Source organism: Typopeltis vanoorti, chromosome 3 (genome assembly GCF_054136105.1).
Source record: "Typopeltis vanoorti isolate ZY-2024b chromosome 3, IOZ_Tvanoo_1.0, whole genome shotgun sequence".
Taxonomy (NCBI): domain Eukaryota; kingdom Metazoa; phylum Arthropoda; class Arachnida; order Uropygi; family Thelyphonidae; genus Typopeltis; species Typopeltis vanoorti.
The window spans coordinates 71,689,535-72,700,103 of record NC_143551.1 but is presented as its reverse complement, the minus strand read 5'-3'; the positions used below and the strand labels follow the sequence as shown (position 1 = coordinate 72,700,103).

The window sequence follows — 1,010,569 nt, the reverse complement described above, 5'->3', positions numbered from 1 at the left end:
CCATCTGCTACACCTGAGAGTGACGATAATTCGTCGCCTCGCTTGTAGATAAAGTACGGCATCTCAGTTCCGTGCGATATTGGAAGTGTCAACACTGCTAGAGTATATATACAGTATATATTGTGCTTTGTGAGCACAAGGATGGATTTTAATAAATTAAAAATTAGTGATAAAAGCGACCCACTTAATTTTATTGGGTGTAATTTTTAATCAGTATTACTTAGATATTTAAATATTAGTTAAATGCGTAATGCAGATTATTGAATATAAAATTAGTAGTAGTACCAACTTAAGGAGTACATTACAAATAACTAACTTAATTTATAAGTAGAAATTATCGCCTCTCAAACTTAAAATCATATTAATATTCGATTACCCACTGGTAAGTTGTATTTAATAAATCAAGCTATGTGTTCTTAATAACAGACATCTCGTTAATCGCGATGATTAATGATTTCGACTGATAAATAACGACTGTTAAGATAATTTCATTTTGAATAATAATCAATTAAAACACATAATTAAAAACCCTCATTAATATTTGATATCAGAGGTCGTAACTCTCCTTCTTTCTAATGCGCATGCGTTAAATACGTCATAGTGAAAAGAGAGGTGTTCGAGAAACCACTTGACCAAATCTAGCGTCATAATAAACATAAATTAAAAATAAAAATAAAACATACAGCGACTTAAGTTTGTGATCTACATATTAGCTCATGAAACTGAAGCAATCAAGTTTTTATTCATTGTTTGTTAGCTTTTTTTATGAACCTGAAATCTAGCCGACCTTGGAAGCCACCATTCATGCTATTTGCAACAGCTGTTTTCAATGCGTATTGCATTTAATCTTCGTTGCCTCTGAGCAGCGAGTGATTTTATAATTGCCGTCTTGGTTAATGGTTTTAAATTTCAACGTTCACACACTTTTTGAATTAAGTTACGGCACAAGTAGACAGAACACTCAACATTTGAAGTGAGTGAAGATTTTGAAGATAAATGTTAGTATACTTTGTTCCCGCCGCTACTAATTACTGCCAGTCAAAGTTTTCGGTTACTTCTTAAGTATGGGAGTTATTTATGAGAGAATATTAAATAGATATAAATAAATCCATACGACTGTTTATAATCATTCTTCCTGTTTTTATCTTTATTGAGAACTACCTTAAATTTCACATTAAACACAAACAATAAGCATAAACATCTATTTTCAAATGATTTTTTGATAAAACTATTTGTTGGCAATTATTTTTCATAAAATAATGGCCAGATTAAATTTAAAAAAAATTATTATTACAACTTATACTTCCATTACAGATGGCAGCATTAGCTGAATTATTATTATTATTATTATTATTATTATTATTATTATTATTATTATTATTATTATTTAAGTATAAAGAGCTAATAAGCTTCATTTCGGCAATGAAAACATTACTTAAATTAAAACTAATTAATATCCCCTTAATTTAAGTAATTATTATTATTATTATTATTATTATTATTATTATTATTATTATTATTATTATTATTATTTAAGTATAAAGAGCTAATAAGCTTCATTTCGGCAATGAAAACATTACTTAAATTAAAACTAATTAATATCCCCTTAATTTAAGTAATTATTATTATTATTATTATTATTATTATTATTATTATTATTATTATTATCAAACCTCCGTGGAGTCAAAAGACTCATTCGCAAGGGGTCCCACTGTCACACACACAATTCATTTATTTATTTATTTAAATTCATTTAAAAAAAGTTACTTGGCCTCCAGTAAGGATTAATGGTTCAATACCCAGCTTACAAAAAATGTTGATTTGAGTTCTGGGTTAAGGATATCGAATAACCGACTAAGTCAGGGTATAGAATCTCTAAAATGCGATCTTCTCATGAGCATATGGCTAGCATCAGTGAGTTAGGCTAATCAGATTAGCATTAAACAGTGTCAAATCCAGACTTGACTTACCTTACCAAGGATGATTTACAAATTTTCAGCGTGGGAAAATGTTTTTTAAACTTCTTAGCGAGAGAAAGGTGAACGTTATTAGTATTAATTATTATTATTATATATAGCAATACAGTGGAGACGGTGGGTTGTGTGGAGTTTGATGATGTCGCATAATAATAATAAACATTTTTCAAAATTTTTCATTAAATATTATTTAATAATAATTTAATATATATTATTAATATAGTAATTAAAAATTACTATTAAATATTAATATTATTAATAATGAACACAGGTTTTCAAAAATTGTTATTATCCGTCGCCAGATTAGATTGCGCCCTGAGGCAAACAATTAAATATCTCCCCTGAGAACAAAAATATAAGAAAATCTCCAATTGCTATTTTGTTTTTATTACAAGAGAAACATTACTGCAAACCAGTTACATAATAATATTAATTAAATGTTTGGCTTAACGAGTTACTATCGGTCCGACGTTCACGTGGGGGCGATAGTAACTCGCAATTTGAGTAGGAGTTTAAATTAATTAGCGTTTAAATTAATTCTTTTTTTTCTTAATAATGATTCCATGTTAATGATGCATAACCAAAAATTGCTACTTACTCCCTGAAGACCTTTCACGTACCCCCGGGGGGGGGGGTACGCGTAACACACTTTGAGAAACACCGATCTAATAAGTGGATTCTAAAATGTTTAGTTTAGTATGTATGACTATATTTTTTTATTATTAAAATATAATAAGCACGTAAACTAAACTAAAAGCCGTATATTTGTAAAATATCTTGCTGCCGTAATAAGGCGCCTACCGCAATATGGCTGAACGAACGCCCTTATTATGCGTGGCCGTGAGGCAAGCTGCCTCTATGCTACACCCTGTCGACGGAACAGGTTATTATTATTATTATTATTTTTTTTTTTTTTTTTTTTTTTTTTGAGGGCACTAATTAAGCTTAGGACTGGAACGTCCTTTTCACCGCAAGTAGTAGGGGGGGTCACTTCTGACAAGATCAAGATCAAGATAAGATAAGGAATCGTGACGTGATTGGTTGCTGACGTCATTGTGTGCATGGCTTCATGGGTGTGGAATGTTTGGAATTTCCGTGTGGGCAAGTGTGTCACTGGCTTCTGTTGTTGTGTTTTGGTTCGGGTATGGGATTATGGGTGATGGTAGAGATAAGGATTCGTGTTGTGATTGGTGGTGCAGTTCTGACAAGATGAAGATCAAGATAAGATAAGGAATGGTGAGGTGGGTGTGTGTTGTTTTCAGATGTAGATAAGGGACGTCATTTGTTATTTGTAAATAAATGTCGTCATTTGTAAATAAGTGACGTTGTTGTTTTGAATGGAAAGGATGATATTAGTGGATAAGAAATCGTGTCGTGATTGGTGCTCACTTCTGACAAGATCAAGATCAAGATAAGATAAGGAATCGTGTCGTGGGTGTGTGTTGTTTTCAGATGTAGATAAGTGACGTCATTTGTTAGTTGTAAATAAGTGACGTTATTGTTTTGAATGGAAAGGGAAATATATTAGTGTATAAGTAATCGTGTTGTCATTGGTGGACACTTCTGACAAGATCAAGATCAAGATAAGATAAGGATCGTGACGTTATGTCTTTGTGTGGTATTTTGGTTTGGCTATGGAATTGTGGGCTATGTTTTGAGATAAGATATCTTTGAATTTTCCCAGGGTGGCACACATCCGTCATTGTCGTTGGGGGGGTGGGGGGGGGGGGGGGTGGGGGGGGGGGGGGGTGGGGGGGGGGGGGGGTGGGGGGGGGGGGGGGTGGGGGGGGGGGGGGGTGGGGGGGGGGGGGGGTGGGGGGGGGGGGGGGTGGGGGGGGGGGGGGGTGGGGGGGGGGGGGGGTGGGGGGGGGGGGGGGTGGGGGGGGGGGGGGGTGGGGGGGGGGGGGGGTGGGGGGGGGGGGGGGTGGGGGGGGGGGGGGGTGGGGGGGGGGGGGGGTGGGGGGGGGGGGGGGTGGGGGGGGGGGGGGGTGGGGGGGGGGGGGGGTGGGGGGGGGGGGGGGTGGGGGGGGGGGGGGGTGGGGGGGGGGGGGGGTGGGGGGGGGGGGGGGTGGGGGGGGGGGGGGGTGGGGGGGGGGGGGGGTGGGGGGGGGGGGGGGTGGGGGGGGGGGGGGGTGGGGGGGGGGGGGGGTGGGGGGGGGGGGGGGTGGGGGGGGGGGGGGGTGGGGGGGGGGGGGGGTGGGGGGGGGGGATGAAGTGAAGTAAGTATCTACTACTAATTACGAAGCAACCACCTACCAGATTTCAGGATTTCAACAACTTGGATTCTGCTCACGAATAAAAAGAGATGGCGGATTGCCAATTATAAACAAAATCAGCTGCCTCCGTGGCTAGCTTTTTGGCACTCTCGGAAAATTCGTAGCCACCTACTTTTTTGAGTGTGGCAATCTCGATAATTGGTAAAATATCCTGTCACTGGCGCCCATCTGACACTGGCGCCCATCTGACACTGGCACCCATCTGACACTGGCGCCCTTGGCAACTACTCTATTGCCATAGCGCTCCTGCGCCTCTGCCTCCGTAGCTTAGTCAGTAACGACGATGCCTTTGTTGGAAACACACAGGTTCGAATCTCTTCTTGGACGTGAAAGTATATTTGAGGGTTTTAAAAGGAGGTGTCAAGGTTTCTTCTCCCCCCCCCCCAGAATCTTGGGATCTTCATTCCACAAAATAGGCAGAGGGGACCAGAAAAAAAAACACACAGTTTACTAACATAGCAGACAGTATAGATAGGATTAACCGTCCTCATCATAAGCAGTAATCTTCTAAGAAGCCGAATTATTTGGTAGTGACAGCCTATTTGAACACGAAGAACAATGGATGGATGGAAAAGAAATCTAAATCTCATGCCCAGGTAATGTGATATGAGCATAAACATTGTGAATATGAATCATAACAACACTATACAAACCGTAGATCTTATCCATATTTAACCTAATCCCAGTAATTACGTCATACACTCGGGAAGAACTAGTCGAAAATACTATCAAAGCTTCTTGAATAGACTATAAAAAGATACGGGCACCACCACCAAATTGCTATATAGCAGCAATCATAAAAGTCAGACCAGTAAATCATTATCCTTTCAATGATTCCCAAAAAAGCAGCACTAAAAAATAAGACGAAAAAGTAGTTACTTAAGAAATAAGAAACCTGACTGAAAACAAATGACATTATCCTCAAGACCGAATAAAGAAAACAAGGAATCTCCAGAACTGTAAACAAGCCTACTACACTCCTCAACAATGTTTTTATTTAAATAAATTAATAAAAAGCCTCGTGAAGTGGTGGACGATTACCTTGAAACTTAGGATATCCGACTTCTGCCGTTTTTCACGATCACTAAACTTCAATCCGATCGAACTTGTATGGGATGCACTTGGACATCGCACACTGCGCTCCGACAACCAACTCTTCGGTCACTTAGTGAGTTATTCTGCTTTGATGAAACAATGCGATTTGTTGCCACAAAATCTTGTAGACACTTTTATATCGAGCACGGTCCATCGCTGTCAGACCTGTTAGGTCATTAGAGGAGGATCATGTGCCGTACTGATATTATGTGATCACATTTTCCAGTATATTGTGTTGATTTCTGTAATGTGATGTTTTTTGATACTTCACATACATCCCCTCATTTCATTGTTATTCTGCTGTACATCGCCATAACAAATTTTGTCCTGCTTCATCGCAAACTGTACGAGTTACATTACATTTTACAAGTGTTTTCTTAATTTTGTCAAGCAATCATCTGATTAATGGGATGCTGGACTGCAGGACCGCGCCAACCCGAGGGTGCAAGGGGTGCACCGCATCCGGGCGGCAACATTGATAGGGCAGCATTTTATGTAGCTAATATCTAATTTGGATTATACAATGCAGTATTAGGGGCGGCCGATAAAAGTTTGCACCAGAGCGGCAAATACCCTTGGCGTGCCCCTGCTGGACTGTATCCCTAAATCTTTAAACCCATAAAAACACAGCTTCCCGAAAGAGGCCGAACCTTTCCAACAGCTAGCAAATGACTTCATCCGTGCGCTGTAGACATCTTCTAGAACTGTAGAAATATCCCTTAATTCATAAAGCATGATCCCAATTCAGATCACATGTTCTCTGTAATCCATGGAACTAATCTAAAGTAAGGTCCTGGAATCTGGCATGAGACCCAAAGATATTAAACAGCACGCAGCTAATCTAAATCGATCATACTAAAATTAATCAATAAAATCTTTGAAACTGGACGCATACTCAAAAATTTAAAGACTAATCACGGCCATATACAATGGTTAGTAGATCTCGGACACGCGCGTGGGTTTTTTTCTCCCTGAAATTCGGTTTTTTTTTCTTTTGTAAACACAAGAAAAATCGACGTAGAACTCACACTACTTAATACGAATAACATACTGTTAGAGTTAGGAACCAGGAGATGGCAGTTTTTTCTTTGTCTATCTTCATCTGATGCTGCTCATGATTACTTTATAATTAGCTGGACTTCCTTAAATTTCATCTTAAGGAAAGAACTATACTCCCTCGAAATATGTTGATAAATTATTATACAGGGTGGACATAATTAAAGAAGAGGTCTTCAGAGCCCAATAGCGAAAAATATATTTGACGAAATTCAACCAAACTTGGTGTAAATACACTCTGGAACATGGGATTTTTATTTACAGAAGATAAAAAAAAATAGTAAAAATTCTGCCATCAGGGGAATTTGACGCTATAAGTGCGTGGTTTTGGATTAATTAAACAGTAATGACTAGAAGAGAGACACAACAAATCCATTTTTTTTGTTCGTATAACTTACAAATGTGGTCCAATATGTCCTCCTTTCAGATGTTCTAAGTACGGCATTCTCTGAATGACATTTCTACAACGGAACGAAACAAATTTGAATTGATTTGCCTCACATGCTGCGTTATTCTATCTTTCAAGGTTGCTAAATAAATACGAAACCAGCTTGCCATTTGAAACGCGTTACACCACACATTTCAGATGACCTACAAACCAAAAGTCACAGGGGGGGGGGATTGGGATCAGGAGAACGAGGTGGTCATAGTATTGGAAATGCACGACTAATCACTCATTGTTCTGTGAAGTATTTTCTTAGCATTCGCTGTTCCGGAAATCCAATGTGAGGTGGTGGTCCATCCTGTATGAATATGGTAGAGTCAAGACATCTTCCCTGCTGCAGTTGAAGTTGCACAGCATCTCCGACTCGACCAGCCTGGCTGGCCGAGTGGTTAGCGTATCCGCTCTCCAGCCAAAAGGCTGTGGGCTCGAATCCCATCTTGGGCATGGATGTTTGTGATTGCCTGTGAAAATACCAGTGGTGGTGGTGGTGGTGGTGGTAGATGGCGTTGGTGTATTGAGTTGGTGGAGACAGAGTTGTAGAGTAGGTGCCTTCCCTCGATGAGTCCATGGACTCCCTGGAGGTGTCAAATAATAATAATAATAATAATCTCTCGATACCTAACACAGAGACGATGCAAGTCATTAGTCCTGTCAGACGAAGTTCTTCAAAAAAGTACGGATCAATAATAAACGATGCAGTGAAACCACACCACACTGTGACTTTCGGTGAGTCTAAAGAGGTCTGAAGGAACACATGAGTATTATTCGCAGCCCAGATGCAGCAATTGTGCGAGTTAACACTACCGTTCAGATAAAAATGGGCCACATCACTCCATAAGATCTTTCACGGCCATGCATCATCCACCTCTATTCAAGCTAAGAACGTCAGGGCAAAGTGCAGCTGAGTTTCCGCGTCAGCATGGGAGATCTTGTGTGTGTGTGTGTGTGTGTGTGTGTGTGTGTGTGTGTGTGTGGAGGGGGGGGAGGAAACCTTCGTATTTGACTCAGAATTTTCCACATAGTTGAGAATGGCATATTCAGTTGCTTTGATATTGCCCAAGCGCTGCTGGACTCTTGTGCGTTATTCATTTGGTGTTTCGCAACTGCTGTTGCAAATCTTCGTCAACTTGTTGAGGAATAATCTGCGCCCTTGTCCTAGCCTCACTGCTAAAGATGCGCTATGTTCAAATCGTAGAATCATCTTTGTAAGATTTGTTATTGTCATTGGACCTTTTTTCCTAATCCTTCAAACACTGGAATACTGGAAGCACGGCATTAGCGTTACCGCGTTGTTGATAGTAAAGCTTGACTTCAACGCGCGTTCCGGTAAGGTGAGATCCACAGCACTTCGGTCTTATCAGAACGACGCGAATCCGTTTCAGTCTTCCTTATATCCACCAACTCGTCAGTGGTAAAAAGTGAGATTATGCAAATATCAAGCGCTTATAACGCCAAATATCCCATGGTGGCAGAATTTTGTATTTTTAAAAAACTTTCTGTAAATAAAACCCCCATGTTCCAGAGTGTACTTACACAAAGTTTGGTTGAATTTCGTGCACGGCTCTGAACACTTCCTATTTAATTATGGCTACCCTGTATATAAGGAAAGAAACTTTTTTTTTTTTAAATTTAGTTTATAGAAATATAAGATTCCACTGATATCTCACAGTCAGTAAGGATAATGTCCTTTGGTCAGAAAGACCTGAGATCGAATCTCGGATCAGAAGACTTTCATAAGACTCTTCAAATGAAGTTAGCTGACCTCATGTCGGGGTAGAAGAGAGATTTTCGTTTCACACACGCAGTTAATAGGCATAATAATACACAGTCTTAATTACTTCGGCCTGAACTTCAAATAACCCCTGATGTACACTACAGATCATTCGCTTAAAAAACTTTCCTCTTCTTCCTTTTCTTCTTCCTTTTTCATATTAGGCCTATTGGCCTGTTACGGAGCTGTCCTAAGCCCTTCCAAACCGTACTTGTCCCGAGAATGAGGTGGTTAGCCCTATGCCTCCCGGTGTGTCCTATGTCTGTAGATGTGTGTGTGTTCAGGGGGCCGGTAGGCCTTCTGGGGGAAGAAAAAAAACAGTTTCCGGGTGGGAAAAAAACTTACTTCCCTGCTACTAATGGCTCAGTTAAGTAAGTTTGAGCTCGGTTAGTAGTTGGAAGGGGATCCAATCGTTTGATGCTGTTGGCACACTCTCCCTCGATGAGTCTTTGGACTCCCTGGAGGTGTCAAATAATAATAATATGAGACCGACTAACTCACCTTTCGTCGAAAGAGGCCACATAAAGGTTGCTCACGTCACTGACGTGAATCGAACCAAGGTCTTTCCGACCAAAGGGTTTCGTCTATACCGACTGAGCTACGGCGACTCTTTTAAAATATTCTTGTAGAAGAAAGAAAACGCAAAATACATTTATGAATTCTGTCCGGACAATATAAGCAGATGAAGTTGCATTTGATGAAAGATTTTATCTTAATATGGAATATTAAGATAAAATCTTATTAAGAACTTATTAAGATCTTATTAAGAACTGAGATGCTTCGAAACATTAAGAACTGAAATGCATCGAAAACGAAACAACATAAATACTAAGGATGACGCAATCAGAGCCATCTTAAGGCATTTGGAAACAACGAGCATTTTTTGTAGTGATTTTAAATCAGTACAAAAAATTTTAAATGTTATGACAGTGACTACCAGATGATTTTTTAGACAATCGCAATTTACATTTTTACATTATTTAAAGGATGATTGCGTTTGTCTAAAAAATCATCTGGTAGTTACTGTCATAACATTTTAAAATCACTACAAAAAATGCTCATTGTCTCCAAATGCCTTAAGATGACTGATTGCGTTTTCCTTAGTATTTATGTTGTTTCGTTTTCGAAGCATTTCAGTTCTTCTGCGTTTTTCATTCTTGTAAATCGAATACAATTTTAAGGCACAATGCTATGCTAGACAACGTGACGCCAACAACAAAAAAAGCACGCACGCGCTGAATATTGACGTTAGCGTCGAATTTTCCACTATAGCATTGTGCATTAAAATTGTATTTGATTTACAATAATGAAAAATAATTTTCATTCTTGTTATTCTTATTTCATTCTTAAAATTTATTAAAAAATTCAAATACTTTAAATTTTCAATATGTCAACATTTTAACTATAATCCTCATAACGACCCTCTCTGCAATCAGGAATTAAAGAAATGTGTATCTTTCAAGATCAAACTTATGACAATAGTATTTTAATCACATACAGTGAAAAATGCTTTTGTCACTTGACATATTTTTAAGCATTCCATCAAAAATGTACTAACGGATGAAATTCATGTTATTATATTCATCCCTGAAGTATTAGGAAATGGTCTGCAGTATTTTTAAGGGAACGTACATGATTTCAAAATTCTCACGAAAGCTGAACTAACAATCAAATATAAATTAAATATAACGTATGTTTAGGATTAATTTTTTTTCGGATCATATTGCATATTGAAAATCCTCGACACATTATTTGTAGGCAACATATAAAAGTGCTTAAGAGAGTCATAAACAGATCACGACGATAGACGATGCTCACAACACAAGCACAGTTATATTTATGCGCAGTACGGTTATCCCTTTTAACAAAGACTATATAGCATTGTAAAAGAGTATGAAAATTTTCTTCAAGTTATAATTAGTCTCGAAGAGATGGAATGAGATAAAAATAGTTCCAATGTAGCAAATTACCCACCGATCAGCATATCAGGAGGTATTGTCAAGGTACTGGAGAAGTTATTCGAGAATAAAATACAGGAATAAATAGACAGAAATAGGATACTGTTTGGAAAGCTACATGGTTTTGTTAAAGGTAGATCGTGCTTCAGTAATTTGCTCACGTTTTTTAATACAGTGATAGCTGAGCAGCGATACTGTTGGACTTTGCAAATATTTTGACAGGATACTGCATGGAATTCTAATTAATAAATTACAGCACATGGGGATGGATATAAAGTTGGTGAAGTGGATAAGAGGGCTGTTGATGGAGCGATATTAGATAGTAGTTTATTCAGGAGTAGAGTCGAGTAGACGGAATGTGACGTGACACAGAGCTCTGTTCTTGGGCCGCTACTGTTTAATTTGTACACTAACGATATAGGAAAGGATCTGAGAGGAAGTATTCAGTTGTTTGCCAATGATGCAAAATTGGGATGAGCAATAGTCAGTAAAGACGACGTTAAAATTTTTCAGGATGATCTAGATAGAATAAAAGTCTTGGCAAAGGACAATGGATATCAGCTTAATATCAGCAAAATGCAAGATTATGCATTTTGTGATGAAAAGATTTCCATTGAAAAGATTGAACTGCACTCCAGGAAATTGAATAAACTAGGGATTTGGAGGATTTTAATGGATAGAGAGTTGATGTTTAGAGGGCATATTGCAAGAGTGGGTAAAACAGCTCATCGAATTACTCGGTTATTGAGTAACCGAGTAGAGCATTGGTGAGATTCCATTGCGACTACTTTGCACAGATCTGGTCTCCTGGGTTTCTTGGGGTGTGAAGAGGTGGAGTGGATTTAGAGACGAGTAACCAAGATGGTGACAGGTAAATGAAATATGCGTTATGAGGATAGATTGAAGATTTGTGGGTTATGGAAATTGGTTAAGGCGGAAAAGGGGTGATATGATTGAGACACAAATTACTGAAAGATTTTTACAAGATTAAAAATAACGTAGGGGGAATTTTTCAGAATAGATCTGGTGGTGGGAGAACTAGGGACATCCTTGGAAATTGAGCAAGAATGTAATTAGCTGGGGGTTTTTTCTTGGGGAGTGATAAATGAGTGGAATAGGTTGCCAGAATCTGTTGTGGGTGCCATGCCTGTGAATGAGTTCAAAGTAAAGTATGACAGTTAATGCGCAAAGGTTGGATAGTTCTTGACATGATATTTAGGGTCTCCCTTGATGAGTCTAAAGACTCCATGGAGTAGCTAATAATAATAATAATAATAATATTTTTTTTTTAGACCGGTTTTATCATTAGGCGAACCTAGGCAATCGCCTAGAGGCGCTAAGCTTCGGGCACCAGATTTTGCTACATAGTTCGAGGAAAAATATATAGAGACAATGTATAGGGGCGCCTAGATTTTCTTTGCCTAGGAGTATCAGATACTCTCGGACAGGCCCTGTATATATATATATACACAGGGCCTGTCCGAGAGTCTGTATATATGGCCTGTCCGAGAGTCTGTATATATATATATATATATATATATATATATATATATATATATATATATATATATATATATATATATATATATATATATATATACAGACTCTCGGACAGGCCCTATATATATATTTTTTTTTTTTTTTGAAATTTCTTTTCAATATAAATTTCTTGGAAAAGAAATTTTTCCAAGCTTAAACTGATTAAAAATGATTTGCGAACAGCAATGACCCAAGAAAGATTGGTTGGTCTAGCAACTATATCGATAGAGGCGGACATAGCTTATAAACAGTTTTATTGTGCGATATCCCCGTAGAGCAAACATTTAATATTATTATGTAATTGTTTTGCATTAATGTTTCTGTTGTACAATAATAAAAAAATAACAATTGGAGATTTTCTTATATTTTTGTCTTATAATCCATCAGGGGGGATATATAATTATTTGCCTCAGGGCGCGATCTAATCTGGCGACAGTCTTGCCTATTGCCATATGCCAGTCCTGGAACAACTGGAAACAGGATATGCTGGAACAGTAGACTTTTAAAACTCCTAGCTGCTTGTTTTCAACTGACGGTAACGGAAGGAATTTGGCGAGGTTGTCAGCGGTTATTCCCCGGCAGCAATATAATTTGAAGCATTGTGCGTTCCAATATGCTACTTTGAAGATTGACTGATTGTGGCCTTAATATAATATCAGCGAATAGCAAATTTCCCAGATAATTCATTTGATTGAATGTTTTTCTGGTTATTGGATTATTCTTTAGACAATATTATGCCTTGAACAATCTAAATGCAGTCACTATGACATTCTACCGCACATCTGACGTCAGCTATTATACCATATTTGAAGTCATTCATTTCCGCTGTTGGCCATTATCGAAGTGAGTTGCATACAGCTTGCCTCAGTCTGTGTCCATCTGCTTTTTCTACTTGGGAACGAACAACTGACAGTGAGTTTGAAGAGACGGTAGCTTCTATAAATGTGATAATGTGCCCATTAATTTCACCATTCAATGTATATGCTCACGCTACTTTGATAATTCGTTTGCACTTTGGGGGCGTGCTAATAAAGAGTAAGCAAGCACTAATTTTTTTTTTATTTAGTTATTTTTAGCTTTCTGCCAATTAATATAATGCATACAAGACACCACATGTTGTCTTGTATATTGAAAATCCTGGTCACATCCCAGTGAAAAAGGTACCGTACATTTGTTATACAATAATGGGAGGACACTGGAAAGCAAGCATATGTTATGAAAATAGACTATAATTGAATTATAATGAGACCAGGTAGCATATAAAAGTACTTAAGAGAAACTGTAAACAGATCACGACTACAGTGGATGGATTGCTCATGGTACACCCGCAGTTATATTTATGTATCATGTGTCATAAGGAGAGAGGGAGGGACAAAAAAGTTTTATTTCCCTAGAGGTTAACTGGGTCATAAGAATTAATTTCGCATTACACTAATTACTATACAAGTCGATAATTTTTGAGCTGCAACAAGTAACACTCATGTCTACGAATTTATGTTTATTGATTCATCCTCCCCACATTTTGTTATCACCATTTACAATCTTCTGTCTTTTGAGTGGAATCGGTTTCTGTAATAAATTATATATTTTCCTGCTCTGAAAATTGTCATTTACAGAATGGTTTTATCCGTACATGAAATATACATTAAAAAACCAAATGAACGAAAAGGTAGTTGTGTACATGGTAGCAACGTTAATTTCGTGTAAGTTCCAATATATAATTTTACTCACAATATTTTCACAAAATGGTGTGTTTATGATTACTTGAAAACATGTAGATTTTCTTTAAAAAATTTATCTTTTAAAATGTCTTAAGTGAATTTATATTTTTATAATATCAATAAATGCAGACAACAAAGTAGTACTGTTAATTTAAAATTATATGAAAACTCAATAACTGATTCGTACTTTATACATCGTAAGGATATTTATTTATTTATTTTGAATTTTTATAATGATAATTTATTATGATTTTTTTAAAATCTTTACATGCAATTTCTAAAAGGGAAAAATTCAATTCGACTTCTTTAGATACCAACATGACAACATTCTACATGAATCCTTCACTCTCCTATTATATTGTCACACTTTTCCGATTGCTCTGATAGTATGATATTAATTATTTAAGGGTGACTCTTTTCTGGTGATGTTTGGCTCTTCGAAAATAGCGTTTACGAAGCAAAATAATTTCATTCACGTCTATATTATTTGAATATTTATTTTTGCGCGATGAAGATCTCTCAGATTTAGGAGTGCAAAACATATTCAGGTCGTTCTAGTGAGTATCGTGTTTCATATGAGTTTATACAAACAAACAAAAACTTACATTTTTAAACTGCCTCTATATGAGTATCAAGCTCAGCATGCATAAATCACTTACTTTTTTTTTTTTTTTTTGTTGTTCTTTGTTTTGTTTTCCTTTGCGTTAGCGCTAAGTTATGGGTGTCAGCTGTGTGTGGCCGGTTTGCCTATTCTGTGGGGTGAAAAGTACGAGCTTCAGGAAGAAAAATCCCCGTCGTTTCGATTGAAACTGGCAATGTTATGACGTAGAGTAACTTGCCCGTGAATATAATTCTTGTATATTCGCGCGCAACCTACCACATTGGTGATTTTTTACAAATGGAATGGTAGGTAGGAAATGTTAAAAAAAAAAAAAAGGAAATTGTGATTCAGATGCATGGAACTGTTTTCAAGTATTTTATGCATATTAACGAAGGAGACATCAAAATTTTCGACTCATAAGACGCGTGAATGTCAAAAAGATGAGAATTGATATTTCGAAAGAAGGCGGAAGTCACATGAGAAAGGGGGGAAAATCCAATTAATGAAACAAGCGATGTTAACAAAAATCGAATGTTTCTCCAGTCGTTGTTGGTGATATCTCTCCCCCAACATCTCTCCAGCTCCGCACTATGCATTTACGAATGCCATTTCGACAAACGATAAAAGAAAAGCAGAATCAAAAATAATTTTAGATAGCATTTGACTGAAATAAGTCATAAGAGCCAACACGCTTCACTTCGGCGAAGTAAAATATTCAAAATTAAGTGGATATTGAATACCACATTATTTAAAGAAATAAGTAAATAAAAAAAAATTAAAAATTAAAAAATAAGTAAATAAAAAATAAATAAGCAGTAAAGAAATAAGCTCTGACTACTGAATCTTTAGTATTACATCTAGGTCTACCTACTCACTGACGAGACCTCAAAAAAGGTCGAAACCGGTCTGGGTAGTGACCTTCTCTCATAATGTAGAACAATAATACATCTCCTAGGAGCTGTGCTTTACATTATGAGAAAATACTAAAGACAGTGATTGGATCTTACTCCACCTTTACTACGAGTTTCCGGCATTGTACTACCAGGTGTTGGCTTACGCTTGGTCTCGCCGAACTTTATATAGTTTTCTATATTCAGCCTGAAACGCTTAGATTAGATTTCCTATCTTTGAGTTTCTTATTAGGCTAAGAAATAATGTGGTATTCAATATCCACTTAATTTTGAATATTTAGATAGCATTCCTTCTGTTCACATCACAAACATCCTCGGACATGGATGTTTGTGATATCTTTTACACATTCATACATACAAATAAATCTGCTAATGCCAAAGGATGCACGTCAAATATAATCATTTACCCGTGGATGATGATGATATTCAGTATTATTAGGGGAAGGAAGGCTCTTACCCTAATTGGGGAGGGTTGGGTCTACTTCTTCCATGGTGATCCAGTCCATCTTGGCAGAATGTATATTTATATGTATGAATGTGTAAAAGACATCACAAACATCCATGTCCAAGAATGGTTTCGAACACACCTTCGGCATGGCGGGTTCGAATCCGCTCTCTAGTCATTTGGTTACGCTACCATTCGGCCAACCAGGCCGGCTAGCAATGGATAAAAGACTTATTTGTATTCAAATTGATAAAAAATAGCACTCTTCTATTGTTATTGTCAAAATTAATATTTGTTGTCTATAAACTTTCTGATAGCTCGTTGTACACTGCATATTAATTTTCCATTATATACGCACTTCATTACATTAATTATTAATAATAAGAGTCTCTATAGCTCAGTTGGTTTTCAGGATGCCCTATGAATCGCTTTTAGGACGCGAAGAACCTTTATTAGGGCTTTTCAGCTAAACTGAGTTAGCTGGTCTTATTCAGGGTGGAAAGGTTTTTCCTTCCTGAGCTACAGGTTTTTGCATTTTGGCCCCCAAAATGGCCAAAAGAACACATTGCAATTTAGAGACACAGCAATGGATACGGGATTAATCATACTGTCATAAGCAAGGTTTATAAGAAGCCAAGTTATTTTGTCATGACAGACCATTGAGCCTAACGCTAAAAGGGAGATAAAATTAATAATGAGAACATAATCAAGCTTAAATTCTAATAGTTATTACTAGCCATCAAATATAAAGTGGGTGGAAGTTGCGAAGAAATTTGTTGCTACAGGATTTGAAGATACATAGGTTATATTTTTTTGAGAAATAAAAGTCAGTTTTACTGAGCATGAAGTCAAACATCTATAATAAAATTATAGATGTGCAATCCAGTAAACATCGGCCATTAAAACATCAGTTGAAAATGCGTGCAACAGAAACTGAACATTCATGATTCAGAATGAAGAAAATTGGTGAGAAATGGGTCTCTTATTGAAGATTTCTATATATAATTAGCAATAATCTAAAGGAAAGCGAAGGAAAAACAGCGTCTTGGATTCTGAGGAAGTTGGATTGGGTTTGAGTTGGGTTTACTTGTTTGCAATTAATGCTAAAGCCGTATCATGAGGGAAGTATATCTTTCAACTGCTGTATTCAAGAGCAAATGCTGGTCTTGAAATTCACGCTTGCTCTTGTTATCATTCAGGGAGTGAGAGGTGTGATTGAAGTCTGATTAGCGGAATAATGAATTACTGACCATTTAAAACTATATATTTAGAAATGTATGTACATTTAATCATGCAAATACAACATTTATTTTATAAATGATATTCTATCTTTTTCAATTTAGCTACTTGAATTCAAATTCTACCCTACGGTTCTTCTTTATGAACTGCTCAATAACATCGTCATAAAAAGTTGGTTGTAACTTAATTTTCCCAAGCAACACGCACACTTATAAAGGCTGACTGAAGCTCACTGGCTAGAGCTACTTTGACTGCGTATGGCCTTGTGTTTAAGACAGCGTGAAGGGAGCGGAAATGGCTATGCGCGCGCATGAAATCACAGTGCTGCTGCGAGGACCTGGAAGCTCCTACAACCGAGCAAGCCAAGGTAGCTTTGACTAGACGAGCAAGCATCGGCCTTCGATACACAACGCAAAGCTCAATTATTGCTGCGCATGCTTAAGACGTCTTCTGTCTACAAAAATAAAAGCCTAAATTGAATGCTTATAAATGCATGCGTTTATTAACAAATACATATTACTTCTTTCTCAATTAATGAGCTTGCGCAGCAAGCATTCGCCTCTGGCTGTATTAATCTATCTTTTGGTTTGTTTTGCGAAAAAAAAAAAAAATTCTTTTTGAAACAAACTAATTCAGCTTCAATTAAAAATAGGGAATACAGAATAGTTACTATTAATGAGGAGTGTGATATTTTCTAGAAATCGAAGTATTAGTGAAGGTGAGGCAAGATCATTAGCATTGGTTGCCAGAGCCACACCATCAGAAAACTGTACGTCTCCCCCCCCCCCCCCCCACGAGATTGTTCAACTTATTACACATCAGTACTGTGGATTTAGCAGAATGTGCAGGTGTGTGTGTGTGTGTGTGTGTGTGTGTGTGTGTGTGTGTGTGTGAGAGAGAGAGAGAGAGAGAGAGAGAGAGAGAGAGAGAGAGAGAGAGAGAGAGGAAACTCGTTAGCAATCTATATGGAGATCTGCAGGGAACTTCAGGGAAATACTCGAGACTAGGATTATTCCAAAACTCAATCTTTAAAAAAATGAATGAAGAAAAAAATCTGTACTATAAGTTTGGAGTTAAATTGTGAAGAAGTGTCGAATAGCTTACGCCGTAAGCATTTCATAGGTTGACAAGAAAGTTGCAGAATTACCGGTGCCACTTCAGATAAATAGTGACCATGGGATATTTCTAGAAAATACATGCAGCAGAAACTGAACTTCGATTTGAAACATAAGAGTGGAATAAATTGATGAGAGATGGATCATTAATCAAACTAATTACTCTCTTCTGTAACCGAATCAAGTATTTTTTAGATCTTAGGAACACTGTTCCAAATATAAGACCCAGGGGCGCGCCAGTAGTGTCTGACACCTGTGTGCGAAACCTTAGTTGGCGCCCCTATACCCCTCCCCCAATAAAAAATCACTTTATAAAAACGTATCAGTGAGTAAAAATGAAATACGAAATATATTAATTATATTTCGTATTTCATTTCGTACAGCTTATTGAACAAAAAGCAGAAATTACAAAAAAAAAAATGTATAATAAATATACAAGAAGGGTACAAAAACAACAAAAAACAACAAAAAATAGTAACTTACAAGTATATAAAATAGGAACATATTAAACATTATTGGGTAAGGAAATAGGTAAATAAATATTTAAACAGAAAGAAAAATCACTTAGTGAATTGAACTTTTCTAGTCTTCATTAACGAAAATTCTCGAATATCATGTATATCATGTTGATCCAAAATATCTGACTCTATTGATATAATGACAAGATTTGAAAGTGTGTCTTGTACCATTGTGGAGCACAAGTAGTATTTAATAATTTTAAGTTTAGAAAAGGACCGTTCCGCAGATGCTACAGATACCGGTAATGACAAAAGAATCCGAAGAGCAATTGTAAAGTTTGGATAAACTGTGATTAAGTCGGTTGAATAAATATACATGAATTATCTGATATATATCATTTTTAATAGAAATAAATGGTTGACAGTGTAAAATTTCTTCGCATAAATCATCTACGTCAATGTCTGAATGATTCTCGTGTGTTAATGTTTGTCGTAACTTTTTACAACAAGATAATAAATATTCTTTATTTTGTGAAGTACTTAACAAATACAAAAACTGAAATGAATTCATATGTTCTTTTAATAAAGTAAATCTTTCCTGCAAAGATTGTAATGCTTGATCTATTATGCAGAGAAAAAAAATTACTTTAAATGAAATTTCAGGATCTACTATATTTTCATGTTCGTAATCAAGTCAAATTATTACAGCACGAACTAAAAAGATATGAATGGACTGTTATGGGACTTTGTGAAATTCGATGGCCCAAAACAGGAGAGCTAACAACAGATAAAGGACATTTGTTTCTTTTCTCTGGATGTGACTGCAGCGTTAAAGAAGGTGTCGGGTTTTTGATACACGAATCATCACGCAATTCTGCCATGGAATTCAATCCTATCAATAGCAGAAAATTGCTCTAGTCCGCCTAAGAAGAAAACCACTCAATATCACCATCATACAGGTCTATGCCCCAACCACAGGCCACGAGGACTCCGAAGTCGAGGAGTTTTATGGTCAACTTAATGCAACAAGCGCCGGAGCGCACATAAAAGACCTTTTGATTGTACAGGGCGATTGGAATGCCAAAATTGGAACAGACATCGGCAAGGATTATCTCCCATTTGTCGGACCGTATGGCTATGGGGAGACAAACGAAAGAGGTTTTGAATTGATCAATTTTGTCTCACAAAATGAACTCACCATTACTACCACTCGATTTCCCCATAAACCTTCCAGAAGATGGACATGGACTTCCCCTGATGGTAAAACACACAACCAAATTCACTTTATCCTTGTAAGCACAAGATTTAAAAACTCCATCGACCTCACAAGAACAAGATCATTTCCTGGAGCTGACATTGGCAGCGACCACAACATAGTCATCACAACTGTGAATATGAAAATAAGAGAAATAGTATCTACAAAATCAACTTGTAAAAGATATAATTTAATTAAATTAAAAGATCCCCAAATAAATATACTATATAAATACAAATTAAACAAATTTTTGACACAAGCTTCAAGAAATATAATAATATAGAATCAAAAAAAAAATCAACTAACGCCTTTTATTCCCTAATAGAGAGTGAGCGAGGCCTTTATACCCTATCTAGCTTTTGGAGACTGAGTGGGCAGTTCAATCTCCGCCGGTAGCCAATCAGAGATAGCTGGCCCGTGTCTATCACTAATTATAGCAGCCGCCGATGAAGAGGCTGGCAAACAAGTGCTGCCATCTCTTGGTACCTAACCCTAACAAGATATGTCACTGTCTGAAATAATGTGGGTACTACGGTCGATTTTCTTGAGCTTACGGGACGAAAAACCCGAGTTTCCGGGAGGAAAAACCCACTTGCCTGTGCCAGAGATCGACTAACTCCGGAACCGGTCGAAGATAGGCTTAGAAAAAGTTCCTCCAATCAGCGACTAGACTAGAACCTAGGTCTAACTTCAAGCGGCCAAGCGCCACTTCCACTGAGCTACACAGGCCTACTAATAAAGAATCTAAAACCAAATACTTCTCATAAAAGATAACTGAGACAGCTGAAGAAATCCTTGGATACAAAAGGAAAATAAATAAACCATGGATAACCAAAAATATTTTGGACCTATGCGATGAAAGAAGATATTTGAAATCTCATTAATAGTGGGGACAATAGATAACAGTATAAAAATATTACTAAGATTATTAAAAAAGAAATCAAACATGCTAGAAACTTATAGATATTAGATGAATGCAAAAATATAGAAGAGGACTTAAATAAAAATAATTCTAAAAGTGCTTTTTCAAATTATCAATAAGTTAACCAAACCTTTTACCGCAATTAATTGGAGCATAGAAGAAGATGGAACTCCTATCACGGATAACCAGAAAATAGTTGATAGATGGAAATTTTATGCAACCAAGCTTTTTCAAAAGGACCCTCAACTGACTTACGATATTTTGGACGGAATTTTGCCAGGAGGTTCGGAGGAAGGAGATTACCCGATATTAAAAGAAGAAGTCATTGTAGCAGTTAGCTCCTCAAAAATAGGAAAATCACCGGGAATTGATGGTATTACAATGGAAATGATACGCGAAGGAGGTGACATCATCATAGACACCTTGCTAAATTTATTCTAGGACGTATGGAACACAGAGACTTGGCCTTCTGATTGGCGGACTTCTGTCCTTGTACCTATTCCTAAAAAGGGAAACAGCAATAAATGTAGCAACTACAGAACAATAAGCCTTATTAGTCATCCAAGCAAAATCCTGTTAAAAATACTATTGTCAAGAATCGAAAAGAAAATAGAAAGCAGACTATCAGACGAACAAGCGGATTTCCGGAAGTCCAGAAGTACAATCGACCATATTTTTACAATACACATACTAAGCGAAAAATACATAGAATATAACAAAATAATCTGTCATAACTTTTTAGACCTTCAAAAAGCTTTTGACTCAACATGGCACGAGGCATTATGGAAGATTTTAGAACATTATGGTATTGACAACAAAATCATTAGGATTATTAAATCTCTTTATTCCTCATCTGATATGAGAATTGAAATTAAAAATTACAGCAGTGAACCGTTCCGGGCAGAACAGGGGGGGGGGTAAGACAGAGATGCATCTTGTCCCCTCTTTTTTTTAATTGTTTTCTGGAATATGTCATAGATGAAGCTCTTCATGAATATGACACTGGAATAGTACTTGGCGGACTAAGAATAAATCGCTTACGTTTTGCAGACGATATCGATCTTCTGGCAGAAAGTGAAGAAGAATTACAAGAGATAACCAGTCGCGTTTTCGGAACAATAAAAAAATATGGATTATACATAAACCTACAAAAAAGAAAAACAATGATAACCTCAAAATCAGACATTGAATTCTTAAAGATACAAATTGGCAATAAACAAATTGAGAATGTAAACAAGTTCACTTATCTAGGAAGCACGTTGAGTCAAGATGGTCGTTCAAAAACCGACATTAAATACCGAATTGCTAAGACAACCGTGGCCCTACAGAAGTTAAAAACCATTGTGGGGAGATAACAGAATGGCAATCACAACCAGACTAAAGGCACCTTGGTGAATTCTATCCTCTTGTATGGTTGTGAGGCCTGGATTTTATTGAGGGAAGATGAAAGAAGACTCCTGTCTTTTGAAATGAAAACTTACAGAAGACTTTTGAGAATTCCCTATACTGCTCACGAAACCAATGAAAATGTCTGAAAACTGATTGATTCAATAGACGGGAGAAAAAGGGAAAATATTCTGACAGTCATCAGAAGAAGCCAGATGAAATGGTTCGGACATGTGGAGAGGGCTAATGGCATTCTAAAGCAAGCACTAGAAGGAATCATTCCGGGACCAAGGGTTAGGGGCCGACCTCGATTAAAATGGACTGATAACATCAAAAAATGGACAAATTCCTCCCTTTCTCATTGGAGAAAGGAAGCAAAGATTATCACCTACCAGCCATGAATGACCCAATGGTCCATCTAGGACTACGGGAGAGAAGAAGAAGAAGAATCAAATTGTGTTATCTTTTACGTCGCCTTAGTGGTCTATTACTACAAAATACAGATTCTGCATCAAATTTTGCTGCAATTAATTTTGAGCTCTCTACAATTTCTTTGAAAGTTTCATCAGACCTATAACCATTTAAAAATTGATTTAAATCATTCAATGCATCTAAAGCAAGTTGAAGATTCATAGATGAAGACTGCAGTATTTTGCTGACAAAATTCACTTTATTTAAAATATCATACCAAATCTTTGCCATCTTTACTATCCTGGCGCCTGTGTGCGTCGCACACATTGCACATATGGCCGGCGCGCCCCCCTGATAAGACCAGCATTCAATGGTCGGTCCGACCATTGATTTCTATCGACTTGTGATTTCTACAGTGTTAACAATGCAGAGGTAAAGAAGGTCTTGAACGAAAGAGAAATCTATGCTGACGTAATGCGTATGTACCAACAACAACAACAACAATAATAATAATAATAATAATAATAATAATAATAATAATAATAATAATAAATAAAATAAAAAAAATAAAAAAAAGAAAGTTAGAGTTATTCCAAAAATAGAAATATCTAGTATAAAGAACTTAAGTGTTGTGAAAATGAACAGTGGATTTTTTTTTTTTTTTTTTAATATTCGGCATGATATAAGACGGGATTGAATTTTAATTAAAATTAACAAAAGTTGTCAGAATTCTGGCAAAGAGTGATTTGATGATCAGAATTTAGGTTTGCAGAAGATGATATTCTGGAAATGACAAGTGTAGTGCCACTTGTCAAATGAGAAAGAAGTTTCCCACTTTTGGCCCCTCCGAAATTAGTTTTGGTGCATAATTTGCTTGGAGCTGTTTCAAGATTCAGTATAAACGGAAAAGAATGATGGAGATTTCGATTGAAACCAATTGAGATATTCATGATTCTTCTCTTATATAGTTTGCAGGCTTATTGGAGAACCAAGACTTAGATAAAAGAGGAGAAATTTAAAGTGAAATGGTAAATGAATATTTCCATATATTTTTGTTTTGTTGTCCGAGAGGTCGATTTAAATATTTTGATCGTAATGCTGAAAGCAAAAAAATCCAACACTTAGTCGTGAGTGGCTCTATGAGTTTCGCACCATAAAAATAAATGAACATTAGATTCTGGTCTAAATTGTGTCGAAGCCAAGCAATAACAATAACAACATGACGAAGAGATTTTGAGTGCTCAGGATCATTTAGTATTCGGGGTAGGCATGTGAACAATCTGTGTCACATCACGGATATTAGTGAAGGTTATTTAGAGTTGTGAATATTAAAATATCTAAGAAGGACGACTGCACACTTTTGGGAAAGTTACAAAGCAAGAAATCAACATTTAAAGAAATAAAAAAAAAAAAAAAAAAAAAAAAAAAACGAAAGTTCAGAGTGGTTGGTAGTATTAGGAGACGATGAAGACAAAATGAACTTTATAGAAAGAGGCAGAACATTTTTAGGCACAAAAAATGAGGAGTTTCTAAGTGTAGTGCCACTCTCTGTTTTGGTATATTAGAACAAACACTACAAATAACAAATTTGATGCCAAAAGTGTAGAAGAGTGTAATTGGGAAATCGAGATGAGCATTATTTAAGGAAATAGAAATTTCAATATTTGTTAGGAAAACCTCAAGTGCAAATTATATGAAGAGCCAAAGGCTTCAATTCGGCGACATGAACTTATTTAAGTTAAGAAAATATGGGATGCAAAACCTCAAGTGTTTTTGCAAATTGGAGATTCAAATTGGATATAGAAACGAACATCATCGAAGTTAAAACTAAGACCACATATACGTATTAGAGAAGTGAGTCTGGAAGGTCTGGGATGGTTTTCCCTTTTTCTGCATGTAATCTGTTTTCTTTTGCTATGTTATTCAAATTGAAGACTCAGTAATACCTCCCCTCCACATACAATTACTTGGACTTCTTCCAGGCATAACTGGCAGAATACTGATAACAAGATTATTTGTTAGCTGCTGCCTGAAGGGTTTCCATTATGTTCTGTCTAGTATAATATCCAGGTCAGAGGAATTATCGTTTAAAAGCTGTACCCTCGAAAAGAAGAAATGTTTTCGAGAGAAGAATATTCTAGAAAATGCCAACTAAAAACAATAAATGGGGTTAGTTTAAGGAATCGAAACATCGCTAGGAAAGAGAAACTACGAAACTAATACTGCCTTTGTTCATTTTTTTACTTAACGATTTATACAACTAAGAGGTGAGATAAGTAATCCAGACATATTTTTTATATCTTTAGTGGTTGCACAATGAAAACTATTCTTTTTCTAGTAAATTTCACTCACAAAAGTTTGAAATATATCACATCTGGTCAAGAGATATCTGGTCATCTAGTCAGATCCATACAATCAAATACAGGTACCCTCGTATAACGCGGATGCTAGGTTCCATAGAAATGCTGCGTTATATAAATCGCGTTATGCAAGACTTACATCACATAGAAAAGTGGGGTTATGTTCCCGAAATCGTTTTTTTTTTTTAATTATATAAACAGCACTCATATATCCAACAAAAAAAAAAAATATATATATATATATATTTTTTTTTTTTATTTAATTCAGGTAATTCATGTAAGTTAAGAAAACTATGAAACAAATACATAGTAAAAAATTATAAAAATTACAAATTGTACGTAAACTTCTTTCTACATAATGCATAAATGCTTTAGGCAAAATAAAATAAAGTGCATATTTTAATCGTCATCACTCTCTTCGAAAAGAATATTTCGTAGATGTTCTTTATTTATGAGTGGTCGGACGTCGTTATCACTTGAAATCTCTTGGACATCATTTGTATAATTCTTATTGCATACTTCGGCTGGTTTAGTTATCAAGAAGTCAGTAATAAGACCTTGCTTACCACTATGCTGCAATTTGTTTATTAAGTTCATAATATGGAGCTAAATAAATATCCAATTGTCTCGTGAATTTTCCGGAGCACACCATTCAGGGATCATTATTCGTAAAATAACTTTCTTGCCAAGTCCAATCCTTCTGCTAATTTCTTTAAACCTTATTCTTTAACGAATTCATCACAATCAGAATCTTTGGCAGAACTTTTCCCGCCATTTGGTTCGACGTCATCTATTAACTGTACCAGTTCCTCCTCATTTAAATCTATTTCCTAATCAATTAATTCACTAATTTCGTTTTCAACCATATCAAAAAGCCCTCCAAGTGGCCATTACTATAAAAATAAATTTTTTACAATAAAAAAAAAGCATTACATATTGTATGTAACTCATCAGAAAACAAAGTGCTCAGCTTGAGATTAACACACTTATAATTTTTAATGCGCTTCTGGCAGAAAACGAAAACTTTCAACAATAAACACTTTCTATAAATAATTAACGCATGCGTGCTAAAGGGTATTTCCCCTAATATAAATTCGCTACTTATAACTACAGTATGTGCGCGGTACGGGCAGACGCAAATTTAACGAGGATAAAATTTGATTTTTAAGTCGCGCGGGGAAAAATATATGAAAAGATAAAAGGTTACTACAGTTTGTAGACTGTGTTATATCGGAACCCGTTGTATAAGTACCGCGTTGTACAAGTTTACCTATATATAGCAAAACTTTATAGAATTTGACAAAAAAAAGTGTAGTTTTTGCTATTTGTGAAAATTCTTTACATGATCCAAAAACGTGTATATATTTTAAATTCTCTTAGCAAACCAAAGACGGAATTGAGAGACAGCCTCCGTACCACAATTGGAAGAACAATAGGATATTGTGCCCTTCGATTCTCGTCGTTGCGAGAGGAATCTTTATGTGACACTACTTCCCCCCCCCCTCCCTTTTTTTCACTTGAAGTTGCGTTAGCCGATCTCATACGCAGGTAGCAGGGTTTTTATTTCCGGAAAAACTGGGTTTTTCATACCGCATACAGGCAAGTCGATCATGAGAACACATGCAATTTATAGACAAAAATAATGTTGGTAGTGGTGATAGTAGAAGATAGATGGCATTGTGTGTTAATAGTAGTGTCATTGTAGTATTAGTAGAAGAAGTAATTAGAGAATTAAGTAGAGTAGATAGACAATGCATTGTGTGTGTAATGAAGTCGAATGTCCTCTGCGATGAGTCCTTCTTGGAGGTGTCATGTAATAATAATTAGGACAGGCGGAAGCAGGCATGCAGGCGCCGCTACGAAGTGGGGGGGGGGACGCCGCCGGGGTAAGGTTCATTAGTACATTTTCAAGAAACAAAATTTTTATCATTAAAACAAAAAATTTAATATTGATCATTCTTAGAATGATCAATATTAAAATAAATAAGGCCGGATACACTGAATAAAAATTTTAAAAATTGTATATTGCCGCCTCTTTGATCAGCCGGCAATGTGGAAGCTTGTCCTTAGGAGAAGTAAGAAAGGTGGAGATTTTTCTGACCGGTCGAAAGGCAACAAAAATATTCAGTGGTTTTAACACTTTTGCTATACGTTCACTAATTCCTATCCCTTATGTACACGGCATTAGTGAACGTATAGCAAAAGTTTTAAAACCACTGAATATTTTTGTTGCCTTTCGACCGATCAGAAAAATCTCCATCTTTCTTACTTTTCCTAAGGACAAGCTTCCACATCTTAATTATCCAGGGGTCTACCAGATTCCTTGCTCTTGTAAATTATCTTATTTCGGACAAACAGGAAGATCTGCCTCTATTCGACTAGAAGAACACCATTCTTATATTCAGTATCTTAAACCTGAACAGTCTCGACTTGCAGAACATGCCATCTTAACCAGACATAGAGTTCATTAGAAAAAAGACAAGAGTCCTTCACAAAAGTCGGTTCCTCATAGAACGGCTTTATAAAGAAACGTGTGAACTTTACTCCACTCTGCTAACTTAAACAGATCTGATGGTTTACGTCTATCCCCTTTATGGGAGACAGTACTTTACTACTTTACAAATCAGCTAATCTTTGCTAACTTTTTTTTTTTTTTTTAGGAAATTTTATTGACCTTTTTAGTTATCTTACACTAGCTACTTAGGTGGCGCTTTTTGGAATTGTCAGTTATTGTTTAATTTCAGCTTAACATGAATTGAAGATGCCTGTGACACACAGGCGAAAATTATACTATTAAAATTTTTTTTACGTGAGATTTTCCGCCATTAATTTTGTATTTATATGTCTATTCACGGTATTCCCTTACTGAGAGTTATATGACTATAAAAACAGTATACATTTTTCTAGAACCCTAAACGGAAAATAGCTATAATTGGTATTAATCTGCCGAAATTTACTTGTATCGTGTGTGTGTGTGTAAACTATAGAAAGCAGACAAAGTATAGTGATTTTTAACTTGGTCAATTTCACATCCTAAAAGTAAGACTGGATTTCGAGGGTCCAAATTTTTTTTTCTTTCATTAACAGGAAGTATAATTAGCACATAAAGCAAGCTATATTCCACACAAGATATAGTGTTCCTATCTTTCAGTGTTGAGGAACGAAGGATAATAACAGCTTTATTATACTCTGCCCTTCGTTACTGTACATTCCACTGTCTCTTGCTTTTCTTCTTTGTTACCAATTTCAGAGATACTCCATTCACCTCTTATAGCACATTCTTTCTGTCCCACTTTCGCTGCATCCGTGCGTCTTGCGCCATTCACACTATCAATGACTTCCTTCACGAGATCACTCGCTTGCTTTTTCGCAACTTCCTTACTGCTTACACGCTGACTTTTCACATAACATTATCTTTCTCAGCCATTGGGAGCACTCGTTCTCCTCGTTGCATTCCTGCTACTTTCATTCTCAGTCACTCATAAATTACAGCACATCAACTAAACTTCCAAGTCTCTGTCTCTTGCACACGCACCTCCCTTCTGCTTTAAAATCCCACAACTCATACACATAATCTAAAGAATACATATGGCAGACCTCACAAAATGACAAAATCAACGCGAAAGTTGGACTGAAAAGAAGCATCCGTCCTCTTGTTTTCCACGACATACACGTCGCTCTACTTTTGAATAGTTTAAAACAAAAACCGAGACAAATACACAACTTCCACAAAGCTATAGCACATAACAACAGATAATCAAAGAAATTAGCAACCTCCTTGATTGATCACAATTTCATGTTACTCGCACTCTTATGGCATTTCAATTTAAAAGAAATAAATGACTCACATAAGAGGTCATTTATTGCTATTTATTTATATTTATACAGAATGTTTATCCAAGTATCATGAGCATAAAAAATCATATAAAAGTTTTTATTCCTCAAATGGAGTAAGTAAAACTTCATTGGTTTAAACTAACTAACATTTCGATTAGTTAGTTGGTTGATTAGTAGGTTGATTATGGTTGAAGCAGCTAAGGCTATGAGGCCAGTTCTCGTATGAGACCGGCTAACCCACCTTCAGCTGAAAATTCACGATAAAGGTTCCTCGCTTCCTAGACAGGATTTAACTTTTTGAAACCAGGTCGGTAACCAGTCTCCATCCCTTGGCCTTCACTTATAGTAAATTTAATGTATCAATGATCCAAGACTCTCAGGAGAGAGAGATTATATCAGATAACTACCAACGTATGATGGACATAACACTCGTATTATTGTCTAAGCTCTAACCTCCTAGTCTAAATTCTAAGGTTGATTTTTGAGATACTGGGAAAAAACCCGAGTTTTCGGGATGCTAAAATCGACTAACTAATGAACCAGCTAAAGGAACACATATAACAGTCAACATGAATCGAATTTATAATTATCTTTCTTTGTGAAGCCTACCGCTGTGGAAGCGAGCGCCATTACCACAGAGTAACACAGCTACTTTCAAGAGTATTATCAGTGTAAAATGAAAATCCGCAGCTCAGTCGGTATAGACCGACTGAGCTACTGAAGCCCTTTGGTGGGAAAGACCTAGGTTCGATTTCCATCCATGACGTGAGGAATCTTTATTGGTTCTCTTTCGACTAGGCGAGTTATCTAGTCTCACCCGGAAACTTGGGTTTTTCGTCTCTCAGAACAGGCAAACCGGTCATTGAACACGCACGGGTTTACACACATAAAATACGAGGGTGGTCTGAAAAGTTCTCGGCCTAACAATGAAAAAACGAATTTATAATTTCAAAATTATTTTTATTTTTCAACATAATCTCCCTTACATTTATTCCAGCGATGCCCCAGCGCCATTACCCGTCCCTGTAGTGGTTCTCAGTATGATCTGCATAATACTCCTCTGAAATCACCTCTTGATTCGAAGAAAAACGCTGACCAGCAAGGAAGAGGTTTAGTTTTGGGGAGAGATAGAAGTCAGAGGGTGCCAATTCTGGGGAATAGGGTGGATGTTCCAACAATTCATAGTGCATATTCCTTAATTTTCGCATTGCCAAAACACCTTTGTGGGCAGGTGCATTGTCCTGATGAAAGATGATTTTTTTCTTCTGCAAACTGGGTATTTTCTCTCAAATTTTTTCGTCTAGTCTGGGTAAAAGATCGAAATAATATTCCCCGGCTATTGTTTTAACCTTTTCAAGATAATTAATAAACAAAATGCCTTTAGCATCCCAAAACACCGATGCCATGACCCAGGGTCGTCGCCCCTGATGGATTATAAGACAAAAATATAAGAAAATCTCCAATTGCTATTTTGTTTTTATTACAAGATAAACATTAATGCAAAACAATTACATAATATTAATTAAATGTTTGTTTCCACGGGGATATCGCAATAAAACTGTTTATAAGCTCTTCTAAATTTAAATAATAAGCTATGTCCGCCTCCATCGAACCAAGACTCTCAGGAGAGAGAGATTATATCAGATAACTATCAATCAATGTATGATGGACATAACACTCGTATTATTTTCTAAATTCTAACCTCCTAGTCTAAATTCTAAGGTTGATTTTTGAGATACTGGGAAAAAACCGAGTTTTAGGGATGCTAAAATCGACTAACTAATGAACCAGCTAAAGGAACACACATAACAGTCAACATGAATCGAATTTATAATGATCTTTCTTTGTGAAGCCTACCGCTGTGGAAGCAAGCGCCATTACCGCAAAGTAACACAGCTACTTTCAAGAGTATTATCAGTGTAAAATGAAAATCCGTAGCTCAGTCGGTATAGACCGACTGAGCTACTGAAGCCCTTTGGTGGGAAAGACCTAGGTTCGATTTCCATCCATGATGACGTGAGGAACCTTTATTGGTTCTCTTTCGACTAGGCGAGTTATCCAGTCTCACCCGGAAACTCGGGTTTTTCGTCTCTCAGAACAGGCAAACCGGTCATTGAACACGCACAGGTTTACACACATAAAATACGAGCGTGGTCTGAAAAGTTCTCGGCCTAACAATGAAAAAACGAATTTATAATTTCAAACTTATTTTGTCTAGCAACTATATCTATCGATATAGTTGCTAGACCATCTAGACCAGTGGTCGATATCGACCCCAGGGGGTCGATATAACATTGTTAGGGGTCGATAGAAAAATATAAGACAACATTGTACGGGTAATATTTAATTCGGTTAACTTGGATTACCTCCATCCTGAATGACAACGCAATTAAGAGTGAATCGTGGGAATAGTGACATGAATAGGACCTGTAAGATGGAACAAGGTCATAAAAATAGTTACGGAAGCCAATCAAGTAGGCCAAAATGACGTATTTACCAATAAACGTATGAGTGGTTCCCGCCCGGCCAGCGCGGTGGGAGCGAGATTGCAACACGTGCGCAGTTGCTTATTTACTTATACTTACACGTATTCGATCCCAGTATCATTTTTGCGCATCGACATACAAGTGAGCGTTAATGTTCTAAAATTCATCAACATATACATATTATAATTCAATCGTTATTCATTCACGAACTAAACTTCTCTATGTTGAAGAGTTGAGCAGGGCTGGTAGTTTTGTACATTCTATAGAAATACGTGAGTAGGTATATTATTTAGACTTATTACTTTTGCTTATGACTTCAATTTTAGTTATTTTGTTACAACCCCAGTAATCACATGGCAGCTTTAGATTCTGAAAAGAAATGCAGAAAATATTCGTTAGAATATTTGAAACTTGGATTTATTGCTTCATTAAGAAACGAAACGAGGCCTACGCGTCTTCTTTGTGAAAAAACTTTTAGTAGCGATGCAATGAAACCAGCAAAAATGAAAGATCATCTTCAAAGACCCATCCCGATAAGAAAGATAAAGATCTTGACTTTTTTAAAGAACTGAAAGAGAAATACACACATCGACCAACTATAAAATCATTTATGAAAGCATCTGCCAAAGCTGACAATAAATAAGGATTAACAGCCGCCTACAATATTTCTTTTAATATAACAAAAAAAAAGGAAAACCATATACAATTGCAGAGGACATTGTTATACCCGCAATCAAAGAAGTAATTGAAACCATAAAGAAAAAAGATTCTGGCCCTGTTTTAAAATGCTTAATTGAGTGCGATATCGTGAAAAGACGTACTGGTCAAATGGCTGAAGATGTAGAAAAAACTGTAGTAACTCAAAAACAGTAAGTTTTCTATCCAACATGAGGAATCTACATTTGAGAGTTTTCTATTCTTATGACTTATGTAAGATATTATAGTAAAACCAAACATCAAATTATTCACCAGTTTTTATTTGCAAAATATCTTGAAAGTGATGGAATGGGGTTGACAATTTTTCAGCGTTTGGAGGAATATTTAAATAAGTATGATATTCCATTTACTAATATAACAGCAGTAGCCACAGAGAGCGCACCTACAATGGTGGGCCGTTATCGAGGTTTCGCTGCCTTTCTGAAAGAAAAAGTTCAAAGTGTACGTACTATTCACTGTGTTGCACCGAAACCATTTGGTGGCAAAAACTCTCAGTGACGAACTGCATGCTACTCTAAGAGTGTGTATTAGATCTATTAATCAAATTAGAGCTAATCCTCTTAAATCGCGATTGTTTGCCAAACTTGTGAAAAAAATGAAGTATCAAACCAATTACTATTGCATACTGAAGTAAGATGGTTGTCTAGTGGTGCAAGTCTACAAAGATTTGTTGAGTTGTTCGACTTAACCCTAGAGTTTCTTACAGATGTTAATTTGTTTTTGAGTGATGAACTGAAGAGAAATAAGAATCATATTTTCTACTTGGCGGACTTATTTTCACAATTTAATGACGTACACACCCATCTACAAGGTAAAGCTGTCACGATTATTCAAGCTCGGACGATTCTTTTAGGCTTCCAAGCTAAAATAGCCTTATTTAAATCATCATTGTTACGAAAAGATTTTCAATACTTTGTGAATCTACGGCAATTGGAAGTAAAAGATGAAGACTTAGAAATATACACAAAACATCTTCAAAATTTGAGCGATGATTTTAAATTGCGCTTTGCAAATTTTGAAAACATGCACATTACAGATTGAGTTATCACGCCATTTTCTGCAGATGTTGAAAATATCGAATGCAACTTACAAGTTGAATTTATTGAATTGTCAGTTGATCTTGAAGCTAAGACGCTTTTTAAAAATAGGACTTTAAGTTACTTTTGGACGAATATAAATGTTGTAGAAAAATATCCAAAACTTTCTGAAGTGGTACCCCCTTTTTGCTTGCATTTCCAAGCTCGTACGTGGTTGAAGCTGGTTTCAGCCATGTTAATTCCATTTTAACAAAACAAAGAAATAAGCTAGATATAGAATTCCGTGACGATTTAAGGCTGAAACTTACTAATTTTGAACCCAACATTGCTAATCTTGTCAAGAATCACGAAGCACACCCTTCGCATTGAAAACGTTAGTAAATTGTATAATAAGTTAATAAAAGTCTTATTTTCATATATTATTATTATTAAGAGAGACCGCCAGGGAGTCAGAGACTCATCGAGGGAGGCCAAATACTACACACACACACACACACACACCAGCTATCATACTTATCCTTGGACTCATTCACAGTGCTTGCACTCACAACATCCAATGGCAATCCATTCCCATCACGATATATAAGGAAGATTGTATTATTGTTAATTTGTTATCTAACTTAAATTTTAGATTTTATATATTATTTATCCCTACTATCAAATATGTAATGTTAAGAAGGACGTCAAAAACGTATCCCTTTGACGTTAAGCCAATATAATAATATTTATTATATTATACATACAATAAACACTGTAACTATAAAATAAACAATCTAAAACTCACATAAGCGTGTTTTTTTGCTTGTCCTATTATAATTACGTAATAGAAAATGGAGGGGTCGATAAAAAGTCAAGAAACTCTTGAAGGGGTCGACAGTCAAAGAAGTTTGGCTACCCCTGATCTAGACTATCGATATAGTTGCTAGACATTGCTGTTCGCAAATAATTTTTAATCAGCTTAAGCTTGGAAAAACTTCTTTCTACATATGCTATAGTATGCCGACACTTTAGAGAGCTTCGCTTGGAGACTTGCCAAGAATAGTCGATTCATACTGACGGGGAAAAAGAAATGAAGGATGTACGCATTGGCCGCCAACACGCAAAATCACGTGCTTTATAGGTAAAAATTTCCAACTGTTATACAAGCAACATAGTTAACACTTTAAAAACTACAATTATCATAAAAGAGAAGCTAATTTTACGACGTGTAATAATAAAGACCTCATCCCACAATACGGAGTGATTACCCTATTATCGGAATGCATTCTTCTGTTGACATGCGAAGAAGTGTCTCGAATCTGTGGGCGTACGATAGCAACGGTGCCTACCGCAATATGGCAGAATGTGCACCCTTATGAAGCCGCACCTTAAGGCAGGCTGCTTCTATGCTACAGCCATGACCTTTCCTGCGGATGGAACCGACTTTGTCTTCTTTTTCGCTGAACAACCGGCTTGGGTCTACTGTTTTGACAGCTGTTTAGATTCTGGTGTAAATGGTGAATCCAAGTCTCATCCATAGTAATAAATCGCGCACAAAATCAGTTTTATTGTTGTTAAAACGCTCCCAGAACTGTTCAGAGATTTTCATGCAAGTGCGTTTTTGATCTGCTGCGAGCAAGCGCGGCACCCATCTTGCGCGAAGCTTTGTCATTTGCAATTCTTCATGCAAAATAAAGGGTGTCTCAAAATTCACGCAAGAAGTAATTTTGATAGAAAATACATGTTTTTAATTAAAAATTGTAATTTTTATTGATTCATAAAGTAAACAGTATAGGGTTATGCATGGAATAGCATATAGGGTAAATGGCCTCCACGGCTTTGCTGGCACATATGCACGCTTTTGTCGAAATTTTCCATGACCGTTTTGCATAAATGTGGCTGGATTTCGTTGATACAGCACTCAATTTCCTCCTTCAAGGCGTGGGTGGTCGTGGGCTTGTTGGCATAAACCTTAGACTTCAAAAAACCCCAAAGAAAAAAGTCCAACGGCGTTAAGTCACATGATCTGGGCGGCCAATTCTGATCACCAAAACGGGAAATTACACGACCAGGAAATGACTCATGCAGTAATTGAATTGTTTCTCGGGCTGTATGGCATGTGGCACCATCTTGTTGAAACCACATGTCGTCCAATTTAGACACAAAAAACTGGATTATCATGTCGCGATAGCGAGCACCATTAACTGTTATTGCCTGACCAGCCTCATTTTCGAAGAAGAATGGACCGATGATGCCTCCAGCCCAAAATCCGCACCAAAAAGTGACACGTTGTTGATACATTTGTTTCTCAACAATCACTCATGGATTTTCTGAACCCCAAATGCGACAATTTTGTCGATTAACGAAGCCATCAAGATGAAAATGAGCCTCATCGCTGAAGATGATTTTGTTCGAAAAATAAGCATCCACTTGTTGTTGTTCCATAATCCATTCACCGAACTCTCTTCGTTGTGTGGTCAGTAGGCTTCAGTTCTTGAGTGAGAACTTTGTAAGCATAAAGATGCAAATCTTTCGTGAGAATACGCTGTAGAGAGCTTCTCGAAATGCCCAATTCAAGACCACGGTGCCGAATTGATGTTCCTGGACTCTCAGCAACACCCTCACGAACTGCTTCGATGTTTTCTGTTGAACGACGGCCATGTATATAAGATCACTAATTGATCCAGTTTCCTTGAATTTTTTAATTAATCTTTTCACAGTTGATGAAGTTAAATCACTATTCCGACCATATTTTGTACGAAAATTGCGAACTGTAGCTGCCAAACCTTCATTATTTTTAAAATACTGCTCAACAATGAAAATGCGTTGTTCTTTCGTGTAGCGCTCCATTTTTAATAACCCCGAACTGTCAGCTGTCACGCGGTCTTTTTTTTCTCGTTGGCAACACTTTACCGCACAAATGGCGCTAAATTTAAATCTCGCGTGAATTTTGGGACACCCTGTATATCCCACACGTTCTTTTGAAATGCCTATAGTCTCAGCAATTTCACGCACTTTGACTCGCCGGTATCCAATACCATATCATGGGTGCACTTGATCAATGATTTCTGGTGGTGTTACACTTTTTTTGGACGTCCTTTACATAGATCAAGACTGGTTTCTTAATTGTCGAAAACGATGGAGAAGAGTGCCAATGAACTTTTATGAACTTCTTTTGGCGTTAAACGTTCTTTTACAAAGAATTTTATAACCGCACGATACTCAGTTTTATCCATTTCAGGGGATACAGACAACACGTTTGCTTCAGACAGCTGTATAAAACAAACTACTTGATAGAATGGCTTATTTCACATGGATGCTTATGTACCAACTTTTAAGGGATGGTGGAGGAATGGAGGGAACTCCACATGAATAAATGATTAAAATCAGTATAAAATTGAAATCTTGAACAAGATATTAACATATAAAGGCTATAGATACTTGGATAGTCATTTTCCAAAGAATCCTCTGTTTGAGGGAGTTGATAAGTTTGGCAATTCCAGATTGCTTTGGCTCATGTAATTTTATATAATTTATGTAAATGAATCAGCAGCAGTTGATACATGAATAATCTAGACTAGCAAGTGTTGTAAAGCATGCAAATAGAGATGGGCTGGTCATATTAGTTGACAGACGGAGGATGGACAAAATTAAGCACTGGTTGGATATCAAGAGAAGGAAAGGCGACCAAAGAACAAGGGATGATATACAAAGGTTTGATATGAGATGGTGGACATTGGCCAAAGACAGACGGAACTGGAAAATTAAAGGAGAGGACTATATCCAGCAGTGGGTGGGAAGAGGCTAAAGAAGAAGCAAGGTCTAAATTGCGCTAGTTTTAATTGCTAAAAATTAGCTGGGGCGAGCTGAGCTGTCTTAAGAAGAAAAATTTTCAGATTAAGGGGATAAACAATTTTTTCCCCTCTGGATTGTAATATTTTTCCAAAGAATCCTACGTTTGAAGGAGATGATATATTTGGCAAATCCAGATTGCTTTGGCTCATGGAATATTATATAGTTTAGGTATTTATTCTCACAACACTGTAGATCAAATCAAGTGAATTTTATACCAAACTCCAGATTTAAAATAATATTAAAATGGAAAATAATATTTAAGGGCTGGTGCAATATATGGCTCAATTAAGGGTGACAATTTTACTGGAATTTCTTTTAAATAAACATAAACAGTTGCATTCGACTAAAAATTACTGACCAATATTCTGGTTATTACAGAAAATGCTGATTTCAGTACAGGGTTAAAGATATCGAACAGCTGATGCGGTCAGCTAGTATAGATTCTCAGGGCTCATATTATTTAGAGTAGCTGATGAATTTCTGTCAAAAAAAAAAAAAATCAGCTAACGCCTTTTTATTCCGTATACGGGGAGTAGGCGAGGCCATTTAGTCCTATCTAACTTTTGGAGACTGAGTGGGCAATTCAATCTCCACTGATACCAATCAGAGATAGATGGCCCAAGGCTATTACTAATTAAGCGGTATACAGTGAAGAGAGACGGCTCAAATATGCCGCCATCTCGTGGTCCCTAACCCTAACACAATATATTTAATGTCTGAAATAATGTGGGTTCTACGGTCGATTTTCTTGAGTTTACGGGACGAAAAACCCGAGTTTCCGGGAGGGAAAACCCGCTTGCCCATGCCAGAGATCGACTAACTCGGGAACTGGTCGAAAAAAGGCTTAGAAAAATTTCTTCTAGTCGCCGACTAGACTCGAAACCAAGTCTTCCTTCGTGCGGCCAAGCGCCGTGGCGTGCAAACGCCACATCCACTGAGCTACACAGGCTCGAATTTCTGTCAAAACTAATAAAATATAATAAAATCTTCTATCATAAATTTTAGGCCTAGCTGTTCTTCTGCCATCATTTTCTTGATATTCCGATTCTTCTTTTCCATTTATTTTATATTGTGTGTCCATTCGATTTAGATGTTCTATCCATTTTTCTTTATACAGCATTTACTTATATCATAATTAGCTGACATTACATTCCAAATTGTAAACTTTCTTAATTTTTTATGGTCCTACTTGTTATATCTGTTTTACTCTTCATTTTCTAATAAAAATAGATCTCGTGATGCCCTTTATTCCCCAAGCACATAGGCAGGACTCCTATTTGGAAATTGATGCGCAATGTGTCTTCACAGTCCTTAGCCATAAAGGATAACTGAACGAACAGCTATCAATATAATTCTCTCCGATGTGAAAAGACTCTCACCAACAGCAAGGCATAACACAGAACTCCCTATCACGTTACACGATTTGGCAACTGCCTGCACCTCCTTACCTAAAGATAAATCTCCTGGCATAGACGAGCTCGCGACTGAGTGCTACCAATCCTTCTGGGAACGTCTTGGACCTATCCTTTACAGAGTATTTGTCGACACGAATACCAATGGCTTCCCACTCAATATGACAACATCTGTTATTAAACTCATTCCAAAGAAAGGTGACGTGACGAAATTAGGAAACTGGAGACCCACCTCCATCATAAACACCGACTGTAAAATTATATCACAAGCCATTGCCAACAAACTTAAACCCGCTCTGAGAGAAATAATAAATAGGCATTGGAGCTATTCCATCCCTGGAAGATCTATCCACGAAAACTTACACCTCATAAGGGATCTCATAAACATAGCCAACAACAACAGTGAAACAATGGGTCTTGTAACACTAGACCAAGAAAAAGCTTTCGACTGCATTGAACACCTATACCTCTTCAGCTGCTTGAAAGCCTTTGGCATCATTCATTCTATTAAGATGTTGAATGCCAAGGCACACTTTTGCATGAAAAGTGTGCCTTGAACCCTTTTTTGTGTAGACTCAGCATACTGCTTAGGGCATCCTGTCCTAAACTTCCCTACCAAACCATAACCCTGACAGCATATGCTGATGATGTTACAATCATAGCCCACAAAGAAGAGGACTTCCATAACATACAAACATCATACTGACAATATCAGGCAATCTCAGGAGCCAAACTAAACACACATAAAACCACAGGATTGTGGTGTGGCAAATGGACAAACCGAACGGATTCCCCAATGTCTGGTACCTGGTCCGCAGAGGGAAACAAATACCTGGGGATTTACCTAGGAAACGCGCCCTCTTAGTACTAGGAAAGTGGGCAGCAATACGAACCTCTGCCTCCACAAGAGGGAGAACAATAATTGTTAACCAAATAGCCACCAGTCCTGTGGCATACACTAAAGATTCTCACACCACCAGTGAAATTCATCAAACAAATAAAGTCAACCATTTATCGATTCATATGGAACAAAACAAACTGGCTTTCCTACTCCAAGCTATGTACTTCTCTCAAAGATGGAGGAGAAAACTTGACCTCCATTGACAATAGTTTAACAATGTTCCACGCTCAATTTCTCCTTAATACCCTACAACAGGAAATATCACATAAATGCACCACTGAATACATTTTCACTTCTGCCACTAGAGGTCTCTCTCCCTCTCCACAACCTTAAGAATGACAACAGCTCACGGGACAGTAAATCTAACAAACTTCTACGAAGATGGAAGAAGCTAAACCTCCAGAACACAGTGAAGACAGCATCCCTACCTGAAATCCTCATGGAACCCATCTTCCACAACACGATGGTAAGAAACCCGATCACTCAGAAAGAGATTTTCTTTCCTCCATGGAGCTGGCGAGGTGTGGGGATCTTGGGTGACATTCTTTCTCCAAGCCTCACCTAGCACTTTCCAAAATCGCTTGAAAACCTGGAATATGGGAATCAGTCTGAGCAGATACACACTGTAAAGGCCGCTTTTCAAGCCGCTATGCCTGATAGCATAACAGAAGTGGGGCTTAGCCCTCCCAACTCAGAAGATCCGGCGCCTATCTTTCTGATAAAAACCAATAACTCATGGGAGAAACTTATACCCAGCAACACCAACAAAATCTACAGCACTCTAACACAACAGTCAAACCAAAGCATTTTTCCAGCACTTGTATGTGCTGGAAAATCCTGCATCATCTGATCATCTATTTAAATGGGACCTACCATATCGCACGAGAGCCAACAAACCTGACGTAGATATTCAGTGGAGAATGTGGCACAATATATTACCCGCTCCTACTATATTACGAAAATTTAACTCAAATGTCTCAGATAACTGGCTGTTCTGCTACCAATTAGGAACAGTCTAGCATATTTACTTGGAATGCCCAGTCAAAACTAAATTAATCAGCTTGTCTCGGGAAATGGCAGCTCTCACCTGTGGTAGTCTTCATACAGAAGAGGAGTATTTCAATCTCATCCATGTGGAGTCAAATAATCATTCATTCTGCAATTACCTCTTCATCACTGCGAAAGCGGTAATATACAACTTCTACTTCAGACATACAAGAGCAGACAGCACAGCAACTTCACAGAGAGAGGAAACTGACCAACTCATTGCAACCTTCAAACAAAAGGTGAGAAGTCAGATCCTACATGAACATCACCACCACAGGCAAAACCACACCTTAGATCTTTTCCACCAAGACTGGAATCCCTGAACAACATCTTGTTTCACAGTATGCAATGGGCCTTCCAACAGGATTCAGCCCCTGCACACAAGGTAGGACCACACAACCAGATATCACCATCTGATTGGCCATCCGGATCAAATCGTGAGCTTGAGAGAGAGAGAGAGAGAAAAACCTACAAGAAATGATACCCCAGCATTGGCAGCATTTCTGTTGGATGTTGTGTATGATGCCATCAATATATGGCCTCACTGATTTTGGGCATGTGTGAAGGTAATAGGGGTAATTTCAAACATTGGGTGCTGCTATATGCATCATACATGTGGTTTGTATGTGCTAAATGATTTACTGATAGATTAAAGGTTTATGTGCTGTTCAAGTTGCAACAGTATTATTATTTTATTATTATTATTATGTAACACCTTCAAGGAGTCCAAAAACTCATCGAAGGAGGGAACCTACTCTACACCTCTCCATCTCCACCAACTACAGAACTGTCACTATCATCATAACCTACACTATCTACTGCCACCACCATCCCCCCCACTAGTATTTTTTGTCTGTAAACTGTGTGTGTTCTGAAGGCCGATTTGTCTGTATACAGGATGAAAAACACTGTTACATCATGTGAAATCAGCTAACTCACCTTGAATTGAAAAAATCCACATAAAGATTGCTCTCGGGATGACGAGAATTGAACTTAGGAATTTTCCAATTGAAGGGCACAACATATCGTTGTTCTTTCAATTGTGCTACGGAGGTGCTTTTTTTTTTTTTTTTGGCTAGATTATGTATATTGGGAGAGGTGGAGGAAATAAGAGATCTGGGAGGGAGTGATGGGTGGATAGTGACTGAAAATTTAGAGGACATATTACTAAAATTGTGAGAATTGCACAACAAATTCTGGCAATGATGTAGAGGATGCTGATGATGTGGAGAACTGGTAGATATGAGGAGATTATGGTTCCATTGTATTAGACCATATATGAACTATGGTGTAAAGATTTGGTCACCTGGTTTTCAAAAGAATGAAGAGATATTGGAAAGGGTGCAGAGGTGACTGACTAAGTTAGTTGTGGTCTCTGGAATGTTAAGTAAGAAGAAATTAAAAAAAAAAAAATGCAATTTGCATATTCTAGTGGGTAAAAGGATGAGGAGAGAGAAGGATATGATAGAAACATACAAGTTGGTAAGGGATTTTTATAAGATTAATGTTGATGAGGTCTTTCACAGACTGGGAGATGTGGAAAAGAACAAGAGGTAATCCCTAGTGCTGTATAAGGAGGGTGTGGACAAGGGAGTGAGAAGTGGCTTTTTGCATGGAGAGTGGTGAATGATTCAAATACATTGCCTGAGAGTATGGTGATTGCATAGAATGTGAATGTATTTAAGGCAGAGTAGGATGAGCTATGTTGTGTATATGGCTGAGGGAAGACTCTTACAATGAGTCTCTGACTCTAAACAGGTCTGAACATAACAACAGTTAATGCTTGTTTTGCAGCCTTAAATTTTAAATGTGATATTATAATAAATTAAAGAAACAAGAGATTCAAAAACATCTTAATGAAAGGAGGACTCTAGCAGACCGTGTTACACGTATTTCCCGATATAAAACAGATCAAACATGTTCGAACCATGCCTCTTGCCTCTACAAATTTTTAAACTGCCACTGGAAGTTGTGAGAGTAACAAATAAAAAAGGTTAATTAAGAGAATAATTTTAAGTGTAAATATATTATTACAGAATAACTCAGATGAAGTATTTCAGAAACTTATAACAAGCTTATATATCTGAATTAAAAAAAAACACCTTATGTTTGATTGCAGATTTGGATATGGTACCTCCAATACATTAAATTCATCTAAATTAACTTCATTTATTAAAAAAAGTTTTAATTTACTGACCAGTGTAGTACAAAGATGAATTAATATAATGCTATTGTTGTTATTATTAAGAGAAAGAGAGAGAGAGAGAGAGAGAGAGAAGGGATGCCACATATCACCCACACCAGCTATCATACTTTTCTTGAATTCATTCATGCTACCTGCTGTCAACACCTCCAAAGGCAATCTATTCCAATCATGCACTGCTGAGAGAAAATTCTAGCTCTCAATCCCTTCTTGACTGCATTCATTCATTCAACTTCCATGGATGCCTTCTCATCCTCTATCTATCCACCCCCTCCCCCCATAAAATTAAAAAATTCCATCTAATGGTATCCTTGATAACCCTTTCAAGAGTCCGTAACTCTCAATCATATTACTTCTCCTTATCTTGTTTGGTAGCAGCTGCTGTCCACAGATTCTCAATCTGTCTTCATAAACTGTACTCCAAATTCTAATGTAATCTAACACTCTCCCCCACTGTATCAGCATCACCATGAAACCAGATGACTAGACCTGTGCACAACATTTAAGTGAATTGTATGAAGGCCTTGTAAATAGGCAAAATGACTTCCTTATTCTTACATGTCAAGAATAAGGAAGTTTGTTTCAGTATTGCAATTATCTTCTGAGTTGTATTTGCAATCTTTGCTATATGGCTCTTGAACTTCAACTTCCCATCTACTAAAACTCCGTGATCCCTAGTTTGATCAGTTTCTACTAGATAATCACACTAATATAATATGACATTGGATATCTTCTTCTTCTTTAGCACTACAGCCCTAAGTAGGGCCTTGGCCTCCCATTCTTGGGTTTCATAACTCACTATGAGGTGGGGTCGTTATCCCCTGCCATGTTCAACCATATAACTGTCTGTGAAACGTTGTGTTCTTAAGACTGGTTTGCCTGCTTACGGGAGGGAAAACCCCAGATAAACTGGGGAGAAAAACCCTGCAGTCCACGCCCAAGACCAGCTAACTTGGCTATGTCTGAGAAAGATCCTTAGCTCCTCACGTCAGTGATGAGAACTGAATGCAGTACACTCCTTTCCCAGGCATATGGTTGCAGAGCGCATAACCACTCATCTAATCGCATAGACAACATTGAATATCTTACCACATCTAAGTATATAACTTTACATTTATTTACTAACAATGAACTGTCAGCCATTATTACATGCCCATAATTCCAGCTTATTCAAATTATTCTGCATGTCAGTTGCATTCCTGAATATACTGCCTGTATATTCCTGAATATACTGCCTATCATCAGTAAATAGCTGTATGTCACCTGTCAAATCCTTCCCAGTGTCATTAATGTAAAGATTGAATAATAATTGACGAAGGATTGAGCCCTGTGGTGCACCTGAAATCTGAATGACAGAGTTTACATGGGTTGACTTTAAAATGAACAGCATGGGTTTAGTGGAAAGTCATGTTTGAGCAACTTGTTCACATTTTATGATAGCATTACTGTTGAGTTAAACAAGGGTTGGGGGGGAGGTATACACCATGACACTTTTCAATTCTGCTAAAGTTTTTGACATAGGATACAACATATAAGACTATTGCATAAATTAGAGAATATGGGACTAGATTATAAATTATTAGCATGGATAAGAGGATATCTGTCAGCCAGCCATCCTCTTAAGCAATTAAGCGTTATGGGTGATTTCACGTACAGCAATATTGAGTGGAATGAAGAGATGGCATCAGGTGTTACACCATTTGTAACAGAGGCACATGAGGGCTGAGAGTCTTAGATCTGGTTATATTATCAGAGGATGTGATTGTGAATGGAGCGTCTCATCTTCCCTCAGTTGGAGAGCATGATCATGAAGTGATCACCTGGGTGGCTAGTCACATGAGAACTTCTATAAAGAGGAGATATATGTGGAACTAAAAGGCTGGTGATTATGGAAAGTTTAGGATATAACTGGGGTCTATAGCAGAGAAAGAGGAATTGAGTGGGAAGGTTACAGATGCTGCATGGGCATTGATCAAGAGTTATTTAACAGCAGCAATGTATGAGTGTATTCCAAAGGCAAAAAGGCTAAACAAAGTGCAGGAGTGAAATGGATGAATGAAGAGATTAAGCATGAAATCTGGAAGAAGAAGAAGGCACTGCGGAAGCAACAAAAGATGAATATTGGTAATGATCTGTTGCATGAAGAGTATGAATTGCAGGCTAGGAAGGGAACTTGATTGGTAAAGGCAGCAAATGTTCAGTATGAGAAGAAGTATGAAGAAGAAGCCAATCAAGCTAAGGAAATTCTCAGGCAGTTCTTTCGATATGTGGCAAGTAGAAGGAAAAACAACTATGGGAGGATGATGCTAGTTGATGACACTGGCAGATTGGCAAGCAATGTGGAGGATATAATTGAATTATTCAATGATCAATTTATCAGTGTATGTCATTCTCATAAAGGCAACATCAAGAGAAACTGGAGTGTAGAGGGTGAGGGACTGATGGTGAATGAACAAGAAGTATATGAGGAATAAGTAAACTACATGTTAATAAGGCAATAGGATTTGACAGTATATCACTACGTGTCTCAAGGGAATGCCCTATGGAATTAATGGCATCTTTGACACAACTATTTAACATGAGTCTTGCAATAGGATGAGTCCCAAAGGAATGGAAGATGGGAAAAATTGTTCCACTTCACAAAAGGGGATGGGATAAGACTAAGGATAAAATTATAGTGCATATCTGGGAATACTGTTAATGTATTAGAGAAGTTGCTGAGGACTAGGATTCAGAAGTGGGTTGATAATAGCAGTATTTTTTATGATGGTTAGCATGAGTTTATTAGGGAAAGGAAGGTCATGCTTCAGCAATCTGCTTACTTATTACAATAAGGTGACAAATTCATTTGATAAAGGAGATGCATATACAGTGATGTATTTGGATTTTTCAAAGACTCTGACAGACTGTCACATGACAAGTTATTAGCTAAACTGAAACAGATGGGATTAGATAACAAACTAGTAAGTTGGATAGCTGATTGGCTGTCAGAGAGGTATCAGCAAGTTGTATATGGAGAAGTGGTATCCCAAAAGAGGAAAGTCACCAGTGGAGTGCCACAGGGATCTATTTTGGGACCATTATTGTTTAACATTGGGACCAACTTAACTGGAGATGTGCAGCTGTTCGGCGATGATTCAAAGTTGGGAAAAGTTATGAGAAGTAGAGCAGACATTCTAGCCTTGCAGGAGGATCTGAACAGACTATGTGAGTGGACAAATGATTGGAGCTATCAGTTTAGTACTGTAAAGTGCAAGGTCTTGAAATTTGGTAGGCAAGGATGAGATGCAGTCTACAATTAATGGAGAAACTTTGGAGAAGATGAGACACCTGTGATGGTGGACAGAGACTTGAAGTTTAGGGATTACATTGCTAAAACTGTAAGAACATCCCAATGGATTATGGCAATAATGAAGCAGACACTGACATGCAGAAGCAAAGAAGTTACGGTTCCCCTGTATAAGGCTTTGATCAGGCCACATATGAACTATGTATACAGATTTGGTCACCTGGTTTTCAGGATGTACTGGAGAAGGTTTACTAACTTAGTGTCTGGTCTATGGGATATGTCACATCTATGATGGAGATTATCTGATTTTTTTTTTTTTTGTTTAAATATTATAGATGGTACTGACTGATAGCTAAAATCTGAATATTATGTGATTTCTACATAATAACATTGAAAGTTCTTTTGGAAGAGCAGTTGACTTCATCACAAGTTATCCTAAGTATTCAATATAATAAACCACATTTCCCAGGAAGCATATTATTATTATTATGTGACACCTCCGAGGAGTCCAAAGCCTCATCGAGGGAGGGCACCTATGTTACAACTCTCTGTCTCCACTACTCAATCCACCAACATCATCTACGCTACTGCCCACCACCACAACCACCACTAGTATTTTCACAGACAATCACAAACATCCATGCCCACGGTGGATTCGAACCTGCAGCCTTTTGACTGGAGAGTGGATATGCTAACCACTCAGCCATTATAGAAAGAACAACTTTAGCATTTACTGAGTTTGATTGTTAATGCTAATGTAATTATAAGACATAGTTAACTTTATTTAAACATTTACTGAGGTGTTATCAATAAGAAGCTGGATATTTGGAGATAGGTTGGGTTAGCTTTATTTGCTTCTGATGCTAGGTTAAAATAAAAGCAAGACGATTTTCTTGTCAAGTATTATTATTATCAGACCTCCATGGAGTCAAAAGATTCATCATGAGGGGCAATCATTATCAAACACAATATTTGTCACATGGCACTGTAAACCAATTTACTATTTTCACACTTACCACATTCTCTGACAATACATTCTATTCACCTACCATATTCTATGCAAAAAGAAAAAACATTCTTTTCATTGCCATGTTTACTCCCTCTTTATACTTCTCATTTTCTCCCTCCACTGTTCAAATGATTTCTGTAGCATTAATTTATATTAATGCAGAACAAACTCATCTCAGACATATCAGCCCCTCTATGACTAACAGTCTTTGCAGATTGTATTCCATCAATCTAATCTCATTCTCACCATTACACATATCTGATATACCTTAGTTAATCTTCTATGGACATTTCCAAAATCTTTGCCTTAGAAATTGTGTGATCAAATCTGTATAGAGTAGTCAAGATGTGGAGAGAGAAGAAAGATCTTGTGGGCTATATCTCTACATGTCAATGTCCTTCTTATCATTGCCACATGTTGAGTTGTTTTCACAATTCTCATGTGTATTCTAAATTTCATTTCCTTATCACTCTGGGTACCTTATTTCTCCTTCAAATTCTTATACTTTTTTAACATTGAATTGACATCCCTAGTCATCTGCACATGGAGACAGTTGATTAAAATCCTCCTAGAGAGCCAACCATCATTTTGACTCATCATAACTTTCCCTCTCCAACTTTGCATCACCTGTAAGTAGTTGCATATAAACCTCTCTCTCAAAATATAATTACTCAATCGAACAAAAAAACGTTATATAACTACCTCACATCCAGAGAATAATGAAAATATGGTGATTCACCATTTAGTTATTTTATATACTGGAAAATGAGGTGCTACAGTTTTATTGTGGTAATATGACTTGTGTTTAGTAAATTGTTCTGATTTTTAATGATTACTGAAGTAGGTTCTTAAAATAATAATGCTTGTAGAAAAAATTTTTCATTTTGTCAGAAAAATTTCATATAAAAAAGAGATGTACTATTTAAATATTATAAATATGTTTTAAAAAGTTCAGAATGTTTATTAAATAATTCTGTTCCAGCCAAAATATTACAACAATCTGAATCTAGCAAAATATTTGCTTCTCTATATATAACTCACACTGGAAGAAATATTTTTTTTTCTGAAATACTTTGGTTGTAATCACAAAATCGAGTCACTGATGTACATACATTAATAAGTATTTCATGATTTAAAATAATTAAAAGCACATGAGAAATATTATGAAAAAATCTTTCCACATAATTTATCAATTTAACTTCTCAATAATATCAACACTTAAAATATGTAATTTAATAAATAAGTTTCATAACCAAAATTAATAAATAAATTATAACTACTATTAAATACCATTATTTAGTTTATCTTAAGGCATTACTTACAATTCTTTAAACAAAAACTGACAAAATAACTATAACAACTCTCAGACACAAAAATTAAATATCATTGACAGAGACTGCACTAGTGTTTCAACAAATTGCTAACAGCATTTCACACAATAAAATAGCATTCAATTCTTTAATATGACAGGTACTAGTTATATATTCTAAACATTACATCAGTAAGTGCTTATCAAATTCATTATTGCATAATTTGTGTAGTTATTTCACTATTTCCCCCTAGTTATAAAGTTATATTTCACTAAGATAAATGCACTCTAAAATCTTGCTTCTATATTTTTATAGAATTTAAATGCTAATATAATTTAAATTTTATTTATTATTTCATATTTTCTTCAATAAAGTATTTTTGATTAAAAGATCAAAGAATACCACAGAATTAGAGGTAAAAGATACTAATATAATAACTTAACAGTCTAAGAAAAGGGAATGAAAATATTGTTCATGCTTTATTCTAAAACAACTCACAAATGATAATAATGATAATTAAGGAGTTAATATGATTTATGATACTTAGCTTTGTCTATTTTCATCTGGCTGGTGATTTCAGTTATCGTGAAGATATCTCACTACTCCGATATCCAATTGATAACTGTATTTATTCCTTAAAGAAAGAGAAATTATCTCATAGTCATAAGGACCACTGCATTATTAGGGAAATATTTCTAATAAAAGCTGCTTACCAAAATGCATCATCTTGCATTCTGATATACCGAACTGCAATCATTCATTTAATGTCTTATAAAACCATATCTGCATTTTGTAATATCATAGATATGTTCAATGTGGCTAAACAGGAATCAATTGAATAATAAAATCTGTAGGACAGTTGATTTTATAACGGTGGCAGAGAATTTTTTTTTATTATTATTACAACTTCCATGTAGCTCTCACCTGAGAAAAAAGATATAATACAACTCAGTAAATACCTATCAAGGCTTATCCTAAAAAAAATGCAACTGTTTTGCACCTGAATATTGCTCTGAGAGTCCATGCCATACCACATAGGAAACCAGAAATCTATTTTGAACTTTTTTCTCTCTTCCTTGCTGACTCTGTATAGCTTTACACAAATATCCTTTTGTCTGCTGTGACTTCAATAAATACCCTTTTGATCTAGTGTGATATTGTGCTAAAAAATACAAAGTGCATTTTTTTTTTCATTAAGGCACATGCATAAACTGCAAGGATTATTCCCTTCCTCCTGAATCCTGCATGAATTCTGCAATCCATGTCATGTGATGCATTTCAAAGAATTACTATTAATGATACATGCATCTCTATGAAGTCTGAAGACAGTGCAGGAGGCCTACACTAACTATTATTCACACAATACTCGCCTCTCCTTAAACTCATTCACTGACAAAGTACTCATGGCCACATCTAGTAAAGCATCATCTCACTAATTCACCACTCTCCAGGCAAATAATCTAATCCTCACACATTCTTGCTTAACACATACTTGCACAATTTAAAACAGTGATCATTTGTTCTTTCCAATCTTGTTATGTATGAAAAATTTCTTCCACATGAAATCCTATAACTCATTTAGTAACTTACATATTTCTATATCTCCTCTTTTCCCTCTCATTCAAATTTTTTAATCCACAAAACATGGCATTGTAATTTTAATATGCGCTTCAAACCCACAATAACCCTGATGTGTACACACATCAAGGCTGGTTGCATAGTTAAACAGCTTAGTCAGAGCCACTGCCAGTTCTCTGGCATTTTCTTGTAACATATAGGTCAATATCCCATCCTGGCTATTGACCCATCCCAGTGTGAATATCAGCTGTATTCACACTGGAATTTCCTAATACTCTAAGCAATTTCAGTTAATCTACATCTATTTCCACATTAGTCACTGTCACATCAGATGCTGCATTATCTCCATCTGGATGATACACATTTGGAAAGTGATCCCTCTGTTTCTACTTTGTTATCTTCCCTACCACCTGCATTCATTAAAATCACTTCATTGTTCTTTCTTTTATTCACCACATAATAAAAGTCTGCACAGATAATTTCATCTCAAAATCTCATTTTGCCTTTCTTATCATGCTAGTTATTCTTCTTGTCTGTGCTTCATGCTGCTCGTAAGCAGATAAATCCCAATTCTCTTTGTGTTCTCTGTAATTTTTTTTTTTTTTTTTGCAGCTTCTGCTTAATGATACTTATCCATTTAACTCCCACTCAATTTATCCTCCTGACTTCTAATAATATTTCCTTCACAATTTCTTATGCCACAGCGCTGCTCCAAGCTTCCTCCTAAGTTTATCATAATCACAGACATTGTGGTTCCACATGCTTACCTCCCAGGTTAGATCTGATATCATATTGAAGATTTGTCTCTATACTCTTGCTATCATTTCCTTAACATCCCAAATCTGGGAACATATTATCCAAATGTGAGAGAACTAAACACTATTCTTTTTATTTTGTAAAGTCTATAATATCACTTTCTAAACACCAGTCCATTATCTACTAATATGTATAGACTTACTCTGCATCTTGAAACTACTTTCTTTATCTTTAATATGAGAGCTAATAGACATCTATATATCAGAACAGTGAAATTATTGAAATGTAATGAGCCTCACTGTTTATTAAAACAAGGAGGATGACATTACATGTCTGTCTTATTGTTATAATTCTGTCTGTTATCCACTTCAAATTATTGTACATCTCTCAGCATCCTTGTGTCACCAATATGAAATTTGATCAAAATGAATAAAAATTGATTCTTGCCTACCTAACTCTATAATCCCATATTCAAGCTTCCAAATACAGCATTAATGATTGTCTAGTTATTGTGGAGTTGTCAAATTACTGTTTATTATAACAAGGAGGATGACATTATATCTGTCTGTTATAATTCTCTCTATATACATATAGCAATCTTTGCAGCAACTTCAAATTATTGTATATCTCTCTACATCCTTTGTGTCACCAGTATAGAAATTGATCAAACATGAATAAAAACTGATTCTTTCAAATCTAATTCTACAATCCTTTATTGAAAGCTCCCAAATCCAGAAGTAATGATTGTCTAGTTATTGTGGAATTCACAGAATTTCTCCCATCATCCACATCTACTTTATGTATTTGTTTACACGTGGCATTGAGGTACTGTAGGATATTGGAGCTGACATAGAAAAACTAAAAAATAAAGAAATAAATGTACCTCCCATACTGACTCACTGATCCTCTTCCCTAAATGCAGCTTTATACATTTTATACATCTGTTCTCTTTCCAATATTCTTTAATGGCAATTTATGTGATTTATTCAATTGAAATCTCTCTCTCTCTCTTTATCTCCCTAAAAGTCAAACAAATGAACACATCTCTTTATAAAAGTGGTAATGTTTATATATTTATTTATATGGTGAGTCATCTCAGCATTTGAGAATAGGGAAACCACTTGCCATCTCTATGGCAACTGGTTTCCAATCATCCAGAGAAGGGAATTAAGTTCAACTCCTATTTGTATGGTATGAAAAAAAAATTTTGCTTTCAAATTTTTCTCATATACTATACAAACAGAATGTTAATCTTTCTAATCTAAAGAAATCTAATAAAAAAATATAATAATATTAATGTTGCAAATATACATTCCCCAAGAATCTGCTGATGTATCTATTTTTTATAATACAACAGCAGCAATGAGAACTATTTCCTATATTTGTTGAAAATTTATTTATCACTAGGTTAGACTATAATAGATTTAGTTTAATCCTTTATCCCAGTGAGAGCAAACAAAGTTTGCGCCTGAAAATATCTTCAGGACTAAATATAGTGTTGTACTATATCCACATAGGAAATGTGTTTTGCATTATGGGAGATACTGGGTTAGAAGTGCCTGGTAGCTTGCTCCACCTTTACCACGAGTTGCCTTGGTGTTGCACTACTTACTGGATAAGATAGTACAACACTATATTTAGTCCTGAAGATATTTTCAGGCGCAAACTTTGTTTGCTCTCACTGGGATAAAGGATTAAACTAAATCTATTATTATTATTTCCTATATTTGTTTGAATTTTATGCTAATTGTCTTAGTTGCATTCCCCCTCTCCCCAGTTCCAGTTTGGACATGGAGAGCACTTCTCACAGTCACTATTCACTTAAAGTGAACCCCCCCCCAAAAAAAAAAAAAAAAAAAAAAAAAATTCATCTGTTAATTTCATGGCTATTCTTTGAACTTTTAATTCTGGTTGGAAAAAAAAAAAAGTATTTAATTATATTTTAAAATTAAATTAAACTATATTTTGCCATCATTATAAAGCATTATCTCTCATAGTTAAAGAAGTTTTTCTTGCTCCCAAGAAGAAAACTTCTTTACTGCACTAAATTTCAGATAATCAGATAATTTTATTTTTTATTGTTTGACAATTTTGAAATTAGACTTCAAAAAAACTGAATATAGATTAAAAAAAAAAAAGAAATTCAGAATCAGCTGGAACATTTATTTTAACTATTATTAAATTAAACTAAATAACAAAAAATAGGGTAGGAAATTAACAATAAATAAAAAAACTTGGAAGGCTTCTTCATTATTGCATAGCTAATAGGAGCATTTTAGAAAGTGATTAATAGAAAGAGAAATGCTCTTTTATCAATATATCAAGTATCACACAGGTTAAAGATTATTACAAAGTTATAGTATAGTAAGATATGTCTGATTGGCACCAACAGATGCTTCAATGTTTGAAGAATTTTTTGGAAAGAAATAATAAATTAAGGAAGACCTCGTTACAAGAATATTTAGAGAAGAAAAATTACATATTGAGTGAGATAAAATGCAACAATTCTGAGTAACAATCTTAAAATTAGTATTAGTTCATAATGAATATTATTAGTAGTAAAAAATGTGTTTCATAATAAAGGGAATTTCATAATAATGAATTTCTGTAGTTTCTATTTTGTTGAGAGAAATATCTTTAAAAAATGTAAATATTGTTTAAATCAGTCTACTTTTTTATCAGGAATATTGGCATAAAGAACATCTTACACAATTATTTTCTAAATAACTTTTAAAATAATTTTAAATTAATTATATGTGATGCTTACATCATCAAAAAATAAAAATCCAAGTTATTTTCATCAAGCATTTCACTATTTTGCTAAAGAAAAAGGAATTGATATATTTGATAATTTTCACATGCAATCCATGCCCACCAATAAATTACTTATTTATAGACTAGTAGAAAATTTTTCAATTGGTTACAAAGTAAGTTATACTAAACAAAATACTTTCGTGTTTTATTGATGAGCAAACAAAGTTTTCATATGAATCATAATAGCACAACCCTCAAGAGTATGAACCAGAAAATTATATGTCATATATTTTTATGACATTATTATATTATGTTATTAAATTAATTCCTATTGTTGTTTGTGCTAGAACTTCTGTTGTTGACAATTCACAGGCAGATTTACATAAAAAATTGTCTTACAGCACAATGTTCTGAAGCAAATTTTATAGTCAAATTAAGAATATTGCACATTTTATCAGCTATTCTTTTAAGAAATGTCTTTTGGAATATAAAAAAAAAGTTGATAGCCCCTAGAGTTCACACTAAACAAACTAATACCTTGTTTTGCTAAAACTTCTGATTTTGGTAAAGTGGGGGGGGGGGGGGAATATTGACATAAAAAAATTATCCTTATAGCCTTATCTTATACAAGCTTTCTCTTCCCATATCCCAACCTTCATATTATTCATAATCAACATCCCTCTCCTTAGCTCCCCAAATTCTGAACCCCATATCTATTACTCCTCTTCTATCTCACTATCTACACTATTAAATTCCTTGTCAGTTCTTCCCACTTCCTCATAAATCATTCATTCATTCTAGTTAACAAGCTCAGTTTTTTCATTTCATAGCCTCTATCATACTTCCTATCCTCTCTTCTTGAAACACATTACTGAAACTTGTTCTGCTCTTTCACATTATCCTTCACAATGGAACCACCCACAACACTATACTTGCTATGCTCTCTCTCTCTCTCTCTCTGATCTTACCTTGAAACTTTCTGTTATCATCATTCACATTGCACCCTGCCTTATGTTCTCCACATTCAACAGTCAGTATCTTCTGTAACTTCTCTGTCTCACCCTGCATCTGATTTAATGCACTTCTGAACCTCATTAATTCTCTCTGAGATCTTTAATGCTCATTTTCCAATCTCTCATAAGGTGTTTATTATACCATTCATTTGTCTATTTTTTTTTTAAGTTTCACTACCTGCCTTTCCCACAGCCTTCTCGAGATGGACATGTATTCTTATTGACTTCTAACTCTTTTATGTCACTCACTGTTATCATACTATATCCATTCTTGCTAATTCTCAACCACCCTTTTGTTTTATATTTGCATCAAGGTCATTCACCTGTTTTTTTCATTCATTTTACCACTTCTTGCACATGATAAGTAAGAGAATAATGAACCTTAAGAATGAGAGAGAGAGAGCAACAAAAATAATTATTACTATTATTATGATGTGACACTTCCAGGGAGTCCAAAGATTCATCGAGGGAGGGCACCTACTCTACAACTTTCTGTCTCCACCACTCAACCTCATCCACCTGTCATCTACCAACCACATCCACACCAATGCCATCTACTGTCCACCACCACCACCACTAGTATTTACACAGACAATCACAAACATCCATACCCACGGCAGGATTCGAACCCACAGCCTTTTGGCTGGAGAGCAGATACACTAACCATTTGGCCAACCCGGCAATCAACTACATATTTCTACCTTAAAGAAGAAATGTAGACCTTTTATATCTAAATAAATTTATCTATATATAATAAAAAAATATGGTTAACTAAAACAAGAAACATGGATATTTCATAATCTAACACTATATCTAATATTATCAAGGGGAAATAAGCATTACTTGCAATAAGGGTAACTGCTCTGTTTGTGGTAGACAACAGTTGAAACAAGGCTCTAGGTATACAAATGTTAGTTTATCATGTTAACAAAGGCATGTGGATAATGTGCAAATGATATACACTGTAGGTAACTTAATGTTAGAAAAATATCATAATCCAATTCTTACTCTATTTTAATCTTCCTTCTTTAGATTATTTAGGATTTTCTTGCATTCAGCAGCTTTTGTTATCAAGTAATATAATGAACTTGGATGAATAGATAATCAGAACATCAGGACATATCAGTTTCTCCTCAGGTTTGATTTGTTGGGTCACCAGAATTTGATATAGCTTTTGTTTATTTTCATTTTCACTGTGACAGTTTACCCAATTTGGCTGAAGTAAGGAATGCAGCAGCATTGAATTCTATACATATCTTGAAAAGACAGAGGATCTCATAGATCTTTCACAAATTTTAGTTTGAACATAATTTGCATAGAGAAAGAGGTAGAGATCATTTGCAAGGTAAGACTCAGTTCTTTCTTCAAAGCATTCCATATAAAGAACAGAAACTTACAGATAACAATGAAAATTCTGCATTTAAATTTTCATTTTATGGTACAATTATCTGTTTCATATAAAGTATCTAGTCTCACAAGATTTGGAAAATATATGAGTAATAACAGGTAAGAAAGCGAATAGATGGAACTGTCTTCACAATCTGTATGAAGACTTCTCTAGTCATTTATAATGAGAAAAGTCACTTTCTATTAATTAATTAATTACAATGACAAGAATAATTGCAAAATCTTACATTATCATACTAAATAAGTTGAAGAAGTATAGTCAATCAAATGTCAATTAATACAGTATATACATTTTGTGCCACTTTATTAAGTCTTTGGACATTCTTGATGTCATTTTTTTTTTCAGTGTTTTCTATAGAAAATAAGAGATTACTGATAAAAAAAACACATATAAAGAATAAGCTGTGTATATATTCAGTGAATTACATACCGATTTGCAGAGAATTAGCTAGAAAACAGTGCATACCAATGAGAAAAAATGCCATTAAATAACTTGGCAAAACAATTTATTCTTGCAAACTGATATAATCAAAAACTTCACAGTGTTTTTTATCAAAAGAAAAAAAAACATGCAAAGAACATAGATTTTGTATTACCATTTTTATATTATTTGCATTTTAGTTATAAATTATAAATCTTTATAAAATTATAACATATATAACTAAAGATTTTGTTTTATCTACAGAAAGGTTTGTGGTTAAAAAACGAAATTTGCAGTATGTATATTCTGTCTCTAATTTAACTGTAAGGTTAAAAAGTGTTGAACCTGATTTATCCAGAAGCAAAAAAAAAAAAAAAAAAAAATTAGAATAGTTGAAATAAATTTAGGAATTATAGAAACTAGCTGCAAATGATATGAAAGAAATGCAGAACATTCTCTTGAAAGAATTCTAAAGAAAAATTAAAAGAAGTAAAAGGATGTTCATTATCATTTTGCAGCACTCATATATATATATATATATATACACACACATTTGTATATAAGGGTTAGTTACCAAGTAATTTTATAATTGGTTATTTTACTCCTAATCCCAAGTAAGCAAACAGTTAAGTTTGTGCCTGAACGTAGCCCAAGTCTAAAGATGGTGCAACACCAGGGCAACGCATTGTAAAGGTGGGTAAAGCTCTGATCACTATTCTTAGTATTTTCCATAATGTAAAGCACATCTCACTAAGAGATGTATACTGCAATACATTATGGGTGGGGTCACTACCCAGACCGGTTTCAACCTTTTTTTGGTCTCCTCAGTGAGTAGCTAGACCCTAAATACCAAGGTTTTAGTAATACAAAGCCTTATCAACTTTATCTATACTCGCTGAGGAGACCTCAAAAAAGGTTGAAACCACCTTTACAATGAGTTGCCCTGGTATTGCACCACCTTTAGACTTGAGCTATTCAGGCACAAACTTAACTGTTTGCTTACTTGGGATTAGGAGTAAAATAACCAAGTTTATAAATTTAGTTTAATCCTTTATCCAAGTGTGAGCAAACAAAGTTTGCGCCTGAAAGTATCTTCAGGACTGGGTTAAGGTGGTACACACCAGGGCAACTCGTTGCAAAGGTGGAGCAAGCTACCAACACTCCTATCCTAGTATCTCCTATAATGCAAAACACATCTCCTTGCGTTTATGTCTATTGTTATGCATTAAGGGAAGGGCCACTACCCAGACCGGTTTCGACCTTTATTGAGGTCTCTTCAGTGGGAGCCAGGCCCAAGTCAAGATATCAGGCAGAAGCATTAGCAGGTCATCTCCACCTATAAGAATTGCCAATTGGTGTGCCACCCTTTTTTAATAAATTACTCTGGATTTAGAGAAAGATGTTGAAAGTTTATTTTCCACTTGGTTAGAATATAATAAATTTAGTTTAATCCTTTATCCAAGTGTGAGCAAACAAAGTTTGCGCCTGAAAGTATCTTCAGGACTGGGTTAAGGTGGTACACACCAGGGCAACTCGTTGCAAAGGTGGAGCAAGCTACCAACACTCCTATCCTAGTATCTCCTATAATGCAAAACACATCTCCTTGCGGATATGTCTATTGTTATGCATTAAGGGAAGGGCCACTACCCAGACCGGTTTCGACCTTTATTGAGGTCTCTTCAGTGGGAGCCAGGCCCAAGTCGAGATATCAGGCAGAAGCATTAGCAGGTCATCTCCACCTATAGGAATTGCCAATTGGTGTGCCACCCTTTTTTAATAAATTACTCTGGATTTAAAGAAAGATGTTGAAAGTTTATTTTCCACTTGGTTAGAGTATAATAAATTTAGTTTAATCCTTTATCCAAGTGTGAGCAAACAAAGTTTGCGCCTGAAAGTATCTTCAGGACTGGGTTAAGGTGGTACACACCAGGGCAACTCGTTGCAAAGGTGGAGCAAGCTACCAACACTCCTATCCTAGTATCTCCTATAATGCAAAACACATCTCCTTGCGGATATGTCTATTGTTATGCATTAAGGGAAGGGCCACTACCCAGACCGGTTTCGACCTTTATTGAGGTCTCTTCAGTGGGAGCCAGGCCCAAGTCGAGATATCAGGCAGAAGCATTAGCAGGTCATCTCCACCTATAGGAATTGCCAATTGGTGTGCCACCCTTTTTTAATAAATTACTCTGGATTTGAAGAGACCTCAATAAAGGTCGAAACCGGTCTGGGTAGTGGCCCTTCCCTTAATGCATAACAATAGACATATCCGCAAGGAGATGTGTTTTGCATTATAGGAGATACTAGGATAGGAGTGTTGGTAGCTTGCTCCACCTTTGCAACGAGTTGCCCTGGTGTGTACCACCTTAACCCAGTCCTGAAGATACTTTCAGGCGCAAACTTTGTTTGCTCACACTTGGATAAAGGATTAAACTAAATTTATTATACTCTAACCAAGTGGAAAATAAACTTTCAACAAGTTTATAAAATTACTTGGTAACCCTAATATACATTACCCAAGGTAAAAAAACCTTATTTACATTTGTATGTGTATGTGTATGTATGTGTGTATATATATATATATATACACACACACACACACACACACAAATGCACACTTTGCTTTTTGATAACTAGTTATCATTTTTAATTAATATTTTGAATATATTCTAATAATATATTTAAATGTGACTAAAACTGTCATTGTAAAGTTTTAGTTTCTTTACTATTTTGTTATCTGAGATACATCGGTAAATATTCCATAATTTTAATATTTTATTTTTGAAAGGAAAACAACTATGTGCAGTCTAATTTATAAATATAAAGAAACAACCCTACATTTGGCTATATCACTTTGAATTATCACTTTATATAAATATGTGTTAGCACATTTCACAAATTATAAAAAGTCAACTATTCAAAAAAGTTAGTAAATAACATTTCTTTTCAGGAATTATTTCTTTTTTTTTTTCCTTCAAGTTATATCCATCCAAAAATATTTAGTTACAATCTTTCCTGGAAAAGCTGATATAATTGTCTCTTGTTTCCATACTAATTCTTTTTATCTGTTAAAAATATAAACAATAAGAAAATTAAAAATTATATTGTTTTATTAAATTAACAGAGCATTTTGTAAATCTAAAATTAGTCTTTTATTTATATAAATTTGTTATATTTGGTACTTATATTGATTCTACTACGGAACATCATTTTCCCCCCTGACTCATCATCATATAATCACTCTTTACTCATATGATAGTGGCAAACACTTTGTTTCATGTAAAAATATTCAATTGTTTTAAAACTTTTGCTATGTGTTCACTAATGCCTTGCACATAAGGGATAGGAATACAAGTTACTTCTTCTGTATTTGAAGAGGCGGAGATACCAAAACTGTTCGAAACTCTTTTAATGAAAGAATTCTTATAACCATTAGGTAAAAAAGTGGAAATAATATGTTGCAATTCTTTTTGTAATAGTTCATCTGAAGAACATAAGGAGTGGGCCCAATGAATCAATGTTTTAATAGTTCCAGCCTTTTGACTGGGATGGTGATGAGATTCAACATGGACATAATGGTCTGTATGAGTATTCTTCTGAAAAACTGAGAAATGTAGGCTACCATCCGGTTGATGAAGAATTCAAAGATCTGAAAAGGCTTACTGCTTATTTACTTTTCTTCTAAGGTGAATTGGATCCTGGGATGAAGTGCATTTAAAATTTAGAGAGAAACTGTCATAATTCATAGGAAGAGTCATTCCAGATAGCAAAAATATCATTTTCATATCTGAACCAGTGAGTAGGTATAGGTGAAATATTGAAAATGTGTTGTTCAAAATGCTCCATGAAGAAGTTAGCAATAGCAAGAGAAATAGTATTGCTCATTGCTGTTTCTTTGATTTGTTGATATAACTTGTTTTTAAAGGAAAAATAACCAGAATGTATTACAAAATCAAATATTTAAACAATGTCTGAAGGAAATTCTTGTTGTAGTAATTCAATGCCATTAGATAAAGGAACATTAGTAAATAAGGAAACAATATCTAAACCAATCATAATTTCCAAAGCATCCAAATGAAGATTATTCTTATTATTATTATTACCCCAAGACCTCATGGAGTCAAAGACTCATCTGAGAGGTCCTTTTATCACACACACACAGCTCATCATACCGTGTCTTAAACTCATTCAAACTCCTTGCAGACATCACACTCTCAGACAAGGCATTCCAATCATGCACGAAAAAACATGCCTTTCACTCCTCTACTCACACACTCTTTATACAATTTCCAGGGATGACCTCTGGTTCTCCTCCTATCTCCCATTACTTTATGTAGAATTTCTCCAGCATCAATCCTATAACAACCCTTTACCAACTAGTAGGTCTCTATCATATCTCCCCCTCTTCCTCCTGTCCACCAGACCCTGCAAACTAAATCTTTTCAATCTTTCCTCATACTCGACATTCCAGAGGTCAGAAACTACCTTAGTCAGTCGCCTTTGGACCCTTTCCAACATCACATCATCCTTCTGAAAACCAGGTGACCAAATCTGGGCACAATAGTCCATGTGTGGCCTAATCAAAGCCTTATACAATGGAACAAGAATCTCCCTACTTCTACACGTCAGTGTCCTTCACATCATTCCCAGAAGCCTTTGTATTGTCTTCACAATTTTGGCTATGTGTCCCCTAAATTTCAGATCCTTATCCACTATCACCCCCCCCCCCCCAGATCTCTTATTTCCTCCACCTCCAACAGCATATCCTCACCAAGCATAAATTCTGCATCTCATCTTTGTTTTCCAAATTTTAGATACAAAATTAATAATGGAAAACTCACGTACAAAGATTATTTAATAGTATAATTTTTGCCTGTGTGTCACAGGCATCTTCAGTACATTTTAAGCTCAAATTAAACAATAACCGACAATTCCAAAAAAGCACCACCTAAGTAGCTGGTGTAAGATAACTAAAAAAAGGTCAATAAATTTCCTAACAAAAAAAAAATTATATATATACAATAAAAAGTTAGGAAAGATTAGCTGATTTATAAAATACTATCTCCCATAAAGGGGATAGACGTAAACCATTGGATCTCTTTAAGTTAGGAGAATGAAGTAAAGTTTCACGTTTCTTTATAAAGCCATTCCATGAGGAACCGATTTTTGTGAAGGACTCTTGTCTTTTTCCAATGAACTCTATGTCTAGTGAAGATGGCACGTTCTGCAAGTCCAGACTTTTCAAGTTTAAAGTATTCAATATAAGATTGGTGTTCTTCTAGCCGATATTTAATGTTTTTTTTTTTTTTTTTTTAGGAATCATGCATCCAGTGTTGCCTATATATCACAAGTTATAGGTGTAATGAGTACAGTACACTCCAAGGGGAGGAAGGGAAGGAAAGGAAAAAGCATGCATTTTCCATTGTACACTTTCCACTGTTATTCCTGTTTTCAAATATTTTCATTATGTATGTAACAGTAAGTAATATACATATTTTCATTATGTATGTTACTTACTGTTATAACCTGTTTTTTAATTTATTCACTTATTTCTCCTGATGATGTGAAATACAAGAATTTTCATGAAACTAGTTGAGTAGTCAAATTATTCTATCCCATCTGTTTCTTTCATGTGGAAGAATGCTGGCAAAACATTTCTAGTATGTCCTCACTCCACAGAAACCTACACAACGATAACTAAAGTTATCACTCTTAACATGATAGCATTCTCATAATTTTACTATAATGAATGCATAAGGCAGAAACAGAATGTCTATGAGTAAATGAGCTCAATAAGCCTGAGAGGAGTCATCTATTAAGTGGACATTCCTCATTTTCATAGCATTTACCATGTTTAACTCCCTATTATGTTTTAACTCCTGGTATTTACATGTGCAGCTAGGTTGCGATTAATGCAAGTGTGAATAATGTGATATTTGATTTAGTGCAAATTGTACAATGATACCAGTTCGCATTTAATGCGAACCAAAATTCAAAATGTCTGCACTTGTTTATCGTCGCATCTGCATATGCTGCTGCCTGCTGTAATGATGTTAGTTTTCGTTATTTGTTTTTATTGTTGTAAGAAATTAACAAAATGGAGAAAAGGACGATTCCTTTTCTCCATTTTTTTAGAGCAAAAATTTGATGTCACTGATCGATATGAATGGGGTCATTGCAACTCTAAAACAGGAAGAGATGTCAAAATGCCTAAATCTATGATATGGAATATTTTAAAACATGCAGGGGGGGGGGGGAATAAAAGAAAAAGGTAAAGTTGTATCAGTTTTTTTTGTGATTTGCAAACATCTACAAGAAATATGAATGTTACAATGCTAGAATAGATCAACTTTGAACTGTGTGGATTGAGGATTGCGATCTAAAATGCATTCATCTTAGCAGAGCAACCATTCAGACAAAAGCTTTAAATTTGTATAGAAAGTGAAAGAAAAACAATAATGAAGTAGAAGAAATGTGTAATGCAAGTGTTGGTTAGTTTGACTGATTAAAAATAGAGTTCAGCAAAAAATAATGGATGCTGACCTTAACGTTAATCGAAGCACACAAATTAGTCAAGATGTGGATAAAGCACTCAATGTCTACCAGCATATGTATGAAGATTTAAAGAAAGAGAAAACAGATCAATCTACAATACTAAAATATTTCAAAAGACAATAAAGATATTTTCATCAGTGTATAAGCTTACCTACAGGAATGGTATTTAGAATTATTTGGTTTTTATTTTGCTCTCTATAACTATTCGGTGAGTTAGTTAGTTTGACTGATTAAAAATAGAGTTCAGCAAAAAAATAATGGATGCTGACCTTAACGTTAATCGAAGCATACAAATTAGTCAAGATGTGGATAAAGCACTCAGTGTCTACCAGCATATGTATGAAGATTTAAAGAAAGAGAAAACAGATCAATCTACAATACTAAAATATTTCAAAAGACAATAAAGATATTTTCATCAGTGTATAAGCTTACCTACAGGAATGGTATTTAGAATTATTTGGTTTTTATTTTGCTCTCTATAACTATTCGGTGAGTTAGTTAGTTTGACTGATTAAAAATAGAGTTCAGCAAAAAATAATGGATGCTGACCTTAACGTTAATCGAAGCATACAAATTAGTCAAGATGTGGATAAAGCACTCAGTGTCTACCAGCATATGTATGAAGATTTAAAGAAAGAGAAAACAGATCAATCTACAATACTAAAATATTTCAAAAGACAATAAAGATATTTTCATCAGTGTATAAGCTTACCTACAGGAATGGTATTTAGAATTATTTGGTTTTTATTTTGCTCTCTATAACTATTCTGTGAGTTTGTTAACAATAAATTTAAATCAGAAGTATATTATTTTTATCCTTGCTGTAATATTTTGTTAATAAATATATAAAAACTTATGTTTAAAATTTTTCATGGCCGATATCCAATGAGCTGGCATCAATTACCATATTTTACATATAATTATAAGTATGAATAATCCAAATGATGAATATTAATATTACAAGCAATTCCAAGGAGTCCATAGACTCATCGAGGGGGGCCCTAACATCATCTCAAGAAAAACTATTCGACATTCACACAGTATCTATCATACTTCGCCTTTAACTCATTTACAGTCATTGCATCCACAATAGACTCTGGCAGCTTATTCCACTCATTCACCACTCTCCAAGTAAAAAAAAACTAGCTCTAACACCCCTGCTAACCACGCTCTTGCAAAGCTTCCATGTATGGCCCTAGTCTTCCCACCACCAATTATATTCTCAAAAATATCTTCTGAATTAATCTTATAAAACCCTCCAGTAATTTGAATGTCTCAATCATATCACGCCTTTTCTGCCTATCAAGCAATTTCTGCAACCCACAAATCTTCAACCTGTTCTCATAAGGTTCATTCCATAGAACTGCTATCATCTTGGTTACTCGCCTCTGGATCCTCTCCACCTGCACTCCATCCATAAGAAACCCTGGCACCCATATCTGGACACAGTAGTCCAGATGGGGCCTTATCAAGGATTGATACAGAGGAATAATAACCTGTTTGTCTCTGCATGTTAAAGTATTTTTCAGCAATCAAGTGATTTGATGAACTGATTTAGCCACCTAGCGATGTGCCTCCTAAATTTCAACTCCCTATCCACCAACACTCCAAAATCCCTGGCCTTGTCAATCTCCTGGAGTACAGTTCTACCAATGTGATATACTGCTGCTAATCTTTTCACCCAAAATGCATAACCTTACATTTTGCCACATTAAATTGACATCCATTCTCTTTAGCCAGGTCCTCCAAATCATCATGCAAAATTTTGATATCCTTTGCACTCACTATTGCTCTACCCAACTTTACATCAGCAGCAAACAAATCAACAGTTCCTATCAGATCCTTTCCTATGTCGTTAATGAACAAATTGAACAGTGGTCCAAGAACAGAACCCTGCAGCACACCACTAGTCACATGCTGTCTTTTGGACTCTACTCCTGAATAAACCACTCTCTGATATCTCTCCATCAACCACCCTCCTATCCATCTCGCCAACCCTATATCCATCCCCATATGCTGCAGTTTACTGATTAGAATTCCATGTGGTATCCTGTCAAAGGCCTTAGCAAGGTCCAGTAGAATCACTGTAAACCCATTACCCTTATCCAGTTCAGCCGTCACTGTGTTATAAAATGTGAACAAGTTACTGAGGCATGATCTACCCTTAACAAAACCATGTTCCCCCATACTTTATCCCTTTTTCATCTATCTAATACTGTATTTTCCTCTTTACTATTTTCTCCAAGACCTTGACAACGATTCCTGATATGCTGATTGGTCGGTAATTTACAACAGCAGTCTTGGAACCTCCTTTATGCAGTGGAACTATTTTCCTCTCTTTCCACCCCCTTGGGACTAACCCAGACCAGAGATTCAAATTAAACAAAATGGTCAAGGGCACAGACAATTCTTTAGCCACTTCATGTACGACACGAGCTGGTATACCATCCAATCCCACAGATGTATTGACATTGATGATTTTTAATAGACTATTCACCTTCACTTCATTCACTACAATTCCCGTATAAGCTGTTGGTTCTTTCATTCCTACAATGTCACCACATGGATGATAAACTCTTGCAAAGTGCACGCTCAGTAATTCCATGGTATCAACTGATTCGGTTACTTCCCTACCATCGGCATTCTTTAAAATCATTCTGCCATATACATTTTTTCTTTTACGTACAACATATCGAAAAAACTGTTTGGGATTCTCCTTAGCCTGCATGGCTAATATTCTTTCATAATCCGCTTTTGTTTTCTTACCACACTAGTTACCCTTCTGGCCTGCGCTTTATACCATTCATGTGCCTGCCGGTCACCTTTCTCCTTAAATTCCCTCCACAGTTGTTTCTTCTTTTGCAGCTCAAGTTTAATGGTGTTATTCATGCATTTAACCCCTACTTGATTTATTATTCAAGTAGGAAATAATGTAACCACTTCATGGAGTTCATTATCTGCACTAACTGAGACCTAGCTGTATACAAACACACACACATACATAGATAATAGTAATCCCATCTACAAGAAGTTGTTCAGCTTAAAAATTCAAATTGCCAAGAAATTATGTTCTTGCTTAACCACCGTACCAGCCTGGACACATACATACATCCATAATTATGCAAAGTGTCCATTGAAGGCAATATAGTCTTTGAATATTATTGAAGACATGATATGGATATGAAACACGTTTTTAATATACAGGTATCCCTTGATTAACGTGGTTATTTAATCCCTCGATGTTACCGCGTATATCAAAATCGCGTTAATCAAATCTAATAATCAGTGGTAAAAATTACAATTCGTCCATGATCGATTACTGTATTAATAATTCGTAGGAGGAATGACGTCATCATGCTCACACCACGAGGCTTGCATGTTTTTGCGTGGTAAATGTAACCCTGAGGAGCTCGCGGCGGTAAAAATTGCAGTATAGGTCGCAGTCTATCTGAGAGATACATTCGTTACTAGTATGTGCTAAAATGCAATAAAACATAAAGAAAAAATACTGCAAATATAATACGTGATGGTACAATTTAAGTGGATATTGAATCCAACATTATTTCATAGCCAAATATAGAAACTACAACACGTGGGCAACCCACAGTAAAGGTGGAGTAAGCTCCAGATCACTTTCCTTAGTATTTTCCATAATGTAAAGCACATCTCCTAGAGGACATGTATGATAAATATTGAATCCAACATTATTTCATAGCCGAATATAGAAACTACAAGAGTTTTGTGCTGAATATATAGAAACTAACAGTTTCAGCAGATGCAAGCATAATCAACCTTATGGGCAACTGGATTAAGCTCCAGATCACTTTCCTTAGTATTTTCTATAATGTAAAGCACATCTCCTAGAGGACATGTATGATGAATAGCCCTTTGGCTCTCTAATACAATAAAATTAGTTTAATCCTTTATCCAAGTGTGAGCAAACAAAGTTTGCGCCTGAAAGTATCTTCAGGACTGGGGTAAGGTGGTACAACACCAGGGCAACTTGTTGCAAAGGTGGAGCAAGATACCAACACTCCTATCTCAGTATCTCCTATAATGCAAAACACATCTCCTTGCAGATATGTCTAATGTTATGCATTATGGGAAGGGCCACTACCCAGACTAGTTTCGACCTTTATTGAGGTCTCTTCAGTGGGAGCCAGGCCCAAGTGGAGATACCTGGCAGAAGCATTAGCAGGTCATCTCTACCTATAGGAGTTGCCAAATGGTGTGCCACCCTTTTTAATAAATTACTCTGGATTTAGAGAAAGATGTTGAAAGTTTATTTTTCACTTGGTTAGCATATAATAAAATTAGTTTAATCCTTTATCCAAGTGTGAGCAAACAAAGTTTGCCCTTGAAAGTATCTTCAGGACTGGGGTAAGGTGGTACAACACCAGGACAACTCATTGCAAAGGTGGAGCAAGCTACCAACACTCATATCTCAGTATCTCCTATCTCCTATAATGCAAAACACATCTCCTTGCGGATATGTCTAATGTTATGCATTAAGGGAAGGGCCACTACCCAGACTAGTTTCGACCTTTATTGAGGTCTCTTCAGTGGGAGCCAGGCCCAAGTGGAGATACCAGGCAGAAGCATTAGCAGGTCATCTCTACCTATAGGAGTTGCCAAATGGTGTGCCACCCTTTTTTAAAAAATTACTCTGGATTTAGAGAAAGATGTTGAAAGTTTATTTTTCACTTGGTTAGCGTATAATAAAATTAGTTTAATCCTTTATCCAAGTGTGAGTAAACAAAGTTTGCGCCTGAAAGTATCTTCAGGACTGGGGTCCACCTTACCCCAGTCCTGAAGATACTTTCAGGCGCAAACTTTGTTTGCTCACACTTGGATAAAGGATTAAACTAATTTTATTATACGCTAACCAAGTGAAAAATAAACTTTCAACACCTTTGGCTCTCTATTTCAGTAATACATGATGGTTTATTTTTTTTTTTTTCAGTTACAATCTAGAAATTATTTAACAAAGAATAAAAAAAACAACTAAACCATACTATACTGACATCAGAGGTCGCGGTATCTCTGATACAATTTATTGTCAAAGCTATACACTGAATTGTGTAAGAATATTTATATTAAACATTTTGCATATATCTGTCAGATCAGCTGCAAGCTCCACAGGGTTAAAGGCACACTAATCAAAACTCTTGCCACATATATCAAGGAATTGCTGCAATTAATTTTGCCGTGTTAATCAATGTGAGGCTGATGACCTCACATCAATTTCCTTAGTATTCTATAATGCAAAGCATATACACTCTTTCTGACATACATAATGATAATACTGCAGATGTCACATTATGTTTTTTCTGCAGATGAAAATATCTGCAGAAAAGGCATAATGTGATTGAGAAAAAAGACAAAATTGGGTTTTGGAGGCATTGAAGATAACTAAGTTGTCATTACTCCATTGAAGAATGGAAGAACTGATTGTCGATATCTGGAAGATTGAAGATATGAGAAAACATGGCATTATTAATATTTAAGAAATTTTAAACAGAGATGACATGCGACAGTGTGTTCACATCAACAAAACAAAAAACTAAAAAAAAAAAAAAATTTTAAAATCAGCAAATTAGGCATTTGTTGCAATTATAGAAATGACAGAGATCAAAGAAAGTACAATATATGGATGAACCAATGCATTTAGGACTACTGAAGAAGCACAAAAATTAACCAAATTTGAAATGTAACAGAATGGTCTGGAAGAAAACTGTTAATAAAAATGGTGATAACAATGAGAATTTATGTATGTAATTGAGTAATATGAGTAATATGTAAAGTAATATGAGTAATAAAAAAAATTATTACTGGATTTCTTTTAATTTTAAATCATTACCTGTGTTTTCAGCAGTGAACTGTTTATGAGCAGTCACCTTACTAATTATTTTTGAGCTGCTGTATGAATCTATTGTCTTTTGCAGAGTAGCTAATGAACTTTCTATCTAAACATAAATAAATAAATAAAATGAGAGCTCTGGTGTGTAGGATTATTAGGTATAATCCTAATTAAAATATCGCTGGAGGAAAAGTATACAATATAAGCCATTATTATTATTATTATATTACTTGATATTCGTAAGTTAGAAAGAAAACTTATTAGTATTATTATTATATTAAATTAACAGAGTTCATAATCAAAACATAGCAAGAAACATGAAATAGAATAATGAAATCTTTGACTGGCAAATGAATCAAATTCAGGCCTTATCCAAAGGCCTAGGAATCAACTAGATATTGTTGTAAAATTGTAAGTTTTCCCACTTGGTTATACTATAAATTAACGATACCAAGCATTATATTCTTGGTTTAATTCTTTATCCAAGTATAAGCAAACAAGTTTGTGCCTGAACTATTTTCAGGACTGGAGCCTCTTTATACGGTATTAGCTTCTATTCTTTATACGAGTTGCCCCAGTCCTGATATGGCAACTGATCCTTTATCCAAGTGTAAGCAAACAAGTTTGCTTACACTTGGATAAAGGATTAACCTCCCTACCGGCTAATGTGGATGAAATGGTGAGACCAAACTGCACTTCTTATCCATGTTATTCAATAGGTGTTACAGAATCATATTCAGATTTAGCTGGATGTCTATAGACGTCCTGGCCAGTTGGGGTGTTAAACCAAGAATATAATTTCTTGGTATCTTTAATTTATAGTATAACCATGTGAATAAACTTACAACTATCTCTAATCCAGAGTATTTTAATAATAAGGTGTGACATCTTTTGGCTACTCATATATGAAAATATGACTTCTGCATTACTTCAAACTTGGTATCACCTCTGGGTCTGGCTCCCACTGATGAGACCTCAATAAAGGTCGAAACCAGTTTGGGTTTCTTGAATAAAGGATTAAACCAAGAATATAATTTCTTGGTATCTTTAATTGTTGTAAAATGTGAGATGTCTCTAAAAGTGCAGGTTTCTGGAATTGAGATGGTGTCATATCTGAGATGCTCAACCTTTCCAGATTTTTCAAAAATGCTCTTGGTATTTCTCCTAGACTGCACATATTGTTGTTTGACTAGAGTGATGTCTGGTATATTATGTTCACGATGTCTATCTGTCTGGATTTTAAAGTCCCATAATATATTCACAGTTTCATTTTCAATAACTTTTTCGACTGTGTGCTCCAAGGGATTTTTACAAGTTGGAAAACCATATCTCCTGCACAAGCTCAACTGTACAGCTTTTGCTATGTGATCATGCCTTTGTTTATAGCCTGTATAGGCAATCTTGCTGCAAGAACTAATTAGATGGTCCACTATCTCCTCTTTATCTCTGCACAGTTGGCATTTGCTATCATTACAGATCTTTCAATCTTTGCTCTTCATCATCATCATCATACGTATCAAGGATTTAGACCTAGTATGGCCTGTTCCAGCCTTAGAAGTCATCGTTTAAGAGGACGTCCTGGTTTTCTTTTTCCTAATGGCTTGTACTTTAAGGCTTGTTTTGGTAATCTTTCTGTTTTCATTCTTTGAATGTGTTCCATCCATCTTCCAAAAAATATTTATATTTTTTAATTTTTTCAATTACTGGTTCTTGGTTTAGATCTTTCATAATATCTTCGTTTCTTTTGTGATCAAATAGGGTATACTTTGCAGTTTTTCTCATAAACTTCATTTCTGCTGTTGTTAATCTTTGTTTGTCTTTTTGTTTTATTGTCCAGATTTCGCTTCCATACATTAAGACCGGTAGGGCTAATGTATTGTATACTTTTAGCCTGGTTTGTTTTTGAACTAGGTTTGGTTTAAATATAAAGTTAATTACTCCTGTTATTTTTAAATATTTTGCAATTTTTATGTTTATATCTTTTTCATTTTCATAAGTGATCATACATCCTAGGTAGTTAAATGAATTCACCTGTTCTAAGATCTTGTTATCTAATACTATTTTAGTTCTTGCTGGATCTTATCCTTTAAAGGCCATAGTTTTTGATTTTTCCATTGATATTATCATACCATAATCTTTGGATATCTCATTTAGATTTAAAATAGCTTTCTGTAAGTTATCTTCAAAATTTGTAATTATTATTTGGTCGTCTGCAAAGAGGAGAGTGTTTAAGTTAACTGTAGGTGAAAGTTTAATTCCTTGATGTAAATTTTTACTCCATTTTATTATTATTTCATTTAAGTAGATATTAAAAAGAGTTGCTGAGAGGGGACATCCCTGTCGGACCCCTTGGTTTATCTCTCTTGTATATGATAGCTCATGATTTAATCTTATTTGTATTTGAGTATTTTCATATATACTTGTGACAGCTTTTAGGATATTATTTGATATTTGTCTTTCTTTTAATATGTTAAATAATATGTTTCTTTTAACTTTGTCAAATGCTTTTTCAAAGTCGATAAATGCAATATCTGTATCTAAATTATATTCTCTTCTTTTCTCTATTATTAATTTTAGGCAGAAGGCTGGGTCTATACATGATCGTCCTTTTCTAAATCCATTTTGTACTAATAGAATAAAGTTTTCGGAATATTTCATTAGTTTGTTATATAAGATTCTGCTGTATATTTTGTAACATGAATTTAGTATACTGATACCTCTATAGTTTTTAGGGTCATCTCTATTACCTTTCTTAAAGATAGGAATCACAATTGCTTTTTTCCATTCTATTGGGGGGAATACCAGTTGAGTAAATTTTATTTAAAAATAATAAGAGTCTTCCTTTGAATCTTGTTCCTGCGAATTTATATAGTTCTGAATCTAGCTTATCTTCTCCAGGTGATTTTCCATTTCTTGTTTCTTTCAGGCTGATTTCTAATTCTTCTTCAGTTATTTCCTTTTCATTTTCGTTAATTGTTTGCCAGTTGTCTTTTTTAAAATATTTGTCTGTCCACAGTTCTGTGTAGTAATTTAGAAATTCTTCTAATTTCAATTCAGTATTTAATTTTATGTTTTCTTTGGTATCTGCATTTAGGTGTTTCAAAATCTTATATACATTGGGTCTTATTTTATATAAATCATGTTCTAAATTAGAAACAAATTTATTCCATGATTCTCTATGTCTTTTTCTGACTTCTCTTTTTGCTATGGCTCTTATTCTTTTATATTCTATTTCATCTTCTAATCTTTTACTGCTTAACCATTTGTGATAGGCTTCTTTTTTCTTTTTGAATATTTCTTTGATTGTACCATCCCAGATCTTCAGTTTTTTTCTTTTATTGAATTTTTTGGTCTTTCCTGAGCTTTCATTTGCTGCTGCATTTAGTATCATTTTTCTATTAAGCCATTCTATTTCTATTTCTTCATTTTGTTTTATTTTATCTAGATACTGGTTAATTCTTTGTTCATATAGCCATTGTACATTTGTGTCATTCAATAGTCTAGTTTTATAAACAAATGTTTCAATTTTTCTTTCTGTTCTTGTTACTTGTAGCCATTTGGATGGTAATCTTAATTTTATTTTAACAAGGAAGTGGTCACTGCTTATTTCATATCCTCTGTGAACTCTAACATCTAGTGAAAATTTTGATGTCTTTTCATTTAATATGAAGTAATCTAATATTGATTTCCATCCTCTTGCTGCCCAAGTATATTTATGTATGTCTTTATGTTTATAGAAGGAATTCATTATTTTTAGGTTATTATAAACTACAAAGTCAATCAATTTTTTACCATTTCTGTTTAGAGTGTGTTCTCCATGTATTCCTATATTATTATTAATTTTCATGTTTCCAATTCTTGCATTTAAGTCTCCTGCTAAAATTATGTAATCATTTTTATTTATTTTATTATATATATTTTGTAGCTGATTATAAAAATCAATATTATCCTGTTCTCTTCCTTCTTCTGGGGCATATAAACCAATTATTATTAAATAGCCTCTATCTATTTTTATTCTAGCTTCTATTATTCTTTCATTCCATAATTTATAATGTTTTAACTGTTTTGAAAGGGAGTTATGAATCCAAAACATGACTCCTGCTTGTGCTCTTTGGTCTCTGTCGACTCCACTGTATATCACATTAAAATTTTCAGTTCTCATAGTTCCTTTTAATTTCTTTTTTGTTTCAGTGATTACTGCTATTTTAAAATTTCTTTCATTTAATAACTGGTCTAATTCTATTTCTTTATATGCTATTCCTCTTACATTCCAGTTTGCTATGTGTATTATATTTTGTAGTTTCCATTTTCGTTTTCCCTTTTCCATTCCAGGGTCGTTTCCCATAGATTCAATCCGATTATCTTTTTCTGTCAGCTTACAAGTATGGTTATGTTCTCCATGTCAGGGGACTAGCCTGACGATGGAATAGTTCAGTGGTAGGGCTGCTACCTTAAGGCTTCTGAACTCACCTTCTTCTGAATTTAAACCCATAGGAGGAATAGGGTATATTGAAGGTCTTTGCTCTTATTGCATTCATTTGTATTGCTTGTTCTTGAGCAACAATTATCAAACTTTCTGTCTCTTTCTTCATGATGCCCTGCTAAAGCCACTGCCAAGTTAAATGACTGCCAACTTTCCTTGTAATGTTTTAATTTTTCCAATCTTCTGATCTGTTTGCTATTTCTTTCTCCTTGTATTGCTTTTTTGTTTTTGACTCAACTACATTCACTACTTTTTTCCTTTATAAGCTTCAATTAACATTTTTTTGTGCTTTCTTTGATGTAATCAGTCAACACTCGTTCTTGTTCTACTGTTTTCTTCACTTGCAAAAAGGCCACATCCCTCCAGTTTTCCTGGCTATATATAACTGATTCACATAATTGTGTGGGTGCAAGGCATGATTCACTGTCATTGATTTTTATGTTTTACAATCAACTGCATCTAAATTGGCTTGTGTCCAGTCAATTATCCCTGCTATGTATCTGATTGCAGCATGATCCCGTTTGTTGTTTGCTATTATAGTGTTACCTCCATTCAGCTTGGACTTTAGAACTTTTCTAACTCTTTTCGGATATTCATACACTGTTTTCTTTTTGATTTCTGAACTTAAAATGGTGTCTGCCATAAAAGTTCCTAGATTTTTATAGGATTTGTGCTGTGGCAAGTTTTTAATTTTCCTTCCATCTGCAAATGTGAAGAAAACATTATCATTACCTTTACAATACCTGTCAGATTTTGTCTTGAAATCATTCACAGACAAAGCACACACAACTGACTCTGATAATCTATTTCACTCATTCACCATTCTCCAAGCAAAAAATATAGTCCTCACTCCCTTGCTAATCACTCTCTTACTCAGTTTCCATGGATGATCTCTAGTTTTCGTCACATTATTCATGTACTGAAATATTTCCTCTGCATCAATCCAATAATCCCCAACCCAAGCACTTATATGTCTCTTTATAGTGACAGCAAATAAGATCAGTATATAAGAGGGGATATTATTATCCCCTCTTATTTTTAATGACTATTGCTCTACCTAATTTTGCATCATTGTAAACAAAAGGTCTTTTCAATATTATTAATGTACAGAGTGAATAACAATGGGAACTGATTCCTAGAGTACCCAACTGGTTACTTTAAATCTGGTAGATTTCCTCATGTACCGCTTTCTGATACCTACCCATCAGCTACTCACTTATGAAAATAATAGTTTATATTCCGATGACATATTCTCCATTTTGTACAAAAGTTTTTCATATAGAATCCTATCAAATGCCTTAGCAAAGTCTAACAGAACTGTAGTGCATCCATTCCCTTTATTCAGCTCTTCTATTACATTATTACAAAATATCAGCAAATTAGCCTCTCTTTAGTAAACCCATGCAGTTCTTTGCAAAGTATAGCTTGTCTATCAATCCATTTCTGTATGTGGGTTCTTACTAACTTCTCTAAAATCTTCACCACTACTCCAGAGATTCTGATAGGTCAGCAGTTGGACACACGTTTTTGCACCACCCTGTAGTATTGAATTGACATACATTCTTACCATTTCTAGGGGGATCTTTCCTGAGCTGAGACTCAAGTTATGCAAACATGTCAAGTGCCAAGAAATTTTGGTCAAACTTTCCTTTAGCACACATACTGATATCCCATCTGGCTTTATTACTGAATTGATATCTAGGTTATGCAACAGATTTGAACCTCATTCCTATTCATCTTTATCTCTTCATTTTGTGTAGCAGAAGCATTGTGCACTGTGTTGTATTAATCTGGTTGAAAGATCTTAGCAAAGTGGGCATTCATTATTTGAACAATCTTATTTACTTCTGACTCAAGGACTCCATCTGTATTCACTAATGCTATTCTTCCACATTCAATTTTTTCCTTTTACTTGAGCATAGTGATGAAATTCTTTTCAGTTGCCTTTAGCCTCCATATTCAATTTCTTTTCATACTCTGATTTGGCTTTTCTGGGCTGTGCATTGTTTTGTATTTTATAACTCCTTTCATCCTTCTTAAGATGATATTCCTTCCACACATCATTTTCTTGTAGATATCTTGGTTAATAAGATTGCACATTCATTTCACTTCCACCCTATTTCTTCTTCTTTGAATTCTAAGGAAACATTCAGATGCTGCTTCATTTAAATGCCTCTTCAAATCTTTCCATGCATTGCTGATATCTTTCCCATTCAGTAACTGATAGCCTTTGGACTAAAGATAGTATTATCCCAAGTTTGTTGTAATTTCCAGCTTTGTAGTTCAGCATGTAACCTGTCCTAATTTGAATATCTATATAGTTAGCTACTTCCTAGGACAGCATAGCATGATTACTGTCGCCAACTGATGGCAAAATATTCACATTCTTAACTGAATCCCCTTCTGACACTATGATCTATTCTAATAGTCTATGATTAAGTTCTTCCTTTTACATGTTTCTTGTCATTCTTATTATGAGATTTCTTTTCTACCCAATAAATGTTTGGATAATTTGAGTGACCCAAAATGATTACTCACTTAGTACCATCAGGGGAATTTGGCAATGCATTTCATTATCCCCAGCAACTGAACCACTAAGGTCTGTAATGATCCCCCCCCCCCCACCATATATTTCATCTTGTTAGCCTTGACTTCATACTAGATAGCTTCATGCTACATGGGACATTATTGCTTTCATGAGTTTCTATCCTAACTGGACAAAAATCATGTAATATCATTAGTTGTGCCTTCAAGTTCCTCCTCCTCTTCTATCCATCTTAAAAATACTAAACTCTTGCCATGCAATTCCAGTTACTACTTTTCAATCTGACAGCCAGGCTTCACTAATGCCAATAATCTTAGACCTAACATATTCACCAAGGCAATCTGTTCCAGCTGAATTGGCCACTATCATTCCTCCAAAATCATAAGAACAAGAACTGCTGCTAATTAACACCGATTTACAGTCCAGATTGAAACTTTCAGAAGCAAATGCTCTGCCTCCCATTTCATTCCATCTGTTTCTGTTCTGTGGAATAGCCTTGTTCACTCTGCTTTCTCCAAAGAATACAATCCTCAGTTGTTCAAAGCAAAAAAAAGAGATTCTTCCTTTCTTCTTAGCCACATATCGCACTGATACGCTATAGGTCTTGCAACCTTCCGTGTGCAGGTCAGATATATATATATATATATAAATAAAATATAAAAAAATTCAAATATCACCAAGATTGCAAAGTTTGAAGTAGTAAATGATAGTGCACGAAATATGAATGAGAGTTTGAAGGTTGGTTGGTTGATTTATGGTTTATTGGCACAAGAACAGCAAAGGTCATACTGCATGTACAAGTGCAGTGTAACCTTTGACCTTGTATACTGCTTGTACAGCAGTATACAAGGTCAAAGGCTACAGCAATACATAAATAGTCAAAAACAAGTAAACAATATGCATATACAAAAACCAAGCCAAGCTATGTAGTATCTACATATAAATAAAATTACAGCAAAGGTTACTTTGACATACAAGGTCAAAGACTACAGCAGTACATAAATAGCCAAAGATAAACTAGTAAATATGTATGTACAAAAATTAAGTTAAACAATGCAGTATCTACATATAAATAAAATTACAGCAAAGGTTACAGCAGAGCATAAAGAGTCAAAGAGAAATTAGTAATAATATGTATGTATGTAAAGTGTTGGCACTGCACCAGAATATGACAAATAGTAAGACGCATATTGCATTTTTCACATACAAGTGGACTATCAGCCCTCAGTAAATAAGAATGTGTAAGATGACTATGACCTATGTGGAGCCTAGCAAGAACAACTTCCTCTCTTCTCTTTCTATATTGACTAGAATGCCAATGCTTAATTTCATGTACTTTTTTTTCAATGCTTCCTGCCATGATGACTGCCATTTGGCAATTAGACTTGATCTTATAAATTGTCTGTAGTCTGTATATGGTACTGTTAAACAGTACATTGAAAAAAAATGTCTACCATTAAGGTAGACAAATAGTGTGTTCAATATCTACCTTTCATTATCTGGATTTTATCCCATACAATTTCTGCACTGATCATTTAATTAACTGATGAAGTAAATTGGATTGTTTTTGTCTCTGATGGCTCACATAATGTGCCCAAATAGCTTTTTAGCACAAGCATGCTAAAAAGCTATTAAGTTTGATGTGGTGGAATATCTAAGAAATATATCTCATACTCTGTTTTTTTTTTTTTTTTTTTTTTTTTTTTTTTTTTTTTTTTTTCAGCCTGGCATTCTGGGTTCCACCAAGGCTTGAATAGAGTAAAAATTGGGCTGATGTTCTTGGAATGGAGGCTGTTGCTGCCTGGACAATGCAGTCTGTCACATACCTTACTGCTTCATTGATAGGTGTTTGACTGATTGACTGTATCAGCATTTAATTTTGCAAGATGGGAAAAAGTTTTCCAGTCAGCTTGGTCCGTTTTCTATATGGGCATCCATCTAGGAGAATATGGTTCCTGTGAAGACATTGTACATAGAACAGGAAAATGATCGCTTCAATATATGTTCTCTTCGACATCACATCCCATGTTAGCAGTGGAAGGATGGAAGGGAGCAGATTGTAAGATTGATTGTAGATTATGATCAGGTAGGCATATGAAAAATAGTAATGAGTCTATTATTCAAAATGGAGAGGTCATTATTGTAAAGGATTTGTTCAATGATATGACCTCATCTATTTGTGTTGGCACTGCTGCACAGAGTATTGTGACCATTAAAGTCACCCATAAGAAATATGGGTTCAGGCAGTTGCAAGATAAAGTTATAAATATCGATTTCATTTAACTTCAGCACTCACTTGGTTGGGACTCTGTTAGGCCCTCTGAAATGTTTGAGGATGAAGAATTCATGCTTAATGGGTTTTTGGTTCAGTTTCAGAGCTCACCAGCAAGCAATGATTGTGCTTGGGAGTGAAACACCAGGGCTACCCCCAGATGTTATACCAGTACCACAGCAAGCCTGGATTACAGTAAGTCTCTCACCCCAGACCATGGAGTGAGAGACTTACTGTAACACCATTGATCCTTGAAGGAAAGTCCACTAGCTGATTGATCTTGACTGGACCATCCAGTACTGCCCATCTTGCTGAGGCAGAGGCCAAAGTGGTGCAAGACTACCAGGATCCTCTCCCCCTTTCTGGATGTCCACAGATCACACTACATAACAAACACAGCAGCAGGACATTGGATCCCAGCAATGGATTAGAAGAAAGGATAGTAAAAAAAGACTCAGGAGAAGCAGAGCAAAGAATACAAAAAAAAAAAAAAATCAAAGAAAATGAGGAAGAATGAAAAGGACAAGTACCATCATTGGGATGTCCCTTCTACTACGAACATGTGTCCCACAGGGAGGAAACAGCAGAAGGAGAAAGAAATAATGGGAAAAGCATAAAAGTGCAAGAAACCTGGGAGAAAAGAGAAAGTATTGTATGGGGACTCGATGATAAGAGGTATACTTAATGAGAAAGTGATAAAAGCATGTTTTCCAGGTGTGAAGATAAACGATGCTAGTGAAGCTGTAAATTTTAGAAGAAAGAAGTGAATAAATTGCTTTGGCAGGGACAAATAATTTGAAAGGTGAGAAATATACAATGAGAAATAAATAAAGATACCAAGAAATTATCTCTTGAGGGACCCTGTAACCCCTAGAGAGTGCGTCCCCTGGGTGGCGGATAGGGGAGCCCACCATGTGCATGTGTGTGTGTGTGAGTGCATGCGTGTGTATATGGAGGGATGGTCCGAATATAATGAATAAGGACTCATGGAACAACAGGGCCATAAGGGGCAATCATCTTGATTGTAAGGGAAGCGGCAGTCCCATGGACCCCTAGCTGGATCTATCCTCTCCTTCTACTACTTTGAGGAAGATCCACTTACTTTAATCTTTCCTATAAGGTCTTATCAGCCAACTCTTCTTATTTTATGACCCCTATGCTATTAGAGTACTCGAGGGCCATGGGGTCTTTTCATTTCTGGCCTTCAAACTATGCCCCCTCTATAAATCTTACTATAATTCCTCTATAATCTACTCTTTTCCCCTTCAATATACCCTATTCCTTCTATGGGTTTAAATTCGGAAGAAGGCTAGTTCAGAAGCCTTAAGTTAGCAGCCCTACCACTGAACTATTCCATCGTCAGGCTAGTCCCCTGACATGGAGAACATAATTCTACTAGTAAGCTGACAGAAAAAGATAATCAGATTGAACCTATAGGGAAAGACTCTGGAATGGAAAGGGTAAAACAAAAATGGAAACGACAAGATATAATACACATAGCAAACTGGAATGTAAGAGAAATAGCATATAAAGAAATAGAATTAGACCAATTATTAAATGAAAGAAATTTTAAAATAGCAGTAATCACTGAAACAAAAAAAGAAATTAAAAGGAACCATGAGAACTGAAAATTTTAATGTGATATACAGTGGAGTTGACAGAGACCAAAAAGCACAAGCAGGAATCATGATTGGATTCATAACTCTCTTTCAAAACAGTTAAAACATTATAAATTATGGAATGAAAGAATAATAGAAGCTAGAATAAAAATAGAGGCTATTTAACAATAATTGGTTTATATGCCCCCAGAAGAGGGAAGAGAACAAGATAATATTGATTTTTATAATCAGCTACAAAACATATATAATAAAATAATTAAAAATGATTACATAATTTTAGCAGGAGACTTAAATGCAAGAATTGGAAACCCAAAAATTAATAATAATATAGGAATACATGGAGAACATACTTTAAACAGGAATGGTCAAAAATTGATTGACTTTGTAGTTTATAATAACCTAAAAATAATGAATTCCTTCTATAAACATAAAGACATACATAAATATACTTGGGCAGCAAGAGGATGGAAATCAATATTAGATTACTTTATACTAAATGAAAAGACATCAAAATTTTCACTAGATGTTAAAGTTCACAGAGGATATGAAATAAGCAGTGACCACTTCCTTGTTAAAATAAAATTAAGATTACCACCTAAATCCCTCATATTTGTAAATTTAGGGACACAAAAACACACGTGTTGAACAGATTATTTTATTAATTACTAATAAAATAAAACTTGATGTTTCAACCCCTATATCAAGGTCATCATCGGAAGAATACAACTGTATAAGAAACCAAGCTATATGCTCATGCCCTGTATACCGGTAAACTAAATCTACGCAGTTAATAAATCCTTTTTCCTAGCCTGACCTCTAGTGATAAAAAAAAATAAATAAATAAAACAAAATAAAATTAATTAATTTAAAAAAAAAAAAAAAATATATATATATATATAAATAAATAACTACAATAAACTGCTAAAGTCCTCATGTATTAATATTCTTCTGGATAGTTCTGATTGCTATAAAATTATTTCTTTCAGTTGCTGTTGAATGTTACAAACACTTCACCAGGTTGTCTTCTTGTAGTGGGATTTTTTCTAAGGCTAGTTTAGGTTGTTATACAGGTTGTAGGTGGGTCCTCCACATTCTTGAAATGGCTAGGCCATCATTTCTGTTGAGATTTGGGTTGTGTTTGAGCATTTCACATAAACTTTAAATTTTCTCTCAAACCAGGTTTTGGTGCGGTGTAGGGACTTGGTATTTTTCCAGTCAATTCTGTGGTATGTTTGAAGTGTGTGGTCAGAAAGGCCAGTTTTACCAACATGGAGGTATTTAATGTGTCGTTTGTGTTCATCTTGTCTGATTGGGATAGTTCGCCCTGTTTCCCCTATGTATGGTATGTTACATGTGCATTGTATTTTGTATACCCCTGGGTGTGCTAGGTGTGGAATAGGATCTTTAGAAGAACTGAGTGAGTGTCTTAACTTATTTGGGGGTTTAAAGGTGGTTTTAATGTTGTATTTGCGAAGAGTTCTGTCTATTTTTTCAGAAATGCCTCTAACATAAGGAATGGCAATAGCATTCTTGAAATCTTTTTTGTTCTTACTGGTATCTTTATGGAGGATCTTGTGAATAGTTTTTTTACTGTATCCATTTTTGATAAATGTTTGGTTGATGATCTTGTATTCCTGGTTTAAAGTCTGTTCATTAGAACAAATAGTTAGGGCTCTGTATTTAAGGGTGCTTATGGCACCTAGTTTTTGTGTTGGGGTGGTAAGAATTTTTGTGTATGTAGGTTTGCGGTAAACTGAGAAGGAGAGACAGCCAGAGGGAAGACGTGTGACAAGTGTGTCTAGGAAAGGCAGAGAGTTGTTTTTTTCCATTTCAATGGCGAATTAGATATGTTTGTGTTGTTTGTTTAGGTGGCTAAGGAATGTATTTAGAGCTTCGCAGTCGTGGGGCCAAATGGCGAAAATATCATTGACGTATCTGAGCCAAATTTTGGGCTTTAGACATGCTGTCTCCAGAGCATGTTGCTCAAAGTCTTCCATATAAAAGTTAGCTATTGGGGGAGAAAGTGGTGAGCCCATGGCTGTACCTTCTTTCTGAAGGTAAAAATTGTTTTGCCACATGAAATATCCGGAGCGTGGGCAAAGAGGACCATGATGTCATGTGGAAATATGTTCTGTAGGAGCAAGATTGTGTCATTGATCGGGACATTAGAAAAAATAGACAGAACACTTCACAAATACAACATTAAAACCACCTTTAAACCCCCAAATAAGTTAAGACACCTACTCAGTTCTTCTAAAGATCCTCTTCCAACAAGTCCCTACATACACCGCACCAAAACCTGGTTTGAGAGAAAATTTAAAGAGTCATGTGAAATGCTCAAACACAACCCAAATCTCAACAAAAATGATGGCCTAACCATTTCAAGAATGTGGAGGACCCATCTACAACCTTTATAACAACCTAAGCTAGCATTAGAAAAAATCCTACTACAAGAAGACAACCTGGTGAAGTGTTTGTAACATTCAACAGCAACTGAAAGAAATTATAACAATCAGAACTATCCAGAAGAATATTAATACATGAGGACTTTAGCAGTTTATTGTAGTTGTATTTATTTATATATATATATATATATATATTTTTTTTTTTTTTAAATTAATGAATTTAATTTAATTTATTTTTTTATCACTAGAGGTCAGGCTAGGATAAAGGATTTATTAACTATGTAGATTTACTTTACTGGTATACAGGGCATGAGCATGTAGCTTGGTTCCTTATACAGTTGTATTCTTCCGATGATGACCTCGCTATAGGGATCGAAACTTCAAGTTTTATTTTATTAGTAATTAATAAAATAATCTGTTCAACACGTGTGTTTTTGTGTCCCTAAATTTACAAATATGAGTGTTGATCACCGGCTGAACTGGATAAGGGTAATGGGTTTACGGTGATTCTACTGGACCTTGCCAAGGCCTTTGACAGGATTCCACATGGAATTCTAATCAGTAAATTGCAGCATATGGGAATGGACATAGGGTTGGTGAGATGGATAGGAGGGAGGTTGACGGAGAGATATCAGAGAGTGGTTTACTCGGGAGTAGAGTCCACAAGACGGCCTGTGACTAGTGGTGTGCCACAAGGATCTGTTCTTGGACCACTGCTGTTTAATTTGTTCATAAATGATATAGGAAATGATCTGAGAGGAACAGTTCATTTGTTTGCGGATGATGCGAAGTTGGGTAGGGCAATAGTGAATGCAGATGACGTCAAAATTTTGCAGGATGATTTGGATAGATTGGAGGTCTGGGCTAAGGAGAATGGATGTCAGTTTAATGTGGCAAAATGTAAGGTTATGCATTTTGGGGTGAAAAGATTGGCGGCAGTTTACTGCATTGGTGGAACCGTGCTCCAGGAAATTGATGAGGCACGAGATTTAGGAGTGTTGGTAGATAAGGAATTGAAATTTAGGGGACACATTGCAAAAGTGACCAAAACAGCTCATCAAATCACTTGGTTGCTGAAGAATACGATGACAAGCAGAGACAAGCAGGTTATTGTTCCTCTGTATCGAGCCTTGATAAGACCCCATCTAGACTACTGTGCTCAGATTTGGTCACCTAGGTTTCTTCTTGATGGGGAGGAGGTGGAGAGGATCCAGAGGCGAGTGACCAAGATGATAGCAGGTCTGTGGAATGAACCGTATGAGAACAGGTTGAGGATTTGTGGGTTGCAAAAATTGGTTGATAGGCGGAGGAGAGGAGATATGATTGAGACATTCAAATTACTGAAGGGTTTCTATAAAATTAATTCAGAAGATATTTTTGAGAACAGGGCTGGTTGTGGGAGGACTAGGGGACATCCATGGAAACTGGGCAAAAGTGTGGTTAGTAAAGGTGTTAGAGCTGGGTTCTTTACTTTTAGAGTAGTGAATGAGTGGAATGCGCTCCCTGAGTCTGTGGTGGATGCTGTGACAGTGAATGAGTTTAAGGCGAGGTATGATAGATACTGTATGAATGTCAAATAGTTGTGATGAATATGATTTGGGGCCTCCCTCGATGAGTCCAATGACTCCCTGGAGTTGCCCGTAATAATAGTAATAGTAATAGTAATAGTGTAGTTAAAAGAAAGAATTACCACCTAAATGGCTACAAGTAACAAGAACAGAAAAAAAAATTGAAAATTTGTTTATAAAACTAGACTATTCAATGACACAAATGTACAATGGCTATATGAACAAAGAATTAACCAATATCTAGAAAAAATAAAACAAAATGAAGAAATAGAAATAGAATGACTTAATATAAAAAAGATACTAAATGCAGCAGCAAATGAAAGCTTAGGAAAGACCAAAAAATTCAATAAAAGGAAAAAACTGAAGATCTGGGATGATACAATCAAAGAAATAATCAAAAAGAAAAAAGAAGCTTATCACAAATGGTTAAGCAGTAAAAGATTAGAAGATGAAATAGAATATAAAAGAATAAGAGCCATAGCTAAAAGAGAAGTCAGAAAAAGACATAGAGAATCATGAAACAAATTTGTTTCTAATTTAGAATATGATTTAAACTGAAACTGAAGATCTGGGATGATACAATCAAAGAAATAAAAAGAAAAAAGAAGCCTATCACAAATGATTAAGCAGTAAAAGATTAGAAGATGAAATAGAATATAAAAGAATAAGAGCCATAGCTAAAAGAGAAGTCAGAAAAAGACATAGAGAATCATGAAACAAATTTGTTTCTAATTTAGAATATGATTTATATAAAATAAGACCCAATGTATATAAAATTTTGAAACACTTAAATGCAGATACCAAAGAAAACATAAAATTAAACACTGAATTGAAATTAGAAGAATTTCTAAATGACTACACAGAATTGTGGACAGACAAATATTTTAAAAAAGACAATTGGCAAACAATTAACAAAATTGAAAAGGAAATAACTAAAGAAGAATTAGAAATCAGCCTGAAAGAAACAAGAAATGGAAAATCACCTTGAGAAGATAAACTAGGTTCAGAACTATATAAATATGCAGGAACTAGATTCAAAGAAAGGCTCTTATTATTTTTAAATAAAATTTATTCAACTGGTATCCCCCCAATAGAATGGAAAAAAGCAATTGTGATTCCTATCTTTAAAAAAGGTAATGGAGATGACCCTAAAAACTAAGTATCAGTATACTAAATTCCTGTTACAAAATATATAGCAGAATCTTAAATAGCAAACTAATGAAATATTTCAAAAACTTTATTTTAGAAGTATTTAGAAATGGATTTAGAAAAGGACGATCATGTATAGACCCAGCCTTTTGCCTAAAATTAATAATAGAGAAAAGAAGAGAATACAATTTAGAAACACACATTGCATTTATTGACTGCATTTGACAAAGTTAAAAGAAACATATTATTTAACATATTAAAAGAAAGACAAATACCAAATAATATCCTAAAAGCTATCAAAAGTATATATGAAAATAATCAAATACAAATAAGATTAAATCATGAGCTATCATATACGAGAGAGATAAACCACGGGGTCCAACAGGGATGTCCCCTCTCAGCAACTCTTTTTAGTATCTACTTAAATGAAATAGTAATAAAATGGAATAAAAATTTACATCAAGGAATTAAACTTTCTTCTACAATAAACTTAAATACTCTCCTCTTTGCCGACGACCAAATAATAATTACAAATTCTGAAGATAAACTACAGAAAGCTATTTTACATCTAAATGAGATATCCAAAGATTATGGTATAATAATATCAACAGAAAAATTAAAAACTATGGCCTTTAAAGGATAAGATCCAGCAAGAACTAAAATAGTAATAGATAACAAGATCTTAGAACAGGTGAATTCATTTAATTACCTAGGATGTATGATCACATATGAAAATGAAAAAGATATAAATGTAAAAATTGCAAAATATTTAAAAATAACAGATGTAATTAACTCTATATTTAAACCAAACCTAGTTCAAAAACAAACCAGACTAAAAGTATACAATACATTAGCCCTACCAGTCTTAATGTATGGAAGTGAAATCTTGACAATAAAACAAAAAGACAAACAAAGATTAACAACAGCAGAAATGAAGTTTATGAGAAAAACTGCAAAGTATACCCTATTTGATCACAAAAGAAACGAAGAAATTATGAAAGAATTAAACCAAGAACTAGTAATAGAAAAAATTAAAAAATATAAACATAAATGTATGGAACACGTTCAAAGAATGAAAACAGAAAGATTACCAAAACAAGCCTTAAAGTACAAGCCATTAGGAAAAAGAAAGCCAGGACGTCCTCTTAAATGATTCAACGATGACTTCTAAGGCCGGAACAGGCCATGCTAGGCCTAAATCCTTGATATGCATGATGATGACCAAGAAATTATATACTTGGTTTAATTCTTTATCCAAGTGTAAGCTAATAAAGTTAGTGCCTGAAGTATTTTCAGGATTGGGGCAACTCGTATAAGGAAGCTAAGATTTCACATCACTTGCCTTAGTATCCCATAATGCAAAGCACATCTCCTTGCAGACATGTATAATGCTATGCAATGAGAAAGGATATGAAAGAAGCAAAAATGAAGAGTAAGAGAGTAAAGATTGTGAGTCTGCTGCCTCAGTATGATAGGACAGAATTAAGAAGTGTCATGATTGTCAATGAGAAGATTGTATAAGAGGACTGGTGTGCAGTTTATAGATGTGTGGTGTAAATCTGATATATGAAAGGACTAGTATATGCATGATGGACTGAACTAGAAATTAAGGCAGATTGTAGATGGCAGTGGTTCATTTGAGGCTGTGTGGTGTGGAACAAAATATATTGTTGATTGCTGCTATAGTCCTGGTGGTCCAGAAGAAAACGTGGACGACATGCATTGGCAGATTAGCACAATGAGTGCAGTCGAGTAATTATCACGGGAGACTAACTATGAGGATATAGACTGGAAAAAGGAGAGGGCACATAGGCAAACTGGAAATTATATAGTTACTAAGGGATAATTCCCTGAAACAGCACATGATGGAGGGGACCAGGGGTTTGAGAGTGTTGGATCTGGTAACAGCATCAGAAGATTTATATATAACTACAATAGCAACTCTACCTCAGATATGGGAAAGTGAGCATGTAGTCTTGTCCTGGAAGGTTGCTCAACATGTGGAATTTTCAGTCAAGAAAGAATTATGTGGAACTAAAAAGCTAGCAATTATGATAAACTTAAGAGGCTACCTACTTGGAGCAGCATCATGGCATAAGAAGCTACATGAAATGAATGTCATTAGTGCATGGGAAGCAGTCAGGGATATGCAGACTGCATACCCATGGTCAGGAGGATAAACCAAGTAGGGATTAAGTGAATGAATAGAAATATAAAGCAGGAGCTGCAAAAAAAAAAAAAAAAAAAGAAAAAAAAAAGAAAGCAACATGGAAGGAATATAAACAAAAAGGTGATCAGTGTACTCATGAGCAATATAAAGCACAAGTAAGAAGGTAACAAGTATGGTAAGGAAAGCTAAATCAGATTTTGAGAGAAAATTAGCTAAGCAGGCTAAAATGAATTCAGATGAGTTTTTTTGCTATGTAGCAAGTAACAGAAAGAATGATTATGGAAAGATAACTTTCCTCAGTGTTGATTGTAGGAAAGTGACAGAAGCAGAAGAAAAAGTTCAGTTACTAAGTGATCACTTTCCAATGGTATATCATCCAGGTGGTGACTTTGCAGTTACTGAGGTGACAGACACTGATGTGAGAATTGAAGTAGATGAACTGGAGGTAATGCGTATATTGAAAAATATCAACGTGAATACAGCAGTTGGCCTGGATGGTATGTCAGTTCTTGTGCTATGAGAATGTACAAGTGAACTGGCAGTGCCTCTGTCGAAGTTGTTTAATCTAAGTCTTGGCTCCAGCAAGGTTCCAAAGGAGCAGAAAGAGGGTAAGATATTCCATTACAAAAGGCAGCTCCAAGACTAAAGTACCATATTACAGACCAATCAGTATCTCTGAAGTGGTCATTGTATTGGAAAAGTTAGTTAAAGATAAAATCCAACAATGGGTGGATAGCGATGTGATTCTCTGTCCTGCCTCAGTAATTTATTCACATTTTATAATAAGTTGATAGCAGAATTGGATAAAGGAAATGGCTACACTATGATACTGCAGGACTTAGCAAAGATGTTTGAGAGAATATTGCAAGGAAAAGTATTACATAAGTTGGAGAAAATGGGAATGGACATGAAGTTGGTGGCATGGATAGGGGCAGCTGATAGACAGACAGACATCAGAGGATGGTGTATGATGGAGTGGAATCAAGGCAAGGGAGGGTGACTAGTGGAGTGAACCAGGGCTCTGTACTAGGATCATTACTCTTTAATTTGTACAACTAATGAAACAGTGGAAGATTTGAGGGGAGATATTCAGTTGTTTGTTGATCATGCAAAACTAAGAAGGGTAATAGTTAATAAAAGTGATATAGAATATCTTACAGGATGATTTAAATAAATTGGCAGTGTGGTTAAAGGACAATGGTTGTCAATTTAATGTTGAAAATGTAAAATAATGCACTTTGCAATGAAAGGGTTACATACTTTGTATCATAATGATGGTACTAGATTACAGGAAATTTATGAGACTAAGGATCTGGAGGGTGATGGTGGATAGAAATTTGGAATTCAGAAGACATATTGCAGGAGTTACAAAATAGCTCAGAGGATTACTTGGATGCTGTAGAGCACATTCACAAGTGAAAATTAGGGAGGTTATTATCCCTCTTTATAAGGCTATGATTTGGTCGCATGTTGACTGTGGTGCACAGATTTCGTCACCTGCATTTTAGGAGCCAGGAGGTAGCAGAGAAGATTCAGAGATGAGTGACCAAGCTCATGACATGTCTGTAGAATGTTTCCTATGAGGACAGATTGAAGCTGTGTGAGTTGTAAAATTTGACTAACAGCAAGAGGAAAGGGGACACGAAAGAAACTTATAAGTTACTAAAGGAATTCTATAAGATTGACACAAAAGAAATTTTTCAATACATGGGGAATAGGGGGAGAAACAAGGGGTCACATTTGGACATTGGCTAAGAGTGTGTTTAGTATGTCCAGACTAAGTTCTTTACTTGAAGAGTAGTGAATGAGTGGAATGAATTGGTAGAGGTGGTTGTGATAATTTAAGGAGATGTATGATAGGTATTGTTTTAATAGACAGTGTGGGTCTCCCATGATGAGTCTTTTGACTTTATGGAGTACCTGTATATATAATAATAATAATAAATAGTCAACAGAATTAGCAAAGACAGTATAGTAAAAGAGAGTCAACTGAATAAATTTCTCTTATGGAATAAGAGGAAAATTAGTCAACATATTAGCTGTATACAAAACAGTGCAAACCAATTTTAGATTATGGATCTGAGAGCTGGGTTTGAAACAAAAAACTTGGTCCAAGACTGGAGTTTACAGATATGAACATTTGGAGAAAAATCAGGGAAATGAACAGACAACATTAATGGTAAAACTATATTAAAAATGAGGATATTAGAACTTAATAGTGTTAGCAATAGGTGTAAGTCAAGCTCATCTAAGGTATGGTCACTTAAACAGAATGGAAAAGGAAAGGTTAGCAAAACTAATGTTTGTAGTCAGTATCGCAGAAAAAAAGGCCAACAGGAAGAACAAGATCTAGTTGGGTTGATGAGGTAAGAAGTGTTTCAGAAGACCAAAATATAAGGTCTTATGAAACTGGAGTCATGACAGATAACTGATTCATTTGATGATTTAAACATTTTTGTGTTGTACTGCCATAATGTCATGTTTATCTACATAATATCCTGTTCATCGACTAATTTAATTAGTCATCATTCTTTAATATTTGTTTCTTTATCATAGTATAATAGTCATAACTTAATAATATGCTTGTGAGGAGGACACAGAATTCAATAAATTTCTATTCAATTTTAATAGAATTTTAGCTTAATTTAATTTTAGGTACAGGATACCAACATACAGAGAAGGAAAAAGACTCATCTGTAATGAAGGAGATATAAATCTTTTGATCTTTAATTTTGATGTTTGGCTTTCAATCTATGCTATAATATACAAGCACACCTTTATGACATTCGTATAGTGAAGGTATGTAAGTTTTTTTCACTTAAACCTTGTTATCTTCCAGGTCTACCTACTAACTGATGAGACCTCAAAAAAAGTTGAAACCGGTCTGGGTAGTGACCTCTCCTCATAATGTAATTACAGTATTACATCCCCTAGGGGCTGTGTTTTTACATTATGAGAAAATATCAAGGATAGTGAGGGAGCTTGCTCCACCTTTGATTCGAGTTGCCTTGGTGTTGCACTACCAAGTGGTTACTTACACTTGGATTTGCCGATAGTTTTTCAGTATGAAACTCATAGATCTTAGTCCGAGTTCTTAGAGTTTCGCTTACTGGCAGTTAAACATCAAAAGATTTATATCTCCTTCATTATTATTAAGGTTCCAGAAAAATAGCTGTTTGGCTTTCAATCTATGTTATAAGACTCATCTGTAATTTGATTCAAAATGCAGAATGAATTTTGTTGAATTGTATACTATCTTTAGGGAAGCTATTCTTACAGTTAGCGGTATTAAAGACTACTGATATAATTACAAATCAAATTACTAATGAAAAGATGGATTACTCACCTGACACTTCATATCAATTTCTTAATATCAATCTATTAATAATCATATAATACTTACTGTTTTGAATAACTGCAACATATCATCTAAAACATGTCTCCACTTTTCAATTTCTGTACGATGTAGAATTTCTTGTTGTTTCACCAAACGAGTAAAATCCGACTGTGACATAGATGGTAATCTGAAATATAAATTAACATTTCATGGTTTATATCTCTGAAAGAACTGATAAGAATTGATTCTTTTCAGTTCCTGCCTTCTTCATTTTGTGTTGTATACACTCCAAGGCTACATCTTTTGATAGTTGGATGCATTTAACATTTCAAGACTAGTTTCTAACCAACAACTTTCTTCCAGATTGATCAATTATTTCTTATTATTATTAGGCCTCCAGAGAGTCAAGGACTAATTGAGGGAGACCAAATGTTACCTACACCAACTGTTATACCTGTTCTTAAACTCATTCACTGGATGCACTCGCTACTTCAACAAGCAAATTGTTCTACTCAACCATGGCTCTAAGAGAGAAAAATCTAGCTCCTACCCCTTTCTTAACTGCACACAAACTTAACTTCCACAGATGCCCCTTTGTCCTTTCCTCACCTCCCATATAATGAAAAATTTTATCAACCAATATCCTATAGTACTCTCTCAAAAGTTTATAGACCTCTATTATATCACCTCACTTTCTCCTATCTACCAGTGTTTGCAGTCAACATGCTCTCAAATCTATCCTTGTAATCTACATTCCATAATCCTGATATCATCTTTGTAATTCTTCTTTGTAACCTTTCCACAGCTTCTTTATCTCTATCTTTATTATTTTCTTTATCTATCTTTATCCCAGGAAACCAAATCTGTGCACAGTAGTCCAGGTGTAGATGTATCAATGCTTTGTAAAAGCACAAAATGTCCTGAATAACCTTACATGTCAATGTTCGTTTCAATATAGCAATTATCCTCTGAGTTGTATTTGCAATTTTAGTTGTGCGACCTTTGAACTTCAACTTTCTATCTGAGATTTCTAGCTTTGTCAGTGACTCAAAGCATAGTCTCACCAATATAATGTTCCTTTGGATGTAACATCATACCAAAGTGCATAACTTTACACTTACTAATATTGAATTGATAGTCACTATTGTTTGCCCACTATTATAGATTTTTTAGCATCACTTATTGCCCTGCATAACTTTAGATCATCAGCAAACAACTGATCATTTCCTGTAAGATCTTTTCAATATTATTGATGGTTGAAGTGAACACTAATGGTCCAAAGACTGATCCATGAAGTACCTTACTGACAGATTTACATCACAAATTTAATGAAACTGCACATCCATTTTACTGCCATTCTATTTGTTCTTCAAATATCAATATGTATATGAAATATGTACTATATCACTAGCATCACATATTGCCTTGCATACCAGTGGATCATCAGCAGATCTTTTCAATTTTATTGATGAATGGATTGAATGGTCCAGTGGTCCAAGGACTGATCCATGAAGCATCCCACTAGTCACTTTAAATCTGGCAAATTTACAACCCACATTTAATGAGACTGCACATCCATTTTACTGCCATTCTATTTGTTTTTCAAACTCCAGGGACACATTCAGATCCCATATCATTCAAGCATCTTTTCCAAGCTTCCCATACACTGCTGACTGCTGCATTCATGTGTTTCTATCCTAACTGGTCTGAATTCATATGATATAATTTGTAGTACTCCCCCCCCCACTCTGCTAACTCTTCTGTTATTCCTTAAAATACTATATATTATATAGTATAATAAATATATATATTATATTATACTATGCTATATATGTAAATATATATATATACAGGGTGTACGGGATAAATTTGACAGTTTCGTAAGGAAAAAGAAAATCTTCTTTGTATCTATTAAATTTAATGAATTGACAAAAAAACATTACAGGCAGAGTTAATTACAATACTATCAACAAGATTTACTCAAAATAACCACCATTAGCATTGATCACAGCTTCAATTCTGCTTCGGAACCTCGAACAAGCTGATGCTACAGTCTCCCTGGGAAGGGCCGCAAAAACTGTTTTAATTTTATCCATTAACTGGGCTTTTGTATTACTGGAAGTGCGATTGGTGTCTTTTTCAACTGCGCCCCATACAAAATAATCCATGGGGTTAAGGTCTGGGGAGTTTGGAGGCCAAACATTTGGACTGGTGAAGTCGTAGAAATTTTCAGACAACCATTTTTGACTTTTCCCAGAGGTGTGGCAAGGGGCCGAATCCTGCTGCCATACATACGGCCTACCATTGGCTACCCTTGTTATCCAGGGCTTGACTACAGTTAGCAACTCCACGAACAAAGCCCGAATTCCAATGCCAGGGTTCTTCAACACCTGTTCCTGCAGATTTGCGAGGAATTCTGCTGTACGAACGCAATCAGATCGTCTGCTAGGGATCTTTCTTCTTGCTACATCCTCGTAGTCACCATTGCAAGTCTCTAGTTCATGCCTGATTGTTTTTACTGTATTCAGGGAGCATTGGGCAGCAGTCGTAATATCCTTATTTTGATGGCGGGCACGAATCATCATGATACAAGTTATTCTCTTCCATGATTCAGGTGGGTTCCAGCTATCCATCCTTTCTGACATCTTGTATATGAATGAAGAAGGGTCCAAACTTTTAAATGAAGAGAAGTGTGTGTTAATACATGTAACTTACGGAAAAATATAATTAATTATAAATATGTCAAATTTATCCCGAACACCCTGTATATATATATATATATATATATATATACACAGAGAGAGAGAGAGCCTCCTCAGTAGTGACAAAAGACCCGTGTCCAATTCCTCTCTGTCCATGACACGAGGAATCTTTATCAGGTCTCTTTCGGCTAAAATTGATTTAGCTGGTCTCATACAGAGGGAGTGTTTTCATCTGGAAATTTGGATTTTTCATCCTCCAGAACAGGCAAACCAGCTCCATGAACACATGCATCTACAGACATAAGACACACCAGGAGGCATAGGGCCAACCACCTTATCCCTGAGACGGTTGCAGTTGTGAAGTCCACAGCTAAGAACCTTAATGGTTCGTGAAAGCTTAAGAAGAAGAAGATATATATATGTGTGTGTGTGTGCCAACACACTGATTTAATTCCTTCTTAGCTCTTGTCCTATTATGGTTAATTTTAAGCAGTATCACATGTTACTACTAAAGAAAATTACATTTGTTATAAAAAAAAAAAAAGAAACATACAACAACAATTAAGGAGGGCTGAAGAATTGTAATTTATCTAATAATATGAGCATTATTTGCTTTATGTATGATGTTTACCAGAAAAACTATTTCTGTCATTGATTATTAGATTCTATTCATTTATGCTACTAAACTAGATAATAGAATCTGCTTAAGAGCCAAAGCTACATAACTGGAAGGAGACCCCTACATAGCTTTTTAAGGAATCAGACCTGACTGGGAATTCGGACCTAATGTCCAATCTTCAGCTTCACCTGGTATACCCTGTTAGCAGGTACTAACTGGATACTGAGTGAATGACGAGGGATAGCAATTTTGGATATTTAGTTGATCAAACTCTATTCCATATTAGCTTAAACCTTTTAAAAGACAATGATAATATGTATGACAAAATGTCATAGTAGCTGGAGTGTTGTCAAGTTAAACAAGGTTCCCACTGTTTATATCAGGGAACCAGGGGTAAACAGTGAAAAGTCAACTGCTTGAACAAACTAAAAGTGAACATTAGACAATCTTACAATAGACATTTATACTTCTTACTGATATAAGAAGTATAAATGGAAAAAGACTAAAACTGGCAGAAAAATGAGAGAAAAACCACATCAACAAAATGGATATGAACCAAAACAATTTCTAAATAACAACTAAAAGATGCTACATCAAGACTATATTGAGTGGGGAGAGAAAGGAGTAGTTACAATATTCAACATGAAAGATAAGTAGAGTGACGTGGGCAAACATCAAAATGAAGAATTGGATGATGAGACTTATATGTGTGTATGGTCCCACAGAAGGTTTTACTATGGAAGAAGATCCCTGAATGACACTTTCTTTCATAATGTAATCCTTATAGAAGATAAAAATTCCTCAAAAATGAGGAATTTTTGAGTCAGAGAAGATGGCTAACAGAAAGAAGAAAAAAAAAATAACATGAAAACTGAAGATTTTTTTATGTGACCTCCACCCATGAAAGATTTTTAGTAAACCTTGTAGTACATCTTGAACTACGGATGGAATAAGGATTTTTTTTTTTTACTTTTCTTTTATTAATTTTATATATATATTTTTAATATTTTTTATTTTATTTTTACATAGTCCAAAAACCCTGCTCTAGAAACCAAACGTGGATCTTTTTTAAGCAGGACAGTGGTCTGACACAGGACAATGAAATTAACATCCCATCTAAAGACATTCATAAACATTCATGCCCATTGCAACATTCAAATCTATAGCATATTGGTTAGAGAATGGATAAACAACACTCAGCCAACTAGACAGATCAAAAACAAAACAAATGAAACAAGAAATAACAGAAAACTAGCAAAAAATTTTGATGAGAAAAGCAGTGAGGAGTACACCTAAATAGTTGATGTAGAAAAAGCAGATGATATTTAACCAGAAAAGTGGAAAGACAGCCGGAGCAGATGACATTTAACCAGAAAAGCTCAAATTCAAAAGTTGTATAGTAACTGCACTGCATAATTCAAAAATGTATGATTTCAGATGATTGGAGTAATAATGTTCTCATAGTACCCATATATAAAAAAAGGAAATAAATCTGAATTTTAAAATTATAAAGGAAATTTCCTACCAAGTGTTCTGGGTAAGATTTATGCAAACATACTTGAGAAGCAGCTGAGAAAAAAATGGCAAAGAGAATGAGTTCAGATCAAAGAATTGCGAAGATCAGATTTTCACTTTAAGAAAAATATTGAGAAACCACGGGAATACAATAAGAATCAAACTGTTCAAAATACTACAATTATATAGTGTCAAGGATATTATATCAAGCATTACAATTTCTATATATACAGATCATATAAACAGTTTATACATACATATATATATATATATATATACAGTTTATGTATATATATACATATTTATAAATTTATATATAAGATGTAACTTAGTAGTTAGAATTGAAAGAGGCACAGTCAGATGGTTTGATGTAAAATTAGGTGTAAGATAAGGTTGCACACTATCTCCACTCTTGCTGGCCAAGTGGTTAGCATATCCGCTCTCCAGCCAAAAGGCTGTGGGTTCGAATCCTGCCGTGGGCATGGATGTTTGTGATTGCCTGTGAAAATACCAGTGGTGGGGGTCGGTGGTAGATGGCGTTGGTGTATTGAGTTGGTGGAGACAGAGTTGTAGAGCAGGTGCCTCCCTCAATGAGTCCATGGACTCCCTGGAGGTGTCAAATAATAATAATAATAATAATAATCACTCGATAACTAACACAGAGACGATGCAAGTCATTAGTCCTGTCAGACAAAGTTCTTCGAAAAAGTACGGATGAATAATAAACGATGCAGTGAAACCACACTACACTGTGACTTTCGGTGAGTATAAAGAGGTCTGAAGGAACACGAGTGTCATTCACAGCCCAGATGCAGCAATTGTGCGAGTTAACACTACCGTTCAGATAAAAATGGGCCACATCACTCCATAAGATCTTTCATGGCCATGCATCATCCACCTCCATTCAAACTAAAAATGTCAAGACAAACTGCAGTTGAGTTTATGCATCACAATGAAGCAAAGCTTCAGTATGGGAGATCTTGTAGGGGGGAAAACCTTTGTATGTGACACATTTTTCCACACAGTTGAGTATGGCATATTAAACAGACACAGATCTTTAAATCTGTCTTTAAAGCCGAGGCTGTTTTTAATAGCGTGGCCAGTGAAATTCTAAAGATGACAAGAAAGATGTGAAATAATTATTATTAATTATTTCTTAATTAATGATATAATTAATAAATAAGATGCTAAAATAATGCCCCGGCTGGGGCGTCGCCCGGTTAAACAAGGCCCCCGTTGTTTTTGCCAGGGAACCAGGGCGAACAGCGAAAAGTCAGCTACTGGAACAAATCTGAAAACAAACCCCAACTCAACATCACCAGAGTTAAAGATCGGTACTATCAACGTAAGAAGCTTGAATGGCAAAGAAATATAGCTAGCTGAGGAATTAGATAAGTACCAGATCAACATAATAGGGGTGACTGGAACAAAAAAGACCAAAACTGGTGAGATCTTTCTGAGCAATAAATACAAAATGTTATATTCAGGCAATGACAATCAAGGAAAAGAAGGAGTAGCCATAATATTCAACACAAAATACAAGGCTAATCTTCTTGAATGGCAGTCAGTCTCAAGTAGAGTAATGTGGGCAAATATGAGAATGGGGAACTGGACAATGAGACTTATTTGTGCCTATGGTCCCACAGAAGGTTCTACTAAGGTAGAAGTGGAGGAATTTTTTGATGCTTTAGAAAAAGCAACTGACACAATGAAAAAGGAAAAGTTGGTCCTTGTTGGGGATCTAAATAGCAGAGTAGGAAATGATTGTCAGACATGCAAAAATATTTTGGGAAAATTTGGAGAAAAGAGCAAAGCTAATAATAATGGCAAATATCTGTTGGATTTCTGCTCAGGACATGGACTGGTTATTACTAACACCATGTTCCAACATAAAAATGTGCACAAATTCACATGGAGAGAAGAGGCTAGGAATAAGAAAAGTCTCATTGACTATGTTATTGTTGATAGTTATGTTTTCTCCCTGGTGCAGGACACCAGAGTGTACAGAGGATTTGAAATTGGAAGTGATCACTATTTAGTCTTGAGCAGGATAAAAATGAATTTCATATTGAAAAGAATAACATGTAAGAAAGTTTTAAAGCGAATAAAAGTTGAGCAGCTCTCAGATGTGAACTGTAGAACTAAAATACAGAAAGATTATTGAAAAGAAAATGAGAGTTTGAGAACAGGAATCAAACCTTGGAGAATCAGTGGCAAACTCTGAAGAAAACATTGATTGATTCTGCCAGAGAGGCATGTGGTGAGGTTGTGTGCAAGGATAAAAAAATCAGAACTCCCTGGTGGACACAGGAAGTTAAAGAGGCAGTGAAGGAAAAGAAGAAAGCATATCAAAAGTTCCTGGCAAATAAGTCAGCTTTTACTCTTACAGAATACAGAGACAAATGTAAGAAAGCTAAAGAGTGTGTAAAACTAGCTAAACAAAAGTCATGGGAGGACTTTGGCAAGAATATAAAAAATAAATATCAAGAAGGTGGCAAAATATTCTGGAGGTTGTTGAAGAAACTTAGGAATGGAGGAAAGAGTGCTGTAAAAGGAGTTAGAGATGATAAAGGTGACATGAAAACAGGAGAAAAAGATATCCTTGAAGTATGGAGTAATTACTTTGAAAAACTGCTAAATGAAACAAGCAGTGATGACAGCACAGTGATAAAAAACACTGACCAGGCATGCAGTCAGGAATACATATCCATACTTGAAGTAGAAAAAGACATCAAAAGTTTGAAATATGGAAAGGCAGCAGGAGTAGATGATATTCGACCAGAAATGCTGAAGTATGGTGGTATAAAAGTCTTACAGTGGCTGCACTGCATAGTTCAGAAAGCCTGAACAGAGGGAAGAATTCCTGATGATTGGAGTAGAGCTCTAATAGTACCCGTATATAAAAAGGGAAATAAAACTGAATGTGAGAATTACAGAGGTATTTCCCTACTGAGTGTTCCTGGCAAGATCTATGCAAGTATACTTGAGAAACGGTTGAGAAGAATTGTGGAAGAAAAGCTTGGTGAAGAACAAGCTGGATTCAGGCCAAACAGAGGCTGTCAGGATCGGATCAGATCTTCACTTTACGACAAATAGTCGAGAAAGCATGGGAATATAACAAAGATCTGTATTTAAGCTTTGTCGATTTGGAAAAGGCATATGATAAGGTGCCAAGAGAGAAGCTATTCAATACACTGCAGTTATATAGTGTCAATGGGGCATTATATCAAGCAATACTTAGTCTTTATTTGAGTTGTAAGTTAGCAGTTAGAATTGAAGGAAGTACAGGAAGATGGTTTAATGTTAAATCTGGTGTGAGACAAGGATGTACATTATCCCCTCTGTTATTCATTATCTATACGGATCATATTATGAAGGAAAGTGGTATTAAACCTGATATCAAAATTGGAGATGTTAATGTCAGCTCTTTGCTTTATGCGGACGATGTTATACTTCTAAATAAATCTGCTACAAGTCTGCAAGATTCTCTGACTAAATTGAATAGCTGTTGTAATAGATATTGTATGAAGGTCAGCAATAAAAAGACAAAGACAATGAAAATAGGCAGAATCATTGAAAATGTCAACTGTGTTGTGAATGGAGAACCTGTGGAACAAGTAAAACATTTCAGCTACTTAGGCACGATTTTTACTGAAGATGGTAAATTAAATATAGAAATAGACAACAGAATCAGCAAAGCTGGTATGGTGGGAAATCAATTGAATAAATTCATATGGAATAAGAGAGAAATTAGTCGGAACACTAAATTAGCTGAACACTGTCTTTATACAAGACAGTGTTCAAACCAGTTTTAACTTATGGATCTGAGAGCTGGGTCAGAAATAAAACACTTGACCAAAGACTAGAAACCGCAGATATGAGAGTCCTGAGAAAGATTATAGGCGTGAACAGATGGCATCAATGGCAATATCATATTAAAAACGAGGATATTAGGAAAGAACTTGACATTGTCAGCATCCAGGAATGTGTTAGCAGAGCTAATCTTAGGTGGTATTGTCACTTAAATAGAATGGGAGAGGAAAGATTAGCAAAACAAGTGTTCTCTGCCGGGTTGGCAGGAAAACGACCCAGAGGAAGACCAAGATATAGGTGGATTGATACGGTACAAAGTGCCTTAGACGATAGAAATATAAGATCTGATAATGTTGGAGTCTTGACAAGTAACAGACTGATTTGGAGGAAAATTGTAGATAGGAAGTTAGTAATGATATAATTTTTTCATGTAGTACTGTCATATCCTGTACACCCCTTGAGGGTAGATGGCAGTAATTTGATGATGATGATGATGATGATGAAGATGCTAAATAATTATTATTAATTATTTCACATCTTTCTTGTCATCTTCAGAATTTCACTGGCCATGCTATTAAAAACAGCCTTGGCTTTAAAGACAGATTTAAAGATCTGTGTCTGTTTAATAATGAATTTATGATTTTGTTTGATTTAGTCTCCCTATCCACCAAAATCCTACAAGAAGAGATCCTTTAATTATTGAAATCTAATTTTCTGGAAGCACTGTTAGCTTATTTAAATTCACCATCAACTCAGACTATTTTACATGGCAAAACAATATGTTCAAACAAATCGAAGGAACATCAATGGGCGGTCCTACTTGTTTTATCAGTTTTAGCTGATTATTTTATGGAGCATCTAAAAAATAAAATCTTTTACACCATTTTTTTTCAACTTGTATATATTGCTGTGTTTTGCTGATGATACCTTTGAGGTGTGGTCCACTCAGAGTCACTTGAAAGCCATTCAGAATCACTTAAGTCCCTGGAAAAAATAAACTCTTCGTACTCCTATACTGAACTTAAATCTAACAACAACCTACCCTTTTTGGATACCTTAAGAATTCAAAATCCTAGCGGTCATGATAAATTTTAGGTTTAACAAAAACCAACCCCTGCAACTGGCATATACATTCGCTCATCCTCACACCATCATTTATAGCAGCAGATTAAAGTCTTGTACACAGAGCTCATACAACTGCTTGTCTGATCCACTAAATCTCCTCCTCTTTCATTCCACCTGCTTCTATTCTCATAACAGTCTTATTCATGAGAATAAGACTGTTATGAGTTCCCAAAGGACTACAACCTCTAGCTATTCAAAAAAAAATACTAACAGGTTCCTTCTCTCTTAACCCCTGTTTACAGCATCAATGTGGTACAGATTCTGCAACATTCTATGTACAGAAATTATATTAAAAACATTTTCTTTTTGAAATCATGATCATCAGAAAGGTTGGAAACCATTAGCACCATTTAGTACTGTGGGCAAGCTAATGGTTAGATAATTCAAAAATCCTGCAACAAACATAGTTTTCAAGCTACTTCAGGCCCCCAGTAAGCAGCATGTAAGATGGGAAGTGGAGAGACAATTCACTCAGTCAACTAGACTAGCAAATTTTATTGCACTTGTAATTACAATATGCTAGTAAAATACTATTACCTTTCAAATGGAAGCTCCACTACATCTTCTGGATTTGTGCTTAATTTAATACTGAGATCTTCTAATGTCCACATTTTTAGGAACAATACACAGTTCATTGAAAGCAGTAATATTAAGCTGGAGAAAAAATGAGATGAATTACTAACTACTAATTATAACACAGTATCCTGTGGACTATAATATATGTAAAATACTGTAATTTTTAAAATTTGCAATAACAAAACATACACTTTAAATTAAATTTTTAAAATTAATTATATGATGAGAGGAACTGTAGTGAATTGTTTACTTATAAAATCTCTCAATTCAGAATTCATAACTGCAGCAGGAAAAAATATAAGCTAATATGGATGCTTTTGGGCAAATTCAGAAAAAATTATATTCTACTTTTAAATATCGTCTGATGAAAATATCGTCCACATAGGCTATGCTATGTGGACGATATTTTCATCATATTCAATGGAACAACAGATTAACTTATCAATTTCAAAGATTATCTCGACAATTTGCACAACACCATAAAATTCACTTTAGAACAAGAAGAAAATAAAAAGCTTCCTTTTCTGGATATTCTATTAGAAGTTAATGAAGAAAGTAATCTCTCCTTCTCAGTATATAGGAAGCCGACAAACACTGGAAGATTTCTAAATGCAACCTCACACCACCATCCTTCACAAAAAATAAGCTTAATTAAAACTCTTAGAGACAGTGCATACAATATCTCCAGCACACAAGAAAGATGTATTGAAGAACTAAAATACTTAAAAAAAATCCTCCAACAGAATGGATATGAAACAAAAACCATCAAGAGAATCCTTAAAATGCCTCCAACTAACAACACAATAAAACAGGATTAGAAAAACGCGCAATCTCGCTTCCTTATATCAAAAATGTTACAGATAAGCTAGCCAAATTAATGAACAAACACAACATAAAAGTAGCCTTCCTTCCTATGGAAAAAATCTCAAGATTCCTACATCCACCAAAACCAACTCATCGTCCTCTTAAAAAACCAGGAGTCTACAAAATCCATTGCTCTTGCAGGATTTGCTATGTAGGACAGACAGGAAGATCTGGAGAAATACTCATGGCTGAACACTAAAAAGACGTACAATACAAAAGTGAACAAAAAACGGGTCTTGCTTTCCATACCACTTCCACTGGACACGATGTACTCTAGCAAAAAATGACGATGTCATACATAGAAAACAACAGTTATATAAGAAAATTTAAAGAAGCTGCTAATATGCTAAAAACCCCAACCCAATGCAATACAAATCAAGGTTTAATTCTCCTTCAAGTGTGGTCAGCTCTAATAAAAAATCTACCTCAATCCGAGCTCAGACTGTATGAATGAGAACAAGAACACGTGATCGTCCAGTATTGTTCAACGTCAATAACGTTTTATATCTGCATTCTGTTATTTGAGTTTATGAATAGCCAGATGGTTATGATTTGTGTCTATTAATTCTCTTGTTTAAACTTTAAGTTATACTATTTACCCCCCTGAAGATGTAAATTCTACGATTTACGAAACTTGTCAGGAACTATTATTTCAGTATTTTGTATAACTGAATAATAAAAAATGTGGTGTAATCACCGAAATATATCTTTTGAACCAATTAGCCACAGAAGTCTATGCCTGCATATTCTACTTTGTCTTTATCATCTTCAGCTATCTTCCATTTAATATTTGCAGATATCCAATAATAACAACTTTATCAAGAAAACCAAATATCATAAATGGCTTAAAAATGACATGAGCTATCAAAGTACCATGGCATGAATTTCATAAAATTATTTTCTAATAGCAAGAACTTTCATTGCTTTAATAATATATCAAACTTCAAATCTTAATACATAAGACTAGCACTTGATTCTCAATTTCTATAGCTAGTGATGCCAAATTCCATCTCATTTTCCTACATCACAAGAAGTTGGTACTATCAATACAAAACATTATCATACTAAAATGACCATCAATGGAAAGACAATACAAAGCACTGTCATATGATTTTAGATTATCTATTGCTCAAAACATTTCTAAGGCTCTACAGAGTTTGCTCCCTTTTATTACTAACAGTGACCAAACCATCTTACATAAGATCATTCTGCAGTAGTCTCTGAAAGAACTCAGGCATGTAAGATTTGTACTGTAGGACACTTGAGACAAGATTTAATTGGAAATGACAATGGATTCATTCTTTTTAGACTGATCATACAAAAATCCTGGATTTAACTGAAAGCATGTTACACATCAGCATACTTTTATCTGATCTAAAACAGAACCTTATATTTGAATGTCATTTGTTATAATTTATCTACATCTGCAAAACAATCTGCCAAAACATAGGAGTCAAGGAGGAGAAGGCCACACATCATCCACACCAACTGTTATACCTTCTCTTAAACTCGTTCACACTAGATGCACTTACTACTTCAACCAAGCAAACTATACCACACTCGTTACTCTGTGAGAGAAAAATCTAGTTTTCACCCAATTCTTAACCACATACAAATTTAATTTGCATAGATATCCCCTGTCCTCTCCTCATCTTCATATAACAAAAATTTCATCACTTTCTCCCCTTTCTCCTGCCTCCCAGAGTCTTCAATGCACAAACTCTCACTCTATATTCCATAGTCCCAATATCATCTCTGCGAGTCTTCTTTATTCCTTTAGAATCCAGGACACCAACCAAGGCCTTGTAAAGAGGCAACATGACTTCCATTATATGCTTACATATCAATGTTTTGACATTGTGTGAGAAGATTCAGAAGTGGGTTGATAATATTAGTATTCTTTATGATGGTCAGCATGGATCTGTTAGGGGGGAAGTCATGTTTTAGCAATCTGCTTACATATTAAAACAAGGTGACAAACCTCACTCGATAAAGGAGATGCATATATGGTGGTGTACTTGGATTTTTCAAAGGTCTTTGATAGACTGTCACATTACAAGCTAGTAGCTAAAGTGAAACAGAGGGATTCGATAACAGACTAGTAAGTTAAATAGCTGGTTGGCTGTCAGACAGGTATAAACATGTTATATATGGAAGAGTGGTATCCCAAAAGAGGGAGGTCACTAGCAGAGTCACAGGGATCTGTTTTGGGACTATTATATCATTAGGACCAGCTTAACCAGAGATGCACAGCTGTTTGCCAATGATGCAAAGTTGCAAAGAATTATGAGAAGTAGAACAAAAGTTCTGGCCTTGCAGGAGGATCTAAATAAACTATGTGAGTGGGCAAATGATTGGAACTTTCAATTTAATGTTGTAAAGTGCAAGGTCTAGAAATTTGGAAGGTGAGGTTGAGGAGACTTGAAGTTTAGGGGAACACATTGCTACAACTGTAAGAACATCCTAATGGATTATGGCAATAATAAGAAAGACGGTGACATGCAGAAGCACAGAAGTTATGGTTCCCCTGTGTAGGGTTTGATCAGGCCACATATGGACCATTGTCCACAAATTTGGTCCCTTGGTTTTCAGGGGAATGAGGATGTATTGGAGAGGGTCCAGAGAAGGTTTACTTAGTTAGTGTCAGATCTATGGAATGTCAGATAAGAGGAGAAGATTGAGGGAATGCAACTTACAGAGTTTTGGAAATACAAGAAGAGGGGGAGATGATTGAGACGTAATTTGGTCAGGATTGTTATCAGATTAACGTGGAGAAGATATTTCAAGAATGGAGGGGGGGGGGGCAAGAATATAACTGGAGGCTATCCATGGAAGCAAGGAGGGTGTGAGCAGAGCAGTGAGAAGAAGGTTCTTTGCATGGAGAGTGATTGATGAGTGGAATGGATTCAAGGCAGAGCTCGATCTTTTAGCATAAGAGAGTAGTACAGACATCCCGTGATGAGTCCTTTGACTCCATGTAGGTCAGATCATAATAATTTTTAATAATAATAATAATAATATACCAGTCTCTGATATCTGTCTATTAATCTCCCAATTCCAATCTCATATTCTCCAATTAATACAACAGCCTTTGATTTCATGTTGTATCCTGCTAAATGCCTTAGCAAAGTTCCACAGTATCACAGTGTATCCATTCCCTTTATCTAACACAGCTGTAACATTATTATAAAATAAGAGCAAATTTCTCAGACATGATCTCCCTTCAGAAAACCCATGCTTTGCTTTCCTTGCAAAGAACAGCTGGTTTGTCAACCCATTTCTGTATGCAAGCCAAGTTCTCTGAAGTCTTCACAATCACTCCAGAAATACTGATAGGTAGATAATTAGATTCACCAAGCTTTTTCGCCCTTGTGCAGTGGATTATTATACATTCTTTCCATTCATGAAGAAATACTTTTTCATTCCAATACACTTTGGAAGTAAAGTTTGTTCAATAAATATTACTTTTTTTTTATCCTTCTGATTATATATGAAATGCATTTTAAAATAGTATTCTATTTTTTTTTTTAACTTTCACTCTCTCTCTCTCTCTCTCTCTTTCTGATGTGAGAACACACCTTTTGAACTGACCATAAGAATTATAGAAACCAGTGGCCAAATGAACCTCTACAGAAGTAAATAAGAAATAATAAATATTATTACTGTTTCAAGCATCTCCATGGAGCCCAAAGACTCATCAGAAGGGCCACATTAATCACATAATACCTATTATGTATTGTATGAATAATAAGTAGTGTTTAGAGGACCAGAATATAATAACGGAATCCTCTCATCTCTTCGAACTTCACTTTTACTTAACTTACAGCTGGACCCCATATTCTCTCTGCTGCTGTTATCTACTGAAAAATTTTGGCATCTATTCTAGAACCTCCCCACCTTATTAAATATGTTTCTATCATATTATCTCTTTTCTACCTATTAACCAAATTTTGTAATCCACAGATGTTCGAAGTATGCTTATAGCAAGTGTATCATTGATCTGTCACCATATCAATCACTACCACTGCTTTCTCATCCCTAAGATATCCAGGACAACCAATCCTGAGCATAATAGTCCATAAGTGGTCACATCAAAGCTTTATATGATAAAGCTTTGATGTGATCCCAGCCCCAATTCTCAAGTCATCAATTTCTTGCAGTCCAATCCCATCAATGTAATATTAGCCAGTAATCTTTTCAGCCCAAAGCACATAACATTATACTTTAAAAATTTGAACTGGCAACATTATCCTCTGCTCACATCAGTCTGTTCCAATCATTCTGCAGGATCTTTTCATTGCCTAGATTTACTATTGCCCTCCCTCAATTTAGCATCATCATCAGTAAACATAAATAAAAAAAGAAAATTCATATAAAAAAAAAATGGATATTTCTCTTCAGATCATCCCCAATATCACTGATACACCAGTTACACAGCAACAGCAGTCCAAGTACATAACCTGTGTCATGCCGTGGTCACTTACTGATTCTGTTTTACTCTTTGATATCTGTCAGCCATACTCTTTCTAGTTCTTCGTCTGTAAATGAATTCAAGAAGAGATATGACAGATGTTGTTTTGCTAGCTTGGGTCTCCCATGATGAGTCTACTGACTCCATGGAGATACCTGTAATAATAATAATTATTCACGTCACCATTTTCATATCCATCCCCATTTGTTCCATACATACATAATAGTTTCTGTGTGACATCCCATCAAATAAAATGGCCGGCCTAAAAGGGGACTGAAAACAAAATAGCAAAGAGAAACTGCAGTGTCTACAGCCAAATCTCAGAAGTCCATATAGAATGGAACTAAAGTACAGGCCACCACAGTGTGGATATGCTGAGGTCCAAGCTGTCTGCAGAAATCAAATCCTATGCTTAAACCTTCACTTGGTAGACACATTAGTATCCCTGGATATGTCTCTCAGCCAACAGGCATTAAATCATCAGATTAATGGGAGCGAACTAACATAAGAAGGGATTAAGGTATGATATTCACATCACTCAGAAAAAAACTCAACTCTCTAAGGTACTACTAGTACAAAAAGATTTGGGTGATTGATGAGTTTTATCAAAAAAACGTTTTATCACTTTGCTTAGCGGAGATTTGAAGTGGCCAGAAAACTCCTGAGCAAAGATTCAGTTTTCTTTTCCCTTATTTCATCATCATCAAATTCCTGCCATGTACCCTCAAGGGGTGTACAGGATATGATAGTACTACATGAAAAAAATTACATCATTACTAACTTCCTATCTACAATTTTCCTCCAAATCAGTCTGTTACTTGTCAAGACGCCAACATTATCAGATCTCATATTTCTATTGTCTAAGGCACTTTGTACCATATCAATCCACCTATGTCTTGGTCTTCCTCTGGGTCGTTTTGCTGCCAACCTGGCAGAGAACACTTGTTTTGCTAATCTTTCCTCACCCATTCTGTTTAAGTGACCATACCACCTGAGATTAGCTCTGCTAACGCATTCCTGGATGCTGACAATGTCAAGTTCTTTCCTAATATCCTCGTTTTTAATATGATATTGCCATTGATGCCATCTGTTCACGCCTATAATCTTTCTCAGGACTCTCATATCTGCGGTCTCTAGTCTTTGGTCAAGTGTTTTATTTCTGACCCAGCTCTCAGATCCATAAGTTAAAACTGGTTTGAACACTGTCTTGTATACAGCTAATTTAGTGTTCCGACTAATTTCTCTCTTATTCCATATGAATTTATTCAATTGACTTCCCACCATACCAGCTTTGCTGATTCTTTTGTCTATTTCTATATTTAATTTACCATCTTCACTAAAAATCGTGCCTAAGTAGCTGAAATGTTTTACTTGTTCCACAGGTTCTCCATTCACAACACAGTTGACATTTTCAATGATTCTGCCTATTTTCATTGTCTTTGTCTTTTTATTGCTGACCTTCATACCATATCTATTAAAACAGCTATTCAATTTAGTCAGAGAATCTTGCAGACTTGTAGCGGATTTATTTAGAAGTATAACATCATCCGCATAAAGCAAAGAGCTGACATTAACATCTCCAATTTTGATATCATGTTTAATACCACTTTCCTTCATAATGTGATCCATATAGATAATGAATAACAGAGGGGATAATGTACATCCCTGTCTCACACCAGATTTAACATTAAACCATCTTCCTGTACTTCCTTCAATTCTAACTGCTGACTTACAACTCAAATAAAGACTAAGTATTGCTTGATATAATGCCCCATTGACACCATATAACTGCAGCGTATTGAATAGCTTCTCTCTTGGCACCTTGTCATATGCCTTTTCCAAATCGACAAAACTTAAATACAGATCTTTGTTATATTCCCATGCTTTCTCGACTATCTGTCGTAAAGTGAAGATCTGATCCGATCCTGACAGCCTCTGTTTGGCCTGAATCCAGCTTGTTCTTCACCAAGCTTTTCTTCCACAATTCTTCTCAACCGTTTCTCAAGTATACTTGCATAAATCTTGCCAGGAACACTCAGTAGGGAAATACCTCTGTAATTCTCACATTCAGTTTTATTTCCCTTTTTATATATGGGTACTATTAGAGCTCTACTCCACTGAACTATGCAGTGCAGCCACTGTAAGACTCTTATACCACCACACTTCAGCATTTCTGGTCGAATATCATCTACTCCTGCTGCCTTTCCACATTTCAAGCCCTTATTTCATCTAGTATGCAATTATTACTATTATTATTATGCAGGCCTCCATGGAGTCAAAAGAATCATTGGGGGGGGGGGGTCCTTCCTAAGAAACACGAAGTCTATCAAGACTCATCGAGGGGAGGTCCCCCCCTGAGAAACAAAGTCTATCATACCACTCCTTAAACTCATTGACCGTTCTCACTCTCACCACTCCATTAGGCAATGCATTTCATGGTTCAACCACCCTCGATGCAAAGAAACCACTCCTTACCCTCTTGCAAACAGTTTCCCTTTGTAACTTCCAGGTATGGCCTCTTGTCATCACTCCTACCCACTGTTCAACCAAGCGAAAGGACTCACCATCCTCTGTAACCACCTCTTAATAGTTTAAAAGTATCAATTATATCACCTCTCCTTCTATCCACCAAACTCTGCAGTCCACATTCCCTCAGTCGATCCTCATAACTAACATGGTACAGTCCTGAAACCATCTTTGTTATCTGCCTTTGTACCCTTTCCACAGTTAATTTATCCCTTTCAAATCCTGGGGACCAAATCTGAGAAAAACAGTCTAGGTGTGGTCTGATCAGAGACTTATACAACGGAATGATAACCCTTTTATTTCTGTAGGTCAGTGTCCTTCTCATTATTGCAGCAATCCTCTGTGTTACCTTCACCACCTTTGCAATATGTCCCCTAAATTTCAGGTTTCTATCAATCATCAACTCCAGATCTCTTGTCTCCCCTACTTCCTCCAGAATAACTCCTCCCATAGAGTATGCAGCGTCCTATCGATGTTTCCCAAACCTCGAGACCTTATATTTTGCTGCATTAAACCGATAACCCCATTCATTTGCCCATCTATCTAGCTTATTCAAATCCTCTTGCAGGGCTACCACATCTGCACTATTACTAATAATAATCCTTCCCAGCTTCGCATCATCTGCAAACAACTGAATATCCCCTTGCAATCTACTGACAATGTCATTGATATAAAGGTTAAACAATATAGGTCCCAGTACTGAGCCCTGTGGGACCCCATTTGTAACCCTCTGCCTCCTTGAAACTGTCCCACCATACACAACTCCCTGTTACCTATCGGACAGCCAATCCTGAATCCAGCTGACCAATCTGACATTCAGACCCATGTGCTGCAACTTAAATATCAGCTTATCATGTGGCACCCTGTCAAATGCTTATGAATAACATGTTCAGACATTATACTTCATGGAAAGAACAAATGTTTCTTCTTTTCAAGGATACAACTTTAAAACAGTTAGTCCACAAGCTAGCCATCAGACAGTATATTGGACAGAACAATATGGAGATAGTAAAGAATTACCATTTTAAGGAATTTCCAAATCAGCTAAGTAAACCAACACTACTATTCTGCCAGATGTGCCTGAAGAGAATCCAAGTAATTCAAGGTATATGTGGGCTAATGAGACATGATCAGGAGAGAAGTTAGGTAAACTTTTTCATGTGTATGGATTAATAAAAAATCTATTACTATATATTTCATACCCTCCTAATTTCAACTTAGCTTAAACAACATCATGGCAGCGACATGAAAAGTTAAACAAAAAGAAACATATATGTGAAAAAAAAAAGACTTCTTCCTAACATGGAATTTAGGCCATGTGGCCTGTTCCGGTCTCATGCCATCTCTTTCTTGGTCTTCCGATTCTTCTTTTTCCACTTATTTTGTATCTGTATAATATTTTTGGAAGTCTGCTGTTGTCCATTCGATTTAAATGTTCTAGCCATTTTTGTTTATACTGTCTTATGTAGTGATTAATTGGTTTTATTTTCAGGGATTGTAAGATTTCTTCATTTGTTTTGTGGTCCCACTTGGTATATCCAGCTGTTTTTCTGAGAAACTTCATTTCTGCTGTTTGAATTTGTTTCTCATCTTTCCTTTTCATGGTCCATGTTTCGCTTCTGTATAGTAGAGATGGTTTTGACAAGACATTATATAGTCTGATTCTGGTGTGTTTATGTACCAGGGATGGCTTAAATATATTATTTATTATTCCATTTACTTTGACAAAGTTTGATATTTTAGTGTCTATGTCTTTTTCTTCTTCGTATGATAGATCACATCCCAAGTATCTGAAAGTGTTTACTTGTTCTAGTATTTTATTATCTATCACTATTTTACTTCTTATTGGGTTATCTCCTTTGAATGCCATTATTTTGGTTTTTTCTTTGGATATTGTCATATTATATTGCTTTGAGATATCATTTAATGATTTTAATGATCTTTGTAAGTCATCTTCTGATGTAGCTAATACTATTTGACCATCTGCAAATAGTAGTGTGTCTATCTTCATTTGCAGGGTCATTTGTATACCAAATGGGTTATGCTGTTTCCAGATTGTTATTATTTCATTTATATATATATTGAAAAGCAGAGGTGAGAGGGTACATCCTTGTCGTACCCCTCTTGATATATCTTTCCATTCTGAGGTGTGTTCTAATTTAACTGCTATTTTATTTCCTGTATATATTTCTTGAATAGATTGTAAAAGTTGGTTTGGTATGTTTAAATCGGTTAATAATTTAAACAATTTTTGTCTACTAATTTTATCAAAGGCTTTTTCATAATCATTAAACACCACGTGTTTCTTTTTGAAATTCTCTTCTCTTTTCTATTAATAATTTTAAAGTAAAAATTGGATCTATGCAGGATCGGCCTTTTCGGAAACCATTTTGTTCTTCTAGTAATTTGTTTTCTACAATGCTGCTTAGTTTCTCTTTTAATATTCCTGCATATATTTTATATCCTGTATTCAGCAGGCTAATTCCCCTATTATTATTATTGCAATTGTCTTTATTTCCTTTTTTATAGATTGGGATAATCAGTGCTTTTTTCCAAGAGTTAGGGGTTTTTTCTGGACATCCAAACCATATTAAGAAATTTCAGAAGTCTTTCATTAAATTTTTCACCTGCATTTTTGTATAGTTCTATATTTATATTGTCTTCTCCTGGCGTTTTCCTATTTTTCATCTTCTTTATTATATTTTTCAGTTCTAACATTGTGATATTTTCTATTAGGTCATTCTTTGTCTTATAAAATTTGATTTCATTGTTCTCATCTGTCCAGAGATTTTGGAAACAGGTCACCCATTTTTCTAAATCTATTGTTTGTATTTTTATCTTTTCTTTTATTTCTTTATTCATGTATTTTATTACTTTATAGGTTTTGGGTTGTGGCTTAAATAAATCCTTTTCTAGTTCTGTTACGAAATTGTTCCATCTTTCAAACTCTTATAAAGAAGCCTTCCACATTTACTTCATTTATATACAGTATGGTACAAAAAAAAAGTACTGAACTTCAACATGCCCTTCAGTACACATGCTATGAGATATGCCATTCGACTGCAGGCACATTAATAGACGAGCACATGTGGAGTCTATGCCATAACATTTAGCTGTAGCAATTGTGTTGGCATCAGAAGAAAAGATGTTTATTGTTGAGCATTATTTTTGTTCATATAGAATTGGTAGAGCAAATGGTCCAAGCTTATGTTGACGGAATAAGTATTCCACCATGACCTGCCTTCAAACCTTAATGAACTAAGGCAGCATTTCTCAACCTTTCTAAGCCAAAGGACCAGTAAAATGCCTAAAACAATTCTATGGACCACTAAGAGTTATGTAATTTTTTTTTAAATGTATGTTGGGATTACCAACATTTTGGAAAAATCCTTTTATAACATAAATCTAAAAGCATGTTTTGAATACATATGGAAACATAATTAAGTTGGAAGTAAACGATTAAAAGTGTATCATCACCGAACAAAGTTTTAATTTTTATTAAACAAATAAAAGGTATCAGTTTCCGATTTGTCGTGAGAAAATGAATGGGTATGTCAGCGCCGTTCCACTGTATCCCCATTCATCTGCCCACAGCAACTTTTATATTTTATATGTTATCCCCATCATCTACCCATACTCATTAAGTTCATCCCACAACAACTTTTTTAGCGCTGTTGGTACCGTGGGCAAATGAATGGGGAATGTCAGCGACATCATGCTGATACTTTCATTCATCTGCCCACAATGACGTTTATCTTTAATTCCCATTCATCTACCCACAGAAACTTTTATATTTTATATGTTGTCCAAGTATCAGTTAGCACTTCCAAAGGTATACTGAGCCTTGGTTGAAGGAGGCAAACCTTCAGTAATAAAAATCAATAAACAACAAGCAATTGGTTGAAATGTGGATAACACATGTTTACTTCAAATCTGACAAAACAGCAAGGGAAGGTGGAAGCAATAAAACTATATTGTTGTTCACTTCACCCCTCTTATTATTCGTCATTCTGCCACTACAAATTATTGTAGTGCCAGAATGACGAGTAATAAAAGAGGGGTGAAGTGAACAACAATATAGTTTTATTGCTTCTGCCTTTCAACATTCTGCTGCTATTTGTTGTTGTTTTTTAAGTCTCCATTTGATTTCAATAATTTTTACTTACTTATTCAATTTTAATTTGTTTGGATAACTAAAAAATATATATTCATTTAATTAATTTAAGTCTGCCTGCAGACTACCTATCCCATTGTCGCAGACCACAGGTTGAGAAACACTGAACTAAGGGATAAAATTACACAATATGTCTAGCAGATGTCCTAACCCTTGTTCTCCAAATGACAGAGAACCTTTGCATGTGCTACAAAACTATCTTGAAAGACAGGGTGTCTGTTTTGAGCATGTAATCTACCGTCATTAATGTTTTATTTGATCAAGATTCCAGCAGTAGTTGTGGATGTACATATCATCATATTTAATATATTTCTTTGTTAATAAACCTGTTTACTCCATAACATATATCATTGTAGTTATTCAGTACTGTTTTTTTTTTCCATGCAGTACATATATTAAGTCTTTGTTCTAACCTCAACAATGTTAATTTCCATCTCAAATCTGCAAAACCACAGCTAATTTTCCTAAGAGAAACTCAAATTTTGGCTTATTCAAGTGCTACTCATAATTTTCTCAATATACCATTTAACACTTTTTTTATCTCAAAGGTGGCATATTTGTTCATATGTTTTGTGCTGATATTATGTTAGATACTATGTTAGAGAGGGTTTCAAATTAGAATCCTCTCTTTTTAATCTCCTGGCTAAAAATCTCTCTGCTCCATTGTAACAAATTTATTTACTGGCTCTATCACTCTTCTAATGCCACCACCTATTCTGAACTTTGGTTTTCTTTCCTTAAATGCTAATTTTCAGTCCAACTTTCTTGACAGTAGTGTTATCTTTCGTGAAGATTTTAATATTTTCACTCCAGCTGACTCACCACTGTCAAACTCAATCCAGCAAAATAGCAATACCAATGATCTTAAACAAACTGTTGATATGCCTATCAGAACATTGAATACTCTAACCACTCTTCAAACACTCTTGACCTCTTTCAAGTACACTGTGGATGCCATTTATCTTTTAGGCAATCAAGACTACAATCCAGCGTGGTGATAATTTCGACTTCCATGGCAAAACGTAAACATAACTTCATCTACATGTTGTCTGGAATGCCAAATATAATATCTTCAAGATTTCTATGCCTAATTTCCTTGGTTCAGTTCCCTTACTTATTTCCTTGATTATTGTTTTCCTTCTTCTGATATAACATTTGTAATGAATAAACCACTTAAATATTTATTACTGGTAATAATAATTTTCATTCTCCATTCCACTTTAATTCTTGTACCTTCTCTAAGAAATGTAAAAAGACAGTACAAGAAAGAAAAAAAAAAGCATATTTTTATTATTATTATAATACAGGTATTTCCATAGAGTCCAGAGAATCATCATGGAAGGCTCACACTAACTTTTATACATACAAAACCTATCACTTCTCCTTAAACTCATTCAATGTCAGGACATACACAATTAATTTTGGCAACTCATTCACCACTCTGCATTCAAAAAATCTAGTTTTCACACAATTACTAACCACTCTTACACAACTTCCAAAAACAACACCTAGTTCTCTCACTATTTGTCATGTACTGAAAAATTCCCTATGTGTCAATGTAATAAAACCCCTTTAATATCTTATAAGTTTCTATCATGTCCCCTCTTTCTGCTTATCTACTAAACTCTGCAATCCATACATCATCAACTTATCCTCATAGGGAGCATTCACACACCTGTCAGCAGCTTTGTCACTCATCTCTGAAACCTCTCTCTCTACCATGTTCTGATTCCCCAAGAAATGCAGGTGACAAAATCTATGCACAGTAATCAAAATGCAACCAAATCATAGCCTTATAAAGAGGGATAACACCCACCCTATCTTTACTTATTAGCATGTTTTTCAATATCCAAATAATCCTTTGAGCTATTTTACCAACTTCTGCAATATGCCCTCTGAAATTCAATTCTCTGTCCATCATTATCACCAAGTTCCTAGCCTTATCAAGTTCCTGCAATCCAGTAGCACCAATGTAACACACAGTATGTAACCTTTTCAATTCAAAGTGCATAACCTTACATTTTGCAACATTCAACTGATAATCATTATCCTTTGCCCACAATACCAACATATTTAAGTCAACCTGTAGGATACCTACATCATCTTTATCAACTATTGCTCTCCCCAGTTTTGCATCATCAGCAAACAACTAAATATCCCTCCTCCTTACATCTTTCCCTATATCATTGATATACCAATTAAAGAGTAGTGGCCATAGTACAAAACTCTGAGGTACTACACTGAGGTACTAGTCACCCTCATTCTTATAGATTTCACTCTACCAAACACTACTCTCTGTTGTCTGTTGTCAGCCACACCCCTATCCATGCTACTAGCTTCATATCCATTCCCATTTGTTCCAATATTTGTAATATTTTTCCATGTGGTATTCTGTTAAATGCCTTTTCAAAGTTCAGAAGTGTCATGGTGTGGTCATTTCCTTTACTCAATTCCATTATCACCTTATTATAAAATGTGAATAAATTACTGAGGCAGGCTTTTACAAAGCCATGCTATTCCCTGTAGAGTATCGTATCCCTATCCACCCACTGCTCAATTTCACCTTTAACCATCTTTTCCAATACTTTAACAACTACTTCTGAGATATTAGTAGATCTGTAGTTTGATACTTCTGTCTTGGAATATTCTATCTACTCCCATGTAACCTGCAAGAGCTGATACTTACATTAAACAACTTCATCAGAAGCAATCCCAATTCTCTTTCACTTTCACATAGTACATACATTGATATATCATACAGTCGAACTGCTGTATTCACAGTTGTATTTTTCAATATGATGATTGCCTCCTGTGCATCTACCTCCATTTGGACATGTTTCTCTGTCACATCAGCAACTGTAAAATCTCCACCTGGATGATGCACCTTTGCAAATGATTATGCAGCAATTCAACTTTTGCCTCTGTCACCTTTTTACCATCAGCACTGATTAAAGTCATCCTACCATTGTCATTTTTTCTCTTACTTGCTACATAATGAAAAAAATCTTTTGGATATACTTTGGACCACTTAGCTAATTTTCTCTTATAATCTGTTTGGCATTTCTTATCATACTGTCACTCTTCTTGGTTGTGCTTTATATTGTTAACATGTTTCTTGATCACATTTCTCCATGTATTTAATCAACTTTTTTTTTTTTTTTACAGCTCCTACAACTCATCCATTTAACTCTTACCAGATTGTTAGATCAGTGTGTTAGAAGAGTGTTAGATCTGATTATAATGTCAGAGGGGGTGGGGGGTCAGTTAAAGATGCAGCTATTCTGCCTCCGGCCAGGGACAGTGATTATACAGTACTCACTTGGGAAATCGCTAAGTTTATGAATGTTCCATTCAGAAAAGGTTACGTGCTGAACTAAAAAGCAGAAAATTATGACCATCTGAAGAGTATGCTGGATTCTGCACCATGGTATCAGGTGTTGGATGGGAAGGATATTGATAATGCATAGGAAGTGTTTAAAAAATACTTAAATGATGTGATATCAGAATGTATCCTCAGAGTTGGAAGAATACATAGAGATTAGGGATGAAATGGATGTGGACTCTAATTACGCAAGAGATTCGTGGGGAAAAATGATGTGGAAGGAATACTGTATGCATAAGGATGATGTCAGTTATGATAATTATAAGCAGCAGGTCAGAAGAGTCATGACTGTTGTATGGAAAGCTAAGTACAAATATTCAATTATAAGTACAATTTTCACAGACAATATACAAGTATTCTAAGTGCAAGTTAGACAACCCAAAAGAATTCTATTGTTATGCTGCAAGTAAAAGAAAGAATGAGTTTGAAAGAATAACTCTACTGAAGGCAGATGGTATGCAGATGACTGATGAAGAGGTGATTGTTCAACTAATGAGTAGCGATTTTGCTAAATGGCCTGGTTGGCTGAGTGGTTAGCATATCCGCTCTCCAGCCAAAAGGCTGCGGGTTTGAATCTGGCTTGGATGTTTGTAATTGTCTGTGAAAATACTAGTGGTAGTGGTGGGCAGTAGATGGCATTGGTGTAGTTTGTGGGTGGTGGAGAGAGAGTTATAGAGTAGATGCCCTTCTTTGATGAGTCTTTGGACTCTCTGGAGGTGTCAAGTAATAATAATAATTATTATTAATTGATTATTAGGGAGGGCACCCATTTTACAACTCTGTCTCCACCACTCAACCCACCAGCTACAACAAACCGCAACTACACCAATGCCATCTACCGCCCACCACCACTACTAGTATTTTCACAGACAATCACAAACATCCATGCTCACGGGGGGGGATTCGAACCTGCAGCTTTTTGGCTGGAGAGTGGATACTCTAACCACTCTGCCAAACAGGCCAGCATATTCTGCAATAATGGAAAGAAAGTATGGTAATCCCATTGTACAAGGACGGTGCAAAGACCAATGTATCCAACAATCATCAAATTAATTTCTCAGGAGTGGTGGTGAAGATTTTGGAAAAGTTGGTTATGGCTTGCATTCAGAAATGGGTCGACAGAGATTCTATACTTCACAACAACCATCATAGGTTTACTAAGGGAAGGTAATGCTTTAGCGACTTGCTCGCATTCTATAATAATGTTACCTATTGATTTAAACGAGGGGGACTACATACACCATGATACTTTTGGATTTTGCTAAGGCTTTTGACAGAATACAGCATGAAAGATTGTTGCATAAACTGAAGAATATAGGATTGGATTATAAACTACTGGTATGTATAAGAGAATGACTGATTGACAGATATAAAAGAGGCATATATTGGGGGTGTGAATTTGCAAGATTCTAGGTAACCAGTGGTGTGCCTCAAGGATCAGTCCTTCATCCATTGTTATTCATTATGTACATTAATGACATTGGGAAGGATGTGACATGCGACATACAGCGATTTGCTGATGATACAAAGATAGATAGGGTAATAAGGAATCCTGCTGATATCCATTACTTGCAAAATGATTTCAATGGCTGGAACTGTGGGCATGTGAAAATGGCTGTCAGTTCAATGTTAATAAATGTAAGGTTTTGACTTTGGTGTGATTAGATATCCAATGTTGTATTATATTGGTGAGACTATGCTAGAAGAAACTGATAGTAGACAGGAAGTTAAAGTTCAAGGGTCATGTAAAATCTAACATAATCACTTTCTCTAAGTGCAGATATTAATTGCAGTGCTGAAATGATGCTTGTCATGTAAAGATAAGGAAATCATTCTGCCTCTTTACAAGGCCTTGATAAGTCCTCACTTGGACTATTGCATGCAGGTTTGGTCTCCTGGTTTCTGTGGAAATTCTGATGCAGTGGAGAGTGTGTAAAGCAGAATGATAAAAATGATATCTGGATTGTGGAATACCAATCATGAAAACAGATTGAGAATTTGTGAGCTGAAGAATGCTGGCAAACAAGAGAAAGAGGGGGGAGGGGTAATATGATTGAGAATTACAAACTTTGGAAAGGGTTATACAGAATGTCAGCAAATGGAATTTTTCATTTTATGCAGGATGGGGAAAGGATGTGAGGGCATCCTTGGAAGTTGAGAAGGAATGCTGTCAAGAAGGGGGTATTCATTCAAGAAGTATAAATTCAGGTATTCAGGAACCTTCACAGCTCAGTCAGTTATGATGACCTTTGTTCGAAAAGACCTAGTTTTTAATCCTATCATCATGCCTCGAACAAAAAGAACCTTATAAGAGCATTTTAACTGAAGGTGAATTAGCAGGTCCCATACAGAGTGATGGATCTGCCCCCCCCCCCCCCCCCCCCAATACTGGTAACTTGGGCTTTCATCCCACAAAATGGGTAAACCGCCTAAAACATATGGAATTAACAGACAATCTACTGGCTGCATAGCCTCAGCTGCTTGTGTCATAATTCCAAAAAAACTAAATCCTGAGTATGCAGTTTGATACTGTTTCTCTTAAACAACCCATAGTCATTTCTCTTGGACATCATTTCTTTTGCAGAGCTAACTTATTTCACTTGTAGTTTCCTATGATGTGGCTCTACTTCAAGCTTCCTCTTCAGTTTTCATAATCATCTTCACTAAGTTCCATACTTGCCCCTTTATAACTGAAAATTTCAGAGATTTAGCAACATTCCAGAATCAAGACCACATAAAGATGTTAGTGATGCTGTAAGGATGCAGATAATGATGGTGAAAAATGTTTATTATTATTAACATCCAAGCTCCATGGAATCAAAGGACTCATCGTGAGAGGTCTATACTCCCTTGTGAGAAAAGATCATCAAAACATGCCTTGAACCATTCGCATTTTTCAAACTCACCACACTTTCAGACAATGCGTTCCACCACCAATCACTCTCCATGTAAAGAACTTGCTTTTCACTTCCCTGCTCACATCCTCCTTATACAGCTTCCATGGATATCCTCTAGTTATACTCTTGCCTCCCTTCACTGTATGAAATATCTTCTACACATTAATCTGGTAACAACCCCTGACCAAATTATATGCCTCAATCATCTTCCCTCTTCTTATATCTGACATTCCATAGATCTGACACTAACTTGGTAAACTGTTTCCAATACATCCTCATCCCCCTGAAAATCAAATGACCAAATCTGTGTGCAGTAGTCCATATGTGGCCTGATCAAATATTTATACAAGGGAACAGTAACCTCTTTGCTTCTGCATGTCAATGTCCTCATAACCAGTCATACTCATGCTGTCTCCCATCTGTAACTTCTCTTCACCTGCTCCTATCTATTCACTTCCTGCCTCACATAGCCACTCAGACCCACTCCCCATATATTCCTGACCATTCTATTCCTATGCTGACCATTTACATACGTCCATTCATTACCATTTTCAGAATCCACTCACATTATATTCTCATAAAACTCTTTGACCTCCCTGGCCCACCCCATTTCCTTGCCCAACTTGTATTCCTATTCTCACATTCACAACCACTTCAGTCTAACTTTGTCCAATTTCCTGCTCATTACATCGCTTTTGACTTCCACTGATACCTTGTTTGCCTTCCAGCAGCAACCCTCAAATGACTCACTCCAAAACCATTCAGATGAAGTCTCAATCGCTCTTATACAGTTTTGTTCATCCCTCAAACTTGTATCACACATTCCTTTCTGCATTCCTTTCTCTTCACACATTTCTGCTAACATTCCATTCAAAGTCTTTGCTCTCTGCTGCAGTTCATCATTGTCATATCTGGGCAACACACAAACTACCCTTCGTACCACACTGATGTCTTTCACTCTCCTCAATAATCTTCTGATATCTAATCTCATTCCCCCCCCCTCCCCCTCTGCACAACCAAATCATTCTCACAACCACAACCCCCTCACCCTACATACAGTGCTATTTCTGAGTCATTCGTTACTTCTTTCTTTCTTTCTTTCCACTATCTTTCATTTTATTATTTTGCACTCTTGCATTTGTAACCACCATACATTTAATTTTATTCTTACATGCCTCATTTCATTCCTCATTCTTAATCATTTCATCTTCAGCTCTTCATTTCAGAAATCATTCCCTCTATTTTGCTCCATCAGTCAAGCATACTTCCGCTTCCATAATTATGTCCAGTTTTCCTTTTTTAACCATTTCCGTATTCACAAACCCACACTCATATTCTTATGCTCACTCTTCTGCTGTCATTCTTAGTCTTAAATGCATCATTGTTTTTCACCTTTTGTCTGGTATTCTTCATTTCCAGTTTCTGACTTTCATTAAAAATATATCTACAACAGACCTAGGATATGACATATGCAATGCCACAGAACATGACGACAACAAGTAACAGTGTTCCAACATGCATAGAGTAATGAATTTAACATTTTTATTTGGGTTTGTTATTTGTATGTACCAGTTGTGAAGTTATGATAACATTTACTATATGTAATTAATTGTTTATAGTAGTTTGTTGTGTAAAATGTTTTTTTGTACTAGTACCCCTGATGACTTATGAAAACAATTATAACACTACTTACTTGTAGGGTTATAATTCCCTATTTTTATTAAACTCTTTATTTATATTATAACGTGGTCTCAATACTAAAAACTTCCCACATGTATAATAATGATGGTGGTTATTGTATGAGTATCATTCAGGGCCTCAATGGAGTTACAAGACTCATTGTGGGAAGCTCATCCTAGACAACACAAAGTCTCTCATACCACTCCTTAAACTCATTCACCATCCTATCAGGCAATTCATTCCACAGTTCAACCATCCTTCTCCTCCCTCCATGTAAAGATGGTTAAAAGTTCTAATATATTTCATTGCATTTTACTTTGGAAGTGTCTCATTTTGAGAATAAGGTATGTATGTTTTGTAAGATTATGGAATTAAGTTCCTTTTTTCATTGCTGTTGGATTTCTGAAATATGTACAATTTCTGTTTGCTCTGTTTTGTCTACATGTTTGTCTTCTAATTGCATGGATAAACAGTCTGGTTACCTCTTCAGGTTTTTGAAGGTTCTTGGTGTTTTTTTATTCTTCTAACTTTTAGAAAGGGGAACTGCAATCTCGTGCTCAATGGCCTAAAAAAATTAACATTGTAGAACTAATATTAATATACTTCTCAACTATCCTTCCATTTCTGGGTGCCTACATAGCTCAATCAGTGCCCTTTGCAAGGATCCAAATCTCATCTATAATATAAAGAACCTTTATAAGGATATAATAAGTAAAGGTGAGTTTACTGGTTTCATACAAAGGTGGAAGAATTTGTTTTTCTCCCAGAAACTCAGGTTTTTCATCTTTGAAAAACAGGCAAAAATGGCCATAAGCAATTAAATTGCATAATACACTGCTTCACAGCCTTAGTTGCATCTTCCATAATTCAAAACAACACAAATGAATCCTTACACATCACCCAAGAAAACTAATGTCGTTTGTGTGTGTGTGTGTGTGTGTGTGCGCGCGCGTGCATGCATATGAATGCCTGATCAATAGTGATGGTTTGTTCTGGCTTCATGAGATTTTCAGTTTTCATATTGAAAACTAAAAATTGTTATTAAAAATTGTTCCTTGAAATGCATTAAGAAGGTTGTTACATAGAATGTTGTTTAATGAATGGATAGCAGATTATTCTGTTGTAGATTCTTGTGTGGGATTTCAGTAATTTAAAACTGCTGATAGTGCCATGTATTAAAGGAGGATATACCTTGGAGTGAAAAATCAATTAGGTAAGAACATAATACTTTTACATACTCAGAATTGGTTGCAAGAAGTGATTTTTCACATGCAGATAATTCTTGATGACCATTTCCTTGTGGAAAAGTTTGAATCTTAGGAATTGTTCGTAGCATGAAATTGTAGGATTATGGAAACTGAGGATGAATATGAGTTCCAAGAAGAAACACAATCTAGTGTAGAACCTAGAACCTGCTGAATTTTGTAAATAGATTTGTGACTGCATATATTCTTCCTATGACAAGGGAAGGATATTATTTATATATTTACTTTCTAAAGGAGTGATACCACTGAGCACAGAGTTAAAGAGTGAGTCTTGAATGTGTGCCAACTGTGAAAATGTTCACCCAACTGTGAAAACATTCTGTAGGTAAGGTCAAAAGTTTGTTTATAGGTGGGATAAGGATTTTTTCTGCTATTTTTATTACTTCTATATATTTTTGTATGTTTTATTTATTATTTACATTTTATATTATAAAGTATGTAAGTTACATAATAGATTCATGACTGCATATATTCTTCCTATGACAAAGGAAGGATATTATCTACATACCTACTTTCTAAAGGAGTGATACCGCTGAGAGTGAGTCTTGAATGTGTGCCAACTGTGAAAACACTCACTGGGTAAGTCAAAAGTTTGTTTATAGGTGGGATAAAGATTTTTTCTGCTATTTTCATTACTTCTATATATTTTTGTATGTTTTATTTATTATTTACATTTTATATGTAATCCAGAAACTCTGCTCTACTCTACATCTAAACATTGGACTTTCACATTGGTCTCACAATGGGCAATGAAATTTATATTTTACCTAAAAGACAATCACAAACATCCATGTCCAGGGTGGGATTATCTGAAACCACAGCCAACTTACTGGTTAGAGAGTGAATACACTAACCACTCAGCCAACCAGGCCAGAAGTAAGGAGTTGTTACTGGATTAATATGGAAAAGATTTTTCATAGAAATGGGGAAGCAGTATAGAACAAGAGGCTATTTCTAGAAGCTGTATAAAGAGAGTATGAACAGAGGAGAATTACATTCTCTTTGTGGTGGTGGGGGGATACTTTGACTGAGTGTGTGGTAACCATGAATTTAAGGCATGATTTAGTGAGCTAAGGTGTAACAATGAGGTCTCCCACAATGAGTCTCTTGATTCCACAGAGGTCTGATGATAGTAATACTACCATCACATACACAAATTACTGTCCTGATGACAATAGAGGACTGCTCACCAGACTTTTAGATAAGTATTTCATCAAATGAATGCAGTTTTTTCATTCATCTCATAACACTTCAAACATAAAATCAATGAAGGATTTGGTGGAATTTCAAGCATGGTAGTCTACTTGAATATAGTTCCAGAAGGTGTACAATCAACATGAACTTTTTTAACATTAAGGACAAATGCAGGTATGTGCTACATGCCACTGCTCAATTGAACATGGGTGCTTACTTCACCAACAAGACAATGCCAGACTGCATGCTGCACTTGACATTATTAAAAAAAAAAAAAAATCAAGTAGTTGAATATAGGAGCTCATTCTTTTAGAGAAACTTGTTCCATAGTTACATTACTTATTTACACAAAAACACAAGGTATAAGTAATACTATTTATTTGTTTAGAAGGCCAGATTTTTGGTCTGAAACTAACAGACCATCTTCAGTGACAGTAACATCTGATTACAAAGTCGAACATAAACAATGGATTGTTTGAAACAGAAAGAGCCACGTAATGTTATAACAGGAAACATAAGTTAATCATAACTGCAAAAAAAATTTAATAGTGTGTTATTCTAATAAGACTTTCCCATATTTTTGATAAAGATAGGTAATTGTTCTGATTCAAGTTCAGGCAGTGAAGCAACGCCTCAGCACTTTCTTTAAACAAATGCTCAAATTTGTACCAACAACAGTATAGTAGGTGCATTTCAGACCAAAGTATATTGTAGTCTTTGTCTATTCCATGTTAAGCCAAGCCAGATTTATCATATTTCCTATGGTAAATAAACAACTGATGTTTTTGTATTCTCTTTTCTATTGAGCATCCTGTTTGTCCAAAGTAGGATAGATGGTAGTCACAAGGAACTTAGTATACACCAGGGAGCATTTATCTTTTGAAGAGGGGGGGGGGGAAACAAGTTGATAATTTATTGATAGGTATAAAAGTAGCCACTATATTGTATTTCTTCAGAATTCTGGAAATCGGTTCTGAAATGCCTGTAATGTATTGGATTGGAACTTGATGTACTGTTTCCTTGTTATTTATGTTAAGTTTATAGGAGTCAAACAGATGTTGTGTAGTCCGTTTTGAGAAGCCATTTAGTCTCAAATATTATTTGATATTTAAGAGGACTTTCTGTAAGATATCCATAAGAAAGACACTCCATCCAATTGTAGACTGTATAGATTATCCTTATTGCACTGCCAAATTTTTAGCAAATCTACTGAAATCTCATATTGGCAAGTCCCACTCGTTTATAAAAAAATGCTTCAGATTTCCTAGATAAAGTGAAAAATGTTTCCATACAATCCACTGATCTTATGGTGAGCTTCGATATAGAATCTCTATTTAGCAACGTACCTCTAAGGAGCCATTGTAGATACTTTCTGAATCATTTCCACAAGAAATAGTAAAACTATTCGACTAAAAAAAGAAAAAAAAAAGACGTGATAACACTATTTGTTCAACTCCTCATCAATTACAAGAAAAACTTTTAAATATCAAATGATATATGAAATTAAATGACTACACATCTGTTTGACTCCTATCAACATAACCTAAATAACACTGAAAGAGTATGCCAAGTTCTCATACATTTCAGGAATTTCAGAACCAATTTACAGAATTCTGAAGAAATACAATTTAGTGGCTACTTTTATACCTATCAACTTGTTTTCCTCTTCAAAAAATAATACTTACTGATGTCCCATCCTGTATACTAAGTTCCTTGTGACTGCCAATTGATGCCAACTCAATGGAAAAAAGAATACAAGGACATCAATTATATATTTATGGGAAATATGATAAATCCAGCTTGGCTCAACACAGAATAGACACAGACCACAATTTTCTTTGGTCTGAAATGTGCCTACTCATTGTTAGTACAAATTTTGGGCATTTGTTGAAAGTAAGTGCCGAGGTCTTGCTTTACTGCCTGAACTTGAATCAGAACAACTGTCTATCTTTATCAAAAATATGAAAAAGTCTTATTAGAATAACATATCTTTATTTATTTATTTTTTTTTTTTTTTTTACAGTTATGATTAACATATGTTTCCTCGGTTATAACATTATACTGTTGTAAGTAGGTATTGGAGAAATTAGTCAAGAGCAAAATACAGGAATGGACAGATAGAAATGGGATACTGTATGGGGGTGGGACATGGTTTTGTGAAGGGTAGATCATGCCTCAGTAACTTTGTTCACATTTTATAATACAGTTACGGCTGAATTGGATAAGGGTAATGGGTTTACAGTGATACTGCTGGACTTTGCTAATGCCTTTGACAGGATACTACTTGGGATTCTAATCAGTAAACTGCAGCACATGGGGATGGATATAGGGTTGGCAAGATGGATAGGAGGGTGGTTGATGAGAGATATCAGAATGTAGTTTATTCAGGAGAAGAGTCCAAATAAGGCTTGTGACTAGCAGTGTGCTGCAGGGTTCTGTTCTTGGACCAATGTATTTAATTTGTTCATTAACGATATTGGAAAAGATCTGAGAGGAACTGTTCATTTGTTTGCTGATGATTCAAAATTTTGCAGGATGATTTGGATAGATTGGAAGACTGGGCTAAGGAGAATGGATGTCAGTTTAATATGACAAAGTGTAAGGTTATGGGGTGAAAATTTTGGGGTGAAAAGATTAGCAGCAGTATACCACATTGGTGGAACTGTTGGTGGAAAGGGAGTTGAAGTTTAGGGGGAACATAGCAAAAAGTGGCTAAATCAGCTCATCAAATCACTTGGTTACTAAAGAATACTTTGACAAGCAGGTTATTGTTCCTCTTTATCGAACATTGATAAGACCCCCATCTTGATTACTGTGTCCAGATCTGGGTGCCAGGGTTTCTTCTTGATGGGGAGAAGATGGAGAGGATCCAGAGGTGAGTGACCAAGATAGCTGGTCTATGGGATGAACCTTATGAGAACAGGTGGAAGATCTGTGGGTTACAGAAATTGGTTGATAGGCAGAAAATGGGTGATATGATCGAGACATTCAAATTACTGAGGGATTTTTACAAGATTAATTCAGAAGAAAGTTTTCAGAACAGGTCTGGTGGTGGGAGAACTATGGGCCATCCATGGAAATTGAGCAAAAGCGTAGTTAGTAAGGGTGTTAGAACTAGGTTTTTTACTTGGAGAGTGGTGAATGAGTGGAATAAGCTGCCAGAGTCTGCCATGGGTGCCGTGACTGTGAATGAGTTCAAAGCAAAGTATGATACATACTGTGCAAATGCTGAAGAGTTCTTGATATGATGTTTAGGGCCTCCCTCAATGAGTCTAAGGACTCTTTGGAGTTGCCCGTAATAATAATAATAATAATAATAACATACAGCTGTTTCTGTTTCAAATAATCCATTGTTTACATTCTACCTTGTAATTAACTGTCACTACCACTGAAGATGGTCTCTAAAGTATCAGACTGAAATATCTGGCATTCTAAATAAATAAATAGTATTATCTATATCTTGTGTTTTCGTGTAAATGAGTAATATAGAATATAGGAGCTCCTCCTCAGTATACAGCTTAGTTCTGGTAATATCTAATTATTACTGTTATGATCTATGGTTCGTCTCTTCTGCACACTGTTCTCTATGTTAATGAAACTCAGGCTGAGTGTTGAAGGATTTTTTCCTCAAAGATCATGAAGAATCAAATTTCTTATGGAGAGATGGACCAAGGCTACTATGACCATAATGTTTTCCAGTATAATCTGTTGAATAACACTTTTTAACTGTAATTTTATCACATATTCAAATAAAAATATATTAGTGTTTTCAAAAAGTTTTCAGTTTTAAAAACATTTCAAATCTTCTGGGTCACAATGTGAGACGATTCCTCCTGAATGGCTCTCTTATTACTATGGCATCTTTAAAATTAATAAATCAGCAGCATTGTCTTCAGTGGTGCAAAGAGTGTGTACACTGGGCTTGGAAAGCTAGCGAAGAATCACACTATACCTCCGCTGAGCAGATGGATGTGAATGTGGCAAAGGTGCGAATGTGGCAAATTAAGTTGAAACATAATTAAGTTGAAAGTAAACGATTAAAAGTGTATCATCACTGAACAAAGTTTTAATTTTTATTATATAAAAGTTATTCGGAAAATATGTTTCAAAATTCTGTTTCAGAGTTTTGAGGTGGTCACAAACCCTTTCCAGAAACTCAGAATCAACAAAAAATCATCACTGAACCATAATGTGGCCATTATCTTCTTGCCATGCAGTGTACTTATGCTTGTCATACTGCCTGAGACAGTTGGTCTCAAAGGAAGACTAGAAATTTATTTTCCTTGTATGATTTTAATTACTTCCATATTAAAATCACCTATAATGATCAATGAATTTCTCTAGTTTGCTAAACTGATTAGACCAAATATTTCTCTTAAAATAATCCTCTATCAGCAGGCCTGGTTGGCTGAGTGAATAGCACAGCGTTTCTCAACCTTTCTAAGCCCAAGGACCAGTAAAATGCCTAAAACAATTCTACAGACCACTAAGTTATTTAATTTTTTTAAATGTATGTGGGATTCCAACATATACATATTACATTTTTACATACAATATTTGCATATTACATTTACATATACATTTATAAATACATATGAAAACATAATTAAGTTGAAAGTAAACGATTAAAAGTGTATCATCACTGAACAAAGTTTTAATTTTTATTATATAAAAGTTATTCGGAAAATATGTTTCAAAATTCTGTTTCAGAGTTTTGAGGTGGTCACAAACCCTTTCCAGAAACTCAGAATCAACAAAAAGATCATTTTCCACTAAAAAGGATTCCAATGTTGGAAAATGTGCAAATTATCTGTCTTTTACATAACTAATGCACAACACCAGTTTTTTTTTTTCGAATGCCTTTATTTTGTCGTAGGCATTAAGAACAGTTAAAGAATTTCCCTGAAGGGAGAGATTAGTTCATTTAATTTCGAAAAAAATGTCTGAAAGATAGGATAGTGTTGATAACCATGTTTCGCCAACAAGGAGTGATGCAAAATTAGAATTATGTTTATTTACAAACAATAACACTTCGTGCCTTTATTGAAATACCTTGTTAGTACTTTGCCCCTGGAAATCCAGCGAATTTCAGAATGAAGCAAAAGTTGTATACTCGTATATTCACTGTCCATTTTTCACAGAATACTGAAAATAACTTGTTATTTAGTGATAGCCTTAATAAAATTATCTAGCTTTACAGCGTTGTATAGCACAGTTTTAAATTCTGGTGGCATTCCTTTGGAGTCCAACCTTTCCCTATGTATGAAACAATATATCCAGAGCAACTTCCTTGACCACAGAAACAACTCCAACTATGCCTGCCTGCCTGCCTGTAAGGGTGCGAGCTCTATCCGAACAAAAGCCCATGCATTTTTCCCACCGGATCCCTTTGTGTATTATGTAATTATTGAGAGTGTGAAATATTTCTTCTCCAGTTGTTAGGGATGACAAAGTTCTACAAAACAGAATATCGTCATGAATGTTGAGAGGTGCAAACTTTGTTTGCTCACACTTGGATAAAGGATTAAACTAAACTTATTATCGTCATGAATGTTGTTATCATGCACATATCTTATGTAGCATATTAACTGCGCATCATCTGTAACATCAGTAGTCTCGTCTATTTGTAACGCATAATAAGGGCTCTTCTTAACTCTTTTGATTAACTGGGAATCTACATCGCCTACCATATCATTAATTCTGTGACCTACAGTGTCATTAAAAGAGGAGTCAAATCAACATCTTTTAGTAACTTGTTGCCAAACATAGTTTTTACCACATCTTTTATTGCTGGAAGTAATAATAAATTTTCTCTGATAGAATGAGGTTTCCCTGTTTTCACTATGTGCAAACTTATCGAACCGATGACTAAAACTACATCTTTTAGATGATTTAATGTCACTAAGCATCACTGAAATTGAAATATATTTTCAATTTTCTTGTTTTTCGCACCACAATGTTTAGTTTCTAAATGTCGGAGTTTCTCAGGTTTCATGTACTCGTTTGACAACACTTCACTTCATAACACAAAACACTTTGAGATTTCTGTTCACTTTCATCTCCATACCAAGTAAACCTGAATTCCAAATATGAATGTTATATTTCCTACCGTATTTTTTCTTTGAACTGCCTGTTTTTTCTACTTTAATAGTATCAGATTTACTCGCCATTACAACACGTGTATCACAATTAGGGTTAGCATCACCTGTTTCGTTTGCTCTTCTTTTCAAAGTCCTAGTTCTAAGCCACCTTTCCATTATTAAAAATCATTTCCAAAAAATATATAAATATATAAATACTGGGGTTAACTCATGACACACTTTGTCCAATTATCATTTAGCACTTCTGAAGGTATACTGAGTCTTGGTTGAAGGAGGAAAATCTTCAGTAAAAAAAATCAATAAACAACAAGCAATTAGTTGATATGCATACAACACATGTTCACTTCAAATCTGACAAAACAGCAAGTTTTATGCGGAAGCAATAAAACTATACTGTTGCTCACTTCACCCCTCTTATTATTCTTCATTCTGCTTGCTACAAATTATTGTAGTGCCAAAATGATGAGTGATAAAAGAGGGGTGAAGTGAACAACAATATATTTTACTGCTTCTGCCTTCGAACATTCTGCCGCTATTTGTTGTTGTTTTTTAAGTCTCCATTTGATTTCAATAATTTTTACTTACCTATTCAATTTTAATTTGTTTGGATAATTAAAAGTATATTTATTTAATTAATTTAAGTCTGCCTGCAGACCACCTGTTCCATCATCGCAGACCACAGGTTGAGAAACACTGGGTTAGCGTATCCACTCTCCTGCCGAAAGGCTGTGGGTTCAAATCCCACCATGGGCACGGATGTCTGTGATTGTCTGCGAAATTAATAGTGGTGATGGTGGACAGTAGATGGCATTGGTGTAGATGAGGTTGAGTGGTGGAGACGGAGAGTTGTAGAGTAGGTACCCTCCCACGATTAGTCTTAGGACTCCCAGGAGGTGTCAAATAATAATAATAATAATAATAATAATATTTTTAAATGTTTAGGGCCTCCCTCAATGAGTCTAAGGACTCCTTGGAGTTGCCTATAATAATAATATTTCCAGGTAAAATAACAATATTCCTATATCATTCAAAAATATTATACTCCTCCATCTCTATTTCAATCAATATATCATCATTCCACCATGTCCCATTTATATCAGTGATTTGTGAGTGAATCAAATCAAACAAACAAATGCTTTCTTTCCAATGACAAATGATCCTAAATTTCCTCCTAACACAATCCATTCTGTTTTCTCTGGATTAAGGTAATTCATACTATACAGGTATTTCCATGGTGTCTAAATTCTACCTCAAGACTCATCATCACTTATCATTATTTACATGATATCTCTGATACCTATTATACCTCTCCTTAAACTCATTAACTGACAAGCACTTCTAACTGCCTTTGACAACCCATTCCACTCACTTGACCACTATCCAAGCAAATATCTAGTCCTCACACCATTGCTAACCATGCTTACACAACTACCAGGGATGATTCCCTTGTTATCCCACTGCCATATACAGGAAAATTTCTTTTGTATGAATCTTATAAAACCCTTTTAGTAATGTATATGCTTTGATCATATTTCCTATTTTCTGCTTATCATACCAAAATTTGTATGCCTTTGTCTATATCCACTGATCTGCCACTTCTCATCCCCAAACCCCAGGTGACCATAACAGGAAAACTTCAGGATCATCTAACCACATTACTCATTCTGGAAGATTAGTAAGAGTGTGGTTAAAAGCATGTCAGTTTTTTTGAGTTTGTGGAATAAACTGTCAATATGTTCACAGATGTAGCCATATCAAAGCCTTATTGAGATAATATCTTTCCTATCGCCATGGTTCCCAGATATCGGAGAGAGAGTAGTCAAAAAAGTTTCAGCAAGATAACTAGCCCATGGAATTTTGCAGAGTATGGACTAAGGGAATGTGGTCTTCAAAGTTAACAGATGAGGAGAGAAGGCATAATAGACAAATACAAGTTGGTAAGAGGCTCTTAAATCATAAATTCAGAGACAGTTTTGCATAGCATGGCATAACAGAACTTCAGGATCATCTAACCAAATTACACATCCTGAAAGATGAGTAAGAGTGTGGTTAGAAAGCATGTCAAGATTCTTCTAAGTTTGTCTGTCAATATGTTCACAGAAAGGTATGATAGGTATATAGGCATTGTATGACTTGGAATCAGTTTTCCTTCAATGAATCCTTGGTTCATTCTACATTTATGTTTATTCTACATTCATGTACTTCAAATAATACTTAAAGAACTTACATAACGAGGCTGGCTTTCATAAAAATATCTGTTCCATTTCTTGAGTCAACAGGAACTATTTTTAAAGAATTAAGATAATAATTATAGAAGTAATCATATAATAAATAATCTCTAATTAAATAATTAAAACAAAAGTGAGAAACTGCAAGTACCTTATTTAGTAGCATTTTATTAAGCATGATATAATTTTATTAATATTAAGAGCCTTCGATCAAGAGACTTAAGTCTAGCTAGATTGGTAACTGCATAAAGTCATAGGTCATAATTGAGAGGGACAAGTAACTTCATAGTCAACTTTCCACTAAGTCTGTCAGTCCAGGCAGACAAAACTGTATGGGTGTCATGTTCATGAATCTATCTCCTCCCACTGCATGGCAATTCACGGTCAACTCACTCTTTCCTTTCATCTAACAATAAACCAAAAATGAAAAAGGAAACAGATAAACAATGATAGCAACACTGCGAACAAAATAAATCTTCCTTGACAACCAATTCATTCAAACAAATCAAACCAAACACAATATTCCAAACATATCCAGATCCCTACCAAAAAATTTCCACATTAACTTAACAAACATAAATTCCAACAAAAACAATGCTCTTCACCACCTACAGACATCCAAACCAGACCTCCTTTTCCTAACAGAAACCCAAATTGCAGCTCATCAACAACAGTATAATTTGGGCATTGAAGGAGACCTTCAATGTCCAAATTATACTCTTCATGATTCATTTGCCACAAGGGTGACACTTGTGCTTTTGTGCATGCTGATATTCTCTGTCAGAGAATGCTAAATATAGAATCTCCTGCTTTCGACCTCCACTGGCTGAAGGTTTCCTTTCTCCATTTAGTAACATTCATCTGCTGCATTTAGTGGTCTCCAAACTGTGAAAAACCACTCAGACCTCTTCACCTTCCTCTCCATGAAACTTGATCATCTCCAATCCAGCTATCCAAACAGCAAAGCCATCTTCCTAGAACCTCAGCTTCATACTCAGCTCATGTGGAAGCATGCAATAAATGTAAATCAATTATCAGCAAATCCAACTTGATGAAAACCAATAGCAAAAAAACTCATCTCTTGTCAAATAGAAACCGTGCTGTTTGATACTTTGGCAAAGCCATTGGATGCAAGTTCTGCTCACCTGCACTTCCACCTCTCTCCAATCTCATCCAGATAGCACCCGTTACAGCACTCAAACAAAAAACTGACCTCCTAGCATCATTATTTTACTCTAATCTCCTTTCATACCAGCAACCAAGCACTATATGCCTTCTATGGTCTTTCATCAAAAAAAAAAAAGACATGAGGAATATCAGACAACCAGAACACTACAAAGTCATCTAGTTCTGATAGCATCTCTAACATTATGCTCGAGAGCTAACACTTGTCCTCTATAATCTGTTCGATTTTCTATACTCGGCTGGCATCCCAACTCATAGAAGCAAGCATATGCCCAGCCCATCAAAAAAAAAAAAAAGAAGGGAGACAAAAGCTTACTTGGCCAACTGCCATCACCTCAATCTTCTCCAAAATAATGGAAAAGGTTATCAATAGTAAACTGTTTCATTATCTAGAATCCTACCATTTGATCAATGACCACTAGTATGGATTCTGCCAATCAAGATCCATGGCCAATATCTTAGTCTACATCACCCACTAATCTACATCACTCATGTGTCATGGAAAGGTTTAGATAAATGTGTGCTGTTACCCTTGACATTTTCACCTAACATCATTAATTTTTGCACCCAGGAAGCATGCTTTTGTCACTCTCTGAAAATCACACCTCTTATAATGGAATTGCCATACAAGATTCTCTCCTTAATTTTTTCTTCTCTCTTAGGTCATGCATTCCTTTCTCTTTCCTCACACCTGTTTCTTTCTGTTATCAGCTGAACCACGTGGCAGATATTTCTGTATTTTCTGCAGCTCACACTTCATCCTGTGTATCACTCCACATAACTCAGCCTCTGTAGCTCAGTTGGTATAGATGAAGCCCTTTGGTCGGAAAGACCTGGGTTCGATTCCCATGTATGACGTGAGGAACCTTTATCTGGTCTCTTTCGACTAAAGGTAAGTGAGTTGGTATCATACAGAGGAAGAGGGTTTTTTCGCCCTCAGAACAAGCAAACCGGCCCATGAACACACATGAATCTACAGTCAAAAATACATATTTAGAAGTCCCTCATTGGAGGGCACAATCTCAACCAGTCCAGGAACAGATGAGGAAAATTGGGGGGAACCCCCCCCACACACACACACAACAACTCCACATAACCATGCTATCTCACTCATTATGGCCAATAAGCAAACATCATTCCTCTAATTGCTGTTGGACCTGTTAAAATAAGAGCAGAAAGGGATGCCCAATATCTCTTTTTCAGTACAACTGCAAGTTCATCAAACCTTCTTTTCCTCTTTCTCATTTATTCTATCTACCTCTGTCCTCTGAAACAGCCTTCCCCTTAATGTGTTTCCAAACAACTTCAATCTCCAGCTCTTTAAGAAAAATACAAACAGATTTCTTCTTTCTCAATCCTTATCTGCACCTCATACATGGCACTGATGCTATAGGTTCTTGTACCTCTCATGTGTGGAATAAATATATATATACATCCAACTTGATGAAAACCAATAGCAAAAAAACTTGTATCCCTTGCTTAATGTGGAACTTGATTAACACAGTGAAATTAACTGCAACAATCCCTTTATATTCTCAGCAAGACTTATGATTAACTTTCCACATTCATAAATAATTTCTAGAGTCTCTCCATTTTAATTATAAACTTGTAATAACCATCTTAGGCATTGCTGGACAAGACTAAAAAACTAAGGGGAGAATTCCACATGGCCTTTTGAAGAATGTGGAGAACTAACTGAGGCTTCTGATTTAACATCCAATTCTCACCTTCTCTAATTATCTACCTGGATACTGAAAGAATAAGAATGGAGTAGCATTTTAGGATTTGGCACACTAAACTATATTCTTATTAGATTAAATCAAAACAAAATTATGATACAATATAATGAAATTTCATGCATGCTGGGGTATTTCTTGGTTAGACAAAGCCCTCCCAACTGTTTTCGACAGCAAGTCGCGATGAACAATGACAAGCTACTGAAGCAAACTCTAACTCAGCATCAGTGTGAGCAGAATTCAAAATATGCACCATCAACAGAAGAGGTATTCAACAGAAAAAAAGAAGTAGAACTGGCAGAAGAATTAGAGAGGTATCAGGTTAACATTCAGGTTGCTAAAACAAAGAAGACAAAAGTTGGCAAGATTCTTCTAAATAACAATTTAAATAGTTATTTCAATAATGATCAGAGAAAAAAAGGAATATATAAGTACCTAACACTAAACGTGATATTGCCTGCCTATCACTATATTTTTGATATGTGCCCATATAATTATATTACTATAATTATATGGGCACATATCAAATTGGGGAATGCTAAGTTATGAGACATATTTGTGCTTATGGTCCCACAGAAGTTCTATACTAAGGAAGAAGTGGAGGAATTGTTTTAATCATTAGAGAAGGCAGCTGACTTAAAGAAAAAGAAAAGTTGCTCCTGTAAATCTAAACAACAGAGTAAGAAATGTCTTGGAAATATTGGGAGAAGGTGCAAAGTTAATAATGATCAGCTCCTACAAGATTTCTGTTCAGGACATGGAGTAGTCGTTACTAATATCATGTTCCAACATCCCACTAGAAAGCCACTTAGTGCCAGGCCACCAAGATCTGCTGTTGAAAATATAAGTTTCATTTCTGTAGTAATTAGTGATATTTATTATTTCAGTATAAATTTGTTTCTTTTTCATAGCTTAGCATAACTGCATGATTGTGGAGATTTTGTGTGTTTGATACAGGCATTTCTTTTACTAATTTTGTAGTTATCCACAACAAGCTTTACTAAGCTTGTGTTAGATAACAACAAAATGGGGGTATGAACGAGATCTGCATGTCACGCAACACAAAAATCAGCTATAATTAACAGTGTGGAATTTGCAACAATGATTCACTGTCGTGAATACAGCAGGTTATGTTGTAGATTATAGACAACGTGTTTGTGGAGATACTGAACAAGACATGAGAGAATATATGAGTATGTTGAAAATGTGATATTTCTGTTGGACTACAAGTCATCAGTAAATGCAAAACTGATCGATGGAACAAAAGTGAGTGTCACTGCAAAAGAAATGGCTATAATTCATGAAACAAAAGCAAACATTATGTTGACAGAGCTGTCTGAGGAGAAGAGTTTGTAAATGTGTGGAATGAATTTGAAGGAGGCGTGGATTTGTAGAAAAGTGATGGATTGCATTTAAATTTGATGTGGATCAGTTGGAGAGATTGTTGCTAGAAGGAAGTGTAATGAGTGATGCAAGCAAGGATCAGAGAAAGTAAGAAGTGAAGTGGATAATCAGGAGAGAGGAACTAGTGTGATTGAAGTGGTTGTAAATGGGAATAGTAGTAGTGTGAGAAATAATCCACTCTCCGTATATGGAGAGTAGATGTTGGAAGTAGTAGTGAATGTATATATCAGGATGGTCAGCATAAGAACCAGATGGCCTGATTCTGAGGAGAGATACATCATAAGTGGTGATAAAGAATTAGGTATAGGCAAGTGTGAGGAAATCACAACCAACAAGTGGCATCAGTGGGACTAGTAATAGATCCAAAAGTGAATGCTGTGTTTACTTTACAAATGCCAGGAGCATAATAAGTAAGAGAGATGAAATGGCTTCACTAATTGAGTTTATATACCCAAAAATTGTTGTAATAAGTGAAACATGGTTGGATAAGGATGGTATTCTTATGAAAATACAAATAGAAGGATATGATGTTTTTGTGAGGACAGAAAGGAGAAGAAGGGGGAAGAAGTGCTGCTGATGATTACCGGGGAATTATATCTGCACAAAGTGGAGATGCAACAGGAAATAGTGACAATGGCTTTGTGTCAGTAAGGTGTGAGGTATAGATTGATAGAAAGAGATATTTACTCAGATGTTGCCATAGGTAGACTAGGGAATGTGGATGGTGGTGACGAACAAATGTATAAGCAACTTGGGTAAGTAAAAGAGAAGGTTATTAATATCAGTGATTTTAATTATGGTAACATAGACTAAAATGAAGAGATAACATTTGGATGTAAGAAAAATGAATTTTTTGAGTTGCTGTGAGACAATTATCTCAGATAGTACGTAAGGGAGGGCACTTCCCTTATATAAGGAAAAGGAAGGTAACATCTGCATGACTTTGCATTGTTCTCCCCCAATTTTGCATCATCTGCAAACTGCTGCATATCATCAGATAAACCCATCCCAATATCATTAATATACAAATTGAACAGCAATGGTCCCAAAACTGAATCCTGCAACACAAGACTAGTGACCTTCCTCTTTCAGAATACTGCAACCCTATATACAACTTTCTCATACCATCTAACAGCCAGTCATCAATCCAATTCAGAAGTCTATTATCAAATCCCATCTGTTTCAATTCATTTAACAGCTCGTTGTGTGGCAGTCTATCAGAAGCTTTTGCAAAATCTAAGTAAATCACTTTAGATGTATCTCCCTTGTCAAAGACAAACATCATAACAATCTTGACAAACCCTGCTGAAAACCAAAGAGATCTCTGCTATTATCAACCCCGTTCTATATCCTGCTTTTCACCAATCTCTCCAGTAGTTTCACCACAACTCCAGATATGCAGATTAGCCAATAATTTATATCCACAGTCTTATCATCACCTTCATGTATTGGAACAATTTTACCTTCTTTTCACTCCCTTGGAACCTGAACTGTTGTAAGACTCTTATTAAACAGGAATGAAAATGTTACTGCCAATTTCCTAGAACATCATCTTAAGACGTTTGGTGATATGTCATCAAATCCTATTGCTTTATTGACATCAAGGTTATTCATTTCCTCAAATGCCTCCTGCTCACTCGCAATGAAGCTATTCTCTCCTATGTTCTCTACACTTAAGTTTCTCATTATTTCACCCTGATGAGGATGAAACACCCTTATAAACTGATCATTGAATACCTCAACAATGTCTTCTGCAACAGTTACCATTCTATCATTTTCACCCATTAACATCTTCTTACCATAATCATTCTTCCTACTACTTGTCACATATCTTTGCTTGATTTGCCAATTTCTGCTCATAACCCACTTTTATTATCCTTACTAACTGAGTCACTCTTCTGGCTTGTTCTTTATACTCTTTATGTAACTGATTATTACTATTATTCATCTTTTACTAATCCAAAGTGCCTTTTTTTTCCAGATTTCTTAGGTCCCTCATTCATCCATTTTACATATTTATTCAGCCTTTTGACCTTCAGAATATATTCACACATTGATACTGTTATGTATTTCTTTGTAAGTTCCTAAGCAGCATTTATTTCCTTACTGCTCAACTCCTCATTCCATGCTATAGCTCCAAGCTGTCTTCTAAGCTTGTCATAATCACCAGTCTTGTACTTCCACATATATCCTTTCCTCACAGAAGTCTGCATATGGCTAGCCACAACTCAGGTGATCATTTCACGCTCATTCTCACCAAATGGAGGAAAGTGCAAAACCCCACTCACAATACATTACCACCTTTATGCTCTGATGAAATAATCAGATCCAAAACTCTCGATCCTTGAATGCCCTCCTTTATGTGCTGCCTGAGATAGTTGTCTCTCAAGAAATTTATTTTCCTTATTGCCCATAATAATTACCCTCCCTTTGTTCACTAATTCAAGTTGATAAAGCATTTCTTCATCAACACCCTTCCACCTTCTTTGGCCTATAGCAGCATCCAACTAAATATGTCTTCCTGTCAACCACCACCTAAGACCACACTGCCCCATAACCATTGCCCTCTTTCATATCAACCTTATGTCAACATAATTCCCCTGCTATCATCAGCAGAACTCCCCTTTCCTTCCTGTCCTTTCTATCCTCATGAAAAACGACGTACACTTCCATTTCTATTCCTGTTAGGAAATCATCGTTATTCAACCATGTTTCACTTATTCCAATGATTTCTGGGTGAATAAACTCAAATCAGTGAAACCATTTCATCTTCCCTATTTCTGATACTGCTGGCATTTGTAAATAAACACAGCAGTTCACTTTTAGGTCTACAACCAGTACTACCTAGGCGACTTGTTCGTTGTAATTTCTACAAAATACTGATGCAAGCAGCAGGGTTTTTACTCCCAGAAACCTGTTTTTTTTTTGTTCCATAACCAGGCAAACTGACTGGTTATGATGTTGTTTATTTTTTAACGGTATATATTAGAACACAGAAAAATAAGTAAATAATTAATTTATTAACTTATTGCTGATATTTCGCTGGTGTTATAACCAGCATCTTCAGAGCACAAAAACACAGTCTGTCACAATAGGTGAGACTATTACAACATGGTGTAATCAACGGACTAGTTAAACAAAATTGTAGCAGCAACACAAAGAGTAGAGTCCTGATTTTGGCGCCCTCTATCTGAAAAAAAAAAATGCAGCTATCACATAAGACTAGAGTCCTAAACAGAGAAAAAAAACCGGTACTAGTTTTTTCTTAAGATGACTGTCTCCCAGATTTTAGGCAAATTTATACAGCCATATTTGTTGAGATTTGGAGTGTGTTTCAGGGCTTCTGTTGCCTCTAAGAACAATCTCTCTGATTGTAAGAGCTTCTGTGCAGTACTTTTGTGTTCCTCCAGTTGATCCTGTGTGCAGGGGTATCCAGAGCATGGCAAGTCTGCTAGGCCTGACTTGCCATAGTGATAATGCCGGATGTATCTTTTGTGTTCGCTGATGCAGATGTTAACAGTTCTTCCTGTTTGACCATAGTAGGCTTGATTGAGTGAGCAGGGTACTTCGTAGACTCCTGGATGTGATAAAGGGGGAATGCTGTCCTTGGGTGAGCAAATAAGGGTTGCTAATTTGCCACACAGTCTGAATGTGGTGCATAGTTCATGTTTATTAAGAATTCTTGAAATGTTTTCAGATGTGCCTTTAATGTATGGTATGATGACTGTTTTGTTGTTCTCTGTGGTGGATAGTTGGAGGAGTTTCTTAGGAGCATTTAGTATTTTGTTTATCTTATGAGGATTATAGCCATTAGCCAAGAAGGTGTTGTGTAAGTGAGCCAGTTCAGCAGCAAGAGCATTGGAACAGATTGCTCTCGCTCTGTGGGTTAGCGTTTTTGAAATGCCATATTGTTGAGAAGGGTGATGGTGTGAATGTTTGTGTAAATATCTCCCTGTATGTGTGGGTTTTCTAAAAACTGAAAATGATAAGGAACCATCTGGAAGATGTGTGATAAGTGTATCCAGGAAGGGCAGACAGTCATTAGCTTCCAGTTCCATTGTAAAGTGGATTTTTGGATGTTGGCTATTTAAATGCACTAAGAATGTTTCCAATGTCTCTGGGCCATGTGGCCAAATAGCAAGCACATCATCAACATAGCATAACCAAAGTGTTGGTTTGAAAGTGGCTGTATTGATTGCTAGTTTTTCCAGGTCCATGGCCATTCAGCACCATCTTATGATGGTGCTGAATGGCCATGTGAAGATCCCAGCTCTTGTATCAAACATACACTAAATAAATAAATACAGTTTTAACAATTAAATTAAGCATTGCAATCCTGTTTATCACAATTAACATGAAGAGTGAAAAAGTGAAAATGATCGGTATTTTACCTCAATATGATAAAAATGAATTAAGAAGATTATGATGGCAAATGATTCGATGTATAGGCTGTGTAGAAGGAATGGATGTGAGGTTTGAGGGAAGAATGGATTTGTATAAGAGGGATGACCTACACTTGAATGTGTTTGGTATCAGCAGTCTAGAAAAACTAATAATTGGTATGAGACCAGTTGTTAGTTTTAGTTTTAGACCAGTTAAGGTTTATTTTTAACGGTATAGATGAGAACACAGGCTGATAAGAAAATAACTATTAATCAACTTATTGCTGATATTTTGCTGGTATTTTATCCAGCATCTTCAGAGCAGAGCACAAAAAGAGTTTGTCACAGTATGCAAGACAATCACAATCCGATATGACAACGGCTAGTATGAACAATTGTAATGTGCAACACAAAGACTAAAGTCCTAATTAGGCACGATCTATGTTGGGAAAAAAAAAAAACAGAGAGAGAGAGAAAGCAGGTATTAGTTTGGTCTTAAGATGACTGTCTCCCAATAGCTAGACCATGCTTTATACCCCTATACACAGGATCGATTAGAAAAAAACAAAAGTGCTGTACAGAAGCTTTGCAAAGTCAGAGAGATTGTTCCTGGAATCAACAGAAGCCTTGAAACAAACTCCAAACCTCATCAAGTATGTCTGTATAAATTTGCCAAAGATTTGGGAGACAATCACCTTAAGACCAAACTAATATCTGCTTTCTCTCTCTGTGTTTTTTTTTTATTTTTTCAACATAGATAGTGCCTAATTAGGACTTTAGTCTTTGTGTTGCACATTACAATTGTTCATACTAGTCCCATTCTTATACTGGCTTATGGTTGTCTCGCATACAGTGACAAACCATTTTTGTGTCTGAAGATGCTGGATAGAATACCAACAAAATATCAGCAATAAGTTAATACATAGTTATTTTCTTATCAGCCTGTGTTCTCATCTTTACCATTAAAAATAATCAACATGTATGATGAACACATAAGCCATCCTGCACGTCTAACACAGAGAATCTGAGAAACTAAATTATAAAGAGAGGAATAGTGAGAATATGAGTCTAAGAGAGACAGTGTTATATAATTGCATTAATGGCGGGAATGGGCTTTGTTGTGGAAATGATGACAAGGAGAGAACGATTTTTGACTTTGTGTTCATACGGTTCGTACGAATCAAAACGTGTGCAAAGATGTCTACATGTATAAGGCACTAGAGAAGAATAGATATCTGCAAGTTGTCCTACTGTATCATGCAGACAAAAGTCTACAAAAGAACATGCAGGTAGATTATTATGTCTATACATGAATGCTAGGAGTATCAGAAACAAAAGGGTAGAGTTTGTTGCCTTAGTCAATATGTTGGAACCTCAGATTGTAGGCATTAGTGAGACCTTGCTATTAGAATCAATGGTATACACGACAATGAGCTCACTGCTACCTCTTCACTAGATGTATGAGGATGAGGTAGAGCTGGTGCATAAAGTGAATAAGAATTCAGCAATAGGGACTAATGGGATATCAGCACATATGCTAAGAGAGCGTTCAGATGAACTGGTTATTCCTTTGACCAGGCTGTTTAATATGAGTCTCAGAACAGGAAAAATTCTGCAGGAATGGGAAGAATGTATGGTAATTCCATTACACAGAAGTGCAAAGATCAATGTGTACACTGTGTAGAAGGAATGGATGCAAGTTTTTGGATGTGTGGAGGGAGTTCGAGGGGAGACTGGATTTGTATAAGAAGGATGGCCTAAACCTTAATGCATTTGGTATCAGGAGTCTAGAAAAACTAATACCTAAAGTGAGAGATAACACGGAGAGTCAGGGAAACTAAATTATAAAGGGAGGAATGGTAAGAATGTGACTGTAAGAGCGACAATGTTATATAAATATGTTAATGATGGGAATGGGCTTTGTCATGGAAATGTTGATGAGGAGAGAACGATTTATTATTATTATTACCCCAAGACCTCATGGAGTCAAAGACTCATCGGGGAGGTCCTTTTATCACACACACATCTCATCATACCATGTCTTAAACACACTCAAACTCCTTGCAGACACCACACTCTCAGGCAAGGCATTCCAATCATTCACAACTCTGCATGAAAAAAACTGCCTCTCATTCCCCTACTCACACCCTCTTTATACAGTTTCCAGGGATGACCTCTGGTTCTCCCCTGATCTCCTACTATTCTCTGTAGAACTTCTCCACCATTGATCCTATAACAACCCTTTACTAACTTGTAGGTCTCTATCATATTTCCCTCTTCCTCCTGTCCACCAGACTCTGCAAATTACATCTTCTCAATCTTTCCTCATACTCGACATTCCAGAAGTCCGAATTTGTGTTCGTCCAGTTCGGACCCATCAAACTTGTGCAAAGATGTCTATATGTATAAGTCATTAGAGAAGAACAGAGATCTGCAAGTTGTCCAACTGTGTCATGGAGACTGCAGACAAAAGAACATGGAGGTAGATTATTATGTCTGTACACAATTGTTACAAGTAGTAGAAACAAAGGGGTAGAGTTTGTTGCCTTAGTCAATATGTTGGGACCTCAGATTGTAGGCATTAATTAGTGAGACCTGGCTATCAGAATTAGACATACTAACTGGTACTGAGTGTAAAGGGGACACTATTTTTAGGAAGGATAGACAGGATAGGAGAGTAAGGGGCATGCTGCTAATGATATCGGATGACTTGAATCCAGTTAGAGTTGAGACCTATGATTGTGGTACTACTACTAACAGCATTTCATGTGGCAGTGGGTTTGAAGCCATCTGGTATGAGGTGGAATCTAACAAGATCAATTACATAGTGGGGTGTTGTTACAGACCTGGTGGATCGGTTGCTAATGATGAAAAAATTCATCACCAAATAGACAAGATGAGTGCAAAAAGAGTAATCATATTGGGAAACTGTAATTATCCAAATATTGATTGGGTAGCAATAAATCTCATAAAAAGAATGAAAATGCATTTATTGAGCTGTTGCAGGACAACTTCCTCAAGCAGCATGTGACAGAAGAAACTTGAGATCAAAGGTGTAAGATTTGATTATAGTGTCAGGGGGTGTTTCAGTTAAAGATGTAACTATTCTGCCTGCAGTTGGTAACAGTGATCATGCGGTAATCACTTGGGAAGTGACTAAGTTTATGAATGCTCCATTCAGAAAAGGTTACATGCTGAACTATAAAGCAGGAAATTATGACCAATTAAGGAGTATACTGAGTTCAGTGGATGTTGCCGGATGGGAAGAATATCAACAGTGCATGGAAGGCATTTAAACAATACTTAAATGATGTGATATCAGAGTGTGTCCCGAGAGTTCGAAGAATAAATAGGGTAGGAGTCAAATGGATGTGCACCCTTATTAAAAAGAGATCCATAAGAAAAGGATGATGTGGAAGGAACACCGGGTGCATAAGAATGATGTGTATTATGAAAATTATAAGCATCAGGCTAGAATAGTTACAACTGTTTTACGGAAAGCAAAGTCTGAGTATGAAAAGAAACTGGCTCTGCATGCTAAAGACAACCCACAAGAATTCTATCAATATGCTGCAAGTAAAAGAAAGAATGATATAAAAGAATAACTCTTCTAAATGCAGATGGCATGAGGGTTACAGATGCAGAAGAAGTTATTCAACTAATGAGTGCCTATTTTGTTAAACACTATCAACCTGGTGTATGTGACACTGAGCTCACTGCTACTTCTTCACTGGATGTAGAAACTCAGGTTTATGAGGATGAGGCATTAGAGCTGTTGCACAAACTGAATAAGAATTCAGCAAATAGGGACTGATGGGTTATCAGCACGTGTGCTAAAAGAGTGTTCAACTGAACTGGCTGTTCCTTTGATCAGGCTATATAATTTGAGTTTCAGAACAGGGAAGATTCTGCAGGAATGGAAACAATGTATAGTAACTCCATTACAGAGGGAGTGCAAAGGCTGATGTATCCAACTATTGACCAATTAGTATCTCAGGAGTGGTGGTGAAGATTTTGAAAAAATTGGTTTGAGCTTGCATTCAGAAATGGGTTGACAGTGAATCTCTACTTTGCAATGAGCAACATGGATTTACTAAGGGAAGGTCATGTTTTAGCAATTTGCTCACATTCTATAACAATGTTACCATTGAACTAGACAAGGGGGAATGGATACCATGATACATTTGGATTCTGCTAAGGCTTTTGACAGAATACAGAATGGTAGACTATTGCATAAATTGGAGAATATGGGTTTGGATTATAGAATATCAGTGTGGAAAAGAGGATGGCTGACTGACAGATAGACAAGCGACATATAGCTATTTGCTGATGATGCAAGGATAGGTAGGGTAATCAGGAATGCTGCTGATATACAGTACTTGCAGAATGATTTGAATAGGCTGGAATTGTGGGCATGGGAAAATGGATGTCAGTAAATGTAAAGTCATACACTTTGGCATGATTCGATATCCAATGTCGGTGGGATTATGCTTGAAGAAACTGATGAGGCTAGGGATCTTGGAGTGTTAGTAGATGGGAAGTTGAAATTCAGGGGCTATGTAGCAAAGATTGCAAGTACAACTCAAAAGATAACTGCAATGCTGAAACGAATGTTCACATGTATGAGGTCTTGATAGCCTCACTTGGACTATTGTGCTCAGGTCGGTTCTCCTGTTTTCCATTGTGATTCTGATATATTGGAGAGAGTGCAAAGGAGAGTGTTAAAAATGATATCTGAATTATGGAATACTGATTAGATTGAGTATTTGTAGACTGCAGACACTAGCAAACAGGAGAAAGAGGGGAGTGATATGATTGAAACTTTTGAAAGAGTCATACAGGATGTATGACTCTTTCAAAGAGTCATACATCCTGTATGACTCTTTGAAAGTCATACATCACTTTCAAATCAGTTTTCATACATCAGTTTTCACAGATGAATGCCCTCTTGTCCTTTCACCACCCTCCATAAATTGAAAAATTCCATCTCTTTCATTTGATGGAATTTTTCAATTTATGGAGGGTGGTGAAAGGACAAGAGGGCATTCATCTGTGAAAGCTGAGATGAATGCTGCCAAGAAGGAGGTGAGGGCTATTTTTTTCTCACATAGGGTGGTGCATGGTTGGAATGGATTGCCATTGGATGTTGTGCAAGCAGTGTGAATGAATTCAAGAATATGTATGATAGCTGGTGCATGTAGTATGGGCCTTCCTCGATGAGTCTCTGACTCCTGGAAGTCTCTCTCTTAATAATAATAATTTATAAACAATATCATAAGGGACTTTGTGGCCGGCTGCATGTGTGTGTCTCGGGAATTGGATATGTGGCTTGTGAAAGAGAGCGGAGAGCATATGTGCGCAAAATGCAGGCAGTTGGAGGAAATAAGTGCATTAGAAATATCGATATCTGACCTTGTTGCTCCAGGAACGGGGAATGAATGTAGGAAGACAAGTAGTGTGATAGGAGAGAATGAAAAAAATATATATATGAATGAGAAAATAGTAGTTGATAGTGTGGAAGGTGTGAGTGACTGTGAAAGTTTAGGAGATGGTTTTGTTTGGGAGAGTGAATTTAGATTAAGAGTGACTGACCTGCAGAGGGAGATAGATGAGCTGAAAGAGGAGGTGGAATGTCTTGTGAATGAGAGCAGAAGTATGAAAGATAAGATTAGGAGAATGGAAAAAATAAATGCAAGGCAAATCAGAATAAGGGAGAGAGAGAATTTAGGGAGTATGAATGAGAGGAATGGGGGTGCTAGAAGAGGAGAGAATGGAAACAATAGAAGAGAGGGAATGAGAGAGAGGTATGGGAATGCTAGCAGATGAGAGGATGGAAACAGTAGGAGAGACGGAATGAGAAAGAGATATGGAAGTGCTAGAAGAGGAGAGAATGGAAACGGTAGAAGAGATGGAATGAGAGAGAGAGGTATGGGAATGCTAGAAGACGAGAGGATGGAAACAGTAGGAGAGACAGAATGAGAGAGGGATATGGAAGTGCTAGAAGTGGAGAAAATGGAAACAGTAGGAGAGAGGGAATGAGAGAGATGTATGGGAGTGCTAGAAGAGGAGAGAATGGAAACAGTAGGAGAGAGAGGTATGGGAATGCTAGAAGAGAGAATAGCAGTAGACGAGAGGGAATGAGAGAGACCTATGGGAATGAAAGAAGAGGAGAGAATGGAAACAACAGGAGAGAGAGAATGGTAAGAGGTATAATGTATGACGACGCAATGATCCGTGGTGTTCAAGATAGGATGTGTGAGGAGTGTTTGTCAGGAGGAACAATAGAAAGAGTGGCTATAGCAATTAAGAGAAGTGAAAGGGTGGATGAGATGATTGTGATGGTAGGAATCATATCTCTCGCTGCCTGACTTACATTATCACTCAAATCATTTGAGTGGTAATGTAAGTCAGGCAGCGAGAGATATGAGATTTTTGCTTGAGACTGTACAGAAGAAGACAGAGAGAGGAAAAATAGTGTGTGTGTGTTGCCTTGGTATGATAATGATGAACTGAGCAGAAGAGTGGTGATATTGAATGGCATAATAGCGAGAATGTGTGACAAGAGAGGACTGGTATATGTGGATGCTTGGAGTGCATTTGAGAAAAGCGAGGAATTGTATGTGAGAGACCGTTTACATTTGAATGAGGAATGATGTAGGCATCTGGAGAGATTGCTGTTCTGAACGAGTCAGTGTGTCCCAGGGAGGATTATAGCAGGGGTGGCCTCTTGTGGGAATGGATACTTGGGAGAAGGGAGACGATGTCAGGTAACACTGAGCCCGGTGGAGTCTAGAAGGGATGAAGCTGGGTATAGAAACAATGGCATTTATATGCTTTATACTAATGCCAGGAGCATCTGGAATAAGGAAGAGGAATTGGTGGCACAGATAGCATCAGCCTGGCCAAAAATTATTGCGATCACTGAGACGTGGTTGACAGAAGGGGATATAACAACAGGAATAGAAGTTGCTGGGTATAGCATTTTTCGTCAGGATAGGAGGGGAAAGCATGGTGGTGGGGTACTGCTTATGATAAGTGATGATCTATGTCCTCTAAGAGTGGAGGCTTTGGAAGGAAGTGAGACAAATGATTTTCAGAACATATACAGGGTGTTCGGGATAAATTTGACATATTTATAATTAATTATATTTTTCCGTAAGTTACATGTATTAACACACACTTCTCTTCATTTAAAAGTTTGGACCCTTCTTCATTCATATACAAGATGTCAGAAAGGATGGATAGCTGGAACCCACCTGAATCATGGAAGAGAATAACTTGTATCATGATGATTCGTGCCCGCCATCAAAATAAGGATATTACGACTGCTGCCCAATGCTCCCTGAATACAGTAAAAACAATCAGGCATGAACTAGAGACTTGCAATGGTGACTACGAGGATGTAGCAAGAAGAAAGATCCCTAGCAGACGATCTGATTGCGTTCGTACAGCAGAATTCCTCGCAAATCTGCAGGAACAGGTGTTGAAGAACCCTGGCATTGGAATTCGGGCTTTGTTCGTGGAGTTGCTAACTGTAGTCAAGCCCTGGATAACAAGGGTAGCCAATGGTAGGCCGTATGTATGGCAGCAGGATTCGCGCCCTTGCCACACCTCTGGGAAAAGTCAAAAATGGTTGTCTGAAAATTTCTACGACTTCACCAGTCCAAATGTTTGGCCTCCAAACTCCCCAGACCTTAACCCCATGGATTATTTTGTATGGGGCGCAGTTGAAAAAGACACCAATCGCACTTCCAGTAATACAAAAGCCCAGTTAATGGATAAAATTAAAACAGTTTTTGCGGCCCTTCCCAGGGAGACTGTAGCATCAGCTTGTTCGAGGTTCCGAAGCAGAATTGAAGCTGTGATCGATGCTAATGGTGGTTATTTTGAGTAAATCTTGTTGATAGTATTGTAATTAACTCTGCCTGTAATGTTTTTTTGTCAATTCATTAAATTTAATAGATACAAAGAAGATTTTCTTTTTCCTTACGAAACTGTCAAATTTATCCCGAACACCCTGTAGTGTGAGGTAGAGGTAGGAAAGACAGGATATTTAGTGGGGTGTTGCTACAGATCCAGCAGTGCAGAGGATGGGGACCAGGAAATGTTTAGACAGCTAAGTTTGGCAAGTGCAAGAAGAATGATTGCTATGGGAGATCAGTAGTATAAAGTGGAGAGAGGAAGATGCATGTAGCAATAGGGGAATGGAATTTCTAGAATCCTTGAGGGACAAATGTCTTAGGCAACATGTAACAGAGGGAACAAGAGGTTGAAGAGTTTTGGATTTGGTTATAGCATCAGAAGAGTTGATAATAACTGAGTTGACATCTCTCCCACCAGTTGGAGAGAGTGACCATATGGTTTTGACTTGGAAAATGAATAGACATGCAGGAGTATCAAAGACACAGGAACTTATGTGGAATTATAATGCAAGTGATTATAATAGTCTTAGACGTCAACTTCGGGAAGTTTCATGGAGGGAGGAACTGGAAGGCCGGGATATCATTAGTGTTTGGGAAATTGCGAAAGAATATTTGTTAGCAGCAATGGTAAGTTGTATACCATGAGTGAAGAAGAGGACACAATTTGGAGTAAAGTGGATGACAAACAATATTAAACAGGAATTGCATGCGAAAAAGAGGCTATGGAAGAGATATACGGAGACAGGTGAAGAGAAGATGCATGAAGAATATAAGACACAGGCCAGAAGAGTGACTAGTGTGGTAAGGAAAGCAAAACTGGAATATGAGAGAAGATTGGCCCTAAGATCTAAAGAAAATCCTAAGGAATCTTTTAGCTATGTGGGCAGTAGGAGGAGAAATGAATGTGGATGAATGACATTGTGTGATAAAAATGAGAATAGAGTGACTGGTGGAGAGAACATAGTGGAATTGTTCAATGAACACTTTATTGGTGTATTTCATCCTGGAGGAGTAAATTTTAATACTAGAGGGATAGGGCAGGTTCGAGGTTTAGAGGTGCAGGAGGAGAGCATGTTTCAAATACTGAGAACTCTGGATGTCAGTAAAGCTGTGGGACTGGATGGTATTTCACCACGAGTTTTGAGAGAATGTGCTAGTGAACTGACAGTGCCTTTAACCTGGCATTTCAATGAAAGTCTGGCTTCAGCAAAGGTGCCCATGGAATGGAAGGAAGGTAAGATAGTACCATTGCATAAGGGTGGTAACAGACTGGAAGTGTCTAATTATAGGCCAGTCTGTGTGTCATCAGTAGTTGTTAAGATCTTGGAGATGAGGGACCGTATACAGCATTGGGCAGATGAGGGTAATGTTATCTGTGAGAGTCAGCATGGATTTGTGAAAGGACGCTCTTGTTTTAGCAATATGCTAGCCTTTTATAATAAAGTTACAAGAACATTAGATGAGGGAAAGGCATATACTGCAATTTTCTTAGACTTAGCAAAGGCATTTGACAGGGTGCCACATGATAAGCTGATATTTAAGTTGCAGCACATGGGTCTGGATGTCAGATTGGTCAACTGGATTCAGGAGTGGCTGTCTGATAGGTATCAGAGAGATTTGTGTATGGTGGAGCAGTTTCAAGGAGGCAGAGGGTTACAAGTGGGGTCCCACAGGGCTCAGTACTAGGACCTATATTGTTTAACCTTTATATCAATGACATTGCAAGGGGATATTCAGTTGTTTGCAGATGATGAGAAACTGGGAAGGATTATTAGTAATAGTGCAGATGTGGTAGCCCTGCAAGAGGATTTAAATAAGCTGGATAGATGGGCAAATGAATGGGGTTATCGGTTTAATGCAGCAAAATATAAGGTCTTGAGGTTTGGGAAACATCGATGGGATGCTGCATACTCTATGGGAGGAGTTATACTGGAGGAAGTAGGGGAGACAAGAGATCTGGGGTTGATGACTGATAGAAACCTGAAGTTTAGGCAACATATTGCAAAGGTGGTGAAGGTAACACAGAGGATTGCTGCAATTATGAGAAGGACACTGACCTGCAGAGATAAGAGGGTTATCATTCCGTTGTATAAGTCTCTGATCAGACCACACTTGGACTATTGTTCTCAGATTTGGTCCCAAGGATTTGAAGGGGATAAATTAACTGTGGAAAGGATACAAAGAAAGACGGATGACAAAGATGGTTTCAGGACTGTACAAGGATAGTTATGAGGATCGGCTGAGGGCATGTGAACTGCAGAGTTTGGTGGATAGAAGAAGGAGAGGTGATATGATTGAGACTTTTAAACTGTTGAGAGGTGGTTACAGGGTTGACACTGGGGAGTTCTTTCTCTTGGTTGAAAGAGGAAGAACTTTCCTTTCTCTTCCTTTCAGCGGGAAGGAGTGATGATAAGAGGCCATACCTGGAAGTTACGAAAGGAAACTGTGAGCAAGAGGGTGAGGAGTGGTTTCTTTGCATGGAGGGTGGTTGAACCGTGGAATGCATTGCCTGATGGAGTGGTGGGAGCAAGAACGGTCAATGAGTTTAAAGAGTGGTATGATAGACTTTGTGTTTCTTAGGGGGGGACCTCCCCTCGATGAGTCTTGACAGACTTTATGTTCTTAGGAAGGACCTCCCACGATGAGTCTTTTGACTCCATGGAGGCTTGAATAATAATAATAATAATAATAATAATAATATATGTTTATTGCTTAAAAATATTTTAAACTAATTTTTTATCCTCTAAAGCAAATTCCTATGAAATGAAGCACCTTTCAGGGAGCAAACAGTGTTATTTATGTATAGTATTTTATTATGAAATATTAATATTTCATAAAAAATATTATTATTATTTTTTATGAAAATCCCACCCATGACAGGTTGGAAACCTTCATTAAGCATGAACATAATTATGTACACTGATGTAAATATTTATAGCAAATCCACTTTTCTTGGCATAGTGGAAATGCTATCCACTCAGCCACTAGGTTTACTGCTAGTACACCATGTTCTTAAAACTAGCAGTTTTCAAAGGAGCCTTCATTCTATATAATGCAAGTTGGTTTTCAGAATGCTTTAATAAAAAAAAAAGCTTTTGATTAAGACTTTATTTTTGAATCAGTGTAAATATTGGATTGTTTTTATCAGTGGCTTTCTCAGTCATAATAAAGCAAATCCAGAATCAAGGTTTTCATCATGAAAATAAATTTAGAAGTCTTTTGGCACTAAAATACTTTATATACATTTTCAAATAAGTTACAATATACAAAGTAAATATGTAATTAATGACAAGTTTATATGTAATATAAAGGCAGATTTCAGTTGGTTACCTGAAATAACAGCAGGTGTGTTGAGTAGTTTGGGTGCTGAGATATTATTAGGTTTTCCATTCTGACTACTTATTTCTATTTTTTCTCTGGAAGAACGTTTCACTGGCTTTGGCTGTCCAGCTGAATCTGAAGACTGTGGTGTATTTTTATCTATTTGTTTTAATGCTGTTTCTATCAAAATTAATATGAAAAGATTGATATAGTCGATATTTTAAACTGATTTTAAAAAAGTCCTGAATCTCTGCAGAACAGTTAACATTATTATGAATAAAAGGTAACATTTTTATGAATTATATAATAGCTAGCACACATAAATAAAAAAAAAAAGTAAACAGAATTTATTATTCTTATAGATTTCAATTTTGTTACAAGGTCATTGTCAGTGAGAATAAAAGATTGATTTCCAATATTCAAAATTGACATAAATTACATGGCATGTCAGTTTTGAATGTTAATTACTCACATCTTGGTCATACTGCTCATGTTACAGTCACAGCTGAATAAATAGTAGAACACTATAGTTCAAAGGAGAAATCTGTTTAGTTTTTTCAATTCAACATAGAGTTACATAAATGAATAAAAAATATATATATATATGAATAGGTTAATTGTAATTATTTCCAAAACTTCAGAATAGATACATTCGGATTATTAATCTGAATGACTGAGATTTCTATTGTATAATTTTAAAAGTCCAGGATTAAATTAAGTTCCTGGAATCTGTCAGGACTTGATTGGCAAGATACTGACAGAGTCTGCTGGGATAAAACCAAGATTCCTCATTCCAATACACATAATCTGATCATCTGTAGTAGCTTGAATTACATGAAATTTTATAAGTTGAAAGCAATTACAATTAACTATTCATAAATTTTGGAGTCAGAAGATTCATCGCAGGAGGTTGAACACTCAAAGACCACAATGTTAGAGCACTCAGTACCCACTCTGGTAATGCACTCACCACCCACAAGCAAAAACTCTCTTTTTCATCTCTTTACTCACATAACACTTGTACAGTTTCTAGGGATGCTTTTGTATCCTTGGAAACTGTACTCTTGCATATGTATAAGTCTCCTGTATCTATTAAGTAGGCTTCTCTCACCAGCTTCTACATCTCAATAATATCACCCCTCCTCCTCTTCCTATCTGCAAAGCTCTGAAGAGCACATTCCCTCAATCTGTCCTCATACTCAATATTCCAAAGACAGTTTGAGTTATTCGTCTCTGCACTCACTCTCTCCAATGTTACCCTATAACCAATAAAGCCAGGTGACCAGATCTGTGCACAGAAATCTAAATGAAGCCTAATTAGTACCTGACAGAGTGTAACCATTACTTCCTTATCCATACATATCAGCATACTTTGCATTATAATTTTTTGGATGACCCTTACAATTTTTGCAATGTGTCCATGAATTTTAGTTCCCTATCCATCAGGATGTCCAGATTCCTTGCTTCCTACACCTCCCGAAGCAAATGTAACTGACTTTTTTTTGATGATATATCAAATTAATGATATTAATGATATAGCGAATGATTTAAGGGGTAGTATAGAGTAGTCTGCTGATGATGATGACGATGCAAAACTGGGGAGATCAACAGCTAATAAAGGTGAAGTGAAATCCTGCAGGATGATTTAAATAAATTGGTAGTGTGGAGAAAAGATAATGGTTTTCAATTTAATGTGGCAATGTAAGATGCAAATAAAAAGCAAATTGCAATAAAAAGATTGCATACAGTTATATTGACAATACTAGATGCAAGCAACTGATGAAGCTAAGGAATCTGGTGGACAGAGAGTTACAAATTCCAAGGGAATACTACAAAAGGTTTTGAAATAAGGTTTTAAAATTTGGGAAACAAAGATGGGATGTAGAATTTATGCTTGGTGGGGATATATTATTGGAAGTGGAGGAAATAAGAGATGTTGGGGTGATAGTGGATAAGGATCTGAAATTTAGGGAACACATTACCAAAATTATAAGGACAACACAAAGAATTCTGGGAATGATGCAGAGGATACTGACTTGTAGAAGTAAGGAGATTCTTGAACCACTGTATAAGGCTTTGATTAAGTGTGCACACTTAATCAGTTTGACTACTGTGCACAGATTTGGTCACTTAGTTTTCAAAAGGACAAAGAGATGTTGGAAAGGGTCCAGAGACAACTGACTAAGGTAGTTTCTGATCTTTGGAATGTTGAATAAAGGTTGAGAAGATGCAATTTACAGAGTCTAGCGGATAGGAGGAAGAGAGGAGATATGATAGAGACCAACAAGTTAGTAAAAGGTTGTTACAGGATCAATGTTGGAGAGGTTTTATAGAAAATGGTGGGAGATCAGGGGAGAACCAGAGGTCATCCCTGGAAGCTGTATAAGGAGGATGTGAACAGAGAAATGAGAAGCAAGCTTTCATACAGTGTGTGAATGATTGGAATGCCTTATTGAGCGTGTGCTGCAGAGAATTTGAGTGTGTTTAAGGCATGGTATGATGAGCTGTGTGTATGACAAAAGGGCCTCCAAGATGAGTCTTTGACTCCATGGAGTCTTGGGTTGATAATAATAATAATAATAAAACTTAGCAAAACAGCTTAAAGGATTACTTGGACATTGAACACAAATAGAGATAAGTAGGTTATTATCTCTCTTTATAAAGCTGATATGGCTACATTTTGACTATTGTGCATTGATTTGGTTATCTGGATTTCTTGGGGATGAAGAGAATCTAGAGACAAGTGACCAACCTGATGACAGGACAGTATGTAGGTTGCAAAGTCCAGTTGGTAGGTGGAAAAGAGAAGACATGATACAAACTTATGTTACTAAAGGGATTCTATAAGACTGACATAAAATTAATATAATAAATTTAGTTCAATCCTTTATCCTGAAAATATCTTCAGGACTGAGGAAAGGTAGTGCAACACCAGGCAACTTGGAGCAAAGGTGGACCAAGCTATCATCACTCCTATCTCAGTATCTCCCATAATGCAAAACACATCTCCTTGCGGATATGTATAATGTTATGCATTAAGGGAAGGGTCACTACCCAGACCGGTTTCAACCTTTATTGAGGTCTCGTCAGTGGGAGCCAGGCCCAGAGGTGGAGATATGAAGGCAGAAACAATGGAGAGGTCATCTTTACCTATAGGAGTTGCCAAAAGGTGTGCCACCTTATTATTGAATTACTCTGAATTTAGAAAAAGATGTTAAAAGTTTATTTTATACTTGGTTAGACTATAATAAATTTAGTTTAATCCTTTATCGAAGTGTGAGCAAACAAAGTTTGCACCTGAAAATATCTTCAGGACTGGGGTAAGGTGGTACAACACCAGTGAACTCATTGCAAAGGTGGAGCAAGCTACCAACACTCCTATCTCAGTATCTCCTATAATGCAAAACACATCTCCTTGCGGATATGTCTAATGTCATGCATTAAGGGAAGGGCCACTACCCAGACTAGTTTCCACCTTTATTGAGATCTCTTCAGTGGGAGCCAGGCCCAAGTGGAGATACCAGGCAGAAGCATTAGCAGGTCATCTCTACCTATAGGAGTTGCCAAACGGTGTGCCACCTTTTAGAGCCATATATACATAGCCATATATGTATGCAAACTGTCCTGCAACAGCCAAACATGCAAATATCAGAATTTCTGAACACAAGGACTACATCTAGTTCCATCAATACACCCACTCAGCAGAGCATGGTCACTCTATTACACTGCAGCAAATACAAATATGAAAGGCTATTTCTTCAATTGGCTAAGGCTGAAAATCTTTTCAAAACTCAAGAACTTTGGGGGCATGAGACTGTCCCAAATATGGGAAGCATACATTCTAAGATCGCCAAACAGCCAAGACTATCCAATTCAGCCCACTATTTGGGGGGCAGACACCATTTAGGACTCTAGACCCTACTTTTGTTGCCTTTCTTCAGCATCATTTGCCCAGTGTTAGTGCCTGCATGCACATACAGGGTGTTCGGGATAAATTTGACAGTTTCGTAAGGAAAAAGATAATCTTCTTTGTATCTATTAAATTTAATGAATTGACAAAAAAACATTACAGGCAGAGTTAATTACAATACTATCAACAAGATTTACTCAAAATAACCACCATTAGCATCGATCACAGCTTCAATTCTGCTTCGGAACCTCGAACAAGCTGATGCTACAGTCTCCCTGGGAAGGGCCGCAAAAACTGTTTTAATTTTATCCATTAACTGGGCTTTTGTATTACTGGAAGTGCGATTGGTGTCTTTTTCAACTGCGCCCCATACAAAATAATCCATGGGGTTAAGGTCTGGGGAGTTTGGAGGCCAAACATTTGGACTGGTGAAGTCGTAGAAATTTTCAGACAACCATTTTTGACTTTTCCCAGAGGTGTGGCAAGGGGCCGAATCCTGCTGCCATACATACGGCCTACCATTGGCTACCCTTGTTATCCATGGCTTGACTACAGTTAGCAACTCCACGAACAAAGCCCGAATTCCAATGCCAGGGTTCTTTAACACCTGTTCCTGCAGATTTGCGAGGAATTCTGCTGTACGAACGCAATCAGATCGTCTGCTAGGGATCTTTCTTCTTGCTAAATCCTCGTAGTCACCATTGCAAGTCTCTAGTTCATGCCTGATTGTTTTTACTGTATTCAGGGAGCATTGGGCAGCAGTCGTAATATCCTTATTTTGATGGCGGGCACGAATCATCATGATACAAGTTATTCTCTTCCATGATTCAGGTGGGTTCCAGCTATCCATCCTTTCTGACATCTTGTATATGAATGAAGAAGGGTCCAAACTTTTAAATGAAGAGAAGTGTGTGTTAATACATGTAACTTACGGAAAAATATAATTAATTATAAATATGTCAAATTTATCCCGAACACCCTGTATCATTGTTTTTGTGATTCCTGATGATGGCATAAATACAGGAAAGTATTAATTAAAGTTTTTATAATTAATATTTTAGTATACATTGTTATTTCCAGAAAAATAACAGTTAAAAATGGACAACCATTATCTTTTGCCCACAATGCCAATTTATTTAAATCAACCTTCAGAATATTTACATCACCTTTATCAACTACTGCCCTCTCCAGTTTTGCATCATCAGCAAACAACTAAATATCCCTCTTCCCCTTAAATCATACTCTATATCGTTAATTAAAAGTAATTCTCCATATACTATTCTCTGATGTCTGTCAGTCAGTCATCTCACTATCCATTCCGTCAGTCTCATCTCCATTCCCATTTGTTCCAACTCATGAAATATATTTCCATTCAGTACTCTGTGCCTCTGCAAAGTGCAGGAGTATCATGGTGTAGCTATTTCATTTATCTACTCCTGCTGTAACTCTATTATAAAATGTGAGTAAATTACAGCAAGCATTGTAAACCTACCTTTTTCAATGCTGTTAATGCCCACCATAGAGTATCATAGTCCTATTCAACAATTCTTTAACTGTACCTTTAACTAATTTTTCCAATATCTTAAATGCTACTCTTAAGATACAAAGTGGTCCGTAACTAGTTACTTCTGTCTTGGAGCCACTTTTATGTAATGGAACTATCTTATCTTCTTTCCACTCCCTTGTAACTTTGATACAGCCACTAATTAAAATTACTTTTAAATTATTACAATTTCTGCAGCCACTAATTAAAATTACTTTTAATTACTACAATGTCAAATTCTTAGACAGAGCTAAGAATTTGACCAATTTGGTCAGTTCTGTTGCACATTCTTGTAAGAAAGGTCAATAAATTATCCACTATGACAAATAGCAAACAACCAGAAAGGAAACTGACAATCCAAATGCAAAGAATGAGCAGTAGACTATATGATGATGGTTTGATAAAAAGGTCTTTGTGCCTTTTCCAATTGTCCTAAAATGCAAAAGTGACCACATGGGTTTTTCTGAATCTTTCCATGGCCTGAGTCCAAAGGCAGGTTATGTTGGGTGATTTTATCAAGATGATCCGCTACATTCAGAGTAGTGGATCATCTTGATAAACCCACACTGGTGGTTACTAATTAACTGATGGCCTCCAAGATAATTACAAAAAGTTGAGTGTCAATGATTTTTTCCATTCACTGAGAGAAATGATGGCAATGGTATGACTTTTATTTCCCTTCTTCTTTGGAATGAGCTGAATATAGACTGGCTTTCATGCCGTTGGACCAATGTTACATGAATATGAAAGATTGTACCAGATGGGTATTAATTCTAGAGCAGATGCTTGACCACACTCGACATTCTGAGTTTGGAAGGAGAGGGGGGGGGGAATACTTCAGGACTTGTTGGTATCCAAGTTATTCGGATTCTTCTGATAAAAGACCAGAAAAGAAATGCAGTGAGCTGTTCTTGTCTATGCAGGAATTGAAGAAGAATGATCCTAGGTCACCCTTATCTTCTCAAAGTTTGGTTTGGATTTGCTATTTTTTTTTTTTTTCATCTGTTGTAAGCTGTTGTGTAAACTGAGTGTGAAGCTGGAATTTTAATCTTTAGCCACCTCTAGTATACCATTTTTTTTTCATGGACTGCCTTGTTAAACTCATTGGAAAACTAAGGCTTTGATAGTGTCTGGAGTTTTGAGTGGAATAGGAGATAAAGTGTGTGTCATTCCAATAAGAAATGGGAGCAAGTCTCCCTATTTACTCCTGTATAATAGGGAAACTTCCTCCCATTAGATCTGGTGAGCCATGTCAATGGCATGATCTACCACCCAGAACTACTGCAACACAGAGCAGAGGCTCACACTGCAGCCTGCAAGCTGGATCTGGACTGCAGCCTATTAATTATTATATAGCTCTCAAGCTAAGGATGATTTTAAATGAATGTTGTGACAGAATCATGAAATTGTTGTTTCAGTCTCTATACTGTTAATGTAATGCAGCCATGTCCATTCACTTGTATATGTTGCATTCTCATTGCTATGTCCTACTGCTGATGCTACTTGCACTCAGTGCAAACTTGACAGTGTTCTGAATGCCATAGATTTATTTAGCTGCATGTATCACAGTTTATGTCAGTGAATATTGGTACATATTTCTACCAACATTCACTGTGCTAAAAGAGATTTTCAAAGATGAAATACATAAAATCTTATTATGTGCAACTAAGAAATCTGTGGGATTCGTTTGCACTGAGTGTAAGTAGCATCAGTGACAGGGCACAGATTTCTAAGTGCAGGATATCTGCAATTTTACTTCTTAGCCTGAAGACTACAATATTTACCATCCAGTCCCTCTCAGAAAAGGTTTGTTGATCCCTGATATAGATAATGGACATAATTCCTATGTTCTAGGTTAGAAAAAATTTGTGCTTGATTATCTCATTAGTATGTGGCAAATTACATGTTCAATATCAGATCTTCCATGGCATTAACAAATTAAAAAAAAAATCGTTAATACTATGGATAATTTTTTGCACTTTGTATAACTACCAGTACTGCAGCTTATATTTTAGGTGGAAGATGAATTTGCATACTAGAGGTCTGAAATGGCTTGAAACTTTTCATGTTTGGTTTCTAGATAAAAATTTCATTAAATAAATAAATAAACAAGCTTTGAAAAAAATAAAATAAAATAAAACTTAGCTGACCCACCATACTGACTATAATTATAACATTAAAAACTACTTGTATATTTAGTGTGTTTGCCAATTTGAATTTAGAATTTATTAAATGCTCCTATATATTTTGCTCAATTAACAAGCATCATTCATGCAGAAGTGGAATTAGCTACAACATTTAAAATATAAACACAAGAATGAGTCATATAGCATCTGATATTTCCACACGTCTCAGTTGCAGCTGTGCAAGTAGGAGGAAACACTATTAAAGATCAAGAGAGAGAAGACAGGTATAGTTATGTAATTAAAAAAATAAAAAATAAATAAAAAAACTTAATGGCAATTGCTTCCCAAAACTTAAAGAGAAGCATAAAGTTTGCTTGCTTATCTTTAAGTTTTGGGAAGTAATTTTTGTTGGTGGCATAGAGCTTCACACGATTCAAGAAATAGATCAAATTTAAATCTATTGTAGTACAACATATTTGCTTGATTCCAGTGAACTCTGTTTCTAGTGTCAATGGCATGAGAAGCAAGGCCTGAACTTTCTGCTTTCAGAAATCTTAAATAATCTTGATGTTCTTGGATTCTGAGCTCAGTAGAATGAAAGTAGCAAAGTTAACAGGAACAGGGTATTTGATAAACACCAAGCAAGGACAGAGGTAATAATTTATCCTTAATATGTGGTAGGGAAAAAGATGATTTGAAGGTACAGTACAGTACAGGCTATATTTGCAAAGGATTCTTGCTATTTGTTCAGAAGCCTCTTCAGATCCTTTTAACCCTTTTAATATTGGATTGTAGGTTGGAAGAAGGATAATAATAATTATCGATTGATTATTTTGTGTATAATGCTTTTATTATATTATATTCATTAAGTAATACAGTGAGTTTTATTTAATTCTAATAGAAGACAGTCAAAAGAACAAATTGTGCATGCTCAGTGTCCAAGGCATTTGATAATATCTCTATCTTTTGTGAAGGATGATTAGAAGCTGTGTAGATATACTTCCCAGTGAACGATGGTTTCCTCTAAATGGAAAATTCAATATTACATATAGAGTTATGAAGTATCAGGGTATCCAGAAAGGGAAGACTGTTGTTTGATTTGCTCTCAATAGTAAACTTAATGTGAGTGTATAAGAAGTTAATTTTGGTGAAAAACTGAAGTGGGTCTGTTTCAGAGGGGACCAGATCTTCAAGACATCATCAGCAAAACACAGTTTTTAAATTCATATCATGTCACACGGGAATTGAACCCAGTCTTTCTGACCAAAGGGCTTCATCTGTTATGACTGAGCTGTGAGGTAATATACCAGACACAAACTTCTTATCTTAATTATAAAAGATGTATTGAGAATCACAAAGGATGGGATGTACATTTGCTCTGAAGAAATCATGGTATTCTTATGAATACTTTGATATTATCTAATAAAATAGGCCTGTGAGGTAAGATTGACTATAGGCTATATAAGATTGACTACAGAAATATTTATGGCAGAATTGCCATAAATATTTCTGTTCAGTGCAGAAGACACACACCCTAAGAAATGATAAAAAGTTTTATGATCAGAAGTGCTGATATAGAAATAGTTTATTTCTATATTTTAATATCAGATTGTATCTCTGTCATATTCTTCACTGTTTGGAAATTAAAAATAATGAACTTTGTCAGTTAAATACAGTGATCCAAAAGGGAATCAATCAAGAACTAGAAACATTTAATAGATGTTCTTCTAGGTATCTTTTTATTATTTAACTTCTTGAATTTAAAAACTCATTGCTATAATGTTTGCCATTAATAGCCGGAAATGTTTCCATGTAAAGGTTTAACATTGATGTAGAATATTAGTTGCTACTGTTACCAGCTTTCTTTGTCTTTTGAACCAAGAAAATGTGACAGGTGCATGATACAATACTATTGCACTTCCATAAGTCACAAAAGACTCACAGCAGAAAGTTTTTTCTAGCTGTTGCTATCTCTGTCATATACTTCTGTCTAAAGCCAATGTAGTCATCACTTCTTTAATGAAGGATTCCATCCATCTACTGCTTCTTACTCTATTCTCCCTCCCCCAATCCATGACAGGTTTGCTCAACCTGTCATGAATGTCCTCCCTCCCACACTCCATCAGATGTTTCCTCAACATTCTCATGAATGTCTTCCTCCTCCCCACCACCAATTTTCCTTGCTTCTGCTATGAAACTTCTCTTCTAGATCTTCCTTCTCCCATATCTCTTCCTTGCCTGTTTATCAAGCTCTTTATTAAGCATGACATTCATTATAATTCCTTAGTTCTTCTCAGTTTTTAACCAACTAATCTTACTTTTCTTCAATTCCTTACATGCTTATGTCTCAACCAAATCACTAAGCTACTCATGATTCCAGCACTGTATTATAATAATAGTCTATCCTTATTTAAACTTTGGGCTACTTCCAAGTCACCATACCACATTTTTTTCTGGGTTGCACTTTATATATTTCATAATTCCTCTTTTCCCAACATTCTTTCCACATCATCTTTTTCTTATGGATTTCTTGCTTAATAAGGTTGCACATTCATTTCACTCTCACCCTATTTGTTATTCAAATGTTATTCAAACTTAAATGCCTCATTTAAGGGGGAAGCTTTTTCAAAGCTTCCGCATGCATTGCTGATATTCTTTTCATTCAGTAACTGATACCTTGGGACTAAAGATAGTATTCTCCTGTCATAATTTCTAGCATTGCAGTTCAGCATGTAACCTGTCCTAATTGAAACATCCATGTAGTTAATTACTACTTCCCAGGACAATACAGTGTGATCACTGTCACCAACTGGTGGCAAAACATTCACATTCTTAACTGAAGTCTGATGCTGTGATCAGTGATTAACGAGGGTGTGAAGCGCCGGTGGCAAGTGCCTAACTTGCGCCCCCAACCCAAAAATGACAAAAATGTTATACATTTTGCACCAGTGGTGGGCGCCTCTTTCACCACGCCCTTGTTAAGGCCCTGGCTGTGATCAAATTTAATGCTCTTTGACTTTGAGTTCCTTCTTTCACATGCTGCTTGAGAACATTGCCTCACAACAGCTCAATAAATTTTCCTTTATTCTTATCATGAGATTTCTCTTCTACCGAGTCAGCATGTTTGGATAATTTAAGTCACCCATAATAATTACTTGTGTGATAACCATGAGGGTAAATTGGAAAAAGTTTAAATGGTGTAATGTGTATTTGTTTGTAGATGATGCAGTTTGGAAGAACTATGAGAAGCAAGGAGTAGTGCAGATGTGGCTCTGCAAGAGGACTTGAATAGAATAGACTGGACAAGTTCGCTTAACAGTTCAGTGCTAGATTATTGTTTTAAAGTATGAAAAACAACGATGGGATGCAGAGTATATAATTTTGGGAATATCTTAGACAAAGTGGAGGAGAAGTGGGATCTGGGGAGGGGGGGGGGGATTATGGTAGACAAGGACACCTTACTGAAATTGTGAGGACAGCACAGATGATTAGGCAGCGATGTTGGGGATACTGATATGTAGAAGTTAAGACTGTACAGTTTCGTTGTATAACGCTTTGATAAGACCACATATGGATTATTGTGCACAGATTTCGTCTACTTTTCACTTGGAAGGATGAAGAGATATCAGAAACAGTCCAGAGATGATTGAGCAGGGGACGGCTCATGCATAGGTGCTGCGGAACTGTAGCACCCCAATTTTTCTCGATATATAAATATATTTATTAATTTATTTTGATACGCACGCAAGCATATGCATATCATCATGAGATGCGAGCTATTAGCATAGTGCGGCACTGTCTGTCGCACAGTTCCACTGTTGTTTATATGAAGTTTGCGCCAGTAGTAAAGTGTTTGTAGTGCTTATCGTGTTTACTCCGTCTCTTTAAATATTTGGACATTACAATTAAAGGATTTAATTGTAATGTCCAAAAATTGTAAATCCATTCCTGTAATTACAATTAAAGGAATGGATGTTATTTTAAAGTAATTTTGAATTATACTAAGCTGTATAATTTTATCGATAATGAACAATATTTTTTCATGTTTAATTTTTTTTTTAATTTTTACCATAATTTTGATATTTTATCCAAAATATCAAAATTATGTATGATTTCTTCAGAGCAAATGTAATCCCATCCTTTGTGATTCTCAGTACATATCTTTTATAATTAAGCTCAGTCAGTATAGACGAAGCCCTTTGGTCGACAGCCCTGGGTTCGATTCTCGTGTGGTGCGGTATGACGTGACATGATGTGTCTCCATAGCTCAGTCAGTATAGACGAAGCCTTTTGCTTGGACAGCCCTGGGTTTGATTCCTGTCAGTGCAGTGCAGTGATACGATGTGATGAACCTTTATCTGGTCTCTTTCGATGAAAGGTGAGTTAGCTGATCTCATATAGAGGTAAGGGGTTTTTTCACCTGGAAACTCAGGTTTTTTTCATCCCCCAGAACATGCAAACCAGCCCTGTGAACACACAAGGATTACAGTGATGAATACATCCCAGCTATATGCCAGTCCTGAGCCCAGATAAAATGGGAGGAGGGGGGGGTTGAGGAAAACAATGATGAACTACCCTGTAAAATTCTCACCAGAAATACTTTGTAGGCAATGCTTACAAAGTCACCCTTAGGGTTGGAAATGACTGAACGGAAAGTCACCATATTACTCCATCCACAACCTGACAACCTCCTATAAATCAAACTCTCTCATCATATATGCATATCACAAAGACAATAGTTTGATATTTAAATAATCAATTCAAATAATTAAATTAATTAATCTAAATAAATGAACTGAAACTTACCAAGATCAGTAGCATAATCAATTGCCCCTTGCATTGAATTCTTTTCAATAACAGCTATATAATAAATAAATATAAAATATAATTTGTTACTCAATTAACAAACTTAATTCATTTGTAAAAAAATTACAATCCTGAAATACCTACTTCCACATCTCATGGGTGAAGAACATTTAATAGGCATTTTTTAACTGAAGGTGAGTGAGCTGCTCTCATATAGAGGTGGCAAGAACCCATCCCACCAAAAAAAAAAAAGAAAAAAGTCAGGTCCTTCATACAACAAAACAGAAAAACATGCCTAAAAACACCCATCACATATTTGGGACACCTGTGGACTAGCAACACACAACATATAACTTACTCCAGCCAAATTAGCTCCACCTTTCTGTGGTGTGCGATCTGTTTTCACAAAAGAGGTGATGGTAATCCTGGCTAGTATTGCTGCTGCATATGCATTCTTTGCTATTTGGAGGAAAGGCCAACTAGACTGCTAGGTTATAGGTGACTTTCATCACCCAGTGAAACACCATCACTTTCTTATTGTTGCCATGTTTGGTTTGCAGAACATGGATTCTGGTTTCTGCAGCTCCCCCTTTCTTCTTACATGTGGCATGGATGAGAGACTCATGGATATGCTGAATATACTGTATTGTCCCAAAAACTCTACCATTCGAAGGTACAGCAGTAAAGTGGTTCTGCAGGCTAGCCAATTATATAGTACATGGGACTGACCAAACTCAATGGTAAGATATCAGGAAGCTTTCCAATTAGTAAGCAGATAAACCAACAACCATAAAGAAACTCTGCAGGGTGTGCCTGAAGGGATTCTAAGTATAGTGATGTGCGAGGGAGAGTTGTCAAGAACATGCATTGAACTGTAAACTGTGTGGGAAGTGTGCATGTAGATCATCACCCTAATTACACGCCACTACTCCTTAGCATTAAATAACCAAGAAAAAATGGCAGGGGTGCTTAAGGGTCAAAGCTGTATAACTGAAAGGAGACCTCCACATAGCCTTTAAAGGAATGCAGAGAACCGACCAGGGCTTCTTACCTAATGTCCAATCCTCACCTTCTCTTGGTGCACCCTGTTGGGTAATTACCTGGATAATGAACAAACGAGGATGGGCTGGCAATTTGGAATTTAGCCAACCAAATTGTATTCTTATTGGCTTAAACTAAAATATAAAATGATGGAACAACATGACAAAATTTCATGCCAGCTGGGGCATTACCAAGTTAAACAAGGTTTAACCTGGCAATGCCCCAGGTTAAAGCAAAAAGTCAGCTACTAGAACAAATCTGAAAACACACCCCAACTCAACACCAGAGTTAAAGATTGGTACTATCAACATAAGAAGCATAAATGGCAAAGAAATCGAGCTATCTGAGGAATTAGATAAGTACCCGATCCACATAATAGCAGTGACTGAAACAAAAAAAGACAAAAATTGTTGAAATGTTTCTGAGCAATAAATACAAAATGCTATATTCAGTTACTGATAATCAAGGAAAAGAAGGAGTAGTCATAGTGCTGTAAAAGAAGTTAGAGATGATAAAGGCGACATGAAAACGGGAGAAAAAAGATATCCTTGAAGTATGGAGTATTCGACACTAAATATGAGGCTAATCTTCTTGAATGGCAGGCAGTCTCAAGTAGAGTGATGTGGGCAAATATCAGAATGGGGAACTGGACAATGAGACTTATTTGTGCCTATGGTCCCACAGAAGGTTCTACTAAGGTAGAAGTGGAGGAATATTCTGAGGCTTTAGAGAAAGCAACTGACACAATGAAAAGGAAAAGTTGGTCCTTGTTGGGGATCTAAATAGCAGAGTAGGAAATGATTGTCAGACATACAAAAATATTTTGGGAAAATTTGGAGAAAAGAGCAAAGCTAATAATAATGGCAAATATCTGTTGGATTTCTGCTCAGGACATGGACTGGTTATTACTAACACCATGTTCCAACATAAAAATGTGCACAAATTCGCATGGAGAGAAGAGACAAGGAATAAGAAAAGTCTCATTGACTATGTTATTGTTGATAGTGATGTTTTCTCCCTGGTGCAAGACACCACAGTGTACAGAGGATTTGAAATTGGAAGTGATCACTATTTAATCTGGAGCAGGATAAAATTGAATTTCATATTGAAAAGAATAACATGTAAGAAAGTTTTAAAGTGAATAAAAGTTGAGCAGCTCTTAGATGTGAACTGTAGACTAAAATACACAAAGATTATTGAAGAAAAAATGAAAGAGTTGGAGAACAGGAACCAAACCTTGGAGATTCAGTGGCAAGCCTTCAAGAAAACCCTCATTGATTCAGCCAGAGAGACATGTGGTGAGGTTATCTGCAAGGATAGCAAAATCAGAACTCCATGGTGGACACAGGAAGTTAAAGAAGCAGTGAAGAAAAAGAAGAGAGCATATCAAAAGTTCCTGGTAAATAAGTCAGCTTGTGCTCTTAGAGAATACAGAGACAAATGTAAGAAAGCTAACCACCGTGTAAAACTAGCTAAATAAAAGTCATGGGAGGACTTCGGCAAGAACATAGAAAATAAATATCAAGAAAGTAGCAAAATATTCTGGGGGTTGTTGAAGAAACTTAGAAATGGAGGAAAGAGTGCTGTAAAAGGAGTTAGAGATGATAAAGGTGACATGAAAACGGGAGAAAAAGATATCCTTGAAGTATGGAGTAATTACTTTGAAAAATTTCTAAATGAAACAAGCAGTGATGACAGCACAGTCGTAAAAAACACTCAACAGGCATTCAGTCAGGAATACATATCCATACTTGAAGTAGAAAAAGCTATCAAAGGCTTGAAATGTGGAAAGGCAGTAGGAGTAGATGATATTCAACCAGAAATGCTAAAGAATGGTGGTATAAAATTCTTACAGTGGCTGCACTGCATAGTTCAGAAGGCCTGGACAGAAGGACGAATTCCCGATGATTGGAGTAGAGCTCATAGTACCCATATAAAAAAAGGAAATAAAACTGAATGTGAGAATTACAGAGGTATTTCCAACCTAGTGATTGTTCGTGGTAAGATTATTATTATTATTCGTGATACCTTCAAGGAGTCCGAAGACTCATCGCCAGAGGACATCTATTATGCAACTCTCTACACTACTACTACATTGAACCTCTAGTACCAATCATCTCCATCAACGCCATCTACTGCCCACCACCACAATTAGTATTTTTTTTGTCTGTAAATTGCGTGTGTTCTAAAGGGCCAATTTGTCTGTATGTGGGATGAAAAACCAGAGTTTCAGGAGAAAAAAACCCTGCTACCTCCGTATAAGATCAGCTAACTCACCTTCGATTGAAAAAGTCAAAATTTCCTCTGGTTGCCAACTAGATTTGAAAGCAAGTCTTCCTTTGTGCGCTCAAGTGCCTTAGTGTGCAAACGCCACATCCACTAAGCTACACAGGCTCAGATTTATGTAAGTATACTTGAAAAACAGTTGAGAAGGATTGTGAAAAAAAAGCTTGGTGAAGATCAAGCTGAATTCAGGCCAAATAGAGGCTGTCAGGATCAGATCTTTACTTTACGACAAATAGTTGAGAAATCATGGAAATATAACAAAGATCTGTATTTAAGTTTTGTTGATCTGGAAAAGTCATATGACAAGGTGCCAAAAGAGAAGCTATTCAATACGCTACAGTTATATGGTGTCAATGGGGCATTATATCAAGTCTATGCCATCTAGCATCATCTAGCATTATATCATCTATACTTAGTCTTATTTGAGTTGTAAGTTAGCAGTTAGAATTGAAGAAGTACAGGAGGATGGTATAATGTTAAATCTAACGTGAGACAAGGATGTACATTATCCCCTCTGTTAATCATTATCTATATGGATCATATTATGAAGGAAAATGGTATTAAACATGATATCAAAATTGGAGATGTTAAAGTCAGCTTTTTGCTTTATGCAGAGATGTTATACTTCTAAATAAATCTGCTACAAGTCGACAAGATTCTCTGACTAAATTGAATAGCTGTTGTAATAGATATGGTATGAAGGTCAGCATTAAAAAGACAAAGACAATGAAAATTGGTAGAATTGTTGAAAATGTCAACTGTGTTGTGAATGGGGAACCTGTGGAACAAGTAGAACATTTCAGCTACTTAGGCACGATTTTAGTGAAGATGGCAAACTAAATATGGAAATAGACAACAGAATCAACAAAGCTGGTATGGTAGGAAGTCAATTGAATAAATTCATATGGAATAAGAGAGAAATTAGTCAGAATGCTAAATTAGCTGTATACAAGACAGTGTTTAAACCAGTTTTAACGGATCTGAGAGCTGGGTCGGAAGTAAAATACTTGACCAAAGACTAGAGACCGCAGATGAGAGTCCTGAGAAAGATTAGTGGCATGAACAGATGGGAACAATGGCAAATCATATTAAAACGAGGATATTAGGAAAGAACTTGAGATTGCCAGCATCCAGGAATGCGTTAGCAGAGCTAATCTCAGGTGGTATGGTCACTTAAAGAATGGACGAGGAAAGATTAGCAAAACAAGTGTTCTCTGTCAGATTAGCAGGAAAATAACTCAGAGGAAGACCAAGATATAGGAGGACTGATATATTACAAAGTGTGCCTTAGACAATAGAAATATAAGATCTGATAATGTTGGAGTCTTGACAAGTAAGAGACTGATTTGGAGGAAAATTTAGATAGGATGTTAGTAATGATGTAAATTTTTCATGTAGTACTATCATATCCCATACACCCCCCCTTGGGGGTACATGGCAGGAATTTGATGACGATCAAAAAAATTAAAAACAACAAAATTCCAAACATTATAAAGTCACAAAAAAAAAAAAAACATAAAAATATTAATATCCCATTTCACTAACATTTGTGGTCTCAACATGAATTAAATGGTATACACTACCAACTGAAGATACCTCTACCTGATCTACTATTCTTAATAGTACCTCAACTATCAGTCTAGTCTACTGTCCACCTCAACTTCTTAACTACACTTTAAAAGATTCCTTCATCCACAGGGATGGAAAGAATAACAAACCTAAGTACTATCTTGTTGGTATTCTGAGATTCAAAATGCACTTTCTCATTTGTGATTGGTGATTTTTATCTCTTTTATTGTGTTTTTTTCCCTAGAAAAGTTGCATCTTAGGGTATATTAGTGTAGATCTTCATGTTTTTTAGTGTATTTAGTGTTCTATAAATTATTTTTGTTAATATATTGCAATAATAAATCTAGTTTTAAAATGGTGCCAAAAACACACAAGAAACGTAATGCTAAGAAGAGCAGCAAAGTTGAGAACAAGAAGACTTGCTCCACTAAGGAGGTTATTGAAGATATTGAGAAGGTTATTGAAAATGAATTCATTTCCAAAATAGCAAAATTAAAGCAGATTATCAGAGAGAGAGATGATTTGAGAATTACAGAAACTTGAGAGGCATTTCAGTGAACATAGGGAGGAAAAGAAAATTAAGCAGCAAAATAAGAAACAACAACAAAGCACGGAATCAGGTAAGTCAGTAAGTAACAAAAATCATGTACATAACAGTGCTTGTAAAAAGAACGATGTTATTTGGGATGGAGACTCTATCATAAAATATGCTGTTGTTGAGCAAGTTATAACTTCCAGTTTTCCAGGAGTAAAAATTAAAAATATAATGCAAGCAATTCAAAAACAGAAAAGAAAAGCAAACGACATCGTAACTGTAGTACATACTAAAGACTTAACTAGTGATGAGTTCAGAATGAGAGAGGGCATGAAAGGGTTATTGGAAGAGGGAAGAGTGAAGAGCAAGAAGTTGTCCTACTTTGGCCAAACAGGCAGGACAGCGAATATCAGAATTTCAGAACACAAGGACTACATCCGGTTTCACCATTACAGCAATTCTTCTTGCAAACAATGCTCTGGATATACACCAAAGAATACGGTGGAAGAAAGCCACAATAGTACACCGTAGCAAGTTTAAATTTGAAAGACTATTCATGGAATCAGCCTCAGCCCTAAGAAACCTGTGTCAAACCTCAACAAATTTGGGTGCATGAAACTGCCCCAACTTTGGGAGGCTTACATTAGGAGACCTTCAGCCCAACGGCCAAGAATACCTATATAGCCCGCTAGGGGAGGAAGGGGCACCATCAGGACTTTTAGGAAAACCATAGCGTCCTCGCTTCATTTCTCATTTACTGTGTTTAGTGGCTGCGTGCACATGTCTTTATTGTAAGTTCCTTTGTAGATGGTAATATGACGTTGCCAAAATATTGGAAATATATTAAAGTTTAATTTAATGTATATTCTATTGTATGTTGTAATTTCCTTAAGTTATTTATTAAGCATGTACAACATGTCTAAGCCTTTCTACGAGAAGAGCAAGAAAGTGAAAATAGTAAGTATATTATCTCGATATAATAAAAATAAATTAAGAAGAAGGACTATGATGGATGAGACTCTGTAGCTCAGTCAGTACAGATGAAGCCCTTTGGTGGGAAAGACCTGGATTCGATTCCTGTCCATGATATTAAGAACTTTATCTGGTCTCTTTTGACTAAAGAGCTGGAAAGACTAATTTAGCTGGCAATAGAGGATTTATTCACCTGGGGACTTGGGTTTTTCATCCCTCAAAACAGACAAACCGCCAAGTAGAACACACGCATACACATAAATATAGTTGAAGGCATAGGGATGTAAATGCCTTATACTCGTATTGTGTTTGTGAAGTCCAAGGATGCTTGGAAAGCTATTAGGGATATGTGGAGTGAGTCTGAGGGAAGATCAGATTTCTATATGAGGGATGGCCTACATCTGAATGCATTTGGTATCAAGAGTCTTGAAAAACTAATAATTAGCATGAGACCTAACACAGAGAGTCACAGAAACTAAATTATAATGGGAAGAATGGTGAGAATATGTACATAAGAGTGACAATGTTATATAATTGTGCTAATAATGGGAATGGGCATTATCATAAAAATTATTACGAGGAGAGAATGATTTTGACTTTATGTTCATCTGGCATGGACCCATCAAACATGTGCAAAGATGTCTACATGTACAAGACACTAGCAAAGAAGTGAGATCTCCAAGTTGAACTGTGTCATGCAGACTGCAGACAAGAGTATCCAAAAAGAACATGCAGGTAGATTATTATGTCTATACATGAATGCTAGAAGTATCAGAAACAAAGGGGTACGGTTTTTTTTGGACCTCAGATTGTAGGCATTAGTGAGACCTGGCTATTTTTAGGAAGGACAGGCAGGATAGCAGAGAAGGGAGTATGCTATTAATGATATCAAATGACTTGAATCCAGTTAGTGTTGAGATCTATGATTGTGGTACTACTACTAACAGTATTTCATGTGGCAGTGAATTTGAAGCCATCTGGTGTGAGGTAGAATCTAACAAGATCAACTACATAGTGGGGTGTTGTTACAGACCGAGTGGATCAGTTGCTAGTGATGAAGAAATGCATCACCAAACAGAAATGATGGGCATGAAAAAAGTAATCATAATGGGAGACTTTATTATTATTATTACGGGTAACTTCAAGGAGTCCTTAGACTCATCGAGAGAAGCCCTAAACATCATGTCAAGAACAACTATTCAGCATCCGCACAATATCTATCATACTTTGCTTTGAACAACTCATTTACAGTCATGGTACCCACAACAAACTCAGGCAGTTTATTCCACTCATTCACCACTCTCTAAGTAAAAAACCTAGTTCTAACACTCTTGCTCAGTTTCCATGGTTCTCCCTAGACCCCCTAGTTCTCCCACCACCAGACCTGTTCTGAAAAATTTTCTCTGAATTAATCTTGTAAAAACCCTTCAATAATTTGAATGTCTCAATCACATCACCTCTTTTCCATCTATCAACTAATTTCTATAACCCCCAGATCTTCAACCTGTTCTTGTAAGGTTCATTCCATAGACCAGCTATCATCTTGGTCACCTGCCTCTGGATCCTCTCTACCTCCTCCTCTACTGGGCCCAGATCTGGGCTTAGTAGTCAAGATGGGATCTTATCAAGGCTGGATAAAGAGGAACAATAACTTGCTTATCTCTGCTCGTCAAAGTATTCTTCATTAACCAAGTGATCTGATGAGCTGATTTAGCCACTTTTGCTATGTGCCTGCTAAACTTCAAGTCCCTATCCATCAACACTCCCAAATCCCTGGCCTTGTCAATCTCCACCAATGTGGTATACTGCTGTTAATCTTTTCACCCCAAAATGCATAACCTTACACTTTCTCATATTAAACTGACATCCATTCTCCTCAGCCGAGTCTTCCAATCTATCTAAATCATCCTGTAAAATTTTGACATCATGTGCATTCACTATTGCTCTACACAACTTTCCATCATCAGCAAACAAATGAACAGTTCCTCTCAGATCCTTTCCTATATCGTTAATGAACAAATTAAATAGCAGTCCTCCAAGAACAGAACCCTGTGGCACACCACTAATCACAGGCCTTCTTTTGGACTCTACTCCTGAATAAAATGCTCTCTGATATCTTTCCATCAACCATCCTCCTAACCATCTCACCAACCCTATATCCATCCTCATATGCTGCAGTTTACTGATTAGAATTCCGTGTGGTATCCTGTCAAAGGCCTTAGCAAGGTCCAGTAGAATCACTGTAAACTCATTACCCTTATCTTCAGCCATCACTGTGTTAAAAAAACATGAGCAAGTTTCTGAGGCATGATCTACCATGCTGAAACCATGCTGTCCCCATACAGCATCCTGTTATCATCTATCCATACCTGTATTTTGCTCTTGACTACTTTCTCCAAAACCTTGACAACGACTCCTGATATGCTGATTGCTCGGTAATTTGCAACAGCAGTCTTTCCCCTATTTCCGCCCCCCCCCCCCAAAGACTAACCCAGACCTGCGACTCAAATTAAACAAAATGGTCAAGGGCACTGACAATTCTTTTGCTGCTTCACATAAGATCCGAGCTGGTATACCATCCAATCCCACAGATACATTCACATTAAGGTTTTGTAATATACTATTCACCTCCATTTCATTCACCTCAATTCCTGTATAAGCTATTGGTTTCCTCATTCCTGCAATATCATCACCTGGATGATATACTTTTGCAAAGTGCTCGCTTCGTAATTCTACTATTTCAACTGATTCAGTTACCTCCATACCATCAGCATTCCTTAAAATCATTCTGCCATATACATTTTTTCTTTTACTTGCAGTATATCGAAATAACTGTTTGGGATTCTCTTTAGCTTGTGTTGCTAATTTCCTTTCATAATCTGCTTTTGCTTTTCTTATCACACTATAGTTACCCTTCTGGGCCTATGCTTTATACTGTTGTGTACCTGCAGGTCACCTTTCCTCCTTAAATTCCTTCCACAGTTGTTTCTTTTTTTTGCAGCTCAAGCTTAATGGTGTTATTCATCCATTTAACCCCCACCTAATTTACTATCCGGACTCTAGGTATGCAGTCAGCCATCCTTCAAACATTCCTTTATCAATTCCCATGTACTATCAACATCCAGCCCTTGCAGTTTTGCATGCCATGGCACTGAACCAAGCAATCTTCTAAGCTTGTCATACTTACCAGCCCGGTAATTCCACATGTACCCTGTCTTAATTGAAAATTCCACACATTTAGCCACCTCCCAAGTCAAGACCTTATGATCACTCTCACCAATTGGTGGCAAAGTGGTCATATTCATTACAGTCAAATTCTCAGATGCAATTACTAGGTCAAGCAGTCTTGAACATCTAGTATATTCCATTACATGCTGTCTCAGGTAGTCATCCCTTAGTAACTGCATAAAATCTATTTCCTTCCTCCCATGTGTCCTCTCCTCCTCCTTCCAATTAATGTTACCATAGTTGAAATCCTCCATAATAATTACCTGTCCTCCACTCATTGAGTCTATTTGCCTATGCATACATCTCCATCATTTATTCCATCGCCTGGTCGATAGCAGCACCCAACTGTATATTTTGTTCTGCTGGCCTCAATCTCATACCATATAGCCTCAAATGTGCTATTTTCACTATCCTGCAGTTGAACTTCTATTCTCTTTGTCTTCCTCATGCAGTTCATCAGCTATCATCAATAACATTCTACCCCCATTCTTTTCTCTTTGTCCCTCCTGCACACACTATACCCTTCACGTTCTATCCCACTAACTATATCATCTTCAGTCAGCCATGTCTCACTAATGCCAATAACCTGTGGCCAGGAAGAGCCAACCAAAGCCAAAAATGCCTCCTTATTGTCCCTAATACTCCTGGCATTAGTATACATAAAATGCAGAAGCACTCGTTAGTACCACCCCTATCTTGACACCTTATACTAACTATCCCATTCTGGTTTGTTGTCCTTCATACTAGCTCAGGCATATTATACATATTCTTGCACTCAACTGCCTCAATGATGTCTGCATATCCACTCAGCAGCTTCCCCCCCCCACTAATAGCTCGTTTCCCTGATTCTGCACATCCACTTTTAGTTCATTCAGCGACAATTTTTCCAGTCTCTGCAGACCAAATCCATTCAGATGCAAACCATCCTTCTTGTATAAGTCCTTTTGCCCATCAAACCCACTCCACACATCCACAAACTCCACACCTCCTGCATAACCTAAGCATAGAGTCATTCGGAATTATGGCCCTCCATCTCGACTCTACTCTATCATACCACGGCAACAGACTCGCTATCTTAACTCTCACTCTTTTCTTTTGCTACCTCTAGTAATTCCTTCAAGTCCTCTCTCATAGCAAATTTTTCACCTTTTAAATCATTCATTCCTGCCACTACTATCATTTCTTTCATCCTATGCTTTTGTGCTCTAATAGCCTCACTTACATCATTAATTTTCGCACCCAGAAAGCACGATATTCTCTCATCTATTACACCTTTTACTACTGAATCATCATACACCACTCGCTCCTTAATTTTTCTTTCATTCCTGATCATGCTCTCATTTTTCGTATCACGCATTTGCTTCTTTCTGTTAGCTGATCCACTTGGTAGACATTTTTGTAATCGCTCCAGCTGACGTTTTGTCCTATGCCATGCAATCTCCCTCATTGCAGCTAACTTTTAATTTTTTTTATCATTCAAACCATTCTCTCACTCTGTACTTTTACTCTCACTTTCAATGCTATCTGACGCTACATCGCAATTTTCTATCACATCTGGCGCTACCTCACAATTTTTTTTTATCACATCACTATTTTCTATCACATTATGACTTTCATCTACTACGTCAATCTTGCAACCTGAGACACACTTCAAATCCTCGCTTTCATGATACTTTCCCACCACTATTGCTCTCAAACCAAACTCCAGCCGCTCTCAGAAAAGCATACATCCTGCAAATGTTACACTGGAGGAACTCCCGTTCGTTAAATTTTTTAAACAAAGACGGTGATTTGTACGGCATTGCCTTTCTTCGCATTGGTGCTATGTGGTACGCTATGTATCTATTGTATCCTATCAAAATACCAATTTAACACTAATTAAACAAATTTTTATGCTAAACAGATTAACTCTGCAATATGCTATAATTCTAGGACAATTTTTAAACAAATAACGCTATTTTTTTAGAACTAAATAACTTATCTTTCGGAGCTCTTTAAACACAATCCTACCATTGATATTCGGCGATAATATCCAAATTATCCAATAATATCCATATCCAAATATTGATTGGATAGCAGTAAAATCTCATGAGAAGAATGAAACTGAATTTACTGAGCTGTTGTGAGACAACTATCTAAAGCAGCATGTGACAGAAGGAACTTGAGATCAAAGAGTGTTAGATTTGATTATAGTGTCAGAGTGCGTTTCAGTTAAAGAGTAACTATTCTGCCTCCAGTTGGTGACAGCGATCATGCAGTACTCACTTGGGAAGTGGCCACGTTTATGAATGTTCCATTCAGAAAAGGTTACATGTTGAACTACAAAGCAGGAAATTATGATCAACTAAGAAGTATACTGAGTTCACTGAAACGGCATCGGTTGCTGGATGGGAAAAATATCAACAGTGCATGGAAAGCATTTAAAAAGTACTGAAACGATGCAATATCAGAATGTGTCCCAAGAGTTCGAAGAATAAATAGGGTAGGAGTTCAAATGGATGTGTAATTTTATTAAACAAGAGATTTGTAAGAAACCGATGATGTGAATGGAATACCTTGTGCATAAGGTCAGTTATGATAATCATAACCAGCAGGCTAGAATAGTCACAACAGTTGTACAGAAAGCTAAGTCTGAGTATGTATTCAAAATCATTAGTGTCTATGTAGCAAAATGGGCACTAAGGAGTGCCCATTTTGCCATGTAATTTCAGAATTTCAGAACAGGGAAGATTCCACAGTAATGGAAGCAATGTATGGTAATCCCATTGCACAAGGGTGGTGCAAAAGACCAATGTATCCAACTATCGACCAATCAGTATCTCAGGTGTGGTGGGAAAGATATTGGAAAAATAGGTTAGGGTTCACATTCAGGTTGACAGTGAATCTCTACTTTCTAATGAACAGCATGGGTTTACTAAGGGAAGATCATGTTTTGGAAACTTGCTCACATGCTATAATAAGGTTACCATTGAACTAGATGAGGGGAATGGATACACCATGATACCTTTCAATTTTGCTAAGGCTTTTTACAGAATACAGCACATGGTAGGCTGTTGCATAAATTGGAGAATATGGGTTTGTATTATAGAATATTAACATGGATAAGAAGATGGCTGAGTGACAGATATCAAAAAGTGGTATATGGGGGATATGAGTCTGCAAGATTTAAGGTAACTAGTGGTGTACTACAAGGATCAGGCCTTGGTCCATTGTTATTCAATCTATACATTAATGACATTGAGAAGGATTTGACAGGCGATATACAGCTATTTTCTGATGCAAAGTAAGGTAGGGTAATCGGGAATGTTGGTGATATGCAGTACTTGCAGAATAATTCGAATAGGCAGGAATTGTGAGCATGGGAAAATGGATGTCAGTAAATGTAAGTCATACACTTTGGCATGATTAGATATCCAATGTCATATTATACTGGTGGGATTATGCTAGAAGAAACTGATGAGACTAGGAATCTTGGAGTGTTAGTAGAAAGCAAGTTGAAGTTCAAGGGACATGTAGCAAAAATTGCAAATACAACTCAAAAGATTATTGCAATGCTGAAACGAACTTTCACACATAAAGATAAAGATGTCATTTTGCCTCTTGCAAAGGAGAGTGTTTTAAAATGATATCAGGATTGTGAAATACTAATTATGAAGACATATTGAGGATTTGTAGAGTGTAGATACTAGCAAATAGGAGAAAGAGATTGAGATATGATTGAGACTTACAAACATTGGAAAGGGGCAAAGGATTTATGTTGATGGGATTTTTCATTTTATGGAGGGTGGGGAAAGAATTAGAGAGCATCCTTGGAAGATGAGAATGAATGCTGCTAAGATGGAGTGAGGGCTAGATTTTTTCTCTCATAGGGTGGTGAGTGATTGGAATGGATTGCCATTCAATGTTGTGTGTGCAAGCAGTGTGAATAATTCAAGAATAAGTATGATAGCTGGTGCATGTAATATGTGGTCTCGCTCAATGAGTCTGTGACTCTCTGGAGGTTATTATTATTATTATATGACATCTCCAGGTCCATAGACTCATCGAGGGAGGGCACTTACTCTACAACTCTGTCTCCACCACTCAATCCACCACCATCACTAGTAATTTCACAGATAATCACAAACATCCATGCCCACGGTGGGATTTCAACTCACAGCCTTTTGGCTGGAGAGCAGATATGCTAACCATTTGGCCAACCAGGCCGGAAAAAAAAGCTACTCGACAGCCACCAATGAGATTCGAACTTATGACCCCTGGTTTACGAGACCAGTGCTCTTGTCGTTGAGCTATGGTGGCTTGCCTTAATAATATAATAATAATAATTACATTCATTTACCATCTATCACTCTTTAAACTGTAGTAACCACAGTGACCTTTCTTACTATCTATCTCAGAAGATAATCTTCTTAGACAAAGAGACCTTCTATATCATCATTAAATAACCCAAACAGTGAGGTCGTCTTTCTTAGGAGACTTCATCATTCACAACTCAGAATGGTCCTTCTCCAATTCCACTAATCAAGCTGGTAGAGAAATGCTATGATATTTGCTGTCGGTTACAATATTTCAAAAAATGTCCACCTGCCCAAGAATACCTTCTAATTCTCTCCATCCCCCACTCAACACCTTTGATCTCTTTTTAACCAGTTCTTCTAGTAAATGCACTGTAGATGTCAGCTCTCCTTTTAAAGACTCAAACTATAATCTTATTCAAGTCCACTTTTCTGTAGAATGCCCTTCAGCCAATTACTCTCAATATTGTGCCCTTTTACACAATAATACTGCCAAATGATATGACTAGAATGATTTCTACATTTTTTCCCCTTTGGGTATACTACTGTTTCTGCTCTTCTGATATAGACACCTGTTTCAACTGAATATCTGAAATAATTCTGACAAGATGTACCAAAGTAGTTTAAGAAAATAATTCTGCATATTGCAATTAGCTTGAAAAAAACAAAATTCCAGCATCTCACTCATCAGTCAGCCTACAAGGATGCAAGCATCAACAGCTTTAAATTTTAAAAATAATGCTATTCCAAATGTGGTTTTGAAAGAGATAAGTGTATTAAAAGATTAGAATGAGAGTAAGCTTTCCAGTCCTTCACAAAGATCTTCTGGCACAGCTCGTACCCACTCATGTTTCCACCTCTCTCTCTCTCTCTCACACACACATCCAAACAAGTGTAACATCATCCAAATACACAGCTAACCTGCATGCATCATTTTTACTATATTGATGATAAATGCAAAATATCTCCTAATGTGCATTATCAAGACCTGCACACTACAAACCTGCTCTGGTGCTTTGTCAGGAGGACTTTAAAAGAATTCTGAACAGCATGGATACCAACAAGTCTTCTGGTTCTGATAGTACTACCCTCCCTTCTTTCTTCTTTGCTCGGTCTCCTCATGTCTGAGAACTTGTGACCCTAGCCACAATGTCTCTCCATTTTTTTCTATCTTTTGTTGCTGCAGTGGCCAATTCCAAATTAAGTCCAGTGATCTTTTCAATCTAGTCCAACCATCTTGGTATCCTCATTTTCTTTAGGTCCTTCCAACTGCCCTGCATAATTAGTTTTTCCAAGTTTTCATTTTCATGTCTTGAAATGTGACCCAAGTATTTGAGAATTCGTTCATTTACAATGTCACATAGCTGCCTCTTGAATTTTAGTTGACTTATTATACTTTCATTAGACCTTTTGTCCATCCAAGAGACTTTCAACATCCTTCTCTAGCACCACATCTCAAAGCTATTTATCTTGACCATATCTTTTTTTGCTGTGTCCAAAATTCAGTACCATAAATGAAAATCGAAAACACCAGGCTACTGACCAGTCTTGATTTAGTGCTGATAGAAATGTTTCTGCCTTTCCATATTTTCTGCAATTGCACCATTGGGTGACCTCACCATGGTAATTCTTCTTTTAATTTGACACTTATTAGAGCGTCAAGATAAATGTCACCCACCTTCTCAAAGTCAATGTTGTGGGCAAAATTGTCATTTTCATCTATGGCCATATATTTTGTTTTATTACGATTAATTCTTAAATCATATTTCAAGCTTTCCCATTCAACTCTTTTAATGAGGGATTCTGGTTCTCCTTTGCTGCTTGCAATAATAATGTTGTCACCAGCATATCTAAGATTGTTTATTCTTTTGTCACCAATTGAGAAACCACTATCATATCCATTAAGTGCCTTTCTCATAATGTATTCTCCATAAAGATTGTATAGATCAAGGGAGTATGCATTCTTGTCTCACACCTTTCTTAACATTGAACCACTGAGATGTTTTTATATCCATCTTCACTGCAGCCTGATTCCTCTCATAGAGTTGTTTTAAAAGGCACGTCAAATGTTCTGGGATTTCCATTTTATTCAGTATTTACCACAGGACCTCCTCCACCTGACATAGTCAAATGCACTATCATAATCAATGAAGCATATAAACAAGGGAATATTAAATTCTTGAGCCTTTTCAACCAAGTGCTTTAGATTAGAAATTTGATCACTGGTTCCATATCCTTTTCTAAAGTCTGCCTGTTCCACAGGAAGTTGTTGCTCAAAATATTGTTTTTATTATTATTATGATGATGATTCAGGTCTCCATGGAGGCAAAAGACTCATCGTGGGAGGTCCTTTATAGAGAACACAAAGTCTATCATACCACACCTTGAACTCATTGACCATTCGTGCTCTCATCACTCTATCAGGCAATGAATTCCAAGGTTCAACCATCCTCCATGCAAAGAAACCACTCCTCACCCTCTTGCTCACAGGTTTCTTTCGTAACTTCCAGGGATGGTGCCTTGTCCTAGTTCCACCAAGCGAAACCCCAGTGTCAACCCTGTAACTACCTCTCAACAAAAAATCAAATTACACCAATAGTACTCAGTGTTTCCAAGTGTAACCCTCCCAAGTACTAACCAAGCTCAACGCTGCTTAACTTTAATTATCAGACAAGAACCGGTGTATTCAACACAAAATGACCATTGGCATTATGTTAAGTCTTTCTTTAATGATAAAGAGAAGAATTTTGCTTGCATGTGAAATCAAGGTTATTGTTTTATAATTATGTGTATCTTTTTTTGTGTATTGATATAAAAATGGATTTTACCCAATCATCAAGCCAATCTTTTGTCTCCCAGATTTCATTACAACTTTTCTGATAATTTCGATTTCTATGGGTCCTAGATATGTGAGAACTTTGCTTTGTATTTGGTTGTGGCCTGGGGTTTTCCCTTTTCTGAGTTTGTTCAGAGCTTCTTCAATCTCTTCTTTTAAAATGCAAAGTTCCTTATGGAGGTCTTTGGTGTTTTCTTTGTTGAATGAGAGTGAATTATCTTTATACAGATTTCAACAATAGTCTTGTTGAAAATCTATTAAGGATGTCCGTTGGATCAATAAGAATATGATTGTTAACATGAGCTATACTTGAATACTTTGGTTTAAAATTTTATTCAACAATTTTATTTTACTAAATAGGTCTTTTTGATTTCAGTGATCCTCAATTTCTCTGCATGTGTCATGATAAAGTTGTTTTTATCTTTAATGCAGAGTCTTTTGATGAGCTTGGATAATTCACTGTAGCTCTGCCTGAGAAATGAAAGTCCTTTTGACTTTATTTCTTGTCTTTTCTCAACTTGTTTCAATGTTTCATTTGATATCCAGGGTGTGCTAATTCTGGATTTTTGGGGAACATTGACTTTGCAGTTTTTTTATTATTATTATTATTATTATTATTTGACACCTCCAGGGAGTCCAAAGACTCAGTTTCTAGCAATATTATTTTCATTTGGTCCAAGGTTCTTCTGAGGTTGTTTCATTAGTGTAATTCCCTAGTTCTAGAAAATTATTTTCCACTTTAATACTGTATATCAGTAATTTCTGTGAAATCTAATCTGGGGAGAATATGTTGTTTTATTTGTTTGCAGATGTATTTTCATATCAGCAATGAAGAGTTGGTGATCAGAGCCATAATCAGCTCTTGGAAATGCTTTAACATTTTTCATCATAGACTTCCATCTTTTGTTAATAAGGATATAATCAATTTGGTTCTTTGTTCTGATGCCAAGCTACCTCCAGGTGTATATAGTTTCTGTTGCTTAAAAAAGGTGTTAGTGACCATAAGTTCTCTTTCTATACAGAAGCCAATCAGTCTTTCATTTTGGGTGCCCATTCCATAATTACATCTAGACCCAGGACTGTCTTGTTGTGCTTTTCCATTCTTTTTCCAACTTTTGCATTGAAATCATCCTTAATGATCAAAATGTCTTTTTTCAGTATTGCATCTATGGCTAAATTCAGATCTCTCTGTAAAAGAGCTCAATGTTCTCTTTGTCAGCATCACTTGTAGGGACATAAATTTGTAAGAGTGTGATTGGTATTGGATTATAGTCAATTCTTAAAGAAATTATCCTATTGTTGATAGGGTTGCAGCTCAACACTGATTTGCATATACATTTTTTGATGATTGTTGCTATTTCATTTCTACTTATAGAGTGATGTCCAGTAAAATAAATGGTATTGTCTAGATGTAATGTAAAGTGTCCCTTGTTTTTCCAATGTGTTTCTGAGATTCCTAATATATTGATGTTTAGTCTTTTCATTTCATTTTATACTATGTCCAGTTTGCCTATATGTAGCAATCCTTGTACATTCCAAGTACCAATACATCTAATTTTCCTTAATTGGTGCTTTTTTTTTGTTTTAATTGTGGCTGGAAAAGGTTCTTAGCAGGTGGTGAGATTGGGAGTGCACATTCCTTTCCCTTCTGTGTCCAGAGATAATACCTTGGTTTGCCAGGCTGGTAGCTGCCCCACTTTTATCATCATTCTTCATTGTGGCTATGGTTGTCATGGGAGGATAGTAGAATGGTTTCCCCCCCTTGCCTTCTCTACCACAAAAAGCTATCACTGATGCTGATTCAGCAATGCCAAATAGCTGCCTGGACATGAGCCCTTTGGTAATATTGCATATCTTCAGCATCATGCCAGTATTGGAATGTGCTGTTGTCCACTTCCAGGGTGTCTCGCTTAGTGGACAACAGCACATTCCAGTACTGGCATGAGGCTAGAGATATGCAATATCACTAAAGGGCAATCCCCCTTGAAGGTACTCCACCTTGATGTGATGAGGGGGCTTGTGTGCTCTGACCACCCAGAGAGCTATACTGATGGTCTGGCTCCTATCCAAATGAGATCAACTGGCACAGTTACCAGCTTGGGTAGCTGTGCCAGTTGCTAAGCAGCCATCAGTATAGCTCTCTGGGTGATCAGAGCACACAAGCCCTCCTCACCACATCAAGGTGGAGCACCTTCGAGGGGATTGCCCTTTAGTGATATTGCATATCTCAGTTGGAGATTGTAGCTGTTGGGAAACACATTATGAGAAAGGCTGATCCAGAGTCTGGCTCCTACCCAAATGAGATCTGACCAGCTTGAGTAGCTTTGTCAGTTGCTAAGCAACCATCAGTATAGCTCTCTGGGTGGTCAGAGCACACAAGCTCCCTCACCATGTCAAGGTGGAGTACCTTCGAGGGGGATTGCCCTTTAGTGATATTGCATATCTCCAGCCTCATGCCAGTACTGGAATGTACTGTTGTACTGTTGTCCACTTCCAGAGTATCTCGGTTAGTCCGGCTCCTACCCAAATGAGACCTGACTGGCTTGGGTGGGCTTCCCAGTTTTGCTTAAATGTTATTCTCATAACTAATGCCCATCCTCTAGCATCACTGCAATCTTTATACTAATGTAACTTCTACTCATCAGCATGGAAACAAGACCAAGTCCAACCAATCCCAATGAAAGGAGATAAAAGCCAACCAACTATCATCCCACTGTGGTCAGTTCTTTATTTAAAAATAATGGATATAGTCCTCAATAATGAATTTATTCATCATCTTAACCACGCTACCGGCCAGGATGTATATATATGCCCAAGTTACCGTGGATGTGAAGTGCATATTAAAATTGTAATACCATTGATATTACATTGAAATATAAGATGGATACGAATGTATGAGGATGCATATTTGATCCATAATGACCGGTAAGGTGGTTAAAGCCCACCAATTAATCAAATTTTTTATTCATTTTTTTTTAAATTTTATATATATATGATAGGTATGATAGGTACAAGAATACCTATGCATGATAGGTACAAGAACTTATAGCACATCAGTGCCATGTGTGGAGTGCAATTAAGGACTGGTATTTTTCTTGAGCATCTGGAGGTTGTAGCTGTTGGGAAACACGTTATGAGGAAGGCTGATCCAGAGGACAGAGGCAGATGGAATAAATGAAAAAGAGGAGAAGCAAGTTTGATGTGTTTGCCATTATACTGAAAAGGGATGTTGAGCAGCTGCTGCTCTTGCTTTAACAGGTACAAGAGAAAGCAGAGGAATGTTATCTACAAGTTCACTAGCGCACTGACTAGAGATAGAGATTGAAGTGAGGATGGAGAGAAGTGTCATCTATGGGCTAAATTGCTCTCTTCTGGACAGCAGTATTCTTGAGGTGGGGGATGTAGGCTAAGAGAGATCAGCCATGGATCTAGATTGGCAGAATCCATAATGGTAGTTACTGATTAACTGTTGGGCCTCTTATATAGGGGAGAAAATTACCACTAGCTTCTTTATGTTGAAAAGAATGCTTAGTTTTTTAAAGGCTGAGAAAGCTATTAATGTGATATGTTTATGCCAGGAGAGGCTGGAGGTAAATGGGTCCAAAGAGAAAGAGAGATATCCAATCCAGTTTGGTGATTTATGTATTACTAGAGGTAAGAGAAGGTGAGCTAAGATCCCCTTTTGCAATAGAAAAGGCAGGACTGACATAGGTGACCAGGTTATCCTTGCCCCACTGAAGAATGGTATGGAGAGAAGTGCTTAAGGCATTAGTTGTTGCAGATGATCTTGAATCTTGGGATGTCCAAGAGCTGCATGGTTTGTTAAAAGGGCAGGATGAATGGAGTGTATTAATGTTGACAAAGTTGTGGATAAAATTAGTGGTGATTTAGAGTAGGGCATTTATGTGTAGGTTATAGAAAGGAGTCCTGAGGTACTACTACTACTGCATTGGTTGCAAAGCTCAAAGAGAGAGAGAGAGAGAGAGAAGGCACCATCTACCATCTTCTCACTTTACATCATACACAGCAAATGAATGGAAAAAAAGCTGGCTATCTAATTACATAGTGGCAAATACAGGAGGGCAGTTTATTAAGCAGGCCTTGATGTCAAACATTATCCAAGCCCTGGACATGTCTAGGATAGCAATGCATATTTCTCCAAACCTTTACATGGCACGTGTTCAGTGTGTGTGTGTGGAGGGGGGAATGTAGGCTAAGAGAGATCAGCCATGGATCTACATTGGCAGAATCCATACTGGTAGTCACTGATTAACTGTTGGGCCTCTTAAACAGTGGAGAAAATTACCACTAATAGGGATTCTGCCACTCTGAATCCATGGCAGATCTTGTCAACATCAGTTATCTATGTACTCAAGTTTTGGAAAGGTTTGCCGAAAAGTGCAGTTACTCTAGATATTTCCAAGGCTACTGATCAGCTCTGACACAAAGGCCTACTTACCAAATTACCATTGTATGGTCTATCATCCACCTCCTACAACTGGATTTCCTCTATGTAATTTATTGCATGTCATAGTGAACATGTTCCTTTCTTCAGATTTCTCCACCAATGCTGGAGTACCCTAGGGCTCTGTACTTCAGCCCATGCTCTTTCTTCTATTCATAAATTACTATTGATGCCTAACCCTAAATCCTACAGTATTTACAGTTTTGCAAATGCCAGTACACTCATTTATCTTTTTTCATTTGAAACCCTGCAGAGTCATGTATCCCAAGCTACAAGAACTTCCATAATGTGCTTTAAATACTGATTTCCTTGTTGTATTTCAGTAGGGTGAGGCCAAACTTATCTTCAATGCCACCAAAACACAATCTTCCTTTATTTCATGCAAAAGACTACATTTCACTTCCTCCGATCACTGATAATGTCTAAGTCTCCACAGAAGATCAGATATCTCTTCTTAGAATAATTTAACCATGAGCCTCTCCTATTATAAGCCCATCATGTCTAGAGCCTCCACTGCATCCAAAAAATTAGATGTGTTTTTAATTCAAGACATTATTTCTCATTGCTAACACTGTGTAAATAACAAATCCATCTTACCTTAGAATACTAAATTATACTCGACAAGAAATTATATTCTTGTTTAATCCATTATTCAAGTGTAGGTAAACAAATTTTGCAGGTGTTTTGGATATATATATATTAAGGATACCAAGTAATTTTATAAACTTGGTTTTTTACTCCTTCTCCCAAGTAAGCAAAACAGTTAAGTTTGGGCCTGAATGTAGTGCAAGTCTAAAACGTAGTGCCACACCAGGGCAACTCATTGTAAAGTTGGGTAAAACTCTGATCCCTATTCTTAGTATTTTCCATAATGTAAAACACATTTCACTAGAAGATGTATATTGTTATACATTATGGGTGGGGGATTCATTACCCAGACTGGTTTCAACCTTTTTTTTGAGGTCTCCTCAGTGAGTAGCTAGACCCTGAAATACAAAGATTTTTAGTAATACAGAGCCTTATCAACTTTACCTATACAAGTTGCTACAAGGTGCTTTTACTTTGAATAAGAAACACTGGATGAGATAAAATTTTCACATCTTTATCTCATCCAGAGTTTCTTATTCAAATTAAAAGCACCTTGTAGCAACTTGTATAGGTAAAGTTGATAAGGCTCTGTATTACTAAAAATCTTTGTATTTCAGGGTCTAGCTACTCACTGAGGAGACCTCAAAAAAAGGTTGAAACCAGTCTGGGTAATGAATCTCCCACCCATAATGTATAACAGTATACATCTTCTAGTGAGATGTGTTTTACATTATGGAAAATACTAAGAATAGTGATCAGAGCTTTACCCAACTTTACAATGAGTTGCCTGGTGTTGCACTACCTTTTAGACTTGAACTATGTTCAGGACCAAACTTAACTGTTTTGCTTACTTGGGAGAAGGAGTAAAAAACCAAGTTTATAAAATTACTTGGTATCCTTAATATATATATATATATATATATATTGCTATGCATTATGTGAAGGATCACTATCTAGTTTGACCAGTTTTGGCCTTTGTGGGGTTTCATCTCTGATCCAGAATATTTTAATATTTGCTACTTGTATATACGGAAAATATATGACTTCTGCATCAATTCAACCCTTGGTTTCTTTCTGGGTCTAGCTCTCACTGATGAGACCTCAAAAAGGTCAAAACTGATATGGGTAGTGACCCCTTCCATAATGAATATCAATATACCCAAAAGAAAGTGTGCTATGGTGGAGTTAGGTGGATTTTTTCCAGCATATCCTGCAGTGGATATCCAAAGTGTAGTCTGCAAGTCCTGAGTGTCTGTAGTGGTGGACCTGTCCTTCACTGTGCTCAGTGATTCTGATGTTGGCTTTCCTATCTGTTTGATCACATCAGGACAGCTTACAACTGTTTAGAGCACTATTGAGAATATGATTTCATACAGTTGGTTGCTGCTATATGCCAGGGGTGATCTAGAAGACATGAATCAGCAAATTAGTACGAGTATGGGGGAAACTCACTATGGTGATATATACTGAAATAAAGAGAATGGTAGGAAGGAAATGAAATTTATACACCTACTGAGAGACAATTACTTGAGGCAGCATGTAATAGAGAGGACTCAGGGCGCATGCATGAGTATTGGACCTGGTCATAGGATGAGAAGAGCTATCCATAACCAAGGTGGCCCCACTGCCTCTGAGTAAAGTGACCATGCAATCGTACTTGGAATTGTTAGGGAATATTTTCTGTGAGGAATATTCTGTTAAGAAGGGGTATATGTTGAACTACAGTACAGGTGGAAAGAAAGAATATTAATAGTGCATGTGAGATAGTTAAGGGGCAACTAGAGAAAACAATATTAAATTGTATACCTAAGGTAAGGAGGATTAAACAGGTAAGAGTTAGATGGATGAGTAACATTATTAAGCATGATATGCACAAAAACGAAAATGCTGTGGAGGGTATATAAGGAGAAAGATGACCAGCAAACTCATGAACAGTACAACAAGTCAGGAAAGAAAGGTGACCAGTATGGTAAGGAAGGCAAAATCAGATTACAAGAAGAAACTAGCCAAGCAGACCAAAGGAAAACCCAAAACAGTTACTTCGCTAGGTGGCAAGTAAGAGGAAAAATGACTAATGGAATAATAACCTTAATGAGTGCTGATGTTCACAAAGCAACAGAAGCAGATAAAATAGGTGAGTTACTAAGTGACCACTTTGCAAGGATATATCAATCATACAAGTGAAGTTAATGCTGTGACATATGTGATGGAGACTTATGTGGGAACAGAGATAGAAGAACTGGAGGTTCTTAGGATATTTCAGAATCTCAATATAAATACAGCTGTGGAATTAGATGGCATATCAAGTCACTTTCTGCAGGAATGTGCAAGGGAACTGGAACTTTAAGTCTCAACTCTGGTAGAGTTCCAAAGGAGTGGGAAAAAATAATTCCTTTCAATAAGGAAGATTCTAAGCCTGCAGTAGCAAATCATAGACCAATCAGTATTTAAGGAATGGTAGTAAAAGTACTGGAAAAATTGGTCAAAAAAAGAGTTCAAGAATGGGTGGATCGGAATATCTACTATGCGAAGAGCAACATGGCTTTGTGCAGGGTCAGTCATTCATGCCTTAGTAATGTATTAACTTTTTATAATAGTGTCAGATGAGTTAGATAAAAGAAATGCCTACATGATGATTCTGCTGGAATTTGAAAAGGCATTTGACTGAATACCACATGGAACTCTGTTATGCAAATTAGAACAAATAAGGATGAATATGACATTGGTTATGTGGATAAGGGGGATGGCTGTTGGACAGATATCAAAAAGTGGTAAATAGTGGAGCAGAATCCAGGCAAAAGCTGGTCACTATTGGTGTGCCTCAAGGTGCCAGCAGTGCTAGGACCACTACTATTTAATTTGTACACAAATGTAGGAAATAACCTGAAAGGAAATATTCAGTTGTTTGCTGATGACACAAAATTAGGTAGAGTAACTCTGAATTAAGGCAACGTGGAGTGCTGGCAGGATGATTTAAATAGGTTCTTGGTATGGACAAAAGATAGTAGTTTAATATGGAGAAATATTAAGTTGTGCATTTTGGGATAAACAGATTATAAGCTGTGTGTCACATAGATGGAACTGTACTCCAGGAAATAGATGAAGTAATACATTTAGCGGTGGTAGACTGAGAGTTAAAGTTTAGAGGACATGTTGCTATGGTTTTCATAAGATTACTTGGCTATTGAAGAACAAGTAGAGATAAGGAAGTTGTTATTCATCTTTCTAATGCCTTGATGCATTATCTGGATTACTGTGCTTAGGTTTGGTTTCCTGGGTTTCTTGGGGGGGGGGGGGATGTGTTGGAGAGGATTCAGAGACAAGCAACCAAGATGGTGAGTGATCTGTGGAATGTTCCCTATGAGGATAGATTGAAAATGTATGGACTACAGAAGTCAGTTGATAGATGAAAAAGAGGGGATATGATAGAAACATTTAAATTACTTAAAAGTGTTTTATACTGTGTAGGACTGAAGCAGGGGAAATGTTTCAACACTTGGCTAGACGAAGCACAACAAGAGGTCATCCCTGGAAGTTGAGTAAAGGTATGGTTAATAGGGGGCATGAGGACTAGATTTTTTTGCTTACACCATAGATGAGACCACATCTGTCTTATGAAACCTCACAAATCTAGCCTTGCACAACATGGAATTGAAAACGCTAGCCACAGGATCTAATGGCAAAATGCTAAGCTGCTACTTAGATCCACATATAAACATGACCTTTATATAAAGAAAGTGTTGAAGCCCTACTTCATAGACCTCATCTTAATCAAAAGGACTGTCTCACTATTCCAAAAGTTTGGGAAATTGTCAATTGTATTAAATAAATGTATGGCTTATATTTTAATTTAAATTAATTAGTTTTAATCTATGAATGACTGTATATGTAGAAGGATTCCAATTTAAGCATGCACCCTACTGTCTTTTTAATTCAATTCCTATTTTTGTTTGATAATTGTACTGATGATGTCTTATGATACGTAAGACAAAACATTTACAAAATAAAAAAGTTATTTACTGTGGCATAAATGTTATTCTATAGTTTTAGCATATTCCATTGGTCAACAACAGTTGCCTTTCATTATCTCTTGCAATGTAGAACAGTCTTCCTCCTTTGCTTCTGTACATCATAATTATATAACATACAAAAGAATCCAAATTTAATTTCTGGGAGAGGATATCAGATGAGATGAGATTCCTATATTTATTCCTGATTCATCTATTAAAAAGTTTTAAAAATAGATAATTTTTCTAATAAATTAATATGATGTAAATCAATCTATCAAAACAACTTACTTTTGACTAATCCCCAAACAGATTTCCTGTATTCTATAACAGTTCTGATGTGATATTTACACTGGTTATTTGATACTCGAGCAAAACAGTTACGGGATTTCACTTGAAATGAATCACTGTATGGAACACCACCATTAACAACAACTGAGTCCACAATATAATGGTAACCAGGCTTACTATCCTTAAATAATCTCTGTAAGGAATAAGAAACACTATTTGTAATGCATGATAAATAATTATATTCCTCCTATAACATTTTACACTTATATACTTATTAGGCATATTTCACAAAATACATGACTATCTGCTGATTTGAGTAGAAGTTTAAAAAATTGTTCTACTTTCACGAAGTACATGATAAGGCTGTGAGGTTCCAAATTATAGACCAATCTGTTTGTCTGGAATTGTCGTTAAAGATGTTGGAGAGGTTAATGAGAACTAGGATCCAGAATTGGGTTGATAAAATAGCAGCATTGTTTGTGATGATCAGCATGAGTAAGAGGGAGATTGTGTTTCAGCAATCAACTTACCTATTACAAGGTGACAAATGCACTGGACAAGGAAGATGCATATTACAGTGATACATTTGGATTTTGCAAAGACCTTTAACAGATTACCGAATGATATGCTAATAATTAAACTGGAATGAATGGAGACAAATAACAGATTAGTGAGTTGGATAGGAGATTGCTGCTGATTTGAGTAGAAGTTTAAAAAATTGTTCTACTTTCACGAAGTACATGATAAGGCTGTGAGGTTCCAAATTATAGACCAATCTGTTTGTCTGGAATTGTCGTTAAAGATGTTGGAGAGGTTAATGAGAACTAGGATCCAGAATTGGGTTGATAAAATAGCAGCATTGTTTGTGATGATCAGCATGAGTAAGAGGGAGATTGTGTTTCAGCAATCAACTTACCTATTACAAGGTGACAAATGCACTGGACAAGGAAGATGCATATTACAGTGATACATTTGGATTTTGCAAAGACCTTTAACAGATTACCGAATGATATGCTAATAATTAAACTGGAATGAATGGAGACAAATAACAGATTAGTGAGTTGGATAGGAGATTGGTTGGCTGATAGGTATCAGAAAGTTGTGTACAATTAATGTCCCACAAGAGAAATATCACCCTTATGGGTCTGTATTCAAGATACTGCTGTTTAACTAGTATGTTAATGATGCTGGGAAAGATCATTCATAAACAAATAGTGATATCCATTTGTTATATTCATTACCATAATCTGATCATAACAGATTATGGTAATAAATGCAAAGGTCACTGACATGTAAAATGAAGGGTCATGCCTCCCTTGTATATAACATTAATCAAGCCACATATGGATTACTGTATGCAGATTTGGTCACCTGACTTTTAAGTAGATGGAGATAAGTGGGAAATTAGCCAGAAACAACTGACTGAGGTAGTTTATAGTCTCTGGAATGTTATTTATGAGGATAGATTGATGCATGTAATTTGAAAATTCTTATGGAGAGGAGAAGAAAGAGGAGATATAACATACTCTTAGTCAGTAAGGGGTTATTACTGAATGTGGAAGAGATTTTTCATAGAGTGGAGAAAATAAAATAAAACAAGGGGCCATCCATGAAAGTTCTAATAGGAGGATAGTCTAATCATTTGTTTCCTATTTTTATTTTAAAAAAAAGTTTATTTAGAGATAGGCACACATATAATCAATATAAATCTGAAATATCATACTGATTTATTCCTGATATTATTATTAACAGCAAATCTCCATGGAGTCATAAGGCTCATCACAGGAGATCCATACTCTTATGCAAAGAGATCATCGAATACCTTAAACTTATTCACAGTATCTTCAGCCACCACACTTTCGGGCAACATATTCCATTCAACACCCACTCTACATGCAACGAATCTGATCTTCACTCCTTTGCTCATCCTCCTCCCTTATAACTCCCAGGGATGGCCTCTCAGTCTACACTTGTCTCCCTCTACTCCATGAAACATCTCTTCCACACTAATCTAGTAATAATCCTTAAATAACTTATATGTTTCAATCATATCTTCCACTCCTTCTATTCAAAAAAATCTACAAGATGCATTCCCTCAATCTGTCCTCGTATCCTACATTCCAGACACCAATTTAGTAAATCATCTTTGGACCCTTTATATATCTTCATTCCCTTGAAAAACCAGCCAACCAAATTTGCATACAGTAGTCCATATGCAGCCTGATCAAGGACTTACAAGGGGAACCATAACCTCTTTGATTCTACATGTCAAGATCCTACTCATAATTATCAAAATTCATTATGATGTTCTTACAATTTTAGCAATGTGATACCTAAACTTCAAGTCTGTCTACTCTCTCATCTGCCACTTCCTCCAAAATTTCTCCATTAATTGTACACTCTGCATTCCAACCTTGTCCACCAAATTTCAAGACCTTGCACTTTGCAACATTAACTGAATAGCTCCACTCACGTAGCCAATTGAAATCTTTCTTCAAGCCCATAACATCTGCTCTGCTACTCACAGTTTCTTCTAACTTTGCATCATCGACAAACAGCTGCATATTTCCAGTTAAGACTGTCCCAAGATCATTAACATACAAGTTAAACAACAACAGCTCAAAAACAGACCCCTGTGGTGGCACTCTGCTAGTGATCTTTCTCTTTTGGAATTATTATTATTACAATTATTATTATCATCAAACTTTCATAGAGTCAAAAGACTATGTTCGTAGGTCTCACTGTCACCTACATACACACACACAATTCTTCATACCATGCCTTAAATGCATTCACCTTCTCTGTATTTGCCACACTCCCAGGCAATGCATTCCAATCACCCATCACTGTGCATATCAAATATTTTAATAAATGCCATTTTCACCAATAGGTTGTTCAGCTAAACAAGACTGCTTACCCTAGTTTAAGGCATATTTGATGAGCTACGAGGGTGGTCTGTAAAGTTCTCGGCTTAACAATGAAAAAAACAAATTCATAATTTTAAAATTATTTTTATTTTTCAACATAATCTCCCTTAAGGCTAATAAATTTATTTCATCGATACTCCAGCTCCATTATCCCATCCCTGTAGTAGTTCTCAATAAGATCTGCAAAATGTTCCTCTACAGCTGCAATCACCTCTTGATTTGAAGAAAAACACTGACCAGCAAGGAAGATTTTTTAGTTTTTGGAAGACATAGAAGTCAGAGGGAGCCAAATCTGGGGAATAGGGTGGATGTTCCAACAATTCATAGTGCAGATCCCTTAATTTTCTCATTGTCAAAACACCTTTATGGGCAGGTGCATTGTCCTGATGAAAGATAATTTTTTTCTTCTGCAAAATGGATCTTTTCTCATGAATTTTTTCTTTTCATCTAGTCTGGTTAAAAAATCAGAATAATACTCAATGGTTATTGTTATACCCTTTTCAAGATAATTAATAAACAAAATGCTAGCATCCCAAAACACTGATGCTATGACCTTTCCTGCTGATGGAACTGACCTTGTCTTCTTTGGCACTGAACAACCGGCTTCTGTCCACTGTTTGGATTCCGGTGTGAAATGGTAAATCCATGTCTCATCCATAGGAATAAATCAATGCACAAAAACAGTTTTATTCCTGTTAAAACACTCCAAGCACTGTTCAGATATTTTCATGTGAGTGCATTCTTGATCTGCTGTGAGCAAGCGTGGCATCCATCTTGCACAAAACTTTTTCATTTGTAATTCTTCATGCAAAATATATCGTACACGTTCTTTTAAAATGCCTACAGTGTCAGCAATTTCATGCACTTTGACTCATCAGTCAACAATGATTTCTGCTGGAGTTACACTTTTTGGACATCCTTCACATGAATCATCTTCAAGGCTGGTATGGCCACGTGTAAACTCGGCAGCCATTTCTTAATTGTCGAAAATTATTATTATTATTATTATTATGGGCAACTCCAAGGAGTCGATAGACTCATCGAGGGAGGCCCTAACAACACGTCAAGAACAACTATTCAACATACACACAGTATCTATCATACTTCACCTTGAACTCATTCACAATCATGGCACCTACAACAGATTCTGGCAGCTTATTCCACTGATTCACCACTTTCCAAGTAAAAAACCTAGCTGTAACACCCTTGCTAACCACACTCTTGCCCAGTTTCCATGGATGGCCCCTGGTCCTCTCCACCACTAGTCCTGTTCTCAAAAATATCTTCTGAATTAATCTTATAGAAACCCTTCAGTAATTTGAATGTCTCAATCATATCCCCCCTCTTCTACCTATCAACCAATTTCTGCAACCCACAAATCTTCAACCTGTTCTCATAAGGTTCATTCCATAGACCTGCTATCATCTTGGTCACTCATCTCTGGATCCTCTCCATCAAGTAGAAACCCTGGTACCCAAATCTGGGCACAATGGTCTAGATGGGGTCCTATCAAGGCTCGATACAGAGGAACAATAATTTGCTTGTCTCTGCTCGTCAAAGTATTCTTCAGTAACCAAGTGATTTGATGAGCTGATTTAGCCACTTTTGCAATGTTCTCGCTAAACTTCAACTCCCTATCCACTAACACTCCCAAATCCCTGACCTTGTCAATCTCCTGGAGTACAGTTCCACTAATGTGGTATACTGGTGTTAATCTTTTCACCCCAAAATGCATAATCTTACATTTTGCCACATTAAATTGACATCCATTCTCCTTAGCCCAGTCCTCCAAACTATCCAAATCATCCTGCAAAATTTTGACATCCTATGCATTCATTATTGCTTTACCCAACTTTGCATCATCAGCAAACAAATGAACAGTTCCTCTCAGATCCTTTCCTATATCGTTAATGAACAAATTAAACAGTAGTGGTCCAAGAAGAGAACTCTGCGGCACACCACTAGTTACAGGCCGTCTTTTGGTCTCTACTACTGAATAAACTACTCTCTGAAAAATAATTAATGCCAGCAGCACCCATGGTTCCCAGGTGGACACCATTCCAAGTACTAACTGGGCTCAGGTTTGCTTAACTTCAGTGATCAGACGAGAACTGTTGCTTCCAAACTGATCTGGCCGCTGAAAATGAAGGAGAAGAATGCCCATAAACCTTTATGAACTTCGAATGAATTCTTTTGCCATTAAACTTTCTTTTACAAAGAATTTTATAACCGCATGATACTCAATTTGGCCGCTGAAAATGAAGGAGAAGAATGCCCATAAACCTTTATGAACTTTAATGGCAAAACGAATGAATTCTTTTGCCATTAAACTTTCTTTTACAAAGAATTTCATAACTGCATGATACTCAATTTTATCCATTTGAAGGGATATAGACAACGCTTTTGCTTCAGACAGATGTATAAAACAAACTACTTGATAGAATGACTTGCATTCTATCAATGACTTGCAATGATATACATGGATGCTTATGACAGATGTACTAACTTAAAAAAAAAAAATTGCCAACTGATCTATGGTCGAGGCCGAGAACTTTTCAGACCCCCCTCGTATATGTATGACCTCTCACGATGAGTATTTTTACTAAATGGTCTGATAATAATAATGTTTTATCTATCTATATATAAACCCTTTGTACAAAACTTAATGAAATTTGATATTTAGGATTTCTAAAGAAAGTTGTCCTTTATCTGAGTTTGTTTAAAATGAACCACTTCAAGTTTAAAATTAGGAAAAAATCATTTAAAATTAAATAAAAGTAGACATTACAAATAAAACTACTGCAGGCTATATAGCCAAAAATAGATCTGGATTTAATTGCAGTGATTATGAAGGATATCACTATAAAGAGAATATTATTGTGAAATATACAGCTTTTTAAATGAGGTTTTTTATATACTGTATATATATATCCCTCCCCTGACACAAGAGAACAGAAGACATAAAGCAATCATCAACTTATTTCATTCATTTGCATTGATGAATGCCATGAATGAATGAATGAATGCATTCATTAATTTGAATGCAAATGAATGAAATGAATTTGTGAATGCAAAACAGACTGGAGAAATAAAAGATGGCATAAATGAAAGAAATGGAAATGAAACAACTAGTGAAACTGAGGGAGCGAAAGAATGCAGATGTGAAAGGCAGTATGAATGAAGAAACGAAAGTAAGGTATGGCAGAATAATAGGTAGCGAGACTATGGGAGTTAAAGAGTGAAATTGTCAGAATGTAAAATTTGATGAAACAGTTATTGAAAATTAAAAATGAAATGAGGAATATGCAGAGTGATATTAGACTTTAGTTTAAAGTAATGAAAGTATGCAAAAGAATATAATTTAAAAAAAAAAGGGTAAAAGAGGCAACATGATTCCAGGATAGCAGTGTGTGCAAATTCCATAGTTAGAGGATTAGTTAATGAGAGAGAGTTCATGAGATCTGCTATCCAGGAGGGAGAATGAGTAGGATAATTCAGGCATTGGACATGAGGAAGAAACGAGCAAGAGCATTAGTGGTGGTTGTGGGGACAAAAAATCTCAGGAGATATAAAGAGTATACGAGGACAAATATCAGGATGATACTGAGAAGAGTGAAAGATAACAGTGTAGTGCGAAGGTTGTCAATGTGTTGCCAAGGTATGACAGTGATGAGTTGAGAACGAGAGCCAGAATCATGAATGGTATGCTAGCAGAGCTGTGTGAGGAGAAGGGATGTATGTGGAATTATGGAATGTATGGCATATGAGGGAAGAATGGCATTATACAGGCGTGATGAATTACATTTGAATCGTTTTGGAGCGAGTGCACTGGAGTAAAAGTGTTGCTAGATGGAAGTGCAGTGTATGATGCAAGCAAGAGATTAGAAGTAAGAGATATAGTGAAATATCATGAGAATGGTATTAAAGAGGCAGAGGTGCTTAGCAGTGGAAGCAGTAGTAGTGTGAGAGATGAAAAGAGAATGGGAATGCAAGAAGAAGAACAGGGCAAATGTAAGGGAGGGTAGTCCAGATAGACGGCACACAAAGAGAGAGAGAGAGAGTGGATGTTAAAAGTAGTAGCAGTCAATGTGCAAATGGAGAGGGAGCATATTGTGATGTGAGTGGAGAAATTGAGAATGAACGGATATATGTGGAAAGCAGTGATAAATGTAATTGGGCAAGGGCAGGTGTGGTGAGGAAATCGCAACCAACAAGTGGCTTGAATAAGACTGGTTATAGACCTAAAAATAACTGCTGTGTATGTTTGCAAATGCCAGAAATATCAGAAATAAGGAAGATAAAATGGTTTCACTGATTCAGTTTATTCATCAATTCAAATGAAACATGGTTGAATGAAGATAATATACTAATGAGAATAGAAATGGAAAGATAGAGTATTTTTTGCGAGGATAGAAAGGACAAGAAGTAAGGAGGAGTGCTGCTGATGATAACAGGGGTATTATGTCCACATAAGGTACACATCAAAGAGGGAAATAGTGGCAATGGTTATGAGGCAGTGGTGTGAGGTGGTGGTTGACAAGAAGACAAATTTAGTTGGATGCTGCTATAGGCCAGGGAATGTTGAAGGTGGTGATGAAATGTATAAACAACCCTGAATTAATGAACAAAGGAAGGATATTATTTAAATTAAGGAGATATTAAATCCCACATTGTTTTAAAACTGAATAAGAAACTCAAAGATCGGAATCAGAGAGTTTCATGCCGAATATAGTAAACTATAAAAGTATCGCCGATTACTACCGTGAGCTAATGCAAGTAGTCCTTGAACATAGTATAGTTCGCCCACCATTTCTAGATCCCTTCTTGGCTTGGTACCAAGAATAGTCGATTCATGCTGAAGGGGAGAAAGAAATGAAGGATGTACGAATTGGTCGCCAACATGCGAAATCACGTGCTTTCTTGTCTGTCGCTGTACTAGTACTAGCCTGATTTTTGTTGTTCTCTTTTTGCATTATTTTTTTATTATTAATTTGTATGATGGATCCAGTACAGTCAACAAGTTCTATTGTTACACGTTTCAGTAGCTCTTGCAAAAGAATATTGAATATAATGTGCTGACATTCTGCGAAAAAGAATCGTCAGAAGGCCGTCTTCCTGTTCCCCTTTCTCAAGTCATAAAACGTGCAAGCGCAATTGCGGGCGTATCGGGGTCGACTGTTAAAAGAATTCGTAGGGAATCAAAAGGTGAAGGTAAGCCAAAATTTAAATCTCCTAAAAAAAGCGCCAGAGAAAGAAAACCATCAAAACTGTAGCTTTGAATGATTTTGATGTAGACGTTATAAGAAGAGCTATTCACGAATTTTACGTGGTCGAGAAAAGAGTGCCAACTGTTCCGAAATTGATTCCTGTGCTTAAAGAAAAAATTAATTTTCCTTGGAAAAGAGAAACTTTAAGGAAAATACTTCATGAAATCAGATTTTGTTTTAAAAAGTCCCAGAATAAAAGGAAACTTATCATGGAGCGAAGTGACATTGTTTTATGTAGAACGCAGTATTTGCACGTATTAACACTCTACGTACATTTTTCCAACTGTTATACAAGCAAAATAGTTACACTTTAAAAACAGCGATGTTCGTAAAAGAAAAGCTAAATTTTCTGACCTGTAATAATAAACAAACTCAGTTTGTTCATTATTACATCCCAGAAGACAGACACTGATTACCCTATTATCGGAATGGATTCTCCTTTTTCTGACATGCGCAGAAGTGTTGAGGGACCTCAAATCGGTGGGCGAACTATACAAACTCGGGCAACATGCAGCAAAGGTGGTAAAGTTCTGATCGCTATTCTTGGTATTTTTCCATAATGTAAAAACACATTTCCTAGGAAATGTATGCTGTTATTACATTATGGTGGGAGGTCACTACCCAGACTGGTTTCAGCCTTTATTGAGGCTTCATCAGTGAGTAGCTAGACCAAAATTAATACCAAAGGGTATAGCAAAAAGAACTTATATACTCTGCTATGTGAGTTGTCAAAAAGGTGCAACCCATTAAGTTACTTAAATATAAAGAGCCAACAGGCTTCGTTTCGGCAATATAAACATTATTTAAATTAAGGGGATATTAATCCCATATGCGGGATTTAATATCCCCTTAATTTAAATAATGTTTATATCGCCGAAATGAAGCCTGTTGGCTCTTTATATTTAAGTAAAGGAAGGATAATTATTATGGGCAATTTTAATTATGACGGTATGGACTGGAATGAAGAGATAGTATTTGGGAATAAGAAAAATGAATTTCTCGAATTCTTGAGATATAACTATCTCAGCCAGCATGTAAAGGATGGCACATGAGGATCGAGAGTTTTAGATCTGATCATTTCATCAGGGGTTGTAATTGTGAGTGGGGTTTCACACTTTCCTCCAGTTGGTGAGAGTGATCACTTGGGTTGTGGCTAGCCACATGCAGACTTCTGTGAGGAAAGGATATATGTGGAAGTACAAGGCTGGTGATTATGACAAGCTTAGGAAACAGCTTGGAGCTATAGCATGGAATGAGGAGTTGAGTGGTAAGGAAATAGATGCTGCTTGGGAACTTACAAAGAAATACATAACAGCATCAATGTGTGAATATATTTTGAAAGCCAAAAGGCTGAATAAGGAAGGTGTAAAATGGATGAATGGGAAGACTTAAGCATGAAATCTGGAAGAAGAATAAAAAGAAGGTAATTTGGAGGCAGTACAATGATGGTAATAACAGTCCCTCTCCTAGCTTGTTCTTTAGATGAAGAGTAAAAAGAATGAGCAGAAGAGTGACTCAGTTAGTAAGGAAAACAAAAGTGGAGTATGAGCAGAAAAACCCTAAATTGGAGAGATTTTTAGATATGTGGCAAGTAGAAGGAAGAATGATTATGGTAAGATGATTTTAATGGATGAAAATGGTATAATGGTAATTGCTGCAGAAGATATTGAGGTATTCAGTGATCAATTTATAAGGATGTTTCATTCTCATCAGGGTAAAATCATGAGCAACTTAAGTACAGAGAACATAGGAGAGGATGGCTTAATTTTGAGTGAGCAGGAGGTATTTCAGGAAATAAATAACTTTGATGTCAATAAGACGATAGGATTTGATGATATATCACAACACATCTTAAGGGAATGTTCCAGGGAATTGGCAACAGCACTGGCATGTCTGTTTAATAAGAGTCTTACAACTGTACAGGTTCCACGGGAGTGGAAAGAAGGCAAAATTGTTCCACTGCATAAAGGTGGTGATAAGGCTGCAGCTACAAATTAGACAATCTGTATATGGTGAAGCTACTAAAGAGATTGGTGAGAAGCAGTATACAGAAATGGGTTGATAACAGCAATTTCTCTGTGGTTATCAGCATGGGTTTGTTAGAAGGAGATTAAGTTTTACTAACTTATTTATGTACTATAACAAGGTGACAAATAATTTGTACACGGGAGATGCATAGACAGTGGTATACTTGGATTTTGCAAAAGCTTTTGATAGATTGCCACATGACAAGCTCTTAAATAAACTGAAACAGATGGGATTGGATAACAGAATTTCTGAGTTGGATCAGTGACTGGCTGTCAGATAGGTATTATCATGCTGTATGTGGTGGCAGTGCAGTATCTCGAAAGAGGAAGGTCAATAGTGGTGTGCTGCAGGGGTCACTTTTCAGACTATTGTTATTTAATTTGTATATTAATGATACTGGGATGGGTTTATTCTAGTGATATGCAGCTTTTTGCAGGTGATGCAAAATTGGGAAGAGCAATGCAGAGTCAAGCAGATGTCATGGCCTTACACAAGAACTTGAATAGATTGCATGAATGGGCAGGTAAATGGATCTATTAGTTCAATGTTGCAAAGTGTAAGATTTTGAAATTTGGTAAGTGGCAATGGGATGCAAAGTATACACTTGGTGGGGAAACTTTAAAAGAGGTACAGGAGATAAGAGATCTGTAAATGGTGGTGGACATGACCTGAAATTCAGGGGCCACATTGCACAAGTTGTAAAGACATTACATTGGATAATGGCAATGATGCAGAGGACCCTGACATGCAGTAACAAAGAGGTTATGATGCCACTGCATAAAGCCTTAATCAGGCCTCATATGGATTATTGTGCACAAATTTGGTCGCTGGGTTTCATGGTGATGAGGATATGTTACAAAGGATCATTCTTATTCAATCTATACATTAATGACATTGGGAAGGATCTAACCACAGATATCTGTTTGCTGATGATGCAAAGACAGGCAGAGTAAAAAAAAAACTGCTATAAAGGTAACAGAGTTTTTCTCCCAAAAAACTGGGTTTTTTTCATCCTGCATACAGGCAAGTCAGCCATGAGAACACACACAATTTACAGACACAAATTACTGGTGGCGTAGTATATGCCATTGTGTGTTGATGATAGTACTGTTGTAGTTGAAGGATTAAGAGAGGAGATCATGAGCTGTGTAGTGGAGCAATGTACCCACCCACAATGAGCCCTTTGAGGTGTTACATAATAATAATATTATATTGGTGTGATTATGCTATATGAAATTGATTAAGCTAATTATTTTGAATTATTTATAATGTAAAGTTAAAGTTCAGGGACCATATAGCAAAGACTACAAATGCAAATCAAAGGATAATTGTACTGCTGAAATCAGTGCCCCCGTGTGGGGACGCCTGTAACCCCTATCGGGCGCGTCCCCTGGTGGCGGATTGGGGAATGCTCGTCATAGGTTACTATGAAGGGTAGGAGGGAAATAAAATACCTCCTGCAGACCAACAGGATAGCACTTCCCTCATAGGCCGGTCTGGGGGCCTCGAAGGTGGCAGCCCTACCACCAGACTCGGGTGCTGAAGGCTAATCCCCTGCACACCTTAAAATTTCACTCATTAAAAGAAATAACAAAGAGATAGCCGAACTGCCTAAATGGTTAATGACAAAGCGAGGAAAAAGGTACATGAGATATGGAACATGGAACATTAAAAGTCTACATGGAAAAGAAAACGAATTAATTGATGAATTTAAAAAATCAAGATTGGATTTGCTAGCAGTCACAGAAACAAAAAAGAAAGGTCAAGGTTGCCAGAAAATGAAAGATGGGTATATACTTTTCTATTCATGGGTAAACCCAAGAGAATGGGGAAAACAAGGGGTAGCTTGCATAATTAAACCAGATCTCAAAGAATATATTACTAAATGGCAACTAATAAACGAAAGGTTGTTGACAATCACTATAGATTTTAAATCAGACAACAAGTATTCACTGTAATTGTTGCATATGGCCCAAACGATAATGCCAATAAAGAAATTAAAGATGAATTCTTCGAACTCTTACAAAAAACAATTGAAGAAGTTCAAAGGCATATCATACTACTAGGAGACCTTAATGGCCGGGTAGGGAATCAAGTAGATGAAGAAACGAAACAAGTGTTGGGATCACAAGGAGAAATAACCCGGAATAATAATGGAGAAAGAATAATAAATCTTTGCCTTACAAATAATTTAGTGATAGCGAATACTATGCTCAAGCATAAAGAAATCCATAAGTTTACCAGGGAAGAGCCCAATAGAAACGAAAAATCTATAATCGACTACGCCATCATAAGCAGATCGTACTGGAAGTATACAAAAAATGCAAGCGTCTACAGAGGTCCTGAAATAGGCAGTGACCACTACTTATTAGTATTGGAAACAATCCATAAAATAAAAGTTGAAAAATGTAGAAAAAGTAGCAAGGAAATAAATGTTAAGATAAAGAACTACAAACTAAAGAAAGAAGAAACAGCCATTGAGTATAAAAGTAAAATAGAAGAGAAGATGAAAGAAGTAGAAAAGAGATATATGAAGACTAAGATATAGAAAACCTATGGTACAGGTTCAAAACACTTCTTCTAGAAACAAGCAAAGAAATTTGTGGTGTATCATTAAATAATAAACAGAAGAAACATAAAACACCCTGGTGGACTGAAGAACTAAAAGAAGAAATTAAAAAGAAAAAGCAATTATGGAAGAGATATATAACATCAAAGCTGCAGGTTGATAGAGAACTATACAACAACCAAAGAAATAAAGTTAAAACCTTAGTGAAAGCAGAGAAAAGAAAATGCTGGGAAGACTTCGGACATACTTTAGAACAAAATTTTAAAGGAAACCAAAAACTCTTCTATAATGTTTTAAGAAGAATGAGGTCAGAGAAAGAATGCCCCATAAAGTTTATCAAAAATAAGGATGGAAAGTTACTCACAAATTCCGAAGACATCATGGAAAGATGGAAACAGTACTTTCAAGAATTATTGGAAGATGCAGGACATGGAAAAAAATAGAACCCTAAGAGCAAGACACACAAGCAAAATAGAAGATCAGAGTGAAGAAATTCATGCAAATGAACTGTTAGCAGCAATAAATAAAATAAAACTGGGCAAATCAGCAGGCCATGACCAAATAACACCAGAAATGGTAAAGAATTTAGGAAAGAAAGCCATAAAATTTCTTTTACACCTATTCAATGTTGTATGGAAAAAGAAAATTATTCCCAAAGACTGGAAAGTAGCTATAATAATCCCCATATTTAAGAAAGGAGACAACCGCAAATGTGAAAACCATAGAGGAATTTCGCTTTTAAGCGTTCCAGGAAAATTATATACCCGCATTTTAGAAGCGAGGCTTAGGAATCAAATAGAGGACACGCTGGATGAAATGCAATATGGCTTTTGAAAAAATAGAAGCACACAGGATCTTATCTTCAGTCTTAGACAAATATCAGAGAAAACATTAGAATATGGAAAAGAACTACATTCATGTTTTATAGATTTTGAAAAGGCCTTTGACCGAGTTCCCAGACACTTAATATGGCAAACATTAAAGAAAAACAAGATACAAGATAACTTAATAGCAGCCATACAAAGCCTCTACAAAAGTAATAGAAATTATGTAAGAACATGTAATAATAGATCAGAAGAATTTAAAACAAATGTAGGAGTGAGGCAAGGCTGTATCCTCAGCCCTCTTCTCTTCATCGTAGTAATGGATTAATTTTAAAGGCATGCCAAACAAAAACAAAAAAGTTCCACTTAGGATACAGGAAACTGAAAGAAACTAGGATTTCACATATGGCTTTTGCAGATGATGTAGTGATTCTAGCAAATACAGCTGAAGATCTGCAGTACAATATCAACATTTGGCATGAAGAAACAAAGAAAAGGAATATGACCATAAATATAAATAAAACTAAAACAATGATCATATCTAGAAATCAACAAAAACACACAATAAAAATAGAGAATCACCAACTGGAACAAGTCCACTCCTTTAAATACTTGGGATCATATATACAAGAAGATGGTAGACTAGACACAGAAATTAACAACAGGATAAGAGGGGGAAACAAAGCTATTCTATGCAATGAAAGGCCCACTCCTAGATAAGAAAGAAGTCACCCAAAATACCAAAATGGCAGTGTACCGTTCAGTGTTTCTACCAACATTAACATACAGTTGTGAGTCTTGGTGTTTAACAACAGGAAACACAAATAAACTACAAACAATTGAAATGAAATATCTCAGGAAAGTGGCACAAAACACAAGACTAGACCGAATAAGAAATCAAACCATAAGAGACAGCCTTCAAGTTGCACCTCTGAATCAATTCATAACACAAGCCCAAATGAGATGGTTTGGACATCTCAATCGAATGGAAGAAGGAAGAATAGCAAAAACTGTATACGAAAGCCAGAAAATAGGAAAAAGAAACATAGGCAGACCCAGGAAAGGTTGGCAAAAGGAAATTAAAGAAAAATTGGAAAAGAAGGGAATTAATTGGAAAGAAGCAAAACAACAAACCTTGGACAGGACGGCATGGAAATCTCTTTGGCAAAATCTCGACGCTTAAAAGCATAAGAGATCATAGACGAAGAAGAAGAAGAAATCAGTGCCAGATTTATATAAGCTAAAAAAGCTACAACTTAGGGCCTCGCAATCTGCCGTAGCTTCAAATAAAAAAACAAAAAAATATAAAAATTGATAAAAAAAATATTCGTAGAAAAATCACTCAAACGAAGTCAGACATATCACGATGATAATTTCTAAATAATTTTAAATATACAAAATATAACATTAAAATAATTTTGGCGCATTGTAAAAGTGATTGAGATATTTTGTCTTCTTTTTTTTTTGATCCTTATTTGTCATTTTTAAAATCCTTTAATTATATAATTATTTCTGTGATTTTGTAAACGCAGACTTTATTTTTTTAATAAAAATTAAAAGACAATATATTTTCATATATTAAAAAGGCATATACATTTTAAATTTTTCTGAGACCAGCTGATGTACTTTAAAACAGTAGGGGGCCTCTGGGTTTTGTATAGCTTAGGGCCTCAGCAAGTCTAAATCTGGCCCTGGCTGAAATGAACATTGACATGTGAGGATAAGGAAGTCATTTTGCCTCTTTACAAAACCTTGATACGATGTCACCTGGACTATTACGAAAGATCTGGCCTAACAGTTTCTGAGATAATGCAGATACAGTGGAGAGGTTATAAAAGAGCATGTTAAAGATGTCATCAGGACTGTGTAATGTATGAAGATAGATTAAGAATTTGCAGACTGCTGATACTACTGAAAGAAAGAGAGTTGATATGATAGAGACCTTCAAACTTTTAAAAATGTCATATAAAATACAAAAAGATGGAATGTTTCATTTTTTGGAGGGTAGGGAGAGGTGAAAGGGCAAGCATGGAAGTTGAAAATGAATGCAGTCAAGAAAATAGTTAGAACTAGATTTTTCTCTCAAGAACGGTTCATTGGAAGTTTTTCCACTTGGTTATACTATAAGTTAAAGATGCCAAGAAATTATATACAGGTAACCCTCGTATAACGTGGTACTTATACAACACGTTTTCGACATAACGTGGTCTACAATTTCTAGTAATCTTTTTTTTTTTCATATATTTTTCACCATAGGCCTTAAAAATCAAATTTTATCTTTGTTAAAATTGTCTGCCTGTATCACTCAGGTAGCTGAAAGTATTGAATTTAGTTTTATTGTATCCCTGAATAACGTACTGTACAGAGGCTTTTGCAGTCTGTGTCATTCTCAACAAATAATAGAATTAGAGACAGATGGAATAAAGACGGCGATAACTAATAAATCACATGTCCCCTCTGACAGAAACTATGCTGTATAGACTTAAGAAAAACCATATGTTGCACTGAAACACAGTATCTAACTAAAAACTATTGTCTAACTTTTCAATTATGAAATAAGTGTTTGTTTTATTACATTTGAAATTCTCAATGCCATTATGACAGATCGCAAAGGCTAACTTAAAATAAAATTCTACCAAGAATTGAAACATGCCATATAATGAACGTATGAGTTCGTCTGCCACCTCAAATGCAAACAAGAAGCCATTCAACAAATTCAAATCCATAAAATTCAACAAATGAAACGTTTGTGTGAGTTGAGCCAGTCAGTAAAGAGAAGTTCTGTCGGAACGATAAATGACACCCTGTTGTGAATGTGTTAAAACTAATAGTGAATGTTGTTACAACAGTTTCAGATGTTATGGAATTCGATTGAAGAGAATTAGCATTTCAATTCAACACTTTTTGGTGGATTTGTGATATGGTGAAAATGAAATTAGTGAATTAATTGATGCAGAAACAGATTTAAATGAGGAGGAACAGGTACAATTTATAGATGCCGTTGAACCAAATGGTGGGGAAAGTTCTGCCGAAGATTCTGATTGTGATGAATCCTTCAAAGAATTCAGTTTAAAGAAATTATCAGAAGGATTGGACTTGGCAAGAAAGTTAGGAAGTTATTTTATGGATAATGATCCCTCAATAGAGCGCTCGGGGAAAATTCACGAGACAATTGGATATTTGTTTAACGCCATATTATGAACTTAATAAAAAATTCTAGCATAGTGGAAAGCAAAGTCTTATTACAGACTTCTTGATGACTAAACCAGCCGAAGTATGCAATGAGAATTATAAAAATGATGTTCAAGAGATTTCAAGTGGTGACGACCTCTGGCCACTTAAAGAACATCTACGAAATGTTATTTCTGAAGACAGTGATGACGATTAAAATATGCACTTTATTTTATTGTGTCTAAAACATTTATGCATTATGTGCAATGAAATTTATGTACAATTTGTAATTTTTATAATTTTATACTACGTATTTGTCTCATAGTTTATGTTTTCTTAACTTACATGAATTACCTGAATTACATAAAAATATTGTTTTTGTTGGATATGTCATTGTTGTTTATATAATTAAAAAAAAATGATTTCGGAACCTAACCCTACTTTTTCTATGTGATCTAAGTCTTGCATAATGCAATTTATATAATGCGCCATTTCTATGGAACCTAACATCCGTGTTATATGAGGGTTACCTGTACTTGGTTTAATCCTTTATCCAAGTGTAAGCAAATAAGTTTGTGCCTGAATTATTTTCAGGACTGGGGCAACTCTTTTATAGAAGCTTATAACTCTATAGAACAGCAACTGAGTGATGAAATAGGCTTCGACAATGTCATCGACGAATTTGCTAAGAGAAAAGCAAGAAAAATAACATTTTAGAATGTTGGAATTAAAGTTTTACTTCAAAAATAAACATAGTGTTTTAAATTATTCCCTCTACGTCGTTTTGACTTTTTGTAGTGTTTTGGTGTGTACTGAGAGGGACAGCAAACTCAATGACCACCCCAGGCGACAAAAGCTCAAGCTAGCCATTGGGTAGGCTACAGATGTTTTTACCATTTTTATCAATTTCAAATATTTTTTGTACTCTTTTTTTTTTTATCAGAATCCAGAAACCCTGCTCTAGAGACAAACATGAAATGTTTTCAAGCCACTTCAGGCCTCCAATAAGAGCGTCAGTGGTCTCACACTGAGTGATTAAATTCATCTCCTACCTAAAGACAATCATAAACATCCATGCAAATGGTGCATTTTGAACCTGTGACCTGGTGGTTGGAGAGTGGGTGCACTAACCATTCAACCAACCAGACTGGCATTTGTTACTGAGTTTCTGAGATGAAATGACAAAAACTAAAGAATACATAGGAGGAAAAAAAACTTAGTCTAAGAATGGCTAACTTAGAGCTAGAAAGAAAACATGAACAGCAGGAAAATCATATATTGAGTAATCACTATTTACAGTGTGGTGATTATTCAGTATGCATACAAAAGGCTTCACTATTTGCATGTTCAGCCATGTGCAGGCTGAAGATATTTTGTATATTTGCACAATAAGCTCATTATCTTATCCTATTACTTCTCATCCATTTTTTTTTATTTTTTTACATACATATCTAAAGATAAAAATGAAATAACAAGATGTTCAACATAACTAAATGAGATAATCATAATACACCAGTTTTTAATTAACATCTCTTTCAGCTATATCAACTATCAAATTCTTTCTTAATGGTACAAAAATTCTGTAGCATTTCTGCTTCTATGGCACACTACCAAATGTTATTCCATATATTTCACAGGACAACAGTGTGACAGGAAATTTAGTTGGTGTGTTGCTGAGGTAGGCAAGGATGAGTTGCAACAGAGAGAGAGATTTTGAATGGAATTTTAGCAGAAAGGAGTGCAGTCTGTGACCATATGGGATGAGTTTGAGAGATGAATAGAACTGTATAAGAGCAATGGACCACATGTGAATGGTTTTTGGCATGACTCATTTGCTGCTGCTGCTGTAAGGAAGTGTAATGAGTGATGCAAACAAAGTATCAGCGGAAGGAGATTGGACTAGGTGAGATGGAAAGCAGTTGTGAATGGAGAAGAGAATGTGAGAACAAGAATTCAAGTTGGACAGGGAAACGGGATGGGGTCAGGGAGATTGAAGGAAGACGCAGCATAGTGATACATGTAATGAATGCGTGTATGTAGATGATCAATAGGAATGGAATGGTTAGGAATACATGAGGTTCAGATCTGACGAATTTTTTGGGGAACAGTCAGGAGCAGGTGAGAAGTCACAGATGGGGGATATTAGATTGCTTATAGACCAAGAAATGAATTATGTTCCTTTATGAATGCCAGGTGTATCACAAATGAAATTGCTGAATTGATTGAGTTTATGTGCCCAAAAATAGTTGGAATAAAATATGGTTGGATGAGAATGATATCTTGAAGGGAATAGAAACAGAGGGATTATGACGTTTTTTTGTGAAGATAGGAAAGGCAAGAAGAGGGGAGGTGCTGCTGATGATAGCAGGAGAATTATGTCCATTCAAGGTTGAGATACATGGAGAAAAAAGTGGCAGTGGTTTTGAAGCATTATGATGTGAAGTGGAAGTTAGAATGAGAATGTTTGCTAGAATGAGATGTTTGGTGGGGGGTGTTGTTACAGGTCACAGAATGTGGAAGGTAAAGACAAAGAAATGTATAGGCAACTTGGCTTAGTGAGCAAGCAAAGGGTGATAATTATGAGTGATTTCAACTGTGAAAATATTGATCAGAATGAGGAGATAGCATCAGGAAATAAGAAGAATGAATTTCTCGAGTTCTTAAGGGACAACAAGCAGTACATAACAGAGGGAAAATGAGCGTTAAGAGAGAGACCTGGATATGTCATCAGAGTATGTGTGTGATTGTCAATGGGGAAAGTATCTAATCTTTCCCTGGCTAACGAGAGTGACCATGAAGTAATCACATGGGTTGCAGCCAGTCATGTGAGAACTTCTATAAAAAAGGGATATGTGTGGAACTACAAGACTAGTGATTACAGAAAGCTTAAGAAATAACTGGGAGATATAGCATGGAAAGAGTAATTAAGTGGGAAGAATACTGATGCTATGTGGGCATTGATCAAGAGCTATTTAACAGCAGCAATGCCTGAGTAGATCCCAACAGTGAAAAGACTAAACAGTAGGAGTAAAATGGATGAAAAAAAAAGTAAGCATGAAATCTGGAAGAAGGGACTGTGTGGAGGCATCACAAGATGAATATTGGTAATGATCAGTTGCATGAAGAGTACAGAGAGCAGGCCAGGAAGATAACTTGGTTGGTAAAGGCAGCAAAAGTGGAGCATGAGAAGAAATTAGCCAATCAATCTAAGAAAAATCCTAGTGAGTTCTTTCAATGTGCAACAAGTAGAAGGAAAGATGACTATGGAAGGATGATGGTTGATGAAGCAGTGATCACTTTATCAGCGTATTTCATCCTTGTGAAGGTGACATCAGGAGAAGCTGGAGTGTAGAATGTATTACAGAGGAGAGACTGGTGGTGAAAGAGCAGGAGGAAAATGAGGAATTAAGCAAAGGTTTATGTTAATAAGCCTGTAGAATTTCACAGTATATCATTGTGTCTTGAGGGTATGCCCTATGGAATTAATGATACCTTTGTTGTTACTTAACATGAATCTTGCAACAGGGAAAGTCCTGAGGGCGTGGAGGATGAGAAAAATGATTAAACTTCACAAAGGCAGAGGTGGTTTAAGACTAAGGCTACAAATTACAGGCCAATCTATTTGTTTAGGGTTGTTTTTAAGGCATTAGAGAAGTTGGTGAGCAGTAGGATTCAGAAGTGGGTTGATAATATAAAATACTGATATTATCAACCCACTTCTAATTATTTATGATAGTCGACATGGGTTTGTTAGAGGAGGTCATGATTCAGCAATCTGCTTATGTATTACAACAAGATGACAAATTCACTTGATAAAAGAGATGCATATATGGTGGTATACTTGGATTTTTCAAATGCCTTTGATAGAATGTCACATCATATGAGAGTAGCTAAACTGAAACAAATGGGATTAGATAACAGACTAGCAAGTTAATGAGCTGATTGGCTGTTAGACAGGTATCAGCAGGTTGTATAGGAAGGAGTGCTATCCCAAAACAAAGAAAGTCAATAATGGAGTGCCACATGGATCTGTTTTCAGACCATTATTGTTTAACTGGTACGTTAATCACAATAGGACCAGCTTAACTGGAGATGTGCAGCTGTTTGCCAATGATGCAAAGTTGGGAAGGGCCATGAGAATTAGGGTAGACATGGCCTTGAAGGAAGAGCTGAATAGACGAGTGGGCAAATGAGTGGCTATCAATTTAATGTTGCAAAGTGCAAGGTCTTGAAATTTGGTAGGCAAGGTTGGGATGCAGAGTATATAATTGATGGATAATAAACTAACACGTAAAAACCACAGTGATATCTTCAATTAGTAAAAGGACAGATATTTCATACTAAAATTAATAGTACATCTTCAGTGTCTGTAACAGTAATGGGAATGGAATATAGGCAAAACGTTCGGTGGATCACCTATTAAAATACAATTGTTACCGAGTGCTAGGAAATAATAGAAATAACACATTTAATCTATTAAGATAAATGGTTTTTTACATAAGATAAAAGTCTCCCAGATCTTTGAGAGAGACACAGTCATTTCTATTTAAATTCGGTTGGTGTAAGATAGTTTCACAACTTTCTTTGAATAAGCATTCATATTTGAATCTGCAACTATGGAGGAGAACTGCTTTATCACACTGGACACTATGAGTAGAGTCAATACTGTGCTGCACCAGACCAGATTTCAGAGATTTGTTATAATTAATATAATATTGATGTTCTTTTATTCTTTTTTTCCAAAGAATGGCCAGTTTGTCCAAACTAAGAGACATCACATTCGCAAGGAATTTGGTAAACGCCAGCCAAAGATAGAGAAGACAATTTATCCTTTGTAGAAGGTAATAAAGAAGAAATTTTGCTGATAGGAATACATGTTGGAATCAATTGATACTTTTTTAGAATTCTACCTACAGGTTCTGAGATTCCTGGAATGTATGAAATAGGAACTCTGTGGACTGTTGAAAAAATTGTAGGAGTTGGAACATAAGAGTCAAGTATCTGTTGGATTTGATTGGAGTTGTAATCATTTCATCATCATCATCATACGTATCAAGGATTTAGGCCTAGCATGGCCTGCTCTGGCCTTAGAAGTCATCGTTGAATCGTTTAAGAGGATGTCCTGGTTTTCTTTTTCTTAATGGCTTGTACTTTAAGGCTTGTTTTGGTAATCTTTCTGTTTTCATTCTTTGAACATGTTCCATCCATTTATATTTATATTTTTTAATTTTTTCTATTACTGGTTCTTGGTTTAATTCTTTCATAATATCTTCGTTTCTTTTGTGATCAAATAGGGCATACTTTGCAGTTTTTCTCATAAACTTCATTTCTGCTGTTGTTAATCTTTGTTTGTCTTTTTGTTTTATTGTCCAGATTTCGCTTCCATACATTAAGACCGGTAAGGCTAATGTATTGTATACCTTTAGCCTGGTTTGTTTTTGAACTAGGTTTGGTTTAAATATAGAGTTAATTACACCTGTTATTTTTAAATATTTTGCAATTTTTACGTTTATATCTTTTTCATTTTCATATGTGATCATACATCCTAGGTAGTTAAATGAATTCACCTGTTCTAAGATCTTGTTATCTATTACTATTTTAGTTCTTGCTGGATCTTGTCCTTTAAAGGCCATAGTTTTTGATTTTTCCATTGATATTATCATACCATAATCTTTGGATATCTCATTTAGATTTAAAATAGCTTTCTGTAAGTTATCTTCAGAATTTGTAATTATTATTTGGTCGTCTGCAAAGAGGAGAGTGTTTAAGTTAACTGTAGGTGAAAGTTTAATTCCATGATGTAAATTTTTACTCCATTTTATTATTATTTCATTTAAGCAGATATTAAAAAGAGTTGCTGAGAGGGGACATCCCTGTCGAACCCCTTGGTTTATCTCTCTTGTATATGATAGCTCGTGATTTAATCTTATTTGTATTTGATTAGTTTCATATATACTTGTGATAGATTTTGGGATATTATTTGGTAATAATCATTTTTTGTTTTCATTTGTATTCATTTGATTCCATTAAGTGTTTAATGATGGAAAGTTCTTGTTGTAAGATTATTGGAGAAGAGCGAACTTTATGTGCTCTATGAATTAGAGATTTAAGAATGCCAAATTTTTGAGACATGTGGTGCGCAGACTTTTTGTGAATGTATCTGCCAGTAAATGTGGGTTTTCGAAAGACACTCATAGATAAGGTACCAGAAGACGTTCTAGTAAGGAGGATGTCCAAAAATGGTAAAGTAACAGAATTTTCTTTTTCCATAGTGAATTGGATGCATGGGTGAAGGTTATTTATCCATTGTAGAAAGGTGGAAAGTTCATCTTCAGTGTGTGGCCAAACAGCAAAAACATCATCGATGTAACAGTACCAAAGAGATGGTTGAGGATGAATGGATGAGAACATAGTATCTTCGAATTATTTCAAATAGTAGTTTGCCAGAGGTGGAGACAGAGGGCTACCCATGGCAGTACCTCAATTTGTTTGTAGATTTTGTTTTTCCAATTGAAATAACCTGAGTGGATGACATATTCGAATATCCTTGCAATATCTGGAGAGTAATCTTCATATAAAGAATTGACTGTGTCAATTAATGGGATACTGGTGAACAGAAAAATTATGTCAAAACTGACTAATATTTCAGAACCTGTAATTTTTATATCCTTGATTTTTTCAAGAAAATCTGTTGAGTTTTTTATATAGGATCTAGAATGACCAGTGAGAGTACTTAAAGAACGTGATAATACTTTTACAATACGATAAGTTGGAGAGTCAATGCAATTTACGATAGGTCGTACAGGACAGCCTTCTTTATGGATTTTTGGGAGTCCATAAAGACGAGGAGTTCTTCCAAAGTAAGTGCATATTTTATCTATTTTGGTGTGTTTTCTTTTTTGGCAGTACAAAGTTGATTACGAATTAAGGAAAAACTTGCACGTATATAAATAGAGTGGACTCCAGGAGACCGAATTGTTTCTTTAAATCTAGCGAAAGTGGGAATAACGTTAGTATCATGCCACTTTTTGAGGAAGGCAATCCGTGCTCGAAGCTTACCTTGTAGAACCAATAACTTTCCTAAATTTCCTGTTAGTTTAGTAAACTCTTCCCCATGAAGGATGATGATTCTAATTTTTAGTGGAACCTGTGGAAATTACTTTAAACATAAAGTAATAAAATAAACTAAAAAGTATCCAGTCTATTAGAAGACACCACGATTTACCAAGAGATCACACATAATCCTACTAATTCACAAATTAAACAACTAAATAAATTACTTGATGAGGTCATAAGTTGGGATCCTAATTTTGTGGATAAAATACGCACCTACTTTGGAAGAACTCCTCGTCTTTATGGACTCCCAAAAATCCACAAAGAAGGCTGTCCTGTAAATTATCAAGGATATAAAAATTACAGATGCGGAAATATTAGTCAGTTTTGACATCATTTCTCTGTTCATCAATATCCCATTAACCGACACAGTCAATTCTTTATATGAAGATTACTCTCCAGATATCACAAGGATATTCGAATATGTCATCCACTCAGGTTATTTCAGTTGGAAAAACAAAATCTACAAACAAATTGAAGGTACTGCCATGGGTAGCCCTCTGGCTCCACCTCTGGCAAACTACTATTTGAAATAATTCGAAGATACTATGTTCTCATCCATTCATCCTCAACCATCTCTTTGGTACCATTACATCGATGATGTTTTTGCTGTTTGGCCACACACTGAAGATGAACTTTCCACCTTTCTACAACGGATAAATAACCTTCACCCATGCATCCAATTCACTATGGAAAAAGAAAATTCTGTTACTTTACCATTTTTGGACATCCTCCTTACTAGAACGTCTTCTGGTACCTTATCTATGAGTGTCTTTCGAAAACCCACATTTACTGGCAGATACATTCACAAAAAGTCTGTGCACCACATGTCTCAAAAATTTGGCATTCTTAAATCTCTAATTCATAGAGCACATAAAGTTCGCTCTTCCCCAATAATCTTACAACAAGAACTTTCCATCATTAAAAACTTAATGGAATCAAATGATTACAACTCCAATCAAATCCAACAGATACTTGACTCTTATGTTCCAACTCCTACAGTTTCTTCAACAGTCCACAGAGTTCCTATTCCGTACATTCCAGGAATCTCAGAACCTATAGGTAGAATTCTAAAAAAGTATCAATTGATTCCAACATATATTCCTATCAACAAAATTTCTTCTTTATTACCTTCTACAAGATAAACTGTCTTCTCTATCTTTGGCTGGCGTTTACCAAATACCTTGCTAATGCGATGTCTCTTATTTTGGACAAACCGGCCGTTCTTTGGAAAAAAAGAATAAAAGAACATCAATATTATATTAATTATAACAAATCTCTGAAGTCTGGTCTGGCGCAGCACAGTATTGACTCTACTCATAGTGCCCAGTGTGATAAAGCAGTTCTCCTCCATAGTTGCAGATTCAAATATGAACGCTTATTCAAAGAAAGTTGTGAAACTATCTTACACCGACCGAATTTAAATAAAAATGACTGTATGTCTCTCTCAAAGATCTGGGAGACTTTTATTTTATGTAAAAAACCATTTATCTTAATAGATTAAATGTGTTATTTCTATTATTTCCTAGCACACGGTAACAATTTTATTTTAATAGGTGATCCACCGAACGTTTTGCCTGTATTCCATTCCTATTACTGTTACAGACACTGAAGATGTACCATTAATTTTAGTAAGAAATATCTGTCCTTTTACTAATTAAAGATATCACTGTGGTTTTTACATGTTTGCCACAGGTTCCACTAAAAATTTAAAAAAAAAAAAATTAGAATATAATCATGGAGAAATTTTGGAGAAGGTGGAGGAAATGAGAGATCCGGGAGTGGTGTACAGAAACTTGAAGTTTAGTGATCACATGGCTAAAAGTGTAAGAACATTCCAATGGATTATGGCAAGAATGAGAAGGAGATTGACTGCAGAATGAAGCAGGTTGTGGTTCTTCCCTTGTATATGGCTTTGATTAGGCCACATATGGACTAATGTGCACAGATTTGGTCACCTCGTTAGAGGGGAATCAGGATGTATTGGAAGAGAAGGTTTACTAAGTTACTGTCAGGTTTATGGAATGTCAGATACAAGGAGAGATTTAGGAAATGCAATTTACGGAGTGTTGGAATAGAAGAAGAGGAGATATGATTGAGACATATAAGTCAGTGAGGGGGTAGTTACAGATTAAAGTAGAGAAGATATTTCACAGAGCAGAGGAAGGCAAAGTTAGAACTAGAGGCCATCCATGGAAGCTGTATAAATAGGGTGTGTAAGCAGGGGAGTGAGAAGCAGGTTCTCTGTGTGGAGAGTGATTGGTGAATGGAATGCCTGAAAGCGTGAATGGATTCAAGGCATGGTTCGATGATCTTTAGTTATGAGAGAGAGAGTACAGAACTCTTGCGATGAGTCCTCTGACTCCATGGAGGTCAGTATGTTAATAATAATAATAATATTTTTGATGTACCAGCAAAACATAGGTTTTTTTTTAATATTGAATGTATTTCTCTTTTCTTCACTGTTCACACAGAGAACCTGCTTCTCACTCCCCTGCTTACACACCCTATTTATACAACTTCCATGGATGGCCTCTAGTTCTAACTTTGCCTTCCTCTGCACTGCAAAACCTCTGCTTGTGCAACAAACTTCTGCTATTTATCCTATATATTCCATGAAATAAATTAAATCTCTCTCTATCCTCTAATAGATACTTCATCAAATTACAGCTGACCAAGTGATTTTTATAACTGTCATGATATATACATTCATTCACTCACTCACACACTCTTTCTCTCTCTCTTTCTCTCACATTGAATCTTCCCTGAATATCTTTGATTCTCTTGATAATCATTAGAAATCTAGATGTAAGGCATTCAATATCCAATACTTATATAAGGGTATCAAAATTTCCTTTCTCTTTAAAATGACGACGATTTTAATCATGCCTATAACTTTCTGTGCTTTACTATTATCTTGGCAACATAATAATTCATTAACTTAGATTTCTACTGACCAAAATAGAGAAATCATTATCTTTATTATCTCTTTCTAAAGTTTATCAGTTCAATTTGTACATGTAATATTACCTTCACACCAAATGATCATATTATCATCATCATCAGACTTCCATGGCGTCATCAGATTTATCATGTGAGGTCTCAGTGTCACACATGCACATACATACATACATGCAGCTCATCATACTGTGCTTTAAATACATTTACTGTCTCTGTTCTCACCACACTCTCAGACAATGCATTCCATTCACATACCACTCTCTATACAAAAAATTTACACCTGTTCTGGTACATTCCCTCAAAACACATGGTAATATATTATTAAACCTTACATCTTATTAACATCAAGAAGTAGTACACTCAACTGCTTCTTATATACCTCTGCTCACTCACCATCAGTGCCTCCTCACGATATCACATTCACGAGGATGAAACACCTTTAATTGCTTATTTAATATTTCAACTGTATCCTCCACAGCGACTGTCATTCTACTGTTTTCACACCACCCAGCTTCTATGATCATTCTTTCTTCTACTGGTAACATAGCAACAGAATTCCCTGGAATTTTTTTTCCCTTTGGTATCATTAGCTTAATGCTGCTCATATTGCACTTTGGATACCCTTATCAAGCAGGTTACCTTCCTTGCCTGCTCTTTGTACTTTGAGAGAGAAAGAGAGGGAGAGAGAGATTGACAGGCAGAATAAATTGCTTAACAGTATGGAAACTTTCAAAGAGCTTATAACATTGATGAGCATTGTTTTGGTAATTAACCTCATTCTCTTGGACACACATTAAGATGAATATTTTGAATCTATGGAGGGTCTAGTGGTACCAATAATAATAGTTATTACTCACCATATGAAATGAAATGACTGTAATAATATAAAGGCTTCAATTTGGCATCACAAAACTACTGAAATAAAAGGATAATGAAAGTCATAATTCTTTTAGAGTCAACTATTGGAGAGAAACATGGAATTGCAAGATATTATGAAGAGAATTATTTCTTTCATAAGATTTCTGCCTAGTCACTGATGAGAACTAACAATTTGAAACAGCAGTCTGGTCAGTAAAAACTTATGAAAGTTTTTACTGGCTAATGAAGAGCAGTAATAAAAGGTGAACATGTGGGCTCCAAAGAGTTTGTCAGCATTGGACAAACTCTGCTCCTAAGCAGAGTTTGTCCAGCCAAAGAACAGATTTTGTTTGCTATGGAGTGCAATTTGTCCAACCAAGGTAATTCCAATGACGAGGCTGTATCAGATAAGCTTTGTAGTTAAATGGTTGATACTTTTAAGCTTAAAATATTTGGCTATGAAAGAATTATGGATTTTAATATCCTTTCATTTCATAGGATATCAGTTTCCTTAATTAATATGCTGTGAAATGTGTACAAAATACAACTGACCAACTATTTCCTAAATGAAGTTCTCTGTGTTATTCATAGTTGAAATTACAAATCCCACCATGAGTAATGTTTATGAATATCTGATAACAATATTGATAATCTAATTTTAATACAGACATCAAACAGCAAGTTGTCAATAACAGAAGAAAGAAAATATAAGAACTGAGAAACAGTTCTGCAATAATCACTTTCACATTCCTGAATATTTTAACAAAATAATATATATCATTGGTAGTTACTAAGAAGATTGTACCTGTGATTCTACAGATGATGTGTATTTAGCTATGGCTGAATTGAGGAAGAATGTATATGAGATTTGTCTTAATTTATCGCCACTATTTGGACATTCTTCCCAGGGCCACCTTCTGAAATCTAGAGAAAAAAGAAATTAAAGGTTTATTAATAATATAAATTATTGCTAAATTAATAGATATATGTATTATTTTTGCAAGATCTTCATAGTATACCATCACTGTCTATTTTTTTGAGATTATGGACAAAGCAAATGAGTGCATTATGTCTCTTGAATGTTTGTATTCTTCAAGCTGGTTTTGACTCTTTTGCAGGATGAAAAAATTCCACATTTCTCGAGGAAAAATCATACCACCTCTATGTGACCAACAAAGTTGTATTCAGATGAAAATGTGTTCCTAGATGGAATTTTCCCACAAACGGAACATTTATAAGGGCTTTTCAATCAAATGGGTTGGCTGATTTTATATGAAGTTGCTAAAAATTTTTCCGCTCCATAAAAAAAACAGCTTCACAAAGTCCAATCCCACATCTGAGCCAAAAGGACACATATGAGGCAATAGTGGAATTGGTAGGGAATACCTTATGGATGAACATTCATTAGGAACTGAATGTTCTCGCTAACAGGACTCGTGTGAAGTTGTAACAGACCCAGCAAGCTAGTAGTGGATTTATTGATGCTAAAAAGAAACAAAGGAATCAAAGCCAGATGGATATAAATGGTAAAGAGACTGAGAACAGGAACATTGAATATATTGACACCTACAGGTAAAGAGGAAGAGTTAGTAATTGTTATGATGGAACGAAAATGAGATGTTTTAGGTTTGAGCAAGACAAGATGGGAAAAACAAGGAAAGAAGAATTTAAGAGGAGACTGTTTTGTTTTGGAAAGGAGCAGATGACCAATAAATTATGTATTTATGACAGGAGGAATCTTTATATGGACTTTTTTCAATTGAAGTGAGTTAGCCAATCTCATATGGAGGTAGCAGGATTTTTTCTCCCAGAAACTCAGGTTTTTCATCCCACATACAGACAAATCGGCCCTTCAGAACACACGCAATTGACAGACAAAAAATGGTGGTGGTGGTGGTGGGCGGTAGATGGTGCTGATGTAGTTGAGTGGTAATAGAGGTTCGGTAGAGACGGAGAGTTGTACAGTAGGTGTCCTCCCGTGATGAGTCTTCAGACTCCTTGGAGGTGTCACGAATAATAATAATAATCAGCAAAGAAGTAAACGACAGACTCATAATATTTCATAACAACAGAAGAAAAGGATGGAGTGGAAAACATTCTGAGCCCATTTCATTCAAAGAAAGGAGGAAGGACTTGAACAATATATATATATATATATATATTGTTCTTGTTCTATGCCTTCCTCTATCTACCAGATTTTTTGCATCGGATATGATCTGAAAATTTGGAAACAGCCAGTTTGAGAAATATTTTGAATCTATGGAGGGTCTAGTGGTACCAATAAGACAACACCACAAAATTACAAAGATATAGTTGGGTCATCATCATCTGTTCATTGGGCAACCGTAGATATTGTATGGTCACTCCAATGCTTGGTGGTGTGCCACACCAGTCTTCTCCATGTAGTCCTGTTGTATGCTTTTCTGGAGACTTCAACTCTATGAAGATCAGTCGTCGTTGTTGTTGTCGCCGCTGCCACCACCACCACCCATCCATCCATCCATCTCACTGATGGTCTACCCCTTCCTCTTTTGGGATGAGCAAAAATCTGTAATAGATTATTTCAGCCTTGATAAAGAATGGAGCAGGTCATGGACATCAAAGTTTTGTCTTTGGTTGCTTTAGATGAAGATCACAGGCTTGATGCACAGACTGGAGTAAAGCAAGAATTTGAGTCTCAGATCAAACATCAGATAAAAGTTTTGAGATGAAATAATAGGAACAGCAGAAGAGGTGTATGGAAGAACATGTGGAAGCAGAAAAGGAAAGGAACATGATAGAATGAGAGAGTTAAAGAAGCAGTCAAAGCCTTTTGGAAGTCCATAAAGACTAGATCAAATGGTGATAGAATTGTTTATAATCAGAGAAAGAGCCATGCAAAAAATAAATAAATAATAATTAAACAGAAAAGATTAAAAAAGCTGGATTGAATTTAGATAAGTTGGAAGATATTAATGGGAACAAAAAAAATGTTATACGGACTAATGAAGAATAGAAGAAGAAGCAGTGAGGAACAAAAGTTTTTTAATAAATTGGGCTGAAATCTTGTGACTGAACAGTGATTAGGATGATGATACTGCAACATATTTTAAAGTGTAATGAATGCAGCCTTGTACACATGTGAGACTTGGTATGCTGCAAGCTGACAATTGTGTAATAATGGGATGACTATATGTCTGCTGTATTGCTTGTGTTATTACATTATGTACATTAAGTTGTTATACTTGAGTCACTAATCTTTACTGTAAACTAGTTGTCTCATTAAACTTTTGTGTTTGTGCACTACCTCACCTCAAGCATCTGCATCCATAACACAAAGATGAAAGTCATAATGAAATAAACTGAGAAGTATACACTGCAAGAGATACCAAGGTAATAAACCAGTCTGACTGGCCAAGTGGATAGCATACCCACTCTCCAACCAATTGGTCATGGGTTTAAATCCCATCATGTTTGTAAAAAGTCTGCTCTAGATAGTGTATAGCTCCTTGAGTTTATAAGGATTGTCTTTTATTTCATATAAATGTTAAAGATACCAAGCTATTTTAAACCTGGCTTTAATCCATTTCCCAAGTAAGTAAACAGACAAGTAAGTCAAGTTTGTGCCAGCAGCATCGTAGTGCAAGTCTTAAGCAACTTGTGGTAAAGGTGGAATAAGCTGTGATCACTATTCTTAATATTTACCCTTAATGCAAAGCACATCTCCTTGAGGAGATGTATGATGCTATGCATTAAAGGCAAGGGGCCACTACCGAGACCGGTTTTGACCTTTATTGAGGCCTCATCAGTGGGAGCCAGGCTTAGAAATATCAAGGTTTAAGTAATACAGAGCTTATAAGTATTTTACCAAAACAAGTTACCATAAGATGCTTTGACCTTATTAAATAAAAATCTCAGGATGAGAGATAGATGTAGAAAGTTTTTTACCTTGCATATAATATACGTTAAAGATACCAAGCTATTTTAAACCTGGTTTTAATCCATTTCCCAAGTAAGCAAATAGACAAGTAAGTCAAGTTTGCACCTGCAAGCAGGGCTGCCACTCACATTTTTCGAAATTCCCCAGATTAGAAAAAATTCCTCAGGTAGTAATAACTAGGCTCGGATTTTTAGGTCATAAAAAAGTGCAAAATATGTGTCCAAGTATACACTAAAAACATTTAAAACATCCGAAATATGTTAAATATGCCTTTATTAATTTATAATTCTGCATGGTTTAATTAAAACATTACACATAAATTAAAAACATAACATAAAATACAAAAAATTGACATTTAAATAGTTACCTACTAAATGACCAGAAAAATGACTTAAAAATTTGCTCATTTTTTTTTTATTAATTTTTTTTTAATTAATTCTCTCTTTCTCTTTTCCTGTAACAAAGTATACTTTCATTTTAAAAAAAAATTATAAGTTTATATTATACGAAGAATACGTGCTTAACTTACTTTATTGACGTTTCCTCCGTCTTCTTCTTTGCCAATATCTTCTGGTAATTGATCACATTCCCTTTGCTACTTTGCGGTATTAAGTTGATTTTTATATCTATTATGAACTGTGTGACTTTCCAACTCTTTGATTAATGTTTTCGGTGGCTCCCAAGAAGTACATGTTGCATTTTGTCTCGCTAAGCACTGCTTTGTTAGGATTATGATTCTGTCTTCCACAGCTAGTTTTTAATGAATTAGCTAATTTTGTTTTTATACAATTCACTTGCGAGAAAATTCGCTCCACGCATGCAGATGAATGCGGCAGAATAGCAAGATTTGTCATAAAATATGAGAGTAAACCATATTTATTATTATTCATGCCATCTTTTATATCAGTCAATGAATGCCAATATCTTTAGGAATTGGTAGATCTGAAGCTACGAGACGATAACTTCTCTGCTCATCATCTATTTGATTTGATTTAATTTAATTTAATATCATCAAATGAGGGGAACTGAGCAACAAGAGGAATAATGGTAGATGGTGACTGGCTAGGGTCACTGGCAACTTTTGGGTCCAAGATTCGTAATTTTGCAACAATGGCGTCTTCTTCAAAGACAAATCTTTTCTTTATTTGCAAACTAAGTTCCACAAGAACCTTTAAACAATCATTTTTAAATCTCAACAAAATAGAGTTATCTTCGAAAGGGTTTCTAATTAAGTGCCATTGCTCTACCACCAAAGTAAATATTATTGACATTTTCATAGTTGTTTTGGTTCCTTGGATCAATTTCTGATAATTTAGCTGTTCTTAAAATCTCATCTTTAATGAAGCAACTAAGTAAATTGAGATATTCTGTTGATATATTTAGGAATAGTTGGTGTAACTTGAAATGCTCTGATTGAAATATATTAAGTGTATTTACTTTTTCAAGAATATACTGAAGGGGAAAAAAAAAGCACTGGACTGATTCCAAGGTCAGTAAGTGTATCATAAATTTTTTTGGCATTGTCAATTTTATCTGTCCTTGATTCATTTTGAAAGTATATGAAAGAATGCATCATACTGTTCTAAAATAGTTTATACGACTTTTTCCATCGATAGCCACTTTATTTGAGCAAGTCTGGGAATTTTATGTGTAGCTATATCATATCGGTAGCTTCTTGAATGAGTACAAAATCTCTTTGCTGCTTAGCACTTATTTAACTTCCTACTTCTACTGTGGGAGAAGTAGGAGGTTAAATCCTTTAGAAAAGCTTCTAAGTATGAGGGTAAAACACTGCCTGCATGACTAGCGTATAGAGCAAATGAACGACAAATGCAACCCATCACAAAAACAGATGGGCTGTCATCTTTCAACAGTTTCTGAAATCCACTGTTAACGTACATCACGGAGGCACAGTTATCACTACCAAACCCAATGATATTGCTAAGGGGAATGCCATGATCCAGCAGAAGAGTTTTGACAGCATCGTAAAGACTTTTAGCACTTAAATTCTCTACACATACTATGTCTAGTAATGCATCAGCTACATCTTTTTTTTTTATCTGCATCAAAATACCGTACAACAACAGCCAAGATTTGAGTGATGGAGATATCTGTACTCTCATCTATTATAATTGAAAATTTTTTATTCTTGCATATTTCGGTAAGTTGAGACTTTTCATGGAATGATATTCCATCCTGAATAACATAAGAAAGTTTAGTTTTCTTCACTGCCAACTTTCCAGCAATTTGGCTATCCAGAAATGCACATTTACACATCGTTACAAAATGATCAACATGAGAAAATGGGACATTATGATCAGAAAAGAAGCTAGCAATCATTAACTCACTCCTAGCTAATTGTTTATCCTCTGTTGACGCTTTCTTATTAAGAAATTGAGTAATAACAGCAGTCAACTTAGCAGACTGATAATTACTTTTTGGCTGAATCTTTATGCTTTATTAGTGCAGATTTGTTTGCATTTTTAAATGTAATATTACAACACTTACAGTAACTGGTATTTTGCTGTTCACGTCTTGCTGCAGCCAATCTTTTAATTCAGGATATTCTAACCAATCTTCTTTAAATGCTTGAGAATACCACTTCTGTTTTTTCTTTGATGGCTCCATATGGTTGGATTGGAAGTACCATAAATATGAAAATAAGTAAAAATATTGATAATAAACAATTTGTCAAACACTGTACAAGCACAAGGATCTCTACGATAACACTGCAAGAGGTTGTGCTATATGTATGTAATGATGTAAAACCTGCGTGGTAAGAAAGGGAAACAAAACCAGAACAGAGCAAAAACGGTTTATTTATCAGATTTATCCAAAAAAAAAAATTTGTGAATATAATAGTAAAATATGACAAAAATATTAAAATTCAAACTTCTGTTCAAATTTCCCAAGATTTTGGGAGTTTTTTATTAAAAATCCCTAGGTAGTGGCTAAATTCCCTAGATCTTGAGAAAAATCCCAAGGAGTGGCAGCCCTGCCTGCAAGTAATGCAAGTCTTAGGCAACTTGTGGTAAAGGTGGACTAAGCTGTGATCACTATTCTTAATATTTACCCTTAATGCAAAGCACATCTCCTTAAGGAGATGTATGATGCTATGCATTAAAGGCAAGGGGCCACTACCCAGACAGGTTTTGACCTTTATTGAGGTCTCATTAAGGGTAAATATTAAGAGGTGATCAGAGCTTATTCCACCTTTACCACGAGTTGCCTAAGACTTGTGCTACTTGAAGGCGCAAACTTGACTTACTTGGGAAATGGATTAAAACTAGGTTTAAAATAGCTTGGTATCTTTAACGTATATTATACCCAAGGTAAAAAACTTTCTACATCTATCTCTCATCCTGAGATTTTTATTTAATAAGGTCAAAAACACCTTATGGTTACTTGTTTTGGTAAAATACTTATAAGCTATGTATTACTTAAACCCTCATATTTCTAAGCTCCTGGCTCCCACTGATGAGACCTTGATAAAGGTCGAAACCGGTCTGGGTAGTGGCCCCCTTGCCTTTAATGCAAAGCATCATACATCTCCTGAAGGGGATGTGCTTGGATTAAGGGTAAATATTAAGAACTGTGATCAGAGATTATTCCACCTTTACCACGAGTTGCATAAGACTTGTACTACTTGCAGGCGCAAACTTGACTTACTTGGGAAATGGATTAAAACTAGGTTTAAAATAGCTTGGTATCTTTAACGTATATTATACCCAAGGTAAAAAACTTTCTACATCTATCTCTCATCCTGAGATTTTTATTTAATAAGGTCAAAAACACCTTATGGTTACTTGTTTTGGTAAAATACTTATAAGCTATGTATTACTTAAACCCTCATATTTCTAAGCTCCTGGCTCCCACTGATGAGACCTTGATAAAGGTCGAAACCGGTCTGGGTAGTGGCCCCCTTGCCTTTAATGCAAAGCATCATACATCTCCTGAAGGGGATGTGCTTGGATTAAGGGTAAATATTAAGAACTGTGATCAGAGATTATTCCACCTTTACCACGAGTTGCATAAGACTTGTACTACTTGCAGGCGCAAACTTGACTTACTTGGGAAATGGATTAAAACCAGGTTTAAAATAGCTTGGTATCTTTAACATATATTATACCTAAGGTAAAAAACTTTCTACATATATATATATAAACCAATCAGAGCTTCTGGTAGTACAGGAATGAAATGGTTATTTGACATCTTTAGACTTATCTGGAGAAAGAATATAATACCTGATCATTGGACCAAGGGGATTATTGTTCCAACATATAATTAGAATGATGTATATTGTTCTGATAATTCCAATATATAATTGGAACAATATATATATATATATTGTTCTTGATCTTCTTTGTTTGCTGTATACAGGCAAATAAAGGAGGTCAAAAAGGAATTATTAACTAACTATACAGGAACCACATTATATAGTGTCACTATGCAAAGATTTATGAAAGGATAATGGAAATAAGAATAAGAGAAAAAAAAAGATTTATGAGAGGAGCAGTTTGGTTTTGGAAAAAGAACTGCTGATTTGATTTTTACTGCAAGAGAAATGATGGAAAGACACTGGGAATTGATAAAAGCTTATTTATGGTATTTCTTGACCTGAAAAAAAAAAAATGTTGATTGGTTCAGGTAATATGCGTGGACTGCGGTTTACACTTAATGATGGAATGCAAGTAGGAAGTGTTGTATTGCCATTGCTGTTCATTGTGGTGATGAATTGTCTTGGATATGGTTAATGACCAGAAAGAAGAAAGAGCTGTATTTACAGATGTGATCATTTGGGCACAGAAGAATGACTACAGAAGAAACTGGACAAATGGAACAGTGTGACACAGAACTATAGGTTACATGTGAGTTACATATTACATACCAGTTTTTCTTCCAGAAAAAACTTTGGTTTTTCATCCTGCATACAGGTAAATAGACCATGAAAACACAAGCAATTTATAAACAAAAAAATACTACTATTATTGGTGATGAGTCCTTGGACTTCTTGGAGGTATCACATAATAATAATAATAATAATATTACTATTATTATTATTATTAGCAGGAAGAATGAGAGCATGGTTTTAAATCATAGAGAAAATGTACATGTTAATGGTGTTAGAATCAATGTTAGCCTTCAAGAGAAGTGAAGACTTCCAATATCTGAAAAATACACTTTCTAGTGACATAAATTTAAACCAAGAGTTAAGGATTTCACTGGGCCAAACCTTTTTAACAGCATAAGTAATCTACTTTGGGACAGGAAGTCCCCACCCCCACTGACATGCAAGCATTTGATTAACAGGAGTTACTTTTTGCCCATTTTGTCTCATGCAGCAGAGACATAAGCAGGCAAACAAACAATGGAAATGAAAGCTTTAAGGACAATGTTGGAATGGTTTGAGACTAGAAAGTGTTCATGAAATGCTTACAAACTCTTGCTTGAACTGGACTGAACATATAATGAGAATGAATTTAGATACCAAGAAATGAAATTTCAGGGGGAAGAGACTAAGAAAAAGACCAAGAAAATGTCAGGCAGCAAGACAAGAGAAGATTAAAAAAAAAAAAAACTGAACAGGAACAGGTGCTCATGAAATGATTGGGGATAGATCTCTGATCCACCTTACCTGACAATGGCTATCATTAATCGAGAAGTTGTTGATAAAGCAGAAGAAGAAGAACTGACAAACCAACCAAGGAATACACATGTATACTGAACAGACAATATCTTGTGTGGACAGAATTAAGTGAGACAGGACTCTTTCTCCATGGAGTCACTAGTGTGCACAGATTTGGTCACCTGCATTACTTGTGGATCAGGAGGTGAGAGAGAGAGAGGCTTCAGAGCTTAGTGACCAAGCTGGTGACAGACTTGTAGACTGCTCCTTATGAGGATAGGTTGAAGGTGTGTGGATTGCCAAGTTTAGTTGATAAGCAGAAAAGAGGGGATATGATAGAAAATAATAAGAGATTAAAGAGATTTTATTAAATTGATGCAAAAGGAATTTTTCAAATAGAGAACTAGGGGTTATTCTTGGAAGTTGTGTAAGAATGTGGTTATTATTATTATTATTATTATTATTATTAAAACAAGACCTCATGGAGTCAAAGACTCATCTAGGAGGTCCTTTTATCTCACACACATCTCATCATACCGGGTCTTAAACACATTCAAACTCCTTGCAGACACCACACTCTCAGGCAAGGCATTCCAATCATTCACAACTCTGCACGAAAAAAACCTGCCTCTCACTCCCCTACTCACACCCTCTTTATACAGTTTCCAGGTATGACCTCTGGTTCTCCCCTGATCTCCCACTATTCTCTGTAGAACTTCTCCACCATTGATCCTATAACAACCCCTTACCAACTTGTAGGTCTCTATCATATCTCCCCTCTTCCTTCTCTCCACTAGACTCTGCAAATTACATCTTTTCAATCTTTCCTCATACTCGACATTCCAGAGGTCAGAAACTACCTTAGTCAGTCGCCTTTGCACCCTTTCCAACATCTCTTCATCCTTCTGAAAACCAGGTGACCAAATCTGGGCACAATAGTCCATGTGTGGCCTAATCAAAGCCTTATACAATGGAACAAGAATCTCCCTACTTCTACACGTCAGTGTCTTCCTCATCATTCCCAGAAGTCTTTGTGTTGTCTTCACAATTTTGGCGATGTGTCCCCTAAATTTTAGATCCTTATCCACTATCACTCCCAGATCTCTTATTTCCTCTACTTCCAACAATATATTCTCACCAAGCATAAATTCTGCATCCCATCTTTGTTTTCCAAATTTTAAAACCTTACATTTTGCAACATTGAACTCGTATCCCCATTTGCTTGCCCAATCACTCAATTTATTCAAGTCTTCTTGCAAGGCCACAACATCTTCACTACTCTTTACGGTTCGTCCCAACTTTGCATCATCTGCAAACAACTGAATATGTCGTTAGTAAGGAAAGGCAGTCTAGTTTTTTTGTGCAAAGTGGTCAACGAGTGAAAAGCCAGGTCAAAGGAGCTGTCAGTTCTTTAGCACATTCTCTCAAAACCCATGGTAAAATACCATCCGGTCCCACAGCTTTACAGACATCCAGAGTATTCAGTATCTGGAACCCACTCCCCTCTTGCACCTCTAAAAACCTCGAACCTGCCCTACCCCTCTAGTATTAAAAACTTCTCCAGGATGAAATACTCAAATAAAGTGTTCATTGAACAACCTCACTATGTCCTCTGCATCAGTTACTCTATTCCCATTTTTATCCTACAATGTCATTCTTCCACAATAATTTCTCCTCCTATTGGCCATATAGCTAAAACATTCCCTAGGATTTTCTTTGGATATTAGTGCCAATCCCTTCTCATATTCCAGTTTTGCCTTCCTCACTATACTAGTCACTCTCCTGGCCTGAGTCATATTCTTCATGCATCTGCTCTCTACCCATCTCCTTATATCTCTTCCATAATCTCATTTTCACCTGCAGTTCCTGTTTGATATTGTTTGTTATCCATTTTACACCAAATTGTGTCCGCTTCTTCACTCATGGAATACAGCTTACTATTGCTGCTAACAAATATTCCTTCACAATTTCCCAAGCACTAATGATATCCTGGCCTACCAATTTCTGCCCTCCATGGAACTGCCCTAAGTTGGTATCTAAAACTATTATAATCACGCGCCTTATAATTCCACATATATTCCAGTCTCTTTGATACTCCTGCATGTCTATTCATCTTCCAAGTTCAAAACCCCATGGTCACTCTCTCCAACTGGGGGAGAGGGGGGAAGAGAGATGTCATCTCAATTATTATCAGCTCTTCTGATGCTATGACCAAACCCAAGACTCTCGAACCTCTTGTTCCCTCTATTACATGTTGTCTAAGACATTTGTCCCTCAAGAATTCTAGAAATTCCATTCCCTTATTACTACATGCATCTTCCTCTTCCCAGCTTATACTGCTGTAGTTAAAATCTCCCATAACAATTATTCTTCTTGCACTTGCCAAGCTCAACTGCCTAAACATCTCCTGCTCTCCACTCTCTGTACTCCTTGGCTTGTTGCAATACCCCATTAAATATCCTGTCTTGGCCACCTCTACCTCACACCATATGCTTTCAAAACCATTAGTGTCACTGCCTTCCAAAGCCTCCACTCTTAGAGGACATAAGTGATCACTTATCAAAAGCAGTACTTCACCACCACATTTTCCCCTCCTATTCCTGCTGAAAAATGCTGTATCCTGCTACTTCTATTCCTGTTATTATATCATCTTCCATCAACCATGTCTCAGTGATCCCAATAATCTTTGGCCAGGCTGATGCTATCAGTACCACCAATTCATCTCCTTTATTCCGGATACTCCTGGCATTAGTATAAAACATAAAAATGTCACTGCTTCTACACTTATTTATCCCCTCCAGATCCCACTGGACTGTGTTACCTGATGTCATCCCCCCCCTTCCTCCAAGCACCCATTCCCACAAGAGGTCACCCTTGCTACTATCCAGCCTGGGAATTCTAGTTTCCCTGAATTGACACACGAACTTGTTCAGAAAATAACAATCTCTCCAGATGTCTACATCCTTCCTCATTCAAATGCAAGTGATCTTTCTTGCATACAGTTCTTTTCTGTCCTCAAATGCCCTCCAAGCATCCACATAATGTTGGAGCAAATCAGAATGGATATGAAGCTAGTAGCATGAATAAGGGTGTAGCTGACAGACAGACACTAGAGAGTAGTGTATGGTGAAGTGAAATCAAGCAGAATGAAGGTGACTAGTGTAGTACCTCAGAGTGCTGTACTAAGACCACTCCTCTTTAATTTGCATATCAATAATATAGGGAAATATTTAAGGGGGGGGGGGAATTGAGTTGTTTTCTGATGATGCTAAACTGGGGTGAGCAATAGTTGATCAAGGTCATGTAGATATCCTGCATGATGACTAAATATATTGGCATTGTTATGTACTTTGAGTTGAAAAGGTCACATACTGTTTATTATTATTATTATTATGTGACACCTCCAGGGAGTCCAAAGACTCATCGAGAGAGGGCAACTCTCAGTCTCCACCACTCAATCCATCAACTACAAAGAACCGCAACTACCTTAATCTACACCAATGCCATCTATGGCGGATCACAACCACTAGTATTTTCGCAGACAACCACAAACATCCATGTCCACGGCGAGATTCGACCCGCAGCCCTTTGGCTGAGAGCAGATACACTAACCACTCGGCCAACCAGGCCGGCATCATATTTGTAGTACTGTGTTGTAGGAAAATGATAAGAGACTAGGGGATAACGATGGACAGAGGATTAACTTTTGGAGGGCATATTGCAAAAGTTGATAAAATAGCTCAAAGGATTATTTGGATGTTGAAAAACATGCTAATAAGTAAAGATAGAAATCTTTATTATTTATTTATTTCTTTACTAATAAGTAAAGAAAGAAAGAAATAATAAAGATGGTTATTATTATTATCCCTCTTTATAGGGCTATAATTTGGCTCATCTTCATTACTGTACACAGATTTGGTCACCTGCATTTCTTTGGGATCAGTTGGGGGTAGAGAGAGGATTCAGAAATGAGTAACGAAGCTGGTGATGACAGGTCTGGAATGTTCCCCATGAGGATAAGTTAAAAGTGTGTGGGTTAAAAATTGATGCAAAGGAAATTTTTCAATATATGACAAGTAATCAGAGAACTAGGAGTCACCCCTGGAAGTTGTGTAAGAGTGTGGTTAGTAATAAGTGTGTTGACTAGATTTTTTGCATGGAGAGTGATGAATGAGTGGAATGTATTAACAGAATTAGTTGTGAGTTCCCTAACAGTGAATGAGTTTAAGGAGATGTATGATAGGTTTTGTGTGTAAAATATTTAGTTTGGGTCTTCCATAATGAGTCTCCAGACTCCATGGAGATACTGAATAATAATAATAATAATGCAACTATGCTTAAACCAATGGTCTGGCTGTACTATGTTGATAATGTGTTTTCCAATTGGTCTCATGGACCAGACACACTATTTTTAGTTCATCTTAACAACCAACATTCTAAAATAAACTTCACAGTAAAAAAGAAAGTAACAACTGACATAACCTTCTAGATACACTGGTAATATTATTATTATTATTCAGGCCTCCAAGGAGTCAAAAGACTCATCGAGGGAGGTCCTTCCTAAGACATAAAGTCTGTCAAGACTCATCAAGGGGAGGTCCCCCCCCCTGAGAAACACAAAGTCTATCATACCACTCTTTAAACTCACTGACCGTTCTCGCTCCCACCACTCCATCAGGCAATGCATTCCACGGCTCAACCACCCTCCACACAAAGAAACCACTCCTTACCCTCTTGCTCACAGTTTCCTTTCGTAACTTCCAGGGATGGCCTCTTGTCATCACTCCTTCCTGCTGTTCAACCAAGCGAGAGAACTCCCCAGTGTCAACCCTGTAACCACCTCTCAACAGTTTAAAAGTCTCAATCATATCACCTCTCCTTCTTCTATCAACCAAACTCTGCAGTCCACATTCTCTCAGCCGATCCTCATAACTATCCTTGTACAGTCCTGAAACCATCTTAGTCATCCGTCTTTGTATCCTTTCCACAGTTAATTTATCCCATTCAAATCCTGGGAACCAAATCTGAGAACAATAGTCCAAGTGTGGTCTGATCAGAGACTTATACAACGGAATGATAACCCTCTTATCTCTGAAGGTCAGTGTCCTTCTCATAATAGCAGCAATCCTCTGTGTTAACCTTCACCACCTTTGCAATATGTCCCCTAAACTTCAGGTTTCTATCAATCATCAACCCCAGATCTCTTGTCTCCCCTACTTCCTCCAGTATAACTCCTCCCATAGAGTATGCAGCATCCCATCGATGTTTCCCAAACCTCAAGACCTTACATTTTGCTGCATTAAACTGACACCCCCATTCATTTGCCCATCTATCTAGCTTATTTAAATCCTCTTGCAGGGCTACCACATCTGCACTATTACTAATAATCCTTCCCAGCTTCGCATCATCCGCAAACAACTGAATATCCCCCTGCAATCCACTGGCTATGTCTTCCAAAAGATGTAATTATCCTTTCTCATTTATAAGAAACCCACACATAGAGGAAGGTATTTATATAAACAATCATATCATCACCCATCTGTATATATATGATCTCCATATTGCATTCAAACCATTTCTTCATTCATTCTCACACACATTAACAACATCCTCAACACGCTTAGTCACCAATTCAAGGTTATTTGTTCCAATGACACAGCCTTTGAAACTGAGCTCAGAGACCTTCGTAACACCTTTTTTTTTTTTTTAGCTAATGGCTACAATCTGTATAAAATACTGTATGCACTCTCCTCAAAAAAAAAAAAAAAAAAAAGGTCTCTACATATATGATCTCCATATCACATTCAAACCATTCCTTCATCTGTCTCAAAGAACATGAAAATTACTTCCAGGATAATCGATATGGCAAGTTAGAACTTGCAGACCATGCTTTACACATGGAAAAAGACATTGTTATTACACAGAAATCATAAGGTCTGGGAGACTATTTTTAGAATCAGCATCAGCTATGAAGCAATTCCCCCACCCCCCAAAAAAAAAAACTTAACAAGTATATTTGCATTAATTTGCCAAAGATTTCATTCATTCAAAGTCTGCCCCAGTCATTCAAAGGCCAGGTAGCCTGACTTCTCCAAATTAACTTAATAGTTATCCAGCACATAGAGAACACCTTCGTAGGTCAGTAGTTAGGTTTTAGTTGCAATTCTAATTGTTTCCAATGTTCAGATAAGTGCCTTGTGCTTGTCACTGTTATAATTCGTAATCTAGAGATACTGGGTGAAAAAAACTGTGGAATATCATTATTATTATTATTCAGGCCTCCATGGAGTCAAAGGACTCATCGCGGGAGGTCCTTCCTAGGAAACACAAAGTCTATCAAGACTCATCGTAGGAGGTCCCTCCTAGGAAACACAATGTCTGTGATACCACTCCTTAAACTCATTGACCATTCTCACTCTCACCACTCTATCAGGCAATACATTCCATGGTTCAACCACCCTCCATGAAAAGAAACCACTCCTTACCCTCTTGCTCACAGTTTCCTTTCATAACTTCCAGGGATGACCCCTTGTTATCACTCCCAGCTGTTCAACCACGCAAAAGAACTCCCCAGTGTCAACCCTGTAATCACCTCTCAACAGTTTAAAAGTCTCAATCATATCACCTCTCCTTCTTCTATCCACCAAACTCTGCAGTCCACATTCTCTCAACTGATCCTCATAACTAACATTGTACAGTCCTGAAACCATCTTTGTTATTCACTTTTGTATCCTTTCCACAGTTAATTTATCCCCTTCAAATCCTGGGGACCAAATCTGAGAACAATAGTCTAAGTGTGGTCTGATCAAGGTCTTATACAACGGAATGATAACTCTTTTATCTCTGCAGGTCAGCATCCTTCTCATTATTGCAGCAATCCTCTGTGTTACCTTCACCACCTTTGCAATATGTCCCCCTAAATTTCAGGTTTCTATCAATCATGAACACCAGATCTCTATTCTCCCCCTACTTCCTCCAATAGAGTAGGCAGCATTCCATCGATGTGTCCCAAACCTCAAGACCTTACATTTTGCTGCATAAACTGATATCCTCATTCATTTGCCCATCTCTGTCTAGCTTATTTAAATCTCTTGCAGGGCTACCACATCTGCACTATTACTAATAATTCTTCCCAGCTTCACATCATCTGCAAACAACTGGCTAATCCCCTAAAATCCACTGACAATATCATTGATATAAAGGTTAAAAAATATAGTACTGAGCCCTGTGGAACTCCACTTGTAACCCTCTGCCCCACCATACACAACTCTCTGATGCCTATCGGACAGCCAATCCTGAATCCAGTTGACTAACTTGACATCCAAACCCATGTGCTGCAACTTAAATATCAGCTTATCATGTAGCACCCTGTCAAATGCCTTTGCTAAATCCAAGAAAATGGCAGTACATGCCTTTCCCTCATCTACTGCTCTTGTAACTTTATTATAAAAGGCTAGCATATTACTAAAACAAGAGTGCTCCTTCACAAATCCATGTTGACTCTCAACATTACCCTCATCTGACCAATGCTGTATACGGTCCTTCACCAATTTCTCCAAGATCTTAACTACTGATGACACACAAACTGGCCTATAATTAGACACTTCCAGTCTGGTTTCACCCTTATGCAATGGCACTATCTTACCTTCCTTCTATTCCCTGGGCACTTTTCCAGTAGCCAGACTTTCACTGAAAAGCCAGGTCAAAGGAGCTGTCAGTTCTTTAGCACATTCTCTCAAAACTCGTGGTGAAATACCATCCAGTCCCACAGCTTTACTGACATCCAGAGTACTCAGTATTTGGAACACACTCTCCTCCTGCACCTCTAAATTTCAAACCTGCCTTATCCTTCTAGTATTAAAATTTACTCCTCTAGGATGAAATACTCCAATAAAATGTTCATTGAACAATTCAACTATGTCCTCTGCATCAGTCACTCTATTCATATTTTTATCTCCCAGTCATTCTTCCACAATCATTTTTCCTTCTATTGGCCACATAACTAAAAAATTCCCTAGGATTTTCTTTGGATCTTAGGGCCAATCTCTTCTCATATTCCTATTCCAGTTTTGCCTTCCTTACCATACTAGTCACTCTCCTGGCCTATGTCTTATATTCTATATGCATCTGCTCTTCACCTGTCTCCTTATATCTGTTCCATAGCCTCTTTTTTGCATGCAGTTCCTGTTTAATATTGTTTGTCATCCACTTTACTGCAAATTGTATCCTCTTCTTCACTTATGGAATACAGCTTAGTATTGCTGCTAACAAATATTCCTTCACAATTTCCCAAGCACTAATGATATCCTGGCCTTCCAATTCCTCCCCCCATGAAACTTCCCCAAGTTGGCGTCTAAGAATATTATAATCACCTACCTTATAATTCCACATATATTCCTGTCTCTTTGATACTCCTGCATGTCTATTCATCTTCCAAGTCAAAACCACGTTGTCACTCTCTCCAACTGGTGGGAGAGATGTCATTTCAGTTATTATCAACTCTTCTGATGCTATGACCAAATCCAAAACTCTTGAACCTCTTGTTCCCTCTATTACATGTTGCCTAAGACATTTGTCCCTCAAGAATTCTATAAATTTCCATTCCCTTATTGCTACATTCATCTTCCTCTCCCCAATTTATACTGCTGTAGTTAAAATATGTGGCTTGATTATGTTATATAGTTAGAATATGTAGCCATATTAGTAGATTTCAATAAATTATTTTAATTTTTTTCTTCTGTTGTTTTTCAAATGAATGTAAGTGGAAATAAACACTAGTCAGTGCAGGAAATAAACACTAGTCAGTATAGGTGAAAAAGCCCTTACAGAAGTGTAAGGGCTTTTTCACCTATACATCTTGGGTTTGCATTCCCACAAAATAAAGTATTTTGTTGATAGGAATAATGACAACGGTTTACATTGAAGTCAATTTACATGACCATTAACAGGCAGATGGCATAACACAGTAAAGGAAAAGTGAATGCCTGATAATCTTGGAGTTTGTTTTAAATGGACTCTGTATGTGAGTAATAATACCATCTCGGTATCTTCTCGTTTTTCATCTTTTTCCCAATCTTGGCCTATTCATCTGCTTATATAATGCTTATATGATTTTTCTACTGATATTTACTCTGGATCTAAATCTAAAAAGTTTCACAAAATATCCAACTTTTATATCTACTGCTCACTTCCACAAAAGAGCATATTTCAATGTTCTCTTGTAGAGTTATATAATAAATCTTCAGTTATGCAGAAATCAATTAGAATATTTCTTTTCTAAATTTATGAGTTTTTTTTAATTTATATTTCTTAAGTAAAATAAAGAATTTTTACATTTTTTACTAAATTAAAATTATGGTGAAATACAATAATCTCACCATCTACAGATATGCTTGGGATTTTGAAAAACTAATTTATTAAGATCTCAGAAATAAAATGTGTTTCAAATAGAATCTGGGTCTGGCTCCCAATGACGAAACCTCAAATAAGGTCAAAACCGGTCTGGGTAGTGACCCCCCCCCATCCCATAATGTATAACATCATACATCTCCTAGGAGATGTATGATGTTATACATTATGGGAAAAACTAAAGATAGCGATCAGAGCTTACTCCAGCTTTACTACAAGTTGCCCCTGTCATGAAAGTTTTGCTTACCCTTGTACCTGTCGAAACTTCCATCCAATCTCATTTTTTACTAAATTAAAATTATGGTGAAATACAATAATCTCACCATCTACAGATATGCTTGGGATTTTGAAAAACTAATTTATTAAGATCTAAGAAATAAAATGTGTTTCAAATAGAATCTGGGTCTGGATCTGGGTCCAGACTCTAACCCAGTATTTACATTCTGGGTCTGGCTCCCACTGACGAGAACCCAAATAAGGTCGAAACTGGTCTGGGTAGTAACCCCCCCCCATAATGTATAATATCATACATCTCCTAGGAGATGTGTTTTACATTATGGGAAATACTAAAGATAGTGATCAGAGCTTACTCCAGCTTTACTACAGGTTGCTCCTGTCATGAAAGTTTTGCTTACCCTTGTACCTGTCGAAACTTTTATAGTTTCTATTGTTAGATCTTGAATAAGGACCTTTTCATCAAAAGGATCATTCATTCAAGATTTAACAAGAATACAATAATAACCAAGAGATACTTGTACTGTTAGTAAAGAAACAAATTGTTAATAGGGAACATAATTGAATTACCTTAAAATGAAGTACTAAAAAAAAGGAGGAATTTGTCTGTCTAGATAAAAATATTGTTGTTTGAAAACACTAGTAAGAGAAAATTACTCTATGCAAAATGTATGTCAATGCAAACAAACGTCCAAAGGTTGCGTGTGAGTTACCCATGATAAGGATAATGCCCAAAGCGAAGGCATTCATGGAAGGTGAATTGAACTCGTGTCCCCCAAAAAGAGCACACTTGAGCAGAAGAGTTGTGACTAAACAACTTAAGGACCAATAGGAAGGTACCGTGAGAAAACTTCTGCAACAAAAAAGAGGGTGCAACAAGGGATAATAAATGAGGGTTTGTGCGGGTTTCAACCCCCATTTTTTCTGTTCCTGTCTTCATTCGGACCCACAATGCTGACCAGTGGAAGGGAATTCCACGAGTTCGGATGGCAAGTTTCTCCCCGTTGCTGACCGGCGAGTATCGGGCGAGCTGCACGCGAGATGATAGCATCCACCAACTTGGGCCATCAGTAGAAGTGCTACCAGAATGAGACAACGGAAGGGTCCTCCAGAGATGAGCGTTTGCCCAGGAGAGTGCAGAAAATGGTTGTATGGGACGAGCGAAGTGACCTCCATGTGAACGCAACCCACTGAAGCAGTCAAGTATCTAACAGTAAAGGATGGATAAAGGGGAGATGGTAACGTCATGTGGCAGTGGTAATGTAGAGAATTCTCTTATTCTATTAACAATTAGGATTAGAGGAAAAGGGTGAATCAATTTCTAATTGGAAGAAAAATGGACAATTGCCTAGAAAACCTTCTGAATGACTTATATGCATTGTAACTTGTTAGCTCCATTGGACTGGTAATCGGAGGACTTAAGTTCTTGTGTAAGACCTAATTAACATGGTGGGGGTCTGTGTTAGCTTTTGAAGTTAAAATTGTAAACTTGCATTTTCCCATGCTAAGTGTGTTTTAATTGACCAGAGGATATGAGTTATATATGTTCATTAACTAGAGTGTTCATTTATGATTGTCAGTTGATTTAGTATAGGTATTGTGATAAGCTTTTGATATGTTTAAACCTAATTGTAAACTCATTAGATCTTTAATAAACATGTTTTACTATGTAAGCCTGAGTTTTGCTTGAGCATGAGACTAATTTACCACTCATAAAAGTTTGAACCTATGCATAAGGGGAAGGTATAGAATAATTAGAAAGGATAGGGCAATGACTGCAAACCGAGATCTCTACAGACGCTATACATATTTAACGAATTTAGGTAGCTGTTAGAATTCTGGGAAAGTTTCTCTGAGCAAGAATTCTTCTGTCCTAGGATTCTGAATGGCACAGCTGGAACAAACAAATTTGTCAGAATTTGAAAAGGAGACGGCCCCAGAGAGATAGATTGGAGATTTCATTCTTAGTTGGCACAAGAGGGGATAATAGTAACATAGATTTAAAGAAAAACCATGATGTAACACTATATATTTGGCATGAAACTCTTGTAGTTTCTCTACTCGGCTCTGAAGTAATGTTGGATTCAATATACACTTAATTTGAATAATATTAACACCTCAGAATACTTTTTACATAGGCTGAAATCTCATAATTAAAATTAACTTATCTATATCACACTATATTTTCAGTTTGTAAATAACTTAATATTTCCTAAAGTTATTCATGTATGTGGGGATGTCAATTCAATGTTGTGAAGTGTAAGGTTTCGAAATTTAGGAAGCAAAGAGGATGTAGAGTACATAATCGATGAAAATATCTGAGAAGAGGTAGACGGGATTAGAGACCTGGGAGTGATTATGGAAAAGGATCTAAAATTTCAGGGACATATTGCTAAAATTCACAATTTTAGCAATATGAAGGCAGCACAACGGATAATGGGAATGACTGCATTGACTTGTAGCAGCAAGGAAGTTATGGTTCCCTTGTATAAGGCTTTGATCAGGCCGCATATGAATTACTGTGCACAGATTTGGCCACCCGGTTTCCAAAAAGATGAAGATGTACTAGAAAAGATTCAGACACGATTGACTAAGGTAGTTTCTGGTCTCTGGAATATGGAGTATGAAGACAGATTGAGAAAATGCAATTTGAAGAAATTGGTGGATAGGAGGAGGATATGATAAAGACATATAAGTTGTTAAAAGGTTATTACTAGATTAATGTGTGTGTGTGTGGGGGGGGGGGGGTTTGCATAGAATGGGTAAAGACAGGGAGAGAACAAGAAGTCATCCCTATCCCTGGAAGCTGTATAAGGAGAGTGTGAGCAACAGAGTGAGAAGCAGGTCTTTTACAATCAGAGTGGTGATTAGAATGCAATGCCCAAGAGTGTTGTGAGTGCAGAGACAGTAACATATTTAAGGTGAAGTATCATAAACTGTGACCTCCCACAGAGTGTTTTGACTCCATGCAGGTGTCAGTAATAGTAATAATAATAATAATGTGTATGTCCCTGTCCGTCCTTGGAAAGAAACAGTTTATTAAAAAAAAAAAAAAAAAATTCAGTTTCATTGGCTGTTTTTTAATTACATTAGTTTTGTGATTTAGTTAGTGGATGAACTCGTGCAATTTTTTATAAAGTAAATAATGATTAACACCCATGAAAAAATATGTTAAAAATAGATTTACTGCTTCCTGTATTTCATCCTTTTACAAGGACATTGTTAGGGAGAATAAAAAAAAAATGGTAAAACAGCATAAAAAGTGACAAATGTCACACAGCATATGTTTAAAACAATGTGAGCAAAATAAGACACTATAAGAGTTCAATGGAAACAATGAAAAGTTGTGTTAATAAGTACATAGGTTATATATATATACCATTAAAAAAAATCTAGAAAATTGATTGTGATTATTTTTTCTATTGGAAACTTTCTTTATAGGAAGAGATATCCATCCATCCTCACATCATCATGCATCACAGAGAATAGGCAGTATTAAAACTCTTATGCACCAAGTTCAATCCATCTGTTCTACTGAAGCATCGCCATTGGAAGAAGACTCAACAATATAAAAATCACTACAACTGATAATGAATATGACCAGGCCTCTGTTCAAATAGAAGCCTGGTCAAAAACCAGATTGCTATCAGATCAGATGTTAAAAGTATTATCATTCCCTGCCTTAAAGGGACATCAGAATGATAGTGCGAGTCTTCATAAGTTTCTCTGTACTATCTTCAAACAGTTTTGGGAAACTATCTTTTTTACTATCTCATACTAAGGATTAATTACCTACTCTATCCTTGCTTGATGTGTTTCAGGTGTCTTGTTATTGTCGATCATGTTATTTTAGACAAATAGTCTGATCTTCTGAGATTAGAATCTAAGAATATCAGCATTACATCAAATACTTGGAATCTGATAACTCTGTCCTTGCTTCTCATGCAAATGACATTAGCCACAAAGTTCACCTGAACCACACTCTCTCTCTTACTCTACTTAAGTAGATTTAAATTCAATTTCCAACTATACCTTCTTGAAAAGTAATTATATGACACCATCCAAATTTCAGTCACTCTGATTCTTTGCCTATATCCAAGTTATGGAAGGTAATCATGATCATTTTTTTTTACAGTGATATATGTTACTTATGTATTTGATTAACACAACTATCAATTTTTTTTTTATTCTAAACTCTAATAACATGTTATTTTCTCATACAACTTTGACTGAAATCTCAAACATCTATTTTACAATTTTCTTTTTAATTCTCCCTGATCATGTCCTCAATATCATGGATGAAATAACAGAAGGTCATAACCTATTTTTAATATATATTTTCCCCATGTTAACTATTGTTTCCTTTTTAAGACATATCCAGTACAAATTTCCTTAAAACGTTAAAATGAAATGGGAAGAAATACATCCAAGGAATGTTAGCTTCTTCTCATTTAAAGTATTAGCATAATTCTAATGATCAAAGAATTTTTTGAATTTTCATACAAAATATGGAATACTGATGCTGAGGACTGTAATCATGCTTTTTCCCCCCCTCCATCTAGTCAAACAGATTTAATATTATGTGGTTCATTCTAATTTCTAATTTATCATATGATTTTCGCAACATATAAAAATTAATTTGGATTGCATAGTTTTCAGACGGTTAAAGTATGGCACAACGTGAAATTTTAATTATTATTATTTTTTTTTTTAAATTTCTTGTAAATTTATTTCTTATTTTGCAAGAATCTTTGTTGTTGCAGTAAATATATGTGTGTGTGCGCTTTTAACACTACAAATAGCACTTACATAAATACGTACATATAATTACTTCAACGTTCTGTAGTTCTACATTTCTGTATTAAAAAAAAATCCTCGCACACGGGGAAATATTTAGGGAACAAAATAAAGAGAAAAAATAATGTGTTGTTTCGAAGTGAGAATAGCACTTACCGCTCTTTAAAAAATCAACGCATTTAAAAACAACCGCTTTAAACGAGTAAAAGGAATTATTGTTAATAGCAACATCATATAACACAAATATTTTTGCACGCTTATCACAACATTCATTCTTTTCAAACGCTGTTACCATAGCTACTAAAGTTTAAACTCTCGTCTGCCCTCTCACGAACATGGTATTATTATTTTTTTTTCTTTTAATTCAGAAATACACACGAATACACACACACACAGTTAATTATTAGGCTCAATAATAACATATCTAAAAGATAAAGATATAGATAAAAAATAAATAATTTTCAGAAAATCTGAAAATGTTATTATTATTATTATTATTATTATTATTATTATTATTATTATTATTATTATTATTATTTCATTAATTAATTCAATTAATAAATCATTGTCTTATCTAATATGTATTTAATAAATCAATTTATGTTTTTTTTTATTTATTTATGTGTCAGGTTGTGAGACAGTTATGGTTGAAGAAAGCCCGAATGTGAGTGGAAATAGAGGCTTGATAGGGAATTGCGATGTACAAGATGGCAATGAGAGCGGTGATCTAAGAAAGAGTGAGAGCACCTATACAGCGAGAGAAAATGGTTTGAATGATAAAAAAAAGAGGAATTATTTGTAGGAAGTGAGATCGCAGTGATACAAAATGCGCAGTGGCAATTAGAGCACCTGCAAAACTCTTTCCAGAGTGATTCGGCTAACGTAAATAAACAGCGTAAGAGTGGGCGAGTTTCTGAAATGAAGGAAAGAGTGTTGTATGGTGACTCGTTATTAAGAGGAGTAATAGATGGGAGTGTAACTAAATCGTACTTACCGGGTGCGAAATTTAAGGATATAAGTGAGAGTATTAGAGTGCAAAAACAGAGGGTGAAAGAATTAATAATTGTGGCGGGTACGAATGAGTTGAAAGGTGATAATTTTTTTATGAGAGAGGACTTGAAAGTATTGTTAAAGGTAACGAAAGAAAAGAGTGACAGAGTTAGAATGGTGAGTCTGTTGCCGCGGTATGACAGAGAGGAGTTTAGAAGGAGGGCCATAATCGCAAATGACATTATGCGCAGGTTGTGCAGACGGTGTGGTGTGGAATTCGTGGACCTGTGGAATGAGTTTGATGGGCGAAAGGACTTATACAAGATGGATGGCCTACATTTGAATGGACTTGGTGTGCGGAGACTGGAAAAAGTGTTGCTGAATGAAGTGAAAATGGATATACAGAACCAGGGAAACTAGAACTACCACGGAGGGGGGGGGAGTGGATATGCAGACATCAGTGAGACAGTTGAGTGTAAAAATGTACATAATGTACCTGAGCCAGCACTAAGGACAAAAAATGGAAATGGGACATTTAGAATAACGGATCAAGATAGGGGTGGGACAAAGGGATCACTGCATTTCATGTATACTAATGCCAGGAGTATTAGGAACAAGAAGGAAGAATTTTTGGCCTTGATTTCTTCCTAGCCATGGGTTATTGGCATTAGTGAAACATGGCTGACGAAAGATGATATAGTTAGTGGGATAGAATGTGTAGGTTATAGTGTGTTTAGGAGGGACAGAGAGAATAAAATGGGGGAGGGGTGTTATTGATGATAGCTTATGAACTGCAGCCAAGGAGAATTGAAGTTGTATTGCAGGATAGTGAAAGGAGCTCATTTGAGGCTATTTGGTGTGAGATTGAGGCTGGCAGAATGAAATATACAGTTGGGTGCTGCTATAGACCAGGTGATGGAATAGATGGTGAAGATAGTATGCATAAACAAATTGATGAAATGAATAGAAGGAGGGTAATTATTGTGGGGGATTTTAACTATTGTAACATTGATTGGAAGGAGGAGAGGACACATGTGAGGAAGGAAATGGATTTTATTCAATTATTAAGGGATAACTGTTTGAGACAGCATGTAATTGAAAATACTAGGGGTGTGAGAGTGCTTGACCTGGTAATAGCATCTCACAATTTGACTGTAATGAATATGACCATGTTGCCACCTATTGGTGAGAGGGATCTTAATGTCTTGACCTAGGAGGTGGCTAAAGGTGTAGAATTTTTGATCAAGACAGGATATATGTGGAATTACCATGCTGGCAAGTATGACAAGCTTAGGAGATTGCTTGGATCAGTGCCATGGCATGTACAACTGCAAGCGCTGGACGTCGATAGAGCATGGGAAGTGGTCAAAGAGCATTTACAGGAGGTTATGGCTGATTGTATACCTAAGGTCAGAATAGTGAAGCAAGTAGGGGTTAAATGGATGAATAACACCATTAAGCTTGAGTTGCAAAAAAAGAAACAACTATGGAGGGAATTTAAAGAAAGAGGTGACCTGCAGGCACACGAACGGTATAAAGTGCAGGCCAGAAAGGTAACGAGTGTGGTAAAAACAGCAAAAGCCGATTATGAAAGGAAACTAGCTATGCAAGCAAAAGAGAATCCCAAACAGGTCTTTCAATATGCTGCAAGCAAGAAAAAACTGTACATGGCAAAATGATTTTAAGGAATGACGATGGTAAAGAGTTCACTGAACCAGTCGATATAGTGGAGTTACTGAGCGCGCACTTTGCAAAAGTATATCATCCAAGTGGTGACGTTGAAAAAATGAAGGAACCATTAGTTTATACGGGAATTGTGATGAATGAAGTGGAGGTGAATAGTCTATTACAGAACCTTAATGTGAATACATCTGTGGGATTGGATGGTATACCGGCACGGGTCTTGCATGAAGCGGCTAAGGAATTGTCAGTGCCCTTGACCATGTTGTTTAATCTGAGTCTCGGGTCTGGCTTAGTCCCGAAGGCGTGGAAAGAGGGGAAAATAGTTTCACTGCATAAAGGAGGATCCAAGACTATGGTTGCAAATTACCGACCGATCAGCATATCAGGAGTTGTTGCCAAGGTCTTGCAGAAAGTAGTCAATAGAAAAATACAGGAATGGATTGATGAAAATGAGATACTGTACAGGGGACAGCATGGCTTTGTAAAGGGTAGATCATGCCTGAGTAACTTGCTCACGTTTTATAACAAGGTGACGGCTGAACTGGATAAGGGAAATGGGTTTACAGTGATACTGCTGGACCTGGCAAAGGCGTTTGATAGGATACCACATGGAATTCTAATTCGTAAACTACAACATATGGGAATGGATATAGGGTTGGTGAGATGGATAGGTGGGTGGTTGATGGAGAGATATCAAAGAGTGGTTTATTCAGGAGAGATATCAAAGAGTGGTTTATTCAGGAGTGGAGTCCAAAAGACGGCCTGTGACTAGTGGGGTGCCGCAGGGTTCTGTTCTTGGACCACTGCTGTTTAATCTGTTCATTAACGATATAGGGAAGGATCTAAGTGGAACAGTTCATTTATTCGCTGATGATGCAAAGTTGGGGAGGGCGATAGTGAATGCAGAAGATGTGAAAGTCTTGCAAGATGACTTAGATAGATTGGAGTTCTGGGCTAAGGAGAATGGATGTCAATTTAATGTGACAAAATGTAAGATTATGCATTTTGGGGTGAAAAGATTAGCAGCACTATACCACAGGGGTGGAACTGTACTCCAAGAGATTGATGAGGCCAGGGACTTGGGAGTGTTGGTGGATAGGGAGATGAAGTTTAGGGGGAACATTGCGAAAGTAGCTAAATCAACTCACTTGGTTGTTGAAAAATACCTTAACGAGCAGAGACAAGCAAGTTATTGTACCTCTGTACCGAGCGTTGATAAGACCTCATCTCGACTGTCATGCCCAGATTTGGTCATCTCGGTTCCTTCTTGATGGGGAGGAGGTGGAGTGGATCCAGAGGCGAGTGACTAAGATGATAGCAGGTCTATGGAATGAACCATATCAGAACAGGTTGAAGATTTGTGGGTTGCAGAAACTGGTTGATAGGCGGAAAAAGGGAGATATGATTGAGACATTCAAATTGCTAAAAGGATTCTATAAGATTAATTCAGTGGATATTTTTGAGATCAGGACTGGTGGTGGGAGAACTAGGTGGACACCTATGGAAGCTGGGCAAGAGTGTGGTTAGCAGTGGCGTTAGAGCTGGGTTCTTTACTTTTAGAGTGGCAAATGAGTGGAATAAGCTGCCAGAATCTGTTGTGGGTGCTATGACAGTGAGCGAGTTCAAGGCAAGGTATGATAGACACTGTGAAAATGTCGTATAGTTGTGTGGACATGATGTTTAGGGCCTCCCTTGATGAGTCTAAGGACTCCCTGGAGTAGCCCGAAATAATAATAATAATAATAATAATAATAATAATAATAATAATAATTATAATAATAATAATAATAATAATAATAATAATAATAATAATAATCGTTCTTGTGGTTGTTAGGAGCCCGTGTAGCTCAGTGGATACCATTGAACGAAATAAATTCATGTCATTTCTACCCAAGATAATATCAATCTCTTCAGAGGCTGAAGAGATTGATGCTTCCATTACAATATCGGAATGCAAAAATACTATGAAGCATCTCCCGAAAGTAAAATCTCCCGGAGCAGATGATTAAAGTGGCGAATTCTACAAAACACACTTTCAAAAGTTTGAAAACTTGTTTATGAGGATGATTAAACAAATGTTAGAAATACAGGCAAAAACAGAAAACTTCAACGTTGGATACATAACATTAATACCAAAAGTTTCCGATCCAGAAAAATTGAAGGATATAAAAAAAATGGAGAGGTATAACATTGTTAAACACTGACTATAAAATAATCTCAAAACTCCTCACAAACATAATACAGAGATGTCTACAGAAACTAGTATCCCCTAATCAAGCAAGCATGTGCATTAAAGGAAGAAATATAACAGATACCATAACACATTTTAGATGTATATATGAATACTATCAATTGACCAACAGCCCTTGCATATTACTAAGTTTAGACATCGAAAGAGCTTTTGACACAGTGAGTCATAAATACATCTCTGAAGTAGCAAAAGTATTAGGATTTGGAGCAAACTTTAGGAACTGATTAAAAATATTTTATGAAAATGCACAAAGTCGTATAATCATAAATAAACACTCTCCGCACCTGTCTAAATCAATTGTTCCGTACGACAAGGGGGACTCTCTCTCTCTCTCTCTCTCTCTCTCTCTCTCTCTCTCTCTCTCTCTCTCTCTGGCCCTCTTTGTATTAGCAATCGAATCACTAATCAGAGCAATAAATACAAATAAACAAATTCAAGGAACAAATATTCATGGAGAAAGCGAAGAAAAATTGCTAGTTTATACAGACGACATAACACTCACACTGGAAAATGAAAAATCCATTCAAGAAACAATAAAAATATTGGACTCCTTTGCAAAGGCTTCAGCTCTTAAGGTGAACGTGGCGAAGTCTTGCTGTTTGGTGTTGGCAACTGGAAAAAGGAACCAAAAATACCGACTGGAATGTTGAGAAAAAACTACTTGCCAGTATAAGGAATAAAAATTGGAAGTATACAGATCTATATAGATATATAGACACATAAATAGATCAATGGAAAGAGTTGTATGAAGCCATATTTTTTTTTTTTTTAAATTAATAATATGCGAAATAGACACCTTTCCCTGAGACAAAGATAGGATTTGCAATATGTACTTCAGCCTCCAGACTGTGGTACAAAATACATAACATTCCATACCACAGACAGTGGCGGATAAAATTCATAGGCACTTTGCAAATACATATGGGGTTCACAATATGAACTACCAATGCACCGTACAACACTCTTTCACGTAATAGAGGCTGGAGGTTTCGGCCTAGTTAACATACACCTAAAGACCTTGATTATCAGAGCTATAACTGCAGTAAAAACACATAATAAATCATACCATGTATATGCAATTGCTTTTCTACAAAAGTGCCTCCCTGACAAGGTCATCAGCTCTTCCTTCTATCAAAAAGAGACCACCCAGAATGTTCACCGAAATGGCTGAAGGATACCGGTTTATATAAAAAAAAATTTACGGCATTCAGAAATTACTATATACGAAAACAATTCAAATACCGCCAAGATTTTCTAATAACGCCAAGAAAATCTTGGCGTTATTAGAGTCAGATATATACTTGGAAATTGAGAGAGATCCAACGAGGGAGATACATAACAAAACAAACAACCTCTTACAAAAAGCCACGGAACTTCCACGAAACATACGCCTTGCCGCTCGCTCTTTACATCCACTCATCCCAAGGTTATATGGTCTCCCGAAGATACAAAAAGAAAACTGCCCACTGAGACCAATTGTAGATAGTATTGACTCGCCTACCTATAACTTATCTAAGTTTCTGGCTTCATCCTTAAAAGGTTTTACAGGAAATTCTTCTTCATATATAAAAAACTCAACAGATTTCGTCTCGAAAATCCAAAATTTAAAACTCCAACCTTCAGATATCATAGTGAGCTTTGACGTCGTGGCTCTCTTTACAAATTCCAACTCAAGAGGTTCTCGATATTTTAAAGAACAAGATTTCAAAAAATATGTTTTCCTTGCTATCACATTGCGTTCACTCCGGCTACTTTAAATATGAGAAAAAAAGTTTACAAACTAAATAAGGGATTGGCAATGGGAAGTCTCCCTGTCTCCTATATTAGCTATCATCTTTTTTGAAGATTTCGAACAAAAGGCAATCTCCTCAGCCCATTGCAAAGCACTAGACCGCCCAAAGAAAGAGCGTCACAAGTTCTATTCTGGCCGCCGACTAGAGGAGCTTTTTCTAAGCAATTTTTCGATCGGCTTTCCCAAGTTAGTCGATTTCTGGCACGAATCTCTTAAACCAAAAATTTGGCTGACATTTGTAGATGGCATATTTCTTATCTGGGAACACGGCACCGATAACCTTCAGTCTTTTTTAAATCATTTAAGTAACTTCCACTAAGACATCAAATTAACAATGGAGGATGAAGAAAATGGATCGCTTCCCTTTCTGGACGTAAGACTTACTAAGACATCTGATTCTATAAAAATCTCAATCTTTAGAAAATCTATACACACGGATAGATACCTACGATGTTCCGACTTCTTCAGGTAAGTAAGAAATAACATAAGACTTATAAAAATAACAAGGTAAAAATCATGGACTTTCCAGCTTAATAAAAAGAAGCAGAATAGTAACAGTCATATTTGAATTGGTGACCGCGTGCTACTGTTGGCATGAGTAGAATGTGTGTGACAACTAATATTCGAACGCCAGCTTTGGATTACTGTGCTATGGGAATCAGGCAAATTGTAGCTTAGATTATTGTTCAAGTGTGAAGGGTCCAGAACTATTTCATTTAATTCTATAATTCATCTTTCAAATTCATCCTTGCATATATACAGTATATATAAATTGGTTGTGAGGCTCCAATCAACTTGGTGTGGCCGTTCTTCGAGGCTAGCGTTTGCAGAGAAGAGAAGATGACTGGAAAGTGCGCTCGTTCGTGTTCTACTGTGGGAGATGTCACGTCTATGTTCCTCAAGATGAAGTGAAACAGATTTATCTGTCTGGACAAAATAAAATATACAAAGAAGAATTTAAAAGACGAATTAGAGAATCAGAAGAAATAGTTCTGGACCCTTCACACTTGAACAACAATCCAAGCTACAATTTCCTTGATTCCCATAGCGCAGTAATAAAATACTGGCGCTCTAAAATTAGCTGTTACACACATTCAACTCATTCCAACAGTGTGTGTGTGTGTGTGTGTGTGTGTGTGTGTGTGTGTGTGTGTGTGTGTGTGTGTGTGTGTGTGTGTGTGTGTGTGTGTGTGTGTGTGTGTGTGTGTGTGTGTGTGTGTGTGTGTGTGTGTGTGTGTGTGTGTGTGTGTGTGTGTGTGTGTGTGTGTGTGTGTGTGTTTATATATGTAGTCTTTCTTCTGGTGTGTGGGAGAGGACAGAACATCAATTATGCTAAGTGAACTTTAAGGACTCGAAATATGTAATCAAATAATGGTGTGGTAAAATAGCTAACAACTAAAATTGTTAATAACAGTAATACAAATGTATTGAGATTTAAAAACTGAATGTTATTAATAATGCAATGTCATGCAACTGTTCGCTGTTAAAGGTTATGAGAATTAATTTCAGAAAATGAATTACTTGTAACAAATGGTAATACCTTTAAGGAGGTTAAAGCATATGCAAACATATGATGAATATATCTATCACTGAGGTATCTATTTTACTGCTGTGTATTTATTTTTATTTGTATAATAACAGTAATACAAAGGTATTAAGAGTTAAACCTAATCGTAACTAATTGAAATGTCATGTAACTGATCCCTGTTAATGACTATGAGGAGTAAATTCATAAAATTAATTACTTATAACAAATAGTAATACAGTACCCATAAGGAGATTAAAACAAATGTAAATATATGACGTATATATCTACTTATGATGTGCTTATTTTTACTACTATGTATTTATTTGTCATTGATCTGATAACAGTAGTACAAAGGTATTAAAAGTTAAACCTGAATGTAATCTGTATGTATATATCTATTTATGATGTAAATATTTTACTGCTTTGTATTTACTTGTGATCGTTTTGATAAAATATACTCAGTGGAAGTGGTGTTCACACCACTCAGCACTAGACCGCCCGAAGAAAGAGCGTCACAAGTTCTATTCTGGCCGCCGACTAGAGGACCTTTTTCTAAGCCATTTTCCGATCGGCTTTCCCAAGTTAGTCGATTTCTGGCACAAATCTCTTCTTCCGAATACTAATGTTTTTCGTCCCATAAAACTCAAGAAAATCGACGTAGAACCCATACGCTTATGCACTTCTTCACTGCGTGCCGTTAATTAGTGAGAGCTTTCGGCCAGCTATCTCTGATTGGCTACCAGCAGAAACTGAACTGCCTACTCAGTCTCCAAAAGTTAGATAGAATTAAAATGGGCTCTCCTACTTCCTATAAGGGAATAAAAGGCGTTAGCTGATTTTATTATTATTATGTGCTGGTGAAGGTGCATATACGTTATGCGTACTGCTTAAGAAATTTCGTTGCTGGTACTATGAAGCTATACGTATTTAATTTAAGGTATTTCCTAATAGAAGTTTGAGAATTACGATCTTGTGGCCAAGCCCAACTCAACATATGCATGTTGATCAATCTAGCTGCCAGTGTAAACATAACATCTGGGATTGCTGACGTAAATTTTCTTCTTCTTCTGCTTCTTATTATCATTACTGTTGTTGTTATTAAACCTCCATGAAGTCAAAAGGATCATTGTGGAGGGCTCACTATTACACACACAATGATACTGCGCCTTAAATATACTCACTGTTTACGAGCTCACCTCACTCTCTGGCATTGCATTCCAATCACTCACCACTCTCAATGTAAAAAACCTGCTCCTCACTCCTTTGCTCACAATCCCCTAATACAGCTTCCAAGAATGACTTTTTGTTCTCTCCTTGTCCCTACCCATTCTATGCATTCCTCCTCACATTAATCTGGTAATAACCGGTAATGTCTCGATGATATCCCCTCTCCTCCTCCTATCCATCATTTTCTACAAATTGCATTTTCTTAATCTGTCTTCATATACAACCAGAGACCAGAAACCACCTTAGTCAATCGTAACTAGACCTATCTTCATCTTTTTGACAACGAGGTGAAAAATCTGTGCACAGTAATCCATATGTGGCCTGATCAAAGCCTTATGTAAGGGTTCCATAACTTCCTTGCTTCTACAAGTCAGTGCCATCATTCCCGTTATCCGCTGTGCTCTCCTCAGAATTTTAGCAATATGTCCCCGAAATTTTAGATCCTTTTCCACAATAACTCCCAGTCTCTACTCTCCTCTACCTCTTCCGAGATATTTCCACCGATTACGTACTCTACATCCTATCTTTGCTTCCTAAATGTCGAAACCGTACACTTCACAACATTGATTTGAAACCCCACTCATTTACCCATTCAGCCAGTGCATTCAAGCCCTCTTGCAAAGCCACAGAATCCGCTCCACACCTGATAATTCTCCCCAACTTTGCATCATCTGCAAACAACTGCATATCACCATGCAGACCATTGCCAATATCATTTAATATAAATTAAACAGCAACCGACCTAAAATAGGGCCTGGGGTACACCACTAGCTAGTAATTTTTCTTTTTAGAAATATCGTTCCTCAATAGAGAACTCATTAATACGTATCAGAATTACCAGTTTGTCATGTGGAAATTCATCAAAGGTTAGTAAAATTTAAATATACCACTGTATATGTATCACCCTTATCCAATGTATTTGTCACCTTATTATAATAAGTAAGCAGATTTCTAAACTACGAACTTCCTTTAATAAACCCATATTAGCCACTAAAGGGTATTTTTCTGTTGTCAACCTGATTCTGAATCTTGGTCCTAACTAACCTCTTTAACACTTTACCCACAACTCCAGACATACGTACAAACTGTCCTATAATTCAAAGCCTTAGTCTTACACCTCCCTTATGAATCAGAACAATTTGCCCTCTTTCCACTTCTTTGGAACATTGCCCAGTCAATACTAATGTTAAAAAGATATGTAAAAGCTCTTGTTAACTCCCCAGAAAATTCCATCAAAATCGTAGTAAAATAGCATCAATTCCTGCAGCGTTATAAACATCAAGTTTATTCGATTCCTCACATACCTTCTGCTCACTTTCTAACAATTCCTCCTATTACTTTCCAATGATGGTAAGAAAGAAAATGAAAAGGTTCTAAGTAATGCGAAAGTATGTGAAGGGGGGGTGAATGGTGACATGAGCCCAATGTACAAGAGTGTCGAGAATCAGAAAAAGAAGGATGCTAGTTTAGATGCAAATAAAATAATGGATGGCGTAGAGAATGAAGAGATAGATGATAAGAGAGAGAGAGAGAGAGAGAGAGAGAGAGAGAGAGAGCTTGCCTTTCCATAGGGGGAAATATAAACTTGAGAGACTGAATAAAAGTTTCGCGAGTAATGGTGGTGTTGAAAAAAGAAAAAAAAAGAGGTACCAGTCAAGAGAAAGGAATACTCGTCAAAGAATGCTGATGAGAGTAGAATGAGAATTTTGCATGAATATTCTATAACAAGAAGAGTGTTTTGGTACAAATATTAATGACGTTAGTCATGCAATTAGCATGAAGAAAGGTAAAGTGAAAGAGTTGATTGTTTTGGCAGGTACTAATGATCTGAAAGGAGAAAAGTATGGTATTATGGAGGACATCAAAGAGTTACTGACAGTAGTAAAAGAGAAGCGTCAGAGTGTAAAGATGTTGAGCCTGTTGTCGCGGTATGAGAGAGAGAAAGAGAGAGAGAGAGAGAGAAAGAGAGAGAGAGAGAGAGAAAGAGAGAGAGAGAGGTGAGTTGCGAAGACGAACCACAATTGCAAATGACTCAATGCGAAGGGTGTGAAAGAGGAATTGAGTGTAGCTTCTGGATGTGTAGACCTTGTGATTGCATCACAAAAAACCTTCACATGCTAAAGTTTCATCTTAAAGAGCTTCCCTCTTAAGTAACTGATCAAACAACACAGGATTTGTGTATAACTAGGATGGATATATTGTCGATCAGTTTAGACTTGGAAGGTGAGCAATCATATGGAATATTCAATAAAGAAGAGTTTCATGTGGAATTACAAAGCTATGAAGCATGAAAAAATTAGAAAATTGTTTGGTGCGGTACCATGGGAGGATAAACTTCGGGAAAAACATGTTAGTCGTGTATGGGAAGTCCAAACGGAATGTTTGGAAGAACAAGCAGCTCACTGCATAACTAGAGTTCTCAGGGGGGGAAAAATCAGCTAATGCCTTTTTATTCCCGTTTTAGGGAGTCGGCGAGGCCGTTTTAGCCCTATCTCACGTAGATAGGGCTAACAGAGACTGAGTGGCCAGTTCAATTTCCACTGGTAGCCAATCAGAGATAGCTAACCCCACGCTATCACTAATTAAGCAGCCCACAGTGAAGATACAGCTCAAGAAGTTCCGCCATTTCGTGGTCCTTAACCCTAACACGATTTTTTTTCTTAATGTCTGAAATAGTGTGGGTTCTATGGTCGATTTTCTTAAGTTTTCGGGACGAAAAACTCGATTTTCCGGGAGAAAAAACCTACTTGCCCATGCCAGAGATCGATTAAATCGGGAACCGGTCGAAAAAAAGGCTTTGTAAAAGTTCCTATAGTCGACGACTAGACTTGAATTCGAAGTCTATCTTCTGACGGTTTAGCGCTCAGGAGTGCAAACATCACTTCCACTGAGCTACACAGGCTCTCATAACTAGAGTTAAGATAATTAATAACGTGTGAATTAAATGGATGGCTTACATTATTAAAACTTAGTCAAAAAGAAAGAGAAGCATGTTGAAGAGACTCAGAGACAGGTGATCAACAAGCCCGTGAACAGTATAAAGCACACTATAAAGTACATGCCTGAAAATGAGAGGAGATTAGCTAAGAATAATCTGAAAGAGTTCTTTCAGTGTGTGGTAAGTAAAAGAATGACCACAGAAGAATCATTTTGAAGAATTTATATGGTAGGGAAGTGAATGACGCAGAAGAACTAAGTTAATTATTGAGTGATCATTTCGAAATAGTGTATCAACCAGGTGAAGATATTACATGATTACAGATATTACATATACTACAAAATAACGATAGAAGTCGAGATGCATCGGATATTACAAAATCTGGATGCCAAGATAGCTATGAAGATATCGGCTCGTGTATTACGGCAATCTGCTAGGGAATTAGTAGATCCTTTGACTAGACCGTTTAACCATACTTGCAGCTCGTGTAGACTCCCAAGGTAATGGAACGAAGTGAAATTCATTCCGTTGCATAAAGTAGATTCCAAGAACGAAGTAGCAAATCATTAACCAGTTACCATTTCAGGAGGGATGATCAAAGTATTGGCCTGTGCTTAGTGGTATATCACAGGGTTCTGTAACTGGGAGAATGCTACTTAATTTGTTCATTAATGATATAGGAAATGAACTGAGAGGAAATATTCAGTTGTTTGCAGGTGATGGCAACATACGTAGAGCAATAGTAAAAAAAAAAGATGTTGATATTTTAGAGGGTGATTTAAATAGGTGGACAGTATAGATTGCCACTGTGGATGTCAATTTAATGTGTCAATGTGTAAGATTATGTATTTTGGACTCAAAGGATGACCAGATATGTATCATATTGATGGAACTGTATTTCAGGAAATTAATGAAGCTAGAGACTTTTGAGTGATTGTGGACAGGGAGTTGAAGTTTAGAGGGCATATAGTGAAGGTGGCCAAACAGCACGTCAGATTATACGGTTGTTGAAAAAAACACTAGCAAGCATAGATAGAACAGTTATTGTGCCCCTGTATAAGGCTTTAATAAGATCGCATGTAGACTACTAAGCAAGATCCGAACTCTCGGATTCCGTAGGAACAAAGTTGTAGACAGAATTCCGAGGTGAGTGACAAAGATTGTTGCATGTCTGTGGAATGCTTCATATGAGAATAGATTAATGGGCAGTATGCTTCAAACATTAACTAATAAGCGAAAAAGAGGAGAAAAGATAGAAGCATTGAATTTATTAAAGGGATTTTATAGGAGTGACATGCACACTTTTTTCATTGCAAGGCAATAAATGAGAGAACACGGGATCACCAGTGGCTGTTGTGTAACAATATGGCTAACAATGATATTAGGAGAATTTCTTTTTTTTTTTTTTTGCTTGGGGTGATGAATTCGTAGAATTTGTTGGCAAAGGTTTTCGTACTTGCTTAATCAGTGAAGGAATTTAAGAAATATGATATATGTATTATGTGAATAATGGATATCCTGCGATCCATGATCCAGTTTTTGGACTCCCTCGTGATACCTTATACTACTACTACTAATAATAATAATAAGATCCTTAAGTTCATTAGAAGTATTGTGTGCGTCCCAGGCACTAAGAACGGCGACCTAAGCTCAATTCTAGTAGACAATTAAAGGAACTGTTTCAAAGCTTTTATTGGACTGGTTCAATTTTGCTCGATCTCTGACAAGTGTTTTTTTCTCCTAGAAACTCGCGTTTTTCGTCTCCTAAACAAAGGATAATCGAACTTAGAACCCATACTATTTCAGAAAGCAAACTATAGTGTTAGAATTAGGGACTATGAGATGGCAGCACTTGTCATTAGCCTTTCTTCACTGGATGGCGTGTATAATCAGTGATAGTCTGGGGCTTGCTATCGATGATTGGATACTGGTGGAGATTGAATTTCCCCTTTAATCTTTAAAAGTTATATAGGACTAAATGGTCTCATCTACTCCTTATAGGGGAATAAAATGTGTTAGTGGATTTATTTATTATTATTATTATTATTATTATTACAGAATTTTGGAAGGCACTTTGTGGTATATGAATCTGTGCACGCTGATATCGCTACTCCCGTTTTTATAATTTTAAGAGGTTTTAATTCTTGTTTTTAATTTGAAGTGCTGAAAGGTAATTCTACTTGTCACGCTGAAGAAAGAGATGTATAATTCATCGAAATCAGATAAGTAGAATTCAAATTTTGTGTGCTGAAACGCATAGACAGAGTGGTTGCAGACACCAATTAGAGAATAATAAAGGACGTCGCCATATTAACAGTTATGCTGCAGTTGCTCAAGGGAATAAAGTCCAAAGGTCACTGAGACATCAAAGTTAACTAAGCACAATGTCCAGTAACAGTTGCAATAAGTCATTAAACATTGAAGTGGCCAGGTTCTGATGCTCTAGCTGCTGTCGAAGACCCACTACCATTGCTACCGGATATCGGAAACCAAGTGAAATGCAAAGGGTGATGCGAAATGTATTGAATGGTACTGTCTAAGTCCCGTCCTGATCCTAAGGACGGGACTTACCTTGACAACTTCGATTCATTCAGACTCATGGTTAAAGACTTGCTTAATACCCACAAGGAATAAATTAACAAAAAATTCTAGGTGTACCAACATTACATACAGTATAATAATAATGAAAGTGTAGAAGAGGTACTTGGAACTGTGCGAGACATAAAACGAAACTAACGGTAACAATAGAAACGCAGAAAACCTGAAGCGTTTTCTACAAAAAGACAAATGGAGGGAATACTAAAATAATAGACGGAAGATTTAAGCTCTATAGTGCAATTGATTAGCACAACCATCGGCATTACAGTCACAACCACGGACATCGTCTCTGTTAATCGAGGACCACAATAAAATAAAGACAAACGGCCACCAATCATCGCTCGTTTTACAAGCAAAAGTTCTGAGAGACCGCATTCTAGCAGTAAGCAAAGAAAAAAAAACAAGGCCGACAACATCGATCCTGACAAGTTACTCTCCACTCTAATCTATTCTGAACACTGGACCCCCCATACTTTAAAACTCTTCTATACCAGGCAAGGAAAACAAAAACAAACAAGAAAAAAAAAAAAAAACTACAAGTTTCTGTAGACTAAGGATTCACAGATATTTATGACACAGGATAAAAACACTCAAATTAATATAATTGAAAGATAATCCGACCTAATCAGTCTACCAGTATAGTACATTAACTCTTCTTATCCTGATGAGCAAGATATAAAATTATTTCTAAAAACTATAGCATAGAGATCTCAAATCTGGTCGAACATATCCCGTCAGAAAATATAAATTTCAAGGTAAGACTTCAACATCATACACACAAATATAAGAAGTAAGATTTGAAACACTGGTTTAGATTGATAACACTGCTTAACACAACTCCTTGACAAACATAACATACTAATTCTACCTAAGTTGTAATAAATGACACAGAAGTTTATGCATACAACATTAATAACTACCAGACCAAACAAAAGAGTAGGCAACATTGTGGCATTTATCAAAGCAAAATAGAGCATGAAGGAAAAATAAACTCGTTTCGAATATGCGTACACACTAATTTTGGAAATCACAAATAACCACAGACAGTCTCAAATACACAATAAACATAATATACAAACATCCAGATAATAATTCACTCAGCTTTTTAAACGAATTAGAAGCATGGCCAAGTAGCATCGAATCCCATATCACCCATCGGCTCATCCTAATAGGAGACATTGACAAAAATGCTCTCGACCATGCTTCTTCAACCACTAACACCCAACACCTTGACATACTAAGTCAGTACAACAAAAATCTTATTACAATTTCCCCAACAAGTGAAGAAATACTCAATAATTCACTAATGGCAGCATTCTAAACAGTATTACAGTAAACGAAAATCTATGGAAAAAGACTAAAAAGAATCACTCAGAAACACTTACAGGGTGTTCGGGATAAATTTGACATATTTATAATTAATTATATTTTTCCGTAAGTTACAGGTATTAACACACTTCTCATCATTTAAAAGTTTGGACCCTTCTTCATTCATATACAAGATGTCAGAAAGGATGGATAGCTGGAACCCACCTGAATCATGGAAGAGAATAACTTGTATCATGATGATTCGTGCCCGCCATCAAAATAAGGATATTACGACTGCTGCCCAATGCTCCTTGAATACAGTAAAAACAATCAGGCATGAACTAGAGACTTGCAATGGTGACTACGAGGATGTAGCAAGAAGAAAGATCCCTAGCAGACGATCTGATTGCGTTCGTACAGCAGAATTCCTCGCAAATCTGCAGGAACAGGTGTTGAAGAACCCTGGCATTGGAATTCGGGCTTTGTTCGTGGAGTTGCTAACTGTAGTCAAGCCCTGGATAACAAGGGTAGCCAATGGTAGGCCGTATGTATGGCAGCAGGATTCGGCGCCTTGCCACACCTCTGGGAAAAGTCAAAAATGGTTGTCTGAAAATTTCTACGACTTCACCAGTCCAAATGTTTGGCCTCCAAACTCCCCAGACCTTAACCCCATGGATTATTTTGTATGGGGCGCAGTTGAAAAAGACACCAATCGCACTTCCAGTAATACAAAAGCCCAGTTAATGGATAAAATTAAAACAGTTTTTGCGGCCCTTCCCAGGGAGACTGTAGCATCAGCTTGTTCGAGGTTCCGAAGCAGAATTGAAGCTGTGATCGATGCTAATGGTGGTTATTTTGAGTAAATCTTGTTGATAGTATTGTAATTAACTCTGCCTGTAATGTTTTTTTGTCAATTCATTAAATTTAATAGATACAAAGAAGATTTTCTTTTTCCTTACGAAACTGTCAAATTTATCCCGAACACCCTGTATCTACAAACATTATATATATAAAAAAACACAAGAAATCAGCTACAAAATCTATAGGGTAAAAAGCACTACTACTTTCAAAAATTTACGGAATCTAATCAATATGAAGCAGACATGGACTACAGTTAACACAAAGAAAACTTCACCACAGTATTTCTAAAACTGCACCACGGTCAGGATATGACCCAAGAGGAACTGGCACTCATTTAATTGCGCCTTCACAAACATTATCACACAACTGAAAAAAGATAATCTACCAACGGTTAACAAAAAATTACCAATAAAGTCAACAGCGAACCATGTATTTTACACCGGTAACAAAACAGGAACCTACCACTCCTTTCCTAACTTCTTGAAAAAATAGACTACAGAACTCTTTACAGAATTACAAACATTATCTCAAAAAAACCAATACGGTTTCCAGAAAACAAAAACCACCCTCCCCTTATTGGAAGACATCTCCGACGCAATAAAAAAAAGCTCTCGATAAAAACAAGCACGCTATTCTTATACTTCTTGACTTAACCAAGCTTTTAATACACTTGAACAAGACATACTGCTGACCAAACTACACTCGGTCGGGATAAGTCGAACACTGCAAAACTGGTTCAGGAACTATCTCTCAAACAAAACACAAGTAACAAAAATAGGCTCACATTACAGTTACAGTCGGAGTATGCAGATAAAACACAGAGTCCCAGAAGGCACCATATTACTACCTAATTTGTTCAGCATATACCTTTACGACGTTTACAACCTGGCCCCACGAAAACAAATATATCCGTACTCAGATGACACTGTGATACTAGCAGTCCACACAGACATCAACACTGTTCTCTCAAAAGCACAAGACCTAAACGAAATCAAAACTTACTATTACAAAAATGTAATTTTTATGAATGAACAACACCAAAACGCAGATGTTGATTATACAGAGCCCGAGAATCATGCGCCTCGCACCACTCACGCTACACTGTTACATTTATCGCTGCATTAACACCATAAATGCCATTGTCTCTAAATCGCACTCGTAACACATACAATATACCTTAGCTTTTATATAGATGGCTGCCTGAAATGGAAAAAACATATACATTACCTATATGCTAAACTCCGCATCATTGCAGCAAAACTCTTCCAAGTACAATATCTAGCGTTAAAAAAAAATGAATAAATAAAAAACTATACATCACAGTATTTGCGAACCGTTATTCAGATACGATAGAATATAACACTCTACGCAAACACATAAACAGCCATCTAACGAAATTAGAAACATTACATAGGAAAATTGTTTCTATAGTGATTTGGAGGCCTAATATACAATATATAACAGCCAATAACCGAACACCGCTTCTGGCGATACACAAAATACTGAGTGTTAAAAATCTGAAACACTACATAATATTATTAAGGAATTATTTCAACAACACCAACCGTAACAAAAGAGACATATCGCATAACACGACCAATCACAACTCTTTACACCCTAGGCCCTTCAATAACGCATATAGTTCTGCAGTGAGATCATATCTCATATCCAAGCTAAGTTACTCAACAACCTACCATAAAATAATATTGGAAGCTATACCAATAAGTTTGATTGAGTACATTTTTACATTAATGCAGGTTAAATCTGGAATCCTTATCAAAGACCCATATATACAAATGCACCTTGAAGACATGAGCATTGCATATGATATAGTCCTCATTACCTCCATCATTACAAATGCCCCAAACCACTTCAACAGCGTTAGGAGAACCGCAGGAATATTTGGACTAAAAACAAACTCCCAAAAAACAAAGATATTAAAACATCAGCTAGATGGGCACATCTATATAAATCAAAATGATCACCTTAAAGAAGAGGACTTTGTATACCTTGGATCACATATCTCAGATTTCTTAACAGACGTTAAAACAAGAAAACAGAAAGCACTGAAGTTCCATACTTAATAAAGTATGGAAGCCCAGCCTCATCTCAAAGGAGACGAAGATTCGTCTTTACAAGTGCACCAGCCAGTCTATCTTTCTATATGGCTCCCAGACCTGTAACATCTCAACAAAAGCAGCGACTAAATATTATAAATACCTTTGGAACTACTTTTCTAAGAAATATCCTGGATTATTCCTGGGAAGACCACATTCCCAGCTCTACTATATTAGATGAAACCCAGCAAGATCCTCTATTCAGCACTATTCAAAGAAGCTAAATAAAATGGCTCGGACACCAACTTAGACATCCACCCTTTGTATCCTTTGATGCTCTAGTCCTTTACGCCCCTACAGATGGAAAAATAGAAAGTGGCAGACCCCGAACTACATATTGGAAATACATCAGTAATCTTCTCCCCGTTTCCACCATCTCTCTGCATCAGAGATCCGTCAATTAGTATATGACAGAGAAGCCTGGTTTTCCTTCACGTCATAACAACCTCCAAGTTTTATCTTAGTGTAAACAGACTACTTATTTGTTTCGATTGGTTTCCCTATTTATAATTATAAAATTATAAATAAATGATGATGACCAATATACTATTAACACCTATCTACACTTCACAAATCACCAGCATCCAACACCTATATTCGATCTACAAAGAGTACCAAACAACACAGTGTGTATGCTAATCCCGTTCTCTTTTCATAAATGCAGTCCCTAGCTTCTAAATTCGGTGGGATTAGCCCGCCTCTGCACGGCTTAATCAAGTGATTCTCATAATCACCACTATCATAGTTATTAATATTGTTATTATTGCACTTAATACAGAACTCTTCGAACAGCCTGCAATGCCTGTTCGTAGAGTTCAGTGTTAACTGCAATAATAGCATAACTGTAAATAGCCTGAATGATAATAAAAATCTCTTTGTGAAATGTATATTTATATAAAAGAAATGAATACATTCAAAATTGCACACTTAATCGCTGTAGCAACGAAAGAATGTAACAACCATATCTTAGTTGTATATAAAACTTACAATTATATGCAAGATGATGATAAAGATGATGGCTTTTAAATAGCAATATGACAAGTATTTGTTTGCACACGTGAAATGTATAAATTGTAATAATATGTATGAATTACGAAGACTGAATAACTATTTTTTAAAATGTTATTAATACTATTAATAACAATTGTATGTATTGATTTGACTTATTATAACAAAAAAAGTACCTTGCAATGAAATCTTTGTATAATGGTGTTACAAAGAGTGTAACTATTCTCGAAGATCAATAAGATTAGCATTATTATTATTATTATTACCTGACATCTCCATGGAGTCTAAAGACTCATCGCAGGAGGGATGGCACCTACTTTACTACTACCACTTATTCCACCCACTACGGCAAACCCCCCAATAAAAATATCATCACTTACACTAACGCATCTACTGCCCACCACCACCACCACCTCCACCATTAGTATTTTTTGTCTGTAAACTGTGTGTGTGTTCTCAAGGCCGATTTGTCTGTATGAGGAATGAAAAACTCAAGTTTCCGTGAAGAAACGCTTTTGTAGTAAAGAGAAATGTGCGATAGTGGTATAGAGGACCCGGCTATCGCAAAATGTTATTTGAGACGCAATCGGTTAGCGCGTTCGGCTGTTAATCGAAAGGTAGGTAGTTTGAATCCACCTGAGGGCGATAGTGTGTTTGTTCATTTTATTGCCTGTGTAGCTCAGTGGAAGTGTTGTTGACATTTCTCAGCGATAAGCTGCCGGAAGAAAGACTGTCATGAGTTCGATTCTAGTCGTCGACTAGAGGAACTTTTTTTTTTCAAAGAGAGAGGTATGATAGATTGGGGCTCCTTCGACTCCATGGAGGTACTAGTATAATAATAATAATGACGTCTTTTAAACTTCAACTTCCTATCTACCGTAACTTCGAAATCTTCAGCCTCATAAGTTTCTCCAAGCATAATCTTTATATATGCTTGGAGAAATATAATACTGTTGGAAATCTCATCGTGCAAAGAGTTCATAATTTTATATTTACAAGCACTGAATTGAAAGCCATTATCATTGGCCCACAGTTCCAGCATACTGGAGTCATGTCATTCTGTGATGCATATTAAGTAGAGTCCTTCATTCCCTGCATATATTTGGCATCATAAATCAATTAAACACCAGTCGTTTCCTTCTCAATATCATTAATGTAGAGATTGAAGAACAATAGTTCAAGCACGAATGCCTAGAGTACACTGCTGGTCAGGTTAAATACGGCAGATTTACCACACTCAATACCTCTCCAACAGCTATCCTTTTATTCAAGTCAATAGTTCATATTCCATTCCTAAAATCTCCAATTTATGCAGTCTTTCATTCCGTGTGGCATCCTGCTAAATGCTAAGGCATTTAGCAGGGTACTGCAGTATAAGATATAAGATACTTAAGTATAGCTGTCTGTAAATCCATTTCTTTATGCGAGTTCCTACCAACTTCCCTAAAATCTTCAGGACACCTCCAGAAATTCTGATAAATCAGCAGTTAAACACGTAATGTTTTGCACTACCCATGTAAAATACTATCAATCATCCTCTTTTTTCCTATTTCTGCGGTATCTCTCCACTGCTGAGACTCAATTTTACAACCAGTTGACGGACCTAACCAAGTTCATTTTTATATTCCTTTAGCATTTGTGCTGATATACCATCTGTTCGATTGCCAATAATGCCTAATTCTTAGCCAGGTTATGTAACAACTCTAGAAACTCCTTGTGTTCTGCTATCTCTTAATCCAACATAGTAGTAGCAATACATCATGACTAGGCTGACCATACGAACCGTTTTGAACGGGACAGTACCGTTTTTTTTTTTTTTTTTCATATTTTCCGGCCGTCCCGTCGTTTTAATCAAAATGTCAATTTTATCCAGTTTTTAATAAAAACTATAAATATACTTTAATATTGATCAATCATAAATTATTATTCATAACCTATAATCGTTTGTGGATCAGTGGACCCTCATAAAATCTATAATTGATAGACGGGTACAGATTTTTTCTGAAATGAGCGAAAAACGCCTAGACATTCAAAACTTTTGTAATATTGCAAAGCTTATTCTTTGTCTTTCGGGAAGTAAAGCACCTGTTGAGAGAATATTTTCTGTTATGAATCGTCATTGGTCAAAGGAGAAATCTAGATTAAGTGTTGAGACAATGAAGGTTATGTTATTTGTAAGACAAAATTGTGTGATGGAGTGTGAGAAGTGTTATGATAAACTGCTGAAAGACCAAAATTTGCTGCGTAAGATCACTTCATCGGAGAAATATTCATGATACGATCGTGGTGAAATACAGTCCCCCCACTATGTCTACTTAAATTTTTGTATGGGTTTTGTCACTTAAGAATACTGCTAAGCTCAATATGTTTATGTAGTAAAACTTTTTTATCGTCTTACTTTTTCATGAATACAGAATATTATTACATAATCCCCGTCCCGTTTTTGTCTCGAGGAAATATGGTCAGCCTAGTCATGATACATACCAGGTTGATATATTTTGGAGATATAAACACAATCAGATGCAATTGTTCATTATCTAAAAATGACATGGGTTCCTGACAGAAGCGTGAGCTCTTCATTCCGAAAAGTTATTCTTCCCCATTCATTCCTTTCTTTACTGGCATCATGATGATGAAATTCTTTTCAGTTGCTTTTATCCTGTATAGCCAACTTTTTTCATACTCCGACTTGGTTTCTGTACATAACAAAACTATTCTGGCCTGAGTTTTGTGTATTTCATAACTCATCTCATCCTCATTAACAGGATATTCCATCCACATACATCCTTTCAGATACTACATCGTTTAAGCATTTTTTTCAATGTAGATCCTTCCCATTTAGTAACTGAATGCCGTGGCAATCGACATACTATTCCTTTGATTTTGTAATAATTTCGATTTTTGTAGTTCAGCACGCAATGTTTGCTAATTGGAACATCCATATGCGTATTTACTACGTATAGATATTCCAGGTCAGTACAATAATCACTGTTATCAACTGCTGAAAAAACAGTTACATCCTTAACTGAAACGCCTAACATTATGATGAAATCTAACACTCTTTAATTTTGACTGCCTTCTTTAACATGCTGATTCAGGAAGTTGTCTCTCAACAGCAAAATAAATTTTACTTCATTTTTATCATGGGTTTTCTCTGCTACCAATCAATGTTTAGATGATTTAAGTCACCATAATGACTTCAACCATTCGTTATCATTGCCTTAAGTCACCATTACTCTTACCTTAAATCACCATTACTCGCTTAGTACCCATCATGATAATTTAGCGATGCATTTCAAAACCCGTAGTTACTGAATCGCCAGGTCAACGGCAACATTTCGCTGTATATTTCATCCTAAGAGTTTCCACTTCGCACTACGTAGCCTCAAACTCATTACATGGGAAATCACAGTTTCACGAGTTTCTACCCTAACTGCATTCATATCATTCGATATCATTATCAGTCCCAAATCATTACCCTCTCCTGTCCCAAATATACTATATCCTTTATAATCGATTCCAGTTACTACATGATTCTGAGAACCAGGTTTCACTAATAACAACAATCATAAGAGGCCATAACGTCTTCACCCAGGCAACAAACACAACTCCTTTGTTCATGATGATCCTGGCATTTGTTACATAAACATAACAAGACTTACATATGCAGTCTTCTTGGCTTAATTGAGAAGTTTTCTCTTTCCTGTTATCGTTCACTCTCAAATCGTCTGAGCCCAATGCATAGTGGTTCCTCTTTACCATATTCATAACTATGGTCATTGATATTTATATCATTATTTCATTCGCTTACCTTAGCTGCACTTACCCACATTCTTATCATTCTCATGACGATCTAGTTTCTCTGACTCTGCTCTGCATTATGAAAAGAATTCATTCCGAAAAATAATTTCTTCAGTCTTCTGATGCCAAATTCATTCTAGTGCACTCTATACCCTATCACAGGAGTGGGCAACCTTTTTAAGTGTACGTGCCAAAATCGCCAAATTTTTGATGTAAAATTTTCTCAAGTGCGAACCGAAATTTTAGGGAACATATTATTATTTGGTGTCTTTTAAGTACTGGGAGAATCTTTTTAAATAATCAAAAATCACACTAGAGCGGAAAAATCAAAGAATATTGTAAAAGTGATTATCGTAAGTCATGTAAGATTGAATGAATGTAAAATTTAGTGATGGAATTTTTACTTAAAAGTCTTTCTGTTCTGTTGATAGCGTGGATATTTGAACAATAGCTTTTAAGTGTAATTCTAGTTGCCATGCACAGTCACAAAATTTAAAGACGCATTTGTTAACAGCAGAAAAAGAGTAAACAATAATTCTGAATTTTTTGTTTTTGTTTTTTTATAAAGATCAATCAGACATAAGTTTTTTCAAGTTTTCCCAATATATTACAGTGCACAATCTCGTAATCGTTTTACTTGATTAAAGCACAATAAAAGAAGATAAAATTGAAGATATTATTTTATTATTTCTTAATCCCTTACGAGTAATACATAAAAATTACAATGAAATAAAATGTCATTTTACCTGCATAATATGTTAAACAGAAGTTAATCTTTACCATTTTAGCAGAAAACATCAAATCAAAACTAGAGAAAGAAAAATAGAAAGAGAAAGAAAAATACTGATGACTGATAATTTATATCAGGTTTATATTTTGTAACTTTTGGAGATATGCATGCGCTACTAGTTTCATCTGTAAAGCTTCTCCTATTACGACACTTACCACAGTTCACCACTGAGAACAATGATTCACAAGAATATGTGGATGCAAAAATGGATAGTAATGATGCTACAAGGGTTTTTAAACATACAAAAGTTTCTGGAATAGTATTCCAAGTCCTTAGTACCTCATTTTCCGCACTTCTCTCTGTTACTCCCGTCTCTAATCGCGCCTTTTCAATATTTTCCAAGTCAACTCTGAGGTCAACAAATTTCTGCCTCCAAATTGAGCTACTTTGAAAATCAATCAACTGCATTTCAAAATCATCCATATTTATCCACGAAAACATCTGCAAGTTTAATTCACCCAGTTTTATAGTGTCTGGAAACTTAATGAATATTGCAGTCTCTTCTAATTCTCTGAAATTAACAAATCTTAGAGAGAACTGCTCAACAGTTGACACGGTGACGTTTAAAAACAGCTTTTAAAGATATCGGCAGTCTGTTTTGTCATTTTGGAGATCATTGATGTATTTCTTTAGGTTTGGAAAATATCTAAATCTCTGACTGTCTACATCCTTCTTTAATACTCCTAGTTTCATTTCAAATGCCTTTGTGTTATCAAACATAACATCAAGAGTATTACCAGAGACCTGTAGTTTAAGGTTCAAGTCATTTAAATGTTTGCAAAAATCTGCAAAAAATATCAGTTTACAAACCCACACGATGTCATACATTTCTTTATGACATTTGTTGATTAGTCAAAAGAGATTTATCTGATCCAGTCATTCATAAAATCGTTTCAGAACAAGATTTCGACCAAGCCAACGAACATTGACATTGTTGTAGATTATTAATCTTTTGTACATCGAATCCACCTCATTCAATAGATTCTGAAATTGTCTTTTATTTGAAGCACGTGCAGAAATGTAATTAACAACCTTGGTTACTGTTTGCATCACTTCTTGAAATTCCTTAAGGCCAGCTTTTGCACACAAACTCTCCTCATCTATGACGCAATGAAAACCTATCAGAAGATGTTGGATATGCATTTATTTATTTAATTATTTTCAAGGTGAGCCTTGGGTTGCGTGCCGGAAAAAAGTCGTTGGCGTGCCGCGTTTGGCACGAGTGCCAAGGGTTTCCCCACCCATGCCCTATTGTAAAAGTCTTTTCTACCATCAAACTCGTTCCAGAAGTCCAAAAACTCACATCCATTTATTGTACAGCTTGCCCATGGAATCATTTGCTACCATGATCCTTAACTCAACACTATCATATCTTGGTAACAGACTAAAAAATTTCACACTCACATTCTTCTTTCTCGCTTCTTCACATCCTCGTATTTATAAATATTTAAATAATTTGTTTCTAAAAGCTAGCATCCCGTTTATTTTTCTTTTCCGTTTCTCAATTGTGTTCGTTACATCATTTATTTTCACTTCCTTGAAATTTGAAGTAGTGAGTCCTAGCGCAAATCTTATGTTCGAATCTTCTATTATATTACATTTTTTCTTTATATTGCTTAACATTATTATTATCATCATCAACATTGTTCATTGGCATCCAACTAACATTCGTGCTTTGCGGTCTCATATTTTTCTGCCTATTTTTCTTATCTTGAATTTTTTTTAAACTTTTCTCATCATTCCCTAACTCTTGTATCGATTCTCTAATAATTTCTTTTAACCTAGAAAATTATTTTTGATCTTCATTAGTTCATATTCGTCTAGTTTTACTTTATTTTCCATATCTTCTTTATGCTGCGTATTTCATGCAATATGGTTACTATTGTAATAATTAAATTCATTTATAATATCTGTATCAGAGGTGATCGGGTGTAATTTTAGACTTTTCAACTAAATGTGCGAAATCTATTCTCTTATGAGGAAGGGGAATGATGGATTTTTCTTCATGGAAAACAAGGAAAGTGGACACAGAACACATGCAGTTAACAGACATAACATACTGGTCTTGCAGCCTTCTTTGAATTGCCTAATCACAATTAAACTTATCTACTATAATTCTTACAATTGAAGTTTATTTTGATGACGGAACAAAAACGGGAAAGGTTAACAAATTCCTTGGAAAGAAATGAAAAATTCTTATAACTACTTTTGAGCAAAAACATTTAAAAAATAGATTCTAATGATATACATACTATAACAATAACTTTACCTCTTGTCTGTCGATTATTGTGCACATCTTCGAGAAAACTACTGGAATCGCTAAATATCAAAGAGAACGCCTCATCCACAGAAAGGGGAAGCAACATATTTAAAATCACTTTTCCTCCAAACTCTTCACATTGACATGTTGTACCACCTAAGAAAGAACATTAACTATTAACAAAATCCAGAACTGTTCTTTAAGTTAAGAACTGTGTACAAACAGCACTTACTGGGCTAGCTTTACCGTTGGAATTTTATATTAAAAAATAAATTAATAAATAAACTAATGCTATTGGGAGTTATATTATTAGAGGACATTGACTGTAGAATGATTAACGGGTATCACGTTTTCCATTTCGTCTCTCTAACTCTTGGATAGCTTGAAGAATTGTGATTAATTTAGATCGAGAGATTATCCATAAAAGTTATCGTCCAGATACGATTTAGTTGTCTTAAAATCATATTTGGATGAAATTTTACTGTGAAAGTTATTTAGTTAATATGAACTTTCACTTTAAGAAGACTGAAAGAAAGCACTAAAATCATGTTGTGCACTTTTGTTCTCGTTTGCATTTTTTTTATGAGAAGCTATCACATCCAAGAAAAAATAATCCAAATTAATAATAATTCCAAACGAAACTATCTTCTCTTTGGCTATCATTTCGTTTGGAACTATTATTTCTTTCTATTAACTGATTATTATTTTTACTTTATTTTATGCCTCCTGGAATATGTTAACGAGTTCTGCGACGATTAATAATAAATAAATAAATTGCCGGTGTAGCTCAGTGGAAGTGGCGCTTGCATCTTCTGCGCTTGGTCGCCGATTGGAGGAACTTTTTCTAAGCCTTTCTTCGACCGGTTCCCGAGTTAGTCGATCTCCGGCCCAAGCAAGCGGATTTTTCCTCCATGAAACTCGGGTTTTTCATCCCATAAACTCAAGAAAATCGACCGTAGTACTCACATTATTTCAGACAGTGATATATCTTGTTAGGGTTAGGTACCAAGAGATGGCAGCACTTGATTGCCAGCCTCTTCATCGGTGGCTGCTATAATTAGTGATAGACATGAGCCAGCTATCTCTGATTGGCTACCGCTGGAGATTGAACTGTCCACTCAGTCTCCAAAAGCTAGATAGGGTAGAAAGGCCTCGCCTATTCCCTATAAGGGAATAAAAGGCGTTAGTTTATTTATTTATTTTATAAATAAATAAAAAACACTTGATAAAAATGAGATATCATGACCTTGTAACTGAGAACAAGCCTGATTTCTTTTCTTTTTTTTTTTTACAATTTTTCTTTGTAATTTGGATAAGAAGGTATCGAAATTAAAAGAAATAGAAAATGTTTAACTTTTTATGGGTTTTAATAGTTGATTTGTCAGCCTGGTTGACCAAGGTGGTCAACCAACTTTCCAACAAACAGGTCGTGGGTTCGAATCCCGCCGTGGTCATGGATGTTTGTGATTGTCTTTAGCTAGGAGATGAATTTCATCACCTGGTGTGTGAAACCACCGACCCGCTTTTTGGAGACCTGACGTGGATTGAAACAGTTCCATGTTTGGTTTCTAGATCTCTGTAAAAATAAATAAAAAATTATAAAAAATATATATAAAATTGATTAAAATGGGGGAATCCTTAGCCCACGTGGTATAAATGTACTATAAGTTACTAATAACCTTTCATGGGTGGGAACTACATAAAAAAATAATAATAATCTATCTGCATGTGCCAAATTACGGTAGAATTAAAACACACACACACACACACACACACACACACACACACACACACACACAGGGGCAGGCCAAGGGTATTTGCTGCCCAGGTGCAAACTTTTATGGGCTATCCCTAATACTGCATTGTATAATCCAAATCAAATATTAGCTACACAAAATGTCACCCTATCAATGTTGCGGCCTGGGTGCGGTGCATCCCTTGCACCCTCGGGTTGGCATAGCCCTGCACACACACACACACACACACGCGCGCGCGAGCGCGCGCGCGCGCTTACAGGTACAAATTACGTCGTGCGATCATAATTCGACATGTATGCCCGTTATTCCCTCCTACACCAAGAAAGATTAAACTCGTTGCTTCTATTCGGAAAGGAAATGTAAGTTTTAAATATATGAGTGGTTTCATTTGCCAACTGTTTTAGCAATGCAAGCTTTATACTTTTGGATGGCGCACATGAGTTTATGAGCTTTCATTTGTTTTCTTTGTAGAATTTATTTTATTCCCATTACAAGCCAGATTCAAACATTTTCCTAGGTATTGCATTTAAACTAATAATAATAATAATAATAATAATAATAATAATAATAATAATAATAATAATAATAATAATAATAATAAAGAAATAAAAAAGTATTAAACAGAATTAATATTATATTTATGTAATAAAAGAAAATAATTAACATTTGCAGGCAGAGGTGGATGGGAGTCTACACTCTCAATCTAACAGGATATGGGTTGAAATGCCTGAAGTGGCTTGGAAAAGTTCCATAGTCAGTTGCTACAGCAGATGATCATATTATATACCCATTCACTCACCCATTACTAAATTCAAAATAGGTGTGCAATCTTTATATATACAGGGCTCGATAAATTATGCCAAATCTTACTAGCTAATCCCCCCTCTCAAAAAATTACTCGCCAAAGACCCCCCCCCTTTTGATATGTCTCAGTAAGCACCAGGTGTTCCATAACTTGATCAATGATGCTGCATGGATCGATGTTCTTTTAAAGTTAAAAATATTTTGTTTAAAATTATTTTTTATTAAATAAAAATATTTGATTTTGTTCAGTCGTCAGCTACTTGCTAGCTGACAAAATCTACTCGTCACGGGCGGTGGGATGAGCGTAGTTGTCGAGCCATTCCCTCCACAGGAACCAAAAGGGCGATTCCTAACCATGTGTAACTACGTTTTAATGGCACAAAGAATAAAATCAATGTTTACACGATTTTGTTTTTTTCCTTGTTTACACTGATGAGTTTTGTTTACAGTAATGTTTACAGAAGCACCATAGGGACAGACTGTGAAAATAATGTGGTTGTTTTGAACGCAGAAGAAACCATGAAGAGTCCATGAAGAGGGTGTATTATGTCTGTTAATTGCGTGTGTTCTTGTGGCATGTTTGCCTGCTTTGAAGGAGGTTGAAAAATCGGAATTTCAGGGAGAACACATTGGCAGATAAATGTCCATCTGCCTGGTGCCTACTGCATATTTGAATTTATGTTTATAGATTGTGTCGGAATATTTAAGAGGGATTTGGCGAAAGTCCATTAGTTGTCATTCATGCAGACCTGAATATCGAGGTCTTAAGCAAAACAATTTTGCTTAACTTGATTTGATGAAATTCTTTATAGAATAAATGTGTCTATATGAAAGTAACAGTGCTGGTACACATAGGATCATACAAAAATTTCACATACTCTAGAGCAGGGATGCACAAACTTGTTAAGGCCGAGGGCCGCATAGTTCCACTGTTACTTATGGGAGTGCCTCCAAAAAAAACTTGAAAGTTATCTACCATATATTGTTTATTTTATTTATACCTATCATAATTGTTACAAAAAAAAGATAATAAAAAGTAAGTGAATTTAATCTGATGCGTGATATTGCATTGATCTGACAACTGTTTTGATATTTGGTTCGAGTTTTGTAGTAGCCAACCGCAAAATTTATTCTAAATTTTCATCAGTCGAGCGGTTCCTATTTTTCGATTTGTTAGTATTCATGACTGAAAAAGTTTGTTCACAAATATATGTTGAGCCAAAGAGGCTTGCACATTTTAATGCATTATCTAGCAACCATTTATAATTGTTTTTACGACACAACGATAGAAGTTTAATAAATTGCCTTCGTTAAATTTATTTCGCAGGCTCTCATCGTTTTGAATGTCGATGAGTTCAAGCTGTGCTGATTCGGGTGCATTTTCGGGCAAAATGGCAAAAGGATTGCTAAATAAATTTAGCAACGGTTTCACTTTTTTAAAATCAGAAAACCGATCCTTGAAGGCTGATATCAAGTTATCAATCTTTTCAACATACACAGTCTTGAAGTTGACATTGAACTTTTCAGAAACTTTCTTATAATTAGGAAAATGGATATAATTCCCTGACTTCAGTTGGATTTGAAATAGATTTACCTTGCACTGAAAAGACAAAATGTGGCCGTAAAGTTGAGTAACCAATTGATCTTTGCCCTGAAGTCGCGTATTTAACGTTTTTAAATGATTGGTAATCAACCAGAAAGGCTAAGTCACATAACCAATCCGGATTTTTTACGTTAGGGACATTTTTGTTTTTTTCAGTCATGAAGATTTCAATATCATCAATTAAATTTAGGAGCCGCTCCAATGTTTGTCCACGACTTAGCCACCTGACTTCTGTGTAAAAAATTAAGTCACCATATTCACTTTCAATGTCTTTAAGAAACTTTTTAAATTGTCGGTGATTAAGGCCACGGGATTTTATAAAATTAATCGTTGAAGCAACAACTTTCATAACATGTTCAAATTCAAGTTTCTTAGGGCACAAGCTCTCCTGGTGGATTATACAGTGGAATTGTATCAACTCATCCTCGTGCCGTCCCAAATGTTGTTTCAATAATGTTACCAATCCAGAATTAGCTTCTATCATGGAAGGATCTCCGTCAGTCGTGATACCTGATAATTTTGTCAGATCTAAATCAATTTTGGAACACTGTTCCAAAAGCCCAGTGAACATGTCATTAACTTTCGTTTGATCTGACAATGAACTCATTGTCAGATCATTGTCAGACAATGAACTCATTCCAATCAGCTCCTCACTTACCTCAAACTCTTGCGTTATTGCACGTGCAAATATTAACAACTGGGCTGTGGAAGTAATGTCAGTTGATTCAATAGCTAATGAAAAATAGGCAAATTTCTTTGAATAAAATATTAATTGGTCCTTTACATTTTCCGACATTGCAGTAATTCTTCTTTGCACAGTCATCCTGTTTAACTGAATTTTCTCAACATTTTTGGCTGAGTCAAGACAAATTTTTTTAGCAGCTATCTCAAGGCAATCTTTAACGAAATCTCCGTCTGTAAATGGTCAGCACCTTTTTGCTATAAGGCGAGATATTTCTGTTGCGATTTCCGAATCTCGAATAGGTTTTGTAACCAACACTTGCTGACCTGTCAATTCTCGTTCAAAAATGAAATCTTTTGTTTACATAGTTCTTCGGGTAGATTTGAAAATGTAGAATGCAGACTTTCGTGGTGTCTCCTTATATTGTATTCTTTTGGTATGGCTACAGCACTTTTGCAAACAAGCACACGATATTATGAAACGACTGCACAAAACCATATTTTTCGGTCCAGCTATCCTAAAACTGCCGTTTTTCATCCTGTAGTTTGCGTTTCCTACTTGTCCCTGCTTTATCCGTTGTAGAATTTATTTTTTACCGTTTCCTAGGGGTGATAATTAATTGTAGCAACCGCACCTACGAAAACAAAATACTCATATGACAAATAGACGAATTATAAAATTTGTTAACATTATTACTAACTGATTATCGTAAGTAGACAGGCAATCGTGACGTCACAGCTACTTTGCTTTGCATATGTACCATTTTAAAAATTACCTATCATGTAACTTGTTAAAATTAAAATAATACACGGTGAGGTTGGCGGCCAGCAAATCAACGGAGGGCCGCATGCGGCCCGCGGTCTGTGCATCCCTACTCTAGAGTGACGAATTAAAGCCATAACAAGATGATCGTGTTCTATAAGAGAACGAGTAAATTATTTTAAGGAAATATGAACACACGATTCTTATGTAGAAACGCACAAAAATTTGTTAATAGTGTACCGAATTACTTAAGTCATCAAGACCTGCTTTCATAACATACGTTATTTTAAATTTATTTCAGGTTTGTTTCTGCGAGTTTCCAGCATATATTGAAATATCATACATCAGTGAGTATATTTCATTTTTATTCTAGAAATGTACCTTCACTGTTATCTTCGCTGCTAAAAGATAGTTTCGAACTCTCTCTAGATCTTGAACGGTAACTAGAAGTTGGAGTTTCCGTAATGCTGCCAGGATTATCGTCCCCATTTACCATTGTCACCTGAAAAGTAAAAAATGATAAATAAATAACAAATAAGTGTATTAATTTAATACCTTCTCATTTCTATAGAAATTTATCCTTCTTTGACAGTTTTCAGTTTATTCAATCTCTGGTCGATCCTCTTTCAACAGTATTATCAGTTTGTCGCAAAGATTTCACTGCATTGTACATCAATTGGGTGGTTTGGAATACGGCGAAAGCAACTAAAGCTATAACTATAGATTATTTGGAGTATGGCTAAGCAACTAAATGCATGAAGACAGTGTTTTATTGTCTATTAATCAAATGTGTTCTTCTGCCCGGTTTGTGCCAAGAAAAACTCAAGTTTCCAGGAAGAAACCTTATTATTGTAGAAGCCTCTTGCTGAGTCTATCGACGATGAAAAGCCTTTTGATTGGAAAGCCCTTCTATAAGATATTAGTGTTCTAAATGAACTCAGGTCTTTCCATCGAATGGGCATTGTCGATACTGAGCCACGGAGGATATAAAGCTATGAGAATAGTGATCATGTCTGTTAACTAAGTTCTTCGGTTGTTTTGCATATTTTGCAGGATGAAAACCCAAGTTTCAGAGAGGAAAATCCTCCCATCTCTACATGAAACCAATTAATTCATCTTCTGGCTGAAAATCCCTCACAATGGTTAGGTTTCCTGGTTTTCTATAAATCGCAGGGATGAAATGAAAAATAGTTTTCCAAAATGAGTTTTGTTTACTCATTTATTTAATCTTTTACTATTTGGATACGCATTTCTCTTCTTCCTCTTTATAGCTTTTATCCCGCTTCGTGCAGGATCCGCTATGATTATGTAACACCCCAACTGGCTTGTCGCAGAATCTGGCGTTTGGAGGGAGGCAATTTTTATGACTGTAGATATGTGTGTTGACGGGACTTGCTTGTTCTTGAGCCGAAAAAACGAGTTTCCGGGTGAAACAACTCCAATCTCCATATAAGACTGGCTAACTGACTTTTAGTCGAAAAAGACCAGATAAAGGTTCCTCACGTCTTGGACAGAAATCGAATCCAGGTCTTTCCGACTTTGTCTATACTGACTGAGCTACGGAGGCTCTATTTGGATACGTATTTAACAGTATTAAAGCACTCATTGGTCATCAGTGATAGTTAGTTGGAAAAATAAATAAATAATAATATTAAGGTTGAGTATGTTAACCATTTCATTTCAACATCAACTCTTTGTGATGTTGAGTTTCTCAACTATTTGATATTATCCAGCCAGCATTCCTAATGTTCCATCTACGAAAAACTTCCAAATTAAGATTAGATAAGAGTTATTGCACGAGTTTCAGACGTTAAACTAAACAATGTTTTAAAACCCATTCTTGATCATTATCACAGTTGCATTATGCGCTACTACAGTATTGCTAAAATCGTTAACTGTATCCTCTGAATCATCTGAAGTGTTGTATCCTTTGACGCCTTTTCATCTTTCAGAAGGATTAGGCGATGTTCATTTAGACATTACTTCCCTCCCCCCCCTCTCTCTTTTCTAAATCAGTAGCAGCCGGCTCTATCTTTCACCGTCATCTGGTGTGTGTGTTCTAAGGGAAAAAAAAAAAAAAAAAAAAAAAAAAAAAAATATATATATATATATATATATATATATATATATAAAATAATCATATAAGTATTAACTTATTTATATTACACACTGTGCTCGGACAATACCTTTCAGATAGGTGATGAGGCAGCTGGCAGACGACTGCAGCCAGCCATCTAATTCTATTAATCATAACTAGAATTATTGTATATTCCATGGTCAATTATTTGTGAGTTAATTGATTTAAAAGCCAAAGTTTGTTAGTTAGTGTTGTTGGGAGGAAATAAACTTCATTTACTTATGTCAAAGTTTAACTAACTCACGATCGGCTGAAAAAGAAATAAATAAAATGAAAATAAATAAATAAAGGCTTCCAAAAAAAACGTCTTAGTTGACTATTTGACTTAGATGACTAGAATCTAACCTACAAGTCTTTGTAGGCTACAAGTCAAATATATATATATATATATATATACACACACACACACACAGGACCGGCGGATAGTATTTCTCTTGTGTGTGCGATTAATGTTCGGCGCCTTTCCAAAAAAGTTTTTTTTTGAATAAAGTGTGAATAAAATGAACAGGAAATGAAAAACAAATGAAAACCGCTTTACAGTATAATGTTACCTATGGATTAGTCCTGCTTATACAAATTTTTTCAAGTTATATAAATTTTCAAAATGAACGTGGATGTTTAGCAGAATTCAAAATCGTATCTTTGGAAAACAACCAATGCATGCTCTGGTTTTTTCGATTCTGTATTTTGTCAACATCCATCCATCATAATAAATAATAATATTTGGTTAACCGATCAAGTGTTGATCAATATTTTATTAATTAACTGGACCAACTAGTTTCGCCACACTTATCTGTTGGCTTCTTCAGGGAACTAACATATAGGTTTAAACACTCACGATTATGCGTAACTGCAAAACTGACAAGAATAAAAACTGACTAGAATAATTACAAATGAAATAGTATCGAACGTGAGTGAAACACGTATCGCGTGTACAAGATCAGCTAGCTGTTGCTGAGGGACCTTCTGTAGTTTGTATTAAAGTTCATTTCTTCCGTTTTTAATACTGCCAGAGATATGGAAAACCCTAATCAGAGCCTTAAAAACGGAAGAAATGAACTTTAATACAAACTACAGAAGGTTCCTCAGCAACAGCTAGCTGATCTTGTACACGCGATACGTGTTTCACTCACTTTCGATACTATTTCATTTGTAATTATTCCAGTCAGTTTTGCAGTTACGCATAATTGTGAGAGTGTTTAAACCTATATGTTAGTGCCCTGAAGAAGCCAACAGATAAGTGTGGCGAAACTAGTTGGTCCAGTTAATTAATAAAATATTGATCAACACTTGATCGGTTAACCAAATATTATTATTTACTATTTATGATCAAGAAAACAACCTTCATGATCTATCCATCATATTGTGTTTTATCAACGCGACTCTATAGTCGATAGCACATGGAGGTTTTTTTTTTTTTTTTTTTTTTTTTTTTGTCTAGTATCCGGATTTTAATCGGATCGGATGCATGTGGTCCAGCCCTTACACGGAACTCAACAATTAATCATAAGTTGATTTATGATACATCAAAAAATAAAGAACTGTTTTAGGTATATTTTCGTAAATTTTAATTAAAAATTACACTGATATAATCCAGGATACAATTTCAGAATTTATTTTTTCGTTTCTGGTAAGATATGAAAGGGCCCGAACGGAAGACGACTTACATTCATAATTATACTGTATGTACCATTCTGTACCATTCGTTGTTCGTTTAAACCCTTATCTCATATTTTTTGACATCTTTTAGGCGCTTTATATATATATATATATGTTAAAGATACCAAGCAATTTTAAACCTGGTTTTACTCCATTTCCCAAGTAAGCAAACAGACCAAAAGTCAAGTTTGCGCCTGCAATTGATGCAAGTCTAACTGATCCCACAGGTAGTGCAAGATCAGGGCAACTCGTGGTAAAGGTGGAACAAGCTCCGATCACTAATCTTAATATTTACCCTTAATGACAAAACACATCTCCAGGAAGGGGATGTATGATGTTTTGTATTAAAGGCAAGGGGCCACTACCCAGACCGGTTTCGACCTTTATTGAGGTCTCATCAGTGGGAGCTAGGCTAGAAATACAAAGATTTAGTAATACAGAGCTTGTAAGTATTTCACCAAAACAAGTTACCATAAGGTGTTTTGGCCCTTGCCTTTAATACAAAACATCATACATCCCCTTCCTGGAGATGTGTTTTGTCATTAAGGGTAAATATTAAGATTAGTGATCGGAGCTTGTTCCACCTTTACCACGAGTTGCCCTGATCTTGCACTACCTGTGGGATCAGTTAGACTTGCATCAATTGCAGGCGCAAACTTGACTTTTGTTCTGTTTGCTTACTTGGAAAATGGAGTAAAACCAGGTTTAAAATTGCTTGGTATCTTTAACATATTTATACCCAAGGTAAAAATACTTCCTACATATATATATATATTTTTTTTTTACTTACATATATATATATTTTTTTTTACCCTCGAGATTTAAGTAAAAAGGTTCTAATATAAACACACTACTAGTTTTGGCCTGTAACAGCCTTCTTCAGGTGACATTATAAAAGAAGAAAAAACACTAAACATTGAGGGTTAAAAGACTATGAACAACATAGACTTTCGAAATGAGAAAGAAAGAACACATAGGATATGTCAGAAATAACAGACAAGACATTTCAGGCCTTTCATGCCACTTTGCCTCTACTAACCATCACATTGAGTGGGATAAGAGCCTTATGCCATACATAGAAGATAACTACCATTCAAGAACCTTTAAAAAAGCAGCTACAGTCTCCCGTAAAACTGAAAACCTAAACAAGAATCACGGTCTAATTTTACCAGAAATTTGGAAAACTTTAATCAGATCATTAAACATCAAAGAAATGAACTTTCATAACAATTACGTCATGAGCCATAACGAATAAATCAAATTAACAAGACACGCACATTGTCACGCACAATACCAATTTTTTTGTATGAATTAGAACCATCAGTTATAACCTAGTCTGCAACCTTCATTTTAGCTTACTAGTTTGTATTCGCTGAGGATGCCAATAGAAAAATTGGCGAAACATGTAGGAGGATAAAATAAAGCTACTTGACAAAGATTATATAAAAAAAGTGTAATAGTCTTAACATAGACAGTCTTTATACATAATTAGCATGAAAACGTTGTAGTTGTATTTGAAGCTGTTCTTTCGTTTGTTGCATTGTTGGGAGAGTGCGGGCTTGCTGCATCACGTGAACGCCAGTAAATGATTACAGCTGAATGACTATCTGGGAGGTTGTAGCTTAAATTGTTATTTAGATGAACAGGATTGAAGATGATTTCTCTACATTCCCCAATTTTTCTCTCTACTTCGTCACTGCAACGGAAGATGTTAGTAGATTTTTCCCAGCAGACTTTGTGACTTTGGTTATCATTAGGATTAGCCGAGAAAAGGATATGACTTGATAATGCACTCGCTCGCTGTCTCTTGTAAGTAATGTCTCTCATGTGTTCTTCCATACGCATTTCGACAGATTTGTCTGTCTGCCCAAAATAACGAATATCGCAATCACATAATATTTTATATACACCAGGGTATTTGAGTTGATGATGACAAGGTTTTGGGTGGCTAATTAAGGAAAACGGATCTTTGGAAGTGGAGTGAACAAGGTTCTGATATTGTATTTTCTTCGAACTTTTGCTAATTTATGTGAAACAGAACCGAAACTAGTAGTGTGTTTATATTAAAATCTTTTTACTTAAATCTCGGTTCTAGTCATTTAATTCTTCATAAAACTATGTATGTTAACCGAGTCAATGATCATTCTGTCATCTATAACCTTCATGACGAGGCTTCTATTATCAATAATAAAAGAAACTTCAACAAGACACTAAAGAGGATTGGACTAAACATCAACAGGTTGGTCTTCTTAAAACGTTGCAAATTCCATGCTGTCTTTCCTAAATTTATATGCTTTAAAGAAAACATAACAACTGAACGTGCGAAGAGAATCTATCATAAAGCTAAATTAGACCTACTGTCTGAAAGAATCTCGGATACTAAACGAACTCTCGCTTTTCTTTTCAATAAAAAAAGAATCATAGCTGAAAAACTGGAAGAATCTCTAGATAATGAAAGTTGTCATACCTTTAATACATACTGTGAATCTCAAGCAGCCAGAATACACTATAATAACAAAGTAAATCTTATAAGTAAATTTGAAACATTAAAGAGATTACAAAATAATAGGAACTCAAAACCACACATCAATATTGACAAAGTCGTTATCAACAAATCATCCTATATACTTTCAGATGTAGAACAAACCATCCTTAGTAAAGGTCTAAACTTTATTCCTTCCCCAAAATTAATACCAAAGGAGACACTGCTTACAAAAATAGAAAAAGCTGCTTCTTTTCTCCCTCCACAAGATGCAAACCTTCTACGTATTGAATCAATCTTTATTATCAATAACGCAAAACCACCTGTAGACAACATTACTTCAACTGAACGCAAAGCTATTAAAAGTTTAAAAAACAAGAGAGATATAATCATCCTCCCTGCGGATAAAGGAAATGCAACAGTCATCCTGAACTCTGAAGATTACCAGAATAAAATGATTGAATTACTACATAATGATACCTACTCAATACATGAGAGAGATCCAACTCGTGAACTTCAAAATCGTACAAACAACTTATTAAAAACAACAACTGAATTATCCCGAAACGTTCGTTTATCTCTACGCTCTCTCCATCCGTTAATTCCTCGCATATATAGTGTTCCTAAAATCCATAAAGAGAACACTCGATTACACCCAATTGTAGAAGGTATCGATTCTCCTACATACAATCTTTCAAAATATCTTGCCAAATACCTAAAAAGTTTTTCAGGGAAGTCACCATCCTTTATCAAGAACACTACAGAATTTGTTACATACATCAAGGATATTACAGTTGATGAAAATGACATCATGGCTAGCTTGGACATAACTTCTTTGTTCACTAATGTCCCAACAGATGAAGTCCTAACATTACTCAAGGACAAGTTATTCAAAAAAATGTTAGTCTTGCTTACACATTGTCAGGTCCGGTTACTTCAAATATCAAGATAATATATACAAACAAAATCATGGACTGGCTATGGATAATCCTTTATCTCCGGTTCTTGCAAATATTTACTTAGAAGATTTTGAAACCGAGGCTATCTCTTCCTTTATTTTAACACCTAAAGTTTGGAAACGTTATGTGGATGATGTCTTCATTGTTTGGAGCCATGGATATGAATCCCTTATGGTTTTTTAGCCAACATCAAAGAATTAAGTTTACTGCTGAGCTTGAAATGAATAATTCCTTGCCTTTTCTTGATGTCAAACTGACTTGCTCTTCTGGTAAACTAAAAATATCGATATATAGAAAGCCCACACATACCAACAGATATCTGCACAGTCAGTCCCATCATTTCCCTCCTCATAAGCTTGGAATAATTTCCACCTTGGGATATAGAGCCCGTTCTCTTCTTGATGACCCAAATGAACTTCTTACAGAAATAAACCATCTGAAAACTTCTTTCGAAGTTAATGGATATTCCAAGAAAATCATTGACAAATTCCTTCTTAATCCTCCTAGACATCACTCAGAAGAAACAAATAGATTCAAAGGCAATATATCTATTCCTTACATAAGTACTGTTTCACATAAATTAGCAAAAGTTCGAAGAAAATACAATATTAGAACCTTGTTCACTCCACTTCCAAAGATCCTTTCCTTGATTAGCCACCCAAAACCTTGTTATCATCAACTCAAATACCCTGGTGTATATAAAATATTATGTGATTGCGATATTCGTTATTTTGGGCAGACAGACAAATCTGTCGAAATGCGTATGGAAGAACACATGAGAGACATTACTTACAAGAGACAGCGAGCGAGTGCATTATCAAGTCATATCCTTTTCTCGACTAATCCTAATGATGATAACCAAAGTCACAAAGTCTGCTGGGAAAAATCTACTAACATCTTCCGTTGCAGTGACGAAGTAGAGAGAAAAATTGTGGAATGTAGAGAAATCATCTTCAATCCTGTTCATCTAAATAACAATTTAAGCTACAACCTCCCATATAGTCATTCAGCTGTAATCATGTACCAGCGTTCACGTGATGCAGCAAGCACGCACTCTCCCAACAATGCAGCAAACGAAAGAACAGCTTCAAATACAACTACAACGTTTTCATGCTAATTATGTATAAAGACTGTCTGTGTTGTTCATAGTCTTTTAACCCTCAATGTTTAGTGTTTTTTCTTTTATAAAACACCTGAAGAAGGCTGTTACAGGCCGAAACTAGTAGTGTGTTTTGTATATATATATATATATATATATATATATATATTATTTGAATGCGCAACTAGTTTTGTCTTCTTGTCTTTTTAGAACACTTCAATGGATGCATAGCATGAAAATAGAAATACAAAAACATACATTACAAGAGAAACGTCTATAAATGAACTTGCAAGCGCATTGCTGAAATTTGAAGGCGTTCTAGACGCCATAGAATTGATGGCACGTTCAATTAAATATGTTTTCTTTCGAATTTGAAGTTAATGAATGAATGCAATCATCTCTTTGGAGGGGAAGAAAAATTAAATATGTGGTTGAGTTTCACAGAAGTCGTGAAACTCAATAACAGCAGGAAGTGGGGGTAAAGGATCCAATGGAAGTTTAAAGAACTCCCAGCAAAAGTGTTTTGTATGTTGGCTTTGGATGGGGGGGGGGATGATTTTTCACAATTACAGTGATACAGACTGACGTCAGCATATATGTATATATATATATATATCTATATATATATATATAACCTTAACCTTTTCAAACTCACGGAACACTTTTGATTATAAGAAAAATTTGGGGAACACCAAAAACATTAGGGTCATAAAACTAACAATAAAAATATGCATAGACTCGCCTTTTATAAAAATGGAACTTATTTTAATGCGATACTTCAGCTTGTCGGCTTTTGCAGGTTTCAGCAATATCAGATCTAATAGGTGATATAGCTACCCTCATCTCTTTGTCTATATTACTAAGTCTTTCCCACTTTTTAGTTTTTTATGGGTTAATATTAGAAACCGAGCTCACACAAATATGATGTTGAAAACTGTAACAATATTTTCAGTGCCCTTGTGGAGAGAGAGCTGAGTATTCGGCTTGCACCAAAATCCAAAATTCTTCAAGAGTCATTTCAGAGAATTTCATTTTTAGATTACGATTCGTTGACAAGATAACTAACTGTTGTTCTTCTTGTAACGAAAATTCCCAAGTCGATGTATTAACTGTGCCAAATGGATTTCATATCCATCATAACTGTGTGTATTTAAGGAAGGAAAGTAACTTGAAATATTTTCTTCCAATATTATTAATTGTTCTGTTATAACGGAAATAATTCCATCGAATTATTTCCGTTATAACAGAACAATTAATAATATTTTTATTCAGAGTAGCCAATTACACTCAGAACTGTGTCATGTGACATCTTTCACCGGCGGAACACTTGTAACCAGTTCGCGGAACACAAGTGTTTCGGGGAACACCGGTTAAGAACCACTGGTCTAGACAGAAAAATTAGATGGGCATAAATCAAAGGTCTATATTTGAATCCCATAACAGATATAAACTAAGTCGAAGAGCAGTTAAAGGAACTCAGACTTTAAACTATATTACAGGAAAAAATAAAAATAGAAAAAAGAGAGAGAAAAAATAAAGTAGCAGAATATATTACAAGGAATATAGTTGTGAAGAGGTTTCGCCTCTGAAAAATCAAATAAATGTAGAAAAGAAATATTAAATATATTTTATTTCATCTTTTAAGTTAATGAATCAATGCATCGTCTCTTTGGAGAAGAAAATAAATAATTAAATATCTTGTTGAGTTTCGCAGAAGTCGCGAAACACATTCATCGCTAAATGAAGTAGTGATAAAAATCTCAGTATCACAATTATAGTTTCGAGATATATATGTTTATCAGCGATCTTAAATATCTAGAAGAGAAATCATTGAAACAAAATAAAATAAACGCTGTAATAATAAAATGAAACTGTAAATCAAAAAAGATTATTAATATTAACAGTCATAATGCCAATTATCTAAATTCCCAAATTTATAGCTGGTTTTTTTTCTCTCCCATAATCAGTACGCTGAGTTACACTATTTGTGCAAAATAAATAAATAAATAAATAAATAAATAAATAATGTTTTTTTTTTCTTTTTTTTTTGCAACTTTACTGTTGAATTCATCTCACGTAACTTAGTCTCTATATAACAAAATACTTTCTCTTTACTAAAATTAGTAAGTTAATGTTTCCTGGTTTCAATTGTAACTTATTACATCATCAAGAACGAAACAGACTCAGCTGGATATAACTTAGCAATAGCATAACCTCCTTATGCCACACATAGATGGACGAGCTTTCAACCAGAAGGCCGATAAGAGTGATTCGAGGAAATAAAACTTACAAATACAGCAGGGTTACTAAATTTTAGCCCTTTTGAAAGAAGAAGAGTGGGTTTTGTATCCTTGAGATTTCTTGGGAATAAAAAGTTAAAAAAAATGTGAATGCCTTTACTTCGTTGAATCGTAATGTGAGAATATGTCATATGATGCGTCTTTCCCTCAGTAGTGACAAATATCACTTTTCAACCTCCTATCTACCTTAGAGAATAATATTATATATGGATGCTCCCATATCAGATGTTCTATTTTTGCGTCACTCTTAATTAACATTTGTTTGCAGTCTGTCAGTTTTCTTTATTTTTATCTGTGCTTATGTCCTTGTCTAAAAGCATAGAATTTCAAAACGATGATAGACAGGAATAATCAACCACGAACAAACGATGGGGGATGATAAAGATAGCGAGTACAAATGAAGGTCAAGAAGCCAAGAAATAAAATAAAAAACTAAATTAGTTTTCTTTTCGAATATTGTTTTAAAAAAAGAAGCAAAATTATTTCTACTCCGAATAATTTTTCAGTGACTTGTGACTGATAGGAACGTTTGCTAAATTTATTTTATTTTTTTTTATATAAATCTCATACATTAGAGGTTGTAAAACCTGTACATATCGTGCGTGGTAACTCAGATTCAGTTGAGAAACTCTCATAGATGTTCCCTAGTTACTAAACAGCATTCGAGCGGTGATTTTTTCAACTAAGAATATAGTCGTTATCGACTAAGCCGCCGAGACTGCTGGTGACTTTCTTAACCTCCTAAGTTCATTATAATGTATTGCCATTATAAAGAATTTAGAGGTACAAAACAGATTAATTAATTTAACAACGTGTAATTTAACTTTAGACGTTGTTTAATTGATAATACTGAAATCGTGCGAAATTTAACTTTGTTAATCTATTTCATCCAATGATCTTATATGTGTTTACTTGCCAATTATTAATTGTTATAGTGTTCAATCCGTAATGCTATCGTTTTACTAATAAAATGAAAAGTTACAATTCAAATATTCTTGAAGATATATTATGATATCAATGTGGCAATTTCAAATTAAAGTGAAACTCAAATTTGAAATAATACTATCGGATTCGTCAACGAATTCTATTAGCGTGCTTTTATAATTAAAACGCGTTTTAAGCTGACAATGTTAGGTGGCGTGATTCATAAACCAAACGACGAGGGTGACACCACTAGTACGAAAGACAGATGTACCAGCAACAGATCTAGTACTTCCTTCCTTCCGAATAATAATGATAACAACATGAGAGTTAAACATATGAGTTTAATATTTTTATCTTCTCGATCACATTCAGTGACACAAGTATGATTTCTCATATTTGTCGTACATGTATTAATTTAGCGGTTTTGCATTGAGTTCATCTATGATAAAAAGGTAGTAGTATCGTAAAATGTCCTAAATAGAATGAAACGAAAGCAAATAAAAATCTAGTACTTTTTTCCTGCATAAGTTGGCACAAAATATTTTTGCTGGGTGGTCATCCTGCAAACGATATAAACATGAAACTGTTTGAATATAAAAATTTCCGCTCTGAAAAAATAGCAAATTATTGCAATGAAATAATGTAACTTAAAATCTACAGACGTAAAAAACATTTCTGATGTGAAATAATAATAAAAGGTAGTAGTATAACTGAAAAGAATGAAAGCATTATAAAATAAATTAATATAAAATCTCCCGTAAAGAACATAAGAATAAAATAATATTCTACCAAAATATAAGTTCTCAGAAAGCAGTTTACTTAAAAATAAAATTAAAAAAATAGTAAAAATGAGTAAACATTTTATAATCTATAATCAGTTATTTTATGGATTCAGTTTTATATTTTAATATTAATAAAATATTTGGCTTATAACCAATATTACTAATACTGTAAGTAGTAATGTTTATTCTAACAGAATAATAAATTACCTGCATTATCCAGCAACAAAGTATATGTTGTACTTTTTTTTCTGATTACTGCCCTGTGTTTACTTTAGACAGATGTTGCATCGTTATACAAAAAACCTTAGAATGAAATGCGGTGAAGGGTATCTCGATATCAGTCCTTCCTCGATATTCTGATAACTCTATCGAACGAGTACAAGATAGGGCCAAAGAGCACTTTATGAATTAGTTTTGATTTTATTTGGAGGATAGACTGTCTATTTACTAGTTTGCTATACAGCAGATTACCCGAAGGATAGCTATACAATAAGATGCTAAATGCATAGTTTTGGATATAGACAAGTCGTTTTTTTTTTTTTTTAATGTATATTTTAATATTTTAATTGCTAACATTTTAAGTGTAGTATATCAAGAAATGGATCAATTACGCTTGTTATGTACGTGCATGTTTCTTCTTTTCGGATATTTAGGACCTCACCTGGCGGGTTTAAAGAGCAAAGGCGATCGGCCATGCAGGTTAACCTAAATTAAAATTCTCTTTCTACCAAATATCCTTTACATCCCTCGCAATCGCCAAGGAAAGTATTTCAGACTAACCTGTTTATCGTGTAATAAAATTGGTCCACTTGACCGATGCAGTGTAATATTTCAATACTTACCCTGTCAGGAACAAAATAGCTATGCCGCCCGTTTTTGATTTTTTTATATAAAATTTAATACAACAGCATGATAAATACCACCGGAGTGTAATTGGAAGAACGGCGGTACATTGCGCTTTTCTCTGTATAGAGCCTGAGTTCGATTTTCATTATACCGAGAGGAACTTTCATATGTTTTTTTTTTCCTCTTCTTTCAATTGAAGGTGAACAAAAGCAATTTTCAGATAAAAAAAAATACTATTGGCGGCGGACAATAGATGGCATTAGTTGTAGTCGGTTGATTATGTGGAGAGGATGAGTTGTGTGCAGTAAAGTCTGGATGAGTGCTTAGCGGTGTAACGTAATAGTAATTTTGTTTTTTTTTTAGGAATTGCGATGTGGACAACGACAGAATGCAGATATTGGAGATGATCATAAAACAATGATAGTAATTCGTGTCATAATCAGAGCCAGTAAAAGTATTTGTAATACTTTTATTACAAAACCTACTTTTCTAATAAAAATATTAAGTAATACTTTTGTTGTAATCCAATTACCGTAATAAATGTAGCTCGGTTAAAAATACAATTCGAAGTAGTCTGAAATGTTTGTAAAGTACACGGCGGTCCATAAGTCACAAAGGGAGGTTTAAACGTGTAATAATTTTATTTATTTATTAATTTAAATTATTCTTTTTTTTTGTTATAATGAAATTCAAAATCTGAATTTTTTTTTTTTATTAGTTACGAAAAACCATATCACGTAAATGGCTTCCATTTTCGGCTTCACAAAGACGGGCCCTTTTACAGCAAGTTCCATGACAGCTGTCACGGAACTGTCAGAATGTTTCTGACTACAGCGCCCTGCACAAATGTTCTCCTTCAGCTGTGGAATTCTCTGGGGCTTGTTCGCATATACCTTTTCCTTCAGGTAATCCCATAGGAGGAAGCTGGGAGCCACCAGATCTAGAAGACTATTAATTGCAAATCTTCTCGAAATTATTCGCTCGCTAAAATGTGCTGATTTTCTATATAAAATTGCACGCTTTTGGTTTGTTGTTGGGTTGTGAACTTTACCATGATTAATTTCCCAAATGTTCCTCAGAATACCTGAAAAAAAAAAAAAATAGTTATTTACATTTTAAACCCAGTCGTGACTTATGGGCCACCATGTAGTTATATTCTTCATTATAAGCATATTAGCTAAGCTACTGGAAAGAAGCTTAGCTATATTTACAGTGAACAATACTGCAGAAGAAATATAGATCTAAAACTTCTTGAAGCTTTTTCACAGAATCAATCCGAAAAACGATAAGGAATCCCACACAAGTGATTTAAACTATTTCGTGCATTCCATATATCTACATCAGGACCGTGGAGATAAAACATTGCTTTTCAGTGGCGCACCCAGAGGGGGGGAGAGGGGTCCCTGGCCCCTCTAAAGAAAAAGGAAAAAACACAAGAAAAATTTCCAAAAATCTTTCCCTAATTAATATTCTTTTTTTTTTTTTAATTTATGTTGTGTCTTGTCTTTTATTTCTATACTACTTATGAATTAGCGGTCATTGCAGATGCTCAGTCATAGGGCGTATGCGGTGCGTAGTGTGTATTCTCAAATCGTCTACTCAACTCGGGTCCCCTCCAAGATTAAATCCTCAGTGCGCTACTGGTGCTTTTGATAAAGAATTTTTGATAAAATTAATTTGTTTAAAGAAAATCTTAGAGTACACAGGAAAAGACGAATAATTTCTACTTTTTTTTTTTTCACGTGTGCTTAATGCAGAAAACAGAACTGTTAATGCTTTTGTTTCTAGCATTCTTTTATATAATACGATTTTTTGTGGATGTATTGTTTAAAAAACTGCGTTTTGTTATAAGAAAACTGTATTACTCAACGTTGTTATAATAAATGGTAAGAGGAAATTAATAAATGTACAAAAATGTCAGAAAAGATGATATATTCCATCAGTATGCTCGTTATACAAAATACAAAAGCATTTTTGTTGCATAAAACTTTGGGGAGTAAAAAATAAATAAAAGTACCTGTAGCTTTAAGATGAAATAGCTATTTAAATGGCTTATAGCCGTGTTAGTTTCTTTTGTTTTTCTCCACCTGTTTTAGTTGGTTAAAGTCATCCAATCTGTAGCTGAAATTACTCTTTCCATATCTGTTGTATAGTCGGCTACCTTTTTTCTTTCCTTTTTAAAGTAACTTCTCTAGTTCTGGTAGACTGTGTAGCTCAGTGAAAGCAGTGTGAGAGTCCATCATGCTAAGCTACCCAAAGAATGGTCGATCTCTGGCACATGGAAGCTGGTTTTGTTTCTCCCAGAACCTCAGGTTTTTCGTCTCGTAAATTTAAGAAAATTCACCCTAAAACTCACACTGTTTCAGACAGCGAAATATGATATTAGGATTAAGGATCAAGAGATGGCGGCACTTAGTTGCTTCTCTTCACTGGATGCCATGTATAATGAGTGATAGCATTGGGTTAGCTATATTTGATTGGCTACTGTTGGAGATTGAACTGCTCCTTCAGTCTCCAAAAGTTAGGACTACAACGGCCTAGCTTATTCCCTATAGGGGAATAAAAAAGCATTAGCGGATGTTTAGCTGTCTAATTATAATGTTCATAATATGCATCATTTTTAGCAGCATAAAATCTCCTCTTTTTATAGGAAGATTATTCAAAGAAGAGACCGTTTTCTTCTTGATTGAAGAAATGAATAAATCTTAAAGAAATCTTAAATGAATCATTAAATGATTTTTCCTCTATTATATCTAATTTACTTCTGAAAGTGATTCTTCTGCATGTACTATAATAGCTGAAATATAAGAAAATGTTTGTTGTCAAGTGAGTTATGAAGGCTCTCTCTACTTTTTGAATCTATGAAATAATTGTGGAACGTATTTTTCCTGGGTTGAATATATTTTGCATGTACGTGCATGGCTTTGCAGAAACCTGTCTAGTTCCATATTGAGAGATTAACTGAATCATATTTGAGTATAGTATCCGACAAAAGTTTGCCCCAGGTAAGTACGAATTTGTCTTGCGGAGACTTGGGATTTTATTACCCCAACTCAGAAAAACAGCATAGAGCTTGCTCTATATGAGTTAGGGTTTAGGATCAAAGATACCAACAGTTAACTATTGTACTCTCGATCGGATGCCTTTAAAATTATCAGTTACCATAGGCTCAGCTGTAGGTGACAGATAAGGGTGAAGACCAGCTCACCACCGATTTTTAAGTCTCTAGATAGGGATAAATTAGATTCATTCCTCTATGCGAATAAAAAAGCTTTAAAGTATTCATTTTTTTTCACATATACGAGCACATAATAAAACAATTAAAATTTGCATAACAACTTAATGACTTTAGACGTACTTAACTGTCGATATTGAAGGCAACATGCTATGAAGTAAACAACCGCTCTTCATTTACCGAAAAGGAAATGGTAAAGTTATTTCACACCCACGCTTCACTTACACTCAGCATCCTTTCTGTCCTTATTTTGATATAATTAATCGACTTCTTTTTACATATTCTACTGTATTTTTGATTTGTTAAAGTATACTTCCTCCACTTTTTTCTGGAGCGTGTAATTGATTTACACTATTGTGCCGATCAAACGCGTAACTCGTACGTGTAGTTATTTGTCTCGCATTACGATCAAATGTGTCTAAATCGGCTGGTGCATTCATATTGCTCCTATTGTATATCTGATTAGAGAGATTTTTCATGTACTGATTGTTGTGGCATTGTCCAGTTCAGCTTTCTGTTTATAACTTTTTTTTTTCAGATATTCGGAGCCTGTTCTAACTTCTGGATAAAAATGCTGTCTACTCCATGTAAGTTTTTCTCTTCAGAAACTCTAGTTTTTAATCCCATAAGTCAGGAAAGTCGACATTAGCTCAGTGGGTTTCGATGAAGCACTTTAATTGGAAATCAACCAGCTAACGTCTTTTTATTCCCGTATAGAGAGTAGGCGAGGCCATTTCAGCCATATCTAACTTTTTGGAGACTGAGTGGGCAGTCTATTCTCCACTGGTAGCCAATCAGAAAAAAAGCTTAGAAAATGTTCCCTTAGTCGGTGACTAGAAGTTTTTTTTTTGAACCGAAGTTTTGTTTCTTGTTGTTAAGTTCCATGGAGTACAAACATCACTTCCATTGAGCTATGCAGGCTTTCTTTAATTTAATTGGAAACACTTGGATTCAAATTCTGTCTAGAATACAGAGCACCTTAATCAGACTTTTCAGTCCTAGGTGAGTTAGCAATGCTCCCGGCGAAGTGGAGGTATTTTTCATTCACGAGAATTTTTCATCGTGAACCATGAAATTCGGCATTTCATGAACAATTTACACATAAAAATACATATTTAGGCATTCCTTATTATTCCTTATTCCTTACAGTTATGACTACAAAAGCTAGTCTGAGAAGATCATGAGTCTGTATGGCTTCTTATTATATATAAGTTATATATAAATAATATATAATTCCCATAAGCTCTCAGGTCAAATTTCATACGAAATTTTTATATTTCTGCATTCAGCTTTGAAATCATCATCATCTCATCTTCCTTTTTTCCCTTTTACCTTGCGGTGACGAGGGTCTATTGATCATCGGACCTCAACCGTTCACACGATAAGGTGGTCAGCCCTACTCCTCGGTGTATCCTATGTCCATAGTGTTGAGTTCTCAAGGCCGGTTTGCCTGCTTTACAGGATGAAAAACCCCAGGATAAACTGGGGAAAAACCCTACTGTCCATGCCCACGACCAGCTAACTATGGCTGAGGAAGATCCTTCATCTTCTCATGTCACCGACGGGAATCGAACCTAGGACACTCCTTCCCCAGGCATATGGTTGCTAAGCTCACAGCCACTAGGCTAAACGCGCGGATGCTGGATTTATTACCGACTTGATTTGTATAATTTTGCATCCCCGAAATGACGCCTTTTGGCTCTTAGTTTTAGTAAATACTTGACGCACCGACCGAGAGTTCACTTAGGAAAAATACATCTCTCTGACACTTCGAGTTCCTTAGTATTAAACAAGAGTTTTTGCACTCTTAAGGTTTCTGCCTGGTCTCTGACGAAAACCAACCAGTTTGAAACATCTGTCAGGCAGTGAAACCTTATCAAAATGGACCAATATAAGACGAATAATATGGATACTTCGTAGCGATCATGTTCTCCTATAAGGTCCGGCTAGGGCAACTCGTAAATCCCAGCGAGTGTATTCCCGTAAGCTCTTTAGTCAATTTCATACGAAACTTTTAAAGTGTCTGTATTCGGCTTTGAAATAATGCTGGATTTAATATCACCTTGATTAATATAATTTTGCATCGCGAAATGAAGTCTTTTGGCTCTTTATTTTCGTAAATAGTTCAGGCGACATCTTCCAAATATAACTGGTAAAAGATCTTCAGAATCAGAAGTCTTTTTTTTGTGTGTGTGTGTGTGTGTGTGTGTATCCAAATTGTTTCAAGGCTATGTTGATATCTTCCTACTGGAAAGCCACAGGAGGAATGTGATACATCGTTTGAGATAAAACAAAAGGAGGTAATTTGCCTTGTCATCTATACAGGAGTGGGATGAGTGTTACATCAGAAAGTCAGATTATTATTTATTGCTGATGTTGTAGTCTGTGTGATGAGAGGTGGAAACAGACATCGACAAACGTTGCGTCCAACAGTTTTTTGCGAAGGAATATAAAGATGCGACTATGAATGGTACATGCAGAATGTGTTCTACATTTGGACTATCAGATGTATTGATGATTTGCAGATGTGGCGTGCTTCATTGAATGAAGATGTATTTCCTGTCTCAATCCCCCTTATGATAAACTTTTTTTTTTTTTCTTGAACCACCATGGCACACTTTTTATAAAATTATGGCTTGGATTTTGGGGTGGAAATTTTTAACAGAATGTGGAATAAAGACACTCATTCAAATCCGGATAACGTATGTTATCAGGATAAGGAGACAGGGAAAAAAGTAATCACATCATGAAAAAGAAACCGACGACTAAAATTCTCAAAAGATTTCACCACTTGTCGTTGTCGTGCCAACGGGCACGAGGTTGTGAATGGCTGAGGAGCCAGTGCTCTACTAATGATGAAATAGATGAGATTGTGATCTGAATTACCAAGAGGAGAGGTTACTTCAACAGTGTATCTGGAAGGAGAACTGCTTAAGAAAAATGAGATCTGGAGTGTTGTTTGGGTGGAGAGGATTATCAGGCACTCTAATCTGGAGATGAAAATTTATTTTAGGTCTCTTGCAGCAGCTACCCCCAATTTCTCTTCCAGCTTGGTGTGTGGAATTGAAAAAAAAAGAAAAAAGAATACTCAGCTAGAGCCACGAACATAGAAGCATAGAAATTAAGAAACATAGAAATTAGAAATAAAGTAACAAAGAAAGATGACTTCACTTTAGGATAGGCTGATTTCAGAATACAAAGATCCAAGGATAAGAACTCGAAAAGATTAGAATGCTTTTCAAAATTGAGAGAAGCGGTAGAGTTCGCAAACGAATGCACATAATGAAGCAAATATACTTCAAGCCATATATTATCCGCACAAGCACAGGTAACCATACAGGGAGAACTTTGGTCAATTTAAGTTGGTTGTGATTGTTGTGGCAGTGATTTCTGGTTTCAGAGAGCAATTCTGGATGTATAAAGATATGCACGAAGAATTCTGAAAGAACATTTAATAAATTTCAGAGTGGTCTACGCTATACGAATGGAGTTAGATAATCCTGCAATTACTTTTTATCATTTATCATTAAGGAACAATACTCAAGATAAATGTGGTATGCAAAAAAATTTAATATGACTTCAAACAAAAAAAAAAAAAAAAGAAAAGAAAAGGAAAATAAATATAATAAAATAAAAGAAAAGAAAAGCAGTGATGTGTCAGAGCTGGCTCAAGCCAGCCGATTATTGTTACAATTCTCAAGCATTTTGCTAGTCGGTTGTTAAACCGGCAATGGCTATAAACTGTAGAGTAACACACAGTGGTCATTTACGTATGGTCGCACCTGACGAGCAGCAGGGTTCCAAGGACTAGTAAAGGAATTAAAAAAATAAAACATCTAAAAGAATTAAAAGAACCAATTTTAAAATTTAATATCTGAAGAAATTTATCATTACTTTCAAAAGATTATAATCAATGAAGATATTTGAATCGAAATTTATGATAGAAATTTTTACTAGAAAATGTTATAGATTTTTATCCTATCAGTTGTTCTAACAGACACTTAAGCGTTCACGATCTTTTCAAGTATTCTTGGACTTCGCGGCCACAACCGTAACTCGCGGATAAGAAGGTTAGCCCGATGCTTCCCGGTGTATCCTATGTATGTAAATTCGAGTATTCATGGGGCCGGTTTTCCTGTTCTGGGGGAAGAAAAACCCGAGTTTCCGGGTGAAAAAATCCCCGACTGTACGTCTCACAGATGCGAGACCCTTTGATACTTCTGCGCATGTCAGAAGAAGGAGAATTCATTCCGAAAATATTGTAATCAATCCATCTTCAGGGATGAGTTGTTTATTATTACACGTCGGAAAATTAGCTTCTCTTTTATGATCATTGTAGTTTTTAAAGTGTTAACTATTTTGTTAGTATAACAGTTGGAAAATTTTACGTTTATGCACGTGATTTCGAATGTTGGTAACGACTTGTACAACGTTTTATTCCTTCCTCCCCTTCAACATGAATTGACTCTTCTTGGCACATTGCCAGCTGAGAGCCCCGGTGAGAGAACGCCTTTTGTCTATCAAGACCAGATAAAGGTTCCTTAGGTCACTGACGAGAATCGAACCCGGGTCTTTCGGACCAAAGGGCTTCGTCTATACCAGTGGTCGCCAAGGGTTCAATATAACATTGTTAGGGGTGGACTCGGGCTCAGGGGTCGATAGAAAAATATAAGATATCATTGTACGGGTAATATTTAATTCCGTTAACTTAGATTACCTCCATCCTGAATGACAACGCAATTAAAAGTGAATCTTGGGGATAGTGATGACATGAATAGGACCTGTAAGTGGAGCAAGGCCATGAAAATAGTTATGGAGGCCGGTCAAGTAGGCAAAAATGACGTATTAACCAATAAACGGATGTCGGTGGTTCCCCCCTGCCAGCGCGGTGGGAGCGGGATTGCAACATGTGCGCGGTTGCTTATTTACTTATACTTACACGTATTCGATCCCAGTCTCTTTTAATATCGTTAACAAGTTATCGTTACTTTTAGTAACGATGCAATGAATCCAGCAAAAATGAAAGATCATCTTCAAAGACTCCATCCCGATAAGAAAGATAAAGATCTAAACTTTTTTAAAGAACTGAAAGAGAAATACACTCATCGACCAACTATAAAATCATTTATGAAAGCACCTGCCGAAACTGACAATAAACAAGGATTAACAGCCTCCTATAATATTTCTTTTAATATAGCAAAAAAAAAAGGAAAACCATATACAATTGCAGAGGACATTGTCATACCCGCAATCAAAGAAGTAATTTAAACCATAATGAAAAAAAATTCTGACCCTGTTTTCGAGTGCTTACCATTGGGTGCGAATACCATGAAAAGACGTATTGGTGAAATGGCTGAAGATGTAGAAAAAACTGTAATATCAGAACTCAAAAATAGTACGTTCTCCATCCAAATTGATGATCTACATTCGATAGTTCTTCTATTCTTATAACTTATGTAAGATCTTCTTTCTTCTTCCTAACATGGAATTTAGGCCATGTGGCCTGTTCCGGTCTCATGCCATCTCTTTCTTGGTCTTCCGATTCTTCTTTTTCCACTTATTTTGTATCTGTATAATATTTTTGGTAGTCTGCTATTGTCCATTCGATTTAAATGTTCTAGCCATTTTTGTTTATACTGTCTTATGTAGTAATTAATTGGTTTTATTTTCAGGGATTGTAAGATTTCTTCATTTGTTTTGTGGTCCCACTTGGTATATCCAGCTGTTTTTCTGAGAAACTTCATTTCTGCAGTAGAGTTGGTTTTGACAAGACATTATATAGTCTGATTCTAGTGTGTTTTTGTACCAGGGATGGCTTAAATATATTATTTATTATACCATTTACTTTGACAAAGTTTGATATTTTAGTGTCTATGTCTTTTTCTTCTTCGTATGATAGATCACATCCCAAGTATCTGAAAGTGTTTACTTGTTTTAGTATTTTATTATCTATCACTATTTTACTTCTTATTGGGTTTTCTCCTTTGAATGCCATTATTTTTGTTTTTTCTTTGGATATTGTCATATTATATTGCTTTGAGATATCATTTAATGATTTTAATGATCTTTGTAAGTCATCTTCTGATGTAGTTAATACTATTTGACCATCTGCAAATAGTAGTGTATCTATCTTCATTTGCTGGATCATTTGTATACCAAATGGGTTATGCTGTTTCCAGATTGTTAATATTTCATTTATATATATATTGAAAAGCAGAGGTGAGAGGGTACATCCTTGCCGTGCTCCGCTTGATATATCTTTCCATTCTGAGGTGTGTTCTAATTTAACTGCTATTTTATTTCCTGTATATATTTCTTGAAAAAATCAGCTAACGCCTTTTTATTCCCGTATACGGGAGTAGGCGAGGCCATTTAGCCCTATCTAACTTGGAGACTGAGGGGGCAGTTCAATCTCCACTGGTACCCAACCAGAGACAGATGGCCCAAAGCTATCACTAATTACGCGGTATGCAGTGAAGAGAGACGACTCAAATGTGCCGCCATCTCGTGGTCCCTAACCCTAACACAATATATTTAATGTCTGAAATAATGTGGGTTCAACGGTCGATTTTCTTGAGTTTACAGGACGAAAAACCCGCTTTCCCGTGCCAGAGATCGACTAACTCGGGAACCGGTCGAAAAAAGGCTTAGGAAAATTTCCTCTAGTCGCCGACTAGACTCGAAACGAAGTCTTCCTTCGTGCGGCCAAGCGCGGTGGTATGCAAACGCCACATCCACTGAGCTACACAGGCTTGAATAGATTGTAAAAGTTGGTTTGGTATGTTTAAATCGGTTAATATTTTAAACAATTTTTGTTAATAATTTTATCAAAGGCTTTTTCATAATCAATAAACGCCACATGTGTTTCTTTTTGAAATTCTCTTCTCGTTTCTATTAATAATTTTAAAGTAAAAATTGGATCTATGCAGGATCGGCCTTTTCGGAAACCGTTTTGTTCTTCTAGTAATTTTTTTTCTACAATGCTGCTTAGTTTCTCTTTTAATATTCCTGCATATATTTTATATTCTGTATTCAGCAGGCTAATTCCCCTATAATTATTGCAATTGGCTTTATTTCCTTTTTTACAGATTGGGATAACTAGTGCTTTTTTACAAGAGTTAGGGGTTTTTCCGGACATCCAAACCATATTAAAAAATTTCAGAAATCTTTCATTAAATTTTTCACCTGCATTTTTGTATAGTTCTATATTTATATTGTCTTCTCCTGGCGTTTTCCTATTTTTTATCTTCTTTGTTATATTTTTCAGTTCTAACATTGTGATATTTTCTATTAGGTCATTCTTTGTCTTATAAAATTTTAATTCATTGTTGTCATCTATCCAGAGATTTTGGAAATAGGTCACGCATTTTTCTAAATCTATTGTTTGTATTTTTATCTTTTCTTTTATTTCTTTATTCATGTATTTTATTACTTTATAGGTTTTGGGTTGTGGCTTAAATAAATCCTTTTCTAGTTCTGTTACCAAATTGTTCCATCTTTCTCTGTTTTTTCCTTACTTCTCGTTTTGCAATTGCACTATTTCTTTTATACTCTATTTCTGCTTCTATTGTTTTGGAGTTTAGCCATTTCTGGTAACTGTCCTTTTTGGTTTTTATTATATTTTCTATTTCTTTGTTTCAGTCTCGTAGTCCTCTTTTTCTAATCCATTTGTGCTTTATTCCTAAGGTTTCTGTTGCTGCTTTTGTGAGAATTTGTTTCAAATTTTCCCATTCATCTTCTATGTCACTTGATTCATATGTGGTTTCTGTTTTTAAGTTTGTGCATTTTTGATATTGTAGTCTAACTTGAGGATCCTGTAATGAAGAAATTTTGTAGCTTGGCTGGTAAGAATTTTCAATTCTATGTGTTTTTAGCCACTTTGGTTTAAAACGAATTTTTGCTGATACCATATAATGATCAGAGTTTAATTCAAAGCCTCAATATGCTCTTACGTCTAAAATTAACTCCGCTAATTTAAAATTTGTGATAACGTAGTCAATTACTGATTTGTATCCTCTGGCTGACCAAGTATATTTATGTATTTCCTTGTGTTTAAACATTGAATTCATTAATTCTCATATTATTATAAATGACAAAATCGCTCAATCTGCGACCATTTTGATTACATGTATCTTCGCCAAATTCACCTATGTTTGTTTTGTATTTTTTGTTTCCTATTCTGGCATTTAAGTCTCCTGCTAGCAGTAAATAGTCAATTTTGTTTGTTTTATCTATGGCATTCTGTAATTCTTTATAAAATATATTACTGTCTTCTTCTTTTCCCTCTTCTGGTACATATGCACCAATTATTGTTATGTGGCCTCTTAATGTCTTGAGTCTAATTTCTATTAGTCTTTCATTCATTTAGTTGTAATATACAATATTGTTCTTTAGGGATTTATGTATCATAATCATTATACCTGCTTTTGCTCTTTCTTCTTTTTTTACCCCACTGTAGATTTGTATATAGTTGTTTGTTTCTTTTGTACTTTTGTTTTTTCTTTGTTTCTGTTACTATACATATCTTTATGTTAGCTTGGTTTAGTTGTTTATCAAGTTCTTCTTCTTTGTGTGCAATGCTTCTCACATTCCATGTTTCAATCTTCATTATATGTTCCTTTTTCCAATTTCGTTTACCGTTTCCTGAGTTGTGGTCTTTTCCCTGACAGTCCGTCCGGCTTTTCTTTGCATGAAACTTGAAAGTATTTTGAATTTCACCCGGGCAGGTTACTAACCTGTCGCTGGGTAAGTCCAGTGGTAGGGCTGCTACCTAACGCCTCTGGACAGGCAGATCTAACAGCATTTACTCTGTTAGGATGTTAAGGTTATACCGCCCATACTCGGTCGCCAGTGCTTCGTTTGTACTTTTAGAACAGGATGGACCACGGGAAGGTGAGGTTGACATTTGAGTGGGAGAGGCTATGTATTGCGCTTCACCACCCCTTCCACCCCCTGATGTAAGAAATTATAGTAAAACCAAACATCAAATTATTTACGAATTTTTATTTGCAAAATATCTTGAAACTGATGGAAACGGGTTGATAATTTTTCAGCGATTGGAGGAATATTTAAATAAGTATGATATTCCGTTTACTAATATAACCGCAGTAGCCACAGATGGCGCACCTGCAATGGTGGGCCGTTATCGAGGTTTCGCTGCCTTTCTGAAAGAAAAAGTTCAAAGTGTACGTACTATTCACAGTGTGTTGCACTGAAACCAATTGTTGCAAAAACTCTCAGTGACGAACTGCATGATACTCTAAGAGTGTGTATTAAACCTATTAATCAAATTTAAGCTCATCCTCTTAAATCGCGATTGTTTGTCAAACTTTGTGAAAAAAATATTAAGTATCAAACCAATTACTCTTGCATACTGAAGTAAGATTGAGGTGCAAGTCTACAAAGATTTGTTGAGTCGTTCGACTCAACCCTAGTTTCTTACAGATGTCAATTTGTTTTTTCGAGTGATAAACTGAAGAGAAATAAGAATCATATTTTCCACTTGACAGACTTATTTTCTAAATTTAATGACGTAATGACGTACAGACCCGTCTACAATGTAAAGATGTCACGATTATTCAAGTTCGGACGATTCTTTTAAGCTTCCAAGCTAAATTAGCCTTATTTAAATCATCTTTGTTACGAAAAGATTTTCAGTACTTTTCGAATCTACGGCAATTGGAAGGAAAAGATGAAGACTTAAAATATACACAAAACATCATCCGAATTTGAGCGATGATTTTAAATAGTGCTTTGCAGATTTTGAAAACACGCACATTTCAGATTGGGTTATCACGCCATTTTCTACAGATATTGAAATTATCGAATGTAACTTACAAGATGAACTTATTGAATTGCAGTTGATCTTGAAGCTAAGACACTTTTTAAAAATAGGACTTTAAGTTACTTTTGGACGAATATAAATATTGTAGAAAAATATCCAAAACTTTCTGAAGTGGTACTCCCCTTTTTGCTTGCATTTCCAAGCTCTTACATGTTTGAAGCTGGTTTCAGCCATGTTAATTCCGTTGCGTTTTAAGTCTGAAACTTATTGATTTTGAACCCAGCATTGCTAATTTTGACAAGAGTCACGAAGCTCACCCTTCACATTGACAACGTTAGTAAATTGTATACTAAGTTCATAAAAGTCTTATTTTCATTGTATTATTGTTATCTAAATTAAATTTTATATTTTATATATGATTTATCTCTCCTATCAAATATGCAATGTTAAGAAGGAGTCAAAAACAAAAACGTATCCTTTGACGTCAAGCCAATATAATAATACATACAATGAATTCTGTAAATATAAAATAAACAATCTAAAAACTCACATAAGCGTCTTTTTTGCTTGCCCTATTATAATTATGTAATAGTAAAATAGAGGGGATTGATAAAAAATCAAGAAACTCTTGAAGAGGTCGACGGTCAAAAAAGTTTGTCGACCACCGGTCTATACCGACTGAACTATACGGAGGCTCAGATTTTTATTTAATCTGAGTGAGTGTGCTGTGCGTGCGTGTGTGCGTGTGCGTGCGTGTGTGTGTGTGTGTGTCATGTCATAATAATGTAGAGTCAAACAATGTTTCAATCAACGCAGGTATTCAATTTCAATCAGTAGTGTTGAAGACTAAACAAGTTTTATTCTAATGAACATAATTATTTGTATAAGGGGGAGAAATTGTTTAACAGTAGATAACATATTGGATTCAATGACGATAAATTTATTGGGAAGTTATTGGATCGGGGGTACAACTCCATTTGTTAAATCAGGTTTGAATCGCAAACATAGATAGTATACAAGAGATCGGCAAACATCAATGAAAGTATCGAGAAATCAATCGGCTATACGAAATTACAATAAAAAATATTTTTATTATTGTATGAACTTTGTATATCAGTTAGACATGTGAAACTTTTTCCACGTCTTAAATAGGATTCGAGTCCTTTTCCTTCCAGCAAAATAAAAAGTACTGGGTGATCAAGAGTGTTTCCTCTCGTTGCGCGGTATCGGGGACGATACAACATTTTTTTTTTTTTTCAGGTTTCTCTGGAAGCCTGGAAAACAAGCAATAAAAACACAAGTGGCACCTCTGAATCCACAAAATGCAATCTACAAGCGACTGTTGCTACTCTACCTGACTTTTGAAATTCATAATTATGTGAATGTAATCAGCAAATATACATTTAAATTTGCAACATGTTGGTATGTTGATAGTGTATAAGTCATATTAAAGCTTTACACGTGGAAAATGTTATCAAAACAATAATTTATCTGAGAAGCTGAACAGTTTCAAATATCTTTGAATTTCTTTCCTGTTAGTGTTCATTTATTTATTTATGTTTTTAGAGCCTGTGTAGCTCAGTGGATGTGGCGTTTGCACACCATCGCGCTAGGCCGCACGAAGGAAGTCTTGGTTTCGAGTCCAGTCGGCGACTAGAGGAAATTTTTCTAAGCCTTTTTTCGACCGGTTCCCGAGTTAGTCGATCTCTGGCACGGGCAAGCAGGTTTTTCCTCCCGGAAACTCGGGTTTTTCGTCCTGTAAACTCAAGAAAATCGACCGTAGAACCCACATTATTTTTCAGACATTAAATATATTGTGTTAGGGTTAGAGACCACGAGATGGCGGCACATTTGAGCCGTCTCTCTTCACTGCGTACCGCTTAATTAGTGATAGCCTTGGGCCATCTGTCTCTGATTGGGTACCAGTGGAGATTGAACTGCCCACTCAGTCTCCAAAAGTTAGATAGGGCTAAATGGCCTCGCCTACTCCCGTATATACGGGAATAAAAAAAAAAAAAAAAAAAAAAAAAAAAAAAAAAAAAAAAAAGGCGTTAGCTGATTTTTATTTTTATTTTTTATGTTTTTAATTGGAAAAATGGATTTGTTTGTTATTCTTGTGAAATGCTCACTTTCTAGTTCAACAAAATAAGTTATAAGAAATAAGAAAATGGGGAATGGTGGGTTTTTTTTTTATTAGCAACACTTAAAATTTATATTAGCATACAAATATTTTAGTCATAAAGATAAAATATATAATACGGAATACATGCTATTTAAGCATGTATAATACGGAATACATGCTTAAATAGCATGTATTCCGTAATATATATTTTATCTTTATGACTAAAAATATTTGCATGCTAATATAAATTTTAATAAGTGTTGCTAATTTCATAAAACTCTTTTAAAACATAATTTTAATATTCTAGCTGAATATTATATAATTATTCGTAATTAAGATGGGAAATAGTGGAATAATATTCGTTCAGGAGCACGAGTTGGCCCTTGACATTGATGAGAAATCAATAGGAAACTCAACTTACTTAACGTATTGCTACTAATAATTTGGCAAACTAAGAGAAATGAAGGGCCTGATTAATTTCTGATAGTGAAGCACTGTTTAAAATGTATATTCGGATTTATTCTTCATGACTGACACCTTTTGCCCATGTTCTGCATATTAGAGAGATTCACCAAAACCTCTCATGATAAACTTAAAAATAAAATGCCACTGCTAAACACTTCTCTCATATGAAAAATAATCCTATCAAAGTGAAGGCATGAGGAGCAATCTTCACTACGGGACATTAAAAAAACCTGTATCTGAAAAGAAATGATATCCAGAATCGTTGTTAGAGGAACATACCGTCCCTAGCAAGCACTATTTTCTGCCTCTAAATTCAAGAAAATATGTCAAAATTAAAAACAAAGAATGGAGTTTTTATAATGGTTGAGATATAGTTTTGTCGGTTTTGCCATTTTAGAATGATTCAAGTGGCGTCAATAGCGTCAAAATTTTATGGAATGTTACATACTTGCATTTTGTTAGTTTTTAATACATTTGGTTGACAAAAAATCAGCTAATGCCTTTTATTCCCATATAGGGAGTAGGCGTTTTAGTTCTAATTTTTGGAGACTGAGGGGGGGCAGTCGATCTCCACCGGTAGCCAATCAGAGATAGGTGGCCCAAGACAATCACTAATTAACACGCCATCCGGAGAAGAGCGGCCGTTGAGAGGTGTCTCCTTTCGTGTTCGTAATTCTAATGCGGTGTTTACTGTCTGAAAATAGTGTGGATCGATCGTTCTACGATCGATTTTCTTGAGTTTACGGACGAAAAACCTGGCTTTCTGGAGAAAAAACCCGCTGGCCCGTGCCAGAGATCGACTATCTTGAGAATCGGTCGAGAACTGGCTTAGAAACTTAACTCTGGTCGGCGACTAGAACTGAACTTCGCCATGTGAGAGAACGAGGGGCCATCCCTGGAGATTGTGTAAGAGTGTGGTTAACAAGAGTGTTAGGACTAGATTTTTTACTTGGAAGATTGTGAATGGGTGGAATGCTTTGCCAGAACTGGTTGTGAATGCTTCAACTGTGAATGAATTTAAGGAGAGGTATGACAGGTATTGTGTAAATAATGGTTAGTGTGTCAATGTCGGGTCTCCCGCGATGAGTCTTTTGACTCCATGGAGACACCGTTAAAATAATAATAATAATAATAATAATTCTTCTGCGGTCTAGTGCCATAGACGGCACAAGCCATTTTACCTCAGCTATTAGGTTAACAATACTTCGTAAATTTACCTATTTTAATTTTTATTTTTTTAACTTTGTGAATTTTGACTTATTCCATTTTTTTCTAAAAGATAACATGCATTCTCATATATTATCCTTAAAATTTATGAAACCTTCGACAGAAAAAGTAAAATAGTTTTTTTTTTCTTATTCCTTTTCCTGATTCTTCTTTTTTCAAATATCGTTTTTAAATTCATTTTTAAATCTTATGTAATGTATATATATTTTTAAATTTTGAATAGGAGCTTAAAATTTCAGAATTTCAACTTTATATTCAAATTTCCGCAGTTGAATAATGAACACAAGAACAATTCTATGGAACAACAGGACAGAATTTTGCCGATAACGAGATCAAGTACACAAATTCAAAACTTTATTTATTTATTTATTTTTGTTACATACTGTCTATAAAATACATTTGTGGCAGTATCATATTTAAAGTTCTATTTTTTTTTTTTGTTAATTACTATAAAATGTTAGATCTATATTACAAAATAAATGGCATTGAACAAAATTAATCCATCTAGGCTTGAAAATTGAAGAAATTCAAAAGGGACTCCATTTTTAGAGGGAAAAGAGGGATAACTTGCGTTTCTTCTAGGGATTTCATGGAGGAACACTATACCTGAGTTGATTTCAGCACTGGTTTATTTTGTATAGGTCTAATAGAATATTGGCTAATAAATTCTCTTAATGAAGACATTTTTAGCAAATATAGAGGTAAGTATATAGGTTTTGTGAAAAGTTGTGGAAATCATCATATTACAGTCAAAACATAATTAAATTTGCCGACTTCAGAGCAGAACTTCCCTCTAAGTTTATTCAGCGATTATCGTATTATTTTAAAAATGTTATTACCAACGCCTAACAGTTGGAATTTTAAAGAACATCTCCGATAATTATAATGAAAAATATTATTGCATCAGGTGTTTTGAATATGCGTTACACTACCGACTACAGAGCTTGTAGTTGTTAGCGTGTTCTTATGTTAACTGCTATTTTTACAAATTTGCATCTCTTCCAAATAAGTAAACAAATAAAACATCATTGTAATCGTTATGTGTGAACACATTTAGACGTTTTCTCTCTTACTTAGTAATATTACCATTGTATTCTGAAAGTAGTCTGTGTATCATCCCTCTTTTCTCTCACGATCTACATTTATAGTACAGATAGGATTATTTTAATAAGTAGAACTTAGGAATTTAGTAGTTATGTCAAATTAATTAAACTGCAAATGACTAAATAGTACTGAAGTTATTCACATGATTTTGATTCAAGGCTGCATAAAACACGTTAAAACAAGCAACAAAAAATTATACAGTATGATTTAAGGAAATTATTTTTAACCTAGTCACTATGGCCCCAGCTGTATGTTAAGAAAAGAAAAAAAAAAAAAAGAAAAGGAAATTGTTAAAAATTGCCTTTAGATCTAAATGTGACTTCTGTTTTGTTGTTAAGGATTAAATAATCTCCAAATGAAAGAATTTAACAGAATCTAAAATATTTCATTTCTTTTATGTTTATGCAGTGACTGTATAACTTAAAAAGGGATTCCATAGAATCAAATAAGACAAAAAAAAAAAAAAAGCAAAAAACAACTCTTTTTAAAAACTTTTGTTCTTTGAGTACTCTCTTTGAGTACTACTTTCACTTTGAGTACTACTTATTAAAATAATCCTATCTGTACTATAACTATGTACTCTCCCTTTTGTTCCCAATGCATTTTAGCTTAAAATATAAAATAACCACTATAGTGTACATGACATGTTAGGGTGATCTTGTTCACTCCTAGTGCTCCATTGGAATATATCCAAGTCTGATAACTAAAATTCAGTGACATTACTAAAATACCATACAAAATACTAGATTTGTGTGGATGCAATTTTTGTTCATCATAATGCTAAATATGGATATAGACCTTATACATCTGTTTTAGTCTCGTTTTTAATCTAATAGCTGTTTTGAGGTCTACCCAGCCATTCTCTTCCCATGTGGTTTATTAATTGTTTAGAATGTGTGGTGTTGGTCATCGGTTTACACGTTCTGCCCAGTTTTGTTTATAGTTTTAGTTTTTATTTTGTTGATTTTATTTTAAGTTCTTTTAAAATATCTTTGTTCCTTTTTTTTTTTTTTGTCTAATGTATATTTTGCATTTCATCTCATGAATCTCATTTCACTTGTTTTTATTCTTTGTTTATCTTGTTTGTTTATTGCCAGATTTCACTGCCATATAATAATGCAGATACCACTCAAGTATTGTATATTGTAATTTTTATTTTTTATAATAATTTCTATAAATTTACACATACAGTTATTTTGATATGTTAGTAGTAGGAAGAATAATTATGGAAAGATGATGTTAGTTAATGGAAATTCTAGATAGATAGACAATGAGCAATTTAGTGAGCAATTCATTGAGTTATTTTATGCACGTGAGTGATATTTTACAAAGTTTGTGAAAGGCCTGCAGAGAGTAAATAGGAGATATGTGAGGAAATAAGTAAACTTGATAAAAAATTACTAGGATGATGATAATATTGCTTTGTCTTATTAACATAGATCTTAAGTGTTAATAAGGTAAGGCAATAAGACCCATGTTTTAAGGAAATGTTACAGATAGTTAAGGGTGCCCATTGCATGCTCAAAAAGCACTGTGGAAAAGGGTTCAGTTTGATCGGGATTATGGCTGAAGCAATTAAAATTATGTGGCCAGTATATTATGTATCTAAATGCATGTTTTTTTTTGTTTTTTTTTCTTCAGCTAGTTTGCCTGTTTTACAGGATGTGAAATCCAATTTTCCAAGAAGAAAAACCTGTGAATTCAGTATAAGTCTGGATAACTAAAGCTTTTACTTAAAAAAGCTCATCTACGATGTTAGGGAATTTATTGGTTCCAAATAGCCTAGATGGGATTTGAATCTGGGTCTTTCCATCTGAAGGAACAAGGGATGTTTGTTCAGATATAGGCACTAACACTCATTTTATTAATGGGAGCAGTTTTAAAATTGTAATGGACAAAAGAACTAAAGGCCTAATTTGGCACCATTCATTGTTGGATAAAAGAAGTTTTAAGTTTACAAGCATTAAGTTTTAAACTTAATGCTTGTAAACTTAAAATGACTTTGACTCATATTTTTTGTATATTAATACAGCCATACTTGCTGATATATGAATGGTTCAAAGCTGCTGCTAATTCTGAAAAGCAGTCTTTGTGATTTATGACAACCTCTATGTAGCACTTTGCTTTTTTTCCCTGTCTGATCCTGTGGGGATGGGGAAGGTGCTAAAGCATAGCCTCCTAGTCTCAACAGTGGTGTGATTATATTTCTTATATTCTCTGAGGCAAATATCAACACATCTTCCTGTTTGCCCCATAGTAACCTAGTTGCCAGGTATGCAGCAATTCATACACTCCTGGATATGATAAAGGATGGAGTTTATCCTTAGGTGAATGAATATAGTTGCTAGTTTGACGTGTGGTTTAAATGTATTGTGAAGATTATATTTATTAAGCACTCTGGCTATCTTTTCAGATGTACCTGGATATATGGAATAGTGATAGTTTATTGAGGTTTTGAGGAAGGGAGGAACCAGGGACTAATTTATTATTATTTTTATTTATTTTATTTTATTATATATATATTTATATATATATATATTTGAGATTATTTAAGACCACAACACAGTTACATTGAAACCATTGGTCTGGCTACTCTAGATGATGCATGTGCTATTTGGGAACCATCTTGGTTCCTATCTTGACAGTTTGAGTACATCTTTAATGCATTTAAACAGCCAACATCCTACAATCCACTTTACAATAGAAAAAGAACCTAGTAACTAAATCCGCTGCTGCTAATTCCGAAAAGCAGTCTTTGTGACAACTTCTATGTAGCCTCCCCCCCCCCTTTTTTTTTCCCTCTCTGATCCTGTGGGGATGGGGGAAGGTGCTAAAGCTTATAATCAAGTTTATAAAAAAAAAAAAAATTTCTTGGTATCTTTAACGTATAATACACCCAAGGTAGAAAACTTTCTATATCTTTCTCTGAACCTAGTAACTGTCTGCACTTCCTAGATAAACTAGTCACACACCTTTCAAATGGTTCATTATTATTTTCTATTTATAGAAAGCTGACACACACACTAGAAGATATTTACACAAGCAATCATCATTATTCAACCTAACAGTATGATATCTTAAAAGCATTGACATACAGAGCAAGGACTCTGTTTTAGCCCATACATTTTTAGCCAGTGGATATCCCCCTCCCAAATACTAAATGGCCTTAAAGTTTCCTTTCATACACAAGTCTACAAAATTATTATTTCCATATAAGCAGAACACATTGAAAAGATAACTAGAGTGCTTATTAAATATAAGCTCCATACCACATTCACACCCTATATCAAACCAGTAGCCCTCATCCATTTACTTAAGCATAACCTTTATCATATCCAACTGTGTGTGATGTACCTGTAAATTGACTTATTATGGACAGACAGTAAGATCTGATCTGTTGTGACTACCTTGGAGAGCATAAGAAGTACATTTGCCACCATTGTTATGGCAAGTCAGAACTTCCAGACCATGCTTTTTAGACACTTCTCCTCCCCCCCCCCCCAAGATTAGATGGAAGAAAATCATAAGTCAGAAAGACTGCTTTTAGGATCAGTATCAGCTTTGAAACACTTCCAAGATATCAAGTACACATTAATCTATACTTGATTATATTTATTAAGCATTTATTAACAATAGATGGTGCCAAATTAGAACTTCAGTTCTTTGTGTTTTTTGTTATTACAATTTTTTAATTATTTGCACTAATAACTGATTGTTTGTGCATGCATATTGTGAGAGACTGTTTATACTCTGAAGATAAATATTCTGTTGATATTTTGCTGTGCATAAATATTAGTGCTAAATAAATAAATAAATGCAGTGTCTTATTTATTTTGTTCCTGTAGTGCTTTGAAGCAAATTAAACAAGAATTGGGCATGATATGGGAAAAATTATGTGGTATTCAAGAACACAGGAAGCTAAGGCTCTTTTTTTTTTTTTCTTTTTTTCTTTTCCCAAAATCTTGACAGGACAAGCAAACAAGTCTGAAAATGGTAGTAGTACTAGTAATAATATAGGACAGGTAAGTAATGTGGAAAAGTACCTAAATCAACATCACACAAAGACTGGAGAACATATATACGATATATTATTATTGCACAGAAATTTCCATACAATACCCATTGTACTTCTTGAATACATTCACTTAACACAGCTCTCACAACAGACTGGCAACCCATTCCACTTATTCAGTATTCTCAAAGTGAAAAATCTAGTTCTGATGTGCATACTATTATTATTATTATTATTATTATGTGACACATCCAGGGAGTCCAAAGACTCATCGAGGGAGAGTGTGCCAACAGCATCGAACAATTGTCTCCTTCCGACTACTAACCACACTCAAACTTGCTTAATGTTTTGCGTGAGCCATTAGTAGCAGAGACTCTACCAATCGGCCAACCACTAACTACACTTTTACTCAGTTTCCAGGGATGAAACCCTTGTTTGTTTCAATAAGAAAATACTGTGAGTAGGCATATTTAAATAAATTATAATACTGGAATACTCTCACATAAGATATTATATCAAATATCATAAGTATCAAAGGTATCTTCAGTACATGTCAAAAGCTAATCGAATAATAATTGACATTTCCAATTGTCAATAATAATTGACAATTGGAAATTTAGTTATCTTGCATCACCTAAGTAGCTAACGTAAGATAACTAAAATAGGTCATTAAATTTCCTAAATTATTTAATATATATATATATATATATATATTTTATTTTCAGAATTCATTTTACTCAGTAGGAATATTATGAACAAGCTTTAATGACTTTAACTCGGTATCAGTCATTAAAGCTTGTTCATACACACACACACTTGAATGAAAGTTAGGAAAGATTATCTGATTTAAAAAGTACTATCTCTCCCACAAAGGGGATAGATGTACACCATTAGATCTGTTTAATTGACGAGAGTGAAGTAAAATTTCATGTTTCTTTATAAAGCCGTTCCATGAGGAACTGACTTTTGTGAAGGATTCTTGTCTTTTTCCAAGGAACTCTATGTCTGGTGTTGATAGCATGCTCTGTAAATCCAGACTGTTCAGGCTCAAGGCATGGAATATAAGACTTGTGTTCTTCTAGCTGAATAAAAGCAGATCCTCTGTTTGTCTGAAATAAGATAACCCACAAGAGCAAGGAATCTGGTTGACACCTGGATAATTGAAATGTGGAAGCTTGTTCTTTGGAGAAGTGAGAAAGGTGGAGATTTTTTTGATGGCGTGAAAGGCAACAAAAATATTTAGTGGTTTTAAAACTTTTGCTATGCATTCACTAATGCCTTGCACATAAGGGATAGGAATATGAGTTATTTCTTTTGTATTTGAAGAGGTAGAGATACCAAAACTGTTCAAAGCTCTTTTGATTAAAGAATTCTTATAACCATTAGATAAAAAAAAGTGGAAATAATTTGTTGTAATTCTTTCTGTAATAATTCATCTGAAGAATATAAGGAGTAGGTCTGATGAACCAGTTTTTTAATAGTTCCAGCCTTTTGACTGGAATGGTGATGAAATTGAACATGGATATAATGGCCTATATGTGTCTTCTTCCAAAAAACAGAAATTCTGGTTACCAACATTTCGGTTGACGAAGAATTAAAAGATCTAAAAACGCTGATGTTTATTTACTTCTTCTTCTAGAGTGAATTAGATCCTTGGATGAAGTGTTTAATTTAGAGAGAAACTGTTGTAATTCATAAGAAGAGCCATTCCACATAGCAAAAATGTCATTAAAGTGTTCCATGAAGAAGTTGTCGATAGCCAACTTCTTTATGGAGCACTTTGAACAGCGTATTTTTGACAACATTTCACCTAGACATGCTCACTGGTTCAGATCTGTATACTGCATAAATTGTGAAGCTTGGTCAGAAGGTCCAGTCATAAAAATAATTTAAGAAGAGCACTTATAATGCTACTCTGAAGGAAAATAAAACAGAATATAAAATAGCTTGAGGACTTGAGAAAGATTTAAACAAAATGCTGGGTCCAGGTAAAATGAGGATTCAAAACCAGAGTTTTAATTTTAAACAAAATTATTATTATTTTCTCGGACATTTCTGTGAAGTTTATAAAACTCATTGGAGGCCTTGTGATCTAGTCCTTATATCCTTGGTAAACAAACTCTTGCATAATTGTCAAGAGTAATCTCCTATTCTTTCCCTTCCTACCATGTATTAAAAAAAGTGTGTGTGAATTCTGTAAAACCTCTTTAAATAACTTATATGTTTCTGTTATATCCTCTCTTTTCTACCAGTCTAACCTTTGCTACCTACAGACCTTTAGTCTATCCTTATAAGGAAAATTCCATAAACTTTCACAATCTTAGTCACTCACCTCTGTATCTTCTCCACCACTTCCTCATCCTAAAGAATCCAAGCAACCAGATCTGTGCTCAGTAATCCAGATATGCTTTATCATAACCTCCTTGTTTCTGCTTGTGAGTGTGTTCTTGAAGGGCCAACTTTGCAGTATGCCTTGTAACTTCAAATGCCTGTCTATAGTCACACCCAAATCTCTAGGCTCATCAGTTTCCTGCAGGCCTGTTCCATCAGTGTAATCCATATCTTGTGATCTCTTTGCTCTGAAGCACACAACCTTACATTTTGCCACATTAAGCTGGCAGCTGTTATCCTTTGCCTATATTGTCAGTACATTTAAATCATCCTGCAGAATCTCTGTATCATCTTCATTAACTATCACTGCCCAGTTTTGAATCTCTAGTAAATAACTGGATATTTCTGCTCAAATCATTGAATCTCCTTGGATCTCCTCAAATAGGCAGCCGAAGTACTGAGTCCTGTGGTACACCACTAGTTGCATTCTCCTGAATTCAATTCCACCATATGCTATTCCTTGCTGACTGTACATTAGCCACCCTCTTATCGACATCATCAGATTCATGTCCATCCCAAAGAGTAGAGAAATCGTTTAAAGGCTCTCGCATGCTAATTCAGTACTTCACCCTATGAACTATGTCTCCCTCTTTAAAGATAAAATGCAACACATTTCATGCTGGGAAATTGAACCTGGATCTCCTGGTTGAAGGCTGTGTATCTTAGCACTAGACTACCTAAGAGACAGTTTATCATGGAAGGAATACAGAGCTGTAAGTTTTGTAGATATTGAATAAGCATATGTAAGGCTTTAAGGGAAAAAAATTTCAAAATACTAAAATTGGATGGTGTAATTGTCAGAAGAATGTATAAATATCAAAACTATATAAGGAAAAGTAAAGAGGGTTAAACAATTATATGGATAGTATAAAATTGAGCTAGGAAAGTAATTTGTGTAGTAAATAGTGAGTTTTTTTTACTTGGTTATGTAAATTCTACATCTGAAGGAATTATATTGTTTTTATCCTCTACCCAGATGAGCAAGCCAAAGTTTGTAAGTGAAATAACATCATAGCTAGGCAGAGAGGAAGCACTTAACATTAAATTGCTCTGTTATTTCATAATGCACATCGCACTTCCTTTTGGATAAATATGTCAACACAAGGGATAACACACAAAAAAGCACACTACATTTAATGCATGCACTATTTAGTGTGTGCATTAAATGTTACAGTTTTAGACTTTATGCAGTCACAGGTTAGTAGGTGATGAGAATGTGAAAGAAGTGTCTGTGGATTTGTCCTTTGACAGTGTTGCTGAGGGAGATTCTTTGATGGAATTACCATGTTGTGTAAGTGAATGTTGGGTGAAAGAAGGATGTGTGGAGAGAGAGAAATAAAACTGCTGGGAAAGGAAATGGAAGGCTTGAAGACTGATTTGATTTGAGGAGGGTTAATGGTGAGATTAAGAAACTAGAGAAGTCACCTAGTGCAAGGAGAATGAAAGTAGGTGGGAGAGCAAGAGAGAGAGAGAGAAAGGCAAGAGAATGGAAGACACAAGAAAATTGGAGAAAGTCAAGAAATTGTGGAGCAAGGGATGGAGTGATGAGAAGAGGGACAGAAAGGAGGGAGTGTGGGAGCAAAGGATGCAGAGATGAGAGAAAGGAGAGTGGATGCAGAGAGAGAGAGTCAGGATAACTGGTTACAGAAGAATGAATGAAACTGTTAGGAGTGTCATGTATGGAGATTCAATGATTCAGCATGTGCAGAGTAGAATGCTTGCCTGGAGGAGCAATAGTGTATGTGTTGTCTGGTGATGGCAGTAAAGTGAGATGAAAACATACACAAGATTTTAATGATTTTTGGTACAAATGACCTGAGGTAGTGTGAATTGTGTAGCAGGAGATTTGAGATGTTAGGAGTTGTGCAGCAGAAATGTGTGCTGCCTCAGTATGATAACACAGAATGGTGAAGAGCATTGATAATGAATGAAATTATTAAGATGAATGTGTAGGAAGAGAAGTCTGGAATATGTGGACTTGGAGTGCATTTGAGGATAGAACAGAACTGTACAAGTGATCGATTACATTTGAATGCAGGCATTGGGAGAGACTGTTTTTCTGTGAAAGTGAGTGTGTTACAGCAAGGAAACTATAATTACAAGGCTGAAAGGTAGGAGGGATGGCTTCATGTGGGGATAGTGGCTTAAGAAATAAGATGTATACTATATTGCATAGCCAAGTGGCATCTGTAGAGAGTAATAATAAATAGCTATGTGAATACTGACAGTACATTGGCATTTCTGTATGCAAATCCCATAGGAATAAAAGGAAGGAATTTGTGGCCCTGATTGACTTCTCTCCAAAGATTGTTGGTATTAGTGAAACTTGGTTGACTGAAGATGACCTGACAGGGATAGAAATTGAAGGGTTTAGCATATCTGGCAGGACAGCAAGGATAAATGGCTTGGTGGAGTGTTATCCATAGTAAGTGTTGAACTGTGTCTTCTCAGGGTAGAGAATCAGAGCTGAAATGATGTTTTTTATATTGATCTCATACATGAGAAGTCAAGAGACCTGATGTGTTTATAAACACATCAGTGTCATGTATGGGGTGCGGATGAGGACTGAAATAGAAGTTTATTGACATTTTATTATATAGCTGCAAGTTGTTATTGTTTGGGAATACTTCATGAGGAAGGCTGTTCCAGAGGATAAAGGTGTATGAAATCAAAGAGAAAGAGGAGAAGCAGGTTCGGTGTGTTTGCAGTTGCACAGTAAAGAGATGCTGAGCAGCTGCTCTTGTATTAACAGGTGCAACTGAAGGTGACTAGTCACCAATTCCCTGGAGTAGTGACCATAGAAGAAGTACCTATAGAATAGACTTAGTGATGAAACACTGCATTTGTGAGATGATGGTTGAAGTGAGTCTGTAAGAGAGGGATCATCAGCAGGCCTAATTGCTCACCTCTGGATAGCATCAAGGATTTTAAGAGAACTTTCAGGTGCACCACTCCAAGCAGTATTCTAAGCGTAGTCAGATTTGGGATTTTGTATATAGTTGAGAGTGGGCTGGGTGTAAAGATGCTAATGGCTTTGAAAGTATATAGCCTGAGGTACAAGTAGATATAACAAGATATTTAGTGAGATGCTGCTATAGACCAGAAAGTATAGATGGTGAGAAGCAGGAAGTGTTTAGACAAATTAGTTTAGCAAGTTGATGTTGAAAGTTTATTTTTCACTTGGTTAGAGTATAATAAATTTAGTTTAATCCTTTATCCAAATGTGAGCAAACAAAGTTTGCACCTAGTCTGGGTAGTGGCCCTTCCCTTAATGCATAACATTAGACATATCCGCAGATGTGTTTTGCATTATAGGAGATACTGAGATAGGAGTGTTGGTAGCTTGCTCCACCTTTGCAACGAGTTGCCCTGGTCTTGTACCACCTTAACCCAGTCCTGAAGATACTTTCAGGTGCAAACTTTGTTTGCTCACACTTGGATAAAGGATTAAACTAAATTTATTATAGTTTAGCAAGTGGTAAGTACATGATCACTATAGGCATTTCAAATATAGTAATATAAACTAGGCAGAGGAAGCAACATACGGTATTAAGGGAACTGAGTATTTGGACTTCTTGAGGGACTACTGTATTAGGTAGCATGTGGTGAATGGAACATGATGATCAAGAGTGTTGGACTTGGTCATAGCATCAGAAAATCTGATTGAGACTGAGATGTCATATTTGCTTCCAGTTGGTTAGTGACCGTGTACTGACTTTGAGGATGAATAGTTATGCAGAAGTATGAAGGTGAAAGGAATTATAAGGTGGGCAAGTATAATAGACTTAGAAACCAGCTTGGAGCAGTACAACAGATCAAAAAGAATTTGAAGGAAGAGAGAGGTCAGTAATGCATAGGAGAAAGTTAAGAAATTGTTGATAGCAATTGCAAATATTGTACATCAAGGGAAGAAGATAAAGCAATTTGAAGTAAAACAGATGAATAGAGAAATCAAACAGGAATTGCAGATGAAAATGAGGTTTATGGAAGGCATATAAAGAGAAGTGGAGAACAATTGCACGAGGAATGGCTCTGGCCTAGGAATGTGATATTATAGTAAGTAGAGAAAATTTAGAATATGAGAGTAGACTAATGCTGAAATTCAAGGAGAATTCCAGGAGTATTTTTTGATATATTGTCAGTAGGAGAAAAAATGATTGTGGGCAGATTACTTTGCTATTTGGCGACCACAGCAAATGACATAATTTAGCTATTTATTGATCACTTTATTAAGGTGTTCCATCCTGGTAGAGTAGGCTTATTCATCATGAGATGAAGAGGGATGAAAATTTAGAAATGAATGAAGATGATGTATTTTAAATACTGAGCACTCTAGATGTTAGTAAGGCAGGGCAACCAGATGGGGATTCTGCCACATGTCTTAATGGAATCTGCTAAGAAACCAATTGTGCCATTAACCTGTTTGTTTGATGAAAGTCTTGAAATGAACAACTTCTCAAGGAGTGGAAGGAGGGTAAGATAGTGATTGTGATAGCTGTTGCATAAGAATAATGGTAGAATGGGGAGTTATCCAGCTATAGGCCAATTTGTATTTCTTCTGTGGGTGTTAAGATTTTGGAAAAATTGGTAAGAACCTATATGTAGCATTGGGAAGATGTCATATATGCAGGCTAGCATGGATTTATTAAGGGACATTCTTGTAGTAATCTGGTTTCTATTTGTTAATGTTATTTGGATTTTAGAACCAAAGCAACTCAGGCTATGAGGCCAGTGTCTTGTCTAAATTTTGCATATTCTAATGACTGGTTTGCCTGTTTTGCAGGATGAAAAACCTGAGTTTCCAGGAGGAAATCTGGTTGCCTTTTATAATAGAGTAACAAGAGCAGTGGATGAGGCATACACTTTTGGATTTTTCAAAGGTATTTGACAGGATGCTACATCTCAGTTGCAACATATGGATTTGGATATCAGGTTAGTGGATCAGACTGTCTTTCTGATAGATATCAGAGAAGATAGAGGAGCAGAATAACAGCAGGTTATAAGTGGATTATAAATTTTTGTTATAAGCAGGTTATAAATTTTGCGTATTCTAATGACTGGTTTGCCCGTTTTGCAGGATGAAAAACCTGAGTTTCCAGATGAGGCATACACTTTTGGATTTTTCAAAGGTATTTGACAGGATGCTACATCTCAAGTTGGTATCTAAGTTGCAACATATGGATTTGGATATCAGGTTAGTGGATCAGACTGTCTTCCTGATAGATATCAGAGAGATAGAGGAGCAGAATAACAGCAGGTTATAAGTGAAGTTCCACATGGCTCGGTACTGTTCAGTCTTTACAAGAGCCATTACAGTTCAATTTTTACATCAGTGATAATAATACTGGAATAGAGGGAGATATTCAGTTCTTTGCAGATGATGCAAAGCTTGGGAGGGTTATTAGTAATAGTGCTGATGGCCTGGCTCTTCAGAAAGATTTAATAAGCTGGAAAGGCTGTAAATGAATGGGGGATGTCAGTTTAATGCAGCTAAATATAAAGTTTTAAAATTTGGGGTTCACAGATTGGAGGCTTCATAATCACTTGGTGGAGTTGTACTGGAATAGAGGGAGATATTCAGTTCTTTGCAGATGATGCAAAGCTTGGGAGGGTTATTAGTAATAGTGCTGATGGCCTGGCTCTTCAGAAAGATTTAATAAGCTGGAAAGGCTGTAAATGAATGGGGGATGTCAGTTTAATGCAGCTAAATATAAAGTTTTAAAATTTGGGGTTCACAGATTGGAGGCTTCATAATCACTTGGTGGAGTTGTACTGAAAGAATAAGGGATATTGGGATGATTCTTAAATTGACTGAATTTGAAATTCAGAGGAGTTGTTGCAAAAGTTGTAAAGCAACCCAGACAGTATTGAGAAAGATGTTGACCAGCAGGGATAAAAGGGTGGTGTGTTCCATCGTGTAAAGCTGTGATCAGGACACCTGGATTACTATGCTCAGATCTGGTCATCATTTTGCAGTGACATATAACAAAAATTATATCAGGATTGTACAGTACAGTGTTCTTTATGAAAGCAGACTGAAGGCATGTGAACTAGATCATTTGGGAGATAAAAGACAAAAGGGAGGGATATGTTTGAGACATTTAAACTGTTGAAAGGTATTTACTGGATTGACACTAGGCAACTAGATGGTAGATTGAGAAAGGAATGAGAACAGTGGGACATCATTGGAAGTTGCCAAAGGAGTGATATTGTTTTGTGCATGAGGAGTGTTAGGAGCATGGTGAAAGTGCAGTTGGTCGATGAGTTTAAGAAATGGTACGATAGATTTCATGTTGTCTAAGGTAGACCTCTCACAATGAGTCTTATGACCCCATAGAAGTCAGGAATAATTATATATTGAGACCAGTTTGCTACTTGTATATGGAAAATGTGACTTTGCATTGATTTAACTCAGTGGGAGCTTAGACCCACCAGTCTGGATAGTTACCATTCCCACGATGCATTGGTAGCATGTTCAAAAGGAAGTGTACCGTGCATTATTGAATACTAAGACAATTTGATGTGAAGTTATCTGCTTCTTTATATAAGTATAGCTTAATTGTAATGTTACTTCACTTGCAAAATTTTGTTTGCTCACACTTTGCTAAACAGAATAAAAACAAGAATTTAATTTCTTGTTAAGGATAGTTTAGCATAGCATAGCATATGACAAGAGACTAGCTAAGTAGTCTAAAAAATTCTTCAGAATTTTTTAGACTACTTAGTTTAAAAGTATAATGTTATTATTATGAAAGTAACACAGTAGTAGCATGTGCATAAATCATGGGTATTACATAAAAAGAGATAAGAAAATTATGAACAACAGAACACCTAATAAGAAGAAAGATTGAAAAAAAAAAAAAAATAGCTACAGCCATTCTGTATATAAAAGCATATCTGAAAAAAATAAACAGAATGCTACTTGATACCACATTTAGAGATTCCCCTGCCTTAACAAAATAAAATAAAAACATTAAAAACCTTATTCAGCTCTCTAAGGATGTTCAGCCTTCTTAACCCACCCAGTAGTGTACCACATTAAGTGCATTTGTAACTTGCCTTACCTAAGTGAATCAGTATACAGTGTATTTCAGAAATAATGAATGCATGAGAGTCCTTAAATATGATAAAGCAGGCCTTGTCAATTTTATAAGAATATAAGAATTATATTCTTATAAACTTACAAAATTATAAGAATGTGTATTTGGAAGCAGGACATGACAGAAGGGGAGGGAATTTGTTGAGTTCCTGAAGGAACTGTCTTAAGTAGCATGTGATTGAAGTTTTAGTGTCGAATTTGGTGATATCCTAACAGGATTTTGTTGTGAAAGAGGTATCAACACTGCTGCTTGTTGGAGAGAGTGATCATGAAGTGCTGGTTTGGAAGATGTCAGACAGGAGTTGGTTACTGTCAAGAAGGAATTTTGTTAATTTGGAATTATAAAGCAGATTATGAGAAGCTCCATAATGAACTAGATTCACTATCATGTGTTGATGAGCTGTGGGAAAAAGAGGTTGAACAGAGTACAGAAATTGATTAGGAAATATTTGATACAGGGAGTGTACAACTCTGTATCTAGAGTTAGGTGAATAAAGAGAGGAGGAGTAAAAGGGATGTGAAATCAGACAAGCACTGTGTGAAAAGATGTTATAAAGGAGGTGTAAGACTAGTGAGTCATGAGGAATATAAAATACAAATTAGAAAAGTAGCATTAAAGAAAGGGAAAAAAGTTGGAAGGCCAAAGATGATTCAGGGGAATCTTTCTGCTATGTGGCAAACAAGAGGAAGAATAATTATGGAAAGATGACATTGATGAATGGCATGGGATCATGGCAAGGTATGTAGTAGAATTATCTGAAGAGCACTTTATCAGCATATACTGTGTAAATGATTGTGGGCAACACCTAGATGTAAGGGAGTTGGATAGTGAAATAATAGGGGGGATTGGAGGTGAAAGAATCAAATGTGTATTCAAGTGTTGATTGGGCTAGTTATTAATAAGGCAGTAGGAATGGATGGCATAATATTTAAGGAATGTGTGGAAGAGTTAGCTATGCTCATGTTCTAGTTATTTCCTGAAAAGTCTTGCAGTAGAAAGAGATCCTAAGGAGGAGAAAAAAGACTAAATAGTACCATTCCACAAGCATGGTTTTAGGACAGAAGATTACAAAATAGACTATTTCAGTCTGCATTTGTTATGATATTGGAGAGATTTGTTAAGAATGGGATACAGGACTGAGTTTATGAACATAAATTCACAATGATGCCAGGAGCTCATTCAGCTTTATATATTGTAGCATTTATGCTGGTGAGAAGGAGCTGAGAGCACAGATGAACAGAAGTTATGCTTGATGGCCTTGAAAGAACTAGAAGGCACAACTACCATTTGTATGGGAGTCAAGTTTTCTGCATTTGGCCCTGTCAAGCTAGATTTCTTGATGTTTTGCATTTGTTGTCCACTTCAATGTGGGTTGAGAATGAGACTGAAGTTTTGTCATAAGCCACTTGCAGTATGTTGAAATTTTTTCTTCAATTGCCTTGGCAGACCCAGATTGCTCAGCATGGTTGGCCGAGTGGTTAGTGTACCTACTCTCCATCCAACTGGCTGTGGGCATGGGTGTTTGCGATTGTCTTTAGGTGGGAGATGAATGTCATCTCCCAGCTTGAGACCACCTCCCTGCTTATTGAAGGCCTGAAGTGGCTTGAAAAAGTTCCGTGTTTGGTCTCTAGAGCAGGGCTTCTGGACTATGTAAAAAATGAAAAACACAAAAAATATATAAAATTGATAAAATAGTGGAAAAAATATCCCTAGCCCATCCACAGTACAAAAGGCACTATAGACTTTCAATAACCTTTTGTGGTGTAAACAACATAAAAAAAAAAAACCTGTGCCAGGGATTTTGAATGGAACTTTAAATAAAAATCTTCATACCTGCAGGGATAATTCAGTAACTTCCTTGGAGCAAGTATTTTTGGATCAGGAGAGCAGAAGCAGTTATCAGACCAGGGAAAGGAAGAATAGAAGTCTTGGATATCATTGCACTCGACATTCGCGATGATATCCAAGACTATGAAAAGAAAACTTACACAAGATTATGGTCTAAGTTACCGAGAGAAGAGATCACCTGTGCAGTTGTTTTATGAAAATTAGTTAAGAAAATAACATATTTACATGACAGCCAATACTTAATTGGTGGAATTGGAAAAAAGAAGTGAGAGTTTTGGGCATTCATATCACTTTAAAAAATGGGGACAGCAGGCAGTTGTGCTTTTGAGATAGAAAGTTGAAGAGACCAGAGTGATTTTTAGAATTTGTTGAGCAGTATACTATTCATTTACATTCAGCAGATAACTGCTACTGAATGATTAAGAGAGATGGTCAACGTAGGAATATAAATTTTGTACTCAAACATGATATATTGGATATCAAAGAAGCACAAGTGCCCTTTGGGAGAAGGAATTTATTCATATTGTGAAATGTACAATAGTTGAGTTGAAGTTTGGTCAGAAATATATCGTGTCTCGGATATCTTTTATGTTAAAAATGTTGGTTAAGTGGATGCAAAAATGAGTTTTTTGTGTGTGTAAATTTTTTTTTTTTGTTCATTTTTGAGAAAGATAATTTTTATTTGTAATGATATTATTATTGATGGTTATAAAGTTATGGTTCCATTGTATTAAGGCCTGATGAAGGTTTTATGTGATGGAGTAATAATCTCTTTATTTCTGCATATTGATTCCATCTCATCACCTGTGAGATAATGCAATGGAACCAAAACCAATTAACTTCATCATCATCATTGAATTCCTGACATGTTACCTACAGGGTTACAAGGATCTTATTATAATACTACATGAAAGAGTCACATCATTACTAAATTTCCTATCAATAATTTTCTTTCTAATTAATCATATCTTCCATTTCTCTCTTCTGAGGCACTTTTTAATATCAATACACCTAGATCTTGGTCTTTATCTGGATTCTTGTCATTCTGGTAAAGAACATTTTATTCACTAAACCTTTCCTCTGCCATTCTGTTTAAGTGGCAGGGGAAAATCCTATACAACCTGACAGCTAGTTTAGTGTTTTCACTAATTTCTTATTATCAGTTTATTCAATTGACTACTTACCATACCAGCTTTGCTACCTACTTCTGCTGTCTATTTCCATATTTAATTTGCCATCTTCACTTCACCTATTTACTTTGACAGATTAATTCCATTTCATCGTTTATGAAATCTCACATTTTTAGCACCATGGCCAGTATGGATATCTCTATGGAGTCCCACACTAACAATTATGCACAATACATATCATACCTCTCCATAAACTCATTCACTCTCAAGACACTCACAATTTTGGCAGTCCATTCCATTCATTCGCAAACTCTTTAAGCAAAATATCTAGTCTGCATGCCCCTTAGTAACCACACTGTTACACAACCTCTAGGAATGGCTCCTAGCAATCTATCTGTTATTCATCATATGTTGAAAATTTTTTTTTGTGTTGATCCTATATATAATCCCTTTAATAACTTATGTTTCTATCATGGCTCCTCTTTTCTGCCTATTAACTAAACTCTGCAACCTGCACACCTTCAACCTATACTTATAGGGAGCATTCCACAGAACTGACATCACCTCGGTCACTTGTCTTTGAATCCTCTCCACTACCTTCCGATCCCCAAGAAACCCAGGTAACCAAATTTGTCCAGCAGTCAAGATGCAGCTGAATCATAGCCTTATAAAGAGGGATAATGACCTTCCTATCTGGTTAGCTTGTTTTTCAACATCCAAATAATCCTTTAAGCTATTTTACCAACTTTTGCAGTATGCCCTCTGAACTTTAACTCTGTCACTTAGTACACAGATGGCGAAACTATGACACGTATGCCAGAGGTGCCACGTCAACGATTTACAGGTGATATCCTTTTATACGCTTATAAATTATTCAACACTTTTTTTTTTTTTTTAGTTGTTACTGTACGTATAAGTTAAATTTTGTTTTACACCAGAGAGCAGTTATGATGATGTGCATATGATTGGTGCGGTATTAACAAAGATCACACAACCCAAAGACAAAGGCAACCTACAATTGTTGAGTTGAAATGCTAATTCTCTTCAACTGAATTCCATAACATCTGAAACTGTCATAACAACATTCATTATATATTTCTTAGTTTTAACACATTCATGATGGAGTGTCATTTATCGTTCTGACAGAACTTCCCATTACTGGCAAGCTCAGCTCACACAAAGTTTCAACTGTTGGTTGAATTTTATTGCTGCTTGTTTGTGTTAGAGCTGGCAGGAGAACTCACATGTGCATTATATGGCATATTTCAATTTGTGGAAGAATTTTATTTGAAGTTAGCCTTTGTGATCTGTCATAATGACATCGAGAATTTCAAACAATAAAACAAACACTTATTTCATGTAATTGAAAAATTGGACAGTGGTTTTTAGTTAGATACTGTGTTTCCGGTGCAACATATGGTTTTGCTTGAGTCTACACAGCATAGTTTTTGGGAGAGGGGACGTGATTCATTAGTTAGCACCATTTTTATTCCAGCTGTCTGTAATTGCACTATTTGTTGAGAAATATATTACACAGACTGCAAAAGGCTGTGTACCTTATTCAGGGATACAATAAAACTACTTGTTTTTCTTGCATCTGCGGTATAATGGCTGTTGGGGAGGGCATGTTGTTAACTGCGGGGAGCGAGTTACTGTCGCCTCAACGTGAAAATGTTTAAACGTTTTTCGTGTGCAAGGTATATGCAAAACTTTTTAATGTCTTTTTTTCGTAAAGTAAAATCAGGGGTGTGAGTTATACGTGAGGGCAAGTTATATTCGAGTAACTACGGTAATCGTTTCACCAACAAGTTGACATCCTTCTGCTGCTTTCCCTTCTCAGCTGACTTCTATGGTGAGTTACAATGCATAAATATTTTTCTCAGTACTGTTTTTTTTTTAAACCAACATCATTAAAATCAATTTAATAATACAATAATCATTTTTACACTGAATAATATTATAAATTTATATATAAATAAATATTATAAATAAAATAAAATATTTATAAAATTATAAATAATTATTTATAAAATATTATAAATAAATATATATGTTTTAAATTTATAAATAAATAAATAAAGTTCGATTAATTTTCTATTAATTTTCCCCTATTAAAAATGCCCAGCACATCAGCAATTCAATTGGTAAATTTTTGACACTTGCACATAAAAAGGTTCGCCACCACTGACTTATTACATGGACTGATATGCCATCCAGTCCCACTGCTGTGGGACTGGATGGCATATGAAGTCCCACTGCTGTGTTTACATTCATATTTTTTTAATATGCTGAACACCTCCTGTCCATCTACCTCAATTTTGATATGTCTCTGTAACATCAGCAACTGTAAAGTCTCCACCTGGATGGTACACCTTTGCAAAATGATCGCTCAGCAACTCAACTAATTTTCTCTCACAACTGATTTGGCATTTCTTACCATACTAATTCACCCTTCTTGCTTTCACTTTGTACTGCTCATGAATATTCTGATCACTTTTTTTCTTTATATTTCCTCCACAATGTTTTATTTTTTTTGCAACTCTTGCTTTGTATCCCTACTTATCCATTTAATCCTAACTTGATTTATCCTCCTGACCTTGGGTATGCAGTCCGATACTGCTACTTTCAAGCAATCTCTAACCACCTGCCATGCACTGCTGACATTCTTTACTTGTACCTTCTCAAGCCATGGCACTGTTCCAGGATGACTCCTGAATCTCTCATAATCACCAGCCAGTTGAACATAAACCCCTTGACAGAGAATTCATGTTTTGGCAACCAGAGTCTCTACCTTGGTTATGGATATATCTTCTGTGCTATTATTAGATCCAACACTCTCAAATCCTTTGTCCCCATTATTATTATTATTATGTTTTTTTTTTTTTTTTTTTTTTTTCAAGAATAATACTATTTATTGATTGCTAAAATATTTATACATACAATAAACATCTTGTGTGACATTGGACCTTATAATTTTACAGAGTTCAGCACAAAGTGCTGCAATTCCTACATTGGATTCCAATTAAAATTTTTAATAATACTTTAATGCCTGTATACAGGGTGTCCCAAAATTCACACAAGAAGTAATTTTGATAGAAAACACAGGTTTTTAATTAAAAATTGTAATTTCTTATTGATTCATAAAGTATACAGTATAGGATTATGCATGGAATAGCATATCAGGTAAATGGCCTCCATGGCTTTGCTGGCACATACGCACTCTTTTGTCAAAATTTTCCATGACTGTTTTGCATAAATGTGGCTGAATTTCATTGATACAGTGCTCAATTTCCTCCTTCAAGGCGTGGGTGGTCGTAGGCTTGTTGACATAAACCTTAGACATCAAAAAAGTCCAACGGCGTTAAGTCACATGATCTGGGCGGCCAATTCTGATCACCAAAACAGGAAATTACACGACCAGGAAATGACTCATGCAGTAATTGAATTGTTTCTCGGGCTGTATGGCATGTGGCACCGTCTTGTTGAAACCACATGTCGTCCACATCCATATCTTGCAATTTAGGCACAAAAAACTGGATTATCATGTCACGATAGCGAGCACCATTAACTGTTATTGCCCTACCAGCTGCATTTTCGAAGAAGAATGGACCGATGATGCCTCCAGCCCAAAATCCGCACCAAACAGTGACACGTTGTGGATGCATTTGTTTCTCAACAATCACTCATGGATTTTCTGAACCCCAAATCGACAATTTTGTCGATTAACAAAGCCATCGATGAAAATGAGCCTCATCGCTGAAGATGATTTTGTTCGAAAAATAAGCATCCACTTGTTGTTGTTGTTCCATAATCCATTCAACGAACTCTCTTCACTGTGTGTGGTCAGTAGGCTTCAGTTCTTGAGTCAATTGAACTTTGTAAGCATAAAGATGCAAATCTTTCATGAGAATACGCTGTAGAGAGCTTCTCGAAATGCTCAATTCAAGACCACGGTGCCGAATTGATGTTCCTGGACTCTCAGCAACACTCTCACGAACTGCTTTGATGTTTTCTGTTGAACGACTTGTTGAAGGATGGCCAGAGTGTCATCATCATCAAATTCCTGTCATGTACCCTCAAGGGGTGTACAGGATATGACAGTACTACATGAAAAAATTACATCATTACTAACTTCCTATCTACAATTTTCCTCCAAATCAGTCTGTTACTTGTCAAGACTCCAACATTATCAGATCTTATATTTCTATCGTCTAAGGCACTTTGTGGCCAGAGTGTATAAGATCTAATTGATCCAGTTTCCTTGAATTTTTTAATTAATCTTTTCACAGTTGATGAAGTTAAATCACTATTCCGACCATATTTTGTATGACAATTGCGAACTGTAGCTTCATTATTTTTAAAATATTGCTCAACAATGAAAATGCGTTGTTCTTTCATGTAGCGCTTCATTTTTAATAACCCTTAACTGTCAGCTGTCACGCTGTCTTTTTTTTCTCGTTGGCAACACTTTACCGCACAAATGGCGCTAAATTTAAATCTTGCGTGAATTTTGGGACACCCTTTATTATGTATTTACAATACACGTTCTTCTAATATTAACAGTGAAGATTATACAGAATTTTTTGTATAATTTTTTATTTTTTATTTTATTTTTATTTATTTATTTATTTTTTTTAAGTTTGAGAAAGAGTGATTATACATCGAAATTTCTGCGTTTGCTTATAAGGATTACTTGTAGATGAGTAAGGCAAGTTAATCCCACCTACTTTGAAACTTGGGTTAGCTTTTATGAAGAGAGTGGGATTTAGCCTTCACTATTTGTGTTGTTGCTACTGTTTATGTATGGGATGTAGGCATTGGATGCTAGTGATTTGTGATGTGTATATTAGTGTTAATGGTTTCTTAACTTTGTTGGTATATTTTCCAGAGTTCGTTTTTTAATGTTCTGTGGTTATCTATGTGTTTTAACTTTCTTGGTAGGTTGTTGAGTTGCGTGGGTATCTGATGTGATCTCACAAAAGAACTGTATCAGTTGTTGAAGGGTGTGGGGATGTAGAGAGTTGTTGTATGTCGTGTTATATGATATGTAATTTTAATTTAGCCTGGCTCCCACTGATGAGACCTCAATAAAGGTTGAAACCGGTCTGGGTAGTGGCCCCTTGCCTTTAATACAAAACATCATACATCCCCTTCTTGGAGATGTGTTTTGGCATTAAGGGTAAATATTAAGATTAGTGATCAGAGCTTGCTCCACCTTTACCATGAGTTGCCTTGGTCTTGCACTACCTGTAGGATCAGCTAGTCTTGCATCTATTGCAGGCACAAACTTGACATTTTGTCTGTTTGCTCACTTGGGAAAAATGGAGTAAAACCAGATTTAAAATTACTTGGTATCTTTAACATGTCATCTGCGTATTGAAATATTTGACTTCTTATGGATATGTTCTGAACATCGTTAATGTATATGTTGAATAGAGTGATAATATGGCACCTTGAGGTACACTGTGTTTTACTTGTATACTCCGACTGTGACATGTACCTATTTTTGTTACTTGTGTTCTGTTTGAGAGGTAGTTCTTGAACCATGTATGCAGTGTTCCTCTTATACCTATTGAGTATAGTTTGGTGAGTAGTATGTCATGTTCAGATGTGTCAAATGCTTTGGTTAGATCCAGCAGTATAAGGAAAATACTTGTTTTTGTCGAGAGCTTTGTTTATTGTGTTGGCGATGTCTTCTAATAAAGTAATGGTGCTTTTTGTTTTCTGAAAGCCGTATTGGTTTTGTGAGATGATGTTGTACTTCTGTAAATAGTTCTGTAGACTGGTGTGTGTTATTTTTTTCTAGAATTTTTGAGATGACTGGTAGTGTAGCTATTGGTCTGTAGTTCTGAGTATCGTTTCTTTTGCCGTGTTTGTATATTGGCATAATTACTGCAGTTTTTAATTGTTGTGGAATAATGCCTGTGTCAAATATTATGTTCACGAGTTTCAAAAGTATTGGATTTATTTGTTCAAAGTGTGTTATAAGGTCTCTGAGTCTTATTTTGTCTATTCCTGGAGTGGTCTTTGGTTTTAGTTGTAGGATTGCTTCTTTCAGTTCCTGTTTTGTTATGGGTGGAAAATATAGCGTTTATTGTTGACTTTGTGTTGGTAGTTTTTTGTTGATCGTTGATAGTTTGTCTTTTTTTGAGTTGTGTGATGTTGTTTGTGAAAGTATGGTTGAATGAGTCTGCTAGTTCCTCTTGGTGTCCTGACCGAAGCTTTTTGCAATAAAATCTTGTGCTGAAGTTTTCTTTTTTCAGGTTACTAATTCGTTGAGTGTAGCCCATATTTGTTTAATGTTGTTGTTATATTCCATGAATTTTTGGAAGTAGTAGCGTCTTTTTGCCCTACGAATTTTTGTTGTTAGTTTATTTCTTGTGTTTTTGTATAAGGTTGTAAATGTGTGTTACTGGGTGACTTTTTAAGTATTTTTTACTTGGTTATCGACAATGCTCTTTAGTATGATCGAGTTTTGTTGACTTTTGTGATGGTGGGAGGGGGGTAGGAAATGTAATAAAACGAAGTTGAGACAAAATAGTGATTGGCAATTTTTACGTTAATTACTGATGATGTATATGTGTGGATGGGAACCCGTATGTTGATATGATCAATGCATGATTGTGTTAGTGAGTTATTTCTTCTCTTGTTGGGGAGTTAATAGTAGGGTTTATGTTGTACTGACTTAGTATATCAAGATATGTGTTAGTGGTTGAAGAAGCATGGTCAAAAGTATCTATGTTAATGTCTCCTATTAGGATGAGCCTGTGTGTTGAACGCAGTTCAGTGCCGCTTAGCCATGTTTCTAACTCGTGAATAAAACTGAGTGGATTATTATCTGGGGATCTGTATATTGTGTATTTGATACTATTATGGCTATTTGCGATTTCCAAAATTAGTGTTTCTGCATGTTCGAAGTGAGTTTGTTTTTCTGTCACATTGTATTTTTCTTTGGTAAATGCCACAATGCCACCTCCTCTTTTGTTTGGATTACATAAGTTGTAGGTTTGATAATTATTTATGTTGTATGCGTAAATTTCTGTGTCGTTTATTGCAACTTCGGTCAGTATTAGTGCATTTATGTTTATCATGGTATAATTGAGCTGTGTTATCAATGTAAGCTAGTGTTGTTTTATACTTCTTATGTTTGTATGTATGATAGTGAAGTTGGTGTTGGTGGAAATGTTGTCTAACCATTTCTTCAAAGAGTCAAAGACCTTGAAGTTTATGTTGTCTGACTGGATATGTTCGCCTATGTTTGAGATCTCCATTATATAGTTTTTAAATGAGTTCTAATCTTATTCTTAAGGATGTGAAAAGTTAGTGTTTTATATTGGTTGGCTGTGTAAGTTGGATTCACTTGTAATTATGTATACTCGAGTGTTTTCATTCTTTCTCATAAATATCTGGGAATTCTGTAGTTTTTTTCTGATTTTGTCTTCCTTGCTTGGAATAGAAGATTTTTGAAGTATGGAGTTCAGTGTTCCGTTATATATATTGGTGTTGGAAGTTTCTTATCAGTTAGGATCATTGTTGTTGGCCTTGTTTTCTTGCTTGCTGTAAGAATGGAGTCTCTCAGATTTCTGTTAGTAAAACGAGCGATGATTGGTGGCAGTCTCTCTTTATTTTTTTTGTGGGCCTCGGTTGATATAGGTGATATATGTGGTTGCTGAATTCCAATTTTGCTGCCGATCAGTTGCATTATGTTGCTTAAGTCTTCTGTATTTTCTTTTGTTATTCCCTCAATTTGAAGTTCTTTTTTTCTTTCTTTTTGTAGCATGTGTTCCATTTGATACATGAGTGTGTTTACTTCTTTCCGCAATTCTTGATTTTCGCGTTGGAGTGTTTCTTGCATTTCTATTGCTACCTTTAATTTCGTCTTTATTTCTTGCACGGTTCCTAATATTTCTTCAGAGATCTCATTATTGAACTGTATGTAATGTTCATATACCCCTCGAATTTTTTGTTAATTTGTTCCATGTATGCATTTAATAAGTCTTTCACCATGAGTTTAAATGAATCAAAATTATCTGTAATTTTAGGATCCGGAAGCAGCTTACCTTGATGTGCGTCGTTACTTTTCTTTGGTGTCTGGTCTTTGTTCTTCGTTTTCTCATGGCACTGTTGACATCGCCATTCGGTCTGTTTCACGGCTCCTTTTGCTTTCCACGTGCTTTCTGAGATCCCTGAACAGTGGAAGTGTTGTTTTTTTGTTACATCCAGAACAATGGTCCGTCCCCTTCATCGCTTAATGGCTTATTGCATTTGTTACTCATTTTGCTTGAACTTCGCTGTCTGGGTGACCTTTAGCCTTTCTTCCCGTTAGTGACTATAGTGCGACTTTTAAATATTTCAAGTATAATAATAATAATAACAACACCTCCAGGGAGTCCAAAGACTCATCAAGGGAGAGTGTGCCAACAGCATTGAACGATTGATCCCCTTCTAACTACTAACGCGCTTGAAATTGCTTAACTTTTTTGCTTGAGCCATTAGTAGCAGAGGCTCTACCAATCAACCAACCTTTGCTGGCAATACACATAGCAGGTTCTTATTCCAACATGTGGAAGCAATCTCATATCCAGCTTATTCAAAAAAAAAAAGGAGATAGAAGTGTACCAACTGATTGCCATCACTTTGGTCCTCTCCAGAATAATGGAGAAGTCATCAATAGCTGATTCCTCCACTAATTAGAGGCCCACCAATTAATCAGTGACCACGAGTATGGATTCCACCATTCAAGATCCATAACAGACCTCATAGCATATATTGCTCACCACTGGGCATATGCCATGAATGATTTCAGAGAAACTTGTGCTGTTGCTCTCAACATTTCCAAAGCTTTCTACTATGTGTGGCATCATGGCCTAAATTGCCATCCTTTGGCTTTCTGCCACCTTCTGTAATTGGGTAGCCAGCTTTCTCTCTGTGAGTCATGGTAGATGGCTCTCTTTGAGTTTTACCATCAATGCTGGAGTGCCTCAAGGCTCTGTCCTATCACCTACTCTCTCTCTTCTGTTCATAAATGACTTATTCACAATCACCACTAATCCTATCTACAGCTTTGCAGATGATAGTACTCTCCTGTCATCCTACTCATTTGACAAACCATGCAGTACTCTGACATCCCAGGCTGTAAGACCATCTACAACCAGTGTTTTAATATTGATCTACATACTACTCTTGAATGGGGAAAGGATAACCTTGTCATGTTCATTGCCACCAAAACACAGTCTTGCCTTTTCTCCTGCAAAAGAGATTACAGCTCACCTACCCATGCCCTCAATAAACATAAATCAGAAAAAATCAGATCTTTCTGTTGGACTAATATTTACCTTCAGTCTTTCCAGGCATAAATACAACACTTCAGTAGCTTCCTCAGCATCCAAAAAGTGGGCATTCTCTTTTGTTCAAGAGGCTGTTTTACACCCAACCAACTCTTAACTATATACAAATCCCAAATCCCCCATGCTTAGAATACTGCTCACATGTTTGGGTTGGTGCACCTAAAACTGCCCTTAAAATCTTTGATGCTGTCCAGAGGCAAACAATTAGGCTCATAGACGATTCCCCTCTTACAGATTCATTTCAACTTCTATATCAGAGATGCAGTGTTTCAGCAATGTGTCTTGTCTGTTTTACAGTTATTTCCATGGTCACAGCTTCAGTGAATTGGTAACCATCATTCTTCCACTTTCTGTTACACTTGTTAATATAAGATCAGCAGCTACTCCTCATCCCTTTACTGTGCAACTGCAAACACATCAAACCTGCTTCTCCTCTTCCTCTTTTATTCTGTCCATCTCTCTTCCCCCCCCCCTCTGGAACAGCCTTCTTCATTAAGTATTCTCCAAACAACTACAACCTGAAGCTCTTCAAAACAAAAAAAAAAAAACAACCATCAATAAACTTCTATCTCTGTCCCTATCTGCATCTCCCCCCCCCCCCCCCACAATACCGATGTGCTTATAGGTCTCTCTACCTCTCATATATTAAAAAATAAAATAAAATAAATAAATAAAGAGTGATTAATGAACCATCTCTCAGTAATACACTTCACCACCCACTTTCACATAGGTGCTTGGATTGTCTACGAATACTTCTATGGCTACTGTTCATCAGAATTAGCATCAGTAACACTCTCACTCTATTAAATCCATTCAAATGCACAAAGAAACTAACAACACTCTCTCACATTGCATCTCCAAACTCACAGAACAAATTTCTCCTTCTTTTTGTTCATCCCTCTGGAACAGTTTGCCATCTTATGTGTTTCCTAAGGAATCCAATGCACAGCACTTCAAGATAAATGTGAAAAGTTGCTTCTTGCCCAACTTCACGTGAATGGGCTCTCCATTTAAAAAAAAAAAAAAAAGAGAGAGAGAGAGGAGTTGCTAAATATGAATATAAACATTAGTAAGATAAGATGGGCAAAAAATGTAAACATTGAAAGAGGTAATTTATGCTTTCATTATCTATTCAGTAGGTGAAGAGTACACGAGAGGTGTTGATGTCATGTGATGGGGGGGAAGGAATTTCCGAAAGCATCTTTAAATATTGGCCTGTAAGTGAAGGTTATAAAATTGGCCTATAAAGGTGAGTGATAGCTTGATTTTTATGGGGGGGGGGGACTTAAATGCAAGCACCTCTAGGCATGACCTGGCAGGATAGTGGAAGCATGATTATTCACCAGCTCATCAGAAAGCCTCCAACAGATGTGTTACCATTGGGAACAGTCCTGTGCACTATCTAGTGGCCAGCTTGTGGAAAAGTGTTTTACTCCTCAAACGGAGCAGAGGCTGGCACCCTAACTGAAAATGATACAGAAATTGAAGGCCCTACTCTGAGGATGAAACATGGCAGAAGCCACTTCACACCTCTAAAAAGCAGGACAGGGTGGTGGTGTTCAATTGGGCAATGAAAGACAACTACAGATCTAGTTGGTATTTCCTCACAAACTAGAGAAGATATTTAAGACAGCAATACTCACTCTGTCAGAGCTCCATTTGTGGAAACAGGTCATTACCACAGCAAAGTGGAGGTGACTTGACTGGGAGAAGCTTTATATTGTGGGATCACCAGCCCATAATGGCCCAGATTAGTGTGAGGGCAGCACAGAATTATGGCAATGATGTGGAGGATGCTGACACTGAGAAGTAATGATGGCACAATTCCATTGTACAAGGTTTTGATGAGATTACATATTGATTATTGTGCACAGATTTGGTCACTTGATTTTCAAAAGGATAAAGAGATGTTTTAAGGGGAGGGGGTTTAGAGATGATCGACTAAGGTGCTTTCTGGTCTCTCTGAATGTTGAGTGTGAAAACAAATTGAGAAAATACAATTTGCACAGTCCAGTAGATGGGGGGGGTGATTGAGACATACAAGTTGGTAAAGGGTTATTATTGGATTAATTGGATGAGATTTTGATTTTTCATAGAGTGACTGTAGAAGGAGAAAACAAGAGGCTATCCTTGAAAGTTCTATAAGGAAGTTGCAATTAAATGGGTGGGGGAGTATGTTTTTTTATGTGTAGAGTAGTAGGTCATTGGAGTGTATTGCTCAAAAGTGTATAGAGACAGTGAATGCAATTAAGTCATGGTATTACTTAAATGTATTCGCTATGAGCTGCGAGTGTGCATGTGTGTGTGTGTGTGTGAGAGAGAGAGAGAGACACTTCTAAGGCTGGAAAGAAACTTGATACATGATTGAGAATGAGAAATTTATATTTGTTTTATAGATTATAATAAATCATTTGATAGTGTTCACCATAAAAAGTTATTAGAAACATTATTGTTATTATTAAGAGAGAGACCTCCAGGGAGGTCAGGGACTCATCGAGGAAGGCCACTTACTACCTGCACTAACTGTTATACTTGTTCTTGAATTCATTCACACTCCTTGCACAAACAACGTCTAATGATAATCTATTCCAATCATGCACTACTCTGTGAGAGAAATCTAGCTCTCACCCACTTGACAGCATTCATTCTCAATTTGCTAAAATGCTTTCTTGTCCTTTCTCCATCCTCCATAAAATGTAAAATTTCATCTACTGAAAGCCTGTATGACCCTTTCAGAAGTTTGTCCTATCCTATGTTTTATCTTGTGTCTCAATCCTGTCACCCCTCTCTCTCTCCTGTTCTCAATTCTCAATCTGTCATCAGAATCATTTCTAACACTCTCCTTTGCACTTTTCTTTCCACAGTATCAGAATCACTACAGAAAGCAGGAGACCAGACTTGTACACAATACTCCAAGTGAAGATTTATCAAGGCCTTGTAAAAGAGGCAAAATGACTTCCTCATCTTTACATGTGAAGGTTCATTTTAGCATTGCAATTATCATCTGAGTTGTATTTGCAATCTTTGCTATATGGTACTTGAATTTCAACTTCCTAACTACTAAAACTCCAAGATTCCTAGCCCAAGCAATTTCTTCTAGCATAATCTCACCAATATAACATGACATTGGATATTTAATCAATGTCGTGTTATATGACATGCCCCCAATCTTAGCCTGTTCTGATCATTCTGGAAGTACTGCATACAGCTACATTCCTGATTACCCTGCCTATCTTTGTATCATCATTAAATAGCTGAATGTTACTTGTCAAATCCTTTCCAATGACATTAATGTACAGATTGAATAACAATGGACCATGGACTAATTCTTGTGGTACACCACTGGTTACCTTAAATCTTGCAGACTCACATTCCCCATATACCAATTTTTGATATCTGTCAGTCAAAGCCTTCCTCTTATCCATACTAATATTTTATAATCCAATCTCATATTCTTCAATTTATGCAACAGTCCTTCATGCTGTATTGTCAGAACTCCCTAGCAAAATCTGAAAGCATCATCACTAAACATTAAAATTATTATAGATTGTGAGCAAGGTTGCTCAAACATGACTTTCCCTTAATAAATCCATACTGTTCATTGTAAAGTATAGTTTCTTTGTCAACCCATTTCTGTATGCGAGCCCTAACCAACTTTTAAAATCTTCACCACCACCACCACCACTCCAGAGATAATAATAGGTTGATTGTTGGATACATGTCTTTGCACCACCCAATGGGATTACTGTACATTCTTTCCACTCCTGTGGAATCTTCCCTGTTCTGAGACTTAAATTATATAACCTGGTCAAATGCATAGTCAGTTCTGATGAACACTCTTTTAGCATCCATGCTGATATTCCATTAGTTCCTATTGTGAGTTCTTATTCTATTTGTGCTGCAGCTCTAATATCTCCTCCTCATATACCTGAGTTTCTTCATCTGGTGGAGAGATAACAGTGAGCATAATGTTGCTTATACCATCTTAATCTAACAGATAAGCTTAGGCGTTGATGGTTATTCATGACGTATTTTTCACGGTATTAACAACACCACAAACACTTTTATCAACAAGGATGTTTTATTAACGCTAATATTTCGCTGATTTTCAACTCAGCATCATCAGAGCACAACACATATGTAAACATGGCCTTCGCACCACCTTCAAACCTCATGTCAAGCTGGCAACTCTGATCTGCTCGCCAAAGGATAAACTTCACCCCCTTTAGCACATCCAGGAGTGTATGAAGTTCCATGTGACTGTGACTTGGCCTATTATGGGCAAACAGGAAGATCAGTGAACATCCACCTGGAAGAACATGAAAGATACATTCGCTACTATTACTATGGCAAGTCGGGACTGGCAGACCACGCTTTGGACACTCCTTCACACAGGATTAGATGGAGGAAAACGAATGTGCTATTTAGGAGTCGTTATAGATCTGAAAGATTATTTTTTGAGTTAGCAATGGCTTTGAAGAATTCTCCCAACCTTAACAAATATGGTTGCATTAATTTGCCAAAAATTTGGGAGACGGTTATCCTAAGAAAAACTCCTGGATAACTGCTGCTTTTTTTTTTTTTCCCATTAGAGGGCGCCATAAATAGGACTTTAGATCTTTTGTCTTTTGCAATTATTATATTGTTTCACTCGCTCACTGTCGCGTTTACATGTGTGTTGTGCTCTGATGATGCTGAGTTGAAAATCAGCGAAATATTAGCATTAATAAAACATCCTTGTTGATAAAAGTGTTTGTGGTGGTGTTAATACCGTGAAAAATAAGTCATGAAGTTGCTTATACCAGGTTGATAGCTTTTAGCAAAATGGGCACTCATCAGTTCTGCATTTGTCATCCACATACCATCTGCATTCAGTAGAGTTATTCTTTCATATTCATTCTTTATTTATTTATTTTACTTGTAGCATAGTGGTAGAATTATTTTGAACTGTCTTTAGCTTGTAGAGTCAGTTTCTTTTCATACTCAGATTAGCTTTCCATACAACATTTGTGACTATTCTGGCTTGCTCTTTATAATTTTCATAACTGACATCATACTTATGCACATGGTATTCCTTCCACCTCATCCTTTTCTTACAAAGCTCTTGCTTAAGAAGATTACACATCCAGTTCACTCCTGTCCTATTTATTCATCATATTCTAGGGACACATTCTGATATTGCATCATTTAGGTATTTTTTTAAAATGCATCCCATGCATTGCAAATATTGTTCCCATCCAACAATCTATACCACGGTGCAGTATTCAGCATATTCATATTTTTCATAATTTTCTGCTTTGTATATCAGCATGTAACTTTTCTGAATGCAACATTCATTAACTTAGCCACTTCCCAAGAGAGTACCACATGATCACTGTCACCAACAGGAAGCAGAATAACTAGTTATATCTTTAACTGAAACTTCCTTTGACACTATAATCAAATCTAACACTCTTTGACCTCGAGTTCCTTTTGTCACATGCTGCTTGAGGAAGTTGTCTTACAAGAGTTCAGTAAATCCAGTTTCATTCTTCTCATGAGATTTTACTGCTACCCAATCAATGATTGGATAATTAATAACCCCCCATTATGAGTACTCTTTTCATACCTTCGTTCAGCCATATTGCGGTAGGTGCTGTATTAGGGCAACAAGATATTTTGCAACATCTGATGTTAGATGCAATAGATTTATTTGAAGAATTAAAAATTCTCTCAAAAATAATACAATTTTATCATTACTTAAATTAAGGGGATATTAAATCCCACATAGTTTTAAAACCGAATAAGAAACTCAAAGATCGGAATCAGAGAGTTTCTTGCCGAATATAGTAAACTATAAAGTATTGGCGACACTAGCGTTAGCCAATGCAAGTGATCCTAGTACGTAGTACAATACCGGGCAACTCGTTGCAAAGGTGGGGGAAGTCCAGATCGCTATTCTTAGGTATTTTCCATAATGTAAAAACACATTTCCTAGGAAATGTATGCTGTTATTACATTATGGAGGGAGGTCACTACCCAGACCGGTTCCAGCCTTTTTTGAGGCTTCATCAGTGAGCAGCTAGATCTAATACCAAAGTGTATAGTGAAAAGGACTTATGTACTCTGCGAACGAGTTTTCCAAACAGGTGCAACCATTAAGTTACTTACGTATAAAGAGCTAATAAGCTTCATTTCGGCAATGAAAACATTACTTAAATTAAGGGGATATTAAATCCCACATAGTTTTAAAACCGAATAAGAAACTTACATTGGCTAACGCTAGTGTCGCCGATACTTTATAGTTTACTATATTCGGCAAGAAACTCTCTGATTCCGATCTTTGAGTTTCTTATTCGGTTTTAAAACTATGTGGGATTTAATATCCCCTTAATTTAAGTAATGTTTTCATTGCCGAAATGAAGCTTATTAGCTCTTTATACTTAAGTAACAATTTTATCATATATATGATATATATATGTGTGTGTGTGTGTGTAGAAATTTATCCCAACGTAACCACCGCCTTAGGCGGTGGTTACATTGGGTTACGTTAACACACACTGTTAGCATAAGAAGTGCGGAAAGAAGTTTTTCCAAGTTTAAACTGATTAAAAGTTATTTGCAAGCAGCAATAATCCAAGAAAGATTGGTTGGTCTAGCAACTATATCGATGGAGGCAGACATACCTTATGATTTAAATTTAGAAGAGCATGTAAACAGTTTTATTGTGCGATATCCTCAGAGCAAACATTTCATTAATGTTATTATGTAATTGTTTTGCATTAATGTTTCTGTTGTAATAAAAACAAAGTAGCAGTTGGAGATTTTCTTATATTTTTGTCTTATAATCCATCAGGAGCGGTATTTAATTGTTTGCCTCGGGGCATAATTTAATCTAGCGAGGGCCCTGATAACACCGTGCTATGTATGATCTTGTTAGACTCCAGTGCACGCCAGATGGCTTCAAACTTACTGCCACATGGAAAACTGTTACTAGTGTTATAATCATAGGTCACAACTCTAACTGGATTTAAGTCATAAAACATTAGCAGGATATTCCCTTCTCCTCTCCTCTTATCCTATCTATCCTTAAAAATATAGTACCCTTTACACTCAATACCAGTTAGTATGGCTGCTTCTGATACCCAGGTCTCCCTGATGCCTACAATCTGAGGTCCTAATGTATTGACCAAGGCAACAAGCTCCACCCCTTTGTTTTGGATACTCCTAGCATTCGTGTACAGACATAATAAGCTACCTGCATGCTTTTTTTTGTATACTCTTTCTGTAGACTGCGTGACACAGTTCGACAACTTGCAGGTCTCTGCTCTTATCTAATGTCTTACTTATGCAGCCATCTTGCACATGCTTGATAGGTCCAAACCGAAGGAACACAAAATTATTCTCTCCTCATAATCATTTCCATGAAAATGCCCATTCCCGCCATGAACACAGCTGCATAACACTGTTGCTCTTATACATAAATTCTCACTATTCCTCCCATCATAATTTAGTTTCCCTGACTCTCTGTATTAGGTTTCATGCCATTTAGTAATTTTCAAGACTGCTGATACCAAATGCATTCAAGTATAGACCATCCCTCTTATACAAGTGCATTCTTTCCTCATAATCACTCTACACTTCCGAAAACTTGCATCCATTTCTTCTACACAGCCTATGCATTGAATCATCTGCCATCATAGCCCTTCCTCTTAATTCATTTCTGTTGTATCTGGGTAATATACTTATGATTTTCATTTTATCATTCTTATCTCTCACTTCTTTCATATCTTCTCTCATACTGAACTTATCACCAGTTAAGTCATTCATACCTCTTAGAATTACGATCTCTCTTTTTTTTTTTTTTTCAGTTGCATGTGCTGTCTTTTTGATTTTTGCTCCAGGAAAACTTGGAAGTTATAACCTGCTCATCAATAGCATGTTTATGATACAATCATTATTTACAATTAACGTTACTCACCGGATTTTCGTTACACACCAACTTAATAAAGAAAAAGGCTCAAAAGGAATGACATAAGACTGATTATTCTTTCTATATATGTTGGAACCAAATTGCAAACATAAAAATCAATAATGAAATGTCAGAAACTTTTCAAATGAAAAAAAAAAAAAAGGGGGATGTTCACAGATCATAAACTAATTCTCAGTTGCTTGATCCAGTGTCCTTGTACCAAAAGTTCATTCTGTCACATTGCATTATCATCAATTTCCTGATATGTATCCCCAAGGGGTGTTCAGGTTACTATGACAGCACTACATGATTAAGTTTACATTATTATTAATCTCCTATGAACAATTTCCCTCTAAATCAATCTATCACTTGTGAGCACTCCAATATTGTTATATCTAACATCTTGTGCTTCTAAGGCACTTCTGATTGAATCAATCCACCTAGACCTTGGTCTTCCTCTGGGTCTCTTTCCTGTCATCTTGGCATCTAATACCTGTTTTGCTAACTTTTCTTCACCCATTCTATTTAAGTGGCCATACCATCTTAGATTAGCTCTTCTGACATATTTTCGAATGCTGATAATGTCAAGTTCCTTTCTAATATCTTCAATTTTAATACAATTCTGCCATCGATTCACTCCCCAAATTTTTCTCAGAACCTTCATATCTGTGGTCTATAGTCTTTGATCAAGTGTTTTATTTCTGATGTTGGATTTATTCTTTTTCTTCTAGATGTTGAGATTGTTCCAGTAGCTGACTTTCACTGTTCATCCTGTTTCCCTGATGAAAACAGCAGGGACTTGTTAAACTGGTGATGCCCCAGCTTGCATGAAATCTCATCATGTTGTACCATCATATGCATTTGGGTTTAAGCTAATAGAGAGTACAATTTGGTCAGATGTCCCAAATTGCCAGTTCATCCTCATTTGTTCAATACCTACTAACAGGTTGCACCACGTGAAAATGAGGATTGGACATAAGGTCTGAAGCCCCAGTCGGTTCTCTGCATTCCTGAAAGGCGTGGAGGTCTCCTCCCAGTTATTTGGCTTTGACCCTTAAACATCTCCCTAATAATGTCCATTCCATTAAGATTATTATTATTAGTAGTACACCCTCCATAGAGTCGGCAGACCCATCATGGGAGGTTTGTTCAACTGACAACATATCTGTCATACCAAATATTAAAATCCTTAACACTTCCTGCATAAACAACATATTCTGGTAATGCATTCCATTCACTGACAGTTCTCCATGTAAAAAATCTACTCTCACACGTCTCTTCATCACACTCTTGCATACCTTCCAGGGCTGGCCTCTGGTTTTTCCCCTCTTGCCTTCTACTCTTTTTTATAATCCCCTCTCGATTAATCTGATAAAGTCCCCCCACTATCTTAAATGTCTCTATCATATCACCTGTTTTCTTCCTATCCACCAAACTGTGCAATTTACATTTCTTTAATATCTTTCCATAGCCAGCATTCCAGAGTCACATTATCCTAGTCACATTCTTCTGTGGACTCTCCTCCAATGTTTCCATATCACACTGAAAACCAGTTGACCAAATCTAAGTGCAATAGTCCAAATGTGGTCTGACCAGTACTTTATACAGTGGCACAACCACCTCCTTGTTCCCACATGTTAGAGTATTTCTTATCATAGTGTTTGCAAAATTGCAAACGCTATGTTTGCAACGCTTGCAATATGCCCTCTAAATTTTAGCCTACTGTCAATCAAATCTCAAATCTCATCTTGCAGTACAGCACCATCAATATACACAGCCTTATATTTCTGCACTCCAAAATGCAACACCTTGCACTTATTAATATTAAAACTACAACCCCACTCCTTTGTCCAAGTCAAAAGTCTATTCATATCTTCCTGAAGGGAATTAACATTAGAAGTGCTATTTATAATTCTCTCCAACTTTGCATCATCAGCAAACAACTGAAAATCTCCAGTCAATGTAATATATGATTTACAAATAGGTTAAACAGCAGGGAGTCCAAGAACAGAACTCTGGGACATACCATCAGTTACCCTTCTTTTTTGAGACACTGCTCCATTGTAAACAACTTGCTGGTATCATTCAGAACCAATCTCTGATCCATCTAACCAATATACTGTCTGTTTCCATCTTCTGCAGCTTGTACATCAAATTATCATGTAGTAATCTATCAAACACTTCTGCAAAGTCCAAGAATATCACTATATATGATTCCTTATCTAATCTCATTACTTTCATAAAATGCAAGTAAATTGCTAAAATAAGACCTACCTTTAGAGATGCATGCTGACCATCATAAAGAATGTCCATCAACCCAGTCTTGTATTCTATTCTTAACCAATCTCTCCAATATCTTGACTGCAACTTCAGTTATACAGACTAATCTAGAGGTGGGAAATTCTGTCCTAGAACTCTGCTTTTAGAGTAATACTGTTTCGCCTTCTTTCCACTCCTTAAGAACCTTACCCACTGTAAGACTCATTAAATGACCAGGTCAAGGGCATTTGTGCACATTCCTTAAGAATACATGGTGATATGTCATAATTTCCACAGCCTTATTAACATCTAACCCAACCAACACCTGATAAACCTCTGATTCTTTCAATTCCAATTCTCCTAATACTTTCCTGCCTTATATATGTATTTCATGGCATCATTTACACCAGTATATATATATACTGATAAAGTATAAATTCAAGATACCAAGCAGTTATGTACTTGGTTTAATCCTTTATCCAAGTGTAAGCGATCAAAGTTTGTGCCTGAAGTATTTTCAGGACTGGGGCAACTTGTATATAGAAGCTAATGACTTCACAAAGGATTAGACCAAGTATACAATTTCTTGGTAATTTTAATTTATAGCATAACCAAGTGGAAAAACCTCCAACACTTTATCAGTGTTTGTTCAGTAATTCCATTATACGAGTATCATTTGAAATGGTTATTCTTCATCCACTAGTGTCAACCTGCTGTAATTATTCTTTCTCTTGCTTGCAGTATAGCAGAAGAATTCTCTTGAATTCACCTTGGCTTGACCAGCTAATCTCCTCTCATACTGCACCTTTTCTTTCTTTACCATACTCATCACCCTCGATGCTCATCATCCACTTTATACTCTTCATGGATCTGATCACCACCAACTATGTTGTACCTCCCCGAACATATTAATTCCAGTTGATTACAGAACTTCCCATAATCACTCACCTTATACATCTGCATATATCTGTTTTTGGCAGTAACCTTTTCTTGTTTCACTACTTTCGAAACAAGTACCTCATGATCACTCTTACCAACTTGGGACAGTGTCAATATCTCATTAACAACTACATCTTGTAAAGTTATCACCAAGACCAAGACAATAAAGCCTCTAGTTGCTTCAGTCACATGCTGCTTAAGATATTTCAGAAATTCAACAAACTTACTTTCCTTGTTTTCAGATTTGTGAAATCTGAAACAAATCTGAAAACAAACCCCAACTCAACATCACCAGAGTTAAAGATCGGTACTATCAACATAAGAAGCCTGAATGTCAAAGAAATGGAGCTAGCTGAAGAATTAGATAAGTACCAGATCAACATAATAGGGGTGACTGAAACAAAAAAGACCAAAAATGGTGAGATCTTTCTGAGCAATAAATACAAAATGTTATATTCAGGCAATGACAATCAAGGAAAAGAAGGAGTAGCCATAGTATTCAACACAAAATACGAGGCTAATCTTCTTGAATGGCAGTCATTCTCAAGTAGAGTAATGTGGGCAAATATGAGAATGGGGAAACTGGACAATGAGACTTCTTTGTGCCTATGGTCCCACAGAAGGTTCTACTAAGGTAGAAGTGGAGCAATTTTTTGAGGCTTTAGAAAAAGCAACTAACACAATAAAAAAGGAAAAGTTGGTCCTTGTTGGGGATCTAAATAGCAGAGTAGGAAATGATTGTCAGACATACAAAAACATATTGGGAAAATTTGGAGAAAAGAACAAAGCTAATAATAATGGCAAATATCTGTTGGATTTCTGCTCAGGACATGGACTGGTTATTACTAACACCATGTTCCAACATAAAAATGTGCACAAATTCACATGGAGAGAAGAGGCTAGGAATAAGAAAAGTCTCATTGACTAAGTTATTGTTGATAGTGATGTCTTCTCCCTGGTGCAGGACACCAGAGTGTACAGAGGATTTGAAATTGGAAGTGATCACTATTTAGTCTTGAGCAGGATAAAATTGAATTTCATATTGAAAAGAATAACTTGTAAGAAAGTTTTAAAGTGAATAAAAGTTGAGCAGCTCTCAGATGTGAACTGTAGACTAAAATACAGAAAGATTATTGAAAAGAAAATGAAAGAGTTTGAGAACAGGAATCAAACCTTGGAGATTCAGTGGCAAACTCTGAAGAAAACATTGATTCTGCCAGGGAGGCATGTGGTGAGGTTGTGTGCAAGGATAAAAAAAATCAGAACTCCCTGGTGGACACAGGAAGTTAAAGAGGCAGTGAAGGAAAAGAAGAAAGCATATCAAAAGTTCCTGGCAAATAAGTCAGCTTTTACTCTTACAGAATACAGAGACAAATGTAAGAAAGCTAAACAGTGTGTAAAACTAGCTAAACAAAAGTCATGGGAGGACTTTGGCAAGAATATAGAAAATAAATATCAAGAAGGTTGCAAAATATTCTGGAGGTTGTTGTAGAAGCTTAGGAATGGAGGAAAGAGTGCTGTAAAAGGAATTAGAGATGATAAAGGTGACATGAAAACAGGAGAAAAAAGATATCCTTGAAGTATGGAGTAATTACTTTGAAAAACTGCTAAATGAAACAAGCAGTGATGACAGCACAGTGATAAAAAACACTGACCAGGCATGCAGTCAGGAATACATATCCATACTTGAAGTAGAAAAAGCCATCAAAGGCTTGAAATGTGGAAAGGCAGCAGGAGTAGATGATATTCGACCAGAAATGCTGAAGTATGGTGGTATAAGAGTCTTACAGTGGCTGCACTGCATAGTTCAGAAAGCCTGGACAGAGGGACGAATTCCCGATGATTGGAGTAGAGCTCTCATAGTACCCATATATAAAAAGGGAAATAAAACTGAATGTGAGAATTACAGAGGTATTTTCCTACTGAGTGTTCCTGGCAAGATCTATGCAAGTATACTTGAGAAACAGTTGAGAAGAATTGTGGAAGAAAAGCTTGGTGAAGAACAAGCTGGATTCAGGCCAAATAGAGGCTGTCAGGATCAGATCTTCACTTTACAACAAATAGTCGAGAAAGCATGGGAATATAACAAAGATCTGTATTTAAGTTTTGTCGATTTGGAAAAGGCATATGACAAGGTGCAAAGAGAGAAGCTATTCAATACGCTGCAGTTATATGGTGTCAATTGGGCATTATATCAAGCAATACTTAGTCTTTATTTGAGTTGTAAGTCAGCAGTTAGAATTGAAAGAAGTACAGGAAGATGGTTTAATGTTAAATCTGGTGTGAGACAAGGATGTACATTATCCCCTCTGTTATTCATTATCTATATGGATCACATTATGAAGGAATGTGGTATTAAACCTGATATCAAAATTGGAGATGTTAATGTCAGCTCTTTGCTTTATGCGGATTTATGCGTTATACTTCTAAATAAATCTGCTACAAGTCTGCAAGATTCTCTGACTAAATTGAATAGCTGTTGTAATATATATGGTATGAAGGTCAGCAATAAAAAGACAAAGACAATGAAAATAGGCAGAATCATTGAAAATGTCAACTGTGTTGTGAATGGAGAACCTGTGGAACAAGTAAAACATTTCAGCTACTTAGGCACGATTTTTACTGAAGATGGTAAATTAAATATAGAAATAGACAACAGAATCAGCAAAGCTGGTATGGTGGGAAGTCAATTGAATAAATTCATATGGAATAAGAAAGAAATTAGTCGGAACACTAAATTAGCTGTATACAAGACAGTGTTCAAACCGGTTTTAACTTATGGATCTGAGAGCTGGGTCAGAAGTAAAACACTTGACCAAAGACTAGAGACCGCAGATATGAGAGTCCTGAGAAAGATTAGAGGCGTGAACAGATGGCATCAATGGCAATATCATATTAAAAATGAGGATATTAGGAAAGAACTTGACATTGTCAGCATCCAGGAATGCGTTAGCAGTGCTAATCTCAGGTGGTATGGTCACTTAAATAGAATGGGAGAGGAAAGATTAGCAAAACAAGTGTTCTCTGCCAGGTTGGCAGGAAAACGACCCAGAGGAAGACCAAGATATAGGTGGATTGATACGGTACAAAGTGCCTTAGACGATAGAAATATCAGGGTCGCCGCTAGAGGGCCATGCGAACGGTCGTGTTTTCAGGGAGCTCCCGAAAGCTAAGTACAATTTTGAATGGAAATTAGAATATATGTTAAAATTATAACGTAATATTGTCTAAATTTGGTAGCTTGTTGTGTCTGTGTGATTTTGGTGTAAATTCCGTTAATTTATTTAGTATTTAATGATACGTTTCATAGATTTGAATATGGCGTCAATGCGACGTAAGATAATGGCGTCCAAAAATACGACGCCATTGTTCAAAAACTATAACGTGAGAGAATTTGTCCAATGTGATGTGTGTAGAATGTATGCATTCCCGAATGAGGCTGGAGTTTGGATTGAAAGTGATAGTGTGGGAGAATGTGTAGAAAGTGTATGCAAAGTGAGGAGTCGAAGTATGTGTCAGGTTGTGAGACAGTTATGGTTGAAGAAAGCCAGAATGCGAGTGAAAATAGTGGCATGATAGGGAATTGCGGTGTACAAGATGGCAGTGTGAGCTGTGATCTAAGAAAGAGTGAGAGCAATTATACAGAAAGAGAAAATGGTTTGAATGATAAAAAAACTGAGGAATTATTTGTAGGAAGTGAGATCGCTAGGTTGCGCGCAGTGATACAAAATGTGCAGCGGGAATTAGAGCACCTGCAAAACTCTTTCCAGAGTGATTCGGCTAACGTAAATAAACAGCGTGGGAGAGTTTCCGAAATGAAGAAAAGAGTGTTGTATGGTGACTCGTTATTAAGAGGAGTAATAGATGGGAGTGTAACTAAATCGTACTTACCGGGTGCGAAATTTAAGGATGTAAGTGAGAGTATTAGAGTGCAAAAACAGAGGGTGAAAGAATTAATAATTGTGGCAGGTACGAATGAATTGAAAGGTGATAAATTTTTTATGAGAGAGGGCTTGAAAGTATTGTTAAAGGTAGCGAAGGAAAAGAGTGACAGAGTTAGAATGGTGAGTCTGTTACCGCAGTATGACAGAGAGGAGTTTAGAAGGAGTGCCATAATCGCAAATGACATGCGCAGGTTATGCGGACGGTGTGGTGTGGAATTCATGGACGTGTGGAATGAGTTTGATGGGCGAAAGGACTTATACAAGATGGATGGCCTGCATTTGAATGGACTTGGTGTGCAGAGACTGGAAAAAGTGTTGCTGAATGAAGTGAAAATGGATGTGCAGAACCAGGGAAACTAGAACTACCAAGGAGGGGGGGAAGTGGATATCCAGACATCAGTGAGACAGTTGAGTGTAAAAATGTATATAATGTACCTGAGCCAGCACTAAGGACAAAAAATGGGAATGGGACTTTTAGAATAACGCATCAAGATAGGGGTGGGACAAAGGGATCACTGCAATTCATATATACTAATGCCAGGAGTATTAGGAACAAGAAGGAAGAATTTTTGGCCTTGATTGGCTCTTCCTGGCCACAGGTTATTGGCATTAGTGAAACATGGCTGACGGAAGATGATATAGTTAGTGGAATAGAATGCGTAGGTTATAGTATGTTTAGGCGGGACAGAGAGAATAAAATTGGGGGAGGGGTGTTATTGATGATAGCTGATGAACTGCAGCCAAGGAGAATTGAAGTTGTATTGCAGGATAGTGAAAGGAGCTCATTTGAGGCTATTTGGTGTGAGATTGACACTGGCAGAATAAAATATACAGTTGGATGCTGCTATAGACCAGGTGATGGAATAGATGGTGGAGATGATATGCATAAACAAATTGATGAAATGGAAGGAGGGTAATTATTATGGGGGATTTCAACTATGGTAACATTGATTGGAAGGAGGAGAGGACACATGTGAGGAAGGAAATGGATTTTATTCAATTATTAAGGGATAACTATCTGAAACAGCATGTAATTGAAAATACTAGGGGTGTGAGAGTGCTTGACCTGGTGATTGCATCTCAAAATTTGACTGTAATGAATATAACCATGTTGCCACCTATTGGTGAGAGTGATCTTAAGGTGAAAATACTAGGGGTGTGAGAGTGCTTGACCTGGGAGGTGGCTAAAGGTGTGCAATTTGTGATTAAGACAGGGTATATGTGGAATTACCTTGCTGGCAAGTATGACAAGCTTAGGAGATTGCTTGGATCAGTGCCATGGCATGTACAACTGCAAGGGCTGAACGTCGATAGAGAATGGGAAGTGGTCAAAGAGCATTTACAGGAGGTTATGGCTGATTGTATACCTAAGGTCCGAATAGTGAAGCAAGTAGGGGTTAAATGGATGAATAACACTATTAAGCTTGAGTTGCAAAAAAAGAAACAAATATGGAGGGAATTTAAAGAAAGGGGTGACCTGCAGGCACACAAACGGTATAAAGTGCAGGAAAGAAGGGTAATGAGTGTGGTAAAAACAGCAAAAGCCAATTATGAAAGGAAACTAGCTATGCAAGCAAAAGAGTATCCCAAACAGTTCTTTCAATATGCTGCAAGCAAGAAAAAAACTGTACATGGCAAAATGATTTTAAGGAATGACGATGGTAAAGAGTTCACTGAACCAGTCGATATAGTGGAGTTACTGAGTGCGCACTTTGCAAAAGTATATCATCCAAGTGGTGACGTTGAAAAAATGAAGGAACCATTAGTTTATACGGGAATTGTGATGAATGAAGTGGAGGTGAATAGTCTATTACAGAACCTTAATGTGAATACATCTGTGGGATTGGATGGTATACCGGCATGGGTCTTGCATGAAGTGGCTAAGGAATTATCATTGCCCTTGACCATGTTGTTTAATCTGAGTCTCGGGTCTGGCTTAGTCCCGAAGGCGTGGAAAGAGGGGAAAATAGTTTCACTGCATAAAGGAGAATCCAAGACTATGGTTGCAAATTACCGACCGATCAGCATATCAGGAGTCGTTGTCAAGGTCTTGGAGAAAGTAGTCAAGGGAAAAATACAGGAATGGATTGATGAAAATGAGATACTGTTTAGAGGACAGCATGGCTTTGTGCAGGGTAGATCATGCCTCAGTAACTTGCTCAAGTTTTATAACAAGGTGACGGCTGAACTGGATAAGGGAAATGGGTTTACAGTGATACTGCTGGACCTGGCAAAGGCGTTTGACAGGATACCACATGGAATTCTAATCTGTAAACTACAACATATGGGAATGGATATAGGGTTAGTGAGGGATAGCTGGGTGGTTGATGGAGAGATATCAAAGAGTAGTTTATTCAGGAGTAGAGTCCAAAAGACGGCCTGTGACTAGTGGTGTGACACAGGGTTCTGTTCTTGGACCACTGCTGTTTAATCTGTTCATTAACGATATAGGGAAGTGTCTAAGTGGGACAGTTCATTTGTTCGCTGATGATGCGAAGTTGGGTAGGCGATAGTGAATGCAGAAGATGTCAAAGTCTTGCAAGATGACTTAGATCGATTGGAGTTCCGGACTAAGGAGAATGGATGTCAATTTAATGTGACAAAATGTAAGGTTATGCATTTCGGAGTGAAAAGATTAGCAGCAGTATACCACATTGGTGGAACTGTATTCCAAGAGATTGATGAAGCCAGGGACTTGGGAGTGTTGGTGGATGGGGAGATGAAGTTTAGGGGGCACATTGCGAAAGTAGCTAAATCAGCTCATGAACTCACTTGGTTGTTGAAAAATACCTTGACGAGCAGAGACAAGCAAGTTATTGTACCTCTGTACCGAGCCCTGATAAGACCTCATCTCGACTACTGTGCCCAGATTTGGTCACCTCGGTTCCTTCTTGATGGGGAGGAGGTGGAGAGGATCCAGAGGCGAGTGACTAAGATGATAGCAGGTCTATGGAATGAACCATATGAGAACAGGTTGAAGATTTGTGGGTTGCAGAAACTAGTTGATAGGCATAAAAGGGGAGATATGGTTGAGACATTCAAATTGCTAAAAGGATTCTATAGGATTAATTCAGAGGATATTTTTGAGATCAGGACTGGTGGTGGGAGAACTAGGTGACACCCATGGAAGCTGGGCATGAGCGTGGTTAGCAGGGGTGTTAGAGCTGGGTTCTTTACTTTTAGAGTGGTAAATGAGTGGAATAAGCTGCCAGAGTCTGTTGTGGGTGCCATGACAGTGAGCGAGTTCAAAGCAAGGTATGATAGATACTGTGAGAATGTTGATCAGTTGTGTGAACATGATGTTTAGGGCCTCCCTCGATGAGTCTAAGGACTCCCTGGAGTAGCCCGTAGTAATAATAATAATAATAAAAGATCTGATAATGTTGGAGTCTTGACAAGTAACAGACTGATTTGGAGGAAAATTGTAGATAGGAAGTTAGTAATGATGTAATTTTTTCATGTAGTACTGTCATATCCTGTACACCCCTTGAGGGTATACATGGCAGGAATTTGATGATGATGATACTTTCCTTGTTCCTATACAGTATCTCCTCCTTTCATTTTATATTCCTGTAAAGTCTTCCATCACGATCACCTTTTCACATGCCCAACTAATTTGCCTAAACATTTCACAATCAGTATTCTCTGCTTCCCTGGCTTATTATTATTATGTAACACCTCCAGGGAGTCCAAAGACCTCATCAAGGGAGGGAACCTACTCTACAACTCTCCATCTCCACCCTGCCACCAACTACCTTCATCATCTACACCAACACCATCTACTGCCAACCACCACTAGTATTTTCACAGACAATCATAAACATCCATGCCCATAGCAGGATTCGAACTCACAGTCTTTTGGATGGAGAGTGGATATACTAACCACTCTGCCAAGCAGGCCAGCAGGCTTCGATCCCAGTACCTCTCGCATGCTAAGCGAGCGCACTACCATCAGAGCTATGCCCCCCTTCACATAACAACATCCTCTCAGATATACTAGCCTGTTAATTTCAACTTCACACTACACAGATTCTAAATGAATCATCCTTGAGTAATTCTGTAAATTCTCTTGCCTTTTTATTACTTGCTTTCTCCCTCCTCCAGTTTATATCTCTGCAGTAGAAATCATTCATTTTGATAATTCTCTTTCTCTCCATAAGGTGTTTATTCATAATTTATCTGCATATGTAGTTTTTCAGATGTCCCTTTTCTGTAGCAGCACCCATCTGTGTACCTCTTTCTAACATAAGAGAGCTTTAAACTAGTTTACCATATTACTCTTAATGCTATTATAACAACATCCTCTCAGATATACTAGCCTGTTAATTTCAACTTCATACCACACAGAGATTTCTACTGTGTTTAGATTTAATTTCTCTGCAATCATTAGCAATACTTTAGCAACCCTTCTTATCTTGTCTGACCTTCCAAAATACACTATAATAATGGTATCCCCCAGATATGATATTATTGAAGAGGAACTATAGGAAGATTAAAGAGATGATTGGTGCTGTGGCATACAAAAGCTTAAAGTAAAGAAGTGGAAGAATTTGAAGGGGGCTTTTGTCTATTAATGTATAAAAAATGGCAGATGGTGAAGAAATTCACATCTATTCAAAATGAACCTTTACAGCAGTATCGCTAATTTACTTAAGTATAAAGAGCTAATAACCTTCATTTTGGCAATGAAAACATTATTTTGGTTGCACCTGTTTGGAAACTCGTATCGCAGAGTATATAAGTTCTTTTCGCTATACGCTTTGGTATTAGGTCTAGCTACTCATGATGAAGCCTCAAAAAAGGCTGAAACCGGTCTGGGTTGTGACCTCCCCACCATAATGTAATAACACCATACATTTCCTAAGAAATGTGTTTTTACATTATGGAAAAAATACCTAAGAATAGCGATCAGAATTTACCGACTTTGCTGCGAGTCTTCCGGTATTGCACTACGTGCTAGGGTCACTTGCATTTGCTCACGCCAGTGGTCGCCGATACTTTATAGTTTACTATATTCGGCAAGAAACTCTCTGATTCCAATCTTTGAGTTTCTTATTCGGTTTTAAAACTATGTGGGATTTAATATCCCCTTAATTTAAATAATGTATCACTAATTATTAAAATTAATGTCAACAAATATCTATTCCTGAAATGCATCATCCAATTGCTTGCATCCTCATTACATGATTATAGTTTTAGATGTTTAATAATGATATTATTGTTGCTGATTTGCTGAACTTTCAGAAAGGGGAAATTATATTTTTAACTTTTTTTTTATTTTTTTATATCTAAATACTAACCAAAAAGCATTGTAAACCTATCTTACATTAATACTATTGGAGAGTTAAGAGTTGAATAAACCTAAAAGCACTACTTTAGAGATAAAATATGTTACTTTTTCATGCTCCTCTAGGCTTCCAGCAAGCAGAGTGGTAATCCTATACCTGTACATGAATTTTATCTTCTACAAAAAAACATCTTTACTGGCTGGAAAGCTGAGACTATTCATTTATCCAACCATGACTACTAAAAACAGCAATAATGTTAGAAAAGTAGCTGCTTCTGAATTGTAGCCAACCTGTGTTGCTTTCTACAATACCCAGTGTACTTTTTTAAAGGAAATTGATGGTGTCGAGGCTATCAGGTGAAAAGATGTGCTGTTAGGAAGCTCTGTGATTTTTTTTAGTGTAATTATTATGCTACAGCATCTGATAACATAATTGCAAAAATATTGTTAGCTTTTACTAATCTTAAGAATGGCACCAAAAACTCGCCGCAACAAGGTAGTGTGTAAAGCTCAAGTTCTTACTGCTGAGGAGAGTGTTTGTCCTAGTGAACAGAAGTACTGCTGCAGTGATGATGATGATAATTTATCTGAGGATAAGTTGACATTAGAAATATCTCGATTAAAATAAATTATTAGAAAATTGACTAGAGAATTGGAAAAGGTGGAAAAACGTTTGACTAAACTTAGACACAATAAGAAAAAGGATCAGAACAAGAACAGGCAGGAAAGTACTGAAGTTTGTAATCTTAATATTAATAACAAAGTAAGTCAGTTAAAATCTAACAAAAAAAAAAAAAAGAGGTGATATGGTTTGGTGACTCAATCTTAAAATTTGCACTTGCCGAGGGAGTCACCACTTCTAATTTCCCAGTAGTGAAAATTAAAACTATGACAAATGTAATTGAAAAGCAAAAAAGAAAAGTAAAAGAGAGGGTTGTTCTGGTAGGTACTAATAATTTAAGTAGTGACAAATATAGTATGAGAGAAGATATGAAAGGTCTGTTGGAAGAAGTGAGAAAGAAATGTGAGAGGGAGAGTAAAAATTGTAGGATTGCTACCCAGATATGACGGTACTGAGTTAAGAACGAGGGCAGATGATTTCACATGCAGGCTATGTAAAGAAATGGATGCAAGTTTTTAGATGTGTGGAGTGTGTTTCATGGCAGACTTGTATAAGAAGGATGACCTGCACTTGAATTCATTTGGCAACAGGAGCCTGGAGAAATTACTTCTTGGTATGAGACCCAATTCAGAGAATCAGGGAAAATAGATCATCAAGAGAGAAATGGGAAAAATGTGTGTGAAAGTTCAGTTATGGTATGCAAACATGATAAAGATATGAATGTCTTCGAACATGGTTATGTATATGGCGAAGGGGTGGAAAAATATGCTTTGGGTTCAGACCTTTTAAGAATGTCTGGGGAGGGAAAAGAGAAAATTCTAGAACAAGACCAAATAGATTGCATATCTAATTATAAGAATAGGTTAGGTGGTAATTTATTGTCTGTACACAAATGCCAGGAGCATTAGAAACAAAGGGGGTTGAGTTCGTTGCTTTATTGAATACGATATGGCCTAAGATTAATTATATATTGGGTTTTATCCTTTATCGAAGTGTAAGCAAACAAAGTTTACGCCTGAAGTACTTTCAGGACTGGGGCAACTCGTGGTAAGGCAAGTGATGAGAATTTATACCACCTTTACCATGAGTTGCCCCAGTCCTGAAAGTACTTCAGGAGCAAACTTTGTTTGCTTACACTTGGATAAAGCAAAAATAAATAATATTTGGACAAAGTGGGTTATGCAGGATGAGTGGTGTGGAATTTGTGGACGTGTGGAGTGAGTTCGATGGGCGAAAGAATCTATATAAAATGAATGGTTTGCATTTGAATGGATTCGGTGTAAGGAGACTTGAAAAAGTGTTGTTGAATGAAGTGGATGTGCAGAATCAGGGAAACTAGATTTATTAAGGGGGAGAGGGGAATAGATATGTAGACCTTAGGGAGGCAGTTGAGCGTATGAATGAGTATAATATGCCCGAGCGAATAAGGACAACAAATCAGAATGGGATAGTTAGTATAAGGCATCAAGGTAGGGATGGGGCTAATGGGGGTCTGCAATTCATGTATACTAATGCTAGGAGTATTAGGAACAAGAAGGAAGAATTTTTGGCCTTGGTTGGCACTTCCAGATCACAGGTTATTGGCATTAGTGAAACATGGCTGACTGAAGATGATATAGCTAGTGGGATTGAATGCGAGGGGTATAGTGTGTTCAGGAATGACAGGGAGAATAAAATGGGAGAAGGAGTATTATTGATGGTAGCTGATGAGCTGCAGCCAAGGAGAATAGAAGTTGAATTGCAGGATAGAGAAAAGAGCACATTTGAGGCCATTTGGTGTGAGATTGAGGGCTAGCAGAACAAAATATACAATTCGGTGCTGCTATAGACCAGGTGATGGAATAGATGGTGGAGATAGTATGCATAAGCAAATAGAAGAAATGAGTGGAAGGAGGGTAATTATTATGGGAAATGCCAACTATGGTAGCATTAATTGGAGGGAGGAGAAGACACATGGGAGGAAGGAATTGGATTTTATGCGGTTATTAAGGGATAACTATCTGCGACAGCATGTAATGGAAAATACTAGGGGTCAGAGAGTGCTTGACCTAGTAATTGCATATGAGGATTTGACTGTAACGAATATTATTATTATTATTATTATTACGGGCAACTCCAGGGAGTCATTAGACTCATCGAGGGAGGCCCCAAATCATATTCATCACAACTATTCGACATTCATACAGTATCTATCATACCTCGCCTTAAACTCATTCACTGTCACAGCATCCACCACAGACTCAGGGAGCGCATTCCACTCATTCACTACTCTAAAAGTAAAGAACCCAGCTCTAACACCTTTACTAACCACACTTTTGCCCAGTTTCCATGGATGTCCCCTAGTCCTCCCACAACCAGCCCTGTTCTCAAAAATATCTTCTGAATTAATTTTATAGAAACCCTTCAGTAATTTGAATGTCTCAATCATATCTCCCCTCCTCCGCCTATCAACCAATTTTTGCAACCCACAAATCCTCAACCTGTTCTCATACGGTTCATTCCACAGACCTGCTATCATCTTGGTCACTCGCCTCTGGATCCTCTCCACCTCCTCCCCATCAAGAAGAAACCTAGGTGACCAAATCTGAGCACAGTAGTCGAGATGAGGTCTTATCAAGGCTCGATACAGAGGAACAATAACCTGCTTGTCTCTGCTTGTCAACGTATTCTTCAGCAACCAAGTGATTTGATGAGCTGATTTGGCCACTTTTGCAATGTGTCCCCTAAATTTCAATTCCTTATCCACCAACACTCCTAAATCTCGTGCCTCATCAATTTCCTGGAGCACGGTTCCACCAATGCAGTAAACTGCCTCCCATCTTTTCACCCCAAAATGCATAACCTTACATTTTGCCACATTAAATTGACATCCATTCTCCCTAGCCCAGACCTCCAATCTATCCAAATCATCCTGCAAAATTTTGACGTCATCTGCATTCACTATTGCCCTACCCAACTTCGCATCATCAGCAAACAAATGAACTGTTCCTCTCAGATCCTTTCCTATATCATTTATGAACAAATTAAACAGCAGTGGTCCAAGAACAGATCCTTGTGGTACACCACTAGTCACAGGCCGTCTTGTGGACTCTACTCCTGAGTAAACCACTCTCTGATATCTCTCCGTCAACCACCCTCCTATCCATCTCACCAACCCTATGTCCATTCCCATATGCTGCAATTTACTGATTAGAATTCCATGTGGTATCATATATATATGACCACATAGCCACCAGTTGGTGAGAGCGATCATAGGGTCTTGACTGGGAAGGTGGTTAAAGGTGTGGAATTTACAATTAAGACAGGGTACATGTGTAATTATCGGGCTGGTAAGTATGGCAAGCTTAGGAGTTTGATTGATTCAGTGCCATGGCATGTAAAACTGCAAAGGCTGGATGTTGATAGTGCATGGGAGGTAGTTAAGAAGTGTTTGCAGGAGGCAATGGCTGACTGTATACCTAGAGTCCGAAAATAAATCAAGTAGGGATTAAATAGATGAATAACACCATTAAGCTTGAGCTGCAAAAAAAGAAACAACTGTGGAGGGAATTTAAGGAGAAAGGTGACCTGCAGGCACATGAACGGTATAAATCCCAGGCCAGAAGGGTAACAAGTGTGGTAAGAAAAGCAAAAGCGGATTATGAAAGAACATTAGCCATGCAGGCTAAAGAGAATCCCAAACAGTTTTTTCGATATGATACAAGTAAAAGAAAAAATGTATACGGCAGATTGATTTTAAAGAATGCCGATAGTGGGGAGGTAACCAAATCAGTTGATATGGTAGAATTGCTGAGTGAGCACTTTGTAAGAGTATATCATCCAGGTGGTGACATTGCAGAAATAGAAGAACCAACAGCTTATACGGGAATTGTGGTGAATGAAGTGGAGGTGAATAGTCTATTACAAAACCTCAATGTCAATTCATCTGAGGGATTGGATGGTATACCAGCTCATGTCGTACGAGAAGTGGCTAAAGAATTGTCAGTGGCTTTGACCATTTTGTTTGAGACTCGGGTCTGGTTTAGTCCCAAGGGGGTGGAAAGAGGGGAAAATAGTTCCACTGCATAAAGGAGGTTCCAAGACTGCTGTTGAAAATTACTGGCCGATCAGTATATCAGGAATTGTTGTCAAGGTCTTGGAGAAAATAGCCAAGAGGAAAATACAAGATTGCATAGATGAAAATGGGATACTGTATGGGGGACAGCATGGTATCATGCCTCAGTAACTTGCTCACGTTCTATAACACAGTGAAAGCTGAACTGGATAAGGGTAACGGGTTTACAGTGATTCTTCTGGACCTTGCTAAAGCTTTTGATAGGATACCACATGGAATTCTAATCAGTAAACTGCAGCATATGAGAATGGATATAGGGTTGGTGAGATGGATAGAAGGGGGTTGATGGAGAGATATCAAAGAGTGGTTTATTCAGGAGTAGAGTCCAAAAGACGGCCTGTGACTAATGATGTGCTGCAGGGTTCTGTTCTTGGACCACTACTGTTTAATTTGTTCATTAACGATATAGGAAAGGATCTGACAGGAACTATGCATCTGTTTGCGGATGATGCAAAGTTAGATAGAGCAATAGTGAATGCTCAGGATGTCAGAATTTTGCAGGATGATTTGGATAGTTTGGAGGACTGGGCTAAGGAAAATGGATGTCATTTTAATGTTGAAAAATGTAAGGTTTTTCATTTTGGGGTGAAAAGATTAGCAGTAGTATATCACATTGGTGGAACCATACTCCAGGAGATTGACGAGGCCGTGGATTTGGGTGTGTTGGTGAATTGAGAGTTGAAGTTTAGGGGACACATCGCAAAAGTGGTAAAATCAGCTCATCAAATCACTTGGTTGCTGAAAAACACTTTAACAAGCAGAGACAAACAGGTTATTGTTCCTCTGATATGGGCGCCAGGGTTTCTTCTCTATGGGGAGGAGGTGGAGAGGATCCAGAGATGAGTGACCAAGATAATAGCAGGACTATGGAATGAACCTTATGAGAACAGGTTGAAGATTTTTTTGGCTGCAGAAATTGGTTGATAGGTGGAAAAGGGGTGATATGATTGCTAAAAAAAAAAGAAAATCAGCCAACGCCTTTTTTATTCTCATATACGGGGAGTAGGCGAGGCCATTTAATCCTATCTAACTTTTGGAGACTGAGTGGGCAGTTCAATCTCCACTGGTACCAATCAGAGATAGATAGCCCAAGGCTATCACTAATTAAGCGGTCCACAGTGAAGAGAGATGGCTCAAATGTGCTGCCATCTTGTGGTCCCTAACACAATATATTTAATGTCTGAAATAATGTGGGTTCTACGGTCGATTTTCTTGAGTTTACGGGACGAAAAACCCGATATTAAAAAGGTGGCACACCATTTGGCAACTCCTATAGGTAGAGATGACCTTGCTAATGCTTCTGCCTAGTATCTCCACTTGGGCCTGGATCACACTGAAGAGTCCTCAATAAAAGGTCGAAACTAGTCTGGGTAGTGGCCCTTCCCTTAATGCATAACATTAGACATATCCTCAAGGAGATGTGTTTTGCATTATGGGAGATACTGAGATAGGAGTGATGTTAGCTTGCTCCACCTTTGCAAGGAGTTGCCCTAGTGTTGTACCACCTTACCCCAGTCCTCAAGATATTTTCAGGCGCAAACTTTGTTTTCTCACACTTGGATTAAACTAAATTTATTATATTCTAACCAAGTGAAAAATAAACTTTCAATTACATAATAATATTAATTAAATGTTTGCTTTACTTGGATATTGCATAATAAAACTGTTTATAAGCTCCTCTAAATTTAAGTTATAAGCCATGTCCACTTCTATCAATATAGTTGCTAGACCAACCAATCTTTCTTGGTCATTGCTCTTCGAAAATAATTTTTAATTAGTTTAAGCTTGGAGAAACTTCTTTCCATACTTGCTATGCTAACAGGAATTAGCATAGTGACTGCACCTACCACAATATGGCTAAACGAGCGCCCTTATTAAGCCATGCTGTGAGGCAGGCTGCCTCTATGCTACACCCTGTTGACGGCTGGATAAGAGCTAGGTTTTTCTCCCAGAGAGCAGTGAGTGGAATAGTTTGCCTTTAGGGGTAGTGAGTGCATCTAGTGTGAATGAATTTAAGGGAAGGTATGACATCTGGTGCGAGTGATTTATAGCCTCCCTCGATGAGTCCTTGACTTCCTGAGAGTATATGCTACAGACAACATTACATGTTGTCTGTTGCATATATTCTCTTCCTATCCTTTGAAACTTTCCTTTTCTCTATTTTGTTCTAGATGTCTGCACAGGAAGAGAGAAAATAACAATTATACTTTTTTTTTTCCCCTGCATTCAGAAGGCTACAATTCTTTCATCAATTTCATTTAACACTCAAAATTTGGCAAGCTGTGTCATGTTGAATAAAATTAATGGATTGCTAATATTGCTTTTTCTTTTTATTAGTAATCCAAAATTTAAAGTGTGTAATGAGTCGAAGGAGAATAAGATATTGCCATCATTGCACAAGGGTGATGGTAGAATGCAGTCAGTGAACTAATGACACCTTGTATTTCTTCTGTCATTGTCAGGATTTTGGAGAAATTAGTGACTGATCATATACAGAATAGGACTGATGAAGATAATATTATCTGTAAAGGTATGTATGGGTTTGTTAAGCAGTACTCTTTCAGTAACTTGTTTGCCTTTTATCATAAACTGACAAGAATAGTTGATGAGGGAAAGGCATATACTGCCATTTTTTTTTATTTTGCAATAGAATATGATTGGGTGCTGCATGATAAGATAATATTTAAGTTGCAACACATGGGGCTTAGTGAATTGGAAATTTATGTCTGATAGATATAATTTTGTGTGGAAGAGGACGAAATGGCTGCATGATGATACCACTAGACTTTGCAGAGGAATTCGACACGATACACACATTGAACTCGTCACATAAATTGGAGCAAATGGGGATAGAGGTGAAGTTGGTGATATCGATAAGAAGGTGGCTAATGGACATCAAAGAGGGAGTGCAATCCAGGACAAGACAGATGACCAGCAGTGTGTTACAAAGCTTTATACTTGGGCTGTTGCTATTGAATTTGTACATCAATGATCTAAGAAATAATTGTTATTTGCTTATTATTCAAAATTAGGTAGAGCAATAGTTAACAAAGATTCTACAGAGATCCTACAGAATGATTTAAATAGACTGGCAGTATATGCATAGGATGGCTACCAGTTTGAGTGGCAGAGTGTAAGATTGCACATTTGGGATACAGTATTACAGGCAGCGTATTACATTGAGGGAACTGAATCACAGTAAATTGTTGAGGCTGGAGATTTGAGGGTGACTGTGCACTAATTGAAGTTTTGATTACATATCACAAAAGCAGCCAAAATAGATGATCAGATTACTTGAATGTTGAAGAATACACTAAGCATACTAATTGAGGTTATTATCTCCTCTTTGTAAGTCCATTCCTGAACTATGCATAGATTTGATCACCTAATTTCTTTGAGAATGAGGAAGTGGTGAAGAGGATTCTAGATGTTGGACCAAGATAGAGTGATAGGTGTATGGGAATGCCTTCTGTGAAGGAAGATCGAAGGCTTGTAGGTTACATAGTTCCATTGATAGCAGAAAAGTGGGGAGAATATGATAGAAACATATAAGTTATTAAAGAGGTTTAAGTAATTTTTTGATACGTTACAGGAGGGGAGGGAACAATGGTTACCACCTGGAAATTTTTATAAGAATGTGGTTAGCAAAAGATTAATGTAATGTGTGACCTATTTCACCTATTTACTACTTACTAAACGTTTTGCTTAGTAAGTGGTAAATAGGTGAACATGTGTCCAGAATTGGTTTTGAGTGCTTTGTTGGTGAATAAGTTCAAGGAGAAGTATGATGGGTATTGTGTGAATAATGGTTAATGTGTTTCTCCCATGATGAGCCTTTCATTTCATGAAGATATCCTAGAAAATCATAATGTATTCAGCCTAGACCAAAGTTGTGACTTTAAAGTAACTTGGTGTGTCAATATTGTAACTCTTGTATGTAAAAATGATAATAACTAAAAAGATGTGAGAAATGGAGAAGAGGGGAAAATATGCTGATTGAATATAAACAAGTTAACCCTATGTGGGGCAGTGAATTTCACCAAAATCACATATTAGTTTGTCTGTTATATGATTGTGTAATGTATAGCTCATCTATTTGATTTTTCTTCCAGCACTGAACCACCTTCCTGTAATTGTGATTTAAGGTTGGTTTTCTTCTGGGCATTTTTATTTTCCCTTCAGAAACATTAAAAAAAATAGTACTATTACATGTAGTATTACTATATGTAAGTTACTTAAAAGTAGGAATTTGCATAATTTGTGGAGATCATGCCATTCCCATCATAGTAATAGCCATAATAAAGTTATTCTGTTCTTATAGATGGAACATATATTTTGGAAAACAATTTCTTTTGAACCATATTTTTGATGCATAACAGATTGAACACATCTGCACATTCTCTGGAATATTGCATTTCTAGGCTTTATGTTTATCTTCTAACATATCATCCAATCATTTGGGTTTAAAATGTACATTAAATCAAATATAATTTAAAAATGATATTAATTAACATACAGTATTTGAGTGATTATTTTCATAAAATTTCCTTATGCTATTATACAATCTGCCAAAAAAAAACTCCTATAAAAATTTCTGCTTTAGAATTCTAGTTTGAATAGAGTGGTTATTTAAAAGGGAAAGAAATAAAACAATACAAATCTTTTTGATTTGATTGATTGGATCAGTTTGATCCTTAAATTTTTTAAGCTTTTCATTGTTGAAATTTATTGGGAGAATAGTTGTTTTTCACACAGTACTTTGCATTGTATTTTTCTTTATCTTCAAATGTGATTAGTGGATTTTCTCTGTTCCTTGTAGGTTTTATTGCCCTTAAGGCATTCACTGCTACTACTATTGCTGCTTTCTAATGTACAGAAACAGGATCTAGGCTGATGAATTATTTAAACAAGTCTGATAATCAAGTTTGGAGAAGTGATTAGTTTATTGCAGGATCTGGAAAGTCAACCACTCAATTATAGATGACTTAGGTATGTAGGATATAGAAATAATGTTGTACCACATGATATTTTTCAGTTAAATTATGAGAGAAATAACACATTTTATATTTGAATAATGTAATCATTTAATAGTGACTATATGAAATATTAGTTTATATTTAATGATAGGTGGATGGAGAGAGAACAGGAAATAGAAACCAGAGGCACTATGGAAATTGATGGAAGTCCTGAGAAAGTTAAGGCATTCGAAAAATGTTTGCTTCGAAATACAGTTATTTCTATTCCTCAAGCTATGTGTGAACAGGTAGTGCTATCTTTCCAGACTTTTGTTACACAATGTATTTTTTATGTTATGTTATATTTATTCTTTATCTTTTTGAAGAAAGAACCTATATTGTTTCATAAATAAGGTAAAAAGATGACATAAAAGATATCTTCTTCCTTTCCAGGCTTATAGGCCACTTGGCCTATAAGCCTGGAAAGGAAGAAGATATTCAATTCAAGATTCAATTCCATCTTTTTAAGGGTCTTCCTTTGCATCGGGTACCTTTTGGGTGGTAATTTAGAATTTGTTTAAGTGACTTAAATGAATAGAAGTATTATGCTTCTATTCATTCTCAGAGGAACCTCTAACTTCTAGAGAATGCGCATCCTCTGGGTGGCAGATAGGGGAACCCACCAGATATGGTGGGGTATGTTGAATAAGGACTCGTGGACCAACAGGGCCACAGGGGGCTATCATCTTGATAGCAAGGGAAGTGACTTTCCCATGATCCCCTAGCTGGGTCTATTCTCCCTCTTCTTTGAGGTAGGGCCCCTTACTCTTTAACCTTTCCTATATGGCATTCTTCAGCCAACTCTTGTTAACTCATGACCCTAATGCTATTAGAATATTCTAGGGCTATGGGTCATTCTATTTCTATCTCCATGTCTTCTCTTTAAAATTTACCAAGCTAGACTGCAGATGACGATAGTAAACATAAAAGGTATTTTTAAAAAAGAACCAAAACTATGACAAAATAAAAATTTGTTTAGGCTATTGAAACTTAATGCTGTTAATAGAAATTCACACAGTGAATAGATTCGTTGTTGGAGGTTTCATTTTGTCACTGTCATATTGTACCTTTAATTCATTCACACTTTCCTTATTCACAAAACCTTCCAGTAATGCATTCCACTTTCTCACCATGCAAAAAATTCACTCCCTTGCTTATTATACTTATACAACTTCCAGAGATGGCTTCCCATTCTCTGTATTTTTCTCTTTCTCATATAACCAAAGGAAAGTGACTTTCCTATGATCCCCTAGCTGGGTCTATTCTCTCTTTCCTCCCTCTTCTTTGAGGTAGCCCCCCCCCCCCACTTACTCTTTAACCTTTCCTATATGGCATTCCTCGGCCAACTCTTGTTAACACTGTGTGAAAATTATACAGTAGATTTCAGTTAATAGGAGCAGCCATTTTTTATTGGGACAAGTTCGGAAGAACAAAAACAAAATGAGAATATAATAAGAATATGCTTCATTTATATGAGACATGATGGCATTTAATTTTTTTTATATTGATCCCATGCATGACATCAAAAGACCTATAAGCATATCAGTGCTACACGGGGTGCAGATGAAAACTGAGATAGAAGTTTGTTAATGGGTTTTTTTTTTTTTTTTTTGAAAAGCTGCAGGTTGTAGTTGGGGAATACTTCTTGGGGAAGGCTGTTCCAGAGGACAGAGGTGGATGGAATCAAAGAGGAAGAGGAGAAGCAGGTTCAGTGTGTTTTCAGTTGCACAGTAAAGACAGCTTGCACCATTTTGAAAATCACCTAGAAGATTGCTGTCATATAGAGAAAGATATTGACAATTAAAGATAATGATGTAATTGTTATAAGGTATTTATTTGGCCACACTTAGACTTCTGTGCATGGATCTGGCTTCATCAATATCTGGAAGATATGGAAATACTGGAGTGGATCCAGAGTAAATTACAAAGATGGCATTAGGACCAAGGAATGTAAGAGTATAAGGATAGGTTGAAGGAGTGTGGCTTGCAAAGTTTAGTAGATGAAAGGAGCAGGAGGAAAAGAGATATGATTGAGACCTGTAAGCTTATGTGAGGAATGTAGATGTGCAGTGCAGATCGGCAAAACCTGAGGTTATCGTCGTTTTCTTTATATGATGGTAGTAGGCTGAGCAGAACATGTGGCTAACGTGGGTGATAAGAGTGTGCTGAAGTCAAGAAAATGCAACATGAGATGCTATAGGTATTCTTGTAGCAAGGAAAAAACTTCCAGCAGTGTCTAGTGACTCCATGGAGATTGAGCACATATGGAGTGCAGTGAAAGTCATTCATTAGTAGATAAAAACTTGAAAGATGACATTGATATATTGCAGTTATCACCAAGTAAAGGAGTATTTGAGAAATCAGTGTGTTTCTTGAATGGCCATTTAAAAAATATAAAACAATTATGACACTTTTTTTTTTTTTTTTGAAAAGGGCAAAATTTATTGAATATGTAAATCTGCCATGGTGCATGATTGAAATTAGTATGAAAGTGCTGCATCATACTCCTACAAATAGGATATTAGTTTTAATTTACTCTTAAAAAAGACATACCTCATGAGAGATTACTTTTGTCAAGATTTCTTAAACTAATTATTAAATCATAAAAATTATCAAAATAATATATAAGTAAAGATCAAGGATTCATCATCATCATCATCATCATCATCATCAAATTCCTGCCATGTACCCTCAAGGGGTGTACAGGATATGACAGTACTACATGAAAAAATTACATCATTACTAACTTCCTATCTACAATTTTCCTCCAAATCAGTCTGTTACTTGTCAAGACTCCAACATTATCAGATCTTATATTTCTATCGTCTAAGGCACTTTGTACCGTATCAATCTACCTATATCTTGGTCTTCCTCTGGGTCGTTTTCCTGCCAAACTGGCAGAGAACACTTGTTTTGCTAATCTTTCCTCTCCCATTCTATTTAAGTGACCATACCATCTGAGATTAGCTCTGCTAACGCATTCCTGGATGCTGACAATGTCAAGTTCTTTCCTAATATCCTCATTTTTAATATGATATTGCCATTGATGCCATCTGTTCACGCCTCTAATCTTTCTCAGGACTCTCATATCTGCGGTCTCTAGTCTTTGGTCAAGTGTGTTACTTCTGACCCAGCTCTCAGATCCATAAGTTAAAATTGGTTTGAACACAGTCTTGTATACAGCTAATTTAGTGTTCCGACTAATTTCTTTCTTATTCCATATGAATTTATTCAATTGACTTCCCACGATACCAGCTTTGCTGATTCTGTTGTCTATTTCTATATTTAGTTTACCATCTTCAGTAAAAATTGTGCCTAAGTAACTGAAATGTTTTACTTGTTCCACAGGTTCTCCATTCACAACACAGTTGACATTTTCAATGATTCTGCCTATTTTCATTGTCTTTGTCTTTTTATTGCTGACCTTCATACCATATCTATTACAACAGCTATTCAATTTAGTCAGAGAATCTTGCAGACTTGTAGTGGATTTATTTAGAAGTATAACATCATCCGCATAAAGCAAAGAGCTGACATTAACATCTCCAATTTTGATATCAGGTTTAATACCACATTCCTTCATAATGTGATCCATATAGATAATGAATAACAGAGGGGATAATGTACATCCTTGTCTCACACCAGATTTAACATTAAACCATCTTCCTGTACTTCCTTCAATTCTAACTGCTGACTCACAACTCAAATAAAGACTAAGTATTGCTTGATATAATGCCCCATTGACACCATATAACTGCAGCATATTGAATAGCTTCTCTCTTGGCACCTTGTCATATGCCTTTTCCAAATCGACAAAACTTAAATACAGATCTTTGTTATATTCTCATGCTTTCTCGACTATTTGTCGTAAAGTGAAGATCTGATCCTGACAGCCTCTATTTGGCCTGAATCCAGCTTGTTCTTCACCAAGCTTTTCTTCCACAATTCTTCTCAACCGTTTCTCAAGTATACTTGCATAGATCTTGCCAGGAACACTCAGTAGGGAAATACCTCTGTAATTCTCACATTCAGTTTTATTTCCCTTTTTATATATGGGTACTATGAGAGCTCTACTCCAATCATCGGGAATTCGTCCCTCTGTCCAGGCTTTCTGAACTATGCAGTGCAGCCACTGTAAGACTCTTATACCACCATACTTCAGCATTTCTGGTCGAATATCATCTACTCCTGCTGCCTTTCCACATTTCAAGCCTTTGATGGCTTTTTCTACTTCAAGTATGGATATGTATTCCTGACTGCATGCCTGGTCAGTGTTTTTTATCACTGTGCTGTCATCACTGCTTGTTTCATTTAGCAGTTTTTCAAAGTAATTAATCCATACTTCAAGGATATCTTTTTCTCCTGTTTTCATTTCACCTTTATCATCTCTAATTCCTTTTACAGCACTCTTTCCTCCATTCCTAAGCTTCTTCAACAACCTCCAGAATATTTTGCCACCTTCTTGATATTTATTTTCTATATTCTTGCCAAAGTCCTCCCATGACTTTTGTTTAGCTAGTTTTACACACTGTTTAGCTTTCTTACATTTGTCTCCGTATTCTGTAAGAGTAAAAGCTGACTTATTTGCCAGGAACTTTTGATATGCTTTCTTCTTTTCCTTCACTGCCTCTTTAACTTCCTGTGTCCACCAGGGAGTTCTGATTTTTTTATCTTTGCACACAACCTCACCACATGCCTCTCTGGCAGAATCAATCAATGTTTCCTTCAGAGTTTGCCACCGAATCTCCAAGGTTTGATTCCTGTTCTCAAACTCTTTCATTTTCTTTTCAATAATATTTCTGTATTTTAGTCTACAGTTTACATCTGAGAGCTGCTCAACTTTTATTCGCTTTAAAACTTTCTTACATGTTATTCTTTTCAATATGAAATTCAATTTTATCCTGCTCAAGACTAAATAGTGATCACTTCCAATTTCAAATCCTCTGTACACTCTGGTGTCCTGCACCAGGGAAAAAACATCACTATCAACAATAACATAGTCAATGAGACTTTTCTTATTCCTAGCCTCTTCTCTCCATGTGAATTTGTGCACATTTTTATGTTGGAACATGGTGTTAGTAATAACCAGTCCATGTCCTGAGCAGAAATCCAACAGATATTTGCCATTATTATTAGCTTTGCTCTTTTCTCCAAATTTTCCCAAAATATTTTTGTATGTCTCACAATAATTTCCTACTCTACTATTTAGATCCCCAACAAGGACCAACTTTTCCTTTTTCATTGTGTCAGTTGCTTTTTCTAATGCCTCAAAAAATTCCTCCACTTCTACCTTAGTAGAACCTTCTGTGGGACCATAGGCACAAATAAGTCTCATTGTCCAGTTCCCCATTCTCATATTTGCCCACATTACTCTACTTGAGACTGACTGCCATTCAAGAAGATTAGCCTCGTATTTTGTGTTGAATACTATGGCTACTCCTTCTTTTCCTTGATTGTTATTGCCTGAATATAACATTTTGTATTTATTGCTCAGAAAGATCTCACCAGTTTTGGTCTTTTTTGTTTCAGTCATCCCTATATTTCGATCTGGTACTTATCTAATTCCTCAGCTAGCTCCATTTCTTTGCCATTCAGGCTTCTTACGTTGATAGTACCGATCTTTAACTCTGGTGATGTTGAGTTGGGGTTTGTTTTCAGATTTGTTCCAGTAGCTGACTTTTCGCTGTTCGCCCTGGTTCCCTGGCGAAAACAACGGGGGCCTTGTTTAACCGGGCGACGCCCCAGCCGGCATGAAATTTTGTCATGTTGTACCATCATTTTTTATTTTGGTTTAACCAATAAGAATACAATTTGGTCGGCTAAATCCCAAATTGCCAGCCCATCCTCGTTCGTTCAGTATCAAAGTAGATACCCAACAGGGTGCACCACGAGAAGGTGAGGATTGGACATTAGGTCAGAAGCCCTGGTCGGTTCTCCGCATTCCTTTAAAGGCTATGTGGAGGTCTCCTCTCAGTTATATGGACTTTATTTATGGAAATTATGGAATGTTAATTAATGGAAATCATGGACTGTTGTACGGTGATCAACCGTGCAACACTGAAAGAAAGGATTGTGGATCTACCAGATGTAAAAGAAAATTGAATGTATGATTTGCTGTTCTTGTCCAGTCTTTTTCAAGAAAGAAATGTGGAAAATATAAGCGGTAACTATGTGACTAAAATATATTATGCTGCCACTAGTAGCCAGACAGTACCTGTTTGGATACCAGTGGCTATTATTAAGGTGGAAGCCACAATTAGCAATCTAAGCTATTGATTGATTAAGATTTCATTTTTATAGAAAAATTTTAATTAATAAAATCTGTACTATTCATATCATTTTATTATTTACTGTACACAATCAATAGTACTAATACAGAAGGTCTTTTTTATTATACACCCTCTGTTCAAAAAGAAACTGAACTTTTTGAAAATAGAAGACATGAGTGGAGCCACCTGATGTACCTTTTTGTTGTCAAAAGCAGCAACCTTCATTAATGTAGTGTCAACTGTTTATGACATTTGTTTCATTAGAAGCCAAGTTATAGTGCCAAGAGTGACAGTGTGTTTTGATGCACTGTCGGAAAACGAGTTTCAAACAGAGAGCTGCGATTGACTTTTGTGCTAAACTTGGCAAAAGTTTTACCAAAATGCATCAAATGCTTCAAAAAGCATACGGTGATGAATGCTTATCCTGTACTAAAGTTTACGACTGGTTTAAGCAATTTCAAAGTGGTCGTGAGATGCTTGAGGATGACGAAAAGCTGGGCTATCCAAAAACTGGACTGAGCAAAGTTAACATCCAAAAAAAAAGTGCGTGGTTTCATCAAAGAAAACCCGAAATCGTCGTGAGATTGATTGAAGATGGATTGTGGATTCCAAAATCAACCGTGTGCAACATTTTGACCGAGAGTTTGGGCCTTCGTAAATTGAATTCACAATTTGTTCCCCACAGGTTGACCGACGACCAAAAAATGTATCGAATTGAGCACTGCAAGGACTTCGTTAAAACCGCTCGTAAGGACTCAAACTTCCTTGAAACGATCTTTACTAATAAAACATTGTGTTTTGAGTATGAGCCTGAAACAAAGTGCCAGAGTGCTGAGTGGAGACCACCAGAAGAGGGGGCATTCAAAAAAAAAGTCGCTTGGAAAAATCAAAAGTAAAGACTGCTGATTTGTTTCTATAAAGAATTCAGCATTATCCATAAAGAATTCGTTCTGCCTGGCCAAACAGTCAATGTTGAGTTTTATCTCGAAGTTTTGAAGCGATTGATAGTGAGAATTCGTCGTGTACGGCATGAATATCGTGATGTAGGCAGCTGGTCACTTTTGCGAAATAATGCACCATCTCATCGTTCGAACATTGCGAGACAGTTTTTGAGCAAAAACCAAGTTTGTGTGTTGGATCACTCGCCACATTCACCTGATTTAGCACCCTGTGACTTCTTTCTCTTCCCCGACTTAATTTGCCAATGAAAGGAAAGCGATACGACAACATTGAAAACATTCAAGTGGCAGTAACCACAACCCTCAACAGTATCCCAAAAACTGATATAAAAAAACTCATTTAACGAATTAATTGACCATGCCAAACACTGTATCGAAGCTGAGGGAGAGTACAGCAATCCCTCGATTAATGCGCCCCCGATTAGTGCATCATTTTTTTTCAATACCCAAATTCGATTAGTTTCGTCTATATACATCTTAAAAATAAATGTTACAGATTTAAAAAATTTTCGATCTATACATTTTTTATGGCTAACTATTTTAAAAAATCACTTATCAGGATGAAATAATTTAGTTACCAGTTTGAAACATTTTACAAAGTTATTTTTTAATGGCATACTACACTATTTCCATGTACAGTATGTTCCAAATTTACCTCTAAAATTACTGTCCTCATACACATGAGTTTCTTCATCCATTCACTGGATGAAGAAACTCAAGTGTATGAGGACGAAGTATTAAAGCTGTTGCACAAACTAAATAAGAATTCAGCAGTAGTGACTGATGGGATATCAGCATGGGTGCTATGAGGGGGTTCAGCTGAACTGGCTATTCCTTTGACCAGGATGTTTAATATGCATCTCAGAACAGGGAAGATTCCACAGGAATGGAAAGAATGTATGTAATTCCATTACATAAGGGTGGTGCAAAGACCGATGTATCCACCTATTGATTAGTTAGTATCTCAGGAGTGGTGGTGAAGATTTTGGAAAAATTCGTTAGGGCTTGCATTCAGAAATGGGTTGACAGTGAATCTCTATTTTGCAATGAGCAACATGGGTTTACTAAGGGAAGGTCATGTTTTAGCAACTTGCTTACATTCTATAACAGTGTTACTATTGAACTAGACAAGGGAATGGATACACCATGATACTTTTGGATTTTGCTAAAGCTTTTGACAAAATACAGTGGTATACGGGAATGCGAGTCTGCAAGATTTAAGGTAATCAGTGGTGTAACACAAAGATCAGTGCTTGGTCCACTGTTATTCAATCTGTACATTAATGATTTTGGGAAGGATTTTACAAGCGACATACAGCTATTTGCTGATGATTCAAAGATTGGTAGGGTAATCAAGAATGCTGTTGATATGCTGTACTTGCCGAATGATTTGAATAGGCTGGAATTGTCGGCATGAGAAAATGTCAGTAAATGTAAAGTCATTCATTTCGGCGTGATTAGATATCCTATGTCGTATTATATTGGTGGGATTATATTTGAAGAAACTGATGAGGCTAGGGATCTTGGAGTGTTAGTAGGTAGGAAGCTGAAGTTCAGGGACCATGGCAAAGATTGCAAATGCAATTCAAAAGAGAATAGTTCACATGTAAAGATTAAGGATGTCATTTTGCCTCTTTACAAGTAGGCCTTGATAAGACTTCACTTGAACACTTGTGCCCAGGTCTGGTCTCCTGGTTTCCGTTGTGATTCTGATATATTGGACAGAGTACAAAGAATATTTTTAAAAATGATATCAGGATTATGGAATGCTGATTATGAAGACAGATTGAGAATTTGTACACTGCAGACAGGAGAAAGAGGGGTGAAATGATTGAGATTTACAAACTTCTGAAAGGGTCATATAGGATTTCAATTGATAGAATTTTTCAATTTATGGAGGGTAGGGAAAGGACAAGAGGACATCCTTGGAAGCTGAGAATGAATGCTGCTAAGAAGGGGGTTAGGGCTAGATTTTTCTCTCATAGGGTGGTGCGTGATTGGAATGAATTTTCTTTGGATGTTGTGAGTGCATGCAATGTGAATGAATTCATGAATTAGTGTGATAGCTGGTGTGTGTGTAGTATGTGGCCTCCCTCAATGAGTCCCTGACTCCCTGGATGTCTCTCTTAATAATGATAAGAATAGTAACTGTTCATCTCAGGGGAGTATTGCCTTCTGTCAGTTCATGTATGCATAATCATATCTTGGACTCATTTTCATCTGCAGACTTCCATTTCTTTAATTTGTTGTCATCTGTGGACTTCGGAATACTAGAATTGCTGTGCTACAGCACTTACAGACATTTTGCCCAGATGACATCCTACTATTATTTCCTTCTGAAACCCTGTTAATTCTTCATTTCTTCATTCAGTATATAAGAGTGAAATAACATCTGAGCTTATTGTTCTTTATAGGCAACAAAACTTGCATGTATCTTGGTTACCTTCATTTTCTTGCACTCAGAAGGATATCACATGGGTTTTGGTAGAATAGCATATTATGTCAGAAAATTATTATAACAATGTGAAATGCAATATCTTTATATTGCATTTCACTTTGTTATAATAATTGTATGATTTTAAATTATTCATCTCTTTAAATATGTTTATTTTAGGAAGAAATTTTTCATGAAGTTATGCATATGGATACTTGGCAAAATGTTTTAAGTGAGAATCAGAGAAAGAAATTAATGGTAAGTGAAGTCTTTTTGAGTTATGTGATTTGAAAAGAATTCATTATAGTTAATTTTAAATATATTATTATTGTTGTTGTTATTGCTTTATAGAAATAGTGGTAATAGCAGAGGACATTACTTTTGGGTGATCTTGGCATGTAATACTAGCAAAATGCATTATATTGCTAATGCTATCTAAACTGCATCATTCATTTAAAATTTGAAGCATTTATTTTTGAGGTGGTCCAAGATAAAAAGACGTCTCATTTTTTTTTTGCAGTTATAATTTTTTTTTTTTTTTTAATTATTCAAACTGTAGCCATGGATGTCAAGTTTCTCAATAAAAAAAAGCATGCACTATGTCTTCTGCATGTTAGGAATAGTAATCCGAAAATTAAAAATTACTTTCTGAATGATATGGTAGTTACATTTTACAGAAAATGTAATAATGCTATGACACATTCATCGTACAGTGATGAATGATGTGGGCATACCAGTATATTTAATCCTATCCATATTATTGTTTTCTATTTGGAAGGCATTTTCAAGTACAGGAATCTACCATTTATATGATCACAATGGGGAGGCAGTTTACTTTCTAATAATTGAAGTACACCCTCTATCCAAAAACAAACCAAACTTTTGATAGAAAATAAAACACAGGCCAATTATAATTATTCAAATCATTTATTTCAAACAATATACTCTCCCTCAGCTTCGATAAGCGTTTGGCACAGTAAATTAATTCGTTAAATGAGTTTTTTGTATCAGTTTTTGGGATAATGTTGAGGGTCATGGTTACTGCGGCTTGAACATTTTCAATGGTGTCGTATCGCTTTCCTTTCATCGGCAAATGAAGTCAGGGGAAGAGAAAGAACTCACAGGGTGCTAAATCAGGTGAATACGACGAGTGATCCAACACACAAACTTGGTTTTTGCTTCATAAACTCTCTCACAATGTTCGAACGATGAGATGGTGCATTATCGTGCAAAAGTGACCAGCTGCCTGCATCATGATATTCATGCCGTACAACGCAACGAATTCTCGCTATCAATCGCTTCAAAACTTCGAGATAAAACTCACCATTGACCATTTGGTCAGGCGGAACGAATTCTTTGTGGATAATGCCCTTGGAATCATAGAAACAAATCAGCATTGTCTTTACTTTTGACTTCTCCAAGCGACTTTTTTTTTTTTGGATGCCCCTCTTCTGGTGCTTAGTTTTGGGCTCATACTCAAAATACCATGTTTCGTCACCAGTAATGATCGTTTCAAGGAAGTTTGAGTCCTTACAAGCGGTTTTAATAAGGTCCTTGCAGTGCTCAATTCAATACATTTTTGGTCGTCGTCCACTTGTGGGGAACAAATCATGAATTCAATTTACGAAGGCCCAAACTCTCAGTGAAAATGTTGTGCACAGTTGATTTTGGAATCCCCAATTCATCTTCAATCAATCTCACAGGCGATTTTGGGTTTTCTTTGATGAAATCACGCAGTTTTTGGATGTTAACTTTGCCCAGTCCAGTTTTTGGACGGCCTGGCTTTTCGTCATCCTCAAGCATCTCACGACCATTTTGAAATTTCTTAAACTAGTCGTAAACTTCAGAACTTCAGTACGGGATAAGCATTCATCACCATATGCTTTTTGAAGCATTTGATGCATTTCGATAAAACTTTTACCAAGTTTAACACAAAAATCAATTGCAGCTCTCTTTGAAACTCATTTTCCGACCGTTCGTCAAAACACACTGTCACTCTTTGCACTATAACTCAGCTTCTAATGAAACACATGTCATAAACAGTTGATACAACACTAATGCAGGTTGCCACTTTCGACAAGAAAAAGATACAACAGGTGGTGCCACTAGTTTCTTCTATTTTTGAAAAGTTCGGTTTCTTTTTAGACAGAGGGTGTACAAATACATGGTGTCGTACCAGAAGTCAGTTAACATAAAGTGTCAGATAAATGATAGATTACTGTATGGTATCATAGTCTTTTGCCCATGATATAGACAACTTTTGTATGTGTGATAATACACAAAGGTAATTTTTTTCTGACATTTCAGATTTTTTCAAAATTGATGCATAATTTTATTTAAATTCCACTGCACAACAAGTTGAAAAGGTAATAAAGGTAATAAAGTTGAAAAGGTAATAAAAAGGTTAAAAAGGTAAAATAGCCTTTTGGCTTATTATCTTTGTAATTAACAATATTTTACAATATATAGTACACCACTTCGGCAATTCGATAGTAGAGGTATGTAAGTTTCTGTTCACTTAAAACCTTGATATTCCAGGTCTACCTACTCACTGATGAGATCTCAAAAAAGGTTGAAACCGGTCTGGGTAGTGACCTCTTCTCATAATGTAAAACAATATATATACATCTCTTAGGAGCTGTGTTTTACATTATGAGAGAATATTAAAGTTAGTAAAGGAGCTTGCCCCACCTTTGCATGGAGTCGCCCTAGTGTTGTACTATCCAAGTGATCATTTACACTTGGTTCTGCCGATAGTTTTTTTGGCATGAAACTCTATGGATGTCAATGGATTTCGACTCGAGTTTTGTACCCGGCTATAAAATAAAACGGGATTTAACATCTCCCTCTTAACTAAGTTGAAAAGGTTTTTGTCTTCACACCATCTTTTTAAGTCTTTCTCTGTTTCTTTCTCTTCTGGTTTGTGCTCTAGTATTCTTTTTGGTAGCCTATTGGGTGACATTCTATTCACATGTTGAATCCATCTCTTTCTATATTTATCTATTGTTTGTGAAGTTGATTCGTGTTGTTCTTATAAAACTTCTGTGTTTCTTTTTATATCTAGTTTAGTGTATCCTGCTATTCTGAAAAATTTCATTCCTGCTGAGGTTATTCTTTATTGGTTAATTTTTTTTCATCGTCCATGTTTCACTTCCATATAATATGACAGGTTTAGCAAAACACTGAATATTCTTAATCTTGTATTTCGTTGTGCTACGTTTTGTTTAAAGATATCATTAATGATCTGTAGTTTTGGTGAATTTATTAATTTTATGTTTTAGATTTATTCCTTCATTGTAGTTTATATGCAGCCAAGAAAATTGAAATTATTAACTTGTTCAATTCATTGCATTCAAATGTACTGATTCAAATATGATTTCAGAATGAATTTCTTGTCATCCATAATTTTTAAAAGTAGTAGTAGAATAAAAATCTTATATAGAGATAACATTTAAAAAACAAATCATTATCATCAAATTCCAGATATGCACCCTCAAAGTGTGTATGAGATACCATAATAGTACTACATGAAGAGTTGATATTATTACTGACTTCCTGTTAACATTTCCCCCCAAATAGTCAGTCATCTGTCAGGATTATTTGATCTTATATTTCAGTCTTCTGAGTCACTTGTAAATGCACTATCCATCTAGATGCAGTTAGATGGATAGGTGCATTTAGAAGTGACTAAGATCTAGATGGATAGATGCACTTCTAATTACATCCACTCATCTAGATTTTATTACTTGAATCCTGTTTAAGACCATAAAACTTAGATTAGCTCTGTTAGATCCTGAATGGAGAGCTTTACAAGTAAATTCTTTATTCAGGATTTAATATGATATTTACTACTAATTAAGGAGATATCTGCACATCAGCTAGTAATTATGAAGTATTATTTTATGTTATGTAATAATGTGTAGTCCATGTGTGCCATATAGTGCGAGTTATTCCTGCATAACTGAAATGAGAAGCAGAGAATTATGTGTCAAAATAGTAAGAATTGTGTAAGGGAATTGTTAAGTCATTTGTAATTCCCATTTAAGCTGTCTAGTACATTATGAAATTCTGAGAAAAATTATAAGTAGTAATCCGGAATAATCACGGATAATCTGTACGAGTCGAGCATAGCGATGGAGGCTATACCTACGCGGAAAATGATGTCAGAAAGGCTACCTGGAATAATGTATCCTAACAGATTAGGGAGAGTGTAGGATCACCCAAGGGGCATGAACGATGGGGTTCGTGGGTGAAACACACATCGAATAGAGGGCACCCGAAAGGGGTGAATAAAAGACAAAGCACGCCATTTTACAAGGGGCTTTTTCCTTGCGGTTCCTGGATTTGTGTTTTAGGAGGTTTGCCGGGGTGGGGGGGGGAGAGTTTGTGAGAGAGCAGTGGATTGACTACAGTGATGATGGACAGCGGGTTCTTTTCTTGAGAATGCTTCAAGATTTCCAAGTGGAGCTGATTGCGATATGACGGCCTATGTGGAATCGAGCCTTAGCAGAATGTTCCATTGGAGAAAGTTTCCTGCGGAGCGATAGACTGCACGCCACAGTCGGAAACGATTCAAAGAAAAGTGTAGTGCATCGCCAGGCGCAAAGACAGCCGAAGAATATACAGTAAGGTAACCCAGATCTACATGAGATGGCGGCATGAAATCTGAAAAGATCCGGTAATGTAAAGATTTTCATTCTGTGTTAAAAATCGCTTAGAAGAATAAGAAATTTGTGTGTACTGTAAACTAAAGGATATTAGTAGAGAACTTTTAAGTGAGAATTGGTTAAATTAATTAAGACCCTGTGGAACGAACGAGAATTGTTGATAGGCAGTATTTTGATTAAGAATGGCTAGGCTTGCTTAATGAAATTTAGAATTAAGATAGATATTGGTAGAGTATTAATGAAAGTGTTTAGTGCATGTTCTTTGAATAACTTGTGAAAGGAATTATATCCTAGTAGTATTATGCTTACACTTAATCTTATCCTTTCATAATTGAAGGATTTAGCATACTCTGATTCATTGTGATTTAGTGTGAACCTTAACTTAGAGTAAATTTTGATCCATTAAATAATTGAATTTTCTTTGCTGTACATGTTTTATGTTTTTCCAATAAACACGTTTTGCACCTTATACCTGAGTTTATGCCTGATTACGAATTCAAACCACCACTTATGAAATAGAACCTTTTGGCGGGAAGGAATTTAGATATAATTGCTTAAGTGAGATTCGAGTCACGACTGCTAACTGAATCTGCACAGCGCTAGTGTGAGATAAATTATTGTTTGTATCCCTTTTGAATTTGGAATTATTTCCCTGAACAAGAGTCTCCTCTGTTATAGGATGTTGGCTGGCACTGCATAATATAAATTTTGCCAATATCCGAAGAGGAGATAAATCTGAATTAATATTTTAAGGGCACGACAGTAAATTAGAAGGAATGCTATTTGGAGGTGGAACAAGATATAATATAAGGTAAACATATACGTAACAATATATATATTACAATGACGCAGTGATATAACAAGCTCCCTTCACACATTCTTGAATGGTTATGTCAAATTCTTTCCTAATATCTTCATTTTTAGTATGATTCTTTTGTTGATGTATCTGTTTATTCCTCTGATTTTCTCAGAACTGTCTGTCTGGTCTGCAATCTTTGATCATCTGTTTAAGTTCTAACTCAGCTCTTGGTTCCATAAGTTAAAATTAGTTGAACACTGTGTTGCATATAGCTAGTTTAGTGTGATGAATTTCTCTTGCATTCCATATGAATAAATTTATTTGACTGAGTCACCACAATACCAGCTTTGCTTATTCTGTTGTCCAGTCTTTTTTTTTTGTTGCTGATTTTCATTCCAAATTTGTTAACAGTTATTCGGTTTAGTTAAGCAATCCTGAAGATGTATGCCGGATTTATTTAGAAGTATAACATCATCTGCATAAAGTAAACAGCTGAGATTAACATCACTAATTTTGATATCAGGCCGAATACCACATTCCTTCATAATGTGGTCTATATAGATGATGAATAATAGTGGAGATAATGTGCACTCTTGTATCATACTTGATTTTACATCAAACTATCTTCCTGTACATTTTTCAGTCCTGACTACTGACTTGCAACTGAAATAAAGACTATGTATTACTCAATATAATGTCCCGTTTATGCTATATAATTGTAGTATTTTGAACAACTTTTCACTTGGTGTTATGTGCCTTTTTCAGATCTCTGATCTGATCCTGACAACTTCTGTTTTGCCGTTTTCCAACTTCCCTTGCGAAATAAATCTTACCTGAAACATTCAGTAGGAATATACCTCTGTAATTCTCACATTCGATTTTTCCTTTTTATAAATGGTACAATGAGAGTTTTACTTCAATCATACTTTCAAACTTACTGAAATTTGTCCTTCTGATCAGGCCTTTTGATTATGCAGTGCAGTCACTAAAACGTTTATACCTCTATATTTGAGCATTTCCAGCTGCCTTTCCGCATGTTGGGTTTTTATAGTGTTTTCTACCCCCAAGCATTAGTACATATGTACTCTTGAATGTTTTTTACCACTGTACTGTCACATTACCACGTTACCACATGCCTCCCTGGCTGAAGGAATGACCTTCAGACCCTGCTACTGAGTTTTCATTGTTCGATTAATGTTTTTAAACTTTTTAAATTTTCTTCCCAATAATATATATATATATATATATATATATTTGAGTCTGTAGTTCACCTCTGAAAGCTGCTCTACTTTGATTCGTTTTAAAACTTCCTTTAAATACTCTTCTTTTCAGTTTGATATTGAATTTTATCCTGCTCAAAACTATGCGATGATCACTTCCTATTTCAAATCCTGAACAAACATGAAAATATTGCTATTAACAAACACAGTCTATGAAACTTATTCTATTTCTTTTCTATTTCTATTGTCTTTCTTCTCTTCAGGTGAATTAATGCCCATCTTTATTTTGGAACATGGTATTAGTGAGGATTAGTCCTTGTCCTGAACAGAAATCCAGCAGGTGATTACCATTATTATTAGTTTGCTCTTAACTCTAGGAGATTTATTTCTGAGAATAAAGCTATATGCATGGAATAAAGAACTAAGCTTAATATTCCCTCTTTGAATATATATCAGTTTTAATATCACTTTTTCTAATAATGTACTCCATGCGATTATCATTAAGTGAAGATAATATACAATAGTGTATTACTATCATACTTTACTTATTCTATAGGATATAGAATAAGTAAAACTGAGAATGTACATGGCATTTTCTATTTCTGTGCCTGTTTTCAGAGTTTTAATCTTTTCTAGTTTCACTCATCACATTGTTGTATCTATGCCTGCACCAATTTTGTATATGCCTATGCTGGTCCTGTTGGAGTGATAAAATTACTAGTGCAAATAACAAAATGTTACTTTTTAATTTTAAACTTGCGAGTGATTTAATAGCATGTTTCGCCTGACACGTCACATCTTAAAATTACTTTGTTAGTAAATTCGTTTTTATACATTTTAAACATACTTAACATTAGCAGTATAGTGTAATTGGCACATTCCTTTTCAATTTTAAAATCAAACTGGCTTATCATAGTTTTCAAGAAAAAAAAAAAAAAAAACTGATGAGATGCAATTATCAATTGATCACAAAATTTATGATCATCAGAAGAAGCATGCTTGTCTGACCACCTGACCAGAAAGCTGGATAACATAGGAGACTGTGTGCACGTGTGTGTGTGTGTGTGAGAGAGAGAGAGGAAGAGTTTGAAAAGTAACTTATCCTAAACATCTGCTGTAAAATTATTCACCATGAAACATTTTTTATTTTAGCAGTTACTTCCATCATTTCCAGAGAATGAAGAAGAGGAAAAAGAAAAAACAATCAGGTATGGTTTAAATAAAATAATGCATGAAATAGAATTAATAGTGTGACATTTATTTATTTATCATATCATAATACTCTTGTTTGTTTTAATGTTTAAATTATTATTTTTTTCTATTTTGGCATGGCTATAAATAATGATTTAGAAATTGCTGTCTAATTTCTCTGGAGGTCACTGACTTATTACAGAAGTATTTAAGGTTACACAGTGGTTAGCATTCATTGTGAAGAATTTATGGAGACAAAAACACACATTGTAGTAATTACCTTATTTATAATTATGAAAACAACACTCGACGTTTCAACCTCTGTATTGAGGTCATCATCAGGAAATCATACATATGCACAAAAGTAAGATAAGTATGATAGAAGATATATCTAAATGTTTTGTTAATTGTTTACCCTAGCCTGATCTCTGATGAAAAAATAAATAAATAAAAATTATGCATAAATATAAATTAACAAAATAAAACAAAGTTTTATAGCAGGACTACATTAAACACATCTCTACAGTCCTCTTATATTAAAGTTTTCTTGTGTTGGGGTTCTGCCATCATGTTCTAGATGCTATATAGGTTGCAGATGGATCTTGCAGATTCTTGGAATTTTTAATCCATCATTCTTGTTTAGATTTGGATAATGTTTCAGCATCTCACAAGCTTCCTTGGACTTTCTTTCAAACCAAGTTTTGGTGCAGTGTAGGAACTTGGTACCTTTCCAGTTGATTCTGTGACATATTTGAAGTGCATGATCTGACAGGCCTGTTTTACCATAGTGGAGGAATTTAATGTGGTGGTTAATTTTTTTAAATTTTAATTTTTGTCTTTTCTTATTGAGATAGTGTGCCCTGTTTCCCCCATATAGGGTAGGTTGCAGGTGTACTGAATTTTGTAAACACCTGGGTAGGTAAGGTAGGGAAGGGGATCTTTGGATGAGCTGAGTATACTGTTTAATTTTGCAGAAGGTTTGAAAGTTGTCTTAATGTTGTATTTATGTAGTGTTTTCTGATATTCCCCTAATGCAGTGTTTCTCAAAGTGTGGTACGCGGACCCTGGGGGTCCGGGAAAGGTCTTCAGGGGGTCCATGGCAATTTTCGGCTATGCATCATTAACACATGGAATAAAATTTAAGTTTGAGATCGTAAAACATTCCTATTGCATCACTGAATAAGGTACAGAGACATCTGCAGGCTGTGTAATATGTTTCTCAACAAATAGTGCAATTAGAGGCAACTGGGTAAAAATGGAACTAATAAATCGCATGACTCCTCCCACATAAAATGCTGTATAGTAGACAATCAAAACCATATGGTGCACCGGCAACATATTGTTTTGTTTGAGTGAATGTGTTAAAACTAAGAAATATATAGTGAATGTGTTTCAGATATATATGGAATTCAGTTGAAGAGAATTAGCATTTCAACTGAACTGTCGGCTTGCTTTTGTCAATTAGTAGCGCGATCTTTTGTTAATACCGCACCAATCATATGGACATCTTCATAGCTGCTTTATCTCTACTGGCCTACCATTGCTGTCTGTTTCGAGTTCTGCTTTCACTAGCCATTTGTTGAAGGACTGTTCGTTAAATACAGTAATTTTTTTTTTAGCTTTCACATTCTTGACGTATGGATCACTGGTTAAAGACTGGATTTTTAAAATGCGCAAAAGAGAGGAACATAGTAGATACAAGTAGCTGTCAGCAACAAGAAAATGTTGATGTTGTATCTGGATCAAGTAAAATTGATAAGTGTGTGTCGTCTGACATCTCTAAAGAACCAACTAGGAAGAAGATGAGAAAACTTCGTAAGTACGATATAAATTACTTGAAATGTGGATTTTCATGGACGTGAAATGAAGAGGAACCTATTCCATTATGTGTAATTTGCAGTGAAACCATGTAATTTAAATCGCCATTTTGAATCGAAACATAATGAATGCAAGGACAAACCTGTCGAATTTTTTCAAAATAAACTAAAAAATTTAAAAGAATCTCAAAAAGGGATGTCAATCGTGTCAGGAGGTGAAAACATGAAGGCTTTAGAAACTTCATATCGTGTGTTGCTATTAATAGCAAAAAGTGGTGCAGCGGAAACAATTGGTGAAACTTTGGTCAAGCCTGCAGCAAAAATAATAGCGGAAATTATGATCGGAGATAATGCAAAAAGATCTTTTGATAGGCTTTGTCTTTCAAATAGTACCTTTTGTTAAACTGTGAATGAAATTATTATATATATTTTGTCCTTCATTCACATTTAACATAACCTATCATATATTAAGCATGACTTGTTTAAAAATTATTTGTTAATCCCTTGCTTAAGAATTGTTATTCATGTATTATTCCTGAATTTCATCAGCTATTATTGATTAAATAATTTTAATGTATATTTTACTATTGGAAGGACTCAGTGATAAATATCATTTATCTTATTTACCTTATTCCTTCAATAATTTATGAGAAATTATATGTATATAATTTAATATACCTTATATATATACTGTAACATATGTTTTATTATTGTTAATTGTAAATGAAATGAAAGAGAAAATTAAGTAACTGTAATATTTTTATTAATGTTTTTCATTACTCAGTGTAAAAGTATAGCCTTATGTAACGTTAACGCGAATGTTTACGTTTTGTTCGTTGCCATGGAGAGAGAAATAAAATGGAATGCGCGTGGGTAGACTGTGGGCTTCGATAACGAGTAGAGAAGAAAAATATATGAGTAGTAATATATAGAGAAGAAGAGGGAGAGTTTTTGAAGGGAAAGAAGGAAGGATATAATCAAGGGGGTGAAAGTAAATAAAAAGGACTGAAGGGCAAGAATTCAAAAGAGTAGTATTTAGAAGTATGTAGAGACGAAGTTTAAACTTATAGGTAGCTGAAAGTAAAGTCAGCAGTGGCATTAATAGGAATTTGGTGCCGTATTTGGATAATTAAAGGACTGGAAGGTTAATGAAGGATTCAGAATAGATCCAGTTAGCTTAGAATTACTACTTATTTCTATATTGCTTTTAGGAAGAATTGTACGGAGGTTAATTTGTTGTGAAGTAGTAAACAAGGATATCAATCTGCCCTATAGTTGCCGTCGAGAATTGTGAAGCGTGACAAATAATTATCTAGTTATGACCTTGAAGAATTCTTTTAAATGTGTTCCATGGGTGTAATAAATATAATTTAAAGATGTGCTCACATTAAATCTGACGTGCTGAAGATAAATTCCGGTAAGGACAGTCATATCTTATTTGTTTCTGTGTATGAAGATTTGAGTGATAGTTCCATTTCACTTTTTATAACATTTACTGTGGTATATCGCCGAAGTTAGAAGTTAAAAATAATTTGCCTTGAAATAATATCTGCCATATTTAATGATATGATAAGAGCCTGCTGAGAGTTAAGTATGGAGTATAAGTGAGAGATATGGGCAAACTAATTAAATAAGAATTTCTGTTGTATTAATCTGAGTAAGGAATCTGGTAATAGAGAAAACTGTGAAACTTGTATGTGAAAATTTTGAAGACTGAATTAATATGAATGATTTGACCTGATGTACTAACTTAATTGTAATGTCTTATTTTAGAAGTGGAATTCATGTATTTGTCATATAACCTTATATTAAATGTTTTGTTTTGTTAATTTCAATATTGTGTTTGCCTGATTCTTTTTTATTGCACCGTTCATGAATAATTCGAATCTTGTGGGAGCCTCAAGTGAAAAGTATTAAATTCGGCCTAAATGAGTAAGGAGACTGCTAATTTAATTAAAAATTGATTCTACTATTTTATATAGACTAATCTAAATATAGGGTGGCGCAGTATAAATATAAATTTCCCTACATTTGGATTAGTGATCAATTAGCAGTTAAATGATTTTATTAATAAGAGTACGTTACAACAAGATGTCGGATTCGGAACTAGGATATACGTTCCAACATGTTCATTGAATCACTGAAATGGCTGAAAATATAAAACAAACATTGTTATCCGATATACGTAAGAGTCGTTATTATGTGTTGCAGGTAGATGAATCCACCGACATTACAAATTTTGCAAATCTTCTGGTGTTTGTTAGGTACGAAAAAAATCAAAAAATTCATGACACGACCTTTTATATTGCCAACCCTTGCCAGAACATACAACAGGAGAAGAAATATTCAACAGCATAAATACCTTTATGCATCAAAACAAGCTTGATTGGAAAAGTTGTGTTGGAATAAGCACGGACGGCGCGAAATCTAAAAATGGGCTTGTTTCAAGGATTCAAGCTATTGCACCAAATGCAAAGTTGACACACTGCTGCATACACAGAGAGCCTTTGGCTACACATATGATGTCTATAGACCTAAGAAAAGTTCTTGATGAAGTTGTAAAAATCATAAATTATATTAAAGGCCATCCTCTAAATGCCAGACTTTTCTCTCAACTTTGCAAAGAAATGGGAAGCAACTATACACAACTTCTTTTCCATACCGATGTTCATTGACTTTCTCATGGAAAAGTTCATTTATTTGAATTTCGGAATAAACTACAAGTTTTTCTTGATGAAAAGTTTGAATTGAAAAAGTATTTACATAATTGGAAATGGCTCAGTCAGTTAGCATACCTGGCAGATATATTTACTGTATTAAATAGTCTTAATTTATCTTTACAAGGCAAGGAAATTTCTATATTTCATGTCCAAGATAAAGTGAACGCCACGTTGTCAAAAATGAAGTTATGGCAAAAGCGGGTTGGTAATGGAGAATTTGATGCGTTTCTATCACTTCATGAATTGCTCACAAGTTCAAATTGATGAGGATGTGAAAATTACTATCATGCAGCATTTAAAAAGCTTACAAATGAATCTCGAAAAGTATTTCCCTGAATTGGACATTAATATTGAGTGGATAAGATACCCTTTCAATAAAAACAAATTTATACCAAAAGGTCTATCGTCAATAGAAGAAGAACAACTTTTAGAACTAGCTTCTGATGGTTTCCTAAAAAATAAATACAGTGAGAATACATTATCATCATTTTGGCTACAAATACAGAATGAATTTCCTGAATTAACAGATAAAGCTCTAAGGTTCATTTTTCTTTCCAAGTTCATATCTGTGCGAAGTTGGATTTTCGGCCCTTGTAGATATTAAGACAAGAAGAGGAATTGCATTATAGATGTCGAACCGCATCTGAGATTGAAATTAACAACTATAGAGCCAAATTTTGCTGAAATTTTATCTCACCATAAGCAATTTCATTCCTCTCATTGATGATAAATTATTTCAAGTAAGTAAAACTTTATAGTATCTTTATAAAGTTTGTTCTATTAAAAATAAATCATATTTTTTGTTTACATGAACATATAAATTCAAATAAAATAGATATTTAATTTCTTAAAATTTTAAATTAATTTATTAATTTTAATTAATTTATTCGTTTTAAATTTATTTATTTTTAATTAATTAATTTGTTTTCGAATTAATTAATTAGGGTACTTGGTAATAATGAAAATTTAAGAAGGGGTCTGCAGATATCTGAAGTTTGAGAAACATTGCCCTAATGTATGGTATGGCATTCTTGCAATCTTTTTTGCTTGGTATTATTGTGGAGAATCTTGTGAACTGTTTTTTTTTTTTTTTTTTTTTTTTTTTTGTGTGTGTTTTAAAACTTTTTTTAAATGTTTGGATAATAATTTCATGTTCCTTCTTCAGCACTTGTTCATTGGAGCAAATTGTTAGGCTCTATGTTTAAATGGGACTGATGAGTGGTATGCAGTTTTTGTGTTGGATAGTGGTATGCATTTTTGTGCATTTATTGGCCTGTGTGTGTGTGTGTGTGTGTGTGTGTGTGTGTGTGTGTGTGTGTGTGTGTGTGTGTGTGTGTGTGTAGGTTTGCAGTAGACTGAATGAAAGGCAGCCTGAGGGAAGTCTTGTGCTTTCACTATACTGTAGTAAGCATTGTTAGAGCAAATTCATCCATTATAACAATCTGTCAAAAGGTCCTGAATGAAACTCCACAAGCACAAAGCTATTCTAAAGAAATTTCACAATACTAAATATCCACTAGAACAAACTCTTCCTTAGATCTCCACAATTTTGCTATAGTGGAAGTTACCAGTTATATAACTGGTGACTTCCACTATTATTCAAATATAACTATTATATTTGAATAATAATTATCAGAGAAAGAAAGAAGCAGCTATAGTATTCAACACTAACCTCAAAGATAAACTAACTGAATGGTAGGCAGTGTCATGTAGAGTGATGTGGACAGATTTCAAAATGGGTGATTGGACAGTGCAAGTTATGTGCCTATGAAAAATGAATCACAGATGCATACAAATGTTTAAAGAAAATTTGGAGAAAACAGCAGAGTTAATAATACCGGTATGTATCTGCTAAATTTCTGTTCAGGACATGGACTAAACATTATTAACACAGTCTTCCAACTTAAAATATGTGCATAAATTTTCACTCATATTCTCATAAATTTCCATCCAAGTGGAGCAACTTTCTGAGGCCATCCTAGCAAAGAACATTTGTTTTGCTAACCATTCTGTTAAAGTGGCCCTACCACCTGAGATTATTGGGGTAACACACTCCTAAGTGCTAACAATATCAGGTTTTTCCCAATATCCTCATTTTTTGCCATTGATGCAATCTGTTCATTCCCTTAATCTTTCTCAGAACTTTCATATCTGTGGTCTCCATTTCTAACCCATCTTTCAGATCCATAAAATTGGTTTGAACACTGTCTTGTATACAGCTAGTTTAGTGTTTCAACTCATTTCTTGCATTCCATATAAATTGATTCATTTGACTTCCTACCATACCAGCTTTGCTAATTCTGCTATTTCCAAATTTAATTTGCCAACCTCACTAAAAATTATGCCTCAATAGCTGAAATGTTTTACTTGTTCTATAGATTCTCCATTCAGAATACAGTTAATGTTTCTAATGTTTCTGCCTATTTTCACTGTCATTGTCTTTTTATTGCTGATTTTCATGCCAAATTTATTACAACAGTTATTAAATTTAGTCAGGGAATCCTGCAGACTTGTACAGGATTTATTTAGGAGTATAACATCATCTGCATGAAGTAAAGAGTGGAGATTAACATCTTCAATCAGGTTTAATACCACTTTTCTTCATAATGTGATCCATATAGATGATGAATAAGAGTGAAGATAATGTGCACATTATAATCTCCCATTTACACCATATAACTGAAGCATTTTTGAACAACTTTCCTCTTGGCACTTTGTCATATGTCTTTTCCAAATCTACAAAACTTAAGACAGATCCTTGTTATATTCCCATGGTTTCTCAACTATTTGTCTTAAAGTGAAAATCTGATCCTGACTGTGTTTGGCCTGCACCCATCTTGATCGTCTCCAAGCTTCTTCTCCATGATTTTTCTTTACTTTTTCTCAAGTATACTTGTATCAATCTTATCAGGGGAACACTCATTAGGAAAATTCCTCTGTAATTCTCACATTCAGTTTTATTTCCCTTTTTATAGATGAGTACTATGAGCGTTCTACTCCAATCATCTGGAATTTAACCGTCTGACCAGGCATTCTGAATTAAGCAGTGTAGCTGCTTTTATACCTCCTTATTTGAGCATTTCTGGTTGAATATCATCTACTCCAGCTGTATTTACACATTTCAGGTTTTTGTTCACTTTTTCTATTTTGAGTATTGATATGTATTCTTCATTGTATTCCTGTTGAGTGTTTTCTACCACTCAGCTGTGCTATCACTGCTTGTTTCATTTAGCAGTCTTTTAAAGTAATTACTCCAGACATCTAGAATATCTCTATCTTCAGTTTTCATGTCTCCTTTATCATCTCTGATTTCTTTTACAGTTCTCTTTCTTCCATTTCTAATCTTTTTCAATAGCCTTTAGAATATTTTCCCATCCTCCTGATATTTATTTTCTATGTTCTTACCAAATTCTTTCCATGACCTTTGTTTAGCTAATTTTACCCAATGTTTTGTTTTTTTTACATTTTTCTGTGTATTCTACCTAAGAACTAATAGTGGCTTATTTGCAGGAACTTTTGATTTGCTTTCCTCTTTTCCTTGACTGCCTCTTTAACTTCCTGAGTCCATCATAGCGTTCTGATGTTTCTATCCTTGCAGGTTATTACCCCACCACATGCACCTGGCTGAATCAATGAATGTTTTCATCAGAGTTTGCCAATGGATCCCCAAGGTTTGGTTCTTGTTTTCAAATTTTTTTTTATTATTTTTTTTATTTATTTATTTTTTACAAACTGTTTGTTGTAAAATGAAAATCTAATCTGGGAAGAACCTCTGTTTAGCATGAATCTAGCTTGCTCTTCTCAAAGTTTCTTTGCCATAATTTTTCTTAACTTCTCAAATATTCTTGCATAAATCTTACTTGGAACACTCAATAGGTTTGTAAATCACACATTCTGTTTTTTCCTCTTTTTATAAAAGGGTACTGAGAAAGCTCTACTCTAATCACCTGGAATTCTACCTTCAATGCCTTTTGAATTTTGCAGTGTAGCCACTTTAAAATTATTCCTCCATATTTGTGCTTTTGGTCAAATGTTATCTACTCCGTATGCATTTCTAAATTTTAGGTTTCTAGTTGCCTTTTCTGCCTCAAGGATTAATAATTAACATGCACATTTGACTGCATTCTTCTTGAATACTTCCTACCATATTTCTTTCACTGCTTATCTCCTTTAATAATCTTCTAAAATAATTATTCCAGATATTTTGAATATGTTTAGTTTCAGTTTGCGTATCACCTTTACCATCTCTAATTCCTTTTACAGTACTCGCCTTCATTTCCAACCTTTTTTCACTAGCTTCCAGAACATTTTACTACATTCTTGATATTTGTCTTCTATATTCTTACCAGTGCTTTTTTTTTTTTTTACTACTTTAGCACATAACTTAGCCTTCTTCCATTTTTCTTTCTATTCTCTTAAGCCATCTCCCAGTTTACTAGTGAAGACCCATTAATATGCTTTCTTCTTTTCCCAGGATGGTTTCTTGAGCTTTCTGCAGTCTCATTGAGTTCTGTCCTTTTTCTCTTTGCAGATAACTTCGGCACATACCGCCTCTAGCTGAATGAATCCGTGTTTTCTTTAGTGTTTACTACCAACACCAAGATTTTGGCTCTCTTGTTTTTGAACTGCCATTTTTTTCTTGAATAATAATATTTGTACAGTTGAGTCTACAGTTCACCTATAAAAGCTACTCAACTTTAATATAATTAACGGCTATTGTAGCCTGTTTTTGTTTTGTTTTGTAGCCGTTAATTATATGAATAGTGTTTAAGAGGAGTAACATGGGAATTTCCCAGAAACTATACTATACTCAACTTTAATTATTTTGAAAACTTTCTTACATTTTTTCTTTTCAGTATAATATCAGAACTGGTGTTTCCGCTTTTGGGGATGATGAAATACATCTTCAAATTATCCTGACTGGTATTAAATGAGTAATCATTATAGAAAATTTAAATTATTCGAACATTAATTGAGTAGAAGAGAAGTTTATGTGATTAAAGTATCTTGAGATCAAAGCAGCTTAGATTTGATCATAGCATCAGAAGGGGTCTCAGTTAAGAATGTAACTATTTTATCACCAGTTGGTGACGGTGATCATGCCATACTAACCTGGGAAGTAGCCAACTACATGAATGTTCCAGTCAGGACAGGTTACATACTGAACTACAAATCTGGAAATTGTGACTAACTCAGGGGAATACTATATCTTTTGGTCCCATGGTATCATTTATTGATTATGAAAGATATCAGCAATGCATTGGAAGCTTTGGAATGATGATTAAACGAAGCAATACCTGAATGTGTCCATAGAATTTGGAAAAAGAAATAGGGTTGGAGTAAAATGGATGTGTGACCTTATTAAGCAAGCCATCTATAAGAATATGATGGTGAAGTAATATTGTGAGAATAAGAATGAGAGGTGGTATAAAATATATAAAGGGCAGGCAAGAAAAGTTACGAGTATTGTTCTAAATCAGAATATGAAAAGAAACTAATGATTAAAAGAAGCAGTACCTGAATGTGTCCATAGAATTTGGGAAAAATAAATAGGGTGGGAGTGAAATGGATGTTGTTGTTGGAACATCCTACCTAACTGACTATTCCATTTTTGTTGGTTTATTAATCTTATCTTTACCTCCTTAAATTCCGTTTCTCTTCGATAGTTGTTGATTAATGCTGATCTGAATATAAAGAAATTTATATTATACTGCGCCACCTTATATTCAGATTAGTCTAAACAATATAGAGGAATCGATCATCAACTATACTTATTGTACCACTTTGTTTTCAGGCCGAGGTTATTAATAGTATTTAAGGCTTCCGCAAAGGTCCGAATAATTTTATGAGCGGTGCAATGAAAGAAAATCAGGCAGACACCAAGTTTAACTCAACAAAAGAAAAGATTTAATGGGGAAAAGTACAATATATACATTTAAGTTTAACTATCTGCAAAAAGTTATCCAATTAAATATAGGAATTCACATCCAAACATTATTAACTTCTCAATTAGGTTTGAGGATCATGACTAATGTTAACACTTGTTAATTCATAAAGCATTAGTATTTCTCTGACATATTTCTCTCTATTCAATTGGATGAATCATATCATAAATATATTAGCTCAGTTTAAAGTATTTAGAATAATTACAATCCATAAATTATCAAACATTCATTTATCAGTTCTTTATGTTCAGTCAATCAAGTTGAAAATAGTTCTTAAAAGTTTGACCTTCCAGATGTTACAATAATTAATCTTATGACAGGCTACACTTTATTCTTTCTCAGTCAACTAACATTTAATAGAACAACATGACACTTATTATTTTGAGGGGAAAGTACTTCAGTACATCTAATATTTGACCATTAATTGACATAACACCACAGCTAAGGTTAAAATATATCCAACGGAGTTAACAGTTATAGCTTCACAGGTTACAGAAAGGACAACTCTTACCGGGTTACTGCTTCTACACATCGAATTCGCAAAGGCACATTTGAAATTCTTGTAGACTTTTACTTTATGGCTACTCAATTCTAAAGAAATCTTCCACTATAATAACTGAATTATAGACACAGAAATATACAAGTCTTGATGCACTAGGTTTTTAGTTATCTACTACTTCCTTATTTTCTTCTATGTATTAACTTCGGTTCTGCACTATTCTTCCACAAACCACTTGGAAAATATTGTAGTATCAGAACTTCCATAGAAGTAATTCACGATGCCTATTAATTCCCAGTTCTTTCATAGTCAATTTACGGCATATATCAACTCCCCCCTTCTGTTACACACTACTGGTCTCTATGCTGTCTCTAAAGCTTCTCTTCTCTTTACTTTCGTTTTCCAATCAACTACGTTCCTTCTTCCTGCCAAAATCCAGTTCTAACCAGTTCAGCTTATATCCACTGGCTTCTCTGTTTATACACAGTAGCTCACGTTCTCAGCACGAGCTAACTAAAATAAACTCCGTTTCTCCTTCAGCAGCCAATCAAATCCAATCAGAAGAATTACATAAAATCACTCTTACATACAGAAATAAAAAAGATATATCACAATTCATATAATATACATTTAAATTTACATACACACAGTTTCTTATAATAAATTTTACAGAATAAACTAAATAAAATGAATGACATATTTATATAGAGTCTTTTCATTATTATTACATATCCTAAGATGAAATAATTAATTAATAACAAACAAAACTCAAAGCATTTATATGAATAATATATTATAAGCAAGAGACTAACAACAAGTAATATTTACAAGTCTCGCTTATGACATGGTGGATTATGTTAAATGTGAATGAAGTATTAAAACATAAAATATCTTCATTCACAATTTAACAGTGTGTTACCTTATTAAACCTTATTAAACAAGCCATCTATAAGAATATGATGTTGAAGTAATATTGTGAGAATAAGAATGAGAGGTGGTATGAAATATATAAAGGGCAGGCAAGAAAATTACGACTGTGTTCTAAATCCGAATATGAAAGAAACAGGCTAAGGAGGTTGAAGGTAATCCAAAAAAGAATTTTATCATTATGTTGCAAATAAAAGAAAGAATGAATGTGGAAGCATAAAATTACTGAATGCAGATGGTAGTACCCTTATGTCAGAAGTTGATAAGATTGTTCAAATAATGAGTGCTCACTTTGCTAAGGTCTCAACCAGTGTATGCATAGTGCACAGGACTACTACATTGGATGAAGAGATAGAGGTACATGAGAATGACATTGAAGAGCTATTGCATAACCTGAATAATAATTCAGTAATAAGGGCAGATGAGGGATTACCATGTATGCTAAAGGACTTCAACTGAATTGACTGGACTCTTGATGTGTTTGTATAACTTGAGTCTCAGCTCAGGAAAGAATACCACAGGAATGGAAAGAACATATAATGGTTCCATTGTACCACCCTTATACAATGTACAATGATGTATCTAACTACCAACCTATCATCTCTGACGTGGTGGCGAAGATTTTAGAAAAGTTGGTAAGAACTTGCATACAGAAAAGCTATACTTTGCAAGGGACATCACGTTTTAGCAATTTTTGCTCGCATTTTCTAATAATGTTATGGCTGATTTGGATAAAGGGAATGGATACACTATGATACTGTTGGACATTGCTAAGGCATTTGTTACATAGCAAAAATTGAAAATACAACTCAGAGGATAATTGCAGTGTTCAACTGAACATTAATGTCTATAGATAAGAAGTCATTATGCCTCTTTACAAGGTTTCTTGATTTGACTGCATCTAGACTGCTCTGTGCAGATTTGGTCTCCTGTGTTCGTAGGGGATAAAGAAGCTGAGAAAGGATGCAAAGAAGAGTTCCAGTGATTATACTGGAATTATTAAATGTAGTTTATGGTTATAGATTGAAAGTGTGTGTGGTTTGTAGACACTGGTAAATAGACAAAAGAGGGGATGATATGATAGATTTCTATAAACTTCTAATGAGTGTTATAAGACAGTAGTTCTCAAAGTTTTTCAGACTGTGGCAAGCTTGGCAATGCAAATTTCTGTGATGGCACACTTGTGTTCTTAATGCTGTACTCGTGTAGTTAACCATAAATTTATAGTATTTTACCATTTATATTACGTTGACTATATTCAAATTCTATTATAATATATATATTTTTTTATAGTAAGGTATGATAAAAATGAAAAATTTGAGGGAGATTTTAAATTTTATAATGTAGCACTTAAGCCAGCACTACTTGACGATGTAATCATTATTGTATTTCTGTTGGTTGACTGGTGGCTCTTTAGTTTAGCATTTTCAGCAAAATAAACCAATGTTACATAAATGTTAGGCTGGTGAAAGCTTTTATACAAATATAATTGTATAAATAGACAAAAGTGCTGTTTGGACGAAAAGATTTTTTACTGTCAAAATTGGGTGGCACACCTCTAGCTCTCTCATGGCACACTGTTTGAGAAATGCTGTTATAGGATATCATCTAATAAAATTTTTCATTATATGGAAAGTGGGGGGTTAAAACATGGGGCATCCATGGAAGCTGACTATATTCAAATTCTATTATAATATATATATTTTTTTATAGTAAGGTATGATAAAAATGAAAAATTTGAGGAGATTTTAAATTTTATAATGTAGCACTTAAGCCAGCACTACTTGACGATGTAATCATTATTGTATTTCTGTTGGTTGACTGGTGGCTCTTTAGTTTAGCATTTTCAGCAAAATAAACCAATGTTACATAAATGTTAGGCTGGTGAAAGCTTTTATACAAATATAATTCTATAAATAGACAAAAGTGCAGTTTGGACGAAAAGATTTTTTACTGTCAAAATTGGGTGGCACACCTCTAGCTCTCTCATGGCACACTGTTTGAGAAATGCTGTTATAGGATATCATCTAATAAAATTTTTCATTATATGGAAAGTGGGGGGTTAAAACATGGGGCATCCATGGAAGCTATGTTTGTGCATGGTTAAAAAAGGGCTAAGAGCTAGATATTTCTTTCACAGAGCAATGAATGAGCGGAACAGCTTGCTTATTGGAGCGGTGAGGGGAATCTAGTGTGAATCAGTTTATGAGAAGGTATGATAGCAGGTATGGGTGATTTATGGACTCCCTAAATGAATCCTTGAACCAGGAGGATCAAGGACTCATTTATCAGATAATAATAATATTATTAATTTTAATCTTGCTTCAATTAAGTGATGTTGACTTCCAGTTTTATATATCCATCCTTGTATTCCTGAAATAGTGTGAAGATATCACTATCAATGATAATATGATCAATAAGGCTTTTCTGTTTTCTTGTGTCTTCTCTCCATGTGAATTTCTGTACATTTTTATGTCAAAACATAGTGTTAGTAATGACTAATCCATGTCCTGAAAAGAAATCAACCATGCACTTAACATTATTATTTCTGCCCTTTTCTCTAAATTTTCTCAAAACATTTCCATATGCCTGGGATTCATTTCCTCCATTCTGTTTAAATCTTCAACAGGGACCAGCTTTTTTCATTTTCATTATGTCAACTGTCTTCTCTAATAACCTGAAAATTTCAGATTTAGGAGAACATTTAGTGGGATCATAGGCACAAATAAGTTTCATTGTCCACGTCCTCATTTTGAAATTTTCCCACATAACTTTACCTGAAATTGTCTGTCAATGAAGAAGTTTGTGTTTGATGTTGACTGCACTTTCACTACTCTTTCCTTTCTGTGATGATCACTTTTGCCAAATATAACATCCTGTATTTATTATTTATCAGGATCTAATCTGCATAAGTCTTCATCTCAGTACTGCTAGTTATAACCACATAGTGCTTATTTAGATTTTCTGCAACTTTGACCTCTTTTCCATTGATGCTTTTTATGTTGATGGTAACTATCTTCAATTGCTTATGTTGAGCTTTTTTTCCCCCTATATTGCTATATCTCATTTGAATTATGCAAAACAAGAAATTCTTGTTTTAATCCATTATTTGAATTTTTTTTTAAATAACTAAACCAAGAATGTAATTTCTTATCTTGTATAATTTACTTTGTAATAAAGCAGAAAAACTTTCTAGGAATAGATTTTTTGTTAGAGGTTTTCATCTCCCCAAAGCTGTTTCTTTGGTTGTTGGAACTACATAGTTTGTAAACATCAGGAGTGGTTTCAGGCAGGATTGTCTGTCATAACTAGGTATCTTATCATCATTGCAGACGATATTAAGGAAACTACTTTAGGAAAGAAGGGAAACAAAAGGGATGAATGTCAAAAGAGCTTCTCAGCTGTAAATCTGAAAGATTTACAGCTGAGAAGGTCATCATCTCGCAAAGATATCTATCATTATCTGTAATCTCATTTATGAAGCTAAAGATAATGGTAGTTTAAACATAACAGCAAAACATATAGATGACTACCATAAAGGATAGAATGTATGCTGGAGTATCACTGGGCTTAGGTCTGCTTACTGAAGCAATAAAAGCGAATAAGATTCAAAATTCAGATATTTGGGAAGCCTTCTCACAGACAATACTAATTGCTCAGAAGAAATAAAATCACCAATGGCTATGAATAAAGCAGCATTCATGGTTCAGAAGAACTTATTTACAATAATAAATCCTTAAGACAGAATACTAAACTCCAATGTATCAAATGTAATAGAGACAAATTAGAAGCCTTAAAGATATGGTGCTGGTAGAGGTTTGAAAAGGTGAGCTTATAAATTGACCATGGGTAAAGTACATCCACAACTAACATTTCAATGGTTAGATATTTGCCTGTGATTCTGTATTTGCATATCATGTGCTTATTCTAATGTGTCCCAATATTTTTTGGAAACATAATGTGTATTCTCTGATATTTTGTTAGAAGGCATTTTGTTTTAAGTAGCAACTAGGAAAATTAGCTGTCTCTTATTATTTTTTCCCCTTTCCAGATCTCTCTTCACTGGTGAAAATTTCAGATTTGGCAACCCTCTTGAGAAATTTTTTAAAAAACTGAAAGGTAAGTTTTGTATACATTTTTCCTACTTCCAGTCAGTTTTATATAATATGTATAATATTTATATAATATATCTTACATGGAGTCCATTACATGACAGCGTATGAGATTAAATGATTACAGAAACATCAGGTGATTTATAGAACTGAGAAGAGAAAAAACAAGAGGTGCAAAGTAAGAAACAGGAACATATGACTATACAAGAGAAGAGTAATGGGGGTAGGATTATGGAGATTCTGTGATAGAAGTACTTAATGGTTGCATGACTAAATCTTGTTTCCTGGTGAAAAACTAATTTATATTAATGAAGCTGTCAGGATGCAAAATGGTAAGGTGAAACAAATTATTGTTTTGGCTAGCACTAATGACTTGAAAGGTGAAAAGTATTGTATGAGAAAAGATATAAAGGAGTTTTTGGAAGAAGGAAAAGAGTAAAGATTGTAAGTCTGCTTCCATGAGACAATAGATGCAAATCGAGGAGAAGGACAATGATTGCAAATGAATCGATGTACAGGCTGTGCAAAAGGAATGGTGTACAGTTTGTAGAACTGTGGACTAAATTTGATGGAGGGAGGGAGAACTTAATAATGTTGGTGGATTACACTTAAATGGATTTGGGAGTTAAATCTCTTGAAAAATCATTATTCACTGAATGTAGAATGCAAAAAGAAAACTGAAGCTGTTAGGTGGATGCAGGTGTTAGTGTGTTTGCAGTCATCCATGAGGTGAGTGATGGTGAGAATGACCTAAAAATGTGGAATCTAGTTTCTACCACCTCCATCTTCTTCTTTATACTAATGCTAGCAGTATCTGGAATAAGAGGGAGGAGTGTTTGATAATGTTTGATGCAACCTTGCCAAAAATTACAGGCATTAGTGAGATTTTGTTGGCAGCAGAGGTTGTAGTTATAAGAATACAAGGTGAGGGTATAGTATTTTCAGGGAGAATAGAAAAAATAGCATGGAGGGTAGGGATACTGCTGATGTTAGCAGATAGATTGCAGTCAAAAAGAGTAGGAGATGGGAAAACAGGAATGTGGATGGCAGTTCATTTGAAAAAATCTGGTGCAAGATAAGACAGAGGCTGCAATGGATGATGTGGAAGCCATGGATCAGCAGATATAAGTGCACAATAAAAGTGCAGGTCAACTACTTATTGTTATTTCATAAAGGCAAATAGTTATTTAATTCTTTTTCTTTTATGAAGTGGATTTTAGGATGTTGGTTTTAAATTAACTAAAAAATGAATCTAAGGTTGAGACCATGAGGCCATGTAGCAAATACATCATCCACATAGTGCAGTGAGACCACTATTTCAGCGTAGTTGTCTTGAGTGCTTGGTTTTATGTTTTATGTAGAAATTGGCTAAAGGAGAGAAGGAGGGCAGTTTTGTTGTCTCATTTAGTTCTTTGTATAGTGTTTTTTTTTTTTTTTTTTTTTTTCATGCAAAATAGCCATCATGTATTGTGAATTTGAATAAGTCGAATGCCTGGGGGAAATGAGATTTTATCAGATCATTGCTGATCTCTCTCTCTCAGAGTAGAACATTAGCAAATAGTAAAGTAATACCACAGCTTATCATGATGTCTGACCTTTTAAAGAAGTATGATTTTTTTTAGTATAGTTTTAAAGCAAACAAATTTTTTTTTTTTAACAAAAGAGGAAGAGTTATATGTAAGGGATGAGTTATCTTGCCAGCTGTTGCAGTATTGAATGTAGGAATGTCTATACCATCACCAATTGGTGGGTGGGAGTGTGTATGTATATGTAAGAAAGAGAGAAGATATCAAGTTTGAATTTCTGGTGATCAATATATTGTGGATGGTTTTAATTAATATAGTTTGAGCTTGTTAACAATTTGGGTCAAGTTGTAAGTTTTTTAGTAATTTAGGAATTTTTTTTTTTCCCTTTTGTGTATTAGTGGGATAATTTGGTCAGGATTTTCCTGCATTCATACAAATATTGTTATCTCTTGCAGGAGGTTTATCATAAATCCCACATTCACATACTCGTGATTTCCAATTTTGGCACTTTTCTAGATGTAACGACAAAGTTATGACTTATGCTGATCATATCGACAGCCTCTTCATTAAGTTACTGATGATACTTTCACAACAGTTGTGATACTGATGTAGATGTACTCAACCAATTGTACACTGTTTGAGGATACAATTTTTTTCTGGTATTATATTTTAACTTTTTTGGAATTCCTTATAGGCCATACCATTATCAGTTAAAGACATAGAAATTGCATTAAGAATATCAGAGCTTCAGAGGAGCTGAGTGTGAGTGATAGTGACCATTTTTTAATTGGTGCTATTCTTAAGGTGAAAATAAACAGTAAATATTTTTCAGCACATGCAAATCAACTGAGATACAATATTAACAAACTAGATAAAATAGAAAAGAAAAGCAAATATGAGTGTGAATTAAAATAGAAATTTAAAAATCTGCAACTAGAGGAGAATGGAAATATTGAAAACATCTGGAATCATACAAGAATAGCATAAAAGTAGTAGCAAGAATGGTTCAATGAAGAATATGTGAAGAAGCCACCTTAAGAAAAAAAAAAAAAAAAGATAGAAGTACTTGACGTAATAACCCCACTGATATTCAGGCTGCTCAGAGACACAAAGAGAGTAGCAAGGAAGCCAATAAAATAATCAGACAACAGAAAAAAATTTTGCTGGAAAGATTGAAGAGATTCAGAAATACAAAGTCTTGCCATAAATACTGTTACAACTTCTGCACATCCCGTACTGCCCAAAGAATTGCATGAGCCTAGTTCCATTTGTGGCTCTGGGTGCAGCCAACATTTGTGTGTTTATCAGGGGAGAGAGTGGGTGAGTTGGCTAGCTGTATGGGTTAACATGCAGTGGGGAGATTTGCACTTCACAAGGTTGGAATGCATCCACCAGGGAGTTGGAAAAAGCAGAAAAACATTTACAATAACTAAGACAGAAAAATAAAAATAAAGGGAACAATAACAGGAAGGAAAATGCAGAAATTTGAAGCTATCAGTGAACAACAATAATAATAACAACAACAAGGTAAGTCAGTTAAAATATAAGAAAAAAGAAGTCATATGGTACGATGATTTGATAATTAAATTTGTGCTTGATGACATTCACTACATCAAGTTCTCTAGGAGCTAAAATAAAAAACATGTGATAAAGGCAATGGAGGAACAGAAAAGAAAATTAAAAGAGATGGCAGTGCTGCTTGTTGAAACTAGCAGATTGGAAATTTTGAATGTGTCTGGGGAGGGAAAAGAGAAAGTTAAGTATAAGAAAAAAGTGAGGAGGTAACATAATTTTTATATACACAAATGATAGGAACATTAGAAACACAAAGTGGTTGAGTTTGTTTCTCTGGTGAATACATTGTGGTCTAAAATTGTTAGCAAAAGTGAAATCTGGCTCTCGGAGTCAGATGCAGTAACTGGAATTGTGTACAAAAAGTATAGTATTTTTTTAAGAATGACAGAAGAGATAGGAGGGGGATACTACTAATGTTATCAGATGACGTGATTCCCAGTTAGGATAGAAACTCATGAAAGTAATAACGGTAATGATGTCCCATGTAGCAGTAAGTTTGAGGCTATAGATGATGTGAGGTGGAGGCCAACTGGATGAAATATATGGTGGGATGTTAATATAGATCTGGATGCTCATATGCTCGGGATGTAGAAACACATCACCAAATTATCCTTGTGGGTACTTACAGTAATTATTATGGGTGACTTAAATTATCCGAATATTGATTGGGTAGCAGAAAATCTCATAATAAGAATGAAGAAGAATTTATTGAGCAGCTGTGAGACAACTTTCTGAGGCATCATGTGAAAGAAGCAAACGAGGACAAAGAGTTTTAGATTTAATCGTAGCATCTGAAGGTGTCTCAGTTAAAGAGGACTGTTTTGCCACCATTTGGTGACAGTGGTCATGCTGTACTAACCTGGGAAGTAACCAACTGTATAGATGTTGAAATCAGAACAGGTTGCATGCTCAATTACAAATCTGGAAATTATGATAAACTCAGTAGAATATTATTTTTGGTTCCATGGTATCTCTTACTGAATGGGGAAGGATATCAGCAGTATGTGGAAAGCTATGAAAATATTCTTAAATGATGCATTATCAGAATGTGTCCCTGGAGTTTGAGAACAAATAGGATAGGAGTGAAGTGGATGTGCAATCTTATTAAGCAAGAGATCCTTAAGTAGGAGATGATGTGGAATACAGAGGTAGATACAATTGATCAAATAATGAGTGCTCACTGGCAAAGATCTATCAACCTGGTGTATGTGACATAACATACACCGCTTCCTCTGCATTGGATGAAGAGATAGAGGTGCACTAAAAGGAGATTCCAGTGCTGTTGCATAACCTGGATAAGAATTTGGTAATAGGGATAGGTGAAATATCAGCACATATACTAAAGGAATGTTCAGCCAAACTGGCTAGTCCCTTGACATGTATAATTTGTTTCTTATGTTCATATAAGCTCAGGAAAGATCCCACAGGAATGGAAAGAATATATGATAATCCCATTGTACAAGGGTGATGCAAAGATTTGATAAAGATTTGATGTCTAACTATCGGCCTATCAGTATTTCTACAATCACTTGAATTACTGAAGGAAGATCATTTCTGAGCAATTTGCTCATATTTTATAATAATGTTACAGCTGAGTTGGATAAAGGGAATAGATACAACATAGCGTATCTAGAAAGTCCCTTAAAAAGTCCAGGGGGTGTCATAATACTGCTGGACTTTCTAAGGCATTTTATAGGATACCACATGAAAGGCTGTTGCATAAACTGGAGAATGTGGGATTGGAATGTGCACTATTGGCTTGAATAAGTGGATGTCTGATTGATAGACAAGGTATCAGAAAGTAGTATATGAGTTTTTACTAAAATAAAGTGCCAAAAAGCTTCATTTCGACACTTTGAGTTCCTTAGTACTGAATGAGAGTTTTTGCTCTCTTAAGGTTTCTACCTGGTCTCTGAGGAGAACCAATCAGTTTGAAACAGCTGTCAGGCCGGTGAAACCTTATCAAAATGGACCAGTAGAAGGCGAATATATGGACACTTGGGCAGCAATCATGTCTCCTTTAAGGTCTGCTCTAGGGCAACTCATAAATGCCAGCGAGTGTATTCCCATAAGCTCTCTGGTCAAATTTCGTACGAACTTTCATAGTTTCTGTATTCAGCTTTGAAATAATGCTGGATTTAATATCCACTTGATTTATATAGTATATGAGTGTTGTGAATCTGCCAGATTTTAGGTGACCCCAGGAATCAGTCTTTGAACCATTGAACCATTGCTGTTTACTGTGTGTGTGTGTGTGTGTACACACACACACACACACACACAATACATATCAATCAATGATATTGAAAAGTGCTTGACAGGAGACCTTCAGTTGTTTGCTGATGATTCAAAGATAGGCAAGGCAATCAGAGATTCCACTGATATATGGTATTTTACAGAGTGATTTGAATCAACTGAAAGTGTTGAAAATCGATAATGGCTGTCAGTTCAATGTTAGCAAGTGTAAAGTTATGCACTTTGGCATGATGAGCTATTCAGTAGCATATTTTGTTGGTGGTATTATTGGGATAACTGATGAGGCTAGAGATCTTGGAATTATAGTGGACAGCAATTTGACGTTCGAGGGTCACATAGCAAAAATTGCAAATGCAACTCGGAGAATAATTGTAATAGTGAAACGAACATTAACATTTAAGGATATCGATGTCATTTTACCTCTTGACAAGGATGATATAATGGCACCTGGACTACTGTGTGCAGATTTGGTCTCCTGGGTTTCAAAGGGATAAATAAGCTGTGGAAAGGCTGAAAAAGAAGAGTTACAAAGACGATTATATAGGATTACGAATGTAGATTATGAGGATAGATCGAGAAAAACTCTGTGGACTGCAAACTCTGGTAGACAGGAGAAAGAGAGGCAATATAATAGAAGTCTATAAACTTTTGAGAGTTCATTATAGGATATTGTTTGATAAAATTTTTCATTATATAGAAGAAGAGAAGGAGAACAAGGGCATCTGTTGACGTTAAGTTTGTGTGCACTCAAGAAAGGGATGAGAACTAGATTTTTCTCTTGATGAGTTGACTGGTGTTCTCTCCTTTTTACTGCAGATTTGCTAGACTTGCCATAATATAGAAGTGCACCATGAATGAGTTTTTCTGTACAGATGTGCAATTAGTTACCTGTATTAAAGATTTAAAAAACACTCACTGAATAAGAGGTACAAACTTCCTTTAAGCAAGTATGAAAAGTAGCTTTTCTCATTCTCCATAAGATGAAGTTCACCAATTATCAATACCTGGAGTATATCTAGTAGTTATATTACATGGTTTTTAATATCAATTCTGCACACAAGAGGTCCCCAAGACCTTGGACATGACAGTGCCATGTGTGGGTAAGTGATTTGTTAATGTGTTTTTTTTTAAAACCTGAAGATCACTGGGGAAGACTGTTTTGAAGAGCAGATGTATAGGAAATTAATTGATTTGAATTGAATTTCTGCTTTGCCAGAAAACTGTATACTAGACCTCTATACTACTACTACTGGAGTCTAAGTAGTGAAATAATGTTTCAGAATGAGATACAACAGTTAAGAGAGGGGCTGACTGCTGGAAGAGGAAAGGTGCCAGTAAATGAGAACTTAAAGGTATCTGATTGAAGTAGCAATTTGGAATGTAAAATAGTAAAAGAGAAAAGGGGAGAGAGAGAATAGTATTATTTGGGGATTCAATTATCAAAGATGTAAAATTGGAACAGGTGCTAAAAGTGTGGCTGAGAGACTGTACAATTAGTAGAATGACTAAAGCTGTGATGAAAGGAAGAATTACAAATGATTTGACTGTGTAAGTTGGAATGAATGATATGGGAGGTAGTGTAAATAGACTGCATGGACTTTCAGAATGTTATTAGAAGCTGTGTTAAGGACAGGGTTGTAAGTATATTACCCCCAAGTATGATAGTAGGGAGCTGAGAAGAAGGGCAATGATTATGAATAGTATAACAGCAAGGATTTGTAAGATTTAGAAAACTAGCAGTAAGGATTTACTGCTAGTTTTGATATTATGTGGCATTTTCGAAGTAGCTATAATAACATAAATGTTGTTTTACATTTAAAATGATTAATGTGCATGCTTTAAATTTAACTTATGGATCTGAGAGCTGGGTCAGAAGTAAAACACTTGACCAAAGACTCATCAATGGCAATATCATATTAAAAACGAGGATATTAGGAAAGAACTTGACATTGTCAGCATGCAGGAATGCGCTAGCAGAGCTAATCTCAGGTGGTATGGTCACTTAAACAGAATGGGTGAGGAAAGATTAGCAAAACAAGTGTTCTCCGCCAGGTTGGCAGGAAAACGATCCAGAGGAAGACTAAGATATAGATGGATTGATACGGTACAAAGTGTCTTAGACAATAGAAATATAAGATCTGATAATGTTGGAGTTTTGACAAGTAACAGACTGATTTGGAGGAAAATTGTAGATAGGAAGTTAGTAATGATGTAAATTTTTCATGTAGTACTATTGTTAATGTATAATTTTTTTTTATTTTTTAATATTAATCCTGTCATAGACACGATCTCTGTTCAACAAATATTTTTATAATTCCGAGTGTACCTATATATGCACAAGGATTCACTCTGATTGGTGCAATGACCTCTTTTTTACTATTTCTTTCAGAATCCAAAAAATCACTGACTCAAGACCAAAATACAAAATAAACACATTTAATAAAACAAAAACAATATATATACACTTCTAACAACTTTACATAACTATAACTAATTACAGAATTAATTGGATCCCAAGGCCTTTTAAAAATAAACTTACACTTAAATCTAGACTAAACACTTTGTTTTCACAATGACAAACTGTTCATAGTCAGTTTCTCTCTCTCTGTTAAGGCTCTTCTCTGAAGACATATGACTTTATTCTTCATTTTCATAGGATCCTTTCTCATCACTAATGTAGCACACATTTATTCTTCCTGACTTAATTTTGTCTTCTTTTTAGTAGAAATAACAGTTAGATCCGGCATCCTTAATACAGATGAAATTTCCTGATCAGAGTTTTCTCGAACATTCCTTTAGAACGTAAATAACAATTTCTTCTTTTATTTACTAATGCTTATTGACAGTCTTAACTCTTCCGCTTTAAAAAATTCACAGTTCTATGATTCCCTTTTCGGAATCTGCTACTAATCTTCCAATTAGTGTTTCCTCGAATATTCCTTTTAAAACATCTATAGCAATATTTTCTTTTAATTATCAATACTTATTCCACTTTGAAACTTCATAGTCCCACGATTCCTTTTTCGGAATATACTATTGATTTTCCTCCGACTGTCACATAAAAAAACTCAAATTCTTCCAAATCTAAATGTCTGCCGGCCTGTGTTCTAATTTTCTCCTGAACGCTCTTCTTGTTTACTCTCCCGTTGTTTCAATACCGAACTTGTCAGCTGTCAATCACACATCAAACTTCTCGGTGAGCATACGCACTCCATGAAAGTGGCAGGCGAGAAACTAAATACAATGACTGACACACAGATTACGTTAGCGACAAGAGAATGTCTTCATAAAACACAAAACTTAATAATTCTAAACTACAATAAAATTCCTTTAAAGTAACACAACTATTCAAATCTGGTAAGTACATCAATTTTTTAAATACTTTGCATATCACTTTGACAAAATAATTTCAATAACGGGCACATCGCAAGTGCCGACAATGCGTGTTATGAAACTAAAACTAATAAACATTCTAACATAAACAATACGTAAAAATATTCAGAATTTTAAATTATGATAATTTTTACACTATCATATCTTGTACATCCCTTGAGGGTACGTAGCAGGAATTTGATGATGATGATGTTTTAAATTTAGACATACGAGGTGTGGCTATTAAATAATGAGACTGGTTGCAAAAGTGTGGTTTATTATTACAGTTGTGCAGCTTAATTGTTATCCCCTTCAACATACTCCCCTCCTCTATCTATACAGCGTTGCATACGAATTTTCCATTGTTGGAAGCAGTGTTGCAAGTCATCAGGTTTATCTGCTTCAGTAGCACTGCCATTTTCTCCTTTACCTCATCCACTGACTGAAAATGGATGACCTTCAATGAGGATTTCAACTTTGGAAAAAGGTAAAAGTTGCATGGAGTCTGGCGAGTAAGGTGAATGATCCAACCTAGGATCTTCTTGATAGCCAGATACTGCTTTACAGAAAGTGCACTGTGGGCTGGAGCATTGTCCTAATGGAGAATCCAAGCATTATTCTTCCACAGATCGGGTCTGTTCTTCCTCACTCGTTCTCTCATCTTGGCCAATTACCTATCAAGGTAATAATGTTGGTTAACTGTCTGACCCTCTGGTACCCATTCAACCATTACTACGCATCGATATAAAAAAAAAAAAATGATCAGCATTGCCTTCAGTTTAGACTTGCTCATTCTTGCTTTTTCATTCTCAGTGACATGGGAGTTTTCCAGTGCATCGATTGTCTCTTTGTTTTGGGATCGTACTGGAAAATCCACATCTCATCACATATGATGATCTTCTCCTGCAAGTTCCGGCTCTGCTGTCAGCCATTCCATGATGTCAGTGCAAATTTGTTTCCTGACGTCTTTCTGCTCCTAACATAAGTTTTTGGGAACCATTTTGGCACAGACTTTGTTCATGTTCAATTGCTCATGCAAAATTTGTCGTATAGTCTCCTTATCAATGTGCACCATGTCTGCTATCATCTGAATGCTTAATCGGCGATCATTGCGGAAAATTTCATTAATTTTCACAACGTTTTGTTGCTGCCATGACACGCCGACTCGGTTGTTCGTCATCTTCAATGTTTTCTTGACCTTCAGAAAAGCATTTGTCTCATTCAAACATTCACGCACATGAATGTTTGAATGGCACAAATTATCACCGTACACCTCCTGCAACAGTTTCAGACACTCGGTCGACGATTTCTTCAATTTCACAAGGAATTTGAGATTACTGCACTGCTCAAGTTAACATTAGACATTATTCCGGCAAAGTGACTTCACACGTGTTTCTTTTATAACTGCCTACAGACTAACTACAAGCGCCAGCAAGCAATGCTTATCTCCATGTGTAGAGGCTTAAGTGCTGTGAGAACATCATGTTGGAGGCTTAATGGATTACATTAATCCATTTAATCCTTTCTGAGTATACAGCACTCAAAAAGGATTAAAACAGAATTTAATATTTCCTATATTTTGTCTCAGTCACTGAGACATCTTCAGGATTACAAAAAAACTAATATAAACACAAATAACACACAATACTAAGCCCAACCACGTGGGTGACACTAAAGTCCTATCTAGGTGGAGCGCCCTCTAAGGGCAGTTGTAGGTGGCCTAGAATGTAAGATGGGATCCCTGATGATAAGTGTTTCCCAAATCTTAGCAAGCTTAATGCAACTGTATTTATTAAGATTTGGTTGATTTCTGAGAGCTGCTGCTGATTCCAAAAATAGTCTCTCTTTTTTGAATTTGCTGTGGTGAAGCATGGTGGTTTTTTTCCATGAGATCCATAGTGGGTTGTATCCAAGACATGGTCAGCCAGGCCTGACTGACCATGTCTTGGATACATTTTTTTGGAAGAACTTGTGTAAAGCCAAACCCCAACTGCAAATTCAACCGCTCCAGACAGTAGTTAACCTTTCTTCCAAAAGGCTCAACGATGATGCTGTCGGTGCCCTAAGCTTTGGCCATGATTTTGCGGTCGCTCCAAAAGAAGTGCCAGTGCTTGGTGTAATGTTTAAATCGAATGCGATATCTATCGCTTAGTGCCGGAGATAGCAAATAACATCAGATTTGATGTTATTTGTTATCTTCCTTGCCCAGTCTTCACCTCCAAAAAGTAATTTATCATCTGCCCAATGCACTGCTCTCATGAAATTACGGAAAGAAAAAAGTATCATCATCACCAGAGCGGATAAGGGTAATGCCACAGAATACTGTCGAAAATGGAGATTATCCTCTGAGATTGCTCTACCTACATACGGCTAGAACACAACCCCACAAAAACACAAGTTAAAAAAATTAAAAAACTTACTTAAAAAAGTATCCTGGCCCCCGGACATCATGAAAAAAATTAAACCTTTCTGTTTTCCCTCCGAATATACGGCTTACCAAAAATCCACAAACCCAATTCCCCAATAAGACCTATAGTAGATGCCACTAATGCACCTTTCTACAAACTGTCAAAACAGCTGGCCAATTCTCTGCCTCCCCCCCCCCCCACTGGACTTAGCACATCCTATATAAAAAACTCTACCCATTTTAAAACCCTCATAGAAAATTTAACCTTAAATAACACAGACATATTGGTAAGCTTTGACATCTCATTATTTACCAATATTCCCTTAATAGATACCTTAACACTCTTAAAAAACGTTTTTCCTTCTGCCATCTTAGATCTCTTTTCCTTTGCCATCAATTCTGGTTATTTTTCTTGGAAGAACAAAATCTACAAGCAGATAGAGGAGCACAGCCATGGGTTCCCCCCCCTTGCCAATTTTTATGTGAAAGATTTTGAAAAACGAGCCATAGACTCAATGGCCTAGACACATTAGACTCCTTCCTCAGCCACCTCAACAGCCTACATCCAAAAATCCAGTTTACGATGGAAAAGGAAAAGAACAATTGTTTACCATTCCTAGACATCTTAGTTACACGCCTTCCCAACAGTACACTTTCCTTCACTGTATATAGAAAACCCACGCACACAGGCAGATACATTCACAAACTCTCCCACCACTACCCTGCTCAACAATATTGCATTATTAAAACTTGGCTAGAATTTTAATAATGCCACATACACAACACTTCCCTCTCCAATGGCTACAGCAATCATATTATTAAAAAAATGATCAGTTCCTTCCCCCCATTCCCCAGTTTTCTCTTCAATAAGAGTTTAGAAATGCCATCACCATACCCTACATCCATGGCACTTCTGAAAAAATAGCCAAGATTTTCAAAAAGCATAACCTACACACAGCATTTAAGCCCAACTGCAAACTTGCTATCCTTATCCATTCTACAAAAGATCAACTCCCTCCTCTTTCAGTGCCTGGAGTTTATAAAGTACCCTGTTCCTGTAAGTTGGCATACTTTGGACAGACAGGCAGATCAGCAACCATCCACCTGGAGGAACACATCTGCAACCATGACTATGGTCAGTCAGACCTGGCTGACCATGTCTTGGATACAACCCACTATGGATCTCATGGAAAAAAAACCACCGTGCTCCACCACAGCAAATTCAAAAAAGAGAGTCTATTTTTGGAATCAGCAGCAGCTCTCAGAAATCAACCAAATCTTAATAAATACGGTTGCATTAAGCTTCCTCGGATTTGGGAAACACTTATCATCAGAGATCCCACCTTACATTCTAGGCCACCTACAACCGCCCTTAGAGGGTGCTCCACCTAGATAGGACTTTAGTGTCACCCACGTGGTTGGGCTTAGTATTGTGTGTTATTTGTGTTTATATTACATTAGTTTTTTTTGTAATCCCTGAAGATGTCTCAGTGACTGGGATGAAATATAGAAGTTTTAAATTCTGTTTTAATCCTTTCTGAGTGATGTATACAATCCATTAAGCCTCCAACATGAAATGCTTATCTGAACTGCTTCTAGAACCTTCAAGGTCATTCACGGTGCAAGCGCATCCCACTGCTAAGAGTACACGATTCACAGTGCACCTTGTCTCGTTATTTAATAGCCACACCTCATAGAATAGTTATTTATAATTCAGTTCCTAGAATGGAGAGGTGTGTTGGGTGGGCAACAGTGTAATAGTCTATTTTTCTCTATTTCCAAATGCTTACATTGAAATGATTCAATGAAATTGAAATTACATTGAAATCTATCTATATAGAATATGTTCTGCACATTTTTCACCAATATCCATCTACATTGATTAAGCATTGGATATTATTGAAATGAACTTAATACAAAAAAAAATCATATAATGCAGTTTTAAGCTAAAAATAAAAATTGAGGTTCTTCTGAACAGTTACTGGATATAAATTTATGCTGATAAAAAAGTCTTCAGTCAGAAAGTGAGTAATACAATTTAACATCATTTAATCATAAAAATGGAACGTGTATCTTTGAAAACATCATGTTATTTATATATTTAATGGAATCATTTCACTGTAAGCATTTGAAAATAGAGAAAAAATGATTTCTGTGCCATAAAAAGAAAGAACCTAAATTATCTTGTTCCATTGCACTGATTTGAAAAATAAAAGACAACAAAATTACCATTAGTAAATAAATTCATTGCTAAGACTGTCTCTTGTCACACTTGAGAATAGCTAATTATTTTTTTTGCACAAGTAGTATAACATTTTTATACTACTTGTGAAAAAATACATTTAAATTTCTTATAAAGGAAACAGTACACTTTAAGTCAAGGGGATTCAAAGGTTGTCCATTACAGTTATCCATTATCATCATTAAGGAATTAATATCAGAGTAGGGTCATTATATGATAAATGACAGAAAGTCACTCATGATTTGATTCATTTTTGCAAGTTCAGTGATTAAAGGCAGTAATTTGGAAGTATAAAAAATATGTCCACTGCAAAATGTAATTTGCTGGCTGATTGTAAGAAGATTGCGTAGGTTCATTTCAATATATTGCATAAAATTCTTGCAAGGAGTTTTTCTCAAAGCGATAGCAAAATTTTGGTCCTGCGATAAGCCAAATGTAGGCTTTAGAAGCCTATGTATAACTTCTGAAGAGTTGAAGATTTGCACTGTGTACATGCAAGATTTTCAAACTTTTGAAAGTATTTCTGTTTAGATTTAATGAATACTCTCCTTCCAGAATCTTTTTTCTTTTTGCTATGATAAAATTTATGTTACAAAAAGAAAACAATGAAGTCCCTCTGTTCCTTGACACACTTATAAAGTGAAAGTTGAATACTCTTTTAACTATTTGTTTATAGAAAACCTAAACCTCTTGGAAGATACACTGTTCATGATTTTGTGCATCACCTATTTCAAAAACTTCGAGTTATCAAAGCCCACAGAACACATTTGTATACAGTAGTATACATTTGACCTATACTACTGAGGATTCTCTTAGAAAAAAATTGCAGTGTATTAAAGATAACATGATTCTCTATGATTATTTTCCTTCCAAAATACTACAGATCTTGAACAGTCTCTCTTTCTCTTGCTAACACCACTTAATTAGAGATCAGGAAAATATCCAGTTTACATTAAAAACATTTCAGATATGTAGGGTTCTAAAAAAATTTGATTTTCAGATGGTATGAGCCAGTGAACAATATCATTTTTAGCCTTCCTTCCATTAAATATAAAATTCTTCTCTTCAAACAATCCTGGGTTTATAAAATTTCTTGTTGCTGCAGCCTTTTATATTTTTGATCAGGATTTTCCTATTTCAATTATACAGTATACTGTATATGTAATGATCTGATCTAGCTGTATGGATCAAATAATTAGAATTTATACATGAACATAGAGTTGCTACTAATTACAGGGTTCTTTGGAAGAAAAAAGTTCTGCGATCAGTTTTTACAAGTTTGAGCAACTTTTCATGGAATACTATGGCGTTCTAACAACCTAATTTTTAAACTATAGTGATGGTTTAAATATCTCAAAATGGTGAAAATTACTGATGTGAACTTGTCAAATTTTTTTTTTCTTTGTTTGTTTTTGTTTTTAATATATTTTTATATACTGAGCATTTGTGTTTTATTCCTTATTAGGTATGTTTGAATTGTTCCTTACTGTTCTAATAGTAAATAAATTCATTGCTAAGACTTATACTTAGACTTATACTACTTGCCTCAGAGCAGTTAAAAGAATGCTCTGTAACATTTGTTTTCAATTCCATAATTAATTCATGTAACAGTCCTCTTGTTATGTGTTCACCCTGATGTGACGAGATGCATATTATGAAATGTTTTCATATGAAATTCTTTAGTTTTCCCGTAGATAATTTTACATGTACAGTCTTCGTTATAAATCATCATCATTTATTTACGTGTGAATAGGGAAATATATACAGAAATACGCATATAACAACAATTCATGGAGATAAATGGAAGTGAGTGAAGTTGCTTTTTTATGTACCAAATGGTTCGTGAGTCTCACTTAAAAAAAAAGTTTGCATGTGTATTACAATCTGTTTTCTTCATCTTTCTCTTCCTCTCTTACCATTAGTTTGTTTGTAGAAAGCAAGAACACTTGAACATAAGTGAAAGTGGATATCTAATTTGGTGTTCCAATCATCTCAGTTGACTTTTTTTTAATTGTTTCTATTTAGGGGGTCTTGACTGGCTTATTTCAAGAATGACAGTATTAGGAATGTGATTTTGCCACGTGTATCCTAGTATTGATTGAAGTCATGTTGTCTCAGAGCTATTGATGCTGTTAACTGTTCATTGAAATGTTTCAAGTCTGGGAACCATAAGTAAATACGACTAGCTTGACTGTTGGTTTTTTACAGAGGAATTTTAATATTTGTGGTGATGGGATTGAATTCCAGAGGCTCTTTGTGCTTTTTTTTTTTACTATGTCAGTTAAAGTGTTGGTGTAGGAACCAAGGTGCTGAAAATCAAGAGTGTGGTTATTTAGCTAAATATTTCCTTTTATTCTTTTCTTTAGGACTTAAGTATTAATATTGCTGACTGCCAACCCACTCAGTGCTGCATTATAAATATATAAATATTTATAAATATATTAACTCATTATAAGTAGGGTAATTCTAAATTATTGTTGGAATTTCTATGGCCTGTAATTTTCAAACCAGAAACAACAATTTTTTTTTGAAAGTTTATTTTTCACTTGGTTAGAGTATAATAAATTTAGTTTAATCCTTTATCCAAGTGTGAGCAAACAAAGTTTGCGCCTGAAAGTATCTTCAGGACTGGGGTAAGATGGTACAACACCAGGGCAACTCGTTGCAAAGGTGGAGCAAGCTACCAACACTCCTATCTCAGTATATCCTATAATGCAAAACACATCTCCTTGCGGATATGTCTAATGTTATGCATTAAGGGATGGGCCAATACCCAGACTAGTTTCGACCTTTATTGAGGTCTCTTCAGTGGGAGCCAGGCCCGAGTGGAGATACTAGGCAGAAGCATTAGCAGGTCATCTCTACCTATAGGAGTTTCCAAATGGTGTGCCACCCTTTTTTAATAAATTACTCTGGATTTAGAGAAAGATGTTGAAAATTTATTTTTCACTTGGTTAGAGTATAATAAATTTAGTTTAATCCTTTATCCAAGTATGAGCAATATCTTGGTGTTGTACCACCTTGCCCCAGTCCTGAGCCCTTTCTCTATCCAAGTGTGAGCAAACAAAAGTTTGCGCCTTTCAGGTGCAAACTTTGTTTGCTCACACTTGGATAAAAGATTAAACTAAATTTATTATACTCTAACCAAGTGAAAAATAAACTTTCAACATCTTTCTCTAAATCCAGAGTAATTTATTAAAAAAGGGTGGCACGCATTTGGAAACTCCTATAGGTAGAGATGACCTGCTAATGCTTCTGCCTAGAATCTCCACTCGGGCCTGGCTCCCACTGAAGAGACCTCAATAAAGGTCGAAACTAGTCTGGGTAGTGGCCCATCCCTTAATGCATAACATTAGACATATCTGCAAGGAGATGTGTTTTGCATTATAGGATATACTGAGATAGGAGTGTTGGTAGCTTGCTCCACCTTTGCAACGAGTTGTCCTGGTGTTGTACCACCTTACCCCAGTCCTGAAGATACTTTCAGGCGCAAACTTTGTTTGCTCACACTTGGATAAAGGATTAAACTAAATTTATTACAGAAACAACAATAATAAAACTGCTTACAGAATATGAAAGTGTAACTCAAAAAGTTTAATTTTTATATATATGTATTCTTGATCTTCTACTCGGTTGTAGTGATACATTTTAAAGAATAAATTTTAAATGACTTTAACCCGAGATAAAATATTAAATTTTAATGATAATGATACAACTAGTTTCAGCCTTTTACAGCTTTCTTCGGGTATCTACTAAAGGTAGAACACAGTAATAAAAAATTGAAGTTACAAAAAATTGAGAATTACAGCCAAAAAATGCAATACATAATTCACACAAAGACGTATTTTTCAAGTCGTTCTATCTAACGTGCTATTGTTTGTTGTATGCGTGCTTGCAGGTTCTCTTGAGCGCAGTATTGAACAACTACAGTATGGCTATCAGGGATGTTATAACTCAAATTGCTGTTCAAATGTTCAGGATTAAGGAGGATTTCTCTGGACTCCACAATTTTTCCTTTCAAACTCATCACTACAGCGAAAAATGTTTTCGGATTGGTCCCAGCAAACTGAGTTTAATCATGTTTAAAAATGGATATTTTTAAACAAAATATCCATTTTGTTTAAAGATAAGAGAAAGTTGTTCAATTTCTTTTTGAAGTTAATCTGGTTCATTTAAAAGAGATCGTGCTCTGTGTCCTAAGGTAGAAATAGTTCCAAGCTTTTGTGGTGGAAAGTGATGAGATTGACAGTGCAGATATCCGTTAGTATGAGTTGATTTTCGGTATATAGAGATTTTAAATCTATCAGAGCATCGCGTAAGAATTACATCCAGGAAAGGAAGGCAGTTATTACGTTCTAGTTTGGCAGTGAATTTTATATTAGGATGCTGGTTGTTAAGATGTTGAAGAAAATCCATGAGAGATGTGTGTCCATGACTCCATATAATGAAAATGTCGTCAACATAACGTCTCCAAAGTTTCGGCTTAAATGAGAAGGATGATATGGCTTTTGTTTCAAAACCTTCGAGGAAAATGCTTGCTAGAACTGGGGATAAATCAGGGATGTTATAACTCAAATTCCTGTTCAAATGTTCAGGATTAAGGATGGCTATCAGGGATGTTATAACTCAAATTGCTGTTCAAAACGTTCAGGATTATTTTGGACAGACTAACAAATCTGTTGAACTGCATATTGAGGAGCATAAGAGAGAAATCTCCTATAAAAGACCACATGCATCTGCACTATCCAGTCATGTTATTTTCTCTAATAACCCTCATGACAATCTATAGAGTCGCTCAGTTTGCTGGGATAAATCCGAAAACATTTTTTGCTGTAGTGATGAGTTTGAAAGGAAAAATTGTGGAGTCCAGAGAAATCCTCCTTAATCCTGAACATTTGAACAGCAATTTGAGTTATAACATCCCTGATAGCCATACTGCAGTTGTTCAATACTGGCGCTCACGAGAACCTGCAAGCACGCATACAACAAATAATTACACATTAGATAGAATGACTTGAAAAATACGTTTTTGTGTGAATTGTGTATTGCATTTTTTGCCTGTAATTCTCAGTTATTTGTAACTTCAATTTTGTATTACTGTGTTATACCTTTAGTGGATACCTGAAGAAGGCTGTAAAAGGCTGAAACTAGTTGTATCATTATCATTAAAATTTAATATTTTATCTCGGTTTAAAGTAATTTAAAATTTATTCTTTAAAAAAAAAATATATATATATATATATATATATATATATAAAATAACCAAGTTTAAGTTTATAAAATTACTTGGTAACCCTAATATATATATATATATATATATATATATATATATATATATATATATATATATATATATATATATGAAAAACCTTTAATGACTAATACCGAGAGATAAAAAGATGATAAGATATATTTAAAAAGATACTACTAGTTTTTTCAAACACGCTACCGTCTTTTTATCCTTGTTCTGTTATTACAATTTTAAGTCTCTGTAATTTTTTTATATATTTCTTTGATTGTGATACCTGAGGATGTTGATCTATTCAACAAAACTAGTAAACTAGTAGTATCTTTTTAAATATACCTTGTCATCTTTTTATCTCTCGATATTAGTCATTAAAGGTTTTTCATAATATTCCAACCGAGTAAAAATGAATTCTGAAAAAAAAAAATATATATATATATATATATATATATATACAGGGTGTTCAGGATAAATTTGACATATTTATAATTAATTATATTTTTCCGTAAGTTACATGTATTAACACACACTTCTCTTCATTTAAAAGTTTGGACCCTTCTTCATTCATATACAAGATGTCAGAAAGAATGGATAGCTGGAACCCACCTGAATCATGGAAGAGAATAACTTGTATCATGATGATTCGTGCCCGCCATCAAAATAAGGATATTACGACTGCTGCCCAATGCTCCCTGAATACAGTAAAAACAATCAGGCATGAACTAGAGACTTGCAATGGTGACTACGAGGATGTAGCAAGAAGAAAGATCCCTAGCAGACGATCTGATTGCGTTCGTACAGCAGAATTCCTCGCAAATCTGCAGGAACAGGTGTTGAAGAACCCTGGCATTGGAATTCGGGCTTTGTTCGTGGAGTTGCTAACTGTAGTCAAGCCCTGGATAACAAGGGTAGCCAATGGTAGGCCGTATGTATGGCAGCAGGATTCGGCCCCTTGCCACACCTCTGGGAAAAGTCAAAAATGGTTGTCTGAAAATTTCTACGACTTCACCAGTCCAAATGTTTGGCCTCCAAACTCCCCAGACCTTAACCCCATGGATTATTTTGTATGGGGCGCAGTTGAAAAAGACACCAATCGCACTTCCAGTAATACAAAAGCCCAGTTAATGGATAAAATTAAAACAGTTTTTGCGGCCCTTCCCAGGGAGACTGTAGCATCAGCTTGTTCGAGGTTCCGAAGCAGAATTGAAGCTGTGATCGATGCTAATGGTGGTTATTTTGAGTAAATCTTGTTGATAGTATTGTAATTAACTCTGCCTGTAATGTTTTTTTGTCAATTCATTAAATTTAATAGATACAAAGAAGATTTTCTTTTTCCTTACGAAACTGTCAAATTTATCCCGAACACCCTGTATATTGTCTACATATGAAAGGCCACAAGACCTATAGCACACTAGTGCCATGTGTGGGCAATAGGAAGGAAAGGAGGAGTCTGTTCATATTTTGCTTGAACAGCTGAGGGTCATAACCTTTGAGAAGGCAGAGGTGGGGGGGGGGGGGAACTGTTCCAAAGGACAAGAGTAGATGGAATAAAAGGGAGGCAGCAAAGTTGGTTTGGCAAGTTTTAAGATGGACTGTAAAAGGGTGTTGGTTAGTATTGGCTCTTGTTTTAATGATTTTAGAGGAAAGTGGAGAAATAATAGTGGCCAATTCAGCAGAGCCCTGTCCATGAAAGTATCTGTAGAAGAGGCATATGACAGAAACTGAACGTCTATGAGAGAGAGAGAGAGAAATTGAAGTGGGTGTGTGAGAGAGAGAGAGAGGGATCATTAATTAGCCAGATTGCCCTCTTCTAGATGGAATCGAGCAATCTTAGAGAGGATTTTGGTGCACCATCCCAAATATGGGAGCAATATTCCATGGCTGGGCAGATTTGGGCTTTGTATAGAGTTAGCAGCTGTGAAGGTGTATGTAGTAGTGTCTTATGCAAAAAAGGAAACCAAGTTTTTTGGCAGCTGCTGAAGCTATAGTTGAAATTTGATTATTCCTGGAAAGATCGGAGGTGCAAGTCAGTCCAAGAAGAGAAATCTGATCATGTTTGGATATCTCTGTATTACTGAAGGAGGGAGAGGAATGCGAGCTCTTTCTTGTGAAAGATCAGCCAGAACTGAGTTTTGGTGCCATTGAAGTTTACAATGTTGTCCTTCCCCCACTAGGATATTGCTAGGAGATCTGAGTTCAGGTCTTTAGTCTTGGTAGATCTTGAGGATGCTAATACTTGAGCACTAACAGATTTGTTGAATGAAAAGGAGGAATGGAGTGTACTGTCATCAGCAAAGTTATGAATAGGATTGGAAGTCTGTGAGAGTAGATCGTTTATATACAAGAGGAAGCGACAACCACGTGAGTTTCTCCATGACTTGAGTCTATAGGTGGGTGGTGAAAGTAAGATCTGCTTTAGATCACGAGTGGCAGAATCCATTCTGCTGGTCACTGATTAGTTGTAATGTCTCTAGATGGTTCAAGAGTTGGTTGTCAATGACCTTCTCCATAGTTTTTTAGAGAACAGAAGTGAGAGTAATCAGACAGTAGTGTGTTGGTTGACTTTTATCACCTTTCTTTTTCTATGTTGTTGAACCTTGAAGAGGCGATACAGGATAAGTGTTAGTTCTGGGGCACAATTTTTTAACACAGTAGCTGGGATACCATCAGGACCAGATTGCTTGTATTTGTTCAGGTTGTTAAGGATTCTTTGGATTTTTTTTTTTGTCAGAAGACTATGGGAGACATGAAGGGACCCATTTGTGGATTGGAGGGAACTTTGCCCAAGTCATCAATGCAGGAAGTGGAAGAAAAGAGTGATGCAAGTAAGTTTGCTTGTCTTTTGGTGAGGTGACTACAGTACCATCTGGATATGAGAGTGGTGGAAACCTGGGTGGGCAGAATTTGCACCCAATGACTTTGGCAAGGGACCAGAAGGAGCGACTGCCATTTGGGCAAGAAGCGAGTTTGCAGCATTTGGCCCTTTCAAAGTCTGACTTGGACTTGGTGGTGATGATTCTTTTGTAACTGTTGCTGTAGAATAACCTGCAGGTTGTTCTAGAACATACTACAGCCTGCAGTATAGGTAGAAAAGGCAGCTGGAATTTTGGTCTTGAGCCAATTGTGGTAAGCAGAGGTTTTTTCTTTTACAGCATTGGCACACTTTTTTAAGAACCAAGGCTTGGATGGTGGTTGAGAGTTTGAACTGCAATAGGGGCTGAAACATTCATTCCTGTGAAGATGATTTCTGTATTTGGTCTGAGCAGGTGTTTGAATCAGAAGAACTGAAGAGCAGTAGTCTGACCATAGGAAGAAGGAATAGAAGTCACAGAGATCCTCCCAGTTGGGACCCTTGTAGTGCCAAATGATACGAGACTGTGAACTGGTGGGTGTAGGTTGTTCTACAGTAAAAGAGACTGCTATGAGGTTGTGGTCAAAGTTTCCAAGAGAAGAACTGACGACTACAGTATACCTGGAAGAGGTCAAGTGTGTTGGCAAATTAGAATAGGTTGTCTGGTATTCTGTTGGGAAGATTGATGATCTGAGATAGGTCATTGCTGATGGTGAACACCTCAGCATCCCTGTCTGCTTGAAACTGGAGAAAAGGAGCCAATATGAGTTGTGGACATTGAAGTCCCCAAGAAGGATGAACTCACTATTGGGGGTACTTAGACTTCAGAAAGTCAAGCTTTAGAGAAAGAAAGGTGAAGAGGTCAGAGTGGTTGACAGTGTTTGGAGAGCAGTAGAGGGAGCATATGAGAAGGGCAGGTTGATTTGGTAGAGAAATTTTTTTGAGTCAAAGCAGATCAAATAGTGGGAATTCAAAGAATTTCAGCCTCTGGCATGATATGTTGGTTCTCATGAATGCACAAGTGCCACCCTATAGTGGAGAGCTGTGTAATGTGTACTTTGGACAGTTTGATGGGGTTTAGATGACAGTAGGTGGTGCACATCATTTATGTTGCTGTTTAGGCCATGAATGTTGAAGTGGATGTGGAGACTTTTTTTTTTGATAATAAATCAGTGTTGGTGGGTTGTTTGATTGGATTTCTGTTGCCTTTTATGATTTTTTTTTTTTTTTTTTTTTTGGTTGGATTTTTCATGTTTTTTGTGGATTTTCTGAACTATTTTGTGTGGGAGAATTTTTGAGATCTGCAGTAAAAACGCATTTCTTTCAGTTGTAGTTCATTGTGTTTGGTGAGGAAGAGATAAAAAAGTAAGCGGGGCATGCAGTCAGAAATGGCAGACTCCCAAACATACCACCCACACAGAGGAGAGTCGGTCTCCTGTCCATATGTGGCCTCGGCAGTTTCCCTTGCAGCCACAGTATTTGGTTGCCCTCTGGTTTGGTCCCGAGTACTAACCAGAGTCCAGCCTGCAGAACCGTTTTACTGGTGTACCCTCGATTGGAGAACAGTCCCTACAGTGAGATTGGTATGTCTTTGAAGGTATCACTTTCATTGCATGTGAGAAGAGTGTGTGGTTGGGGGGGGGGGATTACCTGTAGAATCAATACTGCAGTATGCTAAACAACTTTGACATGTGTGCCTTTCATGGCATGTAAGATGTCCAAGCGATAATCAATTTCCCTCCAAGTGTTCTCCATCATTTGTGGTGTAACTGTTTCTATCACAGCAACAGGTCTGGTCTTCAGTTCTTCGAGGAAGGTCACAGGGATCTGGTAAACATTGTTCTTCACAGATCCCCACAGGAAGAAATCGAGAAGCATAATATTAGGTGACCACGGAGGCCACGAGAATTAGGCCACCACACACAACCCAGTGCCCAGGAAAATGCATGTCAAGAAATTCTTGGACAATAAAAGCCTAGTGTGGTGGTGTTCACTCCATCTTGCTGGGATACCATATTTGGCTGATGATCTTCCAACTGGAGTAAGAGATACAGCTGTAGCATGTCGAGTTAGTTCATCGCTGTCACTGTTTTTACCACAAAGAAATGGGTCCCAAAATTTCTGAACATGACATAGCACACCAGACATTCAACTTTGGATTATCTCTTTTGAATACTCGAATGCTGTGAGGGTTTTCTGATACCCATATTCTGCATTTATGATGATTTCCCCTCCCTGATATGCAAAATGTTGCTTCATCACAAAATATCCATCTCTGAGAGGTAATTTTCATCAGCTTTGACTTTTGACAAAATGTCTGGTGCAAATTGGATATGGCAGGGCTTATCACCTGACTGTAAAGCCTGCATAATCTGTAGTTTGTAGGCATGGAGTTGAAGGCAGTTGGAAACAACCCTCCAAACAGTTGTTTGTGGTATATCTAACTGCAAACAAGCTCGTTTAGTTGATTTTTATGGGCTTCAATAAAATATTTCCTGGATTCAATCAACATCTTCCTGCAAAGTGCTCGGTTTTCTAGTTCCTTTTTGGTGCCGAACACTACCAGTTTCTTGAAATTGCTTTAACAAACACCAGACAGCATTATCTGAAGGTGGATGTTTCCCATACCGAGTTCTGTAACAACGTTGCATTGTAATAATGAACTTTTTTTTAAAAAACCAAAGTATGCACATTGCTTTTTTTCAAAATGGCACAATCGCCATTTTGAAGTATGACATCATATTATCTCCCAGACATCAATGTGGCAAGTACAGTATTGTCAAATAAAACTTTTTGAGTTACACTTTTATATTCTGTAAGCAGCTTTATTTTGTTGTTTCTAGTTTGAAAATTATAGACCATGGAAACCCCGACAATAATTTAGAATCACCCTGTATATAGCTCTATTTTCAAAAGAGTTTATTAATTCTTTGATTTAATCCTTTATCCAAGTGTAAGCCAACAAAGTTTGTGCCTGAAGCAATTTCAGGAATGGGGAAATTCATGGCATAGGTAGTATTTCATACCACCTTTGCCATGAGTTGCCCCAGTCTGAAATTACTTCAGGTGCAAACTTTGTTTGCTTACACTTGGATAAAGGATTAAACCAAATCATAATTCGTAGCATAACCAAGTGAAAAAAAAACTTCCACCAAAGTTTATTAATATTTTGCATAACTTTGTGCATTAGAAAACTTGACAGAAAGGAAAGTCTTCAAAATTATGCTTACTTTGTTTATTATTATTATTATATATATGTTAATTATAATCTGTTAAATGTTTGCTTTTTTATATAATGGGAATAGTGTCTAAACTGTAGTCACTTAGAGAGTAATGAAGAATAGTTTCCTTTTGGCAGCCCTAACTGGCTAAACTGGCTTAACATATTTGATAGGGGAAAGGATTATGTACGCTATTCTACTGAAATTAAGGTTATGAAAAGCTAATTCAGTTACCTGTTGTAATCCTGGAAATGTTATATATGACATTCTTTAAGGATACTTGCTACAGATTAAGCTGTGAGGACATGTGAGAGTGGCAAGTGAATTTAGCATGCTTCTGTGAACATTATAGCCCATTTCAGAAAACATTCAGATCCTACGTAGTTTTCTGCATTGTTATTGTTATTATTATTTTCATGATTTCTTTTGAGTTATCATTTGGTGAAGAAAATCTGTAATTCCAAGGTCTATAATTGCTATTACAAACCTTTGAGTTATGGATTAAAAGGAATTCAAATATATATTTTAAATTAAAACTGTTTAGTAACCAATACAATTTTTTATAGAGATTTAGAATAGTGAATGAACATTTTGTTTTTTGATTTATTTATAAATAAGTATTTCATTCATTTTCCTTTTACCCTCTTTTACCTTGCGGTGTCGAGGTAAAATAATTAAGTATTGCACACTTAATTGCAAGATCTTACAAAATGAGTTGATCTTATTTATAGATGGTTTTCTGGCACCTGATGTTGCTAAAGCAGCTACATTATTGAAAAAAGCTAGCTACTGTGAATATAAGTATCAGCAAAAGCATTATCACTGTAGATTATTGAAAGATATCCTAATTTCAAGAAAGGTAAGTTTTTCTTTTCTCTTTCCTCCCTTCACCAAGAACATTTTGCATCTTCTTGAAGGAAAATTCTTAAGCGTGATTTTCAAAATTAATATATATATATTTTTTAAAAGAAAGATGTTTAATCACCTGGGATTCCATTTTATACATTTTCCAATATAACTTTAGATTTACCTCATAGTGCTTAATGTGTTTTATGTTTATAAACCTTTCATGGGTGGAATTGTAAAAAAATTGCATGTTCAGAAGAATACAAACTATTTGCATTTCAGTTAGAATGAAGCTCACATAATAGATTGTTTCTAGAATGCTTCTGCTATATTGTACCATGCGGTGAACAGTATTAAATTCAAAGGGTAAGCTTAAACACATATTCCAATTATTGTATTGAGTTTGTGTACAATGAAGCATGTACAAGGTGTTTCATGTAAATTGTAGATTTGCATGGTCCACCAATTTTTATCATTATCAAATTCCTGATATGTTCCTTCAAGGTGGGGTATTATGTTAGTGCTACGTGAAGTTTATACTATTAAATGCTTCTTCCTATTGATAATTCTTCTCTATATTTATCTATTATCTGTTAGGGCTTAACTTTATTCAAATCTTATATTTCAGTCTTCTAAGGCTTCTTACTGCATTAATTCACCTATATTCTTCCTCTGGGTCTTTTTCCTGCCATCCTGACAAAAAAAACACTTGATTTGCTAACTTTTGTTTTCCTGTTCTGTTTAAAAGATCATACCATTTGAGATTACATCTGCTCACACATTCTTGAATGCTAACAATGTCAAGTTCCTTCCTAATATCCTCACTTAAGGATAGGGGAGTGAACAGATGTTCCATCTGTTCACTCCCCTAATTTTTCAAAGATCTCTCATATCTCTGGTCTCTAGTCTTTGATCAAGTCTTTTATTAGTAGAAAATATTTGATAGCACAGGTCCAATTCCTTATTTTTGCCCAAGTTATTCAGGATTCTTTTGATTTCTTTCTGTCAAAAAACAAAGTGTCATGGAGTGAGCTTCTTGGTAAAATTAGGATACTTTGCCATGGTCATCAGTACAGGAACTGGAAGAGAAGAATGATACGTGCAGATCATCCTTCTTTTGGTGATGTTACAGTAGTACCATAAGGATCTCAGAGCTGTAAATTTGGGTGGAAAGAAGTTGTGCCTGATGGACTTAGCTAGGGACCAGAAGGCAAGTTTCAGACATTTGGCCCTTTCAGAATTAGATTTATTGATTTTTTTTTTTTTTTTTTTTTTTTTTTTTTTTTTTAAATAGTCGTTGCTGGTGAGCTGCAATGTAGGTTGAGTGGTATGCTGAGGTTTTGCTCTCATGTTATTTGTGATATGCTTATTTTTTTTTCCATGAACTATTTGGAACATTTGGAGAACAAAGGTTTGGATACCAGTTGGAAATTTTGAATGGAGTGAAGATGAAGGCCTTCATTTCGCTGATAATTATTTTTGTTATTTAGTCTGAACAGTTGTTTGGATTGGGAGAACTGAAGCAGAAATCAGACCTTGACAAGAAGTCATGGAGCTCATCCCATTTGGCACTCATAATGCCAAAGAACATGAGAGTGGCTAGGTGTAGGTTATTCTAGAGTAAAGGAAACTTGGATCAAATTTGGTCTTAGTTACAGAAGGAGAACTGACATCCACAGTATAGCTGGCAGAAAACTTATTAGGAAGAAGTCAAGGGTGTTGGCAGAATGGCACAGGTTATCTGGTATTCTGTTAGGAAAATGGACTGTGTGTTAGGTTGTTACTTATGGTGAATACCTTTGTATCTCTGCTTAATCAGTGGAACTGGAGAAGGGAAACTAGTTTTGAGTGGTGGACATTGAAATTCCCAAGGAAGATGATTTCACTATTTGAGTATTTTGATCCCTTGGGGAATGGTAGACACAGCAAATAAATGTGATATAGGTTGGTAGGGAGAGTTTGAGCCAAAACAAAAGAAACAGGGACTAATCAGTGTTTTGTGTTCTCTGACAGAGCATGTAATTTCTGATGAATGCACAAGTGCCACCCTCGGGGATGGGAATTGTGCAAGTTGGAATCAGGAGAACTGAGATAAACAGTAGTTGGGAGAGTTGTTGTTGAAGTTGCCAGCTGAGATTCTGTTAGGAATAATAAACCTGGTTTTGATAGTAAGTTGTGAAGCACATCATTTAAAGTTGCTGCAGCGAACAATATAGTTATAAAGAGATATTAATCATATAGGAGCATAGCTTGTAGAGTTGAGGCCCTGAAGGTTCATGAAGTAGATGTGAAAATATCTTTTATTGAAGATTATTAATTTTTTGGGGAAGGGAGTTGAGTTTTTGTTACTTTTTTGGTTGAATTTTTATTCTTTTTTGTGGGAGATTTTTTGGTATCTGTGGTAAAAATATTTGAATAAATTGTCATTCATTGTATTGGGAGGAGGAAAGTTAATTAAAACGTAGGAACTTGCAGTGAGAGGTGAAAGACTTACAAACATACCCACACAGAGGGAATACCAGTCTCCTGACCACGTGGCCTCAACGGTTCTCCTTATATACTACCATACTTGGCTCCCTCTAGTGACAAACTGGCAGAGTTAAGTGGCAGCAGGATTTATCATTAGTTGATCAGGTGTTTTCCAGATTCATTACCATCGTTTTCAATTTTACTGCTGTACTCTTAAATAGGCAAGGATCTAGATCTTTACTGTGTATTTTGCATGTCCTTGAAGGGTGTTACCTACATGGCATGTGGGGAAAGGAAGAACCAGAGCTCTTGCTCTTAGACCAAACATGGCACTAAGCTACTTCAGGCCTCCTATAAGTATAATGGCAGTGTCTCACCATTGTCTTATTGATGAACAATATCTACCACCTAGAGGTATATTTGGCATTTTATCCAACCTAGGGAAGGCCTTTTCAGTTGCAATACTCACTGAGTGTGTCAGAGCACTTTGTAGGAGGAGGAAAGTTAATTAAAAAGTAGGTGCTTACAGTAAGAGGCAAAAGACTCACAGACTACAACTAAGGAAGGTGGGATTGACTTGAATATGGGAGGCTATATGTTGCCTATTGACAATCCTTGCTTGTTTTCTTTTCTTTCTTTTTTTTCTTAGACTTTTTCTTCTGCTTTATGTCTAATTATGTCTAATTAGTATCAGATTTTTCAACTCATCTATTTCTTAATTAATAAATAATTAATTTCTTTTAAGTGTTCATTTGTTTTCTTGATATGCATTTGTTTTTTTCTGTTTACAGTAATAGATTTATTTTATATAAATCTTCAGTATCATCAGATTTTTTTAAAATCCAGTTAGGTGGTTTTGTAATATATCCTATTACTAAAGAATGATCTGCCAGCAAAGGTTGGTAGTTGGAAGGAGATCAATCATTCGATGCTACTGGCACTCTGCTGAGGACTGGCTATTCTCACAGGGTTAACTTTGGCCTGTCAGACCTCTGTGCCCTCAGGGCACTTGGGGGACACTAAAGAATGATCTGAATTAATATTATAATCTCTGTAAATTCCCACAGAGTTTATTAGTTTTACTAGTTTATTATCAGTTGTCAAGTAACTGATTACTTGACAGCTGATAATAAACTAGTAAAATTAATAAACTCTGTGGGAATTTACAGAGATTGTAATATTAATTTTTTATCTGTAGCTTTGTGGGAGGATGTAAGTTAATCCATCCATCTTCAAGGCCCATCTTTCCTAATTGGGTTGTTGGGATAGCAGCTGCAAGAGGAACTTCTAATGGTCACGATCCTCTGCCACCAAGCGCAGGTGTTCTGGTGGGACTCCCAGATGTGTCCACCCAAGGTTCTGGATATAATCTATCCAGTGAGTCCTTGACCTTCCGCATGGCTTCCCACCCTCTGGCTTGGCAAAGATTGCCTGCCGGGGAGCCTCTCTTGTGGTATTCTGACCAGGTGCCCATACCATCGTAACTGTGATCTCTCAACATGGAGAAGCAGGGGTTGAGTATTGAGGGTTTCCTGAATTGCAGAGCTTCTGACTCTGTCGGGTCTTGTCAGCCCCACAACCCCTCACAGGAACCTCATTTCAGCTGCTTGGATTTGTGTCTGCATTCTTTCAGTCATTACCCAGCTCTCATGATCATAGGTGAGGATAGGGACATAGACTGTATTGAAGACAGCCATCTTTGCCTTCTGGCTTAACTCCCGCTTCAGTACTACCGAACAGCCAAGCCCCCACAATATTGCGCTTGCTGAGCCAATTCGAGTATCTAGCTCTACGTCCCACTTTCCATCACTCGTGAATATGAACCCAAGGTATTTAAACTTCTCCACCTGTCTCAGTGGGACTCCACTCACATGTAGAGTGCACTGGGATGTTTTCTTGAGAACAAAAATGTTTCTGTTTTTTTGGCCACACTAATCTTCATCCTGGCTTCTGCACAAACAGCTACAAACCTATCCAGGGTCTGCTGGAGGTCACATGTGGAAGAGCTAAGCAGAACTAGATCATCTGCAGCCTTGGCTGTGCCTATCAATCCAGTCCATAGATATTATGAAAATTAGGGGTGACAGAACACACCTTGGCAGAGGCCAACGGAGACTGTGAAAGATTCAGACTTTGTGCTGTTTACCCTGACACAAAACTCTGGGCATTCATACAGGGACTTGATGGCAGCTAATAGTTGGCCATCCACTCCATGCTCCTGTACTACTTACCAAAGCTTATCCTGAGGAACCCAGTCATATGCCTTCTCCAAGTCCACAAAACGTGTAGACATTCTTGGCATATTTCCAAGATTTCTCAAAGACTTGCCTTAAAGTGAAGATTTGGTCAGTTGTGCTTCTACCAGAACGAAACCCACATTGTTCTTCCTGGAACTCTGACTCAACTATGCTCCTGCACCTTCTTTCCAAGCACCTAGCATATACTTTCCCAGGCAGGCTGAGAGATGCCACAATAGTTGCTGCAATCGCTCTGGTTTCCTTTCTTGAAGACTGGTATTATTATGCCTGTCTGCCATTGCTTTAGTGCTCGCCAAGATATCTAAGCAGCCTGACACACTCAAGGCAGCCAGAGAACATCATCTCAATTTAAAGCTTTTAGCATTTCGGGCCGAAATTCATCATCACTAGCAGCCCTGCCTGATTTTAGCGATTTTATTGCTAAATGGACCTCTTCTGATGTGAGACTAGTCATCACTCCGATCTGTACCTCTTGGATGTCCACAGCTGCTGTGCCACCTAGGTTAAGAAGACTCTCAAAGTATTCCCTCCATCTGTGGAGGATATCCTTCTCAGTTGTCAAAAGTGCACCATCAGCGGCCTTAATTGCCCTTGTTGTGCACGATTTCCTCCTTCGAAGGCAGCGGATGGTTTGTCAGAATAATTTGTTTGCAATTGCATAGAATGAGTCTAATCTTTCTTCAAAAGATTCCCAAGCCTTCTGCTTTGCTGTCTTTATTGCCTCAGCAACTTCTTTTCGTGCCTCAGTATATCGGAAACGCATCTCTGGTGACCTGACCCTAAGACATATTATGTAGGCCTCCTTTTTTGCCCAGACAGCGTTTTGGACCTCTTGGTTCCACCAAGGTGTTCTTTTCTCACTGCCTGTCGCCACGCCGAGCTGCTTTCTGCCATAGCATGAGAGTGCAGAGGCAGTGACAGCTGTTCTGAACAGCTCCCACTCCTCAACATCTGTAGTATGTTTGGGAATGTCTTTGAATCTGGAGGAGATGTTATCTGCAAAATTCTTCCTCATAGCCTCATTTTCCAATGCCTCCCATTTCATGTGGTATAGCTGCTTAGGTCTACCAGTGTTGATGGTGCCTTTTGGTTTCTGTAGCCATAGAGTGCAGACAACAAGGCGGTGGTCAGTTGACAGTTCTTCCCCTCTCCTCATCACAAACATCCAGCACTGAGGAAAATAGGTCTTCTGACTATAAAGAATCAGAGACCTTTGTCCAAGCGTATCCCCTGTACCAGGTATACTTATGGACTTCTCGGTGCTGGAAGAAGGTATTCATTATGGACAAGCTGTTAGTACAGCAGAAGTCCAATAATTTCAAACCATTCGCATTAAGGTCAGGGGTGCCGTTCCTCATAACCACACCCCTCCATGTCTGGTCATCTGTTCCAACATGTGCATTGAAGTCACCCATTAGCAGGACTGATTCCATGTCTACCACCCTGTCAAAAGCAGCATCCACTTCCTCTAGGAAGTGGATGCTGCTTTTGACAGGAGTGTCAGAATACTCTGATCTGGAGTCAGAGTATTCTTACTCCAGATTAGGTGCATAGGCTTGCACCACAGCCAAGTTGTAGTTTTTCATCTGGAGCCTTAACACACACATACCCGTCCCCCAATAGGATCCACTCAGCAACACAGTCTGACAGCCGGGGGCTGATGAGTATCCCCACACCCACCTGAGCAGACATTGTCAGGCTCACACCAGAGTAGTAGAGCTTCCACCTCTCATCCAGGTCGACAGCTCCAGAGCCTCTCCTCTTGGTCGAAGAAAGGCCGACTAAATCTAGTTGGTAGCGCTTGACCTCCTCGACCAGTTCCTTCTCCTTCCCTGTCAGAGAGAAGATGTTCCAGTTGCCTGTCTGGTGTCATAGTCTGGTGCCGTTGTCATTGCCATTTCTGTCCTTTTCAGAACCATTTCTTTGCGCTGCCCTTAAACACCACAAACAGGTAGCAGGCTCATTGATGGAGTTTTCTCTAGTAGAGTGCTGAGGAATTGTGTCTAAGGGAGACTGTAACATATTTTTCGAATGGGTTCCTCTGCCTAAAACCCGAATGCATCCCTTGGTAACCTGCACGACAGACGATGCAGCATGACCATTGTATGATGACCTAACCATGTTACAGTATTTGGTAATGCACTAGGAAAGTTAATTAAAAAGATAAATTTACCCAGATCATCATCATAAAATTCATGCCATGTACCCTCAAGGGGTGTACAGGATATGATAGTACTACATGAAAAAAATTACATCATTATTAATTTCCTATCTACAATTTTCCTCCAAATCAGTCTGTTACTTGTCAAGACTCCAACCTTATCGATCTTATATTTCTATCGTCTAAGGCACTTTGTACCATATCAATCCATCTATATCTTGGTCTTCCTCTGGGTCATTTTGCTGCTAACCTGGCAGAGAACACTTGTTTTGTTAATCTTTCCTCGCCCATCCTGTTTATGTGACCGTACCACCTGAGATTAGCTCTGCTAATGCATTCCTGGATGCTGACAATGTCAAGTTCTTTCCTAATATCCTCATTTTTAATATGATATTGCCATTGATGCCATCTGTTCATGCCAATAATCTTTCTCAGGACTCTCATATCTGTGGTCTCTAGTCTTTGGTCAAGTGTTTTACTTCTGACCCAGCTCTCAGATCCATAAGTTAAAACTGGTTTGAACACTGTCTTGTATACAGCTAATTTAGTTTTCCGACTAATTTCTCTCTTATTCCATATGAATTTATTCAATTGGCTTCCCACCATACCAGCTTTGCTGATTCTGTTGTCTATTTCTATATTTAATTTACCATCTTCAGTAAAAATTGTGCCTAAATAGCTGAAATGTTTTAGTTGTTCCACAGGTTCTCGATTCACAACAGTTGACATTTTCAATGATTCTGCCTATTTTCATTGTCTTTGTCTTTTTATTGCTGAGCTTCATACCATATCTATTATAACAGCTATTCAATTTAGTCAGAGAATCTTGTAGACTTGTAGCACATTTATTTAGAAGTATAACATCATCCGCATAAAGCAAAGAGCTGACATTAACATCTCCAATTTTGATATCATGTTTAATACCACTTTCCTTCATAATGTGATCCATATAGATAATGAATAACAGAGGGGATATGTACATCCTTGTCTCACACCAGATTTAGCATTAAACCATCTTCCTGTACTTCCTTCAATTCTAACTGCTGACGTACAACTCAAATAAAGACTAAGTATTGCTTGATATAATGCCCCATTGACACCATATTACTGCAGCGTATTGAATAGCTTCTCTCTTGGCACTTTGTCATATGCCTTTTCCAGATCGACAAAACTTAAATACAGATCTTTGTTATAATCCCATGCTTTCTCGACTATTTGTCGTAAAGTGAAGATCTGATCCTGACAGCCTCTATTTGGCCTGAATCCAGCTTGTTCTTCACCAAGCTTTTCTTCCACAATTCTTCTCAACCGTTTCTCAAGTATACTTGCATAGATCTTGCCAGGAACACTCAATAGGGAAATACCTCTGTAATTCTCACATGCAGTTTTATTTCCCTTTTTATATATGGGTACTATGAGAGCTCTACTCCAATCATCGGGAATTCATCCCTCTGTCCAGGCTTTCTGAACTATGCAGTGCAGCCACTGTAAGACTCTTATACCACCATACTTCAGCATTTCTGGTCGAATATCATCTACTCCTGCTGCCTTTCCACATTTCAAGCCTTTGATAGCTTTTTCTACTTCAAGTATGGATATGTATTCCTGACTGCATGCCTGGTCAGTGTTTTTTATCACTGTGCTGTCATCACTGCTTATTTCATTTAGCAGTTTTTCAAAGTAATTACTCCATACTTCAAGGATATCTTTTTCTCCTGTTTTCATGTCACCTTTATCATCTCTAATTCCTTTTACACCACTCTTTCCTCTATTCTTAAGCTTCTTCAACAACCTCCAGAATATTTTGCAACCTTCTTGATATTTATTTTCTATATTCTTGCCAAAGTCCTCCCATGACTTTTGTTTAGCTAGTTTTACACAGTGTTTAGCATTGTTGCATTTGTCTCTATATTCTCTAAGAGCACAAGCTGACTTATTTGACAGGAACTTTTGGTATGCTTTCTTCTTTTCCTTCACTGCCTCTTTAACTTCCTGTGTCCACCAGGGAGTTCTGATTTTTTTATCCTTACAGACAACCTCACCACATGCCTCTCTGGCAGAATCAATCAATGTTTTCTTCAGAGTTTGCCACTGAATCTCCAAGGTTTGATTCCTGTTCTCAAACTCTTTCATTTTTTCTTCAATAATCTTTCTATATTTTAGTCTACAGTTCACATCTGAGAGCTGCTCAACTTTTATTCGCTTTAAAACTTTCTTACATGTTATTCTTTTCAATGTGAAATTCAATTTTATCCTGCTCAAGACTAAATAGTGATCACTTCCAATTTCAAATCCTCTGTACTCTCTGGTGTCCTGCACCAGGGAGAAAACATCACTATCAACAATAACATAATCAATGAGACTTTTTTTATTCCTAGCCTCTTCTCTCCATGTGAATTTAAATTTATGAATATTTTTATGTCTGTAACCGGTATTCATTATTATTACATTGCCGTAAGATGCAAAATCTACTAATGTTTTCCATTTTCATTAAAACATTTTTCTCCACAATTTCACATTAAGACTGCATAGATTCATTATTTCTTCTTGCAATTCGATTGCCTGCTATTAATATAAAATCATTTGGATTTATTTTATCTTATACATATCTTGTAACAACATAAAATATTTCATTTCTTCATCTTCACCTTTTGCTGGGATATATATTAGAAGGCCTCATTGTTATATTGTATGGGCACTGAAGACTCATCGTGGGAAACCCAGACTATTCAAAAGTTCTTGAAAAATCTAGTTCTCACACCTCCTAACTTTACTCAACTTCCAGGGACAATGCTAGCCTGGTTGACTGTGTGGTTAGTATACCCACTCTCCAATCAACAGGTCCAGGATTCAAATCTTGCTGCAGATATGGATGCTGTGAGTGTTTTACCTTGTTACTGCTATAACCTTTGCTGTCCTTGCATCATTAAAACCATAATGAATTAGGCATTTGCTTGTTCCAGCTTCACTGGTCTTGCCACTGGTCTTCCTCTCTCTCTCCCCCCCCTTTGGTCTATATCTATCCACTTCTTTTGGTAGCTGATATCTTTCTATCCTAAATAGATGTTCTGCAATTTAAACAATTTAAATGTTTCTATCATATCCTGTTCTTTTTCACCTATCAGCCAACTTCTCCAATCCACAGATATTTCACAGAGAACATTCCACAGACTTTGGTCGCTTGCCACTGAATACTTTCTATCACTTTCTCATCCATAAGAAACCCAGGAGACCAGACCTGAGCACAGTAATCCATATGTGGTCATATCAACGCTTTATAAAGAGGAATGAAAAAAAACTTCCTTATCTCTACCTGTTAGTGTTTTCTTCAATAGCCAAGTAACCTTATGAGCTACCTTATTAACTTTAACAATATGCCCTCTAAACTTCATCTCTCTGTCTACCACCATTCCTGAATTCCAAGCTTCATCTATTTCCTGGAGTACAGTTCCATCAATGTGATACACAGATTGTAATCTATTTTATCCCAAATGCATAACTTTACATTTCTCCACATTAAACTGACATGCATTATCTTTTGTCCATACAACAGCCTATTTAAATCATCCTGCAAGCTCACCACATCATCTTGATTAACTATTACTCTACCTAATTTTGCATCATCAGCAAACAACTGAATATTTTCTATATCATTTATGTACAATTTAAACAGTAGTGGTCCTAGCACTGACCCTTGTGGCTCATCACACCTGCTTTTGCCTGGTCTCTGCTCCTCTGTATACCACTTTTTGACATCTTTCCAGCAGCCATCCTCTTAACTACATAAACAGATATTATTTATTCATCATCATCATATTCCTGATATGCATCCTTGGGAAGAGAGAGAGAGAGCATACAGGATATTACGGCAGTTTTGTATGAAATGTTTACACCATTACAAACTTCCGGTTGACCATTTTCCTCCCAATTAATCTATTATCTGTGATGACTGCAGTATTGTCAGCTCTTATATTTCAGTCTTCTAAGGCAATCCTCACTCCTTCAATCCACATAGATTTCAGTCTTCCTCTGTGTCTATTGCTGCAATCTGGCTAAAGAAAACTTGTTTTGCCAACCATTCCTCACCCATTCTATTTAAGTGACCTTACTACCAGAGATTACCTCATACATTTGTAAAAGTAATGATGTTAAACTGCTTCCAAATATTCTTGATTTTAATGTAATTTTGCCATCTGTAGTATCTAATCTTTGATGAACAAGTGCTTTCTTTCTAACTCGGCCCTCATCTCCATAACACAAAATTAATTTGAACACTTCTTGTACAGTTAGTTTAGTGTTTTGATTTCACTCTTTTACTATTAACAAAAGTTATTCTTCTCCATTTCCATGTTTAGTTTGCCATTATTACTAAAATTTGTGCCTAAATCACTGAAATGTTTTGCTATAGGTTTTCTGTCCAGGATGCGGTTGAGGATTTTAATGTTTTCCTGTCTGTCTTTGTAATCTTTTCTTTTTAAATGCTGATTTTCAGAGAGCAATTACTGAATTTACTCAGAAATCTGCCGACTTATACTGGACTTATTTAAAAGTATTTCATCATCTGCATAAAGTAAAATTAATATCTCCATTGTTCATATCAGGTTTAATGCCGCTTTCCTTTAATATCATCCTATAGATGATAAATAACACTGGAGATAATATGCCCCTTTGTACCATACCTGATTTAACATCAAGCCATCCTAGCACTATGTACATTGCTGAATATATTGTCCCATTTACACCATACAATTGTAGCATTCTGAAAAGCATTTCACTTGGTACCTTGTCCTGTACTTTTTGCAGATCCACAAAACTAAATAAAGATCCTTGTTATCTTCCCATGATTTCTCAATTGTTTGTCTCACAGTGAAAATCAAATCCAGACAAAAACCCAGAGGCATGAACAGATAGCGTCAGTGCAATATCATATTAAAAACAATTATATTAGGAAAGAACTTAACATTGTTAGCATTCATGAATGTGTTAGGAGAGCTGATTCAATTTGTTCAGTCACTTAAAGCAGCGCTTCCCAAACTGTGGGCTGCAGCCCCCTTTGGGGCCGTAGGTTTTGTTGAGGGGGGCCGTGAAATAATGAAAACAAATTTAAAATGTTTTAAGACTAAGTATATTTTTTTTTATTTTAAAAGAAACGTATTTAACTTTTATTATTTCTTTTTTGTTATTTTTTATATTTTAATGGAAAAATTCACACATTGGTGTTGGTTCACAAACTTTGCTTCCTGCGTATTTCGGCGCTTAACGAATATTAGTAAATATTGCTTATTCATATGTTTCATTTCAAAGCAGTGGTTAATTGTATTTACTTCGAATGTTCTCCAGGGAAGTTCCAAATCTTTCTGTCCCTTTCATAATGCGTTCGTAATCAGGGACTGTTGATATTGACTTTATATACATATCAAAACTCGTTTTATATTATCACTGTCATCCGAGCTAGTTTTCTGTTACCAATAAAAGTTTCACATATACTTCACACATGAAAAAATGCTTAAACAAGTTCATGTGGGGATATAGTAACTCGCTTGCAGTGGTAAACAACACGCCCTCCCTAAGAGCCACTGTACTGCAGAGGCAATAAAAATAAGTACTTTTATTATGCCAGTGAATAAGGTATGAGGAGTCTGTGTAATATATTTCTCAACAAATAGTGCAATTAGAGACAACTGGGATAAAAACACACTAATTAATGAATCGCATGTCCCCTCATACAGAAACTATGCTGTATAGACTGAAACAAAACCATATGTTGCATGGGCAAACATAGTATCTAACTAAAAACTATTGTTATTAATTAGATGTATGTGAGTTCGATTTCCCAAGGCAGCAATAAAATTCAACCGAACGTGTTAAAATTCGTAAAAGTGTTAAAACTAAGTAATATATATATATATATTAAATGTTATAGCAGTTTCACATATGGAATTCGGTTGAAGAGAGTTAGCATTTCAACTCAATTGTCACCTATGCTTTTATCTTTCGGTTGCGCGATCTTTTGTTAATACCGCACCAATCATATGCACGTTTTAATAAACAGACTGCCTTTGCTTGTTTCGCGTTAGGCTTAATTACCGTAAAAGGAGAAAAGTCACAAAAGTGAAAAATGTTCCTGGTCAGGGGATTCCCGTATTCAGGTAATATTCACTAATTTCATGTTATCAGTCTATGGTGTGCCATTATTGGTAAGTGGTGATATTATTTTATCTATTCTACGTTAAAAAATTTAACCCTGAGATGGATAAGTGGTTGATAAAAAAATTTTAAAAAAAATCCCGCGAACAATCAGAAGAAGCAGAAACAGACTAAAAAAAAAAAGGACAGTATTTCATATTTTACCAGAACAGACCGTATCGTCTTCAGAACCAAACGGTAAGAGGCAAAAAATGTAATATATGCATTTGATTTTTGTAATATTCGCTGTGTATGTTTTGTATTGAATATAAATACAATAAATATAATAATAATATATCTCTATTATGATTTTTTTCGAGGGGGGCCGTGAAATATTTTAATTTTTGCAAGAGGGGGCCCTGACATCCAGAAGTTTGGGAAGCACTGACTTAAAGAATAGAGAAGAAAGTTTAGCAAAACAAGTGATCTTTGCCAGGATAACAGGAAAAAGACCTAGTGGTAGATCTAGGTGAATTGATACAGTAAAAAGTGTCTTAGAAGAGAAAAATATATGATCTGATAATATAATATCTTGACAGATAACAGGTTAATTTGGAGAAAATTGTTTGTAGAAAGTTAGTAATGATATAACTATTTCATCTAATACTATCATAATATCTTGTACACCCCCCTGAGGGTACATATTACAAATTTATTGATGAAATATGAGAGTAAATTAGTCAAAACACCAAACTCACTGTACACAAGACAGTGTTGAAAGAACTAGTTTTAACTTATGGTGCTGAATTAGAACTAAATCAAAAAGTGATATATCTTCTGAACTACAGTTCTTTGTCCGGTGTTACTCCTAAATTCCTAGCCTTGTCAATTTCTTGTGGTGCAATTTCACCTCTGTAATATGTACTCTACAGATGTGAGATATCTAAGAATAATTAGTGGAATTGTAGAGATGGAGTCAGTGGCATCACCATATTAAAAACAAGGATGTTAGAAATGAACTGAACATTGTTATCATTTATGTGAGCAGATCTAATCTCAGATAGTGTGATCACTTATTTGAGATTAGATCTCCTCTTCTTGTGGGATCTTGGTCTCCCACAAGAAGAGGAGAGATTGGCAGAACAATTTTTTTTTTTTTTTTTGCTAGTATGGCAAAAAAAATATCCATTGTCCAATATCTAGATGTATTGATATAGTAAGAAGTATTGTAAAAAACAGAAATATAAAATCTGACAATGTTGGACTCTTTACAGATAACTGATTAACTTGGAGGAAAGAGTCGATAGGAAGTTATCATAATGATTCATGTACTCGTCAGGAATTTGATGATGATGATAGTTTTACATGTTGTTTTGCTTTCTTGTATTTTTTCTCTGTATTCTCTTAGAACAATTCTGCTGATTTACTTTTCAGGATCTTTCACTACACTTTCTTCACTTCTTTGACCATCATTTTAACTTCTGGAATTCTTCATGGAGTTTTGATTTTTCTTGCAGATAACCTCATCACAAATCACTCTGGCTGAATTAAACAATGTTTTCTTGAGGGTCGGTCTACTGCTAAATCTCAAAGATTTGATTCTTGTTTTCAAACTCTTTCATTCTTTTCTTGAATAATGTTTGTGTATTTTAGTCTACCATTCATCTCTGAATGCTGCTCAGCTTTCTTTCTTTTTAAAACTTTCTTACACAATTTTCTTTTCTATATGATATTCAATTTTATCCTGCTCAAAACAAAATGTCATCATTTCATATGTCAAATATTCTCTGTATACTTTTAAATTCTGAACTATCTTGAATTCATCACTATCAGTAATGACATAGTCAATGAGATCTTGTTTCTTGTGTCTTCTTCTCACACTGAATTTTATATTTTTATTAGTGTTACTCTTTTCTCCACATTTTCTAATACAGTTTTGTATGTCTGGTAATTAATTCCTACTCAGCTGTTGAGATGTCTAACACAGACCAAGTTTTCCTTTTTTTTTTTTTTTTGTATCAGCTACTTCTGTAATGGTCTCAAAAAATTCCTCCACTTCTTCCACAATAGAATCTCTGAGACCATAGTGACAACTAAATCTCATTGCCCAGTTTTCCATTCTGATATTTGTCCACATCACTCTACTTGATATTGTCTGCCATTCAAGATTAACCTTATATTTCGTGTTGAGCACTATACTTCTTCTTTTCCCTAATTATTATTGCTTGAATATAACATTTTATGTTTGTTGCTTAGAAGAATCTCTCCTGTTTTTGTCTTCTTTGTTTTGATTACACCTGTTATGCTGATCTGGTGCTTATTTATTCTGCTAGTTCCATTTGTTTTCCATTGGCATTTCGTTGACGATGTCATCTTGAAATCTTCTGATGTTGTGAATTTGGTCCAGGATCTGGCTTTTTTTTTTTTTTGCTGATCACATTGGTTCCATAACAACAACAATGGGGACCTTGTTTATTTGGGTGACTCCCCAGCTGGCATGTGATTCCATCATGTAGCATTATTTTATTTTGTTTTAGCCAATAAAATACATTTTAGCTAACTAAATCCCAAATTGCTACCCATCTTCATTTGTTCAGTATCCAGTTAGATACCTACTAATTATTGCACCACAAGAAAGTGAGAATTCGACATTAGGTCAGATACCCTGGTCTGTTCTTCACATTCTGTAAACTACTTGGATGTTTCTTCCCATTAGCCAACTTTGTTTTTATTCTTGTTTCTAATCTTGTAGCATAATTGCTCTTTGCAAGACAGATAAGCTCAAAACATGTGACACATTTCTGAAGTGTTACAAAACAGATGAGACACTAATATTAATTATAAGGTAATTTATTTTCATTCAATAAGAGTAGTAATATTTAACACTAAAATCAAAATTTAATTTCTCCATGGTGTGTGCTAATTTCAGGGGATAATGCTGTTTATTTGTGCTTGTGTCTCATCTAGTATGCCACCTAGGGATTTTTTTTTAACATTAGAAAGACAAATGACATGATAAAATAGAAAAAAAAATGATTCTTATTTATTGTGGCCTAAATAATCATCTGACCAATCTCGTCTTTTTTGGCCGAGCATACTCACTCTTGGTCTCCCATTTATGTTTGTTGCTTAGAAGAATCTCTCCTGTTTTTGTCTTCTTTGTTTTGATTACACCTGTTATGGACTGGGGACTTTAATCCCAACATCTCAGGGATGTTTGTGAGTATCTTTAGGTGAACTTCATCGCTTGGTGTGGACTGTAATCCTGTGTATTGGAGGCCAGAAGTGGCTTGAAAAAGTTCCATGTTTGGTCTCTAGAGAAGGGTTTCCAGTATCCAGATTATGTGAAAGTAAATAAAAATAAAAAATAAAAAAAGTATGTATTAGTCTGTCCACTGTACTAATGTTGTAAGGTTTACAACCTTTATATGGGTGGGAGTCATATTACAAATAAACAGTAGAGCAAGGAATGATTCCTATGGAAACTTTGGGGAAATGAGCAGAGCTACTAATAATGGTAAAATCTTTTGGTATCAATGAAGTAGCAATTCACATTATTTATCAACAAGGAAAGAACATTATTTATAAACATGAAAAGTCTTATTATGACATAAGACTGATATCTGCATATAGAAAGTGTTTCTTCATTTCTACTAGCCTTGCAGACAAGTTGTAGGTGACATAATGAGATTGAAAACAATTTTATTTTTTCTTTATTCAATAATTTCATCCACAGAAGAATGAAAATTTATAGCAGAATAGTGCTATGGATAGACCAGTTATATAAATTAGGAACTAAGCTCTAGAGATCAATAAGGAATCATATAAAGCGATGAAATCCTGTACACCCTAAATCATTTACCACTATTTACTATACAAACTATCAGGATTAACTTTGTGTGGTAAGTAGTTTTCTACAGAAAATGACTTTTCTTATATACTATGCATAACTATACAGTGTGTCACTAAGACTAATGTAGTACTTGCATTCTTCCGTATTATGAAGAACCTTTTTGGTGCCTGAAGTTGTGTGTGTGTGTGTGTTCAGCATACTCTCATACACACAGATTATGAGAGGAAATTAGTAGAGCAGTTTTCTGGCCTAGAGAGTTTTTCTCACTATTTAATGGGTAAAAGGAAGAATGGCTATGGAAGGATAACCTCAGTGAATGCAGATGGTAGGGAGGTAAAAACAGGATTAGAAGAAATAGTTGAATTACTGACTTATTGCTTTGCAAGTGTATGCCAACTGAGCGAAAATAATGCAGAGACTGATGCAAGATAGATTGATATGAGAATAGTGGTGAGAACTAGAATTGGTTAGGATATTAAATGTACAGCCATGAGATTGGATGAGACATCAGCTTCATGATGCACTTTGGGTTGAAAAAACTGCAGGCTACGTATTACAGAGATGAAACTGCACTGCAAGAAATTGACAAGGCTAGGAATTTAGGAGTAACAGTGGACAAAGAATTGAAATTCAGGAGATATCACAAAAGTCGTAAAATATTTCAGGGTATCCCTTGTATGTTAAGAAACACTAATAAGCAGGAATGAAAAAGTCATGATCCCACTTTATAAAGCTTTGATACAACTAAATATGGACTATTGTCCGCAGATTTCTTTGCTTGGGGAAATGTAGAAGTGTTGAGGAGGATTCAGATGTGAGTAACTTAAATAGTGACTGGCTTGTGAATTGCTCCTTATGATGGTAAGGAGCAATTCAAAATTAACAATTAAACATGTAATCCACAAACTATAAGTTTGTGGATTACGTGTTTAATTGTTAAGCTATAAAAGAAAGAGATATGATGGAAACATATTAGTTACTGAAAGGGGTTTTGTTGAGTAGAAGCTAAAGAAATCTTTCATTACATGATTGGCTGTAAGAAAAGAAGGAATTATCCTGGAAGTGTAATACCAGACCCTGACAATTATGTAAAATTCTATTCACTATGAAAATAAATGTACTTGCCTGAAACCCCTCTTTTTTAATAATATGTCTGAATAATCAATAGGAGTTCCATAAAATGATTAGTTGTGCTCTATTGTTTGTAGACAGTCCTTGTTCTGTGAGAACCAGTCTATGAAAGAAATAGTCAGTATATGATAAGAATAGGAATAACAGTACAAAGAACAAAATTTTTTGGAAAATATGATTTGTTACATTACTTTTTTGAATTACTAGAATAGCTTATTATATTTTGCATATTCTTCTGTTTAAAGTTAAAAAGGAAAAAAAATGTTTAGGAAGTTATTTTTTAGTAAAATAAAAATATTCTGTTTTGCTTGGTCTGCAGCTACTTACCAGCTTGCAAAATGTACTTGCCACAAGCAAGTGGACCAGCATATTTGTCAAGTGCTGTGTAAGGGCTAGATTTTTTTTTTTTTTTTTTTTTTAAGAGAGAGGAGTTGTAAATGAGTACAATGGGTTTCCATTATTTCCAAGATAATGTTTTGTCATTGACAGAATTAAGGAGAGCATTATGATAGGCATTGTAGAATAACACTCACTGTGCATCTCCCACTGTGTCTTCATACTTCAGTGAAATGTCCCTGTAATATAATGATAATTTTTAGACTTTATCGTCACTTCTTATATATATATATATACACACACACACTCATGAGCAATTGAATTAGAGATACCTGCCTAGTAGCAGGTAGCACCCCTTTTTGCCTTGATGACTGTAGCGATGCGGCGTGGTATGGACTCCACAAGGCACCAGAAGTGTTAGGGAGCCAAATTGATCCATGACCACTGCACAGCCTCCAACAATGCAGAGATTGGTCGGAGCAGGGCACGTATATCTCTCTCGACAGCATCCCAGATGTGTTCAATAGGACACGTCTGGGATGCTGTCGAAGTCCTCCGAGGTCAGGGGGACTTCGGGGGGCCAGCCAAGCATCCTCATGTCCGTGGAGTGTTCATCCACTCACTCAGCCACAGTTTGGGAGCGGTGGGCCGGTGCATTGCCTTGCTGTAGGTACAGGTCTCCTGCAGGGTGCTGTTGGTGCAGAAATGGATGCACATCATCTGACAGCAGGTTCCGTATCGTTCGCCGGTGAGGGATGATGGTAGATGTACCAGGGGACCCATTTCATCCCACGTAAACAGTTCCCATACGAGGATACCACTGGCCTGAACTGTATCCTGTGGCACGAGGGATCCATCGCTTCATGTGCTTGCCAATGCACTCGTACCCTGCCATCAGCATGTACCGATGTGTACCTCGACTCATCAGTACAGGCATCTTTTTACATGCGCCTAGGGTCCAATGGCAGTGTTTCTGCGCCCATGCTAATCGTTGTGCCTTGTGAGGTGCTGTAAGCAGAGGTACTCTAGTCAGGCAGTGACTTCTGTACGCCATAGTGAGGAGATGGTTCTGGATGGTGTGGCTGCTCACACGTTGTTGTTGTCCATCATTGAATTTGCGAGTGATCTGCAGTACTGTGGCCTGTCTATCTGCTGTTACCATTCGAGCAAGCCAATGCCATCCCCTGTCATCGACACGTTGTGCACCATGGCAGTTTTCCCTGGCGGCTGTGGTTTTACCCGATTCCACGTACTCACGGTACACTCTTAACACAGCAGCCCCGTGAAAAGCCCAGTGCCTGCATGACTTCGGAGATGGAGTGCCCCATATGCCTGGCTCCGACTATCTGGCCGCAATCGAATTTGCTGAGAACTTGAGTCTTCCCCATTCTGTGCCCGACTATTACTCAGGCGGTCAGTACAAGGTCTGACAACATCCCCGTCACACGCCAAACACACTATTCCACTCGCCAGGGCGACCACAGCACCATTTCGCCAACACGACAGGTATCTCTAATTCAACTGCTCATGAGTGTATATATGCTGTCAAAGTAACCAAAAGTATTATCTTTTTCACTTGTAACAGAAACTCCTTGATGCTGCTGCTACTGTACCACCAGATCAGCCTATAAGAATGCAACAGTTTACTCCCAAACCTCGAGATACAACCATTTCAGAATTAACTAGATTGAGATACTTTAGTGAGCTTCAGGAATTAAGAGAAGAATGTGGAGAATTAGATACTTCATCTGAAGATGAAAATTATCCAGGTTTGTAATCATCTGGTGGTAGTGAATTACTTGGATCATTATGTATTGATTATTTTTTAATTTCTGTGTCCCATATTATAAATGTGTATGTTATCTTTTATCCAGTGATATCAGTTGATTTTGTTTTCAATAAATGTTTGTATTCCTATTAGTTAACCTAACAAATATAGTAAAAATGAAAGAATCTGAAGATTCTGTGGTTTTTGCAACAAGAAAATCAAAATGATAAAATGAGAGAGTATATCGTATAAAAAAATGGGCTGGTAGTTAATAACTAACCAGTTAAAATGGATGGAATATAAAATGGCAAAATGTTTCTGAAGACTTTTCATGCTGATCTTATTTTGACAGGAAAGAAACTCAGCATACAGAGAGTCAGGTGTTTGTGCATGTATGAGTAGTGGATGAGTGGTAACTGCATTATCATCCTGATGAATCAAATGGTAGGTTTTAGAAGTGTTTTAAGATACCCAAATAAATTTGCCAAAAATAATGGCATTAAATTGGGCAACTCCTGACCTAGATGACCCATTCAGACCATCCAACAAGTGATGTATCCCAGACACTGCACATTTAGTAAGTAAGATGTCTATGCATGTGCCATCGGTAGAGAATTGCAAAGGCTTGGTATCTCCACTTAATGACAAGCTATCTGACACTTTACCTGATTGTATGTGGCTAAAATGATACTTCTTTTATCATATAAGCCACACGAGTCTTGTTTACAAATTTATTAATTAATTACCTAAATTAAGTGGATATTAAATCCAACATCTTTCAAAGCCAAATACAGAAACTATGAAAGTTTCATGCAGAAACTATAAAAGTTTCGTGTGAAAATTGACCAGAGAGCTAGTGGGAATACACTGCAGCCATACTACAAGTTGCTCTAGCCAAACCATATAGGTGACAACGCTGTGAGCGTCCATATATTTGCCTCCTATTGGCTCATTATAAGGTTTCACTACCCTGACAGCTGTTTCAAACTCATTGGTTTTCGGCAGAGACTAGGCAGAAACCTAGAGAGCAATAACTCTCAGTATACCAAGGCACTCTAAGCATTGGAGAGGTGTATTTTCCGTAAGTGAACTCTTGATCAGTGCTTAAAGTAAAGTATCCCATAATTATTAATTAATAATTATGGGATTATAATAAATGAATATTATAAATTAATATTCATTTATAATTAATAAATTAATAATCACTAACCTAAAAATTTGCCCACATGTACGCTGTTGTGTTCTAGGTCATGTGACCTGTTATGTGTAGGGTCAATAAAAAAAAATATTGTGCACAGCATCATCATTTACAACACTCTTGGATGCAGAGGAGTTCGTGTACTAAGTTCCATAGTAACTCATGGAATTTTATGAAGTTTGCAAGCAGAATCCTTATTCTCATGCATTTGTACAATAACACCATACTGTACATGACCAGCACATTGTGTGGTTATGAAGCTACATTGTGGAGGTTCTGGATTACCTGCCAACAATTTTGATTTTGCATCCGGTGATTTACATCTCTTTGGATTGCTGAATGAGATATAGTAATTGTATATTTGTCAGAATAAAGTCTCATGTAACAGCGTGTTACTATATTTTTTTGAAATGCCCTCATACATAATTAGATTTATTTCAAATTGTCATTTATATTGCAAAGCTTAGGTGTTGGCTGTTGTTTATTCCACTGTTATCATTAAAATGATAATAACTGATAATGTCACAAAAGAACAAAATAGATTATCTAATTCATTAAGCTGTTGATATTCTGCTGGATTCAAAACCATTTGTCTGTAGAGGATGAAAGCACCTGTTATAGAATTTAGAGTACTAATCAGGTGACTAGTTTTAACATTTCCAAAGTTTGAGGACAACTTCCTCAAGTTGCACATATGACAAAAGGAACTCGAGGTCAAGTAGTGTTAGATTTCATTATAGTGTCAGAGGATGTTTCAGTTAAAGATGTAACTTTTCTGCCTCTGATTGGTGACAGTGATCATGTGGTACTGACTTGAAAAGTGGCTAAATTTATGAATATTCCATTCAGAAAAGATTACATGCTGAACTACAAAACAGTAAATTATGACTAATTGAGGCATTTAAAAAATACTTAAATGATGCAATATCAGAATGTGTCCCAAGAGTTCAAAAAATAAATAGGGTAATGCTCAAGTGGATGTGTAATTTTATCAAGCAAGAGAATTTGTAAAAAAAGGATGATGTAGAAGGAATACTATGTGCATAAGGATGATGTCCATTATGAAACTTATAAGCAGCAGGCTAGAAGAGTCCCAACTGTTGTACAGAAAGCTAAGTCTGAGTATCAAAAGAAACTTACTCTGCATGGTAAAGACAACTCCAAAGAATTCTGTTGTTATGCTGCAAGAAAAACAAAGAATGAACATGAAAGAACTCTACTGAATGCAGATGGTGTGAGAATGACAGATGCAAAAGAGGTTGTTCAAACTAATGAGTGCCCATTTTGCTAAAAGCTAGCAATCTGGTGTATTCAACATTGATCTCACTGTACCTCTTCACTTGATGAAGAAACTCAGGTGTAAGAGGAGAAGGTATTAAAACTGTTGCACAAACTGAATAAAAATTCAGCAGTAGGGACTGATGGGATAACAGCACAGATGCTTATATTCCAATCTAAGGAGATTCCACTTAGAAGACACTTTAATTTTAAAAAAAGCTAATTTGGGACAGTTCTCAAGAGAATTAGACATAAATTTGTCCAACATTTTACCTAGACCAGAAAATTATTGAAAGTTCATCAAAACTATTAGACAGCCTGCTACCAGACACATCCCTAGAGGTTGTAGAATGTGTTATATTCCAGGTTTTACAGAACATAATGTGGAAATACATGAAAGATATTGTAACCTATATGATAAAGATGCATATTCATCAGAAACAACTGATGCAAAAGAGGAATTCATAGCAGCACTGTCTGAAAAAAGAAGTCAACAATGGGCAGCAAAAATTAAAAGCTTAGATATGAAGCACAGCAGCAGGAAAGCCTGGCTCTTACTTAAAAAATTGTTTGGTGACCCTAAAACTTCAATGAAGTTTGAGGTGCTGCATTTCTTTTTAGCATTTAATGTTAGTTTACCCATTTCTTGTCCTGAAGAAGCCAGACAGACCTAGGCTGGCAAAACTTGTAGACAATTTATACATATATTTATAAAGAATCATGGTCCAATAAAATCCAAAGAAAATGTCCCTTACTTAGTACAGAAGGACCAAATATTAACAGTTAAAATGCTACAGGCCTATTGTTCTATGCTCAACGCTGAAGCTGTATGAGAGAGAGAGAGCTTAATTTTAAACAGATTAAGTCCACAAATAGAGAAAGTGCTGATAAAAGAACAGGCAGGATTCAGACTAGGAAGATCATGCACTGGACGTAATACACTTTATTGAGGACGGCTTTGAAACGGGGGGGGGGGGTAGTAACAGGAGCTGTATTCATAGATTTGAGAGCAGTATATGGTACACTAAATCTCAGAAGGCTTATTGTCAAAATTTATAGCATGATGAATAGCTAAAGAGCTATTTAGGTCGCTGCTTTTTAGTAGGAAATTCTTTGTTTTCAAGAAAAAAGAGCAGATTTTCATTTCAAGAAAAAAAAAAGAGCAGATGGAGTATCCAGAAAAATGATCTACCCCTGGGTTTAAGGAGAGGTATGATAGAGTGTGTGGATAGATTGGGTCTCCTGCGATGAACCTTCTGACTCCATGGAGGTACCCTTATAATAATAATATTCAAGGAAACATATATAGAACTAATCTAAGATGGCATAATATCATGTATAATGATTTATTAGATGAAAGCTTTATGAAGCAGGTGTTTAAAGCTAAAATGCTAGAAAAAGATCCAGTGAAAATTGATGAGACTGATAGAAGATCATGGGATACTCATATTAATGACTTAACTAATAACAGAATAGTTTAAAATTGTTGATAGAAAACTGCTAATGAAATGGTAATTGTGTTGGAATGGAATTATTTATTATATCTCTTGAATGAATATATCTCTTGAAATTTCTGGGAAATTATGATAAATATATATATATTGAACTAGTCATCCACTGGATGTGAGTAAACAGAAAGATTACCAGATGCCTGTGATATAGTCATAATGATATTGTGTGAAGCATTTGAACACAAATAATGCCTATAATGCATTATAAAGGAAATGTAGAGGCAACAGCACTTGCCATTTATTTCTTTGCAAATACAACAAAATTATTAAATACAGAATGGTAACATTAACCTTCCCATAAATTACTTAATTGTTAAAATTAATTTTTTTTTTTTTGCAGAAAGTATTCCACCAAAATTTACTAGGAAACACCGGAAGCATATACAGTCTCTAGAAGCTTCTCTTAGTCCAGATGTATTACGAGTTACATCTACTACAACACCTCCCCCTGGCTTCCGTGATGGTAAGCTAAATACTACTATTTTTTTCTTATTTTTTTATCAGAATTTTAAGAATGTTACATTATTATTAATGTAAATCATTTACGTTGTTTTTTATGAAAATACTTGTGCACTCAAGCGCCAGAAATTTTGGGAATTTTAACAAAATATTCATGAACAGATGTTTGAACTAATTTCATTGAAAATAATGAATATTCTGTTTCACCAGAAATTTTCTGCATCCTAAGATTAAGCATTACAGGTTTACGAGATGATCGACACGATATTTCTCACATGGCGATGGGCCCAGGTAGAAGACTCGGAACCCACAAAGCTTCTCTTTAGATTTCTGACAGCAAACGCAGCATGACGGTGGACTCAGGTAAGAGAAGGCTTAGAAAATCCTAAGACAAATGATGCTTCTCTTTTAATTCCCAACAACAAATCTTGAGTAAGACAACTTCTGACAGCGAACTTGCCATGATGGGGACTCAGGTAAGAGAAAGCTTAGAAAACCCTCAGACAAAATTCCTTCCCATGACTTGCCTTATATAGCCCTGATCTCTGTTGTGCTCATCTGTGCATATCTCAAAAAATGATCATATATTGACTTTCGGACATGCTGATGTCATTCTTCTCAAGTCTTTGGAATTCTATATCTATGGCAATTGTCACGTATTGGCCTTTGGACATGATATGATGACGTCATTTTTCGTGTGTCTTTGGAAATTTCCATCAATGGCAATTCTCAGAATTCTTCACTAATCTTAGCATTAGACTTCCTGATTTAACATTACTTAATAGCCTTACATGATGACATCATGTGCCACATTATGTTAACAAAGGTTCAATATAATATTATTACAGAAAAGATTATTTCAGTCAAAAGTTCAATATTACTCTAAATACATTCTCCTAAACAAAAAACATGTAAAAATGAAGATAATAAGTTACAAAGTCACATATCATGAGAGATTTTACAGTCTGATATCAAAAGGATAGACGCTTTTAATATATGATATCCTCAAGCACTTTTAATATATGATATCCTCAATATCCTTAAGGAGCCTTCTACTGATCTTTAAGTAGAACTTAAAGATCAGTAGAAGGCTCCTTAAGGATATTGGTAGAAGAAAGTTGAAATACTTTGGACAAATTGAAAGGATGAAAAGAGGACTTCTCAAAACAGTAATAGAAGGTAAAGTTCCTGGAAAAGGAGGAAGGAGTAGACCATCATTGAGATGGATGGTTTGTTTGGAGTGACTGATCTTCAGAGAGTTGAAACCTCCAGAAAAGCATACAACAAGACCAGCTGAGCGACCATATGGCATCTGATGATGTCCAATTGTTAAAGTCAAATTTTCATCATCAAGGAACACAGTACAATATATGTGTATGCAGACACTACACTCTGTAATGAGGATCTTCCATGGCAATTAAAAGTAAGCATGAAGTCCTAAATAAGCCCCCCCCCCACGGGCTAAAAGGCATGTCCCTGATTGTTGGACTGAAGTACGGAAAATGAGAGTTTCTGAGATTTGGAGCAGTTTCATCCAACAAGTTTGTTGAGATTTGGGTAGTTTCTTAAGGGGCAGAAGCAGATTCAAGGAATGGTCTGTTGTATATATATATATATTTGCTGCTCTTCTGTGAGTGTGAGGATTCTTGTACTTATATTTGTTGCAGTGGAATAGAGTGGCTTCTTCCAGTGTTTTCTCTGGTGAGTTTCCAAACCATGGTCGAGAAGGCCTTAGTGGCTATAGTAATGGAAATGGATATAGTCCTTATGTTCAGTGATTCTGATATTGGCTGTTCTGTTGTTTAGCCATAGCAGGATAGTTTACAACTGCAAGGGGCCTAGTTGATTACAGGTCTAGGGAGTGTGGCTGGTCTTCGGTGGAGTAGATAAAAGATGCCAATTTTTATATGGTCTGTGAATGGTTGTAAGGTTGTCTTTTTTTTAGGATTTGAGCCAATTTTGCAGATAGCCCTGGATATATGGTATGATGATAACTTTGGTGCAGTTTCTATTCTGGATTAGGGGACGTGGTTTTGGGGGGGGGTAATATTTTTTGGATATGGTGGAAATTGTAGCCATTGGCTAAGAAGGTTTTGTGAATGTCGTCAAGTTCAATGGAAAGAGCACTTTTATCTGAACGAATTAATGTAGTCTGTTACATAGAGTTTTAATAATCCCATACTTTTGGGGTGAAGGGATGTGAATGTATCTACCAGTGTAATAGAAAATAACTGTTGTTATTTTCTTTTCTAAGGTGAACTAGATTCTGGGATATTGATTGTTTAGATTTGTTAAAAAAAATGGTGAGAGCTTCTTAGGCCATGTGGCCAAATGAAGAACACATTGTCATCAACAAATCAAATTCTGCCCTCTGTTGAGGGTAGAGTTTAAGGTTTCTCTCCAAAGGGTCTCCATGAAGTAGCTAGCCTTGGGGAGAAAGTGGAGAGCCTGTGGCTGTCAACTCTACTTGTTTGTAGAATTTTCCTTGCCAATTGAAATAGCCAGAGTTCATGGTGAACTTAAACAGGGCTGTGATATTGGGAAGAAAGGAAGTGGAGACCATCAAAACTGACTATAATGTCAGTGTTTTGGAGTGTGAGGTTTTCTATACTGGTTTTAAGGTGGGTTGAGTTTTTTTTTTTTTTAATGTGTGAAAGGTGTTTGCCAGTATATTGGTTAATTTAGTGTGGTGAATATTCATCTACATTGTAATTCCTTTAAAAAACTACAGTTTAGAGAACTTAGGTTTAGACTTGCACTTAGATATATAACTGGATGATCTTTTATATTGCTTTTACAGAATTGTTCTTGAATTTCCTTTAGAAGAGCTAGATTGACATCTTGTTTTATTGATCTAAAATTTTATTTTGTTATTACTTAGATCAGGGGTTGAAAAATTATGCAAAACCCTATTCACAATAACAACAAAAAAAAAGTACTTGTCCAAGACCTTCCCAATTTTTACATGATATGTCCCATCAAGTCAATAGAAGTTTTATCATGTGATTAATGCACTGCCACTGTTTTCTTTAAAACAATGTGTCTGATGCTATTCACCATCTGAGAAAATCTACTTGCCAGGTTGTGAGTGGGCAAATATTTGTGAAGTCCTGACTTAGATTGAAAAAATCTTCATCCTTGAATACTTTATTCAGATTTTCTCGTAAATATACAAAACCATAACCTAAACCAAATCATTAAGATATAATCTTAATTTACAGAGTGCACATTTAATATTTTAGTTGGATTCTTTATATCTTTTAATTTAAAATTTACTTCAGACATCTTTTCTGATATCCTGTATAGATATATGAAGCCTTTTACCAGATTTACCAATCATTATCTGAAAGTAATAAATCACCAGGAGCAAGATTCTTGTATTTTCTAAATCAGCTGATGAATGCTCCTGTTTTCTAGGAACTAAATTTACTAGTTTCTGCTATAAGTTCCTGACAAGTGAATTTTTTTATGCTACATCCTCAAGATATTCGATATCTGCGAAACCTGAGTTTATATGTGTGGATATTAATTAATTTGGGAAGTTAAGATCTAAACCATGTAATTCAATAGTGGGTTTCTCTTTTATAGTATTGCAGAATGAAATTTCTGTTTTTTTATAAGCAAAGAAATTTTGTGAAAACTGCGACTCTCAGTCAGACATCTCATTTAGCCTTTCACACATTCCATTACTTTGAGGATGGTAAGGTTTGGTAAAAGAACTTACATTGCAGAATTGCAATGTAAGTTCTGCCAGAAAGGTTACTCCTTTCAAGAAGTGCTTAAGTGGTACCATACATTGAAATTATCAGCTTCAAAAACCTATTAGCTACAATTTCAATAGTCTTATCTTTCATGATAGTGTCACTTCTGGAAAGTGTGATAGCATATCAGTAGCTACAAGGATGTGTTTATTCCCTTGCTTTGTTTTGGAGACCAGCCCAATTATATCATTTGCTTACAGCTTGAAGCAGCCTAACTGATATAGAAAAAGGTTGTAGAGGTGCTATGCTTCTATAGGCCCTTTGGCATAGATGGCAGAATTTTACATATGAATTAATATCATTTCTCTTACCTCTCCAAATGTACCCATTCTTAATTCATTGCCAGATTCTCTCAAATCCTTGATGACTACCAAAATCAGAATCATGAAAAGTGTAGTGAATCTAAAGTTTCTTTATAATTTAAACTAAATTTCTTACTTTTAATTCTTCATCCATCTGTCTTGATAATAATAAACCATCTTCATCATTTCAAGGAAAGAAAATTCATCAGGAACAGATTCACAACAGCTGTATTTCCAACAGTGACTTATGGATGTGAGACTTGGAACCTAAAGAAGTCTGATAGGAAAAGATAGCTGCTTCTGAGATGTGGTGTTGCAGAAGACTGTTGAGGTTATCATATACTGAAAGGTGGACAGATGGATGGGTGCTAGAAAGAATTGGCAGAACATTTCTTCTGTCAATAAGGCTATTGACAGAAGAAAGTTGAAATACTTTGGAGACATTGAAAGGATGGAAAGAGGGCTTCTCAAAATAGTGATATAAGGTAAAGTTTCTGGAAAAAGAGGATGGAATAGACCGTCATTGAGATGGATTGATGGTGTGTCTGGAGCAGCTGATCTTCAGAGAGTTGAAACCTTCAGAAAAGCATACAACATTTCCACTTAGTGAGGACCGGTGTGGCACATCACCAATGTTGATGTTCCAATGAATAGATGGAGATGGAACAGATTCACCCTGTTTGAATTCTTTCATGTACATTTGTCAAAATGGGATCTTCCTCCTGAGCCTTCAACTCTAAGAGATTTTTCTAAGATTTCATAATTAAATAGTTTGCTTTTAATCTTGTTGAACTTATTAGTTTTGTTAATTTGAAAATCTTCATTTTTACAGTTATACTGAGAAGACTCCTCTTCAGCATCTGACTCTAAAGATCTAACTAGATAATTTAATTTTATGACAAGTATTCTATAGGATATCTGTATTAAAATTCAGATAATTCCATAAATGATAATAATAAAAACAAAGAAATGAATTGAATTTAGAATTGGGAGTTTGTTACAATGTTATTTTATGAAGTTGTAAAGTTAATAATAAACTTAATGATATAGTATTATTTTGTAAATTTCTTAGTTAAACATTTTTTGTATGTTGCAAGCAAGACATTTTGAGATGTTGTTTTAATTTTGATCATTGAAGTCATGCATAAGTATAAATGACTGAGGATTAAGATGAGAAGTTTAGCAGATAAATGTGTTCATAATTTGCCAAATTTTATTGTATGTCATTACTTATGAGAGAAGCCAAAGTTACCACTGTACGTCACATTGCAGGAATAATTGAGTGACTTACCCAAAAAACATTGTGAAATGAGGAAATGTTATAATCCTGCTGATTTCATTATGAAATTATAATTAAGTAACTTTCTTGTACTGTGAAATGGAACTCTATCACCTTTTAAAGCACAATGATATAGTCAGTAATGGTGGTACAAAATAGTTGACTGAAGTGTATTTCAATCAACTATTGTACTTTAGTCAACTCTGCTGTATTTCCAAGCATGCACAGAAGTGAAAAGAACATTAATGGGTGTCACTAAGTATCAGTTGTTTGGAAGAAGGCAAAGAGAACACAGTTGGAGGAGAATTGTGGTGATTTCTGTTTACAGTATATGAAGCTTGAAAAGAAATGGAAGATTGGGAGAGGAAATCTTTAAAAAAAAAAAAAAATTGTGAAGTTTATTGATGGGCCCCCAGGAAAGTTTATTTGTGAGTCACGAACTTGTTTTATTTCCAGATCAGTCTGAAGAGTGATTTGATTATGTTTTTACTAAGATTTTCATATAGAAAGTAAATTCATTCTAAAGTATGAAACTGTCAATATAGTTTTAGCAATTTATTAAATGAAGCTTACAGTGACTTTCATATAGAAAGTGAATTAAGAATTTTGGATGAAGACAAGATATGCTTTCTTCAGTATTTTCTGATTTAGGAAGAATTTAACCACACTACCGGCCAAGACGTCTATAGACGTCAAGGTTATCATGGATGCGAAGTGCATATTAAAATTGTAATACCATTGATATTACATTGAAATATATGATGGATACGAAGCATATGAGGATGCGTATTTGATCCATAATGGCCGGTAAGCTGTGTTTCATACTGTTTGAAGTTGTGATCTGAAGAATATATTGGTGTTTACATAGTTAAATTATATCTATTTTATGTCATACATGTTTTTAGTAAATTGTTTTTCTTTTGGTTATAAAAACACATACACTCAATCTCTTAATGAGTTAATAGATTAATTTAGAAAATATAATGTATGCATGATATCCTGGGATATGAATCTGTGTGCGAGTTTTATTTGTAGTTTAGTTTAAAGTGTTTTCTTTTTATATATATAATTTTCTGAAAACTTTATTTTGTTACTCCTAATTTAAATCGGTATCAAAAGATAGCAGGTTTATTTGGTGATGGAACTACCTTACTTTCCAATCAAAACTAATTTAATTCATCTGACTAATATAAATTTTTTAAATTTATATTAAGAGTAATTAAAATGACATACCTGATTGTATATTTTTTGATGGTAGGAATGACAAGGTATTGAGCTGAAACATATAAGACCAAAGGTGTTGAAAGTGCAGCTCTATTATGTGAATGTAAATATGTATATTGAATAGCTGAAAATGAAACAAATAAAACTGGTAAGCAAATCGAATGGACTATAGATTTTGAGAGATTAACAAGTAAAATTATGGAAACTAAAAATTTTAAAAACTTGAAATTAAAAAACAAAATGGAATAAAAACTAGTAAGTTATACAGGGCAAGCAACATGATCACTAGCTGGCCATTTTCTGAGGTTTATAAGCTAGCAATTGTTGAATTGAATTTAAACGGTATTGAATCGAACACAGATTGATAAGAAAATAACTATTTATTAACTTTAAAGCTAATATTTCGTTGGTATTATATCCAGCATCTTCAGAGCACACAAACAAAGTTTGTTGCAACTGCGAGACAACCACAATTCAGTGTATAACAGTGGGGCTAGTATAAGTGATTGCAGCGTGCAACACAAGACTAAAGTCCTAATATGGTGCCATCTAAGTTTAAAAAAAAAAAAAAAACAGTAGTCCAAAGTTTTGAAAAAAATAAAATAAATAAAATAAATATTAATTTGGTCTTAGGATGACAGTCTCCCAATTTAGCAATTGATATCTGTTCAAGAAATCAAGAATAACCTATATTTTAGGATTTTCATCATTTGATGATGATTCCTAATTCTAAAATACGAGTTATTCTTGATTTAAGAATACCTTATAGAGGAAAGCAAAAAATAAAATGTTTTTAGAAATGAAAATTTCACTTTCAAAAATGTGTCTTAACTTAATTGGATATCTGTCTTGGATATATCATCAGGAATCAGTTCTTTAATTTTATTAAAAGGTATGAGAGAATGTCAAATTTAAAATTCTTCAATTTAGCTTCCGTATTGCATTCAGTAATAACATTCATTTGCTGTACTCATTGCTCTCCAAATTCTATAAACCACTCTCTCTTCACCTTCCTATCCCATTATTATCTTTGTTATTTTCTCCAAATGCTCCCCAAGTTTTCTGTTTATTCTAAATTCTATTTATATTAATTTCCTAACCTGCTGTTTAGATCTCCAACAAGGACCAATTTTTCTTTTTTGTCAGCTGCCTTCTCTAATGACTCGAAAAATTCCTCCACTTTTCTATGGGACTATAGACAAATAATTCTCACTGTCCAGTTCTTCATTTTGATGTTTGCCCACACCATCTATTTGATATTGCTTGTCATGGAAGATCACCAATTTCATGATATGTATTCTCAAGTGGGATGTACAGACTACTGTGACAGTACCACATGATTAATTTTACATTAGTACCAATCTCATATCTGCAATTTCCCCAAAATTAATCTGTTACTTGGCAGCCCTCCAATATTGTCATATTTAACATTTTGGTCTTCTAAGGCTATTCTTACTGAATCAATCCACCTAGATCTTGGTCTTGAAATCTTCCCATGACATTTGTTTACACATAGCTTAGCTCACTTATATGTTTCTCTGTATTCTTTTAGGGCATCTGCCGACTTATTTGCTAGGAGCTTCAGTATGCTTTCTTCATTTTCGAAACTGCTTCTTGTGTCCACATTTTTCCATTCTGACAGTTTCACCACTTGTCTCCTTAGCCGATTCAGTCAATGTTTTCTTTTTTCTGCAGAGTTTGTTACTGAGACTCTGAGGTTTGGTTCTTGTTTTTGAACTGTTTCATTTTTTTTTCTGAATATTTGTATAGTTGAGTCTACATTTTACATGTAAAAGCTACTAAATTTGAATTATTTTAAAAACTTTCTTATTATTACACGGTTTTATGTCTTAAAACCGTGTAATAATCACTTTCAAATCCTCTGTATACTCTTGTATCCTGAAACAGCATGAAGATGTCTCTATCTTCATGCTGTTTTCATATTACCATAGTCAGTGAGGTTTTTCTTATTTCCTGTGTCTTTTCTCCACATATACTTGTGCACATCTTTATGTTAGAGCTTGTTGTTAGTAATAATTAGTCTGCATCCTGAGCAGAAATCCAGTAATTATTAGCCTTGCTCTTTACTCCAAATTTTCCTGAAATGTTTCAATATGCCTGGGAGATTCTGCTGTTTAGATCAATTTTTTTTATGTTAGATGCCTGCTTTGGTGACTCAAAAAAAAGCCCTCCACTTTTTACTCAGGTGAACCTTTTGTCGGACCATAGGCACAAATAAATTTAATTGTCCATTTTCCCATTTTGAAGTTGGTGCACATAACTCTATTTGTTATTGCCTTCCAATCAAGAAGTTTGTCTTCATGTTTGTGTTTGAATCTTATCGCTACTCCTTCCTTCCCTTGAGCATTATTGAACAAATATAACATCCTATACTTATTATTTAGTAAGATCCCACTTTCCATATTACAAAAAAAAAAAAAAGATAAATCTTTTGTTTTTTGTCTCATTAATGCCAATTATATGTCCACATGGTACTTTTAATGGCCTTGTTTAACTGGGTGAATGCCCCAGCTGGCATGAAATCTCATCATGATATACTATCATGTGAATTTATGGTTTAAGCCAACAGTTTGGTTGGCCAAGTCCATAATTTCCCACCAGTCCTTGTTTGTTCAGTGTTCAGTGGATACCTACTAACTGAGGTCGCATTATGTTATGATGATGATTGGACATTGGACATTAGATCAGAAGACCCAGTCAGTTCTTCATATTCCTTAAAGGCAATGTGGAGGACTTCTCCCAGTTATCTGGTTTTGAACTTTAAGTGACTCATCCTATGGAGATTATCTTCATATTTAGTGTTGGCTGCTGTAGCTACTCCTTCCATTACCTGATTATTATCCTGAATATAACATTTAGTAATGGTTATTTAGAATAACCTCATCTGTTTCTGTTTTCTTTGTTTTGGCAACATTAATTTTGTCAGCATGGTATTTCTCCAATTATTCTGTCAGTTCAACTTCTTTTCTGTAGATACTATTTGTGTTGGCAGTGCCTATCTTGAATTCTGCTGCTTTTGATATGGAGTTGTTCTGTTTCATTGTTCTACTCCCATGATGAAAACATTAGTAGCCTTGTTTAATTGGATGATGTGCCAGCTGGCAAAACACCTCATCTTTTTCCATCATTGTCATTTGATTTATGCCAGTGCGACATACAGTTTTTTTCAGGTAAATCCCAAATTGTTAGACAATCCTCATTTATTCATTATCCAGGTAGACTTCTATTAACAATGTGTACCATGAGAAGGTGAAGATTCAGTTAGTTCAGAAGCCTTAGTTCTTTAAAAGGCTAAATGGAGATTTCTTCCCAGTTATTTAGCTTTCAGTCATAAGTGACCTCTAAATTAAGAATTTTTGTGACAAATTTGGTTTGACATTTAACTGTATAAAGCAGTGCTTTCCAAACTTTTCATGTTGGTGACACAGTTTTTAGACAAACATAATTTCGTGGCACAGTAATTCAGCCTGATGTACCTCTCATGGGTCACATGGTCGGTATTAATGCAGACCGTTCAACATTTGATTCTTGCGTAGTTTCCTCTATAGTTGATACATTTTGTTCATCACAAATGCCACCTTCAGCTTTTCTTTTATTAATTAGAAACTTATCTATTTTACAGGTAATTCAACACCAATTTGATAAATAAAACTGTGCAAATTTATTGTAAAGCTTTAACAGTAACTAAACATAAAATACAAGCACCTGCTCTTCGTTTATTCACGTTGCAGTTAGAATAAACATCAATAATAACATTTGTATGAATAAGTGGTGCACTTTATTTTTATTGGTTGAACGATAATAATATGATAATAAGAACCGAGCGACTACTACGTGATAAAACCACAGGGTGAATTCTGCTGCATTTATTCTCCATTATTTATCGAAATATATTGATATGAAATATTTTTAAAGGTTAAAAATAATTAAAAGATAGTTTGTATATATAATTTTGACAGCGCTAAGTAAAAGTTGTACCGGTACTTTGTGAAATGGATTCCACTGTGGAAAATTTCAGCGATTATTCTGTTTAATGCTTTATGTTCATGCGACACACCTTCACAGTGCAGCCGACACACTGACATATCGCAACACACAGTTTGGGAAGCTCTGGCATAAAGACTATAAAAATAGTTAATCATCCTCATCAAACTCCTGATATGTACCAACAAGGGGTGTACAGGACAATTATGACAGTACTACATGAAAAAGTTATACCATTACTAACTTCTGATCAACAATTTTCCTCCAAATTAATCTGTTATCTGTCAAGATTCCAATATCATTATATTATCTTGGTCTTCCTCTGGGTCTTTTCCCTGCTAACCTGGCAAAGAACACTTGCTTTTCTAATCTTTCCTTTTCCATTCTATTTAAGTGACCATACTACCTGAGATTAGCTCTACTAACATTCCTGAATGCTAACAATGGTTGTTTCTTTTCTAATGTCTTCATCTTTAATGTGATACCGCCATTGATGCTATCTGTTCACTCCACTAATCTTTCTCAGAACTTATATCAGAGGTCTCCAGTCTTTGATCAAGTGTTTTATTTCTAACTCAGCTCTCAGATCCATGAGCTAAACTTGGTTTGAACACCATCTTGTATACAGCTAATTTAGCGTTTTGACTAATTTCTTTTTTATTTCATATAAATTTATTCAACTGACTTTCTACCATACCAGATTTACTAATTCTGTTGTCTATTTCCCTATTTAATTTACCATCCTCACTAAAAATTGTGCCTAAATAGCTAAAATATTTTACTTGTTCTGTAGTTTCACCATTCTATAGGTTTGCCATTAATGAAATAAAAAAAAAACCCATCAAAGTACACTGTCAGTGCAATTTTTACTGAAGATGACAATAGATAATAGAAAGGCTAATATGATTTTGAGTAAGTTAAATTAATCTATATGGAATAAGAAAGAAATCAGTGAAAACACTAAACTAACAATGTACAAGACAATGTTTATACTGATTATAACTTATGATATGGAAAGTTGGGTGAGAAGTAAAGCATTTGATTGAAGACCAGGAACCACAAATGTGAGCATTCTGAAGAGCTTTGGGGGAAAAAACTGATAATATTATTTCAGAATCATGTTAAAAACGAAGTTGAAGAAACTTCATTAGTGTTCATGCATGTGGAAGCAGATCCAATCTATGGTGATATTGTTACTTAAACAGAATCAGCTAAAGAAAGGCTGGAAAAGCTGATTTTTGATGACAGGGTGGCATAACATTGATCTAGAAGAAGACAGATTTTGGTAGATTGATGCAATTTAGTAGAGCCTTAGAATACTGAAAAGAAGCAGAATTGTTTATCTTATGAGTAAAAAATTGATTTTTCAGATTTCATAAGTTTTAATTAAATTTTGAATAAATAAGTACTGTGTTTTGTACAAAATTTCTTTAATTTAAACTTTTAAGACAACAGAGTTGATTAATGTCAGCTTTCCATTATTAGGTTTCTTTATCCAGTTAGAAAGTTCACTTATTCACACCAGTCACTTTTTCCTCTCCTCTGTAATTGAAGGTGACCAATTAAAATGTTGTCTTAACTGCCAGAGTTTTCAGGTTATTTTTTATTTTATTTGTACAAAATGCACATTTAGTGTATTATAAATATTTCATGTAAGCAATATTAGTTTAAGCTACATCACATTTTGAAATTTAAACACGAATTCTGGAATTTATTATAATTGTTTACTCTTTTAGTTCTGTGTTTTTTTTTTATAGGGTTTGCATTTGTGCTTTCTCATGTTCCTTTGTGTAAGGTTCCTGCCAATCCTTTGTACTTTTTCTCACTGTTTTCTTTGTTTAATGATCTCATCTACAGTTTTCTTTCCAGATTTATAACTCTTCACAGTAGATGATACTGTTGTCTTGGCTATTTTAATAGTGAAAGCAATATTGAGTATTTATTTGTGTTTCTCTCCCCCCCCCCCCCCCCAAATAGCAGTGGTGTGTATTGTAGAAATATGGTCATTGAAATTCTATGCTATTGCATGTTGGTTTATCTTGACTTATCCACACTCAGTTTTTTTTTTTTTTTTTTTTTTTTTGTTCCTTCATTTTGGTATAGTTAGTGAAATCTTATTGTTTTTTTTTCCTTATCTTTACAATTGATTCAAAATATGAATATAAAATTTAGCTTGTCAGTGCAAACCCCAAGGATAGATAAATTTTGATATATATATATATATTTAATTGAAATAACATGCATGAGAAGTATAGTGATGGTTTCAGGAGTAGCTGTGTGAGTGTGCAAGAAAGTATTAAAATAGTCAAGGGTGGTGGGGTAACATTTAGGTCTGGGGAGAGGAGTAATATCAGTGGGGTCAGTGAGACTTATAAAAACAGAAATGAGCTGTGCATGTCTAAGAATTCTAGAAGTAATAAGGGAAATGAAACTGTAGCATTGATAGATTTCATTCACCTAAAAATTTGGAATAAGTGAGATGTGGTTGAGTGACGATGATATTCTGAAGACATTCCTTCAGATGATTTCCTGAAGACAGACAGGGAAGAGGAGAAGTTGTACCCATCTAGGGTGGAGATGCAAGGAGCAGATAGTGATAGTGGTTTTGAAGCAGTGTGGTGTAAAGTGGTGGCAGATGACACTTCATTATTGTAAATGAAGTGTCAAATCTTCCTCCAATTGTTGAAAGCAACCATGATCACTAGTGTGGCCAGCTAGATCAGGAATTTGTTGAGAAAGAGTTATATGTGAAACTATAAAGCAGGTGATTATGATAAACTCAGCAAGTGGCTTGCAGTGATATCATGGAATGAGGAATTGGATGGGAAGGAAATCATTGCTGCTTGATCCCTACTTAGGAACTGTCTGACAGAGGCAATGACTGAGTGTATTCCAAAGGTCAGGAGATTAAATAAGGTAGGTGTAAAATGGATGACTGAAGAGGTGAAGCATGCAATCTGGAAGAAAAAGGCATTGTGTGAGGTAGCACAAGATGAGTGGCAATAATCATTTACGTGAGGAGCACAAAGCACAAGCAAGGAAGGCAACTTGCTTGATAAAGTTAGCAAAAATGCAGTGCGAGTAGCAGTTACCAAATGAGGCTAAAAAAAATCCTAGGGAGTTTTTTATGTGGCCAGTAGAAGGAAGAAAGATTATGGAAGGATGATGATATTCATTGATAATGGTAGAATGATAACCATTGAGGAGAATATAGTTGAGGTGTTAAATGAGCAATTCATTAAAATATTCTATCCTTGTGAATGCAACATAATGCAAAACTTGAGATAGTGGGAAGGAGGGAAGAACCACTGATAGTGAGTAAGCCGAAGGTATATGAAGGCTTGAGTAATCTTGATGTCAGTAAGACCATAGGACTAGATATTATTATGATTATGTGACACCTCCAAGGAGTCCAAAGACTCATCGAGGGAAGGCACCTACTCCATAACTCTCCATCTCCACTATTCAATTCACCAACTACAGTGCACTGCATCATCTACACCAGTGTTTCTCAAACTTCAGATATCCACATACCCCTTCTTAAATTTTCATTATTACCAAGTGCCCCAATTAATTAATTAAAAAATAGATTCATTAATTAATTAAAAATAAATAAATTAATTAATTAAAAATTAATTTAAAATATTAATTAAATATCTATTTTATTTGAATTTATATGTTCATGTAAACAAAAAATATGATTTATTTTTAAATTTTGGTTCTCTAGAGATGTCAGACAACATGCTCTTATCAATTTCATTTGATCCAGATGCAATATCAACGTTTTCTTGTTGCTTATAGCTACTTGTATTTGCTATATTGCTCTCTTTTGGGGGTTTTTATAAATCTGATCTTTAACCAATGATCCATACATAAGAGTTTGAAGGCTAAAAAAAAATACTGTATTTACTCGAATATAACTCTAACTTTTTTCTCAAAATTAAAGCTAAAAATCATGTTGTGAGATACGTGCAGGAATTTTTGGAAACTAAAGTTTTCAGAAAAAAACTGAAAATGGTGTGACTTACCAGGAATCTCCTACTCGCTATCACTACTTTTGGCATCGAGAACAGTTTCTTTGTGTGCATCGTCAAAGTCATCTATCCAAATAGCATCATCTTCTTTCCCATTATTTCAAGCAAAAATTACCAGTAATTTACAAGACTTGAGATATGTAGAGCAGCGAAGAACTGCATATGACTGGTGCGGTATTAACAAAAGATCGCGTGAACCAAAGACAAATTAGCATTTCAACAGTTGAGTTGATATGCTAATTCCCTTCAACCGAATTCCATAATATCTGAAACACATTCACTATATATTTCTTAGTTTTAACACGTTAACAACGTGTTAAAACTAAGAAATAAGTTCCACTGGCAACATATGGTTTTGCTTGGTCTATACAGCAGTTTCTGTTGGAGAGGGGATGTGATTCATTAGTTAGTGCTGTTTTATCCCGGTTGTATCTAATTGAACTGTTTGTTGAAAATTATAATGACTCCCTTAATTATGTATAGCTGAAAATTGCCACATGCCCCCTAACGACCTTTCGCGTATCCCCCCGGGGGTATGCGTTCCACACTTTGAGAAACACTGATCTACACCAACACCATTTACTGCCCATCACAAACATACATGCCCAGGCGGGATTCGTACTGGCAGCCTTGGAGTTGTGGTCAAGGTGTTAGAGAAGCTAGAGGACCAGGATTTACAACTGGATTGACATTAGCAGAATTCTTTTTGATGGAGGGCATGGGTTTGCTAAAGAAAGATCATTTTAGCATTCTGCTTACTTTTTATAACAAGATGACAAATACATTGGACAAGGAGGGGAGGTGCATACACAGTAGTATATCTAGATTTTGCAAAAGTCTTTGATACATTACCACATGACAGTCTGATAATTAAATTGGAACAGATGGGGTTGGATGATAGATTGGTTCATTGGATTGGAGATAAGTGGCATCCCATAAGAGGAAAGTCATTTGTTGCATGCCTCAAGGATCTATTTTTGGGCCATTGTTGTTTAATTTGTATGTAAATGACATTAGAAGGGGGGCTTGAATGGTGATATATAGTTGTTTGCAGATGATGCAAAGTTGCATAGAGCTATGAGAAGTAGGGCAAATGTTATAGCCTTGCAAGATGATTTGAATAGACTGAGTGAATGGACAAGTGTGTGTGTGTGTGTGTGTGTGTGTGTGTGTGTGTGTGTGTGTGTGTGTGTGTGTGTGTGTGTGAGTGTGTGTGTGTGTGGGTGGGGATGTCAGTTCAATGTAGCAAAGTGTAAGGTTTTAAAATTTGGGAAGCAAAAATATGATGCAGAGATTGGCAGGGATATCTTAGAAGAGGTGGAAGAGCTGAAAGATCTGGGAGTGATAGTGGATAGGGACCAGAAATTTTTCTAGAATTGTGAGGAAAGCACTTCGGATTATAGTAATGATGTGGAGAACGCCGGCATGTAGAAGTAAGGATGTTATAATTCCACTGTACAAGACTTTGATCAGACCACATATGGATTATTGTGTAGAGATTTGGATGCCTGGTTTTCAAAGGGATGATGAGTTTGTATATAATACCAAATATGAAAGAATTAAACCAAGAACCAGTAATAGAAAAAATTAAAAAATATAAACATAAATGGATGGAACACTTTCAAAGAATGAAAACAGAAAGATTACCAAAACAAGCCTTAAAGTACAAGCCATTAGGAAAAAGAAAACCAGGACATCCTCTTAAACAATTCAACTATGACTTCTAAGGCAGGAACAGGCAATGCTAGGCCTAAATCCTTGATATGCATGGTGATGATGACCAAATATAAAATTACTGCCTAAGGTGGGGGGGGGGAAATCTGGTTTTGCCCTTTTATTTTCTATTTTTTAATACAAAACTGAAATAATTTTATGCAATAATTTCCACAGCATTACTCTCAACATGTATATTTTGTGATGTGGATTATGATATTATTTGAGAGGACATTCAGTTCACTATTGCAATGTTTTTTGTGTTTTTACTCTTTGTGGTAGAGTTTAAAATAGCATTGGTTCTGTTGGATTAAGGCTGGGAGTTTTTACTTATACTTATTAACAGTTTGTTAATAAGTATATCCTTTTATTATAGTGGTGTTTACTGCAATGTGCATCTGCAGTATAAGTATTAAATGCTAAATGTAAGGATTAAATTTGTTTCTTCTGGAACAGAAAGTCAGGCTTGGCAGACTATCTTTCTGTTCCAGACTTAAAGATTGGCAGACTATGTCATCAATACTAGATAGTCTATTAAAAGTTCATCAAAAGTTTGCATAAAAATAAATTATGTTCTTTATGGATATTATTTCTGGGAAAACTCCCATGTTACTCCTCTTAACAAACTATTATATTTATGGCTATTTTGCCTGCTTCTGTTTAGGAGTGCCCCTGTTTAAATGTCATTAGCTTTTTTTTTTACTCACGGATTCTTAGGGCATTGTAGATGTATATTTACCAATAAATATATGTAGTATAAAGGAAGAGAAATTTACACATACCTTTTTCTGGGTGTTGTGGTTTTTTTTCTTTCTGTGATGTCCAAACTACTGTGTGTGTGGGGGGGGGGGGGGGTAGGCAATGTGAGAGAATTAAATAGAAATGGAAAAAATCTGTTTTTTTTTTTGAATAATATGAAGGAGAAAGAGAAGGGGTTGAAGGGGTTCCCCCCCTCTAAAAATCAGTTGCTGTTTTCAACCCCTTCCCCTTTCCCATCCTATATAAATATAAAAAACGCTCCACCCATCCCTAATAATATAATATATATGTGTATATATATATGTTATTAAAAAAAAACCTGGGTTTTTTCCATTTCTATTTCATTCTCCCACATCGCCCCCCCCCCCCCACACACACAGTAGTTTGGACATCGCAGAAAGAAGAAAAGCCACAACACCCAGAAAAAGGTATGTGTAAATTTCTCTTCCTTTATGCTACATATATTTATTGGTAAATATACATCTTTAATGTTCTTTATGATTATTTAAAGATTATTTAATATCTAGTTCTTTGAACATCACATCACATTAGCACAGGTTTGTAAACAAATGTATTGTTTGAGAGATATACCATACATATGTAAAGGCCTCTCAGACATTCTCTGGATTATACATAATTTATTTATAATTTCAACTTATTTAAAGAAAACATCAGTGTATTTAGTTCTTAGTTACAATAATGCATATATTTACTTCGTTTTGATTTTTGTTAAGGTTCTGGATGCTCTTTAAGTCGATCTTTGTGTGTCTTTGAAATGTCAGAAGAAAGATATAGGGAAATGTTATTAAAATATAAAAGAAGACAAGCAAGTGGACAGGTTTGTTCATATTTCCTTTAATAATAATGATAATAATACAATATAAATATTTTTTTCCTGCATCTTGATTACATTACAGTAGAATCTTAACACAAACTCAGTTTTCATAAATTTAATTTTGTGAAAACTGATTTCACAAAATTTTGTATTTGATTATTTCACAAAATAATCAAATACAAAACATGTCACTCCTCTATAAAGGATACTCTTTTCTACATATTTGTTTGATTTGTCTTTATTAATTGATATTGGATTTGTCTACAAATCCACTTCATCACATGAGAAAGAAATTACATTATTTTATGTGGTTAATATCAGTTGCAGTAATTTTGAATTATACTAGTATGGTTTTTGTAAAATCCTGTTAATGTTCTAGCTTTGGTATGAATGCAGCCACTGTGCATGACTTTGGGGAATTTACTTTTACATAAGTTCTCATATTTTCAATGCACAACTTGGTGATTGTGTAACACTTACTCAAAAAAACTTGGTTGAGGTAAGTTTTGGCTGTAAGTACTGGATTGAATCTTTTGAAACCAAGATAACATCTGTTTTTTGTGTACTTGTGCATTATGGATAGTTATAGCAACAAAATGTAAATTGAGGAAATTAAACTGAAAAATCATTCAAGAGACTGATGAAATGCAAAAATTAAAATTAAATAGAAATAGTGGATGTTAAAGATCCAACATTATATATGTAGAAACCATGAAAGTTTTGTAATTTTGACTAGAGAATACAACCCTTGGCTTCGGAGTTGCCTTAGCTTGCACTGCTTAAAAGAACATTAATTAATTAATTAAAATGAATATTGCCAAGGAATAAAAACAACAACATTTCTTTACTATTTTAGCTGATATTTAAAAAAAAATATTGAAGAAATGGTGGAACCATTAAAAACAGTTTTATTGTTGCAAAGGAAACAAATTGTGGCCTAAAACATGGAAGAACTCGAAATGAATTTTTTTAGTGATAATAGCCATTATATGTCTTCTTCTTCCTTTCCAGTAATAGGCCTAGTGAGCCTGTTATGGTCTCTTCTCATCTTTTCAAAGGTCATCCTCTATTCCTTCTCCCTTGAGGTTGATATCTCTGTATCTCTCTGGGGAGTCTTCCTCCACTCATTCTTTCTGTATGTTGTCTCATCTCTCTCTCTCTCTATAAAGATCAATGTAGTCTAAAACAGATATCACCTCAAGTTCCTTTAAGATATCACTATTTCTTTTGAAGTCTAGTCTACTATATCCAGCTGTTTTGTGCATGAATCTCATTTCAGAGCTTATCAGTCTTTTTCTGTCTACTTGAGTTTTGGTCCAGTCTTCTTAACCATGTGTTAGGATACTTTCCTTCATGTTAGGATAAGTCTTGTTATTGAGTTATGGATTCTTATTTTTGTTTTCTTGCTTATTAAATTTGGATTGAATATCTGATTAATAGTTTTTGTTATTCCTATATAATTGGTTATTTTATGTTGCTTGTCTTTCTCTCTTTCATAAGATAAGTGGTAGCCTAGATATTTGAATGTATTAACATGTTCTATAATATCATCGATTCAAATTTTGCTTCTAATTGGGTCTCGACCTTTAAATACCATGATTTTGGTTTTGGAAGTGGAGATTTCCATATTGTACATTTTTGCTATTTCATTAAAAGAAAAAGCTGCTCACTGTAGTGAATCTTCATTATCTTCAATTAGAACCTGATTGTCAGCAAATAAAATTGCATTTGTTGGTGTAATCATTTATGTGAATGCCAGAACTGATTGTTTCCCCTCCACTCTCTTATAATATTATTAATATACATATTAAAGAGGAGTGGTTATAGACTACATCCTTGTTGAACACCTGCATTTATGTTCTGTGATTCAGAATTTTGTGTGACTATCTGTATTTTAATTTGGTTATTATTATATAAATATATTGAAGGTTGGGAATGGTTAGGAATGTTGTCATCTCTTAAAATTTCCAGTAGCTTATTATGATTGACTTTATCAAAAGCCTTTTTTAAATCAATTATTGCAAGAAAATGTCAGTTATCTAGCTTTCCATCATGAAATTAGTGATTTCAAATGCATTAGTGGAGGACTCTAAAGATTTAAGAACAGTAATAACTTAATGAAAAAAAAAATAGCGAAGCTAATTGGGTAATGGTGCTACTCTGTATCTACAACCAGAGGCTAAGTTAAAAGACTAATATACAATTTTAATAGATACTGAAGAGCAATTTAAAATGGATATTAGTCTTATAGGTTGTATATTTTTTGAAGGTGCAGATGACAAAATATTTTGAGCCAAAATCATATGGTAAGAGAATAGTGTTGATAATAATGCATAAATAAAACCAATAAACAAGAAAAAATGATGAATCAAATGGACTATAGATTTTGAAAAGGAAATTTCTGAAAATTAAATATTTAAAAAACAAAAAAAGGAGCCAGAACTAGTGAAATATGTATGGGACCAGCAGCATGAAGGTAGTGCTAGCCATTTGATGAGAATCTTCATCTAATGATAAACAGCACAAAATGGATGAGCTGCTGCATGTTTTGAGATTATGTATTAAAAGGAGTTTAACTGATTCAAGATACCCTTCTAACATTTTAAACAAATTGCTATTTAAAGACAACCTCCAACAACGTGTTACGGTGTCCCAATATGTGTCCACAGCTGTCATTCCATATATTAATTCAGTTTCCACAAAATTGGCGAGAATGTTAAAAGCTCATAACATCAGAGTGATTTTTAAACCAGCTACCATGATCAGACAAATCTTAAGATCACCCAAAGATGAGGTACCTTTCTGCAAATTTCCTGGAGTGTATGAAATTCCATGCACATGTGGCCTTTCTCATTGGTCAGACTTCTAGAAGTTTTGAAATAAGACAGAAGGAACATGTGGGGGATGTCAATCACAATAGAATCATCACATCTGGTTTAGCTCATCATTTCTCAACATCAAATGACGTTATAGATTGGAAAAACAGTTCTATGCCTTACATCGAGAATGACTACAGACACAGAACTTTCAAAGAAGCAGCTGTGGTGCTATGCACAGGCAATAATTTAAATAGAAATCAAGATATTATTCTTAAATGAAAAATCTTATGGAAAAATCTTATCATTTCTCTCAGTTTAACAGAACTACAATATGCAAAAAACCGCACAATACGTGGTCATGTACCAGATTCTGACTGAAGCATTCGAATGCATGCACGCCATCAAACACGAATTATCAAATGTAACGGCCTAGCAGTTACTAAAGTGTGTGTGTTTTTCATGTAACTTGATGCATTTGTTTTCACACCAGTACAGCCTTGAAAATGCTAGACAGTGGCTAGTGAAACTTGTTGGCTCTTTGTATATTTTATCATTATATCTTATGGTCTTTTAGCAATAAAAGTTCTTAATCTTGGTTTCATTATCTTAGAAATCAGTTATGGTAACTTTATCCATTTCATTGATAATTTTAAATTGTATTGTGTACAATGATAGTTCAGTGGTGGGGCTTTTGTTGACAACATGGCAATATGTTTTTGTCTGTATTTGTTTTTAGTCGTGATAAAGTGAATATTCAATCCAGCGTAGCAGGTATTGCATCCTGATTGGTAGTAAACTTATAAAGAAAATTGTGCCATAAGTAAATCAATGGTCTGAAATATTGTGGGTTTACATTTTAGCAAATTTTGTAGTCTGTTAATTAGTGAAGACAATTCTGTAATTTGAATATTTGAAGATGTATTTGATGGCTTGTAAATATGGATATAAGGGAATTTTTTTATCAAGAAATCAACAGAGGATAATTTAGACGACTTATGGGCATCCCTCTACATGATTTTAAGAGAAGTACTGAAATTAACTCACATCTACCATCCCACTGATGAGTTGCCATAAAATACTAAAATTGATTTTTTTAGGAGTACCTCTTTTTTATAATGTCATCGGCTTTTTACTCAATTTTTAGGGCATTATCGATGTTTTAAAGACAGATATATGAAGAATATATAGGAAGAATAATTTGGACATATCTTTGTAGAATGTTACTGGTTTTCTTCTTATTCAGCAGCATATGGCTATATACATTTATCTGCTGTTAAAGTATGACTGAAAGGAAAGGGGGGGGAGTGGAAATGTGGGGATAGAGAGAGAGAGAGAGAGAAAGAAAGATGTGGGAGAATTATCGGTGAGGCAAGAGATGTGTGAATTTTAAACCCGGATTTTTTAAAGGTGCGTAAAGAATTCTTTGGAAAGAAAGTGAAAGATAGAAACTTTTGGAGAATGAGATGGATATGATGGGATAAGATCAGGGGTAGGAGAATGGAAAGTGGGATGGAAATTTTTCCAGAAATAATACCTAAAATTGATTTCTTGTGAGTAAAGGAATGTCGGAAAGTCTTGTTTGCATGTCTCCCATCCCTTCACTTCCTTTATCAGTCTTAAGTACTATATCTGTCTCTGTAGGAGTAGTTCTGTTTTGCAAATTGCTCATACATATGAGACTGTCGTGACGACTCTTTTCTGTCGTGTTCTAAATCTATCTAGTTTCAAGTCACTTTTATGAATAATACAACTAATTACGAAATGATCACCGATCCAAAAGTAGGGAAATTTATATTTATACTGCGCCACCCTATCCTTAGATTAGTCTATATAAATAGTAGGATCAGTTCTAAATTAAGTTAGCAGTCATCTCATTAGGCCGAATCATCAATTATCATTTTTACTTGGGGTTCCCGCAAGATTCGAATATTTATGAACGGTGCAATAATAAGGAATTCAGGCAAACACAATATTTAGATCAACAAAATAAAACATTTAATATATGATATGGTTAACAAATACAAGAACTCTATTTTAAAATGGAACTATACAATTAACACTTCTTCTTAGGTCACTGATGCTAATTCAATGTTCTAACTTTGATATACTATTCAGAGTCTCAAAAACACAAATCTTCTTATCTCAAGTTAATATAACAATTTCACATTTTATTCAGTCTTCACAAATCTATCAGCTCAATGTTTATATTCACAGCAGGCAATAAACTACGTAAGCTATATTCCAAGCAAATATATTCCCGGACCTTGAGCATCGGAGATATATTACAGTTAATGCTAGAATAGAGAAACTTATACAACTACTCTTACCAGACAAATTCTTCAATACATCAAATTATTGAGAGAGCACTTATGAATTAACTTAATTAACATTAGCGGAACACACATAACAAATATTCTCCATAGTTTAAACTGTATTACTGTAAGTCGCACTTCACTATTCCAAACAACAGTAATTAGGTACTAATATCTTTTCCTGTTCACTTTTCTCCAAGTAACCAATGTAACCTTTTCCTAGGGCAACATAGAATTTAATCGTAATCCAGATTAACTGGAACTAATCAGAATTTTCGCATTGACTGTCCAGTTTCCTTTTATCTGATTACGGCATCAACCTTTCTTCATAACAACAGCAGATTTCGCTTATAACATTAAACTTTATGTTTCACTTCTTATAGATTCACTTCCGAACACTATACTCATAAATTTCTGCCCTGAGGATTTTATAATCTTGGTTCCGCAAAATTCTCTCCTCACTCCTTAATAATAATTCTTCTCTTCCTTTCTATCTTATCTATGACCTTCCCTCTTCTTTTCCTTTCTCTCTCTATATCTCTATCTATATGACCTTCACTCCCATCTTACGTTCGAATGCCACGCTCTACTCCACTCGTGGTTGTTTACGCGTGCGTCTCCATGACAACAGACTGCACGTAAACATTTCGCTAATGTAATGTATGGTCTATTATTATTCATGAGTGATTACATAACATTAAATATTTCACAAAATAAAACAACAGAATATTCAAGCTACTTCTTTAACTTTTTGATTACGTATACAGTTAAATATAAATTAACACTTTACGTTACACCATATATATTTAGTTATACAAAATTCTAAACATATTATTATTTTACAAGTTAATAGCAAGTCAGATTTTGAGTAAATATTTAATTAGTAATTCTTAATTAAGGAATAATAAACAATTTTATATAAACCATGATTAATATTTAATAAGCCATGTTAAATGTGAATGAAAAATAATAAATTACATAACATAGCTTCATTCACAATTTAACAAGACATCTGTGCATTGGCTTTCTATGGCCAAATTTATGAATTACTACCAAATGGTGTAGTTTGATCAGTAGACCCTGCAATAGGCAAAATAGATCTGTTCTGGTGACTATCTCACAAACTTTATTTTAAAAATGCATTTCTATTAATTTATAAATATGTGCGTATCAGGAACATATCTATTTCCTGACATGCATCCTCAAGGGGTATTAGGATACTATGACAATACTACAGAATTAAGTTTACATTATTACTAATCTCTTGTAAACAGTCTTCTTACAAATTAATCTGTCATTTAGCATTACTATGGTATTCTGACTGCATCATTCCACTTAGGTCTTGTTTTATCTTTGAGTCTTTTTTTTGGTGCCATTATGGTATTAAACACTTGTTTTGCTAGCTTTTCCTCTTCCATTCTGTTTTAAATGACTATATCACTTTAGATAGCTCTTTATGAATTCTTAAATGCTAACAATGTCAAGTTCCTTCCTAATAGCTTCATTTTTAATATGACTATGTCACTGATACCATTCTGTTTACTCTAAATTCTAGTCTTTAATCGACAGTTTTATTTCTAATCTAGATCTTGGATCCATAAGTTAAAATTGGTTTTGAAGACTCTCTTGTGTAATGATAGATTAGTTGGCTGATTTCTCTCTGTTGCATATTAATTTATTCAACTGACTCCACACCATATCAGCTTTGTTTATTCAATTGTCTATTTCCATATCTTATTTGACATCTTCACTAAATGCCTAAATAGCTTAAATATTTTAGTTGTTTTATAGGTTTTCAGTTGAGAATGCAAAAAAAAAAGTTTTCCATGTTCATGCATATTGCTAATTTTCATGCCAAATTTATTTACTTCTGTATTCAGTTTGGTTAAAGTTTCCTGAATTGCACTGGATTTCTTTAGTACCACATCATTTGCATAAAGCAAGGAGCTAACTCAATATTTCCAATTGTGATTTCAGGTTTAATGATATCGGAAATGGCTATTTTATATAATGGATCAATATAGGTGATAAACAATAGTCGAAATAAAGTGCACCCTTGTTTTACACCAAATTTTACATCAAATCACCTGTCTGTACTTTCTTCAATTCTGCTAACTTACAACTTAAATATAGAGTATATATTGCTTTATATATTGTTCCATTTATCTGCTGTTAAATGCTGTTAAAGTATGACTGAAAGGAAAGGGGGGGTGGAAATGTGGGGATAGAGAGAGAGAAAGAAAGATGTGGGAGAATTATCGGTGAGGCAAGAGACGTGTGAATTTTAAACCTGGATTTTTTAAAGGTGCGTAAAGAATTCTTTGGAAGGAAAGTGAAAGATAGAAACTTTTGGAGAATGAGATGGATATGATGGGATAAGATCAGGATCGTTGTATATAATTGTAGCATTTTCAACAGCATTCTTCTTTGCACCTAGTCATATATCTTCTCTGGATTTACAAAAACTTAAATGCAGATCCTTGTTATATTGCCATGATTTTTTAAACTGTTTGTCAGAAAGTGAAAATCTGATCTCAACAACCTCTGTTTTGCCTGAGTCCAGCTTATTCTTATCCAAATTTTTCTTTCACAGTTTTTCTTAGCCTCTTCTCAGATTTGCATAAATCTTATCAGGAACACTCAGTAGGGAAATTCTTATCTAATTCTCATATTGAGTTTTATTTCCCTTATGGGAGTTCCAACTCCAGTATCAGAATTTGATCTTCTGATCAAGCCTTCTAAGTTATGCAGTGTCATCATCATCAAATTCCTGATATATATACCCTCAAGGGGTGTACAAGATATAATAGTACTACATGAAAAATTACATCATTACTAACTTCCTATCTACAATTTTCCACCAAGTCAGTCTGTTACCTCTCAAGACGCCAACATTATCAGATCTTATATTTCTATCTTCTAAGGTACTTTTTACTGTATCAATTCACCTATATCTTGGTCTTCGTCTGGGTCTTTTTCCTACCAGCCTGGCAGAGAACACTTCTTTTGCTAATCTTTCTTCTCCCATTCTGTTTAAGTGACAACACTAGATTAGCTCTTCTAATATATTCCTGGATGCTGACAATGTCAAGTTCTTTCCTAATATCCATGCTTTTGATATGATATTGCCATTGACATCTGTTCATACCCCTAATCTTTCTCAGGATTCTCATATCTGTGGTCTCTAGTCTTTGGTCAAGTGTTTTACTTCTGACCCAGCTCTCAGATCCATAAGTTAAAATTGGTTTGAATACCGTCTTGTATACAGTAATTTGGTGTTTTGGCTAATTTCTCTCTATTCCATATAAATTTATTCAGTTGACTTACTACCATACCAGCTTTGTTGATTCTGTTGTCAATTTCCATATTTAATTTACCATCTTCACTAAAAATCGTGCCTAAGTAGCTGAAATGTTTTACTTGTTCTATAGGTTCTCCATTCATAATTCAGTTGATATTTTCAATGTTTCTGCCTATTTTCGTTGTCTTTGTCTTTATGCTCTACATAAAGCAGAGAGCTGAGATTAACATTTCCAATTCCGATATCAGGTTTAATACCACTTTGTTTCATAATGTGATCCATATAGATAATGAATAACAGAGGGGATAATGTACATCCTTGTCTGACATTAGATTTAACTTTAAACCATCTTCCTGTAATTCTTCAATTCTAACTGCTGACTCACAATGCAGTTGATATTTTCAATGTTTCTGCCTATTTTCACTATTTCTGTCTTTATGCTCTGCATAAAGCAAAGAGCTGAGATTAACATTTCAAATTCCGATAACAGGTTTAATACCACTTTCTTTCATAATGTGATCCATATAGATAATGAATAACAGAGGGAGTAATGTACATCCTTGTATGACACTAGATTTAACTTTAAACCATCTTCCTGTAATTCTTCAATTCTAACTGCTGACTTACAACTCAGATAAAGACTAAGTATTGCTTGATATAATATCCCATTGACAACATATAACTGTAGCGTTTTGGATAGCTTTTCTCTTGGCACCTTGTCATATGCCTTTTCCAGATCTACAAAACTAAAATACAGATCTTTGTTGTAATCCCATGATTTCTCAACTATCTGTCGTAAAGTGAAAATCTGATCCTCACAACCTCTGTTTGGCCTGAATCCAGCTTGTTCTTCACCAAGCTTCTCCTCCAGAATCCTTCTCAACCGTTTCTCAAGTATACTTGTATATATCTTACCAGGAACACTCAGTAGGGAAATACCCCTGTAATTCTCAGATTCAGTTTTATTTCCCTTTTTATATATTGGTGCTATGAGAGCTCTACTCCAATCATCTGGAATTCGTACCTCAGTCCGGTCTTCTGAACTATGCAGTGCAGCCACTGTAAGACTTTTATACCTCCATACTTGGGCATTCTGGTTGAATATAATCTATTCCTGCTTCATTTAGCAATTTTTTGAAGTAATTACTCCACACATCAAGGATATCTTTTTCATCAGTTTTCATGTCACTTATCATCTCTAATTCTTTTTACAGCACTCTTTCTCCCATTTCTAAGCTTTTTTCAACAGTGTTCAGAATATTTTGTCATCTTCTTCATATTTATTTTCTATGTTCTTACCAAAGTCTTCCCATGACTTTTGTTTAGTTAGTTTTACACAGATACATTTGTCTCTGTATTCTCTAAGAGCACAAGCTGACTTATTTGCCAGGAACTTTTGATATGCTCACTTCTTTTTTTTCACTGCCTCTTTAACTTTCTGTGTCCACAATGGGATTTCTGATTTTTCTATCCTTACAGACAACCATACCACATACTTCTCTGGCTGAATCAATCAGTGCTTTCTTCAGGATTTGCCAATGAATCTCCAAGGTTTTGTTTATATTCTCAAACTCTTTCATTTTTTCATCAATTATGTTTGTGTATTTTAGTCTACAGTTCACATGTGAGAGCTGCTCAACTTTTATTCGCTTTAAAACTTTCTTACATGCATTCTTTTCGATATGAAATTCAATTTTATCCTGCTCAAGACTAAATTGTGATCACTTCCAATTTCAAATCCTCTGTACACTCTGGTGTCCAAGGGGGAAAACATCACTATCAACAATAACATAGTCAGTGAGACTTTTCTTATTCCTTGCCTCTTTTCTCCATGTGAATTTGTGCACATTTTTATGTTGGAACATTGTGTTAGTAATAACCAGTCCATGTCATGAGCAGAAATCCAACAGGTATTTGCCATTATTATTAGCTTTGTTCTTTTCTCCAAATTTTCCCAATATGTTTTTGTATGTCTGACAATCATTTCCTACTCTGCTATTTAAATCCCCAACAAGAACCAACTTTTCCTTTTTCATTGTGTCAGTTGCTTTCTCTAAAGCCTCAAAAATTTCATCCACTTGTACCTTAGTATAACCTTTTGTGTGACCATAGGCACAAATAAGTCTCATTGTCCAGTTCCCCATTTTCATATTTGTCCACATTACTCTACTTGAGACTGGCTGCCATTCAAGAAGATTAGCCATGTATTTTGTGTTGAATACTATGGCTACTCCTTCTTTTCCTTGATTGTCATTGCCTGAATATAACATTTTGTATTTATTGCTCAGAAAGATCTCACCAGTTTTTGTCTTTTTTGTTTCAGTTACCCCTGTTATGTTGATCTGGTACTTATCCAATTCCTCTGCTAGCTCCATATCTTTCTGTGTTGTATTTCTATGCCATTCAGGCTTCTTATGTTGATAATACTGAGCTTGAACTCTGGTGATGTTGAATTGGGGTGGATTTTAGGATTTGTTCCAGTAGCTGACTTTTCACTGTTTACCCTGGTTCCCTGGCAAAAACAACAGGGCCATGTTTAATCAGGCGATGCCACAGCTGGCATGAAATTCTGTCATGTTGTACCATCATTTTTTATTTTGGTTTAAGCCAATAAGAATACAATTTGGTTGGCTAAATCCCAAATTGCCAGCCCATCCTCGTTCGTTCAATATCAGGTAGACAACACCTAACAGAGTGTACCACGAGAAGGTGAGGGTTGGACATTAGGTCAGAAGCCCTTATCGGTTCTCTGTATTCCTTTAAAGGCTATGTGGAGGTCTCCTGTCAGTTATATAGCTTTGACCCTTAAACACCCCATTATGCAGTGTAACCACTGTAAAATATTTATAGATCCATATATGAGCATTTCTAGTCAGATATCTGATTAAACTGCCTTTCTATATTTCATATTTCTGATAGCCTTTTCTATCTTAAGAATTGATATATATATATATATACTCCTGAGTCAATTCGTCTTGAATGTTTTTCCTACTGCAGTTCTATTGCTGTTTATTTCATTGAATAATCTTTCAGAGATTACTTCAGACATCCAAAGTATCTTCAATTTTTCTGTTGTCGTTATCACTTTTACAGTACTCTTTCTTCCATTTTCCAAGTTTTGTTAATACCAAACTTAATATCATTTTAAGATCATTTTAATACTTTAGGATGTTTTTATTTTCTGTCTTATTACCATGACTTTTGTTTGCACATGGCTTTGTTACATTTTTCAATGTATATTTCTCAGAGTACCCGCTGACTTGTTTGCCAAGAACTTTTATTGTGATTTCTTCTTTTCCAGGACTATCTCTCTTGAACTTTCTGAGTCCACCATGATGTTTCAGTTTTTCAGTTGTTGAAGACAACTTCACCAAATGTTTATCTGCCGTTGAATCAGTTAAGAAAACATTGACTGATTCAGCCAGCTAAAGGCTGAGTCTGTCACTGATTTTTCAAAATTCGAATCTTGTTTTCAAACTCATTTGTTTTTTCTTCTTCAATACTATTTGTACATTTGTGTCTACATATTACTTCTGTAAACTATTCAGTGATCCTTTTTAAAACTATTTTTTGTTCAGTATGATATTCATTTTTTAATCTAAAGTAAAATATACACACTTCCTATTTTAAATCCTTTGAATTTTTTCTTTCTTTCTTTTTTGTGTAAACCCAAAAAATATGATTTCTGCTCATCTTTATGCTGAAACAGTGTCTTAGTGATGACTAGTCCTGAACAGAAATCCAATGGTTATTTACCATTATTATTATTGGCTTTGTGCTTTTCTCCAGATTTTAAGAAAACATTTTTGTATGTTTGACATTCATTTCCTAATCTGCTGTTTATATTTCCAACAAATGCAGTATGTATATCGTCACTTAAGTGTCAAAGCTGGTATGGGATCTCCACATATCCTATGTGTGATGTAATTCATCCATAAGATTTTTTATTCAGTGCAGTTCTACCCTGATATAATGTAATCTGATCCTGGCAACCTCTATTTTGCCTGAACCCAGCTTGCTCTTTTCTAAGCTTCCCTTCCACAATTTCTCTTAGCCTTTTTTTTTTTTTTTTAAATATACAGTACAAAAACACAGTACAAAAATTCCTTTGTAATTCTCATATTGAGTTTTATTTCCCTTTTTATATATGGTTACTATAAGTGCTCTACTCCAGTCATCTGGAATTTGACCCTCTGACCAGTCCATCTGAATTATGCAAGGTACACTGTAAAACTTTTCTATCTCCACATTTGAGCATTTCTGGTCGATTATCATCTGTTCCAGCTGTATTGCTGCATTTCAGGCTTTTATCTCGTTTTTCTACCTCTGGCATTAATACGTGCTTCCTGATTGCATTCCTCTTAAATGTTTTCTACCATAGTGATGTCGCTGCTTGTTTCATTTATCTTTCAGAGTTACTTATAAACATTTAGAATATCTTTTTCTTCAGTTTTAATGTCATGTCTGATTCCTTTTACAGAAGTACTACTCTCCTCCATTGCTAAGGTTTTTAAATAGCCTTCAGAATATTTTACCACCTGTTTGATATTTATCTTTTTAGTAAAGTCTTCCTATGATTTTTGTTTAACTTTCACACTTTCACACAGTGTTTCACTGTCTTTTATTTTTAGCACAGTCTTACTTTTTTAAATAACGAAACGTGTGGTGCGTTCATAATTAGAAGAAACACACGTATAAACTACAGTGAAAATTATTTAATTGTAAATATTTCATCCTAAGTATCTTAGGACATCATCAGTACAGTATTTAAACAAAAATTAGGAATAACATACAGTTAGGGTGCATGATTACAATAGAATCTCATGAAAATGTGCATAACGTGCTAAAGTAGTACAAAAAAAAAAAAAAAAAAAAAACGTTAATTATTTAACACAGTTTTGTATGATAATTTCCCATACTTTAGAAATAGTAAGAATGTCGTTGCGGTTTAGGTTTGGTCTGTGTAGTAGGGCTTCAGAACTTTCTTTGTATAAACATTCATGTTTAAATAAAGATCTATGTAAAAGTTTAGCCTTTTCCCAATGGATCCTATGGTTTGGATTTTCAATTCCGTGTTGAGAGAGGCCAGATTTCTGCGGTTTAAGAAGACGAATGTGGTCTTGATGTTCCAAGATGCGTTTCTGAACAGACCTACCTGTCTGTCCAAAGTAAGATAATTTGCATGAGCATGGAATCTCATAAACACCAGGTAACATCAAGGGTGAGAATTTGTCCTTAGGAGAAGGTAATAAGTTGTAAATTTGGTTGATAGGTTTGTAAGTAGTGGCAAAATTGTATTTCTTCATAATTTTAGAAAGATGTTCTGAGATGCCTTTGACGTAAGGTATGGGAATCCTATGCACTTCTTCCTGTCTGGTTTGATGTATGCAGAAGTGACTGATGATTTTTTGAGTTGTTTTGGGATTATATCCATTTAGGATGGCTGTATTTTTGATAACTTCTAATTCCTGGTTTAAAGAGTCTTCAGAGGAGCAGAATTTGTGTGCTCTGGAAACTAGTGATTTAATAATGCCAGATTTCTGAGATGGATGATGACAGAAGAATTGTGAATGTAGCGACCTGAGAATGTAGGCTTGCGAAAGACGGAAGTGGCGATGGAACCGTCTTCTTTTCTTTTGATGTGTAAATCCAAAAAAGAGATACCCTGTAGAGATTCTTTTTCTAACGTAAAGTTGATGCGATGATGAAGAAGGTTAATTTTATCTAGAAACAGTTGTAATTCAGGTTCGGGATGATTCCATACTGCAAATACGTCATCGACATATCTTAGCCAAATTTTTGGTTTGGGTTCAAAAGTGAATATTTTTTCCTCAAGGTGTTCTAGAAACAAATTTGCTAGGTTTGGTGATAAAGGAGATCCCATTGCTGTTCCTTCCTCTTGCTTGTAAATTTGACCTTTCCAGGTGAAGTAACCTGATGCAATAACAAACTTGAACAATATTTACAATTAAATAATTTTCACTGTGGTTTATACGTGTGTTTCTTCTAATTACAGTCTTACTTATTTGTCAAGAACTTTTGACATGCATTGTTTTTTTCTTTGACTACCTCTTTAACTTCCCGAGTCTGCCATGGAGTTCGGATTTTTCTCCTTGCAGTAAACCCTACCACATGCCTCTGGATGAATCAGGCAATGTATTCTTCAGGGTCTGCCACTGAATCTCCAAAGTTTGGTTCTTGTTCTTGGTCTTTGGTTCTAATGATAACAGAAGAATTGAAACCAAAAGAGTAGAAGTACATCAGGAAGATAGGGATTGAGGGCAATTCATTTGAAACTATCACTTCACAGAAAATTCTTCACTGACAATTCATCATGTGAAAAATACTTTGCAGGGAAAATTCATCTTGGGAAACTTCGTCCCAGAGAAAATTCTTCACAGGAAAATTGAAATAACGATACACATATATGAAAAACAAATGCAAAACAAGAAATATTTTAGAAAATACTGTATATTTTCTTTCTATATTATTTATTTCATTACGTTTTATTTAGTATTTTTAATTCTGTATAAAATGAAATTAATATTTTGTATTTTACTGATGAGAGGGTTCCCTTATTTCTGTTTATTTCTTAAAATGCTAATGCTTTTATATAGATACTGCAATCCCTATAATAAATTTAGTTTAATCCTTTATCCAAGTGTGTGCAAACAAAGTTTGTGCCTGAAAGTATCTTCAGGACTGGGGTAAAGTGGTACAACACCGGGCGACTCCTTGCAAAGGTGGAGCAAGCTACCAACACTCCCATAATGCAAAATGCATATCCTTGCGGATATGTATAATGTTATGCATTAAGGGAAGGGCCACTACCCAGACTAGTTTCGACCTTTATTGAGGTCTCTTCAGTGGGAGCCAGGCCCAAGTGGAGATACCAAGGCAGAAGCATTAGCAAGGTCATCTCTTCCTATAGGAGCTGCCAAACGGTGTGCCACCTTTTTATTAAATTACTCTGGATTTCTCTAAATCCAGAGTAATTTTATAAAGACTTTACTAAAAAGATAAATATCAAACAGGTGGTAAAATATTCTGAAGGCTATTTAAAAACCTTAGCAATGGAGGAGAGTACTTCTGTAAAAGGAATCAGACATGACATTAAAACTGAAGATAAAGATATTCTAGATGTTTATAAGTAACTCTGAAAGATAAATGAAACAAGCAGCGACATCACCATTTCAAAAGGAATGCAATCAGGAAGCACGTATTAATGCCAGAGGTAGAAAAATGAGATAAAAGCCTGAAATGCAGCAATACAGCTGGAACAGATGATATTCGACCAGAAATGCTCAAATGTGGAGATAGAAAAGTTTTACTGTGTACCTTGCATAATTCAGATGGACTGGTCAGAGGGTCAAATTCCAGATGATTGGAGTAGAGCACTTATAGTAACCATATATAAAAAGGGAAATAAAACTCAATATGAGAATTACAAAGGAATTTTTGTACTGTGGTTTCCTGGTAATTGCAAGTATATTAAAAAAAAAAAAAAAAAAAAGGCTAAGAGAAATTGTGGAAGGGAAGCTTAGAAAAGAGCAAGCTGGGTTCAGGCAAAATAGAGGTTGCCAGGATCAGATTACATTATATCAGGGTAGAACTGCACTGAATAAAAAATCTTATGGATAAATTACATCACACATAGGATATGTGGAGATCCCATACCAGCTTTGACACTTAAGTGACGATATACATACTGCATTTGTTGGAAATATAAATAGCAGATTAGGAAATGAATGTCAAACATACAAACATGTTTTCTTAAAATCTGGAGAAAAGCACAAAGCCAATAATAATAATGGTAAATACCCATTGGATTTCTGTTCAGGACTAGTCATCATTAAGACACTGTTTCAGCATAAAGATGAACAGAAATCATATATTTTTGGGTTTACACAAAAAAGAAAGAAAGAAAAAATTCAGAGGATTTAAAATAGGAAGTGTGTATATTTTACTTTAGATTAAAAAATGAATATCATGCTGAACAAAAAATAGTTTTAAAAAGGATCACTGAATAGCTTACAGAAGTAATATGTAGACACAAATGTACAAATAGTATTGAAGAAGAAAAAACAAATGAGTTTGAAAACAAGATTCGAATCTTGAAAAATCAGTGACAGACTCGGTCTTTATCTGGCTGAATCAGTCAATGTTTTCTTAACTGATTCAGCCAGATAAACATTTGGTGAAGTTGTCTTCAACAACTGAAAAACTGAAATATCATGGTGGACTCAGAAAGTTCAAGAGAGATAGTCCTGGAAAAGAAGAAATCACAATAAAAGTTCTTGGCAAACAAGTTAGCAGGTACTCTAAGAAATATACATTGAAAAATGTAACAAAGCCATGTGCAAACAAAAGTCATGATAATAAGACAGAAAATAAACATCCTAAAGTATCAAAATGATCTTAAAATGATATTAAGTTTGGTATTAACAAAACTTGGAAAATGGAAGAAAGAGTACTGTAAAAGTGATAACGACAACAGAAAAATTGAAGATACTTTGGATGTCTGAAGTAATCTCTGAAAGATTATTCAATGAAATAAACAGCAATAGAACTGCAGTAGGAAAAACATTCAAGACGAATTGAATCGGGAGTATATATATATCAATTCTTAAGATAGAAAAGGCTATCAGAAATATGAAATATAGAAAGGCAGTTTAATCAGATATCTGACTAGAAATGCTCATATATGGATCTATAAATATTTTACAGTGGTTACACTGCATAATGGGGTGCTTAAGGGTCAAAGCTATATAACTGACAGGAGACCTCTACATAGCCTTTAAAGGAATACAGAGAACCGATAAGGGCTTCTGACCTAATGTCCAACACCCTCACCTTCTCGTGGTGCACTCTGTTAGGTGTTGTCTACCTGATATTGAACGAACGAGGATGGGCTGGCAATTTGGGATTTAGCCAACCAAATTGTATTCTTATTGGCTTAAACCAAAATAAAAAATGATGGTACAACATGACAGAATTTCATGCCAGCTGTGGCATCGCCTGATTAAACATGGCCCCTGTTGTTTTTGCCAGGGAACCAGGGTAAACAGTGAAAAGTCAGCTACTGGAACAAATCCTAAAATCCACCCCAATTCAACATCACCAGAGTTCAAGCTCAGTATTATCAACATAAGAAGCCTGAATGGCATAGAAATACAACACAGAAAGATATGGAGCTAGCAGAGGAATTGGATAAGTACCAGATCAACATAACAGGGGTAACTGAAACAAAAAAGACAAAAACTGGTGAGATCTTTCTGAGCAATAAATACAAAATGTTATATATATTCAGGCAATGACAATCAAGGAAAAGAAGGAGTAGCCATAATATTCAACACAAAATACATGGCTAATCTTCTTCAATGGCAGCCAGTCTCAAGTAGAGTAATGTGGGCAAATATGAAAATGGGGAACTGGACAATGAGACTTATTTGTGCCTATGGTCACACAAAAGGTTATACTAAGGTACAAGTGGATGAAATTTTTGAGGCTTTAGAGAAAGCAACTGACACAATGAAAAAGGAAAAGTTGGTTCTTGTTGGGGATTTAAATAGCAGAGTAGGAAATGATTGTCAGACATACAAAAACATATTGGGAAAATTTGGAGAAAAGAACAAAGCTAATAATAATGGCAAATACCTGTTGGATTTCTGCTCATGACATGGACTGGTTATTACTAACACAATGTTCCAACATAAAAATGTGCACAAATTCACATGGAGAGAAGAGGCAAGGAATAAGAAAAGTCTCACTGACTATGTTATTGTTGATAGTGATGTTTCCCCCCTTGGTGCAGGACACCAGAGTGTACAGAGGATTTGAAATTGGAAGTGATCAGAATTTAGTCTTGAGCAGGATAAAATTGAATTTCATATCGAAAAGAATGCATGTAAGAAAGTTTTAAAGCGAATAAAAGTTGAGCAGCTCTCAGATGTGAACTGTAGATTAAAATACACAAACATAATTGATGAAAAAATGAAAGAGTTTGAGAATATAAACCAAACCTTGGAGATTCATTGGCAAATCCTGAAGAAAGCACTGATTGATTCAGCTAGAGAAGTATGTGGTGAGGTTGTCTGTAAGGATAGATAAATCAGAAATCCCATTGTGGACACAGAAAGTTAATGATTTCTCTAAATCCAGAGTAATTTAATGAAAAGGTGGCACACCGTTTGGCAGCTCCTATTGGAGGAGATTATCTTGCTAATGCTTCTGCCTTGGTATCTCCACTTGGGCCTGGCTCCCACTGAAGAGACCTCAATAAAGGTCGAAACTAGTCTGGGTAGTGGCCCTTCCCTTAATGCATAACATTATACATATCCACAAGGATATGTTTTTTGCATTATGGGAGATACTGAGATAGGAGTGTTGGTAGCTTGGTCCACCTTTGCAAGGAGTCGCCCAGTGTTGTACCACTTGACCCCAGTCCTAAAGATACTTTCAGGCGCAAACTTTGTTTGCACACACTTGGATAAAGGATTAAACTAAATTTATTATAGTCTGACCAAGTGAAAAACAAACTTTCACCTTCAATCCCTGTAGATGGGATATTAACTTTAAACAAGTGTTAAAGTGTGATTAGGGATGGGCACCAAATTTAAGCATGTGTATTTATTTTTGTAACCTTTCACTATTTTTTTGCACACTTAAGACACTCATCCAGATGTCATTTTTTTTTTTTTTTTTAATTGAGCCAATTCAGAAGATGGGTTTTTTTAATGGCAAGCCCATCAATGAGAGGTTGGTCAGCCTATAGTACGTTAGTACCTTGTGTGGGCACTAAGGAACTTGTTCACATTTGATTTGAAAAGCTGTGGGTTTTATTCCTTAGGAAACACATGGTGAAAGACTGTTCCAGAGGGCAGCAGTGTAAGGGATAATCAAAAAAGAGGACAAATTTGTTCTTGGGAATTATGTCAGTTCTGATGGACATTGGCCATAGAAGTGCTTATAGAAAATGTAGGCTGTGGAGACTGAACACCTGTTACAAAAGTGAGTGGAGTGTATTAGTGAGAGAGGGGTCATCAATCAATCTAACTGCTCTTTTCAGCATAGAATCCATGGAGCTCTTAGGGGCTCCCCCCCCCCCTCCCAGTTGCAAGAGCAGTATTTAATGGTCCAGCAGATTTATGATTTGTATAGGGTTAAGGGCTGTTCAGAGTTAAAGTAATACTGCAAGCAAAAAAGCCTAATTTTATGGATGCAGAGGAGGCAGTAGTTGTGAGATGTTTGTGCCAAGAGAGATTAAAGGTTAGATAAGGTGAATCTCATCTTCAATAGAGATTTGAGTATTATCAAAGATAAGATTGGAAAAACTTAGCCTCTTTTTTTGTGAAATGATGCAGAGCTGTGCTTTGCTGGCATTGGAGTCCATACTGTTACTCAAACTCCATTGATGAATGCATCATCATCATCATCATCATCAAATTCCTGCCATGTACCCTCAAGGGGTGTACAGGATATGATAGTACTACATGAAAAAAATTACATCATTATTAATTTCCTATCTACAATTTTCCTCCAAATCAGTCTGTTACTTGTCAAGACTCCAACATTATCAGATCTTATATTTCTATCGTCTAAAGCACTTTGTATCGTATCAATCCACCTATATCTTGGCCTTCCTCTGGGTCGTTTTGCTGCCACCCTGGCAGAGAACACTTGTTTTGCTAATCTTTCCTCGCCCATTCTATTTAAGTGACCATACCACCTGAGATTAGCTCTGCTAACGCATTCCTGGATGCTGACAATGTCAAGTTCTTTCCTAATATCCTCGTTTTTAATATGATATTGCCATTGTTGCCATCTGTTCACGCCTATAATCTTTCTCAGGACTCTCATATCTGTGGTCTCTAGTCTTTGGTCAAGTGTTTTACTTCTGACCCAGCTCTCAGATCCATAAGTTAAAACTGGTTTGAACACTGTCTTGTATACAGCTAATTTAGTGTTCCGACTAATTTCTCTCTTATTCCATATGAATTTATTCAATTGACTTCCCACCATACCAGCTTTGCTGATTCTGTTGTCTATTTCTATATTTAATTTACCATCTTCAGTAAAAATCGTGCCTAAATAGCTGAAATGTTTTACTTGTTCCACAGGTTCTCCATTCACAACACAGTTGACATTTTCAATGATTCTGCCTATTTTCATTGTCTTTGTCTTTTTATTGCTGACCTTCATACCATATCTATTACAACAGCTATTCAATTTAGTCAGAGAATCTTGCAGACTTGTAGCAGATTTATTTAGAAGTATAACATCATCTGCATAAAGCAAAGAGCTGACATTAACATCTCCAATTTTGATATCATGTTTAATACCACTTTCCTTCATAATGTGATCCATATAGATAATGAATAACAGAGGGGATAATGTACATCCTTGTCTCACACCAGATTTAACATTAAACCATCTTCCTGTACTTCCTTCAATTCTGACTGCTGACTTACAACTCAAATAAAGACTAAGTATTGCTTGGTATAATGCCCCATTCACACCATATAACTGCAGCATATTGAATAGCTTCTCTCTTGGCACCTTGTCATATGCCTTTTCCAGATCGACAAAACTTAAATACAGATCTTTGTTATATTCCCATGCTTTCTCGACTATTTGTCGTAAAGTGAAGATCTGATCCTGACAGCCTCTATTTGGCCTGAATCCAGCTTGTTCTTCACCAAGCTTTTCTTCCACAATTCTTCTCAACCGTTTCTCAAGTATACTTGCATAGATCTTGCCAGGAACACTCAGTAGAGAAATACCTCTGTAATTCTCACATTCAGTTTTATTTCCCTTTTTATATATGGGTACTATGAGAGCTCTACTCCAATCATCGGGAATTCGTCCCTCTGTCCAGGCTTTCTGAACTATGCAGTGCAGCCACTGTAAGACTCTTATACCACCATACTTCAGCATTTCAGGTCGAATATCATCTACTCCTGCTGCCTTTCCACATTTCAAGCCTTTGATGGCTTTTTCTACTTCAAGTATGGATATGTATTCCTGACTGCATGCCTGGTCAGTGTTTTTTACCACTGTGCTGTCATCACTGCTTGTTTCATTTAGCAGTTTTTCAAAGTAATTACTCCATACTTCAAGGATATCTTTTTCTCCTGTTTTCATGTCACCTTTATCATCTCTAATTCCTTTTACAGCACTCTTTCCTCCATTCTTAAGTTTCTTCAACAACCTCCAGAATATTTTGCCACCTTCTTGATATTTATTTTCTATATTCTTGCCAAAGTCCTCCCATGACTTTTGTTTAGCTAGTTTTACACAGTGTTTAGCATTCTTGCATTTGTCTCTATATTCTCTAAGAGCAAAAGCTGACTTATTTGCCAGGAACGTTTGGTATGCTTTCTTCTTTTCCTTCACTGCCTCTTTAACTTCCTGTGTCCACCAGGGAGTTCTGATTTTTTTATCCTTACAAACAACCTCACCACAGGCCTCTCTGGCAGAATCAATCAATGTTTTCTTCAGAGTTTGCCACTGAATCTCCAAGGTTTGGTTCCTGTTCTCAAACTCTTTCATTTTTTCTTCAATAATCTTTGTGTATTTTAGTCTACAGTTCACATCTGAGAGTTGCTCAACTTTTATTCGCTTTAAAACTTTCTTACATGTTATTCTTTTCAATATGAAATTCAATTTTATCCTGCTCAAGACTAAATAGTGAATACTTCCAATTTCAAATCCTCTGTACACTCTGGTGTCCTGCACCAGGAAGAAAACATCACTATCAACAATAACATAGTCAATGAGACTTTTCTTATTCCTAGCCTCTTCTCTCCATGTGAATTTGTGCACATTTTTATGTTGGAACATGGTGTTAGTAATGACCAGTCCATGTCCTGAGCAGAAATTCAACAGATATTTGCCATTATTATTAGCTTTGCTCTTTTCTCCAAATTTTCCCAAAATATTTTTGTATGTCTCACAATAATTTCCTACTCTACTATTTAGATCCCCAACAAGGACCAACTTTTCCTTTTTCATTGTGTCAGTTGCTTTTTCTAATGCCTCAAAAAATTCCTCCACTTCTACCTTAGTAGAACCTTCTGTGGGACCATAGGCACGAATAAGTCTCATTGTCCAGTTCCCCATTCTCATATTTGCCCACATTACTCTACTTGAGACTGACTGCCATTCAAGAAGATTAGCCTCGTATTTTGTGTTGAATACTATGGCTACTCCTTCTTTTCCTTGATTGTCATTGCCTGAATATAACATTTTGTATTTATTGCTCAGAAAGAGCTCACCAGTTTTGGTCTTTTTTGTTTCAGTCACCCCTATTATGTCGATCTGGTACTTATCTAATTCCTCAGCTAGCTCCATTTCTTTGCCATTCAGGCTTCTTACGTTGATAGTACCGATCTTTAACTCTGGTGATGTTGAGTTGGGGTTTATTTTCAGATTTGTTCCAGTAGCTGACTTTTCGCTGTTCGCCCTGGTTCCCTGGCGAAAACAACGGGGGCCTTGTTTAACCGGGCGACGCCCCAGCCGGCATGAAATTTTGTCATGTTGTACCATCATTCTATATTTTGGTTTAACCAATAAGAATACAATTTGGTCGGCTAAATCCCAAATTGCCAGCCCATCCTCGTCCGTTCAGTATCCAAGTAGATACCCAACAGGGTGCACCACGAGAAGGTGAGGATTGGACATTAGGTCAGAAGCCCTGGTCGGTTCTCCGCATTCCTTTAAAGGCTATGTGGAGGTCTCCTCTCAGTTATACAGCTTTGACCCTTAAGCACCCCTATGAATGCATTGAAGATCTAATTTAAGGTAGTAGAGGTTAGATTTCTGGAGTTTGCGGTGATTTGTGCTTTACAGGGTTTGTCAAATGAAAAGGAGGAGTGTAATGTGCTGTCATCAGCAAAACTGTGTACTGGATTGGCAGTCAGCAAAGTAGATTGTTTATGTAGAGAAGGAAGAGAGTAGGTAAGAGAAAACAGTCTTGTGGGACCCCAGCATTAGTTGTATAGATAGATAGAGGATAAGGAGCCATCCACCATCATGGGATACCACCACCATCTTTCTGGCCAGATACTCGAAGTGAGTATCCGGCCAGAAAGCTGGCTACCCAATTGCAAAAGTCATGGTGCAGACTGAATCGTGGGAGTTTTCCAAATAGGCCTTTGTGCCAAACTTGGTCAAAAGCCTTGGAGATATCAAGAGCAACCACTAGAGATTCGCCAAACCTTTCCAAGATGTTTGTCCAGAAATGGGTGATGTAGGTTAGTAGATTCTCTGTTGATTAGCAGCAACTGAATCCATGCTGATGAGCATTATTTTGGTGTTCTTTCTGCACATAAGTTTGGTTCAGATGACCAGAAACAGTAAGGAAATGAGGAGTAGAAGTTGCAGAGATCGTCCTACTTGGCTTTTTGATAATGCCATACAACGTGTAGATGCAAGGAGAAAGAGATTGCATTACACATTGTGGTCTGAGCTGGAGGAAGAGATCTGCACTACATTGTGGTTTGAGCTGCCTAGAGGACAGACAACATTCACAGCATACCTAGACAGGTCACTCGTGAGGACAAGGTCCAAAGTGTTTGGAGAGTGGTTGGGATTGTCTGGTATTCTGGTGGACAATTTGTGTGAGATCATTTGTGATTGCAAAAATCTCAGCCCCTCTACCTGCTTGATCTGTGCAGTTGGAAGCAAGCAGCCAATTAGTGTTGTGGACATTGAAGTCCCTGAGGAAGATGACTTCATTGTTTGGAGAGTTGGATTGGAGAAAAATCAACATTTAAGGAAAGGTGAATGAAGAATTCAGGGTCGTTGTTGGCATTAGGAGAGCAGTAGAGACCGCATGTGAATTTGGTAGAATGGGACAGGTGATTTTTAGCCAAAGGAGGTCAAAATTGGGAGATTCCAGGTTGGATGCTCTCTGGCATTGTGTATTGGAGTAAACATATGCACAAATCTCTACCTTTGGGGCAAAAGGGTGTGTGTAGTTGCGAAAGCAGAATTGGGTAGTGTTTGAGGAGGTTGAGATTTGAGTTTCTGTCAGGAAGAGTAGTTGAGGTTTTGCAGACTGAAGGTGGAAGTGAACATCATTAAAGTTAGAACTGAGCTGTGTAATATTTGTGGAATGGATCTGGAAAGCTCTGTGAAGTTTGTTTTTGACTTCATGGGTCCCACACGTTTCCTATGCAGTGCTTTGGATCAAGTTTTCACACTGGTTGTTTACAGAGTCTGTTTTTCTCATTAATATCCCTTCTTTGTAATTGATTGTCTATATTTCTTCTTCATTTTGATGTTTATCTTCCAGTTCTTTTTTTAATTGCTTCCTGTTTTTTTGCACTGTGCATAGGTCAGATCTGGCCGAGCTCATACATGTAATGCCGAGCTGGTGCCTTTTGAATTGCTGTTCATGTCTGATATGAATGCTGATCGGCTTGTTGGGATATTGCAGACCACTTTTATTAAGCATGGGAAGTCCATTCCATCTCTCCATAATTTTCTTGGGATCAAAATTATATTGTTCAGTGAACCAGCAAATGTTGTCATTTAGCATTGCATTGGTTTCAATTTTTTATTTATTTATTCATATGGAGTTTCGTCCCTTTTCTCCCCCATCTCTATTGGGGTGAGTTGAGCCCCCCCTCATGGGGGGTGAAGTATTTATGGCTGTAGATCCATGTGTGTTCAAGGGGCCAGTTTGCCTGCTTGCAGGATGAAAACCCCCAGATAAACTGAGGGGGGGCGGAACCTGCTGTCCACGCCCAAGACCGGCTAACTTGGCTATGGCTGAGGAAGATCCTCACGTTGGTGACGGGAGTCGAACCCAGGACACTCCTTCCCCAGGCATATGGTTGCGAAGTGCAAAGCCACTAGGCTAACTGCACGGATTGGTTTCAATGAAAGTTTAGGATGATGGCAATGTACTTCTTATTTTCTTTGTACTTGAACTGATAAAGCAATGAGATCGCAGAGCTTGCTGCTGTTGTCTGCAGTAGGCATGTAACCTTCGAGATGCTGATTGTGGATTGCTTTGAGCATTTTTTCAGTTGTGTCATTTTTCCAGGAAAAGGTTTCGTCAAGCATAATAAGTCACTGTTCCAGGCTATCCGTGTGCTTGAAGGTTGTAGTTGTTTAACAGTGGAGAGGCACAAGGAACGGAAAAAATGACCAGCTGAGGATGCTTAGGAGTTTGTGTGCCGGTTCTTTAATTTTGGCACAATTGGTATGAGTCCACTGGCAACAAAAATCCCAAAGTAAACTTTTTCTTTTCCATAATGTCTAGTTTGTAGATTCAGCATTTTAAAGTTGCAAGAGTTCTGTCTGCAGTAACAAGACTCAGTGCTTTGTCATCACTCTATTTTTGTTGCTGCCATCTTTGTTTCCTGCTGCAAGCACGACTACACATTGACTGCTAATGCTTGCTATGGCCAATATTAAAGTACTGTTGGTTTAGAGATGACCTTCAGTCTCTCTCTCTGTAACTATTGTTGTACCTTCTTTTGGGGTGGAAGTTAAAGTGAAATGTTATAATAACAAAGCACAATTTCCAAGTAACACAATCTGAAACACCACCTATGGGGAAAGGTTTCAGTTATAGGATACCTATGTATTTTGGAACTGACTCCAATTTCCTACTTAGTAAAGAGATTTTGAAAGCTTATTATTTTACAGGACTGGTTTAAGATTATATGTGCCCCTTTTAATAATTATATTAAAGAAAATGATGGTAAAATTACACAAATTTCATGATGTAAATCAGCTTAATGCAAAATTCCTATCTACAATTAAAATACTAGTCTTCACCTTATTTCTCAATACTTGTATTTTATAAAATGAAGAAATTTTAAAATTAATATTCGATAACATTTGTCTTCTTGACTGAACAAAAAAATATATATATATATAGGTACATTCTCCCAAAGCAAAATGCATAGCCATTAATTGTGTTGCAAACAGTTTGAAAAGAAACTGTTTGCAACACAAATCAGAAATATCTGTAGTTGAAATTGTTGACTAAGTAGTTGGAATATTTGGCCTGATTATCCAAGTTGTTAATGCACCCACTCTTTAACCGCATTGTTAATTAATTCTCACAAGAGAATTATTAACTGCATATATATATATATATATATATATATATATATATATATATATATGTATGTATGTATGTATGTATGTATGTATGTTACGGTTAAAGTGATAAATCCGGTTATTATTAATAATTACTGGTTAAAGTGAATAATTTATGAGAATTAATCACTTTAACCAGTTAAAGTGAATAATTCCTAGAGGGGTCTGGTACATGTAATAAAAACATGTTTATAGGTTTTCATTCTCAATAGAAATTATAACAGCTTAGGTTAGGTTAGTTTATAATGGAAAAAGTAAGTACTTTCTTTTGCTTTCATTGAGAGCAAAAGAAAGTACTTCTTTTGCTCTCAATGAAATCAGAAATCATTATAAACTAACCTAACCTAACCTTTATCAGTTGGGAATCATAAACTAATCTAAATTAAACTAACCTGGATGTCGCATGTCGAACCAGAGTGTGGTCGTAGTTTGTCATGGGAAGATTAATGGGGATGAAAGATAAACGTTGTGGGCCGAGCTTAGTGATTGCAGGCAGATAAATGGAGATAACAAATAAAAGTTGTTGTGGGCAGATGAATGGGGATAATAGATAAACATCGTTGCTGTACCTCTTTCTTCATCAATGGAGAAAAACACTGATCAGTTCCTCTCTGATTTATCTATTATCCCAATTCATCTGCCCACAACAACTTTTATTTGTTATCCCCATTTATCTGCCCTCAATCATTAAGCTCAGCCCCAACAACGTTTATTTTTCATACCCGTTATCTGCCCACAACAAACTATGATTACACTCTGGTTCGACATGCGACATCCAGGTTAGTTTATAATGATTTCATTGAGTGCAAAAGAAGTACTTTCCTTACTTTTTTCATTATAACCTAACCTAAACAATAAAGGTTAGGTTAGTTTATGATTTCCAACTGAAAATGGTTAGGTTAGTTTATGATTTCCAACTGAAAATGGTTAGGTTAGGTTAGGTTAGTTTATAATGATTTCTGATTTCATTGAGTGCAAAAGAAGTACTTTCCTTACTTTTTTCATTATAAACTAACCTAACCTGTTATAATGTTTATTGAGAATGAAAACCTATATACAAAACCTATAAATATGTTTTTATTACATGTACCAGACTCCTCTAGGAATTATTCACTTTAACCGGTTAAAGTGATTAATTCCAATTATTCACTTTAACCGGTAATTATTAATAATAACCGGATTTATCACTTGAACCGTAACATATATATATATATATATATATATATATATATGTGAAACGTACTATTAACTCGGGGTTGGGATATGTTCATTTTTCTAAATTAACTGACTTAAACCCGAGTCAGTTAATTTAGAAAACTTAAACTTTCCTTGTGAAGGAAAGTTTAAGAGAATTATAACACAATGACATTTATTTGAAAAAAACGCAACATGTTTCGTCAAGAATGACTTCTTCAGGCGATAAGAACATAGAAAAGATAATAAAAGACACTTATATATATATATATCACATCTGGATGAGTGTCCTAAGTGTGCAAAAAAATAGTGAAAGGTTACAGAAATAAATAAATTTTCTTAAATTTCATGCCCTTACTCCTTAATCATCCTATCACAGAGTTTTGTAAAAAGTTAATATCCATGCTACAGCTGAGATGTAGTGTTTAAGTAAGAAAAAAAAAGGAATAGAAAGATCAACATTTTAAAAGCTAAACAGAAATTATATTTTCTAAAATATTTCTTGTTTGTATGTGTTTTTCATATATGTGTATCATTACAATATTATTTCAATTTTGTCATTAAGAATTTTCTTCACAAAGAATTGTGTGGAAGCTAACAGGATGAAGTATATTGTCGGTTTCTGTGTAGGCCAGGGAGTATAAGGGAGAATATAAATGGCATGTATTGACAAATTAGCGTGATGAGTACAGGTTGAGTAATTATTATGGGGAGATTTCAGCTAGGGGGATATAGATTGGAAAAAAGAATTGTCACAGGGAAGGAAAGGAAATGAAATTATAAAGCTACAAGATAGCAGACTGAGACAACATGTAGTGGAGGGGGATGTGTGGTTCAAGAGTACTGGATCTGGTCATAGAATCAGAGACCTTAACAATGACCAATCTATTCATACTGTTTCCTCTTTGTAAAAGCGCTCATGTTGTTATGATCTGGAAGATTGCCTGACATGCAGAATTTTATGTAAAGATGGGGTATATAAAATTATAAAGCAGTTGACTGTGACAAGCTGAGGGGTCAGATTGCAAAAGTGCCATGGCATAAGGATTTGTAGGAGAGGGAGGGACAGACATTAGTAGTGCATGGAAGATGGTAGAAGGGTGTATGAAGAAAACAGCACCTCTGTACCTACAGTCAGAGGATAAATCAGGTAGGAGTTAGATGGATGAATAGCATCATTAATCAGGAGTTACAGAAAATGAAAAAAAAAAGAATATAAAAGGAAAAAATATAAAGAAGGTGATCAGCATACCCACAATCAGTACCCACAGGCAAGAGGAGCGATCTGTATTGTAAGGATGTCAAAAGCAAATTATAAAAGGAATCTAATTGATGAGACCAAAAGAAATCTTTATAAAGTTCTTTTGTATATGTGGCAAGTAAAAGGAAGAATGACTGTGGAAGGGAAGGATGACTTTAAAAAGTGTCGATACTGATGATAGGAAGGTAACAGAAGCAAATGAAATAGTTCAGTTGTGGAGTGATCATCATCGTCAAATTCCTGACATGTACCATCAAGGGGTGTACAGGATATGTTAGTACTACTTGAAAAACTTACACCATTACTAACTTCCTATCTACAATTTTCTTCCAAATCAATTTCTTAATTGTCAAGACTCTAATATCATCAGATCTTATATTTCTATCTTCTTAGGCACTTTTTTACTGTATCAATCCGCCTATATCTTGGTCTTCCTCTGAGTCTTCTACCAACCTGGCAGAGAACACTTTTTTTTGCTAAACTTTCCTCTCTCATTCTGTTTAAGTGACAATGCCACCTGAGATTAGCTCTGCTAATACATCCCTGGATGCTGACAATGTCAAAGTCTTTCCTAATATCCTCGCTTTTAATATGATATTGCCATTGATGTCATCTGTTCATGCCCCCTAATCTTTCTCAGGACTCTCATATATCTGTGGTTTCTAGTCTTTGGTCTCTCAGATCCATAAGTTAAAATTGGTTTAAACACTGTCTTGTGTATGGTTAATTTAGTATTTCGACTAATTTCTCTTATTCCATATAAATTTATTCAATTGACTTCCTTCCATACCAGCTTTGTTGATTCTATTGTCTATTTTCATATTTAATTTACCATCTTCACTAAAAATTTTGCCTAAGTAGCTGAAATGTTTTACTTATTCTATAGGTTCTCCATTCACAATACAGTTGATATTTTCAATGCTTCTGCCTACTTTCATTGTCTTTGTCTTGTTAGTGCTGACCTTCATACCAAATCTATTACAACAGTTATTCAATTTAGTCAGAGAATCTTGCGGACTTGTAGTGGATTTATTTAGAAGTATAACATCATCCGCATAAAGTAGAGCTGAGATTGACATCTCCAATTTTGATATCAGGTTTTATACCACTTTCCTTCATAATGTTATCCATATACATAATGAATAGCAGACGGGATAATCTCTATCCTTGTCTAACACCAGATTTAACATTAAACCATCTTTCTGTATTTCCTTCAATTCTAACTGCTGACTTAAAACTCAAATAAAGACTAAGTATGGATTGATATAATATCCCATTGACACCATACAACTGTAGCATTTTGAATAGCTTCTCTCTTGGCACCTTGTCATATGTCTTTTCCAGATCTACAAAACTTAAATATACATTTTTGTTATATTCCCATGATTTCTCAACTATCTGTTGTAAAGTGAAAATCTGATCCTGACAGTCTCTGTTTGGCCTGAATCCGGCTTGTTCTTCATCAAGTTTTCTTCCACAATTCTTCTCAACTGTTTCTAAAGTATGCATAAATCTAACTACAAACACTCAGTAGGGAAATACCTCTGTGATTCTCAGATTAACTTTTATTTCCCTTTTTATATTTGGGTGCATTGAGAGCTCTACTCCAATCATCTGGAATTCATACCTCTGTCTGGGCCTTCTGAACTATGCAGTGCAGCCACTGTAAGACTTTATACCTCCATACTTGGGCATTTCTGGTTGAATATCATCTATTCCTGCTTCATTTAGCAATTTTTCGAAGTAATTACTCCACACATCAAGGATATCTTTTTCATCAGCTTTCATGTCACCTTTATTGTCTCTAATTCCTTTTACAGCACTCTTTCCTCTATTTCTGAGCTTTCTCAACTGACTTCAGAATATTTTGCCACCTTCTTGATATTTATTTTCAATGCTCTTACCAAAGTCTTCCCATGACTTTTGTTTAGTTAGTTTTGCACTGTGTTTAGCTTTCTTACATTTGTCTCTGTATTCTCTAAGAGCACAAGCTGACTTATTTGCCAGGAACTTTTACTATGTTTTCTTCTTTTCCTTCACTGCCTCTTTAACTTCCTGTGTCTGCCATGGAGTTTTGATTTTTCTATATTTGCAGACAACTCACCACATGCCTCTTTGGCTGAATCAATCAATGTTTTCTTCAGGGGTTTCCCACTGAATCTCCACGGTTTGGTTCTTGTTCTCAAACTCTTTCATTTTTTCTTGAATACTCTTCGTGTATTTTAGGTCTAGAGAGTTCACATCTGAGAGCTGCTCAACTTTTATTCGCTTTAAAACTTTCTTACATGTTCTTCTTTTCAATATGAAATTCAATTTTATACCTGAAGACTAAATGACATTTACAATTTCAAATCCTGTGTTACACTCTTGTGTCCTGCACAAGTGAGAAAACATCACTGTCAGTAATAACATAGTCAATGAGACTTTTCTTATTCCTTGCATCTTCTCTTCATATATTTGTGCACATATTTATGTTGGAACATTGTGTTAGTAATAACCAGTCCATGTCCTGAGCAGAAATCTAACAGAACTTTACTCTTTTCTCCAAATTTTCCCAAAATATTTAATAAGTCTGACAATCACTTCCTATTCTGCTATTTAGATCCCCAACAGACCAACTTTTCCTTTTTTATTGTGTCAGTTGCTTTATCTAAAGCCTCAAAAGATTCCTCCACACCTTAGAACCTTCTGTGGGACCATATATAGGCTCAAATAAGTCTCATTGTCCAGTTCCCCATTCTGATTTTTGCCCACATAACTCTACTTGATATTGCTTATCATTCAAGAAGATGAGCCTTGTATTTTGTGTTGAATACTATGGCTACTTCTTTACCTTGATTGTCATTGCCTGAATATAACATTTTGTATTTATCACTCAGAAAAATCTTGTCTTTTTTGTTTCAGTCACCCCTGTTATGTCGATCTGGTACTTATCCAATTCCTCAACTAACTCAATTTCCTTGCCATTCAGGCTTCTGTAAAAATAGTCTATGTTTTTTAATTCTGCCTTTGTTATATCTGAATTTTATGTATTTCTTTTATCTTAAACAGTTGTAACGCCGATGTTGTTGTAATCTCTCGTTGCTTGAAATAGACTATTACCTATAATCTTTTCAGTCTATCAATTTAATTCTCCCTCTGAAGGTCATGACTATGCTACTACACTTGTACGTATTTTAGAATTTGGGAATTGCCTCTGGCAGGAGCCAGTTCCTTTGTCTAAATGGCTGGCTTTTTCTTGCACTGATCTCTGAAAATTTATGTATTTACAACTGTGCCATCAGAGATTGCATAGAGGAATTGTATATTTCTCCTATACATGCAAAAAAAAAAAAAAAAAAAAACGCCCAGCACAACACAGAAATATCTCTAATATTTATCTCTGAGTCAAGCAACGGTTAAATCTACTATTCATCAGTCATTTATGCTTTTACTCTTAAGGTCACACAGGTTCTGTCTTTTTATGAGAAGTGCATTGGTCAGGCAGAATCAGGCAAGTTATTTGACAAACAAAACAATTTATTCATGCCAAATTAAAATACAAAGAAAGGAAGTAACACTACACATACTAAATTAATCCAACTCAAATTCACTAACTATAATGATATGGAAATAATATAAAATTCGTCTGGTTCTCTACTTGGTTAAATAAACAATTTTCTCTTAAGCTTAATGACTAATGCAATAAATATGCTCACATATAATTCAGACACCAGAGCAGACTTGTACACACTATACATTACTTTTACTCAGACTATAATTATTATTAGGCTTAACTAAAACTTTCACATACTGTTCCTTCTTCAATACACAACAATATCAAATTCCTTATAACTCTGCAAAATACTTCACAATAAATTTTACAAAAACAGGCTTTCTGTCTTTACTACTGTTCTTTATGCTAACAAACTAACAAAATTCAGCAATCCTTGCTATAAATTTCACATCTAGGAAAGTCCTAAACAAAAGTCTTACTTGCTACTTTGTCATGCAGTTCATTACACAAGATCCTAGAGATCGCTGACACCTTCTTCTACTTTCCGGTAAATTTCACAAATGGACACCTTTTACGATATCAATGATACTTCACACACGGAGATCGTCAAGGAAATTTAGCGATGGGAACTCTAGAGTATACCGTCACTGCTATCACAACACTTCTATCATCATCGGGCATTGGCTGGTGGGATGTGGATCCCGATCCTTGGAACGGCAGGATACACTGGATACTCATCGCAGCGAGAGCAGGAACAGAAAACCGGAACAGCAAGCCCAGCGTCTTTTCCTTCTATTCTGCTCTGCTGACCCTGAAACTCTTACAGATTTAATTGCCCGGATTTTCTTGAAGGGGTCTTCTCAGCCACCCAGCGGTCACTGAGTCAAGTCAGGGAAACCCTGTACTTTGCTGATCTTCGCGAGTTGCGATAGCCTCAGGTCTTATATGTTAATCCCGTCTGAGTTAATTCTTTGTCTGTACAATTTTTTTTTTATTACAATTTATTCTAACATTTTTTTTTTCAGATTTATTACTGCAAAATGAGTCAAGTATTAATCAAATTACAAGTATATTAAATAAATTTTATTTCCCAAGTAAAATCAGTATAGAAGAAATTTTATTCTAAAATCCTTCTATACAAGATTTTCCATAGGCTTACTCTCTCTAAAAAAATTTTTTTCAAGAAAATTTTTTAAAACCTCATGTCTGCATATTTTTTGGAGACCTGACTACAAAATTTTTTTTTCTCCCCCTTTAATTTTTCTCGTGGCCCTAAGTTTTTTACCTCGTTTCATTATTATACCTATTTTCCTTTGCTATCTTTTAAAGTTTTGAACCTAATTAATTCTCCATTAAACTCGCTCTTAAAACTTGCACAATCAGTTAGTAAGTGTGCAGACTTTGTAGCAATAGCTAAATTCCAACCTAACAATCCACTTATTGACTTTCTTATCATGAAAAGAAAACAGGGGAAGTTGGCATAATTATACTGCCACTGGGATTGAATTTCAACCTCATGTTTTCAGTGCCTGTTCCACCTTGATTTGTTACGGGAACTTCTGTTTCCTTTAAGTTTCTCAATGATGTTTACTTCTATTACCTTATGATTACTCTCCCCTAATTTTTCTTCCATTTCGCCTTGATTGTTAACTAATTTTGTGCTTGATATGTGGTAGGTGTCTGATTGACTGTTCCCTTCGGATGCTGAAGCTAATGAAGGATCAGTATGATTATTTCGGTATTCTTCATTACCTCTCTCTCTCAGTCAGTCAGCCAGCCTGACTTTATTTTCATTTTGCATTCTCTCTTCACCTGATTTCTCAACTCTATCTCTAAAATTATGGTTCCATTTTTCTGACCATTTATTACCCTTTAGGAATATCTCATTTCTAGAGAAGTCACAAGAGAACCTGTACCTCTCCAGAAAGTTAGTTCCTAAAATAATTTGCACATTCTGGGGAGATATCCTGGTGAGGACCGACAATTCTTGCCAAAGATACAAATTAAATTCCAAGTATATTTTAACTCTTACTTTCTAGGTCGCATAAATCTTGGATGTCGAAATCCCTGATAATCTGATTGGTTTCTTTAGTTTAGAGATGCCTCTCCATATACAGGACTTTATTCCTTGAAAATAATCTCCTGTTATGACAGAGGTCTGGGAACCAGTATCAAGTAATATGTCACAAGGCGATCTTGTACATTTCCTTTTATGATCATATTAGACTTCCTTTGGAGTTCTCGATTCTTGTGCTCTCTCCTCCATGGTTTATTTGCATAACTATGAGGAGTGTGCACAAGATTCGATTCATATCTAACATTTCCGTTGGAGGGTCTTTTGTTTCTAAAACATTTGCGAGCCGTGTGCCCATATTTATTGCAAACAAAGCATTTGGAAGGCTCCCTTCTGTCTTTCACCTCATTTATCTCTGGTTGAGGTGGAGTTAATTCAGAGGTCTCTGCTGTCATTGCTGCCAACTGCTGTATAACAAAATCAAGTCGGTCCATCATTGGCTGTTGTAGCCTTTCTACTTCCTGTCTTATTATTGTACGTAATTCCTACTTCTTTCAGGAAGTAGGAATTACGTACTTCTTTCAAGAAGTAGGAATTAACATTAATATGGCTGCTAGGACGAATGTCTCCAAGCCTCTTTTCCTTCTCTTTCACAGCCAGGAAACATTCCTCAAGATTTGTGATTTCTTTTTGTAGGTAGTCTCTTTCAGTTCTTCTTTGATCCCTAACCTAAATTGATGAAACACTGCCCAGTCAAGGTGAGGTTTATCCTCTATTGAGACGCTCAGACTGTTGGAAATTGTCAGTAACTTATTATAGTACTCAGTCACATTCTCCTTTTTCTCCTGTGCACATCTCTGTAATTTCCAGAGTTTTGGGCTTAGACTTCTTACTTTGGAGAACTGGGAAATTAAGATTTCCTTGAACTTTGGGTATTCTAAGTTATCTTTCAGTATTGGGGATGAATACAAGAAGCTCTTGGCCTTTCCAGCTAGTTTGCTCCTGAGCAAGATAAGTAGTTGGAAAAAGGTTGGAAGTCTTGACCACCTTCCAACTTTTCTCAGCTCTTCGACAAAGCTAAAAAAAACTAAAACGTCGTCATTTTCTTCCCCAGAAAATTGCGGAATGACAAGTGGAGGATTTATGGTTTGTAATTTCACTCTCCATACTAAAACTTAATTCTCAAATTAAAAAAAAAATTTTTTTTTTGTAACTGCCTGATTCATTACCAAACCTTTCTCATATAATCCACAATTTGACTAATTAATTAACGCAAATTAAATCCTGTTAGCTGCACCATTGTAAAATTTATGATATTTTTATGCATGTTCTTTAATTTTGATAGGTATTCAATATTTATCCTTTGTTTGTCTTATTTACTTATTTATCTCAACTCGCTTAACTTAACAGTCGTAACTCTGTTGTTGTAATCTCGTTGCTTAAAATAGACTTACCTATAATCCTTTCAGTCTATCAATTTAACCCCCCCCCCCCCCCGAAGGTCGTGACTATGCTACTACACAGGTGCGTATTTTAGAATTTAGGAATTGCCTCTGGCAGGAGCCAATTCCTTTGTCTAAATGCTGGCTTTTTCTCGCACTGATCTCTGAAAATTTATTTGTATTTATCACTGCGCCATCAGAGATCGCGTAGAGGAATTGTATATTTTTCCTATACATGCAAAAAAAAAAAAAAATGCCCAACACAACATGGAAATATCTCTAATATTTTCTGTAAGTCAAGCAACGTTTAAATCTACTATTCATCAGTCGTGGCTACTTTTACTCTTAAGGTCACACAGGTTCTGTCTTTTTATGAGAAATGCATTGGTCAGGCAGAATCAGGCAAGTTATTTGACAAACAAAACAGGGGTGCTTAAGGGTCAAAGCTGTATAACTGAGAGGAGACCTCCACATAGCCTTTAAAGGAATGCGGAGAACCGACCAGGGCTTCTGACCTAATGTCCAATCCTCACCTTCTCGTGGTGCACTCTGTTAGGTGTTGTCTACCTGATATTGAACGAACGAGGATGGGCTGGCAATTTGGGATTTAGCCAACCAAATTGTATTCTTATTGGCTTAAACCAATATACAAAATGATACAATATACAAAATTTTGTCATGCCCAGCCGGCATGACAAAATTTCATGCCGGCTGGGGCTTTGCCTGGTTAAACAAGGCCCCCATTGTTTTCGCCAGGGAACCAGGGTGAACAGCGAAAAAGTCAGCTACTGGAACAAATCTGAAAGCATGCCACAACTCAAGATCACCGAAGTTAAAGATCGGTACTATCAACATAAGAAGCCTGAATGGCAAAGAAATGGAGCTAGCTGAGGAATTAGATAAGTACCAGATCGACATAATAGGGGTGACTGAAACAAAAAAGACAAAAACTGGTGAGATCTTTCTGAGCAATAGACACAAAATGTTATATTCAGGAAATGACAATCATGATTTTTTTTGCATGTTCTTTAATTTTGATATGTATTCGATATTTATCCTTAGTTTGTCTTATTTATCTTATTTAACTCAACTCACTTAACAGTCGTAACTCTGTTGTTGTAATTTCATTGCTTACAAGAAGGAGTAGCCATAGTATTCAACACAAAATATGAGGCTAATCTTCTTGAATGGCAGGCAGTCTCAAGTAGAGTGATGTGAGCCAATATCAGAATGGGGAATTAGACAATGAGACTTATTTGTGCCTATGGTCCCACAGAAGGTTCTACTAAGGTAGAAGTGGAGGAATTTTTTGATGCTTTAGAAAAAGCAACCGACAAGTTGGTCCTTGTTGGGGATTTAAATAGCAGAGTAGGACATGATTGTCAGACATAGAAAAATATTTTGGGAAAATTTGCAGAAAACAGCAAAGCTAACAATAATGGCAAATACCTGTTGGATTTATGCTCAGGACATGGACTGGTTATTACTAACACCATGTTCCAACATAAAAATGTGCACAAATTCACATGGACAGAGAAGAAGCAAGAATAAGAAAAGTCTCATTGACTATGTTATTGTTGATAGTGATGTTTTCTCCCTGGTGCAGGACACCAGAGTGTACAGTGGATTTGAAATTGGAAGTGATCACTATTTAGTCTTGAGAGGATAAAATTGAATTTCATATCAAAAAGAATAACATGTAAGAAAGTTTTAAAGCGAATAAAAGTTGAGCAGCTCTCAGATGTGAACTGTAGACTAAAATACAGAAAGATTATTGAAAAGAAAATGAAAGAGTTTGAGAACAGGAATCAAACCTTGGAGATTCAGTGGCAAGCCTTGAAGAAAACCCTGATTGAATCAGCCAGAGAGGCACGTGTGAGGTTGTCTGCAAGGATAGAAAAATCAGAACTCCGTGGTGGACACAGGAAGTTAAAGAGGCAGTGAAGGAAAAGAAGAAAGCTTATCAAAAGTTCCTGGGAAATAAGTCAGCTTTTGCTCTTAGAGAATACAGAGACAAATATAAGAGAGCTAAACACTTTGTAAAACTAGCCAAAGTCATGGGAGGACTTTGGCAAGAACATAGAAAATAAATATCAAGAAGGTGGCAAAATATTCTGGAGGTTGTTGAAGAAACGTAGAAATAGAGGAAAGAGTGCTGTAAAAGGAGTTAGAGATGATAAAGGTGACATGAAAATGGGAGAAAAAGATATCCTTGAAGTATGGAGTAATTACTTTCAAAAATTTCTAAATGAAACAAGCAGTGATAGCACAGTGGTAAAAAACACTCAACAGGCATACAATCAGGAATATGTATCCATACTTGAAGTAGAAAAAGCCATCAAAGGCTTGAAATGTGGAAAGGCAGCAGGAGTGGATGATATTCGACCAGAAATGCTGAAGCATGGTGGTATAAAAGTCTTACGGTGGCTGCACTGCATAATTCAGGAAGCCTGGACAGAGGGACGAATTCTCTATGATTGGAGTAGAGCTCTCATAGTACCCATATATAAAAAGGGAAATAAAACTGAATGTGAGAATTACAGAGGTATTTTCGTACTGAGTGTTCCTGGCAAGATCTATGCAAGTATACTTGAGAAACGGTTGAGAAGAATTGTGGAAGAACAAGCTGGATTCAGGCCAAATAGAGGCCGTGAGAATCAGATCTTCATTTTACAACAAATAGTTGAGAAAGCATGGAAATATAACAAAGATCTGTGTTTAAGTTTTGTCGATCTGGAAAAGGCATATGACAGGGTGCCAAGAGAGAAGCTATTCAATATGCTTCAGTTATATGGTATCAATGGGGCATTATATCAAGGAATATTTAGTCTTCATTTGAGTTGTAAGTCAGCAGTTAGAATTGAAGGAAGTACTAGAAGACGGTTTAATGTTAAATCTGGTGTGAGACAAGGATGTACATTATCCCCTCTGTTATTCATTATCTATATGGATCACATTATGAAGGAAAGTGGTATTAAACATGATATCAGAATTGGAAATGTTAATGTATTCTCTTTGCTCTATGCGGATGATGTTATACTTCTAAATAAATCCGCTACAAGTTTGCAAGATTCCCTGACTAAATTGAATGACTGTTGTAATAGATATGGTATGAGGGTCAGCATTAAAAAGACAAAGACAATGAAAATATGTAGAATTGTTGAAAATATCAACTGTGTTGTGAACTGGGAACCTGTGGAACAAGTAAAACATTTCAGCTACTTAGGGACGATTTTTAGTGAAGATGGTAAATTAAATATGGAAATAGACAACAGAATCACCAGTACGGGTATAGTAGGAAGGCAATTGAATAAATTCATATGGAATAAGAGATAAATTAGTCAGAACACTAAATTAGCTGTATACAAGACAGTATTCAAACCAGTTTTAACTTATGGATCTGAGAGCTGGGTCAGAAGTAAAACACTTGACTAGAGACTGCAGATATGAGAGTCCTGAGAAAGATTAGAGGCATGTACAGATGGCATCAATGGCAATATCATATTATTAAAAACGAGGATATTAGGAAAGTACTTGACATTGTCAACAATCAGGAATGCATTAGCAGAGCTAATCTCAGTTGGTATGGTCACTTAAACAGAATGGACGAGGAAAGATTAGCAAAACAAGTGTTCTCTGCTAGGTTGGCAGGAAAACGACCCAGAGGAAGACCAAGATCTAGGTGGATTGATAAGAAAGTGCGTTAGACTATAGAAATTTAAGATTTGAATGTTGGAGTCTTCACAAGTAACAGACTGATTTGGAGGAAAATTGTAGATAGGAAGTTAGTAATGATGTAAATTTTTCTTGTAGTACATTCATATCCTGTACTCCCCTTGAGGGTAGATGTCAGGAATTTGATGATGATGATGATTAACAATTTATTCATGCTAAATTAAAGTACAAAGAAAGGAAGTAACGCTACTCATACTAAATTAATCCAACTGGAATTCACTGACTAAAATGACATGGAAATAATATAAAATTCGTGTGTCTGGTTCTCTGCTTGGTTAAATAAACAATTCTCTCCTAAGCGTAATGACTAATGCAATAAATACGCTCACATATAATTCAGACATGGGAGCAGACTTGTACACACTACGCATTAATTGAACTCTGACTATAATTATTATTATGCTTAACTAAAACTTTCACATATTATTCCTTCTTCAATACACAACAATATCAAATTCCTTATAACTGCAAAATACCTCACAATAAATTTTACAAAAACAGGCTTTCCATCTTTACTACTGTTCTTTATGCTAACAAACTAACAAAATTCAGCAATCCTTGCTATAAATTTCACATCTAGGAAAGTCCTAAAAGTTTTGCTAATTTATCATCCAGTTCATTACACAAGATCCTAGAGATTGTTGACATCTTCTACTTTCCGGTAAATTTCACAAACGGGCACCTTTTACGATATCGATGATACTTCAAATGCAGCGATCGCCAAGGAATTTAGCGGTGGGAACTTTAGACTATACTGTTACTGCTATTACGAAACTCCTACTATCGTCATGCATTGACCGGTGGGACATGGATCCCGGTCCTTGGAATGTGAGGATACACTGGATACTCCTCGCAGCTAGAGCAGGATCAGAAAGCCTAGCGTCTTTTCCTTCGATTCTTCTCCCTTTTATTCTGCTCTCCTGACCTTGAAACTCTTACAGATTTAATTGCCCGGATTTTCTTCAAGGGTTTTTCTCAGCCACCCGGCAGTCGCTGAGTCAAGTTGGGGAAACCCCGTACTTCACTGATCTTCGTGAGTTGGAATAGCCTCAAGTCTTACATGTTGATCCCGTCTGTAGAATTTTTTTTTTTATTACAGTTTATTTATTTTTATTACAATTTATGCCAACATTTTTTTTCAAGTTTATTACAGCAAAATGAGTTAAGTATTAATCAAATTACAAGTATATTAAATAAATTTTATTTCCCAAGTAAAATTGGTATAGAAGAAATTTTATTCTAAAATCCTTCTATACAAGATTTTACACTTCTTATGTTGATAGTACTGATGTTGAACTCTGGTGATATTGAGTTAGGATGTGTTTTAGGATTTGTTCCAGTAGTTGACTTTTCACTGCTTGCCCTGGTTCCCTGGCAAAAACAATGGGGACCTTCTTTAACTGGGTGACATGCAAGCCGACATGAAATTCTGTCATTTTGTACCTCATTTTATATCTTGGTTTAAGCCAATAAGAATACACTTTGTTCAGCTAAATCCGAAATTTCCAGCCCATCCTTGTTTTGTTCTGTATCCAGGTAGATATCTAGCAGGGTGCACCATGAGAAGGACATTAGATGAGAAAGGGTGGTTGGTTCTCTGCATACTTTTAAAGTCTATGTGGAGGTCTCCTCTCAGGTATACAGCTTTGACCCTTAAGTTGAGTGATCATTTTTGCAAATAGGTACTATCCAGGTGGAGATATTTGAGTCCCAGATTTGATATTGACTGATGGGAGAATAAAAGTACCTGAATTGGAGGTGCTTTCAGTATTGCACAACATTAATGTGAGCACGGCCATGTGCTTAGATTGCATATCAGCCCATGTATTAAGAGAATTGGCACATCCTCTGATTAGCTGTTTAATTTAAGTCTCGATTGTGGGAAGGTGCCAGGGAAGTGGAAAGATGATAAAATATTTTCACTGTATAAAGGATGCTCCAAAACAGAAGTAGCAAACTTCTGAGATACCAGTCGATATCTCAGTAGTTGTAGTTAAGTTACTGGAGAAGTTGGTAATAGACAGAATTCAATTCTTCGTGCACAGGAACATGGTTTTGTGAAGGGTAGTTAATTTGCTGACTTTTGATAATGAAGTAACAGTTGAGTTGGATGAAGGAAATGGCTACTCAGTAATATTGCTGGACTGTGCAAAAGCATTTGACAGGACTCCACATAGAATTTTATTGCATAAATTTGAACATAAATATAATTCAAATCACGAAGCTAGTGATTTGGATTATATGGTGGCGTATGGACAGATATCAAAGATTGGTTTATGAAGGAGTCGAGCCCAGGAGAAGGCAGGTGACTAGTGATGTACTGCAGGACTCTGTACTAGGTTCTGTGCTGTTTAAGTTATACATCAATGATATGGAAATGATTTCAGAGAAAATGTTCATTTATTTGCTGATGATGCAAGGGTGGAAGAGTGATAGTTAATGATGTAGAGATCCTGCAGGATGACTTAAATAGACTAGCAGTATGAGCAGAGATAAGCAGAATTGCAAAGATAAATTCCGTTTACCTTTGCAGTATGGTCAAAGGAATTAAGATATAGCTTTTGATGTATTTTTTGTCCTACTCAAGGTCAGGCTAGTAGAATTATGGTTGATTAAATCAGTATCAGTTTGGCATACTGTTTGAATTATAATGTAGTTTGTCTCTATATGTATGTGTGTGTGTATTTGTATACTCCAGATGATGACCTTAATATGAAGGTTGAAATGGCTGGAAATTAAAGTAATTATTCTTAACATGCTAGTAGTCTTCATAACTTATCAGAAATGAATGTTAATCACTGTATAACATTAAAAGAAAAGTTACAAGTTATAGTTTGAGTGGTTTATGGTAATCTGACTACTTCAGATGATACAAGAAATTACTAAAACATTCATATTAAGATTTATTAATCTGCTCATCTTGGAAAAAAATTATTATTTTAAATAAAATTATATTTCTCACAGGACCATGCAGAGCTGGATTTTTCTAATATATCATTGGAAGATATCATAGCTAGGACCAATTTAGTTAAACGACCAGTGAACAAATTAGGTAAGGATTAATTATTTCATAAATTATTATTAAAATTTGAAAATTCAATATATTTATAAGAATTTAATGCTATTATTTGTGAAATTTTAATGATTAAATATTAACATATTTAATATGATATTAAATCCATTTATGAGTAAAGTATTTGCAATAAAACGCAAGCTTAAATACTGATACTTAATTTTCTATTTAGATTCTAGCCCTTATAAAATGCTGTTAATCAGATAGTTTATTGTACCCTATATGTTATAGGATAGAGATGTAGAAGTTAGTATGGGGTTGTTATAGCCCAAAAATGTTTTGCATAAAATAGTGGTAGATTTAGGGTGTAACAAGAAATCATCCCTGGAAGCTAAGGAGGGTGTAAGCAAGGGAGTGAGAAGCAGGATTTGCAGGGAGAGTTGTGAATAATTGAAATGCATTGCCTGAGAGCATGGCGTCTGCAGAGAATTTGAATGTGTTTAAGGCATGATATGATGTGTGTATGACAAAAGGGATTTCTTAGATGAGTCTATGACTCCATGGGAGTCTTAGGATAATAATAATAATAGTAATAATAATGCTGAAAATCATACCGGTAGCAACAGTAATTGATAACAGCTGTAGGATATCATCATCACTGTTGGGCTAAATTCAACCCTTATAAAATACTGTTAATCAGTTAACTGCACCCTATTCACTTGTAATAACCTGGAACCAAATGAATTTCAGAAGAAACAAAAATGCATGTATATATGTGGGAAGGCATGCACATTTTTTATATTGTATTCTTTGATTATGTTCATTATACTGAATACCTAAGAACTAAAGAAATAGTTTATTACAGTGCAAAGATTAATATATTGTATTTAGGGAAAAAAAGAAACCTATCTAGTTAGAATGGTATCATTGAATCAAAATGAGATAGCTCTCGTGTTGAAACTGATTGCATTTAATGTATTTAATATTTATTATTTAATATTTTAATTATTTTAATAATTTAATATGTATTTAATGTAAAACCAGAGTTGTTATTACTTCTGCACTGCTCAAAACAATTAGTGGATATTTTAGTTTTTGTCAGATAATTATAAATTTCTGCAAATAATTATAACTTTTGGGTACTTTATTAACAAATTATACATTTTAGCGTGAAACAATTTTAACAAGAATAACAACAATAATAACAACATTGTGACATAACATAACATAATTGTTGTTATGTTGTTAAACATAACAATTATGACCACATAATTTAACATAATTTTGTATGCAGTTGCGTGTTCTATGCTGTTGTATATTAAGAATATTTTAAAATAAATGCATTACATTTGTAAATTATTTTTATAGCTTTATCATTTAAAAGAAACTCAAAATATCCTCTAATTGTTTTGAGCAGTGTAGAAAGGATTGGCAAAGGATTTTTTATTTTTTTTTGTTAATTTTTTTAAATTTAAATTTGTATGGATTTGAGAAAAAAATTTCTCTTATGAAATTTCTTTAAAACGAATTTTATAAATAATTTATATTTATATATTTTATATTAATTTAACATGTCTTTTTATATTACAATTCTCCTGTCTTATTTATGAGACTAAGGCTAAGTGAATGTAATATACAATTACACCCCGAGTTATGTAAGTAATGTGTTCCGTAAACCTTTACGTAAGTCTAATTTGTAAATTACATACATACAATAAATTGTTCAATGGCTACTCATACACCGCTGTCTTACATTAATATTTTTGCCATTAATCAGATAATTTCCATTTTTAATATTTTTCATTTCTGGGATGATTACAAAAAAATTCAATTATAAAAAAATTTATCAATTGTTTTCTTTTGTGCTTACATGGTGATCAGAATACATTTTGAAAAATTATGGATACAACTACCATGTTAGAGTAAAACTTGTAGTTTAATAGAAACCAAAATCAACACTCGACATTTTGATCTTCATATCAAAGTCAAAATTCTAGAACATACACAATATATACAGAGAAATAAGCTGCACTACAATCTACATAGTTTGCTAAAGTTACTGACCTACCGTTACTACAATTATTGGCCTGATCTCTGGTGAAAAAAAAAAACCTTGACTACATCAAAGCTAGAGTCCTATTATTATCATTATCTATTAGGTTAATATTTATATATATATATATATATATATATATAATATATATAATATGTTAAAAATACCAAGCAATTTTAAACCTGGTTTTACTCCATTTCCCAAGTAAGCAAACAGACAAACAAGTCAAGTTTGCGCCTGCAAGTTATGCAAGTCTAGCTGATCCTACAGGTAGTGCAAGACCAAGGCAACTCGTGGTAAAGGTGGCATAAGCTCCGATCACTAATCTTAATATTTACCCTTAATGCCAAAACACATCTCCAAGAAGGGGATGCATGATGTTTTGTATTAAAGGCAAGAGGCCACTACCCAGACCAGTTTCGACCTCTTTTGAGGTCTCATCAGTGGGAGCTAGGCTAGGAATACCAAGATTTAGTAATACAGAGCTTATAAGTATTTTACCAGAACAAGTTGCCATAAGGTGTTTTAACCTTATTAAATAAAAATCTTTGGAGGAGATATAAATGTAGAAAGTATTTTACCTTGGGTATAGTAAATGTTAAAAATACCAAGCAATTTTAAACCTGGTTTTACTCCATTTCCCAAGTAAGCAAACAGACAAACAAGTCAAGTTTGCGCCTGCAAGTGATGCAAGTCTAGCTGATCCTACAGGTAGTGCAAGACCAAGGCAACTCGTGGTAAAGGTGGCATAAGCTCCTATATTTAAAAAAAATATGATTATACATATAAATTTCAACCAATTGGTATGGAGTAGTTTCTAATAAAAGCTGAAAATTGCTTAAAGTCCTAAAGTATGCTAGGACTTTAATTTTTATGCCACCATTATTATTGAGATTAGGGTGATTAATCAGAATTTCACAGGCTTCTTTAAATTTTCTTTCATACCAGGTTTTTGTATGATATAAGGAGCAGGTACTTTTCCAATCAATTTGGTGTAGGGTGTTGAGGGTGTGATCTGAGAGGCCTGCTTCACCAAAATTGTTATATTTAATGTGTGTTTTGTGTTCTTTTTTATGTATTACTCTAACATGATAGTTGTCTCCATAATTTTTCAAAATGTATTTATCAGTTGTACTTGAATAATATACATACTGTAAATATGAAAGTATAAAAAATACATAATATAAAAAGAATATAAAAACAAACTGAAATATTCACTTTTCAAATAAAAAAATGTCTTGTGACAGCTAAGTTGGCTGTTCTGCGGGAAGTGTTACCCCTGTCGATGTTGAAGGCTGAGGGTAGTCTGGTTGTCTGAGTTGTCATCTTGACTTTGTTGCGAACAGCATCTCACAAACATGTCTAAAGTAGAGTGTGTGGTTACACACACTTCTTGTCCTTGTATCGGAATAGATACAGTGGCTAACATTTTCGAACCGCTCAGTTCGGATCCATCGATTCTCATTTTGCTAATGCCATGTCTATCAAGTTAAAAACCTCGGCTAGTCCCTTCTTTGTAAATTTCTTTATGTCTGGCAGTTCAGTCGCTTAGTATTTTCTTTGGAATTTCGGAATGCCTCCAACTGAATAAGGTCATCATTAGCTAGCTCTCTTCATCGTGACTCAAAAGAAACTCGTTAATGTACTTTAATCCACTTCCAGTTCTAATTGCTGTGCCAGTTTCACACACGTCTCTGTCACCTGCTGTAATTCTTGTGTCAACTCAGCACCCGTATTAGTCATTGTTTGCTCTCTTTATGTGAAATGCTTAAAATTATGGACCATTTCTGGGCAGAGTTTCTTCCACACAGCGTTCATTCTTGTCTGCTTGATTTCATACCAAGCCACCCTGATGTTTTTGATAGCGTTAAGGATGCTATAGTTCTTCCAGAAATCACGTAGAGTAATGCCCTTACCAGTATCAGTGGCCTTGATTGCTTGGGAAAATGTACACCACAGATAGTAGGCTTTAAAGGTCACAATAATGCTTTGATCCATAGGTTGCAATAGTGAGGTAGTTCTGGGGGGGGGGGTAAACAACTTTTATGTCAGCATGAAAGTCATCCAACTCTTCTGGGTGACTGGAGACATTGTCCAGGAGGAGAAGCACTTTAAACGGGATTCCTTTCTCGACACACCCTCCACTTGGTGAACGAAGTGGTTATTGAATCAGTCTCCGAACAGCGCACGTGTAACCCAAGCCTTGATATTGGATTTCCAGATTACGGGCAGCATACTCATGTCAATGTTCTTAAAGGTGCGCAGTCTCTGGGAATGGTGCACTGTAAGCAGTTTAAGTCCCCTGAAATGTTGCCATCAATCATAACAGTGATCCGATCTTTTGCGACCTTGAATCCAGGCATAGATTTTTCCTCTTTTGCAATAAATGTCCGTGTTGGCATCCTCTTCCAAAACAGAGCCATTTCATCAACATTAAATATTTGCTCAGGCAAATATTCCCCCTCCTCAATTATTTCTGCCAGAATTTTGGGAAATTTACTTGCCGCGTCTGTATCTGCACTTTCTGCCTCACCCATGACTTTGATGCTGTGTAGATTTGTATGCTTCTTGATTCATTTGAACCATCCAACACTAGCTTTAAATGTACTCTCTGCATCTGTGATGCCTGCCTGCTCTTTTAAATCCTTATATAAGGACATAACATAGCTTTCTCCTGGATAATCAATAAACTTAACAGTATCCACTTCTGTGTCAGATCAGATCATCAATCTAGTGAGACAACAATTTCTCCATCTCTGATATTGGGCCCAGCCTCTTCTTGGTAATAATTGTGCCCTTCAACGCTACCTCACCTTTCATGCTTTCAACAATGCGAACTTTATCCTTCACTATTGTATTCACTGTCGAAATAAGTCAATTTATTCCCCAAGCTTTTGTTGATAGAATTTTCCTGCCTTCATATTATACATACGAATTATTTTCAACTTTTCTTCTAAAGTAATTGCAGACCTTTGTTTTTTAGATTTATTACCAGTGCATTCGGTTTTGTATTTGCATTCCATTTTAAGAGTAAAAAGACAATGAAACTAGCAGTGATAACAAGTGACTGAGCTAACTACATGAGGCATCTACTATTGTACTGCAATAAGGCTGTTAAAGACGCACCTGTGCAAAAGCAGCAAATGTTCATACATGCTAGTAGATTTATTTTGTAACTGCGAATTTATGTAAGTCACATGTTACATAACTCTGGGTGTAACTATATCTGTTTTAAGTTTAGGGGAAAACCAATATTGTTTTAATGTAAATAAATATATTGGAAAGAAACTAAATAATGCTTGTGGTACTAATTTTTTTTAATTTTTTTTTTTTATTTTTATTTTTATTTTTTTTTAAGGTGTGGAAAAAATGCACACACATACACACAGAGGAAAAATATATATACAGTAGAATCCGCTTATTGTAATCGCGGATAATATTATAATTCAGCTATTTTTATCAAATCAGTTGGTCCCAAAACACACCGTTTAAAATGAATTAAATGATTATAATCCCTATTATAATCAAAGTTCTGGTTATTGTTATCAAAATCCTTGAATGTTTAGCCTTTTGCATCTCAGAATTAAAAACTTGAAAGGTTAATCAGGAGAAAATTTGACAAAGAACATTTGTCGAAATCTGACTTTTGTGTTAATCTTTTAATCTTATTCTTTCGTAAATCTTGTATCTTCCAGGCAAATGCAGGTGGGTATAAATACAGTCGAATTGTGATTTTTCAAGTTTATTTTCGTGCTCTTTTCAGTAAGTGAAATTGACTTTAAGTGTTCATTAAAATAGCACTTAGCATTAAGGCAGAAGCAAGTAAAAAATGTAAAGATTTATCTTTTCAGGAAAAGCAAAGAATTTTGGAGTGCTATGATAAGTTGCCCAAAATGAGTCATCGTAGTGTGGCTGTACATTTAAAAATTTCACAGCCATTGTTCTGTAAGATCTTAAAAAACAGATCAAAATTGAAACTTCAGCTCTTACTAATGAGAACATGCATCGGAAGGTAGCCCAATCTGGTAAGGATACTCATGTTGAATCAATATTAAAATTTGGTTTAGTAATGTTCGTGAAAAGAATGTTTCGCTTAATGGATCTTTGATGCATCAAAAAGCAGAAGAACTTGCAAAAATAATGGGCAAAGAAAATTTCATCGTAACTGATGGATGGCTGACAGGTGGAAAAAAGCAAGAGAATATTCTGTACATGCGTATTCATGGTGAAGAAAAAAGTGCTGATTTTTTATCAGCTGATGCGTGGATTAAGACTGAGTGGCCAAAAATTATGGCTGAATATTCTCCCGAGGATATTTACAATGCAAATGAAACAGGACTCTATTTTCATGCAATGCCTGAGCATACTTATTTGTTTAAAAATGAAAGTACCAAAGGATTTACATCTTCAAAAGAACAAGTGACAGTGCTTTGTTGTGATAATATGAATGGTGAGAAACGAGAGCTACTAGTGACTGGAAGAAGTAAAAATCCTCAGTGTTTTTTAAAGGTGTCAAAAGTTTGCCTGTTGACTACTGTTCTAGTGCAAATGCTTGGATGACTAATGCCATTTTCAACAGTTGGTTGGTTAGTTAAGTGTGATTTAAATTAAAGTGAAAAATTGTCTTGTTAGTAGATTTGCACTGCACACACAAACAATTTATCGTTAAAGAACATCAAAGTAATCATCAAAGCCAGCCTGGCTGGCCGAGTGGTTAGCGTATCCACTCTCCAGCCAAAAGGTTGCGGATTTGAATCTGCTGTGGGTATGGATGTTTGTGATTGTCTTTGGAAATACTAGTAGTGGTGGTGGTGGTGGTCGGTGGTAGATGGCGTTGGTGTAGTTGCAGTCAGTTGGTGGATTGAGTGGTGGAGACAGAGTTGTAGAGCAGGTACCCTCCCTCGATGAGTCTTTGGACTCCTTGGAGGTGTCTAATAATAATAATAATTTCTTGCCTTCAAATACTACATCGTTAATTCAACCATGTGACCAGGGCATCATATGAGCTTTTAAAGCTTATTATTGCAGGGATGTTCATGCGAGAATTATAACTGAACTTGATATAAAAGATTATTCTGATGCAAGTGCAGTTGCAAAAAAGATTTCCCCTTCTTTTCTTGATACATTGCATTTGGTAGCAATGTCATGGAAGCAAGTCTCAGTGAAGACTATTGAAAACTGCTTCCAAAAAGTTGGATTTTTTAGAACAAACTCTGGAACTCTTTTTTCCGAAGAATTTGAATATCTTACAAATGAAATTGTTGATAAAATCCCAGACGGTATGTCAAAAAAAGAATTTGAAAATTGGTTGGATATTGATAATGTTGAAGTGGTGGCTACAATGACAATGTCGGAAATATGTCAAGCTGCGATGAGAACTTTAAACTAGTAGAAGAAAGTGAACCTAATACAAGTATAGAAGAACACATTTTAGAAGCTCCCCCAACCAATGCCCAGATGCAAGAAGCTCCATGAATACTTCATTGTGGCATGCAACAATGGAGCAACAAAGTTTGAAAGGCATTATGACTATTAGCAATTTATTCATGAACCACTGTATTCAAACACATGACAGACGACACTAGATAAGTTTTTAAAATAAATTTAATGTTGTCTATTAAAAAGTTGTTCATAACAATAAATTAAATTAAATAATGTTCATAACAATGAATTGAAATAAATGATGCAATTTTTTATATCCTTTGCTTAATGTTATCAGCCGGTCATTGTTATCGAAAAGTGACTGTCCCAAAGTGATCACAATAAGCAGCATCTACTGTACTTTTATCTCCACAATAAATAGTACAATCGACACATTTAAGAATTAATAGCATTCTTAATTTTTTTTTATTGCTCTAATCTTTCTTTTCAATTTTATTTAATCTAAAATTTTTTGAGGAATTCTGTTGTATGGTGGCTAATAAAAATGTAGATGATCTTGCATAATATCTTCAAAATGAAGAATTTTTAAAAATTACTAATTTTGAAAGATTAATCTATACTTTTAATGGTGAACCTCAGGAAAACATTCAGGTACTTTTCAAAACTGCTAAACAGTTAAGTCTCTTGGTAAATTGTCAGATACCCAGTTGCCACTTATTTTAAAAGCAAAATTACAAGGAAAAGGTAAGAGATTTGCTCATAGTTCTAGAAGGGTGAGGTAGGCTGTTGATTATGCAACATTTAAAACTCTGATGTTATAGGAATTTTCCAGAAAATTAAACATTGGTTTTAGCCCCTGGAAAATTTTCCAGCGTGTGTTTTCAGGAAACAAAAGAAACCATCTCTCAATTTTATGACAGGCTTACAAACACTGTTTAGGATTAGACGTAAAGACTTCTGTTAATGATTTCTTATAAAAAAAACACTTTTTTTTTTTATTTTTCAATGCAGAAATGGTTTGACACCTGAATTTAAGAGGATTGTCCATAAAAAGGGATTGATATGTAAAACAAGCATTGGACATAGCATTAGCTAAAGAGAATCTGATGAGGAATGTTAGCCTTTCACAGGACAGTTTTATCTGTGGAAAGAGTTAAGTTCTCAAAGGATTCTGAACCTTCACAAAAACTATTTCTGCACCTGTCTTTATTAAGAAGGAAATATCAAGTCTGAGAGAAGATTTGAAGAAGATGGATACAAAATCTGAGTATTATGGAACATGCTATCACCACCAGACACCGAATCCTTAGGGAAAAAATTAATGTTCTCCATAAAAGTAATAATCTCTTTAGAATGTCTATACATTCTAAAGAGATTATTACTACAGATATATACATTCTAAAGAAAGTTGTGAAACCTTGCTACATTGGCTGAATCTAAATAGAAACGATAGACTTAAGTTATCCCTATTTTGGGAAATAGTTCTTCTTCACAACTTCCAAAATTAATTTAATTTTTATTTATTAAACAGAATGCGAGAAAAAAGGTTAAACAAAGCAAGTGTTTTTTTTGCCAAGATGCAGGAAAAAGACCCAGAGAAAGACCAAGATCGAGGTGGCTGTACAGTAAAAAGTGCCTCAGAAGAGAGAAATATAAGATCTGCTAATATTGGAATGTTGACAGATAACAGGTTAATTTGGAGAAAATTATTGATAGGAAGTTAGTAATGATGTAACTTTTTCATGTAGTACTATCATAATATCCTTACACCCCACTTAGGGTGTATGGCAGGAATTTGATGATGATGATGATGATTTTTATTTATTTTTATTTTTTTTATATAATTAAATCTCTTGTTAAAGTTATTTTTACTAGAACCTTGATGTATTTAGACCATGGTGCTCTACATCATGTATGCAGTTTGTGCACTTAATTTGAAAGTCATAGTGAAGATGCCCTTCATACCAGGGCAAAAATTTTATGCTAGTAAAATATCTATGTAAGTTAAATCCATATTATGTTTAACAAGATCTAAGTCTTTTGCAAAGCTTCAAGGACATCTTCTGTCAATAATTGTAGATCTTAAAGAAACTGAAGAAAATTCTGAAAATAATAAATCTAAAAAAAAATTTCCCAATCTTTTGATAAAGTCAAAAGACAGCAACTGAAAAAAGGAAGATCTGCATTGTTACAGATGTATTGAAAAACACTGCATATCAAGGTTTTGCTCTGCAGATTCTTCAAAATTCCCTGGTCAAATGCTAAAACTAATTTCCCTCTCTTCTAATTTTGGTAAACACAAAACTAATTGAGATGTGTTGAAAACTCATAGGCCCTGGAAAGAGTACCCTTGAACAGAGAAGCACATTCTTTTGTTATAACATGGATTTTTTTTTCCAAAGGATAAACAATTGTTTACATGGGAAAGTAAAAAATTGAATCTCATCTGGGATTCTAAATTCTTCATTTTTAATGAAGAGTATAGCTACTGAAGTGTTAATAACAGACATTGAATTTCCAGACTTTAATTTAAAGACATCTCATGAATTTTGATTTCTCCTGTAATTGTCACTAATGCCTTTGATATTATTTGTGGTGAGGAATTTTTGATTTTGAGTAGATATTCTTATTGTTATGAAACAGGAATTATAAGGTTGTGAAGAGTGAAATACAAAATTCCTACTTATAAATTCCCAGTTTCACATTCAAATGATTACTTTATTGCCTCCTTTTCAGATTTTCAAAAAATTTATATCCTTTAGAAAACACTCAGCAGCTTCTGAGGAAGTAAGGCTGGTGTCTCAAAATTTCTAAGGCAGTTATTCAAGAAATTTGGGTGCATTTTTTACTGAAGAAATATCAAATTTGTCAGAGACATATGTGGTGGAGAACTGTCAAGGTTAAGTCAGATAAACCAATTTTTATAAAGTATCATCACCAAGCAAGTATGCTGACAAGTTTAAACAACTCATAAGTATTTGCATGTAGGAATTATTAAACCTTCAAAAAAGCTCATAGAATAGCCCATACCTCTTTTTTTAGAGAAACCAAATGGAAAGCTTAGATTTATTTTAGACCTGTGAGCTGCAAACAAGGTTCAGCCTATAAACTTTCCTCTTTTTAATATAGAAGAATTATTGGCATTTCTGTAAGGAAGGAGCCTCAGTATTCTTAAAGTTAGATCTGAACAGTGGCTACTACCACATTCCCTTTAGAAAATAGGATAGGCATTATTTTGCCTTTACAATGCCATGGGCCAAATATGAATTAACCAGAATGCCTCAGGGTGCACAAAATTCAGCTCTCAGTCCTTTCAGGCTCTAATGAACATGTTTTTATCTGATTTTTTGGGGGTAAAGAAGCAATTTTTTTTTCTCAGGATTACTTTCTTGTTTATACCTCTAGTATTGATAGCCACAGCAAGTTCTTGAAATCAGTTATCACTAAGCTAAATCAATTTAAAGTAAAAAACTTCACTGTTTCAGTTATTTTTGAATGAAGTTTTGCATCTTGGACATATTATAGATTGTTATGGAATAATAAGACCAGATGGGTAATATATTGGCATTTTATTGCTGTTAATGCATTTAATTCATTTATCAAAAAAGGAAATGAAATTTCAGTGTAGAATTTTAAAATTCTGAAAACTAGTAGAAACAAGTTTGGAGTTTATAATTTAAGATCATCTACCAAAAGAAATAAGACATTATTTTATGTAATAAAAAATGTCACGGAATCTTTATTGGAGACAGATTTGTTTCTAGAGGAGAGTGGGGCATTGTGAAGTATCCAATGATTGAGAGTAACATGCTAGGTTCAGGCCAAATAGAGATTGTCAAAATCAGCTTTTCACTTTACAACAGTAGTTGAGAAATCATGGGAATATAACAAGGATCTGTATTTAAATTTTGAATATCTTGAAAAGTATATGACCAGGTGCAAAGAGTAAAGCTGTTCAGAATGCTTTAGTTGTATGGGATAAAGTAAATGGAACTTCATACAGAGTATGAAATATGATGCCAGAACTTAAATAATCATCTGTATGGTTCATATTACGAATGAAAGAGGCATTAAACCTAATATCAGAATCAGAGATATCAAACTTATCTCTTTGCTTAATGCAGATGTTGTACTCCAGGTGACAAATTAGTGCATTTTGTTCTTATGAAGTCAACTTTTTTTTTTTTTTTTTAAATGGGCTGTAGAAGCTGAAAGAAAGGCTGGAGTCTGGCTCAAGCCATTGAGTGTATGCATTTTTCACTTTTTTTTTAGCACATTTGTTAGAAAACCAAGATTTCAATGAGATGTGGGATTTAAAGTGGAATGCAGAATAAGGGAATTCATCCCATCAAGAAAGCAAGTGCTTAGATCAGAAGCATGGAAGCAGTAATCAGACCATGGAAAAGAGGCATAGAAATCCCAAAGGTCATCCCAATAGAGACACCATTATAGTGTAGTAGGATACGAAGTTGAGATAGGCTTGAAGAAGGACAATGTTTAGAAAAAAGAAATATGTAGGGTTGTGTGTCAGAGTTGCCAAGAGGAGAGCTGACTCACTGGCATATTTGGAGGGAGAAATGGTTAAAAAAAGTTTAAAAAAATGGTTAAAAAATGATGGGAATTATTTGAGTTCTGGTAGGTTGGTTAACAATTTGTGTTGGAATTGAATAAAAGAGAAATTAAAATATACAAGACAGTGTTCAAACCAGTTTTAATTTATGGATCTGAGCTGGATTAGAAATAAAATGCTTTTTGAAAGACTGGAAACTACAGATATGAGAGGTTGGAGAAAATTTTTGGAGAGAGTGAACAGATGGTATCAGTGGCAGAATCATATTAAAAATGAGGATATTAAGAAAGAAATTGACATTGTTACCATTAGGAATGTGTAAGCAGAGCTAATCTATGATGGTATGGTCACTTAGGTAGAATGTTGGAGAAAAGATTAGCAAAACTGTCACCAAATGGAGGCAGAAGAGTCACATTGGTCATTCAGAGTAGCAAACTTTTTTGACTGGTGGATAACATAGTTTCCCTCCAGCCAATAGGCTACAGGTTCTTTAAAATCCAGGATTTTTATGAATGCTGTAGGTGAGAGATTTCATTACCTCATGTTGAGGGTGAGAGATAACTAGTGCCACCTGTTGCAATGATAGGAATTACTTCACATTTCCGAAGCACCAGTAAGGTATCTTTGGGAATAACTTCATTCAAACTAACTTTTGGCAGGGACAAAGAGTCTATGAAGGAATTAACTTATTAAATTAATTACATAACATACTATCTCCTATTAATAGCATAACATAATAGCGCCTCTGTAGCGCAATTGGAAGAACGATGGTACATTGCGCCCTTCGATTGGAATAGTCCTAAGTTCGATTCTCGTCGCGACGGGAGGAATCTTTATCTGGTCGATTTCAATCGATGGTGAGTTAGCCGATCTCATACGGAGGTAGCAGGGTTTTTCATCCCGCATACATACAAATCGGCCCTTCAGAACACACGCAATTTACAGACAAAAATTACTAGTTGTGGTGGTGTTGGAGGTGGGCGGTAGATGGTGTTGATTCGTAGTAGAGGTAAGGTGTAGAGACAGTTGAAGATGTCCTCCCGCGATGAGTCTTCGGACTCCTTGGAGGTATCAGGAATAATAATAATAATAATAATAATAATCTCCTGGTTGAAAATAAAACTTCTTTATTACATTCATTGACCCATGATCAAATATCTTGATAGTTAATGAAATGTTTTTAAAATGAAAAACAAAAAATGTAAATTATGCAAAAAAATAAAATAAAACAATGCATTTTGAACACATTTAGAATGAGGTTGCCCCTTGTGTGTGATAACTCACCTATAGCGGGTGGATTTCTGGTGATTCTTAGAAATAAATTTACCAGTCATATTTCCTTCTTAAAATCAACCACAGAAAAATGTTAAAATTTTGAAGCCACAGCTTTATTGAAGAACAGAACAGTTACTATAGCAAAGTATCCACTATAACAAACTCTTCTTGAGGTCCTTATGAGTTTGTTATACCACAGATGTTCAAATTGGCCACCGTGATGAGCATCACCTGTAACTCAAAAGATCTGTATAGGGGATGTTTTGTCATCAGTAGGCCAGTACTTTCTCAAAATATAAGATTTGGACACTAGAAAGTAATATATTTTGCTGGACTTTTTATATAACATTCATACGTATATTTGTTTTCAGTTCTGTGCCTGTAAAAATTAATTGTAGAAATGTGTTATTATTTTTCTTGCTATCATAGATGCTCCAGTGAAAAAGAAAACAAAATATCATGAAATGGAAAAAAAAGTAAAGCCTGTTTCTCCTACTGAACTTCACTTATCTGACACACATTCATCACCATCCCAGTCTCAAGCTAAATCTCAGCCTCAGATGAGTATAGAAGATCCACTGTTGATAAGCTCTGACCAAATTGTTCCTGTTTCTACATTAGCAGAAGGAGAAACTGGATTTGAAGATATGGATGTTGATATAGGAAGTGATGGAGAAGGATTGCAGAATCCACCTCTAAGGTAATATTGGTTTCATGTTTAAATTTATGTTTGTATCTGTTTGAAATGTTCTTAATCTTTAGGTAGATTTAATTGTTTAGTGCAATGCTGTCTACACTTTTCACTTTTTCATATGAAAGGACAACATTCAGTCTGCATCTTTTTTTTTTTTTTAGGGCATTGGGTATCATAAAAAATATTGGCATAAGTGACACAATAACCATAAAGAAAGAATTTATCATTCATATCATAAATAGTTCAAAATATCAAAATTATTCCAACTAATAAAGCCAGCTTGGAATTTAAATTAAAATCCTCAAATACTTCACCATTTACATGAGTCACTCTAGCCCTCTAAAATTTAGGCCAACATAATAGGAATCCCTGGTTTTCAGAATTGTACTTAATAAGATATGTATGTAGCAGTTGCATCACGTGTCCATTTAGGTTGAATGTGCTGTTGTGTGGTGTATGCAACCTGTGCTACAAAATTCATGTCAGTTTGACCATATTGCATTTTTATTGATGTATGAAAGTTTTAAAAGTGCATAGTGTGTCAACGTTCATCTTAATTGGTCCAATGCAATTAATTATAGGATAACTTTGAATACTTTAATTTATCAATTAATATAATTTTAAATATGGAAAGCATCAAGGTCAAATGAACAATAGGTATGCTTCATGTGTGGCATTTATGTGAGAAGCACCTAGAGTTTATGCTTCGTGGTGAGATTGGATTATTATTATTACTACGTGACACCTCCAGGGAGTCCAAGGACTCATTGAGGGAGGGCTCCTGCTCTACAGCTTTCTGTCTTCACCACTCAATCTACCAACTACCACAAACTGCAACTACACCAACGCCAACTACCACCACTAGTATTTTCACAGACAATCACAAACATCCATGTCTGCCTTTTCTGTTTTGTAATAAAATCTTTATATAGCTTCCTGGAGGTTGATTTTATCAGAGTTGATATAAAAGGCGATGAAATAAAATAAATCAGTAGTGAATGAGAATGATACTGAACAAATAAATAATGAATAAGTATGATATTGATGATAAGTAAAAAACCAAGAATAAAAACCAGATAAAAAATACATGTAATAACCATGGTAATAAGTTTTAATAAGTAAATATTTCATGCTAAGTATCTTAGGACATTGTCAATACAGTTAATTCAAACAATACTAGGAATAACATACAGTTAGGGCGCATGATTATAATGGAATCTCAATATGCGTGCAGTAGCATGTTATAGAATGAAATTAAAATATATCTGGAGGGGAAAAAAAGATTACATTAAAATAAGATAACATATGTAAAAATTATATACGTTATGACAATTTCCCAAATTGTGTAAAATAATTTTTATATATGTTATCTTATTTTAATGTAATCTTTTTTTCCCCCCTCCAGATATATTTTAATTTAATTCTATCACACACTACTGCATGCATATTGGGATTCCATTGTAATCATGGGCCCTAACTGTATGTTATTTCTAGTATTGCTTGAATTAACTGAACTGACGATGTCCTAAGATTGTTAAGATGAAATATTTACCTATTAAAACTTATTGCTGTGGTTATTATGGGTGTTTGTATGACAGTGAAATGTTTAAAAGGAGGGCCATAATTGCGAATGACTTTATGTGTGGGTTATGTATGACGAGTGGTGTGGAATTTGTGGATGTGTGGAGTGAGTTCGATGGGCGAAAGGATCTATATAAGATGGATGGCTTGCATTTGAATGGTTACGGTGTAAGAAGACTTGAGAAAGTGTTGCTGAATGCGGTGGATGTCCAAATTCAGGGAAACTAGATTTATTAAGTGGGAGGGGGGGTAGATATACAGTCCTTAGGGAGGCAGTTGAATGTAAGAATGAATATAATATGCCCGAGCAAATAAGGACAACAAATCAGAGTGGGATAGTTAATATAAGGCATCAAGGTAGGGTTGGGGCTAATGGGGGTCTTAAATTCATGTACACTAATGCTAGGAGTATTAGGAACAAGAAGGAAGAGTTTTTGACCATGGTTGGCACTTCCAGACCACAGGTTATTGGTATTAGTGAAACTTGGCTGACTGTAGATGATATAGCTAGTTGGATTGATTGTGATGGGTATAGTGTGTTCAGGAATGACAGGGAGAATAAAATGGGGGGGGGGGTATTGTTGATGATAGCTGATGAGCTGCAGCCAAGGAGAATAGAAGTTGAATTGCAGGATAGAGAAAAGAGCACATTTGAGGCCATTTAGTGTGAGAGTGTGGCTAGCAGAACTAAATATACAATTGGGTGCTGCTATAGACCAGGTGATGGAAAAGATGGTGGTGACAGTATGCACAAGCAAATAGAAGAAATGAGTGGAAGGAGGGTGATTATTATGGGAGATTTCAACTATGGTTGCATTGATTGCATATGGTTGAAGTTATTAAGGGATAACTATCTGCGACAGCATGTAATGGAACATACTAGGGGTCAGAGAGTGCTTGACCTAGTAATTACATCTGAGGATTTGGCTGTAACAAATATGACCACATTGCCACCAATCGGTGAGAGTGATCATAGGGTCTTCACTTGGGAGGTGGCTAAAGGTGTAGAATTTTCAATTAAGACAGGGTACATGTGGAATTATCGGGCTGGAAAGTATGACAAGCTTAGGAGTTTGATTGGTTCAGTGCCATGGCATGTACAACTGCAAGGACTAGAAGTCGATAGTGCATGGGAGGTAGTTAAGAAGTGTTTGCATGAAGCAATGTTTGACTGTATACCTAGAGTCCGAATAATAAATCAACTAGGGGTTAAATGGATGAATAACACCATTAAGCTTGAGCTGCAAAAAAAGAAACAACTATGGAGGGAATTTAAGGAGAAAGGTGACCGGCAGGCACACGAACGGTATAAAGCGCAGGCCAGAAGGGTAACGAGTGTGGTAAGAAAAACAAAAAAGGATTACGAAAGAACATTGGACATGCAAGCTAAAGAGAATCCTAAACAGTTTTTTAGATATGTAGCAAGTAAAAGGAAAAATGTACATGGCAGAATGATTTTAAAGAATGCCGATGGTAGGGAGGTAACCGAATCAGTTGAGATAGTTGAGTTACTGAGTGAGCACTTTGCAAGAATATATCATCCAGGTGGTGACATTGCAGAAACGAATGTACCAGTAGATTATACGGGAATTGTGGTTAATGAAGTGGAGGTGAGTAGTCTATTGCATAACCTCAATGTCAATACATCTGTGGGATTGGATGGTATACCAGCTCGTGTTGTACGAGAAGCAGCTAAAGAATTGTCAGTACCCTTGACCATTTTGTTTAATTTGAGTCTCGGGTCTGGGTTAGTCCTGAGGGGGTGGAAAGAGGAGAAAATAGTTCCACTGCATAAAGGTGGTTCCAAGACTGCAGTTGTGAATTACCGGCTGATTAGCATATCAGGAATCATTGTCAAGGTCTTAGAGAAATTAGTCAAGAAAAGAATACAGGATTGGATAGATGAAATTGGGATATTGTATGAGGGGACAACATGGTTTTGTGAAGGGTAGATCATGCCTCAGTAACTTGCTCACGTTTTATAACACAGTGACGGCTGAACTGGATAGGGGTAATGGGTTTACAGTAATACTACTGGACCTTGCCAAGGCTTTTGATAGGATACCACATAGAACCCTAATCAGTAAACTGGAGCAGATGGGGATAGATATAGGGTTGGTGAGATGGATAGGAGGGTGGTTGAAGGAGAGATACCAGAGAGTGGTTTATTCAGGAGTGGAGTCTAAAAGACGGCTTGTGACTAGTGTAGTGCCACAGGGCTCTGTTCTTGGACCACTGCTTTTCAATTTGTTCATCAATGATATAGGAAAGGATTTGAGAGGAAGTGTTCACTTGTTTGCTGATGATGCAAATTTGGGTAGAGCAATTATGAGTGCACAGGATGTCAAAATTTTACAGGATGATTTGGATAGTTTGGAGGACTGGGCTAGGAAAAATGGATGTCAATTTAATGTGGCAAAGTGTAAGGTTATGCACTTTGGGGTGAAAAGAATAGCAGCAGTATATCGCATTGGTGGAACCGTACTCCAGGAGATTGATGAGGCCGGGAATTTGGGAGTGTTGGTGGATAGGGAGTTGAAGTTTAGGGGGCACATTGCAAAAGTGACTAAAACAGCTCACCAAATCACTTGGCTTCTGAAAAATACTTTAACATGCAGAGACAAACAAGTTGTTGTTCCTCTATATCGAGCCTTGATAAGACCCCATCTGGACTACTGTGCCCAGTTATGGGCACCAGGGTTTCTTCATGATGGGGAGGAAGTGGAGAATCCAGAGACGAGTGACCAAGATGATAACAGGTCTGTGGAATGAACCTTATGAGAATAGGTTGAAGATTTGTGGGTTGCAGAAATTGGTCAATAGGTGAAGGAGGGGTGATATGATTGAGACATTCAAATTACTGAAGGGTTTCTATAAGACTGATCCAGAAGATATTTTTGAAAATATGACTGGTGATGGGAGGACTAGGGCCATGAATGGAAGCTGGGCAAGAGCATGGTTGACAAGGGTGTTAGAGCTAGGTTTTTTGCTTGGAGAGTAGTGAATGAGTGGAATAAGCTTCCAGTGTCTGTTGTGGGTGCTACGACTGTGAATGAGTTCAAGGCAAGGCATGATAGATACTGTGTGAATGTCGAATAGTTGTTCTTGACATGATGTTAGGGCCTCCCTCGATGAGTCTGTCGACTCCTTGGAGTTGCCCGGAACAATAATAATAATAATAATTACTCCATACTTCAAGGATATCTTTTCCTCCTGTTTTCATGTCACCTTTATCATCTCTAATTCCTTTTACAGCACTCTTTCCTCCATTTCTGAGCTTCTTCAAGAACCTCCAGAATATTTTGCCACCTTCTTAATATTTATTTTCTATGTTCTTGCCAAAGTCCTCCCATGACTTTTGTTTAGCTTTCTTACATTTGTCTCTGTATTCTCTAAGAGCACAAGCTGACTTATTTGCCAGAAACTTTTGATATGCTTTCTTCTTTTACTTCCTGTGTCCACCATGGAGTTCTAATTTTTCTATCCTTGCAGACAACCTCACCACATGCCTCTCTGGCTGAATCAATCAGGGTTTTCTTCAAAGTTTGCCACTGAATCTCCATTTAAAATACATCAGGACTTAAAATTGCAATCAAATATATGATAAAAGGATGCATAATGGCAAATAAATTAATTTATTTGGTGAAAATAATCTCCTTCGAAAAAAGAAAAAAGAAGAGATAAAGTCTTCAGAATATGGAAAAGATGTAGTGCACTTAATTATCACTGATACTGAATATATATATATATATATATATATATGTAGAAAGTATTTTACCTTGGGTATAATAAATGTTAAAAATACCAAGCAATTTTAAACCTGGTTTTACTCCATTTTCCAAGTAAGCAAACAGACAAATAAGTCAAGTTTGCACCTGCAAGTGATGCAAGTCTAGCTGATCCTACAGGTAGTGCAAGACCAAAGCAACTCGTGGTAAAGGTGGCATAAGCTCTGATCACTAATCTTAATATTTACCCTTAATGCCAAAACACATCTCCAAGAAGGGGATGCATGATGTTTTGTATTAAAGGCAAGGGGCCACTACCCAGACCAGTTTCGACCTTTATTGAGGTCTCATCAGTGGGAGCTAGGCTAGAAATACCAAGATTTAGTAATACAGAGCTTATAAGTATTTTACCAGAACAAGTTGCCATAAGGTGTTTTAACCTTATTAAATAAACATCTCTGGAGGAGATATAAATGTAGAAAGTATTTTACTTTGGGTATAATAAATGTTAAAAATACCAAGCAATCTCAATAAAGGTCGAAACCGGTCTGGGTAGTGGCCCCTTGCCTTTAATACAAAACATCATGCATCCCATTCTTGGAGTTGTGTTTTGGCATTAAGGGTAAATATTAAGATTAGTGATCAGAGCTTATGCCACCTTTACCACGAGTTGCCTTGGTCTTGCACTACCTGTAGGATCAGCTAGACTTGCATCACTTGCAGGCGCAAACTTGACTTATTTGTCTGTTTGCTTACTTGGGAAATGGAGTAAAACCAGGTTTAAAATTGATTGGTATTTTTAACATATATATATATATATATATAGTATCAGCAATATATGATGTTTTGGTGGAAATTTTTGCATGCATTTTTATGTTGTTGAGCTTACAAACCTCAGAAATAATGTAGGGCTGTGAACATTGACAGTGTTGCAGTGTGCTTTTATTGCTATTGCATCAGATACAGGTAATCCTCATATAATGCTGTACTTATACAATGCGGTTTCGCTATAACACGGTACACAAATTGTAGCAACCCTTATTCAATGCGGTACTTATACAACACTGTTTCGATATAACACGGTCTGCAAATTGCAGTAACCCTTCATCTTTTCATATATTTTTCAAATTTTAGCTTCATTAAATTTGTGATTGCCCTTATCGCACATGTAGTTATAAGCAGCAAATTTATATTAGGGGGAGAATACCCTTTTGCACTCATTGTGCGTCAGTTGTTTACCATATAAAGTATTTATTGTTGAAACTTCTCTTCGTTTTCTGCCAGGAAAGCGCATTAAAATCATGTGTGTTAATCTCAAGCTGAGCACTTTATTTTCTGTTGAGTTACATACATAATTAATATGTAATGCTTTTTTATGTAAAAAAAAATGGCCACTAAAACTGCAACGAAAGGGAAAAAATGAACACTGAAAAGAAAATTCATTTCTCTTGAAATAAAAATTAAAATAATGGATCGGTTGAAAAATCAAGAAAAACTAGGAGTTGTTGCTTTGAATTTAAATGAGTGAATCAATAATTCGAGCAATCAAACAAAATGAACATAAAATCTGAGACAGAAGTGCTATTGTTGTGTCAACGGTAAGTGCAAAGTGCATTGCTCGCGTACGCGATTTTCTAATGGGAAAAATGGAGAAATCTCTAATTATTTGGATAGAAGATTGCCTCAAAAGAAAACTCCTTTGGATAGAAATCTTCTTAAACAAAACGTTCTCAAAGTTTATAAACATTTAAAAGAACTTGATCAAGATTCTTCAGAAGAAAGCTCTCAAGTATGGATTTTATGGTAGTAAGGATTGGTTCGAAAACTTTAAAAAGCTGTTTTCATTGCATAAGCTTAAAATCCAGGGAGAATCAGTATCAACAGACATAGAAGCTGCCTGGAAGTACTCAGGAGAACCTTTAAAGATCATTGAAGAAGGTGATTATAGTCAAGAATTCAGTTTAAAGAAATTAGCAGAAGGATTGGACTTGGCAAGAAAGTTAGGAATTTATTTTACGGATAATGATCCATCAATGGTGCACTCCAGAAAATTCACAAGAAATTTGAATATTTGTTTAGCTCCATATTATGCACTTAGTAAAAAATTGCACCATGGTAAGCAAGGTGTTATTGTTGGATCCTACTTTTTACTCTGATGCGTATTCTAGTTGTTGATTGACTTCTCATTCGAACAGAGAATATTTATTTTATACTGTGCCACTCTATGTTCAAATTGAGGAACATTGAGGAACCAACCATCAACCAATCTATATTATTACTAACTTAATTTTAAGCCAAGGTTCTCTTTATTATATAGGGTTCCTGCTAAGATTCGAATTATTTTAATGAGAGCGGTGCAATGAAGAAATCAGGCAAAAACAAGATTCAATTCAAATAAAATTATTTAGTGCAGTTTCACATAAATTTACATGAAAGCAAAGATTTCTAGTTGGGAAAATACAGTTAAACAATAATTAAGTTTTCATTGAGATACTAGCAAACTACTCAGCTGAGTATAATAATTACAATTAGAACTTAAGCTTACAGATTATATTCTTCTTATTATCAAGGATTCTTATCGCAACTTCACTCTGATTAAAGTTATTATTCAATATAGTTTAAATATCAACTCAGTTTAATCATTCAGAACAGTTATAAAATATAAACTATCAGACATTCATTTGAAGATTTCAAAGTTCTATCAACCTAGTAAAATAGTTTGCAGAGATTTCAGTATCCAATATTACATTAAGTTTTTACAACAGGCTTCTCTATATCACACTTTCAGTCTTGAACTATTAATCCAAATGGTACAATATTTGGTACGACAAGAGGGAAATGTCTCACTACATCACACATTCGATCTTCAATAGATAAATACAGCAATAAGGATATAATTATGTTTGCCTGAAATAAGTTCGCTACTTCACACTAGGCATAGAAAAGATAATCTTACTGGCATAAGCAGGATAGCTTCTTCACATCAAGAATCCTATGAACACGCTTAAATTCCTGTTGACTCTCACTTTGAGACTACATAAACTTAAAAGAATCTTCTGTATCCGCAATTGATTAATAGACTCGGGAGAATATATCCTTTTGCACTGGTCTAACTTAATTTCCAATTTCTTTCTTTTCTTATTCTTATTATCCCTTGTCTTGCATTATTCCACGGCAAGAGATAGGAAATTACAATAGGATTAGAACTCTGAAAAAGGTAAGTCAAAGTGCCAAGCAGTTCCTGGTTCTTCTTATTTCATTTACGCTATGTTAATTGGCCACCTTCCTTGCCTGCTTCCCTACTCCCGTGTGTGTTACTTTCTCATGTACTGCTTATCAAATCCTACTCTCCTTTCCTGCCAAAATCTGGTTTTATTTATATCCAACTGGCTTTGTGCATCCTGTACAGTCATACGCGCTAGCTAAAAGTAACATAATTTCTCATAGCAGCCAATCAAGTGTTATCTTTCCTGGATACATTAAAAATGCACATATTACAGTTTTAACATTATATTAAAGGAATTAAATTCATAAAATAATTGATATTTTTAATACACAGCTTTTCATAACTATAATTTATCCCAAAAATTTATAAATAAATAAATATTGATTAGCATAACTAGGAAGAAATTGCATAAATAGTAAATTATGAGCATGAGGCTATTAGTTAAAAAAAAAAAACAAATTTTGCTCAGGGAATGGTAGATTATGTTGGACTCTGAATGATGTATTAGCAATTTCCATTTCTCTTCATTCAGAATCCAACATTATTACTGATTTCTTGATATCTAAACCAGCTGAAGTATGCAATGAGAATTATACAAAAGATGTCCAAGAGATTTTAAGTGATGATGACGTCTGGCCACTCTTAAATAAAGAACATCTATGAAATGTTGTTTTTGAAGACAGCGATGATGATTAACATATGCACTTTATTTTATTTTGCCTAAAACATTTATGCATTATACGTAATGAAGTTTATGTACAATTTGTAATTTTATACTATGCATTTGTTTCATAGTTTATGTTTTCTTAACTTACATGAATACCTGAATAAAATGAAAATATATTTTTGTTGGATATGTCATTGTTGTTTATATAATTTACAAAAAAAAAAAAAAAAGATTTTGGAACATAACCCTACTTTTTCAATGTGATCTGAGTCTCGCATATAATGCGATTTATATAATATGGCATTTCTATGGAACCTAACATCCGCGTTATACGAGGATTACCTGTATTCTTAATTTTATTTCATTTTTTTGAAAGTTGAGCATTCATCGTCACTTTTACTATTTGATAATATACCAAATGATTATATTTGACTGGATGTGCAATTATTTCTGTGGTTGTGGATTTAGAAGTTTGGTTAGTTTGTTTTTTAGGTTTTTTTGTGGAAAATATTGTGGATAGGTACATGCCATGGTAATGTGCAGATAAACGAGAATCTAGAAATTCCAGTATCTTTCAGTAGATCCAGTATAGATAGTGTTGCAACTGGGTTGACAAGGAACATGATAAACTACATTGTAAACTGTAGAATTTTGTTGATGTTTTCTTTTATGTAATTTTTAGATGATTTAATAATTTTGAATGATTTGTGAAGACAATCTTATAATCATAATATTTAAATTTATGTTTTATAGTTTTATATATATATATATATATATATATTTATTTATTTACAGGAATTTTAGAATTTTACTATAAGAAATATGTATTTTATCTTGAGGAGTAGCTCTTGTTAACATAGTTGATTATTTGTTGGGGGTATGCTTGGTTTAAGATCTGTTTCAAATAGGTAATTTTCTGATTTAAATCTTCAGGAACTCTCATGTATTTATATGCATTGATGAATTGGGAGTACAATTGCTTTGTTTATAGTGTAGGAATGGTATTAATCAAGGTGTACATTCCATACATTGGTTGGTGTATAATAAATTTTTGCATTGATAAATATTAATAAAACATTTAGTATAAGAGGTGCTCCATAGAATAAAGCTTGCTTATTGCTTTATACTAAGAAGTTACAGAAAGGAGCTACAATGAACCATAGGTTCAAGGATACTACAAGTCATTATAACAACCAGTTTCTTGTGTATATTTCATTACCCTACTGTGTTTTTTGGGCTACACTCTTATTTATTTTTAATTTTTTACTTGTATTTTTTTTTCTTTTTTAAAGTTTTACTTCTCTACTTCTCATTGCCTTCTGTTACTATAATTATGATTTCAAAGCACATTCTAATGAATGGAAACTCTAATAACTCTCTAATAAATGGAAAAAGAAGACTTGGAAGAATTGTTCATCAGACCAGAACAGGCCACTTGGTCTAAAATCCATGATAATAAGAAGAGAAGCACACTCTAATAGACTATCAATCCTTAAGTATTTAATAATCATGTTTAACCGGCATATAAACCTTTCTACAAGAATTACAATTGTTTTAAAATACTTCACTTAAAAACTACATATTGTTTATTAAATAATTGAGGTAATAAGGCTATTCATGTTAATAAGAAAATCTGTTTCTATCACTATCATCAAACAAACTAATAAAAATCATTTTACATTAAAAAAAAAACAAGTTGATCAGTATATCCACATAACAAGCTTAAGTCCTTGATGAGTGCAAAAGAATGGTGTTACTTTACTAATAACGTAATATCAAAAATTGTCACCATCACTACCCAAATTGAAACAGAGCAAAAAAAAAGGAATATTATTACAAACTGACTAGGACAGAATAAAAATAGAACTAACCCTAGATGCTATCAATATCTCCCTGAAAGAAAGAAAAACATTTACTTAATAGTGAATCTTTCTAATCATGATGTTTCACTTAACAAAATATTCTTCTTGGAAAAAGGCTTAAATTTTACTAATCCTCTCCCCCCGTAAAAAAAAAAAAAAAAGGTCCTGCTTGAAGAAATTATTATAGAAGCTCATGTAAAATTAGCACATGATTCTAACAAAGACATGTATTTAAAAAAAAATCAACAGTATTAACAACAGTAAACTAATTGAAACCAAATCTCTCTGCACATTTATTAAATGCAATAAAGTCACTAAAATTAACTGATATAATAATAGTGAAGGCTGATAAAGGTGACATCGTGATACTTATTAATAAATCATATTATAGAAACAAACTAATAAATAATATTATAAATCCAATTGCATATCAAAAATCATTTTAATCCAACTCCCAGGATGATGAAGAAAATAGATAAATTCATGATGATGAAATTTCTACCTAGAACAAAATGTCCCCCTAATCATCTTTGGGCAAATTAAGAAGCACAAAGATTATTATTCCAATGTCCTCTCATATCCTTTAAGAATACCACAGTATTCCCTATATCAAAATTTTGCTGACCTATTAAAATGATTCATGAAAAAAATCAAGATTTATGATAAAAAATATGGATCACTTGTTCAGCCAAATAAAAAAACTTCCACCTTTCTTTCAACAGCATTCTTATATCCTTTGATGCTACCTCTCTTTATGCTAATGTCAACATTTCTAAAACACTGGACATTGTTTACAGTTTATTACAAAATGACTCAAGTTTTGAATCACACACACACACACACAAAATTAACTTTTCTAGATAATTGTACCACTAATTTAAATTCAACAACAACTCTATATACAAATTTTTGGACTCCTGGTCCAAAAATTTGTATATAGAGCTAGAATTTTAGCACTCAGCTTACTGATTATCATCAAACATAATAGCCTATTGCTGTTATGTTGATGTTGTCCTTTGCATTGAGAAAAAAAAAGCTAATATTTCAGATTTATTAATACCCCTTACTAATTTTAGTGTAGATTGCATTTCAGGTTTTTATTCTAGTTTTTTACTTATCATCAACATCATAAATAATCATTCACTATTGATTTACCTCCAGGAAAGATTTTATTGCAAAAACAGAAAAGGTAGGCAATGATGCTGATTTATGATTACTTTCATTAATGGTTCTTATTTAAAGAGAGTCGTAGCCAAAGAAACATTTAGTATGAGGGGTGCTCCATAGAATAAAACTTTGCTTATTACTTTATGCTAAAAAGTCACAGAAAGAAGCTGCTTGCTCTTCATTCTAGAGTATGAGAGTAACCTTTGTCTTGCTGGAGGCTGCTGGTAAGCATCTGGACACATATATACATTGAAGCTATTTGAAGCTATACAGCACATATAATAAAGATATACATTAGGAATGTATATCTTTATGATATGTCCATTACAAACCCCAGAAAAGTATGTATTTTGTATGTACAGAAGCAGTAGTTTGCAGCACATAATGAACTATTACAGATGTTCAAATTGATCACCACTTGCTTTTAGATATTGTTGACATGAGTAAACAGCTGATTCAGAAATGTTCATAAACAACCGATGGTATATCTGCAATGATGTTTGTTCAGTTTCATTCCTTAGCTCTTTAGATTTGGCTGTTTTTAATTATTCAAGTAGCAATTGTTCCCAAATTAAATTAGACAGATGGAAAGGGTACTCAAAACTTCGTCTTTGTGTGCTCACTATAATCTTTTGTCTGTGAAACATTAAGCCAAACATTTGTCATTTATTATGAGGGTAATGGGAAAGGATGCATTCTTTTTAGTGGAAATGTGGTAGACATCCTCATCTTAATACAGTGACGAACAGCAATTACAATGGATACATCAAACTTTTGAGGGGACAGTTAATGGCACTGAAGGTATCCAGCATCATTAACTTGTAACTTAAAAATGTATATAGATAATATGTATATTACCATAAATTCTTGAAATTATTTTTCATATGGCAGAATTTGATGTTTTCAATGTCTTTCACTTCACATACATTTTGGAATATCCAGTACTACTTCAAAATTGCTTTGAATCATTCAAATGCCAGTCTTTTCTGTCAATGTTTTTTAATTTGCATTATGGACAAGGAGATAGTTAAATTTCATTGCCCATTTAATTATCACTATTATTATTGTATGTTTGTGAGCCTGTGTAGCTCAGTGGATGTGGCGTTTGCACACCACCGCGCTTGGCCGCACGAAGGAAGTCTTGGTTTCGAGTCTAGTCGGCGACTAGAGGAAATTTTTCTAAGCCTTTTTTCGACCGGTTCCCGAGTTAGTCGATCTCTGGCACGGGCAAGCAGGTTTTTCCTCCCGGAAACTCGGGTTTTTCGTCCTGTAAACTCAAGAAAATCGACCGTAGAACCCACATTATTTCAGACATTAAATATTTGTGTTACGGTTAGGGACCACGAGATGGCGACACATTTGAGCCGTCTCTCTTCACTGCGTACCGCTTAATTAGTGATAGCCTTGGGCCATCTGTCTCTGATTGGGTACCAGTGGAGATTGAACTGCCCACTCAGTCTCCAAAAGTTAGATAGGGCTAAATGGCCTCGCCTACTCCCGTATATACGGGAATAAAAAGGCGTTAGCTGATTTTTTTTTTTTTTTTTTTTTTTTTTTTTTATTGTATGTTGCATCTAGGGAGCCAAGGATTCCTTAAGGAAGGATCTCTTCTGGATCACACATCTCAATAGACCTGTCATATATCTGTCTTTGAAAACATTACCAATGATGATCTCACATATACTGATGGTCCATTTCATTCTCATCACATTCTAAGAGGGATAAAACTGGATTCTGCATGTTTACTTACCATACCCTTACTCAGTTTCCACGATGGTATTATCTCAAGTTCTTTATCCAGCACCTGCCGTGAGCTGTAAAATTCTCACTTCTCTAAGATTCTATTACCAATTTATATATTTTTGTCATGTCTCTTTTCCATTTCGCACTCAAACTGTGAAAACTGCTTTCCTTGGTCTAGTCTCATATGTACAATTCCATATGCTAATATCTTCTTTACTCACTGCCAGATCTTTTCAGTTATATCCTAAATACTAGATGAATATCATTGCCCATCATAAATCTAAGATGTAGGCTCCATAAGACTAATACTAATGTACTGGACACTAATAATCTTTCATGGGTAGGATTTACATAAATTACTCTTTAAGATGATTTGCTGAAATCTATTAGATGTATGCCACAAAACAGTGTTCCACAACAGTTTAATTTGATATATATTTTATAACTATATATTCATATTGAATGGTATAAACATAACACCATAAAAACAAAATAAAATATAATTATTTATTATTTTCTCAGGGACTCACTTTAGTGAGCCCCTGAGGTACCTGATGCTAGACCATGCCTTACTTCATGTAATATACATCTGTTATATTATCTGTAGACTGGTCCCTCCTCTTCCTCCCTTGCTTCTTTCTTTCTTCTCTTCTTGCTCCTTCCTCCGAATGCTATTAGAGTATTCAAGGGGAATCTTTCCTATTTTGCTGTGTCATTTCGTCTTGTGCTAACAGGACATTAACAAACACTGTAACATGATCAGGCGATCAAAAAATGTTCATACTGCATCGTCCGTCGTGTGGGTTACCAAGGGACGTGTTCGGGTTTTAAGCAGAAGGACCCGTTCGAAAATTATGTTACAGTCTCCCTTAGACACCACTCCTCAGCACTCTGCTAAAGGAAACTCCATCAATGGGTCTGCTACCCATTTGGGGAGGTGTTTAGGGACAGCGCAAAGAAATGGTTCTGCAAAAGGATGGAAATGGCAACAACAACGGCACCAGACAGGCAACTGGAACATCTTCTCTCTGACAGGGAAGGAGTTGGAACTAGTTGAGGAAGCCAAGCGCTACTGGCTAGACTTAGTCGGGCTTTCTTCGACCAAGAGGAGAGGCTCTGGAACTGTCGACCTGGATAAGTCGTGGAAGCTCTACTACTCTGGTGTGAGCCCGACAATGTCTGCTCAGGCAGGTGTGGGGATACTCACAAGCCCCCAGCTGTCAGACTGTGTTGCTGAGTGGATCCCATTGGGGGGACGAATATGTGTGTTAAGGCTTCAGACGAAAAACCATGATTTGGCTGTGGTGCAAGCCTATGCACCTAATCTGGAGTCAGAATACTCTGCCTTCCTAGAGGAAGTGGATGCTGCTTTTGACAGGGTGGCAGACATGGAATCAGTCCTGCTAATGGGTGACTTCAATGCACATGTTGGAACAGATGACCAGACATGGAGGGGTGTGGTTGGGAGGAACGGCGCCCCTGACCTTAACGCGAATGGGTCGAAATTATTGGACTTCTGCTGTACTAACAGCTTGTCCATAATGAATACCTTCTTCCAGCACCGAGAAGTCCATAAGTATACCTGTACCAGGTATACTTATGGACTTCTTTATAGTCTCAGCAGACCTATTTTTCTCAGTGTTGGACGTTCGTGTGAGAAGAGGGGCAGGACTGTCAACTGACCACAACCTTGTTGTGTGCATTCTACTGCTTCAGAAACCAGATGCTGCCATCAATGCTGGTAGGCCTAAGCAGCTATACCGCGTGAAATGGGAAACATTGGAAAATGAGGCTGTGAGGAAAAATTTTGCAGATGACATTTCCTTCAGGTTCAAAGAGATTCCCAAGCATGCTGTAGATGTTGAGGAGGAGTGGAAGCTATTCAGAACAGCTGTCACTGCCTCTGCACTCTCATGTTGTGGCAGAAAGCGGCTCGGTGTGGCAACAGGCAGTGAGAAAAGGACACCTTGGTGCAATCAAGAAGTCCAAAAAACTGTCCGGGCAAAAAAAGGAGTCCTACCTAACATGGCTTAGAGTCAGGTCACCTGAGATGCGTTTGTGGTATGCTGAGTCACGAAAAGCTGCTGCTGAGGCAGTAAAGACAGCAATGCAGAAGGCTTGGGAATCCTTTGAAGAAAGATTAGACTCCTCTTATGCAAATGCAAACAAAGTATTCTGACAGACCATCTGCTGCCTTCAAAGGAGGAAATCATGCACAACAAGGGCAAGGGCAATTAAGGCCTCTGATGGTGCACTTTTAACAACCGAGAAGGATATCCTCCACAGATGGAGGGAATACTTTGAGAGCCTTCTTAACCCGGGTGGCCCAGCAGTTGTGGACATCCAAGAGGTGCAGATCGGGGCAATGACTAGTCTCACAGCAAAAGAGGTCCATTTAGCAATAAAATCACTAAAATCAGACAAGGCTGCTGGCGATGATGAAATTCGGCCCGAAATGCTAAAAGCCTTAAATCGAGACGGTATTCTCTGGCTGACTCGAGTGTGTCAGGCTGCTTGGATATTTGGGTGAGCACCAAAGCAATGGCAGACAGGCATAATAATACCAGTCTTCAAGAAGGGAGACCAGAAGGATTGCAGTAACTATCGTGGCATCTCTCTGCTCAGCCTTCCTGGGAAAGTGTATGCTAAGTGCTTGGAAAGACGGTGCAGGAGCATAGTTGAATTAAAGTTCCAGGAAGAACAATGTGGCTTTCGTCCTGGTAGAAGCACAACTGACCAAATCTTCACTTTAAGGCAAGTCTTTGAGAAATCTTTGGAATATGCCAAGAATGTCTACACATGTTTTGTGGACTTGGAGAAGGCATATGATAAGCTTTGGTAAGTAGTACAGGAGTATGGAGTGGATGGCCAACTATTAGTTGCCGTCAAGTCCCTGTATGAATGCCCAGAGTTTTGTGTCAGGGTAAACAGCACAAAGTCTGAACCTTTCACAGTCTCCATTGGCCTCTGCCAAGGTGTGTTCTGTCACCCCTCCTTTTCATAATATTTATGGACTGGATTCACAGACACAGCCGAGGCACTGAGTGTGTCAGAATTGGAAGATGTAGCATTGGACGTCTGCTTTTTGCAGATGACCTATTTCTGCTTAGCTCTTCCACAGATGACCTCCAGCGGATCCTGGATAGGTTTGTAGCTGTTTGTGCAGATGCCGGAATGAAGATCAGTGTGACCAAAACTGAAACATTTGTGGTCTCAAGACAACCATCCCATTGCACTCTAAATGTAAGTGGAGTTCCAATGAGGCAGGTGGAGAAGTTTAAATACCTTGGGTCCATATTCACAAATGATGGAAAATGAGACGTAGTGTTAGATACTCAAATTGGCTTAGCAAGCTCAATATTGCGGGAGCTTGGCTGTTCGGTAGTATTGAAGCGGGAGTTAAGCCAGAAGGCAAAGCTGGCTGTCTTCAATACAGTCTATGTCCCCATCCTCACTTATGGTCATGAGAGTTGGGTAATGACGGAAAGAATGCGGACACGAATCCAAGTGGCTGAAATGAGGTTCCTTCGAGGGGTTGCGGGACGTACAAGACTCGACAGAGTCAGAAGCTCTGCAATTCGGGAAACCCTCAACCGCTGCTTCTCCGTGTTGAGAGATCACAGTTACGTTGGTACGGGCGCCTGGTCAGAATCTACAAGAGAGACGTCCTCAGCAGGCCTTCTTTGCTAAGCCAGAGGATGGGAGGCCATGTGGAAGGCCAAGGACTTGCTGGATAGATAATATCCAAAACCTTGGGTGGACACGTTTGGGAATCCCACCAGAATACCTGAGCTTGGTGGCAGAGCATCGTGAACATTGGAGGTTCCTCTTGCAGCTGTTGCCCCCACAACCCGATTTGGAAAGGTGGGACTTGAAGATGTATGTATTATTTATTAAGATATAGATATATTGCCAACTTTCAAACCCGCATCTCAGGGCAAATAAACACTTGTCAGAGTATGCAAGCACCACTAATGATCAAGTGGTTGTGACACCAGCTCAAATTGTAACAGAGAAAAATATTAACATCCTATTATGTCAGCCTCTAGGGCTGGATAAAAAGCAGTTTACATCTGTTAAGCTGAACATAGTCTTAAATTATTGGCTTCCAGAATTTTGGTAATTAATGAGATCCATACTTGATAACATTCACGAGTTCTTCATTACTGATGTTGACTCCAAAAATAACCTCTGAAACGTGTAACAACTTCTTCATAGAACTATAGTTTCCTTCTTTTAATCTTGTGGGTATTGGGTTGTCTAGCACATGGTTTGTCAGTCCTAACTTGCAATAATAATAATAATAATAATAATAATTGTAGTGAATGTATTTCTTGTTTATTAGTGTGAATATTAACATATCTATTTGTCATACCCATATTCAGCTGAATTGCAGTAGGCTGTTTCTGCACTTTTGAACGTGTTAGATTATGGAGTTTGTTCCTAGGAAAATGGATCAAGGATGCTAATAATTCATTCTCTTAAGATGTTTTAAATGTGATCATTTCAGATTATCCATATAGAGGATATAGGGGTAGAAATATTTTCATTGTGACTTGTTGTTTGCTATGGCAAGGTGGCATGCAGAATTTTATCTATTTTACAGGGATTTGTAGCCAGTGGCTAAAAACATGTGATGAAGATAATTGAGTTCTGTGGTCAGAGTTGTTAGAACAGTTAGTCCCAGCTCTGCACAATTTACAAACAATATATATAATAGTGAATTCAGAAGAAAGGAACTGAAGAAATAACCAAAATAATAAATTTAATTTATAACAAAGGAGAATTACCAAAAGATTTTATGACCTTAATATTTATACCTATACTAAAGAAAAGTAATGCAGTGAACTGCAAGGATTTTAGAACAATAAGCCTCATTTCCCATACATCAAAAATACTTATGAGAATTTTAACACGGAGAATTGCATCTAAGGTGGAAGAATTTCTTAGAGAAGATCAGTTTGGTTCAGGAAGGGTAGGAGAACAAGCGATGTGATTCGACTGTTAAGAATAATAAGTGAAAGAAGTCTGGAAGTGAATAAAGAAGTTAATATCTATTATACAGATTTTGAAAAAGCTTTTGACTTTGTAAAATGGGATAAGATGGTGGAAGTAATGGAAAAGATTGGTATAGATTGAAAAGACAGAAGGCCAATTATTTCACTATACACAGGACAAACTGCCATGGTGAGAGACATGTATGGTACAACAGAACCAGGTATCATTGGACGAGGAATAAGACAAGGCTGTATTCTGTCACCAATTTTGTTTAACATGTATTCTGAAGCAATGTTAAAAAAATCACCGGAGAATTCAGAAGAAGAATAAAGATTGGGGGTAGACAGATATTTGCAATACATTATGCAAACGACAAGGCATTATTATCAAATACTGAAACAGGACTACAACTGTTGAACAAATAACTGGAGTCCTGTATCAATTATGGAATGAAAATTAACATAAGAAAAACAAAGGTAATGAAAGTAGCAAGGAAAGAGGCAAATGTGGATATCAGAATAAATGGGGAAAAATTGAAAATCAAGTAAAGACATTTAAATATCTAGGAAGTGTGATTAGCGAAGATGTAAAAGTGACATAAAAGCAAGAATAGCGATGGGAAGAGATGCTTTAATAGAAAATGGAATTTATTCAGAAGTAAAATGGACAGAAACTTAAAGAAAGACTAATAAAATGTTATGTGTGGAGTGTTGCCCTCTATGCAGCTGAAACTTGGACATTGAAAAAAGAAGAAATTAAGATTTTGGAAAGCTTTGAGATGTGGATTTGGAGAAGGATGGAAAAAATCAAATGGACAGATAAAATAACTAATGAAGAGGTCTTAAAAAGAGCAGAAGAAGAAAGAAGTCTGTTAAAGAGGATAAAAAGAAGAAAGAGAAACTGGATCGGACATATTCTGAGAGGAAATGGAATCATCAGAGATGCCATCGAATGAAAAATAGATGGAAAAAGATCCAGAGGAAGAGTAAGGAAAACAATGCTAGATGACGTGCTGAATGGAGACATGTACACAACCTTGAAAGAGAAGGCTTAGAACAGAAGAGAGTGGAAGGAAAGTTTTTGCTACTAAGAAAAGAACCTGCTCATTTGCAGAATACTTAAGAAGAAGATATACTAGCGGTGGTGGTGGTGGGCAGTAGATAGTGCTGCATGCTGATGGTAGTAATGTTGGAGGATTAAGCAGGGGAGATTATAGTGGAGTAGTGTGTCCTCCCATGATGAGTCATTGGATGTCTCACATAATAATAATAATAATAATGTATAAACAAGAAAAGTGATTTAAAAGATGTATACTCTTTCTTTTAAGGTTAAATGGTGATCAGCACTCATATTTATGAATTTAGGGACACAAAACACATGTGTTGAAAAGATTATTTTACTGATTAATAATAAAATAATAACTTGATGTTTTGACCCCTGTATTGAGGTCATCATCAAAAGAATACATGTGTATAAGAACCAAGCTACATGTTGTTGAACTCTATACAGGTAAATTTACGTCTACGTTGTTAACTAATCTTTTTTTCTTAGCCTGCCCTCTAGTGATTAAAAAAAAAAAAATTGCCAATAAAAACTGCAATAAACTCTGCTAAAGTCCTCACATACTAGGATTCTTCTGGAATTATACAGTTTATATTGTTATATTACGATTATCTTCTGGATTTGTACAGTACAGGTTGCTATTGAATGTTCAGGGGGGAAAAAAAAAACACTTCAAGTCTTCTTGTATCGAGATTTTTCTTTGTGGTTGCTATGAAGGTTGCAGATGGGTCCTCCACCTTCTTGGAATAGTGAGACCATCATTTTTATTCGGATTCGGATCATGTTTGAGCATTTCACATGCTTCCTTGAATTTCCGCTCGAACCAGGTTTTGGTGCTGTGTAGGGACTTGGTACCTTTCCAATCGATTCAGTGGTATATTTGGAGTGCATGGTCAGAAAGGCGGGTTTTTGCAAAATTGAGTTATTTTATGTGTCCATCCTTTCTGATTGGGATGGTTTGCCCTGTTTCCCCTATGTATGGAACTGAGTAGGTGTGTTAATATTGTCAGGGGTTTAAAGGTGGTTTTGATGTTGTATTTGTGTAGTGTTCTGTCTATTTTTTCTGAAACGTGCCTCTAACGTATGTTATAGCAATAGCATTCTTGAAATCTTTTTTGTTATTAGTGGTATCTTTGTGGAGGATCTTGTCAATAGTTTTTTATACTGTATCCATTTTTTATAAAGGTATGTTTGATGGTCTCATATTCATGGTTAAGAGCTTGTTCATTTGAACAAATGGTTTGAGCTCTATGTTAAGGGTGCTTATGACCCTAGTTTTTGTGTTCGGTGGTGATAAGAAATTTTGTATATGTACTGGCGTGTGTGTGTGTGTTTAGATGTGCGGTAAACTGAGAAGGAGAGACAGCCTGAAGGAAGACGTGTGACAAGTCTGTCACAACGGAAGAGAGTTGTTTTTTTCTATTTCAATGGTGAATTGGATGCATTTGTGTTGTTTTTTCAAGGAGTGTATCTAGTGCTTCGTCCTTAGATGGCTAAGGAATGTATCTAGTGCTTCGTGGCCATGGGGCCAAATGGCGAAAATATCGTCGACGTATCTGAGCCAAATTTTGGGCTTTAGGCAAGCCGATTCTAGAGCTCATTGCTGAAAGTCTTCCATATAAAAGTTTGCTATTGGGGGGAAAAGTGGTGAGCCCATGGCTGTACCCTCTTTTTGAAGGTAAAAATTGCTTTGCCACACGAAATATCCGGAATGGAGTACGTGGGCAAAGAGGGCCGTGATGTTGTGTGGAAATATGTTTTGTAAGAGTAAGATGGTATCATTGATTGGGACATTGGTGAAAAGGAAAGTTATGTCAAAGCTGACTAATGGATCTTGGTCGTTGAGTGTAATGTTTTTAATTTTGTTTATGAATTGTTGTGTATTTTTTATGTAGGAAGGGGAATGACCAACCTTGAGTGTGGTCGCTAATTTTTTGGCTAAGTAGTAATTCGGACTGTTGATTCCTTCCACAATTGGACGTAATGGTGTGTCTGTTTTGTGTACTTTTGGCAGACCATAAATTCTGGGCGCGCAGGCATACTGCGGTATTAATTTTTTAATTGTTTCTTCTGGCCACATGTTAACTGATTTAAGTAGTTCAGTAGTTTTCTTTTTTGTGGCATTGCATGGGGTTGTAATTTACCATTTGGAAGGTGTTGTAGTCCGATACCAAATGGTTCATTTTTTCAATGTAGGTTGCTTGATTTAAAACAACAGTGGCATTCCCTTTATCTGCTTTTGTGATAATAATGTCACGGTTATTTTTTAGGGATTTGAGGGCCAGTTTTTCCGCTTTCTTTAGGTTGCTGCTTAATTTTTTTTGGTTGAATTTAGTAAACAGGCAGTTTCCATCCGTATTTTGTCAGCTAAATTGGCGGGGAGGGATCTTAAACCTCTCTCGATATGATATATTATATCTAGTTTATTTACTGACCTCGGAGCAATGGCGTAATTTAAACCTTTCTCCAGTAGTGAGAGTTCACCTTGGGTGAGGTTGTAATCCGATCGGTTGATAACCAGACAGTGGTCCGATGGTGGTTGGTTGCTCCTAACTGCGTTTGTGGGTGATTGGCTGCTCCTTTCGTTATGGCGTCATAATTGTCTTGTGCTTTCCTGTAGTTTTAATGCTTGAAACGTTGTTATTAATTGTTCTTTGTTTTTGAGTAATAGGTGTTTGGCCGAGTTGTCTGTGATCTTGCCTAGAATATTCCAAATTTCCGGATTAACATAACTGGATAGCTCAAATTTCAGTTGTAACACTTTGGCTTGGGTAGATGTTGAGTTCTTTTGTGCCTCGTGGATCTGTTCTCTTACGAAAGGAGCAGTCAATCACCCACAAACGCAGTTAGGAGCAACCAACCACCATCGGACCACTGTCTGGTTATCAACCGATCGGATTACAACCTCACCCAAGGTGAACTCTCACTACTGGAGAAAGGTTTAAATTACGCCATTGCTCCGAGGTCAGTAAATAAACTAGATATAATATATCATATCGAGAGAGGTTTAAGATCCCTCCCCACCAATTTAGCTGACAAAATATGGATGGAAACTGCCTGTTTACTAAATTCAACCAAAAAATTAAGCAGCAACCTAAATAAAGCAGAAAAATTGGCCCTCAAATCCCTAAAAAATAACCGTGATATTATTATCACAAAAGCAGATAAAGGGAATGCCACTGTTGTTTTAAATCGGACAACCTACATTGAAAAAACTAACCATTTGGTATCGGACCACAACACCTTCCAAATGGTAAATTACAACCCCGTGCAATGCCACAAAAAAGAAAACTACTGAACTACTTAAATCAGTTAACACGTGGCCAGAAGAAACGATCAAAAAATTAATACCGCAGTATGCCTGTGTGCCCAGAATTTATGGTCTGCCAAAAGTACACAAAACAGACATGCCATTACGTCCAATTGTGGAAGGAATCGACAGTCCGAATTACTACTTAGCCAAAAAATTAGCGGCCACACTCAAGGTTGGTCATTCCTCTTCCTACATAAAAAATACACAATTCATAAACAAAATTAAAAACATTACACTCAACGACCAAGATCTATTAGTCAGCTTTGACATAACTTTCCTTTTCACCAATGTCCCAATCAATGATACTATGTTACTCTTACAACATATTTCCACACGACATCACGGCCCTCTTTGCCCACGTACTCTGTTCCGGATGTTTCCTGTGGCAAAGCAATTTTTACCTTCAAAAAGAGGGTACAGCCATGGGCTCACCACTTTCCCCCCCCAATAGCAAACTTTTATATGGAAGACTTTCAGCAATGAGCTCTAGAATCGGCTTGCCTAAAGCCCAAAATTTGGCTCAGATATGTCGACGATATTTTCGCCATTTGGCCCCACGGCCGCAAAGCATTAAATACATTCCTTAGCCACTTGAAAAAACAACACAAATGCATCTAATTCACCATTGAAATAGAAAAAAACAACTCTCTTCCGTTCCTAGACACACTTGTCACACATCTTCCTTCAGGCTGTCTCTCCTTCTCAGTTTACCGCACATCTAAACACACACACACGCCAGTACATATACAAAACTTCTTATCACCACCCAACACAAAAACTAGGGGTCATAAGCACCCTTAAACATAGAGCTCAAACCATTTGTTCAAACGAACAAGCTCTTAACCATGAATATGAGACCATCAAACATACCTTTATAAAAAATGGATACAGTATAGAAACCATTCACGAGATCCTCCACAAAGATACAACTAACAACAAAAAAGATTTCAAGAATGCTATTGCTATACCATATGTTACAGGCATTTAAGAAAAAATAGATAAAACACTACACAAATACAACATCAAAACCACCTTTAAACCCCCGACAAAATTAAGACACCTACTCAGTTCTTCCAAGGATCCCCTGCCACACCTAGCCCACTCAGGGGTTTACAAAATAGATTGCACATGTAACATACCATACATAGGGGAAACAGGGCGAACCATCCCAATCAGAAAGGATGAACACAAACGACATAAAATACCTCCATTTTGGAAAAACTGGCCTTTCTGACTACGCACTCGAAACATACCACAGAATTGATTGGTAAGGTACCAAGTCCCTACACTGCACCAAAACCTGGTTCGAGCAGAAATTCAAGGAAGCATATGAAATGCTCAAACATGATCCGAATCTGAATTAAAATGATGGTCTAACCATTCCAAGAATGTGGAGGATCCATCTGCAACTTTCATAGCAACCACGAAGAAAAATCTCAATACAAGAAGGCTTGGTGAAGTGGGTATTTTTTTTTTTTTCCTGAACATTCAATAGCAACCTGTACTGTACAAATCCAGAAGATAATCATAATATAACAATATAAACTGTATAATTCCAGAAGAATCCTAGTATGTGAGGACTTTAGCAGAGTTTATTGTAGTTTTTATTGGTATTTTTTTTTTGTTTGTTTTTATCACTAGAGGGTAGGCTAAGAAAAAAGATTAGTTAACAACGTAGATGTAATTTACCTGTATAGAGTGCAACAACATGTAGCTTGGTTCTTATACACATGTATCCTTCTGATGATGACCTCAGTACGGGGGTCGAAAGAGCCGTTTGGCTTTTCATCTTAAATTATTATTTTATTCAGTCATTAATCAGTAAAATAATCTTTTCAACATGTGTGTTTCGTGTCCCTAAATTCATAAATATGATATAAAAGATGTATAATTAATATAGCTGAGAATGATAATTATTTTTTGTTTTCTAATTAAAGAAGTATGGGAAATTTCAATGCAAAAATGAATGTACTTTGTCTGAACTAAGAGTATTTGAGTAGTGCTGTGTTGAGTATGTTATTCTAAGTGTTCTGTGCATGGGCTTTGTGAATTCTTTAAGCACTGCCTTAAATTAGGATATTTTAGTTGGTATAATAAGCTGTTTAAACAGATTGAAGGTGTTGCATTGCGCTTTCCAGTTTCTCTCCATTTCTGACTTATATAGGTATCCCTCGATGTTACCAAGTATATCAGAATCGCTTAAATCAAATCTAATAATCAATTGTAAAAATCACAATTCGTCCATGATCGATTACTATATTAATAATTCGTAGGAAGAATGATGTCATCATGCTCACTCTAACATGCATTTTATCTATTTTGCGTGGTAAATGTAACCCCAAGGAGCTCGCAATGGTAAAAATTGCAGCGTTGGTTGCGGTGTATCTGAGAGATGCATTCATGTCTAGTATGTGCTAAAATGCAATAAAACATAAAGAAAAAACACTGCAAATATAATACATGATGGTACAAATGAAGTGGATATTGAATCCAACATTATTTCATAGTTGAATATAGAAACTACAAGAGTTTCATGCCGAATATATAGAAACTAAACGTTTCGGCGGATGCAAGCATAAGCAACCTTATGGGGAACTCGTAGTAATGTTGGAGTAAGCTCCAGATCACTTTCCTTAGTATTTTCCATAATGTAAAGCACATCTCCTAGATGTGCTTTATGATATGATGATAAATAAACATGTATGATAAATAAACCTTTGGCTCTCTATTTCACTAATACATGATGGTTTATTTATTTTCAGTTACAATCTAGAAATTATTGAACAAAGAATAAAAAAAACAACTAAAGCATACTATACTCACATCAGAGGTCGCGGTATCTCTCAGATACAATTTATTGTCAAATATCACAAACCTTTACATAACATGTGTTAAATTGAACTGACAGCAAAAAACAGTGTGGAATATTATTCGTAACATATGAATGCACAGCTACTCATGACCTCCAAGCTATACACTGAATTGTATAAGAATATTTATATTAAACATTTTGCATGTATCTGTCAGATCACCTGCCAGCTCCAGGGTTAAAGGTGTGTTAATCAAAACTCTTGCCACGTATATCAAGGGATCGCTGCAATTAATTTCGCGCATTAATCAAATCCCACGTTAAGCAAGAGATATCTGTATATGGAATCTTTTGCAACTTTGGCACAAAATACCTCCTTTCCTCCGAATTCAGAGTATAGATGAGGTATTTGGACAATGACTTTATCATTTGCTTTTCCTTCTAGAAAGTTTGAAAACTTTTTAGTTTCCTAGCAGTATTCATCCAAAATTACTTTTATTCAAATTAGTTGAAGTTGAAAAAGAAGGGGATCCTGCCTTCTTGGTTACTTTCATTAAACCAGTCAGGTGGTTTCCAAGCCTCCACAGCTCAGTTGGTACATATGAAGCCCTTTGGGCGGAAAGACCTGGGTTCAATTACCATCCATGACCTGAGGAACTTTATCTGATCTCTTTTGATTAGAAATGAGTTAGCCAGTCTCATATGGAGGTAGAGGTTTTTTTTTCACTCGGAAACTCAGGTTTTTCATTACTCAAAACAGACAAACTGGCCAGTAGAATACACAATTTACAGACAAGATTACTTAGAGGCATAGGACTAACTGCCTTATCCTCGTATTACAGTTAGGAAATCCAAGTATTGATTTCCACTGATGGTGAAATAATTCCCTCTTATGTTCAGTGTACCTTAAGTCCACACATGCATACATAGGTGGATACCTATATACCATTTCACATCACCACCCTTCCCAGAAATGGGAATGTTCAAAATTTTAGTCTCCAGGGGTAGCTTAAGGGTCAAAGCCAGGAGCCTTCATGTACCCTTTTAAGGAATGTGAAGGAACTGATCAGGTCTTCTGACCTAATATCTAATCCTCAACTTCTCATCATGTCATGCACCCTGTTAGTAGTTATCTACCTGGATACTGGATGAATGAATGAGGATGGACTTCCAATTTGGATATTTTACACATATGGGATTTAGCTAACCAAACTGTATTTTGTATTAGCTTAAACGAAAAGACTGTGATGGTACTACAAGATGAAAAGTCATTCCATCTAGCACACTGCCTGGTTAAACAAGCTTCCTGCTATTTTTATGAACCAGCAAACAGTGAAAATTCAGCTATTGGAACAAACTCAACATCAGCAAATTCAAGGTAGCCATGATAAACATAAGTGGAATTGACAGAAGAACAACATAATTGTTTTACTTAAACAAAAAAAAGAAACAGATGAGATTCTTCTAAATAAATTACAACTATATCTTCAACACCAAACACAGAAATAATCTTCTTGAATGGCAGGCACTATTGAATAGAGTAATATGGGAAAACATCAAAATGGAGAATCGGACAATGAGACTACTATTTGAACATATGGTTAATTTAAAGATTCTACTAAAGAAGCGAATGAATTTTTTTGAGTCATTAAAGAAGACAACCATTAAAAAGAAGAAGGAAAGACTGGTCCTTGTGAATCTAAACAGCGTAGCAGGAAATAAATACCAGAAATGTGTTGGGAAAATTTGGAAAGCAGAACAAAGCTAATAATATTGATTCTCGTAGACAGGCTTATACGTTGGTTATGCATTTCTAAATCACTTAGGGAATTGAAACAATATTCGGATCTACGTTGTTTCAATTCCCTAAGTGATTTGGAAAAGCTAATAATAATGGTAAGTACCTGCCGGATTTCTGTTTAGAGCACCAGTCATCACTATGTTACAAATAGAAATGTGCACAAATTTATGTGCAGAAAAGATACAAAGGAGTTACAAAGAAACATGGACTCTATTATTGTAGATAGTGATATTTGCACACTGTTTCAGGATATAAGAGTGTACAAGGGATTTGAAATTGGAAATGATCATCACTTAGTTTTAAGCAGGATCAAAATGAATATCATACTAAAGGAAAATATTTTAAAAAAAGTAAAAAGAATTCAAAGTGAAAAGCTTTCAGAGGTAAACTGTTTGTTAAAATCAATAATCAAAACTTGGAGACTCAGTGGTAGACTGAACAAAATATTGATTGATTCAGCCAGAGAGACATGTGGTGAAATTATTGGCAAGGATAGAAAAAATCAGACCTCCGTCGTGAACTGAAGAAGTTAAAGAGGCGGTCATGGAAAAGAAGAAAACAAATCAAAAGTTCATGGCAAGTAAGTCAGCTTATTCTCCGAGAGAATACACAGAAAAATGTAAGAAAGCAAAACTATGAAAGTAACTAAACAAAGTCTTGGAAAGAATTCTTAAGAGTCTTCTTCTGCATCTTGTCTCCTACTTAAGTGGGGTTGCTGTTTTTGGTGAGTCTCCTCCACATCCTCCTGTCTGGACTGTAACCACATCCAAGTTCTTCATCCTCAAGCCCTCTTCCATTAGCTCCCCTCCATCTCTTCTTTGGCTGCCCGCATTTCCTCCTTCCTTGCACATCCGTCTGCATGACCTTTCTTCCCACATATTCGTCCTCCCTCCTCCTCATTTCTCTGGCAATCCTTTCTGGTCACACCGCACATCCACCTAAGCATACTCATCTCCACTACCTCCATCCTGCTGATGTTATTTTTCCTCAGGGCCACAGTTTCCATAGCATACGTCATAGCTGGTCTCACTACTGTCCTATAGATTTTGCCTTTCAGATTGATCAATACCCTCTTATCCCATAGCACTCCAGCCATCTCTCTCCAGTTCCTCCATCCTGCTTGTATCCTGCATCCCACTTTCTTCTCAGCCTCTCCATCCTCTTCCACTGTTGAACCTAAGTGTCTGAAGTCCCTAACCTTCCTGATGACATTTCCTTCCAGCTCCAGATGTCTCCTGGCTGCTGTCCACTTTGCAACACACATACTCTGTCTTACTTCTGCTCAGTCTCATACCTCTCTCTCTCTCTTCCAGAACTTTCCTCCATCTTTCCAGTTTAGCTGATACTTCTTCTCTTGATTCTGCACACAGCAAGATGTTATCTGCATACAACATTGTCCAAGGTTCATCGTCTCTCACCTCCTCTGTCACCACCTCCATCACAATATTAAAGAGGAACAGACTTAATGCTGACCCTTGATGCAAGCCAACTGTCACTTGAAAACTTTCTGTCTGTCCCAGGCAGGTCTGAACTCTTGTCTTCACATTTCTGTACATTTCCTGCACCAACCTGACATATTTCTCTGATACTTTCTTCTCCCTCAGACACCCCAGACTTCTTGCCTTGACACTCTGTCGTACTCTTTTTCCAGATCAATAAACACTAGATGTAGCTCCTTTTCCAGATCAATAAACACTAGATGTAGGCAGATGATGGAAAAGTTTCTCTCAAAACTTTTCCATCATCTGCCGTAACCCAAAGATAGCACATCTGTCCTCGGTCGACCAGCATGAAGCCAAATTGCTCCTTTGCAATCTCTTCCTCAATCTTCCAAAGAATTTTTAAAAGTATAGAAGATAAATATCAGGAAAGCAACAAAATGTTCTGGAAGCCATTGATAAAGATTAGAAATGGAGACAAGAGTACTCTAAAGGGGAATCAAAGATGATATGAAAACTGAAGATAAAGATATCCTAGATGTTTGAAGCAATTATTTTGAAAGATTGTTAATGAAACAAAAAGTAACAGAACAGTAGTAGAAAATATTCAAGAGGATTGGGATCAGGAGTACATATCAATACTTGAGATAGAAAATGCCATCAAAAAACTGAATGTGAGATTTTTCAGTTGGAGTAGATTAGAATCAACCAACGATGCTCAAGTATGGAGGTATAAAAGTTTAACAGTGGCAACATTGCACAATTCAAAAAGGGTAGAAAAAAAATTTTGAAGGGAAACTTTTAACAAGCTGGATTCAGGCCAGTTTTGTAGATCTGCAAAAGGTGATGACTAGGCTCCAAGAGAAAAGCTTTTCAAAACACTAAAATTATGTGGTCCCAAGTGTAAAACTATATAACAGTCCATATTTAAGTTCTAATTCAGCAGTTAGAATTGAAGGAAGTACGAGAAGATGGTTTATGTCAGGTGTGAGGCAAGGATGCACACCATCTCCACAGTTATACATCATCTATATGGATCATATTATGAAGGAAAGTGGCAATAAACCTGATATCAAAATTCAAGATAATAATTTCATCTCTTTACATAATACAGATGATGATGATGTTATATTCCTAAATATGTCCAGTAGAATACTTGGTTTGTAATTATGAAGAGAAACTACCATGTTAGAGCACTTACTTTAATTAGAATATAATACTCAACATTTTGACTTTTATATCGAGATCATCATTAGCAATATATGAATAACTACACAAACTACATCAGAATATAGTATACTTGACATGAAATTATGTTCTTGTTTTAATCCTAACCCAAATGTAAGCAAATTTGTTATGAAGTATCTTCACAACTAGGCTACTTGTATATAGAGGGTGATAACTTTACGTTAGTTATTGGCTTAGCATCCCATAATGCAAAACACTTCTTTTTGGTTGTGTATAATGCTATGCATTATGAGAAAAATCAGTCCCTTGACTGGTTTTGTCTTGTTCTTTATTGAAGTACTGTTAAGGTGCAGGGATGGAGTACCAGAATCTCACTAGGCGATTCAAAGGAATCACTTCAACACTCATTAAACTCTCTCATAGGTGGTTCTATTAAATAACAGGCAAAATCTGCCACCAAGCAGAACTGCTCTACTCCCCAGAATCAAGCTCAAAGATGAACATTATTAAAATGTCATCAGTGGAAGCCAGGCCCAAGAAGATACCAAAGTTGAATTAATACAGAAGACATATATTTTCCATATATAAGAAGGGAAAAGGTGTATTACCTTATTATTAAAATACTCTGGATCATAGAAAGTTGTAGGGAGTTTTCACTTACAAAGGGGGGGGGTGAAAAGTTGTGATAAATACCTAGAACAAAAGCGATATTGAAGCAACTGATATAATCACAAGAAAGAACATGTCTTAAAACCTTTTAACCTCTATGTTTCATCAAATTGTAATAATTTGTTCTTTTTCTTCTAGGATATATATAAGAAGACATGTCAGAGGTTTTGCTATAATTCGAAGACAACTATAATCCAGTTTTTCGTGTTGCAAGAAAAGTCAGCAATTGAGATTCACCAAACTTTGTAGGGGATTGCATCCCAGTATATCCAACAGTTGGCAGATGGGTGACCAAGTTTAAAACTGGGCATTCTGAGACAACAGATGCCCCCCAGCTCAGGAAGACCTTCCACAGTAATTGCACCTGAAAACATTGATGCAGTGCACGCCATGATCCTTGATGATAGACGAATATCAGCCAAAAACATTGCAAAGACTCTGAGGATATTCAGAGGAAGAGGGGGGGTCATTATTTATTCACCAACATCTAGACATGCAGAAGCTCTCGGCAAAGTGGATCCCCAAATGTTTGAATGCTGAACAAAAGAGAAAATGTGTGCTGTCATCTCAAGGGATTTTGGGTCATTTTGCAAAATCATGTGCAGATTTTTTGGCTTATATTGTGACTGCTGATGAAACATGGCTTGATCATTGACCCAACCTAACTTAACCAAACAACAGTCACTGCAGGTGGAAATACAAAGGTTCTCCATGGCCAAAGAAGTTTTGGACTCAAAGGTCAGCAGGGAAGGTTCTTGCATTGTCTTTTGGATATGGATGGTGTAGTCCTTACCAAGTACCTCAAAAAAAAAAAGATGAAACTGTTGCAGCAGCAGTTTATTCAACAGCTCTGAAGGAATTGAAGGAAAAATAAAATGTGGAAACTGAGCAATGGTGGTGTGTGTTGCTTTTGCAGTACAATGCACCTGCTCACACTGCTCACCTACCCCATTCGTCAGCCTGCCCCCCCCATCTGACTATTTCCTATTGCTAAATTTAAAGAAACATTTGAAAGGAACAAAATTTACCACAGATGATGAAGTCATATCTGCAGCTGAGGACTAATTTGTTCAACAAGGGAAAAAAGACTTTTTCTCAGAGGTTTGCAAATGATGCAGCAGCATTGTAACAAGTGTATAACATTTCATAGTGAATATGTAGAATAATGTGTAAGCTACATGGTTCTACCTCAATTCCTTCATGGTGATTATCACAACTTTTCACCTCATCCTTGTAATTATTAAGTATATTATGCTTGACAGGAAATTATATTCTTATTTTAATCCTTATCCCAAATGTAAACAGGTGAAAAAATTATGTATATCTTTCTCTGATTCAGAGTATTTTAATAATAGGGTGACCATTTTACCATTTATATATGAGAAATATATAAATTCTTCATTGACGTAATCTCATTATCTTCCAGGATTTAATCTGCTCTGAGGAGACCTTAGTAAAAGTTGAAACCAGTCTGGGTAGTGGGCATTGCCTTATGGGATACTATGGCAATTAATGTGAAATTAACAATCTCTCTCTGTGTGTATACACACACACACACACAAGGGTGGTCTGAAAAGTTCTCAGCCTTCAACCATAGATGGCAACGCTATCGTCAAGATTTTTTTTTTTCCTAAGTTGGTATATTTGTCATGAGCATCCATGTGAAATTGCAAGTCATTCTGTCAAGTAGTTTGTTTTATACAGCTGTCTGAAGCAAAAGTGTTGTATGTATCCCTTGAAATGGATAAAATTGAGTATCATGCAGTTATAAAATTCTTTGTAAAAGAAGGTTTAACACCAAGAGAAATTCATTTGAAGTTTGTAAAAGTTTATGGACACTCTTCTCCTTCATTTTTGACAATTAAGATATGGGCTGCCAAGTTTAAATGTGGCCGTACCAGCCTTGAAGATGATCCACGTGAAGGATACCCAAAAAGTGTAACAACACCAGAAATCATTAATCAAGTGCACGATATGGTATTGGATGACCGGTGAGTCAAAGTGCATGAAATTGCTGAGACTACAGGCATTTCAAAAGAACATGTAGGATATATTTTGCATCAAGAATTGCAAATGAAAAAGCTTTGCACAAGATGGGTGCTGCTCTTGCTCATAGCAGATCAAAAACGCACTAAGGTAGGCTAAGAATATTTTTATTATTTTTTTTTTTAATTATATTTTTTACATAATCTGAAAGTCCTGATCTAATGATGAAAAATGGAACTTTTTCAAGTCACTTCAGGCCTTCAGTAAGAAGGAAGGGTGGTGGTCTCATATCAGGCAATGGAATTCATCTTCCAAGATAATCACAAACATCAATGTCCATTTCAGGACTTAAACCCACAGCCTGTTAGTTGGGGAGTGGGTATGTTAATCACTTTGCCAATCATGCCAGCATTGTTTCTTCCAAGAGCTCTTGCCACAGAACTTGGATACCTTTGCCATACTTTTTTTAGTCTGTGGTGTAACCACAGGCTAAAATAGATAAAATGTATCTCCTGCTCTTCCCTGGCAGCACACAGGTCAAGACAGCAAAACAACTATTTCCTCCATTCTCTTGTGTGTGTGTGTGTGTGTGTGTGTGTGTGTGTGTGTGTGTGTGTGTGTGTGTGTGTGTGTGTGTGTGTGTGTGTGTGTGTGTGTCGGGGGGGGTGCATCTGTAAAGATCACCAAAGCACTAATTAAATACAACCTCACATACTTGTTAAATCACACATCAAGCTAGCAATTAAATTTGCCAAGGGCAATCATCTAACACATTCAAAAGTATATAGTGTCATGTACTTGTAACTTGGCCTGCTAAGGACTGACAATGAGACCTGTTGGCATGTCTTTGAAGCACATAAACAAGACATTCACTACCATCATTATGGCAGGTATCACAGATCCAATGCCCTATCACATAAGACTGGAACAAAACTGAATTATTACATAGACATCATTGCAAATGCAAGACACTATTTTTGAAATTAGTATTATAGATGTAGCAACTCCTGAACTGCAATAAGTATGGCTGCATTGTTTTATCAAAAATTTTAAAAACAGACACTTTAAGACACCTATTATAAACTTTTTTTGTATATGGTCCTAAAAAAGTCACCACAATAGGATATACTTTCTTTTATTTGGTAAAATTGTAAATTTTGTACTGTGGAATTTTAGTGCTCCATGGAGGCTGGTCTCAAATCTAGCACAATATCTGCAGCATAATAAAAATTTTATTTATTTTATATGTTTATACTATTAAATTAAGATAAATAAATGCCATTGCCTAAGCAAATAACAGGAGTTAGCGCTGTTCACTAAAAAAATGGATCTTCAGTATATAAAATCATTTCACAAGGATGATGGTGGAGAAATAGCATTTCTGAATTATAAGAAACTTAATGCGGAAAAAACCTTGAATCATATAGCTTAGGAGAAATCACTTATTTTTTAAGGATTCAATTATATACAGGGATAGCTAATTTTTTTTTATGTAATGTAACTTTTTTAATGCAAAGTGTATGCGGGAGGGAGAGAAAGGAGGCATTTTCTCTCTTTCTCTTTTGTGTTAGTTAATTAAATTTACATATCTTTCAGATCTTCAACACCTAGTGAATCCCAGGCACACCCTACCTGTTTCTTCTCTTTAATGAGAGATCTTTTTTGTGAAACTGCAGAACAAAAGCTCTCAGCCTCAAAGGTAAATTTTCACATTATCAGTTAATATATTCACATATTTGATTATGAAATATTTAAGATTTCCATCTCAGATTCAGTGGCTTTAAAGATGTGTAATATTTGTTTCTATAAGGAAATACCATGAGTAGGCATATTTAAATCAATTATGATATTGGAATAAACTCATGTAACATATTATTTTATTAGTATAATTTTTGTCTAAATATAAAAGGCATCTTCAATATGTGTAAAAAGCTAATCGAACAATAACTGACTATTCTAAAAGGAAGGCAGCACCTAAGTAGCTAATGTAAGATAACTAAAAAAAGGTCATTAAATTTCCTAACTTATTAAAAATATATATATACAATTAAATAAAATAAAGTTAGGAAAGATTAGCTGATTTAAAAAGTGCTATCTTTCACAAAGGGGATAGATGTAGACCATCAGATCTGTTTAAGTTAGGAGAGTGAAGTAAAGTTTCACGTTTCTATATAAAGCCCTTCCATGAGAAACTGACTTTTGTGATGGACTCTTGTCTTGTTCCAATGAACTCCATGTCTAGTGTTGATAGCATGCTCTACAAGTTCAGACTGTTCAGGCTCAAGGTATTGAGTATGTGTTCTTCTAGCTGAATAAAGCAGATCTTCCTGTTTGTCCGAAATAAGATAACCCACAAGAGCAAGAAATCTGGTATACACCTGGATAATTGAGATGTGGAAGCTTGTCCTTTGGAGAAGGGTGGAGATTTTTCAGTTGGGACAAAAGGCAACAAAAATATTTAGTGGTTTTAAATTTTTCACTATGCATTCACTAATGCCTTGCACATAAGGTATAGGAATATGGTTATTTCTTCTGTACACATTACAAACAACATGGGCACATAAAATTTACTATTGAAATTGAAAATCAGAACTCGCTCCCATTCCTGGCTACGCTAGTCACACGTCTTCCCTCAGGCAGTCTATCCTTCACTGTTTACCATAAGCCTACACACACACACACTTGCCAATATATATACGTAGGCTGTTCAATAAGTAATAAGACTATATTTATACAGAAAACAGATTACCTTTAATCGTCATCATTTTCATGGTCTTTTTCGAAGTAACTACCGTGAGACTCGATGCATTTGTCCCAACATTGCATCCACTTCTTAAACACATGTGTGAGAGTCTGTTTTTTGAGAGTTCTTTCAAAACCGCCTCTGCAGCTTTTACACATGCTTTGTTGCTTTCGAAATGACAGCCTCTTAGTGCTTTCTTGAACTGAGGAAACAGCCAGAAATTGCACGGTGCGAGATCAGGATTGTATGGTGGGTGTGGCAGGATATCTGTGTCGTTTTTCTGCAAAACGTGCACTACATAACCAGCAATATATGGCCTTGCATTATTGGGGTGCAATAAGAAGCCATTCTTCAGCAATGGACGCTTCCTTTTGACGTGCGTGATGATAATCGCTGCTGTGTTGATCATTGTCTCTGTGATGGACGTTGAAGGTCTTCCCTCACGTTCAAGATCTTCCACATTTTGCCTTCCTTCCTTAAAAGTTTTATGCCAGCGAAAAACACTGCCTTCGACATTGCTTCATCGTGGAAAGCTTCGCATGTTATGTTAAAAGTGTTCGATGCCTATTTTTGCAAACGTACACAAAATTGACTCGCATAACGCTGTTCTAAGGACACTTCCATTTTGAAGACTGGTTGCGCCTCGTAGACGCGTCGATGAGCACTTGCGTTTAGTCACGTGACACTCTGGCATATCAACCTGTATACACCATCTATCAACCTCTTTTGTTAATACAGACAACAACATTTCTTTATTCCACAGAAATTAATATTCGATGAGTGGTTTCGCCACAGTAAAATTAGTCTTATTACTTATTAAACAGCCCACGTACATGCTAACTCATATTACCACCCTTTGCGGAAATTTGGAGTCATCAACACCCTCAAAAACAGAGCTATAACAATTTGCTCTAATAAACAAGCTCTTAAACAAGAATTAAAAATTATTAGCGATACATTTATAAATAACAGATATATCAAAAATACTATTAATAAAATTCTTTATAAAACTTCATCAAAAAGTAATATAGATTACAGTAAAACCATAACACTCCTATAAATTAAAGGGTTATCAGAAAAAAATCAATAGAATCCTACATCATTATAATCTTAATGCCACTTTTAAACCACCTTTAAAATTAAAAAACATATTCAACACGTCTAAGGATCCTCTACCCCCATTGACACACCCTGGAGTTTATTGCATCTATTGCACCTGTAACTTACCTTGTATTGGGGAAACTGGACATACAATCCCTATTCGTAAAAAATAAATAAATAAAAAAATTAAAAAAAAGAACACAAACGACACATTAAATATAATAATTTTGTGAAGAGGCTTCTCAGATCACACTCTTAATATCCTACATCGAATTAATTGGAAAAATACTTGTTCTTTGCATCATACAAAAACTTGGTATGAATGGAAATTTAAAGAATCCTGTCTTCTTCTTATTGTGCTATCTTCTATCGAAGGTCAGCGACCATCTTGGCGAACAAACTGCGATCTTGTGTTAATCTGAGCAGTTGTGCACTGCTCTTTCCTGTCCACGTCTTGATGTTGTCAAACCATGATATTCTTTTTCTTCCTCTAGTTCCTTTGCCATCAATTTTTCCTACCAAAATAGTTTGTAGAAGTTGGTATTTGCTGTTTCTCGTGATGTGTCCAAGATATGATGTTTTTCGTTTCTTGATTATTTGTACAAGATGTTTAGCTTTGCCAATGGATTTTAATACATCTTCATTAGTAATTTTTTCTGTCCATGATATCTTTAGCATTCTTCTGTATAGCCACATCTCAAAGGCTTCGATTTTCTTGATGGTTGTCGCCTTCAATGTCCATGTTTCAACTCCATAGAGCAGAATAGACCACACGTAGCATTTCAGCATTCGGCATCTGACTTCCATGTTTAGGTCTTTATTGCAGAATAGTGTTCTCATTTTCATGAAGGACTGCCGTGCAACTTCAATCCTTGTCTTTATATCTATTTCTGGATCCCACCATTCATTAAGCCAGCAACCAAGATATTTATATCTTGACACTTGATCAATATTTTTCCCATTGAGTGTCAGTTTCATTGATGAGGCTGGATGTTTGCTGATGATCATGTATTTTGTCTTGTTGATGTTTATATTTATTCCCATTCTTTGGCTTTCTATGTATACTCTGTCAACGAGTTTTTGGAGATCCATAATGTTATCTGCAATTAGCACGGTGTCATCTGCATATCGTAGGTTGTTAACAATCTTTCCATTTATTGTGATTCCCTCTGGACATTCTTCCAATGCTTTTTTAAAGATTACCTCTGCATATATGTTGAACAGGAGTGGTGAGAGCACACATCCTTGTCTCACTCCTCTTTTGATGTTAATATCACTGGTGGTAATGTTGTCTAATTGAACGGTAGCTGACTGATTCTAATACAGATTTGTTATTAGTCTTGTGTCTTGTTCGTCTAGCCTTATTTGTTGAAGGATTTCTATTAAGTTGGTGTGTCTGACTTTGTCGAATGCTTTTTCAAAATCTATGAAACACATAAAGACAGATTTCTGTTTTTCTATGCATTTTTGTATCAATATTTGGGTACAGAAAAGGGCCTCTCTAGTACCAAAACCATTCCGAAAGCCGAATTGTGTTTCACTTAGAGTTTCTTCACTTTTTCTATAAATGCGATTCTGAATTACTTTCAAAAATATTTTTAATGTTTGGCTCATTAGACTAATAAGTCTGAAGTCACCACAGGAATTCGCTTTGGGTTTCTTTGGGATAGTGATAAATGTAGATTTGAGCCAATCTGATGGAAATTCATCACTTTCATATATTTTATTAAATAGTTTTTCAAGAAGTTTGATGTTATCTGGTTCGATTAATTTTAAAAATTCTGTTTGCACACCATCTGGTCCACTGGCTTTTCCTGTTTTACTTGTTTGTATAGCATTCTCTATTTCGCATTTCATGATTGCTGGTCCTTGAATGTTATCTTTTATATTTATAGGCTTCTGTCTAGTATCATTGAAAAGTTCTGTTACATATTTTATCCAAATCTGTGCTTTATTCTCTTCTTCTAGAACTATTTTTCCATTTTCGTCTCTTAGAGACACTATTTGCTTTTTCCTCAGTTTTCCGGAAATTTCGTTGATTTTCTTATACAGATTGAAATTATCGTGTTGTTTCTGGAGCAGTTCAATTTCAGTACATAAATTTTTCATCCAATTTTCCTTGGCTTCTTTTATTTTTTTCTTGATGATGTTATGTGTTTCTGTATACCTGGCTAGGTCTTTGTTTTTATACATTCTTCTTGTATCAATAAGAGAAAGAATCTCATCTGTCATCCATTCCTGTTGTTTTATATTATTCACATAACCTACTTCTTCAATACTTGTTGTTACGATGGCATTCTTTAAGCTATTCCAAAGAGATTCCACACTTTTATTTTCTTCTATGTTAATCTGTTGTAATCGCAGGTTAAGCTGTGTCTTGGCATTTTTATTTATGTTCGGGTCTTTCAGTTTTTCTACATCAATTTTCTTTTTCTTCTTTTGTAATTTTTTAGCTGATTTTAATCTAAGACGTATTTCTGCAACTATGGGATTGTGGTCTGATGAGATATCTGCTCCAGGATAAGTCTTTGCACTCTTTATACTACTGTGGAATCTTTTATTTATCAGTATATAATCAATTTGATTTCTGACAATATTATGTTGGTTATCTTGAGGCGATTTCCAAGTGTACAGTCTTCTGGGTGGAAGTTTAAACCAAAGAATCCTGTGAAATCTTGATTAATCACCCTAATCTTAATAATAATGATCCCAAGAATTTGGATGGCACACATTTAGTCCACTTAGTTTTCAGCAAGCCCTGACTTTAGGACTCAAAGTAATTTTTCATTTTTTATTGCCCACTATCTATACCAGTTGCAATTTATATGTATACTTATATAAGTAATTTTATTTTCTGTTTATTTATTTATCTATTATTTTATGCATGAACATGTTACTCTCCAGTGTAATTAACTTTGTAATCTAATAGATAATAATAATAACAGGACTCTAGCTTTGATGTAGTGAGGTTTTTTTTTTTTAACACCACATATCAGGTAAATAGTTTTAATGGTTGATCAGTAACTTTAGCATGCCATGTAGATTGTAGTGCAGCTTGTTTCTTTGTATATATATGTATACTCGAGAAGATTGCCTTAATGTTAAGGTCAAAACGACGAGTGTATATATTTTGATTTATATTAAACTAAAGTTTTGCTCTAACACGATAGTTGTATACATAATTTTTCATAATGTATTCTGATCACCGTGTAAGCATGAAAGAAAGGATTACCGTATTTGCCGGCATATAAGATGCACTTTTTTTCTTTGAAAATAGGTCTGAAAAACAGGGTACATCTTATATGCCGATACTCAGTTTTTTATTATTTTCATTTCTGGAAATTTTCTCTGTTCCGAGTTACACGATTTCTTTCTTGCTTCCTTGCGGTGTGTGAGAGCATTCCGGTTACTTAGAGTTCAGTGGATGCGCATGTGCTGTCATTGACGATCACAGCTGTGTTCCTGTTCACTTAAACTTTCCAGTTGTCATGGTTGTTGTGAACGGTGATAAATTTCTGCCGTTTTTTTTAAACGGTGATAAATTTCTGCCAAATTTCTTGGCAAATTATGGCTGAAAAATGTCGGCATTGCTACAATATTGCATACAAGCTACGTGTGATTGCGTATGCTAAAGAACATGGAAACAGGGCTGTAGGAAGGCATTTTGGGCCACTCCAACTGAGAAAATGATGTAGAAGAGGTTTCAAGTGTTTCTTCATTTAGCTCTGGAGATGAATTTCTCGGTTTTGACGAAGAAGATTAAAAGGTGGGTACTTTTTCCTAGTTAGATTAGGTATTTGTCGAAAGTAGACCTACTTATCACTTTATATTTGAAATACTGTAAATTCATTATAATATTCAGTGATGGTTTTTTTTTTTTTTTTTCCTAAAAATGTGTACAAAAAAGGGGGTGTGTCTTATAGGTCGGTGCATCTTATACGCCGGCAAATACGGTATTTCTTTTATATTTGAAGAGGTAGAGATACCAAAACTGTTAAAAGTTTTTGTTGCCTTTCACTCCATTTTTAATATGATCCTGCCATTGATTCCATTTGTTTATGCTCACATTTTTTTCAGAACTCTGATATATGTAGTCTATAGTTTTTGATCAACTGTTCTCTTTTTAACCAAAATTTGAGGTTCATAAGGTAAAATTGGTTTAGACACAACAGTGTTCATACAAACCTGACTTTGCTCATGATGCTGACACTGGCATCATTTATAATGCATCACATTTACAGAGAAGAACTGAAAATAATAGGTAATAAATAACACTGTTTTATAGCCATGTAGGCAGAGTCGATGGCATCATCTCATTCAACTGATGAGTGATTGCCATAAGGTAGAAAATTTGATGGGAGAAATTATAAAAATGAAAATCCAGTAGAATTAATGTTTAAGTTAAAATGCTATGAGTTTAAATTAATATCACTTACTCAAAGATGTCAAGTAATTGATATATTTCAGTTTAAATGATGCACTGTGCGTTCAGGTTTAGCATGATGATAAAAAATATCCTTTCGAATAGGATAGTTCAATGACTGTAATCATGTAGCTGGTAGCACAAAACTAAACAACAACAACAACAAAAAAAATATATATATATATATATATTTATATACAAGGTGGTATCAAAAAAGTTTCGAGACTAGCTCTGTTTACAAGAAATTACTTTATTTATGTATGTTTACACACTATCACCTTCAAAATAGTCCCCTTGCATAGCAATATAGCGTTCCTGCCACTTCTGGAATGTGTCCTGGAAGTCTTCTTTTTGAAGCATGTCAAGCACCTTCTGCAGTTCGAAATGGTGTCAAAACAGCGACCTTCACTCTCTTCATCTCGGGAAGAGGGTGAAGGAGTCTCTGCAGAGACTCCTGCAGAGGGAGTCTCTGCAGAAGCCAAATCCGGAGAGTAGGGTGGATGCGGAAGTGAGACTATGTTGTTTCCGGCGAGAAACTCACGTGTGAGGAGAACTTGGTGACAGGGTGCATTGTCGTCGTGGAGCATCCAGTTTTTTTGCGTGCCACAGATCCGGTCACTTTTGCCGAATGTCCTCCTTCAGATGCTTAAAACCTGGCAGTAGAACTCGCTATTGACGGTCTGGCCCCTGGGGACGAATTCTCGATGCACAATGCCGCGAATGTCGAAAAAGACGATGAGCATGCACTTGGTCGAGCTGCAGACCTGCCTCGCCTTTTTCGGTCATGGAGATGATGGGCTCTTCCACTGTGACGACTGTTGCTTTGTCTCAGGGTCATACTCGTACACCCAAGTTTTGTTGCCAGTAATGATCCTCGACATGAAGGATGGGTCATCCACAGCACGCTGACGGAGTTCTTGGCAGACTTCGACATGGTGTTCCTTCTGCTCCTGGGTCAGCAGCCTGGGGACGAACTTGGCAGCAACACAGCACATGTTCAAATCACACTTGAGGATTGCCTGGACTGTTCCGTATGACACACCGACAATGGCAGCAATGTTGTGGAGTGTTCTCCGATGATCCTCATGCACAAGTTGCCATTTTCGACATTTTCGGGGGTTAAGCTCGTTGAAGGTCTTCCTGATCTCTTGTCGTCTTCCAGTGATGTTCTTCTGCCCTTGAAGTGTGCATGAAACTCAAAACACCTCAAACAACTTGTTGCAGCATCGCCATAAGCTTGCCGAATCACGTCAAACATCTCTGTGGCAGATTTGTCCAGTTTCATGCAGAATGTCAAGTTCATTCTTTGTTCTAACTTGCTGTCCATGATGAAATCACAGACGTGGTAACGCACTTGGTCAGAATAGCACCAGTTGCACAGCACCCGATGTACACAGGACGATGTCTTTTGGCACACTGGCTTATGAAGGTCGGTGCTCCCTGTGACTGTGCATGCAGCATTGTGCTGCCATCTCTTGGCATGTCACAAAACTAGTCTTGAAACTTTTTGATACCACCTCGTATATATATGTATATATATATATATACAGGGTGTTCGGGATAAATTTGACATATTTATAATTAATTATATTTTTCCGTAAGTTACATGTATTAACACACACTTCTCTTCATTTAAAAGTTTGGACCCTTCTTCATTCATATACAAGATGTCAGAAAGGATGGATAGCTGGAACCCACCTGAATCATGGAAGAGAATAACTTGTATCATGATGATTCGTGCCCGCCATCAAAATAAGGATATTACGACTGCTGCCCAATGCTCCCTGAATACAGTAAAAACAATCAGGCATGAACTAGAGACTTGCAATGGTGACTACGAGGATGTAGCAAGAAGAAAGATCCCTAGCAGACGATCTGATTGCGTTCGTACAGCAGAATTCCTCGCAAATCTGCAGGAACAGGTGTTGAAGAACCCTGGCATTGGAATTTGGGCTTTGTTCGTGGAGTTGCTAACTGTAGTCAAGCCCTGGATAACAAGGGTAGCCAATGGTAGGCAGTATGTATGGCAGCAGGATTCGGCCCCTTGCCACACCTCTGGGAAAAGTCAAAAATGGTTGTCTGAAAATTTCTACGACTTCACCAGTCCAAATGTTTGGCCTCCAAACTCCCCAGACCTTAACCCCATGGATTATTTTGTATGGGGCGCAGTTGAAAAAGACACCAATCGCACTTCCAGTAATACAAAAGCCCAGTTAATGGATAAAATTAAAACAGTTTTTGCGGCCCTTCCCAGGGAGACTGTAGCATCAGCTTGTTCGAGGTTCCGAAGCAGAATTGAAGCTGTGATCGATGCTAATGGTGGTTATTTTGAGTAAATCTTGTTGATAGTATTGTAATTAACTCTGCCTGTAATGTTTTTTTGTCAATTCATTAAATTTAATAGATACAAAGAAGATTTTCTTTTTCCTTACGAAACTGTCAAATTTATCCCGAACACCCTGTATATATATATATCAGGGGCAAATATTCCAGGTGTGCAGTGCTCATCCACGAAATATCAGTATCATCGATATTATATTTTTGCATTTATTCCCATTAAAGACTTCTCCAATTGTTTACACACTTTGCATGATTGATCCCTAAAATTCAACACAATATATTGTACTAATGCTTCATTGTCCTCTTCACTAGGATAATGAAGCATTAGTGCTTCATTATCCTAGTGAAGCAGGCGCTTTTCTCCACGTAAACATTGTGCCACATTCCCGTTAATAGCCCGGGTGTGCCTTCAAAATGCTCTGTATTACTTCACAGAACGTTTTCTCATAAATTGGAGCAAATAGGGCTGGACATGAAGCTAGTAACATGGGTAATAGGGGCAAATGATGGCAGACATCAGGGAGTAGTGTATACCTACCTACCTACCATTCAACGTTACAGTCAGTTGTGAGCCTTAGCCTCCTGTACAACTTGTCTCCACAATCTTCTGTCCTTGACTAATCTTTCCCAACCTTTCGCTTTCATAGTAGTCAAGTCTTGGATTACGTTATCACTCCATCTTAATCTCAGTCTTCCTTTTTTCCTTGTTGCATGTATCTTCTCTTTCAGCATTCTTCTTGGCATATAGAAGTCTTCTATTCTCTCTCTCTCTCTCTCTACATGACCTAACCATTGCAATCTTTGTGCTTTTATGAACCTAAAACAATATCTTCTTCATTTAGTAGCTGACTAATTTCTTTGTTGTACCATATTCTCCATACACTGTTTACTTCAACAGGTCCATAAATTCTTCTTATAATCTTCCTTTCAAATTTCCTCAAATTGTCTTGGCCTTTTTCACTAAGAGTCCATGCTTCCCTTCCGTATGTAACTACAGGTCTAATAAGCATTTCATATATAAGTATTTTAGTATTTCTGCTTATTAGCTTACTTTTAATCATGCTCATATTTGCATAGTATACTTTATTACCAGCTTGAATACTTTCTTTAATTGCTATGATTGATCGTGCCTCATTCTCAACAATATCTCCTAGATAAATAATAATATTTGGTTAACCGATCAAGTGTTGATCAATTTTATTAATTAACTGGACCATCTAGTTTCGCCACACTTATCTGTTGGCTTCTTCAGGGCACTTACATATAGGTTTAAACACTCTCACAATTATGCGTAACTGCAAAACTGACAAGAATAAAAACTGACTAGAATAATTACAAATAAAATAGTATCGAACGTGAGTGAAACACGTATCGCGTGTACAAGATCAGCTAGCTGTTGCTAAGGAACCTTCTGTAGTTTGTATTAAAGTTCATTTCTTCTGTTTTTAAGGCTCTGATTAGGGTTTTCCATATCTCTGGGAGTATTAGGCCTTGATTTCTGTTAAGGTTCACAGTAGAACAGGCGACTGTGGCTGCTTCTTTGAACATTCTTGAATGGTAATCTTCCTCTAAGTAAGGGGAATAGCTTTTGTCCCACTCGATGACATGGTTAGTTGTGGAGAAATGAGACGATAGGCCAGAAATGTCCTGTCTGTTGTTTTTGACATAGCCAATGTGCTCCTTTTGCCTGATTTCGAGGCTTCTCGAAGTCTGTCCGATGTAATTAGAGCCACATGAGCATGGAATATTATAGACTCCAGCATATTTGTAGAAAGGATGGTTGTCTTTTGGAGATCTTAGTAGTTTACGAATAGTATCTATAGGCTGAAATGCTACTCTTATTTTGTGTTGTTTGAGGAGATTGGCGAGCTTGTTGGAGATACCACTTACATACGGAATTGCAATCGTTTTTATATATTGAATCTCTTCTTGTTCTCTTTGTGGTGGTTCAGAGAAAAGGATTTTATTGACTAGTCTTCTTGGATAGCTGTTCAAGTACAGATTGTTGGAAATAAATTTTAACTCATCTTGAAGGGTCTTGTTGTCCGTTGTGATGCAAATAGCTCTTTTCTTTAACATGTGTATAATGCTGAGTTTATGTGATATGTAGGTAGCGACCTGTATTGGTCGGTTTTCTGTACACCGATAGATTTAAACTGCCATCAGTTTAAATTAATCAATAAAATCCTTTTCTCTGAACCACCACAAAGAGAACAAGAAGAGATTCAGTATATAAAAACGATTGCAATTCCGTATGTAAGTGGCATCTCCAACAAGCTCGCCAATCTCCTCAAACAACACAAAATAAGAGTAGCATTTCAGCCTATAGATACTATTCGTAAACTACTAAGATCTCCAAAAGACAACCATCCTTTCTACTAATATGCTGGAGTCTATAATATTCCATGCTCATGTGGCTCTAATCACATCGGACAGACTTCGAGAAGCCTCGAAATCAGGCAAAAGGAGCACATTGGCTATGTCAAAAACAACAGACAGGACATTTCTGGCCTATCGTCTCATTTCTCCACAACTAACCATGTCATCGAGTGGGACAAAAGCTGTTCCCCTTACTTAGAGGAAGATTACCATTCAAGAATGTTCAAAGAAGCAGCCACAGTCGCCTGTTCTACTGTGAACCTTAACAGAAATCAAGGCCTAATACTCCCAGAGATATGGAAAACCCTAATCAGAGCCTTAAAAACGGAAGAAATGAACTTTAATACAAACTACAGAAGGTTCCTCAGCAACAGCTAGCTGATCTTGTACATGCGATACGTGTTTCACTCACGTTCGATACTATTTTATTTGTAATTATTCTAGTCAGTTTTTATTCTTGTCAGTCTTGCAGTTACGAATAATTGTGAGAGTGTTTAAACCTATATGTAAGTGCCCTGAAGAAGCCAACAGATAAGTGTGGCAAAACTAGTTGGTCCAGTTAATTAATAAAATTGATCAACACTTGATCGGTTAACCAAATATTATTATTTACTAATTTATGATCAAGAAAACAACCTTCATGATGAATATCTCCTAGATACTTAAATCTGGTCACCTCTGCAAAACTTTACTGTCCAACTTGTAGATTAAGTGGTTTCTTCTTATTTCTGAAGTTGACATCACCATATATTTAGTTTTATTTACATTATCTCTGATCCTATATCATTAGTTGTTCTTTCCAGTTCATTATACTCCTCAATTAACCGTTTCTTAGTCCTTGACATGACTACATCATCAGCTTAAACACATAATTGAAAATTGTTCCTCTTTGATCTAAATCTTTAATTGTATGATGTTGTTAGATCCTGAATGGAGAAATTTTGCAAGGAAATTGTTCATTCAGGATTTAACATGCAAAATCTAACCACTTAAGGAAATACCTGCACACCAGCAGAAAATAAAGAAAACTTGTTTAATATATGTGAGAATATGTATTCCTTATATGTGATATATTGAAATTTATTGCTGTCTAACGGAAAATCAAATTAGAGAATTTATGTCAAAATAGAGAATTTATATAAGAGAAATGTTGGCTTATTATTGGTCTCATTAAGCTATCTAGTATACTGTAAATCACCAGACAGGTAATAAGTAGTGATCCAAAGGTCGCATGTGAACCGTACAAGTCGAGCATAGCGCTGGAGGCAATGGCTTATGCGGAAGGTGACAGTAGCACGTTTTCCATGAAAACAGCAACCTAAGAGCAAAGGGAGAGTAAGGGATCTACTTAAGGTCATAAACGATGAGGGTTGTGTGGAAAAGACCCAGCAAAAAAGGGGGCACACGAGAGGAGAATATAAGTTGATGCGTGCCATATTGAGCTCTCTTCTCTCTTTTTCCTGGTTCCTGCTTGGCGAGTCTTGACAGGTGGTTCATGAGAGTGAGGAGCATGGGTGCTGCGATGTCAGACAGCGGGCCTTTTCCTGGAGATGCCTAAGAGATTCCACACGGAGCAGTTCGTGAGTTATCGGCCTTTGCAGAATCGTGCCATCGCTGAATGTCCCATTGGAAGGAGCGGAGAAAGTCCCCTTAGACGTGGCAGAAACACGTTTGCCATGCTTGAACTACTGTCGGACATGAACGCCAGGTGCAGAGACAGCCTGATCAGAAGGTAACCAGAACCAACACGTGGTAGCGACTAGACCTCCAGAAAGGATTTGGTAACGTAGAGAACTTTATTATATGTTTCGGAAGTATTAGAAGAAAGAAATTTCTGTGTAATTGAGAACTTTAATGAGAATACTTATTTGGAATAGCTAGTTTCTGTTGAAACAAAAGAATTGTTCGGAAGCGATTCTCATATTTGAGTATGACTGAGTTTGATAAGTGAAATTTAGATTGCAGATAGCCTTTAATTGAGTAACACCAGAATGTATAATATGTAATTAATAAGTGCCATGTGAAAAGGGATCATAAGTTTATGTGGTATTGTGGTATGATGTGTGTATACCTTAAGATCTAGAATTGTTTCCCTGAGCAAGAATCGCTTCTGTTATAGGATACTGGCTGGCGAAGCATAATATAAATTTTGCCAGTATCTGAAAAGGAAATAACCCTAGATAGAAATTTCTTAGGCTAGACAGTAGAATAGATAATAGTGATTATAGAGATAATAAAGATAGAAAATTAGTAGAAAGTAACGACGTAACAATGTAAAGCTATGATAAATAATGTTCTTGATAGTGTTAAAGATACCAAGCAATTTTATAAGCTAGGTTCTTTTTCCCAAGTACGCAAACAGACAAGTAAGTAAGTCAGGTTTGCGCCTGAACATAGTTCAAGTCTGAGGCAACTCGTGGTAAAGGTGGAGTAAGCTCCGATCACTTTCCTTAGTATTTCCCCCTAATGCAAAGCACATCCCCCTTATGGAGATGTATGATGCTATGTATTAAAGGCAAGGGCTGTGGCCCTTGCCTTTAATGGGGGAAAATGCTAAGGGGGAAATACTTAGGAAAGTGATCGGAGCTTACTCCACCTTTACCACGAGTTGCCTCAGACCTGAACTATGTTCAGGTGCAAACTTGACTTACTTGTCTGTTTGCATACTTAGGAAAAAGGATTAAACCCTAGCTTATAAAATTGCTTGGTATCTTTAACATAGTATACCCAAGTTAAAAAACTTTCTACATCTTACTCTTCCTGAGATTTTCATTTAATATGGTCAAAGCACCTTGTGGCAACTTGTTTAGGTGAAATTTATATGCTCTGCATTACTTCAACCGTGGCATTTTTTTGGGTATGGCTCCCACTGACGAGACCTCAATAAAGGTTGAAACTGGTCTGGGTAGTGGCCCTTGCCTTTAATGCATAGCATCATACATCTCCGTAAGGGGATGTGCTTTGCATTAGGGGGAAATACTAAGGAAAGTGATCGGAGCTTACTCCATCTTTACCACGAGTTTCCTCAGACTTGAACTACATGCAGGTGCAAACTTGACTTACTTGTCTGTTTGCTTACTTGGGAAAAGGGATTTAAACCTAGCTTATAAAATTGCTTGGTATCTTTAATATAGTATACCCAAGTTAAAAAACTTTCTGTTTTGTTTGATTTAAATCCACATTGATATTCTGCTATTTTCTTTTCAGTAATTTCTTTAAGTCTGTCATTTATTATGGAAGTAAAAATTTTATAAACTACATTAAGTAATGTAACACCCCTGTTGTTACTACAGTCAAATTTATCTCCTTTTTATAAATAGGACAGATTATGCCAACATTCTGTCGGTCTGGCATTTCTTCCTTGGACCGGACTGTTGAAAATATTTCCTGTAGCACCAAAGATATTGAATCTCCTCCATGTTTCAATAATTCTGCAACTATATTATCTTCTCCCAGTGCTTTATTATTTCTTACTTTTTTGTATTTTAACTTCAATTTTACTAGTTGTTGGTAGTTTTATAGGAGATATTCTCTTCTACATCAGTGTCCTTTCTTGTTTCTAATTGAATATTTTCCCCATCTTCTTTTCAATTTAATAAATCCTTAAAATATTTTGCCCATCTCTCTACTATTTTCTTTTCCTCTCCTAAAAACTTTCCTTTCTTATCTTTACATCCACTAGTTCTTGGTTGAAATCCTTTTTTTCATTTTTTGGACAGCAGCATAACATTTTCTACTTTCATTTTGAATATTAAGTTCTGTTTCTTTTATTTGTTTCATATTCTTTTTTTTAGTATATTATTTGCTTTTCTTTAAGTTCATTATATCTCTTCTGATTACTTCTATATTTAGCTGTATCATTTGTGTTCTAGCTCTAGTCCTCTCTTTTATAGCTGCATCACATTCTTCATCAAATCATTTTTCATTACGAGTTATTTCTTTTCACCTATCATTTCAGCAGCCACTTCTTTAATCATATTTTCTACTCTATTCCATTTTCCATCAATGCTATCTGTCAGCTATGTTATTTTCAGTTTTAGTTAATTTTGTTTTCAAGTTATCTTGGTATTTCTTAGCTTCCTTTACATCATTACTAAGTTTAACTATGTCCCATAACCCAGCCTTCTTATTTGTCATTTTTATCATATTTGATAATCTTTCTCTTATAATCATTTTAACTAAATAATGATCACTTCACAATTAGGGCCTCTATAGCTCTTAACATAAATGACAGAGGAGAAGTGACGTCTCGAGACAAAACATGAACAATCTGGTTTATGTCATTCGTGCCTGGTACCCTCCAAGTTCCCAAGCAGATTGCTTAATGTGCGAACGATGTGCTTCTTATGAACAGTTTGTTTCTGATTGCAAATTGCATAAATCATCATTTTCATTGTTTTTATCATGTAACATAAATATTCCTGCCACTTGCTTTTGATTTTCTGCTTTCCCAATCTTAACTTTAAAGTCTCTCATAACTAATAGAATATCATACCTTTGTGTCTTACTGCAAACTTTGTCAAGTTGCTCATAAAATCTATCTTTATCAGTTTCTTCTTTCCCCTCAGTTGGTGCATGAGCTAAAATGACAGTAATGCTTCTGAATTTTCCTTTTAGTCTTATTTTACATATTCGGTCATTAATAGCTTTGTATTCTAACATACTTTTCCATATTTTCTTGCTTAATATGAAGCCAGTACCCAGCTGACCAGTTCATTCATTTGGACACTATAAATAATACTATAATGCTGTTTATCAATTCTCCTCTGTCCTTGCTATCACTCTTGTAGTGCAATGAGATCTATTTTATATTTCAGCATTTCATTAGGAACTTCATTCATCTTTCCTATTTGTTTCATTGTCCTTACATTCCATATTACCATTTTGGTATCTGTTCTTCTTATTTCTTCTTATTTTTCTGCCTATTTCGTAATCCAATCATATCCTTTTTCATTCCAGGTCGATTGCCATTAATCAGTTTGGTAGAATTTTTTGTGATTGGGTTGCTAACTCAATGCACGACCCTTCTCCTTTATCCAGGCTTGGGACTGGCTGAAGTGATCAGTACTCAGAGTAACCAACTTGAAGTGGAGTTAGGGAGTAGTGTATGGAGGAGTTGAATCATTGAAAAGGGTAGCCACTCGTTTTCCAAAGGATGCCGTAGTTGAGCCACTGCTGTTTTCATTTGGGGTGAAAATACTACAACCTGAGTACACTAGTGTCCAAAAGCTAAAGACGAAATACATTTTTACCTGTATATGAATAAACTTTCACGACTACAACCAAATGCAGACTTAAATTTATTGCCAGCATATTAATAAATTATATTACTCAAAAAATGTGTTATAATTTCGAACAAATTAAAGTGCAATACATTTTTGGCAAAATTTGCAAATTTCCTAAGGACATAGTTAAGGAATTAATGTACAGTGCTTACAGAAAACTACATGGAAAGACATTTCAGTATGGAATATGTTCATTTGAACTGCAATGCAGCTCTCACATCATTGTACCATGCTTAGCAGCAAGTGATTAAGGAGTTATTGAGACAAACTGGCCCATTCCTCCTCCTCCTTCAGAGCAAGGACAAGACCTTGTTTGTTTTTTGGAGGAGAATTTCAAGCAGCAGTGGTAAATTTTCTCCCTATTGCATCCCATGTTTGGGATGCAATAGGGAGACAGTTTTTATGGATACAACACAGCTTAAAATGTGCTCTGTGATGAGCTGTGGGTAAAGAGACCCAGACTACAGGCCTTCTGGTGTTTAGGCCTATTTGTCACAGATGTCTTGCCACAGTTTGCCAAGATATCTGCATACCTGCTTGAATGGAGCTGACTTGCCATGGTGCGTTGATTACATTTTGCTGTTATAACCAAAAATCTGTCTTCATGCTCAATGGTAGAGCAAGGGCAACCTCTTTGCAAACCTCTGGAACACATTCCACTGGTTTGAAATGCTGCCAGAGCCTGGATACAACACTATGTGAGATTCCAAACTCTCTGGCAATATCAGTAATTATGCAGCCCTCTTCAAGCTTTCCAACAATTCTTTCCCACTTGAAATCATCTAGATGATGTCATTGAGACATTAGAAGACATCCAAATTTGCAATTTTATTTCTTCATGAAAAGAGTCTCCTTCAAACACAATTCGCTTGGTACAGTCTTTTGCCTTTTATCCTGTTGAGTGCTACCACATGACCTCTTTGAATATGATTTGAAAATTTGAATAAGTACCCGCTTTCTACTCAAAATTGTCAGTTATACAAATTACCACAAGCTGATTCATCTGAATTTGCAGGTGTAATTTCAGAAATAGTGTTCATCCTAAGTTTTTGGATACATCAGTGTATTACATAGATGAAACTGGATTGCAAGGAAATGTGGCTAACGATATTAAATCGTTAAACCAATTTTGTTTTGATAATAAAAATCGGAGAATATATTGCAAAAAAATGGTCAAATAACTATCCATTCCTCACACAAAGTATCATGTGGATGATAACAGACACACTGACAAATATGGATAAGGAGGTATTATTCTGCTTTATAAAGCTGTAATACAACTATATATGAATTGCTTTGCACAGATTTGGTTGCCTGATTTTTTGCGGATGAGGAAATGGTGAAGGGGATCCGGAGTCAAGTAACTAAAATGGTGGCTGCTCATTGGTATGCTCCTTATGAGGATAGACTGAGGAGTTATGGATTACAAATTTAGGCAGAGTAAAGGAGATATGATAGAAATATTCGTAAGCTACAAAAGAGGTTTTGTAGGATAGATGCAGAATAAATTTTTCAGCACGTAATAGGATTGTAGAGAAGAAGGGGGGGGGTCTCTCCTGGAAATTAATTAGCAGATAATAGGCAGATATGGAAGGTCCTCCCACAATGATGACTACTTGGAAGTGTCAATAGCAGTAATAATAATAATAAATTGTAATAGTGTGGCAAGCAAGGGGACTATATTTTTTCTCGGAGAGTAGTGAACAATTGGAATGAATGACCACAGAGCATTCTGAGTGCCTTATCAGTGAATGGAGAAAAATGATAAGCATTGTGTGAGTAATGGATAGTGTGGGCCTGTCATGTAGATGGACCCTTGGGGGCTCTATGGCAATACCCATGTAACAATATTATGTTTGCATTATTTATACTGTGTAGCTAATGAAATAGCTGTAAATATTAAAATTTTCCCCCATTTTAGCCAATAGGGGAGAAATTTGTTATGTAAGATGAAAATTTTCGGAAAACAAAATAAATTACTCAGTCAAACCTCTGTTTTTTATGTAAAAATTTATGTTACTCATTGTTATTGTGTAAAAAATATCTGTAAAGTGTTCAAAAAATTTAACATCTAAAGTTTTTTTTAGCTTGAAGAAAAGATCCGCATTTGGTTAGAGGATCCTAATTCACAACAGTGTGATTGGGTGAATCATCAAGAGAGTTGGTGTGATTTAGCTATTTCTGGCATTAAATTCCTTGCTGGCGACCTCATAAGTAAGAGTGATTTTATAGAATATAGCCATAAACTAATTATATATTTCTTACAATATTTCAGTCTCACTTTACTGTTCATTTTAATAAATTATCAGGAGTGAATCATAGTCTCATAATTTATTATAAATTACGAGACTGTAACTACTGCGTTATAGTAATAACTTCAGTTTAATATAAACTGAAATATTCTAAACAAAGAGACAATCTACATTATAATACACATAGAATGTCACACTAAATCACACAGTAAAGTCGCACTAATTGGGTCAGCCACTAACACTACTGGCCTGACCTCTGGTGATTAAAAAAAAATTCTAAAGCTAGAGTCTTGTTATGTGTTTGGCTAGAAATTATTAACAGATAAATTAACAAAAGTTATGCTAAAAGATTACTCACAGATAAATTAGAAACAGTATTAATGGTGGCCAATATATGAAATAAGAGTTGAAAGTATCATTAGAGTACCAAAGTGAGGTTTTGTTAGAAACTTAAAACAGAAGTTGTTGGAAAACTTAAAATACTGGCCCTACGTAATCTCCAAGAGTTGGAAGTTCCATGACATAAAAATTAGGTCACGACTCCGACCAATAGGAAACAACACAGATACACCAAAGACAGAAACACCAAGCCGGCATGACATAGCCTCCACTTTCTCTTATTTTCTAATATTTTCTTAGAGGAGTAACATAGGAATCTTCCCAGAAATAATACTTATTAAAACAGAAGTTATGTGGGCTGAATGCATATCCATATTCTTGGGATTTTTTTTTTTTTGTTAATTCTTTTTGTTTAATAATATTAATACTGCTTTTGTTCTAATTATCTGTTAGTCATTTCTAGCCAAATGCATAACAAGACTCTAGCTATGATGTAATAGCTTGTCTGGTGAGATTGAGGCCAGTAGGACAAATATAAAATTGTTTGTTGATATAGGCACCGGCAGGGAGGGGGTGGGGATTTGAAATGCATGCATCAGCAGATTAGTACAATGAGTGCAAGTTGAGTTATTATGTGGGGACTTCAACTTCGAAGACATAGATTGGAAGGAGGAAAGATCACATAGCAGGAAGGAAATGGAATTTATTCACTTACTTAGAGATAATTACTTGTAGTAGAATGTAAGGGAGGGGACTTGTAGTATGAAAGTTGGGATCTTCTTATAGGGTCAGAAGATCTGTCCATAAATAAAGTGGCTACATTGCCTCCAACTGATAAAAGTGGTCTTGATTTGAAAGGTGGCAAAACATGGAAATTCCAGTTAAGAAGGGGTATGTGTAGAACTACAAGGCAGGTGATTATGATACACTTTGGAGGCAGATTGAAGCAGTACATAGCATAAAGTTTTGCAAGGGAAGGATGTTCACAGTGCATAGGGATTGCCAAAAGATATCTGAAGGAAGTAATATTACACTGCATACCCAAGGTCAGGAGGGCAAATCAGGCAGAAGTCAGATGGATGAGTAATATCATTAAGCATGAACTGCAAAAAAAAAAAAAAAATGTGGAAGTATATAAGGAGAAAGGTGACCAGCTAACTCATGAACAGTACAAGGATCAGGCAAGAAAGGTGACCATCATGGTGAGGAAGGCAAAATCAGATTATAAAAAGAAATTATCAGAACAGGTGAAAGGAAATTCCAAAGGGTTTTTCATTATGTGGCAAGTAGGAGGAAGAATGACTATAGGATGATAATTTTAATGAGTGCAGATGGTAGAGAGGTAACAGAGGCAGATGGAATTGCTGAGCTTCTGAGTGATCATTTTGCAAGTGTATATCATTCAAGTGAAGATATTATTACAGAGGTGACAGGGGCTGGTGTGAGAACAGAGGTTAATGAATTGGAGGTATTCAAGATATTATTATTATGTGACACCTCCAGGGAGTCCAAAGAACTCATCGAGGGAGAGTGTGCCAACAGCATTGAATGATGGAACTCCTTCCAACTACTAACCGTGCCCAAACTTGCTTAACTTTTTTTCTTGGGCCATTAGTAGCAGAGGCTCTACCAATCGACCAACCTTTGCTGACCAAATATTGCAGGATCTGAATGCAAATACAGCTGTGGAATTGGATAGGATATTGGCTTGCATTTAAGAATGTACAGGAGGAACTGGTGATGACATTCACTTGGTTGTTTAAGTCTCTACTCTGCCAAAGTCCCAAGAGAGTGTAAGGAGGACAAAATAATTCCTTTGCATAAAGTAGGATCTAAGTCTGTGGCAACAAATTATAGACCAATCAGTATCTCAGGCGTGGTTAAAAGTACTGGAAAATTGGTCAAAAAGAGAATTCAGGAATGGGTGGATAAAAATATGACACTCTGTCAGGGTCAGCAATGCTTTGCGAAGGGTAGGTCATGCTTTAGTCCCCTCCATGTGGGACACCTGTTCGTGATGGAGGGGACCGCCCAGTGATGGTACTGGCCCTTTTCATTCTTCCTCTTTTTCTTTACTTTTCTTCCCGTATTCTTTGCTCTACTTCTCCTGAGTCTTTTTCACTATCCTTTTCCAGACCACCATCACTGGGATCCAGCGCCCTGCCGCCATGTTTGCCGTGCAGTGCGACCCGTGGACATCCGGAAGGGGGGGGGGGGATCCTGGTAGTCTTGCACTACTTTGGCCCCTGCTTCGGCAAGACGGGTGGTCCTGGATGGCCCAGCCAGGATCAATCGGCTAGTGGGCTTGCCTGCAAGGGTCAACGGTATTGCAGTAAGTCTCTCACCCCATGGTCCAGGGTCGGGATACTAGACCTGCTGCAGTGCCGGTATAGCGTCCAGGGTAGCCCTGCCTTTCCACTCCTGAGCGCATTCTTTGCTTGCTGGGTAGTGGGCGTCCATGTGTGGCTCCGTGGCGGGTGGGGAGCTTTGGTGCCGAATTAAAATTCCTTAAAATATGAATTCTTCATCCTCAAATGTTTCAGGGACCCTAACAAAGTCCCAACCAAGTACTGATAATATAGACACAGCCTATGGAAACAGAAGAAAGAAACAAAAGATATCAGATACTAACAAAAATGTACCAACCTTTTTAATCATTCATGCAACAGGTGAAAACCAATTGGGAAAATGTCACCCTTCTTTATCCAAAAAGGTTTAGAAGGACTGGCAGGATCTCCCAAAACTGTCAAGAAATTACGTTCTGGTGATGTCCTCGTGGAAACAATGTGCAAACAACGTTCCGAGAAACTACTGAGAGCAACAACAATGGGTGGAATACAAATTGCAGTAACACCTCACAGAACACTCAACTCCAGTAGAGGAGTGATATCAGAATGGGATCTCCTTGAGGTTCCTAATGAGGAGATATGTTCAGAGCTTAAAGAACAAGGAGTTACGGGTGTGAGACGCATCCTGATATGCAGGGATGGTTGCCTGGTCCCAACCAAGAACATCATCCTTACTTTTGATACACCTAGACCTCTGACATCTGTAAAAGCAGGGTATCTCAGCTGTCCTGTTAGAATATATATCCCTAACCTGCTGAGATGCTTTAAATGTCAAAGATATGGACATGCCCAAACTGCCTGTTGTGGTTCTACTACCTCTGCTCGATGTGGTAGTAAAGAACATGAAAATAAATCTTGCTGTGAAAAAAAAGCTAAATGTGTCAACTGTCAGGGAGATCATCCAGCATACTCTCGTGCATGTCAGAAATGGAAAGATGAAAAAGAGATAAAAACAGAACAAAACATAACATATCAAGATGCAAAAAGAAAGCTAGCCACCATTACACCTGTTCTACAATCCTCTTATGCTGAAAAAGTAACAATTAAAAAAGTGCAAACAGCAACTCAAACATGTATGTCTATTCCACCATTTGATAATTTCACCATATCTGAACTTTACGATCGTAAGTGCTTCTCTGTTGAACACATTAATCACAAGACCTATGGCCTTACTCCAAAGACAACTTCAAAAATGGTCCCATTCATTGAAAACTCATCTATCAAAAAAATTATGGTGGAGACTTCACTCAAAGATAAACCACCAGACACTCGCACAGAAAAAATGGATACCTGGATACCCACTGACAAAGCAAATTAAGCATACCAACTGACCCTAACAAATTTGATGTTTTGAACACTCTACCAGAGGAAGAGATGGACACTGGCTGTCCATACTTCCCAAAAATAGTGGATAAATATAAATCTGACAAAGGTAAGCCCTCAACCTCTCGAAAACCAGACAAGTCAATAAAATCAAAACAATAGGAACATTTTTACAATGGAACTGTCGTGGGATCCGCCAGAATATTGACGATATCAAGATGTTGTTGCAGAAACACAAACCTTTCTGTTTCTGTCTACAGGAAACTTTCTTAAGACCCAATGAGGACCGTATCTTTAGGAATTTCACTGTTGTACGTAAGGATAGAACTAGAGATGGTCCTGCTCATGGAGGAGTAGCTATCCTAGTGGGCAGTCATACTCCTTTCCATCAGGTCCAACTTAATACTCCTCTAGAAGCAGTAGCAATTTGCTTCTCTGTGGGATTCCTTATTACAGTATGTTCAATTTATTTACCACCAAATGCTGAGCTAAATGAAATTGATCTTGATAACCTTATCTCACAACTGCCTGAACCCATACTTTTGATGGGTGACTTTAACAGTCACAATACTCTATGGGGTAGTGCCAACACTAATAGACGAGGTCGAAGCATTGAAAAAATTCTTGATAATAATAACCTTTCCCTTCTAAATAATAAACTCAATACTTTCTTCCATATGCCTACCCATTCATATTCTGCAATTGATCTTACAATCTGTTCCCCTTTCATTCTTCCACTGCTCATGTGGGACGTTGAAGAGAACATATATGGAAGTGATCACTTTCCTGTTCTTTGTACAATGTCTTCACAGGAACCATGTTCACCCACACAGATACCTATATGGAAAATGGACCAGGCTAACTGGAACACTTTCTCTCATCTTGCAAAATTTAATGCTGATGCCATCAGTCAAACACCTATCAATGAAGCTGTAAAATATATAACAATGCATTGTCCAGGCAGCAACAACCTCCATCCCAAAAACATCATCTCGATTTCCAGTCTATCCAAAGCCTTAGTGGAACCTAGAATGTCAGGCAGCCAAAAAAGATCAACACAGAGCATTTAGCATATTTCGTAGATACCCCACCACATCAAATTTAATAACTTTCAAGCGTGCTCGAGCCAGAGCACGTTTTGTAAGACGTCAGAGTCAAAAACAATCATGGATCCAATTTACTTCATCACTCAATCAAATGACCAGTCCAAAAATTGTATGGGATAAAATCCAGAAAATGAAAGGCAGATATAATACACATTGTTTGTCCACCTGGGACTATAATGGAAATGTTCTTGCTGATCCCAAAGCTATTGCAGATACTTTAGGAGAAACTTTTGCTAAAATCTCAGCAACAGCTTCATATTCTCCAGAATTTTTAATGCTGAAAGAGCAGCAAGAGAAACAAAGGCTTAATTTTTCTACCAACATTCTTCAACCATATAATCAGCCATTTGTCAAGGAGGAACTAAAAAGAGCTCTCCTACAATCTCACCCTAGTGCAGTAGGACCTGATGACATCCATTATGAAATGATAAAACATCTACCATCATCTTCTATGGATCTTCTTCTCTTATTATACAATAGAATACTTGCAGAGGAAGAGTTTCCAAATTCTTGGCATAAGTCAATTGTCATTGCTATCCCAAAACCAGGAAAAGATCCAACACAAGCAAATAATTTTCGACCCATTGCTCTGACCAGCTGTCTTTGTAAGATACTAGAGAAAATGGTTAATGCCAGAGTTCTCTGGTATTTAGAAAGCAACAGTCTTCTTTCCAATACACAATGTGGTTTCCGTAGACATCGATCAACTTTAGATCATTTAGTTCAGTTAGAAACGTGTATAAGAGATGCATTTCTGAAGCGAGAACATCTTGTCTCTGTCTTTTTTGACACGGAAAAAGCTTATGACACAACCTGGAGATATGGCATATTAAAAGACCTCCATAACTTAGGTCTCAAAGGACACCTCCCTATATTTATTAAAAACTTTCTGTCCAGGCGAACTTTCCAAGTCAGAGTGGGAAGTATGCTATCTCAACCATATCTTTCAAGAACAAGGTGTTCCCCAAGGCTCTGTCTTAAGTGTAACCCTTTTTGCTATTAAAATTAACTCAATCATTGAAAAGCTTCCTCCCACTGTAGACAATGCTCTGTATGTTGATGACTTCACAATATACTATCACTCACGTAACATGAGAGTAATTGAAAGACAACTTCAACAAGCAATTGATCATGTCTCTCTGTGGGCTCTTAATAATGGGTTTAAGTTTTCAACAGAAAAAAGTGTCTGTGTACACTTCTGTCGAAAATGCACTCATCACCCAGATCCTGAACTGAGAATGGGACCTACTGTTATTCCAATAACTACGGAAACCAAGTTCTTGGGACTCATTTTTGACAGAAAACTCGCATTTCTAGCACACATTCGTCAACTAAGAGAAAAGTGCAAAAGAACTTTGAAACTCCTTTGCACTCTATCCTCTACTGGGTAGGGTGCTGATCGAGCTTCATTGCTCCATCTTTATCGTGCACTTATACATTCAAAGCTGGATTATGGGTCCCAAGTCTATGGTTCGGCAAGACAGAGTAACCTACGATGGTTGGATTCCATCCATTATCACGGTATACGGATAGCTACTGGTGCCTTTCGCACCTCACCCACTCCAAGTCTCTATGTAGAAGCAAATGAACCAGCGCTATCACTTTGACGAAAACAGTTGTCTCTTAATTATGCCCTAAAAATAAAATCTCTCCCCGAACACCCTACATGGAATAGTATCTTCTCTCTGCATTGGGAAGCTCAATATCACATGCATCAAACTGCTATACATCCTTTTGGTATGCGTATTAAAGAAACTATGCAAGCTGTTAGTATAAATGTTGACAACAGTAGCTACACTAAACATAACAACATCCCTCCATGGCAGGTTTGCACACCATCTTGCAACCTCTCACTTTGTCAGCTACAGAAATCTTATACCCCATCATCCATCTACCTGCAATTGTTTAATGCACACAGAGCAGCACACACTGATTTCTTACCCATCTATACTGATGGTTCAAGAACTAACATCTCTGTTGGCTGTGCTGCTGTGTTTCCTGACATTATTATTTCAAATCAGATCCCACCTGACTGCAGTAATTATACAGCAGAGTTACATTCCATTCAGCTTGCACTTGTGCATATAAAAGAAAACTGCTACCAAAGGTGTATAATTTATACAGACTCATTGAGCTCTTTACAAGCTATCTCTTCTCCTATGTATTATCCTCATCCAGTACTTTATGAAGTGCTACACCTGCTTCACAAAATGAAAATCCTTAATTTCGATGTCCAGTTCTGCTGGATTCCCAGCCACATCGGAATCAAAGGAAATGAGGCTGCAGATGCAGCTGCTAAATCACCCCATACCTTCTCCACATACTATTTGACAGTTCCATATACAGACTACAGACAACTTATAAGATCAAGGCTAATTGCTCAGTGGGAATTAACATGGCAAGAAACATCAACAAACAAATTATATAACATTAAACCTGAAATTAAACATTGGCTTTCTAGTCAATGTACAAAGAGAAAGGAGGAGGTTGTCCTTGCTAGGCTCTGCATAGGTCACAGTCACCTTACGCATTCTCATTTACTGAGAGCTGATGACCCTCCCATATGTGAAAAATGCAACACACATCTTACTATTCATCATATTCTGGTAGATTGTCAAAAATTTACACGAGAGAGGAATTAAATTTTCACCTATCTAACCAAGCCATATACACTCAGGGAAATGCTAGCAGACTCAGGCAAATTGTATGATGTTTTTAATTTTTTAGAAAGAATTAATTTGTACAAACACATTTGACCATAAATTTGTTTATATGTAAATACTTTTTTGCTTAACTTAACTTTTATCTTTTATTTGTAATATATCTGACCAATTATGTATTATCATAGGCCTTGATCTTGTATATTTGTATCACTCTGCTGTAATTTTGTTAATATGTAAATACCATAATGCTAAACTTAAATTTTATGCATCAATGCTGTATATAATAATTCCTTTTATTAGTATAATAATGTTTGTTGTAATCTTCCTAGATGTAGACACTGCTTTCCTTGACTTGTTTTGTATATACATATGTTAACCTATAATTATCTACTTAAGTATAAAGAGCTAATAAGCTTCATTTCGGCAATGAAAACAATATTTAAATTAGGGGGATATTAAATCCCACATAGTTTTAAAACCGAATAAGAAATGCAAAGATTGGAATCAGAGAGTTTCTTGCCGAATATAGTAAACTATAAAGTATCAGCGACACTGGCGTGAGCAAATGCAAGTGACCCTAGCATGTAGTGCAATACCGGAAGTCTCGCAGCAAAGTCGGTAAATTCTGATCGCTATTCTTAGGTATTTTCCATAATGTAAAAACACATTTCCTAGGAAATGTATGCTGTTATTACATTATGGTAGGGAGGTCACTACCCAGACCGGTTTCAGCCTTTTTTGAGGCTTCGCCAGTGAGTAGCTAGACCCAATACCGAAGTGTATAGCGAAAAGAACTTATGTACTCTGCGATGCGAGTTTCCAAACAGGTGCAACCATTAAGTTACTTAAGTATAAAGAGCTAATAAGCTTCATTTCAGCAATGAAAACAATATTTAAATTAGGGGGATATTAAATTCCACATAGTTAAACCGAATAAGAAACTCAATGATTGGAATCAGAGAGTTTCTTGCTGAATATAGTAAACTATAAAGTATCGGTGACACTGGCGTGAGCAAATGCAAGTGACCCTAGCACGTAGTGCAATTCCGGAAGTCTCGCAGCAAAGTCGGTAAATTCTGATCGCTATTCTAGGTATTTTCCATAATGTAAAAACACAATTCCTAGGAAATGTATGCTGTTATTACATTATGGTAGGGAGGTCATGGTAGGAAGCTTATTAGCTCATGCCAGTGTCGCCGATACTTTATAGTTTACTATATTCGGCAAGAAACTCTCTGATTCCAATCTTTGAGTTTCTTATTCGGTTTTAAAACTATGTGGGATTTAATATCTCCCTATAATTTTCTATTTATGTACTGCTGAAACCTCTGCAGTAATTTTGTTTATATGTAGATATTGTATCACTTAACATGCTTTTTGTGTATGCATCTTATTTATTGCTTTATTTTTCGAATAATCATGTAATGCTGTAGGACATCTTACGTATTTATGTACTTTCTAGTAATTCTGTTTATATGTATTCTAAATTCTGTTTCTACTGTATTACTAAATTTAAGTTTCATACATGCATATTGTATAATAATCCTTTTTTGCCTATTTTTGTACTGCTATAAAGGCATCTATTATAATTTTACATATATGTAGATACTGTGTTCCTTGGCTTAGTGTTTCATATTTTATGTATTAACTTATATTTTAACTATTTTGCACTACTGTAATAACCTCTGATCTTGTGTGTTGCTGTGCCCTCTGCAGCAGTTCTGTTTACCTAGAGATGCTGCTTTATGAAATTATTTTTCTGTAAATGCTTTTAACCTTTAGTATGGTACAGTATGACCTTTGTAGTTTTTGTACCAAATAAACTAGAAACCAACCAACCATGCTTTAGTAATTCATTTATCTTTTTATAATAGAGCAAGAACTGAGATTTATAAAGGGAATGGCTACATGATGATACTGCTGGATTTTGCAAAGGCATTTGACAGAATATCACATGGAATTACACAAGAAATGGAAATGGATATGAAACTGGTGATATGGATAAAAGGGTGGCTGATGGACAGATGAGATACCAGAGAGTAGTATATGGAGGAGCAAAATCCAGAGAAGTCCAAACACAGACCCCTGTGTTTGGACCACAGCTGTTTAATTTGTACATAAATGATATAGAAGATAATTTGAAGGGAGATATTCAGTTGTTTGCTAATGATACAAAGTTGGGTAGGGCAATTGCTAATGAAGTTGATTTAGAGAGCTTGTAGGATGATGCACTTTTAAAATTTCTGTTTGAATTCAGTTCTGTTAAAAAGGTATTTCCATTATAATTATTATTTCCTAGAATGGTACTTTCATGCAATAGTACTGGTATGTATTAAATTTCAAAGTTTTGTACGTGTAATATCAAATTAGTAAAATTAATTATAGATTCTTTTCAGATATTTTCATAACATTACCTCATTAATCACGATGTCAACTAATTCAGTTAGACAGAAGAAGAAAAGAAAAGCTATTTCTTTAGAAACTAAGATCCAAATTTTAGATCGTTTAGCAGCTGGAGAAGATTCAACATCCTTAGGGAAATATTTTGGATCGAATCAAGCTACCATGAGAACGATTAAGAAAAATTAAGAGGCCCATTAGAAAATCTGTTCTTAATGGAACAATATTAAGTGCCAAGTCGTCATCGTATACGAGAGACATTATAAAAGTGAAGTTGGAAAAGGCCCTAGTGATGTGGATAGAAGATTGCTCACAAAAAAGAATACCTTTAGACAGAAATGTCATCAAACAGAAAGCATTGATATCAAACAACAATTGTGATTTTTCTGCAAGCATAGGTTGGCTTACAAAATTTCTCAAAAGATATTCCCTTTATAATGTGAAAATAAAAGGAGAAGCTGCATTACAGCTGAACCAGCAGCAAGGAAATTTCCTACAAAACTGTCCAAAATTATTGAAAATGATAGCTCCACTCCTGATCAACTTTGGAACGGAGGTGAGACCAGCCTTTATTGGAAAAAAATCCCAATTAGAACTTATATAGCGAAATCACAAAAATTGTGGCTTTAAAGCAACTAAGAATCGTGTGACTATTATTTTGCAGCAATGCTTCAGGAGATTGTATTAAAACTATCATCATCATCAAATTCCTAACATGTACCCTCAAGGGGGTGTACAGGATATGACAGTACTGCATGAAAAATTTACATCATTACTAACTTCCTATCTACAATTTTCCTCCAAATCAGTCTGTTACTTGTCAAGACTCCAACATTATCAGATCTTATATTTCTATCGTCTAAGGCACTTTGTACCGTATCAATCCACCTATATCTTGGTCTTCCTCTGGGTCGTTTTCCTGCCAACCTGGCAGAGAACACTTGTTTTGCTAATCTTTCCTCTCCCATTCTGTTCAAGTGACCATACCACCTGAGATCAGCTCTGCTAACGCATTCCTGGATGCTGACAATGTCAAGTTCTTTCCTAATATCCTCATTTTTAATATGATATTGCCATTGATGCCATCTGTTCACACCTCTAATCTTTCTCAGGACTCTCACATCTGCAGTCTCTAGTCTCTGGTCAAGTGAAAATTCTGACCCAGCTCTCAGATCCATAAGTTAAAACTGGTTTGAACACTGTCTTGTATACAGCTAATTTAGTGTTCTAACTAATTTCTCTCTTATTCCATATGAATTTATTCAATTGACTTCCTACCATACCAGCTTTGTTGATTCTGTTGTCTATTTCCATATTTAATTTACCATCTTCACTAAAAATCGTGCCTAAGTAGCTGAAATGTTTTACTTGTTCCACTGGTTCCCCATTCAAAACACAGTTGACATTTTCAACAATTCTACCTATTTTCATTGTCTTTGTCCTTTTATTGCTGACCTTCATACCATATCTATTACAACAGTTATTCAATTTAGTCAGGGAAACTTGGAAACTTGTAGCGGATTTATTTAGAAGTATAACATCATCTGCATAAAGCAAAGAGCTGACATTAACATCTCCAATTTTGATATCATGTTTAATACCACTTTCCTTCATAATATGATCCATATAGATAATGAATAACAGAGGGGATAATGTACATCCTTGTCTCACACCAGATTTAACATTAAATCGTCTTTAACATTAAATCCTTCTGTGGGACCACACAAATAAGTCTCATTGTCCAGTTCCCCATTCTGATATTGGCCCACCTTACTCTACTTGAGACTGCCTGCCATTGAAGAAAATTAGCCTCGTAATTAGTGTTGAATACAATGGCTACACCTTTTTTTCCTTGATTGTCATTGCCTGAATATAACATTTTGTATTTATTGCTCAGAAAGATCTCACCAGTTTTTCTTTTTTGTTTCAGTCACCCCTATTATGTCGATTTGGTACTTATCTAATTCCTCAGCTAGTTCCATTTTTTTGCCATTCAGGCTTCTTATGTTGATAGTACCGATCTTTAACTCTGGTGATGTTGAGTTGCGGTGTGCTTTCAGATTTGTTCCAGTAGCTGACTTTTTGCTGTTCGCCCTGGTTCCCTGGTGAAAACAACAGGGGCCTTGTTTAACCTGGCGACTCCCCATCCAGCATGAAATTTTGTCATTTTGTACCATCATTTTCTGTATTGGTATTAAAACCATTACTTATTAATCAATCGTTAAGACTGCAGGCTATGAAAGGTGTGGAATTTAAAACGTTACCAGTGTACTGGAAGGCAAACAAAAAAAGGTTTGGTTACAAAATTTTTAATGAATGGTTCCATCAATCTTTTGTTCCAGAAGTTACACGCTATTTGATGGGGGGGAAAAAATCTGGACTTTAAAGTTTTATTGATCATAGACAATGCACCTGGCCATCTTGTTTTAGAACACCCAAATGTGGAATTTTGTTTTCTGCTCCTAATACAACATCCTTAATACAACCACTAGACCAGGCCATGATCGCTACCTTCAAAATTTACTACATAAGAAGAACATTCTAATGCATTTTGCATAAACTAGATAAGGATAATTAACTGGCAGTTATTGATGTGTGGAAGAAATTTTTTATTTTGAATTGCATCAAACTTGCTTAGTTGGCTTTATCAGAATTGAAATTATCAACTTTGAATGCATGCTGGAAAGCTACTTGGCCAAAATGTGTGAAAAAAATAAAAACCCTGTGCCTTTGCGTACAACTGAATATTCCAATATCATCAGATTAGCACATGCAGCTGGCAGAGAAGGATTTTATGATTTTTTGTCTGCAGATTGCAGATATTGAAGAATTGATGGTTGACAAGGCTGTTAGTGATGACAAAATAATAGAAGCTGTCCTTGAGAATCTCGATGAAAAAGAAAAACATGATGATGATGATGATGATGAAGAGATTCCACTCACTGCAGGATTAATTAAAGAAGGGATTCAAATGGCTAATAAATTGCAAAGTCATTTTCTTACACATGATCCAAATACTGAACAAGCTGAACAGTTTAAATGTGAACTGAAGTCATGTATGGTGCGATATGAAGAATTATACGAAGATCTAGTCAAAACAGGATCTCAACGATTAATTACAAAGTTTGTGGTAAAAAAAAAATCAACCTTCAGAATTGTTGGATATTAGTGCTAATTTAGTTCCTTTTACTGAAGAAAACCTTTCGCCATTGCAGCATGACCAAGATGGCGAAAATGTTTCAAGTGATAGAAGTGATTTAATTCCAGTCTTACACAAAGGAATGCAGCTACTGTCAGAAAGAGATGCCGAATAAAATTTAATAACCATATGCATGGGTGTATTTAGGCCTGTTCGAATTTCTGTTTTATTAGTGGCACACTATTTTCTTTAAGATACGTATGTATATACTTTTTTAAGTATTTTAAATACGTAAAAAAGAGTTTTATTCAATGATTTTCATGTGTTTTGTTTGAAAATAACTTATTGTTCTTATCAGGTTTTCACATCTGGAACCATTCTTCTATTTTTTCATATGCACTGTATTCTTTTTTACGTGGTTTTCATTTACATGTGTTTTTTTTGGAAACCAATCTACTGTGTATATGGAGAATTTTGTGTATTATATTCTTTTCCTCTTCATTTGACAAACCTTGTGGTGCTCAAATACTCCAAGTTTAATGATCTTCTGCAATATGTTAAACATGATCTTGAGTGGACTGGAGACATGGTGTAGGGAGAGTGGAAGATGGAAAAAGCAGTGAATGTATGTATGGGGATGATCAGCATGAAAATGGAATAGATCAGGATGGAAGAGGGGTAGTTGAGACTGAATGGATATGTGGTAAGTAGTGATAAAGGTGATTTGGCGAGGGTAGGTGTGGTGGGGAAATCTCATCTAACAAGTGGTTTGAGTAGAACTGGTTATAGACCTAAAAGTGAACTGCTGTTTTTGTTTCACTGATCAAGTTTATTCACTCCATAATCAATGCAGTAAGTGAAACATGGTTGAAAGAAGATGATAAGCCTAATGAGAATAGAAATGGAAGGATACAGTGTTTTTCACAAGGATAGAAGGACAAGAAGGGAGGGAGGAGTGCTGCTGATGATATCAAGGGAATTATGTCCACATAAAGTAGACATGAAAGAGGAAAATAGTGTCAATGGTTTTGAGACAATGTGGTGTAATGTGGAAGTTGGCAGGAAGAGATATTTAGTTCGATGTTGCTATAGGCCAGGGAATGTGGAGGGTAGTGATAAAGAAATGTATAAGCAACTTGAGATAGTGAACAAGGACAGGATGATTTGAATTATGGTGGCATAGATCGGAATGAAGAGATAGTATTTAGGGATAAGGAAAATGAATTGCTCGAGTTCTTGAGAGACAACTATCTCAGGCAGTATGTAAAGGAGGGCACATGAGGATCGAGAATTTTATATCTGGTCATTTCATCATGGTATGTAATTGTGAGTGGGGTTTTGCACTTTCCTTCATTTGGTCAGAGTGGTCATGAAGTTATCGCCTGGGTTGTGGCTAGCCATATGAAGGCTTCTGTGAGGAAAGGATATAGGTGGAAGTACAAAGGTTGGTGATTATTCCAAGCTTAGGAGTCAGCTTGGAGCTATAGCATGGAATGAGGAGTTGAGTTGTAAGGAAATAAATGCTGCTTGGGAACAGACAAAGAAATGCATAACAGCATTAGTGTGTGAATTATATTCCAAAAGTCAAAAGGTAGGTGTAAAACAGATGAATGAAAAGATTAAGCATGAAATATGGAAGAAGGAGAAAAAGGCATTTTGGAAGAAGCACAAGATGATATGTGGCAAGTAGAAAGAAGAATGATTATGATAAGATGATAATGGATGAAAGTGGTAGAATTGTAACTGCTAGAGGTATTCAGTTAGCAGTTCATCAGGGTGTTTCATCCTCAGCATGAAATCAGAAGTGTAGAGAATGAAATGGGAAAAGACTTAATGGTGAATGAGCAAGAGGTATATGAGGAACTGAGTAAACTAACTGTCAATAAGGTAATAGGACTTGATGACACATCACCACATGTCCTAAGGGAATGTTCCAAGGAGTTAGCATCAGCATTTGGCCTACCCAGTTTAACAAGTCTTGTAACAGTACAAGTCTCAAAGGAATGAAAGGAAGGAAGGCAAAATTGTTCCACTTCACAAAGGTGGTGATAAGGCTAAAGCAACAAATTATAGACCGATCTGTGCATGTGGAGTTGTAGTTAAGGTATTAGAGAGGTTGGCAAGAGATAAGTTACAAAAGTTGGTCAATAACAGTGATAATCTTTGTACTTGTCAGCATGAGTTTGTTAAAGGGCAGTCATGTATTACTAACTCGCTTATGTACTATAACAAGGTAACGAATGTGTTGGACAAGGCATATATAGTGGTATACTTAAATTTTGTAAAGGTTTTTTTTTTGATAGCCTATCATACCATTAGTTGGTAACTAAACTGAAGCGCTAATGGGATTGGATGAGTTGGATGGGTGACTGGCTATCAGATAGGCATCAGCAAGTTATGTATGGTGGGGGGGGGGCACTATCTCAAAAGAGGAAAGTCACTAGTCATGTGTCACGGGGGTCTGTTTTGGAACTATTGTTATTTAATTTGTATATTAATGATATTGGAATGGGTTTAACTGGTGATATAAACTACTTGCAGATGATGGAAAACTAGAAAGAGTGATCAATAATTAACCAAATGTTGTAGTCTTTACAGGACTTGAATAGATTGTATGAGTGGGCAACAGTATGGAACTGTCAATTCAGTGTTGCAAAGTGTAAGGTTTTGAAATTTGGTAGGAAACAATGGGATGTAAAGTATACACTTAGCAGGGAAATTTTGGAGGAAGTTGAGGAGATAAAGAGACTTGGAGTGGTGGTGGGCAAAGATCTGAAGTTCAGAAATCACATTGCACAAGTTATGAGGACATCACATCAGATTATGGCAATGATGCAGAGAACCTTAACTTGTAGAAATAAAGAGGTTCTATTATGTAAGGCCTTGATCAGGCCTCATATGGATTATTGTGCACAAATTTGGTCTGCTGGTTTCCAGGGTTGGAGATGTTAATGTCAGCTCTTTGCTTTATGCGGATGATGTTATACTTCTAAATTAATCCGCTACAAGTCTGCAAGATTCTCTGACTAAATTGAATAGCTGTTGTAATAGATATGGTATGAAGGTCAGCAATAAAAAGACGAAGACAATGAAAATAGGCAGAATCATTGAAAATGTCAACTGTGTTGTGAATGGAGAACCTGTGGAACAAGTAAAACATTTCAGCTACTTAGGCACAATTTTTACTGAAGATGGTAGACTAAATATAGAGATAGACAACAGAATCAGCAAAGCTGGTATCGTGGGAAGTCAATTGAATAAATTCATATGGAATAAGAAAGAAATTGGTCGGAACACTAAATTAACTGTATACAAGACTGTGTTCAAACCAATTTTAACTTATGGATCTGAGAGCTGGGTCAGAAGTAAAACACTTGACCAAAGACTAGAGACCGCAGATATGAGAGTCCTGAGAAAGATTAGAGGCGTGAACAGATGGCATCAATGGCAATATCATATTAAAAATGAGGATATTAGGAAAGAACTTGACATTGTCAGCATCCAGGAATGCGTTAGCAGAGCTAATCTCAGATGGTATGGTCACTTAAATAGAATGGGAGAGGAAAGATTAGCAAAACAAGTGTTCTCTGCCAGGTTGGCAGGAAAACGACCCAGAGGAAGACCAAGATATAGGTGGATTGATACGGTACAAAGTGCCTTAGACGATAGAAATATAAGATCTGATAATGTTGGAGTCTTGACAAGTAACAGACTAATTTGGAGGAAAATTGTAGATAGGAAGTTAGTAATGATGTAATTTTTTCATGTAGTACTGTCATATCCTGTACACCCCTTGAGGGTACATGGCAGGAATTTGATGATGATGATGATGATGGTTTCCAGGGTGATGAGGATATATATTGGAAAGTGTTCAGAGAAGACCGACTAAGGTGTAACTGGTCTTTTGGATGGGGGATATGAAGACAAATTGACAGAATGCAATTTGCAAAGCCTTGTGAATAGGAGAAGGAGAGGGGATATGTTCAAGACATTTAAGTTGGTAAAGGACTGGTACTAGGTTAATGTGGAAGAAATTTTTCATAGAATGGGAGGAGATAGAACAAAGTAACAGACCTGGAAGCTGTATAAGGAGGATGTGTGTGTGTAGGTTCTTTGCTTGGAGAGTGGTTGTAGAGTGGAATGCATTGCCTGACATTGTGGTGACTGCAGATACATTAAATGAGCACGTTTTGGTAGTCTGTATGTAATGGTGTTTGCCTTCCATGATGAGTTTTTTTACTCCATGGCAGTCTGGTGTTAATAATAATAATCTCCATGCCATCATTCAACAAAGTGAGGACAACTAGTGAACTAACTTCACTTTCCAAACATGCAGTCCTGTCTTCTCTACAAAAAAAAAAAAAAAAAAAACGTTTCCCCTTTTGTGATATCCAAATTCTCATTTGGTGTAACATCTACTATACAAAGAGTAGATGTCACACATCAGATACCAAAAACTTGGTACCCAATGTAATAACCGTGAAGACTAGAGTTGCAGAAATAAATAAGGTAGGGTAACATGCAGAAATCTGCATGTTACCCTACCTTATTCAGCAACCATATGCCTGGGGAAGGAGTGTCCTAGGTTCGATTCCCGTCGACGACATGAGGAGCTTAAGGATCTTCCTCAGCCATAGCCAAATTAGCCAGTCTTGGGCGTGGACAGCAGGGTTTTTCTCCCCAGTTTATCTGGGGGTTTTTCCTCCCGCAAACAGGCAAACCGGCCTCCCGAACACACATAGACTACAGTCATGAATACGTCCCAGCCATATGCCGGTCCTGAGCCGAGATAAAATTAGGGGTGTTGGGGAAAGCGATGGTCAACTACCCTGTAAAAATCTCACCAGGAATACTTTGTGGGCAATGCCTACAAAGTCACTTACAGTCGGAAACAACTGAAAAAGGAAAAAATCTGTCAGTCAACATGCAGATTTATTAGAAAAATTCTACAAACTTTTACATGTTTTGCTGTCAGCTGACATCATCAGGAAAAACAACAGAAAACATACAAAAAACGATCTAAGTACTTTAATAATCATGGTTATTTAAAAAATTAAATAATGAAAGTGACTGATACCATAAATTTAGCATGGGCTGTGTATTGTTGCTTAGTGTATAGGTGATTATTGGCATAACAGAGGTCTTGTATGTTACAGAAACAAATAAGAGACTTCTTATTTGTTTGAAGAAGAGGCATGAAAAAGACCCAGAGAAAGATGAGGATCTAGATGGACTGATTCATTTAGCCTTAGAAGACCAAAATGTTAGATGTAGCAATATTGGTTAAGACTCTGATTTCTGTTCTTGCAAAAAAAACCTTCATAAATAAACATCCTAGAGAAATCATTGTTTTCCAAGTATTGCAATGAATTAGATGGCCAGTTCATATTATGATATTGAGAGATAGAGAGGAAAATTGTTGATAGGAGATTAATAATAATGTAAACTTATCATGTAATGCTGTCATAGTAGCCTATACTTTTCTTGAGAGTACATATCAGGAAATTGATGATAAGAGACCTTCAGATGTCATGAAGTATAAAGGATCCGGTTTCTGTTCTTGCAGAAAACCTTCATAAATATCTGAGAGAAAACATTGTCTTCTTAAAGTATAGCAATGAATTAGATGGCCAATTCATATCACAATATTGAGAGATGTGTGCAGTGAGAGCATTTTTTTCTCTTTTTTTTTAATATTCCACATCTTCCACATGCTCTTTCTTATGGAATTGGTTGAACAAGAGAAAAGAGTATGTTTTTGTTTTTTTGCTTTATTGTCCTTAATAATCCTTAAAGCACTGTTTAAGGTATGGTTATGATAATACCTAATTTTTATTGAGGATTGTGAAGTTAAATAAACTGATATATAGATATTATATTCCCGTGTGTTGGTTTTATTTTAGACATCTAACTCTGTGCCTATGTCGTTTGTTTTTTGATAAAGATATCCAAAAATGGTTTGCCATTCTTCTCAATCTCCAATGTAAAATGTAAACTTAATTCTTTGAGTTATGATTATTCAAGAAGCATACAAAGTCTTCTAGATGTTTAAGAGTGTTTTTCCAGACATTAAAAATATATCAACCACCAAACATGTGATTTTATGGTATCTAGTGCCAAGACTTCATTCTTTCTATTGCTTTCCATTGCCAATTCATTGATGGAGAAATTTGAGAATGAAGTCTTAGTCATGTACAGGGATGGCTTGTGCATAGGAACTGCAGCACCCCCATTTCTCGATATATAAATATATTTATTAATTTATTTATATTTGCTTGTAATATTTAATTTTATCATCAACAATCCTGTACAATTCTCTTATTTTGTATAAAAAATAATAAAAATCCATCTTGTTGCACTTAGGAGGGCGAAGGACACTAGCAGCACTGTGTTTACCACGGTGTCATATTGCTAGTATTTGCTATGCACGCAAGCGTATGCACGTCATAGTGAGATGCGAGCTATTAGCATAATGCGGCACTGTCTGTCACACAGTTCCACTGTTGTTTATATGCAGTTTGCGCCAGTAGTAGAGTGTTCGTAGTGTTTATCGTGTTTACTCCGTCTCTTTAAATATTTGGACATTACAATTAAAGACATAACATTTGTTAGTTTTTATTTTAGAACATTATTGGGATTATGATAATGGATTTTATTTTTAAGTAATTTTGAATTATACCAAACTCCATAATTTTATTGATGATAAAAAAAATTTTATGTTTTATTTTTTTTTAAATTTTTAGCATAATTTTGATATTTTATCCAAACACGTGTGTATGTATATTTCGAAAGTTGCAGCACCCCATGATTTCGAGCCGCCCGCCTCTGGTCAGGTAGTTTTATATAGTCGACTCTCAATATACATGACCTGTAGGAACCATTAATGCTACTGTGGGCAGGACTTTTCAGTAGTATGTTAAAATGACATTCGCTATAGTGAGAGTCAAATGTACTGTTGTTCTAAATAATAGAATTATACAATAATTTACTTGGTTTTTCTTATTGCTTTTTTGAATGGTCAATGTTTTTGTATTAGGTATTCTTCCAGATAATTTTGTACCTTATTTGGATTACAAGAAGAAACAGCAGCAATGGCAATGGATTGGAGCAGGTCGGGATTCAGAAGATCAGCTAATTACACTTTGCCAACATTGGTTAGAAAATAAAGATGATGTTTCTCTAGATGTCTTAGAAACATGCCAGGGTTCACCTCCTCCACCAAGAATGTAAGCATGATCCAAATTTCTTATTAATAGCAGGATATAATTCTCTTTCATACTGTTTTGCTTTTACAAGTATTTTACAAGACCAATTTATTTTAACTTATTTTAAAAATTTATTTTGATCTACTGAAATATGTTTGAATGGATATAGCCATGATGGTTTTTTTTAAGAAAATTTTACTTCACAACACTATTATTAATATTAAGAGAGACCTCGGGAGTCAGGGACTCATCAAGGGAGGTTACATATTACATGCACCAGCTATCATACTTGTTCTTGAAATCATTCACACTGCTTGCACATACACCATCCAATGGCAATCCATTACAATCGTGCACCACTCAATGAAAGAAAATCTAAATCTCATCCCCTTCTTAGCAGCATTCATTCGCGGCTTCCAGTGTCCTCTTAACCTTTCCCCACCCTCCATAAAATGAAAAATTCCATCACCTGAAATCCTGTATCACCCTTTCAGAAGTTTATGTCTCAATTATATCACCCATTTTTCTCCTGTTTGCTAGTGTCTGCAGTCTGCAAATTCTCACTCTGTCTTCATAATCAGTATTCCACAATCCTGATATCATTTTTAACACTTTCCTTTACACTCTCGCCAATGTATCAGAATTACAACGGACAGCAGGAGACCAGAGTTGTGCACATAGTCCAAGTGAAGTCTTATCAAGAGCCCCCTATTGTTGAATTCTTATGTTTCTTCATCCATTGAAGAGGTAGCAGGGTGCTCAATGTTGCATACACCAGGTTGATAGTTTTTAGCAAAATGGACACTCTTTAGTTGAACAATCTTTTCTGCATCTGTCAACCTCATACCATCTGCATTCATTAGAGTTATTCTTTCATATTCATTCTTTCTTTTATTTCAGTACATCGATAGAATTCTTTGGGTTATCTTTAGCTTGCAGAGGCAACAGACATATTCAAATATAGAAGAGCGAAAGCTATATTAGCTTCCTTTAGCGATGCATAATCTCCATTTCTTTTCACACTCAGATTTAGCTCTCCGTGCAACAGGTGACTATTCTAGTGTGCTTCTTAAAAATTTCATAACAGAAATCATCCTAATGCATGCAGTATTTCTTCCACTTCATCCTTTCCTTATGAATCTCTTGCTTGATAAGATTACAAATCCATTTCACTCCTACCCTATTTATTCTTTGAACTCTCAGGACACATTCTAATATTGCATCATTTAAGTATTTTTTTAAATGCTTTCCATGCACTGACGACATCCTTCCTATCCAGCAACTGATGCCATTGCACTAAACTCAGTATAATACTCCTTAGTTGGTCATAATTTCCTACTTTGTAATTCAGCATGTAACCTTTTCTGAATGGGCACATTCATAAACTTAGCCACTTCCCAAGTGAGTACCATGTGATCACTGTCACCAACCCGAGGAAAAACAGAAAGGGTGATCTTTGACCTTGAATTTTTTCTATCACATGCTGCTTGAGAAAGTTGTCATGCAACAGCTTAATAAATTCAGTCTCATTCTTCTCATGAGAATTTACTGCTACCCAATCAATGTCAAGAGTCCACCTGGCACCTATCATCTTTATTTGATGATGCATTTTTTCTTCTGATTCACCAGGTCTTTATCAACATCCCGCTATATATTTGATCTTGTTAGATTCCACCTCACACAAGATAGATTCAAACTCGCTGCCACATGTATAACTGTCACTAGTATTACAATCATAGGTCTCAACACTAATTGGATTCAAGAGTCATCTAATATCATTAGCAGCACCCTCCTCTCTCTCTCTCTCCCCTATCCTGCCTATAATTATATTCCTGTTTTTCATCCTCTACTCAAGCATGAATAAAAATTTACACTTAAAGTACTTTACAAGTAAGATTCTTGTATATAGAGGCAGTTCACTTCACATCAAATTGCCTCAGTATCCTATAATGCACAGGACACTTCCTTTTTGTTATGCATTATAGGATGTCACTACACAGACCAATTTCGATACCTATATTATTTTCCTTATATTTATTTATTTGTCATATGGGTATAGAGCAAGTACAATAAAAATCAAATGGTAATCTGAAGAAACAGAATATAAAATACAAATATTTATTTATTTATTTGTCGCATAGGTATAGAATGACATGGGTATGGGTATAATAAAAATGAAACGTTAATTTTAAGAAACTGAATATAAATTGTGTGTGTATATAAAGAATTGCACATAATCACATAGTGAGTCTTTATTTTAATCATAAGTTTATGTCCAAGTTCATCAGATACTCAACTACCTTCATTAATACACTGACCAGTTCTGATGGGCTGCCAGGGAAGGATCGTAAACTGCATTCACACATGACATAAATCGTCTGAGTTAATGATCTGCAATCACAAGTTAGGTTCAGAATGATGTCTCAGCAGTGCAAGTATGCCTCTTACCTTGTCCAGTTTGGAGATATTTCAGCTTTTACCAGAAGCGGCGAGGGAGATCAAAGTCAAATGGTCAGTCGACCTATATTTTATTCTTCCTCTGGGTCTTTATTATGCCAATCAGGCAGAGAACGCTTGTTTTGCTAATCTTTCCTCTCCCATTCTGTTTAAGTGACCATACCACTTGAGATTAGCTCTGCTAACACATTCCTGGATGCTAATAATGTCAAGTATTTTCCAAATATCCTTGTTTTTAATATGATATTGCCATTGATGCCATCAGTTCACACCCCTCATCGTTCTCAGGATTCATGTCTGTGGTCTCTTCCTTGTCAGCTTTGTTGATTCTGTTGTCTATTTCCATATTTAATTTGCCATCTTCACTAAAAATCGTGCCTAAGTAGTTGAAATGTTTTACTTGTTCCACTGGTTCCCCATTCAAAACACAATTGACATTTTCAACAATTCTACTTATTTTCATTGTTTTTGTCTTTTTATTGCTGACCTTCATACCATATCTATTACAAGAGTTATTCAATTTAGCCAGGGAATCTTGCAAACTTGTAGCGGATTTATTTAGAAGTATAACATCGTCCGCATAAAGCAAAGAGCATACATTAACATCTCCAATTCTCATATATCGTGTTCAATATCATGTTACTTCATAATGTGATCCATATAGATAATGAATAAAAGAGTGGATAATGTGCATCCTTGTCTGACACCAGATTTAACATTAAACCATCTTCCTGTACTTCTTTCAATTCTAACTGCTGACTTACAACTCAAATAAAGACTAAGTATTGCTTGATATAATGCCCATTAACACCATATAACTGTAGCATTTGGAATAGCTTCTCTCTTGGCACTTTGTCATATGCCTTTTCCAATCTACAAAACTTAAATACAGATCTTTCTTATATTCCCATGATTTCTCAACTATCTGTCCTAAAGTGAAAATCTGATCCTGACAGCCTCTATTTGGCCTGAATCCAGCTAGTTTGTCACCAAGCTTCTCTTCCAGAATCCTTCTCAACCGTTTCTCAAGTATACTTGCATATATCTTACCAGGAACACTCAGTAATGAACTGTCTCTGTAATTCTCACATTCAGTTTTATTTCCCTTTTTATATATGGATATTGTAAGAGCTCTACTCCAATCATCTGGAATTCGTTTCTTCTGTCCATGCCTTCTGAACTATGCAGTACTGCCACTGTACAACTTTTATATCTCGATACTTGAGCATTTCAAATGCTCAAGTATGGAGATATCATCTACTCCTGCTGCTTTTCCACATTTCAGACTTTTGATGGCTTTTTCTACTTCAAGTATGGATATGTATTCCTGACTGCATGCCTGATCAGTGTTTTTTTTACCACTGTGCTGTCATCACTGCTTGTTTCATTTAGCAGTTTTTCAAAGTAATTACTCCATACTTCAAGGATATCTTTTTTCTCCTGTTTTCATGTCACTTTTATCATCTCTAATTCCTTTTACAGCACTCTTTCCTCCATTTCTGAGCTTCTTCAACAACCTCCAGAATATCTTGCCATCTTCTTGATATTTATTTTCTATGTTCTTGCCAAAGTCCTCCCATGACTTTTATTTAGCCAGTTTTACACAGTGTTTAGCTTTCTTACATTTGTCTCTGTATTCTCTAAGAGCACCAGCTGACTTATTTGCCAGGAACTTTTGATATGCTTTCTTCTTTTCCTTCACTGCCTCTTTAACTTCCTGTGTCCAACATGGAGTTCTGCTTTTTCTATCCTTGCACATAACCTCACCACATGCTTCTGTGGCTGAATAAATCAATGTTTTCTTCAGGGGGCTTCCCACTGAATCTCCACGGTTTGGTTCCTGTTCTCAAACTCTTTCATTTTTTCTTTAATAATGTTTGTGTATTTTAGTCTACAGTTCACATCTGAGAGCTGCTCAACTTTTATTTGCTTTAAAACTTTCTTATATATGAAATTCAATTTTATCCAGCTCAAGACTAAATGGTGATCACTTCCAATTTCAAATCCTGTGTACACTCTTGTGTCCTGCACCAGTGAGAAAACATCACTATCAACAATAACATAAATGAGACTTTTCTTATTCCTTGCCTCTTCTCTCCATGTGATTTTGTGCACATCTTTATGTTGGAACATGGTGTTAGTAATAACCAGCCCATGTCCTGTGCAGAAATCTAACAGGTATTTGCCATTTTTATTAGCTTTACTCTTTTCTCCAAATTTTCCCAAAATATTTTATAAGTCTGACAATCACTTCCTACTCTGCTATTTAGATCCCCAACTTTTCCTTTTTCATTGTGTCAGTTTCTTTATCTAAAGCCTCAAAAGATTCCTCCACACCTTAGTAGAACCTTCTGTGGGACCATATATAGGCACAAATAAGTCTTATTGTCCAGTTTACCATTCTGGTATTTGCCCTCATCACTCTACTTGATATTGCCTGCCATTCAAGAAGATTAGCCTTGTATTTAGTGTTCATTACTATAGCTACACCTTCTTTTCCCTGATTGTAATTACCCAAATGTAACATTTTGTTTTTATTGTTCAGAGAAATCTCACCCGATTTGGTCTTTTTTGTTTCAGTCACCCCTATTATGTCGATCTGGTACTTATCCAATTTCTCAGCTAACTTCCGATCTTGCGCTCTGGTGATTTGAATTGGGATATGTTTCAGGATTTCTTGTGTCCTGCACCAGTAGCTGACTTTTTGCTATTTGCCCTGGTTGGCAAGAACAAAGGGGATCGTGTTTAACCAGCTGACACCCAACCGGCATGAAATTTTGTCAAGTTGTGCCATCATTTGATATTTTGGTTTAAACCAATAAGAATACAGTTTGGTCGGCTACATCCCAAATTGCTAGCCCATCCTCGTTCGTTCAGTATCCAGGTAGATATCTAACAGTGTGCACCATGAGAAGGTGAGGATTGGATATTGTGTCAGACGCCCTTGGTCAGTTCTCCACATTCCTTTAAAGGCTATGTGGAGGTCTCCTCTCAGGTATATACAGCTTTGACCCTTAAGCATCCCTTTAATTATATTCTTATTTTAAAATTCCTCTATTTCCCTACTTGTTTCTGCCTTTCCAGTTTTATCTCTGTGATGTCCTCAGTGATATTAGTATGTGTGTCATTATGTTTTTTAGCTGTGAACTAATTTCTCTCTTTATATAGATCTTGTAACATTTTCCTTTTGAAGTAAGGAACATTCCTTTCCTTTCCTCATTTGACCATGTTTTTCTTTACTGCTTCTTTGAACCATGTTCTTAGTCCTGGTGTCATTATTCCAATTGAAACAGGGAATCTGGAGTTTGACTGAAAAGATTAATGAGAAATCTTCTAAAGTCGCTTTTAGCTAAAATTGATCTCTACTTGGTTCATGCAGTCGTTTAGCAGGATTCAATTTTGATGTCACGATGTTTGATCTGAATTACCGTCTTAATAAGAGAAGAGGATATATAAATTTGACCAAGCCAGGAACCAGTAACTTTATTGATGTAAGCGTGAATAAGCCCAGCAGTTATGGTTGTGAATCTTACATATATCTGCTAGTTGAATATCGTCAAGATATTTTTAGTTTTACATATCTTGCTTTTCACTTAAATGTCATCTGTTTTGTCTAATGGATGGTTTTCAATAAGGTCCCAGTGTCTTACTTCTGTGATGTGATGGATACCATAAAAGTATGGCAGCAATTCCTCAAAGTGTGACTGTTCTATTGAATGAAACATGCATTTATAAACCTTATCGCATATCCTCTTGTATCCAGTTTACTTCAAGATTTGCCCTTCAATGTCTCTTTAGATATTATAGACAGATCTGAGCAGGAAGACAAGAATAAGAATTCCTATCCCAACCGTGTTTTCATTCCAAAGCCCCTGTATGACAGGAATATGTTATACAGGAGCTTAGAGGAACCACAACAACAACCCCATGGATTATAATAGACAAGAAATTATATTGTATTCTTGTTTTAATCCTATTCCCAAGTGCAAGCAAACAAATTTTGCACATGATGCAATGCACACTTCCTTTCAGATGTGTATATATTGTTATGTATTATGGAAAGGGTCACAAACCAGACTGGTTTTGATCTTTATTAAAGTCTCTGCAGTGGGAGCTAGACTCAGGATGATGCCTAACAATGAAAAAACGAATTTATAATTTCAAAATTATTTTTATTTTTTCAACATAATCTCCCTTAAAACTTATACATTTATTCCAGCGATGCTCCAGCACCATTATCCTGTTCCTGTAGTGGTTTTCAGTAAGATCTATAAAATAACCCTCTACAGCTGCAGTCACTTCTTGATTTGAAGAAAAATGCTGACCAGTGAGGAAGAGTTTTAGTTTTGGGAAGAGACAGAAGTCAGAGGGAGCCAAATCTGGAGAATAGGATGGATGTTCCAACAATTCATAGTGCAGATCCCTTAATTTTCCCATTGCCAAAACACCTTTGTGGGCAGGTGCATTGTCCGATGAAAGATGACTATTTTCTTCTGCAAACTGGGTTTTTTTCTCACAAATTTTTTTTGTCTAGTCTGGTTAAAAGATCAGAATAATATTCCCCAGTTATTGTTTTACCTTTTCAAGATAATTAATAATTTAGCATCCCAAAACACCAATGCCATGACTTTCCTGCTGATGGAACTGACTTTGTCTTCTTTGGCGCTGAACAACCGGCTTCTGTCCACTGTTTTGACTGCTGTTTGGGTTCTGGTGTGTAATGGTGAATCCAAGTCTAATCCATAGTAATAAATCGGTGCACAAATTCAGTTTTATTCTTGTTAAAATGCTCCAAGCACTGTTCAGAGATTTTCATGCGAGTGTGTTTTTGATCTGCTGTGAGCAAGCGTGGCACCCATCTTGTGCAAAGCTTTTTCATTTGCAATTCTTCATGCAAAATATATCCTCCATGTTCTTTTGAAATGCCTATAGTTTCAGCAATTTCAAGCACTTTGACTCACCAGTCATCCAACACCATATCATGCACTTGAACAATGATTTCTGGTGTTGTCACACCTTTTGGACGTTCTTCATATGGATCATCTTCAAGGCTGGTACGGCCTCATTTAAACTAGGCAGCCCATTTCTTAATTGTTGAAAACTAAGGAGAAGAGTGCCCATAAACTTTTATGAACTTTGAATGAATTTCTTTTGGTGTTAAACCTTCTTTTACAAAGAATTTTATAACTGCACGATACTCAATTTTATCCATTTCAAGGGAATACAGACAACTCTTTTACTTCAGACAGCTGTATAAAACAAACTACTATCAAGTAGTTTGTATAAAACAAACTACTTGATAGAATGACTTGCAATTTCACATGGATGCTTATGACAGATGCAACAATTTAGAAAAAAAAATCTTGCCGATACTGTTGCCATTTATGGTTGAGGCCTAGAACTTTTCAGGCCAACCTCGTATATATTTTCCATATGCAAGTAGTAAATACATCACATGAGTTTCATAGTCATTTTGTAACCATGATGTGGAGTCAATAGCCTCTGTATATATGTATATCACATTTATGAAGGTATTTCATGCAAAGTTTTGTTTGCTTATGCTTGAGTATAGGATTCAAACAAGAATATAATTTCTTATCTGTTATACTTGACCATCAACTGAAAAAACTTTCTTCATCTATTTCTGATCCAAAGTATTTTAAAGGTGTAGTGATACACCATTTTAATACTTGTGTACAGAAATATATGACTTCTGCATTGATTTAATCCTAGTATCTTGGGTCTAGCCTCACTGAATAAATTCTCATTACTAGTCTAGGTTTATGAAGAATACCCCTTTACTTTTTTACCTTGATATAGGTTAAAACTTGTCTGGGATCTTTTCCATAATGCTTAGCAATATCCATATCCAAAAGAAAGTATGCTTTGTATTATGGAATACTAAGGCACAATATGAAGTAAATAGCCACTATATCAGTAGCCTGGTTGTGAAGATACTTTTTTTTTAAATATCTGATTCACACATGAAAGACCACAACACCTATAGCACATTAGTGCCATATGTGGGCAAGAAGAATAGAAGAAAGGAGGAGTCTATTCACATTTTTCTTGAACAGCTGAGGGTTATAGTCTTTGGGGGGGGGAGGCAGAGAGTGGGGGAGACTGTTCCAAACAACAGAAGCAGATGGAATAAAAGAGGAGGCAGTGAAGTTGGTTCAGTGAGTTTTAAGGTGGACTGCAGGAAAGTGCTGGTTAGTAGTGGTTCTTGTTTTAATGATTTTGGAGGAGACTGGAGGAATAATAGTTGCCAATTCAGCAGAGCACTGTCTATAAAAGTATCTGTAGAAGAGGCACAAAGCAGAAACTGAATGTTTATGAGAGAGAGAGAGAGATATTGAAGTGGGTCTGTGGGAGAAGGATCATTAATTAGCCGGATTACCCTCTTCTGGATAGAATCAAGCAATCTTAGAGAGGATTTTGGTGCACAACCCCAAATATGTGAAGAATATTCCATTCCTGGGAGGATTTGGGACTTGGTATAGAGTTAGTATCTGTGAAGGTGTGTCTTGTATAAAATAGTTGAAATATGGTTGTGCCAGGAAAGAGCGGCGGTGCAAGTCAGTCCAAGAAGGAAAATCTGCTTGTGTTTAGATATCTCAGTATTACTGAAGGTAAGGGGGAGGAATGTGAGCTCTTTCTTGCAAGAAATCAGGCAGAAGTGGGTCTGTTTGTTTGCCTGTAGGATTTAAAACAGAATATAATTTCATGTCTATTATAATTTACTTGATTACTATCTCCGCAACCTCAGAAGTCATTATGCAATTATTGAGGTGATACTGAATGGAGATGACAAGGTTAGTGAGATTTAACTCTTAAGTCTTTAACCTTAAATTTTGAATGAATGCAGTGAGCCTTCATTCAATATGAGAAGAAACAATAGAGTATCCGTTCTTGTATATTTTTTCCAGCTTTTTGCAGTTGCTTGTTATTATTTCAATTTCAACTTGGCTCTTTCTTGATTTGGAAGCAGGTTATTTATTTGTTTTCCCCACGTAGATGATATTTGTACTAACAGAACTTTACATAGTATAGTAAATTATTATTATTTTTATTATTATATATAATAAAAATAATTACATAGTATAGCTATTATTATTATTATTTTTTCATTAATGGTTTGTCTCTCTTTTCCTTTCCCGCATGAGACAGTATCCTAAAGTCCATGAACTCATTTAAGTCTGAGTCATCCTCATCAGTTTCCTAATATATATCCTTACGAGATGTACAGGACACTATGGCAGCACTACATGATTAATAATAATAATATGGGTAGCAATTAAATAAATTTATTCAACTTGCTATCCGTCATTAGCCAAAACACTAACCTAGCATCATAAAAGACAAGATTCACACCAGTTTTAACTTTGAGTTAGAAATGAGACAGTCTAAAGACCCTAGATATGAGTGTTCTAACAAAAAAACAGGAGATGAAACAGATAGCATTAGTGCTATAATCATATTATAAAAGAAGATATGAGGGAACTTGACATCATTAGCATTCAAGAATGTTTTACCAATGCTAATCCAAGGTGGTATCATCGCTTAAACAGAATATTTGAGAAAAGGTTAGCAAAAGAGTTTTCATGTAGGAAAAAGATTTACAGAACAACCAATATCTTGGTGGATTGATGTTGTTAGCAGTGCTGCTTTAGAAGACTGAAATATTTTAGCTGACAGTATTGAACCTGAAAAATAATTTGGAAGAAAACTGTCTCGAGTAATCTTGTAATAATGCAGACTTAATCATGTCGTACTATTATGGTATCTTGTAACCCTCTGAAGGCACACGTTAGGAATGATGGTGGTGGTGATGAGGATGATAATATAGAGATTTCACATGGAAAAGAAGATTTCACAGGAAAAGAAAAAAGCATATCACATATTCCTGGCAAATAAGTCAGCTTGTGCTCTTAGAGAATACTGAGACAAATGTAAGAAAGCTAAACACTATGTAAAAGTAGCTAAACAAAAATCATGGGAGGACTTTTGCAAGAACATAGAAAATAAATATCAAGAAGGTGGTAAGATATTCTGCAGGTTGTTGAAGAAGCTTAGAAATGGAGGAAAGAGTGCTGTAAAAGGAGTTAGAGATGATAAAGATGACATGAAAACGGGAGAAAAAGATATCCTTGAAGTATTACCTCGAAAAATTGCTAAATGAAACAACCGGTGATAGCACAGTGGTAAAAAAAAAAAAAACACTCAACAGGCATGCAGTCAGGAATACATATCCATACTTGAAGTAGAAAAAAGCAATCAAAGGCTTGAAATGTGGAAAGGCAGCAGGAGTAGATGATATTCGACCAAAAATACTGAAGCATGGTGGTATAAAAGTCTTACAGTGACTGCACTACATAGTTCAGAAAGCCTGGACAGAGGGACAAATTCCCAATGATTGGAGTAGAGCTCTCATAGTACCCATATATATAAAAAGGGAAATAAAACTGAATGTGAGAATTATAGAGTTATTTCCCTACTGAGTGTTCCTGGCAAAATTTATGCAAGTATATTTGAGAAACGGTTGAGAAGAATTGTGGAAGAAAAGCTTGGTGAAGAAACTAGCTGGATTCAGGCGAAATAGAGGCTGTCAGGATCAGATTTTCATTTACGACAAATAGTTGAGAAAGCATGGGAATATAACAAAGATCTATATTTAAGTTTTGTCGATCTGGAAAAGGCATATGATAAGGTGCCAAGAGAGAAGCTATTCAATACGCTACAGTTATATGGTGTCGATGGGGCATTATATCAAGCAATATTTAGTCTTTATTTGAGTTGTAAGTCAGCAGTTAGGATTGAAGGAAGTACAGGAATATGGTTTAATGTTAAATCTGGTGTGAGATTTAATATTAAATTATCCCCTCTGTTATTCATTATCTATATGGATCACATTATGAAGGAAAGTGGTGTTAAATATGAAATCAAAATTGGTGATGTTAATGTCAGCTCTTTGCTTTACACAGACGATGTTATACTTCTAAATAAATCCACTACAAGTCTGCAAGATTCCTTGACTAAATTGAATAACTCTTGTAATAGATATGGTATGAAGGTCAGCAATTAAAAGACAAAGACAATGAAAATAGGTAGAATCGTTGAAAATGTCAACTGTGTTTTGAATGGGGAACCAGTGGAACAAGTAAAACATTTCAGCTACTTAGGCACGATTTTTAGTGAAGATGGTAAATTAAATATGGAAATAGACAACAGAATCAACAAAGCTGGTATAGTAGGAAGTCAATTGAATAAATTCATATGGAATAAGAGAGAAATTAGTTAGAACACTAAATTAGCTGTATACAAGACAGTGTTCAAACCAGTTTTAACTTATGGATCTGAGAGCTTGGTCAGAAGTAAAACACTTGACCAAAGACTAGAGATCGCAGATATGAGAGTCCTGAGAAAGATTAGAGGTGTGAACAGATGGCATGAATGGCAATATCATATTAAAAACGAGGATATTAGGAAAGAACTTGACATTGTCAACATCCAGGAATGCGTTAGCAGAGCTAATCTCAGGTGGTATGGTCACTTAAATAGAATGGGCGAGGAAAGATTAGCAAAACAAGTGTTCTCTGCCAGGTTGGCAGAAAAACGACTCAGAGGAAGACCAAGATGTAGGTGGATTGATACTGTACAAAGTGCCTTAGACGATAGAAATATAGGATCTGATACTGTTGGAGTCTTGACAAGTAACAGACTGATTTGGAGGAAAATTGTAGATAGGAAGTTAGTAATGATGTAAATTTTTCATGTAGCACTGTCTTATCCTGTACACCCCTTGGGGGTACATGGCAGGAATTTGATGATGATGAGTTTTCACATGGATATAATCTATATAAATGGGTTTATAACAGATTTCTAGAAATAATATACCAATGCCTGATTTTTTGTTGATTAAGAGTTTAAAAATATGTACTATTTCTATACATATGAGTAATCCCTTCCACTTCCTCAACACATGCGTGTCGAGGAAGTGGAAGTGATTACTTAGTTTTTCTGTTTCTAGAGGATGAATATCTCAATCATATATCTCCAAATCATTTTTTTTTTTTAAGTTAGCTGGAGGTAGGGGTTCTGCTTCGTGTCTTTCCATGTGTAATTTTCTTTATTTCCTCGACACTCATCAGTAAAAATAAAATATACTGTGAAATTGGAAAGAAATAATAAATTGCTATTTTAAGATATAGTGACCAAGACAATGTCAGGTGTAATACTAAAAGAGTATTGTAAACCCATCCAACCATATATGGGTCATGAACCTCATGCTAAATCTTTGCATTTATCATAATTGAAACTGAAAATTAGAGCATTTTATTCCTTAAGAGATAGCTATAAAAATAGAGAATTGCTAGTCATTATCCCTTAATGGTTACTTCATGCCATTTTTAAACTATTACGTACAGATAAACCACCACATTCAAATATGGAAATTTGATATAGAGATTCTGTCTTCCTTCCATACCGTAGTGAAATTTCTAATAATGTCCCTTTGACCCTTAAGCAGTAAGAGAAAAAGCTATATAACTGAGAGGAGACCTCCACATAGCCTTTAAAGGAATGTGGAGAACCGATCAGGACTTCTGACCTAATGTCCAATCCTCACCTTCTCGGGGTGCACCCTGTTAGATATCTACCTGGATACTGAACAAACGAGGATGGGCTGGGAATTTGGGATTTAGCTGACCAAATTGTATTCTTATTGGCTTCAACCAAAATATCAAATGATGGTACAACATGACAGAATTTCATGCTGGCTGGGGCGTCGCCCCATTAAACAAGGCCCCGTTGTTTTTGCCAGGTAAAAAGTTATCCTTAAAGTATAGAGTAATTACTTCAAAAAATTGCTAAATGAAACAAGCAGTGATAGCACAGTGGTTAAAAAACACTCAACAGAGATGCGGTTAGGAATACATATCCATACTCGAAGTAGAAAAAGCTATCAAAAGCTCGAAATGTGAAAAGGCAGCTGGAGTAGATAATATTTGACCAGAAATGCTCAAGTATGGAGGTATAAAAGTCTTATAGTGGCTGCACTGCATAGTTCAGAAAGCCTGGACAGAGGGTCAAATTCCAGATGATTGGAGTAGAGCTCTCATATTACTCATATATAAAAAGGGAAATAAAACTGAATGTGAGAATTACAGAGGTATTTCTCTATTGAGTGTTCCTGATAAGATATGTGCAAGTGTACTTGAGAAAGATTGTGGAAGAGAAGCTTGGTGAAGAACAAGCTGGATTCAGGCCAAATAGAGGTTATAAGGATCAAATTTTCACTTTATCACAAATAGTTGAGATATCATGGGAATATAACAAAGATCTGTATTTAAGTTTTGTAGATCTGGAAAGGGCATATGACAAGGTGCCAAGAGAGAGAGTGAAGCTATTCAAAATGCTACAGTTATATGGTGTCAATGGGGACATTATATCAAGCAATCATCATCATCTCCTCTGCTTGCTAATGGGTTGAGTCCACCAAGAAGAAAGGTTCTCCACTTATCGTGATCTTTTGCCATTTCAGTCATGACTCTATAGCTTGGCAGATGGGAATGTTCTTTCAGCAACTTTATCCAAGTACTTCTTGGTCTGCCTCTAGGTCTTTTACCTCCTATATATCCATTCAGAGCTAAATATGGCAATCTATGAGGGGCCATTCTCTGAATGTGACCAATCGATCTCAATTGATGCTTAATGATTGTATCTATTATATCATCTGGGAAGTTTAAATCTATTCTTACTTGATCATTGGTCTTGTGTTGCATCCAGTGGGTGTTGTTGATTTTTCTGATTGATTTCATTTCAAATGCTTGAAGTTTCTTGATTGGTTGTTGAGTTAATCTCCAGGTTTCTGAAGCATAGGGAGCCGAGGGGATGATAATTGTTTTATATAATTTTAGTTTTAGACGTGTTGGGATTTTTTTATTTTTCGATATTTTATTTAATTTATTCATACTGGTCCAACCAAGGTTTAGCCTGTGTTTTACTGTTTCCATGTTGTTGAGGGTACTGGAAATGAGACTACCAAGATAAACATATTTATTAATTTGTTCCAACGGATGATTTTCGAGATTTATAGAAATATTTTCTTCTTTTCTACCTATCTTCATTATTTTTGTTTTATGAAGATTTATTTTCATACCATAGGTTTTACAGGAGTCATTTAAGATATTAATAGTTTTCTCTAACTGTGGTTTAGAATCTGCTAGGATAATGATATCATCAGCGTATCTGATGTGATTAATGTTGATGCCATTGATTTTTACACCTGGTTCATCAGCTATGGTTTTACAGACTTCTAGGAAGATGATAAAGAGTTGAGGTGAAAGAGGACAACCCTGCATTACACCTTTCTCAACTCTGAAATCCTTGTTTTTAATATTGTTCGTTTTAACAAAAGCTTTAGTGTCTCCATAATAATTTGTAATAAATGTTAAAATATCTGAATCCATTCTTACATTCTTTAAAGTGCCGATCAATTTGTTTCTATTAATTGAATCAAAGGCTTGCTTAAAATCTATAAAACAACAGTATATGGGCAGGTTGTATTCCCAATATTTTTCTGCTATGTCATTAATATGTGGCCTGAATCCTGATTGAATTTCTTTTATGATTTTTTCTGTAAGCACCTGTGTTCTCTTTTGAATAATTCGGAAAAATAGTTTATAGCTATGACTTAAGAGTATTACGAGTCTGTAATATTCTTTTGTCTCATTTTTTATGAATTGGTATAATAACTCCTGTTTTCCAGTCAGTTGGGATTACTCCAGTATAAAGAATTTGGTTAAATAATTTCATTAAGAAGTTAATGGCTTCCTTGCCACCTTATTTCCATAGTTCTATAGATATTTCATCTTCACCCATAGCTTTCGAGAGTTTCATTTGGTTCATTGCATTTATAATTTCTGCTGCAGTTATGGGGTGGGTACAAAATCAATACAAAATACTGGATCAATATTTTGTATTGATCCAGTTTCTTGATTGTTTTTATCTTTCATTGTTAGTGGTTTATCTTTATATATCTTATTCATGACTTATTTTTCACGGTATTAACAACACCACAAACACTTTTAACAACAAAGATGTTTTATTAACGCTACTATTTCGCTGATTTTCAAATCAGCATCATCAGAGCACAACACACATGTAAATGCGACAGTGAGTGAGTGAAACAATATAATTGCAAAAGACAAAAGATCTAAAGTCCTATTTTTGGCGCCCTCTAACGAAAAAAGAAAAAAAAAAAAAAGCAGTTATCTAGGAGTTTTTCTTAGGATAACCATCTCCCAAATTTTTGGCAAATTAATGCAACCATATTTGTTAAGGTTGGGAGAATTCTTCAAAGCCATTGCTGACTCAAAAAATAATCTTTCAGATCTATAACGACTCCTAAATAGCACATTTGTTTTCCTCCATCTAATCCTGTGTGAAGGAGTGTCCAAAGCGTGGTCTGCCAGTCCCGACTTGCCATAGTAATAGTAGCGAATGTATCTTTCATGTTCTTCCAGGCAGATGTTCACTGATCTTCCTGTTTGCCCATAATAGGCCAAGTCACAGTCACATGGAACTTCATACACTCCTGGGTGTGCTAAAGGGTGAAGTTTATCCTTTGGCGAGCGGATCAGAGTTGCCAGCTTGACATGAGGTTTGAAGGTGGTGCGAAGGCCATGTTTCAACAATACTTTGGCTATCTTTTCCGATGTACCTCTGATATAGGGGATAGAAATGGTCATGTTGTATTCTTGTGTATTAGGGGAGGGCAGAGTAATGGGCCTATGTAGTATTTTATCTATTTTGTAGGAATTGTAGCCGTTGGCTAAGAACGTATGGCGCAGGTACTGGAGTTCAGTGGTCAGAGCTGTATCGTTAGAACAAATGGCTCTGGCTCTGTGTGTAAGTGTTTTTAAAATGCCGTACTGTTGGACTGGATGATGATGTGATTGTTTATGTAGGTATCTTTCTGTGTGTGTGTAGGCTTTCTGTAAATAGAAAATGATAGTGATCCATCTGAAAGGCGGGTGACTAATGTGTCAAGAAATGGTAAACAGTTATTTGATTCTTTTTCTACTGTGAAGTGAATTTTGGAGTGTTGGCTGTTTAGGTAGGTGACAAAAGTATCCAAAGTGTCTTGTCCATGGGGCCAGATGGCAAATACATCATCTACATAGCGCAACCATACTTGTGGCTTGTATGTAGCTGTGGTAAGTACTTTGTTTTCAAAGTGTTCCATGTAAAAATTGCTAATGGGGGGGAACCCATAGCAGTACCATTAATCTGTTTGTAGAATTTCCCCTCCCATGTAAAGTAACCTGCATTCATGGTAAATTGAAATAATTCAAAAATATCTGGGGGAAATTTAGACTTGATTAAATCAAGAGTGTCTTTAAGTGGTACATTGGTAAATAGGGAGGTGACATTGAAACTAACCATTATGTCTGAATTTTTTAGGATTAGATTTTTAACCAATGTTTTGAAATGGATTGAATTTTTTACAAAAGTAGAGGAGTTGCCAGTAAGAGGGGCAAGCGACTTACTCTGGAAGAACATGAAAGATACATTCGCTACTATTACTATGGCAAGTCGGGACTGGCAGACCACGCTTTGGACACTCCTTCACATAGGATTAGATGGAGGAAAACAAATGTGCTATTTAGGAGTCGTTATAGATCTGAAAGATTATTTTTTGAGTCAGCAATGGCTTTGAAGAATTCTCCCAACCGTAACAAATATGGTTGCATTAATTTGCCAAAAATTTGGGAGATGGTTATCCTAAGAAAAACTCCTAGATAACTGCTTTTTTTTTTTTTTTTTTTTTTCTTTTTTCGTTAGAGGGCGCCAAAAATAGGACTTTAGATCTTTTGTCTTTTGCAATTATATTGTTTCACTCACTCACTGTCCCGTTTACATGTGTGTTGTGCTCTGATGATGCTGATTTGAAAATCAGCGAAATATTAGCGTTAATAAAACATCTTTGTTGTTAAAAGTGTTTGTGGTGTTGTTAATACCGTGAAAAATAAGTCATGAATAACCATCAACGCCTAAGCTTATCTGTTAGATTGACTTTATATATCTTAGTTAATTCTTTTATAATTTTATATACAGTTTTATTGTAATTTCTTTTATTAACACACAGTTTTGCTTTTTCCTCCAACCAATCATTTTTGGCAGATATGCACATTTTATCAATTTTGTCTTTAAGGTTCTTATAATGTTTATTTTCTTCTGTATTTTTTATATTTAATATATGATTTGCTGCTCTTTTTTCTTCTAAAGTATTTAAAATTTCAGGGGTTTCTATTCATGATTTGGTCTTGCTGTTGTTCCAAGTATATTTCGTGTAATATTTATAATAATTTTTTTACCTTGATTCCATGTATTTTCTATATTATCATAGGTTAATCGTCTAATCTCATTTCCTATTAATGTTTGATAGTTGTCTTGCATAAATTTCTCTTTCAGTTTTGACATGTCCATTTTGTTGATAAAAGCTCTTGACTTGCGGTACTTTAGTTTTTTTGCCGCAACCAGTTCATGGTCAGTGTCAAAATCTGGAGTTTTTAAAGTTCTAACATTTTGAAATGATGATTTCCAGTTACGTTTGATTAAAATGTAATCAATACAGTTCTTTGTTGTACCATCTGGTGAGGTCCATGTGTATTTGTGGGAAGGTCTGTGGAAAAAAAAGGGTATTGCAGATAAATAGATTATTTGCTTTACAAAATTCTAGTATTCTTTCTCCTCCGATAAAGAGCCAAGAGGCTATTTTTTTCCAGCGGCATAAATTAAGTTAAGGGAATAATAAATCCATCATTATTTTATGAGGTTAAATAATGAGTAAAATAATGAACGATTTATATCCCCTTAACTTAATTCTTTCTCCTCTTTCATTTCTATTGTCAACTCCAAACCTGCCCATCACATCCTCCATGCCTGGGGTGAACTGCCCAATCTTGGCATTAAAATCTCCCATCACAATTAATATATCTTTCTTATTAGTCTTGTCTATTAAATCTTGTAACTTATCATAAAAAATATCAATTTCTTCATCTTCATGTGACTGGTCGAGGGCATAGATTTGAATAATTGTAAAGTGAACATTTTTCTCTTTACCTTTTAGTCTGATAGCGATCATTCTTGGGCCATGCGGTTCTATGGCCATGACTGCATTTTGTAGACTTTTATATACACTAGGATGGCAACTCCTTCTCTATGTATATTGTCCTTTCTGCCCGAGTAGAATAGTTTTCCTGAATTCAGATTTATAACTCCTTCTCGTGTCCAGTGGGTTTCAGCCACGCCCACAATGTCCCATTTAATCCTAGAAAGTTCTTTTTCCATCATGTTTGTTTTCCAAGGTTTTAGCAGTGTTCTTATATTTAAAGTTGGAAGATGAGAAACTCTATTTTGGCTGACCACATAACATACTTCTTGACTGCTCCCTGTGATCTAGGAACAGTCGTGTCGGCTTCCTCGGATGCAGTAGCATTCTCTTGACACAGTGGAGATTCCTGATTCATATGGTTTAATGGCAAAATAATGCAGCCGGCTTGCCATTCCTCTGCTGCATCCTTTGGTCCACGGCTCCTTTTTCTTTATTCGGAGCAACCCGTTGGGGTTTCCCTCATCCGCCATTCGAGGGACGCTCCTGGTAGGAGTCTGGTCTCCCCAAGGTATCAAGCAATACTTAGTCTTTATTAGAGTTGTAAGCCAGCAGTTAGAATTGAAGGAAGTACAGGAAGGTGGTTTAATGTTAAATCTGGTGTCAGACGAGGATGTACATTATCCCCTCTGTTATTCATTATCTATATGGATCACATTATGAAAGAAAATGGTATTAAACCTGATATCAAAATTGGAGATGTTTATCTCAGCGCTCTTTGCTTTATGCAGATGATGTTATACTTCTAAATAAATCTGCTACAAGTCTGCAAGATTCCCCGACTAAATTTAATAACTGTTGTAGTAGATATGGTATGAAGGTCAGCATTAAAAAGACAAAGATAGTGAAAATAGGCAGAAACATTGAAAATATCAACTGCATTGTGAATGGAGAACCTATAGAACAAGTAAAACATTTCAGCCACTTAGGCATGATTTTTAGTGAAGATGGTAAATTAAATATAGAAATAGACAACAGAGTCAACAAAGCTGGTATGGTAGGCAGTCAGTTGAATAAATTTATATGGAATAAGAGAGAAATTAGCCAAAATACTAAATTAGCTGTATACAAGATAGTGTTCAAGCCAGTTTTAACTTGTGAATCTGAGAGCTTTGTGAGAAGTAAAACACTTGACCAAAGACTAGTGACTGCAGATATGAGAGTCCTGAGAAAGATTAGGGACACGAACAGATGGCATCAATGACAATATCATATTAAAAATGAGGATATTAGGAAAGAACTTGCCACTGTCAGCATCCAGGAATGTGTTAGCAGAGCTAATCTCAGGTGGTATGGTTACTTAAACAGAATGGATGAGGAAAGATTAGCAAAACAAGTGTTCTCTGCCAGGAGAACCCAGAGGAAGACCAAGATATAGGTATAGATGGATTGATACAGTAAAAAGTACCTTAGGAGACAGAATATAAGATCTGATAATGTCGGAGTCTTGACATGTAACAGACTGATGTGGAGGAAAATTGTAGATAGGAAGTTAGTAATGACGTAAATTTTTCGTGTAGTACTATCATATCCTTTGAGGGTATATATCAGAAATTTAATGATGATGATGGTATTTCCAAAATATTTCATCAAGTGTCAGGATACCCAGCATAAAAGGAGCTTAGGATCTTTTTCAGGCATAGCCAAGTTAGCTAGTCTTGGGTGTGGATTGCAGGGTTTCCCCCCCAGCTTATCTGGGTTTTTCATCCCACAAGCTTGTAAACCGGCCTTGAGAACTCAATGCTTCTACAGGCATAGGACACACCGGGTGGCATAGGGCTAACCACACCTTATCCTCGTATAATGGTTGCGGTTAAATGAGTAGAAAACCCTCAACACTGCAAGGTGAAAGAGGGGAAAAGGAAGAAGAAGGACTGTGTACTTTAATTCCCACTCTTCTTTTTATATGTTAATAACCTTCTCTCACTAACCTTAAATCCTATCCATAGTTTCACTGATAACAGTAGACTCCATTTCATTCAAGAACTGTTCTAGGTCACAAATGTGCAGGCTTCTAGATCTGCCACACTCACTGTCTTAAAATACTGACTTTCTCACTGTTATATCTTACTTTATTATTTGAAGTGTGTGTGTGTGTGTGTGTGTGTGTGTGTGTGTGTGTGTGTGTGTGTGTGTGGTCTACCTTTGTTTTCTTATTGCCCTTGCCTCCTCCCCTTATGTTCTATGCCCTTTGTTTTTTTCTTATGTCTTATGTATCGTGTGGCCCTCTTTACTTCTTAGCTTGCACCCTTGCTATATGATGAATAATTGTTATATTACATGTACTTAATTGCGTTCATGTTCCTTCCTAAAATAATTCTTCTATCCCCTTTTTTCTACCACTTGAACTTTGATTTTCTTACAAGATGGTGACACCACTGGTGAATATGTCTGTGAACTAGGCCAATTCACGAGTACAGATAACTATCTCCTACACTAAAAGAAACCAGAAAAATTTATTTTATTTATGACTGCGCCACCTGAGTTCTTCACTTAAAGCATCTGAGATATGTCATAGCACCTTTAAGATATAGCCAAATCTAATTGTGGGCTTAATTAACAGTTGTGGCAATTCCCCAAATTCTTAGCATACAGGTTTGGAATTTTTGCATGGCAGTGCATTGTACAAAGATCAGACGATAGTCTCTATTAAGCAAAACAAAAAACATTTATTGTAACTTAAGGTATTTCTACACTATTATACACTTTCCAAAACTTCTTTCATAATCTTATCTTGAATTTCAGTTACTGTCTAACATTATTATACTTGCCATTTACAGTGAGAGGAGATTCTCATTTTCTACAAATCTGGCTGTCACTGTTCCTAACTTATGTAATGTTAACGTTTTCGATATCGAACCTTGCTATCTGCGATAATATTATTAGCTTGGTAACACTATGTCCAGTAGCCTCGCAATTATCCTTCCGCACTTAACTATTAATACAAAAGTCTACTCAGGTCCTTAGTAACACATATAGTCATACATGAGATCTTTGGCTGTTTATGCTGATTCCTCTGATCCACTCTGTGTATGGATTTCCTCTTTCGGTGCTCGGTAGCCATCTTTCCGTAATTCACTTGTTGGAACAGCAGCACATCTTTGCTGAAGGGACTAGGCCGAATGAAGGCATCCTGCTTTCAGTGCATGAGGAAAGTTTCCTTACTTGCTACACACATCGCGGAAACTTTCAATACTTCTCCAGGGCTCCCCATTTCCCGCAGGTTGCATACCGATGAGTCTGATCGAGCCTACAGACTGTAACCAGAGGACTACAAGAGAGCGAGAGAGAGAGCGAACCTTGTCCTTAAGGCCTTCTATATACGGTTTTTGGGAGTTCCATGTTTCAGGGTTGGAGACCTCTGAACATTCTGCGATCACTCTGATGTCAGCGGTCTTGACCTTCAATGTAGGCAGGAAAAACTTCCTTGTTCGAATGACCTTCAGTGCTGTTGTTCGCTTTCAAGTCCTGGACATAATCCACTGTAATCCTTTTTACCTGAGGTAGAATTACTTCAACACTAGGCTATTTTTACAATATCACTCCTGGATTTACATGAATGTCACAATTTTGAATATTTATACTAACTTAATATTTTTATGAACAAATTCAGTGTTACTCCTTTTTGCCAGATACCCATGTGGATTTACAATCAGTATGGCAAGGTGTAGTATTATTATATTTACAATATTTACAACCTCTGTAAAAGTCAATGCCAAAAATTTAAAAACTTCTATTGCATCAAATTTTACATCACCATTCTCAAGTAGATGAAGATAAACTGGTAACATTTGGAGTTACCAAAATACAATCCTATCTTCTTAGAAGAAGAAGAATCATACTTCACTTACCCTTACTTTTGATGGTGTTCTGATTTCTTTTCTTGATTGCCATTCATTCATTCATTGATTCACATCTAGCCTATCCTGCACAAACACATAACATTATTAGCTCTCTTAGCTGCCAGAAAAAACTCTTTCATTTAAAACACTAGTTCTTGTCTGAAAAACTTATAACTTTATAAATCTCAAATCTACCAGACTTTAGAAGACTATTCTCTCATTTGGAATGGTACATCAAAAATCTCTTTTTCAGGATAACCCATTGGAGACTAATAAAATTTCTCTTTTGTAGGGTTACTGATTGGACTGTCCATCCAACAACAGAAGAAGAGAAACTTTTATACAGAGAGCAGGTAATTATTTGTAGCTGTGTTTTTCATAATATCAAATTATTATGTGTTTATTATGATGATGACTTACGCTTTTATTTGTTGTTTACTTTTGAATTAATCTAGTTCTTGTTTCAACATATCAGATTGCAAGCTAAATTGTTCATAAATAATAGTTGTGATGTGTACTTGCTATTTTGCTAATGACAACTGAAAAATGACTATTGTTATCTTAGTAATAAATATCTTGCACACACACACACACATACAAAAAATGAATAAAATAAACGCATTCTTCTATAAACAGCATCGTGTATTTTACTGAAGCCCAAAGAAAGTTACTGGATAAACGTGTAACAGTAGTTTCAAAGTAGTTTCTTATGTGATTGTCAGGTCAGTGAAGCTTACAATAAGGATGTGCCAAATCATATGGGATAAACATATGATTTGAAAACACGTTTATTACAAGATTTCATTACAAACATTATTAAAAAACAATTTTAAAAAACGCCCTTCATCAGATGATACAATGAGAAGACAGAGTACTGTATCAAACATTAAAGTGCAACTTTAATTTGAGTTATCAAGCCGAAAGTTTCACTTCAACTTGATGAAAGTACTGATTGAGACAGGGGCTGCTCATGCATAGGCACTGCGGAAAACTGCAGCACCCCAATTTTTCTCAATATATAAATATATTTATTCATTTATTTATATTTGCTTGTAATATTTAATTTTGTCATTAACAATCCTATACAATTCTCTTATTTTGTATAAAAAATAATAAAAATCCATCTTGTAGCACTTAGGAGGGCGAAGGACGCTAGCAGCACTGTGTTTACGACAGTGTCATATTGTTATGCACGCAAGCATATGCACATCATAGTGAGATGTGAGCTATTAGCATAATGCAGCACTGTCAGTTGCGCAGTTCCACCGTTGTTTATATGCAGTTTGCACCAGTAGTAGAGTGTTTGTAGTGCTTATCGTGTTTACTCCGTCTCTTTAAATATTTGGACATTACAATTAAAGACATAACATTTGTTATAGTTTTTATTTTAGAACATTATTGTGGTTATGATAATAGATTTTATTTTTAAGTAATTTTGAACAGAGTAGAGAATGAAGGCCTTAAGTCTTGGAGATTATCCCACTTGGCATTGCTGTAATGCCAAAGTACACAAGATTATGAATGGCTGAGGGATGAGTGTTCCATGGAGACTTTGATAAGATTGGATCTGGATTACCAAGAGGAGAGATACCTCAGCTGTGTAGCTGTAAGTAGAACTAGCTAAAAAAAAGATACAAGATGTTGGGTGACTTGAGCAAATGGAGAGGATTGTTGTGAATTCAGACCAGAATTCCAAACAGTGTGCTTTTTTACACTAAATACTGCTTCTCTTCCATCTTAGCCACTGGAATTGGAGCCAGTTGGAGTTGTGACATTAAAGTCATAAAGCAAAGTTATTTCCTCCATTAGCAAATTTAGATTGCAGGAAATCAAGCTACAAGGATAAGTAAAAAGGATCAGAATGATTTTCAAAATTGGGGAACCAATTGAGACAGCATATGAATGATACATAATGAGGCAAAGAAATCTTAAGCCACACAGGGTCCACTAGAGCAGGTCAAGATTAGACTTTGAGAATGGACCAAAGGAAGACCAGGGTCTGTTGATTTATGCATTTAGAAGCATCCTAGAAAACTGAAATATCAGATACAATAGTGGGGCCCTAAACAGACAACAGACTAATTTGAAGGAAAAGTGTCTATAGGAACTAAATAATGAAACTTTTGTGTTGTAGTGGCAGCAGTACTATATTAGTTCTCTCTACATCCCTTGAGAGCACATATGAGGAATTTGATGATGATATGATACTGCCAAGAGTTCACTTATCCAAAATACAACTTTCCAACAATGAATTGTTGTAGTGTTGAAAAGAGGATTCTTATCCTCTTTGAGTTTCTGCCTGATCTATGATGGGAACCAGCAGTTTAAAACAGCTATCAGAATCATTTGGGCTCCCAACAAGAGTTCATGTCTTTTAAGTAATATCATACATAGGTGCCTCCAAAACTGAAAGTTGTATTCCTGTAAGCCCTAATGTCAATTTCAAAGCTTTTCATTAAATTTCAAATACGTGGCTTGGAAATTCTGGGGATTTTAATATTCTTTCATTTAATAATATATTTACATATTTTATGTAATTCTTTATTAGAATGTTTCTATTTTTTAATTTAGGAATGCATCAGGTATCAGAAACCACATAAAGCATTTACATTTCGAGTTCATGGTTATGAATCTGTTGTGGGTCCTGTGAAAGGAGTATATGGTAAAGAAAGTGGTGTAAATAAAGCAAGGGAACATTCACTTCTCGTTTCTGACAGGCCTCCTTTTGTGACTATACTTTCTCTGGGTTAGTAGTTAATTTTCTTTTTACTGGAAGATCTGAAAATCAAATCAGTTATAATATATAATTATCATATGAGACATTCAAAAAGTTTCAGTATTAGTCATTAGGCAGCAATACTATTTTGGAGCCTAGAGTTATTTAAATAGAGATAGAACAATATTGTCTATGAGTTGTTTGCCATCAGTCACATGTGAGTCAGAAGCAATAATTCTTCCAATAAATTTGAATGCAAAATCTGTATATTTCATTTTCAGAATATCTCTTTATATCAAATTCTGTTTCAGACTTGAAAAAAGTGCTATGAAAACATCACCTGATAATGAAATAGAACAGTGTGAAAAGAAACCATGACCAGAAAAGTATTTGAATGGCTTTCAAAGCTTAGGTAGAATTACTTCTCTTGGTGATGTTTATGAGTACAACAGGTGAAACTATAGTGGAAATGAGGGAATTTTTTAAGGCATCATCTTCACAAACAGAAGAGCCTAGTATCATCATGCTTGAAGAAGGCCAAACAGAATCATGCTGTGTTTTTTTAACATGTGATGAGAATTTCATTAAAATTTGCATTAGAGATAATACACAAATGACAGTTCTTTTCTTCTGTGTATGCATACAAGAAAGATTTTAGGAAATGAAATGCTACTCAAAATAATCATGAACAGATGTTTCAAAAACACTTTCAACAGTGGCACTGAACTCACTGCATCAAGTCGCAAGAGAAGAATAAAATGTAGAATTACACCTAAAATATAGTCCAGAAACTTTTTGATTATACCACATATGTATAATTATATTATATTAATTATAGTTCTTTATATTATAAATTTTCAAATTGTAGTTAGAGATGCAGCAGCCAGACTTCCAAATGGTGAGGGCACTCGAGCAGATATCTGTGAACTTTTAAAAGATTCTCAATATTTGGCACCTGCTAATGATCAGCAAGTAAGAAATTATAACATTTTAAATTATTTATGTTTTTATGTGAATTTTCTTAGTTTAATAATGAAGACAAATCTCATTTGTTCATTTCCTATAATGATCTTGAATAACCAAAAAAAAAAAAAAAAAAAAAAATGGCGTTTTTTACTATACTAGGGGAAAATGTCATTCTTATTCATCCAGAATGATTGGCAGGATCTCGAAAATCAGTCAGGAATATCCATTCAGGGACATTCATATAGAAACTAAAAGTTGGACAAAAGAGCATCTCTTTTGAACTATTCTCAAGGAATAATATGAATATGGGATCTCCTTGATGTATCAGGTGAAGAGATCAGCTTCAAAATGAAAGATCAAGGAGTGACAGCTATGAGGAGAATACTCATGCGTATGGATGGTCACCTGGTTCCCACCAAGAATGTCATCCTTAATTTCAGTACTCCTAAACCACTAACATCAGTGAAAGCAGGACATCTAAACTGCCCAATCACACTCTACATGCTGAACCCTTTGTGCTGTTTTAAATATCAAAAGTATGGTCATTCTCAATCTGCCTGTCATGGCTCTGCCATTTGTGTCCAGTGTGTAAAGATAATAGAGAACAAAGACTTTAAGACCAAAATATCCTACTTGTGAGGGCAATCACCCTCTGTACTTCTGAGCATGCCAAAGTGGAAGGATGAACAGGAGATGATGAGGCAGTACACCAGAAAAGTTATAACATCCAGTGGTAAACCCTCTTATGCTGAGAAGGAAACTGTAAAGAAAGTGTCAATAAGGATGTTGACACATGTCATTCTTGCCTTCTCTTAACTACAACATCCCTGAACAGTATGATTTACTTGCAGTCTCTCTCTCTTTCTCTAGAGTGCAAAAGAGAAAAAATTGATATGGGCTCACATCAAGGACATGTCAGAAGTAATCCTACTATATAAAAGCCCACTGATAAAAATAAAAATAATAATAATAATAATAATAATTTAATGTGCACCACAGAGAATCAAAGATGTGCCTCCAGACCCTTTAACAGATGGCCCATAAATGATGGCATGGATACCTTGGTTTCCTCCAGAAAAAGTTAAAACAATTAATATACCTAGTGTCCTAGAGCAGTGCTTCCCAAACTTATGGATGTAAAGGCCCCTTTGAAAAAATTAAAATATTTCATGGCCCCCATTGAAAAAAATATTCTTAATACATGCATGTATTATTATAATATTTATTGTATTTATATTCAGTACAAAACACACAGTGAATATTGCAAAAATCAAATACAAATATTACATAAGAGAATTTCCCAGCATTTATAGTTCTGATGCATGTGATCTGTGCTATCAGCGTAATAGCCCTGCACCTCAAGTGTATTTCTTTCCCGCATGTCACCGCACCTGTGTACATTAGCAATGAAACATTAATTTAAAGTACGAAAAACTTGGCTGTTTTGAATGAGCACAAGATTTTGCTTTGTAAGCTTTTTTGTGCTTCTTATCAATACCTTTTGAAATGAAACTTATATGAATAAGCATATATTTACTAATATTCATTAAGTGCCGAAATACACAGGAAGCAAAATTTGTGAGCCAACACTAATATGTGATTTTTTCCATTAAAATATAGAAAATAACAAAAAAAGAAATAATAAATAATTATTTATTATTTATTAATAAATAAATAAAAACTAAATACGTTTCTTTTAAGATAAAAAAAATCTACTTAGTCTTAAAACATTTTAAATTTGTTTTCATTATTCATGGCTGCCACCCACAGTTTGGGAAATGCTGTCCTAGAGTACATCTTGAATATTTCTCCTGATGAAAAAGAAATGGTATGCACTGGCAATTCACAATTTTCAAAAAAAAAACTAATGTTAATGAAAACAAAACCTCTCAACATGGGAAGCCAGATGATACCACCAAAAAAAAAAAAAAAAAAAAAAGGAATGAAAACATTTCTACAATGGAATTGTTGTGGATTCTATCAAAACATTGATGGTATCAAGACTCTCTTGCAAAAGTATAAACCAGTTTGCTTTTGCTTGGAGGAAACATTCTTTAAGCCTGGAGACAATCTGGCATTACAAAATGCCAATGATGACATTGTCATCATAAGGATAGGATGGATATGCACATGCAAGGGTTGCCATTCTTGTGGGCAACCATGTCCTCCTTCCAGCAAGTCCCACTTAATACAAACATGGAGGTAGTGGTCAACTAATTCTCAGTTGGATCTCTTATGATATTATGCTGCATCTTCCTTTCTCCTGCCACAGAATATTTCTCAGCATGACCTTGATGATGGCATATTACAGTTAGCATCCCTTACTTTTAAATGGAGGATTTAAATGGACACAAGATCTGTGAGGTATTGCTTGAACAAAATCAAATATCAAAAGAGTTGTTGAGAGTGTGCTCAGCAGCTCCTCTGATTTTTGTTGTTTTGCTTTCTGTGTTCAAAAGGGAGTTGAACATAGAAAGCAACACCTTCTTCCACATATCTATCCAAATGTTCGTTGCCATTGATTTGTCTACTTACCTCCCCCCCCCCCTCAAAAAAAAAGAAAAAAATCTAAGGCTAATGAAAACAAAACCTCTCAACATAGGAAGCCAGATGATTGGCAACCATGTACTGCACCACAAATATCACAATAGAAAATTGAGCAAGCTGACTGGCCCATCTTCTCTACTTTAGCAGAGTTAAATTCTACAACAGTCAGCTCATCTGTTATCAGTGATACAACAAAATTGTATCACTGATAGGAGATGTGACAGAGTGTGTTACACATGCTCTGCAGCAACTGCAATTCCTAAAACATAAGCCATAGCAGAATTGATGATTTCACAGCAGCCAAATTAGCTCAGAAGAAAACTGGGGCGTCTGTCTTCTGCAGATATTCCACAATGACAAATATATTTGCTTTCAAATGTGCTCAAGCCCAAAATCCACCAGCAGCAAAGAAATATGAGATAAAATTCAGAAAATGAAAGACAGATACACCATCCACCAACTCTCTCCATCCTCGAACATAATGGTTGCACAGTTACCAACATCACGAAAACATCTGCAACATCTTATCCTCCCCAAATTCCTTGTCCAAAAAAGCAAAGCAGAAAAATAACAGATTCAGATTCTTTTGAAGTTTTCTTCAGATGGCACTGAAGAATACAAGGCCATTCACGGAAGAAGAAGAAATGAAAGCTGCTTTGCTTAAATGTTGCCTAACTGTTGTTAAACCAGATAACATCCATTATGAGATGATCAGACATCTCTCACCAACTATTGCACTGTTCAACAGAATTTTCTGTGAGAATGTCTTTCCAGATAGCTGGCAAAAGGTGATTATTAGTGCTTTTCCTAAACCAGGATTCTAGAAAAAATGGTCAACTTCTATAGTTTCTGGAGAGATGCAATCTTTTTTTCAAAACCTAATCTGGCTTCCCTAAATATCCAATAACTGATTGTCTAGGCTGACTGAAAGCATCCATTAGGAATGCCTTCCTAAAATTCCTAGCACTTAGTATAGGTTTTTCCTTAATATAGAAAAAGCATATGACACTGCTTGGAGATTAGGAATATTGAAAGACCTACACTACTTTGGTCTCAAAGGGAACCTCTCTCTTTTTTCAAGAACTTTTTATCCAATCAAATCATCCAAGTCCAAATTGGAACTGCTCTCTTGACCATATACCCAAGAGGAGGGAGTTTCACAACGTTTAGTTTTAAGTGTCGATTTTTGCACTCAAGGTTAACTTGATTGCAAAAAGTGTGACACTTAAAACTAACCAAATGAACTTAAACTTGATAACCAAATAATTTCCTCCAACTATAAGTAATGTCTTCTGTGGTTGAGTTGACCATCTTCTGTCATTCATGTCAATATGTGAGTCATTGAAAGATTGTTGCAACAAGCCATTAACTATCTTTCAAAGTGAGTGCTTTTGAATATGTTAAGATTTTTAATAACGAAGAATTTATGGAGACAAAAAATACATGTTGGGATAATTACCTTACTTATAATTACGAAAATAACACTCGATGTTTTGACCTCTGTATTGAGGTCATCATCAGGTAAAAATACACATGCACAGGACACAAGCTACATGACACTTACAGCAGAGTGCTGTTTGTGTGTATTTTTGATGCAGACATTATCTTCATGCCGAGACCCCAGGCTTGCACTAGGACAAACGTTAATTCTGACTGCACCAGAAGCCAAGTTCTTGGGACTCATATTTGACAAGAAACTCAATTTCCTTCCTCACATATATCAGTTGAGAAGTAAGTACCATAAAGCAATGAACATTCTAGTCACACTATTGTTTACCCACTAGGGTGCTAATAGATGTTCTTTGCTTTGTACATGGTACTGATTAAATCAGGACTTGATTATAGGTCCCAAGTCTATGCTTCTGCCAGAGAGAGAGAAAGTGTCTTGCGATGACTGGACCCTATTTACCATCAAGCCATAAGAATTATGACTGGAGCATGTTGAACTTCACCAATCCCTGGTCTGGACATTGAGGAAAATCAGAGGCCCAAGTGGGATCTTTTGCAGTCTTCCTAGGCAGCAGAAGTTAATGCTAGTAATAAATAAATAAATGCTAGCTTGAGCTAGTGAAACGTCTGCTTGTAAAGAATTAATTTAGTCAGTAAATTATTGATTTGCATTCCTGTTTCTATGTAGTTTTTATTCCAGAAATTTGCAACTGCTATAGAAATTCGAACATGGAAATAAAATATTCCATTGCAAATTTTCAATGAAATGTTGTCACATCAGTTTTCTGTTTGGCCCTACAGTGTTACTGTAATTATCAAAAACTTCAGATTTTCCAACTTTTAAGTTTAAAATCAAAAGAGTCTCAGTAAACATAGCTGGAAAAGACATCATACACTCTTTGGTTGGAACAAAACCTGTTTTGAATCACGTCTAAGATAACGAGAGCATTTATAAAATTTTTGAGCTATTAGTAGGTGGAGATGAAATGATTTTTTTTTTCTGAAACTTGGGTTTTTTTCTCCATGCCAGTTTTGGTCAGGAAAACATGCAATTCATAGATCTAATGCTCTTAACATCTACAAAAATTGAAATCTAAGTTTTATAGATCATCTTAAAATCATTACTGTCATGGCTACAGCTATTCAACACCTTAGTCTAGTTCAGAAAAGGTGTGAAATTGAAATCTTTAATTGCATGTGTATCTTTCAAAAAATGCAGCATTAAAAATTATTTTCAAATGAGAACTTTATAGGAAAAGCTCTTAATTTAGTTTAGAAGGAACTAGAGAACAAGTATAATCAGAAAACAAGTATAATCCATAGCATGTGCCAGCTGTCTATGAGGCTTCATACTGTCCAGGGAATGGGAAGACCCCATGACCCAGCATATATGATTACTGCCACCATAATCTGCACAGTGTTATTGAGCTCACCATGTTGCACTGGTTTATAATCACCACTGTGTGTTGTCAGTGGTTTCTACACATTCCCATTCAGTTTTCATTTTAATCATCAGCAGAGCAAAAGGCCAAACATTACTAAGTAGATTTTCATTTGACTTTCAGTACAGAGATCACATGTTTATTAACAATGACAGAAGTCAAATGAACATTTGTTTAACAGCAGAAATATGAGATGTCATTATGAAAATAGAACTATGTCTTCTGTAACCAGTTCACACAGAAAAACAGTTATTTGTAGCATGTAAGGTTGTTTGACAGTTAAAAAAAATCCTGCTAATTTTACTACACATTTTTACATGAGCAAGCATGTTGATCCTCTTGATTTCTCCCCATAGCCATTTTGACTCTTTCATAGTGTTGTCTGAAACTCAAAGAAAAAAACAATTAAATAGTGAGTGGGCAAGATGCAAATTGCATTTTGAATATGAAAAATACAATTGTTTCCACTATTTATGTCTTTACCTTGAAACGTGTTATCTCATTTTGCTATGTATGTGAAGTTGTATTTCTTGTTCACTCACTGCGTCACTGTTTTCAATTTCAGCAATAGCCACAGCTCATCTGGGTATGTGGCTGGTTTTTTTTTTTTTTTTTTTTTTTTATATTACTCTCTGCCATGAGAGGTTGTCAACTTATAGTACATTAGCACTGTTAATCACTACCCCTGGGATATTGACTGGTCTTGTCGTTTGCTACCTCTGTCTTAGAACCTCCTTTGTGCAGTGGATCTCTGTTGTCCGTTTTCTCATCCCAGAGCTGAGACTTAAACTTCCTGGTCAGAGAACTTTACAATGCATTAAGGTTCTAGAATATCACCGTCTAGATTGTCCATCCTTTGCAAAATGATCACTCAATAACTCAATGGTTTCATCTCTTTCTTTTACCTTGTTTAACTTATCCTTCATAGTCATTCCTGCTCTTATTTGTCATATAGCAAAAGAACTTTCTGAGATTTTCTTTGGTCTGCATGGCTAGTTTCCTTCATAATTTGCTTTTGCCTGTGCTTTGTACTGATCACCTTTCTTTTCATATAATCTGTACAACTCTTTCTCTGTAACTTCTGCTTTATCATGCTACTCATCTATTGAACTCCTGCGTGATTTATCTTTCTGTCTCTGGATGTGTAGTCTGATACTAAAATAAAAAAAAAATTCACATTTGGCATCTGTAGATGCCGTAAGGTCACTGCCGTACCTCATATGGTTTTGGTGACCCCTACTACTAGAATAAGTAGTAGGGTTGCAGATTCCCTTTCCACACAAAGTTTGTAGGACAATCACAAACATCCATGCTTATGGCGGGATTCGAACCCACGGCCTTTTGGCTGGAGAGCAGACATGCTAACCACTTGGTCATCCAGGCCAGCAGTCTGATACTGCTTTCTTTAAATATCCCTCCAGATGTTTATCCCATAGCACTGCTCCAAGCTGGCTCCTAACTCCACATATACCCCTTCTTAACTGAATCCACATCTGTCAGTCTCTGAGATCAAAACTGCATGATCACTCATACCAGTCAGAAGTGACTACTTTGGTTACTGCTGATATGATATGATATAATAATAGTTTGGGTGTCATTTTCTTTGAAGTGTAATGGTTACAGATCAAGCTCTTCTCCTGCATTTAACTTTATAATATATATTATAATGTGTGCCATTATTCTTCTCCTGCATTTAACTTTATAATATATATTATAATGTGTGCCATTAGTTATACTTGCCCATAGTGGGATTCAACTCCATAGTATTTTGGTTGGAGAATAAGTGTGCTAATCACTTTGCCAACCAGGCTGATTTTTTACAATTTCTAATTTATTAAAACCAGTTTCATTAAATACTAGAGTTCCTAAGTTCATTTTGGCAATTTATATTACACTTCATGTTAAATGTCATTAAGCAAAAATCTCTTTGACAAATGTTGATATGGTTGCATATCACTCCTTAATAACTAATATTTTTCACATAAAACATTAGTTATAAAATTGTAGTGTCACCTAATAAAATATGGAGTTGAAGAATAACTACTGAAATGTAGCTAATGAAAAGAATGCTTTTGACTGTTTTAATACACCATTGTATATTCATATTTGTTTTCATTTTTTAGATTCATACTGTGGTGAGTGGAGCCTTGGACAGATTACATTATGAAAAAGATCCTTGTGTGAAATATGATGTGAATCGTAAACTTTGGATTTATTTGCATCGAAATCGGACAGAAGAAGAATTTGGTAGGAAGCTGGACTTATTTATAATATTTTTTATTTAAAATGAGCAATTTATAAATTTACAGTTGATACAGAAGATGTTCATAGTGAAGAACTTATGGAGACAAAAACACAAATATGTTGGAGTATTAACTTTACTTATAATTAAGAAAATAATGCATGATGTTTCAACCTCTGTATTGAGGTCATCATCAGAAACACATATATGTACAGGACACAAGCTGCATGACACTACACAAAAATAAGATAAAGCTAAATTTTGGGTTCGAGGATACATTGTGGTTGGTTCAGTGAATTGAGTGCTCCTGTAAAATTGATGATTTTTGTCTGATTTATTGTGTTTTTCCCTTAGAAAATTAGTGTTTTATAGAATACTAGTGTAGTTTTTAGTGTATTTAGTATTTTATCACATTTTTATTAAGATATTTCAATAATTATTATACGTTTAAAATGGCGCCAAAAGGGCAAGAAATGTTATGCTAAAAAAAAGCACTGCATGCGAGAACAAGAATGTTAGCCCTGCTAACGAGGTTATTAGAGATATGGAGGAGGTTAATGAAAATGAATTAACCTCCAAAGTAGCAAAATTGAAGCAGATCATCAGAGAGATGATGCTGGAATTGAACAGGAAAATAAGAAACAACAAAGGGATGGAATTGAACAGGAAAATAAGAAACAACAAAGCATGGAAATCAGGTATGTGATGTGACATTGTTAGTAAAAAGAATTTTTACTAAAAATTCGTAATTTTTGCTCCAGTTTTCCTGGAGCAAAAATTACGAATATAAAGGAAGCGATTCAAAAACAGAAAAGAAAAGTAAACAAAATCATAATTGTAGTAGATACTAATGACTTAACTGGCGATAAGTTCAGTATGAGAGAGGACATGAAAGGGTTGTTGGAATAGGTGGGAGTGAAGAGTGAGAAAGTGAAAATCGTCAGTATTTTACCTCGATATGATAAAAATGAATTAAGAAGGGCTACTGTGGCAAACGATTCGATGCATAGTCTGTGTAGAAGGAATGGATGCGAGTTTTTGGATGTGTGGAGTGAGTTTAAGAGAAGATTGGATTTGTATAAGAGGGATGTCCTACATCTGAATGTGTTTGGTATCAGGAGTCTTGAAAAACTAATAACTCGTATGAGATCTAACACAGAGAGTCAGGGAAACAATTATAAAGGGAGGTGTGGTGTGACTGTAAGAGCGACAATGTTATATAACTGTGTTAATGAAGGCAATGGGCATTATCATGGAAATGTTCATGAAGAGAAAACGATTTTGGCTTTGTGTTCACACCCATCAAATGTGTGCAAAGATGTCTACATGTATAAGGCATTAAGGAGGATAGAGATCTGCAAGTTGTCCAACTGTGTCAGGCAGACTGCAGACAAGAGTATACAAAAGAACAAGCAGGTAGATTATTATGTCTGTATGTGAATGCTAGGAGTATCAGAAACAAAGTAGAAGAGTTTGTTGCATTAGTCAATATGTTAGGATTTTAGGTATTAGTGAGACCTGGCTATCAGAATCAGACATACTAACTGGTATCGAGTGTCAAGGGTACAGTATTTTTTAGGAAGGACAGAGAAGATAGGAGAACAGGGGTGTGCTGCTGATGATATTGGATGACCTGAATCCAGTTAGAGTTGAGACCTATGATTATATTACTACTGCTACTACTACTTTCATTCAAGCAGTGTGGTGTTGTTAGCCAGGGTGATCCTCTATCTCCCCCTTTTCTTTAACTGCATCATAGATAAGTTTCTCTTCCTAACCATATAGGCTACTCTCTAGGCGCTTCTTCCTTTAATGCTATGGCCTTTGCGGACAATCTTATTCTCGTAGCCTGTACTAAGGTAGGCTTGCAGGAATTCCTTAACCGGGAAGTTGACTTTTTCTCTATTCGAGGCCTTTCTATTTTTAATGTAGAAAAGTCCTGCTCTTTAGCTCTTGTCCCCTCTGACAAGAAGCTTAAGGTCGAGACTATAGAGTTTTCTCTGCACGGGAGGCCGTGCATGCTTTGACCATCCTGGAAGAGTGGAGATACCTCGGTATCATGTTCACTCCAAAGGGAAGGTCTACTGTCCCTTCTATCCTAGAAGCTGGGATCGCTTCTTTAAAGAAAGCTCCTATCAATCCCCAGCAAAGACTGTTTCTCCTTTTCCACTATCTCCTGCCTCACTTTTACCAAAAGTTGGTGCTTGGTAGGACATATATCTCGGCCCTGTCCCGAATGGACAGGGCTATCCGTTCAGCTGTGAGATCATGGCTTCGACTGCCACCTGACACCCCTACTGCATAGTTCCATGTGAGGATGAAGGATGGCAGGCTCGGGATTCCATTACTTAGATGGCTGATCCCATGCCTGCGGCTGTCCAGAATCACAAAGTAATGTTTCAGCATCTCACAGGCTTCTTTGAACATTCTTTCAAACCTGGTTTTGGTGCAGTGTAGAGACTTGGTGCCTTTCCAGTTGATTCTGTGACACTTTTGAAGTGTATAGTCTGACAGTCTTATTTTACAATAGTGGAGGAATTCAATATGCCATTTATGTTCATCTTTTCTTATTGAGATAGTGCACCCCTCTTCAACCCATATAGCATCCAGAACAATCCCAGAGAGAACTATAGAAATAGTTTAATCTAGTTCTGCTATAATATTTTATTATTTTTTTCAATCATCTGTATATTATTATAGTGATATATATATATATATATATATATATATATATAAAGTTTATTTTATTTTGTGAATTAATTTTTAATTTTGTATATATTTTATTTAGTAATATTTTCATTTTATTTTTATTATTTTTTTTTTCCACTAGAGCTCTGGCTAGGGTACTCAATTAACAAAGCATTTAGTTTTATCTTACTTTTGTGTAGCTTGTGCCGTGTATATATGTGTTCCTGATGATGACCTCGATACAAAGGTCGAAACGTCATGTATTATTTTCTTCACTATGTATGCTGACTACCGTGTAACCTAAAAGAAAAAGAAGATACAAAAGATAGTCACTCAAACCAGTTGCTTAAAAATCAAAGCTTGATAACTAGGAGAAGACCACATCTTCTCATGCTGCAGTAAATTATTAGGTATCCACCTGGATACTGAATGATTCAATGTGGATGGACAGACAGTTTGGGACTTCTGCATTGACTTAGCCAGCTGGACTTAGATCAGCCAGAAAGGTTCCCCCCTTCTACTTTCATTGGGAAACCATGACAAATGCTGATTTTTGCACTATTGTAAAGTTTGAATGTAAATTATGTTACTTATGCTAATATAAAGTTTGAGCTACTGTAAGCAACAGATGCATTATAGGCACCATAACCATTAGAAGTATCAATGGAAAGCAAGTTGAACTAAGAGAGGAATTACAGAAATAGATGGGAGGGAGAAAACTCAAACAGCTGAGATACTGCTAAATAATAACTATAAGATATTATAAATAATGACTGACTATGGATTTATTACTTACATGAGATTTTCTTTAGCACAGAATATTCACCCTAGCATCTTTAGTATGATTTTCATATTGAACAAGTAGAAGAGAAAACCAGAAGACCCAACAATGAAAATGTGATCTACTCTTACATTGACTAAGGAATGTGTGAAGAAGAAGAACTATTTCCAATAATAGAGATGATTTCAGCCCATTATTTCTATTTTATTCAGATAGTTAAGCAAGGCCTCACAACTCATTATATAAATGTTCAATAACATAACTACTTCTGTGAAGGACCTTAATCTTCTTTCTTAATCTTAATTTTAAGTTCTGATATCTTTTTTTCTGAAATGGGAACTGTTCTTAATAAATGAAGAGGATTTTCCTGTGAATAGTGAAAGTAATTTAGAAAGGTGCTTTGCATTTATTATTAACATCTGGCCTGCATGGAGTCAGAAACTCATCATGAGAGGTACACACTATCATACAAAAAGCTTATCCAACCATGCCTTAAACTCATTCAATCTACAACACACTCAGGCAATGCATTCCACTCACAACCACTCTCCATGCAAAGAACCTGCTCCTCATTCCTTTGCTCACACCCACCTTATACAGTTTCCAGAGATAGCCTCTTGTTCTACCCTTTTGTAGCAAGGTCATAATGAAATTGCTTTGTGGGCCTTAAGAAGTCCATACAATCAAGGAGGATGTAATGATAGGCCTTAAGTTTTTTTTGTTTTTTTTTTTCCCTCATCCCAGCTAGAGACAATATAATGAGTGTGTTCAATTTATTAATTTGGCTAGTAGTAGGATCATTAATAGAAGGAGGATGATATGCAAATAGTCATGCAGCATTAAATGTTATAGCCATTGGGATAGGATTATAGAATATCAGTTGATAACATTTTTCATTATATGAAGAGTGAGGTCTCTATATAGTTCTATATAGAGACCTCACTCTTCATATAATGAAAAATGTTATCCCATAATTCAAAGCACACTTCCTTTCAGAAGTGTATACTGCTATTCATTATGGGAAGGGTATCCAGTCCAGATTTCTTATGGGATACTAAGGTAATGATGTGAAATCATCAGCCTCTACATACAAGTAGCTTAACCATGAAGTACTTCACATGCAAACTTTGTTTGCTTACCCTTGGATAAAGGATTAAACAAGAATATAATTCTTGGCAAGTACGATTTATCACAATTTGACTAATGGCATCAAAAACTCTGATATTCACAAATATCAGAGCAAATAGTGTTTTTATTTACTGTTTCCCTAGATGAAGGTACCTATTAACATCAAAAAAAAAAAAAAAAAAAAAGACATCGACTGTTGAGCAGGTGGAGTCAAGATTTTTTCAAAAAAATAATAATAATAATAAATAAAATAAAAACGTATTTTCAACAACTAAAATTCATTGTGTACGGAGAGTGAATACATTAGCCACTTGGCCAACCAGGATTGAAGGTACAGCCATAGGTAGTCTTCTTTCTTTCTTTGACACTTACTACTTCATTAAGCAATTTGAACTACACCGACTGGACAATATCTCTTCTAAACCCTCCTTATGGTATAAGTGTGTGGATGATATTCTTGCTGTTTGGCATGATTTTCTTACCAAACAAGAGTTCATCACAAAAAAAAGAGTCCACATCACATCATATCCAGTTCACTCTTGAGGCAGAAGATGATCATAGAATTGCTTTTCTATACCTCCTTCTTCATCAACCAAATAGCAATCTTCACTTCTCTATTTTTAGAAAGAAAACAACCCATACCAGACTAGACATTCATGCTCTTTCATCATCCTTGTCAAAAATCTGGGACTATTAAGACTAGTACGTTGAGCTCACCCTGTATGTATGCTCTAGTGAAGGACAGCTGTCCCAAGAAATAAATTGTATCAGGTCGACACCTCCCTTCCTTACTAATGACATCAATGAGTCTTATATCAACAAAGTTGTTAATAATTTTAGAATTTCCTGAATCCTAAAGTGAACCAACTCCTTAGATCAGTTGGCCTACATGTGTCCTTTTGCCCTGTTAATAAGATCTGTATTTTTTTTTTTTTAATCTCATCATCATCATAAAATTCCTGACATGTACCCTCAAGGGGTATACAGCATATCATAGTACTACATGAAAAACTTACATCATTACTAACTTCATATCTACAATTTTCCTCCAAATCAGTCTGTTACCTGTCAAGATTCTCTTGATTCTGTTGTGTATCTTCTAAGACACTTTTACTGTATCAATCCACCTATATCTTGATCTTTCTTTGGGTTTTTTTTCCTGCCAACCTGGCAGAGAACACTTGTTTTGCTAATCTTTTCTCTCTAATTCTATTTAAGTGACCATACCACCTGAAATTAGCTCTGCTAACACCTTCCTGGATGCTAACAATGTCACGTATTTTCCTAATATCCTCATTTTTAATATGATATTGCCATTGATACCATCTGTTCATACCTCTAATCTTTCTCAGGACTCTTATATCTGCAGTCTCTAGTCTTTGGTCAAGTGTTTTATTTTTAACCCAGCTCTCAGATGCATAACTTAAAATTGGTTTGAACACTGTCTTGTATACAGCTAATTTAGTGGTTTGACTAATTTCTCTCTTATTCCATATAAATTTATTCAGTTGACTTCTTACCATACCAGCTTTGTTGATTCTGTTGTCTATTTCCGTATTTAATTTACCATCTTCACTAAAAATCGTGCCTAAGTAGCTGAAATGTTTTACTTGTTCTATTGGTTCTCCATTCAGAATGCACTTGATATTTTCAATGCTTTTGCCTATTTTCATTGTCTTTGTCTTGTTACTGCTGACCTTCATGCCATATCTATTACAGCAATTATTCAATTTAGTCAGGGACTCTTGCAGACTTGAAGCGGATTTATTTAGAAGTATAACATCCGCATAAAGCAAAGAACTGAGATTAACATCTCCAATTCTGATATCAGGTTTACTACCACTTCATAATGTGATCCATATAGATAATGAATAACAGAGGGGATTTGTCTGACACCAGATTTAACATTAAACCATCTTTCTGTACTTCCTTCAGTTCTAACTGCTGACTTAAAACTCAAATAAAGACTAAATATTGCTTGATATAATGCCCCCTCGGCACTATATAACTGTAGCGTTTTAAATAGCTTCTCTCTTGGCACCTTGTTATATGCCTTTTCCAGATCTACAAAACTTAAATACAGATCTTTGTTATATTCCCATGATTTCTCAACTATTTGTTGAAAGTGAAAATCTAATCCTGACAGCCTTTGTTTGGCCTGAATGCAGCTTGTTTTTCACCAAATTTTTCTTCCACAATCCGTCTCAATCATTTCTCAATATACTTACATAAATCTTACCAGGAACACTTAGTAGAGAAATACATCTGTAATTCTCACATTCGGTTTTATTTCCTTTTTTTTTATGTATGGATTCTACTCCAACCATTGGGAATTTCTCCCTCTCTCCAGACCTTCTGAACTATGCAGTGCAGCCACTGTAAGACTTTTATACCTCCATACTTGAGCATTTCTGGTTGAATATCATCTACTCCTGCTGCCTTTCCACTTTTCAGGCTTTTGGATAGCTTTTTCTACTTCAAGTATGGATATGTATTCCTGATTGCATGTCTGTTGAATGTTTTTTACTACTGTGCTGTCATCACTGCTTGTTTCGTTTAGCCATTTTTGAAGTACATCATCCATCCATCAAGGATATCTTTTTTCACCAGTTTTCATGTCACCTTTATAATCTCTAATTCCTTTTACAGCACTCTTTCCTCCATTTCTGAGCTTTTTCAATAGCTCCAGAATATTTTGCCACCTCCTTGATATTTATTTTCTATGTTCTTACCAAAGCCTTCCTATGATTTTTGTTTAGCTAGCTTTACACAATGTTTAGCTTTCTTAGATTTGTCTCTTTATTCTCTAAGAACACAAGCTGGCTTATTTGCCAGGAACTTTTGATAATGCTTTCTTCTTTTCCTTCAACTGCCTTTTTAACCTCTTGTGGCCAACGTGTAGTTCCAATTTTTGTATACTCTAAGACAACCTCACCATATGCCTCTCTGGCTGAATCAATCAATGTTTTCTTCAGGGCTTGTCACTTAATCTCCAAGGTTTGGTTCCTGTTCTTAAACTCTTTCATTTTTTCTTTAATAATGTTTGTGTATTTTAGTCTACAGTTCATATCTGAGAGCTGCTCAACTTTTATTTGCTTTAAAATTTCTTACATGATCTGCTTTTCAATATGAAGTGCAATTTTATCTTGCTCAAGATTAAATGATGATCACTTCTGATTTCAAATCCTGTGTACACTCTAGTGTCCTGCATCAGTGAGAAAACATCACTATCAATAATAACATAGTCAGTGAGACTTTTCTTATTCTTTGCCTCTTCTCTCCATGTTAATCTTTGCACATTTTTATGTTGGAATATTGTGTTAATAATAACCAGTCCATGTCCTGAGCAGAAATCCAACAGGTATTTTTGATTATTATTAGCTTTTCTCTTTTCTCCAAATTTTCCCAAAATATTTTGTATGTCTGACAATCATTTTGTTGTCTCTACGAAGGTGAACTTTGACTTTTAGCTCTCCCCTGAGTCTAATTGAATTCCATGCTAGTGTGGATCATCATATTTTGTACAAAGTGATAGCTCTTGTATTCATTGTAATATACACCTCAATGACATTAAATTTCAGGATCTGGTGGGGTGCTAAAGGGTCAAAGCTGTATAACTGAGAGGAGACCTGCACATAGCCTTTAAATGAATGTGGAGAACGGACCAGGGCATCTGACCTAATGTCCACTCCTCACCTTCTTGTGGTGCACCCTGTTGGGTATCTACCTGGGTACTGAACGAACGAGGATGGGATGGCAATTTGGGATTTAGCCGACCAAATTGTTTTCTTATTGGCTTAAACCAATATACAAAATGATGGTACAACATGACAAAAAAATTCATGCCGGCTGGGGCATTGCCCGGTTAAACAAGTCCCCCCCGTTGTTTTCGCCAGGGAACCAGGACGAACAGCAAAAAGTCAGCTACTGGAACAAATCTGAAAGCACACCCCAACTCAATATCACCAGAGTTAAAGATCGGTACTATCAACATAAGAAACCCGAATGGCAAAGAAATGGAGCTAGCTGAGGAATTAGATAAGTACCAGATCGACATAATAGTGGGTGACTGAAACAAAAAAAAGACAAAAACTGGTGAGATCTTTCTGAGCAATAAATACAAAATGTTATATTCAGGCAATGACAATCAAGGAAAAGAAGGAGTAGCCATAGTATTCAACACAGAATATGAGGCAAATCTTCTTGAATGGCAGGCAGTCTCAAGTAGAGTGATCTCGGCAAATATCAGAATGGGGAATTCAGTTATTACTAAGAGGATTTATTTTAATGAGTCCTGTTAATTGTTTAAAGTGTATACAATTACAAAAAGTGTTCGCATATAAGTAGATGAAGAACGAAGATAATCGGTAAGAATATTCCAACCATTGATATTCCTATGCAGAGATATATGTGAGTTTCTTCCTAAAATATCCCTATATTAACAGTAACATTTTTGCAGAGATTAGCTGAAGTGTGGATTTAAAAGTGTATACTTGTGAAAAAGTGTTACCACCATTATATTGTATTTGAAACTTAAGTAACTATGAGATATTTGTGTAATTGGTTACTGAGGAACTTTATGACTTTGAGCTTTGCCAAGTAGTTAATTGAATTTGGGAAAGCTATGTTTCAGACAACAGATTTGCCATTGCTTAAAATTATATGACTGTATTATCAGAAGAGCTAAAATGTTTATAATATCTTATTAATATCAAAATTAGAAAATAAATATCAAAAAGGTGGTAAGATATTCTGGAGGTTGTTGAAAAAGCTTAGAAATGGAGGAAAGAGTGCTGTAACAGGAGTTAGAGATGATAAAGGTGACATGAAAACAGGAGAAAAAGATATCCTTGAAGTATGGAGTAATTACTTTGAAAAACTGCTAAATGAAACAAGCAGTGATGACAGCACAGTGGTAAAAAACACTGATCAGGCATGCAGTCAGGAATACATATCCATACTTGAAGTAGAAAAAGCCATCAAAAGTCTGAAATGTGGAAAGGCAGCAGGAGTAGATGATATTCAACCAGAAATGCTGAAGTATGGTGGTATAAAAGTCTTACTGTGGCTGCACTGCATAGTTCAGAAGGCCTGGACAGAGGGACGAATTCCTGATGATTGGAGTGGAGCTCTAATAGTACCCATATATAAAAAGGGAAATAAAAGTGAATCTGAGAATTACAGAGGTATTTCACTACTGAGTGTTCCAGGCAAGATTTATGCCAGTATACTTGAGAAACGGTTGAGAAGAATTGTGGAAGAAAAGCTTGGTGAAGAACAAGCTGGATTCAGGCCAAATAGAGGCTGTCAGGATCAGATCTTCACTTTACAACAAATAGTTGAGAAAGCATGGGAATATAACAAAGATCTGTATTTAAGTTTTGTCAATCTGGAAAAGGCATATGACAAGGTGCCAAGAGAGAAGCTATTCAATATGCTACAGGTACATGGTGTCGATGGGGCATTATATCAAGCAATACTTAGTCTTTATTTGAGTTGCAAGTCAGCAGTTAGAATTGAAGGAAGTACAGGAAGATGGTTTAATGTTAAATCTGGTGTGAGACAAGGATGTACATTACTCCCTCTGTTATTCATTATCTATATGGATCACATTATGAAGGAAAGTGGTATTAAACATGATATCAGAATTGGAGATGTTAATGTCAGCTCTTTGCTTTATGCAGACGATGTTATACTTCTAAATAAACCCACTACAAGTTTGCAAGATTCCCTGACTAAATTGAATAACTGGTGTAATAGATATGGTATGAAGGTCAGCAATAAAAAGACAAAGACAATGAAAAGAGGTAGAATTGTTAAAAATGTCAACTGTGTTTTGAATGGGGAACCTGTTGAACAAGTAAAACATTTCAGCTACTTAGGCACGATTTTTAGTGAAGATGGTATATTAAATATGGAAATAGACAACAGAATCAACAAAGCTGGTATGGTAGGAAGTCAATTGAATAAATTCATATGGAATAAGAGAGAAATTAGTTAGAACACTAAATTAGCTGTATACAAGACAGTGTTCAAACAAGTTTTAACTTATGGATCTGATAGCTGGGTCAGAAATAAAACACTTGACCAAAGACTAGAGACCGCAGATATGAGAGTCCTGAGAAAGATTAGAGGCTTGAACAGATGGCATCAATGGCAATATCATATTAAAAATGAGGATATTAGGAAAAAACTTGACATTGTCAGCATCCAGGAATGCATTAGCAGAGCTAATTTCAGGTGGGATGGTCATTTAAACAGAATGGGCACAGAAAGATTAGCAAAGCAAGTGTTCTCTGCCAGGTTGGCAGGAAAACGACCCAGAGGAAGACCAAGATATAGATGGATTGATACGGTACAAAGTGCCTTAGATGATAGAAATATAAGATCTGGTAATGTTGGAGTCTTGACAAGTAACAGACTGATTTGTAGGAAAATTGTAGATAGGAAGTTAGTAATGATATAAATTTTTCATGTAGTACTATCATATCCTGTACACCTCTTGAGGATACATGTCAGGAATTTGATGATGATGGAACAGTTAGGACTTGCAGAACATGCAATCTCTGCCAACGTAGTCCTTTGGAAGATGATTAAGGTCCTTCACAAATGTTATCTTATGAAATTTTTATAGAGAAAACTGTGAAAGCTTGCTTTATTCTGAATCCAAATAGAAATAATGGCCTGAATTTCCACAGTCAATATATTTTTTTAATTAATTAATACTTCATCTCTTGTTTAAATGTGTATTGGTAGGATCTTAATGTATTTTAGAGTGTGTCACTATGAGAAGCACAGTCTAAAATACATAAACTAATCATGTATGAGTAGGTTATGCATTTTCACTGTTGAGTCTTGCAGTTTTCTTTTCTACTTGTTTAATTTTAAAGTCATGTTGAAGATGCTTTACATGCTAGGACAAAAATTCTTTGCTAAATAAAGTCTCATGTAAGTAATAAATCTGTAGTTAGTCATTATAAGTTATCTCCTTATTTGTCATGTTTTGAGATATAGTATTTGAGCAACAGTGATTAAGGGAAAAAATGAATAACTGTCGTATTCAACAATAAACAAACAGATAAATGTTTTTAGCACGCAGTTTATATGTGTGTGTGTGTGTGTGTGTGTGTGTGTGTTGGGAAAATATAAAGAAACAGAATTGTTTTGGAAAAATATAAAGTGCAAAGCTAATAATACTAGTAAGTATCTGCCTAATTCTTACACCAGACAGACTAATCATCAGCAGCAATATATTCAGGATAAAAACATGCATAAATTCATAGAGATAACATGCAAAAATGGATTAAAAATTAAAGAGTCTGAAAAAACACAAAACAAAAGCATGCATAGAGACCCAGTAGCAAAATGTAAAGAAAATGTTGGTTGATTCAGCAAGGGAGAGAGTAATGTGATAATGTTGTTTATAGAGATTGAAAAATCAGAATTTCGTGGTGGAATCAAAAAACAGATAATGAAGGTGACATAAAAACTGCAGATAAATATATTATTGATATCTTTAATCATTACTTTGAAACAAGCTGAAATGCAGTAAGTAGTGATGGAACAGGCAGAACAAGTTATATTAACCTGAAATATGGAAAAGCAGCTAGAGTAGGTGATATTTGATCTTCATCAATTTCCTGATATGTACTTTCATGGGTTGTTCAGCTTACTATGACAACACTACATGAATAAGTTTACATTATTAATAATCTCTTAATCAACATTTTTCCTCCAAATTGGTCTGTTACTTATCAGCACTCAGTTTTGTCATATCTACATTTTGATCTTCTAAGACACTTCTGTCTGAATCAGTCCACCTAGACATCTTCCTATGGGTCTTTTTCCTGCCATCTTGGCATCAAACACTTGTTTTACTCTACTCTCCCATTCTGTTTAAGTGACCATACCACCTTAGATTAGCTCTACTCACACATTATAATATAATCTATTTATCTCTCCCTTCCATCTGCTTCAGATGGATTGGAGCTCCTCCTAATGAGGAGTCATGGCAAAATAATGCAACCGGCATGCCACTTCTCTGTTTCCTCCCTGTTGGAGATATTCATGACTGTAGTCTGTGTGTGTGTGTTCACGGGACTGGTTTGCCTGTTTGCAGGATGGAAACAACCCCAGTTAAACTGGGGAAAAACCCCTACTGGCTGCTCCCAAGACCAGCTGACTTAGCTATGACTGAGGAAAATCCTTGAGCTCCTCACGTCACCGACAGGAATCGAACCTAGGAACACTCCTTCCCCAGGCATATGGTTGCGAAGCGCACATCCACTAGGCTATTAAATAACATTAAATAATGATAGGGCTAATCTACTAACATAATATTCATTGTTAGTTCTACAGGATTCTAGTTGAGTAACAGAAACCTCACATTAGTGCTCCAACTGCTATAAACAGGATGTGACTACTGTTCAGGACTTTAGGCTTACCTTTTATTTAATCTCACATTTTCACTATGAACTAATTCAAAGAACATTCGATATTCTTTGGTGTTATGTATGGCTTCTGTAGATTCACTGTGAATAACAGTTGCCTCCTTACAGATGGCATGTTTGCTCTCACTTTTTTTTTTGTGTGTGAAAAAACTACATACAAATGTAAACTAACTAACAAATGACTGATTCATTATTACATAATTTGTATTATACATCTGTTTTAGGTTAACAGTGATTGCATATGAAGTTAACAGATGTATGATATTTTATATTTAGAACGCATACATCAAGCTCATGCAGCTGCTGCCAAAGCTAAAAAAGCTATCCAGAAGACTAAATTGCCAAGAGTAGTAAGTATTCATTTGTTTCAACTATAATATATCAGTTTTGCTTCTGTAGAATGCTTAAATATTATCGGTTGAAAATCATTTATCATGAGGTTTTGATTTTTTTTTGATTTTGCTAGCCACAGTGTTTGGATACTGAGACTGCCATTGGTGATCTATAAAAGATTACTCTATTCACTGTTGTGGGCTTGCATCATGACTCATATTAATTATTATTAATATGAGTCAATTACTTCACCAGAGATCCTTTTCCAGTCTACACAATGCCTAAATACCTGTCATACTGAAAGCATTTACTGAGGTGTACTTACAGCATCCACTAGTAGCCCATTCTGCACACTCACCACAAACCACGAGAAGAACCTAGATCTCATATTCATCTAATGACACCCTTACTCTGTTTCCAGATCAAAACCAGAGTTCTCCCCCCCCATACACACTTTACACACATACCGTGAACTGTAAAATCTGACTTGTGTCTATACTTAAGATTCCCTTACCACCTTATATACACATACACACACACACACATTAACACTAATGTTTGAAGGTCGTTAATGTTAACATTAACGACCTTCAAATGTGATTCAGTTAATGTTGACAATAACTAGGGAATGTTAATATTCTCTAGTTATTGTCAACATTAACTGAATCACGTTATTCAAGTCAAAAAAAATTATTCAAATTAAGTGGATATTGAATCCAACATTATTTCAAAGCCATATAGAGAAACTACAAGAGTTTTGTGCCGAATATAGAAACTAAAAGTTTCAGTGGATCCAAGTGTAAGCAAACCTTTCGTGACAGGGATAACTCGTAGTAAAGGCGGAGTAAACCCTTATCACTATCCTGAGTATTTCCCATAATGTAAACCACATCTTCTAGCAGACATGTATGATGTTATACATTTGAGTGGGGGGGGGGGGGATCACTACCCAGACCGGTTTCGACCTTTGTTGAGGTCTCATAAGTGGGAGCCAGACCCAGGTGTAAATACTCAGGTTGAAGTGATGCAGAACTTATACTTTACCATACGAGTTGCCAGAAAAGGTGTCACATCACAGAAGGCATCAAGAATTACTGGAAAAAAAAGGAGAGCCAAAAGACTTCACTTCGGCGAGGCAAAATTATTCAAATTAAGTGGATATTGAATCCAACATTATTTCAAAGCTGAATAGAGAAGCTACAAGAGTTTCGTGCCAAATATAGAAACTATAAAAGTTTCGGCAGATCCAAGAGTAAACAAACCTTTCGTGATGGGCAACTCATAGTAAACAAAAAAATATTATTTCTCACTTTAACTAGTTAGTTAATGTTCACATTAATGGGTAGAGCATAGTATAGGTCCTAAAAACCCATTAAAATTTACAAATTAAGGACAGAAAGTGGTGTTTTGAAGCAATTATATAGCCGATCACAGTTCAGTCTGTTCAATGAAAAATTTATTAACAAGGATGAAATTCCTCAAGATGAAGTATCCTTGTGACAAGCTACAGCATCTCAGTCTCTTCCCACTGGGCAGGGATATCGAAAGTGTCATTACAAATCTAAATGCTTCACAAGAATCTGTGCATGCCATAAAAATAATTTACTATACAATTCAAAATGCCATAAGTTGCTAAGTTTTACTATGCTATGATTTGCAGAGTACATAGTACTATGTACAATTGCTGAGTTGTTGGATGCAAGCTTTTGGATGTGTGTAGAGTGATTTTGAGGGAAGATTGGATTTGTATAAGAGGGATGGCCTACATTTGAATGCATTTGGCATCAGGAGTCTTAAAAATTATTAATTGATGTAAGACTTACCACAGAGAGTCAGGGAAACTGAATTCTGATGGGAGGAATTGTGAGAATCTGTGTGTGAGGGCGACAATGTTAGATAACTATGTTAATGACGGGAATAGTTATTATTATTAAAAGAGACCTCCAGGGAGTCAGGGACTCATCGAGGAAGGCCACATATACTACACACCAGCTATCATACTTATTCTTGAATTCATTCACACTGCTTGCACTCACAACATCCAATGGCAATCCATTCCAATTATGCATCACCTATGAGAAAAAAAAAACTAAAAACCCTCCCCCCCTTCTTAGCAGCATTCATTCTCAGCTTCCAAGGATGCCCTCTTATCCTTTCCCCACCTCCATAAATTGAACAATTCTATCAATTGAAATCCTGTATGATCCTTTCAGAAGTTTGTAAGTCTCAGTCGTATCACCCCTCTTTCTCCTGTTTGCTAGTGTCTACGGTCTACAAATTCTCAGTCTGTCTTCATAATCAGTATTCCATAATCCTGATATCATTTTTAATACTCTCCTTTGCACTCTCTCCAATATATATGAGAATCACAATGGAAACCAGGAGACCAGACCTGTGCATGGAAATGATTATGAAGATAGAACGATTCTGTGTTCATCCAGTTGGACCTATCAGGGATGTGTAACGATGTCTGCATAAGTAATGAACTAGATAAGAACAGATATGGAAGTTGGTGAACTGTATCATGCACCATAGACAAGTGTATACAAAAGAGCATGCAGGTAATTTATTATGTGTGTACTTGAATGCTAGGAATATCAGGAACAAAGGAGTAGAGGACCTCATATTGTAGGCATTAGTGAGACCTGGCTATCAGAAGCATCTGGTATTGAGTGCAAAGAGTACATGTCATTTTTAGGAAGGATAGACAGGATAGAAGAGGAGGGGGTGTGCTGCTAATGATATCAGATGACTTGAATCCAGTTAGTATTGAGACCTATGATTGTAATAATGGTTAACAGTTTTTTCATGTGGCAGTGAATTTGAAGCCACCTTGTGGGAGGTGGAGTCTAACAAGATTAAATACATAGTGGGGTGTTGTTACAGACCTGGTGGATCAGTTGCAGTCACGAAGAAATGTATCGCCAAATAAATATGATTGTGTGAAAAGAGTAACCATAATGTGAGAATTTAATTATCTGAACATTGATTGGGTAACTATGAAATCTCATGAGAAGAATGAAACTGAATTTATCGAGCTGCTCAAGACAATTTCCTCAAGCAGCATGTGACAGAAGGAACTCGTGGTCAGACTGTTAGATCTGATGATAGTGTCAGAGGAGGTTTCAGTTAAAGATTTTATTATTCTTCTTCTATTTGGTGACAGTGATCATACAGTACTCACTTGGGAAGTGGCTAAGTTTAAGTCTATGAAAAAGAAATTATGACAACTGAGTGGTATGCTAGGTTCTGTACCATGGTATCAGTTTTTGGATGGGAAGGATATCGACAGTGCATGGGAAGTGTTTAAAAAATACTTAAATGATGCAATATCAGAATGCATCCCAAGAGTTTAAAGAATAAACAAAGTAGGAGTGAAATGGATGTGTAATCTAATTAAGAGAGATTTTTAACAAAAAGAAGATGTGGAAGGAATATCTTGTGCATAGGATGATGTCAGTTATGATAATTATAAGCAGCAGGCCAGAAGAGTCTATAGTGTTGTACTGAAAGCTAAGTCCAAGTATGAAAAGAAACTGGCTCTGCAAGTTAAAGAAAGAATGAATTTGAAAGAATAACTACCGAATGTGGATGACTGTTGCAGAAGTTATTGTTCAACTAATGAGCAGCCATTTTGCTAAAAGCTATCAACCTGCAACATCGAACTCACTGCTACTTCTTTATCTCATGAGGAAACTCATGTAGAGGAAGTACTAGAGCTGTTGCACAAACTGAATAAGAATTCTGCAATAGGAACTGATGGAATATCAGCACAGATGCTAAAAGAGTGTTCAGCTGAACTGGCTATTCCCTTGACTAAGCTATATAATTTGAGTCATAGAACATAGAAGATTCTGCAGAGTGGAAAGAATGTATGGTAATCCCATTGCACAAGAATGGTTCAAAGATCGACATATCCAACTATCGACCAATCAGTATCTCAATGGGGTGGCAAAGATTTTGGAAAAGTTGGTTAGGGCTCGCATTCAAAACTGGGTTGACAGAGAATCTCTGGATTCAGAGAAAGATGTTAAAAGTTTATTTTTCACTTGGTTAGACTATAATAAATTTAGTTTAATCCTTTATCCGAGTGTGAGCAAACAAAGTTTGCACCTGAAAATATCTTCAGGACTGGGATAAGGTAGTACAATACCAGGCAACTCATAGCAAAGGTCGACCAAGCTAACATCACTCCTATCTCAATATTTCCCATAATGCAAAACACATCTCCTTGTGAATATGTATAATGTTATGCATCAAAGGAAGGGCCACTACCCAGACTAGTTTCGACCTTTATTGAGGTCTCCTCAGTGGGAGCCAGGCTCAAATGGAGATACCAGGCAGAAGCAATGGCGAGGTCATCTTTACCCATAGGAGTTGCCAAACGGTGTACCACTTATTATCAAACTACTCTGGATTCAGAGAAAGATGTTGAAAGTTTATTTTTCACTTGGTTAGACTATAATAAATTTAGTTTAATCCTTTATCCAAATGTGAGCAAACAAAGTTTGCTCCTGAAAATTCTCCTGCACATATTTAATGCACAATTTGTGCATTAAATCATTAGTGATCACAGCTCTCCACCTCAGCTGACTCATACCTCAGTAACAGGCTTACAGTCTTGACTTTTTCTGCTCTTCCAAGTTATTTGTTCTAACTAAACAGTCGTATCTTCCACTTGCTGTACTCATCCATATGGCATCAGTTGCATAATGAATCTTCACTGTAGAATGCTATTCATTCATCTCTAACAGAATCCCCATACATAATGTATCCTCTTTTCACTCTTTACTGTTCTAGTCCTCATTAAAGATAACATTTCTGTAATCTTGCTGTACTTTTTTTTTTTTTTTTTTTTTTTTTTTATATATGCTACTTCCATATTACCTTACATTATTGCTGTCATTACAACTACTTTATCATTCATTATATCTTCTATGTTCTCATTCATATGTTGGTTGCCTTTACTCTCTCATTCCCACCTATACTGTCACTGATCCTCAGATTTTGGTCTCTTATCTTTAATGTCCACTAATTTGCTCTTTATCTCTCTTTGATGTTTTCAAAACACACTCTCACCATTTTTACTTTCAAGCCACAAGCATTCATTCTCAATAACGAACACATTACTCTCTCTCTCACCTCATAAATTCCAAGTGTCAAACTCTAAAAAAAGGTGCCTTGGGAATTCTTGTTATTTTATGCATTGGTGCCATGTATTGTCTTACGGTGTTCAAAATATATACTAAATATCTAAATCTGTCATGTTGCACCATCATTTTATATTTTGGTGGAGAAATTTTTTGAGGCTTTAGAAAAAGCAACTGACACAATGAAAAAGGAAAAGGTAGTCCTTGTTGGGGATCTAAATAGCAGAGTAGGAAATGATTGTTAGACATACAAAAATATTTTCGGAAAATTTGGAGAAAAGAGCAAACCTAATAATAATGGCAAATACCTTGAATTTCTGCTCAAGACATGGACTGGATATTACTAGCACAATGTTCCAACATAAAAATGTGCAGAAATTCACATGGAGAGAAGACACAAGGAATAAGAAAAGTCTCATTGACTATGTTATTGTTGATAGTGATGTTATCCCACTGGTGCAGGACACTAGAGTGTACAGAGGATTTGAAATTGGAAGTGATCACCACTTAGTCTTGAGTAGGATAAAATTGACTTTCATACTGAAAAGAAGAACATGTAAGAAAGTTTTAAAGCGAATAAAAGTTGAACAGCTCTGAGATGTAAACTGTAGACTGAAATACACAAACATTATTAAAGAAAAAATGAAAGAGTTTGAGAACAGGAACCAAACTGTGGAGATTCAGTGACAAATTCTGAAGAAAATGTTTTATTGATTGATTCAGCCAGAGAGGCATGTGGTGAGGATGTCTTTGAGTATACACAAATTAGAACTCCATGGTGGACACAGGAGGTTAAAAAGACAGTTGAAGGAAAAGAAGAAAGCATTATCAAAAGTTCCTGGCAAATAAGTCAGGTTGTGCTCTTAGATAGTACAGAGACATATGTAAGAAAGCTAAACACTGTAAAACTAGCTAAACAAAAGTCATGGGAAGACTTTGGTAAGAACATAGAAAATAAATATTAAGGAGGTGGCAAAATATTCTAGAGGCTGTTGAAAAAGCTCAGAAATGGAGGAAAGTGCTTAAAAGGAATTATAGATTATAAAGGTAACATGAAAACTGGTGAAAAATGATATCTTTGATGTATGGAGTATTTACTTCGAAAAATTGCTGAACGAATCAAGAAGTGATGACAGCACAGTAGTAAAAAACATTCAACAGGCATGCAATCAGAAATACATATCCATACTTAAAGTAGAAAAAGCTATCAAAAGCCTGAAAAGTGAAAAGGCAGCAGGAGTAGATGATATTCAACCAGAAATGCTGAAGTATGGTGGTATGAAAGTCTTATAGTGGCTGCACTGCATAGTTCAGAAAGCCGGGACAGAGGGACGAATTTCAAATGATTGGAATTGAGCTCTCATTGTATCCATATATAAAAAGAGAAATAAAACTGAATGTGAGAATTACAGAGGTATTTCTCTACTGAGTGTTCCTGGTAAGATCTATGCAAGTATACTTGAGATATGGTTGAGAGGGATTGTGGAAGAGAAGCTTGGTGAAGAAAAAGCTGGATTCATGCAAAATAGAGGCTGTCAGATTCAAATTTTCATGTTACAACAAATAGTTGAGAAATCTTGGGGATACAACAGAGATCTGTATTTAAGTTTTGTAGATCTGAGAAATGCATATGACAGAATGCCAAAAGAGAAGCTGTTCCAAGTGCTACAGTTGTATGGTGTCAACGGAGCATTATATCAAGCAATACTTAGTCTTTATTTTAGTTGTAAGTCAGCAGTTAGAATTAAAAGAAGAACAGGAAGATGGTTTAATGTTAAATATGGTGTCAGACAAAGAGGATGTACATTATCCCCTCTGTTATTCATTATCTATATGGATCACATTATGAAGGAAATTGGTAGTAAACCTGATATCAGAATTGAAGATGTTAATCTCCATTCTTTGCTTTATGTGGATAATGTTATACTACAAAATAAATCTGCTTCAAGTCTGCAAGAATCCCTGACTAAATTGAATGACTGCTGTAATAGATATGGTATGAAGATCAGCAGTAACAAGACAATGAAAATAGGCAAAAGCATTGAAAATATCAAGTGCATTCTGAATGGAGAACCTATAGAACAAGTAAAACATTTCAGCTACTTAGGCACGATTTTTAGTGAAGATGGTAAATTAAATACGGAAATAGACAATTGAATCAATATAGCTGGTATGATAGGAAGTCAACTGAATAAATTTATATGAATAAGAGAGAAATTAGTCAAAACACTAAATTAGCTGTATAAGAGATGTTCAAACCAATTTTAACTTATGGATCTGAGAGCTGGGTTAAAAATAAAACACTTGTTTAAAGACTAGAGACCACAGATATGAGAGGCCATGAGAATGATTAGAGGCATGAACAGATAGCATCAGTGGCAATGTCATATTAAAAACGAGGATATTAGGAAAGAACTTAATATTGTTAGCTTCCATGAATATGTTAACAGAGCTAATCTCAGGTGGTAGGGTCACTTAAACAGAATGGCGATGGGAAAGATTAGCAAAACAAGTATTCTTTGTCAGGTTGGCAGGAAAAAGACCCAGAGGAAGACCAAGATATAGGTGGATTGATATGGTACAAAGTGCCTTAGAAGATAGAAATATAAGATCTGATAATGTTGACGTCTTGACAGGTAACAGATTGATTTGGAGGAAAATTGTAAATAGGAAGTTAGTAATGGTGTAAGTTTCTCATGCAGTACTATCATATCCAGATATGATAGTACTGCATGAGAAATTTCCTGATATGTACGTGAGGGTACATATCAGGAATTTGATTATGATGATATCTTAATCTAAATTGAATCGAGCTAAATGTAAACTAAATTTAAATCTGAACTAAATCTAATAGAATACAGAAAGTGGTAGTGCTATCTTATAACAGAATAAACGTATCTTTATTAAAAGAAACACACGTATAAACCACAGTGAAAATTATTTAATTGTAAATAAACGTATCTTTGCAGAGTACTTTAATCACACATGCACACACGGTTTTCTTCCACATTCACCTAGCACTGAATTTACTGCTTTTAGAGGAGATGATCTTTTATTTATCTGGTATTTATGATTGTTATCTTTATAAATCACAACATACAAATCATGCCAGAATCTCTGCAAAAACACTCACTTCCACTTTATCAACATCCGTAGCATAAACACCAACATAAATGATATTCATCATCATCATTACTACCTAGTCTTTCAGACCAGATCTCCTTCTCCTGACAGAGACCAAAATTTCCAGCTATATCCATTGCTTTCCACCTTCAATGTCCAAATTACACATTACCCAATTCCTTTTTGCTACAAGAGTGCAAAAGGAATCTAATATTGCTTGCAAAAGAATGTCTAATTTAGAATCTGTTGATCCCCTTTGGTCCAAGGTTTCTTTCCTCCTTTAGTAACATTCATCTGCTACATTTACCAGTGTCCAAAGTCTGAAAATCCCTCTGACCTCTTCACCTTGCTCTCCATAAATGTCAAGCTTCTGCAATCCAGTTATTCAAATAGTAATCTTAACATCCACAACTTCAGTTAGTTCCTCTTTTTCAACACAACTAACCAAGCTAGATGAGAGATCTGTAAGTAGTTACATGATACAATTTGTACATCTCCCTGAATTTCTGATAGATACCCCACTTCACTCTTCCAGATATACCATAGCGTTCACCTCTGCTCTTAGTAACTCAGATCACAATCTTGAGCGAGTCTCTTCTCTCACAGAATGCCCTTCTTCTGCCCACTCCACTCTTGTGTCCTTTGGGAATTCAAAGGTACCAAACCTTCAGAATTTCCACCCTTCCTTACCCTACACTGAATGGGTCAGAAATTATCCTTGCCGGCATGAAGACCTTTATTACCCATTCAACAAAAAATTTTCATCCAAGCCCTGCTTTAATGGAAAGTATACCAAATAGTTGGAGGAAGCTTATCACAGGTGTCTTGTATAAAGAACCTCAGCTTCATACTCAGTCTTTGCTGAAGATGCAATAAATACACAACAGCCATCAGAAATTCTAAATCTATCTTCATAAAGGCCTCAGCAGAAAACTTGTCTTCTCTCCTCATGTCCCTGGCTAGGGCCTTTGGATGTAATTTCTGCACATTTGCTTCCACTTCTTTTTCATCCAAACGGAACCACCATTACAGCACCCAAAAATAAAGCTGGCATTACTCTTTTCCTCTGACACAGATGATGAAGCAAATTGCCTTCTACCATATGCCTCCTTCCTGTTCCAAGAAAAAAAAAAGTCATCAGAATAAATAACTTGGACACTAAAATGTCTTCTGGCCCTGATGATCTCCCCCAGTTATATTCAAACATTATGCTCCAGGGCTGACATATCCTGTATCTCCTTTACAATTCTTCAATACATTGGTGGCACTTATCCCCTCCTGTGGAAGCAATCATATATCCAGCCTGTTCCAAAAAAAGAGAAATAGATGTCTATGTCAAACTACTGAGAAATTGTTATCACTGTCACTGCTCTCCAGAATGATGGAAAACGTTTTCATCAATCAACTTCTCCTGTACCTAGAGGCCCATCAGCAATCATCAGTATGGATTCTGCTATTCAAGGTCCATTGCTGACCTCTTAGAATTAATCACCCAGCACTGGACATGCTATGGAAATGTCTAGAGAAACATGTCCTGTCACTTTTGACCTTTCCAGAGCTTGTAATCGTGTCTGGCATCATGGCCTGCTATCCTCTGTGATTGAGTAGCCAGCTTTCCCTATGGTCATTCACTGCATGTTATGGTGAATAGCTCCCTCTTTTCAGGCATCACAACCACCAGTACAGTAGAACCTCAGGGCTCCTCTGTTCTGTCACTTACCCTATTTCTCTTGTACATATATTATCTACACTTAATTACTGCTAGTCCTTTTTTTTTAATAGCTTGGATGATGATGATGCTATACTCCATTCATCTTATTCATTTAACAATTCAAGCAGTGCTTAGACATTCCAAGCTTCAAAATCATCTTCATCCAATCTCTTAAACATTGATCTCCGTACCATCCTTCAATGGAATAAGGACAATCTGGTCACCTTCAGTGCTACCAAAACAGTCTTACAAAGCTTTTCTCCTTTAGGAGATATCAGCTCGGTAATCCTTATCCACAGATGCGAGACCCCTTGACTGTGCATGGCAGAAGAAGGCAATCCATTCTTATAATAGGGTAATCAATGTGTTTCGTGGGATGAGTGTTTATTATTATACGTCGGAAAATTAGCTTTTCTTTTTTAAAAATTCTAGTTTTTAAAGTAGTAACTATTTTCCTTGTACAACAGTTGGAAAATTTACGTATAAAGCACATGATTTTGTATGTTGGTAATGAATTTGTACATTGCCTTATTCTCCCCTTCAACATGAATTGACTCTTCTTTGCACATTGCCATCCAAGGGTCTACCATCTGTGGTTAGACAGTAATATGCAAATCACCAGACACGATCATATTTCTCTGCTCAGACTAACATTTACCTATAACTTCTACTGGTATAAACACATTGCATCAATTGCTTCCTCGGCAACTAAAAAACTAGCCATTCTTTTCCTCTCCATGTGCTATTTTACACCTACCTGGCTACTAACTCATACAAATCCAAAATCTGTTCATCCTTAGATTACTGCTCACATGTTTGGAATAGTGCACCTAAAACCTCTGTGAAAATTTTATGCTGTCCAGAGGAGAGCAATTCAACTCGTCGATGATCTCTCCCTTATAGATTCACTTCAACCTCTATCTCACAGATGCATTGTTTCAGCACTGTCTCTATTCTGCTGGTACTTCAATGGTCACTGCTCCACCGAACTGGCAAGCATCATTCTTTCACTTTCTGTTAAAATGATAGCTGCCCAGCATCCCTTTTCATTGCAGCCACAAATCCACCACACTTGTTCTTCTCTTTCATTTTTTCATCCATCTCTATTCTTTGAAACAGCAATAGATGAAATGGAAAACATTATTTGGAAAAATTCTGTACAAGGCTGCATCATAAAATACTGTGGCAAAATACTTAGCATTTCAAGCTCATCCAAAGGAATAATAATAATAATGATAATCACAAACACAATGTTACTGAGCTTCATTGATTTTTTCGTTCTAGATGGGGATTTGGGGATTCAGGTCTTAAAGGTACTTGGGGACAGTTTCCTCATTGAGTAGGCACTTCTTATCTCAGTTCCTAATCCTGGTTCTTAACAACACTTCCCTTCTTTATCAAAGTTCTGATATTCTGTTCGTGTGCTCTGATTTTCTTATCCAATTTGCTCTATCTTTTCAGGCTGGTTTGTCTATTTGCAGGTATTTAGTATGAAAAGCCAAACTTATCAAGGAGGAAAATTCTGCCACATTATGTTAACTTTTGATCAGCTAACTCATCTTTGGTTGTAGAAAAGGTCAGTTATTCTGATGAAATATCAGCACATCATCAACAGAATCAAACCTAGTTCTTTTCCAACCCAAGGGCACGTCATCCATCATATATCACCCATAAACAAAAGCTCACAAGACTTTATAGTAATTAAATGCCATATGTGAGTAATAGGATAAGAAAAAAAGAAATTAGTTTATGTTTTTTTTGAATAGCTTAAGGTGGAAGACAGATGTAGATGGAATAAAAGACTAGGAGCAGGAGGTGAAGAAAGTTCACTGAGTTTGCAGGTTGGATGACAAATAGATGTTGACCAGCAGCAGCTGCTTCTTTTCTTATAGTCTTGGATGAAAATGGAGCTTGACCATATAAGCACCTGTAGAAGAGACATAAAGCACGAACTGAATGTCTGTAACAGAAGGACTGAGAGAGAGAGAGAGGAGTCAACAGTTAATCTGATTGCCATGTTTTGAATAGCATCAAGTAATGCTATGAAGTACCTGGGTGCACTGCCTGAGATGTATGAGTAGTGCACTGAAATGTTTATGTGGAGCAGTTGTACTAGGTGAAAACTAGTGCCTTCTGGTGAAAAGTTCACAGATTTTTAGGCAGCTGCAGAAGCTATGGCTGAGATGCATTTGTGCCAGGAAAGACCGGAGATGCCAGATTAGCCTAAAGAAGAGATGTCTGATCATGTTTTGTTATCAGAAGTAAGGGGAAGTGATGAAATCTTTCTTGTGGGAAATTATACAGGATTGTGTTTTGATAGCATTGAACTTCACAGTGTTATCCTACTGAAGAATAGTGAGGAGATTAGAATTGAAGGTATTAGTTATCAAGCATTTATGTATAGGGGGAAGAGAGTGGGTGAAAGTACATATCCCTGTGGTACTACTTCTACAGTGATGGAAAAATGTAAGAAGAGGAGACCATCTATCATGACACATAGTGAGCAACCAGGGGCCATATCAGTGTCCCCTGCTCACTCACAATTGAAGAAACTGGCAACCCAGTTACAAAGTTGAAGGTGGACCTTAGTATGGTGGTTTGCCGAGCAGACCCTTGAGTCTAGAGGTAGGTAGAGGTAGTTGTTGATCAAGTATGCTGGAATCCACATTACCAGTCACTAATCCCCAAGTGGTGTAGAAGTTGGCTGTTGATGATCTTCTCTATGGTTTTTGAGAGAACAATTGCGACAGTAGTTTGTTTGCTGACTTTTATCACCTTTCTTTGGAATGGACCAAATGTAGGCTTGTTGACTTCATTATGGAACTACTGTTATTAAGCTGGAATTCAAGGGTTTTGGAAACTGTACACATCTTACAAAGACACTGTAACCAGTTTTCTAAATTTACAGGTCTGTATTTTAATTTTTCAGATCATTTATGTTATGCAATTTTGCTTTTCAACTCTAAAGACGTTGGTTGCTTTCAAGATGATAATGCATCATATCTAGATCTGCTTGTTTGTGGTTTAAGATTGATGGGGAAATCAAGCATATTTCATAATAACCTTAGATCTCAACCAATTGAGCATATGAGGTATAATGTTAGGCAATTCTTACCAAAGCAAACTTTTAGGTACCACAGAAATAATGTTATAGTGAATAGTTGCTAGTGATGATTTTCTGTAACATAGCATTATGCCTGTGGGACTTTGATCAGGACTTTGCAGTTTGCTATAATAAGAATTGGCTGTAACATTATATCTCATACAGTGTATCGCTACAAGAGTGGTTTCATATTATTCAAGATACTAGTAGAACTCACACCATGAATTAAAGCTATTTTAAGGCAATCAGAGGTTTGCACAATAAACTAAGTTTTTATCCAAGAAGTGTGTAGGTACAAGAAATCTCCTGTGCGTGATGTTTTTATATCTTAGCATTTTACAACACAAATTCCATCATGAATGCATGCTCAGTCTGAACTTGTCACCTGAACTTAGTCATTTATGTTCTCTAATTGTGATGAAATTACTTATATCTTAAATAAATTTTATTAAATAAATATATAGATGGTGTTGGTGTAGTTGCGGTCAGTTGGTGAATGGTGGTAGTGAGTGGTGGAGACAGAGTTGTAGAGCAGGTGCCCTCCCTAATTTTTTTTATTCGATTTTGTGAGTTTGTGATTAACCTTATGACCACGTCTCCAAAGCAAAAGTCTACTGCAAGTCCAGGTGAGCCTGCAACAAAGAGAAAGGTGATTATGATATAAATGAAAGTAGAAATAATCAAGCATTCTGAGAGAGGCCAGACACCATCATTCGTTGGGAAAGCATTAAGCTTCAGTTGCTCGACTGTTGGAACAGTTATAAAGGATAAAGTGAGAATAATGGAAATACGTGAAAGGCAGTGCTCCAATGAAAGCATCAGTTATTACTAAGCAGCGTAGTGGATTAATTATTGAAATGGAAAGATTATTATCGATTTGGTTAGAAGATCAAAATAAGCGTAACATTCCTATTAGCCTAGCATTAGTGCTAGAGAGAGAGAGAGAGAGAGAGAGAGAGTTGTCCACACAGTTAGCCTAGTGGCTTTGCGCTTCGCAACCAATATGACTAGGGAAGGAGTGTCCCAGGTTCGATTCCCGTCGGAAACGTGAGGAATTTGAGGATTTTCCTCAGCCATAGCCAAGTTAACCTGTCTTGGGCATTAGGGTTTTTCCACCAGTTTATCTGGCATTTTTCATCCTGCAAGCAGGCAAACTAGCCCCGTGAAAATACGTTGCTACAGTTAAAAATATACCCCCCCCCCCCAGCGGCAGGCTAGGCGACAGGTCGGTTGGGAGTGATACTAACAAGTAGTCACATCTAAGTAACACGCGGACCCTGCATAGGAAGTGGGAATAATGCATAGTGAAAGAAGAAGTGCTAGAGAGAGAGAGAGAGAGAAAATTCTGGAAGAATAATAACATCTATGTTGCTATCAAAAACATTGCTGATTCTTGGGAGGAAGTGTGAAGCAATCAACAATGAAAGGGGTTTGGAACAAACTGTGCCCTCAGTGATGATTTTCGTGGATTCATAGAAAAAGACATCGCTGAAGACAAAAAAAAAGCTGTGGTGGATAGTGGCAATGCACTACAATTGGACATCAATGAAAATGCTGTCATTGACAGTTCACAAGAATTAACCAATGAAGACCTTATGGAGATACAGAAGCAACTGATAGAAACACAAGAACATGAAGAATCAGAAGATCCAGAGCCAAGAAAGTTTATGACAAAAGAATTAGCTGAGGCCTTTTGTCTCATTGAAGCAGGATTTGCTAAGCTCGAGGAGCAAGATCCTAACATTGAGCAAGTGAGAACATCAGCTGCTACAAGGCCATTTATGATGAAAAAAAATAAAAAGGCTGTGCAAACAACCCTAGATACCTTTATCAAGAAACTGGCTTTGCTGGTAAGCTCTCTCTCCTCCAGCAAGAGAATCAAATCCTGATTCTCCAGCACCAGGTCATCCTCTCTAACATCAGAATCTGATTCTGATTCTCCAGTACTTACTCCATCCTCTTCAGCACTATCTCCATCATCATCATTTTCTGATTAATATTAGCCTACCTTCTTGCCTCAAAAATACCTCTTCCAATAAGCAAGCCATTTTTGTAACATTAGGTGAGTGCTAACCTTTAATATTCTTTTTTGAAATTTCTCCTGTCTCCTATCTAAACTTTTTGTATGAATTTGTTTTTATGTTCTGTTTCTTTGAATTAAAAGAAAGGGCACAATATTTTCTGTAATTTATTATTACAGTACAGGGGTATTATTATTATTACAGTATTACACTGTATTATTATTGCCACATACGAGCCATTATAGTATTGTTGTTGTTATTATTATTGTATGTATGCTGTTCATTCAGGGATCCAAGTTACGTACAAATCCGACCTAGAGATATTCTCAGGAACATATCTTGTCTGTAACCCTGGGACTGCCTGTATTGTTTCTGTAATAAAATATTCTTTAATTTTAAGGCTTAGGAACTGGTTATGGTTAAGTGCAAAAATTATGTTTATTGCTCATTTTCCTTATGAGAAAATCAGAAAATTCAAATTATTCTAGTATTTGTTTTTAAAACAATGTACGAGAATACAAATAGGTTTTTTTTTTTTTTTTTTTTTAACCTGTGTAGAAGAGTAAAGACCTTTCTCAGGTTACTCTGGCAACAGGATTAAATGCAGTCTCTGGAGATAGTATTACAGGAATAAGCACAGATGTCCAAGTAAGTATGTCCAGTTTGTACTTACATGCATTTTAATTGCTGCTGTTGTTGAAATGGTAGGTGGGACATTATTATTTGGGGATGGAAGGCTATTATTTGGCAGCTGACGAAATCAGCTTAAATTATCTTAATTAGTTTAACATATTCAGTGTCACTGACATTGAATATGTTAAACTAACATATTCAATGTCATATATCACTCACAATACTCACATGTTTCTATGCTGCATAACTCAGTCTAGCCCTGGGCATTCAAATCATGTTGATGAGTAGGCCTGGGGACATTCTGTCATAACTGAATGGCAGTGAACATATTAGATAATTTATTTCAAAATGCTTTTTAATCATTTTTGGTATATGTCAAATAATCAATTCATTTTTCAGAAATCTGATGTTTATGTGTGACTGATGTCTAAATGAGTATGACTAGGGTTTTTTTTTTTTTTTTTCATGTGAACTGTTGGGCATAGTATGCCAAAATTTGCTTTTTATTTAAAAGGAAATACTTTTTGAATACTCTGAACTTTATAGAATATTAATATAAATTTTAACAGTTTAATATAAAGTTATAATGTAAAAGTCAGTATACCATAAGCTATAGCAAGTACACTGCAACATAATATTGAACTTACATCTGTGTACTGCATTCTCATACCATGATATGCTGGTCTTAAAGGCATTTGGAGAGTGTACCACAGTTCTGTTGTACTTCCATTCACACCTTGTGAATGGAAGTACAATAGAACTGTGATATGTAGGCATATCAAATTCACATATATATGATGGGAATAAAGTGCTGGTAAGAAGCTTATAAAAACTGCTTTGGTTAAAAAAGTTTGTATGATTTAGATATGTTATGATATTTTAAAAGACTATGTGATGTAGTACTTCAAATTAAAGGAACTTTAATCTCCTTTATTGCACTTTTTGATAATCAGCAAGTGTCTATAATTTTCTGGTCATTTCCTAGTGAATCACTACAACAGAAATTGTGAGTGACTGTGAATTTCTATATGGAAAACGTACATGACACTGCTTGGAGAGTCATGCACGTTTAGGAGTGGCCCTTCCTTTAATGCATAGCATTATACATGTCCGCAAGGAAATGTGCTTTGCAATATGGGAGATAGTAAGACAAGTGATGAGAGCTTGGTCCGCCTTTACCACAAGTTGCCTCAGTCCTGAAGATACTTCAGACCCAAACTTTGTTTGCTTACACTTGGATAAAGGATTAAACTAAAATTATTATAGTCTAACCAAGTGGGAAAAAAACTTCTAACCAAATCTTCTAAGTCCAAGTGGGAAATGCCCTCTCTCCCAACCATATCACCAATAGGAGGGAGTTCCACAAAACTGAGTTTTAAGCATTAGGCTTTTTTGCAATCAAAGTTAACTCGATAACAGAACAACTCTCTCCAATGGTAAGTTCTACCCTCTGTGTTGGATGACTTAACCATATTCTGTCATTCAGTGTAATATGAGGGTTATAGAAAGGCAGCTACAGCAAGTCATTGAACCATCTCTTATAAAGGGCTTGCAAATGGGTTCAGATTTTCACAACAGAAGAATTTGTGTGCACTTTTGCTGCAAACATGGTCTTCATCCTGACCAAGACTAGGATAATCCTAGTTGTATTTGACAAGAAACTCAGTGCTCTCCCTCACACATGTCAGTTATGAGACCAGCGCTGTAAAGTAATGAGCATTCTATGCAGCTGTCTTCCACCTGTTGGAATGTTGACAGATGTTCTTCACTTCATTTGTACAGGACATTGATAAGATCAAAACTTGATTATGGGTTCGAAGTCTATACTTCTTGCTAGGAAGTGTACACTGTGATGGTTAGATCTTATTCACCATCTAGTCATCAGAATTGCAACTGGAGCATTTTGCATGTCACTCATTCCTAGTCTGAGACAAACTAATTACCTTTGCCACTTCAACACCAACAGCTGTCTTTGTTATACACAACAAAATAAAATTCCTGTCAGACCACTCAATGTGGCCAACTATTTTTTGTCCATAATTGAAGAAGCTTTATAACACTCAAGAGACTACTAAAATCCTTTGATTCGTGGATTAAAGTTCTAGAGATTACAGTAGACAATGTAGCTCAGACAAATGTTCTGAGCATGTAGCTTTTCTTTCAGCCAGCACTACAATTTTTCACTCCTCCTGTCATCTACTAGCAGCTCTTCAAAGCTCATAGAACTGAATACTGTGATTTTGTGCTGTCTACACAGATGCCTCGAAATTGGAGGACCTAGTGCAATCTTCTGCACAAATCCCACTAGAATTTAGCAACTTTAAAGCAGGACTGTATGCATTACAGCTTGCATTAAAATTCAAGGTTTGGTTCTTGTTTTCAGACTTTCATTTTTTCTTGAATAATGTTTGTGTACTTTAATCTACAGCTCACATCTGAAAATTCTTCAACTTTGATTCATTTCAAAACTTTCCTGTGCACTCTCCTTTTCAATTTGAAATTCAGTTTTATTTTACTCAACACTAAATGGTGATCATTTCCAATTGATGCACATTGTTATCAACAATAACATAGTCAATGAGACTTTTATTATTTCTTGCATCTTCTCTCCATGTGAATTTGTGCACATTTTTATATTGGAACGTAATGTAAGTAATAACTAGTTCTGAACAGAAATCCAGCTGGTGCTCTCTCCATCATTATTTGTTTTGCTCTTTTCTCCAAATTTTCCCAAAACATTTTTGTATGTCTGGTAATCATTTCCTACTCTGCTGTTTAGATCTCCAACTAGGACCAACTTTTCCTTTTTCTTTGTGTTGACTGCCTTTAATGACTCAAAATTCCTCCACTTTTCATTAGTAGAACCTATTGTGGGACCATAGGCACAAATAACTCCCATTATCCAGTTTCCCATTCTGATATTTGCCCACATCACTTCTTGATATTGCCTACCATATAAGATTATCTTAAATATATATATATATATGATTGCATATTTATATAAATAATCACAGATTAACCTCATCTGTAATCATTATTGTCTTAATATAACATCTTGTATTTGTTGCTCAGAAAAATTTCACTTGTTTTTGTCTGCTTCAGTAACACTAATTTTGTTGATCTGGTACTTACTTTGTTAACTTCATTCCAAGATCATCTGTATAAAGAGTTGTGTTTACTCTTTATGCAAATGATATTATACTCCTGAATAACCCACTTATAAGTCTTTCAGAACTGTGGACCTAAATTGAATAGCTATCATAATATATTGGGTATGAAAAATTGCAGTATTGAAAAAAAAAAAAAAAAATTATGAACATAGTTTGAATATCATAGATAGACCAATGATATTCAAACTGTGTTTTGCAGAACTCCAGAATTCTGTAGAACACTTTTGGGTTTTTACAAAAATATTTTCAGTAAAATTCTAATGGTTGTTGTTGTTGTTGTTTATTATTATTTTTTTAATTATCACAATGAAAATCTAAATATCCATACAAACTTGCCCTTCCTGGAATAATAAAACCCAGAGTGCTGATCTGAGCATGAAAAGTCACATTTAAGAAATGATTTAATCATTTAACTGCCTCTAAACATGTCTTTTCAGTTTATTATAATCCTTATTTATTGATATTGTTTATTTTTTTTAAATTTAAATTAACTATCACAATTTTCAAATTTTTAATTAATGTTTATATACCTGAAAGTATATACTAAAGTAGCATGCACTGAATAGAGTTCATGGGACTAATGTGTAAAGACAAGAGTTCCATAAGCTTTGAAGTCCCTGCTATAGACCATGTAAAATATTTCATCTATTTAGGCATATGTTTTAGCGTAGATGACAAATTGAATTTCAAAATAGATAATAGAATAAACAAAACTGATATAGTGAGGAGCCAGCTGAGTAAATTTATATGGCATAAAAAAGAAATTAGCCAAAACACTGAATCTATGAGGTAATTGAAGGAGTGAACAGGTGGCATCACACAATCAAGGAATTATATTAAAAATATAGACATCAGTAAGAAACTTGACATCAATATAGCATTTCAGTATGTGTGAGCATAGTTCATGTGAAGTAATGGAATTACATGAACAGATTGGGAATGGAAAGTAAAACAGTCTTTTATTTCCAAAATGATAGAGGGAAAAAAAAAAAAGAGAGGAAGAGAAGATTTAGTTGAATCACTGAATTTAGTGCCTTAAAAGATCAAAACATGAAAGTTGACAATATTGAAGACATAACCTCTCAGCCGGCCTGGTTGGCCGAGTGGTTAATGTATCTGCTCTCCAGCAAAAAGGCTGCAGGTTTGAATCCTGCCATGGGCATGGATGTTTGTGATTGTCTGTGAAAGCACTAGTGGTGTAGTCGGCAGTAGATGGCATTGGTGTTAGATGATGAAGGTTGGTGGAGTAGTGAGATGAAGAGTTGTGGTGTTGATGCCCTCCTTCGATGAGTCTTTGGACTCCCTGGAGGTATGATATAATAATAATAACAAATAGCAGATTAATTTGGAAGAAAATTTTTTGTAAGCTGGTAATGAATGCTATCATAGTAATTCACACATCCATTGATTGTTTATTTTCAGGAATTGATTATGATCATGCTGGAATTGAACTGGAAAGTTGGATTTGGAAGAGTAGTTGATCAAAAAATTGGAAATCACACAAAAGAGAGAGTTTTTACAAAAATGGGGAATTAACAACAGATATCTTTAATAGTTGAATCATATTAAAAGTGAAAATATTAGAAATTAATAGCACATTATTTAGTATTCTAAAATGTCTATATAAAGTTAATTTAAGATGGTATAATTACTTAAATGGAATGAGAATAAAACATGTTTAAAACAAAAATGCAGCAGAAAGAATTAGAAAGTTTATCAAGCTCTACCTTGACTGATACTGTTAGGAGTACTTTTAGGAAAATAGAAATGTAAGAACTCATTAAATTAGAGATCAGATAGGTAATAGACCAACTTGGAAGAAAATTTTTCATTGCATACTTGTAAATCTTTAACACATTCATGCTGGGTGGTGTCAGCATGCATGTAAACTGCTGGCAGAAATTAGCTTTAGCACATGCATGCCACTTTCATGTCAGGCAGTCAAATTTTCACAAAGCTTACATGGCATGTTAGTTTGCACTTTTTTGGTAGAACTTCATTTGTAAAATTAGCATTTGTGAAGTGTCTGGATGATATCGAATATCTGAAATGTAATTCGAACTAATTTCAAGTTATATATTCTCATATTGGTCTTTTTGCTTTACATAAATTATGTGCTTTCTGCATCCTTGGGCTGCATGTATTTCTTTAACTGAAAATTTGGAAGATGGTGTTAGGACAAATGTGTTTAATTAGCTGCTATGTTCAGTGCTACAATAAATCTGGTTTGCTTGCACTCATACAGCATAGTCTGTCTGTGGGGAAGGGGGTGGGTAGTTTTTCATTATGAAATGTCATTCCAAATTGTCTCTGATTACACTAATTGTTGCTAAATATAGGACACTGTAAATGTCTTTCTACTGTATTTGGTGATACAATAAAGCTACTAGTTTATCTTCCTAACTATAGCATCTGTTGAGATTGGAATGTTTTTCATGATATAGGAACATTTTATTCCAGTCTTCAGAAACAACCAATATATCTATTCTTGAATAAAAATGAATCTGTTTTTTATAAGAAGTGGTTGATCTACAACAAAATACTTGCATATGTGAGATATCTATTGATAAAAACAGAAACACTGCTGTAGAAAAAACAAAACAAAACATGAATGCAGGATTTGTGAAAGGGTGGATAATTCCAATGAAGATCAGAAATTATGTAACTTATTACTGTGTAAAATGTATACTGATCCTCAGTAAACAAAAAAAATCTTCGAAAAACCAAGCGAAATATTCATAAAACAGAAATAAATACACATGACAAGCACAAATTCTACAAGATGATCTGTTGCTCCATCAACCAACATGTATTCCTGCCGTGCCTGAATGAATCACCTGATCAACATTATTAGGTCATTGGATTAGTTCCTCCCTATAGTTATTTACTGAATTACCAAATGTATATAGCAGCTATTTATTGTTGGTTAGTTATTTATACTTTGCAAACAAATCTCTTTCTCTCTGATCATAAGTTTTGTTTTTTAATTATGCCATCATAAATCCACTTATGCATGTCTAGAATTTATAGGATCACAGGCTATTTGCTTTGCCCAGCAACTTATAGGACATACATATAATATTGCAAATGTTAATCATTAATAATTCATTTGCCAGTAATGAAAGTATTTCTATTCACTCTTGTTCTTTCCTTTATATTGTCCATTCTGATATGGCTTATTAACCTGACATATTTACACATTTTGGTAATTCAGATATACCAACCAAATATAGCATTCTCCTTAATTGTTTTCTAATATATCCTAAATCAAACACATCCCTCCATCCCCACACTCTGTGCAGATTTGGTTACAATTAAAGAATTGCCATGATACATTGCATGTCTGCCAAAACACAAGCACAAAATTTTTATGGGACACAGTTCTTCTCGCGCTCCGTCAGATAGATTGGGGTGATGGCAGGAGAGTGATGATAACCCTGACATGAACATCTTAATTGTATTGGAATACCCTAGTATTGTATATGATACTGTTTAGAGTACATTACGAGAAATTACAATAACAACAGCATACTGGGAAAAAATTGTCATACTTGTAATAAAAACAAGTAAATGAATTAACATGTTTATACCAAAAAAAAAAAAAATGCTGTGTGCAGAAATTGATGAAGAATGTTTTCAAAGAGAACATTTGTTGCTCAATTTCTTAGCCACCATTGCCATTACATTATTAGTAGCGAAGACTGTAAACTGGATTTTACATACCGCAAGAAATATAATTTAATATTATTTAGATACCCAAAATTGATTTACATTGGTCAGTTTAAACCAAAGTTGAAATGCCTCACCCAGTAGTAAAGATTCCAAACATTAGATTTCATCAAAATCAGTTTAACCAGAGTTATTCTGTTATATACATACATAAAAATGGGAGGTGGGGGGGGGGGAATACCTTCTGTATCTCTCACCTTTTCTTATATTTAAAAATTAATCTTTTGGCTTAACGTGTTAGGTGAAATTTCCATGAGATTTCTATAACTTTAAAATGTGTTTCTCTTTTTTCTCATGTTGTAACTTTTAACTGCAAGTTTTTAGATATGTGTTATTGCCAATGGAAACCTACATTGGATGTGTTATATAAACAAGGAACCTTAGTCTACAGTTGAGGCATGTTTTATTATTACACCCTCTACAGAGTCAGCAGACTCATCGTGGGAGGTTCATTCAACTGACAATATTTATCATATGAAATCTTAAAATCCTTAACCCCTTGCATTAACAACACATTCTGGTCATGCGTTCCATTCATTGACAATTCTCCATGTAAAAAATTACTCCCTGTTCCCCCCCTCTTCACCATACTCTTACATAACTTACAGGGATGTAAGTTATGTAAGAGTATGGTGAAGTATGGGCACATCTAGAAGAATCCAATATGGAGGAAGCAGAAGTATTCAAGCTCCATTTCATTCTTCACTGGGGAAAGAATGCACATAAGCATAATTAGATTAATTTTGCCTTTATACAGGTTATACTAGACTGACTACTTATTTGATTTTATGCTGTTGCTGCAACTTAATTCTTCTGGTAAGCAAGGTATTTTGTCTGCTAATGTTTTTTAAATAATATTTAGGTAATATATATGTACTGATAATATGAATCTGATTTCATTTTTATATGTAGTGAATGATGTGATCTCACTTTCTTTGTGTACACATCCGAAATTAAGAAATTTATTATTATTACTATTGTTATTATTCCTAGGTTATTACCAAGCAAACTCATCCACGACAACTAGTGAGGAGTTTCTCTCTTCCCATTCAAAACAATACCAAAGTTACATCTCCCTTAGTCACTGAAGTTGCAAAGCGACAACTTAATAACTCTTCTGCTAATGCCTTGCTATCCAATATAGGACCTGTCACAGCACCTCTTGTTACTGCAGCTACAAGTCCAAAACATGTAGCAAATTTAGGAAATTTAAACAACTTAACACAAGTGCAGAATGGGGGAAACAATTCAAGGCCACCCTCACAAGGCTCAGTACAGTCTCTTCCTAGTCCTAAGACTGTGATTGCTAATGTGAATGCTGCACAGTTTGTTGGAGTTACTGCACTTCATGGAGGAACCCCAAATACTGATCCATCTCTTACCTCTCCATCATCTTCTCCAACCCCCCCTCCAATTGGAATTGATATGAAACCTTCATCTCCAGCATTTGTTGGGCAACCACCAGTTTTGCAGCCTGTGATTAATCAGACAGCTATAAATATTTGTTCTACATTGTCCTCCACTATTCCACCTGTTGCTACCACATCTTTAGCAAAAAGCATAACCTTAGCACCTTCAAAAAGAACTAATTCTACCCTGGCTGTAGCACAAGCATTATCTTCTACTCCAGTGCAAGGTTTTCAAACTATTGTTATTAAATCTGAAGCAGGAGGCAAACCAGGAACAACTATTTCTGCCTTGCCACTGCTAACAACAGGAAGCATTGTAACCTCTGCTAAGACTTCACCACTTAATACCAGTCCAGTTGTTGCACGGGTGATGTCTGGTACACAGGTAGTATCACTTAGTAACCTTGTAACAGGAAATACCACATCTTCTAAAACTGGAGGCTCTGGAACAGCAACTTTTAGAATCCAAGGGGGTAACTTTGTTCAACCTGTAACTGCAGCTCCACTAAACGTTCTTCAGGCTCAGTTGACATCTGCCAATGCTGCTAAGTATGTTTTTTATTTATTTAATTTGTTTAAAAAAATTTTAAGATTCCATATGATTAACAGAATATAAAATAGTATCATTTCTATGGTATATTTTTAATCCCAACATGTAATTTTATTTTAATTAATTAACATAGCATTAATAGTACAAAATTATGACATAAACTTTGCATCGAAATTTTGTATTAAATATGGTTATTTAAAAATAAAAAAGAAGTAAAATATGAAGGATGCAGAAGTATTTAGAGTTCCATTTCATTCTTCACTGGGAAAAGAATGCATAAACATAGTTAGATTAATTTTTTGTCTCTATACAGGTTATTCTAGATTCTGACTACACAGATTTTATTGAAACCTACTGTTTGGAGCTTTTACAAAAATGTTTTGTAAAGCTCCAAACATAGAAAACTGTAAGAAAGCAAAGCAATGTGTAAAAGCAGGTAAACAAAAATAATGGGAAGACATTGATAACAGTACAGAAAATGTAAAATTTTTTTCAGGCTGTTGAAAAGCTTAGAAATGGAGTAAAGAGTACTATAAAAGGAATAGAATCAGAAATAAAGGTGACACAGAAACTTTAGATATTCTAGATGTCTAGAGTAATTACTTTGAAAGATGGTTAAATGAAGCAAGAAGTAACAGAATGGTGGTGGTGGAAGATATTCAAGATGAATGCAACAGAAATTAGTACATCTCACATATCAACACTTGAGGTAGAAAACCATCAAAAACCTGAAATGTGGAAAGGCTGCTGCAGTTGATATAGTCAACCAGAATGCTCAAATATAGAGGCACAGTGGACTCTCACTAAAAAAAAATAAAGTCTTAACAGAATGACAGAAAAAAGAACCAGAGGAAGATAAAGATCTAGGAGGATTCATGTAGGTTGAAATGCCTTAGAAGATTGAAATATAAGATCTGCAAATATTATAGTCTTGACAGTTAACAGCCTAATTTGAAGAAAAGAAAACTGTCCAGTAGCCAGTAGGTAGGTTGTGCTAAAAGAAATTCACTATAGCAAACTATCCACTATAACAAACTGTTTCTGTAGTCCCCTACTAGTTTGCAATAGTGAGCATCAACTGTTTAAAATTTTTACAGTGGCAGGACTGTAGAACTCAGAGGGTTAAAGAAATGTGCAAGTAGAGCTAATCTGAAATGGTGCTGTCACTTGAACAAAATGGTAGAACACACATTAGTAGAATGGGTGTTTGATGCCAGCCACAGCAGAAAAAATATCCTTGGAAGACTAAAATCTCTGTGGATTAATGTTTTTGCAAGTGGCTTATATTACTGAAATATATGATCTAGTAGTATTGGAATTCTGATGGATAACAGACAATAATCATCCAATTCTTGATACATGTCCTCAAGGAGTGTACACAACATTATTATGGCACTACATGAAAGGTTACATTATTACTAACTTCTGTTGACAGTTTTCTTTTCTTCAAATTAGGCTGTTAACTGTCAAGACTATAATATTTGCAGATCTTATATTTCAATCTTCTAAGGCATTTCAACCTACATGAATCCTCCTAGATCTTTATCTTCCTCTGGTTCTTTTTTCTGCCATTCTGTTTAACTGACTATAATAAGGTTAGCTCTGCCGCACGTTCCTAAATGTTTGTAATATCACCTTCCTTCCTAATGTCATTAATTGCATGATATACCCTCAAGGGATATACAGACCACTATGACAGTTCTATGAGTAAGTTTACATACCAGTATTCTGCTATTACTCTCTTCTTTCCTATCAACAATTTTCCTCCAAATTAGTCTATTACTTATCAGCACTTCAGTATTTGTTGCATCTAACATCTCAGTATTCTAAGGCACTTCTGACTGATTCAATCAGAATTGACTTAGAAGATCTTAGAGTGCCTTGGACTTAAGTTTGAATCAATCCACCTAGATCTTGGCCTACTTCTGCATCTTTTATTTGCCATCTTGACATCAAACACCAGTTTGGTTAGTCTTTCCTCTCCCACCTTGCTCACACATTCTTGAATGCTAACAACATGAAGTTCTTTCCTAAATTCTTCATTTTTAGTATGATTCTGCCACTGATGCCAATTAGTTCAGGCTCCTAATTTTTCTCTGAACTCTCATATCTTGATCTCTAATCTTTGATTAGCTGCTTTACTTTCAACATAATTCTCATATCCATAACTTAAAACTGGTTTGAACACTAGCTTGTATTCTGCTATTTTAGTGATTTGGCTAATTTCTCTTTTATTTCATATAAATTTATTTATCTGGCTTCCCACCATACCAGTTTTGCTTATTCTGTTGTCTATTTCTATACTTAATTTGGTCGAGTGGTTAGCGTATCTGCTCTCCAGCCAAAAGGCTGCAGGTTCGAATCCCGCCATAGGCATGGATGTTTGTGATTGTCTGTGAAAGCACCAGTGGCAGTAGTCGGCGGTAGATGGCGCTGGTGTTAGATGATGAAGGTTAGTGGAGTAGTGAGACAAAGAGTTGTAGAGTTGATGCCCTCCCTCGATGAGTCTTTGGACTCCCTGGAGGTGTGATATAATAATAATAATTTGCCATCTCCACAAAAAACTGTGCCTAAATAACTGAAATATATTACTTGTTCTATATTGACTGAATACAACAAGTTTTTTCCATGTTCCTGCAAATTTTCCTAGTTTTGGTCTTTTTATTGCTGATTTTCATTACTAAATTTGTAACAGCTGTTATTCAATTTAGGTAGAGAACCCAAAGACTTGCACTGGATGTGTTTTGGAGTACAGCATCGTGCTCCCTTTTAACACCCCTTTCATAATGTGATCCATACAAATGATGAGTACGTTCATTGCCAATCACGCGATATCACGTGATGCGAGTTCTCACCGGGCGGCCGGTCGCGCTTTATCGCGTGGACGTCGCTATCAAGTAAAAAAAATTTGGCCACCACACGAAATTCCAATTTTCAGCTTGGCAATGAACGTGTTAATAAGAGTAGAGAGAGTGTTCACCATTATCTTACACCTGATTTTACATCAAACCATTGTTCTGTATTTCCTTCAATTTTTAACTGCTGACTTACAACTTAAATATAGACTGCATATTGCTCAGTATAATATTCCAATAATTGTAGCATTTTGAAAAGCTTTTCTCTGGCCCCCTTATCATATGCCTTTTCCACATCTATAAAATCCTTATTACGTGCCTTTTCCACATCTATAAAATCCTTATTACGTGCCTTTTCCACATCCACAAAACTTAAGTACACATCGTTATTATATTCCCATGATTTTTCAATTCTCTATTGTAAAGTGAAAATCTGATCTTAACAAACTCTATTTGGCCTAAACCCAGCTTCTTGTTCTCCAGTTTTCTCTTCCACAATTTTCCTCTGCCTCTTCTTTATTGTGCTTGCATAAATTTTACCCGGAATGCTTACTAGAGAAATTTCTCTGTTGTTCTCACATTTGGCTTTATTCCCCCTTTTATAGATGGGAATTATTAAAGCTCTACTCCAGTCATCTGGAATTTGACCTTATGACTAGACAATTTGAATTATTAGTGTAGCTACTGTAAAACTCTTAAAACTGCATATTCGAGCATTTCTGGTTGAATATTAGCTTTTCTACTAATCTTCTGTCACTGATTGTTTGGTTTAATGGTCCTTCAAAGTAATTACTCCACACTTGTAGAATATCCTTATTTTCAGTTTTCATGTCACCGTTATCATATCATCTTTGATTGCTTTCAAAGTGCTCTTTCCTCCATTTCTAAGTTTTTTCAATTTCTTTCAGAATAATAAAAATCAAGTAGATATTAGATCTGGCATTATTTCAAAGCTGAATGTAGAAACTACGAAAGAAACTATTGACTCCAAGGAGCATTTTGTCTTTATATTTTCTAACACTTTCTTATTACTCAAATATAAAGAGCTAATAAGCCTCATTTCGGCAATGAAAACATTACTTAAAATAAGGGGATATTAAATCCCACATAGTTTTAAAACCGAATAAGAAACTCAAAGATTGGAATCAGAGAGTTTCTTGCCAAATATAGTAAACTATAAAGTATCGGCGACACTAGCGTTAGCAAATGCAAGTGATCCTAGTATGTAGTACAATACTGGGCAGCTCGTTGCAAAGGTGGAGAAGTTCAGATCGCTATTCTTAGGTATTTTCCATAATGTAAAAACACATTTCCTAGGAAATGTATGCTGTTATTACATTATGGAGGGAGGTCACTACCCAGACCGGTTTCAGCCTTTTTTGAGGCTTCATCAGTGAGTAGCTAGACCTAATAATACCAAAGTGTATAGCGAAAAGAACTTATATACTCTGCGAACGAGTTATCCAAACAGGTGCAACCATTAAGTTACTTATCACTTGCATTTGCTAACGCTAGTGTCGCCGATACTTTATAGTTTACTATATTTGGCAAGAAACTCTCTGATTCCAATCTTTGAGTTTCTTATTCGGTTTTAAAACTATGTGGGATTTAATATCCCCTTATTTTAAGTAAAACTTTCTTATTAGTTATTCTCAGTGCTTTTTTTTCTAGAAAAAAAAAGGTGCTTTTAATTAAAGAAAATGATTATTAAGCTTTTACTTTTATATTTGGTCTTTGGTTGTATATTTTAATTTGCTTTTTTTTTTTAATTTTACATTTGATCATGTCTAAATAAAAAAAATACTGAAGAAAAATTATATTTAATTCATTTATGCGACTCTGTGACAGCAACAGCTGCTTTATATTTCATTTAAATTAAGATTTGAATATCATTTTCTTTAATAAAAAGCTTAATAAATGATATTCAAATCTTAATTTAAATGAAATATAAAGCAGCTGTTGCCGTCACAGAGTCACATAAATGAATTAAATATAATTTTTCTTCAGTATTTTTTATTTAGACATGATCAAATGTAAAATTAAAAAAACAAATTAAAATATACACCAAAGACCAAATATAAAAGTGAATTTGTAAAAACATTATATAATTTAAGAGAAGTTCATAGTGTTTTCCAAAGTTTTGTCCAATTCTTGTCAAACAAATCATCTTGACTCCTTTCTTTGTTCTTAATATCTAAGGCCGAATGTCATCCTCTAAGTAACCACAGATCAACATACTTTGAAGGATCGAAAAGTCTTAAAGGTGGTCCAATGAGTTTGATGAATAAAATTGCTGAAACTGTTTTAGTCTTCAATGAAGCTCTTATTGGGGTGATAATTAAATTCATCTGCAAAAATCCGCATTCACATTCACTTGATGAAATGGGAATGGTATTCAGAGTCAGAGCATGTACCAAACGCAACAGTTTTTCTGGGTATGTCTTATCGAGAATGCATTCACAGAATCCACGAATCATTTCTCTTTCATTTAGTTGCAGTCTGATTGATAAATTTCTAATTTATGCCTCTCCAAATGTTAGTTGAGCATCAGTATCTTCGGGCCAATGTTTTTGGTCAAGCATGCGAGCCCAAAGTGCTAGCTCAACATCTTCGCTATCAAGCAACCGTTTTTCATTTGACTCTTTGAATTTGGTATAAAATGTTTTTGGATCAATATGAGGATTATTTTTTGGAGCTTTTTCGTGAAGTAAAACTCCACAAAAGCTCAGATCACGTACAGCAGCTGCAGCACATCTATAATAGGATCCAAAATTCTGTCTTCTTCAAAAACTTGTACAAGTGCATTTATTTTTTGATTTGCCTTGTAAAGGTTCATGTCACTGTCTTGCAGGTCCAAACTTAATTCAGACAATTCTTGGAGAGCATCACACATCAATCCTAGATCCAATAAAAAGTCTGTAGATGTTATTTTTCTTCTTAAGCCATCATAAGTACATTTATCATTTTTATCTCTCCTAGGATCATGCGATGCATGATCCTAGGAGAGATAAAATGATGCACTAGAGCAGGGGTTCCCAACCTTTTTGTTTCCTAGAGCACATTCTAAAATACTGGTAGGGCAATAGGCACCATCTATTTTTTCAAGCATTTTTGAATTCTTTTGTTAAACGAATACATACAAAGTTTACATTATAATCAAATGTTTTATTACTTAAAATTTTACATTATATAAAAAGGTTAAATATAGATATATATGTAAGTTAGTGTGATCTTTGGCATTGCATTTCATTGGCCAGTGCTTCATAATTAGGAGAATATGATGATATTCCAGTTCTTAAACAATCATCAAGATGCTCATCAGTGAGTCGTAATCTATATTTTGATTTTATGATATTCATGGTTGAAAACAATGATTCGCAAAGGTATGTGGAACCGAAAAACGATTTTATCTCGTACGCTGCTCTTTTCAAGAATGGAAACATTTTTCTATCCACTAGATTCCAGAAGTTTTCATCTGTTATATGGGATTTTAGCATAATGTCATTCTGAAGATCCAAAATTTCGAGCTCCAGTTCTTCAGCATTTACTTGAACAAGCTTTGCAATGCATGCAGCTATTTCAATTATATTTACTTGGCAAGTAAAAGGATTGATAAAAAATGAGATCATTGGCTCGATGATAGTAAATTCCTGAAATCTCTTTTCAAACTGTTCTTTAAACACTTGAAGATGTTTAACAAATGGTGACAAGTTAAATTCACTATTGCCTACCATTTTTTTCATATTTGGGAAAAAAGGGAGTTCCCATCTGCAGATGTGATATCCACAAATCCAGTTTTGCTTTAAACGAGTTTACAGAGCCTATCATTTTAGCAACATGTCTATCTTTTCCTTGCAACTCCAAATTTAAAGAATTCGATTTTTCCATGATGTCTGTGAGAAAACATAAATCCAACAGCCAGCAAAAGTCATTTAGTTCATCAAAATTTTCATTTTTGACATGAATATATTATTTTATTTCTTCAATTAAACTTAAAAATCTTGTAAGGACTTTACCTTTACTGAGCCAAGTATGCAGGATGAGATCAGGTTCTTTATCTTCAATGTCTTGCAATAGAGCCTTGAAAAGTCAGTGCTGCAAAGGGGCTGCTCGAATGGAGTTGATTATTTTTGTAACAACTTTCATAACATGTCCAAAGGGCAGTATTTTACTGCACAAAGCTTTCTTGTAGATAATACAGTGGTAGGACATAAAGTTTGGAAATGAATAATCTTTCTTGCAGAGTGCAATAAATCCATTGATATTGCCAACCGTTGCTGGTGCCCCATTAGTAGTTATTGCAGACAGCTTGTGCAAAGGCATATCTATTGACTTGGCATATGTTCTGAATGTATTATAAATATATTCACCTGTTGTTCGTCCTTTCATGGGTAATATTTTCAGTAGATCTTCTTTTACAGTGAAGTTACTAATTACCATTCTCACCATAACTGCTAACTGTGCTGTGTCTGATACATTTGTTGACTCGTCAAATTGTAAAGAGAACTAGTTACGTATTTCCAAGTCACATTTTAACTGAGTTTGTATATCCATTGAAATTACATGTATTCTTCTTGTGACAGTGTTATTTGACAATTGTAAATCTTGTATTGCTGGCATAATCTCACGTTTGTTAGAAAATCTCTCAAATAAACAATTGGCACCAGTCAAAAATGCTTCTTTTAATAACTCGCCATCTTGGAATGGTTTTTTCTTCTTTGCGAGCATGTGAGAAATTTTTAAAGAAGCAATGGTGCCATTTTTAGATGTTACCACATGTCTAGAAAACTTACTGTTGGGCAGACAGGTTCGATTTTAGTTGATTTATTTTTTTCATTCTTATTTCAGATTTAAGTGGATAATTCGTATTAAAAGTGGCATGCATTATCTGGAAGTGACATTCAACATTATGTTTTTTCGGAATTGCAACGCTACTGTTGCACAACAAACAAACACAATTATCTTTAAAATTAATGAAACAATGTGTTTCCTCCCAGTCAGTGTTAAAATTATAGGTTCATTGTCTTTTACTTGATTCACTCATTTTAGGATTAAAAAATCAAAATATTTCAAAAATTTAAGTACAAGACACTGTTAAAATGATGTGCATATAACTAGCAACAGATAATGAACAACTTCGAATGCACCTCTACTTTACATTGTATGTGTTTAATACTCGTCATGTGTCATTAACACATGCGTCATATAGCATGCCATGAATTGTTGCATGATGTGCACGTGATTATTTCAAACTATACGGCACATGGTTGAACAGCAGCAGGCACACACAAATGGGTCGACGGGTGCCATGGTGCCTGCAGGCATAGGGTTGGGAATGCCTGCACTAGAGATTCAAAATTATTCCACACAGCTAAAACTGAACAGAAACTAGATGATACTCATCGAGTACTTAAAATTCTTCCAGTTTTCAGCAGCTCAACCTCTAGTGATTCTGCACATAAATGCAACTCCTCTGTTTTTTGGTGAAACATGGTATAGGATATAAAGTTAATCAATAAATGATTTGAATCTATTGATTCCTGAAATTTCCTTTACAGCATCACTTACTGATAATTCTAGTCTGTGATTAGCACAATGGCAAACTATAATAGAAGGAAATTTTTCTAAGCAATTTTTTTCACCCCACTTTTACACCCTAACATTACAGCAGTGCCATCGCATGCTAGAGAAACTAAATATATTTTTAAATAATCTTCTGTCATCCCATAATAGTTAAGACATTGGAGTAAGGAATCAAATACACTTTTTGCCGTTACGTTTTCAAGTTCGATCAACTCCAAAAATAAATTTATCGGTGAATTAATTCCAACATCTTCGATGCAGCATCAGATATACACTATGAGAGTGGTTTTATTGCTTATTGTCATTGATTCATCAATTATCAATGAAATTATATTTTTGGATTGAACGATTTCTTTAAACACATTTTTTCTCATTTCTTCACTTACATGATTCACAATATTAATACATGCATTTGTTGAATGAAGAATACGACCCATTTCAATTCCGTTCAGTTCTTGCAGATCAATTTCACTTTCAAAATTATGGAATGATTGGTCTTCCTTTGCTACTTTATATGCAGTTCGAAAAATTTTTGCAGTTATTTCTTTTTCATGAGATAATGATTTTAAAACAACCTTTTCAATGGTCTTTTTTTCGGTTCAGAAACAATTTTTAATGCAGCTTTGTGTGTAGCAGATTCTCTGTGATTGAACATTTTTTTTTTTTAAATGAGCTCATCTGTAGCTTCCTATCTTTGCCAGAATATGTAATCTCATTGTTGGCCCATTCTTTGGAAATTCCCATCTTTGTTTCAATTCCAAGAGGTCTAACTTTTCTGCAAAGTGTACAGCCAAGTTTCTTTTTGCAAATATACATTCATTTTTCAAACAAAAATCATTGTTTTGATCTAAATGTCCAATTCGGCCAGTCATTTTCGGTTTGGCCTTGCCCTCAAGATTAGCTTGAGATGATTTGAAAACATCAACTGGTACCGTTATTTCCATATTTTTTTATGTGTCTGTTATTATTCTGGGCTTTTTATTAATGGGACCTGTGGTTGGGAAGTAATTGGAAATCTTTTTCATTTTCAAACTTGGGGTCAGACTTTTACACTAAAAAGTAAAAAAAATGCTAAAAGGATATGAAAATAATGACATTAAATTTACATATTTAATAAAGATATTTTTTAGATAAATAAGTGTTTTACCGAAAATCTTTCGCATGTTGTCAATCACACGTCCATACAGCCACAAATGTAGATGCTAATGACGTGCGCATGCGTGTTATGTACACGCGAACATTATTTCAAAAATTACTTTTGAAAAATTGAAAAAACTGTAAAAAAAATAGATGTCAGAACACCGTTCTGGTGCGTTACGCCACAAAAAAAAAAGCACTGGTTATTCTTGTAGTCTATGGGATTCTTAATAGTCTCTTCATTGTCCATGTGAATCAGTTTGCTTTCTGTTTTTGTATTTTACATCACACCAAATTTTACATCTATACATCAGCAATGGAAATACCACTGCTTTAACAATTCTAACTTTCAAGGTCTCACTGATATCTCTATTTTAAAGTATTTATTTTCTACTACCAATCTTAATTTCTGCTGGATTTATCTAAATCAATCATTCTCATAATATAGTCACTATAAATATTAAAAAGATAGAGCAACAATATACAACCATGCCTCACGCCTTTTTCCACTCGAACACTGTCTGCTTCTCCAAAGACTGTTTTTACTGAAACTTCTTGGTTGTCTAGAGTTCTCTGTTGAAGAGAATTAGATGCTCAGGTATTCCCATTGCTCTCATCACACCACAGTTTTATGAACACTTAGTTCGAATACTTCCTTGTAATCAATAAAATAGATGAACACTTCCTTTTGAAATTCTCTTGCTCTTTCCGTAATCCATCTCATGTTCATCTGGTCTCTAGTTCCTATACCTCTCCTAAAACCTGTCTGTTCTTCTGGCAGTTCTCTCTTCACGTATATATGGTTCTAGCTTTTTTTAGATCACTTTCTACATAATTCTACTTGCATGTGAAATTAATGCATTGTAATTCTCACAATCTCTGAGATTTGACCTTTTTTTTTGAATTGGGGTGAATACTGTAGTTTTCCAATCTCTAGGCCAATATATTTTCTTCTAAGTCTAAGCAGTGAATATATTTACTGTTGGTAGACAGTAAATATATTCACTGCTTCTTTCACTGATGCTCCATGAGATTTTCCTTTTGGTGACTGCTTCATTGCCTGTATCATTTCACTTTTTATTATCATACATTCCTCAACAAATTCTCCTTCAATATTAATATTTTTCTTAAATGAATCCTCTACATACTTTTTCCACTTTCTTTTTCACTTCTTCTTCCATCAAACTTTTCCTGAGTTACTTTTTACTACTCCTAATCTAGGGATAATTGGAAAGATACTTTCATGTATCTTTCCAACCAGATCTCTTGCTGTACATTTAATGTTACTATCTTCAATTTCCCTGAATCTTTTGTTTAAATTTTTTTTCTTTATCTTTCCTCCTGTGTCTGAAAATCTGTATTCAACTCTCTAACCTTTTTTTTTTTGTTTTGTTTTGTTTTCCTGAAATTCATTTTTTTCTTCTGCTATTTGAAAAGTTCCTTCTGACAGCCAGTTACCATCTTTTTTTCTTTCTTTCTTCTTTGCTTTTTCTGTTAACTGTAGAAGGAAACAAAACATACAGTATTTTAATTCTCTTCCTGTCCTATTCAAATTTTTTAATTTCTTCCCAGCTTCTACTTTAAATGCTTCATTTATGATTTAAATCAAATCATTACATCCTTTTCACCTTAATTTCACTTTAACTTCAGCGATCAATAATTCACGATCTGTTCCACAGTCATCACTAAACAGAATTTTTGCTACTTTGATGGTGCTTCTCCTCCTTTCTGCAACAATATAATCTGTCTGATTTCTATATTCACCATTAGGTAAAGTACATGTGTAAATCTTCTTTTATGTCATGGAAAGTGTTTGCAGTAAAGAAATTGTTCTTAAAATAAAACTCCAACATTCTTTCTCCTGCTTCATTCCTTAGTCCTAAACCAAATTTTCTGGTGATGCTTCATTCTTCTTTTTCGCCACTTTTGCATTCTAGTCATCTGTTATCAACAGAATATCTGTCTTATTAATACCGTACATTATTTTGAAATCTACTGTAAAATTCTTCTACCTCATCTTCACTTGGAGATGTAATGAGTGCATACACCTGTATGAGTGGGGCATTCACTGGATATGTCTTTATTCTGTTAAGGATTATTCTGTGAGACACTAGGTTATAACCCAAAACGTTTTTTCTGTATTCTCTTCTAACTATGAATGCTACTTCATTTCTTTGAAATCTTTCATGTCCAGAGTAATAAATCCTAAAGTCAACAGTATCAAAGAGACCCATTTCTGTCCATCTAAGTTCACTAATTCCTAAATCTTAACCTGAGTTCTTATCATTTCTGTCCTTAATAGTTCTTGTTTTTCTTGATACATGCTTCTGACATTCCATGTTTCTATTTTATGTAAATCAGTCAGTAAAGTGGAGGCATCTTCTGCTGAAATTAACTTCAGAAGACCCAACTTCCTGAAGGCTTTAATCCAGCTTCATCATTCTTATTAATTTCATTGGAAGTTAATAAGAATGATGAAGCTGGATTAACTCTTTTCTTCCCCAGTAACCATTTTAATGTCTTCCAACCTGGGTCTTCCTTCCTCCAGCAGCACAGCTCAATAACGTAATCCTCTGTTGATAAGATTTTCTTGGCAAAATAAATATAGAAGTGATTTTCATTGCCTTCTGTGTTTGCAATGCATGCTAGCCTTAGGGATCACTTCATGTCTGCCATATGAGAGGCCCTACCAGGAGAAACTTACATTTCTCCAAGCAGCATAGCGAGCTTTGCCCTAAGTTCACTTTCCCACACATTGAGGTGTGCATCTGGCTTGGGGAAGATGATACATGTAGGTGATGAATAGTGTGTACCTTTTTCTAACACCTGATTTTTACATCAACAATCTTCCTGCACCTTCTCCAATTCTAACTGCTGACTGACAACTCAAGTATAGAGTAAGTATTGTTTGATATAATGTTCCATTTACACCATATAACTGACATTTTGAACACCATTTCTCTTGGCACCTTGTCATATGGCTTTTCTAGATCTACAAAACTTAAGCAGATCCTTGTTACATTCCTCTGATTTTCTCAGCTGTTCAGTCTTAAAATGAAAATTGATCCTGATAACTCCTATTTAACTGAATCCAGCTGGTTCTTTTCCATGTTTCTCCTTCACAATTTTTCTTAACCTTTTCTCAAGTATGCTTGCATAAATCTTATCTGGAACACTAAGTAGGAAAATTCCTCTCAAATTGTTTTATTTTCCTTTTTATAGATGGGTACTATGCAAGCTCTGCTGCTGCAATCATCTGGAATTCAACCTTCTGACTAAGCCTTCTCAGTTCTGTAACAATCTTTCTATATTTCATTCAGTAGCTTTTCTGATATTTGGTTTCTTTGGTTGTATATTTGGTTTCTTTGTCACCTTTATCCACTATCATCCTTTAGAGTATTCTTTCCTTCATTTCTATGCTTTTTCAATAGCCTCCAACCATTTTGCTACCTTCCTGTTATTTATCTTCTGCATTCTTACCAGACTCTTCCCATGATTTTTGTTTAGCTACTTTTCTGCAGTGCTTCACTTTCTTACTTACTAGGAACTTTTGATATGCTTTCTTCTTTTCCATGATTGCCTCCTCTTTAACTTCTAGAGTCCATCACAGAGTTCTGATTTTTTTTCTATGCTTACAAACAACTTCACCTTATCTCTCTGACAGAATCACTCAGTATTTTCTTCAGACTCTGCAACTGAGTTTTCAAGGTTTGATTCTTGTGGTAATAGACAACAGTCTGATAGCAGTCTTTTATTATTATTATTATCATCATCATCATCATCATCTGAGACCTCTAGAGAGTCAAGGATTCATCAAGGGAGGCTATAAATCACACTAACCAGCTATCATATCTTCCCTTAAATTAATTCACACTAGATGCACTCACTATCTCTAAAGGCAAACTATTCCACTCATTCATTGCTGAGTGGAGAAAAACTTAGCTCTTATCCCTTTCTTGACTGTGAACAAACTTAACTTCCATGGATGCCCCTGTGTTCTCTCCCCACCTTCCATATAGCAAAAAATTTCATAAGATGATATCCTATAACACCCATTCAAATGTTTATAGACCTCTATCATATCATCCCCCCCCCTTCTCCTGTTAACCAGAGTCTGCAATCCACATACTCGCAATCTGTCCTCATACTCTAAATCCCATAATTTGGATATAATCTTTGTAACTCTTCTTTGCACCCTCTCCACAGCTTCTTTATCCCCTTGGAACCCAGGAGACCAAATCTAGGTGTATAACAATCCAACTGTGGTCTTAGCAAACCTTATAAAGAGGCAAAATGACTTCCTTATCCTTGCATGTCAAGGTTCGCTTCAACATTCCAATTATCCTCTGAGTTGTATTTGCAACTTTTGCTATGTGATCTTTCCTTCAAATTAGTCTTACAAGACTAATTTAGGGGTGTTACACAGTACTATGATAGTATCATGTATACCCCTTGAGAGTGTATATATATATATATATATATATTAGGAATTTGATGATTTGTTCAACCATTCTCATTTTTTGTTTCAAATAGATTATCAGATTTTGTCAAAGCCTGTAAGATTTGATTCTTGTTTTCAAACTCCTTTACTTTTTTTCCAATAATATTTATATATATTGGAATTTACTATTCACATTTGAAAGTTGAAAGTTATTCAACTTCATAATTCTTGTGCAAGTTTTTCTAGATGTTTTTATTTTCAGTAGAATACTCATTGTTATTCTGCTCAATACTAGGTGGTGGTTGCTTCCTATGTTCAAGTAACCTGTATTTTGAATCTGAAGACATCGTCATCAACAGTAATATAAAAACACTTTTCTTTATATTCCTATGATTTTTCAAGTATTTCTTAAAGTGAAAATCTGACTTTTTCTTATAATTTCTTCTACAGTTTTTCCTTTCACAGTTTTTCTTAGCCTCTTATCATATATGCTTGCATAAATCTTTACTTGGAATACTCAATAAGGAAATTTCTCTGTAATTCTCACATTGTTTTGTTTCCCTTTTTATAGATGGGTACTATGAGAGCTCAACTTTGATCATCTGGAATTCAGTCATCTGACCAGGCTCTCTGAATTAATTATGCAGTGTGGCCATTGTAAAACTTTTATACCTCCACATTTGAGCATTTCTTGTTGAATATCTATTCCAGTTACTTTTCCACAATTCAGGGTTTTGATGGCTTTTTCTACCTCAAGTATTGATATGTACTCCTCTTGACTATTTTCTACCTGTTCTCTCACTTGTTTCATTTACTAATCTGTCAAAGTAATTACTCTAGATATCTAGAATATCTTTATCTTCATAATTCATGTAATTTTTATCATCTCTGATTTCTTGTCATCTTATTGTCATTTTCCTGTTTGGTAATCTGCTCTTGTTGCTCTGCCTTAAATTGGCTCCCATAAAAGCAATGTAAGCACCAGTGAAGCTTTGCTTTTGTCCATTACATGGGGATATGGATATCAGTTTTGAAGTTCATAAAATGTAGAGTAATTTTTGTGCTAAAAACACTGGTTTGTGTTGTGGAAAATATGGCATGCTGTACCATTATCAGGTATGTGTAATTTCAGCCAGTGTAGAATAGTCTGGTCAACTGATCCCAAATTGCCAGTTCATCTTTATTTATTCAGAATCCATCTGGATATTTAGTAAATGGGTTCAATGTGAAAAAAATTAGGATTGATCATTAAATCAGAAGCCTCATTCTATCTTTTGAATTCCTTATAGGCTCTGTAAGTCTCCTTCCAGTGCTGAACAATTGAGGACTGATATTTGCTTATTTTGTCATCTAACCTGAGTTTATTAGTTGAAATAAAATTTAGACTAATTTTAAATGATTCAGTAGTTTGAATTTCTGAAAATCACTTTCATGTAGCTCCAATTATCTGATATAAATATGTAACAGCAAAACTATTATTATGACACCTTCAGGGAGTCCAAAGACTCGTCGAGGGAGGGCACCCACTCCACAACTCTCCGTCTCCACCACTCAATCCACTAACTTCAACTAACTGTAACTACACCAACGCCATCTACTGCCAACCACCACCACCACTGGTATTTCTCCACCACTCAATCCATGAACTTCAACTACACCAATGCCATCTACTGCTGACCACCACTAGTATTTCCACAGACAATCACAAACATCCATATCCACGGGAATTTGAACCCACAGCCTTTTGGTTGTAGAGTGGATACGCTAACCACTTGGTCAACCAGGCCAGCTAAGCTAGGTGGAAATGAAGTTCTCCTTTTATCACTAACCCAGAAAGTAAAAAAAAATTAAATGTTTAAAATTTAATTTTTAATTTTTTTTAGAAAGAATACTCACCAGAATATGCCAATCATCTTTCTTTTCAAGAATATTTGTACAACATTCCAATGTAGTTATTTCAGGGATTTTTTATTTGAGTACTGAACTTAATAACAGGGCTAAAAATAATATGATTAAAAAAAATAATTATTATTATTATTATTATTATTATTACACAGACAATCACAAACATCAATGCCTATAATGTGGTAAGTAAAGAACCAATAAATGGACATAGGAATATAAAATAGCAGGAATGTCATGTATACCACAGTGTTTTGCAGTTTTTCTAGCCAATTCTTATTTTTGTGTACATTTTTATTGGTCTTCACTTTCCACATTATTTTTCAATCATACTATTTTCAGCCCATTTATTAAGCTCAGTACTACAGAAAAGGATAAAAATCCTTGATTTAACTATATTTGAATGTTCTACAAATATGGGAAATCATCTTTCCTATTGAGAATATTCAGTTGTGTTTTCTGGTCAGTATTTTCTAAAATAAATTTTAATCTGTAATTTTTAAACATTTGATATTTAGCCTTCCAGGTGGGTTATATAGGGACAACTCCATTTCCACTAAACTTTGTTACATGTTGGTTTGAAATGATTCATTTATGTATGCTAATTACAAGATTAATAGAAGCACTCTAATGTTGTGATATTCAAAATATTTACTAATAGATATAATAGGCATATAGCCTTAGGTTGTTTTTTTTTATTATTTTTTTTTAGATTACCACGCTTAGCCGTTGTATGCCAGCCCAGTGTTAGTACAGCAAGTGCTACTCCTACCAATACTGTTGCCTCTGCTCAACCCAAATTAATTACAGTTAGTCCTGGACAGCTTGGTGTTTTGCAAGCTGCCCATTTGGATCCTTCAGTGACTCATGAACCATCTGAAACAAAAACAGTTGTTCTTTCTGCCCAGCGAACATTGAAAACAGCTGGTAATGTAACTGTTAGTGGACCTGTTGTTTCTGTAAGCCAAGCAGGTGGTAAGCCATCTCAGGCAGTAGTAGTAAATTCTAAAGCTGCACCAACAGTTAATTCAGTTACTATGCCAACAAGCAGTGCCCTTCAGAGTGTCATTTTGGCAAGTACAAGTCCAGCTTCTTCTCCTGCAGTTGTAATTGGTATGTTGTACTCTATTTTTTATATTTAAGATATTATTATATAATAAAAAAAGATAAGGATTTTTCTGAAATTTTTAGGATTTCTCTGTTAAACAATGTAAGTTTTCGTTAAATTAACGGAGTTATGCATGTGATTTTCCATGCCAATTTTAGAAGGTTTTTTAGAATTTGTTATGTATTTATTTATCACTATGAATTAACAATGTATATCATACAAAAAGCAGTGCAGAAGTGTATGATAATATAGCAATGCTCAAAAATATTTTGCTAATGCTTAATCTTTTTTTTTTTTTTTTTTTTTTTTACATTACCTGAAATTGCATTTGCTTTGTTTATTCAATTAAGTGTGATACACTAGTTCTTTGCACTTCTGTACTTGGTATTTTTTCAAATCAGAGAATAGGCAGCAACTGCAAAATACACCTTTTCCTGATAACATTTAATTGATACTAGATGTAAACATTAAAATAATATGTGCTTACTTTTTTAAAGTGGAGATACTGTTATTTGGAGGAAAACAAAGTATGAATGAAAAACTGTAAAATAAAAATGTTTATGTTACTAATCACTGGTAGGTTTTTTTTTTTTTTTCCATTTATAAAAAAAATTATGTTCATAAGAATGCTTACACATTGTTGATATATGTCTCACATTGACACCAAAAAGAGGACTTCTCCATGTAATTCTCTTTCTACAAATCACAGATAATCTACAAACATTACAAAATTTGATGACTTTATTCTGCAAAACATTTCCTCAATAATTAGAAAAACCTAATCATAAAATTCTTTTCTGCTCATGTTTGGTGTCTTTGTAGTGCATTCACAAGGATGAGGTGAGATTCTTTTTTGGGTGGAAAGACTTGGGTTCAAATTCCATCTAGAACATGAAGGGGGAACTATATTAAAGGGCTTTCTCAGTGAAGTTGAGTTAGCCAGTCTCATGGACAGAAGTGGTTAAGATATTTCTCTTATAAACTTTGATTTATCATCTTGTAGAATAGTATACTTCTCCTCATTGCCTAAGTGGACCTAATCATGATTTCAGTCACGATCTATATTTATACACACACACACACACACGCACAAACAGTGTGTTGCCAAAAGTGTTTGAACACCCCTATAGCTCTACATTGCCTCGCCCGTATCATGCCAATACACATCTACAATGCTATATAAGCATAGGCATGTGGGCGTTAGCAGTGTAAACATTCTTTGCCATCAGGATGAATGGATGAAAAGAGTTGAGTCCATTCGAGTGTGGTATGATAGTCAGAGCTCACAAGTTCAGTCATTTGGTCCAAAGATTTCTGTGACATTGCACATGTCCTGGTCTACTGTCAACGAGGTTATTGTAAATGAAGTGTTGGAACCACCAAACCCTCTTCCCTGAACTGGTAGGCCGAAGAAACTGACAAATCAGGGGTGGTGAACTCTCAGACTTGTTGTCACAGTAAATCGTCAGTCAGCCTTAGCAGCCATCACAAACAACTTCCGCATGAGCTCTGTAACAGATGCCAGTGACAGAACTATTCAGTGGGAGCTGTTTGCTTTTGGGTTTCATGGTCATGCTGCAACTCTCAAGCCCTTGATTACACCTGCAAATGCCCAGTGATGTCTGGAATGGTACAAACAACACCGTTATTAGACTATGGATCAGTGGAAGAGGGTCCTGTGGAGCAATGAATCACAGTACACAATTTGGCAATCTGATGGATGTGTCTGGACCTGATGGATGGCTGGTGAATGATACAAGAATTTTTTTTATTAGCTATGGAATTTGGAGGTGGTAGCTTAGTAGTTGTTTTTCCTTGTTTGGACTGACCCATTAGTTTCTATGTTCGAGATCTTTAAACACTATTGCCTACCATGACACTTTGGACAATTCCATTCTTCTCGCACTGTGGTAAAAGTTTAGAATAGCCCTTTCCTGTATCAGCATGATAATGCACCTGTTCACAAAGTAAGGGCCCCTAGCTCTATTGTTTGAAGACATGAAGGTGAAAGAATTAACTTCTGGTCCAAAGTCCCAACCCGTCAACCCTGTGTGTGTGTGTGTGTGTATTTTTTTTTTTTCTCTCCTTAAAATTTTTTTTCTCTTTCAAATCTAGTCTCTGGTGCATTAGTACCATGAATGGTCAAAAAACTGGAGAAGAAAGAAGAAACTTGTTAACATTTGACTTGAATCTCTGCTGATTGGACTATTTAGGAAATACATTGCAGGAGAAACTGTTCCAAAATATAGCAGTAGAAAAGAATGAATGAAGAGAACAAAAATCTTTTTGTGAGTTTCTAGTTAAAGTGTGAAGGAGCACTGAACAACTGCTGCACATATTAAACTTACTTAGAGACCCATAACCTCCTCCTCCTCCATTTCAAGGGTACATTAGTCAAATCAGTGATGTTATAGTCCATGCACTAACTAGCTGCCACTTAGTGCATGGACCTGAACCTCTGTAACAAACCAGGAGACTTCCAATCATTTGGCACATAATCCTACTACCACCTACTCTGCTAGGTTGTGCCTGTAGAGGAAGTCCAAGTAATAGTACATGGGAGACACTGTCAGGGCCATGGAATGGCAAGAGACTAGTCACTCTCTGTAGGGATTACATGTCCTTCAACCATGAACGAACTACAGTTGAACTTTGTTGTAATACACACAGAAATAACGAGATCACAGCTGTAATGAGCAAAAAATCTTAATGATTTTAATTTATGCATATTCCAATACAATTGTTCACTTTTGTAATGAGTATATTACACAGATTGGTAACTATGCAAACATTCTAAATTGCTTGGATAGTTCTTGGAAAGACAAAAATGGAAGGAGCTACTTAGCTATTTTACCACCTGCATTAGATTACAGGCTGGTTTATAACCTTGTTCTTGTATACCATCCCCACTTTACCTACTTCTCCAGTGTTTAGCCGCCAACACTCCTCGCTTATTTACCCAAACACTGCCGCGACTGTCAAATCAGTTAAAAACAAACCCTTCCATCAGAAACATATCTGTTAACAGTAAAAGAAAGTGTGTCTTGGTATGCAAAAAAAATCAAAACATGGTGTGAAAAGTGTTGAAAATGTGTAAAAAGCTTTCTTTGTCCTCTTCAACAGTATCAACATTATGGAAGAATAAAGATGTTTACGTATCAGCATTGGAAAATAACATATCCCAGAAAAAAATTTAAAAATGGAAAATTCACTGAGCTTACCAATGTCAGTGAAGCATTGCTTCAATGGTTCACTATACAGAGAAGTGCTTCAGTCTCAGTAGATAGTCCAGTCTTGAAAGCTGAAGCAGAAAAATTTGTTAAACAGTTTGGATACAATGGTTTTTTATGTAACAGTTGGCTGGATCGATTTAAAAACCAGCATAATATTTTTATGCAAAAATTAGGGGAGAATCTTGATCTGCAGATCCAATAATGGCAAATGAATGGATTGACCGTATCTGGGCAGAAATCATGAAAAAATTCAGTGCAAAGACATCTACAATGCTGACAAAACAACATTTTTTATAATTTACAACTGGCAAGTATTCAAGTGTATGGTTTTAATGTTATGCACAAATAAATTGTGTTTAATGTTAAGTGTATTATATTTATACAAGTTTGGTCATACAGATAATATCTAGGTATGCAATTATGTTATTTTTTCTCTCCAATACCGCTTTTGTTTATTTGAATCCATTTTTTTATCGAGTTACTTAGAATTTAAAAAAATAAAGAGTTATATTTACCTCATCACTGATATAATGAGCAATGATTATAAGGAGGAAATTTTGTTGGTCCCCTGATACTTGTCACAACCAAGTTCAACTGTAATGACTTACAAATAATGACAGTGATACTCCGACAAAAAAAGGAATCCCCCTCTTACATCACCAACAGTCATCCAGACCAGACCTTTTACTCTTGACAAAAACCCATATAGCATCTGCATCGGCTACTGCCCACCTCCAATGTCTAAATTACACACACTTCACAATTTCTTTCAATACAATGTTGGCACCTGGGCTTTTATGAAATCAGATATTGCAAACTAGAAACTGGCTAATTTAGAATATCTTACTTTTGACCTCTTCTAGCTCAAGGTTTCCTTACCTCATTTAGTTACATTCATCTGCTACATTTCTCGTTCCTCAAATCAGATAACCACTGAGACCTCTTCACCTTCCTCTCCATGAAACTCGAACATCTGCAATCCAACCATCCAAATGGCAGGGTTACCTTCCTAGGTAACCTCAACATCCATAATTCCAACTAGCTCCCCTTTTGCAACACCACCAACCAAGCTGGACAAGAGGCAGAAATCTTTGCCATAAACAATGAACTAATGCAAATCATTCATCTGCCTACATGAATCCCTAATAACCTCTTCAATCTCCCAATAATCTGGATCTCTTTCTAATCAGCTCTCCTTCCAGATATACCATAGAGTTTGCCTCCCCTCTCAGCAACTTTGACTCCAATCTTGTGCAAGGCTTCTTTCTCACAGAACATCCTTCCTTGAACCATTCCCAACCTTGCATCCTCTGACACTATGAAGGTTCCAAATGGAATGACCTCGGAAACTTTTACCCCTCCTTTCCATGGTTTGACTGTTGCTTCAGCTCATCTGATCCAGGTGGTATCACACCTGCTCTGAATGAGTCACAGAAATTATCATGAATGAAGAGATTATCCTGTATGAAGGCCTTCATCCTCCATTCTGCCCAAAATCCTTATCTGCTTTCCAAGCTCTGGTTCAACAGAAAGTGTATCAAAGCAGTTGAAGAAAAAAATTCAACTTAATGCAGGTGGCTCACATCATACTCTGAATATATTAAAACATGCAGCAAATGCAATATAGTCATTTCATTAAGGCCAGCAGCAGAAAATTTGTCTCCTGTCCAAATAGAAGTTGTGCCTTCTGATCCTTTGCTAAGGCCCAGTGGCCTTAGCAATGGACTACTGTTACTTCACCCAAAGATAAAGCTTGACCTCCTAGCATTTCTCTTTTTCTCAAACTCCTACATTGTGATGACCAAGGAAAATTTTCTCCTACCATACTGGAACCAGAGCACTGTATGCCTTCTGTAGTTTTTCGAAAAAAAAGACACAAAAAAATTACTAAATAACTTGGACACTAAAAAGTCTCCTAGTCGTGGTGATATCTCTTCAGTTGTTCTCAAACATTATGCACTCCAGAGCTAACACCTGTCCTGTATTGTCTCTACAATCTATTAGACATAGCTGGTACTTATCCCAATGTGTGGAAACAATTATGCATATAGTATTTTCCAAAAAAAAGAGACAAAAATCTATTGTCAAATTACTGACAAATTGCTATCACCTCACTCGTCTCCAAAATGATGGAGAAAGTCACCAGTAACCACTTCTCTATTACCTAGAGACTCACCAATTAATCAGCAACCATTAGTATGGATTCTGCCATTCAAGATGACCTCTAAGATTACATCACCCAGCACTGGATACGTGGTATGGAAAGGGTCAGAGAAACTTGTGCTGTCTCTCTTGATATTTCAAGGGCTTCTTCTGCTATTGAGGCCTACTAAACAAACTGTCATCCTTTGGTCTACTTACCATGCAATTGGGTTGCCAAACTTCCTCTCCAGTTGTTTACTGTGTGTGTCATGGTTAATGGGCTCCTCTTTTCAACTTTAACTCTAATGCATAGTACCTCAGAGCTCTGTCCTGTCCTGTCACCTACTCTCCTTCTCTGGTACATAAATCACCACTAATCCTATCAACTTTAGAGATGTTAGTACTCTCTATTTGTCCTACTCATTTGAGAAACCTTGCAGTGCACAGACATCTCAAGCATCAAAATGATTTACAACCAGTGCCTTAAATATTCACCTTCTCTAAAAATTCTTGATGCTGTCCAAAGGAGACCAAGTCAGCTCATTGATGATCCCTCTTACAGATTCACTTCAATCTCTATCTCACAGACAATCTGGTCATGTTCAATGCCATCAAAACATATCCTTGCTTCTTCTCTCACAAAAGAGATCTCAGCTCACATTTCCTTACTCTCAGTAATACACAAATCACTAGATAAGATCAGATCTCCCTCTCTCTCTTTCTCTGCTTGGACTAACTTTTACCTCCAGTCTCTCCCTGCACAAACACATCACATCAGTAGCTTCCTCCACATCCAAAAAACAAGACATTCTCTTTCATTCACAATGCTATTTTACATCCATACTGCACATGTTTGGGATGGATTGCCCAAAACTTCTCTAAAAATTTTTGATACTGTCCAAAGGAGACCAAGTCAGCTCATTGATGATCCCTCTCTTACAGATTCACTTCAATCTCTATCTCACAGATATAGTATTTTGGCTCTATGTCTTTTCTACAGGTACTTTGATAGTCATTGCTCCACTGAATTGGCAAGGCCATCATCATTAACAGGTGCCCTTGTTGATACAAGAACAGTGCCCCTTTACTATGCAACTGCAAACACACAGAACTTGCTTTTCCTCTTCTTCCTTTATTCCATCTATCTCCATCTTCTGAAATAGCCTCCACAAGAAGTATTTTCAAACAACTACAACCTGTAATTCTTTTTTAAAAAAATGCCAAAAAACTTCTGAGTCCTCACCTGCACCCCAAACACTACACTGATGTGTTTATAGGTTGTTCAACATCTCTTATATAGGTTCAGTATAAAATAAATAAATAAATAAACAAACATGTTTTAATGGATTTAGTGCAGAGATGTTCACATAGATGTTCAGTGTTGTGAATGAGAGTGGAGTGAGTTTGCGAGAGACGAATCATTAATCAACCTAATTTCTCTCTTCTGTACCGTGTCAGCTATTTTTAGGGGCACCATTCCAGATGTGTCAGAACAGTGTTCAATGGTTGAATGAATTTGTGAATTATTTACATGTAATAGATGTATCTAGATTTTTTGCTTGAGGTGTTCTGTTTATTAGAGATAAAAAGAACACCTTGAGCAAAAGAGAAACTAATTTCTTGGATGATGAAGAGATGATGAAACACATTTATAATATGTTTATGTCAAGAAAGACTGAAAGCTATTATTTCAAGAAGAAAATTCTTATTTTGTTCTTAGGTGGGTGTTGTCAAAAGTAAGGCTGTAAGAAAATTTTTTTTGTGAGAAATAACACAGGATTGAGTTATATACTTGCATTGCAATTAACAAGATCATATCATCAGAATTTAATATTGTAGAAGTTGCTATTCTGAAAATTTTGTTGATTTATATAAGTTGGTAACATGAGCAAATGGAGTGCAGTATGTTACAAATCCAATCCGAAACCATAGATTGAATTTGTGTCGATAGAGAAGATCTGTGATATCTAGAAAAAAGAAAGTGAAAAAACAGTTTTGTGGAACTTCGGTATTAGTTGCAAAGTTTGAGGATATAAGATCCATCAACCATCAGATGTGACATGACCAGAAAAAGTATTCATTTGCAGAAATCAGAAAATAGGCAACATCATGGGAGCTTACTTAACAAATGTGCTAAATCCAATTAAATACCCATGTGATATCAAAGCAATCCCTTGAATTTCTTTAAACCTTACCGTGGAATTTGCCCAAAGTTGGAGGATATAAGAAAGATTCCCATTTGATTGACAGTGGCAGAATCCATACTGGTAATCATTTATTAGTTAAAAAGTTTCCAGGCAGCATAGAAGTTGACTATCTCTTAATAGAGTCAATCTCTAGGAAAAATTGGTGGTAATTTGATTGTAATGATTTGGTACCCATTTCTAGAAGTGAGAATATGGGCTAATTTCTAAACTGCAGGGTAGATTTCCTTGGAATAGAAGAAAATAAAAAGAAGAAATTGGAGTCAGTTGTCTGGATCCAAAAACATTCAGAATAATCTATGAAATGCCATGAGGACCAGAAGACTTTTTGGTATCCAATATGGACAAGATTCTTTTGATTTCTTTCTGAAAAAAAAAAATCAAAGGTGAGACATGAAACATTGAATGTTTGAAATGGTGTGAGGAGATTTACCAAGATAGTCAGTGCAAGAATTGGAGGAAGAAGTAAGAAACGAGGAGATTGGCTTTCTCTGCAGTTAATGATGCAATAGAATACAAGTTCAAAGGAAAAAGAAGCAGGGTTGAATAAAAGTTACTGCTGAAGCAAGTAGTGTTGCCTTGAGACAAGATTAGAAAGCATGACTGCCATTTGAATGTGATGCAAGTTTTCTTCTTTTAGCTCTTTCTTTTGTATGTGTTCAGAGTTTGTTTTTGCTTGCAGTTATTTCAGGCTTTGATATAAATTAGAAAAAGAGAGAGAGAGAGAGAGATTTCATTCAAAGTCGATTGTGATACGTCTCATTCTTTTCTTGTATGACCTTCTTTGAGAATACACTTCTTGAAGAAAAGGAGGCTTAGATAGGACAAAAATCTCTTACTTTCTAGATGATGAATAGACAAGGGTGACAGTTTTGTAGAGGTTGGGAAAGTGAATGGGGAATACATTTTCTTATACCAATAAGAATTGCTTCAGTGATATATTCATTGCAAACATTTCAATCAGAAGAGTGAATACAATAATCCAACCAAAAAATGAGAGGACATAGAAGTCACAAAGCTCACTTGTCATTTTTATAATACCAAACCATGTGGTTGAGAATTTGTTGTGTGATTGTTGTTTCACAATAAACATTAGCTTGTGGTCTGAATTGCCTAGAGAATAAACATCATCCTCAATATACTTAGAAGGGTCACTGATGAAAAAATGATCTAGAATGTTTGGGAAATGTTTAAAGTTATCTTGTATTCTGGTAGGGATGTGAAAACAGTTTGTGTGAGATCAATCACTACTTGCTTGTACAATTGGAGAAAGAAAGTTGGTTGGAATTATGAACATTAAAATCTCCAAGGCAGATGACATCACTATGAAGAAAGTTGAACTGGAGAAAATCAGCATGTGGTCAGCAGAAAAAAAAATCAAAAAAGTTGTTCAGAATGGTTGGTAGCATTAGATATGATAGAACAGAACGGAGAGATATTTAGCCAGACATGATCAGCAAGATTCAAGTTGGAAACTCTCTCTCTGACATGATATATCAGATCAAACATATCATTGAACATATCAATGGTATTAAGACACTGTGCAGGAAGCTGTGGTATGATCCCTGAACAACAACTTGTTTCATATTAGGCAGTAGACCTTCCAACAGGACTCAGCCCCCCGAACATAAACTGAGGACCACACAGCAGTGGTTCAAGACAAATGTGTCCTACCGTATATCACCATCTGGAAGTCCCAATCTCAATCGGTTGAACTTCAAATTGTGGTTGGAGTTTGAGAGAGAGAGAGAGTAGCCTGTAAGAAACAACACTGCAGCATCGCCAGCCTCAAGGCAGATTTGAAGTGAGCAGTGGCAGCATTTCCATTGGATGTTGTGCATGCTACCATCAATATGTGGCCTCACGAACTTTTGGCATGTGTGAAGACAAAGGGGGTAACATTTTGAACATTGAGTGCTGCTATATGCACGTTATACATGTGGTTTCTGTGGGATGAAAGCTATAAATGATTTACTGATAATTAATGGCTTATGCACTGTTCAAGTTGTAACAGTATTTAGTGATATTTTATAATATAATGATTTTATATAATATATAAAAAATATAATAGTGGAGTTTCTGAATTCAGGTTGGTTCCAAAAGATTGGCAGACAAGACTAGTGATATTTGATGAAAAAAATCAATGTGACATGAGTTTTTTTTTACAGTATGGAAAAAAAAAATTAAAAAAAAAAAAACATTTAGGTTACATTTATAGAATCAGTATAAAGAAAATAAATATTTTTAAAAAATAAGAACTGTAATAATTCTTTCTTAACTTTGCTTTCCAACTTTCTGTATATTCCATCATTGAGGTACAAAATAAATTAATTACTGCTCTCTGCTAAGCATCTATTTTAGGTTACCTTGTGGCAATTAGTTGGTTACCTTGTGGTATGCTTGAGCTCTAAAGATAAAATGATACATTATGACACAATAAGTGATAATTCCCAAAACAAATTTTGTTAGGGCCAATAAGTAAGGTGGAAAAAAATGTTCATTACATAAAGCATACCACAAAATCAGCATTAATAAATAAAACTGAAAATTAAACCTCATATGGAATCTCTTCTAGCTATTTCATGCCCCCAATTAACATTGATATTTTCTTACATTAGGCAATGAAAAATCATCCACCACATAAACACCTCATTGAAGACCTATATAAAAACACCTTAGGTTTTCACAGACCTCAGTATGTCATTATCTCATTTCTCTTTCTGTGCTGGTCTTTTCGTGATATAAAATCTGGATATCAGTTTAATCTGGTTTAATTTAATGCATTAAACATATTTAATGCATTACATCTAAAACAGTTACCACATTTACAGGATTTTATCAGTGAAGATAGTGATGAAACACTTAATTCTTGTTGAGAGGCTTATACGCTGGTTAAACATGATAACTAATATTTAAGGAATTGACAGCGTATACTAGAAATATAGATTAAATAAACTTTAATATATACCTTCCGATATTTCGGCGAATGTCACGTTGCCATCTTCTTGGGAACTTACTACACAGACACGTGCACACAAGTACTAATAACAGCAAATGAGACTGAAGCTAGGAAGCTAGCGTTTCCTAAAGTCCTGATGGTGCCCCCTGGCGGGCTATATTGGTAGTTCTTGGCCTTTGGGCTGAAGTTCTTCTGATAACAGTTTCCCAAATTTGGGACAGTTTCATGCATCCAAATTTGTTGAGGTTTGGCATGTTCCTAAGGGCCGAGGCTGATTCCATGAATAGTCTTTCATACTTGAACTTGCTGCGGTGTATTACTGTGGCTTTCTTCCATCTTATTCTGTGGCGAGTATCCAGAGCGTGGTCTGCAAGCCCAGAGTGGCTGTACTGGTAAAATCGGATGTAATCCTTGTGTTCTGAGTTTCTGATATTTGCTGTCCTGCCTGTTTGGCCAAAGTAGGACAGTTTACAGCTGCAAGGGACCTGGTATACACCAGGTAGGTCTAGGGGAAGTGGTTGGTCTTTGGTGGAGCGGATAAGGGTTGCCAGTTTTTTATGTGGTCTGTAACAGGTGGTCAAGTCGTGTTTTTTTAGGATTTTATTGATTTTTTCCGAGGTGCCTCTGATGTAGGGGATAGTGATAGATTTAGAGTAATCTTTTTTGTGAAGGGGAGGGAGTGGTGGGTTGTGGATAACTGGGTTAAGTATTTTTTGGATTTTTTGGAGGGGGTAGCCGTTGGCTGAGAAAGTGTCACGGATGTGATTTAGTTCAGTGGTTAGGGCTTGATCATTAGAACAGATTATTTTTGCCCTGTTGAATAATGTTTTAATCACTCCATATTGTTGTGAGGGGGGGTGGTGGGATTGTTGGTGAATGTATCTGCCTGTATGGGTGGGTTTTCTATAAACTGAGAAAACCAAGGTTCCATCAGGTTGGCGGGTGACTAGTGTGTCTAGGAAGGGGAGTTTATTGTTTTCTTCTTTTTCCAGGGTGAATTTGATTCTAGGGTGTTGGTTGTTCAAGTGTGTTAGGAAGGAGAGGTCGGAGAGAGAGCTTTGGTCGGTACTACATGACGTCTCGTGTACGGCAGCTAAAAAAGAATTTGAACGAGTACGGAGCCGACATATCAACAAGTTTGATAAATTAACAAAGAACTCGGCGCCCAAACTACAAACCAACACTTGTTAACCTATCGTCAGCTACCTTAAAGCCAGAAGCACTCCACGCTCTGTCACGTGGTTACAACTTCACCATTGCTCCTAGGAAATTACCTGCCGAGGAATTAATGATTCAAATTGAACGCGGGATTCGCCAGCTGCCTAACCACATCGCCAACGATATCAGATTGGATGTAGCCTGTGTTCTCAACAAAGCAAAACCTCCAAAATCCAACATATCCAGTAGTGAATACAAGGCACTACAAGAATTGAAAAGAAACAAAAATATAGTGATCACCAAAGCGGATAAGGGAAACGCCACTGTGGTACTTAATCTTAAAGATTACACAGGTAAGCTCAAGGCTTTATTATTAGATCGTTCCACTTACCTCCCCATTAATTACAATCCCACCAACTCACAAATTAGAAAACTCCATAGGCTCCTTAAGAAGGTCACTTCTTGGCCTGAGGAGATTACCAACAGACTAAAACCCTATAACTCTAGACCCTCCCCCGCATATATGGGCTCCCAAAAATACACAAAGAAAATGTGCCATTACATCCCATAGTGGATGGCATTGATTCCCCCACTTACAAACTAGCCAAGCATTTAGCCAAAGCGCTCTCACACTATACTGGCAATACACCATCACACATAAAAAACTCAGCCCACTTCAAAGCCAGTATAGAAAACCTTACACTCCAACATAATGACATAATGGTCAGTTTTGATGTCTCCTCCCTATTCACGAATGTCCCCCTCAAAGAAACCTTAGAGCTAATCCAAGCTAAATTTCCTCCCGATATCTCAGCCCTATTTCAGTTTACAATGAACTCAGGCTATTTCGTTTGGCAGGAAAAATTCTACAAACAGATAGAGGGGACAGCCATGGGTTCACCACTTTCCCCACCCTTGGCCAACTTCTTCATGGAGATGTTTGAAGAGAAAGCCTTAAACTCAGCCCCACAAAAACCTACCATATGGCTTCGCTACGTTGATGATGTATTCGCTATTTGGCCACATGGCCCGGATTCACTCCTCTCCTTCCTAACACACTTGAACAACCAACACCCTAGAATCAAATTCACCCTGGAAAAAGAAGAAAACAATAAACTCCCCTTCCTAGACACACTAGTCACCCGCCAACCTGATGGAACCTTGGTTTTCTCAGTTTATAGAAAACCCACCCATACAGGCAGATACATTCACCAACAATCCCCCCCCCCTCACAACAATATGGAGTGATTAAAACATTATTCAACAGGGCAAAAATAATCTGTTCTAATGATCAAGCCCTAACCACTGAACTAAATCGCATCCGTGACACTTTCTCAGCCAACGGCTACCCCCTCCAAAAAATCCAAAAAATACTTAACCCAGTTATCCACAACCCACCACTCCCTCCCCTTCACAAAAAAGATTACTCTAAATCTATCACTATCCCCTACATCAGAGGCACCTCGGAAAAAATCAATAAAATCCTAAAAAAACACGACTTGACCACCTGTTACAGACCACATAGAAAACTGGCAACCCTTATCCGCTCCACCAAAGACCAACCACTTCCCCTAGACCTACCTGGTATATACCAGGTCCCTTGCAGCTGTAAACTGTCCTACTTTGGCCAAACAGGCAGGACAGCAAATATCAGAATCTCAGAACACAAGGATTACATCCGATTTTACCAGTACAGCCACTCTGGGCTTGCAGACCACGCTCTGGATACTCGCCACAGAATAAGATGGAAGAAAGCCACAGTAATACACCGCAGCAAGTTCAAGTATGAAAGACTATTCATGGAATCAGCCTCGGCCCTTAGGAACATGCCAAACCTCAACAAATTTGGATGCATGAAACTGCCCCAAATTTGGGAAACTGTTATCAGAAGAACTTCAGCCCAAAGGCCAAGAACTACCAATATAGCCCGCCAGGGGGCACCATCAGGACTTTAGGAAATGCTAGCTTCCTAGCTTCAGTCTCATTTGCTGTTATTAGTACTTGTGTGCACGTGTCTGTGTAGTAAGTTCCCAAGAAGATGGCAACGTGACGTTCGCCGAAATATCGGAAGGTATATATTAAAGTTTATTTAATCTATATTTCTAGTATGCGCTGTCAATTCCTTAAATATTAGAAACACTTAATTGGCCTTGCTGGCAAAAAAAACCAAAAATAGAAAGAACATTTTGGTGAAGGTCTACTCACTTCTGGCATAAATTGCAGTTTAACTAAATTTTTTAAAAAATAATAAAATAAAATAAATAATAAAACCATTAAATTAGTGATCACTGAGAAATGCAGCATAGGATGAGCAGTCCAATTCTATGAAAACTGATTGTGAAGGATTGTATAAATGAAAGATTAACTGTTTATTGGTATGTAAATTTCTCGATTTCTGGATTAATCACAAGCATGCAATGTTTTTGATTAATCCAGAAATTAAATTAGTGATCACTGAGAAATGCAGCATAGGATGCGAGCAGTCCAATTCTATGAAAACTGATTGTGAAGGATTGTATAAATGAAAGATTAACTGTTTATTGGTATGTAAATTTCTCGATTTCTGGATTAATCACAAGCATGCAATGTTTTTGATTAATCCAGAAATTGAGAAATTCTGGATTAATTATCCAGAATTTCTCAATGATCACTGGTCAATAATCCAATATCTGTGCTCTTGGAATTGCCAAGAGCACAGATATTGGATTATTGACCAGTGGTATGATGTAGAAGTTTCTGATATGGTACAGTATGGTAATGGTGCCATATGTACCACATTACATGGTACATATAAAGATGACTGAGTGGATTTTTGTAGAGGTGTGATGATCCAGAATTTTGTTTGCTAGAAAGGATAATGCTATGTTATGTCTTGAAGGTGATGCAAAATCTGAGGCTTCTTGTCTAACTGCTTAAACTCATGGGTTTGTGGAAAACTAAATCTAGTTATCAAAAACTTTAATCACATGCACCAGTTCATTCGAATTGCAACTTTTGTTGTGATAACTACTCTTAGAATGCATAGTTTGTGCTAAGTAATTTTAGATTGAATTGTTAGAACATGATCAAGATGTTCTGTATAAAAACAAAGGCCAAGCATAAAAATTACCAGGATACAAGTGAAATAAAATAAGACCAATTTATCATTTAATTTGTGTTAATAAAAGAAAAACTTTATTAACACAAATAAATACACATTCACATTTCCATGGAGAATTTACCTTAAGCATTATTTGAATGTAATACTTTGTAGGTGTTTCCATTGTTTTCTTTACATTTCTGAAGTCAAGATTGTAAGGATCCATTAACATCGTTAGGGACTTTTCGGCATGCTGACTTAATTCATCATCAATAATCATGTTTCATAGGCCTTGCTTTTATCATAGCTACCAAGAAAAAGAAATATGTTATCTAAAGATCAAACAAGTAGATGTGAAATAACTGCAGACCTGCTGTATATCCATGCTCTGTGGGCAGCGATTCAGGTTTGCTGAAACAGCAGGAGATTATGTGTTTCAACAAAATTGGATCAAAAATGCTTGTTCATACCATCAAGGTAATCTATCAGACTGCAACCATGGCATTCCTTACTTAGTTCACATTCTAAGGTGTAAAATTAGATATGAATGTCCAGATAATTTACAATCCTGAGGTAATTCTTCACATTCCCACCATGTTGACATGAAGTAGATGACATCCTGAAAACTGTAATTAGAACTATGTTTCATAGCAATAATAGAGTCTGTTTTGATGAACTGCTCTTGTACTGATGAGTGGTATGAAATAAAATAAAAGTGATACTGCCATACTACTGGCACAGAATCGTTAATCACAAAGCAAGTGTTACAATTTTTAAAAAAAGCTTAAACTTTTCTAGGTCTTGAACCAGATTCATAAGCTCCCTATCTTCAGATTTTCAGCTTCAAAAATTTCACTGTATCAGCACTTTATTTTTTTTTAGCACTAAATTATTATTATTATAATGGCAGGCATCTCCATGAAGTCCAGAGGCTCATTGAAGGAGGCTTACACTAACCATTATTCACACAATACTTATCATACTTCTCCTTAAACTCATCCATTAACAATGCACTCATAACTGTCTACAGTAACTCATTTGCCGCTTTCCAATAAAAAAAAAAAATACACAACTGCTAGTGCAAACCTCCTCTTCTGTCCCATAAAATACATTTTTCAAATATGTATGTATTTCTATCAGGCTTACACCTTAAACAATAAGAAATTCAGTTACCATTTTTTGCTTTGTGCATGCAGCTATAACAGCAACCATTTTGAACCCACCTGTGCTGTACTCATGTGACCAGTCACAGTGCCACTGTAGTGGAACTATAGACTACTGTCCACTCAGTGATGTGTAGAGCTTTCTGCAGTTTTCAAATTGAAAGAAGAAAACATGGGAGAATTACTTTTGTACACACATATCATATCAGATGCTTTTGAAACCCAGCACACAAATTATTGTAATATCATAACACAAATATACATAATACACTGGTTTCCATGGCTGAGTTAGCATACCCACTTTCCAAGCAACAGGTCGTCGGCTCGAATCCAGCCGCGGGCATGGATGTCTGTGGTTGTCTTCAGATATGAGATGAATTTCATTGCCCAGCGTGAGACCACCACCACCACCCTGCTTATTGGAAGCCTGAAGTGGCTTGAAAATGTTCCGTGTTTAGTCTCTAGAGCAGGGGTCGGCAACCTGCAGGCCGCATGCAGCTCAAATGTGCATTTCTGTTGGTTCATAAAAAGTTGACCATACTTACATGCCATGTGACCCGTATGTTGAATTATTTAAATAATAAATTAAAAATAATTTTATACCTATACTTCATGATATCACCTGTGCAACTTGGAAATACAAACAAAAGGAAACTTTTGTTTGTATTATTTAAAATTTACAAACGGAAGTTTCAACAAGATTTGTTGATAAAAATAGCATCGAAATGTGATTATTTTTGAGCATTTTTAATGTCGACATTGATGACATACCAAACCAACTACAGATGGAAGTTTTGGAATTACAGCACAATGAAACATTAAAGAATGCATTTTCATTAGAAAATATCCAAAAATTTTATCGATGCTTACCAAAAAAAATTTGAAGGATTCATCAGTTTTGCAAAGAAGATGATAGTCGCATTCGGAAGCACATACATTTATGAATAAGCATTTTCTGCCATGAGTTTTAGAAAAAATAAATTTTCTTCTTGACCTGACTGATGAACTTTGCATGCTTTGATTCAAATTTGCATCTTGGGTTGTAAAGTGGATATAGATAATTTGGCTAAGGGAAAACAATCACAAAAGTCACATTAAGCAGGGAGACACACATATCGTGATGATAAACTATATTACTTTGTTTTTATGTGATAATAATTTTTCATCAAGTTTCATTTTCATGCTTGTTTCATATCTGTACTTTATAAATATTTCTGTTTTTATTTTTATTGATAATAAAAATTGATAACTTAAGTATTTTTTCACTCACTATTTTCTCTTAATTAAACGCTTGCGGCCCGATTATTAAAAATAAAAGTTGAATGTGGCCCGCTAGTCTGAAAAGGTTGCCAATCCCTTCTCTAGAGCATGATTTCCAGACTATGTAAAAATAAATAAAAAAATTACAAAAAATATATAAAATTGATAAAATTGGCAAAAAAAAAATCCTTAGCCCACCCCATGGTACAAATGTACTGTAAGTTTACTAATAACTTTTCATGGGTGGAACCACACACAAAAAAAAATTAAGGAACAAAGAGAAAAATCAAAGTAAATCAAAGTAACTCAAAAACAATATGATATGATATGTGAAAAAAACACAAAAATTGTAAATAATTAGTTTAATTCAGAGACAAATGGCTATGGTACATTTAATGGATCAAAAACAAGAGGTCCAAATGAAATTGTTGAAATGCTTCAATAAGGAATGTGGTCACCCCTCACAGCAATACAGTGCTCACAATGATGTTTCATACTGTTTATAATGGTGAGAGCTCAGTTGATAATAGCAACCATTGTTCCTACAAAGCTCTGCTTAGCCACATAAGGTTTTGGGTGGGATGGAGATTTAGAGCAGCAACATGTGTACCTAAAGCATCCCAGGCATGTTCAATGGGATTGAGGTCTAGAGACCTAGCTGGCTGGCCAGTCCAAACATATGTATGGACTGGCTGGCAAAATGTCATCTCTATAAATTGCAGCATTCATGGTTCCACTTGGAACCATGCTCTGTGGGCAGGTGGCAGATCCACCTAACAAGATGCCTCCCCAAAGCATCACACTATTTCCACTATAAACATCTCTTTCACAAATATTAGAAGGATAATAATGCATACCTGGTTCTCTCCAGATCAGAGCGTGCCTAATAACACTCTGTAGAGCAAATTGAGGCTTGTCTGATACCAACCAATCCCAATTTGGTTGGTATTGTTTTACAGGTCTTGTTAACTGGTCTTGGGTCCAGTTAATGTGGAGCCTGGTCCATTTCAAACATTCTATCCTCTGGCATGGAGATAGGAGCATGGAGACTACTAGTTCTTTAGCATACAGATCATCTTTGTGAAGCCTACACAGTGAAAGCAGATACCAATTCCTGTTGCCAATGGAAGATCAGATCATAGCTGATTTGGGATAGCATTCTTGTTTCAGTGAACAGATAATCTGAGAAAGTCACACACCACTGTTGTAGCCTGTGGCCTTCCTTTATCTTTGTGGTGCTGTTTGTGACTGTTGGAATTAGTTTCACAGTCTGTGAACTATGAAACGATTCCTGCGCAGCCATCTGAAGTCATTTGTTAAATGACATCTTGCAGCCATATTCAAGAATTTTGCTATGATGAAATGTCTTGTTCTACAGACATAAAATAGAAAACCACTTCAAAATGCCAGCTTTCATGTTATAGCTTATTTACATATACTGCTGATATTATCACATTTTGCATAATGTACCTGTCTTTCATATGTTTTTTCTCCTGAGTTACTGTGATTTTTCTCTTTGTTCCTTAATTTATGGAAACAGGTTTCTATCATATATCCACACTTTCCATCTAAAGTTTGCAGTCCACAAATTTTTGATCTATTCCTATAATCATTGCACATATTTATCATCTTGGTAATCACTTCTGGATTTTCTCCACCATTTCCTCATCCTCAAAACCAGGTAACCAAAGCTGTACACCATGGATGTCAAACTCGCGGGCAGCATGTGGCCCGCGGCGAATATTTTTGTGGCCCAGCCAAACGTTCGCCAATGACAGTGATTACCACATGTAGCTGTGTTGCATGCATTTCCTTTACACGCAGGCGAACCATTCCCCCCCCCCCACACACACACACACTATTTCTACCAGCCGATTATATACCTACTATCACGTGCATGTGCCACGCCCATGTCTAGTCGTCTGTCTTGTTTGAACTGACTTGTTTGGTGTGCATAACAGGAAATATTTCGCTTTCAGTGAACAAGAAAAATAAGTTTATTTACGTTATGCTTATTAATTTGTGCAGTTATTTAGTGTCTGATAAGTTGATGTTCAAGAAAAAATATCAGTTTTTATTAAAATATTCTATTATTTTATGTTAACGATTATTAATTTTTATCAGTCCTTTGTATTCAGCATGTCTCTATCGAAACCAAGTGATAGTAATAAACGAAAAATTGCTGACGAACATCGAAATTTCCAAGAAAAGTGGGAATTGGAATATTTTTGCTGTGAAGTAAAAAATAAAATAATCTGCTTAATATGTAATAATGTTATTTGTACCAAAGTTATACAACATTAATCATCACTATGAACAACATAAATCAAAATATGATAATTATGAGGGATTAATGAGACAAGAAAAGTTGAAAGAGCTCAAGTCGGGACTGAAAAAACAACAGTTCATGTTTACTCAAGTATCACCAGAAAGTGAAGTGGCAGTGCATGCAGGCTACGTCTTGTTGGAGTTGATAGCTAAACACTCGAAACCTTTTACTGGAGGTGATTTCATAAGGAATGTCTAATTAAAGCTGCAGAAATTATTTGTCCTGAAAATATTTTAAACAATCTCTTTGTCTCGAAATACAGTTGCAGAAAGAATTACTGATTTGGCCGACAATTTAAGTGTTCAGATCAAAGCAAAATCATCTAGTTTCGAAGCTTTTTCCATTGCCTGTGACGAGAGTATGGACATTGGGGGCGTAGCTCAATTAACTGTGTTTCTTCGTGCTTGCAACATAAATTTCAACATTTTTGAGGAATTATTGGAACTAGTACCAATGCATAACACTAGTACAGGACAAGATATATTTAATTGTGTTTTTGAATTTCTGCAAAAATACAATCTACCTCTGTCAAAATTAACTTCTGTAGCTACAGATGGAGCTCTTTCTATGACTGGAAAAAACAATGCTTTTGTGGCATTACTACGAAAAAAAAAACCAAAGTGAAATTTATGATGGATCCAAGATTCATCATACGCATTGCATTATACATCAAGAAGTATTATGCACGAAAGTAATAAACATGGAAAATGTGTTGACATCTATCAAAAAAATCATTAATTTCATAAAATCTCGACACTTAAATCAGCGGCAGTTCTCTGCTTTCTTAATTGAATTAGAAAGCAAATATTCCAGTTTGTCCTACTATACTGAGGTATTGGCTATCCTGCTTCAAGACTCTTAAACAATTCTGGCACTTGAAAGAAGAAATATGTCAGTTCTTAATAACTAAAAATCAAGACACAAGCCTGTTTTTTTGACACAGTGTGGTTGCAAGATTTATCCTTCATGGTTGATATAACAAAACACTTATATGATTTAAATTTAAAACTGCAAGGAAAAGATCAGATCATTACAAATATGTGTGACCAAGTTAAGGCATTCAAATGTAAACTAGTTCTTTGGGAAAAGCAGTTGAAAAATGAAGATTTAACACAATTTCCGATATGCAACATGAACAAATCAAGTTTAAGTGAAACTGCATCATATCAAAAATAAGCAGAAAAAATTGAGTCTTAGAACTGAATTTGAAACAAGGTTTGCAGATTTTAAATTTTTGGAAGACAAGTTTTCTTTGTTTTCTTCGATTTTTTCAATAAATATCGAATCAGTACCTAATCAAATGTAAATGGTGATAATTGAGATCCAGTGCAATTCAGATTTGAAGGCAAATTCAGTGAAGTTGGCATGCCTGGATTTTACAAACCTGCCAGGTTTAAAAATACTTGAAAATTCGCATATGAAATTATATCCATGTTTGGAAGCACTTATCAGTGTGAGCAGTTATTTACAGTTTTGAAGGGAAATAAGTCTCCTGTCAGATCCAGAATTACTGACATTCACCTTGGATCAGTTTCGAAAGTAATCACTGCAAACAAGATTTCCCCCGAAGTAGGAAAGATAGTAACAGAGAAGAGATGCCAAGTGTCAGGAAGAAAACATTAATTTTATCATTGTTCTTGTTCTTTTTTTTATACTGTACTTTTCAAAATAAACCTGCGTTTTTATGAAAATTGAAGTTTTTGTTTTTTGCAGCCCGCATAAACTTAAACCTCGTTTATTTGGCTCATGTTAGCCTTTGAGTTTGACATGCTTGTTGTACACAATAGTTGAGATTCAGCCATATCAAAGCCTTATGTAAAAGGATAATAAGTTCAACATCCAAGTGATCCTTTGAGCTGTTTTGCCCACTTTAGGAGTGATGGTGGATAAAGATCCTCTATCACTCCAAAATCCCTAGCCTCATCAGTTTCCCATATTCCAGTTCCATCGGTGTAATGCACAGCTTGTCTTCTTGTCATCCCAAAGTGCATACACTGCCACAATGTAACCATTATCCTTGGACTACACTGTCAATCTGTTCAAATCATCTAATATTTAGACTATGTGATGATTTAAACTCTTGTAAGGTCTAATGGAAAGAATACAGCACAGAGTAATAATAATATATACGTTTCTTAGATTCTATATTTCATCTCTGTCACAGAGATATCATCAGGGATACAATCTCAAAACTGTATAAGCATGCACAAAACAATAAGTGACAGAAAATAAACTAAAAGCCTAAAAAAACTAAAATAAAATAAATGTCCTATGAGGAGCACCCCTCTATGAGTGTTGTTGGGCAAAATCTTGGGAAGTTTAACACATTCATATTTATTAGGCTTGCTTAACAAATCTGCAGATTCTAACAAAAGTCTTTCAAGTTTATATTTGTTGTGGTGAAGTATAGTAGTTTTTTTCCATTTGATTCTGTTCAAGGTATCCAAAACATGGTCAACTAGCCATGCTGACCATAGTTATGGTGGCAAATGTATATTTTGTTGTCTTCTGGGAAGGTAGTGGCAGGTCTCCCAGTTTGACCATAATAAGGTAATTTGTACAGAATCAAATGGAAAAGAACCACTATACTTCACTGCAACAAATATAAACTTGAAAGATTTTTCTTAGAATCAGCAACAATTGTGTTAACCTAATCTTAATAAATATGGATGTGTTAAACTTCCCAGACTTTTAGTCTAATTTCTTCTACTTATGGTTTTGGGTTCTTTTGTGTGTGCTTGAACATTTAGAGATTGTATCCATGAAGGTGGTATTTCTGTGACAGAGATGAAATATAGAATCAAATAAACATATTTTTTTGTTCCTCTGTGCTGTATTCTTTCCATTAAACCTTATAATGAGTATTTAGATCAATCATTCTATAGTAACTCTTCATTGCCTCATATGGGAAAAGAGCAATATTAATATTGTCCAAAATTCCTCCATGGATTCAATATCCTATCAGTTTCCTTTGCAGAATTCAGCAGTAATATGGTGTAATCATTGCCTTTATCCAACCCAAATGTTACCTTATTATAGAAAGTAAGGAAATTACTAAGCCAAGACCTACTTACTCTCCATAATGCTATCTCCCCCCCCCCCCAAATGAGTATCATCATATTCCTGTCCACTCTCTCCTGAATTCTGTACTTAACCAACTTTTCCAGTGTTTTAACCATCACTATATCATGTTTATAAAGTTAAGAAAAATGAGTATGCTGGCTAATGACGAATTTGTTATCAGTTTATATAAAATTTTATGAAATAGATTTTGCTTTAAGATTCTTAATTTTAACTTTTCTATTTGTAAGCAACCCAAGGAGCCTTGAAACCCAGCACACAAACATATGTAATGGCAACACCTGGAAGTAATCCAACTGTTGTGATGGCGGCAGCAGCCCAGCAAGGTATGAGGGGAGTTACTCCTGTAAATGTTAAAACTCTACAAGGATTCAAAGTGATTCCAGTTTCACAAGGAAAGAATTCAAGAGCTCAACCCCTTTTGGCCAGAATCCTTGCTCCCCCCACTGCTGTTACATTACAGCCTGCAGGAACAGTTGCCACTGTGTCTCCAGGAATAGCACAGGCAACACCTGCTACTGTAAGCATAGTACAAGGACTTGGCACTGTTTCTTCACACAGTCAAGTTCCAACAAGGACCGCTGTAAAAACTACAAGTGTTCCTCTTGCTACAACTAGTAGTCAACCCGTCATCGTCCAGGTTCAGACTTCCACCGTGAAAGCACCTAGTGACACAGTGGTCTCTTCCAAAGATAGTTAAAGAGAACAAAAGAATTATTTTATATTCATATTTGTTTTTATTATATTTGGAATGTGTTTTTCCATTGCAAAGTAAAGTTTTATAAAGGTAAGTGGTTGAAAAATTTTTGTCTATAAGCAAGCAACAAGCATTTAAAAAGTACTTGGTGTGAGACTGAATAGCTGACTTTCTTACTATGGCTGTAAACTACGGGTATAATGATCTAAAATATAGTTGTGATGCTTCATTTTGTAATTGCTGTATTTGCATATGATTATATGATAATCTTATTTCATTAATTTATTTTATCAGAGGTGCATAAATTTTAATTACATAGCTGGTGGGGATTAACATTATTTATAGCTGTAGGTCAGTAAGTATAGTTGCATCTTGTTATTCTCTAAATCATAGCATAATCCACTACTGAATTATATACTGAAAAGTATTTATTGTTTTGATACCTAATTATATCTAACTGCATATAAGTCTTCAGTATTTGCACTTCTGTTGTTTTCATAAAAACACACATCATAGATTTTTTTTTGGGGTGGGAGGGAAGATTACAGATGAAACCATATAGTGTTAGTTTAAAAATGTTGCTTGGTATACAGCTATATATTGCAACTACTGTTTCCCTAAAGCTGTCGATATGTTACATTCATGTAATCCATTTCAGCCAATGCTTCAGTGCATCACATGACAATCTCTCTTGCAAACTTTTTTAGAGTATTATTACTTGCTTCCAAATCATGCCGTTTGAAAATTAAATTTTTACATTTGTGTGATAAAAAAAAATTTATCATTTAAAATTTTTATTTTCCAAATCATGTCTCTTTAATTTCCAGATTGAAGATGCTATCATATAGTTGTTAGATGAAGGCATTTCATTATATCTTCATATTTACATTTTTCTAATTTTTAAGCAGTTTTCTTATTTATAATCATTTTTTTCTTATTATAAATGTAACCGCTCCTCTTGATGTAAAGAATTGTCATTGTATTGTGTTTTTAAAAAAAGCAAGCATGTTCAACTTTGTTAATGGCAAATATTATATCCCGTAGATTACAGGAGTATTTATTATCTATTAGAAACATATTTGGTGATATTTTATTTATTTTATGCAGCTGATAATTTCAGATCAGATGCCTTTAAAAATGTTGTCCTTTGTGTGCCAAATGTCTTTACATTTATAACATTAGAAATGCAGTATTGTTCTGTGTGAAGGAAAGGATAGAGCAATGATGCAAATCCCCACCCCCTTTACAAATGTACCATCATTTCACTTTCTGCTATATATTATCATTTAGTTTTACCATTTCATTGCTGTGACATGCAAGTCATTGACTTTTTTTTTTAGTAAAGATTAATGGAAATTAAATAACAGAAAAGACTACCTTATTCCAAGTAGTTAATTAATAATAATAAACATATCTAAACACTGTTAAGTCTATTATTTAAAATTATTTCTGAAAGAGAAAACTTTTTTTAATATAAAAATTATAATTGAATGCTTAAGCGTAGAATATTTCTTGATAATGTAGAAAAAATTTCTTTCATTTGGCAGTTAATTCTTTCAGATACTGTATATTTAAAATCAAATGTTAAAATATCTAAATTATCAATTCATTTATCTTAAATACTGTTTCCTATTTATAAATTATTTATACAGCAAAAGTTAGAATTACTTAGTATCAACATAATGAATTCCAGTTAACTGTAGCGATAAAAATTTTTTAGAACAGTAATATTAACATTAATTGAAAAGTGAAACCAGAAATTGCTGTATCAAGTGTTAAAAAAATGTTAAATTAATTCTTAACTTAATGATTCAGTTTTATCTTGGATATTACTTATCTCTCCATGACTATAGAATCTTATCACACATTTGCAGATAATTGTAAAAAAAAAAAGAAAGAAAGAAAAGAAATGGCAACAAAATAAGCATTTTTATTAGTTAAAAGTCTCTCATTATTTACCATATGATGTAAATTTTATTGGTTGCTCCATGGCAACATATTAAGTATTTTTGTGCATAAGAAATATATATATATGCTATATAGGCAGGGTCCATCTGAGTCTGTTTCCCTTCTTCTTTCCCCTACCTCCACACATTGTGGTCTTAGAAATATGATAGTTATGTTATTGGAAACAATGTCTTTAAATATTTAGAACAATATAAACATTATCCCACACTTGTTCCTAAATTAACACCAGAGAAAATAATTTCCTTAGCATTTCTCATCAGTACATCACAGGTTACTCATGAATGGCCCTAATGGGAAATTAGCCACTAATACCAGGAGCAATAGTTATTAGGAAATCATAGTCCCTTGCTAAGAATTGAAATATAAAATTCAGAAAATATTTTCTCTAACAATTTTTTTTCAATACACATTGATCAGTTCAAATTTGTCATCTTTATTTGTGCATCAGAATAGGTACTTATTATATTTGTGTTGTGTTCTATGCTGATTTATAGAAATCAACACCGAAGACATAAAGCATGTACAGTTGATTCTCACTATAATAAATGCCATCATAACAAACTCACTTACTATAAACAAACTATTAGAAGATTTCAACCATCCATAAGCATTATGCAATGTAAAAGAAATTTACTACAGCAAACTGTCTGCTTAAACAAACTATTTCTGTGGTCCCTATGGGTTTGATTTAGTGGGAGCCAATTATATTATGCATACCATTACTTCATGGCATTATCATTCCTTGGTAATACAGAGTGGGCCATTGATATCAGTTATCATTTGTTGAACATAGAATAGTTGTTTTCTATTTATCTTTCAGGTAGTATGGAAATTAGTATGCCACATTTGTCTTAGAGATATTTCAGTTGAGTATTATTTAAAAGTTAATGCTACTAAGGTTATTTTACATGAAAAGATATTCAAATGCTGGATTTAAATTCATGCAAATAGATTGAGGGATTAGGGTGGCTCTGTCACATTGCTAAAACATGAAACATCACAAAAATACTGTGATTGCGTATGTTGTATGACATGTATTGCTAGAATTGTCACTTAAAAAAAAGTTTGCTGCTTGTGCAGGTGGTGGCCTCTATTAACTATCATGTCATTTTCTTCAAAAACAAAAAAAAACAGGGACCTAATAATGAAAGTGCTTTATTGTGCAAAATGCTAATTTTTTCTGGCTTCAACTATTATTGGTGTAACACATGGATTGTCTGGCAGCTGTCCAAAATGAGTACTTTCTTCAACCTGCTAAGTTGAAGTATTGGGAAAGTTTATGAAATTTTTAGATTCTTCACTCTTATTCAACTAACCACTGACAAAATTCAAACTCCCTTTGCAACATTTCTATCTTCAAAGTTTCTGATCCATCTGAATTAGCAGGCCTCAGAAGTAAAAGTCTTTGCTGAGTACTGTTCTGATAGATATCTTGCTGATGTCCATTTGTGCAGAGAGAGGGAGAGAGACAATGGGTCGATGTTGTTGAATTCTGTAACCCAGCTGGCAAGATGCTGTAATTGTTTTGGTGTTTCAAGGTGCATGCTACCTGTTTTTTTATGATGGCACTCTGCCTTCTTGAAATTTCTTCACAAAGGCGAGGATGTTTTTTTTTAAAATCCAGAATTCTTTAAAAATGCTCTTTGTATTTGAACAAACAGACCCAGATTGAAAATAGAGCTTCAAATTTTTCACAATCCAGTGCATGATCTCTCACATTAATTTCCATATGAAATATAAGCCAAAAAAAAGGGGGGGGGGGGAGGAACTGTAGTTCAATATTTGTTTTAAATAGTTGAACAATAAATGGTCCTGCATACAAATAGAGACGCTTTCACCATTGTTCCTTCTTTCATTCTAGAAAATGTTTTAATTTCATTCCAAAACATATTTTTAGCTTTCATTTGAAATAGAAATAATAATCATTCCCATAACATGTAGATGAATTTTCATTTGCTTAAATAAGAAAATGTTACCACAAGATGCTTTGCTTTTCCTAAAACTTTACATACTTATAAAATATTTAATAGGTATCTGTAGGTGTATATTAAAATCTCAAGAAAATTCAGGATTTTCTTGATTTGTTTATTATTACTTTATTTATTTAGTTTTTTTAAGCCAAGGTACAGATAGTGTATAACATTTTAATTATAGTATATTTTCAGTATTTAAATCCATTCTGAACTGCCAGTTTATTAAATGAACTATTAGATAAAATTAGATTCAAAAAAGAAAATAAATAATACATTTTTAAACAAGCAGATGAAAGAAAATTATAACTTATAGGAGGGGGGGGGACATAAAGTGGCCAAAGATAAATTGCATTCTGTACAAATCAGCAACCTAATGCCATAGTTTTCTATGGAAACTCATGACAACTTCTGGGAGATATTTCATTCAGAATAGCCAGTGCACTAGGTTTTATCTTGGTCCTGCCCAAGGTACTGTGCTGACATTAATATTAATATATCATGTGCACATTATAAATGCCAAACTTTGGTTTTATGTGATACTTGTCTGTAAAAGTGGCATCTTATTTAAAATTAATTGAAATTCCTATTTATTTTAATAGATTATCTTTCTGAATAGGATGGTACGTGTCAGGCATATTACATTCGCATACAGGCAGCAGTTACTCAGCAGAAGCAAAATAGTATATGCAATATGCCTTGCTGGATAAAAAACAAAAGTAGATACTCATCATATGTCACATAATTTAGTTTGCTTTCATTGTAATATTTATGCACCTTCACATTATTAATGGAATTATAAGATTAAACTGAATTGTTAACTTAAAGTTAAGGATAGTTTTTTGTTAAGTTCCATTCTCTTGTCCAGAATTTATCCAAACTTATGATATTAAGTCTGCTTACTGGTTCTAGTTGTAGAATTGTTTTATTATTTTGTATTAGGCTGATACCTTTAAGCTAGCATTGTTCAACTATTAATGTTATCACACCAAGTATATTGCATATGTGATAAGTAGCAGTGAATGAGATAATGTAGCATCCTGTTTATTTGTGTTCACTTTAAGTTAATATATCCACTTCTGGTCACAAATGTATTTCTAATGTAGATATCATCTATCATAGATAAACATCACTTAAGTTAAATTTTTGATTTGTAGTCCCAAATGATTAATGAAATGATGTTATTTATTTCATTTTGGATTATCTCTACCTCCTTAAAATAGGTAGTTCAACTACTTGCCTTCATCATTCTGACTCATTAAAATCAAAAGTCATATTTTAGTAGACAGATTCATTTATTTTGTGTTGTTGTTGCCGAGGATAGGATTCTCAGAGTGTCAGGTTATGTTTTTTATTATATTGTTGTTTGCCTCTTTAGATTAATATGGATCTAATTCAGTCACTTTAAAGTTATTCATTATAATGAAGGTATATAAATTCTTGTCACAAATAGTCTGTTAAAATGCTGCAAATTGTTTCCGTTAATGAAATCTGGACTGACTTAAACTATTTGTGGTGTTAGTGAATTACATTTTGTAAAATATATGCCCTCCCTCATGTATATTTTCACCTATGGAATGTTATTTGTAAAATATTATTTACTTAAATAAAATATAAACTATATCTCTTAGCAAGTAATGTAAAAATTTAAAAAAAATGTTTTAAATGATTAAAATGCTAAATAAAACATTAAAATGTTTTTATATAAAATCTTATTATGATTTTAATATTTTTTGAAACATGAACAAATGCTAGAACTGCTTCTGAGAAAGTTAAACAGGTTACTTAGTTATCATGCCATAAAGGATGCCAAAACTAGATCACTTTAAGAAGAGCATAACATCTTACAGTGCATCTGTTCTTGAGTTTTAAGTTTAAAACTCAAGAACAGTGAAACTAAAAATGAAAAGTATTTTTAGTTTCAACAACAAAAAAATTTCAGCAAACAGTTTTGACTATTTACAGAAAATTTACAATAATAGATGAACTTTGGGTAATAAGGAATAGTTTCTTACCTGTAAAGTTTCTGTATATAGACACTTATTACCCAAAGTTCCTCTGTAAACAAATATAGTAAGATATCTTAGGCTGCCTCATTATTCAATCAACTAATAATGACATTAATTTATATGAAATGGAGTTGCTTATTAGTCAGAGCTAGATGATAATTGGCAGGAGACCTCCACATAGCCTTTGAGGAATATGGAAAACCAATCAGAGTTTTTGACTTAATGGCCAGTTCAACTTTCTTGTGATGCACTCCATTAGTGGGTATCTACATAAATGAATGAATGGAAGAGGATGGGCTTGCAATTTGGAATTTAGCCAACCAAACTGTATTCTCTGTTGGCTTAAACCAAAAGAAAATTGATGATACAATCACATGTCATATTGTTTAGTCAAACAAGGCCTTTGCTGTTTTCATTAGGGAACTAGGGGTGAACAGAAGTCAGTTACTAGAACAAACTCGACATCACAAAAATTCAAGATACATGTCATTGCTGTAAGAAGTATCATTGGAAAAGAAGTGGAATTGTAGTTGTTATTTAGAAAAGTACCACATCAATATGATCGTTGTTAAAAAAAGAGGATTCTTCTAAATAATAACTACGAGATGTTATAATCGGCCAAAGAGTGATCAGGGAAAGGAATGAGTAGCTATAGTATTCAGTATTTAAATGTAATTTAAATAGGGGAATTAAACAATAAAACTTGTCTGTGCATATGATCTCACAAAAAAGATTTACTAAGAAAGAAGAGGAGGCATTTTTTGAGCTGCTAAAGAAGGCTGACAAAGAAAAGGCTAACATTTGTCCTTATTGGAAATTTAAACAGCAGAACAGGAAATACATCTTAGACAGAGAGAAATGCTTTGGGAAACTTTAGAAAAAAGGATAAAGCTAATAATAATGGTAAGTACCTACTAGATTTCTGTTTGGAAAATGAAGCAGCCATTACTAATACCATGTTCCATCATAATGATGTACACAAATTCACATGGAGAAAAGACACAAGAAACAAGAATTTCATTGGCTGTTTATTGTTGATAGTGATATCATCACAATGGTTTAGGACCTAAGACTATACAGGGAATTTGTAATTGCCATTTAATTTGAATTTCAAATATAAAAATTTATAAAATTATAAATTTTATAAATTTTTAATTATAAAATTTATAATTATAATTTTATAAAAATTAATTTCATTTTTATAAAATTATAAAAATTAATTTCAGATTGAAAGAAAAATATGTAATTAATAACATTCGGCTTTGAAATAATGTTGGATCTAGTATCCACTTTGACTACATAATTTTACATAATCGAAATGAAGCCTTATAGCTCTTCCTTTAGTAATTACTTTTGCACACCTCCCAAGAATTCACTTATGAAAAATACGTTTCTCTAATATTTCCTTAATGCTGAACGAGAGTTTTTGCTCTCTTTCTGCCTGGTCTCTGAAGAGAACCAACCAATTCGAAACAGCTGTCAGGCGTGAAACCTTTATCAAAAGCACTAATAAAAGGATGCTCAGGCAGCACCCATGTCTTTTAAGTAGTGCAAGCTAAGGCAACTTGGGGATGCTGAGGATTGTATTCTTGTAAGCTCTCAGGTCAACTTACGAAACTTTCATAGTTTATACAAACATTTGACTTTGAAAGAATATTGCATGTAGTATCCACTTTGCTTATGTAAATGTACAGAAGTTTTAATAAAGTTGAGCAGCTTTCAGGGTGAACTATAGACAAATATATTTTGGAGTTTTTGTGGATAAGAGGATGTCTGAATGAGAGATATCAGACAGCAGTTTATTCAGGAGTGAAGTCCAGGTAAAGGCTTGTAACAAGCAGCAGGCTACCAGAACTCTGTACTTGAGCCACTACTATTCAATTTGTATATTAATAATACAGCAAATGATCTGTATTCAGATGTTTGCTGATGATAAAAAATTGGGTGAGCGATAGTTAATAAAGATGATGTAAAAATTTTGCAGAACAATTTGAATAGATTGGCTGTATGGGTAAAGGAGAAAGGCTGTCAGCAATGCTCCCTCTAAGCTCTGTGCATGCATGCCAGTCAAAAAGGGGGGTGCACTGTATGCATAAAAATTTTACTTTCATAATTTATAATTTACAGTCAATAATTTTTGAACATGCTGTAAAAATGAATTATATGATTAATGATACTTGTCTCTTATTTTATTTAGTAATTTCTCCAATGTCTCCACTCCAATATTACTTTAACCCATTCCAACTTAATAACTTAATACACCCTGTACTCTGTGGGCCAACTGACACTAACATCAAACTGCAGGGGTATATTTGTTTACAGTGTGTACTGTCCAGACCAGGGGGGGGGGGTGTCCAACCCTTGGCTCACGTGCGGCTCTGCACTGCTAGTGATGTGGCCCCATAAGATCCTAAACTTTTAACATTATTATATAACGTAGAAAATATGCTATCTTTCTTTCTGTTTTGAAACAGGAATTTGAAAATAGGTTTCAAGATTTTTGTATATTTGAGACTCCATTTTCAGTCAACATAAATAATTGCTTTCGAATTTTCAAATGAACTGTATAGAGTTGCAATCATATTCAACCTCAAAGAAAAATTTTATCATGTCTCTTTGCTAGATTTTTTTTAAGACCTATCTTCCCAGAGAAAAAATATTCTTCGTTTCACAATCACGCTTTATTCATGTCATTGCTTTTTTTGGTAGTACTTACATTTGTGAACAACTATTTTCAAGAATGAAGCATACAAAGAGTAAAGTTAGAGCAAAAATTTCTGATGAGAGCCTTGAACGCTCACTACGAATTGCAACCACTTCCATCGAACTTGCCATTGATACATTGGTTTCACATAAACAAGGCCAAATGTCTCACTGGTTTTGTAATTATGCTGCCCTCTTTTTTTTTTTTAATGTTATAATAAAAAATTTTAAAAAATAAAGGAAGTTTTGTTATTTATATACATTAATTATATTATACATTTTATATGCAGCCCAAGACAACTCCTCTTCACTCAATGTGGCCCAGTCAAGCCAAAAGGTTTGGCACCCATGGCCTAGACCAACGCTTCCCAAACTGTGGGCTGCGGCCCTCTTGGGGGCCGTGAAATAATGAAAACAAATTTCAAATGTTTTAAGACTAAGTAGATATTTTTTATCTTAAAAGAAACGTATTTAATTTTTATTATTTATTCTTTTAAATATTTGTTATTTTTTTATATTTTAATGGAAAAATTCACACATTGGTGTTGGTTCACGAATTTTGCTTCCTGCGTATATCGGCGCTTAACGAATATTAGTAAATATATGCTTATTCATATAAGTTTCATTTCAAAAGTATTGATAAGAAGCAGAAAAAAAGTTTACAAATGCAAAATCTTGCGCTCATTTAAAACAGCCAAGTTTTTTGCGCTTTAAATTAATGTTTTATTGCTAGTGTACACAGGTGCGGCAATGCTGGGAAAGAAATACGCTTGGCATGTATGTTTTGTATTGAATATAAATACAATAAATATTATAATAATATATGTCTCTATAAGGATTTTTTTCTGATGGGGGAGCATGAAATCTTTTAATTTTTCCAAAGGGGGCCTTGACATCTATAAGTTTGGGAAGCACTGGTCTAGACAGTACGGTCACTGGAACTCTTGCAAACAGTGATGGATTTTTATAGCTACACAGATAAGCAAATAAATTTAGTGCTCACAATTTTACAGTTTATAGCTGGAAAAAAATAAAAGGGGCAATATTAATGAGAAATGTTATGTTAGCAGTTTTAGCATTAAACCCTCAAAACGCCACTGTCAAAATTAAAGTGGAAAAGAACTGCAAATTTGTTTAGATTTTATGACTGGACAAATGTAATATAATTTGTTTATAAACTGCACATATATGCAGTATTTAAATAGGCTGAAGGAGTGAGCATTTAGGTTTCTTTTATAGAAATATTTAGCATACAATGTACAAGATCTTTTAACACACATGTCACATTTTAGGCATATCAGATTAAGAGTTTGTGCCTTGCAACTTTTGCTATTGTTAACACAGGCTACTGCACATACTGAGTCTGAGACTGGAAATTTGCATACAAAATATTTTTTTATGCAAAATATGTTACACATTTTGGGATGAAAAAGATTACCAGTTGTACATTACATTAATTGATGGAATTATACTCAGGAAATTTTATTTATTGGTTCCTACCCATGAAAGTTTTTTTGTAAGCCTGCGTTCGTTCTTACCAGATTGGCTAAGGTTTTTTCTTTCTTTTTTTATTAATTTTATATATATATATTTGTTTAATTATTTTATTTATTTGTTTATTTATTTTACACAGTCTGGAAACCTCTGCTCTTGAGACCAAACAGAAGTTTTTCAAGCCACTTCGACTTCCAATAAGTGCAGCAGTTGTCTCACACAGGTGATGAAACTCATCTTGTTCATCTTCTGCTTAAAGACAATCACAAACATCCATTGGCTATTGCAGCCAACCAGGCTGGCAAATTGATGAAGGTAAGGATTTGGGAATGTTGGCAAATAGGGAGTTAAAGTTAAACTCACTATTCCCAATTGCTTACCTAGCCATATCTAATGTTCACATCTGAAAGATTGCAACTTGGAACTTTTTTTTTTAAAGAAAGAGAATTATAGATATTTTTAATTGAATGTAATATTCCTTCTTATCCTGTATAATAATAATGGTAAATAACTTAATCATTAATGACTTTCCTTGTCTCTTCTCTTCATAGAAGACAAAGTTTTCCAATACCACTGTTTTCCAAGGAAAACAGTGGTATGGGAATTACAGTTGGTGCTAAAAAAAAAAAAAATCACTAACCTCTAATTTGCCAAATAGCAGAGAGTAAACAAAGTAACAGACAGAGTTCCTAAAGCACTTAGGTGATTATGGATTAAAGATCAACATCAAAAATCAAAAACGATGTTTTCGGGCAAAGACCTATGAAAATTTCAATTAATGATAAAATATTGGAAGAAGTAGAAAGATTCACTCACTTGGGAAATGTACAACACAGAGAAGCTAATCTAAACATGATATTAAAGCACACCTTGCTAAAGCCACTGTTGCTCTTCAGAAGTTACAACCACTTTGGAAGGACAACAAAATACAACTAACTATAAGACTCTGCCTTATCGACACCCTTCTAAACTCTGTCTAACTATATGGATGTGAGAGTTGGAAAATGAGAAAAGGCTATTGACCTTCAAGATAAAATGCTACAGAAAACTTGGCACACATAACAAATGATGATGTCATCATCTTCAACAAATTCCTGATATGTACCCTCAAAGGGGTGTACATGATATTATGATAGTACTACATGAAAAACTTACGTCATTACTAACTTCCTATCAACAATTTTCCTCCAAATCAATCTGTTATCTGTCAAGCCTCCAACATTATCAGATCTTATATTTCTGTTTCCTAAGGCACTTTTTACTGTATCAATCCACCTATACCTTGGTCTTCCTCTGGGTCTTTTTCCTGGCAGAGAACACTTGTTTTGTTCATCTTTCCTCTGCCATTCTCCAATGTCAAGTTCTTTCCTAATATCCTCTTTTTTAATATGATATTGCCGTTGGTGCCATCTGTTCATGCCTCTGAGAGCTGGGTTAGAAATATATTACAGGTAACTGTCATATAATGCAGATGTTAGGTTCCAAGAAATGCTGCGTTATATAAATCGTGTTATGCGAGACTCAGATCGCATAGAAAAAGTAGGGTTATGTTCCGATATAATTTTTTTTTATTATGTAAACAACAATGACATATCCAACAAAAATATATTTAAATTTACTTCGGGTAATTCATGTAAGTTAAGAAAACATAAACTATGAAACAAATACATAGTATAAACTTATAAAAATTATGAATTTGTACGTAAACTTCATTGCACATAACGCATAAATGTTTTAGGCAAAATAAAATAAAGTGCATATTTTAATCGTCATCACTGTCTTCAAAACTAAAAGAACATAGATGTTCTTTATTTACGAGTGGTGGAGGTCGTCATCAGTTGAAATCTCTTGGACATCATTTATATAATTCTCATTGCATACTTCGGCTCATTTAGTTATCAAGAAGTCAGTAATAAGACCTTGCTTACTGCTATGCTGCAATTTTTTTTTATTAAGTTCATAATATAGAGCTAAACAAATATCCAATTGTCTCATGAATTTTCTGGAGTGCTCCACTGAGAGATCATTATCGGTAAAATAACTTTCTTGCTAAGTCCAATTCTTCTGCTAATTTCTTTAAACTGAATTCTTTAACGGATTCATCACAGTCAGAATCTTCAGCAGAATTTACCCTGCCATTTGGTTCGACGTCATCTATTAATTGTACCAGTTCCTCCTCATTTAAATCTATTTCCCCATCAATTAATTCACTAATTTCATTTTCAACCATATTGCAAAAGCCCTCTAAGTGGCCATTACTACAAATATAAATTTTTTACATAAAAAAGCATTACATATTGTATGTAACCGATCAGAAAATAAAGTGCTCAGCTTGAGATTAACATACATGATTTTTACTGTGCTTTCCTGGCAGAAAATGATGTCAATTTTCAACAATAATCACGCTATATGGTAAAAAATTAACATATATGCATGCTAAAGGGTATTTCCCCTAATATAAATTCGCTACTTATAACTACATGTGCAATATGGGTGGACGCAAATTTAACAAAGATAAAATTTGATTTTTAAGTCCTGCGGTGAAAAATATATGAAAAGATAAAGGGTTACTACAATTTATAAACCGTGCTGTATAAGTACTGCATTATACAAGGGTTACCTATATTTCAAACCCAGCTCTCAGATCCATATATTAAAATTGGTTTGAACACTGTCTTGTATACAACTAATTTAGTGTTTTCACTAATTTCTCTTTTATTCCATATAAATTTATTTAGTTGACTTCCTACCATACCAGCTTTGTTGATTCTGTTGCCTATATTTCCATATTTAATTTATCATCTTCACTAAAAATTGTGCCTGAGTAGCTGAAATTTTTTACTTGTTCTATAGGTTCTCCATTCACAATGCAGTTGATATTTTCATTGTCTTTGTCTTGTTATTGCTGATTTTTCATACCAAATTCATTACAAGTTATTCAGTTTAGTCAGGGAATGTTGCAGACTTATACTAGATTTATTTAAAGGTATAACATCTGCATAAAATAAAGAGTTGAGATTAACATCTCCAATTTTGATATCAGGTTTAATGCCACTTTTCTTCATAATGTGATCCATATAGATAATGAATAACAGAGGGGATAATGTACATCCCTGTCTAACACCAGATTGAACATAAAACCATCTTCCTGTACTTCCTTCAATTCTAAACGGCTGACTTTCAAATCAAATAAAGACTAAGTATTGCTTGATATAATGCCCCATTGACACCATATAACTGTAGCATTTGAATAGCTTTTCAATTGGCACCTTGTCATGTGCCTTTTGCAGGTCTATGAAACTTAAATACAGATTTTTGTTATATTCCCATGATTTCTCAACTGTTTGTGGTAAAGTGAAAATCTGATCCTCACAGCCTCTATTTGACCTGATTCCAGCTTGTTCTTCACCAAGCTTCCCTTCCACAATCCTTCTCCACCATTTCTCAAGTATACCTGCATACATTTTACCAGGAACACTAAGTAGGGAAATACCTCTGTAATTCTCACATTCAGTTTTATTTCCATTTTTGTATATTGGTAATATGCGAGCTCTACTCCAATCATCTGGAATTCGTCCCTCTCTCCAGGCCTTCTGAACTATGCAATGCAGCCACTGCAAGACTTTTATACCTCCATACTCGAGCATTTCTTGTCGAATTCAAGTATGGATATGTATTCCTGATTGCATGCCTGTTGAGCGTTTTTTACTATTGTATTGAATATTGGCATATGTGGATACCGTCCCTGATTAAGTGTAGGTTGTTGTGTATTGGGTGCCCTGGCACAGAGTAGGTTCACCAATGACCAGTAACATCAGGCAGGGTTGGCTTCAGTTGGTTTGCTGTAGCCCTAGAAATGAATTTTCAGTCAACATTGATTAGAGCAGCACTTCCCAAACTTCTTTTAGTCATGGAACACTTTTCATCTCACAATATATTTAAGGAACACTTATATATTGAAAATATTGATAATTATATCAAAAAAATTTTAATACAAGGAAGTGAATTTGGTTATGCATTATGTTTACTAGTTTTCTGAACTAATCTCAGAACTTATCTCATAATTGCAGAGACAGTCCACAATGCACCACTAGCGCTGTGTAAATGTGCAAGAACATATCAGTGGAAGGTTACTTTCCTTTCTTTTAGGCTTGCACGGTGATCCGAATGCATTTTTGGAAATTATGGAGACAACTACCGTGTTTGAATAAAAACTTTAGTTTACTATTACTAAAATTTTTTTTTTTTTCACCAGAGGTCAGGCCAACAATTGTGGTAGCGGTTAGTCAGTGTCTTTAACGAACCAGTATGATTGTAGTATAGCTTGTTTCTTGTGTATATTTGTACGCTCCAGAAGATGACCTTGACATAAAAGTCGAAACGGAAGGTTACTTTGTTTCATCTTTTTATTTTGCACCCATACACGAGAAGTTCATTGATCAGCCTGTGGTACATTAGTACCGTGTGTGGGTGGTGGGTTGGGAAAGAAGGTATTTGTTCACATTTGATTTAAAAGACTGTATATTGTATTCCTTGGGAAATGCATCAGGGGAAGACTGTTCCATAGTACAGCAGTTGTAGGGATGGTGGAGGGGAAGAAACTTGTTCTGTGGGTTTCAAGGTGCACTGAGAAGGGATGTTGAGCAGCAGCTGCACGTGTTCCAACAAGCTTAGTACCAAGTGGGGGAATTATGTCTGTGCAAAAGTGGGGGGGGTAAGTTTGGTGAGAGATGGGTCATTAATAAATCTGATTGCTCTTCTTTGTATTGAGTCAAACATTTTGAAGGATCATTTGAGAGCCCCCACCCCACCCCATATGTGAGAGCAGTATTCAGTGGTTGCATGGATTTGTGATTTTGTATAAGGTTAACAGCTGTTCAGGGGGGTGAAGTAACGTCTTGAGTGGAAGAGAAATCTTAGATTTTTAGAAGTTGATGATGCAGTGGTTGTGATGTTTTTGCCAGGGTAATTCCGAGAAGAGAAATCTCAAATTGTCTGGAAATTTGGGTGTTGTCAAAAATAATACTGGGAGAAAATGTTTTTTTTTTGTGAGAAATAAAACAGTACTGGGTTTTATTAGCATTGAAATTGACTAGATTTTCTGAACCCCATTGCAGGATGGCTTGGAGATCAAAATTGAAAGCAGTGGGAGTTTATGTTCTGTAGGTTGAGGTGAGTTGTGTGGAGTAAGGTTTATCAAAAGAAAGGGAGGAGTGCAATGTGCTGTCATCTGCAAAGCTGTGTATTGGGTTGGAGATTAACTGAAGTCATTGATGTATAGTAGGAAGAGGGTTGGTGAGAGGACAGGACCTTGTGGAACCCTGCCATTAATTGAATGGAGAGAGGATAAGGAACCATCCATCATCACCACACATAGTGTGTGTTCAGACAGAAAGCTGGCAATCCAGCTACAGAGGTCTTGGAATAGATCAAACAATGGCAGCTTGCTTAGTAAGCCCTTATGCCAGACCCCGTCAAATGCTTTGGAGGAGATATCAAGTGCAACTGCTTGAGATTCGCCAGACTTCTCCATGGCATTTGTCCAGAGATGGGTGACATATGAGAGCAGATCTCCTATTGATCGGCAGCGATGGAGTCCGTACTGGCAGTCGTTTATTACACAGGTACGTTCAAGGTAGTGTAGGAGTTGGGAATTGATGATTTTTTCCCATTACTTTAGACTGGATTGAAGTGAGCGAGATGGGGCAGTAGTTGGACAGCAGTGACTTGTCGCCCTTCTTGGGAATGGGTTGAATAAAGGCCATTTTCCAGGCTGTGGGATAGATACCAGTGGAGTAAGACAGTATATATATGCGACATAGGATAGGAGTCAGTTCTGGTGCACAAACCTTCAGGACAATTGGAGGAATACCATCAGGGCCAGGAGACTTTTTTGTGTTTAATTTGGATAGTATTTTACTGATCTCTTTTTGCAAAAGGATATAATGGGCATTGTATGTTGGGCATCTGATATGGTTGGGGGAATTTTCCACTGGAAGCAATGTATGAGACCAGGAGATCACCGTAGGTGGTGAAGATGATGCAATGGATACATCTGGGTGGGAATAGCGTTGGACAGAAGTTATTACCCATTCATTTGGACAGGCTGCTAATTTCCTGCTTTTTGCTCTTTCAAACTCTGTTTTGGAAGCATTGATTTTTTTTTTTTTTTTTTTTTTTTTTTTGCTTGGGTGTAAGGCTCTAAAGGAGGAGGATGTTTTTGATTTGAGCCATTTATGGTATGTTTGGTTTTTCATTTAAACAGCCTTGGTACATCTTTTGGAAAACCGGGGTTAAGTTAGGGAATGGCAGGTCAGAGTACTGTGGGGGAATGTATGCTTCCATGCCAGTGAGGATTACTTTGGTTATAAGTTCGGTGCATGTGTTTGGGTTGGAAGGTCAGAAGCAATAGTCTAACCATGGAAATGTGGCATAGAAGTCGCAGAGGCTATCCCACTTGGCACTGTTATAATGCCAAACTATTGTATGGGAAGGAGTAGCTGTGTAAGCATTGTTGCATGGGGGAAGAACACTAGGTTATGGTCAGAATTGCCTCGGGGGGGGGGGGGGGGGAATCACTGTGTATTTGGAAGGTCAGGAAGATATCAAGGATATTTGAAGAGTGGTTCGGGTTATCAGGTATTCTGGTTGGCATCTGAACAAGTTGTGTAAGGTCATTAGTGATGGCAAATATTTCGGCATCTCTGCCTGCATGATCTGTACAGCTGGAGGAGGAAAGCCAGTTGGTGTTGTGGACATTAAAATCTCCTAGGAGGATGATTTCACTGTTGGGAAGTCATCCTCCATCATCTACCCGAATGATGCATGATATTGGTTTGCCCCCTCCCCCTTTCAACCCATGCACTCAAGGCTAAATTCACATATGAATGGCACATATTAGATCACTACATTGCCACTTTTTTGTAGATGCCATTACTTCTAGACATCTTTTTCTATGCAAAGCCAGTCACAATAAAGTGTTCAACAGTCTATGCCAGTATATTAATAACTGAAAAAAAAAAAAAAAAAATGATGTTAAAACTTATAATGATACAAAAGTGGTGTATGCTACAATTATGCAACATTTATTTATTTTATTTTACTTTTTTAATTATTAATTACAATTTTTCATGGAATGCTAGTGTCCCACAGAACACAGTTTGGGAAATGCTAGTTAGTCAGATCTTCCTTCTAGGGAATGAAACTTGCTATTGATGTTGTAGTAGTATATTATAGAGTAGGCTTCTTCCAGTGTTTTGAGTAGAATTTGTCCAAGTTGTTCCCAAAACCACATGGAAGAACTCTGATGTGAAGCCATCAGTGCCTGGAGAGTTGTTTTTTGGTAGTAAGTTGCATGCTGTTAGATTAACTGGTTTTTCTTGTCTTTTTCGAGTTGCTGGAGATATTCTTTTGATTCCTCTCAAGAATTCTCTAATAGCTTCTTTGGAGATTCCAGTAGAGCTTTATGTGGTCTAGTAGTAGTACTGAAGTATTTCAGACATGATTTCATTTGGGTTTTCTGTGATGCTGCCATTTTGCGCACACAGCTGAGATGGTGTTTTGCTTCAAGAGGGAGGAAGTATTTGGTAGATGCAACTAATAAATGTATAGTTCTGTGTTGTGATTGGAGCAGCTATTTTAGCTGTTTTTTCATGGGTGTTTGTATGGCCTGAAGGATAGTGACATAATGGGCTTTCTTCTGGGAGATATTGGGCTGGTGCTCAAGTTGCCTAATCCTGGTGTCTCTCTGTTGGCTTATCTGTGATTGTAGAGTTGTGTGAAAGACTTTAGTTAGGATTTGAGACTGGGTCACCATGCTTTAATGGGTTCTGTCATCTTTGGATTGGGGGTGGTTCCGAGATTAAAGACTGCAGATAAACATATTCAGGGTTTTGCAGGAGGATACTGTTAAAGATCCAGTAGGCACTTCTTTTTGGACAGTTTGAAGAAGATAGAGAGTTGTAGTTTAATAATGAAGTGATCTGAGGTGAAGGAAGAGGTATGTATGGGAGATGCCTTGAATGAGAGGAATAGTATGTTGGGATATGTGTATGTCCAGTCAAGCCTGATATTATAGTCTGCCATCTATTGTAGACTACAATATCCAGGGATGACGACTTGTTCTTCCACCACTATTCCACTGCTGAAATATTTCCCTTTCATCAATCTTATAAAAACCTTTTAGTAACTTAAATATTTCTATCATATCCCCTCTTCTCCAATGTCTGTAATCCACCAACTCTCAATCTGTCAATGTAGGAAGCATTCCTTACACTACTTACCAACTTGGTCACTCGCCTCTGAATCTCTCTTACTACTTCCTCATCTCCAAGGAATCTAGGCGACTAGACCTGAGCACAGTAATCCAGATGTGAGTGTATCAGCACCTTATAAAGAAGAATAATAACTTCGTTATCTCTGCATGTTAGGATGTTCTTCAATAACCAAGTAATCCTATGAGCTATCTTGAACACCTTAGTAATATGCCCTCTGAACTTCAACTCTCTATCCACTAACATCCCCCAAGTCCCTAGCCTCATCAGTTTCTTGGAGTACTGTTCCATCAATGTGGTATACAGCTTGTAATCTTCATCATCATCAAATTGCTGACATGCACCCTCAAGTGGTAAATAGGATATGATAGTACTACATGAAAAACTTACATCATTACTAACTTTCTATCTACAATTTTCCTCGAAATCAATCTGTTACATGTCAAGACTTCAACATCAGCTCTTATATTTCTGTCTTCTAAGGCACTTTTAACTGTATCAATCCACCTATATCTTGGTCTTCCTTTGAGTTGAGTTTTTTCTCTCCAACCTGGCAGAGAACCTCTCCCATTCTGCTTGTAATCTTTTAATCCCAAAATGAATAACTTGACATTTTTCCACATTGAACTGACATCCATTATCTTTTGCCCATATAGCCTTATTAAAATCGACCTACAAATTCTCTACAAGAGCTTGGTTAATTATTGCACTACCCAACTTTGCATCATCAACAAACAACTGAACATCTCCTTTCAAATCATTTCCTATATCATTTATGTACAAATTAAACGATACTGATCTAAGCACAGAGCCTTGAGGCACATCACTGGTCACATGCTTCATCCTGCACTCTGCTCCTCCATACACTACTTTTTGGTATCTGTCCATGAGCCAAAAAGTAGCGTATGGAGGAGCAGAGTGCAGGATGAAGCATGTCACCAGTCCATCCCCATTTGTTCTAATTTGCATAACAGTATTCCATGGGATATCCTGTCAAAAGTCTTAACATAATCCAGCAGTATCACTGTGTAATCATTCCCTTGTCCAACTCAGCTGTCACTCTATTATAAAAAGTTAATAAATTACTAAGGCAAGACTGACCTTTAACAAAGCCGTGTTGGCCCCTCATAGAGTATCATATTCTTATCTACCCATTCCTGAATTCTGTCTTTAACCAACTTTTCCAATACTTTTACACCACTCCCCAAGATGGTGATTGGTCTGTAATTTGCTACCTCCGCAGTCTTAGAGCCTCCTTTATGCAAAGGAACTATTTTACCTTCCTTTCACCCTCTATGGACCATATCAGAGTGCAAACTTAAGTTAAATAGCCAAGTAAGAAGTGTTGACAATTTGTTTGCACATTCATGTAATACCCAAGCTGATATTCCATCCAAACCTACAGCAATATCCTAAGTATCTCTGATTCATTAACTTCAATTCTCACATCAGTTATTGCTACAGAAGACACAGAAATATCCTAACTTGGATGATAGACTTTTGGAAAGTCACTCAGTAACTCTACTATTAAATCTGACTCAGTCATATCACTAAGATTATCCTTCCAAAGTCATTCTTCCTTTTACTTGCCATATAGCTGAAGAATTCTTTGACGTTTCCTTTGACCTGGTTGGCTAAGGTCTTCTCTTAATCTGATTTAGCCTTCCTTACCATGCTGGTAACATTTCTAGCCTGAGCTTTGTGCTGTTCATGAGTGTACTGATCACCTTTCTCCTTGTAAATTCTCCATAACATTTTCCTCTTTTTTTTTTTTTTTTTTCATATCAGGCCTAATACTATTACTCATCCATCTAACGCCTACCTTATTTATTTTCCTGAACATGGGAATACATTCTGATTGTATGAATTCCTTTTTTTTTCACACAATCTTTCCTCTTTCCAATCAATATCACCATAGTTAAAATCTACCATAATAATCACTCGATCTGCACTTATTGCACTAATTTGCTGATGCATGTCTTCTTACATTACGCCTTGTACCCTATGGCCTATAGCAGCAACCAACTGTATATTTGGTTCTGTTGGCCACTATTTTACACCAGATTGCCTCAAATGAACTATCATTCACACATCTATCTTTTTGATATACTACTTTTTTTTTGGCTGCAGCCTTTCAGCTCTCACCAGCAGTACCACCTGTTCTATCTTCTCTATCCTCCCTGAAAATACTGTATCCATCACATTCAATTCCAGTAACCACATCTTCTGCTGACAGCCAAGTTTCACTAATGCCTATAACTTTTGGTGAGATTGTACTGACTAATGCCAAAAACTCTTATTTCAAATGCGTCTTGCATTAACACACATGGTGTAACTTTTATAACTGATATGCATTCTACTAATTTCAGTATTCACAATAGCCCCATACAAATGTTTATCTACTCTATTCTCCAAATTATTCCATGATAAAGGATCACCAAACACACACACACATTTCCTACATATTCTTCTCCCTCCTACTCTCAACCTTTTCAATTTTAGTTTCCCTGCCCAAATACTTCAACTTGCTTAGAAAATAGCAACCTCTTCAAATATCTTTTGGTTTAGTATACTGAGATGTTCAACACACTGAAATTATTATTATTCCTGACACCTCCGAGGAGTCTGAAGACTCATCGCAGGAGGACACCTACTGTACAACTCTCCGTCTGCACTACTACACAGAGCCTCTACTATCGATCACCTACATCAGTGATGGCGAACCTTTTTACCCAATGTGTCAAACATGTTTTTTTTTTAAATATTGATATTGTTGATGTGCCACTTGCATACATGCATTATAAATTTAACTACATAATCATAGATGATGATTTATACATATCATATTAGGCTATTTATTTAATAGGACATTGATATAAAATCTATGAATTCATATTATACAATTAATTTAATAAATTGAAATTACAAACTTACATTACATTTAATGACTTTTCTGTTGCTGAGTACTGGTAGAAAGTTGCTTTATAGAAGAGCTATAGTGTGTACATTTTAATGCTACACAGGCAGCGCTCAAATCATTGCGCAGTCTATCTTAAATAATATCAAATCGAAAGGGAATTTCGATTTTTGATATTATTTAAGGCAGAAATTAGAGTATCACAAGAGTATGCAGAAGAGAAAATTGTTAGTACAGCTTTAGCAAAAATTTTAAGAGCATGAAAGTTTTCAGGAAGGCACACTTAGAATTTCACAGTTCTGAATTTTTACACGCGGTATCATGCAGACGTTCCCACTCAAGTTCTTCTAATTCATTTCTATGAGCAATAAACTTTCTTTTCCAGATAGGATTACACTGAAAGTCAGCTAGTTACATTTCTAGATCTTTTAAATCCAACTACTCAAAGCCATCTAATTTAAGATCAATGAATTCTGTTTCATCAGGATACTTTATAAATTGGATTGTTTGTTCCAACATTCGAAATTGCTCAAATCTAGAAGAAAACGGCTTAGTTACTGACTTTATAACTTCGATAGATTGGTTGATATGTTGTTCATGATTTTTGGGGCTGGTTTCGTTAAAAAAAATTTCACTCTTGGGAAATGCTTAAATTGTTCTTTTCTAAATCACGTTGAAATATTTTGAGTTTATTCTCAAAGCTCTTGATTGTGCCAAACATAACATCAACAGATTTTTCGAAACCTTGCAATTGTATATTAAGTTCATTCAGATGTGAAAACATCATCTTACCGAGCCAAGCAGAATCGTTCAACTGAGAAAATTCGTGCTCCATGCCCTTCGTATTTAAATATAATTTAATTTCATTTAAACATTCAACAAACCATTCAAGTACTTGGCCACGATTCAACCATCGAATATTATTGTACATTAATAGACCATTGTACACTGATTCAACTTCGCTTAAAAGTGAGTTAAATTCTCGTTTGTTTCAAGCCCTGGCAGCAATAAAATTAGTTACCTTTGTCACAATTCTCATCACATCATCCAAATCCTTTAAGCCTGATTTTGCACACAGTGTCTCCTGATGTATAATACAATGGAAACAATCCAGGGGATGACCAACATATTCTGTAAATTGTTTGATAAAACCGACATTACGGCCAACCATATTAGGCGCACCATCAGTTGTAATCGAAAATATTTTCTCACGGAACACTTTAACAACACAGTCACATATGTCTTTACCTGTCGTGTTTAGAGGTAAATTTTCTAACTTTATCAATTACTCATGCATAGAATCACCGTGAACATACCTTGCAATAATAGCCAATCGAGCTGATGATGTAATATGTGTAGTTTCGTTGAGACAAATGAAAAAACAATGGCATGAGTTCAAGTCTTGTTGTATTTGATTTTCTATACTAGCATTCATTGATATAACTCTGTCTTTAATAGTATTCCTACTTAATGGTAACTCTTTCATGTGCTTTACAATACTTTCATAATAGCTTCCTTATTATGAAAGTCCTCAAATAAAAAAGGTGTACACTTTATGAAAGCTTTTTTAACATAATCACCATCACTAAGTGGTTTCCCATGTTCAACAATAGTATGTGAAATACTGTAACTTGCGGCTACTAAATTTGAAGGTCCTGAAACAAATTTAATTAAAGTCCCTGATTGTGATTCTGCCAGTTTTAGATGTTGCGATATGTATTATTTGCGTTCTTCAAAAGTTTTTTATAGGAGCCATTTGTGCTTAGTTTCAAAATGTTTTCTTACATTCCAAGTTCTACTCACAGATAGCTCACCACACAATTTACAGAGAACTTTATCGCCTCTATCAATAACACTGTATTGTTCAGTCCAGGTATCTTGGAAATTTCTTTCACTTCCTTTCTGCAGCTCAGTGGATGTGGCGTTTGAACACCATGGTGCTTCACTGCACGATGGAAGACTTCTTGGTTTCGAATCTAGTCGGCGAATAGAAGAAATTTTTCTAAGCTTTTTTTCGACCAGTTCCTGAGTTAGTCGATCTCTGGCACTGGCAAGCGGGTTTTTTTCTTCCAGAAACTCGGATTTTTCGTCCCGTAAACTCAAGAAAATCGACCTTAGAACCCACATTATTTCAGACATTAAATACGAGTGTTAGGGTTTACGAGATGGCGGCACTTGTTGAGCCGTCTCCCTCACTGCGTGCCACTTGATTAGTGATAGCTTTGGGCCAGCTATCTCTGATTGGGTACCAGTGTAGATCGAACTGCCTGCTCAGTCTCCAAAAGTTCGATAGGGCTAAAAAGAGCCCCACTTACTCCCTATATATGGGAATAAAAAGGCATTTTTTTTTTTCTGTGATAATTTTTGTTTTTTATTAGTGCTAGCTGCCATTGTATAAGGGTTCACATATTAAAAAAGAGCACAATTATATACGGCAGTAATAATTAATAAGAACTAACAATGACTAGAAATGAATTATACACCAGCAACTTAAATTACTTAAGTGGCAGACCATGCAAGACTACCACTACTTCTTTCAGCAGGGTTGCCAGATTTATTACCGGTACGTTCGTAGCAACCTTGCTACGTTTTACTCTCTATCATGCTACTAAATATCAGCTATTTAGTAGGTTTTGTTGTGATGTCATCGTAAGTTGTTACTATTTGCATTATTTAACAAAATTTACTGAATTTATTGCAGCTATAAAATTTTTTTCATTATTTACTCAGATAAATTCAATATTTAATGCTGCGAATTATATTTTCTGTTAAAGTGGTTTTAAATATGTTTAGAACTTGTATTACTCAGTTGAGAGACTTGGAATGCATGCATGAACGAATTTCACACAGAAGTCAAATGAAAACTTTAAGTTTATAATATATAAAGCACATATTTATAAGTTTGTATTGTAAAATAGTGATAATGATTTTTATAAGTTTTTATAATATCATATGACTATGCAGAAATTATAATGATTAAGAAAGAAAACGTAAACTTAAAATGCTGATTATTTATAGGCTAGCTACTTAATAAAATAGAAATAGGCTAACTATAAAATATAATTCTTTCAATGAACCGAAACCTACCTTCGCCTTAACTGAGAGCGATCTTACATGATTTATCGCAGTTTTTTCATCAGAATACCAATATCTTTCAACATCCAAGGTGTGTCTCCTGAAACCCTCAAGTGTGTCAGTGCTGACACACACGTCATAGGTTCGCCATCACTGACCTACATCAACGCCATCTACTACCCACAACCACCACCACAGCTAGTATTTTTTGTCTGTAAATTGCGTGTGTTCTGAAGGGCCAATTTGTCTGTATGCGGGATGAAAAACCTGGGTTTCCGGGAGGGAAAACCCTGCTACCTCCGTATGAGATCAACTAACTCGCCTTCAATTGAAAAAGTCCATATAAAGATTCCTCCTGTCATGACAAAAATCGAACTTTTCCAATCGAAGGATGCAACGTACCGTCGTTCTTCCAGTTGCACTATGGAGGCGCTCAAGAGTGCAGTCGAAGTTGCCACCCATGACAGCATGTTCCAGATCAACTGCAGAGAGGTAGTTCTATATGAATTCCAGAATGTTTATCGCCAAGGTATCCTACTGTGATACGTAGATGTTGAAGATGTGGAGAATACTGTGATTTGGCATTTCTCAATGAGCATATGTGACATTATCTGGTACATCATCAGTCAATCAGGATCCATGGCAGATACTTATGAGGGGGGGGGGTGGAACTGAGAAGTTCTAATAAACACCTAGAACAAAAATCATATTAAAGCAACTGATATAACCACTAGAAAGAACATATCTTAAAACCCTTTAACCGCCATGTTTCATCAAGTTGTAATAATTTGTTCTTCTTTTTCTTTTAGAATATATGAGAAGACATGTCAGAGGTTTTGAAGATACAAAGACACAGAAGTGTGGGCTGTCATCAAGTTTTTCGTGCTGCATGAAAAGTCTACAACTGAAATTCACCAAACTTTGTATGAGACTTTACGGGAGATCTGCCCTAGAATATCCGAATATCCAACAGTTGCCAGATGGGTGACCAAGTTTAAAACTGGGCATCCTGAGACAACAGATGCCCCCAGGTCAGGAAGACCTTTCATAGTGATCACACCTGAAAACATTGATGCAGTGCATGCCATGAACCTTGATGATAGATGAATACCAGTGCCAAAAACATTGCAAAGACTGGAGATATCCAGGGAATGAGTTGGGATCATTATCCACCAATATCCAGACATGCAGATGTTCTTGCAAAGTTTGTCCCCCAAATGTTTGAATGCTGACCAAAAGAGAGAATGTGTGCTGCCATCTCAATGAATTTGGGTCTATTTTGAGAAATCAGGTGCAAATTTTTTGCTCTTATTGTGACTGTTGATGAAACATGGCTGAACAAGTTCCAAATCCAAAAGTCAGCAGGGAAGGTTCTTGCCATTGTCTTTTTGAATATGGATGGCATAATCCTTGCCAAGTACCTCAAAAAAGGTGAAACCGTTACAACAACGCAGTTTATTCAACAGCTCTGAAGGAATTGAAGGAGGTACTGAAGGGAAAATGCTATGGGAAACTGAGAGAGGCATGTTGCTTTTGTAGGACAACACACCTGCTCACACTGCTCATGAAACCCAGTAGACAATATATAACTTGGGCTTTCAGTGTCTGCCTCGCCCACCCTATTCACCAGACCTAGCCCTATCTGACTATTTCCTATTCCTAAATTTGAAGAAACACTTGAAAGGAACAAAATTTACCATAGATGATAAAGTCATATCTGCAGCTGAGAACTGGTTTGTGCAAGAAGGGAAAGACTTTTTTTCTCAGAGGATTGCAAATGATGCAGCAGCATTGTGACAAGTGTGGAATATGTAGAATAATGTGTAAGTTACATGGTTCTACCTCAATTTCTTCATGGTGATTATCACAACTTTTCAGCACACCCTTGTGGACTAACCTACACCATGATGCTGTTTAGCTGGGGAATGATGCATTCCATTCCCTCCAGCTTGCTGAAAGTTTAGAATTAGAAGTGATATTGGTTTCTTGAAGAAGCATTAGATCTGCATGGTGACATCTGATCTGTTCAAGAACTAGCTTGTTTTGTGGAGGAGAAACACATCCTCTCTTGCATATAATGACAGAATTCAGAATATGATTGGTTTTTATAGATGTAGAGTGCACAGGTTTTGTTATCTAGCTTTGATCCTGGTACAGTTTTTCCAAACCGTGGATAAGGTATATTCTCTTGGCTCAGTTGACTTCTCTGTATTCTTTCAGCGCTTCAGTTTGGAATATAGTGGGATTTATGTTGTGAACTTAAGGACTATTGAAAATAGCCCTCAAGTTCATAACTGTAGGCAAACCCCCCTCTCCCCACCTTGCACTTATTCTAGAAAAGATGAAATTTGTTTGATATGTAAGAGAGTTCACTTTTGGTTTCTTCACTCTGTTCAAGTATCCTTTCTTTATTATCTGGTATATCTGCCTCTCCAGCTTTGGGAGGCTCCTGTGTGGCTTTGCCCATAGACTCGAATGTTGTGATGCTGTTCTGAGTTTGTGTGAAGTCAGAGCTGGTGATTTTTTTGCTGCATTTTGAGAGATTTGATTTTGTTTGTTGCTCATCTGGTTCATCCCTGCTTTGGGAGGCTCTGCTTACAGATGCTATTGGTTGTTTTATTATGCTGTGGAAGGTCATCACTAGAAATGCTTTTCTTGTTAATCAGCATGTATTCACATTCAGCATGAACCTTGTGTTTTTCTGCTTTTTGTGGTTTGTGTGGTTAGTTGAGTAGTTGCTGTCTGTTCTGATTGACTATATTTTTCCTTATCTGGCATTCATCACTGCCGTTATAGCTCTGTTCTTCTAGTCTGTTCTTTGCAGCATTTTAAGGTAGGTAGGCCATTTGTTTCTGTGGCCTTCCTTGTGATAATAGAAATATTGTGATGAGACTGATAGATTTAATGTGTAATTGATTCCATTTATATCAGTTTATGATATATGGCACATGCTTATTTTCATCACTATTAGTGAAAGTCTTAAGGACTTGTGACTGCTGAAAGCCAGGCTTAATACAGTAAGCAGGTGCTGCAATGCATTGGAATGCCTTTTTCAAGGGGCACTGAAGTGAGTAGAAAAAATAAAATAAAAACACATTTTAATATTAGCAGTCTTCTACTTTGGTTGTGGTTGGGAACTGTGGAGTTGACATTGCCTTTTAACTTTGGAACTGAATTTGTAGGGGGGGGGGGATATTTTAAACAAATTACCTCTTAAAATACTTTTCATGAAGAGAAAACAAGATTAATCATGAACTATCTGTGCAGGAAATTTCTGTTCAAATACAACTTCAGTTTCTTGACTATATTCTTTATTCTATGTTACATAATTTTTTAATTAATGAAAATCAAAGTGTGAATTTTTTTCAATAACAGAGCACACTCGTTATATACATTATTAAATTTTGCAGTGTAAACACTAGCAAACTATTTATCAAGATTTTTAAATTGCACAATAGGTTTATAGTTATCTTAAAGGGTTTATATTCCTGTCATTCCATGTTCTGGTATACTGATTACCAGATGTCTGTGTCTCTGCTGATTGTGGTATTCTTGGGTTTATACCTGATTCGCACCTTGTCCATGTAGCTTGATTTTTTTTTATTAGAATTGCTAGGAGCTTCATAATGAGGATTGACAGCATTGTATTCCATTGGGTTTCTTCCTGTTGGTAGATAAATTTGCCGATTTTCCCCAGGAACTCTCTGCTCATGTGGCATACAATACGTCTGTGCTTCCTCAGAAAGTGCCATAATGGAAGCTGATTTATGAAATGCATGTTTATGCTGTGTATTGCTAGCAGTTTGTTTCCGACTGTGTTTACTAGATTTCTGGGCATTTGATGTTGATCCTGAATGATGAAAGGGGCCGCTTTGCTGTCTTGAAACATACATAGTTTGCTTAGTACCAGATTCTGAAGGAAAGCTCTTTGAATAGTAAGGTGCCTGCTGCATTCCTTCCCAAAATCTGTGCTGTCCAGGTACAGAATCCTTTTCTTGTACATAAAAGTGAGGATGCCATCCAGGATTATTTGTAGAATCAGGGTTATGTGCAGGATGGAATGCATGTAGGTTAACTGGGTTTGGTTGAAGTGTTTGGTCAAAGCCTCCACTAGATTGTTTCAAGTGCTGTAGAGTATAATGTGAACTAGAGGATTCTGAGGATACCTGACTTTCTTGACTATGCCTTCCAGAATAAGATACATCATTCTTTGAGATAGAATGTGAAGATAACATTCTTGGATAGTTTTGCTGCATAAGAAAATGCTGTGGCCAGGCATTTGATGTACGCACTGTATACACAGATTCAGTTGGAAGTGGGTGTGGAATGTCTAATTTTTTAGGTGATAAATGCTGTCGTGTGTCAAACATATTTGTTGCATCCATGGGTGGAGCAATTTCATTGACAGGTGGAAAGGGAACTGTAGGAGATGTTGTGTGTGTTTCTGATGTGCTTGCTATAGAAATGACAGTGCTGGCTAATGGTTCTTCATTGTCATGAAGGTGAAGACTACCATCCAATATTTCAGGAGCGTTGCTGGACACTGAACCAGGCTGTTGAGTGGATGTTGGAAAGTTACAAGTCTTTGTTGGATGGACTTCTTCTTTTGAGAAGAGTTTTTTAAAACAAGGACAAAACTGAGGTATTTCTTCAGGCGGCTTGTTTTTCCTCTTATGCTGGAATCGTCTGGAAGTACAAACATGCTGGATTTGAGATTAAAGAGAAAGTGAACATTCCATATAGTGAAAAAAAAAATAGAAAATTTTCATTATTTCTTCATCTAAAGCACATGCATGTTTTGAATTAATTTCATTGAAAAATGCAGAATAATACTATGTTAATTATATTAAAAAATTACTTTAAAAAAAAACACCTTTGATATTTCAGTTAAGAAGGGAGATATCTGTCATACCACATTATCCTCCTGACTCAACTACACAGAGTCAGGAGGATAAATGATGTGCGAATCAAATGAACAGCATTATTAAACAGTAAAGTCAAAAAAAAAGTATGGAAGATAAAGAGAAAAGTGAATTGATCAGTATAAAGCAGGGGCAAGAAAGATGAGTAGCATGATAAGTTTATGTAGTAATCAGAGTTGGTTACTATGTAGCAAATAAGAGGAAAATGATGATTGTAGAGGGATAACTTTAATGAATGCTGGTGGTGGAATGGCAGAACCTGATGAAATACTTAAACTATTAAATGGTCCCTTTGCAAAAGTGTATCATCCAGGTGGAGATACTGCAGTTGCCAATGAAATAGAGACTGATGTAAGAATAAAAATAGAACTGCAATCCTTAGGATATTATAAAATGTCAATGTGAATATAGCTATGGGATGCCAGCCTGGATGTTATGAGAATGTACAAGAGAACTGGCATTGCTTCTGGCCAAACTGACCATCCCTTTTAAAGTGTGATTCATTCATACATGGTGAATGCCTCATCATTCCAATGGTGTTCTGTTTTATGCGAAATCTGCTTTGGACAATAATACTTAAAAAATGAGCTACTTCCTCATTTTTACATTTCTTAATTTTCTAACATTAAGAAATGCAAATATGTGCTTCTAAACATAGGACTGATTTATTTAAATTTTTTTTCACTTTAGCTTCAGAATTAAAAAAAAAAAAAAAATCAATCCGAAGTTTAGAAACACTTTAAGAAATGTAAAAACGAGGAAGCAGCTCCAAGTAGTTATTGTCCAAAGTAGATTTCATGTAAGATATCTCAGTCCTAGGTAACATTATTCCAGTTTGAACAGAAAGTCTGGAGTTTGGCTGAAAAGACTGATGAGAAATTTGGTGGAGGTCTCCATGATCCAAAACAATATTCCCCTAATTTTTCCTGGCTGGTGTGCTCACAATAGTGAAAGTCAAAATTTGAAACTCTTAATTTGACATGGTAAAAATTGTGACATCTTTGAAAAGATCTTTTATGTTGAATGTGAAAATTTACATATAAGAGCAATATAAATGCTTACTCCTTCAGCTATTTAAATACTGCATAAACATGCAGTTTATAAACAAATTATGTCACATTTCCATCCACTCAAATTTAAACATATTTGCAGTTCTTTTCCGTTTTAGCTTCGACAGTGATATTGTGAACGTTTAATGCACTAAAACCAGTAATATGATATTTCTCATATTAATGTTGCTCTTTTTTTTTTTTCACTAGCTGCTATAACCTGTAAAATTGCAAGCATTAAAGGAGCTAAAATTTTAGGGACACACTGCTAGAATTGTGAGGACAGCACAGCAGATTATGGCAATGATGCAGAAGACTCTGATGTGTAGAAGTAAGGATGCTATGATTCCACTGTATAAGGCCATATTTGGACTATTGTGTATGGATTTGGTCACCTGGTTTTCAAAAGGATGAAGAGATATTGGAAAAGGTCTGGAGATGATTAAGGTGGTTTCTGGTCACTGGAATGTTGAATATGAAGACAGATTGAGGAAGTGCAAATTGCAGAGACTGGTGGATAGGAGGAGGGGGATATGACTGAGATGTTATCAAGGAGTTATTACCAGATTAATGCAGATGAAGGATTTATGTAGAATGGAGGAAAATCCCTGGAAGCTCTATAAAGAGGATGTGAGCAAGATGGTGAGGAACAGGGTTTTTTTTGCATGCCGATTGAGTAGGGTGATTTAGAGATGGTCAGTATATTTAAGGCATGGTATGATGAACTGTGTGTGTGTGTGTGTGATATTGGGATCTCCTGCGATGAGACTTTTGACTCCATGGAGGTCTGATGATGATAATAGTAGCTACAGAACTTCATCACTGTTTACATGAGTTCAAGTGACACATTTGGACACTAAACAAATATGCCTTTGTGAATACTTTTAGCCTTCATCCACAATACACAGACTAAAGTAGCTAATTAGAGTGGATTAAGTTGGAATGGGTTAGGTAATATTGGACTGGAGACATGGAGCAGTTACTAAATAAAATAAGTGGCAAGTATAATTTATCATATAATTCGTGATGAACCCCATTAAATGTCATCGGTTGGGAGCCAGGCCCAGAAGGAATACCAAGGTTGATGCAATATATATGTCATATATTTCTCATATACAAGTAGTCAAAAGGTGTCACACCTTATTATTAAAATACTCTGGAATAGAGATAGAAGTTTTTTCACTTGGTTATACTATAAATTAAAGATGCCAGAAATTATATTCTTGGTTTAATCCTTTATCCAATTGTAAGTAAACAATGTTTTTCGTGAAGTATCTTTACAAATGGGCTACTTGTATATATATAGGCTAAAGACTTCGCATAACAAAAAAAAACAGTCACCTGCCTCTCCCCTCACATTCCAGTACCTCTGAACCCCTGTAGGAATCAGCACCACCATCTGAGGAAAAAAATCTGTTTAACTACAAGAAAAACAACAATTCTGCTATACAGAAACAACTCCAGGCCACCAGCAAATGCTATAGCCAAGTCACTACAAAACCACAAAAGTGGCAATGCTGCCAAAAGCAATCCCACAGTGCATACATCAACATCATCATCAGCAAATCCCACCAATATTTATCCAAACAATCATGCACCAGTCTGTGTGTGTGTGGGGGGGGACATTAGCACTGGCAAACTAAACAAAATTAAAATATCAAAAGAAAAACCAGATAAAAAAAACCAAGCGCCAATCCTGCCAAAAATTCCAAGGTGTCATCAGAGGAAGCCAGATCTCCAGGAAGATGCAACGGTTAAATCAATGCAGAAGTTTTATATTTTATACACACACACACACACACACACACACACAGGGTGGCCATAAAATAACGTTCCCTCTTTAGAGGCAACTGTAGCTAAAATCCAATAAACGGAATGAGACCAAATTTTATTTTGAGACTTTTGAAGGCATGGGGAGATGATTTCCACAAAAAAAAAAAAAGATTTAGTACCAAAAGTCACCGATAGGGTAAATTTTGGTTTTAGCTACAGATTCAAGATGCCTCCAAAGAGGGAAAGTTATTTTATGGCCACCCTGTATATAATTAGTTTTTCCATAGATTCATTTTGAACACCTTTGTCTATTATTAACTTAGAAGTAAATTAGTGGTCTCCATGTCAGGTTACTAGCCTGGCGATGGATAGTCCAGTGGTAGGGCTGCTACCTTAAGGCTTCTGAACTTGCCTTCTTCCAAATTTAAACCCATAGGAGAGGAATAGGGTATATTGAAGGTGAACATAAATGTAGGCCAGAAATGGAAAGACCCTATAGTCCTCCAGTACTCTAATAGCATAAGGCTCACAAAATTAGAAGAGTTGGCTGATAAGGCCTTATAGGAAAGATAAATGAGTGGATCTTCCTCAAAGTAGAGGAAGGATAGATCTAGCTAGGGGACTATAGGAGTACCACTTCCCTTCAAGATGATTGGCCCTGTTGGTCCACGAGTCCTTATTCAATATATTCGGATCACCCCATCATATCTGGTTGGCTCCCCTATCTGCCACTTAGGGGAGGTGCTCTCCAGACAGAAGAGGCAAGAGAATCATCTACTCTAGAGAGAAAATCTCTAGAATTCACTAACCTCTAAAGTAGGTAATTAGTAAGATGGTATATCAACATATTATTAACTCTTTATTTGTTCTATTCTCATGACAATAAGGGTTTCCACCCAACTAGCACCACTTGTTTACAAAAATGTGATTCAAAAAAGTACATCCATGAAGACAAATGTTGCCTGGAAACAATGACAGCAGTAGGGTGAAAACCCTTATTGGCATGAGAATAGAACAACTGTAAAGTCATGTGGCCTGAAGAGCAACACTGTCAAATAAAGGTTTAAATACACACCCTCTGTCCAAAAAGAAACCGAACTTTTCTAAAATAGAAGAAACTACTGGTGCCACCTGTTTTATCTTTTTGTTGTCACAAGCAGCAATCTTCATTAGTGTTATGTCAACTGTTTATGACATTTGTTTCATTAGAAGCCAAGTTATAGTGCCAAGAGTGGCAGTGTGTTTTGATGAAAGGTCTGAAAATGAGTTTCAAACAGAAAGCTGCGATGGACTTTTGTGTTAAACTTGGTAAAAGTTTTACTGAAATACAGTGAAGAATGCTTATCCCGTACTCAAGTTGACAAGTGGTTTAAGTGATTTCAAAGTGGTCGTGAGATGCTTAGGATGACGAAAAGCCTGGCCGTCCAAAAACTGGACTGAGCGAAGTTCACATCCAAAACTGCATGCTTTCATCAAAGAAAACCCGAAATCGTCTGTGAGATTGATTGAAGATGAATTGGGGATTCCAAAATCAACTGTGTATAAATTGAATTCGCAATTTTTTCCCACAAGTTGCCCGCGACCAAAAAATGTATCGAATTGAACACTGCAAGGACCTCATTAAAACCGCTTGTAAGGACTCAAACTTCCTTGAATCGATTGTTACTGGTGACGAAATGTGGTGTTTGAATATGAGCCTGAAACAGAGTGCTGAGTGGAGACCACCAGAAGAGGGGCATCCAAAAAAAGTCGCTTGGAGAAGTCAAAAGTAAAGACAATAATGATTTGTTTCTATGATTCCAAGGGCATTATCCACAAAGAATTTGTTCTGCCTGGCCAAACGGTCAATGGTGAGTTTTATCTTGAAGTTTTGAAGCAATTGATAGCGAGAATTCGTCGTGTACGGTGAACATCATGATGCAGGCAGCTGGTCACTTTTGCACGATAATGCACCATCTCATCATTCGAACATTGTGAGACAATTTTTGAGCAAAAACCAAGTTTGTGTGTTAGATCACTTGCCGTATTAACCTGATTTAGCACCCTGTGACTTCTTTCTCTTCCCCCGACTTCATTTGCCGATGAAATGAAAGCGATATGACACCATTGAAAACGTCCAATCAGCAGTAACCACGACCCTCAACAGTATTCCAAAAACGATATAAAAAACTCATTTAATGAATTAATTGACCGTGCCAAATGCTGTATCGAAACTGAGGGAGAGTATATTGATTGAAATAAATGATTTGAATAATTATAATTGGCCTGCATTTTATTTTCTATCAAACGTTCGGTTTCTTTTTGGACAAAGGGTGTACTCTAAGTCAGAAATATTTGTAGAAAGTTTTACCACTGAGTTATAAAGTGTATTTTAATTGGCAAGAAATTAATTCTTGTTTTAATCCTTTAATTCCCATCCCTCAAGGGAGGGGGATGTGAAGTATGACTGCACATGACTAGTTTATTTGCATATAGAGATTGTTGAAGTGTGCTTTCCATTATGAGATACCAAGGCAACCGATATGCCGTCAACAGCCCCTGTATACAAGTTGACTAGTCTTGGAAATACTTCACATGCAAACTTTGTTTGCATACACTGGGGAGGGGGTTAAAGGAGTAAAATTAAAACAAGAATATAACTTTCTGTCAGTTATCATATACGTTATAACTCAGTGTTAAATTTTCCAAAGAAAGTTCTATCAGACCGTACACACCCAGGAGGATAAACAAAGTAAAGGGATTAGTGGATAGTGATATAAAGCAGGAGCTGCATATAAAGAAAAAGGTGATCAGCATACTCATGAGCAGTACAAAGTGCAGACAAGAAGTGTGACAAGTATGGGCTAAACCAGATTATGAGAGAAAATTAGCTAAACAGGCGAAATAAATCCAAATGAATTTTTTCGATATGTACTGAGTAAGAGGAAGAATGCTTATGAAAGGACTTGAATCAGTGCCAATGGTAGGAAGGTGACCAAAACAGAAGAAATAGTTGAGTTAATAAGTGATCACTTTACAAAGGTGAAGATTATGCAGTTGCTAATGTGATAACTGAGGTAAACAAACTGGAGGTGCTTAGCATACTGAAAAATATAGAACTGAATAGCATGTCAGTCTGTGTGCAAGAGAATAGGAAGTGCTTAAGGGAGGGAGGAAAGATACCAGAGAGTAGTTTATGATGGAATGGAATATAGAAGAATGGGGTGCTTAGTGAAGTGGTCCTAGTACAGAGCTCAAGACTTTGTACTAGGACCACTACTCTTTAATTTGTATATTAATGATATAGGGAATGATTTAAAGGAGGTATATTCAGTTGTTTGCTAATGATGGAAAACTGGAGAGGACTATAGTTGATACAGGTGATGTAGATATCCTGCAGGATGATTTGAATGAATTGACTGTGTGTGTGTGTGTGTGTGTGTGTGTGTGTGTGTGTGTGTGTGTGTGTGTGTGTGTGTGTGTGTGTGTGTGTGTGTGTGTGTGTGAGTGATGGAATGAACGGTTGTCATTTAATGGAAAATCAAGGGTATGCGCCTCTAGGTGAAAAGATTACATACTATGTACCATCATTGTGAACTAGATTGAAAGAAATTGGTGAGACTAGTGATTTAGAGAGTAATGATGGACAGAAATTTTAAGTTCAGAGGATATAATGCAAAAGTTGGCAAAGTAGCTCAAAAGATTACTTGGATTGAAAAACACACTAACAAGTAAAGATAAAGATGTTATTATTCCTCTTTATAAGCCTATGATTTGCCTGCATCTTGACTACTGTACACAGATTTGATCTCTTAGGAAACACAAGGTGGTGGAGATTATCCAGAGACAATAATTCACTCTGGTAACAGGTCTGTGGAATGCTCCCTGTGAGGATAGTTTGAAGGTGTGTAGGATGCAGAGTTGCTAAAGGTTTAGTTAAAGGAGGTTCTATAAGACTGACACTAAAGAAAATTTTCACCATGTGATAAATAGAGAACTAGGGAGTCACCTCTGCATGTTGTGTAAGATTGTGGTTAGTAAGGATGTGCAGATGAAATCTTTTGCTCAGAGAGTGGTGAATGGATGGAATGGATCACCAGAAGTACTTATGGATGCCCTGACAGCTAATGAGTTTGAGAAGAGATATTGTATGTATAATGATTAGGTGTGGGTCTTCTGCCATGAGTTACCTGACTTTCCTTGGAGATGCCTGTATAATAATAATAAACTATTCAAAATATCAGCACATTTCAAAAACACTGCTATATTTTTTGTTTATGCACTATTTTTTTTTTATTTATTTTTGAGAACTGCAAACTTTCAAAGCCATCAAGTTATCTGAAAAGTCTTTTTCAACTACTCGCACACCACAGCAAGATGTCATAACCTGCTACTCACAAACCAGAAGGTTTTACCTTCTGTTCCACTTGCCAGCCTGGTTTCTTGAGTAAGTAGTGTGTCTGACATATATAGGCTCTGGGTTTAAATCCTACTGTGGATTTAAACCCAGATTAACAGATGTTTTGAAAAGACTTTAGATAACAGATGATTTTCACTGCCCAGTGTAAGACCACTGCTCTACTTGTCAGAGACCTAAAGTAGCTTGAAAAAAGTACCATGTTCTGAGAGAATAGAATTCTAAGATTATCTAATCCTTTACTGTTCTGTCCATCCACAGCACTGTTCCGTACACCCTTAATGGGTGGGATTAACATTAAAAAGTCAACATCAAATTCCTGATATGTATCCTGAAGGTATACAAAATGCTATGATAGCACTACATGATAAATTTACATTATTACAAACTTCCTGTCAAAACTTTTTCTCCAAATTAGTCTGGCATCAGCACTCCCATACTGTCACATCTTATATTTGTCTTCTAATGCACTTCTACAACATGAGGGTGGTTGGGAAAATTAGTGGAATTGTATTAGCTTTTACTCGTCAAACAAGAAGTAGAAGACTGGGAAAGTTATTTAAAATGAGGAAAACTGAAAAGTTTATAACAAAGCAAAATAAGTCTAATCTTTAAAGGTACCTGTGGCCATGACTATAAACAATAAATTACATGATAACCACAGTAATTAATGTACTTTCATTTGTACTTAATGTACTAATTTGTACTAAATTAAACTAAACTTAATGTACTTTCATTTCATTAAAGTTAATTACTGTGGTTATCATGTAATTTATTGTTTAAAGCAAAATAAGTTTTTCTGAAGGATAACTAGTAGTGTCATCCATTCTCATCAACTATGTGTGTGTGTGTGTATATATATATATATATATATATATATATATATGGTTTAACTTACCTAATACAAACAAATATAATCCAAATCTTGACTAATGTTAATATTAGTGATGCACCCAGGGCAAAAGCATACATGATAATTGTTTCAATTGGAATAGCTATAAAAAAAATTATAAAAATTTCAATGCATTAATACATAAAGCAGCATGCAGATCTTAAAACAAAGCTTTATTTACTTTTAAACCTAAAAAAAAAAAAAAACAATCACCACACTTCAACTACAGCCCTTATGATAACAGTAACACTGCACATAATAAGAATGCATTTATTGAAGTTACATCCTTATATTTATCCATACCAAGTATAAGTAAAACAGGTCTGATATTTAGCAAACTAGTCCTTGAAATTATATGTATGTTATTAACTCTACTCTAAGAGCAATGGCTTTAGCATGCGAATTGTGCTCTGTCCTTTAGAAGCATAAAACATGTATTATAACATTTTTAGGACCAACAGGGTATTTATTTTAATTTTGACCAACAGGGTATTTTGTAATCTTAACTGGTTTCTCATTATCCAAATGGTAGAAATTCACAAAGATAACATAATCAAGTTAAATCAGCAGCCTAAGCCATTATTTAATGTGTTGAGAGAAAAAGGGTACATATCCAAACCAAGAAAAAAAATTCTGATGGCACAGTTTTGATTAATTTCATATACAAAACCCATTTAACTAAACAGCAAGCTTGTTTTGCTTATACTTGTCATGAATAAATACAAAAATGTAATTCCATTATATTCATCTATACACAATCAGGAAAACTGACTGTACCCTTTGGTTGGATTTAAATCTTATACATATTCTCACATCTAGGATGTGAGGAATGTTTATAAGAGCTTTATAATCATACTACTGATTATTTCCAGTCAATATAAAATGAAAAGATGAAAATACCTTAAACAAAAAAGCCTGAAAATCAAAGCAGAGCGTTTTTTTTTTTTGGTAAATATGTTGAATTTTAATGTACTTCCAAAATATTCCTGGACCATAATCAGTTTTCCCCATCCTTTGAATATATTACATAATATACATGTGTAATCTTGAAGATTATTATATCGCAACAAACAAACAAAATAAATTATAAATTACAGATGAAATTTTAAATATCAGAATTGAAATAATCTCATACTCACCAACACAGTCACTGGCATTTCGTGACCCTCTTTTTTCAGTTATTGTTTGCAGTGGACATCTCAGACAATGTTCTGCTCCAAATTTTGGATTGTATGTGTTTTTCCGGCAGACAATACACTTTGATTCTTTTGCATAGTGTCCTGGAGAACATGGAACTGAAATTGTAAAAACAAAAATTGCACTGAGTGCAACTCGTTACAAGTCAGAAGATCAATAAGAAAGTGTATAGTATTACAATAGGGTACATGCTTCTTCCCTTAAGAAATGCGAGAAATAGAATTATCATTAAAATAACATCAATTTCCTGATATGTACCCTTAAGGAGTGTACAGGCTACTATGACAATACTACGTGATTAAGTGTACATTATTATTAATCTCCTATCAACAATTTTCCTTCAAATTAGTCTATTACTTGTCAGTGCTCCAGTATTGTCATATCTAATATTCAGATCTTCTAGGGCATGTCTGATTGAATCAAACCACCTAGATGTTTGTTTTCCTTTGGGCCTTTTCCTGCCATCTTAGCATCAAACACCTGTTTTGCTAACCTTCCTCTCCCATTCTGTTTAAGTGACCATACCACCACCACCACTTTAGATAAAATCTGGTCTCAAATTCTTGAATGCTAACAATGTCAAGTTTCTTCTTAATATCTTCATTTTTCATATGATACTGCACTATGCCATTTGTTCATGCCCTTAATTCTTCCCAGAATTCTGATATCTGTGGTCTCTAGTCTTTAATCAAGTGCTTTATCTCTATTAACAAGCAGAGATAAGGAAGTTATTCCTCTTTATAAGGCCCTTTGTATGTCCACATCTGGATTACTGTGCTCAGGTCTGGTCTCCTGGGTTTCTTGGGAATGAGGAAGCAGTGGAGAAGATTCAGAGGCAAGTGACCAAGATGTGAGTAGTCTGTGGAATGTTCCCTATGAAGATAGACTGAGGGTGTGTGGATTGCAGAAGTTGGTTGGTTGATAGGATAAAAAGAGAGTATATGATAGAAACATTTAAGTTGCTTAAAGGGTTTATAGGATTGATGCAGGGGAAAATGTTTCAGCACTTGGAAGTTGAAAAGTATAGCTAGTAGGGGCATGAGGACTAGGTTTTTCATTTGGGGTGTTGTAAATGAGTGGAATGGGTGGCCAGAGTCAGTTGTGAGTGCTTTGTCTGTTAATAAGTTCAAGGAGAGGTATGATAGATTGTGTGGATAGTTTGGGTTTCCTGCAATGAGTCCTCAGGCTCCATGGAGGCACCCGTACAGTAATAATAATTCAACACCGTTTTGCATACAGCTAGTTTAGTATTTTGGCTAATTTCTCTGTTACTTCATATAAATTTATTCAACTGAACACCCACCATACCAGCTTTTCTTTGTCTTCTGTTATTTTAAAATTTAATTTGCCATGTTCACTAAAAACTGTGCCTAAATAGCTAATACACACACACACATACTTGTTTTATAGGTTCTCCATTGAGAATACAGCTGAAGTTTCCTATGTTCTTGCCTTTTCATAGTTTTGGGCTTTTTATTGTTGATTTTCAAGGCAAAATTGGTTAGCTCTTATTCAACTTAGAGAATCCTGGAGGCATACACTTGATGTGTTTTGGAGTACAACATCACCTGCATAAAGAAGAGCTAAGTTTGATAGCTCCAATTCTAATATCAGGTTTTATCAGGTCTAATGCAACTTTCTTTAATAATGTGATCCATATACTGTAGATGACGAATAAGAGTGAAAAGAATGTGCATCCTTGTCTTGCATCTGATTTTGCATCAAGCCATCTTTCTGCATTTTCTCCAGTTCTATCTACAGACTTACAACTCAAATAAAGACTATATATATTGTTCTGTATAACATTCCATTTGCTACATATAATTGTAGAATTTCAAAAGATTTTCTCTGGGCAAATTTATCACGTACCTCTTCCAGATCTACAAAATTTGAGTACAGATGCTTGTTATATTCCCATGATTTCTCAACTGTTTGTCATAAAGTGAAAATCTGATCCTGACAACCTCTAAACCCAGCTTGTTCTTCTCTGAGTTTTCTATTCAAGTTTTTTGTAGACGTTCTCAAGTATGCTTGCATAAATCTTATCAGGAACACTTAGCAGAGAAATACCTCTGTAATTCTCATATTCAGTTTTATTCCCCTTTTATAAATGGAAACTATTCCTACTCTGATACTTCCATATTTGAGCATTTATTCCAGCTGTCTTTTCACATTTCAGGCTTTTAATACCTTTTTCTTCTTCAATTATTCATACGTACTGCTATTTGCTTTCCTCTTGAATATTTTCTTCTACTGTTTCGATTGCTGTCTTTCAACTACTCCAGATATAGAGAATAACTTTATTTTTAGTTTTCGTGTTACCTTTATCATCTTTGATTCCTTTTACTCCTTCCTCCATTGCCAACCTTTACCAATAGTCTCCAGAACATTTTACCATCTTCCTGATATTTATCTTTTATATTCTTACTTAAGTCTTCTCGTGAATTTTGTTTAGCTACTTTTATGCAGTAGCTTAGCTCTGATATTTTTCTCCGTATTCTTTCAAGACATCTGCCAAATTATTTTACAGGAGCTCTTGGTATGCTTTCTTCTTTTCCAGGTCTTTAACTTCTATGTTCCACCATGGTTTCCTTATTTTTCTATCTTTGCACACAACCTCACCATGACTCCTCAGCAGCTAAAACAGTTAATTTTTTTCTTCAGCATTTGCCAATGAGATTCCAAGGTTTGGTTCTTGTTATGTGACTGAAGCAACTAGAGGCTGTAATGTTTTGGATTTGGTGATAATTTCACAAGATGTAGTTGTTAAGGAGTTATTAACACTGCAGCCAGTAAGTGAGATCGATTATGAGGTACTTGTGTGGGAAGTGGTGAAACAAGAAATGGTTACCACTAAAAAAAGATGCATGTGGAATTATAAAGTGAGTGATTATGAACAGCTCTGTGGTCAATTTGGTAGTGCATGGAAATTCATAAGACAGTATATGACACAAGCAATGTATAACTGCATTCCAGATCCATGAAGAGTATAATGTGCAGGCTAGGAAGATGAACAGGCATGGTAAAAAAAGAAAAGGTGCAGTATGAGAGGAGATTGGCTGATCAGGCCAACATTAATTCAAGGGAATTCTTTTGCTATATATATACAGTATATATATATATATATATATATATATATATTATTATTATTATTATGATGATGATTCAGGCCTCCATGTGGAGTCACAAGACTCATCATGGGAGGCCTACCCAAGAAAACAAACCATACCACTCCTTGAACTCATTGACTTTTCATGCTCTCACTACTCTATCAGGCAATGCATTCAACAGTTCAACCACCCTCCACACAAAAGAAACCACTCCTTGCTCCTTCTCCCTTTTCCACCAGACAAAAGAACTCCCTAGTGTCAACCCTGTAACTACCTCTCAACAGTTTAAAAGTCTCAATCATATCACTTCTCCTTCTTCTATCCCCCTTCAAATTCTGGGGACCAAATTTGAGCACAATAGTCCATTGTATAAAGCCATGAATAATGTCTGACCATGGAATGACAACTCCTTTCTGCAGGTCAGCATCCTCAGTACTGCAGCAATCCTGTGGGTTACCTCCACCACCTTTGCAATATGTTCCCTGAATTTCAGGTTTCTATCAGTCATCATCCCCATATTCCTTTTCTCCCCCTTACTTTTCCAGTACAGTTCCTCCAACAGAGTATGCAGCCTCCCATCGATCTATCCCAAACTTCAAGACTTAACTAAAACTCCCATTCATTTGCCCATCTGTCCAGTTTATTTAAATCCTCTTGCAGGGCTACCATATCTGCACTCAGGGTTGTCGGCAAATTAGATCGCGCCCTGAGGCAAACAATTAAATATCATCCCTGATGGATTATAAGACAAAAATATAAGAAAATCTCCAATTGTTATTTTGTTTTTATTACAAAAGAAACATTAACGCAAAACAATTACATAATAATATTAATTAAATGTTTGCTCTATTGGGATATCGCACAATAAAAATGTTTATAAGCTCTTCTAAATTGAAATTATAAGCTATGTCCGCCTCTATCAAAATAGTTGCTAGACCAACCAATATTTCTTGGGTCATTGCTGTTCGCAAATCATTTTTAATCAGTTTAAGCTTGTAAAACTTCTTTCTGTACTTGCTACACTAACATGAATTATTAGCGTAGCGACAGCACCTACCGCAATATGGCTGAATGAGTGCCCTTATTAAGCTGTGCCGTGAGGCAGGCTGCCTCTATGCCACGCTCTGTCGACGGTACTGTCTGCACTATTACTAATAACCCTTCCCAGCTTCACATCATCTGCAGACAACTAAATGTCCCCCCCCCCCACCCCTGCACTCCATTAACAAAGTCATTGATATAAAGGCTAAACAATACAGGTCCCAGTAATGAGCTCTGTGGGACTTCACTTGTAACCCCTGCCTCCTTGACCTCGATATCTGATAGGTATCAAGGTCTCTGATACCTATCAATATTGCAATCCAGTTCACTAACCTGACATCTAAACCCATGTGCTGCAACTTAAATATCAGTTTATCATGTGGTACCCTGTCAAATGCATTTGTACTGTCTGATTGCAGATTGCCAAGAAGAGTCAATTCATGTTGAAGGGCAGAAAGGAATTAGGCGATGTATGAATTCATCACCAACATGCGAAATCATGTGCTTTATATGTAAAGTCAGAAAATTAGCTTTTCTTTTATGAAAATAGTTACCACTTTAAAAACTAGAATTTTCATAAAAGAAAAGCTAATTTTCTGACATATAATAATAAACACTCATCCCACGAAACACATTGATTACCCTATTATTGGAATGGATTCGCCTTCTTCTGCCATGCGCAGAAGTACTGAGGGATCTTGCATCTGTGGTTGCACAGTAAAATCGAAAAAAATGGCACAATATGCCTTTCCCTCATCAACCACTGTTGCCACTTTATTATAAAAGGCAATCATGTTACTAAAACAAGAACACCCCTTAACAAATCCATGCTGACTCTCGCAGATAACATTACCCTCATCTGTCCAATGCTATATATATATATATGATCCCTCACTAATTTCTCCAAGATCTTAACAACTATTGATGAAATGCAAACTGGTCTATAGTTTGACACTTCCAGTATATGAATATCACACTTTTCAGTGTGATATTCATTTTTATATTACTTGAGATGAGGTGATCACTTCCAATTTCAAATTTAAGATTGAATTTAAAGTAACAAAAATCAAATTTATCTATATATTTTTATTTTTATTAAAAAAAAAAAAAAAGGCTTTAACCAAAAGTTTTGAAAGACAGTAGACAGCTGTAACTTGCCAGTAAAGTTACACCTCTGTGACTTCAAGTAGTCCAAAGACTCATCAACGGAGGGCACCTACTCAACAACTCTGTCTCTTTGAAGAGACTCTTGGCACTTATTATATATGTCTTTTCCATATCTACAAAACTTATGTTATATTCCCATGATTTCTCAATGTCTATTTAAAAGTAAATATGGGATGAACGTAGTTTGTTCTTTTCAAGTTTCTCCTCCACGATTTTTCTTATCCTTCTCAAGTAGGCTTGCATAAATCTTTCTTGAAATACTCAGCAGATAAGATACTCTGTGAAATATCACATTTGGTTTTATTTTTCTATTTAAAGATGGATATACAAGAGCTCTACTCCAGTCATTTAGAATTTGAGCTTCTGAGTAGGCTGATGTATACATTTGAACTACTAAAACTCTCATTCATATTTGAGCAATTCCAGTCAAATATCATTGACTGGAATTGCTCAAATTCACATGAATTTGAGCAATGAACATGAATCAAATATTCACATGAATATTTTATGCCATTCTCTGTCACTATGAAATACAATGAAATAATATTTTTTCAAAGAAAAAATTTTTACTTTGAAAAACTTTATTTTTTGAATATCACCTGCAAATATTGTAAATCTTTCATATGTTAGTACCATGAGTGGTTTAGATCATTTGGAAACCCTTCCCTAGAGACTTGTTTTTCCAAGTGGGTGGTCTTTAATTCATGTTTCTAGTGGTGCTGGATGCACCTCTCAGATAGTATTACATATGAAACACATCTGAAATGTTTAAATAGATTGTTAGCAACTTTCTCAAAATAGTAGGTATACTATACCATTTCTCAAGTGGTACACATTAACCGTCAGAAATCATTGTTTTCTTGCCTAGAATACTACACCTCTGTTTAAACAGAGATGTAGTATTCTGGTACTATTTTAAGAAGCAATGCATCAGTAAAGTGAGAAGTCATACAAGATACACTAATATATCTGATGATTAAGCATATCAACAAACTTAAAACTATGATTATATTCAATAATACTAGATGGTACAAACAAGGAAAAAAAAAACTTACAGCATAGACCTGTCATGAGATAGGTTCCTACTGGGCATTCAAGACTTTCTTGATCTGTAGTGAAATCAATTGGTACATTCTCAAAATTACTGCCCTCTAGTTTGATACTATCTATATCACTCAAGGCTTTCTTAAGAGCATTCATTTGCTAGAAAATAAAACAAAAATTACAGTATGAAATATTATAATTTGCAAAGGAGCATAAAACTAAATAAGACAAAGTTCTCATAAGTTTGTGATATTGTGGATATATATATATATAATTTATAACTAAGATCACCTTATGAGAGTTGTGAGATTCTGATATTCAAAATTATTAAGAAGAATAATTTGCCTTATGGTTTTTCTGTGGTGGTGATGGGCAGTAGATGGCATTGGTGTAGATGACGCAGCTTACTGTAGATGGTGGGTTGAGTGGTGGAGATTGAGAGTTGTGGACTGGGTACCCTCTTTTGATGAGTCTTTGGACTCCTTGGAGGTGTCACATAATAATAATTAACATATGACTTCCATAGAGTCAGAGATTCATAGTGGGAGGTAGACACTATGGCACACAATGCTCATCCAACTATGCCTTTAACTGATTCAATGTGTCTCTATTCACAACACACTCAGAAAATGCATTCCACTCACCAGTCACTCTTCATGCAAAGAATCTGCTCACACTCCCTTATACAGTTTCCAGTGAGGGCCTCCTGTTCTTCCCCCCCCTCTCATTCGATGAAAAATCTCTATGTCAACCTGATAACAATCCCTGACTAGCTTATATGTCTCAATCGTATCTCACCTCTTCCTCCTATACATGAGGCTTTGCAGTTTACATTCTTTCAATCTGTCCTCTTACTTCACATTCCAAAGACCACTAGCCACTTGTGAGTCTTCTCTGGACCCTTCCCATATCCTCATCACCAGTGACCAAATCTGTGCACAATAATCCATATGAGGCCTGATCAGGGCTTCATACAATGGCATCATAATCTCTTTGTTTCTGCATGTCAGGATCCTCTGCATCACTGCCATTATCTGACGTGACATCACAACTTGTGCAATGTGGCTCCTGAATTTCAGGTCCCTGACCACCACTCCCAGATCTCTCATCTCCTCTACTTCCTTTTGTTTCCCTACCAAGTGTATACTTCGTATCCCATCACTGCTTACCAAATTTCAAAACCTTACACTTTGCAACACTGAACTGATAGTTTCTGCTTGCTTTCCCATGCATGCAGTCTAATCTAGTCCTGTAAGGACATAACATCTGTTTGACTCTGCATCACTCTTCCCAATTTTGCATCGGCAAACAGCTGAATATCGCTAGTTAAACCCATCCCAATATCACTGATATACAAATTGAACAGCAGTTCAATTTGTATATCAATGCCATCCCATGCGGAGTCAGGTTGTGCCCAGCACAAAGGCACCTGATCAGGAGGGCACCATTTCAGGATGATAAATAATAGTAATTTTGTATACAGTGCTCTTATTCATGAAGTAAAACTTTACTACAAAGATTGCACAACTTAAAATAAATAGTAATGCAATACAAAATTAACAGTAAACTGAACAACCAATTAGCCGCTTTGCTTTGATGTACCACATCATGAGTTGTGCATCAAAGCAGGTTTGAATTGTATTGTGATAATTGAAAATTTTTTTGAGATGCTCTATTTTTACGTACACATATGTCATCGTCATCATCAAATTCCTGCCATGTACCCTCAAGGGGTGTACAGGATATGACAGTACTACATGAAAAAATTACATCATTACTAACTCCTATTTACAATTTTCCTCCAAATCAGTCTGTTACTTGTCAAGACATCAACATTATCAGATCTTATATTTCTATCGTCTAAGGCACTTTGTGCCGTATCAATCCACCTATATCTTGGTCTTCCTCTGGGTCGTTTTCCTGCCAACCTGGCAGAGAACACTTGGTTTGCTAATCTTTCCTCTCCCATTCTATTTAAGTGACCATACCATCTGAGATTAGCTCTGCTAACGCATTCCTGGATGCTGACAATGTCAAGTTCTTTCCTAATATCCTCATTTTTAATATGATATTGCCATTGATGCCATCTGTTCACGCCTCTAATCTTTCTCAGGACTCTCATATCTGCGGTCTCTAGTCTTTGGTCAAGTGTTTTACTTCTGACCCAGCTCTCAGATCCATAAGTTAAAATTGGTTTGAACACAGTCTTGTATACAGCTAATTTAGTGTTCTGACTAATTTCTTTCTTATTCCATATGAATTTATTCAAATGACTTCCCACGATACCAGCTTTGCTGATTCTGTTGTCTATTTCTATATTTAGTTTACCATCTTCAGTAAAAATTGTGCCTAAGTAGCTGAAATGTTTTACTTGTTGCACAGGTTCTCCATTCACAACACAGTTGACATTTTCAATGATTCTGCCTATTTTCATTGTCTTTGTCTTTTTATTGCTGACCTTCATACCATATCTATTACAACAGCTATTCAATTTAGTCAGAGAATCTTGCAGATTTGTAGCGGATTTATTTAGAAGTATAACATCATCCGCATAAAGCAAAGAGCTGACATTAAATACATATGTATATATCTTAATTTATATACTAAATAAATAAAAATTTATTGAAGTTAATTTAATTTTAAGTTGCAAATTCTATTTTATGGGGGCACTGAAATATAACTTTAAACAAAGGCACTTCTTACCCACAGGGCGGCACTGCCTGCAGCACACCACTAGTGACCTCTCTCTTTTGGGATACGGCACCACCATATACAACTTTCTGATACCTATCTGACAGCCAGTCAGTGATCCAATGCAGGTCTGTTATCCAAGCTCATCTGTTTCAATTTATGTAAAAGCTTGTCATGTGCCAGGCTATCAAAAGCATTCACAAAATCCAAGTACATCACTGTATATGCATCTCCTTTGTCCCATGTGTTTGTCACCTTGTTATAGTACATAAGTAAGTTAGTAAAACATGATCTCCCCTTAACAAACCCATGCTGATAACCACAGAGAACACTGCTGTTATCAACCAATTTCTGTATCCTGCTTTTCACCAATCTCTAGTAGCTTCACAACTCCAGATATACAAACTTGCCTATAATTTGTAACCACAGCATTATCAACACCTTTATGCAGTTGAACAATTTTACCTTGTTTCCACTCCCTAGGGGCCTGCTGTTGTGAGACGTTAAACAAGCATGCCAATGCTATTGCCAGTTACCTGGAACATCCCCCTTACGATGCATGGTGATTATGTCATCAAATCCTATCTCCTTATTTACATGAAGGTTATTATTTTTTTTTTTTGCAGTCTTATCATGGAAACACATATATAAACCTCAATTCTGAATGTTTTTGTGCAGATTCGTGTGCCAGTCAATGCCGACTCCGCATTCAATGTGTCGGCCGACGAATGGAGATTTTTACATATTATCCTCCTTAGTACCCTAAGGTCATGTTCAGTGAGTGTGGTGGGTTGTCCACTGTGGGTTTTACTTGCTGGCTTCCTACGCTTCCATCTCAGTATGGTATCAATGATTGTTGAACTGGAATAGTCCGATCCAATTTGCCGAACAAATTGGCCTGCAACATGGCATCCTATCACAATGTCTTTCAAACTCCATCAGTTCCTTTCTTGTAGCCATTTCACCTGGACACAGTTGCACTGACTGGGAGCATCATATTTCTCGAATTTATACAGGCTACAAACACGTAACTCGTTGCATGACAAGAAGTACCTTGCACATTGGGCAAGGTGCTTCATGCCATTGACTTCTTTGCAAGCAGTGTATATGAAAACCACAACACACTTTAAAAAAGTACACAATGAACGTACGGATGAATGAAATTCAAGTGCTGCAACAAATGACTGCAGCTAAATAGGTATAATATTACATGTGTATAGTGATCGTGATGATTTGTGACTAATAACATGGAACTGACGTTAAGTTTTCCTGCATCTCGGCAAAAAATAATTTCAACTTGTTTTTATTTTTGTGAAAATGTATTCACGAAAGATAATCCAATAATGCCTCTTGTTCCCAGAAAGAGAGGAGGAACTAACACTTATTAGCTCTTTATATATAGAAGCTTATTAGCTCTTTATATTTAAGGAACTAACACTTTTTTTAATAGTTTGCAGTCCATGTGGACTAGAGTACAGTGGACAGATGCCACCATCTAGTCACCTTAACACTCATATCATCTGAAATAATGCGGACTTTGTAGTCTATTTTCTTGAGCTGCAAAATTAAAACCCCAAATTTCCTTGCTGGGAAAAAACCTGCATGACTACATCAAACACAGGCTACCTCGATATTCGACTGACGAAATTCCTTGGAAAAGCTCCTCTAAATATGCATGTAAAATGAAACCTATAATGGTCCTTCATCTGGAAATTTAGCATTATGTTACAATGCAATGTTTTTCCAATTGACAATTGACAATTGACATTTATGTCTTTAAGGGTGAAGCAAGATGCTTTTCATATTCCCCGCTATCTGTCGTGGTTACAGTGAGGGTAAAATTTACGAGCAGTTTGCTCGCCCTGAATGGGCATGGAGATTATGCATCGTTATAGGAGGCTAATATAGTTTTTGGTCTTCTATATTTGAATATGTCCGTTGGCTCATATGCTGCAGCTTGTTGAATCAAATCATTGGGGTGTGTGGACGTCTTTAGAAAAAACTTGGAAGCTAAGGATTGTAGATAAGAGAGAATATATGGAATATTTGTGTCTCTATGGAGCTGGCTGTTTCTAACATACCACGGGGCGTTCAGAATCATTCTCAAGCACTTGTTCTGCACACGCTGAATCTTGATAATGTTAGCGTTAGAGGTGTGGCTCCAGGCTGGAGAGGCATAGGTGATTATGGGACGAATCGTCATCTGGTAAAGTTGCAATTTGATTCTGTTGCTGAGCTTGCTATTTCTATTAATTAGCGGGTAAATCTGAGCTATGGCTTTAGATGCTTTTGCACATGCAGACTTGATATGTTGGTTGAAAGATAGCTTTTTGTCGAGAATTACACCCAGGTAATTTGTTTCTGTCTGCCAGGGAATTTTAGTATTGAATAGTAACACATCTCCTGCAGGAGACATTGGCCTTTTTGAGAAAAGAACCGCTGAGCTTTTCAGGGGGTTGACTTCCAATCTCCACCTAGAGAACCAACCCTCCAGCTTTAGAATGTTTTCTTGAAGCTTTCTAGTAACGAAGTGGGGTCTGAGGGATCTGGTTAGTATTGCCGTATCGTCCGCATACAGCGCTAAAATGGAAGTCATCGGATTGTGAGGGATGTCTGACATGTATACAGAAAACAGCAATGGAGCCAGTAGAGATCCCTGTGGCACTCCAGCAAAGATATGGCGCTGGGACGATATAGAACCGTTAATTTTAACTTGCATTGTTCTATTCTGAAGATATGAACGGATTAGATGAACCATTTTTAGTGAGATGCCGGCTGAGATAAGTTTGTGCAGGAGTCCAAAATGCCAGATTTTATCAAATGCTTTAGATAGGTCTAGGAAAACAGCTCCTGTGTACTGGCGCCAGTTGTAGCTGGTGATGATATATTCCACAATTCTATGGATTTGCTGGGTAGTACTATGGTGTTGCCGAAAACCAAACTGTTCTTTAGGGAGGATGTTTAGGTCATTTATTGAGGTTTGGAGTCGTGAGAGGATGACCTTCTCTGCAATCTTACCCAGGTTGGAGATGAGACTGATTGGACGATAATTCTGCGGTAAGTGTGGGTCTTTGCCTGGCTTATGTATAGGAATCACATCAGCCAGTTTCCAGGTGGAAGGAAAATAGTGAAGTCTTAAGATTGCATTTATTATACTGGTCAGATGCACTATAGCTTTTCGAGGCAGCAGCTTGATCACCCTGTTTGAGATGCTGTCTGGTCCAGGAGCTTTATTGTTCTTAAGTTTTTTAATAATATCATATAATTCAACAGGTGATGCGGGTGCAATATGATCAGCACTGGTATCCGGGAGGTTTAGTGCATGTCTAACCTGTCTGTGGATTTTATACAGATGATTGAAATCAATGTTGTTATAAGATGGTTTGCACTGATCCTCAAGATTTTTAAGTATGGCTTCTGCCTTATCTGCATCTGTGTGGATTAGGCCCTGGTTTGAGATTATAGGGGGGAGGGATCTGTTTTTGTTTTTGATGTTTCTCAGTAGGCCCCAGATAGAGTGATCAATAGGTGAGATAGAGGCTAACTTTTTATCCCAAACTTCGTTTCTATGCGTTTTAAGTGCATCTCTTACTGCTCCATTCAATCTATTAAGCACTGTCTTATCCTGAGGAGCGCGAGTGTTACGAAATCTCTTCCTAGCTCTGTTCTTCTCTCTGATCAGGTCCATAATGTCCTCAGGCAAACGATCAGGCTTGGGAACAGGTTTCTGGAAGGTTGCAACCATTATAGCGGACTTAATCTGTTGGGTGAGGCTAGTCACTGCAGAATCCACATCTTCTGGTGTGCATATGTGTGGGACGGGTCCTATTTGATCCCGAAGTGCTTTAGACAATCTCTCCCACGATATGCCTGAATGAGGAGGAGACAGGCATTCTTGTTTGTTTTTCCAAGGCTATGCAAGATTCTATAAATAGGTATCGTGTTTTAATCAAATTTTATATATATATATATATACCGGGTGATTATAAAATAACGTCAAGTGTTCAGAGCCCTCTAGCGAGTAATGTATTGGACGAAACACACCAATATTCGGTAGACGTACACAGTGAAACATAGGGATTCGATTTAACAGGAAAAAATAGTACCAAAAGTCGCCACAGGGAATTGGCGCTGTTTACCAAGTAAAATGCATTAATTTACATTATCGCGTTTCTTGTGAGCGATCATGCAATAAAAGGAAAGCCTGTGAGATTTCTTATCATTCGTAGACAAAAACTGCTTTTTGATGCCTCTTACCTTACATGAGCGTGCATTGTTAGTCAAACTATTATCAGCGGAACAATAATGCCAGTCTTGTCTTTGTGATTTTCGGTGTATGAAAAATTTAAGAAAAGGACCAATTAGCGTAACAAACTTACGAAAACTGATTCGGCAATTTAAAACTACTGAAACTCTAGCAGTGTTGGTAGGCAGGGGATGCAAACCAATCAATCACCAACAAGTCGAACAAGTTGAAACTGCTATTGTGGAACAGGAGATGACGAATGTGCAGGAGCAATATCCCGGCAAACGGATATCGCATACACAACAGTGAGGAAAATCCTACATCAGATGTTGAAGTTTTACCCCTATAAAATCAGTCATGTTCAAGAATTGCACCCTGGTGATACGACCACACGAATCGACTTATCTTTGAGATTCTTAGTGCGTGTGGAAGTGGATGATGCATGGCCGTGGCAGATTTTATGAAGTGACGAAGCGCACTTTTATTTGAATGGCGATATTAACGCACACAACTCACATGCGTGCAGTTGCATGCGTTACAACAAATGTCAGATGCCTATCCACTCGCCCAAAGTCACAGTGTGGTGCGGATTTATGGCATCTTTTATCATCGGTCCATACTTTTACGAAGAAAATCGCCAAAATGGACCAGTGACCTGTTCCGTTAACGCTAACAGGTATGCCAATATGCTACAGAACTATGTGGTTCCACAACTGCAGCAAAGAGAATGTCTCGATTCGACCATCTTCATGCAGGATGGTGCACCACTCCACATCGGACTTCAGGTACAGCATGTTTTGCGACATCATTTCTCTGACAGAAGAATCAGTCATTCACTTCCCACGCCATGGCCACCGAGATCGCATGATCTCAACCTTGTGACTTTTGGCTGGGGATTTCTTAAAAGCATTGTGTATCAAGGACATGTATCCGATATTCCAACTTTGAAAGATCAAATATCATTACACGTGAGACAAATCAATTCCAATATGTTGCGAGTCACTGTGGAAAATGTCGTGTATCGTATGCAGTTTTTCTTGAACATCAGAATGGTGGTCATATTGAACCTCATTTCTAATCAACAATAAACGTCATGAAATTGGTGTGTGTGCTGTCTCTCATTTGCCATTTAGTCATTCATTAGTAAAATTAATTTGGCAGCACCAAAATTTCCCCTGTTGGCGAATTCTGGTACTATTTTTTTCGTTAAATCGAATCACCATGTTCCACTGTGTACGTGTACCGAATATTGGTGTGTTTCGTCCAATGCATTACTCGCTAGAAAGCTCTGAACACGACGTTATTTTATAATCACCCAGTATATATATATATATATATATATATATATATAGAGAGAGAGAGAGAGAGAGAGAGAGAATTATATTTAAATATTTTGTAAACTGACTGTTTTTTCTCGCAGCGCATTAAAAATTTAGTTCGTCGTGTTTCAGTTACCTATAACCTGTATTTTATTCTCATCAGACAATAGTATAGAAGAAAGAAACTTGTCAGTTCATGCAACATTGTGAATTTGAAACATTTGTTAATCTGCATCTCAGAAGTGTTAATATGAAAAATGAAATTAAGGCTAAATATAAATAAATCAGCTAATGCCTTTTATTCCCTTATAGGGAGCAGGCGAGGCCTTTATACCCTCTCTAGCTAAGGAGAAGGTATTCCAATAGAGATGAAACTTGCACGAGATTATTGGTTGTGCTACCAAGACGTGAAAAATTATTAATAGTATTACATGCCACCTCCTGAGAGTCCAAGAGCTCATCATGAGAGGGAACACTTCCACTGCATCTGACTCACTTTCTGCTACTTAATTCTCTAACTACTACAACAATGGCATTGCTACCACGAGCACACAGTGCCATCTACTGCCTACCAACAGCAAAAAATGGTATTTTTGTCCGTAAACTGAGGTTTAAAGTGTCGGTTAAACATTTACTGAAATAAAAGTATCAAATTATTTTTGTATGATGATTCATAAAGATCAGTATGGGTACTGATTTAGGAGGGTATCAATAAAATAGTTTCAAACTATTCTGTGCAAATCTTCGAAAAGGTACTTTGAGTGCTGAATGTATTTTGATATAGTGCAATAAGAGAATGTCATTCAAAATAATTTACTAATGCCTTTTAGCAGGTAATACTGTTTTATCCATAACTAACTTTTTGGAAATTAGTGGGTAACCAGTCTGCACTCTCTCAATTCCAGACAACTGAGTTTCACTCCAAAGATGATTCAAGGAGAGAGAAAGGCAAACATTCCACCATCTTTTGTTCCTAAACTCTAACTGATATTATAATGTTAGATTCACTATCGATCTTTCTAAGTTATGGGAATAAAATTCCGAGTTTCCAAAAGCACTAACTGTGGTAAAACTCACTTAATCGGAAATTGATTGAAAAAATGGAATTCAAAACAAATAATCAGACTCTGCACATATTTATCGATATGTGCTACATTTTCTTGGTAGGTGAAGTTAACGCCTCTTACACGTAGTAGAGCTATTTGTATATGTAATAAACATTCCGTTTGAGGTGATTTTCATGATATTAGAGTTTATGCGATGTTCTAAATTTATAGCCAAAAATTAAGATTAATTCCATATTCGCTTATTTATACGAAATCCTCTATTCATACTTTTTCATTGTATTTGTATATTATGAAAGTCTTCATAAAACTGTTACCGTGAATACACGTTTATTCACATTTCATTAATTATAGGCTATCAAGTTTCTATTGTCCCTGTACGCAACTGGAACAGCAACAGGACACTGATTTGATTTCCTCTAATCAAGTCATTAGTAGAGTTTATAGAGACGAACAGACTGAGGATCGTTCTTTATTATGGCTGAAACAATTTTGACGATTCTACGATATCTTGAATCGATGTGAACTGAATTTTTGGCAGAGTCGTGTGCAAAACGAAGGAATTCGTGATATCGTCAATTATGGAAAACGAGTTCGCGAATTACTATTATTCTCTTAATAGTAATTCGCGTAATAGACTTCTTGGTTTCGAATCTAGTCGGCGACTAGAAGAAATTTTTCTAAGCTTTTTTCGACCTGTTCCCGAGTTAGTCGATCTCTGGCACGGGCAAGCGGGTTTTTTCTCCCGGAAATTCTGGTTTTTCGTTCCGTAAAATCAAGAAAATCGACCGTAGAACCCATATTATTTCAGACATTAAATATGAGTATTAGTGTTAGGGACCACGAGATGGCGGCACTTGTTGAGCCGTTTCTCTTCACTGTGTGCTACTTAATTAGTGATAGCCTTGAGCCAGCTATCTCTGATTGGGTACCAGTGGAGATTGAACTGCCCACTCAGTCTCCAAAAGTTAGATAGAGCTTAAAACAGCCTCGCCTACTCCCTATATACGGGAATAAAAAGGCGTTAGCTGATTTTTTTTTTTTAGTAATTCGCGAAATTTCAAAAGTAAACGATATGGGACTTTACATCGTTACCCACGTACCTAACTGAAGTCCACCAGGCTTTGAAGCCAATGTATTACATCTATGATTTGTGTTCTCCAGACAATTTCTTGTATTATAGGAGGAGGGGTAAAAATCCTGTCACCTTCATTGAAAACCACAAATTCATCTTCATTTGGAAAAACTTTATAAAAGGTTCTTTTCCCCGACGCCATTCGTACTGAGGTCTTTCCAACCGAAGGTCGGACCGTGTTGTACTTAAGAATGTGCTACGGAAGTCAATGGTAAGACACTGGCTAACTCTGGCAAAGAGACGTTTTATAATAAATGTATCTTTAACCTCATCTTCCGATTAGTCTTCGCACGAGAACCATGAAGGTTCTCTTGCAATAATAATAATAATAATAAAACCAGTTTTATGATTTGCCTAAGTGTCAGAAATAAGTGTCACACTGTTTGAGTCATTCATTCAAGTTGTAATCAGACTGCGCACTCAGTATTTTTAAAATTGTCTTTGCAAGAGCTAAAAGTCATTACAAAACGTTTCATCAGTTAAAAAGATTCAACTTTCATTGTAAGTAATGTCTATGACTGAACGTTGCAAGGAATGTTTAATGAATCAATAGTTTGGTAATGAAATGTTTCAATACCTTCAGACAAACCAACTCACTTTCAGATGAAATAAATTTATAAAGATTGTATCCTAAATGGTATTCGAACCTGGATCTTCGCAATCAAAGGGTATCGTCTTTCGTTTAAGTGAATAAGTAAAAATTGAACTTGCGCAGTTTCGAATACTGAGAAGTTGCACTCTCGTTTCCTGACTAACTGTATGCTTCGTCACGAAACTTCTTATCTGCATTCCCGATTTTCTCCATACACTTATTTTTCCTCATCGGCAGGGACCAGTTTTGGTATTCACCAGTACTTCTCTGAACCTTTCTGATTTTATGTCTGTCTAGAATTTCTTAGAATTCAAGGAAAAAATTAAGACTTATGAAATCAAACTTAATAAATAATAAAATAATATAGACTATAGTTATTGGCAAAAGATTATTAATTTAATCTTTTGTTGGTTTATTTTGAATTGTAAAAAAGAAGTTAAATAAATCAGCTAACGGCTTTTGTTCCCTCAGAGCAGTGGTGTTCAACCTTTTTTACTACGCGAGCTACTTTTCTATAAAAAGTTATTCGGCGATCTACTCTCTTATATAGCTCACGTTCCCCCAACCTGATATCTGATTACGCACAAATAAACAACTAAAAAAAAATACACAACTAAAAACTTTGTGTATTTAAAAATTTATTTATCACTTTTAATTATTTTAATACAACAAAAAAATATATATATATATTGGAATAAAATATATATTTCTCTATTTTGGAAAACCAAAGTTAGAAAAAACAACAGATTGATTACAAACTCACAAGTCACAGGAAATGCTAGTTGATTAAAAAAAAAAAAAAAATTAATGTCAAATTTGGCATTGTTTGGACCTCACAATATTTTCATAGTCAAGTTGATATGAAGAAGTGGTCAATCGCAGACAATCATCCAAATGATCATTTGTAATTTGGTTTCTTAATTGATTTTTTATGACGGTCATATTTGAAAAAGCGGATTCTGACAAGTATGTCGATACGAAACACGACAGAATTTTTCGCGCAATATCAGTTAATATTGGGGATTTTTCATGTGCATACTTCCAAATGACTTCATTGTTTATTGATTTTAAATGTAAACTATTCTGAATATTTATTATCTCAAGTTCTACTTCAGGTTGGTTTATATCAAACAGCCCACTAATTTTATTTGGAATTTCTGTGATATTCAAGTTTTCTTGAAATGGATTATTGATAAAAGATACAATCATTTCAGTTTTACTAAAATCTTTAAATCTTGAATTTATTTCTTCCTCAACTAATTCTATTTCACGAATAAATTCTTTTAAATCATAGCAAAGCATTTCTTGATTTTGTTCAAAAAATTTTAATAAATATGGGAGATGTCTAAATTCGCGGTGATTTATATTTTCTTTAATAAAAGTAAGTATTGTTGGAAAGTTTTTATTAAACTTAACAATAATATTTTAAATATATATAACAATAATAAAAATTTTTATATCGTTAATTAATACAAGAAATCTTTCTAAGAATTGACTTCTGCTGAGCCAGCGAACATTATTGTACAACAGAAGTTCCATATCATCATCATCATCATCTGCCTGTAATTTCAATAACCGCCGTTGCAGAGCTTTTCCTCCAACAGAATTTACAATTTTAAATGTAATATCCAAAACATCTTTTGGTTTAATCTTTTACTACACAGTACTTGTGGGTGAATAATACAGTGGTACATTAAAAAATCTGGATATTTGTCATCGTTTTCACATAATGCAATGAAGCCTGCTTTATTACCTACCATTGCAGAAGCACCATCAGTAGTAATAGTTACAAGTTTAAAAAGCAGAAGTTTGTGTTGTTTCACAAATTCATCAAATGCTGAAAAAATGTCTTCTCTCCTAGTCCTTCCCAATAATGGTATAATTTTCAAAAGTTCTTCTTTACTTGAATAATCTTGAAATACCATGCGAATAAATACCATTAACTGAGCAATATCAGTGAAGTCGTTTGATTCATCAAATTGTAATGAAAACACAACACTGGTGAATGTCTGACATTAACCTGGCCTGGAAACTTTTCTCCGGCAATTGGAACTCTTCCTTTCGGCAAATTGAAATGTTGTCTGCAGCCTAGAAGTAGTCTATCTCTAGCGACATCTTGATCCGAGAAGCTCCTTTCTGGGAAAGCGGAAAACTCCTCTCTCAAGCAACGTGGATCTGGGCAGTCTCTCTGACGGCGATTCTGGACCGGGCGGCGTCCTCTCTGACAGTAATTCTGGAACCGGGACCCTTTCTGCTTGCTTCAGTCACCTTTTTATTAGGCCTCCTCTGAGACCTCGCATGAAGTTTGGCAACCCCTCCCCCCTCGCCCCAAAGAATCGGTATGAGTCTTTCATCTTAAGTTTCAAGTTCGGCACGCTTTTGTTCTCCTCTGCTTTCTTTTGATTGTAAGTTGCCAGCCATCGGAAAGTTGTTTGAACTCTTTCTGACTGACTTCGGAGATGTTTACACTTAGAGCCTGCAAGCCTTTCTCATACATACAAGTTTCAATAACAATCTTTCTAATGCCGCCATGTACAGCTTCGGCGACAAAAACATTGCCATTGTTTTTAACACTCTAACATATTCGTATTAAAGCAGTATATACAGTTAGCTTCAAAAGAGTTATTTACAAAAACATCTAATACAAACTATACCGAGACAACCAAAGTTTATTTTTTTTTACAATTTTCACATGGGACTTAACCTAAGTAAAAAATCGATGTAATGTGCTTTGGAATATTTAATATTTAAGCAACAATCGAGTTTTTACACTTTGCTTATAACCGTATTCACTCGGCTCGCTGTTTGACTTCCACTGATCCAAATTATAAGAAAATGACTGATTTGACAATTTTAACGAAAAATAAATAAACAATAACAATACACTTAGAGCGAATTAAAAATAATACAAAATAATGATAAATAAAATATTATGTTTTCAGTTTTAATTAAATTTGTAAATAAGGAGGAATACACAAGAAATCGACCAAAAATCGCTCCTCGATCGACAGGTTGAACATCTCTGCCGTAAAGGGAGTAGGCAAAGTCTTTTAATCCTATCCAACTTTTGGAGACTATGTGGGAAGTTGAATCTCCACCGGTAGCCAACCAGAAATAGCTGGCCCATGTCTATCACTAATTATAAGTGGCAACCGATGAAGAGACCCGAGAATAAATTCCAGGAAACGGTTATGAAGTTTCTTATAATCTATTGATATATAATTTTTTGTTGTTTTAATCTGATAATATTGTAATGAAACTTAGCTGTTCCTTGGACCTGTTATGCTGATTGGATGATAAATTTTAACAGCCTTCTTTGTACAGTAGGAAATGAAATATAATTTTGTATTCGAGTCGCTTTATTTCAAACTTACCGATTTTGCAGTTGCCCTCAATTCTTTCTTTACGCACATATGGGCACATTCCTTATCAGGGACCTCCTTTATAATGATGGGAATAAATACTTCGTACATGGAACTTTCTTCCCCCTAAACAAAAAAAATACAATGATAAAATAAAATAAATAAATAATAACATGTAGTTCAGTTAATGATTGAATGTTGCAACTATTAAATTTATATTCAGTCAGTAAATTAATTAATACATATGCAACTTGAATAATGGACATATCATTTTTGATCCATGTTAATAACGTTTATTCCCCAAAGGGAGTAGGAGATGCCATTTAGCCCTAACGTAAACTGAGAGACATACAAACTTCCAACCTTAGCCACCAAGACTATCAGTACCTCTAGTTAACATCCGTGAAAGCGATTCAGATTTCGATATTTCCTTTTATTGTAGGGTGGTAGTGATGTTTTCTTTTATATTACAAGAGAGGGGGAAAGAAAGAAGAAAAGAATTACCTTTTTGCAAGTAGTTTTCAAATGTCCCAAATGGCAATTTCCCTTCAAGCATACATGCTCCACGAGCAGATCCCTTAGATGGGCACTGAGTAATGGCTCCATTCTTTCGTCGCAACTTTCAGTTGTATATTTCTGGACCACTTCGATTATTTCTGTTGGTACCCCCATCACTGAAAATAAGAACAAAGAATATTAAGAATATTTTATAGCACTCTTAATGAACTATAATATTCGCGATATGCTCCATCTCAATACTTTATTACTGAACATGGATCGTATTACGAATATCAAATCTCAGATGATTTCATAGTTATTCCAAGGATGTGTTAAATTCAATAACGATTCACTTACCGTTTATGTGATGATGAAAAATCTCTTCAGTTCCAGTTTCTAACGTGACTATACAAGAATAGTTACCAACGTCCGAAGGACGAACTATTTTAATAAACAGATTACCCTCTTTTGTTACCGAAATTCTAGGATCTCTTATATCCTCTCCATCTTTTTGCCAAGAATATCTGTTTGCTTCTGAGCGTTTCATTTCTTTCTCAGTAGGAGAACAAGTCAATGCACCTGTGCCACCAATATAGAACAGCACTGTTTTAGCGCCACCTATGAAGAAGAAGAGATGTGTAATATATTTTAAAAAAATTTTAATAAGTATTCAAGAATAGCAACCTTTCAGAACCAGGGATAGGGTGAACAACTTTTGAACATGAAAATAAGGGACATTGGATCAGCACAAATTTTAGCGAAAATTTTTGAGACGTGAATCCTGCATTAATTGATAGGATGATTTATATTTAAAATATACAAATAGCAATTTAAATTATAGTACATCAAAATATTTAATATAATTTTAAACATTTATACTTACATACAATTAAAATAGCCATACTTCTTAGATTAAACTTATTTATACTTATCAACAGATGCTGCAGTAGCTTTGATTTTCTTGTTTCCTTGTGCAAACTGCAAAAACTCTTTACAATCTTAAACAAAATCGATCACTACCATTAGTTTTAATTTAATTAATTCTAAGCTACTTTGATTTCTCTGACCTGTCCATTTATTGTTCATCATTGAAAACATTCTCTCAGTGTGGGCATTTGAGCCTGGAATACTAACACAAAGCCTAAAATTTTACCAAGATTTGGAACATTGATTTTCTTTTTATTTAATTCAGTAAATATATTCACCCACTTTTGTTTTGAAAATATACTATGGCACTTGTTGCTTGCAGTCATTATTACCCCCCCATGGGCGATACTGAAGTCACGTTTACATAATATACGATTAGATTTGTGAACGTTGGATGACACGGGTTTTAGCCACGAGTACTGTTTTTCCCATTTCTTCAGATAAACACACAAATATTTACATTTCTTTTTTTGGTGGCGTTTTTACATTATTACTTTCTGTTTCACCGTCACTATCCATCACGAAAATATACTACGGCACTCGATGTTCAAGGATACTGAAAATACTTTGAGAATGAATGCAGACACAACGGCTGGTAAGAACGCAAGATAGGAAATAAACAAACAAAATCCGGAAGTGTATATCGAAAATCGCTACCAACGATTCGATTATTCCGAATGGCTATCGATTATTAAAATGGCGCCAATGGTTACATGATCAACGCAACGTATAACATCTTTGCCGGAACGCCCGTGTATATTTATTGGCCAAAACATAATTGTATCGATTAGAATTTTCCAAACTATTGATATCAGCGTCAAATTATATTTGGCGGTTATAATATACATTGAAAAATTAACGACAATGATTGATTATGAAAAATATGGGAGTATTTGAAGATCAATACGGAAGCCGGAACGATCCAAAAAAAAAAAAAAAATAGCTAAAATACGGTTCCCGGAAAATACGGGAGAGTTGGTCACCCTAACCTGAGATAATAATAAAGTCCTATAGAGCATTTTTATTCCATAGTTCTTATGGAGACTGAAGGAAAAGTTAATTATCCATCAGTAGCAAATCAAAGATAGCTGGCTCAAGACTATCACTAATTATAAATGATATCCAGTGAATATAACCTGACAAGTGTTGCCATCTCCTGATTCCAAATTCTAACATTATAGTTATCATGTGAAATAATGTAGGTTCTACAGTTGATTTTCTTGAGTTTATTGGAAGTAAAATCGGAGTTTCCGAAAGGATGAAATCACTTGCCCATGCCAGAGATCGGCTAACTCAGAAAGCCATCGATAAAGGGAAAGTTTCTGTAGTCAGCGACTAGAATCGAACTTAGAAAGCTCTTTCTTCGGTCCGTCTAGCATTGTGGACGGGCACGCCACTTCCACTGAGCTACACAACCTTTACAATTTTATTTTTATTTTTTTTTTAATCGGTAACCGGCAGATTACATTTTTCACCACCACCACAGCTGAGCCAGACTAGTTAGCTGAGTGGTTAGCATATTTGCTCTCCAGCCAAGAGGCTGTGGGTTCGAATCTCGCCTAGGCATGGATGTTTATGATTATCTTCCACTTTCATACATTCATTCATTCAAGTATAAATACACTTTTCCAAGATGGACTGGGTCACCATGGGAGAAGTACACCCAACCCTCCTACAAATGGGAGAGGCCTTAACCCTGTAGTGGGTAGAAAAGAGGATGATGAATCATCATCATCACCACAGCTAAGGATGAGTTTATTTTCAAGGAATATAAGACAGAAGTGATATCTTTAATTCTAATTTAAAAAAAAATCAGCTAACGCCTTTTTATTCCCGTGTATGGGGAGTAGGCGAGGCCATTTAGCCCTATCTAACTTTTGGAGATTGAGTGGGCAGTTCAATCTCCACTGGTACCAATCAGAGACAGATGGCCCAAGGCTATCACTAATTAAGCGGTACACAGTGAAGAGAGACGGCTCAAATGTGCCACCATCTCGTGGTCCCTAACCATAACACAATATATTTAAAGTCTGAAATAACATGGGTTCTATGGTCGATTTTCTTGAGTTTACGGGACGAAAAACCGAGTTTCCGGGAGGAAAAACCTGCTTGCCCGTGCCAGAGATCGACTAATTCGGGAACCAGTCGAAAAAAGGCTTAGAAAAATTTCCTCTAGTTGCCGACTAGACTCGAAACCAAGTCTTCCTTCGTGCGGCCAAGCGCCGTGCTAATTTCAACTGAAATAAACTTATAAAAGAATATGTATATATCATGAACTCGGAATCTGACAGGTTGCTGAACCTTGCTAAACCACATACAGCACATCAGTGCTGTATGTATGGTAGGGTATCATTTCTAGCATTGTTTTCTTACCTGAGAGTGTATGTAGTAATCGTGCTCCATAGCCAGACTGTTCGGTAGTTTCCGCAAGTGAATCGGTGGTGGCTGAAAAAATAAATAAACAAAAGTGTATAATTTGCAGCTCTCCAAATCTGAAACAAATTTATAATCCAATAGTTAAATTGTTCGGTTTAAATTTACATTAAAATTAACCAGCAGAACATATTTTATAGAGTACAAGATGTTTTTATCAATGTCGACCAACATTCGAGAGATGTTAGTGTCATAAAAATGGCATTGAGTTATGATTTAAAGTGATTTTAAATGTGGTCTGATTATGTTCGAATCCTGGATAAAGTTTTCTGAAGGCCTTAATTATTATGTTTTATGCAAATCCCACCCAAAGAAATGTGGAAACTTAATATTACATTAATACCATAGTTTGACTAATCGGGGAACCCTGCTCTAGTGTCCAAAAATAACAACTTTTTCAAAACTAAATCAGGTTTCAAATCAGCCAGCACGGTGGTTTCACACTAAGCATGTACCACCCCCAGCATATTATTACTACTCGCAGTTGAATACTCTAAATATGAAGCAGATTAGGTTAGTTCGTACTTGTGTACACTATGCTTTGATTTGGATATTATACTTTGAATCATGGCCAGCTTAACACGGTAAGAAGGCGATGCGTCGCATAGGGGCGCCTTCTTCAAGGAGCGCTAAAGTGAGTAGAAAAAAATAAAATATAAACACCTTTTTATATTACCGTTTATTAAATGTAGATATGCACTAAATGATTTTGTAATAAATACAGAGACCTCTAATAATATTTTTAGCAAAAACTGCAAGTTGTTTTTCGCTATTTGGTAGTACAGGGCTGGTGTAAGCCATATTTCAGATTTTATCCAGTTTTTAATATGGGTGAGGACACTTTAAGAAAACTCTGTGATGATTTACAAGTTGTACAGACTGACAGCGAAGAAAATGATATTTTTGTCACCAAATTATATAATGAAATACAAATCTAAAGGACATCATACAGGATAGTGACAGCATTAGACCCACTGAAAATATTCCAACGTATATATGCAAATGATTCAGAAAGCGTCTTTATTAATTTAACCATTTCTCTTCAAATATTTTTGACACTTCCAGTTTCATTAGCAAGTGGCGAACGATCATTTTCATGCCTCAAAGTAATTTAAAAAATATCTTAGTTCTAGTATTTCACAGGAAAGACTGATTGAACTGTCAATGATCGCAGTAGAAGATGATATCTGCGAGAAACTAGAAACAAGTGAAACTTTTGGATGAATTTTGCTTTCATAAAATGAAGAAAAGTTAACTTTTAAATCATTTAATTTTTTCATACAGTGCTTTTTCCTTAAAAATTAAATGATTCTTGTCATTGGGCAATTCTTCTAGTTTGTACATCTTTAGTTATAATAGCTCACAGACAGTAATCGGCAACTTATGCATCTGTAATTCTAGTCTATGTGCATTTTTGTATGTTTTGCGATTTTCGCTCTTAATATATATATTTTTCAAAGTACAAAATTTTGCATAAAAATAAGTGTTTTGAGTTTTTAACCTTTAAATTTTAACATTTTAAAAATGGGAAGAGCGCCCAACTTAAAACTGCATCGGGGCACCAGAACTCCTACAGCCGGTACTACTTATAACCAAAATATGAAATATAGTCCGATTCTACGATTCACACATAACGGAATCTTTAGTTTTTTTCAAGAATTTAAGGGGGTGGGGGGAAATTCAACAGTTTAGGAGGAATTATTGAGAAGTAATCAATTGTATTGTCTTCTGTTGTTACACTGTTTTCAGTTGCATTGTCTTCTGTTCCAGTTACAAAAGTTACAAGTGCCATCGCCTGTCCCCGAACCCTAACAAATATGCTGTCTGAAGTGGTGTAAGTTTTCTATATGATATTTTGAGAACTGAGGGATTAAAAACCCGAGTTTCCAGGTGGTAAAACCCTTTTAGCCTCTATTAAGCAGCGACTAACTCAGAACCATAAAATACGAAGAAAGATTTTAAAAAATCTAGAAGGATCTAGCTTTGGAGTCGAACACTTAAATAAAGTATGAAAGATCAGCCATACATAGTTTATTTGATTTTTTATTTATTCTGAATGCTACCTTTACATTCCTTATCACTTTAACTACTCTTCAAACAAACAAACAAAAAAAAAAAATATATATATATATATATATATATATATACAGATTTGAGGTTGTTTAGAAGCCAAGGGGCACAAGTGACATTTTGAAAAAAACATCGAGTTAATTGATGGGTAATTGAAGTTATAGACAATTTGTTTTCACTGTTTTAGGATTATAAATTATAAAATACTATCTAGAATTTATTATTATTATTATTGCTTGGTACCTCCAGGGAGTCCAACGACTCATTGTAGCGCACCTACTCTACAACTCTTCGTCTCTAGCACTCAATCCACTAACTACAGCGAACCATATAATCTACACCAACGCCATCTACTGCCACCATCAACACTAGTTTTTTAGAGACAATCCACAAACATCCATGCCCACGGTGGGATTCGAACCCACAGTTTTTTGGCTGGAGAGCGGATACGCTAACCACTCGGCCAACCAGGCGGCATTTTTTGACTTCAATTTTCCGAAAAGTAGATGATTTGTATCACTTGTACTCCTTGACTTCTAAGCGCTTCTTTTGTGATACCATATTTATCTGGAGCAAAATGAAAAAAAAAAAAAAAAATGCCTAAACCAGCGTTTCTTAACCTATGGCACGTGTAAAAGATTTGATTAGGTCAATAACGTATGGTTAAATTCTTTTTTTTTAATTTTATAAAATTACAAAAAATAAAATAGTAACAATTTTTTAGTCCCCTCTAAAGATAAATAATTACATGTTTTACGTATTTTTTTTATACGGGGAGTAGGCGAGGCCAATTAGCCCTATCTTTTTTTTTTTACTTATTTTTTTTATTCAATCTCCCAGCGGTTAGCTATATACTTCTAAGAAATCTAAAAATGATTAGCGACTCTCAAAATAATCTCGCATTGTTTTCTATTCCTCCCTGGAACACTTTCTAACACGCAATGTTGCTGTCAGTACTCTTTGTTGCTTTAGTATGTTACTATACAGAGTTGAACTTTAGCCAAGTTCTGCGTCAGTCGATGCCATCCATGTCTTGCGCACCTGCTCACATAATTACGTTTTCTGGTGACAATTTAGTCATCAGATTCGTTGCAACAAACATTTTCAGAATCTGAGACGACAAAACTGTTATCGCAATTATACCGATTATCTGTGTTTCTCCAGACGAAATTGTCAAACAAGCTCAAGTACATTAAGTCAATTATCTTTCTTAAATATCGGATTAAGTTCTCCCGATTTACTACAGTGAATTGTTGTTGATTACAATTAAATCCTCACGTTAATACAATTCATTTTAAAATACATATATTAAGAAGTGGTACCGAAAATTTTCAATTTTGGTTTTGGTGGTGCAAGTATTAAAAAAGATTGAGAGCCGTTGGTCTCTTCACAAATATCAAAGTGGCGCTTTTTTATTATCTTACTTGTTGGTGAAATATCATCTCTTCTTGAATAGCGCCACTTATGAATATTTTTCGGGTATGATCTTATTTTAGTCCACTCTTCTCTGTGTCTTTTATGCATTGGAAGGGGTTTCCTTAGCCCTGAAAATAAAAGAAGTCTTTGTAAATATCTTCGAAATAGTACAACAGAGAAATAGAAACATCTTCTTACCTGGATTTCTTTATTATTTAAAGAGAAAATGGATGAAATTATAATGGCTTCTTAATCAAGTTTTAGCTTTTATACTCTGCTGAAACCGTACTGTGAAACTGAATAATTTACGAATATAAGAGCGATGGTTTGTTTTTGTTTCCTATACAAGTCTAATTTAAACATAGAAACACCTTTTTTTTTCATTTTGTTTCAATCTCTCAGTAGGTTTCAAGATTTGTTCCATCTACACAAAAAATCAGTCTACGACCAAGCGAAAATTAGCCATAAATCAGCACTTTGTTCATCACCATCTAAGAACTGCCATTTCCAAATGGTGTACACATCACGCATACGTGGCCAACGGGATAATGTAATCGTGTCGAAAGTTTATTTTTCACTTGGTCAGACTATAATAAATTTAGTTTAATCCTTTATCCAAGTGTGAGCAAACAAAGTTTGCGCCTGAAAGTATCTTCAGGACTGGGGCAAAGTGGTGCAACATCGGGCGACTCCTTGCAAAGGTGGAGCAAGCTACCAACACTCCTATCTCAGTATCTCCCACAATGCAAAACACATCTCCTTGCGGATATGTCTAATGTTATGCATTAAGGGAAGGGCCACTACCCAGACTAGTTTCGACCTTTATTGAGGTCTCTTCAGTGGGAGCCAGGCCCAAGTGGAGATACCAAGGCAGAAGCATTAGCAAGGTCATCTCCTCCTATAGGAGTTGCCAAACGGTGTGCCACCTTTTTATTAAATTACTCTGGATTTAGAGAAAGATTTTGAAAGTTTATTTTTCACTTGGTCAGACTTGGACAGTCCTAAAGATACTTTCAGGCGCAAACTTTGTTTGCTCACACTTGGATAAAGGATTAAACTAAATTTATTATAGTCTGACCAAGTGAAAAATAAACTTTCAACATCGTTCTCTAAATCCAGAGTAATTTAATAAAAAGGTGGCACACCGTTTGGCAACTCCTATAGGAGGAGATGACCTTGCTAATGCTTCTACCTTGGTATCTCCCCTTGGGCCTGGCTCCCACTGAAGAGACCTCAATAAAGGTCGAAACTAGTCTGGGTAGTGGCCCTTCCCTTAATGCAGAACATTAGACATATCCGCAAGGAGATGTGTTTTGCATTGTGGGAGATACTGAGATAGGAGTGTTGGTAGCTTGCTCCACCTTTGCAAGGAGTCGCCCAGTGTTTCACCACTTTGCCCCAGTCCTGAAGATACTTTCAGGCGCAAACCTTGTTTGCTCACACTTGGATAAAGGATTAAACTAAATTTATTATAGGGATAATGTAATCATTTCTACCTTCATATTAGTTGCAAACCAGAATACGAGTGAAAACATCAGGTGCTCGTTTTCTGATTTTCTGTTCTGGCTATAGGAAATACGACTTCAAAATGGAAGAAGAATTTGGTTGAGGCCAAATATTGCGCCAATTTGTCATGACAATGTGAAGCAACTTGTTTCTCGCGAAGTATCTAATCTTATGGAAGGATGGATGGTGAGTACTTCCTCACCCTCCTCCTCTTCACGGATGCTACAGACTTTTTTCTCTTTCCCTTAGTAGAAAGAACCACTTTATGGGAAACACTTCGCAGTGGACGCAGTTTCTGCTGAAGTAACCCAAACGTGTAAACAAAAAAAAATCGTTTTGCTGAAAAGGAATACTAGACTAATCAAGCGAGAATGAAGAGAGAGATAGCCGAGGTCATCCTGTTGAGTATGTGGCCCGTTATGACAACTCATATAGCTTTTCAAACTTTGGAAAGCCACAAGATAAATCCCAATTGATACGGGAGTGGGGAATAAATATTCTATTACTCCATCTAAGTTATTCCTGGAGAAGATCGAGTATAAATATCTTCTGCATTACAGATGTTATTTCAATTCACACCCGTTTCCCAAAGGACAGGACAAGTATACAGAACTTCACAAATCAGCTATGAGCGAAATGTGTAATATATCTTAATAAAACAGAGGATTATTTGGAAGTTATTACTGACTGCATAAGCTCCAAAGATAAGATCAGAAGTTAGGAGAGAGAGAGAGAGAGAGAGAAATGATTCCTTCCAAGATTTCTTCTCCAGTCCATACTCTGGATCAAAGTACAGTACTTTAAGTTGTTAAATATGGCAAGCAATTCTCGATTTTTTTTTTTGTTGTTTAATGACAGCCTTATTCTTCAATGTTTGTAGCCCTACAACATATTAATACAGTATGTGAAGAAAAAAGTTAAATAATTCGCCATTTTACGACTTCATTTCAGTCCAATAAACAACATGGTCTTTTTACTGTTATAAAAAAGCATCTGTCACCAAAATTATAGAAATTTTTTCGGAATCAATTAATAGTAGTTAAAAATGTAAGAAATGATTTAACTAAATACGATCGTAATCAGCTAATGTCACATTTTAATGTAAATGTAATTATTTTTAAAACGCCAAAATTCTTACATTGTTTTACATGAGGTCTTCTGAAATGACGTTGATAGTTGGTAAGATATGAGTTGTGTTGTCCTTTAACAATCCTCGGATCCCATTTGCGGTTTCCGTTCTGTCTTTTGGCTAACATGTCTCTCTGAAGATTCTTCTCTAAAATAGAATTCGACTAATTAAAGATTTTTACAATTTATGTCGAAAAAGGAGACATATTTGTGCATCAGCCATTATTGCTGGGCACTGAATACAAAAGATGATTTCATCGATTTTAAAATGCATTAAAGATAAAATAAATATTTACGCTGTTTCCAAGATTCCTGGCTGACATCGTAATAAATCCTATGATTCATCCTTTTCCTTTTAATGTTTCTCTTGTAATCAGGATTGTTGCCATAATCCGAAATTTTTCTTTGCGATCTGTACCGAGGTTGAACTTCTGTCAAAGATAAATGTAATTATTATTAGCTTTATACTGTTATACAAATTTCGGTTATCAATGTACATTTATTTTTATCAAAATAATAATGAATGTATTTATTTCTCTAGAGGGCGCCACCGTTTCAAATCATATGCTATGAATGTTTAGATTCTGGATATCGCACATTTAACTAAAATTGCTGAAAACTATTTGCGATAAATAATCTCAATTGCACACACACACACACACACACACACACACACACACACACACACACACACACACACACACACACACACACACACACACACACACACACACACACACACACACACACACACACACACACACACACACACCTGAGTAGACGTTTGTTAACTGTTCAGAATAGTCTGGATTTCTTGGTGAGACCTTGTTCGTATAATAAGGCAAACTTTGAATCTGCCATTCATCCCTCATAAAGTCTCCATAGCTTTGTACTTCTCTCTTTGGCGTTGTGTCACACAAACTGCTAATAAAAAGGAAGGAAACCAAACATATAACCAGTACTTTTTCCATCTGCTTAGGGACACCCTATAGGCTTCACCCTAAGGTAAAGAGGAAAAATACACAAGGACGATCCCATCTACTTCCAAGTACTGACACACCCAAATGTGAAACTGTTTGAAACAGTATGTGCATGTAGCCTAGAGTATTGTTACCGTGGGACTAAGCAACAATCGATTTGAAATTTTTGAGGGTATTTTAACAATATTGTTAGCCTACTGAGGAGTTTATAATGTATTAAATCGGTAATGTTTATAATCGAAATATTTATTTAATGTTTTATGTGCCTTGGAATTTGACCAATTAATCTTTAACTAATCCTCATCCTTCGATTTTGCATGGTCGTCATATAGAAACAAAGATGGCTTAGAATTAGTTATGCATTCATTATTATTACTGGTTTGTTTTGGTACATTTATTTTGAATGATATGAAGATGGTATCGCTTCATACACACAATGCAATCTAATCAACAGATGACCTTATTCTTTAATCTGATTGAAAATAGCAAATGTTGTGTTTTAGATGTGAAAACTAAAACTCCGTGACAATCTGAAAAATGAATGGGCAAAATGGGTAAAGTTATTAAGAGATAATGGACTTTGGCTGACTGCCATAACAAGATTTATCATAGAGAAGGAAAGTCTATTAGCTAAAATTTGAAATCAACGAAAAGTTAAATTTTCAATTCATTTTTTTGTCGGTGTGAAATTTAATATTGTTCTGTACAATATGAATGTGGTTTTTGTTTGTTATAATTACTCAAAATCAAGTAAGGCTTTGTAGTGAGTCATATCCCTTCTGGTTTGTCTATTTGAAGGGAGAAAAAAATATTTCCACTTCCTGTAAAATTGAGGAACTTACCGTGATTCTTATGTATGATTTAAACTACTGATCCTTCCAAGCAAAAGGCGCATAATCGTTTTTCCGATTGTACTACAGAGATACATAATGAAAATAAATCCAAATTTATTCATTAAAATTAGTATAATAGATAACTGCATAGCTTCCAAATGATAACGAAACTGGGGCTACAGATGAAAGACATACGTTCAGTTGTAGTCAACCCCCTAGAGAAAGTTTTTTTTTTTTTTTCAATCATTTCTGGAGTTAATGTTAGTGGATCGTTGACGTAACTCAGTAGAGATCTTCCACCCTTGGAAGAAACTCGGATTTTTAATCCGGAAACTCAAAAAATGTGATATCAAAAAGTGATATAATGGAGGTGCCACAAGGTTCGGTGCTGGGATCATTGCTGTTTATCGCTGCTTAATTTACATAAATGATGCAGGACATAACCTCAAAGGAAATATTCAGTTGTTTCCTGATGATGCGAAATTGGTAGAGTGATAGTTAATCAAGCGATGTGAAGAGCTCGTTGGACGATTTAAATAGGCTGTTAGTATGGGCAAAAGTTAATGGATGTCAATTTAATGTCGAGAAATGTAAAGTTATGCATTTCGAGATAAATAGATTACAAGCTGTGTACCACATTGATGGAACTGTACTCCAAGAAATGGATGAAAGCAGAGATTTAGGGGTTGTTGTGATAGACCGAGTTGAAATTTAGAGGGCACATTGTTAATGTAAGTCATATGATTACTTAGCCATTAAAGAACTGGCTAATAAATAACGATAAGGAAGTTGCTGTTCCTCTTTATAAAGCCTAATCTCGAGTATTGTGTTAAGGTCTGGTCTCCTAGGATTCTTGAGGATGACGAAGCGGTGGTGAGGATTCAGAGGCGAGTGACCAAGATGGTAAGTGGTCTGTGGAACGTTCCTTATGAAGATAGATTGAAGCCGTGTACCTTGCAGAAGTTAGTCAGTAGGCTAAAAATAGGGGATTCGATAGAAACATTTAATTTACTTAAAGGGTTTTATAAAATTTATCCAGGGAAAGGAGAAATATTTCCGCATTTGGCTAGAAAGGGCCGAACAAGAGGTCATCCACGGAAGTTGAGTAAAGGTGTGATTAGTAGGAATGTTAGGACTAGATTTTTCCTTGGAGAGTTTTGAATAAATGAATGGGTTGTCAGAGTCAGTTGCGAGTGCTTTGGCTATTAATGGGTCCACGGAGAAGTGTGATAGATCGTGTGTGGATAGTTTGCGTCTTACAATAATAATAATAACTCTAAAAATCGATCATAGAGTTTATATTCTTAATACTGCAATTAGGACTACCCCTAGATGGCGGCAGTGATCCAACTTAATCACTTTTGGATTGCACCGGCTAGAAACCATATTAATCTTCCAGTGATCAGTAGCTAACCGATTTCCCAAAAGTTAGGACTCAGGGGTACACCTGTTCCCGTTGAGGGATAAAAGCCATACAGGAGTTATTATTTTTTTTACTATGCACAACTTTTGCGGGTATAATTGTGTAGAGTGTTCACAACTCAAACTGAAGAAGGGTGTGAGTATCGTCTTATAAACACAAATTTTTTGGTCCGCTTCGAATCACTGGCTTAAGATTATCACCCCGCATTTCACTGTTTCATGCACCCTTTGTCGTCATCATACTACCGTCCTGATAATGTCTACCTAATAGTCCTGTGAATTCCCCCCCCCCAAAAAAGTGTGAGGACCTGGGCAGTTGAATTTCATTGCATACTGAGAAATCATCACCCTGCTTATTAGAGATTTTGAAGTAGCTTGAAAAAGGATCATGTTTGAGCTCTAAATGTAAAAACTTTTTCTGGATTATTTTAAACTCTTAGTCCACTACCTCCAGCATTGCAACATCTATATTGTTAATGTACGAAACTTTAAAAAGTTTTTTAGTCAATTTTTAATTTTTATGGACAAAAAGCACTCCAAAATGTTTTCATGATACATAAAGAGCTCCACAGCAGTTCAAAGAACTGCCGCCTACAAGCCTACGCTAACAATAAATATGTCAAAGTACACAGAACCTAACACAAATTGCACTACAATCTCTTCCAGTCTGAAGAACATCTTTGGGTATGAAGGATGCCTGCACACAGCTTTCATCACTTTAGGTTGTTTTAAGTACAAAATCTGAAGACTGAAATGCAATGATGTTCGAGTTGCTTCTCTTGTATATACCGGCCACTGAATTAGAAAGGTTTAATATCGTGTTGGACCTCCTTAGTCCGGTCATGATGAGTACATATTCCACAAATCTGCCATTTGGTATTAGATACTACTGATCAACACTATAGTCTGAGGAAACTGGTATGTTTAATTCAAAACTGTCCCTTTCTACAGCCCGCAAGTAGGTTGGCTTGTGTGCTTATTAACTTTTAACCTGCTCTTTCGCATCCTTTCACTTGTCTTTATTTGTTTATGTTTTATTCATATATACCAAGGTGGAGCCTCCGTAGGTCAGTCGGTATATACGTACGAAGCCATTTAATCGAAAAAACCTGGGTTCAATTCCCGTCCATTTAGGGACCTTTATCTGGTCTCTTTCGACTAAAGGTAAGTTAGCTGGTGTCATACGGAGGCGGAGGGTTTTTCTCTCGGAAACTCCGGTTTTTCGTCTCTCAGAACAGGCAAACCCGCCCCGTGAACATACACTCCTACAGACATAAATACCTTTCTCCCCCAACGTCAGTCTATTCGACAAGTCGGTTGGGATTGCGCGTAAAGTTGCATCATGTAAAAGGCCGACCACAAACAGACGGGATGAGGCACAAGAAGAAGAAGATGATTGTATATACGAAGGTGTTCTCGACTGTGCTAATCGCAAAACAATAATCTGTTGGTCATCTAGGTATTCTTTTGACAATCACCAGAATGAGACCATGTAATAATAATAATAATAATAATAATAATAATAATAATAATAATAATAATAATAATAATATGACTGTAGCGATTGCCAAAAGGTGTTCAAATAATGAGCGATACAATTATTATATTCATTAATGAAACTTACCAATGACTTTTGGTATGATAGTGTATGATAGTAATGATAATAATCAATGAATATGAATATAATCAGTGAACTATCTAATTTCTTATATCTTAATTATCTTAAGGAGTGCGAAAAGAGTTCAAGATGGGGGTCATATTTCTGGAAAGAAAGCCGAAATACCCAGAGGAAAACCACCCTCACATCTCCTTGAGGCTAACTAATTCAGTACTATAATATATTGACAAGCAAGCAAGTGGATATTGTGAGCATATTCACATTTATTTTATTTAACTATTTCTATTTTTTTTATTATTGGATAATTTTTATCTAATGAAAAAAAAAATAAAAATAGGCTTGCCAAGAGTTTAAACAACAACGTAAAGTCATGAACTACCAATTTCACTAGCAATAGTAATGAACCCATTCTAACATAGACGTTTCAGCTAATCAAGAGAGGAATGATATCGCGAACAAATAGCTTCCTTCTGACGTGTCGTCTCTTACAAAAGAAGATAAGGACACAACAAGTAATGGACTTATAGGTCACATTATGCGTAATACAGCCATGATATATATCCAACGTTACGTTCTTAAGAGACAACCATAGAAACTCGATAACCCCAAACTATATTGTCAACATAAGGTTATCTTTCTATGTTGAAACCTGGAGAAACTTATCGCAAACATTATAGCAGTACCTGTGTTAAGAGAATTGCTTTTTTTATGGAAGATATTGGAACGAAAAGAATCGGACATTTAGTGTCTGTGTGGAGTTTCTAAAAATGGTCTTCCGTGTTCATTGTGTGTGTCTCTTTCTTATCGGAGACCTTCGTGCCTGCACAGGCCATCTGTCACATCGTCGTGCTCTTTCTCTCTGATAACAACTTATTTTATCTCGACTTGATGACGTCGCCATCTTTTACGGTGATCTCGAAAGCAATCCTCCCTCCATAGACGATCGTATATTTTTGAAATGGTGGAATTGAAGAAATTTTAAAATAAGGTGAGTAATCACTTTCTTTCTGTTGACGTTCTTGACTCATTTGTTGCTTTGATTTTAAGGGGAAAGATTCGATTAATTACATCGTTAAAACATTAGCATTAGGGTTGCGATAGGTTCACTACAGAAAAGTGGCAGTAGGTTTTGTGTGTTTGTGTTGCTACGTAACTGATATACTTTTGCAATACTTTTTTTAGCATACTTAGTAGATATCGATAATGTCCCATGTGTTTTAGAAAGATCTGGTTCGAGTTCCGTCTAAAAAGGCAAATAATCTTTAAGTCTTTTATTTTTAATGAAAGCGACTTAGCTGATCTCATACATTAAATGGCAGGATTTTTCCTTTAATAAATTCAATTTCCCCCCCTACAAAACAGGCAAATGATCTCAAATAATAAGCAATTTACAGTCATTTTCATAGCATTAGTTATGTCGACTGTAATTCCGAAACAACTTTAGTCTACTGTCCTCAGAATGTTTATTGTATAGCCCGCCACCTAGTGAGAGATTCTGCATCTAGTAGAATATCAACAAAATTGTTCCATTTTATCAATTTCCTAAAATGGGATTACAGCAAACTACTAAGGCTATGAAGTTAATAGATTATATTTATTAATTACACGTGTTTGTTCTTATTTCCAGGTACTTGTAACAGAAAATAAAATTAGAATTTATGCTCAAAATTGCGATCAAAAATTAAGAAATCGTTAATGAAATAAAAAATTAATAAATAATTATTATTTTATTACATGCGTAAGAACTCTTTGTATGCGTTCACTTCTTTTCATATTCTTCTATAATTTACATCTCAATTCAAAACCAGATTTTGTATACATTTTTGCGTAAACTGAAATCTCGGAATATTCAAATCTAAGATTAAAACTTTTTTTTTGTTTGTTTTTTTCCTACATTCTGCCCCTGATTTCTGAAGTGAAATATGCATGGCAATCATTCACATGACTAAAGCGAGCTATGTGATAAGTAATGCAGATGAGTCATTTTTCTTCCTTGTATCTAGAAGGGCGATACCCTCTCAAGTACGATACAATGACTGGGAAAATTAGAAAAGCACATTTCAGATGGTACTAAACCTTTCTTAGAAAAACTGGAAATACAGGTCAGAACTACAAAGCATTTTTCTAAGCAAACGGAGATTTTAGAATCTTGAAATAACAAATTCTCACAACCAAGAGTTTTATTTCGTGATGATATTGATGGTATGTTTTTATTTTTAAAGTACTTTTATGTTTATTTCTGTTTACTGGGCTTGTAAAGAAGATAAAATTAGAATTCACGCTGAAAATCTGATTAAAATGTAAGCAATTTTTAAATCATAAAAAAATGTAAATTTTTTTATAAATGCATTTGAAATTATTATAAATTTTTAGTTATACATTTAAGTTACTCTTTACAATTAGTGTCATACATCGTGTTGAGTATATGGATTTGTAAGGTTTAGTAATGGTAAAAAATTAAACTAAATCGATTGCAAAAATGATAAACACATCAACTATGCTACTATAAATGCTTCTTATTTTTTTATTTTATTTTATTTTATTTATTTATGTACTTATTTATTTTTCACTTTAAATGAGAAATCTTTCTCGTGCTGCTATTTGTATCCTTAATCTCATCTACAGCAAATTTAGCTTTTTTTTTTTTCCGGTGTTGTTCTTTTTTGCACTGACTCTCGGAAATCGAAGATTTCGTGCTATTGCCGTCCTATACACACTTAAGTCTCCTAGTAGAAGAGTTACAGTCATAATAGTTTTATTATTGTATTGTATTTCTAGTTATTATTATTAAATTCTTCATTGCGCACGCACACACACACACACACACACACACACACACACACACACACACACACACACACACACACACACACACACACACAAATTTTAAATGATTTTAAACCGAGATAAAATATTTAATTTTAATGATAATGATACAACTAGTTTCAGCCTTTTACAGCCTTCTTCAGGTATTCACTAAAGATAGAACACAGTAATAAAAAATTGAAGTTACAAAAATCTGAGAATTACAGGCAAAAAAAAAAATGCAATACATGATTGACACAAAAACGTGGTATTTTTCAAGTCGTTCTATCTAACGTGCTATTGTTTGTTGCATGCGTGCTTGCAGGTTCTCGTCAGCGCCAGTATTGAACAACTGCAGTATGGCTATCAGGGATGTTATAACTCAAATTGCTCTCTTACCCCAAAACTATTTAGGATTATGAAGAAATTCAACATAAAGACCGACTATATAACTCTACCAAAACTTCGTTCTTTTCTGAGTCGACCAAAACCAAAACCCAACCTACTGCATTTTCCTGGTGTTGATAAAGTTATGTGCGACTGTGGTCAAACTTATTTTGGCCAGACAGATAAATCTATTTCACTTCGTCTTGAGGAACATAGACGTGACATCTCCTACAGAGAACACGAGCGAGCGCCCTTTCCAGTCATGTTCTTTTATCCGCCAACTCTAACCTCGAAGAACATCAACACTAAGTTGATTGAGACCGCACAACCAATTTATATATATGCTATGATGAATTTGAAAGACGAATTGTAGAATCCAAAGAATTAGTTCTGGACCCTTCACACATGAACAGCAATCTGAGCTAATATTTGCCTGATTCCCATAGCGCAGTAATCCAATATTGGCGCTCTAAAATTTGCTGTCACTCACATTCAACTCATGCTAACAATAGCAGGCGGTCACCAATTCAAATATGACTGTTACTATTCTTCTTTTTATTTAGCTGAAAAGTCCATGTTTTTTACCTTGTTAGTTTTATAAGTTTTGTGTTATTTCTTACTCACCTGAGGAAGTAGAGACACCGATGAAACTAGTCGTATATATATATATATATATATATATATGTAGTGCAAGTCAAGGCAGCTCATGGTAAAGGTAGAATAAGCTCTGATCACTATTTTTAATATTTACCCTTAATGCACAGCCCATCTCCTTGAGGAGATGTATGATTCTATGCTATGCAAGGGGGCACTACCCAGACCGGTTTCGACCTTATGTATAGATGAAGCGGGACGATCCCGAAAGATCGCAAAACTCAGCGTTGTTCCCCGTCAATACCCCGTCACCAGGCTCACCCCGTCACCGAGAAGAACTTATCAGCATTGGCTCTACCCAGTGGCAGGCTCACCCCACCACCAAGCAGAGCTATAATCTCAGTGGTGGCCCCACTCAGAGACAGGCAAAATCCTACCTCCAAGTGGAGCCTCTCAAAAGAAAGATCCGCCCAGCACGGGTTTCCACCCTCATTTGGATCTCATCAGTGAGTAGTCAAGGCAACTCATGATAAAGGTAGAATAAGCTCTGATCACTACTCTTAATATTTACTCTTAATGCAAAGCCCATTTCCTTGAGGAGATGTATGACGCTATGTATTAAAGGCAAGGGGCCACTACCCAGACCGGTTTCGACCTTTATTGAGGTCTCATCAGTGGGAGCCAAGCTAGAAATACCAAGATTTTAGTAATCTTCTTCTGGTTCCCATCTGCCATACGGCCGGGGGAGGGTAGCTATATGCTACCATTCTAGGGAGAGATGATTATGAGCAAGGTGGTTTCCCGTTGCCTTCCTTGCCGTAAGTATTTGTGACTGTAACCTGTGTGTTCACGGGGCCGGTTTGCCTGCTTGGGGGATGAAAAACCCCAGATAAACTGGCGAAAAAACCCTGCTGCCCACGCCCAAGACCGGCTAACTTGGCTATGGCTGAGGAAGATCCTTAAGCTCCTCACGTCGTGGACGGGAATCGAACCTAGGACACACCTTCCCCAGGCATATGGTTGCGAAGCGCAAAGCCACTAGGCTAACCGCGCGGACATTTTAGTAATACAGAGCTTATAAGTATTAAGGGTCAGCTAGACTCGCAATACGTGCAGGCGCAAACTTGACTTGTTTGTCTGTTTGCTTACTTGGGAAATGGAGTAAAACCAGGTTTAAAATAGCTTGGTATCTTCAACATTTATTATACCCAAGGTAAAATACTTTTTATATTTATATCTCATCCGGAAATTTTTATTTAATAAGGTTAAAACACTTTATGGTAACTTGTTCTGGTAAAATACTTATAAGCTCTGTATTATTAAAATCTTGGTAATTCTAGCCTGGCTCCCACTGATGAGACCTCAATAAAGGTCGAAACCGGTGGGGACTATTATGAGTTCGCTCTCTTAAAGTTTTTGCCTTAAGGGAGCAATTTGAGTCTCCGGGGAAAGTGTTTTCCGGCACGGTCCAGTGAGGGGGCTTTGTCGGTGAATGCTTTTCTTCGGAATATGAGCGGTTCTGCTCGGTGGTGGTGGTGGGTGGAAGGCCATCACTGAGTGGAGCCAACGCTGAGATGGACGGTCTCTCGCCCACAATTGAGTGGCCTAGGGATCGTCGGAATTTTTAGAGACGGCTTACTTATTCATAAGGTCGAAACCGGTCTGGGTAGTTGCCCCTTGCCTTTAATACATAGCATCATACATCTAATCAAGGAGATGGGCTTTGCGTGAAGGGTAAATATTAAGAATAGTGATCAGAGCTTATTCTACCTTTACCATGAGTTGCCTTGACTTGCACCACTTTGAGGGTCAGCTAGACTCGCAATACGTGCAGGTGCAAACTTGACTTGTTTGTCTGTTTGCTTACTTGGGAAATAGAGTAAAACCAGGTTTAAAATAGCTTGGTATCTTTAACATTTATCATACCCAAGGTAAAATGCTTTCTACACACACACACATATATGTGTGTGTGTGTGTGTGTGTGTGTGTGTGTGTGTGTGTGTGTGTGTGTGTGTGTGTGTGTGTGTGTGTGTGTGTGTGTGTGTGTGTGTGTGTGTGTGTATTTCGCCCGCCTGGTTATTAGCGTATCTGTTCTTCAGCCGAAAGGTTGCGTACTCGAATCACGCCGTGGGTATGGAGGATGTTTGTGATTGTCTGTGAAAATCTAGTGGTGGTGGTTGTGGGCAGTAGATGGCGTTTTTGTAGATGATGATGGTAGTTGCGGAGACAGAGAGTCGTAGAGTCAATGAATTTAAGCAATAATCACATTGTTAGACCAGCTGTTGGTGGAGACAGAGAGTCGTAGAGTAGGTGCCCTCCGTTAATGAGCTCTTGAACTCCCTGGATGTGTCATGTAATAATAATATATAAATATATATAATGAATTTATATTTATAAGGCCTGGTTGGCCGAGTGGTTAGCGTATCCGCTCTCCAGCCAATAGGCTGCGGGCTCGAATCCCGCGTAGGCATGGATGCTTGTGATTGTCTTCCACCTTCATTCCTTCACTCAAGTATAGATATACTCTCCCAATATGGACTGGGTCACCATGGGAGTAGTAGACCCAAACTTCCCGCAATGGGAGTGGCCTTCACCCTACAGTGGGTAGAAAAATAGGCTGTTGATCATCATCATCATCATCATATATAATGAAGTACTAATAGAGAACTTCAGTTGTAAATCTGATTCAGTCGCATTTTAAACTGTTTACTAGCACTGACATTCTCAGAATTTTAATAAAATCTGGATTGATTCCATGGTTAATCATAATTATATTACTTTTCATTTCTTAAACTATCAATAACAAAACTAGTAATGGTTATATAATGGTATAAGAATTGGATAGTTCTTAAAAGTTATCAAACAACACATCGTACTTATTATTTTGCCAGACTTATTTTTAATTGACCATTTCGTTTTTCCAGATACGATGAATTCGTTGTGCCTGTTTATCGTATGTTTGTTAATAACTACAAATCCTGCCTTGTGCGAAAATAATTTATGTGATCTATGTAAATGTGAACAGAATCAAGAAAATACCATTGACATTATATGTTTCCAGAAGGGTCTGTCAGCTATTCCCTCCATGGTTCAACAATCCAATAACACTTCACTTTTGGATTTGAGCTATAACAACATCTCCAGCATAGATGAATTGGAATATGAAATACTGAGACACCTGGATTTGAAGTATAACAAAATCTTAACTATTAAACTGGATGTGTTCACAAAAGTCCGCAGGTTGGAGTATCTTGATCTTAGTTTCAATTTAATAGGTATGCTCGAAAAACATACATTCTATGGCTTGGAAAATCTACTTACTTTGAATTTAAGCAATAATCACATTTCTAGACCAGCTCTAAATTCATTGACGGTACTTCAGTCTTTACAGGTGCTGATTTTGGAAGGAAATAGGATGGATGTCTTGGAACCAATATTAGTGAAGGATTTGGTGACTCTTAGGGTACTGGATGTTAGTAGAAACAGCCTTCATTTCCTTAGTGATGGTGAAATGTTTTATAAGATGAAAAATCTTGAACACATTGACTTAAGTGCAAACGAGTTCGACGAAGTTCCCATTAAAGCCTTAGTTCGTGCTACAGGGCTAAAGAAACTGATTATCAACGAAAATCCCATCGAAGAATTAACCAATAAATCCTTAAAGAAACTGACGTCCCTAGAAATTCTCGAAGTGAGTGATATGAAAAAGCTGAAAACAATTGGTCTTGAGACTTTCTCGTCTCTCCAAAATCTAAAAGAGTTGAGGATAGAAAGGAATCCCAAACTACACAGCATTCACAAGGATGCCTTCAAGGGGATTCCATCTGATCAGCTTACTTTAGTAAGTTTCCAAAACAACGCTCTCTCCTTCTTGGACCAGCAGACAATCTCATGCAATAACCTCATGTATTTCAATCTTCAATATAATCCATGGCACTGTGACTGTAGGATGAGGTGGGTCCTGAATTGCACTATCGTTCGTCAGCTAACGGTTGATTTAAGGTAAGTGAGAATTTTTTTTTTAGGGGGGGGGTCTTAAGGAGTATTCAGTAAATGTTTTGAAATTAATAAAAATAATATATTTTAAAAAAATAACAACTAATTTCTGTTCATTTTTGCGAAAGTGACTGGGCAATTCTTCGGGTGGAGTTGTCTTATTTGAATTGAGATACTGATGGAATCTAAAATTCTAACTAATTCGTTTCATTTTTTTCTTATTCGCTATAAATAAAGAGGTTCATAATTAGTAGAATTATTTAGAATCAGCCCGCTGATTCTAAATAGAATCAGAGCCATTCTAATTATTTAGAATTGGCCGAGTGGTTAGCGTATCTGCTCTCCAGCCAAAACGCTGCGGGTTCGAATCCCACCTTGAGCATGGATGTTTGTGATCGTCTGTGAAAGTGGTGGTAGTGGACAATAGACGGCGATGGTGTAGATGATGCGATTGGTGGATGAGGTTGAATGGCGGAGACAGAGTTGTAGAATAGGTGCACTGCCTCGATGAGTGCTGGACCCCTGGAGGTGTCAAATAATAATAATAATAATTTATGAAGTCAACCTGAGATAATCTGTCTTTCCTACTACATTCAGCAGATGCTAATTGTGATGAATGATGTTAAAGGAATGGGTAATAAACATCCATTATTATTATTATTATTTATTGTCGATAGTAAGGTAATAATGATGTCAACTTTTCATATAGTACTATCATACTGTCCTGTACTGTACTGTACATCCTATAAGGGTATATAACAAGAATTTTATTATAATTATTATTAATTAGAAGATGTCTTTAAAGCATTTTCTTATAATTTTCTGATGATGATTATATTACTTTTCAATGATTATTACTTCTCCCCTTTTCGAATATTTTAAATCACGTGTGTAAGCAGTCTATTATGATAGTTTTATTTTAAATTTAATTTTTATTTACTATATTTGTTTCGATTCATTTTAATTGTTATTTTAATTCGCGCATACAATTAATATAACAATGCAGAAGTGCAAGGATTTGCTAATTTGGAGATTGTGCTCAAAAAGACGAAATATGGAAATTTTTCCAAGTGCATTGGAAAAATTGGAAAATTTTTCCAATATATTTTTACACACACACACACACACACACACACACACACACACACACACACACACATATATATATATATATATATATATATATAATACATGGAAAAAATATATATATATTTATATATATTCTATATACCGGGTGATTATAAAATAACGTCAAATGTTCAGAGCCCTCTAGCGAGTAATGTATTTAACGAAACACACCAATATTCGGTAGACGTACACAGTGGAACATGGGGATTTGATTTAACGAAAACAAAATAGTACCAAAAGTCGCCAACAGGGGAAATTATAGCGCTGTCAAATTAATTTTAGTAGGTGTGACTAATGAAATCACTAAATGGCAAATGAGAGACATCACACATCAATTTCATGACGTTTATTGTTAATTACAAATGAGATTTAATATGACCACCATTCTGATGTTCCAGGAACTGCATACGGTGCACGACATTTTCCACAGTGGCTCGCAACATATCGGAATTGATTTGTCTCACGTGTAATGTTATTCGATCTTTCAAAGTTGGAATATCGGGTACATGTCCTTGATATACAATGCTTTTAAGAAATTCCCACAGCCAAAAGTCACAAGGATTGAGATCAGGCGATCTCGGTGGCCATTGCGTGGGAAATGCACGACTAATGATTCTTCTGTCAGAGAAATGTTGTCGCAAAACACGCTGTACCTGAAATCCGATGTGGGGTGGCACACCATTCTGCATGAAGATGGTCGAACCGAGACATCCTCTTTGCTGCAGTTGTGGAACCACAAAGTTCTGTATCAGATTGGCATACCTGTTAGCATTGACGGAACAGGTCACTGTTCCATTTTGGCGATTATCCTCGTAAAAGTATGGACCGATGATAAAAGATGCCGTAAATCTGCACCACACTGTGACTTTGGTCGAGTGGATAGGCATCTGCAGACACGTGCGGATTAGTTTCAGCCCAAATGTGACAATTGCGTGTGTTAATATCGCCGTTCAAATAAAAGTGCGCTTCGTCACTCCATAAAATCTGCCACGGCCATGCATTATCCACTTCCACGCGCGCTAAGAATCTCAAAGATAAGTCGATTCGTGTGGTCGCATCACCAGGGTGCAATTCTTGAACATGACTGATTTTATAGGAGTAAAACTTCAACATCTGATGCAGGATTTTCCACACCGTTGTGTATGCGATATCCGTTTGCTGGGATATTGCTCGTGCACTGCTGGTACCCTGCACATTCGCCATCTCCTGTTCCACAATAGCAGTTGCAACTTGTTCAACTTGTTGGTGATTGATTGGTTTGCGTCCCTTGCCTACCTGCACTGCTAGAGTTCCAGTAGTTTCAAATCGCCGAATCAGTTTTCGTAAGTTTATTACGCTAATCGATTCTTTTCTTAAATTTTTCATACGCCGAAAATCACGAAGACAAGCACTGACATTATTGTTCTGCTGATAATAGAGTTTGACTAACAAAGCACGCTCACGTAAGGTGAGAGGCATCAAAAAGCAGTTCGTCTACGAATGATAAGAAATCTCACAAGTTTTTTTTTATTGCACTCACAAGAAACACGATCATGCAAACTACTGTATTTTACTCGGTAAACAGCGCCAAAATTTCCCCTGTTGGCAACTTTTGTTACTATTTGTTTTTTCGTTAAATCCAATCCCCATGTTCCACTGTGTACATCTACGAATATTGGTGTGTTTCGTCCGATACATTACTCGCTAGAGGGCTCTGACCACTTGACGTTATTTTATAATCACCCGGTATATAAATCGATAAGCCGAAATTTGAAACGTTTTTATGGCACGTTTTTTGTCTTACCGGCTTACCAGTAAGGAATTCTGGGGTAGGCACCGGGGGGGGGGGGGTTCCCCTAGTAAACAGGTGCTCAACCCGTCGCTCGCGATCGACCAATCGATCGCGGAGCGATTTTTGGTCGATCTCTTGTGTATTTCTCCTTACTTACAAATTTAATTAAAACTGAAAAGATAATATTTTATTTATCATTATTTTGTATTATTTTTAATTCGCTTTAAGTGTATTGCTATTGTTTATTTATTTTTCGTTAAAATTGTCAAATCAGTCATTTTCTTATAAGTCCGGGTAAATGAATTCATTTGGATCAGTGGAAGTCAAACAGCGAGTCGAGTGAATACGATTATGAGCAAAGTGTAAAAACTCAATTGTAGTTTAAATATTCCAAAGCACATTACATCGATTTTTTACTTAGGTTAAGTCCCATGTGAATATTGTAAAAAAATAAACTTTGTTTGTCTCGGTATAGTTTGTATTAGATGTTTTTGTAAATAACTCTTTTGAAGCTAACTCTATATACTGCTTTAAATGTTAGAGTGTTAAAAACAAAGGCAATGTTTTTGTCGTCGAAGCTGTACATGGCGGCATTAGAAAGATTGTTATTGAAACTTGTATGTATGAGAAAGACGAGCAGGCTCTAAGTGTAAACATCTCCGAAGTCATTCAGAAAGAGTTCAAACAACTTTCCGATGGCTGGCAACTTACAATCAAAAGAAAGCGGAGGAGAACAAAAGGCGTGCCGAACTTGAAACTTAAGATGAAAGACTCATACCGATTCTTTGGGGGTTGCCAAACTTCATGCGAGGTGTCAGAGGAGGCCTAATAAAAAGGGGACTAAAGCAAGCAGAAGGGGTCCCGGTTCCAGAATTGCTGTCAGAGAGAAGGTCGTCCGGTCCAGAGTCGCCGTCAGAGAGACTGCCCAGATCCACGTTGCTTGAGAGAGGAGTTTTCCGCTTTCCCAGAAAGGAGCTTCTCGGATCGAGACGTCACTAGAGAGAGAGAGAGACTACTTCTAGGCCGCAGACAAGATTTCAATTTGCCGAAAGGAAGAGTTCCAATTGTCGGAGAAAAGTTTCCAGGCCAGGTTAATGTCAGACATTAACCAGTGTGTTGGGTTTTCATTACAATTTGATGAATCAAACGACTTCACTGATATTGCTCAGTGAATGGTATTTATTCGCATGGTAGTTCAAGATTATTCAAGCAAAGAAGAACTTTTGAAAATTATACCATTATTGGGAAAGACTAAGGGAGAAGACATTTTTTCGGCATTTGATGAATTTGTGAAACAACACAAATTTCCGCTTTTTAAACTTGACTATTACTATTGATGGTGCACCTGCAATGGTAGGTAATAAATCAGGCTTCATTTCATTATGTGAAAACGATGACAAATATCCAGATTTTTTAATGTACCACTGTATTATTCACCCACAAGTACTGTGTAGTAAAAGATTAAACCAAAAGATGTTTTGGATATTACATTTAAAATTGTAAATTCTGTTGGAGGAAAAGCCCTGCATTGGCGGTTATTGGAATTACAGGCAGATGATGATGATGATGATATGGAACTTCTGTTGTACAATAATGTTCGCTGGTTCAGCAGAAGTCAATTCATAGAAAGATTTCTTGTATTAATTAAGGATATAAAAATTTTATTATTGTTATATATATTTAAAATATTATTGTTAAGTTCAATAAAAACTTTCCAACAATACTTACTTTTATTAAAGAAAAATATAAATGCCGCGAATTTAGACATCTCCCATATTTATTAAAATTTTTTGAACAAAATCAAGAAATGCTTTGCTATGATTTCAAAGAATTTATTCGTGAAATAGAATTAGTTGAGGAAGAAATAAAGTCAAGATTTAAAGATTTTAGTAAAACTGAAATGATTGTATCTTTTATCAATAATCCATTTCAAGAACACTTGAACGTACGTCACAGAAATTTCAAATAAAATTAGTGGGCTGTTTGATATAAACCAATCCGAAGTAGAACTTGAGATAATAAACATTTTACATTTAAAATCAATAAGCAATGAAGTCATTTGGAAGTATGCACATGAAAAATTCCCAATATTAACTGATATTGCGGGAAAAATTCTGTCGTGTTTCGGATCGACGTACTTGTCAGAATCCGGTTTTTCAAAATGATCGTCATAAAAAATCAATTAAGAAACCAAATTACAAATGATCATTTGGATGATTGTCTGCGATTGGCCACTTCTTCATATCAACTTGACTATGAAAATATTGCGAGGTCCAAACAATGCCAAATTTCACATTAATTTTTTTTTTTTTTTTAATCAACTAGCATTTCCTGTGACTTGTGAGTTTGTAATCAATCTGTTGTTTTTTCTAACTTTGGTTTTCCAAAATAGAGAAATAAATATTTTATTCCTATATATATATATATATATATATATATTTGTATTAAAATATTTGTTGTAATTAAAATAATTAAAAGTGATAAATAAATATTTAAATACACAAATAAAGTTTTTAGTGGTGTATTTTTTTTTAGTTGTTTATTTGTGCGTAACCAGATATCAGGTTTGGGGAACGTGATCTATATAAGAGAGTAGATTGTATATATATATATATATATATATACAATCTATATATATATGTACATATATATATATATGTACATATATATATATATATATGTATATACGTATATATATATATATATATATATATATATATATATATATATATATATATATATATATATATATACGCCACTGATATATATATATATATATATATATATATATACGCCACTGATATATATATATATATATATATATATATATATACAGGGTGTTCGGGATAAATTTGACATATTTATAATTAATTATATTTTTCCGTAAGTTACATGTATTAACACACACTTCTCTTCATTTAAAAGTTTGGACCCTTCTTCATTCATATACAAGATGTCAGAAAGGATGGATAGCTGGAACCCACCTGAATCATGGAAGAGAATAACTTGTATCATGATGATTCGTGCCCGCCATCAAAATAAGGATATTACGACTGCTGCCCAATGCTCCCTGAATACAGTAAAAACAATCAGGCATGAACTAGAGACTTGCAATGGTGACTACGAGGATGTAGCAAGAAGAAAGATCCCTAGCAGACGATCTGATTGCGTTCGTACAGCAGAATTCCTCGCAAATCTGCAGGAACAGGTGTTGAAGAACCCTGGCATTGGAATTCGGGCTTTGTTCGTGGAGTTGCTAACTGTAGTCAAGCCCTGGATAACAAGGGTAGCCAATGGTAGGCCGTATGTATGGCAGCAGGATTCGGCCCCTTGCCACACCTCTGGGAAAAGTCAAAAATGGTTGTCTGAAAATTTCTACGACTTCACCAGTCCAAATGTTTGGCCTCCAAACTCCCCAGACCTTAACCCCATGGATTATTTTGTATGGGGCGCAGTTGAAAAAGACACCAATCGCACTTCCAGTAATACAAAAGCCCAGTTAATGGATAAAATTAAAACAGTTTTTGCGGCCCTTCCCAGGGAGACTGTAGCATCAGCTTGTTCGAGGTTCCGAAGCAGAATTGAAGCTGTGATCGATGCTAATGGTGGTTATTTTGAGTAAATCTTGTTGATAGTATTGTAATTAACTCTGCCTGTAATGTTTTTTTGTCAATTCATTAAATTTAATAGATACAAAGAAGATTTTCTTTTTCCTTACGAAACTGTCAAATTTATCCCGAACACCCTGTATATATATATACGCCACTGATATATATATAAATATATATAAATATATATATATATGTTTATATATATATATATATATATATATCAGTGGCGTCACGTGCCTATTTAGGTTGGCTTATGCAACCCGCGCTTCAAAATTCACTTCCGTTTGCCCCTATGATTTCGTTTTTATCGATGTATGAAAGTTTTAAGAGTGAACAGCGCATCAGCGCTCAACTTAATTGGCCCAATCTAATTAATTGTAGGATGACTTTGAATGCTTTAATTTATCAATTAATATAATTTTAAATATGGGAACCAAAAAGGTCAAATGAACAATAGCTATGCTTCACGCGCGCCGTTTATATGAGAAGCACAAAGGGTTTACGCTTCGTGGTGAGATTAGATTATCGTTGAAAAATACTAGAGTGAGACACGGCTAATTTGAATAATCATGGTGTTTGAATATGGCCATATAATACGCATAGAAACAGAAAAAAGTAATCACTTGGGAAATTATTATTTTTCCGATTAAACCCAAAGAAAGGCTGAAATAATTCGTTTTACTTATTTATACACAAGTTCCAACCGCTTTTGACTATAATCATACAATCCGCGAATGCTCTTGCATAAAACGGGACATTCAGTAGATCGTCAACATTGTTTCCCATTGTAAATATGGGTAAAAAAAGTTGTAAATTATTTATAGAAAATTATATATATATATATATATATATATATATATTAAAAATTTGTCTATATCGGTGTCCTAAAGACGTCAGTTTAGTAAATATTATTTATTTAAGTAAAATAATATTTATTTTATCTTAATCTTAAATATTATTTTATTGCAAATATTAAATTAATTACATAAAATCACACAAATCATAAATAATATATAAATAAACTAGTATAAGTGGAGATTGAACTGCCCACTCAGTCTCCAAAAGTTAGATAGGGCTAAATGGCCTCGCCTACTCCCCGCATTCGGGAATAAAAAGGCGTTAGATGATTTTTTTTTTATGATAAACTAGTATAAACTTTAATTTAAAAAACTACGGTTCTCATAATTGTATACAACTCATTATTTACAAGGCGAAAATTAATTATTCAGCCATCGATATATGAATGTTTACACATTTTTTTAGATTACAGTCGAAATATTTTAATAAATGTATGAAATTTAAATATAATTTTATATAAATTGAAATACTTTATTATAAATGGTGCATTTCTAAACTTCATTAAAAGACATTAATACACCATTTCAATTTTTCTAAATAAATTTCATATAACATATTAAATGAAACATATGATGTTTCATTTAATACATTGAATTTCATTGGCTACAGCAATGCTGTAGGCAATGTAGCCAATTTTTTTAGATTACAGTCGAAATATTTTAATAAATGTATGAAATTTAAATATAATTTTATATAAATTGAAATACTTTATTATAAATGGTGCATTTCTAAACTTCATTAAAAGACATTAATACACCATTTCAATTTTTCTAAATAAATTTCATATAACATATTAAATGAAACATATGATGTTTCATTTAATACATTGAATTTCATTGGCTACAGCAATGCTGTAGCCAATGAAGTTTTAACTGAGGCTCGGCTATTGCTGTTACCCTCCTGCCATGATCAGAGCTTTAATAGCTCAATAACACCTTATCCCCTACACTGTCCCCTACAGATAACGGGGAAGATGAAAGGCATTCTTTCTTCGCCCCTTTAAGCCAGTCCTTATAAGGACTATAAGATCGTTTTGTGACACCATCATACTATTATATGATGGTGTCACAAATATCTCGTTGAGATAAAGAAGAAATTACCCTTCGAGGGTAATGGATGACAATGCTGTAGCCAATGAAGTTCTAACTGAGGCTCGGCTCTTGCTGTTACCCTCCTGCCATGATCAGAGCTTTAATAGCTCAATAACACCTTATCCCCTACACTGTCCCCTACAGATAACGGGGAAGATGAAAAGCATTCTTGCTTCGCCCCTTTAAGCAAGTCCGTATAAGGACTATAAGGAGAAATATCGTTAGATGTCGATATAGAAATCAATTTTGATTTGTTATAAGATATAGATATTGCAAAGTTATATGAAACGAGTAGGCATCTTTTTTATGGAGGAATAAAATATACAGTACTTCGAAGTCACAGGGCAAAGTACTTCAAAGTATTCCTAGTCGTTGCTGTGGACTATCTTTCTGTTGTTCACATCTGTGGCAGTAACGCTTGGGAATGGCCTACAGCTACTATACTATATCATATTTACTAGTACATTCACGTCATCTCTAAATCGTTTCCTCTTGAAAGTGCTTTTCAGTTTGGAAGAAAAAGAAGAACTTGCCAAGTAGGGAACCACGATGTCATGCTTGTGCAAGAAGTCAACTATACACTTTGAACTGCGTTGTTACCACTCATAAACCAGGTGCTGGTTTATAAGGCTACTTCAGACAAACTGCGTCTCAAAGGCGTTGGCGAATGGTTCTGTAGCCAGTTCTTGACGCATCAGATTCTCTACGTTAAGGTAGGCTATCACCACACAAATATTTCGACTAAGCTAAATGTTGGTGCCCTGAATGCTTGTTGTTGCATTCCGTGCATACCATTTGTCCTTTCCCAATACGATCGCGTGATTTGGTTGCATTTTAGACCAGCTCACTCACGACTGAATCAACTACCACCTTAGGTAGCGTCAAGAGATGTTACCTATTATTCTGTCCGCGCGATTAGCCTAGTGGCTGTGCGCTTCGCAACCATATGACTGGGGAAGGAGTGTCCCAGGTTCGATGCCAGTCGAAGACGTGAGGAAGTTGAGGATCTTTCTCAGTCATAGCCAAGTTAGCCGGTCTTGGGAGCGGGCAGTAGAGTTTTTTTCCGCCAGTTTATCTGGCGTTTATCACCCCACAAGCAGGCAAACCGGCTCCATGAACACACACGGATCTACAGCCATAAATACTTAACCCCCATGAGGGGGCTCAACTCGCCCCAATAGGGACGGAGGAGAAAAAGGGAGGAAAGTCCATACGAATAAATAAACCGATTATTCTACATGGTTTGACACTTCTATACCGTTAGTAGCTTCCCTTCAAAAAATTCTCCCTTGGATATTTTGGATGATAATATACAGTGTTCAGGTAACCTTTGGTATTTGGAAGTAATAGAAGTTACTTTTTTTTTTTTAAGTGATATTACAATCTAAATACATTTCTGTTATCCATTACAGATGTGAATCACCTTCCTTACTAAGGAGACGTCAATTCAGTAAGTTGTCTTTTCAAGACTTCGTGTGCCATTCTTCTTCGGAATCCAGTGACGAAGAACATCAGAATCGTGTATATCGTACCACCGCCTTGGCTATTGCTGTAACTTCCCTATTTATCCTCGGGATTTTCATCATTCTTTTCATAAAGAGAAATAAGATTAGGTCTTGGTTATTTCTACGGAAGCAAGGCGCTGGATCTGTGTATTATGTCAGAGCACGTTCGAATCCTGTATAGCCTTCGGACTTTTAAGAATATATAGAGGGCGCTTTAGATAAACTACATTCCTGGATCATTTGGTGATTCGTTAAATATTTCCGTCTCCCATTTAAGCATAATAAACTAGTTTTGGAAGAACGATCGCGCACTTTTAGGGACGGCATTTTGATCCGAATTCAATGTGAACGAATAATTTCAATCCAAGTACTGATTATGAAGATATTTTGAATGACTTGTTTAATTTCCAGTCCGGTGATATTTTTATGCTATGTGTGTGCTGCAGCATAAAATATTATTATTAGTATTGTATTTTTTTTTTGTTAAGTAATGTAAGATGAAATGATACATTGTTGTTTGTAATTCATGTTATATTCGAAATGATATACAGGAGATATAGGTACACTACCTTTCCAAAAGTACCTGAATTCACAAACAACATTATATATAAATAATTAATAAAAAAAAAATGGAAAAAAAATCCTTAGCTCATCCATGGTATGAAGAGTATGCTATTTATTTATTTAGAAGCCTTTCGTGGGTGGAAGCCACATAAAAAATAAATATAAACATAGTTTTAATATGAAGTAACTTATATTCATCTTTAATCCGTAATATAGTTTACTCGTCACGTGAAACACTTTTCACTTATTTCTGACAAGCCTCAGCTAAAACATTCTGCCGCTCTTTACAAAAAGCATTTTTTGATACGATGATAGACTACGAATGATATTATTATTATTATTATTATTATTATTATTATTATTATTGACCGGCAAAGTCACTATCCGCCATCTACTCATAACGCAATTTATCTCCTGCAAATAGTATTTTGTGACTGTAAATTGGTAAATTGTGCATGTTCTCTGGCCGAGTTGCTTGTATGCGAGATGAACCCCCCCCCCCCAGCTTTATATGAAGATTCTTTCATCACACGACGAGAATAGAATTGCGGTCTTTTCCATTCGAAGAGTGAAAGATTATAGAGGCTCTATATTTGTTGTGGCTTTCCGTTAATATATGATGTTCCATGCTGTATTCTTGATGAAGTTGAGAGCCTTCAAAATATGTCAAACAAACACCACTACTCACAATATAGCATGGGTTATTTCTGCGTTCAAATTACCAAGCCCTTCACTTCGCGTTTTAAAAAAAAAAAAAAAAAACGCGAAGTGAAATCTCAGCTCGATTTGCATATAATGAGTACGTAGTAGAAAGAGTAAGTAAATATTATAATACATATATTTTCTATGTAGCTATCAGTGATGTGTTTAAATCACTTGTGATACATGTACATATCCGTAAATGTACGGTAGGCTATCCTTATAACTCAATAGGTATCGACGTTTGAACCTTTACAAGGTTTTTTTTTTTTTTTTTATTACAACTAAAAGTGAGTTAGATGGTCTTATGCGGAGATGGAAGGGAAAAAGCTGGAAAATCAGGTTTTTTTTTTTTTCTTACAAAGCTGGCAAACAATCCGGAACATTCAATTGACATACATAAAGTAATAATTCCAAAACACGATATCTTTTACTTGGAAGTTAATTTTTTTGGAATAATTTGCTCTCCTAATAGGATCTTTTAGTGCTAATTACTGAGTTGGTAAGCATGATTTGCCAGCAAAGGTTGCTCGATTGGTAGAGCCTCTGCTACTAATGGCTCACGCAAAAAGTTAAGCAAGTTTGAGCGCGGTTAATAGTTGGAAGGGATCAATCGTTCGATGCTGTTGGCACATTCTCCCTCGATGAGTCTTTAGACTCCCTGGAGGTGTCACATAATAATAATAATGATTTAGGAAATAGTAAAAAAGTGTCAAAAAATAAAAATAAAGAAAGTAGGCTAAAGAAGGTTTACAAAAATCAAAATATATTATTATGTGACACTTTCAGGAAGTTCAAAGACTCATCGAGGGAGAGAGTGACAACAGCATTTAGTAGCAGAGGTATTAGTAGCAAAGGCTCTACCAATCGACCAACCTTTGCTAGCTAAGGTTGGTCGATTTTATTCAAACACACATGTGTTAAGGGAAAAGAAAACCTATACATCCTGTCGGGTTTAAATTTTTGTACAAATTACATGTATTTGGTCTTCCTAATAACCTATGTAGATCTGTGAAATAAAAATTATAGAAACATTTTACTAGCTCATTGTTGTTTATTATATTCCAGCATGTAGCCATTTAGAAGATTGTGCTGCCATCTATTGTCAAAAAATAATAAATAGAAGAAAGGCATACTTTTAAAATGTTAGCACGCACGTTCAAAGTAGAACTTTAATATTAATTCAAATAAATAAGGATATTATTTATAGACACATTTAATGGCTCCTTTTGATCTTGAAGTGTTCAATGAGGAAGAAGCATTTATATATTATTAGGCATACTTCTTCAAATTCCTTACTTTTGCTAGAAATAGTCACACGCCTGCTGCATACTATATAAAGCAAATAGACAGATACCAAGGAAAGGAAGGTGTGTGCAGTTCCAGCAAATAATGAACCAACAGCGCAACCTGAGTAATTTTAATCATGGTGTTCTTAAAACATTTTCAGTTTAGAACAATTCCTTAATTATTTTTAGTATCAAACTACACGATGTTGGAAAAGCTCTAATAAAACAATGCAAGGTAGCAAGCAGACTTAGGCTATTACAAATCTTATGCAACTACTCAAAACTACAACAATGAAACTGAACAGAGCATGTGAGTGACGTAACATATCACGAGTGGCTGTTCTCATAACGGACTGGAGAATTACTATTCGAAGAGAGATAACATATTCATAAATAAAATTGTTTTAAAATGTGTTTTGAAATAGTTTTGGAGATAATACTTCAAAATACTTTGACTTACATTAGTTTTATAATTTGCTTTATGTCAAAAAAAAGAAGAAAGATTTAAGTTATTTAACTGGGTGAATATAGATGGCGCTGCTGACAGTTAAATGTTACTACGCCTTTTATATTTCAATTTATTATAGGTAAGGCAAAATGTGTTTTGTTTTCACAGTGCATTAGCGCTTATGATAATGCAAAAATACCAACAAGACTTACTATCTTACTGAGTTGTTTCACTACTAGAAAATGAATGGATGTCATTCTTTGCTAAATAAATAAATGAAGTAAAGTTAGTTCGATTTGAGGTAGACTTAAGAAACACGAAGGATGTTTTTATAGTGAGTTTATAATTACCATTCTACATGATTTTGCTAGATTTCGCGTGCTACTCATCACAAGTCCACTAAAACGTGTGACAACAAACAAGAAACGACACACAAACACACAGACAATAGTTTACATGAAGAACTCGAAGCATGGACGGAATGAACTGTATACTGGGTGACTCAACAGTTTCTTTGAGTGAAGTATGAGGGGGGGGGGGAAGAGATATTCCACTGAGGAGTTCCTATTTAAATCTAAGATAAAGTGTCAGCAGGGGATGGACGTGTTGGAGAGAAGGCCGAATTTTCACCTCCCATCTTGGGCACATTTCCTGTCGGTGTCGGAGCCTGCGCTTGACTAGAGGGTGCTGCTAGTTTGGTGGTAGGTATTGGAGGTGGTTCCGGTGAAGTTGAAGCCGCACTCAGACTGGATGCTGGTGATGAGACGGGGATGCCACCGTTCACTGGTTTGGCCATGTTCATGCGTTGATGACGTCTCCACTTTGCCCGTCTGTTAGAAAACCATACCTGGATCAAACAATCAATATTTCCATATGGTAAACAAGTCACTTATATAAGTAAATAAAAAAAAAATAATAAACAAGCATTTAATTTAATTATTAATAAAGGCTATTCACGTATCAATGCAAATATTTAGTTTGTTTGTCTGTCCATCCATAAGAATATAACGACTCTACTCTGGCTGGACAGATTTTGATGAAATTTAGCATTTGTGGTTTGTATGAAATGTGTTGAGATATCTCAAATTTTGATTACATCAAACATTTTCAGTTGCAAAATGATACAATTATTGTGTCTCACAAATCATATATAAAGCAACTGGTTAAATTATGTTAGCCAGCAAGTATGGACATTTTATGATTATTTACGATCGTAGATAATCACAAAATGATGTGTTTTGCAATAAAATTCTAAATTGACATAACAACAGAGCCGTTTTTAGAATATATATACTGCTGACACTTTTTTATTTTAACGGATGAATAGTATTTACAAATGCACATTAACAATATAATAATAAAGATCACATTGAAAGAAAGTATAACATTGGGAGATGTGAAATAATATTTACGTAGCTGAAATAATATTTGCGAGAACAGGGGATAAAGGATTATCCATAGCCAGTCCATGATTTTGCTTGTATATACTTTGTATATATCTCGCAAATATTTACTTAGAGGATTTTGAAACCAAGGCTATCTCTTCCTTTATTTTAACACCTAAAGTTTGGAAACACTATGTAGATGATGTCTTCATTATTTGAGCCACGGACATGATTCCCTTATGGTTTTCCTCGAACATCTCAATAGCCGACATCATAGTATTAAGTTTACTGCCGAGCTTGAAACGGATAATTCCCTGCCTTTTCTTGATGTCAAACTGACTCGCTCTTCTGGTAAACTCAAAATATCGATATATAGAAAGCCCACACATACCAACAGATATCTGCATAGTCAGTCCCATCACTTCCCTTCTCATAAGCATGGAATAATTTCCACCTTGGGACATAAAGTCCGCTTTCTTCTGGATGACCCAAATGAACTTCTTACGGAAATAAACCATCTCAAAACTTCTTTTAAAGTTAATGGATATTCCAAGAGAATCATTGAAATATTCCTTCTTAATCATCCTAGACATCGTTCAGAAGAAACAAATAGATTCAAAGACAATATATCTATTCCTTACATAAGTACAGTCTCACATAAATTAGCAAAATTTCTAAGAAAATACAATATCAGAACCTTGTTCACTCCACTTCCAAAAATCCGTTTCTTAATAAGCCACCCAAAACCTTATCATCATCATCATCTCAAATACCCTGGTGTAAATAAAATATTGTGTGATTGTGATATTCCTTATTTCGGGCAGACAGACAAATCTGTCGAATTGCGTATGGAAGAACACATGAGAGACATTACTTACAAGAGACAGCGAGCGAGTGCATTATCAAGTCATATCCTTTTCTCGGCTAATCCTAATGATGAAAGCCAAAGTCCCAAAATCTGCTGGGAAAAATCTACTAACATCTTCCGTTGCAATGAACTAGAGAGAAAAATCGCAGAATCTAGGGAAATCATCTTCAATCCTGTTCATCTAAATAATAACTTGAGCTACAACCTCCCAGATAGTCATTCAGCTGTAATCATATACTGGCGTTCACTAAATGCTACTAGCACGTACTTTCCCAACAATACAACTAACTAGCTTTAAATACATCCAGAACGATTTAATGTCAATTATGTATTGAGACTCTCTATGATGTTCATAGTTTATTTAAGCTTCAGTGTTTTAGTGTTTTTTCTTTTTCTCTTTCTTTTATAATGGCACCTGATAAAGGTTGTTACAAGCCGAAACTAGTCGTGATTTTATATTAAAACCTTTTTACTTAAATCTCGGTTCTAGTCATTCAATTCTTTTTAAAAAATATGCATGTTAACCGAGTTAATGATCATTCTTTCAGTTATAAACTATATATATATATAGTTTATAACTGAAAATACGTGGCGGGCACACTTACGGCATGGGAAATTGCTCGCGTGCTACATTGGGGACGATCTGCAACCCTACGTAGAATTTCCTCTGTAACACGAGTCCTTGTTTAGGTGTGTTTTATCACCCCTTAAAAGTTTGGCCCAAGAGTTCTGAATCACCCTGTATATATATATATATATATATATATATATATATATATATATATATATATATATATATATATATATATATATATATACACATACAACTAGGGGGCTCTCCCCTCCGAGTTTCGAAACACTGAATAGAACGAAACACTCTTTTTTATTCTGTAATGTGATAATTCCAGCTATGTTACCACATGTCTCTTCCAGCATTAATATCCTGCTACTAGTATGGCTTGACTGAAACCATAATTGAGTAGATTGGACAGATTTTAGTGGAGATGCTAAATACCAAAGTTTATTGAAGTCCATGGAGTGTAGTTAGTAATTTATTATTCGAATCACATTTGGCTAATTTTTTCTCTGCAAATGATCCAATTAAAAACAATATCGAGTTGTCTCAACATTTTAAATTTATTAAGGATTTTAAGTAACAAATTTCATGAAAAATCTGCTTAACCTATGCACAGGTAGACGAACAAGATGAAATGAACAGAATGAAACCGCATCTAAAAACGACTCGAAGTTCATTCATGGCATTCAAGAACGATGGAACTGAACAAGAACGCTACGACGAACGCACCTTTTTTTTTTTATGATGTTTGTGATCATTTTCTTAGTTGCTAATCGTATCCTGGAACTTTTCGTATTCACACAATAAAGTGTTTAAGAAGCGAATAGCGATATAGAAATATATGATTCCTTAAGCAGCGCTTCCCAAACTGTGGACCCCGTCCCCCTTGGGGACCGTAGGTTAAGTTGGGGGGGGGGGGTGAAATAATGAAAACATATTGAAAATGTTTTAAGACTAAGTAGATTTTTTATCTTAAAAGAAACGTATTTAATTTTTATTATTTATTATTTTTTTTTGTTATTTTTTATATTTTAATGGAAAAAAAAATCACTTATTGGTGCGGGTTCGCAAATTTTGCTTCCTGCGTATTTCGGCGCTTAATGAATATTAGTAAATATATGCTTATTCGTATAAGTTTCATTTCAAAGCACAAATCTAAGAATTGCAGTTTCAAATATTTCTCCCGATATTGGTGTAGCAATATTGAAACACATCCATCACATTAAATTGTTATTAAACTTCTTTTATGTTTTTAATTCTTTCTTTATTACTAATCGTTTTACGTTTCATGTGCTTGTACTGCAAATGTACAATAACAATATATCTATCTATATAAAAATATAATGTGCCATGTCAAATGTGTATGTAAGATGCTAAAAATGTAATATTTGCATTTGATTTTTGCAATATTCGCTGTGTATGCTTTGTATTGAATATGAATATTATAATAATATACGTCTGTATTACGATTTTTGTTTTCGATGAGAGCCGTGAAATATTTTAATTTTTCCAAAGGGGGGCCTTAACATCCTTAAGCACTACATACTCTGTTCAGTAGCGTAACTACCATTGCAGCAAAACTCGAATGAATTTGAATCCAGCTATTTTAAATCAAATTATTTTCGTAAATGGTTATTTGTAATTAGTATTAATTTTTTTTTAAATTTAGTAGCATCGACAAAGAACAGATTTCTGTAGGCTTACAACCTTTCATAGTAGGATTTACATAAAAAAAAAAAGACTTTATTTATGATAGTCGAAATCTTATGACAGTAAAGTTTGTCAGAGAGATAGAGAGACAGAAGGATGAGAAATGATTGAGTGTGGCTTCTTTTTATCAACTGGAAAAGTTTATCGAGTAGTATTTCCTGGCTTAATGACTTGATATCTCTCATAGTATTGTTTAGAAAATATTAAGGAATACTCAATAATTTTCATTGGTTGATAAAGTCCTACGTCACAATTAACTGCATTAGTGCTTTGTCAGATTAGATAATCATTACACGTTCCTAACTAAACAAAAAAAAGTCATTAGAGAAATGACCAGAAAAAATAACAATCAACGAATAAAGAAACAACGTAACCATATGCCATGTCAGGGCATTCAGACTTGTCCTTAATAATCGTCGAAGTAATCAGCGGAGTAATTAAGATTCTGAAAAATCTCGCCATGCAGCAAGAAGTTTGAGAGCACAGCGAGCACGATGAACATGAACAAGAGGCGGAATCCATAAAAAGGTTTTAAGGAGCCCTATAGAAAGTAGTTTCGGCGAAGGGGAGGGGGAGTTGTCAAAACTCGTTATGTCTTTGTAGCGGAACTGGATAAACTGTCCTGGCTAGTCCTCTGGTGAGAAAGGAGTTTTAATTCCGTTAAAATCGCAATACTAGAGGAATATTCATAAACGATTTTTCAACTAAAAGTGAGCTAGGTGACGTCATACAAAGGATCAATTGAGTCTATTATGTTTGTAGATTGCAGATGCAATCTGCAGGCGTAATAGACTTGTCTCCATACCTTTAGTTCATTTGGTGTAATATAAACAATCAAACTAAATAAACACCAGTCGGTCCAAGCCTTCAATTTGTTCAATCCTGCACACCGATAACTACGGTGTGTATCATTGAACGAATGAAGATGAAATTAGCCCCAATGTTGCGGGGCCCAACAAATTTGCCTCAGACCTGAACTATGTTCAGGCGCAAACTTGACTTACTTGTCAGTTTGCTTACTTGGGAAAAAGGATTAAAACCAAGTTTATAAAATTGCTTGGTATCTTTAACACACACACACACACACACACACACACACACATATATATATATATAGAAAAACGTTACTGTACAAGACGAGCTAACTAATGTTCATATAACGAGCCATTATAAGAAGTGACCCCCCCCCATGTTCTAGTAGACAAATTCGGGTTCAAATCTTATTTGCTAAAGCTGCCATGTCCAACATACGGCCCGCGAACGCTTACAAACTGTCCCACTAATTTCTATTGAAATTCAAAATATTCACAATAAATTTTAAATATATTTTTACGGATAAAATCAATATCAAGTTATCCATTAATATTCTCTTTATGTACATGTAAATACTATAATAAGTAAGTCATAATTCAATTTGTCGTCGCCTTTGTTTTATAGTTGTTATATTATAAATATATAAGTGCAATTTTGAGTTATTTTTTTTAATACGGTTTTACTTTCTTTAGTGTGCCAGTACTTTGCCAGCAAATTTTGATTTGTATATTTTTAATGCCGCAAAAGCGACACGTACATATTTGAGAATCATTAAGTGAAATGAAAAAGAAATACCATTCACCAACGATACGCATGTAATAAGAATCACAGAAATATTTAATACCGAACGATGTCAACAACAAAGCTAAAGTATAAAGCCTAATTGAAATTCTGTTTTCCACAAATGATTGAATACAAAAATTAACACGTGACAGTTCTATTCTGACTGGTCGCTTAGCAATCTTGCACCGAATAACAGTGTTTTTGATAATTACTTTTCCACACTTGATCCGTATAAAATCCTGTCCGCAAGTTCATGGTAGTATTAACCCAACTCCGAAGCGACTCCTAAAGATTGTGATAATCGAAATGCAGAGTAATAAATCAGAGTGGTGAATTTTATCAGCGACAAAGCAGTTGCAGTGCAAGTATCGATTGCAAGTGTTTGCAAACGTGGAGTCAAAGGACTGCCTGGACTACGCTTCAAGATAAAAGTGATAAATGCCATTGATCGAAAAAAGGGGAAACCTCTCTTTCATAGAACTGAAGGACATTTCGACCAACGTTTCTCTGAAAGCAGATTCTAGAGTCACATGTGGGAAAGGAGGGGGAGGTAAATGTAAGTAGTTAGCGGTTGTCATAGAAACTGAGACGAATCGACGGTTGTTATTCTAAACCTTAAGTCGCCGACGAATGAACTGAAAATATCTTATCGATGTCTTAACTGGCGTGTTTTGAAAGAGACGAATGTATTTTGAAGCTATGGTTGTGTACGAGCAGTTTCTGAGACATGCCTGTTATTCTAAGGGAGAAGCCATTATAATTGCTTATTTATGTATTTGATATCCTGGCAACGCTTCTACCCCTGTAAAGCATGCTGCACTGCATTACACAATGAGTTCCTATTGTTATGTGTGAAGTCTCCTTTACAGTAACAATACAAAAAGATTCAAATCCGATGGCTAGTGATTTAATTCATTTTGCAGTTGCTTTCGTACATCAATTAGTTGGAGTTGTATTAAATTTAATATAATTATTCAAAGTGATAATTGTAAAAAAAAAATACGGAAACAAAAGAAACCCATTCCGAAGCAGAAACAGCAGATTATCTTAAATGTATGAAATAAGAATTTTTTTTATGAATATTTGTTTTAACATATCGCCATCTATACGCACCTGTACTCTGGCCTCCGAAAGACTGGTTTTGGCTGCAAGCCTTTCTCGAGTGCTAACACAAGGGTAATGAGTTTTCTCAAATTCCTCTTCTAGAACCTCCAGTTGATCCGGACTAAAAGTTGTGCGATTACGGCGAAACTTTGGCCTCTCTCCGCCATCTGAACTTGCTGCTTCATCACCATCATTGTCGACTATCGAAAAATGAACAATTTGAGCTATTATGAAAATTTAATAACATTTCATGACTGAACTGGTAGATGTCGCTATTGAAATTCTTAAATAGTAAATTCACATGATATAATAAATGGTGTTTAATGTAAAATTTATTTTTTTCAACATTCTAAAAATAATTCATTATTAAAACAGGTATTATTATTATTGTACATTAAACATTTTAATGTTATTCATAGACAATATTAGGATTAATGCAGTAAATTGATTATACAAAAATGTTTATAATATCATTCTAGTGTTCTGCTAAACATTTTTTTTTTCTTTAAAAAAATCTATCTATTTACAGTAAAGCCAGAAACGGCGCATCCGATGACGATGATACTAACATGGAATACTGTGGAGAAATGTACCTCACATTAATTGTCTCAGAATATTTCCATATTATCCTACATTTAGTTACACGCAGATGCCAAGTATTAGCAATTTAAATGCTCTTGAAGTTACACATATACATCGTTTCCGGATCCAAACTACATAGTGGCCGGGAAAAGACCTTGAAAATGGGAAAATCCAATTAAAGCAGAATATATTAACTGGTATGGTATGCTTATGAGAAACTAAATTAACATATGTGCTATCAAGCGTCGTTATCTCGAACTGACTTATAAAAATAAGTTACCAGCATGTGTTGAGATTAATAATTTCTTTTCTTGCAATACGGGTCTGATTATTTTTGTTTACGTGGATGGTTTGTGGTTATAAGCGATTTTTTAAAAATATAACTTTCACGCATCGGTGATTTTTATAAACACTACTGAGTTTTTTTATTTTATCTTTTAATCTGTTTAAATAAATAGAATAGCAATCATTAAAGTGAAGTAAAAACTAATCTGAATGGATTAAGAATGAGGAAATATTCGTAATTTTATGTAAAAAAAAATGTATGTTTTTAGTCACAATCTTAAAACAAAAATCCGAATTGAGATTTTTAATTATTTGATTCGACTCCAATGGGGCATTCAGAAAAAAAAACAATCCTTTTTGATCGAAAGGAAATACGAGTTCGAATCCCGTTTAGTGGAGTCTTTATAGTAACTTTCCAACCCAATGTAAATTCATTCTCATTCGTAGGTTACAGGGATTTTCCTTAAGGAAACTTGTCCTTTCTTCCACCCCCCCTCCCCCGCGACACCAAATGACAAACAGACCAGAGGCACACAACCAACATGATCATAATATACTCGACTCATCTTCATATCTTTTGGGGTAATTATGAACAATTAATTCCTCCAAAACTACCTGGTTGTGGACCGGTCTCTATTATATAATTCACTCAGACTGTTTCAAGGGGATTGATTAACATTTTTATTTTAATAAAAATAAATAATTGTTTTATTAGTTTTTTTATTTTAAAAGCGCCTTTCTCATTTTTTTATTGCAAAATAATATTTTTATATGATTTAGCCACGACTTGAAATTTGGCCAGAAATATACCGAATTAAATTCTATAAACAAATGTTTGAAAAAAATTACAATAAGTAACAACTGATAAAAAAATTTAATGGGTATATATTTTTGTTCAAAAAATATTAGTTTAAAATTTAATTCCAGAAATATAATTTTTATAATTTATAATTTTATATTGTAAATATAATAACGGTCAAATATTAAAGTAGAGTCGAGAGGCTTCAATATGGCATTAGTATGATACTGGAAGGATATTATCCATATTTTACAGCCAATGTAATTATCGATATATTTGAAAATATGGATATTATCCGTATTTTCAAATATGGAAAATATCCATATTTGAAATATAGAAAAAAAATTATGAATACATAGCTTTCTCAAATGCTCTCTGGTAAATTTTCGAAATCCTTAAGTTTTTCTATATTTGACTATAAAATACAAATGAATCCATAAACTTTTATTTTCTTAACTCATTTATTTCGTACTATTCTTCTTTTTTTTTTTTTACTCTAAACGTTAATATTTAATTACGCACCCGCCAAAAGTTCACTTATGATGAATTTAACGATATATTTAATAGAACACAGGTATGGTGTACCCCCATGTGTGGTGGCCGGGATAAGAATAGCCTCAACGTAAATCCATGCGTGTCGTAAAAGGCGACTAAAATGGACGCTTAGTTTCGAGAGTTTTGATCTCTCAGGTTTCTTCCGGAATTTCGCTCTTGGTGAGGGGGAGGGGGGGCTTAGATTTCGGAAGGTTTGCCTGGGAGTGCATATTTTGAGTCTCCGGGGAGGGTGTCCTCCTTCACAGCCCGCTGAGGGGCTTTGTCGGTGGATGCTTTTCCCTGGAATATGAGCGGTTCTGCTCGATGATGGTGGTGGGGGGGGGGGCGTCACTGAGTGGAGCCAACGCTGAGTTGGACGATCTTTCTGCCACTATTGAGTGGTCTAGGGATCGTCAATATAAAAATATCTCTAAAAAAGATCGTCTGTATAAAAATTTGAATATAAAAATTCAAATTTTTATACAGGGTTTTACTTAAGAATCGCCCCAATGCAAATCCAAGAATGTCGTAAGAGGCGACTAAATGGACGCTGAGTTTTAACAGTTCGCTCTCTCAGGTTTCTCCTGGAATTTTGCTCTCAGTGGGGGGGGGGCTTAGATTTCGGGGGGGTTGCCTGGGAGAGCATTTCGAATCTCTGGGGAGGGTGTACTCTGGCATGGTCCGTGAAGGGCCTTGTCGATGGGTGCTTTTCCCTGGAATATGAGCGGTTCTGCTCGGTGGTGGGGAGGGACCCCGACACTGAGTGGAGCCAACGCTGAGTTGGACGGTCTTTCGGCAACATATGGAGTGGTCTAGGGATCGTCCTAATTTTTAGAGTTGGTTTTACTTAAATAACCTCAATGTAGCTCATGCATGTCGTACGAGGCGACTAAAATGGGCACCCTGGGAGGGTAATGGATGGTAATGCTGTAGCCAATGAAGTTCTAACTGAAGCTCGGCTACTGCTGTTATCCTCTTGCCATGATCAGAGCTTTATATAACTCAATAACACCTTATCCTTACACTGTCCTCTGCAGATAACGGGGAATATGAAAAGCATTCTTGCTTCACCCATTTAGCCAGTCCTTTTAAGGACTTTAATAGAACCCAGTCAATCTTGAAGTATATATCTATCTTCAGTCGACTACTCAAATTCACCAAAAATCTCAATCTTCAATCTTGAAAACTCAATCAAAATCCTACCATTACTTCACTTGTAAAAAAAATTCTAAAAACCAAGCGTACAAAACCAAAACTCGGCTAACCCATTCAATTCATGCACAATTGGTGGATTTTCAGGTAAGCCTAATATTTGCTTCCGTTACATACCGTCGTTAGAATCGCCATTCTAACGACGGTATGTAACGTTCGCTGAAATAACAGATTGTAGTGCCATCATCACCATGAGCGAGGAGGAAGATGACGCCTATATTGAATCGCTCAACAAAGAGCGGGCGTTCAGCATTCTCAGAAAAGATAGTAAGGAAATTGGAACACGAGTGGCCCGGCATCGTTAATCTCTATTCCTTGCCAGGAGAAGTTGAGGAGGGCGAAGGCACTACCCAGATGGAGGAGACGCTTGATTTGGTGATTTCAACTTCCCCAGACTGTGAAGAAGTGCGTGCGCGCAAGACAACAACCACAGAGCCACCCATGAACAACGGCATGGATGAAAATGGTTCCATCACGGATTCCTTTGCCTCTCTCAAAGAGAAAGTACCCCGATCATTCCCGTGAAAAGCGCAGATGGACGGCCATAAGGTCCACCATGTCCGACTTGCAAATATCATACAAAACAGCCAAAAATGTGGATGATGTCATAAAGATCCAGCCCATCACAGTAATGGATTATAGAAGATTGACCAGAGAGTTAGACTCAAACGGTGCACAATATGACACCTTTTCCCTCAGCTCGAAGAATAACCTGAATTTGGTTCTTCGAGGTGTTTCTGAGGACATATCTACAGATGAAATCGCTGCTGATCTCCGCTATCAATACCTACCGCCCATCAAGGTCAGCAGAATGACCAGAGCTGAAAAGACCCCGATGCCTCTGGTCTTGATCGAAATCCATCTGGCTTACAAAAACCTCTATGACTTGACATCGATCTGTGGACTTAAAATCAGTCCTGAGCCTCTTAGGAAAAGGGCTTCAACAGGACAGTGCCACAGATGCCAGAAATTTGGCCATGATCATAAACTGTGCCGAGCAGAGTTCAGATGCCTTAAGTGCAGGGAGAGCCACCCCACCAACACCTGCACCAAGCTGAAAACCACCCCGCTAAATGTGCCAACTGCGGTGGCCATCACCCAGCCAATTATAAGGGATGTACTCAACATCCGAAGAACAGACGGTGGGAGACAACCAAACTGTCTTCCTCGTCTAGTACACGAATACCAGAGGCTGCTGCACCACAGCAAGAGCGCACCGGCCACAATCAGAGGCCTTCAAGAATAGAGAATACCAACAGCAGACAAAAGGTTATGCAGATGTGGCCCGTTCAAACAAGTCAACACCAGAACAGATTCAGCCAACAGTAGCTACTAACCTGACTGCTGTTATTGCTACCTTTACTCTAGCAAACATGCTACAAGATTTCAGCATGTCAAATCCTTCAGCAACTTCCACTAAAAGATTCCTACGTGAAACACAAGCCATCCTCACAGCACTTATAGATGAATAGAAGCAAACTAATTCCAGCCTCTCTTCAGATCGTTTGCATGGAATGCAAATGGCCTCAGAAAAATATTTTAGAGTTCCAAGACTTACTCAGAGATATCAGCCAGATGTTATTCTAATAAGCGAGACACATCTAAGACTCTCAGACAGCCCCAAAATAAGGGGATATCTCCTATACCGATAGGTTAAAGTATAGAGGCTGCGGCACTGCCATCTTCATTAAAAATTATATCAAACACCATTCTGTAAACAACCCTCCAATCACTAACCTTGAGGTCACAGGGGTGGAAGGGTTCACAAGCTCGGCTGGCAGACTGAAAATCTACTCAGCCTACAACCCACCCTTAAAAGCTCTACTGCACATTCTGGTCTAAATGCCATCTTAGGCGATAGAGAGTCCATCATTATTGCCGGAGGCTTAAACTACAAGCACCCTGCCTGGAGTTGGTGTAGAACTGCCAACAAGAATGGCTGCATCCTTTCCATCTACATAGGATCCAACTATGCTGTTGTGGCGGGCCCCACGGAACCAACTCATCTCAGTACGTTTGACACTGTTGATATCCTGGATATAGCTGTCCTGCAAAATACTGAATTTCAGTACAGTCTAAAATCATTGATCGAGTTGTCATCTGATCATAACCAATTTCTGCTACAGCTGGGAAAACAAGAATACCTGTCTCCTCCCTCTTACTCATTTATATCGCGGAAAAGATTGTCAAAAGTACTCCGGGATTACATTGGACCTGTTTCTCATTTAAGTTCAAAAGAAGATGTTGAAACCGCAGTCATAAGCCTCACCTAACAAATTAACTTTGCTATAATGGCAGCCACCTACTGCAAATCTGTCCCTAAGCCTGGTCGTCTGCCCGAAGACATTATGAACTTGATCAGAGAAAAAAAAACAGAGCAAAGAAAATATTTCACAACACCCCCGCAACGGTGCAGTGAGAGATGCACTCAAAGCTTACAGAGATCAATTATGGGAAGAAAAGTTGGCTTCTATCTCACCTACTGATCCTCTATCTAGAGACTACTGAGGAATATCAGAAACAAAGGCAGACCCCCTTCACCCTATACTTTCTGACCAGGGCCTTGTTCACACAGACGTAGTCTGTGTGAACAAGGCCCTGGTCAGAAAGTATAGCAAAATATAACAAAAAATAGGGCAGAAGCCATAGCAAAATATTTAGAAGTGCAGTGCAAACCTTCATATGAAAACTTAAACTTCAATGACTTGTATAAAATTCACAGACAGGTCAGACACTCGTTAAACCTCCCTGATACCGGTGCTGACCACGTTGCACTCTCACATCACGTACTGAAATATATGATATTATAAAATTTTAAAGAATACAAAAGCTCCTGGTCCAGATGGCATCACAAATACAGTGATCATGCTGCTGCCCCGAAAAGCTGTAGTTCACCTGATCATAATAATAAATGCAATCTTAAGGTTTCACTATTTTCCTCCCACCTGGAAATAGGCTGATGTAATCCCAATACATAAGCCAGGTAAGGACCCACCTGCCTCACAATTATCGTCCTATCAGTTTCATCTCCAACTCGGGTAAGATTGCAGAGAAAGTCATCCTCTCACGACTTCAAGCTTCAGCAAATGAACTACACGTAAATATCCTTCCTAAAGAGCAATTTAGTTTTCGGCAATACCATAGTACTACCCAGCAAATCATCAGAATAGTTGAATATATTACCACCAGCTACAACTGGCATCAATACACTGGAACTGATTTTCTTGATCTATGCAAAGCATATGACAAACTTTGGCACTTCAGATTGCCACATAAACTTATCTCAGCCAGTATCTTACTGAAAATGGTACACCGAGTTAGATCATATCTACAGAATAGAAGCATACAAGTCAAGATCAATGGTACTACCTCATCCCATCGCCATATCTTGGCGCTGGGATGAGGACAGAGAAGCATAGATGATAGAGAACAGCAATGGCTCCATTGCTGTTCTCTATATATGTGTCAGACATTCCGCACAACCCAATGTCATCAAGACCCTATATGCGGATGATACAGCATTATTAGCCAGATCTCTTCGACCACACCTCACTATTAAACAGCTTCAAGAAAACCTTCTAAAGTTAGAGAAAAAAGGTTCTCCAAATGGAGACTACAAGTAAATTCCCAAAAGAGCTCAGCCATTGTTTCTGTTTGCCAGGGAAGTTTAGTATTGAAAAGATCGATATCTCCTACAGGAGATGTCTTACTATTCAATACTAAAATTCCCTGGCAGACAGAAACAAAATACCTGGGTGTTGTGTTCGACAAAAAATTAACTTTTAATAACCAGCACATCAAGACTATGTGTGCAAAGACATCTAAAGCCATCGCCCAGATCTACCCCCTAATAAACAGAAGCAGCAAGCTAAACATCAGCAGAATCAAATTGCTTTTATACCAGCTGACGATTCGTCCCATAGTTACTTATGCTTCTCCAGCGTGGAGCCATACCTCCGATACTGACATTTTCAAACTGCAACGTGTACAAACAAGTGCTTGCGAATGATTCTAAACGCCCCATGGTTCGTCAGAAACAACCAACTTCATCGAGATACAAATATTCCTTACATCTTCTCTTTTCTACAATCTTTAGCAACAAAGTTTTTCCTGAAAATGTCCATACACCCCAACGATCTAGTTCAGCAAGCTGTAGCCTACGAGGCAATGGATATATTCAAACATAAAAGACCAAAAGCCATTTTAACTTCCTGTAGCGATACATAATCTCCATGCCCATTCAGGGTGAGCAAACTGCTCATAAAATTTTTCCCTCACTGTAGCCGTAACAGATAGCGGGGAATATGAAAAGCATCTTGCTTCACCCCTAAAGTCATTAATGTCAATTAATATTTAATAACACCGTGTGGTGGCCGAGATAAGAATAGCCCCACTGTAGCCCATGCATGTCGTACGAGGCGACTAAAATGGGTACCCAGGGAGGGTAATGGATATCCAATGAAGTTTTAACTGAGACTCTGCCATGATCAGAGCTTATAGCCTATATTACCCCATTCATACATTTTCTTCTACCGATAACGGGGAATATGAAAAGCATTCTTGCTTCACCCATCTAGCCCCCCCCCAAAAAAAAATAAAAAATTATATTTAATATAGGATTGTTGCTATCGTTATGCACGTATTCATTCTTTCTTGACTGTAAAAGGTCCAGTTCAACTAAATACAAAAAAATACTCCATCAAAAGCTAGAAGGACATTACATATTCAAAATTTTCTGCTTGTTCTACACCACGACATTCATGGCCAATTCCTCCTGTTCTTCTGACGGAAAGGGGACACTGTAATGTCCTCCTTTCCATCAGAAGATGGCTCTATTGGTCCAATGCTGCCAGTTCATCAAGATAGTAATTTACAAGATACATTTCTAGACACTACTGAAATGGCTCCTCAAGTCTCCTTTACCAGCAGAGAAGTTGTGTATGTTATGCATTATAGCCAAACATCTGTGGTAGACACGTCGTTCTAGTAGATCGAGTATACGAGATTGTAGTCTGATTGTTGATTCCTGAAAGGTTTAGGAATCTTCGTAAACAGTCCGATCGCCATTTGATACGGTGTGTTCAAGACTCGGGCGAAATAGATGATTTTGTTAGGCAACAAAATAATCTATCCATGGCATGTACGTGATGCATTACTAGTTCGTATTCCCAGTGCATCCGCGTTTTCGAATGTATCACACTATAGGCATTTTAGTGAGACTGGAAAGTGTACTTGCGTTTTGCTATCTTGTATTTATATCATTAATTCATTTTTGTAATTTCACGCAAATAATTACTGTCTTAAGTTTATTTTATCAGGTAGTGCAGGAACAGCATTGTAATTGGGCTTAAGAATAATACACTATCCATGCATCTCGGATTCACATGCTGCTAGCAGAGGTTCTGTTATTACTACTGGAATTTATAACAATAATACACTAAAAAATGCAATTGCTATTATTTATAACAATAATAAGCTGAAAAAAAAGCATATTTTTTCATTTTAACTATCGGCTTGTTTATAAAATTATTTTGGATGTGATTTTCATTTTAATTTTAATCTGGTTTTTGAACAGAGAATTTGAAATTAGTTATCGGCTCAGTTTCCATATAAGTGCAACTGCTACGCGAGTTAAGAAAAGCATACGAAACACAAAGATTCAGCCTGATTGGTTATTACAAACAAGAAGCTGAACCATTGACGTCCACTTCAAAATATTCATAAAATCACAAGAAGGCTGGTAGAATTTTTTGCTAGTATTGTTCATTTTCAGGAAATACGTGATGAATCATATGAAAGTAGTAAGGAATATCTCCCGGTGCTTAAGGAGATTAAAAAATGTAGAAAAAAATCAAAACAACTGGTAGTTCATTTATGGCAGCATCTGTTTTAAATCCAACATAAGGATTGAAAATTCTCATCCATATACTCGAAGTTATTGTATTTTGCTCTTGCCATGAAATAGATCATTGAAAAATTCAATTATGACCTATTTGGAGTTTAGTTTTGTTATTCGTATTGGCTATAATTTGGGGGATGCTACAGCGGGAGTTATTGGAACTGCAAACATTTACTAGGATATATGGAGAGATGCGGTTAATGTAGCCAGCAGAATGACTCCCATGGCATATCATGTAGCATTCAACTTCCAGAACTTTGTGTACCTATTTTGAAAGAATGTTTTTCATTTGAATATAGGGAACCTATTTATATTAAGGGCTAAGATAACGTGAATGTTTATTTACTAGAACAAGTCTCACGTGATAATATAAAAGAGGGTCGTCTCCCACCGATGGCGGACTTGCTTCCTGGGGAGTAGATAATAAAAGGCACTAATAAAAGGCAAATACTGGTTCCTGTGCAGAGTTCATGTCCTTTAAATAGTGCAAGCCAACGCAACGCCGATGTCGAAAGTTATATTCTCATGATCTCGCCGATAAATTTTCAGAATTTTAAATTTTTTCTATATTTGGCTATGAAATATGATTGGATTTATAACATTCTCTATTATATTGAAAAAAAAACTGAATTAAATTTTTTTTAGAAAAATATTTTAAAAAAAAGACAATACAGCCTAAAAATCAGAACAAATAGTACACTTACATTATAAAATAAAATAAAAAATATTAACGAAACTTCTGTTTTAAATTGGGAGATAAGAATTTGAGAATTTTCTCGGCCTTTTGGCTTAGATCAGGTGTGTAGTATAGTTCGCGTTTTTTCGTGAAACAAACTGAGCATCTGTTCATAACCGTTGATATCGGTACGAGTCCCATCGGGCCTCACGATATATTTAACGGAGATTTACAGATCTTCCTAAACCCCGGACCGGGGCAATAATATAATAAATACTTGGGGGTGGGGATAGCTAGGCCCCCCGCGCCAGCTATGGCCAATGTTTTGCCGCGCACGCGGACTCTCGGCATCGAGACTGACACTGATCTCAGACCTCGACTTTTGGCTAAAGCCCTGATTGACTGCGTCGGTGCGGACCAGATATTTGGATTCACTCCTTTCGATAATGGCAGATACCAGGTTGTAGTTAGGAGCGCAGAGACTAGGGACAAGTTGCTCAAAGGCTTTCAATGTAACGGAAAGGAAATTTTTCCGTTCATGGTGGGGAGCATTATCAAACTGCTCAAAATCTCCAGATTCCCCTTGGAATATATACAATGTGATGAAAAAATAATCCACGAAGTGTTTGGGAAATGGGGTGTTGTTCGAAACATACAAATCTTAAACGATGCAGACAACCCCAATGGAAGTCTGGGGAAGTAAACATCTCGCTCGAGATGAAAACAGCGGTTCCAAACTTCGTCAACATCGGATCCGCTAGGGTAATGGTAAACTACCCTGGCGTTAAGAAGCAATGCTTCCGATGTGGATCCTTCGACCATCTAGGAGCGAACTGCCCAAAACTGACATGCAAAAACTGCCTAACGACAAGTCACTCACTAGACAAATGTCTCATGGCTTGCCTCAAATGCGGGTCCAAAGACCACAAAGTTAACACCTGCCCATCAAGAACGCATGCAGAAAGGATGGGAGGTGCTATTATACCAGTCACAGTCTCCTCAGTAGAGAAGCCTACAGCTACTACAGAACAAGAGTCGGAAAACACGGATTTTCCAACTATAAACGAGGCATACGGCAAAATAACGGCTATAGAAGAAAAGGCAGCCGCCACAGAAACCATAGCCTGCACACCCAAGAAAGAGAAGAAGCGAGAAACAGCCAATAAACAAGCTGTGTCACATGATGAAATCACTGCAGAAGGAAAAGTAAATAAAACAGAAAACATGGAGGCAAGCAGCGCCCCCTTCAAAAGACCTCTGAGTCCAGAGGAAAAGAGATGAAAAAAATAAAACCAGCAGAAACAGAAGAATTGGAGACTCCTCATGCAAAAGTAGGGGAGACTCTAAAGCATCTGGTTAAAGGTATCCCTGGGGTGGCAGAAAAATTTCAAGACGCAATAATGAGAATAGGGGAACCTGAGCTCCTCCTCACTGGGAAATATGGTCCAAACGTAGTTAGTGCAAAATGGGGTGACTTATTTGTTGAAGACATCAGCCAAATCACCCCTGAGCAAGTACAGGTAGCCATGGACATAGACGAGGAGGCGGCATCAGCGTTCTTCATAGCTCTCTCCAAATTAGACATGGCCAAGGGAAGTGAGGTGGCTAAAAGAATAATGACTGCCCACAAAAAGCGACAGTCACAATAACCATCCCATGGTTTCCTGTCCACAGCAATAGCTCTCTAGTTCCAACAGGTGGGGGAGGGCCTGAGAACCTGAGCAGCGAAGGCCTACAGCGAGGCGGTGCAGCTTCTTGAGAGCTGCATCACTTAGGCCAGACCCTTTTCCCCCCATCTTTTTTTTTTTGGTTTTCCAGTTCTTTCTATATAGTTTTATTTTCTCTGTACTTCATGTTTTTGTTTTTGTTCCATGTTTCCTTTTTAGGATTTTTCCTTTTTCTTCTAAAGTGAAAAATCAACGACCGTTTTAGAATCGCCCCTGGGGGGCAAACAGCTAAAACAGGTCAACTGAGGCCTCTTTTACCTACCCTACTACTATGCACTCTATCTTTATTTCCTCTCCCACTATCTGCTGACTCTCAGTCTATCTTACTCTACAGGCCGATGATGAAGTTTGTTGAACTCACAAATTATTTGAGAATTTTACATTTGCAAATTTTGAATCTTCTCATAAATCTAAAACTCCCAAATATTTTTTCTTATTATTATTTATGAACAAAAATTCTACTGTTTTTCAATATCTTAAAACAAATTTTAATACTCCGTATTACAACTTTTAAAACTAAAATAAAATCTCCAAAGAAAGTGCTATAGCAAACTCAACAAGCACAAAATAAGAGAAGGTTTATCCCGATTTGCGTCTGTTATGACGCATACAACAGGAATTTTCTGTTTGGGCTGCGAATATCGAATCTACTGATTTGACCGAATCCGAATATCCGAAAAGTACGTCGAATATACCGTATATTCGGCGCATCCCCTGATACCAGTCATTGCAAATGAATTCTTTTCGCCGGTATTTGTTTTCATGGATAAAAACCCGAGTTTCCGGGAGAACAATAAAGATTTCATCTCTAACTATAAAGATATATAACTACATATTAATATTCTCACCATTTTTATTAGCATTTCCGGGAAATTTTGATCGGCGTTCGATCATACGAGTTTTTATCAATGGTTGCTTTATGCTGCCTGTTTATAAAGTAATAAGTCTATAGAGTTCAAGTTCTTTACGTTTTCTTTCGTCATAAATCGACATCACGATAATTATTAATTGTAATGACTATTGTATCCATTGAAAACTAAGGTAGTTTTCAATGGATACAAGCCAGTCCCAGTGAACGTGTGGGATGTAACAGTTTTCGTTTGCAGTCTTTAAAGATGTCCTTAGAATAATCACTAGAGACTCAAAAATTGTATTCTTGTTCATGGGATCTGAAAACAAGAAGACAATTGGTCATCCATTCCACTAGTTCCCCTCTACAAATGCGAACTGCTTGGCAATATCTCAAGTGTAAATTCATTCACGATCGCTAGAAACATTTTAACTGACAATCTTTATTTTAATATGAAGGAGCTATTATAATTCTTCAAAACTGAAGAATTATAATAGCTTATTATTGTATCTGCATTACTGCTGCACCTGTTTTCACTAATGAGGGGGGGGGGGAAGGCGGGTATTTCTTTTTTAAAGGTGAGGCCTTAAGAATATCCCGTGACAAAAGCGAAATGGGTGTGTGATTTAGAATGCTCAGTTATATCGAGATAAAGTAGAATTAGTAGCCCACCTATCTGAGTGGGCGTTATTTAGATTTTACATCTCATATAAAGGACAAGGGGGGGAGGGGAAAGAGACCTCTAAAACTGAATCTTAATTATATATTGTTTTTATTTTTTGCTGTAATGTGCTAAGCGTGAGTCTGAATATAAAACTTTTAATTGTCGTTTGTAGCCTTCGAAGTTTGTAACAATTACGTTGGCATTGTTATTAAATCTAACTTGAGTTCACTGTGGGAACGGTTGCTAAGGCAACAATGGGAAAATGACCTTCGATATTTTTAACTGCAGATGGATGTGGTCCGAGTGTAGCCTTGCACAGTATTTCTGCACTTATTTTTCCAAATATGAGTTTTTCTTTTTGACCTTCTTAATCGAATAGAAAAGGTCAGTAAACCAAATGGTCACAAAAGGTTGGAAGGGGTGGTCTCGTTACTGATCGGTGACTTTCTCATGGTTTTGTTTCCATTGAATGATAAATATGAACGCACAATGAAGGGGTAAGCTGTGTTTTAGGCTCACACACACACACTTCTAGTTGCTTCTCGTAGGCTAAAGGATCCTGTTGACCTCCACTCAGTAAAAAAGAAATGTGGTTAATTCATGCGCTCAAGGGGACAGTCCCTTCGGGGTGTTTATAGTCTCGTGCCGCTTGGCTGAACACCTGATCGCCAGTCATCAAACGTGTTCCACCGAAGCTAAGTCGGAACAGGAGATGTTTAGGCCTACGTCCCACTCTGCAATGTAACAAACCTTAATGTACCCTGTTCATGATGCAATTTAAAAAGGAAGAAAAAAAAAATACTGGTCCCTAGGTACGATAATGATATCGTAATTGGGAGGGGGGGGGGGAGTTCGGGATACTTATAGACACTCGTGGACAAACTTAACAATCATGTACAAGAATATAAACAAAAATTTAAAACAGGAATCTGTACCAGGTGAAGACAAGACAAAAATGATCACTACTGACACAAGCAGAATAAGAATAATGCATAAAAGTGAACTGAGAATCGATTGTTTCTTAATATTTAGGAGGGTTCGCCTCCCCCCCCCCCAACATTTCTATTTATTTTCATGTCTATACTCGACAGATTTCGCTTTGCATAAGTTCACTAAACAAATGAATTCGTTTTTACACAATTTGCCAATCGTACTATAGAATCTCAATTAGTTGATGTTATCATGATTTTTTTTTCCTCCAGCAAAAAAAAAAAAAAAAAGCTTTTAGTGGATCGCTTCAATCTCCATCACATTACATGACTTTCTTGATATGTATGGTACTCACTGCAGTATTTCTTGAGTGGAACCGCCGAAAACAAACAACTAAAATATTCATACACATCGTATTGCAAAAAAATGTGCAATATGATGCCCACCTTCGACATCAGTTAAAAACATCACCCTCCTACACGAATTTTTCCCTGAATGTTAGTTAATAGACGCCGATATTTTACCCATTCCTTAATCAAACCAAATTCATTAGAAAGGCTGATCTTCCCAAAAGATGCTCTATAAAGTTTATGCGAGAATGTGGTACGCTAAAAGTCTTTAGGAGATGCAGGGCACTTTAAAAAAATAAAATATGACTTTTTTACCTTTATATTTTGTCGCCGTATTGTTACAGATTAGTACAAGCCTGTTCTATAATTAATTTTTTAATCACTAAAAAATCTAAAGCAGTTTTAATCAAAATGTCTCTTGGCATATATCGACTGCCGTCCGTTAGGGCCGCGTCTGATTGATGGCACGATCGCCTACCACTGCACGGTTCGAACTGCTGCATTAAAAGTTTAAATTCAAATAGTTCGAACCGTGCGGTCGGAAACCTCCGGTAAATTTCGGAATCATTCGTATCTGAAATTATAACAGCCCTTAGCGATTGTTTCAATCAGTACACACACACGTTTAGACATGTTTGTATCACAAGTGATGACAGATGTGCAGGTTATACGCGCGCTGAATTTTTTACCAGATCTTGAAGTGCAGTATAATAATAATTAATATTAAAATATTTAACGATTATTATCTAGCCTGAGAGGAGGGATACTGAAGAGGTACGCGGGTACTGAAAGTTTGGGAAACACTACTATACTAGTCAGTGCACACTTTGCTGATACTCCACATAAGATCAACATAATGTTCGGTGTTCATTTATCTGGACATTACTTGTTGAAACCATCTCCATAGTATGGGAATCTACTGTGTGTGTGTGGAATCTACTGTGTGTGTTTACATAAAACTTACTTAAAAAAACAAAACAAAACTAGAATGATTGCGCTATTAGAGGTGTGTGCTGTCCATCCAGTCAGTCTATCTTGCGACGAGGGCAAACCCATTACCTGTTCTTAATATGACATTGGCTGTCATCTTATAAATGATAATCTTCCACTGATTATCATTTAGTGGAAGAAGATACTTTTTTTAATAATTCAAATCTCTCATCACTGGCGTTTGTAGCATAAAAGAAATGCTAATATCAGCAAGTCAGAAATAGGGTTCATATCAACCAGAGAACTATTAAACCGCCAAATACAAATATAAACTAATGAAGAAATAAAGATATAAAGATAAGGAAAACCAAACAGCTTATCCAAACATATTCCATCTCTGAAATAAAAAAATTATATTTAAAATGAAAAGGTGTTTTTAATTGATGTCGAATATTTAAATAATAATGGGTCTCTCTAGTAAGACGGCATTGAAACCTCAGTCTAAATAAAATAACCATGAATAGCTATTATTCTGATAACAAATAATGCAATTTTTTTTTAAAAAGTTGTCTATCTCTCTACCGAAAGATAAGCACGTAGTCATTCACTTTGTGAAAATATAATCGAACAAAAGGTTGACATAAATATCACATCTTTGACTAATCTACATATATATAGAGGGCAGTTAATTGATTTGGTCTTTATTCACTTATATTTCAAAAAATAAGAATAAAATGTCTTATATATAACATTACTTTCTTTTTTTATTATTAAAAATAGACTTATAGTGAAGTTTTTCGAGGTTTTTTTATTAAATAATTAAGTGAATACACCATTTTCTTACATATATATAAATGTATGGTTATCGTTTAGCCAAGAAAACTTATGCTATTTTGTTGATTACATTTTTACAAAGTCGAAGTTTCAGGTACTTTTTCTCGGAAAATATTTATTTATTTATTTTTGCTGCATTGAAAAGGTTGAGAGATAAAAGAATATTCAATGGAAGATTCTGTATTAAGTTCTTTTTTTTAATAAATAAATTATTTTCCTCCTTAGCTTTATTTTATTAATATTACAGTAAAAAGTTACTACAATATTTGAGTTTGTTATATATTACGTAATATATGTATATAATGTAATAAAATTGAGTGTAAACATTTGCAATGCGCAAACTTGAAAAAAATGGGCTCTAGTAAACATGGAAGCGTGAAGGCTTTAGGATTAGATAATCCTAAAGCCTTCACGTTACTGATGTACTATAGGTTGACAACCTTTCGAGTGCGGAATTAACAAAAAAAAAAAAAATGAATTACCTATTGTTCAAAAAATTAAATTAAAAAAAATAATAAATAATGAACAAAATTCCAAGGCGGAAAGAGAGAAGACAGAATGCATAAACTTACTTTGAGGTCTGTGGTCCCGATGAGGCGGCAAATTTGTGAGCAGTGTGGAATCGCTAGCAGACTCCGAGTGGAGCTGACTCCCGGCGAAGGACGGCCATAACTGAGAAGATGTCGGTAACGTACTTCCCCAAGGGAACACCGCAGCGTACTGTTGATAAATTCCGTACCCCGCGACGCGTGCAAATTCTGCCGCTGCCCTTTCGGCAGCTCGGTTACGAAGAATCCGGTTGATGGAACTGACGCTCGGCGCTGTGCCGTTGGTACACACTCCTATAAGACAGTTAGGGAGGGGAAGGAAATATAGTTACTAAAATGACCAGGAAATTAAGGCTAAATGAATATCAAACACTTTAATCGAAATCTACCAGAAAAGAGATAATGAAAGTGGTGACGTTACTCCATTGTTGGATGCAACAATAAAGAAGTAGAATCAACAAACCAGACAGCCAACAATTTGTTATTCTATCTCTATTGAAGATGACACGTAATCTATCGATAAAAGAATTATTGCGAAAACTACTTCAGAATTGGGAGATGTTATAAATTTTCTTAAGAAAATTCAAAGTCTTGAAATCTAAGCCATTCAAAAAAGACCTTAATGCTATTTTTCCTTCTTTCCGCCGGAAATTGGTATTCAAGGAGATGCCGAAATCACTCAGTGGTAGCTATAGGAACGATAATTGTTATTTAATGCAACGGCCGGAAGCCAGCAGGAAATTGTACCGTCTTCTCTCGCTCTCTCTCTCTCATTTTTTTTTTTTTACATTTTTTCGCATGCATTCTTCTCGCTATTCTGCACCCTGGACAGGTGCTGCTGGCATGAGTCGCTCCACTCCTCCCCCCTACGCACTCGGTTCTTCGGAGATGGCCTCTTGATGTAACCAGTGGCCCGAGGGAATTTCACTGATAGCCTTATAATTTGGGGGGTGATTTGTGTAGCGGAAACATTCACTACATGGACAAGGTGTGAAAGGAAGTATTTTTTACTTGATGTGTCGGGCCTTCTGCGGTGAACGACATCTGTACTCACTTTGTTGATAAAACAGCACACTTCGTTCATGCGTGAGTCCTGTTAATTTCACCCCCCACTTTCCTATCGTAACACCCACTTCGTATGCTAAATGGAATTTAGGCTCAAGGAGACAAGTTATGAATTGGATATTCGCATTACGTGCATCTGATAGTTTGTAACTCACGTAAATGACATTTAGAACTCCTAATAGAAGAGAATGCAAGTCAAGCTATTAAAATTATGCACGCTATCCACTTGATTCCTTTATGTAAATAATAATAAAAAATGTAAAAACTAAACGATGTAGATCGATAAAAATAATTATTAAATGACTATTTTTTTATCGATTTATATAAATATAATTTTATGTACTTTAGGATAAAAATTTAAAATATTGTAAAAACTAAACGATGTAGATCAATAAAAACAATCATTAAATATTATTAGTAAATGTGGTTGAGGGGTGATTATAAAAAAAACTATTTTGCAGTTTAATATATACAATTTATAAAATATAACAATATATAATAATACATAAAAATGATTTTAATATATAAAATTTTCAATTTAATATAAAATCATTCAAGCGATGTATTTCATTTCACCTAGTAATAATTTTTTTTTTACTCAAGTCTAGGCTATGACGTAATTTCTTTTTATTTTTTTATATTCATTAGTGATTAGACAACATTGTTAACAATAATTATGTATCAACATTTATTCTTTGTAAAATAATAAGGATAAATAAAAATAGCGAAAAAAATTTCAAATTTTTGTGAAATATTCAAATACACCATAATTATTTTACGATATTATCATAATTTAATTATTGCATTGTCGCAAGATATTTTCCGGTGGTTTGAACCTCCAATACCCTTGGAGGGTAATGGATGGCAATGCTGTAGCTAATGAAGTTCTAACTGAGGCTCGGCTATTGCTGTTACCCTTCTGTCATGATCAGCTTTAATAGCTCAATAACACCTTATCCCTACACTGTCCTCTACAGATAACGGGGAAGATGAAAAGCATTCTTGCTTCGCCCCTTTAAGCCAGTCCTTATAAGGATAAGAAGCTATATTTTCCCAAATAACTCTCATTACAGATAAAGAGGAATATGAAAAGCACTTGTGCTTCACCCATCCTGTCAGTAACGTCAATGGTCAATAGTCAAGCTATATATTTTGATCTATTGAAGGAAAAATCCATTCCCTTCGAGGGTAATGTATAGCAATCTGTAGCCAATGAAGTTCTAACTGAGGTTCGGCTATTGCTGTTACCCTCCTGCCATGATCAGAGCTTTAATATCTCAATAACACTTTATCCATACAGTGTCCTTTACAGATAACGGGGAAGATGAAAAGCATTCTGCTTCGCCCCTTTAAGGCAGTCCTTATAAGGACTATAAGCTATATTTTTATTTTGGGAAATGAGAGTCCTTTTTAGGATTTCCATGGTAACAGATGGCAATATCGTCCGGAGAATCAATAGAGATAACCCCTTTCTTTTCCTCAATAAAACTTTCACTTCTACGACGGTAGGAATGGTATGGGGAAACCAAGTTGTAGCCAATGAAGTTTTAATTGAGGCTCGGCTATTGCCGTTACCCAGCCATGACTAGAGCTTTTAGCTCAATGACACTCCATCCACACAGATTCTCTTCATTCAGATATATATATATATATATATATTGGCATGAGATGGTATAACAAGTCCTTTTTAGGACTTCCAGGGTAACAAATGGCAATGCTGTAGCCAATGAAGTTTTAACTGAGGCTCGGCTACCGTTACCTAGCCATGACTGGAGCTTTTAGCTCAATAACACCCCATCCACACAGATTTTCTTCATTCAGATGACGGGATAAAGAGTCAAGGACTCAGTCCATCTCCCAATTCTTTTAAGAACTCTCTATTTTGTGTAGTGGCCGGGATAAGAATAGCACCAATGTAGTTCATGCATGTCGTACGAGGCGACTAAACTGGGTACCCTGGGAGGGTAATGGATGGCAAAGCTGTAGCCAATGAAGTTCTAACTGAGGCTCGGCTATTGCTATTACCCTCCTGCCATGATCAGAGCTTTAATAGCTCAATAACACCTTATCCCTACACGGTTCTCTACAGATAACGGGGAATATGAAAAGCATTCTTGCTTCGCCCCTTTAAGCCAGTCCTTTTAAGGACGCTATATTTTGAATGTATTTCTACGTATTACGTATGCGTAATGAAAATTAGAAAGTTTTTGTAGGTTTTATTCTTTATAATAAGAACTGAAGGAATAAGAAATATGAGTACTATTACTAAGGCTAATTTACATATATTTTCAGCGCTTCTTTTCGTATTTAAAGGTGGTGCTGACATATTTCCTAACACCACGACAGGAAGATAAGAGGAATAAAGATAGCCGCGAGCGTCCACTGGAAAATCGAGCTCGTGACGCAGGTCATGCTTACTGACCACAGCATTAATACTCCGACAAATAGCACGTGCTAAGGACTTGGGGAATTATTTTCTACTTTATGACCGGAAACGACTTAGACGGAGTAACTTAAGGAAAATACGGTACGATGATTATAGACTCAGTTCGTCTTTTTTTTTTTTTTTCATAGTATTTTTTTTTTTCCTTTTTTGTTCCTTTAGCTCAAGATGTGTTTATGCACGTCACTGGAAAAATAACTGAAAAAGCGAATGTCCACGGTCAGCAGGTCAAGCAGAGAAAACGGTTCTGCCTTCCCCATTTTTTTTTTTTTTTTTTTTGGATACTCTTTCTTGGAGTGATCACAAAGAGTTGTTATGATTCATGGATGTGACGGTGATCGTAGCGAAATAGCTACACAAAACAACTGAAAGGTAATTGGACGTCTTAATATGTTCGCTTTATAGTGCTCCGCTTAGTTCATTTATATGCAAATGACCTCTCGGCCATGGAAACCAGAGCACTACATAGCTCAACTAAAACTCGGTTTGTCTAATTGAAATATGAAAATAATAACGAGAAAAACTTGACATTACTCTCCTTATTATACTTACTATGGCATAAGATCATCAATGAAGAACGACTCAACTCTGATGTTTATTGTATATTTGATGAAGTACTGACTGTATTTAAGTGAAAAGAATTATGGGATAAATTATGAATTTAATAAGCATTTTAGTTCGCTGACGCAACAATGAGTAAAGCCCCTTAAAATTTTTTTGCGCAATCAGTAGGTATGCGTGCTTATAACAGCTCCAGTCTCTATGGACAGATTTTGATGAAATTTGGGATCTCTATTAAAATCTGTCGAGTTAAATTTTGATAATAAATGAAACATTTTTAATGCTAAATTTAGCTAAAAACCACACATATACAGCACATAAGCCAAAGGCTATACATTCGATCATTATTGTGATGCATAGACGATTTATTTATTTTCTTTCTATTTATTTCTAGCACTTCTCCCCACGAGCTCAGAAGACGACGCATTGTCGAAACGGCTTACATCTCGTTACTCCCACCCCTGATCTTACCTATCATATCCTTCCCCTTCCCCAAAAAATTCTATTGTCACCCCCCCCCAAGTATTCTCTGCCCACCTTTAATAATAATAAAAAAACCCGGGTTTTTCAAAAAGTTCACGTACCCCTTGCCTTACCAATAATTCTCCCGCATCTCTCTCTACCCTCACTTTTTCCACCCCACCCCCTTCCTTTCAATCATACTTCCGTCCTTCAACAGCAGATGAATATATATCGCCACACGCCACTGAATAAGAAGACAGTCAGCAACATCCTACTAAGGTATTTCCGAAATGTTTATCTCCAATATATTCTTCATATATCTGTCTATATAGAACATTCGTAATGCCCTAAAATTTGAGTAAAAAGCCAATGACATTATATAAAGGGGCACTCCTAAACAAAAATAGGCTAAATAGCCATAAAAATAACATTAGTTTCCTTAGTAACAAATGATTTCTCATTACTTCGAATTGACCGCTAATTTTTGTCATTAAAATAATCTTAGTGCAGTGTTTCCCAACGAGGGGCAATTTGAGTTTTTTTTTTTTTTTTTTTTTGGAGGGGGGGGGGGCAATTAGAAAATGACGTTGCATTCATCACCGATATAATCAACAAACTCACCATTGTCGGCGATAAATTGTCGATGTTGCAACCCTGACTTTCCGAGAAAAAAAGCTGACATCACTAGTACAGCAGTCAACATAAATACAGCATCAAGAAGAACTCTCAGAAAAGGCAAAATGATGAGTCTGTTAGAAATTTATCTAACATAAAAGGAACAATGGCGTGGCTTTCTGACGAGACAGAAACGAAATACCGAAATTCAACTAGTTTTGCAAAAAAAAAATAAATAAAAATAAAATACTGTTGTTCTTCCCGTCGTCATATTTAGTTGAATGTGGCTTTAGTGCTGTAAATGACTTGCTACTGAAAAAAAGAAATTGTCAAAATATCACAACCCATGGGGATTTGAGATTGAAAATGACTAAATTAATACCTCAAATAAAAACTCTTTGCAGCAGACATCAAGCTGAAGGATCGTATTAACTTGGATTTTATTTTCCCGAGTTCAGTTCGATTTATGTTTTATAATATACAAAGTGTAATATAAAATTTATATTCATTGAAGAAAGTAAAATTAAAAACAGTTTTACCCATGTTCCTTTTTTATTTAAAGTACATATATTTATATTATACTTTTTCAGAACTTGGCTGACTATTATGCTAGACATCAAAATCTTGGAGTCGTTGAGGTGGGGCATGATCCAAAACACATTGGAAAACACTTAGTACAACAACCAAAATTTGAGAAAAGTGGGCAAATACTATTAAAATTTTCCCAGCCAAGATGATTTTTTTTATATATAGACGTAAAAAAAAAAGTTATTTACATGTAAAAATGTATTTTCTATTATTATTTTTTTTTTCACTGGACTCGCCACAGTTTTCCATTGAAAAACCAGGCTGAAAATTATCTAGCGGATACACAAAATACGCTAATTGGGATGATTTGTACAGTTACTTTAACATGGTTAATTCATTCGCGATGTAAATAATGGTATTGTTCCATTATTGCAATAATTCACTGCTTCATTGTTAAGGACTCGAATCTAAGCACGTGACCGTTTGACTAAGAAATTGCAATTCTCAAAAAAAAAAAAAAAAAAAAAAAAAGATCCGGTGGAAAGTTAACGTTTGGCTGAATTTGGTAAATAGAAAGGCCAAAAGAGCATTTCTTAGTTCTGGATGGAGATAAGGGTTAAAAGAGGCGTGCAATGTTAATTACTGAGGTTAAGAAAATTGGAGTAACCCTGCTAACGCGATCTCTAATGACTAAACAATACTGGGGAGTCGGTGAAGGGCAACGCAGCGTGTCGAAGGTGGGCGTGAAAGAATCGAGAGATGTATGGAGTCTCGTGGTCGTATCCTGGATCAGTTGCTATTCAAGGCTTACAGAAAAAGAAAGCAGTTTTTTGGTTCACCGAACCAACTGACTGGCGTCTGTATGCTCTAATCGCAAGCAGACGCCAGTAAGAGCACCTGACCTTTTCTCGGTAATTGTGTTGTCAACCGGTCAGTTTGCCTTGTTGTCAACAATCAACCACTTTCTGCAGGCAAGCAATCTGTTCAAATCCCTTGGAGAGAAATGAAGAAAGAAAGTAGATTGAGAAAAATAAATAAAGTTTTTTTTTTATTTTTTTATTTTATGGTTACATTTAATCGGCTCGAAGAAACTCAATTGCTGAAATCCTTCATGTGAAATCTATTAATTTATTGACGTATCGATGCATTGCGGAGAATTACCTATTATTATTATTATTATTATTATTATTATTAAGAGCGATTTCCAGTGAGTCCGAGACTCATCGAGGGAGGCCACATAATACACGCACACCAGCTATCATACTTATTCTTCAATTCATTGAATGCTTGCACTCTCAACATCTAATGGCAATCCATTCCAATCACGCACTATCCTCTGAGAGAAAAATTTAGCCCTCACAGCCTTCTTGGCGGCCTTCATTCTTAGCTTCCAAGGATGTCCTCTTGTCCTTTCCCCACCCTCCATAAATCGAAAAATTCCATCAATTGAAATCCTGTATGAATCTTTCAGAAGTTTGTAAGTCTCAATCATATCACCCCAGTTTCTTCTGTTTGCTACAGTGTCTGCAGTCTACAAATTCTCAATCTGTCTTCATAATCAGTATTCCACAATCCTGATATCATTCTTAACACTCTCCTTTGCACTCTCTCCAATATATCAGAATCACAACGGAAACCAGGAGACCAAACCTGCGCACAATAGTTGAAGTGAGGTCATATCACGGCCCTGTAAAGAGGCAAAATGACATCCTTATCTTTATATGTGAACGTTCATTTCAGCATTGCAATTATCTTTTGAGTTGTATTTGCAATCTTTGCCACATGGCCCCTGAACTTCAATTTCCTATCTACTAACACTCCAAGATCCCTAGCCTCGTCAGTTTCTTCTAGCATAATCCCGCCAATATAATACGACATTGGATATCTAATCACGCCGAAGTGAATGATTTTACATTTAATCACATCCACCCATATACCACTTCTTGATATCTGTCAGTCACCCATCCTCTTATCCATGCTAATATTGTATAACCCAAACCCATTTTCTTCAATTTATGCAACAATCTTTCATGCTGTATTCTGTCAAAAGCCTTAGCCAAATCCAAAAGTATCATGGTGTATCCATTGTCCTTGTTTAGTTCAATGGTAACATTGAACTGGACTCAAGAGTATCAGAGAACTGCAAAGCTGGAATGGGGGAAAATGTACACACTGACATCATAACAATGCAATTCCTTTTAAAAAAAATGAATAATAAAAAAAAAACACATGAAAATTATAAAAAGAATGCTTTCATTGGTTACTACATACCTTCTGAAATGAGACGTTCTCTTATTTCCCAGGCAAATATGGTTGGATTTTCTCTTTTATATTGCTCTATCTTGGCTACCACTACTGGTGTCGCTACCTTGGGTTTGCTTCCACCAATGATGCCAGTTCTGAGACTTCCTGTTTCATAATAGCGTCCTGCACATGAAAAGTTAAAATCATTTATTTTCTCAGTAAATGTCAATAAACATAGAATTGATTCTATGTTTATGTCCTGAATCCAAGTCAGATATTATTGTAATTGAGTGAGTAAAGGAACGTGAAGAGTGGTTAATTACTAGAAATCTACAATTCTGTCAACCAACGAAATAGATTCACGTGAAGTTAATTGTTAAAACTGGCAGCTGATTATAACAATGAACCAGTGAAATTTATTCATTCTTCTGCAACAAACAGAATTGAAAATATCTTTACACGTAAAAAAATGGAAAAATAATTTCATATCGCAAAATAGAGATAAATATAGCACTATCAATAGAAAGAGTGTTCATTTTTACCATTGAAGCTAAATCATAGCCATATTTGATAGTGGATAGAGGTATAAATGATCGCTATTACCATACTCAGTGGTATATATATATATATATATATATATATATATATATATATATATTCTTTTTTTTTTTCTTTGCTTCCCTCATCTTGTTCACCTAACAACCAAGTCATTAAGGCCGCTCTATAAAAACGTAATGCACTGCACCCTGCTTTTATTCCACATCGAACAAGCCTTACGGGTAATTTCCTAGTTTTCGTATAAAAAAAAAAAAAAAAAAAACCAAACCAAACAAACATCAGGAACACAGTGATTAGGCTACTAGTAAAAGAGATGTTTCTATTGGACTAGGGATTATGTTAATGCTTTCTTTCGACCAGCCGACCGTTACAGTACGGACAGAACAACACGTCCCCGACACTATTGATCGTACCGAAAACACGGCCATTAGACGAGATGATCTTTCATAATTCAGCAACCAACTGCTACGAAGGGCGGGTGAGAACGCGCGTGCAGAACGTGACTGACAGTTTCGCTTTGAATGTACGGGGAGGGAACGATCCATAAATTATCCATAGGTGCTTAGTCACCAGTCGACGATCTCTAGTTGCTCTGAAACTGAGAAATGTTACATTTGTAGTTTGAGTCGCTAGAAAACAGGAGAAAAAAAAAAGAAATATTTTAAGACGAGTAATTACCTTAAATACATGGACAGAGAGTAAAGTGACTTTGTCTTAGACATTCATTTGTGTAACGCTCGCCGAGACACTTTATCGCGCTGTTGATATGAACTAAGCTAAAAGGAGCACAGAAAAAGAAAGGAAAGAAAAATAAAAGTAGAATGGTATACACTGTTTTTTTTTTTTTTTTTCTTTCCTCTCCCCTCCCTTAATGACCTCTCTCTCCAATACCGAAAGGAGTGACTCATACGATTTAAAATCTCTATTCTGCATTACTCTTAGGCCTATCGTATCATGCAGGCTTTCAAAACCAGAATAGAGTTGTCAATCGGTGGTTAAACCTTTGTTCTAGTCTTATATCGTGTGTGTCTTTCTGGCCGGTTTGCCTACTTTGTCGCATGAAAAACTTCGGTTTCCGGAAGTTAAAAAACCCTACCACAACCGTATGAGACGGGCTAACTCACCTTCGCTTGTAAAGCCTTGATAAAAGCTGTTCGCGTTCTAGATGGGATTCGAACACAGGTCTTTCCAATCAAAGACATCATTAACTGATCTACGGAAGCTCCTGTTTGCAATCTAATAAATAAAATTAGAATTATAAATTGTTTTTCGAAATAGACATTTTTAGAACCAGTTGATTTAGATTTGAAAAATAACGCTTCAAAGTGTCGTGTTAACTCCCACTCACCTTTAGTTCAAAAGTCCTTATAAAGTGTCCCGTATTCTTTCTGGGTGAATGTGCCTTTTCATCAAAGAAACTGGATTTTTTTTTTTTTTTTTTTTTTTTTTTTTAACCATCCCGTAAACAAGGAGACCGTCCAGTAAACATGTCATTTAACAGACCTCATAGTCATTGGCTTCAGCCATCGTTGCAACTAAACCCACTTCAAATCGTCTTCTCAGACACGAGCTCAATTTTTATAGCTACTAAGTGCACCGTATATTAAAATATAAACGATAAATTCAAGACTTAAATTCGTTATTCACAGGAACATTTTAAGTTTTTAGATATGTTAAAATTTCAATTGCTTGAAAGATGGAGTGAAATTTAAAAAAAAAATAATAAAATATCGATTCTGGGCTAAATTGTTCTACAAGCTATATTTATTTTCGATTGTTATATAACATAAATAACAGCCATCAGTACTACTTTCATTGGTAAAATAAATAAATGCGTCGAAATGAATGCGATAACTTCTCCCTAGGGTGGATGGAATTTATGATGTATGCAAGAAGGTGTTCTTGGGATTCAACATCGGTTTCAATCGAATCAGTTTTATTGATAAAATGTTTCTATTATATATACGAATATTTTATTTATTTTAATATGAATCTCGTTGATTGGACGTTTGCGAACGTATAGTATATCAGTTCTATGAGCGGGTCGACTAAAGGTTATATAAACCAGGAATCCTGTTCTACAGACCACGCGAAATTTTTTTTCAAACTCTAAGCGTCGCAATTTACATAGTAGAACCACATTCATTCCATTAAACATAATTATAATTATACTCTTACATAAGAATATCAAAAGAAATTATTTGGTGCTATTTCCTATTCTACTTGCACTGTTAACTACTTTGGTTGTTCTTTCTCTGAGTGGGTCAAACCTTAGGAAAAGCTTTGGCCATATCGAAGATCAAACCGGAGTGTTGTCGATAGTTCTATTATCCTAACCTGAATTATTCAACGACTGTAGATTTGTTGTGGCGTCGAGTGACCTCTGAGAATCCAAACTGGTAAATCGAGGGATAACTCATATTTTCTATACAGTGCAGCTTCGTCCAGACAACTACGCTTTCAGATATCTTAGGCAACTAACGGGGCGGCATTTCTGAGGAAATTGCATTTTTATCAGCCTTGGGATTAAGAAAAACACCGGCAAGTTTCCAAGTTGGATGATAGTTATGGATTTTTAATATCGCATTTATGATCGATAACATTTAATACTTTTGAAGTAGGCATTTTAGTCTCGATGGAGATCCCATCTAGGCCCTTCGTTTCCTGTTTTTCAGCCATTTTGATAATTGCGTACACTTCGGTAGGCGAGACTGGTAAGCGCATAACGGCCTAGATTTGGCCCTATTGAACTCTTGCCTATGGTTACATCGGCGCCAATGTTCTGCAATAGCGGAGTCTTGCTCTATTTCCTTCACGGATGAGATGTTTAATTTCTTCTAGGAGACAGTCAGGAAATACAAGTGGTTCAGTAGAGGTAAATTATATCCAAGGGGAATGATGCTTCTAGGTCCGACACTGGGTTATATGTATATTTTTTTTTTCCCATTGAGTTTATGGTTAGAACTGGACCAGTATCTTCTTGGAAGCAGCAGCGGGCTTGTGTCTAACACATGTCGAGATAATAATCAAGCAATCGTTTATTGGGGGTGGGAGGATTATAGACAAGAAAGTCTCATTGCTTTGTAGCTCAATTGGTTTGGAAAGACCAAAGTTCCAATGCTGGACCGCACGGTGGTGTAAAGGTTTTTCTTCATCGGAAACATGGGATTTTCTTCTGAGAACTGGGCAAACAGTCCAGGAAAGTAGATGCAATTTACAGACAAAACATTAGTAAAACCTAACCACCTTAAATTAAAATTATGGTTATGAAAACCAACCTGGTCAGGTCGTGAGCTTTATGGGTAAGTAACACAGATTATTATTATTATTATTATTATTATTATTATTAAAGTGAATGCCATCGTCATGGTAACCGCTGGAAATTTTGCAATTCGTGTAATTTATTTCCAAATTCATTGGCGATTGAGTTTGGTTTTCTGTTGAAATCATCCATCGGATAGTGTGGATAGTATTGTTTGAGTATGTCTTTCTATATAGTTGCGGAGTCCTCATGAATTCAATCAGTATTGCCCAAAATCTCGATGCATATGACGAAGATAGTAATATCGACGTATAGAGGTTCACTTGTATGATATTTCAGTGTTTCTGAGATGGTTATCAGTCCTGAGTGTTAATGCATCCTCGGATTAGCATTGGGAGGTCTTCATTACTTTTAGATTCGACAGGGATTGGGCACATTATTGGTAACTGGTGGTGGTGGTGGTAGGGGAGGGGGGGTTATAGACAGCCGTAATTTGCGCAATTAGCTGCTGGTTTTGTTTTTAATTTTTTGCCGGTATGCGGCTGGGTGCTTGTCTTCGCAGTTCACACAATTCGTGCCTTTTTGCAGCACCAATGCCCAAATATTTGATAGCGGTGATATTCGCTGATCACCGCCATTGAGGGCACACTAACTAAATCGCAAATTATTTGGAAATCATAAATTTCAAGTGTTATCAAAAGTGATATTGGTCGCCTATTAGATTTGAGCATACGACTAATTTTCATGGAACCGAAACGTCGGTTTCGAATATCTATTAGGGTTTCTTCGTTAGTTTCTATTTCGGAGCTGCAGGGCAAAAGTATGGTATGGAATATTTTTGTTGTCTAAAAATTTTGTGAAGCCACACGGAGCATGTAAAGCAAGATGGCATTTTCATCTATGCTTTTTTCCTTATAAGGACTGGCTTAAAGGGGCGAAGCAAGAATGCTTTTCATCTTCCCCATTATCTGTAGTCTGTAGAGGACAGTATAGGGATAAGGTGTTATTGAGCTATTAAAGCTCTGATCATGGCAGGAGGGTAACAGCAATAGCCGAGCCTCAGTTAGAACTTCATTGGCTACAGCATTGTCATATTTATTTAAAGGTAAAGCCGTCTCTAAAAATTCGGACGATCCTTAGGCCACTCAATCGTGGGCGAAAGACCGTCCATCTCAGCGTTGGCCTTCGACCCACACACCACCACCGAGCAGAACCGCTCATATTCCGAAGAAAAGCATTCACCGACAAAGCCCCTCAGCAGCCCGTGGCGGAGAACACTTTCCCCGGAGAATCAAATTTTGCTCCCTTAAGGCAAAAACCTTAAGAGAGCGAAATCAAAGCTCTCGAATCTCAGCGCACTAGCGGGGTAACAACAACAGCCGAACCTCAGTTAAACTTCGTCGGTACAGCATTGCCATCCATTACCCTCCAAGGGTATTATTAATCCCAACTCACCAATATCCCTATCCCTATATCCTTATGTTTCGTTGCTTTCGAAGCCAATATTATAATATTATGATGTAAAATAAAAATTGGTGTTTTATTATACTTATCAACTTCGTTCCGTCTCCATGTTTATAAACAATACTGATCTAAATTATTTTAATATAAATGTTAGATTTTTAATTCCTATTCTCTTATATAATTAAATAAAAATAATTAAATATTACATATTTTATTTTATGATAAAATTATACATACTGAGCAAAGTTAAGCTACAGTATTAGTGACTACTGCTACTAAAGCGTATATTAGGCAAGCTATACTAAAATGTAAGTTCAAATGCCGTCGACGAAGTACTTGAATATACTTAGATTAAAATCTAAAATATGTAAATACATTTCGAAAGAGTCGGTACTCGAAGTACTTTAAAAAGAAAAAAGAAATCGAGTATCGGAAATACTTCAAGAAAATGAAAATTTATTTTAAAGTACTTTAAATATTTTATATCATTTGACGATTAAGTATTCGAATTTTATGAACAATTAAAATATTATTAATTATTAGCAGTTATAATTATTCGCTTGTAATTATTTAAACAGTTAATAGTGACTTAGTAGGCCGATTGGACAGGTGGCCTCTCTTTTTGCTATTATCCAGGATTATAATCCTCATATAATTATCCTAGATTATATAATTCTCAGGAAGTATTATGCATGGGCAAGCTTCATTATATGGGAGTACGCAGAAGTATATAAAGTTGACAAAGAATATTAAAAACATCCAAAAGAATATTCAGTATTAACTATTTATTGTTTTAAATATCTATAATAAAGCAACAGAAAGCAACTTACCTAATATTTTATTAACAGCAGTCTGTGACGTCAGCAGATGGTTTGCAAAATCATAGGGGCGGATTCCATAAGGAGATATTTCAGATATGACACGAGGTGGAGCAAAAGCATCCCTTATTCGAGAATTTAGGTACAGTGGATTGATATTTCCTAACGAGAAAATGAATAACGGAAGACACTTTTAGTCTTATTTTGAAGAAACCAAAAACAAATAAATAGAACGAGTTTGTCATAAGTGAGAATACCGATTCATCAACGAAATTAAGAAAAAAACGCGAATTATTTATTCTTATATATTTTATGAGGCTAATCGACGTGTTTAAATAACATATGAAAACCAAACAATAGTCAATGCTTTTGAAGTATTTATAGAAAACAAATATACGAGTTAAAACATTATCCATTCTTTACTTCTGCTACTATAGAGTAAGTGCTTTCGCTGTACAAACAATTGCAGTAATAATGTATGTTTCTTTGTTGATAAAATGATGTTAATGGTGTTCTGAATGGAAATCGAAATATCGGAACTCGAGTGCAACTGCCTCGTTAGCGGAAATAGCACTTCAAGTCAGAGATCAAAGTTTAATCAAATGAAAACAAGAACTACGTTTATCATTATTTATATAATATATAATTTTTTTCCATGTACGGACAGTTTCCTACAAGACTCTTGTCTCTAATTACCTAATCGTCTTTATATAAGGACTGGCTTAAAGGGGCAAAGCAAGAATGCTTTTCATCTTCCCCGTTATCTGCAGAGGACAGTGAAGAGATAAGATGTTATTGAGCTATTAAAGCTCTGATCATGGCAGGAGAGTAACAGCAATAGCCGAGCCTCAGCTTCATTGACTACAGCATTGCCATTCATTACCCTCCAAGGGTATTAATCACCGCATCTCACGCCACCTATTTAATCGCTATCTTTTTAATAATTATATATATTAATAATATGTAGATAAATTTATTATGTAGGAATATTTATTTAATTTATTTTTAAAATATTTAATAAAAATAATTTAATATCACAAATAATAATATATATTAAAATATTCTTAATATTTCTATTTAAAAGTAAAGTCAAGAGCATATTATTCTATGCTAATATAACATTACCAACGATAAAATCAAGGACATGTTCTATTTTGATATATCATTACTAACGATATACTATCATTTGTCTTCTTTCATCACACTGTATAGGGGGAAAATCTTTCGAAAATATTTCCCCCTGTAATGTGGTGTTGCGTTATGACATGTTAGCATCTGGAGCAAGTTAAAACTACATTCAGTGACAGATGGAATTGAAAACGACAACCTGTTTGATAATGAAACAAGACGTGTATTGCAGGCATAAATAAGCATGGGTTTATCACAAAGAATCACAATTAGATTGATGCACGCATTTGTAGCGATTGCAGTGGTTGGTGCAACTGTCCGACGTTGCTTTCAACTTGTTTTTGCTTTGTTTGTTTAGGAACCAGTCTCGAGGCAACCATGATCATATGAAGTATCGCTATTACATATATTTTTTCATTACTTGTGTTTTTCTGTTTAGTTTAATCTGTTCTTCCAGAAACTCTGGAAAGAAAGAATATTTTTTAATTTTTTTTTTTTTGATACTGAGACAGCTATAGATATAGTATGTTTATGCCAAGGAAAGCTATATTTATTGTTATTGCGAAGATTCGGCATTATTTAAAGAAGAAAAGGGAAAAAGTCGGTTTTTGAGAGCTGACTTTAAATGATATCAATGCTTACCTAGATTATCTTTAAGAAGTGGAAAAGATAATCTAGGAAATTAGCAAACATTCAGAAAATATACAAAATGAATCAAAGCAACTCATTTCACTAACTCAACATATACTAAATCTTCAGTCTTTTACTGAACAAAACTATCTCCTGCTGTCTAGTGCTATTCATTTGCATTCGCAGACAATATCCACACGACTAGTGCAGTAACGCTGTTTATTAGATTTTTTTTTTTTAGAACCATTAACATCATTTTACCAACAAGGAAATATATATTCTTCTTCTTCTTCCTACTACGTGTTAGGCCTACTGACCTGTTACAAAGCTATTTTAAGCCCTTCTAAGTCGTACTCGTCCTGGGGTGAGTAGCCCAATGCCTCCCGGTATATTTTATGGCTGTAGCTGCGTGTGTTCACGGGTCCGGTTTGCCTGCTTGCGGGAGGAAAAACCCCATATAAACTGGTGAGAAAAACCCTGCTGTCCACGCCCAAGACCAGCTAACATGGCTATGTCTGTCATTTGGTTGCGAAGCGCATAGCCACTAGACTAATAATATATATTTACGCGCGGACGGAAATATATATTATTATTGTAATTTGTTTGTTCAGCGAAAGAACAACTTACTCTCTAGTAGCAGAAGTTTTCTATAAATACTTCAAAAGCATTGACTTTTTTTCTTTTTTAATTTAGAAGCACACTAATGATGTCCCTGCACTAACTGCACTAATCCACTTGTTAATCTTGGTGTTAATTCCCGAAACTGTAATATAATCGTCTGTTAGATTCACTTTTTCAATCAGTTGTGTCCGTTTATAACACAGTTAATTGAACTTGTTGGATTTGGATGCTGTTTTACAGCTGATATCCATATTAAAATTTTCAACAGATTTCAATTTAGGTTTAGATTACGCATTCTGAATGTCATTTTTCTAATCAACTGAGGAGAATTTTGAAGATGACTGGTCCATCTAGTATTACTTACGTTAGTATAAAACAAAAGCATACAATCAGACAAATCAAAGGTGGTGACAGTTTTCTGATTTAGTCTTATGAATCTAGATTTCAGTGGAACTAGACCGTTCATCGGTCTAGTTCAGGGTTCTCAGGGTGCTCAGGGTGCAAAGGCTCAGGGTGCACAAAAGTGGCACGAGTATTCTGTGGACGAGTGTGCAGTTGAAAAGATTATATCTCTACTGACAAACGTCTGAATGGTTGGTATCCCTCCTTTATTCCGTTTAGACATATTCATATTAAGAAATGTCATAAAACATAAAATTCAAATCGGACGTCGGCTGTTATTCTCTCTGTGAATTACGATCAAATATTCATTTCTCATTAAGTATGAGAACTAACGATTGAGTTTTCGAGAATAATAATGTAAATGACCGCTTACAAAGATGTTTTTTTTTAAAAAAAAACTTTACTACCTAACGACATTTACAAACATCCATTCCGACGTCAGGATTCGAACCCGAAAGTGATTGGTTGGAGAGAAGGTAAACTTCGTAAAACTAACGAAGGGCATGCGACTTCCTCACGAAGTTGCCTTGGTATTTCTTATTTAAAAGATAGTGAGATGCACGGAAGAGTAATTTTGAGTTCTGTTACTGCTTGAATTAATATTCCACTATGTGACAATACAGTTTCTAAAGTCTTCTCAAGAATCTGTACCTCGGTCTGTATCGACGATGCTTTTCATTTGGAAAGATCTAGATTGGATTGCCGTCTAGGATATGAAGAACCTTTACGAGAACTTTCCAGGCGAAGGAAAAGTATTGTCTTGCCAGTGAAAACCTAAGCATTAATAAAGGGCAAAAATATCGTCTTTCCTTCATGTAAAAAGGACATGCAGTCCCAAACTCATGCCAAAGGTTATGCATGCACTGTAGACTATCGTGATAGTACCACTTTCGGTTCTTAACCCAAGTGTTATTTTACGTAGTTAGTAAGAGACGATATTTCTCGTCAGTTATTTGTTATTTATTTTTAAGTGACATTTGTTATATCCAATACATAAGTCGATATTCTAAACATTGACTATATAGTGAAACCTGTGGGGTATCCATAACTATAGAATAACACGTATGCCACAGTAAATAACTTTTTGTATTATGTAAATATTTCGTCTTATGTATTGTAAGACATCATCAGTACAACTAATGAACAACAATAGGAATTGAATTAAAAAAAAAAAAAACGGTAGTGCAAATGCTTAATTTGGAATCTCTCTATGTATACAGTTGCGTGTTCATGGATTAAAACTATTGGGCTGAAATTAAAATTGCTTAAATTAAAATATAGCAGATAAATTATTGAATACAAGAGGATAACAATTTCCCACACTTTTGGAACAGTGAGACATTCATTTTGATTAAGATTAGGTCTATGAAGTAAGGCTTCAGCACTTTCTTTATATAACCGTTCATGTTTGCATGTAGATCTATGTACGAGTAGTAGCTTGGCGTTTTGACATTTGATCCTGTGGTTAGCATTTTCGATTCCATGTTGTGAGGTTTGATAAGGTGGATGTGGTCTTGATGTTCAGAGATTACGTTGATTTATAGATCTTCCTGTTTGTCCATAGTAAGACAAGTTATACGAATGGGACTTCGTATATACCAGGAAGAAAGTGCTGAAGCCTTACTTCATAGACTTAATCGAAATGATGTCTCACTATTCCAAAAGTTTGGAAAAGTGAGACAGTCATTTCCATCACAGCCGGCCTGGTTTGCCGAGTGGTTAGCGTATCCGCTCTCCGGCCAAAAGGCTGCGGGTTCGAATCCCGTCTTGGGCATGGGTGTTTGTGATTGTCTGTGAAAATACTAGTGGTCGGCAATAGATAAATGCGTTGATGTAGTTGCGGTTCGTTGTAGTTGGTGGGTTGAGTGGTGGAGACAGAGAGTTGTAGAGTAAGCCCTTCCTTTATGAGTCTTTGGACTCCCTGAAGGTGTCATGTAATAATAATTGTATTCAATAATTTATCGAATATATTTTAATTTAAGTTGAGTAATTTTAATTTCAACCCAGTAGTTTTTAACCCATGAACACACGACTGCATACCTAGAGGGATTCCAATTTAAGCTTGAGCACTATTGTTTTTTTGAATTAAATTCCTATTGTTCGTTAGTTGTACTGATGATATCTTATGATACATGACGAAATATTTACATAATGAAAAAAAGTTATTTATGTGGCATACGTGTTATTCTATAATTAATGACATATATTGGAATAACGGACGAAACAATTAAGGCAATTATAATTATATCTGTTAATTGCATATGATCTACAGCGGTTTTTCTGCCTTGCGGGAGAGAGAACGCTGCCGTATGAGTACGAGACTAATTCACATTCAGCTGAAAAGTCTTCGCAGAAAGTTTTATTACAGTTTTGTGTTATATTCGCAACTCGATGTAATCACATCATATTCACACTCGGCTAATAGTGTTAGTATTCTAACTATCAATATTGAATTCTACGATATGCAGTGTTTAATATTTTCACTACTGACTGTAACCTAAGCGTTACATTCGCTTCCCTTCAATAGATCACGACGGAAATTGTTTATTGCCGTCCTTTTACCGAACCACATTCACCCGACGTGGAGCAGGAAGTGATTATCACACCTGTGTGAACTTAGCGAATGACCTGACGGAATAGACAGCTCGTTTTACAACAACCAGTAGTTGCTGATAAGCAAATCAATCTCCCCACTTAACCTTATAAGAGTGCCGAAGTAAGAATGCGAAGTCACATCACTTTAGACCGATGTCAGACGTGCTCTTCGAAGCCTTCTCGTCGGTGGCACCTCGTTTTGGGGGATGCTTAACGAGAGCGATCAGCTGAAGTCGTTGATAAAACTGGTTCCTTCAAGGTCCCATTATTCCTCCCTCTCTGACTGAGGTGGTCTGACTGGAAACCAATTAACAAAGTGCTCGTAGAATTTAAATTATTAAAAGGGTTGTAAATCATCACGAGCCATCGCACCCCATTATTAGGGACAAATAAGTGAAGTTTCTTTAGTTTCACTGCATTCCTATTGGAAAAAAAACTTTCTCAAACGACTTATTTTCCGTAACATTCTCCAGTGTGTGTGTGTGTGTATGGGGGGAGGGGGATTCTATTCAGAATTCCGTCCGTTTAAACTTAATCCACTCAAAACTTGTGATCTTGTTGGCGCGATATTTCTACACAAGACTCTGTGCAGAGTTTTTGTCATCTTTATCTTTTCTTCATATATAAAAGCCATTTACCATAATGCAATTAATATAAATTGTGAAACTTGACCTTAATACAATCCCTTCTGTGATATACCTCCGTAGTTCAGTCGATATCGACAATGTCCTTTGATTAAAAGATATGAGGTTCGGATCCGGGAAGGTAAAGAACTTTTCTAAGGTATTTTTTTAGCTAAAGGTGAGAGTTAGTCGGTTTCATACGGAGGTTTGTGCAGGGGTTTCTTAGGAGAAACTTTGGTTTCTCATCCCGCAAAAACAGACAAACTGTCCATAGGAATACACAAACAATTAGAATACATTATACACTAGTCTCATAGCCTTAGCTGATTCTGCCTTAATTCAATCAAGGCTAAGTCATTCAATCTTCTTCTTTCTTCTTCTTCTTCATCTCATCCGTCTGGTGACGGGTCGAGTTCCCTTTGTACAATCTGTCTCCAAATGGTTCTATTTGTAGTCTTCTCGAAGATAGCAATGAAGTTGGGGGATTCTTCTCTTTCTTTTAAGGATCTGAGCCAACTTTTCCTCGGTCTTCCGGGTGGGGGCTGTTTTCCTTTTCTTGCATTTAGCACGATGTTTGGAAGTCTGAGGAGGAATTCTCTGGACATGGCAGAACCATCGGCGTTGTGTGGTTGGTGAAGAATGATGTCTGTGAGGTTGTCCTGGTAATTCAGATCCGCCTTTACTTGTTTTTGTGTTCAGTCCAGTGTGTTTTGTTTATTTTTCTTAGGCACTTCCCCTCGAATGCACTTATTTTGTGCAGTTCCTTTTTAGTGTGTCGTCATATGTTGCTGTGGGGATGATCATGGCTTTGAATGGTTTGATTTTAAGATGTTTCGAGAGTTTGTTACTGTTTTCCATATTTTGTTTAATGTATTCATGTTCGACCACCCAATGTTAATTCTGTGTTTTCCTGTTTCAGTGCTGTCCAAATCGTGTGTAATGGTGCTTCCTAAGTAGACAAAAGATTTAACTTGTTCTATGGTTTGATTCTCCGGGGTTATTGAGATGCTTCCAACTTCTCTTCCTATTTTCATTATTTTGGTCTTTCTGCTGTTCATCCTCAAAGATTTTACATGCTTCATTTAGAAGCTGGACTGTTTTTTCCTAATTGTAACTTGGATACTGCCAGGATTATTACATCCCCTGCGTATTTGATGTGGTTGATGTTTCTTCCATTTATACTTATCTCTGGTTCATTGGAGATTTCTTTGCATATTTCCTCTAGGTATATGTTGAATAAGTGCGGTGAGAGTGGGCACCCCTGCATGACTCCTTTTTCTATCTTAAATTCTTCTGTGCTTATATTATTAAATTTGACGAGTGCTTTTGTAAAAGTTTGAAATGAAGGTCGACAATTCGGGATCTAATGATTTAGGATGTTGATCAGTTTCCTCTGTCTAAGGGTTGTTTAAAGACAACGAAGCTGCAGTACAGTGGTAGATTGTGTTCCCAGCACATTTTGATCAATTGTAAATCTTGTGGGTCTGAAACCAGCTTGTTCCTCCTCGACGATTTCTTCCATTAATTGGTGCATGCGGTTTTGTATAATTCGAACAAATATCTTGTAGCTCTGATTTAAAAGGGTGATAAGACGATAGTTTTCACTTTTGGTTTATCACCTTTTTTTATGGATGGGTATTATGATCCCATAGTATTCTTTTTTGGCAGTATTAGTATTATTTCCATATATTTTGTATATCTTGCCAGTTTCTACATTATTAGAATCTTTCATTTTTAAAGTGATGTTATTATATTCTTTGGCTAGATCTTTTATTCTTTTGTAAACAGTTTTAGTGTCATGCTTTTTATTTGCTTCCTCGCATTGTTTTACTTTTTCTTCTAACCAAGATTCGTTTGCCGCTTTGCACATTCCATCGATTTTATTTTTTAGCTTTTTATAGTGTTGTCTGCTTTCTTCGGAATTATTCTGATTTAATGTGTTTTTAGCTTCTCTTTTTTCTTCTAGGAGTTTTAAGATTTCAGGGGTGATCCAATTGTTATATGGTTTGATGATGGTGCCTAGAATCTTGATAGCTGTGTGTTTGACTATTGTGCTTCACTGATTCCATGTAGTTTCTACGTTAGTAAAGGATATATTTTTCAGTTCTGTTTCTATGGTATTCCCATATAATTTATTTCTCCTTCTTTCCCCTACTACGTATTAGGCATACTGGCCTGTTATAGAGCTATCTTTAGCCCTTCTAAGTCGTAATAGTCCCCAGGATAAAGTGACTAGCCCTATTCCCCCCGGTATTTCTTATGGCTGTAGCTGCGTGTGTTCACGGGACCGGTTTGACTGCTTGCGGGAGGAAAAATCCAAGATAAACTGGAGAGAAAAACTCTGCAGTCCACGCCCAAGACCGGCTAACTTGGCTATGGCTGAGGAATATCCTAAGCTCTTCACGTCGGCGACGGGAATCAAGCCCAGGACACCCCTTTCCAAGGCATATGGTTGCGTGGCGCATAGTCACTCGGCTAACCGCACGGCCATATAATTTATTTATATGTTCTTATTCGTTTATTTTGCTTATATCTGCTAGGTTATAGTTGCTATTTGCCACGATGCCTTCTCAGCAAATCTTTGCTGAGAAGGCATCGTAGTCAGAGTCGAAATCAGGCTTAGGAATTTGACATTCTGGCTCGAAGCTTTCCATTTGTTTCTTATTGAAATGTAGTCAATACAATTTTTGAAAGATCAATCCGGTGATGTCCAGGTATATTTATGGGAAGGCCTGTGGTAGAATTGGGTGTTGGAAATGAATAGATTATTTTGTTTGCAGAATTCAAGTGATGTTTCTCCTCTGTTATTTCTCTCATCTATTTATTCCGTTGCCCATGACCCCTTTATATCTGGTGAGTATTTCCCTATTTTGGAGTTGAAATTTCCCAACACTATTAAGATATAATTTTTATTAGTTTTGCTTATGAGGTCTTCTAGTTTGTGATAGAAGATATCTATTTCTTAATCATCATGTGAATGGTCCGATGTATAGATCTGGATTATTTTAAAAACAATCTTATAATGATAGATTGGCTCTAGAAGTCAGATTTCGATTCTGCTCCAACAGCCAAACTTTTCCATTCAAACTATTTTTTATTTTTTTCAAAGCTGAAAAAAAAAATCCTTATCATCATATCTATTATATGATGATGATGATAAATACATCATCATATAATAGATATGAAGATAACATGATGATAAATACATCATCATCATGTTATCTCCCAATAATATGACGATGTATTTATATATTTGCTATTCCATCTCAAAATCGAAATAGTCGCTTAGCAACGAGGAATGAGAATAAAATAGTAAGGGAAATAAAGTAATTAAATGTGAGCTTAAGGAAATCTTTAATTAACAAGATAATTGACAAAATATTCAAGGAGGTAAGCATTGTAATTAATGGTTGAGATAAAACAGATAAACTTGGATTAATATAATTAACTTCTTTTCTTTTCTTTTTTTTTTTTTTTTCATGCGATGAACGACTTTCTGAACTACACGGAAATTGTATTTAGCATTAAGTTATTGCAAGAAGTACTACATTAAGAAAAAGTAATTATAAATAAAACATTTGTTTGGCTTTTCCAGAATTACTGTCGAAGAAGTTAAAGTGTGACGTTATTATACAACGACTGCGCTGTAGCGAGAAATAATTACAACATATGATACTAATTTAAAATAATAATAATGATAAACTCTAACTCTTTACAGCAAGGGGGCGGGGGTCTCAAACTCAAACGCAGCAAAGGGCCAGTTCAATTAGATGTAGTATATCAGACGCGGGCCGTATTCAGTATTATTCTGTGAACCAAAACATAAACTAAAAAAAAGAAAGGCTCTAACAAAAGCCCTTTTGTTGCCGGGCCTTTACGACTTACGTAAACAGTTACACCCCATACACATACATAGGTGCTTCCAAACATTGACAACATTTTTGCACAATAAATTTTATATTTGGGATATTTACTGCCGAGGTATTTATGAAAATTTGGTATGCCAACTTCGTTATGTTTATTTTTGAGTTCAGTATTCCACTGGAGATCAATTACTTCCATTTGTCATTTTTATTTACATTACATTCTTCGTCAACATTTTCAGTAGTAATTATAAAAAGGTAAACTGAATAATAATAATTCATTTTCAAACTGGTTGAAATCAAACTACCTTAAACTGGCTGCGTGACAAGTAACTTCCATTCAGTGTTTGCCAACATTTGATGATTAAAACATGGTACAAAGAATTGTAGTAATAAGTTTTACTTTTGTTTAAGCTGTCATAGAACATTTAGAAGTTTGAATTGTTTCTGTTTTAATCCCCGCAGGATGTTAGAAACACTGATTTTTAGAAAAAAAAATCATTAAAGTCGCGGGCTGTATACGAAGCCTTCGAGGGCCGCCAGTTTTCGACCGCTTCTTTATAGTTATAATAATAATAATAATAATAATAATAATAATAATAATAAACTGAAATTCTTTACAATAACTTGGAAGGGCACCCATATTTTTTTACGTATGACTTAATTTAATATAAAAATTTATTGTAGGAAAGCTGTTGATCATCAGCACAGTAATACGGGTGATAAAATAAAATATGATACGTTTAACTGATTGCCGTTAAGGTAAAGATCATTACTTATAGAAATAATTTTAAAAAAAAAAGCAACTCCTTGAACTATGCTTTAGTATGTTTACTACCAAAATCCAAATAGGAACTTATATTCTCTATTTAATTTTCTCTGCGTATAACACTCCAATGCCATCTTCATTAATCAATGCCTTTACATGCACGTGTGCCGATTTATATCCCCCCTTTTTTGAACTTTACTCTGAGACAATGAACGGGTACATCTTCGTGTCTACTTGCATTAGCACTTCCCAGTTATGCGAGGGGTCGAACGACTGAAAACGATGGATGTAAAATTACCATAGAAGTAACGCGTGACAAGATTTATCTTTACAAATACGATGAGGGCACCATTCATCGAAACCTTTGTCGGGAGCATACAGAGAAAGACGGCATGGAAATAAGCGGAGAAAAGGTGAGAAAAACAGTGACGAAAAACAGGATTTTTATGCCAAAAAAAAAAAGGTCAGAATTGTTTGAAGATTAATATCACCATTTAAAAAGAACGGGGGGGGGGGAGAGATCGAAACGTAAAGAAAAAAAGAAAGAATAAATCACAGATAACACTTCCAGAAATGGAAAGAAACGAAAGAAGAGATAATGAATAGATAAATACATATATTAATAGAGATTTGTTAAATGAAAGAACGAGAGGTAAAAAAGAGAACCACAAAAACAAAGGTGAGCAGATAACAGATAAGTAGAAAGGACAAATAGATAAATGCAGGGTGAGCGGAAGATATTGGTGAAAGAAGAATATGCAATAAAAAATAAAAACATATATTATTGATAAATGGAAAAAAGAGAGAAAGTACAATACCTGATAGCAGTCCGGCTGACATGGGATATACAGCGGGAGCTTCAGTCGGCAGAATGGCCTGAGGGATATCCGTCAGCCGTTGCGGAGAGACCGTCGGCGGAGCAGGAAAGTGAGGAACGTGTACCATGCCTTGTACGGCAGTACCGACAGACGCTACGGACGAGACAGCAGCGGCAGCAGTCACGGTAGCCGAAGGTTCAAGCGGCAGAGAAACACTGAGTCCTAGAGAAGGTGGTGGTGGTGCTCCTGGAAGTTGGCCCACAGGAGAGTTGGACCTTTTTGGAATGCTCAAGTCCATCAAGATGGGAGTAACTGACTCTTCCAGAGGATAAGAATCATTCTGTAGCGTCTACCCTACTTTGAGAGGGTTTCACATGATTTTTTTTTTTCGTCAAGTGTTCAAAGGATTCAAAGCGGTCAACATCGTTGCAGTTAATGTGGAAAACAAGAACTACACGGTGATTGTTGATATGCAAATTTTCCTGGTAATTCCAATCATTTTTCTGCGCAGAAAGTCTGGGAGAAGTGCGTCACTGGAGGTACATCGTTCGCTGAGAAAAAACATACAAGATCATGGAAAATAAGCCTAATTCACATATAAACACACACACATATATGTATATATACTCATGCACAAGCATTTGCCTACATACTTGAACTAATGAAACTATTACCACAGTTCTGTTATATCTGTTATACTACTGCACTATTTAACAGAACATTCTAAAATAATTATGATGTACAACAAATTAAAAAAATTAAATAAATCACTAATTTATAGTTTTTAATTTGTATTTAGATTCCCACACCAATTTATTTCTAATATACCTGTTATATTTATAAAACGTGGAAGTAATTTTACTTATAGTGAATATCCTTGGAGGGTAATGGATGGCAATGCTATAGTTAATGAAGTTCTAACTGAGGCTCGGCTATTGCTGTTACTCTCCTGCCATGATCAGAGCTTTAATTGCTTAATAACACCTTATCCATACACTGTCCTCTACAGATAACGGGGAAGATGAAAAGCATTCTTACTTCGCCCCTTTAAGCCAGTCCTTATAAGGACTATAAACCTTTACTTATAGTAATAAATGTAATTTTAAGATTTCACTATTTTCCTTCCACTTGGAGACTGGCTGACGTAATTCCTATACATAAGCCAGGCAAAGATCCACACCTACCGCACAATTATCGTCCAATCAGTCTCATCTCAAATCTGGGTAAGGTTGCAGAGAAGGTCATCCTCTCACGACTCCAAATCTCAGTAAATGACCTAAACATCCTCCCTAAAGAACAGTTTGGTTTTAGGCAACACTATAGTACTACCCAGCAAATCCACAGAATTGTGGAATACATCACCACCAGCTACAACTGGCACCAGTGCACAGGCGCTGTTTTTCTAGACTTATCCAAAGCATTTGACAAAATCTGGGATTTTGGACTCCTGCACAAACTTATCTCAGCCGGTACCTCACTAAAAATGGTTCATTTAATCCATTCATATCTTCAGAATAGATCAATGCAAGTTAAAATCAACGGTTCTACATCGTCCCAGCGCCATATCTTTACTGGAGTGCCACAGGGATCTCTACTGGCTCTATTGCTGTTCTCTATATACATGTCAGACATCCCGCACAATCCGATGACTTCCATTTTGGCCCTGTATGTGGACGATACGGCAATACTAACGAGATCTCTCAGACCCATTTCATTACCAGAAAGCTTCAAGAAAACATTCTAAAGCTGGAGGGTTGCTTCTCTAAGTGGAGATTGGAAGTCAACCCCCAGAAAAGCTCATCCGTTCTTTTCTCAAAAAGGCCAATGTCTCCTGAAGGAGATGTGTTACTATTCAATACTAAAAGTCCCTGGCAGACAGAAACAAATTACCTGGGTGTGATTCTCGAGAAAAAGCTATCTTTCAATCAGCACACCAAGTCCGCGTGAGCAAAAGCATCTAAAGCCATAGCTCAGATCTACCCGCTAATTAATAGAAATAGCAAACTCAGCAACAGAATCAAATTGCAGCTATACCAGATGACGATTCGTCCTATAATCACCTATGCCTCTCCAGCCTGGAGCCACACCTCTAATACTAACATTATTAAGATACAGCGAGTGCAGAACAAGTGCTTGAGAATGATTTTGAACGCCCCCTGGTATGTTAGAAACAATCAACTCCACAGAGACACAAATATTCCCTATATTTTCTCTTTTCTACAACCCTTAGCAACCAAGTTTTTCCTAAAGACGTCCACACATCCCAATGATTTGGTTCAGCAAGCTGCAGCATACGATCCAACGGACATATTCAAATATAGAAGACCAAAAGCTATATTAGCATCCCATAGCGATGCATAATCTCCATGCCCATTCAGGGCGAGCAAACTGCTCATAAATTTTACCCTCACTGTAACCACAACAGATAGCGGGGAATATGAAAAGCATCTTGCTTCACCCCTAAAGATATAAATGTCAATTGTCAATTTACTTATAGTAATATTTTCGAAGAAATAGCTGTTGAACTGGTGGTTTTAGAAGTATTGGTTGGTACGTCAATAGGAAAATTGTTGAATGAAAGACCTTTTGCTATGTCACTCTTCCTCCCCCCACACTTTTATCTCTTTTTGCTATGTCACTCTTCCCCCCCTCCTGCTTTTATCTCAATCTGAGGGTCAACACTTTCTTTATAATCTAAAGACCGTCGATGAGAGACTTGAACCCACAAAAATATATAAAAATTCCTTATGCATATATATGTCTTTACGGGCACACACACACACACACACACACACGTATAAATTTATGTAGCGTCACTGGTCATTTTTCTGTTCTCGTATGTCATTCTCGCTGCTCTTACCGAGCAACTATTATTATGCAAGCATACACACTCACACATATATTAGTGAGTGAATTCAATATATCAAATAAGTGAGTGATTTTAATATATAAAGCTATAATACATTTATTTATTTACGAGTATTTAAGATTGGATCCGAACATGCAATTTTTTAAGCATTTCAACTCTCCACTAAGCAAATACGAGATGGTAGTCTCATCCGGGGAGGGGCGTTGTCTTTTTATTTATTTATTATTATAATGATCTTACACATGAAAGGTCACAATAGTGCCATATGTGTGGATAAGTTAAGGAGAAAGAAGTAATCTATTGATATGTTTCTTAAAGAGTTTGGGATTGTACTCAGTGGGAAAAGCAGTAAGGTGGGGGAGATCGTTCTAAAAGTACAAATGTGAACGGAATAAAAGAAGATGATGTGAAATTCGTTCATATTTTGAAGTTGGGAAGTGTATGGGTGCTGACCAGTAGCTGTTCTATTATTAGATGATTAGAAGGAAAATTGTAGCGACCAGTTCAGCGGAACAGGTGCTCATTGTCACTGTTGTTCTTCATTTTGGTTCCTAAATGGCGGCTACTTGCAATAATAATCAACTTACTTTCAACTAACCACACCGGTAGCCAGTTCCTCGGACTATCAACAACTTTGTCCATAAAACTCAAAGAGGTGTTATAGAAGCCAGTAGTAGACAAAAACATCGAACTAGGGTAGGCCAAATAAACAGCGTTCTGAATTAAAAAGGGTACACAAGCTTTCTGCTTGGATGATAAGACTTGCATTAGAAAATGCACGTACAAAGACCGCAAGTGGTCCCGCGGGGCTTTGGAACTATTCAAGTGTGTATATGAGGATACAACATATTAACATTGCTGAACTTCAAAACTTATCTCGTAATAAAAGATACACACTATATGTCAAGGATAAGCAAATTCTATCTTTCAATAGGGAATATTACTGTCTTGCAAATTAAGAAAGAAATCTATAATTTTATTATAAATTCCGCCCCATCTCATTTGGCGAAAAGAAAATTAGAATAGTAGAAAATAATATGACTATTTACTTATCTTAATATATTACTCAGTCTTGTGAAAAATACATTAATTTAAATTCCGGATTTAGATAGACTTGTGATTCGCTATTTTATTTTCGTAAGTGTGTTGAATCTTCATCAGCGATCTGCTCCTTACATGGTGTGTTCCAGTGGCACACTCAGGATTTAATCTTGGGGTGTGTGTGTGGAGGGGGGAAGGTTGAGTAGACTATTTGAGAATACACAATACGCATCGCATACGACCTATGACTGAGCATCTGCAATGATCGCTAATTCATAAGTAGTATAGAAATAGAAGACACAACACTACATAAATAAAATAAAATATAAAGAATTTTAATTAGAACAGGATTTTTTGAAATTTTTCTAGTTTTTTTTTTTTCCTTTTTCTTTGAGGGGTATCAGGGCCCCTTCCCCCCTCCCTCTGGTGTACTCAATGGCCTGTCACGGACGATTAACTTTTGCTTCATAGAAACGTAATTAAAGCTCTAACAGGACAAATAATTCTATCTGCATAGCCTTGTATGTCCGTGTGCTGTGTGTGTTTTCCGGGAGGAAAATATTCTCTACTTCTGTGTGAGACCGGCTAACTCCCCTTTAGCAAAAAAAAAATATATATATATTCAAGATATATTTAAATACGTATTAAAATGTATTTTAAAAATTACATTTTTAATTCAGTTATAAATAAAAACATATCAGTTATGATGATTACGAGAAATTTTTGATCAAGGTTCATTCAACTCCGAAGAGTTTTTAATTTTTTTGTATTTACAATGAAATGGTTTAAATTTAATCTTAAAATACTAATATATATTAAAAGAGTAAGATATACAAACAATTGAAGCAATGCTATCATGGTATTCTTGTTGATAACAGATAATAAGAAAAATGTATAAAATTACAAGCCTATAAGATTGCTGTTAAAGTACATAAACTGTTCATAAAAATAATCTCAGAATCGTCTTAATGAACAAGTGGGATTCAGAAAGGGAGAGTTTAGCACATTCCAATTTAGCACCATCTTCAAACATTGAATCAACTAACAGAGAATTAAAAAAAAAAGATAGCCTTGGATTAAGCTGAAAAATAAGCAATACTAATAGCAATAAAGAAACATAGAGTAGGACAAGATTATATATATATATATAATCTATATATATATATATATATATATATATATATATATATATATATATATATATATATATATATATATATATATATATATATATATATATATATATATATATGTATAATCGATTATATCTATCTATAGAACAAGATTATATATATATATCGATTATATCTATCTATAGAACAAGATTATATAGATATATAAGTACTAATAGCAATAAAGAAACATAGAGTAGGACAAGATTATATATATATATATATAATCTATATATATATATATATATATATATATGTATGTATAATCGATTATATCTATCTATAGAACAAGATTATATAGATATATAAGTAATAAATAAATAAGTAATAAATAAAATATATATGAAAAAGCAACTGCTGATATTTTTATACATATACGAACGAAGCAGTGTTTTTCAAATAAAGGAATGCGCCAATGACATAATATTTTATCTAAATTATTCCATGCAGTATTACATCTAAATTATTCCATGCAGTATTACAACATCTAAATTATTCCATGCAGTATTACAACACGCCCGAGGATGAAAAACCTTAATTTAGAATACGATACGATCTGAATATATACTGAATAGCTCAAAACATTATGCAATATATATTAATTTTTATTATAAATAATAAGGGTGTATTATATTTTATTATAAATAATAATAGTGTGCTACTGAGCTGTACTACTTAGTTATTCTTAATAAGTACATAAGACAAAATAAATAATAATTTATAAGAAAAGAAAAAAAATTCAATATATTCTTATATTAATATAAGATTTTAAAATTAAAATCTTATATCGATATATGAATTGCAAATTGCTTAGTTGAGGGCTGCTGACAACCTCATGATTATAGAGTAGTGCGGTTCGAGACAACTTGTAGCAAAGGTGCATCAAGCTCCAAGACTCTATACAATTTATAGTACTCTTCAAAGTGTGTGTGTGTGTGTGTGTGTGTGTGTGTGTGTGTGTGTGTGTGTGTGTGTGTGTGTGTGTGTGTGTGTGTGTGTGTGTGTGTGTGTGTTGCAGTTTCCTATCATCCAAAAGTCGCTGATCGCAATCTTGCCAAAAGCGTCTAAAAGCAAATCTAAATATGATAATATATTGAGTAAAATATGCACACACACTCACAAAAAAGTCATGATGTTAATGTATCTAACCGTATTAGATTAGGTTTACAGTGATTGTATTGCTGGGACTTATCTGGCTTCTAGTTCAATTACTTGATTAAATATCATTTAGCGTTAATGCGCAAAATGAGTATCAACGGCATTTAATTACTAAATACTCTGTCTAGTCTGTCAGTTGTATTTAATTAGAATTATACAAAAGATACTTCGATGATGCTGTAACTAAATAAGTCCTTAGAGTTTGAATAACAAATTCTTATGGATCTCTTGTTAGAGATTCACAAGATGAACATGGAAGGAATATAGTTAGAATAAGACTGAGAGAGAAAGTTAAGAAATATACACTAGGTTCACCAAAGTATTTGGACGCCTTACGTGCCATGCAAACTTCGAATCCTACTACATTAAATAAGCGGGGAGTATCTGAGTAAGTCTGATAATAAAAGATGGGAATGTGTCTCATGTTTTGCACTTTACTCGATGTCAAGATGCCCCACTCAGCTGAAGTGACAGACCTCCAACGTGGAATGGTAGTTGGGTATCACATTAGGGGTGTTTTTGTTTGTGACATTACTACCTCTGTCTCGAAATGTTCCAGCATGTTGCACGTTTTCAGTGGCGGAGGTCGCAGTCAACCTGGAAAATGCTGCAGAGACATCTGTCAGCTCTAGAATTGTCTGCAGAGACATCTGTCAGCTCTAGAATTGTCTGCAGAGAGTTGCATCCCTTAGATTACTGCGGCAGAGCTGCTGGGAACAATCCCCCCCCCACACATATACACATAAATCCCTCCCCCCCCCCCCCTCAACGCCAAAGGAGTTTTGGACTGGTGTCTTTCACACAGAACTTGGACCGTAGATTATTGCTTCATACCACTGCGTGTCAGACTGGTTACCGCAAAATAACGTCGAAGTGTTGGACTGGCCAACTCAAATTCCAGAACTCAACCCAATCGCGAACATCTGTGGAACTAATTAGAACGTCAAATCCGAACGGCCGTAATGAGCAATGGGGTAACTTTGCGCATGGAATGCGTATCAGAAATTGGTTGAAAGCATAACCCGAAGGGTAGTTGCTTTCATTCAAGCCAAAGGTAGACTCACGAGGTACTAGAAATACAATTAAAACGCTTTTTTTTTTTTTTTTTTTTTTGCCACAACTAGGCGTCAAAATATTTTTGTCAACATAGTGTGTAAAGCTCAGGACAGAAAAGTTACAAGTATTGTACGGAAATCTAATTTGAAGTATGAAAGAAAATTTGCTGTGCAGGCTAAATGCAATCCCAAAAAATTTTATTGTTATGCTTCAACTGAAAGAAAGAATGAATGCAGAAGAATATCTTTACTGAATGTAGACTGTAGCCTTGGGTCAGAAGCAGATACGATAATTCAAATAACGAGTGCTCACTTTACCATGATCTATCCACCTGGTGTATGTAACATAGTGTACAGTGCGACCACTACGTTGGATGAAGAGATAGAGGTGCATGCGAAGAGGTTCTAGAACTGTTGCATAACCTGGATAAGAATTCGGCAATTGGAACAGATGGGATATCAACACCTATGATAAAAAATAATGTTCAGCCGAACTGGCTAAGCCCTTGACATGCTTGTATAATTCGAATCTTAGCTCAGGAAAGATCACACAGGAATGAAAAGGTATGATAATCCCATTGCACAAGGATGGTGCAAAGACTGATGTGTCCAACTGTTAACCTATCAGTATTTCTAAAGTGACTGTGAAGATTTAGTAAGAATTGGCATACAGGAATGAGTGGACGACGAAGCTATACTTTGCAAAGAGCAGCATGGGTTTACTAATGGGAGGTCATGTCTGAGCAATTTGTTCATATTTTATAATGATGTTCCCGTTGAGTTAGACAAGGGGAATGGATACATCATGATATTATCGTAATTTGCTGAGGCATTTGATAGGATGCCATATGAAAGGCTGTTGCATAAACTGGACAATATGGGATTAGGGTATACATTATTGGCTTGGATAAGTGAGTGGTGATGGATAGGTATCAGAAAGTTATATATGTGGAGCGTGAATCAGCCAAATTCAAGCAGACCAGTGGTGTGTTCCACGAATCAATCCTTGGATCGTTGTAGTTTAATCTATATATGAATGATGCAGGAAAAGGCCTGACTGATGATGCAAAGACAGGTGGGGCAATCAGGGAGGTAATGATATTATTATTATTATTATTATTATTATTATTACTGACACCTCCAGAGAGTCCAAAGACTCATCGAGGGAGGGCACCTACTCTACGGCTCTCTGTCTCCATCACTCAATCCACCAACTACACCAATGCCATCTACCTCCCACCACCACTACTACTACTAGTATTTTTCACAGACAATCAATCAAATATTCATCACTTACAGAATGATTTTAATAACTTGGAACAGTAGGCAAACGATAATGGCTATCGATTCAATGTTAGTAAATGTAAAGCATCCGATTCACTTTGGCGTGATAAAATATCCAGCATATCATATTATATTGGTGGAATTATGCACGGAATAACTGATGAGGCTAGAAATCTTGGATTTATGGTGGATAGAAAGTTGAATTTCAAGTATTACATCGAAAAAATTGCAAATACAATACAACTCAGAGGGTAATTACGACGGTGAAACGAACATTGACATGCATGTAAATATATCGAAATCATTTTACCTCCTTACAAGGCCATGAGACAACCCCATCTGGATTACTATACACAAATTTGATCTCCTGGGTGCCAACGGGATAAAGAAACTGCGGATATCAGGATTATGGAAGAGAGATTAATTAGGAGAGATTGAAAGTATGTGGACTGCAGACATTGGATAAAAGGAGAAAGAATGATATGATAGAAGCTTAATAAACTTCTGAAAGGGTGTTATAGAATATCAGCTAATGAAAATTTTCGTCATATGGACGATGGAGAGAAGACAAAAGGCGCCCGATTAAGTTTGTGCGCGATTGAGAAAGGGGTGAGAGTTAGATTTTTTTCTCTTACAAAGCATAAGTGAGTTTGCCTGTTGAATCAGTGAATGCATCTAGTGAGAATTAATTTAAGAGACGGTATCAGCTCTTGTGGATGATGTACAGTCTCCCTCAATGAGTTCTTGACTCCCTGGAGGTCTAATAGTTATATATATATATATATATATATATATATATATATATATATATATATATATATATATATATATATATATATATATATATATTTATATATATATATATATATATATATATATATATATACATATATATATATATATATATATATATATATATATACATATTTATATATATATATATATATAAACAATCGACTTATTGGAGTCAAATGTTCACAGCCGTGATCTCGTACAAGATAAATGTTTGTGAGTCTTATTTCATTCCTTTAAAAACGGATATATTACTCTACTCATCCAGATTTAATTTTTTTTTTATTTATCCATTAAGAAGAAGGATACATTTTGGGCCCTCATTTGTACGCTATGATTTCTCATTTTGAATGCACAGTTGACATGACCCCAAAACATCCGATTAATTCGAATACAATCAATTATGCGAAGAAAAATTCTCTCTAAGAAAATATTCCTTCCATAAAACAGACAAATCGGTCAGAGAACACGCGCAATTGACAAATGAATTGAATTCGTTGCTTTGGAATTGATACAAGAAATCAGAACATCATCACAATTTTTCATCCACCATTCTCCATAAATGTGTATTTCTGTTTTCAGTTTGTATCTTTTTTCTTATCCATATTCCAACGCCGCTTTCTGTTATTCGTTAGCTCTTTAAATAGCATTTAAATATTACTTTCTTTTCATTTTTCTTCCTCTTTTTTTTTTTTTTTGCTATATTATGATTTTATTGTTTATCGCATTTTTTTTTTAATTTTATATTTTGATTTTCTCTATCTTTCACCCGCGATTTTATGAAATATTTGACTTTTGTCATCTTTCACCTTTTTTTATTACTCAGATTGAAATGTTATTGTGTTTCTCTTTCACGCGAAGACCAGAAAAGATTATAAACAAGATTATATAATCTTGTTTATAATTATAACATTGGATCTTTAATATCCTGTATCATCGCCGAAATTAAGCCGTATGGCTTTTTCTTTGATAGTTATTACGAATTTCATCCAGAAAAGTACAAACGTATCAAAATTTTTAATCGGAAAAAACTAGACTGCCGTCGAAATTGAACGCAATAATCCTTATAGTCCTTATAAGGACTGGCTTAAACAATAAAATGGATTTTGTTTTCTTATATATATATAATACATATAAAATTTTAAATACTGGTTTTCGAAAATCAACATTTAAAATTTCATAATTGAATATTTTGCTACTAAATTAACGAAATAAAACTAAAAGAAAAAAGTAATTATTTTTTTATAAAAAATGTAGAATTAAATGAAAACATCTTCAACTAAATATCATTTAACTATCAACTTTTTCAGTAACAGCGTAACCCAATGAAGCGCATGTCAAGCTTGTATCACTTTTATTGTCATTTGCTAATAGTGAATGTGGCAAAAAAGAATATGTCCAAAATGCTATCATCCTTATTACGATGTACTGTGTATTTGTTTTTCTTATAATAGCGGGAGAAAATTTTAGCTTCTTCTTCTTCTTCTGAATGTTTGCATACGCAAAGATTCAGTGAAAAGTTTTGTTATGCAAGTGAGAATTTGTTATTAAATCTCTATGTAATATTTATATATAGCTAGATGGTTCGGAGATCTAGCTATTATCAACGATAATGTTCTGAACGAGGGCTGTATTTTAGTGACATTTATGTTCACAAGTTATCCTCTGCCCCAGTGAAGAACAGCAAGGAGATAAGAGTTTATAGTATTGCTTATGACACACATTGAAGCTTCAAACGACTGTGTACTACAGGATTTGTGAAAAAAAAAAAAAAAGGAATAAAGTGATTAATAGGGAAATCCGAAGAGAGATCATAATGTGTAACGCATTCAACAAGGAAGCTGAAGTAATAACGAGTAGAAGGCAGACGATAAGATGGTAGTTTTCTCAATGAATTCAGAGCAGTGTGTGTGTGTGTGTGTGTGTGTGTGTGTGTGTGCGCGTCCCTTATGATGACGATGATCTTATATAATCTTCACTGCTGGGTGAAGGCTTCTCCGGTTGCGGGAGGGTTGGATCTACTTCTCCCACGATGTCTTATTCACATATTTAATCAAGCATATAAATATAAATGTTATATCATATTTGTTAGCTAATAAATATATTTTATTCATATCAATATGTAATTCATATAAATAAATAAATGATCTTCACAAGATCAAAGATTAGATGTGTTGTATTTCTAAAACACTCAATCCTTATAAGGACTGGCTTAAAGGGGCGAAGCAAGAATGCTTTTCATATTCCCCGTTATCTGTAGCGGACAGTGTAGGGATAAGGTTATTGAGCTATTATTAAAGCTCTGATCATGGCAGGAGGGTAACAGCAATAGCCGAGCCTCAGTAAGAACTTCATTGGCTACAGCATTGCCATCCATTACCCTCCAAGAGTATTGGATTGAATGAATCAATCACCGCATCTCACGGTCGATTGATTCGCTCCCTAAAACACTCAATGTATTGGAGAAATTTTAATATAATACTATATTTATAAAAATAAAATGGTGTATTAATGTTACTGAAGCTTCTATTTATAATTCCTAAATAACTGTAATTTTTTTTTTACATTTTTAAATAATTTTAGTTTTTATTCTATAAAATATAAAAAGATATAGATCTGATTGTATCAAATTGTTTCTGGTTCTAGTTTATTGAAATAGATACCAGCGCCTCCTTGAAATTAGGTATGCCATTTTTAATCATTATCGTATTTTATCAATCCAACGAAAGCGAAATTGTTAACATACATCTACAGAAAATTAAATCCAAACAGAAGTTTTGAGAAGACTAATTTACATATTTGTAATATTTACCTATCGATTTTTATTGGTCGTACACTCCACACGTGAGAGAATGGTATGCAAATATGAATATTCTTCTCTCTATCATATTGCATACACAAAATAACCACCTATGACTATGAAGACCTGAAACTCAGGATTTATTTGATGTAAAACACTGTGGTTTGTTTGCGAGTGAAGTAGTTTGCATTATACCGTGAAGTCAAATATGTGGTGTGGAATTTTGATTCCGGTGGGGGGGGGGGAAATCTCACGTCACAAAGGATTTAATATAAAATAGTATTTAACTTCGTCACTTCAAAATAAAATATGATTTAAAAATTAAAAAAAAAAAAAAATAATGAAATGTCGTTCGGGAAAGACTATCAGTAGAAGTGATGACTTTATGTACGTTTTACGAAATTGCATGTTATTGGTGTGTGATGAAGTTTATTGTGCAGATGGTATCGTAAAATATCTGTAATATTGAATGGATGAAGTAATATATAGGAAAATGGCGTCACTAAAATCATAGGTGTTCACAGTTCCGATTGTAGAAATCATAATATATCATTAAGTTGTTTTTATTTTTATTCATTATTATTTTTTAATGGTGAGAGAGAGAGAGAGAGAGAGATTAGTACCGACCAGCATCTTTTTTACTATACTGTCAAGCTGCAGTACATGTTTTTACTATAAAAAAAAGTTTGTACTGGAATAACTGATGCTCAAATGAAGGAAATTACTTTTATTCTATCATAATAAGAAACTGATCATGCAGAGAAACTTGAAGGTAAGAAAAGTCTCCGATTATATCAGTCAATAATAGTATAACAAATTATTGGGAAGCAACGCCATTAAAACAAATTTCCTAGATTGCCATGTAAGCGATCTTAATGGTGTAATCAACGAATATTGGAAAATTATGCCAGGAAATTTTCACTATGCAAAAGCGGTATCAGGGCAAATTGCATGTTGGAGTAAAATGGAGAAATATATATACGCACATATGACGGAATAATGCCAATATCAAGTTCTTTAATTCTTTGAAAAAATTCAATTTTTAAAGTATCCTTAATATGAAATTTTTGAAAAAACAAAAACTATAGATAGTGGAATATATTTAATATCATTATCGTAATCAACGCCAATCAATTCATAAAAATCAACTGATTTTAACAAAGAAACAAAAGTAATTTTGTCCAGTATTATTCAAATCACAAAACCTCGAACCAAATAATTTTGGATAATATTTTGGAAGAGAAGTTATGAATTCTATAAAAATAATTTTAAAAAAAAGTACATTTCAAAATTAAAAATGTACGTCTTAGTTAAAAGTGAGTAGACCCTCCTATCGAATGCTATTTAAGAGCATAATTGAATTAATTCATTTAAATGAAGCAAAAAAATATATATATATATAATTTTTCAAAATTCTGAAATTTCCGTTTTGTCGTCTTGCTGTATTGCGAAAACATCAACAGAAGATCCGCTGCTATATATATAAATACACACACACACACACACACACACACACACACACACACACACACACACACACACACACATTATTGTCGAGTTCGTGATATTTAAATGACTGACACAAAAACTCGTAGCTATGGGAACGACCTAATTGTTAGGAATAACGTGCTTAAAGCTAATACACAACACGCAAAGAATCAACCGGACCTACCTAATTTTTGTTGTTCTTCGATTTCTATGTAGGCAGAAATGTTCTCATAGTCCTATTAGGTGTCTTGAGCACCTTAGCGAGATGCAAAGATTTTAAATGCACATTATAAAAAAAAATCCGTTCGATATTATAATAATAATTATTTATTATGATATTGCAAAAATCCTCTATTTAATTCATAAGATTCACGGCATTCCCCATTCGCTTCATCCCACCGCGTAACCAGGTCCGTAGGGAAGGATTATCAGCCAGAGATCGCTTCTATAATCTGAAAGGCGAAAGTCGTCCAAGCGCAGGTACTTACCCAATTGGGCATGCGCCGCGGCTTAATGTACTGTCACCAACAAACGACTCACATTGACTCGTTACTGACGCCTAGTAGTCGTTATTGTCCACTCGCACGAGCCTCGCGAATCCTCTCATGAAGCGAAATTACTGGCGGTAATACAATACGAGGTTGCTCATTGGTTGCATGCATAGCTGAAACCGATACAATTATGTTTCTTTTTTCATTCTCTTTTTTTTTTTTTTTTTGTATTTTTTTCCCCCTCAGCTTCTCTGTATAACTAGACGCATATAAATGCAGCTTATTAGTTCAAGGAAATGGTGATCGTAATATTTCCTGGTACAATTCCAAACAACCCATTTGAAAAGTTAATTATAATGTTTAGCATTCGACGATGGTTTCTAGTTTCTAATTTGTTTATTTATATAGCGTATTGTATATGTTAAAAACTTGTGCCCTGGAATATTTTAATTGATAAAAATAACGAAATTCCATCTTTTTCATAAAAAAAATATAAATATTCATGCAGTTATGTATTTCAAGACATCCTCTTCTTTACTGACGAACCCCAACTTTGACGAAACAGCCATGTAAACTGTTTTCTCCCGGCTTACGAAATCCAACAACATTTTGATAAAAGTGATTTTGCACCTTTAGTCCCAAGGTACGAGGAATCGGTGTTTTGGGATGCTAAAGACATTTTGTTTATTAATTATCTTGAAAAGGGTAAAACAATAACCGGGGAATATTATTCCGATCTTTTAATCAGAATTCGTGAGAAAAAAACCCGGTTTACAGAAGAAAAAAAATCATCTTACATCAGGACAATACACCTGCCCACAAAGGTGTTTTGGCAATGAGAAAATTAAGGGATCTGCACTATGAATTGTTGGAACATCCACCCTATTCCCCAGATTTGGCTCCCTCTGACTTCTATCTCTTCCCCAAACTAAAATTCTTCCTCTCTGGTCAGCGCTTCTCTTCGAATCAAGAGGTGATTGCAGCTGTACAGGGGTATTTTGCAGATCTTACTGAGAACCACTACAGGGACCGAATAATGGTGCTGGAGCATCGCTGGAATAAATGTATTAGTCTAAGGAAGATTATGTTGAAAAATAAAAATAATTTCGAAATTATAAATTCGTTTTTTTATTGTTAGGCCGAGAATTTTTTCAGACCACCCTCGTATGTTCATGAATTAAGGTGAATTTGTACAGTGGGAGAGAGAGAGAATTGAACCATTATTTGCCACAAAGACAGGATAAATTTATTCAGATTTCTAATTACACGTCTGCAAGTAAGAGTTTACTTGAATTTCGTTGGTTTCATTTAACACAGCAATCTACCAGTCGATCGCTACCAACAATTGTTACTATCTAGTAGATTTCGTTCTAAAATTTTTATTTATTTATTTTCTTTTAAATGGGAATTTTATATATGAATGAGAGTCGATAGAACGCATTTTTTTAACCATTGTTGAAATCGTATATTAACAAATAATGAAATTATTTTATACTGTACTTTCAAGTTATTATACTTCGAGTTAAAAAATTCTTAGCCACAATCTCCATTTTTTTTTCTTCTTTGTTCAGTTAATAGTAGTTCAAACAATGAGCAATAGCTCCAATAATGTAATTGTTGCCGTTAATGTTTAATCTTTCTTTTACTAGGAAATGATTGGGACACAACGTATATGTCATGGTTCATAGGATTGCATATATCAATATTATAATTAAAAATTTATTACAGTTAGCTACGTTCGGAATTTAAATAGATCACTAAGTGCTACTTTTAAAGTCGCCTCTTGCTAACTTCTACGTTTATTACTAAGTAGCCTATTAATAGCAGGTTGCGAAATGCAAACAAATACATCACACCATGACAACTCCAGCTCAACAAATGAATACGTGTTGACAGTCTACTCAAAGAAGTTATAGATTAGTGAATACTTTTCTTAGTTCGATCGAGAAATGTCAACAGATCCTTGAAGATACAAGTGAAAAAAAAAAAAAAACTTTTCAAGACGAATCTCAATATCTGAAAAGAATTCGCAGAACAAACAATCATGGGAAAAATAATCAATGGTTTGACAGTTTATAGCTTTATCTGATTATTGTAGAAGCATCAGATAATAAAGTTAACTTATTAAAGTATTCGCCAAATAGTTATAAAACTACGCTTTCTATCATACGTCTAAATGGCAACCTTATCCAAACCATCCTCCTTTAACTTCACTGATTACATATCAGTAGCAATTTAATCTACTAAATCCACTTCCTTAGCTATCGACTGTGTAATTAAGGAGTGCCTATAGAATACAGTAACAGGTTGAAAAAAAACGGTGAGAAAAAAATAAAGGTTGTGTGTCCACTTTACCGATTTTGTCGCTCCCGCAATTTCAGATTGGAAAAAAGAAAAAAAAAACTGCAATAGCCCTAAGGAACTAATTCCCAGGACTATAATTTGAGTGAGAAAAATCATAGTTTCCATGTAAGTGGACTGTATGGTTGAAGGATTACAGCACCTGGCTATCAACATACATCTCATGTTGTGGGTCACAGGCTTGCGTCCTCTACACACAGGGTTGGACAGGTACAAAGCATCTCGCTCAGTTTTCTTCGGTTACACATTCAATAGAATTGAATAGGCAAAGGGCCGGATGCTCTGCAAGAGTACCCATCAGAAATGTTGCACTCACAATAGACCTGCTTGGTTATAAGTTTGCTTGGCGCCACCAGGTGGGAGGAACAGTGCTGGGGTGGGGGATTGAAGCCATATATTGTTAATGAGGGGGTCTGTTCAGTTGTCTCCTAATCGCGTCACTAGCTGGTATCTACGATTAAATATTCCATAGGTTTTAATGTCCTTGTATGTGTGTGTGTGTGTGTGTGTGTGTGTGTGTAAGTAGAAGGACGTAACGGTGGCTGGAAAAACAAACGCATATCACTGAAATAAAAGTTCACAATGCCTTAGTGAGATCGTTTGTTTCCATGTTGAATCAGTTGGATTGTCATTGTTGATTTTAAAAAATAACAACAATTATTGGCGCATCATAGATCCAAAAGAATGCTATTTAACCACAGCATTATCCATTGTTTGTTATATTTTCAAATAGCATTTATAATAATACTATTTTCAGTCAATTATTTATATTTGTTACACTATACTAAACATGAATTATAAATGATTTGTTGCGTTATCCAGAAAACTAGCCAAAGCTGATGTACTTCGGAAAGATTTGCACTGTAGTATTAGTATTTAATAATTAATACAATGGTTCGATCGTTAGAGTTTTATTCTTAATACCTGGTTATTAACACAGATGGGGGGGAGTGAGTTTCTCTCTCTCTTTCCACACTGAATTTTGCAGAAAGAATTACTCAGAAAATTAAAATAGGATATTCTTGTCATATCTGCTTCTTTCAGAAAAAAAAGTCTAAACCTATTAACATTTAAACATTTTTTTTTTTTTAACCGGCGTTTACAGGTGAAAAGATCAACAATATCACATTGTTGAACAGAGTTTATGTTGCCAAAGCAGGGAATAAAAAATATGCTTTAAATTTTAATTTTAAAGTTATCGAAATACAAACTATGTAATCAGAGTAACTAATTCATTGCCTCTCCAGTTGGACTACAATCAGTAGTTTAATGAGTAGGCACTGCCTATCTATTGCAGTAAGTATGTAAATCATTATACAATAGTGTCTAAAAGCTAAGGACGAATTTCATTTTTAGTATATGAAAATATTTTCATGACTACAGCCAAAAATGTGGACATAAATTTATTGCCAACATACTAATAAATTATATTACACAAAAATGTGTTATAAATTTTACAAATTAAATTCCAATGCATTTTTGGCAAAAGTTACAAATTTCCTAAGGACGTAGTTAAAGAATTAATGTACAGTGCTTACAGAAGGGCGACGAGGCATTTTAGTATGGAATATGTCTACCCTAAACTGCAATGCAGCTCTCATAACGTCGTACCATGTTTGGCACCAAGTGATTCAGGAGTTCGTGAAGCAAACTGACCCACTCCTCCTCCTTCAGAGCAAGGATAAGGTCTTGTTTGTTTTCTGGAGGGGGGAAATTTCGAGATATGCGTCTCCCTGCTGCGTCCCAGACGTGCTCTATGGGGTTGAGATCTGGGGAGAATGCTGGTCACTCGATTTGATTAATATCCTCGGTCTCCAGAAGTATTTCCATTGTACGTTTACGATGTGGTGTGGTATTGTCATTCGTAAAAACGAATTCTTCGACTACAGCACTATGGAATAATCGAACACGAAGTTAAAGAACTTTGTTGCAATATCGTTCACAAGTCATAGTCCCTTTTTCCAGCACTTGTAGGTCGGTGCGTCCATTAAACATAATGCTTCCTCACACAATGACCCCAGCACCGCCGTATCCATCCCTTTCAAGAACATTCTCGTGATGGTTAGCAGTACCACTTTCACGCCAGATCAAGTGTCGTCTAGAATCGGAGCAAAGACTAAAACAACTCTCATATGTAAAGATTCACTAGCCCATTGGTTGTCTTGTTAAATTTGCATGGATACAACACCACTGAAAACGTGCTCTACGTTGAGCTGCGGATAAAGGGACCCAGACTATAAGCCTACTTGTCGCTGACGACTAGCCACAGTTTGTCGAGATACCCGCGTACCAGTGCTTGAATGGAGCCGACTACAAGTTGACTTGCCATAGTGCGTCGATTACGTTTTGCTGTTACAACCCAAAATCTGTCTTCATGCTTCGTGGTAGGCGAGGACGACCTCTTAGCAAATATCTGGAACACATTCCATTGGTTTGAAACGCTGCCGCCATAGCCTGGATACAACACTATGTGAGATTCCAAACTCTCTGGCAATATCGGTAATTCTGCGGCCATCTTCAAGCTTTCCAATAATTCTTCCCCGAGTGAAATCATCTAGCGATGTCCTTACAAGACATCCAAGTTTGCAACTTTATTCCTTCACGAAAAGAGCTTCCTTCAAACACAATTCGCTTAGCGCAGCTTTTTGCCTTTTATCCTATTGAGTCACGTGACCTCTTTGTGCACGATTCGAAAATTTGAAAGTGTACCCGCTTTCTACTCGAAATCGTCAGTTATACAAATTGCCACATGCTGATTCATCAACCATTTGCAGTAGTAATCTTCAGAAATGGTGTTCGCCCTTAGATTTTGGACACCAGTGTATAGAACCAACTTGATAACTTGTCTTAGTGATAGGAACTATCAATTGTCCGTGTTTTTTTTTTTTTTTTTTTTTTATGAAACTACTGTAAAAATTTTCATTTGGTTCTTTAAATATCTTAAGATAAATATTTAAAACTGTTTTAAGACAAAAGAATAAAATTATTTTTTCTAATGAATTTGGTTTTATCATGTTATTTGTTTGTACTACTAAATATTTTGGGATAAAATTTGTTGAGTTTAAAATGTTTTTTTTTTTATCTATTTTTCAGCAAAGAACCTTTGCTGAAGAATAGCAAAGCTTCTTTTTTTTGTGGTCATTAATTTTAAAGTTAAGCAGTCTAAAACCGGGTGGAATAACTACTATAATTGATTAATATTAAGCACTTGAGTGCTCATTATTAAACAAATGACAGAAATATATATTTCAGAGACAATTTCAAAACATCACTGAAAAACCTTCTTTAACTTTGTCAGTAGTCTTCTTCCAACCAAGGACCCATTTGGATTATCGCAACACTATCTTGAGATACATGTATCGCTTCTTTGAAATATTAGAATATCTTTTGGTCAGCAATTATGAAAGCGATTGACATTAGGGAACCTATAGATTCCTTGCACGCTTGGAGCTTTATTATCAGGTGAAGAATAATCTCCAAACAAAAAAAATGCACTTTAATTATTTAAATTAAATCTCTTAGTCGTCTAAGTTTATATTTATTTAATATCAATTTTAGATGTGTCCTATTTATTTGATGAAATTTTGGATGTTTTCATTTTCAATTTATTAATATTCAATTTACGCAAAACATTACTGTTTTATAAGGTAAAGCAAGATGCTTTTTAAACTCCCCGTTGTCTGATTACCTAGGAAGCAATGAAGGGAAAAAATTTATGAGCTTTTAGCTCGCCCTGTGAAGGCAGGGGGGATGACGTATCCCCCACTCGATATTAAAATGGCTTTAGGTCTTTTATTTCTGTAGAGGTCTATCACAACAGCGTAGTTAAATCCTGAGTAGCTGAAAAGGATGCGGCCGTTCTTATTGGTAGATTTGCTATTCCAAGATGGATGTTTGGAATTCAGATCCCTGGCGATGACGATGTACTCCCTAACATCAAGGATGGTATCCAAATTAGAAAATAGCAGGGTTCTTGCAAGCGAGTTGTAGGCAATAGATTTACCAACTGAGTGGTGTGGACTTCAATGACTGTAATCTCAAGGTTAGTAGTTGGAGGGTTGGTTTCTGAATTGTGTTTAATGTTGTATTTGATAAAGATGGCAGTGCCACCGCCTCTGTAATCTAGTCTGTCATTTCTGTGGAGCAGGTATCCTTTCAATTTCGGATTATCTTCGGGTCTTAGATGGGTTTCGTTTATTAAAATAATATCTGGGTGATATCTCTGAGTTTTTACCAAAGTCTTGAATCATGTTAGCGAGAGAAATTATAATGACTGCGGTCAGGTTTGGATGTGATTGTGATTGGTCTTGATCCTGGTGTGTTACCTTCTTCGTGCGAGTCACATCGGCATAGATCCTGCCCTGGCGGTGGTAATTCACCCTCTTAAAAACCTCTGCCTGCAGTTGTGGAGATTCTGCTTTCTTGTGTTGGCTTCGTGAAACTGGTGAGCCGAAGCTTCCGATACCTGAATGCGAGAAAGATTGATGGACTGATTATTTGTAATTATCTTCTTGTTTTTCTGGATAGTAAATACATCCTCTATAACTGGCTGGGTGTGGGCCACTGCAGTTGGCACATTTGGCAAATGCAATGGTTTTCGGCTTGGTGCAGGTGCTAGTGGAGTGGCCCCCATCGCAAACACTCGTAGTGTTTGAAATGTGGTGATGGCCACCTCAGCTCTACATAGCTTTTGAGCATGTCCATATTTCTGACATCTGTGACATTGACCAGGTGAAGATTTTTTTCCCTTGAAGGTTCAGGTGTGATCCTGAGCCCACAGTTTGATGTTATATCATAAATATTTTTGTAGGAGTTATGAATCTCTACATCGTAACATTCTGTTTACCTTAACTGGTGGTAGGAGAGATCTGCTGCTATCTCTTCCGTGGTGATGTCCTCTGACGCTCACCTTTAGGTTTTTTACCAAGCTGAGAGAGAATGTGGGGTATTGCATACCCAGGCCATCCATCGTTTTTAGTTAGTTCACGATAATCTTCCACTGTGGCGGGCTGGATCTTTATGCCATCGTCAAATCTGCAGATCTTTCATAGTGGACCTTAGAGTTGCCAATTTGTGCTTTTCCCGTAGGACAATCGGAGGTACCTTCTCTTTGGGAGAGGTAGAGGAGTCAGTAATGGAGGGGGGGGGGGAATCCTTCCTCCATCCCGTCATCTCTGTGCGTTTCTGCTGTTTTGCACTTCTTACCCACACGAACCTCTTCATAATCTGTGGGTGAGGAAATCACTAAGTCTAATTTTTCTTCCCTTGAAGTTGTGTCTTTCTTCCGTGTCATTTCCTACTATGGAATACAGGTTCAGGAAACCAGGCCACTGGACTTGGAATTTTTGCAACAACTTTTTCAGCAGATTTAATGCCAGTTTCCTATCTAGTATTTCAATGAAATCATTGGGATTAATTTCACTCATAATTATTGGCTTACCTGAGAATTCACTAATGTTTTTTCCCTCTGATAACACTAATAACTTTTTCGAACTATCACATTTTAAACAAAACCATATACAAACTACATAATTTACTATAAATCACTAAATTCAATGACTCCGTGAACGCTTTAAACATTTTCCTTCCATTAAATACGACGTCTACGCGGTTGGCTACGAGCTCCGCAACCATATTCAGGGAAAGGAGTGTCCTGCGCTGGATTCTCGTTGCTGACATGGAGTTGAGGTTCTTTCTCAGACACAGCCAAGTTAGCCGGTCTTGGAGTGTAAGCTTTTTCTGGGGTTTTTACTCCAGCAAAACAGGCAAACCGATCTTAAGAACATAACGATTTATGGACCTAAAACCCAAAAATAAGGTAAGGGGCTTGTTGTACCTCTCATTTTTTTTGCTAATTGTAATATCATGATATGAAAAACTTAAAGGTGTATTCATCTTTTCTTGAATTTTAGAAAAAACTTTAATTATCTAAAAATTTAAAGGTATATTTTAAATATAATATAAGTTGCATCATTGTTTTAGAGAAAAATAATATATTTCTTTAATTAACTGTTAAAGTATCTCATAGTATGACGACGTCATAATCTCTCATATCATGAATAGAACATTTCTATGTGTAAAGAAACATATCCCACTCAATTTGATTCTGTGCATCAAGCAACACGCGCATGCGTGTGCGCTGTGTTATTCATGGCCATATCAAGTGTAAGAACTTCATTTGAATTTGAACCACAACGAGTCTTCTGACTCCATTGCAATACCTGCATAATAATAATAATTTCCTGCTAGTGGAATCTATTAATCAACAAACTAAAAAAATAAATAAATAAAATAGTGATTTGGCGAGACCTACTTCGTAGGTCACTAGCGTAGACTAAGTTATGAGATCTTTTCATGTTACTCAGAAACAAACTCTCTTCTTATGTTTTTCTTAAAGATTAACCACGGATAACGAAAAGAAATAGAAATATATTCCTTGGAATTTCTTCGAAAATCCTTTTTGAAACACATCAAATCAGTGGCATTATTACTTTTTTTTTTTTACACCATTCATCAATGGAATTCATTCTGTTCTCTAAAAAATTAAATCTTTATTTATTATAAAGATTTATAATATAAATCTTTATAAAAATTAAATGATAATTCATTGATAATTATTTAAAGTATTAAAAATAATTATATATAAAAAAGTAACCTTTCATTTGTTTTTAAAATAACATTATAATAAATTATGTCGATAACAAAGAAATTACTAATCTTCGATGAGGCTTGATATTAATATTTTCAACAACTAAAGAATTAGAGTTTGCCAAGTGGTGTTTTAAAATATAACAGTAAAACTTCTCTTGTTTACAACATCGATATTTTATTGACTTATTTGTACATTAATGTTTTTTTTTTAAAAAATATACTTAACGATGTTAATTAAGGATATAATACTTATATTTTCGTGTGTGTGTTCGGGTATTTCACAAGAATGTCAGAAAATTAGCTTTCTGTAAAATTTAAATTTAAATTTTGCAAAAATTTGGCTATTCGATTAAGTAGGTACATCTATGCAGTTGGACGAAGAAGAATGTCTTTCTTATGTATCTTAGGTAAACCATGTGCGTGTGTGTGTTCGAGTACTTCACAAGAATGATGGAAAATGAGCATTCTGTAAAATTTAAAACCAGAAGTGTCTTTAACACGAAAAAAACACAAGGAATCAGTAATACTATTAATTTAATGCTATATATTTCAGCCTGACTATTACAGGCCATCATCAGTAGCTTCTTCTTCTTCTTCGTCTTCTTCAACCAGAAGGTTGAAGAAGAAGACGAAGTCGAGGACGACGACGAAGAAGACCTTCGGCCACTGCTGGACGAAGGTCTCCCCCATGATTTTCCAGATCACTCGGTTTTCTGCTTCTCCCATCCATCTCACTCCTGCAATTTGTTCCAGTTCCTCCCTCCACCTTCTTCTCGGTCTTCCTCTTTGTTTTGCTCCATCCATTGGTCTCCACTCTGTTGTTTTTCTAGTCCATCTCCCGTCACTGCATCTGGCAATATGGCCAGCCCATCTCCACTTAGCCTGTTTAATGTATTTTACAATATCCATGACACCTGTTTGAGATCTTATCCAGATATTTGTCTTCCTATCTCTTAACGTTATTTTTAGCATACTTCTTTCCATGCGATGTTGTGTTGTTCTCAGCTTTTTGTTTAGGGCTTCTGTTAAAGTCCATGTTTCTCCTCCATATGTTAGGACAGGAAGTATGCACTGGTCGAAAGCTTTCCTTTTTAGACTCATAGGGGTGTCACTTCTGAATATGTCTCTCATTTTCCCATAAGCCATCCATCCAAGGTGAATTCTTCGTTCAATCTCTTTTCTTTGGTACTCCTCAAAGGATAACAATTGGCCCAAATATACATATGAAGTAACTTGTTCTATTTCATGGTTTTTAACTTTGATAGTTCTATGGTTTATGTATTTATTCATCATGATTTTTGTTTTTTCTCTATTTATTTTTAATCCAATTTCTCTGGAGGCTTCGTTTAACTGATTTAGCCTTTCTTCCAGATCTTCAAGATTATCTGCTATCAGGACAATATTATCTGCAAATTTCAGATGATGCAGCCTTTCTCCATTTATGTCTCCATCATCAGTAGCGACAACAGTTAATTCCAAATGTTATTATAATGGCATACAAAAAAAAAACAACACAATGATATAACTGAGGAATTATCAATATTGCAATATTGATAATTCATCAGCCATTTCAAATATATATATATATATATTACTGATGTGTGATTAAAATAAGACTTTCCCATATCTTAGATCGTGAGAGGCAATCCTTCCTATTTAAGTTCGGACGATGAAGTAACACTTCAGCGCTTTCTTTAAATAAGCATTCAAATTTATACCGACGTCGACGAAGTAAGCGTGTTTCTGACCACACGATGTTGTGGTCTGTAATCTGTTGTATCTAATCCAAAATGAAGGCTGAGGGTGTATGGACGAGAAAAGAATGTCTTCTAAATGTTCAAAGTAAAAATTAGCAAGTGTAAGGGAGGGTGGACTTCCCATTGCGGTTCCTTCAATTGGACGGTAATCTTCATTCTGAGAAATAAAATATCCGGAGTGCATATCAAAGTCGAATAGTTTCTCATCCTGTGAAAATGCTTCTGAAAGTAGATTCACAAATATTCCTGAAGAGAAGAGGAATATCTGTGCAGAGAAATTCTATATGAAAGCTAACCATTATATCAGGGGATTGTAGGAAAACTTTACTTTATTTAGAAAATCGGAAGAATTTTTTTTTTTATAAATGAGCGGTTGTTGTAAATGTTAACTTTCAATAGGTTTGCTAAAATTTGACTATTCGATAAGTTGGTGAATCTATGCAGTGGACAGCTGGACAAAGACGAATGTATTTTAGGCAAACAACGGAACCTAGGGGGTTCTAGCAAAATACGTTTTGCTAGAACCCACTAGGTTCTAGCAGGTTCTACAGTTTTTCTGTAGTGTTTCCATCGAGGATTATGCACTCCGGATATTTTATTTGTCAGAATAAGTTTTACAATCAAGTGGAAGGAAATGCCATGGGAAGTCCACTCTCCCCTGTACTTGCTGACTTTTATTTAGAACACATTCTTTTCTCGTCCATACACCCTTAGTCTTCATTTTAGGTTCGTTATTAGACAGTGTTTTTTCTATCTGATCCCATAACGAAGACACATTGCTACTTTTTTTTTAAATCTAAGATAAACAATCTACATCCACGAAGTAAATCTATTATGGAAATGGAAAAGATAAGAAATTGTAATTTTTAGATATTCTACTCCTTCGCTCAATAAGGTGAATTAATTACTTCCCTTTATTATGGACGCTAAATTCCACAGCAATCAACTCACCATCCTTCACAGAAGAATGGAATTATAAAAACTTGATTGCAACATGTTCATGATTTTTTTTCACACCTCAAATATTACAGCAGGAACTCTTAAACATCAAACGATATATGAAACTCAATGGCTTCTCAGAAAGGACCACGCAACATCATTTTTAATTCTTATAATCCTAGCTCAAATAACAAAGAAACAGTACGTCGAGTTCAATTCCTTACATTTCTGGCATCTCAGAATCCATTTCAGGAATTCCTAAAAAATGCAGTTTAGTGGCTACTGTTCTTCTTATCAACAAATTATCAGCATGATTCACATCTTAAAAAGATAAACGGTCTCCTCTAGCTCTCCCTGGTGTCTACTAAGTTCCTTCTGACTGCCATCGTTCGTTCTTACTTTGGACAAACTGGACGCTCTGTAGAAAAGAGAATACAACACCAAATCTTATATTAGCAATAGTAAATCTGAAAAATCTGGCTTGGCACAGCACGGAATAGCTTACTGACCGCAACATCCTATGGTTTGAAACACGCCTACTTCGTCGATGTCGGTATATATTTGAATTCTTGTTTAAAGAAAACGCCGAGTGCTTTCTTCACTATCCGAATTTAAATCGGAATGACTGCTTCTCTCTCTATTTAAGATATAAAGTGTTATATTAATCACACATCAATAATTTTAATGGCTAATGAATTATCAATATTGCCGTATTTCCTCAGTTATACCATTGTGTTGTTTTATGTATAACATCACGTGGCTCTCACTGTTTCAAATCAACCATTGTTTGCGTTCTACTTTGTCATTAATTATTGTCGCCACTGACGATGCCCTGCAATATTCAGGCTGAAATGTATGGCCTTAAATAAATAGTATTACAGTCAATGCACAAAACATAAGCGATAGGGAATGATGGGAAGTTGACACTGGCATCCCCCGTGCAGAGTGAAACGTACCCAAACCGAACGCAGACAGTACATAGCGATCTTAGCGATTTTCATCGTGGACGTATTATCGGCGCAAGACAGATGGGCCATTCTATCTTCCCAGTGGTAAATCCCTAGGGTTCTCAATGGCACGAGTATGCCATCAACAGACATACCAGTGCCAGCGAGCAAGTAGTGGCCGACTACACGCCATCGATAACCCGGATCGACATAGAATGTTTAGGTTCGTACAGACCAAACGCATGGCAACGGCGGCATAAATCGCATCCAGTTTCATTGTCGGAGGTCCAAGCAGGGTCAGCGAGCGAACAGTTCCATAGGCTACGGGAGACGACGCTCTAATCGTGTACCACTGTTGACAGCTCGTCATGGGGCATTGCGCCTCGCCTGGCGTCGGGACCATCAAAACTGGATCTGTGCTGAGTGGACCAGAGTCGTGTGGTCCGATGAATCCCGTTAGCCGTGTACCGAGGATGCAGGTGTGGCGTCCATAACATGAGGCCATGGCCCCGTCGTGCCCGGTGGGCTCTGTTCGAGGAAGTAGTGACTCTGTGATGGTTTGGGGATCCTTCTCATGTGACACATTAGAACCCTTAGTGTGTCCGGAGGTCTTTAAATGCTGAGAGCTACCAGAATGTGCTAGCTGATCATCTACACACTTTCATGGCCTTCGCACATCCTGCAGACGATGGTCTGTTTTAGCAGGACAATGCGCCATCCCACCGGGCCGAAACCACCCAGGCATGGCTCGGTGATTCATCTGAGTGTGGGACAATTCAGTGGCCCCAAGGTGCCCGGATTTAAATCTGATCGAATTTCTCTCGAATACCGAAGAGCGGGATATCAAATCCATGTATCCGGTACCGACGTCTAAACCACAGTTGTGGGCAATACTGAAACAGGCATGGCTGGAATTACCTCTGGCAACCCTCCAACATCTGGTGGAGTCAGTGCTTCGGAGAGTACATGCTGTTATTCTCGCTAGAGGAGGAGCCACACGCTATTAGGTAGCTCTAATGTTTGTCTATTGAGTGTACTTATCTGTTGTGCTTTTTCGTGTTAATTTAAACAATTAAAACCAGAATAATAAAAAAAAAACGTTGACCATCTTTAAATTATACTACAGTTTAATTTATTTGTGGTGGAATATTAATTATTTTCATCAAGCAAATATTGGAAGTCGAATTTAAATATTCCATTTCCTCCCATCTGTTAATTAATCATGCCTCAAGGAAGTTCTATATTTAGAACCATAGAACCAATCACTAAAACGAAGACTAATAATCTGAACTTAAATCACTTCCTTCCTTATCCTTTTAAGGACTGGCTTAAAGGTGCAAAGCAAGAATGCTTTTTATCTTCCCCGTTATCTGTAGAGGATAGTGTAGGAATAGGGATAAGGTGTTATTGATCTATTGAAGCTCTGATCATGGCAGGAGGGTAACAGCAATAGCTGAGCCTCAGTTAGAACTTCATTGGCTACAGCATTGCCATTCATTACCCACCAAGGGTATTGGATTGAATGAATCAATCACCGCCTTAAATCACTTATAGTCCTTATAAGGACTGGCTTAAAGGGGCGAAGCAAGAGTGCTTTTCATAATCCCCGTTATCTGTAGAGGACAGTGTAGGGATAAGGTGTTATTAAGCAATTAAAGCTCTGATCATGGCAGGTGGGCAACAGCAATAGCCGAGCCTCAGTTAGAACTTCATTGGCTACAGCATTGCCATCCATTACCCTCCAAGGGTATTGGATTGAATGAATCAATCACCGCATCTCACGGTCGATTGATGCTCCAACCATTTTTCCTTAAATCACTTATCCTTATAGTCCTTATAAGGACTGGCTTAAAGGTGCGAAGCAGGAATGCTTTTCATCTTCCCCGTTATCTGTAGAGGACAGTGTAGGGATAGGGTGTTATTGAGCAATTAAAGCTCTGATCATGGCAGGAGGGTAACAGCAATAGCCAAGCCTCAGTTAGAACTTCTTTGGCTACAGCATTGCCATCCATTACCCTCCAAGGATATTGGATTGAATGAATTAATCATCCAGTCAATCCTTAAATCACTTAGTCCTTATAAGGACTGGCTTAAAGGGGCGAAGCAAGAATGCTTTTCATATTCACCGTTATCTGTAGCGGACAGTGTAGGGATAAGGTTATTGAGCTATTATTAAAGCTCTGATCATGGCAGGAGGGTAACAGCAATAGCCGAGCCTCAGTTAGAGGCTCGGCTATTGCTACAGTATTGCTATCCATTACCCTCCAAGGGGGATTGGATTGAATGAATCAATCACCGCATCTCACGGTCGATTGATTCTTAAATCACTTAAGTTCTTAAAAGAACTGGGCGATGGACTGAGTCCTCGACTCTTTATCCCGTCATCTGAATGAAGAAAATCTGTGTGGATGGAGTGTTATTGAGCTAAAAAGCTCTGGTCATGGCTGGGTAACGGCAATAGCCGAGCCTCAGTTAAAACTTCATTGGCTGCAGCATTGCCATTTGTTACCCTGGAAGTCCTAAAAAGGATTGTTTTTCTCATGTTCGCCATTAAATCACTTAAGTTCTTAAAGTTCTTAAAAGAACTGGGCGATGGACTGAGTCCTTGACTCTTTATCCCGTCATCTGAATGAAGAAAATCTGTGTGGATGGAGTGTTGTTGAGCTAAAAAGCTCTAGTCATGACTGGATAACGGCAATAGTCGAGCCTCAGTTAAAACTTCATTGGCTGCAGCATTGCCATTTGTTACCCTGGAAGTCCTAAAAAGGATTGTTTTTCTCATGTTCGCCATTAAATCACTTAAAATTTATAATATTTTAAAGTATTATATTTATCATTAAAATTTATAGGTGTAGTTTAATTTTTCAAAATTATTATCTTAATTAATTTGTTATAAAAAGATTTTATTTAATAATCATTTGTTATTATTAATGTTATTAATTATTAATAAAATTTCTAATTCAAAATAAGCAATATACATTTATTTTATTTTTCACGCTATAAAACACAATCATTAGCACTCACTGTATTATCAACAATAACTATCGACTTGCATTATTGTTTTCGTGACTTGAGTCTCTACAGTCAGTTTTTACAGTGAATTTATATTGATCTGCAAATGCTGTTTGCATCTTTCTTAATATTATCATGCTGGAGACATAACAACACAGGTGCGCCTTATTCCACGTATCAAATCCATTCGTAACCTATCGAAATGAGCTGCACGAATACACCCTTTCACGCCTCCAATGTGTTCATTTAATTCATTTTCACCCTTTGCAACGAACTTAGAGATTTAAATATTTAGTGAGATAGTAGATTCGTTGCTATGGATACATAAGATCGCAAATAAAACTGCGCTCTGCTTATAGCGCGTTGCTATCTCAGGATCTAACTTGAACATCACGAGAAAGAGAGAGAGAGAGAGAGAGAGAGAGAGAGAGAGAGAGAGAGAGAGAGAGAGAGAGAGAGAGAGAGAGAGAGAGATCCGAACAAAAAAGAGCACTCCTTCTTCTTTGTAGTTCTATAATATATTTAAATAATATATTTAAACCTCCATTACCTGAAACTCAGAGTAATTACTAATTATATGAAGAGCCAAATAGTTTCTATATTCGGCATGAACCTCTTTGAGTTTCTTATTCGGCTAAGAAACAATATGGGATGTAATATCCCTTAACTTAAATCAGAGTAATTAGTTTTAAACATTTACTCTGTTTTACCTTGGATTCTACAGCTTGACGAATCCTGGTTTTGAGTTCCAGAAGAATATTTGGCCGATGAAAAACATCAACATGATCCTTTACGTAACGCCATAAAAAAGAAATTCAAAAGCGTCAGACAGCCGATTTTGGGAGGGCATTACTTCGAACCTCAACAGGTGTTTCATTGACTAGGCAAGTTCAGCAGTCCAACGAAGTGTTGTGAAAGTGGGAAGGTGCTCCATATTGTTGAAATTTTTTTTTCCCTGAAGAGTTTATATCCAAGTTTACATAAATAATACATTCAAGTAATTAATTTTTATTTGCGCTTATTTTAACATAAATAAATAACATTGAAAAAGACCGTAAGTCTTGGTAGACAGAAAACATCCAACTTCAGATTGTTGGACCTCCATTGTTTAGTGACCTCCATTTTTCTCTGATTGGAAAGACCCACGTTCGAATCCTGTTAAGAATCTTTATAAGGGTTTTTCAGTGGAAGGTGAATTAGTCAGTCTCATACGGGGTGGAAAGGTTTCTTCCTGTAAAATTTTTTGTCACAAAAAAAATCGACCTTAATTCCGAAAAGTCACAACCTAAAGTTAGACTATCTCGTGAATATTCAGCTGCAATTAGAGGACTTTTCTTTCCCTACACGTTCATATTTTGAGGATTTGCATATGTGAGCACCTTCTGAGTAACTATTTAACAAAAATAAAAGAAAAGAAAATAAATAAATAAAAAAATCTTTAGCGTGTTAGGTCCAATTACGTGTTAGGCTGACTTGGCTTTCAGTAAGCCTAATTTCTTAATGATAAGAAAGTATTAATTTGTTCTCTCTCTCTCTCTCTCTCTCTCTCTCTCTCTCTCTCTCTCTCTTTCTCTCTCTCTCTGTGTGTGTGTGTGTGTGTGTGTGTGTGTGTGTGTGTGTGTGTCAATCAGATGAAAAAAAAAACTATGGAAAAATGAGTTTCTCCGGTCGGGGATCGTAGTCGAATGCCTTTCTTCAGCATATCTAGCGTCATGGCAGTTTGCAGAACGCTATGGTTACAACCTAAGCAGTACTACTGTCATCTAAATGACAATCACTAAGTATCGCTGTTCTTAAAAGTTAATCTGATAATTATTTATGCAACCCATTTTGGGTTTCTTTAATATCTCTAACGGTCCATGATCATTATCATGACTTGGTACTTGTTAAAACCACATAAATAGCAAACATAAGTATCATGAGCTATTGAATAAATATTCAGTCCACAAAGAAACATACAACATTCTATTTCTGTACATAAAGAATAATGTCCGTTATTACACCGAATTAGTTTAATGTGATATTTTCGGTTCAGTGGGCTTTATAACCTTTGACTTCTGCTCCCTTCATTAAATTGAACTGTTCTTTGGACCATTTATACGATTAACAGCAACAATTTAAAGCAACTCATTTTTTGCAGTTATTTCTACTTACCTTAAGTATTTTATTTACAAGAGACTAAAAGTAACATCAGCTGATATCATTTATCAACTAATAACAATGATCTGCAAATATTTGTCAAAAAAAAAAAAAAAAGTTGGCGGATTCAAGATCGCCAATGTTGCGAACTCTGAAAATCCTATGTTGTTAAGTTAGATATCCTCAGCTATCCTTTAAGGCCTTATTTGCTGCAAAAGCCATAAAGGTGTTAATAATGGTGGTTATGAGCCAACATCTGACTCTAAATAAAGGAACAGTAGGGAGAATAAAAGAAAACTAAATACAAACAAAACAACGTTCTGTGAAAAGTGTTGTGCTGATAACCATTACTGGATTTGAATGCAAAGAGACGAATGCCACACACTCATCGAGACATCTCGAACAATTTTGATTGCAGAGGGACTTTGTATAAGAGAAATTGCTTGAAGGTTGGGTGTTGTTCGAAACGACAAAAGTTTTCAACGGATGACATAATTATTGATTAGTGATCAATGCCGTTTAATTACAAAGACACCCGTCAATGTCCTGGCGGTCTACATCCGGTGCCAGAGAACACCGAGTACAACCAGTCACATGATTGCCCACTCAGCGGTCCTGTTTGTTCACTGTGCAAACACTTGGAGTTGCGTGTCACCACCGTCGCTAATTGCTACTCTGTGGAAACAAAGCTGACGATTGCACGGTAGGTTTAGAACCGCGTGCGGTTGATAAGTCCTTACGTAAATAGCTCTTTCCCGTTCAGCTTAGAGTTTAATGGATTAATCGGATTATATCGTATTTCAGTTGTCTTCAACTAAGAGTTCGTTGATTTTTGTAGAGAATAGTTCGGAATTCCTTGAGATTTGATTGGATTTTCGGATAATTAACCTGCGAATAAAATAAATTTAGAAATGTATTGAAGACTGTCTGTACAAAGACAGTTTTTTTTATTTCCTTGTTGCATTGTCGTGTCTGCAGGTGTGAACTTCAACTGAAGTAGGTTTACTGGATTACGTGGTCATCTGGCATCCCTGGGCAACGATGTGGAAAAAAAAAATTAGCTTCTAATATCAGAATGTTGGCACATCTGGATCTTCAATTTGTGTGTGTGTGTTTTCTGCTATCTCGTCAACCGTGGTGTTCCCTGACAACATTTTCGAAAAACAAGATACTTACAGTTAAACATGAAGTAATGACAAACCCATTTTTCTCACGGTCGTTAACACATTTCTATTCGATTGTGCTGTTTAGGGACCAACATCTATACAACAAAATATGTAAAAGATTAAAGATAGTTAAAAACAAAACAAAAAAAAAAGCCAGTAAACAAAGAATTACGAAGAAACATGAGAGTATAATCATTAAATCATTACGAAGAGCTAACAAAACAAGCACAGAAAGTTCATACTAATGATCTTCAGAAATAAAAGTAACTATTGCAGCCCTATTTCCTACGTCCCTTTCCCCCCCCCCCCACAAAGGATTGACACGAACATAATATTATCATTATTGTGGTTATTATTGTTATCTAAATTAATAATTAAGCGTTTTCTGATGCGCAAGCACCAATCCAGTTTGTTTTATTCTTCCTATGATTCAGTAACGTATGGAAGTTATTCCAGGATAGAAGAGAGAAGACTTTATCTAAAATAACTGAGAAGATTTTATTTAAAATTGAATCGTTCGGACCATTTACAAGATCACAAAGAGCTAAAAGTGTGAAAAGGTATGCATTGCAATCACTCCGCTCTGGTTGGATGGAATTCAATAAAATTTAACATTTCATTTATACTCATTTTAAAGTCATTTTAATTGATATTAATATTTGTACACGGGGAGAATTGCTTTCGTTTTGGGCTGTAGATTGAGGTCAAAGCATCTATGAAGTCACAATGTTACACGACAGAACACTTACTTGCTTATGTTTTCCATGGACGTTTGCCTGTTTAGAGAAATAAAAAACCTCAAATTCTGGGGTAAGAATCCTTCCCATCCTTCTCCTTCCTTATAAGATCAGTAACGCATCTTCAGTTGACTCTTATAAAGGTTCTGCACATTGACAGCAACCATATTGTGTGCCATGGAGGTTCCCACTAACTTCAATGCAATTTAATAAAATTTGATATTTGGGATCGCTATTAAACTGCATCTTGACGTTACAATTTGGTTTCGATTGGATTAAAATTAGTAAAACAAAAATTGTGTCTAGACTACATAAATCTCCACCCATACTTGACTTATGTATAACTTTTAACATAAACTTCGATAGAGCTCTTTAAATTTAATGTCCTACATCTGATAATTTTTTTTTTTTTCAAAAACGGAGGAAATATCAGCAATCGGAAATTCAGCTGTGAACAATTTCAAACTTTATTGTTCGTAAACAGGTGAAGGGTTGTTAAGCCTAATATTAAATGCCTGTTTTACTGAGTGCCAGTTTTCGATAAGATCAGTCGTAGGTTCAAGACCACTTCACGAAAGATATTTTTAGTTAGTATTCCGTTTTTTATTAAAAAAAATTGAAAGGATAATATAGTCCTTTAATGACTTTATGGAATTTAATGGCAATTGATATCTAGGGTTCCCAATAAAATTGTGCGTGTGAACACGGCCTGCTTACAGCTCACATCAACCGGAAAAAAATAAAGTCATCAGCAAATCTTTATAGAGCCAAACGCACTAAATTCGCTTTCTGCTTAAATGGCAATCGAGTATTCTGGTTCCATGTCAAGGCTGTTAGGCCAAACGTCTATCCTGATTCATCCTGATTGAACAATGACAATTATTTCACAAACTACACTCAGTTAGCCTTCTTTAATCTTCATGAGCAAAACAACAGAAAAATACTCGATCGCTGAGAAAAGTCCCCTTGCCCAGATAATATCCGTCCAGTTGTACTAAGAGTTTGTGCTCCAGGACCCACTTGCATCGTCTTTATAAGCTGCTCTATTCATCTGACATGTCTCGAATCTTTGCTTTTATCCAGCATGTTCCTTAAAAGGGAGATAAAAGTCAATCATCAAAGTATTGACCGATTCCCTGCACTTCAATACTCTCAAATGTGATACTTTCAACACCGACTTCTTCAATTACCTAGAGGCTCATCGGTTAAGTGGTTGTAGTAGTAATAGTTCAATCTCGTTATTCGGCAGACCTTCTCGCTAACTTTGTCCAACTTTGGACATAGATCAGAGAAAGATTTGGATTATCTCAGGTGATTGCTAGATATTTCCAAGACGTTTGATTGAATCTGACATGGAAATCTTTCCAAGCTGCCATCTTATGGCCTCCATCCTACCCTTTGGATTGCCAGCTTCCTCTCTGATCATTCATTGCGTGTCATGGGGAAGGTTCCCTCTCTCTCTCGTCTGATTTTTCCATCAATGCCAGAGTAGTCCTTATCCTTATAAGGACTAGCTTAAAGGGGCGAAGCAAGAATGCTTTTCATCTTCCCCGTTATCTGTAGAGGACAGTGTAGGGATAAGGCGTTATTGAGCTATTAAAGCTCTGATCATGGCAGGAGGGTAACAGCAATAACCGAGCCTCAGTTAGAACTTCATTGGCTACAGCACTGCCATCTATTACCCTCCAAGGGTATTCAAATGCTCTACGCTTTTATCCACATTATTTCTTCTACACAACAATGATTTTCTGTCACTAACGTCCAATCCTATTCACAGTCATTGTTGATGACAGTACACTCTATTCTTCTTCGTCGTTCAAAAAATCTTGCAGAACTCAGATGAATCAAACTTCAAGATTTCCTATGGCCAATTCCTCAGTCGAGGCCGAGAACTTTTCGAACCATCCATGTACCTCTGTCCGTTGGAAGATTCTTTCCCATACCGTTCCCCAAACGAATACGACCCTACCTCTTCAAGAAATACTTTACTGATTCTTCTCTCTCAACATTTGCCTGCACATCGATCTTCTAGCCATTCTCAAGTAGAGTGAAGATAATTTAGTAAATTTTAAAGCTATCAAAACACAATTCCGCCTTATATTCTATAATAAAGTCCAAACATTCTCTCTCACTCACTTTTGATAGCTTCACTAACTAAGAGCAGTTTCCTCTTCTTAAGTTGACTTTTACACCTGTCCTATCCTGGTATAAACACATCATCTCCACAACCCTCCAAAAATTGGTATTCTTTTTCACTCTACATTACTTCTCTTATGCTCATCTCCTAACACTTTATAAATCCCAAATCTGCCCAACCACAAAATGTTGTTCTCACATTTAGAGTCGGACACCAAAATCCTCCCTCAGAATGTTTGACGGTAGCCAGAAGACAGTTATTCACTTAATCGATGACCATTCTCAGCGCGAGTCTCTTCAATCTGCTCCACTGTGGCTACCACTATTCCTCCACTTTTCTTTAATCATGTACGAATGCGAGCAGCTGCTGGTGAACATCCATATATCGTTCACGCATCGAACAAATTTCTTATGCTCTTTATACATGGGTGGTCTGAAAAGTTCTCGGCCTAACAATGAAGAAACGAATTTATGATTTCAAAATTATTTTTATTTTTCAACATAATCTCCCTTAAGACTAATACATTTATTCCAGAGATGTTCCAGCGCCATTATCCCGTCACTGTAAGATCTGCAAAATACCCCTGTACAGCTGCAATCACCTCTTGATTCGAAGAAAAACGCTGACCAGCGAGGAAGAATTTTAGTTTTGGGAAGAGATAGAAGTCAGAGGGAGCCAAATCTGGGGAATAGGGTGGATGTTCCAACAATTCATAGTGCAGATTCCTTAATTTTCCCAATGCCAAAACACCTTTGTGGGCAGGTGCATTGTCCTGATGAAAGATGTTTTTTTTCTTTTGCAAACCGAGTCTTTTCTAACGAATTTTTTCGTCCAGTCTGGTTAAAAGATCGGAATAATATTCCCCGGTTATTGTTTTACCCTTTTCAAGATAATTAATAAATAAAATGCCTTTAGCATCCCAAAACACCGATGCCATGACAACGTCTTCTTTGGCGCTGAACAACCGGCTTCTGTCATTGTTTTGACTGCTATTTGGATTCTGGTGTGTAATGATGAATCCAAGTCTCATCCATAGCAATAAAAAGACGCACAAAATAATTTTTATTCTTGTTTAAATGCTCCAAGCACTGTTCAGAGATTTTCATGTGAGTGCGTTTTTGTGCGAGTGATGCACCCATCTTGCGCAAAGCTTTTTTATTTGCAATTATTCATGCAAAATATATCCTACACGTTCTTTTGAAATGCCTATAGTCTCAGCAATTTCACGCACTTTGACTCGCCGGTCACATCCAATAACATATCGTGCACTTAGTCAATGATTTCTGGTCCTGTTACACTTTTTGGACGTCCTTCACGTGGATCATCTTCAAGGCTGGTACGGCCACGTTTAAACTCGGCAGCCCATTTCTTAATTGTCGAAAACGAAGGAGAAGAGTGCCCATAAACTTTTATGAACTTTGAATGAATTTCTTTTGGCGTTAAACCTTCTTTTACAAAGAATTTTATAACCGCACGATACTCAGTTTTATCTATTTCAAGGGATACAGACAACACTTTTGCTTCAGACAGCTGTATAAACACAAACTACTTGATAGAATGACTTGCATGTGAAGATGTACCAACTTAGAAAAAAAATCTTGCTGCTAGTTTTACCATCTATGGTCGAGGCCGAGAACATTTCAGACCACCCACGTACCTCTGTCCATTGGAAGATTCTTTCCCATACCGTTCCCCAAACGAATACGATCCCACCTTTTCAAGAAATACTTTACTGATTCTTCTCTCTCAACATTTGCCTACACATAAGAGATCTTGAGACTTCTGGAGTGCGGTATGATATAAAGCTCGCGTTCACGTATGGAAGTAACATTGTTTTTTCTAGCTCAGACTCGGTTTTTTGATTCTTCGACCAGGCAAATCGTCCAGGGGAACACCCAATGGACGACAAAATACCGTTAGTGGGTGTAGATGGTGTAGTTCTTTGGTGAGTCCGTGGAGGTGTCAAGTAATGATAATAACTACACATTAGTTCCATCTAAGGGTCTGATAATCCAGAAACAGGATTGTGGCTTCACACTGCGTGATGAAAATCATCATGAACAGGTGTACGTCCTTTGTTTGGAAAGATCTAAGTTCGAAACCTCGCTATAACTCGAAGAATCTTTATAAGGTATTTTCAAATGAAGATGAGTTATCAGCCTCATACGATGGGGGGCAGAAAAATTTCTCTTATAAAAAAACAGACTTGCTAGAGAACTCTCTCAGTTACCAGACAATATACTGATATCATAAGTTTAGTTACTTTAGTATTAATTCTACTTAACTTCTGCTCTTCCGCATACACAGTGGCAGACATAGATGATTATGAGAACAAAACTAACCTCTATCATAACAGATTAAGTTTATAAAAAAAAAAGTTTATAAGAAAAAATTTATAACGGAAAAAAGTTTTAAATGTCTCTTTACAAAGAGGCATCTGAAATGTAACAGGTTCATTATTTTTTGAGACAATAGTTTTTTATATATATATATATTTATGATAATTTCATCCAGCATTTTGAGTTTAGAGGTTATAAGTATTCCCCTCCCCACACACACACACAATATTACATTAATCCATATGAATGTGTGTAATTATATAAATTAACTGAAAAATTAGATAATACAAATGATACTGATTAAAATAATGGAACATTTCTTTATGTGACAGTTACGCATCCAGCAATTTTTCCAGGGAAAGCAAAAGGTGGGATATGAGTAATTACTGCCTAAATGCTTATTTTCTAGACAAATTACAATTTATTTATTAGCATATGCGTGTGTGTGTGTGTGTGTGTGTGTGTGTGAGTGAGAGAGAGAGAGAGAGAGAATGGTTGCATCACTCAGGAAATCCTGAGTATATAGAGCGACTCGGTCATCTGTTTGAAACCAGTTCTTTGATGTTATTTGACAAAACTGTCTCTGATCTCGTGTCCTGTTCAAACTTTGAATACAATCATGCTGATTTGGGATGCCCTAGCTCTGATTATGAAACTCTATTTCCTCCCTAACTCTTGCCTGTGTTTTTTTACATCAGAACAGTTTTGATAAGCGTAGCGAAATCTGCCCCCTACACAGTACTAATTCACTATTATCTTAAATCTTGCCGAAAGTAAATTTAACTTGTTATCTAATTAAATAAAGTCCAAGAAGGAGTTCGCATAACTGTTATTGCGTTATATTGAATCCTACATTTTTAATTTAATAGCAGAGCTAAACTATCTCCAAACAACACCATGCTTTATTTGATATGCTACCACACATCCATAACTTATCATTTTTATAATAAAAGATTTTGTTTCAGCAATTTGTACAACAATGGACATTGGAAACCGTTCACGTGACACATTCTATCGCGTGCTTTCGATTTAATGTTTTTGTTTAAGTGCTGTTATTATTAGTGCATTTTTTTTAACGAGACGCTTGCCTTAGTGGTGATTTAACAAATAAATCTTTTCATTAGATTCAGCCAATTATATTAGTCAACAGAGGACGCCACAGACATATTCACAGTTTCAAAAGCGTGGGAGAAAACCTGAATAAAATTAACCATTCTCTCTCTCTCTCTCCCTCCACAAGAGTCTGTTCGCTATTGATTTTTATGCATAAATGACCACAAACATTATGCTTTTAATTACGAGACTAATAAATGAACAAACACCCCTCCTCTCTTGCAGTTTAATATTCTGACCTACCTTTCACGCGAGTCCAAGCAATATATGAGGATATTTGCGAATAAAGTGTGCAACATTAACACAGTCCATTGAAAACAGATTATGTAAACAAAGTCAGGCTAGAGAAAAGATTAAAAACAGTGAGTGGGTAAAGCACGATAGGTTGGGTTGTGATGTGAGATGATTATCAGCTTTATAATTATGATACTTTTAGATGTGTCTCGTTTCGACCCCCCCCCCCCTCCCCATACATAATTACCATTTTTCCAGTCTATTATTGTGACTGTGCATGCAAACCATTTTAACCAGCACACCACTGTGGGGACGAACATTGTAAAAGACACACTGAATAGAACTGCAATTAGTGGTAGACTATTCTGCTTACACATTAAGTATAGAGCGACTTTTGCAGGTCTGTTCGTCAGCGTGGTGGCCTCCGACACTGCAATTATGGTTCAGACGGGAAAAATTGGCTTCCGCTAATTGGCATCAACAACCTGAATAGATTAATTGGCTAACGGACCTCACAGTTCGCTATTACACGCTAAAATTAAGGGGTAAAAAAAAAGGGGGGGGTGTATTTTTTTTTTTCTTTCGTAAGAATAGAAAGTTTCTACCTTTCAGTGCATTTAATCAACGAACTACTTCATAATTTGTGAACGTCCGAACAAATGAACACGAGGTCAAATTGTTAATCCTCTTTCATACACTAATCTTTTGATTCCACCTTCTTTAGGGGTAACCTTATCGATTTTCTGCCCCTTTTGTACATATAAAACAAGACGTCCAGACAACTAGTTAGTTCTAAATTCTAGTATTTTAATCGCACATTAAAGTTCGTATGTGATGTGTAAAATGATTGCATTCGCAAAAGTTTATCTAACAGCAAAGAAGTGGCAACGATAAACACAATAGCCAACAATAAAGGAAATTGTGCATTGATTTTGTTTTTTTCAAAACTAATACGACGTGTGTGCGTGTGACATTGACTACAACCTGTTATATACACGATATCAACGATTGTTATTGTTATTTGGAATTACTACCGAAACAACTAAGGCTATGCGGCTAGTGTATTATGTATATGTAAATTGCGTGCGTTATTCTAGCTGATTTGCTGATAATGGCAACCAGAGTTTAAAGGAGGTGGGAACACTTTTTCTCCTCCATATGAGACCGACTAACTTGCCTTCAGATGAAAAAGCCCTTATAAATATTTTTCGCATTCTAGTCGGGATTCGAACCAAAGGACATCATCGATAATGAATGAGCTACAAAAACTAAGATAGTCATAGATTTTTTACAAGTTTCAAAACAGGGGAAAAAAATTATCTATTGTCTCTATTTTGTCTCCCATTAAAAAAGTAATTCAAAAAAGACAGTATTTATTAATATCAATTAAATCAGCAAACTTTGTTAAGCATAAAGAATAAATAAAAAATATAATTTAATATTTATTATTTATATTTATATGAATAATTTCCCAATATATTCGGTGGAAAGAGTACTAACATTTCCTAAAAATAATAAATAATAAAAATCACGTGAGTGTTCAATCACTTCTGTGAGGGGAAACAAAAAAACCTACCGAAATCAATTAAAAATATTAATTGAGTCAATAAAATGTTCAATCACTTCTGTGAGGGGAAACAAAAAACCTACTGAAATCAATTCAAAATATAAATTGGGTCAATAAAATATTAATATCAATATATTATACTAATTGAGTCAATAAAATATTAATACCGAAATCAATTTAAAATATTAATTGAGTCAATAAAATATTAATATCAATACCGAAATCAATTTGAAATATTAATATCAATACCGAAATCAATTTAAAATATTAATTAAGTCTATAAAATATTAACATCAATATATTATTATAAAATATTAATTAAGTCCATAAAATATTAATATCAATATATTATATATTATTTTATTGATGCCAACAAGAACAAACATTTTTAATTTTAAGCTTGAAGAAGATAATCATACAGTGTGCAAGTCTAGCCTTAATAGTCCTTATAAGGACTGGCTTAAAGGGGCGAAGCAAGAATGCTTTTCATCTTCCCCGTTATCTGTAGAGGACAGTGTAGGGATAAGGTGTTATTGAGCAATTAAAGCTCTGATCATGGCAGGAGGATAACAGCAATAGCCGAGCCTCAGTTAGAACTTCATTCGCTACAGCATTGCCATCCATTACCCTCCAAGAGAATGGTGTATGTTCACCCGAGAACCCCCCGGTCGCAAGACTAGCAATTTTTGGCATAATTAATTGGAGTATTATGATATAAAACATTTAAAGGTGTCTTATATAAAATTTCACAGAAAAATAAAAATATGTTTTAAAAATTCGTAAATTTTTAAAACCTATATATATATATATATATATATATATATATATATATATATATATATATATATATATATATATATATATATATATATATATGTGTGTGTGTGTGTGTGTGTGTGTGTGTGTGTGTGTGTGTGTGTGGGTGGGTGTGTGTGTGTGTGTGTGTGTGTAGAAAGTTTTTTACCTTATTTAAATTAAGGGATATTAAATCCCACATTGTTTTAAAACCAATAAGAAACTCAAAGATTGGAATCAGAGAGTTTCATGCCTAATATAGTAAACTATAAAAGTATCGGCAATTACTAGCGTGAGCTAATGCAAGTAGTCCTAGTACGTAGTACAATCTCCGGCAACTCGCAGCAAAGGTGGTAAAGTTCTGATCGCTAGTCTTGGTATTTTCCATAATGTAAAAACACATTTCCTAGGAAATGTATGCTGTTATTACATTATGGCAGGAGGTCACTACCCAGACCGGTTTCAGCCTTTTTTGAGGCTTGATCAGTGAGTAGTTAGACCAAATTAATACCAAATTCTTTTCGCTATACCCTTTGGTATTAATTTGGTCTAGCTATTCATTGATGAAGCCTCAAAAAAGGCTGAAACCGGCTGGGTAGTGACCGCCTGCCATAATGTAATAACAGCATACATTTCCTAGGAAATGTGTTTTTACATTATGGAAAATACCAAGACTAGCGATCAGAACTTTACCACCTTTGCTGCGAGTTGCCCGAGATTGTACTACGTACTAGGACTACTTGCATTAGCTCACGCTAGTAACAGCCGATATTTTTATAGTTTACTATATTCGGCATGAAACTCTCTGATTCCGATCTTTGAGTTTCTTATTCGGTTTTAAAACGATGTGGGATTTAATATCCCCTTAATTTAAATAATGTTTATATCGCCGAAATGAAGCCTATTGGCTCTTTATATTTAAGTTTTTTTACCTTGTTTATAATATACGTTAAAGATACCAAGCAATTATATATATATAAACTTGGTTTTAATCCTGTTTCCTAAGTAAGCAAACAGGATTAAAATCAAGTTTATATATATAAAATTGCTTGGTAGCTATGATATTGATATTGGAAAAAAAATTATGCACATTTATATTTAAAAAAATCACTGTACTCTACATTTGTACTGAACAGAAAATGTAATAGTATACTTTATTGTGTAAATGTAAATACTCTGTATGACAATAAATAAAATATTATTACAGTTCCAAAAAAAGTAGAAAGTATTTTAGCTTGGGTATAATAAATGTTAAAGATACCAAGCTATTTTAAACCTGGTTTTACTCCATTTTCCAAATAAGCAAACACACAAGTAAGCCAAGTTTGCGCCTGCAAGTATTGCAAGTCTAGGTGACCCCACACGTAGTGCAAGTCGAGGCAACTCGTGGTAAAGGTGGATAAACTCTTTAATACATAGCATCATACATCTTCTCCAGGAGATGTGCTTTGCATTAAGGATATCAGAGTTTATCCTTTACCACGAGTTGCCTTGACTTGCATTACGTGTGGGGTCACCTGGACTTGCAATACTTGCAGGCGCAAACTTGACTTACTTGTGTGTTTGCTTATTTGGAAAATGGAGTAAAACCAGGTTTAAAATAGCTTGGTATCTTATATATATATATATATATATATATATATATATATATATATATATATATATATATATATATATATATATATATATATATATATATATATTATAGAGAGAGAGAGAGAGAGAGAGAGAGAGAGAGAGAGAGAGAGAATTAAATAAATTACTATAAACATTTATGATGGTGTGTATAATACACCTGGTCGTCGACTTACGACCACAAAAAAAATTAATTAATTAATTAATAATAAATCAGGCAGCTGCGCGTACGATAACTATGGGATACGATAGTTATCGTACGATAACCCGCGTACGATATCTATCTCTCACATACACTCAGTCGCTTTCAAGCATCTGTTGCGTGTGGTGTATTAATTAAAATTCTACTGAAATACAACCCATAAAATGTCTAGTAAAAGGAAAATGCCTTCATCTACAGATACGCCAGCTAAGAAGTCAAGGAAAACTATTGATTTAGAGTGTAAAATGAAAGTTATCCAGAAGTATGAAGGCGGAAAGAAAGTGAATACGATAGCACGTGACTCGAAGTTATCACATTCCACTGTATCGACGATACTTAAGGACAAAGAAAGAATTCGGGAAGCTGTGAAATGTTCCGCACCTATGAAGTCTACAATTTTAACCAAACAACGACAGGGACCCATCCATGAAATGGAGAAATTGTTGTTTATGTGGATGGAAGATTTAATACAGAAAAATTCACCCATGAGCCTTTGCATAGTGCAAGCGAAAGCTAGAAGTCTGTTTCAGAGTTTAAAATCACGCGCCGGAGACGATCACGCAGAAGATTTTCAGGCTAGTACTGGATGGTTTAAGCGTTTTTAAAAAAAAAGATTTGCTTTGCATAATGTACGTGTCACAGGAGAAGCAGGAAGTGCAGATAAAGATGAAGCCCAAAAATTCGTTGATAGTTTCGACTCTTTAATCAAAGAAGAAGGGTATCTACCGGAACAAATATTTAACGTTGATGAAACCGGCTTGCAATGGAAACGCATGCCTAATCGTACGTACATACACCAAGAAGCAAAAAGTATGCCAGGATTCAAAGCTTTTAAGGATCGATTGACTTTGTTGCTTGGGGGTATGCCGCGGGTTTTAAGCCTTTTCTCATTTATCGTTCAGAAAATCCCTCGTGCATTTAAGCACATCAACAAGCACATACTGCCCGTTTACTACCGTTCAAACCTTAAAGCTTGGATGACTCAAGCACTGTTCGAAGACTGGTTCATGAACTGCTTTATTCCTCAGACTCGTGAATATTCTGCGGAGAGGGGGTATCCCTTTCAAGATTTTATTGATTATGGACAATGCCCCTGCCCACTCTCCTCATCTGGACGATCTTCAACATGATGTTAGAGTGGTTTTTATGCCACCTAACACAACCGCTCTCATTCATCCCATGGATCAGGATGCTATTTCAGCATTCGAGGCTCACTACCTCAGAACGACATTCGCATAAACCATCGAAGCGATAGATTCTGATGCTGATTTATCTTTGCGAGACTTTTGGAAGCAGTACAACATTCTTCAGTGTATCAAGAATATTTCGACCGCACGGGAATGTGTAACGAAGAATTGTATGTTGGGAATTTGGAAAAAGTGTCTCAAATGTTATGCGAATACATTTGAAGGATTTGAAAATGGAGAGGAACTGGAAGTGATTACAGAAAAAAATAGTTAAACTTGCAAAAAATCCTAAATTAGAATGTTAAATAGAAGACGTAGAGGAGTTGCTAGATTGTGAAATAAAAGAACATTCGGATGAAGAGTTGATTGAATTGGAAGCACAGAGAGTGGCAGAAGAAAAAGTGAGAGAGGAAGAATTGAAAGAAGAAGAGGAGCCAGAAAAGAAATTCACTGCAAAGAGTTTATCAGATTCTTTTTTTCGCAAGTGAATAAAGCTTTCGCCAGTTTCGCAATGGACTCTAATGTCGAACGATTCACAAAGGTTGAACGTATCATTCAAGATGCTGTGTGTTGTTATCGTGAGATATATGAAGAAAAAAAAAAAAAAGAAAGAAAGCTCAGCATGTTCCTCATCAAGAGAACATCTCCTACCTCAACCCAAGAACATGACTCTGACGATCCACAACCCAGCACAAGCAAACATTAAAAATTGATTTTGTGAATTTCATTTGTATTAATTTTTACATTAATTTTAGATTGTATTGTTGTGTTTACAGTACAGTATGTACAGTATTATTTTTCACATTATGTACAATATGCATAATTATAAATTTAAAAGATGATAAAAATAAATTATAAAGATGATAAAAAGATTAGAAAGGTTAAAGAATACTGTTAATAAATATATGGCCAACATACGACCAGATCGACTTACGACCTGTCAGCCAGAACGGAAGTCGGTCGTAAGTCGATGACCAAGTGTACTGCATTTTGGAATGGGACTTTCTTAAGTATTCGATGGATTACGATAACAAACTAGATGCGTTGCAAGTTAGAAATGTGGGAGGAGGGGGGGGGGTAGAAGGCAGTTAGCACGAGCTAAAGAAGTACCTCTCAGAAGCAAAATAAATCCTCCTTTTTTGGCTCATTACTCCACCTCCGCGTCGTTTTTCCACGGCAAATAGACTTCCACGGAAAGCCATCCATCGATTGGGTTACAGACAAATCTCAATGCACGAAACGTACACACGCTTGCTTGCGAGTGGCAAGTGATCACGCCATCTAGTGGGCGGTGTTTGTCATTATCTTGTGCTTGCCGCAGGTAGCAATTCCGAGTTGGTAATATTGCTTGTCCGTTATTTTTGTAGATTTAAGTATGACTTTCTCTCCTTCCCCCCCCTCCCCCCTCTTCTCTGGAAACGTCCAGCAGAGCTATGAAACATAAAAATGTTCAGTTTTTTACAAGTTTAGTGCTTGGCTTGTGTAAATCCCAATAAACGTATTAAATATTCAGTAACGATGCTTTTACAGCAAGACACTCAAGTGCGATCAATAGCACAGTGGCTATCTTTAGAATCTGCAATGGAATCAGGGAGGGGGATGACAACCCGTAGCTTTCACTTCTTAAGTAGCTTAATATTTTAAGAAAAGGAGTAAAAACATATAAAAAAAAAACCAGGGCGAAACGACAGTAAAGGTTGGCTAATATCTATGGAAGGACATTATTATTTGTGACTTGGTGACAGGTGACCTAGAAACACATCATATACACTTGCATGTGAGAACTAAGATCCGTCTGCGCATGTGTTTGTGTGTGAGTGAGAGAGAGAGAGAGAGAAATTTTTTTCTAATACCATTAGGAACATTCAAAGCGAAAAACAACTGCTTGAGCTGAGTACAAAGGCAAATTCCCCCCCCCCCCCCCAAAAAAAAAAAAAACTATGCCTCAGAACAAGGTGTAATCTGTTTATTTTCATGACAAATATGATAATGATGCGAAAGAATCATAAAAAGAAGGGGCATTTCGTAGTAGCTTACTGCTATTGTATGATGTAACCATTTATTATTATTATTATTATTATTATTATTATTATTATTATTATTATTATTATTATTATTGTTAAGAGAGATCTCCAGGGAGAGAGAAAAATGAGAGAGAGAAACTGATGCGTATAGTATATGGCCTCCCTCAATGAGTCAGGGACTCATTGAGGGAGGCCATATACTATACGCATCAGCTATCATACGTATTCTTGAATTCATTCACACTGCTTGCACTCACAACATCCAAAAGCAATCCATTCCAATCACGCACCACCCTCTGAAAGAAAAATCTAGCCCTCACGCCTTTCTTTGCGCCTTCATTCTCAGCTTCCAAGGATGCCATCTCGTCCTTTCCCCACCGCTTCATAAATTGAAAAATTCCATCAATTGAAATCCAGTATGACCCTTCCAGAAATTTGTAAGTCTAGGACTTTTGCATCAGTGTTTCCCAACCAACAGACACCTACCATTCGCAAAATATTAAAAGTCTATACAGTGGGTCGTTAATATGATATATATTTATGACATCTTTCTTAGCTTTTTAAGTTTATATAGATTAAGAAGGAAGGACTTTTGGTTAAAAGTTTTGGAAACTGGTCTCAATTTTACCACCAAGATTACAAACCACAGGTCTATGTAATTGGTTATAATACTGTAGACAGTTTATTTTTTATTCAAAATTAAGTGGATTTTGAATACCACATTATTTCTTAGCCGAATAAGAAACTCAAAGATAGGAAATCTAATCTAAGAGTTTCATGCCGAATATAGAAAACTATATAAAGTTCGGCGAGTTCAAGCGTAAGCCAATACCTGGTAGTGCAATGCCAGGGCAACTCGTAGTAAAGGTGGAGCAAGATCCGATCACTGTCCTTAATATTTTCCCATAATGTAAAGCACAGCTCCTACGAGATGTATTGCTGTTCTACATTACGAGAGAAGGTCACTACCCAGACCTCTTTCGACCTTTTTTGAGGTCTCATCAGTGAGTAGGTAGACCTAGATGTAATACTAAGGTTCTAATAGTCAGAGCTTATTTCTTTACTGTACGAGTTACTACAAGGAGCACAAATACAATTACTGAAATAAGAGCTTAATTAATTAATATTATGACTTCGTTCGCCTTGCGTTCACAGCAGTCGTGATTCCCGAGACCTATAGGGTATTCCCACCTTATGTGACAGCTAATTCATAAGTAATATAGAAATAGAATATACGAAACAACATAAATTAAAATAAAAAAATGAATTTTAATTAGGAAAAGATATTTTGGAAAATTTTCTGGTGTTTTTTCCTTTTTCTTTTTTTTTTGGGGGGGGGGGGGAGCAAGGGCCCTTTGGTCCCCCCTGGGTGCGCCACTGATAGAGCTTACTGATTTTGTGAAACGCACCTGAAGAATACAGTGAAATCCCTCACAAAGTAATGCGTAATGTAATTAATTCGTCGCTATGTTGTTTTTTAAACGTAGACCCTTCTCATTCAATATAAAAATATCACAAGAGAAACAAACAAACAAACAAACAACAACAACAAAAAAATGGAGTCAGAGGAAAGGATCTCGAGTTCTCTAATATAATACTGAACGAGAAAATAAATAACTAAACAAGTATCTATTTTAAGGAATAAACTGAATTTATATCCCAGTTTTGCTAGGGATTATCTCCAAACCAGTTCTTATAATTTGCTGTCAGACACGGGAAGTAAGAGGCAAGAGAAGAATCCTATCCTTCCCATCCGTCCTTTGGGACAGATTGAGCCCCTAGTGAGGGGCTTACGACGAATTAATACAGACGGTTCGTCACTCCTCTGCGAATCCCCTAAGGGATATTCATGACTGTAATCCGTGTGTGTTAAGGGGGACGGTTTGCTTGTTCTTGGGGACAAATAACCCGAGTTTCCGGATGAAAAAATACCCTACCTCCGTATGAGGCCGGACCTACCTTTCGTCGAAAGAGACCAGATAAAGGTTCCTCACGTCACTGACGAGAATCGAACCCAGGTCTTTCCGACCAAAGGGCTTTGTCTATACCGACTGAGCTCCCAAGAGAAGAATAGAGGACATACTCGTCTCCAGTGAATATATAACTCATTCAGATTGTTGTAGGTCTCTATTATATCACCCCTGTTTTTCCGCTGCGTTGTATTTGGAATCTGCTATATGGCTCTTGACTTTCAACTTCCTATCTAATAAAACATCAAGATCTCTAGCCTGATCAATTTCTTTTAGCGTAATCCCCCCAATAAAATCTGCCACTGGATATTTCAACACATCCAAGTACATAACTTTACATTGGCTAACATTGAATTGAGAGCTATTTTCACATGCGTTTTCATTTCATATTCGAACTGTTGTTCGAATTTAGAGAAAGCAAACTTGCCTTTTTTCTTGCTGACTTCACAGAAAGCAAACTTTAATGCATATTTTAGCAATATAATACTACCTTTGATGCTATCTTTAGAGAGGTCGCGCTTTATATGATCATTCTTCGAATGTTCTTCCAGAGGAGAATTTCGCCCCCATCCCCTCCAAACTCCACCAGAGAAGACACGTTGCTTCAGAATTTGCATTGAGTGTCATTTCATTTCGCAATAAAATATTAAATAAAAATATAATTTCAATCTTTTGAAGAAATGGGAACCGTATAAATCATGCGAACTGTATTCCATCTGCAATTCGGAGACTTGGAAGTTGAGTACGTTAATCAACCGTGAGATGCGGTGATTAATAATACCCTTGGGGGTAATGGATGACAATGCTGTAGCCAATGAAATTCTAACTGAGGCTCAGCTATTGCTGTTACCCTCCTGCCATGATCAGAGCTTTAATAGCTCAATAACACCTTATCCCTACACTGTCCTCTACAGATAATGGGGAAGATGAAAGGCATTCTTGCTTCGCCCCTTTAAGCCAGTCCTTATAAGGACTAGAAGGACATCTGCAATTCACGCTACATCCATTAGTAAATAATTATTTCAATTTTTTCATCTTCGATTTAAATAAACTTATCAACATTAGAAGTTCGAGATTAGGAAGTATCTCTTATTTGTCTGGTAACGTTTTTAAATTATACCTGCTTTTTTTTTTTTTTTTTTTTTTTGAAATAACAAAGCTAAATATTTAAAAAAAAAAAAACTTGGAGGAGGACTTCAGAGTTTCCTCTGATCTTAGAAGTTGTCAATTGCAAAGATTGAGACGTTCAGATATTTTATAATTTTTTGACAAATAACAATGAATAATTTTTTTTTTTCACTCCCTTCCAAAAAGTCATAAAAGTATGCTATACAAGGACAAAGACCTGGTTTGAGTGGTCTTGCCTTGAACGAAGTGGAAACGGTTCGATATTAATCATTGTTACTGTTTATTCAAACCAACCAAAAAGAGTCCAATGCTTTAAAAGTTAGGGGGGGGGAGGGTTAAGCCATATACGAATATAAAAAAGCAAGCTTTGATATTCCTCTGATCATGAACCGTTCTGTGCCCCCAAAAAAATGTGGCAAATAGGCGAAGAAAGAGTTCTCAATTCTTAAGTCAATGATTTTATCCATTTCACCGAAGACAATCCCACAAGCAAAGTCTTGTATACTACGTTTCACGCGTAGTCTTTATGTCTATCTACGAAAAATATCCTCAAGAAACTGCATTCTCGAGTCTTACATTGTTTAAAAAAACTCAGAAAACAAAGAACAACTTGATGTAGAGCAAACAAAAAATTTCGGGAATCCCCCCTCCCCGGAAAAAATATAGTTTTCGGGTAGATAAACTATTTAATTAACCGTTGCAAAATGGGAAATTCGATTCAGTTTGGGTATGCTAAAAACCATTACGCATTTAACTAGACAAATGTGTAATGGAAACATAAAACACAGTTTGCATTTTTTTACTACTGTGTAAATATATATAATATTTATCCCTCTAGGGACATTTCCGGTATTCATTGGCTCAATTGCTACTTCTGAAGTTACTAAAGGTAAACAAATGCAAGTGTCAGACGAATTTCAGTTCTGTCCTTTCTTATCTCGCATACTATTGGTTGCGTGTGCGATTCTCAATAAATGAGACTTGAATTCTGTAATTAGAAAGATGATGATTTTGGTGGAGGAAACTGTGGGCTGTCTGAAATTTACTCTGCTTGCTGCTTGCCGACTGAACAATAAACCGGAGTAGCTAATCTCATAATGGTCATACGCACGACTCAAGTATAGAAATGGTTTATCTCCATATTATTCTAAAACTGCGGAAAAATGAAAAGATTCATAAGATTTTTAAAATTTTATTACACTTGATGAGAAAGTATATTCTTGATTTAATTTTTTTTTTTTTTTAATACTGAAATGGGAAACAAAAGTTTTGACGGATTCAAACTGAGCTTAAGAAACCAATAAAAAAACATAAGTATGAGGATAGCCTCAGATATTCTTATCTCTAGATATAAAAAATAGGTCAGGGAACATGAGGCCATAGGGCTGACAAACATTATATTCACTTTATGGTTTCAGGCTAAGTATAGCCATTCAGTATGGCCATTTAATTTGCCACTGGAAGATGCATGCACTCCATTGAACAGTATTGTATTTATCTATAAGCAGCATAAACCTACGATGCTAAATTATGATAGGAGTTAATTTGTTCCTCATATGTATCAAATATTTTTGTGTGATCGTTTTTTTTGGGGGGGGGGCAGAAATGATGTCGGGCATACTTCTCTCACTAGTATATCAAAAGTTATAAGACGTAATAACTAAAAAAAGAAGAAAAGAAGAAGTCAAAAGCTTCATTTCATCTGTGTTAAAATAGATAGCATAGGGATTATTAAAGATCCATTCTTATTTCATAGCCGAAGGGAAAAAAATAAAAACTGAAATTTCAGAAAACTGACAGAGATTTAAGGCAACTCCGATGCTAAGATTAGATTCCTATAAGCTCTCTGGTCAATTTTCGAAACTTTCCAAGTTATTTTATGTTCGGCTATGAAATAAGGGTGGATTTTTAATATTTCATATTTCCATCTGCTTGTTATAAGATGTTTTATATTAAACATCAACCAGTTTTTGATTTATAAGCTGTGGACATATAATTTTGTTTTGCATAATGTTATCGAAACAAATAATCCGATTAAAATCAATTTTGAAATGACTCGACAAATTTTAATGCAGATCCAAATAATAAATTTCTTTAATTTCCACTCAGCCGGTGCAAAAATTGTTAATATTCATCCGATTCTCGTCCATCCAAGACGAGTTGTATCTCAGGGCTGGTTTGTCTGTTTCGAGGGACAAAAAACCTGAGTCCCTGTGAGAAAAAAAAAAATTCCCCACTCACGTATGAGGCCATCTATGACCAATTCTGTGATTAATGAGATCTATGACGTGATTAATCATGTCATAGATGGGATTCGAACCCAGGTATCCCAACCAGAGGGCTCGATACTAACTGAGCTACGGAGGCTCATTGTTAATATCAACTGTAATAAATATGTCTAAAAATCACTATGTATTAAATAAAGGAAATAATGTTGGATTCAATATCCACTTAATTTAAATAATCAAAAATGAAAATTTTAATTTGTTTGGATATGCAGATGATGTAATATTACTATATTACATATTGTAATATTGCCAAGAATAGTCGATTCATGCTGAAGGGGAGAAAGAAATGAAGGACGTACGCACTGGTCGTCAACACGCGAAATCACGTGCTTTATAGGTAAAGTTTTCCAACTGTTATACAAGCAACATAGTTAACTACAATAATCATAAAAGAGAAGTTAATTTTCCGACCTGTAAAAATAAACAACTCATCCCACAATACGAACTGATTACCCTATTATCGGAATGGATTCTCCCTTTTCTGACATGCGCAGAAGTGTCGAAGGATCTCTAATCGGTAGGCGATCTATACTTGCAGGAAATGAAGATGATCTACAAAAACAATTTTCCAACAGATATGCAGCAGTTTTAACATGAAAATATCATCAGAGAAATCGAAAACAATGGTAATTGCAAAAGAATTAAAAAGATGCAAATTAGAGCTACAGTACATGGAAAAACATTGGAACAATCAATGAAATTTGAATAGTGTACTTAGGAATAACTATGAACAGCGAAAACATAACAGAATGAAGCAAAAACAATCCCTTAATGCTAGTACAATACACAGTCTTATACACAACATAGTCTAGGAATCAAAACTTCGAATTATTATCATACTATTCACACCCGACAACATAACACTTATTTGATATTGCTCACCTCGTTATTGTTATGTTATGTTATGTCATGTTATTATGTTATATTATATAATATTATGAGATTGTATTCGACTAATGGCTTGTCAAATTTTTGTATACAAAGAATAAAATGGTGTATTAATATATTCTCTTAAATTTCCAAACAATTAAAAATTAGCAAGAAATTTTGATCATATAGAAACTATTTATAATTAGTAGCTTATTTTTATCATTATTTTTCAAACAATAATAACAATAAAGACAAATTATGTAGAAGTCAATTACTCTCTCTCTCTCTCTTTCTCTCTCTCTCTCTCTCTCTCTCTCTCTATATATATATATATAAATATATATATATATATAAATATATATATATATATATAAATATATATATAAATATATATAAATAAATATATATATATATATATAAATATATATATAAATATATATAAATAAATATATATATATATATATATATATATATATATACAATATCCCCAAGTTAAAAAAGTTATTCCATATATATATATATATATATATATATATATATATATATATGTAATAACTTTTTTAACTTGGGGATATTGTATATTAGGATAACCAAGTTATTTTATAAACTTGGTTATTTTAACTCCTAATCCCAAGTATGCAAACAATTAAGTTTGCGCCTGAAACAAAGTTCAAGTCTAAAGATGGTACAACACCAGGGCAACTCATTGTAAAGGTGGGTAAAGCTCTGATCACTATTCTTAGTATTTTCCCATAATGTATGTAAAGCACATCTCACTAGAAGATGTATAATATATATATATAGAGAGAGAGAGAGAGAGAGAGAATTATATATATATATATATATATATATATATATATATATATATATATATATATAATTCTAGCCTATTTATGATTTCTTGTTTTAATGTTTGTTTCAGGTGATTAAATTGCGTCTCTATGAAATAAAGACATAATTTCAGTCATTGGGGGAAAATACAACATAAAATGAATGCATTCCAAACTTATCTTCTTAGATCTGGATAAGATTGACACTAAAGTATACTGAATGGGGGGAGGAACATCCATACCTGTTTGTGCGCTCCAGTATTAAATTATGCATTGACATTTTTTTATGAAGATCAATGAAATATACGTATTTATTATTTTTGAAAATATTTTTGATATCTTGTAACATAATATTTCTGCACTTAATAGCGCAGTAGATCCAATTAATATTCCCCAAAAGAAATTCATCTTCTTTATTCTTTTTGCCGTGTTGTATTGTGTGTGTCGGTTTCACTTCATTTTGAGTTGCTGGGTTTAGTGTTTTCTGACTTTATTTGCAGTGAAAAGTCTGTCTGCCGACAGTTTTGTAATAATTTCAATATTTGCGTTGCTTTCGTGAGAACTATGATGACATATACGACAAAGTTAATATTATTCAAAGAACTCTGTTTAGTAGTACTTTTAAAAAATTCCATGAGTTTGTGTCAGAAGTTATAACAGATTTTATATTGCACTTCGATTCGTTTTTAGTTTATGGAATCTGGATTCATACCGAATAAGGGAACGGTCATAAGAGCGCACGCAATTTACAAACGTTTGCAATTATAGATTTCTTTCCTTTGTGTGTGTGTGTGTGACACATTTTCTTGCTTATGTCCCTGCAGTGCTATATAGCATATCATTGATAATATATTCATTCGTGTAGTTGGCTAATTATTATTTATTTTCTTACTTTATTTATTTTTGCTATTGGTTGAATGAAAATGAAGGTCACTAATCAGTTTAGATCCAAGCTGGACCTAACTGACAGTGACCTTCATTTGACAGCTACCTAAGCCCATACCTTGAAGTGAATTCTATGAAAAGAGATTAAATGACTCATCATGACGACTCAGGATCTTCAGGTAAGAACTTAACCCATGTAACTGCATTTCTTCTTTCTTAACAATCTTCAACCCATCCTGCTTCCTATTATAACACTGGGACTATTTAGATAGCCCTCTCATATACCGATTTCTGTTCAATAAAGACATCCTGCTCAAACCATGGAAAATAATCCTTACAATAGCGATCATCCACTGCGGAGAAGGCAGAACTGTCTAAACAGGACTTCGTTGCCTAAGGAATATCAAAACGTCGTGAGGTTAGACAATGTTTGCTTAGAGAAACACCGAACAAAACAAACAACACAAATAGAAAGAGTCGTGGCACAGCGACCTGTAGGACTAGGGTGATTGACTCTTGAATAGTGGTAGCAGCTTTCACGGAGTACTTAGCGTCTCTGGTCTGTCCCTAGTCGAAGTGTCCTGTTAGCGAACCGACGATAGATTGTTAGAACAGAAGCAAGTCTTGCTTCATTGAGGAGGTTCTTCATTTTAGGAAACATCCATTGATGGAAAGTTGGCATATTTATGAAAGGTAAGTTTTTTGATTTATTGCAACAGTCCCGAAGATTGTGGTACAAGTTAGAAATTCATTATAAGAAAAAACAATTAGTTTTTATTATTATTATTATTATCGTGTTATCATTTTCTAGTACTCCCAATTATCTAAGTGAAACTGTAGCTAAGAATGATATTGTATATTTAAAGATTTAATTAAGTTTTCTAAACTAACCCAACAAACTTGGGAATTTAATATTAAAATTAAAATAACACAAAAGATGACGTCTTGTATTTTCAAGTATAAAGAGAAGACGGTGCCTACCGATCAATCGATTTACAACTTAACATTAGGCCGATTATCAATCGGTTCATTTAATTAATCGGTTCATGGCCATCGTTATGTATTTGACTCGCTGTTTCATGCAAATTATTAACATATAATGCATGCTCAATATATCGGACTCATTTCACGTCAGTTACTGCAACCATCCATTTACTGATCTTATTCTAATATTCTAATTAGCTCCCTTATCCGAGATATAGGCGTTCTAGTTGGTCTTCTAACACACACACACACACACACACACACACACACACACACACACACACATACAAATTTGAAGTCACCTGCAGTTTTTTTTATGTCTTGTAGCCAGAATAACTGATGCATGCACATCAATAAGAAATTCAATATCACAGAATGGTACCGAGTGTATACTTATCAGTTTTACCGTAAACACCCGTCCTGTCTTCAAAAAGTGGCTTCCGTGCTTGTGTACTTGCCTTTTCAGACGCACCTGTCTTGTATACCCCCCCTTCCATTTTCTACTCAGCATATGACCACTCTTTGTATACGCATGACTTGATAACTTAAGTCGATAGCTATCTTATAAGACACGTGTTATCTTCCCCCCCTCTCACTCTCCCCCAAGGCATCCCCCATTGGAGATGTCATGACCAACAACCCACGCGCCGTTTACGGTCCGCGAAACTTCCGTCAGAAGCTAGTAACAGCGAGACAGCGTTCTCATTCTACCCCTCCCAACCCGCCTATAATTTTCCACTTAAGTAACCGTACAACAGCCGAGCTGGCAAAGCTTCCTGAGCGATGATCTGGTCTGTTACTACGTGGATTGGGGGGGGGGGGTGAAGCTGAGGTGCAGAAGAAGGTGATTATCCCCAAGTGGACTTTTTTTTTTCCCCCGGTAGCTAACCAGTATCGTGAATCAAAAGGAAAAAATCAACACAGTTTCTCATTCTACATGCTTTTCTTTGACCTTGCTACGGACAGGTGGCAAAGAGATAGAAAGAAAGAAAGATAGAGAAGTCGACAGAGAACAAAAATAAAAAAAAAATGAAAACGAAGAGGAAATAAGTTTGTGACAAACAAAGAAGGCTGAGGCCAGATGGAGAAATATTAGTTCCAGGTGAGACGATCACGCCATTATTAGGCTGTACATTATAGCTGACAACAGCGGTGATAATAATATACCACGCTCTTGTAGGCACTGCTAGAGGAAACACAGTTAGGACGAAGCTGAAAGGGCAGTTTAGTCTGTGGAGAATAATGGAAAATCCATCCCAGCAAGGCTGATGTTTCGAACAGGAAAAATAGACATTCATGGCTGCTTGCTTCTCGCCAAAACTCTTCCAAGAATTACTTTTTTTTTTCTCTTTTTAATATTTATTTGAGCGTGGAAGCTACTTGGTACCAGTCTTCGCGGTATCTAGCTAGCCTTCTGACTCCTAATAACTTTTTTTTTAATATCTCCCCTTCCCTACCCTTTTAAGAGTCTATCTATTGCATATCACTGGTATGTTTTTCCATGTGTAAGCAACGTTGAGTATCTATTAGCATTAGGGGATGACGTCATCATAAGATAAGCCTAAAGATTCCTATCTGGCATCGACAAGAGATGAATAATAAACGAATATTGATATTCCATATTACATTTTGACATTCTCTTCTTTTTGGACAACTTTCAAAGTAAATAAGAAATAAATAAAAAAGCAATTTAAATCCGAATATAGTGTGATCTTTTCTAAAATTATCATCGTTGAGTTGCCCGAATGTTTTAGATGCGTATCAAAATTCCTATTTGATTTATTTTGTTCGCCAATATGCATATAATTATTCAACTCTAGCTTGTCGGAATTTTATTAAAATTTGATATTTGGGATCTTTGTCGAGTTATATGGTTCACATCGAACCATATTTAAGTGGAAAATTAAACAAACCGATATCAAGTGACATGTGATTTTAAATGGCAGTTACATAAACTGTGTATGGTGCATAAGACAAAAACGGTTCAAGATTCAGTTTGCCATGATAATGAATAGATTTCATTATAAAAATGCTATTAGCAAACGCAGTTCTTTTATAACTATATCGGAGTAGTTCCATACTTTTCTGAAATTGCTTATGTTTAGCGTTTTTCCCCTTTATGTAGACTAGTGATGGCCAAATCGTAAGAAGGGACTTATTCCCAGTTTAACGACGTAAGAACAAAATAAATAATAACTAAATAAAATAAAATAATTACAATAATATATATACATTTCTTCGTGTATTATACTATCGCAGTATTCTACATCCCTTGAGGGTATAATCAGGAATTTGATAATGATAAAAATATTACTATTACTATTATTACGGGCAACTCCAGGGAGTCATTAGACTCATCAAGGGCGGCCCCAAATCATATTCATCACAACTATTCGACATTCATACAGTATCTATCATACCTCGCCTTAAACTCATTCACTGTCACAGCATCCACCACAGACTCAGAGAGCGTATTCCACTCATTCACTACTCTAAAAGTAAAGAACCCGGCTCTAACACCTTTACTAACCACACTTTTGCCCAGTTTACATGGATGTCCCCTAGTCCTCCCACAACCAGCCCTGTTCTCAAAAATATCTTCTGAATTAATTTAATAGAAACCCTTCAGTAATTTGAATGTCTCAATCATATCTCCCCTCCTCCGCCTATCAACCAATTTTTGCAACCCACAAATCCTCAACCTGTTCTCATAAGGTTCATTCCACAGACCTGCTATCATCTTGGTCACTCGCCTCTGGATCCTCTCCACCTCCTCCCCATCAAGAAGAAACCTAGGTGACCAAATCTGGGCACAGTAGTCGAGATGGGGTCTTATCAAGGCTCGATACAGAGGAACAATAACCTGCTTGTCAACGTATTCTTCAGCAACCAAGTGATTTGATGAGCTGATTTGGCCACTTTTGCAATGTGTCTCCTAAATTTCAATTCCCTTTCCACCAACACTCCTAAATCTCGTGCCTCATCAATTTTCTGGAGCACAGTTCCACCAATGCAGTAGACTGCCGCCAATCTTTTCACCACAAAATGCATAACCTTACATTTTGCCACATTAAATTGACATCCATTCTCCTTAGCCCAGACCTCCAATCTATCCAAATCATCCTGCAAAATTTTGACGTCATCTGCATTCACTATTGCCCTACCCAACTTCGCATCATCCGCAAACAAATGAACTGTTCCTCTCAGATCCTTTCCTATATCATTAATGAACAAATTAAACAGCAGTGGCCCAAGAACAGATCCTTGTGGCACACCACTAATCACAGGCCGTCTTGTGGACTCTACTCCTGAGTAAACCACTCTCTGATATCTCTCTCCGTCAACCACCCTCCTATCCATCTCACCAACCCTATGTCCATCCCCATATGCTGCAATTTACTGATTAGAATTCCATGTGGTATCCTGTCAAAGGCCTTAGCAAGGTCCAGTAGAATCACTGTAAACCCATTACCCTTATCCAGTTCAGCCGTCACTGTGTTATAATACGTGAGCAAGTTCTGAGGCATGACCTACTCTTCACAAAACCATGCTGTCCACGATACAGTATCCCATTTTCTTCTATCCAATCTTGTATTTTCCTCTTGACTATTTTCTCTAAGACCTTGATAATGATTCCTGTTATGCTGATTGGCCGGTAATTTTCAACAGCAGCCTTGGAACCACCTTTGTGCAGCCGAACTATTTTCCCCTCTTTTCACCCCCTTGGGACTGACCTAGACCCGAGGCTCAAATTAAACAAAATGGTCAAGGGCACTGACAATTCTTTAGCCGCTTCACGTACGACACGAGCTGGTATACCATCCAATCCCACAGATGTATTGACATTGAGGTTCTGTAATAGACTAGTTACCTCTACTTCATTCATCACAATTCCAGTATAAGCTGTTGGTTCTTCCATTCCTGCAAAGTCACCACCAGGATGATATACTCTTGCATAGTGCTCGCTCAGTAATTCCACAATATCGACTGATTAGGTTACCTCCCTACCCTCAGCATTTTTAAGATCATTCTACCATGAGTATTTTTCCTTTTACTTGCAACATACTGAAAAAACTGTTTGGGATTCTCTTTAGCCTGCATGGCCAATTTTCTTTCGTAATCTGCTTTTGCTTTTCTTACCACCCTTGTTACCATCCTGGCCTGAGCTTTATACTGTTCCTGCGCCTGATGGTCACCTTTCTCCTTAAATTCCCTCCACAATTGTTTCTTTTTTTGCAGCTCAAGCTTAATAGTGTTATTCATCCATTTAACTCCTACTTGATTTATTATTCGGACTCTTGGTATACAGTCAACCATTGCCTCCTGCAAACAGTTCTTAACCACCTCCCATGCATTATCAACATCCAGCCCTTGCAGTTTTACATGCCATGGCACTGAGCCAAGCACACACCTAAGCTTGTCATACTTACCAGCCCGGTAATTACACATATACCCTGTCTTAATTGTAAATTCCACTCCTTTAGCCACCTCCCAAGTCATGACCTTATGGTCACTCTCACCAATTGGTGGCACCATGGTCATATTCGTTACAGCCACATTTTCAGTTGCAATTACAAGGTCCAGCACTCTCTGCCCCCTGGTATTTTCCACTACATGTTACCGTAGATAGTTGTCCCTTAATAACCGCATAAAATCCAATTCCTTCCTCCCATGTGCCCTCTCCTCTTTCCAGTCAATGTTACCATAATTGAAGTCACCCATAATAATCACCCTCCTTCCACTCATTTCTTCTATTTGCCTATGCATACTATCCCCACCATCTATTCCATCACCTGGTCTATAGCAGAACCCAATTGTATATTTTGTTCTGCTAGATTCTATCTCCCACCAAACAGCCTCAAATGTGCTCTTTTCTCTATCCCGCAGTTCAACTTCTATACTCCTTGGCTGCAGCTCATCAGCTATCATCAATAACACTCCTCCCCCTCTTTTTATTCACCCTGTCACTCCTGAACACGCTATACCCGTCGCATTCAATCCCACTAGCTTTATCATCTTCTGTCAGCCATGTTTCACTAATAGCAACAACCTGCGGCCTGGAAGTGCCAACCATGGCCAAAAACTCTTCCTTCTTGTTCCTAATACTCCTGGCATTAGTGTACATGAATTGCAGAAGCCCATTTGTCCCATCCCTACTTTGATGCCTTATACTAACTATCCCATTCTGATTTGTTGTCCTTCGTACTCGCTAGGGGCATAATATACTCATTCATACACTCAACTGCCTCCCTAAAGTCTGCATATCTACTCCCCCCCCCCACCTAATATGCAACCGAATACATGAGACCACCCGCAAAATTTCTTTTCCTCGCCATGTAAGACGACCACAATTTTTACATTCACCGCTGACAGCTCGTTACACGACTTGCACTTTAATATAATGTAGACCTAGAAATCACAGCTGGTTTCTTTGAAGTTATGTGCGATGCCTTCTCGTACAAGAAGATCGGAAATTGTTTTTTACGTTTATACCAGTATTGTAATTCGTGTGATCACGCCAGTATAGTTCCATTAGGATTCAAAGGAAAAAGCTACACGCTTACTCTACGGAATACATTTATGAAATAGAAATATTTAGATACAAAACCTATGAATCACTGGCACACATTCAAACCAAAAGCTTATTATGGTACAGTAAATGCATCTATCATCAACATCGCCATATATATAATGCATAAAGACCCTATATGTTCACGAAACACACATTTCAGTATTTTTTTATAAACGAACAATATATTTTACAGAAAAATTATTTAATTATACGCTAATTCTACTATTGCCTTTGGCGTCTACTAATCCCGATATCGTTTATCTTTTCTTTTATTTTTAATAAAAATGATTCGAAATTCTTTCAAGCATTTGATAAGATTAACATTAAAAGAGGGAGCTTCTGCTGCTCTAACTTAGGGAGAGTGGTGTGTTTGTGTGTTTACTTAGATTTGATTGCCTGTGAATTTGTCCACCTGATTGCTGTTTGTGACCAGATAAACCTTTTTTTTTTATTTATCTTCTTACAAGCAATTTAAAACCGCTGAACTTCTACTGAATATTTTATTCACTGTAAGAATATTAACAAAAGAAAAATGGAATCGAAAAGGAAGAAAGAAAGAGATAAAGCGAATGTCGAAATATTCTATCTGACCTCAACAGAATAATCTGGCTTCGATAAAGCATAATTTTTTTTTTAATTAAAAAAAAATTAATAACCTGACACATCATAGGAGAATACTAGGGAATTGTAACTTGTTCGAAAATAGCACTCCACCTTCCCTCTTCCATAAGATCTATCACGCATGCGCTTTTAAGAGCGAATGGAAGAGGAATGATTAGGTTTGATGGTTTCATTATGTATGTTGACTTATTATTTATCTCTCGATGTGGACATATTTGAATTATAACTGACGTATGCTTCTTATGCGTCCCTTTTTAAAAAGAAGGTAAAGATTTGTACTCACATTTTCGGATTTACTGTCTATAAAAGTAGTAGAAGGGTACCGAAACCATGACTTACTGGATCGATGTCTTCATTCAGGAAGTGACGTAGAGCGGAACATCCTATCATATCCCGTGAGTGTATGTGCGTGAGTGTGCGTGCGCTTTTGAGACTTAATTTTGATGAATTCGCTATTTGTCTGCGCGCGACCACCCTTCTCACCGACGCAGAGATGTAGGAGGTCGATCCTGACATTATGCCGTACCAGTTGGTAAATGTTACCAATGGTAGCTGAAGGCGTGGCGCGCCACTATGAAATCTGCGAGGTGTTTTAGGAGTAGATATCGATGAATTACAAGGCAGCCAATGGTTACACAAGGGCTGCCACATTACCAGATGTTTGTTCAGTTAAAAGGGTAGAAGACACATGTATTTCAGTTTTTTTTTTTTCTTTCGTAGACAGCCAATGACGACACAGAAGCTGATTGGTTGCATATAAACGCCCAACAATTTACTATGATTAAGTATATATGTAATTATTATCTCATTTACACAACTGAACGCATAAAATGAACCAGCGTGACTTTTTTTTTTTCATCTATTGCAGTTGTATAAAATTGTAATCTAGGTTTGTTCATAAAAGAAGAAAAATAGATTCCATTTTAAAGAATGGCGAAGTTCAAAATTTACAGGCGAATGATATTTTAAAAGTCTGCTAACATGAATTTTCATTTTTAAAATCGTATATGTTTTTCAGTGATATGAACATGAATGTTTTTTTTTTCCTTCTTTTTCTGTGTACTGGTTGGAATGGCTGCCGAAATAAGGCTGTGAGACCAATATAGTTTGTTTTTAATTGCGTGTGTTCTCCGGTCGCTTTGGGTGTTTTCACGGAATGAATACACGCCTTCCATTTCTGTGTGAGACGGATTAACTCGGTTTCAATTGAAAAAGTGACTTCATATGAATTGAAAAGTCCGTCTATATATTTATATATACGGAGTTCGGATTCAGGTCTATCAAATCCAAATGCAAATAGCCACCCACTAAAGACCTACAGACCAGAGACTACTTCTTCTACTTCTAAATAAGTTGGGAACAGATTTAGAGATGAAATATAGGACTTTTTTTAAGACACTTCTAGCCCCCGGCAACGAAGACTGTCTCACGCTGGTCTGTTAAAAGTATTCATCATCTAAAGACATTCACATGGATGTTAACCTTATTTACAAACCAACTTGGCTAATCTGAATGCTTTTTTTCCCCCATTGAAATAGTCGAGACATTAGTTCCGGCTAACTAAACCCATAATTATAATATTAAATATTAAATAATGTCATTTATGCCACATATTTAATTTCTTTAACAAAGCGATTTGAGTCACAACGGAAGTCTATCGCTAAGCTATACTCGTCGATAATGCTAAAATGAGCGCTAATTGATGCTCTTGTTGGCACATTGTGGGAACAGCTGCTTTTCTACGCTAACAAAATATACAGACCTCATGGATAATGATGTGACATCGGAGACACTAAGCAGCTAATTTTAAAATTACTTTAAAACAAGCAATCAAATAAATGTGAATGTGTATGATAACGGGTAAACTATAGGAAAGCGAACTCCATAAATATAGTCTTTGAAATATTTTATTTGCGTATTTATGTATTTAAAAGTGAGGTATGGAACAAAATATCGCACTTAATAAAATATTAGGTGCGATACAAGCCAGAAATGTTTTATACACTCATATTTTGAACTGTTTCTGCTATAAAGTGTAGGACTTCGACCCTTCCAGTGATGGGATTTAGCGGATTTTGAACGGAATCTGAGTTGATCATTGGAGATTGCAAGAAAGCAGTGTTCGGCGTGTTTCTAATCATAGCGGTTGTGACTATTGTGAAATGACTGCCGAAGAAGCTGACGCTATGAGGTCAGCATATAACGTCTGTAAACTGAGTGTGTTCTTCAAGCCAATTAGCCTGTTTTACGGGATAAAAAAAAAAAAAAAAAAAAAAAAAAAAACTGGAGTTTCCGCTAGAGAGAACGCTGTAACTTCCGGCTAACTCACATATTATTATTTATTTATTTTTTTTTTGAAAAACCTTTATAAAGCTTTTTCGCCTCCTATTCGGGTTTCGAACTCAGGTTTTTCTACTCTAAAATGTTAACGTCCATATCGACTGACCTGCAAAGGCTCAATATGTTGCATTTATTATCTCATCGCATATTTCATTTCATAATAAACCAAGAAATAACAAATAATAATAAAATACGAATGTTGCCTTTGATCATATGCTTCGTATTATATTCATCGTATTATTACGATATTGTTTCTATTATTGTATATTACTAAAGAGATCCTTTATTTGCTCACTTCGCCCAATAACTCTCCACTTACCTACATTGCACTTTATTCGTATGTGTGGAGTGTTGTAAAGCAGAATAATATCCATATTTTGAATCCAAGTAAAGGAAAAACGGATGTATTCAGTAAGAAAGAACTTGAAGCATAATTGCAAGAGTTCCCGTTGTACGTTCTGGTGTACAATGGTAAGTTATAACAGTTATAGCGCACTTTGGGAAATGTCTCATAAATATTTAATTTTTTTAATTTCAAATAATAATATATAAAATTTTAGAGGAAAATATAAATAAAAGGAAGATTAATAAAAAATAACTATATTAATTATATTTTTAAAGAGATTTTTAAAATATTTTAGGACACCATTTTTTTATTAATATAGAATTTATTGTTTTGTACGAGTATCGAGTCTAATAGCTCAGAACCTAGATTGGTCGACCGTGAGATGCGGTGATCAATACCCTTGGAGGGTAATGGATGGCAATGCTGTAGTCAATGAAGTTCTAACTGAGGTTCGGCTATTGCTGTTACTCTCTTGCCATGATCAGAGCTTTAATAATAGCTCAATAACACCTTAACCCTACACTGTCCTCTACAGATAACGGGGAAGATGAAAAGCATTCTTGCTTCGCCCCTTTAAGCCAGTCCTTATAAGGACTAATAGCTCAGAAGAGGAGATGCGGTGATTGATTCATTCAAACCAATACCCTTGGAGGGTAATGGATGGCAATGCTGTAGCCAATGAAGTTCTCACTGAGGCTCGGCTATTGCTGTTACCCTCCTGCCATGATCAGAGCTTTAATAGCTCAATAACACATTATCCCTACAGATAACGGGGAATATGAAAAGCATTCTTGCTTCGCCTCTTTAAGCCAGTCCTTATATAAGGACTATTAGCTCAGAATTTATTATGCAATAAAAATTCCTAGAATCGATGTCAACGTTCTGTGGAAAAATTCTGCAGAAGTTTTTTCTAAAAGATTTTGGAACTAGAACAGATGTAAGCAAAAAAAAAAAAAAAGCTAGTTTCAACCAATTCTGCAAGCGCAAGTTATGAGCGATTTTGATTAAATGATGTTAGTTTTCTAAAAAATGGAAGGTAACTCATAGCTAAATTAGCCTTATTGAGAATAGTAATATTCGTCGTTGTTTTATTCAAGGGATTATTTAAATAATACACTTGTACATTATGAAACGGGAACTAAAAATACTCATTGGAAATTACAAAAATATATCGCTTACCTTCAAGTTTTTACCAGCGTTATATAAATCCTCTTTTACGTAATATTCCAATTGCAACACTCTCTTATGATTAGCAATTAGTTTCATGAACGAACAGCAAAACAGAATATTGTTGTGAAAAAAAAAAAAAAATCTATAATCTCTTCATCCGTGAGTACACGCAAGATAACGTCAAACATTACTGCTAATGCCGAAAGGTAAGGCTGTTTGAATGATGTCAATATTATATACGTGAGTTTGCGTCACGCGTTTTAGCCCTTGAGTAAGAAATAACGTGAAGCTTGTTATAAACTTGAATAGCCAGGTCAATTATAATTAACTTTCAACGGAGAGCATTTTCCCTTCTTTTTTAGTTAGACAAGTGATTGATTAAAAATTATATAATTAATAGTTCGTCTTTCAAACGATATTAAGAAGTTGTTTAATTTCCCGCAACTTGTATATACAAGTCTTGTACAAATCAGTTTTTAAAATGAGCATCCTTTTTGCATTCCTTAAAAAAGTGAAATATTTCTTTTACTTATATGACTAATTGATTTTTTGTTATTAATCGCTGTCCCAAATATCATTAATTTAAAATATATAAAGATAATGTTATTGTACTCGACATAAAAAAACATACTGAAAAGCAGACGACAGAGAAACATATTACGAAATTAGCCTTTTTTTTTTTTTTTTTTTTATTTCATCAACGCCCTCTATTCATGGAATATTTTATTTTATTCAAGTTTTGGATAACTTTGATATACTTTTAGGATTTACAAAATCGTCTTAATTTTAATCGAGTCAAATGACAGTTAGAACTCATTTAGTTCTAACTTTGAAGACCAGTAGGTAGTCATTTTTCAACCTTCCACCATTTTGATAGTGAGCGCGAGCTTCAATAAATCGAGGCTTTTCAGGAAAAAGAGAGGGTACGGCAGGCAAATGCTGCTATCTGGTGGCCCTCAATCCTAACACTCGTATTAGCATCTGTAATAGTAAGCGCTACTTCTTGAAATGTGAGGTTAAAAGCACGAGTTTGAGGACAGGAAAAACCTTATTTGCTCATGCTAGAGATCGAGTAAGTTGGGAACCTGTCAAAAGAAAGGCTTAGAAAAAGTTTATTTAATCGGCGACTAGAACCCAACTCACAACCTTTCTTCGGGGAGCTTAGCGCTATGGAAGCATAAGCCATTTTCACAGGACTACAAATGGTACATGTTTGAAAAAGGAATATTATCTGAACGTATAATCTGCGCTACATTATATACGAGGTGTAGCTATTAAATTACGATACTGGTTGCAAAAATGTGGTTTATTATTACAATTGTATAACTTAATTGTTATCCCCTTCAACATACTCTCCTTCTCTATCTCTAACACCGTTGCATACGAATTTTCCATTGTTGGAAGCAGTGCAGCAAGTGCTCAGAAGTTATCCGCTTCTGTAGTTTTCTCCTTTACCTCATCCACTGACTGAAAATGGGTGCCCGTCAATGCGAATTTCGACTTTGGAAAAAGCTAAAAGTCGTCAGATACTGCTTTACAGACAGTGCACTGTGGGCTGGAGCGTTGTCCTGATGGAGAATCCAAGCGTTGTTCTTCCACAGATCGGGTCTCTTCTTTCTCACTCGTTCTCTCAGCTTGGTCAGAACCTCAAGGTAATAATGTTGGTTAACTGTCTGACCCTCTGGTACCAACTTAACCATTACCACGCCATTTATATCAGAATAAAGAAGGAAAAAAAAAACTATCAGCACTGCCTTCAGTTTTGAATTGCTTATTCTTGCTTTTTTCATTCTCGATGACGTGGAAGTTTTCCAGTGCATCGATTGTCTCTTTCTTTCTGGATCGCACTAGAAAATCCACGTCTCATCACTCTTCAATTTCACAAGGAATTTGAGATTAATGCGCTGCTCGAGTTTAACGTTAGACATTATTCTGGCAAAGCGACTTCACACGTGTTTCTTTTATAACTGCCTACAGACTAACTACGAGCGACAGCGAACAATGCTTATCTCAACTGTTTCTAGAACCATCAAGTTCATTCACGGCGCAAGTGCATCCCACTACTACAAGTACACGATTCACAGCTCACCTTGTCTCATTATTTAATAGTCACACCTCGTACAGCACAGTAAGATTTATACAGGTCTGCAATGAGACAGGCAGACAGACAGAAAGAGAGAGAGAGAGAGAGAGAGAGAGAGATTGTCTAAAAAATAAGAGGTCTAAAAATATAAAAATAAAATCCGAAAATAGATTTGCAGTTCTTTTTCATTTAAAATTAAAACACTAATTATTATGTATAATAAAATAACGTTCTATTTTTTTTTTTCAATTAAAGAGAAATTTCAGTTTTTGACTTAAAAGGAAAATAACAATGAATAAAGTATTTTCATTTAAAATGGAAATACTTTATTATGATGCCACTGCTGTATATGAGATCGGCGAACTAACCTTCAGCTGATAAGCCTTTCTAAGGGTTATTTGCCTGTTAGACTGGATTCGAACCCAAGTCTTTCCACCCAAACGGCATAGTCGATAACGTCATAGAATTTTTTTTTTTTTTCTGGAATATTTAATCCTTAATCCAAACCACATTACTAAATATGCTATTGCAGATTTATATGGGTGGGATTCAGATAAAAACAAAGTTCGGATTTTAGCATTTCATATTTTCAGTTGAAAATATGAAATTACGCATTCACATTCGATATCACTGGATGCCGTATGATCACTTCCGTACAGCAGAGTTTTTGGAATGAATTCACTGCTAGAAGAAGTGATATGATTGCCACTTTCTGCACAGAGTTAACACGACAATCACAAACATCCATGTCATGATGAGATTCGAACCAACAGCTTGTTGGTTGGAGAGCGGGTTGCTGTCCTCTGGACCAACCAGGCTGCCGCTTTCAAAACTAGACCTGGTAGATCAAGAACGATCACTTGTCAAGGTTAATGTTTATACGGTTATTTCAAACTGATAAAAGCGAGTAAAGATTTGTTTCATGATCAAATTATGTTTTAAAAACTATTAGAGACATGCGCTGATCATATAGCTACAAAAAGCGAGATTTCGTATTGAGAAAAAAAAAATCATTACTCCTATATAATGGAAGCAAACATAGTAACATTTAGGATATTCATACTTTCCATTTCATAAATCAAATTAACCTTGTTCAGCTTAATAACAGAAAGCAAAAAAACTAAGTTTAAAAACAGAAACGAAAAAAAAAAATATGAAAGTTCACGAAGTTTGCTTCTAAATTAGAGATAAATGTATTTCTGATTTGTAGCTTTCATAATTATAGATTTTCAATCTTAATTTTGATGATTTCTTTGTAATGTGAAGTTATTTTAAAGATAGCTTACATTTCCCATAATCTATCTTCTCGAATTGCTATAACGTGGTTGTTTGTAAATACTCTTAAGGTTGGAGATTAATTTTATTATCGTGTGTAAAAATTCCCATGCCTTATTAAATATCAAATAGTCTCAAAAAACTGTTTTTTCTCTACAACAGAGTCAAAACATTAATGATACATAGACACTTTTTTTTATAACAAGAATGTGATGTTCAATGTTTTCTAAGTCTAGGTATAAATCATAATGTAGATAATAATCGAACTTTTCCATTTAAAAGTAAAACATATTGTAGATCAAAAGAAATTTAATAGAGACTAAGTCGACCGTAGTGCTCCCACAAATTCCTACAATAAAACTAGTCGAGATCAGAAATACCAAAGCTAGCAGCTATCTGCTGTATTCTTTCATCTAGCATTCCCAGAACTGCACTCGACTGCGACGATGGCAAAAGATGGAAAGCATAGGTTCAAAAAAAAAAAAAAAAAAAAGAAAAAGAAAAAAGTGGGTTTTCCTTCAGAAAAAGTACACTTTCATCCCTCTTAAAATAAACAAAAGAACGCGTGCAGCTAACAGGTATGAAGTGGCTTCATAATATTGAAGATTGTGAAGCAATTGAACAAACTAATCAAATGTTAAAGCTGAAAGATTGCCACTTAATCAGTTTGGAGAATGAGAAGGTTATCAGAGGATTTTTTTTTTTATTTCCATGCATTCAGTAGCGTAGTTTGTACATACGGTAAATGCACAAATGCGTAAAAATATTAAATATTTGTATTTGTGCATTGGACCAGGTATTAAACATTAAACGTAAAATTACAAAAATCTCTTATTTTGATTATTATTTTTTCAATTATATTTTGGTATAAATTGCTGAGCCCCAAACTTTCCTGCTTGTTGGAAAAGTGCCCACTACTTAACTGCATGCGTGTTTGTTATGGTTAAAAGATGTTGTTGTTGTTGTTGTTGTCGTCGTTTGGAATTATTAGAAACGACTAACATAGGAGATCAGTGTTAATTGTGTGTCCTGATGAAAATCGGAGTTTCTAAAAGGCAAAAGCCATTAGACCTCCGTAATCAGGCTGGCTAACATACTAGGAAAAAAAAAAAAAGTAGCATCATCTCTTCAAATTTTATTAAAAAATAAGACACAACTGTGTGAAACGATGTTGAGTATTTGATTTAATTATGATCATTAATAAAAACGTAGTACATAAGCGTGTAAGAGCTGTTCCCAGAAGAACAGAATCATTTAATAGCTTTATTCGATGATGGCTTAAACTAAAGAAGAAAAAAAAAATCATTCAGCAATTTGATGGGCACAGAACTCGAAGAAATGATAAACAGAACATCTTATGTGGTCTGAGCACAATTGAACGCGGTATGAATGTAAATGGTAATGATAAGCTATCGATGGATATCGTTGAGCGAGATACATATTATTGTCTTAAATAGTGTCATTTCTATCGACAATTTTCTCGAATTTTCGGAGCAAAATCCTACTTGCCTTTGCTAAAGATCGAGTAATAAGTCTGAAAAACTAGCTTAAAAAAATTCTTAAAATGTTACCCTAGTTGACGGCCGGAATCGACCCATCTAACGTATAGTGGTCTTTCTTCTGGCTGTCTAGCACTATGTCTGGACTAAAAGTTAGATTATCCTGGAACTCTTCTCTAGAGATCAAACACGGAATAATTTCAGCGTTGGTATTCGATCTCGTAGAAATCAAGTGATACTGACTTTTTCCCCCGCTGTCAGATTTTTTTAAAAAATTATTTATTATATTGTTGTTCTTGCAATTATTTTATATAAACTGAGTCTGATGCATAAGACATCAATAGATAAATTTTAGTATTTTAATAACGTTAAACAAATTTAACATTTCTTAATAAAGTTCTGATCATTAATAAAAGAATGTAATTCGTCCACAATCTTTTTGTGATATTGCACAAACTCTGTTTTATTAATTAGAAGAAGCAGTACGCATTTTTAAGCAATCCCACCAATATCTCTCCTTTAAAATCTGTATGTAATGCAAAAGCTGTTTGTAATGCTAATAATCGACTTGATTTGAATGTGATTGTGTAATGGGGTCGTCCTTTTTAATAGTTTTTAATCAAAATACGTCAATTATTTACATCATCTGTCACTTTTTACTAAGATGCTGATGTATTTAATAATTTCATTGTAGTTTTAGATAAAAAATATCTGTCTACACGTTTTTTTCTTTCTTCCCCCCACCACCACAGGTAGTAGGTTGCTCCCTCTTAGTCCTAACTTTTCACACATCAGTTAGTAACCGGTTTTCATCTTTTTTTGTCGCGAAAAATTAGTGAAGTCTCCAGCTGTCGTGGATAGATGAAAGTGATACAGGAATATGGCAGACAGATGCTGCCACCCCGTGTTCGTATTCCTGGCTGTATGGTTGTAGTATAAATACTGTATGAATATTTTTACGGTTAGTTTTAATGAGCAGGGCTCAACAAATACTCTCGCCCACAGCGAGTAGATTTTGCTAGCTGGCGAGTAACTGAAGACTCGACAACATAGAAAATTTAATATTTAATAATAAATAACATTTTAAACAAAATATTTTTTAACTTTAAGAAAACACAGTTATGAGTAATGCAAAAAGCGATTCCAGTAACAAAAATTAATGTAACAAATTACAATATATATATATATATTTTAAAAAGATATTTTTACTGTTTTTCCCATTCTTATTATTTATTAATTTCTTCTTGGAATTGTTCTTAACAATGATACAACACCATTAATCACTTCATGGAACTTCAATTGACTCGTTGGGACATATTATTTTTATTTATTTATTTTTTCGGTGGCGAATCGGATAGAGTTAACATAATTGTCGAGTCCTAAGTATGCCGGTTAAAACCCGAGCTTCCTATAGTGTGACCAGAGTCGAACCTTTGATATCTTTCTTCTTTTATGAATGATGTATGATTCAATTATATATGTTTGCTTGGAATATTACGAATATTTGATTTCTTTCAGTCATTGAAAACGATCAACTGCTCTACTGACTTCTTTCTTTTTTTATATATATAAAATACAACCATGATTCGATGATTATATCTAAAAAGTTAACAAAAATGAATAATAGATGGCAGCATTATAATGGTTTGCTGGCTACAAAAAAATATTTTGAGAAGCAACTAAAAATGTAAAGATATATTTTTCATAGTACTGGAATTAGATTTCAGGGAAGAAAAACACTTCTATTATCCACCTATTTTTCAAGCAAGCAAACTTTGTTTTAAAATATTTTCCAACGAAGTCTGTTTGCTTCTCCATTTATTGTTTAAATTGTACAATGCGGCATTCCTTTATTCATTCTATAATTGCACTGTTCATCAATTGACCATTATACTTAATGTAGTTACAAATATAGTTCCTAGATGTCACCAGTTGGGGTTCCATGGTAAACGCAGTCAAAATTTTAGTAAGATTCATCCGCCTTGATGACGTTTCTTGGGATTCCAACTAAATGTCGAATGCCTTTCTTTTAAAAGATTACTGAAAATAAAATTTGAATTTTGCAAAATGTAAGCCAACGCATATTGCGATTTGATAAAAATATCCAGGAATCCATGTTTCGGCTGTACGAACTAAACAGTACTAATTACTAAGAACGGACTTAAATGCTTTATATATTCTGAAACGAGGTTAAGTTTAAGATTAGATTTAGTTTGATTTTATGTTATCATCATTATTATACAATAATAAATAAATAAATAACACAATATAATCTAAATAAGTCTTAATGTCTGTTAAGGAATCTGAAATGTGCGATCCTGGGTATACAGTCCTCTACTTCATCAAGGTGATCATTTTGATTTATATAGATGTGCCCATCTACCTAATGTTTCAATATCTTTGTTTGTTTGTTTTTTTAGTTTACTTTTAGTCCAAATATTTCTGCAGTTCTCCTAAGGCTGTTGAAGTGATTTTGGGCGTCTGTAATGTTGGAGTCAATGAGGACTATATCATCTGCAAAGCTCAGGTCTTCAAGGTGCATCTGTATATATTGGTCTTGGATGAGGATTCCATATTTAACTTGAATTAATTTAAAAATATAGTCAATCACTGTGATGAATAGATACGGGGGCTAGCGTATCTCCCTGTAGGATTCCTGTGGTGATGAGAAAACTGTCTGTTTTGTTCTATATTAACTAGTACTGGTAAGGTGCCTTGATTGCCCTGATAAGTTTAGGTGGAATGCCATAACGTTTAAGTGCTTCCCATAGTCGTTCCTGTTAACGGAATCAACTGCTTTAGTAAAGTCAATAAAGTTCAAAAGCAATGGTAAGTTCTTGTCCTTTGAATCCTCTATTAGTCTTCTGATGCAATGAATGTGTTCCAGAGTACCAAGTTTTGTGAGGAATCCTGCCTGGTTTGTACGAAGTAATGGAGTTATATGTGGTTCAATTCTATTTAATATCATTCTATTGTATATATTTAGTGGAGTAGAAAAGAGTGTGATTCCTCTGTGGTTTTCAGGTTTGTTCAGGTTACCCCTTTTGTGGAGTATTATAATAGACATTAAGACAAGAAAACAGAAAGCACTCCAGTTCCACAGAAATCTTAATAAAGTATGAAAGTCGAGCCTCATCTTAAAGGAGACGAAGATTCGTCTTTATAAGTGCACCAGCCAGGCTATCTTTCTGTACAGCTCCCAGACCTGGAACATCTCAACAAAAGCTGCGACCAATATTATAAATAGCTTTGGAACTACTTGTCTAAGAAATATTCTGGATTACGTATAGTTTCTGGGAAAATTTCCATGCTACTGCTCTTAAACACTATTATTATAATTACGGCAAAAATCAGCAACTCTCCTAAAACCCACTTAAATCTTTTACCCACAAAGAAATATTCGAACATCACAACGTTGTTTACAAATTTCCTTGTCAAAAAGACTGTGACGTCACCTACACTGGCTCTACTATTAGATCCTTATGGACTAGATTACAAAGCACTTCGGGGATTGCAATATTCCCATTCCGGAATATATGAACACACACACAAAAAAAAAAAACATCGCAACATCAAAAAGAAAAACAAAACACAGAGTACAGGGAAGACAGAGATTGCAGTTCACGCCCTTGAACTAAAACATACCCCCCAAATCGACAAGGCCATAATCATAGACAAACAAGACAATAAAACAATGCTAAGAATATCCGAAACTATTGCCATAAAATGCGATGAAAATTCTATCAACGTCCCCCGCCCCTACCTAATTTCCGAATGTTGGACGATCCAGAACTTACAAATTAAGCCACTCCTCCGGCCATGTAGCGACAACAAATGCCCTTATTTGGCAGATGCAACTTGCAGTCATGACATAGCCCTACACTCATTCCGAAAATATTCCGATGATGGTCAGTCGACCGAAACGGTCCGCACCCCGTTAACGCTCTCCCCTGCCCCAGTTTCCCCATAAGTAAACCCTTCCCCTTCTCTCCTTTCCCCCCCAAAAAAGCGCCCTTAAACACGATATATTATTAATACAAAACCCGGGTTTCCAAATTTATTTTTCCCGCGTCAAAACACCCCTCCCCCCTACGCTCCTTCCCTTCTCCCTCGCTATAAACAACCTTCAGCAGGATCATGGAATTGGAAGACATTCCAGTATTAAAACAAGGTATGTACAAAATTTTTCCACCTCTTTTATTCTGCTATAATTGCCTTCTATACTCACCCATAATGCCCTAAAATATATATATATAACAATTTTTTGAGTAATTATAACCAATGTATTTAAATTAAGGGAAGCTCCTAAACAAAAACAGGCTAAAATAGCCATAATTATAATTCTGGATTACTCCTGGCAAGACCACATTCCCAATTCTACTATATTAGATGAAACTCAGCAAGATCCTCTAGTCAGCACTGTTCAAAGAAACCAAATAAAATGGCTCGGCAACCAACTCAAACATCCACCCTCTGCACCTTTGATGCTCTGGTCCTCTATGCTCCTACAGATGGAAAAGAAAAAGAGGCAGACCCTGAACTCAATATTGGAAATACATCAGCAATATTCTTCCCGTTTCTCCCGACTCTCCGCATCAGAGATCCGTCAATTTGCATATGACAGAGAAGCCTGGTTTTCCTTAACGTCATAAGAACCTCCAAGTCTTAGTGTGCACAGACTACTTATTTGTTTTGATTGGTTTCCCTATTTATAATTGTAATATTATAAATAAACAATGACCATGATAAATAAGTAAATAAATAAATATTATTAGTTATCATTATAAATAATATACTTTAAAATAAAGAGCCAAAAAGCTTCAGTTCGGCGATGCAAATTTTATAAAAATCAAGTGGATATTAGATCCAGTATTATTTCAAAGCCGAATGTAGAAAATTTGAAAGTTTCGTAAAAATAAGTTGATCAGAGAGAGCTTACGGGAATACGCACGCCGGCATTTACGAGTCGCCCAAGCGCGGACCACCTTCAAAAACACGCACGCTGCCCAGGCGTCCATATATTCGCTTTCTACGAGTAATTTGGTCCATTGAGAGTTCGCTCGAAAAACACACCTCTCCGGCGTTTCAAGTTCCTTAGTAAAGGAACTTGTAACGCCATGTAAATTATCTGCACAAAAAACTCTGAATAAGGGTAAGCAAACTAAAAGAGGGGCTTCTACATATAGACACTAATCTATATGTAATTATGTGAATGCATTTTGAGAAACGCGATAACAACCTATGCACGCAGAAAACGAACTAAAAGATTACAACCAATACAGTACAAAAGAGTAAAATTGATTTACTGCTATACGTATTTGAAATCGCAATGACAGAACACAAATGTCAACCAGGCAGGCAATTGCATCAAGAACTCCAGTCCGTTATTCATTTTTACCAATGTTTTTCTGTCCAAAAAATGATACTTATTGGAGGGCTCATTTGTAACAACAGCAATCCAGACATTATTTTTTCATTGATGTTTACATTAATGATGTAAACATCACACGCAAATAAATGACTTGTTGTTCGTAACAAGGCATTTATTGCAAATTTTGTCGATTATTTGGTTTTTGTTTGGAGCTTCAGTTATTTAATTTTATTTGAGAAAAAACATTTTAGATAAATTACAATTCATAAAATGTCCATTATTCTCTGAGATGATTGTTGCGCCATCTTATGTGAAACGAAATAACTATAATAAGTGAATTGTGTCGGTGGACTAGTATTTCGGTGATCAGGTCACTTGTAGGAGATGACTATCTACAGCCTTGCTGTAGAAAGTAGGATTACTTGGGAGCTGTATTTTCATCTGAATTCCAAAACTATCTATACAAAATTATAAGTAACTGAAGAAATACGCAGCTTGATATTAAAGAATTTGTGGCAGACGACCATAAAAGGTAATGATCTACCAGTCTAGCACAGACATTTGACGCCTCAGTCTCAAATCTGAAGGTAAGGAGAAAAATAACAGCAAAAAAGTAGTAGTAGTAGTAGTAATAATAATAATAATAATAATAATAATAAACAAGCAGTGTAAACAAAACTTAATTGAGAACATCAGTAAAATCTTAAGTGCGTTGGTTTAATATGGAGGGGAAAAAATAATTAAATATTCAATATTTACTGAACATTTTCTTCTTTTTGGTATAAAAGCCCTAGCGGATTTTTTTTTCCTGATTTTCAGAAATATATTTATTTATTTATTTTATTTTATTTTATTCTTTGGAACTAAAAAATAGTACTGCTTCACACCCGCAATCAATTTAGTGTTAACTGTGAATCATTACCACATACTATGAGGTTCTATGATCAGTATTATAAAAAAATAAACACCTTCTTCCTGTTTATAACTCTGGAAATAATAGTTCTGGTTTTCACAATTGTTTATACTGTGCGCCCATGTACAGTATACTGCTTTACGACTCATTTCTTGCAACTCTGCTATCGCATTAATATAACAGTATGGGATTTCATATTTGTTTATGTTTTTCATTCCAAATATCCCATTACGAGTTGAACACGTTCTGTTTCGAGCAGCCAGTGCGGATGTTAATCGAACTGATACTAATGATGACTGCTATACTTTTTTTTTAGAAATGAAATTATGTTACGAACACCATAAAATTAAAACCATAAACCATTTTGAAATTTTACCACACACATGCAATAGTATTGCATTTGTTATGTGTTATAAATTTGATCAACAGCAAAAGGAACACAACAGATTTCGTGCTTCTGTTGTGTTTTTATTTTAGATATTTTTGTTTCTGAAATCTCAGAGTCCACATAGTTTTAATGACTGGACCCCACATACAGGATACACGTTGTACAGAAAGTAGAGCTGAAGATAGTCACAGCTACCTCTACATGTAGCTGTAACTACAGGTTGTAGCTATATATCTAGGGACGAGCTATGGGCTACTACAAAATAACGCCATCAGAAGATAAACATATATCAAAATGCAGTAAGTATTATGGTTATTAACTGATTTAATAAATATTAATTAATTATTAAATATTAACTGACTTAAACTTTTATATTTTCATGTTATTAAAAGAACTCAGTGTCAATCTTCGAAATATTCTGCTTCATTATGTGAGTTGAATTATCATCATCATCATGCGTATCAAGGATTTAGGCCTAGCATGGCCGGCCTTAGAAGTCATCGTTGAATCTCTCAAGAGGACGTCCTGGTTTTCTTTTTCCTGATGGCTTGTACTTTAAGGCTTGTTTTGGTAATCTTTCTGTTTTCATTCTTTGAACGTGTTCCATCCATTTATGTTTATATTTTTTAATTTTTTCTATTACTCGTTCTTGGTTTAATTCTTTCATAATATCTTCGTTTCTTTTGTGATCAAATAGGGTACACTTTCCAATTTTTCTCATAAACTTCATTTCTGCTGTTGTTAATCTTTGTTTGTCTTTTTGTTTTATTGTCCAGATTTCACTTTCATACAATAGGACTGGTAGGGCTAATGTATTGTATACTTTTAGTCTGGTTTGTAAATTTTTGAACTTTTGAATTTTTGAACTAGGTTTGGCTTAAATATAGAGTTAATTACACCTGTTATTTTTAAATATTTTGCAATTTTTACGTTTATATCTTTTTCATTTTCATATGTGATCATACATCCTAGGTAGTTAAATGAATTCACCTGTTCTAAGATCTTGTTATCTTATTACTATCTTAGTTCTTGCTGGATATTGTCCTTTAAAGTTCTTGCTTAGTTTCATAGTTTTTGATTTCTCTTGATATTATCATACATAATCTTTGGATATCTCATTTAGATCTAAAATATCTTTCTGTAAGTTATCTTCAGAATTTGTAATTATTATTTGGTCGTCGGCAAAGAGGAGAGTGTTTAAGTTTACTGTAGGAGAAAGTTCAAGTCCTTGATGTAAATTTTTACTCCATTTTATTATTATTTCATTTAAGTAGATATTAAAAAGAGTTGCTGAGAGGGGACATCCCTGTCGGACCCCTTGATTTATCTCTCTCTCGTATATGATAGCTCGTGATTTAATCTTATTTGTATTTGATTATTTTCATATATACCTGTGATAGCTTTTAGGATATCATTTGGTATTTGTCTTTCTTTTAATATGTTAAATAATATGTTTCTTGTAACTTTGTCAAATGCTTTTTCAAAGTCAATAAATGCAATATGTGTTTTCTCTATTATTAGTTTTAGGCAAAAGGCCGGGTCTATACATGATCGTCCTTTTCTAAATCCATTGTGTACTTCTAAAATAAAGTTTTCGGAATATTTCATTAGTTTGCTATTTAAGATTCTGCTATATATTTTGTAACAGGAATATGGTATACTGATACCTCTATAGTTTTTAGGGTCATCTCTATTACCGTTTTTAAAGATAGGAATCACAATTGCTTTTTTCCATTCTATTGGGGGGATACCAGTTGAATAAATTTTATTTAAAAATAATAGAAGTCATTCTTTGAATCTTGTTCCTGCATATTTATATAGTTCTGAACCTAGCTTATCTTCTCCAGGTGATTTTCCGTTTCTTGTTTCTTTCAGGCTGGTTTCTAATTCTTCTTTAGTTATTTCCTTTTCATTTTCGTTAATTGTTTGCCAGTTGTCTTTTTTAAAATATTTGTCTGTCCACAGTTCTGTGTAGTAATTTAGAAATTCTTCTTTCAATTCAGTGTTTAATTTTATGTTTTCTTTGGTATCTGCATTTAGGTGTTTCAAAATATTATTTACATTGGGTCTTATTTTATATAAATGATGTTCTAAATTAGAAACAAATTTATTCCATGATTCTCTATGTCTTTTTCTGACTTCTCTTTTAGCTATGGCTCTTATTCTTTTACTGCTTAACCATTTGTGATAGGCTTCTTTTTTCTTTTTGCTTATTTCTTTGATTCTATCATCCCAGATCTTCCGTTTTTCCTTTTATTGAATTTTTTTGGTCCTTCCTAAGCTTTCATTTACTGCTACATTTAGTATCGTTTTTATATTAAGCCATTCTATTTCTATTTCTTCATTTTGTTTTATTTTATCTAGATATTGGTTAATTCTTTGTTCATATAGCCATTGTACATTTGTGGCATTCACGTTTTATAAACAAATGTTTCAATTTTTCTATCTGTTCTTGTTACTTGTAGCCACTTTAATTTAAAGTAATTCTACTTTAAATTAAATCCTATCGTTATTTTAGCTCTTATATTTAGGTTTTCAGGGGGCTGTTTTTGTTGTTTATGCCATAACCAATATTTACAAAAGCAAATTTTGTTTACTTGCTGAAGAAAGCCGAACTATCATGATCGGTGGAATAGCTTCCGTCAAATATCTTTGACGGAAGCTATTCATGAACATTGAATCATTTAGAAAATGAAAATTAACGACATTTTTCCTTGAAATCTGTATTTGACTAATGTTTGAAACTTTCAATTTTATTTAATCACTTGCTTGTTTAAACTCTCTGTCAAAATATCTGTATTCTGCGCTAACGCGAATACAAAGGCTTTGGTGTTGATGGTTATTCATAACAGTGCTTCACGAACTTCCTCTAGCATATCGTGAAGTGTATAAAGTATTCTGTGCCTATGGGACCAGATTGGTAGACCTGTTAACATCCGTATTGAAGAACACAAGAACTACACCCGTAATCATCTCTAAGCCAAGTCAGGGATGGTAGACCATGTTCTGGATATTCGTGTACACAGAATTAAATGGACAAAGACAACTTTCTGCACAGAATTCGCTACAGGTCTGAGAGACTGTTTTTAGAATCGGCATCAGTTACGATGCCACTTCTAACCTCAACAATTATGGCTGCATTAATTTGCTGCAGATCTGGGAGACAGTCATTCTAAGACTACATTGCGCACTTATCAAAATTAACTCCATCGTTTCACCGTTTTTTTTAGGATGTAATCTCCTAAAAGTAGCCTACCTAGAGGGCTCCTCCCAGGACATTCGTTCCTTTTTAGTCGCAATTTGAATTGTTTCTATAACATTCGAAGTGAGTGCTGTGTGTGTGTGTCACCACAATTGTTATCTGTACTCTGATGATGCTTGGTTAGCAAACCAACAAAATATTAGCAAGTTGAATCAACTACTCAGTAGTTATTTCTTCATTTAGTGTCGGTGCAAAAGGCATGTGAACTGAATAATTGACCAGTGGAAAACGGTACTCTGGAGCAACGAATCATGGTTCACCTGTTTCCAGTCTGATGGCAGGGTGGGGGTGGAGGCAGCCTAGTGAACGTTTGTTGCCACAGTGTGTTGTACCCACAGTAAAGTTTGGTAGTGGGGGAGGTAGTGGTGTGGGGTGCATTCAGCTGGTTTGGAGTGGGAACACTGGTCGTTGTCTGTGGTTCCATGAAGGTAGCTCAGTACCTTCATATTCTGGATAATCAGGTGCAGCCTACACTGTGGAGGTTTTATGGAACGGACTTGTGTTAATGTCAAGACTACAATGCCCCGAGCCACAGAGCTGCTATGGAATGGTATGAAGAGATGGGTTTTTAACGACTGCTTTGCCTACGCAGAGTCCTGATCGCAACCCCACCGAACACATGTGGGACGAATTGGAGCAGCAAATGAAGTTCAGAGCACGTCCTCGATCTGTTGCTGAAATCAGTGTTGTTTTGATGGAAGAATGGAGAAAAATTCCACCAGATGTCTGCTGCACATCAGGTGGAAAGATTCACTCAAAGGGTGCAGGAGGTGATCAAAGCCAAAGATGGACATTTCCCTTATTGCTGGTATCAATTATAAATTGCTAAAGTGTCTGGACAATTATTGGTAGATTGCGTATATCAGTCGGTATAGACGAAACCATTACTTTGGAAAGACCTGGGTTTGATTCCTGTTTATGAGGCAAAGAGCCTTTTTCGGGACATTTCAGTTGAAGTTAAGTTAGCGGGTTTCATGCGGAAGTGGGAGGGTTTTCCCTCACGGAGACTCAGGAGGAAAATGCAATTTACAACTACAGCAAGCAATGCGGTTAGCATTAATTAATTGCCATCATATCAGCAGTAGCAGGTTTATAGAATGTCAAGTTACTTGGCTGTTCAAAGAAAAGATGGAAGAGGATCAAAGGAGACATTGAAAGAGAGCCAGCCAATTTACAATACAAATGTTAAATTTATTATTATTATTATTATGTTAATTTTAAGTGGACCAATGCAGTAATTTATTATTATTATTATTATTATTATTATTATTATTACAGGAAGAAGACAGTGTTAGTATGTTGCATGTTTTTGATTTTCGTCAATCTTCGAAGGTGAGTAATATGTAAAAGACATATTTACTACATTTGTGCATTGATTTGTTTGGTTTTATTCTATTATATGGTTGTCTAGCTTTTCTACGCATTGTTGTTTCGAGACAGCGTTACTTGAAGTATTGAACATAAAATTGCTGGCAAATATTCTTCATCCATTCACTTTTTAATAATAATTCGAGAATGAGAGAGAGAGAGAGAGAGAGAGAGAGAGAGAGAGAGAGAGAGAGAGAGAGAATAATATTGGAGAGCTACACTATTAAAATTCACTTTGAATTTGGAAAAACTATGAATAAGCACCAATTAATGTCAATTTATTGATACGTCGATATATGAAAGTGCCATGTTTTAGCTCCATGAATTTTAAGGAAATTTAGTATTTGTTGCGAAATGCCTTTCTTTTTCAAATTTTAATTTTTCAGACTCAATATTTCAGTTTTGATTATATTAAATAAATTTCAGTTTTCATATTCCTTCGTATCATTTTGTACTGAGGTTAAGAAGTGGTCATGTGGAATATCTAGAAAACAAAGTCTCATTAACACCTCTGTACTTCGATGATGTTAATATTAATAGCGGCTGCTATTCTCATTACTATTCAGCACTTTCTCTTAATTCCACACTTAGAAAGACATAAAGCCTGTATATTATGACTGAGAAACCAGAATTCGATAGAAACCTCGCCTTCTTTTTAAGATTTAATGGAGTATTTAATTTTTGAATAATCAGCAATCTATTCGTTGAATGAATTATAGCATGCTATCTGGTATGATATGTATGAAAGCGAGGTATTGTAAGATAAATTATTTGCAGAATATTGCAATATGTGCTGCAATACTGGTGTTTTATGCTTGAGTTACTCTGCTATGCTCTACATATTTGTTTCCTTGTGTACCGTTCTTATTGACGTCTGTCTTCTTTTTATATTAGCATCCAGTCGCTATCTTGCGTACCATGCGAAGAGGTGGACTGTCCTGATCCTCCTAAAAAGTGTCCGGCAGGCAAAACTCTAGACGCGTGCAACTGCTGTACAGTATGTGCCAAAGTACGTATGTGATATTCAGATTGTGGCTGTTACCTGAAAACTTTAGTTGTTTTTTTTTATTATTATTATTATTCTAGCAGCTGTGCGTAAGCTTATTCTAAATAAACATATTTAAATGCAGTCAAAAATTAAAAATTAATCAAAATTTTCTTAATTATGAAGTTATTGTGACTTTATTTCTTTTTCTTTTTAAATCACACCTTTTGTTTAATAAAATAAGAAATATAAAAATAAAATCACTATGGTGCTTAGGTTTTTTTTTTTTCAGACGGGGTAGTGATCAGCTTATCAGTATTTCACCTGCAATGCAGGCTAATAGGATACGTGATTGGGAATGCTTGTATGTTATATAGTCTTTTGCTGAGATATAGTAAAATGTGATTTAAAAAGTTTTTTGATTAGTTAATTTACTAGTACTAGTAGTTAATTGTTTTACTACCATAAACAGACGGTTTAATTTTCAAAGAGGTTTTCGCAGGTAAGTCAACTGAATTTACAACAAAGGGGATGCTCTAGGCCTACTGTACTTGATAAGCAACTGTCTATTTATTATTGTGATAAGGGAAAGGCATGTCCTGCCCCACAGAACAAAGTTTGGGGCTAACCATAGAGGCATCATATGAAGAACTTAATTTCAAAGAACTTCTGGCTAGCATGTAGGCAATCTACTGCACACTAAATGGCCAGGGAAAAGTCGTGATTCATCAAATAAAAGAGATCGATACAGATGACCCTCAACTCTCAGAACGTCTTCCCAGCATCCCCAAGACAGCACCAACGAAATAGCAACAACAGCTGATGATAATTCCTTTGCAGATCACAGTGATTATCAGGAGGTTCGATCTCGCTAAAAACGCAAAACAGCAGCCTCTGAACCACCCAAAGAGGATCGAATGGAAGAAGACGGTCCTGTCACCGACTCTCCTACCTCCACAAGGGAAAAGATACCTCCGATTATTCTGCGAGAAAAGAAAAAATCGATGTCCCTAAAGACTATGATGTCCAATTTACAGATTTCATACAGTCAAGCGAAGAATGTCACAGATGGTATTAAAATCCAACCTACGTCAGTGATGGATTATCGAGGGTTAACTGGTGAATTAAATGCCAAAGGCATACAGTACCACACCTTTTCACTAGGATCAGAGAAAAACCTCAAGGTAGTGATTAGAGGTGTTTCGGAAGATATCCACAGAAGACGTGGCTGCGGATCTACACCAGCAAGACCTACCACCCGTTAAGGTCAGCAGAATGACCAAAAAAGACAAGACTCCAATGCCACTGGCTCTAGTAGAGATCAGTCAAGCTCATAAGCACATATATGACCTGACATCCATCTGTGAACTGAAAATTACCATAGAACCATTAAGAAAAAGGGCTTCAACAGGGCAATGCCATAGATGTCAAAGGTTTGGTCACGAGAAAACGTGCAAGGCTGAATTCAAATGTTTAAAATGTGGGATAGGCCACCCAAAAAATACATGCACTAAACCAAACTCTACCCCCGCTAAATGTGCCAATTGTGGCGGTCTTCACACTGCCAACTACAAAGGATGCGCTCACAATCCAAGAAATAGAAAAACGGAGATAGAAACATTTTCTTCCTCACTCAGCACGCCATAAAGGGTCAGGCGCCCATCTGCCGAAGCCAGAGGTTCCCAAAAGAGTAACTCCGCAACAACAGTCCAGGACATATGCGGATGTAACTCGTCCTAAACAGTCATCCTGGGAAAAGCCAACACCACATACAAACCTGACAGCTATCATTACCTCTTCTCTCGCAAATATGCTGTTGGATTTTAGCAGATCCACCCCTTCACCAAGTTCTACCAATAGATTTCTAAAGGATACACAAGCCATTATCTCAGCGCTCACCAGTGCGCAGATCATAGCATGGAATGCGAGCTCCAGGAGTTTGCCCAAAGACATCAGTCGGATCTACTCTTGTTAAGTGAAACCCATCTGCAACCATCAGATAATCCCAAAAGTAATTGATACCAGCTGTACAGAACAGACAGATTATCCTACACAGGCAGTGACACCGCTATTTACATAAAGAATTACATCAATCATCACTCTATAAATATTCCACCCACCACTAATCTCGAGATTACAGGCATTGGAATTCCTGCGTGTTCGGCGGGTGATCTAAAAAACTTCGCAGTTTACAATCCTCCGCAAAAAACACTACTCTTCTCAGATCTGAAAGCCGTATTCGACAACAGGGAGCTGTCACCATGGCTGGAGACTTAAACTCGAAGCATCTTGACTGGAACAACCGTTCTATCAATAAAAATGGACAAATACTAGCCACCTACTCAGAATCCAACAACGTGGTTGTGGCAGGCCCCATCCAGCCTACCCATCACAAAACATACGGTCGGGATGATGTTTTAGACATAGCTATCCTACAAAATGTAAGACTACAGTACAGTATAAATGACACTCAATGATCTATCATCCGGCCACAATCCCATTCTATTAAAGCTTGGAAACCAAGACAATTTGTTCTCCCCCCCCCCCACACACACATTCATTCATACCCTGGGACACGCTATCCAAGGTAGTTCCAAAATATATTGGCCCTGTGCCGATAATAAAATCAACAGATGAAATTGAAATAGCTGTAAAGGATCTAACTAAACAAATTAACACAGGCTTTGCAGCAGTTACTACTTCCACAACTACCCACAGACCAACTCATTTACTAGAAGACGTCATGACCTTGATCAGAGAGAAGAACAGGGCAAGAAAGAGATATCACAACACCCGAGCACCTCAAGATAAACGAATATTGAATAGATTCAACTCCGCAGTAAGAGATGCCCTCACAGTACATAGAAGTCAAATTTGGGAGGAAAAATTGACTTCTATCTCTTCTGATAACCACTCCATATGTAATCTAATCAGAAAGATCAAGAACAAAAACAAATCGCTTCCGCCTCTCCAAATAGAAGTTGGCCTTATCCATACCGATGCAGATAAAGCCGAGGCAATACCAAGAAATCTAGAGAGCCAATGTAAACCCTCTTACGACCACCTCGACTTCAATCACATATACAAGATCCACCGACACGTCAGATCTACGCTCAAATCTTCTATCACATACTCTAGTCAAATTGCACCCTCATCACCTGCAGAAATACGTACGTATATGACATAATCAAGAAGTTACAGAATAAAAAGGCTCCTGGATCTGATGCAAGCTAAACATTCTTCCTGAGGAGCAGTTTGGGTTTCGTCAATTGCACAGCACCACACAACAGATTTTCAGATTAATAGAATATGTCACCACGGGATATAACTGGCGTCAATGCACTGGGGCTGTTTTCCTTGACATAGCCAGTGCATTTGACAAAGTTTGACATTATGGCTTGCTATACAAAATGATAGCATCCGGAATACCATTGGAAGTGGTTCACCTCACCACTTCCAATGGTATTCCGGATGCAACGCGCATGCAAGTTAAGTTAAATGGCACACTCTCAACTCAAAAACGCATCATAGCCGGAGTTCCACAAGGATCCCTACTGGCGCCGACTCCCTCCTCCATATATATGTGTGATATCCCGCACAACCCTCTGTCATTTATCAAAGATGACCCTATATGCAGATGATACAGCGATATTAACCAGATCTTTAAAATCGCACCTAGCAATAAAAAAAAAAACTGCAGGAAAATCCACTGCTAATCGAACAATACTTCGCCAAATGGCGACTTCAAATAAATCAAAATAAATCTCCTCCCCAGAAGAGCGTATCACGGCTACGCTCTTCTGGGGAGGAGAGCGTAGCCGTGCTATTCGCCAGAAGAACAATGCTTCCTACTGGAGACGTCCTCTTCTTCAACACAAAAATCCCATGGCAAACCGAGTTCAAATAACTTGGCGTATTGCTGGAGAGAAAGTTGACCTTCAGCTACCATATCAAAACTCTATGTCTAAAGACGTCAAAAATCATTGCACAACTCTATCCACTAATCAACAGGACAGCAAATTGAGCACCAGAATCAAGCTACTTATATACAAAGTGATGATTCGTCCTATACTTACATATGCTTCTCCGGCTTGGAGCCGTACTGCTGATACCAATATCCTAAAATTACAACGTGTGCAAAATAAATGTCTCAGAATGATCTTGAACGCACCATGGTTCGTACGCACGTGCATCCTAATAATCTAATTCAACTAGCGGCAAATTACGACGCAACAGACTACTCCAAGCACAAACGTCCAAAAGCTATTTTAATCCAAAACTCCAATGACTAATTCTCAGACCCACTCAGGGCGAACTACAGGCTCATAAATCTTTTCCCACTCACAGGTTTCCACATCAGATAGCGGGGAATATGAAAAGCATCTGTTCACCTTTCAGGTCAGTAATGTTGTTGTTGTTATTGTTGTTATGTTTTCACACTATTTTCAATAATAGTCTTATTGTTTTGTAATTTAATCTGCTAATTTTTACATGCCACCTTTTCTTACATTTAAATTCTTTTCTTTCTGTTTGGGTTGATTGCATATTAAACCTCGTAGAAAAATATCAGTTGTGTTACTGTCAAGCTATTCATGATTAATTTCAGATCTTTAATATATTTTTTAATCTCTCTTATGTTTATTTATTTTAAATTTATTTTCAGGCCGAGGGTGAGAGATGTGGAGGTCCTTGGGATATTTTTGGAAAATGTGGTAAAGGTCTTGAATGTGAAAAAGAATCACCAACAACTCCAGAAGATGAATTTTACCAAATGAACGCAGAAGGAATATGTAAAAAAATTCCAACACCGTAAATGCCTTATAGCAAACACAATAAAAAAAAAGATTGGTGCACTGGATGTCCTGAAACTAAGCTAGAATTTTACAGGTCATTAATAAACAGTTCTTTATAGTTGCCATAAATTTTTTTAGGATCCTTGAAAAACGCTCACATTTTCAATGCACTTTTATGGGGAAAAATCAGGATTGTCAGTTGGCTAGTGGATTGCACTGGGTTTTTATTCGCAGTTATCCGTTGTGGTGTGGAGCTATTTCATCGTGTTACAAATTTAAATGGATGTTTCTGCTGTATACATTCTAGCTAGATTTCACGAAAAGACCAGTTTAAGAAAAATTTAGAAAAGAAAATAATATACTAGACTTACTAGAAAGCATTAAAAGATTTTAAAATTTCTAAATTTATATAATAATTTTCTTATTTCACCGTTTTAATTAAAAATAACAAACTTAAATAAAATAGTAATCTTATATAGGTCTCATACATTGTATTGTATTGACTCTCTGTCTCAGGTCTCATACCAGTTATTAGTTTTTCTAGACTCCTGATACCAAACACATTCAGGTGTAAGCTGTCCCTCTTATACAAAGCCAATCTTCGCTCAAACTCACTCCACACATCCAAAAACTAGCACCCATTCTTTCTATACAGCCTACGCATCGAATCGTTTGCCATCATAGCCCTTCTTCTTAATTCATTTTTATCACTCTTCAAAGACTTTTGAGTGAAATAAAAGAAAATACTTTTGAAATGAAATGAAACAAACGACTTTTGCTGTCTTTTTAGCAGTATAACAGACAAAAAAAATCATAAAATTTTGTCAAATATAGATTAGAACATGGGCTGGACAACCTACACGGAATTATATGGAAAAAACTGTCTAAAAACGTTGTTTCAAAATGACCGGTTGTGAGTATCGACTTGTATTATACAACACACTTCTATCTATAGACATTTGGGTGTGAAAAACCATAAAACATGTGGGAGACTCTTTTCCTACTTTAAAATTAATAAAATAAAATAAAAAAAATGTGACATTTGATGTCCAGCAAACATGATTGTTTTTTGATGACCTATTTCTTGACCACTAGTATTAATAATTAAACATTTATTTTGTAAGCTAGCCAATTAAATAATAGTTTAATATCCGACATGTTTGACTGACTAATATCTGTCAGCATTTTCAAAGGAATACGCTGGTAGGCGATAGAAAGTAACAAAAACTAGGAACTAACCGACAATTCTAAAAATCATATAAAGTTATCACTGAACTTGAAACAGTGATATGATACGCGTGTCGCAAGTACAACGTTTTATTTGTTGAGATATTTATTATTTTTCATGAAAGCTCATTTCTTTTTGGTTAAATAATCTGATTAGAGTTTTCCATATATCGTAAGATTAGTCCTTGATTCTTATTTAAGTTACCTGTTGAACGGGCGACTGTAGCAGCTTCTTTGAAAGTTCTGGGATGGTAGTTCTCTTCTATATAGGGCATATGACTCATATCCCATTCAATATTATGGTTGGTAGAGGCAAAGTGGGAAGAACGGCCTGATATATCTTGTCTGTTATTCCTTACATAGCCTATGTGTTCCTTCTTTCTTGTTTCAAAACTTCTTGATGTCTGTCCGATGTAATTGATACCACATGAACAGGGTACGCTAAAAACTCCAGAGTATTTGAAGAAAGGATGATTATCTTTCGGTGATCTTATAAACTTTTGAATGGTCTCAATAGGTTTGAAGGTTACTCTGATATTATAAGGTTTTAGAAGAAGAGCTAATTTTTTGGATATGGTACTAACAAATGAATTGTAATAGAGCTGATGTATTGGGTTGCATCTCGTTGTCTTTGCGGTATGCCACTAAAGAGAATCTTGTTGATGATTCTTGTAAGGTAGCCATTTAGGGATAGATCTCTGGATATTTTCATTAATTCTTCTTGTAAGTCGACAGGGTCTGTGGTACACTGAATTGCTATTTTTTTGAGCATATGGACGATGCTGAGTTTCTGTGATATGTGGTGACATGAGTCGAAATGGAGGTAGCGTCCGGTGTTAGTAAGTTTTCTATATACCGACAGCTTGATGCTATTGTCAGTTTGATTCTTAATAAGGACGTCCAAGAATGGAAGTTTGTTATCTTTTTCTAGTTCTAATGTGAACTTGATTGTGTTGTGGAAGCAATTAATTTTGTTTAGATAATCTATTAGATCTTCCTTTTTGTGATTCCAAATTAAAGTTAAAATTATTAGTTTTGAAATTTACATAAAGTTTCCAAACGGTGATGGTCATAATAATTCGTTTATGTGAATAAACATGAAAAAAAATTTTTTTTTTATATATATATATAGCATATTTATTTTATTTATCATTCTTTATTTATGTTTTAACAATTCTTCGCATATTATATAAGAAATATAGTGAACACTCGTTTGTTATCACAGAATAATATACAGGGTGTTCGGGATAAATTTGACATATTTATAATTAATTATATTTTTCCGTAAGTTACATGTATTAACACACACTTCTCTTCATTTAAAAGTTTGGACCCTTCTTCATTCATATACAAGATGTCAGAAAGGATGGATAGCTGGAACCCACCTGAATCATGGAAGAGAATAACTTGTATCATGATGATTCGTGCCCGCCATCAAAATAAGGATATTACGACTGCTGCCCAATGCTCCCTGAATACAGTAAAAACAATCAGGCATGAACTAGAGACTTGCAATGGTGACTACGAGGATGTAGCAAGAAGAAAGATCCCTAGCAGACGATCTGATTGCGTTCGTACAGCAGAATTCCTCGCAAATCTGCAGGAACAGGTGTTGAAGAACCCTGGTATTGGAATTCGGGCTTTGTTCGTGGAGTTGCTAACTGTAGTCAAGCCCTGGATAACAAGGGTAGCCAATGGTAGGCCGTATGTATGGCAGCAGGATTCGGCCCCTTGTCACACCTCTGGGAAAAGTCAAAAATGGTTGTCTGAAAATTTCTACGACTTCACCAGTCCAAATGTTTGGCCTCCAAACTCCCCAGACCTTAACCCCATGGATTATTTTGTATGGGGCGCAGTTGAAAAAGACACCAATCGCACTTCCAGTAATACAAAAGCCCAGTTAATGGATAAAATTAAAACAGTTTTTGCGGCCCTTCCCAGGGAGACTGTAGCATCAGCTTGTTCGAGGTTCCGAAGCAGAATTGAAGCTGTGATCGATGCTAATGGTGGTTATTTTGAGTAAATCTTGTTGATAGTATTGTAATTAACTCTGCCTGTAATGTTTTTTTGTCAATTCATTAAATTTAATAGATACAAAGAAGATTTTCTTTTTCCTTACGAAACTGTCAAATTTATCCCGAACACCCTGTACATTTATCAAATTTGGGATCTTCTGAATAGAAAATTTGTTTTTAAGAGATGGGATTTTATTTTGATTCAGAATTACTTGAGTTAAAATTATAGAAATATCATTTAGGCCTTCATAGTTTGTGGTGTATTTTTAATGACATCTAAACTATATTTTATTATTTAAAAGTTTAAATCCTATTCTCATTGTTCAATACTGGTGTGAATGATCATTTGAAAATTTATCACTAAACACCGAAACACAAATGCGAACATTACACCATTTAATAGAACAAATAATTGAATATTTTATAAATTTCTTGGAAGAAGGTTTTATCAAACGTTGCGTATATATTTGCCATAGTTATAATAATAATAATAATTTTCTGGTATACTGACTCTTTTATTACATCAAGAATTTCTAAAATCGGTGGAATATAATCATTAAAATAATTCTCTAAACCAGAGGTTCTCAACCTTTTCCAGTGGGATACTACTATATTTAATTCAAGATATTAGATATACCAGTAAGGTAGTGGCTCACGTACCAGCAGTGGTACGCGTATCATAGGTTGAGAATCCCTGCTTTAAACGATTCAATGAAGAGATCAGGAAAACGTGCGAATCTGTGCACAGCTTTTTGTTGAGATGATGATAACTCTGGAAATATGACTTCTTGTCATTGATTGTAGTATATTCGCATGAAAAGCTTTTACTATTATACGATTATAATATTTTGAATATTAAAAAACAAAGTATTTCATTAATTTTGAAATTATTGAAATAATAACATCAGAAAAAAAAACGAAAATAATAACAACAAATAATTATACATCAAAGTTTCATTGGCAAAAACAACTTAACATTTTATTCGCATAAATTGGAACTATAATGAAAGCCTTATTGACCTTCGCTACCATCGAGTCCTCTCTCAAGAGCAAAATAATAACAACAAAGAGCATACGTATTATTGCTATATTGATATATATTAATTTTTTAATAAATATAATATATTTTTAAAAATTTTCAGTACTAACTGAAAATAATAAAATTCTTCTTAAAAGAATTTAAAAATTTATAATTATATATTTGATTTATAAATAATTTTAAATAAAACTTTAAATTTTTAAAATAACATAATAATTATTAATACACCTTTTCCTTTTAATTTTCTATCATATATTAATTGCATTTGAGAAGTAGATCAATCGACCGTGGGTGATGAACAATCGACCGTGAGATGCGGTGATTGATTCATTCAATCCAATACCCTTGGAGGGTAATGGATGGCAATGCTGTAGCTAATGAAGTTCTAACTGAGGCTCGGCTATTGCTGTTACCCTCCTGCCATGATCAGAGCTTTAATTGCTCAATAACACCTTATCCCTACACTGTCCTCTACAGATAACGGGGAATATGAAAAGCATTCTTGCTTCGCCCCTTTAAGCCAGTCCTTATAAGGATAAGGATCAATCGACCGTGAGATGCGGTGATTGATTCATTCAATCCAATACCCTTGGAGGGTAATGGATAGCAATGCTGTAGCTAATGAAGCTCTAACTGAGGCTCGGCTATTGCTGTTACCCTCCTGCCATGATCAGAGCTTTAATAATAGCTCAATAACCTTATCCCTACACTGTCCACTACAGATAACGGGGAATATGAAAAGCATTCTTGCTTCGCCACTTTAAGCCAGTCCTTATTATTATAAGGACAATGAAGTTCTAATTGAGGTACGGCTATTGCTGTTACCCTCTTGATATGATCAGAACTTTAAGGCTCAATAACACCTTATCCTTCACTGTCCTCTTCAAATAACAGGGAATATGAAAAGCATTCTTGCTTCGCCCCTTTAAGCCAGTAAGAAAAAAAAATCGAAATATGCCGAATTGAATTAGACGTATTCTGAAAAGCTAAAGGAATGATGATAAGCGAGAATTGTCTGCTTTCAGTAGAAGCCAAGTGAATGATTTTGCAGTGTATGTATGTATGTGATGACTGGATTTGTGCTCAATGTAAGACTTTGATTTAGATGCAATTTAATTGCTATTGCTTCGTTTAGCCTACGCTTGGTACTTGCTGGCAGTCCTTTGCGGCTGGGAGATATTCTACAAAATTTCTGCTGGCAGGTCTTTAGACTTGCTGGATTTCCACTATCGCTCATACGCAATTAAATCGACATGAGCGTGGCTGACCTAGACGTATTCACTGATTTGCTCGATAAAGAGCCGGCTCTTATACTCATAAATAAACTCCAAAAGAAGTTCAAGCTGACATGGCCTGCTAGCATGATCGACCCCGACATCATTATCGAGTCACTCGATAAAGGGCTAGCACTCACTTTTGTCAAAAAGCTTCTCAAAAAATTTGAACGAGATTGACCCGGCTACTTCAACTTATATTCTTCACCTGAAGTCGACGTTGAGGAAAATGAAGACTCTCCTCAAATGGAGGAAAAACTCAATCTAGTTGTCTCTACCTCTAATCCTTCTGATCAAGGAGAGATCCACGCTCGTAAGAAGCGAAAAACTATCGATGCTGAGCCAACAAATGATGTTGGTATGGATGAAGACGCTCCCAATTCAGACCCCTCTGCTTCCCTTAATGAAAAGGTGCCACCGATTATCCTAAGGGAAAAGCAGAGATGGATAACACTAAGAACCATCATGGATAGCTTACAAATAAGTTATAGATCGGCTAAAAATATAGATGAGGGCATAAAAATTTAGTCCGCCACGGTGGTTGATTATAGAAATCTTACAAAGAAGCTGGACGCAAGAGGAACAAAATATCACACATTTTCACTTGCCTCCAAAAAAAAAATCTGAAAGTGGTCCTACGAGGAGTCTCCGAGGATATTGACACGGATGAAATTGTTACTGACCTCAACTTACAGGATCTACCTCCCATAAAGGTCACTAGAATGTTCAGATCAAAAAGGACACCTATGCCTCTGGTCTTAGTAGAAATTCATAATAATTGCAAAGATATATACAATCAAAAATCAATCTGTGGAATTAAAATCACCCCAGAACCATCGAGAAAGAGAGCATCTTCTGGGCAGTGCCACAGATGCCAAAAATTTGGCCATGCCCAGAAGCTATGCAAAACCCAGTACAGATGCCTAAAATGTGGTGAGAATCACCACACAAACACCAAAGCCAAGCCATAATCCACCCCGGCTAAGTGTGCTAATTGTGGGGGGGGTCCTCACCCTGCTAATTACATCACCCCAAAAACAGATGGAACGATCAAAATAATCAATCTGCCTCGTCATCTAGTACAAGAGTTCCTGAAGTTCAGACTACTCAGTCCTCCAAGTGTGAGAACATGACGACAGGTGCTCGCCCACCATTAACTGAGCCCCTTAAGAAAATGAATCTTCAACATCAAGCGAGAACATATGCTGATGTGGCCCGCTCCAAACAGATAGTACAAACCCAGAATCTGGCTAATCCACATTCAAATATATCAGCTATTATCACCTCTTCTCTTGCAAACATGCTGCAGGATTTCCGCAACTCAAATCCATCACTAAGTGTTACAAAAAGATTCTTAAGCAAACCCAATCCATATTATCTGCGCTCTCTGATGCATAGGAAAAAAATCGCCCTAGATTCTCTTAGGATTATCGCTTGGAATGCCAACAGTATCAAAAACAAAGTGTTAGAAATCCAGGAATTCAATAATAGATACAACCCAGATATATTTCTAATCAATGAAACTCACCTGAGGCCTGCTGACAACCTAAAAATCAGAGGGTATCAGATTTACAGAAACGACAGACTTGGGTATAGAGGTGGAGGTACAGCTACCCTTATCAAAAACTATATCAACCATCATTCAATAACCAACCCTACAACCACCAACCTCGAAATCAGAATTAATGTCCTCACAAACTCAATTGAAAACCTTAAAATTTTTTCTGCCTACAACCCTCCATTAAAGACATTATTGACCTCAGATCTGGATGCCATCCTTGGAGTAAAAGGACCGGTCGTCATCGCTGGAGACTTTAATGCAAAACATCCCGCTTGGAACAGTAAATCTACCAATAAAAATGGTCGCATCCTTTCCAGCTACACAGGATCAAACTATGCTGTTGTGGCTGGACCTACCGAACCAACTCATCTCAGTATGTCTGGCACTGCTGACATCCTGGATATAGCTATCCTGCAAGACATTAAACTACAGTACAGCCTTAAATCACTAAACGAGTTGTCATCGGATCACAATCCAATTCTACTATAATTGGGAGAACAAGAATACCTCTCTCCTTCCTCTCATTCAGGCATATCGTGGGAGAGATTGTGTAAAGCACTTAGGGATCAAATTGGACCTGTCCCTCACATAGGCACAGCAGAAGATGTAGAATCTGCATTGACTAGCCTCACCCAACAGATTAAGTCCGCTATAACGGTTGCAACTTTACATAAACCTGTTCCCAAGCCTGGTCGTTTGCCTGAGGATATAATGGACCTGATCAGAGAGAAGAACAGAGCTAGGAAGAGATTTCGTAACACTCGCGCTCCTCAGGACAAAACAGTTCTTAATAGATTGAATGGAGCAGTAAGAGATGCACTTAAAACTCATAGAAACCAAGTTTGCAATAAAAAGTTAGCCTCTATCTCACCTATTGATCACTATATCTGTGGGTTACTGAGAAACATCAAAAATAAAAACAGACCCCCACCATAATCTGAAACCAGGGCTTAGTTCACACAGATGTAGATAAGGTAGAAGCCATACTAAAGAATCTAGAGGAGCAGTGCAAACATTCTTATAACAACTTAGATTTCAATCACTTGTACAAAATCCACAGACAGGTCCGACCCGCATTTAATCTCCCAGATGCCAGTGCTGACCATATTACACCCGCATCACCTGTTGAATTGTATGATATTATTAAAAAACTTAAGAACAATAAAGCTTCTGGACCAGACAGCATCTCAAACAGGGTGATCAAGCTGCTGCCTCGAAAAGCTTTTCGTGCACCTGACCAGTATAATAAATGCAATCTTATGATTTCACTATTTTCCTTCCGACTGGAAACTGGCTGATGTGGTTCCTATACATAAGCCAGGCAAGGACCAAAACCTACCGCAAAATTATCGTCCAATCAGTCTCATCTCCAATTTGGGTAAGGTTGCGGAGACGGTCATCCTCTCTCGACTCCAAACCTTAGTAAATGACCACATCCTCCCTAAAGAAAAGTTTGGTTTTGTCGACACCATAGTACTACCCAGCAAATACACAGAATTGTCGAATACATCACCACCATCTATAACTGGCGCCAGTGCACAGGAGCTGTTTTCCTAGACCTATCCAAAGCATTTGACAAAATCTGCCATTTTGGACTATATATATATATATAGTCCAAAAAAAATATATATATTTTTTATTTATTTATTATTGTGAACATAACAATCTTATATACAGGATTAACCGGTTTTGGGTTCTCTGCAGTCAGGCAGAGAGGTTACATGCTCATACTCTTGTTGAAGTATGTTACATCGAAGTCACTTATAAGGTGAATTACATATCTTTTTTTTTAAGATTAAAGACATTAAGAGTTATTTTGACATGATACTGTATAAAAACATAAATGTGGAAGAACATAAGAGTTACTGTAGCACAATATTATCTTTTTTACATGAGAGTGCCAGCTGATTAATTTTCGCATTGTTAAGCACAACAATCCTTCCTCTCCCTTTCTTTTGGGGGGGGGGGGGAGGATGATGTTACTTCTAGCTGGAAAGTGGACTATGATGCAGTCGCCCCGCTCAGCCAGGAATTGATTCCGTGGATTCCACTCTTGGTGGAAAAGATCTAAGGTTTTGTTTTGCCTGTGGTGGTGATGCTCGTGTAGGATCCGACTTCTCACCTTGACCAACTGGTAAAATGACCAACATTTTGCCAGTTGGTGAGGCAAAATGTTGGTCATTTGCCTGACCAACTGCAAATGAGTTGGTCAGTTGCCTCTCTCTGTGAAGTAACTGCGCTGTCTGGTCTTGTATGTCTGAGGTAGAAGTTGTATATTACCGCTTTCGCGGTGATCAAGAGGTAATTGTAGAATGAATGGTTATTTGACTCCGCATGGACGAGATTGAAATACTCCTCTTTTGTATGAAGAATATCACAGGTGAGAGCTGCCGTTTCCCGAGACAAACTGATTAATTTAGTGTTAACTGGGCATTCCAAGTAGATATGCCGGACTGTTCCTAATTGGTAGCAGAACAGGCAGTTATCTGAGACGTTTGAGTTAAATTTTCGTAATATAGTAGGAGTGGGTAATACATTGTGCCACATTCTCTACTGAATATCTTCGTCAGGTTTGATGGCTCTTGTGCGATATGGTAGGTCCTATTGAAATAGCGTTTGATCAGATGATGTAGGATTTTCCAGGAAAGTGCTTTGGTTCGACTGTTGTGTTAGAGTGCTGTAGATTTTGTTGGTGTTGCTGGGTATAAGTTTCTCCCATGAGTTTTTCCCATGAGTCTCCTATAAGTTTCTTCCCATGAAGATATGTACCTATATTTTTATAAGAAAGATAGGTATCTTTCTGATAAAAAATATAGGTACATATCTTCAGAATAGATCAATACAAGCCAAAAAATCAATGGTTCTACCTCATCCCAGCGCCATATCTTCGCTGAAGTGCCTCAGGGATCCCTACTAGCTCCATAGCTGTTTTCTGTATACATGTCCGACATCCCGCACAATCCGATGACTTCTATTTTGGCCCTGTATGCGGACGATATAGCAATACTAACCAGATCTCTCCGACCCCATTTCATTACCAGAAAGCTTCAAGAAAACCTTCTAAAGCTGAAGGGTTGGTTCTCTAAATGGAGATTGGAAGTCAACCCCCTAAAACTCTCAGCTATTCGTTTCTCGAAAAGGCCAATATCTACCGCAGTAGATGTGTTGCTGTTCAATACTAAAATTCTCTGGCAGACAGAAACAAGATACCAGGGTGTAATTCTCGACAAAAAAGCTATCTTTCAACCAACACATCAAGTCTGCGTGCGCAAAAGCATCTAAAGCCATAGCTCAGATCTATCCGCTAATTAATAGAAATAGCAAGTTCAGCAACAGAATCAAATTATATACCGGATGACAATTCGTCCTATAATCACCTGTGCCTCTCCGGCCTGGAGCCACACCTCTAATGCTAATTATCAAAATACAGCGAGTGCAGAACAAGTGCTTGAGAATGATTCTGAACGTCCCGTGGTATGTTAGAAACCATCAACTTCATAGAGATACAAATATTCCTTATATTTTCTCTTTTCTACAATCCTTAGCATCCAAGTTTTTCCTAAAGACGTCTACACCCCCCCCCCCCCCAACGATTTCGTTCAGCAAGCTGCAGCATACGAGGCAACGGACATATTCAAATATAGAAGACCAAAAGCTATATTAGCATCCTATAGCGATGCATAATCTCCATGCCCATTCAGGGCGAGCAATCTGTTCATAAATTTTACCTTCACTGTAACCACAACAGATAGGGGGAATATGAAAAGCATGTTGCTTCACCCCTAAAGACATAAATGTCAATTGTCGAGATACGCAAAGATTTACTACTTCATGGAAAAAAAAATCAGATTAAGAAATTTGATCAAAAAATCTTGACAAGTAGTTTCACTGAAAGGAAGCTTGATAGGTGTAAAAAAAACCAGTGTATTAATGTATGTAAGTATATGTGTTTAGTTCCCAAACATTATTTTGGATTTAAGAAATCATTCAGTACGTTGATGACATTTACATCCAATTTGATTATAAACATCAGAAGAGGAACAATTTCTGATAATATAGGATAATTTTAAAACAGAAACATAGTTATAGTATTGGAAAGAGGATCAATTAATAGAAATGTACCTGAACGTCAACAAATAATTGAGAAATACAGGCGAGCTAGTCAAGAAACAAATCATGAAATCGTTTATTGCTCTCTCTCTCTCTCTCTCTCTCTCTCAACCCAATGGTGGGTTTAAGTCTCCTAGTTAAGAGTTTCTTTGCATTTTCAAGAGTGCTGGCTTGTTCTTCCCATGCTGCGCTAGTAATGACGTGTGAGCGCGTATTATCTGTGGATATTACTGCATGATTGAGCCTTAGACCGTGTAGAAGATGGATGAAGTGGTGTAAACGGGGGATCGCGTAATGATCCACCGTTTACCACCGTTAATGATTCGCATAAAATGTTAAGAACAAACTCACCCGAATGTCAGAAATTAGAACTATAATGAAAGCGTAATTGTCCTTCGCTACCATCGAAGTACCCCTCCCATTATGAATCCTTGGGACAGTACGAGTCCCGCTAACTCATCTTTAGTTGAAAGGATCTTATACGAATTCTTTGACTATGGAGTTCTAAGAGAAAGTGTTCCAGATGGGACTCGAACCCATCTATTTCCAACAAAATATTAGGAACGAGGTCAAACCTCTCCAACAGTAAATAACTTTAACTTTTGTAAGTCTCATCACAGAACTAAAGAAAACGATCCCACCGGTCACAAAGTACGACCCTCCATTCTCACCACGAGAAAATAAGGTATTGCAGTTTCTTATCATACGAGAAGCAGAAGTGTTTTCTACAGTTATCCAAGTCAGCCTAAGCAAAGGTTAAGAAATTTGGCATCAGGCAATTTCTTCATAAAAATATTGTGATGTAGAACCATAACAATTACTATATCTCAGTATAAAGTAACATGGGGATTTCTAGACAATTTTAATAGTAATTGGTGGTAAGATATCCTATATCATGCTTGAAGCCGGTATAAATTTGAAGAATATGATGCTCCAAAGTCAATACAACCGTGTCTGGCTGAAATGATTGCCAGAAAGGAAATGATGGAGTTTAAAAGGAGCGTTGTGATAGGATGCCATATTGCTGACCTATCTCTTTCGTAAATTATTGACAAATTGGGACATCTCAGATCAATCAACAATCCGTGATACTACACTGACATGGAAGTGCATGGAGCCAACTACAAGTGCCACCCGCAGTGGTAATACTTCCATTCTCTGCGCTTCTACTCTCTCTCTCTCTCTCTCGCTCTCTCTCTTTCCAATTTTGTGTAACCAACACATGCACATCATTAACTAACTCTCATCATGAAGTAAGATCTTTCAATATTAAAAGAGAGCTATGGTACCCAGTAGCTCATTACGGATGGATGCATGCATAATGATGCAAACTCAGTCTACGCAAATATACAAAACGATGTTGATCTGGTTACCAGCTGGCTAACCGAAAGTGTCTCACACACTGAAAACTCTGAAAAAAAAAAAAATAAAGACATGGAATTCAGAAGCATACAGACAGAATCTAAAGACACTAAGCATCTTACCATCCGACATCCCTCCTCCTATACACAAAGTGCTGATCCAAAACCTATAACATCACACAGGTAGAAAAACAACAATCCGAAGATGGCTCCTACATATAAACACTAATCTATATGTAATTATGTGAATGCAGTTTGAGAAACACGATAACAACCCAGAAAATGAACTGAAATATTACAATCATTGCAGTACGAAACAGTAAAATTGATTTCCTGCTATACTCATATGAATCGCAATGACAGAAATCAAATGCCAGCCAAAGCCCAAAATTTAATGAAGAACTCGAGTAGACTATTCATTTATGTCAATGTTTTTCTATTCAAAAGGACGGCGTTTTATGTTTGAATATATTTTCCTATTATTAATGCATTGTTTCGTTTTTTGCTGTCCCAGTTATACTTAAATACAGTTATGCAAAGATTAAACAGTAGTACTTTCTTCTTTCTTTCTTTCTTTGATCTCTTTGATATATTTTCTGTTCAATATAAATTATATTATCAACACCTTAAAATTAAAAACATATACCGTTCTGAAATTTTACTACACGCACACAATAATATCTCGTGTAGTAAAATTTCAGAATGATGGCATTTAAAGGATTGAGGACTTCCAGGGTAACGGATGGCGATGCTGTAGCCAGTAAAGTTTTAGCTGAGGCTCGGCTACTGCCGTTACCCAGCCATGACTAGAGCTTTTAGCTCAATAACACCCCAACCACACATATTTTCTTCATGCAGATGAAGGGATAAAGAGTCAAAAACTCAGTCCATCTCCCAGTCCTTTTTAGGACATATTTAGTAATATTGCGTTTGTTATAAATTTGAACAATATGAAAAAGAGCACAACAGATCGTGCTTTTCTTCTTTTTTTATTTTATATACTCATATTTTTGTTACTGAAATCTCAGGGTCCGTAGAATCTTAATGACTGTATCCCACATACAGTTTGCATCTTTACTTTCTGTACAACATGCATCCTGTGTGAAAGGATTCCACATACAGGATACACGTTGTAGAGCTCATAAGAGTCATAGCTACCACTACATGTAGCAGTGACCAGCAGGTGATAGCTACATATCTACAGACGAGTTGCAGGCTACAGCAAAATAACGCCATCAGAAGATCTACGTATATCAAAATGCAGTAAGTATTATGATTATTAAATAGACTTCATTGACTTCAACGTTTATATTTTAATGTTATTATAAGAACTCAGTTACAATCTTCGAAATATCCTCCTTTAAAATAATCCATTTTAACATTAGATCCTATCGTTATTTTAGCAATAACTTTTAGGTTTTCAGACTCTTTGTTATTGTTGTTTTTACCATAACCAACATTTACGAAAGCAAATTTTCTTTACTTGCTGGAGAAAGCCGATCATGATTATCATGTTCAATGGATCAGTTATTTACAGAATGAAAATTTACGATATTTTTTCTTTAAATCTATATTTATCAAATGTCTGAAACTTTAAATTTCATTTAATCACTTGATCGTTTAATCTGTTAAGCAGGGGCACGTCAAGGGTATTTGCCGCTCGGGTTCAAACGTTTATCGGCGCCCCTAATACTGCATTGTATAATACAAATTAGATATTAGCTACATAAAATGCCGGCCTATCAATGTTGCAGCCCGGGTGCGGTGCACCTTTTCACTCTCGGGTTGGCGCGGCCCTGGTGTTAAGTACTCCGTGCTTGAAGCTTGGCCTGCAATGGCAAGACTAGTGGATCTGTTAATATCCGTACTGAAGAACAAGAACACAAGAACTACACCCGCAATCATCTCTAAGCCAAGTCATGAGTGGCAGACCATGATCCCTCTACACAGAATTAAATGAAAGGAAAAAATTCTCCGTCGAAAAAAATTCATTGAACAGAACTCACTACGGGTCTGAGAGACTGATTTTAGAATTGGCATCAGTTACGTTGCCAATTCTAACCTGATTAATTATAGCTTCATTAATTTGCTACATACTGGGAGACAATCATTCTAAAACCACATTAGTACGCACTTCCCACAATTAACTCCATCGTTTCACTGTTTTTTTTTTTTTAGGAAGAAACCTCCTAAAAGGAGCCTACCTAGAGGGCTTCTCCTAGGACATTAGTTCCTTTTTAGTTGCAATATGAATTGTTTCTATAACATTCTAACAGAGTGCTGTGTGTCACTACAGTTGTAATTTGTGCTCTGATGATGATGGTTAGCAAACCGCGAAATACTAGAAAGCTGAATAGTTATTTCTACTCAATAGTTATTTCTTCTAAGATAAAAAGCCAAACGGCTATTTTTGGGGAAGTTAATTAAATTAAGGGGATAAAAATCCCTTATTATTTTACACCCAGTATGCGAAACTCTAAGATCGAAAACTACGATCTAAGAGTTTCATGCCGAAGAACTGTCGGCGAATCCAAGCGTAAGTGTACTGGTAGTACAACACCAAAGCAACTGGAAGCAAAGGTGGAGCAAGCTCCCTCACTATCCTTGATTTTTTTCCATAATGCAAAACACAGCTCTTAGGAGATGTAATACTGTCTTACATTATGAGGAGAGGTCACTACCCAGACTCATATATTATAACTAAGATAAAAAGCCGTTTGGCTTTTTATCTTAGTTATAATATATGAGCACACCACTCTGGCATTCATATAGTGAAGGTATGTAAGTTCTTTTCACTTAAACTTTGATATCATCCAGGTCTACCTACTCACTGATGAGACCTCAAAAAAGGTTGAAACCGGTCTGGGTAGTGACCTCTCCTCATAATGTAAGGCAGTATTACATCTCCTAGGAGCTGTGTTTTACATTATGGAAAAATATCAAGGATAGTGAGGGATCTTGCTCCACCTTTGCTTCCAGTTGCCTTGGTGTTGTACTACCAGTACACTTACGCTTGGATTCGCCGATAGTTCTTCAGCATGAAACTCTTAGATCGTAGTTTTCGATCTTAGAGTGTAGCATACTGGCTGTAAAATAAAATACTAAGGGATTTTTATCCCCTTAATTTAGTTATTTCTTCTGTTAATGTCGTTTTTACTGTGAAGCACCCTTGTGAAAACTGAGCTAATGATTTTCCCTCAATTGCATTTACACATAATACACTTGTATCTCACCCGAAAAAAAAATGTATCTGAAGAATAAAAGGATAACTTATGACAAACTTTCTAATTTATTATTTTCGTAGAAATATCCACTTACATTTTCATTCATTCAAAAACACATACAGTTTGAACACATACTTTAACATGGATAATCTACTTTTCTTCCCGAGAGTTTTCTGGACATTATTGGAGTTATTAAAGAAATATATCTTTAATAAACCTCAAATGAGGTTCAGCTTCCGTATATCAGTCTGTATAGACGAAATCATTACTTTGGAAAGACCTGGGTTTGATTCCTGTCTATGAAGCGAAGAACCTTATCAGTTGAAGATGAATCTCATACGGAGGTGGAGAGTTTTTCCTCACGGAAACTCAGCAGGAAAGTGCAGTTTACAGCTACAGCAGACAATGCGGAGAGCAAAAATCAGTTGCCATCACATTAGCCGCAGCAGTTTCTAGAATTGCCTCCCATCTATTCTAGAAAAGATGGGAGTGAAACGAAGGAAACATTGAAAGAGAGCCAGTCACTTTACGATACAAACCTTAATTTGTTTTTTATTATTATTTTATTTTAAGGGAAAAGCACAGTAATTTATTTTTAATCTTATTACAGGAAAAAGACAGTGTTAGGATGTTGCATGCTTTTGATTTTCATCATTCTTCGAAGGTGAGTATTATGTAAAAGACATATTAATCAGGACAGACCCTCTCTCCGCATGGTAAGCAATATAGCGACTGGATGCTAATATAAAAAGAAGACAGACTTCAATAAGAACGGTACACAAGGAGACAAAGATGAAGAGTATGACGCACACACACACACACACACACATACACAAACCCAAACACACACAAAATATCTCATAGCAGAGCAACTCAAGCATAAAACACCAGTATTGCGACGCATACTGCAGCATATTCAATAAATAATTTATCGTACAATACCTCGCTTCCATACATATCATACCAGACAGCCTGTTATAAGCACGTTATTACAATAACGTGCTTATAAAGTGTTCCACAGGCACAACTCTTGACGTTTGCAATTGTTGTACAGTATGTGCCGAAGTACCTATATACTATTCAAATTGCGACTATCGCCTCAAAACTTTAGTTATTTTTCTAGCAACTGTGATTAAGCTTATTCTAAAGAATCATTTAAAGAAAGTCCAAATTAACAAAAAAAAAGTTAAATGTTTCTTAATTATGAAGTTTTATGACTTTCTTTCTTCCTTTTTTAGCTCACGCCTTTTTTTGATAAATAAAATAGGAAATATAAAAATCAAATCTCTATGGTGCTTTTATTTTCATAGCATTTTCAGTAATCGCCTTATTGTTTCGTAATATTATCTATTAATTTTTTACACGACATCTATTATATATAATATATATTATCTCTCTTATGTTTATTTATTTTAACTTTATTTTCAGGCCGAGGGTGAGAAATGTGGAGGTACTTGGGATATTTTTGGAAAATGTGGAGAAGGTCTTGTATGTGCAAAAGATGTATCACACTAAACGAGCGCAGAAGGAATATGTAAAGAAGTTCCAACACCGTAAATGCCTTATAGCAGGGGTGTTCAACCCGTCGATCGCGGGGTGATTTTTGGTCGATCTCCTGTGTATTCCTCCTTACTTACAAATTTAATTAAAACTGAAAACATAATATTTTATTTATCATTATTTTCTATTATTTTTAATTCGCTTTAAGTGTATTGCTATTGTTTATTTATTTTTCGTTAAAATTGTCAAATCAGTCATTTTCTTATAAGTCCGGGTAAATGATTCATTTGGATCAGTGGAAGTCAAACAGCGAGCCGAGTGAATACGATTATAAGCAAAGTGTAAAAACTCGATTGTCGCTTAAATATTAAACATTCCAAAGCATATTACATCGATTTTTTACTTAGGTTAAGTCCCATGTGAATATTGTAAAAGAATAAACTTTGTTTGTCTCGGTATAGTTTGTATTAGATGTTTTTGTAAATAACTCTTTTGAAGCTAACTGTATATACTGCTTTAATAAGAATATGTTAGAGTGTTAAAAACAATGGCAATGTTTTTGTCGCCGAAGCTGTACATGGCGGCATGTTTTTAAAGATTGATTGCTATTGAAACTTGTATGTATGAGAAAGGTATGCAGGCTCTAAGTGTAAACATCTCCGAAGTCAGTCAGAAAGAGTTCAAACAACTTTCCGATGGCCGGCAACTTACAATCAAAAGAAAGCGGAGGAGAACAAAAGGTGTGCCGAACTTCAAACTTAAGATGAAATACTCATACCGATTCTTTGGGGGTTGCCAAACTTCATACGAGGTCTCAGAGGAGACCTAATGAAAAGGGTCTGAAGTAAACAGAAGAGATCCCGGTTCCAGAATTGCTGTCAGAGAGGAGGCCGCTAGGCAACTCGTGGTAAAGGTGGAATAAGATCTGATCACTATTCTTAATATTTACCCTTAATGCAAAGCCCATCTCCTTGAGGAGATGTATGATGCTATGCATTAAGGCAAGGGACTACTACCCAGACCGGTTTCGACCTTTATTGAGGTCTCATCAGTGGGAGCCAGGCTTAGAAATACCAAGGTTAAGTAATACAGAGCTTATAAGTATTTTACCAAAAAAAGTTACCATAAGGTGCTTCACCTAGACTTGCAATACATGCAGACGCATACTTGACTTATTTGTTTGTTTGCTTACTTGGGAAATGGAGTAAAACCAGGTTTAAAATAGCTTGGCATCTTTAACATATATTATACTCAAGGTAAAAAACTTTCTACATCTATATTTCATTGTGAGATTTTTATTTCATAAGGTCTAAGCACCTTATGGTAACTCGTTTTGGAAAAATACTTATAAGCTCTGTATTACTTAACCTTGGTATTTCTAAGCCTGCCTCCCACTACTGATGAGACCTCAATAAAGGTCGAAACCTGTCTGGGTAGTGGCCCCTTGCCTTTAATGCATAGCATCATGCATCTCCTCAAGGAGATGGGTTTTGCATTAAGAGTAAATATTAAGAATAGTGATCAGAGCTTTTATCAAGAATAAAAGATAAATAAATTTTTAAATACACAAATAAAGTTTTTAGTTGGGTATTTTTTTTTAGTTGTTTATTTTGCGTAATAAGATATCAGGTTGGGGGAAAGTGATCTATATAAGAGAGTAGATCACCGAATAACTTTTTATAGAAAAGTAGCTCGCGTAGTAAAAAAAAAGGTTGAACACCGCTTCCTTATAGCAAAGCGTATTCAGAAATAATTGGAACACTGGATTTTCTCAAACTAAGCTAGAATTTTACAGGGTATTAATAAACAATTCTTTATAGTTGCTATATATATTTTTTTAAGGTTTCTTGCAAAATACTGATATTTCAATGCAGTTTTGTTCGTATCCGCAGTTGTGGTGGATAAGAGTATTTCATTGTGTTACAAATTTCAATGGATGTTTGTGCTGTACATTTTAGTTAGTTTACGAAAAGACTGTTTCTAGAAAAATTTAGAAAAAAAAAAACAGTAGATTTACAAGAAGTCATAATAATATTTTTAAAATATCTAAATTTATATATCAATTCTTGTCACACCTTTTTTGTTAAAAAATAAGAAGAAATTTTAAATAAGATATTTATCTGTATATGAGTTGCGGTGATTAATACCCTTGGAGGGGAATGGATGGCAATGCTGTAGCCAATGAAGTTTTAACTGAGGCTCGGCTGTTGCTGTTACCCTCCTGCCATGATCAGAGCTTTAATACCTCAATAACACCTTATCCCGGGGAAGATGAAAAGCATCTTTGCTTCGCCCTTTTAAGCCAGTCCTTATAAGGACATCTGGTATATTATTGCTCTTAGTTTTCAGTTTAGCAATATTCCGAAATTCTTACACGTAACAGTATATGGTATAGATATGGTGTAATGTTTATTTTCTATTTTAAATGTTCCTGATATCCTGTATAATATCATACCATATAATAAAATAATTATGAGATGCTAATGACGGGAAACTATATCATTAGCGGATTATATATGGTGAAAATGCCTACTAATTTTAAAAACAAGCGGGTGTGTAAGAAGAGATATTTCTAGACATTCAAACTTCTTTCTACCTTTAAACACCTCATTTTGTTAGTATTTTAGCAACGATAACATGCAAACTGAGCATATACGTAGTTGGTTTGCTCATTTTTATATTTTGCAATATCTTCAAGCTGCAGATATCTATTGTAATGTGCAAAAAAACCTCTAGCAATTACATGGAAACAAAATGAAGTAGTAGGAAAGTGGATTTATACTGTTGCTATCTCATCTGAGTAAAAAATTACGAATTAAAATATTGCCTTCAATGGCAATACCTGATATTATAGAATCCCTGTAGAGATCTGTATGCCTAAATTCTGAATGCCGATTTCCTCGCAAAATGATCAGAAATACTTAGGAACAAATTTCTTTCGAAGAAGGCAGCTCAGTCACGCTGATTTTATCATTACATACATACACAAACACAGTTCAAACTCACTACCATAGAAGTCTGGCAGACTTTTTCTTTGAAAATAAAAAAGCTTAACACATAATATTATGATTTAAAGGGGAATAAAGTTCAAGAGGACGCAAGACAAGGTTAGAGAGGTGAAGCACAAAAAATAATGAATATATATATATGTTAAAGATACCAAGACATTTTATACTTGATTTTAATCCTTTTCCTAAATCAGAAGAACAAAGTTTTAACGTGAAATAAATTCACGTCTGAGCTACTTGTATATAGAGGCTAATGAGTTCATATCACTTGCCTTAGTATGTATCTCATAATGCAAAGCACATGCCCTTTCAGGCGTGTATAATGCAATGCATAATTGGAAGGGCCACTACCCAGACCGGTTTCGACCTTTATTAAGGTCTCTTCAGTGGGAACCAGACCCGGGAGAGATACCAACGTTGAAATAACTCAGAAGTCATATATATCTCATATATAAGTAGACAAAACATGCTTCACTTCTTAATAAAAATCTCTGGATGAAAGAAAGGTGTAGAAAGTTTTTTACCTTGGGTGTAAAATACGTTAAAGATTAATGGAGTACGAGAATTCATTGTCAACTGCCACTCTCCACAATACCCTGAGGGCTCAACCACTCTCGGTACTACACCGATTTCTGTTTCTATGGGAATATAAACAAATCGTAATATCAAATCATTCAATTTATGCTATAATCCTTTATGAATTTATTACTGAACTAAACAAATGCAAACTTGTAGTACTATATGTCTCAGGAATCGACAAACAACCTTTTTGAGAGTTTCCATAAAACTCATGAAGCAGTCAGAGCAGATGTGTGTATTTGAAAGTGGAGGGGGACGGGTGGAACAGGAAGCATGTACATCCTAATGTAGAAATGAATTTTATTCCTTACTTATTTATTAATTCTCTTGTTTAAACTGTAAGTTATACTATTTACCCCCTGAATGTAAATCCTACGATTTACGAAACTTGTCGGGAACTATTATTTCAGTATATTGTATAACTGAATAATAAAAAAATTGTGGTGTAATCACCGAAATATGTCTTTTGAACCAATTATCCACAGAAGTCTACGCCTGCAATTATTTGCTGGTAATGACTCTTTTATTACAACTAGAATTATTAATATCGGTGGAATATAATCAGTAAAGTAATTCTCTAAACGATCAGTGAAAAGATCAAGAAAACGTGAGAGACACAGCTTTTTGTTGAGAAAATTAACCAGTGCAGGATATAAAGGGAAAGGGATAAAAGATATTCAGATTATTGCTCTACTCATATATAAAGCATGTCCTATTATTACTTACGTAAGCAGAAAATAAAAGTTTATTTCTTAAAGGTTGCTATAGTTCTCAACCAGAATGATGATGATATGATAATAACTTTGGAAATATGACTTCTTGTCATTCAGTCCGGCATATTCGCATGAAAAGCTTTTACTATTATATCATATTATAGTAATAGAATATTATATTATATGATATTCTTAATATTGAAAAACAAACTATTTCACTAATTTTGAAATAAGTGAAAAAATAATATCGACAAAACAACAAAAATAATAAAAACAAATAATTGTACATCCATACATTAAGTTTCATTGGCACCTGAATGTGAGAAATTGGAACCATAATGAAAATGTTATTGTCCATCTCTACCATAGAGTGCTCTTTCAAGAGCAAAATAACAAAAAATAATATATATTAATATATAATAACAATATATTAATATATATTTTAAATAAATAAAATAAATTTAAAAAAATTCTCAATATTAATAGAATATAATCTGATATATTTTAGAAGAATTTTAAACTTTATAATTATATATGTTATTTTTAAACAATTTTCAATAAATCTTTAAATTTTTTAAATAAAACATTAATTTCAAATACACCTTTTATTTTTAATTTTATATTTTATACATTAATTTCATTTAGAGATAAAATATTAAATTTTATTTTATCGTAATCTGGAGATAAAATATTAAATATTTCGTGTAATCGATACATGTATACATGTATAATAGAATAGAATAGAATAGAATAAAATATGGAAGACGCAGAAAAGATTTTCTACTTTATGGAAAGAAAGAAATACAGAAATGTAATCTCAGCACTCATGTCAAGTAGTTTCACTTCAAGGAAACTTGATAGGTGATCATCATCATCATCATCATCATGCGTATCAAGGATTTAGGCCTAGCATGGCCTGTTCCGGCCTTAGAAGTCATCGTTGAATCGTTTAAGAGGACGTCCTGGTTTTCTTTTTCCTAATGGCTTGTATTTTATGGCTTGCTTTGGTAATCTTTCTGTTTTTATTCTTTGAACGTGTTCCATCGATTTTTGTTTATATTTTTTAATTTTTTCTATTACTGGTTCTTGGTTTAATTCTTTCATAATTTCTTCATTTCTTTTGTGATCAAATAGGGCATACTTTGCAGTTTTTCTCATGAACTTCATTTCTGCTGTTATTAATCTTTGTTTGTCTTTTTTGTTTTATTGTCCAGATTTCGCTTCCATACAATAAGACTGGGAGGGCTAATGTATTGTATACTTTTGGTCTGGTTTGTTTTTGAACTAGATTTGGTTTAAATATAGTTAATTACACCTGTTATTTTTAAATGTTTTACAATTTTTACGTTTATATCTTTTTCAGTTTCATATGTCATCATAAATCCAAGATAGTTAAATGAATTCATTTGTTCTAAGATCTTGTTATCTATTACTATTTTAGTTCTTGCTGGATCTTGTCCTTTAAAGGCCAAGATTTTAGTTTTTGATTTTTCTGTTGATATATGATAGCTCGTGATTTAATCTTATTTGTATTTGATTATTTTCATATATACTTGTGATAGCTTTTAGGATATTATTTGGTGTTTATCTTTCTTTTAATATGTTAAATAATGTTTCTTTTAACTTTGTCAAATGCTTTTTCAAAGTCAATAAATGCAATATGTGTTTCTAAATTGTATTCTCTTCTTTTCTCTATTATTAGTTTTAGGCAAAAGGCCGGGTCTATACATGATCGTCCTTTTCTAAATCCATTCTGTACTTCTAAAATAAAGTTTTCGGAATATTTCATTAGTTTGCTATTTAAGATTCTGATATATATTTTGTAACAGGAATTCAGTATACTGACACCTCTATAGTTTTTAGGGTCATCTCTATTACCTTTTTTAAAGATAGGAATCACAATTGCTTTTTTCCATTCTATTGGGGGGAGATACCAGTTGAATAAATTTTATTTAAAAATAATAAGAGTTTTTCTTTGAATCTCGTTCCTGCGTATTTATATAGTTCAGATCCTAGCTTATCTTCTCCAGGTGATTTTCCGTTTTATTGATAGCTTGATAAGTGTAAACAAAAACAAACAAAAACAGGGTATATGTGTTTAATTCCCAAACATTATTTTAAATTTAAGAAATCATTCAGTAGACCTCAGTACGTTGATGTCACTTACATCCAGTTTGGTCACAAACAAACATCAGAAGAATAAAAATTCCTAATAATATAGGATAAATTCAAAACATTATTGAAAGTAAGTTAATCCAATTGGAATCTTACTGTCTGTACATACGTGAACTTCAGTTAATAATTGAGAAATACAAGTGAGATAATCAAGAAATCGTTTATTGCTCTCTCTCTCTCACACACTCAACCGAATGGTGGGTTTAACTCTGCTGGTTAAGAGTTTCTTTGCATTTTCAAGACAGCTGGCTTGTTCTTCCCATGCTGCACTAGTAAGGGCGTGTGGTCCGTGGATATTGCTGCACGACTGAGCCTTAGACCGTGTAGATGATGGATGAAGTGGTATAAACGGTGGATCGTGTAATGTACAGTACCCTCCATTATGAGTCCTTGGGGACAGTACGAGTTCCGCTAACTCATCTTTAGTTGAAAGGATCTTATACGAATTCTTTGACGATGGAGTTCTAAGAGAAAGCGTTACAGATAGGATTCAAACCCATCTATTTCCAACCAAATAATAGGAACGAGGTCAAACCTCTCCAACAGTTAGTAAGTAACTTTAACCTTTGTAAGCCTCATCACAGAACTACAGAAAACAATCCCTCTAGTCACAGAGTACCATTCTCACCACAAGAAAATAAGGTATTGCAGTTTCCTATCATACGAGAAGCAGAACTGTTTTCTAAAGTTAACCAACTAATCAGTCAAGGAATCATTGGCATCAGGCAATTTCTTCATAAAAATATTGTGGTGTAGAACCATAACAACTTTTACTACATCTCAGTATAGAGTCACATGGGGATTTCTAGACGATTTTAATAGTAATTCGTTGTAAGATATCATATATCGTGCTTGAAGCCGGTATAAATTGGAAGAATATGATGCACCAAAGTCAATACCACCGTGTAGGCTGAAATGATGGAGTTTAAAAGACGCATTGTGATAGGATGCCATAAAGCAAGTCCATCTGTTCGGTAAATTGTTGACAAATTAGACCATCTCAGGTCAACCATCAGTGATATCATATGAGATGAAAGATGAATTCCATGGAGTCAACTGCACGTGGCACCCGCAGTGGTGGCAAGAGTAAGATATTCGTAGTTGACTCTCTGCGCTTCCTATCTCTTTATCTCTCTCTCTCCAATTTAGTTTGACTTGCACAACATTAACCAACTCTCATCATAAAGTAAGCTCTTCCAATATTAAGAAATAGCTATGGGACGCCGTGGCCGTCATTACGGATGGACGCATCCATAATGATGCAAACTCAGCCTACGCAAATATAGAAATCGATATTAATCTGGTTACCAGCTAACTAACCGAAAACACACTGTAAACTCTGAAAAAATAAAGCTGACGATATTCAGAAGCACACAGACACAATCCAAAGATACTAAGCATCTCATCATCCGACATCCCTCCTCCTATACAAAAAGTGCTGATCCTGAAACTTTAACTATCACACAGGTGGAAAAAAACAAGATACCTAGGATTTCACTTTGATGCTGATCTAAACTGGAATAGCCATATAAATTGTCTACACAATAAACTCTGGATAAAGAAAGCAAACTAAAAGATGGCTCCTACATGAAAGCATTAATCTGTATATGTGAAGGCATTTTAAGAAACACGATAACAACAAACGCAGAAAACGAACTAAAATGTTATAATCACTGCAGCAGTGGCACACTCAGGACTTAATTTTTTTAGGGGGGGGGACTGACTCGAGATTTAATCTTACGGGGGGACTGAGTTCAGTAGCCGATTTTAGAATACACACTACACATTGCATACGACATTTTGACTGAGCAACTGCAGTGATCGCCAATACATGATACCCGTGATCTCCTCTGGCCCGGCTCGGCCAGACGAAGTACGAAGTAGCGCTCAGTCCACCCGAGCACTACTTCGTTCGCCTTGCATTCACAGCGGCCGTGATCCCATAAGGTATTCTTACCTTACGCGACCGCTAATTTATAAGTAGTATAGAAATAGAAGACACGACACAACATAAATAAAAAAATGAATTTTAATTAGGAAAAGATTTTTGGAAAATTTTCTAGTGTTTTTTCCTTTTTGTTTTGGGAGGGCCAGGACCCCCTTATTCCTCCTCTGGGTGCGCCACTGCACTGCACTACAAAACAGTAAAATTGATTCCCTGCTATACTCATACGGAATCGCAATGACTAAACACAAATGCCAATCAACCCAAAATTTAATGACGAGCTAGAGCCCATTATTCATTTTGACTTCATTTTTGAACTGTTTTACTGTACGGAGTTATATTTTTAAATATATTTCCCATTATTAGTGCATTCTTTATTTTGTGTCCTGGCTATTTTTTAAATATAATTATACACATGTTTTAACAGCTGTATTCTCTTCTTTCTTTTTTTTTGATCTATTATCTGTTCAATATAAATCATGTTATCAACACCTTAAAATTAAAACTATAAACCATGCTGAATTTAGCACACGCACTGAATAGCATTGTATTTGTTATAAATTTGATCAGCATCAAAAAGAGCACAACAGATTTCTGCTTCTGTTTTTATTTTATTATTTTGTTACTAAAATCTGAGAGTCTGCAGAGTTTTAATGACTGGATCCCACATACGGGATGCTTTACTTTCCGTAAATATGCATCCTGCTTGACAGGATTCCACATACAGGATACACGTTGTACGCGCAGAGCTGATAATAGTCATAGCTACTTGTATGGGTAGCTGTAGCTACCTCTAGGTGTGGCTGTGTCTACAGCTCGTTATAGCTATATACCTACGGAGGAATTATAGGCTACAGCAAAATAACGGCATCAGAAGATCAACGTATATCAAAATGCAGTAAGTGTTATGATTATTAACTTTTAATTGCCTTAGACGTTTATATTTTATGTTATTATAAAAACTCGATTGCAATATTCGGAATATTCTCTTTCAAAATAATCCATTTTAACATTAGATCCCATCGTTATTTTAGCTTTACTTTTAGGTTTTCAAGGACTTTGTTGTTGCAATAATCATAATCATAATCATCATCATCATCATAATAATAATAAAACTACACAAAACTCAGTTGAGAACATGAATAATATCTTAACTGTGATCACGAAACAAAACATGACAAACCGCAACTTTTTTATATCTTGGTTCTTTTAATACCAACTAAGATATGAAAAATGTTGAGATTTGTCATGTCGAAAAAAAGAAAATTTTTCGTGAATATTAAAAAAAAAATAATATTCACGAAACATTTTCTTTTTTTCTGGTTTAAAAGGCGTTAGATGATTCTCTTTCGAGCAGTCAGTGCGGATGTTAATAGAACTGTGCTAATAATGATGATCGCTAAACTTTTTTTTTTTTTTTTAAATATAAATTATGTTATGAACAGCATAAAATTAAAATCATAAACCATTCTGAATTTACTACACATACGCGATAGTCTTGAATTTCTTATAAATTTAACCAACAGCAAAAAGAGCACAACAGATTTCTTTCTTCTGTTGTATTTTTATTGTAGATATTTTTATTACTAAAATCTCAGAGTCCGCAGAGTTTAATGAGTGGATCCCACATACAGGATGCACGTTGTACAGAAAGTAGAGCTGATAATAGTCATAGATAAAGTTCGACCACGGATGGGAGACCTCTCGACACTTATGCGCATGACAGAAGAAGGAGAATCCATTCTGATAATAGGTTAATCAATCAGTCTTGTGGATGAGTTGTTTATTATTACACGACGGAAAATTCGTTTTCTTTTATACGCATTTTACTTTTTAAATTGGTAAGTATAACAGTTGGGAAAGTTTTCGTATAAAGCAGGTGATTTCGTGTGTTGGTGAAGACTATTTACATCGCCTTACTCCTTTTTCCTCTTCAACAGGACTCTTCTTGGCATTGTGCCAGCTCAGGTTCTGTCAACTGTGGGCGTACAATCCCTCTACATATAGCTGTGACTACAGCTCGTTTCAGCTATATATCTACAGAGGAGAGCTATAGGCTGCAGCAAAATAACGCCATCAGAAGATCAACGTACATCAAAATGCAGTAAGTATTATGGTTATTAACGTTTAATTGATTTAAACTTTTCTATTTTTATCTTACTAAAAGAACTCGGTTACATCTTCGAAATATCCTCTTTTAAAATAATTTATTTCAACATCGGAAGCTCTCGTAATTTTAGCTTTTACTTTTAGGTTTTCATCGACTTTGTTGTTATTATTTTTGCCATAACCAACATTTACGAAAGCAAATTTTCTTTACTTGCTGGAGAAAGCAGATCCGGATTATCATGATCAATGGATCAGTTATTTACAAAATGAAAATTAACGATATTGTTTCTTCAAATTTTATTTATCTGATGTTTGAAACTTTCCATTTCGTTTATTCACATGCTCCTTTACCCTCGCCCTCGAAATATTCGTATTACTCCGCTAATACGAATAGAAAGGCTCACGAGTTAATGGTTATTCATAACAGTGTTTCAAGAAGGAAAAGATGAAACGAGGGTTAATTTCCTCACGCACATCGTGAAGTGTACAGTAATTATGGTTGCAAATTAATGCAGAAATAATTACTGTTTTTTTTTTTTCGAATAGGCATCATAACTGATGCCGATTCGAAAAATAGTCTCCCAGACCAGTAGTTACTTCTGGGTTGCAAAGTTGTCTCCTTCCAGTTAATTCTGTATTGAACAACACAAGAACTACATCTGCACTCATCTCCAAAGCAAGTTAGGATTTGCATTACATGCTCTGGATGTTCCTGTTCACAGAATTTAGACCTGTAGCAACTTCTGTACTACACAGAAGTCGCTACAGGTCTAAGAGACTTTTAGACTCAGCATCATGACTGATGCTGATTATAACCTCAACAATTATGGTACATTATTTTGCTACAGATCAGGGAGAGAATCATTCTAAGACCAAGTTACTCACTGATCAGAATTAACTTCACTCTTTCACTGTTTTTTAGGAAGTAATCTCCTAAAAGAATCTTACCTAGAGAGCTCCTCCTAGGATATTAGTTCCTTTTTAGTCGCAATTTGAATTGCTTTGATAGCATTCTAACTGAGTGCTGTGAGACACCACAGTTGTAGTTTGTCTTCTTATGATTCTGTTTAGCAAACCAGCGAAATATAAGCAAGTTGACTCAACTACTCAATAGTTGTTTTTCATTTGGTGTTGTTTTTACTGTGGAGCACTCTTATAAATACTGAGCTAATGATTTTCTCTCAATTGCGTTTGTACATAATACATTTGTAACGTCACCGAAAAAAAAGTATCTAAACAATAAATGGATAATTTATGAAAGGCTGTCATTCATTCTTCTCTCAGAAACATCTACTTATATTTTTTTTATTAAAAAAAGCATACGTTTGAACACATTCTTTTAATACGGATAATCTGGTTTTCTTCCCAAGTGTTTTCTGGACGTTATGCGAGTTATTAAAGAGAGATATCTTTAACAAACCTCAAATGAGGCTCAGCCTCCGTATATCAGATGAAACCATTACTTTTGAAAGACCTGGGTTTGATTCGTGTCTATGAAGCGAAGAACCTTTATCGGGACATTTGAAGTGAAGATGAGTTTGTGAGTCTCATGCGGAGGTAGGAGGGTTTTCCCCTCACAGAAACTCTGGAAGAAAATGCAGTTTACAGCTACAGCAGACAATGCGGATATCAAAAATCAGTTGCCATCACATAAGCAGTTGCAGGTTTCTAGAATTCCCTCTCATCTATTATAGAAAAGAATGGAAAGAATCAAAGGAAACTTGAAAGAGAATCAGTCACTTTACGATACAAACCTTAATTATTAATAATATTATTATTATTTTAATTTTAGGGGAATAATGGGATAATTTATTTTAATTCTTATTACAGGAAGAAGATAGTGTTAGTATGTTGCATGTTTTTGATTTTTGTCAATCTTCGAAGGTGAGTATCATGTAAAAGACATATTTACTACATTTGTGAATTGATTTGTTTGGGTTTATTTTATTATTCGGTTGTCTAGCTTTGCTACTCATTGTTGTTTCAAGACAGTGTTAATTAAAGTACTGAACATAAAATAGCTGGCGAATATATTTCATTCATTCAGTTTTTAATAATAATTCGAGAATGAGAGAGAGAGAGAGAGAGAGAGAGAGAGAGAGAGAGAGAGAGAGAGTTTAATACTGAGGGCTCCACTGTTAAAATTCACTTTAAATTTTGAAACCACGAATGAGCATCGATTAATGTCAATTTATTGGTTTTAGTCGATATATAAAAGCGCCTTGTTTTAGCTCCATGAATTTTAAGGAAATTTAGTATTTGTTGCGAAATGCTTTTCTTTTTTTTTTTCCTTTCTTCAGATATTACAGTTTTGGTTATATTAAATAAATTTCAGTTTTCATATTCCTTCGTATCATTTTGTACCGAGGCTAAGAAGTGGTCATATGGAATATCTAAAAAACAAAATCTCACGGTTATCATTAACACCTCTTTACTTGGATGAGGTTAAAATTAATAGCGACTGCTATTCTTATTATTAATCAGCACTTTCCATTAATTCCACATCCAGAAAGAAATACGGCCTATATATTACGATTGAGAAACCAGAATTAGATATGAAACTCACCTTCTTTTAAAGATTCAGTGAAGTATTTAATTTTTGAATGATCAGCAATGCATTCGGTGAACGATAGCCATTGCATAGTTCACGAGTGCGTTGGGGATTGGTTGCTGAAAGAATGGTTTAAAAATAAATTTGAGGGTTGTCATATTTTCTGGAAAAGCGTCTCATTGTTACTTTCAGTACGATACATGTACATGCACGTTTCGTAGACAGGATTTGAAAGAACATGTACATGTGTCGTTCTAAATGCCATCACCAGTCAACCTTTCTTATAAGGTAACTTATACGTAAGAGGTTGTCGAATGAAGATAAGCTAACCATCCTCATACACAGGTCGAAGGATTTTAAGTTCAGCAAATTTACCCTTTGATAAGTAGACGAATGGCAAATTAAGTTATTCTAATAATTTCAATCTGGTCTGATATGTATGGAAGCGAGGTATTGTATGATAAATAAATCTGTGTGTGTGTGTGTGTGTGTGTGTGTGTGTGTGTGTGTGTGTGTGTGTGTGTGTGTGTGTGTGTGTGTGTGTGTGTGTGTGTGTGTGTGTGTGTTAAGCTCTTCATCTTTATCTCCTTGTGTACCGTTCTTATTGACGTCTGTATTCTATTTATTTATATTAGCATCCAATCGTTAAAATGCATACCATGCGAAAACAGAAACTGTCCTACTCCTCCTGAAAATTGTCCCGCAGGCAAAACTCTAGATGTGTGCAACTGCTGTACAGTATGTGCCAAAGTATGTATATAATATTTAGATTGTGGCTATTGGCTTAAAACCTTAGTGTTCATTCTAGCCGCTGTGCTTAAGCTTATCCTGAAGTCCAAATTAACAACAACAAAAAAAAAAAATTAATTAATTAAATTTTTCTTAATTATGAAGTTGTTATGATTTTCTTTGTTTCGTTTTTTAACGCACACCCTTTGTTAAATAATATAAGAAATGTCATAATTAAATCATTATGATACCTTTGTTTTCACCCCATTTTCAATGATAGTCTTATTGTTTGTAATGTAATCTACTAATTTTTTACATTTGATCTTTTTCTTTCTCTTTCGGTTGATTGCATGTTAAATCCGTAGAAAAATATCATTTGTGTTATTGTAAAGCTATTTATTATTAATTTCCTATCCTTTAATACCTCCCCTCTCTCTCTCTCTCTCTCTCTCTTGTTTATTTATTTCAACTTTAATTTCTTTCAGGCCGAGGGCGAGATATGTGGAGGTCCTTGGAATATAACTGGAAAATGTGGAGATTGTCTTGTATGTGTAAAAGAACTATCATCTACTCCAAGAGGTGAAAACGACGAATTTAACGCAGAAGGAATATGTAAAAAAATTTCACCACCGTAAATGCCTTATACGAAAGTTCATCAAAAATGATTGGAGCACTGAATTTTCTGAAACTAAACTAAGAATTTTACAGGTTATTAATAAACAGTTCTTTATAAGTGCCATATTTTTTTAAAGTTTTTTGCAAAACACTCACATTTCAATGCACTTTTATTCTGTTATGGAAAAAAATTAGGATTATCACTTTGTTAGTGGACTGCACTGCGTTTTTATTCGCAGTTGCCCGTTGTGGTGTGGAGATATTTCATCGTGTTACAAATTTAAATGAATATTTGTGCTCTACATTCTAACTGGGTTTTATGGGAAGACTATTTCTAGAAAAATTTATAAAAGAAAAACCTATTAGAATATATTTTTTAAAAATCTAAATTTATGTAATAATTATTTTTCTACCTTTTAATTAAAAAATAACAACAAAAGCTTAAAGGACATATTTATATTTTTTATCTTATATTATTTCTAGTTATTAATTTAATAATATTTAAATAAGTCACGGTATCCACTATATATAGTGTAATGCTTATTTTATATTTTCAATGTTTCTGATATCCTGCAAAATATCATACGATATATTATAATAAGATAATTATAAGACGCTAATGACGTGAAACTATATCATTAGCGGATCACATGTGAAGGAGAAAATGCGTACCTCGTGCTAAAACAAGAAGTGGGTGTGTAAGAAAACAGATATTTGAAGAATATCATTCAAACTTCTTTCTCCTCCTACGCACCTCCTTTTGTTAGCATTCTGACAATTATAATATGCAAAATGAGCATATACGTAGTTGGTTTGCTCATTTTTTTACTATTTTTCAAACGTACTGTACTTATCTTCAAGCTGCAGATATCTATCGTAATATGCAAAAAAAAAAAAAAAATCTATGCAACTAATGAAGCCGCTACCCGATTTCACTGTATGATGCGGCTTGTGATTATTAGAAAAAAACACCCAATTTCATATTTTCTTCATATATCAAACCATTCTCTATAAACCCTAAATTTTCATGTGTAAACTGTTATCTCATTTTGTTTTTTTAAACACACCTCTAGTTTTATCGAAATCTTGAAAATTGTGATTAAGTAATATATCTTTAAGAGTTTTGTTTCTCCCCCACCCTTTTTAATAATAACGTGTAAGTGCAAAATATTAAATCTAAATATGAACGATAAGTATGGATTATCAGTAAACCATTCATGCAATCGAGTTGCTGGAATCAGACGCAAGAGAGAGAGAGAGATGATCCGCATAACGTGAGGGTTCAACTTCCCATTTTATGAGGAATATCTAATAATGTACCCGGACTTACGAAATTATAAATTCAATTCGACTGAAGGCGTGTTAAACTGGGTCTCATGCGGAGGTGGGTTTTCCTTCCAGAAATTGACATTTTTATTTTTTTAATAATTTATCTAATATGTGTAATATGTTCTATTAATCTTTCTATTTTTTTAAATTAGCCAGAGAATACATATGAATAGTAAACATTAGGTTTATGATTCAGGTGCATTAAAAAACAGTTGATAATAATAATAATATTTAGAGGAAATATTATTTATCCCAACTGTTTGTAATATCTCCAGTCCACACCTTCCAAAATGAATTGGTAGTGGTAATTGCTCACAGATCCCTCCCCCACACACACACCCACACAAAATAAATACGTAAATATAAAAGGGTCCAAATACTTACTGTAATGCTTATCAGTTTCTTATTATTTCGCATGTAGCACTCAGAACTTTATTTATACAATCGCCAGTAATATTGTTTCCTGATAGTTGTGGTACATTTTCTGATGTAATAGTGAAAATACAACTGAAAAAAAAAAAACAATAAATATAGTAATCTCGCTATTATTCAGCGCTAATCTCTCAGGTAGCTAAGGTATTCGGGCATCCATCAGATAGCCTAATGAGAGAAAACAATACTAAGCAGCAAATCGCTTTTTTTTTAAAAAAAAAGTAGTGGGTCACTAACAGTTTCGGAAGCCAATTTTTTCCCAACATTTAAGGGTCAGCCATAAAAGCACCTTTCTCTCTAACATAAGCAATGTCGACCATTGAAATAATTCATGGGGATTGAAATCTGATGGATATTGAGAACGTTGAAAATCTTATATCCATGTAAACATTCTGAAACGTTTAGACGTATTTATGAGTTTGTTTGTAATGAAAATGTCGGTTTTTTGATTTCTCAAAAGAGTCAACGATCTTGCATGTGCATACGATGGAATGGGTATTGATTCAAATCCCAACAACTAACTCATTCAGTTTTTTTTAGTCAAATCACAATTACAATTTGAAAAACGAAATTAGTTTTCAATCAGCCACAATGCCCGATATTTAGTTCTTCTTTCAAACTTAATACTAAATGGCCAATCCATCCATTCACCTAATATCGTGATGAAGACTCCGTAGCTCGATTACTTACAACGGAAACCCTTGGTTAGAAAGACCTGGATTCGATTCTCGTCCATCATATGAAGTACATCAGTCCTGTCGATTCTGCCAGCTTGTTTCTTGCTGCATCGCCTACTTCGATTTGATGTTTTCTATTTTCGTGCATATCCATATTAAGGATGCGTTAGAAATGTAGGTCAATGGTTTCCGGTTTGGGAAATTAATTCTTTTAATTACAAGTAAGTTATCTGGTCTCATACAGAGGTGAAGGATTTTTCCTTCCTCAAAACAGACAAACTAGTCTCGTGAACATACACATCTTCAAACATAAAATACAAGGCTTTAGGAGATGCAGGAGACGATTGGCAAAGCGGCGGTATTTAATTGCTTAAAATCCCTAATTAGGGAATTCAACGACGAGAATTGGGGGCGGGGATATCATGGTGAACTAAACATGAATTCAGAATAGACACGTTACTCTGAAACGTCGATTCTACACAGTCCCGGAGACACCCCACAGGTATCATATCATATCAGGCAGTTCCGTCAGATTTCCTGGTTGTAGTGGACTCCTCTTACGAACACTTCACTGCACCATATTTCAAAGATGTGTAAAGGGATTTGAAATCCGATGATTGACGGAACCACTAGGAAGGTAACGTTATTATTACTGTGAAATGGTTCATATTCATCTAGAAGCAGCGTGAAAGACGACGCATCTAACCAAATCACACGTTACCAGTTTTCTGATATGCAGGATTGACGGAGGAGACCATCGGTTACGCATCTGAGCATTCTTTTTTGCAATCAGATTTTTATTATGAATATTGGATTTATGAAGCTCATGTCGAACATTATGACGGTACTCTTCATTTCTCTTCCTCACTCGAGAAACCCTTAAGTACTCAAACGATAGAAGACTGAAAGTCTTACATACCGAACGACGTAAACAGTGAACGTTTCAACATCCTGAAATGGAATGAAGATAACTTAATTTCAATTAGTAAATTAATAAATTTCAATGGCATAAAAACTCAGGGCTGCCTTCTTTATTATGGACAAGAAAGATCCTACTTAACCTCCTCTTACTTTCGATAATGTTGAAGTTTCCTTTCTAGATCAGCTTTCTCTTCTTAAGTTGAATATAACATGCAGTTTATCCTGACAGAAACATATTACTCACATACCCTCCTCAGCCTCCAAAAAGCTTGATTCTGTTCTAGACATTACTTATATTCATCTAAAAGTATAATTTTACAAATCTCGGATCCGACTAACCTTGGAATATATTCCCATCCCACATTTGAAGTTGTGCACCCGAGACCTCTCTGAGAATAATTGTTGCTGTTCAGAAGAGGGTCATTCGTTTAATAGACGACCCATCCTTTACAGACTCCCTTCAGCCACTTTATCACAGGCAATCTATTTCGACGCTGTACTTTTTCTCTAGATACTTTCATGGGCATTGCTCCTCTAAATTGGCTGCTACCATTCCTCCTTTTTCTTCTAACGATGGAAGACCTAGAGCAGTAACTGGCCAAAATCCGTACACTGTCCAACTTCAAACGTACTGAACAAACCTCTCACCATCGTCTTCCTTCATTCAATTCATCTATATTTTTTGAAACAGTTTCCCCATACTATCCCATCGAGTACAACCTCTAACTCTTTAAGAAACAAATCATTAGGCTACTTCTTTTTCTTTAATAACTTACTCATACATCGCACTGAAGCGTAATCTTCAATTATTCAATTGTTTTCAGAAAATGGAGATGCTCTGACGTAAGCTACAATTCATATTCATTCAACTAAATTAATTTATGGTTGATATTTGGAGACCGATGTTATGGTTTAGTAATCCAGATATTTGGGGGCAGTGATTTTTCTGGTGGGGGAGGTACGAAATAATTCATGCAATTTAGAAAATTAGCACTGGGATCGAAATGTACTCGGTTATTTTGAAAAAAAAACTGTAGAAGGAGTGTGATGTGATAGTAGTAGTGATATAATAATAAAACCCATAAATATGAGGACTCGTCTTAGAGTCCTATGCCCAAGATGAATTTAATTGTCTGCCGTGAGAACATCGCCTCAATTTTTAGATGTCCAAATAGATTTGAAAAAAGTTTGAACTGGGCTTTTACAGTATGTTTTTTGGATCATACAAAATAAAAAATAAATAAAATAATTGGAAAGAATTAGTTTATCACCAGGGGCAATTAAGTATAGGTATTATAATATTTGTTGGATTGATATGTAAACAAACTCAGTTCTATAGTATATGCTAATTTAAAATCTTATGAATGTGAAACTGTATTCGTTTTACATTTCAGGCTGGCCTGGAAAGCAGACCCCAATCAGTCTGGAATGCAACATTCTGAACTCGATAACCATGTGGGAAAAGCAGGTTTCCGAAGGGAAAAAGTGTCTATTCTTACATCAGTAACAAGCATACGAAATACGTACTAACAGCGTTCAAGCTTATCTGAAGGAATATATAGACAATATTGATATTTTTTCTGTTAACAGAAGTATCCATAGATAAGCAAGAATTTAGCATACCAAAGGCCAGACTTACAACAATACAGCACTTCAGAACAAACTAAACGAGGCTCTCGAATTATAAACTTCAACAAGAAAAGTTAGCAGAAAAAAAGTGTAAGCTATAAATGAGAGTATGTAGGACAACATACGCAGTGAAGTAAACAAAACCAAACAAAATAACTTTTTTTTAGATATTAAATTCTGTCTACATCCCTCTCAAATCAAACACCCAAAATTTTCTTGAGAAAGCCGAATCCTGGATAATAATAGACGATATATATACTACTGGACAGAAGTCACCGGTCGCCCGTATGGGCATAGTGCATCGTGCCATGTTACGCGTCAACGTACTTGAAGTCGGAATGAATTGGAGGAATATAATGATTCCAAGTTAGTGCAAATGAGTCGTGTGAAATGTCTACGAGAAGGGAACTGACGGCGTGTGAAAGAAAGGATGCCATGGTACAGACCTATCTGTTTGACAAACTGTTGACAAATTGAGCGATCTTAGGTGAACAATCAGCGACACTATACTGACGTGGAAGTGCAGAGAGTCAACTGCAAGTCCCACCACAGTGGTGGTACTCATGGTTGACTCCGTAGGCGTCACTACGGATGGACGCATCCATAATGATGCCAACTCAGCCTACACAAATATTCAAGTCAATAATAATCTGATTACCATCTGGCTAACCGAAAATGGCTTACACACTGAAAACTCTGAAAAAATAAAGTTCACGATGTTCAGAAGCACACAGACACAATCCAAAAACACTAAGCATCTCACCATCCGACATTCATCCTCCTATACAAAAAGTGCTGATCCTGAAATTACAAGCATCACACAGGTGAAAAAAAAAACAAGATACCTAGGATTTCACTTTGATGCTGTTCAAAACTGGATTAGCCATATAAGTTATTTGCACAATAAACTCTTTATAAACCACATGAAACCATTAATCTGTATGGAATTATGTGAAAACATTTTAAGAACCATCATAACAGTCTATGCACGCCTAAAACGAACTAAAATATTTTAAATGATTGCAGTACAAAACAGTAAAATTAATTTGCTGCTATATTCATAGCGAATCGCGGAGACAGAACACAAAAGGCAAACGTCCATTAATCAAGAAGTCGAGTGTATTCATTTTTACCAATGTCTATCATGAAAAAGGACAGGATTATATTTTTAAATATATTTTACCATTATTAATGCATTCTTTCTTTTCTTCTCCCAGTTATTTTTGAAATACAATTATATGTCAAGATGTCAAGTAATTGTACTCCTTCTTTCTTTCTTTGGTCTATTTGTTATTGCGTCATTAAATATGACCAGAAAAAATGATACTTATTGGAGGACACATTTGCCACGAAAATAATCCAGCTATTATTTTTACATTGTTTACATTAATGATCGTCACACGCAAATAAATGACTTGTTGTTCGTAAAGATTTAAATGTTTTATTATTTGGTTTTGTTTGGAAATTCAATTTTATTATTATTATTTTATTTAATAAAATACATTTTAGCAAATTGTATGTGATACAAAATAACTAGTAAGTGATCAGGAGATGCCTATCTACAACCTAGCTATAGAAAGTAGAATTACTCGATACCTGTATTTTCATCAGAATTCAAAACTATCTATAAAATAGTATAAATAATTGAAAAAATACGTAGCTTATTTGATATTAAAGAATGTGTGGCAGACGACCATATAAGGTAATGATCTACCAGCCTAGCACATGCTTTTGATGCCTCAGTCTTAAATCTGAAGGTAAAGAGAAAAACAACAGCAAAAAAAAAAAAATGAAAATAATCTACTTACACTTACATGTCTATACACAAATGCCAGGAGCATTAGAAACAAAGGGTGTTGAGTTTGTTGCTTTATTGAATACGATGTGGCCTTAGATTGTTCGCATTAGTGAAACCAAAATCAGATATGGTAAGTGGGATCGAGTGTAACAGATATACTATTTTTAGGAATGACAGAAGGGATTGGAGAGGAGGAGGAGTGCTACTAATGATATCAGATGAATTTAATCCAATTAGGGTAGAAATACAGGAAAACAATGATGGTAACAATGTCCCATAGCGATGAGTTTGAGACTATCTGGTGTGAAGTGGACGTTAACAGAATGAAATATATGGCGGGATGTTGCTACAGACCTGCCGGTTCAGTTGCAGGGGACGAAGAAATGGATTGCCAATTTAGCCTTATGGGTACCAAGCGAATGATCATTATGGGTGACTTTCATTTTCCAAACATTGATTGGGTAGAAGAGAAATCTCATGATAAGAAAGAACAAGAATTTATTGAATTGTTGCGAGACAACTTTCTCAAGCACATGTGAAAAAAGGAAATCGAGGTCAAAGAGTGTTGGATTTGCGCATAGCGTCAGAAGGGATCTCTGTGAAGAATATGGCTATTTTACCACTAATTGGTGACAGCGATCATGCGGTTCTTTCTTATGAAGTATCTACTTGTATTGAAGCTCCGAATAGAACAGGCTACATACTGGACTACAAAGCTGGAAATTATGATCAACTTAGAAGAATACTGTCTTTGGTTCCATGGTATCACGGAAAAAATGTTAGCAATGCATGGTAATCTTTGAAATAGTGCTTAAATGAGGCGGTATTCCAATGTATCCCTATTGTTCGAAGAATGAATAGGTTGGGAGTGAAATGGATGTTCAGCCTTATTAAGCCAGAGATCCACAAGAAGAACATGATGTGGAAAGAATATCGTGAGAATAAAAGTGAGAGAAGTTATGAAATATATAAAGCTCAGGCCAGAAAAGTAACGAGTAATGTGAGAAAAGCTAAATCGGATTATGAAAAGAAATTGGCCATGCAAACTAAAGGCAATCCAAAAGAATTTTAACATTATGTAGCAAACGAATGCTGAAGAATAACTTTATTGCATGTAGATGGTACACGAGTGTCTGAAGCTAAGGAGATTATTCAGTTAATGAGTGCCCACTTTGCTAAAATATATCAACCAGGTGTATGTAGCATGGTGCACATTACTACTGCTACGTTGGGTGAAGAGTTAGAGGTTAATGAAAATGAGGTTAAACAGCTCTTGAATAACGTGGATAAGAATTTCTCAATAGGGACAAATGGAATATCAGCCAGTTTGCTAAAGGAATGTTCAACTGAATTGGCTGGGCCTCTCACACATTTGTATAACTTGAGTCTCAGTTCAAGAATGATCAGGGGCGAATTTACAATTAGGTGCATGAAGCGGAAGCTGGGGGCCTCACTCTGTATGGGGCCACATTTTAAACTTACTCCTCACAAAGAACAATAAACAAACAGCATAGCTATAGTTGCAAAATAAAATACTTATTTTTAAATATTAAATTCATAATATAATAACTAGAGGCCGCTGAAAAATTTGTGAGACCTCCCGCTTCCATTTGAAATACATTGTTCTTTCCTTAGAATATAAAACTAACAGGAACTCTGTATTCCATACAATTCATGTATGTAAGCGTCCCATTTCTTTGCTGGACGTATATACACGTCCAGTAAAACTGGATAATATTCTATCCACCTGCTGAAAGAACATTAATAAGAAGTGTAGTTTGACCGTCATGTCAATTAGAAGGGACAATAATCCTTCACGCTAAAAAGAACACTTCGCTAGATTACTTGACGTACGCAGTAGCTGCGTTCAGTTGCCTACATCAAGAAATGCAGTTGCTTGCCGTTTGCTCGGTAACCGGAATCTAAGCTATATCGGACTAAATACCTATGAGTTATATTCATTTTGCTGCTTGTTTTTATCGTATAATTATAGTTTTTAATGCCAGCGCAAAATAAGAAATCCTTTCATACTTTCTTCACTTCATATTGTATCACTTTGGAAGATCAATGTCTATCAATTTTTTTGCTAATTATTTTAATCGCCAATACATTTTAAAATTCTCCAAGAACTTGATTGAAGATAATTATTTTTCTCAAAGCATTATTTTATAAATTCATGAAAATGCGAATCTAAAAATGAATACAGCCTCCGTCTGTTCCAAATTAAGTTTTCTTTTTTATTCATAATCTTAGTTCGAAGGTTGGTTCACAGATTGCGCGAAGGTTCTCACTTTTAAATTTTGCTTTATAGAGAATCATATGTAAATGTTGAATCATATCATGTAATGCATAATTTTAATAAACGTAATCTGTAGGTTTTTGCATTTCAACTTTCTTGGTTTCCCCCAATCACTCCCTACAAATCGAAATAAACGGCAGTTACGAAGTCAACTGTTATGTACACATTTCCGGCTAATTTCGATATTATGCGGCAGTTTTGAAGTAGCGACATTTTCCTAACACTTTATCTTTCGAAACATGTGTAGGTGCATGCGTCAAAATGAAATTTTATTTCCAAAATTTTCATAACAGAATTAATTCGCCTTTAATGGCTAACTCCCACCTCCCAAAATTGTCACACACACACACACACACACACACACACACACACACACACACACACACACACACACACACACACACACACACACACACACACACACACACACACACACTGCTAGATAACATATGTGCACTTTCTTTTTGGGAGGTGGATGTTAGCGAGCATAGCAAGTTATCCTTACTATTGATTGCCTCCAGTAAGGTGGACTCGCACTAGGTGACAAAATTTATTTACCTTTCCTGAAAACCAGATACGTTAACCATTCTATCAACTAGGGAGACATACTATGCATGTTACTGCAAACTGAAACGTTTTATATTTATATTTTGATCCATGTTGTAATTCCAAAAATATAATGATTTTTGCTACAATTTTTATTACCGTAAATTCAAAATTTGTATTTTTAGTGAGAATATCTGAACTTTACGGTTGAAGAAGTTCCTATTTTTATCCTGATTAGCAAGCTTAATTTGATTACATTTAAATTCATTTCTTTTCTTTTTATAAAAAAACATTTATCTTCATACTAAATTATTACCATATCTTTTAATATTTTTTCGGTATTCAGAATTTTTGTAGACTATGATGCTTGTCAACGAAGCTTGTCAAACAAAATCCACGTTCTCAAAATCAACAATCAACACTGCAATTGAAATCATTCGCAGAAAGATTTTGGATGTAAACGGGGATATATTTCTCTTAGTGAAATATATCCCCGTTTATATCCAAATGGATATATTTCACTATATCCACGGATATATATCAATATATCCACGTGAAACGTGGATATAAACAAATTGAAGACGCATTACTTGAGTTATTCATTTCTCCCCATGAGGAATCTATTTCTAAATTAGAAAGCTCATCATTGGCTGAACATTTTGAGAAACCAGAAACAGCAATTTTAACATAGAGTGAAAGCCAAAAGGCTATTTTTCTGGCAACCTTAATAATAATGAAGGGATGCAAATCCTTTGATGATTATCTGCCAGTTAGTGAAACTCTAAGAACTAGGACTAAGATCTGTGAGTTTCATACCGAAAAACTATCGGCAAATCCGAGTGTAAGTAACAACTTGATAGTACAACACCAAGGCAACTCGTATCAAAGGTGGAGCAAGATCCCTCACTATCCTTGATATTTTCTCATAATGTAAACCCACAGCCCCTAGGGCATGTAATACTGTAATTACATTATGAGGAGAGGTTACTATCCAGACTGGTTTCAACCTTTTTTGAGGTCTCATCAGTGTGTAGGTATGAAACTCATAGATCTTAGTCCTAGTTCGTAGAGTTTCGCTTACTGGCAGAAAAACATCAAGGGATTTGTATTTCCTTCATTATTATTAAGGTTGCCAGAAAAATCGCCTTTTGGCTTTCATTCTGTGTTATAATATACAAGCAAACCTTTATGGTATTCGTATAGTGATGGTATGTAAGTAAGAGTTGTGTTATTTGTATCCCCTTATCTCTCAGACCCCACTTCGTTACTAGAAAGCTTCAAGAAAATCTTCTAAAGCTGGAGGGTTGGTTCTCCAAGTGGAGATTGGAAGTCAACCCCCTGAAAAGCTCAGTGGTTCTTTTCTCAAAAAGGCCAATGTCTCCTGCAGGAGATGTGTTACTATTCAATACTAAAATTCCCTGGCAGAAAGAAACAAATTACCTGGGTGTGATTCTCGACAAAAAGCTATCTTTCAACCAACATATCAAGTCTGCATGTGTAAAAGCATCTAAAGCCATAGCTCAGATCTACCCGCTAATTAACAGAAATAGCAAACTCAGCAACAGAATCAAATTGCAGCTATACCAGATGACGATTCGTCCTATAATCAGCTATGCCTCTCCGGCCTGGAGCCACACCTCTAATGCTAACATTATCAAAATACAGCGAGTGCAGAACAAGTGCCTGAGAATGATTTTGAACGCCCCGTGGTATGTTAGAAACAGCCAACTCCACAGAGACACAAATATTCCCTATATTCTCTCTTATCTACAATCCTTAGCTTCCAAATTTTTTCTAAAGACGTCCACACATCCCAACGGTTTGGTTCAACAAGCTGCAGCATACGAGCCAACGGACATATTCAAATATAGAAGACCAAAAACTATATTAGCCTCCTATAGCGATACATAATCTCCATGCCCATTCAGGGCGAGCAAACTGCTCGTAAATATTACCCTCACTGTAACCACGAGAGATAGCGGGGAATACGAAAAGCATTTTGCTTCACCCTTAAAGAATAAATGTCAATTGTCAATTGTATCCCCTTCATTAGCAATTGTAGCAGTTGTGTGGACAAAAATTTACAACGAATACGTGCTACTAGTAAATATCTACAAGATCCCGATGTGGATTTGTTTTAACTAATAATTTGTTACAGTCTTTAGTTGGTTTTATTTTAGACATAAGAAATAGTTTTGCTGCGGTAAATGAAGAAGCCAATTTATTAACAGATGAGAAAAAATTTAAATTTAAAAATTTCGCTGTGAACACTTTTAATGTCATTTGCGATAAGCTAATTTTGGAAATTAATGAAAGAACAAAAAGCTATTTCGGCATATTAGATATGTTTGACATTTTTTTTGAAGTAAGAAGATATAGATCAAGAGAAGTACAAGACTAGTATTAATAAAATTTTACAAACTTGTGGGACAGATATTGATCCAGAAAAATTTGCTGATGAAGTTAAGCAATTTTTAATAATGATAAAGGAAGAAAATTCTTCAATTAAAATATGTACAAATTTATAAACGATGGGTTAAGGTCTACTTTTCCGAACGTAGAAACAAATTAAAAAATATTTTTGACGATGTCTATTTCAAATACAAGTGCTGAACGCTCATTTTCAGTGTTGAAACGAATAAAAAATTATTTAAGAAGCAACTTGCACCAAAATAAAACAAGTGACTTGTCGTGATTATGCATTCAATAAGATATAATGGACTCGATTAATTATGATGACATTATAGATATATTTGTTAAAAAGAAAGCCAGAAAAAATTTAGCTATTAATTTATTTTTAAATTTGAACTGATTTCTTTTTATACTTTTCTAAAATGCAAATATATGTATACCTATGTTGTAATGTGTTATTAAAATTAGTTCTTATGGAAATTTTGACTTTTATATTCAATAAAGGAAAACAAGTGCTTATTTTTGAGGCCTCATAATGATGTTTTGCCTTGGGCCTCCAAAACTATAAATGCGGCCCTGGGAATGAAACCACGGGAATAGAAAGAATGTATGATAATTCCATTGCACAAGGGTGGTGCAAAAACTGATGTGTCTAACTACCGACTTATTAGAATCTCTGATGTGTAGTGAAGATTTTAGAGAAGTTGGTAAGAACTCGCATGCAGAAATGGGTAGAGAAACACGCTGTACTCTTCAGGGAACAGCGTGGGTTTATTAAGGAAAGTCTTGTTTTAGCAATTTGCTCATATTTTATAAAAATGTTGCGGCCGAGTTGGATAAAGGGAATGGATACACTATGATAATGTTGGATTTTCTGAGGCATTTGATGGGATTCCACACAATAGACTGATGCGTAAATCGGAAAATTTTGGATTGGAATATAATCTATTGACTTGGATCAGAGGATGGTTGACAGACAGATACCAAAACGTGGTATATATATATATATATATATATATATATATATATATATATATATATATATATATATATATATATATATATATATATATATATATATGTGGCGATTAGTTTTTACTCGGTTGTTATACATTTCAAAAAATAGATTTAATGACTTAGATTTAATCTCGGTCTTGGAGTCATTAAATCTATTTTTTGAAATATATATATATATATATATACAGTGGGTGTGAATCTGCCTGATTAATGGTAACCAGTGGTGTACCTCAGGGTTTAGTTCTTGGCTATTAATGTTCAACCTATACATTAATGGCATCAAACTGGATCTGTCATCAGATTTGCAATTGTTTGCTGATGATGCGAAGATAGTCAGGGCAATCAAGGATGCTACTGATATCCAGCAATCACAAAATGACTTCAATAGACGGGAAATATGAGGAAAAGAAAATGGCTGTCAGTTCAATGTTAATAAGTGTAAAGTTATTCACTTTGGCGCGATTAGAGCTCCAGCGGCATATTATATTAGCGGGGTTATGCTACAAGAAACTGTAGAGGCAAGGGATTTTGGTGTATTGGTGAATAAAGTTTATAGGGCTCTTTATAGGGCTTTCATAAGACCACACTTGGATTATTGTGCACAGATTTGGATTCTTGGGTTCCAAGGGGATAAAGAAGCTGTGGAAAGGGAGCAAAGATTATATCCGGATTATGGATTTAGATTATTAGGACAGATCGCAGACTCTGGTTAACAGGAAAAAGAGGGGTGATATGATGGAGGTCTATAAACTTTTGAATGGATGTCATAGCATTTCAAATCATGAAATGTTTCGTTACAAGGAAGGCGGGGAGAGAACACGGGGTCTTCCATAGAAGTTAAGGTTGTTCTCAGTCAAGAAATGGATAAGAGCTAGGTTTTTCTCCCAGAGAACAGTGAGTGAGTGAGTGGAATAATTTGCCCTTAGGGGTAGTGAGTGCATCTAGTGTAAATGAATTCAAGGGAAGATATGATAGCTGGGTTGCGTAATACACATCCTCCCTCGATGCGTCCTTCACTCTCTGGAGGTCTTAGATAATAATAATAATAATTCATTCATTTTTGATTCATCTTCAAGGCCCACCTTTCCTAACCTGGATGTGGGGTCAGCAGTTGCAAGAGGAACTTCCATTGGTTACATCTTCCACCACCAAACTCAGGTGTTTTGATGGGACTCCTAAACGTCTCCACCCAAGCTTTTAGATATAATCTGTTCAGCGAGTGCTTGGCCTTCCACGTGGCCTCCTACCTACTGGCTTGCAAAGAGGGCCTGCTATAGAAGCCTCTTTTGGGCATCCTGACCAGGTGCCCGTACCGACGTAACTGTGGTCTCTCAACACGGAGAAGCAACAGCTGAGTATTGAGGGTTTCCCGAATTACAGAGTTCCTTACCCTGTCGAGTCTTGTCAGCCCCGCTACCCTTCGAAGGAACCTCATTTCAGCCGTTTGGATTTGTGTCCGCATTCTTTCAGTCATTACCCAACTCTCAAGACCATAGCTGAGGACGGGGACATAGATTGTATTAAAGACAGCCAGCTTTGCCTTCTGGCTTAACTTCCGCTTCAATACTACCGAACGGACAAGCTCCCACAATAGTGAGCTTGCTAATTCGAGTATCTAACTTTACGTCCCAATTTACATCACTCGTGAATATGGACCCAAGGTATTTAAACTTCTCCACCTGCCTAAGTGGGACTCCACTCACATGTTAGAGTGCACTGGAATGGTTGTCTTGAGACCACAAATGTTCCAGTTTTGGCCACACTGATCTTCATTCTAGCTTCTGCACAAACAGCCACAAACCTATCCAGGGTCCGCTGGAGGTCATCTGTGACAGAGCTAAGCAGAACTAGGTCATCTTCAAAAAGCAGGCGTCCGTTACTACTTCATCTTCCAATTCTGATACACTCACTGCCTCGGCTGTGCCTATCAATCCAGTCCATAAATATTATGAAAATGAGGGGTGACAGAACACACCCTTGGCGGAGGCCAACAGAGACTGTGAAGGGTTCAGACTTTGTGCTGTTTATCCCGACCCAAAACTCTGGGCATTCATACAGCGACTTGATGGCAGCTAATAGTTGGCCATCCTCTCAATACTTCTGTACTATTCGCCAAAGCTTATCCCGAGGAACCCTGTCATATGCCTTCCTCAAGTTCACAAAACATGTGTGGACATTCTTGGCATATTCCCAAGATTTCTGCAAGACTTTCTTTAAATTGAAGATTTGGTCAGTTGTGTTTTACCAAGACGAAAGCCACATTGTTCTTCCTGGAACTTTGACTCAACTATGCTCCTGCACCTTCTTTCCAAGCACCTAGTATATACTTTCCCAGGAAGGCTGAGCAGAGAGATGCCACGACAGCTGCTGCAATCTCTCTGGTCTCTCGTTCGTGAAGATTTGTATTTGTCTGCCATTGCTTTGGTGCTCGCTCAGATATACAAGCAGCCTGACACACTGGAGTCCGCCAGAGAGCCCCATCTAGATTTAAGGGTTTTAACATTTCGCAGAATTTAGCCATAAAATTTTAGCTATTTTATTCCTAAATGGACCTCGTCTGCTGTGAGACTAGTCATCGCTCCGATCTGCACCTCTTGGATGTCTACAAATGCTGGACCACCTGGGTTAAGAAGTCTCTCAAAGTATTCCCTCCATCTGTGGAGGATATCCTTCTCGGTTGTTAAAAGTGCACCATCAGAGGCCTTAACTGCCCTTGCTGTGCACGATTTCCTTCCTCGAAGGTGGCGGATGGTCTGCCAGAATACTTTGTCCGCATTTGCATAGGATGAGTCTAAATCTTCTCCAGAGGATTCCCAAGCCTTCTGCTCTGCTGTCTTTACTGCCTCTGCAGCAGCATTTCGTGCCTCAGTGTACCGGAAACGCTTCTCAGGTGACCATAAGCCATGTATGTTAGGAAGGCCTCCTTTTTTATTTTGCCCGGACAGCTTTTTGGAGCTCTTGGTTCCACCAAGGTGTCCTTTTCTCACAGCTTGTCGCAAGGCGAGCAATTTTTCTGCAACAGCATGAGAGTTCAGAGGCAGTGACAGCAGTTCTGAACAGCTCCCGCTCCTCCTCAACATCTGCAGTATGCTTGGGAATCTCTTTGAACTTGGAGGAAATGTCATCTGCTAAATTCTTCCTCACAGCTTCATTTTCCAGTGCCACCTTTTCACGCGGTATAGCTGCGTAGGCCTACCAGCGTTGATGGTAGCATCTGGTTTCTGAAGCCGTAGAATGCAGACAACAAGGTGGTGGTCAGTTGATAGTTCTGCCTCTATCTCCTCACACGAATAATAATAATAATAATAATAATAATAATAATAATAATTTTTTTCACGTTTAAATATTTTATTATGTCTCAGAAAAATTACATACATAGATACAATAATAATTATAATACATTACAATTGGGAATAACAGATACTTGCAAGTTAATAATATTTTTAAATAATAGTAATTATTTTTTTTTCTGTATAATGTATTATATTTTTTCTGTGGGAGGCATTTCTGATTTCTTCCTCGAAGCTTAGCAGAGCTTGTCTGAGGAAGATAATAGATGATAGATGGCGATGGTTTCGTGGTTATGTTCCTATACTGGTCGCAAGTCAGGTGTCGATTTTACTGTTTGTTGGTATGTGTTTGGAAGACTTCAACTGCTATTACAGTTTAACGTTTTTTTCTTTTTTTTTTTTTGCAAGTAGGGTTGATTTTAGACATGGTGTGTTTGTTTGTTTGTTTGTGTTCTTGTAGTGATGGTATTTGAGAGGGGGGTTTGTCATAGGTTTGTGTGCGTGCGTGCGTGCATGTGGGGGGGGGAGAGAAAGAGGAATTGCTCTAATTTTTATTCTCGCTATAATATTTATATAGCGCCTGTTTCAGCTCTCTGTATGTTCCTAGGTTTCTGTTGTCGAACGGCAGTTTGTTTATCATGTCAGGTATGAAGAAGTTTCGGATGGCTTTGCCGTAGTGATTGTTGTGCTTATATGTTATGTAGTTTGTTGACTGTGGTCTTGTTATCTGATATGTTTCTGGTTACTCTATAGGTTGGGCTGTAGCAGTGTTTTAACATGACTGTGTAGTGGCAAAAGTGTTTCACCTTAAATATTTTGTGTTGTGTCCGTGCTGCCTGCATAAGTGTGGGTTGTTCCCAGAATTTCAGTTTTACCATTTTATCTTGCAACCATTGTAGCCTGTTAAGTCTGTAGTCTGCGCAGAATGCGTATGATGTGATTGCGTATATTAAAATGTTTTCACATAATGCTTTATAGATTAGTATTTTTATGTGGGTTGGAGCTATGTCTTTTAATCGGTATAGTTTGCTTGCTATTATCCTAAGCTTGGTGTGTCGGTAGTTTATATGGCTATTCCAACTTTGATCAGCATCGAAGTGAAGTCCGAGGTAGAGTGTTGTTTTCACCTGTGTGATGGTTGTTAATTTAGGTTCTGCGCTTTGTGCATAGGAAGATGAATGTCGGATAGTGAGGTAGTTAGTTCCTATGGGCAGGATTTCGGGGTTTTTGAATATCATTAGCTTTGTTTTTCCAGGGTTTATATGTATGCCGTCTTCAGTTAACCAGTTAGTGATTTGATTGATGTCGTGTTGCATATTTGTTTCAGCGATATTTCCGTTGTTGTGAATGATAATAATAATAATAATAATAATAATAATAATAATAATAATAATAATAATAATAATAATAAACAAGCAGTGTACACAAATTCAGTCGATAACATCAATAATATCTTAACTGCGATTACGAAACTAACGTTACATAACTCTTTTCATATCTTTTCATCATATTGTTTTAATACCGACACTAAGGAAAAAAATAAACATTAAATATTTAATCTTGACTGAAAATTTCTTCTTTCAGGTTTAAAAGGCGTAAGCGGGTTTTTTTACACGTTTTAAGAATTTAATTTTATATATATATATATATATATATATATATATATATATATATATATTTATTTATTTATTTATTTATTTATTTTATTTCACATATTTTTATTTCATATATTCCCGTTACTAAATTCTAAAAATCTGCAGCGGTCTAATGACGGATCCCGCAAAAAGGATTCACCTCTACTTTCTGTACAACGTGTATCCTGTTTGACAGGACTGCACATACAGGATACACGTTGCAGAGCTGAACATCAAAGCTACGTGTAGAACTGTAGCTACCACTACACATAGCTGTGACTACAGCTCGCGATAGCTCTATCTGCAGACGAGAGCTATAGACTACAGCAAAATAACGCATCAGAAGATAAAGATTTGAAAATGCAGTAAGTAATATAATTATTAACGTTTAATTGATTTAAATATTTATATTTTTATGTTATTAAAAGAACTCGATTGCAATCTTCGAAATATTCTCTTTCAAAATAATCCATTTTAACCTTAGATCCTATCATTATTTCAACTTTTGCTTTTAGGTTTTCAGGCTTTTTGTCGTCGATGTTATTGTTTTTACCATAACCAATATTTACGAAAGCAAATTTCCTTTAATTGCTGAAGAATGTCGATCACGATTATCTTAAGCAGTGGATCAGTTATTTACAAAATGAATATTAACGATATTTGATATAAATCAAGTGGATATTAAATCCACCATTATTTCAAAGCTGAATGTAGAAAGTATGAAAGTTTTGTACGAAATTTGACCAGAGAGCTTACGGGAATATACTCGCCGGCATTTACGAGTTGTCCTAGCGCGGACCATATAGAACACATAATCGCTTACCCAAGCGTCCATTTTTGACAAGGTTTCACTGGCCTGACAGCATTTTCGAACTGGTTAGTTCTCCTCAGAGACCAGCAGTGAAACTTTTTGTAAACGGACCAATAAATGGAACCAATAAATCTCTAGTGAAGTTTTTTTTATTAAACTTTCATTACTCTTTATTTTAGTAATTAACCATTTTTTCTTTAAATCGATATTTAAATCTATATTAGAAGTTCCCATTTCATTTAGTTACTTGCTTGTTTGACCTTTTAATCAAAATATGCGTATTACTGCGCTAAGGCGTTAGAAAGGACGTGTTGATGGTTATTCAAAACAGGGCTTCACCGTTTTGAATAACCGTCAACACGTCCTTTCGTGCCTATAGCATGGCCTGCATGGGCCAGACTGGTAATCTGTAACATCGGTATATAGAATAAAGTACGGTCTAATACGGAGTTAGCGGGTGGGGTGTACACCTGCAAACTGAGAGTTTTCGTCGCTCAAAACAGTCAATCAGGTCCGTGAACACTCAAGGATTTATAATCATAAATTCATAGTTAATCCCTCATTAGGAGGGCTCAACCTCCTAATGAGGTATTAAATAAAAAATTGAAGAACAAAAGAACTACGTTTGCGATCATCTCAAGTCCCGTCACGAGTGACAGACCAAGTCCTGGAGTTAAATGGAAGAAAACAACTCTGTTAAACAGAAGTCGCTACAAGTATGAGAGTGTTTTTAGAATCGGCATCAGTCATGAAGCAGTCCTCTACCCTGGATAATTATGGCTGAATTAATTTGCTACAGATCTGGGAGAAGACAGTCATTCTAAGAACAAAATAGTACGCACTTATCAGACCTAGCATCACTTTTTTGGGGAAAATAATCTCCTAAAATGAGCCTACGTAGAGGACTCCTCCTAGATCATTGGTTGCTTTTTAGTCGCAATTTGAATTGTTTCTGTAACATTCTAACTGAGCGCTGTGTGTCACCACAGTTGTAATTTGAGCTCTGATGATGCTGGTTAAGAAAACAGTTGAGAAACATTAGAAAGTAAAATTAATTAAAAGAAGAAACAATAGTTGTTTCTTCTTTTAGTGTTGTTTTTACTGTGAGCCACCCACTGTTATGAATACTGCCATGAAAAACTTACATGACAAAGTCTGTGATTTAATCTCCTTGCAGAAATATCCACTTAGATTTTTATTCATTTAAAAACATGCATACAGTTGGAACACATGCTTTAACACGGATAATCTGTTTCTATTCCAAAGAGTTTTCTGGATGTTATTTGAGTAATTAAAGAAAGATATCTTTAATCAACCTCAAATGAGCCACATTCTCCGTATATCAGTCGATGTAGACGAAACAATTATTCGGAAAGACCTGGGTTTGAATCCTGTCTATGACAAGAAGAACCTTTATCGAGACATTTGAGGTGAAGATGAGTTTGTCAGTCTTATAGGGTTTTTCCTCACGAAAACTCAGGAGGAAAATGCAATTTACAGCTACAGCAGACAAAGCGGTTAGCATTAATTAATTGCTATCATATAAGCAATAGCAGGTTTTAGAATATCAAGTTACTTGGCTGATGAGAGAAAAGATTGGGGGGGGGGAGAATCAAAGGAGACAGTGAAAGAGAGACAGCCACTTTACGATACAAACCTTAAAGTGATTATTATTATTATTATTATTAGTAGTAGTAGTAGTAGTAGTAGTAGCAGTAGCAGTAGTAGTAGTAGTAGTATTTTACATTTTAAGTGGATTAATGTTGTCATTTTTTAAAAATTCTTATTACAGGAAGAAGACAGTGTTAGTATGTTGCATGTTTTTGGTTTTCGTCCATCTTCGAAGGTGAGTAATATGTAAAAGACAAATTCCCTATTTTAAATGATGGGCAAGTGTTCTTCATTCATTCTTCTTTAATAATAATTCCAAAATGAAGAGAGAAAGAGAGAGAGAGAGAGAGAGAGATTTTAATAGTTAGAAGGCAGAAATTAAGTTTTTATTTTGTAACTATGAATAAGCACTAGTTGAGGCTAGTTTATTCATATGTTGAGAAATAAAAATGCCATCCATGGTTTAGCTTGACGGATTTTAATGAAATTCAGTATTTGTTGCAAAATGTTTTTTTTAAGTTATTTCAGTTTTGGGTTATGTTAAATAAATTTTAGTTTCTGAATTCCTTCGTATCATTTTGTACCAAGACTAAGAATTGCTCATGTGGCATATCCAGAAAACAAATAAACATTAACACCTCTATACTTTGACTATGTTAATATTAATAGCGACTACTAATTTCATTATTATTCAGCACTCGATTAATTCCACATTCAGATAGACGTATGACCTATGCTGTATTACGACTTAGAAACCAGAATTCGATTGGAAACTCACCTTCCTTTAACGATTTAATGGAGCATTTAATTTTTGGATGATCAGAGATGCATTCGTTGAACAATAGCCATTGCATAGTTCACGAGTGCGTTGAGGATTGGTTACTGAAAGAATGGTTTAAAAATAAATTTGAGGGTCGTCATTTTTTCCCAGAAATGAGCCTCATTTTTCCATTCAGAACGATTCATGTACATGCACGTTTCCTAGACATGATTTGAAAGAGCATGTACATGTATCTTTAAATGCCATCAACAGGCAACCTCTCGATTGAAGATAAGAAAACCGTTCTCATACAAAACCTCGAAGGATTTTATCTTCAGAAACTTCACGATTTGACAACTAGACGAAAGTCAAGTTAAGTTATTGTAATAACATGCTATATATGGTCTGATATGTATGTAAGCGATGTATTGTGTGAAGAGTTATTTGTAGAATATGTTGCAATATGTGTTGCAATACTGGTGCTTTATGCTGCTTGGTTTGCTTTAATATGAGAAATCTGTGTGTGTGTGTGTGTGTGTGTGTGTGTGTGTTATGCTCTACATCTTTGTTTCCTTGTGTACTGTAATTATCGACATCTGTATTCCTTTTATATTAGCACCCAGTCGCTATTATGCATACCATGCAAAGGCTGTCCTGCTCCTCCTGAAAACTGTCCCGCAGGCACAACTCTAGACATCTGCGACTGCTGCACAGTATGTGCCCAAGTATGTAAAGTATTCATTGCGGCTATTGCTCCTAACGTTAGTTTTTTTTATTCTGGAAACTGTGCTTAAGCTTATTTTAAGTAATCATATTTAAAGGAAGTAAAAATTTAAAAAGATTATGAAAATTTTCTTAATTATGAGGTCATTATGACTTTTTTCTTTTATATCTCACACCTTTTGTTAAATAAAATAAGAAATATAAAAATTAAACCCTATAGTGGTCTTGTTTTAATAGCACTTTTAATAATAGTCTTTTCTTGTTTAGTATGTGCTCTATTAATTTTTTACATAACATATTTTTGCACATTTAAATATATTTCTTGCAGTTTGGGTTGATTGCACATTAAAACTCGTTGAAAAATATCAGTTCTGTCATTATTAAGCTATTTATGATTATTTTCCAATCTTTTAATCCCCCCCCCCTCTACCTCTCTTTTTATTTATTTCAACTTTATTTTCTTTCAGGCCGAGGGCGAGATATGCGGAGGTCTTTGGGATATGTTTGGAAAATGCGGAGATTGTCTTGTATGTGTAACAGAACTACCATCTACTCCAAGTGGTGAAGGTATCAAATTGAACGCAGAAGGAATATGTAAAAAAATTTCAACTCTGTGAATGCCTTATAACAAAGCGTATTCCAAAAAGACTGAAGCCCTGGATGTTCTGAAACTAAGCTAGAATTTTACAGGTCAATAATAAACAGTTCTTCATAGCTGCCATATTTTTTTAAAGTTTCTTGCAAAACACTCACATTTCAATGCACTTTTATTCGTTTATGGAGAAATATCAGGATTGTTATTTTGCTAGTGGACTGTACTGCGTTTTTATTCGCAGTTGTCCGTTGTGGTGCGGAGCTATTTCATCGTGTTACAAATTTAAATGAATATTTGGGGTGTATATTCTAGCTAGTATTTACGAAAAGACTATTTTAAGAAACATTTAGGTAAGAAAATGATTTATTAGCTGTATGTGATAGGAAACAAAATAATTTTTGAGAAAAATCTAAATATATGTAGTAATTTTTTTCATCATTTTAATTAATAAATAACAAACAAAAAGCTTAAATAAAATATTTGTATTCTTTTATTTTATATTATTTCTAGTTATTAGCTTAATATTTCTATAAGTAAGGGTATCCGCTCTAAATATAGTGTAATGTTTATTTTATATTTTCAATGTTCCTGATGTCCTGTATAATATCATACCATATAATAAGATAATCACGAGACGCTAATGACGTGAAACTATATCATGAGCGGGTTATATATGCAGGTGAAAATGCCTACTTCTTGCTAGAACATGAAGTGGGTATGTAAGCAGATATAAAGATATATTTGAAGACTATCAATCAAACTTCTTACTACTTCTAAGCACCTCATTTTGGTAGAATTCTAGAAAGTATAATGTGCAAACTGAGTAGTTGGTTTCCTCATTTTTATATTTTTCAGTCGTGCTTATCTTCAAGCTGTAAATATATACCTTAATGTACAAAAAAAAAAAAATCTATGCAACTGATGATGCCCCTGAGCGATCTCGATGTATGATGCATCTTGTGATTATATGAAAAAGTACTCGATTCAAATGTTTTCTTCATATTTTAAACCCTTCTATAAAACTCCTAAATTTTCATGTGTGGTGTATTCTTTTGAGCAAATATTATTTGTCCCAACCGTTCTTAATCTCACCACTCTACATAATTTGAAATCAGTTGCTGGGGGTAATTGCTCATAGTGTATAACCCACTCCCAAAAATAAATAAATAAAAACAAAAGGGATTCAAATTCCAAACTTTAATGTGAAAATGGAACTGAGAAAAAAGAATAATAAAAATAGTAATCTCGCCATTATTCAGCACTAATATAGCAGACAGCTAAGTTATTCGGCCATCAGAAAGTCCATATTTATTCATGAAAAATGCTTAGAAAACTAAAATGACAAATTCCAGAAGAACCTCTCGCGACACGGTGTAATTGATGCCAGCTCCCGGGTACCGGGCTGCGGTCCTGCAGTTGCGAAACACTGCTCTAATGTACAGCTGATGTTCCACCCTCCCATCTTAAGGCACTGTTTTGTTTTGTTGGGCAGCTGCCGTGGACTCGATGGGCTGCAAACGTAGTCCATTTGGAAGAGTGGAATACTTGAAGCGTTCAGATAACTCGACTGCAATTTCGGTACTCCGTTTCACGAACTGTCGCTTGCTTGTAAGTGAGCTTCGTAATCCTGTCGAGTCTATCAGCTTGTTCTATACTACAGTTGTAAGGTATAATTTTTTTTACTTCGCGTTAATGCTATATAATTGCAATGTATTACCTTCCTTTTAAGACATTGATTGCTTATTATACGTACAATCTTGATCAATTTGTCGTTTAGCAAAAAAAAAGTGAAAATGGTCGGACAAAATTATTCATCCTGGAGGTACAAAATAGTCAAAGCATTTTCTTGGATATTTTACAATCTCTAAATGAAGTTATTTACAGTCTAATTGGGTGGATATTATTTTAGATTATTAAAAACACAAAAGTAGAAATATTTTCTGGAAAAGTTAAAAAAAGCACAAAATTATTAAATACGTTCATTTTCTCTGCCTTCCTATAGAAACTGTTTCTTTTTGGAAATTTGTTTGAAAAGAAAGTAAAGTCCTATTTTACTTACTTTTTTCCATAAATAATAATGTAACTTAATAATGTAATCTTTTTTACTAATAAAAAGACATTGATTTACGAAAGAAATTTCAAAACGTTTAAATATATTTAAATGATTTCCAAATATTTAAAACGTCATTAAATATTTTTTAATGTAATATTATAATAGAATTATATTGGGAATATCAGTAAATAACCAAACTTCATCGCAGAACGTACCACGAAAATCATTTTTTTACTTTGGTAGATAGATATTGTTAATTATCTAAATCTTTACTGTTTATATAAAAGTATAGATATATTATTACAATAAAATTACGTTACATGGGTCATTAATAACACACCTCAGCACTTTACGACGGAGAATGAGTAGTTTACATAATATTGTATATTTACGATAATCGACAATATCTATGTCTAAGTAAATGAAATATATATATATATATATATATATATAATAGTAAATGAAATATATATAAATAATAAAATATGTATAAAAATTACAAATATATACAGGGGTCGGAAGCTAAATAATGGAAGCGCATATTTATGCATACATTTTTCTTTATTATTATGGAGTTGCACCACATTTTGCTATCAGAACAGCTCGAATTCTTCTTGGAATGGACTCACGCTTTGATTAGGTTCTGGTGGAAGTTTGTACCAGCATCTTCAAGATAGCTTGAAAATTTTGGATCTTGGAAATCTGTTTCTTATGCTAGTCTTTAAAACTGACCATCGTGGTTCCCTTGTTCAAATGTTCAAATCTCGTGATTGTGCTGGCTACAGAAGATGGTGAAGTTCGCCTTCATGCTCTTCAAAGCATAACTGCACAGTTCAAGCTGTGTGAATGGTGCATTGTCATCTTGGAAAATTGCATTGTTGTTTAGAAATAAAGTTTGAATAACGGTATGCACTTGATCCCCCAAAATGTCCAAATAATCACTTGCAGTAATTCTGTCATGAAGAGTAATAATGGGACCAATAAAATACTACGATATTGCTGCCCAGACCATCACAGAACCGAACCCGTTCCTTTACTGTTGAAATCACACATTCCGGACGGTAGGTTTCCTTCAATGTTCTCCATAAGTAAACTTGTCGTGATGTTGGAAACAGCGTGAAAGTCGACGCATCTGACCATATCACACGTTACCAGTTTTCTAATATACAGGTCTGACGGAAGAGACATCATCGTTTACGCATCTGAGCTTTCCTTTTAGTAATCAGATGTTTATTGTGAATATTGGATTTATGAAGCTCATGTCGAACAGTATGACAGTACTCTTCATTCCACTTCCTCACTCCAGAAACTCTTTATTACTCAAACGATAGGAGACTGAAGATCCTACATAACGAATTACCTACTTATCCCCTCATCATCCTCAAATGGACTGAAGACAACATAATTTCAATTAGCTAATTAGTAATTCCAATGCCGTAAAAACTCACGCCTACCTTATTACCGACAAGAAAGATCCTACATTCCCTCTTACTTTTGATAAATGTTTTGATTTCCTTTCACATGCAGATTTCTCTTCTTCTGTCGAATATCACAACCAGTTTTTCGTGACACAAACATGCTATTTATGTAGCCTCCACAGCCTCATAAAAGCTTGTTGTTGTTGTTTTTTTTTTTTGTTCTGAACATCACTTCCCTTCCTCTCAACTCCTAACCCCCTTATAAGTCTCTAAGAATTCCTGATGCTGTTCACAAGAGAACAATCAGCTTAATGGAAGACCGTCTTCTTTATAGACTCCCTTCGGGGTTTTCTAAATGTACTTTCATGGGCATTGCTTCTCTAAGTTGGCTGCTACCATTCCTCCTCTTTCTTCTAACCATAGAAGAACTAGGGAGGGGAAGGGAGGTACGAAATAATTCATGCAGCTTGGGAAATTGGTACTCAGATCGAAATGGATTTACATCATTCTGGGAAAAAACTGTGGAAGGAGTGTGACGTAATAGTTAGTAGTGGTATAATAATAAAACCCAGGAATATGAGGAATTGTATTGGAGTCCTATGCCCAAAATGAATTTCATTGTCTGGCGTGAAAACAACATCTCAATTTTTAGAGGTCTAAATGGATCATGTAAAATAAATAAAATAATAAAATAATTGGAAATAATTAGCTTACCACCAGGGCTTTACTATAGGTTTATAATATTTGATGGATTAATATGTAAATCACACTCACAATTCTATATAGTATATGCTAATGTATATGCTAATTTAGAGTCTTATGCACGTGAAACTGTATTTCCTTTTTGCTATCATTGCTTGTGTTTGGTAGCAGATCATCCAAATCTCAAGTGGAATAAAGTATTTTGGCAGTGAAGTTTAGGAAATTGGAGTTCAGCCTTTCGACTTTTCATGAATGCAAGTGAATAGAAAAATAAATATTTGTGTGTGTGTGTGTGTGTGTGTGTGTGTGTGTGTGTGTGTGTGTGTGTGTGTGTGTGTGTGTGTGTGTGTGTGTGTGTGTGTGTTCTCTATCCATTATTTTTTAAAAATGATAATAATATCAAAAGTTGTGCAAGGTATCAATAAAGCCAGAGGATCAACATCCTCTTTCTCTATTGGAAAGGCCTGCGGTTGGAAGCCCGTCTACGACGCGAAGAATCTTATCCGAGCTTTTCAACTGAAAGTGAGTTCGCCGCGCACTTACTCACTCACGCACGCGCCCCCACACTCTCCCCCCACACACAGACCGAGAATACTATTACCCAAGGGAGGCAACGGGAAACCACTTTGCTTTATAATGTCCTAATAATGTTGTCTTTCTACCCCACCAACAACGGGATTAAAGAAAACACACACATTAGCTACCGAGCAATAGATCCAATGAAGCTGAGAGGAGTACTTATAGGGAATGGCTGTTCAAAATAAAATTTCAGACTGTGAATTTAATTCTCAAAGTGGACAATGAGAAAACCTTAAAAGATCTTTTGCAAGCTCATATTTGTTTGTTCACATTTCCACCTCTGTTGCTTTGCGTCCATTAAAATAGCCGGAATGATTATTGTGGTTTTGTGCATAAAATCTTTTACCTTCCGGATGCAACAATTTATAAAACAATTCTAAATTCTAAAACTTCCTACATGTTTCCGGGTATACATTAAAAATGAAAGAAAAATATTCGTAAAGCGGATAGACTAATGTGATTTTTATCCTTTCTTTCAAAAAACCTGTAAGTGAAATAACATGAAATATTTATATATGTCTATTTAAAAGATAAGCGTAGGTGTTGACGGTTATTCATGACTTATTTCTTATCGGTATTAACAACACCAAAGCATTTTATCAGAGATGTTTTATTAACTGCTTATTATTTCACTGAATTTCAAATCCGCATCATCAGAGCACAACACACTTCTACACACCACAGTGAGTGAATTAAACAATACAATTGCAATGGACAAAAGATCTGAAGTCCTATTTTTGGCGTCCTCAAACGAAAAAAAAAATAAAGCTATGCGAGAGTTTCTCTTAGAATGACAATTTCCCAAATTTTTGGCAAATTAATGGAATCATATTAAGGTTGGGAGAATTCTTCAAAGCCATTGCTGACTCAAAAAATAATCTTTCAGATCTGTAACGACTCCTCAATAGCTCATTCGTTTTCTTCCATTTAATCCTGTGCGAAGGAGTGTTCAAAGAGTTTTCTGCCAGTCCTGACTTGCCGTAGTAATAGTAGCGAATGCATTTTTCATGTTCTTCCAGCGGATGTTAACTGATCTTCCTGTTTGCCCATAACAGGCCAAGTCACATGTAATCAACGTGTTAAATCCTAAAATGAGGACCCTACATCGCATCTCCGAAGTTGTAGCAAGAAAATAATTCAAAAGTAAAAAGCAGACACCTGAAACATCTGAATTCCTACAACAGCGCCAACATACCAAGTCCAGACCGCAACTCCGACAAGATCACGTGGTCGTAAACCTATTGTCTGAAACACTCACTGAAGAAGCCAAGAACAAGGTCTAGGACATAACTTTGCCGTCAGGCCCAAAAATATTCCTAAATTAGAAATTATGATGAAAGTAGAACGACGCATCCACGATCTTCCGCCGGCAATGGCCAACAACGTTCGTCTAGATACAACAAATATTCTAAATAAGGTTAAACCTCCAAAGAGCAACATGCCATGTAATCAAATAGCTGCCTTAAAAAAGTTATATAAGAATAAAAATATTATTATTACAAAAGCCGATAAGGGAAATTCAACAGTTATGAATCAAGAAGATTATAACAGAAAAATGCAAGATCTCCTATGTGACGGTTCCACGTATCAAATTATACATCGAGACCCTACGATGTTTCAAAGAAAAAAATTCCGAAAATTACTGAAAAACGTGACGTCATCGCCCAAAGAAATCATCAGGAAAATAAACCAATTCATGCTAAACCACCCCGTATTTATGGATCACCAAAAATCCACAAAGTAATATCTCCTTACTCCCCATAGTCGATAGCATAGATAGTTCCACGTATAAACTGGCCCATCATTAATCCAAGTCGCTTGTTCCCCTTACTGGAAACTCCTCTACTTTTGTAAAAAATTCAGTCCATTTCAAAACATTGGTTAAAAATCTTATCCTAAAAAATTCAGACATAATGGTTAGTTTCGATGTCACCTCTTTATTTACCAATGTACCACTTAGAGACACTCTTCATTTAATCGAGTCTAAATTTCCCTCTGATACTTTTGAATTATTTAAACTTACTATTTAAATAATCATGCAGGTTACTTTACATGCGAGGAAAAATCTATAAACAGATTAATGGCACTACTATAGGTTACTCCCTTTTCCCCTATTAGCAAATTTTTATATGAACACTTTGAAAACAAAGTACTTACCACAGCTACATACAAAACCACTGGTGTGGTTACGATATGTAGATGATGTGTTTGCCATCTGCCCCATGGACAAGACACTTTGGATGCGTTTATCACCTACCTAAACAGCCAAAATACACTTCACAGTAGAAAAATAGTCGAATAACTGTTTAGCATTTCTTGACACATTAGTCACCCGCCTTTCAGTTGGATCACTATCTTCTTCCATTTACAGAGCGCGCGCGCGCACACACACACACACACACACACACACACACAGGAAGATAATTACAACATAAACAATCACATCATCATCCAGTCCAACAGTACGGCATTTTAAAAACATTTAGAGCCAGAGCCATTTGTTCAAACGATACAGCTCTGACCACAGAACTCAAATATCTGTGCCATATGTTCTCAGTCAACGGCTATAATCCCTACTCCCCCCCCCTCCCCGTTATACACAAGAACACAACATGACCATTTCTATTCCGTATGTTAGAAGTACATCAGAAAAGATAGCCAAAGTATTGATGAAACATGGCCTTCGCACCACTTTCAAACCTCACGTCAAACACAGGAATAGATGGAAGAAAACGAATGTGCTATTTAGAACATTCGTTTTCTTCCATCTAATCCTGTGTTTGACGTGAGGTTTGAAAGTGGTGCGAAGGCCATGTTTCATCAATACTTTGGCTATCTTTTTTCTTTTCAGCGTTACTGATCTGGAAGATTATTTTTTAAGTCAGCAATGTCTTTGAAGGATTCTCCCAACCTTAACAAATATGGTTGCATTAATTTGCCAAAAATTTGGGAAACTGTCATTCTAAGAGAAACTCCCGCATAGATGGTGTTGTTTTCCTTTAGAGGGCGCCAAAATAGGACTTTAGATCTTTTGTCCCTTGAAAATTGTATTGTTTCACTCACTCACTGTCGCAGGTACAAATGTAGTGTGCTCTGATGATGCTGATTTGAAATTCAGCGAAATATAAGCAGTTCATAAAACATCCATAAATTGTTTGGTGTTGTTGTTAATAACATTAAAAAATAAGTCGTGAATTATATATGGCTACTTAAACGCTACTCCGTTATTAGTTTTCTGCGTTACTAATTACTAATTACTAACTGCGTTATTAATTAGAAATTCATAATAATCGTTTTAGACATGAAAGAATTAACGAAGAAATAAGAACAACTGACTCAAAAAAAAAAGATATTAACGGATTCTGTAAATAGTGAATACTCAAGATATAGAAAATATATAAGTAGGCTATAAAGAAAATCAAAATAGGACACAGACAAGACATAATCTTGGGTAACGCAGAACATGATCTTTAATATACAAAGAAAAGATACTGTATGTAAACAACTTACAGTTTTAGAAAGAATTATATTAAGAACACGGAATAATCATACAACACAGACATTAAACACACAGAAAGGAAACTTTCTACAGAGAAAAAATGAACCTGTGCACAAATGATCTAAAACAAACCTGGAAACTGATTAACGAGGTGCTGTATTGTACTCCCTAGCTACTACCTTTGAAATCATAGAATACAATAATATGGACCAGGTCAAACCTCTCCAACGGTTAGTAAATAACTTTAACCTTAGTACACCTTATCGTAGAACTACAGAAAATTATCCCTCCAGTCGAAAAGTACGACCCTCCATTGTCACCACAAGAAAATAAGATATTGTCGTTTCTCATCATAAAAGAAGCAGAACTGTTTCCTACAATTAACCAAATCTAAGAAGGCTTAGAAATCATTGGCATCAGACAGTTTTCTTCATAAACATTTGGTGTGCAGAATCCTAAAAACGTGTAGAATATCTCTGTGCATTTTAAAGCATATTTTGGGTAGTTATTTGTGTAGATCATTAATGATTCCATAGCATATTGTATTCGAGATTCGTAACTTCATGATTTTGTTTGCTTCAGGCAATATGAGGTGTGACGTCTGCTCCAAATCGTACTGATTCTCAAATAGACCTGAAAAAGACAACCTGATGAAAGCAAGTAGTATAATAACAATGACTTACAAATAAAATTTAATTTAGGATCTAAATGCAACCCACAATCATATCCCGATCTATTTATCCTTGTACATAAATCCAGTTTCTACCAGACAAGAAAAGTATAAACAAGAGAAAAAAAGAAAAAAACAAAAACAAAAAAAAAACACCACCAGTTTCTGGTAAGAATTCAAAATGCTGCCAAAAAGACACAAGATTCATAGATAATCAGTTGCAGTCATATCCTTATGAGATCTAAATAGGATGATATATCATTAAAAGGAACATTAATTGCGCTGTAAGGAAAACAATAGCCTACCACCACAAGTGAACGCATACTATGAAGCAGACCCAATCAGTCTGGAATACAACATTCTGAATGCGATAACCATGTAGGAAAAGCAGGCTTTCTGAAGGGAAAAAAACTGTCTATTCTTACATCAGCAGCAAGCATCCGAAATACGTACTAACAGCGTTCAAGCTTATCTGAAGGAATATAGAGACGATATTGATATTTTTTCTGTTAACAGAAATATCCATACATAAGCAGGAATTAACCATACCAATGGCCAAACTTACAACAATACAGCACTTCAGAACAAACTAAACGAGGCTGTCGAATTATAAATTTCAGCGAAAAAATTTAGCAGAAAAAAATATTAAGCTATTAATTAGAGTAGGTAGGACAATATATGCGTTGAAGTAAAATACCAAACAAGATCACTTCTTTTTTCGATATTAAGTTCTGTCACATCCTACTGAAATTAAACCCCCAAATATTTCTCGAGGAAGCCGAATACCTGATAATAATAGACATACAACTTGAAAGATGTCACCGAACATCCTCGCTGGCTTCGTATCGTGCCATGTATCGAGTCACGTGTTTATAGCCTGTATAAATTTGAGGAATAAGATGCTTCCATGTCAATGAAACTGTGTCTAGCTGAAATGGCTGTGAGAAGGGAACTGACGGAGTTTCCAAGAGGTGCTGTGATAGCATGACATGTTGAAGTCCTATCTGTTCGGCAAATTGTTGATAAATTGGGCCATCTTAGGTCAACAATCAGTGACACCCTACTGACATGGAAGTGCAGAAAGTCAATTGCAAGTGCCCCCCCACGTCTGTGGTACTTGCAGTTGACTCCGTAGCCGTCATTACGGATGGACGCATCCATAATAATGTCAACTAAGCCTACACAAATATACAAAACGATATTAATCTGGTTTGCAGCTGGCTAACCGAAAACGTCTTACACACTGAAAACTCTGTGAAAAAAAAAATAAAGTTCACGAGATTTAGAAGCACGCATGTCACCATCCGACATCCATCCTCCTATACACAAAGTGCTAATCCTAAAATTACAATCATCACACAGGTGAAAGAAAAAAAAGAACAAGGTACCTAGGATTTCACTTTGATGCTGATCGAAACTGGAATAGCCATATAAATTATCAGCACAGTAAATTCTGGATAAGAGCAAGCAAGCAAACTAAAAGATGGCTGCTACATGAAAGCATTAATCTGTATGGAATTATGTGAAAGCATTTTAAGAACCACGATAACAGCCTATGCATGCAGAAAACGAACTAAAAGATTTCAATCATTGCTGTACAAAACAGTAAAATTGATTTCCTGATATAATCATAGCGAATCGCAATGACAGAACCCAAATGCCAACTAGGCACGAAATTTAATGAAAAGCTCGAGTCCATTATTCATTTTTATCAATGTTTTTCTGCAAAAGGATGGCGTTATATTTTTAAAATATATTTTCCCATTATTACTGCATTCTTTCTCTTTTAATAAATACGCAAGAAATAAACTTTCTATAGAGAAAAAACGAACTTCAGCACAAACGATGTAAAATAAACCTGGCATCTGATCAGCGAGATGTTGTGTTGTACTCCCTAACTACTACCTTTGAAACAATAAAATGCAATATTAGGAGAGAGGACTAATCTCTCCATCGGTTAAAACAGTTAATAAATAACTTTAACCATTGTAAACGTTCTGTAGGTTCTACAATGAGGTCTGGACAGACCACCTGATAAAAACAAACAGCATTATAATAATAACATTTACAAAGAAAACTTAGCTTAGGGACTAAATCCCAATCTACCTATCGTAGAATATTTAATTCCAATTTACCAGAACCTATTCTACCAGATAAGAAATGTATAAACAAGAAAAACAACACTAACAGTTTCGATCAGTAAGAATGCCAAAATGCTCCTAAAAAGAAACAAGATTCAAAGCTAATGCAGTTGAAATCAAAGATTTAAATAGGATGATAGATTATTAAAAGGAACATTAATTGCATCGTAAGGAAGATAATAGTATACGACTACAAGTGAACGCATACTATCAAGGAAACCCAATCAGTCTGGAATACAACATTCTGAATGCGAAAACCATGTGGGAAAAGCAGGCTTTCCTAAGGAAAGAACTGTCTATTCTCTACATCAACAGCAAGCATTCGAAATACGTACTAACTTAGTTCAGACTTATCGGAAGGAATATATAAATGATAAAGTTTTTTTTTTTGTATTAACAGAGTGATATCCGTAGAAAACAAAGAGTTAACCATACCAAAGGTCAAACTTACAACAATACAGCACTTCAGAAACGCGACTGTCGAATAAGAATATTCAGCAGGAAATATTAGCAGAAAAAAGATGTAAGTTATAAATTAGAGTATGTAGGACAATATACGCACTGAAAGTAAAACAATACCAAACAAGATCACTTTTTTTAGATATTAAATTCTGTAACATCCAACTCAAATTAAATATCCAAAAATTTCTCGACGAAGTCAAATTGCGGATAATAACGATATATACTAATTGGAAAGAAGTTACCGCACAGTCCCAATGGGCAAGGTGCATCGTGCCATGTAACGAGATACGTGCTTGAAGCCGCTATGAATTGGGGGAATAATGCTCCAAAGCCAGTGCAGCTGTGTCTGGCTGAAATGACTGCGAAGGGAAATTATGGAGTTTGAAAGAGGTGTTGTGATAGGATGTCATGTTTTAGGCCTATGCGTTCGTCAAATTCTTGATAAAATGGGCCATCTCAAGTCAACAATCAGCAGCATCATACTGAAATGGAAGCGGAGGGAGTCAACTGCAAGTGCCACCCGCAGTCGAGATACTTGCAGTGGACTCCCGATGCTTCCACTCTCTCTCTCTCTTTCCAATTTTGTTCCTCATACACATGCATAACATTAACCAACTCTCATCATAAAGTAAGATCTTCCAATATTAAGAGACGGCTATGGGACGCAGTATCTATCATAACGGATCCATAATGATGCAAACTCAGCTTACGAAAATTTACAAAACGATATTAATCAGATTACCAGCTTACATAAACGGCTTACACACACTGAAAACTCTGACGAAATAAAGATGACGATATTCCAAGCACACCAACACAATCCAAGGACACTCAGAATCTCACCATCCGACATCCATCCTCCTATGCGCAAAGTGCTAATCCTAAAACTAAAACCATCACCCAGGTGGAAAAACAACAAGATGCCTTAGACTTCCCTTTGATGCTGATGTAAATTGAAAGAGCCATATAAAATATGAACACAATAAACAAGATAACAGCAAGAAAGAAAACTAAAGATGGCTCCTACATGAAAACATTAATCTATATGGAATTATGTGAGATTATTTTAAGAAACACGATAACAACCCATGCAGGCAGAAAAGGAACTAAAAGATTATAATCAGTGCAGTACAAAAGAGTAAAATCGATTTCCTGCTATACTCATATGGAATAGCAATGACTGAACACAAATGCCAACCAGGTCGGCAGTTTAATGAAGAACTCGTGTCCATATTCATTTTTACTAATATTTTTCTTTTAAAAAGGACAGTTATATTTTTAAATGTATATCCCATTATTAATGGATTCTTTCTTTTGTGTCATAGTTATTTTTTAAATACAATTATACACATGTTAAAATGCTGTAACTTCTATCTTTCTTTGGTCTATATGCTACTGTGTGATTAAAAATGACCAAAAGAAATGATACTTATTATTACAGGTATATTGTAACCACAAATACTCTAGACATAATTTTTACATTGTTTACAATAATTATCATCATACGCAAATAAATGACTTGTTGTTCGTAAACAATTGCGTTTTGTCGATTATTTAATTTTTGTTTGGAGTTTCAGTTATTTTATTTTATTATTTATTAAAGAAAAGGCATTTTTGATAAATTACAATTCATAAAATGTGATATACTTTCTGCCTTTAATTGTTACGCCATCTCGTGTTCAACGAAATAACTAATATGTGAATTGTGTCAGGGGACTTGTATTTCAGTGATCAATTTCTAAACTGTAGAAAGTAGAATTACTTGGTAACATTTCCATTTGAATTCCAAATAATTAAATTTAAAAAAAAATAGAATCTTTAGCAGATTGAAGAAATACCGAGCTCATTTTACATTTTGTGGCCGGCGATCAGAAATAGTAATGGTGTACCAGTCTCACACAGACGATTGACTCCTCAGTCTCAAATCTGAAGGTAAGGACAAAAACAACAGAAAAAAGTCTTGTTAATAATAATAATAATCAAGCAGTACACAAAGCTCAGTTGAGATCTTGAATAATTTCTTAACTGTGATTACGAAACTAAACATGACAAAACTCCCCTCTTTTCAAATCTTGGTTCTTTTAATAGCAACGAAGGAAAAAAATCATTTAATATTTAATATTCACTGAAAATTTTATTTATTTTTTCTGCTTTGAAAGACGTTAGCGTATATTTTTTTTCGGTTTAAGAAATAACATTTATTTTGGAAACTAAAGAATTGTACTTATTAACGGCAGCAATCAATTTAGTGTTAACATGCATGCTAATATTTAGTGTTAACACATATGAAATTTTTAGCATATACTAGGAGGTTCTGAGATCAGTATTGTAAAAATTAACACCTTCCTGTTTATAACTCTGGTCAACGTAATAGTTCTGTTTTTCAAAGTTCTTTATGCTGTGTGCCCATATTTATCGCTTTACCAAACAACTAATTTCTTGCAACTCTGCTATCGCATTAATATAACGGGAGAGGATTTCAGATTTGTTTGTATTCTGTTCCAAATGACAAATTCCGAGTCTAACACTTTCAGTTTCGAGCAGCTAGCGCAGATGTTAATAGAACTTTGCTAATAACGATGATTACATTTTTTTCCCTTTTTTTTAGAAATATAAATTATGTTATCAACATTATGAAAATAAAACTATAAACCATTGTGTTATCACATGCACGCGATAGTATGGCATTTGTTATAAATTTGATCAACAGCAAAAAGAGCATAACAGATTTCGTGCTTCTGTTGTGTTTTTATTTTAGATATTTTTATTACTAAAATCTCAGAGTTTTAATGAATGGATCCCACATACAGGATGCACGTTGTATAGAAAGTTGAGCTGATAATAGTCACAGCTAAAGTTCGACCACGGATGGGAGACCTCGCGACACTTCTGCGCATGACAGAAGAAGAAGAATCCATTCCGATAGTAGGTTAATCAATCCGTCTTGTGGATGAGTTGTTTATTATTACACGACGAAAATTCGTTTTCTTTTATACGCATTTTACTTTTTCAATTGGTAAGTATAACAGTTGGGAAAGTTTTCGTATAAAGCAGGTGATTTCGTGTGTTGGTGAAGACTACTTACATCACCTTACACCTTTCTCCCCTTCAACAGGACTCTTCTTGGAACTGTGCCAGCTCAGGTTCTCTCAACTGTGGGCGTATAATCACTCGTTTCGGCTCTATATATCTAGAGACGAGAGCTATAGGCCGCAGCAAAATAACGCCATCAGAAGATCAACGTATATCAAAATTCAGTAAGTATTATAATTATTAATTTAATTAACTGAAGAGTTTATTTTATTTTTTAAATTAAAATAACTCGTTTACAATCTTCGAAATACAGTAATCCCTCGATTAATGCTCCCCCGATTAGTGCGTTTTCGATTAGTGCGTTTTTTTTTTCGATACCCAAATTCGATTAGTGCGCTTCTAAAATTCGATTAGTGCGCCTATATACATCTTAAAAATAAATGTTACAGATTTTAAAAATTTTCTATCTATAAAGTTTTCATGGCTAACTATTTTAAAAAAAATCACTCACCAGAATGAAATAATTTAGTTACCGATTTAAAACATTTTACAAAGTTATTTTTAATGGCATACTACACTACTTCCATGTACACTATGTGTATACAATATTCCAAATTTTTACCTCCAAAATTTATGTCGTCTGCTATAGTACGCCCACAGATTCGAGACCCTTCGACACTTAATGTCACAAAAAGGAGAATCCATTCCGATAATAGGTAATCAATCCATCTTCTGGGATGAGTTGTTTATTATTACTCTTCGGAAAATTAACTTCTCTTGTATGATCATTGTAGTTTTTAAAATGGTAACTTTTTGCTTGTATAACAGTTGGGAAATTTTATCCATAAAGCACGTGATTTCGCGTGTTGGCGACCAATTCGTACGTCCTTCATTTCTTTCTCCCCTTCAATGATAACGTCCAAGAGTTAATTAAATCTCATTCTGAGAAGTTGAGTGATTCCGACCTGCTAAATTTAGATGCGCTGCGGGAAGATCCTAAAAAATATGAAGAAAATTTAACCACTGATAGTCAGCCAAAAGCGATTTCACAGAAACAATTTGAAAATATTTTTCGTACAATCAAAGTTTTTAAGCTGACTCTGATGAAGAGAGAAGCAGTAAAATGTGCAGAAGAGTAGAACAGGCAATAGGGGCCATACCGTCGGTTGTATGAAAAAAAGAAACAAAATGCCCGCTAAACTGCGTTAGCTCAATTCTTTGTTAAGAAGCAGAATAATAAAATTTATATTCTCAATATGTTTTATTGTCTTTCAGCTTCCATGTTTTCCTTTAACTTGGCCCTGAGACATACCTTCATTCTTTTATCAAAAAAATTAAGGTTCAAAAAAGAAATTTGAGGAACGATTTATACTTTTCCCCATAGGTTATTGTATTCGATGAGTGCGTTTTCGATTATTTTTAAAGAACGCCTTAGGTGCACTAATCGAGGGATTGCTGTATCCTCTTTTAAAATAATCTATTTCCTCATTGGAAGCTCTCGTTATTTTAGCTTTTGCTTTTAGGTTTTCATCGACTTTGTTGTTGTTATTTTTGGCATAATCAACATTTACGAAAGCAAATTTTCTTTAGTTGCTGGAGGAAGCCGATCAGGATTATCATGATCAGTGGATCAGTTATTTACAAAACGAAAATTAACGATATTGTTTCTTCAAATTTTATTTATCTGATGTTTGAAACTTTCCATTTCATTTATTCACTTGTTCCTTTACCTTCACCCTCGAAATATTCGTATTACTGCGCTAATGCTAATAGAAAGGCTCACATGTTAATGGTTATTCATAACAGCGTTTCAAAGGGGAAAATAATAAAAAGAGGATTAACTTCCTCACGCACATCGTGAAGTGTACAGTAATTATGGTTGCAAATTAATGCAAAAATAATTACTATTTTTAGAATCGAAATCATAACCGATGAAGATTCTAAAGATAGAGTCTCAGACCTGTTACGACTTCCGTGTAGTAGAGTCTCCTTCCACTTAATTCTGTATTGAAGAACAGAAGAATATAATTTAAATCTATACTCAACTCGAAGGCAAATTAGGATTTGCGTGTCATACTCTGGATATTCCTGTTCACAGAATTAAATGGAAAAAGACAATTCTGCTACACGAAAGTGCTGCAGGTCTGAGACTGTCTTTAGAATCGGAATCAGTTTTGATGCCGATACTAACCTCATCTGGGATCTGGGAGAGGCCATTCTAAGACCCCCATTAGTATGCACTTCTCTGAATTGAATTCACTCTTTCGCAGTTTTTTCAGGAAGTAATCTCCTAAAATGTGCCTACCTAGAGGGCTCCTCCTAGGACATTTGTTCCTTTTTAGTCGTCGCAATTTGAATTGTTTCTATAACATTCTAATCAGTGGTGTGTGTCACCACAATTGTTATCTGTGTTCTGATGATGCTTGGTTAGCAAACCAACAAAATATTAGAAAGTAGAATCAATTATTCAATAGTTGTTTCTTCTTTTAGTGTTGTTTTTACTGCGAAGCACTGTTATGAATACCGAGCTAATGATTTTCCCTCAATTGCATTTGTACATGATACACTTGTATCCTACCCGGAAAATAAAATGTATCTAAACAACAAACGGATAACTTACGTGACAAAGTTTGTCATTATATCCAATGACATTTCTATTCACTTAAAAATAGGCATAGTGTTTGAACACATTCTTTTTTTATACGGATAATCTGTTTTTCTTCCCAAGTGTTTTCTGGAGTTATTCGAGTTATTAAAGAAAGACATCTTTAATAAACCTCCAACGATACTCAGCCTCCGTATATCAGTCGGTATAGACGAAACCATTACTTCGGAAATGATCTGGGTTTGATTCTTGTCTATGACGCGAAGCACCTTTATCGGATCATTTCAGGTGAAGATGATTTTGACGGTCTAATACGGAAGTGGGAGGGTTTTGTCCTCGCTCCCGGAATCTCAGCAGGAAAATGCAGTTTACAGCTACAATACACAATGCGGTTAGCAAAAATCAGTTGCCATCACATAAGCTGTAGCAGGTTTCTAGAATTTCCTCCCATCTATTCTAGAAAAGATGGGAGTATTGTTTGACTGCCAGAAGAACTAAGCGTTAGATTGGCTGCCAAATCGCTCTAGCTCAATTAGCGTTACTAGGACGTTTTTAGCGCTAATCCCGAAGTTATGAATTATTTCACTAATATCGATATAGCCTTTTAATTTTATCGGAATTTTAAAAACCAATTTTAAAAAAAATTAATTTAATTGTTTTTTTTTAAACCAATAAAATTAAAATGACTTTTAATTTTATATGTTTTTAAAATGACAGTGTATTATACGGCATGTTTTGTTATGTATGCCATACGAATAAAGAAAAAAATAAAGACGGGAGAGAATCAAAGGAAACATTAAAAGAGAGTCAGCAAATTTACGATACAAACCTTAAATTTTTGTTATTATTTTTCTAAATTTTAAGTGAATAATGCAGTCATTTTTTTTATTCTTATTACAGGAAGAAGACAGTGTTAGTATGTTGCA

At 35.6% G+C, this 1,010,569-nt stretch overlaps 8 protein-coding genes, 1 non-coding gene and 1 pseudogene across 14 annotated transcripts in view; 6 read left to right on the top strand and 4 right to left on the bottom strand.

Moving 5' to 3' along the window:
* Positions 1–58,706: 58,706 nt before the first annotated feature.
* Positions 58,707–286,568, bottom strand: LOC150108263 (protein Aster-B-like). Its single transcript, XM_090415712.1, has 12 exons — positions 286,506–286,568; positions 274,338–274,458; positions 268,358–268,504; positions 218,018–218,136; positions 189,495–189,687; positions 163,382–163,435; positions 151,006–151,176; positions 131,046–131,100; positions 100,226–100,342; positions 89,981–90,101; positions 68,367–68,472; positions 58,707–59,016 (listed from the first exon to the last, which is right to left on the bottom strand). The coding sequence occupies exons 1-12, from the start codon at positions 286,509–286,511 to the stop codon at positions 59,003–59,005; spliced, it is 1,224 nt and encodes a 407-aa protein (XP_090271838.1). The 5' UTR covers positions 286,512–286,568; the 3' UTR covers positions 58,707–59,002.
* Positions 177,239–177,311, bottom strand: TRNAT-CGU (transfer RNA threonine (anticodon CGU)). The gene has a single exon. It is a non-coding gene; the product is annotated as a tRNA-Thr (tRNA).
* On the bottom strand, positions 194,445–194,563 carry LOC150108264 (5S ribosomal RNA; annotated as a pseudogene).
* Positions 286,569–304,577: 18,009 nt separating the features above from the next.
* LOC150108262 (uncharacterized) lies at positions 304,578–711,333 on the top strand. Of its 4 annotated transcripts, none has more exons than XM_090390668.1 (25): positions 304,578–304,678; positions 358,488–358,555; positions 360,845–361,014; positions 361,153–361,288; positions 370,883–370,960; positions 378,541–378,596; positions 394,539–394,606; positions 420,026–420,153; positions 440,060–440,243; positions 444,570–444,692; positions 462,500–462,603; positions 505,259–505,346; positions 519,017–519,287; positions 554,117–554,219; positions 572,879–573,005; positions 593,398–593,587; positions 616,335–616,395; positions 618,614–618,788; positions 619,627–619,730; positions 627,286–627,409; positions 640,728–640,801; positions 656,451–656,540; positions 664,418–665,382; positions 682,014–682,414; positions 705,248–711,333. In XM_090390668.1, the coding sequence occupies exons 4-25, from the start codon at positions 361,157–361,159 to the stop codon at positions 705,715–705,717; spliced, it is 4,116 nt and encodes a 1,371-aa protein (XP_090246794.1). In that variant the 5' UTR covers positions 304,578–304,678; positions 358,488–358,555; positions 360,845–361,014; positions 361,153–361,156; the 3' UTR covers positions 705,718–711,333. The 4 variants fall into 4 exon arrangements, 3 of the variants coding, with proteins under 3 accessions (XP_090246794.1, XP_090246793.1, XP_090246795.1); XR_016548126.1 differs by lacking the exon at positions 304,578–304,678 and having other exon boundaries at positions 358,418–358,555; positions 705,248–705,804; positions 710,255–711,333; XM_090390667.1 differs by lacking the exon at positions 304,578–304,678 and having other exon boundaries at positions 358,418–358,555.
* A 69,197-nt stretch (positions 711,334–780,530) lies between these two features.
* LOC150108261 (uncharacterized) lies at positions 780,531–800,000 on the top strand. Its single transcript, XM_090415711.1, has 3 exons — positions 780,531–780,942; positions 786,665–787,742; positions 797,608–800,000. The coding sequence occupies exons 2-3, from the start codon at positions 786,670–786,672 to the stop codon at positions 797,879–797,881; spliced, it is 1,347 nt and encodes a 448-aa protein (XP_090271837.1). The 5' UTR covers positions 780,531–780,942; positions 786,665–786,669; the 3' UTR covers positions 797,882–800,000.
* A 1,274-nt stretch (positions 800,001–801,274) lies between these two features.
* LOC150108260 (paired box protein Pax-6-like) lies at positions 801,275–850,527 on the bottom strand. Its single transcript, XM_090390434.1, has 6 exons — positions 850,230–850,527; positions 838,793–838,942; positions 832,706–832,861; positions 824,785–825,054; positions 807,950–808,140; positions 801,275–801,547 (listed from the first exon to the last, which is right to left on the bottom strand). The coding sequence occupies exons 1-6, from the start codon at positions 850,525–850,527 to the stop codon at positions 801,275–801,277; spliced, it is 1,338 nt and encodes a 445-aa protein (XP_090246560.1).
* Positions 850,528–927,750: 77,223 nt separating this feature from the next.
* Positions 927,751–938,391, top strand: LOC150108259 (venom protein 302-like). 2 transcript variants are annotated; one of them, XM_090415709.1, is made up of 4 exons: positions 927,760–928,153; positions 932,395–932,448; positions 933,379–933,493; positions 938,133–938,391. In XM_090415709.1, exons 1-4 carry the CDS (start codon positions 928,149–928,151, stop codon positions 938,280–938,282), a joined length of 324 nt encoding a protein of 107 aa, XP_090271835.1. In that variant the 5' UTR covers positions 927,760–928,148; the 3' UTR covers positions 938,283–938,391. The 2 variants fall into 2 exon arrangements, with proteins under 2 accessions (XP_090271836.1, XP_090271835.1); XM_090415710.1 differs by lacking the exon at positions 932,395–932,448 and having other exon boundaries at positions 927,751–928,153.
* A 26,390-nt stretch (positions 938,392–964,781) lies between these two features.
* LOC150108258 (venom protein 302-like) lies at positions 964,782–970,117 on the top strand. Of its 2 annotated transcripts, XM_090415706.1 has the most exons (5): positions 964,782–964,891; positions 965,934–966,097; positions 967,933–967,986; positions 969,289–969,403; positions 969,868–970,117. In XM_090415706.1, exons 2-5 carry the CDS (start codon positions 966,093–966,095, stop codon positions 970,015–970,017), a joined length of 324 nt encoding a protein of 107 aa, XP_090271832.1. In that variant the 5' UTR covers positions 964,782–964,891; positions 965,934–966,092; the 3' UTR covers positions 970,018–970,117. The 2 variants fall into 2 exon arrangements, with proteins under 2 accessions (XP_090271832.1, XP_090271834.1); XM_090415708.1 differs by lacking the exon at positions 967,933–967,986.
* Positions 970,118–988,307: 18,190 nt separating this feature from the next.
* On the top strand, positions 988,308–992,566 carry LOC150108257 (venom protein 302-like). The gene is made up of 4 exons (XM_090415705.1): positions 988,308–988,346; positions 990,585–990,638; positions 991,780–991,888; positions 992,354–992,566. Exons 1-4 carry the CDS (start codon positions 988,342–988,344, stop codon positions 992,501–992,503), a joined length of 318 nt encoding a protein of 105 aa, XP_090271831.1. The 5' UTR covers positions 988,308–988,341; the 3' UTR covers positions 992,504–992,566.
* A 14,330-nt stretch (positions 992,567–1,006,896) lies between these two features.
* LOC150108256 (venom protein 302-like) overlaps positions 1,006,897–1,010,569 on the top strand; it is a 5,547-nt gene continuing 1,874 nt past the window's right edge. The window contains exons 1-3 of the mRNA XM_090415704.1: positions 1,006,897–1,007,021; positions 1,007,121–1,007,262; positions 1,010,544–1,010,569. The exon at positions 1,010,544–1,010,569 is cut by the window's right edge and continues 28 nt beyond it. Of these exons, the coding sequence (XP_090271830.1) occupies position 1,010,569 (1 nt within the window). The 5' untranslated portion in view covers positions 1,006,897–1,007,021; positions 1,007,121–1,007,262; positions 1,010,544–1,010,568. The remainder of the gene's footprint in view (positions 1,007,022–1,007,120; positions 1,007,263–1,010,543) is intronic.

What these genes read in the sequence shown, in the direction of transcription:
- LOC150108263 (XM_090415712.1), bottom strand. An exon ending in CAATAATCGACAGACAAGAG is followed by an intron (nt 218,137 to 268,357) that starts GTAAAGTTATTG and finishes TTTTTTCTCTAG; the next exon opens with ATTTCAGAAGGTGGCCCTGG. An exon ending in TGATTATGCTACTGATCTTG is followed by an intron (nt 151,177 to 163,381) that starts GTAAGTTTCAGT and finishes TAATTTTGATAG; the next exon opens with AAACAGCATTAAAACAAATA.
- LOC150108262 (XM_090390668.1), top strand. Translation starts at nt 361,157, where the DNA reads ATGGAGAGAGAACAGGAAATAGAAACCAGAGGCACTATGGAAATTGAT. An exon ending in GAAGACAAGCAAGTGGACAG is followed by an intron (nt 462,604 to 505,258) that starts GTTTGTTCATAT and finishes TATTTCTCACAG; the next exon opens with GACCATGCAGAGCTGGATTT. An exon ending in AGACTAAATTGCCAAGAGTA is followed by an intron (nt 640,802 to 656,450) that starts GTAAGTATTCAT and finishes TAACCTGTGTAG; the next exon opens with AAGAGTAAAGACCTTTCTCA.
- LOC150108261 (XM_090415711.1), top strand. Translation starts at nt 786,670, where the DNA reads ATGAATTCGTTGTGCCTGTTTATCGTATGTTTGTTAATAACTACAAAT. An exon ending in CAGCTAACGGTTGATTTAAG is followed by an intron (nt 787,743 to 797,607) that starts GTAAGTGAGAAT and finishes TATCCATTACAG; the next exon opens with ATGTGAATCACCTTCCTTAC.
- LOC150108260 (XM_090390434.1), bottom strand. Translation starts at nt 850,527, where the DNA reads ATGGACTTGAGCATTCCAAAAAGGTCCAACTCTCCTGTGGGCCAACTT. An exon ending in TCGGGACCACAGACCTCAAA is followed by an intron (nt 808,141 to 824,784) that starts GTAAGTTTATGC and finishes ATTTTTCGATAG; the next exon opens with TCGACAATGATGGTGATGAA. An exon ending in TTTCGGAGGCCAGAGTACAG is followed by an intron (nt 801,548 to 807,949) that starts GTGCGTATAGAT and finishes TGTTTGATCCAG; the next exon opens with GTATGGTTTTCTAACAGACG.
- LOC150108259 (XM_090415709.1), top strand. An exon ending in ATTTTCGTCAATCTTCGAAG is followed by an intron (nt 932,449 to 933,378) that starts GTGAGTAATATG and finishes TTTTTATATTAG; the next exon opens with CATCCAGTCGCTATCTTGCG. An exon ending in GCTGTACAGTATGTGCCAAA is followed by an intron (nt 933,494 to 938,132) that starts GTACGTATGTGA and finishes ATTTATTTTCAG; the next exon opens with GCCGAGGGTGAGAGATGTGG.
- LOC150108258 (XM_090415706.1), top strand. An exon ending in ATTTTTGTCAATCTTCGAAG is followed by an intron (nt 967,987 to 969,288) that starts GTGAGTATCATG and finishes TATTTATATTAG; the next exon opens with CATCCAATCGTTAAAATGCA. An exon ending in GCTGTACAGTATGTGCCAAA is followed by an intron (nt 969,404 to 969,867) that starts GTATGTATATAA and finishes AATTTCTTTCAG; the next exon opens with GCCGAGGGCGAGATATGTGG.
- LOC150108257 (XM_090415705.1), top strand. An exon ending in GTTTTCGTCCATCTTCGAAG is followed by an intron (nt 990,639 to 991,779) that starts GTGAGTAATATG and finishes CTTTTATATTAG; the next exon opens with CACCCAGTCGCTATTATGCA. An exon ending in GCTGCACAGTATGTGCCCAA is followed by an intron (nt 991,889 to 992,353) that starts GTATGTAAAGTA and finishes ATTTTCTTTCAG; the next exon opens with GCCGAGGGCGAGATATGCGG.